The 1,153,433-nt window shown below is 43.8% G+C and overlaps 1 protein-coding gene, 1 non-coding gene and 1 pseudogene across 2 annotated transcripts; 2 read left to right on the top strand and 1 right to left on the bottom strand.

The window, feature by feature from the left end:
* The first annotated feature begins 235,113 nt into the window (after positions 1–235,113).
* Positions 235,114–1,070,145, top strand: TRABD2B (TraB domain containing 2B). Its single transcript, XM_060231786.1, has 7 exons — positions 235,114–235,620; positions 240,531–241,091; positions 783,498–783,644; positions 822,386–822,560; positions 974,971–975,061; positions 1,000,456–1,000,710; positions 1,069,829–1,070,145. The coding sequence occupies exons 1-7, from the start codon at positions 235,501–235,503 to the stop codon at positions 1,070,043–1,070,045; spliced, it is 1,566 nt and encodes a 521-aa protein (XP_060087769.1). The 5' UTR covers positions 235,114–235,500; the 3' UTR covers positions 1,070,046–1,070,145.
* Positions 284,623–284,731, top strand: LOC132567859 (U6 spliceosomal RNA). Its single transcript, XR_009555132.1, has one exon. It is a non-coding gene; the product is annotated as a U6 spliceosomal RNA (small nuclear RNA).
* LOC132567797 (protein Tob1-like) lies at positions 477,505–478,969 on the bottom strand (annotated as a pseudogene).
* Positions 1,070,146–1,153,433: the final 83,288 nt, after the last annotated feature.

The raw sequence follows: 1,153,433 nt of genomic DNA, 5'->3' as shown, positions 1-1,153,433 counted from the left end.
CCCGCACTCGGGCCTTTTCCGTTGCGGCCCCACAACTCTGGAACAAACTCCCAGAGGAGGTGCGAGCCCTGCGGAACTTAGACCAGTTCCGCAGGGCCTGCAAGACAGTCCTCTTCAAACAGGCGTTCACCAATAACTGAATTGTTTACCGCCAGACTAATAACGGTTACCGCCAGTGTTGATTTAGGAATGTTTTAATTATTGATTGATTTTAATATGAATTTTAATGTGAATTTAATGTTTTTAATACTGTATTGTTTATTTGAAATGCTGTTAGCCGCCCTGAGCCTGCTTCGGCGGGGGAGGGCGGGATATAAATAAAATTTTACATTACATTACATTACATTTTGTTCTGCTGCAGTTTGCAGCTAATAAAGAACACTGGGTGTTCTTGTCCATCAACATCTTGAGACAATACAGCTCCTAAGTCCCTAGCATGTTCAATGAAATGTTTTTCAGTGCCTGGGTTTTATAGCACTGATGCCTTCAATAGAACTGTCCTTAAGGTCTTGATGGCCAGGTGTCAAGCTGGGGTCCAAACAATTCTGGTAGGTTACCCTCCCTTCAGACAGTCTGATAAGGATCTGCCCAAGCTAGCAAAATGTGGAATACACTTACAATGATCATGCCTGGCATGTGGGAGTAGGCCATTTAGTTGGCTGTCTAGGATGCAGCATGGCCTCCAGTGCCCCCTCCCCACATGCCAGCTAGCGCCAAGCTGCCTCTTTCCACCACCTGAGACTCAGGTGGAGGAAAGAAAGTGGCTCAGCCTCGCTCCCAGGCTGCCTCCCCTGCGAGGCAGAGGCACAGTGTGGCCTCTTTTCCCCACCCGAGACTCAGGTGGAGGAAAGAGGTGGCTTAGCCTCACTTTCAGGCTACCTTCTCTGTGAGAGCCAGGCAGAGGCCATGCACCACCTCTTTCCCCTGCCCGAGACTCAGGTAGAGGAAAGAGACAGCTCGGCCTTGCTCCCAGGCTATGAGGGAAGGCAGTCTGAGAGCGAGACAGAGGGCCCACACAGCCTCTTTCCCTGCCTGAGGCTCAGGCAGAGGAAAGAGACCATGTGGTGACCCCCTCCCCCCACTATTTAAGGACCCTTGCTGATCAGCTGATTGGTGGAGGTCTTTAAATGGGAGGGGGAGCACATTAGCTGCTTCTGCCCCTTCTCCACCTAGCAGGAGGTGGCAGAAGTAGCCCCACCTTCCCCCTTTTAAAGACCCCCCTATAGGGGCAGGGATGGGGGGATGCAGCTGGGGTGGCAGCCTGGGGTGGCAAGAACCAGTGCTGCCTCTGACAATGATAACCAACCAGGCCCAGGAAGCACTGCATCTGCCACTTGGTAATGAGGTGAGGGGTTTGTTCAAGGATAGTCAACTTTTCAAGGAAGTTCAGATATTTCAGCTCACAGACATCCACCCATCTCTTCTCGGGGTTGGCTCCCAAGCCTACTGCATCCATGGCTTGAAGTACCACCACTAGGTGATGAATGCACAAGTAAGGACTAAAGATTATGATGTAATTTATATAAACCAGGGCACTGAGCTAAAATGGTATCAGCCAGTCTCTAAAAGGTGACTACAGCTCAGTGTAGTCTAAAAGACATCCTTTGGTACTGAAAAAGTCCCTGCAGTGTCATGAAAACTGTTTTTGTATTGTTCACTGGGTTCATGGGAACCTGGCAGTATTCCTTGGTCAAGTCTAGAGCCATTAGATACTGAGCCATCCCCTTTTCCATTGCCCATGGTGGGGGTAGGCTTGCCAATCCCCAGGTCCCAGCAGGGGTTCTCCCTCTTTTCCAGGCTCCTTCCCGCCCAAAGCCAGCTGGCCAGCGGGGGAAGCCCCGCCCCCACAGCCACCATGTGACTTTCCACCTCCGTAGGCTTCAGTCTCCGATTGAAAGGCTTCCTCTTGCGATGGTGTGTCTATGTTACTTTGAAAAAGTTGGCAGCAACTCATGAGTAGAGACACCAATCCCTTGCTTCAGAGTCACCAGAAATGGGGCAGGGAGGAAAATGTCTGCTGGGCACTTCATTATTCCCTATGTAGAGATTGATTCTCTTAGAGTATAATGGGGAATTGATCTGGAGGTATCGGGGGCTCTGGGGGGACTGTTTTTTGAGACAGAAACACCAATTTTTCAGTATAGTATCTAGTGCTTCTCCCCAAAAACCCCCCAAGTAAATGATTGGACCAGAGGGTCCAATTCTATGAACCCCAAAAGAAGGTGCCCCTATCCATTATTTCCTATGGAAGGAAGGCATTTTAAAAAGTGTGCTGTCCCTTTAAATGTGATGGCCAGAACTCCCTTGGAGTTCAATGATGCTTGTCACACCCTTGCTCCTGACTCCGCCCCCAATGTCTCCTGGCTCCACTGCCAAAGTCCCCAGATATTTCTTGAATTGAACTTGGCAACCCTAGGTGGGGGCCACACTGCACTTCATAAGAGAGTGGACTGAAAACACTGGTAACAAGGAAAGGCCTCTGCCATGGGTCACCCTGACCTTGAGCCAGTACCTGGCAGTTCCCTAAGACCTTATCACCCACAGTGAAGGCCTTCATTCATAGTGAAGAATTGTATGCCCTGGTCATACAGAGCTGTCTGAGTCTGTTAGGCATCCTCCGGGATTCGGATGGTTTCTTTTCTGGCTTTTGTCAGTTGATCCTGCAGCCATTGTGTGTATTCCATTTGAGTGCAAGACTTCATCCTGACTGGGCCTCACCCACTGAGCATCCAAAAGGTCCAGAATCTTTTGGGATTTGTGCCTGTAGAGTCACTCAAAGGAAGTAAGCCCTGTGGAGGCTTGTGGCGTTTCTTGTACTACAAACAACTGGGCTTCTTTCCATGTGGGTTTATTTTCATGTGGGCGTAGGGTTGCAAAGTCCAGTTCAAGAAATATCTGGGAACTTTGGTGGTGGAGCCAGGAGACATTGGGGGGAGCCAGGAACAAGGGTGTGACAAGCATAATTGAACTCCAAGGGAGTTCTGGTCATCACATTTAAAGGGACAGCACACCTTTTTAAATGTCTTACTTCCATAGGAAATAATGAAGGATAGGGGGACCTTATTTTGGGGCTCATAGAATTGGACCCCCTGGTCCAATCGTTTTGAAACTTGGGGGGTACTTTGGGGAGAGGCACTAGATACTATACTGAAAATTTGGTGCCTTTACCTCAAAAACAGTTCCCCCAGAGCCCCTGAAACCTCCAGATCAATTCCCCATTATACCCTATGAGAATCGAACTCCACATAGGGAATAATGAAGTGCTCAGCAGACGTTCCCCCCCACCCCGCCATTTCTGGTGAGTTTGAAGTGAGGGAGTGGCCTCTCTGCTCACGAGTTGCTGCCAACTTCTTCCAAGTAACACAGACACTCCATCCCAAGAGGAAGCCTTTCAATTGGAGACTGAAGTCTCCGGAGGTGGAAAGGCACATGGTCCTCTGGGGGAGGGGCTTCCCCCTGCCGGCCAGCTGACTTGGGGTGGGAAGGAGCCTGGGAAAGTGGAAGAACTCCGACTGGGACCTGGGGATTGGCAAGCCTATGTGGGCGTGTTGCCATGCAGGAATGTTTCTATAGGGGCTTTTTTCCTGTGAGCATTTATGTCAGTGGTTTTTTTCTTTGGGCATTTTTCCTTTGTGCTTTTTTCTTTTGGGTTTTTTTCTGGTTACTGGAGAGGCTGCATGAAGGGGGAAGGCAATGGAAACCTGAAGTCAGAGGGGCAGATAAAGGGAAGGAGATAGGTTGCAAACTCCAAGTTAGCAAATTCCTGGAGATTTAAGGGGTGGGGCCTGGAGAGGGTGGTGTTTGAGGAGGAATAGGACCTCAGACAGGTACAATGCCATTTCCTCCTGGGGAACCACTGGAGATCACTCACATTTACAATTGCTGTCTAGATGGCAGAGATCAGCTCCCCTTGAGGTGGGGTGGGGGGAGTCAATGCCTTTACTTGGGTGGGTGGGAAGACAGCAATGGTGGTGGGCACTCACCCAGAATCTCCTTCTAGAGTCTGTTGTATTTTTCTTCATAATGGGCCTTACTCCTAGTAATAATAATAATAATATATTACAATCTGTAGCATCAAACTTCCTGGTAAAAATATACTAGAAGAGTACAAATTATTAAATTAAAAATATTTTGGTACAAAATTCAAATTCAAATTAGGAATTAGCATAAATAGCAATAGTAGTAGTAAAATTAATGAGGTAGTAAGGAAAAATAAAGATAATTAATGATAGAAAGAACATTGAAAAAATATTAATAAATGTTTGAATACTATTAGTGTAGAGCTAAACAACAAAGAAAAAAGGCATATTGTTCGCTGTTAGTCAGATCCTATTAATAAAAGGAGACCATTTCAAAAATGTACCTAAATTTGGCCTATTGGGCTTAATATCATATGTTAATTCATCCAGGATGTAGTCCCAGAGCTTCAAACACCAGGAATATAATGATGGGGGAGTTGAACACTTCAATTCCACAGCAAATATTGACAGTGTACCAGTTTGATTTAAGTATAATAGACCATTAATATAAGAGGTCCATTCAGTACAAATTTTGATTGTTTAAATACACATCCTACTGCCTACCCATGGCGCACAGTGGTAAAGCTGCAGTACTGCAGTCCTAAACTGTACTCATTACCCAAGTTTGATCCCAGTGGAAGCTGGGTTCAGGTAGCCGGCTCAAGGTTGACTCAGCCTTCCATCCTTCTGAGGTCGGTAAAATGAGTACCCAGCTTGCTGGGGGGAAAGTGTAGATGACTGGGGAAGGCAATAGCAAACCACTCTGTAAAAAGTCTGCTTCAAAATCAAGTGTAAATAAGGATAGCTGATGTGCAGAAAAGGATGCCCAAGGGTTAAATGTAGAGGGAGGGAGGGGAGAGAGAGAGATGAACTATTGCCACATTTGCAAAAACTGACAATATAATGTAAGCCACATAATTCATAATTGGTACCATTTCCTTCAAAAACCAAAACTAATATATGCACTGTGCATAAGCAGTCATTTGCCCTGTTCTGAAGTTTTTTTGGGGTTTTTAAATAACATGCTATGATTTATGGCAGAGGAAAAGAAGTTTATATTTTTCTGTTCTTTTACATAGAACTTCTTACACATGTGTAATGTTTCACCTGGAAAAAAAGGTGTCCTGGTTGTTGTTTATATCAAGTGTGCCGAGACTGTTAATCGTTAATGGCTGGTACTTCTTTCTCCAGACTGGTCTCTATTTTTGCTCTGTTGTTCTTTCTTTATTTGTGTATGTTGTTCAGTGGACCTTAAAGTGCTCTGCATTTGTTCTAATTTACAGTTTGAGTCATACCTAAATTAAATCAAAGCACTCATGTTCAAACCAATTTAATCTGATTTAAGTCAGCAGAACTAAATCAGCTAAATACAAGTATTTTAGGTTGCCTGAATGACAGATCAGGCTATTAATTAAAAATTGTTTATATTAATTGCTACAGAGAGGAGAATCCTGACTTTTCTAGATTATAAAACTGTATTTATGTTACACTATCAAGAATACTAAAAGTATGACATATTCATAGTTAGAGTTGTCTGGAAAAGTATAATTCTTCTACAGTGCCCTTAGTGAATTATGCTTTGGTTAAGAAAATAAGAATAAATGGGAAAACCAAACAAACAAAAGAACTAGAATGCAATGAAGAAACTGAATCTGTATTACAGAATATTTGCCATAGCATATAAAGGGATCAGGAGAATAAAAAGATATTTTGAAGAGTCCATGCAAGCCCCATATAGTCACATGAATGACTCTGATAGCACTTTATGAATGCAGCAGCTGTAACATCCCTCTGTATTTGGCCATAAAGCTTGACATAAAGTCCTAGGCAGGGCTTCTTAGCTGGGGGATGCCAAAGGGTACAAAATTCCAGGGAGCTAAGTCACCTGGGCAGTGCCAGATTAATATATAGGCTAAGTAGGCTGAAGCCTAGGGCCTCTAAATCTAGGGGGCCTCCACAGCCCTGCCCCCCACCCAGCAGGCAGTCTTCCCTCACACAAAATTGCAAACCCAAGACTTCATGTGAGGGCAGGGCAACTCGGGTCCAGCAACTATGAGATTCAGGGCCAGCCAGTGGGGCCCAGTTTGAAACTCTGGGGTCCAACTGGAAAATTTTTTTGTGGGTTCACAGCCAGTTCACAGCAAAAGTCTGCAGAATCTTAGAGATAAAAATGATATCCATCTAGATTGCCCTCATGTGGGGGCCCCCTTAGGAGTAGCCCATGGGGCCCAATTTGGTCAAATTGTTCCAATTGCCTTAAGGTCAGCCCTGATGAGCCTATGTAGGGGTTGGACTGACCAGCCCTGCCCCTTATAGGTCCCTGGTGCCACTATTTAGTGTACAGACTCCAGGACTCCAGAGCCAGCAGCCCAGAGTCAACAACAACCAGCTGCACAGCCTTCCCCAGCTCAAGGGTCAGGTCAGTAGTGGAACGTTGTACTTTTATCAGTGGGAGAATGTGAGTGGGGGGCCGGCTGGGGCAGATAGACCAGGCAAGCAAGTTGTTCCAAGTCCCTTCCATTCTTTTCCTCCTCCTTGGCTTGAACAGAGCAAGCACATGTGACTGGCACTGGCCTCAACCCTCCCAGGCAGGAAAGTCTATCTTTCACACTTCACAGAGCCCTGTCGGTGCCTGAAGCATGAACTTGCAACCCCCTTCTCAGAACTTGGATATGTAAAGAAATATTGATGGTGTCAATTGTCATGCCAATAAATCCAAACAATACTGCTTCATACATTAATAGTAGATTAATTGTTCTAAAGCCATTGCAGAATCTAATCAAAGATTTACATATTTATTTTATATAACATTTTCGGCAATTGGCTCTTTTAAATGGCTACTATTGATTGTTGGATGGGAGCCTGCTTGCTGCTGGAATTATTATATGAGAAATTATAGTTAATTATTAACCTATGGTTTCACGTTATTTTCAAGCCTCCTAATTGCATGTGTCTTGGAGAAAATTATTTTGAATTCTTTTGGCAACTTTGAAAGTTTATAAACTTTTGAAAATGTTTAGATTGGAAAATGATGTTGAGCTATAGGGTTGGCTTTGTTGGATGTGACAGAATAGACTCCATCTTGTTTAGTTTAGTTTAGGTTGTTTAGTTAAGTTAAAATGGCCACCCACTCTGGGAAGCAGGGCAAAACTCCAAGGTAGGCCTACAAATCCCAGATGCCTCTATGGCCAAAAGTGCAAGAAAGGCAGGGGGCGGAGTCAGAAGATATAAATGCTCCAGCCAGCCTGGGAGGGGGGAGTCGTCCTGCAACCCTCAGAGAGGCCAGGAGGCTCTTGCCACAGATTGCCCACAGACAGAGAGAGGCCTTGGAGATCAGAGAAGGCAACAGTGGGAAGGGATCCTCGGAGGGATCCAGAATTACCTGTAGAAGGCAGGAGGCCAGGGTGCAGGTTGGTAACTGAACCTCATCCCGAGGGAAAATGTATAGGGATCAGTTCAGGGACAGAGGAACTGCATTTTGTCTTATTTTATTTGTGGTCGGTGGTGTTTTACTTTCTGTGTTTGATTTAAAGTGCCTTTTTGTGTTTAAAATCCTATTACTTGTAAATACGTAATAAAATCTTTGTTCTTTGTTTAAAACCCCAGTCTGGTGCTCTGACCACAGAGTCTCCACCACTCTGCGGACTACCAGTGCCGTAAGAAGGGTCGTGGGAGGGGAAAAGTCCAAAATGTGCAGACGCCAACCCTCTGGAAGAAGCCCAAAGTTAGGGGTTTTCATCTCCAAATCTTAGGATTCAACCAGAAAGGTCTCACTGCCCCTCAAGAAAGGCATAGGGAAGTCAGTGAGTGGTGGCAGCTACTGAAGAGTGACAGAAGCCCACCAAGGAGGTGGGAAGGTGAAGCGGGGCTCATGAGATACAAACCGGCTACTCAGTCCCCCAGGGCTGAGGGTGGGCACCCGTTTCATCACAGTGTAAAACTGAATTCTGTAACCCTTCAGCAGCAACCATCTATACCATGTGCCAATAGCCACTGATGGACCTCTGATCCATGTGTTTATCCAGTTGAAGATTAATTTTACTTTTTATTTTTAGATTCTAATCTGAGCATGAGTAAAAAATTTGAAAGTGGTGCTAGCAAGCACAGGAGACAGAGTTGAAAATGCTATGGTAATGAAGTTAAGACCAATCACTGCTTTCGTGCATCAACCACTCATTGAAGCAACAAGAGCCAGCAGTGAAGCTATCCAGCCTAAGCCAACTACTAGCAAGCAACCAGTCAAAAACCTTCCTGAAAGAGAAACAATGAAGCAGGATGTGGAACAACAAGCAGATTATGAGGAAGCAGCTGTGATGCTGGCTCAAACTGAAAATATAGAACTAATTCAAGAGTCACTTACTGGACAGGGAGAGGCTAAAGAGCCACAAGAAAATAATGTAAATAGTCAGATTTTGTGGTTAACATCTGGTAAGATAGGCCAAGTCCAAGGTGTTCCAGATGCAGATAAAGATAATGCCAAACAGATCTAGTGTAACAGATGTTGGATTGTGATCAGAATTATTAAATGAGGAAGTATCCTATTGGGTAGAGAGGAGTCCCTCTCAAGTTCTGTGTCATTGTGGACCATTTTCAAATTCCAAGTGAATGTACAAAAAGCAACCCAGGTTTTGCACAAAAGCTCTTTTTTATTCAACAAAAGCAAATGGGGAAACATATAGCCGAGAGTGGCTTGTATATTCTCCCTCAAAAGATCGGATATATTGCTTTGTTTGTAAACTCTTTCCAAACCTTGCATCTCCTTCCACAGTTTTAGCTACTGAAGGGTTTGATGACTGGCAAAACCCTCATCTTATCCAAACTCATGAAAACTCAGAGAAGCATAGGAATGCCGTGTTCGCTTACCTAATAAGGAAGCAAGGGAAAACGTTAACTTCCAAGCTAGAGGAACAGATAAAAGCGGAACAGTACTGGCAGCATGTAATGGAGAGAATTATTGCTATAATATGCACTCTTGTAGAATGAGGCTTACCATTTAGAGGAGACAGTGAACACTTTGGATCTCCAAATAATGTCAATTATCTTGGTCTTTTAGAACTAGTGGCAAAATTTGATCCATTTGCACTTGCTCATATCAATCGGTATGGACATTCTGGATCAGGCAATCCTTCTTATTTGTCAAAAACTATATGTGAGGAAATGATTCAAGTCATGGCAATAAAAGTTAAGGATGCGATTCTGGCTGATGTGAGAAAGGCTGGATATTTCAGCTTTTCGGTAGATTCCGCTCCTGACATTTCACATACTGATAACTTCAGTTATCAGATATGTATCACCTGAAGATGGTTTGCCAACTGAGAGATTTTTAACTTTCCTTGAGCTAAAAGACCACTCAGGAGAAAGCATGGCTGATTTAGTGTTCAACTATTTCACTACTGAGCTTGAAATAGATTTTGGAAAACACAACAGGCAGTCTTATGACAATGCTGCCAACATGGCTGGTACGTACAATGGTATACAGTAAAAAATCATTGGGAAAAAAATAATTTGCAAGATTTATTCCATGTGCAGGTCACTCTTTAAATCTAGTGGGCCATTCAGCTGTGGATTGCTGCCATGATGCAGTGGACTATTTTGGCATTATCAATGAAATGTATACCTTGTTTTCATCCTCCACAAAGAGATGGGCAGTTCTAAAATCATTTTTGCCACCTCAGTCTAAAGTGCCTAAATATTTGTCAGACACTAGGTGGGACGCACACGCAAAAGCCACAGAAGCTGTTCCGGAAAGTTACAGTGCTATCACTGATGCCCTCAGTCATTTGTACTCTGATGTTAATGGGAAGGGGGAGACCAGGCTTCAAGCTAACAATCTTTTGCAGAAAATGGAAGAACTGGAATTTGTGTTTATGATGCATTTTTGGACCCATGTGCTAGGTCATTTTCACAAGATCAGCAAAGCCCTTCAGAAATCTGACCTGTTATTGAGTTGTTGTGTAAATTTGTACAGTTCACTTCTGGATTTTTTAGAAGACAAATTAGAGAAGATTTTGATGAGCTTGAGAAACAAGCAAAAGCCACCTTGCCAAATGTTAACTACAAAACGCGGAGACAAAGAGTAAGGGAACAGCAAAGAAATGACAGAAGTGCACCTGATGCCTTAGATGCACTTTCTTCAAGAGATAAGTTTAGGATTAAATCCTTTATTCCTATATTAGATGCACTTGAAGCCAATATAAAAAGAAGAAGCCCTGTGAACAATGATGTTGCACAATTATTTTCCATTCTTGCTAATCTGACAGCATTTAAGCAAGAAATTCAGCCAGGTGTTGAACTGCTGATGGAAGCATACCCAGAAGATATTGACATGAAACTTATTGATGAACTTTTGCACTTTCACTTGTACATGAGACAAAGCCATAGGCTTACAGAAGAGCATTCTCTGTCTCATACAGACCTTTATCAAATTATATACAAGAAAAAAATTCAGATGGCCTTTCCTAACGTGGAAGCAATCTTGTGGCTATTTCTTAGCTTTATGGTCACTAACTGCTCGGGAGAGAGGAGTTTTTCAAGACTCAAAAGATGTCTCAATGTCTCAAGAGAGGTTGTCTGCACTGAGCATTCTTTACATTGAAAGTGACAAACTTAGACAAACAAATTTTAATGAAGTTTTGAATGATTTTGCTATGAGGAAGGCTAGAAAAACATTTTTAGTCTTACTGTATTTGATGGTTGTAGTTTACTTCTTCATATGTATGTTAAAACTGACTGTTTAATGACAGCATAACGCAGATTCTAAAAGTGACACACTTTCAGGTAATCATGATCATATTATTTACACTTCCCAGGCAATATAATTTGTAAGCTCAAGAGCTTTTTTTTTTAAGAATAACATTTACAACTCCATTTTCCTAAAAAGTAGTGCTTATTCCACAAAAAGGTTTATAAAGTTCAGTTATTGCAAAAGTTTTTCAGTGTTAATTTTAACATTTATGCATTTTTTTTCAATCACTATGGTATTTAACAATAACATCTTATGTCCTTTAGAGGAGAAATTGTGAATTGCAGAATTTTAAATACCCATCATCATCCTTGCCTATGCTCAGTTTTGTTTATAATACTCTTCCATTTTCTTCTAGTTGTGAAGGTGGGGGATTGGGAGGGCCCTTACAATTGGAATAATCTAGGGCCTCTCTTCATCTAAATCCAGCCCTGACCCTGGGGACCTAAATTAGCAAGATAATTAAAAACAGACAGAAAGCCCTTTTGGTTCAGTTCATCTAGTCCTGCACCATGTCTTACACAATGGCCAACCAATTACTCCGGAGGGTTAACAACAGGGCACAGAGGCCAAGGTCTTCCCTGATATTGCCTCCTTACCATGGTATTCAGAGGTCTACTGGCTCTGAATGTAGGGGTTACTTTTAGTCACCCTGGCTAGTAACTACTGAAGGACCTATTCTCCATTACTCTGTCTAACACCTTTTTAAAGCCATTTAAGCCTGTGGCCATTGCTATAAGCTCTGGCAATGAATTCAGCATTTTAATCCCTTGTTGAGTAAAGAAATATTTCCCTTTGTCAGTCCTGAATCTATAGCCCATCACCTTCATTGGATGCTCCCAAATTCTAGTATTTTGTGAGAGGGAGTGAAAAGGAGACTTCTAATGATTGCCTACCTTCCTGCCTATCTTTCTGTCTGTTTGCCTTCCTTCTTATCATCTTTTTTTGTCTGTCTTACAGGATGTCTTCCTGTCATTTTTCTGTCTGCCTGTCCCTTACTTCCTTCCATTTTTCTTTCTCTCCCTCCTTTCTCCTCATCTTTTTCTAACTCTCCCTTCTTTTCTTTCTCTCATTCTCTCTCTTTTTCTCTCATTCTTTTCTTTCATTTTTCTTTCATGCCTCTCTTTCCATCTTTTTATGCTTCTTCCTTCCTTTCTCTCATTCTTTCTCTCTTTCTGTCTTTTTCTTTCATTCTGTCTGCCTGTCTTCCTTCTTTCCTTTCATTTTTGTCTCTTTCACTCCTCTCTCCCCATCTTTTTCCTACCTCTCCCTTCCTTTCTTTCTCTCATTCTTTCTCTGTCTCTTTCATTCTATCTTTCTTCCTTCCCTCTTTCCTTCCTTTCATTTTTCTTTCTCTCTTTTACTCCTTCTGATGCACATTTGGTGATGTCAAGTTGTTATGGCATATGCAAATGATTATGCTAATGAGCTCCAGCACCTCTTTTTCTATAAAATGACCTCTGTTCTTATTTATCATGATCTGTGCTTTTTTGTTTAAAAAGGTGCTGGGACTTACCTGCCAGTAAACCGAGTCACACCCCCAGCTGACAGAAGGTTCCTTCCTACCCTCTAGCTGACTGGGCTCCTCCCTTCACTTGGGCCATCTGATGCACAAGTTTCCTGGCTCCATTGCCAATGTCTTCAGATATTTCCTGAGTTGGACCTGGCAATGCTAGTCATGGCTTAGATTGGCCTTTCTCAGTGGGCCCCAACCCCACACTACACTCACTAATCACATCAACAGGTACCATGGACTATAGATTGGCTGTTGCTGGCAGGCACATGGCTCAGTCTTTCAGCTTTTTTCTGCTAGCCTCTGAACTGCAGCCCCAATCTCTTTGACTTCCACCAACAAAAATGGTGCCAGTATGCTGTTCTGGTGAGTACCAGCATTTAGCATTCTGCTCTCCAAATTCTCTTTTTGCTTTTGTAATGTACAGTTCCTTTGCCAGGCCCTTTGCTGTTCAATTTTTTGGGGCAATCTGGACTTGGGGATGAAGGAATCCTTTTAGACTTGGCAGTACATAACCTAACCTGGGAAATTCCAGCTGGGCTTCAAATAGTATTGTATTTTCTAACAATCTGACTGCCTTGATTTGCCCCTTCAGCTTCCTTCTAGCTATTCCTCCCATTTTTGTAAAATTCTGTCTTTGGAAACCCAATGTTACTGTTTTGGACATTCAGGCTAACTTTTCATTGATAAGGATGCTGAACTTAATAGCATTATGGTCACTCCCAGTTGGTGAAAGAATAACCTTTAAAGCCCTTCATGACTATAGGGACATATGGAAGTAGATGGTCCTTCAAATATGTGGTCATGAAGGGCTTTAAAGATCATAACCAGAAGTTTAGAAACCTAATTTCTATAGAATGATTGAAACACATATTTACTCAGTCAGTAACAAAGTAGCTGAAGTCATCCAATATCGTAACATTATCTGATTTAGTCACTTCCCTTATTTCATTCTCTGACTCAAGGGTTTGATCAGGTGGGCAAAAGTACACCCCTACTTTTAAATAATCTTTAGAGCCTAGCATCTCTAAACCATAATGATTCTGTCAGGGAGTTAATTCCCCTAATGTTTTCTATAATAATATCCCCATCAACATACCTTTCTCTGCCATTTCTATAGAGCTTATACCCAGAGATGACTGTGTTCTATTGCATATTACAAAGAGCTATGCAAGTCTGAGGTTTATACAGCCAGTTGATTATTCAAAGCTGTGTTGCTTGCCCAGTATTGGCTCTACCTTGCTCTTCATATTGGCTGCCACTGTAGAGCTTGTGTGGCAGGTAGATCAAGGCAAATTTATGAGAGACCTGAATGTATGAAAAGAAACACCGGATAGGAAGCTCACTCAATTGCTCTCAGCAGTATATTGGTTTGAAACTTGCAAAATCATGGGAAAAAGATGTGGAATTTCCCCCTCCCCTCCATTACATATTCATACATTAATCGTGAGCCTCTTTGGAATCTTGCCACAAGCCACTGGACCCTGCTGGGAAAAGTCGGGAAAAGGAAGAGAAGGAGCCATTATATTTTCCATGCCAATTCTTAGCAAGAAGCTAACAGCAAACTACAAGTTACACAACCCAGATTACACAACCCAGTCCATGAGGAAGAAACACATTGTGAAATTTGGCAGCTAGGTCCTGGTTCCACATTTACACTCTATTTAGCCTATTTAAGATGACAGATTTGTCTACAGTATTGCTTTCTTGGGCTGTATGGAAAATATATCTATAAAATTTTTAATTAATATTCTGTGTAATAACTGTAAAATTGGAGAGCCAAAGGAGTTATAATCCATACATATTACAGTACACAAGATTAAATGAAGTCAGCCTGGATGAGCCTTTTTTCCTCTGAACCAATTCATGCACAGCTTACTGCAGATTTTCACAGCAGTAAGCCTTTAGCCTTGACTTCAGATTCTGTGTCCACCTTACATGCCGTTACTTTTCATCTATTATATTTATTGTGCAGCTACAATTTTAAAAATGAGCTTTTCTAAATCAGGGTGGAATGTCACTTGTGATGTGTAAGAAGTAGTGTCCAAAGTTTTTTTTTTTAAAAAAAAATACACAATTGCAACTATTCAGTAGCATCCAGCAAGTGCCTTCTGTTTAAAACCTCATGGTTCAGGTTTTGTGCATGAATTTTAGCACTAGTTCATTGAATGAAAGGGAATAGAAAGGAATGCAGGCAAAGGCTATATGTTGAAATTGACAAGACTTTTTTTTTAAACTGAGAAGCAGCTGGGAAGCCCCATTTTCCATATTGCAGATTACTATGGGATTCTCTGCTGTGTTATCAGCCATTATGAAAAATAGGAAAGAGTCACACGATCTCATAATATGGGGAAACATGTTGAGTATACAGAATGAACAGTAGTACCCACTGACACTGGCATAGCAAGTTGTGATCATTGGCAACACGTACCTATGCAAAGTTGGTTCCAACTCCACCACACTGTTGTAGGTCAGCCAGGACTCAGCAAAGAAGAGAAGAGGAACCCCATGTAGCCAGCTCTGAGTCAGCAGAAGCCAACAAGCAGGAAGACAAACTGCATACTTGTCAGGATTCATAGCCAACAGCTTATGTAGACCCACCAAAACCTTCCAGCCCTGATTCAACAGATGTTAATTACCTTAAATTAATTAAATTAATTGCTCCCAGCCCTCCAGTATCACCCACACCCTTAGAGTGCTGCAGACAGAGGCAATGAACAGAACTACAGTAGAGATGGCAAAGTGCTTGCCACCTGGCTCAACGCCAATTCAGTATTTGCAGAATTACTCCCTGAGTAGTTGCAGGGTCACGCCTGTGCAGTTGGCTGCAAACATGACCCTTAGCCATCCTATGTATGTAAAACATACATGGTGGCAAAATGGAGCACCCTAATTGGTTGGAATTGTGCTACATCAACCTTTGGCTCGTCAAACCATCAATCATGGTCTGTTGCATTCCACTGGCTGATGGTGGGAGGAGGTGGGAAACAGTCACAGAAAGGCTTTTCAGTTTTCAAAAGTTTTGTTGGTTTCAGAAAAAGGTGGAGGGATAGGAATAGGGGAAAGAAAAAATAAAAGCACAATACATTCTGACTTTATTTTGTATAAAATACTTCCAAAAAACCCCACAAATATGATTCTATAATATTTTTTACATAAATTGTTCCATATTATTTTGTCTAAGCTGTATATAATCCATTTAAAAAAAATTGAATAAGTTTTTTGTTATTATCTAATAGTTTTGACAATTCCTGTAAAGGTAAATTTTATAATATAAAATACAGGAAAAAAGCAAAAAGAAATCAGTTCATACCAGAGAATCTTAAGAGCCTTGAGTATCCAACCAAGCATACAATTTCACCCAATATTTTCTTGCTTCTTCTTTAGATTTCCCAGCCATCAGCTGGGATAGAAAGTCCAGCTCTGCTGTCTCTAGAACTTTTCCCACCAAGTCTATTTTCATGGGAGTTTCCTGTGATTTCCATCTCTGCACCAGAAGGATCCTAGCTGCTGTGATAAAGTGTGCCAACAAATGTCTCATCTCTTTAGAGTAGTCCTCAGGAAATATGTTCAGTAAAAATAATTCCAATTTGAAATGGATCTGAGTCTTCATAATTTTCTGTAACATTTCATGCACCATTTTCCAATAGTCTTTCACCATCTCACATGTCCACCACATATGGTAAATGGTGCCAATCTGTTTAGTACATTTCCAACATTTGTTAGACATATTAGTATAAATCTTACACAATTTCTGTTGTGTCGAGTACCATCTATAAAATATCTTGTAAAGATTTTCTTTGAAGGCTACTGACCTAGTTAATTGAACATTAAGCTTCCACAATCTCTCCCATTCTTTTAATGTAATATTATAACCAATTTTTTTTGCCCATTTACAGTCCTTTACAACTTCATCTTGTGTCTTCATTTGAAGTAAATATGCATATAGTTTGGAGATTAACTTTTCTTGTGGACCCAAGAGTATTTTGTCAAATACATATTGTTCTGTATTAAAACCTGTCGCCTTGTCTTTAGCATATCTGGATTCAACTTGCATTCTCAGCCACCATTTCATTTTAATATCCATTTTTCCCATTCTTCTTTAGTTTTCAATTGATTATCTTTTCCCAGCAAATCATCATACCTATAATACTGACTTGATTTTAAAAGGTTTGGATGTGTAAATGCTTCTACTGGTGAAACCCATCTTGGAATTTTTTGATAAGTTCTAGTCTTTAACCATGACCACGTATGATACAAAGATTTTCAAAACCAGTGGTTCCTAAAATAGGAGTGTCCTTCAAGTCTTTGATACCACAAATATGCATGCCATCCCATAGTCAAATCATGTCCTTCTAACAACAATTGTCTCTTGTCATTCAACAATATCCAGTCTCTTATCCAAAGAAGTACATATGCTTTATAATACAACTGCTAGTCTGGAAGGCCCATACCTGCTCTTAATTTAGAGTCCTGCAATGTCTTTAGTTTAATTCTAGGTTTTTGGCCTTGCCACACATATTCAGCAACCATCTTGTTTAGTTCTTGAAAAAATCCACTATTTAAAAATATTGGAATAGTTTGAAACAGAAATAGTAACCTTTGTAAAATATTCATCTTTATCAAACTATTCTTCCCATTAAAAATAAATTCAGATCATGCCATTTTTCCAGATCTTTTTTATTTCTTTAAGTAGTTTATCATAGTTATCTGCTTTTAAGTTGCTACACCTGTTTGAAATAACAACACCTAGATATTTAACTCTTTTTTCATAAAAAAAATCCTGATTTTTGCTGGAAGGATTGAATTTGTTCCATTGTCATATTCTTTGTCAAAAATTTTGTTTTATGATAATTAATCTTTAAGTCTGCCCAATAACCAAATTGTTTAATCTTGTTTATAAGACAATCTATTGAGTCCATTGGTTGTTCAAGTATAAAAACTAAGTCGTCAGCAAAGGCTCTGAGTTTATATCGTTCATCTTTTAGCGCAGCTCCCTTTATACTTGCACCTTCCCTTATTTGATTGTTCAATAACTCTAAAGATAAAATAAAAAGTAGAGGGGACAGTGGACAGCCTTGTCTTATACCTTTTTGAATGTTAATTACATCTGTTAGTTCGCCATTCACTGTCACCGTAGCCTTTTGTGAGGAATATATTGCTTCTACCTCTCTCAAAAAGTTTTCACCACATTCCATGCCTTTCAGCTGCTGTAATATAAAATGCCAACGAACATTATCGGTTCACCCCCCCCCCCCCCGATTTTTATAATTTTTATTGGTTTTAACTACAAAGAAAAAAACAGTGAGAAGGGAGGGGCAAGAGGGGGAAAAAAGTAAAAACCAGTACATATATATCAATTAAAGTTCTACCTCCCATTAAGAGAAAATCCAAATCCTTCTACTTGCAAATATTAAATCTCCACATATTTCACCAACCTTTCTATCATTACTAAGAAAGATTTTTTTAATAAACTATACCAGCAATATGAATCTAAACATTTTCTTCAATACCCATAAGTATACAAAGTTAAAAGATAAAATTTCAAAACCATCTCAACACCATTTTTGTTTAATTTAACTTGACCCTATTAGAGACACAAATTCAATTATTAATTTATTAAAATCCTTATTAGAATAAACACATAACATTCAAACTTTTGTTTTAACAAATTACCAAAAATACAACTTAATAATTTGTCTTTCTCAGCCTAAACAATTTCTCCAAAGTAACATTTTAAAAAAATAAGTCTACCAGATTACAAAACAATTATATTGTCCACGTTTTTAACAATTAGTCCAACCCCTTCTTTAAAATCACCCTTGTTCTTTTTAAATCACATATCTATTCATTATTAGTAATTACATACAATTACACACAAGTTAAGCAAGAGAAAAATCAAAATTTATCAGTCCTTCTTGCCAAAATTTAAAAACACTTCTAGATTACTTCATTTTCTATGTGCATATTACACTGGGAACAAGTCACTTGATGTATTCCAGACCTTACATTTTGCTTTTTAAAGTCAAATATCATTTCTTAATCAGGATTCCATATCCAACATTCCACGAAAAGGAAAATTCGAAATCCTTCTTCCTAAACGCTTTCCATATCATAATTATCTGGTTCGGGCTCCGTCATCTTGCCAGCTGAGGTGTCTGCAGATCGCTCTCCTGCGACACCTCTGATCCTGGCTGACAGAGGGGTGTCACTGAAGTGATACCCACCAGAGGAAACCCTGTTGGGGTTTTCCTTCAGCATAGGACTTTTGCAATGGGACTACGAGTTCACCGGCAGTGGCTCCTTTGTTCTTTGCACATCCCGAGGCTCCATGGCTATGAAAACTGGCAAATTACCAGCAGAAAAAAATGAACGCCCAATCGCTTCCTCACTTTTGCTTCTCTCAGTACGCCTTTGAAGTAGTGTCTTTCAACTCCTAATGAGGTAATTCTGCTTCACAAGATTCTTCACACCGCTGGCAATGGGTCATGTTTGCATAAGAATGAGAGGCTGGCTCAAGGAGAGAAGACCTCGTAAAGCTTTTGAGCAATCTTAAATACTGATAATCACCAAAATTGGACTGACTACAAAGAATAAAAATGACCTGGATTATAATTGAATATATGTTAAAAAGACTGTGATCAGGCTGCAATATGATCTGAATGTAAATGGGATATATTTTGGAGAGATCTGTCTCTGTCACCTATCTGCATTTGAAAGGAGTATATTTGAAATCACAGCTGGAGCTGTTGTGGAATGTGGATTTAACAAAATCTTGAAGTTACTTTTCATCTGGGATTAAGAGACTGACTGCTTTCAGAGAAAATGGCACAGCCTAGCGAAATGTTTTACAAAGAAGATATCTTATCTTTAATCAGTTCTTTGAAACAGGATTTAGTCTCACTAATGCAATTCATTAGAGCACAAATGTTCTCTTTTGCTGGAAGAAGGTGCAATTACGAATCCACAGGAGTTTAGTGCTAAAGAGATTTTGTTGATGTCAGTGGAATTGGAATGTAAAAGTGATATACTCCAAAACAAACAAAAGAAAACCAAGATGGATTCCGGTGTCGCAGTAGAAAATCAAGGCCGGAAGTTAAGATTTAGTGAAGTCATGTTGTGTAAGAAAAATGGCACTGAAATCTTCATCTCAATGTTGGGGGGCCAGATCAAACTGACAAAAGAAAAGGCACACCCCAACGAACATTATCAAAGGCCTTCTCAGCATCTAAACAAATTAAAGCCAGTTGCTTCTCTGGGTGGTTCTCATAATATTCCAAAATATTATGAACTGTTCTGATATTGTCTTTCAAATATCTTTTAGGAAGGAATCCTTCTTGATCATGATGTATTACAGATTGTAAAACTTTCTTCAAATGTTGTGCCAATATTGCAGCAAAATTTTTGTAATCCACATTTAAAAGGGAAATTGGATGATAGTTTTTAATATCTTTCAAATCATTATCTTCTTTTGGAATCAAAGATATTGTAGCTTCTTTCCATGAAACTGGAATCTGGCCCTCCTCTTGAATCTTTTCAATAAGGCGTTGGGATGTGAATCACTTTTACATTCCAATTCCACTGACATCATCAAGTTTGTCAGAACAGTCTTCTTAAAGCCAAAAATCCTACATTGCCTTATAAATCAATATTAGGCACACACCAGTTTTTAAAATTTCACATCCTTGTTTATTTGACAGCAAGCATCTTTTCCCAAGTCCAAAGAATTCTTCTCCCCCAAAAGGGTTTGAAATAGATCAGTCTGTTATAAAGATATAAATTGGTGTACTCTCATGCAGGTATCTTCAATCATCAGGTTAGGCAGAAACTTTTACAAGCCTTTAAAGAGAATGAGGGAGAGTTCCCCTTCACCTTTCTCAGTCTTTTGCCTAGGAATCTGCTTCACTCCTGATTCTCCTTTTTCCTGCTTCTCAACGACATTACCCATCCAGAAAATAATATAAAAAGAGGACACTTATATCAATAGAGAAATCAATGTCACTTATCTTGAATTTGCCAAGCTTGAAGATCCAGAATGTAGAGTGTAGAAAGGGGAAAGAAGAAGCCAGTGGCTGACCCTTTTGCCATTTAAAAATGGCGATCGGAGCGATGAGGCTAGAGAAAAATGGGATCGGGAGGCAGCTGCCTCCGCTGGCAATCCCGGTCTACCGTTTGAATTCCCCTGCCTTCTGGGACCCTTCCTGGGCCCCAGAGTCAAGTCGTCCTTCGGGGGCGACCCCGCAATGCATCGATTTGAAAGTGACTCAGGACATGACAGTCTGAGCTGCTTTCAATGTTGCGTCGCCGAAACCGGAAGTCTCCACAGAAAGGCTTTTGAGTCTTCCTGGTGAGTGTGTAAAAGGAAGAGAAGCAAGCAGAACCCCTCTGTTTGTTTGGAGCTGCTCTGTTTTCATTTTCCTGTTAGTCTTAAGAAGCTGGTTGAAAGACAGCAGATGATTACATTCAACAGTTCAACTGAGTAAATTGCCCCAGTGAGATCACAAAAGTGACTTCCAGAAAGCTTTTGATAAAGTTCCTCATCAAAGGCTCCTCAGAAAGCTTGAGAGTCATGGAGTAAAAGGACAGGTCCTCTTGTGGATCAAAAACTGGCTGAGTAATAGGAAGCAGAGAGTGAGTATAAATGGGCAGTCTTCACAGTGGAGGACGGTAAGCAGTGGGGTGCCGCAGGGCTCGGTACTGGGTCCCATGCTCTTTAACTTGTTCATAAATGATTTAGAGTTGGGAGTGAGCAGTGAAGTGGCCAAGTTTGCGGATGACACAAAATTGTTCAGGGTGGTGAGAACCAGAGAGGATTGTGAGGAACTCCAAAGGGATCTGTTGAGGCTGGGTGAGTGGGCGTCAATGTGGCAGATGCGGTTCAATGTGGCCAAGTGCAAAGTAATGCACATTGGGGCCAAGAATCCCAGCTACAAATACAAGTTGATGGGGTGTGAACTGGCAGAGACTGACCATGAGAAAGATCTTGGGGTCGTGGTAGATAATTCACTGAAAATGTCAAGACAGTGTGTGTTTGCAATAAAAAAGGCCAACACCATGCTGGGAATTATTAGGAAGGGAATTGAAAACAAATCAGCCAGTATCATAATGCCCCTGTATAAATTGATGGTGCGGTCTCATTTGGAGTACTGTGTGCAGTTCTGGTCGCCGCACCTCAAAAAGGATATTATAGCATTGGAGAAAGTCCAGAAAAGGGCAACTAGAATGATTAAAGGGCTGGAACACTTTCCCTATGAAGAAAGGTTGAAACGCTTAGGGCTCTTTAGCTTGGAGAAACGTCGACTGCGGGATGACATGATAGAGGTTTACAAGATAATGCATGGGATGGAGAAAGTAGAGAAAGAAATACTTTTCTCCCTTTCTCACAATACAAGAACTCGTGGGCATTCCATGAAATTGCTGAGCAGAAAGGTTAAAACGGATAAAAGGAAGTACTTCTTCACCCAAAGGGTGATTTAACATGTGGAATTCACTGCCAAAGGAGGTGGTGGCGGCCACAAGCATAGCCACCTTCAAGAGGAGGTTAGATAAAAATATGGAGCAGAGGTCCATCAGTGGCTATTAGCCACAGTGTGTGTGTGTATATATATATATAGATAGATATATTTGGCTGCTGTGTGACACAGAATGTTGGACTGAATGGGCCATTGGCCTGATCTAACATGGCTTCTCTTATGTTCTTATGTGTGTGCTTGCAAACTGTGTTTATTTGGTTGCTGTGTGTGTGTGTGTGTGAGAGAGAGAGAGAGAGAGAGAGAGAGAGAGTGTTCACTTTCATTTAGTGGAAATGTAATCAGCTGCTGGGAAACAAGGAAATGAAGACTGTATTCAGGGGGATGGCATTGTTGTATTTTTTGGTAGATGATGGGGAAGTCTCCTAACTCCACCCCCAAAGTCCCCAGGTATTTTTTGAGTTGGACCTGGCAACCCTACAGCCATGCTTGGTTATGTCAGTAAAAGGTTGGGGGAGGAGGCCCTTTCCAGGACTATTTTGGCCTTTGAGGGAGAATTCATTGGGGCCAGTCCTGTCAAGGGCTGCCAGTTCCAGGTTGGTGGGAAATTCCTGGAGATTTTTTGGTGGAGTCTACAGAAGACAGACTTTGGGGGATGTAAAAGTCCCCAGCTAAATAGAATGCCATAGAGTCCACCCTATAAATACATTATAAAGAAGTGCAGCTTTACAAGATTGCAAAGAAAAGTCCATCCAATGAGCACTTGGATGTAGGCTCATTTCATCAAAAGTCTTCCTCAGGAGTATTTCTATTTTCTTCATAGTTATCAGCTTCTTGTTACAATTCACTGTTAATATTGGGAGCCAACAAGGCCTTAACATCTTCTCTAAACAGATGTAAAAGCCTTCTGAATTTGGCTGGCAAAATGCTTTCTGCAACCTCTTTATTTTTTTTTTAAAAAAAATTCTCATCTTTGAATAAACCATGGTGATGATAGTGAGATACAGCACAAAGCTGGATGGAAGTGGATAATTTTTAAAAAATTTAAATGATTGATGGTGGTGGAATGCGCACACTCTAAAGAGAAGAAGCCTTGGCTTGCCCCTCTCCAGATAAGAAAAGAGATTAGGACCGAAAGATAAGTAAATATTGAAGTTTTTGGGGTCATAATATTTGGCAGTGAAGCTAGAGAGTCAAAGAAGTAAAAGGCATGCTCAGAAGAAGCTAGCACTGAGAAAAAGGGAGCATTTTGGCAAAACAGATAAGAAGCGGAGGCAGTGATTAGCACCGTTAAAATGGCTGCCACTACAGTGAAACAGCTTTCCAAACAAATAGCACAGTTCCAGGCTTTAATGATGCAATCTCAGAACAAAATAGAGGAGACTGTTGCTGAAATTAAAAATGAAGTTAGTCAGATAAACAAGGAACTGCAAGATATTAGGCAGCTGGCCAACAAAACAGATAAGGTAGCTTCAACAAATAAGAAGGACATAGTTCGTTTAAAGGAACAGATTAAGAGCCTCTCCGACAGAGCAAGAAGGGCAAACCTTATCGTTCATGGTATTTCAGAAGACATTGACTCATGACACTTGGAAGACGGGATAATAAATTGGCTTTCAGAACAGCAAACAGGTGTTATGATTAATGCTGACCAGGTCGAGAGAGTTCATAGGCTTAGATCCAGAAGATCAGGAGGAGATCCTAGACCAGTGATAGTTAAATTCACAAGAGAAAAAGTGCAGCAGCAAGTCTTTTTGGCTTTGAAGAAGAAGAGGGGACTGGAATTTAAAGGGAAAAGGGTATATGTGAGACAAGACTTTTGCAGTGAGACACTGGAAGAAAAAAGACAAATGAAGCCATTTGCAGATAAACTCTTTCAGAACAACATGGGATTACCCAGCCACTATTGTAATCTATAAAGAAGGCAAAAGACTCACAGCAAGGAACCCAGCTGAAGCAAAGAAACTTGGAGAAGATGGGTCTGAACCCAGGGGAAACAAGAACTCAACCAGAGGAAGAGCTTAATGTCGATGAACCAGAGGAGGGCCCTCTACACGTCAGGAGAAACGACAGAGGACGAGACTATAAGACATCTAAGGAGAAGGAGGAACTTCTAAAAAAAAGGGAAGTACCCCACAAATAAGAGGGAGGGGATATCACGGTCTTAAGTGAAGGAAGGAAACAATAAAAGATCCAGGAGGGGGGGGGAGGTGTGCCCACCTAAAGGTATAGGGAGGGTGGAAAGATCAACCCAAATGCGAGCCCTATACCAGAAGAGGGCAGGGGGGATGATGGGGAAGAGTGGGGAGAAAGGGTGTGGGAGGGGGAAAGGGAGAAAGGGGAGAAGCATAATAGACCTTGTTATCCGGACAGGGAAGAGAGGGGAGGTGAATGATTATGGCTAAAACTTTGAAAGTTCTCTCACTGAATGTCAATGGACTAAGTTCAGACCTGAAAAGATATAGATTAACAAGAATGGCAAAACAACAAAATATAGATATAGTGTATTTACAGGGAACACATAAGGCAAAGGATGACATTAAACCGTTGATTAAACACCCAGGGTGGAAAGTATTGGCTGAAGCAAGAAGTAGAACTAAGACGAGAGGAGTAGCAATTTTAGTACACACAAGGATTGATATTAGGATACTAGATCTCATTAGTGATAGGGAAGGGAGATATTTGTTCATCAAAGGTAGGTTTCAAAATAGAGTAATAACGCTGATAAATATATATGCCCCAAATACAGGACAGAGGAGATTTTTGACTAAAGTTATGCAAAAAGTTCAGAAATTCTCAGAGGGAGAAGTTATTATAGCAGGAGACTTTAACATAGATATGACCAAGGAGAAGGAGGCTAGGTGGAAAAGGAATTTGGTAGAAGCGCATGAGGCCTTAGGCTTGGTTCCAAAGCCGACAATTTATCATGTAGACACAAAACAGCTTCTTGCATAGATTATATATTTCTTAAAAAATCAAATAATTGGGAGTTGAGGAAAGTAACAACCCATCCAATATGGATCTCAGATAACGCTCCACTAAATATAGAACTGGTGACAAAAAATGAGCAAATTAGAAGGACCTGGAGATTTAACAGTATGGTCTTATTACAAAAAGAAAATAGACAATATATGGAAAATCAAGTAAAACAATATTTTAGAGAAAATAAGGGAACAGTGGCCACAAATATCTTGTGGGAAGCAGCAAAGGCAATGTTAAGAGGTCATTGTATGATGAAGGAGAAAGAAATAAAAAAAAGAATGGTATGCTAACAAGACACAGAAACTCCAGGAATTAGGTGCACTGCAGAGCAGTCAAGGTATTAGATTCTGCCCTGACAGGAGAAAAAAGATCGAAGAGATTAGGAAACAATTGGACTTTATGGATTCGAGGGCATTATGGAAAAAACAAACCATGGTAAGAAATGAGTTTCAAAGAGATTCAATAAACTCCGTTAGGAGACTGGCTAATTATCTCAAGCCTAGGAAAGAAAAGCAAAAGGTGGAAAGTATAAAGAGACAAGGAAAGGTCACGCAGAACCCGAGAGAAATTAGGCAAGTGTTTCAAGAATTCTACAAAGAGTTATACGCTAGGAGGGATATAACAGAACATATTGAAGAAAGTAGAGAAGTGTTGGAAGACATAGATAAAGAGAGTTTGGAGAAGGAAATAACAGTTCAAGAAATAGAGGAAGTTGTGAACAATTTAAAAGTGGGTAAATCCCCAGGGCCAGATGGCTTTACTACGGATTTTTATAAGGAGATGAAGGAGTTACTGATCCCCAAATTACAACAAGTGTTTAATGCTATGTTGAAGGGAGGGAAAGCTCCCGACTCTTGGAGAATGGCTGAAATAACATAATATTAAAACCCCAGAAAGATCCTCGGGAAGTGGGTTCATATAGACCAATAAGTCTACTTAACCAGGACTACAAAATATTCGCTAAAGTTTTAGCAAATAGGTTAAGGAACATATTACCTTATATAATAAAAGAGGATCAATATGGTTTTGTGAAGAATAGGTGTATTGCACATCCTATAAGGAATATATTTAATGTATTGTACCACAAACATTCTGGGCAACTTGCTTTACTTAAATTAGATGTATACAAGGCATTTGATACGCTGTCCCATGAATTCTTATGGTCCATAATGAAGAAGTGTGGGATTGGGCCACTATTCTTAAAAGCCATTCAAGAGGTCTATAGGGAAGGGTCAGCAGTGGTAAGTAAATAACGGGTCAGTAAATAACGAACATACGGATCAAATCCCATTTGAGAGAGGTGTGAGGCAGGGGTGTCCACTTTCCCCATCCCTGTTTATAATGGTGATAGAGCAACTAGCAGAAAGGATCAGGAATTCAGGGAGAATAGAAGGCTGTAGAATGGGAAAGGAGGAAATAAAAATCAATTTATTTGCAGATGATATAATCATGACAATATCTAACCCGAAAGAAGCCATTAGGGAAACGAAAATTATTTTAGAGGATTTTGAAGCCGTGTCAGGTTTAAGAATAAATATGGGAAAGTCTGAAATAATGTACTTTAATGTTGGTTTGGAAGAAAGGAAAGAGATTAATAGGATAACTAATATGGGGATGGGAGTTAAGAAATTTAAATATCTAGGGATAGAAATTTATAAAAATATTAACAGGATAGTGGAGGGAAATTATAATAAAATCTGAGAGAAGATAGAGAGGGATATGCAGCACTGGGGGAAAAGGACGATGAGCCTGACCACTAGAATAAAGAGTGTATCGATGTTTTGGATGCCAAGGTTGTCGTACCTTTTTCAAACGATACCATTGGAGTTAGATAAGCAAAAAATGACTAACTGGAACACTAAAATAAGGGAATGGATATTTGGTAGTAAGAAACTTAGATTCCCAAAAAAATTGGCATACAATCATAAATTGGAACTTGGATGGGGAGTCCCAGATATAGTCAATTATTATGAAGCATTTCAGCTTAAGGCATTATTAGAAATAGAGAAGGAAGGGGGATCAGAAATGGATAAGGTTTGAGAACGAAGCTAATAATGGGGTAGGAAAACATGGCATCTTTACGAACATGGGGGCGAAGGAACTTAATTTAAACGTGGGACCAAGGAAAAATGGGCTAAATGTTTGGAAGAAATGGCAACCGAAATGGCTGAATCGAGTATCTAGATGGACGCCATTAGAAATGTTGATGGAAGGAGATAAGGAGCATAGGTGGAGTGAACTACTTAAGGCTAAAGGATTTAGAAGGGTAGAAGATTTGTTAATACTAGATAAGTTAAAACCATTACATGAGTTTCAAGAAGTCGTAGGAATACAATACTGGCTTAAGGCTACAGGATTGTATACTAAAGTTAAGAAGGAAGTGGAGAAGAGTAATTTAAATGAAGAAGAACCTATGGAAAAGTTTTATAAATTAATGGGTAAAACAAAAAAAGGATTAGTAGGCATCCTATACAGGAGTATGAATTCAGGCAACGAAGGAGCAATAAGCTACCGTCATGGAGTTTAGAAGGCCAAATAACGAAACAAACAGGGGAGAAGATAATGGAAGGTTTAAAAAAAGTTAAGATACATAAGGTTAGAGAAATGGAATTGAAAATTTTCACCAAATGGTATAGAACTCCGGCTACTTTAGCCAATATGTTTCCTGGGTTGAGCCCTAAGTGTTGGCACTGTAAGGAAGAGAAGGGATGGTATTCCCACATGTGGTGGGAGTGTCCTGAGGCCAAGAAACTATGGGATATGGTAGTGGGAATGATAAAGAAATTCTTTCAGGTAGAGCCGAGAATTAACTTTGAACTAATGCAGATGAGTTTATTAGGGAATGAAAAAATAGGGAAGAACAAACAAGATTTACTAAAAGCAATGATATCAGCGGGTAAAGCGGTAATAGCGGCAGGATGGAACGATAAAAGTAAATGGAAGGAAAGAACTTGGCATAACTACCTCTTTGATTTTGTCCAGTCAGATATAGCTGCTATAATGTCGCAAGAAGAATCATGGGAAGAAAGAAGATCAAGAATTAAAGAAAAGTGGCGGACCTATCTGAAATGGGCGAAGGAAGAAAGGAGAGTGGACATTCAGTGGAAGCTTCAAGTCCTTTGTCCCTGGCTGGAAGAAGAAAAGGATGTATAGACTAAGGGGGGTGGGATTGGGGGAAAATGTAAAATGGATATCAGAAACCATGAAAAGAAACGGATAATGTATAATAACAATAAAAATATACATAGAGAAAAAAAATTAAATGATTAATTTGTAAAAATATATTCTTAATTATTATAAAGAATTAATCTCACTTATGTTTATATTTATACTAGGAGCAAGCCAGTCCTCAATCTCTTCCCTAACCAGAAGCAAAAGCCTTCTGGATTTGGCTGGCCAAATGCTCTCTCCAAAAGGCTTGAAAACTAACTCTATTTAAAGAAAACTATTCTAGGTAACTTCATGTAGCTGTGTCTAGGATATCTCTTTCTTAAAGGTATAAGATCCCAGTAGGCAGCCGTGTTGGTCTGAAGCAATAGAACAAAGCAGCAGACAAGTTCACCTTTAAGACCAACTAAGTTTTATTCAGAATATAAACTTTCGTATGCTCTTAAGCAGACTTCATCAGACATATGGGAATGGACGCAGCAATTCTTAATATAAGTTTGCAGTGTGGAATCATGGGAATGTTTTTAGCAGATAAAAAGAATCACAAATAGGATCTGTGTTTGTTAGTGTAGGACAAAACACTAGGTGATAAAAAGCAGACTGCTGTTGTAGGAGTGCCATAAATCTAGGTAACATTCTGGCTTTGTTAGTTTAAATAGAGAGCATGTTTACGCAAGAGATTGTAACATCCATATAGTTTGCCATAGGATGGGTTGGTATATGCAATAAGACAAACTCAAGTCAAGTCAAATTTATTTTTATATCCCACCCTCCCCCGCCAAAGGCGGGCTCAGGGCGGCTCACAGACATGGAAACCATGATTTAAATAAAATACAATACAATGTAAACACGAATTTTAAAATACAGTTCAAATACACAAATTAGTTAAAATAAATAAAAACAGATGTTATAAGGTGCTATAAAATTACATTCAAACATAAGATGGCTAGATGGTTACAGGTCAATTCTAATTTCGATTTAGCCAGGTTCTATCTCAAAAGCCAGCTGGAAAAGATAGGTTTTGCAAGCCCTGCGGAATTGATTCAGGTCCCGCAGGGCTCACATCGTTTCTGGAAGTTGATTCCACCATCGAGGGGCCATTGCTGAAACAGCCAATATTCCCCATTTGAGTATGTCAGTACAAAAAAACAAAAACAAAAATTCTGATACACTGTTCTAAAAGAGAAATAATATGTTAGCCCTTAGAAAAACAGGGTACATTAAAGTATAGTGGAAGGTGGGTTAGTATATGTAATGAGACAAACAGCCCACATCCCTCATTTGAGCATGTCAACACAAAAAAAATATTATTCTGATACACTGTTCTAAAAGAGAAATACATTGGAACACTGTGGACGCACAGCTATACTCAGTGAGAGTTGGTTTAGTATATGTAATGAGATAAAAAAAACCAATATCCTTGTTCAGTCCTGGGGAGGTGTTTGTTCCAAGTTTCATGATAATTTGTAATTCAGCAATTTCTCTCTCCATTCTGTACTTGTTCATTTGCAGTAAAACAGCTACTTTGAGGTCACCTATTTGTGATTCTTATCTGCTAAAAACATTCCCATGATTCCACATTACAAACTTATATTAAGAATTGCTGCATCCATTCCCATATGTCTGATGAAGTCTGCTTAAAAGCATATGAAAGCTTACATTCTGAATAAAACTTAGTTGGTCTTAAAAGTGCACTTGTCTACTGCTTTGCTTTAAAGGTATAAGACACAGTGATACAGCAAAGATACAATGATATAGTAAATATTCATAAACAGTGTTCCATTAGTTTCTGGTTTGATTTTAAAATGTTTTAAAATGTTTCTGGTATGATTTTAAAATGTTTTAGATACTTTTAAAATGTTTTAAATACTTCAGTCATGTATCATTGAAGGGGATGGTGCTGCAGTTTTTGAGTAAATGTAAGAAATAAAGCCCAGCATCTCTAAAAGTTATCATATTTAAAGTACATTTAAGTGGAAGTATTACATATTGTTTCAGCCCACAAGAAGTTTAACAGCCACTATGATGTGACAGTCAATGCTTTAGGGAAGGGTCTGCGACACCCAGGTTCCTACTGTGGAAGCTGACTGGGTGATTTCAAACCTGTCACAGACTTTCAGCCTAACCTGCCTCACAGGGTTGTTGTGCAGATCAAAAGGGGGAAAAGGAGAATGACATAAGTTGCTTTGGTCCCCACTGCAGAGAGACTGCACTTTTCCTAGATAGAGGCTGCATGGAAGGGGGGAGGAGATGGAAAGCAATCTACCCCCATCTCTTTTGCCCTCCACCCCTTCTTTCTCAATCTATTCCCCTTTTCTGATTACCTACCCTACATTTCCCCACTTTCTCCATTTCCCTTCCCTACAGCTGCCTTCTCGACATACTTTGCCTCCCTCCCCTCCCCAGCACCCGCCCCCCCAGGCCATGAAACTCTCCCACAGCAAATTTCTAGCTATGGGTATTTCTCTCCACAACAGGCCTTATTACTAGTATGCTTAAAAAAAACAGCCAAGAGAGGCTGTTGGATGTGGTAGCAACCTCTGACTCCGTGACCACAGCTTTGGATTCTGTTCTGCTCCGCTCCTGTGACCCATGGACCAGCTCTTGACTCTAATGTTCTGGAACTGCTCTGACCATTTGGTCAATGACTTTGGACTGCTAAACCTTGCTGTCAGACAACTCCCTGAATTCTGTTCTGACTTCACAGTAACTGGCCACTGGATCCAACCCTGACTTTGATTATGGAATCTGGCTCTCTGGCCTGCCTGCTTTGCATAGGGCTGCAATTTGTATGAGGCAAAAGCTTTTTTTAGTCTTGTGCCACTAAACTGAAAGGGGGGCATTTTTGCTGATGACCTAGTGCAGCTGCATAATAATGCTAATTTCCTGCCCTTCCTCACAAATATTTACTCTTTTTAATTTATTTTAATGATGTGTGTGTTTTGGGGGGCTGATTTTAATGGTTTTAAAATGTGGTTTTATCATGTATGTTTCAAATTGTCAGGTTTAAGACTTGTAACATTATCGAAAATTATAATTTAGTATTTGGGGTAATTTTTCTTGGGGGGGGGGGTATTTGGAGCCTCCCCCAATAATCTTTGATCCTAAATTACATCTTATATATCTTAAATTATATGGCACCATTTCAAAAGGACATGAAGGCAATTTGTAAGGCATACAATGGAGTAATAGGAAGAGAGCCATGAAAGCAAGAAGAAACGCTAAGTTTTGCTATGCAACAAGACTACAACTATTATAAAAAGCACCACTTACCTACTGAATTACCAACTAAGAAGGCAGTCCCAGGAGGAAGAGTCTTTGGACTCGAAACAATATCAGACCGGTTTTGTAAATTGTCGGACTTTCATCACAGCTTATATTCTTCAGGACATTGTTCCATGGTACAGTAGGAGCGGCGTGTGCTTTTTGTTCCAGAGGGATTTTGTGTTGTAAAATTATTATTGTTTGTTTATCACTGTGAGCTATTATTATAATTATTTATTAGTAAACACTGGATGAGTTGAGCATGATGTATAATTAGTTTTTTTGTTACATGGAGAGGTTTTCTCGGTGATTTATTTTGCAGCAAAACCTCCGTGGTCCCGGCTTGTTTGCCACTCTGCCGGCTGCGTCAGACACAGAGACAGAGCTAGGGCAGTCTCACAGCATGCTCTGCGATGAAAACACACAACTGCTCCTCACTGCTTTTGGAGGGGGCAGGGCACCCTGCCTAGGGCACTATTCTGCCTCAAGCCGCTGCTGATTGTAACTGTCTTCATCTGGAAATGTGGCAGCAAGCTCATCAAAAACAGTTCTTACATCATTGATTGGGACAAAGGCTAGTGCAGCAAGAGATTGCAGTGCAATTTTTATGTTCATTTTAGTTTCATATTCAATCTTCGAGCCAACACTTTTGATTTTCCTAATGAGACTTTGACACAGGTGAAAATAACACCCTTTGACCTCACTGCATTCGAACAAGCCTTCTCAAAATCCACTAAAACCTTTTGAGGTGACAGATCTGGAATCAATAGCTTCATTATTCAAACATTCAATTATAGGTGTACATGTTCTTTTTTTTGAAGTAAAATGTAAATGCATGGTGGATATGAATTACCCACCTTGGCATGCCTTATGTACAGTTGGTAAAACATATTTAGCACTTTATCAAAGGTGCCATCTCCATAGATAGTATCTTTGTTTAATTCAAGCATAAGAACTCTATCACCTAAAACCAGAATTCTGTCTGGATTTTTCCACACCCAAATCGTAAAGTATCAATTGCCTATACTTTTCAGGAATGTCAAAATGTATGGTTTTTGGGATAGGCAAATTACTGCCTGCTCTGTAGTAGCTTCTCTGTCTTAAATAGCAGAAGTAGTTAAGGCCTCATAGATCTAAGAAGCTAAGCAGGACTGACTCTGGCAAGTATCTGGAAGGAAGAAATCAATAAACATAGCTGGAATTAATTAAAAATGGTATAATGGAGAATTAAACCACTGGTAACTTGAGCTCTGGGGGGTGGCTGTTTGTTGAGGTAGATGCACCAGATTGGCAGCATAGCATCCAGTGCCACTCCCCAAAGTACCCTCCAAGTTTCAAAAGGATTGGACCAGGGGGTCAAATTCTATGAGCCCCAAAAGAAGATGCCCCTATCCTTCATTATTTCCTATGGAGGGAAGGTATTTAAAAGGAGCATGATCCCTTTAGATGTGATGGCCAAAACTCTCTTTGGAGTTCAATTGTGCTTGTCACAACATTGCCCCTGGCTCCACCCCCAAAGTTTCCTGGCTCCACCCTTAAAGTTCCCAGATATTTCTTGAATTGGACTTGGCAACCCTATTCCATGTGGGCTTCTTTCCATGTGGGCTTTTTGCAGTATGGGCTTTCTTCCATGTGGGATTCTTTCCATGTGGGTTTATTTCCATGTGGGCATGTTTCTATGGGGGCTTTTTTTCTGTGAGTATTTATGTCCATGGTTTTTTTCCTTTGTGCTTTTTCCCTTTGTGCTTAATGTATAGGGTTAACAAGTTTATAAGATTGTTGTTTGCATTCTATTGAGTCTTTAGTAATTTTGTCACAATAATTCTATTGTGACTTTTCTCACGGGTTGCAACTTCCAGGTGGGGTCTGGTGATCTTCTGGAATTACAACTGATGCCCAGACTGCAGATATCAGTTCCCACAGAGAAAATAGCAGCTTTGTAGAAGGAAGTCTACAACATTAAACCTTGCTGATGTCTGTGCTCTCCTTGGAATCTACCCTTCCCAGGGTCTACCATCAAAACTTCATTTTCCAGCCTGGAGTTGATAATGATACTCCCTGACATTTTGCAGTTTACTCTGCCTCCTGTTGCAGTCATTTTGCAACTAGATCCACCTCCTGTGGCAACCATTGTGTGGTTGTGTCCATCATCCTGTACCAAAATTCCAAAGGTACCCAGAAGTTCAAAAAGTTTGGGGACCCCTGCTATAAATTTATTTATTTGTTTGTTTAACTATTATGCCCTCCCCACAAGCAGGCTTGGGGTGGATCACAACAGCAGGATTCAACAATAAAACAGTATTCAAATAATTTAAAACTGTTTTAAACAGAATAAATATTTATTTTATTTATTGATTTGATTTATATCCCACCCTCCCCGCCAAAGCAGGCTCAGGGCGGCTAAGCAGATCTCCAGGATTTAAATAAAGGGGTAGTGCATTTTTTTCCATTAAAAAGATGCCAACTTTGGACAAAAAGGTGCTATTCAGAATGGATTTTTCTGAAATCCATGTTCTTATATTTCTGGGATAGGGTTCTTCAGTTACAATGGAATTTACCAGCTTATGCTGGTTGCCTTGGTACTTTTTATTTAAAAAATTGCCAGCAGGTATAAATCTCTATGCAGGTCCCATGACTCTTCAAAAGAGGGAAAAGGAGTGGGATGAAGGAGAAGAAAAACAAAACAAATATTATTGGCTTGACGTTTCAGGTTTGGAAGGACCAGAAATATGTGCTCCATCCAAAGAAAACTCAGCCTGGCTATGCATTACTAATAACTGCTGGAAGAGCTCTTTTGCTTCTAACACCCTGCTGAGATCTCCAGGATTTAATCTATAGAAATCTTTCCAGTGACAGATTTTTTTTTGTCCTCCCTTTCCTAGTCATCACTTGCCAAGCATAAGAAATGAAGATGGGTGGGAGAAGAAAACCAGTGGCCATTTTGGATCTGGTCCCAATTAAGATTTTGAAATGAAATACTTTGTTCTCAAACATCACTTTCTATAATACCTCCCAAGGGGCAAGTGCTCCTCCAAAAGCATTGGCTGGTTTTAAGATATATAGGGAAAATGTACGTAAGCTAACAATTTGTATATTTCTAATATAAGGTATGGGCAACTATACCTATTGTTATCTTTTAACGTGGGCTAAAATGAATTTTGCATCTTTATTGTTTCTGCTTACATTTATTCAAGTAACAAACACATGTAATTCAGCACAGGTCTTAGTTAACTGAGAATTCTAGTGTCATTGGGATGTTTTAGGAAAGCTAGCCAAAAAGTTCTAAGAAGTATCTGCGAAAACTGAGAAACCTAACTGGGTTTTTTTTTTCAATTTTAAATAAATTTATTAATATTAATATAACAATAACAATCCAACACATACAACTATTACAATATCTATAACTTTAGCCATCCCATTATGATTACAATATTATGTAGAGAGACTTAATAGAATACAAAGTCTATATATTTTTCTGGCAGTTGACATGAAACATTTTGTTGTTCTTGTACAAACTTAAAGAAATGATACCATTTTTCCACAAACGTGTTATTGTCTTTTCCACTTTCTAAAACTTCTGATTGCCGAATTGTGTTTGCTATCTTATCCATTGCTATTATGTCCCAGACCTTCAGGAACCAGTTATCAGGGGAGATTTTTTTTCTGTACTCTTCACCACTACCTGTTCTGTTCCCTAGCTTCCAAAATCTATGTGCCTGTTCTTTCTATCCCACTAGGTTCCTTCTTTCCTTGCAATGTACCATCTAAGGGCCAAGCTACATGACACACCCAACACGTGCCAGGTCACAGGGGCATAACCTAATTCTCAGACAGATGTACATTGGAATGTGTGCTGATGGAATGAGAGAAAGGGACAAAAAGACCCCATTACCTCCCGTTTCACTGGCAAAAGTGGTGTGGAGCTTTTCCTCCTCCTCGTAGTGCTCTATCATAGTTCTGAATGATAAAGTGCTTTTTAAGGTGAGTTACCCCATGTACATCTTTTTATGAATTCAATCACACACTTGTGACCTGGCACATGTTGGGCATACCATGTTGATGTGTCCTAAGTCTACATTATATTATTCTGCATTCCAAGTGTTTCAATCAAAATTAATTCTACACTATGAGCCGATGTACATGTTTTAGACTCTGACTTAAAAAAATGTGCTATGAAAAAGAGCTGCAAGTGCATCCACTAGAACTCATCCTGGAATCTTAGAGTGTGTTCACACTACACTAAATCAGCAGTCCCCAACCTTTTTGGCACCAGGGACTGGTTTTGTAGAAGACAATATTTCCACAGACTGGGGGCGGGGAAAATGGTTTTGGGATGATACAATTATGTCGGAGTGGCCACCGGTAGCTCTCCAGATGTTTTTTGTCTACAACTCCCATCAGTCCCAGCCATTGTTGGTGAGGTAGAACTTCAACGCCCCAATGGCCCACTTGACCGCCAGGGCCTCCTTGGCGGGCAGGAGCTTGCAGCTGATGAATAACACCGGGCGTTCATCCCCGGGCTCCCCTGGAGCAGGGCCGCCCCAATCTCGGTCCCCGAAGCATCAGTGTGCAACACAAAAGGCTGGGAGAAGTCTGGGTTGCGCAGCACAGGGTCGTGGGAGAGGCTGGTGCGTAGCATCTCAAACACTGCATCCTGGGCCGGTCCCCACTGGAGGATGTTCGGGCATGTCTTCCGCAGGCTATCTGTTTATGGGGTGGCCACCGCAGTGAAGTTGGGGATGAATTTACTGTAGTAGCCCACAAACCCCAAGAAGCGCCATAACTGCTTCTCGGTACGCGGGCGGGGCTGTTGTTCCAAGGTGATGACCTTCTCTGGCAGGGGTCGGAGCTGGCCCTTCCCCACTAGGAATCCCAAATATTTTAACTCCTGGAAGTTGAGGCAGCTCTTCCGCGGGTTGGCATGGAGTCCGGCAGCATGCAGGGCTTGGAACACGCGGCGTAGGTGGAGCAGGTGGGTCTCCCAGGTGGATCTACATACCACGATGTCATCAATGTAGGCCCGAGTGAAACCCTCGCACTGGGCCAGGGCCTTGTCCACCAGCCGCTGGAACGTGGCCGCAGCCCCATTCAAGCCAAAGGGCATGTGTTTGAATTAGAATAAACCCTGGGGGGTGGCGAAGGCGGTATTTTCCCTGTTGGCCGGGTGCATGGGTACCTGCCAATAGCCCTTGGTAAGGTCCAAGGCAGAGAGGTACCGGGCCTTCCCCAGCTGGTCAATCAGGATATCCACCCGGGGCATCGGGTAGGCATTGAATTTGGCCAGTTTGTTCACCTCCCAACAGTCCACACAGAAGCGCACGCTGCCATCGGGCTTCGGCACCAGGACCACCGGACTGCGCCACTCGCTCTGCGATGGTTTGATGACGTCGAGGCGCAACATCTCCTCCACCTCCCAGGCGATGACGTCCCAGCGCTTCTGTGGTACTGGTCTCCAACGGTCTCATGCCACCTGGCCTGGAGGGGTTACTACCCGATGCTTGACCACGGTGGTTAAGCCCAGCTAATCGGAGATCACTGTCGGGCACTCAGCCAGGACCTCCTGCAGGGCCTGCTGTTGGCTGGGTGTGAGTGCGGCGTCCAACACCAGGGCCCCCCCGGCGCCCTCCGTGATCGTCCAGGACAGAGTTCCATCCTGGAGCTCGCTCGGGTCTTCGGCCAAGAGCTCCTGCTCAGTCCCCGCCTCCCGCTGCACCCATGCCTTTACGTTGTTCACATGGATGGTCTTTCTTTGGCGGGCAAGGGGCCCATATTGTAATTCGTACCTCAGGGGACCTAGGACTCAGGTGACTTGGAAGGGTCCCTGCTACGGGTGCCCTTGGTTCTGGCCCATCACTCCACTGTGTACCAGGATGTCGTCTCCCACCTGGAATCCACGGGCCTTAGTGCCCTTGTCGTAACATCTCTTCTGGGCTTCCTGGGCCTGTACGAGGTTCCCCCAGGCCTCCCGCCTCATGTCTTCCAGGCGCTCCTGCAGCTGCCTGACAAACTCCTCCGGGGTCTCCTCTGACCCTCCCCTGCCTTGTACCCACTGTTCTCTGAGCAGGCCTAGGATCCCCCAAGGTTGCCTCCCATACAGCAGCTCAAATGGGGAATACCCCAGGGACGCTTGGGGCGTCTCTCCGATGGCGAAGACCAGTGGATCCACATAGAGATCCCAGGCTGTGGGGTGGTAATACGCTGTTTTCCTTAGCATGGCCTTCAAGGTCTAGTTCATCCGCTCCACCAGCCCGTCAGTTTGGGGGTGGTGGACGGAGGTGAAGAGCTGCTTGATGTGCAGCATCCGGCATGAGGCTCAACATGAAGGGCGTGCCTTGGTCTGTGAGTATCTTCCAGGGCAGCCCTACATGCGCAAAGTAGTGCATCAGGGCCCTGGCCATGCCAGCACTCTTCATGGTGGGCAGGGGGATAGCCTCCGGATAACGGGTGGCGTAGTCCATGAGGACCAGAATGTAGCGGGCCCCCCGAGGGGTGTGAAGTAGGGGCCCCACAAAGTCCATAGCCACATGCTTGAACGGGACCCCCACTACCAGCAAGGGTGCTAGCGGGGCTTGCGGCTCTGCTCTAGATGTTAGGCTTGGCAGATGTCGCAGGAACGACAGTAGGCCTGGACCTCTCGAGCCACGGAAGGCCAGAAGAAGTTGGCTAACACCGGGTCAGAATACTCTTCACCCCCTGGTGGCCTGCCCATTGGTGGTTGTGTGTGCCCTTCAGGACTTCTGGCCTGTACCGGTGGGGGACCAACAGCTGTTGTCCGGGAACCAAACACTCTTTTACCTCTCTGAACCAAACGCCTTCTTCCCTGATGATCCAAGGCAGGTTCCGGCTCTGGCGTTCATCTACGACCACCCCGTCCCAGACTGCTTCGTGCCGCTGCAACGCCTCCAACTCCTCGTCTTTGGCCTGAGCTTTCACGAACTGCGGATCCGCCGGCCACGTCTCTCAGCCACCCATCATAGGATGTTCTGCTGTAGACGGACCCTCCCTGGGTCGGCATCCTCCATCTTCACGGCGGGAGCTGCAGAGTCATAGCCGGCCCCAGCAGGCTGGCCCGGCTGGCCTGGGTTCGCTGCCTCTATGACATCCCCAAAACATGGGGTATCCTGCCCGAGTAGTACTGGGTAGGGCAGATGGGTCACCTTGGCGACCGGTACGCTACAGTAGCAGCCCAAGTATTTCAGTGGGATGGACACCAATGGGCTCCTTTCGACATGCCCATGGACGCACTTGATGGCGGAGGTGTGGATGACGGGCAGTGGGGCGGTCACCAGGTCGGCCCGTACCATGGACAGCGAGCTGCCATTGTCGACCATGGCCTGCAGCTGCCGCCCTCCCAAGGACACCAGAATTGTCCGGGGGGGGGGGGGGGCGAGTTCCCACCACGGCAGTTTGCCAGGACTCTTCCCAGCCCACGTCACATTCCATCAGGGGGCACTCTCACTTGAGATGTCCCCACTGCCTGCAGGTAAAGCAGGGCCCTATGTCCCCCGCCGGGCGGTGGGCCTCTGGTGGTGAGTGTCCTTCCTTCTCCCCTTCGCGGCCTCCGGGGTGTAGACTCGGTCCGGGTAAGGCCGGGCGTTCTCCGGGTCCCCACCATCCAGGCGTGGTGCAGGCTGGTGGCAGTCGTGCTCAGCCTCCACGGTCCCCCATCCCGGGCACCTTTCCTGGTGTTGCTCCCGGGGCGGCCCGTCTGCCGGGCTGGGGAATGCCCTTCCCTGGCTTACTGCCCTCCGTGCAGGGGGGCAGACCACGGTGGTTGGCAGCCTGGAAGTTTACCCACAGCTCCTGGACCTCACTGAGGTGGGTCGGCTTCCAGCAGGCCACCCAATGGCGGGTACGGGGTGGCAACACCTGTAGCAGCTGTTCCACTACCACCAGCTCCACGATGCGCTGCCCATTGTCAGTGGTGGGGTTAAGCCAGTGGGTGGCGGCACCTTTGAGAGTCGCTATCGCCGAGCGCAGTCACCGCCGGTAGCCAGGAACGAAGCTTCTAGTGGTGGGCCTCGGGCATGATCTCCAGGCGGTCTAAGATGGCTGCCTTGAGTGCTGTATAGTCCGCGGCCTGGGCCCGTTCCAGGGCTTTCATGGCAGCTTGGGCCTCCCCAGTCAAGTGGGGTCCCAGAATAAAGGCCCACTGTTCTCTGGGCCAACAAGCGGCCTCAGCCACCCGCTTGAATGCCTCCAGGTAGGTCTCAACATCGTCCTCCACTCCCAGCTTCGTCAGAGGGGGCCAGCAGCTCCATCCGGTGCCAAATGGTGTTGGCCCCGCCGGCTCCGAGCGGGCCAGGATCGCTTGGTGGAGATCCCGCACGAGGGTGGCTTGAGCCACCATCTGCTGTTGGGTGACCTCTCGTAGAAGCTGTGCCTGGTGGTTCGCGAGCCACTGCCCAAATTGGGCCAAATCCATGGGGGTGGGGTTGGTGTCCATAGCGGACCTCAGCTCCACTTCTATCACGGAGTCCTCACTTGCTTCGTCAGTCGACGAGTTGCTGGACTCCAGCTCAATGGGTGGGGTTGCCGTTTGGCCTGAGTGCCACCCGGGCGAGCCCAGAATGTGGGGGCGTGGCCGTCCTAGGCTTGGGGTGGTGCCCGCATCCTCCACCACATTGTCGCACCCCGGGCGCCCCACCCGGTCTCCCGGTGCAGCTGTTGTCCCTCTATCCCAGGGCGGCCCCCCTCGGGTACTTTGTGGGTGTTCTCCGGATGTCTCAGAAACAGGGGTAGGAGCCAGGTTACTTCACCACAGGTCCCCGTTTCCCTTCTATCTGTGCAGCGGCTTCTGTCCCTCTTTTTCTGGAGGCAGCCTCAATAAGCACCGGCCAGCTTCCTCCCCGACCTCCTGCCTCCCTCCCTTTTATCCTCCTGTCCCAGTCCTTCCCCACTCCTGGGTTCCACCCCTCGCTGGCTCCACCTTTCTTCAAAGCTCCAGACGCCCTGGAGAGGCGTGCCAGGGCTGGGCTGCCTGGGCATGTCTCAGGCATCCTGGGCCGCTGCAGTGTGCTGGGGTGCAGCGTCTCTCGCCGCCATGGGTCAGGCAGCTCTCCTCCTCTTTGCCCAGCGCTGGGCTTGGCTTCTCCCTCCTGCTCCCCAACGTCTTGCTCTGGCCACGCTCCTCAGACCCGAAGACGAGCGCGTCAACTGTGGGGCGTTGCTCGGGCTGCCGTCGGGGCTCTGTCGGCCCAGGTAAGTGATGGGGCTGCCGCAAGGGCTGGAGAGGTGTGGGAAGCTCTTGGGGCGGCGACGGGGGAGGAATGGCTGGTGAGCGTAGGGGGGTCCCCCTCGTGCAGTCCTCGCCCGGGCCGGGCGGGACAGCTGATGAATTAGGTGAGAAATTATACCCTAAAGGACCCCATATTCTTGCTTGGATGCATGCAGTCCTTCAGCAAACTGTATTGAGAGACAGTTTGGTGTAGCAGTTAAGTGTGTGGATTCTTATCTGGGAGAACCGTGTTTGATTCCTTGCTCCTCCACTTGCAGCTGCTGGAATGGCCTAGGGTCAGCCATAGTTCTCATAGGAGTTGTCCTTGAAAGGGCAGCTGCTATAAGAGCTCTCTCAGTCCCACCTTTCTCACAGGGTGTCTGTTGTGGGGGGGGGAGGTAAGGGAGATTGTGACTGTTCTGAGATTCAAAGTATAGGACGGGATCATCTTCTTCCTCTTCCTTCTCCTCTTCTTCTTCTTCTTCTTCTCCTTTTTCTTCTGTCCTCTGGCATTTTAGGGAAGTGGGAGAGAGGACTAGATGAATGTGACATCCAGGGCAACTAGTAGTACTTCAGTGGGCTCCAATTGCCTGCTCACGAGAGTCAAGACATTGTGTCTAATAGTGGCACTTTCCCTAAAGTCATGTCCACACAGAACTGGGCAACTAATGCATCAGAGTAGGTACATAGTGCATAGTGTCTTCTTTCTTCCCAGGGCTTTTTTTGTAGAGCACACACGGCTTAACACAGGGCTTTTTTGTAGAAACAGCCCAGCAGGAACTCATTTGCATATTAGGCCACACACCCTGACACCAAGCCAGCCAGAATTGTGTTCCTGTGCGCCCTGCTTCTTCCAAGCCTATGTCTGGCTCACTGTGAGGTCATGACAATGTGCTATTTTGTTACTCGGCATACAAGTGGTACATAGTTAAGTTTCTTATCCAGTGAACATTGAAATAAATTCTGCAATTAGAAACTAACTAAAAAACAAATCCTTTGACACATCCTCATGAGTGAATGTGAATGAAGATTCCAAATGAAAACCTAAAGCAGGAAATTTAACTCAACAGCTATCTATTTTGCCATGATAGTTGTTGTTCAGTTGCACAGTCGAGTCCATCTCTTTATGACCACATGTACAAAGTCACACCAGGCCCTCCCGTCTTCCACCATCCTCTGAAGTCTGCTCAAATTCGTGTTTGTTACATCAGTAATGCTGTCAAGTCATCTCATCTTTTGACGTCCCCTTCTTCTTTTGCCTTCTGTCTTTCCCAGCATCAGGATCTTCTCCAGTGAGTGCTCCTTTCTCATTTGATGGCCAAAGTATTTGAGCTTCAGCTTCAGCATCTGACCTTCCAGGGAACAGTCTGGGTTGATTTCTCTTAGGACTGACTGATTTGATCTTCTTGCAGTCCAAGGAACTCTCAAGATTCTTCTCCAGCACCACAGCTCAAAAGCTTCTATTCTTCTGCGCTCGGCCTTCCTTATGATCCAGCTCCCACAGCCATACATTACTTCTGGGAATACCATCGTTAGACTATACGGACTTTTGTTGGCAGGGTGATGTCTCTACTTTTTATTCTACTGCCTAGGTTGACCAAAGCTGTCCTCCCAAGGAGCAAACGTCTTTTAATTTCATGGCTACAGTCACCATCTACAGTGATCTTGGATCCCAGAAATGTGAAGTCTGTCCCTACTTCCATGTCTTCCCCTTCTATTTTCCACGGTGTGATGAGGCCAGATGCCATGATCTTAGTTTTTTCAATGTTGAGTTTCAAGCCTACTTTTGTGCTCTCCTCTTTCATCCTGAACAAGAGGTTCTTTAGGTCCTCCTTACTTTCTGCCATTAGAGTGGTATCATCTGCATATCTGAGGTTGTTGATGTTTTTCCTGGCAATCTTAATTCTGGCTTGTGCTTCATCCAGGCCAGCATTCCGCAAGATGTACTCTGCATATAAATTAAATAAGCAGGGTGACAATATACATCCTTGTCGAACTCCTTTTCCTATTCTAAACCAATCAGTTGTTCCATATCCCGTTCGGACCGTTGCTTCTTGACTCTTATAAAGGTTTCTCAGGAGACATGTGAGGTGGTCTGGTACTCCCATCTCTTTAAGGACTTGCCACAGTTTGTTGTCATCCACACAACCAAAGGTTTTAACGTAGTCAATGAAACAGAAATAGACGTTTTTCTGATACTCCCGTGCTTTCTCCATAATCCAGCGAATGCTGGCAATTTGATCTCTAGTTCCTCTACCTCTCCAAAACCCAGCATGAACTTCTGATAGTTCCCGATCTACATACTGCTGAAGCCTAGCTTGTAGGATCTTTAACATGACCTTGCTGGCATGTGAAATGAGTGCAATGGTGCAATAGTTCGAACATTCCTTGGCATTACCCTTCTTTGGGATTGGAATATAAACTGACCTTTTCCAATCCTGTGGCCACTGTTGCTTTTTTCAAATTTGTTGACATAATGTGTGCATCACTTTAACAGCATCATCTTTTAGGACTTTGAATAGCTCAACTGGGATACCGTCATATCCGCTCGCTTTGATGTTAGTAATGCTTTCTAAGGCCCATTTGACTTCACACTCCAGGATGTCTGGCTCAAGGTCAGTGATTTCACTGTCATGGCTATCAAGGACATTGAGATCCTTCTTGTATAATTCTTCTTTGTATTCTTGCCACCTCTTCCTAATCTCTTCTGCTTCTGTTAGGTCCCTACCATTTTTGTCCTTTATCATGGCTATCTTTGCATGAAACGTACCCTTGATTTTCTTGAAGAGTTCTCTTGTCCTTCCCATTCTATTATTTTCCTCTATTGCTTTGTATTGTTCCTTCAAGAAGGCCTCCTTATCTCTCCTTGCTGTTCTCTGAAAATCTGCATTCACTTGGGTGAATTTTTCCTTTTCACCTTTGCCTTTCGCTTTCCTTCTTTCCTCAGCTATTTATAAAGCCTCATCAGACAGCCACTTTGCTTTCTTGCATTTCTTTTTCTTTGGGTTGGTGCTGATTGCTGCCTTCTGTACAATGCTGTGAACCTCCGTCCATAGTTCTTCCGGCACTCTGTCTATCAACTCTAGTTCCTTAAACATATTCTTCACCTCCACTGTATATTCATAAGGGATGTGATCAAGGTCAAACCTGAATGGCCTAATGGCTTCCCCAGTTTTCTTCAGTTTAAGCCTGAATTTTGCAATGAGTAACTCATGATCTGAGCCGCAGTTAGCTCCAGGTCTTGTTTTTGCTAACTGTAAGGAGCTTCTCCATCTTTGCAGAGTATATAATCAATCATGATAGGGAAACCTATAAATACCAGTCCCATAGTTGATAAGTCTATCCCAAAGGTAAAATTATGCAGAGTCTGACAAAAATTGGTTCCAGAGTATTTGTATTGTGAGTTTTAACAGGGAAGTAAGGACCACTTTAACTTCTCAAAATAGGGATGTGTTTGTTTAGAAGATTCTCAGGCTTCCAACATGTCACTACCAGAAAGAGTCATAGCAGAGTATAAGGCAGTCCCATGGCATGCTACTGTAGGCGGTGCAAACTGCATAGACTATGTTCTAGAAGAGTGTCTCCCTGGTAAAACTATATGAAGTCATCTGATCCTGGAGGAAGTCCAGTGAAGTATATTAACAATCCCTAAGTTTTGGTATCTGATTCAGAAGTGTGTTATTTATTTAAAAGAAGTTCAGTGGACAAGTGTGTTTCACAATACAGATGCTTTATGAAAGCTGCTGTGTCCAGCCAATTCTGCTCTCCCGAGATTGAAATCAGGCATTAAAAAAAGATTCATTGGGAAAAAAAAGAAAGGGAGCTTATTTGTCTTTTGTGAGTCATCTTCTTCAACAAACCTAAAAGACTAACACTTTCTTTGTTGGAGGTACAGTAAAGAAAAAAAAAAGAACTGAACCTTTTAGAATGCATGATGTCTCATAGGATAAAGTCTTTTCGAATGGATAATCCCTCTTTTCATCACTGGATTGCAGCAAAAGAAGTGGTTTAGAATTTGATCTGCAGTTTACCCATCAAGATACTTCCTGGAGTTAAATGTATTAGTGAATGTGGATTATTAATGATAGGCTTGTACTTTTCTCAACTGTTTTTGTATTCGTTCTTTCATCTTAGACCACCACTTATTACTGGGCAACTGAAACCACATGTATCAAGAGCATAGTTGAAACAGTTCTGAACTGTCATTTTTAAATACACATTTCACTTAACTAGCTTCCATTATTCTCTGCAAGGAAACAGTTTCAGTTTTGAAATATCTGAACAGTTAGATCTGAACCCTTACAGTTCTTCCATACACAAGCAGGAGGAAATGGTGGTCAAGATTAAAGTAAGAAAAGCTATTAACTTGAAATAAAGGGGGAGATCATTCAACAGTTTAGATGGACAAAGGTTAAAATAGAGTGATTTTTTAATAAATTTTTAAAATAAAATTTAAAGTAATTTTAAGACATGCTTGAATACAGAAGGATACCAAAGCTGATTTAAGGAGAATAAGGCAACAGAGGAAATAGCTTTGTTGCATGCACTCCAGGGCTGCAGTATGTGTGGACGGGCTTGGTATATTTTGGCACACCTGGTATACATTGGGTTGGATCCAAAATTCCCTTCCACTGAGCCCTCCAGTAAGCCCTCTTCCATTAGAGAAATCTTTCCTCCTTTGTAGATGACTTCTTACTAGGCAGAAAGGAGATGTTAGATTAGGGGTGGCCAAACTGTGGCTCTTTCACACATATTGTGTGGTTCTCAAAGCCACCACCACCACCACATTGACTGGCTTGGAGGAGGCATTTCTCTCTTTAAATCATTTCCCCAAGCCTTCCTTCCTTTTCTCAAACATTTATGCCTTGTGGCTCTCCAAGATCTGATGTTTATTCTATGTGGCTCTTACATTAAGCAAGTTTGACAACCCTTGTGCTAGATAATGCTAAAAAGTAGAACTATAATTTTCTGTCCCATTCATCAATCATTATAGTTGCTCTTTTTAGTATTATATTTAGTTCTACCATATCTACAATACTTTTTTTTTTGCAGAAAACAGTCTAGATATAGTTGCAATAAAAATTGTAGGTTCATCCTCTTCTCTGATAATGTTTTACATTGTATTGTACCTTTGCACAGCTACAGTATACTGGGCACATGATTTCAGTGACCTTTATGCTGTGATTCCCTCATCAGTGTAGATATAGGAAGGTAGGAGAGAAATTATCAGAATGGTTTATATAGTGTATTAGTTTGATCCAAGCAGTCAGCTGTGTTGGACTGAAGTAGTAGAACAAAATAGGAGTCAAGTTGCACCTTTAAGACCAAGTTAGTTTTATTCAGAACGTAAGCTTTCTTGTGTTCTCTAAGCACACTTTATCAGACGAGGAATCCGGTACAGTGAGCAAAGCCACACATAGCTGGTAGTCAGTGGACCAGTTTGCATTCTGAGCCACTGACTACCAGCTATGTGTGGCTTTGCTCACTGTACCAGATTCCTCGTCTGATGAAGTGTGCTGAGAGAGCACGCGAAAGCTTACATTCTGAATAAAACTAAGTTGGTCTTAAAGGTGCAACTTGACTGCAGTGTATTAGTTTGTATGTGTGTTATACCTTTTATATCAAAGGTGGCCAAAACAGTGGCTCGGGAGCCACATGCAGCTCTTTCACACATATTCCAGTGCTCCTGGGGAGGGGGAAGTATAGCGGTGGGAGCAGGTAGGGCTGGAATGGAAGGAGACTGAGATATAAGAAAGCTCACTCCCCTTCCAGCCTGTGTCCGATCCCAGGGATGACTGGTACGAAGGCCAAGTGGAAGTACTCACCTCTGCCCTTGGTATTTTGTAATTCCAGGTCCATAAATAACAAGACTGCGGCTCTTTGGGACTTCTAGTTTGGATAGGATATGGACCTGGCTTGCATGATGGAGACCTGTTGTGACGGAAAGCTATGGGTTAAGCAGAAACTGAAGACAGACAGGGCCTGCGTCAGGTGACCTGAGGGTGGGGGCCAGAGGGCTCGGAACTCTCAGGGAGGGAAAGTGGTTGAGTGACAGAAACTGCTGAGGCAGTCAGTCAGTCAGTTGGTGTCTGACAGAGTTGGTGCCTGTCAGAAGTCTGTCAGAGTTGGAGCCTGACAGAGACTGAGTGGGCCAGTTCGTGCCTGACCGAGGCTGAGAGGGCAGCTGATTCTGTGAAGGAGCTTGAGACAGTGGCAGGAAAGTCTTCCAGAGACTACAAGCTCGACAAAACCAGTCAAGAGGGCTGTGTGTGTGAGGAACAAGTGTGAGTTAGTCAAGACCTGGACGGTCACAGACACCTATATACATCTCTGAAGAACTAGAAAGGTGGTTGAGGGAGCAGATATGGGTCTAAGAAGTCTGAAGGGCTGGTAGTGGTGGCTCCAGTCGACTAGTGAGACCTGGGCACATCATACCCAAGAGGCCAGCCTTTGCTAGAGGTGGAGAGAGCAAGATATAGGGAAACTGTGAACTGAAACTGAGAGACTTAAAGAAAGAAAAAGTTTGTGTAAAGCCTGAAACAACTGAACAACGTGTTAGCCTGTGTAAATATCTCCCATATCCCCAAGTTAAAGACTTTGTGTTTAAAATAAAATCTGTGGTTTGCGTTAAAGTTTCTCTGGAGCCTATATTTTTGGGAAAAACAAACAAAGGTGCTGTGGTCCCCTTTTAAGAGAATTCTATTTCCATCAGAGAACAAAAGTAAAATACCCCGAAGAGATTGATAGTAAGAGATCCAGTGAGGCCGTGAGGCGGGCGCTGCTATACCTGTGTACAAGACAGGGAGACAGTAGCTCTCTCCCAAGTGGCCCCTCCCAGGTTCTTGGTCCTTCACCAAGTATGGACTAGCAGGCAGGGGGAAGGGGTGGCTTTGTTCATACGAAAGGCTTTCTCCTTCCAGGCGCTTCCATCCCCAGATATCTCTGGCATTGAATTTGTTGGCCTGACATGGGACAATGGGGAGAGTTTGGCAATATGGCTGGTGTACTGGTCGCCTAACACACCAGTCAAAGCTGTAGCAAGCTGGGCATTGGAGCACCCTTGGCTTATTTTCTTGGGTGACTTCAATGTCCATGCTGATGGCGTGGCTTCCACTTGGGTGGTGGATTTAGTGTCTTCCATGATGGCACTAGGACTCTGTCATCATTAAACAACCCCACGCACCAGGCTGGGCACATGCTAGATTTTATCTTTGTGGCAGGAGTTGAAGTGGACCGGGTTACTGCTGAAGCAGTGTCATGGTTGGACCACTATGACGTGAAGAGTCATATGGATATCTCACCTCAAACCCATTTAGGCAGTGAGCTTGTTTTGGCTTACCTATGAAGATGGATGGATCTAATGCAGCTTCAGATGACTCTGCAGGATCCCTGGCCCTCTGGTGACTCATTAGATGAGCTTGCAGAGATCTGGAATGACCGGCTCTCTGCGGCCATTGATGAGATTGCTCCCCAGTGCTCTCTTCACCATATTCATGACTAGTGCCATGGTATACCCCAGAATTGCAATTGATGAAATGGCAACTTGGACAACTAGAGACGCAGTGGCGATGCACTTGTGACAAAGCGACTAGAACATCTTATAGATTATTTATGCGGACCTATGAGATAGCAATCAGGGCCACAAAGAAGGCTTACTTTGTGACCTGGATTGTGTCTGTAACCTTGCACCCGACACAATTATTTAGTATAATTCAGTCATTAACCACCTTACACCAAGATAAACCAAATGTTAAGGAATTGGAAATCGGCTGTGAGGCTTTTGTGAGCTTTTTCGCAGATAAAGTCTTGTTGCTCTGACATAACTTCCCCACCACATTTGAAACAGTAAGTGAGCTCGAGACACCAACCACATCTTCTGTTCCAATTTTGGATTACTTCACTCCACTCAGCCTGGAGGAAGTTGACAGGATTCTTTCCACTGTGTGCTCTACTACCTGTCTGTTGGATCTGTGCCTGTCTTGGTTTATAAAATCTAGCCAAGCAGTGCTACGTAAGCCTCTATAGGCTATTGTCAACAGATCCCTAACATATGAGATCTTTCTCATGCCTCTCAAAGAGGCTGTGGTTCACACCCTCTTAAAGAAACCATCTGCAGACCTGGCTGTATTGGTGAACTATCAGCTGGTGTTGAACTTACCCTTCTTGGGTAAGATTATAAAGTGAGAAGTAGCAACACAGCTTCAAAGTTTTCTGGAGGATGCTTCCATACTGGACTCGTTCCAGTCCAGCTTTTATCCAAGTCATGGGTCAGAGACAGTTCTGGTCACCCTCATGGATGACTTCTTACAACATCTGGATTGGGGCAGCTCAGCAGTGCTGTTGTTGTTAAACCTGTCTGCTGCATTTGATACAATTGACCATCAGCTACTGTCAAGTTGCCTTGCTGATGTGGGGATTCAGGGTTCCACCTTACAATGGCTCTCCTCTTTTCTCCAAAGTCAGGGACAAAGGGTGGTGACTGGGAAGAAATCATCCCAGAGGCACCCATTTATATGTCATGAGATATTGGCTGGGATGTCATCAATATGCAGATGACAGTCAGCTCTATCTATTGATGGGCAGCCAGTCTGACTGCACCCTGGAATACCTAGACATGGTATTGTAACCTGTGGTATCTTGGCTCAGGCTGAGTTGACTGAAGTTGAACCTGATGAAGATGGAGGTTTTCTATCTGAGTTGTGGTGGCCCAGGAAAGGAGATCCCATTGCCATTTTTTTTCCTTCCAGAAAAATGTTCTTTATTGGTATTAGGCTTCCCAACCCTCCCACTCTGGCGGGGGACGCCAGGATTTCCACCCTATTCCCCCGCTCCCCCAAAAAACAGAAGCGGGGGGAGGGGGAAATGGTGCCACGAACATGGCGAGCCGCCACATCCCGAAGCGGGCGATGCCGCCCCCTCCCCCCGCAGCTGCTCCTCCGTGGCGCTGTTGGGCCAAAGGCTGCCGAGGGCAGGCAAGCCGGGCAAGGGGGCTCTGCTCTCAGCCAGTGGCCGTTTCCCAAAGGGGAAGCAACGGGGGCGGAGTGTTGAGGGGGGCCTGGTGCCCTCCCCGGCCCGCCCCCCCTGCTCGCACATGCAGCTGCTGCTCCCTCTGGCCGGGTTTGGGGGCTGGCTGGGTGGCTCGGGGCGGGGGCGGCATTGCCAGTGGCTGAGAGAGGCGCTGAGGGGCCGGCCGGCGGGCGTGGTGAGGCAGGGCGGCTGTAGAGGGCTGCGGAAAGGGAAGAGAAGGCGGGCGAGCAGCAGGTCGGGATGGCGGCAGCGCTCAGGAGGGGCGGCTAGAGCTGCGTCGGGCGGGCAAGGCCGGTACTGGCGGCGCCCTGAGCCAGCATGTCCCACAAGAATTCCCCGCGCGGCAAGGGCGCTTCCTCGTCCGCGCTGCCCGCCACTCAGCAGCAGCAGCAGCGCGACGCCAAGGCGAGGGGCATGGCCGGCGGGCGTGGAGGGGCAGAAGCGACACGTGCTCAGCGGCCAGCGGCGGGGCGGGCAGCCCCACAAGGCACTGGGCCAGCAGACCGCGGTAGGCTGGCGCGTCTCCCTCCTGCAGCAGCCCCCGATTCCAACCCAGAGGCGGGGCGGAGCGCGCGACGCCGCTGCCCCCCCCCGCAGCTGCTCCTCCGAGAGGGGCCCAATTTGAGCCCATCTCAGAGGAGCAGCCACGCTCCCCGGCGCCATTTCTCCCCCTCCCCCTAGTTTCACCCCAGCGTCTCCTGGCTCCACCCCCAAAGTCTCCTGGCTCCCCCCCCCAAAGTCCCCAGATATTTTTTAAATGGGACTTGGCAACCCTAATTGGTATCCTTCATAGCAATACATATCATGCCATATAAATAATAATACCATGTTTGTATTATTACAGGCTTACAATTAGTTTTATGAGACTTACATTTTTCTGGACTTACAGCTTTTCCTAAGAAAAATATTACCTAAGTATCATTAACAAGAAGACTTTCAAAAATACATTAACTTTCTATACGTTGGTTTTCTAGGAATAATCCTGTTTTCTGAAAAATAAGACATTAAAGGGTACCAAACTGTGATGACATGCCTTTCATACTGAGTGTGAGTGATGTCATATGAATTGTATGCAATCTTACACAAAATAAATATATTCCAGATTCTCTAGTGCCACATTTCTAAAGTAGGGGTGTATTTCTCTATCCAATGTGAGGCCATGAGCAGTCTTGCTGTCGCTATTAGAATATGTATTAGTTCTGCTGTACCGGAGCTGATTTTTGTATCTTTCCAGTTGTGAAGTAAAAAGATGTCAGGTTCCAAAGGTAAGTTTATTTTGAGTGATGTTTTTTATTTGCAAGTTAATTTGTTGCCAAAATTTATGTGCAACGTCACCACTCATGAATAAAGTGCAACGCCACCACCCATGAATAAAGTCTGCTTTCTCTCTACATAGCTTTTAAATAATGGGTCAATAGAGGGGTTAATTTTGTTGAGTTTTGTTGGGGACCAGTACCATCTAAGTAGTGTTTTACGGAATTGGAATTTTATATTTAGTACATTTGATTTGTCTTCATAAGAATTCCAGATGGTTTCCCATTGTTATTCATCTATAGCTTTCTGGCGGTCTGTATCCCATTGATTTTTATAGAGGTAGGTTTTATTTTAAAATGGTGATAATATCAGCTATTAGGTTTTTGACAAAAGTCCTTTTGCATTACCCTTTAGGTCTTTAATGAAATTCTCAAAGCATGTTTGCAGACATGTGAATGCTTCCTTTATCTTAGTTGAATGAATCATGTCTTTGATTTGTAGATATTGAAACCATTTGATATTGAAACTTAGTTTTTCCTCTAATAATTTGTTTTCAATAAATTTGTTCTTATGCCATAGGTCTATTAAACGATAACTTTTTTTTGTCTCCATCTGAGGTATTCTATATTCTGATCTCTCAGCTTGACTTCGAGAATGAAGACTTAAGAAAGGTGCAGTAGTCCACGTCTGTTGCAGGCTAGCTGGTGGCTGACAAGACCAATGCGGGACAGGCAGGTCCGGCCACAGTGGCTGCAGGGAAAAGTCTGATTTGGGGTTGGTGCTGTAGCAGTACGATTCTTCCTCAATCTCCTTTTGTCCTCAAGACCAGCTATGCGTGCGTTCTCTAAGGAAAAGACAGCCTGGTGGATGGTCTGCCTCCATGCTTTGCGATCTGAGGCTAGGTCAGACCACTGGTGATGGTTAATGCAACAAATACCAAGGGATTTCTTCAAGGAGTCCTTGTACCTCTTCTTTGGTGCCCCTCTATTTCAATGGCCCGTGGAAGGTTCGCCATACAGGGCAATCTTGGGAAGGCGGTGGTTTTCCATCCTGGAGATATGCCCTGCCCAGTGCAGCTGCGTCTTCAACAACAATGCCTCGATGCTTGTAACCTCCGCCCACTTGAGGACTTCAGTGTTGGATACAAAGTCACTCCAGTGGATGTTGAGGATGGTGCGAAGGCAGCGCTGATGAAAGCGCTAAAGGAGTCGCAGGTGATGACGGTATAAAACCCACGATTCGGAGCGGTAGATGAGGGTTGTCATCATAACCGCTTTGTAAACATTGATCTTTGTGCCTTTTTTCAGATGCTTGTTCCTCCACACTCTTTTATGCAGTCGGCCAAATGCACGGTTTGCCTTTGCCAGCCTATTGTCGATCTCCTTGTCGATCTTGGCGTCTGAGGAGATGATGCACCCCAGGTAGCTGAACTGCTGGACTGTCTTCAAAACTGATTCACCCACAGTAATACAAGGAGAGTGATTATCTTCCTGGGGTGCAGGTTGGTGGAGAACTTCTGTCTTCTTCAGACTAACTTCTAGGCCGAATAGCTTGGCAGCCTCTGCAAAGCAGGACGTCATATGCTGCAGAGCTGATACCGAGTGGGAAACGAGTGCAGCATCATCAGCAAACAGTAGCTCTCGGATAAGTTTTTCCATTGTCTTGGAGTGAGTCTTTAGTCGCCTCAGGTTGAACAGGCTGCCATCGGTGCAATAGCGGATGTAGAACCCATCGTCATCATCTAAATCTACTGCGGCTCTTTGAAGCATCATGCTAAAAAAGATCGTAAAGAGAGTTGGCACAAGAACACAGCCTTGCTTTACACCTGTGCCTATTGAGAAGGGCTCTGAGAGATCATTGCAGTGTCTGACTTGGCCTCGCTGGTCTTCATGTAGCTGGATGACCATACTGAGGAACCTTGGGGGACATCCTAAACGTTCCAAGATTTGCAACAGGCCGTTCCTGCTAACGGTATCAAAAGCTTTGTTAAGGTCGACAAAAGTCACATATAGACCCTTGTTCCATTCCCTGCATTTCTCTTGGAGCTGCCTGAGAACAAATACCATGTCGGTGGTGCTCCTGTTAGCTCTGAAGCCGCACTGGCTCTCTGGGAGGAGTTCTTCTGCAATGGTGGGCACCAGTCTGTTCAGGAGTATTCTGGCAAGGATTTTGCCTGCGATGGAGAGCAGGGTTATCCCCCGGCAGTTGGAGCAGTCTGACTTTTCCCCTTTGTTGTTGTGTAGAGTAATGATGATTGCATCACAAAAGTCCTGTGGTAGTTTGCCTTGTTCCCAGCAGGTGACAAGTACTTTGTGAAGTGTACTATGTAGTACTATGCCCCCATGCTTCCAGATCTCTGGTGGAATTCCATCAACTCCCGCTGCCTTGCCACTTTTCAGTTGCTTGATGGCTTTAACAGTCTCTTCTAGGGTAGGGATCACATCCAACTCTGTTTTCACTGGTTGAAGTGGGGTGATGTGGATTGCTGAATCTTGAACTACACAATTGGCACTGAAGAGAACCTGAAAATACTCCGACCACTGGTTCAGTATGGATGCCTTGTCTGTGAGGAGCACTTGGCCGTTTGCACTATGCAAGGGACTCTGAGCCTGATATGATGGACCATATACTGCCTTCAGGGCTTCATAGAACCTTCTAAAATCACCAGTGTCTGCACACAGCGGGGTTCTCTCTGCAAGCTTGGTCCACCACTCGTTCTGAATGTCTCGAAGCTTGTGCTGGAGGTTGCTACATACAGTGCGAAAGGTTGCTTTTTTCCCAGGACAGGAGGGCTGAGCAAGATGTGCTTGGTAGGCAGATCTCTTTTTCGCCAGTAATTCTTGGATCTCTTGATTGTTCTCGTCAAACCAGTCCTTGTTCTTCCTTGTGGAGAACCTGAGGATTTCTTCAGAGGTCAACAGGATGGTAGTTTTTAGGTGTTCCCAGAGTGCTTCTGGAGAAGGATCTATGAGGCAACTGGGGTCCTCAATTCTTGTCTGGAGTTTTGCCTGGAAGGCAGCTTTAACTTCGGCTGATTGAAGGCTGCCAACCTGAAACTTCCTCCAGCGGATACCGCCTCTCCTGGGTGTAGATTTAAAGTGAAGACGGAGATTGCAGCGTACTAGACGATGATCCGTATGACATTCCGCACTCCGGTGTTTAAGACATCTCGAAGGTCTCTCTGGCGCACCAGAATGTAGTCAATAAGGTGCCAATGCTTGGACCATAGGTGCATCCAGGTTGTCTTCAGACTGTTCAGACTGTTCTTCTGCTGGAAGATAGTGTTGGTGATGGTGAGCTGATGCTCCGTGCAGAATTCTAGCAGGTAGCGCCCGTTATCATTGCAGTTGCCAATGCCATGTTTGCCAAGTACTCCTTTCCAGGCTTCCGAGTCTTTACCTACTCTGGCATTAAAGTCGCCAAGGATGATCACCTTGTCCTCTGTAGGGGTCTTCCGTACGAGGTTGCGTAGATCAGCATAGAACTTGTTCTTTTCTGCAGGATCTGCTTGAAGGGTTGGAGCATACACACTGAAGAGTGTTGCATGCTGCTTGTTTTGAAGTGGGAGGCACATAGACATGATGCGATCTGAGTGACCTGTTGGCAGGTTTTCGAGTTTAGAGGCAATGGAGTTCCTGACCATGAAGCCAATGCCAGAAAGGCGGCTCTCAGCCTTTGACTTACCCGACCAGTAGAGGGTATAGCCAGCACCGTGTTCTTGAAGACTACCTTCCTCAGGGAAACGGACCTCACTGAGAGCTGCTATGTGGATATTCAACCTGAGAAGTTCGTGGGCAACTAGAGCAGAGTGTCGTCCAGGGCAACCACTGTCTACTGTGTCAAGCATGGTTCTGATGTTTCAACATGCAAGCTTTAGTCTTTGCACACTTTGTGAGGCAAGTGCATGCCTTTTCTTTGTTGTTATTTTTCGACCGCAAGTAAGGATGCCCGTTGACCGCGGCTAGCCAACTGGGGGGGGGGAGGAGACGAGCTTTGTTTAGGCCACCTTTTCTAGGCCCCTCTCCATACGGAGCAAGCAGTGCTGTCCCTAAATAAGGCTGCTTGGTCGTTCAGGGTGCTGCCGAAAAATGCTTTCATCTCCGGGTCAGCTTCAGGCGACCAATACCCTGAACCGCCTACATGCAGGACCGGGACTGCGGCTTCCAGTGGCATCTTCCACCTGCCATTTCGCCCCTTCCCCATCGCTGCAGGACTTGGTATGTTGTGCGTTGTGGATGTGGATACCCTTCAGGCCTGCACAGAGGAATTTTTAGGTGAAGCACAGTGTGCGCAGTACTGGCTCCACCCTTTCACCATGCGGTCATCTGACATGGCCCAGTAAGCCGGGACACCGGCAGCGAGTCCTCCAGGTGGTAGATGTTACATTAATGAGCTCTGTCTGCCCGGGCTTGATGTTAGAGTTTTCCTTCTCTTGGCTGGCGAGGTTGGTGAGCCCAGCCTGCCCATCCGGTTATACCGCCAGACATTCGGTCGCACCATAATGTGGAAAACTCTGTGAGAACGGGGGGGACCAGCAAGAAGGTGTTGCCATGGATGCAGTAATGTAGGGGAGGCCATTGCAATGACCATCTGCCAGGCATACCCAGACAGTGACCACGCAGCGTTCACTACACCGGGAAAGGAGAGGCGATGTATTGCACATGCACTTTCCCTGGGGAGGTAGGACACCCAGAGGGAGCCCACCCCCCCACCCCCCATATTCTGATAGCCTGGTATAAACCACTGTTGGTTTAAAAAGGAGGAATAACATGATATTTCAGGAATGAGTTTGCGATGCTTCTGTTACCAAAAGGTAAGTAATGGATATACGAAAAGTTTTTGTGTGTATTTCGTTTTTGGTAAGAGGTGATGATTCCAGATCATATCTTGTATATGGAAAGGACTCAAGTAACTGCTTCTATGGATTCCAATCTGTGTGATTATAATTTATTATTATTTTGGTGATTTGCTATAGGAGTGTAGCATGGTAGTAGGACCACAAATTGGGGAAATCCATGCCTCCCTGTGAAGAAGCTTGTATGAGTGTTTTGTGACTAATCCTTGATTCGCCTTGCACCCATAAAAATTTGTTTAGATCTGACAGCCATTTACCTATCATTTATTTGGTAAGGAATATTAGGAGTGAGCAAAATAAAAAAAAGATATTTTGGAATAATAACATTTTTTATGAGGTAATAGCAATCTGGCCATGAGAATTTTGAATCCTATCATTTTTTGAGTTGAAGTAGTACTGATTTATGCAGAGAATCATAGTTGAATTGTTTCAGTTTGGAGATTTCAAGGGGGATATGGACACCCAGAAGTTTCCAAGATGCTTTAGTCCAATTACATTGCCCTAATTTATCTCATGAATTACCTTTTCACTTAAATTGATTGGGAATAGTTCTGATTTGTGACTATTGAAAGTAATACCTGATATTAAGCTAAACTTTTTTTAGGAGTGTGTTTAAATCTGTAAGTGATTGTAGGGGGGGGGAGGAAAGATAAAGAGTGAGATCATCTGTATATACTGCCATTTTATGGTGGATATCTCCAGTTTCTTTATTCTTTGATTTCTTTATTCTCTCAAATCGCTTCCATTAAGGGTTCAAAAGCTAGCAGGAAAAGAAGGAGGGACATGGGGCATACCTTAGGGACCATTCTTCCCATATTCCCCCCAGAGAGTGCTGCAATCCGGCTCTAGAAATCTGCTTGTAATCCCCGGGCCAAAGGAGGCCCAGTTGAAGTCAACTAGGGACAGGGCCTTCTCGATCACAACCCCTTGTTGGTGGAACCAGTTACCGGAAGAAGTCAGGGCCCTGCAGGACATTGGACTGTAAGACAGTCCTCTTCCGGTTGACTTATAACTGACCGGCATTGAAACATTGAAATACTGAAATATTCTGACCGAAGACTATAAGATAGCACACAGAGACTGATTGATGTATTGATATATTAGTTGTTTTAATTATGTAATTTATTATTGTATTTTAATTCTTGAATTTTATTGTTAGAATTTTTATGTTGTGAGCCACCCTGAGCCTGCTTTGGTGGGGTAGGGCGGGATATAAATCAAATAAAATGAAATGAAAATGAAAATCCCTGCCTCATGCCTTTTTGGATGGGAATGGGAGTTGAGTATGGTTTTTCAGATAGTGTCAGTAATGTTATGGTGAGGAAGAAAACCTGATTGCTCTATTTTTATATAGGCTGGGAGGATTGCTTTGAGTCTGTGGCCAGAACTTTGGTGAAGATTTTTGTGTCTAAATTTAGCAAGGATATAGGGTGATACAAAGTTGGGAGTAGTGGATTTTTGTTGGGTTTTAGAATTACTATGATATTGGCTTGCGCCCATGATGGAGGCATGTCACCAGTTTTTATTATGAAGTTGCACAGATCATTCAAGGGATTGATTATTTCTTGTTTAAACAGTTTAAAAAATTGGGGGGTGGGCATCCATCACCACCAGGTGAGGTTTGGTTTTGAGCTGACTAATTGCTTGCTCAATTTCCTTAGTAGTAATTTCTGCCTCCATTAGATTGCTGTGTTCAGAGGAAATCTTGTTAACCAGATTTTTTTTTTGTAAAAATTCTCGTATGTTGTTTGTATCAGGTGATCTAGTTGCATATAGCTCTGTTTAAAATTTCACAAAGCCATTTATGATTGAGTTTGATGAGGTGAGTATATTGCCAGAGTCATTTTTCAGGGAATGTATGTGTCTTGGGTTTTTTTTGTTCCTTCACTTTCCAGGTCAATAGGCAAAGGGATTTTTTTAAATCTGATGCAGTATTTTTGTTTTGTATAGATCAGGTTTCTTTGAATTGCTTCATTTTCCAGGGCTTCTAAAAATTTTCTTCTGCTGTTAATTTCTAATAGATATTGTGACTTCCAGTTCTTTTGTGTATTTGTTCTAGGTTTTTAATCAATTCTTGTAGAGTCTTGACTGTTTCTCTGTGGTCTATTTCGCACTAGACCTTTAATTCTGGTTTATCTCTGTCCCCAAGCTGACATTCTACACTAAAATCATAGAAGCATAGAGTCATAAAGCTGCTTTATCTGATTCAATTATTCTAGAGCAGAATGCCAGTTTGGGGACAGGGCTAAACCAGGATTAAAGGTCTAGTGCAAAATAGGTCTGAGTTCTTTTTTTAGGTATCAGGATATTGCAATGATTTTTCCATGGAGGGTAGTTTTAAATGCCTCCCACCATGTGGATTGGGATGTTTCCTCAGGTAAGTTTTCATTTAAAAACTGTTTAATGTTAGTTGCTAATTGTTGCTTTATGTTTTCATGTCTTAGTATCGCTGTATTCAAGGACCATTTCCGTTCTGAGCTATGGTGTTCAAATGAATTAAGAGTGCAAGTAACCGGAGCATGATCTGTCCAGGCTTTGCATTCTGTGTCTGCTGATGTAATTTTTCCTACCAATGAGTGTGATGCCAAAATGTAATCTATATGTGAATACAATTGTAATCTGTGTGAGTAAAATGTGTACTCTTTTATTAGTGGATTTTTGAGTCTCCAAATGTCATTTAATGCAAAGGCATCTAATAAAGGTTTTAGTTGTGTGAATTTATTTTTGTTCTGTAGTGAGTGTTTCTTTGTGCCTGTTTTGTCCATTGTTTTATCTGCTATGTAATTGAGGTCTCTGCCCAGGAGGACCTCTCCGACTTGGAACTCTTGTAAGACTGTAAGGGTTTGTTTTAAAAAATTGATTTGTAATGTGTTTGGAGCATATATGGAACCTAATGTGACAAGATGGCCATCCAGATGGCCTTTTACAAATATTTATTTTATTTATTTATTTATTTATATTAAGATTTATACCCCGCCCTTCTCACCTAGGTGTCTCAGGGCGGCTTACAACACAATAATTAAAACAATTTCAGTTTAAACAATTAAAATACCATTAAACCATAATTTAGTAAAAACAAGATAGAGTAAAAACCGGCGGCCTATAGATACATTTTTTCATCCAGGATATTTTGCATTGTCAGTTAATATCATAGGCCTGCCGGAAGAGGACTGTCTTACAGGCCCTGCGGAATTGCCCTAGATCCCGCAGGGCCCGCACCTCTTCCGGCAGTTGGTTCCACCAATAAGGTGCCGTTATTGAGTAGGCCCGATCCCTGGTGGATTTTAGGCGGGCCTCCTTTGGCCCGGGGACTACCAACAGGTTTTGTGAACCTGAACGTAGTACTCTCTGGGGAACGTGTGGGAAGAGACGGTCCCTAAGGTAGGCAGGTCCTAGGCCATATAGGGCTTTAAAGGTCATAACCAACACCTTGTACCGGACTCGGAATATTACTGGCAGCCAGTGCAGACCCTGGAGCCCCGGTCGAATGTGCTCCCATCTTGGGAGCCCTAATAACAGCCGGGCAGCAGCGTTCTGCACCAACTGCAGTTTCCGGGTTCGGCACAGGGGTAGCCCCATGTAGAGGGCATTACAGTAGTCCAGCCTCGAGGTGACCGTAGCATGAATCACTGTTGCCAGGTCGTCACGTTCCAGGAAGGGGGCCAACTGCCTCGCCCGCCTAAGATGAAAAAAAGCGGACTTGGCAGTGGCTGCTATCTGAGCCTCCATCGTCAATGAAGGCTCCAACAGCACCCCCAGGCTCTTAACCCTGCCCGACGCTGTTAATGGAGCGCCGTCAAAAACTGGCAGGGGGAGTTCCCTTCCCGGGCCGCAGCGACCTAAGCAAAGGACCTCTGTCTTCGCCGGGTTCAGTTTCAGCCCACTCAGCCTAAGCCACCTAGCCACTGCCTGTAACGCCCGGTCCAGATTTTCTGGGGCGCAGGCGGGCCGGCCGTCCATAAGCAGATAGAGCTGGGTGTCATCAGCATACTGATGGCAACCCAGCCCATACCCTCGGGCCATCTGGGCAAGGGGGCGCATATAGATGTTAAATAACATCGGGGAAAGCACCGCCCCTTGAGGCACCCCGCACTCAAGCGTGTGTCTCCGGGACAGTTCCTCCCCAATCACCACCCTTTGTCCCCGACCGTCAAGGAAAGAGGAAAGCCATTGCAAGGCCAACCCCTGAATCCCTGCGTCGGCAAGGCGGCACGCCAGGAACAGCCTTGTGGGTCTGTGAGTTGGGCTTTTTGTTTAAATCAGGTGTTTTTTGCAATTAGTATTGCTGAACCTCTGGCCTTTGATGAACCAGGGGCATGGAACTGCAACCCAAACCATGAAGATTTTAAAAGAGGATGCTCAGAGGATCTGATATGGGTTTCTTGTAGAAACATTATGTGGGGTTTAAGTTTCATCAGATTAGAAGAAATTCTACATTGTTTGATGCGGTTGTTTAAACCACGAAGGTTTAGGAAAACAATTTGGTAACCCAAAGCCATTTCCAAAAAGTATACGAGGTCTAAGTGTGTGAAGTTATATTATGAGATTTTCATGGGTAAGAAGACCAAACACTTGGTATATTTTCTCTTCTTCTTGCCAATGTGAAGTGCAGCACTAAATTGTAAGCCTGTTATATTTAACTAGTAATTACACTAAGGCAATTAATAAAAGGAAACTTATTCAACTACTGTGTAAACAATCCAAGTGAAAAATGAAAAAAGAAAATCAACAATAAACCTATCAATCATAGGAAACTTACCTAACTCTATTGATGGCAACAAATAAATCTAACCCTATAGGTTCTAAAATGTTTATTAATTGCTGGGAAAACAGTGAAGCAAAAATTGGAGCTGGGTCCTATACCACCAGGTCCCGCAGGCTCCCTCCCTTATTTAACAGGTAGATGATGTAAAAACACAATAACTGACAGGATTTCTATTGCGATTATACTCTAACACTTCTCAAATAGGAGACTCAACAACAGAGATCTTAAGCCAAATATTAAAGTTAAGAGTAACAAAGAGTATTTATATAACATATCTTTCAAATAGTTCAAAGAACAAAAGAACTTGCTGTGAGTTGTAGCCAATGTTCCAAATGTATATAGCTCCTCAATGTCTCTGTGATCAAGTGTTCGTGGTTCCTGGGACTGGAATCTTGTAGGACTTTATCGGTGAAGTAGAAAAGGGCAACTTTCTTTTGTTAGGCTTAGCTGCTTGTTCAGGAGAAGCATCTAGTTTCAGGGCTTTAAGAAGAGTAAGTTCTGACAGTTTATCATAGGCTTGCAGTAGTTTTCCTTGATGTTTGACTGTAAGTTTTCCTTGATGTCTGACTGTAAGATCTGCTACAGGTGAGTTCCACTTGTAGCAGATCTAGGCTTCTTGAAGATGATTAGTAGTTGGTTTTAGGGATTTCCTGGTGCTCAGAGCCTCTGGAGGAACGTCTGGCAAAACAAGAATTTGCTCTCCTTTGAGTTCGAAGTGGCCTTTTTCTCTTGCTATATGCATAATGGTGTTTCTCAGATCATGCAGTGTGATCAGGATGTCCCTGGGGAAGTTTTTATTTGCATTTTGTACGGAGCCAATTCTATACGCTTTAGTTAGAGTCAGTGGTATTGTCTTATCTAAATGCAGAACTGAGGATAGCCATTGAGTCATCCAGTCTATGAGGTTAGAAGATTGTTCGATGCCCTCTTCCACCCCGCAGAATTTTAAATTGTTTTGTCTTACTGCAGATTCCAGTGTCAGGATTCTGTCTTTCAACATGTATATCTCCTCCTGGGTCTGCTTACTATCTTCTTTGAGGAACATGCTTAAGTTCTTGGCTGATTCAGCCATTTGGGCTTCTGATAGCTCTTGAAGCTTCTGGATCGTTGGTTGCAGCAAAACTGTGATCTTGTCTGATAGTTTGGAATAAATCAGCTTTCATTTCTTTAAATGATGCTTCTAAGGATGTTTGCAGGGACTCCTGTAAAGAGTCTTGCAGGGATTATATTGCAGAGGCTTCCATTGGGGTTTCTTTGGTATTTTCTGTCATTCCCAGCTTTGCAGCAGCCATTTTGGAGTGCTCCTGGTCATTTACGGGCCGATTTGCAAGTCATGCTTTGGGACCGAAGAAGACGTTCGAGTTTTGCTTATTGCCCCCCCAAGGTGTAATAAAGAGGCGGACACAAATACATTGGTAAAATTATGGGCCACTTTATTAAATAACACTGCAACGGCAAGGGCAACCAAACTGTGGCCAGGTCAGGGCCAGGGGTCTCCTCAGACCGCTCCCCTGCCTTTTTCAGCGAGCGAGAGACCTGGCCCTCCAGCCGGAGCTGTGTGTCACAGCTCCCATCAGGTAGGCCCAGCAGGGAGGCTTGCACCGGAGGGCCCAGACACCAGACGCGCGTCTCAGCAAAAGGCACCCATCCAATCGAGTCTCCAGGGCAGTCTGAATTCACCCACCTTGGGTAACCAATACCCAAAGGTTGATCCTGCCAGACCCCTAACTTCCCAAAAAAGGGAAACTAACCGGTCCTCTACAGGCCGCATGGCACCACAAACCCAGCAAAACCTGCCACAACTAAGGCCAAGTCTCTACTTAGGCTTAGCACCCACCAAAAGGCCCAAGGCCAACACAAGCCCTTGCTGAACATCCCTCAGGAAAGGCATATTACCCTTTTCCGAGAGATGCACCCCATCCCTTCTGTAGAGGTCAAGACATTCCGAAGAAATATCCGGATGAGGCAAATAGTGGCCCAAACCACCCTCCAGTGCCTTGCGAATCTCCTTATTCGCTTTGTAACGAGCCCTCTCTATCCCAGCTGGATTCCAAGCACAGCACCACACCAAGCGTGGAATCATGGCCGACCAAACTATAATGGTACCGTGCTATCTCTTCCTAATGTACTTGAAATCATCTCAAGCTTGCAAGAGCAAAGCCTTACTTTTAATCAGCCCGAGATCATTCCCCTCCAGGTGAATAATTAAAACCTGAGGAGGAGGGCCCACGCACCCATGAAATAAAAGCAGTAGCAAGCCGGGCCACTGAAGACCCTGGTGCCCCCGCCATTCAACTGTAACATATTTGCTGAGCCCCAGCTGAGAGCCAACGGCAGTTCTCCGAGCTTGATGTGCCACCCAAAACACATAACTGTGCCCGCAGTTGAGAACTCGGCTCCTCCGGCCAGGAACAACAGCATCTAAAAAGAGAAACAGACAAGTTATAAAACCCAACCTTAAACTACCCCCAGCTCCAAATAACAACGCTAAGAATGGAGCAAGCCTGAGACCACCAACGGCCAAGGTCCTGGATGGATGAAGAAGAATAACCCAAGGCTGCGGCCCCCAAAGAGCATTGCGTTATAGACTCTTGCAGCTGTCTTTTCCAGAGAGAGCATCCCAGAAATGTAATCCACCCCCAACTTGGAGTGATTATATAGAGGAGCAGGCAGCAGGTCGAGGTTCATTGTGCGTTTGGTGTGTGTAGCTTTCAGGATGTCCATTTTATACACTTTTGAACCTATGCCTGACATTTCCTCAAAAACCACCTTTCTGGCTTGACCTTAGTCTTGTTGGGTTTGCACTACCACAGTGGCACTGGTTCTGCTGGGCTTATAAAAATGCCCCCCATCTTCAGCTTCTACTGAGAGATTAGTCCATTGGAAACAATGGAGGATGGGGTACCTTCTTTGGTGGGCCATAACTCAGACCCCATAAAATGGAATCCTCACCAAATTTGGAGAGATAGTAGAGGAGACATCAGCCAGAGATTCCCTGCAAGTTTGGTGCCTCTAGTATGCTGGGGGGGGGGGGGGCATCCTACCACATCACAAACTTTATTAACTGACCCAGTTCATCTAGCACAAAAAAGTTCATAATGGTCCATGGTCTGCAAATCACGCATGCCACAAATAATGAACCAGACTGCATTTTCCCAGTTTGTGCCCATTCCTACTAGTCTGGGCTATCCAGGACAGAACTCTACAAGAATGCACATCCTTCTAAACTTTCTTTAGAATCTCTAGTAGGGGACTTGGGCAAAAATAGAAATCCATATATACTATAAAGCCACATAGAGATAGCAGCCCAATCATTATAATTAAAAGCCTCAGCAATACAAGAGAGCACACATCTCAGAAATCCCAGTGAAAGGAAACCAGGCTCTTCTATTTGTTGTGATATAGTGGTCTCATATCCTACAACCCCTTGACACCAAAGAGTCAATTGTTACACTAATTACATGTGACAAAACTCAAGTTCTTAAATGAAGAAGATAATTATTGGTGTAGTTCTACACAACAGTTAATCTTAAAAATCCAAGGATTTTATTTTCAAGTGTGTTTCAGTGCCTGTTATATAAATACAAAGCAACTTCATAGATCTTAATCCACATACAAAATGCAAAAAACAATTCCTTTTCTGTATGCCTGCCACCCACACAACTCCACCCAAAGGGCAACACACAAATGAGAGGCAGCTGGGAAAATTCTGTGGTGTTGAGCTATCAGTCCATCCACCTGCAGATAAGATGTTGCCAGCATTGTTTCCGAGTGAGGGGAACAGTCCTAAGGAATATGTTCATCTCAGCACACTCACTGCTCACACATCTTTAAATGTTGAGCACCAGAGACTATCAGAGACTGCGGCAAACTTTCCTATGCATCTGTTAGAAAGAGAAGATGAAAAAGTAATTTAGGTCAGGAAGAACAGACACATCCCACAACCACCCAGCTATTCATTCACCCAAGAAGGTCATCTGTTGGATGGTTTTGTTTAACCTCAGTTGTTACACCCATCTTGTTAACTGACAGCTTAACTTGAAAGGGTTTTCTTGACAGGAAACTATTAAACTGACATACATTTTTGTGGTTTTATGAACTAATGCAAAAATGTCCATAAAAAAGGAAAGAAAGAAGAAAAACAAGTTGTAATTTCCATAATAACTTTTTCTTTTTCTTAAATAAACTTGGAAAGAATCCCAGAGGAATGTGGTTGATTGTGTTGTGTAATTATAGACTAGAACTTTTAGGGCTGGGGGGGGGGGAGATTTGTGAACACCAAATAAATATACGTTTAGGTAACCGGATGAGCTAAGCCTCAGAGTCCAATCAAGTACATGCATGGGTGGCTCAACAAAGACAAACTCTGCCAAAAGACCTGTTAGAATTCAGTGAAGAGTACTTCTGGCCCTATAGATGTTAAGCACAGCTGTGGAGTATTGCTGAAATCTCCTTGGAATGGAGACTATCTCACCTAATCAGTTGGGATAGTGAGAATTTTCAATTTTTTCATTTATAGCTAAAAGAGAGTTATAACAATAGAGTTGCAAAAATTCAAATTAGTTTCAGGGATGAAAAAAACATAAAAATGGAAACGAAATTGTAAGACTTACTTAGGGCTTAAACGTTCTGCTGGCAACTAGGCTTTCCTCTGGCATGAGTACCTTTCTTAATATTTAAAGAACTTCTTCTGTCAGAGTAAGAACTGTAAAATAAAGTCATTGGATTCACCCATAGAAAGCAGATATACAGTAATTACTTGTTATATTCATATCCTTCTTTCTTCCATCAAATAACTTCAGAGTGCTTTCAAACCATGTTCAGTTTACTCAAAGAAGGTATTATTTTAGCACAATTGAAAGTAACATGATAGATGCGTTTGAGGTTGCCAGGCCTCCCCTATTCAAGGTGCAGATTCCCCTGCCTTTGGGTCCTGTTCCCCACTGATGATCAACTGGCCAGCAGGGGGACTTACCAGAAGCAGGGGAGAAGCCCAGGCTACATCACCTGTGATGTGGCAGTGTCACTTCTGGCATGTACCAGCCCTGTTATCTGGGCAAAAGCTCTATGTTAGAAGCCATTTTTACCATTAGGTTTTTACCCAAATACCAGAGTGTCTCCCTGACATCACATTGTGATGTGGTGTACTGGAAGTGACTTCACCATGTTGATGGTGATGCAATCTGGGGCCCTGATGTCTTCTGGCAGAGTGTTCCACCAAACTGGGGCCAGGACTGAAAAAGCCCTGGCCCTTGTTGAAGACAGCCGGACCTCTTTTGGGCCAGGGATCACCAGCAGATTTCGACTACTGGAGCGCAACGCCCTTCCAGGGACATAGTGGAGGAGGCAGTCCCATAGATACCTCAGTCCCGCTCAAGGCCTTGAAGGTCACAACCAAAACCTTGAATCTGACCCGGTTCTCAACTGGCAATCAGTGTAGCTGGCGCAGCACAGGTAGAATATGTGCCATCCGTTGAGTTCTTGTCAGGACTCGTGCTGCATCATTCTGAACCTGTTGGAGCTTCCGGATCAGACTCAAGGGTAGGCTAGCACAGAACGAGTTACAGTAGTCTAGTCTGGAGGTGACAGTTTCATGGATTACTGTGGCTAGGTCCGAGCGAGATAGGAGGGGAGCCAGCTTACGGGCTATTGTTCAGGAGAGCATTTTTATAAAGAGAATATGACTATGGGCTAGAGTTTACAGCAGCATATGTAAATTACAAATAAATAAATAAGTGTGCATTAAATTGCTTTTAGTACCTCATTGCTTTCTGATTTTTGTAATCTAGTTTTTACACTTGTCATGCCTTTTTATTGGTTTTTAAAAGAATTGTAATCCCTTATTATTACACTGTTTATTTTATATTTTATATACTGCACTGCTTTAAATGTTGTAATCAATATTCCCTCTAAGCTGCAGAGTCTTGTGAGCGAAAGGTCAACTTTGTCAGCTATTGGCATTACAATTGTGAGCTACTGGCCTTAAAGTTGTGAGCTACTGAATAAATTAGTGTGCTCCAGGTTCATCCTTCCTGAGCTAAGACAAAAATGTGTGAGCTGGAGGCTAAAAATATGTGAGCTAGCTCATGCTAACTCAGTTTAGAGGGAACACTGGTTGTAATCTGACTTGAGTCTCAGTGAGAAAAGCAGACTACAAATAAATAAAATATTCTAACATTAATCAACTTGTCATATAAAATTATTCAGATCACAGCTGTCACATCTTTCTTCCAGAGTACATGGGGAGTAATTTTAATGGAGACATTTCACTGCTGCCATATTTGAGTTGCAGAAGTTTCTCTGTTATAAAGGAGGATTGCAGGCTGTGATAGTATGGCTAAAAATATCGGGTTGAAACAGCCAAAGTTAAAGCTGCCTTCCAGGCAAAACTCCAGACAAGAATTGAGGACCCCAGTTGCCCCACAGACCCTTCTCCAGAAGCACTCTGGGAACACCTAAAAACTACCAACCTGTTGATCTCTGAAGAAGTCCTCGGGTTCTCCACAAGGAAGAACAAGGACTGGTTTGACGAGAACAATCAAGAGATCCAAGAATTACTAGCGAAAAAGAGATCTGCCTACCAAACACATCTTGCTCAGCACTCCTGTCCCAGGAAAAAAGCAATCTTTCGCGCTGCATGTAGCAACCTCCAGCACAAGCTTCGAGACATTCAGAACGAGTAGTGGACCAAGCTTGCAGAGAGAACCCAGCTGTGTGCAGACACTGGTGATTTAAGAGGGTTCTACGAAGCCCTGAAGGCAGTATATGGTCCATCATATCAGGCTCAGAGTCCCTTGCGTAGTGCAGACGGCCAAGTGCTCCTCACAGACAAGGCATCCATACTGAACCGGTGGTCGGAGTATTTTCAGGTTCTCTTCAGTGCCAACCGCGTAGTTCAAGATTCAGCAATCCACATCACCCCACTTCAACCAGTGAAAACAGAGTTGGATGAGATCCCCACCCTAGAAGAGACTGTTAAAGCCATCAAGCAACTGAAAAGTGGCAAGGCAGCGGGAGTTGATGGAATCCCACCAGAGATCTGGAAGCATGGGGTCACAGTACTACATAGCACACTTCACAAAGTACTTGTCACCTGCTGGGAACAAGGCAAACTACCACAGGACTTTCGCGATGCAATCATCATCACTCTACACAAGAACAAAAGGGAAAAGTCAGACTGCTCCAAATACCGGGGGATAACCCTGCTCTCCATCGCAGGCAAAATCCTTGCCAGAATACTCCTGAACAGATTGGTGCCCACCATTGCAGAAGAACTCCTCCCAGAGAGCCAGTGCGGCTTCAGAGCTAACAGGAGCACCACCGACATGGTATTTGTTCTCAGGCAGCTCCAAGAGAAATGCAGGGAACAGAACAAGGGTCTATAGGTGACTTTTGTCGACCTTACCAAAGCTTTCGATACCGTTAGCAGGAAAGGCCTTTTAGCAGGAAAGGTTTTTAGGCCTTGATTGAAGCCCAAACCAAATGATTTGTATAGAAATGTTCTGCTTCAGGGAAAGAACCACTCTGTTGATGGGCTGCAAGACTCTTAATACTCACTTTATTTTGTCTACAATGCTCTCAATGACAGACATCACCCCTTACCCTCCAACAACATCAATGGTTTGAAAACAGACGTTTCCACGTTGAATTAACTATTGGTACCATCTTGAGGTGGTTTTTTTTCTTGGATGGTCTCTTGTAGGTACATCTGTACCTCCTCAATATAATTCCTTTTAAAGAAATTGTGGGAGCCTTTGGAATCTCAAAGACAATATTGCTAAATCACACAATCTGGGAAATTATTTTATCCCTCTAAATACTCTTGAGCCATGTCTTAGTCCAGCCTTATTCTGGCTAATAACATGGAGGAAGCTTTCATGTGGAGCTACTTTTAAAAAACTTTCTCTACAAGTGAAATATGATATGGCATGTTCATATTGTGCGCCTTCATTATACACATTTGAATCAACCTTTGGTTGTAAATGGCTGACAAGGTTTATAGAGCTGGTTTCAAACCTTTACTTCAAACTTGGATGGCACTCAAAATGTCACTGTTGTCACAATTCCCCTTCTGAGATCTGAGGTAAATTAGAGCATTCAGATGATTAATTTAATATGGTATTGCCACAGGAAGCAATCAATGCTGCAATTAATGCTGCTATCAGTACAGAAGTCAGACATAATGGTGCCACATTTCTTCACATAAGTTAGCAAACAAACAAAACACTTACTAATTTCAATTAGACCCACAGGGCAGATATGTGACACCCCTGCCCTAAATGTACAATTTCTCCTCAAACCTCTACTTCCTTTGGGCTTTCAAGCAGCCTAGATTCCTTTTGCCCTCTCCTCTCCAAGGTGCTCCTCTTCATTCAGGTGCTGTCAAGCTAAGCTTAACAGGGCTGGTCTTAAAGGTCAAAAAGCTACCAGGAGAAGTGGTTGTAGCCAGGGAAGCTTGGGGTAGGTATTTATGTTTTTCCTGCATTGTGCAGGGGGTTGGACTAGATGACCCTGGAGGTCCCTTCCATGATTCTACCTGCAGGTGCTGCCAAAATAACAGAGATATGTTAGTAAAAACAGACTTACCTGATCAACTATTGCCATCTAGTGGACCTATATGGCATTTTTCCTGTGGTCATTGTAAGGCATGCCCATACTCATTAAATATCTCAGAATATTATAATTCTTTTGTCAGTATATCCAGTCTACAGGCCACAGCTAGATCTAGATGATCTAAATGACAGCTGAACAAGCTGTCATTGCTCCAGGTTGCATCAGCCAGGATGATGTAATGGGGTAGTGCTTAGTGACTCAGCACTAAGCTGATTGGGTACTGAATTGTATAAATGTACTATATGCCTGTGCTGAGTGTGGTGTGTGTATAGTGGATGTGTTGGCGGAGCACTTTGTCAGTCTGTATAAATATTGTAAATAAATCTTGTATATAGTTAGCTTAACAGCAACTGTGTACCGTCTTCCTTCTGCAAGTCTTGAGAAGACCCCACACTAAGTGCAAACAGGGTTATGGGCTCAGCATGGTTCCGTTGCGCCAACGCACACTGAGAAGTGGTGGTCTTCGGTCGGAGATGAAGGAAAGCTCCAGCAGTGCGGGAAAAAGCAGCTCGGAGGAAGATAACAGCGAGGCTGATAACCAGGTGCATAGCAGCATGGCTCAAACAATGGCTGCATTGCTGGTGGAGAAGCTCACTCCTGCGAACTACAATGTGTGGGCTGTGTGGATGGAGCACTACCTGAAGAGAGAAGGGCTGTGGGAAAGTATATCAGATCCTTCTACGGCACCCACACATGCAGAGGAGGTCTGTGACCAGAAAGCCCTAGCCACCATAATCCTCAGTGTTGCAGATGACCAGCTGGTACACGTAGCGGGGAAGATGCTGGCCAAGGAAGCCTGGGAAAGTCTGAAAGCCATGTATGTCCAACAGACTGCTGCCTCTCTGATTCCACTGACACGGAAGATGTTTCACAAATGGATGCAGCCAGAGGAGTCGGTGAGAGACCACCTCAATGACTTGTTGGTGTGTTTCCAGGAGCTGGAGCAGAGAGGAAAGGTAATTCCTGAGGAGGATAAAGTTTATATTATCCTAAGCTCCCTCCATGAGCGTTTTTCTATGCTGCTCATGGCCTTTGAAGCACAAGACACAGATAAGCTCACCCTGAGTTATGTGACCAGGAAGCTCTTGGCAGAGGACCAGTGGCAAAAGGAATGCCGAGAGCAAGCCACCCATGAGAGTCCCAGCCAGAGGCTGGAGAAAGCGAAAGAACCAGCCGAAGAAGGATTTTCGTCCAGCTCGAAACAACCGGAGGAGAGAGCTCTATGTGTGAATAAATGTTTTTCCTGTGGGTTGGAGAAACACCTAAAGAAAAACTGCCCAGAGGTGAAGAAAGGCAGGAAGAAGTCGTCTTATCAGAGACAACAGGTCATGTTGGTGTGAACAGACTTGCCCTTACAGCACGCTCCATGGATTGTAGACTCTGGAGCCACGCAGATATTTTGCCGGGAGAAACAACTACTTCGGGACATTGTGCCAGCAAGCCTGAAAAATGTCAGCCTTGTGGAATGCAGAACAGTAGAAGTACTGTGCATGGGGAGTATCCATTTCCCTGAACTTGAACACACATTTAAAGGTGTTCTGTGTGTTCCTAGCTTGGAAACAAGTCTGCTGAGCATGTCAGTCCTGGACAAAACAGTTTTTTCTGTTTCTTTTGCTAATAAGCAGTGTAAAATCTTTAAAGGGGGCAAGCTGTTAGCCAAAGGTAATTTTGAGGATAATGTATTAGAGAAGGGTGCAATGGGAGCAAAATTGGTATTGAACAAAAAGCCTCACCACAGGTGTATCCACCTGCTACATAGGCGTTTGGGGCATGCAAGCTTTGACACCATAAACAAAACCTTGGCTATCTTAACAGGGGAGAAGGTTATGCCCTGTGATTCACATTTAGACTGTAATATATATAAGCAATCTAAATCAAAAGTGTATCCTGTGGCAAGGAAAAGTAACAGGATATCAACAAGGCCATTGCAATTAATTCATGCAGAAGTGTGTCAAAGTGTGTCAAAGAATTGGTTTGCCCTCATTCTGGTTGATGATAAAAGCCATTTTGCCTGGGTCTATGCAATGAAAAACAAATCAGATGTGTGTAGTACATTCAAGTATTGGGCAAACAGGGTGCAAAAGCAGCTAAGTTGTAATATTGGTGCTTTACAGACAGACATGGGGGGGGGGGGGATTTATCGGGCATCAGTTTGAGTCCTGGTTGAGAGAACAAGGGATAAAGCATAGAATAGCCAACGTTTCAGTGCCATCTGAAAATGGAATAGCTGAAAGAAAAGGCGGCATATTACAGACTATGCTGCATGCTATGCTCAAAGATAGTGATTTGAAGATCTCATATTGGTGTGAGGCATTAAAAACCTCCTGTTTTGTAGTGAACAGACTGTGGACACAGGCCATAAATGATATTCCCTACAAAGCACTGTATGGCAAAAATCCCAGTCTAGAGTTCCTAAGGATTTTTGGTACAAAAGCCTGTAAACAAAAGGAGAAAGGGTGGAGCCGGAGCTAAAAGTTATTGTTTCTTGGTTACCAAAATCGCATGAAGGCTTATCAGTTTGCAGATGAACATACTATGTTAAGCTTCAGTCGCTCTGCAGCGTTCTGTGAGGATCAGAATTGGCAGAGAATTCATGCAAACGAAGTGCCTTCTACTGCAATGTTGCCTCTGTCTCAGCAAGCAGAGGAGGAAGGTGTAACTATAAAACAAGAAGTGTCTTCACCAAAGACAATTCAGAAGTCATAGTCCTCTGAGAATGCACAGAGTGCAGAACAGAAAATAAGGGTGTCTGATAGATCTAATAAAGGAGTGCCTCCAGTAAGGTATGGTTTTAGTGCTGCTATAAATCATGTGAACGTGAAAGAGCTGCAGAGCTATGAGGAAGTACTAACCTTGGACCGGGAGGAACGGGAGGGATGGATGCTTGCAATGCAAAAGGAATTTAACTCCCTAAGTGAAAATAGACTGTTCACACCTGCAACTCTACCAGCTGGTAAATCAGTCATTGGATGTAAATGGTTGTTCAAACTAAAATGACTGACAGATGGGTCCTTTCAGAAAAAGGCTAGGCTGGTTGCCAGGGGTTTTACACAACTGGAGGGCAGGGACTTTGATGAGAGTTTTGCCCCCACTGTACGAATAGAAACCCTAAAAGCAACATTGTGTAAAGCAGGGGTGAGTGGCATGGCAGTGCATCACTTTGATGTCACCACCGCCTATCTAAATGCCACAATCAAAGAGGAATTGTATTTGCAACAAATCCCTGGGTTTCCTAATGCTATCTACCAGTCCTAAGGATCAACAGAGCACTGTATAGTCTTAAACAGTCAGCAAACGAATGGAATAAGTGTTTGAGCAATGCACTGGAAAGTCTGGGTTTTACTCAAAGTGTGGCTGAACCTTGCTTATTCTGTCATAAAGTATATGAACAGGAATGTTATATTCTGTTTCATGTTGATGATCTGTGTTTACTATGCAAATGTACTGAGCAACTTGAGTGGTTTATTAAAGAAGCTCAAGCTCTGTTCAACATAAAACACCTGGGAGAGATACAACACTATCTCGGCATGGAGGTCACTAAAAGTGCTGAAGGTCATTTCCAATTATGCCAGGAGGAAAAAATCCAGAATCTCTTAAAGGTATATATAGTTCGCCATAATGTCTGAAGGCCAGCCAGGGACACCTTTTTTGGGGGGGAAGGTAGGGGTGCGCGTGCGAAGCGCGTGCGCCACCAGAAACAGGAAGTGACGTCACTTCCGGTGACGTCACGCGACCGCCGGAAACAGGAAGTGACATCACTTCCTGTGACATCATTTCCCCCCGCACCACCTGCCGGAAGCAGGAAGTGACATCACTTCCTGTGACATCATTTCCCCCAAATGCCACTGCCAGAAACAGGAAGTGACTTCACAGCACTTCCTGTGACGTCCCCAAAAATCCCCCAAATATCACCGCTGGAAACAATTTTGTTCTCAAATCCTGTATATACTTCATCATTATATGGGATAAGGCACTTTCTCAACTGTGCTGCATAATGTAGCCTATTTATTTTGTCCTGTTTGCTCTGTTGGCTCTATCTGCGCCACCTTCATCACTTTCGGGGTGTGGATCCCCCAGTGGGGTGGTCTCCCAACTCCCTCCGCCGGCTGTTTCTGATAGCCCTGCGCCCCCTCTTTCATTTGATATGTGTCCCGTGCAGGTGCCACCCTCCCGCCGGGAGATGCCGCAAAATGAGCCCCCTTGAGGCTTATGGTGACAGGGCTTGGGGGAAGCGAGCTAGACTGCTGTTCTTTTGAGGGGTAATAGAGTGTTTCGAGCCCGTCCCTGTGGCATCGGTCCCATCATTGTGGGACCCAGGGGCCCGGCGCAGCAGCACGCCGAAGCAGCCTGTCACTAATAACACAGGTCGAGATGCAGGACAGGAACCCGGAAGTGACCGACAGGCTGCTTCAGCGTGCCGCTGCGCCGGCCCCCTGGGCCCCACAACGATGGGACTGATGCCACAGGGACGGGGTCGAAACACTCCGGGAAGGAAGAAAGGAGGGAGGGAGGGAGGGAGGGAGGGAGGGAAGGAAGGAAGGAGGGAAGGAAGGGAGGGAGGAAGGGAGGGAGGGAGGGAGGGAAGGAGGGAAGGAAGGAAGAAAGGAAGGAAGGGAGGGAAGGAGGGAGGGAAGGAAGAAAGGAAGGAAGGAGGGAGGAATGAGGGAGGGAGGGAAGGAAGGGAGGAGGGAGGGAGGGAAGGAGGGAAGGAAGGAAGGAAGAAAGGGAGGAGGGAGGGAGGGAAGGAGGGAAGGAAGGAAGGAAGAAAGGAAGGAAGGAGGGAGGAAGGAGGGAGGGAAGGAGGGAAGGAAGGAGGGAGGGAGGGAGAGAGGGAAGGAAGGAGGGAAGGAAGGAAGGGAGGCATGGAGGGAAGGAGGGAAGGAAGAAAGGAAGGAAGGGAGGGAAGGAGGGAGGGAGGGAAGGAAGAAAGAAAGGAAGGAAGGAGGAAGGGAAGGAAGGGAGGAGGGAGGGAGGGAGGGAAGGAGGGAAGGAAGAAAGGAAGGAAGGAGGGAGGGAGGAAGGAGGGAGGGAAGGAAGGGAGGAGGGAGGGAGGGAAGGAAGGAGGGAAGGAAGGAAGGAGGGAGGGAAGGAAGGAAGGAGGGAGGGAGGAAGGAGGGAGGGAGGGAAGGAAGGGAGGAAGGAGGGAGGGAAGGAGGGAAGGAAGGAAGAAAGGAAGGAAGGAGGGAGGGAGGGAGGAGGGAGGGAAGGAAGGGAGGAGGGAGGGAGGGAGGGAAGGAAGGAGGGAGGGAGGAAGGAGGGAGGGAGGGAAGGAAGGGAGGAAGGAGGGAGGGAAGGAGGGAAGGAAGGAAGAAAGGAAGGAAGGAGGGAAGGAAGGAAGGAGGGAGGGAAGGAAGGGAGGAAGGGAGGAAGGAGGGAAGGAAGAAAGGAAGGGAGGGAGGGAAGGAAGAAAGAAGAAAGGAAGGAAGGAAGGAAGGAAGGGAGGGAGGGAGGGAAGGAAGGGAGGAGGGAGGGAGGGAGGGAAGGAGGGATGGAAGGAGGGAAGGAAGGAAGGAAGGAGGGAGGGAGGGAAGGAAGGAGGGAGGGAAGGAGGGAAGGGAGGAAGGGAGGGAGGGAAGGAGGCAAGGAAGAAAGGGAGGAAGGGAGGAGGGAGGGAAGAAAGGAAGGGAGGGAGGGAGGGAGGAGGGAGGGAGGGAGGGAAAGAAGGGAAGAGGGAGGGAGGGAAGGAAGAAAGGAAGGAAGGGAGGAGGGAGGGAAGGAAGGAAGAAAGGAAGGAAGGAAGGAAGGAGGGAAGGGAGGGAAGGAAGGAAGGAAGGAAGGAAGGAAGGAAGGAAGGAAGGAAGGAAGGAAGGAAGGAAGGAAGGAAGGAAGGAAGGAAGGAAGGCCGGCCCCTCCCGCCAGCCGTCCCCCCCGCTTTCACCCCCCCGCTTACCTTGTTCCAGGGTGGGTGGCGGCCTCTCCTCCGGGCGGCTGGTGCTGCTGGCGGGGCTGGCCGCGGCTGCGGTGGCAGGGGAGGTAGCGGAGAGGCCGGCGCTGGTCTCTGGAGGGCCTCCAGGGACCAGCGCCGGCCTCTCCGCAGCCTTCGCGGGCCTCTGGAGGGCCTCCAGGGACCAGCGGCGGCCTCTCCGCTGCCTCCGAGGGCCTCTGGAGGGCCTCCAGGGACCAGCGGCGGCCTCTCCGCTGCCTCCGCGGGCCTCTGGAGGGCCTCCAGGGACCCGCGGGGGCCTCTCCGTTGCCTCCGCGGGCCTCTGGAGGGCCTCCAGGGACCCGCGGGGGCTTCTCTGCGGCCTCCGCGGGCCTCTGGAGGGCCTCCAGTGACCAGCGGCGGCCTCTCCGCTGCCTCCGCGGGCCTCTGGAGGCCCTCCAGGGACCCGCGGCGGTCTCTCCGCTGCCTCCGCGGGCCTCTGGAGGGCCTCCAGGGACCCGCGGGGGCCTCTCCGCAGCCTCCGCTGGCCTCTGGAGGCCCTCCAGGGACCCGCGGCGGCCTCTCCGCGGCCTTCGCGGGCCTCTGGAGGGCCTCCAGGGACCAGCGGCGGCTTCTCCGCTGCCTCCGAGGGCCTCTGCAGGCCCTCCAGGGACCCGCGGCGGCCTCTCCGTGGCCTTCGCGGGCCTCTGGAGGGCCTCCAGGGACCAGCGGCGGCCTCTCCGCTGCCTCCGAGGGCCTCTGGAGGGCCTCCAGGGACCAGCGGCGGCCTCTCCGCTGCCTCCGCGGGCCTCTGGAGGGCCTCCAGGGTCCCACGGGGGCCTCTCTGCAGCCTCCACGGGCCTCTGGAGGCCCTCCAGGGACCCGCGGGGGCCTCTCCGCGGCCTTCGCGGGCCTCTGGAGGGCCTCCAGGGACCCGCGGGGGCCTCTCCGCTGCCTCCGCGGGCCTCTGGGGGGCCTCCAAGGACCCGCGGTGGCCTCTCCGCCGCCTCCGCCACCGCCGCCGGGTCCCGCGCGCGGGCGGGGAAGGCGGCGAGTGAGGGAGCCAGCGTCCCTGCGCGTGCGCACACCGCCGTGTGCACGCGCAGGGACGCTGGCTCCCTTACTCGCCGCCTTCCCCGCCCGCGCACGCGGCCCGCTGGCTATACCGGGACTTTCTAATGGTCCCGGTATAGCCAGCCCGGGAGCCGGGAATTGGGGGCCAGAACCGGGAAAGTCCCGGGAGACCGGGACGGTCTGGCCACCCTAGGTATATATGATGGCTGAGGCTAAGGTTGTACAGAGTCCTATGACAACTGGTTTCATTAAAGAAGAGGATGATACTGTGCTAGAGAATAAAAGTATGTATCAATCCTTGGTGGGATCTCTGTTATATTTGGCATGCTGGACCAGGCCTGACATTTGCATGGCTGTACATCTACTGAGTCAAAAATGTGCAGAGCCATAACAAAGGGACTGGGTTGCAGCCAAACGTGTACTTAGGTACCTCAAAGATACAGCAGGGCACAAATTGGTAATGAGCACTAATAGTGAGCAGGTTTTGATGGCTTATTGTGATGCAAGTTGGGGGGAAAGACAGGATGGCAGGTCTACCTCTGGCACTGCAATATTTATGTTTGGTGCTCTGATCATCTGGAAATCACTAAAGCAAATGCACATATCTGAGCAGTTGCAAGGCAGAATATTCTGTGATAAGCAATATTGTTATACAAATTGAGTGGTTGAAACAGTTATTGAGTGATCTGGAAATAAAGAATTCAACACCTGTAAATGTGTACTGTGATAGTCCAACTGCCCAACATCTCGCCAATGACAGAGGAATAAAGAGCAGGAGCAAACATATTAGCATCCGATACCAGAATGTAAGGGAGGCTGTTAATAAAGGTTTGGTAATCCTAAAGCACTGTACATCTTCTGAAAATGTTGCTGATGTATTTACAAAAAATATAACAGTTGACAGGTTCCTGATGTTAAGGGAAATATTAATGCTGATGGTCTGAGACCAGAGGAGGGGTGTCAGTATATCCAGTCTACAGGCCACAGCTAGATCTAGATGATCTAAATGACAGCTGAATAAGCTGTCATTGTTCCAGGTTGCATCAGCCAGGATGATGTAATGGGGTAGTGCTTAGTGACTCAGCACTAAGCTGATTGGGTACTGAATTGTATAAATGTACTATATGCCTGTGCTGAGTGTGGTATGTGTATAGTGGATGTGTTGGCGGAGCACTTTGTCAGTCTGTATAAATATTGTAAATAAATCTTGTATATAGTTAGCTTAACAGCAACTGTGTACAGTCTTCCTTCTGCAAGTCTCGAGAAGACCCCACACTAAGCGCAAACATCTTTGACCAACACTAAGATTAAGCATACATCTTTCAGTTTATGTTGGTCATGTTATACTACATATACTCTGGTCTGTATCTGTCATAAACTGTACATAGGATGCTCAATAAGACCAATAAAATCTAGGATTTTGGAACATATTTCTAGACTTCGTTCATCAGTGGAAGGTGCCCCTTTGGTGAATCATATATTGGAAACTGGTCATGATATTAATAAACTAAGATTTTTTTGTCGTACAGACTTTGGATAAATCTAGTTTTAAATGTGGAAATGCTCAAAAGACTCTGTTATAAATAGAAGCCTGATGGATACACTGGTTAAAAACTGTACATCCATTTGGTTTGAATGTGAATAATGGAAGCACAGACCTGGGAGGCTGAGCGATGGCGGTCAGGCCGTGTGTGCGCTCTGAAATGCAGGGACTGCACCACACTGCTGTGCTCATCTATTTCCCTCACCAAGGAGGCACGGGAGGGAGGCCCAAAATAGGCACCCCTGGGCCACAACCTAGGCAGCCACCTAGGGCTGCCTAATGGATGGGTCAGCCCTTACACTATGACATATGCTACTTTGACAATGCTCAAATATTCTATTTTCTTCCTCTAAGAAGTGAAAGTTCTGGCACAAGTTTAACAATATAGTCCTAGAAGAGTTACATCATGTCCAGGCCAATTAAGTCAATGGACTTAGAAGTGTGTAATTCTGCTTAAGTGTGCATTGTAGGCACTAGCATTGTTTTCCCCCATACATGATTTTGTTTCCAGGCTTTCTGATGGCTCTGACTAATATAAAATCAGACTTGGAGACATAAAATGAAGACCTATGCCTTGATAGAGGCTTATGATAAATGTTCAGCTATTTTATTTTTTTAGATTGAAAAGTCTCCAGACTTACTGAATGTTCACTCTTTTTACCTCCAGTTTGTCATTATTTCCATTCTCTGCTACTGCTTCAACACCACTTTTGGAATTCTTGAGGGTCTTCCTGGGAATAGTCACATGGACAATCTTTGTTAATCATTGCAGCATTGTTGAGGGCAAAAAACAGCCAGTTGGGAGTCAAGGCAGAATTTCCTGGATTAGCATTGATTTCACTGTAAGTGAATGAACACTGAACCCCTTTCAAAACTCAAAATGAAGGCACTTTCAAAGCTGATGAATATTTTCACAAAAATGTTTGCCAGTTTAGACTTATCCTTAGATGGACGACTGAATTATAAGCTAAAATCTGAACATGTGAAGCTTGCTTATATTAAGTATTTGCTGTTGTTGAGTCGCACAGTCGAGTCCGACTTTTTGTGACCCCATGAACAAAGTCACACCAGACCCTCCTGTCTTCCACCATCCTCCGAAGTCTGCTCAAATTTGTGTTAGTTACATAAGTAATGCTGCCAAGCAGTCTCATATTTTGCCACCCCCTTCTTCTTTTGCCTTCTGTCTTTCCCAGCATCAGGATCTTCTCCAGTGAGTGCTCCCTTCTCATTTGGTGGTCAAAGTATTTGAGCTTCAGCTTCAGCATCTGACCCTCCAGAGAACAGTCAGGGTTGATTTCCCTTAGGACTGACTGATTTGATCTTCTTGCAGTCCAAGTGATTCTCAAGGTTCTTCTCCAGCACCACATCTCAAAAGCATCTATTCTTCTGTGCTCAGCCTTCCTTATGGTCCAGCTCTCACAGCCATACATTACTACTGGGAATACCATTGCTTTGACCATACAGACTTTTGTTGGCAGGGTGATGTCTCTACTTTTTATTATACTGCCTAGGGTGACCATAGCTGTCCTCCCAAGGAGCAAACATCTTTTAAACTTTTAAAACTTCTATTTAACCAAATAAAGCATACAGAGTTCAAAGTTAACTCTAGACTATGTTTACAAAATTGTTGTACAAAACAAAAAAATCAGTACAAAATTAATACAGAACCCATATCAAGGCCCTATACACCGAACAGGGTCTTACATAAGAAACACATTCAGAGTCTACAAGGCATGTTTTCCCTTAGCCTTAGTAAAAAATAAAGTTTTTATACTTAGGCGGCACTTTACAGTAAGTTAGCATAGTATTTTCCATGAACTCAAAAAAAACCAGAACCATCTTTCAACAAAAACATTATTATAGTGAGGTGTGTCATATTGTTTAATTTGTGAGGCTAGCTTGTCTGTAACCAACACGTTCCAGATTTTAAAAACCAGCTAGATATGGTGAATTTAGTAGAGTTCTTCCAGTTGGATGCAATAACAAATTTAGTCAGTCAATCAGTCACATTTTATTTGTATCCCGCCCTCCCCGACCAAGCGGCTCAGGGCAGCTAACAGCAAAAAACCCTCAATACATACATTATACAATAAATAACATTAAACTACAATTAATTAAAATCCATTAAAATTCTAAAAAACATTAGTGCATTTAGTGCTAAATTCGCTGGCAAGTTTACTTGATAGTTTAGTAGTTTCAGCTGGTGAAGGCCGTTTGGAATAAGATGGTTTTGCAGGCCCTGTGGAACTGTTCAAAGTCCCGCAGGGCCCGCATTTCTTCTGGGAGCTGATTCCACAGCTGTGGGGCCATAACAGAGAAAGCCCGAGTACGGGTACTCTGGAGTCTTACCTCCTTTGGCCAGGTTCTTCCCTGCTGACCTCAGTGCTCTCTGGGGTTCATACGGGGAGAGACGGTCCCTAAGGTAGGCAGGTCCTCGGCCATATAGGGCTTTAAAGGTAATAACCAGCACTTTGTAACGAATCCGGTATATAACTGCTATATTTAGCTGCTAATAAATGCAAACTTGCAAGTTCCTTTTTATTTTGAGATAATACGTCTTTTAATTTCATAGCTACAGTCACAATCTGCAGTGTTCTTGGATCCCAGAAATGTGAAGTCTGTCACTACTTCCATGACTTTCCCTTCTATTTGCCAAGGAGCAATGGTGCCAGATGCCATGATCTAAGTTTTTTTTTATGTTGAGTTTCAAGCCTACTGTTGTGCTCTCCTCTTTCACCCTCAACAAGAGGTTCTTTAGGTCCTCCTCACTTTCTGCCATTAGAGTGGTGTCATCTGCATGTCTGCGGTTGTTGATGTTTTTCCCGGCAATCTTAATTCTGGCTTGTACTTCATCCAGGATGTCATTCTGCATGATGTACTCTGCATATAAATTAAATAAGCAGGGTGACAATATACATCCTTGTCGAACTCCTTTTCCTATTCTAAACCAATCAGTTATTCCATATCCCATTCTGACAGTTGCTTCTTGACCCTTATACAGGTTTCTCAGGAGACATGAGAGACATGTCATGGTCATGTACAGGTTTCTCAGGAGACATGGTACTCCCATATCTTTAAGGACTTGCCACAGTTAGTTGTGATCCACACAATCAAAGGTTTTAACGTAGTCAATGAAGCAGAAACCAACATTTTCCTGGTACTCCCATGCTTTCTCCATAATCCAGCAAGTGTTGGCAATTTGATCTCTAGTTCCACTACCTCTCCAAACCCCAGCTTGAACCTCTGGTAGTTCCTAATCTACATATTGCTGAAGCCTAGCTTGTAGGATCCTTAACATGACCTTGCTGGCATGTGAAATGAGTGCAATGGTGCAATAGTTTGAACATGGTTTGAGCCGCCCTAGGCAAGGAGGGTAAGATACAAATGGAATAAAATAAATAAAATAAATATATAAACATCCCTTGGTTTATATTCCAATCCCCTTCTTTGGGATTGGAATATAAACTGACCTTTTCCAATCCTGTGGTCATTGTTGCGTTTTTCAAATTTGCTGACATAATGAGCGCATCGCTTTAACAGCATCGTCTTTTAGGACTTAATAGCTCAACTGGGATACTGTCATCTCCACTCACTTTGTTGTTAGTAACACTTTCTAAGGCCCATTTGACTTCACACTTCAGGATGTCTGGCTCAAGATCAGCCATTTCACCATTGTAGTTGTCAAGGACATTGAGATCATTCTTGTATAAGTCTTCTGTTTATTCTTACCACCTCTTCCTAATCTCTTCTGCTTCTGTTAGAGCCCTACTGTTTTTGTCCTTTATCAGGGCCATCTTTGCACGAAACGTACCCTTGATTTCTTCAATTTTCTTGAAGAGATCTCTTGTCCTTCCCATTCTATTATTTTCCTCTACTGCTTTTCATTGTTCCTTCAGGAGGGCCTCCTTATCTCTCCTTGCTGTTCTCTGGAAATCTGCATTCAGTTGGGTGAATCTTTCCTTTTCACCTTTGCCTTTCACTTTCCTTCTTTCCTCAGCTATTTGTAATGCCTCATCAGACAGCCACTTTGCTTTCTTGCATTTTTTTTTCTTTGGGATGCCGCGGGTTGCTGCCTTCTGTACAATGTCATGAACCTCCATCCATAGTTCTTCATGTACTCTGTCTATCAACTCTAGTTCTTTAAACCTATTCTTCACCTCTATTGTATATTCATAAGGGATGTGATCAAGGTCAAAACTGAATGGCCTAATGACTTCCCCAGTTTTCTTCAGTTTAAGCTTGAATTTTGCAATGAGTAGCTCATGATCTGAGCCGCAGTCAGCTCTAGGTCTTGTTTTTGCCGACTGTGAGGATCTTCTCCATCTTTGGCTGCAGAGTATATAATCAGTCTGATTTCTGTGTTGATCATCAGGTGATCTCCATGTGCAGAGTCACCTTTTAAGTTGTTGGAAGAGGGTGTTTGCTATGACCATCTTGTTCTCTTGACAAAACTCTATTAGCCTTTGCCTGGCTTCATTTTGTTCTCCAAGGACAAACTTGTCAGTTGTTCCGGTTACCTTTTGACTTCCTACTTTGGCATTCCAGTCCCCTATGATGAGGAGGACATCTTTTTTGGTGTTAGTTCCAGAAGGTGTTGTAGATCTTCATAGAACTGGTCCACTTCAGCCTCTTCTGCATCAGTGGTTGGGGCATAGACTTGTATTAATGTGATGTTGAATGGTTTGCCTTGGATACAGACCAAGATCATTCTGTCATTTTTGAGATTGTATCCCATTACTGCCTTCCTCACTCTCTTGTTAACTATAAAGGCCCTAGCATTTCTTCTATGGGAGTCTTGCCCACAGTAATAGATGTAGTGATCCTCTGAGTTAAATTCACCCATTCCCATCCATTTTAGTTCACTGATTCCCAAGATGTCGATGTTCAGTCTGGCTATCTCTTGTTTGATTACATCCAGTTTACCCTGATTCACAGATCTTACATTACATGTTCCAATGCAGTATTGTTCCTTGCAGCATTGGACTTTCCTTTCTCTATCAGATACATCTATAGCTGAGCATCCTTTCGGCTTTGCCCCAGCTGCTTCACTCTTTCTGTGGTACTCGTACTTGCCCTCCACTCTTCCCCAGTAGTATATTGGGCACTTTCCAACCTGAGGGGATCATCTCCCAGTGTTATATCTTTTAGCCTTTTGTTACTGTCCATGGGGTTTTCTTGGCAAGGATACTGGAGTGGGTTGCCATTTCCTTCTCTAGTGGATTGCATTTTGTCTGGGTTCTTGGCTGAGGCCTGTGCATCTTGGGTGGCCCTGCATAGCATAGCTCACAGCCTCACTGAACTGCACAAGCCCTCTTGCCACATCAAGGCAGCAATCCATGAGAGAGTGTGTGAGTGCACATATGTGTAAAAGTGATGTTTTTCTCTCTTCCTTTGTTTCTTGGCCTCTAGGCCCAGTTATTCAAATGTAATGGTAAAAGGAATAAGATGTACAGCAGTGCTGATGTGAAAGTAGCAAGACGTAAAAGTAGAATCCAGGAGACATCCAGATAGTCTACTGCAGGGATGCTGAACTCATTTGTTAGAAGGTCCAGATCTGACATAAATAGGACTTTGTGGGGTCAAGCCATGTGTATCATAAAATGTAATGGCAGGTAGTAGAGATATAAACTTTTTAAAGGATACAGAGAAACCCAATTATGTATATTATTTTTACTCAAAATGCAAACATGCTTAAAACTCTTGTGATGTTTTGTTTAAAATGGAAAGGTCGTGAATAGTGGGATTTGGCATAGTGATTTTAAAAATAAAACAAGAAAATGTTGTTCACTGATTCCCAAGACGTCGATGTTCAGTCTGGCCATCTCTTGTTTGACTACATCCAGCTTACCTTGATTCATAGATCTTTCATTCCATGTTCCAATGCAGTATTGTTCTTAGCAGCACTGGACTTTCCTTTCACCATCAGAAACATCCACAGCTGAGCGTCCTTCATCTTTGACCCAGCCGCTTCAGTCTTTCTGTGGTTTCTTGTACTTGCCCTCTGCTCTTTCGCAGTAGGCATCTTCTGACCTGAGTGGCTCATCTTCCAGTGCCATATCTTTTCACATTTTGTTACTGTCCATGGGATTTTCTTGGCAAGGATACTGGAGTGGGTTGCAATTTCCTTCTCCAGTGGATCGCATTTTGTCTGGGTTCTCAGCTGTGGCCTATCCATCTTGGGTGGCCCTGAATGGCATAGACCACAGCCTCACTGAATCATGCAAGCCCTCTCGCCATGTCAAGGCAGCAATCCATGAGAGAGAGATTAAGATATACTATTGATCTAATTTGGCCAGTATTCTCTGTTCTGGCTGTCAGCAGCTTTCCAAGTCTCAGGCGATGTTTTTCATATCACAAACTACCTAATTTGTTTTTTGACTGGAGATGCTGAGAATTGGACTTGGGGCCATTGTATGCAAGACAAATGTTCCACCACCAACCAAAGCCCTTCCCCCAATTTATTTTGTCAGTCTAGCTCAGAAAGGCTATTTACCTACAAAGAAAATTGATAAAGTAAATGTTATTGCTGGTCCATTTTGGAAAAAAGCAGAAGAGGGAATCACTGCACTATGGAAACAGATATTATTGAAAGTAACTTTTATAGTTCTCAAGATTTCATTACTTATAAAAGTAGAATATTACATTGGCCTTATTCCAAATGATAGTGAAACTTGCCACTTAACCTGAATGCTTAATCTAACCCAAACCAAGATAATGAAGAACATGACCTTGCCTCCCATGTCGGAATAAAGAGATGGACACCAAGCATTGGTATAAATACTGGGCCACTTTATTAATCATTATAGCAAATGGCAAGGGCACCCAAACTGCGGCCTGGTCAGGGCTAGGGGTCTCACAGACCGCTCCCCTGCCATTTGCGGGTGAGAGACCCAGCCCCCCAGCCAGAGCTGTGTGACACAGCTCCTGCCAGGCCAACCCAGCAGGGAGGCACGCCCCAGAGGGTCCAACCACCAGATGCGTGTCTCAATGGAAGGCCCCCTCTAGTCAAGCCTCCAGGATAGTCTGCATTCTCCCCACCCTGGGTCACCAAACCCCAAGGTTGATCATGCCAGGCCCCTAATTCTCCAAAAGCGGGATGCTTCATGGCCCTCCCCTAGCTGCATAGTACCCTAAACCCTTAAAAACCTGCCACTACTAAGGCCAAGTCTCTACTTAGGGCTTAGCACCCACCAGGAGACCCAAGGCCACCCGCAACCCTTGCCAAATATCTCTCAAGAAAAGCATGTTACCCTTTTCTGAGAGATGTACCCCATCCCCTCTGTAAAGGGCAGGAAATTCCATAGAAATGTCCGAATGAGGTAAGTAGTGGCCCAACCCCCTTTCCAATGCCTTCCTAATTTCCTTATTAGCTTTGTAACATGCCCTCTCAATAGCTGCAGGGTCCCACGCACTGCGCCAAACAAGGCGGGGAAGCATTGCTGACCACATTATAATGGTCCCAGGCCATCATTCCCTAATGCATTGAAAATTTTCCCAGGCCTGCCAGACCAAGGCCTTACCCTTTATTAGCCTGAGATCATTACCTCCCAGGTAAACAATTAAAACCTGAGGAGGAGGGCCCATACTACCCTGGAATAACAAAGGCAGCAGGCCCGGCCATTGAAGGCCCCGGCTCCCCTGCCATTCAATACAAACATATTGGCTGAATCCCAGCTGAGAACCGACCGAAATTGTCAGCGCCTGATGAGCGGCCCAAAACACGTGGCTATGGTCACAGACAAGAACTTGGCTCCTCTGGCCAGGAACAACAGCATCTAAAAAGAAAAAACAGTCAAACAAGAAATAACCAATAACATTCCAACAAACAAGCAAACTTAGGGCCTGAGCAAAGGCCGAACATAAGACTTGTAAGCCGATGAGCACCAACGGCCCAAGCACTGAATGGAAGAAGAAGGGTACCCCAGGGCGGCAGCTGTCGAGGCTGCCCCAATTCTAAAGGAGTGGGTCCTGAACTGCACCCCAGACAACTCCAGCTTGCCTAAAGCCCATGACATCACCACCCAAAAATGATGCTTCATCAATGGGCTACCATCATTGTGGCAAAACAAAAATCCCTCCTTGGGCCCCTGGTGTCACGGGCTGGGGCCAGGCCAGGCGAAGTCCAGGGGCAGTCCAAGGTCTGTAGCTGGGTAGCAAGGAGGGTCCAAAGCGCCAAAACCGAATCACAGTCCAGGTATCGTAGGTCAGAGGTTCAGAAGCCGAAGTCAGGGGGTCCAGAAGTCAATGCCAGAGTCAGAGGGTCCAGAAGCCGAAGTCAGAAGCTGAAGTGGATGCTAGAACGTCAGGTAAGTGATTCCACAAAGCCTTCTCTCAACGCCCACAGCTATATAGCCCTCTGCTGGCTGTTGCCCATTTGGGCTAATTGCTGACTCAGAGGGCAGCCAGGATCCTGCTGAGACTCAAGCACCCTCACTCCAAGAAGGGCCAGAATCCTTTCAAAACTCAGGGCTTAGGGAGCATCTTGCTTGTGAGCGTGCCGCCCTCCTCCGATCCCTGAGGTCCTGACAAAGGCGGTCACGCACACGAGCCACCCGAGAGGGCGAGGCAGGGGGGCTTGGATCTTCTCCAGCAGGAGGCAGGGGCACTGGTGCAGGTGGCAGGGGCACAGTTTCTTCTGCAGGCTCGGCTTCTTCTGCAGGGCCCCCAGCACCCATGACACCTGGACTGCCAAATAAGCAGTCAATGCAGCAACTGGGCACAGCTCTGAACAATTACCCAACTCAAGCACGGTACTTTTTTGAAACTGATCCGTCTTAGAGCGACAGACAGTAATCACCGCATGACCATCAAATAACCTCATAAGAACATAAGAGAAGCCATGTTGGATCAGGCCAACGGCCCATCAAGTCCAACACTCTGTGTCACACAGTGGCAAAAAATTTTATATACACACATACACTGTGGCTAATAGCCACTGATGGACCTGTGCTCCATATTTTTATCTAAACCCCTCTTGAAGGTGGCTATACTTGTGGCCGCCACCACCTCCTGTGGCAGTGAATTCCACATGTTAATCACCCTTTGGGTGAAGAAGTACTTCCTTTTATCCGTTTTAACCTTTCTGCTCAGCAATTTCATCGAATGCCCACGAGTTCTTGTATTGTGAGAAAGGGAGAAAAGTACTTCTTTCTCTACTTTCTCCATCCCATGCATTATCTTGTAAACCTCTATCATGTCATCCCGCAGTCGACGTTTCTCCAAGCTAAAGAGTCCCAAGCGTTTCAACCTTTCATCCTGCAGCAACACATCCTGCACCTCACATCCTGCAGCAACAGAGCCTTACCAGAAACATCATTTCTGGACTGCACCACCAGCTCACTGACTCTAAGGGCCCTGAAAAAGGCTACTAAAGACGTGGCATGAAACAAAGATGCTTCAAAAGAAGAAGCACACACCGTGCCCCAAGCCACCTTCAGACCCCGCAGAATCGACGGAGACATAGGTTTCCGCGTATCTACCTTAGATCCGGCCTTCCTGGCCCACCCCTCCAGAATCTTTCGAAGACGAAAATCAGCTGTTTTTTCCATATAACCCAGCGCCTTACTGGCAAAAGTCAATGCAGACAGGCGCCCCCTAATGGATCGCATGGCCAACCCCTTACCTCAAAGCGAAACACAGTAATGGAGCAACTGCTCCTAACTCAGTCCTAAAGTCTTCAAACTGCCGCACAGCCCGTTCGTAAGACTTCCTGGTGCTAGGCACAATGGCTAGGCTAATCGCTCTGCTGGCCTCGGCTCTCCAATCAGCCATAGCTCCTGGGGCATTGGCACCACCTCTCTGTCAGCATCTGGGGCCAGCTGACGAAACCTTTCCGTCTGTTTACAAGAGAGAGCGTCATCCACCCCGTTGCTTGGCTAAAAGCAAAATGTTAAGCCGCAAACAACGCATAGGGAAGGCCCTCACCAACCTCATAACTCGCCATGATTTGGATGAAAGGGAATTAATGACATGGACTACCGCCATATTATCACACCAAAAATGAACAGTGTGATTGGCCATATCCTTCCCCCACAGCCAAACCGCGACTAAAATGGGCAATAACTTGAGAAACGTAAGATCTCAGTTCACTCCTACCTGCTTCCAGGAGTCTGGCCAGCTATCCATGCACCAATGTCCACGAAAATAGACTCCAAAACCCAAAGACCCCGCAGCATTGGACATGACCTGGAGCTCAGCTTCAAGCCTCATGTCCTCTCTTCAAAAAGAGACTCCATTAAAGGACTCCAAAAATTTCTGCCAAACCCTCAAATCTTCCCTCATGCTGCTGGTAACCCGTGTTCTATGCTGAGGCAGGCGTAACCCTGCCATAGCATCGCAGAAGCTTCTAAGAAAAGCCCTCCCTGGGGCAACCACTTTGTATGCAAAATTGAGGTGCCCAACTAGCTGTTGCAACTTTAGCAAGGTAACCTTCTTTTAAAGAAGAAAGGAAAAAATCCTAGTCCTCAACTCAACTATTTTTTGAAAAGGTACCCTGGACAGCTGTGCTACAGTGTCAATCTCGATCCCCCAAAAGGTCAGCTTTTGGGCCAGACCTTCCGTTTTTTCAGAGCCAAAGGAACCCCAAGCTCTGCCGACAGTTCTATAAAGCCAGGCAGCAGCTACCCACAACACCCAGTCCCATTGGGACCCACAAAAAGGTAGTCATCCAAATAATGAATGACATCCTGTAAACCCACTTTCTCCCGCACAGCCCATTCCAAGAATGTGCTGAAAAACTCAAAAGCTGAACATGATACAGAGCAGCCCATTGGCAATGCTCTATCCATGTAAAATTGACCCTCAAAAGAAAATCCCAAGAGCTCGACATCATCAGGATGCACCGGCAGAAGGCGAAATGCAGATTTAATATTGCATTTTGCCAACTCTGCACCTACCCCGCAGCATCTCACCACGGCTATAGCCTGGTTGAAGCTGGTATACCTAAATGAGCATAAATGCTCAGGAATCCCATCATTAGGTTAAAACAATTTTATTGGTAACATATGGTAATAAATCTATTTCTTACATCTTTAAAAACTTATTTTATCTACCCCATATATTACTTTCTACCCACCCCTCCCCCCCGTTACTTGACCTCCGCCGGTGTTATTTACTTAAAATGCAAATATTTAAAGGTACCCTTAACTATTAAAACAAAAATGTATATTCTTCTTTTTAAAACTTAATCATTATCATAAATTGTCCAATGTCCTTTTATTTTCCACTCTTTTTCTACATATCTTCTAAACCTTTTCCACTCCATCTTTTAAAGAAGAAAGGAAAAAATCCTAGTCCTCAACTCAACTATTTTTTGAAAAGGTACCCTGGACAGCTGTGCTACAGTGTCAATCTCGATCCCCCAAAACTTCTAAATCATAGTCTCTTAATATTCTTGTTAATTTGTCCATTTCACTCCATGTCATAACTTTTACAATCCAATCCCATTTCTCTGGTGTTTTTTCTTGCTTCCACAACTGCACATATAATGTCCTAGCAGCTGAAAGCAAGTACCAAATTACAGTTCTATCTTTTTTTGGAAATTTTTCAATTTGTAATCCCAATAGAAAAGTCTCTGCAACTTTCTTGAGTTCATATCCCAAGATCTTAGAAATTTATTGCTGAATCATCTGCCAATACTTTTTTGCTCTTTCACAAGTCCACCACATATGGTAGAAAGAACCTTCATGTTTTTTTTCACTTCCAACATCTGTCTGACATTTTATTGTTCATCTTTGCCAATTTTTTAGGAGTCATATACCACCTATACATCATTTTAAAACAGTTCTCTTTAATTCTATGACACGTCGAGAGCTTCATAGAATTCTTCCACAAGTATTCCCAAGTTTCCATCTGTATTTCTTTATTTACATTAATTGCCCATTTAATCATTTGAGATTTCACTACTTCATCCTCCGTAGATCATTTCAAAAGCAATTTATATATTTTTGAAATTAATTTTTCATTATCTCCAAGCAGAACTTTTTCCATTTCTTTTTGTTCTTTTCTTATTCCTTCAGTTTTGATATCATTATCCACCAAGCTCTTTATTTGTTGCATTTGAAACCAATCATATTTATTATACAACTCTTCAGCAGTTTTCAATTCTATTTTGCCACTTTGTATTTTTAATAATTGATTATATGACAACCACTTTTCTTCACCTATCTCAGCCATTATTTTTATTACTTCAGCTGGCACTATCCTTAACGGTCTTCATATTTCTTATATTTCATCCATGTATTTAGCAAATTATTTCATATATAATGGTGAGAGAAAAAAAGTCCATCTTCTTTTTTCCAAAATAGAAATACGCATGCCAGCCAAATTTATTTCCGTGACCTTCCAGCACTAAGAGTTTTTTGTTTAACAGCGTTATCCATTCTTTTATCTGCACTAAACAAACTGCTTCCTGATATAATTTTAAATTCAGTAGTTGAAATCCACCTCTCCCTTTTGCATCTGTCAATTTTTTTATTTTAATCCTTGGTTTCTTCCCAGCCCACACAAATTCTGAAATTTTTCTTCACCATTTATCAAATTGTTTACTATCTTTCACAATGGGAATAGTTTGAAACAAATACATTATTCTTGGTAGAATATTCATTTTAATTGCAGCTATTCTACCCAGCAGTGACAAATTAAGTTTATTCCATTTTAACATATCTTCATCCATCTTACGCCATAGCTTCTCATAATTATTTTTAAACAGATCAATATTCTTCATTGTTATCTCCACACCTAACTATTTTACCTTGGAGATGACTTCACAGCCCGTTAGTCTCTGCAATTCTTGTTGCTTATTTATTTGCATATTTTTGCATAGAAGTTTTCATTTTTCTTTATTAATATAAAGTCCTGCCAACTCCCCATATTCTTGTATTTTGGCTAACAACAAAGGTGTGACTTGTATGGGGTTTACATTTATAAACATTATATCATCTGCAAATGCTCTGTATTTGTAAGTAAATCCTTTTATTTTGAATCCTTCTATTTCTTTTTCTTCTTGAATCTGCATCAGTAATATTTCAAGAGTCATTATAAACAACAATGGGGAAAGTGGACAACCTTGTCTTATGCCTTTGCTGATAATCATATCTTCTGTAAGATCTGCATTTATACATAGCCAATATACATGTTGTTCAGTGTATATTGCTTTTATCATAAAGCTTTCTCCCAGCTCCATTTTCTCCATTACTGCAAACATAAAGTCCCAATTTAAAATGTCAAATGCTTTCTCTGCATCCGCAAAGAATAATGCTACTTCCTTTTCTGGATGTCTTTCATAATATTCTACAATATTTACAACAGTTCTGATATGGTCTCTTATTTGCCTTTTGGGAAGAAACCCCGCTTGATCTTCCTTTATAAAATTTATCAAATGTTGTTTAAGCCGTTCTGCCAAAATTCTTGTATATATTTTACAGTCATTATTTAATAGAAATTGGTCTATAATTTTTTACATTTGTGACATCTCTATCTTCCTTAGGTATCAATGAAATAATAATAATAATAATAATAATAATAATAATAATAATAATAATAATAATAATAATAATAATAATAATAATAATAATAATAATAATAATAATAAACTTTTATTTATACCCAGCCTTCCCCGCCTGGGCAGGCTCAGGACGGCTAACAAGAAATAACAGCTTCCTTCCATGTGATTGGTATTTTTCCTTTTGTTCTTATCATGTTCATCAACTTCTGCAATTTCAGTGTTAACTCATCTTTAAAGGTTTTAAAATATTTAGCTGTATATCCATCTGGCCCAGGTGCTTTTCCATTTTCCATTGCATTAATTGCTGCTTCAAGTTCTATTTTTTCAATTGGATCATTCAAAACTTTTCGCATATTTTCAGTTAAGGGTTCTATTTTTATCTTTTGTAAATATTCATCCATCTTTACTTTCTTTAGTTTAACACCTTTAAACAACTTGCCATAGTACTTAAAATTCTCTTTTTATTCCCTCTTGGGTAACCACCTCTCTTCCATCTACCACAATTTTATTGATAATTTTATTTTCTCTCTTTTTCTTCAGTTGCCAAGCCAAATACTTTCCAAGGTTTATTTGCTCCCTCAAAAGATTTCTGCTGCAGTCTTTTCAAATTCCATTCCAATTCTTTATTTAACAAATGTCTCATTTGCATTTGTAATATTGTAATTTCCCTTATAAGTTTCTTTTTCTCAACTCCCCTTCTTTTTTCTTTATTTCATTTTGAATGTTCAACAACTGTTTTTCTTTTCCTCTCTTATCTTTATTATTCAAAGTAATCAATATTCCTCTCATTACTGCTTTATAGGCATTCCAGACCGTCTGAAATTCTATATCCTCTTTGTTATTCATTTGAAAGAAAGCTTTCGTTTCATTTTCTAGATATGTCACTATTTCTTTATTCTGTAGCAAATCTTCATTCAATCTCCATCTTCTCAACTTCTTAGACAATTTTGTAATCCACATTATTGGGTTATGATCAGCCACAATTTTGGGTAAAATCTCTATTTTCCTTGGGAAAAAAATTGTGTCTTGCTGAATAAAAAGTATAGTCCTGAACTTCAGGGTTAAATTTCCTCCATATATCTTCCAAATGTTCTTGTTTGACCAATTCAAAAAAAGTCTTTGGCAATTTTCCATCTTTGCCGTTATATTGTTTCCATCCAGACCTGTCCAATGAGTTTTTAACTGTTCTATTAAAATTTCCCATTAACAAAACTTGGTCATAAGTCAGTTCATCAAGCTGTTGTATAATGTTATAGCAGCGCCCGCCTCACGGCCTTACTGGATCTCTTACTATCAGTCTCTTCGGGGTATTTTACTTTTGTTCTCTGATGGAAATAGAATTCACTTCATAGGGGACCACAGCAGCTTTGTTTGTTTTTCCCAAAAATATAGGCTCCAGAGAAACTTTAACGCAAACCACAGATTTTATTTTAAACACAAAGTCTTTAACTTGGGGATATGGGAGATATTTACACAGACTAACACGTTGTTCAGTTGTTTCAGGCTTTACAATAACTTCTTCCTTCTTGAGTCTCTCAGTTTCAGTTCACAGTTTCCCTATATCTTGCTCTCTCCACCTCTAGCAAAGGCTGGCCTCTTGGGTATGATGTGCCCAGGTCTCACTAGTCGACTGGAGCCACCACTACCAGCCCTTCAGACTTCTTAGACCCACACCTGCTCCCTCAACCACCTTTCTAGTTCTTCAGAGATGTATATAGGTGTCTGTGACCGTCCAGGTCTTGACTAACTCACACTTGTTCCTCACACACACAGCCCTCTTGGCTGGTTTTGTCGAGCTTGTAGTCTCTGGAAGACTTTCCCGCCACTGTCTCAAGCTCCTTCACAGAATCAGCTGCCCTCTCAGCCTCGGTCAGGCACGAACTGACCCACTCAGTCTCTGTCAGGCTCCAACTCTGACAGACTTCTGACAGGCACCAACTCTGTCAGACACCAACTGACTGACTGACTGCCTCAGCAGTTTCTGTCACTCAACCACTTTCCCTCCCTGAGAGCTTCAAGCCCTTTGCCCCCACCCTCAGGTCACCTGATGCAGGCCCTGTGCATCTTCAGTTTCTGCTTAACCCCTAGCTTTCCGTCACAAATGTCTTTTAAAAAAGCATCCTTTGCGCCATTAGGCGCATACAATCCCAATAACAACGGGTTTTTTTCCATTTAATATTATCTCTACTGCTACAAATCTTCCATCTTTATCTTTAAACACTAATTTTGGCTCCAATTCTTGTTTAATATAAAAAACCACTCCCCTTTTCTTCTGTTCAGCCAATGAAAAAAATTCCACTCCCAATTGTTTGTTCCATAAAAATTTATAATCCTTTTGTTTAATATGCACTTCTTGCAAACAAATTATATTACAATTTTGTTTCTTAATCCACTGAAATGTTGCCCTTCTTTTTTGTGATGAATTTAGTCCATTAACATTCCAAGACAATAATTTGTAATCCATCATGGTGCAAATTCTTTATTTTCTTGAAAAAATCTACACATATCCTGTGCATTTGTAATTCTTTTTCCCTGGAGTTCAAAACTCAATCCTTCAGGTATTATCCCCCTAAACCTCATTCCATTGTCTCTCATTTTTTCTGTCAACTTTTTATATGTTCTTCTATCATTTATCACTTGCCTTGGCAGCTCCTTCATGATTTTCACTCCACTGCCTCCCACTATCAGTGTCTTTTCTAAATTTTTATTCATGATTCTTCCCACCATTTCCTTTATCATAAATCTTATGACAACATCTCTTGGTAAGTTATTTGTCTTGGCATTATGTGAGTTCACTATATGTATAGTATATGTATAGTCATACATGTTTTTAGTCTCTTCAGGGTTTTCCTCTAAAAATTCTGCAATTATTTTTATTATAAATTCCTTTAAATCACCATCCTCCTTTTCAGTTACTCCTCTCAGATGTATCTGATTCTCCATCAATTTGCAGTCATGGATTGTCACTTTTTCTTGCATTTTCAACAAGGTGGAATCATATACATTCATTCTGCCTTCTACCTCCTGCACTTTCTTAGATGTTTCCTCAGTTTCCTTTCTGAGATCTTCCATGTCTTTTCTAATCTCTGCAATAATTTCTTTTTTCATTTCATTTATCATCTCTCTCACCCCTTTCATCATTCTGGTCTCCATTGCCTCTAGTTGGTCCTGCATTTTTTCAAATAAAGTAGCCCTTGTACGGGGCTGCTTGTGTTCAAACATTTAAAAAACAGTGAAAATTTGGACCTCACCAATTTCCAATTCGACTATCAGGTTCAAAAAAATAGGACTTGCCCTTTACAACAAGCCCAATTTCGCCATCCTCGGAGCTCCCAAAGTCAAGATATTTATTTTTAAAGTTTTTAAATTTTCCAAAACGGCAGCCGCAACTTTTTACTGCTCCCTACAATTTTCCCCCCTTTTAAAAATGTCCAAGGTCCACACAAATAATATGACCAATAGTATTTATCTTCTTACCCTCTTCTCAGTTAACTCCAACAATTTTTAATGTCCCAAATTCTTTAAAAACATTGTTTTTATTTTGACCTCCCAGCAATGGCTGTCGATGTTTCTCAATGGTATATATTCCTAGAGTAGGTTTTCCTTCCGCTACTTCCTGCTTTTGTTGCCGCAAAGTCTCATTCACACAGGTAAGGAGATCTCACGATACTTGACGTACTTCCTGTCTTGCTTAAATGTGCTGCAGGTCTGTGATGATGTGACAATTGTTGCTCTTTTTCAAAACCACAAGTAGACTAAACAATAAATTCCTTTCCACTTTTTAGCTCTTTTTAACACTGTCCTTTATATTTAAAAAGTCCAAATTTCATCTCTTCCTCCCCTCTTCTTCCAGACTTTCTAGATTCTCCTTTCCCACCTTTTAAATTTACTTCATTAAGCTGTAAAAAGTTCCAGAATGAAAGATAGTAATCTGTACCTTCTCTTCCAATTATTCTCACCGGTCTTTCAAAGCTTTAGATGTTTAGCAAAGTCCAAGAAGGTTATGATCCTGTCAAGCTTATGTCAAATAAATGACTCTGAAAGCTTCTGCAGATGATGAAAATGCAACTCTTCCCGGAGACCCCTCAAAGAAGCCCCCCCTCCCCCCGGGACTCCCTTTTAGCCAAGGTAAATCTCCTTAAAGTTTCCTGTGCATATCTTGGACTAATCTCTAACCGAGAAAAGTAGGCAGTAGGCATTGAATTGCCTTCCACTACCCCGAACAGAAGCTCCAGCCTGCTCCTGTTATGGGAAGCAGCTCAGCTCGACATTTTCCTCCCCCGGAAGTCAGGAATCCCATCATTAACAGACTTCCCTCTGGGGAAGGAAAGATGGTGAATCAAATGAAATTCACCTGGCACCTTTTTAAGCACAACACACAAAGGGGAAACCCTAAGGTTAGACACTGGAGGATGGGGAAAAGGGCCCAAAATCCTACCCTCAGCCAACTCCTTGGCAGTCTTATCTCTAACAACCTGCTCTCTTAATGGAACTAAGATTCCCAGACATAAATGGGACTCGAGGCCCCTGAAAAGGGATCCTAAAACCAACCTTAAAACCCTCCAGCAAGTAAACGCTGTCTGCCCTTCTCAGATACCTAGACAGCCAAAGTTCAAGAGGACCCCCGTTATTGGACTGGGTCCCTTTTCCAGCCTGATAGGTTCCTCCCCCCACCCCCAGGCTTCTTTGAATTTTTGCACCCCTGGGCTTTCAGGCAATTGTTAAAGGAGTGGGACCTACCACACATGGGGCATTCATGCTTGAATTGGCAAGTCTTCCTTCTACACACTCCCTGAGAACCAAATTCCCAAAAGAGCAGGCGGGATTGAACCGCCTGCCCTGCTGAATTGCGGGGAGAACCTGATGGCACTGAGGAGGTTGCAGATGACCTATTCACCAAATGACCGCTATCAGAGCAGTCACCTAAATATGGCCGTGCCGGAGACATGACCTGCAGCCACAGCTGCTGATGAATACGGTGCCACTGAAGTGAAGGATACAAGGCCGCCCTCATTTGAAACTCCTCATCATACTGCAGCCAGGCGGGGCCACTAAAGGTCATGTACCCCTTGTAGATAATGTCCAAGTATTGGATAAGGGCAGCTGCCCTCCAAGGCTGTGCCCGAGCAATCCCTGCAGTGTAAATAAAAGACCCTGGAAGCCAATTAGCCCAGGTCCGATCCATTTTACGCTTCTTTAACTTTAACTTTTCATCTAACTCCTCTTTATCCTTTTTTTCCATCTCCCAGAAAAGGAGGGAAAAAATGTCTACGTATTCTCCCTTTAATTTTTTTTCCCTAGTTGCAGGGAGCAGATGTTCCCCCCAAAGGCAAGGCTACATCCCCGAAGGGCAATGCAGTAAAAGGGACCATCCCATAAGCTGAAGGGGTGCCCCATTGCCCACAAAGGAGCCTGCCATACCTTGCTGCCCCACACCCAGCCAAGCCCACAAGAGTCACATTGTCCATTTGGCCAGGCCCAATTTGAGAACGAGCCTGACCCAGAAGGGGTGGCCAACCCAGAATTCATAGCAGGAATGCCCTGCCCAGCAGACAAGGCAGTACCCCAAGTTCCCCGTGGCCAAGTCTGCCCAGCATAAGACTGCCAGCTTTCCCCGGCCTTACCAACAACTCTAGCAGGAACCAGCAACTATCCAACTCCAAGGTTTCCTGAAGATGACCCAGCCCCACATCTGGACCGCCGGGACCCAAGGCACTGCCAGGGAATGCACCAGATCTGCCCTCAAGGATAGACAGTCTGGTTAGTATGTTTGCTTGGACGCCCTATTCTTCTCCATGCCTTCTGAAGAAGGAATACCCGCAGCCTTTGCAGAATATTGTCATTGATAGCCACATCGCCCTCATCGTCAGGAGCCTTAGGGGCCTTAGGCGCCGGCTTCTTCCCCTTAGACCTCCCAGACCCCTTTCCACCAGACATCTTGCGAAGGTACTTGCTCAAAATGGCTTCCCACAAGAGCCACATAAAATAGCCACCCTCCCTTAACAAAGAAAGGGACTAAAATGGCCACCCACCTTAACAAAGTATATGGCCGACACTGCTCACTACAAGGAAATATGATGGACCTGGCTAAGTCACAAATCACCTTAGCTCCCCCTGGAAGTCTCAACCCCCAACAAAATTCTCCTTCTTGCAAACGGGGGGGAAAGGGACTGCAAAAGGGAAGGAGCGGGAAGACCACCCCCAGCCCAAAACAGCCTCACAAAATTCTCCTCCTTGCGAAAGGGAGGGAGTGGGAAGACCCCCCCCAGCCCAAAAAACAGACTCTCCCAATCCACAGAGCTCCCACAGCCCACAGACCAAGCCACCAGCCAGCCCCAGACAAGCCACCCCAGAAGCCCCCAAACTGCAGAAAAAAGGTCCCTGCCACTTTAAGGAACCCAGAGGCTCTGCCGCCACATGAGAGGACCCAGCTGACGCTGAACAGGGAGGCTTCCATGCGATCACGGTAAGCACCATGACAACACTCATCTCCTGGACCCGATCGTATCCAGGACTGAAAGTGAGCGGAGGTCTGGCCATTACGATGGCCAGGCCCTGCCCCCTGCAATGCACGCCCGAATGGGCCATCACCGTCTCTTCCCTCCAGGGAGGCAAAAACATATCCATGCAGCCTAGCAGCATTGCTGCAGGCTGCAGGAGTCCAATTTCATTCTGATGTTCATCTCAGAAGCCAAGATAGTTTTGTTTATTCACAACCTAAGCCAGCATTTAAAACAGTAAAATCATACAAAATTAAAACTGAAGCCAAGATATACAGAGCAAACTTGGGAATAAGAGCTGTACACACTTGAGAGCCATCTCAAGTTTCACCTTTGAGGTTCAGTAAAGATTGTTTTCTTCTGCCACCTTAGGGATTTTTCTTACCTCTTAGGAAAATGAATAATATCTTGGTAGTGGAATCTGATGGTCATTAAATAGTGAACCCTAAGATATTTTAGGGTTCATTTATTTGACATCAGACTATTGGGACAGCTCCCCATGATCTCTTGATTTGTATGTAGCTTCAGAGTACTTCACAAAGGACACTGAGGCCTTCTGAACCCATTCCAGCCAGGTATTCAGATACAAATGATCCACCCCTAACCTTGACTTCCTTGTCACTCTGAAGTCTGGATATTCCCATTAGAGTACACACAGAATCTATTTCAGTTGTGTGTATGTGTGTGTGTGTATCTCCTTACCATTACTCTATGAGTGCAATTTCATTTACTACCCCAAAAAGTCCCCATCAGCAATTGCTTATCATAACTGACAAACCAAAGCTTTACATTCATTTGGACAGGTCAAGAAGGCTCACCTGTGCTTAATATACCATTAGTGTCTTGTTTCTGCTTGAGTTCTGTTCCTGTGCTATAACCTGTAGAACCTTAAACTTTTCCTGCCTGAAATCAGCTTCACTAGCTATAATATAGTGGATTCAACTAATGAAGAAGAGATGAGACAGCAGTGATCAAAGCAAAGCTCTTTTATTAAGTACAGCATGGCAGTGGCTAATCTCAAGACTGGGGAACTGGGCCCACGGGGCCAACTATATACACTTCAAGGTTCCCATGCTAGGACGTCATTGGATCATTCAAACCAGCAGGGGGCCCATGATTGGAGCAGGGCAGCAGGGATTTGGATCCTACTGCGCATTGTTCTTCAGTCCCCAAGCAAAAAACAGAGGCTGCCATGAAAGGAGTTGGGTTCTTCAGGGTGAAATATAGACCATTTGAGAGAACACTGCCCTTGCTTGCCATCGACGGGGCCCTCTGTAGCTTATTGGGATGCTCTTGTTTCAATCCTTGTAATTCAATCCTTTGTAATTAATTTATTATTAGTTGTTTAATTCGTATTTATTGATTAGCTAAGTGGACTTTTTCTCTGGCAAATTAATTGGAGATAGATAGTGGGTTAGGTTTTTAAATTAAGGAGCCAATAGACGTTTAATTAAATTATTGTTAGCTAAGGAGTTACTGGTGATCTAGGCAGTGGGATTTAAATTAAATAACTAGGGGTCGTTGGTGGTTGGCTAGTGGAAGGTGAACTGCTGCTGGCAACAATAGGGTTGAAGGGAATAGGAATAGGTCTGTACACTGCCAGTTGATGAGCTGGTCTCCACCTGCAGGAGATGGCTGGCCTGGGGATTCCAGTGCTCCTGGAGAGGGGAAGGTATGATGGTGGGAGCAGGCAGACCTATAGGGGAAGGAGGACGAGACATAGCAGTGCTCGACTGCCTTCCTGCCTGTGTCCCATCCCGATGGTGACAGGTAGTGGGGCCAGGCGATCTTACCCACCTCCGGCACTGGTGTTATGTAATGCCAGGTCCATTAATAACAAGACCACTGTCCTCCGGGATTTCTTACTGGAACAGGAGGCGGACCTGGCATGCGTGACCGAGACCTGGGTGCGTGATGGGGAGACCGTAGCCCTCTCTCAGATGGCGCCCCCGGGATACTTGGTCTTTCACCAGTCCCGGTCTAGTGGGCGGGGGGGGGGAGTGGCGCTTCTCATACGAGAGATTTACTCCTTTAGGGCCCTCCCAGCTCCGGAGATCAGGGGTGTTGAATGTGTCGGCCTGATGTGGGACGTTGGGGAGGGGTTGGCGATCTGGCTGGTGTACCATCCGCCTAACGCACCGGCCGGCGCCTTATCATCCCTGATGGAGGCCGCGGCGGGCTGGGCATTGGAGTACCCAAGGCTGCTGGTCTTGGGTGACTTCAATGTTCACGCCGATGACGCAGCCTCCAGTCAGGTGATGGACCTGGTGTCATCCATGGCGACACTGGGACTCTCCCAGGTTGTCACAATACCCACTAATCAGGCGGAGCACATGTTAGACCTGGTCTTCGTGGCGGGAGTTTTAGTGAACGATATTACTGCCAGAGCAGTGCCATGGTCGTATCACTATGCCCTTAAGGCTTGCGTGGGTGTGCCACCCCAAACCTGTTTAGGCGGAGAGCGTATTTTAGCTCGCCCGCAGAGCCTGATGGACCCGGAACGGTTCCTGACGGCCCTGCAGGATCCCGGGCCCCCTGGCGATTCCTTGGATGGTCTGGTGGAGTCCTGGAATGATAGACTCTCCAGAGCTATTGAAGAAATCGCACCTAGACGTCCTCTGCGCTCCCGTTTGAAGTCGACACCCTGGTATAACCAGGGGTTGCGACAACTAAAACGGGAACTCAGACGACTAGGGAGGCAATGGCGGCATACTCAAGACGAAGCGACTCGAACATCTTATAGAGAGATTATGAAGTCCTATGAGGTGGCAATCAAAACGGCAAAGAGAACATACTTTGCGGCTGAGATTGCGTCCGCAACATCGCGCCCGGCACAACTATTTAATATAATTCGGAGTCTAACAACACTGCCGCAGGGCAGACCAAATTGTAAAGAATTGGAGATTGGCTGTGAGGCTTTTGCGAATTTCTTTGCGGACAAGATCGCGTCGCTCCGCCTTGACCTCCCTGCCACATTGGAGGCAGTTAGCGAAACCAAGTCTCCGGGCCTGTCTTCAGATTATGTTCTGGATGGTTTCAGCCCTCTCAGCCTGGAGGAAGTTGACAGGATCCTCTTATCTGCTCGCCCAACAACCTGTAAATTGGACCCGTGCCCCTCCTGGCTCATTAAATCCTGCCAGAGGGAGCTTAGATATCCTGTACAGGATATCATAAATAGATCCCTCACGGAAGGGCAATTCCCAACACAGCTTAAAGAGGCGGTGGTCCATCCCCTCTTGAAAAAAACATCATTAGACCCGGCCCAATTGGCACATTATCGGCCGGTCTCGAATTTGCCCTTTTGGGGCAAACTTATCGAGAGGGCAGTGGCGATGCAGCTACAGACTTTCCTGGATGACGCTTCTGTCCTTGATCCCCTTCAGTCCGGCTTCCGCCCGGGCCATGGGACGGAGACGGTGCTGGTCACCCTAGTAGATGACCTGCAACGGCATCTGGATCGGGGCGGCTCAGCGGTACTGATGCTGTTGAACCTATCGGTGGCGTTCGATACGGTCAACCATCAGCTGCTGGCCCGCCATCTCGCCGACGCGGGGATTCAGGGGTTAGCCTTGCAATGGCTTTCCTCTTTCCTTGAAGGTCGGGGACAGAGGGTCGCTATTGGGGATGAGCTGTCCCGCAGGCACACGCTTGATTGCGGGGTGCCTCAGGGTGCGGTTCTTTCCCCGATGTTATTTAACATCTATATGCGTCCCCTCGCCCAGATTGCCCTAAGGTACAGGCTGGGTTGTCACCAGTATGCTGATGACACCCAGCTTTATCTGCTTATGGACGGCCAGCCGGTCTGCGCCCCACAAAATCTGGACCGGGCACTACAGGCTGTGGCTGGGTGGCTCAAGCAGAGCGGGCTGAGGCTAAATCCGGCGAAGACAGAGGTCCTTTGCTTGGGCCGTCAGGGTCCGGGAAGGGAAATACCCCTTCCGGTTTTTGACGGTGCGCCGCTGATTGTGACACAGAGTCAGGAGCCTGGGGGTACTTCTGGAGCCTTCCTTAACAATGGAGGCCCAGATAGCAGCCACTACCAAGTCCGCATTCTTCCATCTTAGGCGGGCAAGACAGCTGGCTCCCTTCCTGGAGCGCGACGATCTAGCAACGGTGATCCATGCTACGGTCACCTCGAGGTTGGACTACTGCAATGCCCTCTACATGGGGCCGCCCCTGTGCTGAACCCGGAAATTGCAGCTGGTGCAGAACACCGCCGCCCAGTTGTTATTGGGGCTCCCAAGGTGGGAGCACATTCAGCCAGGACTTCGGGCTCTGCACTGGCTGCCAATATCCTACCGAGTTTGGTACAAGGTGCTGGTTATTACCTTTAAAGCCCTATATGGCCTAGGACCTGTCTACCTGAGGGACCGTCTCTTCCCACACGTTCCCCAGCGAGCACTGAGATCGGGAACTCAAAATCTCCTGGTTGTCCCTGGGCCAAAAGAAGCCCGTTTGAAAGCTACAAGGGACAGGGCCTTCTCCATAATGGCTCCATCTTGGTGGAATCAGCTGCCGGAAGAGGTAAGGGCCCTGAGGGACCTTACCCAATTCCGCAGGGCCTGTAAGACAGCCCTCTTCTGGCTGGCCCACAACTGACCGGCACTGAGTACTGAACACTGAACATCGAATTTGAATTGAGCGTAACTTAAGATCGCTGAATGATTTTAATGTTTTATGTATATAACAAATGTTTAGATTTTTAACTATAAATTATGTAATGTTAATTTTAATGCTTAATTTTATATTTTATGTTAGTTTTACATGTTGTAAGCCGCCCTGAGCCACCTAGTGGGAAGGGCGGGATATAAATCTCAGATAAATAAATAAATAAATAAATAAATAAATAAATAAATAAATAAATAAATAAATAAATAAATAAAAATCCTCTGGGGATCAGTGTAACCGGCATACACCAGGCCCCTGCAAGCATAGATTTTCAGCACATCTGCGGAGAGTTCCCAGCAGTTTTTGAAGGAACTCTGGGAAACTACACCGGCCCTCTGGTGTCCCTGAAGCTGAACCCCAATGTGCAGCCCATAAGGCTGAAGGCCTGGCTCATTCCCTTTGCCCTTAAGCTAAGATCGAGGAGGAGCTCGATCACCTCATGGAGCAAGGGGACTTAGAATCAGTCGCCAATGCACGATGGGAAATGTGCCAATGCACAATTGCAGTAAAGCCCAATGGGAGTGTTCGCATCTTTGCGGACTACAAATGCACAATCAATAAGGTGCTGCAGGACCATGCCTACCTGGTCCCTGTTGTCAACCATGTCCTGGCTTCACTGATGGGGGCCAAAATTTTTGGCAAATTGGATCTGGCCAAAGCCTATCAGCATCTCCCTATAGACGCTGCCACAGCCGAGGCCCAAACTATAGTGACGCACTGGGGCACTTTCCGAGTCAAGCGCCTCTAGTTCGGGGTCAAGGTGGCCCTGGGGATTTTTCAAAAACTTAGTGGACTCTCTTTTAAAAGGCATCCCCAGGGTCCAGCCATTTTTTAATGATGTGCTGATTGCCACCACCACCGAAGACAAGTTCACCTTCCGTCTCCGCGTAGTGCTCCAGCGGTTTGACTCAGCAGGCCTGAAGGTTAAGTGGGAAAAGTGCCTCCTGGGGGTCCCAAAAATTGACTTTCTGGACTACACTAGTGGACGCTAGTAGGATCCATGCCATCTGCGATGCTCCGCCCCTCCCAACAAGGGTGAGCTACAGGCATTTCTTGGCTTCTTGAACTTTTACCATGCCTTCCTTCCCCACAAGGCAGCCATGGCGAAGCCTCTCCACCGGCTTTTGGATAAGCAGGATCCCTAAGCTTGGGGCCACTGAGAAGCCGCTACCTTCCAGGCGGTAAAAGACCTCCTAACTGGCCCGGGATTGATGATGCTATTGAGTCTTGGGTCCCTCGTTGCCAACCCTACCAGGAGACCTGACCAGCACCACCTTGACCCCCAGTTCAACATTGGGAGTCCATCTGCAACCCTTGGTCCTGCCTACATCTAGATTTTGCGGGGCCCTTTCAGGGACAAACTTTCTTCCTTATCATGGACTCCCAATCCAAGTAGTTAGAAGTAGTCCCTGCAGGCCCATAGCTATTTTTTTTGGGGGGGGGTGCCAGGGGCCACAGCCACCCCATTAACCCCCCCCTTAAAACTCTGTTGCCCCTCTGTTGGGTTGAGACCCCAGGCAGGAACTGCCTGCCCTCCCATCGATCAGCTGATCAGTGGGTAAAACTGCTGCAGCAGCTGTCACCCCCTCCCCTTCTCTTCTGCAGCTCTGCACCTGCCACCCCACCCCACATGGTGCCTCCTCCTCTCTCCCTTCTTCACACTTTTAAGGCCCAGGGAAGGGGCAGTGAAGTACTACTCTGGGCTCTTTAAAAAGCCGACCCCCCCACCAATCAGCTGATCAGCAGGAAAACTGATGTAGAAGGCTGGCCGCTCACCTCCTAGGCCTCTCTGGGGGCAGCAGCAGCGAGCAACCCACAGAAAAAGCACCGCTGCCCTTGCCCCCAGTGCTGATTGTGTGTGCACCAGAGGGGCAAGGAGCTGAGCAGCTAGCCTTCTACACTGGTTTTCCTGTCAATCAGCTGATGGGTGGGGGGGTCACCTTTTAAAGAACCCGGAGCAGCGCTTCACTGCCCCTTCCCTGGGCCTGAAAAGTGTGAAGGAGAGAGAAGGAGGAAGTGCCATGGGAGGGCGGCAGGGGGTGGAGCAGAAGGTGAGGGGAGGGAGAAGAAGGAGGGGCAGCAGCCACTGCAGCAGTGTTTTATGGACCCCCTCACCTAAAAATTTATCCACTGGGCTTCCCTCCCATCAATTTTTTTCTGGTTATGCGTCTGAGTCCCTGTGGCATCTACTTCCTCCCAAGCTGCCATTGGAGCCCTCCGCTGGATTTTCACCACACATGGCCTGCTGGACACCCTCGTTTCAGCATTACAAGCCATGACATCTTGGCCCAGGCTGAGTCGACTGAAGTTGAATCTGACAAAGACAGAGATTCTCTATCTGAGCCGCAGTGGCCAAGGAAAGGAGATCACCTTGCCAGCTTTTGACAGGGTGCCACTAATTCTGGCCCTGAAAGTAAAGAGCTGGGAGTGCTCCTTGAGTCCTCCATGTCTATGGAGGCCCAGGTAGCAACGATTGTAAAGTCCGCCTTTTTCCATTTGCGGCGGGTACGACAGTTGGCCCTTTTTCTGGAGCACTGAGACTTAGCAATGGTGATCCATGCTACGGTCACCTTGAGAATAGACTACTGTAATGCCCTTTACATGGGGCTGCCTTTGACTCTGACTCAGAGACTGCAGCTAATGCAGAATGCTGCAGCACAGTTGTTAATGGGACTTCCGCGATGGGAGCACATTCAACCAGTGCTGAAAGAGCTGCACTGACTGCCTATTGTGTTCCAAGTCCATTTCAAAGTGTTGGTATTGACCTTTAAAGCCCTATATGGCCAAGGACATGTCTATCTAAGGGACCGCCTTCTCCATATATTCCCCAGAGAGCACTGAATCGTAGCTGTGAAACTCAAAATCTACACCCCCCCATAGCTATGGAACTCAAAATCTATTGTCCATCCCCAAACCAAGGGAGGGCCAGGGCCTTCTCAGCGGCAGCACCAATACCATGGAATGCGCTCCCTGAGGCCATAAGAGCCCTGCGGGATATCTCCCAATTCCGCATGGCTTGTAAAATTGAATTTTTAAACAGACCTATAACAACTAGGGGGAAAGGCTGCCGCTTTATGCTGCTGGGCAACTCCACCTGAAGGACCACCAACAGATAAATTGTATACTTGTATAGCACCAATACTTTGTTTTAAATTATAATTGTTATCCTATTGTTTTATATCTGAAATTGAGATGTTGGTTTTATTATGATTGTTAGCCGCCCTGAGTCTGTTTGGAATGGGTGGGATATAAATAGAAAGTAAATAAATAAAATAAATAAATAAACAATGGGACAGCTTTCACTTTGGGTGATTTCCAATACTTTTGTGCCCGAAACCTGATCAGACACATCAGGTCAGCCCCCTTCCACCCAGCCACGAATGGCCAGGCAGAAAGGATGGTGCGGACAACTAAGAAATCGCTCCACTGCATCATCCATGGGGACTGGGAGGCCCGCCTTGCCGAATTCCTCTTGGCACAGCATTCTATCCCCTGCACTGCCACCAGTCAAAGCTTGGCAGAGCTCTTAATAGTGTCCCCTCCTATTGAACCGGTTACACCCAGACCGAGCCCTGGACTTACAGGAATTTCTGGAGGCACTCCGGGCACCCCGCAGGTTTGATACAGGGGACTTGGTTTACACCAAGAACTTTGGTGGAGGCCCAACCTGGATTTTGGCCAGGGTCACCAGGGTTTTAGGGTCCATCTTCTATGAGATGACCATAGAGGGCGGATCCACCCTTAGGCAGCACATCAACCAGCTGAGGACCTGGGCAACCATGGAAGATGAGATTGATGAAGATAGCCCCGATGACCCTAAAACCACAGCTTTGCCCCAACGCCCTGACCGCCGGCCCAAGGGCCGAGTTGGTGGTGGCCAAGAACACTGCCTTGCCAGTCGAGACCCCAACCTTGCCGACCCTCTGCTTACAGCACCTGAAGTTGCGACCACTCCTCCGCCCACTCCAGTGCTCAGGCACTCTGTGCAGGAGCACCGCAAGCCTTCCTACCTTCGGGATTATGAAACCAAGCAAAAACTGTGAAATAATTAACGAAAAAACTCAATACACAACTTAATAATTTTATTGCAAAATATCTTAAAGACAAAAACTTATTAACTAAATTACAATTACTTAAAGATATACAACACAAGAAATCATAATAACAAAAATTCATCCTAATTACAATCAAGTAACAATTGACAATACTATCAAAGTTTCCTTATTTCATTTATTCAAGTTCTTTTAATAACATCAGTTTCCAGCTTCTTAAAAACTCACGACGATTCACCTGTTTCAACGGGCTGAATTAAAGTGCTGGTGCTCCAGATATAATTCCACAGGAAAAGTTTCTATGTCTTCAAGATGCTTCTTCAGTCTCGCTGAATTTCAGGCTTCCAATATTCATACAAGAACTTTTCAAATGTGAAGTTGAAGTGGGTATACAGCAAGCCTCTAACAGGAATGCACCTTTACTTCTGTTTCTGGGAAAAGCCCTTCCTCAGAGAGGCATATCCCATTGTATGTATCTTATCACATATCACTTGCGCACAGCTCTCAAGCAAGTGATATGTGAGAAAATTCCAAAATCTTTCCTGTGGAATTATATTATTTCAGTTTTTGCTTGGTTTCAGACTTTCACTGTGATACTCTAGGCGTCCCGACCTACCTCCGGGATTATGCCTGTTAAGGCTTGCGGGGGTGGGATACTGTGTATGCAGACCAATAGTATGTATTAATAGGTTCCTGCCTGGCTCATTGTAGCCTGTAGGACTGAGCTTGTGACTCAGGAACAATGGGCAGTAGGATCCAAATCCCTGCTGCCCTGCTCCAATCACAGGCCTCCTGCTGGTTGATGATTCAATGGCTTCCTAGCATGGGAACCTTGAAGTGTATATAGTTGGTCCTGTGGGCCCAGTTCCCCAGTCTTGAGTTCAGCCACTGCCATGCTGTACTTAATAAAAGAACTTTGCTTTGATCACTGCTACCTCATCTCGTCTCCGTGCATTGAGCCCACTATAGCATTGCAATTTTTTGTGAAACATTGCCCCCTCCATTTTGAAAATTGCACCTACCTACCAGCAATACTTCCTCTAAGTCTTGTGAGTAAAAATTCTACTTCGTGTGCAACTGTCATTAAAGTTGCATAAGCTGAATTGCTCTCTAAGAGGTTTTGGGAAATTAGTTTGGTGGGCAACTAGGCTCAGCGAGATCCAGGACCTGTGTATACAGGAGATGTCTCTCAGGAATTTACCCAATAACAAGGAGATGTTGACTAAAACAAATGGTATTTATTGTAAAAAATAAGGCAAACATACAAGGAGATAAAATCATTCAGCAACACAGGGGTAGACAACCAGGGCAATACTATTACGTATCATAGTCTACAAGGAAGGCTCCAATAGCAATGAAAAAGGGATGGGGGAGGTGAGAGTCATCTGGTGAATCTCCCTATGAGGACCCTAAACTGATCAGGTTTTGGGGGAGTACCTAAGCAGCAAGGTAGGGAAATGTCCAGGAGGAATGGTGGATATGTGGGGCTCCCGCCTCGTCCTCATGGCTTCTGAAGGTACAGGAAGATGATTGCTGCTATAATCCTTGTAATGGCTTCCGTCCGAGGAGCTGAAGACCATCCATCTGGACAGCTTATGGTGGTGACATGATCTCTTTCCTTGCCCAAATGGGAATTTGAGCATGATGTTGGGCTGGGAGTCTTCTTAGCAGGACTGAAACTCATCTGGGAGTGAGCAGCCCTGGTGACTGGGATCCTTATTATCACATAGGCCTGCTAGGAAACTGGCAGCAGAGGCCCATGTTTCAGGGTAGATGTGTGTGAGTTGAAAACCCAGGCATCCTGGGAACCAAGCCAGTGATCATGATGTTCACATATATAAAAAATAGGAGGTTCTGGCTCACAGTTGTGAGCTACTACATAAGTTAGTTTGCTGTGTGGCTATTTTTTCTTGAGTGAAGACAAAAATGTGTGAGCCAGAAGCTAAAAAAACTGTGAGTTAGCTCAGACTAACTCAGCTTAGGGGGAACATTTTCCACCAGTACAGTAGTGGGTGTTTTTTTTTTGGGGGGGGGGGTGCATTTTTTTTTCTTTTAAAAAAACACACACACATATGGTTGGGGCCATTTTATCTTTTCAACAACAAATGGCTCTGAAGAATTGGCACAGAAACAGCCTACCCTGCTGCCTTGCCAGTGCCACTGAATATAGCCATAAACTTTTCCCCCTCTTCTTGCTCAGAACATACCCAAATTTACATATGTATGATGCTCCATGGCTCCAGACACTTTTTCTGTTCAACAGGAGGTCTGTCCCTGTGAGGACACATACTTTCCTCCCAAGATCTGGAACAACTTAGTTCAAAAGGGTGCCTGGTCCTTCTGTTAATCACGCCCAGAGATCAGGACCCATTTGGCAAATTAGGTGATTGCTTAGGGCACTGGCAGTCCAAGGATGAAGAATTGCCCCCTCTCCACCCCTGTGCCCTCCTCCCCACTCAGCAGCATGGCCAAGAGCCTGTCAGGAGCCTGCCATAGCCAACACTGTTGGGAAGGTGGCTTGCACACATGCATGTATGTTTGAGCCGGTGGGGGGAGGGAAGGCTGTGGGCACCCGTTTCCCCTTGACAGCATGACCTGACACACTTCAGGGGGCTACCAAGGCCAGCACTGTCAGGGGGAAGTGGGGGTGCTCTCCTTCCCAGTAGGGAGGTCGGGTCAGCAGCACTCCCACCTTCCGCTTCCTGCCCGATCAGGTTCCCAGTGGAAAGCAAGCGAGCCTGCCTGGGCTGCTGCCTGCAAAACCTGGGGGGAGCCTGAGGAGCACACAGAGGCCTGGCCACTGCTAGTCAGAGGGAGGCACCAGGAAGAGCCCAGCTGGGAGCCCACAGGCAGCCAGGAGGCCTCTCTCCAAGTGACCAGGCAGGGGGGAAAGCAGTAGTAACTGGTAGTGACTGAGTTGGCTCCAGAGGAGTCCTCCTGGCTCTTGGACATTACCGCCCAGGCCTCCTCTGCTAAGCCAGAGCCCTCCTACCTCCCTACCTGCTTGTCAGCAGCCCCTGGTGGGAAAGAAATAAAGATGTCAATCCACGAAGCAAATACCTGTAAGCAGGGCCGGATCTGGGGGGGGGGGGGCAGAGAGGGGTGCTTGCCCCGGGTGCCAACAGAGTGGGGGCACCAAATTGGGTATGGAGTACTTTCTATTCTATGGGCCCATTAGATAGAAAGTTTTAATTTTGCCCCCCCTCAAAAAACTTGTAGATCTGGTCCTGCCTGTTAGTGGCCTTTCCCCCCTTGTTGCAGTCTGTAGCTTGCAGAGAAAGGAGGAAAGGGGGGAAGAGAGGAAAGAGCAGACACTGTGTGTGTGTGCTGGCATGCCTGAATGTGTGAGAGTGCTTGCCTTGTGTGTTGGTGACCTCCTCTCCTTGTGCGCTATGCTCTTTCTGTCTCTCCTGTCTCTGTGTGTGAGAGATGGAGAAAGGCAACCAGGGGAATCTCTTCCCTCTCCCAACTGGGGGGAGGAGTCAGTGTGGGGTGGGGTGTGCCTCTGCATGTGTGTGTGTGTGTGTGGTTGTGGAGGAGGGAAATGAAGTGAAGGGGTGGGTGGTGTGTGTGTGTTGGGGGACAGGAGAGACAGAGAGAGGCAGTGCCCAGGAGGTGAGGAGGATGCAGGGACTGTGGACACATCCTGATGATTAGCTGCAAATTACACCAGGAAGGAGGAGGAAGGGAGAACAGTGTGGCGGGGGGGGGGGGGGTGCAAGTAGTTAGCCTTGCCTAGGGTGCCAAATAGTCTATGTCCAGCCCTGCCAGAGATCCACCAAATGGTACAGCTAATAGCAAAACAATAAAAATTCCCAGCAACCCTACTTTGCAGTTGCCAAACAGTTCACAAGGAGTTCAGGACACTTTTCATGCCAGCAAATTAATCCTGGGATAAACTCCCATGGAATATGGTATGTTCATCTGACAAATTCATTCATGACAAAGTTTGCAGCATTCTTACTAACTTCCATTCAGCACAGATGTAAAGTCTGTCTATAATCAGAATATTTATTCTTTGTAGTCAGTGACATAACACCCACTAAGTAAAGCTTATACTTGTGAGACGAGGAGCCAGATGAGGCTTGAGGAAGGGCAGCAGACCAGGGGATCCAGGGAAACCCCAGCACCATGTTATTTCTCTCAGACCAAGAATCCCTGGCTCTGGAAGCTATGCCCCAAGAGCCTGAGGCCAAGACCCTGCCACTAGGAAAACCAGAGCCTCCTGTTCCCTAGGCCATGTGCCATGAGCCTACAGGTAAGACCTTGCCACCAGGAGACCCAGGAGATATTCCGGGTCTGATGATAGCTATCACTTAGTGTTGTGTCCTAGGTTCAAATGGAGAACTGTTACTTTTGGAGGGAACTGTTACTTTTGGAGGGAAGCTGAACAAGCCAAGCTTGTACTCCACACCAGGGTTCCAGAGAAGGCCTAAGCGTGCCCAATCAGGGGAAGGATTGAAACATAAGTAGCCAATCAACATCTAGGCTCATACTGTACCCTGATAGGCCCTTAGGCCTCTGTAAATAGCCAATCCATGTACATAGTTAAGGTCCAATCAGAAGGGGGCAAGAATTGTATAAAGGAGCGGGAGGTTTGAATAGAGCTCAGTCTGTGCTGGTGTTCCTGAAGTAAAGCTTGCTGAAATCACTCTCCGACTCTGGTCTCTTACTGCGCCGACCCCAGTACTTTACACTTAGTTAAGCTGGGCCAGATCCTTTTCCACCAGCCCTTCAGGCTCTACCATCACCCAGCAGGAGTCATGAAGGCTATGGGCCTGTATGAAAGCAACCCAATGGAGATGCCAGGCTTTTAGACCAGATCATTACTCCAAGAAACTTAATCATCTGCAGAATTCTGGCCCCAGTGAAGCCTTGGCAAGATGAGTCCTGGTTGCTGCCTTCAGAGCAAGTCTTGATCTAGGAACGAAACCTACTGGAATACTCAGTTTGCAAGGCTATATATAGCTATTGTGCTCCAGTTCTCCAGGCTACAAAGGCCAACTGTTCTTGCCAAGCCTTGGCACCTGTAGTCAGAATGTTCAATACTACAATACTGGAAATTTTCTCTATTAAAAAAAATGTCTTTCCATTTACACTTTTAAACATTTAATTGATTTTGCCATTTCTAAATTTAGCTTTTGATGAAGTAGGAAACATAGAAATTGTAAAACCTAAAAAAAAATATCTTCTGACCCCTAGGAACCATAATTGCTGCTTGACATTTAAACATATAGATGTTATCAGGTGGAGAATGGATGGGATGTTGTTCACAAGTTAAGTGAAAAGCCGAGGAGGTTTTCCATTGCCTTCTTCTGTAGAGTCTTCTTTGGCGGGCCCCCAAGTACTGTCCCTGTTTAGTTTCTGAAAACTGATGAGTTCAGGCTATATCATACCAGTCCTCCACATCCATTTTTTATAAGACCAAAATGTCAACCTTTTATGGAAAATTGAGGTCTTTCTAGAAATGAGTGTAAGTTCCCTCTCTCATTTTGTTTGTACTTTTATTAATACTTCTAGTTCTTATTCTGAAAGCCAGTTTGGTATAGTGGTTAAGTGTGTGGACTCTTATCTGGAAGAACCAGGTTTGATTCCCCACTCCTCCACTTGCACCTGCTGGATTGGCCTTGGGTTCACCATTAGCTCTGGCAGAGGTTGTCCTTGAAAGGGCAGCTGCTGTGAGAGCCCTCTCAGCCCCATCCACCTCACAGGATGTCTGTTGTGGGGGGAGAAGATACAGGAGATTGTAAGCCACTCTGAGTCTCTGATTCAGAGAGAAGGGCGGGGTATAAATCTGCAATTCTTCTTCTTTTCCATTTTTGCTGCTGGTTTGGTAGGTCCGTTTTAACATGCATGATGCTGTATGATCTTCAAGTACAATTTATATGGAACTTAGATGTACAATATAAATATCATTTATACATATAATGTACACACTAATCTACTGATGCACAAATACCATTAATACATGTATTTTATTGAATCAGAGAGAATAGTGCCAAGGGAAAAAAAAAAAAACCACACTCAGTCCATACAAGATCAGAAGCTTAAAATCATCTTTTATCTGTAGATCTGTTTCATGTTTAGAATCTTTCCACTTTATATAGCAGTAACATTTCCAAGAATGCGCCAGCTTTTTCAAAGGCAACTTCTGCTGTCCTGATATCCTTTCTTTGACTAGGTTCACCTTAGACCTATTGGATTTTCCTGTACCCAGTGCAAAGCCTGCAGGTGTGGATCTTATCCATTGTTGGAATGTAAGATTAGCCAGTCCCTGGCATGCATCAAAAGACCTAAATAAAGAGATGCATTCATGGATATGTTTTCAAACTCAAGTGATCAACAGACAAAAACGGTATTAGGCAGATGTAACATTTGTGCAGGCATTTCTCTGGTAGCCTGTAAACTTTTCCTGCCATAAATGAAGTCTCCATTCTGTGACATAATTGCCTGTATTAATGTGGTCAGGACTGCATGTCTCTAAATCAGAGGTCAATGTTCAGTACACTCAGTGTGAGGTGAACTTGAGGGAAAAAATCAGTTCCATTGAAAAAACAGGAGGGGGGGCTGCAAATATTTTTTTAAAAATCTAGAAGAAAGTTAGGTTCCTTAAGATAGAAATCTTAGTTATTTTCTTCATGATTTTACCAAAGTCCACAGATTAAGCATGGTGGGAATCTGCACCAGTGTCACTTGAATTACCAACTCTTTATCTTGTAGGAAAGCATGAAATGATCCTCTCAAGCATATGTACATCTGCAGGCCTGCAATATGCATCCCAGTCAGAAATATAAATTGTGATCTAAAAATCATGTGAACTGTCTTCTCCAGAATTTGTTCTAAATTTTCCACAAAGTAATAAATATAAGATTTGTGTGAGTGCTTGCTGTTCAGTAGCACAGTCAAGTCCAACTTTGTGACCCCATGGACCAAGTCACGCCAGATGCTCCTGTCTTTCACCATCCTCTGAAGTCTGCTCAAATTTGTGTTAGTTATATCAGCAATGCTGCCAAGCAATCTCTTCTTTTGCCGTCCCCTTCTTCTTTTGCCTTCTGTCTTCCCAGCATCAGGATCTTCTCCAGTGAGTGCTTCCTTCTCTTTGGTGGCCAAAGTATTTGAGCTTCAGCTTCAGCATCTGACCTTCCAGGGAATAGTCAGAACTGATTTCCATTAGGACTGACTGATCTGATCTTCTTGCAGTCCAAGCAACTCCAGCACCACAGCTCGAAAGCATCTATTCTTCTGAACTTGGCCTTCCTTATGGTTCAACTCTCACAACCATACATTAAAACTGGGAATACCATTGTTTTGACTATATGGACTTTTGTTGGCAGGGTGATGTCTCTACTTTTTATTATACTGCCTAGGTTTGCCATAGTTGTCATCCCAAGGAGCAAACAACTTTTAATTTCATGGCTACAGTCACAATCCACAGTGATCTTGGATCCCAGGAATGTGAAGTCTGGCACTACTTCCATGTCTTCCCCTTCTATTTGTCAAGGAGTGGTGGGGCCAGATGCCATGATCTTAGGTTTTTGATGTTGAGTTTCAAGCCTACTTTTGTGTTGTCCTCTTTCACCCTCAACAAGAGGTTCTTTAGGTCCTCTTCACTTTCTGCCATTAGAATGGTATCATCTTCATATCTGAGGTTGTTGATGTTTTTCCCGGCAATCTTAATTCCGGCATTCCTCATGGTGTACTCTGCAAATAAATTAAGTAAGCAGGGTGACAATATGCATCCTTGTTGAACTCCTTTTCCTATTCTAAACCAATCAGTTGTTCCATATCCTGTTCTGAGTTGCTTCTTGACCCTTATACAGGTCTCTCAGGTTTTAGCATGCGAGGTGGTCTGCTACTCCCATCTCTTTAAGGACTTGCCATAGTTTGTTGTGATCCACACAATCAAATCTTTAACATGACCTTGTTGGCATGTGAAATGAGTGCAATGGTGCAATAGTTTGAACATTCCTTGGCCCTTCTTTGCAATTGGAATATAAACTGACCTTTTCCAATCCTGTGGCCACTGTTTCCTTTTTCCAAATTTGCTGACATAATGAGTGCATCACTTTAACAGCATCGTCTTTTAGGACTCTGAATAGCTCAACTGGGATACTGTCATCTCCGCTCACTTTGTTGTTAGTAACGCTTTCTAAGGCCCATCTGACTTCACACTTCAGGATGTCTGGCTCAAGATCAGCCATTTCACCATTGTAGTTGTCAAGGACATTGAGATCCTTCTTGTATAATTCTTCTGTTTATTCCTGCCACCTCTTCCAAATCTTTTCTGCTTCTGTTAGGGCCCTACTGTTTTTGTCCTTTATCAGGGCCATCTTTGCACGAAATGCACCCTTGATTTCTCCAATATTCTTGAAGAGATCTCTTGTCCTTCCCATTCTATTATTTTTCTTGATTGCTTTGCATTGTTGCTTCAGGAAGGCCTTCTTATCTCTCCTTGCTGTTCTCTGAAAATCTGCATTCAGTTGGGTGAATCTTTTTCACCTTTGCCTTTCACTTTCCTTCTTTCTTCAGGTATTTGTAATGCCTAATTGGACAGTCACTTTGCTTTCTTGCATTTCTTTTTCTTTGGGATGGTACTGGTTGCTGCCTTCTGTACAATGTCATGAACCTCAATCCATAGTTCTTCAGATACTCTATCAACTCTAGTTCCTTAAACCCAGGGATGGCCAAACTGTGGCTTGGGAGACACATGTGGCTTTTTCACACAAATTGTGTGGCTCTCAAAGTCTCCACTACCCTGTTGGCTGACAACTTGGAAAATGCATTTAAAGTTAAAGTTCCTTCCTTCCTTCCTTCCTTGTCTTGCAGCTCTTAAATATCTGATATTTATTCTATGCAGCTCTTACATTAAGAAAGTTTGGCCACCCCTGCTCAAACCTATTCTTCACCTCCACTGTATATTCATAAGGGATGTGATCAAGGTCAAACCTGAGTGGCCTAAAGGCTTCCCCAGTTTTCTTCAATTTAAGTCTGAATTTTGCAATGAGTAGCTCATGATCTGATCCACAGTCAGCACAAGGTCTTATTTTTGCTGACTATAAGGAACTTCTCCATCTTTGACTGCAGAGTATATAATAAATCTGATTTCTGTGTTGCCCATCAGGTGATGTCCATGTGTAGAGTCACCTTTTAGGTTGTTGGAAGAGGGTATTTGCTATGACCATCTTGACAAAACTCTATAAGCCTTTGCCCGGCTTCATTTTGTGCTCCAAGGACAAACTTGTCAGTTGTTCCGGCTACCTTTTGACTTCCTACTTTGGCATTCTAGTCCCCTATGATGAGGAGGACATCTTTTTTGGTGTTAGTTTCAGAAGGTGTTGTAGATCTTCATAGAACTGGCCCACTTCAGCCTCTTCTGCATCAGTGGTTGGGGCATAGACTTGTATTAATGTGATGTTGAATGGTTTGCCTTGGATACAGACCAAGATCATTCTGTCATTTTTGAGACTGTATCCCATTACTGCCTTCCTCACTCTCTTGTTAACTATAAAGGCCATACCATTTCTTCTATGAGCGTCTTGCCCACAGTAATAGATGTAGTGATCCTCTGAGTTAAATTCGCCAATCCCATCCATTTTAGTTCACTGATTCCCAAGTTGTCAATGTTCAGTCTGGCCATCTCTTGTTTGATTACATCTAGCTTACCCTGATTCACAGATCTTACATTACATATTACAATGCAGTATTGTTCTTTGCAGCATTGGACTTTCCTTTCTCCATCAGATACATCTACAGCTGAGCATCCTTTCATCTTTGGCCCAGCCGCTTCACTCCTTCTGTGGTTTCTTGTACTTACCCTCTGCTCTTCCCCAGTAGGCACCTTCTGACCTGAGGGGCTCATCTTCCAGTGCCATATCTTTTCACCTTTTGTTACTGTCCATGGGATTTTCTTGGCAAGGATACTGGAGTGGGTTGCAATTTCCTTCTCCAGTGGATCGCATTTTGTCTGGGTTCTCAGCTGTGGCCTATCCATCTTGGGTGGCCCTGCATGGCATAGACCACAGCCTCACTGAATCATGCAAGCCCTCTTGCCATGTCAAAGCAGCAATCCATGAGAGAGATATTAAGATATATTATTGATCTAATTTGGCCAGTATTCTCTGCTCTGGCTTTCAGCAGCTTTCCAAGTCTCAGGCGATGTTTTTCCTATCACAAACTACCTGATTTGTTTTTTGACTGGAGATGCTGAGAATTGGACTTGGGGCCATTGTATGCAAGACAGATGTTCCACCAGCATCCAAAGCCCTTCCCCCAATTTATTTTCTCTGTGTAGCTCAGAAAGGCTATCTATCTAAAAAAAAATTGATGATAAAGTAAATATTATTGCTGGTGCATTTTGGAAAAAAGCAGAAGAGGGAATCACTGCACTATGGAAACAGATATTATTGAAAGTAACTTTTATAGTTCTCAAGATTTCATTACTTATAAAAGTAGAATATTACATTGGTCTTATTCCAAATGATAGTGAAACTTGCTGCTTAACCTGAATGCTTAATCTAACCCAAACCAAGATAATGAAGAACATGCCCTTTCATTCTGATGTTCATCTCAGAAGCCAAGATAGTTTTGTTTATTCACAGCCTAAGCCAGCATTTAAAACAGTAAAATCATACAAAATTAAAACTGAAGCCAAGATATACAGAGCAAACTTGGGAACAAGAGCTGTACACACTTGAGAGCCATCTCAAGTTTCACCTTTGAGGTTCAGTAAAGATTGTTTTCTTCTGCCACCTTAGGGATTTTTCTTACCTCTTAGGAAAATGAATAATATCTTGATAGTGGAATCTGATGGTCATTAAATAGTGAACCCTAAGATATTTTAGGGTTCATTTATTTGACATCAGACTATTGGGACAGCTCCCCATGATCTCTTGATTTGTATGTAGCTTCAGAATACTTCACAGGGGACACTGAGGCCTTCTGAACCCATTCCAGCCAGGTATTCAGATACAAATGATCCACCCCTAACCTTGACTTCCTTGTCACTCTGAAGTCTGGATATTCCCATTAGAGTACACACAGAATCTATTTCAGTTGTGTGTATGTGTGTGTGTGTATCTCCTTACCATTACTCTATGAGTGCAATTTCATTTACTACCCCAAAAAGTCCCCATCAGCAATTGCTTATCATAACTGACAAACCAAAGCTTTACATTCATTTGGACAGGTCAAGAAGGCTCACCTGTGCTTAATATACCATTAGTGTCTTGTTTCTGCTTGAGTTCTGTTCCTGTGCTATAACCTGTAGAACCTTAAACTTTTCCTGCCTGAAATCAGCTTCGCTAGCTATAATATAGTGGATTCAACTAATGAAGAAGAGATGAGACAGCAGTGATCAAAGCAAAGCTCTTTTATTAAGTACAGCATGGCAGTGGCTAATCTCAAGACTGGGGAACTGGGCCCACGGGGCCAACTATATACACTTCAAGGTTCCCATGCTAGGACGTCATTGGATCATTCAAACCAGCAGGGGGCCCATGATTGGAGCAGGGCAGCAAGGATTTGGATCCTACTGCGCATTGTTCTTCAGTCCCCAAGCAAAAAACAGAGGCTGCCATGAAAGGAGTCGGGTTCTTCAGGGTGAAATATAGACCATTTGAGAGAACACTGTCCTTGCTTGCCATCGACGGGGCCCTCTGTAGCTTGTTGGAATGCTCTTGTTTCAATCCTCTAGGGATCAGTGTAACCGGCATACACCAGGCCCCTGCAAGCATAGATTTTCAGCACATCTGCGGAGAGTTCCCAGCAGTTTTTGAAGGAACTCTGGGAAACTACACCGGCCCTCTGGTGTCCCTGAAGCTGAACCCCAATGTGCTGCCCATAAGGCTGAAGGCCTGGCTCATTCCCTTTGCCCTTAAGCTAAGATCGAGGAGGAGCTCGATCACCTCATGGAGCAAGGGGACTTAGAATCAGTCGCCAATGCACGATGGGAAATGTGCCAATGCACAATTGCAGTAAAGCCCAATGGGAGTGTTCGCATCTTTGCGGACTACAAATGCACAATCAATAAGGTGCTGCAGGATCATGCCTACCTGGTCCCTGTTGTCAACCATGTCCTGGCTTCACTGATGGGGGCTAAAATTTTTGGCAAATTGGATCTGGCCCAAGCCTATCAGCATCTCCCTGTAGACGCTGCCACAGCCGAGGCCCAAACTATAGTGACGCACTGGGGCGCTTTCCGAGTCAAGGGCCTCTAGTTCGGGGTCAAGGTGGCCCTGGGGATTTTTCAAAACGTAATGGACTCTCTTTTAAAAGGCATCCCCAGGGTCCAGTCTTTTTTTGATGATGTGCTGATCGCTGCCGCCACTGAAGACAAGTTCACCTTCCGCCTCTGCACAGTGCTCCAGCAGTTTGACTCAGCACTCATGTTATTCTTCCCTCATGTCCATCTTCTCCACGCTGCGTCCTCCCAATTTACCACTATTTGTGCTGGGACTGCAGCAAACATTGCAGTTTTCGTGCAGCGAACAGAAAATGCTATAAATCAGTTTCCATTTGCTGCACAAAAACCGCAATGTTTGCTGCAGCCCCGACACAAAGAGTGGGAAATCGGGAGGATGCCACATGGAGAAGACAGATGTGAGGGAGGAGTAAGGTGAGTGCGAAATCGACCTATACTTCTGTTGATACAGCCCAAAATTGCATTTGCCTTTTTAGCCACCACATCACACTTTTGACTCATGTTCAGCGTATGGTCCACTAAGACCCCTCAATCCTCCACTTGTCACTCCTCTTCAAGAGGATAAGGAACCATTCACAAGCACTCTTTGGGTGTGATCTGTCAACCAGTTACAGATCCACCTAATGGTAACAGGATCCAAACCACATTTTACCAACTTGTCAACAAGGGTGGTATGTAGAACCTTATCAAAAGCCTTACTGAAATCATGATAAACAATGTCTACAGCATTCCCCTGATCCAGCAAGGTAGTCATTTTCTCAAAAAAAATAGATCAGGTTAGTCCTACATGACTTGTTCTTGAGAAACCCATGCTGGCTCTTAGTAATCACAGTAATCATTTAGTAATCATTTATAACTTAATTTGCTTATGAAATTATACCATTTAGTATATTTATGAAATTTGGAAATTATATATACCTTTGTTTTCTACAAGCAAAATGGAAAATATAACCAGTAAGATAGGAATGCCAGTCTCCAGGTGGAACCTGGGAATCCCTGGAATTACAGTTTATCTCCACACCACAGAGATTAATTCCCCTGGAGAAAAATGGAAGCTTTGGAGGGTGAGCTCCATGGCATTGTACTTCATTGAGATTCCTGTCCTCCCCAGGCTCCATTCCCACTTCTCCAGGAGTTTCCCAACCTGAATCTGGCAAAAAAACAAACAAACAACAAACCCCTCCTCCATCCCCTGCTGGTGGCCAGGGGGATCTGCCAACTCTAATTAATGGAAGAAGAAAGCTGCACACTTTTGCCTCCCAGGATCTTAGCACATGTACAAAAAACATAAGTTGAAAGGTGTTTTTTTTTTAAAAAAAAACTCAACAAAACAAAACATAACTTTTGTAATAAAGGAAAAGGGACTGCATTATGTGAACAGAAACAATTTCACAGTGATAACAGGCCTAGTAGTATATGGGAATACTGAGTGAAACTTTAAAACACTGAAAATATTTACATCATTCAATGATGTATTATCATGCATGTTAGAATATTAATTGTGAGCACAATTAGTTACATATAATCAGTGGACATATATATGCTGCAACTATGCTGTATATGTTTATGGTATACACAGGAATTATTGTTTAATACTATACATTACCTAATGTAAGACTATTTTATATAACCATTGCCTTGTATTGAAAAGCACTTCTCTTGTTCCAAATGAAATAAAAAAAAAATCAAAGGAGTTTCACTCTCCCTCATGTTTCTCAAAATTTCCAATTGTTGTGTTGGTGAAATTGAAAAAAAAAAAATCCCTCAGGGAAAAATCATTTTTCTGAAGTTTTCTTTTCTACTTCTTATTTTGTCCTGGGCCATGCAACAGCAAATGGAAGATATCAGTAGCCTAAAACAAGAGCAATCCATCTTTCTAAATATGGAATTTAAACATGGGGATCTCATGTCATTATGTATTTTTTTAATAGTAAGTACCAGGACATGTTCTAAAATATCCTGATATTTGTGAAGAAATAAATTTTGCCTCCTTGTGTGGTGACTGCCACAGGGCCACCCAGTCTCCTTATCATTTTTGGAAGACTTCAAACCTTACAGATTGCTTTTGTTTTGATCTCTGTGCAGGGTTCCTAGCTGCAGATTGTGAAATGTCCGCCCCCTCCCAGCCCTCCCGGAAGGAGGGAGAGCTGGCGCCGTTATCCCGGCCATCCGGGGATTGATGAGCAGGGCGTGGTATTGGGGCTATAAAGCCCCGCCCCCACCCTAGGATACGCAGATCTTTTCAGCTCTTGGCGAGGAGAGCCGTGTTCGCTGCATGAACGGGTTGTGGGCCGAGGCAGGGAGCGCGTGCGAGGCAGAGCAGTGCGAGCGGGGCTGAGTCGGCGTTCCCTGGCCAGGAGGCTGTAGCACAGATGTCGCAGCGGCTGTATTGCCAGCGGGGGTATCCGGGAGCGGCGCACTCCAGTCGACCGGGGCTTTGCCCTTGAAAGCTGGGCTAGCTGGGGGTTGTTGGGCCGGTAGCCGGGGGCATTAGGGGGGGTATTCAGGCCAGAGGGCCCCCCACTTCACCCCTTCCCCCCTTTCGTTTATAGGGGTGCAGTTAAAGAGGCAGTTAAAGGAGGTGCTGACACCTTACTGCCCTCTTCTTTCATCCCTCTCAAGAGGCTAACAGGAAAGCCTCACTGCCCTCCTCCATATGTTAGCCCTGAGTTAGGGTGAGTGGTGACCAGTGTTCCCTCTGAGCTAGTGTGAGCTAGCTCCTAAGGGGTTTTTTGCTCAGTGTGGGGTAAGGTAGTGTTGTGGGTCACACCCCACCCCCCCTCTATTTGGGCAGCTTTTGGGGAGGTTATAGGTAAGTGAGGGTCATGGCGCCCAAGAAAGGTCAAGGCCCTTCCAAAGGGAAGCAGCCGGCAAGAAAGCATACTCAGCAACCCAGTTCCCCTGGTGCCTCGGGTGAGGAGGCTCATCTTAGGCAGGCCATTATTGGTCAACTGGATGCCCTTGAGCAGCAGAGGGGCGCTGCCAGGGTCCTCATTTGGGAGGGGCATCGCAGGGCAACTGGGCAGTTGTCCAGGTTAACTTTTGAAAAGAAGGTTCTGGCTCGCCTTTCTGCTTTGCAGGGCGGGGCCGTTGGTGCAGACATGCAGTAGGAGCTGAACCAGGAAGATGACATGGATGTGGTAGAGGTACCCAGCGGTGAGCCCGTGACCCATGGAACAGTGGGGGAAGTAGTGCAGCCAGCCCCGGCTGTGGCAGTGGCTGCTGGCCCCTCAGGGGTAGCGGATAAGTCCCCATTGCAACCTCAGTTGCCAACCTGGCCCTGGGGTCCCATTCAATCAGGGGGGCCTCATAGTGTTGCGGGCCCGACAGTTACACCACCAGGGCAGACAGGGTCTTTTGGGCAGCAGGTGCAGCCTGGACCCTCCTGGGCTTGGGGTACGCCTTATGCAGCACCCCAATATCAAGATTTGGCTGGGTCTGTCACACAGCCCCCTTTACAAGGAGCTGCCACGACATCATCACAAGGCGCTGCCGCTTCTGCGGCGGTGCCGGGCGTGCTGCCATGGGGAAGACAGCAGCAGTTGTTGCAGCAGGGAGGGTGGCCTGGTTACCAGTGGGGTATGTGGCATTATCCTCCCAATCCTTATGGGTCCATTCCCTTCCATGTTCTTCCATACCACGGCACTGCATTGCCCTTGGGTGATCACCTGACGGCAGCGACCCAGGATAAGATTTTGAGGGGCGAATACGTGAATGTGTTCAGCCTTCTCTTTAGAGAGGTTGAAAAGAAGGATAAGGAGGACCTGGATGAAAAAGAGAAAGAGAAGCTAAAATGTAGAAAGGTGGATAGTACCAGGTCCAACTGGTTGCCAGGTTTCTTGATATACGCAGGGGGATAGAACGTGCCAGATGCAAGGCCAACAGGGCCTTGCAGAAGACCATTGAAGGGGGCTTGGGAATATTCCTTTCCCATCCGTCCATTCGGGTCGAGAATGCTGACCTGTATAGGTCAGATGGGGTTCATTTATCTGAATTGGGAAACCGGGCCTTTTTGGACAAGCTTAGGAGGGGGTTGCGGGCGGCTCTGGGCCGCCTGGTGGGGCGCTAATGCCTAAGAAGAGGCTTGGCATTGGTGGTGGTAGGATGAGGTATTGGCTACAGTCTTTCAAGGGAGCACCTATGGCTCTGCACCAGTTGGTGCAGGTAGCCTGTAAGAATGGCAGATGGGCTTTATGCCTCAATGCTGGGAGTGCAGATCACGACAAAGCCTCATCGGGGCGGATCCTTCCTGAGGGAGGGATGTCGGCCTAGGATGAGGTGGAGTTTTGGCCTGGCCACTCAGCACCAGCCAGATGATATGGGGCTCATGCTGAGAGCAGGGTGGCTCGCCCTCCTAGGACAAGGCGGGGTCCTGGGTTTGACCCCAGGGCTTGTCCTGCTAAGCCTAGATCTCTTGCCATTCTAGTTCATTCAAGTTATGTTCTAATAAAGCGGCCCGGTTTTTCATCCAACCATGTGTCAGCCTCTTCATTCCGAGTGGGGGGGGGCAAACTTGGAGATTTGGGGAAACGGGCTGAAGAAGGTGGGGTTTGGGGAACAGAGGGACTTCAATACGTCCACCTTACAAAGCAGCCATATTCCCTGGGTGATATGATCTCTGTAACCTGGAGATGTAATAGCGGGAGATATCCAGCTACCATCTGGAAGCTGGCAGCCGTAATGATATGCAAAAAACATTCCAAAAGAAACAGTAATATTTCAGAAGTAACATTAATGTATAAGGTAGAGCTTGCTGCATCCAGCCCAAGTTACTTGTAATATCTGTGTTTTTCTGCAGGTTGACATAAACAAGTTACTAATACAATAAGCTTGTATTTTCTGCCTCTCTCACATACACACATGCACACAGTGTTGTTGTTTTTTTAATTAGGGACTAAGGCAGAACTTTTGGTTATTTTAGTTGTATTTAATCTAATTTGTAGGTATTTCAAAGCTTTATAGAAGACTTGAAGCTTTATAATCAAGGCCATTTCAAAATTCCCAGTAGAAAACCTTTTCAGGCTTTCCCTCTGATACTTTGCCAAGCTTTGTGCAATCGTAGGAACAAACAGATTTGTCACAGTGAGCAAGAATGAATAATATACTTTTGATTTTCTAATCTAGCCACAGAATGACTCAGCTTCATAAAATATCTGTAAATAACTTATTTACTATCTATTGTATAACTGTCTGATTGGAAAATGAGGAATCAAATTCTGGGAAAAGTGTTGCATAGGATGCAGATGAAATGGTCAGAAAAATAAAGGGAGCCTTCTTCAAGGAGTTCTAACCAGAGATCTTAACCTCAACTCCAAGATGCTTTCCTTCAGTGTTACAAAGCCTTTGAAATAAGAGCAGGAGGTTAGTAAATTGTGGTTAAAGTAATGAAACTATGAAACGAATTATTTCCACAGTGAGCTGCTGGCTACATCATGCTGTGATAATAGTGAATGAGCTTTGGACTTGGGGATATTTTGTTATGAGGTTCTGAGCTTCATATTTTGCTGTGCAGGCCCAAGACAGGTCAGCAGAGTTGGGGGTCCCAGGTCTGCCTTAGCTCCACTATTGCAGGCTTGCCCTGCCTGCTCCAGTGCTTGTCTGACTATCTTTTGGTCTGAGCAGTCACCCCTCAGGACTTTCTGTTTGCGTGCTGAAGGGTCATGCTTGTCCTTTTTTCAGTTTACAAGCATTATGCATACACACATCACTGATCAATGCCAACCCCGGGTGACTTCAGCGTGCACTCTTTTTATTGTTGTTGTTGTTGGTACTACTACTACAAAGTCCAGAATTGGGGAAGTTGGAAGAGGTTGTTGATCAGGCAGAGCAAACACAGATCTGCTGCTTCTCTTCTGCACAGTAACCATATAATGGGGGGGGGGGGGAAGTGTTAACCACTACTTGACCCATGCCCCCCCCCCTTTGCAGTTCACTTGGCAAACACATGCTTGGAAATCCTGGAAGGTGGCAAGTTACAGGAGGAAGCAATTTGAAGGGAAATGTTAAACATGCATTCCCCACCAGTTTCTTCTCCCCTGCAAATCTGTGCATTCTCAGCATAACATTTTTTTATTTCCAACAAAAGATTCCAGTCATCATTGTGTGCATGTGTGTCTGTTGCTATCAAGTAACTTCTGACTTATGGAAACCCTATGAATTAAGGACCTCAAAAATGCCCTATCATTAACAACCTTGCTAAGCTCTTGCAAACAGAGGGCTGTAGCTTCTTTGATTGACTCAATCAATCTTATGTTGGGTCTTCCTCTTTTCTTGCTGCCTTAAACTTTCCCCACCATTATTGCCTTTTCTGGTGTCTCTTATCATAATGTGACTGAAGTATGATAGCCTCAGTTTCATCATTTTAGTTTCTTAGGGAGAGTTCAGGCTTCATCTAGAACTCACTGATTGGGGGGGAGGGGGTTTGGCAGTCCATGGTATCTGTAAAACTCTTCTCCAACACCACGTTTTAAAGGAATCAACTGCCTTCTGTCAACTTTCTTTATTGTTCAACTTTCACATCCATACATAGTAATGGGGGGAAATATGGCATTGATCTTGGTCATCAGTGACACATCCTTATACTTCAGAATCTTTTCTAGTTCCTTTATGGCTGCCCTTCTCAGTCTCAGATTGATTCCCCACTCTACCTACACCTTTTTACGATCCTTTTCAAACTGGATTAGACTTGTATAAGATGACAAGGCAATTAAAACTTATTTTTTTTCATACTGAGACCACAATGGACGTGGCATCCTTCCCCTTTAAAAATAAATCTACTGTCACGCCAGCCCATTTTGATGGTTGAAAAATTGGTGCTTAAAGAAATTGAACATTTGGAGCAACAGCCTAGACCTAAATGGCCTAATTTTTCGAGAAAGGATGATCAAGTATTGAAATCCTTGGCTGCCAACAAAGTGATTATGATCAAACCAATAGATAAGGGTGGGGGGATCGTTGTCTTAAATACATCTGATTATTTGCTAGAAGTATATTGCCAGTTAAATGACCAGACCTATTACAAACATTGGACTGTGATCCAACTGATAGAGTGAAAAGGCTCATACAGATTACACTTATTGAGGCAAATAATTTGGGCTATATATCTGACCAGATTAAAGACTGGCTGAGTAGAAAATATCCTCGGGTACCTGTTTTCTATATTTTGCCCAAAATTCATAAGGCCGGCTTCCCTCCCCCCAGGAGACCTATCGTATCTGCTTCTGCCTCCCTCCTGGAACCTCTCAGTCAGTACGGGGATTTTTTTTTCTCAAACCGTTTGTCACTCAATCTAAGTCTTACATCAAAGACACTACTGATTTTATATCTAAAATTGAAGAACTGCAAGTACCAGCAGAATCTGTGTTAGTGTCCTTTGATGTCAAGGCTTTATATACTAATATTCCACATGACGAAGCAAGATTGGTCCTGAAAACTGTGTTGGAGTTGAAGACGGATCGTTTTCCTCCCACCCATTTCCTCATGGAATTAATTGATATCATTCTTGAACACAACTTTTTTAGATTTCAAGACCAGTTCTATGTACAAGTTAAGGGTGTTTCTATGGGCAGTCCCTTTTCTCCAAGCGTTGCCTGTTTATTTATGGATTATTTGGAAGACAAATTTTATTGCAACCCTACTGTTAATACTTTTTTTTCTTCTGTAATTTGGTTTCGTAGTTATATTGACGATGTGATGGCAATAATTTCTCACTATGATATGGTAGACCCCTTCTTAGAATGGATGAATCAGGTTCATCCGTCTATTCAGTTCAGTTACCAGGCAGATATTCATATGGTAGCATTTTTAGACACTTTAGTCTTTAAACGTAGGGATAACACATTGGCAGACAAGCCTTATCGCAAACCCACTGATAAAACTGTACCCTTGAAGTATGATTCTTGTCATCCTAATCATTTAAAAAATAGTTTTCCTTATTCTCAATTAATAAGAGCAAAATGAAATTCTACCATTTTGGAAGACTATGAAACAGAAAAAAATAGAATCTGTAGGCAGTTTAAATCATGGGGATATTCTGATTATACTTTGAATACAGCCTGTAAATGGGTTAATAATATTTCCTGGAACTCCATGTTAACCAGAAGAAATCAAAGTAAATATGAGGGGGGGGGGGTGTCTGTTAATTCAAGACTCATTTGTGCCTTCCAATTTTCCCCATTAGCTTATCCTATTCAAAACGTTCTCAAAAAATTTTGGTTCTTAGTTAAAGACCTGCCTGGTTGCAGTACATTCCCAAAAATAGGGTATCGTAGAATTAGTAATTTATCAGACCATTTAGTGAAGTCTGACTTTAATAGAATTGCACCTCCAATTCATGTGGAGGGGGCACCATAAATGCGGGACTTGTTCCGCTTGCCTATTATCCTTAGACTTAAAGGAATTTCAACACCCTATAACAGGCTACAAAATAAAATTAAAAGATACTACAGCCTGTTCCACCAAAAGTTGTGTGTACATTATTTTATGTCCTTGTCTAAACATTTACTGCAGCAGTACAAGATGTGCAGTTCGCACTAAAATTTTGGAACATAAATCTCGTGTTAATAATTTTGTTTCTGAAGCCCCTCTTGTTGAGCATTTCTTCTTATTAAAACATGATCCCAATGATTTAAAATTCTTTGTCCTGGAAAAGTTTCCTTTTTGGCTTCAGGGAAAAGTTGACATGAACAAATGGTTGCTTAAGCAGGAAATGCGGTGGAGTTTCAAACTGGATTCTCTGATGCCTAATGGCCTAAACAGTGATTGGGACTTGTGCTTTTTGTAACCAAATTGTAGTGTACTATGTTTTTTGGTATAAGTATTGTAGTTCACTATGTATTAAGTATGCCACTGTAAACTCTGTGTCTTTAAGAAATTCGCAACACCTGTTGTTTATAAGTGCATTATGGTCAATTTCCTATTGCTGTCAATTGTCTGTCGAATGTAGGAGCATTGGTCTCCAATATGAATGATTTTAGTCATTGCTGAAGGTATTTATAAGTATTATACATTGTGTTTTCAGATATTGTAGTGTTTATGTATTAGTGATTTTTTTTAACTTCTATCTATGCAGCTTGTTGAAGCCTAGTGGGAAACAGGGCATTTATTTATTTATTATTTATTACTTTAAATTTCTGTCCCGCCCTCTCCGCAAGCAGACTCAGGGCGGCTAACAACATTCATTTTTACAAATTAACCAATAAAGAAGTTACTGTTTAAAATTATTTAAAAACATTTCATTTCATAGTGCTGTATCACTACAATATAATATAATATAAGTGGTGATCCCTGTTGCGTCTTTCTGCCTTGCTGCATTCCATCCAGATATTGGCTAACAGACAAGAATTGGAATATAGGACTCTGTTTTCACGGCATTGCACACTACCTCCCAACTCCAATTTCAAGGAACAAACTGGACTTCAATATAGGATTGGTTGTTTCGGGAGTAGTTTTTCTTGCACTATGTGATACACTGTATTTTCTATAAATAATTTGTTATATAAATAATTGAATTTCTAAGGATTTGAGGTTGATTTAACGTGAATGCCTGTGTGGCTCTCTCCTTCTGTTCTGCCTTTTCATGTTACTCTTTTTGGTTGCTATATATTCCCTGGGTGATCTGATCTCGGTAACCTGGAGATCAGATGTAATAGCAGGAGATCTCCAGCTACCATCTGGAAGCTGGCAGCCCTAATGATATGCAAAAAACATTCCAAAAGTAACAGTAATATTTCAAAAGTAACATTAATGTATAAGGTAGAGCTTTCACATCCATACATAGTAATGGGGGGAAATATGGCATTGATCTTGGTCATCAGTGACATATTCTTACACTTCAGAATCTTTTCTAGCTCCTTCATGGCTGCCCTTCTCAGACTGATTCTCCACTCTCTTTGTTCCAGCCTCATTGCTCCTTTTCCCACAGCACTTCTGGATTTCGCACAAGCTGCCCCAGGGTGGTGAGCTGCCCCGTCTCTTTTCAAGTTCCCTCTGCAGCAGGCAGAAACCAGTTTTCAGAGGATCTTGCCTGCTGTGGAGAGAACTTGAAAAGAGGTGGGACAACTCACCACCCCAGGGCAGCTTGTGTGAAAAGGAGCAACAAGACCAGAACAAGGTGAGTGGGGAATCGGTGTCAGTCTCCTTTTGATTTCTTGTTTGCAGTCTCCCTTTTGGTTGATGATAGACCCAAGGAATAGTAAATCTTGAACAATTTCAGTTTCTTCACTGTGAACATTAAAATTGTATTATTCCCTAGGGGTTATTACTTTGGTCTTCTTGATGTTCAGCTGAAATTCTGTTTTAGCACTTTCTGCTTTAGCCATCATCAGGAGTCTTTTCAGTCATCATTAGTGGTAATATTTCACCAATGGTTTAAATCCCTGAAACTACAACTATTATTTGTTAGAAACAGAAAATGCCTACTCTGAGTATTAGCATAACCTGTGCCAACTGGAATCAGCAGTACTATTTTGGATTTTTTTTTTACACTGGCCCCAAGACTTCAAGGACCCACGCACAGGAATCTCTCAAGTAGTATGCATAAGCATGTGACACACTCTCAACACAAAACCTGCTAGAGGTTGCTATGAACTGTATAAATCCACAGAACCTTGATAAGATTATACTGTGTAACTGAGATGAAAATGAGTCCATAGTGTGTGATAAGCAAATCTGCTTACTTTAATGATTCTACTGATTATTATTTGTGACAAAATATTTTTTTCTTCCATGTCTTTCATATCAATACTATAGGTGGGTATGGGATAGATTTTGTAGTATATGAATCAGGGCCAGTTATCTCACACACAGAAATGCTAATTAGCATTGCCTGTCTTGTGAAAATTGTGGCAAGGCAATGTCATTATGGCTTAGAAGGATCATATGGCTGAAAATTCACCTGGTTTGCAGATGAGGAAATTTTGGCACAGTTGACTGGAGTTGGCATAATACTGTGTTCAGCCATTCATCCACATGCATCAAGCTCCAGGTCACTTGAAGTGGATTCAGATTAAGAGGATAATAAGTGATATGAGCTAGACATTCCTCCAGGGCTCTTTCCTTAAAGTCTTCAGAATCCAAACACTCCAGCTGATGTTTGTTTTGACAGCTGTTTGGGGCAGGAGAACATGTGCTAGCCATGTGAAGCAAGTGACCCATTAGCAGATGAAAGGAAAATGGTGAATATTTCTAGCTGTTCTCATCTCAAATTCCACTCTAACTAGCCGGATGGGGTGACAAAGCCAAAGGACTCCCTTTTTGGAAATGATTTAGAAAATAAAATCTGCCCTTTTTCACCTCTGGAGGGCTCTTGCTAAATCATTTTTTTTAAAATAAAAAAAGACACTGTGTTCCCCTCCCCCCCCCCCAAAAAAGTCTATTTCATCCACTCACACTTCTTGAATGGGCAACACTAGAAATATATTTGGTTCATCCACAGTACTGTAGCAAACTCTCAGAAGAAAACTGTAAAACCAGTAAGAGCTTGTTTTTAAAGGGCCCTTTTCCTTTTCAAACAGTTTAAGAAATGCTTATGAGCCCCGTTTGCAGTGGGGCGTTGCGGCAGCGTCTTCGAGCCTGAGAGTCGAGGACGGGCCAAACAAAGGCTTCAGGGGGACCGTTGGGTCCGTGCAAGCCTCAGTTGTGAGGCTTCAGGGGGACCGTTGGGTCTGTGCAAGCCTCAGTTGTGAGGCTTCAGGGGGACCGTTGGGTCCGTGCAAGCCTCAGTTGTAGAAGGGGCGAGGGGGATGGCTGGGAGCTATTCTGAGCCCTGCCGACCTTTTCTGTTACCTTACAATCCCTGAGCCGTGCGTCGTCGTCTGACGAGACAGCTCCAGCCACCGGAGCACGGAGGTGGATGATGGAGGAGGGGTAGAAAACCCTTTGCGATTTGGCGCTGTTGTCTTGCTTTATTTGCACTTTTTTGGGGTTTTTTCTCTTGAACTTGGAGTGCTGGTGCTACCCGCTTTTTGTATGCTCCCAGCTTTGCCGGTGGGTGTGTCTGTTCGTTGACGGAGCCGGAGAGGGAGTTTGTGTGGTGCGGCTTGGAGCGGAGTGGAGTTCTGAGTGGGAGGGGAGGAGCAGGACATGAGAGGCGATGGTGGGCTTGATGGAGGAGTTTGAGAAGTTGAAAGAAAACAGAGCGTTGATAATATACTGAGCTGTTGGAGAATATTAACTGTGTGAATTGTAGCCTGTTGGCGACAGACATAGGATCTGGACTTCCGACGTGCTTCGAGGGACTGGAAAAAGAGTTAGAGTTGGAGTGGCGACTAGTGGAAGCAGAGGAAACATCACCTGCAGGGATACGTTCCTAGCTATACTGGAAAGACTAAGACTGGTGGAGCTTCTGACTTTGCAGATCTCTTGGTGGAGTCTTTTTTTTTTTCTTCCTGGCTATGTTTTTTTTTTTTTTTTGCTGTTGTCTTCTGTGTTGATTAGACCTTCCCTTGATTTTCCACTGATTTGTTGTCCTAATTTTGGATTCATCAGAAGAAAGGGAAGCTTTAGGGGGGAGGGTTGTATTACCCTGGTTTAATCTGCATAAATCTGGGTCTGTATTAATTTGCTCTGCGCTGATTAGGAAATGATTTAAATTAATCAAGGAAAGAGTGGTGGGACTTACGGGGTTAAAGTTATATTTTAAGAGCTTAAGGTTATAAGCAGTGATTTGCTAAGGGCACGAAAATGTCCCAGCAAGTTAAGTCAAAACTGTCTCCAGGCCAACCAAAGTCAGTTTGTGCAGGTATATCACAGGATGCTCTTAGAGATGTACAGCAATCTTTTTTGGAGGCCTTGAATCAGATGCAGTCATCCTAACTTCCCAGATGGAGGGCTTAGCAAATAAGATGGAAGGATTGGATAATAAGTTTAAAGATACTAAGAAAGATATCTTATATAGACAATTTTATTAGTAACATATGGTAGCAGAACTATATCTACAACTTATAAAAGCTTAAAGTAAAAGAAAGATCTTTCTACCCCATATCTTACTTTCCCCCCACCCCTCCCTCCGTTACTTGACCCCCGCCAGTGTTTCTTAAAAAAAAAAAAGTATTAAAGGTACCCTTAACTATTAAGAAAAAACAAAAAAAAACCAAAGTTATATTCTTATTTTAAAAATCTTAATCATCAAAGATTGTCCAATGTCCTTTTATTTTCCACTCTTTTTCTACGTATCTTCTGAATTTCTTCCACTCCAACTTAAAAAGTTCCAAATCATAGTCTCTTAGTTTTCTTGTTAATTTGTCCATTTCACTCCATGACATAACTTTTGTAATCCAATCCCATTTCTCTGGTATTTTTTCTTGCTTCCACAGTTGCACATACAATGTCCTAGCAGCTGAGAGCAAGTACCATATTAAAGTTCTATCTTCTTTTGGAAATTTTTCCATTTGTAATCCCAGCAGAAAAATCTCTGCCACTTTGTTGAATTCATATCCCAAAATCTTAGAAATCTCTTGCTGAATCATCTGCTAAAACATTTTAGCCCTTTCACAAGTCCACCACATATGGTAGAAAGAGCCTTCGTGCTTTTTACATTTCCAACACCTATCTGGCATCTTGTTGTTCATCTTTGCTAATTTTTTTGGAGTCATATGCCATCTATACATCATCTTAAAACAGTTTTCTTTAATACTATGACATGTTGCAAGTTTCATAGAGTTTTTTCACAAATATTCCCAAGATTCCATCTTTATTTCTTTGTTTACATTAATTGCCCATTTTATCATTTGAGATTTCACTACTTCATCTTCTGTAGACCATTGTAAAAGTAATTTGTATACTTTTGAAATTAATGTCTCATTATCTCCAAGCAGAACTCTTTCCATTTCTGTTTGCTCTTTCCTTATTCCTTCAGCTTTGATATCATTCTCCATCAAGCTTTTTATTTGTTGCATTTGAAACCAATCATATTTATAACTTAGTTCTTCTGCAGTTTTCAGTTCTATTTTCCCACTCTGTATTTTTAGTAACTGGTTGTATGATAGCTGTTTTTCTTTGACTGTTTTAGCCGTTAACTTTATCACTTTAGCTGGCACTATCCACAAAGGTCTCCTCTCATCACCATATTTCTTATACTTTATCCACACATTTAGTAGACTGCTTCTTATATCCATCTTCTTTTTTCCATAATACAAGTCCATCTTCTTTTTTCCATAATACAAGTATGCATGCCATCCGAATTTTTTTCCATGGCCTTCCAACACTAAAAAGTTTTTTGTTTAACAGCGTTATCCATTCTTTCATCCATACTAAACAAATTGCTTCATGATACAGTTTCAAATCTGGTAATTGGAATCCACCTCTCTCTCTTGCATCTGTCAAGACTTTCATTTTAATTCTTGGTTTCTTCCCGGCCCACACATTCCGAAATTTTCCTTCGCCATTTATCAAACTGTTTAGCATCTTTCACAATAGGGATGGTTTGAAACAAATACATAATCCTTGGTAAGATATTCATTTTTACTGCAGCTATTCTGCCCAACAATGACAAGTTGAGCTTGTTCCACTTTAGCATATCTTCTTCTATTTTACGCCATAGTTTTTCATAATTGTTCCTGAACAAATCAATATTTTTCATTGTTATCTCTACCCCTAGGTATTTTACCTTAGAGGCAACTTCACAACCCGTTAGTCTTTGTAATTCTTGTTGTCTATTTTTCTGCATATTCTTACATAAAATTTTTGATTTTTCTTTATTTATATAAAGTCCCGCCAACTCCCCAAACTCTTGTATTCTCGTTAATAACAAAGGTGTAACTTGTAAGGGATTTTCATTTATAAACATTATATCATCAGCAAATGCTCTGTATTTGTAGGTATATCCTTTTATTTGTAACCCTTCTAGATCTTTTTCTTCTTGAATCTGCATCAATAAAATTTCAAGAGTCATTATAAACAACAATGGCGAAAGCGGGCAGCCTTGTCTAGTACCTTTACTGATTTTCATTTCGTCTGTAAGATCTGCATTAACGCACAACCTTGCCCTTTGTTCAGAATATATTGCCTTTATCATTCTTATAAAAGTGGGTAGGAGAAGTTGAGCAAAAACAAGACGAATTTACGGGCAAGATAGTCCAATATGAGATGGACCAAGCGGAATATACTCTCAGATTCCTTAATGTACCAGAGGAGAAAAATGAGAACTTAATTAAAGTATTGGTGGAGGCACTAACAGACATATTGGTTATGAAAAAAGAGTAGTCAGAAAAGGAAATAGACTTCGCCCATAGAGTATTTACCCAGTACGCTAAAAATAATGGCTTACCTAGAGAGGTGCACCTGAAATTTGTTTGGAAGAGTATGAAGGAGAGAGTATGGCGAGAAGTTAGAGAACAGTCTCTTACGATCAAGGGAACTAAAATTAAAGTCATGAAAGAAATTCCTTGGTTAATAAGATCGAAGAGAAAAGATTATATGAAACTGGCAGTTTTACTTCAAGAAAAAGGGATAATGTATAGGTGGCTGATTCCTGAAGGTTTATTGTTTACGCACGCAAATGGAAGGTATAGGATCGATTCAATTTCTAAACTAGAAGATATTCTCAGAAACCAAGCTAGACACTGGGGTAAAATGACAGGATATAGGGACTCGAAGGAGATGGAGGATAAGTCAGGTCAGAGGGACCTTACGGAAGTAGGGGCCTTATCATATTCGATAGATCAAGAAGAAGGGGAGGTCCCTCAAGAGGAAGAGTTGACCCTAAGGGAAACAAGGCTCCAGAAGAAAAAAAAAACCCAACAAAGCGATCGTTAGGAACTTTTATAATACAGTAATGACTAAGCAACTGAAGATTTTATCTCTGAATGTTAACGGCTTAAATTCGCCACAGAAAAGAAAGCATGTATTCTTACAAATAAAAAAATTGAATGCTGATATTGTTTGTCTCCAAGAGACACATATTAAGAGGAAGGATGAATTTCGGTTACTGGAGAAGGGTCTCGGGAAAGGAATAATCACCTCAGAATTAGACAAGAAAAAAAGAGGCTTAGTAACATACATCAAGGAAGGTTTACAGGCTGAACTATTATTTGAGGCTAAAGATGCTAGATTTCAGGGAATTGAAATAATAAGAGAAAAACAAAAAAATTTATTAATAAATATGTACACGCCCAATGATAAGCAGGTTATATTTTATGCTGAACTATATCTATATGCTGAACTAAGCAAATGTAAAATTGAGCATATATGTTTAATTGGGGATTTTAATGCTGTTTCCAGCTCGGAAATAGATAGAAGCTCTAGAACCAGGAAGGGAAAGCATGGTAGGACAGGTAGTAATACTCTACCAGAAATTTTTTACAGGATGGCTGATGAATTTCTTTTGGTGGATGTTTGGCGCACATTGAACCCAGATAAAAAGGACTTTACCTTCTTTTCTAACAGACATGCCTCTTGGTCCTGTATTGATATGGTATGGAAAACTGCAGAACTGATGAAGCTAATCGAAGAGGTGGAAATCCTCCCATGTACTATAGCAGATCACAATCCTATTTTGTTATGTATGCGTGGGGGGAAAAAGAAATCAGGTTGGAAAATGTCTTCAAGTTTGGTGGATGATAAGAAATTCGTTGAATATATAGATCGGGAGATGAACTTTTTTTTCAAGATTAATATGCAGAATGAGATTTTTTATAGAATGATTTGGGATGCTAGTAAAGCATACTTTAGGGGGTTAGTCATAAATTATAATGCTTTCAAGAGGCGGGAAGACAACAAAACTTTAAAAGATCTGACTGAAGCATTGAAAAGAGAAGGAATTAAAGGTGAAGCCAACATTAGCAGAAATTAAAAATGAAATTAAATTTCTCCAACATAAGATTCATTTAGTTTTCTTAGATGAGATGGAGAGAAAAATACGGTATACCAAGCAACAGCTTTTCGAGAATGCCAATAAACCCGGGAAGTGGTTGGCATATAAGATTAGGAAGGAGCACGAAAAAAAATACTATAAAGGTTTTGAAAGATAAAGAGGGAAAGCATAGATCTCTTTTAGAGGAAATGAAGACGATAGTAAAGGATTTTTATAAGGAATTTTATAGTTCGGTGGAGATAGATAGGGAAGTACAAGAAGAATATCTACGGAATAAAATATCTCAAAAATTAACGGAAGAACAAAAGTTGATCTTGAATAGTCCTCTCTCGATGTTTGAGATAGAGGAGGCATGGAGTAAATTAAAGAAGAATAAAGTGGCCGGGTATAGTGGTGGAATATTATATTACCTTTAAAGAAGTTCTTATTAATCAGTTTAAAAAGCTTATGGATGAGATTTGCGCTTCAGCAAAATTGCCAGATTCTTGGAGATATGCAAACGTTGTTCTTATTCCTAAAACGGAAAAAGAGTTAGATGACATTAAGAATTATCGACCTATATCTCTACTCAATGTTGTCTATAAAATATATACCACGATATTGGCCCAGCGACTTAAGAAGGTTCTCAATACTATAATTCACCCGGACCAAACAGGTTTTCTTCCCAAAAGATACATGAGAACTAATGTTTGAATACTTTCAAATATACTGGAATACTATGAGTTACACAGTGATAAGCAAGTGGCATTATTTTTTTTAGATGCTGAGAAAGCTTTTGATAATTTAAACTGGGAATTTATGTTTTCACTTTTAAGATCTATGGATTTTGGGGAGGGTTTCATAAAAAATATCCGAGCAATTTATAGTGATCAAGCAGACAGAATAATTATTAATGGGGACCTGACAGAGGAGATTAAGTTAGGGAAAGGTACAAGACAAGGGTGCCCCTTATCTCCGCTATTATTTATTTTATCCTTGGGAGATTTTAAACAATGCTATTAGAAGGAATAGTAAAATTAGTGGGCTGAAGGTCAAGGGTGAAATATACAAGGTTCTAGCTTATGCGGATGATATGGTTACGATCCTGCAGAATCCGTTAGAATCGGTAGAGGAAATGTTAATTGAGTTAGAAAATTACAGGAGAGTTGCTGGGCTAAAAATGAATAAACAAAAATAAAAAAATAATTACTAAAAATATGACATTCCAAGACGTTGGAGAGTTAAAGAGAAAAACGGACTTTAAAGTGGAGAAAAAAGTAAAATATTTGGGTATACATATGAAAAGTAAGTGCAGTAATATATATGATAACAACTTTATACCCTTACTAAGAGAGATCGAGTCGGATATGAAAAAGTGGAGCCATCTGAAGTTATCTTTCATGGGAAGAATCACGCTGGTTAAAATGAATATACTACCGAAAGTGATGTTTTTATTCCAAATGATTAACTTTGCGGTTAGGAAGGCTTTATTTCCCAAAATCGACCGATTGATTCGCTTATTTATTTGGCAAGGAAAGAAGCCAAGGATTAAATGGAAGATCTTAACAGATAAGCGAGAGAACGGTGGTCTAGGACTTCCAAACTGGGAAACATATCATGCTAAATGTTTAGTTCTTTGGCTAAAAGACTGGATTACTTTAGAGAACCATCGAATTTTGGCTCTAGAGGGTTGTGACTTACAGGCAGGTTGGCATGCCAACCTATGGTATATGGTGAAGACTCAAAAATATTTTACTAACCATCTAATACGTAAGGCAATTTTTGACATTTGGTTAAAGATAAAAGGGAAGATATATAACAAAACACCAAGGTGGATATCACCAGAAGAAGCCTCAATCCAACCGCAATTATGGAAATTTAATAGGGTTATTAGATATAAGGATCTATTAGATGACAATGATAAAATGAAAGCGAAGGAAGATTTAGAGGCGGCGGGGGTAAAAATACACTGGTGGGAGATGAATCAGATTATGACAAAATATAATAAGGATAAAATAAGAGGGTTTACTAAAGATAATTTTGATTTTGATAAAATATTATATACGGATAAAAACAAGGTTATTTAAAAAGTGTATAATTATTTGACTCAGATAAAGTTAGAAGATGAAATTGTGAAAGATACTATTATTAGATGGGCTAAAAATTTAGAAAGGAATGTTAATTTAGATCAGTGGTCCCTTTTTTGGAAACTAAACTATAAGATTCTCAAACCAGTCAACTATAGAGAAATTTTTTTTAAATTATTTCATCGCTGTCATATTACTCCGATACAGTTATCCAAAATTAACCCAAAGATCTCACCTATGTGGAGAAAAGATAGGTACCTATTATCATATTTGGTGGTTGTGCAAAGTAGCAAAAAAAATTTGGGCTAAAATTCATAGACTGTTAAAAGAAATATTAGACGTAAATATATCATTAAAACCGGAGTTAATGTTGCTATCATTAGTAAGAAATGAGATCCCACAGGAGGATGAATATTTAACAATTTATGTTCTTACGGCAATTTTGTTTGCTAAGTATTGGAGACAGAAAAATTGCCCACCGCAGGAGGAGATTGTTGATAAAATTTTACAGGCCGCTGAGATGGATGTTTTATCCAATCGGTTGAAAGGGGTACCGAAGTGTGATTCGCTTAAAAAATGGGAAAAAAATTTATAACTGGATGAAGAAATTTTCAAATGGGGGGATGAGAAAGGGACTATGTTAGATGGCTACATATAAACGGTATAATTTGCTTTTTTCTTTCCTTCTCAACCCCAAATATGTAACATTTATTAGTTTTCTTGTTTGACCACATCCACACTCCTTTTGTATATACAGTATGTTGTTTTTCTTTTTCTTCTGGTATGTTCAGTGGTTATTGTGCTATGCTGTTATATGTTGAAGAAATAAAAGAATGATTTAAAAAAAAAAGAAATGCTTATGAGATAAATAAATACTTTTTCCCAGATTGTTCACAATAGTAGAATGTTGTTTCCTTATCTCTCCAGTTTTTAAAAAAGTATTTCAAATGTGTGTTAAATTGCTGTTAAAATGAGTATTAAATTTCATTTTGATTTAATGTGGTGACATTTACTTACGTTCAGAGCATGACTGGAGTCCAGTTGCACCTTAAAGCTTTCACAAGCCAAAGCTCCCTTCATCAGATGTGACAAAGGGAACTCTTGAAAGAATATAGTTTGAAAATCTTGTTAGTCTTTAAGTTACTGCTGAACTTGAATCTTGCCAATCCCAGATTCCCAAGCACACTTAGTTTTGGTCCAGTTACTCCCTCTCAGCCCAACTGACTTCAAAGAGTTGTTGTAAGGATAAAATAGAAGTGGAGAAAATCATGTATACCACTCTGAGCTCTTTGGAGGAAGTAATCTCAAATGGGATTTATACTTTAACTCATAACCAGGTTGCCTTTCCCAAACTGAAATCTTTGTCAGAAGAAAACAAAGATAAATTAATACGTAATAATTTAACTAAAGTGATATGTGTATACATGAATTGTGAGTGTAAACTGGGAAATCCTTGATGCAAATTTATTTCATAGATGCACTCACTTAATTATTTTTGGCTAGTTGCTATTCTCTCAAACCTATCCTGTCAATTGCCAATACTGATAATAATATATTTGTTTTAAATTTACAGAAATAGAGTACAATCTTAAACAGATCTGTTTGGAAGTAAATCCTACATTATTCAATTAGAGTTACCAGGTCCAATTCAAGAAATATTTGGGGACTTTGGGGGTGCAGCCAGGAGACATTGGGGTGGAGCCAGGAACAAGGTTGTGACAAGCATAATTGAACTCCAAAGGGAGTTCTGGCCATCGCATATAAAGGAACTGCACACCTTTTAAATGCCTTCCCTCTATTAGAAATAATTAAGGATGGGGCACCTTCTTTGGGGGCTCATAGAATTGGACCCCCTATTCCAAAAGAGCCCCAGATATCTGTAGATCAGTTCTCCATTATACCCTATGGGAACAGTCTCCTTAGTGAATAATGGCATTCCCAGCAGACATTTCCTCCCTCTCTTGCTTTCTGATGACCCTGGAGCAGGGGGAGGCTCTCCAAACTGGGGGATCTCCTGCTCCCAGCTGGAAATTGGAATACACAAAGAGAGATCACATAAATGTTGAGCAATCAATAACCTATACAGGTCTAGTGAGCCAAATTACTAGACTGTATTACAAATTACAAAATAGGTTTAATTAATCAGGTTTATACATAGAATGTCCCACAAGTCCAATTCATAATACAGATGTACACTGAAAAAGGTTCTTCTTTAAATCCCATAAAAAGTAGGTCATGATAGGATTGTTAACTTGCATTTCCTGTTTCATTCACCAATTTTGTCAGGCTTGGGATTTACTAGAAAATACAGAAATCAATCTGAACTTATTTCTATTCCATTTTCAAGGGACCCAAAGGTCTCTGCAGTGATTCTATAGCCAGTAAAAATTGCTCCATCAGCCTGATGGAGCAATTTTTTCCAGCTATAGAATCATTGTGGAGACCTTCGGGTCCCTTGGAAATGGAATAGAAATAAGTTCAGATTGATTTATGTTTTTTTCTAGTAAATCCCAAGCTTGATGAAATTTGCGAATGAAACAGGAAGTGCAAGTTAACAATCCTTTTGTGACCTACTTTTTATGAGATTTAAAGAAGGACCTTTTTCACTGTGAATGTTTTATGAATTGGACTTGTGAGATGTTCTATGTATATACCTGAATAAATCTATTTCATAATTTGCAATACAGCCTAGTAATTTGAATCACTACATCTGTATAGGTTATTGGTTGCCACCTGGGAATTGGCAACCCTATATTCAATGGGCCTTAATACCAGGGAGATGTCTAGGAATGTGGCCATAATGTGTTTGGAATACTTGCAACAGCTACCATCCTAAGCAGCATTATATCTTTCTTTTAATTTCCTTTGCTCTTGTTTTTTACCAAATGATGAGGCTTCATACATTATACACATGCAGAAGCCAAAACACATTGACCTGAATTGCTAAAGGAGTGGAGTGTTTCATTAGCTACCCCCAGCACACACAATTAGAGTTGCCAATTCCCGGATGGGAGCAGGGGATCCCCCGGTTTTGAGGTCCTCCCCCTGCTTCAGGATCATCAAAAAGTGTGGGGGAGGGAAATGTCTGCTGGGCATTCCATTATTCCCTATGGAGACCGATTTTGGTAGGGTATAATGGTGAATTGACCTGCGGGTATCTGGGGCTCTGGGGGGGTTGTTTTTTGTGGCAGAGGCACCACATTTTCCGAATAGCATCCAGTGCCTCTCTTCAAAGCACCCTCCAAGTTTCAAAAAGATTGGGCTAGGGGGACTTGCAGGGTTGGAAAATGGCAAGCTGAAGGTGAAGGTGAAGGTGAAGCATGGCCACCTTCAAGAAGGGGTTAGATAAAAATATGGAGCAGAGGTCCATCAGTGGCTATTAGCCACAGTGTGTATGTGTGTGTGTGTGTATATATATATATATATATATATATATATATATATATATTTGGCCGCTGTGTGACACAGAATGTTGGACTGGATGGGCCATTGGCCTGATCTAACATGGCTTCTCTTATGTTCTTATGTTCTTAAGCTGAGTTGCTTTCCCTGATGGGGGCAGACTGACATTTCTGTTCAGGGTAGTAAAAGGCAAATCAATGCCTTCTGTCTACATTTCTCAGCTAGAGAATTGTCCAAGATATGCACAGATACTTTGAGGAGACTTACCATGGCTGAAAGGGAGTCCCGGGGGGGGGGGGCTCCTTTAAGGCTTTGAGGGATCTCCAAAGAGAAATTGCATATTCATCATCTGCAGAAGTTTCCAGAGTCATCAATTTGGCATCAACTCAGCAGGATCCAAACCTTCTTTTATAATTTTAAACATCTAATCTGCAAAGGACTGGTGTTCAGTTGGATAAACTACGGGAAAAAAGGTATTATTTGCTATCTCTTTATTTCGGGACTAATTAAAGTTAAACAAAACAAAAGTAAAAGGTGGGAGTTGGAAATACTGAAAGCCTGAAAGGAGAAGAAGAAAAGGGGTTAAATTTGAACTTTGTAAACTTAAAAGATAGTGTTAAAAGAAGAAAGGAATTTATTGTTTAGTCTATCTGTGGTTGAATAGACAGCACCATCGTCACAGACCTGTAGTTCTCACAGTCAACACAGGAAATATGTAAGATATCATGATATTTCTCTACCAGTGAAATGAAATTTGAAGGCAAGAAAAGCAGGAAGTATTGGAGGAAGAAGAAGGGAGTCAAAGAAGCAAACAGCCTACTCTAGGATTATAATACCAGAGAGAAACATCGGTGGCCATTATTGTTGGGAGGACTAAGTTTTAACATTGTTTTTAAAGTGACTGGGACATTAAAAATTGGTGGAGTTAACAGATTTGGCAACTAAAAAATTACTACTGTTGGATAGTAGATAAGAAGATTTGAACAGGTAAAAGGGAAAAAAGGAAAAAATTTTAAAGTGAAGCAAAAGTTGTGACTGCCATTTTGGGAGAAATAAAAACTTTAAAGATTAATATCTGAGCCTGGGAGGCTCAGAGGACAACAAAATTGGGTGCATTGGAAAGGACACGCTTCACTTTATCAAACCTGATGGTTCAAATTTAATTTGGTGAGATTAAAATTTTTGATTTCTTTTATATGTCAGACCCGAAACAAACTCGTGCTAGGTCTGCTTCAATAGAGAAAATGCAAGCCCAATTAGATGCAATGGAAGCTAGGATAATGAAGGGGGTGAAAGAAATGATAACTGCCTCTAAAAAAGAAATAAGAAAGGATATTGAGGAGTCAAAGAAAGAATTTAAAAAAGCAATAGAGAATCTCAGAAATGACACTGTGGTAATAACAAAGAAAGTACAAGAAGTGGAAGAGCGAGTGAAAACACATGACTCCACCTTGTTAAAATTACAAGAAAAAGTGACAATTCATGACTGCAAACTGATGGAAACTCAGATCCATCTGAGAGGTGTACCTGAAGATGAAGAATCAGACTTGAAAGAATACATAATGAAAATAATTGCAGAATTTTTGGAGGAAGATCCTGAAGGGGATAGAAATATGTATGACTATATGTATAGAGTAAATTCACTCTATGCAAAAAAGAATAATCTGCCAAGAGGTGTGGTCATAAGATTTATGACAAAAGAAATGGTGGGAAAAATCATGAATAAAAACTTTGAAAAGTCATTGACAGTGGGAGGCAGTAGAGTAAGAATTATGAAAGAACTACCAAGACAAGTGTTAACTGACAGAAAGGCATATAAAAAATTGACAGAAAAACTATGTGACAATGGAATGAGATATAGATGGATAATACCTGAAGGTTTGAGCTTTGAACGTCAAGGGGAAAGGATTACAATCACAAATACACAGGAACTGCATAGATTTTATGAAGAAAATAAAGAATTTGCACCATGATGGATTACAAATTGATATCTTGAAATGTAAATGGACTAAATTCACCACAAAAAAGAAAGGCAACATTTCATTGGATAAAAAAACAAAATTGTAATATAGTATGTTTGCAAGAAGTGCATATTAGACAAAAGGATTATACATTTTTATGGAATAAACAATTGGGATTAGAATTTTTTACATTGGCTGAACAGAAGAAGAGAAGAGTAGTTTTTTATATTAAACAAGAATTAGACCCGAAATCGGTATTTAAAGATAAGGATAGAAGATATATAGTGGTAGAAATTACTTTGAATGCCAAAAAAAGTTGTTGTTGGGACTTTATGCTCCAAATCGTGCTAAAGACATTTTCTTTAAAAATATTACACAACATCTTGATGAAGTGACCTATGAGTGAATTTTATTGATGGGGGACTTTAACGGAACAATTCAGAATACGATCGATAGATCTGGGAAGAAAAAAAATGATAAAGAAGAGAAATTGCCAAAGTCTTTTTTTTTTAATTAGTTAAACAGGAGAGTTTGGAAGATATATGGAGGAAGTTTAATCCTGAAGTACGGGACTATACCTTTTTTTCAGCTAGACATAGCTCTTTCTCTAAAATTGACATGTTGTGGGGTACTAAACATTTGGGGCTTATAACAAAGAAAATAGAGATATTACCTAAAATAGGAGCTGATCATAACCCAATAATGTGGATTACAAAACTGTCGAAAAAGTCAAGAAGATGGAGATTAAATGAAGATTTACTACAAAATAAAAAAATAGTGACATCTCTAGAAAATGAAACCAAAGCGTACTTCCAAGTAAATGACAGAGAGGATATAGAATTTCAGTTGGTATGGAATGCCTACAAGGCAGTAATGAAAGGATTACTAATAACATTAAATAATAAAGACAAAAGAGCAAAAAATAAACAGATGTTGGACATTCAAAATGAAATTAAGAAAAAAGAAGGTGAATTAAGAAAAAGGCCAGGGAAAAAGAAAAGTATAAGGGAAATTACAATATTGCAAGCAGAAATGAGAAATCTGTTAAATCAAGAATTGAAATGGAATTTGAAAAAATTAAAACAGAAATCTTTTGAGGGAGCGAATAAACCTGGAAAATATTTGGCCTGGCAATTGAAGAAAAAGAGAGAAAGTAAAATTATTAATACATTTTGGCTGATGGAAGAGAGATGGTAGATCAAGAAGGAATAAAGAGAGAATTTTTTAAATACTATGCTAAACTATTTAAAGGTGTTAAAGTAAAGAAGGAAAAGATGGAAGCGTATTTGCAGAATATTAAAATAGCACCCTTAACTGATTATATGGAAAAAGTTTTGAATGATCCAATTGAAAAAATAGAAAATGAAGTAGCAATTAATGCAATGAAAATTGGAAAGGCTCCTGGACCAGATTGAGAGGAGTGAAATAATGAAATGAGCTGAAACAGGAGGAACCAAATGTAATGTCTTAGTGATTGTTAAGGTGCAAGGAGCAGAACCGGGTACAAACATTTAGTAACCATAGCACAGGGGTAGTAGCCATTGTTAAAACGCAGAAACCGAAAAGAAATAACACGGCTGAACAAGCCATGGCAACAGTAAAGATTAATAGCAATCGAGATTAATAAGCAGCAAGTACGCAGGCGTAATCAAGTAATGAATATTAACTGACACACCCCACCTCGGGGAAAGGTAAATTTAAATGCACATGCAATGTATGTAACGGGAGGGGTACATATCAAGGAGGGGGTGAAGTAGGCGTGCCAGGAAGCCTGTACCCTCTAAGTACCTCAGCCTATGGGGAAAGGAGGAGGGACTCATCGGCCGGGAGTAAAGGATAAAATGGCATGTATGGAACTAATCAGGGAGCTCGTTGAAAAGCGACTCCCCTCTTTCTTGATATCAATAAAGTTGTATACTTCAAAGGAGACTCCCGACTGACAGCTCTTTTTCTTTGCATCTCCTGGAGGGGCCAGGGGGGGCATACAAATTGTCTCTAACAAGATGGATTTACGGCAAAAAAAATTTAAACATTTAAAGAAGAATTAATACCAAAACTTCAAAAATTAATGAATGTGATAAGAATAAATGGGAAAATACCAAATACATGGAAGGAAGCAGTAATTTCATTGATTCCAAAGGAAGATAGAGATGTCACTAATGTAAAGAACTATAGACCAATCTCATTATTGGGTGACATGATAGAGGTTTACAAGATAATGCATGGGATGGAGAAAGTAGAGAAAGAAGTACTTTTCTCCCTTTCTCACAATACAAGAACTTGTGGGCATTTGATGAAATTGCTGAGCAGACAGGTTAAAACGGATAAAAGGAAGTACTTCTTCACCCAAAGGGTGATTAACATGTGGAATTCACTGCCACAGGAGGTGGTGGCGGCCACAAGTATAGCCACCTTCAAGAGGGGTTTAGATAAAAATATGGAGCACAGGTCCATCAGTGGCTATTAGCCACAGTGTGTGTGTATATATTTAAATTTTTTTGCCACTGTGTGACACAGAGTGTTGGACTGGATGGGCCGTTGGCCTGATCCAACATGGCTTCTCTTATGTTCTTATTATTAAACAATGATTATAAGATATACACAAGAATCTTAGCAGAATGGCTTAAACAATATCTAATAAATTTTATAAAGGAAGACCAAGTGGGTTTTCTCCCTGAAAGGCAAATAAGAGACAATATTAGAACTGTTGTAAATATTGTAGAATACTATGAAAGACATCCAGAGAAGAAAGTTGCATTATTCTTTGCAGACACAGAGAAAGCTTTTGATAATTTGAATTGGGACTTTATGTTTGCAGTAATGGAGAAAATAAAGTTGGGGGGAAACTTTATAAGAATGATAAAAGCGATTTATACTGAACAACGTGCAAGATTATGTATAAATGCAGATCTTACAGAAGAAATGATAATCAGCAAAGGTACAAGGCAAGGTTGTTTGCTTTCAGCATTGTTTTTTATAATGACTCTTGAAATCTTATTGATGCAAATACAAGATGATGAAGAAATTGAAGGAACGAGGATTAAAGGATTTTCCTATAAATATAGAGCATTTGCAGATGATGTAATGTTTATAAATGAAAATTCTATGTAAGTAACACCTTTGTTGTTAGCCAAAATACAAGATTTTGGAGAACTGATGGGACTTTATATTAATAAAGAAAAGTCAAAAATTTTGTGTAAAAATATGCACATAAGTAAACAAAAGGAATTGCACAGATTAACGGGACGTGAAGTTACCCCTAAAGTAAAATATTTGGGTGTGAAAATAACAATGAAGAATATTGATTTGTTTAAAAACAATTATGAAAAGTTATGGTGTAAAATGGACAAAGATATGATAAAATGGAACAAGTTTAATTTGTCACTGCTTGGTATAATAGCTGCAATTAAGATGAACATTTTGCTGAGAATAATGTATTTGTTTCAAACTATTCCGATTGTGAAATCTTTCTTTGTCATTTATTAAATTGTTTAATTTAATATTAATTTAATAAATAAACAATTTAATAAATTGCAGAGAAAGATTTCAGAATTTGTATGGGCTGGGAAAAAACCAAGGATTAAAATGAAAGTTTTAACAGATGCTAAAGAAAGAGGAGGATTTCAACTACCAGATTTAAGATTATATCATGAAGCAGTTTGTCTAGTGTGGATAAAAAATTGGGTCACGCTGTTGAAAAAACTTTTAACGTTGGAAGGTCATGGAAATAAATTCAGCTGGCACGCTTATATGTACTATGGAAAGAAAAAGTCGGATAGGTTTTTTTTCCTCACCATTATATAAGAAAAAATCTACTAAATGTTTGGATGAAGTATAAGAAATATGGCGATGAGAGAAAACCACTATGGATAGTGCCAGCAGAAGTAATAAGAATAACAACTGAGACAGGAGAGGAAAAAGAGATGTCATATAATCAATTATTAAAAATACAAAGCGGTAAAATAGAATTGAAAACTGCTGAAGAGTTGAATAATAAGTATGATTGGTTTCAAATGAAACAGATAAAAAGTTTGGTGGAAAGCGATGTTAAAACTGAAGGAATAAGATGAGAGCAAACAGAAATGGAAAAAGTTCTACTTGGAGATAATGAAAAATTAATTTCGAAAATCTATGTTACTTTTAAAATGGTCTACGGAAGATGAAGTAGTGAAATCTCAAATGATTAAGTGGGCAATTAATGTAAATAAAGAAATACAGATGGACACATGGGAATATTTGTGGAAGAACTCTATGAAACTCAACATGTCAGAGTATTAAAGAAAACTGTTTTAAGATGATGTACAGATGGTATATGACTCCTAAAAAGTTGGCAAAGATGAACAATAAGATGCCAGATAGATGTTGGAAATGTAAAAAACATGAAGGTTCTTTCTACCATATGTGGTGGACTTGTGAAGGAGCGAAAAATTTCTGACAGATGATTCAACAAGAGATCTTGGGATACGAATTTATCAAAGTTGCAGAGACTTTTCTGTTGGGATTACAAATGGAAAAATTTCCAAAAGAAGATAGAATTTTAATTTGGTACTTGCTCTCAGCTGCTAGGACATTGTATGCGCAGTTGTGGAAGCAAGAAAAAATACCAGAGAAATGGGATTGGATTGTAAAAGTTATGACATGGAGTGAAATGGACAAGTTAACAAGGACCTTAAGAGACTATGATTTAGAAGTATTTAAGATGGAGTGGAAAAAGTTCAGAAGATACGTAGAAAAAGAGTGGAAAATAAAAGGACATTGGACAATTTTTGATAATGACTAAGTACAAGAGGGAGGAGGATATTAATTTTGATTCTTATTAATTAAGGGTACCTTTAATATTAAGATTTTAAGTATATAACACCAGCGGGGAGGGGTGGGTAGAAAGTAATATATGGGATAGATTTAAAAAAAGTAATTATTAATGAAGTAAGAAATTGAAATTTATTACCATATGTTACTAATAAAATTGTTTGAACTCTAAAAAGATTGGACTAGGGGGTCCAGTTCAATGACCCCAAAAGAAGATGCCCCCGTACTTCATTATTTCCAATGGAGGGAAGGCAATTAAAAGGTCTGCAGTCCCTTTAAATGTGATGACCAGAACTCCCTTTGGAGTTCAATTATGCTTGTCACAACCTTGCTACTGGTTCAACCCCCAATGTCTCCTAGCTCCATGCCCAAAGTCTCCTGGCTCCACCTCCAAAGTTCCCAGATATTTCTTGAATTGGACTTGGCAGCCCTACACTCAATTAGGTGCAAAAACAATGGGTCTCAGACATTTTCATTTCATCTAATATTTTGTACTCACTGGAAATTTCTGTGGAATTTTTCTCCCTCGATTGATTACATTGTTAGGTCACATGTATAACACTTTATTTTACTCTATGTGAACAGGCTTCAAGGAGAGGGGGAAGGCTATCAAACAGTTGGATTAAAAGGACTGGTATTATGATTTTACATAATTAGCTTCATCTTTAAGGGTTTCCAAAGTTGAGTTCAGTTCCAAGCTGTTTTGATTTATCTGATGTTTTTTGTTTAAACAAATGGTCTGGTGTGTTCTTGATCATTATTCTATATGATTATCAAAGTATATATGCAAGGTGATGCCACTAATGGAGTCTTCAGATGAATGAGAATATTTTTTCCATTCCCCATTGCCTACATTGCTGGAAACTGGAACTACAAACTGAAGTGCAGTGCAAGGTTGGCAATTTTAAAAGTATAGATAATAAAAGTTTGCATTTATCAGTATTTTGCATCAGTAAAGTAGCATTATACATTATGAGTGGGATCCCAATACTCTGTCCTGCAAGTGGTAAAGCCTTCCACCAGTACAAGGAGCCTTGCTCTGGTGGGAGATGCATGTTCTGATTGCGTAACTGGAAGACTCCATTGCTATCATAATGTAGTCATGGGATTCAATCCTATCATGTATATTATGCATATAAATAGCATACACTGTAAGTGGAATTAACATGGTATAAATTGCATACTAAAGCTCCACAATGTGTGCCTGGGAAATCAAAAAGTGTGAAGCAAGGGTCTGAGGAACACCAGTGTTAATCCAAAATAGAAACTGCAAACTATATGTACAATTAAACTAAGAGGCAATGAGAAACTGGGGCATATTTTTTTATCTCATCATGACTGGCACATCTCTGAAGTACTTTTCCAGATGGAGCAGTCAAATGCAAAAAATCTCTGAGCACACACACTGAGGAAAAGCAGTTTCAGAAAAAATAAGAAAAGAGCACTAAGTGGTCTTAAAAGCATACAAAAGATAATTCAGAAGCCAGAAAATGAATATTTTCCTTTTCCTTTAATAAAACCAAAATGGACACAGATTACACAAGTATTGCCTTTAAAAACAACACTTTTTCTTCACTGTGTACATTCCATGTATGAAGGAAATGGGAAACTATTAAATGTCTACCCTTAGTGCATCTATAAAAAGCAGCCCTTGCATAATTTTTTCTAGAAGGATTCCGGATCCAAAGCAGGGTGTATATTATCCATATTATTGGCCTAATATTTCAAGCTGATTTTCTGCTTACAGTTCATGTCAGCACCTAAACAGTTATATTCAACCTCTTCAAAATGCCTTCAAGAGATAAAACACTCACACAGATGCACATGTGTGTGTGCATATTATAATCCTTCTAAAGTCAACTGTTCTTCTGTAAAGTGGTGATATTTATAGCACACCGATGGGTTTCAACTGTTTTGTTTAATTTGACTGGGTTGTTAGTAAGATATTAACAGAGGGGATACACTGGACTCTTCATAAGAGGAAATTGTGTATCTTTGGATAATTCATTTCCCAACTCAACAAGAAATTGGCCATTTAGATCCTTGGAAATATCTACTGCTAGTATACCTTAAGGAGAGAGATGGCTACCCATCTCTGCATCCTTTGGCAATTGTCCAAAGAAAGACAGATGTTATATTACTCCACTGTCTTCAATAATATATTTTCTTTGAATTTGAAGAGATATTTTCATCCATCTGCAGCCTGCCAACGTTAGTGTATTCTTACTGATTAACATGTCAATTTTTCACCATAGATAGATATATTGTTTTATTTCTCAAGTAAGTTCTGGGGAGCATATAACACTGGAAGTATACTAGGCCGATGAATCATAGTCATGATTGGTACTTTCATCCATTTCACCAGTTTGATTCAACAGTTTAGTATCAGATCTAAATCTAAAAGAGTTTGATTCAGATTCTTGGTGTGCAGTTGAGTCATTAAGGTGGTCTTCAGACATTCAGAATTTCTCTACTGGAATAAATAACACCTTTATTGTGTACAATCCATATTTACTACATGGTATGTGAGCTTCTGAAAAACACAGAACTATATTTTTAGCTAGATATTTCATCACACTTATGATTTCTCTCCCCCCTCCCCTCCATCTGCATCTGTAGTATTGGAATGAAAATGTTCTTTGCACTTGAATTAGCTGGGAAGAGGGCTCCACAGTGGTCAGCTGATGCTGAGTCTCTTCCCCATGAGTACACACTAGAATGATGATCAAAAACTCATGGCATGTGATCTCAGAATTCTGTGTGGAACTTTATTCTATATATTTTTTTCATTATGAGGCAACCATGGAGAGCTAATATGAATAGAGGCCACATTGCTAATTAAGATTTGGTTAACTCCCCCCCCCCCCCATGTGACATTTGCCTGATCCAAACTATCCAGTAAGGGCAAAAAATGGGCAAAATCCAAGTACTGGTAAAGTAAACCTTTATTTAAGCAATGGTTAGATAGTCAAATAACTCATAGTCACATGCATATTTGACATAATAGTTCCTTCAAACAGGTAGGATCGAGTTTGCAATTCAATGGCTTAGCATTCAGCGTTAATGTACATAACTTATTTACACATTTCTGAATATATGTCATAATAGAAATCATTCAGTACTCTATCATTCTTTACCCCAAAATATATTATAATTCTCTGCAATTATTCCACAGATTTCCACAGACAGGTGCAGAGAGTGGAAATTTTGTGCATTGATATATGTGTGAATATTATACTCTTTGGCTCCATGAAGAAATTAACATATCTCAAAGAGAGATTGAGTTGAGAAAGATACAAAACCATTTTAAAAGTTCTGGAAAGATGTGTCCTCTCTCTCTTCTGTTTGTTCTGTGGAGTTCCTGGTTCATATAATCTCTTACTTTTCATCACTCAACATAAAGTTTTTCTGAACTCTGAGAAGCTATTAAAATCTGTATTCTTACAGGAGCATCGGAAGGCAAAAGTGAGCTACATCAGACTTCTTCATTGCAAGGTCCTTTTAAAGTTTAAAAGTTCATTTTAAAGAGACAGTACCAGAATAAAAATCCAGGAGTGTAACTATCATAGAGTATCAGATTATGTGGCATGAAGAATGAATTGAATGAACATGTTATACATGTAGTTATTTACTTAAGTAAATAATTGATATTGTTAACAGTTCTGAGTAGTCAGTCTTCAGTGATTTTTTTTTTGTCACTTCTGTAAGTCTACACTGAAGCCTGTGTATTTTGTGTATATTATTTTATCCTCCAGTTTATGAGACTTCAAAATGTTTGCTGATGTTTTGGCCAGTTTCACGTAAGTTTAATTGCATGAATCAATTGATATCCCCCTGCAGCCAAATTTCTCAATTCTCTCTCCCTCTGGAATGAACTCCCGCCACAACAAACATTTCAGTAATGACACAGCAACCCTCTGGATTACATGGTGATGTAAATGGTAATAAAGAGCATGCATCAATATTCAGAACATCCTCTGGAGACTTATGAGAAACTTTCCCTTCATTATTTTTAATCAAAAGTTCTCCATTTGCAGCTTAAGGTCACCTCAGTTCTTCAAATGCCATTGGAGCAATTTCTAGACATTTGTCAGTTAACTGGGCTAAAGAAGTCAACACAGCACACTGTGGCTATGAATACCAACATTTCATGTGTCAAAAGTCTTCACATGGGAATGAATTCGGGGCTTCACAGGAAACACTAGCTAGTTGGACACTTTTAGGATTTAGAATGATAAGTTATTTATCCTTGTGTTCCTTTAATTCCTCTACTGGGTTGATGACAGAAGGTGTCAGTGACCCACAAATACCTTGTAAAATAAGAAAAAAAAATTCCATGGGGACTATAATGGAAAAGACTTAATGGCTGAAGTTCTGCTGGTAAATCACAAATGAAATTTGGCAGCATAAGAGAACTCACAGAAGTGCCAAGTTTAAAGGTCCATTTACTTTGGAATCTCTTTCTTGCTAAGTAGACTTTTCTGGAGTTAGTAGTTTTTAAAGGATATTGTCAAAATAATAATAATACTTCAGGTTTTAAAAAGTTCCCAAAGTACTTAAGCATCACATTCCAACTGGAAGTACATGGAATGCCAAAGCTGGTTGTCTTAAAAAGTGACTTTGTCATTACTAAGACATTAGCAAGATACAAAGAACAAATGATGTTGCCATTCTGCTTTTCAACAGAAGTGCACTTAGTACTTAAAATCTTTAAAATCCTTGAGAGAGAAGTGGCTATTTTCAGACCAGTTGCACTTGACAATCCTTGTTTGCTTTTGTGCAGTCCTATAGAGTTCAAATGATGCAGAAACAGGAGGAAAAGTGTCTGCTAAAAACTTGATCAAACTTTGTCTAATTCACATAAATAGGAAATGGTGGCCAGATTACTTCTGAACTATAAGGATTCAGAAGTGCAAGCAGGTAGTGAATGGGGCTGTGTGGCTTCAGCGAGTGTCAGAAGCATAAAATCACACATGCTACATAGACTTTAAATCTTTACTTATCAGGGAGAACATGAAAACATCTTCCTAACATAAGTGTTTTCTATGAGAAACAATTAGATCTGAGTTCAGTAGCACCTTAGAGACCAACAAGATTTGGGGGGATAAAAGCTTTTGAGATTCAAAGCTCCCTACATCAGTTTATACCTTGAAAATCTTGTTAGTCACAAAGGTGCTACTGAACTCAAATCTAGATGTTCTACTGCTCGCCAACAATGGGCTACCCTGTGAAACTATGTTGAGGAACTATTTTATGTAAAAGAGCATTGTTGAATAATTTCTCTACTGCAGGATAAAATTACACATATAGGGAACAGAGTTGTATTCAAATCTACTAGTATCTTGGAGACCAACAAAGTGTTTTGAGAGTCAAAGTTCCTTGTCAGGCAAAGAACAGTTTGACCACATCAGCTGCTTTCTGTGTGAATTTAGGACAATTCTGGTTTTATGCAATTCAAATTTCTTTTATAGTTCCTCCACACTCAGAATGAAGCTGTGATCATCCTTTCCCAGAACTATATTTGTGAAACTGGATAAAAATAAACATCTATTTGGGGACATATTGTATATAAGTAGTAAATAAATGGCATAAAATAAAAATGGAAAATTTGCCAAAGTAAATAGGCAGGGTGAAAATGCACCAAAATTAAAAAGAAAGTAAAACAATGTATATTTGCACATTCCTTTGTGAACTAAACCTCCCATTCAGAGGTCCAACAATGGAAACTCAGAAAGCATAGATAAGTTTGTTGCAAGAAGTTACTGTAATCTCATTAGCTGCTGCTATTGAACCAGGTACCGTATTTGCTGGCGTATAAGACGACTTTTTGGCCCAGAAAAACATGCCTCCAAGTGGGGGGGTCGTCTTGTACGCCGGGTGCACTTCAGTTGGGATACCGTATTTCCCCGAAAATAAGACCTTCCCAAAAAATAAGCCCTAGCAGGATTTCTATGCATTTGTGATGGGCTTATTTTTTGGGTAGGTCTTATTTTCGGGGAAATACGGTAGATCCAAAGCACAAGGGACGGGTCACGGGGCGAGAGGCTGTCTTTTGCTGTGGAGGGAAAAGGTGCTGTGCAAGCCCAATCCTTTGCATGCTTACTTGAAAGTAAGCCCTTTCTGAGTTCTGTGGTTGCTCGCTCTCTGGCTGCTGTCTTTGCAGCCTTGAAACGAAAACCCAAAGCAACCACCTATACATTACGGTATTTAGCGACCTTCTGTCTCCTGTTCCTAGGGATTCGCTGCCTTGCAGCTCTCGCTTCGGGGGAGAATAAGGGGGCAGTTTTCATTCAGCAGGAGAAAGGGGCCGTGGATGCTCTTCGAGCCTTTCTCCCTTTTTTTGCTGGTGGGCAAACCAGACTTGCATTTGCTTACAGGCTCCGTCTGTCGTTCTCTGTTTGTACGGGGAGGGGGAGAGGCAAGAGATCTGCTGGCCGGGTGTGTTTGTCTGTGACTGTAGCTGCACGCAGGCAGAGATGTGCTCCCCCCACCCCCAGTTTCCACCAACGATCATTCCCCCCTTCCCTCCCCTGTATCGCTTCGGCTGTAAATGCCCTTATTGCAGATGGTCTCCCATTTCTCCAGCTTCCAATTTTGCCCCAGAGATGGAGGATGGGAAAACGCAGTAAAAAGATATTATCCAGGGCAGGGAGGATTTCTACTTTAAAAAAATATTGCAAAGATGGCTCCTCCCCCCCCCTTTTTATTTGCACCTTGACTCCCTGCATCCTTTGGCCTGCTGGCTGGTGGGGAGAGAAGCTGACGCATCTAAAGCGATGAGCGGCCTCCCAGCTGGCATTTTTAAAAAGGGAAAAAAGCCTCACGAAAACCAGTGGCTCCTCTCCGCACATGCTGCTTTCCAGGGTTGGGGGCGGGGGGGGGCTGTCTTTGAAGCGCGCGAGCCTGTGGGTGCTCTTGTGTGCGTGTGCAGGCATCCTTCTCTGACCCGGCCAGGTAACAATGAGAGAGGGAGAGACAGAAAAAGTGGCCCAACACCACCAAATTAAATTCCTGAAAGATTGGGGATTTGAACTCAAGTCTTCCAGATTCTAGTCCAGCAACCACTATACCACACTGGCCAGGAGACTTTAGTTTATTTTACCTGAATATGCCTGTGTTTGAACTTCCTTTCCTCCTTGTTAAACTCTCCCTCCTCTTCTTCTGTTGTTTCTGTACTATTGAAGTTCTAACTATAAGATTGCTTCAGGTGGGGACTTGCTTTCTGTGTTTATATTATGCACTAGTACAACTCCCAAAACACTTTCTCCCTACTCAGCTGCCATATTCTGCCACTCTTCCTCTCCAGTGAAGGCTAAGGGTGGGAGCTCAGGGGGCGAGAAATCATCCCTCTTAAAAGGGCCACGCTTATTTGGTCTAGAGATAGACTACTCTGCAAGCTCTGCCACCCAGCGCTAGATGAGGCAGGAACAAAGAGGAGAAAGTGTGTGGAAGGTGTGCGGAAGAGGGGGTAGTCTTAAACGGTGAGTATATAACAAACTCTATATTTTGAGTGGAAATGTTGGGGGGTCGTCTTATACGCCCAGTCGTCTTATACGCCGGCAAATACGGTAACTGGTTACCTGTACTGCAGCCCTCAGCAGAATTACAAACTTCTAAATCCATTGACAGATTGCACTGATGATCACTTCAGAACTGAGAAATCTGTAGGAGAACACTTCAGCCTTCCAGGACATTCAGTGGGTGACCTCAAAGTAGCTGTTTTATTGCAAAAGAACTTCAAAAACTCTTCCCCAGGATTCAACAGGGACAATGTTGTCGTTTTTATCTTATTACATATGCTAAACCCATTCTCACCAGGTTATACATCCACTGCATACTAATGTATTTCTTTTTTGTATTAGTGTTTTGGAATAATATTTCCAATGCTAGTCCACATGTCAGAATGAATTTTCAGGCAGAAACACCTTTAAGAAAAATATGTTGTTAGTTTAACCCATGCTTGAGACGAGATCAATGGAACATGACAACAGACTCTAAATTTACTATTCTTTATGATTAAGAAAGCTCAGTCTCAAATTCTGACATGCTTATTGCCTTTGCTGTCATCCCCCAGTTGAACCCAGGCAGATGATAACCAGAAAACAAACTTGTTATTCTTTTAATCTGCAAAAACATTTTCACTTATTTGCATACTAATTCACTGCCCACTCTCTATATGTAGGACTCTTCATTGCATTTTATTCTGTTGTTGATGAAGTGTGCTTGGCACACGAAAACTCACACTCTGAATGAAACCTTGTTGGTCTTAAAGGTGCCATTGGACTCAATCTTTGTTTTATTGCTTCTCAGATGGCTACCCTCCTGGATCTAATTTCAGTACTTCATATTCTTCTGAGCTGCTTTCACCATTTCCAGCTACATCAGGGATGAGCAGTCCCCTGTACATGTGCAGATCATTGTTCTTAACAATCGGGACCAGAACTCTGCCCAGGCAACCTAAGCACTGAGGTGATCCTCACACTATCCTCCCACTCCCCTGAGCAAAATCTGAAGCCTTCCTCCAAGCTAAAGAGTTTTCTTTCAGTGTAAGTGGCTCTTCTTATGGAGAAAGAACCACTTAAGTTAGACAAAGGCATCTTAGCGGGGAGGTAGGCACCTTGGAGGATGGTTAGATCCACCCTTTGGCAGCACTGTTGGAGACAGAAGTATGACAGAAGGTGAGCAATATGGCTGATGCCCATTATTGTCAACCAGACCAGTCCAGCCACTATCTAATTCCAAAGCGAATCTCTGACATGATGGAAGAACCACAGGGGCTGGGCTTGCCCCAAATTTTTCTGACCAAGTATGACCCTTGGTATCCTCCTCCATTTTTTGTTATTATTTTTGTCACAATACCAATTAGTGTCTTCTCAGGTAGACATTGTCCCTCCCCTCAGGCCAAAAAGATTGCCTCCCCTTGAATTACATAATCACTCAAAAAATCAGGGCTGCTAGTACCTGGTCATATAGTTCAACTCCAAAACAAATGAGAAATATGCATTAAATATCAGATTGTTAACATGAATATCTTGAATTGTGAACTGAAAAATTTTTGGGGGAAAATATAGTAAATAGAGAGTAACTATATCAATGACACTCAACTTTTCATTTTGTTGGACAACTTCCAAAAACCTTTGAATTATATCATGCTAGGGCTGAAAATATAATATGCATTAAAGAAATACATGGATTTTCCCCTGCAAATTTCTTTTTGGTCCCATTTTGAATAGCATTTCTCTCTGGAGAGCATCAGTTGTCAGTATTAATGGTGTTAATGGCACTGATAGATTATATTTATGTTGGGAGAGGATTCAGGTGGTTCAGGCTAATGTAAACTTTTCTTGCTTGTCTTAACCAGTCTTGATTCAAGAGTCACCAGATTAATCCTGTTGATCACTATTGGCTATCACTACTGACTCATGTAATCCACATGAGTCATGTATACAGTAGGCCTGTTCTCAGGCAAAAAGAATAAATGTATTCTCATATTTCTGATTTTTTTTGAAAAAAAATCCAGTGGGGGCAGGATAAAGGGGGCAGGATAGTGGTCATGAAAGGCTGAGGCAGGGAGAGTACAAGGCAAATTGCACCGTTCTTATGGCAAATGCATCTATGTTCGCAGCAGCAATTAAAGTTATACATAGCATCATGTAAGTGTGGAAAAAGTCAGAGTCTAAAAGCCCATTCTCAGAACCCTTTCAACACTTTGCAGCACTTGCAGTTCTGAGTCAGTTTTAGTTATTACTTCCAGCTGCAGTGGACCATCCTGAGTGGGCATATAAATGCTGAGGTCATGTTAGGGTTGCAGCCTCCAAGTGGGGCCTGGGGATCTCCCACTTTTACAACTGATTGTCAGCTGGCAGAGATCAGCTCTCCTGGAGAAAATGGTTTCCTTGAAGGGTGGACTCTAAGGCATCGTGCCATGTCCCCTCCCCTCCCCTCCCCTCCCCAAACCATGCCCTCTTCTGGCTCCACCCCCAAGGTCTCCAGGTATTTTCCGACACAGACCTGGCAACCCAATGTCATGTGCACAATTAAGTGTAAAAAAGGTCTCTGCATGAATAAGAAGTATTCAGAAAGTTGGCCTATGTATGACAGCATTCAACTGATCAGCTAAACATATGGCAGTCCTGAAAAGACAGCAATACTACCAGTGGTAAGCAGAAGGAAGGTCTAACCCAAAATTTAAGGTGTCACCTGTTCTGCTTGGTGTTGTACTTCCTTTGAAGGAACAAATATGTAGTCTGAAGGTGGGACTGAAGGTGGGACTTACTAGTGGATAAGGAATTTGCAGCTATGGCCAGGAGTACCTTTATGAGCTTCAACTATTTACCCAGTGGTAGTCTTTTCTGGGAAGAAAAGGTCTGGCCATTGTAGTGAATGCCCTGGTTACATCTAAGCTAGATTACTGCAATGAGCTCTACATAGGGCTGCCCTTGAGAAGGGTTTGGAAACTTCAACTGATGCAGCAGAATGCTGCTGCCAGATGCTTGGTTGCAATGAGTCAAAGGAACCATATCACTCTAGTGTTGGCCCATCTGCATTGGCTCCCAGTTTGTTTCTGGCACAATTCAAGGTACTGATGTTGATCTACAAAGTCTATCATCTGGGATCAACATACTTGAAGAATCACCTACTCCCTTATGATCCTGCCAAGATTAGATGAGTTATACAAAAAACAATATGGCTATACAGAAAAGTGGTATTATAAGTGGTATCAGTTGAGCTCTGGGAGAGAGCAGGAAAGATGTGCTGCTGCAATGGTGAGTTTTTGACTTTAACAGCCTTTTCTAAACAGCTGGGAGAAGTTGCTGAGAGTCTGAGTTTGTGTGGTTGCTGGGAACTGCTGTTTGTTTGATTTGAGTGGGCTGTAGGTGATTGTTGCTGATTGTAGGTGATTGTTGCTCATTGGGAGTGTCTGTGTTGCCTGGGACAGACTGCAGGCCCCACCCTCTTTGCATTTATTAGGCTGCACCTTGCCAGAGGCTGAGCACAGTTGAGCTCTGGGAGAGAGCAGGAAAGGTTTGCTGCTGCAAGGGTGAGTGTTTGGCTTTCTTAACAAACTTTTCTAAACAGCTGGGGGAAGTTGCTGAGAATCTGAGTTTGTGTGGTTTATGTGGTTGCTGGGAAACTGCCCTTTGTTTTGAGTGGGCTGTAGGTGATTGTTGCTGATTTTAGGTGATTGTTGCTCATTGGGAGTGTCTGTGTTGCCTGGGACAGACTGCACGCCCCACCCTCTTTGCATTTATTAGGCTGCACCTTGCCAGAGGCTGAGCACAGTTGAGCTCTGGGAGAGAGCAGGAAAGGTGTGCTGCTGCAAGGGTGAGTGTTTGGCTTTCTTAACAAACTTTTCTAAACAGCTGGGGGAAGTTGCTGAGAATCTGAGTTTGTGTGGTTTATGTGGTTGCTGGGAAACTGCCCTTTGTTTTGAGTGGGCTGTAGGTGATTGTTGCTGATTGTAGGTGATTGTTGCTCATTGGGAGTGTCTGTGTTGCCTGAGACAGACTGCAGGTCCCACCCTCTTTGTATTTATTAGGCTAGAGGCCCTCTTTGTATTTATTAGGCCAGAGGCATGAGCCTGTGGCTTTTAGCCTGGGGACTCTGTAAGAAGCACAGGAAGGACCGGGAACCAGGATCCCTATTTTCCTTGTGTTCCCAATGTTAAGTAGGCTTTCCAGAAGGAGAGCCACATAAACACAAAAGGATTTAAAGGGGGGGGGGACAGTATATTTAAAAAGCTATTATGAAAGTAGAATGCTAGCAGGGGGGTGGGGGCTTTCCAGTGTTTTGCACTGACACATATATGACTATCTGCCCACTGGACAGAAGTCTCGGGTGTGTGCTTGATTCACAGAGCTCCTGGTCCACAGGGAATGAGTTCGAACCCTTGAGGCCGAGGTGGCTGACCTGGAAAAGCAGAGACTGTCACGTTCACAGGGTGCAGGCAGGCAGAAGTCCAAAGCCAGTCCAAGGTCAAAGTTCAGGAAGTCAAGCAGGAGCCAAGTCACCAATGCAGAATCACAAACCGGAATCAGAAGTCAATGTCCAAAAGCTAAAAGGTCAGGGTGCCAAGGAAAGCAAGCAGATCAGGATCAGGAAGGAGTGTGGATGCAAGCCAGAGACTTGTTGCTTCCACAAGGTTACCAGGTCCTGGGTGGGAGCTATATGGGAGTCTCAATCAGACTGCTCCCTGGGTGGCAGTGACTCTGCTAGAACTTAGGGCTGAGAGATCTGAAGCATCGGCATGCCTCATGACTTCGCTCTGAAAATTCTTTCCGGAGCCTGCTTTGAACTCTTGAGATGGGAGGAGGAGAGCTTAGAGGAGATTGATTGTCAACAGCTAACACTGGTGCTTGGAGAGTGATTGATGGATCAGCTGCTGTTTGTTCAGCTGAGGAACTGGATGGTAACTCTTCCAGGTCTGTTAACCCTTCCAGCTCCTCGTCATCAGGGCTCATGACAGAGACAGTCAGGCACTTGGAGAAGACTCTTGGGGACTTGTTAGATGAGCCTCACTCTGAACATGGCAGCCCTGTTGCTGCCAGGGAGCATGAGGGTTGAGAGGCAACAGGGCATTGTGCTGAGGATAAGGGGAATGCACCCTCAGAAGGGACCTCTTCTTCAGTTGGTGAGCAGGTATCCTTTCGCACCAAGGAACCATTCCTGGGCAAGGAGAGAGGGAGGGTTTTGGTAGTTGGTGATTCGATCCTTAGACAAGTAGATAGCTGGGTGGCAAAACTGTGTACTGACTGTATGGTGACTTGCCTGCATGGTGCAAAGGTAGCGGACTATATGCATGTTGTAGATAGGCTGATAGACAGTGCTGGGGAGGAGCTAGTGGTCATGGTGCATGTTGTCACCAACAATGTGGGGAAATGCAGTCATGAGATCCTGGAGGAAAAATTTAGGCTGTTGGGCAGCAGACTGAAGACCAGGACCTCCAAGGTAGCCTTCTCAGAAATGCTACTTGTTCCATGTGCAGGGCTGGAGACACAGACACAAATTAGAAGTCTCAATGCGTGGATGAAATGATGGTGTAGGGAGGAAGAGTTTAAGTTTGTTAGGCACTGGAATGCTTTTTGAAACAAACAGATGGTCTCCACTTGTCCCAAGAGGGAACATGGCTGCTGGAGCATAAAATCAAAAAGGTGGCAGATCAGTTTTTAAACTGAATCTTGGGGGAAAGCTGACAGGAGATGAAATGTCTCTGGTTCGGGAGGACTCATATCAAAGTTAGCTGTTAGATTTCTATGAGGCAATGGATTAGAGTTGTCCACTGAGATGGTGACAAAAGTCCACTTGAGGAGAGGGCGGGATATAAGTCGAACGTAATAAATAATAAATAAATAAATAAGTATGGACTGTCTGCCAAAGTCTCGAGGCAGCAGGAGGAAGGTTGCGGGCCTAACTTGCCTGAGAAATTATAGATGTTTGTAAACAAATGTTAGAAGTGGCCAAGGTAAAATCGGGGAGTTGGAATGCTTAGTGTTGGGGGAAAACATAGACATTGTGGGTATTTCAGAAACTTGGTGGAATGAGGAGAATCAGTGGGACACGGTGTTTCCTGGATAAAAATTATATTGGAAGGATAGGGAGGGAAGTGTTGGAGGTGAGGTGGCTCTGTATGTCAGAGAGGGTGTACAGTCCAGTAAGATTGAGAAGGTCAGAGAACTGAATTCACTTCTAGAAATGCTTTGGGTCAAAATAGTGGGCCCAAAAGGAAATTTAACTATAGGAATTTGTTATCACCCAATGGATCAAAAGATAGAGGACAATTATAATATGATGAAAGAATTAAAGATAGCATCTAAACATAAAAACTATGTCATAATAGGGGATTTAACTACCCACAGATTGATTGGGTCAATATGTGTTCTGGTCGAGTGAAAGATTCAATTTCTAGACACTCTCAATGACTGTGCTCTGGAGCAGATGGTCACAAAACCTACCAGGGGTGGGGAAATCCTGGATTTGGTCCTAAGTAATGCCCAAGACCTGGTGAGAGATGCAAAAGTGATCGCACTGCTTGGGAGCAATGACCATAATGTTATTGATTTCACCATTTGTATAAATAGGAAGTTACCCCAAAAGACCAACACAACCACTTTTAACTTTAAATGGGACAAATTCCCTGAGATGAGGAGACATGTGAAGAGAAAACTGAAAGGAAAGGTAAATAGGGTCAAAACCCTTGGGAATGCTTGGAGGATATTTAAAACTACAATCCTAGAAACTCAGATAAAATGTATACCACAGGTCAGGAAAGGCACAAATAAGTATTTTAAAAGCCTGCATGGTTAACAAAGTAATGGAAGCTGTAAAAGGTAAGAAGGATTCCTTTAAATGGTGAAAATTTAGTCCAAGTGAGGTTAATAAAATGGAACACAGGCTGTGGCAAATAAAATGCAAGTCTGTGATCAGGCAGGCAAAAGGGACTATGAGGAGCATATTGCAAAAAACATAAGGACCAACGATAAAAATTTCTTCAAATACATTGGAAGCAGTGGGGCCCTTGGATAACCAAGGGGTAAAAGGATTACTGCAGGAGGATAGGGAAATGGCTGAGAAGCTGAATGTATTTTTTGCCTCCATCTTCACTGTGAAAGATGAGAAGTGTTTGCCCACTCCAGAACTGCTAATTTTGGAAGGGGTCTTGAAGGACCTGAGTCAGATTGAGGTTACAAGAGAGGAGGCCCTATAACTGATAGACAAATTAAAAACTGATAAGTAACCAGGTCCGGATGGCATACATCCAAGAGTTCTGAAAGAACTCAAAGGTGAACTTGTGGATCTCCTGACAAAAATATGTAATCTTTCATTGAAATCTGCCTCCATTTGTGAGGACTGGAAGGTAGCAAATGTCACCCCCATCTTTAAAAAGGGTTCCAGAGCAGATCCAAAAATTTACAGGCCAGTCAGTTTGACTTTAATTCTGGGAAAGTTGGTGGAAACCATTATCAAAGAGAGAATGAGTAGGCACATTGATGAACAAAAGTTATTGAGGAAGACTCAGCATGGGATCTGTAAGGAAAGATCTTGTCTCACAAACCTGTTAGAGTTTTTTGAGGGGGTGAACAAACATGTGGACAAAGGGGATCCAACTGATGTTGTTTACCTTGACTTCCAAAAGCTTTTGATAAATTTCCTCATCAAAGGCACCTTAGTAAGCTCAAGAGTCATGGAGTAAAAGGACAAGTCCTCTTGTGGATCAAAAACTGGCTAATTAATAGGAAACAGAGTGAGTATAAATGGGCAATTTTCACAGTTTTCAAGCCTTAAGTTCCAGCTCACTCCTTCAAACTTTGTCTGTGACTAAGCTCATAGTGCTCCATAAAACTGACACTGACCCTTGGTCTTATCGCCCCATCTCCCTAATGAATTCAGACTATAAGCTCTTCACTTCTATCTTATCTCAGAGACTCAATCATATTATCACTTACTACATCTCCATTGAACAAATGGGTTTTATCGCAAATTGAGATATGACTGATAACATTTGCAAATTAATCAACGTAATCCATCTCAGTCAATCTCAATCCTTCCCTGAAATTTATCTCCTTTCACTAGATATTTTTATTTATTTAGAATTTATATCCCGCCCTTCCCACGAATGGCTCAGGGCGGCTTCCAATAATGAATCCCACATAAAAATTAAACAATATTTAGGCATGTAAAGGGTTAAACATTTAAAACAGATAAAACAGATAAAACCTTAAAATTAATAAATAATCCATATGTATATAAAAGAGATCTGGCAAGTACGTTAAGTTCTCAAGCTAGGTATAGGCTAGCCGGAAGAGGGTCGTCTTACAGGCCCTGCGGAACTGGACAAGGTCCCGCAGGGCCCTCACCTCTTCCGGCAGCTGATTCCACCATGTAGGGGCCATAACAGAGAAAGCCCTTTCTCTGGTGGATTTCAAGCGGGCTTCTTTTGGCCCAGGGACAGTAAGGAGATTTTGTGTTCCCGACCTCAGTACTCTCTGGGGAACATGCGGGGAAAGACGGTCCTTCAGGTAGACAGGTCCCAAGCCATATAGGGCTTTAAAGGTGATAGCCAGCACCTTGTACCGGACTCGGTACATCACTGGAAGCCAGTGCAGGGTCCGAAGGCCCGGCTGAATGTGTCCCCACTTTGGGAGACCCAGTAACAGCCGGGCCGCGGCATTCTGCACCAGCTGTAATTTCCGAGTTCGGGACAGGGGCAGCCCCATGTAGAGGGCATTACAGTAGTCCAACCTCGAGGTGACCGTAGCATGGATCACTGTTGCTAGGTCGTCGCGCTCCAGGAAGGGGGCCAACTGCCTTGCCCGCCTAAGGTGAAAAAACGCGGACTTGGCAGCGGCTGCTATCTGAGCCTCCATCATTAGGGAAGGCTCCAATAGCACCCCCAAGCTCCTGACCCTGTCCGCCGCTATCAGCGGCGCACCGTCAAAGGCTGGTAGGGGGATTCCCCTTCCCAGGCCACGGCGACCCAGGCAAAGGACCTCTGTCTTCGCAGGGTTAAGCTTCAGCCCGCTCAGTCTGAGCCACTCAGCCACGGCACGTAATGCCCGATCTAGGTTTTCCGGGGCGCAGGTCGGTTGGCCGTCCATCAGTAGATAGAGCTGGGTGTCATCAGCGTACTGGTGACACCCTAGCCCGTACCTTCGGGCAATCTGGGCAAGATGCCGCATATAGATGTTAAATAACATCGGGGAGAGAACCGCCCCTTGGGGCACACCACAATCGAGTGTGCACCTCCGGGATAGCTCCCCCCCAACTGCGACCCTTTGACACAGTGGAACCTCTATTTCTCATGTTGCTATTAAAATCCATGAATTTTGGCGCCAAGTTTGTAGCTCTTATCTCAGCACTTTATTCATCACCTAAGGCCATGCTGCAAGTGAACCAATTGAACTCCCCCCTTTTCAATTTATCTAGAGGTATCTGCCAGGGCTATTTCCTTTCCCCCTTATTGTTTGCACACTCCATAGAGCCCTTAGCAAACTTAATTCGGTCTGTTCTTAATAACACTGGAATTACTGTTAACAAAACCAATGTAAAAATTAGTTTATTTGCCAATGATATGGTTCTTTTCATTTCTGACCCCATACTGTCGTTACCATGGATTAATCACCATCTCCAGACCTTTAGCATAGTGTCAGGATTTACAATCAATATAGAAAAAAACTGTACTCTACCCAATCAATATCTCTCCAAGCACTATCTCTTTTCTTAAGAAATGGAAATATCTGGGTGTCAACATCCCAATTAACTTATATGATCTCCTTAAAAGTCAATTATCTAGATATTTCATGCACTATAAAGCATCTTCTCTCACCTTGGACCTCACATACTCTTTCTATCTTAGAAAGGATACAACTAGTCAAAATGATGATCTTGCCAAAGATAATATTTCACTTTAGGGCTTTGCAGATTGCTCTATCCCTATCTCTCATACATAAATAGCACAAATCAATTCCTTTATCTGGCAAGGCTGAAAGTCCCACTTGAATTTTTGCTTCCTTAGTTTATCACTTTAGGATGATGGCCTTGCTACCCCTGATATCTTCTGTTATTATGAAGCCATTCTTTTAACTAACATAGTCAAACAGTATAGGCAATCCTATATTGCTGAGTAGAAACTTAGAAGAAACTTCCCTATTACTCTATTGCTTCCAAGAAGCACTTTGGCAGATTCATGAATCAACCCTCTGGAAATTGACTCATCTGTTTTTGAAAGCCACCTTTCAATTCTGGAATAGGAACTACAAACTACTAGCCTTTCCCATATCCTTATTAACCACATTCACACAAAACAGATCATTCTTACCTGGACATCCCCACCACACTTTCCAAAAATGGCACTCCTTTGGCCTCACTCATTTTGCAGACATTCTCTTGCAAGGATCCTTGAAACAGAAAAGCATGTTAGAGTGTGGGAAACCAGGCACTCTGCCCTGATATGAATAGTTACAGCTTCAGGAATTCATGGCCACTCATAGATTTCAGCCATTCCTATGGGCCAAACTCACTGAATTTGAAAAAAAAAATCACCCCAAAGGCATGGTATCTAGAATGTATGTCATCCTCTTAAAAGCCCACATGACTGGACTGGTTTTGGTGACATGACAGTAGAAGTGGCTCGGACGGGTGCATCCTGAGCCGCTTCTAAATCGGGCATCTGAGGAGTCCCCCACAAAGGGGAACTCGACTCTGGGACCCAGGAAGGGTCCCAGAAGGCAGGGAGCTTGAGTGGTCAAACGGGGGATGCAGCAGAGGCGGCTGCACCCCGATCCCGCTCACTTCTAGCATCGCTGTTCTGATCGCCATTTTTAAATGGCTAGAGGGTCAACTGCCAGCTTCTTTTTCCCCATTCTGACTTAAGAGATTCTTCAATGAAAACACAAGCTGCATTGCTATTATTAGAACTGTAAGTGTCTTTTCTTTCTTAAGCTGACTTTTAAGGCATCTTCACTGACAAGCAGGAAAAAGGAGAACTGAGGCTGAAGCAGAACTCAAGTGGAGGCAAAAGTTAGAGAGAGCGGGGAGGGGAAACCTTCTCTCTCTCTCCTTCAAGTCTTTCAAAAGTTTCTGCTATTTTGGTGACTTATAATACTTGCATGAGGAGAAGCACACAAATTTCTAGATACAGAAGAGACTTGATGGCTGAATTTAATTAAGCTGTTTTACTTACGTCTGAGGAAAAAGATTTGACTTTGGAAAAGTTGTATATAAACATATGTGGATGTGAAGGGCAGTTGGTTTAAGAAGTAATTTGCAGCCTAAATTGAAGTCCTCTAAATAAACTTATATGAGCCCCGATTTGACTCTTAAACTCTAGTGGGTATTGTATATTAATCTATAAAACATAAAAGGATTCTTGGTTGAAAGAAGAACATTTGTATCATTTTTAAAGTGGATTATAATTCCTTGCTGTTGGACTTTATGGATATAACCTTTTAATTTTGTTGGGTTTTTTTTCTTTTTTCTTAATTTTTGGTTTGAATATTTTTGTTATGGTTTTAATATCTTTGGTCTTGGATTTAATTTTTCATTTTCCCTTTCTTTGCCCATCAGAGTTGGAGTCTTCCTTTATTTTCACTATTTTTTCCCTCCTTTTTTGCTGGGACTGTTTGGTTTTATCTTCCCCATGGATTACTGGTTTAATTTTTAACCTTTGAATTTATTTTTGGGATTACAAATAGGGCATTCAGTCCTGGATTACAAATTTATACTATGAAGCTGCTGAAAGACCTGACAGTGGCTTGGACTGCAAGTGCACTTACATTGGCAGAGGACTGGCTATAGTGAAGTGTGTTTGCTGTAGCAAACTGAATTGTTGTGGTTTGGTGGTATTAACTGTGTTTTTCTAAAAAGTCTTTGTTTATTATCAGTTAGACTATTGTTTCGGGTATGACAAATTGTTGATAGAAACTAGAAGGCTGTTTTCCTTTCAAAACTATTTCATAATAAGGACACTGTCTGGCAGAGTTTAGCTTATCTGTTATAAACAGGATTACTGTGTTCCAAAACAAATTTTGAAGAGGCAGCACATAGATTAGTTGGCTGTGAGTGTATTTAATTTAATAAGAATGGAAAATAAAGCTGCAATTGGTTTTAAAGAAACAGTAAAGGAAAAAGAAAATGGAGAAGGAAAGCCACCCATATCTTCACCTAGTGCTCCATCCAGGCCAGGGAAATTTACAACTATGCAAGGAGACATGAAAGAGATGCAAAATACCTTATTGACTGCCATTGCACAACTGACTAGTAAAGTAGAAAATATTGGTGAACAGATGGCAGAGATCAAATAAGAGCTTTTGGAGAATAGCAAGCAGATAGCAGAGACCAACAAAGCCTTAAAAGTATTAGATATCCAGGTGACAGAGAATATACAAAAGGTGGAACAACTGGAAAAAGAACAGAACATACATGAATCTAGACTCTTGCAGTTGGAAGTGGAGAAAGCTGCCTATATGTTGAGGTTTCAAAACATACCAGAAGAGAAAACTGAAGATTTGCAAAAAATACTAAGTGAAGCCTTGGCTGAAATTCTACAGGTGACTCCTCGAAGGATGGAAGAAGAGTTTGATCATGTAAGACGAGTGCCATCAAGTTATCCAAACAGAACAAATTACCTAGCGAAGTGCACTTGAAACTAACAAGAAAGAAGACCAGAGAGGATATTTTGAAGCAAGCAAGAGACAAACCTGTGATGATAGCTGGAAACATGGTGAAAATTTTAAGAGAGGTACTTTGGCCAGTGAGACAAAAGAGGAGAGAATACCAACCACTAACAGATTTTCTGAGAAAAGGAGAAATACCCTGCACATGGCTAATGTTGGAAGGCCTTCTTTTTACTTATCAGGAGAATAGGTACAGGATAAATTCCATTTTTAAAGCTCAGAATTTGGTGGATAGAGTGAAGGAAAAAGAGGGCAAGAAAAAGAAAGATGATGAAGAAGAGCAAGAAAGTTCTGGTGAAGAGAATCCAAATGAACCACGGCGAAATCGGACAAGGCAGCATACCAAAAAAGATTTTAAAAATAGTGATAAGGAAAACCCATAATGGCTTCAATAGTCTCTATCAATGTGAATGGACTCAACTCTCTTGCCAAAAGGAGAAAGACTTTCAGATAGTATTTGAAAAAATTAGAAATGGACATAATTTGTTTGCAAGAAACCCATATTTTGACTAAAGATCAATATCTTTTGAAAAATAAGAAATTTGGTAGCTTAGTTACAGCAACAGACAAGAATAAAAAGAAAAGGGGTGTGGCAATATATATTAAGGATACATTCAACCCACAACTGCAGTACGCTTCTGAAGATGGAAGAATTCTATTAGTGGAAATTATAGTGGATAATAAAAAAAAAATATTGGAAAATATTTATGCGCCAAATGATCAACAGGAGAAATTTTTTCAAGACCTACATTTTAAATTATCAAATTTGGAATATGTAGAATACTGTTTGATAGGAGATTTTAATGCAGTCTGATAGACAAATGGACAAAAAACGCACAAACAGATGAAAAGCAAAAGCCCTCAATTGCCGATAAGTTTTTGGAAACTAGCAGAAGAATTGGATCTGGTTGATGTATGGAGAACAAGATATCCAAATTCTAAAGACTTTACCTACTATTCCCATTGCCACCAAACTTGGTCAAGAATTGATATGTGTTGGCTTTCTACAAATCTGGTTAAAGATTTAATTGATACAGAAATTCAAACAAGAATCATTTCAGACCATAGCCCAGTAATGATAAAGTTCAAAGGTACACAAATGAGACAATCATGGAGGTTAAACACCTCGATTTTGAAAGATAAAGATTTTCTTAAGGAATCTGAGGCTGAAATGGAGTCCTTCTTTAAGCAAAACATAATGCAAGATGTAAAGATGCAAGTGGTTTGGGATACTACTAAGCCTATTTTAGGGGCCTTGCAATTAGATATAGTGCCAAGAAAAAGAAAGAAAAAACTGAAAATTTTCAAAAACTAATGTCACAAGCTGGAGAAGCTGAAAGAATTTAAAAAACAACCAACAAGATATGAGTTTCAAAAGAAGGTGAAAGAAATTCAACATCAATTGAACTTGTTACTCATGGAGGAGATGGAGATAAAACTGATGTATGCCAGACAAAAATTTTTTGAACATGCCAATAAGTCTCGAAGGTGGTTGGCCTAAAGGATGAGAAAAGAAAAGGCTAAAAGAATAATTTTGGTTTTGAAAGATGAGAATAATAAAGAGAAAGCTCAAAAACAAGAGATATGTCAAGTTGTGGAACAGTTTTATAAAAAATTATATGAAGTTCACAAAGCAGACTTAGAAGATTACATTAAGCAAAACAACTTTAATAAATTTACAGAGGAACAGCAAAGTTTTAAATGAAGCAATAACAATAAGAGAACTTGGAGATATAATGGCATCCCAACAGAATGGCAAGGCCCGGGTCCAGTTGGACTACCTGCGGAATTTTATAAAGCCTATGAAGAATCTTTATTGTTACCATTTAAGCGTCTTTTGGAAAAGATTCAAGATGAAGGCCAGATACCAGTTTCATGGCAGAAAGCTACAATATCTCTAATCCCTAAAGAAGGTGCAGATTTGAAAGATTGTCATCCAATCTTTCTTTTAAATATGGATTATAAAATTTTTGCTGCAATATTGGCTCAATGTTTGAAGAAAGTTCTACAGTCTATAATACATCAAGATCAAGCTGGGTTTCTTCCTAGAAGATATTTGAAAGACAATGTTAGAACAGTTTGTAATATTTTGGAATACTATGAAACTCATTCAGAGAAACAATTGGCCTTAATTTGTTTGGATGCCGAGAAGGCCTTCAATAATGTTCGTTGGCAATTTATGTTACAGCAACTGAAAGGCATGGAATGTGGTGAAAACTTTCTTAGAGCAGTAGAAGCAATATACTCTCTTCAAAGAGCAAGGGTGACAGTGAACGGTGATTTAACAGAAGCAATTAATATTCAAAAAGGTACAAGACAAGGTTGTCCGCTGTCACCACTACTTTTCATTCTATCTCTAGAGATACTGAACAACCAGATGACAGAAGATGCAAGCATCAAGGGAGCAGTGATAAAAGGTGAACAATATAAATTGAGAGCTTTTGCAGACCTAGCTTTTATATTAGAACAACCAATAGACTCAATAGACTATCTTATAAATAAGATCACACAGTTTGGGTACTGGGCAGGATTGAAGATCAATTATCATAAAACTAAATTCCTGACAAAGATCATGATGATGGATCAAATTCAAATTCTCCAGCAAAAATCAGGGGTTTTGTATTAAAAATAATTAAATATCTAGGTGTACTTATCTCAAATAAGTGCAGCAATCTAAAAATAGACAATTATGACAAACTACTTAAAGAAATTTAAAAAGATTTGGAAAAATAGCATGACTTGAATTTATCCCTAATGGGAAAAATAGCCTCAATAAAAATGAATATCCTTCCAAGGTTACTATTTTTGTACCAAACTATTCAAGTATTTCTAAATAGTGGGTTTTTTTCAAGAATTGAACAAGATGGTCTCCAAATATGTTTGGCAAGGTAAGAAACTGAGAATTAAATTAAAGTATTTGCAAGACTCCAAATTAAGAGCAAGCACGGGCCTACCAGATTGGCAACTGTATTATAAGGCTTCTGTGCTCTTGGGGGTAAGAGACTGGGTACTATTGAACGATAAGAGACAATTGTTGCTAGAGGGACATGACCTCGCTATGGGGTGGCATGCGTACCTATGGTATCAAAGATTTGAAGGATACTCTTATCTTAAGAACCATTGGTTTCAAAAATCTTTGTATCATACATGGTCATGGTTAAAAACAAGAATTTACCAAAAAAAATCCAAGATGGGTCTCCCCAGTGGAAGCATTTACACACTTAAATCTTCTAAAATCTAATCAGAGTTATAGATATGATGATCTGTTGGGAAAAGACAATCAATTGAAAACTAAAGAAGAGTTAGAAAGTATGGATATTAAAATGAATTGGTGGTTGAGAATGCAAGTTGAATCTAGGTATGCCAAAGACAAGATGACGGGCTTCAATATTGAACAGAACCCATTTGATAAAATTCTCCTAGGCCCTCAAGAAAAATTAATGGGGGCGTGGCGTCGCACGCATAGGGAATGGACGCCTGAAAACAGAGCTCCTTACTTACCCCTGCCAAATCCACTTAAGCAAGCGCCCAGCGTTGTTGTTTGTTTTCTTTTTTTTCTTTAATTAGTATGGGAACAGTAGATGGTCAAAAGCCCAGATCAAAAAGAAATTCAAGGAACTCTGTTAAAGACTATTTTCCAAAAAAGCCCAAGGCTAAGGCCTCAGGAAAAGCAAGCAGCCCTGCAAGCAAGATGGCGTCGGGAGAAGGGGAAAACACAGCAGCAGACCTAGCTTCATTTCGTTCTAAGGTAATGGAGGCTTTTCAAAAACTGGAAAAAAATATGACTGACAAAATATCTGCCATGATCCAGCCCCTTTCTGCTCAATTGGAGGTTTCAAAACGTCCTTAGAGAAGGTGGCAGAGACGGCAGATTCTGCTTTTAACATGGCTTGTGCAGTGCAGGAGGACACTCAATATTTTTATAAAAGAGATGAATGGGCCACTGATAAAATTATTGCACTTGAGAACCAACTGAAAATGGGGAATGTTAAAATTCGCGGGCTCCCCGAGAACTCTGCCTCTCCCTCTGACCTAAAATCTCTTATAGCCTCCTGGCTATCAAAGGCATTGGGTTTTTCTGAATTTGATCTTTGTGCCCTGGAGGCTGCATATAGAATTGGCCCTTTGCGCAGACAGAAAACTTCGTTGCCTAGGGACATTTTAGTCCGTTTCTCTTCTGCCTCAGTTAAATCCAAGCTGCTGCAAAAAGCCCGGGCTATAAATCCACTTCTGCTAGGAGATTACAACATCCAAATTCTACAGGATTTGTCTTATGAAACCTTGCAAAGGCGGAAAATTTTGAAGCCAATTATAGAAATCCTGAACAGGGAAAACATCAGATATCGATGGGTTGCTTCGTACAAGCTGCAAGTTACTGTACAGGATCGGTCGTTTGTCGCTGGAGGCCTTGACTCAGGCCTAAGCATGCTCAGTGATTTGAATCTTCCTGTTCCCACCGGCCTAATAGAAGCAGCCTCTCATGCTCACTCAATAACTTCAGACACTAGATGGCGTTGTGTGCCTATGAACCGTCCTGATCGGCCTGTTTCTCCTAGAAGCTAAACGCTGGAACTGTTGCTATGCAGAAATCTTCCCTTTTTTTGTGGCTTCTTGACGTCCCCCTTTTTTTTTTCCTGACATATAAGCTTTGCCTACTGAACTGCTGACTTATAAGCTTTGCCTACGTGTAACTCTGTCACGGCTTAGAAATATGCTGATGATTTTTTCGTGCCTATGAAGCAATGTTTATATACGAAATTGGGGGGGTTTCCCCCCCCTTTTTTGGTTATTTATATCTTTTGAACACAATGTTATGAATGTGAGGGAGTTATTAATTCAAATCAACTCATTAAAGGAAATCTTCTTGGTTGATTGGGTATGCATGATTGGAAGAATGGGGTGACTTGGAATATATGGTTTGAGTAGGAGCTGGAATGGGGAGGCTGGATGTTGAGTGAGGGAGTGGGAGAGAGGGAGGGAGAGAGAGAGAGTGAGGGGGGGTAGATCAGAGTGAGAAACTTGAATAGTATGATTAGGGTTTTATATCAATATATTTCTTTCTACTATGAGTTAATGAATTGTCAGGACCTTTTCCCTTCCTGTGTGAATTGTTGAATGGAAATTAATCTGTGAGACAGAGGGTGGGTAGGGAATGTATGTGTGTGTCAGTTTGTGCCTTATGCTACTATGAAGGTTTGGAAACTTGTTTCCCTCACCATCATATCTCCCTACATAGGCTTATAAGTGGCTGAAGGATAGTTGGTGGGGAGTGTTTGGGGAGACCAGTATTTAATAGTGTTCATAGTTCTGTTTAAAGTTTCATTGTATTTTTATCATAGTGTCTTAAGTCTTACAATAACTTTGTGATCGAGATCTGATGCTGTTACACATGGTATATTAGTTTGCCTGTAATTATCTTTAATTCACTAACCTGAGTTGGTAAAAGGCACAGGTTTTATTATATGTGGCTTTCTAGGCATTTTAGCCTTGACTCGATCAGCTTTGTTTGGCCTTTCATTATAAACTTTCTATACATTCGGCTCTGTTATTCTGTTTATAAATTTTATTTTTGCTGGGTTGGTAGTGTTAAATATAAGCATTTTTGGCAGTGAGGGAGAATGGAGAACTTCAGTTTTTTTAATTAGCTCCATTTGGTAGTTGTTGCTAGTTGTGTGGTGTCTTCAGTAACGAAGACTTCCGCTTCAAATTTATCCTTTTAAGTAAATAGTTGTTGTTTTCCCAAGTTTGGGTTAACAGAGTTGGAGGGTGAGTTAGTGGCTAGTGTCTGTTAATGCTAGACCACTGGTGTTGGTTATGGTTTTTTGTTTGTGTTATGGGCAGCATAACTGTATTGAATTATTATGGATTTAGTTGGAAGTTTTTTAAAGCCTTTGATCTGAAATCTGTCCTCATACCTTTGAAATTTGATCTACAGGATTCGCCTCTAGCTATCCTGGTGGCACCTGGGTTCAAAGCTATGAATTGCAATAATTTTGATAACCTTGGTTATTTCCTCTTTCAATTTTGGCAGAGTGCCACTTGAAATTTCTATCTCTAAACTGTAATGGGCTAAATAATTTAATTAAGAAAAAACGGGTTGCCTCTGCCATCTCTCATCAGAAACCAGATATAGTTTTTTTGCAAGAAACTCACCTTAAGGGTAACCAGCCCAAGGTCTTCCAGTCAAAATTTTTTGCTCATCAATTTCAAGCTTACGGGTCTTCCAAAGCAAGAGGTGTGGCCATCTTAATAGGTAAATCAGTCCAATTCACTTTTGAAAATTCCTCAATTGACCCTAGGGGTCGGTATATTTTTATCAATGGGGTCTTTAATGGTAGCCCTTATACTCTGGCATCGGTGTATGCTCCAAATGATGGACAAATTGCATTTATTAAAGATACGTTGTCACAACTTCAAACTTTTCATAAAGGGCCCATTATTTTGGGAGGAGATCTCAACTATGTTGTCAATCCTTCTTTAGATAGATCTCAAAAAAGCCTGCTACCTCTATCTGCCAATAAATGGTCTCAATCAAAAGATTCGAATGGCCAAAATGATTTAGCTCAAATGTTTCAATCCTATAATCTGTCAGACATTTGGAGAAGCAGGCATCCAAAAGAAAGAGACTATACCTTCTTTTCTTCTCGTCATCAAACTTATTCCAGAATAGATTTTATTTTAGTTTCGGATTCTATTTCTAACCTTTTTTTTAAAGTAGACATTGGCCCAATGATTTGGTCTGATCATGCATGGTTGGAAGGTTATATGTCAGGAATCACTGAAAGATCTTTTTCTTTTAATTGGAGATTGGATAGTAAACTTCTGTCTATGAAATCGGTTACAGATTCCATTGAAAAAGACATTAAAGAATTTTTTCAATTCAATACCGAGTGTGGAGTACCTCAGCATATAATTTGGGACTCGTTTAAAGCTGTAATTCATGGCAGATTTTTGGCTATTGCCTCTTCGTATAAAAAAGAAAAAGACAAAATTAGATCTGATTTGGTTGCCAACATTACCAAATTGGAAGAGAAATTTAAAAAATTTGGTAGCAAAAAAACTTATTCAAAACTTCTTATAGAAAGGAAAAAATTAGAATCTTTTGACGTCTCCAAGATTCAAAAACAAATGGCTTATATAAAACAAAAATATTGGTTTCGAACTCCTCAATCCCTTAAACTCCTATCATGGAAGGTTAAAAAGAGAATATCCTCAATGGCTATTTCTTCCATTCGTTCTAAATCCGGTACCTTGAAACATTCCACTAAGGATATTGTAGGAGTTTTTAAAAAATACTATTCATCTCTATATTCCTCCCAGCATCCAGCATCAGACCTTATTTCATCTTTTTTAGACACTCACTCAGTTATTAAGCCTGTTTCTCCTGAGGTTAAATCCCTTTTGGACAAACCTTTTACTGCACTTGAAATACAGGAGACTATCAAGTCTATGAAATCCAATAAATCTCCAGGCCGAGATGGCTTTATACCAGAATTTTATAAATTTGTTAATACTTTGTTGGCTCCCATCTTGGCGGACGCCTGTAATCAGTTTGTACAGTCTGGTTCTTTTCCAGTTACTTGGTCACAGGCAAAAATCATTCTTCTACCAAAGAAAGACAAAGACTTGCTAGACCCTAGTTCATACAGGCCGATATCGCTCCTTAATTGTGATTACAAGATTTTTACAGCAGCCCTGGTGGCTAGGCTTAATACTTTTATAGGGAACTACATTCATCCTGACCAATCGGGCTTTATCCCACACCGTGAGTTAACGGACAATACTAGAATGGTCCTTGATGTTATTCAATATTGCCGGAAATTTAATATTGAGTCTTCTTTTATCTTGTCTATTGATTTTGAAAAAGCCTTTGATTCCGTTGAAGTTCCTTATCTTACAACCTTACTGCAGAAAATGAATTTTGGCCCGAATTTTCTGAAGATAATCCATTCTTTATATAAGTCGCCTTCTGCTATTCTTTCTATTAATAATTTGGATTCTGAAGAATTTAATCTTTTCAGAGGGACGAGGCAAGGTTGCCCCTTGTCTCCTCTGCTTTTTGCAATCGCAATTGAACCTCTTGCTAATGCTATCCGTAATACCAATATTATTGCTGGTATCCCTATTAGAAAGAAACAAATTAAGGTGTCTTTGTTTGCAGATGACCTAGTGCTTTTTGTTACAAAACCTAAGACTTCTTTACCAGCTGTCTTTGATTTATTATCTGTATTTTCTTCTATATCGGGTCTTCGAGTAAACCCATCTAAAACCATTCTTTATCCCATCACAATTTCAGATGCTCTCCAAGATTCCATCTACTCAAATTATCACTTCAAAAAAATGGATAGATATTGGACATATTTGGGGATCAATATACCTTTAAAATTGGGAGATATTTTTAAAGTCAATCATCATTTATTGATTAAGGACATTCTTACTATGCAAAAGAATAAAAATTCTTCACTCATTCCCTGGAACGAAAAAATTCAGATTATTAAATCTTTTATTTTTCCCAAATTTCTGTTTTTATTTCGAGCCATTCCTATTCTTATTCCTGAGGATTTATTTGTGGGTTGGCGTCGTTCGTTCTTAAGATACATTTGGAACAAGGGCTTATCTAGAATAGGGTATGCAACTCTTATTTGTTCTAAATCCTCAGGTGGTCTGGCTCTTCCGGATCTGCATAAATTTTATGAAGCTGCCATTTTAGGAGGCCTTGTCAGATACCATGATGCTGATTTAAATTCAGGCTGGAAGGTCCTAGAAGATACCTATCTAAATAACAAATCGTTTCAATCTACATTATGGGAATTTCCAAAGAAGAGACCTCCTAATATCTCCTCCAACCTTTTCCTTAAAGCTATTTTTCAGATTTGGGACAAACGCCGCCTCTCTTTAGCCCCTCCTATGTCTCCACTATCTCATTTTATGGATGTTTCTTGGTTTCAACCGGGGTTTTTTTACAAGTCTTTTCCAATTTGGAAAAAATATAATCTTTATAGGTTTGTGGATATTTTGTCCAATGGAAAAGTGCTCGACAAAAAATCTTTAGAAGAGAAAACTGGTGGGACAAAAATCCCATGGTTTGAATACTTGCAAACTAACAACTTGGTGACATCACTCTCAAAGAAATACAATTTCAATCGACCTCTTACTTTCTTTGAATCCTTGCTACAATCTCCTTTTTTAAAGCGGAAGGGACTGATTTCATTTATCTATAAGGGTTTGCTAGACATTGATGCTGTTGATTTGTTATCCTATCAAGAAATCTGGCAAAGGAATAGTTCAATTAATTTTCAGGAGGATGTTTGGCAACAAATCTGGTCATCTCCTTCGTTTGTTTCAAAATCATTGAATATACAATTACAAACTCAAAAATTTTTGTTCCGGTGGTATTTAACACCTCAGAGATTAAGCCATATGGCGATAAATCAATCCTCCAAGTGTTGGAAAAATTGTGGAGAGGTGGGCACATTTATACACTGCTGGTGGTCTTGCCCGAGGGTGCAGTCGTAATTGTGGCAAAAATCAAGGATATCACGGGCTATAGTTTACCCTTAAGATTGGAACTCATTTTGCTTGACTGTTGGAAAGGTATTTCTATTACTTCTCTCAATAAATCCCTGATATCCCTGTTACTAGCTGCTGCTAAAATGGTGTTAGCCCAATTTTGGAAATCTCCCAATATTCCTCCAGTTAAAGCCTGGTATGCTAAAATCTGGGAGGTTTATGCTATGGACAAGATAGCAGATAGTTTATGCAATATAAATAATTCAGAAGGTAAAGATTCTCTGATGTACAAGTGGCTTCCATTTCTTAAATTTTCTTTTAGTCCTGTAGATCAGATGCATACATGTATTCCTGGTAGATATTATGACATTATTAATTTGATGTAATTAACATATGGACAGAGTACTTATTTTTTAATTCAGCTGCCAAGTATGTATGTATGTGTGAATGTATGTATGTGTTGTTTTGTTTGTATTTTGTGTATATATATATATTTTGTTTTCTGCTGGTATGCTATGCTTATACACAAAGAATGATTGCAGATACAGTCATTGATTGCTTTATTTGTATGTTTACTAAATTCAATAAAAAAGTTTTTGGACAAAAAAAAAGAAAGAAAGAAAAATTAATCTCTAAACTATATGCATATCTATTGCAGATGAAGACGCAAGATGAAGTTGTAAAAGATTGCATGGTCCAATGGGCGAAAAATTTGGGCCATAGCATTACACTAGAAGAATGGGAGAGACTCTGGAAGCTTAATGTCAAATTAACTCGGTCGGTAACCTTCAAAGAAAATTTGTATAAGATGTTTTATAGATGGTACCTGACTCCACAGAAATTGTGTAAGATTTATATTAACATGTCTAACAAATGTTGGAAATGTACTAAACAAGTTGGTTCTTTTTATCATGTGTGGTGGACATGTGAGATGGTGAAGAATTATTGGAAAATGTTGCATGAACTAGTTCAGAAAATCATGAAGACACAGATTCAATTCAAATCAGAATTGTTTTTATTGAATGTATCTCCTGATGATTATTCCAAAGAAATGAGACATTTATTGGCACATTTCAGTACAGCAGCCAAGATGCTTCTGGTGCAGAAATGGAAATCTCAGGAAATTTCCATGAGAAAGGACTTGGTGGGAAAAATTCTGGAAACAGTGGAGCTGGATTTTTTGTCTCGGCTGATGGCTGGAAAATCTAAGGAAGAAGCAAGAAAATATTGGATGAAATTTTATGCCTGGCTAGATACTCAAGACTTTTAAGATTCTTTGGTGTAAACTTATATTTCTTTTTTCCCTATACGCTGTACTATATGATTGCCTATATTGGATTTGTCAAAATCAATAGAAATTATAACTAAAAGATTTATAACATAAAATACTATAATGTTGATGATGTATAGTTTAGATATAATAATAACTGACAATTTATGTATTTTAAGAAAATATTGTAGATGCAGACTTGTATTCTTTGAAAGTATTTTCTATACAGAAAAAGATTAATATGTACTTTTATTTTCTATCCCCCCTTATTCGTTATTCCTAATTTCTTGAAACTAATAAAACTTTTAAAAACAAAAAGCCCACATGACTGGCCTCCACCAATACCAAAAGGCTTGGCATCAAGATCTCAATTGTACCTTGTCAGATGATCATTGGAGTAATCTTTGGTCATCTCCTCTTCTTCACTCCCCATCCCTGAACATCCAACTACAGGAATATAAGGTACTTTCCTAAAGCTTTCCAGTCAAGTTGTCGCACATGACTTCCTTGATTACATCTCATTGCTGGAAAAATTTGGGGGCTGCAGCACATTCTATCACTGCTGGTGGTCCTGTCTGTTCGTGTTGGGTTTTTTTTTAAAATAAATTCTTCAGAAAGTCTCAATCTTGACAGGCCTACACTTACCTTTATCCCCTCAACTAATCCTTCTTAACGATTGGGAGAATCTCGTGATACCTAAACCCAAACAAGAACTCATTACTTTTATGTTTACAGTGGCTAAGCATGCCATAGCCATTGTCTGGAAGTCAGCAGAGCCCCCCTCTTTGCAAAAATGGGCCAACAAGCTGTGGGAATACTTTTTACTGGACAAATTGACTGACACCCATTTTTTCCATCAGGGAGTCCGACCTCGCTTTTCTCTCCTAACTAAATGGCTTCCTTTTTTACAGTCATATCTCAGTTCACACATTAGACATCAATCTATTTCTTTTGACTACTATTTGCACCTTCTAGCCTTTCACTAATAGTTTGGTTGTTTTATTGATTGTAATGTAAACGCACATTTGTAAAGTTGTAATTATCTATTCCAAGTTTATTGCAGCACTTATTTAAGTTTGTACCTGCACCCTTTTCAATTTTTCAATAAATTGATTACTTTTTTAAAAAAACAATAACAACAATAGTGGTTCCCCAGGTGGAAATGGCAATGTACCAGTCTGAGGTCCCACCTCTCCTCAAACCACACCTTCTCCAGGCTTCACCCCTCAAATCTCCAGGAATTTCCTAACCTGGGGTTTGCAACCCTATCTCCTTTCCTTATCTGCCCCACTGACTTCAGCTTTCCATCATCTTCCCCCTCCCTGCAGCCTCTACCTAGGAAAAAGACAGTCTTTTTCCACAGTGGTGAGGGGGAACCAAAGCAGCTTATCTCTCATTCTCCTCTTCCTGCTTTGATCTGAACAACATCCCTGTGAAGCAGGTTAGATTGAGACTGTGACTGTTCTGAAATCACCCAGCTAGCTTCCATAGCAAGAACCTGGGTCTGGCAGACCCCATTCTGAAGCCCTAGCTCCTATGCCTTCCTCAAACTCCACCACAGAATCGCCAGGAATTTCCCACCAACCTGGAACAGGCAGCTGTCAGACACTGAAAAATTACTCTGAGAAATATCTAGCTTAGTTAACTGAAATGAAATGCTTAGCCTGACTCCATTTTCTAACCTCTGCTACTAAACATGGGAAGGGAACCTGCATATCAAAGGAGAAGCATAGTTGTTACTAACATTGGTGTGAATTCCTGTCCCTGGAAATAACAAAAGCAACTTCCCTTTGAAGATAAAATGCCTCCAAGGAAGGCGGTTTGGCCGTCCCTTTGAGATCAAGGACCACTCGGAGATAAGAGAAAGTAACCGTGTGAAATGTATCACTTCAGGCTTAGAATGCATGGGAATGTAGGATTGCTTAGAAAACTTTGATGTACAATTCCTTAAAGTAATTCCTTGCTCGCAAAATTGTATCAGTTCCAATCTTTCCATGCTCAGAAACTATGAACTCTCAAATAAAGCCTTAAACTTTGTATCGAATGGAGTCTGGTTGATTTGAAGTGCCATTGTCTGACAGCAGCTGTAGTCAGGACTGGCCCTAATGAGTTCTGCTTTAGAGGCCTTTAGTGTCCTAAAGTCTGTCTCTGATAACATTGTTGGTCTTAAGCAGAGGACTTCAATCTTTCTTTGTATCCCACTTTCCCTTCACCTCCCTCTCTCTGTATCTGCCCACCCTGCAAAGCAGTCACTTTCTCCAGGGGAAGTGATCTCTACCATCTGGAGATTAGTTGTAATTCCGAGTGGTCTCCAACCCTCACCTGGAGATTGGCAACAATGGTTGATGGGATGGCAGTGGTCAGTTGCTGGTGGTGGCCGTGTTGCCTTTTGTGAGGCCACAGTAGAGTGGCAGCCCTTTCTGAGGCCTGTTGACAGAGAAGACACAGAGAAGCATTGGAGATGTTTTCGTCTCTGAGGTAAAACTGTTTTGGCATTTGTTCAACATTCTTGGACCTGCAGTAGCTGGGCGCAGGGGAGTCAGCCAGTGGGAGGCCAGCTAATGACAGATGGTTCATGAGCCAATAGTTCCAAAAGTTCCAGCCAATGAGGTTGCTTGATTTTACCACCACCACAAGGGAATTATGTATAAAGGATGTCTGCACTGTTGAGGTCATCCTACTATAGGGCTCTGAAATTTGATTGTATGGAGATGTGCTGATGACTCTGTGTGTCAATTCCTGCTGATCTATGATTGTTGACAAGTTGGTTAAATGTGGTTTGGATCCTATTACTGTCAAGTGGATCTGTAACTGCTTGACAGATTGCACCCAAAGAGTGCTTGTTAATGGTTCCTCATCCTCTTGGAGAGGAAGAAGACTGCAGATTTATACCCCACCCTTCTCTCTGAATCAGAGACTCCAAGCGGCTTACAATCTTTTATATCTTCTCCCCCCCACAACAGACACCCTGTGAGGTGGGTGGGGCTGAGAGGACTCTCACAGCAGCTGCCCTTTCAAGGACAACTCCTTTGATAGCTGTGGCTAATCCAAGCAGCTGCAAGTGGAGGAGTGGGGAATCAAACCGAACACTTAACCACTACACCAAACTGGCTAGTGACAACTGGAATGCCTCAAGGATCTGTCCTGAGACCTATATTGTTTAATATCTTTATAAATGATTCGGATGAAGGAGTAGTGGGAATGCCTATTAAATTTGTGGATGATACTAAATTGGGAGTGGTAGCAAATCCTGTAGAAGACAGAGTCAGGAACCAGGATGATTTTGACTGACTGATAAAAAGATATAGCCTATGCCTGACTGAGTTGTATGTATCACAAGAGTGTATGTTTTGTTTTTAACACCAAATTAAATGGCTGATATGAGAAAGAATGCTGAATCACACTCTAAGGTTAGAACAACACAAGAATGGCAATACAATGATCAGACATTAGAAGAACAGATGTGTCTGCCACAGACAGACCACCCACCAACAGTAATCTACCATCAATCTTATAAATGACTATTCAGAAGCAAGATAGGGTTGCCAACCTCCAGATGGTAAACCAACTGAGTATCATGATAAGGTTGATAGCCTGGAGAAAACTGTGTGAGAAATAACTACAACACTCAGTTACTATTATACACTTCAATTCAGTGTTGTAATGAAATCTAATAACAATTTAACAATTGATTCCATAATTATTATAGAAACAATAAAGAACAAACTGATCTGTACATCATAGTTCACATAGTTTACAAAAACCAGTTGCTCCAAAGAAGAACAGAGTTCATGAAGCTGAAGAGCAAAGCTCTATAGGTATGTGAAAAGTCACTGGTAAATATCTTCCATAACAGATATGTTTTCAAAACAATAGCTGATTGTGACACACTTTCAGTAAATATATGTGTTTTGGATGCCCTTCACCTGACACATTTATACCTGGAACTGAATATGTACAAAGAATAACAGTACCTGCTATGTAAACATAAAATTATAACAATAAATAAAAATATATATAGTCACTGCTCACCCAATGCTCAATGAATTCTTGTGCGTTAGTCTAGTAAGTTTCCCCATGGCATTAGTGGTTCTTTGCATCAGCCCTAACTGCACCCATTCATTTAATAAGATCAGCTGAGCTACATGTACTATTCTTAAAGAAACAGTCTATTAGAAAAATCCAAATCAATCAACACAATTATGATCAGAAAAATTACAAAAAAGAAGTAAGGTCCAAAGCTGCATTGAGCCCAGAAGGAGACACAGTAGAAGATTTACGTATGAAATATGACTCTTTTTGCAGTAAAAGTCTGTGCATCTCCTTAATATCACAAGGATCACTCTGTTGAAGCTTGTAAATAATACCACATTTAAGATCCTGAGGATCATGTTTGTGCTCTACCATATGGGTGACAATTGGAGCTTCTATAACTTTCAGCTTCACCCAGGACAGGTGTTCCAAAAATCAGACCTTAAAGGGTCACATAGACGATCCAATGTGAAACAGGGGACAACTACAATGAAGGTAATAGGAATTACAACTGATCTCCAGGCAACAGAAATTAGTTTACCTGGAGAAATTGGCCTATTTGGAAGGTGGACTCTATGCTATTATACCCTTTTGAAGCCCCTCTTCCCCTCAAACCCCACCCTTCTCAGGCTCTGCCCCACAAATCTCCAGGTATTTCCCACCAACCTGGAGCAGGCATCCCTGGAGCACCCATCCAGTGCAATGAACCTATATGGATAAGAGTTGCCATGAACACATGAAGCTGCTTTATACTGAGTCAGATCATGGGTCTGTCAAGGCTAGTTTTGTTTCCTCTGACTGGCAGCACATCTCCAGGGTCTCAGGCAAACATCTTTTACAGCACCCACTACCTGATCCTGTGTGTGTGTTTTGTTTTGTTTTTTTATGAACTGGGGATGTTAGAGATGCTGGGGACAAACCTGGGACCGACTGTATGCAAAAGTGTTGCTATAGCCTTTAGCTGCAATCCCTCCTCTGCCATTCATATCTTTATCTCTTGTGATATTGTAGAAAATATGGGCTGAGGGGGGATTTACTTGTCTAGAGCACTTGCATAACCCAACTGCAGTATCAGGCAAGTAGCAGCTAACTGTTGGGGAGAAGTCTATTGTTTGGGAACAAAAACACAGCTGAGTGTTTTTCTTTCCCCCTGCCCAAAGGTACCTGCCATGTGTCTACTTTCCCTGAAATATTCAGATGACTATCAAACACATATAACATTTTTATTCTTTCCAAGCCTATTTCTATGTAGCACGATAGGCCAGGAGGATGCGAGGTACAAATTTATTGGCTCCTCATCTTGTTCTTAAAAACAAACCTAATTTCTGGCTTTGAGGGTAATCAAAACAACATGGTGTTTTGCAGATGAAACAGTAACATTTGAAAGCTGTTTTAAAAACAAAGAGTCCAAGTACTCAAGATGCATGAATTCTGTTAGGTTTGAAGCAGGGCCCGCCAGGAAAATTCTAACAGTTATAGTATTTATGAGAACAGAATAAATTATTAATAAAATATCCTTTTAAAATAGGACTAAATCTGAGACCAACACAGCTATTTCACCCTGAAGTTCATTATGTGATCAAGCAAACATTTGGTGAACTATTCTCAGGGATTTCTACTCTTCCTTAGTACAGATATGCATGCATGTACGCGGGACTGCATGTTCATGTTATTGCATCTTTAACAGTAGCTTTGTGATAACTCTGCAGCCATTAGTTATAATGTAAGTCTGCTGGGTAAAAGTTTCCTTAGGTTTTCAGGTCAGGGAGTATCTAAGTTTGTGCTACCTACCTAGGTGTAAGCTCCACTGAATTTAATTGAACCTACTCCTGAGTAGACATGCCTGGGCTTGCACTGAGACTCATGTTTGGCCTCCTTTAGCATCTTTGCTCTTGTCGTGGTACTCCTCCCTAGTACTTCAGAAAAGCTATATCTTTGTTCATAGACCTATGACTGCAATTCTGTGATTTGTTAGCTGGGAGTAAGATCCCACTGAAATGCTTTCAAATAAACAAGGACTGGATCAGGTTGCACAATGAGTTTGATTGGATTCGCGAGCAAACTCTGCTCATTATCCTCTGTGCTGTTTCCATCAAAATTATTTATATAACTTGTTGTTTGAAGGGAGAGAAAACCACCATCAATAGCACTAGACCAACAATGTTCTGCTCCTAAATTCTACAGTCCTGTTAATAGTTCTACAATCCTGTATTATTGCACTTCTGGACAGGAACTGAGCTAAGTATCAGAGGTTCATTACATCAAAAAGCACACAGTGTTCTGGGGCTTATCACAAAGGAGGGAAAGGGTGAGAAAATACTCACTTGACTAAGAGGAGTCTAAATATTTTTCCTGTGGGGGAAAATTCCACTGCACTTGGCTTTTGTGGATTTGTTTTTGTTATTGGTATCTCTTTTGTGTCTATCCTGTGTATGGATGGGGGAAGGGCAGCAGAGATTTGTTGATGTATGCATAATAGAGTTGTTTGTTGCCACATCCCTGCAACTGCCTGCTCTACTTTTAACAACAGACAGATGTACATGAATTTAGCCAATGATACTTTTTCTGAAGCTGTAAGATGGGAAAGTTTTCACCAGCTAAATTTTTGTGTGTTGGGTTGATGTTAAAGACACAGAAGCAGAGTCCAGATAGAACATGGCAAATCTACTGAGTGGAAGGGGGGGGGGCATTTAGGGATGATGGAGAGAGGCAAGCAGCTGTAATACAAGCTGTAAGGAAAAAGAAAGTATAGTAAAATAGAAATCAGTTGGCACTTTAAAGACTAACAAAGTATATCCCAGCATAAGCTTTTGAGAGTTGGATTTCTCTTCTTCAGATGCATTAAGTCAGGGGTGTCAAACTCATTTGTTAGGAGGACCTAACATGTCCTAAAATGTAATGCCTGATAGCAGAGATATAGACTTTATAGAGGACACAGGCCAACATAATTAAATATAGCAATTTTTAACTTAAAATACAAACATGCTTAAAACTCTTGCGATATTTTGTTTAAAACAGAAAGGGGAAATAGTGGGATTTTGCAATGCAATATTAAAAATAAACAATCAAGAAAAAGCACAAAGATCACAGCAGAAACTTTAAAAAATACTATGCTCCCAGTCTGGGAAAACATGAAATGGCAAGGCATTGCAAGCTGCTCCCCTCCCTGGGTCTACTCAGCTTAGCAATGGTTCTCCAGTGTCATATCCCCCTTTGATTGTGGGTTCCCAAGTTATAGTACTTACTAGGCACTAGTTTTTACTCCACTGAGAAGAGATAATGGCTCATATCATCAAGGCTTGGTTTGAAACGACATAATTCCAGGAAGCTTTAACTGGCCATGGGAATGCTGGGAAGTTCCTCTCCATTGAAACACATAGACAAAGTTGCAAGGAAAATGTGGAGTGGATTTTCTGTTCACATTTATTGTGTGCATAAGCCAGAGTGGGAAATCCTTCCGCATTTTCTTTGCAGCTTTGCTTTCAGCTTTCTGCAAAGAGAAGGCAGAAGGAGCTGGGAAGCTCATCACAGCTTCAGAGCTTCACAGGGTGAGGACTGGAAGGGGGAGAAAAGAGCCCCATGGGCCTGATTGAAGCCCTGGACAGGCTGGTTTGGCCCACAGGCCATACGTTTGACACCCCTAATAAAACTTTTTCCACCATACACTTCTGCTGGTGAAAACCTATTAGTCTATCTTTATGAAACCTTGATTTTAGTTGGGCCAATGGCCAATGGCCACCAATCTGTTACTAAGTTTTGATTTTTTTAAAGTTCTGAATCCTTTTTCAGTTGGCCATCCTCTGTTAAGAGATCTTGGTATCGGATCACCTTTTCTGAACTTGATAATTGTGGCTGAGTGAAAATTTCTAACAGGGATACCCATCTTGGTATTCTGTTATATGTCTGATCTTTGTAGATGTGGAAAAGGCATTTGACAACTTGAACTGGGATTTTGTAATTGAACAACTTAAGGAGATGAATTTCGGAGACCAATGGACTAAAGTAATTCAAGCTATACACTTTGAACAAAATGCAAAAATCAACATTAACGGAGAATTAACTGAGAAAATTGATCTCAGGAAAGGAACGCAACAAGGATGCCCGCTGTCACCCTTATTATTTATACTTTCTTTAGAAGTTCTTAATATAGTCATCAGAAATGATAATAGGATTAGAGGATTAAAAATAAAAGGTGAAGAATTTAAAATTCAAGCTTTTGTGGACGATATGGTATTCATCTTGGAAAACCCCAGAAATTCAATTATAGCCTTGATAACTGAAATAGAAGAGTTTGGGAGAATAGCAGGACTAAAAATTAATCAACAAAAATCAAGAATTATGACCAAAAACACGACCGATCAAAAGGGGAGATATTTAGAAGAGAAATCGGGCTTTTGTGTGGCAAGAAAAGTAAGACATCTGGAGGTCCAACTAACAAATAGATGTAGCTCACTTTATGAGGACAATTATGTTAAAATATTGAAAGAGATAAAAAAACAGCTAAACTCCTGGACAAACATGCAATTATCTCTATCGGGCAGAGTGGTGGCCATAAAAATATCTATCTTGCCGAGATTAATTTTTTTGTTCTCAACAATACCTATTATCCCCCCAAAAAAGTTTTTTTCAAGCTCTAAAAAAAATAACATTAAAATGTATATGGCAAAGTAAAAAACCATGAATTAAGTGGAAGATTCTTCAAGATGTTAAAGAAAGAGGAGGGGTAGCCCTACCAGACTGGGAACTCTACCATAAGGCAAACATTTTAGTATGGGTACAGGACTGGAGCCTGCTAGAAAACAGAAGGCTATTGGCAATAGAGGGGCACGACCTTAAATTAGGGTGGCATGCTTTTATTTGGTACAACATTCTAGGGCATAAATATTTTAAAACTCACTTAAATAGGAAATTCCTCTTGACAATATACATTATCTGGTCTTGGTGATCAGGTCTGCAAGATGAAATTTTGAAATCTTAGGAAAGATAATATTTCTGTGGTCTTTCTGGGGAAATGACCACTATCTAATTCAGCAACTCTTCCTTAAGCCTAGTTTATATTCTGATTGCTGACAACAGGGTAAATATCCTACTGGAGAACAAAGTTTGAGTCCAGTGGCACCTTTATGACCATCATGTATCTGAAGATGTGTGTCTTAAAGGTGCCATTGAACTCAAACTTTGTTCTGTTGCTTCAGTCCAGCACAACTACTCATCTGAATCTATCCTATTGGAGTTATCTCCAAGATCTTCCAAAGTAGTAGAAAAATGGCAATTGGGGAATGAGACATTTCTTGCTGGAAAATATAATTCCTTGTTTTTCTATTTATAATGTTGTTTCTAGTTTCTATAAAATGAAGCTAGTCTTGGCGAGTCAGACTGATATGTCAGTAACTGGATGCTCCTGAAATTGTATGCTTTCCCCATGTTTTCTGCTGTAGCATTACAGTTCCAAACCAGGAGTTCTGCACCTTAACCACCTTCATTAATAGTTCTTATTCCTTTTTGTTTTCTTATCTAATCTTCTCTGTATTGTTCCAATTTTAGTATATGTGCTGTCATAGCGAGCACTTTTCTTATCTAATAATGATTTTTCTAAGTCCAATATATTTTAGCCATCATAATATCCAAAAACCAATTACATGCTAGTAGAATCCAACTTTTTTGTTATGGGTGGTCTTCTTCCATTGAGATTTCTCTTCTTTTATAAGTATGAACAACAATAATAAAGATTACACATTGATTCAAGGGATCTTGTTGAACCTGTGAGCACTTTTGGAATGTTGAGAATGTAGAGTGGGCACCAGCACAGAATGGGTGTAATGGGGCACTAGGGCCAAAATGATGAAAGCCTACAACAAGCCAACCAGCCTCCTAGAAGTTTCTGAATGGGTACTCCTTTCTTGCACAACAGTGATATCTCCTGAATTCTACTCAAGTATTTCCAGCTTCATTGAAATGGAAGAAAACCAGCACTGGCTCTCTGCTTTTGGGAAGAGAGATCTTATTAATGAAGCAACTAGACTTCAGGAAACCAATTGGATGGCAACATGGCACCTATTGGCATCACACTGGGGATAGCTGCAGTACTTGCAAATAATTCATTATTTGTGTCTTCTTCCCCTTTAGCTTTTTTTGTTGATTTTAGATAAAGAAAACTTGAGAGGAGAAAGCAAAAAATCTCCAATATAATACTTGTTTTAGTTCTGATTCAATTACAAGAAGATTTATGCAGTAGACTGATTTTCTGCAATATCTTTAAGGGTAGAGTTGATGCTGTGATCTCCATACCTGTCGCGCCCCCCCCCCCCCCGGAATATTTTTTCAATCACAACGTCTGTCTAAAATTCTTCTTGTAAGTGTTAACTGCAATTATTTTGTTACACTTTTGTTTGTTCTCTTGCAAAACTTTGAACAACAGTTTAGCCACAAAACAGCTTTGCTGGTTCGGGTGTGAAACAGTGATGCTCAAATTGTTTCAGTTTTTGCAGAAATTTTAATCTTGTCCAGCATTCTGTTCACACAATGGCTGACCAGCTCCTTCTAGGAAAGCCATGAGCAGGATGCCTGCAACAGCATCCTCCTGCCTGTGCTTCCCAACAACTGATATACAGAGGCATACTGCATCTGGTACTGGAGGGAATAGGAATCCATCTATAATATAGTGGGTTTAAAGCATCAAGGAGATGAGGCAACAGTAATAAAGTGGGCCAGCAAGCTCTTTATTGGCGGCAGCATGGTAGCGGCTGCACCAACAAGACTGCCCTATGGGTCTACGGGCCAACCCTATATACAACTCTAAGTTCCCATGCAAGCATGCCATTGGTTCATTCAAACAGGCAGGAATCTGTGATTGGTATAGGGCAGCAGGTATTTGGATTCTACTGTCCATTGTTCTCCAGTCCTCAAGCTCTGATCTCCTGGCTCCAAATGAGCCCGGCAGGAATCATATATTATAAACCACATATATAACACCCCTCCCCCCCCCTGCCAAGTTCACAAGTCCTATTGCACATAATCCTGTAGGTACGCCGGTTTGCGGTGCTTGCATGTCAACTATCTGAGTGCTAGGCCTGCCAGTGGAGCAGCTGCAACCTTAGGTACTGCAAGCTGGGGGGCCAGTGGCATTGGCACCATGGCCGGCGGTTTGGGGTCTCTCTGAGTCTTGGTCTTGGCCAGATGTTCCAGTTCCCCTTGAGGCTCAAGTGCTTGTTGAGCCACGGCAGCTGGGGCGTCAGCTTCTTCTGTCTCTGACTCTGGGATGTTGGCTGATGAGTCGTCTGGGCTCGCCGCTCCACCCCCCCGGTGCCTCATGGGATTGTGACTAGTCTATGTGTCGCCTCATTGTGAATCCCCCTTCTGAGGTGACCTCATACATTACCACCCCCAGTACCCTGAAGACTCAGGCTGGTATCCATGTTGGGCCCCCCAAAACTTTTTTTAGCAAACACCAGGTTCCCTGTATTGAACCCTCTGGGTACCCAAACCATCTCAGGTACCTCCTGTAGGTTTGGGGCCCGATCCGTGTGCATGCGGTCTAGTAATGTGTTAAGCCTCCAACCCATGAGCAGTTCTGCTAGGCTTCAGCTGGTCACCATACTAGGGGTGTAGTGTTGGGCTAGTAGACATTTAGCTAGGCAGGCCTCCCAGTCACCCTGGATGATGCAGTGGAGCAATTCCTTGGTTGCCCACACCATCTGTTCAGCTTGATCATTTGTGGCAGGATGGAAGGAAGCCGACCTTATATGCTTTATTATATTTTGGCCACAAAAATCTTGGAACTCGGCTGAAGTGAATGCCATCCCATTGTCTGAGACAAGGGTGTTGGGCAAGCCGTGTGTGGCGAAAACCCTTTGGAGTGCCCCTAGTGCAGCCCTGGTGGAAGTGGATGCTACCAGGATTACCTCTAACCACTTGGAGTGGGAGTCTGTGATCAAGAAGAATACCTGCCCTTGGAAGGGCTCTGTGAAATCTAGATGCAGGCAGGACCAGGGGTTGCGTGTGTGTTCCAACAGTTGATTTGGGGCTCTTGGCAGAGATGGGTGAGTCTCCTGACATGGCTGGCAACTAGCTACCCAGGACTTAATGGCGTCATCAGTCCCCAGCCACTAGACATAACTGCGGGCCAGCGCCTTCATACACACTATACCAGGGTGTGTCACGTGCAGCGCATTGAGGACCCACTGCCTTAGAACTGGGGGTATCACCACCCTATTTCCCCACAACAGACACCCCTTGTATACAGATCATTCATCCCAGCAGGATACAAACACAGAGAAATCTGACCCCACCCGGCCCAGAGGCCATCCCCTCCACACGCAGTTTATAACCCGCGAGACGGTCTTGTCTTTCCTGGAGCAGCAGGCAATGCCCATAGTGTGCACCGGGCGGTCCAGAAGAGATTCCAATGACATGATCTGGTATGCTGGGGCAGGATCAGTGTTCATGGAAGGCAGCGGCAGCTGGCTCAACGCATCTGTGTGGCCCATCGCCTTCCCCGGTCAGTAGTGCAGGTCGTACTGGTACCCCACAAGGAAGATGGACCACCATAGGAACCACGGGGAAAGCATTTGTGGTATCTGGCGGTCGGGGAGCAAAGAGGCCGAGCAGGGGCTTGTGGTCCATGTGGATAGTGAAGGGCTGGCCATACAAATAGTCATGAAATTTTTTAACCCCTGCTACTATAGCCAGGCCCTCCTTGTTGATCTGCACATAATTGCGCTCCAGCTTTTGCAAAGTCTGGGAATAATAGGCTACCAGGATCTCATGCCATCTGGAAGCACGTGAGCCAAGACTGCCCTTACCCCATATGTTGACGAGTCACAGGCCAAGACGACGGGCAGCCGCTTGTCAAAGTGGGCCAGCAAACTATTTGAAGTTAAAATGTCCTTCACTGCCTGAAAAGCAGTGACTTGCCAGCGACCCCAAACCCACTGAGCCCTTTTGTCCAGTAGGTGATGCAGAGGCTCCACTACTGCCGCCTTGTGGGGGAGGAAGGTGTGGTAAAAATTGAGAAGTCCCAAAAATGACTGTAGTTCCACCTTGTTCCTGGGGGCCGTGCATCACATATCGCCCTGATTTTGTCCCATGTCGGGTGAATTCCCTGCACATCCACTGTGTCCCCAGGAAGTCAATGGTGGAAACCCCCAATTCACATTTCTCCCTTTTGACCGTCAACCCCGCCCTATAAAAACGCTATAATACTGCCCGGAAGCGGGATGCGAATTCCTCCTCTGTGGCTGCAGCAATCAGCACATCATAGAAGAATGGCTGGACCCCGGGAATTCTTCTAAGGAGAGAGTCCATTAAGTTCTGAAAGATCCCTGGGGCCACGCTGATGCCAAACTGCAGCCGTTTGACCTGAAAAGTCCCCCTGTGTGTGATGTTTGTCTGTGCTTCTGCGGTGGGGGTGTCCACTGGAAGCTGCCGATATGCCTGAGCCAAATCTAGCTTCCCAAAAATCTTAGCCCTGCCAGCAAGGCCAGCACTTGACCCACCACAGGCATCAGATAAGCGTGGCCTTGCAGTGCCTTGTTGATCTGCTAATGGACGGCCGGCCTGACTGCGTCCCAGAGAATTTAGACCAGGCCCTGCAGGATTTGGCAACCTGGTTGAGGAAGAGCGGGCTGAAACTGAATCCAGCGAAGACAGAAGTCCTTTGTCTGGGTCGGGGTGCTCGGGGAGGGGAAATACCTCTCCCGGTCTTCGACGGGGCGCCGCTGAAAGCGGCGCACTGGGTTAAGAGCCTGGGAGTTTTACTGGAGCCTGCATTATCAATGGAGGCCCAGATTGCAGCCACTGCTAAGTCAGCCTTTTTCCATCTAAGGCGGGCAAAGCAGTTGGCTCCCTTCCTAGAGCGCCAAGATCTGGCAATGGTGCTTCATGCAACGGTCACCTCGAGACTGGATTACTGTAATGCCCTCTACATGGGGCTGCCTCTGTACCGAACCCGGAAGCTGCAGCTGGTGCAGAACGCAGCGGCTAGACTGTTGCTGGGACTCCCTAAATGGGAGCACATACAGCCTGGGCTGCGCGAACTGCACTGGCTGCCAGTTACATACCGGGTTCGTTACAAAGTGCTGGTCATTACCTTTAAAGCCCTATATGGTCGAGGACCTGTCTACCTTAGGGACCGTCTCTCCCCATATGAACCCCAGAGAGCACTGAGGTCAGCCGGGAAAAACTTGCTGACTATCCCCGGACCGAGAGAGGTGAAGTTGCAAAGCACCCGTAACCGGGCCTTCTCCTCTATAGCCCCAAGCCTATGGAACCAACTTCCAGAGGAAATGCGGGCCCTGCGGGACCTAGAACAGTTCCGCAGGGCCTGCAAGACCTTCCTCTTCAGACTGGCTTTCGCTGATGAAAATGGAAATTACGAAGGAAACCGCCATCAGAAAAAGTAAACATAGCATTAGCACTTTTACTAATTTAATTAATTTAATTTTAAAACTTAACCAGATTTTAATTAACGCTTATAATGTTTAATGTAATTTTATCCATTTGTATAATCAACCCTGAACTATGTTGTTAGCCGCCCTGAGCCTGCTTTGGCGGGGAGGGCGGGATACAAATAAAATTTGTTGTTGTTGTTGATTGTACATTTGTAATCCGCACAAATGCACACACTGCTGTTGGGCTTAACTGGGATAACTATAGGGGTTTCCTATTTGGCGTTTGCCATCGGCTCCAGCACCCCTTGAGCCATGAGGCAGTCTAACTCCTCAATCTTGGGCCTTAGCGCCAGGGGCACATGCCGGGATTTCAGCTTAATGGGCTTCACATTGGAGTCTAGTTGTAGGGTCACTGGTTCTCCAGTGTATGTTCCCAAGGTGCTGTCAAAAACGGTGGAGAATTCCTCGCACACCCTCTGAAAATTAGTCTGGGAAGGAGTGTGGTAAATACCTGTTACCTGGATTCCCAGGGCCTTGAACCAGGACCGCCCCAGTAAACTGCACAGGTCCCCCTTGACTACTATTAGGGGAAGCCTGCCCAAAAAACTGGCTGTATTTGACATGGACCTTTCCCATCGCCAGTACGGTGACCTCCCTCTTCTGGAAGTCCTGGATTACAAAAGGGGATGGGCTCAACTGGAATTCCCTTCCCAGGCACAATTCCCTGAATGTCCTGGTCGATATTACCATCTGACTTGTCTCATAATCTACCTCCATCTGGCAGGGCCTGCCTGCTATTAGCACAGTCACTTTGTACTTGTCAGGGGAGGGCATGGGAAGCTGGCATACCAGGTCCCCTGCCATAGTGAGTGCCTGGATGTCTTCCGCGAATGCGACCTCATGACAGTGGCCATCTTTCTGTCGCGGGTTGCCCCCTTGCCACAGTGACTTTGACCAACACACACGTGCTAGGTGTCCCATCTTTCCACACGTGTGGCAGACGGCATTCCGGAACTTGCAGGAATGGCACTCGTGGGCTTCCCTGCAGCTGGCGCATCCTCCCATCAAGGTAGGCTCCATTGCACGTGGCTGTTGGCGCTTCGGGGTCTGGTATGTCTTTTGTGCGTCTTCCTCACCGGAGTCTTCCATGTTGGACCCACTGGTGACCTGATTCGTTGCTGTGGTACACCGCTCTTTGTGTGACTTCTTGTAGGCAGCCGCCTCATCCAAGGCATCCACCAGCGTAAGGGTTTTATGTCTCGTCAGCTTGGCTTGTAGCTTCTCGTTATGGAGGCCAGCCACGAAATGGTCCAGCAGAGCTTTGTTGAGGTTTGCGAAAACACAGTCTTGGGCGAGGTGGTGCAGCTCGACCAGGAATGTGGTAGCGGACTCGCTGGCCTTCTGTACCCTCTTATGGAACTCCAGGCACTGGGACATCAGCATTGGCCAGGATGAGAAGTGCTCTGTAAGCTTCTCTGTGGTGACCTTGTAGGTTACAGTGTTGTTGGTCAGCAAAATGGGAGACATCAGGTTTTCTGCTAATGCTAGCGTATCCTCTCCACAAAGGCTGAGCAAAAGCTATTTCTTCTTTTACTCATTTACAATGTCGTGATACAGGAGAAAGAAGTTTAGCATCTTCTCCCATCTCTCCCACTGCTCCGGCTGAGCAAGATTGAACTCTGATTGAGCGTAATAGTTTTAAACTGATAAATGTATTATGGTTTTGTATGTTTTATGGAATTGATTGTTTTTATGATACTGTAAGCCGCCCTGAGTCCGCTTGCGGAGAGGGCGGGATATAAATGCAAAGTAATAAATAAATAAATAAATAAATACTCTGGAATGTGCCCATGTGGCCCAGGAGCAACAGACTGGTCAGGGTTTAGCCTTGGAGGAGCCATTTCTGGCATGGCGGCGCTGGAGGAGCTGGATGCTCAGTCCTCACCCATCTCTGATCCTGGCTTGGTGGCTTTCTTCGGCAATGGTGGTGCTGTGTGGTGTACTGGAAGCAGCGGCTGCAAGGTGCGGTGCTGGTTGCTTTGTCACCTACCAGGATCCCATCCTTGTCACCACTATAACATAATGGGTTTAAAACATCGATGAGACGAGGCAACAGTAATAACTGCTCTTTATTAGCGGTAGCATGGTAGCAGCTGCACCAACAAGACTGCCCTATGGGCCTACGGGCCAACCCTATATACAGCTTTAAGTTCCCACGCAAGCATGCCATTGGTTTATTCAAATAGGCAGGGGTCTGTGATTGGTGTTGGGCAGCAGGTATTTGAATCCATTGTTCTCCAGTCCCCAAGCTCTGCTCTCCTGGCCTCAATGAGCCCAGCAGGAATCATATATTTTAAACCACATACATAACACCATCCATCATGGCTAGTAGCCACAGATAGTCCCTTCCTCCAGGAGAGCCAGTTTGGTGTAGTGGTTAAGTGTGCGGATTCTTATCTGGGAGAACAGGGTTTGATTCCCCACTTCTCCACTTGCACCTGCTGGCGTGGCCTTGGGTCAGCCATAGCTCTGGCAGCGGTTGTCCTTGAAAGGGCAGCTGCTGTGATAGCCCTCTCCAGACCCACCCACCTCACAGGGTGTCTGTTGTGGGGGAGGGAGATAAAGGAGATTGTGAGCTGCTCTGAGACTCTGAAATTCAGAGTGGAGGGTGGGATATAAATCCAATATCATCATCATAAACTTGTCCACTTTCCTTTTTAAAGCCTTCCAAATTGGTGGCCATCACTACATCCTGGGTCAGGGAGTTCCACAATTTAGCTATGCACTGTTTGAAGAAGTGCTTCCTTTTGTATGTCCTCTACCTCCCACCCTTCAGCTTCAGTGGATGACCCTAGTTTCTAGTATAATGGGAGAGAGAGAAAAAAGATTTTTCCTGTCCATCTTCTCCATATTATAAAAAAAATTATAAATCTCTATGCTGTCCCCCCCTTATTTGCCTTCCTCTGCCCCCTGAAAAATAGTACTAAGTGCATTTGATCTAGCTACCAATCATTAAAGATTATGTGCTGCATCTAGTTGAATTTGGATCAAAAATATCTGTTCTGAAATCAAATTTGGAGCCCTGATTTATTAAAAGATTGTATTGCTGTCTCAATCAGCAGTATACCTGTGTTCCCTCTAAGGTGAGTTAGCATGAGCAAGCTCACAGATTTTTAGCCTCCAGCTCATGCATTTTTATCTTAGCTCAGGAAGGATGATCCCAGAACACAATAATTTATGCATTAGCTCACAACTTTAATGCCACTAGCTCACAACTTTAATGCCACTAGCTCACAACTTTACTACCAGTAGCTCACAAAGTAGAATTTTTGTTCACAAGACTCTAAGAGGGAACATTGCAATATACCATATATGCAAACTTCAGTGTTGGATGGACTGTTTTCTTTTTCCTGTAATGCAAGACCCTTTTGTGTGAGTGAATCTATAATACAGTGGGTTCAAAGCATTGCAAAGACAAGATCATAGTGAGGACAGCTCTTTATTAAGGGAAGCATGGTGAAGGCTGCTCCCAACAAAGACTGACTAAGGGCCTGTGGGCCAAACCTATATACAACTCTAATCTTCCGCACTAGATTGCCATTGGTTCATTCAAACAGGCAGGGGTCTGTGACTGGTGCAGGGCGGCAGGTATTTGGATCCCACTATCCATTGTTATGCAGTCCACAAGCTCTGCTTTCCAGGCTCCAATAAGCCGGCAGGAAGTACATACTTTCAGGCACTTACATCACATCCCTCCCTCCTAAGTTTGCAAGCCCTATTGTACGTAGTCCTATAGGTACGCTGCCTTGCGTCGCTTGCGTGTTCTAGGGTGGCCAGACCGTCCCAGTCACCCGGGAAAGTCCCGGTTCTGGCCCCCAATTCCCGCCTCCTGGGCTGGTTATACCGGGACCATTAGAAGTCCCGGTTTAGCCAGCGGGCCGCGCGCGGGCGGGGAAGGCGGCGAGTGAGGGAGCCAGTGTCCCTGAGCGTGCGCACGGCGGTGTGGCGGGCTCTGCACATGCGTGGGGCCCGCCACAACGCCGTGCGCATGCGCAGGGATGCTGGCTCCCTCACTCGCCGCCTTCCCCGCCCGTGCGCGGGGCCCGGTGGTGGCGGCGGAGGCCGGGGAAGGGGCGGAGAGGCCGGCGCTGGTCCCTGGAGGCCTCCAGAGACCAGCGGAGGTGACGGAGAGGCCGGCGCTGGTCCCTGGAGGCCCTCCAGAGACCAGCGGAGGCGGCGGAGAGGCCGGCGCTGGTCCCTGGAGGCCCTCCAGAGACCAGCGGAGGCGGCGGAGAGGCCGGCGCTGGTCCCTGGAGTCCTCCAGAGACCAGCGGAGGCGGCGGAGAGGCCGGCGCTGGTCCCTGGAGGGCCTCCAGAGACCAGCGGAGGCGGCGGAGAGGCCGGCGCTGGTCGCTGGAGGCCCTCCAGAGACCAGCGGAGGCGGCGGAGAGGCCGGCGCTGGTCGCTGGAGGCCCTCCAGCGATCAGCGCCGGCCTCTCCGCCACCTCCCCGGCCTCCGCAGCCGCCGCCAGCCCCGCCAGCAGCACGAGCCACCACTGCGCCTCCTGGCCAGCCCGCACGCCCGGAGGGGAGGCCGCCACCCGCCCTGGAAGAAGGTAAGCAGGCAGGCAGGGAGGGAGGGGGCTGAAAGCGGGGGGGGCGGCTGGCGGGAGGGGGCGGCCTTCCTTCCTTCCCTCCCTTCCTTCCCTCCCTTCCTTCCCTCCCTCCCTTCCTTCCTTCCCTCCCTCCCTCCTTCCTTCCTTTCTTTTTTCCAGTGCAGCGGCCCGCTGAAGCAGCCTGTCGGTCACTTCCGGGTTCCTGTCCTGCGCCGGCCCCCTGGGTCCCACAACGATGGGACCGATGCCACAGGGATGGGCTCGAAACACTCTATAACCCCTCAAAAGAACAGCAGTCTAGCTCGCTTCCCCCGAGCCCTGCCGCCATAAGCCTCAAGGGGGCTCATTTTGCGGCATCTCCCGGCGGGAGGGTGGCACCCACACGGGACACATATCAAATGAAAGAGGGGGCGCAGGGCTATCAGAAACAGCTGGCGGAGGGAGTTGGGAGACCACCCCACTGGGGGATCCACACCCCGAAAGTGATGAAGGTGGCGCAGATAGAGCCAACAGAGCAAACAGGACAAAATAAATAGGCTGCATTATGCAGCACAGTCTCGCTGGAATCTCACTGGAATCTGACTGGCTTCTCAGCGTGGAACCCGTTCTCTCTAGTCTTCTCACTTTGAAAAAAGTAAAAAAAGAGTTTTATTTAACTTTATTTCCCCCTTTCCCTCTCTATAAATAATCTTGGTGTTTCCGGCCGTGATATTTGGGGGATTTTTGGGGACGTCACAGGAAGTGCTGTGAAGTCACTTCCTGTTTCCGGCAGTGGCATTTGGGGAAAATGATGTCATTTGGGGGAAATGATGTCATTTGGGGGAAATGATGTCACAGGAAGTGATGTCACTTCCTGCTTCCGGCAGGTGGCGCAGGGGAAATGATGTCACAGGAAGTGATGTCACCTCCTGTTTCCGGCAGGTGGCGGGGGAAAATGATGTCACAGGAAGTGATGTCACTTCCTGTTTCCGGCATGTGGCGGGTGAAAATGATGTCACAGGAAGTGATGTCACTTCCTTTTTCCGGCGGTGGCACGACATCGCCGGAAGTGACGTTACCGGAAGTGACGTCACTTCCTGTTTCCGGCAGCACACACATTCCTTCCCCCCTCAAGGTGTCCCTGGCTGGCCTGCAGATATTATGGCCACCCTAGTGTTGACCTGAGTTCTTGAGCTACAGGCGGGGAGGTTGTGGCCTCGGGTGCAGCGGCCTGGGGGCCCGGTAGCGTTGTAGCCTTGGCCAGTGGTTTGGGGTCTTCCTGATGCTCAGCTCCAGCTGGATGTTCCAATTCCCCTTGCGGCATGGGTATTTGTTGAGCTGCGGCCGCCGGGGCAGTCGCTTCTTCCATCTCCACCTCCGTACTGTTGGCTGGTGAGGCTTGCTACCCTACCCTCTGGTGCCTTATGGGGCCGTAACTGGTCAATGTGTCACCTCATTGTGAATTCCTCTTTTGAGGTGACCTCATACATTACAGCCCCCAGTACCCTGGAGACTCGGGCCGGAACCCATGCTGCTCCCGCTCCAAAGTTTTTAATGAACACCAGGTCCCCTGTGTTGAACCCTCTGGGCCCCCAGACTGTCTCTGATACCTCCTGTAGGTTTGGGGCTCGGACTGGGTGTGTGTGGTTTAGTAATGTGTTAAGCCTCCTATCCATGAGCAGTTCTGCTGGGCTTCGGTCAGTTACTGTACTAGGGGTGTAGTGTTGGGCAAGCAGGCGTTCAGCTAGGCAGGCTTCCCAGTCACTCTGGACAATGCGGCAGAGCGATTCTTTGGTAGCCCACACCATCCACTCCCCTTGGCCATTTGTGGCGAGATGGAAGATGGCCAACCTCTTTATGCTTTATTATATTTTGGCCACAAAAGTCTTGGAACTCGGCCAAGGTGCATGCCATCCCATTGTCTGAGACAAGGGTGTCTGGCAACCCCTGTGTGGCAAAAACCCTTCGGAGTGCCCCTAGTGCTGCCCTGGTGGAAATGGATGCTACTGGGATTACCTCTAGCCAATTGGAGTGAGAGTCTATGATCAAGAAGAATACCTGTCCCTGGAAGGGCCCCGCAAAATCTAAATGCAGGCAGGAGCAGGGGTTTCGTGTGTGTTCCCACTGTTGACCGTGGGCTCTAGGTGGAGCTGGCTGAGTCTCCTGACATGGCTGGCAACAAGCTACCCAGGACTCAATGGCAACATCGATTCCTGGCCACCAGACATAACTGTGGGCTAGTGCCTTCATGAGCAAAATGCTGTGGTATGTCTTGTGTAGTGCATTGAGGACCTGCTGCCTTAAAACTGGGGGTACCACCACTCTGTTTCCCCACAACAGACACCCCTTGTGTACAGACAATTTGTCCCGGCGGGATAGAAACGCAATGAATTCTGACCCCACCTGGCCCGTCGGCCATTCGCTCTACATCCAGTCCAGGACCCGCGAGAGGGTCTTCTCTTTTCTGGAGCATCGGGCAATGTCCGTAACGTGTACCAGGTGGTCCGGAAGGGACTCCAACGATATGATCTGGTAAGCTGGGGCAGGATCTGGGTCCATGGAAGGCAGCGTCAGTTGGCTCAACGCCTTGTGGCCCATTGCCTTCCCGAGGCAGTAGCACAGGCTGTACTGGTACCCCGCAAGGAAGATGGACCACCGCAAGACCCATGGTGAAAGCATTTGCAGCATCTGGTGGTCAGGGGCAATAAGGCGACACATTGACCAGTTACGGCCCCACGAGGCACCAGAGGGCAGGGTAGCAAGCCCTAATGTCTCACCGGACGACAGTCCAGAGGTGGAGATGTAAGAAGCAACTGCCCCGGCGGCTGCGGCTCAACAAACACCCGCGCCACAAAGGATATCGGAACATCCGTCCGGAGCTAAGCATCAGGAAAACCCCAAACCACTGGCCGAGGTTACAATGCTACCGGGTCCCCAGCCCGCTGCACCCGAGGCCACAACCTCCCCGCCTGCAGCCCAAGAAGTCAGAAGGTCAACACGCGAGCGATGCAAGCCAGCATACCTGCAGGACTACGTACAATAGGGCTTGCGAACTTAGGGGGAAGGGATATTATGTATGTGCCTGAAAGTATGTACTTCCTGCTGGCTCATTGGAGCCTGGAAAGCAGAGCTTGTGGACTGTATAACAATGGGTAGTGGGATCCAAATACCTGCCGCCCTGCACCAATCACAGACCCCTGCCTGTTTGAATGAACCAATGGCAAGTTAGTGCAGAAGATTAGAGTTGTATATAGGTTTGGCCCACAGGCCCTTAGTCAGTCTTTGATGGGAGCAGCCTTCACCATGCTTCCCTTAATAAAGAGTTGTCCTCACTATGATCCCATCCTTATCACCACTATAATATAGTGGGTTCAAAGCATTGCAGTGACGAGATCATAGTGAGGACAGCTCTTTATTAAGGGAAGCATGGTGAAGGCTGCTCCCAACAAAGACTGACTAAGGGCCTGTGGGCCAAACCTATATACAACTCTAATCTCCCGTATTAGCTTACCATTGGTTCATTCAAACAGGCAGGGGTCTGTGATTAGCGCATGGCAGCAGGTATTTGAATCCCACTACCCATTGTTATACAGTCCCCAAGCTCTGCTTTCTAGGCTCCAATGAGCTGGCAGGAAGTACATACTTTTAGGCACATACAAAACAGAATCCAATCCAAAATGGTAATCCTTGTATGAAAGGCTGCTTTTCTTTCTGGATTACCCTTGGTGAACAAGACAGGAGATGTGATCTTAGACATGAGATGTGATCCTAGATACACTTTTAACTTCCATGGAAATGAATGATTCTTTCCCTTGGGCACCTGCTTATCACTTTTATATCAATCAAATGATTGTAAATTGATAAGAAAAATGGTGCAATATATAATGAACTAACAAGGCAACCATAAAATTGGAAGTTCTGGACAGTGACTGGTAAAGTAGGAATATATATATTTATTTTAATTGGAAAAAAATTAAACTAAATTCCAAACTTTATTAACAGTGGAAAAGGGAAAGAAGGGGGGGAGAGACACATAGATTCAGTTTCTTGATTTGTATTGGCATAGTGCCTTTTCTGAGTTTTTAAAGGTTTATTATGGTTCCCTATGGATTTAATGCTTGATGTAAGTAGGAAAAGTATTTTATTTTATTTTGGTTCCTTTTCATGAGGATAAAAATGTATTTAAAACCAAGCAAAAGAGTTTATCTGAGAAAGACTGGATCCTAATAAAGACCAATGCTCATGGTAGATTTTTTAATCTCCTGTCTGAATTACACAGAAATGTGCACCTAATTTAATTTATCAAAGCACAATGTTTAGACAGTGAACTCAGAATTAAACAGCAACAGATTTGTTCTGTAAAACAGCTTAGGAATTTAGTGGAACAGTTTCTTAAGAGGAAAATAAACTTCACTTTAATTTTGTTATTGTAATACTTGCATAGGACTTTCTCCTCTGAGGTTCTCAGCTTGATTTTATGTTGTATCCTTCTGTCAGGGCACCATCATCTCTACAGGAGGAAACTGAAAATTGAGGTATAGTCAGAGCAGCTGATTTCTGAGTGACAACTGTTCAAAGATCATTATAGCACTTGAAATGGTTTGATTTCTATGTTTTTATATCTTAATGTAATTTTATATTGCATGTATTTACATTAACATGTAAGCCACCCTGAGCCTGCTTTCGCTGGGAGGGTGGGATGTAAATTGAATAAAATAAATAATAAATAAAGTAAAACAAGGTACTGTGAGTACAGTCATTCACAAAACCTAGTTTAAACTTAACATTAAAAGGAGCTTCTTTTCAGTGGCATGTAACACATGTTAAGTTTAAACATATTGCAAAGGAGTGTGCATTTGCACGTGTAGTGCCAAATGCTACATATGCAAAAAAGATCCAGCTTCAGACTTACTAAATGCATGCAAGAAGTTGCCTTAAGGGCATATCATCTGATGCTGTGTTTTCCAGCAAACACAAAGCAGGACCTATATTAGCCACACCCCTTATATAGTACTAAGAGGACTTGTTTTTACAAGCCACTGTTCCTGCAGTTATAAATTAAATGTAACTCCTTTGCTTGGAATCTATTCTGCAAGCTTTTCCTGAAATTGCTCATGGCCTGTATTCATCTCAGTTGTGCATCTCTTCTTACATAATCTGCAATGTTTCTTACAGTGTCAACTATCTGAAGAAAAAATGTCCTGTCCTTTTAACAAAGTCTTAATAGAATGCTGATTACCAGGCAATATTATTTACCTCTATGCCATGAACAGGTTCAGCTTCCCTTCCCACACATTCAGCTTCTATTAAAAGGCCAGGACATTTTTCTCCAGGCAAGTTGGCAACTTCACCACAACTTGCCTTCTATGTCATTATAGAAGGATCATATGACTTCTAATGGGAAAATATTGGGAATACATTCATGTGCAATAATTAAATAATATTATTCATTAGTAAATTTAATAAATTATCCAGCACACTGTTGTTTTTGTAAGGTATATTTTACATGCTTAGACCAGAATATATCACTGTTCTTCTGGAAGTTCTGTATCACAGATATATCCCTATGATTTACCCATCAATCAGATTAAGCAAAATGCAACATTCAATACTTGTTTAGACATTTCATTTCATTCAACATTTCAGTGTGGAATTTTAATGTACAAACCATGTAATACATATTATCATTAACCAGAGTTTTGTTTATTTGATCAACAGCTGAAAAATTTCTCTCTCACAATTTTGTAATGGAATAATTTTGGCGATATGGTTTACCATTGAGCAAGCATCTCAGATTGAAAAAGAGAATTCTAGTTAGTGCTTCCAAAATGATGAAGAATCCTGACAGTTAGTGAGAGGGAGTTGTTGAATATGTTAGTTGTGACACTTTCCAAATGTTTTAATAAAATATTATAGCCCTGCTTCAAACTGCTGGACCCTTTTGATGATGGCTTGCAGATGAATGTCTTATTTTAGTGATACCAGGATTGCTGCATTATTTTGCTTTCCTCTTAGCAGTTCATTTTTTTTTTTAATTTATGGATACCATTTGCTATTGCCATTAGTAAACAGGGCTACCAACATCCCGGTCCAAGCGGGGTTTTTTTCCAGTTTGGAGGGCTTCTTCCCACCCCAAGCCAGTTGCCCGGTGGGGGAAGCCATGCCTCCAGTAGCCCCATGGGCACAGGCTGCATTTACCCTGAGCCGCAAATTTGCAACTTGCAAGGTAAGTGCTCTCAGCGTGGGCTCTTTGGGAGAGAGTGGGAGCTGCTTGCTCCTGCCTTTCCAAGCCTCAATTGGCAGCTGGAAGGGCAGCTGAGCCCACCACTACCTTCTGCCTTTCCACGCCTCGATCAGGGCTTGGAAGAGCAACAGCGCCAGGCACTCGCTCTCTCAGAGGGAGGGAGCAGATTACTTGCTCCTGCCTTTTCAAGCCTCGATCGGGGCTTGGAAGGGCAGCTGAGTCCAGCGCCCGCTCTCTCAGAGAGAATGGGAGCTGCTATCTTCTGCCTTTCCAAGCCTCAGTCAGGACTTGGAAGGGTAGCTGAGCCTGGTGCCCGCTCTCTCAGAGAGATGGGAACTGTTTGCTTCTGCCTTTCCAAGCCTTGATCGGGGCTTGGAATGTCTGCAGCACCAACGTTTGTTTCCTCCCCAACCATTTAAAGGGAAGGTTCCTTTAAATGTTTGGAGAAACAGTGTGAGTGCAGCGCTGCGTTCTCAGTGTGATGACGTCATTCTACATGAAGTCATTGTGTTGAGGGTAGCCCCGCCCCCTCCCAGAACGCCCCCCAAATTCCTCCGCTAGGGAATAGTTGAGACTTGGCAACCCTATTAGTAAAGGATAAGTAACTGGTTATATGGATTCCTGATTTTTTAAAAAGCCTTAGCTAAACTAGAGTATGTAGTTAAGGGCAGTTTTTAAAATATAAATATTGATATTAGACATTGGTTATAACATTTCTAATGCTCGCTCAGAACTGCTGTGCAATGTGCAGTGTCATATGGAATTGATCTAACATGTAGGGAAAAAAGAATCACAATTACACCACAGGAATTAATTTCCTTGCTGTTGCAGAAGAGATACCCTTGTAAAAGTCAGCCATCTGTTTAAGGCTCTGTTTAAGGCCTAGGTGAGATGTCACCATGGATGTCAGGCAGACTGTGGTCTCCAGTTTCCATTCTTTGTCACTTACGTGACATGTCCACAAGCCTATGAAAAATAATCTTTTAATGATGGGTGTGCAGCTCCCTCCATATATAGTTTATGTTCCTGCTTCTTTTATGTTGCACAAAAAAGCAAACGGCTTTGTTTGTACCCCTATACAGTAGAACATTTTTGATGCCCAAAATCCCATGCATTGTAGTCCATCACTGCTATGAGACAAATTTAAACAATAGGGAGCAAAAGTTGGGATTGGATGTGGGTAGGGCTTTGTTTGTTTAAAAAGTCCAGCAGGAACTCATTTGCATATTAGGCCGCATCTCCTGATGTCATCACTGTTTCACAAAATACTTTTTTGTAGAAAAGGCCCATCAGGGACTTATTTACATATTAGGTCACACCCCCTGACACCAAGCCAGCAGTAACTGCGTTCCTGTATGTTCCTGCTCAAAAAAAAGCCCTGGATGTGGGCAGGTTGGTTGTTGATGTTTATTGCCACTTTTCTGCAGAAAGCTCTTCTTCCCAGCCCAACAGCTTTCATATATTACTATGTTATTCACAGGGGAAATCACATCTGAAAACTTAAAATATCCCATGTTCTGTTGATGTGGAGTAGAGCATAATGAATTACATTCCCAATTTAGTTAGGTTTAATATGGACTGTTCTCAGCCCTAATTTAAGAAAAGCATTTGAATTTAGCTCAAGAAGTGGTAGATTCCCAGGCCTATATTTATTTAAATAAAATTTGCTTCCTGCTTTCTACAATCAAGGTGGCTATCAAAGCAGGAAGAGTGCAATGACACAAAACATCATAACCATCCATTAAGATAAAAACAATGCACAATTTAAAAAGTAGCTAAATCTGCCAAAACAGTTTACCCCTTACCAATGTTCTCTGGAATAAAACAGTCTTGCATACCTTTTGGAATGCTGTGAGTAAAGGTATCCTTCTGCATCCACTGAAAAGGATTGAATCTATCACACCAATAGCCTGCGACCTGTGTCATATGTTGTCAGGAGAAGGCCATCTTTTTCTTTTTCTTTTTTTAGGATCAAAACCAGTTTTATTCAACAAAATTCCATATCATTATTCAAAGCTGTGCTAGTATGCACAACAACCCCAGAACATCTTTTTTAAAAAATATATAAAATATATTTTATTGAGCAATCCAAAATAGTAAAAAATAAGCAAATGCAGAAACCATGATAAGAGTGATTACAGAAAACAGTAATAAGATGTCTTTGTATACATAGTATATAAGGTATAAGTAAAGGTAAATATTGGGAGGGGGGGAGAAGGCCATCTGAGGATGCATGGAAGTACACTGAGAGATGCAGTTTGATAAGTATGTGAACCCCAGGCTATGAAGGACTTAGAGGTGATAATTGGCAATTCAGATTGGGCCAGGAAGCAAATAGGGAACCAGCATAATTGATGCATCACTGAAATTATGTGTTTCAAGCAATGCTGCATTTTATGGAAATTGAAGCTTCTGAGGCAATCCCACATACAGCATTTTGTGTAGTGAGTATATGAGCATACTGTGACTATTGAATAACCACAGCCTTCCCCTATGCATGCAAAGTTTATCATGTAAAAGTTTCCAGGTGAATTGGCACTTTTACAGAGCAGCACTGAAGGGCTGGATTGGAAAAGGGAGCTGAGGGTGTATTCACACTCCACTAAATAATGTTTTGCAACTGGATTCTTACTATGTAAGAATAGCAAAAATCCAGTTGCAAAATACATTATTTAGTGGAGTATGAATGCACTCTGACTGACCCCAACATCAGAATAACTTGGATATTCACCAGTGTAAGGGGCATCAATACTGACAGGGGGTATGAATGGCACTGAGTGTTGCATTTGCAATGATGTGGCTGTACTGTGGTTGCATGCCAATAGAGTGATAGTGTGAACTCCAGTGAGGGCAGAAATGTTGGCATGCCAGGGGGTGAGTGCCAGCCAGTTGGCTCCCAAAGCATTTTCAGTATGGGGACAACCCTCAAAAGAGGTGCAAATTTGCACCAGTGAAAATGGTGGTGCAGCCCCTTGGTAGCCATAGTAACTCTCTTTTTACTCCCCGCCCCCCAGCTGCTGCCATGTCCTCAGGTACCCAAGCAGCTCAGGATATGGACCAAGTGTGCATGCAATCAGCACCCCCCCCACACACACACACACTGTCATCATGCATCCCCGGCACCCAATGACAGCCCACCTCACCCTACAAATGGTTCTGGGAGGTTGTCCCACAACTCCAGAGGTAGGACAGCTCTAGGGTGACCATAATGTCTGAAGGCCAGCCAGGGACACGTTGGGGGGGGGGGAAGGTAGGGGTGTGCGCGCGCGAAGCACGTGCGCCGCCGGAAACAGGAAGTGACGTCACTTCCGGTGACGTCATGCCACCACAGGAAACAGGAAGTGACATCACTTCCTGTGACATCATTTCCCCGCGTCGCCTGCCGGAAATGGGAAGTGACATCACTTCCTGTGACATCATTTCCCCCAAATGACATCATTTCCCCCAAATGCCACTGCCGGAAACAGGAAGTGACTTCACAGCACTTCCTGTGACATCCCCAAAAATCCCCCAAATATCACCGCCGGAAACAATTTTGTTCTGAAATCCTGTATATACTTCATCAGTATATGGGATAAGGCACTTTCTCAACTGTGCTGCATAATGCAGCCTATTTATTTTGTCCTGTTTGCTCTGTTGGCTCTATCTGCGCCACCTTCATCACTTTCGGGGTGTGGATCCCCCAGTGGGGTGCTCTCCCGACTCCCTCCGCCGGCTGTTTCTGATAGCCCTGCGCCCCCTCTTTCATTTGATATGTGTCCCGTGCGGGTGCCACCCTCCCGCCGGGAGATGCCGCAAAATGAGCCCCCTTGAGGCTTATGGCGGCAGGGCTCGGGGGAAGCGAGCTAGACTGCTGTTCTTTTGCGGGGTTATAGAGTGTTTCGAGCCCGTCCCTGTGGCATCGGTCCCATCGTTGTGGGGCCCAGGGGGCCGGCACAGCGGCACGCCGAAGCAGCCTGTCACTAATAACACAGGTTGAGATGCAGGACAGGAACCCGGAAGTGACCGACAGGCTGCTTCAGCACCCGGAGACTCTGGAGGGCCTCCAGGGACCAGCGGAGGCTGCGGGGAGGCCTTCGCTGGTCGGCACTGGTCCCAAAAGGCCTTCCAGAGGATCTGGAAGGCCTTCCGGGACCAGCGCCGGGTGCTCCGCGGCGTCCCCGCGGCCTCCACTGGTCCCTGGAGGCCCTCCAGAGACTCTGGAGGGCCTCCAGGGACCAGCGGAGGCTGCGGGGAGGCCTTCGCTGGTCGGCGCTGGTCCCGGAAGGCCTTCCAGAGGCTCTGGAAGGCCTTCCGGGACCAGCGCCGGGTGCTCCGCGGCGTCCCCGCGGCCTCCACTGGTCCCTGGAGGCCCTCCAGAGACTCTGGAGGGCCTCCAGGGACCAGCGGAGGCCGCGGGGAGGCCTTCGCTGGTCGGCGCTGGTCCCGGAAGGCCTTCCGGGACCAGCGCCGGGTGCTCCGCGGTGTCCCCGCGGCCTCCGCTGGTCTCTGGAGGGCCTCCAGGGACCAGCGGAGGCCGCGGGGAGGCCTTCGCTGGTCGGCGCTGGTCCCGGAAGGCCTTCCAGAGGCTCTGGAAGGCCTTCCGGGACCAGCGCCGGGTGCTCCGCGGCCTCCGCTGGTCCCTGGAGGCCCTCCAGAGACTCTGGAGGGCCTCCAGGGACCAGCGGAGGCCGCGGGGAGGCCTTCGCTGGTCGGCGCTGGTCCCGGAAGGCCTTCCAGAGGCTCTGGAAGGCCTTCCGGGACCAGCGCCGGGTGCTCCGCGGCGTCCCCGCGGCCTCCGCTGGTCCCTGGAGGCCCTCCAGAGACTCTGGAGGGCCTCCAGGGACCAGCGGAGGCCGCGGGGAGGCCTTCGCTGGTCGGCGCTGGTCCCGGAAGGCCCTCCAGAGTCTCTGGAAGGCCTTCTGGGACCAGCGCCGGCTGCTCCGCGGCCTCTCTGCGGCCTCCGCTGGTCCCTGGAGGCCCTCCAGAGACTCTGGAGGGCTTCCAGCGACCAGCGGAGGCCGCGGAGAGGGCTCCGCCACCGCTGCCGGCCCCGCGCGCGGGTGGGGAAGGCGGCGAGGGAGGGAGGGAGCGTCCCTGCGCGTGCGCAGGGGCCCTGCGCAGGCGCAGGGACGCTCCCTCCCTCCCTCGCCGCCTTCCCCGCCGGCGCCCGCGGCCCACCGCCTCCGGGGCTGGCTAAACCGGGACCTTTAATGGTCCCGGTATAGGCAGCCCGGGAGCCGGGATTGGGTGGCCAGAACCGGGAATGTCCCGGGAGACCGGGACGGTCTGGCCACCCTAGACAGCTCCCTGCCATGCGGACTTAGAGCGAGCACACATGCATCTTTGTGGCAGGCAAAACACAGGCAGGACAGCTAGCACTGCTGTGTGAGCACCTGAGGGAAAGAGACCACCAGGAAAGCAAAGTCCACAATCTGTAGCTGGCTTCTCCCAGATTTCAGGTCCCACAGGTACAGCAGCTCATCCACTGGCATCCATAGGGGCAGTTACACACAAACAGATAAGCAAAGAACCCTTTCCCCAACCCCTTCCCCCTGGCCAATTACAGTGGCATAAAGCCACCCTGGACACATTGTTTTTTGTTCCCAAATCTGGCAGCTGGGGAAGTCAGCTGCACTCTCCTAGATGGACATGGACCCTATGCAACAGGCAGTTTAGAGCATCAGGCAGCGACTGGAGGTGGGGTCCAAAAGTGGTGCCATCACTTCAAGCTGCATGCCCTGCCCATTGGCAGCACTTCCCCTGCACAAAACATGCTGGCAGATGCAAATCACATCCAACCTGTGTGCCAAGTGATCCCACCTGATGCCCAAACCCTTCCCTTACAAGTGCAGAATGCCCTGCTGCTGCTGACAGTGTGTGTGTCCAGATGCATGGAGGTTTTGACAAGATGCTGGATTAGGTGTGAATTATATTGTCAAATATATCAAAATGCATGTATTTATTACAAATTAGAAAAAAATATATAGGCAATAGCAGCTTCAAAACAGAATACCATCATGCGTAGGTATCAACAGAAAACACATGTGACTGAGACCATATGCATTCCGGTCAATTTGGTCTTCCTCAGTGGTCAAATATATATATTTCACATTAGCTCCAAGTAATACAATAAGTACTAAAAATATGACCAATTAAAATAATTTTATAAGAAACCTCAGTGACTCAAGGAAGAGATAAAATACAGAGGCCTCATTTTCAAGTACCTTCTGCTCTGGTCATATGCTTGTGTCTGGCCTATGATTTATATATATGTATACCTTCTGTACCTGTGAGGTCGAATATATATATCCGTTGAAGCGAAATTCAGAGTATGAAGACTTACATTGAAATGAATCTGTTAGTCTGTGGTGTCATAAGATTAATTTGTTTTGTCTAGTAGACTAACATAGCTATAAAGGTAAAGATAGTCCCCTGTGCAAGCACCAGTCATTTTTGACTCTGGAGTGACGTTGTTTTCACAACTTTCTCACAGCAGACTTTTTACGAGGTGGTTTGCCATTGCCTTCCCCAGTCATCTACACTTTCCCCCCAGCAAACTGGGTACTCATTTTACCAACCTTGGGACGATGGAAGCCTGAGTCAACCTGGAGCCGGCTACCTGAACCAGCTTTCGCTGGGATCGAACTCAAGTTGTGAGCAGAAGGCTCTGACTGCAGTACTGCAGCTTTACCACTCTGTGCCATGGGGCTCTTAACATAGCTATATCTGCATAATATTATACAACTTAACTTAGTTCCTGTTGAGATTTGCTGGAGTTGTGCCTTATAAACCTGAACCTATATTATCAAGTATTTCTATTTACTCATGACAAACCTCTTTTCCTCCACTTTTTTAAAAAGTGCCAAGTCTTCCATTGCTTTATTGGGCTATGACTTTTTGCTACAACTTTAAAAATCAAGAAAACCATACAGAACAAAAAGTGCAACTTCAGTATAGAATATTGGTATATTTTGCAAAATAGGTACTATTTTTGTTTTTAAAGTGAGGAAGAGAGAACTGCTGAATAATATATCTGCCTGCCATGTGCTGGTACAGTAGAAGAAAGATTTGTAGGTGCCATTAATACATCTAATCTTAAATGTATACTTGCTGATGCAGTAGATCTAATGTCAATGTATGTCTCTAAAATGCTTTTAAATCCTAATTTTATTCATCTGCATATTACAGTTATGCATGCATGTCGCTGTGAGAATGAAATCAACAGAAAACACATGTGCAAAAACATATGTACCAAAAACATATGCACCAAAAATTGCTGGCATTGAATGTGTTGGTTTGGCATGGGATGCTGAGGAGAGATTGGCTATCTGGTCAGTGTATTGACCGCCTAACAAACTGACATATATCCTGTCTGGCCTGTTGGATGCTGTGCCTGGCTGGGCAATGAAGTAACCCAGGCTATTAGTCCTGGGGGACTTCCATGTCCATGTTGATGATGTGGCATCCACCCAGACTGAGGACCTAGTGTCATCCATGGAGACACTGGGACTTATCCAGTTTATATCAGCTCCCACACATCAAGCAGGCCACATGCTGGATTTGATTTTTGGGATATATGTGGATCCGATGGCTATAGATGCAGTCCCATTGTCAGAACTACTTTGCCTTGAAGGTCTGGTTGGGCACTCCAAATCCTCCCTGTTTATGCAGTGGGCATATTTTTGCTCATCTGTGGAGCCAAATGGACCCTAAGCAGCTTCAGGATACTCTGCAGGATCTCCCCCCCCCCCCAACAATTCATTGGATGAGCTGGTGGGGAACTGGTACTCCCATCTCTCTGAAGGCATTGACGATATTGCTCCCCAGCACCCTCTCCACTTTCATGCCGAAGTAGCTCTATGGTATAATCTGGAACTGCAGAAGATGAAACAAGAGCTGAGAAAGCTAGAGCAAGTATCGCAGCGTACTTGTGACAAAGTGACACAAACATCTTATAGGATGTTTATGAAGGTCTATGAGACAGCAATGAAGGCTACTAAGAGAACTTTCTATGCTACCTACATTATGTCCACAAAGTCGCACCCAGCCCAACTGTTTAGGATGATTCAGACACTAACTGCATTGCCTCAGAGCAAACAAAACAATAGAAAATTGGATATTGGCTGTGAGGCTTTTGTGACCAATTTCATGGCCAAAGTCTTGTCACTCCACCAGGACCTCCCGACCACTATTGCTACAGTAAGGGAACTGGAAACCCCTTGTCCGTCTTCTGGTCCAATATTGGACCACTTCAGCTGGCTTTCTCAGGTGGTTGACAGAGTTCTTGCAGCTGTAAGGCCAACCACTTGCCTCTTGGACCCATGCCCCTCCTGGCTGATAAAAGCCTGTGGGGAGAGTATTCAAGTCCCCCTGGGTGAAATCATCAAACTGTCTCTTTCATTGGGGAACTTCCCAGTGGGGTTGAAGGAGGCAATGGCTCATCCATGAAGAAACTGACATTGGACCTGACAGTCCTAGACAACTACTGTCCAGTTTCTAACCTTCCATTTCTGGATAAGGTAGTTGAGAGAGTGGTTGCCAAGCAATTCCAGACATTTCTGGATGACTCATATATCCTGGACCCATTCCAGTCCGGTTTCTGCCCTGGCTATGGGGTGGAGACTGTGCTAGTCAACCTCACGGATGACCTTCTCAGACATCGGGATCATCGTGGATCAGCACTGTTGTTGCTTTTAGATTTAACAGCAGTGTTCAACACAGTCGATCATGACCTTTTGACCTATCGCCTCACTGATATAGGGGTTAGGGGGTCTACCTTACAGTGGTTTCCATTCTTCCTGAAATCATAGTTGGAAGACCTCGAGGGTCATCTAGTCCAAACCCCTGCACAATGCAGGAAACTCACAAATATTTCCCCCTAAATTCACAGGATCTTCATTGCTGTCAGATGGACATCTAGCCTCTGTTTAAAAACCTCCAAGGAAGGAGAGCCCACCACCTCCTGCGGAAGCCTGTTCCACTGAGGAACCGCTCTAACAGTCAGGAAGTTCTTCCTAATGTTGAGCCAGAAACTCTTTTGATTTAATTTCAATCTATTGGTTCTGGTCCTGTTTTCTGGACCACAGAAAACAATTCCACACCATCCTCTATATTACAGCCCTTCAAGTACTTGGAGATGGTGATCATATCACCTCTCAGCCACCTCCTCTCCAGGCTAAATATGACCAACTCCTTCAACCTTTCTTCATAGGACTTGGTCTTCAGACCCCTCACCATCTTCGTCGCCTTCCTCTGGACCCGTTCTAGCTTGTCATACCTTTCTTAAAATGTGGTGTCCAAAACTGAACACAATATTCCAGGTGAGGTCTTACTAGAGCAGAGTAAAGCGATACCATCACATCATGTGATCTGGACACTATACTTCCATTGATACAGCCCAAAATTGCATTTGTCTTTTTATCCACCACATCACACTGTTGACTCATGTTCAGTGTATGGTCCATTAAGACCCTGGGATCTTTTTCGCACATACTACTGCTAAGACAAGTCTCCCCCATCCTATAACCATGTGTTGGATTTTTCTTACCTAAATGCAGAACCTTACATTTCTCCCTGTTAAAATTCATTTTATTGGTTTTAGTCCAGTTTCCAAGCCTGTCAATATCATCCTGTACTCTGTTTCTGTCTTCTATTGCATTTGCAACTCCTCCCAATTTAGTATCATCTACAAATTTAATAAACATTCCCTCGATTCCTTCATCCACATCATTTAAAAAGATGTTGAACAAAACAGGTCCCAGAATAGATCCTTGAGACACTCCACTTGTCACTTCTCTCCAAGAGGATGAGGAACCATTCACAAGCACTCTTTGGGTGCGCCCTGTCAACCAGTTACTTCTTTACTTCAGGTGTGGAGCTGGTTAAAACCCCAAATATATAAAGAGATACCAAAGCGGGTGTCTCCTATAGAAGCATTTATGCAACTGAATCTGCTTGGCTTCCAAAAAATATGGAGATATGACACCCTTCTTTCAGACATAGATGGATGATGAATTAAGCCAACAAGAGATAGTACTAGACTGGTGGACGAAACTACAAATCAAATCTAGATTTGCAAAAGATAAAGTGATAGGCTTTGCCAAAGATCAATCATTTTTTGCTAAGATAGTGGCCCGACCTGACATGACTTGGCCCAACCTGACATGGCCCGGCCCAACAAGGTCTCATTTAGGTCAGCTTTGGCCCTTATAACAAATGAATTTGACACCCCTGAAGATTGCATGATTAAGTGGGCCCAAAACTTGGGACATAATATAGACTTAGAAACCTGGGAGAAAGTGTGGAAATATAATATAATAAAGACTAGATCAATGAACTTAAAAGAAAATATTTACAAAATGTTTTATAGATTGCGCTTAGCCCCAGACAAGTTAGCAAAAATGTACCAAAATATGTCAAATAAGTGTTGGAAATGTAAGAATACAACTGGAAATTTTTACCATGTGTGGTGCTTATGTGACAGAACCAAATCTTATTGGAAGATGGTACACAATCTACTACAAAAGATCCTGAAAATACAAATTAAATTTCAACCAGAGACTTTTTTATTAAACATATTACCTGAAGAACATTCCAGACAGACCAAAGTGTTCTTAATACACGCAGTGACTGCAGCCAGAATAATCTTCGCCAAATACTGGAAACTACACAAAATACCAAGAAAAGAGGAGTTACTATTTAAACTTTTAGAACTCGCAGAAAAATATATATTATAAACCAGACTGAAAGATGCTAATCTCTGTGAAACTAAGAAAATATGGGAACCATTATACAACTGGTTATGTTATAATATATGAAGTTCTAAAATAAGATAATAATGTAATTTATGTTAATTATTGCCATGTAAAAATTTATTCCTTTCTTAGTAGGAGCTTTAAGAGATATTAATGATTATTGAATTACTTAATTATAAGATGTACTTGCAGAGAATGTTATAAGATGACCAATATTGTTGACGATACAAAATGAACAATGTATAAGTAGAAATATTATAGCATTTTAATTTATATACCCTACTCTTTCCCCTTTCCTTCTATTTCCCATTACTTTTTACCTGAAAATCTAATAAACCTATGTAAACTGCAACCAGTTACAGATCTACCTAATGGTAACAGGATCCAAACCACATTTTACCTACTTGTCAACAAGGATAGTAGGTGGAACCTTATCAAAAGCCTTACTGAAATCAAGATAAACTATGTCTACAGCATTCCCCTGATCCAGCAAGGTAGGCACTTTCTCAAAAAAAGAGATCAGGTTAGTCTGGCATGACTTGTTCTTGAGAAACCCATGCTGGCTCTTAGTAAGCACAGTCATCCTTTCTAAATGTTCCAGGACTGACTTGTTCTGATTTGTTCTAAAACTTTTCCAAGTATAGACGTCAAGCTGATGGGTCGGTAGATACCTGGATCCTCCTTGTTCCTCTTCTTGAAGATGGGAACAACATTCACTCGCTTCCAGTCTTCTGGCACTTCTGCTCTCCAAGAATTTTCAAAAATAATAACCAGAGGCTCAGAAATTACATCCACAAGCTCTTTTAGAATCCTTGGATGCAGTTCATCTGGCTCTGAGGAATTAGTTTCATTTAAAGAAACTAGGTGTTTATGTACTATCCCTATGCTGATCCTAGGCTGAAACTCCTTACCCTCATTATATGTTCTTTTTGCCATGTTAAGCACTGTTTCCCTCAGAAGACTGAGGAAAAGTAGGAATTGAGCTGTTCTGCCCTCTCTTCATTACCTGTTACAATTTCATTTTTTGTCCTCTCAAATAGCCTACCATGTCCTTGCTCTTTTTCTTACTCTGAACATAAGAAAAGAACCTTTTTTTGCTTTTTTAGCATCTTTTGCCAGCCTAAGCTCATACTGAGCTTTAGCTTTCCTAACTTTTTCTCGACAAACACTGGTGCTTTGTCTATATTCATCCTTGGTTATAAGGCCCTCCTTCCAATTCCTAAAGGAGTCTTTTTTTCCCCTCTCAAATCTTTATAGAGCTGTTTATGGAGCCACCTCGACTTCGTTAGGCTTCTTCCATTTTTTCTTTTCATAGGAATCGTCTGTGATTGCACTTTCAGTAATTTGCTTTTAAGAAATTCCCACCCCACTTAAATCCCCTTCTTTCTAAGTATTTCTAACCATGGGATTTTACCCAGCATAGTTCTAAGTTTGTCAAAGTTTGCCTTTCTGAAGTCCAATCTATAAATCTGACTACGCATAGTTTTTTCCTTCCCTAAGAATGCAAAATTCTTATAACTTATAACAAAGGATGAATATAACTTTTTCCTTCCCTAAGACTGTAAACCTTCTCATGGATTGCTGCCTTGATGTGGTGAGAGGGCTTGTGCAGTTCAGTGAGGCTGTGGGCTATGCCATGCAGGGCCATCCAAGATGGACAGGCCACTGCTGAGAACGTAGACAAAATGTGATCCACTGGAGAAGGAAATAGCAATGCACTCCAGTACCCTTGCCATGGACAGTAACAAAAGGCTAAAAGATATGGCACTGGAAGATGAGCCCTTCAGGTCAGAAGGTGCCCAATATGTTACTGGGGAAGAGCAGAGGGCAAGTCCAAGTAACCACAGAAAGAGTGAAGTGGCTGGGCCATAGCCAAAAAGATGCTCAGTTGTGGATGTGTCTGATGATAAAAGGAAAGTCCGATGCTGCAAAGAACAATACTGCACTAGAACATGGAATGTAAGATCTATGAATCAAGGTAAGCTGGATGTAATCAAACAAGAGATGGCAAGACTGAACATCGGCATCTTTGGAATCAGTGAACTAAAATGAAGAAGAAGAAGAAGAAGAAGAAGAAGAAGAAGAAGAAGAAGAAGAAGAAGAAGAAGAAGAAGAAGAATTGCAGATTTATATCCCGCCCTTCTCCCTGAATCAGAGACTCAGAGCGGCTTACAATCTCCTATGTCTTCTCCCCTCACAACAGACACCCTGTGAGGTGGGTGGGGCTGGAGAGGACGGGAATGGGTGGATTTAACTCAGAGAATCACTACATCTATTACTGTGGTCAAGACTCCCTGGAGAACTGGGGATATCCCACCAGATTGGAAGAGAGCAAATGCTATCCCAATCTTTAAGAAAGGGAAGACGGATGAACCGGGAAACTACAGGCTGGTTAGTCTGACTTCTGTTGCTGGAAAGGTATTTGAGCAGATTATAAAGGGGTCAATCTGTGAGCATCTGAAGGATAACTTGGTGATTCCAGGAAGTCAGCATGGATTTGTCTCCAACAGGTCTTGCCAGACCAATCTGGTTTCCTTCTTTAATCATGTAACAAGCTTTCTGGTTTGCGGGAATGCTGTTGATATGATTTACCTGGATTTCAGTAAAGGTTTTAATAAGGTTCCCCTGGCATTCTGATGGGCAAACTGGAAGACTGTGGACTGGACTATAGGACAGTTTGGTGGATAGGAAAATGGCTAGAGGATGGTACTTAAAGTGTGTTTGCCAATTCAGTTTCATCAGATTGGAGAGAGGTGTCCAATGGGTGCTGCAGGGCTCGGTTTGGGGCCTGGTTCTTTTCAACATTTTTATCAATTATCTGAATGAAGGTGTAGAAGGGTTGCTCATAAAATGTGCTGATGATACCAAATTGGGAGAAGTAGCAAACACCCAGGAGGATAGTTAAAATTCAACAAGATCTGAATAATCTGGAGAAGTGGGCAGTTGCAAACAGGATGCAATTTAACAAAGATAAGTACAAAGTCTTACATTTGGGCCACAAAAATGTGAACCACTAATACTGGATGGGGGATGCACTTTTGGGAAGTAGTGTGTATGAAATAGATCTTGGGGTTCTAGTGGACTGTAAACTAAATATAAGCAGTCAGTGTAATGCTGTGGCAAAAAAAAAGGCAAATTCAATCCTGTGTTGTATCAAAAGGGTTATTACATAAAAATCACAGGTGGTCATAGCTCCGCTGTATACTACTTTGGTCAGGCCACACCTGGAATACTGTGTGCAGTTCTGGAGGCCTCACTTCAAAAAAGATGTGGACAAAATTGAGCTGGTGCAGAGGATACCAACAAGGATGATCAAGCACCTGGAGGATGAACCCTATAACGAAAGGCTGAGGGCCTTGGAAATGTTCAGTCTGGAGAAGAGGAGACTGAAGGGGGGATATGATTGCTCTCTTTAAATATTTGAAAGGCTGTCTTTTAGAGGAGGGCAAGGAGCTGTTCCATTGGCAGCTGAGGACAGGACCCAAAGTAATGGGTTCAAATTACAAGCAGAAAGCTACCGGCTGGATATTAGGAAACATTTTTTTACAGTCAGAGTAGCTCAGAGGTGGAACCAACTGCCTAGGAAGGTGGTGAGCTCCCCTTCATTGGCAGTCTTCAAAATGCAGCTGGATGATTATTTGTCAAAGATGCTTTAGGCTGATCCTGCATGGAGCAGGGGGGTTGGACTAGATGATCTGCACAGCCCCTTCCAACTCTATGATTCTTGACTAGGAACATATAGAATATATGACATTACAGCCATTAGGATATCCGATATACCGTGGAACCAGACTCTAATTAATAGGACACCACTTAAACAAAACATATTTTAAAACACCTTATTAGGAATGTGGAACAGGAGGAAGGACATGCTGGCACCAGATATCTCTATTTTAGCTTCTTTCTTAACCAAAAATGGTTTCCTCTAGGATAGGGTTGCCAAGTCCAATTCAAGAAATATCTGGGGACTTTGGGGGTGGAGCCAGGAGACATTGGGGCGGAGCCAGGAACAAGGGTGTGACAAGCATAACTGAACTCGAAGGGAGTTCTGGCCATCACATTTAAAGGGACAGCACACTTTTTAAAATGTCTTCCTTCCATAGGATATAATGAAGGATAGGGGCACCTTCTTTTGGGGCTCATAGAATTGGACCCCCTGGTCCAATCATTTTGAAACTTGGGGGGTACTTTGGGGAGAGGCACTAGATACTATACTGAAAATTTGGTGCCTCTACCTCAAAAATAGCTCCCCCAGAGCCCCCGAAACCTCCAGATCAATTCCCCATTATACCCTATGAGAAACAATCCACAGATAGGGAATAATGAAGACGCTTCCCTCTCCTCCACACACACACACACACACCCCTTCTCGCAAATGTAGGGGATTGGCCTCTCTACTCACCAGCCAGCTTCTTTACAGACACAGGAAGTTGAAGCCTTTCACCACCTCCGGAGGTGCAAAGGCACATGGTCCTTTGGGGCGGGGCAGGAAGCAGCCTGGGAAAGCTCCGGCTGCTGCGATAGAGCTGGGTGGGAAGGGGAGGGGCAAGGAGAAGCTGCTGCAATCCGATGTAAGAAGGGAAGGGAAGGGAAGGGAAGGGAAGCGAAGGGAAAGGAAAGGAAGGGAAGGGAGGAGTAGAAGCATCGGGGATCGGTGGTAAGGGGAGAGGAGAAGCTGCTGGGATTGGGGCTGGGTGGGAAGGGCTGCCATTCCCCCATCCCCCACCCCCGCTTTCTGAATTTTTGGCCAGCGGGGGGAGGAGGCTCCAAAACTGGGGTCCCCCGCCCAGGCGGGGGATTTGGGAAGCCTACTCTAGGACAATCATCACATGCATTTAATTCTTGGTGACAAGAAGGCATTTTTCAAATAATTAATATTGTAGATAAAGGAAAAATTCTGACAAAACAAGGAACAAAATCTAGGACAAAAAATAATGTGGTATAGATACTTACAACTTAAATACTTAATAGAATCACCACAAATACAACAGACTCTACAAAGATCCCCAACAGACATTGAACTCTTTATAAAACAGTCACCTGAACATTCTAAAGGGGTATTATCCAAATTATATATGATACATAATAAACTAGTAGAAGAAAAAATTCTTCCATATCAAAAACAGTGGCACAGAGACTGCAACACAATTATCTGAAAGGGACGAAATATGGACTTCTAGCATAACATCAAGAGTTTTTAGTGTATGTTTTCAAGCCATCCACCTGTTATTCTGAACAGAATAAACAAAGTCTATAAACCATTATGTAGAAAGTTATAGCAGTACAGCTGATTTTCTTCATTCTTAGTGGATTTGCATTAAAATATAACCCTTTTGGCATAGGATACTTTATCAGATCACTGAAATAACAGGGCATACCTTAAACTTTCTACATGGAAATATATTTTTAAACAGAGGTATAGACCCTAAATTAAACAAGAATAAAGCAGAATTAATACCAGTTCTAATTCCACAGCTAAATTAACTTTAGCTGCCAAATAGATCATTCTCCACTGACTATAAAGCAATTGCATGAGAAAATTTGGGATTTTTTAAAATGCATAAATTAATTTATAATCTTTCAAACTAACCAAGCAATCAATCACAATAAAGTGATTGCAATTTGGTATCCTTTAGTAAATTATAAGGCAGAGAATGACATAGCTCTGAGAAATCATTAGTATAGAAGCTTAATATATTTTGGAATCAGCACTGTATAAACTTTGGAGGTTTTTTCACTTTTTTATTGTACTATTTTGTTGTATTAATAAATAAATAAATAAAATAAATACGGCAGTACAGTTGATTTTCTTCATTCTTGGTGGATTTGCATTAAAATACAACCCTTTTGGCATAGGATACTTTATCAGATCACTGAAATAACAGGGCATACCTTAAACCTTCTACATGAAAATATACTTTTAAACAGAGGTATAGACCCTAAATTAAACAAAAATAAAGAAGAATTAATACCAATTCTAATTCTACAGCTAAATTAACTTTAGCTGCCAAATAGATCATTCTCCACCGACTATAAAGCACTGGCATGAGAAAATTTGGGATTTTTTAAAATGCATAAATTAGTTTATAATCTTTCAAACTCACCCATCAATCAATCACAACAAAGTGATAGCAATTTGGCATCCTTTAGTAAATTATATGGCAGAGCATAACATAGTTCTGAGAAATCATTAGTATAGAAGCTTAATATATTTTGGAATCAGCACTGTCTAAACTTTGGAGTTTTTTCACCTTTTTTCTTTTTTATTGTACTATTTTGTTGTATGAATTAGGGTGGCGAGACCGTCCCGGTCTCCCGGGACATTCCCGGTTCTGGCCACCCAATCCCGGCTCCCGGGCTGCCTATACCGGGACCATTAAAGGTCCCGGTTTAGCCAGCCCCGGAGGCGGTGGGCCGCGGGCGCCGGCGAGGAAGGCGGCGAGGGAGGGAGGGAGCGTCCCTGCGCCTGCGCAGGGACGCTCCCTCCCTCCCTCGCCGCCTTCCCCGCCCGCGCGCGGGGCCGGCAGCGGTGGCGGAGGCCTCTCCGCGGCCTCCGCTGGTCGCTGGAAGCCCTCCAGAGTCTCTGGAGGGCCTCCAGGGACCAGCGGAGGCCGCAGAGAGGCCGCGGAGCAGCCGGCGCTGGTCCCAGAAGGCCTTCCAGAGACTCTGGAGGGCCTTCCGGGACCAGCGCCGACCAGCGAAGGCCTCCCCGAGTCCTCCGCTGGTCCCTGGAGGCCCTCCAGAGTCTCTGGAGGGCCTCCAGGGACCAGCGGAGGCCGCGGGGACGCTGCGGAGCACCCGGCGCTGGTCCCGGAAGGCCTTCCAGAGCCTCTGGAAGGCCTTCCGGGACCAGCGCCGACCAGCGAAGGCCTCCCCGCGGCCTCCGCTGGTCCCTGGAGGCCCTCCAGAGTCTCTGGAGGGCCTCCAGGGACCAGCGGAGGCCGCGGAGCACCCGGCGCTGGTCCCGGAAGGCCTTCCAGAGCCTCTGGAAGGCCTTCCGGGACCAGCGCCAACCAGCGAAGGCCTCCCCGCGGCCTCCGCTGGTCCCTGGAGGCCCTCCAGAGACCAGCGGAAGCCGCGGGGACACCGCGGAGCACCCGGCGCTGGTCCCGGAAGGCCTTCCGGGACCAGCGCCGACCAGCGAAGGCCTCCCCGCGGCCTCCGCTGGTCCCTGGAGGCCCTCCAGAGTCTCTGGAGGGCCTCCAGGGACCAGTGGAGGCCGCGGGGACGCCGCGGAGCACCCGGCGCTGGTCCCGGAAGGCCTTCCAGAGCCTCTGGAAGGCCTTCCGGGACCAGCGCCGACCAGCGAAGGCCTCCCCGCAGCCTCCGCTGGTCCCTGGAGGCCCTCCAGAGTCTCTGGAGGGCCTCCAGGGACCAGCGGAGGCCACAGGGAGGCCACGGAGCACCCGGCGCTGGTCCCGGAAGGCCTTCCAGAGCCTCTGGAAGGCCTTCCGGGACCAGCGCCGACCAGCGAAGGCCTCCCCGCGGCCTCCGCTGGTCCCTGGAGGCCCTCCAGAGTCTCTGGAGGGCCTCCAGGGACCAGCGGAGGCCGCGGGGACGCCGCGGAGCACCCGGCGCTGGTCCCTGGAGGCCTCCAGAGGCCAGCGCCGGCAGCTCCCTCCCTCCCTCGCCGCGAGGCCGCCGCCGCAGGACTCGCCGCCGCCGCTGGACTCTCCGCCGCCCTGGAAGCAGGTAAGGGGGCCGAAAGCGGGGGGGGGGGCGGCCTTCCTTTCTTCCCTCCCTCCTCCCTCCCTCCCTTCCTTCCTTTCTTCCTTCCTTCCTTCCTTCCTTCCCTCACTCCCTTCCTTCCTTCCCTCCCTCCCTCCTCCCTTCCTTCCTTTCTTCCTTCCTTCCTTCCCTCCCTTCCTTCCCTCACTCCCTTCCCTTCCTTCCTTCCCTCCCTCCTCCCTTCCTTCCTTTCTTTCTTCCTTCCTTCCTTCCCTCCCTCCCCCCTTCCTTCCTTCCTTCCCTCCCTCCCTCCCCCTTCCTTCCCTCCCTCCCCCTTCCTTCCTTCCTTCCTTCCTTCCTTCCTTCCTTCCTTCCTTCCTTCCTTCCTTCCTTCCTTCCTTCCTTCCTTCCTTCCTTCCTTCCTTCCTTCCTTCCCTTCCCTTCCCTTCCCTTCCCTTCCCTTCCCTTCCCTTCCCTTCCCTTCCCTCCCTCCTCCCTTCCTTCCCTCCTTATGTTCTTATGTGACACAGAGTGTTGGACTGGAGGGGCCACTGGCCTGATCCAACAGGGCTTCTCTTATGTTCTTATGTGACACAGAGTGTTGGACTGGAGGGGCCACTGGCCTGATCTAACAGGGCTTCTCTTATGTTCTTATGTGACCAGAGTGGTGGAGTGGATGAGCCATTGGTCTGATGCAACAGGGCTTCTCTTATATTTTTATGTGGCACAGAGTGTTGGACTGGAGGGGCCATTGGTCTGATGCAACAGGGCTTCTCTTATATTTTTATGTGGCACAGAGTGTTGGACTGGAGGGGCCACTGGCCTGATGCAACAGGGCTTCTCTTATATTCTTATGTTACACAGAGTGTTGGACTGGAGGGGCCACTGGCCTGATGCAACAGGGCTTCTCTTATGTTCTTATGTGACGCAGAGTGTTGGACTGGATGGGCCACTGGCCTGATCCAACAGGGCTTCTCTTATGTTCCTATGTGACAATACTGACTTTGGTGGACCCAAGCACTGATTCAGTGTAAGGGAGCTTTGTGTTTGTGACTGGAGTAGATAATACTGACTTTGGTGGACCCAAGCACTGATTCAGTGTAAGGGAGCTTTGTGTTTGTGTCTTCTGGTGCAATTTTGTTCTCAGATCCTGTATTTACTTCATCAGTATATGGGATAAGGCACTTTCTCAACTGTGCTGCATAATGCAGCCTATTTATTTTGTCCTGTTGGCTCTGTTGGCTCTGTCTGCGCCACCTTCATCACTTTCGGGGTGTGGATCCCCCAGTGGGGTGGTCTCGTGACTCCCTCCGCCGGCTGTTTCTGATAGCCCTGCGCCCCCTCTTTCATTTGATATGTGTCCCGTGCGGGTGCCACCCTCCCGCCGGGAGATGCCGCAAAATGAGCCCCCTTGAGGCTTATGGCGGCAGGCCTCGGGGGAAGCGAGCTAGACTGCTGTTCTTTTGAGGGGTTATAGAGTGTTTCGAGCCCGTCCCTGTGGCATCGGTCCCATCGTTGTGGGGCCCAGGGGGCCGGCGCAGCGGCATGCTGAAGCAGCCTGTCGGTCACTTCCGGGTTCCTGTCCTGCATCTCAACCTGTGTTATTAGTGACAGGCTGCTTCGGCGTGCCGCTGTGCCGGCCCCCTGGGCCCCACAACGATGGGACCGATGCCACAGGGACGGGCTCGAAACACTCTATAACCCCGCAAAAGAACAGCAGTCTAGCTCGCTTCCCCCGAGCCCTGCCGCCATAAGCCTCAAGGGGGCTCATTTTGCGGCATCTCCCGGCGGGAGGGTGGCACCCGCACGGGACACATATCAAATGAAAGAGGGGGCGCAGGGCTATCAGAAACAGCCGGCGGAGGGAGTCGGGAGAGCACCCCACTGGGGGATCCACACCCCGAAAGTGATGAAGGTGGCGCAGATAGAGCCAACAGAGCAAACAGGACAAAATAAATAGGCTGCATTATGCAGCACAGTTGAGAAAGTGCCTTATCCCATATACTGATGAAGTATATACAGGATTTCAGAACAAAATTGTTTCCGGCGGTGATATTTGGGGGATTTTTGGGGATGTCACAGGAAGTGCTGTGAAGTCACTTTCTGTTTCCGGCAGTGGCATTTGGGGGAAATGATGTCATTTGGGGGAAATGATGTCACAGGAAGTGATGTCACTTCCCATTTCCGGCAGGCGACGCGGGGAAATGATGTCACAGGAAGTGATGTCACTTCCTGTTTCCTGTGGTGGCATGACGTCACCGGAAGTGACGTCACTTCCTGTTTCCGGCGGCGCGCGTGCTTCGCGCGCGCACACCCCTACCTTCCCCCCCCCCCCCCAACGTGTCCCTGGCTGGCCTTCAGACATTATGGTCACCCTAGTATGAATAAATAAATAAAATAGATAAATGCAAAGTAAGTTGAATAGAAAAAAAAGATCCTAGCCCTCTTGATGCTGCTTGACACCACTGATACTATTTCAGTATTATACATACTGTATGTAGCCCAATTCACAAAGTTGAAGATAAATTGAGTCCAGCTGGAAACCCCATGTTCTAATGATGTTACTGTTTTTATGGAATGGAATTCTTATTTATATTGATTGCTTTTGTATGTTTATTTTATATGAAGAACAAGAAGATATTGGATTTATACCCCACCTTTCACTCTGAATCTCAGTTTCAGAGCAGCTCATAGTCTCCTTTACCTTTCTCCTCCATAACTGACATCCTGTGAGGTAGGTGAGGTTTAGAGAGCTCTCACAGAAGCCGCCATTTCAAGGACAGCTCTGCAAGAGCTATGGCTAACCCAAGGCCATTCCTGAAGCTGCAAGTGTATGAGTGAGGAATCAAACCTGGTTCTTCCAGAGAAGAGTCCACTCACTTAAATTCTACACCAAATTGGCTCCCTATGTTGTGATCCACCCTGAGCCCACTCACAGGGAGGACGAAATAAAAATTTGAATTATAAATAAATAAGTAAATAATAAAATACTACTACTGAAAAATACTGCATAACTATGGAAAGAAACATTGTATGTTCTGCTCTGTTCCAGTTCACACAAAAGTCCTAAATAAAATTTCCACCTTGCCAGAAACCTCCAGGTGACTATAGCTGCTTGTTTGGACAGTTGCTATAAAAGGTAAAGTGTGCCAGTAGGTTGCAGCTGACACATGGCAACTTGGGGTGTGTTTTCAGCTAAACACAAGCTGAGAAAATACCCAGAAAATACATTATCGGGGCACTGTTTGATATCCAAAATAGCCAAGCCCTGAAAATTCTGAAAATATTCAGGATTTTCAGGGCCACCTGGTATTTGAACTTAAAGGATATTTAAGAGAGCAAGTTTGGTGTAGTGGCTAAGTGCGTGGACTCTAATTTGGGAGAACCGAATTTGATTCCCCACTTCTCCACCTGCACCTGCTGAGTAACTTTGGGTCAGTCACAGTTCTTGAAAGAACTGTTCTCTCAATAATAATAATAATAATAATAATAATAATAATAATAATAATAATAATAATAATAATAAGAAGAAGAAGAAGAAGAAGAAGAAGAAGTTTCTATTTATACCCCACCCTCCCCGCCGAAGCAGGCTCAGGGCGGCTTACAAGGCATGGTATAAAATACCATGGTATAACAATAAAACAAGTAATACAATCAATAAACAAAGCTATATAAATTATACAATATATAAGTTAACATTAAAATCATTAGTCTAAAAACAGTGTAAAGGTGCTACAGTCGCAGTATATATACAAGATGGCTTGATGATAATTCCAGGTTCATCTTAAAAGGCTAGTTGGAAGAGAGCAGTTTTGCAAGCCCTACGGAACTGATTAAGATCCCGTAGGGCCTGCACCTCTTCTGGTAGCTGATTCCACCATTGGGGTGCCTTTATAGAGAAGGCCTACTCCCTAGTTGTTTTTAATTTGGCCTCCTTGGGCCCAGGGATTTCCAAGAGATTTTGTGAGCTGGAACGCAGTGCTCTCTGGGGAAAATATGGAGAGAGGCGGTCCCTAAGGTAGGCAGGTCCTCGGCCATATGGGGCTTTAAAGGTGATAACCAGCACCTTGTAACGAACTCTGTAGACAATTAGCAGCCAGTGCAGTTCCCGCAGCCTAGGCTGCATGTGTTCCCACCGAGGTAGTCCCACTAGCAGTCTGGCTGCTGCATTCTGCACTAGCTGCAGTTTCCGAGTTCGGTACAGGGGCAGCCCCATGTAGAGGGCGTTACAGTAGTCTAGCCACGAGGTGACCGTCACATGGATCACTGTTGCCAGGTTGCAGCGTTGCAGGAAGGGGGCCAACTGCCTCACCCGCCTAAGATGGAAGAAGGCGGATTTGGCAGTCGCTGCTATCTGGGTCTCCATTGTCAAAGAAGACTCCAGCAGCACTCCCAAGCTCCTGACCTTGCGCACTGGTGCCAATGGCGCCCCGTCAAAAGCTGGAAGGGAGATCCCTCCTTCCGGACCGCCGCGGCCTAGACAAAGGACCTCTGTCTTCGCTGGATTCAATTTAAGCCCACTCAGCTTAATCTAATCAGCCACGGCTTGCAACGCCTGGTCCAGATTTACAGGGATGTCACCAGTTCGGCCGCCCATCAATAGATAGAGCTGGGTGTCATCTGTTCTTGAAAGAGCTCTCTTAGCCCCACCTATCTCATAGGGTGTCTCTTGTGGGGAGGGGGAAGGGAAAGCGGACTGTAAACTGCTCAGAGACCCTGAGTGAAGGGCAGAGTATAAATCCAATCTCCTCCTCCTCCTCTTTTTCTTGGATGCTGCAAATTTAGTGCCTCTATTTTTTTAAAAAAGAACAGCCCCCCCCCAAGCCCCAGATGTCCCCACATCCATTCCCCATTATACCCTATGGGGACAATTATCTATAATGGTCCCCATAGAGTATAACGGAGCTGAGATTTTCTAAATATTTCCCAAATCTGAATACCATATTGCAGGGGTGGCCAACGGTAAGCAGATGTTTTTTTGCCAGATGGGCAGTCTTCGCAGTGGAGGACGGTAAGCAGTGGGGTGCCGCAGGGCTCGGTACTGGGTCCCATGCTCTTTAACTTGTTCATAAATGATTTAGAGTTGGGAGTGAGCAGTGAAGTGGCCAAGTTTGCGGATGACACTAAATTGTTCAGGGTGGTGAGAACCAGAGAGGATTGTGAGGAACTCCAAAGGGATCTGTTGAGGCTGGGTGAGTGGGCGTCAACGTGGCAGATGCGGTTCAATGTGGCCAAGTGCAAAGTAATGCATATTGGGGCCAAGAATCCCAGCTACAAAGACAAGTTGATGGGGTGTGAACTGGCAGAGACTGACCATGAGAGAGATCTTGGGGTCGTGGTAGATAACTCACTGAAAATGTCAAGACAGTGTGCGTTTGTAATAAAAAAGGCCAACGCCATGCTGTGAAGTATTAGGAAAGGAATTGAAAACAAATCAGCCAGTATCATAATGCCCCTGTATAAATCGATGGTGCTGTCTCATTTGGAGTACTGTGTGCAGTTCTGGTCGCCGCACCTCAAAAAGGATATTATAGCATTGGAGAAAGTTCAGAAAAGGGCAACTAGAATGATTAAAGGGCTGGAACACCTTCCCTATGAAGAAAGGTTGAAACGCTTGGGGCTCTTTAGCTTGGAGAAACGTCGACTGAGGGGTGACATGATAGAGGTTTACAAGATAATGCATGGGATGGAGAAAGTAGAGAAAGAAGTACTTTTCTCCCTTTCTCACAATATAAGAACTCATGGGCATTCGATGAAATTGCTGAGCAGACAGGTTAAAACGGATAAAAGGAAGTACTTCTTCACCCAAAGGGTGATTAACATGTGGAATTCACTGCCACAGGAGGTGGTGGCGGCCACAAGCATGGCCACCTTCAAGAGGAGGTTAGATAAAAATATGGAGCAGAGGTCCATCAGTGGCTATTAGCCACGGTGTGTGTGTGTGTGTGTGTGTGTGTGTATATACACACACACACACACACACACATATCTATATCTATCTATCTATCTATCTATCTATCTATCTATCTATCTATCTATCTATCTATCTATCTATCTATCTATCTATCTATCTATCTATCTATCTATCTATCTATCTATATATATGGCCGCTGTGTGACACAGAATGTTGGACTGGATGGGCCATTGGCCTGATCTAACATGGCTTCTCTTATGTTTTTATGCCTACAACTCCCATCAGCCCCAGCCATTGGCCATGCTGACTGGGGCTGATGGGAGTTGTAGGCAAAAAACATCTGGAGAGCTACCAATGGCCACCCCTGCCATATTGGTATTGGGATTTGGGAATATCAGAAAATATCAATGTTTTTAGGGTTCAAAATACTAAAACCTGAAAAATTCCCCTTTTTTGGACACCCCTAATGGCAACTCAATGAAATTTCACCTCATGAAATTTTTAAAGTGAGAGATGAGAGGAGGAGTTTTGCCATTGTCTTTCTCAATCTTCCTTGGTGGTGTCCAATCTAAGTACCAACACTGCTTAGCCTGTCCAGGACACTGGAATTTGACCCATGAAGTCATGGGAAAAAATGGTTTACCCATTTAAAGCTTTCTACAGACACCAAACTCCTATTATGCTTTCTCCCCAAGAACTGCAGTGCCCTGAAGTTGCTGTCTTCCCTCCCCACACCTTTGTGGGGTTTTTTTTTTTATGTTTGAAGTTTTTTAAAAGGGTAAGTAGGGTCATTCTGTTCCCAATAGACTTGACTTGAAAGTTAAAGTACTATGCATAATCATATTTGGGGGTTTCTACCAACCCCAGCAAATATTGAAAAATGATTTTAGCATTGTTTCCATGTGTATATAGATGGACCAACACCCATCATCTCCATTTTATTGGAAGGTAAAGCAAATATTAAAAACTAAAATTTCTCTCCATAATAGACATTTGTTTATATCTATAGACATATGTTCTTTTATTCTTGTCTGGATGCTACATTGTGTGGTCCTGATGTAAACACAACATAGCATCCCGACAAGAAGAAAAGAACATAAAAGACACTACAGACTTGGTCAACCTGAAAAATCAACAGTGGCTGAACATAGCCTAACGCAAACAGGACACAGTATCTTATTCCAAGACGCTGCAATGCTGGACAACACATCCAATTACCATGTTAGATCACACAGTGAAGCCATGGAAATCCAGAAACATTAACGCAATTTCAGTAGGAAGGATGAAAGTTTAAAAATGAATAGGGCATGGCTTCCAGTCCTGAAAAACACAAAATGCTCTACAACTTACAACAGCACTACAGATAAGATTAGAATTTCAATAGCCAATCCATATACAAAAGAACCCCCTCAGGTAAGCTCCTCCATTAGCATGCCAAAGCCCAGGAAGCTCTCACAAGATAATGACTCAGCCCTATCCCATCTACCTGTGTAGATATAAATTACATGCCTATCAACTTCTTCTCAATTTGACCCAGAGAGAACTCCAATTTTCTGGGTTACACTTCTGAGGATGCCAGTCACAGTTGCTGGTGAAACATCAGGTCTCACAATGCCAAGATCACAGCCACACAGCTCGGAAAATCTACAACAGCCAACCGACTCCAGCCATAAAAGCCTTCGACAGCATATCAAATTGAACTGTATTGCAGTTTTGGAAAATGGGGTTATTCTATCCCCCTGCAAAACAAGCCAGGACATGTCTTGCAGGCATATTTTAATCCTCACATTTTCCAGGCTTTATGGAGCCATTCAGCCTCAAACTTTAGATTACCTTTAGCCACCTGATTGTTTCCCTTTGTTGTGCTAAATCAAAGCTCAAATTGACTGCATTACAATTTTAGAAAATTGGGACATTCTATCCCCCTGCTAGACAGGTCATTTTTTGTCATGTTTTTCCACATTGCACTATTATTATGTTAAGTATGGTTAAGTTTATTATATTAAGTTTCAGTATTGTAACAGTTAAAATTATTACTTTATTTTAAACAGTTTTACAGATTCTGAATTGTCATTCTGCTCCCAATAGACTTGAAAGTGAAAGTACTATGCTTTAAAAAATGGTGGAGTCAATTGGCCCCCATTTATGTTCCTGTGGTAGGCTTCCCAATCCCCAGATCCCAGAGGGGGATCCCCCGGTTTGACAGGCTTCCCCTCTCCCCCAGCCAGCTGGCTGGCGGGGGAAGCCCCGCCCCCAAAGCCATCATGCACCTCCATGAACGATTCCCATAGGGAATGATGGGAAATTGAACCACAGGTATCGGGGGCTCTGGGGGGGCTGTTTTTCAGTATAGCATCTAGTGCCTCTCCCCAAAATACCTACCAAGTTTCAAAAAGATTGGACCAGGGGGTTTAATTCTATGAGCCCCAAAAGAAGGTGCCCCTATCCTTCATTATTTCCTATGGTCGGAATGCATTTAAAAATTTGTGCAGTCCCTTTAAATGTGATGGCCAGAACTTCCTTGAAGTTCAATTATGCTTGTCACACCCTTGCTCTTGGCTCCGCCCCCAATGCCTCCTGGCTCCACCCCCAAAGTCTCCTGGCTCCACCCCCAAAGTCCCCAGATATTTCTTAAATTGGACTTGGCAACCCTATCCTGTGGGGCTTTGATGTTTTCAATTAGGGGTGTTTTAGACCCCCTATTCCAAATTTTACTCTCCTGCATTGCTGAAGACAGTTACTCTTGAGAACTGATTTTTTTTCCTTAGTAGCTAATACCATGATTGAGAGAGCTATCAGGTTTCCATTACTTTTTGCTGTAATATGTGGTCACTTTGACTCCTGTGACAAGGCAGTATGATTGTGGAATGGTTAGATTCCAAGCTCTGAAAATATCAGGCTAGTGTGTGCTTTTAGAGCTCCTAAAAACAGCTGCTATAGCCACCCATTAATCCCCTGCTCAGCTAAATCTTGGCCTTTGACAAACCAGAGGACTATGCCCTCATGCTCTGGCAACACTCAGTTTGAGAACAGGGTAGCCTCTAGTCTACCAGCTCCTGGAACTGATAGCTGCTTTTGGCAAATGGAAGTTTCTAGTAGGACACTTGGGATTGTATAGAGATACAGTGGGAAGGCAGTGTATTTGTGTTCATGGGCCTCGACATCTTAATTCTCATTTTGATAATATCTTTATAGCACCATAGCACCATGGATTTATTCGGAAACTATTGGCATTTCTGTGCAACCTAGTTCTATGTAAGTGCATACATTGAAATTCTGAGGATGCCTACTCAGAAATTTGTCTTTTTTTCTTCAGTGGGGCTTCCTTCCAGAAAAGAGTGCAAAAGATTGCACTATGGTGGCTGGGTTCCAAGTAGGGTTGCCAGATCCAGGTTGGGAAAGTCCTGGAGATTTGGGGATGGAGCTTGGGGAAGGCAGTGGTGCACAATGCCATAGAGCTCTTCCTCCAAAGTATCAAGTTTCTCCAGGGGAACTGATCTCTGTAGTTTGGAGATGTACTGTAATTCCAGGGGATACCCGGGTCCCATCTGGAGATGGGCATCCCGAGATTCCACATCCTTAGAGATTTAAATTATTTGTTTGTTTCCATTTATATCCTGCCTTTCTCGCTGAAGCAGGCTCAGGGTGGCAAACAAGGCCAATAGGCAAACTGAAACATTAAAACCAATTAAGCATTAAAACCAATTAAACAATCATTACAATAACATTAAAATGATGGTGGTACTGCAAGTCATCTTCATCATAATATTCATATCTTCCAGATATGAAAAATGAAAATAAAAAACATTCATACATGACATGTGTTAATGGATCCAGCAATTAGATATGATGATAGAAAGTGTTCCATTGAGAAGGTATTATTAGTGATTATAAGATACATTCCCATTACTGACCTGCCAGCTTCCATATTAATTACTGAACTTTTTTCAGAAATCATATAAATTATAATTGCGTAGCCAAATTTCTTGTTCACCATGCATGTCCTGGCCCAGGATCTGATAAGTCACTGAGTTTAATTTTTTTCTTTATGTATTAGAACCGCTGATATTACAAACACTGTTTTCATAACCAGAAGGCAGAAATAGAATCCAAGGAAAACAAATTGGATTTGTTTTTAATGTCAAACTTTCATTCATTCATTCATTCCATGTAGTCACAGATGTTTAACTCTATAACCACAGGAGCCAACACCTATGATGTAGCTTTTATTACGCGCGCTGGTTTTAGGGAAATCCCACTCACTCTTTGCTCCATTTATTTTAATGGGACCACTCATCCTATAAACAGCAGTTCACTGGGCCCAGGAAAAACTTCCAGCATGAATCCTGTTCCAGTCCACGCATTTAACATTGAAAGATGCATTCCTTAAAATGAAATTACATTGACATAGGATATTTAGAAAGGGTGTCTAATTCAAAATTATGAATCCATGGGATCGCAGAGTCAGACTCAGCTGTGCGACTGAACAACAAAAAGGGTTGCCATCTGCCTGGAGAAAAAAAGTCCCATTTACAAACATTAAGCCTCTATTGAAGGGACAGGACATTTTCCGCCAGGCCTCTTGGTTACTACAAATCTGACTACAATACATCTCAGTTATCCTGCCCATAGATTGTTTAGGCTCCATCCACTGTTCTGGCAAAATCCTTCCATTCAAGAGCATCAAGTTACTGATTTTAAAAAAGCACAAGGAGTAGGGTTGCCAACTCTGGGCTGGGAAATATCTAGAGTCAGGGGAGGGAAGGGTTTGGTGAGGGGTAGGACTTCAGTGGGGTATAAAGACATAGAACCACTTTCCAAAGAAGCCATTGTCTCATGGGGAACTGATTTCTGTAGCCAGGAGATAAATTCTGATTCCAGAAGATCTCCAGGCTGCACTTGAAGTTTGGCAAACCTAATAGGAAGGCAACCAGTATAAATAAATGTCAGAGCAAGTCTATTAGGTTCAGCAAAGGCAAGTAGATTCCAGGAAGGGTGGATAAATTAAGCAGTAGGTGTTGGGCAATGTATTGAACCAGAAGTGGTGCTGCTTGACATCACATCCTTCCAGTCTTCTGTCCTAAATTGATCTTCAAGTTAAAGTTTAGCATAAATGTGCTTAGATTATATATGGGGCACGGGTTCCCAACCTGTTCAAGCCTGTGGGCAGTACTGGAATTCCGGCACAGGGTGATAGAGCCATAAAATGGCTGCTGCAGGAAGTGAAGCCTCCTGAAGGACCATAGCGTCAGGGAGTAAGATTGTGCATAACTCTAGTAGTATCTCTTTAACATTTCAGGCAGAAGCTTGTTTTAACAGGATGTCTTTTTACATGAACACACTGTTTTAAAATATATTCTTGCATACACATGGATCCTTGCACTCTGGAGCAAGCTCTTGCCAAAATAGGCTTCCCAATCCCCAGGTCCCAGAGGGGGATCCCCCGTTTTTACAGGCTTCCCCCTGCCCCCCGTCAGCTGGCCGATGGGGGGAAGCCATGCCCCCCAAAGCTACCAGTACCTCTAGATCTCCTGCAGGTTAAAAAATCTGCAAACAGGTTCCGTTTTAAAATGCCTCTTTGTGTGTGTGTGCCCCTTTAAAGTTGAGCAGGAAGTACTTCATGGGGAAGGGTCAGAAGCAGAGCCTCCATTTATTTTGCTTTCATTTCACAGTAAGTAAGAGTGTGTGCATGTGTGAGAGAGAGCAGCGCAGCCCCTGTAATTGTCAGAGGTTGTTGTGAAGGAACCAGACCCAGTGTGTGAGAGAGAACTTTTCAGAAGTCTTTGTAGGAGAGACAGTAATAGTGTATGTCTGTCTCTGTGCTTGTTTTGCATTGTTTTCAGAGTCTTTGTATAGGAGCCTGTTTATGGGATAGAGGAAAACTCCACCTCTCTCTCTTTTGTTTGCCTGTGTTTGAGGCTGAAGAACAGCAGTTCCTGTGAGTAAAGCCCCAGTGAGATCACAAAAATGTGAGCTTGCAAACTGCATTTTGGTTGCTTTTTGTGTGGTTACATTTTCATTTACCAGAACGGCAGCTATGGGGGATGAGGAAATGATGATTATTGAGGTGAACTGCACTGCTGTATTTTTATGCATTTATTTTGGAAATGGGAACACCTGGCTCAGCCCCATAGTCTCCTGGCTCACCCCCAAAGTCCCCAGATATTTTCTGAATTAGACTTGGCAACCCTATGCCAAAACAATTTTTTAAAAAATCTGCACAGCCAATCAAATCTCAAAGCTCTGTCCTGAAATTCATCTGGTGCCACCCAGTTTCTAAAAAAAAACCACTTGTCAGGTACCAGGAAAGGTGAGACCAGGAGAAAAATATCTTGCCCCTTTAATAGATGTTTAATGTGTTGAAATGGACACCTCAATTTTTTTGTGGCACAGAGGTAAATACCATCACATGGTATTTTTTGAAAATCAAGCTGGTATTAAAGTGACAGCTGGAGAGGCCAGTTAAACAGTTGGCAACCCCAGTCTCATTATAGGTGTACTCAGCTTCTATTCTTTGAGTATCAGGATGGTTGAAGAGAGAATGTGCAGGAACTGAAATCTCTTTGGTCATAGAAACAACAGGCAGCAATTGAAAGCTAGGTGCCTAGCAGTGTTATTGCTGGTATGCTAGTTTTCTCTGTGCAGAAAACTTTTGATGTGAATGGCTTTCCCCTTTTTACACCTCACTGGCACATAGGCTATACTTTCATTAGAAGTAAAATATTATTGGACCTTGGCTCACAGGGGGGTTTTTTGTATGTGGGTGTGAGCAAGGTTGCCAACTCCGGGAATTTCTTTGAGATTTGGAGCTGGAGCTTAAGGATGGCAGAGTTTAGTGAAGGGTGGGAGCTCAGCAAGGATGTGATCATAGAGTTCATTCTCCAAAGCAGCTTTTTTCTGCAGGATAATTGATCTGTAGGCTGGGAGAAAAAATTATCTCAGCTTCACTTTTTCTTTTTGCATGTGAACGTTTTTCCTCCTGTGAGCCCCTGCTTACCTTTACCTACTCTGACCATGTTTATGAAGTAGGCGCCCTCTCGTGGTTGAAGTCGTTCGCTGCTGGCTTGTCCGCCGTGAAAACGGGATAGGAAGAAAAGTTTGGGAAAGCTTGGAAGTTGCTTTAAGTTTTTGCCTGCTGGCTTTTTCTCACTCTGTGTACAACTGACTGATGACATCCACAGCAGCGCCCGCCTTCATGAGCTTGTTCACATAGCATTCCCTAAATCTATCGCCATCCAAAAACCAAGATCCACACCCCATCACCCCCCCCCTTTTCCAGGAAAAAAAAAACTTTCCCACCTCCTTCCTTCTAAACGCCGAAGGGGGGGGGGAGCCCAACTCCTGGGCAGCGAAGAAAGTTACCGCTTTGAAGATTCCCTTTTGCTCCCAAAGCATGGCGGAGGCTCGGGATCAGAGCCGGGATCCCGGGGATCACTCTTGTGGGGCCATCTAAGCCCCCTTTCTCGGGCTAGCAAGGGCTGAAAGCTATCAACTCTTCGCTGTTTGCACTTGTCAGATGTGGACCCGACTGCCCGATATTGAGGTCGGCTGGGATCGAGACACCCAAGGCAAGATCGGGCGGAGAGTTACCTCCAAGCCAGCCGGCAAGGCGGGTCCCCCGGGAGGAACAGGATGCAGCCCCTCCTGGCGCTGATGTGCTTTGTATTCGGGGGGTTTCTGCCGTCGTCGGCTCACCCACAGCCCAGGAGGCTGCAGCAGACGGACCCAGGGCGGTGTGAACTGCCCCAATCGGTGAGCGGGGTGAGAGAGGGAGCGGCGGAGTGGGGTGGGGGGGATTAAGCTGAGGCTGCGCTGCTTTCACCTAAAGGGGGCGATCGTTTTGGCATTATCCAACTCAGAAAATGACTGGAGTGAGTCCGAAGGGCGGTCCATCATCGAGAATTGCCACCGTCCTGGAATGCTGAGTAGGGGAGGGAGGCTGCCATCCCCACCTGTCCAATCACTAAAAGAAGAAATACTTCCCAAGGCATTGCTCCAGGGGAAAATCAGTTTATGGTCATGCGATCATGGCTGGTGGGTGGGAGTAGGTGAGGTAGGTGCAGGGCCGTAGCCCCTGGCACTCCACACAACCTTCCCTTTCCTCACTCTCCCCCTCCCTCCCTGCTATCGCAGGCCTCCCTTCCCCGCCACTAAAATAGTGAAGGGGCTGGGGGCAGAAGCAGTCCCCAGCTTCTGGCATGAGTTAAAGAGACCGCTGACCAGCCGAGACTTTAACGCACCAGAGACTGGGGGCTGCTTCTGTCCCTGGCCCGCTCACTATTTTAGTGGCGGGGAAGGGAGGGTGGTGACCAGAGCGGCAGGGAGAGCCGCTCTCTCGCCAGCCTCCCTTCCACGCCACTAAAATAGCGCATGGGATCAGGAGCAGAAGCAGCCCCCAGCCGATGGGCCCTTTAACAAGAGCGGGGTGCTGAGGGCTGCTTCTGCCCCTGGCTCCATGTGCTATTTTAGGGTCACTGCCCTCCTTCTCGCCACTAAGATAGTGAGGGGCCGGGAACAGAAGGGCCCGCGGATTAGCTGGGGCTGCTTCTCCTTCTGGCCCCACCTGCTATTTTAGTGGCGTGGAAGGAAGGCTGGTGAGACAGCGGCTCGCGTTGCTGCCCTCCCTTCCCGTCACTAAATAGCAGGTGAGACTGGGGGCAGAAGCAGCTCCCAGCCCCCATCTGCTCCTTGGGCCCTTTAACTCAGGCGGGGTGCTGGGGTCTGCTTCTGCCCCCGACCCTGCATGCTCTTTTAGTGTCGGGAAGAGAGGGCAGCGACAAGAGCAGCAGGGAGAGTCGCTCTGGCTGCCGACCTTCCTTCTCTGCTGGTGGGGAGCAGAAGCAGCAGCCAGCACCACCCCCTTGAGTTAAAGAGCCTGTCAATCAGCTGATTAGCGGGCCCTTTAAATCAGGCAGGAGGCCCCGGCTGCTTCTGGTGCCGGCCTCTCCATCACCAAATCGCTCACAGGGCTGATGGCAGCTCCTGCCAACATGGCTGAGGCCCTGGGGGCTCCTTGGGGCCCCGGAGTCAGGGGTTTTTGGCAAGAAGTTGGGGGGCTGTGCCCCCACAGGACTCCTCCTAGCTACCGGCTTGGGTAGGTGGCCACCTGGGGGCCACCTCACCTAAGGGGCGCAGCTGGGCGCCCCCTTCCCCCACCCCACTGCTCTTGGCTTCCCAGAAAGCTGAGAGTGGAGGGACAGCATGTTGGCATGTGCTCTCCTCTGAGCCAGCTTCCCTTGCAACGGAAGACGGACTCAGAGGAGAACGCCTGAGCAGTGCCCTCTCGAAGACACTCTGAGACTGGCAGTCTCTGAGTGCCTCCAAAAGCACAGGCAGGGCACGCCTGCAGTCTCCACTCAGCCTTCTCGGGTCTGCCAGAGAAGGCTGAAAGGGGGCTGTGGGCAAGCCACTCCTATACAATGTGCTCTTGGAGGTGCTCCATTTCAGAGTGCCTCTGAGAGAGCACTGTGCAGGTGCAGCTTCCCAGAGCCTGTCCAGTCGTCCCTTGCTGCAGCGCTGCACCTGCCCTCCCTACGGGTGGAGGTGTGGTGGTGGGGCAGGCCCAGGGAGGGTGTGGGGCAGGTGCCAGTCTGGGGCACCCTAGGCCCCTGCACTGGGTCTGGTGGTGACCCTGAGTATTCTGGCGTCTCCAGACTGACATGACACCTATAGAAATGTATTTTTTTTATCTTCCTTGCCAGGGGCAGATTAAGTGGGTGTGGGTGTGAAGAGAATCAGTGGCACCTTTAAGATCAACAAAGTTTTATTTAAGATATAAGCATTCATGTGCATGAACACTTCTTCAATGGAAAGCTCATACCTTGAATAAAACTTTGTTAGTCTTAAAGGTGCCACTGGATTCAAACTTTGCTATAGACCAGGGCCACTATCGTCCTGAAGTTCTACCAATTGTGTGGTAAAAGGAACCACATTCTTCAGTGTACTATAGTGCAACCTACAGCCTTAAGTATGTTATTGGTGCTTTAGACTTTAAACAGTGATTAAGTAAGAATATCACATGTTTCATCTTGGGTACCACTTAGTGGAAAGGACCTTAGCATGTGGGAGCCCACCTTGCAACTTTTGTGTGGATTTGCCCTCTGAAATCCTTTTGTGAGAGATGAACGATATTTGTTTTAAACAATCACATACCTTATTAAATGATTATTACATGTTTCAGTTATGATTCATGCAGTTCGAAGGTACTGATCATTTGGGTGAGATCTGTTAAACTATCCTTTACTTCTTCTCTTTATATTAGATTTTCAACTCTTCCATAGAAATAATTTCATAGTCATGGTCAGTCTATAATATAGCCTATGATGAAGGGAGCTTTGACTCTCAAAAGCTTACACCCTGAAACTCTTGGCTCTACCCTGAAACTCTTGTTGATCTCGGGACTTATATCTAACGGTTTTACTGTACACCAACATGGCTACCCTCTGAAAACACCTTACTAGTTATTTGTGCCACTTTTGTAAATGCCCCCCCCCCTTTGCTGGAAATGCAGTTATGACTAGCTAAATCCACAGCCTACTAATTTATTAATTGGAAATGTGGAAGCAAACAGGAAGCTCTGCTCAGAAGTAAGTTGCATGTTATTCAGTGGGGTTTACTTCTAAGGAAATGTCCTTAGGGTTACAGCCAATGTTCACTCTAAGCTGCAGAGTCTTTTGGCAAAAATTCTACTTTGTGAGCTACTGGCATTAAATTTGTGAGCTACTGCATAAATTATTGTGCTCTGGGATCTTACTTCCTGAGCTAAGACAAAAATGTGTGAGCTGGAGGCTAAAAATCTGTGAGCTAGCTCATGCTAACTCAACGTAGAGGGAACACTGGTTGCAGCCTATGTTAAACTATTCAGCTTTAATGATTATAAGCGGGGCTTTTTTGAGCAGGAATGCACAGGATCACAGTTCCTGATGGCTTGGCGTTAGGGAGTGTGGCCTAATATGCAAATGAGTTCCTGCTGGACTTTTTCTACAAAAAAGGAGCCCTAATTATAAGGGGTTATATGTGTTAATGCTAAATCATGGTTCGTGGCCATAAATCAAGGCAATTCATTTTAATGTCATTTGTGCAGAAGAACATCCTGGGATATTGGTCTGTTTATGTCTATGTAACCAGGGCCTTTTTGTTGAAAAAGCCCAACAGGAACTCATTTGCATATCTGGCCACACCCCCTGATGCCAAGCCAGCCAGAACTGTGTTCCTGTGTGTTCCTTCTCAAAAAAAGCCCTGTAAGTAACTATCGCACTCTTTTATTATAAATATACATATTATTCCAAGAAAATCACCCAGTCGCATTCCTGAAGGCTCAAAAAGATGATCAGACTATAGTAAGGAGGACTGGGGCTCTATAACTGTGCATAATATGTATTATCTGTTGCTATACGTATTGTAAAAAGACAAAGGTAGTCCCCTGTGCAAGCACTAGTCGTTTTCGACTCTGGGGTAACGCTGCTTTCACGTTTTCATGGCAGACTTTTTATGGGGTGGTTTGCCATTGCCTTCCCCTACTACTGTGTAAATTCTGCATCATTTAACATTTTATGTTATATTTCAACTTTGTTTCTGATTTCTACAATCCTAATTCAATTGCATTGCTTATTGAATGTCCCATCTTGTTATTTATTTGCATTATTTGTAGACTACCTTTTTTCACTGAGATTCGAGACAAATTACACAGTATAAATCAATACAATGAGTAGCACTTAACAGTCACCCTATCTTTAATTTGTTTTCTAGAATGCCTGTGAATGCAGAACCATTTTCTAGGTTTATTTATTTATTATACTGGATTTGTTGGGCTACCCTTCCCTGAAAGCAGGGCTCAGGTTGACTTACATCAGAAAAAACACAATAACATTATTAAAACAGCATTAAAATACTTCACATCCACAATAAAAACAATATACTTGCCTTGCAAACCCTATGAAATGATAGCAGATCCTATAGGCATGGATGTCCTCAGGCAGGGAGTTCCATCAGGTGGTTGAGGACAACCAGATCTCTCTTGGGCTGGGGACCACTAGGGAGTTCTTGTTTCTAGATCATAATGCTCTTTCTCAGGGCATACTGAGAGAGGTAGTCTTGAAGATAAGTGGGTCCCAGACTGCCAAGGGTGTTAAAGGTCAAAACCGAAACCTTGAACTGGATCTGGTGCTCCACTGGAAGCCACTGCAGCTTGCGCAGCACAGATTGTATGTGTGCCATCCAAGGGGTCCCTATTAGGACCTGTGAGACTGGGTCAAATGCAAGGGTAGGTCCATGTAGAGCGAATTACAGTAATCTTTCCTAGAGGTGATTGGGATTGTGTTTAATAGTTATTAGAGTTACTCAGATTAAATTTTCAGTTTGGCCACACACATATTGGCCATATGCATACCCATACAATGCCCAGAGGCCCTGCCATTATAAATTGCCATCTCAGTCATACAAATGCTGATCTTCATTTCAGTGGAACTCGCTTTCATGTCAGTGTAGTTAAGACTTGGGATGTAGAGTAAAGACTAAAAGTATTTTGCAGTCTTACACTGGAATAAGTTGTTTCAGGAGGGCAGCCATACTATGCATGATTGCATCATACAAGAAGCTTGGCTGGCACTGAATTCACTTGTCTCACTGCAATTTTAACAGAGTTGCTTCTTCTCCTTTCCTAGCAAAGACATCTGAACTCTTTCCTCTGGACAATCCGGAAGGACCCTCCTGCTTATCTCTTTGGCACTATTCATGTGCCTTACACACGTGTATGGGACTTCATCCCTGAGAATTCTAAGGCTGCTTTCCTGGCTAGTACCAATGTATACTTTGAGCTGGACCTCACGGATCCTTACACAATCTCAGCCCTTGCCAGTTGTCAGCTGCTACCCCATGGGGAGAATTTACAGGATGTGCTCCCCCAGGATCTTTACCACCGTCTTAAACGCCACCTTGAGTATGTTAAGTTGATGCTGCCTCATTGGATGACTCCTGATCAACGGGGCAAAGGTCTCTATGCTGATTACCTCTTCAATGCCATAGCTGGAAACTGGGAACGTAAAAGACCTGTCTGGGTAATGCTGATGGTCAACTCCCTGACAGAGACGGACATTCGCTCCCGGGGAGTACCCGTTCTGGACCTCTATTTGGCCCAAGAGGCTGAGAAACTAAAGAAAAAGACTGGAGCTGTGGAGAGGGTGGAAGAGCAATGCCATCCATTAAATGGGCTGAACTTCTCCCAGGTAAGGAGGAGTGGATCCCACCCCACATGTTTTTTAAGCATTCTAGTCACAAGAGTCTCAAGATTGTAATAAAGTAATGTATATAGTGCACTTGTGTTTAGAAAGTTCTGGGTTAACAGCACCAATGGGATTATAGCAAGGTAATTCTTTCCTTCTGACTTTGTTACAGCCACAGTTGCATATCACACAATGTTTCCTCTGCAAGAAAATAGTTTGAACATTACAGAGACATTATGATGGAGACAGTATATGCACAGTGAGAAGTATATTAGTCTATAATGTGCACATGGATATTCATACCACCCTGTTGCATGTACTATTTTTAAAGAAGCAGTATCTTTGAAGTGGTATCTCAGTCTCTTTTGCACATACAGCAAGCACTATGTATGATAACAGACATTTAGATGCAGAAATATGCATAATTGAAATTTATAATGATATCAGCTAGGTCTCCCTTGAATGTAGTCAATGTATACAAATTGCTGAATATTAGAATTTCCATTGTATCAGGCTTTTTTAACCAAATGAAACTCACTGTAAGTGTTTAATATGAAAGGATATCTCTGAGCATGAATCTGAAAGGACATCTCTGAACAAGAATCTCATAGCATTTTTCACATGCACTCTCATCTGTGTGTTTTCTCTTTGATAGTGTACCTGGTTTACTCAGTCCAGAATACAGTTTGGTACCTGGCCTATTATGTGCAAGGCATAGCCATCTTTTCTTTGATTGCTGTAGGATCAGCAAATTTCTTGAAATCTTCTCATTGCCTGTAGTGAGGAAAGGAAATGCTTCTTTTTGTGCATGAGACACAAATAAGTGGTTTTTAGTGTATTGTTTGTTGAAGGAGGTAGTTTTGAACTTCCTTGAAAATTGCTACTTTCTGTTTAAAAATACCAAACATCTTCTGAAAATGCAATGGGTACTGACTGACTCCCTCTTTTGTTAATTTCTGTGTTTGTAGTCAGATAGCAGCCCACAATGTATATTGTTTGAGGGATTCACAAGGTTTGTGGACATGCCTTAACTTTGTTTTCTGTAAAATTGTTTATTTTTAATATTAGGGTAAAGGTGTATATGAGTTGTTCTGGTTGATTAAAGAAAAAAACTTCCTTAAAACATGTATTTTAAAATTGGAGCTGACCCTTCTTCAAGCAAAAGGTTGCATTACTTGACAGTATTGCTGTAAACAATCTGTGTATATTTCTTCTGTTAGGAAATGGGCTTCCGCTGCTTTTCTGAATAATAAATTATCTGTGCTATTTGGGCAAAGCAACTGTTTTTTATTAACAATCTTTAAAATATCACCTGTGAAGAAATGCAATTAGTTGATAGTGCTGCCAAATATAGGTAGCTGGAGTGAAATAAAATGGGAAAAACATGCTGGAAGACACAGGATTTACTGGGGCTGTGTATCCTGTTTTATGTTTCCTTGATTATTTCTAAAAACACTTTTGTGATCCCAGAAAAATGAACAGATCCCTGTGTGAAACAACCACCCAAACAATGAAAGGATCACATGATACAACTTTGAATCTCCTTTCCTCCTCCCAAAAAAGGTTAGGTTCCTATGACATTACCATGTATGAATTCATTTTAGGAAATATCAATATCATCCCATGCAGATCTACTAAGATGCATACTCATATCTATTCTATGAAGCTTACTCTCATTATTGCATTAATGCTGTTTATCTATCCTGTTCACAGTTGCTGTTATTCCTAAAGGTATCAATTAATTAAATATCTGTATTGTTCAATTCTATACTTGCTGTATTTGCAGATATATTCTAGAGAACATGTTTACTAATCCACTGCCTCAATTTATGAAGTATTATATTAGTCTGATATTGCAGATAGATACATTGATACAAATATTTGGAGGTGGGGATTCCACGTGGTTGGTTATGTATCTTTCATTGTAATTAATTTTATCATTTAGACTGAGCAGTTGCAGTACAGGTGGTATTTGGGATGTTATAATAAATCCTACTGAAACTGAACAATGACTTTTGAAATACATGCTGAGCATAGTTCCAAAACTTAAAATCCACTTTTAATAATTAACAGGTAAATCCATTTATTACACTAAATAAATCACTAAATATTTTCCATGCCACTTATTTATAAATGTATTTAGAGGAAAGTTTACAAATTTACTCATCTGCAGATAGAACAAGATATTTATTTATTATTATTTATTACTTCCCATTTATATCCCGCCCTCTCCGCAAGCTGACTCAGGGCGGCTTACAACATATGTATTATAATATTTCAGAAAGTCAGTTTCCACTTTTCTATTGGAAGAAAATTCACATAATTAGTACAAATGCAATATGCCCTGGCACTAAAAGTTTTGTTAGGTCAAATAGTATTAAAATAAAACCTGCAAAACACTTCATTACAAAATTATGCCATGAGTAGCCTTTTAAACCTGAACTGTGTTATATATTGCGTCCGTGATTAGAGAACATGTTTTTAATAATCTCTTTTGTTGGAAACAGTTGTTTCTTTATCTCTGATTTTAGTGCCAAAGCAGTCACTCTGTTCTCATGTTATTCATAATAAGGGGGGGGGGGTGGAATTTTATAGTGATAATGACAATAGTAATTTGTTAAGAAAATGTTGGTTGTATCCTGTAGGTTGTATCCTACAGATTGGTAGTAGCAGGTATTTCCCTCTGTATCCTCCTTGGGCCACTCCCCAGGTATTTCTGGGTCCCTGCAGAGTGAAAACAGTGCAGGACAGGGGACAGCAAGGAGGAGTAGAATCAGGCAAGACTGCCCTTCTTTCCATTTATATCTGCAGAGTGTCCCTATGACACAACCATAGGCTTTTAGGAAAACTGATTTGCCAGTGACAGAGAGTTTTCATATCTCTTTTCTCAAATCAAAAGTATGCCATGTTGTGCATTGTACAATATTACTCTGGGGATGATTTCTGTAAAGAATGCAGTATGGCATGAGCTGAAAAACCACCCCAGAGCCCAGACCTTGTAAAATAAATGAAAGTGGTACTGCAGAGATTAACTGAGACTCAGACCTGAAAGATCCTTCTAAGATCCTTACTGACCAAGCATCATCTGCTAAGGCAATATGGGAGACAATAACATGCAGCTAATTGAATTATGGCCTTATTTGGATGGAGTGGATTATGATGAACTATATATCCTTTCTTAATTCTAAGTCTTGGATTTTCTCTTAGGAAACCTGTGATTAGTGGTATTAACTATGAAAATTTAGAAACTGGACAGTTTGTATTCCAGTTTAGGTCTAGGCTGCTGGAAACCTCTGTGACCATTTACAACCCTAAATATGCTATGGGCATCAGTAGAGTGCTTTTTGGTATTGCTTTAATTGAAATACGGAATCTGAAAAAATGGATGCTAACACCTAAAAAGCATGCTGCATTGAAAACTTCTGAAGCACTTGTATTCCGGGAATATATCCAGTCTTTAAACACTTACTAAGAAGAAGTAATAGAAGAAAGTTTGAGTCCAGTGGCACTTTTAAGATCAACAAGGTTTAATTCTGGGTATAAACTTTCATGTGCATGTACGCTTTTTCAGACATATTGAAGTAGTTTTCTTTAAACCTTACATATAGGTTGAGTGAAGATTGGGGGGGGGGGGCAGTCATTGCCAGGAAGGGCTAGTTAGAGCAGGGGTGTCAAACTCATTTGTTATGAGGACCGAATTTGACCTAAATGAGATCTTGTTGGGCCGGGCCATGTGTGTACCTATTTAAGATTAGGTAGTGGAGATATAAACTTTTTAAAGGACACAGGCAAACACGACTAAAGATTAAAAAAAAAACTTAAAAGAAAGCATGCTTAAAACATTAGCACTTGTTGGTCTTAAAGATGTGTTCTTTGTATTTCTCCCATGGAATCCAGGGAACTGGGCAAAGGAAACTCTGGCTCTTTCTCTCCCTCCCCAGGGGACCAGAAGGCAGAGGAGCCTCAATCAATGGAGAAAATTGAGGTTTTGCTCTGTAGCTCCTGTGCGATTGAGCAAGCAAGAGAGAGGGAGAAGGAAGCAGATGACAGCCAGTTGCTCAGGGGCCTGATAGGAGCCCTCTGGGGGCCTGATTCGGCTCCCCAGCTGCATGTTTGACACCCCTGAGTTAGAATGATAAGTATAACTGAGATTGGATTAAAGCAGTTGGTAAAACCTGTGAATGGCAGCAAGAGAACTAAATTTGGGTGCAGTCCCACCTTCAAGACCAACGAAGTTCAAATCTGGGTATAAGCAAGAACTGAGAGACTTAGCATGTGTGGATGCATAATTCTTCAGATATGTTGAAACATATTTCCTCAAGCACCACATGTAGAAGGAGGGAGATAGTTGCCAGAAAGGTCTAATTAGAGTCAGGGTGCGTAAGAACAGCTAAGACTTCATTATCTGTATGCTAATTTGCTGCTACTCACAGACCTCACCAACAGCATCTTAAAGGTGCCGCTGAACTCTTTGTTTTATTGTTTCATACCAACACAGCTACCCATCTGAATCTAAGAAGTAGTAGTTTGCTTCACCTTCCCCTGCTTTCCATCTCATAGCATCTATATGCTGTTGAAAATGCAAACCATGTTAATATGAGTTATCCATTTATCTGACACACATTCTCAGTGGCTTCTATTTTGATTTCTTGGTTGCAGTCTCTTTTTTGGTTGATGGTGGAGCCAAGGAATAGAAAATATTGAACAATTTTAATTTCTTCATCAACCTTAAAGCTGTATAATGCTTCAATACTTGTCACTTTTGTCATCTTGCTGTTCAGTTGTAATCCTGCTTTGGCATTTTCTGCTTCATTCATTTTAGTTTTCACAATTTTCTGCTGATAATGTGGTATCATCTGCATATATCAAATTGTTAATGTTTCTTCCACCACTTTTCACTCCACCTTCATCTAAATATAATCTAGCTTTCCTTATGATATGTTCTGCACAGGACTTTTTTTGAGCAGGAATGCAGTTCCGGCTGGCTTGGTGTCAGGGGATGTGACCTAATATGCGAATGAGTTCCTGCTGGGCTTTTTTTTTTTAAAAAAAAGCCCTGGTTCTGGATGGAGATTAAAGATACAGGGAGATATAATACATCCTTGTTTGACCTTTGCCAATTAGAAACCATTATGTTTCTTCATATTCTGGAGAGTATAATATCCCTATTAATTTATTAATATCATCTGTACCTCCAAAGTAAATTGTATTGGATCATCTTGCTAATATGTATGTATGTTTATTCAGCACTTTTTTGTAGAAAAAGCCCAACAGGAATGCATTTGCATATTAGACCACTACCCCAACATCACCATTTTTTCACACAGGGCTTTTTTGTTGAAAAAGTCCAGCAGGAACTCATTTACATATTAGGCCACATACACCAACACCAAGTTAGCTGGAACTGTGTTCCTGTGCATTCCTGTTCAAAAAAAGTCCTGTATTTATTTATCCAGTTCTGATTCTGGTATCTTTAAAGATGTTCTCTTTTTTACCTCCTATTCATTTCAGTAGGACTTCCAGTATTAAACTTGCTTTACTTTCACATAGAATTTTTAATGGGATGTCTAAATCCTTCTTGTATGATGGTTTTTCTCTGGTCTCTTCCATAATACATATGTGAGAGGCCAAACATGCTTGGGCTCTTATATGCATTTAATCTGTTTTCTAGTGTGCCAAATCATGCATTTGGAGTTTACACACTTCCAGGTAGATGCATATATATATATATATATATATATATATATATATATATATATATATATATATATATAGCCCAACCATACACACAGGGTTCATATGTAGAGCTTTAGACCCAGGGACAGTGGGCACAGTCCTAGCCATAGCACTGTCCTCCATATATCTGAAGCCCTGTTCAGACATTAAATGAATACATCCTTAATTTGGAGCAGAGTTTTGTTTGAGTCTCAGAACCTATTTTAATATACATTTTAAAGATACCCTGTGATGCACCATTTGACTTGTTCATTCACCAGGCTAATATGGGTACTGTGGGGGAATGCTTCTTCATACAATTCTGCTTCTCATATTAGAACAGACAGCCTTAGCCTCAAAAGTTGTGGCCGCTTACCAGATGTAGATCCTAGCAAATGTGTTTAAAATGTCTCCTCTCATTTCTCTTGCTTTCTTTATTCATTCTCTATTTTCACTTTGCTGTTCTTTCATCTCCCATCACCAATTCTTTGTATGCATACTTAATCCGCCTGCAGTTGGAGGCTAAGCCTTTTAGCCTCTTGCTACATTTTTCAAAAGTTGCCTTGCTGAGGACTTGACATTAGCATCTTGATTTTTAAATCTGTCCATTGAATCTCTCTCCATAGGGAATAAGGGTTCTTTTCCCTCTATGGGAAATAATTCTGATTGACTGAATGAGAGGGAAATAAAGGGTCCTACCCTGATCCCTCTCTTTCTCTCTTTAAATTTAGTCATGAATCTGATTATGTAGGTGGCATTATGTCAACCCATGATGGAGTAAATGTCGGCAGAATATCAAAGTCAAATTGATTAGATCAAGGACAACCCTAGAGAAAGAATTATCCATATTGTTCCACCTCAGACTGCACTTAGCCAGTCTCCCCTTCTTCCTCTCTTTTCTTGTGTATAGACTAATAAACACTGTTGTCCTACTTTTTGCATCAAGTGGCAGAAGTAACTTTGTTAACCAAGTCAGCCTTCATTTTCCAGCTCCTGCTGGTCTATCAAATCCTGAGACATAGTAGCTCTGATTACTCTATTGATAGAATTACAGAGACTACAAGTGCTGCTTAATGAAAGGCTGATGGGTGGCCCATCATATTTGGTCCCTGACAGATATCTGCACTCGCTAAGCTGATCTCTGCATATCAGAACAGCAGGAAACATTAATATACACACAGGGCCATATTTTGGTATGCCTTTTGACTTCCTTTCCTTTCTTTGCCTTTCACTTTTCCTTTCAAAAGAGTTTAGCTGGGAGGCAATGATACATTAGATTTTTAGTTGGTGAAAAGCGACTGTTGAGTGAAACTGAGGCTGCAATATCAAGTACACTTATTTGTAAGGAACTGGTGGTCTTTATTCCAAATAAGTTAAATGTCTAGGTGTGCAGTGAAAGCCTATTTGCAATGACGAGAGATTTGATGTGCAATCCATATACCATTATACTCCATCAAAGTAAATTAAACTCAATCCGAGTAAAACTTCTATTTTAAACCTTTTCCTCCAACATGCTCTTTTAGTTTCTTACGGTAAAATGGATAATACAAGAGTTAGTCTACAATAAACATTATTAAATGAATTAGACCACTTTAGAGAGGAAATTAAATATATTTTAAAAGGCATTTAAAATTATTGCTGTTTTTTGATACAGCCAATATTAAACGATTTATTAATCATATTGATTTTAAGAGTAATACAATCAACCACCTATGCATCATCTTTCTTTTGGGTACATGTTACGTGGACATCCACTTACACTCATTCCACTTCTGCATGTGGTGAAAAGTTCTCAGGGCTAGCATTGATCCAAGTTAGTTCCCTTGGACGGAGAGGGTATATCTTTGTAGCATTTGCTTTGTTTACAAGTATACAGACACATGATAGATGGGGTGGCAACCATGGAGGAACTAATACTAGCACAACTGAAAACCTCTCTCAGTGCAAAAATTCCAAGGCAAGTAAACCAGTATATGTCAACACTCTATATTCAGTATTAAATTTAAAGTTCAGTATAAATATTATGTCTATATAAAATGTGAAAAATCATACAAAAAAATCACCATCCATGACAAGCCACTCTTATTCCTACTGACTCTTTTTGGTGAACAATGTCCACAACATTTGATGATCTTAGCTGAAGTCCAATGCTCATAAAAACCAGTCCTTAAGTCGTTTCGAGGCTTAAAGCTCTTCTTCCAGGGACCATTTGTTGACTGTGTACTAAACAGTAGGTAAGTGGTGTCAAAATACACCTCCTGATGTTCTGTGTGTCTCAATTATTTTGCCTTTCTCATTCTTTCATAATCCATTATGTTGAAATACCTCTGCTAATTCCTTCACATCTGCTCTCCAAAGGAGCAATTTGGAGAGCAGATGTGAAGGAATTTGCAGAGATATTTCAGCATAATTAATTATGAAAGAATGAAAAAGGCAAAATGAACTGAGACATACAGAACATCGGGAGGTGTATTTTGACACCACTTACCTACTGTACAGTATACAGTCAACAAACGGTCCCTGGAAGAAGAACTTTAAGCCTCGAAACGACTTAAGGACTGGTTTTTATGACTTGCAAGGGCTCCTGCTTCTTTTTGCATGTATGTCTCCAGTGCCGCATCTTCTTTGCACAGAGTTATGCATACCTTTCAGGATGGTGCCACTAAATCCGGAGTGCTTACCTTGGGTGGCATTCAAAATAAATGGTGCTTTCAGAAGGATAGGATTTGGAGCATATTTGATTTTCATAGCAAGGGAAACTTAAAATAGCAGTATGCAATACTTAATACTAAGAACATTTCAAGTATTTAAAGCTCTCCTGTACAGGGCTTTTTTTGAGCCGGAACACACCGGAACACCATTCCTACTACCAGTTCCACTTGCACTTGATTATCCCAGCTGGTGTGGCCTAATATGCTAATGAATGTGTAGCCTAATATGCTAATATTAGGGTGTTGTCTAATATGCTAATGAGTTCCTGCATGACTTTTTCTCCAAAAGAAGCCCTGCTCCTGCATATTATCTCAACAAGCCTTCAACCATTCTGATACAAAAGCCAGTATTATTTATCTCACATTGCAGCTGAAATGAAAGAGAGAGAGCGCTATCTGAGGCTACCTCAAAATTAGTGGTTGAAGCAAGATTTGCACCAATGACTTCCTCATCTGACTGCTGACACTCCGTACTGAGAATCTGCTGTGTGCATATGGAGACTGTTCTTCACAAGACCAACCCAATCAAATGACAACTGAGAAACATTTACATCTAATGTGGTATTCAAAGAAATACTTTAATCAGGGCTTTTTTTGGAGCAGGAACTCCTTTGCATATTAAGCCACATGCCCCTGATAGTATATATAAGTGAATTGTAATATATTGTGTAAACAGTGTGCTTTTATTATTGTAATGTTTGTATTTTATGTTATGCTATGCGAGCCGCCCTGAGCCTGCTTCGGCCAGGAGGGCGGGATACAAATTAAATATTATTATTATTATTATTATTATTATTATTATTATTATTATTATTATTATTATTATTATGTAGGCAGTCCTCCAAGAGCTTACAAGGCTCTTCCTACTGTAAGCTCCAGGAGGATTGGCTACATCATGAATGTGTTGACTAATATGCAAAGGAGTTCCTGCTACACAAAAAGCCCTGACTTTAATTAATAGCAACAATAACAAATATTACAAACAACAGAAGAATACAAAAATTAAAAAACTGTAACTTTTAGAATTAACACATACAGAAACACACAAAACCAACAAGGAAACAAAATAAAAGAATGAATGTGTTGCATACATTCTGTATACTGTATTTAGTGGGTCTCATCACAAGGAGTATATATGCATTTAGTAACTACAAATCCTACACTGCAGCTTAAAAAAAATACAATTTAAAACAAACTACAACACATTATGCGACATTTTTTGCAGGTCCCCACTTGTTTACAGTCTAATCCTAACCAAACTCTATTTTAAGTCCATTGGAATCAATGGATTTACGGTAGTACTGTCCATCACTGGCCAAGAAGTGAATTTGAAAAGGGTAACATTAGTACCAATGCTGATGGCAAGCCCTGACCTGGACAGCCCAGGCTAGCTTGATCTTATTGGACTTGGAAGCTAAGCAGGGTCAGCCCTGGTTAATACTTGAGTGTGAGACCTCCAAGGAAGTTGAGGGGTTGCTATCCAGAATCAGGCAATGGCAAACCACTTCTGAAGGTCTCTTGACTTGAAATTCCTCTGTGATATCTGTATATCAACTGTGACTTAACTGCATTAAAAATATTCTCTTTCCTCAAACCACATTGTTGCTAGTTAAAAAATGAATATATCCATCAGCATTGTCAATACTGGTGGTAGGCGAGACATTTACAAAAGGTTTGTAAAAAGTTTAAAGTGGTGTGTGCGAGTCAGAGAGATAGACATGAGGGTAGGGTCCACACTGCTTCTCAGAACAAAATTTGGTCAGTTCCATGCCACTATCTTAAAGCTCCAGGTCCTTGAAAAGCAAATACATTTGTATTTGCCTGTACTATGGCTTAATTACTAATGGCTTTTTTTTTTTAGTAGGAATGCACAGGAATGCAGTTCCAGCTGGCTTGGCATCAGGGGCTGTGGCCTGATATGCAAATGAGTTCCTGTTAGGCTTTTTCTACAAAAAAAGCCCTGATTACTAACACAGTTCTACACTGCAGAAAAACTGCTATGGCCCTATTTTGCAAGCAAATTTAAAAACAAATTATCCTCTTATCTTCAAAATATATTAATAGAAATTTTAATATTACCAAGTTTAAAACTTTAAGGAAAATTATTTAGCATGAACATAATTTGCTAATAATAGAAATAATCAACATCCCAAATGCGTTTCATGTGCAGATGTCATGAAAGAGAGTTTATATGGCTGTGTAAGCATATGCCTGTTTAAGTATACACGTGACATGAGAATGCAAATGTGTGTGTTTGGTTGTCTTCCCTAGATTATACAAAAATCCTATTCCTGTTCTATTATATACAAAAGGCTCATGTGTAAACACAAAAAGATCTGTTGTGTTTTAATTTTATAAGAAATTACCATTTAAAAATCCACATGTGATAAAAGCAAAAATGAGATGGTCATAGGCATATCATTTATAGAATGTGTAAGGTTCCACTAACTTGTCAAGATCATTCAGTGGTTGTATTTTTGAAGCCATCAAACAAACCAGCTTCTTTTTACAGCCATGAAAGTCTAAACATCATTTGGAAAAATGGCACCTAATTACTGGGAGACTGTTGTGGTACTCAGAGAAAGCATTATTGCCAGAGATTTTTTTTTAAAAAAACCCATCATATTTGTTTTCCACATTCATAGATACATTGTACAAACCTTGAACAAAAGGCAATTTTATTGTTTTTGTGAGGCATAACCTTTCAGACTTGCAGACCTGGACATAGAAGAGGGTGTGCCAGTTATGGGGTCAGTACAATGTTTGCAAATCATGAAATTAGACTGACCTTGGATATAGATAGCGTTAGGATGCCAGGCTATAACAGAAACTGGACGGGGGGGGTGGGGAGGGGGAGAAATGGGAAATTATTCTAGGAGAAACCCTAGTATGCATTTGCTTGAGCAAAACCAACGGACATTGATAGTTCTTGGTTTGTTTTCTGTAACCAAGAAGATTTTATTTGCCTTTGATTTTTTTACAGACGTTTGCCTTTATAGGTCGTAACATGAGAATAGCAATGAAATATTTATTTTACATTAGCCACATATAATGGTCTTACTATGCACAGGATGCAAAGTCAGCAAAGGGAATGAGGAAAGTGAGAATGGAGAAACTGCAAATTTGCAGTTACTGAACAGCTTTGAAGGTCTGTCCTGCATTTAATCTACAGTTTAACAAAATGGCTAAATCTGGTTTTTAAAAAATTCTACCTAGGTAAAATCAGTAGCATAAATTATCATGGTTAAACCATTAAAATACGACCATCTAAAAGACTCTATACTATTTAGTACAAACGCTTTAGTACAAATTTCATTACATAACTGTAATATCTCAAGCAAGATTAGGAATAAACACCAGGGCCACAATCTACAGATTTTAAAGCTCCCTGTTGATATGTGAGAGAACATGAGCTAATTCTTAGTACAAAGATCTTTTGGTGTGTGAGTTATTTATTTTTCATGTAGGACCAATGAAAGAAGTTTTATCAAATAATTAAAATAAATTCTTGGGGAACTAATCATAGCATATCTGTGACATTTCAGCATGAGACTACTTTAGCTAATGTTGCATACCCCAGAACTCTCTGGTCTGCTACAAGGGTGCATAAAAAGCAGGAGCAAATTTATGTTTTTTGGCCCACCTCCACCTCGGCCAGCATCCCTCACTCAGGAAAGATCTGCCCCGGCAAGGCTTTGTCGTAGGCTTCCCAACTCCACCCCCCCCGCCCTGCCGAGGTACCCCTGGATTAGCAGCCTAATCCCCCACTATCTAAAAATCTGATAGCGGGGGTGGGGGGGATGGAACGGCGTCGTGTCGTGTCTCTTTCCCTGCTTCTCCCTTCCTCCGGCTCACAAAGACCTGCCCACCTTCGGCCTGCTATTTGCTCCAGTCCAGCCTCCCTTCGCGAGGTGCATGCTGGGACTTGTAGTCCTTGCATCCTCTCACGTCTGCTGAGCATTATTCTCTATGTGGAGATTGATTCTCATAGGGTATAATGGGGAATTGATCTGGAGGTTTCGGGGGCTCTGGGGGAGCTGTTTTTTGAGGTAGAGGCACCAAATTTTCAGTATAGTATCTAGTGACTCTCCCCAAAGTATCTCCCAAGTTTCAAAACGATTGGACCAGGGGGTCCCATTCTATGAGCCCCAAAAGAAGGTGCCCCTATCCTTCATTATTTCCTATGGAAGGAAGACATTTAAAAAGGTGTGTGGTTCCTTTAAGTGTGATGGCCAGAACTCCCTTGGAGTTCAATTATGCTTATCACACCCTTGTTCCTGGCTCTGCCCTGATGTCTCCTGGCTCCACCCCCAAAGTCCCCAGATATTTCTTGAATTGGACTTGGCAACCCTACTTTGTCGTGATCTGCACTCCCAGCATTGAGCCGTAAAGCCCATCTACTGTTCATACAGACCACCTGCATCCACTGGTGCAGAGCCATAGGTGCTCCCCTGAAAAAACTGTAGCCAATACCTCATCCTGCCACCGCCAATGCCAAGCCTCTGCTTAGGCATTAGCGTCCACCGGACGGCCCAGAACCGACTGCAACCCCTGCCTTAGCTTCAAAAAGACCCGGTTACCCAGTTCAGATAAATGAACCCCATCCAACCTATACAGGTCAGCATTCTCAACCCATATGGCCGGATGGGGAAGAAATATGCCTAAACCCCCTTCCATGGCCTTATGCAAGGCGCGGTTGACGTTACGTCTGGCCCGTTCTATCCCCCCGGGATACAGGGCAGACTGCCAGACCCTACGTGGCAAAATTGCCGACCTCACCAAGAGAACTTCTGGCCATCTCTGCTTAATGGCCTGCAGATCCTCCTGCACCTGTAAAGAAAGGGCCTTCCCCGTCATAAAACCCAGGTCATTACCCCCCAGATGGATGACCAGGATGAGCGGAGGAGGCCCACTCCTCCCACGTAACAACAGTGGCATGATCCCCGGCCAATGCAGGCCAAGGCGACCCAGCCACTCAACCGTCGCCCACTCGCTGAGACCCAGCTGGGTGCCCACTGGTGATCTCCTGGCCTGGTGGGCCACCCAGAATACCATGCTGTACCCGCAGATGAGAATTCGCCGCCTCTCTCTATGAGCCCCAGCACCTGAAAAAAACAGAAAACAGTCACAACCAGAAAACTACATGCCCGTGGGCCAACCACTGCTCACATGCCCCCCACGCACTCACTGAAAGACCAACGGGCGAACATATGACCTATAGGCTGCTGACTGCCACCGGCCTATTCATAAGAACATAAGAACATAAGAGAAGCCATGTTGGATCAGGCCAACGGCCCATCCAGTCCAACACTCTGTGTCACACAGTGGCAAAAAATTTTATATATACACACACACTGTGGCTAATAGCCGCATTCGCTGTATGGCAGGGGTTGTGTAAACCATTGCCGCTGCCGTATATGCGGCTCCAATTTGAAATGAATGTGTTCCGAATTTTACACGCCCTCATCCCAGCTCTGCCAGTGCCTTACCCATCACTGCCCCAAATTGATATTTTGTAAGGGGGGGCCCCTCACTGTGATGAAACGAAGGGCCATCACCCTCACCCCTGAGTAGTATATACTGCTCCAAGGCCTTGACTGGGCACAGCTCTGCCACTGCACATTGTCCGATCGTAATGGCGGAGCCCCTCTGCTGCTGGTCTGTTTTTGACCTCCGTACAGTCAGCCTAACATTTCCCCCCACAAATTTAATGTCACTGGCACGCAACACCCGGTCAGTATTGTCCGTTTTTGACTGCATGACCAACTCGCTGATCCCAAGTGCACCGAAAAAGGCAACAAAAGAGGCCGCGTGAAAGAGAGTGGCCTCGAAGGAAGACGAGCATACCACAGGCCAGACCCTATGAAGACTCTTCAGCACTGAGGGGGATATGGGCTGACGGGCATCCGCCCTTGGCCCCCGTTCTCTTGCCCAACCTTCCAACATCTTCCTAACTCTAAAATCGCTGGTGCCCTCCGAAAGGCGCTGCGCTTTACTAATAAAAGCCAGTGCAGCCAATGGGCCTTTAATTGACTTAATACCTAACCCTCTGTCCTTCTGATGGATGCAAAATTGGATAATGTGCACCACTGGGACTGGCCAGGTGTCCTGGAGCCCCACAGCACTCCTAAAAACCCGGAACTGCAACTCCGCCCTTTCATAGGCTTTTTGAGTACTTGGTGCCAATGCTAGTCGGATTGCCCTACTGGCTTCTGCCTCCCAAGCGGCCAAAGTTCCGGTGGCATTCGCGCTGGCCGCAGGTCTGCTTCCGGAGCAAGCTGGCAAAAACGCTCAATCTGTTGACGAGATAGAGCATCCGCCACCCCATTGCACACCCCCGGAATATGCCTTGCCAAAAACAAAATGTTCAAACAGAGGCATCGTAAAGTAAATGACTACACCAAGTTCATCGCCACCGGTGATTTAGATGACAAGGAGTTGATAACATGTACCACAGACATGTTATCACACCAGAAATGGACTGTATGGTTGGCCAGCTGCTAACTCCAAAGCCAAACCGCTACCACAATGGGAAAAAACTCCCAAAAGGTGAGATCACGGCACAACCCACTGTCCAACCACGCTGTGGGCCACTGCTCTGCACACCAATGTCCCCTAAAATATACCCCGAATCCGGTGGCACCCACCGCATCCAAAGATATCTGGAGCTCTGCTTCCAACTTCAAGTCATCCCTCCAAAAAGAAATTCCATTGAAGGATTCCAAAAAATCCTCCCATACTTCTAGATCCCTCCGCATGCCTGTGGTCATTCGCACTCTATGGTGGGGGAACCGCAGGTGCCCCATGGCGTCACATAGGCGTCGCAAGAAGGCCCTCCCAAGAGCCACAACTTTGCACACAAAGTTGAGGTGTCCTACCAACTGCTGGAGCTCCAGCAGCGACACCTTACGCTGCTTCTTAAGAGAAGCTAAACGAACCCTGATGCCTTTCACCTTATTCACAGGCAGCCGTGAAGCTTGCTGCGTGGTGTCCAGCTCAATGCCTAAAAAAGTTAGCACCGAGCTGGGGCCCTCTGTCTTTTCATGGGCCAACAGAATCCCAAGCTCCCGTGCCAGGTCCTCAAATGACCGTAACAACTTGGCACATTGCCTGGATCCAGCAGGGCCCACGAAAATGTGGTCATCCAGGTAGTGAACAGTATCACTCAATCCAGACTCTGTCCGAAGCGCCAATTCCATAAAGGAACTAAACTGCTCAAAAGCGGCATAGGACAATGAGCATCCCATCAAAGGAAAAACCCAGAAGATCGAAATCTTCTGGGTACACGGGCAAAAGGCGAAACGCTGACTTAATGTCTAATTTTGCCATTTCAGCCCCCACATCACAACCCCAAACCACTTTGACCGCTTGGTCAAATGAGGTATACCTGACCGAACAGAGAACTTCCAGAATGGAATCGTTCACTGATCCGCCCCTGGGGTAAGACAAATGGTGTATCAGGCGGTATTCCCCTGGTGCTTTTTTGGGCACCACCCTCAAGGGGGATACCCATAAAGTGGGTACTGGCGGAGTCTCAAAGGGGCCCAGGACCCTGCCCTCTGCACACTCTTTAGATATTTTTGCCCTAACCACGTGCTCCATCCCTACTACCAAACGAAGGATAGGGGCCATACAAGGGACTCTAGGTCCCTGATACAGGATCCTAAACCCATGGATTAAACCATCAATTAAATAGGCTCTATCTGCCATCAGGGGGTAATTGCTCAACAACTGCCTAAGTACCCTCAGTTGTCTTGGACTGGGTCCCTTTTCCAGGCGGCTGCTGGTTACTTCCCCCCCTGGGGCATCTTGACCCAGCCCTTGTTTTGGATTTACTGCAAGCTGAGAAGGCATGTGACCCCCCGCATAGCGGGCACTCATGCTTAAATTTGCAGGCCTTCCTGGAACACATGCCCTTAGATGTAAATTCCCAGCATAGCAGCCGGGGTTGAACCGACTGGCCTGCCACATTGCGGGCACCTACACTATTCTGTTGCTTACGTACTAAGTGCCCACTGTCGGCCCTATCACCCGAATTGGGCTTTGCTGGGGACATCAACTGCAGCCAAAGCTGTTGATTAATCTGGTCCCATTGGAGCCCTGGGTTGACTGCATCCCGCATCCTAAAGGCCTCATCATATTGCAACCATGCCACACCGGCAAAATCTGTATGTGCGCGGTGCATTATGTCGCAATATTGAAACAGAGCTGCAGCCCGTAAAGGCTGTACCCTAGCATAGATCAGGAAACCTGGCAGCCAATTGGACCAGGTCCTATCCACCTTTCTCCATTTTAGCTTCTCCTTCTCCTTGTCATCAAGGTCCTTTTTGTCCTTCTTTTCCACCTCTTTAAAGAGGAGGCTGAACACATCCATATATTCACCCCTCAAAATTTTATCCCGGGTCGCCACTGCAAGGTCGCCACTGCAAGGATCCTTGGAGAAAATCTCTTACTGACTTGTTTCCCAAACTCTGTTTCCTGACTTTCCTGCTTGTTTCCCAAACTCTGTGCATTAATGTAGAGACATTGGGCCCTTTCCGGTTCTATGGCGGAGCGGAGCGGCAGCGTTTCGGAATGGCTCTGAAGCCTGTCGATTATCAGCCTTTAGGGGGGCCTGCTCTAGGTCCGTACTTACTCTGTTGAAGAGCGAAAGTACATAGAAGGGGAGAGGGGAGAGGAGGAGCCAGGCAGGCTCTCCGTGAATCCCCCTTACCTTAATTCCCGAAGGCTGAAAGCGTCTGAAGACGAATCAGCTCCAGCCACCGGTTCACGGAGGTGGTGCGTGGAGGTCGGGTGACGAGAGGCACGAATTTTTACTTTTCTCCGCTTTTGGACACTCTGGTGGCGGTTTAGACGACTTCAATTGAAGGCGGGGTCCCCGCTGTCTAGTAAGTTCTCCCCGCCCAGTTTGTGAGAGAGGAGGAGGAGGTGTTTGATGTGCACTATGACAGCAGCGGCGGTGGCAGCAGCGACGGGAAAGAACGTGACAAGATAAGGAAAAAGTGGATGGCTTCTTCCCCTTACTGGAGGGGAATTGTGAAGGCGCTGGGTTATTTGTGAAGTTAATTGGCGGCCATTCGGTTTGAGACTCTTTGTAAAGTTTGGTTTGCCTACGGACTTCAGGGAGTTGCTGGAAAAGTGGAAGTTGGAGTAAAGACACGACGGTGGCTTAGAGGGCCAATCGGGAACTGCAATCACGGGCAAGACAGCAATAGTTCGGGTCATATTGGAGCTGTCACTTTAATGAGCAACTCTACCAGTCTGTGAAGCGGATCTATAGCAGAAAGAAAAAGAGATCTTACAAGTAGACAACGTGAGTTATAATACTCCAAGAGACGACGGACTATTGACTGGGCACCCTACTGAAGTTCAAGATTAGTGGGAAGTATAAAGAGGGAAGATTTTCCATCTTTATTAGGCTGGGTATTTTGTGTTGGGTTATACCTTTTTTTTGTGTCCAGTTCCACTACTTTTCTGACTGTTAGTTGCGAAATACGTGGATAACCTAAGACAGTGAATGTTAATTAATGTTAAGAATTGAAAGTGTACCTACTGCTGACGATAAGATTGAGTGAAATAATAAGGTTCAGTGAAACAATTCGCTTATAAACTGAGGTTAGTGTCTGAACACAGGTCGGTAGGATGTCTCAGCAAGGGAAATTCAAATTCTCTCCAGGGCAGCCTAAAGCAGTTGGTGCTGCAATTGCACAGGAATCAATTAAAGAAATACAGCAGAATTTTGCTGAGGCACTTAATCAACTACAGGCTTCACTATCCAAACAAATAGAAAGACTGGGTGAGAAATTTGATGGCTTAGATAAGAAATTTACCGATACCAAAAAAGATGTATTAGAAGTGGTGAAGATAACTAAATCAATAGAATATAAATTGAAACAGACTGAAAGCAAAATGGGAGATCTTGAGCAAAAACAGGTCGAATTAAACAGTAAAATAGCCCAGATGGAAATGGGACAAGCTGAGTATGTGCTCAGATTCTTAAATGTACCAGAGGAAAAAAGTGAGTGTGTAATGAAAACAATGGCCGAAGCACTAACGGATATTATAGGAATAGAGAATGAAGAGGTAGAGAAGGAGATTGATAGCATCTATAGAGTTAATACTTTATATGCGAAAAAGAATGATCTCCCGCGGGAAATACATGTGAGATTTGCCAGAAAGGTGATTAAAGAAAAGGTCTGGAGGGAAGTTAAAGACCGGCAGTTAATGATAAAGGGAGTCAAAATTAAAACCATGAAAGAAGTGCCCTGGTCAATACGGAGTAGGAGAAGAGACTATTCAAAGTTAGCTGAGCTATTGCAGGGGAAAGGCATAATGTATAGATGGTTAATTCCGGAAGGATTGTTATTTACCTACGCCAACTCTAGATTCAGAATAGACTCCGTGTTTAAGTTAGAGGAATTTATTAGTAAGTATACGAAAGACTGGCAAAGAAAGGTGTGGTCTAAAAATTCTAAAGAACAGGAGGAGAGAACCACACAGAATGATTCTGACCTATATTCAAAGGAACGGGAGGAGGGAGAAGTAGGCCAAGAAGAGGGAAGTTCGTATAGAGAAACCAGGTTACAGAAAAAGAAAAAATCTCAGTGGACAGAGTGAGCAGAACACTAAAACAAATCGTAATAAATAAAATGAAGATTATTTCAGCAAACGTAAACGGCCTAAACTCACCCCAGAAACGGAAACGTGTCCTCCATCAACTTAAAAAATTTAGGGCAGACATCATCTGTTTACAAGAAACCCATATAAAAAAGAAGGACGAACACTTATTAGTTAGTAAAGGATTAGGGAGAGCGATATGTACTTCGGAGGAGGGGAAAAAAAAAAGAGGCTTAATAACATATATCAAAGGTGATATTCAAGCGGAACTAATTTTTGAAGGGAAGGATGCACGCTTTCAGGGTATAGAAATTGTCAAACAGCACGAAAAATTTCTCCTAATAAATGTTTATGCACCCAATGATTTACAGAGTACATTTTATAGAGAGTTATGTTATAAGGTGAGAAATTGCGAATATGAAAACATATGTATAATAGGGGATTTTAACGCAGTAAATGACCCACATTTGGATAGAAGTCCTGGGAACAATGGTAGAAAGAAAATCAAAAGGAAAGGAAGTAATATTTTTCCTCAGAATTTTGTTAAATTGGTTGAAGATTATGGTTTGGTAGATATTTGGCGCATTTTAAACCCAAATAGACGGGATTATACGTATTTCTCAAACAGGCACAATTCTTGGTCAAGGATTGACATGATGTGGCTTTCAGTTGGCATGGTTAAAACAGTGCAGGAGGCAGAAATTCTTCCCTCGACTATTGCGGACCACTGTCCAGTAATGTGTGAAATGAAAAGCAACGGGAGAAAATCGGGATGGAGAATGTACCATAACTTGACTAAAAATAAGAAGTTTGTTGAATTTATACAGAAAGAAATGACTTTTTTTTCCCAAGTGAATACGCATGAGGAGCTGTCGTACACGACTGTGTGGGAAACAAGTAAGGCGTATTTTAGAGGATTGGTCATTAATTTTTTAGCGAATAAGAGACGGGAAGATGCTAGAGTAAGGACAGAGTTGACTGATTTAATTAAAAACAAGGAATCTCAATTAAAGGCAAATCCTTCACAAAAGGTAATTAAAGAGGAAGTTAGAAAATTAAAACATCAACTCCATTTAACTATGTTGGAGGAAATGGAAAGGAAAATAGCATATTCGAAGCAACAATATTTTGATAATGCAAATAAGCCAGGAAAGTGGCTAGCTTATAGAATTAGGAAGGAAAGGGGAAAAAAAACAATTAAAGTGTTAAAAGATAAAGAAGGAAGACTTAAATCCTGCCTGGAAGATTTAAAGATAATAACAAAAGAATTCTATTCAGATTTGTACAAAAAGGCCGATATACGTAAGGAAGACCAGGAGGCTTATTTAACTAAAAAGCCTTTGATGAAGATACCGGAAGATAAAATAAAAATTTTAAATGAACCAATTGCTATGTTCGAAATAGAAGAAGCCTGGTCTAAGTTAAAGAAGAACAAAGCGGCAGGCCCTGACGGTATCCCTGCAGAATACTACATCACCTTTAAAGATTTGTTAATTGATCAATTTAAAAAATTAATTCAGGAGGTTTGGCACTCTGCAAAACTGCCTGAGTCCTGGAGACACAGTAATGTGACGCTTATACCTAAAATGGACAGACAACCGAATGATATTAGATGTTACCGCCCAATATCTTTATTGAACGTGGATTATAAAGTATATTCCTTAATTCTGGCAAATAGGCTGAAAAAGATTTTAAAGAGTATAATCCATCCAGATCAAACGGGTTTTCTACCATCTAGATATATACGAACAAACATCCGTATTCTTGCCAATATTATGGAGTATTTGGACTTATGTAGGGATAAGCAGGCTGCCTTTATTTTTATCGACGCGGAAAAAGCGTTCGATAATCTGGATTGGAATTTTCTGTTTGAAATTTTTAAGAAACTGAACTGTGGAGGAGATTTTGTAAAAAATATTCAAGCGATCTACGATAAACAATCAGCCAGGATAGTGGTTAATGGAGATCTAACGGATGAGATAAGGCTGGAGAAAGGCACGCGACAGGGCTGCCCGCTATCCCCTCTTCTATTCATATTATCTTTGGAAGTTTTAAATAACTCGATCAGGACAAATGCTAAAATTAAAGGAGTTAGAGCAAGAGGAGAGGAGTATAAAGTTTTGACATATGCAGATGATATGGCCTTAATTCTTCAAGATCCTTTGGAATCAGCTGAGGAGGCCTTAAATGAACTGAGTATGGTGAGGTAGCAGGTCTAAAAGTAAACAAACAGAAATCGAAAATTTTAACGAAAAATATGTCGGATCTGGCATCTCATGAACTTGAGAATAAGATGGGCTACAAACTAGAACAAAAAATAAAATATTTAGGTATAACTTTATCTAATAGATGTAGTACCATTTACAAAAATAATTTCACACCGCTTTTAAAAGAGACGGAAATACTGTTTAAAAAATGGCATAATTTAGGATTATCTTTTATGGGAAGGGCAGCTTTGATTAAGATGTGTATATTACCCAAGATTTTGTTTTTGCTACAAATGGTATGCTTTGCTGCTAGAAAGCCTTTTTTTGTTAAAATTACTCAGCAGTTCAGATCTTTTATCTGGCAGGGCAGGAAACCCAGAATCAGATGGAAAATTTTATTGGATAAGAAGCAAAATGGAGGCTTGGCTCTTCCAGATCTAGAAGTATATCACTTAGCCTGTACGACTTTATGGCTAAAAGAATGGATACTTCTAGAGAACAAGCGTATATTAGCGATAGAAAGTTTTGACCTCCAAGCAGGTTGGCACGCTAATCTCTGCGGTCTAGGGAAACCTCAGACTTATTTTAAAAACCATCTGATTCGGAAGTCACTTTTGGCATGTTGGTCTAAGATTAAAAATAAGATTTATGGGGGGAAGACTCCCAGATGGATTTCACCTGAAGAAGCGTCTGTGCAGCCTCAATTATGGAAGACTACAAATCCAATTAGATACAGTGACCTCCTTGACGACATGGATAAATTAAAAAATAAGGAGGAGTTAGATACTCAGGGAGTGAAGATAGATTGGTGGATAAGGGTGTTGATTACAGCAAAATATAATAGAGACAAAATTTCAGGGTTTACAAGGCAGAATTTTGACTTTGATAAATTATTAATGTCAGGCCCATATAAACTAATTAAAAGGGTATATAATTATGTTTTACAAATGGAGTTAGAAGATGAAGTGGTCAAGGAGACAATGACAAGATGGGCTAAAAACTTGGAGAAAAATATTATGATGGATCAATGGGCCACCTTATGGAAAAATAATTATAAAATAATTAAACCGGTTAGTTTCAGAGAGAATTTTTTCAAAATGTTCCACAGGTGGTACTTTACTCCGTCGCGGTTGAGCAAAATAAAGACTACGGTGTCACCAAAGTGTTGGAAGTGTGAACTAAAAATAGGCACGTTTTTTCACTGCTGGTGGACATGTGACTTAGCAAAAAAATATTGGGTTATGGTGTATAAGTTATTAAGAGAGATTCTAAATGTAAATATACAATTGAAAGCAGAGATAATGCTTTTGTCTTTGGTTAGAGATAACATCCCACGCGAAGATGAATATATCACAGTCTATATGTTAACGGCTGCTAGAATTCTATTTGCTAAAGTTTGGAAACAGAAAGATATTCCTCAAAGGGACGAGTTAGTACAAAAAATTTTAAGTGTTGCTGAAATGGATATTTTGTCCAATATGATAAGAGGTTTATCCAGATCTGATGCAATGGAGAAATGGAGAAAATTCTATGACTGGTTTAATGAAATGAGATAACGGAGGGAAGAGTTTCTAAAAAAGATAACAAAGCTATGGAAATAATACTAAGATAATGTAATAAGGAAGGCTTGCGATTGTATATTCCACAAGCAACCTCAATCTGTATAATTTATCTATGTAATTTGTTCTGTGTAAACCTAAATAAAATGGAAAAATTGCAAAAAAAAAAATGTAGAGACATTGGAATCCATGGTTTATGTGCCGTGAGGTTTTCATTTCTGTACTCATCTGCTAGTTAATGTTTCCTAGCATATGTGTCACTCCGCACAAACCTTTAGTTTCATGACAGTTACTGGCATTGTAGTAGGCCTTGAATTTTTGTTTTGCTCCCCCATTGGATTTAGTTTAAAGCCCTCCTTATTAGGTTTGCAAGGCTCTTACCAAACACATGTTTTCCTATCCTCGTGAGGTGCATACCATCTCCTGATAAAAAGCTTCATCTTGAAAGCATAAGCTACGGTCCAAAACCCCAAACTTTTTCTGATAACTCCATTTACATAGCCAGTCATTTATTTCCAGTATTCTTCTTTCCCTTCCTAAGTCATGGCCTTTGACAGGAAGAACTGACAAAAACACAACCTGCACCCCAAGGCCTTCACAAGAGCCACATAGTCTCTTTTAATACATTCTGGGCTGTGCCAGGCAGTATCATTTGAGCAAAACAGGATAATAATCTGTGGACTTGAGGAGTCTTCCTACTCATTCAGTCACATCCTGGATGTGTGCCTGTGGTAGACATCATACCTCTCAAGAAGACAAGTCCAGCTAACACATTTTAGCCTCTACTCCTTGCTCTAAGTGATCCCCAGTCACCAGCACATGCCTTCTGCTATATTGGGGAACAGAAATTTGAGTCCTCTCATTCACGGGGACCTGAGAAATTTCCTTCAAACTTTGTGGAGGTTAGTGAAATAGCCCTTATTCCAGTTGTCCAGAATCAATATCTATGGGGAGATCCTGAAACCAATTGCTTAGAAACAGAGCATCCTCTCTGCTCAAGAAAACACACATGGAAACTGTTGTCTGGATGGGTAATGGGAGCTAGGTATTTTTTTTCTGATCTGTTCCCCATCAAAGAAAATTGTGGTTCAATAACCCTGGAAATATAAAGAGCTGTTTACTCCCACTTCCCTAGCCTTGCAGATCTCCAGGTGGTGGCTGGAGATCTCCCACTATTACAACTGACCTCCAGGTGGCAAAGTTTAAGTTTACTTGGAAAAAAATAGCTGCTTTGGAAGGTGGACTCTATGGTATTATATTCCATTGAACAAATTCTCCTCCCTAATCCTGCTCTCCACAGGCTCCACCCTCAAAATGTCTGAGTTTTTTATGGATATGGCAACCCTACCTCCCCAAAAAACAATCTATAAAAAAGAATTAGGTTATTATTTTTAATAGACTGAGATAGATTGAAGTTGGAGAGATGGGTAAATAAGAAAGTCAATAAGAGTACATGATTTTGCATTAAAAACCCCCCAAAAAACTGGTACCCTGAGCAATGGATGGAATTAGATGGAATCAAGTGAGCCTGACAAGGTCTTATGGGTCATAAATGAAGCCTGGCAGAAACAGCTGTCTTATAGATGATACCAAACAGATCTAGCGCTGAAGTCTATAGCTCAAAAAATCTTTTATGGGTGGTTCTGAAGGTAAATGGCTTCTCAGACCTCAGTATTGGTTACTTGCCAAAATGAGGTTTTGCTGGCTGGACAATGTAATAATGGATGGTTGGCAACATTTGTTATAGATTTGAGCTGTTATTCTACGATGACAACGTCATCATCAAAACAAGTCCTAAATTAGGTATGCAAAATTGTTTTAAAATTCTAAATGTAGAGATTCTATAGAAATCTGTGCATTTTCTTAAATAGGGTGTGTGTGTATAATTAAGTAGGTTATAGGTTGAGGAGTAACAACCAGCTACTTCTTGTCTGAGAAAAAAAGATGGAAAAGGTCCAGGGAAGGGAACACACTTGGATTTGTGATGCTGTCTGGATTTAGCATTTCATTTTTGTGGTGGTGCTGACTGACTGTGTTGACTTTTTCCTTTTTTCTACCTAATAGTGTGAGTCCAAAATGAGGTTTTTCTTTATTAAATCAAGTGACTTGGCTGTGAAGGGGACATATTGCATGGAATATAACTCAACCTCACTTTCAAAGGCATTCATTGCGTTCTTAGCAAACCCGTTTAGCAGGGTGTCCAGAGAGACTGGAGACTTACGTATGTGCAGCTGAAACTCTGCCTTGAGAAATTTAATAATTTTAAGCAGCCTTCTCACCAGTTCACATCTTTGTAAAGGAATAGCACATGCTGCTTTTTCAAATTATTTATTATCATAACATAAAGCTCTTCTGAAAAAAATCAATGCACTACTTTGATTGATTGCTAGTCTATGTTAATTTTGATTGGGTTTAAACGTGCAAGGTCTAGAAAGAGTTATGGTGCCTGAATGCATAAAAAAGATTCTATAGGAAGATCTAAAACAGATTCTGCAAATTCATATCCAGAAGTTTTTAGAACATATGTATGTCCTGCTAATTCTTTTCCTAGGCTTTGCAAAGATTTTGCACTCCTTGCAAATTTATGAGACTTTGGGAAGAGTGAAGTTTTATCTCCTTACAGTCTAGGGGCTAGTAGATCACAGGCCACATCCATCCATTTGCTGTGTATGGTACAGGTGTGGCCTTCTGTGATGTTTGACTGCTTTGGAAAGGGACACAATAGCCCTTTTAATATGTATTTTAAACTATGTATATGCTGAAAACACATGGTATGGTAAGGGTCGCCCCTTTTCTTTCACTTGTAATACTCTTAATCTTTGTTAAAAGACCCTACACATGCTTACAAGTTTGTTGTGGGAGTATGACTTTTCAAGGTCCTTCTGGCTGCATATAGAATTTCCACACCTATAGATACTGTACAGAAATTAAAAGTGATTATGGTGTTAGTTATGATCTGCTCCTCCACATTCATTGTACACAGTTTAAGAATGTGTGAAATGATCCACTTAATGGATGCTGTACTTTTCTGTAAACATTATGGTGTGATATTAGTGGGCATGCGTGTAACACTAGCTCCACAGCCACAAAAATACATGCAGGTTCCTTTCTATTAAAGAATCTACTCCCAAACCTTCATCCTTGAAGTAGCAGCAGCACTGTCAGCTATCTGAGACTTGTCTGCTGACAGAAGAAAAGAAGAAGCCAGTAGCATTTTTTTTGTCTAGCTGAATTTGACATTATAGTTGCATGAGATAAAACCAGCTATAGTTGTAACAAAGCCATGGTTGTAACAAAGTAGCATAAAATTGCACTGAGATACAGATCTCAGACTAGTGGCATAGTTTGTTTGAGATAGATAAAATACCATTTTTTTGGAAAAACAAAAAAAGAGGCAAACCTCAAACTGGTGCCAGAAGGAGAATTTTTTAGGTCAATAAGGTTTAGGACTTTCCTTTAGGTTTGCCTGGAATTCTCTTACTATTAACTATTACAGAGGCTACAGATGAGAGAGATCAGTTTCCACAGAAGAAACAGTAGCTTTGGAGGATAGACTCTATGGCATCACATCCTAAATGAGATATATCCTTTCCTCTAGCTCTGCCATCCCCCCAGGTACAACCCCAAGTCTCCAGGAACTTCCTAAATTGGCAGTCCTGCTTCTAGTCATGCGCAGGTGAGCACAATGGAACAAGAGAAAAGCAACTGCATAAATAAGAACAGCTCTTATACAAATGTTATACTTTCCTTTGAATAATATTTGAAAAGCAGTATGTGTGGCAATGCTTGTTTCTAAAGTACATGCAATATACAATGCTTATTAGCATATGCAGCCACTGAATGGCTTCACAAATTCAAAAATAACCACAAGTACAAAATCATAAACATTCATCCACAAAGTCCAGAAGTCCAATATCCAATAGCTTTGGTTAACAAATTCTTTTTAGGATGGCTGACTGCTCTAACTAGAATCTTTGCCAACAATGAAAAAAACGTTGAAGGCTTTGTCACATTCAAGTGATCAGGTCAGTGCTATTGGATATTGGACTTCTGGACCATGAATGAATGCTTATGATTATTTTTGAACTTGTGAAACCATTCAGTGGCTTAGGGTTGCCAAGTCCAATTCAAGAAATATCTGGGGACTTTGGGGGTGGAGCCAGGAGACTTTGGGGGTGGAGCCAGAAGACATTAGGGGTGGGGCCAAGATCAAGGCTGTGACGACCCTGAAGGGGGGGAGGGCCTCCTAACCGGGGGATCCCCTGCCCCCACCTGGGGATTGGCAACCCTACCGGCCAGCAGGGAAGGCGAGGAGGGCCTCTCCCTCCGGCTACCAGCACAGCTCCCCTCCCGCCTTCCGCATCGCCCCTGGCCTTACCCAGTCCTTTGTCATGGGTGCTGGGGACCCTTCAGAGGAAGTTGAGTCTGATGAGGAAACTGTGCCCCTGCCACCTGCACCAGTGCCCCTGCCTCCTGCTGGAGAAGATCCCAGCCCCCCTGCCTCGCCCTCTCGGGTGGCTCGTGTGCGTGACCGCCTCCGGCAGGACCTCAGGGATCGGAGGAGGGCGGCACGCTCACAAGCAAGACGCTCCCTGAGCCCTGAGTTCTGAGAGGATTCTGGCCCTTCTAAGAGCAAGGATGCTTGAGTGGTAACAGGATCCTGGCTGCCTCCCTGAGCCAGCAATTAGCCCAAACGGGCAACAGCCAGCAGAGGGCTATATAGCTGTGGGCTTTGGGAGGAAGCTTTGTGGAAGCAACTAGTCATCTCCCTGACATTCTAGCATCCACTCCGGCTTGACTTGGGTTCCTGACTCCCTGACTTTGGCTTTGGACTTCTGGACTCCCTGACCTCGGCTTCTGGACCTCAGACCTGCGATACTTCTACAGTGATTCGGATTTGGCGCCTCGGACCCTCCTGCTTACTGGCTACAGACCTCGGACTGCCTCTGGACTTTGCCTGACCCAGCCCCAGCCGTGACAGATTGCTTCCACCCACAAACACCCACTCCACAGGATGGATGCTGAAGCAAGTGAAACCACAGAACTACTGGCTGCGCTCCAAGCCCAGGTACAGCAGCTAACACAGGCAGTAGTGCACTTGCAGCAACAACCTGCGGCCAGTGCTCCAGCCAAGTGCCCAGTTCCCCCACCTGACAGATTTGGGGGTGCCGTGGAAGAATTTCCTGCCTTCCTAGCACAGTGTCGGCTGTACTTTGAACTGAGAGCACGGGACTTCCTCAATGACAAAACCAAGGTGTGTTTCGTCATCAGTCTGTTAAAGGGGCAGGCGGCCAAATGGGCCACACCCTTACTGGTCGCGTCCTCTCCCCTACTGACTGATTACCAGGGGTTTGAGGCCCACCTGTCTGCTGCTTTCTCAAACCCAGTCCAAGCAGCCACAGCCAACCGGAAGATCAGGGCACTGAAACAAGGCAACTCCTCGGTGGCTCAATATGCCACTGAATTCAAGCTCCTGACCCAGGACTTGGCGTGGAATGAGGCTGCCCAGATGGACCAGTTTACTGAGGGGTTGGCAGAGGAGGTCCTGGATGAACTGGCCAGGGTGGAGCAGCCACCCACGCTCCAAGAACTTATCACCCTCTGCCTCCGCATCGATGGCCGCCTGGAAAGTCGCCGCCAAGCCAAGACCAGAGGGCGCCAGCTCCCTGCGCCGTGCTACCTGGCTCCTCGCCCGTCCCCAGCTAGTACCAGCACCAAGGATGAGCCTATGCAGCTTGGAGCTGCTCGACCCCGCCTGACCCCAGAGGAAAAGACCAGACGCCGCACGCAGAATCTGTGCCTCTACTGCGGCACGGCAGGCCACTATGCCTCTGGCTGCCCTGCTAAGCATCGGATACCTGGACCTTCGCTGCCACCGCCGCCAAAAGGGCAGCCCCAGGCGTAAGTGGACCCCCCAGCCTGGGGCGACTAGCTGGGTCCTCCGAACAGCGGGCTGATACCCCAGGGCCATTCCTGCTACCAGTCAAACTCCGTCTGCCTGACGAACGCTGGCTGTTCGTGTATGCCATGCTGGACTCGGGAGCGGCCCACTGTTTTATAGATGCCGCCTTTGTGAAGCAGCACCAGATCCCTGTGCAGACAAAAGGGATTCCGTCGCTGGTGGAGGCTATTGACGGGCGCCTCCTCCGTTCTGGCCCCGTCACCCAGGAGACCTGTCCCATCACCTTCCACGTCCAGCAGCACCAAGAACAGCTGCGGTTTGATGTCGCCCGCATGCCTCGCTTCCCGCTGATTCTAGGCCTTTCCTGGCTGAAGCTGCACAACCCCATCGTGGACTGGGCCCAGCAGGAACTACGCTTCCGAGACCCATGCCCCCATCTGACTCCTCCCACCACTCTAGCAGCTGGCATCCCGAGTGGTGGTCCTCAGCTCCCTCAGTAGTATGTGGACTTTGCTGATGTCTTCGAAGAGACAGGAGCTGATCAGCTTCCCCCTCACCGGCCCTACGACTGTGCCATTGATTTGGTACCTGGGGCACCACTCCCGGTGGGGCGTCTGTACCCAATGTCGGAGCCGGAGTTGGCAGCTCTGCGAGACTTCCTGGACAAGAACCTGAAACGCGGATTCATCCGACCCTCAACCTCTCCCCTATCTGCTCCAGTGCTCTTCGTGAAGAAGAAAAGTGGGGAGCTCCGGCTGTGCAATGACTACCGGGCCCTGAACAAGATCACCATCCGCGACCGGTACCCTCTACCACTGATCCCTGAACTCTTGGATCGCCTAAAGGGGGCCCAAATCTACACCAAGCTGGACCTCCGTGGAGCGTACAATTTGGTGCGCATACGGCCCGGAGACGAATGGAAGACCGCGTTTGGGACCCGATACGGGCAGTACGAGCACCTGGTAATGCCCTTCGGACTGACCAATGCCCCCGCTGTCTTCCAGAGGTTCATGAATGACATATTCCGGGACCTGCTCGACCGCTTCGCGATCATATACCTGGATGACATCCTAATTTACTCCCGCAATCCTGCCCAGCACGCCGAGCACGTCCGCCAGGTCCTGCAGCGCCTACGAGCCCATGGTCTCTACGCCAAGCTGGAGAAGTGCGACTTCGACCTGCGCTCCGTCGAGTTCCTTGGGCACATCGTGTCACCGCAGGGGATCCTCATGGACCCGAAAAAAGTAGAAGCGGTCCTGACCTGGCAGGCTCCTCAGAATCGCAAAGACCTGCAGCGGTTCCTCGGTTTTGCCAACTACTATCGGCAATTCATCCCAGCCTACGCATCCCTGACCACACCCCTGACTCAACTACTCCGCCCCAAAGAACCCTTCCACTGGTCCCCAGAGGCCGATAACGCCTTCTCCACCCTGAAGACTCGCTTTGCCACCGGGCCACTCCTGAGATACCCCGACCCCCAGCTTCCCTTTACGGTGGAAGCTGATGCCTCCAACGTGGCCCTGGGAGCAGTGCTGTCCCAGCGCGAGGAGCCGTCCCAGCCACTACAGCCCTGCGCCTATTACTCGCGGCAGCTCACTGCTGCAGAGAGGAACTATACCATCTGGGAGAGGGAGTTGCTCGCGATCAAGACGGCGTTTGAGGTTTGGCGACATTACCTCGAAGGGGCTCGCCACCCTGTTCAAGTGCTCACCGATCACCGGAACTTGGAACACCTCCAGACCACCCGCCGTCTCAACCAGCGCCAGATCCGGTGGTCCCTATTCTTCTCTCGCTTCGACTTCCGGATCTCCTACATCCCCCATACCCAGAACCGGAAAGCAGACGCGCTCTCCCGGAAACCGGAATACGCCCCTGCCTCAACTGAGACCGCGCCCGCTGCCCCAATCCTGCCGCCCTCAGTATTTGCAGCCACCTCCACTTCACCAGCACTCGTGGAGGACATTCGGGCTAGCCAGGCCAATGATCCCTGGGTCCAGCAACACCTCCAGGCTCTCCAAGATGACCCAACAGGGGAGTTCACGACTCGAGGCGGCCTCTTGCTACACCGCGAACGCCTCTATGTGCCGCCCGGGCCCTTGCGGGCAGAAGTGCTACGCCTGACCCACGACTCGTTACCCGCCGGGCACTTTGGACAGCATAAGACCACCCACTTGCTGACAAGGGAATTCTGGTGGCCACGAGTTCGCGCTGATGTTGCCCGCTATGTCAGCTCCTGTGACGTCTGCCGACGGGCCAAAGACATCCCAGCCAAACCCTCAGGGTTGCTGCAGCCCTTGCCCACATCTTCAGGACCCTGGGATACCATCTCGATGGACTTCATCACGGAACTTCCACGCTCCAAGGGTCAGACTTGTATCTGGGTGGTCGTCGACCTATTTACCAAGATGGCCCACTTTGTTCCGTGCCCGAAACTCCCCACAGCTCAGGAGACGGCCCAGCTTTACCTGCAACACATCTTTCGTCTGCATGGACTCCCAGCCCATCTGATCTCCGATCGGGGCCCTCAGTTCTCCTCTCGGTTCTGGCAAGCCCTCCATTCCAGCCTGGGTACTCGAGTGCACCTGTCCTCGGCCTACCACCCACAGACAGACGGCCAGACAGAGCGCACCAATGCCACGCTAGAGCAATATCTCCGCTGTTACACCTGTTACCAGCAGGATGACTGGACCACTCTATTGCCCCTAGCGGAGTTTGCATACAACAACGCGGTCCATTCATCCACCCAAATGACCCCGTTTGCTGCAACCTACGGGTACCACCCTCGGTTCTTCCCAGCGATCCTACCACCCACGAATGTCCCCGCCGTCGATGCCTACCTGCAAGAACTCCGTGCCAGCCAAGACTTGCTCCGAGAGCAGCTACAGCAAGCCAAGGAGGCATATAAACGGGCTGCGGACCGAAAGAGGCAAGAAGGCCCTCCAGTGCAGCCGGGGGATCAGGTGTGGCTCTCAACTCGCTACCTGCGCCGGCCTGGTCGGTCTCACAAGCTGGATGCACGGTTCATTGGACCCTACCCCGTCGTTGAACAAATAAACCCCGTCGCCTTCAGGCTCCAGTTGCCACCCCACCTCCGCATTCACCCCGTGTTTCATCGCTCCCTCCTTGTTCCGGCTGCACCCCCTGACCCAGCTCGGACTCCTTCCCCACCGCCGCCACCACCAGTGTTGGTGGATGACGAGGAAGAATATGAGGTGCGCCAGATCCTGGACTCCCGGTACCATCGTGGAGGCCTCCAGTACCTGGTGGACTGGGAGGGATACGGCCCAGAAGACCGGTCTTGGGAGCCCGAGGACAATCTTCATGCCCCGGACTTGGTGCACCAGTTCCACAACGACCACCCCGACCTTCCAGGTCCCTCGACGGAGGGGGGCCCTGGGGGGGGGGATAGTGTCATGGGTGCTGGGGACCCTTCAGAGGAAGTTGAGTCTGATGAGGAAACTGTGCCCCTGCCACCTGCACCAGTGCCCCTGCCTCCTGCTGGAGAAGATCCCAGCCCCCCTGCCTCGCCCTCTCGGGTGGCTCGTGTGCGTGACCGCCTCCGGCAGGACCTCAGGGATCGGAGGAGGGCGGCACGCTCACAAGCAAGACGCTCCCTGAGCCCTGAGTTCTGAGAGGATTCTGGCCCTTCTAAGAGCAAGGATGCTTGAGTGGTAACAGGATCCTGGCTGCCTCCCTGAGCCAGCAATTAGCCCAAACGGGCAACAGCCAGCAGAGGGCTATATAGCTGTGGGCTTTGGGAGGAAGCTTTGTGGAAGCAACTAGTCATCTCCCTGACATTCTAGCATCCACTCCGGCTTGACTTGGGTTCCTGACTCCCTGACTTTGGCTTTGGACTTCTGGACTCCCTGACCTCGGCTTCTGGACCTCAGACCTGCGATACTTCTACAGTGATTCGGATTTGGCGCCTCGGACCCTCCTGCTTACTGGCTACAGACCTCGGACTGCCTCTGGACTTTGCCTGACCCAGCCCCAGCCGTGACATCCTTGGCTCGGAAGGCCAGCGTGCCTCCGCTGCAGCCATACCGCCTCCTTCTCCTCCCGCCATGGCTCAGCTCAGTGCTGCCGCCGCCTCCTTCTCCTCCAAGGCCGGCCCAGCATGCTCCTTGCTGCCTGCGCAGCCATAGGCTCAGCAGAGGGGCCAGGCGGAGAAGTGAAGCACGCCCCCCTTGCCCACGCAGGCCACCTTCGTCCCTGCAGGGAGTGGAAGGGCAGGGCGCAAGTCCGGCCTGCTCTCGCTCCTCCAGTATTGCTGCTTGGGGTCCTAGAAGGACCCAGATTCGGGGCTCGCTACACTTCTCCATAGCTGCTCCTCCGAGATGGGCTCAGGCTGAGCCCATCTCAGAGGAGCAGCTACGGAGAAGAGGCGGCAGCAGCGCAGTGGCGTCGCCCGCTCCTTGGCGCCATTTCCCCCTCCCCCCGCTTCCGTTTTTTTGGGGAGCGGGAGAAGAGGCTGGAAATCCTGGGGTTCCCCGCCAGGGCGGGAGGGTTGGGAAGCTTATAGTGGCTGCATATACTAACAAGCACTGTATATTGCATGTATATAGAGGTGACCACCTACTCTCTCAGGGAGTAATTTACTGTCAGCCAGAACCTCCTCCCTCCCAAGGAGATTTAAGTAGCCAGGAAGGACAAAAGTCATACAACCAGGTAGCAGGCCTGAAACCTCCAAGGACTCTGCCCACATCCTCAGACTGAATAAACTGAAAAGTAACCCTAAACAGCTGGAGAAATCAATGCCTTGGAACCATTGGATCCTATTACTGCCAATGTAGAATCCAAGTAAGCATGAATGTGAAAGATTTGATTTGAAAACTATTGAGCAAAATGATCACAGTAGGCCACCAAGTAGTCCATCCCCTTCTGTAGCGATGAGATCTTGAAAACTTTTTCCTCTTAATGTGTCTCACTTTGCCTGATTCATATATTCTCTACGGGGGAAAAAAGAGTCAAATTCTTAGAAACACAACTTGGTCTAACAAAAAGTTGTATGAAATATGCCTCTTTAGGAGTGATGGTAACAAGATTACTTATTTCAAAAGGTCCTTCCTTAAAGCAGGTTATATTGTGAAATATTATATGCTGTAGTAAAATCTGGGGGCTTTTTCCTGTGCTCCATCTCCAGTTTAGGTTTTGGTTTTATTAAATTTATACCCCACCCTCCCCACTGAGGCAGGCTCAGGGCAGCTTACAACATTCATAAAACAATAGGAGACTAACACATTAGTGCATCATCATAATAAAATCAATTAAATTTAAAACAATTTAAAAACAGTTGGTGCTAATTCTGATGTTATTCAACTTCGACGACATCAATATTCCCTGGTTTCCTCTCTCTGTTACAAGTCTCAAAGTCAGCCGAAAGCAAGCTGGAAGAGTATGGTCTTACAGGCCTTGTGAAACTGGGCAAGGTCCCACAAAGCTCTAACCTTCTCGGCAGCTGGTTCCACCTGTAGGGGGCTGCTACTGAGAAGGTGCAATCCCTGGTAGCCATCAGCCTCGTCTCTCTCGACCTGGGGAACACTAAAAGATGTTGTGTTCCTGAACTTAGTACCCTCTGGGGAACATGTGGGGCAGACGGTCCCTCAGGTATGCAGGTCCTCGGCCATAAAGGGCTTTAAAGGTAATAACCAGCGCCTTGTAGCGAATCCAGAATACTATTGGCAGCCAGTGCAGTTCTTGCAGCGCCAGCTGTATGTGCTCCCACCTGGGCAGCCCTATTAACAGCCTGGCTGCCGTGTTCTGCACTAGCTGTAGTTCCGGGTTCGTGACAAAGGCAGCCCCACGTAGAGGGCATTACAGTAGTCCAATCTTGAGGTGACCGTTGCATGGATCACAGTTGCCAGGTCGCTATGGTCAAGGAAAGGAGCCAACTGTTTCACCCGCCTAAGATGGAAAAAGGCGGATTTCACAATTGCTGCTACCTGAGCCTCCATTGTCAGGGAGGACTCTAGTAGCACCCCCAAACTTCTGACCTTGTGCACGGTTGTCAGTGGCACCATCAAAAGTTGGTAGGGGAATCCCCCTGCTCAGATCACCACAACTCAGGAAAAGGACCTCTGTCTTCATTGGATTCAGCTTCAGTTGGCTCAGTTTAAGCCATCCAGCCACAGCTTGCAATGCCTGGTCCAGGTTTTCTGGGACATCATCAGATCGTCTGTCCATCAGTAGATAGAGCTGGGTGTCATCGGCATACTGGTGGCAACTCAGCCCATACCTCTGGGCAATCTGGGCAAAGGGTCACATGTAGATGTTAAACAGCATCGGGGATAGAATTGCCCCCTGAGGCACACCACAGTTAAGTGTGTGTCTTCGAAACGATTCTTCCCCAATTGACACCCATTGTCCCCGACCACAAAGGAAAGAAGAAAGCCACTGTAAGGCCAAGCCTTGGATCCCTGTGTCGGTGAGATGGTGGGACAGCAACTGATGGTTGACCGTATTGAATGCAGCTGATAGGTCTAACAACATCAGTACCGCCTCGATCCAGATGCTGCTGGAGGTCATCCACCAGGGTGACCAAAACTGTCTCTGTTCCATGGCCTGGATGGAAGCTGGACTGGTGGGAATCTAGGATGGAAGCATTCTCCAGAAAGCTCTGTAACTGTAGCGCTACTGCCCTCTCAATAATTTTACCCAAAAAGGGTAAGTTCAAGACCGGCCGGTAGTGTGCCAATTCGGCCGGATCTAAAGTGGACTTTTTCAAGAGAGGGCAGACCACTGCCCCTTTAAGAGATGTTGGAAAAAGCTCTTCTGAGAGAGATCTGTTTATGATATCCCATATAGGATATCAAAGCTCTCCCTGGTAAGCTTTAATTATCCAGGATGGGCAAGGGTCCAGATTACATGTTGGGCGCATAGTAGAGAGGATTCTGTCAACTTCCTCCAAACGAAGCAATTTAAAATGATCCAAAGCTGGTCCAGAAGACAGGCATGGAGCCTCAAGTTCACATACTGTTTCAACTGTGGCGGGGAAGTTGTGGCGGAGCAACAAGATCTTTTCTGTGAAAAAATTCACAAAAGCCTCACAGCTGATATCCAATTCCCTAAGATTTGGTCTGTCTTGCGGCAATGTTGTAAGCGTCCAAATTATACTAAACAGTTGTTCTGAGCCCGAAGTCGCAGACGCAATTTTAGCCGCAAAGTAAGCTTTCTTTGTGGCTTTGACTGCCATCTCATAGGACCAAATAAACTCTCTATAAGATGTTCTAGTTGCTTGGTCTCGAGTCCATCGCCACTGCCTCTCCAGCCATCTGAGCCCTCATTTCATCAGCCCAGGGTGTACCACAGTGCTAGCTTAGAACGGGGGCGCAGAGGGCATCGTGGTGCAATCTCGTTGATGACCCTGGAGAGTCAGCCATGCCAGGACTCAACTAGATCATCTAACTAGAATCTTTGCCAACAATGAAAAAAATGTTGAAGGCTTTGTCTAAAAAGTTGCCAGGGGGCCAGGGATCTCGAAGAGCCATCTGAAATCACACTGGGTCCATCAGGCTTCGTGGGCGAGCCAAAATATGCTCACCGCCTAAATGGGTTGTTGTCTATAGCATCTCCTAATTCAGCTTTGATTCCAATCAAAATTAATTTCTGTAAACCTGTCAGCATTGTCTGACAGTCTGCGTTTCTTACAGTCATACTATGTTTTTTCTGTTGCTACATGCGGCGTTCTAGCAGCTAGTTCACTCCTTTGGATATCCTTGGTTTTCTAGATGTCAAAACAAATGTGTTAGCTGTCTCTTGTTTGTTTATGCTGGAGTTGCTTGGCAGAAAGCATCCACATCACAGCATGGATTTTCAGAAGGGTTTAATAGGCAGCCTTGTAAACCGATTCAAATCTTTGTATTAGTGACATTTATTATCTACCACATTGGGTTTCACTCTTTTACTTGCCTTTTATTCCTTCCCACATAAACACTATTGAAGTTCATGAAGATAAATAGATTATCCTTTCCCTCTAGCAAATATTAAGGGATGTAGCAACTGAAAGAGTAGGCAACAGCCAGTTTCAGTTATCAGATTGTGCCAAACTGCTGTGATGATTTTAGGCTCAAATATATTCATTTGAACTTATGCAATTAACAACAGAAAGAGGGAAGCCACTTTTGAAACACTACAGCTGCCTTCAGTGGCACTGGGAACAGGCATATTACATTATACCATTACAATGTCTTCTGAACTGGTATTTAGAATTTGCTAATGAACTAATGATCCTTCCCTTGATCTTGGCAAAATCCACTGAATACAACAGGAGATAAAAATGTCTCATAGGCTGCTTACAGACAGGCAGTTTGAGGCGACCCAGAGACGCCTCAGAATCCAACTAGAAAAACCAATCCAAGTGAGACCATCTGCTGCCTGCCCCCATCCCATACTTGTCCTCTGGCATCTTCAGAATGGCTCAAAAAGCTACCACTTTCAAAGTGGTAGCAATTTTTTTGTGTCGCACACCAGTCGCCTCTTTGACGTCTGGACACGGAAGCATGTGAGAGAGGCACCTTGGTGGTGTGAACCTTCCAAGCCACCCCAAGCTGGCCCAAGCTGATTCCAGTGTTTCTTGTTGAAAAAATATATTGATTTTAAGCACATAGGTGCATGGGCATTTGAGCACACATGCGCATAACCAAAAAATGAATGAAAAAAAGAAGTCCAAACCAAGCTACAGGGGATGGTGCGCAACAGCTGTCCAATTGCGCCAAGTTGCCCCATGGATGGGGTGTGGACAGTTTGCAGGGGAGCATGTAGACAGTTTAGAATGCTTCTTTCTGGGTCAGCTTGATTTGGGAGGCCTCCCATGTGGCCCAAACTGCTCATCTGTTAGCAGCCACAGGCTGGTTCCACACCGCTGGCTCAGGGGGGCAGTGTGCTGACCTGGAAGTTTAGGTTTATTGAGCTTTAAAAGAATGGTTACTTTGAGCTTGAGCTGTTTAGGTTCATGATGGTTCTCTTACCTCTTTTCCCAACAGAGTGTAACACACTGGTATTATTAAATAAATGTTGAAAATAGTATTGTGGTTTGCAACATGTAACCTGAAATGGAATTTTTTGGCTGGGTGACCGATACTCTTACCTCCTTCCTGCTGAAAAGGGACCCTCATTTTGACTCTCTTGAGAGGAAGAACACATTGCCGGGGGGGGGGGGGGGGGAGAAAAGTACATGTCAACTGCAGCATTATGTAGGTGTGTCATATCACAATGTGATGTGGATCATCTTCCATAAAGTGGATCCAATAGTTATTTAAAGATTGTATACTATATTACAATAATCAGTCCTCTGTTCTTTTAACAGAAGGTGTTATACTGCTCTCTCCATATTGCTAGAGACTGTGATCTGAGAGTGGTTATTGTAGGTGATCCCTCAGCTTTATGCTGGGTGTGATCCTCCCTCTATCTTGGCAAGAGAAAGGATGCATTTACACTGTGGTGCAACTATCCTCCCTTAAATGACCGGCTGCTTCAACCACTTCATCCTCAGCAATATGAAGAGGCTGATCCAAGATTTACCATCTTTTGGCAAGTACTTTGTGAAGAGCTGTGGATGGATCCCAAATTTTATTGAGTTCACTTTTTGTATTACCTTACTTGTAGAGCAAAATTCAGTAAATGGTGTTACCCATCCCAGATCATCTACCTGTGGCATGAATGCATAGACATTATAGACATTACCTCAGTGAATGACAATATTTGGTGAATAGATTTGAAAAGTCTAACAAGCTGCTATGCTTTATGGATTACTTTATTGAAAATAAAGAATTAAAACTCAGAACTAGCCCAGATTTTACATTTAAAGTTCTGTAACAACAGAAAAAGGTATCAGAATGAAGTAATGGATGGAGTGAACCAAGAAGCCCTTAATAAGTACATATGAGACTGAATTTCAATTATATGTCACAGTTCTGAAAATTCAATCAGAAGTCTAATTTATGCAGTATGAATGACAACCTGTTAAATGAAGTTAGATCAAAACCAGGGCCGGCCCTGCCACTAGGCAAGCTAGACAATTGCCTAGGGTGCCAGCCTCCTGGTGGCACTGAAGTGAGTGCCCCCCATGTGACTCGGTGACATTATCAGTGTGGGAGGGGGGGTGCCAGGAGTTAGCCTTGCCTAAGGTGCCAGAGAGTCTAGGGCTAGCCCTGATCAAACCCAAAACAATTTGGTATGGGAGAAACAAAGAATGTTAACTTTTCCATTAACATTTATCTGAAGTGATTCCTTATGGGAAACTTCAGGTCCTTGTTCTATTTGAGAGAACAAGGATGTATGTAGGTATTAACATGTCTGTTCTAGAAGGTTTTGTGGTGCACTGCTTTCATAACTACTTTATCTATTACCTCAATCATTCTCCATTAGCATTGATTCTGTGGATTTAAAAGCCTGCAGTTGTAAGGCTGTTTTTCCTAAAAATATTTGAGATTTTTTTGTCATTGAGTTCCAGATGTTACTCATATTGTGTTGCCTTTGGCTGACTTTTCTATTTTATGCTTCTTGTGTTAGCAGTAACATTCAGCTTAAAAATGTGGAAAAGAAAGAAATTTTAAAAAGAATTAGGCACTACAATATCAGGTATTGACACTCATGGGTTTAGATTTGCATACCTACAGAGACTGTGGGATGTCCATGTGGCTCTAATTTAAGCAATATTAGATGTGATATTTCTGATATCAATACAGATATAAATAATACCCTAGCCACTGTAAGCATGTGGGGAAAGTATTGTCGTCGTAAGCACTGTTCCCTCTAAGCTGAGTTAGTGTGAGGTAGTTCACAGTTTTTTGTCTCTGGCTCATATATTTTTGTTTTAACTCAGGAAAAATGGTCACAGAGCAAACTGATTTATGCAGTAGCTCACAACTTTCATGCCACTAGCTCGCAAAGTAGAATTTGTGCTCACAAGACTCCACAGCTTAGAGGGAGAATTGGTCATAGGACACTGTTGGATAGTATCTAACTGATGTGTTTCTGCTGGCACAGTTGCAGACGTGATAAACAGTTTCCTGAATAGAACCTTTAACTACATAATGAAGAGAAAGTGATGATGTCAAGCCCTGCTCTTGCCACTTTCCATAGAGATGAAACCACAAAGTGTTTTGCCAGCTCAGAACTAACCTACAATGAACTGTCTGTATATGAAGCTAACCTTTCCCAGAAATGTAACTGTATGCAACTGTGGACCAAATCTGACATTAGGAATTACAGAACTGAGAAATCTGTGGGAGAACACTTTAACCTTCCAAAGTATTCAATGGGTGACCTCAAGGTAGCTGTTTTACTGCAAAAGAACTTCAAGAACCGAATGGAGAGAGAAATTGCTGAATTACAAATTATTATGAAACTTGGAACAAACACCTCCCCAGGACTGGACAGGGATATTGATTTTTTTTATCTCATTACATATGCTAAACCCACTCTCAGTGAGTATAGCTATACATCCACAGTATTCCAATGTATTTCTCTCTTATAGTAGTGTATCAGAATAATGTTTTATATTTGTAATGTACTGCGTGACGAGACGAGTTGAAGGCAACATACTTTATTGGCGAGTACATCACAAGGGAAGGACACGTGGGCCGGGTCCCGATTACATACATACCCCGGAACAACCCTCCGTCTGGCCAGGTCCAATCCTGGCCAGTTAAACTTCCCGCCACAGATCTTGATTGGTGGAGCATATTAGCGAGCTATATCCGGGGTCCAGTGGACTTCCACTGGTCGCCTCTGTAGCGTTTGCTGTGTTGTAACATCACGACTGAAATGCAAGACATAACAATATTGACATACTCAAATAAGGGATATTGACTATTTATCTTATTACATATACTTAAGCCATTTTCATTTTATGTATTCTTCCTTTCTAATGGCAGACTAGAATGATGTTCAAAATGTATAGATTGATGTTGATAATTAAATTAGGTGGACTACAACTAGGAAATACATGTCCTTTTGTGATTTACCTAGATTTGCAGAAACATCAACTGGCAGGAAACTTTATTACCTTTTATGGCTATCCAGACCAAATGGCCAAGCCACACTGTTTTACTATGTGATCACAGTCCGTTTGCCTTCTTAATCAACAAACTACATGTATACCTGTATGCCCACTATACCTGATTCCCTCGTCTGATGAAGTGTGCTTAGAGAGCACATGAAAGCTCACATTCTGAATAAAACTTGGTTGGTCTTAAAAGGTGCAACTTGACTCCTACTTTGTTCAGCTGCTTCAGACCAACACAGCTGCCCACTTGGATCCATTTGTATAGGAGGAAGAACCAGAAGACCCCATGGGAAGAATGTGAAAATTATTATGATGATAAAATGTATGCAGAAGAGGAACCATGGGTGTTACTTCAGACTCTTTGTGCAAAGCCTGAGATAAAATATGAGTGATTCTCTTTCTTTTTCCTTGGGCTTTTAGTTTAAACTTATTGAGTAGAATGTTGGATTTTTTTGCTGGTTTTGGATTGTGCTAGTTGTTGATGTGTATTATTGGTATGAAGGCTGGTTTTTTGATAGTGTGACTGTATCATGTTTATTATTCCTGTTTGTGGGGTTTTCAGTTCATTGTAGTGATGTTATAGAATTCTATGGAAACTTTGCAGAGTCATCTCAACAGGGATTTAAATTTTAAATGCTTGCTGAGTTGACTTGCAGAGTCATGCCACTGAGTCAACTCAGCCTTCTAGCTGTGCCCAAATAAAAGCTGAATAATATAAGCTTTTATTTGGACATGGCTACTTTGATAGCTGAATACAGGTCTTTGTTCTGGATTCACCTGAATAAATACCCCAAAATACTGATAAGATATATTGGGGGGTATTTATTTGGCTCAGTGTACTAAATGCACACCCCTAGCAGAGTGGAGATTCAGACCTGAATCTTCCTGGATTTTAGTTTAATACTCTGTTCACTGCATCACAGTAAAATATTGAACATATCAACTGAGATTTGGCCCTTTTATTCTCAAGATTCTCACCATGTGGAATTGTGGTTGTTTCCTGGCTGTCATGAAAACCATGTGGGTTGTAGTAGGTACCATTGGGACAAAGCTGCAACCAGTTTGAGCTACGCTAGGCTATTAGAGGTCACTGTTTGTGGCTAATCCTCATTTGAGGATCAAACTTATAGTTTTCTTTTCAGTAGGCTTTTCAAACAGCTTCACTAGTGCTCTTCCACATGGTGCTGACATGGAACTCACCCAAAGGCCTGCCTTCTACCTTGTAAAGGGCATGTTATACAGAAATACCTTCAAGGTTCTCTAAGCATTACAACTTTCCAAAAGCCAGTGTGTTTATTTCTGTGTTCCCATCTGAAATTGCTTTGACAGCCTGGTGCTTTTCTAGCTGGCTTTGTGAAATCTCAAGCCTTCCATTGTGTTTGCTGGGGTTGTGCTGAAAGAATGAAAGGCCTGTTTCCCTTAAAATTCCATATATTGTGTTGCCTACGCTTTCCATGTTCCATAAACAAAATTGTCCTTTTCTCCTACACAGCGTTGGTTTCTGTAATTTTCTTGATGCGGAAAACTTACTATTTATATGGCTGAGTTAAGCTTGATTTTCTGCAGGTTCATAGCAAAAGCCCTGCTCTTGAACATCCAAATTGAAGACCATGCATAGATTAAAGAATGTTACATTTCATTAGAAAGTTGAGACAATTATTTAGGAGTGAGCAAGATAAAATCTGTCAGAGTCACTGAATGAACAGGCATTTGGTCTTGATTTCTTTGTTTATAATTCCAGTTGGAGTTTTTTAATACTTTAAAGTATCACTCTCCATTAAATGACCATGAGCTGCCATTTTCAAATGCAAGAGAATCTAACCACTACATTTTCTATTTAGTTTCTGAATGGTAGCATTTTATATTAGTCAATGATGAACTCTCAGCAGCAGGGCTTTTTTTGTAGAAAAAGACCAGCAGAAACTCATTTGCATATTAGACCACACACCCTGATGCCAAGCCAGCTGGAACTGCGTTCCTGTGCACTCCTGCTTAAAAAACAAAGCAAAAACAAAACACCCTGATCAGCAATCTCACTAGCTAGTTCCACATACAAATGTATTAGTTGAAATAATTATATGATATACCAAGGACTAGTCATATCTGGGGTAAATAATTCTCATGCATCATGAAAGAATTCTACATTTTTATCACCAAAGTCCACAGCAGGCTTCCCAATCCCCAGGTCCCAGAGGGGGATCCCCCGGTTTTACAGGCTTCCCCCCTCCCCCAGCCAGCTGGCCGGCGGGGGAAGCCCCGCCCCCACAACCATCATGCACCTCCATGAACGATTCCCATAGGGAATGATGGGGAATTGATCCGTGGGTATCAGGGGCTTGGGGGGGGGCTGTTTTTTGAGATAGAAACACCAAATTTTCAGTATAGCATCTAGTGCATCTCCCCAAAATACCTTCCAAGTTTCAAAAAGATTGGACCAGGGGGTCCAATTCTATGAACCCCAAAAGAAGGTGCCCCTATCCTTCATTATTTCCTATGGAAGGAAGGCATTTAAAAAGATGTGCAGTCCCTTTAAATGTGATGGCCAGAACTCCCTTGAAATTCAATTATGCTTGTCACACCCTTGCTTTTGGCTCTGCCCCAGTGTCTCCTGGCTCCACCCCCAAAGTCCCCAGATATTTCTTGAATTGGACTTGGCAACCCTAGTCCACAGGAGTCTTAATAGTAGTGTCAACATATTTCTTGGAAAACTAGAGCAATTGAATCTTAAATGTTATTAATAACACCATCCTGTATGTATTTACCTGGATGGAAACCATATTATATTCAGTGGAATTAATTTTTAATATGGTATTTAGGTGCTTGATCAGCAGCACACGTACTAAAATTGGAACAATACAGAGAAGATTAACATGGCCCCTGCACAAGGATGACATGCAGCAGGGTGTTGCAACCTTCCAGAATCATATAAAATAGATAATTAATTGCACAGCAGAAGTGCATCACTAGGTTATATGATTAAGGCATGGAAATCAGTAAGATATGAGCATAAATGCAAGATGACATGTGGTTGTCTTACTATGCCTTTATTAAAACACTTAATACAAACACAGATTGATTTTAAAAGATGGAACAGTATGAATTAGATTGTACCTCACAAGAGAGAACTGAAATTAGATTGCACCCCACAAGAGAGATTTTTCGTTTTACTCTACTATTATATCTTTGGATGCAGTGAAAATTCATAACAACATTCTAATTAACTATTGTCCCAGTACCCAAATGAAGACTTGAAACAACAGTGTGGATTTAATGTTTTTATTTAAATTTATTGAAATCTTCTGCTCTGCGCCATCAATTAATTATGATAATATTTGAGAGTGGGCTGTGCTAGGCAGCCTGTACATGGCTCCCATTGTTCTGGCAAATCCACCCTGGCTTTAAATATGGCAGTGGCTACTGTTGGTCTTGTTTATCCTCGCCCACACATAGAGTGCTGAGAGGTGCCCAGCCCCAGCCCCAACCCCATCCCGATGCACCATTAAGCCACTACTAAGTTTGAGAAGATGTTGCTCAGCACCAAAGGCATTCCTTCCCAAGTAGGCTTGCCAATCCTCAGGTCCCAGCGGGGGTTCTTCCGCTTTCCCAGGCTGCTTCCTGCCCCAGTCAGCTGGCCGGCGGGGGGAAGCCCTGTCCTCAGAGGACCATTTGCCTTTGGAGGCTTCAGTCTCCGATTGAAAGGCTTCCTCTTGGGATGGTGTGTCTGTGTTACTTTGAAGAAGTTGGCAGCAACTCATGAGTAGAGACGTCAATCCATCACTTCAGAGTCAACAGAAACGGGGTGGGGGGAGGGAAACGTCTGCTGAGCACTTCATTATTCCTTATGTGGAGATGGATTCTCATAGGGTATAATGGGAAATTGATCTGGAGGTTTTGGGGGCTCTGGGGAGCTGTTTTTTGAGAAAGAGGCACCAAATTTTCAGTATAGTATCTAGTGCCTCTCCCCAAAGTAACCCCCAAGTTTCAAAACAATTGGACCAGGGGGTCCAATTCTATGAGCCTCAAAAGAAGGTGCCCCTATCCTTCATTATGTCCTATGAAAGGAAGACATTTAAAAAGGTGTGCTGTCCCTTTAAATGTGATGGCCAGAACTCCCTTGGAGTTCAATTATGCTTGTCATACCCTTGTTCCTGGCTTTGCTTCAATGTCTCCTGGCTCCACCCCCAAAGTCCCCAGATATTTCTTGAATTGGACCTGGCAACCCTATTCCCGAGCCCCATTTTGCCATTCATCAAGTATGGCCTGTTCATGACATGGCCATTATCATACCTCATGGCTCAGGGTGCTCACCTGTTATCCCTACCTAAATGAGCAACCTGCCCTATTCCTGCTAAATTAGGTATAGTCCATGATAGCAGATCTCCTTGTTTCCTTCTCCACTTTCTGGAATTTATTTAACCTTTCATTTTTTAGCATAGCTGGACTTTCAACAAATGTCTGGGTAATTGAAATCTCCCATGACCACTGGGTCCCTTCTCTTTAAGAACTTTGCAATCTGTTGTAGGAGTTTCTCACGTAAGTCCTCTGCTTCTCTAGGTGGTCTACAGCAGACCCCCACCATAATATCACTGTTATTTCTTACTCCTTTTAATTTTACCTAGAGACGCTCAATGGAACGGCCATGCTTAGATTCACATATTTTCTCACAACTATATATCTCCTTCACAGATAATGCTACACCTCCACCCTTCCATATTTGTCTGTCCCTTTTAAATAAGTTGTACCCCCCAATCCTAATTGTCCAATTGTGAGTGTTATCCCACCAAGTTTCAGTAATGCCTATTAGTCCATAGTCCTCTACCCATATTAGGGCTTCCAGTTACTCCTGTTTGTTTCCCATACTCTGCACAATAGTGTAGAGACATCAGAATCCATGTTTTATGCACCCTGAGGTTTTCGTTTCCTTATATACTTGTGAGTTAATCTTACCTAGCATATGTGTCACTTCCTGCAAAACTTTAGCATTTGTATCTCCAGTTATTGGCATCATACTAGGCTTTGAATTACTATCAAAAAGCCTACCATGGGCCCAGAATATTTCAATAATTATCAACCTGTTTCAGATGTTCCATTCTTGAACAAGGTGGTTGAACTGGTGCTGGCTGGAAAACTTCAAACATACCTGGATGAAGTAGATGGTTTGTATCAAACATTCCTGGAAGAAGCAGCAAGTTTGGTGTTGTGGTTAAATGCGCAGACTCTTATCTGGGAGAATCGGATCTGATTCCCTGCTACTCCACATGCACCTGCTGATGTGGCCTTGAATCAGTTCTCACATAGAAGTTCTGTTAGAGCTCTCTCAATTCCATTCTACCTTACAGGGTGTCTGTTGTGGGGAGGGGAAGGGAAAGGAGATCTGTAAGCTGCTCTGAGACTCCTTTGGTTAGCGAAGGGTGGGATATAAACCCAATCTCTTCTTCTCTTCTTTTTCTTACTCAGCAGCAGGACACTCAGAATTTCATGGTGACCAACCTCTGGGAGGCATTAAGGAAGCAGGATCGAGTGAACAAAAAGAGAAGGTGTAGAGATTTTAGTCCCACAAAATCACTAGCGTAAGTTCTTGGCCTGTGTGTATCTAAAATCCTGGTCAGGAGGTCTGTTATTCTAAGTCAAGGGTGTCAAACTCATTTGTTATGAGGGCCAGATCTGACATAAATGAGACCTTGTTGGGCCAGGCCATGTAGGGCCAGTCTATGTGTATACCTATTTTGTTGTGTCCTAGGTTCAAATGGAGAACTGTTACTTTTGGAGGGAACTGTTACTTTTGGGGGGAAGCTGAACAAGCCAAGCTTGTACTCCACACCAGGGTTCCAGAGAAGGCCTAAGCGTGCCCAATCAGGGGAAGGATTGAAACATAATAGCCAATCAACATCTAGGCTCATACTGTACCCTGATAGGCCCTTAGGCCTCTGTAAATAGCCAATCCATGTACATAGTTAAGGTCCAATCAGAAGGGGGCAAGAATTGTATAAAGGAGCGGGAGGTTTGAATAGAGCTCAGTCTGTGTTGGTGTTCCTGAAGTAAAGCTTGCTGAAATCACTCTCCGACTCTGGTCTCTTACTGCGCCGACCCCAGTACTTTACACTGGCGACGAGGATGGGATGCCAGTAAGAACCAGCAACAGAACCAGGAACATGGAAAGGTGGCTAAATCCAAGCCATCTGGGTCCGCACCTCCGCTCTGTGCACACCCCATCTCTCAAGCCGCCCAGACACGCTGCCAAGAATGGAGGCTTCAGCTAACCTCCTGCAGCCCTTTAGCATCGATCGCCCCGAGCTGTGGGACTCGTGGGTCGAAGGCTTCCAGTCATACCTGACCTTCCGGAAGATTACAGAGACTACCATGCAGAGAGCTCTGCTTATCAGTACGTGTGGCACGGAGACCGTGGACTTAGCCAGGGCTCTTCTCCAACCCAGGAAGCTCTCAGAGACGCCGGTGGATGACATCATCAGCGCTCTGGAGAAGTATTTCCAGCCCCAGCCAACCAAGCTCACCTGGCACTGGGACTTCCGACAAAGGACACAGAAGGCAGGCGAAACCACGATGGCGTTCTTGACAAGCCTGCGCCGGGTGGCAAGCCGATGCAGTTTCGCAGACCTCAACGAAGCCCTTCTCGACCAGTTTGTATGGGGCTTGAGGGACGAAAAACTAGTACAGAAACTCCTGTCCCTCTCCGAGTGCGACCTAACAAAGGCAATCGATGTGGCCACCAGCTGGGAGAAGGGCAGATCAGCAGAGCCACGGCTGACAAGACAGGCTGCGGCACACCAGATCAACCCTGAACCATCTACAGAGGACTCAGACGAGGACAAAGCTCTACAAACCGGCTATCGTTCAGCAGGAAGGAAGACCACCCATGCCCCACAGGGCATGAGACACAAGACACCACCTGCATGTGCAAGCTGCGGGGGCCAGCACGAGCGAAAGACCTGCCGATTCCGGAATGCCACCTGTCGACTCTGCAACAAGGAAGGCCACATCGCCTGTGCCTGCAGATCCACATCCCGAGCACGCGTCCCGCAAAGATCTGCGCACTCCGAAGGCCAGCCAGACTTCGAGACCGACGCTCTCCACGCCCACCCATACCCGGTACAGTACCTACCCTCGCCAGTCAGGCCCTCCAAAATCCGGGTCAATGTAGGGATCGGGGGTTGCCTGCCAAATGGAGGTGGACAATGGGTCAGCATCATCTATTATAGCGGCAGAGACATTTTTTTAAATCCCCACCAGGCTGAGGCCTCGTCTCAGGGACCCGGGGTTTACCTTAGTGGACTTCCAGAAGAATAAGGTGCCTATCTTGGGAGTGGGCCCGGTCCCAGTCCAATACAAGGGGTTCAAGGGCCAGCTACAAGTGCTAGTGGTCAAGAACCACCTTACAAACCTTTTGGGTCTCGACTGGTTCAAGCCCCTGGGAATAGAGATCAGGGGGGTCAATAAGACTGTCGGAGTGGACTTTAACAAGGTTTGTGAAGAGTTCCCGGCCGTTTTCGATGGCGCCTTGGGTTGCTACACGGGTCCCCCGGTTACACTACACCTCGACCCCACAGTGCGGCCTATTAGGCTTAAAGCGCGGCGAGTTCCATTCGCACTCAAGCCTAAAATTGAGGAGGAACTGGATAAACTGATTGCACAGGGAATACTAGAGCCTGTCACCCACGCAACCTGGGAAACTCCCATCGTGACTCCAGTCAAGCCCAGTGGGGAAGTGCGGATTTGTGCAGACTATGTGCACCCTCAACAAGGCTCTTCAGGCCCACGCATACCCTGTGCCTATCGTCAGCCACGTTCTAGCCACCCTAGCCGGCGCAAAATTTTTTGGCAAGTTGGACTTGGCCCAAGCTTACCAACATCTGCCGGTGGATGAGGCCATGGCCAACGCCCAAACAATTGTGACCCACCGGGGGGCCTTTAGAGTAAAGTGGTTGCAATTTGGCATGAGTGTGGCTCCGGGGTTGTTCCAGGAACTCATGGACTCTCTTTTAAAAGGACTTCCCAGAGTCACTCCATTCTTCGATGATGTGCTGATCGCGGCAGCCTCGCCTGAAGAACCGACCCTGGGCGTGGGGCCGCCAGCACGCTAAAGCCTTCCAGGATATCAAGGGCCTCCTGATGTCCAACTCCGTCCTTGCCCATTTCGACGAGACCCTGCCCTTGGTCCTTGCATGCGACGCATCCCCTTATGGCGTGGGAGCAGTTCTGGGCCACCGACTCCCTGATGGGACCGAAGTCCCTATCGCGTACTACTCGCGGACCCTCTCGTCGGCGGAGCGGAACTACGCCCAAATCGACAAAGAAGGGTTGGCAGTCGTGACCAGCGTCAAAAAATTTCATGATTACATCTACGGCCGGCCCTTTACCCTCTATACGGACCACAAACCCCTCTTGGGCCTCTTTGCATCGGACCGGCAGACCCCTCAGGTGTTGTCCCCACGGGTCCTCCGTTGGTCCATTTTTCTAGCCGGCTACACCTACACCCTAGTGCATCGCCCGGGCAAGGCAATGGGCCATGCTGACGCCCTGAGCCGCTTGCCCTTGCCTGACGTGGATCCCGATCCAGCCTCGGCTCATCAGATCCTACTGATGGACATGCTTCCGGACAGGCCATTGCTCGCCCGCGACGTTGCTGCCCGCTCCGCTCGTGATCCAGTCCTCTCCCGTGTCTTGGACTGGGTGGGGAGGGGGTGGCCCAAGGGCTCGACTGGGCCGGAATTTACTCCGTTTGCAGCCCGGAAAGACGAACTATCCACCCACAAAGGCTGCCTACTATGGGGCAACAGAGTCGTCATCCCCAAACCCTTGCAAGACCAAGTGCTGAGAGCCCTGCACGAGGCACACCCAGGCATAGTCCGCATGAAGGCTCTCGCACGGAGCTATGTCTGGTGGCCCGGCCTCGATGCAGAAATTGAGGCTTGGGTTAAAAGGTGCCCGACATGCCAGGTGTCAAGGCCTGACCCCCCACGTGGCCCAGTGCAATCATGGGAATCCACCAAAACCCCCTGGTCAAGACTGCATATGGACTTTGCTGGCCCTTTCCATGGGCGGACTCTACTCATACTAGTGGATTCATACTCCAAGTGGTTGGAGGTGGTCCAGGTGCCCTCGCCATCATCGCAGGCGACCATCACGGCTCTGAGGGCCATCTTTGCAACCCACGGGTTGCCGGACACCGTCGTCACCGACAACGGCACAGCATTCACGTCCGCAGTGTTCCAGGACTTCTTAGCCAGGAACCTCATCAGGCACATTCGCTCTGCCCCGTTTCATCCAGCCACCAACGGCCAGGCAGAGCGGATGGTGCGCACGGCAAAGGAGGCCTTGAACCGTCTGGGCCCCTCAGACTGGCCAAAAGACTTGGCGTGTTTCCTAATGGCCTACCGGACCACACCCACCGCCTCCACAGGTCGCAGTCCAGCCGAACTCCTCATGGGCCACCGCATCACCACCCTGCTGGACAAGCTGCACCCTGACCGAGCCCCAGACAGGTGACCGGTGCCGGAACACCTTAAAGCCCCCAGAGGGTTCTACCCAGGTGAGACAGTGTGGGCACGGAACTATGCCACCACTGGCCCCGCCTGGCTCCCTGGAAAGGTGGACCACGTCACCGGACCGGTCTCCTATGCAGTGGCCTTGGAGGGTGGACATCTCCTGAGGCGACACATCGGCCAACTCCGAGGTCGCCTGCCTGCCGGGGAGCCAAGGTCAGAGGCTCCAGATCCGGACAACGTAAGTCCCCGTGAGCCTGACACAGAACAGGGTTCCGTGGAGCCCACTTCGGCCCAGCAGGAGGAGACCCCCGACCGCACAGCTGAACCCAGGTCTCCCGGGGCCGCCGTCCCAGATGTCTCCAGCTCTGCAGCCGCGGAACCACCAACCGAGTCGGAACGCCCAGTCCCCTCGGAGCTCCGACGCTCGACACGAGACCGCCACCCTCCGGCATATCTCCAGGACTATGTCACCTGATAGCTGGAACTATGGGCGGAGGGGTGTTGTGTCCTAGGTTCAAATGGAGAACTGTTACTTTTGGAGGGAACTGTTACTTTTGGAGGGAAGCTGAACAAGCCAAGCTTGTACTCCACACCAGGGTTCCAGAGAAGGCCTAAGCGTGCCCAATCAGGGGAAGGATTGAAACATAATAGCCAATCAACATCTAGGCTCATACTGTACCCTGATAGGCCCTTAGGCCTCTGTAAATAGCCAATCCATGTACATAGTTAAGGTCCAATCAGAAGGGGGCAAGAATTGTATAAAGGAGCGGGAGGTTTGAATAGAGCTCAGTCTGTGTTGGTGTTCCTGAAGTAAAGCTTGCTGAAATCACTCTCCGACTCTGGTCTCTTACTGCGCCGACCCCAGTACTTTACATATTTAATATTAGGTAGTAGAAATATAAACTTTATAAAGGACACAGACAAGCACAATTTATTTTTTATTTTTTTTTAAAAAACACCTTAAAACATGTTTCAAATGTTAGCATGCAATCTTAAAGGTGCTTTCTTTGTATTTCCCCCCCGGAATCCAGGGAATGGGGCAAAGGAAGCTGTAGCTTTCCTTCCTTCCCCAGGGGACTGGGGGGGAGCCTCAGCCAATAGTAGGAAGAGATATTTGGCTCAGTAGCTCTGCTGTGCAATTGAGAAAGCCTGGAAAAACAAGCTTTGCCTTCCCCCTTCCTCCCCAAGGGAGGAGCCTCAGCCCATGGAGAAAATAGAGGTTTTGCCCTGTAGCTCCTGTGTGATTGAGCAGGCAAAGCAAGCTGTTATGCAGAAGGAAGCAAGAGAGAAAGAGAAGGAAGCAGATGACAGCCAGTTGCTTGGGGGCCTGATAGGAGCCCTCCAGGGGCCTGATTCAGCCCTCGAGCCGCATGTTTGACACCCCTGTTCTAAGTTGTTAATTGGGTCTCTGGCCTGGAGACTGAGTGTTTGTGTTAGCAGAGATAAGGTTTGGTATGTGGCCTTGGTAAAAGGGTTCAGCTGAAGCTGGAACCAAGCAGGGTTGCCTCCCTAATTAAAAAGCATCCCATACAGCTGGAGGGGTGAGAATCAAGGCTATCATAAATCATCCCTTATTTAGCAATTAGCTTGGAGAGTGACTTCATTGCTCTCAGTTGTAATTGGTTGCTAATTGGGACCAAGCATAAAGTGTGGCTACCTTAAGCCATTTTTTGAGTCTGATTCTACTTAGATTTCCACCTTGCTGAGTCTGAACCACTCAGGTTTTGATTTGTCTTCTGTGATCCTGTTATGTCTGACTGAATGCTGAGAAACTTGTGCTCCATCCTTATGCCTGCTGGCTGTGTTTTGGGTAACTATGTCAACTGTATAGAAAGGCTGGTTAAGCTTAGGTTTGTTATTTTTCTTCCTTCCTATAACTAATATTTTATACTTATTTGCACACAATAAATAATAACTAAATAATTTTTATTTAGTTAAACGTTGTGGAGTCTTTTGCTATCAAGTCTCAAAGCCTAAATCTAGTGTCTGGACAGTGGGCTACCTACTAAAGTAATAATTTCTGTTTGTCCTGCAGGCCTACCTTGCAGGGTTCTTGTTAGTCTCCTGGTAAGGGCTGGAGAATTCCCCAATTTCCTGCCTAGGGTGTATACTTGGGGTGGTGGCAAACTACTGACCCAGACTGGACTCCTGTGACTTGCAAGAGGTCTTGGAGCACAGGAGCCTGGCCTGGAATGGACTCCCTGCTTGGCAGTGGCTGGAGTTGGCTGTTGCCTGGGGTGGGGTTCCATGACAGAAGGCCTCAGTGATAAAAAAAAGAAGTAGAAGTACCCACAGTGGGCCAAGCACAAGCATTGTCCCAGCTGCTGGGAGCTCTTCTGTTTCTGTCAGAGCTCTCTCAGTCTAACCTACCTCACAGGTAGCTGTCTGTTGTGGGGAGGGGAAGGGAAAGGAGATTATAAGCCACTCTGGGACTCCTTCAGGTAGTAAAAGGCAATATATAAATCCAAGTTCTTCTTCTGTTCTTCTTCTTCTTGGTGGCCCTGATCAGGAAAGAAATGCAGAATATATATTTTGTAAATAAAGAACATAATAGCATAATACTGTTTAGCAACATTTGACAATCTAAATAAAGTATTAGTCCCAAAATCAAATGGCAGTACCAATGATGCAGAGTGAGATAAAAATCAATTAACTAATGGGGAGCCATTATGACTAGTTTTTAAATTTCATCTTCATAGCTGAGGCAATAAATCTAACCACCCTAACTAACAATCTTGTTGTTTGGTTGCAAGTTTGGTGTAAGGAGCATGAACTAGAGTCCATCTGGGAGAATCGGGTTTGATTCCACACTCTTCCACATGCACCTGCTGATGTGACCTTGGGTCTGTCGCAGTTGTCTCAGAGTTCTTCTCTCAGGAGCATTCTCACAAGAGCTCTCTCAGGCCCACCTACCTCAAAGGGTATCTGTTGGGGGGGGGAGGGGGAGGGGAAGAAGATTGTAAGCTTCTCTGAGACTCCAATTGAAGGGTAGGGTATAAATCTAATCTCCTCCTCCTCCACCTCTATTGGCCATCAGAAACATTTATTTAGCCTGATCTGGCTTCCTTAAGAGATGCAATAAAAATGGTCCCAAGGAATCTTTCTTATTCAAATGCAAATCTAGGGCACCAAAAGTCAAATATTAAATTCTGCAATGACATAAACAGACTCTTTCATTAACTCATTTCATTAACCTTACAATACTGCCAAGCCCAGCCCATGGGCGTATAGCACCCTAGGCAGACTCAGGCCTGTCATGCCCCCATGCCGCCGCTGTGGCATGCCCCTCCATGCCATCTCCCCCCTCCCCCTACCTCCTCCTCCCTTCTCCCGGTCTATTTAAATACCCAGAACTGGTGGTGGAGTGCCAGGCTCTGAGCTATCTAAAGGCGCACCCCCTGCTGATCAGCTGATTGGTGGTAAAATCGTGCGAAGCCTGAAAAGGCAGCTGCGGTGTTACCACTGCCTCCTCCCCACTTCCTGGATGGAAAGGAAGTGGGGAGGAGGTAGCGCCATGGCTGCCCTTTCAGACTTTGTGATCTGCTTCTGCTGGCCTGCCCGGGCATTGACTGCATGATGTGTGGTTTTACCACTGATCAGGTGATTGGTGGTGGCGGGGGGGGGGGCTCACCTTTAGATAGCCCAGAGCCCAGCACTCCACTGCCGATTCTGGGTGTTTAAATAGACTTGGGGGGGGGGGAAGGAGGGAGGAGGAGGCTGGGGAGCAGGCAAACTAGACGTTTGCCTAGGAGAGAGGGAGGAAAGCTGAATTCTGTGCCCCACTCTGCCAGTGCCCTAGGCAACCACCTTGTTTGCCTAGTGGGAGAGCTGGCCCTGAATACTGCTAATGGTAAAATATGCCAATAGTCCTTATAGCTAGGCCTTTAACTATAGTGATGTACTTTACTCATCCAAACATATCAATATATCTCTCTTGTGTGCCCCCACATCTGCAGATATCTAAAGCTGCAAATTGGGGCCGCACTGACACTAAACAGATTTTATTACAGAAAAGAGAAGGTGGGGTTGTCAGAGAAGGAGAGGAGGGGAAGATTGATGGAGAAGGGGTGAGAGGCAAAAGAGAAAGGGGGTAGGTTAAATGGAAGGTGATGGAGAAGGGATGAGGGGCGAATGAGAAAGGGTAGGTTAAAGGAAAGGAGAAGAAAGAAGGGAGATTGCCGGAAAGGAGAGACAGAGAGGGATAAGATTGACAGAGAAAGGGAGGGGCGAGAAACAGGGAGAGGGGGGAAAGGGAAAGAAGCAAAGGGGAAGAAGGGATATACCCTCCCTGCAAGTTATTGCGGGTCCCCACTTGTTATTTAATATTTTCTACACATTCACTTTTTTAAACAATTATGGTAAAAGTCCTCTACTTGTTTAGGAATAACTCATTTCATAACTTATTTCTACTTAGTTGTGTAGTTTTTCACATGAATGTCATATTTGGATAAATGCCTTTAATTAAATAACTTTGGCCTTTAGAGATTTTATTACACATTTAAAAAACCCAGTATGTAGACAAGACCTCCTGACTGCTCACTGAACACTAGAAGCAGAAAGTTAATGCGATGTCTTCTGTTACCTCTTATGAAACATATCCCAAAATTCCACACTTCTAAATTGGAAACTGCAGTGTGCATTGTCACTGAGCCATAAAAAACACAAAGTACACCCCCTACATATTTATAAATTACAAATCAGCTGAATACCAATACTTATTTAATCTAGAAGTTACTGCTGTTAAACTGCAATTCTGCCCATATAATTTTGTGGGGAACCTGAGAGGTCTTGGGTTAATGTAATCTAATGCATCCTAATGGGTAGTGTAATTGTAATTGCCATTCCAGCTGTCCCAAGTGTATTTAACTTATTTAAATGAAAAACATAGCAATTTACTGCTCAGTCTTGAGACTCTACCATCTCCCTGTGTAGTGCATTTTATTTACAGAAACAAGATACTGTCTATGGAGCAGAGATATAGCTACTTATCTTTTTCATATGGTTATATATGTTATCTCTCTGTAAGCTTAGAAAAACAAATTAGAATTGTAAGTCTGGGATGCATAGAAAGGTCATTTACATACCCTCTGTTGAAGACAGAGGGGTTTACAGTAGTAATACCCATTCTCCCTCCCCAAATAGTTTTCTTCAAGCTCAGAATAGAAGTGAGCAAGTAAGATAAAAATATATGTAGATCCTGTAGTCCAACATGATGTTTCACACAGAGGCCAACCAATTGGCTTGGAAGGCCAAGCAAAACAGGGAATAAAAGCCAAAGCCTTCCCTTGATGCTGACTCCTAGCACTGGTATTCAGAGGTTTACTGCCACTGTTTATGGAGGTTCCCTTTATACATCATGTCTAGTAGCTATAGTTGGACCTCTTCCCCATGTTATCTGTTTTTTTTATGTTATCTGTTTAACTTGTTTACTGCCACTGCTTATGGAGGTTCCCTTTATACATCATGTCTAGTAGCTATAGTTGGACCTCTTCCTAGGGTTGCCAAGTCCAATTCAAGAAATATCTGGGGACTTTGGGGGTGGAGCCAGGAGACATTGGGGTGGAGCCAAGATCAAGGCTGTGACAAGCAAAATTGAACTCCAAAGGGAGTTCTGGCCATCACATTTAAAGGGACGGCACACCTTTTCAATGCCTTCCTTCCATAGGAAATAATGAAGGATAGGGGCACCCTCTTTTGGGGCTCATAGAGTTGGACCCCCTGGTCCAATCTTTTTGAAGAAGAAGAAGAAGATATTGGATTTATATCCCGCCCTCCACTCCGAAGAGTCTCAGAGCGGCTCACAATCTCCTTTACCTTCCTCCCCCACAACAGACACCCTGTGAGGTGGGTGGGGCTGGAGAGAGCTCTCACAGCAGCTGCCCTTTCAAGGACAACCTCTGCCAGACCTATGGCTGACCCAAGGCCATTCCAGCAGGTGCAGGAGGAGGAGTGGGGAATCAAACCCGGTTCTCCCAGATAAGAGTTCGCACACTTAACCACTACACCAAACTTAGGGTGTATTTTGGGGAGAGGCACTAGATGCTATACTGAAAATTTGGTGCTTCTACCCAAAAAAACAGCCCCCCCCCCCGAGTCCCAGATACCCGCAGATCAATTCTCCATGATTTTCTATGGGAATAAATCTCCCTAGGAAATAAAAGAGTTCCCAGCAGACACTTCCCTCCCCTCCCCCCGCTTTCTGACGACCCTGAAGCAGGGGGAGGGCCTCCAAACCGGGGGATCCCCTTAGGGTTGCCAAGTCCGACTCAAGAAATATCTGGGGACTTTGGGGGTGGAGCCAGGAGAGTTTTTGTGATGTCATATCCTGTGATGTCACTTCCTGGTCAAAGGTCAAGTGATGTCACTTCCCCAGCTCCACCCCTTCAGATGATGTCACTTCCAGCACACTGCATCAAACCCTACCCCCACCTGTGAGGTCACTTTCAGGGCACTCCATCAAACCCACCTTTTCCTTTAAAGTAACTTCTTTCAAAGTTCGGATTTAAACACACCAACCTATATTACCTTTCTACCTTCCTACCTTAGAAATCCATGCTTTCTTCCCTGGTCCTTTCTGTGAGGTCACTTCCTCCTTCCAGATTTAAATCTTATTTTACATTGTTTTCTGTCCCTCAAATATTCAGCATCTTACTCTCCTTCATTTTATCCTCAAAAACCACCCTGCAAGGTAGATTGCCCCCCAAAGCACCAAGAGAGCATCACTCCCCCATACGTAGTGTTCCATCTGTACTTTGTGACTAATAGCCTCTGATGGATCTCCATATGTTTATCCAATCCCCTCTTGAATCTGTCTGTGCCTGTAGCTGCCACCACTTCTTTCAGCAGTGCATTCACTCTTTGAGTGAAGAAGTACTTCCGCTTATATGTTCTAAGTCTACTGCTCATTAGTTTCATGGAGTGCCCCCAACAATTTGTATGATGAGAAGGTGCCTTCTTTCTGTGCCTTCTCTATCCCACATATAATTTTGTAAACCTCTATCATGTCACCCCTCAGTCATTGTTTCTCCAAGCTAAAGAGCCCTAACCCTCTTCATAGAGAAGGTGGTTCCATTCTCTTAATTGTTTTAGTTGCCTTTTTCTGCATTTTTTCAATGCTATTTCTTTTTTGAGGTGCAATATGAAGAAATGTACACAGTATTCCAAATGAGACCACATCATAGAGTTATACAGGGACATTATGATACTGGCTGATGTGTTTTCAATCCCCTTCCTAATAATCTCCATCATAGCATAGCATTTGCCTTTTAAAAATTGCATTTGCACACTGAGTCAACATTTTCAATGAGTTATCTACCACAACTCCAAGCAGGTGGATCTCCATATGATTCCTCCAAAGGCTGCAGAACAGCCTGTAGATGGGGGCAAAATAACAGCCCTTCCCCCACCCCAGCTGTCTGCTTCTCAGGGAAGCAAGCAAGTCAGAGCTTAGCCTGCAAGGCAAGAGGTCCAGACTCCTGTGCCACCTTAACACCAAAAAAGTTTTATTATAGGTTGGAATGCACGTTTTCTCAGAGCAACACAACTGATTGCTCAATCCCTGTCAGGGCAGCTTTTCCAGGTGGCAACGGGAGGAGCTCTAGCTACATCCCTTCCCTCCCCCAACAATTCATCCAAAAGCTGCAGAATCGCCCAGGGATTGGGGGGGGGGGATTCCAACACTCTTCCCCCCCTCCCCCAGACATCCGCTTCTCTGGGAAGCAAGCAAGTCAGAGTCTGCAAGACAAGGAATCCAGATTCCTGTGCCACCTTAATACCAACAAAGTTTTATTACAGGCTGGAGTGCACGTTTTCTCAGAGCAACACAGAGCTGATTGCTCAACGGCTACCAGGGCAGTTTCTCTCGGTAGCAACGAGAGGTGCTCTAGCTGCATCCCCCCCACCCCCCATGATTCCTCCAAAGGGACGGGGACAAAATTCCAACCCTCTCTTCCCTCTCTACCCAGCCATCTGCTTCTCAGAGAAGCAATCAAGTCAGAGCCTGCAAGGCAAGGAATCCAGATTCCTGTGCCACCTTAACACTAACAAAGTTTTACTATAAACTGGAGTGCATGCTTTTTAGCACAACACAGAGCTGATCCTCAACCCCTGCTAGGCAGTTTCTCCCAGTGGTAGTAGGAGAGGCCCTGGCTGCATCCCCCCCTCAACACCTCCAAAGGCTACAGAATGGCTTGGGGATGGGGGAAAATACCCCCCCCCACACACACACACACCAATCATCTACTTTTCCAGGTATCTTACTTTTTCCAGGGACCATCTCAGCTCAGCTCCACCACTAGACTTGACGATGCAGGTAACGGTAAGCAGCAAGTAGATTGTTTGTCCCACCAAATGAGGGCTTATAGATGGCTGCTGAGGAGGGTGGGCCAAGCCCAGCAGAGCCCACTCCTCAGAGCCAGAACGTGCCCACTGGCCAGTCAGAGACCAGTGAGCTGGCTGGGGATGGTGCCAGAACCCGGCGGGAAAAATCAGTGCTGCAGGCCAGCGCACCCTACAGGGAGCCAGCTCAGGAAAACACGTGACTCCCTGAAGGACCATAGAGAGGAATCCAAGAGAGTCCCAAAAATGCCCACCATCCCCCCCCCGCTTCCGGATTTTTGGAGAGCGGGGGAGGAGGCAGCTAATTCGGGGGTCTCCCGCCAGGGTGGGGGGTTTGGGAAGCCTACCTCTTCCCCATGTTGTTTAACTTCTTTTAATGATGATTTTCCGCAGTGTAACTACTTACTGAGGACAGAAGTACTTCATTTTGGCTGTCCTGAACCTACTTCTTAACATTTTAATTGGGTGCCACCAAGCTGTAGTATTACAGGAAAGCAAGTAAAAGCTCTGCCTATACACTTTCTCTACCCTATGTATAGCTTTATGAATCTGTATCATGTCCTCCCTTTGCTTTTTTTTTTACTAGACTGAAAAGTTCCAAAATCACCAGCCATTCTATAGAACAACTAGATTGCGGGTGTATATATGTGTATGGAGAGTGCTGAATTGACTCCTTTCAGTTATTGTAAATTGGCACTTTGATCAAGTATAGAGGTAGAGTGGCAGCAAACTACTTGCCTACATGAATGTATTCCAGTTAATTGAGATTGTGCAAGTACACATGCATTTATGCAAATTGTGTAGATTTACCAACACAATCCCATGTCTTCCCCCCAAAATATGTTCATTCCAACTAGTTAGAGGACAGGTCTACTGAGAATTCTGCTCCTATTTAGTGTTGCCAAGTCCAATTGAAGAAATATCTTTTTGGGGTGGAGCCAGGAGGCATTTGGGGTGGAGCCAAGAGCAAGAGTGTGACAAGCATAATTGAACTCCAAAGGGAGTTCTGGCCATATCGTTCAAAGGGACCACACACCTTTTAAATGCCTTCCCTCCATTGGAAATAATGAAGGATAGGCGCACCTTCTTTTGGTACTCATTGAGTTGGGCCCCCTGGTCCAATCTTTTTGAAACTTGGAGGGTGTTTTGAGGAGAGGCACCAGATGCTATGCTGAAAATTTGATGCCTCTACCTCAAATAAACAGCCCCCCAGAGCCCCAGATACAGATCAATTCTCCATTATACCTTATGGGAATTGGTCTCTGTAGGGAATAATGGAGTGACCAGCAGACATTCCCTCCTCCCTTCCACTTTCTGGTGTCCCTGAAGTACGGGGGGGGCTTTTAAACTGGGGGATCCCTGCCCCCACCTGGGGATTGGCAATCCCCTATTCATTGGGATTTCCTCTCAGAAAAAAGTTTATTAAGATTGCATTGCTAGTTCAGCAACCAATCTCATGACAATTTTGGATATTATAGGAAAAAATAACAGCCAGAATTTTACATCTACTGTAATGTCATTATGGAAAGAAGGAGGAAGTCTAAAGCTTTTTTCTTTATAGGCAAATGCACATGTTCCTCTTTCAGACATTACAGGGAAGTGCACATGAGGGCTGGACTGTTTACTGTAACTGCTAAGATCAGCTGGTCACCTGATTTCTTGGGACTAGTTGTTATGAATCTAACCCTTTGACCAAAGAATAGTATAAACATGAATGTTGTTCAATGGAAAAAAAATCTCTTTTCCTTTTTTAAAAAAATATAAAAAGATGTCTGGATACTGACTGAAATTTTTAGCATTTTAGATAGAAAATCAGCTGTTCTCTGGGGTCTGGTGGGCATAGCCTGCCAATAAAGCATTCCTGCTCTTGCTAATCCTGCTGACTAACCTTATTTTATACAGTTGTTGGTCTGTTTCTTAGACCACTCAGCATAGGAGTCTATTCATCCTGGAACAAAACTTAGCCCTTAAACAAGTGCATTACTGTGGGCAAGCAACAGAAGTGTTTGTAGAGTAGTTCTTTCCAACCAGACCACAAAGCTATAGTAATATCCTGTTAACATCTGCATTAGCAGGTTACTTAGTCAGTAAATCAAATCTACACAACTGTGTCAGCTAGGCATAAGAACATAAGAGAAGCCATCAGGCCAATGGCCCATCCAGTCCAACACTCTGTGTCACACAGTGGCCAACCCCCCCCCCCCTCCAAGTGCCATCAGGAAGTTCACAGGTGGGTCTAGAAGGCCTTCAACTTTGCCCCCTCCAAGCACCAAGAATACAGAGCATCACTGCCCCAGACAGTTCCAATAATATACTGTGGCTAAAAGCCACTGATGGACCTCTGCTCCATATTTTTATCCAATCCCCTCTTGAAGTTGTCTATGCTTTTAGCTGCCACCACCTCCTGTGGCAGTGAATTTCACAGGTTAATCACCAAGATTCTTGGCCCCAATGTGCATTGCCAACCTCCAGGTGGGGCTTGGAGATCTCATGCTTTTACAACTGACCTCCAGCTGGCAGAGATCAGTTCCCCTAGAGAAAATGGCTGCTTTGAAGGATGGACTCTATGCATTGTACCATGCTGAGGCCCCTCCCCTCCCCAGATCCACCCCCAAAGTCTCAAGATATTTTCTGGCAATCCTAACCCCAGTACTGTCTCCCCAAAACAAGATTCAGAAAGCATCTTTGGCAGGCCCAACATTTACTGTTAGCTTGGTCAAGTATTTGTTGGGGCCCATTATTGAGTGGATGAAGCCTTTTAAAATGCCATGGCAGTAGAGAAGCAAACAGCTGGAAATCTACCCTCACTTACCTACTCTCTACCTTTCTAAGATTTTTGCTCTCACAAAACCATAACTGGAGTGGGTAGGAGTTCAAGACTAATGAAGACATTCAGGTATCTAAGACAGAAAGTAGAAATTACTTCCCTCGTGATAGCAAAGAACTTGAACTGTCACTCAAAAAAGAGATCTAATTCATTAATTTTAGTCAATCAATCCATTTTAAGGCCTTGGGATGCCCTCCAATGCACAAAAGGACAAAGGAATGCCTCTTTTCAGATGGTGCTCGCCCCTCCCCCCGGTTTTCATAAGTACTTTTATTAACATTTTTAAAATTTGCTAATTAGTTTATTTAATAAATCTAACCAGTTCATTAATTAAACATGGTAACCATAGTAAAAAAGATGATAATAAACTAAAGAACTGACCAACTGTTACTAATCTGTGAAAAAGATGAATGGCAGATGTTCTCTTTTGTTGTGCCCCTTAGTGATACAGAGGCTAGTATTTCAAAGAGGATACAATCCAGGAACAACTACTAATTTTTTGGCAACTGGTGCATTCTATAAAAAACAGTGGCTATTTGCAATAAGTAGGACTGGAAACAATGAATAATTTTTGAAAAATATAAGCTTTTTGGATGCTTTTACTTGTTTGTTCTTTGTTGCCACATGGTGATTGAAATGGAAATAGATATTTTCTTTTTAAAATGTTAAGCAAATTCTTGTGCTGCTTTCTGTTTTGGAGCAAAAGTAAAAAAAAAAAATTGTTGCAACTTAAAAAAAAAACCTCTAGCATAAACTTTAATGGCGAAGCATCCCATTCTTTCTTCAGATGTATTTGAAGAAGCAGGGTCTAGCCAACTGTAGGCCACACAACTCTTGTTTTTGCTGCCACAAACATGGCTACCCTCTTTGGAAGAAGAGAAGAAGAAGAGATTGGATTTATATCCTGCTCTTCACTTGGAGTCTCAGAGTGGCTTACAGTCTCCTTTTTCTCCTTCTTCCCTCAACAGACATCCTGTGAGGTAGGTGGAGGTAGGAAAGCTCTTTCAAGAGCTGCTTGTGAGCAGAAGAGCTCTGAGAGAACTTGTGACTGACTCAAGATCACATCAGCAGGTGCATGTAGAGGAGTGGGGAATCAAACTTGGTTCTCCCAGATTAGAGTCAGCGCTTCTAACTACTGCACCAAACTGATATGGAAAGCTGTTTGAGAGGAGTACAATACAACTTACAATGTCCTAAGTGGTTTCAACATATCACACTGGCCATTAAAACTAGAAATGTTGGAAACCCCCAGTGATCAATGTTATGAACATTTCAAATCCAAAGAATTTATACTGTATCCTTCTAATAAGATTCATGTTCAGTGGGAACTACAAAATGGCTTCTTTGTATGCATGAAAAAGTGTCCTGTTCTGCCTTCTAGTGGCAGTAGCTTTATCTGTAAATATGAATCCATAGGGTTTGGATATATATTATGTTTAGGACTAATAGTAGGATGGTGGAGGAGGGAATGTATGCAAAGTTTTAGGCTCCTTCAATGCTAAGAAAAAGAGTCAACCCAGGCAAAGGATGTCAAGGGTAAATTACAGGCCAGTCAGTCTGACTTCAATACCAGGAAAGTTGGTAGAAACCATTATCAAGGACAGAACGAGTAGGCACATTGATGAACACGAGTTATTGAGGAAAACTCAGCATGGGTTCTGTAAGGGAAGATCTTGCCTCACTAACCTGTTACATTTCTTTGAGGGGGTGAACAAAATGTGGACAAAGAAGACCCAATAGATGTTGTTTACCTTGACTTCCAGAAAGCTTTTGATAAAGTTCCTCATCAAAGGCTCCTTAGAAAGCTCAAGAGTCATGGAGTAAAAGGACAGGTCCTCTTGTGGATCAAAAACTGGCTAATTAATAGGAAGCAGAGAGTGAGTATAAATGGGCAGTCTTCGCAGTGGAGGATGGTAAGCAGTGGGGTGCCGCAGGGCTCAGTACTGGGTTCCATGCTCTGTAACTTGTTCATTAATGATTTGGAGTTGGGAGTAAGCAGTGAAGTGACTAAGTATGCAGATGACACTTGTTCAGGGTGGTGAGAACCAAAGAGGATTGTGAGGCACTCCAAAAGGATCTGTTGAGGCTGGGTGAGTGGGCGTCAATGTGGCAGATGAGGTTCAATGTGACCAAGTGAAAAGTAATGCACATTGGGGCCAAGAATCCCAGCTACAAATACAAGTTGATGGGGTGTGAACTGGCAGAGACTGACCAACAGAGAGATCTTGGGGTTGTGGTAGATAACTCACTGAAAATGTCAAGACAGTGTGTGATTGCAATAAAAAAGGCCAACTGGGAAAAAAGGCCATGCTGGGAATTATTAGGAAGGGAATTGAAAACAAATCAGCCAGTATGATAATGCCCCTGTATAAATTGATAGTGCGGTCTCATTTGGAATACCATGTGCAATTCTGGTTACCGCACCTCAAAAAGGATATTATAGCATTGAAAAAAGTCCAGAAAAGGGCAACTAGAATGATTAAAGGGTTGGAGCACTTTTCTTATGAAGAAAGGTTAAAATGCTTGGGGCTCTTTAGCTTGGAGAAACTTCGACTGCAGGGTGTGTCATGGGTGCTGGGGACCCTGCAGAGGAAGACGAGTCTGCCGAGGAAACTGTACCCCTGCCACCTGCACCAGTACCCCTGCCTCCTGCTGAAGAAGATCCCAGCCCCCCTGCCTCGCCCTCTCGGGTGGCTCGTGTGCGTGACCGCCTCCGTCAGGACCTCAGGGATCGGAGGAGGGCGGCACGCTCACAAGCAAGACGCTCCCTGAGTCCTGAGTTTTGAGAGGATTCTGGCCCTCCTAAGAGCAAGGATGCTTGAGTCTCAGCAGGATCCTGGCTGCCTCCCAGAGCCAGCAATTAGCCCAAATGGGCAACAGCCAGCAGAGGGCTATATAGCTGTGGGCTTTGGGAGGAGGCTTTGTGGAAGCAACTAGTCATCTCCCTGACGTTCTAGCATCCACTCCGGCTTGACTTTGGTTCCTGACTCCCTGACTTTGGCTTTTGACTTCTGGACTCCCTGACCTCAGCTTCTGGACCTCGGACCTGCGATACTTGCACAGCGATTTGGATTTGGCACCTTGGACGTTCCTGCTTGCTGGCTGCCGACCTTGGACTGCCTCTGGACTTTGCCTGGCCCGGCCCCAGCCGTGACAGGGTGACATGATAGAGGTTTACTAGATAATGCATGCGATGGAGAAAGTAGAGAAAGAAGTACTTTTTTCCCTTTCTCACAATACAAGAACTTGTGGGCATTCGATGAAATTGCTGAGCAGTCAGGTTAAAACGGATAAAAGGAAGTACTTCTTCACCCAAAGGGTGATTAACATGTGGAATTCACTGCCACAGGAGGTGGTGGCGGCTGCAAGCGTAGACAGCTTCAAGAGGGGGTTAGATAGAAATATGGAGCAGAGGTCCATCAGTGGCTATTAGCCACAGTGTGTGTGTGTGTGCGCCATTCTGACATAGTAGCCTTGTATAGACAAATTTTATGGGATGGCATTGCCATCAAAATGGCTGAATTCTCCTCTCTTCACACCTCACCGGGCATGCTGAGAATTTCTTAGTAATTGGGCTCAGCAAAAGAATTTACCTTGCTGGAACTCTCTTGATTGGGTAGGATCACCTAATTTCCCCCTTTGATAGCTAAATTTAGGTCCATGCTCTGCAATTAAGTGAAGCAAAATGAGACGATAGAAATAAGTTAATTAAATGAAGGGCAACGAATTCTGATTTTTATCTGGGCCTTGAGTTTCCTTTTTAACTTTGAATGTATAGGGAAGGAGTGACTACCTTTTTTCAGCTTCTACAAGTGAATAATTAAATGTCACTTTAAAAAAAATTGACAAATCTATGGTGAAGCAAGATGGATGTTCAGTTGTTTTACTTCGAGTGACTGCTGTTTCTGTAATCACAAGAATGTCTCTTCAAAGAATGCTAATATATGTTGAAATGTCTATGTTTGAAGTTCTTCTTAATCCTGAGAGAACAACCAGCTGTTACCACAAACAATTTTGTAGTGCTGCATGAGGCAACAACTAAATAACAAAGGAAGGTTTCCATGTATTATGATGATCAAAGCACCTGATGAGCTACAGTGCATGTTGGTCCGTACTGTAAAATGTTACAAAATTAGCTTGCAGGAAACAATTTGTTCCCAGATCCCCACACAATCATTAGACAAATGTAAAATTTATATACAGAGATTAAAATTCATAGCCTTATTTTGCTGTAATTAATTATACATAAATGTTGAAATGTTTGGAATATCTGCTTTCTTGTGGACAAAGTCTCAGCACAGAATTTGGTCACTTTAGAGGTGGTCAACATGGAAATATTATTTTCTTATACAAAAGGTGAGTTTATCGCATATAAAACAAAAAGGAGATGCACCTTAAAGACCTTTTTGGAGCATTCCTAAGCAAGGCTTTGAAGTAAATTCCATTTTATTCAGTAGGCTTACTCCCAGGAAAAAAAAATCATTTGGATTACTATCTCTGTGGGCAGTTTCAACATATGCTAAAGTGAAACTTCAGTCAGCATATATACACACACACACACAGCAGAGGGGGAAAGGGTAGGAAAAACAATGGGTGAAGGGGCACCGACAAGAAGTTGAGATAGAAGTTGAGCAACAGTAGACAATAAAAATCCCTTAATAGATGGACATCTTAATCTGATTCTGTATTGTCAGTTGATACTGAGTATATTAAAGAACAATGATAAGTATGCTTGAAAACCTGACATTCTTTTTCAGTCCTGCCCTTTGAAGGTCTGAAGTTTGAATTAAATGGCCATGGTTTGTGAATACCCTGTGAAATGGCAAAATAGGGATAAAAATGTTTTCAGCTTTTCAGTTTCATTTATAGAGCAATCCTGAATATATATTCTTGGAAGCAACTTCCATTTATTGCAATTAAACTTGCATTGAAATAAATTCAATGGGATCTAAGCAGAACCAATATTTGCTTCCAGCAAATACATGACTAACAGGCTGCCGGCTCAGGGCAGCATCAAGCCGATCTGGAAGTGAGCTGGCTGGAAAAGGAATGCCTGGGAGCATCCTGATGGCCCGTGGAAGAAGGATGGACCAAGGGGAACCCCAGGGAACATCTGGAGCACTCACATGCCCTGTCCGCGGCTCTCTGGGCACTCTCCAGGCACTTCCCAGCTGCCCAGACAACTGAGGAGGTGCCTCGCAAGTGCCCCAGTGAAAAGGCACCACTTTGAAAGTGGTGCTTTTTCTAGTTGGCTTCCAGTAAGCCAGGAACAGCTTTGGGGCAGGATGGGGATGGCAGGCAGATGTGTATGTGTAGATGTGCTTGCCTGCCATCCCCTCTCTCTCGGCTTGGCTTCGCGAACGAAGATTTAAGAAGGGTGCAATAGTCCACGTTTGCTGCAGGCTCGCTGGTGGCTGACAAGACCAATGTGGGACAGGCAGGTCCGGCCACAGCGGCTGCAGGGAAAAGTCTGATTTAGGGTTGGTCCTGTAGCAGTGCGATTCTTCCTCAATCTCCTTTTGTCCTCAAGACCAGCTATGCGTGTGTTCTCAAAGGAAGAGACAGCCTGGTGGATGGTGTGCCTCCATGCTTTGCGATCTGAGGCTAGGTCAGACCACTGGTGATGGTTGATGTGACAGGTGCTAAGGGATTTCTTCAAGGAGTCCTTGTACCTCTTCTTTGGTGCCCCTCTATTTCGATGGCCGGTGGAGAGTTCGCCATACAGGGCAATCTTGGGAAGGCGGTGGTTTTCCATCCTAGAAATATGCCCTGCCCAGCGCAGCTGCGTCTTCAACAGCAGTGCCTCGATGCTGGTAACCTCTGCCCGCTTGAGGACTTCAGTGTTGGTCACAAAGTCACTCCAGTGGATGTTGAGGATGGTGCGAAGGCAGCGCTGATGAAAGCGCTCAAGGAGTCGCAGGTGATGACAGTATAAAACCCACGATTCGGAGCCATAGATGAGGGTTGTCATCACAACCGCTTTGTAAACATTGATCTTTGTGCCTTTTTTCAGATGCTTGTTGCTCCACACTCTTTTGTGCAGTCGGCCAAATGCACGGTTTGCCTTTGCCAGCCTGTTGTCAATCTCCTTGTCGATCTTGGCATCTGAGGAGATGATGCACCCCAGGTAGCTGAACTGCTGGACTGTCTTCAGAACTGATTCACCCACAGTGATGCAGGGAGGGTGATAATCTTCCTGGGGTGCAGGCTGGTGGAGAACTTCTGTCTTCTTCAGACTAACTTCTAGGCCGAATAGCTTGGCAGCCTCTGCAAAGCAGGACGTCATATGCTGCAGAGCTGATACCGAGTGGGAGACGAGTGCAGCATCGTCAGCAAACAGTAGCTCTCGGATGAGTTTTTCCATTGTCTTGGAGTGTGCCTTTAGTCGCCTCAGGTTGAACAGGCTGCCATCGGTGCGATAGCGGATGTAGACACCATCGTCCTCATCTAGATCTACTGCGGCTCTTTGAAGCATCATGCTAAAGAAGATCGTAAAGAGAGTCGGCGCGAGAACGCAGCCTTGCTTTACACCTGTGCCTATTGGGAAGGGCTCCGAGAGGTCGTTGCAGTGTCTGACTTGGCCTCGCTGGTCTTCGTGTAGCTGGATGATCATGCTGAGGAACCTTGGGGGACATCCTAAACGTTCCAAGATTTGCCACAGGCCTTTCCTGCTAACGGTATCGAAAGCTTTGGTAAGGTCGACAAAAGTCACATACAGACCCTTGTTCTGTTCCCTGCATTTCTCTTGGAGCTGCCTGAGAACAAATACCATGTCGGTGGTGCTCCTGTTAGCTCTGAAGACGCACTGGCTCTCTGGGAGGAGTTCTTCTGCAATGGTGGGCACCAGTCTGTTCAGGAGTATTCTGGCAAGGATTTTGCCTGCGATGGAGAGCAGGGTTATCCCCCGGTAGTTGGAGCAGTCTGACTTTTCCCCTTTGTTCTTGTATAGGGTGATGATGATTGCATCGCGAAAGTCCTGTGGTAATTTGCCTTGTTCCCAGCAGGTGACAAGTACTTTGTGAAGTGAGCTATGTAGTACTGTGCCCCCATGCTTCCAGATCTCTGGTGGAATTCCATCAACTCCTGCTGCCTTGCCACTTTTCAGTTGCTTGATGGCTTTAACAGTCTCTTCTAGGGTGGGGATCTCATCCAACTCTGTTTTCACCGGTTGAAGTGGGGTGAGGTGGATTGCTGAATCTTGAACTACGCGGTTGGCACTGAAGAGAACCTGAAAATACTCCGACCACCGGTTCAGTATGGATGCCTTGTCTGTGAGGAGCACTTGGCCGTCTGCACTATGCAAGGGACTCTGAGCCTGATATGATGGACCATATACTGTCTTCAGGGCTTCGTAGAACCCTCTTAAATCACCAGTGTCTGCACACAGCTGGGTTCTCTCTGCAAGCTTGGTCCACCACTCGTTCTGAATGTCTCGAAGCTTGCGCTGGAGGTTGCTACATGCAGCGCGAAAGGTTGCTTTTTTCCCAGGACAGGAGGGCTGAGCAAGATGTGCTTGGTAGGCAGATCTCTTTTTTGCCAGTAATTCTTGGATCTCTTGATTGTTCTCATCAAACCAGTCCTTGTTCTTCCTTGTGGAGAACCCGAGGACTTCTTCAGAGATCTGCAGGACGGTAGTTTTTAGGTGTTCCCAGAGTGCTTCTGGAGAAGGGTCTGTGGGGCAACTGAGGTCCTCAATTCTTGACTGGAGTTTTGCCTGGAAGGCAGCTTTAACTTCGGCTGACTGAAGGCTGCCAACCTGAAACTTCCTCCGAGGGATACCTCCTCTCCTGGGGGTGGGTTTAAATTGAAGACGGAGATTGCAGCGTACAAGACGATGATCCGTATGACATTCTGCGCTGGGCATTACTCGGGTGTGTAAGACATCTCGAAGGTCTCTCTGGCGCACCAGAATGTAGTCGATAAGGTGCCAATGCTTGGACCGTGGGTGCATCCAGGTTGTCTTCAGACTGTTCTTCTGCTGGAAGATAGTGTTGGTGATGGTGAGCTGGTGCTCCATGCAGAATTCTAGCAGGAGGCGCCCGTTGTCATTGCAGTTGCCAATGCCGTGTTTGCCAAGTACTCCTTTCCAGGCTTCCGAGTCCTAACCTACTCTGGCATTGAAGTCGCCAAGGATGATCACCTTGTCCTCTGTAGGGGTCTTCCGTACGAGGTTGCATAGATCAGCATAGAACTTGTTCTTTTCTGCAGGATCTGCTTGAAGGGTTGGGGCATACACACTGAAGAGTGTTGCATGCTGCTTGTTTTGAAGTGGGAGGCGCATGGACATGATGCGATCTGAGTGACCTGTTGGAAGGTTTTCGAGTTTGGAGGCAATGGAGTTCCTGACCATGAAGCCAACGCCAGAAAGGCGGCTCTCAGCCTTTGACTTACCCGACCAGTAGAGGGTATAGCCAGCACCGTGTTCTTGAAGACTACCTTCCTCAGGGAAACGGACCTCACTGAGAGCTGCTATGTCGATATTCAACCTGAGAAGTTCGTGGGCAACTAGAGCAGAGCGTCGTTCAGGGCGACCACTGCCTACTGTGTCAAGCATGGTTCTGATGTTCCAACACGCAAGCTTTAGTCTTTGCACACTTTGTGAGGCAGGTGCATGCCTTTTCTTTGCTGTTATTTTTCGACCGCAAGTAAGGATGCCCGTTGACCGCGGCTAGCCAACTGGGGTGGGGGAGACGAGCTTTGTTTAGGCCACCTTTTCTAGGCCCCTCTCCGTGTGGAGCAAGCAGTGCTGTCCCTAGATAAGGCTGCTTGTTCGTTCAGGGTGCTGCCGAAAGATGCTTTCATCTCCGGGTTAGCATCAGGCGACCAATATCCTGAACTGCCTACATGCAGGATCGGGACTGCGGCTTCCAGTGGCACCTTCCACCTGCCGTTTCGCCCCTTGCCTATCGCTGCAGGACTTGATGCGTTGTGGGTTGTGTGTGTGGATATGCCCTTCAGGCCTGCGCAGAGGAATTTTTTAGGTGAAGCGCAGTGTGCGCGGTACTGGCTTCACCCTTTCACCTGGGGGTCATCTGCCATGGCCCAGTAAGCCGGGACGCCGGCAGTGAGTCCTCCAGGTGGTAGGTGCTACATTAACGAGCTCTATCTGCCCGGGTTTGATGTTAGAGTTTTCCTTCTCTTAGGCTGACGAGGTTGGTGGGCCCAGCCTGCCCATCCGGTTATACCGCCGGACAATTCGGTCGCACCATGACGTAGCAAACTCTGTGAAAACGGGGGGGACCAGCGAGAAGGTGTTGCTACGGATGCAGTAATGCAGGAGAGGCCATTGCAGTGACCATCTGCCAGGCATAGCCAGACAATGACCACACAGCGTTCACTACACCGGGAGAGGAGAGGCTATGTATTGCGCATGCACTTTCCCTGGGGGGGTAGGATTCTCAGAGGGAGCCCACCCCCCACCACCCCCCTGCCATCCCCAGGGTGGCTTTAACTGCCCATCTGTAAGCAGCCACAATGTTGCATTGTAGTTCTTAAGAATAAATTTGACCTTTGGCAGTATATTCTCACTTGGTGTTTACAGGGCTCTTTTGTAGAAAAATAGGTGGTGGAGCTCATTCAGGGATTGTTATGCAGCTGCACATATTACTCAATGGACAAGGAGGCAGATGTGGAGGAAGGAGGAGGTGGAACTCTCAGAAAGGTTCAGGAGCTGTGGTCCTGTGAGCTCCCACTGAATCTGAGGCCTGGGTGTTTATAAGGTGCATCCACTTTTAGCCATGCTTATCGAGGATGTTCGTGTGTATGTGTGTGTGCGTGTGACAATATATATGCTACTATGCCTCTGTCATGAAGAAATTTTGAACTCATTTAATTCAAGCAGTTTCATGTCCCGTTTATTTCAATGAAATTATTCAGTTGTGTAAATTTATTTTAAAATAATCAGACTTCAAAGTGCTTAATTTTGACTACATCATACCCTCAGAATGTAGATGCAAATTGTTACCATGTGTGCTCTGTACACATATATGTTAAGATATGTCCCACGTGAGTGAGCCTGCTTTCCAAACTGGATCCAGAGTCACACAAAATAGCCAAGTTTAGGAAATAAAATATCTCCTGTTCTAGCAGGAGCTGCTGTCTTAGGTTTTAACTTGTGACTGGGGAGAAATATGCCTAAACCTGGACTTAGATCACCACTCTCTATTTTAGGGATTTATGACAAAGTGACTTGGCTCTAGAGTAAGCTTGAAATGAAACAGATTGGAATTTAGTAGAGTAATCATGGATAGTTTTATTCACACACACACAAGCATCGGAATAAGACCAACCATGCACAGAGCACTAAATACCAAAATGCTGACAGGAGATGCTAGATTGTCTGACAGGCAAACACACTTGTGCATTGTGTAACACAACAGATGCTTCAAGGAGAGAAAGAGGGAAGATAACAGGGAAAATGAGGTTTATTTTACCTATCCTTGTATGATTGTGTAACAGGAAAGCACCTGGGGATAGTTTCCAAGTATTTAGGCTGCTGATAACATTCAGTTCTACAAAAATCTGGGAGGTCTATGCAGTATGCTGCCCAAGCCATGCAGAGATCCAAGCAAGTAAATCCAAGTAGAAATCACAGAGAGAAGGGGGGGGGGGGAGAGAGAGAGAGAGAGAGAATTCAGGAGGAAGAAGCATGTGGAAGCAACCCTGTAAAGGGGGGAGGGAGTGAGCAGGGGAGTTCATTGTACACAGTTCAGAAGCCGAACACAAGTTGAAAGGGCAGCTCTTGTTATAGGAACCAGAGAATTGGAGACAAAAAATGTGGTCTTTATGCAGTGCAAGTGACACAGAGCTGTCAGGAATAAGTTTCTGGAATGGTTTGGAAGGGAGGAAGCATGAAGGCTGGTGAGGTGCTATATTTAGGAGGGGTTCTCCAAAGTGCAAATATTTACAAATAAAGAGATCTGGAGCAAGAAAGAATTTCGGCATCATCAGGAATTGAATTCTAAAGGCATTTTTTCCATTGGGCTAGATCCAGAACAGACTGCTAGGTATTTCCTCTTTCCTTTCCTAGCAGCCAGGGCTGCTGAGTGCTACCATAGGGCCAGGGCTGGCCCTAGACTGTCTGACACAATAGGCAAGGTCAACTTCTGGTGCCCGCTCCTCCACTGATAACATCACTGGGTCACATGGGGGATACCCAATTCAGTGCCCCCAGAAGGCCAACACCCTAGGCAATTGCCTTGTTTGCCCTGCATAGGGCCCTAGACAAAGATTCCACTTGCCCCTTACTGATGATCCTGATCCAAACCAAATATCACAACAAAACAAACCACTTCATTTGCTGTTACTATGAATCTATAGTAGTAAAAGAATCCATCCATTTTAGGCTTCCCAACCCTCCCGCCCTGGCGGGGGACCCCAGGATTTCCAGCCTCTTCCCCTGCTCCCCCCAAAAAATGGAAGCGGGGGGAGGGGGAGAAATGGCACCAAGGAGTGTGGCGAGCTGCCCCAGCTCGGAGTGGGGGGCGCCGCTGTGCTGCTGCAGCCTCTTCTCTGCTTCACCGTGGCTGCTCCTCTGAGATGGGCTCAGGCTGGGCCCATCTCGGAGGAGCAGCTGGGATGGGGCGGGGAGGGGGGCGGAGGCGATGCAGTGGCATCGCCCGCTCCGCCTCTGAGGTGGAGTCAGGGGGGGCGGGCCAGGAGCGTGGCGGGGAGGGGGGGCGGGAGAGAGAGTGTGCCGCTCTAGGCTGCGCTCGGAAGTGCCTCCTCCTCTTTCTACTCGGTCTCCGGGGCAACCCAAGTCAGACGCCTTAGCTGCCCGCCCGCCACCTTCTGGCGCAGCCTCCTGGGGTGGGGGGAAGAAAAGCAAGAGGGCTGCTCTAGGCCACGCCCAGAAGTGCCTCCCCTTCCTGCTCGGTCTCTGGGGCAACGCCAAGCAGAGGCCTTTGCTACCCGCTCGCTCGCCCGCCACCCGGCAGCTGCTGGCTTGGCCTCCTGGGTGGGTGGGGGCGTGGCTCCCAGAGAGGGCAGGTGGGGGTGGCTCCTTGCCTGCCCCCTGGGTCCACTTGGGGTGGGGGGGTGCTGGTGGGCGGGCTGCTGCCATGGCTAGTCCTGCCGCCGCCACCGCCATCCGGATCATGGACCAGCTCATCTTGGAGGAAGACTACGACGAGACCTACATCCCCAGTGAGCAAGGTGTCCCCTCCTCGCCCTGCCTGGGGGGTGGGGGTCGCCCGAGGGGTGTCCAGGCCCTCCTCCTCCCGCTGTAGGGTTGCCAATCCCCAGGTGGGGGCAGGGGATCCCCTGGTTTGGAGGCCCTCCCCCCACTTCAGGGTCGTCAGAAAGCGGGGGGAGGGGAGGGGAATGTCTGCTGGGAACTCTGTTATTCCCTAGGGAGATTTATTCCCTTAGAAAATAATGGAGAATTGATCCGCGGGTATCTGGGGCTCTGGGGGGGGGCTGTTTTTTGAGGTAGAGGCACCAAATGTTCAGTACAGCATCTAGTGCCTCTCCCCAAATTACCCCCCAAGTTTCAAAACGATTGGACCAGGAGGTCCAATTCTATGAGCCCCAAAAGAAGGTGCCCCTATCCTTCATTACTCCCTATGGGAGGAAGGAATTGAAAACGTGTCCCTTTAAATGTAATGGCCAGAATGCCCTTTGGAGTTCAATGATGCTTGTCACAGCCTTGATCTTGGCTCCACCCCTAATGTCTTCTGGCTGCACCCCCAAAGTCTCCTGGCTCCACCCCCAAAGTCCCCAGATATTTCTTAAATTGGACTTGGCAACCCTAGTCCATTTATGGCAGGCTTTAACTCATCAGAGAATAAAGCTAGGAGCCTCATAATTGGCCACCAGAGTGACAATAGAAATTACCGTGCCAAAATTAAAGGAACTGGAACACCCTGGGCCAGGTTATTTTCACAATAGAAAACATGTGATAAGAAAACTTTTAAAGCAACCTGTTTTGTCTCTAATACTCAGATCCCCAATCTGTCATGGAAGGTTGCGGGGTGACGCACACTTTCAGCCAGACCTAACTCACAGAGTTGGTGTGGGGATAAAAGAGAGGACAGGTTGCGGGGTGACGCACACTTTCAGCCAGACCTACCTCACAGAGTTGGTGTGGGGATAAAAGGGAGGACAGGAGAACAATGCAATTTTGGACATTTGTCATAAATATAATTTGAATGACATTAAAAACATTACATCATTACTCATATAGCCTTTTCAAAAGATTATATGAACTTCCACCAACACAATAATAACAATAAGAACCCATTGCCTGAACCGGGAGTTCTAATATCTCCTCTACATGTATAACCACTAAAACAGATTAATGTTCTATTTCCATGCATATAATGAATGGAGAAGGGGGGAAGCATCCTTATTAGATCATGGGGAAATGTATAATATAATGTATAATATGAAGCTGCCTTATACTGAATCAGACCCTTGGTCACATCAAAGTCAGTATTGTCTACTCAGACTGGCAGCAGCTCTCCAGGGTCTCAAGCTGAGGTTTTTCACACCTATTTGCCTGGACCCCTTTTAGTTGGAGATGCCCCAATGTGAGCCACCAGCCTATTAGCTCCCCCTGTTCAAATATTAACAAAGTTTGAATTTACTGCATAAATTAGCGTGTTCATCCTTCCTGAGCTAAGACAAAAATGTGTGAGGTAGAGGCTAAAAATCTGTGAGCTGGTTCACACTAACTCAGCTTAGAGGGAACACTGGTTATATGATAGGGAGACTTGTAAGGAATTGCTGGGGGTATTTCACTTTCCCCCACATCCCCTTACCATATAATTAGTTCTTTCCTATTTCCTGTCAGCTCCCATATTATTTTCTTTTTTTTAACAAACAAAAAATATTTTTTTACTAAAGTAGGCAAGAGTAAACAGAACATCAACAGTCTTATCAAAAGATTCCAAGGAGTATGAATATATGCATTACCATATAAAGTAAAATCAGATGTAATAACTAAACAGTATCAAATGGATGTTACAACTAAAGAAATCATTATGAACAACTAATAATGTAAATGGAGCATTCATGAAAAAATACTAGGTATAAATTAAATAATTATTAAACTAAGAATTACATGAAGAAATGAATAAGAATAAAATAAAGAACTAAATAAAGAGTTCCACTCCTGTGTCATAGCATTAAAAATTTTGTGCAAGAGGAAAAGGGAGAACATTAAGAATCTTGTGTTAAAAGCAAAGCAAAGACATTTGATAAGAATTATACAGATAAATTTTCTGATTGACTTCCATATTCTTAAGAACATAAGTGAAGCCATGTTGGATCAAGCCAATGGCCCATCCAGTCCAACACTCTGTGTCACACAGTGGCCAAAAAAACCAGGTGCCATCAGGAGGTCCCTCAGTGGGGCCAGGACACTAGAAGCCCTCACAATGTTGCCCCTCCCAAGGACCAAGCAGAGCATCACTTGCCCCAGACAGAGAGTTCCAACAATACGCTGTTCCTAATAGCCAGTGATGGACTTCTGCTCCATATGTTTATCCAATCCCCTCTTGAAGCTTGCTATGCTTGTAGCCACACCACCTCCTGGGGCACTGAATTGCATGTGTTAATCACCCTTTGCATGAAGAAGTACTTCCTTTTATCTGTTCTAACCCGACTGCTCAGCAATTTCATTGAGTGTCTACAAGTTCTCGTGTTGTGAGAAAGGGAGAAGAGTACTTCTTTCTCTACATTCTCTATCCCATGCATAATCTTGTAAACCTCTATCATGTCCTCAGTCGATGTTTCTCCAAGCTAAAGAGCCCCAAGCGTCTTAACTAGGGTTGCCAAGTCCAATTAAAGAAAAATCTGGGGACTTTGGGGGCGGAGCCAGGAGACATTGGGGTGGAGCCAGGAACAAGGGTGTGACAAGCATAATTGAACTCCAAGGGAGTTCTGGCCATCACATTTAAAGGGACAGCACACCTTTTTAAATGCCTTTCTTCCATAGGAAATAATTAAGGATAGGGGCACCATCTTTTGGGGTTCATAGAATTGGACCCTCTGGTCCAATCATTTTGAAACTTGGGGGGTATTTTGGGGAGAGGCACTAGATGCTATACTAAAATTTTGGTACCTCTACCTCAAACAATAGCCCCCCCCAGAGCCCCCAATACCCACAGATCAATTCCCTATTATTCCCTATGGGAATCGTTCTCCATAGGGAATAATACAGTGCCCAGTAGACATTTCCCTCCCCCCCCCATGCTTTCTAAAGGGGGGAGGGCCTCCATACCAGGGAATCCCCTGCCCCCTCTTTCTGTCTCACACATAAATACTTACTTGGTCTTCTTCCAGCAGAACTTTGCTTGCTGTGAAAATGAAAGCAAAAGAAAGGAAGGAGCCATTCTCCATGGAAACTGTTACTGACCCTTTCCCATGAAGCCCTTCCTGTTTCCTGTGCAGCCTTAAAGGGGCACACATTTTAAAAACTGTTTGCAGGTTTCTAAATCTGCAGGAGCTCTACAACGACATGATGCCTACATGCATGTTCTCTCACCCCCCTGCTTCCCGATTTTTGGAGAGCGGAGGAGGAGGCTGCAGATTCAGGGGTCCCCCGCCAGGGCGGGGGGGGGGGGGTTGGGAAGCCTAGTCTTAACCCTTCTTCATAGAGAAAGTGTTCCAACCCTTTAATCATTCTAGTTGCCCTTTTCTGGACTTTTTCCAAAGCTATAATATCTTTTTTGAGGTGCGGTGACCAGAATTGTGCACAGTACTCCAAATGAGGTCACATCATTGATTTATACAGGGGCATTATGATACCAGCTGATTTGTTTTCAGTTCCCTTCATAATAATTCCAGCATAGCATTGCCCTTTTTTGTTGCAGTCGCACACTGTCTCGACATTTTCAGTGAGTTATTTACCACAACCCCAAGATCTCTCTCTTAGTCAGTCTCCTCCAGTTCACACCCCAACAACTTGCATTTATAGTTACAATTTTTGGCCCCAATGTGCATTACTTTGTGCCTACTAATTCTCTCTTTAATAAAAGTTTCCACTAACTTTCCTGGTATTGAAGTCAGACTGACTGGCCTGTAATTTCCTGTATTCTTCTGGAACCCATTTTAAAGATGAGGGTGACATTAGCTACCTTCCAGTCCCCAGGAACGAAGGCAGATTTTAATGAAAGATATCAGCCTACGCCTGACTATGCCTGACTGGATAAATGTAGCTTACTAGATTTTTGTGATTTATACAGTATAGTTTTAATGTTGAAATTTTAAGGTTTTTAGGTTTTTAAATGCTTATTTATTAATTGTAATAACTTTGCTCCTGTTTTATTGTCTTATTGTTTGCTGTGAGCCGCCCTGAGCCACTCTGTGGGAAGGGCGGGGTATAAGTTATGGAATAAATAAATAAATGAATAAATATTTCTGTCAGGAGATCCACAATTTCACCTTTGAGATCTTTCAGAACTCATGGATATAAGCTACCCGGGGCTGGTGACTTATCAGTTTTTAATTTGTCTATCAGTCACAGGACCTCCTCTCTCATCACCTTAATCTGATTCAGGTCTTTCAACACCCCTCCTGAAATTAGTGGTTCTGGAGTGGGCAAACACTTTTCATCTTCCACAGTGAAGACAGAGGCAAAAAATGCATTCAGCTTCTCAGCCATTTCCCTATCATCCTTCAGTAATCCTTTTACTCCTTGCTTCTAATGTATTTGAATAAATTTTATTATTGGTCTTTATGTTTTTTGCAATATGCTCCTCATAGTCCCTTTTTGCCTGCCTGATCACAGACTTGCATTTCATTTGCCACAGCCTGTGCTCCCTTCTATTAACCTCACTTGGACTAGCTTACCACCATTTAAAGGAATCCTTCTTACCTTTTACAGCCTCCATTACTTTGTTGGTTAACCATGCAGGTCTTTTTCTATACCTATTTGTGCCTTTCCTGATTTGCGGTATATATTTTATCTGAGCTTCTAGGATTATAATTTTAAATAGCCTCCACGATTCCGCAATGGTTTTGGCCCTATTTACCTTTCCTTTCAGTTTCCTTCTCACATGCCTCCTCATCTCAGAGAAGTTACCCCTTTTAAAGTTAAAAGTGCTGGTCTTTTGGGGCAACTCTCTATTTATACAAATGATGAACTCAAAAACATTATGGTCACTGCTCCCAAGTGGTGCAATCACTTTTACATCTCTCACCAGATCTTGGGCATTACTTAGAACTGAGTCCAGGATCGCCTCTTCCCTCGTAGGTTCCATGACCATCTGCTCCATAGCACAGTTATTGAGAGTGTCTAGAAACTCAGTCTCTTTCTCCCAACCTGAACTCATATTGACCTAATCAATATGCAGATATTGATTATGACACAGTTTTTGCATCTACCTTCTATCTTAAATTCTTTCATCATTTTATAATCATCCTCTATCTTTTGAACTGGTGGTTGAACTCCCAGAGTTAAGCTTCCTTTGGGGCCCACTATTTTGACCCAAAGCATTTCTAGAAGCGAATCCAATTCTCTGACCTTCTCAATCTTACTGGACTGTATACTCTCTCTGACATACAGAGCCACCCCACCTTCCATCTCTATCCTTCCGATATAATTTAGATCCAGGAATCACCATGTCGCACTGATTTTCCTCAATTCACCAAGTTTCTGAAATACCTGTCTATATTTGTCTATTTCCCCCAACAACAATTTTATATTTCCCCCCAACACTAAGCATTTCAACTCCCTGATTTTACCTCGACACTTCTGGCATTTGTATATAAACATCTATAATTTCCCAGGCAAGTTAGGCCTGCAACCTTCCTCCTGATGCCTCGAGACTTTGCCAGGCAGTCCATACTGTTTGTCACCGTCTCAGTGGACAACTCTATTCCATTGCCTGGTAGAAAAGTAACAGCCAACCCTTCATCTCTTTGAGATGAGTCATCCTGAACCAGAGACATTTCATCTCCTGTTGGCTTTCCCCCAAGATTCAGTTTAATAATTGCTCTGCCACCTTTTTGATTTTAAGCGCCAGCAGTCATGTTCCCTCTTGGGACAAGTGGAGACCATCTCTTTTGTACAGCTCCCACTTGTTCCAAAAAGCATCCCAGTGCCTAACAAACTTGAACCCTCCCTCTCTACACCCTTGAGAGCCAGTTTGGTGTAGTGGTTAAATGTGCGGATTCTTATATGGCAGAACCGGGTTTGATTCCCCACTTCTCTAGTTGCAGCTGCTGGAAAGGCCTTGGGTCAGCCATAGCTCACATAGGAGTTGTTTCTGAAAGGACAGCTGCTGTAAGAGTTCTCTCAGCCCCATCTACCTCACAGGGTAGAGATTGTGACTGCTCTGAGACTCAGAGTATAGGGCAGGATAAAAATCCAATCTCTGCAATTTGGGCTGTATCTACAGAAATAAAGTGTCCAGATCACGTGAAGTGATGGTATCGCTTTACTCTGCTCTGGTAAGACCTCACCTAGAGTGTTCAGTTTTGGGCACCACATTTTAAAAAGGATATAGACAAGCTGGAACGGGTCCAGAGGAGGGCAACAAAGATGGTGAGGGGTCTGGAGATCGAGTCCTATGAGGAAAGGTTGAAGGAGCTGGGAATGTTTAGCCTGGAGAGGAGGCGGCCGAGAGGTGATATGATCACTGGCTCCTCCCAGCACTGTCTATCAGCCTATCTACAACACGCATAATGTCCACTACCTTCGCACCAGGCAGGCAAGTCAACATATGGTCTTATCTTCTTATCTTCTGTCTTTCCCTCCCAGCAACCAACTGACCTTTTATTTGCACTTTCATCTTCAGCTGTATTAATGTTATACAGTTATATCCCACCATTCTTCACAATGGGTCCCCAGAGCAGCTTGCATACTTCTCCTCTCCTTCATTTTGTCCCAGGAGGCTGTGGGAGTGGGAAGGGAAGAAACATGACTGAACTCTAAAGTGAGTTTCAGGTGAGCTGGTCATCACATTTAAAGGGACCACATGCCTTTTAAATGCCTTCCCTCCATTGGAAATAATGGAGAATGGGGGCACCTCCCTGACCCTCTGGTCCAATCTTTTTGAAACTTGTGGGGTGTGCATGTGAGGACAGGCACTAGCAGCTATCCTGGAAATTTGATGCCTCTACCTCAAAGAAACAGCTCCCCCAGAGTCCCATATATTCACAGATTGATTCTCCATTATACCTTATGGGGACCAGTCTCCATAGGTTATAATGGAGCACCCAGAGGCCATTTCTTCATCCTACACCACTTTCTGATAGCCCTGAAATGGTGGGAGGGACTCAAAACCAAGGGATTTCCCAACTCCCAACTGGGAACTAGGAACCCTACTCACAGCAGCTCTGAGTGAGGCATCTTCAGTTAAGATCTCAAGTACCCAGTCTGAGGAGGATCCTGGAAAGTTGCTGTATATAGTGCATGAGTAGATAGACCAGTGGTCCCACTCAGTGTAAGGCAGATTCATATATTGAAATGTCATCTTTTTTTTCTTTCAATAAAGTTTCTTAATGTCACTTTACAGAAGCCAGGAATTCATATTACAATGTGTTCATATTGTATTCATAAGCCAGGTATTCATATTACGACATATTCATATTGCTACCCTTATCACTATGGTAGAAAATCAGCATTACTTTATAGGGTTGCCAACCCCCAGGTGGGGGCAGGGGATCCCCCAGTTTGGAGACCCTCCCCCCACTTCAGGGTCATCAGAAAGCGGGGGGAGGGGAGGGAAATGTCTGCTGGGAACTCTATTATTCCCTATGGAGATTTTAATGTGAATTTAATATGAATTTATTGTTTTATTATTGTGTTGTTCACCTTAAATGTTGTTAGCCGCCCTGAGCCTGCTTCGGCGGGGGAGGGTGGGATACAAATAAAATTTTACATTACATTACATTCCCATAGAAAATCATGGAGAATTGATCCGTGAGTATCTGGGGCTCTGGGGGGGCTGTTTTTTGGGGTAGAGGCACCAAATCTTCAGTATAGCATCTAGTGCCTCTCCCCAAAATAACCCCCAAGTTTCAAAAAGATTGGACCAGGGGATCCAATTCTATGAGCCCCAAAAGAAGGTGCCCCTATCCTTCATTATTTCCTATGGAAGGAATTCAACTCCCTTTGAAGTTCAATTCTGCTTGTCACAACCTTGATCTTGGCTCCACCCCTAATGTCTCCTGGCTCCACCCCCAAAGTCCCCAGATATTTCTTGAATTGGACTTGGCAACCCTATTACTTTACCATTTTCTTGACTAAAGAGAACTGAAGTACTTTTGTACTTATCACTCAGAGGAAATCTGGAATGGATTTTGAAGGCTCAGGAATCTGAGTTTTTATTTTAATTCAAAGGCTGTTTCTGCTAAGAAAATAACTGACTTGGTGAACATAAACTTGCTATTTTTATACTTGAAAGGTTAAAAAAAAAGGATCTTGTTACACCTGGCTTCTTTTTAATGGGGGAGAGGTTCAAAGTTGCTCATTTCAAATTGTGAAGACATGGTTGGCTGGAAGGATCTGTGACTTACTGAATTTTACAAAACAAGTACAGAGGGTTTTAAAAGCATAGTTTCGATACATTGCTGGCTACATCTATCAGGACAAGAATTTAATCTAGTATTAGGTTAGATGGAACAGAGGTTGACTACAGTAATATTATTGACTACAGTAAAATAATGACTACAGTAATATTATTGCAATACAAAATGCCATTGTCTAAAAAGCTTTCATGTTATTGGTTTTGCTATGTTATTGTTGTTCCAATTATTCAGAATGTAGGAGAACAATAAAAGTTCTTGCTGGACTCAATTGTTAGACCTGTTTCATCAAAACAAATTCTTAGGGAACATTTATATATGGGGAAGGTATTATGTTTCACATTTTAAAGACAAGGCAGTAGAAGGAATGTTGATTTCATATGCAGAAGTAGTAAACAAGCTGTATATAGGAACAACAGTATTTAACAGATAATTTTGTCACATCAACTATGATGTATGACTTTTGGTTTCAAGGCTATTAGCTGATAACTGATACACTGTTGTGTCAAACCTGATCAACAGATCCCCTGGCTAGTTTGGGAAACAATACAATGAGGGCTTCAGATAACAAGGGGAAATTATTTATGCTGTCTGAAATTCTGTGCTTGGAACACAAGATGTGATAAGGGAAAATGGTATGTAGTAATCCCAACAGACACAAAGACCCTTCACCTTTAAACATCATACAACATCAGCTTGCATTTGTAGAGTAATAGTCTGAGAGATGATGATGCCTAGTTCTTCAGTGTCACTTAATAGATTCAGGTAGGTAGCCATGTTGGTCTGAAGCAGCAGAACAAAGTTGGAGTCCATTGACACCTTTAAGATTAACTACGTTTTATTTAAATTATAAGAAGTGTGCGTGCACATAACATCTTATACCTTGACTAAAACTTGGTTGATCTTAAAGGTGCCACTGGATTCAAACTTTGTTCTAGTGTCATTTAATGCCATTGTGTGAGACAGAATGCTGGACTAAACATCACACTGTATAGCATTAGCAGCTTGCATTTGTGAAGTAATAGGCTGAGAGATGATGATGCCTAGTTCTTCAGTGTCACTTAATGCCACTGTGTGAAACAGGATGCTGGATGAGAGGGACCCTTGGTTTAATCCAGCAGGGCTCTTCTTATGTTCTTATGTAATGCCACTGAAGCAATCTTCCCTCCTGCCATTTATTTTCTAGTGCAGATTTTTTTTTTGTAAGTATTCACTGCAGATTAGAACAACCAATTGTACATTTTATTTTATTGTGCCATGCAGTAAATGTCTTAAGCATTAGCTTTCACTATCTCCAGCACTACATTTTATTGCTTTGAGGGATGCATGTTCAGAAAGCAACATATACTGATCCAAACAGGTCCTGATGTTAAGTTTATTTCATTTATATCCAATCTTTATCTCCAGTGGAGGCAGGGAAGGTTGGTGGCTGATAAAGGTGTGCATTCAGATCTACCCGAACCTAAACATTTATCTGAAAAATACTTTATTGGTATTTGTTCGGTATATTTGGCATCCCAAAGATATCTAAACAAAAAAATCCTCAGAAAAATCCTGGATATATTTGGGAATTGCTAGAAAGATCAGCAAAGCCCGAAAAACAGCTGAGCCAGTGGGGAGCATGCTAGCTCAGCTTGGGCTCTCTTCTACAATCCCATTTAAAGGGACTAGCCTGGCGCATCTTAATGTTCCAACCCCACAAAGGGAGATATTGATCACAGCCAGAAAGAGCTAAAATGTCTTTGCTCTGGCAGTCCTCCTAGCCCTCTTCTCAGAGGGAGTCTGATGTTCAGGTCAGCCACAATCATTGCCAGCCATTCATACAGGTTCCAGCTGAATGTTCTGATAAAATAATGCACTCCATCTGAGTCTAGACATAATTTCTCCTCATCAGCGTCTAGGCTGCCAGGTAGCATCTGCAGTGAGAAGAGACACCTGTGTTGGTTGCTGATGAGTGTTGATTTTTTTTCTTGTCAGTTTTCATGCACCAGCACTCCACCCAAACCCCCGCCCCAACATTGGCCTGTAGCATCCAGATCAATATGCAAGTTTCATTTTTAATTCTAAATTGGTTTTTTTTTAAATTAAATAAAACTTTCACATTTAGGAATGGATAGGTCAAATCCAGCTGAGGAACAAAGTCAGGGGTTAGAAAATGGTAAAACAAGTCAACACAATGAAAGTGAACATGAGCTTCTAAAATCACTTCTTCCACACATATACACTCACAACCACATGTTTTGGAACAGATTTTTTTGTTTGTTTGCATCATATACAACAAATATGGTCATCTGTACCATTGAGATTAGGGTTTTGTTCTGGTTAGGTGTTCATGAACTCTTGAACACAAATTCTTGAATTTGACTGTCCTAGGCCGAGGTCAGATGCACATAAACTGACGAGATGGGCATGGATGAAAGCCAGATGCATGTTGGATTTTATGCGGTTGTCCAAACATCAGCATCTGGCAATGGTCATTGGCTCGTTCATGTCCCAAATTGCCACGACTGAGACAAGGACTTTTTTGATAGTACATTAAATCTGGAATAAGAATGTTTCCGATGACTCCCGCACGTATTTTCTATGTTTGAACGCTCCATTGTAGCCGACTCGTCGCAAACGCACATCCGCTTCCCTGCGAGAGCCCACTCCAAATGATAGCATTGCGCCAGCAATTGTTGACTCAGCCTTCCAACCTTCTGAGGTCGGTAAAATATGTACCCAGCTTGCTGGGGGGGGGGGGAGTTTAATGGCCGGGGAAGGCAATGGCAAACCACCCCTTAAAAGGTCTGCCGTGAACACTTTGTGAAAGCAGCATCACCCCAGAGTCGAAAATGACTGGTGCTTGCACAGGGGACCTTTCCTAAATGGGGGGGGGGGGGCAGATCGCCCCCCTTTGCTGTCTTCCTGCCAGGGGAGGAGGATGACCCACCTTTGCTGTCTCCCCACCAGGCGGAGAGACAGCAAAGAGAGTTGCCGTGCCCCCCCATTTAAACACCATGGCGGGGTGTTTAAATGGGGGGGGGAGGAAGATCCCCCATCTTTGCTGTCTCCGCCAGGTGGAGAGACAGCAAAGAGAGTTGTCGTGCTCCCCCCACAATTTAAACACCACGGCAGGGTGTTTAAATGGGGGGGAGGAAGATGACCCACCTTTGCTGTCTCCCCACCAGGCAGAGAGACAGCAAAGAGAACTCCTGGGCTTCCCCTTCCTTTCCAGGTGTTTAAATGGGAGGGGGGGCAGATCACCCACCTTTTCTGGCACCTTAAAAAAAAAAAAGCCAAGCATGATATCCCACGGTACTGCGCTTGCGCGAGTGTGGAATCGCATCTCAAAAAATGAGGTCCGGTTGAGACCTCTGATCAACCAACAATGGGACCAACACTGCTTAGAACTGAAGGATGGAGGGATGTCTGATCAGGAAATTCATTGTAAAAAAGCTGTGGGGTTAGGAATGGATTTAATGGTGAGTGTGACCGTGGCCCTAGCTTTCTTTAAATTAAAAAAATGAACACTCAATGTATGACTTTCAGAGACCAATTTTTCCATCATCCTTCCTGTGCCACAGCAGCAATATCAAATGAAGCGTTGATGCTCACAGCTTCATGTACCAGGAAGAAAACAAGAGATAAAATTACAGGCTAATTCATTTCAGTGTGTCTTCACAGATTTCCTATCTTCAAAGACATATCTATGCAAGAGCTTTCTATGGTCTGAATTTTAGATTTTCAGGTACAATGGAAAGTAGTATCATATTAGGTCAGGGGAACTTCAGCTGTTTGGAATTCCTGATTCAAGAGGTTTATAGTAGCTATACTATATTTATTATTTTTGTGATAAAACAATTTTATTGGTAACATATGGTAATAAATCTATATCTATATCTTACAACTTAAAAAAAATTATCTACCCCATATATTACTTTCCACCCACCCCTCCACCCATTACTTGACCCCCGCCAGTGTTATTTACTTAAAAAAAAAAACAAATATTAAAGGTACCCTTAACTATTAAAACAAAAATTTATATTCTTCTTTTTGAAACTTAATCATTATCAAAAATTGTCCAGTGTCTTTTTATTTTCCGCTCTTTTTCTACATATCTTCTAAACTTTTTCCACTCCGTCTTAAAAACTTCTAAATCATAGTCTCTTAATATTCTTGTTAATTTGTCCATTTCACTCCATGTCATAACTTTTATAATCCAATCCCATTTCTCTGGTATTTTTTCTTGCTTCCACAACTGCGCATACAGTGTCCTAGCAGCTGAAAGCAAGTACCAGATTAAAGTTCTATCTTCTTTTGGAAATTTTTCCATTTGTAATCCCAATAAGAAAGTCTCTGCAACTTTCATTATTTCATATCCCAATATCTTAGAAATTTCTTGTTGAATCATTTGCCAAAACTATTTTGCTCTTTCACAAGTCCCCCACATATGGTAGAAAAAAACCCTCATGCTTTTTACATTTCCAACATCTGTCTGGCATCTTGTTATTCATCTTTGCTAATTTTTAGGAGTCATATACCATCTATACATCATCTTAAAACAATTTTCTGTAATACTTTGACATGTTGTGAGTTTCATAGAGTTCTTCCACAGATATTCCCAAGATTCCATCTTTATTTCTTTATTTACATTAATTGCCCATTTGATCATTTGAGATTTCACTACTTCATCTTCTGTAGACCATTGTAGAAGTAATTTATATACTTTTGAAATTAATTTATCATTGTCTCCAAGCAGAACTTTTTCCATTTCTGTTTGCTCTTTCCTTATTCTTTCAGTTTTAATATCATTCTCCACCAAGCTCTTTATTTGTTGCATTTGAAACGAATCATATTTATGACTCAACTCTTCGCCATTTATCAAATTGTTTGCCATCCTTCACAATAGGAATAGTTTGAAACAAATACATTATTCTTGGTAAGATATTCATTTTAATTGCAGCTATTCTACCCTGCAATGACAAATTAAGCTTGTTCCATTTTAGCATATCTTCATTCATTTTACGCCATAATTTCTCATAATTATTTTTAAACAGATCAATATTTTTCATTGTTATCTCCACCCCTAGGTACTTTACCTTAGAAGTGACTTCACAGCCCATTAGTCTCTGTAATTCTTGTTGCTTGTTCATCTGCATATTTTTACACAGAATTTTTGATTTTTCTCTATTTATACAAAGTCCCGCCAACTCCCCATATTCTTGTATTTTAGCTAACAGCAAAGGTGTAACTTGTATGGGGTTTTCATTTATAAACATTATATCATCAGCAAAAGCTCTGTATTTGTAAGTAAATCCACTAATTCTTAAACCTTCTATATTGTTTTCTTCTTGGATCTGCATCAGTAATATTTCAAGAGTCATTATAAACAACAGTGGTGAAAGTGGACAGCCTTGTCTAGTACCTTTGCTAATTTTCATATCTTCTGTAAGATCTGCATTTATACACAACTTTGCCCTTTGTTCAGAATATATTGCTTTTATCATTTATAAAACTTTCTCTCAGCTCCATTTTTTCCATTACCGCAAACATAAAATCCCAACTTAAATTGTCAAATGCTTTCTCTGCATCTGCAAAGAATAATGTTACTTCTTTTTCTGGATGTCTTTCATAATATTCTACAATATTTACAACAGTTCTAATATTGTCTCTTATTTTTCTCTTGGGAAGGAACCCTGCTTGATCTTCCTTTATAAAGTTTATCAAATGTTGTTTAAGCCTTTCTGCCAAGATTCTTGTAAATATTTTATAGTCATTATTTAATAGCGAAATTGGTCTATAATTTTTTACATTCGTGACATCTCTATCTTCCTTGGGTATCAGCAAAATGACAGCTTCTTTCCATGTGTTTGGTACATTTCCTTTTATTCTTATCATATTCATCAGCTTCTGCAATTTTGGTATTAATTCATCTTTAAAGGTTTTAAAATATTTAACTGTATATCCATCTGGCCCAGAAGCTTTTCCATTTTTCATTGCGTTAATTGCTGCTTCAATTTCTATTTTTTCAATTGGATCATTCAAAACTTTTCGCATGTTTTCAGTTAAGGGCTCTATTTTTATCTTTTGTAAATACTCATCCATCTTCTCTTTCTTTATTTTAACACCTTTAAACAATTTGGCATAGTACTTAAAAAAATCTCTTTTTATCCCCTCTTGTGTAACCACTTCTCTTCCATCTACCACAATTCTGTTAATAATTCTATTTTCTCTCTTTTTCTTCAATTGCCAAGCCAAATACTTTCCCGGTTTATTTGCTCCTTCAAAGGATTTCTGCTGAAGTCTTTTCAAACTCCATTCCACTTCTTTATTTAACAAATGTCTTAATTGAGTTTGTAATATTGTAATTTCCCTTAAATTTTTCTTTTTCCCTGGTCTTTTTCTCAACTCCCCTTCCTTTTTCTTTATTTCATTTTGAATGTCCAACAACTGTTTTTCTTTCATTCTCTTATCTTTATTATTCAAAGTAATCAACACTCCTCTCATTACTGCTTTATAAGCATCCCAGACCATCTGAAAATCAATATCCTCTTTATCATTCACTTGGAAAAAAGCTTTAGTTTCATTTTCTAAGTATATCACTGTTTTTTTATTCTGTAGCAAATCTTCATTCAATCTCCATCTTCTCAATTTCTTGGACAATTTTGTAATCCACATTATTGGGTTATGATCAGCCCCAATTTTAGGTAAAATCTCTATCTTCCTTGTTATAAGACCTAAATCTTTGGTTCCCCACAGCATGTCAATTCTAGAAAAAGTTTTGTGTCTTGCTGAAAAAAAAGTATAGTCCTGCACTTCAGAGTTGAATTTCCTCCATATATCTTCCAAGTTTTCTTGTTTAACCAATTCAAAAAAAGTCTTTGGCAATTTCCCTTCTTTACAATTATTTTTTCCCCCTCCAGATCTATCCAATGAGTTTTTAACTGTTCCATTAAAATCTGCCATTAACAATACTTGGTCATAAGTCAGTTCATCAAGCTGTTGTGTAATGTCTTAAAAAAAAGCATCGTTTGCACCATTAAGCGCATACAATCCCAATAACAACTATTTTTTCCCCATTTAATATTGTCTCTACTACTACAAATTTTCCATCTTTATCTTTAAACACTAATTTTGGCTCCAATTCTTGTTTAATATACAAAACCACTCCCCTTTTCTTCTGTTCAGCTAATGAAAAAAATTCTACTCCCAATTGTTTGTTCCATAAAAATGTATAATCCTTTTGTTTAACATGCACTTTTTGCAAACAAATTATATTACAGTTTTGTTTCTTAATCCAATGAAATGTTGCCCTTCTTTTTTGTGGTGAATTTAGTCCATTAACGTTCCAAGACAATAATTTGTAATCCATCATGGTGCAAATTCTTTATTTTCTTCAAAAAATCTATGCAGCTCCTGGGCATTTGTAATTGTGACTCTCTTCCCCTGGAGTTTAAAGCTCAAACCTTCAGGTATTATCCATCTGAACCTCATGCCATTGTCTCTCAATTTTTCTGTCAGCTTTTTATATGTTCTCCTATCATTTATCACTTGCCTTGGCAGCTCCTTCATAATTCTCACTTTGCTGCCTCCCACTATCAATGCCTTTTCAAAGTTTTTTTTCATGATCTTTCCCACCATTTCCTTTGTCATATATCTTATAACAACATCTCTTGGTAAATTATTTTTCTTGGCAAAAAGTGAATTCACTCTATACATATAATCATACATGTTTTTTAGTCTCTTCAGGGTCTTCATCTAAAAATTCTGCAATTATTTTTATTATATAACCTTTTAAATCACCATCCTCCACTTCAGGTACTCCTCTCAGACATATCTGAGTCTCCATCAATTTGCAGTCATGGATTGTCACTTTGTCTTGCATTTTCAGCAAGGTGGAGTCATATACTTTCATTTTACCTTCTACTTCCTGCACTTTCTTAGATGTTTCCTCAGTTTCCTTTCTGAGATCATCCATATCTTTTTTAATCTCTGCAATAATTTCTTTTTTCAATTCATCTATCTTCTCTCTCACCCCTCTCATCATTCTGGCCTCCATCGCCTCTAATTGGTCCTGCCTTTTTTCCAATGAAGTAGCCCTTGTTCGGGGCTGCTTGTGTTCAGACATTTAAAAACACCAAAAAATTTAATCTCACAGATTTCAAACTTGACTGTCAGATTCAAAAGATTAGAACTTGCTTTTTATAATAAGCCTAATTTCGCCATCCTCGGAGCTTCCTAGACAAAGATATTAATTTTTAAAACTTTTAAACCCTTCGAAAAGCAACAAAATTTTGGACCTCACCAATTTTCAATTCAACTATCAGGTTCAAAAGAGTAGGACTTGCCCTTTATAACAATCCCAATTTCGCCATCCTCGGAGCTCCCAAAGTAAAAATATTTATATTTAAAGTTTTTAAATCTTCCAAGATGGCGGCCGCAACTTTTTACTGCTCCTTGCAATTTCTTTCCCCTTTTAAAAATTTCCGAGGACCACACAAATAATATGACCAATAATATTTATCTTCTTACCTTCTTTTCAATTGATTCCAACAATTTTTAATGTCCTGAATTCTTTTAAAACATTGTTTTTATTTTGGCCTCCCAGCAATGGCCACCAATGTTTCTCAAATGTATATATTCCTAGAGTAGGTTTTCTTTCCATTACTTCCTGTTTTTGTTGCCACGAAGTCTCATTCACACTGGTAAGGAGATCTCACGATGCTTGACATATTTCCTGTCTTGCTCAGATGTGCTGCAAGTCTGTTCCAATACGATGATGTTACTTTTTCTTCCAAAACCGCAAGTAGACAAAACAATAAATTCTTTCCCACTTTTTAGCAGTTTTTAACACTGTCCTTTATATTTATAAAGTCCAAATTTCACCTCTTCCTTCCCTCTTCTTCCAGGCTCTCTAAATTTTCTTTTCCCACCTTTTACATTTGTTTCTTTAAACTATAAATAGCTCCAGAATGAAAAATTAGTCTTCTGTACCTTTTCTTCCAATTATCCAAGTTTCCACTGGTCTTGCAAAGCTTTAGATGTTTAGCAATGTCCAAGAAGGTTAGGATCCTGTTGAGCTTATGTCAAATAAATGACTCTGAGAGCTTCTGCAGATGATGAATATGCAACTCGTCCCTGAGACCCCTCAAAGCCTCAAAAAAGCTCCCTTCAGGACTCCCTTTTAGCCAAGGTAAATCTCATCAAAGTTTCCTGTGCATATCTTGAACTAATCTCTAACTGAGAAAAGTAGGCAGTAGGCATTAATTTGCCTTTCACTACCCCGAACAGAAGTTCCAGCCTGCTCCCTTTATGAGAGGCTGCTCAGCTCGGCATTTTCCTCCCCCGGAAGTCCTCTATATTTATTATTTTTAATTCCTTTCTCCCCACCAAAGGAAATTCAAGGTGACTTAAAAAGCAAGAATTCACTAGAAAGGAAGGTGCAAAATAAGTCAATTTGGGAGAAAAATTATTGGGGGGATCAATTGCATGAGAGAAGCAGTGGGCAAAGCATTCCATGATCTTGCTTGCCAGCTTTTCTATACAAATGCTCCAATCTCAAAATGCAGTTCTTTCAGTATAAATGCATGAGGACATGTGACTGCCACAGTATAGTTCTGGAGATAATTACCAATTCTAAAATGACTTCTAAGGACAGGAAAAGAAAAATATCACACACTCTATTAATCTAGCTAGGCAGTATGAGGCTCACGCTTTGCAGTGATTTCTGTTGTTTTTAATTCTATCTCACCTTTCCTGGTTTTGTTAGAGTCAAGCTAAGAGTTAACCCAACATCTCTTCAGTGACACAGGAAGTGGAGGCTCATAATTTACCAATATATCATCTTGTCTCCTGAGGCAATGCCTAGGAAGAAAATGTGAGGGGCGGTGTTGCTCTGAAAGAGAATCTTAGATTTCAGGAAGTTATGTCTCAGTTTCTTGAATGTTGATGGCGCTAGGCTTCTACAATTAAAAATACTGGGTAGTAGATGATGTGAAAAACTTCCACCTGCAATCTTGAAGAGCTATTAGCAATCACAAAAGATAATATTGAACTTGATAGATCAGTGGCCTGATTCAGCATAAGGCAGCTCATGTGACAATTTTTTTGGGGAACATATCTGCACAGAAATAAACTGCAGGTGTGGCACTGTATGACTCTTTTTCCTCCTTGATTTAGACACCCTCCCCTCTTTCCATGTCATTCAGTTTCTTGGATTTGCTGCTATCACAGCAAAACCCTTATCATTTTTACACATTCATTAGTGAAATTACTGTGGCTTTTTTGGTTCTTGGTAGGTCCCTGGCACAGTGGTGTATATTGAACGAATAATAATTTACCAGAATGGTTTGACTGTCTTTACATTTTAATGTAGGAAGTTATTAGTAGGGTTGCCAAGTCCAATTGAAGAAAAATCTGGGGACCTTGGGGGCAGAGCCAGGAGACTTTGGGGGTGGAGCCAGGAGACATTAGGGGTGGAGCCAAGATCAAGGCTGTGACAAGCATCATTGAACTCCAAAGGGCATTCTGCCCATCACATATAAAGGGACAGCACGCCTTTTTAAATGCCTTTCTTCCATAGGAAATAATTAAGGATAGGGGCACCATCTTTTGGGGCTCATAGAATTGGACCCTCTGGTCCAATCTTTTTGAAACTTGGGGGGTATTTTGGGGAGAGGCACTAGATGCTATACTAAAAAGCTGGTGCCTCTACCTCAAAGAATAGCCCCCCCCAGAGCCCCCAATACCCACGGATCAATTCCCTATTATTTCCTATGCGAATCGTTCTCCATAGGGAATAATAGAGCGCCTAGTAGACATTTCCCTCCCCCCACACACACTTTCTAAGGGGGGGGAGGGCCTCCATACCAGGGAATCCCCCCTCCCTGCCCCCTCCCTCTCTCACACACACACAAACACTTACCGTACTTGGCCTTCTTCCAGCAGAATGTGCTTGCTGTGAAAACGAAAGTAAGGCTTCACAGGAAAAGTGTTACTTTCCCATGAAGCCCTTCCTGTTTCCTGTGCAGCCTTAAAGGGACACATTTTAAAACGGATCAGAAGCTCTACAACATGATGCCTAAAGGTATGTTCTCTCTCCCCCCCCGCCCCCAGATTTTTTGAGAGCGGGGGAGGAGGATGCAATTTCGGGGGTCCCCCACCAGGGCGGGGGGGGGGGGTGAGAAGCCTAGTTATTAGTGTTTGTAAAGAATATATAATTTCTAATTCAAACCCATCTTGAACCAGGAGTGATGATGGGAATCCAGACTTGCAAGGACAATGGCATTCAAAATGACTTTCATTTAAGTGTGACTGTTAATGTCTCCCAGGAGTGTCTATCTTCATTCATATAAACAGGCATAAGAGATCCATAGGAGGAGGAAAAACAAATATGCTTTAAAAAAAAAAGATGGTGTCATGTTGTAGTATAGAATGGGATGGTTCAATCCACATTGTTTCAGCACTTGTAAAAATATTTTAACATCCTGCTGCTTCACTTATCTGCACAATCTAAAGATGATGATGATGATAATAATAATAATAATAATAAATTTTATTATTACACACACGTCCCGTTGAAATCAAGGTGCTTAAGTTAATAGTGATGTTAAATAAAGGTTAATAGTCTCAGGTGCCCTTATCTTGACCATCTACCCCTCGAATGAAACACTACACAAGTTATGGGTTAAACTGGGAATTTTATTTACACATAAGCTGATCTGCACCATTGCATACATCTTAAAGCACGGGTTGCATTCAGCTTGCAAAGCAAGCTTCCTAACAGGGCAAATCCACCCCGGCTTAGGGCAGGGTCCGGAAGCTTACGGACCCTACCCATCACTGCCCACACGTCAGTGCGAAGAAGGGATGGGAGAACACAGCCCAGTCCACGACTGCGAAGCCTTAAGGCTGGTCATATGCTCCCCTGACCCCAAAGAGACCCCCAACCAGGCCACCCGAACTGGGAAGCCTCTAGGTAGCCTAGTTGAGGACCCCCCCCCCCATCGCTGATATCTCAGGGTGCTCGCCAGCTTGAAATCCCTTCAACCCTTGCTTTTCCCGCCACAGAGGGGGGTTAGCCTTGGCTTAACTCCCCTCCCGCCAACCATGAGACCTCTGGTCACAGACCACCCTGCAGATCAGCTAAGCAAGTGACTGACCCAGTAACCCCATGCCCTTGAGGAAAAGATACAGTGCCAAGGCCTTGATCTCAAGGTGGAGACTGCTGACCTAATGCCCAGACCATCACCGCCTAAATGTATGACCACAGCCTGGAGAGGTGCTCCTGCCAACCAACTATCAAAAGCATAGCGGCTGCATCTAAAGCACTTCCCTGTTGTCCTCCAGCCATTCAATAGGAAATCTCTGATGCCCAGCTGGACACCGCAGTCAGAGCTTGTTCTGGATCCTGTAACAAAATACACCATAAGCCAGCACCATTTATGTCCTCCAACACCACACACCAGGGTCTTCATGGTCCAATGCCAGACCCCAGGGGGACTAGACCCCTGCCCTGCTGCGTCAAGGCTACTCCAATTCCAAGGAGTGGGTAAGTTACCCATCGCTTACCCTCCAGGCAAGCTGATCCAGTACCAAGTAGTGAGCACCAAAGTTGCCTTCCCTTGCCAAGCAGGCAAGCCATTCCAGCACCAAGGAGTGGGTACCAAAGTTACCCCTCACTAGCCATCCAGCCACCCGTGTGGTCTCCCTGACCAATTTGGTCTCCGAGGGATGAGACCCACGCCCAGCAGCTTCTGATGCTATTCCAGTGCCAAGGAATGGGTACTCCGCCAGCCATCCTGGCTACCCACATGGCCCATTAGCCAACAGGACCTGCAACCCTTACTTACGTATTGGTGATCCATCCTGTGTGGACAGCATGGCTGCACCCAATGTGCCATCATTACCATTTTTCCAGTCCTTGGCCATGGCCCTCTCCGGGGCTTTGATCCTGTCCACCACCTCCTGGAAGGGAGGGGTCAACCTCATCCTCCGAGGATGAAATGGCTGGTGGTACCCACTTGGGCATCATGTCAGCCCCATGACCTCTGTATAGCTTTCCTGGCCGGTATAACAGTGTTGGAGCAAAAGAAAGGAAAGTGCATTAGCCGTATACCTTGATAAGCAATGTAAATCCTTCAACAAATGGCAGCCACACACACCTGAAGTTACTGTATACTGCATCTGAGTCTCAGCCCATCAAGTGCAGCACCTCCCACTCTGTCAGGGAGCAGCTCCCTGGGTTTTCAGTTAAAGATTGGTCCCATCACCCACTAGCTGGGCCTTCCCTGGAAGTGCCAAAGGAATATACTTGGGACCTTCTGTATGCTAAACAGCTGCTAATCCAAGTTTAGGATCAGAATTCATACCCCCCCTGCCAATTCCACCGAAAGTGTGTATCAGGGTAAATTTGAATAATAAATGACTTCCTTTGACCTCAAAATTGGTCCAACTTGTATTAGACCTAGATGACTGATATTGAGATTGGGAAACTATTCATTTATATCCCCCTTTCCTCCCCAACAGAGATCCAGAGCAGCTTAACCTTTCTCCTCTACTTTACGACACCACAACCCTATAAGGTAGGCATGGCCAGGGGGCACAACTAGCCAAGTTCTCCCAAAAAGCCTCCATGGCTGAGCAAGGGATAGAATCTGTGTTTCCTGGACCCCAGTCTAACACTTTAACCACTGCTTCATTCCTGCAGAAATGAACGAAATTGAACCACCTGTTCCACCTTAAGTGAGCAGGGAACAATTGCCTCTCAACTGAGTGGCCAAACGATTACTCTACCTTTCAAGCTGTACTATAGCAGCCTGGTATAAAATAATCAGCTTCAATAGTGGTTTCAAGTGTGTGTGTGGAGGGGGAATCAGCTCTGTTCGACGCTGGATGTACTTAATTCACTTGATTGCTACTTTAATAGAAGTGACACACATCCATGCACATTGAATATTTGATGCCAGTGTAGAATTGTGTAGAACAATTTGTGAGAGAATAACCATGTCCCCCTGTAAACTTCTAATAATTGTACAACATATGCGAAAGTAATACCTAGCTTTAGAGAAAATATATTTATATATATGTATATTTACTGCTGTATGCGTGTCATTTTGTGATAGCAAACTTGACCACTGAGGAAGGCCCTAGGAGGCTGAAACACTTACGGTCTATTGGTCATCAGATATATTTGGCAATTGTGCATGTGGAACTTTAACCTCTGTATATCAAAAGTGTGAACAGTCTAATATTTGGATCATGTCCCGTAACCTACTGTACCTTTGCTAAAGTGCACCAGAATAAACATTTGTATTTTATAACAATTCCTGTTGGCAGCTTGACCCACATATATCACCACATGTCCTGTGTTGAGTCCCCCCCTCCTTTTATGTGCTTGATCCGCATCAGTAGTGAACAGTTAGCATAATGTAAAAATTATATTAGCCCTTTGGGAGAGAATATGCAACCCTTCACTGTGGTATATGCAACCCTTCACTGTATCTGAGAGACTATTGTTCTTTTTGTTCTGCCACAGTGAGCCTCTAATGCTTGTAATGTGGCCACTGCAGAACTAAGCAGGTAGAAGTCTGTGCCCTGCCTGGATGGGGGCCCTCTGGGATGTGTCCTTGGGATTTCATAAATTTCCACCTTCGGCAGTGGGCAGACAAGATGGCCTGTATGGCCCTTTCTATGTCCTGTGATTCCATGAAATCCCTGCACACCATGACTGGTTAGCCAAGACGTGAGAGTCACAACCCAAAGACAAACCAATGAATGCAACAACCACCTTCCGGTCTACCTGTGTCAAACCAAATCTTACCTATACAATTGTCCCCTTAGCCTAAAGGATCTCCATCTTTTTCTCTACCTCCCCTGGTAACTGAGCAGGAGGCATCCTTCCTTCCAATGTACCATAATTGATTCAGGTAAATTTAACAGTCCTATTCAGGGGTCATATCATAGAGGAGATGCCAGAGCTCAGTAGCACAACCCATCTGTCTAGGACACACTTCCTTAACATCACCAGAAAGCATACTAAATTATATCAGCTCTACATCTACCTTGAATTGCTTATTGAATTATAATTGTCAACATAAATCTATACTCCCAGCATACTTTTAAAATCACTTTCTCAGTGCCCCTCTGTCTGCTTTATATGTTTTGGTTAGTTTTCCAATTTTTGTGGGGGAAACTATTAGAAAGTTGGTTACATCTTAGAGTTCAACAAAATTCTCACAGGGGCTTTGAACAATGGAGCCCAAAAGCAAGTATGGGGGGAGGGTGGAGTAAGAAAGAAACAGCACAATAACTGTTAGAGGTTCAGGAGCCCTGCTCCTGTGAGCTCCTGACCAAAATGAGGTCTGGCCCTATTCCCTTTTTCCCTTAAAACAATGCCTCACCGCCTAAAAATCTGCTATTCAAAAAGCTGTCTGTCCACATTGGAGGAATTTAGAAGTCACACAATGTGATCAGTGAAAATTATGGAACTTTTAAATTAACACCTGTCCATGCTCTGTTATCCTCCACTCACAGACAAAATTGAGATATTTATACCTTACCAGCCTTCCTATAGAAATAGGTTAGCACCTCCACAGGTATTATTTCCCCCATGCTATTATACTTTGCTTTCCTGGCCTCCCAACTCCTACCTTCTTGCCTTGCAGTAATTGTTTGATTTTGTTGTTGTTGTTGTTAGCTACCTTCTAAAGAGAAATTAAGCACAGTAAAATTGTATACACAAGGTTGCCTCCTATAGGGCTGCTCAGCCGGCTGGTGGCCCAAGACAGGTCCAGTGCCTTCCCGGAAAAGCCCTTGGCTAGCCCCCCATCCTGGAGATTGTTAACTGTGGCTACATCACCACAGAAGGAAACTGGGAGGGGAGGCCTTGGTAGGCTGCAGCCACTCACTCCCAAACACTGCTAGGCTTTCCAAATCCCCCGCCTGGGCGGGGGACCCCCGATTTGGAGCCTCCTTCCCCCGCTCACCAAAAATCCAGAAAGCAGGGGGGAGGAGGGGGAATGGCGGCCCTTCCCACCCAGCCCCGATCTCAGCAACTTCTCCTGCCCCCTTCCCTTCCCACCGATCCCTGATGCTTCTCCTCGTCCCTTCCCACCCCGGATCGCAGCAGCTTCTCCTTGCCCTTCCCTTCCCACCCAGAATCAATCGCAGCAGCCAGAGTTCTTCCATTTTCCCAGGCTGCTTCCCGCCCCCAGTCAGCTGGCTGGTGGGGGGGGGAGCCCTGCCCCCAAAGGACCATGTGCCTTTGCACCTCCGGAGGCTTGATTGAAAGGTTTCAACTTGGGATGGTGTGTCTGTGTTGCTGTGAAGAAGCTGGCAGCAACTTGTGAAGCCAATCCCCTGCATCAGATTTGCCAGAAACAGGGGGGGGGGAAGGAGAGAGAAATGTCTTTATTATTCCCTATGTGGAGATCAATTCTCATAGGGTATAATGGGGAATTGATCTGGAGGTTTCGGGGGCTCTGAGGGAGCTGTTTTTTGAGATAGAGGCACCAAATTTTCAATATAGTATCTACCTCTCCCCAAAGTACCCCCCAAGTTTCAAAATGATTGGATCAGGGGGTCCAATTCTATGAGCCCCAAAAGAAGGTGACCCTATCCTTCATTATTTCCTATGGAAGGAAGACATTTAAAAAGGTGTGCTGTCCCTTTAAATGTGATGGCCAGAACTCTCTTGGAGTTCAATTATGCTTGTCACACCCTTGTTCCTGGCTCTGCCCCCAATGTCTCCTGGCTCCACCCCCAAAGTCTCCTGGCTCCACCCCCAAAGTCCCCAGATATTTCTTGAATTGGACTTGGCAACCCTATACACTGCCCAGCTGCTGTGGCCCACCCCATAGGCCTGACATAGAGCTCAGCTGTACCAGGTGCTCCATGGCTGCTGCCAGTCTTCACCAGGTGTGTGGCTCCAACCCTTTTCAAGCTTCTGTTAGGTGTTCAAACAGCCTGCTTCAAACACAGTAATCAAAAATATATGTTAAAGCCCATATAGTGCATTCATAAGCGCCAATGAATTAAAGAATTAAAATTATTGGCCTATTTTCTCCTGTAATTGAATTGAAACCATTATGACCTTAGCTTGTTATCCCTGTTTGCCTCAATTAACATTTCCTCATATTTTCTGCCTATATGCTAATCTGCTGCTCAACCCCCACCTTATATGTATGGACTGTTAAGTCTCATTCCATTCTGTTTGATAATGTACACATGCACTTGAAAGCTCTCACCCTGCATAAAACTTTGTTGGTCTTAAAGGTGCCATTGGGCTCTAACTATGTTATATTGCTTCAGACCACCAGGGCTACCTACCTGGATCCATCTCAAAGAACAGCTGATTCCCACTGGTTTTAAAATTACAGTCACAAGGGGAAAAAAACCCAGTGTCTCTCAGTCTAGATTAGATGATGAAAGCTCTGAGCCCTAGCCACATCTGGTTAGCCCGGAAAGCCCAAAACCCAGACTATACCTGGAGATAATTGAGTCCTTCCCCCATCTCCCCTCTGTCTTCCTCCTTCTGTCTCAAAAGCATTAGGGGCACAACAACCAGAATGTATGTGGGAAGTATGAGGCCAAAATAAAGCTGGAGAGGAAAGGACTCGCTTGACCATCCAAGGATCCAAGCAGAATTTTATTTATTTCCTCTATTTCTCTCCCTCCCCCCCCCCCCAAACTTACTATACCTCTAGCCCGATAACTCTAGTCACTGAGTTATCCACAATGACCGGGAGCCCTCTCTCCCTCTCAATCCCAGCGAGTTCAGACCATTTGGGAGTGCTAAGCACAGACTCCTCCACTGAGCCATAGTCTCTAGGTCAGCGATGCAAGTTAATATGCTAAAAAGATAAAGGTACTCCCCTGTGCAAGCACCAGTCACTACCAACTCTGGGGTGACAGTTGCATCACGACGTTTCCGCGGCAGACTTTTTATGAGGTGGTTTGCCATTGCCTTCCCCACACTTTCCCCCCAACAAGCTGGGTACTCATTTTACCGACCTCAGAAGGATGGAAGGCTGAGTCAACCTGGAGCTGGCTACCTGAGCCCCAGCTTCCACCAGGATCGAACTCCAGTCGTGAGCAGAGAGTTTTGACTGCAGTACTGCAGCTTTACCACTCTGCACCATAGCTTGCGAGCCTGCTGCAGTTTGGGGGTGGGGAGGAAGGTCTAAAAAGGCAATCAGGGGACAGTACAAGGCTCTGTGAGGAGGGAGAGGAAATGCCATCAAGTGCCCCCCTCTGACCATCCTCCACTGCATGCTCCCTTTCTGGCATGCTGAAACTGTGTTTGCCAGCCGAGCAAGTGTGCTGCAGACTTCTGCCCTCAGTGTCCAGGCAAGTCCGCCTCTGTGCATGGTCACAAGCTGCTGCAGCAGCTCTGGGGGATGGGCAGCCAGGGAGAAGCCAGCGACTTACATGCAATGCTCCTTGTCCACTGCCTGAGTTGTCTCCTCCTCCCCCCCCCCCGCTTTGAACCTTTTGTTCTATCAGGTTTAGGAGCGATGCAAGAACATAACATAAGAACATAAGAGAAGCCATGTTGGATCAGGCCAACGGCCCATCCAGTCCAACACTCTGTGTCACACAGTGGCCAAAAAATTATATATATATCTGCTCCATATTTTTATCTAACCCCCTCTTGAAACTAGCTATGCTTGTAGCTGCTACCACCTCCTGTGGCAGTGAATTCCACATGTTAATCATCCTTTGGGTGAAGAAGTACCTCCTTTTATTCGTTCTAACCCGACTGCTCAGCAATTTCATTGAATACCCACAAGTTCTTGTATTGTGAGAAAGGGAGAAAAGTACTTCTTTCTCTACCTTCTCCATCCCATGCATAATCTTGTAAACCTCTATCATGTCACCCTGCAGTCGATGTTTCTCCAAGCTAAAGAGCCCCAAGCGTTTTAACCTTTCTTCATAGGGAAAGTGTTCCAAACCTTTAATCATTCTAACTGCCCTTTTCTGCACTTTTTCCAATGCTATAATATCCTTTTTGAGGTACGGTGACCAGAATTGTACACAGTATTCCAAATGAGACTGCAGCATCGATTTATACAGGGGCATTATGATACTGGCTGATTTGTTTTCAATTCCCTTCCTAATAATTCCCAGCATGGCGTTGGACTTTTTTATTGCAATAGCACACTGTCTTGACATTTTCAGTTATCTACCACGACCCCAAGATCTCTCTCTTGGTTAATCTCTGCCAGTTCACACCTCTTCAACTTGTATTTGTAGCTGGGATTCTTAGCCCCAATGTGCATTACTTTGCACTTGGCCACACTGAACCTCATCTGCCACGTTGACATCCACTCACCCAGCCTCAACAGATCCCTTTGGAGTTCCTCACAATCCTCTCTGGTTCTCACCACCCTGAACAATTTAGTGTCATCTGCAAACTTGGCCACTTCACTGCCCACTCTCAACTCCAAATCATTTATGAACAAGTTAAAGAGCATGGGACCCAGTATTGAGCGCTGTGGCACTCCACTGCTTACCGTCCTCCACTGCGAAGACTGCCCATTTATACTCACTCTCTGCTTCCTATTAATTAGCCAGTTTTTGATCCACAAGAGGACCTGTCCTTTTAGTCCATGACTCTCGAGCTTTCTAAGGAGCCTTTGATGAGGAACTTTATCAAAAGCTTTCTGGAAGTCAAAGTAAACAATATCTATCGGGTCTCCTTTGTCCACATGTTTGTTCACCCACTCAAAGATATGTAACAGGTTAGTGAGGCAAGATCTTCCCTTACAGAACCCATGCTGAGTCTTCCTCAATAACTCGTGTTCATCAATGTGCCTACTCATTCTGTCCTTGATAATGGTTTCTACCAACTTTCCTGGTATTGAAGTCAAACTGACTGGCCTGTAGTTTCCCAGATCTCCTCTGGAATCCTTTTTAAAGATGGGGGTGACATTTGCTACCTTTGTCAGGAAAATTCCTATGTCAGGAAAATTCCGGGGGGAAATTGGCTCAGGCTGTCCTCTGGAATTGGCAAGGCATCCTGTGCTCTTGGAGGGGAGCTAATAGCTCTGGTAATGGATGTAAAAAAAAGGGGGGGGAATTCTCTCAAAGCTGAGGGAAGCAAAGATGCTGAGCTACCCAATGCACCGAAACCTGGGCGGGAGTTTGAGGGAAATTGTGTCACTCTCTTGCTCAAAACATTGCCATCTGCTGCTGCTGCCAGCCTCCCAACTTTCCATAACTGCCCACCCACTGTAGGACCCAATGAGAATCCTACCCCCACTGCAAGTCTTCCTACCCTGGCCTGCCCAAGCAGGCCCTCCATTGAAGTTCATCGCCACGTGGTCCTTGCTTCTCAGCCCGGCATGTAGCTGCAACTTCTTCGGAGCTCGTGCTGGACCAGAATGATTAGAGGTGGCGGCGGCCAGCTCCAGCTGGCTCGCCTCTCCCTAATTGGTCAATTACCTCACTGAACTGAGAGGTCTCGCTCTGCGCTGCGATTTCTGGGGAGACCTTGACGAGGTTCTGCTAGACCTATTTGCGGTGGGCATCAGAGATTAAAATTTGTGCCGCAAGCTCCTTGCTGCTGATGATGACTTCACCCTCATAAAGGCACTCTGCCTGACGACCGCATTCGAGCAGTCACACAGCAACCACCCAATGACAGCCACCCACCAGGCCACGACCTCCTCTGCTTCAGATTTGTTGGATGTGGATGAAACACACCAGCTCTGTCCACCGCCATGACATGGAAGCCAGCCAGCAGCCTCTCCATGAGCCCCAGAGAATCAAACTCCAGTGAGGTGTGCTAACTGTGGGGATCCACATGAACACAGTGACTGCCAGTTCTGGAACGCCAATTGCAGGAGCTGCAGAAAGGTGGGCCACATCGCGAGGACCGGCAAAGCCAAGGCCAACTGGAGGTACCTGATGGTACACCAGGAGTCGCCTGATACATACACAACCACCCCGACCAGCCTTCAGGTACTGAACTTCCCCCCAGATACCCCAGATAAGATCAAAGTGACTGCTAATTAATGGGGCTCCATGCATGATGGAAATAGACTCAGGGTCCTCCATCTCCATAATCTCAGAGGACACTCTCAGGAAGATATGCCCCAAAGGCAGCCCGCTACTGAGGCCAGCAAGATTCATATTGCGGGACTTTCCAAAAACCCCATACATGTCAAGGGGTGGGGCCAGTTCCGGGTACAATTGAAACAATTTGATGGAATTCTGGGCCTACTGGTAGTGGGGGACAAACTCATCACTCTGCTGGATTTAGCCTGGGTCGGACCATCGGGGATCCAAATTGTCGGGGTGAACCAGGTGCAGCCCCCCAGCTTCAAGCATGTGTGTAGGGACCTTCCCAAAGTGTTCGAAGGAGTTCTCGGGTTCTACAAGGGGCCACCACATTTGCTGCAGCTCAACCCCATGGTGCCACCCATCACGCTGAAGGCCTGTAGGGTTCCGTTCATGCTTAAGCCTAAGATTGAGGCCGAGTTAGACTGCCTCATCACCCAAAGGGTCTTTGAACCATTTCCCTCACTGCATGGGAGACCCTGATCATCGCACCAGTGAAGCCAAATGGGGACATCCGCATCTGTATGTACTATAAACAAGGCCCTCCATGATCACACATACTCAGTTCTGGTGGTGAGCCATGTCCTGGCATCCTTGGCTGGTTCTAAGATTTTGGGAAGCTGGACTTAGCACAGGCATACCAGCAGCTGCCGGTGGATGACTTAATGGTGGAAGCCCAGACTATCATCACTCACCAGGGCACTTTCAAGGTGTGGCAGTTACAATTTGGAGTCAGCGTGGCCCTGGGGATATTCCAAAATTTCATGGACTCTCTTCCCAAAGGGATACCCAGAGTGCAGCCGTTCTTCAATGACATTTTGATTGTGGCCCCCAGTGTCAAAGAATTCAGCAGTCACCTCCAAGAAGTACTCCAGCATTTCTAGTACATTGGCCTCAAGGTAAAATGGGAAAAGTGCTTGCTTGGAGTTCTGAAGGTCGAGTTCCTGGGGTTTGCAGTCAATGCCGTGGGAATACACCTGACCTCAGAAAAAAACAGGGCAATAGTCCAGGCACCCACCCCCCTCTTGCAAGGTAGAACTACAGACTTTATTGGGGCTCCTGAACTTTTATCACTCATTTTTGCCCCACAAGGCCACCCATGCAGAACCACTACACAGGCTGCTAGACAAAAACTCCAAGCAAGCACTTTTCCCATTTTACCTTGAGGCCAATGTACTAGAAATGCTGGAGTACTTCTTGGAGGTGACTGCTGGAGGTGACTGTTGGGAGTCTAACTGCACATCTTGGTCCCTCCTGCTTTTGGACTTTGCGGGCCCATTCAAGGGGCAAATATTCTTCATCCTGATGGATGTGTACACCAAATGGCTAGAGGTGATCCTGATGGCCTCCACTTCAGAACAGGCCGCCATCCGGGCACTTCGACGGGCCTTCTGCACACACAAAATACCTGATACTGTCATAATGGACAATAGGACTGCCTTCACCTCCCGGGAGTTCCAGGAGTTCCTGAATAGGTATCTCATCTGGCACATATGGTTTGCTCCATTCCACCCAGCAACCAACAGCTAAGCAGAGCAGATGGTCCGCACCATGAAGGAGGCCCTAGGCCGGATTGTTTATGTGGACCTGGACCACAGGCTGGCTGCTTTCCTCTTTGGGAACCAGACAACCCCAAACCCCATCACTGGCTGCAGTCCAGCAGAGTTGCTAATGGGCCGGCGCCTGACCACCCGGCTTGACAGACTTCATCCCAACCATGCCCCAGAACTCCAAAACAACCCTGAGGTCTGAGATGCATCGAGGGGGTTCTTTCCAAGGGATATTCCTCCAGCGGCCCAGAGTGGCTACCCACATGAGTGATTCAGGTCACCGGTCCCGTTTTTACAAGGTGTCGACAGAGGGTGGGCAGCTCCTCCATTGGCACATAGATCAGCTGTGCCACCGGATTCTACTGGACGAGCCAGAGAGCACTGAGATAATTGGGGACAAAGGAGAGTGGGAGGTCCCACAGTCACTGTGGTCTGCGCCGGAGCAGACCCCAGCTTCCTGGCTACAGAACACCGCCAGCACCACTACCCGCAGCGGTAACCCCAATTTTCCAGTCACCACTGAATGCTTCTGACCCTTCCTCTCCTCCCAGCTTGGGCCCAGCGGCACCAAGAGAAAGTTCGGCAATGCCCATTCTCCTGGCCAAACCCTGGTGATCACAACAGGAACAGCAACCACCAGAATACCTAAGAGACTATGTAAGTTGAACTAGGAGGGGGAGGAGTGTTGTGTACTGCATTTTAGGACCTGAATTTACAACTCAGTGCTGCTTCGCACACTCTGGGGAATCGCAGCTAACCGCAGGTCACCTGAGAGAGGCTGGACCCTTCCAGGGAGCCAATGGGCATTAGGGCGCAAATATTCAACTGCCTAGACTGGCCAAGATTCAGAAGGGAGGTTGATCCAGGTGCAACTATATAAGCGGGAACCTGGCCCCACCTTGTTGTCTTGTTCTTATGTGTTAGTACAATAAAACTTTGTTGGTCTCAAAGGTGTTACTAGACTATTACTTTGTTCTCGTCAGTTCGTTACTTGAGAGTATTTCTCTCTCCTCAAGCGCGACAGCTGGAGTGGGGCAGGGAATGCCTGGGTGTCCCTTTCACAAAATGCAAACTGTTTTCTAATGGATGGGAAAGAACAAGCTTTTATCACTGTAATTTTCTTTGTAAATGAGGGTATTGGTAAAGGGTGGAAGGAGATATCAGGATGGAATATAGTTTCTAAAAAGCATTGGGTAGCTGCAAACTTCGAGGTGCTGGGCTGGAACATAATAAATCTCCAAGAAAATGCTGGCTCTCTACTTGCCAGCCAGGCACCAGATCTCCCTTGCTTCCAAAAAATCACAGCCTTTTGTTTTTGTTATTTCACACTATTTCTCTCTCCTCCCCAAGCACAGAGGTGGAAATGGGGAAAGGAATGCCAGGGTGACCCTTTTCACAAATGCAAGCTGTATTTCATACTGGGGTGGGAAGGAACAAGCTATGAATTATGTGTGGTGTGTGGTAGGGATGCCAGCCTCCAAGTGGGACCTGGGGAACCCTCAGAATTACAGCTCATCTCCAGATTCCTCTGGGGAAAATTGATGCTTTGGACTCCCCCACACACACACACACACCGGAGGTTCCTGTCCTCCCCATTGGCAAGAAGGTTCTTGCCATTATTATCTCGAAGTACTTTCACTTTCCAGTGTCTCCGCTTCACTTTGCTGCTATCTCTATGTAACAGTTTAAACATTTCTTTCTGCCTTGTCTTAAGAGTTACCAAGGTCACTCTTGCCTGATTATGTGCACACCTGCAAGGGGCCAGGGAAAGTCTTGGGGGGAGGGATTTCTTGCTTCCCACTTTTCTTTGAAAATGTAACAGTTTGAGCCAGGGTTATAAGAAAAGGGCAAAAGCTTACCAAAGCCAGTTTTCACAAAGATCATTTTTCTCTGACCTGACATATATCAATAAATAGCTATTCTTGCAATGGACTGTCTCTGATCATTGAACTGCCAGGGTCTTGACACCCATATTCCATCCTTAAATCTTCAGGAGTTTCTCAGCTTGGATCTGGCAACCTCCTCCCTGCATCCCCTCCTAGTGTTCAGGGAGGACCTGGTAACCCTATGTGTGAGCTGAATCACAAGATGTCATATTCCCACTGTACCCTGCATTGGTCAGGCCACACCTGGACTACTGTGTGCAGTTCTGGAGGCCTTGCTTCAAAAGGATATGGACAGAATAGAGCGGATGCAGAGGAGAGTGGCGAGGATGATCAGGAGCCTAGAGAACAAGCCCTATGAGGAAAGGCTGAGGGATCTGGGAATGTTCAGTCTAGAGCAAAGGAGGTTGAGGGGGGGGAGAGACATGATTGCTCTCTGTAAGTATTTGAAGGGCTGTCACTTAGTAGAGGGCAGAGAACTGTTCTTGTTGGCAGCAGAGGATAAGACTCACAATAATGGGTTTAAATTAAGGATGGGAAGTAGTGGCTAGATATTAGAGAAAAACTTTTCTACAGTAAAAGTTGTTCAACAGTGGAATCAGCTATCTAGGGAGGTGGGTGAGCTTCCCTTCACTGGCAGTCTTTAAGCAGCAGCTGGACAAACACTTGTCAGGGATGATCCTGCATTGAGGAAGAGGTTGGACTAGATGTCCTATATGGCCCAGCTTTCTGATTCTATGATTCTATGGCATGAATTGTCCAATAGTTTATGATAAAGTACATTCAAATGTAGAATGTAAAGATGCTGAAGACTGCTGTCATTATCAGACTCCAAAGAAGTGCAAGAAGTAAAGAATCAGCAGATGTTTCCTCCATGACCAAGGCCAGTTGTTATTCCTTCTATTGATAATCTGTTTAAAGGCCAGAAAGAGTAGTCCTTTGAAAGTGTGAGTATGCACAAGCTGCAGTGTTTGCTTTGGATTTATATGCATTCTTGCTCAATTTGTTGAGAATGACTGGAAATTGCTGTTTAAAGATTTTATTTTGATAGGAACAAGAAGGTGTGATGTCAACCTCCTCCTTATCCATTTATCTGGCATTCTTGGCACCAATGAAATAAGCTAGATTTCAAGACTGGTTAAATTATTCTTCTGAGAGCTGGGGTCTCATTTACACAGGTGGTCTCCATGCACTCTCTCGCTTTTTCACAGCTTACAGTGGTTTGCATGGAGAAACATATTGGATGAACCAAGAAGAAGAAGATGATATTGGATTTATATCCCATCCTCCACTCCGAAGAGTCTCAGAGCGGCTCACAATCTCCTTTACCTTCCCCCCCCCAAAACAGACACCCTGTGAGGTGGGTGGGGCTGGAGAGGGCTCTCACAGCAGCTGCCCTTTCAAGGACAACCTCTGCCACAGCTATGGCTGACCCAAGGCCATTCTAGCAGGTGCAAGTGGAGGAGTGGGGAATCAAACCCGGTTTTCCCAGATAAGAGTCCGCACACTTAACCACTACACCAAACTGGCTCTCCAGTCTACTGCAGTTATGAAAAGTCTACTGAAAAGTCTACTGCAGTTATGAAATCTCAATGCCTATGGCTGTGTTTCTCCAGAGCATAAATTCTACAAAACTATGATTTTACAGCATTATATTTCAAGCATTCCTATTAAAAGCATAGCACAGTCTTATAATAATTGTTATTTGGTATGACCTATTTTTCTGACAAATATTTTGTAATATTTGGCCAGAGCATAAATTCTTACAGAATAATTGTATACATGATCCAGAGAGCCAGTTTGGTGTAGGGGTTAAGAGCGTGGACTCTAATCTGGGAGAACTGGGTTTGATTCCTCACTCCTCCATATGCAACTGCTGGTGTGACCTTGGGTCAGTCACAAATTCTCCCTGAGCTGTTCTCTCAAGAGCAGTTCTCTTAGAATTCTCTCAGCCCCACCTACCTTACAGGGTGTCTGTTGTGGGGAGAGGAATGGAAGCAGATTGTAAACTACTCTGAGGCTCTGAATGAAGGGTGGGGTATAAATCCAATGTCCTCCTTTTCTTCTTCTGGAAGTTAAGATGCATTGAATAGAAACCTTTTACTTGCATCTAAGAGGACTTTATTTCCAGCAAGCTAATCTCAATTTTCTGATAAATGAACAATGAGCTATTTCTAGGTTTACCAACATTCTGGTAGGACCTGGAGATCTCATGGAATTACAATTGATCCCCAGTCTACAGAGATCCATTCCCCTAGATAAAATGACTGCTTTGGAGGCTGGATTCTATGGCATTATTTTCTACTGAGATCCATCTCCTCCCAAAACCCCACTCTTTGCAGGCTCCACCCCCAAATCTCCAATAATTTCCCAACCCAGAGTTGGCAACCCTAGCCATATCAGGCAACACAATGGCCTCTGTGTTGCTCAAATCAAAGAAAGAGAGAAAGAGCATGCTTTACCTTCCTGCCCATCTGGACACATGTTCCACCAGACATCTACTCAGTGATGTATCATTTGACGGATGCCAAATTTAATGTATATAAGTTTACTGCACATGGTAAATTTTTGAAATAAGAGAATAACTGAATTTGGCCCCTTTCAAATATCTAGATAGATGATGGCATTGGAAGTAGGGCAGGCATGCTGAGTTGTTAAGGAAATAAAGCATTCTCTCCTAAACCTGTCAGTTCAACCCATAGCATACACATCCTAGTTTGGTAAGGCTTTCTTTACCTTGGGAGAATGGGGTTGGAAGAAGAACAGTTGCCAAGCCTTGTGCATGCATGTGTGTGTGTGTGTGAGAGAGAGAGATGATAAGTGAACTATATAATATGTCTTGTGGACCAAACTGAACCTATACCAAATACATGTCATGGTCTATAAACAGGAAAAACAACTGGTTTGTCTTAGACTGTGAATACCTAGCAAAAAGAATGATCTTATAAACAGCAACATTCAGCAATACACTCCATTGTACTCATGGATGTCAGCAGTAAGGCTTCAATTGGCTCCACCATGAACAATGTTTGGCTAATCCTGAGTGCTTTGGAGTCTTGTGCTGTAATGTTTTTGGCCCATTTTCCAGACCAAATAGGTACTGATACATTTGGCAAGGCATCAAAAACATTGGCTACTCACTGCAATCAAGTGTAACCTTCAAACTATTTGAGTTTTGCCCAGCATCTTGTAAAGAAGTATTTGCCAAGCAAAACCATCTGACTGCAGATGTGAGATGTGTGATAAATGTTAGTTGTAAAGTGGTTGGCTGGATATTCTCCAGGTTTTTTCTGATTTAAGGCCATTCCAAAAATGTTGTGTACAAGCCCATGCACACACACATTTTTGGTTCATCTTAGTAAACCTGCTTGACCGAGAGGCTTATAGATGATAGCAAATCCAGACAGCATATTCTTCTGGGTTCCTCTATGCACAGTACTTAGGACTGCAAACTCTTATTTTTGTCTTGTCCTGACTATTCAAGGAGTTCTATAACAGTGACACCTACTAATATAATATGCTAATGTTATATTAGCATATAATATTAGCATTATGTAATATTATATTAGCATATAGTATGCTAATATAATATGCTAATATCAAGAGTCACTCTGTCAAGTGTCAATATTTCTCAAAAAGCAGTCTTTTGTTTTAAATCAAAGCTGTTTTATTAAAGAAACTCAGAAGCTGTACCAAGGACACAAGCCTTGGGAGTAATGGCATATACAGAGTTACACAGTTGCTATATAGGATAACTTCAAAGGTTACATTACAGATGCATACTTGAGTCACGGGTTCAAAGGTTGCTAACACTATCTCTTTTCTCACTAAGGAATTTAGGTTACTAAAAACATCTCCCATTCTCACACTTCTCTAGCAGAAGATAAGGACTGTCTGTGTGAACCTGTGGGAAAGACAACTTGAAAGTGGTACCAGCCAGGCTGTAGCATAAACATCCTTGGGACAGATGGATTTATTACTTCCCCATGGTCGTAAGGAGAGGGGGGAGCAGTAAAGAGCGGGAGATCTGCTCTGTATCTAAGAACCCATTATGTTACAGAAATAAGCACGCTTGACATACTCATTCATTGTTCCTCTTGCCATATGTATTCAAACAGTTATACAATGCTAATGCTTGTGCTTTGCTATGCTGTCTGTGAAGCTGTTAGCTGCTTATCTAGAAAGGAGGGTAACATGTCTGGGAATTGGCTAGTTGCTGCGTAACTGAGGGACGATAACCAGCATCTGGGGTGATGAGAGAATAATAGAGAATCCCTGCAAAATTCCCGCTTTAGCTTGGCGCGCTTGGCTTGAATTGTATTGGTTAGGGCAAGGGGTTATAAGAGCAAGGAACTGGTGGGAGAGCCAGTTCCAACAATGCCTGTATGTGCCTATGATGCTGGAATAAAGATCTTGAACTATACTTGTTGTTTCCTTGCCTCTGGGTCTGACATTTTGTTGGAACTGTAACTATCCCTGACCGGCCTAAACGCAGACCAACCATGGCTATGGAACAGGACCAGACTATGGGGATCACCAAAACCGCTACTACCAAGGAGGAGGAACCAAAGCCTGAAGAGCCACGGGTTACTCCTGCCACTGTAACGGTTCGGAGAAAAGATTGGGGCTCCATAGATTTCCAGGAGAGTATTATCGGAGATCTGAGAGAGGACCCCCAACAACACCACTGGCTCTCGGGGTTGCCATGCTCCTACCACCCATGGGGATTCCAGGGTGATGAGAATGGAGCAGAGTACCCCCAGACGAGCGGCACAGAGAACAGCACCACCGAGTGGGTGCAAGAGGCCCTCACCAGCCAGAGCAGCCAACTCCGCGAGGCCATGCATCCTTTTTGATCTGGGAGATGCACAACCTTGCCCGGCAGCTGCAGATGGTGGTGGATCGGGGTGTGGCCGCACCCCTCCTCCAACAGATCCCAGCAGGGGGTGAGCAGCCACTGATTCCAGCGGGGGGGGGGGGCGAGCAACCGCTGATCCTGGCAGGAGGAGAACAGCCGGCGGGATGGGATCTGCCTGCAGGGGGGGACCCGGTCCCTCAATCCCAACCCAGACCGGAGGAACCGGTGCCAGGTGGGCCCCGAGTCAGCAAAGCAAGGTTTGACGGGGACCCAGCAGAGCTTGCCTATTTCATAGTGTTGGTGTGAGGCCACCTCAGCGTGTGGGCACACAACTTTCCAACAGAGCAGTCGCGGGTCGTATACATCGGGAGCTCCCTTTGCGGGGCCGCTGCCCAGTGGTACATCACCCTGTTTGAGAGTCAATCCCTGACCCTGAACTCGGCCATGGATCTCTTTAGAGCTCTACGCTGCCATTTCGAGGACCTCTTGCAGGAGACCAATGCTATATTGGCCCTGCAGGACTTGAAACAGGACGCCGGGTTGGTGCGCGACTACCTTAACGAGTTCAGGGCAGTGAATTCCAAGGTCCACCAATGGGATGAGGGGGCCAGAATCGAGCAATTCAAGAGGGGCTTGAACTCCCAAATCTACTGAGAAGCCCTAAAGATGGGAGAGCCGCGAGACTGGTCGGCTGAATCCAACTTGCCTGCGAGGTCGAGGACCGCAATAAGATGATCACCTTCCACAAGAAGCAACAAGGAGGGATACCCAAGGAAGTCCGGGAGAAAATCCCCCAACCCAGTCTAACCAAGAGGGGCCCCGAACCGCTCTCCCAAGAGGAGTGGGACTGCAGGGCCAAGGCTAAGCTGTGCTTCAAGTGTGTGTGTGTGGAAAATCACATCACTAGCGAGTGCCCGAGCAAGCCGAGAGAACCAAGAACTTCCATGCCAATAAAGCTGGGGATGAAGAAGAAACCCGGGGGGTCAGGAACCCCGGTTGCCAAGGGTAACTCAGCGGTGCTGCAGTTCCGGGAGCCAATCCTAGAGGAGTCCGAGGAAGAAAACGGAGGGGCCTAGCTGCCAAAAAATGACAACGAGGAGCGCACAACAGCAGGTCCAAGCCATGGCTGCGCCACTAATGGTGAGATTATCCGAGACTTTGTACTATGTGCCCATAACCTTAGTAAACCCAGTCACGAAACGATTTTCCTGCATCAGGGCCCTATTGGACTCGGGATTCTCTAAAGACTTGCTGTCACCCAGTTTAGTAGAAGCATTAGGACTAAAAATGGTGCTCCTTCTGGAGTCTTATGTGTTTGAACAGATAGATGGGAACCCGATGAAGGGGGAACCATGTAGCATGGGGACTGAAGTATGCGCCCTGGGGGTGGGAGGGCATTGGGAACCCCACACCATCATCGCCCCAGCCACCAAGTTCCAAGCTATCCTCCGTCTGGAGTGGCTGGCTGACCACGATCTGCTTGTCCAATGGAGCAGGAGTGCAATCTACTTTCTGGACTCGGTGTGTGAAAGCCACCATTAGAACAAGAAGTGGGGCCTGCATCCCCCTCCTCATATGAAAAAGCTCTGTGTCATTAAGGTCAAAGTGCCCAGCTTACCCCCTGAATATCAAGACTTAAACAAATTATTTGATTCCCAAGAGGCGGATGAACTACCCCCTCACCGATACACTGACTGTGCCATTGACCTGGTAGAGGGTTAGCCACTGCCCAAAGCCAAATTGTACTCAAGTCAGGGGGAGAGGGAAGAACTGCAAAAGTTCCTGGAACTTAACCTGTGCAGGGGGTTCAGATGGCTCGCCAAGTCCCCTCATGCCGCCCTGGTACTCTTCAGAAAAAAAAAAAAAAGATGGCAGTTTACGACTTTGTACTTACTTTCGCAGCTTGAACGCAATTTCCATGAGTAATGCGTACCCTCTCCCGCTTATACGAGACCTCCTAGGGGAAGTGTCCCAAGGGAAAATCTTTACCAAGCTCAGTCTCTGAGTCACGTACTTCTGGGTGCACATCAAGGATGGGAATGAGTGGAAGACTGCCTTTAATACCCTGCTTGGCCAATACAAATACTTGGTCATGCTGTTCAACCTTAAGGGGGCCCCGGGAGTGTTCATGAACTTAATCAATGAAGTGTTACACAAATACCTGTATAAGGGAGTGGTCTGTTACCTGGATGATGTTTTGATATATTCTCAAGACCTACCTTCCCACATCCGCTTGGTGAGGGAGGTACTACAGACCTTGTATGAACACAAACTGTTTGCCAAACTATCCAAGTGTGAATTCCATAAAATGGAACTTCATTTCCTCTGGTATCGCATCTCCACAAGGGGGGTTAGGGATGGACCTGAACAAGGCGCAGTCTGTCATCGACTGGGAACCACCACGAACACATAAACAACTCCAAAGTTTCCTGGGATTCACAAATTTTTATAGTGGGTTCATCAACAATTTTGCCAAGGTCACTCTACCCCTCACTGAACTGTTGAAAATAAAAGGGAAGGGGTCGCAAGCTTTAAAAGGTAGTTCTGGCCTCCAGTGGACAGGGGAGTGCCAGAAAGCATTTGATGAACTGAAAGCACAGTTTACGTCTGAGCCATGCCTAATCCACCCTGATGAAAACAAAAGGTTTGTGGTTCAATGTGACGCAAGCGACGCCGCCCACGCCACTGTGTTGCTCCAAGAGGGGCCGGACAGCCAATTGCACACCTGTGCATACCTGTTTCAGAAATTTAGCCCAACTAAGCAAAATTGGTCCATTTGGGATAAAGAGGCCTCTGCCATTAAGCTTGCCTTAGAAAAATGGAGGCACTATGTAGAGGGGGCGAGGAAGCCGTTTGAACTATGGACGGACCACAAAAACCTGGCCGCTCTCATAGCCGCCCGAAACCTCAACAATAAGCAAGTGCAGTGGGCGAGACTGTTCCAGTGGTTCAATTTCAAATTAGGGCATGTTCCGGGGAGACTAAACTTCCTGGCAGACACATTGTCCCGCCTCCCCCAGCATGACAGCAAAAGGGAGGAAATTATTGACTTACTGTTCACGCCCTCCCAGCTAAGCGTGCTAGTGACCACGCGTGCACAAAGCTGAAAGGAGGCAGAGCCTCCTGACAGATTTATAATGGAGCTAAAACAAGCAACCCTGGACAATCCACCAGGGGGGACTTACAATTAACAAAGGCCAAGGACGGACTGTGGCGGAAAGGGGAAAAGATTTATATCCTCCCCCCCCTTGCGCAAACAAGTAATTCAAAGATCGCACGACTCCAACCTGGGGGTGCATTTCGGCTTTGTCAAGACGGTGCACTTGATTCAAAGTTTTGGTGGCTGGGACTTAGAAAGGATGTAGGGGAATATACGACAGGGTGTCCCACTTGCATCATGGCAAAGAAAAGGGTGGGCTCCCACACTTACAACCCCTTCCCCCTGCCTCACGCCCCTGGAAATGTATATCTATGGACTTTATAACCGACTTACCCTCCACCTGTTTGGTTTGGCAAGGATAGAACAGAGGCTCAGTTCTGCCTATCACCCACAGACGGACAGACAGATGGAACACACCAATGCGGTGCTAGAGCAGTTCCTACACTGTTACACGTCTTTCCAACAGGACAACTGGGCAGCCCTACTGCCTTTTGCAGAATGCTCTTATAACAACAGCATGCATAGCACCACCAAAGTGAACCCTTTCCAAGTGGTGTATGGGTATGAAAGCAAACCGTTTCCAGAGATCGCCCATCTCCCATCGGCTCCCATAGACTTTGTAGAATGGTGGCAGGGAATAGCGGGATGGACGGTTATCAAGCAGCAATCCCAGAGGGTGCAAGAAGCCTACAAAGCTCAATACGATAAAAAGCACTCAGAACTTTGGGATTTATCAGTGGGAGATAAGGTGTATATTTCAACTAAACATCTGCCCAACACTCAAAACTGTAAAAAACTGGGACTGAAGTACTTGGGACCATTCCTGATCAAACAGATTATAAATAAGGTGACTGTTTGAGTTGGACTTACCCAAAAACCTTAAACATGTGCATCCTTGTTTCCATGCCAGTTATCTGAAGAAAGACCCTGGACCTTTGTCATGGCACCCCCAGACGGAACCGCCACCCCCGACTCTGGTTCATGGTCAGATTCATCATGAGGTGCAAGAAATTCTCGATGCCAAGATCAAGCATGGTGAACTCTTTTACCTTATCAAATGGACTCACTTCCCATTAAGTCAAGCAGAATGGGTTCGTGCCAAAGATACAAACTGCAAAGCTTTGATCAAGGGTTTCTACCACAAGTACCCCCACAAGCCTGGGGGGAAGGGGTCTTAGGGGGAGCAGAATGTCAAGAGTCACTCCATCATTGTTCCTCTTGCCATATGTATTCAAACAGTTATACAATGCTAAAGCTTGTGCTTTGCTATGCTGTCTTTGAAGCTGTTAGTTGCTTATCTAGAGGGGAGGGTGGCATGTCTGGGAATTGGCTAGTTGCTACGTAATCAAGGTCAAGGAAGCTGGAGGAGATGCACTGAGGGGCAATAACCAGCACCTGGGGTGATGAGAGAATAATAGAGAACCTGCGCAAAATCCCCACTTTACCTTGGCACGCTTGGCTTGAATTGTAACGGTCAGGGCAAGGGGTTATAAGAGCAAGGAACTGGTGGGAGAGCCAGTTCCGACAACGCCTGTACATGCCTATGATGCTGGAATAAAGATCTTGAACTATAGTCTTTTCCTTGTGTCTGGGTCTGACAGATATGTGCCTTTTTTAAATTTCAGATTTTAAACATTTTGTATTATTTAATGATATTATGTTGAAAATAAGACCCAAAGTACTTTTCCCTCATTGAAATTAATGGGGCTTGTACTACTCAACAATCATCTCCAATTCTCCCCTAAATTCCCCACAAATTTGATACCGTCTTGAAATGCTGCATTATTGAATAAAGAGTATAATCTGGAGACCCAAAGGAAAACAGGGCCACTCTGACACCAAGTGATGTTCCTTTTTGCTTGCACATCATGAATGAAGTACTCGCTCAGATTATTGATCTTAGGTTCACAAAGCAGAAATGGGTGTGTTCATAACAACATCCATTTATTAGCAAAGAGATAACAGGTAGGGGTGTAACTGGTTTCAGGACAAGGGAGCTCATATACTGTATAGTCCTAACAAACAAACCTAACAAACAGGGACTCCACCCCAAGAGACTAAACCACCCCAGAGTTTTCAGTCCTGAGCACAGTGCATAGAGAAACCCAAAAGACATAATTATCAGAAGGGGAAACAGACTGTTTTATTGTAGTGTATACACACAATACAGGGATGCCAACTCAGCTCTAATTATGAGAAATATATCATAGGTGCAGGTAGGGTGTGATTCCTTTAACCTCATGAAGATATTCAGAAGCGTATGGAACAATAATCTATGCTGAAGAAATGCAGAATCTTACTTGTTTAACATTTCTATATAGCCAATTTACACACACTACCTTGTTGAAATGTGTAAATATATAGTGATGAAGGAGATTTGTGTTCTAGTGATAGACTAAATTGCCACATTGGAGCATTGTTTGCTATTGATCACAGTATGAATATAGATAGTTTGTGGTCATAATTTTGCAAAACTAGGAATTTGCTAGTTGAAGAGAGTGATTCTTAAAAAAGACTTTGAAATGAAGGGACAACAGGCTATCTGTAGGATTGCATAGTTGCAACTGGGACTCAAAGAGCAAGTTAGAAAAATAATATAGATTGTTTTGAGTTTAATGAAATCTTGATGCTAGAAATGAATATTTATTACACAAGGAGGATACAGAAGTGATTGCTCTAATATATTGTGGATTCTAGTAACTACAGAAGTGGAATGTTCTATTGTGAACTCTTAAAACTGTATACATTGAAGATAATTGTTTATGGTTTTCTAATACTTTAGAGCAGGGGTGTCAAACTCATTTGTTATGAGGGCTGGATCTTAAAAAAATAATCTGTCAAGCCAGATCATTTGTGTCATAGAATGTAATGCCAGGTAGCACAGATCTAAAGTTTACTAAACTTTATGAAGAACCTAGACACACACAATTAAATATATTTTACCAGTTTCTGGGTAGGTGTGAAGTTGGTATGTTCCTCCTGGTAAGCATCAAGTTGATGTGTCCCCACCACAGAGCCTCAGGTGTAGCGGAAAATCCACATAAGCAGACTGGAGAGCCAGCAGAGCAGCACTGGGCTGATGCCTCCATGCTGCCTAGAGTGGGGAGCAAACCATTTCCCAAACCAGCTCTCATGGTCGATGCTGTGAGCCAGCCTAGAACTCATGAGAAAACACGAAATGGTTTCGCACTGCAAGCTTTTCTCTCCCACCCCCCATCTAGAGTGGAGAGTAGCAGTGGCTCTCCAGATCCTGGGTTGAAGTCTTTGTTATAAGCCACAGCCTGGTCCTTTTAACTGGAGGTACCAGGGATAAAAATTGGGGCTCTCTGTATGCCAAGAAGAGGCTCTTCAGCTGAGCCACAGCCCCTTCCCCCAATCTAAAGTCAACATGAATTAACCCAGCCAAAAAAGAGAAAGAAACACACACTCCCCAATGTACCAAGGCAAAGCACTGAAGAGGGATGGGGAAGGCGGAACCAGTTGCACCCAGGAGAGTCAAGAAGCCCAACAAAAGAAAAAGAAACATATACACCCCCAGTGTAGCAAGACAAAGCACAAAGGAGGTGGTGGGGAGGTGTAGCCAGTTACACCCAGGAAAATCAAGGCAGAAGAAGCCCAGCAATAAAGAACAATAGACAAAACCCATTGTAGCAAGACAAAGCATGAAGGAGGGAAGGGGGAAGCAAGTTGTGTCTGGGGGAACCAAGGCAGAAGCCCAGCAAAACACACACCCACACACACAGAGTAGCAGGGCAAAGAATGGAGGAGCAAGGGGGAGATGGAGGAAGTTGCACCTGGAAGACTCAAGGCAGAAGAATACGGCCAAAGGTGTGTGTGGGGGGGGGGGAGGGGACACAAACACTGCGGCAAGGCAAAGCATGGAGGAAGCAAGGAGAAGGCAGAGCCAGTTTCACTCAGGAAAGCAAAGGTAGAAGAAGCCCAGACACCCCCCACCCCCCCCACTGTAGCAAGGCAAAGTGTGGTGGAGGCAAAGGGGCAGTGGAAGAAGTTGCAACTGGGAGAGCCAAGGCAGAAGAAGCTCAGCCTCCCCACCCCCCCATTAAAATATAAACATACTCACTGTGGCAAGGCAAAGCACTGAGGAGGGAAGGGGGAGACAGAGCCAACTGCACTGGGGAAAGGCAAGGCATATCGAGTCCAGCTTGTGGGCCATATTAAAGCCCTGGGTGGGCCAGTTCTGGCCCGCGGAATGGGCTTTTGAGACCCCTGCTTTAGAGTGTATAATATACAGTACGTTACAGAAGTGAGTACACCCCTCACATTTTGTAAATATTTAAGTATATCTTTTCATGTGACAACACTGAAGAAATGACACTTGGCTCCACTGTAACATTAATGGCTGTGTGTTGCGTAATTTTGAGGGGACAGCACATTTACACTATTATACAAGCTGTAGACTTACTACTTTACATTGTAGCCAAGTGTCATTTCTTCAGTGTGGTCACATGAAAAGATATACTTAAATATTTACAAAATGTGAGGAGGTGTACTCACTTCTGTGACATACTATATATTTGATAATACAAAGAACATATTTTACATGGTGTAGTTTTGTATTTTGTTTAGTTTATTTTGTGGTCCTTTTATGCTTTACTATACATGAGCCAACATTTGCAGCAGTATTAGCAGAGAAGAGAAACAGTTCTCTCTTTCCCAAAGCTGTGAGCCCCAGGCTGTGAGGAACTTTCAGAGTAAGCACCAGCACCTTGAACTGCACCCAGATACTAATTAGCAACCAGTGAAGATATTGCAAAATGGGGAATCACACTTTATGATTTTCTGACAGAAAATGTCCTAATCCAGTCCACTTTAGTTCACTTGTTCCCAGAACTGCAATGTTTAAATGTTCAATTTCTCATTTGACAGTTTCAAGTTTACCTTGTTTTATACTTCTCACATTCCATGTTCCTATTGTATGTGTTGAACAGCTTTGGACTTCATAGTTTGCATGGTCATGTTTGGCCTGAGATTTCTGCTATAATTGCTGTAGACATCTCTCTAACCTCTATAGTTCCCTCAGAATTGTAAATCTAACTGCTCAGTTCTATGTTGAACTCGTGTATAATTTGGGGCATCATCCTCACAATTCTGCAGACTTGTTGAGGGGATAGCTCATTATTTTAATTGAATTCATCCTAAATTAAATTTGGATCAATCATGTTTCTACTAAAATATTTGTGAGAGTGGCCACCCCACCTTTGATTCCTCCACTCTCCCTAATTTCTCTCAGTGTCTATCACTTTCCCCCCCACCCCTCTCTTACTTTCTGTCTCTCCCACATGTCTACTGTCACACCTTTTCTTTTTCTATCCCCACCCTATCATTGCTTCTTTCTTTATCTGCTGTACCAGATCCTGTTTTTCTGTCTTTCTGCCCTCCACCCCATCACTGTCTTTCTCTTTTTGACCCTCCACACAAGACTGATGGTTCAGGAAAGAAAGAGTCTTGCTTTCTCTTTCTACTTCTCTATCCCTTCACTTTCCCTTTCTGCATTAGTAGTGGTGGCTTGCCTGGCCCCCTGCCATGGTGGCAGCTCACCTTCTCCCCCCTAGGTAGCTTTGTAGCCTCAAAGGCTCTGCTGCCTGCTCCTCTGGCCACCTTGGCAACTTGGCTGGCAAACACCCCCCCCTCCCAATGCCAATGGCAGACAACTGTGGCTCCTATCCCCCCAATGCCAACATTATTGGGAATGCTGCAGTTCTTGGCCACCTCCAACACCAATGCTGCTACATGCTTTTTGGTTTTCATCAACAAGCCTGCCACAGCTTCTTTTCCCCCATCACCACTACTGTCTCTAAGGCTACTACAGCTTCTGGCTGCTACCCTCCATCACCGAAAACACCAATGGAAGGCCACTGCTGCTTCACCTCCAGTGCTGTTGTAATTGCTGCCACAGCTCCTGACCACCCACTCCCCACCACTTCCACCAATGAAGCTGGTGCCTAGAGGAAGAGGAGGAGGTATAAGCACTCTCTGCACATGCACATGCAGTGCTTTTATTTGGGGGATTTAATTTCCCCATGTAATTTTTTTTTAAACCATTTTCAGGTTTTTCGGTAAACCTGAGGCTTCCCCTGAATTTGGAGAAAAATCTTCTTTCTGTCATTGTGAACCCAATAAGTGGATTTAGATAGCTGGAGATTGGCTTACACTTGAGAAACATGTAGATTCCTCAAGATACACTGCCACATTCTGATTCAGATATCTGGCATATGCTAAGGGCCATATAATTATTTTATGACTCATATATCTGTGGCCCTCATGTGCAATCTGATCTGATTAGGATTCATTCCATGTTTCTTTGAGGGGTTACAGTTTAAACTCTGGCAGAACAGAACCCAAGGATTAAAGACAGGGCTCTGTTCCATTTTCCTGCAGTCTGTGGTGATCACAGACAGGGCAGAGGGTTTCATAGGTGCACACTTCTGCAATCACAAAAATAAAAGATCCTGGAAAATGTACCCACATGCTGCAACATAAAAGCAATGAAATAACAGAAACCAGGTCACAATTTGCCCTTCACATGCCAATTTGCCCTTCACATGCCGAGAAACTGTTTTTAAAACTGATTCTAGCACATAGAAGCAGGGCTTTTTTTTTTTTTTAGCAGGAATGCACAGGAACGTAGTTCCAGCTGGCTTGGCATCAGGGTGTGTGGCCTAATATGCAAATGAGCACCTGCTGGCCTTTTCACACACAAAAAAGCCCTGCATAGAAGAGTAGGTTGCAAAGTGTTTTTTTTCCCTAGAATCTTTTAAAAAAAATTCCTGTAACACATAACTATTTTTTCTCCTACATATGAACTCCTATAGGACTTCAATGAAAATTACTTACTTCACTTACTGTGAAGCTTACTTCTCGGTGGTTCTGGAGTAGAACAGTCCATCACAGATGGGATAAGCTCCTCCTCCAGAACAGGGTCAGTCCTTCAATCGATCCAGGGAGGGGGAGTGGCCTATCCCTTCGACTGTCTCCATTCATAACCAAGCCATGACTCCCGCACACATATTCCCCTAAAAGGAAAAACTCTGAATGGAAAACAACACACCATCCAGAGTAGCTTTAGGTCAACAAAGGTTTTAATAAGACCTTTTCACATAACACCTTTTCACATAACAATGGACCCCTGTGTCCCATACAACACTAACTCCAGAACATCAGAAGCCTCTTTTCCAGTTTGAGAACCAGTTTGATGAAGTGGTCAAGTGCATGGACTCTTATTTGGGAGAGCCGGGTTTAATTCCCTACTCCTCTATTTGCAGCTGCTGGAATGGCCATGGGTCAGTCATAGCTCTCGCAGAGCCAGTGGTCATTTTGTAGAAATATAGGTAGTGGAGCTCATCCAGGGTTTGTTATGCAGCTGCACATACTATTTAATGGACAAGGAGGTGGAACTCTCAGAAAGAGGGGGTGGAACGCTCAGAAAGGTTCAGGAGCTGTGCTCCTGTGAGCTCCCACTGAATCAGAGGGCTGCGCAGAGCTGTCCTTGAAAGGGTAGCTTCTGTAAGAGCTCTCTCAGCCCCATCTATCTCATAGGGTGTCTGTTGTGAGGGAGGAAGGTAAAGGAGATTACCTCTGAGATGCTGAAAATCTGAAGGGTGGGATATAAATCCAGTATCTTTTTTTTCTTCTTCCGCATTCAGGCAACCACTACCTTTATTGGGTGGGTTGGGCCATCCCACTCCAGAACCACTCAGAGGGAAGTTTCATGGTAAGTGCTTCCACGCTTCCATTCTCCAGTGGTTCTTGGGAGTGGGACAATCCATCACAGATGAGACATACAAAAGCCATATGACTGTCTGGGTCTCCTATCGTACTGTATGGTGTAGTACCCTGCAGCCAAATGTGGATTCAGCCAAAGCCCATTTATCCACCTTATAGTGCCTAGTAAATGTAAGCACCGATCTGCACGTGGCTGCCTTGCAGACATTCTCTAGGGACAAGAAATCTTTGTACGCTGTAGATGTAGCCTCCCCATTGAAAGAATGAGCTCTGATCCCTCTTGGAGGGTTCAACCCCTGCACTATGTATGCCTCTGAAATGCATTCCTGTAACTATCTACTCAGAGTGGAAGGAGTTAATTGATTTCCCAATATGGGATAATTAAATGAAATGAAAAGAACATCAGACTTTTGAAATGACTTGGTTTTCTCACTATAGCTCGATGCCCATTTGACATCTAGGCATTGCTACTCCCTTTCCTTCCCCTTTTTGGGATTAGGGCAAAAGGATAGAAGAATGATTTCCTGCTCCCTGTGAGAAACTGAATTTACCCTGGGAATGAAGGCAGGGGCAGGTAATAACAGTACAACAATGTACCTCTTAAAAATGGTTTTACGTGTGGATGCAAAGTAAAGGACCCCCCCCCCTTTTTTGCTTTCATTATTTTATTCAAGTTTCCATATAACAAAAAACCCTCACACCATACTTAAGCATATATGACAAACACCAAACAAAAAAACAACAACAAAAAACCCACAAAGATGAGGTGAGCAGTTACTCTTTACAAAAACTTATTATATGCAACATTATATCCCTCTCTCTTATTTTATTTATTTTATGCTCATTCGCCCTCCATTCTTTTTTTTTAAACTTAATTTTTTTATTTTTATAGAATAAAGACCGTACAACATATTAAAACACAGTCAAGTACATGTAACAAGTACTCATGTTTACATTTAAGCAGTATGAACATAAATAGTAAAAAAAAAAAGGGGGGGGAAGGGGGAAATTATGCGCTTTCCCTCAGATCAACCACATGCTTCTTAATATAAAATAAAATTCAGGTATTTTTTTGGCATCTTGCTTTTTTTACATGAATTATTGTTCACAAAATCTAGAAAGGGAAACCACTTTTCAACAAACTTTTCTCCCATTTTAGGGTTATCATTAAGAGTAAGTTGGGATGCAATCTTGTCTTGAATTACTAAATCCCAAACCTTCTGGAACCAAAGAGTTAATGATGGTATTTTAGGTACTTTCCAAAACTTAGCAATGAGTAATTTACCAGCTAAGAGTAATAGAGAAATAAGTTCAGATTTGAGTTTGGAAAAACTGTTTCTCGGCCACAAATTAAGAAGTATAGAATCTGGGGTACGTGGAATAGTTTCTTTGACAATAGCCTCAATTTTAGTTACCAAGAGATTCCAAAAGGCTTGAATTTTTGAACACGACCACCAGCAGTGCAAAAAGGAGCCAGATGCTCCACATCCCTTCCAGCAAATGGAGCTACCGTTTTGCTTTGTATGACTTAGAACCTGTGGAGTCAGATACCATCTAGAGAGAAGTTTATATTGCTGCAGTTTTAAGTTTGTGCACTTTGATTTATATAAAGGTGATGTCCAAATTGAGCTCCATTGATCCTCTGTAAAATGTGACCCACAATCTTTGTCCCAAGCATTTTGCTGAGATGTATGGTGCGACCAGTTCTTTTGATTTAATAAAACATATAATTTGGAAATTACGCCTCTCAGATCTGAACTTTCTTTGTGGATTAACTGTTCAAAAGTGTTTAGCTGGTTAACGGGTTGCATCACAGGAACCACTTTACTTAGTGCATCATGTAGCTGATGGTATTCATACCAGGGTATGTCTATTTTGTATTTCGACTCAAGTTGGGCAAGTGTGTACAATTTCCCTTTCGAGCTGATATCGGTAATCCTGAAAATTTTTTCCTGCCTCCATATCCGAAAACTCTCCTTAGGTAGCCCAGGGGGGAACCAGGGCTGACCCAAAAAGGCCATTATTGGCGTGGATGGTTGGACCACGAAAGACCTAAATTTATCCCATATCTCTAATGTTAAACGTAAATAAGGGTTGGATATTGGAGTTGTTTTCCTATCAGACTCACTGTTCCATAAAATTTCATTAAGATTTAGAGGGTGAACACTTGCTGACTCAATCTGAAGCCATGGTAGGTATGAATGCTTTTTGGCATACGTCAAGACATTTCGCAGTTGGGCCGCGACATAGTACTTCTCCAGGATTGGTGCACCCACTCCACCTTTATCACTCGGTTTAGCAAGTAGCTGATAAGAGATCCTTGGCTTTTTGCCCTGCCATAAAAAGGAAGAAAAACTTCCCTGCCAGGCTCTCATATCACTTTTTGGGATAGGTATCGGAAGATTTTGAAACAAAAAAAGAAATTTGGGTAGAACAAAAGTTTTTAACAGGTCAATTTTTTCCATAAGATTAAATTGTAATTTAGCCCATGTGCCTAGTTTTGCTTTAATCGTGCTAAATAGCTGCTTGTAATTTACATCGAATAATTTAGATAGGTCTATAGGAATCTGGATTCCTAAGTGGCGCCAAGCTTTGGTGACCCACTTAAAGGGAAAAAGGAATAATATTTTTTGGTATATTTCTGGAGTTACATTTATTGGGTAGATTTCTGACTTGGACATGTTAATGGTAAAGCCCGAGTATTTTCCAAACAATTCTATTACTTTCATTAAATTGGTTAACGATTTAAGTGGATTGCTTAAGTAGACCACTGTATCGTCTGCGAATAGACTAATTTTATGAGACTTGCCTTTCACCTCTATGCCCTCGATTTCAGGGTCTCTGCGCACTAAGTGTGCCAGTGGTTCGAGTGAGGGGGCAAATAGGATTGGGGAAAGGGGACACCCCTGACGCGTACCCCTCGATAAATTTATTATGTCAGACCTATAGTTGTTGATACTTATTTGGGCTTTAGGAGACTTATATATAGCAGTTATTGAGTTTAAGAAATTTTGACCAAATCCCATATGTTTTAAAACAGCTTTCAAATAAGGGATTTCCAACATATCGAAGGCCTTTTCCGCATCTAAAGAAAGAATAAGGGAGATTTCTTTGGAAGATTTACCAAAATTTATCAAGTTAAGTGTTCTTCGAATATTGTCAGAGATGTTGCGACCAGGGATAAAACCTGCCTGATCCATGTGAACATAAGATTTAATAATTGCATTTAGTCTGCGGGCTAGAACAGTTGAAAAGATTTTGAAATCGTGGTTCAAAAGGGAGATTGGCCTGTAAGATTTAGGACTTAGCTTGTCCTTGCCTTCCTTATGAATTACCACTATTTTAGAGTCTCTCCATGATTCAGGGATTTCACCTTCTTCCATTACTAAGTTACACAATCTAGTTAGAGGGGCCACTAGGTTAGAACTAAACTTTTTATAAAACTCGATGGGGAAGCCATCACTTCCCGCTGCCTTATTATTTTTAATTGATGAAATAGCTTCTATAATTTCTGCTTCTGATATAGGCCTGTCCATGAATTCTATATCATTTCCGGATAGTTTCCTATTGAATTTAATATCCCTCAGGTACTCATTACAGTCTAGGTTCTCCACAGTAGATGATGTATATAAAGAGGAATAATAGTCCTGAAAGACCTTCGTGATTTCTTGGGGAGTAACATGTATAGTACCTTGGGATGAGCTTATGGCATGAATCAACGAGTTTGCCCTGTTCTGCTGAAGTCTAAATTTCAACAGTCTTAAAGACTTCGTAGTTCTAGTTACATATTTCTGCTTTAGGTACAATAACTTTTTTTGAATATCTGAGGTTTCAAGCAGTTCTAATTTGCGTCTCTCCATTGAGAGTTTTTTCAGAGTTTTTTTCCCCCCGAATCTCATGTGCCGTTTTTCTAGCTCAGCTATGTTAGATTTGAGTTCTCGTACAGCCTTACCTCTGTTTTTGTGGCAAGTTGCCGCCACTGAAATAAGGTTACCCATTGTTACTGCCTTAAAGGCATCCCACACTACTTGCTGAGAGACTCCACAGTCACTGTTGTATTGGAAGTACTCTTGGATCTGTTTAGATATGTTTTCACAGATACTTTCTCTAGTCAAGAGTAGTTTATTTAGGGACCAGGTTGGGCCTTTGTTATCCATGTCTTGTATTGCGAACTCTCCCGATACCCAGGAGTGATCAGAGATGTTCCTGGACCCGATGTGCACATTGCCTGCATAGGCCAGAAGAGCTGGGGAGGTCAAAATAAAATCGATTCTGGAGTATGAGTTATGTATGTGGGAATAATAAGTATAGTCTCACATTTTCTGGTTCACTGACCTCCAGATAGCTACCAAATTGAAAGTATACAGTAATCTGCTTAAGCCTGTTGGTTTGTTTTGAACTTTTTTCCCCGCTTTGCTACTTGACCTATCCAGTTTTGGATCTACTATGTAATTTAAGTCACCTCCAATGATAATTTCTCCATTTTTGAAGTCCATCAGTTCAGAAAAGGCAGCTGGCCACTGTTGGGGGAGTAAATAAAAGCAATAGTTATTGGTTTATTATTTAAGATGCCCTTAATAAAAATATATCGACCTGCAGGGTCTAGTTTTGAGTCTTGCAGGCTGAAATCGGTAAATTTAGAAATTAAAATAGCCACACCTCTGGCTTTTGACGTCCCTGGAGCATGAAATGTTTGGTTAAACCATTTTGAATGTAAACCAAATGGAGAGGCTTTTTTCACATGGGTTTCCTGGAGACAAACCACATGAGGGCGTTCTTGAGTCAAAAAATTGGAGATGCGTGCACGTTTTATGGGGTTTTTAAAACCCCTGCAATTCCATGTTAAGATTCTTAAAGGTTTAGACATATTGGAGGCCAAAGATTGCGTTAAATAGTGCTTAAATAAATAACTTCCAAAGAAGTTCCTTAGAGGCCAAAAAATAGTTAATTATGACAATGTGCACTACTTCAGGTTTCCGCACTTACTCAAAAAAATAAAGCAAAGGTGACACCAAAAGAAAAAAATAAAATGAAATAAAACAAAATAAAAAATAAGAAAACACTCTTTTACCACCCACCAACTACCCTAACTTAGGTAGAGAACCTTCTACCACTCACCAACTACCCTAACTTGGGTAAAGTTTCAAAGCCTCCTAAGAACTAGGAGACTAGGGAAAAAACCTTCAGTTCCCCTTATTACAGAAACTTCTGTACCCTATCTAAGAGGGCGATAACTATAGTCAATTCACTCAAACTCTGACCACCCCCCTCCCCCATTGTGATTTAATAAAAGAATATCCAGTTTGAACTCACTTAATAACATTAGTGCTTCAATACGCACAACTTATCACTTATTATAGTTCTTAAACACCTACCATCGTTTCAGCCTAAGTAAAAAATAAACAATAGTGAAGTATAGCTAGCAGCCTGCATGTCTAGTTCCTAGTGACCATTTAAGGCTTATAACAAGAAAAAATCATTAATTCTACGCATATTCCAGACTTCTAAAAATCATTATTAGTTAAACGCTGGTAACCCTATAAAGATACAGTTGCTTGGATATAAACACTACGTTACCTAAGAAACTCATTAAAGCGAGAGTCAATAAAGTTGAAGAAGTGTCTTGAAAGAGATGAGTTCATATATATATAATAAGTTGTCAAAAATATATTATACTCGATTAATAACAGAGTAACAAAATTTAAAACAATTAGTGGTGAGGTATAATAATCCTCCTATTCAGAACCCCCTATTCAAAGCAACGCACTCCTTGGTATAGAGCAGCTTGTCAACTTTCTAATACACCATTTAACTAAGAGCAAAATTGCACTGCAAACTGTTGTGACTCTGAGTCACTGCCACTATAGTTGAATCAACTTCTGTGGATTGGAACAATTTCATATATTGTCTTTCCATTAGAAACTATAGAGTATGTAAAAAAAGTCATTGAATTAGGTGGGTTAAGTGCTATGGATGTTTCCCACATTTTTCCTCGTTTTAAATACTATAAGGTAACCATATTTCATTGTATTAAATATATTAAGAATTGGAAAGAATATCTATAAAGTATAAAGTCATAAACTCTTTTCCAATGCAACTAGCACTTTAACTATGTATAGCTTATTCAGAACTTAAACTGCTATTTAACTAGTAGCAGGCATTGTAATGTAAAATTTGAAACTCAGAAAAATTGGAACATTAAAAAAAAATCAACTTCTGATGACTTGAGCAATTTTATATAATGTCTTTCCCTTTAACATTTCTATCTATTCAAAGTATTTCTTCATTCGGCGTTCTCTCTTCGGGCACCTCAAAGTTCTTTCGCAGGCTTTCTTTCTCCTCCGTCGAGATCTTTATAAGCAGAGCGTTTAGCAGAGCGATTCCTGTTTGTGCATCGTAGGCTTTATGAAGCGCACCATTTTTGAATGTTAAGATGTCAGAAGTCGAGCTCCACCTAAATCGTACGTTGCTTGCATGGAGCTTGTTTGCGACGATCTTCAGCTTCCTTCTCTTATCTAGTGTTTCTGGTGATAGGTCTAGAAGAACCAAAATCTTCTTTCCATTGTAGGTTAAATCAGGTCCTTGCCTTGCCCTCTGCAGAATTAAGTCTTTGATTCTTGAGTTTGACAGTTGCACTAGAATATCTCTAGTATAGTTACAACGTGGCAAAGTTCTGGGTCCTAAGCGTTTTACTCTGACTATGCCAGCCGCCATGTTTGTTGGCAGTGACAGTTCTTTTTGGAGCCAGTCCACAATAAAAAGCAATAAATCAGACTTCTCTTCAATGCCTTCTTCAAAGCTGCGAAATTTTAGGTTTAAAGCCCGCCATTTACTTTCAAGGACAATTAATCTGTTCTGTATTTTATTTTCATGATCCTTCAATGCGGTGATTTCCCCTTTAAGAGATAAGCCCAGCTCCACCGATCTTTTGGCTATGCTGGCCGTTGTTGTAAGATCTTCAGAAAGCTCATTGATCTTTTCCTGCAGAGGCTTGATGTGTTCTATTATAGCCTCGTTGAAATATTTATGGATATCCAAACACAAAAGTTCTAAGTCTTTTTTGCTAATTGGCCCCTCTTCATCATGTGCGTTGTTATCTGGGTTGCTAATCTGTGGGGAAGCTGGGCTAAGTGCCATTTTCAAAGCGGTAGGAGATCGAGCGGGCAGATCACTCACCTTGTTCGGGTTTTCTGGCGAGAAAAAGGCTGAGACCGGAGTTTTAGCTTTGGATAGTAGTTTTTGTCTTGAATGCGCAGGCTTTCCTTTGGTTTTCGCTGACATTGGAGTTCGTTAGGATAGTAGATGATCGAATTGGGGAAGGAGGTGGTCGGAGCTATCTCAATTTGCGTCCGCCATGGAACCGCGATGCTCCGCCCCCCCCCGCCCTCCATTCTTAACCTTTTTCACCTTCTATCATTCTTCTAAAATATTCTTTAGATTCTACTATTCATTTACATTTTTATTTACATTTACATAACCATTCATAAAATTTTGACCAATCCTGTACCTTATTCTTGTCTATTTGAGTGTTAAGCATATATGTCAATTCATCTACTTCAGCTATCTCCATTATTTTTACTATCAAGTCATCTATAGGCGGAGTCTCTTTTTTCTTCCAGTATTGTGCAAATATTATTCTTGCAGCTGTTATTATATGAATTATCATATATTTTGATATTTTATCCATCTTAGTTATAAACATGTTTAAGAGAAATAGTTTGAGTTTGAATGGTATTGGCAGTTTCAGTACCCCCCTTCCACCCCCCAAAAAAATACTGCTGCCACTTGTTTACACAAAGTACTGGTGAATAAGCCTTTGTCTAAGCCCTCCTGTAAGAAGAGGAGAAGGCTTCGTACTGGCACCATTAAATGATCACAACCTTTTCCCCCACACCAGCCAGAAAAAACTGGGGCAGCTTACAGTTGTGTGATGTGGTGAACAAGTCCATCACCATCTTGCCATACTTGCGATGCAGCTGATGAAAGATTGCACTGTCCAACATCCACTCTGTCTGGTCCAATGTCTTCCTGCTCAGCAGGTCAGCCAAAACATTCTCCTTGCCAGCCACGTGGATTGCTTTCAAGGACGACATGTCTCTGCTGAGTCCATCAATGTGCTGGCCTTGTTGTGTAGGTCTCAAATCCTGCCCCCCCTCCCCGCAGTCAGTTCACATACACTTTTGCTGTGACATTGTCTGTCTTGACAAGTACATTGACAACCAAGAGGGATGCCTAAAAATATAACAGTTCTAATCTTATCACCCAAAGCTTCTAAAAAGTTGATGCTCCACTGAACTTCCATGGACCACAGACCTTGTGCCATCACTCCCTGAGAATGTACTCCCCAACCTGTCAGGCTGGCATTCATAGTCATTATAACTCTCTGTGGCTCCTGAATTGTTACTCCTTGCTGAAAGTGCGAGGGAACCATCCACCACTGGAGTTGAAATTGTAGCTCCATTGGTAGTTGTACCAGTTTGATCAGTTTCAAGTATTGTGTTGAAAAGTAATGTGTTGCAGTGGTCGAGCATGAAACCTGGAACAGTGCACTATATCCTGGCAAGACACCAAAATGGCTATGAGTTTCACTAGAGTTATCATCTGAACCTGAGGTAAGGATAGCACTTCCTCCATCAGTGTTCAAACCTTCTCTTGCCATTTGGTTGTCAGAAAAACCTTGTCCAATTGAGTGTCTATCAGCACACCCAGATGCACCAGTTGTTGTGCTTTCACCAGGTTGCTCTTGGAGACATTCACCACAAATCCGTGTTGCTGTAAGGTTCTCACTATCAGTTTGGTCACCTCCAGACTCTGCTTATATGTTTGTGCCCTGACCAAAATATCATCCAGATATAGGAACAGCATACCTCGCCCCTCTGTAGCCATAGATGCGCTACTAGTGCTACCAAAATCTTGGTAAATACTTGGGAGATGACTTTAGGCCAAATGGCAGGGGCTGATACTGGTAGTGCCTCTTGTACTCAAATTGGAGGAAAGTTCTGTGCTTTTCTTGAATTGGTACATGCTAACAGAATGGACTGTAGTTCAAAACCTTTTTGTTTTTTCAAACTTGTTTAGCCGTTTGAGGTCTAAGATACCCCAGACATCCCCATTCTTTTTGGGGATCAAGAACAGTATGGAGTATACCCCTTGCCTTTTCTGAGCTGGTGATACCATCTCTACTGCTCCTATCTTCAATAAGTGTTGCATGGCTTTCAACATCAGTTAATGAGTCCATTTTCCTGGAATTTGTCAGACCCTCCAAGCGGGAAAAGAGTCCAAATCGATGGTGTAGCCCTTCATCATGGTGTCTATCATCCATTGATCTGTCACTAATTTTTTCCTACTGTTCTGCAAAATGGTGAAGGCAGCCTACAACCCCTAACGTTCTGGAACGTCTGGCATAGTCATTGGGTTCGTCTCTTCTTAGGGTCTGCCTTCACTTCTTGGTCTGTTTTTCAGGTAGATTTTGGACTCCTGATTCCTGGGTTGCCACTTACTCTTGAATGACTTGAAGTTAGAAGATTGTGGAGACAATTTAGAGTCTTGAAATGACTGATAACGTTCCCTCTTAGCTTCAGGCAGTTTGTTAATACAGTCATTGACCAGAACATATAAGTCATTTAGAACAACCTTAAAAGTACCTTATAAAAAGTTCCACAAAGAGGCTACATATTAAGATTTGATGATTTGAGGGTTATAACAGTTTTTTTTAAAAAAAAGATTATTATTTAACACTTTAAACCTTTTAAAAAGTCACTTTAAAATTTGTTAAAAGATTTACAGTTTGGCCTGTTTCTCTCTTTTTTTTTTTTTGCATTCTTTATAAACGTGGTAACAGAACCTAGCCACCTGTCTTGTTGTCTGGTGGTTCCTATCTAACCGAAGATAATCTAATTTGAGTTTATTTGATCTGCCAGAATATATGCTCCAGAGAATCTATTTCAGGTTGGGAACAGGAACAGAGCCTAAGTACATAAGGAGTCCCTTTATACCTCCCCTCTACAACTGCAAATGGCAGGGACATACTCTCTCGGCTTGGCTTCGCGAACGAAGATTTAAGAAGGGTGCAATAGTCCACGTTTGCTGCAGGCTCGCTGGTGGCTGACAAGACCAATGTGGGACAGGCAGGTCCGGCCACAGCGGCTGCAGGGAAAAGTCTGATTTAGGGTTGGTCCTGTAGCAGTGCGATTCTTCCTCAATCTCCTTTTGTCCTCAAGACCAGCTATGCGTGCGTTCTCAAAGGAAGAGACAGCCTGGTGGATGGTGTGCCTCCATGCTTTGCGATCTGAGGCTAGGTCAGACCACTGGTGATGGTTGATGTGACAGGTGCTAAGGGATTTCTTCAAGGAGTCCTTGTACCTCTTCTTTGGTGCCCCTCTATTTCGATGACCGGTGGAGAGTTCGCCATACAGGGCAATCTTGGGAAGGCGGTGGTTTTCCATCCTAGAAATATGCCCTGCCCAGCGCAGCTGTGTCTTCAACAGCAGTGCCTCAATGCTGGTAACCTCCGCCCGCTTGAGGACTTCAGTGTTGGTCACAAAGTCACTCCAGTGGATGTCGAGGATGGTGCGAAGGCAGCGCTGATGAAAGCGCTCAAGGAGTCGCAGGTGATGACGGTATAAAACCCACGATTCGGAGCCGTAGATGAGGGTTGTCATCACAACCGCTTTGTAAACATTGATCTTTGTGCCTTTTTTCAGATGCTTGTTGCTCCACACTCTTTTGTGCAGTCGGCCAAATGCACGGTTTGCCTTTGCCAGCCTGTTGTCAATCTCCTTGTCGATCTTGGCATCTGAGGAGATGATGCACCCCAGGTAGCTGAACTGCTGGACTGTCTTCAGAACTGATTCACCCACAGTGATGCAGGGAGGGTGATAATCTTCCTGGGGTGCAGGCTGGTGGAGAACTTCTGTCTTCTTCAGACTAACTTCTAGGCCGAATAGCTTGGCAGCCTCTGCAAAGCAGGACGTCATATGCTGCAGAGCTGATACCGAGTGGGAGACGAGTGCAGCATCATCAGCAAACAGTAGCTCTCGGATGAGTTTTTCCATTGTCTTGGAGTGTGCCTTTAGATGCCTCAGGTTGAACAGGCTGCCATCGGTGCGATAGCGGATGTATACACCATCGTCATCGACTAGATCTACTGCGGCTCTTTGAAGCATCATGCTAAAGAAGATCGTAAAGAGAGTTGGCGCGAGAACGCAGCCTTGCTTTACACCTGTGCCTATTGGGAAGGGCTCCGAGAGGTCGTTGCAGTGTCTGACTTGGCCTCGCTGGTCTTCGTGTAGCTGGATGATCATGCTGAGGAACCTTGGGGGACATCCTAAACGTTCCAAGATTTGCCACAGGCCTTTCCTGCTAACGGTATCGAAAGCTTTGGTAAGGTCGACAAAAGTCACATACAGAGCCTTGTTCTGTTCCCTGCATTTCTCTTGGAGCTGCCTGAGAACAAATACCATGTCGGTGGTGCTCCTGTTAGCTCTGAAGCCACACTGGCTCTCTGGGAGGAGTTCTTCTGCAATGGTGGGCACCAGTCTGTTCAGGAGTATTCTGGCAAGGATTTTGCCTGCGATGGAGAGCAGGGTTATCCCCCGGTAGTTGGAGCAGTCTGACTTTTCCCCTTTGTTCTTGTATAGGGTGATGATGATTGCATCGCGAAAGTCCTGTGGTAATTTGCCTTGTTCCCAGCAGGTGACAAGTACTTTGTGAAGTGAGCTATGTAGTACTGTGCCCCCATGCTTCCAGATCTCTGGTGGAATTCCATCAACTCCCGCTGCCTTGCCACTTTTCAGTTGCTTGATGGCTTTAACAGTCTCTTCTAGGGTGGGGATCTCATCCAACTCTGTTTTCACCGGTTGAAGTGGGGTGAGGTGGATTGCTGAATCTTGAACTACGCGGTTGGCACTGAAGAGAACCTGAAAATACTCCGACCACCGGTTCAGTATGGATGCCTTGTCTGTGAGGAGCACTTGGCCGTCTGCACTATGCAAGGGACTCTGAGCCTGATATGATGGACCATATACTGCCTTCAGGGCTTCGTAGAACCCTCTTAAATCACCAGTGTCTGCACACAGCTGGGTTCTCTCTGCAAGCTTGGTCCACCACTCGTTCTGAATGTCTCGAAGCTTGCGCTGGAGGTTGCTACATGCAGCGCGAAAGGTTGCTTTTTTCCCAGGACAGGAGGGCTGAGCAAGATGTGCTTGGTAGGCAGATCTCTTTTTTGCCAGTAATTCTTGGATCTCTTGATTGTTCTCATCAAACCAGTCCTTGTTCTTCCTTGTGGAGAACCCGAGGACTTCTTCAGAGATCTGCAGGACGGTAGTTTTTAGGTGTTCCCAGAGTGCTTCTGGAGAAGGGTCTGTGGGGCAACTGGGGTCCTCAATTCTTGACTGGAGTTTTGCCTGGAAGGCAGCTTTAACTTCGGCTGACTGGAGGCTGCCAACCTGAAACTTCCTCCGAGGGATACCTCCTCTCCTGGGTGTGGGTTTAAAGTGAAGACGGAGATTGCAGCGTACAAGACGATGATCCGTATGACATTCTGCGCTGGGCATTACTCGGGTGTGTAAGACATCTCGAAGGTCTCTCTGGCGCACCAGAATGTAGTCGATAAGGTGCCAATGCTTGGACCGTGGGTGCATCCAGGTTGTCTTCAGACTGTTCTTCTGCTGGAAGATAGTGTTGGTGATGGTGAGCTGGTGCTCCATGCAGAATTCTAGTAGGAGGCGCCCGTTGTCATTGCAGTTGCCAATGCCATGTTTGCCAAGTACTCCTTTCCAGGCTTCCGAGTCTTTACCTACTCTGGCATTGAAGTCGCCAAGGATGATCACCTTGTCCTCTGTAGGGGTCTTCCGTACGAGGTTGCATAGATCAGCATAGAACTTGTTCTTTTCTGCAGGATCTGCTTGAAGGGTTGGGGCATACACACTGAAGAGTGTTGCATGCTGCTTGTTTTGAAGTGGGAGGCGCATGGACATGATGCGATCTGAGTGACCTGTTGGAAGGTTTTCGAGTTTGGAGGCAATGGAGTTCCTGACCATGAAGCCAACGCCAGAAAGGCGGCTCTCAGCCTTTGACTTACCCGACCAGTAGAGGGTATAGCCAGCACCGTGTTCTTGAAGACTACCTTCCTCAGGGAAACGGACCTCACTGAGAGCTGCTATGTCGATATTCAACCTGAGAAGTTCGTGGGCAACTAGAGCAGAGCGTCGTTCAGGGCGACCACTGCCTACTGTGTCAAGCATGGTTCTGATGTTCCAACACACAAGCTTTAGTCTTTGCACACTTTGTGAGGCAGGTGCATGCCTTTTCTTTGTTGTTATTTTTCGACTGCAAGTAAGGATGCCCGTTGACCGCGGCTAGCCAACTGTGGTGGGGGAGACGAGCTTTGTTTAGGCCACCTTTTCTAGGCCCCTCTCCGTGTGGAGCAAGCAGTGCTGTCCCTAGATAAGGTTGCTTGGTCGTTCAGGGTGCTGCCGAAAAATGCTTTCGTCTCCGGGTTAGCATCAGGCGACCAATACCCTGAACCGCCTACATGCAGGATCGGGACTGCGGCTTCCAGTGGCACCTTCCATCTGCCGTTTCGCCCCTTGCCCATCGCTGCAGGACTTGATGCGTTGTGTGTTGTGTGTGTGGATATGCCCTTCAGGCCTGCGCAGAGACATACTCCTAGCTAAGGTAAAGGCCCTTCTAGTGTTGAGCGATTCAAGGAAGTATAGGTAGGCGGTGGGGGCAACTATATATCTACTGTTTGCTGAAGAGAAATAGTCTGGGGAACTGAGAAGATCTGTTTGTCTTTCTTTATCTAGCACTCTCTGCTTAATGAATGTTTTTGCCTGGCCTATGCCAAGGTTTAGGAGGGCTTGGGGGAAAACCCCCAACTTCCTGATGGCTGTTTGGACTGCTTGGAGCCAATTACATTGAAATTAGTCATGCAAGATAAGAGGGAACAGCCCCATTGGATTCATGTTTCCAGTGACCCATTTATATATAGAAAGAACACAAATTCTGGCCTCTACTTGAGTCATTCCTGTTTCCAAAGCACACCCAGGAGTTTGATACACATTTGGGTACTTGGATTAATGTTCTAAGAAATTTGAATTGGACTCACTCAAGTAGGGACAGGGAGGAAGCTGAAGACCCCAGAAATGTTCCATAAGTTAGCTGGGCCAGTGCCTTAGCTGTAAACAAGTGAAGTGCAGCTGGAACATTGTAACCCCCCTGAGTCCAATACAATTTCAGGATACTATTTGCCAATTTCTCTCCTGCATCAGGTACTCCCACTACTCCCAGGTATTTGAAATTAGATTCCAGCTGATGTCCTTGAATCTCCCAGTACCTAGACCATGTTCTATTTGACACCAATCTCCAGAAAAGAGATCTGTTTTTATTTCTGGTGCTTCTATTAATTTGGCCCACATTTCCCTGGTGTGTTCTTTCGTACTCCTTGCTACCAAAGATTTATATTCCTTCTTTTGGGTGGAGAGGAGATTATAGGCTTCCTGCCTATTCTTCCCCTTGGTCCTTCTTGCTAAATTATATGACTTGATCAGGGCATTTTTTGCTTTTAGAGAAGCTTTGATCAACCCATGGTTTAGAAGGTATATTTGTCACTGCTCTCCTTCCTTCCAGAAAACTTATTTAGAGTGGCCTCAGTGTTTGGATTAGCTCCTCATACTTTTCCAATGCATAATCTGGATTTAGGGGGACATTAAAAGCCTGACAGTAAGTTTGAAGATTCTTGACTGTTAGAACTGCCTTCACTTCTAGGTCTAGCTTAGGGGACCTCTTCACCCTACAACCTTGGCATTCTAGTGGTATAATATTAATAAAGTATGTGGAGTTGAGTGATTCCATAACTAGGCAAACTTCAAGACGGAGTGGGAAATGGTCTCTTTCAAGATATGGGAGAATTTGAAAAATTTCCAGAGAGCAGAGCAGCACTCTGTCCACCAGCATATAGTCAACCGTGCTGGCTGTTGTCCCAGCCAGAAAAGTGAATTCACCTGGTCTATCTCCCTTGGTGGAATCATTTAATACAAACATTTCTGAACTAAGCATTAACTTTGCTAAGAAGGCTCCAGATAGATTAGCAGTCTGGTCATTGGAGCAGCTTGTTTGAAGAGGAGATTCAATGGCCTTATCAAAGCCATCCAGACAAATCTTGTATTTGTCAGCAAGAGTGGAATTTTTTTTTCCAAGTTTATTACACCCAAGTGAAAAAGACAAAATACGACAAAGTAAAAACACATATACATACAGTACATAAAAATACATATACCACACAACCCCCACATCATCCAGATATAATCCAAACTCCCTCCACCCCACAAGCATACTCCCAAACATCCCGGGAGCGATCAGAGATTTAGTTTTTGTGTTTCTATTGTTCCAATATTAATCCTTTACTTTTTACCCAACAATATATTGGTTCCCAACTCTCTTTACACTTTTGTAAATTGCCTTCACGTAGTCTTGTAGTCATTAAGTCTAATTCCGCAGCTTCAATAAGTTTAACAATAAATTCTTCCCTGGAAGGTATTTTGGGCGTCTTCCAGTATTTGGCAAATAATATTCCCGCAACAGTGACAATATACATTAATACCTTAATTGTTTTAAGTGGAAGATTCTCTCTACAGACATTTAGAAGATATAATTCTGGTGAATGGTGTAACTTAATTTTTAAATTTTTTTGGGTCCAGGTATTAATTAACGCCCAGTACTTTTTAGCGTGCTCACATTTCCACCAAATATGGAATAATGATCCTTTGGTCTTTTTACATTTCCAACATTTGTTGGAGTAGCTGGGGTAAATTTTAGCTAAGCGGTCTGGTGTTAAATACCAACGATAAATCATTTTATATAGTTTTTCCTTAAACAAAGCCGACGTAGTTAGTTTTACATTCCGTTTCCATATTTTCTCCCAGTCATCCAAGCTAATATTAAATCCAAAATCTCTTAACCATTTTATCCAAGATTCTTTGACTACTTCCCCCTGCATTTTTTCTCATAATAACCACTCATAGATTTTAGAAATTAATTTCTGATCTGTCTGGGTAATTTGGTCAAGATCATTTAATTTCTTAGGAAACCCTCTTTCTTTATCTTTTTGATAGCTTGATTGTATTTGACACTTCAACCACCAGTCTAGTTGGGCCATTTCTTCTATTCGTAAGTTGTTCTGCTTGTCTAATAAGTTTTGGTAATCAATTAAATTATTCCAATCATAAAGGTTGGGATGGGTATGAGCCTCTACTGGTGATAACCATAATGGAGTATAGGAGTAAAACTTTCTAATTTCCATCCAAACTCTATAGAGAGATTTTCTTATCTCATGCCTCCAAAACAAACTATTTTGTGGGGGATTTTGGTACCAAAGATATCCATGCCATCCTTTCCCCAAGCCTGCCCCCTCAATGGCCAATATTCTTTTATTTTTCAATGTGAACCAATCTATTAGCCAAACTATACGGCTAGCCTTATGATATAAGTTCCATTCTGGTAAGGCAAATCCACCTCTCAGTTTACTGTCTTGAAGTACTTTCAGTCTAATTCTAGGCTTTTTGTTCTGCCAGATAAACGATAAAGTTATTTTGTTAATCTGTTGAAAAAAGGACTTCGGGAGCATAATAGGAATCATCTGGAAAAGGAACAATATTCTTGGCAAGACATTCATTTTTATAGTTGCAATCCTACCCAGAAGTGAGATATGCATATCTTTCCATCTGCTTAAGTCCTCTTGAATTTCTTTTATTAATTTCTCGTAATTGTCCCGTTACAGGTCTTTAAGTTCATTAGTCATTTGGATTCCTAAATATCTTACTTTTTTCCCATATGCAAATCCTGATTGAGCTTCAAATTGGTTAATTTGTTCTTTATTCATATTTTTTGTGAAAAATTTGGTTTTCTGCACATTAATCTTGAGCCCCGATACTTGTCCATATTGTTTTAATGTTTCTTTCAATTGTTCAATAGATGAGTTTGGGTCTTCCAAAATACACAACAGATCATCTGCAAAGGCTTGAATCTTTAACTCCTCTCCCCTAATTTTGGTACCTTTTATTCTGCCTTCATCCCTTATTCTTTGCATTAAAAGCTCTAATGTTAGTATAAATAGTAGTGGCGATAGGGGGCAACCTTGTCTTGTACCCTGCGCTATTACAATCAAGTCTGTTTTTATATTATTAAAGCTAATCCTTGCACTTTGTTCTGTATAGATAGTTTCCACCAATCTACAAAAATTTCCTCCACAACCTACTGCCTCCAACGATTTCGAAATAAAATTCCAGTTAACATTGTCGAAGGCTTTTTCTGCGTCCACAAATATTAATGCCACCTGCTTCTCAGGATGTTCTTTGTAATATTCGACAACGTTCATTAGGAATCTTACATTTTGCCTCATTTGTCTGCCTTGAACGAAGCCTGTTTGGTCTTCGTGGACAACAGCACTAATAACTCTTTTGAGTCTGTTTGCCAACACAGTAGCAAAAACCTTATAGTCACTGTTTAACAAAGAAATGGGTCTATAATTTCTTACTTCTGCTGGGTCCGTGCCTTCTTTGTATATCAGCGTAATAAGTGCCTCCTTCCAAGATGCTGGGATTTCATGATTATTTTGTACATCTTCGATTACGTTTTTGTACGGGATAAGCAATTCTTCTTCAAAAACTTTATAAAGTTCAATTGGAAGGCCGTCCGGTCCTGGTGCTTTATTCGACTTTTGTTGGTTGATCGCCTCCACAATCTCATGCATGGTAATTGGTGCTTCTAATTTTTCTTTTTGTTCTTTTGTTAGCTGTTTTAATTTAGTCTCTGCTATATATTCTTCTTGCAACTGGTTAAAAAATTTTTGTCCTTTATATAATTTTTGGTAAAACTTTTGAATTATTATTTTCATCTGGTTAATTTGTGTTGTCTCTTCCCCTTCTTCATCTCTAAGCAATTTTATAATTTTTTTACTTCTTTCCTTTTTTAGCTTGTATGCTAGCCATCTGCTAGCTTTATTTGCACTTTCAAAGTGGGTTTGTTTCATCCATTTCATCTTCTTTTCTACTTCTTCCATTAGTATTAAATTAATTTGGTGTTGGATAGCCGAAATCTTTAATCTTATCTCTTCTATATTCTTTATCTTTAATTGTTTCTCTTGCTCACTTAATTTTTGAACCAATTCCTTATAGGACTTCAATCGTTCTTTTTTCCTTCCCGCTGTATATCTTATTGCGATCCCACGAAAGAAAGCCTTGAATGCATCCCAGATAATATGCATGCTGGTATCCTTGGTTAAATTGTGTTGGAAGAATTCTTTTATTTCTTTCTTGGCTGTTTCCAAAAACTTTGTCTCTTTCAAAATTTGCAAATTAAGAGTCCAACGTGAGCTCTTCAAAGTTCCTAGTAGGTTGATCTGAATAGGATTGTGGTCAGCGTAGGTACTAGGTAGGATATCCGCTTGTCGGACTGATAACATTAGGTCGGCCGACAGCCAACACATATCAATCCTCGACCAACACTTGTGAGCAGATGAATAGTAAGTGTAATCTTTGGTTGATGGATTCTTAGTTCTCCATGCATCTAATAAATTAAGTTCATCAGCTAATTTTAGAAAATCTTTTGGCAAACTACTTCGCAGCTTCCTTTTTTTTGGTTCTTCAAATTTTTTATCTTTTTCTGTGTCAAGGACCGCGTTATAATTGCCAATGATGCAACAGTTCTTCGGTTCAAATTCCATCAGTTTTTTATGCAAGGTTTTATAAAATTTTCCAAGGTTCTCATTGGGAGCGTAAATATTCGCTAGTATCAATTTGTTTCCACAATGATCTATCTCTACTATCACTATTCTTCCCTTATTGTCCATATATAGACAGCTGGATTGAATAGACTTGGATACATATATAGCTACCCCCTTCTTTTTTCTTTCTGGGTCAGATGAGTGGTAGAGCGTGCCTAGTTTCTCGTTTTGCAAATATTTTACATCTTTTTCTTGAATATGTGTCTCCTGTAGACAAATTATTGAAGAGGTCGTCTTTTTCAGTTGTTGGAAGGTCCTTCTTCTTTTTCCTGGGTCATTTAAACCGTTGACATTAACTGATATTATTTGCACTTCAGTCTTGGTATTCATTTTAACAGATCTATATTATCAGGTGTTATTTTCTGAGCTTTTTTGATTTGGATCCTTGTCTTTACTCCTCCTTTCCGCAGCTTCTGCACAGTTCCCTCTTCAGATTTGCTTTGACAATCTTCTTCTTCTTGTTCTTCTTGTTCGTCCCCCGTTTCGGATTTGCGACTACTTGAATCTACATATTGATCCCAAAATTCCTCTAATTTTTCCAGCGAAGTTATGTTATGTCTTCTAGATTGATGTATAAAAAAAATCCCTTCCGGAATTAACCATCTGAATTGTACTGAATGTCTCATTAACCAGGTTGTTAGTTTACGATATTTAACTCTACGCTGGCGAACTTCCCAGGGCACGTCTTTCAACACCTTTATATTAACATCCTTCCACTTCAGCTCCTGCTCTTTAACTTTTTTCAAAAAAATTTCACATGTTGTGAGATGGGCAAATTTAACTTGAACCTCTCTTGCTAAATTATGTTTCCTCGTATAGTTGGAGGAAACTCTTTTGGCCCACTCAATATCTCTCCTTCCCTCTTCCAACCATTCTTCATCTTCAAAAGTCAACAAATCCATAATTTTCTCTGTTATATTTTCGTCCTTTTCCTCTGGTATATTTTGAAAACGTAATATATACGCTGCTTTTTCCATCTCTAACTTTATTACTCTTTCCTCCAATTGGGCCACCCTTGCTTTATTTTCCCGAGCTATATTGGCCACCTCTTTCTCATTTTCCGCTATCTTATCCACTTTGGCAGCCAAACTGTGGACCTGTTGAGTATTCACTAATAATTGCTTTTGGAATTCTTCAACCTGTTTATTGGTTTTTATTATCTGTCCCATTAAGTCTACTTTCATCGTCTCTAGCGCTTCTTGGTTTTGCCTGAAACCAGCCGTCACAATATTTTGTAGTTTCTCGATGGCATCTTGATTTATTACTTCTGGTGTTGGTTTCCCCCCTCCCCCAGGGGTAGGTGGGGGGATACCTTGCCCCAATTTTTTAGGACCCATTTCTGTTTCCTAGAAACTTTCTCTATTTCTGAATCAATTATTAACAATGTTCCCTCACTTCTTGTATCTACTTTCCCAGTCTCCTTACTCAGGGAGTACAATTAGTTAATTAATTAATTAATCCAGTTAATTTATCAAAACCTTATATAATCAGCAACTATTCAATTCATTACATTAATTTCTGTTTCTTAAATAATACAATTACCCTAATATCCTAATACCTTAATTTCTATTTCTTAAGTAATACAATTACCCTAATATCCTAATACACCATTACACAGCTAGTTATTTTTCCTATTACACCAATTATATAGTATTCTTCTTTCCACTATTCAACAATTATATATAGAAAAATAATCAGTTCTCTGCCATCCAGTTTAATTTTCCTTTCTGTAACGTGTCATATATTAAGTTCACACTTTCTAGTCTCTTTCTCTTTCTCCTTCGCTTTCTCTTGTTTCTCTTCTTCCACAGTAAGGCACCTTCTTTCGTGTTTTCTTTCTTTCCCTTTTTCTTCTTTCTTTCTGCTGTTCTATTATTATTGTCTTTGTTATCTTTAACCACACAAATTTAATCCAAACGGCTCCCAAACATTCAAGAACCCATCTTCAGTGGGGAGACAGCCGCAACGTAACCGCTGCTAAAAACCCTCTCCCCACCCTTTGCCAAATATGTATCTCCCAAGTTCTGTACTTGAACTTCTCTCTTTTTAAGCCGTTCTAAACCATTAGACAGTTTTCAGAAACCCTATACATATTCGCTCTCCAAAGAGACGCCATTCCCTTCCCTTCCCTTCCCGTCTCGTACTTTCACTTTTAAACCACACCAACCGCCATTAATCTGCTCTCCACATGGCGATTTCAGTCAATTTTCCCCTTTCCCTTCTATTCTTCCTTTCCTTATGTCTTCTTTTTTCTTCTTCCTCAACTGTTTACATTATATTATTCAACTTAAACTCTTCTATCCATTTCTCCAGCTCCAGTTACTCACTCAGTCCGACAGTCAGTCCCCTCGCCTCCACAGTACAGCCTCTGCCGCCGCAGCCGCTGTCCGCCATCAGCTTTCCTGTCCATTCAGTTCCGCTTCACCTTCCCCGTCCCCACCTTGCTGTAAATGTTCAAATTTCTATCTTCTTATCTTCTATCTTCTTCCAACTCAAAAACTCAATCATGTCTTTCCTTAACTCCCACCTCAGTCCATAACAGCCTCATACCTGCTATATTTCTTGCCGTCAACCTCGTTTACCGCTCATCCGCTTCTCTCTGCTCTCCGCTTTCTGTTCTCCGTTCTACGCCTCCCAACCGAACAATCACCCGGCAACCAGGTCTCCGTCGTTGATGGAAACAAGTGAGAACAAAATTCCAGCTTCCCAGTTCTTTTAGTTGTTACTTGTGATGGATAAAGAATGTTGTCTCCGTCCGCTCCCTTGTCCGGTGGCCCGGTTGGTCACTAGAGTGTTGCTGGGCATCGGCTACAGGGACAAGCTGGGGTTGAAAGAGGAGCCTCCGCTCCCCCCCAATCCCAAGAAGCTCCCCAAACTGCGATGCATCTTCTGACGCTTGTTTAGGACGTACTTCCCTTCGGAAAGTCCCCCCAAATGCCCCGCAAAACAGAGCTACTCCCGGAGCTCGGGAGAATGCTCAGCCGCACCATGCCATTCACCGGAAGTCATGATCAGCAAGAGTGGAATTTTTGGGTCCCATTTGGGTATTTAGGTCACCTGCCACCAGAATTTTAGCCCTTGGATGGTCTGTAATAAAGGACCCTACAGATTGTTCCAACTGCTGCCAATTGTTTTCTACCTCTGTTTTTTGGGTTTTATGCGGGAGGTAGGAATTTATGATTAAAGGCTACCCTTAGGCCAAGTAGAACTGCCATGATTAAGGGTTTCAAGGGACATAGTTCCATACAGTCTACTTTAAGAGAAGAAGACATAAGAAAACCCAAGCCACCTTTGAGTCTGCCTGGTCCTCTGCCTGGAACTGCCTTGATAGCATAGGTGCAATAGCCATCAAGTTCTAAGGGTGCTGATGTCCAGGTTGCCTGGAGCAATATAACCTCATAGTTACAGCAAAAAAATGGGGTATCTGGGGGACAGGATAAGCATCTGGACCAGCGTGTTGCATTCCATGAGAGGATGCTGATGATGTTTTTTGGTTCTCACTCATCTATTGTGATTTTCTCTAAATCGCCCTTTGGATTGAAAACTACACCCATTTATGGGTATGTGTGCAGAAGAATCTTGTTCATCCATTGCGAGGGGCTAGAATGCCACATCCTCTTGATGCAAAATTTCTTTTTGCTTCCCCTTAGTATTTGAATCTGGTATAGAAGATGAAGGGGATTCATTGCAGTTTGTAGCTTTTGGAGTCTCTTTTCTTTGGAGAGTGAATTTTTTACTTGTTGCTGGGAAGTCCTGCTTGTATTTAGAAATTATAGTTTGCAGATGTTCTAATCTAGAAGTAATCTATTCCTGGTCAGGACAAAGTAGATCTGCAAAAGCATTTAGGAGGTTCTCCTCTACTGAATTGTGAAGAAAAGAGTTTTCTAGGTCTGCCTTAAGATGAAAAACTAAGTCAGGCCTCCTCCCTGGTTCTTGATGTGGCATGCTAATTAATCCATCTTCCAAAAGTCTACCTTTTACTTTTAGAAGAGTAGTATTTTGATTTCCCTACAATGGGGAACACACAAGTTTTCAAAGACTCTCTTTGGTAGATTCCTTTGGCATACAAATCAGCCTTCTGACGGAGTAGTGTAGAGGGTATCCTAGAGCTTCCAAACAATAACATAAACCTCTGTAGTTGATTTGAGCTATGAAGTGGCTCTATCTGGATCAGATCTATAAGGGAAGCTTTCATCTTTAAGAGAGAGCTAAGATGCTGTTTCACTTGGTGTTTAAACTTCCAAATCAGGGTTTGCTCCCTGTAACTATTTGCTACTAGACATACTTTGTTTGACAGTAGTTTTAATTTGTGTGCTATGCCTTTATTGCTGTTAGAAGTCTGTTTATAAAAAACAGCTGGGCTGAGAATCTCCAAAGTCCTTTTGTTCCTATGAGCAACAATTATTATTACAATGTGAGCACACAGTAGGGCAAACATGATGGTTGTTCAAAAGTTGTAGCAATTTTGGAATTTAAAGAGTTAATTTTCTCAAAAATCCTTTCAACTGTGTAAGCAGTCAGATATAACAAGTCCTTCAGGATGTCCACGGCAGCTCCCTCATCATAATCAGTTTCTCTCTGTATTTCTGTTAATAAATTGGCCTCCCCATCTTTATTGCCATCTTCACCGTTTTGCTCTTCATTGTAACCATTGACCTCTCTCTCAGCCAATAGGGTGAATCGGTTTGAGGCTGGAAACTCACGCAGTATAATGTCTTTGTTGTTGTTATTTTCTTTTGGGGAAAAAATATTCTAGCTTAGTTTGTTTGCAAGCTGGGAATCCTTTAATGTCGTCCTCTGCCTCTCTCCCCCTTTTATGTTTCCCCATGGCTACCCACATAGGCTGTTAATACTTATTTATGGACTCTTGAGTTTTGCAGGATGTTCCCATTCTACTTTAAGTATGCTAAAGGAGGAGTTTGGTAAGGGTACCCCTGTTTGAGGAACCTCCAATTTTGGCATCATCTTTCCAGAAACTACGGGGAGTTCTAGATCTAATTCCTCCTTTTCTTTGGGAATGGCTGCAAAATCCAGCTGCCGAAGTACCTTAGGTAACGGTTTGGGATAGTATTCCATGGGGAACAGTCTGGACTGTATCAAGTTCTGTGCAGTACTCATTAACTCTACCTCTTTGATGTAAATCAGATTAGGCTTTATTTCATGATGAGCATATTCACAGCAAGGACTGGTCTTGCTAGAATTGACCCCCCCCCCCCCCGAGCTCAAGCTGTACCTTTATGATTTACTGTGACCATTAATTACACAGGCATTAAGGTGCACAAACCTTGGCATGAAATTATAAGGCACCTCTCCCCCCACAGTTCAGACAGTTCACTCTAGAATCAAAAGTTAGCAGACTCTAGCCAGACATAACAAATTACTTTCACCGCTCATGAGACGAATGTTTGGTGCTGGCTAGGGCAGAAAGATTACTTATAACAATATTACAAAGAATGTAGACATACAGACAGAGCCAAAGTAAATGTGTGAAAATGAAGGTTACATAATCTCGTGGCAAAACTCAGATCTTGACAGACTGCACTACAGGCACTACTTCTTCCTCCTCTGACAATTCCCCTTCCTTCTTCTCCAACAAATGGTCAGAGGAATTGGTCTTTTTCCATTTAAGAGCTGCCAATGGGGGAATTTACACCTAAATCCAGTTTGGACTTCTTTTATGCAATGGGAGACAGGGAAAGGTTAGAGTCTGTTCCCCTCTTTCTATGAACTTGACTGGTCCTCTTCTGTAAGCATTAGGGTGACCATAATGTCTGAAGGCCAGCCAGGGACACCTTGGGGGGGAAGGGGGGATGCAGGGGTGTGCGCGCAAAGCGTGCACGCCGCTGGAAACAGGAAGTGACGTCACTTCCGGTGACGTCACTTCCAGTGATGTCATGCCACCGCCGGAAACAGGAAGTGACACCACTTCCTGTGACATCATTTCCCCGCGTCACCTGCCGGAAACGGGAAGTGACATCACTTCCTGTGACATCACTTCCCTCAAATGACATCATTTCCCCCAAATGCCACTGCCGGAAACAGGAAGTGACTTCACAGCACTTCCTGTGACGTCCCCAAAAATCCCCCAAATATCACCGCCGGAAACAATTTTGTTCTCAAATCCTGTATATACTTCATCAGTATATGGGATAAGGCACTTTCTCAACTGTGCTGCATAATGCAGCCTATTTATTTTGTCCTGTTTGCTCTGTTGGCTCTATCTGCGGAGGGAGTCAGGAAACCACCCCACTGGGGGATCCACACCCTGAAAGTGATGAAGGTGGCACAGATAGAGCCAACAGAGCAAACAGGACAAAATAAATAGGCTGCATTATGCAGCACAGTTGAGAAAGTGCCTTATCCCATATACTGATGAAGTAAATACAGGATCTGAGAACAAAATTGCACCAGAAGACACAAACACAAAGCTCCCTTACACTGAATCAGTGCTTGGGTCCACCAAAGTCAGTATTGTCCACTCCAGTCACAAACACAAAGCTCCCTTACACTGAATCAGTGCTTGGGTCCACCAAAGTCAGTATTGTCACATAAGAGAAGCCATGTTGGATCAGGCCAATGGCCCATCCAGTCCAACACTCTGCGTCACATAAGAACATAACAGAAGCCATGTTGGATCAGGCCAGTGGCCCATCCAGTCCAACACTCTGCGTCACATAAGAACATAAGAGAAGCCCTGTTGGATCAGGCCAGTGGCCCATCCAGTCCAACACTCTGCGTCACATAAGAACATAAGAGAAGCCCTGTTGGATCAGGCCAGTGGCCCATCCAGTCCAACACTCTGCGTCACATAAGAACATAAGAGAAGCCCTGTTGGATCAGGCCAGTGGACCATCCAGTCTAACACTCTGCGTCACATAAGAACATAAGAGAAGCCCTGTTGGATCAGGCCAGTGGCCCATTCAGTCCAACACTCTGTGTCACATAAGAACATAAGGAGGGAGGGAGTGAGGGAAGGAAGGAAGGAAGGAAGGAAGGAAGGAAGGAAGGAAGGAAGGAAGGAAGGAAGGAAGGAAGGAAGGAAGGAGGGAGGGAGGGAAGGGAAGGGAAGGGAAGGAAGGAAGGAAGGAGGGAAGGAAGGAAGGAAGGAAGGAAGGAAGGAAGGAAGGAAGGAAGGAAGGAAGGAAGAAAGAAAGGAAGGAAGGAGGGAGGGAGGGAAGGAAGGGAGGAAGGAGGGAAGGGAAGGGAAGAAGGAAAGAAGGAAGGAAGGAAGGAGGGAGGGAGGGAGGGAAGGGAAGGGAAGGGAAGGGAAGGAAGGAAGGAAGAAAGGAAGGAAGGAAGGAAGGAGGGAGGGAAGGAAGGGAGGAAGGAGGGAAGGGAAGGGAAGAAGGAAAGAAGGAAGGAAGGAAGGAAGGAAGGGAGGGAGGGAAGGAAGGGAGGGAGGGAGGAGGGAGGGAGGGAGGGAAGGAAGGGAGGAGGGAGGGAGGGAAGGAAGGAAGGGAGGGAAGGAAGGAAGAAAGGAAGGAAGGGAGGAGGGAGGGAAGGAAGGAAGGAAGGGAGGAGGGAGGGAGGGAAGGAAGGAAGGGAGGGAAGGAAGGAAGAAAGGAAGGAAGGGGGAGGGAAGGAAGACCGCCCCCTCCCGTCAGCCCCCCCCCGCTTTCGGCCCCCACCCTCCCTGCTTACCTTCTTCCAGGGCGGGTGACGGCCTCTCCTCCCGGCGGCTGGTGCTGCTGGCGAGGCTGGCGGTGGCTGCGGAGGCCGGGGAGGGCCTCCGATGGTCTCTGGAGGACCTCCAGTGACCGGCGCCGGCCTCTCCGCGGCCTCCGCGGGTCGGCGCTGGTCGCTGGAGGCCCTCCAGAGTCTCTGGAAGGCCTTCTGGGACCAGCACCGGCTGCTGCGTGGCCTCTCCGCGGCCTCCGCTGGTCGCTAGAGGCCCTCCAGAGTCTCTGGAGGGCCTCCAGCGACCAGCGGAGGCCGCGGAGAGGCCTTCGCTGGTCGGCGCTGGTCCCGGAAGGCCCTCCAGAGTCTCTGGAAGGCCTTCCGGGACCAGCGCCGGCTGCTCCGCGGCCTCTCCGCGGCCTCCGCTGGTTGCTGGAGGCCCTCCAGAGACTCTGGAGGGCCTCCAGCGACCAGCGGAGGCCACGGAGAGGCCTTCGCTGGTCGGCGCTGGTCCCGGAAGGCCCTCCAGAGTCTCTGGAAGGCCTTCCGGGACCATCGCCGGCTGCTCCGCGGCCTCTCCGCGGCCTCCGCTGGTCGGCGCTGGTCCCGGAATGCCCTCCAGAGTCTCTGGAAGGCCTTCCGGGACCAGCGCCGGCTGCTCCGCGGCCTCCGCTGGTCGCTGGAGACCCTCCAGAGTCTCTGGAGGGCCTCCAGCGACCAGTGGAGGCCGTGGAGAGGCCTCCGCCACTGCCGCCTTCCCCGCCGGCGCCCGCGGCCCACCGCCTCCGGGGCTGGCTAAACCGGGACCTCTAAATGGACCCGGTATAGCCAGCCCGGAAGGCGGGAATAGGGGGCCAGAACCGGGACATTCCCGGGCGCCCGGGACGGTCTGGCCACCCTAGCATGACCCAGAGACTGTGCCTTGGAAGGAACCAGCTTCAAACTCTTTCAGGAGTTTACCTGAATGAAGAACAGCATTTGGGCATTAGCAGGACAGAATCAGACACATACAGGAACGCTCCGCCCTACCATTTGCCAATTCTTTGTATTTATTTTACCTTGGCAAACCCAAATTAGGGAATACACATGTGCCAAGGTAGCCTTTCATTTTACCTTAAGCAAATAGCTCTTTCAAATGTTATATGGTGTTAAGTCTCATGTAACATTAGTAGTTGCTATACAATAGAATAATATTTTTGAATGTAGATAAGGAACTTCAAGAACTCAGAACTTGTCCATTTTGTTCTTTATCATTTGACAAAACAGCATCTTGTGAGCATTAGTCAAGATAAGGTCTTTACATTGTTTTGCTTGTTTACAGTACTGACAAAGGTATGATTTGGTAGTGTAGCTCAGTCATGAAAAACAGTAAAACAGGTACTCAAAGTGTTCTGGAAATGAAGAGCAGGCACAATAAAACCTGAGCAGAAAGAAAGGATCCCTGGGGATGGGGTCATAATTAAATAAATAAGAAGAATATGTCAACCTTGAATACCTACTGGAGATCAAATAGGAAGCAGATGGGAGACATTTTTTTTTAATTAATCTGACTGGACTGTGTTCAGAGAGATAAAAGCCATTGCTATAACAGTCTTTCACTTAATGCTGATAGGAAGTCCTACAGTTCAAATGGACAGCAAGTGATGATACATGCTTTCAGTAACACGGTCCTCTGCAAAAAAAAATGGTGCAGAGTGTTGTCACTCCCCCAGGGAATATGCAGAAGACTGACTCTATTTAACAAGATGAAAAGCAGGCAATTAATATGATCACTAATAATCAGAACACTTGTCAAAGAGAAGTAAGTAGCAGATGGTAGCACCATTGTCTTCCTAAACTAAATGGACAAGATTGCAGCTAATATAAAATTGACAAAGTTTTTCAAGCCTGACTGTTTTACCTAATGAGATGCAAAGAAAATACACTGGTAATGGCCTAAGCACACAGCAAACAAACCCTTATACTGAATCAGACCCTTGGTCCATCAAAGTCAGTATTGTCTACTCAGACTGGCAGTGGCTCTCCAGGGTCTCAAGCTGAGGTTTTTCATACCTATTTGCCTGGACCCTTTTTTGGAGATGCCAGGGATTGAACCTAGGACCTTCTGCTTCCCAAGCAGATGCTCTACCACTGAGCCACCGTCCCTCCCCGATCTAAAGATCTAAATATCTCCCAATTCTTAAGACAAACTGGTTCCCAATCCAAATAGCAGCTCCTGGAAACTCCAAATCGAGAGGTGTTGCAGTTCTGATTGCCAGACACATTCACTTTGATCTCCAAGAAACTATTTCCGATCCTCAAAGCAGGTACCTTTTTATTAAAGGTTGTTTAGATGATTTTCCAGTAACCTTAGCCACTCTTTATGCACCAAATTCAAACCAAATAGATTTTTTGAAGCAAACTTTAAGTCAGTTGCAACTGTATCAATGCAAAGATGTAATCCTCAGGGGTGACTTTAATTTCATAGCTGACAAATTTTTAGACAAAACCCATGTACGACCAAATTATTGGAAACCAGCTAAAACAGACACAGGGCTTATTGGGAAAAATTGGTTTATATGATGTGTGGCGACAGTCTCATGGAAATGAGAAGGACTACAGATTTTATTCTACCTGACATAATGTATACACGTGTATAGATTACGTCCTTCTATCTCAAGCATTAATGCAGTCACTCATAGACGCACAAATTGGCATAAAAATGTGGTCAGATCATACCCCAATTATATGTGATTTGAAATTGTTATTAAGGACACAGACAGCAAGAGACTGGAAATTTGAGAAAACTATTTTATTAGATGATACAATAAAAACCCAAATAGCTCAAGATATACAAAATTACTTTAAAGAAAACAACACGCTAGATATCCCGGTAGCAAAAATTTGGGATGCCTCTAAGGCTGTAGTTAGAGTTCTAGTGTCTTATTTTGCAATCTGTGTAAAAAGAGAAAAGAAACAGTTAATATTGGAAGCTCAGGGGAAAATTAAACATTTGGAACAACTTCATAAAAAAACTGGTAGTCCACGAATATATAAAAAATTGGAAGCTGAGCGTAAACTCCTTCAAAACAAAGATACTGAACACATCCACAAACAATTAACATACCTTAAGCATAGACACTGGCAAAAATCTTCCAAACACATCAAGCATTTAGCATGGAAAGTCAAACAGAAGAGACAGGCAACCCATATTTATTTTCTCATAGATAGCAATTGTCAGAAACAAGTAGAAACTCATAAAATTGCCCATAGCATGGCTGATTTTTACACTAATCTATATAAAACTTCTAATCCAGAAATTTCCAATATTCAAGAATTTCTAAAAAAGGGTGACCTGCTGCCCCAGCTGAAACTATTTCATATACATTAGAAAAGACTGTTACAACAACTGAGGTTTTAGATACCATACAGCAACTGAAATTGAATACAGCCCCGGGTAGGGATGGACTCCCTTCCCAATATTATAAGATTTTAAAAAATGAATTGGTAACCCCCTTAGCACAGCTATGCAACCATATATTAAAATCAGGACATATGCCCATAACTTGGTCAGAGGTGAACATTATCACCATCTTAAAACCAAATAAGGACCATCAAGACCCTGACTCTTACCAACCAATTTCCTTACTAAATGTCAATAACAAAATTTTTACCAAAATCCTGGCGAACAGATTGAAAACCATCCTTCCAGACTACATAAAGCCAGACCAAACTGGCTTTATATACAAAAGAAACATTGCTGACAACACACGTCATCTACTAAACATAATTTCATGTTTCAAGTCCAACTGTATTGAAGCTTTATTATTGTCACTTGACGCTACCAAGGCATTTGATAGCATGGAAGTTCCCTTTTAAAAGGCAGTTTTAGTGAGTATGGGCTTTGGGACTAAATTTAACAATGCAATTCATGCCCTTTACGAGAACCCCTCGGCCAAATTGCTTATTAATGGTCATTTCTTGGACTCAATAACTCTACAGCATGGAACGAGGCAAGGTTACTCCTTGTCCCCGCTCCTTTTTGCCCTAGCTATTGAGCCTCTAGCTGAGGCTATTAGGACAAACCCCTCAATAAAGGGAATCAACACTGGCCCTACCATTCACAAAATCTCGCTTTATGCGGATGACATTGTACTCTGTATCACCAACCCACTAGACTCTATAAAAGAACTTCAACCTATACTGCAGCAATTTAGCAAAATCTCAGGACTATCCTTCAGCCAAATAAAATCTGACATATACCCAATAAATATGCCAGCAGATAAAATTCAGAAGATCAAACGGTCCTTCCCATATAATTGGATATCCAAAAACTAGAAATATTTAGGAATTGATATCCCTGCAGATTTCTCTCAATTATTTAAAGTTAATTTTCTGTCTCTACAACATGAAATTAGAAACTTAACTAAACAGTTGAACAGTTTGTTACTCACCTGGCCTGATAGACTAGATCTCATTAAACAATTTCTTCTCCCCAAGTATTTATACCTCTTTCAGACCATACCAATGGTAATCTCTAAAAAACCCCAAACCTATGGCAAAAGGAATTGCTACAATTTCTTTGGGCCACGAAACGCCCAAGCATCAATAAGAAAACTCTTAAAAGGCCAATATAAAATGGGGGTCTAAAAATTCCCATCCTCCATTATTGCTATGAGGCAACTAACTTACCTTCTTTATTAAGAGCTGTAATAGCTCCCACAACAGCGTGGGTTCAGCTGGAGTAGCAAGATATTGCACCCCTTAACTTTTTTGACTTCTTTTGGAACTCAAACCCTAAAAATATCAAGAATAAGGATAAATGTACTTACCTTCACACAGCTACCAAAATCTGTAATAAATATAAGAAATAGTTAGCTCCAATCCTCCTTCATAAACCAAGAATGGTCAGATAAGGACACTATAGAAATACTTACCTTATGTTATAAAGCAGGGTTGACTCAAGTATTGATTTCTTTGTCAAAGGCAAATTGATAGATAAATCAATATTGGAAAAGAGGATTGGTTTTAAGATGTTATGGTTACATTATTTCCAAATATGGAAAACCTCCTCAACGCCAACAATTCAGAATGCTATAACCAGACCTCAAACTGATGTTGAAAAGATGGTTCATACTCTGCAGGTAGAAGATACTAAACTTATCTCTAAACTTATCTCCAAACTCCAAAATTAATACTTAATACAGCTCCACAACCCCTATTGAAATATCAGAATTTGTGGCAAACAGACTGCAACAGAAGTTTTTGTTCGAAAGAATGGAAAGAAATTTGGTTCTCCCTGTCATATACTTCTAAAATACTCCCCATTAAGCTTCAATCTTATAAACTAATAATGAGATGGCACTTACCTCCTTGTCTTCTACATCATATAAATGGCACTATAAGCTCACCTGTGTAAAGCAATGTGGGAAAACAGGAGACTATTTCCATTGTTGGTGGACATGCGATTCTATACAAAATTTTTGGAGCCAAATTACGAAACAAATATTTTAAATCATAAATAGAGATTTACCTTTAGTTCCTGAATTTTTTTTTGCTTGGAAATTGGACAGACCCTGAAAAAGATAAGATAAGCTCAGAGAGAATACACATTCTTATTTCTGCAGCCCATGCCACAATTGCCTCACAATGGATCAATAAGTCTCCTCTGACCATATTAGCATGGTAACACCGTTGATGGGAATACTTTATAATGTCCAAAATTACAGTTCAAACTCGCTTTCCAGTAACAGAGAAATATGAAAGTTTCTTTATTGCAATTTGGTTTCCAATAACTGATTATCTTACTGAACATGATATTCTTCCACGTAGGGTAATTCATAGGAAAATAATGTACTTTTAGACTTAGGCCTATCCTTGATTATTTTCTTGGAATAATGTTATATTGACATCATAGACATAGATATGTCTCTCCTTCAATTTTTCTTTTACCTATATATATGTAACCTGTTATCACTATTATATCTTGTACAGCACTTTAATAAAACTAATTAAAGCAATTTTTTTTTTAAAAAAAGAGAGTGTATCATCCCCCCCCCCCCGATTTTTCCAAGTCTGAGGATGAGAATGTGGCTCAGTGTGCGACAGCTGTCGCACGCTCCTTCCATGACTTCTTGTAGGCCATGGCCTCCCTGATCGCCTTGGAGAGGTTAGTATCGTCCTTTCCGAGCAGCTTCTGCCAAAGCTTCTCATCCCACAACCCGAAGATAAACCGGTCCCTCAGAGCCTTCTCCAGCCGAGGAAAGTCCAAGCGGAGCAACAGCCAGTGTAGGGGTGTGATAAAGTTTCCCATGGACTCATTAGGCTGCTGGCAGTGCTCAGAAACCATTGGCTGCGGTGCAAAGTGAGTCGTGAGGGCAGAAGTAATGTTCTTGAAGGTGGCATCCTTGAGGGTGATGGATGCCATTAGACCCTGCACCAGCTGCAAGATGGGCATGCCGCACGAGCTGAGCAGTAGCAATTTCTTCTTGGTCCCCTCAACCCCATGGTAATGGATGAAGTTCTCCAGCCACTCCAGCCATGTCTCCCACCACTCTGGGCTGGCCACGTCGAACTCTGGAATCATTCCTGGTGTAGCGGCCATCATCGGCAATGTGGTGCGCGAAGGCAGCGGTGCGCAGTGCGGGTGCTGGTTGCTGCAGGCCTTGCTTACCAGAATTCCACCTTTGGCGCCACTATAATATAGTGGGATACTAACCTCATCAGGCAAGGTGGTAGTGATCATAGCTCTTTTATTAGATACAGCACAGTATAGTGCTGCACTCAAAGACTGAGAACGGACCATATATACACTCAAAGCTCCCATGCTAGCATGCTATTAGACCATTCAAACCAGCAGGGGACTCGTGCTTGGAGCAGGGCAGCAGGGATTTGGATCCTGCTGCCTATTGTTCCTGAGTCCCCAAGCTCAGTCCTACAGACTCCAATGAGCCAGGCAAGAACTCCATATAATAGTCACAATTCAGATCACATATACAACAGGAGCAGAGGTCCATCAATGACCATTAACTACAGCATATTGTTGGAACTCTCTGTCTGGGGCAGTGATGCTCTGTATTCTTGGTGCTTGTGGGGAGGGCACAGGCACAGTGGGAAGGCTTCTAGTGGCTTGGCCCAACTGGTGGACCACCTGATGGCACTTGGTTTTTTTGGCCACTGTGTGACACAGAGTGTTGGACTGAATGGGCCATTGCCTGATCCAACATGGCTTCTCTTATGTTCCTATGTTCTAATCATTCCAAAAGACTGAGAACTGTTTTCATTTGTGTTTACCTTTATAACAGTGCCTACAATAAACATTTATATTTTCTTGGGCTAGCAATACATAATTTGCAAAATTAGAGCTTCAGTTTCTGGAGAAGAGCTATTGTGTTGAGGAAAAAGAAAAAAAACCTGGCTGCCAGCAATAAGGATCTGTATTTATTGCCACACTTAATAATCATGATGCTCAGGGCTGATATTTTTCAAACATTTTTGTTCCCATCTTGAATCCGTGTAGAAGAAATTATATGAAAACAAATATTTAATTTGTAATGGCGCATAAAAGTTTAGAAAGGGAAACTCTGCCAAAGTGAGGGAACAGATGCTTTGTGTGTGTGAAGTGTTGTCAAGTCACAGTCAACTTATGGCAACTCCAGCAAGGGACTTTCAAGTCAAGTGAGAAACAGAAATTATTTACCATTGCCTTGCTCTGTAGAGTCTTCTTTGGTGTTCTTCCATCTAAGTACCAACCTGGCTTAGCTTCCATGATCTGACAAGACCATGCCTCCTCCCATCCCAAACAAATTCATTAATCAATAGGGGAGGGGGGAACCCACTTTCATTTAATGGTGTAATCACAATGAAAACAAGTAGGAGATTTAATTATATTTACTTCAGTTAATATTTATTGTTTTGGTACCCGGCTATTCTTTCAGTACAGAGGAGGAGAAAAGTCAGGACTCAGGAGAGGATGAATAATAGAATGGGGGTGAAAGGGCTTCCAGGCTTCTGAATTTCCAGTGTGATCACTGTTGCATTTGCAGTTTTGCATAGGCACAACAATTTAAAAAGGGGAGAAGTGAGGATGAGAGCAGCAGTGAAAGACTTGGGAGAGTGTGCGTGCATGCATATGCTGTTAGAACATAAGAAGAACATAAACCAGTAGCCCATTTAGTCCTGTCTCAAACAGTGGCTTACTAGTTCCTCTGGATGGCCAGCAACAGGTCATAGAGGCCAAGGCCTTCCCCAGATGTTGCTTCTTGGCTCTGGGATCCCGAGGATTAGTTCTCTTGCTGCTTGCTGCTGTGGTAGGAGCATATTTTTGCACCCCTGTGTGGATGCAGCTACCTCTCCCTGCTTCCTTGGAGTGTCAGATGCCACCCAGCTTTATAATGCTACTTGGTGCTTTCCGTGCCATATATCTGCCTTTGCCTGTTTCAGGAGCTGACAGCCTGACATGCAAGTAAGAATTTTGCCTGCAGAACTGATTCATTTTATCCTGTCTGCTTAAGCTTTTGCAGAAATGTTTCCTTGGGCAGACAGACAAATATGATTGCTGAACATTTCGTCTCAATTGGATGGAAAACAAGGATATTACATCTTGAAATGTGGCTTAATTGCATGAAGAACTGGGGCCCTTGCTTCTACCTCTCTGAAATTTAGCTGGCAGGGTCCATTGCTTGAGGGTTGCAGTTCTAAATCCAAATTAGATTAAAGGCAAAAATGTTTCAGCCAGAAATGTGTTTCCTATTGAAACAAATAGAAAACAAAATAATGATGGAATTAAAAATAATGACTGGGGAGGAGGGATAAATGAAAACAAAACTATTTTAGTCACAGAACAAAGTTTGAGTCCAGTGGCATTTTAAAGACCAACATAGTTTTATTCAAGCACGTGCACATAAGCTTATATCTTTAATAAGATGTTGTTGGTTTTAAAGGTGACACTGGACTCAAACTTTGTTCTGCTGCTTCAGACCAACACAGCTACCTACCTGAATCTTGTTTAGCCACATGGACATGTCTTCATTTCCTTCAAGGGGTGGAGTGGCCATTTAACTTACTGAGAAAGTACCTGGAGGGTTGCTGGCATGGAATCTGGCTAAACTGAGCTGTGATAGTGCTGTCAACACAGAATGGGGGTTGCTCTGCTTGGAGTCAGTGAGCAATGATGATGCTGGGTATAGAATCACTCATGATCTCCTTCTGTATCACCAAGAGCCAGGAGGAGTCAGCAGACAAATCTCTGCCCTTCACCATCACTACCAGCTGTGTCTAAACTGAGCAGCTTGCTCCTAACCGGACCATGTATATTTCCCAGTGGGCTCCTATTTCTCTTCTGTGAGCAAGAGAAGAGACTCATATTGTGATTTATCACTAAATTTAGCTACTATGACAAAAAACTGGAAAGTAGCAAATGTTGCAATGATTTTTTAAAGGGTCCACAGGGAACCTGGAAATTACACGCCAGTCAGCCTAATGTTTGTCCCAAGCAAATTAGTAGAAACTATAAGCAAAAATTGGAGTTATTAGGCACATAGAGAAAAGAAGCCAGCTGAGAGAAAATCAGCATGGCTTTTTACATAGGGAAGTCCTGTCTCACCACATTTTTGGAGTTCTTTGCGGAAGTGAACAAGCATATAGACAATGGTGACCCAGTGCACAATTATAGATCTGGACTTTCAAAAGGCTTTTGACAAAGTACCTCACCAAATACTCCTGTGTAACCTTAGCAATAATGGGATACGAGGATGGGTCCTCTTATGGATTGAAATTTGATTAAATGATGGGAAGCAAAGAATAGCAATCAGTGGGCAGTTCTTCTTACAATGATGGGAAGTAAGCAATGGGCTTCCACTGATGGATATTGGGGCAGTACTATTTAATTTGTTCATAAATGATCTGGAACTTGGGGTGAGTAGTGTAGTAGCAAAGTTTACAGATGACACAAAATTAGTCAGGATGGTGAAACCAAGGCTGACTGTGAAGAGCTCCAGTAGGATCTGTACAAACTGGGTGGGGGGGGGGGGATAGACAACAATCCCTCCCCTCCCAGATGAAATTCAGTGATGGAGTGTAAGGTGATGCGCACTGGGACAAAAACATCTCAACTTCAAGTAGAGACTAATGGGATCTGAACTTGCCGAGACTGAGAGGGAAAGAGATCTTGGGGTCATAGTACATAGCTCAATGAAAATGTCAACCCAGTGTGATGCAGCGGTGAAAAAACAACTCTGCGTTGGAGATTATTAGGAAAGGGATTGAAAATAAAACAGCTGATATTGTAATGCCCCTGTATAGATCTGTGATGTGGCCTCATTTAGAATACTGTTAGTTGTTCTGATCACAGTATCTCAAAAATGACATTGCAGATCTGGAAAAAGTACAGAAGAGGGCAACCAAGATGATTAGGGGGGTTGGGCATCTTCCCTATGAAGAAAGGCTAAAGAGTCTAGGACTTTTCAGTTTAGAAAAAAGACAACTGAAGGGGGAACATGATAGAGGTTTATAAAATTATGCTCAGGGTTGAAAGAAATAGAACTTCTCCCCTTTCTCCCAAAATACTAGAACATAAGGGTATCCAACGTAGCTAATAGGCAGTAGATTCAGAATGGACAAAAGATAATACTTCTTTACATAGTAATTAAAATCTTGATTTTGCTATCCCATCATATGCTCTCTGAATATAAATTGTCCACCTGGTCAGAGTATATTGCAGGGAAAATCAAGTCTTTGGGCCTATCCCTGGAATCATTGTCCATGCTGTCGTTTTCGGCAGCATTTTACCAAATTAAAAGTAGACTTTTGGACATTGAATGCCAGGAATTATACAGTCTGGCCAATAAAACTTGTTCTCCACTGTGTTTTGAGATTCCTCTCACCATGGGGAAAATGGCTTCATACTTTTCCTTTTTATTGACACCCCAGCATTGAAGAGCTTTCTCTCTTGCCAGATGTAATGCTCTGCCCTCTGCCATACACCTTGGCAAATTTAACAAGACAACCTACTCTCTTAGATACTGTCCCTGTGACCACACATCCGTTGAAACAGTCCCTCATGTTTTGCTCCACTGTTTGTTATATTCACAGCTTCGTAACTCACTACTGCATTCCATTTTGGAGAAATCAGGAGGCTGTTCGGATGCCTTAAAAGTCTGTAGGCTCCTGAGTGGTTACTCCCCGAAAGACACTGAAATAGTAGCCAAGTTCACTTTTCTGGCCACCATGATACGCCAAAGGATTTTGTAGCCATAGTTTTAATTGATAATGATGTTTCTAAATTTTAACTGTACCTTTTGCATTTTATGGGTGATTTTTATTCTGTATAACTTGGAAATCCTTTTATTCTGTATAACTGATTTCTTTTATGCCAATAAAGGCTGATGATGATGATAATGATGAGAAATGCTAATCTCTCTCTCTTGATTTCTAAACAGGAATAGTTTGTGTAAAAGCTTTGTGTTTTCTCACTGCTTTAAAAGTCTTGCTAACTGTTGGAGCTTATTAAAAACTGTGTGTGTGTTACACATGTGTTTAATTCACATGCGTTGAGAGTGGATGTGAAAGTGTGAGGATAGAATTTGAAACAGAACAGTTTCCTGTTATAAAAATTTAACTTGGCTCAGAAAAACCATGTGTAAGCCGAGAATTAATTGACTTCTGCTGGCTGTGATGGACCTCTTTCAATCAGTCAGCCTGGATCAACAGGCTGTCTCATCATCCTTCCTAGAATGGGGGTAAGAGATAGACTAATATCTTAGTCTGCCCTTAAGCACTTAAAGAATATTGTCTACAAATAAAAAAAAAGAAAAAAAGCACCTGTTGTGACCATCCACCTGCCTTTCGTCTCCATCAGGCTTGTTTAATCTCTAGTGTATTACACAAGTGTTGGGGCCAAACTACATGAAATTATGGAGGTCTGTAATTAGATTGTCCATCACATTTACTTTCTTTAAAGGGCAACCACATGGTTCCCAAATTGGGGATGATGATACTAGGCAAATGGGTGTTTTTATCTTGCTCCACACACTCCTTTTCTAAAAGGGAGATTGGCCTCCTTGTAATGTCACAGGGAAGCCATCTGGGATTTTTTTTCTTTCTCTCTAGTGGGGCAAATAGCACCAACAAGGGTACAGTGAGAAAATAATTCAGGGAGGAAAGAAGAAGAGTTGGTTTTTATAGCCTGATTTTCTACCCTAAGGAGTTTCCTTCCCTTCCTCTTCTCACAACGAGCTCCTTGTGAGATAGGTGGGACTGAGAGAGTTCTGAGAGAATTGTGACTGGCTCAAGATCACCCAGCAGGTTTCATGGGAAGGAGTGGGGAATTAAACTCAGCTCTCCAAATTAAAGTCTGCTGCTCTTAATCACTACACTGTGCTCAGGGTTTTTTTTTTGTAGCAGGAACTCCTTTGCATATTAGGCCACATATCCCTCCAAGAATTTACAAGGCTCTTAGTGCAGGGCCTACAGTAAGCTCCAGTAGGATTGGCTACTTCAGGGGTGTCTGGCCTAATATGGAAAAGAGTTCCTGCTACAAAAAAAGCCCTGACTATGCTGGCTCTGTAGTGTTAAACTTCATTTTATTCATCTCCATAGCCCAACGGCAAATTAGACTTCCTGTAGTTGCTATATAGATTGGGTTGCTGGAGATCTGGGATTACAAATGATTTCGAGGCAACAGGGATAAATTCACTTGGAGAAAATGGCTGCTTTGGAAGGTGAACTCTATAGCATTACACCCCATTGAAGTCACTCCTCTCTGCAAACCCCACCATTCTAAGGCACCATCCCTCAAATTTCCAGGTGTTTCCCAATCCAGAGCCAGTATGGTGTATTGGTTAAGTTCATGGGCTCTTATCTGGGATAACCAGGTTTGATTCCTAGGCTTCCCAAATCCCCCGCTTTGCCTGGTGACCCCCGATTTGGAGCCTTCTTCTCCCGCTAGCCAAAAATCTGGAAAGCGGGAGGGAATGGCGGCCCTTCCCACCCAGCCCCGATCTCAGCAGCTTTTCCTTGCCCTGCCCTGCCCTTCCCACCCAGCCCCGATTGCAGCAGCCTTTCTTCAGTTTTCCCAGGCTGCTTCCGGTCCCAATCAGCTGGCTGGTGGGGAAGGGGGGGAGAGAGGGAGCCCCGCCTGCAAAGGACCATGTGCCTTTGCACCTCCAGAGGCTTGACTTGAAAGGCTTCCATTTAGGATGGTGTGTCTGTGTGTGTTTCTGTGAAGAAGCTGGCAGCAAATGGTGAGTAGAGAGGCTGATCCGCTGCTTCAGACTGGCCAGAAAGTGGGGGGGGGGGAGAGAGAGAGAGGGAAACGTCTTCATTATTTCCTATGTGATCGATTCTCATAGGGTATAATGGGGAATTGTTCTGGAGGTTTCAGGGGCTCTGGGGGAGCTGTTTTTTGAGGTAGAGGCACCAAATTTTCAATATAGTATCTAGTGCCTCTTCCCAAAGTACCCCCCAAGTTTCAAAACGATTGGACCAGGGGGTCCAATTCTATGAGCCCCCAAAGAAGGTGCCCCTATCCTTCATTATTTCCTATGGAAGGAAGACATTTAAAAAGGTGTGCTGTCCCTTTAAATGTGATGGCCAGAACTCTCTTGGAGTTCAATTATGCTTGTCACACCCTTGTTCCTGGCTCCGCCCCCAGTGTCTCCTGGCTCCACCCCCAAAGTCCCCAGATATTTCTTGAATTGGACTTGGCAACCCTATTGATTCCCCACTCCTCCACATGTATCTGCTGATGTGACCTTGGGTCAGTCACTACTTCTCTCAGAGCTGTTCTCTCAAGAACAAGCAAGCTCTCTCAGCCCCACCTACTTCACAGGGTGTCTGTTGTGGGGAAGGGAAAGGAGATTGTATACTGCTCTGAGACTATAGGTGAAGGGTGGGACATAAATCCAATCTCCTCCTCCTCCTCTAGATTGGTCCTAAGAGTCATGAAACACATATAGTAATCCCCTAAATTTCCCCATACCATCTGTTAAAATAAATATCAGAACAAATCAATTATGAGAGCAGAGTATAACCCTATGTTATATGGCAGCTGTTACAAAACCAACCCAATTTGACTTACAAAACCAACCCAATTTGACTTACAAAACCAACCCAATTTGACCCTGCCATCACCTGCTCAATACAGTGGTTCTGACCAATACTCCCTCTAAGCTGTGGAGTCTTGTGAGCAAAAATGCTACTTCTTGAGCTACTGGCATTAAAGTTGTGAGCTACTGCCTATATTACTTTGCTCTGGGGCCATTTTCAAGAGCTAAGACAAAAATGGGTGAGCCAGAGGCTAAAAAACTATAACTCACATGAAATCAGCTTAGAGGGAACATTGGTCCTGACTGAGAAACAGGATTCTCAATCCCCCTTCCCAGTTCTGAGGCCCTGCCTCAAGGTCTCCTGACACTCAGCACCTGATTACAACAAGGATAAAATTTCTTCTGGGGGGGGGGGGGGCTAGAGAATTGGCAACCCATTTACCTGGGCTGCTTGCCTTCCCCCTTCCTGTGACTACCCTCTTAAAGTAGAATACTCTAAGGCAGTTGGGGAACCATGTGGCACTGAGATTTACTGCCAGCATTCAAAATATTAAAATGTTTATTGAAAAGAGAGAAAAAAAGGTTACCAGCCTATTTTTAGCACAGCACTAGATTAGCAACCACCACCACAACAAAAAAGGTTGGTTTTAATCACATTCTTCTCTCCCTGGTTCTAAAAACATGCTCTACTAGATGTTGAAAAAGAGCAGGTGATTCTAAGCTTAGTACATTACAAAAGGTTCTAAGGATACCTTATACTTCCTACATCCACCCAGACAAACAGCCCAGCTGCATGGTGTGCTGTCCAGAACTCGGCAGTCTGTCCTCTTCCAAGGACCAGCACCAAGAGAGCTTCCTCTTCTGAGCGAGTTTTTTTATGAATCATCTAACTCCACCCATCTTACATCACTCTCCACCCCTTGTTACCTGGCCTGCCCAGGTTCAGCTTTCTTTTCCTATTGTCTCCAGGAAGCCTCCTTTCCCATGCTTTCTGGAAAATCTCCAGCTCATTCCTGGAGATAGTCTCCATGGCTGGTCTAGCCTTCCCCACTCTGTTTTTTGCCTGAAGGAAGGAGATGAAATGGCTCATCCCATTGTCTCTTCAGCCAGCTATATTAGCCAGGTGCTCCTGGAATGCCAAGGATTAATTTCCTCTCCTTCCCCTGCTTGTCTGGATCAAGGTGGTTCAGCAGTGCTATTGCTGTTAGACCTGTTGGCTGTGTTCAACACATTCAACCATGTTACTGACCCACCACCTCGCCAATGGGATTCAGGGGTCAGCCTTACAGTGGCTTTCCTCTTTTCTCCAGGGTTGGGGACAAGGGGTGGCGATAGGGGAGCTGTCGTCCTGAAAACATCTACTCATATGTGGAGTGCCACAAAGGGCTGTTCTCTCCCTGATGTTATTCAACATCTATATGTGCCCCCATGCCCAGATCACCTGAAGGTATGGGCTGGGATGCCATCAATATGCAGAGGACACCCAACTCTATCTATTGGTGGGTGGCTGGTCTGGCTGCAGTCTGGAAAATCTGGACCTGGTGTTAGAAGCTGTGGCTCAGGCTGAAACAACTGAAATTTAATTCAACAAAGGCGGAGGTTCTATACCGAAGTTGTGGTGGACCAGGAATGGAGATCCCACTCCTGGCCTTCAATGGGGTGCCACTTGTGTCAGTGCCATGGGTGAAGAGCTTGGGAGTGCTTCTGGATTCCTCCTTAACAATGGAAGCCCAGATTGAACCTCTGCCAAATCTGTCTTTTACCATTTCCGTCTTAGGCAGTTGGTTCTCTTCCTCAAACACAGCTACTTAGTGACAGTGATCCATGCTGTGGTCACCTCAAGACGAAATTACTGTAATGCCCTCTACATGGAACTACCCTTGTCTCAAATCTGAAAGCTTCAACTGGTGCAGAATGCTGCAGCCAGACTGTTATTTGGTGTCTCTTTGTGAGACCACATTCAGCCTGTACTGAAAGCACTGCACTGGTTACCTGTTGCATACTGGATTTGGTTCAGGGTGCTTGTTCCCACCATTAAAGCCCTATATGGCCAGGGACCTGCATAGGGTTGCCAAGTCCAATTCAAGAAATATCTGGGGACTTTGGGGGTGGAGCCAGGAGACTTTGGGGGTGGAGCCAGGAGACATTGGGGCGGAACCAAAAGCAAGGGTATGACAAGCATAATTGAACTCCAAAGGGAGTTCTGGCCATCACATTTAACGGGACTGCACAACTTTTTAAATGCCTTCCTTCCATAGGAAATAATGAAGGATAGGGGCACCTTCTTTTGGGGTTCATAGAATTGGACCCCCTGGTCCAATCTTTTTGAAACTTGGGAGGTATTTTGGGGAGAGGCACCACTAGATGCTATACTGAAAATTTGGTGCATCTATCTCAAAAATCAGCTCCCCCAGAGCCCCCGATACCCGCGAATCAATTCCCCATCATTCCCTATGGGAATAGTTCATGGAGGTGCATGATGGTTGTGGGGGCGGGGCTTCCCTCGCCGGCCAGCTGGCTGGGGGAGGGGGAAAGCCTGTAAAACTGGGGGATCCCCCTCTGGGACCTGGGGATTGGGAAGCCTAGACCTGCATACCTGTTGGACTGCCTTTTCCTGTATGTTCCCCAGAGAGTATTACGGTCAGGGTCACAAAATCTTTTGATCCCTGACCCTAGGGAGGCCAAACTAGCTATAATGAGAGCAAGGACCTTCTCAGCCTCAACATCATACTGGTGGAATGAGCTCCCCAAGAATGTTAGGGTCCTGTGGGATCATTCTCAATTCCATAGGGCCTGTAAAATGGAGCTCTTCCACCAGGCTTTTGACTGCTAAAATCAGTTTCTTGGATTACACCAACTGACCACCTGAAACGTGGACCTAGACCCTGTTTCCATCTGGAGCACTTGGGCATGATGGTTATGGAAAGATCTGCTGTACTCTGTCATTATTAATAGTAATATAGTATTAAAGCACCTCTATTGTTTTATTGTTTATAGTTGTTTAGTGTTTTAATCCTATTGTTTTGCCAATTGGCCTTTTAAGCTGCCCTGAACTTGCTTCAGCGGGGAGGGTGGGGTATTAAATAAATAAATAAATAAATAAATAGTGTCTGAATTCTGAGAAAGAAACTTTTAAAGCCTGTTTGCCACTTCTTCAGGCGGCGAGGCATTTCTCCACAGAAACCAATGTAAAAAATGTTATATCTAATTAAATTCCAAAGAAATGCAGCAGAAAACTCCATGGCTTGAGAATGTGCCAAACTATGACAATTACTGTTGCAGATACATCCCACTTACTAAATGTTTTTGCCTGTTGGGTACATTTATCTACCCAACCCTATATGTGTTATTTACGACAATATTTTTTTAAGTGTTAGTACATATCCTAATGTAAACATAGATTGCCCTCACAAAAGCTGCTGATCAGCTTGCTAATTCATATGATGCCCACCTATTGCTTACCAACATCCTCCTCTAAAAGTGTTGATTGTTACTATGATAAAGCCCTATTTTTGCCTAGTGTGCATCTTTTCCTGTTTTGCTCAATGCCTTGCACAATGAGAACCTACAATAATTGTAGATATCATAAAAGTTGTGGCAACTACAGGAGTGGCCTTGCACTCTTTCTGTCACCACTCTCCCCTGTCATTGGGAAGCCTCTCTGTGACCCGCCTACTGCTGGCCCTATCAGGCCAGAACCCCATCAGAAGGCCACTGATCTTTGAGCAAAACACTTCTCTGCTGAGAGATTCTCCTAGAGCCTTACTGATTACTATTACCTCTCTTCAGGGCCTGTTGTAAGAAATCTAGGACAGTCTGTCTCCCCCCCACATACACACACAACACTGCTGCAAAGCAAACAGTGAAGCAAACAGTAAACTGTGAGAGACATGTTTCTCTGCCCCTGCCTACTCATGCCCAGGAATGTTAACAGTCTTACCTCAGAGACAGCCAACTTTTCTCTGTGTCCTCTCTGTCAACCAGCCTCAGAAAGGGCTGCAGATCTACTAGGCTTCCCAACCCTTCCGCCCTTGCAGGGGACCCCCAAATTTTCAGCCTCCTCCCCCGCTCTTAAAAAATCTGGGGGCGGGGAGAGAGAGAGCATACCTGTAGGCATCATGTTGTTTTACAGCTTGAGATCCATTTTTAAAATGTGTTCCTTTAAGGCTGCACAGGAAACAGGAACGGCCCCTCCCTTTCTTTTCCTGTGCAGCCTTACTTTCGTTTTCACAGCGAGCAAGTTCTGCTGGAAGAAGACCAAGTATGGTAAGTATTTGTGTGTGTGTGAGAGAGAGAGGGAGCGGGGATTCCCTGGTATGGATGCCCTCCCCCTCTTTAGAAAGTGCGTGGGGGGAGGGAAATGTCTACTAGGCACTCTATTATTCCCTATGGAGAATGATTCCCATAGAGAATAATAGGGAATTGATCCATGGGTATTGGGGAATTGGGGGGGTTATTTTTTGAGGTAGAGGCACCAAATTTTTAGTATAGCAGCTAGTGCCTCTCCCCAAAATACCCCCCAAGTTTAAAAAATATTGGAACAGAGGGTCAAATTCTATGAGCCCCCAAAGTTGGTGCCCCTATCCTTAATTATTTCCTATGGAAGAAAGGCATTTAAAAAGGCGTGCTATCCCTTTAAATGTGATGGCCAGAACTCCCTTGGAGTTCAATTATGCTTAGGGTTCCCAAATCCCCCGCTAGGCCTGGAGACCCCCGATTTGGAGCCTCTTCCCCCTGCTGGCCATAAAAGGGAAAGCGGGGGGAGGGGAGGGGGAGAATGGCAAACAGATCACTGAACGCTTGAAGTCCACTACGGACTACATTTCCCAAAATGCTTAGCGAGCAGAGGAATACTTGGCCTAGGGCGGTGGAGCGAGCTCAAGTCGTTGCCCGCTATTGGCGGTTGTCTTTGTGCGGAAGAGGCTGCCTGCGTTCCAGAGAGGGGGTGAGTGGCTGCTGACCCTGGAAGGCTTCTAGGATAGGGGCACCGGGAAAAGTGGGGTGCTTCGGATGCAGATTCCTAGCTGCATGTGTCTGTTGGAGACCGCTGCTGAGAGCCCTTTTTCCTTCTGTAGGGTCTGATTGTGCTGGGAATGCATGCTCAGCTGTACTTCTGCTGGTTTGTCTCTTCACAAGTTATAGATATGAATAGGGTTGCCAATCCCCAGGTGGGGGCAGGGGATCCCCTGGTTTGGAGGCCCTCCCCCCACTTCAGGATCATCAGAAAGCGGGGGGAGGGGAGGGAAATATCTGCTGGGAACTTTATTATTCCCTATGGAGAGCTATTCCCATAGGAAATAATGGAGAATGGATCCACAAGTATCTGGGGCTTTGCAGGTGCTGTTTTTTGAGGTAGAGGCCCCAAATTTGCAGCGCAGCATCTGGGGCCTCTCCTTAAAATACCCTCCAAGTTTCAAAAAGATTGGACCAGGGGGTCCAATTCTATATGCCCCAAAAGAAGGTGCCCCTATCCTTCATTATTTCCTATGGAAGGAAGGCATTTAAAAGGTGTTCAGTCCCTTGAAACGTGATGGCCAGAACTCCCTTTGGAGTTCAATTGTGCTTGTCACAACTTGCTCCTGGCCCCACCCCCAATGTCTCCTGGCCCCACCCCCAAAGTCTCCTGGCTCCACCCCCAAAGTCCCCAGATATTTCTTGAATTGGACTTGGCAACCCTAATTATGCTTGTCACATCCTTGTTCCTGGCTCCATCCCCAATGTCTCCTGGCTCCACCCCCAAAGTTTCCTGGCTCTGCCCCCAAAGTCCCCAGATTTTTCTTTAATTGGACTTGGCAACCCTAAGATCTACTGAGGCCTCATGAAAGGCCTCCCATCATATGCAGTATACAAAGCCCACACAAATAGCCAGGGAGGCAAGGCCACACTTATTTCCCCCCTGGGAATTGCTAGCCAGAGGCTGTTGCTAGGCAACCCAGGCTGCTTTTCTCAGTAAAGGAAGAGGCCTCAGGTGAATAGAATAGCATACAGTCCACCCTCCAAAGCAGTTATTTTCTGTTGTCTGGAATTCAGTTCTGATCCCAGGAGATCTTCAGGCTCCACCTGGAGGTTGGCTCCCCTAGGCCTGGCAGCACCCTCTGGATACAACACGGCTGGCATGACTTAACTAGGCCCGGCTGCTTGCTCCTGCTCGGTAGCAGTCCCTCTATGACAGTTAATGTGAATTAGCAGTTGCCAATTCCAGGTTGGAAAATTCCTGGAGATTTGGTGGAGGGGGCCTCGAGAGGGTTATTTTGAGAAAGGGTGGGACCTCAGACAGGTACCATGGCATAAAATCCATTCTCATCCATTTCTGCCTGGAGAACCATTGTTGCCAATCTCCAGGTGAGGGCTGTGTCATTATACCCAGCTGAGGTCACTTGCTTCCTGCTTTTGTTCCCATTGTGGAGAAAGACTGTGCTTTTACTAAGTAGATGCTGCGGGAGAGAGAGAAGATGATGAAAAACTGAAATCGGATAAATTCCCCTGCAGAAAATACCTGCCTTGAGGTGCATGCTCTATAACACAACCAAGTCAAGCCAAAACAAAAACAAAACCATGCCACAAGCTCACGCTGATGCTAAACACAAGGCTGGATATGACAGGAAAAGGTGGCAACAATGCACTGCAAACAAAAGGAATTATGTGCTTCAGTGTCTGTGTGACCGTCATCATGCTCCCCCTTCACCCCCCCCCCCCCCATTATTCTTCCTTCTTGGCATTCTAAACCTGTTTCAGGGCTTTGAGCCACTACAGACACGGGGGCACACACACACACATGCGGGGGGTGGGGAATGGAAACATGGCTGCAGCTACAGGGTGGGTGAGAAGACAGCAAGGGCAAGGACCAGTGTTCCCTCTAAACTGAGTTAACATGAGTTAGCTCACAGATTTTTAACCTCCAGCTCACACCTTTTTGTCTAGTGAGGGCTCTCCTTTGGAGGAGGCTGGATGGCCATCTGACAGCAATGTGGATCCTATGAATTTAGTGGGGAGGGCGATATTTGTGAATTTCCTGCATTGTGCAGGAGGTTGGACTAGATGACTCTGGAGGTCCCTTCCAACTTTATGATTCTATGTTTATTATCTCAGGATAAATGGCCCTAGAGCACAATAATTTATGCAGTAGCTAACAACTTTAATGCCAGTAGCTCACAAAGTAGAATTTTTGCTCACAAGAAGCTGCAGTTTACAGGGAACATTGATGAGGAGGTGAGTGAAAGCCAAGGTTGTGGGGGGGGGGTGCTTCAGAATGGGGTCTGCCAGACCCAGGTTTTTGCTGTGGAAGTTGATTTTGGGCCAGTCACAGCTGTGTGATTTTGGGCCAGTCACAGACTTTCACCCTAACCTAACTTATAAGGTTGTGCAGATCAAAGTGGGAAGAGAAGAATAATGTAAGGTGTTTTGGTCTCCGTCCCCCCGCCCCGCACACCAATGTGAAGAAAGATTGTCCATTTCCTATGTAGTAGAAGCTGCAGGGAGGGGGAAGGCAATGGAAAGCTGAAAGAGGGACAGATAAAAGGAAGTCAATACGGTTGCCAACTCCAGGTAAGGAAATTCCTGGAAATTTAAGGGATGGAGTTTGAGGAGGGATGAGATCTCAGACAGATGCAATGCCATTTCCTGGGGAACCACTGTTGCCAGTCTCCAGGTGAGGGCTGAAGATAATTCAGAATTACAACTGCTCTCCAGATGACAGATATCAGCTCCCCTTCAGGTGAGGGGATGGAAGTGAATGCCTTCACTTGGGTAGGTGGAAGAGCCTCATCCAGAGCCTCTTTCTAGAGCCCATTGTATTTTTCATCACAACTGGCGTTATTATTAGTTATTTATAACATTGTTGCTAAATTCTACAAATTTTTGGTGTTTAATTTGCATTTCAAAATGGTGGTATTTAGCCCATCTCTACCCGGTTACAACTATTTTTTCTAGCAGCTCCCCACTAGATAGATCCCTTAGCTTCCTTTCTCTAGAACCTTAAACATTCAAAAACATTGCACAGGAGATATGGTATAAAACAACATTATATCACAAACTATCAGCCATATTTAGACCACATGTCTAGAGAGTGTCAGTTCTTATGAATATGGAATACATTCAGTTCCTATGAATATGGTCATTATGAAAGATCTTCCACTGGAACACAAGGTGACTAGTGTGCATCTACACTAGGGGTGGCCAAACTTGCTTAACATAAGAGCCACATAGAATAAATGTCAGACGTTTGAGAGCCACAAGACATGAACAAATATTTCATGTCTATTAAAACTCTTAATATTTACTTTGCACAGGAAGATAAAGTATGCGTGTGTGTGTATATGTGTATATATATATATACACACACACACACTTCATTATGCATCTCTCTTTGCCTTGACACCAAGGTTAGTAAATGCAGCTCCTACAAGAGCTATGAAACTAAGGGAGAACCCTGTGCAGACCTCTTTAATTTTGTCCCTCCTTCCAGTGGCTTCCTCAGATCTTGCACTTTCCCCACTCTAGGTCTCTGGGTGACATCTATAGTGGAGGAAAAGAGCTTCCCCTCTTTCCCCACTTCACATAATGGTGGAAATAGTCACCTACCTATGGGTCAGCGCTCAGAGGCTGACTAAAGTCCCAATGCTAAGCATGCTTACTTGAAAGCAAGCATGCATTAAGTTCCCCCTCAACCTCTGGAAGCCACACAATATGTGTGAAAGAACCGCATGTGGCTTCCGAGCTGCATTTTGGCCACCCCTAACCTACACTATAGATAACCAGATTCTGAAGAGCAGAATTAGATGCCCCTTTTCCTATTCTAAAACCCTCAGAGATTGTCATGAGAGGAAGAGAAAATAAACAGTGGAATGGTAATATGTAGGGTTACACAATCAATGTCAGAGTTTTCTGACCTTCCTACAGTTGTTATATGCTCAGCAATGAATGACAGGCTGGCATTTTTATGAATTTAAAAGATGCTAGGTATTAAATTATCAAGACAGGAAAAGTGGAGTAAATGCTTTATTTTCACATTTGCCAGGATAAATGGACTACAATCCTAAAGACACTGTACCATAAAGACATTGTACCATAGAGTTTTCCCACCCAAATGGCAAGAGCATCTACGAAAACCATGAAGTTTTCCCAGAAATGCCTAGAGCTGCCACTGCATGCCATCGCTGGTGTGATGACGTCATCATATCCATGATGTAGAGGCAGGTTCTCCCCCGCCAGCCCAATGTGGGCCAGCAGGTTAGGAACCTCCCGGGCGGGGAAATCTCCGCCCAGACCGGAGGCTTGGCAGCCTAATCAGGAAGTCCATCAGTGGGGCCAGGACACCAGAAGCCCTCACACTGTTGCCTCTCCCAAGTACCAAGAATACAAAGCATCACTTGCCCCAGACAACGAGTTCCAACAATATGCTGTGGCTAATAGCCTGATGGACCTCTGCTCCATATGTTTATCCAATCCCCTCTTGAAACTGTCTATGCTTGTAGCCTCCACCACCTCCTGGGGCACTGAGTTCCATGTGTTAATCATTCTTTGGGTGAAGAAGTACTTCCTTTTTGTCGTTGTTTGAGCAGATTAATGCCGCCTAGTCCTACCACCACTGGTCCACGTAGGTTAGTTGATATAGTAAGACACAGTATAACAACACTCTGTGTAGTTAACTATATACAGGTTTATTTGCAAATATACAAACTCTCAGCAAAGTGCTCCGCCAACCAATCATATAGAGTAGAAGGGTATTTCTGTACAGCACAGCATTACTTATATACATATACACTTAGCCTCTGTGCCAATGAGCTTTCAGTGCTGAGTCATTCTGCACTCATCACCTTATCCTGGTTAGAACCAGTTTTTACTTGGCTGAGCCTTGCTGGAAAACTGATGTCATCTGTTTTGACATTAGCTGTCAGATCAGCATGCTTCACTTGCCTCATGCCTTACTGAGCATTTTCATATGCTAAGACTTTTATCTGTTCTAACCCGATTGCTCAGCTAGGGTTGCCAAGTCCAATTAAAAAAAAAATCTGGGGACTTTGGGGGCGGAGCCAGGAGACTTTGGGGGTGGAGCCAAGAACAAGGATGTGACAAGCATAATTGAACTCCAAGGGAGTTCTGGCCATCACATTTAAAGGGACAGCACACCTTTTAAAATTCCTTTCTTCCATAGGAAATAATGAAGTATAGGGGCACCATCTTTTGGGGCTCATAGAATTGGACCCTCTGGTCCCATCGTTTTGAAACTTGGGGGGTATTTTGGGGAGAGGCACTAGATGTTATACTAAAAATTTGGTGCCTCTACCTCAAAAAATAGCCCCCCCAGAGCCCCCAATACCAACGGATGAATTCCCTATTATTCCCTATGGAAATCGTTCTCCATAGGGAATAATAGAATGCCCAGTAGACATTCCCCCCCCCACGCTTTCTAAAAGGGGGGAGGGCCTCCAAACCAGGGAATCCCCTGCCCCTTCCCTCTCTCTCTCACACACACACACACTTACCAGATCTTCTTCCGGAGAACTCTTGCTGTGAAAGCGAAAGCAAAAGAAAGGGCGGGGCTGTTCTCCCAAGCCCTTCCTGCTCCCTGCCCAGCCTTAAAGGGGCAGGCATTTTACAAACGGCTCAGGAGCTCTATAATGAAGCCTACAGGTATGTTCTCCCCCCCTCCACCCCCCGCTTCCCACTTCTTGAAGACCGGGAGATGAGGCTGCAAACCCAGGGGACTCCCGCCAGAGCGGGAGGGTTGGGAAGCCTATGCTCAGCAATTTCATTGGGTGCCCACGAGTTCTTGAATTGAGAGAAAGGGAGAAAAGTACTTTTTTCTCTACCTTCTCTAATAATCTTGTAAACCTCTATCATATCAACCCTCAGTCAACGTTTCTCCAAGCTAAAACCCCCCAAGCGTTTTAACCTTTCTTCATAGGGAAAGTGTTCCAACCCTTTAATCCAGGGTGTCAAACATTCAGCCCACGGGCCAAATCCAGCCCGTAGAGGGCTCCAATCAAGCCCTCCAACAACTGGCTGTTGTCTGCTTCATTCTCCCTTGCCTGCTGTGTTCGGTTGCCATTTTGTGTTTCTCCCCAGCGATCAGCCTGCCAGCATAGCAGCCTTTCTTGGCTCCTTCCCTCTCCCCCTCCCTTTTTCCAAAGGGAGGAGGAAAGAGGAAGTACCTCAGCCAATGAAAGAGCCTAGCTCTATAGCTCTGCTGGGTGATTAAGTTTGCCAGACTCAGTTAATCACCCTGCAGAGCTACTGAGCCCAGCCTCTTTTCCTTCCTGGCTGAGGCTCCTCCCTCTCCTTGTTCCCTGGGGGAAGGAAGAAAAGAGACAGAGCTTCCTTTGCCCAGTTCTCACCATCGGGAGAAATACAAAGAGCACTTTTAACACTAATGAGGTTTTGTTGAAGGTATGAGCTTTTTGCCTTGTTACAGAGAGAGGGAGGGGGGAAGGGAGATTTGTTGGGCTTGTTATGGATGTAACTGGGTTCCCCTCATCTTTTTCATTGTATTCATGCCCTCCAGTCTTTCTCAATAGGAAAGTATGTGAACTATTTAGAAGAGAAATAACAACAAGCTAGCATTAGCCTGAGCACATGTGTGTCTAGCCCAGGTTTACACAGGAAATTTCCATTGATTTTTCTTTCACATTTTCCTTTGATTGAGGATCTTGAATTTAGACTTCCCAGATAGTAGGCTGATGCTAATCATTGTACATGGCTTTCTCTGTTCTTGTACTGCCACTTAGGAGTTGTAGTTATTTTTCTGGAGACTATAGTTTTGCAGACAAGCACGTAGCCCTCAGTCTGTGCCATGGTGCCTTCACATAATCTTGACCAGCACATGAAGCAACTTATGTACAAAAGCTCACAATGCCTAGATGCTTCTGAGGTTCAAAGCATTGACTATGAGATCTTTGTAATGAATGTCAATAAATCAAAAGTAGGTTTGCAACTTATAGATGTGCACACTTGTAACAACACTTGAACAACAAATTCAAGATTGGTACAGCACATTCAAGATTGGTACAGCACAGACATTGTCTGCAGTTTTTGATGCAATAATTCATAGCAAGAGATGACATTTATCAGACTGTAAAATAAGTGCTAATGTTTTAAGTAAAAAAAAAACTGCAAGAGTGCTAATGTTTTAAGTAAAAAAAATTGTTTGTATGCGCCTCCTTTATACAGTTTATATGTCCATTACCCGGCATTACATCTTATGACACACATGGCCCGGCCGGACAAGGTCTTATTTATTTCAAATCTGGCCCTCATAACAAATGAGTTCGACACCCCTGCTTTAATCAATCTAGATGCCCTTTTCTGGACTTACCACCACTGCTTACCACCCTCCACTGAGAAAATTGCCCATTTATACTCACTCTATGTTTCCTATTAATTAGCCAGTTTTTGATCCACAAGAGGACTTGTCCTTTTACCCCATGACCCTTGAGCTTACTTAGGAGCCTTTGATGAGGAACTTTATCAACAGCTTTCTGGAATTCAAGGTAAACAACGTCTATTGGGTCCCCTTTGTCCATGTTTGTTCACCCCCTCAAAGAACTCTTACAGAACCATGCTGAGTCTTCCTCAACAAATTTTGTTCTTCAATGTCCTACTAATTCACTCTTTGATAATGGTCTCCACTAACTTTTCTGTATTGAAGTCAGACTGACTGGCCTGTAATTTCCCAGATGTTTTCTGGAACCCTTTTTAAAGATGGGGGTGACATTAGCTACCTTCCAGTCCTAAGGAACAGAGGCAGATTTTAATGAAAGATTACATATTTTTGTCAGGAGATCCACAATTTCACCTTGGATGTATTCCATCTCGGCCTGGTGACTTATCAGTTTTTAAATTGTCTATCAGTTGTAGGACCTCCTCTCTCATCACCTCGATTTGATTCAGGTCTTTCATCACCCCTCCCAAAATTGATGTTTCTGGAGTGGGCAAAAACTTCTCATCTTCCACAATGAAGATGGAGGCAAAAAATGCATTCAGCGTCTCAGTCTTTTCCCTATCCTCCTTCAGTAATCCTTTTACTCCTTGGTCATCCAAGGGCCCCACTGTGTCCCTAGCTGGTTTCCTGCTTCTAATGTATTTGAAGAAATTTTTATAATTGGTCTTTATGTTTTTTTTTTTGCAGTATGCTCCTCATAGTCTCTTTTTGCTTGCCTGATCACAGACTTTTATTTGATTTGCCACAGCCTTTACATGACTAAAAATTTGTCTAATTTACTACATGCCAATAGAGGTGAGATATATTTTAAATACTATTCAAATTGGTTTAAATTATTAGGGACAATACATACCCAATGTTCATACATATGTAAAAGCAGGAGGAAAGAAGAAACCACATTCAAGAATATGTCAAAACAAAAATGCTTCCAAATTGTGAGCTTAATTTCTGATTTGTAAGATTATAAATAATTTTAGTACTTCTAGGTTCACTGAGAATTTAGCTTATAAAAAGAGAATATGAAATATCCCTTTACCTATTCAAAATATTAAATTCTCTGTAGTTTATTATTAGATATGGTTTCATCCCTTTAATATTTTCTGAACTCCAACCTATTTTGCCACCCAGTTCCATGTTTTAAATTTAGTGTCCATAAAGACATACAAATCCCCTGATTTAGATTTGTATTTATACCATCCACTTGAAAAAAAATATTAAAAATGAGAAAGCCCTAAAGGTCCAAAGTTCCATCTCAAAATAATACACCAATTCCATGATAATATGCTGATGTAACCAATGAAAGATGCCAGAGTTTCTTCAATTTGGGTAAAGCAATTTAGTGGAGGTCATGTTATAATGAAGTATTCTCTCTTTCTTGGGTAGTAAACAAGCCAGTATGGTAGATTAGGATTTCTTGCTTTCTGTCTCCTGTCTATATTATGGCATTTGGGTATATGTTGTCTCCAATTCCTGGCAGTAGCTGGGTTTTCAGATAGTTGGCTCGAGGTTGACTCAGCCTTCCATCCTTACGAGATTGGTAAAATGAGTACCCAGCTCGGAGAGCCAGTTTGGTGTAGTGGTTAAGTGTGCGGACTCTTATCTGGGAGAACCGGGTTTGATTCCCCACTCCTCCACTTGCACCTGCTAGCATGGCCTTGGGTCAGCCATAGCTCTGGCAGAGGTTGTCCTTGAAAGGACAGCTGCTGTGAGAGCCCTCTCCAGCCCCACCCACCTCACAGGGTGTCTGTTGTGGGGGAGGAAGATAAAGGAGATTGTGAGCCGCTCTGAGACTCTTCGGAGTGGAGGGCGGGATATAAATCCAATATCTTCTTCTTCTTCTTCTTCTGGAGGGAAAGTGTAGATGACTGGGGAAGGCATAAGAACATAAGAGAAGCCATGTTGGATCAGGCCAATGGCCCATCCAGTCCAACACTCTGTGTCACACAGAGGCCAGAAATTTTTTTTATATATAAATATATATACACACACACACACATTGTGGCTAATAGCCACTGATGGACCTCTGCTCCATATTTTTATCTAACCCCCTCTTGAAGCTGTCTATGCTTGTAGCCGCCACCACCTCCTGTGACAGTGAATTCCACATGTTAATCACCCTTTGGGTGAAGAAGTACTTTGGGGAGGGAGGGATGGTGGCTCAATGGTAGAACATCTGCTTGGGAAGCAGAAAGCCCCAGGTTCAGTACCTGGCATCTCCAAAAAAGGGTCCAGGCAAATAGGTGTGAAAAACCTCAGCTTGAGACCCTGGAGAGACGCTGCCAGTCTGAGAAGACAATACTGACTTTGATGGACCAAAGGTCTGATTCAGTATAAAGCAGCTTCATATGTTCCTTTTATCCGTTTTAACCTGATTGCTCAGCAATTTCATCGAATGCCCATGAGTTATTGTATTCTGAGAAAGGGAGAAAAGTACTTCTTTCTCTACTTTCTCCATCCCATGCATTATCTTGTAAACCTCTATCATTTCACCCCGCAGTCGATGTTTCCCCAAGCGAAAGAGCCTCAACCGTTTTAACCTTTCTTCATAGGGAAAGTGTTCCAACCCTTTAATCATTCTAGTTGCCATTTTCTGGACTTCTTCCAATGCTATAATATTCTTTTTGCGGTGTGGTGACCAGAATTGCACACAGTATTCCAAATGAGACTGCACCATCGATTTATACAGGGTCATTATGATACTGGCTGATTTGTTTTCAATTCCCTTCCTAATAATTCCCAGCATCGCGTTGGCCTTTTTTATTGCAATCACACACTGTCTTGACATTTTCAGTGAGTTATCTACCACGACCCCAAGATCTCTCTCTTGGTCAGTCTCTGCCAGTTCACACCCCATCAACTTGTATTTGTAGCTGGGATTCTTGGCCCCAATGTGCATTACTTTGCACTTGGCCACATTGAACCTCATCTGCCACATTGATGCCCACTCACCCAGCCTCAACAGATCCCTTTGGAGTTCCTCACAATCCTCTCTGGTTCTCACCACCCTGATCAATTTTGTGTCATCTACAAACTTGGCTACTTCACTGCTCACTCCCAACTCCAAATCATTTATGAACAAGTTAAAGAGCATGGGACCCAGTACTGAGCCCTGTGGCACCCCACTGCTTACCGTCCTCCACTGTGAAGACTGCCCATTTATACTCACTCTCTGCTTCCTATTAATTAGCCAGTTTTTGATCCACAAGAGGACCTGTCCTTTTAGTCCATGACTCTCGAGCTTTCTAAGGAGCCTTTGATGAGGAACTTTATCAAAAACTTTCTGGAAGTCAAGGTAAACAACATCTATTGGGTCTCCTTTGTCCACATGTTTGTTCAACCCCTCAAAGAAATGCAACAGGTTAGTGAGGCATTCCCTTATAGAACCTATGCTGAGTCTTCCTCAATAACCGCTGTTCATCAATGTGCCTACTCATTCTGTCCTTGATAAATGTTTCTACCAACTTTCCCGGTATTGAAGTCAGACTGACTGGCCTGTAATTTCCCAGATCTCTTCTGGAACCCTTTTTAAAGATGGGGGTGACATTTGCTACCTTCCAGTCCTCAGGAACGGAGGCAGATTTCAATGAAAGATTACATATTTTTGTCAGGAGATCCACAAGTTCAGCTTTGAGTTCTTTCATAACTCTTGGATGTATGCCATCCGGACCTGGTGACTTATTAGTTTTTAATTCGTCTATGAGTAGTAGGACCTCCTCTCTTGTCACCTCAATCTGACTCAGGTCTTTCAACACCCCTTCCAAAATTAGTGGTTCTGGAGCGGGCAAAAACTTCTTGTCTTCCACAGTGAAGATGGAGGCAAAAAATGCATTCATTCTCAGTCATTTCCCTATCCTCCTTCAGTAATCCTTTTACCCCTTGGTCATCCAAGGGCCCCACTGCCTCCCTGGCTGGTTTCCTGCTTCTAATATATTTGAAGAATTTTTTTTTGTTGGTCTTTATGTTTTTTTGCAATATGCTCCTCATAGTCCCTTTTTGCCTGCCTGATCACAGTCTTGCATTTGATTTGCCACAGCCTGTGTTCCCTTTTATTAATCTTACTTGGACTAGCTTTCCACCGCTTAAAGGAGTCCTTCTTACCTTTTACAGCTTCCATTACTTTGTTTGTTAACCATGCTGGCCTCTTCTTATACCTGTTTGTGCCTTTCCTAACTTGTGGTATATATTTTATCTGCGCTTCTAAGTTTGTAGTTTTAAATAGCCTCCAAGCTTCCCCAAGTGTTTGTCTGTATTTACCTTTCCTTTCAGTTTCCTCTTCACATGTCTCCTCATCTCAGAGAATTTACCCCTTTTAAAGTTAAACATGCTCACCAAGTCTTGGGCATTACTTAGGACCAAAACCAGGATCACCCTACCCCTGGTAGGTTCTGAGACCATCTGCTCCATAGCACAGTCATTGAGAGCATCAAGAAACTCAATCTCTTTCTCTCGACCAGAACACATATTGACCCAATCAATCTGCAAGTAGTTAAAAGCACCTATTACGACACAGTTTTTACGTTTAGCCACTATCTTTAATCCCTTTGATCCCTTTTTGCCTGCCTGATCACAGTTTTGCATTTGATTTGCCACAGGCAATGGCAAACCACCCTGTAAAAAGTCTGCCGTGAAAATGTTGTGAAGCAACATCACCCCAGAGTCGGAAACGACTGGTACTTGCACAGGGGACTTTTCCTTTCCTTGTCTCCAAGAATGTTTAATCAATTTTGAATAACTTTTTAAGTGCATGTTTTACTGTTGTCAATTTATGGCATCTTAGAGAATAGATGTGCTGTATAACATTAGACATCTGCTTTTTACGTTTTGCTTGGAACGTATTGTCATTAATATAGCTAGTTACATGGTTGTACTGTGACATTATCCTATCTTTTGGTAGTAAATGAGCCTGTATGACAGACTAAAAGTTTTTGCTCACTTCTTTATATTTTCTTGTTTTCAATTATTCTTTTTTTATTTTTCTTTCTTCTTTTCTTTTCCTTCTTTCTCCTTGTAGGTATTAAGGACAAGTGGATATGATCTATAATTTGATTAACAGAACAGTAAGAAATCACAAAAGGTCACAAAATGTTTGTAGAATTTAATGGTAATATTTGGTTAAAATATGGTTGCTTGCAAGTATAATGAATCTGATAGCTTTTTCTCTAGTAGAAATAACTGTAGTGTGTATATTTCATTTTTCTTTGGTATTGTTCCCTCTTTTCCCCCCTCCGCTTCAGTTTAAACTCAATAAAAAACTTGAAATTGATTTGTGTTCTGTTGTATTAACCTCACTTGGACTAACTTCCCACCGCTTAAAGGAATCCTTCTTACCTTTTACAGCTTCCATTACTTTGTTTGTTAACTATGCAGGTCTTTTTCTATACCTATTTGTGCCTTTCCTGATTTGCGGTAAATATACTTCTAAGACCATAGTTTTAAATAGCCTCCAAGCTTCCCCAAGGGTTTTGACCCTATTTACCTTGCCTTTCAGTTTCTTCCTCACATGCCTCCTCATCTCAGAGAAGTTACTCCTTCTAAAGTTAAAAGTGGTTGTGTTGGTCTTTTGGGGCAAATCTCTATTTATACAAATGGTGAACTCAAAAACATTATGGTCACTGCTCCCAAGCGGTGCAATCACTTTTACATCTCTCACCAGATCTTGAGCATTACTTAGAACCAAGTCCAGGATCATCTCTTCCCAAGTAGGTTCCGTGACCATCTGCTCCATAGCATAGTCATTGAGAGTGTCTAGAAACTGAATTTCTTTCTCCCAACCTGAACACCTATAGACTCAATCAATGTGCAGATAGTTAAAATCACCTATTATGACATAGTTTTTACATCTACCTGCTATCTTTCATCATTCTATAATCATCCTCTATCTCTTGATCCGGTGGGTGATAATGAACTCCCACAGTTAAGCTTCCTTTTGGGCCCACTATTTCAACCCAAGGCATTTCTAGAAGCGAATCCAATTCTTTGACCTTCTCAATCTTAATGGACTGTATACCCACTCTGACATACAGAGCAACCTCACCTTCCCTCTCTGTCCTTCCGATATAATTTATATCCAGGAATCACTGTGTCCCACTGATTTTTCTCAATTCACCAAGTTTCTGAAATATCCACAATGTCTATATTTTTCCCAAACATTAAGTATTCCAACTCTGTGATTTTACCTTTGGACACTTTTAGCATTTGTATATACACATCTGTAATTTCCCAGGCAAGTTAGGCCCGCACCCTTCTTCCTGCCTCGAAACTTTGCCAGGCAGTCCATACTGTTTGTCACCATCTCAGTGGACAACTCTATTCCATTGCCTGGTAGAAAAGTAACAGCTAACCCTTCATCTCTTTGAGATGAGTCATCCTGAACCATTTCATCTCCTGTCAGCTTTCCCCAGATTTTCAGTTTAAAAACTGCTCTGCCGCCTTTTTTATTTTAAGTGTTGGTTTCTATTTCCTTGGGAGGTGGTGGGCTCTCCTTCTTTGGAGGTTTTTAAACAGAGGCTAGATGGCCATCTGACAGCAATGAAGATCCTGTGAATTTGGGGTAGGTATTTGTGGGTTTCCTGCACTGTGCAGGGAGTTGGACTAGATGACCCTGGAGGTCCCTTCCAACTCTATGATTCTATTTGTATGCAGTGTCATTATTTTTTTGCATTTTAATTTCTCCAGGATTCTCTGTTATCAAAAAGAGAGAGATAATTTAATTAATAAACTAAGGGTCAAATTAGATGAAATGCTGTGAGTTCTATGTCTTTTTTTTTTTTGCTTTATGATTAGTCATTTGGGGTCTTGATTCAGACTGGAAGTCACAGCATGGGGGTGGGGATGTACTTGAGGGTATTTTTCTGAACAGATACTGCCCTGTGGAGCTGCTATTTGCCCTAGGGCAAATTATCACAAAATAGCTTCACAGATAATCACATTGTGGGAGAGGCAGGCAGGTGCTCTCCTTCTGCCATTGTTCTGATCTAAGCTGAGACCTCATACAACTGCTATTTGCTGTCTGGAATCTTGTTTCAAGGGTGATTTCACACAGAATCACATCAGCAATCATATTACTACAGAAAATCACCCTAGTATGGAATTTGCCCAGATCCAGCTTGCATAGAGACTGAGCTACAAGGAAACCATGGGTTTAAATTTTTCCAAAGTCCAGTACTGAGCCAGCTGAGCTGAGCCAGTTGGGCTGGGAGAAGGGAGAGCTGCTATGAAGGTGAGTGGGGTTGTTGTTGTTTTTTTGCGGGGGGGGGGGTTGCCTTTCCTAAACTGTTAAGCTACTGGGGAGCATTGACTGAGGTTGATTTGTGAAAAGATAGAGTTTGAGAGTGAGTGGGTGCTTGTAGCCTGCTTGAGAGTGGTGTTTTTGGAGAGTGGGGCTGTTTGGGTCTTTTGTCTGGTCTGTTGCTCACTGAGCAAGGTCTGTTTGGGGCTGATTGCAGGCTCCACCCTTTGCTGTTGCTGTAAGAAGGTGGGGGCTGAGGGCCTCAGAATGTAAGGAAAAAGAAACCACCTTCCTGCTGCAAGGAGTTTTTATCAGCTGTCTTTTCACCATAGGCTTGTCAATCCCCAAATCCCAGCGGAGGATCTCCCGATTTGGCAGGCTCTTTTCCACCCCCAGTCAGCTGGCTGGCAGGGGGAAGCCCTGTCCCAACAGCCTTCACGTGCCTTCAAACCTCTGGGACAGTTTGCTCTTTGAAAGATGTGTATGCCTTTAAATCTTCAGCTAGACTGCATGGGGGTGGGGTGACACTGTAAAACAACATGGGAAGGAGGAAGGGAAGCAGCCCAGTCCCTCCACTTCTTGTTTGCAGAGTAAATTGGTGAGTAAATTACCCCAGTGAGACTACAAAGTATATGCTTCCAAACTGTGTTTATTTTGGCTGGTGTGTGTGTGTGTGTAAGAGAGAGAGAGTGGAAGTGCAGCCAGCTGCTGGGGAAATGAAGACTGTATCCTGCTGAACTACACTCCTGTATTTTTATTTATTTATTTATTTTAGGGAATGGGAAAGTCTCCTGGCTCCACCCCCAAAGTCTCCTTGTCCCACCCTCAGTCCCCAAGTATTTTGTGGGTTAGACTTGGCAACCCTATTTCACAAGGTCAGGCCAGGTCAAAGACGCTTTTCCTTGAAATCTCTAGGAAGCTCCTTCTTGAAGACTCTCTAGCATTTAGCACCTCCAAATATCTGTTCCCAGCTAGGTAGAAGGGGGAGATCTTATCTCTCCTGCTAGATCTGTTATAATTTGTATGAAGGTGAGGTACATATGGGAAGCAATTGAACTGACTCACCCCCCACTCCAGCCTGTTCTCTGCACAGAGAAAAAAAACTTTTAAAACACATAGTGGAGGTTTTGCTCTGCTCAAACTTCTCAGGAAAAATGCATTTCTTTGCATAGAGTTTAATAAAAAATATAAGAGTGGGGGGGAAGAACTGACAAAGAAAACTTTTTCTTCCTCTCTCACAATACTAGACCTCAAGGAAACTGATGGGCAGTAGACTCAGGACAGACAGAAGGAAATACTGCTTTACACAGAGAGTGATTAAGTATGGAATTCTCTGCCAGAGATGTACTGATGGCCACAGAAATAAGCAGCTTTACAAGGGGATTAGGTAGATTCACGGAGAATAAGTCTATCACTGGTTACTAGCCATAGTGACTGAGGGGAACCTCCAGATCCAGAGGCACTAATCCTCTGAATTCCAAAGCCAAGAGGCAACATCAGGGGGAGGCCTCAGCCCCTGTGCCCTGTTGTGGGCCATCCAGAGACATTGATTGGCCGCTGTGTGTGAGAGGATGCTGGACTAAATGGACTATTGATCTGATCTAGCAGGATCCTTCTTATTTTCTTATTTACAAAAGAAAAAAAAACACTGGGATGCTCAGAACATGGAGTTCCTTGCAAGCTTCTCCTCTAGTTTGCCCCTAAGTTGCCTGGTTTGATCATTGCCTTTTATTCCAATGGGCATTAGATCTGGATCATGAGAAGGATAGTGTTTCCTTTCCTCTCATATTGGGACATCCTTCTAGTCATGCAGACTTCAAATCCCATTAGTACTGATATGTGGCACCTTACAAAGACCAATGTCAACCACCTTGTTTTTGTTTGTTTTTCTGCCTGGCTACTAGGGCTCCTGTAATGATCTATTATATGTATTGTGATTGTTGAAGTTTTTATGCTGTGAGCCGCCCTGAGCCTGCTACAGCGGGAAGGGAGGGATATAAATAAATTTTATTATTATTATTATTATTATTATTATTATTATTATTATTATTATTATTATTATTATTATTATTATTATTATTATTATTATTATTATTATTATTATTATATTTTATCCATTGTGTAGAAGGGGAAATGCAGCAAATGCTGCTTTTTTGTTCAGTATATCTAGCAAGCTGTATCTGTCCAAACTCCTTTTTGCACAAACCATTGAAAGCAACAAGCCATGTGCCCCTTTGCCTCTAATTTATGTTCTATTGGATTGAAATAGTATTGATTTGATCTCTTATATTATGGCTGAGTACATCTCCCTTGCATGATAGATGACTAATACCTGGGAAAGCAGTGCTAGTCAAATTCCTCAGGTGATGTTTGCAGTATTTTAAAAATGTATAACCAGAGTTCCCTTAGCAAGACAGTAAGTAATCAGATGTTGTAGCAAGAAAGGATTTAATCGTGGCATGTGTAATTAGTAAATATTTACAGTGTGGGGAGTTTGCCAAATGATACGCTTCATGCAGCCTTATATAACTCCCATCAGCTCTGATGTGGAGTGTGCTCTGCTCACTGTTGTATAAATGGATCTCTGTGTTTTCAGTTTAGCTTATTATTAAGGGTGTTTTTCCCTCTTTCCTGCAAAAGATATAATGAAAAGTGCAGACAATCAGGAGCAGTTGTTATGAAAATACAGTGAAATAGGCCCTAGGGAACAGCCCTAACTGGCAATCAGTTTCTCAAACAACCATTTGAAAGTATCCCAAAGTCCTTCCAGTGCCATTTCATTTGACCTTTCTTTAATGGTCATCTCTACTGGGCAATCAATTTGGCAGGTCCCTTGATGATCAAGAGGGCTGTTGTTGGTGAAATAGACCAGGCTACCTGAAACAGTGTTGGGTTGCACTAATAAAAGTCACTTGGTCTTTATCTAGCAAATCAAGTGAGCTAAAGCCAATGCTGCCCCCATTTTAGCAAAGCAGCTGAAAGGTTTAAATTCTATTGAAATCAGCAGTTATATTTCACCCTCCTCTTCTCTGTTTGTTTTGTTGTAATTTTAATGTGCTTAGGGATAGCATCTTTTATCAGAGTTTAAATTAGAAATTGCATTAATTGGCATCATTATAAATTAATTTTGAACGTCTAGTTGTACTAATGTATCTCTTGATTTAGAGAAAAACTGAAGATAGGAAAATGATACAGGCAATCACAACAAAGATGCAAATAATTTTAAACAGATGCATGCAAATAGTAAAATCAGTCCTTAAAAGATAATTTTGATTTATCATGGCATGCACAGTGAATTATTCACACTTATTTTATTTGTGAATTTCTGATTTGAATATTTCTATCCAGACACAACATTCTATGTATTGTACTTGCAACGATTAAAGCAGATATTTTAGAACCTTTGGCGTCATAACAGACAAAATTCTGCTTGTGAACAAATCCTTCTCAATTCTTCCTTTCTGTTGTAGTTCTGTGTGATCTCCAGCCTCCACCTGGAGTAGGCGGCAGGTGCCAGGATAAGATGCTGGCCACATTGACGATCTGGGGGGGGGGGGGGGGCAGAAAGGGAGGGAAGGAAGGTTTTGTATTCCTTTCTGAAGCTCTTTGTATAATGAAAGGGACAGTAAACAGTTAACTAGAACCTGAGTACTGGATAGAGAAAAACTCTACCCCCGAGACCTCTCTCTCTTTAAGTTGGTTGAAATGCAGCAGATTGTTACATTCAGCAACTCTGGTGAGTAAAACTATCTATACCATTGCCCCAGGGAGATCACAAAAGTGTGGGCATGCAAACTGTTTCTTTTGACTGCTTTGTGAGTGACTGTGTGTTCACTTTCATTTAGAGGAAGTGCAGTTGCTGGAGAACAAAAAAGGCAAAAAAGAGGATATAAAAATGCAGACTGTATTCAGGGGGATTGCACTGCTACCTTTTTACTATATATATATATATATATATATATATATATATATATATATATATATATATATATATATATATATATGGACTGGGAAAGTCCATATAAAAACTGATAAAGTCCATATAAAAACTAATAAGTCACCGGGTCCGGATGACATACATCCGAGAGTTCTGAAAGAACTCAAAGTTGAACTTGTGGATCTTCTAACAAAAATCTGTAATCTTTCATTGAAATCTGCCTCCGTTCCTGAGGACTGGAAGGTAGCAAATGTCACCCCCATCTTTAAAAAAGGTTCCAGAGGAGACCCGGGAAACTACAAGCCAGTCAGTCTGACTTCAATACCGGGAAAGTTGGTAGAAACCATTATCAAGGACAGAATGAGTAGGCACATTGATGAACACGGGTTATTGAGGAAGACTCAGCATGGGTTCTGCAAGGGAAGATCTTGCCTCACTAACCTGTTACATTTCTTTGAGGGGGTGAACAAACATGTGGACAAAGGATACCCAATAGATGTTGTTTACCTTGACTTCCAGAAAGCTTTTGATAAAGTTCCTCATCAAAGGCTCCTTAGAAAGCTTGAGAGTCATGGAGTTGAAGGACAGGTCCTCTTGTGGATCAAAAACTGGCTGAGAAATAGGAAGCAGAGAGTGAGTATAAATGGGCAGTCTTCGCAGTGGAGGACGGTAAGCAGTGGGGTGCCGCAGGGGTCGGTACTGGGTCCCATGCTCTTTAACTTGTTCATAAATGATTTAGAGTTGGGAGTGAGCAGTGAAGTGGCCAAGTTTGCGGATGACACTAAATTGTTCAGGGTGGTGAGAACCAGAGAGGATTGTGAGGAACTCCAAAGGGATCTGTCGAGGCTGGGTGAGTGGGCGTCAACGTAGCAGATGCAGTTCAATGTGGCCAAGTGCAAAGTAATGCACATTGGGGCCAAGAATCCCAGCTACAAATACAAGTTGATGGGGTGTGAACTGGCAGAGACTGACCAAGAGAGAGATCTTGGGGTCGTGGTAGATAACTCACTGAAAATGTCAAGACAGTGTGCGTTTGCAATAAAAAAGGCCAACACCATGCTGGGAATTATTAGGAAGGGAATTGAAAACAAATCAGCCGGTATCATAATGCCCCTGTATAAATCGATGGTGCGGTCTCATTTGGAGTACTGTGTGCAGTTCTGGTCGCCGCACCTCAAAAAGGATATTATAGCATTGGAGAAAGTCCAGAGAAGGGCAACTAGAATGATTAAAGGGCTGGAGCACTTTCCCTATGAAGAAAGGTTGAAACGCTTGGGACTCTTTAGCTTGGAGAAACGTCGACTGCGGGGTGACATGATAGAGGTTTACAAGATAATGCATGGGATGGAGAAAGTAGAGAAAGAAGTACTTTTCTCCCTTTCTCACAATACAAGAACTCGTGGGCATTCGATGAAATTGCTGAGCAGACAGGTTAAAACGGATAAAAGGAAGTACTTCTTCACCCAAAGGGTGAGTAACATGTGGAATTCACTGCCACAGGAGGTGGTGGCGGCCACAAGTATAGCCACCTTCAAGAAGGGTTTAGATAAAAAATATGGAGCACAGGTCCATCAGTGGCTATTAGCCACAGTGTATGTGTGTATATAAATTTTTTTGCCACTGTGTGACACAGAGTGTTGGACTTGATGGGCCGTTGGCCTGATCCAACATGGCTTCTCTTATGTTCTTATGTTCTTAAAGTCTCCCAGTTCCACCCCTGATATTTCCCATCTTCTCCCCCAAAGTCTCCAGATATTTCCTGAGTTAGATCTGGCAACCCTATAGCTGTTGTTATGGGGCACCCTCCTTAGCTCCAGTCAAGATCCATTATGGCCCATATAGCTGTTTGAGTTGTGTATTCAAGTCATATTCCAAGCAATGCCCTCCTAAGTATGCAGTCCTTATTTGTCAGTGCCATTGGTCCCAGAAAAGTGCAGCACAGGTGTGCAAAGCTTACATGAATTTTCATTTATAAAAAATATGGAACCATAAAACATGGGAATAAAAGCATGTGAATATTTCCATTTCTGTAGAGCTCATGTGGAAGTGTTAGTGGAAGTTAGCTTATTCGGGGAGGGATGGTGGCTCAGTGGTAGAGCATCTTCTTGGGAAGCAGAAGGTCCCAGGTTCAATCCCTGGCATCTCCAAAAAAGGGTCCAGGCAAATAGGTGTGAAAAACCTCAGCTTGAGTCCCTGGAGAGCCGCTGCCAGTCTGAGAAGACAATACTGACTTTGATGGACCAAGGGTCTGATTCAGTATAAGGCAGCTTCATATGTTCATATTTGATGGCTCACATATGGGATGATGATGATAGTTTGAACTGGCCCTAAGAGTGCTTGTATAGTGGTGTGCAGTCATTTAAAAGGGCAGGGGTTGGATCCATGTGCTATGCACTTATTCATTCAACAGCTGTATGAACTATTAAGAAAAAGCAGTATCTTTTCTTTCACACACTTATACAATAAAATAGTCCCTTTTTTCTCTTCTGATTGAGAACTAAAGCATATGGGCTGCAAAAATCTCTCATTAGTCACATATTCTAGTACTGCTTGTATATAATCTACTTCATTGGGACCAATGAGTTTGCATGCAGTCTAACTAGAAAAGCTGCAGTTAGCTTATTGAACAAAAATCTGTTAACAGGGAGTCAGTTCCTGCTGCCATTATCAAGTATCTGGCATATGTTTAGTGAAACAGAATAGTGAGGAGCTGAAACAGGGAGTTGCCACAGCAGTAAGAAGAAATGTTGGGGCATATGTCAAATGATTTTGCCATACAATTAAAGTTTCCCGGGTTGTCCTGAAAGGCTGCATTTTCTGTCTCATAGACCCTTATCTCTTTCCCCTCCTTCCTGTGTCTTCCCTCCCCCCCTTTCCCTCTCTGATAATCATGGCAATACACCTGGTGTTTAGTCTTGTACCACAGCAGTAACAACTATGTATCTAAAGTTGCACCCTTTGGTGGAAAGGTCTACTCAAAGAATGCTTGAGAAAATAAGTTGATGTATCTCATATATGCTGGGAAAAGGGGGGGGGGGGCAATTGCTTAGTAGTTTACCCTATATTACTGCGAGATTTCCTGAGTCACCTCAGATCTGACTCAGACAGGATGTCTGTACCTATTAACCCGGATCTTACAATAAAAGGAACTTTATAAAAAAATAAAAGACTTTTTATTTGGGGGAACCAGGGGGGGATTGACAGCATTCCAGGAACCACATCTAAGCATGATATCTATGCAGGGAATTTTTATTTATTTATTTATTTTCTAGCCCCCCCACCCCCAGCAAAACTCAGGGCAGGCTTCAACAATGTAGATACAAAAATATAAACAGCAACAATTTACCTAACTATAAAAATCTCTAAAACTCTCTAAAAATATCAATCTACTATTAGAGAATAAGATAGCAATGAGTAATACAAATTAATATGTCCACTCCCACAGGCTGTACATGTATGCAACCATACATGTTAATTAATACTGAGGCAAGTGAGTGGACACAGAGACAAAACAAGATCAAACATAACATGACAGAGCATGACAGTGCAGGGAGGCCAATCCAAATGAACTTCCTCCATCTAAATTACAAGCCTGGCAGAACACCTCCATTTTACAGGCCCCACTGAACTGTATTAAATCCCATAAAGACTGTATTTCACTTTGCTATGGCAGTTTTCGTCCTATAAAGAAAACTTCCAAACAAAATTTAGCAGCAACATGCAGGTTTTATTGGTATACACGTCTGCAGGCATGGAGAGAGCACCACCTGATAGGTGTGGTCTCTGAGGTCTGTGTGCAGCACAGCTCATTTTTAAGGCTCCCAACGCTCCAGCCCCTAACTGTCCCTTTGACCAATGACAGGTCGTAGACGAAGGGCTTCCACTCTGGCTTGTAACCGATGCCCATGACCCTATATTGACATCTGCCCCCCTTTGTCCAGCATGATTATTACTTGCTGAGCGAGAGGAAAAAAACACTGATGTGCAGAGATAGCATTATAAGATTTGGGACTTTTCTATGACTAATGGTGAGGTGAATAAATAGCTAATTGCAGCGATAGCAATTTTAACGAAGTTTAGGGCTTTCCATGACTTAATTGCTAACAAGGCATTTTACCGTCTGATTTAATCTTGTATCTCACATGTCCAGGCAATTTACTGACAGGGCCTATATTTTAGTCTAGTAACCAGTTTAGGGTGTGGTGCCCCCAAGAGACCTGTTTTTTTATTCTTATCAACTTGGAACAGTGTTCCACTAGGCCAGTGCCAGAGCTGAAAAGGCTTTGGCTCTGGCTGAGGCTAAGTGGATATCCTTTGGATATCTAAGTGGATCTCTTTCAGATATCTTTGCAAAGAGTATAGTACTTTCAAGAGCACCCTTGTGAGGCCTTTATTTGGGCACATACCTACATTCATGATATATTGCCTGTCTTTAATCCCCCTTACAGAACTACAGTTTCCAGGTTTTCTGGGAAAAGAAAATGGGTACCAGAACTGTGTCAGGTATAGTATTAGCGTTGCCAATCACCAGTTTGTCACACCCTTGCTCCCCTCCCACCAAAAAAAAGTCTCCTGTCCCCACCCCCCAAAGTCCCCAGATATTTCTTGACTCGGACCTGGCAACCCTATATAGTATAGATCTGTTACCTATGATGCTTACCTGGTAGCATTTTAATCTTGCTAGAGCACATCTCATTGGAGTACATTTGGGGCAGTTCTACAGAGTGACTTGGATCTACTACTATAGAAATTTCATAGCCAGAAGGTTTTCAACCTACAAAGTGGAACTTCCTTACCCTGTTCCTAAGAAGCAGAATTTCAGGGATCATTTATTTACTTACAAAATGTGTATCTTACATTTCTGCTCTCACAAGTCCCCCAAGACAGCTAACAAAATTAAAACTTGCATACTGGGATGGATCCATCAGGGTTACGAAGGTGGCTAACAAATTAAAGGATGTATATTGTGTTGCCATCCTGCAGGTGAGGCTTGGATATCCCCCAAGAATTATAGCTGATCTCAAGATGACAGAGATGAATTCATCTAGAAAAAATGGCTGCTTTAGAGGGTGGACTCTATGACATTAGGCCCTCCCTAAACCCTAACCTTCCCAGGCTTCACCCTGAAATCTCCAGAAATTTCCCAATCCATTTGGCAACCCTACATTCATTAAAATAATTAAAAATCAAGCTAAAAGGGGGCGTGGCTTTGATCGCAGGCCTACCAGAAGGCATTATGTGCTGCTCCCTGACCTCTCACTCTTTAATTACTTCTAACATTACTTTAAAAAAAAAAAACTAGACCTGAAATACACCACCTAAGGCTTCTGACGATAAGCAAGAACAAAAGAAAGCCAGGGGAGCTCCCTTGTTAATGGATTTTTTTTTGCCCTGGCTTCTTCGAATCATGGAGATACAAACTCTGCTGACTCTCTCCTAACAATAACACTTCTACTAGAAGCATTAGGGAATCAACGTCCACTTGCACTTCCTGGAATGGCCTTGGGTCAGCCATAGCTCTGGCAGAGGTTGTCCTTGAAAGGGCAGCTGCTGTGAGAGCCCTCTCAGCCCCACCCACCTCACAGGCTGTCCGTTGTGGGGGAGGAAGATAAAGGAGATTGTGAACCGCTCTGAGACTCTGAAATTTGGAGTGGAGGACGGGATAGAAATCCAATATCATCATCATCAAGATATGATGGACATGATAACCCACTTAGCTCAACATACAAATGGATTGGAGACTCAACATAAGCAAACAGCTTAAAAAGTGGAAGAAGCCATAAAGAAAGTTGCTTCCCTGAGGAAAAAAAAAAACTCTTGGAACTATACCTCTTCTGATGGCTGGTCTAGAGAAAGAATTATGATGCTGGAGTCTCCTATAAGAGATAAAAACTTGACATTTCATTTTTTTTTAACTAAATGCTGAAGCAACAACTGATCTTTCTATTTTTATGGTGTCTTGGCTGGCTATTTTGTAAAATTAGAGGAGGGAGTGATGCCTCTTGTTCTGAGAGCTTATTGCATTGGTAAAAAAACAAACACTTCCAAGGTCACTTTTTCCAGCAGAGATATAGTGGTGGAGTTTGCTGATTATTGAACTAGGAGGAAAATGTTGATGGAAGCACACCAGCAGAATGGCTTGGGATTTCAAGGAAGCAAAATACTTGTATTCCTGGACCTTCCCCCAGAAATGCTCAAGATGTGAAGAGACTTGAAACCCGCCACTTATAAATTGCAGGCAGCAGGTGCTAAATATTGCTGTTTGAAGTCTGGTAAAATGTTTGTGGAATATCAACAAGTTCAATATACAACATATGACCATGCTTCTGGATCAGCTTTACTAATTACATTGGGCTTGCCTTTTCTAGAGCAAGTGGAAACAGAGCTGTAAAATGAAAGACTTCACCACAGATTCCAGTTAAAAGCAGTAAACTTCATGTTTTTGAAGAAGCAAGGGAAGGTGAAATAGAATTAGATGTAATGTAATTTTGGAAGATCTTTTTATTGTAAATAGTAAGTTATTACTTTGGAAATAGTAACTTATTACTTTGGAATATGTATAGCTTAAAGAGCCAGGAGGTGTGGGCTGCAGACAGGGTTGTGCTCCCATATTGTAGGTCTACGGGCAGGGCAGAAGTTTCTTCCTCATCCCACGGTTCTGGGCTTCCCTAGACCTACACAGTTTCCAAGTTTCTAATGTATATATTTTATCTGTTAATCAACTGCATTATCAGATTAAAACAAGAATACAGAAGACTTTAATATTTCAAGAACTTGGGAAACTAACTATTGTTTGTTTTAAAGCATAATTAATGATAGTTTTGAAGAGTAAGGAGGGGAAGGAAGAACATAGTTTAAATATAAGATCATATATATGTAATATGTTAATCATGAAGAACAGAACATTTAGTACTTTTCATAAGTACAGAGAAATAAGTTATAGAGATATTTTTAGAGGTGTTGTCATAACTTACTTTAAATATTTGAAGTTTATATTATATATATATATATATATATATATATATATATATATAATATGTAGGCTGTTTCTTTTGATTACATATGATAATATAATCAGTCGTATGCAGTTCTTCAATACAACTCTACATGTGCAAAAAATCAAGCCAAAGCATATTTAAAAAGCAATTGCAACATTGATCAGAAAGGAGAGATCACTAAGGGAATGGCTGGGGCTATAGAAGGAGAAGGAGATAAAAATTTGTGCTTCATGGATGGCAATCCTTCCACCTCTAGAATGCTCTAGTAGATCTAAGCCAGTGCACTGGACACTGAACAATTTGCCATTTCCATAAATTTTAGCAAATAACAGTGATTAATTTCTTTGTCACCAGAGTCCTTGAATATTTTAACAAAATGACACCGTGACTTAGTCCTTAGAGAGATATGTTAACAGTAATGAAGATATTGCAACAGCATTTTAAAAGCTCTTCTTTTAGAAATATTTATCCCATTTTCTCAAAGATACCTTTCACTCTAACAACAGAGTTAATAATGCTGGAAAATAATTGCAGTTTTGTTGCTTAACTCTGAAGCGATCAAAACACACTGTCTATTTAATTTGTATTTCAGATGTCCCCTGGGTCTGACAGAGCTCATGTTCATGTTGTGAGGTTCTAAAGTGCACACTCAGAGGATCAAATAGAGGAAAATTGGCAGCTGTGGCTGTCTCTTCTAGGTGGGCAGAAAGCAACTCCTTGCAAAATATCTTTTATTTTTCTTCTCCATCTTCTTCCAAAAGCCTATGTGAGAGCAAACTGGAAAGAATCTGTGAATTTTATTATATCCTGCAATCATATTTGTTCCACTAGCTTGGTTCTCTGGTCCAAGACCACCCTGTTGAGTACAGTCCACATTTTCTAGGAAATTCTGTATAGATTTATAAAATATGGGAAGTAACTTTTCAGAAGAAATCAGTAAAACAATGGTATGCCAGAACAAAGTTTGACTCCAGTGACTAGGGTTGCCAAGTCCAATTCAAGAAATATCTGGGGACTTTGGGGGTGAAGCCAGGAGACTTTGGGGGTGGAGCCAGGAGACATTAGGGGTGGAGCCAAGATCAAGGCTGTGACAAACATAATTGAACTCAAAGGGAGTTCTAGTCATCACATTTAAAGGGTTGGCACACCTTTTCAATTCCTTCTTTCCATAGGAAATAATGAAGGATAGAAGCACCTTCTTTTGGGGCTCATAGAATTGGACCCACTGGTCCAATATTTTTGAAACTTGGTGGGTATTTTGGGGAGAGGCACTAGATGCTATACTGAAAATTTGGTGCCTCTACCCCAAAAAACAGCCCCCCCAGAGCCCCAGATACCCGTGGATCAATTCTCCATGATTTTCTATGGGAATAAATCTCCATAGGGAATAACAGAGTTCCCAGCAGACATTTCCCTCCCCTCCCCCTGCTTTCTGACGACCCTGAAGCGGGGGGAGGGCCTCCAAACCGAGGGATCCCCTGCCCCCACTTGGGGATTGGCAACCCTACCAGTGACACCTTTAAGGCCAACAAGGTTTTATTCAAGGTTGGGGTACATGTACACTTTTCCAGATTGTGTTCACTGAAATGTGTGCAGGTTTTTCAAAGTCTGTATTATTGCAATTAAAAACAACAACAGCAACATGGAATGGATGACAATAAATGCAGAGTAGAGGTTTAGATGACAGAAAAAAGGATGTTTGCATGAGAATGTTTTTGAAGAAAAACAAAATGATACCAGTTAGCAGAATAACCACGGTGCTGGGGAAAAAATTTAAAAGATGGTGGTCTTACTTAAATTCTATTTATGAATAAAATTTCATATGAAGTTAATGGTATTCTGTGGTATTAGTGCTTTCTATAAAGGACTTGTTTATACAGCTGAGATTTTGAAGACAATATTTCAGAGTTATTCTGTATAGACAAGGTTTTGTATAAAACATTCTTGGCTGTTTTAGCCACAAACCCTTATATGTCCTATAGTTGTGGTGTGTTTATTGTATGCATTGCAATGGAACAGCCTGCTCGCCTCACTCATATTTGTGTCTCATGGCGTGGAGTTCAATTAGTTCTATTTGTTAGTTAGAATTGTAGACAGCCTGAGCTCTCTTATTCGTATAGCCTAGGCGGGGAGGGCGGGATATAAATAAAATTTATTATTATTATTATTATTATTCTGAAACCAGTTGCTCCTATCCCTCTATCTTCCTGCTACTAAATGGCTGTTGTTTTCAGAACCAGATTAAACCCCGTGGAGGCCTCTAGGCAGTCAAAATCTTGAGGGGCCCCTCGCAAATTATCTCAGAGTTGGAGTGGCTGCTCTGTTGCCTTTGGTCCCTGCTGCAGCCTGCAGGCACCTTCTCAAAAGCCCCTTTGACAAAGCTGCAGAGGAGATGCAGAGAGAGGCAAACTTGGCTATGACGCCAGCATCAGCTGCACCAGGCAAGTTGGACAAAGAGCGGCTCAGTTGCTGACTGCACGTGCAGGCTAGGAAGGCTGCAAGCAGGGGTAAAACTGAGGGGGAGGGAAGCCGGCCCGGGGCACCTAAAGGCGTGGTGACCCATAGCCCACTGTCTACTTGGCCTAATTGTTAATCCCGCCCTGGTTGTTTTGAATACATCGATCTGTGCTGTGTGAACCTAAGAGCGGGACCCTGAGTGTTTATCCTGTTCTTAATTTGCAAGCAAAAGGGAACAAACATCACAACAGTAGTTTTTGCACAAATCCCTGTAGCCTAGAATATGTATGCATACTGAAGACATATACAACAAGCAGGACTGTACCTTCAGACTCTGCCACCACCACGTTTGACACCACTACATAGGACTGTCTCCTCTGGAATGTCCCTGAAAGAGCACCGCACTCTATTGGTAACAACTCTCTGGTGATCCCTGGCCCTAGGGAGGTCTGGAGGTCCTTAGCCAGGGCCAGGGCCTTTTCGATCCTGACCCCAACCTGGTGTAATTCTCTGCCAGATGACATCAAGGCCCTGTGGGATCTTATGCAATTCTGTGGACCTGTAAGGCTGACATGTTCCACCAGGCCTTTGGCTGAGGATAGTATCAGTTTGTCATTTGCTGTCACTTCCCCTTCCCACTCCCTCCCCACAGATGCTGTGTAAGTTTTTCTCCCCCCCCCCCCCCGCCCCAGTATGACACTCTAGTAGTCCAAAATGTAAACAAAAACTCATAGGGTCCCATCTGGGATTTTTGAAAATTTTTAAATATAATTTGATGTGTTGGTTTTAACTTGTGTATTGTTTTATGTCACATGTTGTACATTGCCTAGAGCCTGGTGTGAGCCAGGATGGGGCACTTAACATGTCTAATAAGCAACAACAACATCAAAACAAAATGAACATACATTGGTTCTGCCCTGCAATCAGAAACATATTTTGCTGTTATGCTGAAACTACAAAAACTGAGGGTGGGATATTGTAAGCACATTCAGAGTATACACCCATATACAATTTACGCTCCATCCATCAGATACAATTTAAGCTCCATCCTTGGCATTCACTCACCCCCCTTTGCTGTCTTCCCATCCACTTCACAGCTGAAACAGATGCTGACTTTCCATTCACCTCCCACAGGCGTGTGTGTATGTGCACCCTCCCCAGGTCTGTGGTGGCTCAAAGAGAATGCCAAGGGTTGGGCTGAAGATTTACCAAGTCCAATTCAAGAAATATCTGGGGACTTTGGGGTGGAGCCAGGAGACATTGGGGTGGAACCATAAGCAAAGTTGTGACAAACACAGTTGAACTCCAAAGGGAGTTCTGGTCATCATTTTGGGGCTCATAAAATTGGACCCCTGGGTTCAGTCTTTTTGAAATTTGGAGAGCCTTTTGAGGAGAGCCATCAGATGCTATGCTGAAACTCTGGTGCCTCTACCTCAAAACACAGCCCCACCAGAGCCCCAGATATCTCCAATCAATTCTCCATTATACCCTATGAAAATCGATCTCCATAGGGAATAATGAAGTGCCAGCAGACATTTCCCTCCCCCACTCCCTGTTTCTGATGACTCTGAAGCAGGGGATTGACATCTCTACTCAAGAGCTGCTGAACTTCCAACTTCTTCAAAGTAACACAGGGCAATCAATGGTTCAAGTTTACTTTTCCTATGCAAACGACCTCTGAAAAGATTGTGCAACCAACAGAGGGTCTGGACTGCTTTCACAGCCACTGGGAGCAGCCATGTTGTTCTGCCTCCTCCCCCCCACCCCCATTCAGCCTTAAAGACACAGACACACCATCCCAAGAGGAAGCCTCTGAAGCCTATGGAGGTGGAAAGGCACATGGTGGCTGTGGGGGCAGGGCTTCTCCCTGCCAGCCAGCTGACTGGGAACAAGAAGGAGCCTGGGAAACCAGGAGAACTCCCGCTGGGACCTGGGGATTGGCAAGCCTAGCTGGGTAGGAAGACAGTAAAGGTGGGGAGGTGAGTGAAGGCCAAGGGTTTTTGGGGGGGGACAGCAAGGGTGGAGGTTGAGTGAATGTTACAAGTGTGGGACATAATGGTGTGCCAGGGGTTTGGGGATAGTTGAGAGGAAGAGATGGTTGGGGGTGGGGGTAGTTGGAGGGGGGAAGCAGGCTTATAATGGAGAGAAAGAAGAAAAATTATGGGGGAGTGCTGCGGGGCATGATGATGGTCACACAGACACTGAAGCTCAGTATTTCCTTTTGTTTGCAGTGTATTGTTGCCACTTTTCCCTATTATATTCAGCCTTGTGGTGTTTAGCATCAGCCTGAGCTTGTGGTGTGATCTGTGCTTTTTGGCCTGGCATGGTTGTGTTATAGGGTTATCAATCCCAGGTGGGGGCAGGGGATCCCCTGATTTGGAGGCCCTCCCCCCACTTCAGGATCATCAGAAAGTGGGGGGGGGAATGTATGTTGGGCACTCTATTATTTCCTATGGAGCCCAATTCCCATAGAGTATAAAAGAAAATTGATCTGTGGGTATCTGGGAATCTAGGGGGACTGTTTTTTAAGGTAGAGGCACCAAATTTTCAGCGTAGCATCTGGTGACTCTCCTCAAAATACCCCCTAAGTTTCAAAAATATTGGACCAGGAAGTCCAATCCTGTCAACCCAAAAAGAAGGTGCTCTTATCCTTCATTATTCCAAATGAAGGGAAGGCATTTAAAAGGAGTGTGGTCCCTTTAAGTGTGATGGCCAGAACTCTCTTCAGAGTTCAATTGTGCTTGTTCCTGACTCCACCCCCAAAGTATCCTGGCTCCACCCCCCAAAGTCCCCAGATATTTCTTGAGTTGAACTCGGCAACCCTATTGTGTTTTGGCATACCATTTATGTATGTATGTATGTATGTGTGTATTTAAATTCAGTTAATTTATATTCTGCCCTTTCCCAGGCAGGCTCAGGGTGGATTACATTCAAATAAAACCAAGCAAATACAATACAATAAAACCAAGCAAATACAATACTATAAACCCAATAAAGTACAATTAAAACAGCAACACAACACAGTACAGTATACAAAGGAGGGCGGGCTCATAGTGCTGGCTGGAGTATAATCAGTGGCCCAGATACAATCGTTCAATAACAGATTACTGTGGGGGAGGATAGCTGATGGTATAGGCAACAAAGCAAAGGGTGTCCGCCCGACTCAACCAAACCCTGGCGGAACAGCTCCATCTTACAGGCCCTACGGAAAGGTAACAAATCCAGTAGGGCCCATATCTCTACTGGGAGCTGATTCTACCAGGATGGTCGAGGCAAGACAGATGTCCTTTGGGCCAGGGATAACCAGAAGGTGTTGGTTGGCAGATTGCAGCAGCCTTCAGGGCTCATGAGGTGGTCCCACAGGTATGTTGATCCCAGGCCATGTAAGGCTTTGAATGTCAGTACTAAAACCCTGAAGCGGATCCGGTATTCAACTGGTAACCAGTGCAATGTACACAGCATCGGTTGACTGCTTGAGTCAGGATGGCTAAACTGTGGTTAGGGAGCCGCATGTGGCTATTTCACACATATTGTGTGGCTCTCAAAGCCCCCACCACTCCATCGGCTGGCTTGAAGAAGGCATTTGTCTCTTTAGATCACTTCTCCAAGCCAAGTCATCTGGCAGCTTGGAGAACACATTTAAAGTTAAAATTGCTTTCTTTCCACCTCTTCTCCCCACCCACCTACCTTCCTTCCTTCCTTCCTTCCTTCCTTCCTTCCTTCCTTCCTTCCTTCCTTCCTTCCTTCCTTCCTTCCTTCCTTCCTTCCTTCCTTCCTTCCTTCCTTCCGTCTTGCAGCTCTCAAACATCTGACATTGATTCTATGTGGCACTTGCATTAAGCAAGTTTGGGCACCCCTGCCATAGAGTATCTCCCACATCAGAACAAACAGATGTCTTTCATCTGATACCAATGCCAGAACAGAAAAACACCAGATATCATGTTCCATGAGTGCAGCTTCAAATGGTGGCCATGAGACAAAAAGCAAGCCCTTCCCAGATGCACCGCTTCTTTCGATTTGCGTGGAAGACGATAAAGCCAACATGTTTGAATGGTAGACTAGGGTCTGAGAGAGATCTGGATTCACATCCTCACTCTAACATGAGGCTTGCTGGATGATCTTGGTGGGTCAGTCATTCTGTCTGTCTCTCTTTCTCTCTGCCTAACCCCATAGGGTTGTTGAAAGAATAAATGGAGCATGAGATCTTGCAGGATGGAATGAAACTGTACTTAATAAATAAATGGGATGATGTGGGTAAGGAGTGCTGCTGCAGCACAGTTTCCCCCCGAAAACAGCTGGCTTGATGGGATCACACGGGGTGCTCAGTGAAATTGCTCTGCTCTTGTCATCATTATTTGTGATGAGTCTGCCTGTCTTGTCCAAGACAAGCAGCAAATGCAATATCTAGCTCTAGTCTGCTCTGTCAGTTATTCCCACAGATTTATTTGGTTACATTGGATACACCCACCTGAGATCACACTTGTTAATCTAAATGTGTGACAAAGAAGACACAAGTGTACATGATATCATAGCTTGATGGGTCTTCTACATGCCTCAGAGGGAATAGGGAACTACAGTGCTGTATTTTGCCTAGTTTGTGACAGCCTCTGGTAATCTTTTTCAGATGCTTCATCAGTTGTCTCGCCACCATAGTATATTCTGGGACAGTGCTTGAGCAAAGGGGATCATGAAAACCAGAATAAAGCAGAATAGCAGTCACTCAGCTTGAAGTGAATGGAAATTCATGGATGAGGGAGGGGCTTGGTTTTTCAAGTTGGAGGGGATGTTTTCCACTGCTCATTGATGAGGCTTAAAATGTGGTGCGGTTCCAATAAAACATTATATAAATAAAATGAAAAGGGATCTATTTTGTCAATTTACAGAGAGGGCTATGTGTTATAATCAGACTAGTATGAATAAAAAATAAGCCAAGCAAAGAGAACATTGCAGATGACAGTGGTGGCGGTCTTGACTCATGGCTTGAAAAACAGAACTAGAAGATTATTTGATGGCTGAATTTCTTTTCAATCTTATTGTCATTTAGGAGCAACCTCTGCAGTCCTCCCTGCCCGCCCCCGCCCCCCCATGGCTCTCACCATCTTTGCAGTGATGCAGTTTGATGAATACAGATGGAAAAGGGCTGCAATCCTAAGCACACTTATTAGGGAGTAGGTCCCATTGTAATAACTGGAAATACTTCTGAGTATACATGCTTAAGATTACACTGAAGAGATGATATAATATAGTGGGTTCAATGCAAGGAAGAGGCAAAGTGGTAGTGATTACAGCTCTTTATTTCGCTACAGCATTGTATAGGGCTGCACTCCAAGATGGGGTGGGGTGGCCCTGGCAGGGGTATTGTCATAGGAGTTGCCTTTGAAAGGGCAGCTTCTGGAAGAGCTGTCTCAGCCCCACCCACCTCACAGGGTGTCTGTTGTGAGGGAAGAAGATAAAGGCGATTGTAAGCCACTCTGAGACTCTGACTGATTTCGCACACAGCTGACCCCACAGTCACGTTCCTGTTCTCTGCGCAGCATCCGTCAGATTTCCCACTATCTGTGCCGAAGTTACAGGAAGTGCTGCGGCTTTTGCATAGCAAACTTGAAGTGGGTTTTAGCGGTTTACGTCCGACGGACGCTGTGCAGAGAGCAGGAACGTGACCGCGTGGTAAGCTGTGTGCAAAATTGGTATCTGATTCAGAGAGAAAGGTGGGGTATAAATCTACAGTCTCCCAAGGCAAGGTTAAAGCACAGAATAAAGAAAATGAATTTTAGGACTTCTGGCTTGGTGTCATGGAGGATTGACGTGCTTCTCAATAGAGGAGCAGACCAGAGCCTCTGTTCTGGGCAGAGAAGGTCATCTAAATGCCTGCTGCCTACATCTTCTAGGCAAGGAGATGGCCAAGACGTGCTTATTAAATTCTGAGGGGGTTTACTTTGGCTGATGAGGTATCCTAGTGGGGTTCCTTTTTGGCTTTGGCTTTGAAGAGTCCTTGGAGAAGAATTGCATTCCAACGTCTACAGAGGTTTTCTGGGATCGTTAAATCGACTTAAATTCATCATGATCAAAGGCTTCTTTGGGACTAATTAATATCTGCAGATCAACAGGACGTCACAGGAAGTGCCGTCATTGAAGTAACGTGAGACTTCTCAACTATAGAAAACTAGACTCCTTGGCAAGAAAGGAAGGAAGCAGTTATTTTTATGACTATATCTATAGGGTTAATTCAGACTATGCAAGGAGGAATAAACTACCAAGGGATGTGGTAGTGAGATTTGTGACAAGAGATTTGGTGGGCACGATTCTAAGCAAACAATTTTAGAAAAAACTGGAGGTGGACGACAGTAGTGTAAGAATTACGAAAGAAGTGCGAAGGAAAGTTATAAATGACAGAGGATTTTATAAAAAACTGACTGACAAATTGAGAGAAAGTGACATGAGATACAGATGGCTACTTCCAGAGGGTTTGGGTTTTGAATACAAAGGGAAGAGATTTACCATCACAAATATGCAAGACATGATGAAGTTTTTGGAGGAGCATAAAGAATTTGGGGGTACAGATTAAAATTAGAAAACCATGCTGGATTACAAATTAATATATTGGAATGTAAACAGACTTAATTCACCACAAAAAAGAAGGGCAATTTTTCATTGGATTGGGAAGCATAAATGTGATATAATTTGCCTACAAGAAGTACACATCAAACAAATGGATGATAAATTTTGTTGGAATAAGCAATTTGGTGTGGAATAAGCAACTTTGCTCATTGGCTAAGGAGAAAAAAAGGTTGTGGTTTTTTATGTGAAGCAAGAACTAGACCCAAAGCTGATTTTTAAAGATGATGATGGTAGATTTATTGGGGTGGAAGTGATCTTTGTTATTGGGATTGTATGCCCCAAATGGAACAAAAGATTCTTTTTTTAAGGACATTATGCAACAATTAGATCAAGTGACATATGAGCAAATTATGTTAATGGGGGATTTTAATGGAATGGTTAGGAATATTTTGGATAGATCTGGGGGAAAAAATAATAAAGGAAAACTTCTGAAGTCATTTTTTGAACTAGTTAAACAAGAAAATCTGGAGGACGTATGGAGGAAATTCAACCCTAAGAATGGGATTACACTTTCTTTTCAGCAAGACATAATTCTTTCTCAAGAATTGATATGTTATGGACTATGAAAAATTTGGGACTTATAATGAAAAAAATAGAAATTCTTCCTAAAATAGGGGCAGACCACAATCCATTAATGTGTTCTGCAAAACCCATAAAAAAGACTTTCAGATGGCGGATAAATGAAGATTTGCTGCTGAACTACAGATTTGCTGTAGTAGAGTCTCTGGAAAAGGAGACTAAATCTTTCTTTCAAATAAATGAAAATGAGGACATTCAATTTCAATGGTGTGGGATGCATATAAAGCAGTAATGAGGGGCATTCTAATTACATTGAACAATAAAGATAAAAAAGCCAACGAGAAACAAATGATAGATTTACAAAAAGAGATTGGAAAGAAGGAGAAGGAGCTCAAAAAGAGGCCTGGGAAAAAGAAAATTATAAGAGAGATTACAATATTACAAAGTCAATTAAGACATTTGTTAAACAAAGAAGTGGAATGGAATTTAAAAATGCTTCAACAAAAATCTTTTGAAGGAGCGAATAAGCCTGGAAAATACCTGGCCTGGCAAATGAAAAGAAAAAGGGAGAATAAAATTATTAATAAAATTATCTCGGGAGGCAAGGAAATTGTTGACCAGGAAGGAATCAAAAGAGAATGTTATAAATACTATGCCAAGTTGTTTAAAAGTCACGTGGTGGATAAGGAAAAAATAGATGCATATTTACAGAAAATTAATGTAAACCCCTTAACTGAAAATATGGAGAAGGTATTAAATGAACCAATTGGAAAGGAGGAAGCAGAGGCGGCAATAAACTTAATGAAATCAGGGAAAGCAGCTGGACCAGATGGTTTCACAGCAAAATTTTATAAACTCCTCATGGAGGCTCTACTACCAAAACTTCAAAAGTTGATGAACACTATAAGAAAAGATGGGAAAATACCTAATACTTGGAAAGAAGCAGTAATTTCGTTGATACCGAAAGAAGATAGAGACACCACGAATGTAAAAAATTACAGACCAATTTCATTACTTAACAATGATTATAAAATATATGCTAGAATATTAGCAGAACACCTGAAACAGCATTTGAATAATTTTATCAAAGAAGAGCAAGCAGGATTTCTTCCCAGGAGGCAAATTAGAGATAACATCAGAACAGTGATAGACACTATTGAATATTATGAGAAACATCCTGAAAAAGAAGTAGCACTATTTTTTGTGAATGCAGAAAAAGCATTTGATAATGTGCATTAGGACTTTATGTTTGCAGTGATGGAGAGATTGAGATTGGGAGAAGGTTTTATAAGAATGGTGAAGGTGATCTATACTGAACAACAAGCAAGACTCTGTATAAATGCAGACTTGACAGAAAAAATGATAATCAGTAAAGGAACGAGACAAGGTTGCCCTCTATCTCCATTGATATTTATAATGACTTTAGAGGTATTGCTTATGCGAATCCAAGAAGATAAGGAGATAGAAGGACTGAAATTGAAAGGTTTTTCCTATAAAGAATGTTTGCTGATGATGTAATGTTTATAAATGAAAATCCAGCTCAAGTTATACCATTGCTGCTTAGTAAGATACAAGAATATGGTGAGCTGGCAGGTTTCTATATAAATAAAGAAAAGTCAAAAATTTTGTGTAAAAATATGCCAAAGAATAAACAGGAAGAACTACAAAACTTAACAGAATGTGAAGTGACTTCTAAAGTAAAGTATTTGGGTGTAGAAATAACAACAACAAAAATTGACTTGTATAAAAACAATTATGAGAAGCTCTGGCGGAAAATTGATGGAGTTTTATTAAAATGGAATAAGCTGAACTTGTCTATACTGGGCAAAATTTCGGCAATTAAAATGAATGTGTTACCAAGAATCATGTTCTTGTTTCAAACAATTCCAATAGTGAAGGATGACAACCAATTTAATAAATGGCAAAGGAAACTTTCAGAATTTATATGGGCTGGCAAGAAACCAAGAATTAAAATGAAAATTATGACCGACACAAAAGAGAGGGGAGGCTTCCAGTTGCCGGATCTAAAATTATACCATGATGCAGTTTGCTTGGTGTGGATTAAGGAATGGATAACGTTATTAAATAGAAAATTATTAACATTAGAAGGCCATAGAAATGTTTTTGGTTGGCATGCATATCTGTGTTATGGGAAAAGTAAGATGGATGGCTTTTTCTTACATCATTATATAAGAAGTAATTTGTTAAAAACTTGGTCGAAATACAAAAGATACGGGGATGAGAGGAAACCGCTTTGGATTGTGCCAACAGAAGTAATAAAGTAATATTCAGATATTAATGAAGAGAAATTGTTATCATATAAACAATTGTTAAAAATACATGGCGTTAAGGTAGAATTAAAATCGGCGGAAGAATTGAAATATAAGTGTAATTGGTTTCAGTTGTAACAAATTAAAAGTTTGCTTGAACAAGATATTAGAAATGATGGAGTAAGACAAGAACAAACAGAACTGGAGAGAATGCTGTTTGGCGATAACGAAAAATTGATTTCAAGAATTTATAAATTATTATTGAAATGGTCTACAGAAAATGAAGTGGATAAATCTCAAATGATAAAATGGGCGATAAATATAAATAAAGAAATACAGATGGAACAATGGGAGTACTTATGGAAGAACTCTATGAAGATATTGACATGTAATAATATTAAAGAAAACTGTTTTAAAATGTTTTATAGGTGGTACATGACTCCTAAGAAACGGTTGAAAATGAACAATCAAGTGTCAGATAGCTGTTGGAAATGTAAAAAACATGAAGGATCTTTCTACCACATGTGGTGGACTTGTGAAATGGCAAAACAATTTTGGCAAATGATTCAGCAAAAGATTTCAAAGATTCTGGGTTATAACATACAGAAGGCACCAGAAATCTTTTTGTTGGGATTACAAATGGAAAATTTTCCGAAACAAGATAGAATGATACTTTGGTACATGCTTTCAGCTGCACAGACATTATAGGCGCAGATGTGGAAGCAAGACAAAATACCAGAAAAGGACTGGATTATGAAAATTATACATTGGAGTGAAATGGACAAGTTTACAAGAATCTTAAAAGAATATGGTATAGAAAAGCTTAAGAATGAGTGGGGAAAATTTCAGAAGTATGTTGAAAAACAATGGAAGGTGAAAGGACATTTGGTGATTTTTGACAATAGTTAAACGCTAGGGAAATAGTAAATGGACTATAGTTAAAAAATGTGACTATGGGATTATACCCTTTCTTTTTTTCAACCTATTTTGATAAAGATTATAGTTAAAATGAGACTATGGGAATATATATTTCTTCAATTTTTTTTTTATAATAAGGACTGAGGACTAAAGGATTATAATGAAGATGGATAATAATTATAGTAAATGTTTTTGTCCTTATTTTACTATAGTTATAAGATTTTTTATGAAGATTCTTAAAATGTTAAAACTACCTTTTATTTCATTTTAATATTTTAAGTAAAATGCACCGGTGAAGGTCACGAAAAGCGGGGGAGGGAGGTGGAAAATGTGATGCAATGTATTGGTACTAAATTTTTAATAATAATTGAATATTAATATAATATGTTGCAGAATAATAAAAATTGTTTTACAAAAAAAAATGCATTTTATACCTATCACCGAACAGAAGTCTGTAAACCAAAATGCCCTCAAAACGAGGTTGGGGAATTGTCAGGTGGGCACCTGGCTTAGTCAGGATCTTTTTACCTGTGTATACAGGATTCCACGTCCAGAAAGTAATGCTTAAAAATATTGGGGACTCTAATTAAGTAAAACAATTAAAATTTATTAAGAAAAATATAGGCTTCCATACAAGATAAAATACTCATAAAAATCATACACACAGTCCTAAGAAAAATAGATAGAGAGATAGGGGAACACATGGGTAGACAAACAGGGTGATATTTACTGATCGTAGTCTTCAAGGAAGGCTCCAATGGCGATGAGCGAGGAAGTGGGAGAAGGGACCCGAAACTGACCAGGAATCGGGGATGGATCTTTGCAGCAGAATTGGGATACTGATAGAAGCACACCTGTGGGTAGCTAGTCCACAGATTATAAGGACACTCTTCAGCCCTTAGGGGATGGGAGGTACGAGGGAGGAGGAAGGTGGTCAGCTGATGCATGACCTCCCCAAAAGGGAAGGTTTTGCAGTGACCATAAGGGCTGGACTACTGCAACAACCAATAGGAAGTTCATTGGTGGCACCCAATTGGGTGCCTGCTCTTGGCCAATGGACTTGCTTGGATCCTGGATACCTGAGTGAACTTTCAGGTTGAAATGGACCAAGGGGCGGTTCCAAAATGACAGTTGGGGAGAAGAATAGAAGAGATTACTGGGTGGGGAGATACTTGAGACTATTAGACTTATCTAAAAGGGTGACAATAGAGAGTCAAATCATGGCCTAGGTAACACCTAGTTTGTACAAAGGAACTTGGCTCTGGCTGAAGATGGTCTTCCTCTTCTTCTGTCTTCTCCTTGGCACCAGTCTTTGTCTTGAGTTCCGTTGGACAAAGACAGTGGTGGTTGGACGATTAACCACTCCTGGGGTGGGTAGGTTGCTTGCAGGCACAGGTGACATCTGGTGTGTATGTGAGCCGTCCGCTTCGCTGGAATGGAGTCAAGCCTGGTAGGAAGATGGCTGCGTGTGGTGTTAGCCCTCTACGGTCAGCGCTTCAAAACCGTTCGCCTGGATAGCTCCTGGCGGCGCAGTCTCTTCCGCTCCCTGGCTGAGATGGACGTCATATGGAACGACGTGAAGTCTTCCGTTCTCCTGTTGGGCACTCTTGTACCGGTCTTCAGTGCCTTTGTAGCGTTATGGCTGCTTGTACTGCATAAGTCCCTTTTGCTCCTGGATAGGTTTACTCACACTCTCTGGCCAGACCTGTGCGAGTCACTTCTCCAGGTGTTCTGGCAACCAAGCTGGAGATTGTTCTGTAAGGGGTTTTTTCCTCACAAGTCCCTGCCCCTGTTCCCTTATTGGCTTAGGGTAATAAGGGTGTACAATCTTCTCAATCATCCTTTTTCATAACAGTACACATTAGCTCCTTGATATGAACCCTACCCCTAACATACATCATATGACTATGTAAATGAAGCAATTACCTATGCTGGCCGTGTTAGTGAATATTCACAAGTCTATTAAGTATGCTCAGTGTCCACCTGTATACCCCATCCCATCTCACTTTCATTTCTTGCTGCCAAGAAAACCTCTGTATCTAATCTATGGCTTTGAGATGTACCAAACTCAGACAGAAGTGCAGGAGAAGTGTTTCATGTGTTACAGAAACTTCACTAAAATATGCAGCACTTCTCCTTCTCTGTTGGCTAAAGTTAACCCTTACACCTCTGGTTTCACTTCAGTTCAAACACCAAAATAATATCTCTCAGTATTTCACACTTCTGTGGTAGTTTTAGCTAACCTTTGCAGTGGGGTTATACATTGAGCAATGGGGCTCTTAGAATATTCTCCTCATCTCTGTACAGTATACTTGTAATAAGGCATGCAAATCAAACAAAGAATGTAGTGTGGAGTGGAGGAATTTATGACTGCCCTCATAAATTTTGAAAAGGTTTTAAAGTCAGGTAGCAGCTCTTGGGGCCCAAAACTTGCTCTTCTCCTGTTTCCTCATATCAGTCTCTCAGTATTCATGAGCTGCAAAACCAATATGATTCTGACTTCCATTTCCCTGAAGTGTATTCAATTTCCCTTAACTGGTGTTGTCATGCACAATCCTGAACCACCTTTCATCTGCCCCCACCACTCATCATCTTTTCACGTAAAGCCCATGATGCATTGCTTTCTTAAGCAGTCTATTCCTTGTAGGCTCTTATATCAAAATCTTCTTAACCTCTTGTGCTTTGGAGAGACTGGTGTGCATTAGAAGCTTAAAAGTAGTTCCATTCCAACAGAGAAATTTGCAGGAGTGAGCATGAGAACACTGCCTGGAATTCAGGCCTTGATTATACTTTCCATTTCAGAGGCTTTGGGTTTGTTTCTAGGCACTGGCATTGTTTCAAGAGGAAATATCTATTCCGCCAAGGTTCAATTTAGGGGACTGAGAGACTGTTTGCTCTGTGTCATCTAGGGATGTTTCTGAAATTCTCCTCATTGAAATCTCTCCCAGGATTGTGGGATTTAGAATTGTTTAAGCTTCTTTCTGAAGTGGCGCTGGTGTAATCACTTACATTCTGCCTATGAAAAGCTGGGTGCATTTCTAATTAAGGTAAATTGTTGGGGGGGGGGGCGGAAACAGTTCCCTTTTTCTGAGAGCTGTAGTCCCCTTATCTTTTGTTTTGTGGCTGCTTGTTGTAGCTAAATTGCATGTTTGGGGATAAAAGAAAACACAGGTATAATTTGCACGCAACTCTAGTATCACCTACAAGTCTTCTACCTGTTAACATATTATGACTTAACTGTGGCTTTCCATTTACCAATACCGATCTTCATTACAATGAATTCCTTTCATAGCTAATTCTCACTTCTCCAATATGATAGATCCAGGTGGGCAGCCGTGTTGGTTTGAAGCAACAGAACAAAGTAGAAGTTCAGTAGCACCTTTAAGACCAACAAACTTTTATTCAGAATGAAAGTTTTTGTACAGTGGCGGACAGGGTCTAAAAATATTGGTTGCCAGGAGACATAGGGGGCCTACCCACAACTATAAGGCTATCATTTAGTTTGTATAAGAAATAAACAAAATTTTCAAAAAAATACATAAATGGGAAAAGGTACAATTAAAACTTTTACGAAATAAATGTATATATATTTAGTAATAACAATGCACATATATTGTACATATTACTGGCAGAATACCGTAGATACTAAATGTAAATACGGATTGCATTTTCTCCAGGGGAGCTGATCTCTGCCAGCTGGAGATCAGCTGTAAAAGTGGAAGATCCCCAAGCCCCACCTGGAGGCAGGCAACCCTAAATACAATGTAAATTTTAGCTGCATTATAGTAATAATACTGGAACTTCTATTATATTTTCAAGCTACTAAAAGGACATTAACATTTTTAACATATTGCCTAATGTTTAAGAGGGCCCACTTCATCAGGGGCCCACTTGCCATCAGGCAAACTGACATCCTGATCAGTCCGCTACTGCTTTTGTATGCATGCATACTTCTTCAGACAATGGAATGAGGTACAGTGAGCAGAGCTACATATAGCTGGTGGGCAGTGGTTAAGAATGCAAACTAATACAAAGTTAGAATCCAATGTAAAAATAGTGAAATTAACAATTTTAGAATCCAATACTACTTTGCATTCACTGTACCTCATTCCATTGTCTGAAGAAGTATGCATGCATATAAAAGCTTACATTCTGAATAAAACTTCCTTGGTCTTAAAGGTGCTACTGGACTCCTACTTTGTTCTCCAATATGATCGTATTCAGATTTCGATATCATCCCACTTTAGCCATACTAGTGAACATGAGTGTCATCTCATCTATCGCTTGTATTTCCCACCTCCCTCTATAAAGCTGTTCTAATTCAATCATTTCTTAATCTATCCAAAATCTGTAAAGGTTACATACATATATTCGAATATATATCATGATATTATATTATATATCATTCTGTTATTCTAACATTTGGAACTATGTTATGTCTTCTGATTTAAACAAAAAGAACAGATGATTATTCAACTCTGTTAACAACTGGATCATTTATGAGTTTCTAAAAACTAGTATTACAGATATTTTCCTCCATTCTTTAAGCCTCTTCTCACAATCTTAACTTTTGGCTCTATTGATAATCAAAAAACAAAACTAGTCAATTATTACGTGAAATTCTAAGATTAATTTAAATCTCCCATTATATTTCAATGACTCATAACCTTTCAATCCTGCGGGCCACAATTTGCAAAAAATTAGCCACTCATTTTAACTATTCTGTCTTCATTTGGTGTTTCCCCTTACATTTTAAATGAATTATTTAAGAACAACTAAGTTTAAAATTCTTTAATCCCTCTTTAATTCTCACATTAATTTAATTTTCCAGCTATAACAATAAATCACAAAATTTAAAAGTGGTAAAAATTTAGCCACCAGTTTACGCCATTCAAATCCAATCTCTTCCTCCTCCTCTTCCTTTTCTTCTTTTTCTTCATAAAGAGCTAGTGTAATACAGTGACTAGGACAAGAAAATCCTCTGTTTGAATATCACCCCATCCAATCAATCATTATGTAGACTTAAACAAGCCCGCCCTCCTCTCTCAGTCCACCTGCATTATGGAGATAGTGATCTACCTTATAGGGTTGTTATAAGGATTCGGGATTGCTGAAAGCCATCATGACCCCCAATAAACATTTTCATGAGGCCTCCCTTCACACCACTTAGACCAAATCCCTGTATTACATGGCCCTCCCTAAGGTGATGAAGACTGTGGAATTTTGTTTTCTTTAATGAGCCCCTCTTAGTTGCTCTTTAAGGATTAAATTAGTCTGTGCTATGAATACTTGAAAGTACTTAATAAATGTTGCATGCCATGGAATTCAAGGCAGCATACTTTAGTGTCAGCAGAACTGCTATGTAATGTATCTTCCCTGAGCTATATGATCACACACAATCAAGCCTATGACCCAGTCTTCATGTGACCACGTGTGTGTTTGCATCAAGCATCCTTTAGTGTGCTGTAAAGGAATGCATGTGTTTATCAGTAATTCAGCAGATAAAAAGGAATATTGCTATAACTCAATGCACAGTCACATCAAGCTTGCTCTTCTGTATGTGTTTCATCAATATACACAAATAACTAAGAGAGGAAAAAAGTAAAGGAATTAAAGGAATGAAAGATGCTGCAAATTGCACTTACTCCAATTCCAGAGTTAATTGTAGAAAGTGTTCTTGTTGGACCAGTACAAAGGAGGATTGAAATTCAGCACAGAACAAACTTCTAGAACATTTTTAAAAAAAACAACAGGGAAAGTCTGCTCATTGGTTTGTGCAATCCAACAGTTATTAGCAGGGTTCCACGTGTAGAATGGCTTTTCTCGTCCTCATCCCATTTTCTGGCTGTTTCCACACAGATGCATTTGAAGCAGCAAGGAAAGCTACATGGAGAATTATATCCATGTGGAATCACAGTTGTAAGGAAGCCAATATGGATCAAAACATCCACATGGAAACAGCCCAAACTTCAAAACAGGCTAAGTATATGCTTCCCAATCCAGTTTTTAAGGAGCCATCAATTAGCTTTTTGAATGTCGAGAGAAAGATGGGGCAGGCAGCTAAAGTCTGCATGAATCCTTACTAAAGATAGGGGGTGGAATAGATTAGATTTGTTCCAGCCACACTATTCCATTAGTTGATTTCTCTTGGGAATTCAGTCAACCCAAAGGCAGTTGCTGATAAATAGCAAGTTGGAATTTAACCACCTTATAATAGTTAGGAAGGATGCATTTCAAATATTCTAATCTGCTCTGTCAAATTATAGATTAGCTAACACTAATTTCCAGTTACCTAACCTGGACCTTTTTGTTTGATCAAAGCTTTCAGGACAATTGGGGAAAAATGTTTTCCAAATTTGACTTATCCCCCTAAACCGCTAGCACTTCCCAAAACAAATGAGGCTCATAGAAGGTTAGAACTATGCTTACAGATTCCCAGCCTTTTTTTTTTGTCCCACCCATCAAGTTTTATAACATCCTAAAAGTATTTGGGTTTTACTTAAGAGTTTTTTCCAGTCAGTAAAACCATTGGAAATATATATTTTTGGCATTCAGTATTTCAGAGCACTGTGTTAATATGGGATGGGCAAAGGAGCCTGGGGAAAATAACTGTACAATATCTAAAGGGTTGAACTATGAACAAAACCAGCTAGACCCTCAGATGTCTGTAAATATTGATTGGTTTCTCCCATTCCTTTTTTTGCTCCATTCTTCCACAATTTAGTTCCTCAAACTATTATTTTTCTGTAGCTACTTTTCATTCTGTTTTGGATTATTAATGCCTAAAAATCAAAAAACAAGAACTTGTGTGTTTCTTGTGAGTGGATGCACCATACCATGTATTATTACTATTTATTATTAGAGATTATTGCTGTAGTATTATTATTATTAGGCATTATAGCTGACACTATTGCCCTTTTGCACTATTGCTGACATTAATGATGCAACTGCCCAGTTTCATGAGAGTCTACCCACATTGTTTTCTTGACATGACTGTATTAACATATTTCTATTTTCTTTCTCTGCCCACTTCCTCCTTTCTTCAGTCCAGTTTCTTTTATTATTGGTATTAAGCTGCCCTGAGCCTTTAGTAAATAGGTGGGATATAAACATAGTAAATAATTAACCCATTTCCAGAAAATACAATAGACACTCTGATAATCAGAATGCATTCCATCATTGCCCTTGCATGCAGGCATCAAATGGAGAGGTATCTAAATTGAATTTAGTTGTATTAAGAGGTTTAACACTCACGTGACTGCTGAATACTATGGAAAACTGACATCAAAATAAAAAACAAACAAAAACAAAAACCAAGGCTGATGAGAAGATTGGGTAAGTCTTACTATGGGACATTCTTTTAATCCTTCCCCCCGTTGCCATTTATACCCCTCTCCTCCGAAATGCAAGGAGCCCCATGGCACAGAGTGGTAAAGCTGCAGTACTGCAGTCCAAGTTCTCTGCTCACAACCTGAGTGCAATCCTGGCAGAAGCTGGGTTCAGGTAACCAGCTCAAGGTTGACTTAGCCTTCCATCCTTCCAATGTCGGTAAAATAGGTAACCAGCTTGATGGGGGGGAAGTGTAGATGACCGGGGAAGGCAATGGCAAACCACCTCATAAAAAGTCTGCCGTGAAAACGTTGTGATGTGACATCACCCCAGAATCGAGAACAACTAGTGCTTGCACACCACTTTTTTTTTTTTTTTTTAACCACCAAAATGCAGCCTTCTTCAGCAGGGGAAAAATACACTGACAAGTACTAATTGTAGTCTTGTAAGGACATTTCAACCAATTCCCCACTAGACTTGTTCGGTGTCGGAGCTCTTTTCCCCTGATGCTTCTGTCTGATTTTCCACAAGCTGTCACGGGGCTTCAACTCACTCAACCTATTTGTGCAGCAAGCAAGATCCACTGAAAAGAAGCAGACTGAGTCATAGCCGCATGGCAGCTTGTGTGAAATTGGATGAAAGCTGTGACGGACTCAGGCCCTTAGCCTGAGTAGCTGAGAAACAGGCTTGCAGCGATTGGCTGGAACATTGCCCGAGCAATGGAAAAGTATCCTTTGGAGGTTTGCTCAGCAGAAAAACACCTCAGGATTTTTAGTCTGAGCCAGGGGGTCTTCGAGTGAAGTCTTCAGTATACCAGTCTAAAGCGAGGACAGTGGACTTAGGTCGGACAGTTGTAAAACCAACTGGATGAGGGGCTGAGAACTGCCAGAGAGGCTGAGCTCCTTGTGGGAGACAGAGCTGAGTGGACTCTGTCTGGAAGAGGGAGTTTTCAGACGGTTTGAAACTCTCTGAGGGAGATTTTGCCAATGCATCTGGCAATCTCCAAGTGCAAACAAGATCACACAAATACACACTGAGGGGAGAACTGGATTCTGGTGGTCAGCAGGGTTGCCCAAGACTCAGACCAGAGGACTAGCTGTAGGACTGTGATGCATCAATATAGAGGGGTGCGAGTCCTGGAAGATAGCTAGTGTGAAAGGGCCTGTGAGGGAGAATACTGACACCAGTCAGTTTTCTAGGTGTGTGTGGAAGAGTGATTGAAGTTTGTTATTTATATGATTTGGCACTGCCTAAGTTAGGGTAAAACATCTGAAGAAACAGCGTTCTGAGTGCACAGACAGCCTGTGTGAAGTAGAGTCTAGTGTAACTCTAAAGCCTGCCTGGTTTATTGTTTATTTTAAGGATCTTCTGCCAAAGTCTTGTTATATTTTTACCTCAGCCTGAAAAAGTCTCTACGGTCTGTAATTATTTTATTCTGCCAACCAGCTGCCAACTGATTTGCCCTTTTAATATTGAACAGTTATAATCAATGTTATTTCATCCCCCTCCTTGCCTTTTGTTACCTAATAAATATTTTGTGGTTTTTGCGTTAAAACCATCTGGTGCCAATTATTACTAGTTCTGACAGGATTTCTGTGAGACTGACTGAGGGAAAGTTACCGGGGAGAAATTTAAAGTGGTCACCTCCCAAGTAAAGCCTATGACAGAGTTCCTCACGGAAGCGTTGGGGGGAAAAGAGCTCCGATGCTGGAACAAGCCTAGTGGGGAATTGGTCTTCAATTGGGAAAAGCAACAGAGGGAAAATGTTCCTGCCAGGTAAGTCTTAAATGCTTCTTCCCCTTTTTCCTGTATTGCTCCTGAGTCCTGATAATAAATTCCCCTCATGATTTATACGACGTCATTATCCTTTTGTTAAGTTGCAAAAATGCACCAAAAGATCCATCCAAGTTCAGGGAGTTCAGAACATAATAGCTGTACTGTTTTCCAGAGTTATACTATCTACACACCTACTAATCTTGACTTTGTATACTGAAGACATGCTTATGCTGGCTAGATACGGAAGCTACCCAACAATTCATGAGGATCCTTGCATGCCTCAATGAGGCCATCTTGCCCTCCACAGAGAACAGGATAAGGGAAGGAACAGTGGCAACATAATATATGTAGGAGGACTCTTGTGTGTCCAGTAGAAACTCTATGTCTATCCACATTTATTTTGGTCAAGTCAATCATGAATTCCACAAAGTCAGAGGAGCTGTCATACCACAATTATACACAATAGAATATTCAGTTATCATGATAAGAGTATAATTGACACTCCGACTCTTGATAACCTCTAACAAGTGTATATGGCAATTAGAAAATCAATGTGGCTGCTTGTTGTTTGATGTGAAGAATGTGATGCTGAAACTCACATTAACCTATACATTTTGATTTCTGTAAATTTGTTGATTTCTAGCATGATTGTATAGATATAAAAATGTATTTTGGAATAGGACTAAGCCAGAGGAAAATGTTTAAAAGGAAATTTTATGTTGTATTTGAGAACAGTATTCACATAGCTTATAATAGAGGCCCCAACCTTTTTGAGACTGTGGACATCTTTTGAATTCTGACACAGGATGGTGGGCACAACCACAAGATGGCTGCTGCAAGAGAGAGAGCCAATAACAAAACGTAATGGAATAAAACTTCAACTTTTCAGAAAAGTTGTCAGTAGGCACCATGGTGCCCATAAATGCTATGTTGGGGACCCGTGGTTTATAAGGTTATTATAATGTGAACTTTGGAGGAATTGTATATTATAGTAGCTGAAGTTTGATTTTCTTTAGATCCACTTGTAATGTAATTATTAATAAAAGAGAGCAAAAAAGATAAAATCAGCACAATGCTTTTAATTGATCTTTTCCTTCATTATGATATGAGGCAAAATGCTGCATGGAAATGTCCTCCAAAGTGCATTTTCACCATCTGTAGAGTACATAAGCTACTAAATAGGTTTTTGTAAAATCCAATAGAGAGAATAATTTCTTGCTATAATATATGCTGAAAATTAAAAGAATCATCAGAGAGATCAGTGAATTATTGAAGAGATTAGTGTATATTATTGCTAATATGCTTGTTTAATGTATTCAGATTCTTCCTGCTAAATAGCTTCTACAAGACTTTTAAAAAAAACTGAATTAGAGATCAGATCCACAAAATTTGTAAAACTCCCATAGATCAAAAGCAGATGCTCTCCAAAGACATTTTGGCAGAGATTTTGATGTCTGGGGACATTGTTACAGCAGGAGAAGACAATTTATCTTTAAAACATGAAAGCTTCCATTCAATAATAACCAGATGTATACTGAAAATGAAAGAGGGAAAAAAAAGATTATTAAGAAGGGTGTCAGTTGCTTGATTCATTTGTCTTCCCCCTGAAGCTCACCTTTATTCATACTTACGGTGAAGTGTAGATTCTTCAGATGCCATGGCATTAATATAATGGAAATAGAAATATTTCACGTTGTAAATCTTCAACAATTCTTTTTAAAAAGGCACATATCTAATTATGAGTTCCCATCAATGAAGATAAGCATCATAATAATGTGAAAAAGAATGGAAGTCCCCCCCCCCAGCACATATTGTTATGTTTCTTCCCACCCCCCCCACCTCTGCAACCCCCATCCCTGTCTGAAGGGATTAAACTCAGTTACGCCCTGTGACTGCTTTAGCTAGTTTTGATTGTTTGGATTATAGCTACATCTGAAGCCTGACATTATATAATGAAGATATGTACACTGGGAAATGTGGAGATATATATGTATACTGTTCCCATTTCTGCATTCAAGGATGTAGCATAATATATGAACCACTATTTCAAAGTTCTCAGCACTGGCACAATTTGTGAGCTATGCAATATGAAAGAAAAGTGACCAGTCAGGTAGCATATTTGACAGTTTCATGTCCTGGATATCCTTCCTGAAGCTTCCTAATTGATACCTCTCATGTTGCTTGTTTACTTGCTTTTGGGACCACCACTAGGGTTATCGGGTCTTAACTGGCTGCTAGCAGGGGACTGCAGTCATCTTTCTGGGAGTCTTCTTTGTGCATGCTTTGCATTCCTGCAATGAGAAGTGATGTCATCATGCCAGGCACATTGTGGTCACCGTAGAATTTTTACCCAAATGCTGGAGCAGGGGTGTCAAACTCATTTGTTGTGAGGGCTGGATCTGACATAAATGAGACCTTGTTGGGCCAGGCCAGGCCATGTGTGTACCTATTTAAGATTAGGTAGCAGAGATATAAACTTTATAAAGGACACAGACAAACACAATTTGTTTTAGAAAAACTTAAAATAAAACATGCTTAAAACATTAGCACTCATTCATCTTAAAGGTGCTTTCTTTGTATCTCTCCCAGGTGGTCCAGGGAACTGGATAAAGGAAGCTCTGACTCTTTCCTTCCTTCCCCAGGGAATCAGGAGGGGGAGGAGCCTCAGCTAATAGAAGGAAGAGAGGCTTGGCTCAGTAGCTCTGCTGTGCAATTAAGAAAGCCTGGTAAAACAAGCTATCCCTCTGCCCTTCCTCCCCAAGGGAGGAGTCTCAGCCAATGGAGAAAATAGAGACTTTGCTCTGTAGCTCCTGTGCTATTGAGCAAGCCTTGCAAAGCAAGCTGTTATGCGGAAGGAAGCAAGAGAGAGGGAGAAGGAAGTAGATGACAGCCAGTTGCTTGAGGGCCTTGCCCCCTGGGCAGCATAGAATCATAGAGTTGGAAGGGACCTCCAGGGTCATCTAGTCCAACCCCCTGCACAATGCAGGAAATTCACAAATACCTTCCCCTAAATTCACAGGATCTTCATTGCTGTCAGATGGCCATCTATCCTCTATTTAAAACCTCCAAGAAAGGAGAGCCCACCACTTCCCAAGGAAGCCTGTTCCACTAAGGAACCGCCCTGACATTTGCCACTCCTGTGTCATGTTTGACATTCCTGTGCTAGAGTATCCCCCATGTGACATGCCTGGTGTGATGATGTCATTTCCAGCTGACATCATTGTGCTGGGCACAATGGGCATGCTGGAGCTCTTCGGGGTGGGGATTGGAGGCCCTGAAAGTGGGGAAAACCCTGCCCCCATTGGGGGGATGGGAACTCTAGCTGCCATGGTCTTTAGCTATAATCGGATCTCCGGTAGCTTGCCGCCTTGCGGCTTTGCTGCCGGGGAGCGCTTTGCCTCCTTGGAGGGAGAGCGGACTTCAGGCGTACTTTTAGATGCGTCTTTGAGGGGGCGGGGCTGGAACGTGCCTGTAGAGGCCTGCGACCCCTCCTGTCAGTCCCTCGGCGATGCTGGGGCTGTGAGGAGCATGCTTCGCTCGCTCTGCCGGCATCAAGGGATTCAGGCCAGGCCTTTAGGGCCTGTCGTCTTGTGCAGTGGGATCAATTCTTCGTGGTTTAGCAGTAGCGTGGGAAAGAGAGCGTCGTGGGACCGAGGATTTCATCGCGGTTTTTCTGGCTTTGATATAGAGGGCTGGGGGGGGGGCTCCTTATTTGGGGGCTCTTTACTTGGGACCTTCCTTTCACCACCACCCCACCTCACCCCCCCCCCCCCCCAATCACCCTTTATCGGAACATGCAGCTTTGGCTCAGTGGCAGAGCATCTTTTTGGCTAGCAAAAGGCCCCTGGGTCCATCCCCAAGAGCCCCATTTAGAAGAAGGGGAGTAGGTTTTGCCTTTGTGGTGTGTGTGGGGTTAGGGGGCCTTGCTTTAATTTACTCAGGAGGCCTTTGCTTCTTCTTCTAGTCATGTGCTTGGCGGCTATTTTACAGCCTTGTCAGTCTGGGTTGAGGTGGTGGCCATTTTAAGGGTGTGAGTGGGAGGCCATTCCTTGTTTTCTGCTCAGGTGGCAGCCATTGTTCCTTGCTTTGTGGGGGCTTGGCAGCCATTTTACAGGCCTTTTTAGTCAGTGTTAAGGCGGTGGCCATTTTAAGGGTGCGTGTTGGGAGGCCATTTTGGTGAAGGTTTTTGGGTGCGGCCATTTTAGGGGCTGAGTGTTAGCCCCTTTGTGAGTTGGCATTGCTGGCCCCCCTTTATGAATTGGCATTTCTTTATTAATCAAGAGAATGTTGGGATGTAAAGGGGCAGGAATGTCCAAGAGCAAGCAGCCTGCTCGTAAGGCTCGTAAGCCCCCGCAGAAGCGGCCCCTGCCTCCTTCTTCTTCTGATGAGGAGGGGGAGGATGAGGTGAATGTGGCTATTCTTGCAAGGCTGCGTGCCCTTGAACAGGTGTCTGGATTGCCACCTTTGTCGGGTTCTAAAAAGGGGCCTTTTTCAAAGATGGCTTTTCAGGCTGATATATTGACATGTTTGTCTATTTTAGAAGGCAGGTCTGCTGCTGCTTCCGGAGGAACTTTGGGTTCTGGTGTTTTTGATGCTGGAGCGGGGGGTGCAGGTACCGCATTGGTACCTGCTGGACTTCCAGGTAAGATGGGTAATGGTTCTGGGGCCTGCACGGGGCTTGTCTAGCCACGGGGGCCTTGGGGTCCAGCTGCACCTGCTGGTGCGGGCTTGGCTCCTGGGAGTGCAAACACTTTTTCTGTTGGGGGTGTGGGGCCTCAGGCTAGTTGGGTGTGGCCGCAGGGTCAGTTCGGATCATGGGGGAATTGGCCTGGGACAGGGCAGCAGGGGGTTGCCCCTTCCTTAGCCGGGGGTTGGGGTTTACCTTCCCCGTATGGTTCTGTTCCTTTCGGTGCGTTGCCCTTTGGTGAGGTTGCATTACCTTTGGGCGATCACCTATTGCCAGCCACAAAAGAGAAGATACTAAAAGAGGAATATGTGGATATATTCTCCTTTTTATTTTGGGAGTTAGAAAAGAAAGACAAGGAGGAGCTTGATGATAAGGAGAAGGAGAAGCAAAAAAAAAAAGTGTGACCGGACCTGGGCCAATTGTCTTCCAGGGAGTGATAGCGCGTGCTCAGCCCTGGCGGGCGGCAGCGCTGATCCAGTACATGGACATCATATATAAAGGGTACACTATGTTCAGCGGCCTGGCCTGGATTCAATACGATGAGAAATTTGGGATGAGGGCCGCCTTGTACCCTTCCCTCCCCTGGGATCGGATCCATCAACAGTTGTGGCTGCAGGTTATGTCACCGGCTCGGCCCAATTTGGGCGACCACTCTGACAGTGGCCATTTAGTTGCTAAGGCTTCTGCTTCTCAGGCTTCTTCTTCATCTTCCTGCGGTTCAGCGGGGCAGGCGGTTCAACCCCGCTTGCTTTGTTGGGAGTTTGGCTCACAGGGGGTGTGCAATCGAAAGGCTTGCACGAATGCCCCCTGTGTGCTGGTCCACACTCATTTAACAACTGTCCAAGAGTTCAGCCATGGAAGGGCCAGAAGAGACAGGGTGGGAGTGGGGGCCCTTCCGAAGCGGGAAAAGGGCCCCAGGCAGATAAAGCTGGGGCCTCTTGAGCGGTGGCTAAGCAGGTACCCATGTAGGGCTGATAGTTTATATTTGTTGAAAGGTTTTACATTGGGTTTTAGAATTCTTTTTCAGGGTTCTCGGGTGCCAACTTGGTCTCGGAACCTTAGTTCGATTAATGGTTTAGAACATGTAGTGGAGGCTAAGATTGCCAAGGAGCTGGCTGAGGGCAGGATTTTGGACCCATTTGCTAGTCCTCCAGTGGTCAGCCTTAGGGTTTCCCCTTTGGGGGTGGTACCAAAGAAGGCGCCTGGTGAATTTCGTTTGATTCACCACCTTTCTTACCCCAAGGGTTCTTCTGTTAATGATGGGATTCTCGAGGAACTTTGCTCGGTTAGGTATACTACCTTTCATCAGGTCCTGGGCGTCATTCGACGCTGTGGTCAGGGGGCGAAGCTGGCTAAATGCGATATCAAATCTGCATTTCGCCTGCTTTTTGCCTGATTTCGAGCTTTTGGGTTTCTCTTTTGCAGGGCAATTTTACATGGACAGGGCTTTGCCTATGGGCTGCTCTGTATCATGTGCTGCTTTCAAGTGTTTCAGCCCATTCCTTGAATGGGCTGTGCGCGAGAAAGTGGGTTTGCAGGACATTGTCCATTATTTGGATGACTATCTGTTTGTGGGTCCTGTGGGTACTGGACGTTGTGCTCAGTTGTTGTCCAGCTTTATTGAGCTGACCTTTGAGTTGGGTGTGCCATTGGCCGAGGAAAAAACTGAGGGCCCGGCCCAATGCCTGGTGTTTTTGGGGATTGAGTTGGACACCCTAGCGCAATCGTCCAGGATTCCTGGTCAGAAGCTGGAGGATTTAAGCTGGAGGAGTAAGTTTAGGACTTTCCTCCTTAAAAAGAAGGTTATGCTTCTTGAGCTTCAGGAGTTAGTTGGGCACCCTAACTTTGTTTGCAAAGTGGTTGCCCCTGGTAGGACTTCTCTGTGCAGGTTCTGTGATGCTATGGTGGGCCTTCGCTTGCCCCAGCACAGGACTAGGGTTACCAGCAGCATGAGGGAGGACCTGCCGGTGTGGCAGGAGTTTTTGGAATCCTTTAACGGGATTTCTTTTTGGAGAGAGGACATGAGACTTGAGGCTGAGCTTCAGGTCATGTCCGATGCTGCTGGGTCATTAGGTTTTGGAGTCTACTTCCGTGGACACTGGTGCATGGAGGTGTGGCCGGATTCATGGGTGCAGGCTGGTTTGAGCTGGGATCTCACTTTTTAAGAATTTTTTCCCATTTTGGTTGCTGTGGGGGAGTGATATGGTCAATCGCACCGTACAGATTTTCGTATTTTCGTATTCGAAAGATGCTGGAAGGGTGGTCCAGAGAGGTTGGGCCTAATCCTGACACCGTACATTTTTGGTGTGATAACATATCTGTTGTTCATGTTATTAATTCCCTTTCATCCAAATCGCAATGGGTTATGAGGTTGGTGAGGGCCTTCACTCTGCGTTGCCTGCGGCTTAACATTTTGTTTTTGGCCAAGCATGTTCCTGGGGTGAATAATGGAGTGGCTGATGCTCTCTCTCATAAACAGATGGAGAGGTTTCGTCAGCTGGCCCTGGATGCCGATCAAGAGGCGGCGCCAATGCCCCAGGAGCTATGGAGAGCCAAGGCCTGCAGAGTGATAGGCCTAGCCATTGCGCCTAGCACCAGGAAGTCTTACGAACGTGCTGTGCAGCAGTTTGAAGACTTTAGGGCTGAGGTAGGGTATCACATTGTTTGGCCCCTCCCGGTGGAGCAGCTGCTCCACTACTGTGTTTACTTAAAAGGTAAGGGATTGGCCGTGCGATCAATTAGAGGATGCCTGTCTGCGCTGGCTTTTGCTAGCAAGGCGTTGGGGTATAAGGAGGAAACAGCAGATTTTCGTATTTGAAAGATGCTGGAAGGGTGGTCCAGAGAGGTCGGGCCTAATCCTGACACCAGGAGCCCTATGTCTCCTGGGATTCTCAAGGGTTTGAAAGGGGTTTGGAGTGCAGTCTGTGCATCTCACTATGAGGCTGTTTTGTTTCATGCAGCCTCTTTGGTGGCCTTTTTGGGGGCACTCAGGGTTAGTGAATTAGTGGCAAGCTCCAAGAAGGATGTTTCAGGCAGGTCGTTGTCTTTTTGGGACGTTAGGTTAACGGGGTATAAGGCAGTTCTTACTGTCCGCCGTTCCAAGACGGACCAACAGGGTTTTGGGACTGTATTGGAGCTGGGTCCATGTTCAGAGGCGGAGCTTTGCCCGGTGTCCACATTGGCTGATTATTTGGCGGTGTGGGGGGGCTGCGAGGTGTTGTTGTTTTGTCATGCTGGAGGCAGCCCTCTGACAAAACATCGGTTTTGGGCTGTGACTTCTAGGGCCTTAGCTCTGTTGGGGTTGTCTGGAGTGAGGTTTTGTACCCACTCCTTTAGAATTGGGGCGGCCTCTACGGCCGTGGCCTTGGGATATTCTTCTTCGTCTATCCAGCGCCTTGGCCATTGGCGGTCACGAGCTTTTCTCTTTGGAGCTTTTCTCTTTGGAGCTGGGGTAGTCATGGTTAGGTTTTTTAACTTGTCTGTTTCTTTCTTTAGATGCTGTTGTTCCTGGCCAGAGGAGCTGAGTTCTCATCTGCGGGCACAGTCATGTGTTTTGGGCGGCACATCAAGCTCAGAGAACTGCCATTGGCTCTCAGCTGGGGCTCAGCAAATATGTTACGATTGAATGGCGGGGGCGCTGGGGTCTTCAGTGGCCTTGCTTGCTCCCACTTTTATTTCATGGGTGTGTGGGCCCTCCTCCTCAGGTTTTAATTATTCACCTGGGTGGAGGGGAATAATCTCAGGCTGATTAAAGGCAAGGCTTTGATCTTGCAAGCTCAAGATGATTTCAAGTACATTAGGAAGAGATGGCCCGGTACCATTATAGTTTGGTGTGGCACAGTGCTTGGAATCCAGCTGGGATAGAGAGGGCTTGTTACAGAGTGAATAAAAAGATTCGGAAAGCATTGGGGGAAACGGTGCCACGAACATGGCGAGCCGCCCCATCCTGGAGCGGGCGACGCCACCCCCTCCCCCCGCAGTTGCTCCTCCGTGGCGCTGTTGGGCCAAAGGCTGCTGAGGGCAGGCAAGCCGGGCAAGGGGGCTCTGCTCTCAGCCAGCAGCCGTTTCCCAAAGGGGAAGCAACGGGGGCAGAGTGTTGAGGGGGGCCTGGTGCCCTCCCCGGCCCGGCCCCCCTGCTCGCACATGCAGCCGCTGCTCCCTCTGGCCGGGTTTGGGGGCTGGCTGGGCGGCTCGGGGCGGGCGCGGCATTGCCAGTGGCTGAGAGAGGCGCCGAGGGGCCGGCCGGCGGGCGTGGTGAGGCGAGGCGGGGCGGCTGTAGCGGGCCGCGGGAAGGGAAGAGAAGGCGGGCGAGCAGCAGGTCGGGATGGCGGTGGCGGCGCTAGGGAGGGGCGGCTGGAGCTGCGTCGGGTGGGCGAGGCCGGTACTGGCGGTGGCACTGGCGGCGCCCTGAGCCAGCATGTCCCGCAAAAAGTCCCCGCGCGGCAAGGGTGCCTCCTCGCCCTCGTCCGCGCTGCCCGCCGCCCAGCAGCACCAGCAGCAGCAGCAGCGTGACGCCTAGGCGAGGGGCACGGCCGGCGGGCGCGGAGGGGCAGAAGCGACACGTGCTCAGCGGCCAGCGGCGGGGCGGGCAGCCCCACGAGGCACTGGGCCAGCAGGCCGCGGTAGGCTGGCGCGTCTCCCTCCTGCAGCAGCCCCCGATTCCAACCCAGAGGCGAAGCGGAGCGTGCGATGCTGCTGCCCCCCCCCCCGCAGCTGCTCCTCCGAGAGGGGCCCAATTTGAGCCCATCTCAGAGGAGCAGCCACGCTCCCCGGCGCCGTTTCCCCCCTCCCCCTAGCTCCACCCCAGTGTCTCCTGGCTCCACCCCCAAAGTCCCCAGATATTTTTTAAATGGGACTTGGCAACCCTAATTATTCATGTTGTGCTCCACTCTGAGCCCCTATGGGGAAGGAGTGGAATATAAATAAACAGATAATGATGATGATGATGATGATGATGATGATGATGATGATGATGATGATGATGATGATGATGATGGATATGAATTACCCACCTTGGCATGCCATGTGTATAGTTGGTAAAACATATTTGGCACTTTATCAATGGTGCCATCTCCATAGATGGTATCTTTGTTTAATTCAAGCATAAAATCTCTATCACCTAAAACCAGAATTCTGTCTGGATTTTTCCACACCTGAATCATGAAGTATCAGTTGCCTAAACTTTTCAGGAATGTCAAAATGTATGGTTTTTGGGTTAGGCAAATTACTGCCTGCTCTGTGATAACTTCCCCTTCTTAAATAGCAGAAGTAGTTAAGGCTTCATAGATCTAAGACGCTAAGCAGGACTGACTCTGGCAAGTATCTGGAAGAAAGAAATCAATAAACATAGTTGGAATTAATTTTAAAAAAATGGTATAATGGAGAATTGATCCATGGGTATCTCAGGCTCGGGGGGGGGGTGTTTTTGAGGTAGTTGCACCAAATTTGCAGCATAGCATCCAGTGCCTATCCTCAAAATACCCTCCATGTTTCAAAAGGATTGTACCAGGGGGGTCAATTCTATGAGCCCCCAAAGAAGGGGCCCCTATCCTTCATTATTTCCTATGGAGGAGAGGAATTTAAAAGGAATATGGTCCCTTTAGATGTGATGTCCAAAACTCCCTTTGGAGTTCAATTGTGCTTGTCACAACCTTGCTCTTGGCTCCACCCCCCAAAGTCTCCTGGCTCCACTCCCAAAGTTCCCAGATATTTCTTGAATTGGACTTGGCAACCCTATTCTATGTGGGCTTCTTTCCATGTGGACTTCTTTCAGTATAGGCTTTTTTCCATGCAGGCTTCTTTCCCTGTGAGTCTATTTCCTTGTGGGCATTTTTCCACGTGGGCATGTTTCTATGGGTGCTTTTTTCCTGTGAGCATTTATGTCTGTGAGGTTTTTTCTTTGGGCATTTTTCCTTTGTGCTTTTTTCCTAGAACCATTTAATTTATACTGCCCTTTAGTATCCTGTCTATGTCTATTGGCAGGGGACTCTCTAATTTGCTTATTTCTATTCTATTCTATTCTGTTCTGTTCTATTCTATTTTTGCACTGAATTCTATTGAAATCTGCATGGTATAAACAATAAATAAAATCTATTCTGTAGTATAAACAATAAATAAAATCTATTCTGTAGTAATTCTGTCCCTTTTCATTTACTGGTTCTTACTTAATGAACAATTATCATTCTATTATTGGTGTCAGGAAGTCATGCAATTTATTTAGCTTTGATATTTTATTTGAATTAGGGTCATATAGAGGCATAGGGTTGCCAAATCCATGTTGGAAAATTCCTGGAGATCTGGGGATGGGACCAGGGGAAGCCAGGCATTGGGGAGAAGAGGGATTTCAGTGGAGTATAATACCATAGAGTTCACCCACCAAAGCTGCTGATTTTTCCAGGGGAACTGATCTCTGTCATCCAAATATTAGTTGTAATTCCAGAAGTATGCATCCTTTGGGAGCAGATGCAATCTTTATCTGCAGACCTGTGGTGGCTCTCAGAAGCCCTGATCTGTAGCCATGCATGCTAGAAATAATTGAGATTATTTTGTTTTGCTGTTCTTAATATGCCTTAATATTTTTTCATAACTCCAAGTTTGGAAGGTGTATATACTTACAAGACCTTCTTCCACACAAGTTTCTTTGTATAATATTTGCAGACTGTATTAATAAGACAACTGGAGTTTCTTGTTAATGCAAGCAGTATTTGTTTCTAGCCCTATGAATGTGGTATAGCTATTCTTCTGGTATTGTTGAAGCAATTCAGTGGATTTTAATGCAGAGTTTTCACCCATTATTCTGAACATATTATGTGAGAGCTTGAACTCCTTTTGCCATAATTTCAGAATCACCTCCAATTTGGTGTAGTGGTTAAGTGCACAGACTCTTACCTGGGAGAACTGGGTTTGGTTCCCCACTCCTCCACTTGCAGCTGTTGGAATGGCCTTGGGTCAGCCATAGTTCTTGCAAGAGTTGTCCTTGAAAGGGCAGCTTCTGGAAGAGCTCTCTCAGCCTCACCGATCTCACAGGGTTTCTGTTGTGGGGGAAGAAGATAAAGAAGATTGTAAACTGCTCTGACACTGATTCAGAGAGAAGGTGTCTCTATGGTCTCTTCTTCTTCCTCCACCTCCTCCTCCATTAAGTTACTTCTCAATCACCTTGCACATCTAGCTGAATACCAGCATGTAAACCAGGGCTTTTTTTGTAGCAGGAACTCCTTTGCATATTAGGCCACACACCCCTGATGTAGCCAATCCTCCAAGAACTTGCAGGGCTCTTAGTACAGGACCTACTGTAAGCTCCAGGAGGATTGGCTATATTAGGGGTGTGTGGCCTAATATGCAAAGGAGTTCCTGTTGTAAGAAAAGCCCTGATGTAAACCAAAGCTATTTCCTGTCCTTTGCATAATTTTATTCCCATTTTCATTAAAAAAGAAGAAAAATAATAAAGGTGTTCAACTCCTAACAACTGATTGTTATTAATAATACATCTGATTCAGGTAGAATGAAAGTAAGTTTGAAGAACACTGACATTTTGCAGTCTAGTTCTTGAATTAGATTGATCTGTTTTAAACTTCTTTCTGGAGAGAAGACTTGACTTTGGGAAAGTTGCTTGCAAGTATATATGAATGAGAAGGATAGCTGGCTTAAGTAATTTGAAGCTTATGTTGAAGTACTCTGAACAAATTTATGTGAGCTCCAATTAGATACTTAAATCCTGGTGGGCTTTGTATATTGGATTATAAAATATAACCCGGTTGTTGGTTGAAGGAAGAATACTTGTGCAAATTTTTAAAGTGGATTACAATTCTCTGATGGTGGATGTTATGGATATAACCCTTTAATTTTGTTTTTATTTTTATATGGTTTGAATATTTTTGGCTTTTGATTCATTTTCCCCACTTTCCCTCTTTTTTATATACCATACGTGGAGACTTTCTTATTTTTTGTTATTACCTTTTTGGGAGCGTCTGGTTCAACTTGTGCTCCCCCCCCCCTTGGGTTGATTGTTTAATTTTTCATTTTTGATCTCACCTGTGGATTATAAATAGGGCATTCAATCCTGGATTACAAATTTACATCCTGAAGCAGTCGGATGAGCCTGCTGTGATTTGGATTTTAATTGAGCTATCATCATTAGAAGAGCTGTTATAGTGAATTGTTTCTGTTTTTGTGAGTTGAACTGTTTTGGCTAAGTGGCACTAAGGATGTTGTGCTAAAAAGATTTTGTTTATTATTACTCTTATCATTGTTTTGGGTCTGGTAAATTGTTGACAGAAGCTAGAAAGTGGGGGGCTTTTTAAAATCATTTTTTAAATCATTGGTCCTGCCTGGCAGAGATTAGTTTATCTACTATAAACAGGAATACTGAGTTCCAAAACAAATCCTCAAGAGGCAGCATACGGATCTTGTGGCTGTGAGTGCAATTATATTAATAAGGATGGAAAATAAAGCTGTGATTAGCTTTAAAGAAACAATTAAAAAAAGATAATTGAGAAGGTAAACCACCAATATCTTCACTCAGCTTCTCATCTGTACCAGGGAAATTTATGACCATGTAGGGAGATATGAAAGAAATGCAAAATACAATACTAACTCCAATAATAATAATAATAATAATAATAATAATAATAATAATAATAATAATAATAATAATAATAATAATAATAATAATAATAATAATAATATTTAATTTGTATCCTGCCCTCCCCGCCGAAGCAGGCTCAGGGCAGCTCACAACACAGGCATTTCAACAATTAAAACATACATATTATAACAAACTATTTATAAAATTAATTATCATTATAGTTAAAAACATTCTAGGATTAAATTAATTAAAAACTTGATGTTATGCATCGTACAGTTTTTCCATGGCTACGGGATTCATTCACCAGTATGCTGTAGGATCATTAAGTAAAGGCCAGCTGAAAAAGAGCAGTCTTGCAGGCCCTGCGGAACTGAGCAAGGCTCCACAGGCCTGCACCTCTTCTGGCAATTGGTTCCACCAGTGTGGGGCTGAGATCGAGAAGGCCCTTTCTCTAATAATTTTCAGTTTGGCCTCCTTCAGTCCGGGGATTGTCAATAAATTTTGAGAACCAGATCGCAGTACCCTCAGGGGAATATATGGGGAGAGATGGTCCCTAAAGTAGGCAGGTCCTTGGCCATATAGAGCTTTAAAGGTAATAACCAGCACCTTATATCGAATCCAGTACACTATTGGCAACCAGTGCAATTCCCGCAGCCCCAGCTGTATGTGCTCCCATCTACGGAGCCCCAATAACAGCCTGGCCGCTGCAATCTGCACTAGCTGCAGTTTCTGGGTTTGGCACAGGGGCAGCCCCATGTAGAGGGCATTACAGTAGTCCAACCTCAAAGTGACCATTGCATGGATCACTGTTGCTAAGTTCCAGGAAAAGGACCAACTGCTTTACCCGCCTAAGATGAAAAAATTTAGCAGTGACTGCTATCTGGGCCTCCATTGTCAATGCAGGCTCCAGCAGCACCCCCAAGCTCTTGACCTTGCATGCAATTTGCAATGGTGCACCGTCAAATGCTGGTAGGGGGATTTCCCTACCCAGGCTGCCACGACTCAGGCAAAGGACCTCTGTCTCTGCTGGGTTCAACTTCAACTTACTCAGCCTGAGCCAACCTGCCACAGCTTGCAATGTCAGGTCTAGGTTTTTTGGAACACAGTCAGGCCGGCTGTTCATCAGTAGATAGAGTTGGGTGTCATCAGCATATTGGTGACAGCCCAACCCATACCTCCAGGCAATCTGGGCAAGGGGGCGCATGTAAATGTTGAATAACATCGGGGAGAGAACTGCCCCCTGTGGCACCCCACAATTAAATGGGTGCCTTTGGGACAGTTCACCCCCAATCACCACCCTTTGTCCCCAAGCATCAAGGAAAGAGAAAAGCCATTGCAAGGCCAACCCCTGAATCCCCACGTCAGCGAGGTGGCAGGTCAGCAACTGATGGTTGACCATATCAAACACAGCCAATAGGTCTAACAACATCAGTACCGCTGAGCTGCCTCGATCCAGATGTCGCTGGAGATCATCCACTAGGGTGACCAGCACTGTCTCCATCCCTTGGCCTGGGCGAAAGCCAGACTGGTGGCGATCTAAAATGGAAGCGTCATCCAGAAAACTCTGTAACTGTAACGCTACTCCCCTCTCAGTAATTTTACCCAAAAAGGGTACATTCGAGACCGGCCAATAATGTGCCAATTTGGCTGGATCTGATGTAGCTTTTTTCAGGAGAGGGCAGACCACAGCCTCTTTAAGTGGTGTTGGAAAAAGCTTTTCTGAGAGGGATCTATTTACGTTGTCCTGTAAAGGACATCTAAGCTCTCTCTGGCAAGATTTAATTAGCCAGGAGGGGAAAGGGTCCAGATCATGTTGTTGGGCGTACAGTGGAGAGGATTCTGTCAACTTCCTCCAGGCTAAGCATGTTGAAGCAATCCAGAATTGGTCCAGAGAACAGGCACGGGGCCTCGAATTCACGTACTGTTCTCAATGTGGCGGAGAGGTCACGGTGGAGTGATGAGATCTTATCTGCAAAAAATTCCGCAAAAGCCTCACAGTCAATCTCCAATTCCCTAGCATTTGGTCTGCCCTGTAGCAGTGTTGTAAGATTCTGAATTGTCTTAAACAATTGTGCTGGGCGTGAACTTGCAGATGCAATCTTGGCCGCAAAGTAGGTCTTCTTTGTGGCTTTGACTGCCATCTCATAGGACCTCATAAACTGTTCTAGTTGCTTTATCTTGAGCACACTGCCATTGCCTCTCTAACCATCTGAGCCCTCGTTTCAGCTGCCATAATTCCGGGGTATACCACGGAGCCAGCTTAACATGAGGGCGCAGAGGGTGCTGAGGAGCGATCTCATCGATGGCTCTGGAAAGCTAACCCTGCCAAGACTCCACTAGGTCATTGAGAGAATTGCCAGGGGGCCAGGGATCCCATAGAGCTGTTTGAAACTGCTCAGGGTCCTTCAGGCTCTGTGGGCGAGCCAAAATGAGCTCACCGTCTAAATGGACTTGGGGTGGAACAGCCACACAAGCCTTAAGGGCAAAGTGGTCCAACAATGGCACCATCTCAGCGGTAATATCGTCCACCAAAACCCCGACCACAAAGACCAAATCTAACATGTGCCTTGCCTGGTGAGTGGGCGATGTGACAAGTTGGGAGAGTCCCAGTGTCATCCATTGCCTGACTGGAGGTCGCATCATCAGCAATGACATTGAAATCAGCCAGGATCACAAGTCTTGGGTACTCCAATGCCCAGCCTGCTACGGCCTCCATCACGGATGGTAAGGCACTGGCTGGTGCATTAGGTGGATGGTACACCAGCCATATTGCCAACATCTCCCCAACATCCCACGCCAGACTAGCACACCCAATACTATTGATCTCTGGGGCTGGGAGGGCCTGAAAGGAGTAAGCCTCTCATATGAATAGAGCCACCCCTCCCCCCTGCCCGCTAGTCCACGATTGGTGAAAGACTGAGTATCCTGGGGGAGCCATTTGGGAAAGAGCTACAATCTCTCCATCTCGCACCCAGGTCTCAGTCATGCAAGCCAGGTTCACATCCTGCTCGAGCAAAAACTCTTGGTGGACTGAGGTCTTATTATTTATGGACCTGGCATTGCATAACACAAATGATGGAGGCAAGTAATTCAACCTGGCCCCACTACCTGTCATCATCGGGATGGGACACAGACTGGAAGGGGGCCGAGCACCATCATGTCTCAGTCTCCTTCCCTTATATTGATGTCTGTTCCCACTGTCATACCTTCCCCTCCCCAGGAGTACTGGAATCCCAGCCCGGTCATCCCCCACTGGTCACTGCCTTAGCCTAGGCCAGATGTAAACACAACCCACCACCCCGCAATTAATTAACTTTCCAACCCTCTCCACCCTTGCCAATCCTATCAATATCTGCCAATACCAAAGTTAACTAATCAAATTAAGCCCAACCCATAAGTTCCCCTTTAAATTAATTAGCTAAAATAGTTAAGTTAAATCTGCTAGCTCATTAATTATAAAACCCTCCCAACAATTTAAATACTCTTAATTAATTTGCCAAAATATATTTTATATCAAATAGCCAATTCATTAATTAATACATCTGCATTAGTTAACTAAAACACCAATCCAATCATTAGGTCCTTTTAAAGATTAGCAGCTTGGAGGCAGTTGGAGGTAGATGTTGTGGCAGGATAAAGTGCTCCTGTGTCTCTAAAGTGCGATTGTACAGTGCAAAAGCTCCACATCGTCATTCGTTCCAGCACAAGTTTTACGCTAGACATCCCTCCTGAGCAGCCTAGCAGACCCGGGGTGGGGGGGTGAAGGGCCCCTTAGTGCCTCCTCCCTGTGCGGACAGAATCCCCAGAAGCTTCACCAACAGTGTCAGCAATGGGTCGGGCCTGTGTCCAAACAGCTGTCCATGGAGTCTTCAGCTGGGGCTGGAGCCGCGGCAGCAGTTGACAATTGCCGCCGACAAACTTGCTGATTTACTGTGCAGTGGATAGAAGTGCCGCTTCCCTGGTAGCCCGGGAACTCTCCACCACTTCCTTGGTGCCCCAACCAGTGGTCTGGGTGCCGTTGATGTCCCACGCCCCACAGCTGACCTCGCTCTCCGGCACCTGCGGCCCGGCACTCCACTCACCACTCGGCTCCACTTGCACTCTAGGCCATGGTCACAGCAGTCCTTCGCATCAGCGCCAGGCCCAGCCCACCAGAGCTGTAAGCGGTGCCTCTTTTGTCTTTTTGGGGAATTGGGAGCCCGCCAACGTCCGTATCGCACCTTCCCCCAGCAGTATATTATCCAATCAGTCCCTTAGATATTACAAATGCAGGGTGTGCTAGGCATCAGCAACTTTCATTACAGGAGCCCTAGCACCAGAGCTCCTGCCTCGTCACCATCTTGATGCATCTTCTCATAAAAGTTCTCTGCCTGGCTTGGTCTGCCATAGCACAGCTGACTAGTAAAGTAGATAAAGTCGGAGAGCGGATGGCAGAGATTAAACAAGAGCTTTAAGAGAACAGCAAACAGACAGCAGAGACCAATAAAGCCTTAAAGGCATTAGATGCCTTTAAGAAAAGAACAGAACATACATGATTCCAGACTCTTGCAATTGGAAATAGTGCTGCCTATATGCTGAGGTTCCAAAACATACCAGAAGAGAAAACAGAAGATTTACAGAAAATATTAAGTGAAGCCTTGGCTGAAATTCTATGGGTGACTCCTCAAAGGATGGAAGAAGGGTTTGATCAAGTCAGGCAAGTGTCATCAAGCTTTATGAGATGGAATAAACTGCCCAGTGAAGTTCACTTGAGGCTTCCAAGAAAGAGGACCAGAGATGATATTTTGAAGCAAGCAAGAGACAAACCAATGATGACAGCTGGAAATATGGTGAAATTTTTGAGAGAGGTACCATGGCCAGTGAGACAAAAGAGGAGAGAATGTCAAGCCTCAACAAGCTTCCTGAGAGAAAGAGAAATACTATATATGGCTAATGCTGGAAGGCCTTCTTTTTACATATCAAGAGAACAGGTACAGGATAAACTCCATTTTCAAAGCCCAGAATTTTCTGGATAGAGTGAAGGGAAAAGAAAGGAAGGAAAAGAAGGATGATAAAGAGGAAGAAGAAAGCTCTGGTGAAGAGAATCCAAATGAACCACTGAAATACTCGACAGATAAAGACGATAGTGATAAGAAAAATCCATAAGGGCATCAATAATTTCTGTTAATGTGAATGGACTCAATTCTCCTGCTAAAAGGAGGAAGACATTCAGATATCTGACAAAATTGGAAATGGATATAATTTGTTTACAAGAAACCCATATTTTAACTAAATACCAACACCTTTTGAAAAATAAGAAACTTGGGAGTTTATTTACAGCAATAGACATGAATAAAAAGAAAAGAGGATTGGCAATATATATTAAGGATAAATTTAACCCACAATTACTGTACACCTCTGAAGATGGAAGAACCTTATTAGTGGAAATTACAGTGTTCAATAAAAAAAATCCTACTGGTAAATATTTATACCCCAAATGATCATCAAGAGAAATTTTTTCAAGATCTACACCTTAAATTATCAAATGTGGAATACTGTATAATAGGAGACTTTAATGCAGTTTCTGACAGACAACTGGACAAAAAAATACATAAACATAACAAAAGTAAAAGTCTTCAATTGCCAATAAGCTTTAGGAAGCTAGCAGAAGAATTGGATCTGATTGATATATGGAGAACAAGATATCCAAATTCGAAAGACTTTACTTACTATTCTCCCAGTCATCAAACGTGGTCAAGAATTGATATGCGTTGACTCTCTACAAATTTGGTTAAAGATCTAGTTGAGACAGAAATTCAAACAAGAGTCATATCAGACCATAGTCCTGTAACGGTAAAGCTCAAAGGTACATGAATGAGAAGATCATGGAGGTTAAATACCTCTACCCTGAAAGATAAAGACTTTCTTAAAGAATCTAAGGTTGAAATGGAATCCTTTTTCAAACAGAACATAACACAAGATGTAAAGATGCAAGTAGTTTGGGACACTGCTAAAGCATACTTCAGGGGCCTTGCAATTAAATATAGTGCAAAGAAAAAGAAAGAAAGAACTGAATTTTTTCAAAAACTAATGTTACAAGCTGGAGAAACCGAAAAGAACTTAAATACGCAACCGACAAGACAGGAGTTCCAAAAAAGGTTAAAGAAACACAACATCAACTGAACTTATTACTCATAGAGGACATGGAGATAAAATTGAGATATGCCAGACAAAACTTTTTTGAGCATGTTAATAAACCCGGAAGGTGGTTGGCTTATAGAATGAGAAAAGAGAATGCCAAAAGAATAATACTGGTTTTGAAAGACGAGAATAAAAAGAGAAAGTTCAAAAACAGCAGATATGCCAAATTGTGGAACAATTTTATAAAAAACTGTATGAAGATAAACAAGTTCACAAGACAGATTTAGAGGATTATATTAACCTAAATAATCTTAATAAATTTTCAGAAGAACAACAAAAAAAATTGAATGAACCAATAACAATAAGGGAACTTGGAGACATGATGGTATCTCAAAAGAATGGTAAAGCCCCGGGTCCAGATGCACTGCCTGTGGAATTCTACAAAGCTTATGAGGAGCCCTTACTGTTACCATTTAAATGTCTCCTTGAAAGGATTCAAGACAAAGGCCAAATACCAGCTTCATGGCAAGAAGCTACAATATCCTTAATTCCAAAAGAAGGTGCAGATTTGAAAGTTATAAAAAACTATCGTCCAATCTCTCTTCTAAATGTGGACTATAAAATCTTTGCTGCAATATTGGCACAATGTTTGAAGAAAGTTCTACAGTCCACAATACATCAAGATCAGGCTGGATTCCTTCCCAGAAGATATTTGAAAGATAATGTTAGAACAGTTTTCAATATATTGGAATATTATGAGACTCATCCAGAGAAACAACTGGCACTAATTTGTTTGGATGCTGAAAAGGCCTTTGATAATGTTTGTTGGCAATTTATGTTACAACAACTGAAAGGTATGGAATGTGGTGAAAATTTCTTGAGAGCAATAGAATCAATATATTCTTCTCAAAGAGCAAGGGCAATGGTGAATGGTGAATTAACAGAAGCAATTAAAATTCAAAAGGGGACAAGACAAGGCTGCCCACTGTCACCACTCCTTTTTATTCTATGTTTAGAGATATTGAATAATCAGATAAGAGAAGATACAAGCATCAAGGGAGCGGTGGTAAAAGGCCAACAATACAAATTGAGAGCTTTCGCAGATGACCTAGTTTTTATATTAGAGGAACTGATAGACTCAATAGACTGTCTTATAAACAAGATCACTCAATTTGGTCACTGGGCAGGATTGAAGATTAACTACCACAAAACAAAATGTTTGACAAAGAATATGACGATAGAACAAATTCAGTCTCTTCAACAACAATCAGGGTTTTTGTATGAGAAAAGAATCAAATATTTAGGTGTACTTATCTCAAATAGATTTAATTTCTTTCATACATACGATAGAAGTGTAGGACAAACCTTGGAAACAAATTTTTGCTTTAAAATCATACATATTAAAAAAGGTATCAATATACTTATGAAATCACTTATAAACATTTATTTTATATATTCTCTTTGTTTACATGTATTATTTGCACATACAAACTATTCATGCATGGCATACTTCTCCCCTGTTGCGTTCCCAAATGAATTATTAGTAGATGAACAGAAGACAGCTGATGGGTTATTTTACATTGCAAATAAACATGTTTGCATAGTTTTGTCATCAGCACATCAGAGAGGAATTTCAGTATGGATTAATTCTTTGACCCCATATTTGACTTTGTGAGCAAGCAGGCTGATTAAATGGGCTGTAGTTAGGGAAACAGAGAACAAGCCTCTTCCTTTTTGCAAGTGACTGATGCTAACACAAGTCTATAACAATGTAGCGAGAAAGATGAGATTATACTAACTGTTGTAGTATAGTTTCTATAGCTTCTCACTGTTGCAATGTACACAAACAGCCTCTGGGATGAATTTTTGCTTTGTACGTCCTTTAGTTTGGGTCCTGCAAGGCTCCTGTATGTGAGTGGCTGAGCAAGCTGATTGAAAGGCCAACTGAAAGCAAGCCCAGCCAGAGAGAGAATGGGTCAGAGAGCTAAATTAAACAAACAAACAAACCCTTCTTAAGTATTCTGTTTCAGCAAATCATTGACATTCAAGCCAAGGTTAATGGGAGAAGTACAGGCAACCTCGTGGGTGCAGCTGCTGTCCTTTTCAGTTCAGTCAAACTTGATGGCAGCAAATGTGGCAGTAGTGAATGTTAAAGGCTGGGTGGAATGGGGCATGAAGGCTGGCCTCACAGTAGCAGAATGACCAAAAGGAGGTGAAGGAGAACTTATGGCAGACAATTCTGGTTCACCAGGCCCATAGCCAGGATTTGGGAAGTGAGGGAACCTCAAATATTTTCAGGGGGCACTGAGTGGACTCACCCCCTTAGCCTTCCGTCCCACATTCCTTCCATCCCACCCTTCCATTCCTTCCCTGCCGGCTGCCTCGTCCCTCCCTCTCCCTGCTATTCAAATAGCGCACCGGAGGGGTGACTGAGGCAGCGTCTGGCCTCCGGCATAACTTGTCGCCAATGCCATTGCCTCCTCCTCCCTTCCTCCCTCCCCTGCCACTCAAATCGTGCACCAGATGGACAGCTAAGGCAGCCTCCGGCACAATTCCCTTCCCTTCTTATTGCCTCCTCCTCCCTCCCCATCCCTCCCCTCATATCGGGCACCAGAAGGGGTGGCTGAGGCAGCCTCCAACCTCTGGTGTGATTTAAAGGGCCTGCCAATAAGCTGGTAAGGCTGGAAAGTCAGAGGGCCTCGCAAATAAGTCAGGGGACTGTGCCCCATGAGGCCTCCTTGTGGCTACAGGCCTGTGATTCACTAATTGGCATGAATACCTGGGCCTCTGGGTTAAAGCTATTCTTAATTTCCTTATCCACATCCAGTTTTACTCAAATCATCCACATAAAGCCCTTTCACTGGTCCCTTTTCACCAGTTTGGTATGAAACCTCATATGGGTCAATCCAGACACTAAAATCCTGAAGCAGATTGCCACAAACATAATCAATGTCCAAACCACTCTCTTTGGATGCTTGTTCAATAACTGGGTCCCCTTTCTCTCCTACATGTATACATCTAAACCCTGATCTGTTATATGGCTTTTCTGGATTCCAATGCCCTTCATACTTCTTCTTAAGTACTCTTTCAAGTTCTTTACCAAAAATGTTCACACATCATCTGGGAAGCTTATAGTACAAATACGAAATAATAAAATTGAGTGCTACATATTTCAAGCTGCATAGCTGCTACAACACAGAGTTACAAAGTCTCTGTTTCAAACCACAAAATAGGAAAAAGTTCAATACCACAGCAAAGTAATTTTTTTCAAAGTGCTGTTTTAAGATATATTATTCTTCACCTTGAGTAGTGTCATTCCCAGGATGAGTGAGGTGGTGATATGAATAGTGCAAATAAATCCCAGTGAGAGTGCGGGTGAGGAAGGTACAAAAGGGAGGATTCAGTACTGTAGTCCCATTACCCTCATGAAGATTGCAAGGGAAAGTATGGCTGTGCTTCTCACACCCCATGACAAGAGAGACATATGTCAAGAGTGCTTCTTGCCATTTCATTCAGACTTTTACTTTCGCTTTTCGCTCGGCCAGCTCCTATCTCTGTGTAATGTATGAAGCATTCTTTCAGCCTGATCTCAGGGACATCCAAGGCCATCTCTGTCTGATTATGTGTGCACCTGAGAACAGATTACTGGGGGGAGGGACAGCTTGCTTCGTTCCTTGGGTTTGAATGTATAATGGTTTAAGCAATGGGTATAAGTAGAGGCCATTTGTCCACCAAAGCCAGTTTTTGTAAGAACCATCTTGCTCCACATCTGTCAGTTTTCAATAAAGTCTATTCTCTGAATGGCCTGGTGTTGATTACTGAACTGTCGGGGACTTGGCGTATTGCGAAAACTGCCCATTGCCTTGCTGTCTCCCACCACCAATAACCATGTTGGATGAGAAGGCCAAAAGCAAGGACATCCAAACAGAACTAGATGAGCCAGAGGGCTCCCTGAAAGAGGTCCCGAAGCTGGTGCCCTGCTTTGTCACAACTCGGAGGGATGGCAAGAGCTCAAGAGGGTTTGGAAACTGGGAAGATCGGGCCGCCGCCTCCATCACCAGATAGTCCCACTCATCGAGTCTGCATGGTGAGTACCAAGTCTGGGGGTCGGATGAAGAAGACAAAAGCGCAATGGGGGCTGGGGCAAGTCAAGTGGGAGAAGCTGCGACTTTCAGGCTGTGTGAAGAGCTGAGAGCACAAACTCAGCAGTTCCAAGAAGAGATGCTGAACATGGGGAACTTTTTCTTACAGGAGATGAGAACTCTCAGCTGTGGGAAGTAGCTGGGGCACCACCTGTGCAACAAGCACCTCCTGCCACACCACCGGATGGAGGAGTGGGCACAGGAGCCGGTGTTGGGGCAGGCACAGGTGCAGGGGCCAGCATGGTACCGGCTCAGCCAGCAGTACCAGTACCGGAATTGGAACTTAGACCTACACCCGGTGGACCCAAAGTGCGGGAGGCCCAGTTTGACGGTGACCCCACCAAACTAGGATACTTCCTGGTGCAGATAAGGGGCCACCTTGAGAATGGAATGACAACTTCCCAACAGAGGGTGCTAAGGTGATTTAGATCAGATCGTGTCTAGACGGTGCAGCAGCATCCTGGTACATGACTTGGGGCCCTGAACTCAGGTAGGCCAGGGGCCTCCAGGAGCAATTCAAAGACCCATTCCAGGAGACAGAGGCTATCACCAAACTCCAGGAGCTCAAGCAGGGTTCTAAATCGGTGCGGGAGTATACCACCAAGTTCTGCATGAAAGTCAGCAAGGTGCATGGCTGGGTCAAGCAAATAAAGATCGAGCAATATAAAAGGGGACTCAATTCCACCCTGTTCGCCTAAGCAGAATCGACCGATACCCCCCCAACCCTGGTGGGGTGGATTCAGCTGGCTTGTGAAATCAAGAACCAGCAACGCATGGTGAATTTTACATGGTGGCAGCAGGACACCGGGACCCCCAAAGGGTCAAGAGGTAAGGGAAGAGGGACCCCCAAGAAGCCTATGACCCCTCCAGGGCAGAAGGAGCAGTGACTCAAGAACCAACTTTGCTTCAAGTGCAGAGGAGAGAAACATGTCGTGAGTGAATGCCCAAGCACCCCTTGGAGTGGGACTCCCTCCGCCTTGAAGCAGGGGGAGACAAAGAAAAGACCTCCACACCAAAAACTGAGAAAGGAAGCGCCACCCTGTTTCAATTCCTGGCTAACCAAGGGGACACCTCGAGGGAGGAAAGTGCCAAGGATCCGCTAGCGGGAAACTCCAACGACATGCTGTGAAGGGCGCAACTCAGCAGGTCCCGGGCCTCACTGTACCACTAAGGGTGAGAGTTTCTGGAACTTGTATTTTTTACCTGTCACCTTAGTAAATTCACTGGCTAGGAGGTTTATCCAGGTGAGGGCCTTCCTGGACTCTGGGTGCTCCCAAGAGGTACTTCCCCAGGGGACCTACCCACCCCCCTGCTTTTTCAGCAAATGGATAAGGAACACATGAAGGGAGACCCGTGCACTCAAGAGACCATCCCCTGTGCATTAGGCCTGGGAGTGCATTGAGAAGAAAGGCCATTTGTGATCACTCCCTCAGACTGTTTCCAAGCAGTTCTCGGGATCCAATGGCTGGCAGATCACGACCCTATAATCTGATGAGCAGCCACGCCATTTACTTCAAATATGAGAAGTGTGACAATCATGTGTGGAAAGGGAAGTGGGGCCCTGAACCTTCTCCCCAAATGGAAAGACTGTGTTTAACCAAGTAGAAGGTAGCATTCATCCCCGCGGTGTATAGATACTTAAAAAGGGGTTTTGAAGCCACCAAGGCAGATGAACTTCCCCTCACTGAACTACAGACTGTGCTATTGAACTAATTGAGAGGGAAACTTTTCCTAAAGCTATACTCGATGAGTTGCCAAGAACAGGAAGAGCTTAAAAAGTTTATTGACAGCAACTTAAAAAGCGGCTTCATACAGCTGGCCCAATCGCCCTACACAGCTCCAGTACTGTTCCGCAAGAAAAAAGATAGAAGCCTTAGACTGTGTACAGATGACCAAAGGATCAAAGCAATCTCGATGAATAACGCTTACCTCATTCCACTTATCAAAGACCTCCTTAGTGAAGTGTCCTGGGGTAAAAATCTTCACTAAACTAGACTTGAGGGATGCCTATTTTAGAATCTGCATCAAGGAGGGGGACAAATGGAAAACAGCGTTCAACACCCCTCTTGGATAGTTTGAGTACTTAGTAATGCCATCCGGCCTACGGGGTGCCCCAGGAGTTTTCATGAACTTAATCAATGAGGTCCTACAGAAGTACCTGTTTAAGGGGGTGGTCTCCTGCCCTGTGGCGCAGTGTTAAAGCTGCAGTACTGCAGCCTTAAGCTCTGTTCACGACCTGAGTTCGATCCCCGGCAGTAGCTGGGTTTTCAGGTAGCCGGCTTGAGGTTGACTCAGCCTTCCATCCTTCTGAGTTTGGTAAAATGAGTACCCAGCTTTCGGGGGGGGGGGAAATGTAGATGACTGGGGAAGGCAATTGCAAACCACCCTGTAAAAAGGTATTTTTAACGTGAAAACGTTGTGAAAGCAACGTCACCCCAGAGTCAGAAACGACTGGTGCTTGCACGGGGGACATTTCCTTTCCTCCTATCTGGATGATGTGTTAATTTATTTGGAGGACCTCCCCTCCCATGTGAAACTAGTACGGGAAGTACTAAAGACTCTCTATGACCACAAGCTATTTGCTAAGTTCCAAAATGCGAGTTCCACAAAACAGAACTAGATTTCCTGGAATATCAGGTGTCGGTGAAGCGCTTGGGAATGGACCCCACCAAAATTCAAGCAGTGGTGGACTGCCTCCCCCACCAAAACCTGAAAACAACTCCAGAGTTTCCTCAAGTTCACCAATTTTTATAGAAACTTCATCAACAACTTTGTAGACGTGGCACTCCCCCACACAGACCTCCTGAAAACCAAGGGAAGGGGCCAGAGGCCAAGAAACCCAGGGTGTGCCTAGATTGGTCGCCCAAATGCCTGGGAGCATTCGAGAAATTGAAACGCCTGTTTACATCCGAACCCATTTTAATTCACCCCAATGAGAGCAAAAAGTTTGTTGTACAGTGTGACACAAGTGATGTGGGCAGAGTGGGGATGCTATTATAGGAAGATGGCAAGTTGCACCCATGCACTTACCTATCAAAAAAGTTCACTTCTATTTTCCTTAAAGTAGTTAATAGGAAAATAAAAACTGTGGAGTCTCTGCATAGATGGTTTGGGAGGCTTCTAAAGCAGTAGTACGAGGCTTAGCAATTTCAAAGTCACACACCTAAGGAAAGAGAGAAAGGGAAAAATTAGTGAATTGCAAGAAAAAATAAAACAATTGGAACAAACACATAAAATACTGGAAGTAAAAAAGTTTTTTAAAAATTACAAGCTGAACTCAAGATATTAGAGGCAATGGAAACCACTAAGATAAAAAAAAATCTATCTAAAACAAAGGTTCTGGCAAAAAACACCTAAAGCTCTCAAATTTCTCACTTGGAGAGTAAAACAAAAGAAGAGATGATCAGTTATTTATTATTTGAAAGATGCAGCTTGATGAAGACAGGTTGAGTAAAATAAAATTGCACAAATAATGGCTAATTATTATTCACAGATTTACCAAATCCAATCTCCAAATTTTGTTCAGATTACAGAATTTTTACAAAAATATCCCCCTTCCAAATAAATGTACACCATAAGCTAACGCTAGATAGGGACATTGATCCAAAAGAAAGTGATAGATGCTATATCTCAACTTAGACCTAATACAGCATCAAGTAACGACGACTTTCCAGTTGAATACTATAAATGTTTTAAAACTGAACTTGTAGAACCTTTAACTGTTTTTTGCAACGAAGTCCTACATACAGGTTCTATGCCTAACTCATGGGCTGAAGCAATTATAACAATGATTCCAAAGCCAAATAAGGATTTACAGCAGCCAGGTTCATATCCCTGTCCCTGTTCATATCCCTATCCATATCCTTCATGGGCTGAAGCAATTAAAACAATGATTCCAAAGCCAAATAGGATTTACAGCAGCCAGGTCCCATATCTTTATTGAATGTGGACACAAAAATCTTTACAAAAATTTTAGCTAATTGTTTAAAACCAATTCTTCCTAACTACATAAAGTCAGACCAAACAGGATTTATCTTTCAAAGAAATATTACAGATAACACAAGGCATATATTACACAAAATTAATTATTGCAACAAATCCAAATTAGAAGCTACATTGCTGTCGTTGGATGCAGAAAAACAGCTTGGAAATACCTTATTTAAAAGCACTTCTGAGATGGGATTTGGCAACAAGTTCCTAAAAGCAATCCAAGCTATATACTATAACCCAAATGCAAAAATTTTTATTAATGGACATTTAACACAAAAGATTTTTCTACAAAGAGGGACTAGGCAAGGCTGCCTGTTTTTGCTGTTGCTGTTTGCATTGGCTGTAGAAGCATTTGTGGAAGCCATTAGAATGAACCCAGGGATTCAAGGAGTAAAAATTGGAAAGAAAACGCTTAACATTTCTTTATATGCAGATGACATTGTCTTATGTTTAACTAATCCTGTCAAATCACTATTTGAAGTTCAGAAGGTTCTAGACCAGTTTACCCAGGTCTCAGGCCTCCACTTCAATAAAAACAAATCTGAAATATATCCAATTTGCCTAGTGCAGGAACATAAAAGAATATTTTACCTATAATTGGACAGCTAAAAGGTGGCACTATTTAGGCATAAATATTCCAATAGAGTTTCACAATATATATAGCGAGAACTTTGAAGTATTGTTTAGAAAATTTTTTAAAAAATAATTAATAATTGGAATTCACTGGTATTAAATTTATCAAATAGGATAGATCTGATCCAAAGTTTTCTTCTACCAAAGTTTACATACCTTTTTAGAACAATTCCAGTGATGATCCCAGCAAAAGTTCTGCAAAAATGGCAAAAAGAAATATTAAATTATTTTTGGGCAAACAAAAAAGCAAGAATAAACAAGAAAACATTGCATAGACCATTTGACCAAGGGGGCATAGAGATTCCAAATCTTATTCACTATTATTAGGCTTTATCGCTAGTCCCAACAAAGCGATGGCAAGAAAATATATTCCTTAAAAATGCTATTAATATCTGGAAAAAATACAAGGAGCGTATAGCTCCAGAAATATCACTTCTGTCTTCCTATACTAACCAAAATTGGTTTGACCCAGGTCAGAATGATAAAACTTATTTCTCCTGGCAGAGAGCAGGGTTAACAAGATTGAACGACTTCTTGGAAAAAGGCAAACTTATTTCCAAAGCAAAACTGGAAGGAAAATTAGGCTTTAAAATTATGTGGCTATGATATGCCCAAATTCAATCGTTATTTAATTCCCCATCTATTAAAAAATCCATAGAAAGACCGACTGATTTTGAACAACTTCTACTAAAATTAGACACAAATTCTAAAGGCTTATTGTCTAAAATATGAAAAATTCTCCTGAATACAGGACAGTGCCCTATTTTAAAATACCAAAAACTTTGGCACGCCGATATTGGCGACACGCTAAGCGAACAAGATTGGTTAAGTATATGGAAATCACCTTGTTATACTTCCAAAGTGTTTAACATTAAGTTTCAAACAATAAAACTTGTTACAAGGTGGTACTTACCTCCAAATGTTATGAATCACATAAATCCAAGTGTTGACTCCCAATGCACAAAGAAGTGTGGTATTAAAGGTGAATTCTTCCACTCCTGGTGGACCTGTATATACATAAAAAAATATTGGGAAAAGATTATTACAGAATACACCAGATTACCAATATCAAACTTCCATTTGACCCCAGTTTTATTATTAAGCAAATGGTCTCCCTCAGATGATCTTGATTGAAAATATAAGGATACACATCTTGCTATCAGTAGCACACACTACCATTGCAGCCAAATGGATATCCCATCATAAGCCAACAATTATTGACTGGCAACAACGTCTGTGGGAACACTTTATAATGGATAAAATTTCCAATTCAATGGTTTCTTCTTCTGTTGATAAATACAAAAAACACTTTGTATCAATTTGGTTTCCTATTGTAGAATATTTGGTAACTTTAGACATAATTCCTAAGAATTCAATGTACAATCAAATGCTATACTTCTAATGATGGTCAACTGAAAGTCTTACATTACTTTTGTTTTTAAAATCAAAACTTGAAGCTATATACTTACCTATCTACCTTCTGTAAGTTTTTTTTTTATTTGTAATATCCTTTGGAACACTTAATAAAGGAAAAAAATGTAAAAAAAATGTTCACTTCTACTGAGTGCAACTGGTTGGTATGGGACAAAGAGGCTTCCAGCATTAAATTGGCTTTAGAGACTTGGCACCACTTCCTAGAAGGGGGCAGGGTACCTTTTGAACTTTGGACAGATCATAAAAACCTAGAATCACTTGTGGCTACTTGGAAGCTAAGCACTAAGCAGATCAGATGGGCGGGATTCTTTTCCAAGTACTGCTTCACTCTTGGATACATCCCAGGGAAACTTCCTGGCAGATGCACTGTCCCACCCCCAACATGAAAGCAAAAGGGAGGTTGTTGTGGACTCCCTATACACCCCTGCCCAATTGGGGGCAATGGTCACTACATGCAAGCAAGCACGAGAGGCAGTGCAAGAGCCCTCCTGCACCAACAATTTCCAATCTGTCCTAAGGGAGGAGCTGGCGCTGGATGAAGTAGTGGTGGGGGGAGCAAAACAGGGGTAAGACAGGCTATGGTATAAAGACTCTGAATTGTATGTGCCAACCCCCATTTGCAGAATGGTGCTGGAATGCTCACACGATGCTAAATTTCGGGGGCACTTTGGAGTTGTAAAACCCCACCTCATTCAGAGACAGTTTTAGTGGCTTGGGTTGTGTAAGGATGTCTCTCAATACGTGATGGGATGTCTCACCTGAATCATGGTGAAGAAGCGGGAGGAAAGGTGTCTGGTGATCTGCAGCCCCTTGAAATTGCCACCTGGCCTTGGGAATGTATTTCCATGGACTTTATTACAGACCTACCCCCCCACCTAGGGGAAATTGGTGATATCGGTAGTAGTGGACAAATTCTCTAAACAGGCCCACTTTATCCCCTGCAAGCAGCTACCCACAGCTAAAAAATTAGTACAACAGTTCCTGCACGACATGGTTAGGCTCCATTCATTCCCTTCCAAAGTGGCTTCCAATGGAAGGGCACAGTTCATTGCTAAATTCTGGAGAGAACTCTGCTCACTGACAGACATCTAACAGGTGCTTAGTTCAACCTACCATCCCCAGACAGATGGAATGCATCAGTGGGGTGCTAGAACAATTCCTCCGCTGTTTTGTATCCTATCAGCAGGACAACTTGTTGTCCCTCCTTTTGTTTGCTGAATATGCTTACAATAACAGCATACACAGCTCTACTAATGCCAGCCCCTTCCTTATTGCGAATGGTTATGAAGCAAAGCTGTTTCCGGAATTGCCAGGAGGGTCTTTCCCCTCCTCCTCCCCTGAATTTGCAGAATGGTGGGCTAATCTTGCTTGAGGGTGGGGGGGCCATTCAAACCCAGTTGAAAAAGACCAAGAACTCCTACAAACGGCGGTATGATAAAACACATGAGAAGTTCTGGAACTTTAAAGTGGGGGGAGGGGGGGGCGAGTGTATACTTCAACTAAGAACCTTCCCAATTCCCAGCCTTTCAAGAAATTAGGTTTCAAGTACCTGGATCCTTTGAGTGATCAATAAAGTGACAGTTGAACTCTGAAACATATACATCCTTGTTTCCACTGCAGTCTCCTGAAATGCAACCCTGGACCCTCGCTCTGGCGACCACTAATGTTGGCTTCTTCCCCAATCCTGATTCGGGGGCAGATTCACCATGAGGTTCAGGACATACTGGATTCTAAATGGAAGAGCAGCGAGTTGTATTGCCTTGTCAAGTGAACTCATTTTCCAATCAGTGAGGCAGAATGGGTGAAAGCCTTGGACATGCGAGCCCAAAAACTCATTAGGGCTTATCAGCACCACTATCCGGACAAACCAAGGGGGCAAGACAAGAAACCTAGGTCTCAGTTCCATTCAGGAAGATACAAAGAATAAATGGGCATAAGTCTGACATTAGAAACCACAACATTGAGTTGCTCTTACAAAGGTATTTCAAAGGGAGATTAGAAAGAGAGATTGCTGAATTGCAATTAATAATGAAGCTCAAGACAATGCATCCACCTGGACTGGACTGAGAACTGGTTTTCCTGTCTCATTACCAATGTGTGCTATTATCATTTGGCATCTGAAATCACTCCACTCTCCAAGATATAAGGACTAATCCAAGTGTTCTAATTCTTAATGAGGGTTTTTTGAAATAAAATAAATCTGGATAGGAACAGAGAAATCCAATCTTTCTTTAAAACAACAACTTTTAAAAATAAGCCAAAATAATTTCTTCAATGTGTATTGTGCTTGTCAGAAGAATCCATCCACCTATCCACCCACCAACCCTCCAAAGAAGAAGTGTGCTTGCACACAAAACCTGAAAGCTGGAATAAAATGTTATTGGTCTTGAAGATGGTATCATGGGAAAACTTTTTCTCTCTTTCTGTTTCTTCTCCCTTCCTTCTTCCCCAAAATAGGAGGAGCAGCCCTGGAGAAGGAAACATTATCTATGTGTGTCGGAGGGGAGGGGGGGAGAGAGAAAGAGAGTTGTCTTTGTATCTCTCCTGCACAAAGCAGGAAGCAGCCATGGAGCTCTATCAATGTCATTGAGAACTGAGCATCTATGATGGATGAGTATTGTGAGGTGCCCATGTGGCAATTCCAAAACAAAGACAGAAACTGTATTACAAGACCTATACCAGGCCCACCCTGGAATCACTAAGATGAAAAGCTTAGCTAGAAGCTACGTGTGGTGGCCAGGAATGGGCCAGAAAATTGATCACATGGTATAGGCTTGTGATATGTGCCAAGAAGGCCATAAAAAGCCTGCTTTGGCTCTCCTTCTTCCTTGGGATAAACCTTGGAGGTGATTACATGTAGACTATGCAGGTCCCTTTCTGGGTAAAATATTCCTTGTATTGGTAGATGCTCATTCGAAATGACTGGGGATTAATCCTATGCCTACATCAACTAGCAAAGCTACCACTGAAAAGTTAAGATTGTGGTTCAGTATGCCTGAAATGCTTGTGATGGATAATGCAAGTTCCCTTACTAGTCAACAATTCAAACAGTTTATGGAACAAGATGGCATTCAGCATTTTATTTGTTCAATTAAAAATTTTTGCTGCATTCTACCACAGGTTTATCTCCAGATGAAATATTAGTGGGCAGAAAATTGAAGTCCAGGTTCAATTTGCTGCACCCTTACCTGACAGGACATATGCATCATAAACAACAGCAAAGATCTAACAACAAGGATTTAACGGGAACACTAATAGTTGCAGCATGGATATCAATAATGGCCAGATGAAGCTCGTACTTTGTATCTGTGGTACAGTAAACTGTGGGAACAGTATTTATGGAAAATGTTACAAATCAAATCAATAGAACAATGCAGCTTCCTAAATGTACCAATGTGCTGGGAAAAGGAATGCTTTGTTAGAATACTGGGCAGATCAAAACTCCATACATGATGGATAGTCCCAATTACAAAAATGATTATGAAAGATACTTTTTAAGACCCTTGTAGATAGGCAATATTAGATGAGTTAGGCATATAGGATTTGTTAGTTTTCTAGCCCCAAATGCATAATTAGTTTAATGCAAATATCATTATAATACCAGAAATTATTTTGAATGTATTATAGTTCATTGCTGTTCAGGGCTTTTTTGAGCAGGAACACACAGGAATGCAGTTCTGGCTGGCTTGGCTAGCGTTCCAGCTGGCTTGGCCAGGGTTCAAAGGGTATAATGTCTATCCATGCTAGTTGTCACATTTGCATTACTGCTTGGCTTGAGGGCAATGGCATGGCACAGTGTCTGTCCCAAAGGGCCATCAAACATTATGCTCTGATGATAAAAAATTCAAACGCTTCAACTCAGGAGGGAGGGGGGAAATTTATAAAAATCCTTGTTTCTAGGGCTTTTTCTGACCAGGAATGCACAGGATTGTAGTTCCAGCTTTCTTGGTGTGAGGGGTGTGTAGCCTTACATGCAAATGAGTTCCTGCTGGGCTTTTTCTACAAAAAAAAACCTGTTGCTGTTTCAGTTTAGATGACCTTCATGGCATTCTGTGTATATGTATATGTTCATATTTTTATTTTGTGATTTTTTGTATAAATTTATCTGTAAAAGTCATATTAATGTAAATGGGTAATTATTACTGTAACTTTAACTTCAATAAAGGAAGTTTTGTTAAAAAAATAAAAAAACAGCAACAGAAATGGTAACATGACGGACAAGCAGAACACTTTTTATTATTGGAGATGCAGTCTACATTAAAAACTTTGGCTTGGGTCCTTTGTGAGAACAGTTACAGGCCTTGTGTTGTATTCTGTCACCTTAGAACATGGAAGGATTGTACAGAGATGTGGATCAACTGAGAAGGTGTGCTGTCTTATATTCATCTACACCTAGCATTGTATCTGAAGAGCAAGCCATCAGCTCAAATAGTCTGGGATCTCTTTCACACTTAGGAAGTCTAGCTATACAGATGTCTGAAATACATCACTAGCACTGAGTGTCTCCTATTGTTCAAAATGACAGGGACTTTGGATGAGACTTCCGGCTTGGTGTCATGGAGGATTGACGTGCTTCTCATAGAGGAGCAGACCAGAACCTCTGTTCTGGGCAGAGAAGGTGATCCTTACGCCTGCTGCCTACATCTTCTAGGCAAGGAGATGGCCAAGACATGCTTTTATAATTCTGAGGGGATTTGCTTTGACTGACGAGAAATCCCAGTGGGGTTCCTTTTTGTCTTTGAAGAGTCCCCAGGGAGGAATTGAATTACAATGACTACAGAGGACATCTGGGGTCGTTAAATCAACTTAAATTCATCATGAGCCAAAGCTTCTTTGGGACTAATTAATATCTACTTTGGACGAGGACGGTGCTTTGAAAGGATCACAATCTTTAAAGGTAAAGATCTTTATCTATCACTCTGGGACTAAAATAAGATTTATTTGGAAGAAAAACAAAGATCTGGATACATTTATATCATATTAAAGTAAAGAAGAAGAAGGAGGGGGTAAATTTGGGACTAAGAGAATTAGAGAACAAGGTTAAAAAAGGAAGAACAAAAATTGTTTTGCATACCTGCAGTCGGGTAACCCCCTCCGAAACAAAACAGAACTGCAGGTCAACAGGACGTCACAGGAAGTGGCGTCATAGGAGTATCGCGAGACTTCTTAACCATAGAATACGAGACTTCATGGCAAGAAAGGAAGGAAGCGGCCATTTAGAGAAGGGAAAACTGTAAACCTCCTAGCCTTCTCTAGAGAAACATCAGCGTCCATTGAAAGAAGGTCAAAAATTTTAATTTTTTTTAAAAAGACAACGGGACTTTAAAAATTAGCAGAGCCGGCAAATATCACCATTAGAAGATTAGATTTATTGGACTATCTGATTTGAATTAATTTTGGACACTTCAGAAGAAAAAGAAAAACTTTTTTTAAAAAAGGGGCAGAAAAGCTGCGGATGCCTATTTGGAAAAAATAAAATTAAAAAAAAATAATATCTTGGCTTTGGAGCTTCGGAGAACGGCAATTTTGGGCTCATCTGAAAGGGCATGCGCCATTCTATAAGACTGTATTGTTAAAAAGTGATTTGATGATGTCAACCTTAAAGCCTATATTTACATTGGGAAGGCAGTGATATCAGCCCAAAAACCAGGAGCAAAGCAGATACAGACAAGGGCTAAGATGTTGGAAGAAGTGATAAAGTCTAAAACACAAGATCAAATGGATGCCATGGAGGCAAGATTGGTTAAAGTGATTAAAGACTCTATTAACTGAATGTAAGAAAGAATTTTAAAAGTATATAGAAGTTCTCAGTAAAGATTTCCAAGCAGTGTCAAAGAAAATGAAGGAGGTTGAAGAGAAAGTGAAAGACCATGATGTAAGAATCAATACAGTGGATTCCACAATTTAAAAAATGCAGGAGAAAGCAGTACTACAAGATTGCAAGTTAATGGAAAATTAGATACGTTTGAGATGGGTGCCCGAAACCGATGAGATTGATTTAAGGACATATTTAATAAAAATCATTGCTGGGTTTTTGGGAGATGATCCTGATGAAACCAGTTACTTTTATGACTACATCTACAGGGTCAACTCAGACTATGCAAGGAGAAATAAACTACCAAGGGATGTGGTAGGGAGATTTGTGACAAGAGATTTGGTGGGCAGGATCTTAAGTAAACAATTTGAGAGCATATTGGAGGTGAATGGCAGTAGTGTAAGAATTATGAAAGAATTGCAAAGGAAAGTAATAAATGACAGAAGATTATATAAAAAGCTGACTGATAAGCTGAGAGAAAGTGAAATAAGATATAGATGGATACTTCTGGAAGGTCTAGGTTTTGAATACAAAGGGAAGAGGTTTACCATAACAACCACTCAAGAGACATGGCAAAATTTTTGCAGGAGAATAAAGAATTGGGGGTACAGATTAAAAATAGAAAACCATGGTGGATTACAAATTATTATCTTGGAATGTAAATTGACTTAATTCACCAAAAAAAAGAAGGGCAACTTTTCATTGGATTGGGAAGCAAAAATGTAACATAATTTATGTACAAGAAGTACATATCAAACAAATGGATTACAAATTTTTTATGGAATAACAACTAGGTATGGAATTTTGTTCATTGGCTAAGCAGAAAAAAGAGGTGTGGTTTTTTATGTGAAGCAAGAATTAGACCCAAAGCTGATTTTTAAAGATGATGATGGTAGATTTATTGTGGTGGAAGTGATGCTGAACCATATTGGGATTGTATGCCCCAAATGGAGCAAAAGACTCTTTTTTAAAGGATATTATGCAACAACTAGATCAAGCGACATATGAGCAAATTATGTTAATGGGAGACTTTAATGGAATTGTTAGAAATATTTTGGACAGATCTGGGGAAAAAATAATGAAGTAAACTACCGAAGTCATTTTTTTAATTAGTTAAGCAAGAAAGTTTGGTGGATATATGGAGGGAATTTAACCCTAAAGTATGGGACTATACTTTATTTTCAGCAAGACATAATTCTTTCTCAAGGATCGATATGTAATGGATTACAAAAAATCTGGGACTTACAACAAAAAAATAGAGATTCTTCCTAAAATAGGAGCAGACCACAATCCACTAATGTGGTCCGCAAAACCCATTAAAAAAAACTTTAAGATGGCGGATAAATGAAGATTTGCTGCAGAAAAAGGTGGTAGTAGAGTCTATGGAAAAGGAGACTAAAGCTTTCTTTCAAATTAATGAAAATGAGGACATTCAATTCCAAACAGTGTGGGATGCATATAAAGCGGTAATGAGGGGCATCCTAATTACATTGAACAATAAAGATTAAAAAGCCAAAGAGAAACAAATGATAGACTTACAAAAAGAGATTGGAAAGAAGGAGAGGGAGCTTAAAAAGAGGCCTGGGAAAAAGAAAAATATAAGGGAGATTACATACTACAAGGTCAATTAAGACATTTGTTAAATAAAGAAGTCAAATGGAATCTTAAAAGGCTTCAACAAAAATCTTTTGAAGGTGCGAATAAACCCAGAAAATATCTGGCCTGACAAATGAAAAGAAAAATGGAAAATAAAATTATTAATAAAATTATCTCGGGAGGCAAGGAAATTGTTGACCAGAAAGGAATTAAAAGAGAATTTTATAAATAATATGCCAAGTTGTTTAAAAGCCATGTAGTGGATAAGGAAAAAATAGATGCATATTTACAGAAAATTAATGTAAACCCCTTAACTGAAAATATGGAGAAGGTATTAAATGAACCAATTGGAAAGGAAGAAATAGAGGCTGCAATAATGAAATTGGGAAAAGCTCCCAGTCCAGATGGCTTCACGGCAAAATTTTATAAAGTCAGTATCTCAAAGTGCTTATGTATTGTTATTGTTTCCACTGCCCTTTTCAGTGTTCATTCTAATCCATGTCTCATTTGAAGTCTACTTTCCTTTGCCAGAGTAGCAAGGAACCAGAAAGTAGTTGATTCGATGTCAAGGAAGCCTGCTAGTGGTATAAAGGTTCTTTCTGCCCCAGACAAAAGATTTATGTATTAAATGTATTAAATTAATTTAAATGTATTGTTGTTTTGCTGTTGTTAGCCGCCCTGAGCCTGCGTGGCGGGGGAGGGCGGGATATAAATAAAATTTTACTTTACTTTACTTACTTTATGTGTGGATCTTGATGTAGGGGGGCAATAGGGCCAACTATTAAGAACATAAAAGAAGCCATGTTGGATCAGGCCAATGGCCCATCCAGTCCAACACTCTGTGTCACACAGTGGCCAAATTTATATTGTCTCTTCCTTTGAGAACGCACGCATAGCTGGTCTTGAGGACAAAAGGAGATCGAGAAAGAATCACACAGCTACAGCACCAACCCCAAATCAGACTTTTCCCTGCAGCCACTGTGGCCGGATCTGCCTGTCCCGCATTGGTCTTGTCAGCCACCAGCGAGCCTGCAACAGACGTGGACTACTGCACCTTTCTTAAATCTTCGTTCGCAAAGTCAAGCTGAGATATATACACACACACACACACTGTGGCTAATAGCTACTGATAGACCTCTGCTCCATATTTTTATCTAACCCCCTCTTGAAGCTGTCTATGCTTGCAGCCGCCACCATCTCCTGTGGCAGTGAATTCCACATGTTAATCACCCTTTGGGTGAAGTAGTACTTCCTTTTATCCGTTTTAACCTGACTGCTCAGCAATTTCATCGAATGCCCACGAGTTCTTGTATTGTGAAAAAGGGAGAAAAGTACTTCTTTCTCTACTTTCTCCATCCCATGCATTATCTTGTAAACCTCTATCATGTCACCCCACAGTCAACGTTTCTCCAAGCTAAAGAGCCCCAAGAGTTTTAACCTTTCTTCATAGGGAAATTGTTTCAAACCTTTAATCATTCTAGTTGCCCTTTTCTGCACTTTTTCCAATGCTATAATATCCTTTTTGAGGTGCGGTGACCAGAATTGCACACAGTATTCCAAATGAGACCGCACCATCGATTTATACAGGGGCATTATGATACTGGCTGATTTGTTATCAATTCCTTTCCTAATAATTCCCAGCATGGCGTTGGCCTTGGTTATTGCAATTGCACACCGTCTTGACACTTTCAGTGAGTTATCTACTATGACCCCAAGATCTCTCTCTTGGTCAGTCTCTGCCAGTTCACACCCCATCAACTTTTATTTGTAGCTGGGATTCTTGGCCCCAATGTGCATTACTTTGCACTTGGCCACATTGAACCTCATCTGCCACATTGACGCCCACTCACCCAGCCTCAACAGATCCTTTTGGAGTGCCTCAAAATTCTCTCTGGTTCTCACCACCCTGAACAATTTAGTGTCATCTGCAAAGTTGGCCACTTCACTGCTTACTCCCAACTCCAATTCATTTATGAACAAGTTAAAGAGCATGGGACCCAGTACTGAGCCCTGCGGCACCCTACTGCTTACCGTCCTCCACTGCGAAGACTGCCCATTTATACTCACTCTCTGCTTCTTATTAATCAGCCAGTTTTTGATCCACAAGAGGACCTGTCCTTTTGATCCACAAGAGGACCTGTATTCATCCATCTGACCTGTTGCCATTTCAGTTGTTATGATTTTCTTTTTAAAGTTCTTTTTAAAAAGTTATTGGGAGAAGTTGAAGCAACCACTGTACGACTTGAGTTTACCAACATCTTTGAATAATGGAAAGTGATTGGGTGCTTTCAAGAAATCACAGATTTATAAGATGCTGAAATCCACCCATGTATTGCAACACACATAATACTTGGACGACTCAAAACATTGATCTCCCCAACCATCCCAGCACTTTGTCACCAGGCTGAGAGAAGAGTCCTCAGACAGATCAGCCCACACAATCCAAGGCATAGTGCAGAACAAGAGCAACTAGATGTCCACGATGTTCACAATACATATCTGTAGGTCACTAAAACCAATGATTCCAGCCTGAGGTTATGGGGGAAATAGGGGGGGGGGGGAACCCCTCCCAACTGAAGTTAACAAAAAGGTTAAACCCTAATTATGAATGAAACCATTCTCTCACAACTCATGGAGGGAGGAATTAATAGAAGGCCATGTGTCTCAGCATCCTGTCTATATTGTAGCAATTCCTTAGTCTTATCCAGACAACAGTAATTTCAAAATATGCCCAGAGCTCAGCTTTTTAGACTACTGAGATTTGCTTCATATTTTCTCTCTTTTGCCAAATCTTGGTTCCCATATTAAATGTCTCTAGTTACTTGTTCTTTTTTATTGTTTAAATGATGAATTATGCTTTGAAGGACTGGCACAAGAAGTAGTGAATGCTGCCTAAGAAAGATACAATGGACTACACTAAGCGATAAGGAACTATTAGCGGATTCTAAATTTGGAAATGGGAAAAGAGACAAAAATAATTTTCCTTTTATCAGCCTTGTAATATGCCAGTGGCTATTTGCTTGCAAGGCTTAAATAATGTATGGCTTGGTACACCCTCCCCCCCCCCCCCCAGTATGGTAGATGGATAGAAGTAATACTTTTCTAATACAGCCTATACATTTGGAAACATCATTGCTTTGTGAAAATGAGATTTCCATGACACATTTCTGACTTATAGCTGTATATCTTTATCATTTGGGGAGGGACGGTGGCTCAGTGGTAGAGCATCTGCTTGGGAAGCAGAAGGTCCCAGGTTCAATCCCTGGCATCTCCAAAAAAGGGTCCAGGCAAATAAGTGTGAAAAACCTCAATTTGAGACCCTGGAGAGCCGCTGCCAGTCTGAGAAGACAATACTGACTTTGATGGACCAAAGGTCTGATTCAGTATAAGGCAGCTTCATATGTTCATGTTCTCTAGGCTAGGGAAATATAGATCATTTTCGCACACAGCTTACCACGCGGTCACGTTTCTGTTCTCTCTGCAACGTCCATCGGATTTCCCACTATCTGTGCCAAAGTTATTGGAAGTACCGCAGCTTTTGCGTAGCAAATGTAAACCGCTAAAACCCAGTTTATGTTTGCTACGCAAAAGCTGCAGCACTTCCTCTAACTCCGGTGCAGATAGTGGGAAATCCAACGGACGCTGCGGAGAGAACAGGAACGTGACCACGTGGTAAGCTATGTGCGAAAATGATAATAGTCTGTATATGCCACAGAACTCTCAGGGAAAAAATCTTTGAACTCATCAGTTTCTTGCAATAGTGTTGATTGTAGAAGAGAATTATTGATAGGCATCCTTGGAATTACAATATCTCTATCAACCATCATCACCTCTTTTCTGTATGCTCATATGATATTAGAGTTGTCAACTCTGAGTTGGAAAATTCCTGGAGATTTGAGAGCGGGACCTAGGGAGGCTGAGATTTGGAGAGGGAAAGGGCCTCAGCAGGGTATAGTTCCATGAATTCTACCCTCCAAAGGAGTCATTTCTCTAGGGCAACTGATCTCTCTAGTTGGAAGACCAGTCGTAATTCTTGGAGATTTCCAAGCTCCACTTGGAGGTTGGAAAAGCAATATGATATTAATCTTCCTGGACTTTGACTGGGGGAATTTGGGTGCAAATCAGTACTGAGCTATGAAGGTCACCAATAATCTTGGACCAGCCTCCTTTTTTAATCTAGTAACAGAGTATTGAATTTGCACCAGAAACGACTGTGCTAAACCATGGTCCATCTCTTACATTTCAGCCATTGAGAACACTTAGGATTGCCAGTCTCCAGGTCTGAGTGGAGGATCCCCCAGTTTTGGAGACTTCTCCTGCTGTGGACCAGCTGGCCGGTGGTGATGTTCCCAACATGATGATGTAACTTGGAAGTGACATCATCACATCAGGGATACTCTAGTTTTGGGGCAAAACTCTATGGTCTGAGGGTGAATTTACTATAGAGTTTTGCCCCCCCCCAATGGTGTTGCCAGTATGATGGTGTTACTTCCAGGTAACATCAGCACATTGTGTGATGTGCAACATCGCTGCCCACCAAGGAACACCCCCCAAATCCCCCCACCTGGCAACCCTAAATTCACTGCAGTCACTTTTAACCAATCACTGTTTCTTGGTTTAACATGGCTTTTGGTTGTTTTAAGGAGGAAAAGATTACCTTGCTGCCCAGAGTTCTTTGGCATCAAAGCAGTACAAGATCGGTACAAGCTCAGTTTTACTAAACTAAAGGAGCAGATGGCTTGGGTTTGGCAGCCCCTAGAGATACATCTTAGTACAACATGCTTACATTAGCAACTTGATCTGGGACTAGAGATGAGTAGTGTAGTGGCCAAGTTTGAAGATGACACAGAATTATTTAGGATGGTGAAAACCAAGGCTGATTGTGAAAAGCTCCGAGAGGACCTCCACAAACTAGGTGAGTGAGCAACAGTGTGGCAAATGAAGTTCAGTGTTGGTAAGTGTAAGGTTACGCACATAGGGACAAAAATCCCAGCTTCAAGTTTAGACTAATGGGGTCTGAACTTGCAGAGACTGAGAGGGAAAAAAGATTTTTGGGTTGTGGTAGATAGCTAAATGTCAGTGTCAACCCAGTGTGCTGCTGTAGTGAAAAAGGCAAACTCTGTTAGGGATTATTAGAAAAGGGATTAAGAAGAAAACAACAAATATTGTGTAATACCCCTGACGTGGCCTAATTTGGGATACTGTGTATAGTTCTGGTTATCAAATCTCCCCAAAAAATCACAGAGCTGGAAAAAGTACAGAGGAAGGCAACCAAGATGATTAAGGGTTTGAGGCACCTTCCGTATGAGGAAAGGCTGAAGAGTCTGCAACTTTTCTATTTAGAAAAGGGAGGACATACTAGAGGTTTTTAAAATTATGCATGGAGTGAAGAGAGTTGACGGAGAATTTTTTCTCCCTCTTCCAAAATACTAGAACTCGAGCGAATCCAATGATGCTGCTGGTCATTAGATTCAGGACAGACAAAAAGGAATACTTCTTTACACAAGGAGTGATTAAAATGTAGAATTTGCTGCCAGAGGATGTAGTAATGGCAACAGGCATACACAGCTTTTTAAAAGGATCAGACAGATTAATGGAGGATAGGTTCATCTATGGCTACTAGGCATGGTGAATAAAGGGAATCTCCATTTCCAGAGGCAGTCAAACTATGAATCCCAATGTCAGGAGGCAACATCAGTGGAAGTCCTCAGTCTGTATGCCCTGTTGTTGGCTTTCCAGAGGAACTGGTTGGACACTGTGTGAGACAGGATGCTAAACTAGATGGACCGCTGGTCTAATCCAGCAGGGCTTTTTTTATGTTTTATTTCTTCTAGGGTTGCCAAGTTACTGCTTGGGGAAAATCTGCACCCACCAGGCCCTTCCCTGTGCCACTCAACTGGATAGTGGAAAAAAAAAATGGGAGGGAAAGGGGGGGGCAATGTCCAGCATAGTAACATGCTGACATTATTTCTGGCATGACCAGAAATGATGTAATCATGTTGCTGGGAACAATCTACTGAGATCTGCAATATGTTGACATCAGTGCATCACTAGTGATGTCATGTCACCAGTGAGGCCTCCTGCCCACTAGCAGTTAGTCTCCAGCTGTTTCCAGCATTGTGTTGGCAAGCTGAATTTGTCCACATCTGCAGTTTGCAGAAAAGAAAATATTTATTATAAACTTTACAAAAGCTTCCATGCTATGTCACCTAAAAGTTATTCTTACTTGCCATAGGTAACCAGACAAATTTTCAGTTTTTAAACCTTTCATATATATATTTATTTACAAAAATATAAACATAAAATAAACATTTTGTAAATAAAATGATGTTTGCTTTTTACAATGTTTTTATTCGGACTTGACAATGGACTAATGATCTTATTTTAAATTTTATTTCACTTTACACAACTATGTTATACATATTTTATTCTGTTGTCATCCCTGGTTGTGGCGATCGCTAAATACAAATATAAATAAACTTTTACATTTGGGGTTGCCAAACACTAAGAAACACTTCATTCATTCATTCATTCATTCATTCATTCATTCATTCATTCATTCATTCATTCAAATAAAACAAAACAACAACAACATATCTATGCAACCTTTCCGCCCAGATTGGGGGCCCCCAAAGCAACGGATATCAAAACATTTCAATGTTAAAACTTTAATTGAAACATATGCACAATATTGTGACTTGAAAATAATTTGTAGCAACATGGGCTCACATTTCTTTCTTTTCTTTTCTACTAGTAAATAGTATTTTTCTTGGTTTATGAGCATCAGCTATTATATATAACACCACAGGTTTCCTAAGGCCACATTGAATGTGTGAAGGACATATTATCCAACTTTCTCAGAAGGTAAAAATAGAGACATGCCATTCCCTCTGCCACTCAACTGGGTAGTAGGAGAAAAATGGCAGGGAAATGGAGGGGAGCAGTGATTGTTCAGCCTCCTATATGCTGAACTGAGTTTGCTAACTTCCACATGGTGCCTGATCTCCAGACTACAGGGATAAGTGTCCCTGGACAAAACGATGATTTTGGAAGGCAGATTCTATGGCAGCACATCTCTGCTGAGGTCTGTTTCCTTCCCAAACTCCACCATTCCCAGGCTCACCCCCAAATCTCCAGGAATTTCCTAACCCACAATTGGCAGTCCGTAGCTGAATTGATTAATTATGAAGCACCTCTACTGATTTCAAAGTCAAGTTGACGATTCTTCTGTTAAATAACTATAGTATGCTGGCCATCACATAATTACCCTAAATTACACATTATTATCCAAAAATAAATTACCATCAGTCCTTCAGCAGCTGCAGTATGTGAAATGTAAATCTGTGTACTGCATCATGCCTTAGTGTTCATGCATGTATATTTATATCAATGGGTACCAGAAACAAAAAGCATTTTCTCTCTCAGAATTTTAATTTCTAGAGACTCTGGGGATGAAGCAGAATTTTAAAGAACTAAGAAATCATGATAGCAAACATTTTAACAAGGTATCCTTAAGGGAACAAATAGAGACAGTCTAGGCAGGGAGGCAGTGGGGCCTTGGATGACCAAGGAGTAAAAGGATTACTGAAGGAGGATAGGGAAATGGCAGTGAATTCCACATGTTAATCACCCTTTGGGTGAAGAAGTACTTCCTTTTATCCATTTTAACCTGACTGCTCAGCAATTTCATCGAATGCTCACGAGTTCTTGTATTGTGAGAAAGGGAGAAAAGTACTTCTTTCTCTACTTTCTCCATCCCATGCATTATCTTGTAAACCTCTATCATGTCACCTCGCAGTCGACATTTTTCCAAGCTGAAGAGCCCCAAGCATTTTAACCTTTCTTCATAGGGAAAGTGTTCCAACCCTTTAATCATTCTAGTTGCCCTTTTCTGGACTTTTCCCAATGCTATAATATCCTTTTTGAGGTGCGGTGACCAGAATTGCACACAGTATTCCAAATGAGACCGCACCATCGATTTATACAGGGGCATTATGATACTGGCTAATTTGTTTTCAATTCCCTTTCTAATAATTCCCAGCATGGCATTGGCCTTTTTTATTGCAATCGCACACTGTCTTGACATTTTCAGTGAGTTATCTACCATGACCCCAAGATCTCTCTCTTGGTCAATCTCTGCCAGTTCACACCCCATGAACTTGTATTTGTAGCTGGGATTCTTGGGATACTTTACACTTGGCCACATTTATGTGCTCTGCTGAACTGCCCCTCCCTCCGTTGTGATGGAACATTCCTTTTCTGTTTTCTGTTTTACTGTTTTCTATCAGAGTTTGCTTCCATGTATATAGTTATTAAATGATGTTCAGTGTTACTCAAGTAAGTATGTGTACCACATGATATTAGTTCAAACTGGATTCAACCACAGACTGTGCTGTAAACGAAGAGGTGGAATACTGCCCCATAAGGAGGATTTTCTGGCATATTTATAAATATAAATACCTCACTTCCCAAACAGTAGGGGTGGGGGGAGTGTACTGGGTGAGTGCAGCTTTGGCAGGCAGTGTTAGTTGGAGGCAGCAAAATGGTGGCAGCATTGTTTTAGGAGATGGACTGAGGAAAGGCAGTAGTAATCAGTAAGACTCCAGGAGAACCTCTCAGCAGACAACTGTCTTCATCAGAGGTCAGAGGCTGGCTAGTGGGGTTCTGGCCTGACAGGCCTGCCAGTAGGCGGGTCACAGTGAGGCTACCCAATGACGGGGGGAGTGGTGACAGACAGAGTGCAAGGCCACTCCTGTGGTAGCCACAACTTCCAATAAAATTGAGGATCAAGCCACCCATAAGGCTTTTATTATATCTATGATGTTCATACCCAATATAAAACCAAATTGATCATGGTGTATGTTATATGCTATAATTTTATTCAGTCTGGTCCCTAGGATCGTTGAAAATATTTTGAAATCATGATTTAGGGTTGAGATTGCACAATAGGATTCTGGTTTCAATTTGTCCTTGCCCTCCTTTGGAATTACTAACATACATGTCTCCTCCTAAGATTGAGGTATTCTACCTGTATTTAGTATAGCATTGCAGGTTTTCAATAGTGGTTCTATAATTTGAGGATGAAACTTGTTGTAAAACTCAGCAGACAGCCCATCTCTACCCCAAGTTTTGTTGCCATTTGTTTTGCTCATGGTCTCTTTTAATTCCAGTGCCTCTATTGAATGGTCTATGTATTCTATATGGTCCTTAGTTAATTTAGAGTCAAATTATATAGAACATAAATAGTTTATTGACTGCCCTTGTTTATTGACTAGTGATATTACAGCATAATATTGTTTTGGGGTACTACATGTTGAATTTTTTATATATATATCTTGAAAATTGTTTGTTGACTTTCATATTTTTTTATTAAGAAACTATGCTTAATGTTGCTATAATAGATATTTGTACTACTATACAATGGTTGTCTTAATATTATTTAAATATTGTTTATTAATATTTTTGCATGGTGTGTTTGTTCTTGGTTTTCCAAAAGAGACAATAATGGAACACCAGTGCATCATCAGTGACTTAAAACCTCTATTGGATAATGACAGTTCTCTTTCACAAGTACTAGGGCATGGATCTCTTCTTACACAGACAGCCTCCAATCTCAAACAACTTCTCACTTACAATAATACATATAATTTGAACATGGACCCTGGTACCAGAGCTTGCAATAAACACAGATTCCACCTTTACTGCCACATACACTCAGACAACACAATCACTGGACCTAACAACATCAACAACACCATCTCAAGCTCAGTCACTTGCTCATCTTCTAACATTGTATATGCCATTAAATGCCAACAAAGCCCTTCAGCTCTCTACATAAGGCAAACAAGTCAAACCCTATGCCAAAGTATAAATGGACACAAATATGGAGCCCAGTAGCACCTTTAAGACCAATGAAGTTTTACTCAGAATGTAAGCTTTTGTGTGCATGCACCTTTTATCTGACAAATATGACATCAAGAATCACAAAATTAAGAAACAACATTTGAGTACAGTGGCACCTTTAAGACTATACTTTTACAGTAATAGCAGCAGCAGTTCTTCCCACAGGGTGTGGTCACACGTCACATTAAAAGCAGGTGTGTAGCGCTCAAATTTGAACCGCGGAATATTGATTCGATGCAGGGTCGTTCAGACGAGCATCCAAGAATGCGACTCATTCTGTTGTTGAGCGATCAGACATCCAATACCATCACGCTCTTTTCTTGGAGCATGCGTGATCAGATGGTGATTTCTGGGAGGGGGGGGGGTCCATTGAACATGCGCCCAACTGTTTGGAGGTGGGAAATCAAACGTTGCTTCAGAGACAGCGGGGAAAGGGGAAAGTTTCCGAAATTAACGTTGCCAATTCAAACCAAGGAACTGCCAGGAATTACTTTCCTAGAAATTGGCAGTGACAATGGCAGTGACAATGATATCTGAAAATCCTCCACATTGAAAAAAAAGATTTTTTTTTTCCTGTTCTGAATGGTGGGATAACGTCCCCCCCCCCCCTCTGATCCTGGGTTGATTGGAGAAGCAGAAGTGTCACCTCAGATTTCCAGATGATCTGGCAATGAGCATGTCTGCTGGGGCTTTTTTTTAAAAGGGCGGTAAACATTCCAAGGGGCAGTATCACGCGTGAGCTGTCCAAACAGGAAAAAGCCGATCTTGTGCTGCTTTTTTGAAAAAGGGCCGGACTTTCTGCACTGTCAAATTAATGCGGCACTGATCTGCAGCAAGTCGGAATGACCCTGGATGATGCTCAATTGCCAGATGTGGATGTCTGGACGAACATATTTAATCCGTCAGCGAGACAGAGCTGTGTCACCACTAATGGTAGGTCTGAACGCACCCTGTATGTTACCCCAATTCTAACTCCAAATTACACCAGTACTTTAGACTCTCTAAAATGGCTGTGCAAGGATAGGAAGGATCTTACAAAATAAAAAAATTAAAACTCTGCTCTGGCAGACATCCACATAGTGTTGTCCTGAAACCTCTGGAGGGGAAAAAAAATCACATAATGTAACTGAGCAGCTTGTTCCAATTTCTAGCCAGTTTTACAGGAACACATTTTCCCTTCTGATATTCTGCGTTTGCAGTGCAATAACAGTTAATTTCTGTGTTTCTTCTGTGACACTGGAAACATCACTGTAGCCTTCATTTCTTCTCTACAACATCCTTAAGAGGTTTGAAAACTGATGATAAATCACCTTTCTTTTATCTTCCCCCAACCAGGCAAACCATACTTGAACCTTCTCTATAGTTTTAATTTCTGTATTCTGTTCAGAAATTGAATTGAATTTAGTTTTTAGATTCATATCCCACTGTTTCCTGTAAGTGGGCTCAAGGTGGCTTACAACAGAAAATTAAACAAAGCAGTAGACAAGTGCACCTTTAAGACCAACTAAGTTTTATTTAGAATGTAAGCTTTCGTATGCTCTTAAGCAGACTTCATCAGACAAAATGGGAATGGCAAGCAGCAATACTTAATATAAGTGGGCAGTGTGGAATCATGGGGATATTTTTAGCAGATTAAAAGAATCACAGATAGGTATCTGTGTTTGTTAGTGTAGGACAAAACAGGGTTGAAAAAACATTGGTGAGTGATAAAAAGCAGACTGTTGTCGTAGGTGCAGGTGCCATAGATCTAGGTAACATTCTGGCTTAGTACCTACAGATTAAAATATAAAAACATCATGAAAACATGTAGCATAAAAGTCTGAGGGCAGTACAACATATCAGCAAACAGGCATAGAAAGACAGGGCCACACAGCAGAGTATAGGCAAATATCTAGCAGCATAGCACAATATCTAGCAGCATACCACAGTGATGGTAGAAATATCGGGGAGACCAGCTAGTAACAAGAGGACACACTACCTATGGCTACATCTGACCATTCTCTTATTTTTAACTATTGGAGTAGAAATGTATTGATGTGAGTTGAAGGGCTATCTAAAATTTGTATCTGGAAATAAAGCTGTCTCAGTTTAAAGTGAACTCCTGATCACATAGAACATAACAGTGCAGCCATATGATTTCTTACTAGCCTATATTTCTGTTAATCACCAATGACTAAAATGATATTTAAAAACACTACAAGTTGAATGATCCGATCCCGTAGAGCACCTTGCTGTCAGGAGACCCCTCCAAGGCCCACCTCGAGATGCCGCAGCTGTGGCAGCCCCCTACTGCCCAATTTGGGGGGGGGGGTTGCTGGAGCTGAGCTCTGTGACCACCACCGAGCTCGAAGCGCTGAAACCCGGAAAGTCTATAGTTTCAGATGCTCTTGTAAGTTTCTAGTGACCTTTATTATATTATGTGACACGGGGGGCGTTGCGTCAACGCGAATGGCGGCAGACGCATGAGGCTTCGGCTCTCGACCCGATCTTCCCGCCCTTCCTCACTGACACAGGTTACCACATCGTGATTTACCTCAGATTATGGGAAAATTGTCCCACAAAAAAAGTAAGCCCGTTTCTGCCAGCGCTCGGCTCCTTGAATCCTTTTTTGAATCAAGCTCCCGATTAAACTGCTCCCTGTCAGGATTGGTCGACTCACCCAAAATGGCAGACGAAGCTGTCAGCCAACCTCCCTCCTCAGATCTTCTCACTACTAAAGAGTTTCGCAGCACCCTGAGCTCTTTTCAATCGGACATGCTTGATAATATAACCACCATCCTTAAGCCGATCACTGAACAACTTAGCGCTATGCAGCTCACCCTACAAGAAGCCACAGCTACTGCTAATTCGGCCTTGGAGACAGGCCTCGCTAACCAAGATGACATCTGCCATCTTCAAGCTCACGAACGCTGGGTCACTGACAAAATCCTGACCTTGGATAACAAAGCACGGGAGCGGCACATCAAACTGTGAGGCTTTGATGAGCATGAGGAAGGATCTTCGGACCTGGCCGGTTTCTTAGCGTCCTGGCTATCAACTGCTCTCCATTTGGAAGACGGCATTGCCCCACACATCATACGTGCTTATCGGTTGGGCTCGGCCTTCTCCCCCCATTCCCGTGGCTCCCGTGATGTCATTATAGAATTAGCTGATCTCCGTGTCAAAAAGAAGATCTTAGCTACTGCCAGAAATCTAAGTGGTCTAGCATTTAAGGACAAGCGGAGGCCTTTCCAGACCTCTCTGCAGAAATTCTGCAGAATAGGCACCAGCTTAAACCAATAGCCCAAAAACTGGCTGCAGCAAACATTCGCTACAAGTGGTCGCCATCTGGCAGACTCATTGTCCATCACCAAGGGAAAACCTGGACTATCGAAGACCCCGACGCTGGCTTGTATCTACCGCAAACACTTAACCTAGATGTCCCGATGGAGCTGGATTGCAAGTCACAGAAGTGCAAATGGACCTTTACATCGCCACCCAGGGATCGCAAAATCTCGGCCCGCACTCCTGAGCTAGCTCGTGATCCAGACCCTATGCAAGTTCTGCAACCAACGACTTCTTCATAAACCTGTGTCATTCCATCGCCCTTTCTTGAAGGAAGGCATTCTGTGCTTCACATTATCGGAGGGAGGGTGGGGGAGAGAGGGCAACATGGGGCCGCACTCTCCAGCTCTCAACAATGGTGGGGATGTGTAGTGGTTGGGTACAAGGTCCCCTGTCCCGGGTAGTTTCCTGGGACCCACAGGTTTTCCCTGTTTGTTTGTTTCTAGTTGTACTGTTTAATCTGTTTGGGAATGGGTCTGTTCCCCCACACTCACCTTTGCGAATTGCCCATTATTGTTATTTGTTTGTGGGGGAAACAGTAAAGGGGGGAAGGGGGGGAAGCAGATTACAATCACTGGCACTATCTTTTTTCTGTTGCTAGGCACTCTGGTTACTGTTGGATTTGCTGTTCGGGTATGCCATCTGCTGGACAACAAGTGAAATTGCAAGATTTTCTACTGACATGTGTTATATTCTACTGTTTTTCCTCTAGTTTTTTATGGTTAGGCATGACTTTATCGCCATTGGACTGTTTTAGAGATAATTTACCCTTGTTTCTTCACCTTACAGGCTTGTCTTTTGGGATATGGGACCCTCCGCTTTCAGGCCTGTTACCCTTCTGTTGGTCTGGTCTGATAAATTGGCATAAGACTTCACAACAATTGGGCCTGGCCTCTGTATCTCCATATCTCCTAGTGCTCCATCATACTGTTGCTATGAACGTACTCCTCTATATCGCATTACATGTATTCCTATGCTCACAGCCCTGCCGAGTTAGTGCAAGGCTTTGCACTATACTCTTTCATTATAGCCTCCGCTTTTTGCCTCCACACTACTTTTTTCTTGTTTTTTGCCCCCAAGGGAGGGCTTTCCACATTATCTGTCCACATAGACTCCAATGGCTCCAGACCTGAAAATTCTCTCGTTAAACTGCCGGGGGCTCAATAGCAAAATTAAATCCAGACGTATTCTTTCAAGTCTAAGAAGGGGGGCTCTAGATATCGTCTTTTTGCAAGAGACCCACTTGAGAAATGATACTAACCTCATGTTCCACTCCCCTTACTTTCCCATAACCTTCACTGCCTCAGGCTCATCTCATGCTCGGGGAGTTGCTATTTTACTTTCATGCTCTCTCCAATTCTCTTGTCAGGCTTCAGAAGGAGATGACCGTGGTAGATATCTGTTTGTTAAGGGCAGACTCAATGAGGAACTTATAACCCTAGCCGCCATATATGCACCCAATTCGGTTCAATTAGACTTCACTCGTGAGGTGATGTCTAAATTAAAAGTCTTTCAAGAAGGCCCTTTAATCATCGGTGCTGATCTTAACTTCCTCATGGACACCCAACTGGATAAAAAATCAAACCGCACATCTCTTCACCCCCCTCTTAATTGGCCTTCTTCACCCACGGGCCTGCAAAAAATCATGCTAGACATGGGGCTTACAGATGCCTGGAGATTCCTCCACCAAAATGATCGGGATTTTACGTACTTTTCATCACAACACCAAACCCACACGCGCATTGATTTCATCTTTCTTTCTAACTCTCTTTGTTATGCCTTTATAGATGCGTCTATTGAACCAAAACTTTGGTCTGATCATGCCCCAGTTCTTTGTTCCCTAAAGCCAATGGAGCAATGTGACCGTAGCTTCTCCTGGAGACTAGATAATCACCTCCTGTTGGATAAATAATTCTCTGGTCAAATCGAATGCGAAATTAAAGAATTTTTTAGACATAATCTTTCTGATGATCTCCCTCTTCAAACGATCTGGGACGCGTGTAAAGCTGTCTTGCGAGGCAAGATCATTGCATTAACTGCTGCACGAAAGAAAAAAAGACAGTGTCTTATTAACACTCTGACTGCCACAATTAGAGACCCTGAGCTTCAGCATAAGCAGACGTGTAACAAAAAAATCTACCTTCATCTACAAGAAGAAAGGAAACGGCTAGAAGCTTTGGAAACGCAGGGTATCAAACGCAATTTATTATTCACTAAACAGGCTTATTGCTTCAGAGGCCCTAAATTCCAAAGGCTCTTGGCATGGAAAGCCGCTAATTTAAATGTAAAGGGTCTTAGAGACCGCAACGGTACTTTATGCACTTCCTCAAAATCCATTTTGAAAGTCTTTAAGCAATTTTACTCCTCCCTATACCAATCCAAAAACCCATCCTCAGAATCGATCTCTACCTTCTTTCAATCTATCAACTCTCTCCCCACGATACTAGAACCTCATAGAAGCTATCTAAACCATCCCATAGATGAACTGGAACTTGCTGAAGCCATTAAATCCTTGTGTACAAATAAATCCCCGGGCCTTGATGGTTTCACCTCTGAATTTTACAAAGTCCATGGCCCCTCACTTTCCCCATATTTATTGTCCCTCTTTAACCATATCCTGGATACTGGCTCTACTCCACAGTCATGGAACCTTGCCAAGATTATTGTTTTGCACAAGAAGGGAAGGAATGAATTAGACCCTACATCCTACCGGCCGATATCCCTCCTGAATACTGACTACAAGCTTTTTGCTAGTATCTTAACTAAACGGATAAATAGCTTTATAGCAAGTTATATCGTTCCAGATCAGTCAGGCTTCATTCCTAATTGTGACCTAACCGACGTCACCCAAAAACCGCTGGATTTAATTCACCACTGCAAATCTAAGGCCATTCGTGATGCCTGCATCTTATCTATAGACATAGAGAAGGCCTTCGACTCGGTCGAGCCTCTGTATCTCCACTCCCTACTTGAGAGAATGAATTTTGGTCCCAAATTTCGTAATCTTATAGACTCCTTCTATCTCTCCCCTTCAGCCCTGCTACGGATTAATAATCTTAACTCTGACATCTTTACATTGTCCAGAGGTACTCGCCAAGGGTGCCCTCTTTCACCTCTCCTATTCGCTCTTGCAATTGAGCCCCTTGCTATTAAAATTAGGGATGACTCTCGAATTTATGGCGTCCCGGTAATGTCTAAAGCTTTTAAGCTAAGCCTCTTCGCAGACGATATAACTCTATACCTCACCAGTCCTTCCTCCTCGCTCCCTGCAATCCACTCTCACTTGTCTGATTTTGCCGCAGCTTCTGGCCTCACTATAAATTTTGATAAATCCCTTCTACATCCCATCTCTTTATCCTCTGCTTCTATCGCCTTTATCAGAAAACACTATAGATACAAATGGGTCACAAAATCTTGGAAGCATCTCGGAGTTCACATCTCTCTAAATTTTGATACCCTTTCTTCCATCAACCGGACTGAAATCTCTGACTCTATCAACTCCCTTCTAACCCTCTCTGACAAAAATTTTTTCACTTTGTTAGAATGCATTTATCTAGTAAAATCTTTGATCTTACCTAAGATAGTGTTTTATTTACGCGCTGTCCCTTTATGTATCCCGGCCCCTTTGCTACATAAATGGCAGGCTCAAGTGAACGGATTTGTATGGCAGCACCGGAAACCAAGGCTCAACTTTGCGTCTTGCAGCCGATCTACTTCGATGGGAGGCTTAGCGGTCCCTGACATCTCCAGATATCACGATGCTGTTATCCTCTCTACCTTGATAAAATATTACAGGCCTTCCTATGTGGCGGACTGGAAGCTGATTGAAAATTCTTATCTCAAGACCTCTTCTTTTCAGGAGGAGCTCTGGGGTGTCTCTAGACGAGTTAAATCTTCTCTTTCCTCGAATCCCTTTCTAGCTTCTCTCCTACAAGTTTGGCGTAAACACTGCAATCTGCTAGCCCCTCCAACTTCCCCCTTAGCCACATTTGTCGGCCAGCCCTGGTTTACTCCAGGTTTGTATAAAAACTCTTTCTCAAAATGGAGACAATTGCGGCTGACTCGCTTTGTTGATGTCCTCTCCAAGGGGATACTGAAAGATAAAGTGACCTTAGAGGCAAACTCTGAAATTCGACTTCCTTGGTTTGAATACCTGCAACTCAGACATTTATTAGATACTCATCTCTTTAGCCCTCCCTTGCGGATTCATCTTGGTGATTTTGAAAAAAAATTTGTTTAATGACTCAGCCCCTATTAAAGGTTTGATATCAAAAATTTACAAACTGCTACTTCACTCCATTGACACAAAACCACACTCCTATCAAGGGGCCTGGCACCGAGATCTGGGTACCGAGCTAACCAAAGAGCAGTGGCAGGCTATTTGGAGTTCTTCCATATATAAAACAAAGGCAATGAACGTGCAACTTCAAGCCATTAAAGTTCTCACGCGCTGGTATAAGACCCCGGTGCAATTATCACACTCCTTCTCTACTTCGCCCCTCTGTTTTAAGAACTGCGGCCAGAGAGGCACATTCTTTCACTCCTAGTGGCTCTGCCCCGTTATACAAAGCTTTTGGAAGCTAATTTACCAAGAAGTACATGCCCTCACCTCATACTCCCCACCTTTCACGCCGGAGTACGCTCTCCTGAACCTTGTAGGCACCTCACGCATTCCTGAGCACGCGGAGGAACTAATTTCACATATGTTCATGGCAGCTAAATTTGCAATTGCCCTGGTTTGGAAGCAACAAACTCCTCCCTCGAGACAGGCATGGTGGCTGAAACTATGGGATTATTTTGTCTTAGATAAGCTCACCTATGACTTAGATCCTCATTGCTCCTCCCAGACCACTTCCTCGGACTTCGTGTGTAAATGGCGTCCCTTTATTGATAAAGTCTCAAAAGACAGCAGAAACCCTAATGACTCACACCATGCTATATTAATGTCATGCCAACTACTGTTGTAATTAGTTTTTTAATGGTTAACATTGTATGTATCCACTTCCTCACTATATATTGGTATATGCTATGCATCTGCTGATGTACTACCACCTTTGTACCTTGAACTTTATACCAATAAAGCTTTTCTGTTAAAAAAAATCAAATAAAATGAAAATGAAAATGAAAAAAAATATTATGTGACACTATCATGTATTCTATCATAAAGTCTTCCACTCATATTTTGTTTATTCAGCACTGCTGAGAAAACTATAATCTTACCCATAAGAATTCCCAGTGTGATTTTCTTCACATATCTCTAACAAAGTGAACAAAAGCTCACAAAAGCTCATATTGAAAGAAATGTTGTTAGTCTTTTGCTTTATTTTGCTACACTAGACTATCACAGCTACCCCTGTGCAATCTAGAGCAACAGTCAGACAAACAATTCAGACTGTTTTAGTGTTGTGTATAATGCCTATAGCTGAAGCAGAAAGTGTTGGATGTAGAAATCATATAATTAAAATGTTTTAATTTAAAAAGTAAAATCAGTCACTCCACTGGAAAATATATTAACATCCCCAAACAATTTTAAAATATAAGTTACATATTTGTTTGTAATAACTGCTTGGAATTTTATTTCAGATGGTTCGAGGAAAACTGTCTGTGATATTTACCAGAGGAAAAAATTATTTTGAGAGTCTGAATGTATCATAAACTTTCCTTTCTCTGGTTTCATTCTGGATAAATCTGGTTAACTAACCACATATTAGAATATGGTACTGGGAAAAGGTGTGGGTTTACTGAAAGCAAAGCTTTATTTTAAAATGGAAGGGGGGAGTTTTGCATTGAACTTATTAACTGGAAAATTTCAGTGGGGAAATCAGAAACTGCTAAATGATCATAGTGGCTAGTTTAATGATGATGGAAGTGTATGTATGTCTTTTAAGTTGCATCAGATTTAAACCAATTTGACATGGAATGCTGGATTTTGTTTAGAAAAAAAGAAAAGGAATTCCCAACACTTTAGACTAATTTAAATCTCTCTGGCAAAGCCAATAAAATGAAATTCATGGAGACCATACTAGAAATGGCAGTTGTGCCACTTTTATATGGGACACTTTGAAAATATATATCATTTACCAACAATTGCACGTTATCTGAAATTAATTAAAAAGACAAGTTATGGAGAATCATGCCCTAGAGTATTATTTGGAAGACATCGCAAGGCTTATGCAATCTTTTTTATGTAGAAAAAGTCCAGCAAGAACTCATTAGCATATTAGACCACACAATCATTAGCATATTAGGCCACACCAGCTAGGATAATTAAGTGCAAATGGAATTGGTATAGCTGGCTCCCATCCATCCCCACCTGCCACCCCTCCCTCCCTTCCTTCATGCAGAAGCTGCAGCTGCTCCCACTGGACCTTTAAAGACAAGGCACCCACATACCCAGCAGTAGTCCTTCAGAGGACAATGCTCACCACTCAGACTCCACAGGGAGGGAGAGAGGGAGGGAGGAAGGAAGGAAGGACTGTCTTATCATCACCAGAAAGAGAAAAAAGAAATAGAAAGAAAGGGGGGAAGAAAGAAAGGGGGGAAGACAGACAGACAGAACTGTCTAAATAAATAAATATATGTAGTCTGGAGATCAGCTGTCATAATGAAAGATCTCCAGGTCCCATCTAGAGCTTGGCAACCTTAACTGCTGCCTTAGCTAACAACTGTTTCCTCCTGCATGGCTGACTGTTGCTGATACCCAGGAGTGGAAAGGCCCTGAAGTGCTGCCTTGGAATGGCCACAGGTGCCACTCAGCTTGGCTTGCTTCAGGGCAGGGTTGCCAGCTCAAGGTGGAGAAATTCCTGGAAATCTGGGGGTGGACCTGGAAAGAACAGACTATCAGCAGGGATGTCCTGCCATACAACCCACCCTCTGGAGCTGCCATTTCTTCTGGATGAATGGATCTCTGCAGTCTGGGGATCAGTTGCAATTCTGGGAGAACTTCAGGTCTTACCTGTAGACTGGCAACCTATAAGGACCAGGGCTGGAATTCTATCAGGAGCTCCTTTGCATATTAAGCAAAACATCCCTGGTGTAGCCAATCCTCCAAGAGCTTACAAGGCTTTTTTTTGTAAGCTCTTGGAGGATCGGCTACATCAGGGAGTGTGGCCTAATATGCAAAGGAGCTCCTGCTAGAATTCCACCCCTGACAAGGACCATTTCCCCTTTCCAGTCCACTCCTGCTTTGAAACAGCCAGCAATGCAGGGTGGGGATGTTAAGGCTATAACCACAAAATGGGAGAGGATTTGCATTCCCCCAGGGATTTTCCAGATCCCTGAATTTTCAGGGTGGTTCTTTTTCCTTTTAAAGTAAATCCTCTTATGCTTTTATTTCTGGAGACTGCAAACATCTCAGTCTGTATTTCTGCTCAGTAGGTCACTGACCAGGAGCAACAGTAGCATGGTAAGCCTGATCTCATCAGAACTTTGAAGCTAAGCAGCGTCAGTACTTGGAAGGGAAACCAATATATATATATTGGCCACTGTGTGACACAGAGTGTTGGACTGGATTGGCCATTGGCCTGATCCAACATGGCTTCTCTTATGTTCTTACCACCAAGAACACTCTGCAGAAGATGGCAATGATAAATCACCTCTGCTTTTCACTTGCCTTCAAAGCTCTTTGCTGGGATTATCTTAAATCAGCTGTGACTTGGCAGCACTTTACACACATACACAGAAAATGCTGACTTGCTCTGTGTTTTGGCCAATGAGAGCAAAGCCCCCAGATGACAAAAAGCAAAAGAAAGAAAGAAATTCTTGACAAAATTCAATAAAATTCTTCCACAAAATATATCTTTTAGATTTGCATGGAGATTTTATGGATTCATGTGGACTTAAAACAGCATCTGCACTCTGGCAATGCCCCACTCTTTTTATTAGGATGTCAGCTGTCAGCAGAGTGCTGCACTAAGAGCCGGCATGTCCTTTAGGCAATATTTGGCAATTGCCTGGGGTGCCAGCTCTTGGGGGCGCATTGTTTCTGGGCGCTGAGTGGTCAGAGGAACTCTTCCGGCCTCTCAGCGCCGAGAAACAATGGCATTTTCAGTCCTGGGTGAGTGCCAAGGACTGAAAGCGTGTGTTGTTCTTTCGGCTTTGAAGGATCAGAGGATTTTCCTCCATTCCCTCAAAGCCAAAAGAGCTGTGTTTCCATCCCCTCACGTCCTCTGAGAGCGCAGGGGAAGGGAAAGGCTGAGTGTTCCTTCGGCTTTGAGGGATAGGAGGAGTTTGCCCCGATCCTTCAGAGCCGAAAGAGTGGGCTGAGTGCCCAGCATGATGACATCATGGTGGGCAGCGGCAAGACTTTTGGCTGTTCTTGATGGGGAGGGAGGCAGCCTCCATGGCTCTGGCATCCGCCCCTCCTGAACGCTGCTTGGCTTTGCTGTACAATGGCAGGAGCAGGACTTTCAGCCATTCTTGGGGGGGGGGGGAGGGAGGCAGCCTCCAGGGCTCTGGCATCGACTTTGCTGAGCAGTGATAGAAGCAGGAATTTTCGCCGCTCTTGCGGGGAGGGAGGCAGCTTCCTTCTGGGGCTCTGGCATCCGCCCCTCTGAATGTGGCTCAGGAGCAACTTTCAGCAACTTTGGAGTGCTGGGGGGCGGAGGCCCATCCATTGCCTGTCCCTCTCCCTCTTAATTGAGAAAAAAGCCGGGGGTTGAGTGTTCATGCTTTGTGCACACAGGCCAATGATGTCATGGTGAAACCTTAGTGCCGGGCCTGGCTGCACTCTGGAGCATTCAAGCAAGAAAGGCAAACCACATGTCATAGGGGAAAACTGCTCCCTTGCAGAAACAACACAGATTTTTCTGCTTTCAAGCAAAGGGAGGGAGGCATAAGAAATGGAAAGAAGGGGGAGGAAATTAAACGAGGGTGTGAAACGGGACGAAATGAAATGGGGGGGGGGAGAAATGGTACATGGGGAAAAATAGAAGGGGGAAAGAAATTAAATGAGGGTGGGAAAAATGGAATGGGGGAAGAAATGGAATGGGAGGGGGAGAAATGGAATGGGGGAAGAAAAGGAATGGGGAGGGGAAATGGAACATGGGGAAGAAATAGAAGGGGGAAGGAAATGAAACGAGGGTGGGAGAAATGAAATGGGGAAGAAATGGAACGGGGGAAGAAATTGAAAGAGGAGGGGAAAGAAATGGAAAGAAATAGAAAGAAGGGAGAAAGAAATAAAACATGGGAAAGAAATGGAAGAAGGGGAGGCAAATGGAAAATGGGGCAAAGAAATGGAAGGAGGTGGGAAAGAAAAGGAAAGGGGGGGAATGGAAAGGAAAAAAGTAAAAGAAAGAACTGTCTTACCACCACATGCATGGCCTGGGAGGCTGCCACACAAGGCAGCTGCCCCCCCCGCAAGTGCAGCAGGTGATCTGGGCACCTGGAGGTCTCTGCTCCAGCAAGGCTGGGCACCCCCAGTGCTGCAGGTGACCCGGGCACAAGTAGGCCTCTGCTCTAGAGCGGCTGGGCTTCCCAAAAGCAGCAGGTGACCTGGGTGCCCCCAGTGTGACAGGTGACCTGGGCGCCAGGAGGTCTCTGCTCTAGTGTGGCTGGGCGCCCCCAGTTCAGCAGGCAACCTGGGCACCGGGAGGCCTCTGCTCTAGCGTGGCTGGGTGCTCCCAGTATGGCAGGTGGCCTGGGCACCAGGATGCTTCCACTCAAGTGTGGCTGGGCACTCCCAGTGTGGCAGACGATCTGGATAGCAGGAGTCCACTGCTCAAGTGTGGCTAGGCCCTTTGAGTATGACAGGGAACCAGAGCCAAGGCAGAGCTGGAACACTGTTGGAGCCAGCCAGAACACTACCAGGGCCAGCCAGAGCAGCGTTCTGGCTCAAAAAAACCCTGTATAAATTACACCTTGCATATGTTTTGCCAGTGCTTTAATAGTTAAAGCTTAACCCCTTGAAGACAGGGTTATATACCTGCAAGCACTATAGCACAAATGCTTTCTGCAGAGAACAGCAGTAGAAAATTTAAAAGAAAAGTCTAGTAGGTTTTTTGTTGAGTCCAATCCAATCAGTGTTAAATTTAAGCTCACAGATCACAAAAAGCCAATAAAATAACATTGTGGTACTTAGGAAATGAGGAGTGGAGAAGCCACAGGCATACCACATCTCAGCAATTGCTCAAGTCTCTATGTTCCTCTGGATGCTCAAACCCTATGGAGTTACTAGGACAGTTTCCATTGTGTCTAAAAGCTTTTGCCCAGTTCATGCAATCGTATTACTATATAATTTACTTTATGAGTAAATTGTACAACTTCTTATATTTCCAGATATACTATGATCTAACATTATCTGGTGTTATTATTAGAGAAAAGGATTTTTGTGTGTTGTCAAAAAGCCACATGTTCATAATGGTCCCACACATGTTCAGGATCAGAAATGTACAACCCCTTGTGTGGAATAAGTCTGTTAAGTAAAGCTCTCAGATTTCCTCTTTCAGTTTGCTGAAAGTTAGGCAGCAATTGTGAATATCACCCAATAAGATTGGACAGTGAATTTTGAAAGATATTATTTTTGCTAAACTTCTGAAGTACATTATCTTCTGACAAAAATCTGTAATCTTTCATTGAAATCTGCCTCCGTTCCTGAGGACTGGAAGGTAGCAAATGTCACCCCCATCTTTAAAAACGGTTCCAGAGAAGATCCGGGAAATTACAGGCCAGTCAGTCTGACTTCAATACCGGGAAAGTTGGTAGAAACCGTTATCAAGGACAGAATGAGTAGGCACATTGATGAACACGGGTTATTGAGGAAGACTCAGCATGGGTTCTGTAAGGGAAAATCTTGCCTCACTAACCTGTTACATTTCTTTGAGGGGTGAACAAACATGTGGGCAAAGGAGACCCAATAGATGTTATTTATCTTGACTTCCAGAAAGCTTTTGTTAAGTTCCTCATCAAAGGCTCCTTAGAAAGCTCGAGAGTCATGGAGTAAAAGGACAGGTCCTCTTGTGGATCAAAAACTGGCTGATTAATAGGAAGCAGAGTGTGAGTATAAATGGGTAGTCTTCGCAGTGGAGGACGGTAAGCAGTGGGGTGCCGCAGGGCTCAGTACTGGGTCCCATACTCTTTAACTTGTTCATAAATGATTTGGAGTTGGGAGTGAGCAGTGAAGTGGCCAAGTTTGCAGATGACAATAAATTGTGCAGAGTGGTGAGAACCAGAGAGGATTGTGAGGCACTCCAAGGGATCTGTTGAGGCTGGGTGAGTGGGCGTCAACGTGGCAGATGAGGTTCAATGTGGCCAAGTGCAAAGTAATGCACATTGGGGCCAAGAATCCCAGCTACAAATACAAGTTGATGGGGTGTGAACTGGCAAAGACTGATCAAGAGAGAGATCTTGGGGTCGTGGTAGATAACTCACTGAAAATGTCAAGACAGTGTGCGATTGCAATAAAGAAGGCCAACACCATGCTGGGAATTATTAGGAAGGGAATTGATAACAAATCAGCCAGTATCATAATGCCCCTGTATAAATCGATGGTGCGGTCTCATTTGGAGTACTGTGTGCAGTTCTGGTCGCCACACCTCAAAAAGGATATTATAGCATTGGAAAAAGTCCAGAAAAGGGCAACTAGAATGATTAAAGGGTTGGAACACTTTCCCTATGAAGAAAGGTTGAAACGCTTGGCGCTTTTTAGCTTGGAGAAACGTCGCTTGCGGGGTGACATGATAGAGGTTTACAAGATAATGCATGGGATGGAGAAAGTAAAGAAAGAAGTACTTTTCTCCCTTTCTCACAATACAAGAACTCGTGGGCATTCGATGAAATTGCTGAGCAGTCAGGTTAAAACGGATAAAAGGAAGTACTTATCCACCCAAAGGGTGATTAACATGTGGAATTCACTGCCACAGGAGGTGGTGGTGGCTACAAGCATAGCCAGCTTCAAGAGAGGATTGGATAAAAATATGGAGCAGATGTCCATCAATGGCTATTAGCCATTGATATATATATAATTTTTTTTGGCCACTGTGTGACGCAGAGTGTTGGACTGGATGGGCCATTGACCTGATCCAACATGGTTTCTCTTATGTTCTTATGTTCTTTAAACAGAGTTGAAGTAGATGGAGTAAGAATACTGTGTTTAGGATTGTGCTTTCCGTTTGTTGATCACAATATGTTAGCAGAATGCTGCTTAATGGATTTAGACCAGGGGTCATTTAGTAGAAAATGAGGTGCTGGAGCTCATTAGTACAACTCATTTGCATATGCCACATACCCCTGACATCACCGGAAGGTGTACTAGATTATATCAGCTCAGCATCTACCTTAAAATGCTTCTTGAATTATAAAACCTTACTCCCATCATACTTTTTAAATTATTTTCTCATATGTGGCCACAGTGGCATGATGAAGATTCCCATCTGTCTGCTTTATATGTTTTGGTTTTTTCCCCCTTTTTTGTTGGGAAAAATATTAGAAAGTTTGTCAACCCTTAGAGTTCAGGAAAATTTTCACAGGGGGTTTGAACAATGGAGCCTAGAAGCAAGTATGGGAGGGGGGGGTAAGAAAGAGAGAGTACAATAGTTCTGGAGCTCTGCTCCTGTGAGCTCCTATCCAAAATAAGGCCTGATTTAGACTATGTTCTTCCAAGCACTTAGAGTTTTGAAACATATTATGACCCTGTTCACACAGCATGTTGAGTCCATATTAAACTGACCCGGTTTTGTTCCAAATATCTTTGTTCTGGATATTATCGATCAGACTGCCATACTACAATTCAAATCACTCCACGGTGAAACCATCTTCTGCTGTCCACACAACGGCATCATGCAATTCCTTTTTTTTGTTTTCCCCACTATTATGCACATAAGCGCATAATGCACATAAACACATTATGTGCATATGCGCATGCGCATAGGCCAGAAAACATTATGTGGTTATGCGCATATCACTACGTAGTAAAAAAAAACAATGGCGACCTTAAACCGTATGTCTGAGGCTCCTTTTGCTTTGGGACAGCCTTCAGACATTCGGAAGTTGGTTAATATTGCAGCAGAACTATCCAGATGGAGAAAACTACAAGGTGAAACCGGACAACTTAAAAAACACTGCAAAGGAGCAGGTAACAAAATAATCCGGTTTGGAGAAGGAATGGAGGGGGGTGACAATGATTGACTACCGGGAGGCAGATGTTGCTGTCTGATCAGCCACTTTTAATCCGGTAGGAAACAGCAGCGACAACTGATTAAACTGTGCGTCTGAACAGGCCCTATGAATGACAGTGTGTTACTGCTTCTTACTCCTTGGGCTGTTTACTATTTAACCAATATTTGTCCCTAACTAAAAATATTCAGAAGTAAAAAAGTACTTACTGGAAAGTGAGTATGTCAGAATGGAGATGTGAAATTATAGAGTCTAGGGCATGGGTGGCCAAACTGTGGTTTGGGAGCCACATGTGGCTCTTTCACACATATTGTGTGGCTCTCGAAGCTCTAGGGTTGCCAAGTCCAACTCAAGAAATATCTGGGGACATTGGGTGAAACTAGGAGACTTTGGGGGTGGAGCCAGGAGCAAGGGTGTGGCAAGCACAATTGAACTCTGAAGGGAGTTCTGGCCAGCACATTTAAAGAGACCACGCTCCTTTTAAATGCCTTCCCACCATTTGGAATAATGAAGGATAAGGTTACCTTCTTTGGGGACTCATAGAATTGGACCCCCCAGTCTAATCTTTTTGAAACTTGGGGGAGTGTTTTGTGGAGAGTCACCAGATGTTATGCTGAAAATTTGGTGCCTCTACCTTAAAAAAAAGCCCCACAGAGCCCCAGACACCCAAGGATCAGTATTTGATTATACCCTATGGGAATTGATCTCCATAGGGAATAATGGAGTGCCCAGCAGACATTTCCTCCCCCCACCTCCGATTTCTGATGACCCTGAAGCGGGGGGAGGGCCTCCAGACCAGGGGGTTTACCTTCCTTCGTTCCTTCCTGCTCTCAAATATCTGATGTTCATGCTTTGTGGCTCTCAAACATCTAACATTTATTCTTTGTGGCTCTTATGTTAAGCAAGTTTGGCCACCCTTGGTCTAGGAGAATTCCATTATCTTGATTATCTCTGAAGTAGATATGTCCAAGGAAGGAAATGAAGGGACTAGAATGCTAATAACAGCATCAAGATGAGATTTTATAAAGGAAACTTGAACTAAAGTAAATATTACTTCAGCCACTCACTTCAGAAGGTAGAGTTAACACCTAGACATTGTGCCTGAATTTAAGAGATTTATCCCCCTCCTGGATAAACCACTTAATGCCAGAAACCACTTAATGCCAGAAATTCTGCATTATGCTTCCCTGTGGGATTATATTGCCATCTGGTTCCAAGTACAAGGCTTACATTCCTTATTCATGCATACACGAACAGTTGCATATAAAATTATTTGCAGTAAAACTTATATTTTGTTTACTGACAGGAGATAGTGTTTCTGTATGTAAAGAAGACTCATTTTTTGAAATATTTTCAGCAGGATTAAGGTCTTCTGAGGGAACTTTAGGTATGATTTTATATGTTGGAGAGGAAATTATATATATAATAAATCATATATATATATATATATATATATATATATATATATATATATATATATATATATATATATATATATATATATATATATATAATTTCCTCTCCAACATGCTAATAACAGCGTCAAGATGAGATTTTATAAAGTTCACTTTTTATCACTTTCCCAGTTGGGTAGTACACTCTATGTCACTTTCCCAGTTTAAAATTGTTTGTAGAGTTGCCTGTTCTACAGCTCCAGTGTGTTATTAGGAGCCTTCTTGGTTTAAGTACTCCTAGGCTGTGGACAGACTGGCAGCTCCGGGGGCATTGGAGGCAGGACTAAGTTCTCTGGTTCAGTCTGGAGCAGAGAATCGCAAACACACACAGCAAACCAAGGTGGCAGTATAACACGCGAGGGGCACATTAGAACATTTACACAGTTGCAGCATGCCAGCAGTTTGGATTATCTGTTTTTGTTTTAAAAACATTGCTCATGTGCATATGCACACTGCAGCAGCAAACAAGCAAAAAACCCAGTTTGGAATGGATTGGTGGGTTCACACTGCCAATCTGTTTTGCAGGCACTCCCCTGCACCCAGACATCCAGCAACGCATGATCCATGTGGGAGGAGCCATTGCCACCACATTCCACCTGGTGGCTATTTATTCTGTCTTTGACTCATCTTCCACCATGGTGATTGTAAGAGGGGAATTGCTGGCAGCTGTGTTTGTCTGATCATGCCCTTTTAATCCACCTGGGGAAAGTGCCTATGTCAAACCCAAATGCCCATCTGAATGCAGCCCTGGTTTATCTAATTAGCGCTTCTCTCTCTCCATTGTATCATGGACTTTAATGCTTTGTTTTATTATAGTTCTAACTTATTATTGTGACTTACCTTAATGGCTTGATTGTAGCAAAAAAAGCAGGAAACACTTTTAAATAAAGAAATAAACTGTGCTATTACCTCCCAACTGTTCCCATAACTGGTTTGCTGGACTAAACAAAATTTGAAACAATGTTAGAACATCTTGACCCACTGCATCTATTTGGTTATGGAACACAACCTTTTTGAAGACAACGACAAAGAAATGGTTTTTACGCTCCACTTTTCTTTACCTTAAGGAGTTTCAAAGCAGGTTACAATCACATTCCCCACAAGTCACTTTGTGAAGAAGAAGAGGAGGAGATTGGATTTATACCCTGCCCTTCATTACCCAAAGGAGTTTCAGAGCGGCTTCAATCTCTTTTCCCTTCCCCTCCCACAACAGACATTCTGTGAGGTAGGTGGGGCTGAGAAAGTTCAGAGAGAACTGTGACTGGCCCAAAGCCACCAAGCAGGCTTCATGTGGAAGAGTGGGGAATCAAATCTGGTTGTCCCAGATAACAGTCCATGCACTTAATCACTACATCAAACTGGTGTAGGTAGGTGAGACTGAGAGTTTTGAGAGGACTGTGACTGACCCAAGGTCACCCATCTGTTTTCATGTAGGGGAGTGGGGAATCAAACCCAGTTTCAAGATTAGGTATATATATGGCATAGCAAAATGAAAGGAGATGAAACTTCTATCTAGATGACAGAGAAGTTTTTATTTACCACTCTTACAGCCTAAGAAAAAAATTGTTCACAACTTTTTATTTTTATTCCATTATGGTATTGCTTACTGGGAAGAAAACACAAGACAAAAATATGAGTTAAACTAACTTTTATTAAATGACTGATTGACAGTAACATTAAACATTCCGTTAACATCTATTCCACCCAACCCAGGTTGAGTTAATTCTAATAGGCAGCCCATTATGACAACTTGCATATGGACAGCTCCACCCTGGCTTGGAGCTTGCCATAGTTAATGCTGTTGTGCCTTACATTTCATCACTTGCAAACATTCTGTGCCAAGAGTTGCTAGAATTCAGTAGGTACTGCCCAGAACCTATGATGCCCCTTTGGCAAACTATGTTGGTTATAACAGAAAATGATTTGTGGGTTTGGGTGAACTCCTGTCATCATTTGATGTCTCTGAAGCTTGCCAAGTTCCCATAACTATGTTCAGGCTTTGGATTCAGTGGGAGCTCACAGGAGCGCAACTCCTGAACCTTTCTGAGAGTCCCACCTTCTCCTTCCCACCTTGTCCATTGAATTGTAGGTGCGGCTCCATAGCAATCCCTGGATGAGCTCCACCACCTATTTTTCTACAAAACGACCGCTGCCTATTTTACAGTCACCTGCCCTATTCCTGCCAACCTAGGTAGATCCTACTCAGGGCATTTTTTGTAGCAGGAACTCCTTTGCATATTAGGCCACACACCCCTGATGAAGCCAATCCTCCAAGAGTTTACAGGGCTCTTCTTACATGGCCTACTGTAAGCTGCACGAGGATTGGCTACATCAGGAGTGTGTGTCCTATTATGCAAAGGAGTTCCTGCTACAAAAAAGCCCTGTAGCCTTAGTTAATTAACCATTGTACATAGCAGGTATGTACAGCTAAAAATTGGGGCCCATCCAGACCAATCAGATGGAGTTCCAAAACCAAAGCTTGGCACTGAAACAAGCTAATCCTAAATTATCCAATATACAAGCAAGAGGAGGAAAATGTCAAGCAAAAACCCTATTGTGAAAGTACTTCAAATACTGACTCGCATGCCTCTCCCCTGTTAACAAGCCACCTAATAATCTGATGTTCCCAAGTACAGCAAGCTTCTCCTCCATTACTTTTGAGTGGGGGGATGCTTCACTAACATTACCACTGCTCATATTCAGGGTGAGGAGTGAAATTAATGCAGAACAAGTGTGTTTATGTTATTAGATAATTGTTGACCCAATAGACTATTTGATGAGCTCCATATATGTAGTATGAATTCTAAGCCTTCTGCTCCACCTTTCTGGAAAGCAGTCTCTTGAGGAAAAGTCATCCCTGAGTTATTGGAGAATGCTAGAAATAGTCTCAAACACAGTGTGAGAAAGTGTTGCTTGAAGATGGTTAAAGAAAATCCTGGGGGAAATCTGTGTTCTTAGAAGCTATTGTGAAATCCAGTGGTGCTCCTGGGATCCTGGTCTATAGGCTTTGATTATTCCACATCTGATCTATTGAATAGAATACCATTTGCCAGAATTGTGTCAGTGCTCTAGAAATCTACTAGAATCATTAATTAATCTAAAGAGCTCTCTATTCCTACAAAAGATAAAGCACTATTCTTTTATCATCTATTAAGTTTATTAAGCACTTGTATGGGTGTGTGAATTTATTGACTCCCATGAGAAAAGCAAAAACACCATTGAAAAGAATCTCTTGGCTCTGTGGGTTAGAGTTTTACTAGTAAAGGGGGGGGGGAATAAAAGAAGCAGCTGCTGAACTATTGACCTTCCACTTAGAGATATCATGTAGGTGGTGGTGTTCATATAAGGGAATGGGGGAGATTTGAAAGGTATAGGGGTTTCTATAATGTTGCTTAGTAAGGTTGTCAAAAGTTTTTCTTGTCAGTACTCGAACCCTGATTTCAGCAGATGGTTAACCACATCTATTCCAGTGATTTTTTTAAAAAAACAACAAACCACAAGAGCCTCAACATTTTGCAGTGCAATAAATCTCTGTCATACTAAAGATTGTGATATGCAGAACAGTGTGGGTGGGAGAAAAAATGAATAAAATAAAACAACACACACAAAAAAAAAGCTGAGGAATTTTCACCACAATGCTGAAATAGCATGAGTGTTGTCTTTGTTACAGCCCAAAACTGCTTTTGAGTTGAAACAAGGCCATCACTAACAAGATATTTGGCCAGGGAGAGAATTTCCCTAATGAGCAAAGTGAATGTAAGGCTTTTGATGCTGCATTTGATTCTGGGGAATGGTTCATGTAGCTAAAGAAACAGAAATACAATTCCCACACTGCTGCCAATGCACACAACATGCCACAGGACAAGTCCAGATCCTGAAATCTAACCACACAGCTGATGTTTTTGAAGAGAAATTGTATTCTTCTGTGGGCAGGAAAAAATGATAAACTGGAAGATAAGAGAACTCAAACTTAATGGCATAAGCTATTTTGCACCATTTTTGATTATTGTTGAGGTATTTCTGTTTGCTGAGAGATGGATTGATTTACAGATCCTCTCATTGGATGGCATGAAGTATTGCCAGTCCTAAATTAGCTAAGAATGTAGTTGGTTTAAATAAAGTATGATTTAGTTCTCTGAGTTACCCTGTGAACATGTGCAAATGTCATCTAGTTTTACATATTCCTTTTCCTAGAGAAAGTTTTAACTTCTGTTCTTATTTTTATACCTTTTGTTTGTTTGTTTGTTTGTTTTAAAAAAAAGACTTATTGGCAAAGTGTAAAGTCGTGGTGAGTAGGGGTGAATGTAAGGCTTTTGATGCTGCATTTGATTTTTGGGAATGGTGCATGTAGCTAAAGAAATAGAAATACATTTGTTTCAGCCAAAACGAATACAACCCCGAATACTTGCTGATTGAGCTGTATTTGGCACTGAATACAGTTGAATCAGAATCAGTGGTGTTATCTGAGAACCAAATACAGCTGCCCGAATAAGGATTTGGTGGTATACGGAGCTCCCAAATAGCAGCAGGAAAGAGGATTTAAAAGTTAAAGGGAGTGCACTTACCTCCTTTCCTGCTGTTTCTGGGCTCTTCCTGCCTCTTTCTTTGCTTCCCTGGGATGAGGGTGGGAAGGGGAGGTGGGGAGAGGAGAGGAGTCTCCAACAGCCAATCACATCTATGCATTTGCACTTTTGCAAGGCTGGTGTTGCTGCTGGGCTATGCCAGCCAGCTTGGTGAGTTGGATAGCAACTCACAGAGATCACTCCAAGACTTAAAGGACCAGCAGACCCAACAACGGCGTTTCAGTGCACAGGGGCTTCCCCCACCCCCTGTGATATCTTGGGAAAGGTGGACTCTGCAAGGCCACAGCCAACAGGACTGGGTAGAGGATCCCCTGGAGCAGCAGGCACCCAAACAGGGGGTGCCACAGAGGGTACCATGGGTGTAACAAGGTAGGGAAAAGACAAAAAATGATACTCGCGGGGGCAGAGGGGCCCTGCTGGCATGGGCCCAGTTGGAACCCACAGCAGAAGGTCAAGAGGATAGGTAGAGCCCATCAGCTTTCCCCCAGGGACCCCAAAATCCAGAGAAGATAGAAGGGGGAAAGTGGAGAAAGGAGGTGTGGTAGATCTACAGCCCTTGTGGGTTGAATTGGGGGGACTTTCTCAGTTTGGGAGAGGCCCCCTGGTGGGTATCGGGCCACCCCAGTGTTGTGGGCCCACTCCCCAACCCCCCCCCAGAAATCCGCAGTGTAGAACAGGGGTGTCAAACATGCAGCCCAGGCCCAGATCAGGCCTTCAGAGGCCTCCTTACAGGCCTGTGACAAAGTCTGCTTCTTTCTCCCTCTCTCTTGCTTCCTTCTGCATCTCAGCTAGCTTTGCCAGGCTTGCTTAATCACACAGGAACTACAGAACAAAGCCTCTGTTTTCTCCATTGGCTGTCCCCTGGGGACAGAGGGAAAGAGCCAAAGCTTCCCTTGCCCAGTTCCCTTAATCCCATGGAAGAGATACAAAGAAAGCACCTCTAAGACCAACCAAGTTTTATTCAAAGTAGAAGCTTTTTGGTTTGCTACAGAGAGAAAGTTTTGGTGACTCATTATGCAAGGATCTCCTGGATGCAACTAGGTTTGCCTCCCCATGTCTTCATGACCCAGTCTTCTTTAGTAGGAAAGCAATGTGAACTATTTAGATGAGGAATAACAACAAGCTTGCGAGGTGCATTATGCCGAGAGTGTGTGTCCAAACTAAGTTCACCCAGCACATTTCCTTTGTAGACTGGGGATATTAACCTAGGCTTCCCATATGACTGTCTCTCTATTTTTGCACTGCCTCATAGGAGCTGTCATTATTTCTTGAGCGAAGACTATAGTTTTGTAGACAAATACATAGCTCTCAGTGTGTTATAGTGCCTTTCCATGTTCTTGACCAGCACATGAAGCAACTTATGTACAAAAAGCTTGCAATGCCCAGCCATTTCATAGTTTCCGTTGAGTCTTAGACACACCTGAACAGCATACTCAAGATTGCTACAGCACAGACGTTGTCTCCGTATTTTGATGCAATAATTCACAGCAAGAGGTGTCAGTCATCAGAGATTGTTAAATAAACAAAATATTGCTAGAGTCCTAATCTTTTAAGCATATTTTAAGTTTTTTTTAAAACACAAAATTGTGATTGTGTCCTTTATAAAACTTATATCTCTGTTACTTGGTGTTACATTTTATGACAAATATGTCCCGGCCTGACAAGGTCTCATTTATAATCATATAATCATATTTATTATAAACTTCTTTTAACCAGATGCACAAGCCTTATGGAGTTTTTTGGCCAATAGTTCTCTGCAATATTTTTTTATTAGAAGCAAGCCATTCCTTTTGATTCTACTGTGGTTGATACCTTTAAGAAACAAATATGTAACACACAGCTGCATGGAATTATCAGAATGGTCTTTAAAGTAGAGTTAGTGTTCCAGTCTTTTGCACAGAGCAATTGTCAGCAGACTTTAGAAGGCTTTTGCATTTAGTTATAGAAGAGGCACAGGACTGGCCTGCTTAAAATTATACACTTAGTTGGCTTTGAGCATTTTGCTGTCAAATAGGAATGAAATTAATTGAAATTAAAAATAAATAAATGAATGAATGAATGTAGAGAGCATAAGAGCATTTTGCAAACTGATTAAAAGAAGAAGTTTGGACTGCCTTAAGCTCCTAATATAAATACATACACTTTAGTGCTGATGAGTGGTAAGTTTTTAACAATAATTAACAATATCTTAAATTTTAGAAAATTAAGCATGATCTATTTCCACTCACCTTTGTGGTATGTATTGTTGTCATTACCTTGCTTTATGCCAGGATGAGAGAATTTGAAGTAAAAGAAGTTGCAGAAGAGCATTAACATTGGGTTGTTACAAGAGGCTGATAACCCTGTAAGAAACAGGAAGAACTACTCCTGAGAATGTTCATTGACGAAATCAGCCTATATCCGGGTGCTCATAGGACCTTTCTTGTAATATTGTAATGTGAGAATGGACCTTTGTTGTAATATTGTTATGTGAATGGACATTACTAGTGCAGTATAAAAAGATTATATGATTTTAAAAGGTTTTTCTTAAATGGTTGTACTAAATATTGTTAGCCAGTACATCACAGTGTTTGCTTCTCTTAAGGTCTCATTAATGTCAGATCTGGCCCTCATAGTAAATGAGTTTGACATCCCTGTAGGTGGGCAGAGAAAAAATGAAGCCCCCCTTTCAGGAAGCTGGAGGGTGTGCTGAGGTGGGGACTTACTTCCCAAGTACATCCCAAGCTCTCCAGAGACACCTTCAGTTAAAGCTCAGCACCCTGAAATCCAGAAGATCCATGTAGAAGAAAGAGAAGCTGAGGGATCCAGTACGAGGGGTGGCTACCTAAAGGGTTCCTCAGAATCTGCGAGTGCAGTGCCAGGTGCATTAATTAGTGCAGTGCACTAATGTACCTTTATCTTTGATATGCCAATAAAAGTTGTCTGTCTGTCTGATTGATGGGTCTGCTTTCCAGTGTAAACCCTCAGGTTGTATAAAACATGGATTCCAATGTCTACACTAATGTAGAGTATGGGAAACAAACAGGAGGAAATGGAAGTCCTAATACAGGAAAGAGACTCTGACATAATAGGCCTTACTGAAACTTGGTCAGATGACACTCACAACTGGAATATTAGGATTCAGGGGTACAACTTATTTAAAAGGGACAGACAAATCAGAAAGGGTGGAGGTGTAGCAGTATATGTGAAGGAGGTATATACTTGTGAGGAAATATGTGAATCTGAGCATGGCAGCTCAGTTGAGAGTCTCTGGGTAAAAATAAAAGGAGTAAGAAATAACAGTGATATTATGGTGAGGGTCTGCTGTAGACCACCAAGCCAGGAAGAGGACTTGGATGAGATACTCCTACAACAGATTGCAAAGTTCTCCAAGAGAAGGGACGAAGTGATCACGGGAAATTTCAATTACCCGGACATCTGTTCAGGGCCAGTGTGTGGGAGTAGGAAAAGTAGACAGTCACATAAGGCACCACCTGGTCTAGGCTTCTGACCACGGTCACCTTGTCCTCTCCCATCACCAAGCTGCCCTCAACAAAGCCAAGCCACCCCCTCTCCCCGATCTGTGACTTGGCCTCCCACCTCATTCTATCCTGCCACCCTCCTTCCTAATATGGCTGGCAAGCACTTATTCTCACAATTTTTAATAACATCACATTTTTATTTGAAAAATTAAAAATCAGTAAATTAAAAATGTGAAAAGTTTCAAGTTTGGCACTCTTCAGTTTCCCTATATTTTTTAATAATGAGGGGGGTGCTAGTGGGTGATTCGCCTAGGGCGCCAGAAAGCCTAGCCCTGCATCTGTTGGAAGTCCAATTCTGCTAAAACTGAAAGGTCAAATAGATTCCTGACTCGTCTTGCTGACAACTTCCTTTTCCAGAAAGTGAAGAAGGAAACAAGAGGATCTGCTATCTTGGACTTGATTCTCACCAACAAGGAAGAATTGATTGAAGAAGTGGAAATAGTGGACACTCTGGGTAGTAGTGACTGTGTGATTTTGGAATTTACAGTCTTAGGGAAGGGGAAAGCTATATGTAGTCAGACTTATAGGTTGGACTTCAGAAAGGCAAACTTCAACAAACTTAGAACTATTCTGGGTAAAATTCCATGGTAAGAAATATTTAGGAAGAAGGGGGTTCAAGAGGGGTGGGAGTTTCTTAAAACCGAAATACTGAAAGCACAATCACAGACAATTCCTATGAGAAGAAAAAATGAAAGAAGCCTAAAGAAGCTGAGGTGGCTCCATAAACAGCTCTCTAAAAACTTGAGAAATAAAAAAGACTCTTTTTAGAATTGGAAGGAGGGCCTTATAACCAAGGATGAATATAAACACATCACCAATGCTTGTAGAGAAAAAGTTAGGAAAGCTAAAGTTCACTATAAGCTTTGGCTGGCTAAAGATGCTAAAAAACAATAAATGTAAAGTACTGGGGTCGGCGCAGTAAGAGACCAGAGTCGGAGAGTGATTTCAGCAAGCTTTACTTCAGGAACACCAACACAGACTGAGCTCTATTCAAACCTCCCGCTCCTTTATACAATTCTTGCCCCCTTCTGATTGGACCTGTACATGGATTGGCTATTTACAGAGGCCTAAGGGCCTATCAGGGTACAGTATGAGCCTAGATGTTGATTGGCTACTTATGTTTCAATCCTTCCCCTGATTGGGCACGCTTAGGCCTTCTCTGGAACCCTGGTGTGGAGTACAAGCTTGGCTTGTTCAGCTTCCCTCCAAAAGTAACAGTTCCCTCCAAAAGTAACAGTTCTCCATTTGAACCTAGGACACAACACCCCTCCCCCCATAGTTCCAGCTATCAGGTGACATAGTCCTGGAGATATGCCGGAGGGCGGCGGTCTCGTGTCGAGCGTCGGAGCTCCGAGGGGACTGGGCGTTCCGACTCGGTTGGTGGTTCCGCGGCTGCAGAGCTGGAGACATCTGGAACGGCGGCCCCGGGAGACCTGGGTTCAGCTGCGCAGTTGGGGGTCTCCTCCTGCTGGGCCGAAGCGGGCTCCACGGAACCCTGTTCTGTGTCAGGCTCACGGGGACTTACGTTGTCCGGATCTGGAGCGTCTGACCTTGGCTCCCCGGCAGGCAGGCGACCACGGAGTTGGTCGATGTGTCGCCTCAGGAGATGTCCACCCTCCAAAGTCACTGCATAGGAGACCGGTCCGGTGACGTGGTCCACCTTCCCAGGGAGCCAGGCGGGGCCAGTGGTGGCATAGTTCCGTGCCCACACTGTCTCACCTGGGTAGAACCCTCTGGGGGCTTTAAGGTGTTCCGGCGCCGGTCGCCTGTCTGGGGCTCGGTCAGGGTGCAGCTTGTCCAGCAGGGTGGTGATGCGGCGGCCCATGAGGAGTTCGGCTGGACTGCGACCTGTGGAGGCGGTGGGTGTGGTCCGGTAGGCCATTAGGAAACATTCCAAGTCTTTTGGCCAGTCTGAGGGGCCCAGACGGTTCAAGGCCTCCTTTGCCGTGCACACCATCCGCTCTGCCTGGCCGTTGGTGGCTGGATGAAACGGGGCAGAGCGAATGTGCCTGATGAGGTTCCTGGCTAAGAAGTCCTGGAACACTGCGGACATGAATGCTGTGCCGTTGTCGGTGACGATGGTCTCCGGCAACCCGTGGGTTGCAAAGATGGCCCTCAGAGCCGTGATGGTCGCCTGCGATGATGGCGAGGGCACCTGGACCACCTCCAACTACTTGGAGTATGAATCCACTAGTATGAGTAGAGTCCGCCCATGGAAGGGGCCAGCAAAGTCCATATGCAGTCTTGACCAGGGGGGTTTGGTGGATTCCCATGGTTGCACTGGGCCACGTGGGGGGTCAGGCCTTGACACCTGGCATGTCGGGCACCTTTTAATCCAAGCCTCAATTTCTGCATCGAGGCCGGGCCACCAGACATAGCTCCGTGCGAGAGCCATCATGCGGACTATGCCCGGGTGTGCCTCGTGCAGGGCTCTAAGCACTTGGTCTTGCAAGGGTTTGGGGATGACGACTCTGTTGCCCCATAGTAGGCAGCCTTTGTGGGTGGATAGTTCGTCTTTCCGGGCTGCAAACGGAGTAAATTCCGGCCCAGTCGAGCCCTTGGGCCACCCCCTCCCCACCCAGTCCAAGACACGGGAGAGGACTGGATCACGAGCGGAGCGGGCAGCAACGTCGCGGGCGAGCAATGGCCTGTCCGGAAGCATGTCCATCAGTAGGATCTGATGAGCCGGGGCTGGATCGGGATCCACGTCAGGCAAGGGCAAGCGGCTCAGGGCGTCAGCATGGCCCATTGCCTTGCCCGGGTGATGCACTAGGGTGTAAGTGTAGCCGGCTAGAAAAATGGACCAACAGAGGACCCGTGGGGACAACACCTGAGGGGTCTGCCGGTCCGATGCAAAGAGGCCCAAGAGGGGTTTGTGGTCCGTATAGAGGGTAAAGGGCCGGCCGTAGATGTAATCATGAAATTTTTTGACACCGGCCACAACTGCCAACCCTTCTTTGTCGATTTGGGCGTAGTTCCGCTCCGCCGACGAAAGGGTCCGCGAGTAGTACGCGATAGGGACTTTGGTCCCATCAGGGAGTCGGTGGCCCAGAACTGCCCCCACACCATAAGGGGATGCGTCGCATGCCAGGACCAAGGGCAGGGTCTCGTCGAAATGGGCAAGGACGGAGTTGGACATCAGGAGGCCCTTGATATCCTGGAAGGCTTTAGCGTGCTGGCGGCCCCACGCCCAGGGTCGGTTCTTGTCTAGAAGCCGGTGCAGGGGTTCGGCCACCGCTGCCTTGTGGGGGAGAAAAGCATGATAAAAGTTTAGGAGGCCGAGGAAGGCCTGGAGTTCTTGCTTGTTGGTGGGCGCTGGAGCATCTCTGATGGCACGCAGCTTGGCGTCGGAGGGATGGACCCCCTGGGCATCGATGGAGAACCCCAGGAATTCCACCCGATCCACGCCCAGGAGGCACTTCTCCCATTTGACCTTGAGGCCGGCTGTTTCAAAACATTGTAGGACTCCTCTAAGGCGGGCGGCGAATTCTTCAGGCTGCCGCGATCAGCACATCATTGAAGAATGGAGTGACTCTGGGAAGTCCTTTTAAAAGAGAGTCCATGAGTTCCTGGAACAACCCCGGAGCCACACTCATGCCAAATTGCAACCGCTTTACTCTAAAGGCCCCCCGGTGGGTCATAATTGTTTGGGCATTGGCCGTGGCCTCATCCACCGGCAGCTGTTGGTAAGCTTGGGCCAAGTCCAACTTGCCAAAAAATTTTGCGCCGGCTAGGGTGGCTAGAACGTGGCTGACGATGGGCACAGGGTATGCGTGGGCCTGAAGAGCCTTGTTGAGGGTGCACTTATAGTCTGCACAAATCCGCACTTCCCCACTGGGCTTGACTGGAGTCACGATGGGAGTTTCCCAGGTTGCGTGGGTGACAGGCTCTAGTATTCCCTGTGCAATCAGTTTATCCAGTTCCTCCTCAATTTTAGGCTTGAGCGCGAATGGAATTCGCTGCGCTTTGAGCCTAATAGGCCGCACTGTGGGGTCGAGGTGTAGTGTAACCGGGGGACCCGTGTAGCAGCCCAAGGTGCCATCGAAAACGGCCGGGAACTCTTCACAAACCTTGTTAAAGTCCACTCCGACAGTCTTATTGACCCCCCTGATCTCTATTCCCAGGGGCTTGAACCAGTCGAGACCCAAAAGGTTTGTAAGGTGGTTCTTGACCACTAGCACTTGTAGCTGGCCCTTGAACCCCTTGTATTGGACTGGGACCGGGCCCACTCCCAAGATAGGCACCTTATTCTTCTGGAAGTCCACTAAGGTAAACCCCGGGTCCCTGAGACGAGGCCTCAGCCTGGTGGGGATTTTAAAAAAATGTCTCTGCCGCTATAATAGATGATGCTGACCCAGAGTCCACCTCCATTTGGCAGGGCACCCCCCCCCCCCGATCCCTACATTGACCCGGATTTTGGAGGGCCTGACTGGCGAGGGTAGGTACTGTACCGGGTATGGGTGGGCGTGGAGAGCGTCGGTCTCGAAGTCTGGCTGGCCTTCGGAGTGCGCAGATCTTTGCGGGACGCGTGCTCGGGATGTGGATCTGCAGGCACAGGCGATGTGGCCTTCCTTGTTGCAGAGTCGACAGGTGGCATTCCGGAATCGGCAGGTCTTTCGCTCGTGCTGGCCCCCGCAGCTTGCACATGCAGGTGGTGTCTTGTGTCTCATGCCCTGTGGGGCATGGGTGGTCTTCCTTCCTGCTGAACGATAGCCGGTTTGTAGAGCTTTGTCCTCGTCTGAGTCCTCTGTAGATGGTTCAGGGTTGATCTGGTGTGCCGCAGCCTGTCTTGTCAGCCGTGGCTCTGCTGATCTGCCCTTCTCCCAGCTGGTGGCCACATCGATTGCCTTTGTTAGGTCGCACTCGGAGAGGGACAGGAGTTTCTGTACTAGTTTTTCGTCCCTCAAGCCCCATACAAACTGGTCGAGAAGGGCTTCGTTGAGGTCTGCGAAACTGCATCGGCTTGCCACCTGGCGCAGGCTTGTCAAGAACGCCATTGTGGTTTCGCCTGCCTTCTGTGTCCTTTGTCGGAAGTCCCAGTGCCAGGTGAGCTTGGTTGGCTGGGGCTGGAAATAATTCTCCAGAGCGCTGATGATGTCGTCCACCGGCGTCTCTGAGAGCTCCCTGGGTTGGAGAAGAGCCCTGGCTAAGTCCACGGTCTCCGTGCCACAAGTACTGATAAGCAGAGCTCTCTGCATGGTAGTCTCTGTAATCTTCCAGAAGGTCAGGTATGACTGGAAGCCTTCGACCCACGAGTCCCACAGCTCGGGGCGATCGATGCTAAAGGGCTGCAGGAGGTTAGCTGAAGCCTCCATTCTTGGCAGCGTGTCTGGGCGGCTTGAGAGATGGGGTGTGCGCAGAGCGGAGGTGCGGACCCAGATGGCTTGGATTTAGCCACCTTTCCGTGTTCCTGGTTCTGTTGCTGGTTCTTACTGGCATCCCATCCTCGTCGCCAGTGTAAAGTACTGGGGTCGGCGCAGTAAGAGACCAGAGTCGGAGAGTGATTTCAGCAAGCTTTACTTCAGGAACACCAACACAGACTGAGCTCTATTCAAACCTCCCGCTCCTTTATACAATTCTTGCCCCCTTCTGATTGGACCTTAACTATGTACATGGATTGGCTATTTACAGAGGCCTAAGGGCCTATCAGGGTACAGTATGAGCCTAGATGTTGATTGGCTACTTATGTTTCAATCCTTCCCCTGATTGGGCACGCTTAGGCCTTCTCTGGAACCCTGGTGTGGAGTACAAGCTTGGCTTGTTCAGCTTCCCTCCAAAAGTAACAGTTCCCTCCAAAAGTAACAGTTCTCCATTTGAACCTAGGACACAACAATAAAATAGGGTTCTTTTCTTACGTTCAGAGTAAGAAAAAGAGCAAGGACATGGTAGACCCATTGAGAGGGCAGGAAAGTGAAATTGTAACAGGTAATGAAGAGAGGGCAGAACTGCTCGATTCCTACTTTTCCTCAGTCTTCTCTTCTGAGGGAAACAGTGCGCAATAGGGCAAAAACACAACATATAATGAGGGTATGGAGTTCTAACTTAAGATCAGCATAGGGGTAGAACATAAACACCTAGTTTCTTTAAATTAAACTAAGTCCTCAGGGCCAGATGAACTGCACCCAAGGGTTCTAAAAGCGCTTGTTGATGTAATTTCTGAGCCTCTGGCTATTATTTTTGAGAATTCTTGGAGAACAGGAGAGGTGCCAGAAGATTGAAGGTGGGCGAATGTTGTCCCCATCGTCAAGAAGGGGAACAAGGAGGATCCAGGTAACTACCGACTCATCAGCTTGATGTCTATACCTGGGAAAGTTTTAGAACAAATAATCAAACAGTCAGTCCTGGAACATTTTGAAAGGACGTCTGTGATTACTAAGAGCCAACATGAGTTTCTCAAGAACAAGTCATGTCAGACTAACCTGATCTCTTTTTTTTGAGAAAGTGATTACCTTGCTGGATCAGGGGAATGCTGTAGACATTATTTATCTTGATTTCAGTAAGGCTTTGGATAAGGTTCCACATACTATCGTTGACAAGTTGGTAAAATGTGGTTTGGATCCTGTTACTGTTAAGTGGATCTGTAACTGGTTGACAGATCGCACCCAGAGTGCTTGTGAATGGTTCCTCATCCTCTTGGAGAGGAGTGACAAGAGGAGTGCCTCAAGGATCTGTCCTGGGACGCATTTTGTTCAACAACTTTATAAAAAAATTGGATGAAGGAATAGAGGGAATGCCTATTAAATTTGCAGAAGATACTAAATTGGGAGGGGTTGCAAATACAGTAGAAGTCAGAAACAGGATACAGGATGATCTTGACAGGCTGGAAAACTGGAGTAAAACCAATAAAATGAATTTTAACAGGGATAAATGTAAAGTTCTGCATTTAGGTAAGAAAAATCCAAGGCATAGCTTTAGGATAGGGGAGAGTTGTCTTAGCAGTAGTATGTGCGAAGAAGAAGACTGCAGTTTTATACCCTGCCCTTTTCTCTGAATCAGAGACTCAGAGCGGCTTACAATCTCCTATATCTTCTCCTCCCACAACAGACACCCTGTGAGATGGATGGGGCTGAGAAGGCTCTCACAGCAGCTGCTCTTTCAAGACAACTCCTGTGATAGCTATGGCTAACAAAAGGCCATTCCAGCAGCTATAAGTGGAGGAATGGGGGATCAAACCTGGTTCTCCCAGATGAGAGTTCACATACTTAACCACTACACCAAACTGGCTCTCTAGGGGTCTTAGTGGACCATATGCTGAACATGAGTCAACAGTGTGATATGGTGGCTAAAAGGCAAATGCAATTTTGGGCTGTATCAACAGAAGTATAGTGTCCAAATCATGTGAATTGATGGTATCGCTTTACTCCGCTCTGGTAAGACCTCATCTGGAGTATTGTGTTCAGTTTTGGGCACCACATTTTAAGAAGGATATAGACAAGCTGGAACAGGTCCAGAGGAGGGCGATGAAGATGATGAGGGGTCTGGAGACCAAGTCCTATGAAGAAAGGTTGAAGGAGCTGGGCATGTTTAGCCTGGAGGGGAGGTGGCTGAGAGTTGATATGATCACCATCTTCAAGTACTTGAAGGGTTGTCATATAGAGGATGGTTTTGAATTGTTTTCTGTGGCCCCAGAAGGTAGGACCAGAACCAATGGGTTGAAATTAAATCAAAAGAGTTTCCGGCTCAACATTAGGAAGAACTTCCTAACCGTTCGAGCGGTTTTTCAGTGGAACAGACTTCCTCGGGAGGTGGTGGGCTTGCCTTCCTTGGAGTTTTTTAAACAGAGGCTAGATGACCATCGTGCAGCAATGAAGATCCTGTTAATTTAGGGGGAGGTATTTGTGAGTTTCCTGCATTGTGCAGGGGGTTGGGCTAGATGACCCTTGAGGTCCCTTCCAATTCTATGATTCTAAGTCCTAAGGAGTGGGGATGCTTTTTTTTTCTGAGCAAAAAGTATTTGACATTCCTGCTTTATTGTGCAATAGTTTTGGAAGTTCCATGGAATCTTACCTTTGCACATCTGGTGGAAAAATTGATGTAATTTGCATTTGGAAAGGAAGCAATCAGCATTGAACCAATTATTAGTTGGGAAGACTGCTTATGATCGGGGGGGTTGAGCTAAATCATTGATTTTTCCTACTATAGAATCAAGAGTGCTTCTGAAGCAGAATTAGCACTAGAAAGCTTACTATGTTATTGCAGTGCTGCCTCACTGAGCATCCATCTTTGTATCTGAGTCGAGATGGATGGCAACCTTCTTGCACATGGGGTGGATAGAGAGCTGGGTTGCAGATGGCTGGTGGATTCAGGGCCTGTCTTTAGCAAAAGCAGTATAGATAGATGATCACTTTCTGTTCTGCCTAACAAGAATTTAGTGATGTGGTCTTTAAGATCCATAGAGGCAATTGCCTAATCAACCATACTGCAGCCACGTGAAGAGATGTAAGTGTATTGGGCTATGGAGTCATGTTGGGGGGATCCATCTAATATGTATAGGTTAAACTGCACACAAAGATCAGCCAGATAATGGCTGGTCTGATTCAGATAAGAATCTATGGAATAACTGGGAATTAAGAATGGAAGGGGTATATGATCCTCTTCACCCCAATTCAGATTATTGCTTAGCTGGGTGTTACAGGAGCCTACCCTAGTACTGAAATCGCCTACTAGGAGTAGGGTGGCCTCAGGAGCTTTTCCTGAGAGCCTATCTAAGTAAGCATTTAATGACTTCCAAACAGACGTAGATTTAGATGCAGAAACATGAGGGGGAATGTAAACATTAATTAATAAAATTGGGGAGTCCTTGGTAGAAAGATAGAAAGCCTGAGCCAGAGGAGGGCAGGGCTCTAATTGGGTAATCCATAAATTAGAATGCTGAATGACTAGGCAGCACAGGCCGGCTTTATAGCAGCCCTTAGTATTTGTTTTCACTGCAGATAGGGAGAAGGAAGAAAAACCATTAATTAAGATGTCTTTTGGGGACCAAGTTTCCTGTACTAGAATAATGTCAAAGTCTTTCAAAAAACTCATTAGGTCAGGACCGTCACTTTTGATCCCCCCCCCCCCCCGCCAAGCCAGCAATGTTCCAGGAGATAAGGCAGATAGACCGGTTCTGGGGTTGCTTGTAATTCAATTTTAAAAAGTTTAGTCAATCTAATTTAGATATCAGGTTCATTAGATATCAGAGCAGACAGAACCGTTTTGCACAGTTCTTGGAGATAAGCAATTTAATGAAATCTGTTGCAACATCAGAAGGGATTGAGCTGGTTGATCATTTGTGGAAGAATCAGTTGGGGACTTGACCAAATCAGTTTTGGAGTTGTGGATTTGAGAGGCACACCCATGAGGTTGATCATGAGAATTAAACTTTTCCAAGTCATCAAAAACAGTAATAACAAAGACTTCTGGTCCCTGGTTTCAGGTCTTAATAACTATCCTGTTGCCCCGAACATTTGCCCAATTTCACCACAGAAATGGGTCTCTTACTATATTTGCTTGTTTAATAATGTATTTACGACTGCCTCCACTAACGTCTCATTAGCACTCTTCGACATTACGGAACGGCCACCAGTTACACAAGATGAAGTAGCTGAGCTAATTTCTTCCTTAAAAACGCACAAAGCCCAAACCCTGATGGCATACCAGCCAGGCTCTTAAAAAGCAACATTGAGTGGTGGTCCTCTTCACTGGCACATCTTTTTACTTTGATCGATAAATTTGGTTCCCTTCCAGAAACATGGCTAAACTCTATAATAACCCCAATCTTTAAAAAAGGTGATTCCAACAGTATTGAGAATTATAAACCTATTAGCCTTTTATTTATCATAGGGAAACTCTGTGCTAAACATTTATTGAAGAAGCTATCTGCTTGGATGGTGGACCATAGTTTGCCAGGGAAGGAACAAATAGGTTTCACAGCTAACCATCACACTATCCTTTTTAGCCGAAAAATATCTTCAGCACTCTAGAGGTAAGCTATATGTGGCATTTATCTATCTCTGCAAAGCTTTCAACTCGATTAATAGCTTTGTGGGACAAACTATTTAAATTAGGCATTGATCAACGCCTTTTGTTTTTGATACGCAAACTCCATCTCTCTAATTCTTGTCAGGTCAAATTTACTAACAAAGGCGCATTGACACAAAAAATTCCTATTTCCAAGGGGGTAAACCAGGGCTGTGTCTTGGCCCCTTCCTTGTTCAATTTGTTTCTCGCAGACCTCCTCCTTTATTTGGTTAAATTAGATGGACACGCTCCTAAACTAAATTCCGAATCAGTCCCTATTCTCCTATATGCCAACGACGCTGCTGTCTTATCCCTCGCCAAAGTGGGATTAATGCGTTCTTTGTCATCTTTTATTTCATACTGCACCCAGAACTCCTTAGCCATCAACTATGATAAGACCAAAATCCTGCTGTTCTCCAAATCATGGAAACAGCATACCTGGAAAATTAATGGCAGATGCCATTAACCAAGTTAAATCTTTTAGGTACTTGGGAGTTCTTTTCCATTATAATTTGAAATGGTGCATGCATCATGATCAAGCTCTTCTTATGGCCAAGAACAAGCTATCGACGTTAACTTGTTTCCATTATCAAAAAGGCAATCAATTTGTCCCAGCCGCTTTGCGAATCTTTCACACCACATTACTCCCGCAGCTACCTTGTGTGGTTCCAGTGTTTCAGCAAAAACACTGAAAAAACCACAGTTTCTTTTTTACGCCACATTCTGGGCATTCCCAACTCAGTGCATTATTTCACCCTGTGTGCCGAATTGGGTCTCCACACAGTAGTCTTAAAATTTGGATAACCACAATCAAATACTGGCTCCATCTTCATTTTCACCCCTTACCCAAACAGTCTGATTTCTCTTTTACTTGCTGACCCTTTTACCCCTAAATGGTTCTGTTCAGTACTCGAGAAAATTAAATCAATTGGTATTGATTTAGTGCAGTGAAACTTACATATTTCACTTGATCTGCAGAAGAATACTGGATATTGACTCCCAAGTAATAATGTAATGTAAAATTTTATTTATATCCCGCCCTCCCCTGCCGAAGCAGGCTCAGGGCTGCTAACAGCATTTCAAGTAAACAATACAGTAATAAAAACATTAAATTCACATTAAAATTCACATTACAATCAGTCAATAATCAATAATTAATTAAAACATTCCTAAATCAACACTGGCGGTAAACGTTATTAATCTGGCGGTAAACATTAATTCAGTTATTGGTGAACGCCTGTTTGAAGAGGGCGGTCTTGCAGGCCCTGCGGAACTGGTCTAAGTTCCGCAGGGCCCGCACCTCCTCTGGGAGTTGGTTCCAGAGTTGTGGGGCCGCAACGGAAAAGGCCCGAGTGCGGGTGCTTTGAAGTTTAACTTCTTTTGGCCCAGGGATATTCAGTCTGCTTTTCCCCACTGACCTCAGTGCTCTCTGGGGCTCATATGGGGAGAGACGGTCCCTCAGGTAGGTCGGTCCTTGGCCATATAATAATTGCTGAAGCAAAGGGTATATGCTCACCCCACTTCTTGGAACTTCCCCCTTCCCAAATTTGCATGGCTCAGTACCTCTCAAATCTAATAAACCGACCTCAACGCCGAGCTTTTATGTTGGCCAGACTCAATATATTTCCATCGTCCATGGTTTCTGATAGATATAAGGGTATCCCTTATGAACAGAGACAGTACAGATGTAGTAGAGAACCTGACTCTATATGAAACATTCTATTAGACTGCCCATCACCTCCACCACCTGATCAAACCTCTCCTCTTCACGCCCATCTTGGTGACGAACAAAAGTTTTTGTTGGCGGACAAATGTCCCACAATTTCTGAGCAGGTTGCAGAATTTCTGGCCCTAGCAGTGAATGAGAAAGAAATTAAAAATGGAGTCAGGTAGGGGAATACCTTGCTCCACTTTTCTTAGTTAAGTTTTGCTTATAACCTTGTATTCCCATGCTGGTTGGGCTTGCAAATTACTGTGGTTTGTATGTCCCATTTTGAAGTTGCTTTGGATCATGTATTTCTTTTCTGTTATGCCAATAAAGGTTATGTCTGTCTGTCATATGATTCTATGATCTAGGGGTTCTAGTAGACCATCCATACACTGAGCATGAGCCAGCAGTGTGATGTGACAGCTAAAAAAGCAAATGCCATTTTGGGCTGTATCAATAGATGTATAGAAATCCAGATCAAGCAAAGTGATGGTATCACTTTACTCTGTTCTGGTTAGACCTCACCTAGAATATTGTGTTCAGTTTTGGGTGCCACAATTTATGGGCAAGCTGGAATGTGTCTGGAGGAGGGCAACAAAGATGGTGAGAGGTCTCAAGTCCTACGAGGAAAGGTTGAAAGAGCTGGACATGTTTAGCCTGGAAAGCAGATGACTGAGCGGTGATATGATAACCATTTTAAAGTGTTTGATGGGATGTTGTATAGAGGATGGTGTGAAGTTGTTTTGTGTTGCCCCAAAAGGTCAGACTAGAACCAATAGGTTGATATTAAAAGAGTTTTTGGTCAGGAAGCAATTTTCTCCAGGCCAGTTTTGTCAGGGATCCTGGAGGTTTCTTTCTTTTTCTTTTTTTTGCCATCTTCTGGTTATGGAGCAGAGGTCACTGGGGGTCTATGGGTTTGTGAATTTCCTGCATTATGCAGGAGGTTGGACTAGATGATCCTACAGGTCTCTTCCAACTCTATGATTCTATCTTAAATTCACTGGTGACGTTCTGATTTGGGAAGGAAGGTACCTATGGAGGGGGATTTCATCTAGAATCTATGCTATACCACAGAGTTTATCCTTGGAGACTGCCAGTTACTCTCTGTTATCTAACCTACTTCACAGGATTTTTAAAAGGCTAAAATGGAGGACAGTCAGAAGTCCCTTAGAGAAAATACAGGTAATAAATATGATAGATTTATTCATTAAAATGAGATCAGTGAACTTGCCTCCTCCCCTCTGTTAGCAGACCACTTTAGAAGCTGGCAGGAGGGTGGATTGTTTTCCTTCTTTGTGCAGGTGCCCCTGTTGCATGCTTTTCATCCACATGGATTCCCAGAGTACCATCTTTTTCTGGAAGGTTCTCATAGGTAACTGTTGAAGGGAGGATAAGGTGCAAAAAATCTGTTGATACTGATGTGGGAATGCATATGGCCCAGTGTTAAGGCAACACTCTCAATCTCAGTAGTGGTGGGAGATTTATAATTTATTCACACATGATGTTAGTTTAACTATGTTAATATGAGTTGTTATTCACTTTGGGCTTATTAAGGAAAGGCAGCCTACAAATGTTATAAAATGTAGGAAGAAAATTTTTAAAAGGCCTGTCTTTTAAAGTGGCCCAGTGATTAGGATGTAACTAGAAGAGAGTCTGGTTCTGATTTCCCAAGTAACAAAGCAATATTGTTATATTCCCAATGCCTACAACAAATGGTGTGCAGTGCTGGCCACCAGTTAGAGTTGCCAATTTCAGCCTGGGAAACTCCTGGAGATTTTGGGAGGAAGGTACCTGTGGAGGCGGATTTCATCTAGAATCTATGCTATACCACAGAGTTTATCCTTGGAAACTGCCAGTTTCTCCAGGGGAACTGATCTCTGTAGTCTGCAGATGAGTTGTAATTCTGGAAGAACCTCAGGTCACACCTGGAGGTTGGCAACCCCCACCGGAAGAGATAGAAAATAATTACGTGGGAGTTGTATCCCCACTGTAACAGTCTCTGTTCTAGATATTTTCTGGACATTATTTTAAGCTTAATGAGTTCTACTGAATTCACCACTAATTTTAAATACCCTTCTCAAACTGCAGTGAGGTTGTTATACTGCTTGAGGCATGAGTGGCTGCATTAGCAATTCGGCCAGACCAAGTCACCTGGGTTATCAAATATTTTGCACAGGATATAAAATGATATCTGTCTACCTTGATTCAGTACAAACAATTCTCCCTGTGTTTATTCAGGGATTCTGTGGTATTGGCAACTCTGCAGTCCTGATACTTATCTACCTTGAGTGCTAGAAAGTGCTATTACAGGAAACATTTGCACTGACTTGTTGTTTATCCTGACTGTAAGGCACAGGTCTACTGACAGGCTTTCCCACATTTCACTAACTCCCCCCCCCCCCTTCAAAATTACAAGCCAAACCAGGATGAAAATCAGAATTTCCAAGGTGCTCATTTGAATTTCATCGACTAGTTTAAGATTCAAGCTAGAGCTGGTGAAGATAGTTTAGTGCCTGAGATAGGAAATTCAGATAGCATCCTCCCTCACCAACTTACATGAGAAACCATCCAGCAGTAGCAGGAGAATCATGCATCAGGAATAAGATGCTACTGTTTCATCTTTAAGAACCACTTTACACATTAGGGAGGACACAGGTCAGGGCTGAGGGCTCCACTCTTTATTTGATGAAACAGTCAGATGTGATTTATGGCTTTGTTGCAGAAAAAGTTAAAATTGGTTCACTTATTTCACAGTGTATGTCTTTATATTGTTTAGAACATTTAAAAGTACTAATGCTTAGAAACTCCTAGATTTTAGCTGCTGAAACAGAAAATTAGGTCAATAGAAGACAAGTTACTTCAGGACAGGGTTTTGCTGAGTTGGAGTTGATGGAAATATAGATAAGAGGGTCCATGGGCATGAGCCAGCGCCATCTGTGTGTGTCCCGCTGGTAGCAGAATATGGGAAAAGATTTTATTAGGGATTGAAAATTTAGATTCTCAGGCTAGAAAACTATATAAGGTTTAGAATTTTCTCACCAGCTTGCAGCTTGAGTCAGAGAACCAAAATGGTATCTCTGGGCAAGTCAGCCGCAAAACTGGGTTAAAGATCTTTAACAGATATTGAGCATTTTTAGAATACTTAGAAAATTTAGAGATAGCAGGTTATATAAGAAGTTATATAAGGTTATATAAGAAGTATATTAATTAAGATATAGAGTAAGTCTAACTACTGAAATTGCTAACTACTGAAACTGGAAAGTCTTTTAATTGTATAAGAATTTATCCTAACTGAACATGATGTATAGGAGCTAACTGGAAATGTAATGTGGATTTGTTTGCTCACTGTTCTTGCTTTCCTTTTAATAGTATAAGTCTGCTGTCCTGTGAGAAGATCTGGAGTATAATAAAGTTCATCAGTTGTTTATAAAATCTGCTATTGGGCCCCATGTACTGGTTCTATGGGAACATCATATTGTTTGGGAATCACGGTTTGGGAAAGTGCTTATGAACTATAGGAGGGAAAAATTCTGCCACAGGCTTCTCTTCAGTTCTTGAAATGTGCAGTGTCTGATTTAGATCAAGACTGTGGCTCACATGGAAAAGGGGTTTCAGTCTAACCCCTCCCCCCATGTTTTTTTCCCAAACTGAAACTGTCCCGGGAACAGTATTTGGGAAAATCATGTTCCTTGGAATACACATGGCCAAATACTGCACCTAGGTATGTTTCAGGTTGGTAGAATGGGGGGGGGGGGGTGAAGCCTCTTCTCCATACAGATGATAGTCTTGATCCAAACTGAATATGCAAGAATTAAGAACCCACAACTCATCCTGTGTGTTACGTCTGACCCAGGATGAGGACCCCAGATCCAACATGTGTTTCAAGAGGTGTAGGTATGAGACTCAGGCAGGATTAATAAAGAAAAATCATTATTAAACAACTCTGCTTCTATCCCCTGAACTCTCTCTCTCTCTCTCTCTCTCTCTAGCAGGGCAAAAAGCTCATACCTTGAATAAAGCTTTGTTGGTCTCAAACTTGCTTAATGTAAGAGCCACATAGAATAAATGTCAGATGTTTGAGAGCTGCATGACATGAATGTCAGATGTTTGAAAGCTTCAAGACAGGATGGCAGGCAGGCAGAGAGGGGGAGGGAGGTAGAGGTGGAAAAAAAGCAACTTTAAATGTATTTTCCAAGCTGCTGACTGGCTTGGAGAAGTGATTTAAAGAGACAAATGCTTTCTCCAAGCTAGCCAACGGGGTGGGTGAGGCTTTAAGAGCCACACAATATGTGTGGAAGAGCCACATGTGGCTCCTGAGCTGCAGTTAATAACTCTATTGTGCAATTGAGAGAGCATGGCAAAGCAAGCTCTTCTTCCCTTCCTCCCCAAGGGAGGAGCCTCAGCCAATGGAGAAAATAGACCAGGGGTTTCAAATGTGCTTTAAATTTCCCTTTGATCTCTTGGGTCTTGTGGAACAGATCTGTTGCTTCTCCTTTTTTGTTCTATTTGTTTACAGTGAATATTATAATTGTTTCTATATGTGAATCGCTGGAACACTGCATTTGGACTTTTTATTCTGTTTCTATCATTTTTTACTCTAGCTTCTTGTCTGTCTTTAGCAACATTAAGAATTTTATCAGTCATCCACTGAGTCATTTGTACATTCTTCCTTGATAATATCTATGGTTTCAACCCATAGTTCTTCTAGTTCATGTTCACTTGAAGTTAGCAATGCAAATCTGTTCTTTACAGAGTCTTTAAATGTTGTTTAGGTTGTATTTTGGCACTATGAACACTTTGATGTTTTTCCTTAGTTTTATTCTAATTTTTGATATTAACAGTTCATGGCCTGTACCCCAGTTGGTTCCTGGACTTGTTTTAGCAGAGAGAGCAGAGCTTCTCCATCTTCTGCTTTTGATTATGTAACCTATTTGATTTCTATATTGGCCATCTGGTGATGTCCACATATATAATCATCTGCTTAGTTTCCTGGAACATGTATTCGCAATGAACAAATTATTGCCTTCACAGAATTGTATGAGTCACTTCCCTGCTTCATGTTGTGTTCCTTGACCAAAGATTCCAACAATATTTGATTCTGCTTTGTTTCCTACTTTCACATTCCAGTCACCTATGGTTATTAGCATGTCCTGTTTAGGTGTGTGATCAAATTCTTCATGGACTCTTGCATAAAAGCTTTCAATTTCTTCCTCATCAGCATCTGTAGTAGGGGCTGCGGCAGAATGTGCCTCCTTTGGCCTTCAAGCCCTGTTTTGCCCTGTCTTCCTAGAGGTTCTCAACTCCTTTGAGGGGCTTTTCTTTTACTCTTGAGTAGCCCACCACCTGATCAGTTTAGGGACTCCCTACTAGGAGGATAAGATCCCCAGCTCCCTCCTAAGCTCTGAGGCCTTTCCTCTGTGTCTCCTGATGCCCAGGACATGGCAACTGTGGGGACAGTTTACTGCATTGGGTGCCCTTGGAGAAAAACTGCTTGGCAACTGCCTGCCTTACCCCTTGGCTCTCCTCTTCAGATAGCATGTTCAAGATGGTGGAGGTCTATGTAGTACAGAGACCACTACTAGCAACCAAAGTTATAAAGTATTTATTCAAAATAAAATGTTTACAAGTATACTTTTAGCACAACACCAGATTTGTTCAATGGAAACAAAATAAATGGGCAAAACACAAATTCTCTGTCCCTGCCCCTATATATGCCCTAGCTGATGGTAAAATCTAGGACAAGCTCTTTAGCTTAGCTGTTCTAGTTCTCTACAGAGTTTTCATTACCTTCAGGCTTCCTTCAGATGTCCAAGCTGACTGCATGATCAACATGGCTTGCAGAGCCAAGCTTAGAGTTCTTCCCTCAACATAGCATCCCAATGGAAAGAGACTGCATTATTATTGCAAGGAGGTTTTATTATCTCTGTTTCCCCCTCCCACTTGACCTGGTCAGGCCAGGTCAGAGAAGCATTTCCTCCAACCCCTTCCTGGAGAACATACCTGGAGACCAGGGCTTTTTTTGAGCCAGAACACATTGGAATGCCATTCTGGCTGGCCTGGGCAGCGTTCTGGCTCAGCCCAGGCAGCTTCCCAGCTGGCTGGCAGGGCTAAGGGGCCAAGCCATGTTTGTCTGGCGGCCTCCCAATCTCCCGCTGGCCAGCAGGGCTCAGGGGGCCCAGCCACACTTGCACGGGGCCTCCTGATGTCCCACTGGTCGGTGGAGGTCAGAGAGCCCAGCTGCACTTGTGCCGGGGCCTTCCAACATCCCCCTGGCCAGCAGAGGTGTAATGTACTCAGAGACGAGACGTGCAGAAGGCAACATAGTTTATTCGAAGGTACATCACAGAACAGGGGCAACGTGGGCCGGGACCCGCTTTATATACACACAACCCGGAACGGCCCCCCAGCTGGCCCAGACCAATCCTGGCCAGTCAAACTTCCCGCCACAGATCTTGATTGGCGGAGTCCTTTTGCGCGCTGTGCCGAGTGACCAGGGGATTCCCCCTGGTCGCCTCTGCTGCATGGCCGCGCGGTGCTTTACTGAAGCACGATACACTACACTCCTCCCCCCCTAGTTCAAGTCACATAATCCTGCAAGTAGGCGGGGGCCCGGCGTTCCCGGGTTGATCACCTTGGGGTCACTTGGGGCGTTGGGGCGGCCCCCACAGAGGGGCTCTCCTCTTGGCGATTCTCTTCCGGCGGCTGGCGGGCCACCTCTGGTGGCGGTTCTGGGTTGGCCGGTCTCGGGGAATCGTATGTCGGCAGGGTCGGCGCCGGCGGGGCCGCTTCAGGTGGTTCCGTTGTTGGCTCGCTCTCGCTCGCTGCTTCCCCAGCCCCTGTTGGCTCCTCCTGTGCGGTGCGGCGTCACAGCTGGTCGACGTGTCTCTGGAGGATCTGGCCCCCCTCTGTTGACACCTCGTACGATTGGGACCCCGTCACCCGTAGTACCCGGCCTGCTACCCACTCTGGCCCGCTTGCGAAGTTCTTCGCCCAGACTGGGTCGCCCGGGAAGAACCCCCGTGCTGCTTCCCTGACTTCGGGGGAATTGCGGACGTCAGTAGCCCAGTCTGGGTGCAACCTGTTCAGCCTGGTTATCAGTTTCCTCCCCATGAGTAGTTCCGTGGGGCTCGACCCTGTTGTGGGGTTGGGGGTAATCCTGTTATGGAATAAGAAGGCTGCCAGGTGGTAGTCCCAGTCCCCCTGCACTATGCGACCCAGGGCCTCTTTGGTGGTCCGCACCATGCGTTCTGCCTGGCCGTTGGTGGCCGGATGGAAGGGGGTGGATCTAATGTGCTGGATGAGGTACCAACTGGTAAACTCCTGGAATTCCCGGGAGGTGAATGCCATCCCGTTATCCGTGACCAGGGTGTCGGGGATCCCGTGCGTACAAAAGACTTTCCGCAAAGCCCTGACGGCCGCTGCCGTGGAGGTGGATGCAACCGTCTCTGCGTGACACGAATGGCCTGAACTCACTGTCCACCTTGCCCGTAGGCCACCCCCTCCCCACCCAGTCCAGAACCATGCGAGGATGCGGTCCCTGCCTGTAGCCCGAGCCACTTCAGCAGCGTGGAGCGGTTGCTCGGGCAGAGACTCTATGTGCATCACCTGGTGGGCCGGGGCGGGATCTGGGTCCGTTGAGGGGAGCGGCAGGCGGCTGAGGGCATCAGCGTGTCCCATGGCTTTGCCTGGGCGGTGCACCAAGGTGTAGGAGTAAGAGTTGAGGAATTGGTTCCACCTCAGGACTCGCTGGGACAAGATTTGTGGGGTCTGCCTGTTGGGGGCGAGGAGGCCCAGAAGCGGCTTATGGTCCGTGGCAATGGTGAAGGGCCTACCATATAGGTAGTCGTTGAACTTGTGCACCCCCGCCACGATCACCAGAGCCTCTTTGTCAATCTGAGCATAGTTGCGCTCCGTGGGGGTTAGGGCTCTTGAATAGTATGCCACCGGGACCTCCCTCCCTCCCGTCCAGGAGTTGGTGCCCCAGAACCGCACCCACCCCGTACGGGGAAGCGTCGCAAGCCAGGATCAGCGGCAGGGCTTCGTCAAAGTGGTGGAGCACAGCGTTGGATACCAGGAGGTCCTTGACTTCCTGAAACGCTGCGGCTTGGTGCTTCCCCCAAACCCACTGGGCTTATTTATCAAGCAGCCGGTGGAGTGGTTCCGCTATGGCCGCCTTGTGGGGCAGGAACGAATGGTAAAAGTTCAACAACACCAAGAAACTTTGGAGCTCCGCCTTGCATATGGGGGCTGGGGCTTGGACGATAGCCCTGGTTTTGTCCTCCATTGGGTGGATCCCCGATCCGTCCACGGCGAACCCCAGGAACTCCACCCGCGGTACCCCTAGCAAGCATTTTTCCTTTTTGACCTTTAGCCCCGCCGCTTGGAAGCGGCAGAGGACCTCCCTCAGGCGGCTGCTGAATTCCACTGTGTCCGGGGCAGCGATTAGAACGTCATCAAAAAATGGCTGCACTCCGGGGATCCCTTTAAGAAGAGAGTCCATTATACTCTGAAAGATCCCTGGAGCTACACTAACCCCAAATTGTAGCCTCTGAACCCTAAAGGCTCCCCGGTGGGTGACAATGGTCTGTGCCTCGGCGGTCTTGGCGTCGACTGGTAGCTGTTGGTACGCTTGTGCCAAATCCAGCTTCCCAAAAATTTTAGACCCTGCTAGGGCCGCCAGTACATGGCTGACCACTGGGACGGGGTATGGGTTGTCCTGGAGCGCTTTGTTGATAGTGCACTTGTAGTCAGCGCAAATTCTCACCTCTCCATTTGGCTTCACAGATGTGACTATGGGGGTTTCCCAGGCCGCATAGGACACTGGTTCTAAGACTCCCTGGACTTTGAGGCGGTTCAGCTCAGCCTCAATCTTTGGTTTTAAGGCGAACGGGACCCGCCTCGCTTTGAGCCGGATCAGGCAGACCAGGGGGTCAAGTGGCAGGGTGATGGGCGGCCCTTTGTAACTCCCCAGGGACCCATCGAAAACAGCTGGGAACTCCTGGCAGACGTCCTCGAAGCTACCCGGCTGTACTTGCTCTACCCCCACTAACTGGATCCCCAGTGGTTGGAACCAGGCCAGCCCCAGTAAGGTGGTGAGCTGGCGCTTGACCACCAGAATGTCCAGAGGTCCCCTGAATTTCCCTCTCTCTACCTGTACCCTGGCCCAGCCCACAACGTGTACCGGGTTTTTTTGGAAGTCCCTCAGAACAAAGTCTGCCGGCCTCAGTTGGAAGCGGGGGCACAGTTTTCTTAGGGTTTCCTCCAAAATTATGGAGATGGAGGACCCTGAGTCCACTTTCATGAGGCACAGGGTGCCCTCGATGAGGACCGTCATTTTAACCTTGTCGGGGGCGGAGAGGGGCAAGTTCAATACCTGCAGGCTGGTTGACGCTGTCATGTGGGCCTCGGTGGAGTCGTGATGCGCTGTCGGTCGCTGACGGCTGTTCTTGGCCCGGCAGGCCCGAGCGATGTGGCCCATCTTCCCACAACTATGGCAGTCCATGTTGCGGTATGAACAGTCCCTCCTCTCGAGGGGGTCGCCGCAGCTGGCGCACTTGATGGTGGAGGGTCTCTCCGTTGCTCGTTGCCTCGAGGGGGCTCTTGGGTCAGCTCCTTGTGGTCGCTGGAGCTGGAAAGCCTCTTCATCCTCCCGGTCTCCCGGTGCCATCTCTTCCTGGTGGACTGCCTCTCCACCTGGGTGGCTGTATGCTTTTGTGGCCCTCTCGAAGGCCGTCGCCTCGTTGAAGGCTTGTTGGAGGGTGAGCTCTTCCTTGGCGAAGAGCTTCTGTTGCAGCCTTTCGTCTCGGAGGCCTCAGACGAATCGGTCGCTCAGGGCCTCCTCTCGCTTGTCGAACCCGCAGTTCTCTGCGATCTGGCAGAGAGTGGCCAGGTAGACTGCAGCCGTTTCCCCGGACTTCTGGTCCCTCTTGTGGAAGAGGAACCTGCGGGCTACGATGGACGGTTGGAGCGAGAAATGCCCAGTGAGGAGTCTGACGACCTCCCCGTATGTCCTCTCTGTGAGCATCGCTGGAGCAGAGAGACCTCGTGCGATCTCAAAGGTTTCCTCTCCGCAGACGCTCAACAGGATGTCCCTCATTCGGTTGTCGTCCGTGATTATGTTGGCCTGCAGGTAGCATTCGACCCTTTCGGTATAGGTCTCCCACCTCTTGGGGTGGTCTGGGTTGAACTCGGCAAGATGGCCCATCGTTACACTAGAGTTCGCCATCGCAGCAGCGGGCGTCCCAGATTCTTGCGGTTCTGCGCCTTCCTCGTCCCCAGCCAGGTCAGCTGTTTTTTTCTTGAAAAAGCCTTCCTAGTCACATCCCATCCTCGTCGCCAGTGTAATGTACTCAGAGACGAGACGTGCAGAAGGCAACATAGTTTATTCAAAGGTACATCACAGAACAGGGGCAACGCGGGCCGGGACCCGCTTTATATACACACAACCCGGAACGGCCCCCAGGGCTTCCGGGGTTGAAGCTTGGTGAGCTGACCTGTTTCCTTGTGTGGAGCAGACCAAGATCTTTGTTTTTGGACAGAAAAGGCTTTATAAAGCCTACTGTCTACTTTTTCCAGTAAAGGAAATTGTCTATGGCATGCATGTTTATTTCGAGGGGGATTCACTTTGGCTGACGAACGATCCCAGGAGGGGTTTTTTTTTCGGCTTTGAAGATTCCCCCGATGAAGAATTGCATTCTATCGCCTACAAAGAATCCTTGGAGTCATTAAATTGACATAAACTCACTAAGGCTTCAACTTCCTATGGACTATAACAACATCTGAGATAAAGTGGACGGTATAATGAGAGATTAGACGTCGTTAATAAGGTAAAGATCCTTATCTGCTACTCCGGGTTTAATTTTAGCTTGTTAAAAGGGAAGATCTGGGACCCAGAACTATTTTCAAAGTGGAAAATCAAGGAGAAGTGGAAGGGGGTAGATGTGGTTTCTTTGGACTCAAAAGAAAGCAGAAAAGTGCAGAAAAATACTTGCTGTTATGAATTCTTGTGGCTTCCAAAAAAACCCTAGTCATAACAAAGCTGCAGACTCTCTCCTTAAAACAGGAAGTGACGTTTTCTGCAATCATTGTGAGACTTCAATGCTAGAGAGTCAGGAAGTAAGTGTGAAGTGAAGAGGAGCATCCAAGTATCCGGATACTTGCAAGAGTCAGTAACCATAGAGAAACATTGGAGGTCAATTACAGAAAGGCCAAAATATTTTCACTAGATAACTTGAAAGTGGACTATAAAAGGACTCAATATGTGTATATAAACAATCCCGTAAGAGCTAAATAACATGGACTATGTGCTTGAAAATGGAAAATAAGCCCTAGAGGGTAAAAGGAAAACTTTTTTAAAAGAGAGGCTTGGAACTTTAAAAATTAATATCTTGAGCTAGGAAGCTCTGAGGACGGCGTTTTTAGGCTTGTTGAAAAGGGCATGCTCTGTTCTGTTAAATGCAACTATCAGATTGGGGATTGAAGATACCAATTAAAAACCCATTATTTGTAATGGGCAGTCAGTAATGTCTGAGTAGAAGTTGGAATCAAGAGTTACAAGGTTAAGAGCTGCCTCAGTGGGAGAGGGCAAAATGTCTAAACAAGTTCATGAACAAATGGACGCTATGGAAGTAAGAATATTGAAGGCAATGAGGGATTTAATAACTGGAAGTGAGAAGAAATTAAGGAAATAAACTCCAGTGCTGAAGAGGTAAAGAAAGAATTTAAGAAGGAAATTGATGACCTAAGGAAAGAGTGTCAAGCAATAGCTAAAAAGATAGAAGTGAAAATTAGAGATCAAGATGCCACCATTAAGAAAATGCAAGACAAAGCAATACTACAAGACTGTAAGTTGATGGAGAACATGATTTGGCTAAGGGGAGTGCCTGAGAATGAACAAGAGGATGTGAAGACTCATATTGTCACAATTATAGCTGAATTTTTGGAAGATGACCTGGAGGAGATGGAGCGTTTATGTGACTATGCATATAGAGTCAATTCAGAATTTGCCAGAAAGCGTAAACTACCCAGGGATGTAGTGAAACAATTTTGGATAATGATTCAGCAGGAGATCTCGAAAATCTTGGGTTATAATATTAGGAGAGCACCAGATGTCTTTCTGGTGGGATTACAAATGGAAAGCTTTCCGAAGCAAGACAGAACATTGTTGTGGTATTTGCTTTCAGCTGCGAGAACATTGTATGCGCAAATGTGGAAGCAAGACAGAATACCTGAAAAATGGGACTGGGTCTTAAAGGTTCTTAACTGGAGTGAAATGGACAAACTTACTAGAATCTTAAAAGACAACAATTTGGAGAAGTTTAAAGAAGTCTGGAGTAAATTCCAAAGTTACGTGGAAATATAATGGAGGGTGAAGAGTCATTTAGTAGTTTATGACAACATTAATTGAACTTTAAATGATAAAGAAGAATCGTGATTATTGGTTAGTAGGATATAGTTACATGGTAATTATACATATATGAGTTAAGATAAGATTAAGACAGCTGGAATTCCGGAGTTGATTTTATAACTATGAGTTTTGTGTTTAATAAATACCAAGTGAATTATAGAGAAAAGGTTATTGAAAGATAACTCTTTGTATAAAAAAATTATAATGGTGAAAAGATATTTAGTAGTGTTTGACAACATTAATTGAACTTTTAATGATAAAGAGGAATTGTGATATTGTGATAAAAGCATTAGTAGAACATGGTTATTTGGTAAATATATATATATATATATATATATATATATATATATATATATATATATATATATATATATGAGAGTTAAGATAAGACTAAGATAGGGGGAACTCTGGAACTGAATTAATAATTATGAGCGTTGTGTTTAATAAGTGCTAAGTGATTATTAGAGAAAAGGTTAGTGAAAGATAATTTTTTTCTTTCTAAAGATTTTATAATTGTGAATTTACCTTTAATATGCTTTTAATTTGTTTTAAGTACCGGCGGAGGTCATGAATAAGAGTGGGGGGGGGGAGGAAAATATGTAATGTATTGGAGAAGTATATTTGAATTTGAATAGATGCATTTATTTCAATATATTGCAAAATAAAAGTTTGGTCACAGAAAAAAAAAACCCGGAACGGCCCCCCAGCTGGCCCAGACCAATCCTAGCCAGTCAAACTTCCCGCCACAGATCTTGATTGGCGGAGTCCTTTCGAGCGCTGTGCCGAATGACCAGGGGATTCCCCCTGGTCGCCTCTGCTGCATGGCTGCGCGGTGCTTTACTGAAGCACGATACACTACAAGAGGTCAGGGGGCCAAGCTTCACTACACGGTGGGCTTCCTAGTGAGTCAGCAGCTTTAAAGGTAAGTTGCTCCCATCTCCTTTCTTTCTGTTTCTTTCTTTCTTTTCTCTTTCTTCCTTTCCCCTTCCTCTTTCACTCCTTCCCTCCCTTTTCCTTCCTTCCTATTTCCTTTCTCTTTCCTTCTTTTTTCTCTGTTTCCAACTCTCTCCCCCTCCTTCCCTTTCATTCATTCATTGTTTCTGTCTTCCTTTTCTCCTGTCTGTATACTTTATTTCCCACTCCCCCACTTTTTCTTTCTTTCTATCAGTCTTTCTTTCTGTCAACCTTTCTTTTCCCCTATTTGCTTTATTTTCCCCTCCCCCTCCCTCTCTTTCTCTGTCAATCAGTCAGTCTTTCCCCCTATTTGCCCTTCCTTCCTTCCTTCCTTCCTTCCTTCCTTCCTTCCTTCCTTCCTTCCTTCCTTCCTTCCTTCCTTCCTTCCTTCCTTCCTTCCTCCCTCCCTCCCTCCCTCCCTCCCTCCCTCCGAAACTTCTTGGAATTGTGTCCTTGCAAATTGAGTGTTGATGTTCTGAGTCAGCTTTGTCTCTTAATAGACGTGAGGACTAGTCCCTACTGAGTACTCTAACTTGGGAACCCACAGTCAAAGGGGGAAATTATACTGGAGAGCCATTGCTAATTTGAGTAGACTGGGGTGGGGGGGGGGCAGGGGAAAGAAGCTTCATGTTTTCCCAGGTTGCAATTTCTTGTTTTCCCAGTCTGAGAGCATTTTATATTTTTAGTTTTCTGCTGTGTGATCCTTGTGCTTTTTCTTGATGTTTTATTTTTAAAATTGCATTGCAAAATACCACTATTCCTACCTTTCCTAAACAAAATATTGCAAAAGTTTTAAGCATGTTTGTATTTTAAGTTAGGAAATAATATCTTTAATTGTGTTTGCCTGTGTCCTTTATAAGGTCTATATCTGCTCTACCTGGCATTACATTTTAGGACACGTATGGCTCAGTCCCACAAAGTCCCATTTATGAGAGATCTAGCCCTCCTAATAAATGAGTTTGGCACCCCTGGTCTAAAATGATGTACATTCGTATGCTGACGAGACCCAGATTTGTTTCTCCTTTGCATCTAAATTAGGATGAGGCTATGGATATTGTGAACAAGTATCTGATTCTGTAACTGGTTAGATAAGGTGAAACTCAATCCAAATAAGATGAAGGTTGTGTTAGGTGAAAAGACTTATGTGGAAGTTAGCCTAATATGAATTTTGCGTCCAGTGGCCCCTTTTTAGACCAGGGGTGGCCAAATTGTGGCTTGGGAGTCGTATATGGCTATTTTATATATATATATTACATGATTCTCAAAGCCACCCCCCCACACACATTGACTGGCTTGTAGAAGGCATTTCTCTTTTTAAATCACTTCTCCAAGTCAAACCAGCTGGCAGCTTGGAGAATGCATTTAAAATCAGTTGCTTTCTTTCCACCTCTCCCTCCCTTCTCCTATTTTCTATTTTCCTTCCTTCCTTCCCTGATTGGTGGGCATTGTCTTCTGAAGGACTACTGCTGGGGTATGTGTGTGCCTTTAAAGGTCTGGTGGGAGCAGCTACAGCTTCTGCATGGAGGGAGGGAAGGAGGGGTGGCAGATGGGGGGCAGGAGCCAGCTACCACCAGTTCCACTTGCACTTGATGATCCCAGCTGGTGTATCCCAGCTTGATTATCCCAGTTAATATGCTAATATTAGGGGTGTGGTCTAATATGCTAATGAGTTCCTGCTGGACTTTTCCAACATAAGTCTTTTTCACCTCGAGACTAGACTACTGCAATGCCCTCTACATGGGGCTGCCCTTGTCTCGTATCCAGAAACTGCAGTTGGTGCAGAATGCGGCAGCCAGGCTGTTATTGGGTCTCTCTATACAGGAGCACATATAGCCAAGGCTGCAAGAACTGCAGTGGCTGCCAGTAGCATTCCGGATTTGCTACAAGATGCTGGTTATTACCTTTAAAGCTCTATATGGCCAAGGACCTGTCTACCTTAGGGACCCTCTCTCCCCACATGATCCCCAGAAGGTACTCCGATCTGGAACGCAGAATTTATTGTCAACCCCCAGGCCAAGGGAGGCGAGACTGAAGGCTACCAGAGAAAGAGCTTTCTCAATTGCGGCCCCCCACTGGTGGAACCAACTCCCAGAAGAAGTAAGGGCCTTGCGGGACCTTGCTCAGTTCTTCAAGGCCTGTAAAATAGTCCTATTTCGACTTGCCTTTAGCTGAATTATAGTATAAGTAGATGCCCAACATCGCTGAACTTAAGGAAATCAACACTAGCACCAAAATTGTTTTAAACTGTTTTAAAATTATCTAATTGATATTTTTTGTTAAAACTTTGTCTATTTACTGTTTTATTGTTTTAGTTTGACTGTTGTGAGCTGCCCTGAGCCTGCTTCAGCAGGGAGGGTGGGATATAAATCTGAGAAATAAAAAAATAATCCCTGCTGCAGACTATCTAGCATTCTAGTCTTCCAACTCACTGGTCCCTGCTAGGAGGGGGTGGGGCTAGATCCATCCCATTGTATCTAGGTAAATCTAGTAACATATGTACACAGGTAAGCTGGAAAACCATTACACCAACTTCCCCCTTCCCTCTGGCCTACTCCCAGCCCAGAAAAAAAAAGTTTTTAAAAGGCCAAGTGGATGTTTGCTTCTTGTCAGCCTCTCAAGAGAAAATGCATTTTGTAATTGGGCATAAACCTGAATGATGGTTATATTGATGGGCTTTCTATGAAGTCATATTGATATTATTTGTCCAGACTTTGCATTATAGGCTCTGACTGCCTGAGCTACATCTCACTTCACTATAAGCACAACATCGTTGTTTTCCCTATGTTTGTCATTCCCCTGGTGAAACACTTTGTAATTTTCTGATTGAAAATGTCCTAATTCAATCCACTTTAGTTCACTGATTCCCATGACTGCATGATTTAAACATTCCATTTCTCATTTTACAATTTTGAGCTTACCTTGATTCATACCTCTCATGTTCCATATACATATTATATATGCTAAACAGCTTTGGGCTTTCATTTTGCAACCATTCTCATCAATAACTGAACATTGTTTTTGGTGTTAGTCCAGTTATGTCATTAAGATTAGCACTTCTAGTACTTATCCTCAGCTCTTCCCCAGTAGCTTATTGCCATCCACCCTAAAGGTTCAATCTTCCAACACGACATCTTTTTTCATTTTCTTCTTCTTAAAGGGTTTTTGAGGTAAGAATTCATCAGAAGTGGTTTACCACCACCGCCTTCTGTGCAGTACTCACCAGAGTTAGCTGAAGGGGCACTGCTGTTGAGTGAATCTGTTAGGAGTTTAGACTGCTTATGGTATTGCTCTCAGCTTCATTGACACACACAGCCCCACTCACCATATTAAGGTGTGTATCAAAGATGGGAAATTAGTAGGAAAAGGTAGTCCTCTGTACAAGCACTCTGGGGTGATGTCACGTCATGACGTTTTTATGACAGACTTTTTAATGGGGTGGTTTGCCATTGCCTTCCCCAGTCATCTAGACTTTACTCCCAGCAAGCTGGGTACTCATTTTACCAACCTCGGAAGGATGGAATGCTGAGTCAACCTTGAGCTGGCTACCTTAACCCAGTTTCTGCCAGGATCGAACTCAGGTCATGAGCAGAGCTTGGACTGCAGTACTGCAGCTTACCACTCTGTGCCATAGGGCTCCTATTTAGTAGGTACTTCAGCATATTTAGTTACTCTTTGTCCTTCTCCACTGTGTCCTCTACATTAGGCTTAGTGACATAAACTGCTGAAAGGGTCTGTCATGACCAGATATTTCCTTGGTTGGTACTCAGGGCTTTTTTGGTAGAAAAAGGTCAACAGGAACTCATTTGCATATTAGGCCTTACACCTTGATGCCACCATTGTTTAACAAAGGGCTTTTTGTATAAAAAGTCCAGCAGGAATTCATTAACATATTAGGCCACACCCCCTGACACCAAGCCAGCCGGGACTGCGTTCCTGTGCATTCCTGCTAAGAAAAAAGCCCTGGTGGTACTGAATGTGTATATTATAGTTTTGTAGTTTCAGTAACATCTGCTGAAGTCACTTCAGGGCACTCAATAAAGATTTCCAAATAATGGTTTCTAGAGGCTTTTTGTCCCTCTGCCACTGAAATACCAAATAAACAGGTTAAAAACAGTAGCAGCAATGGGCACAACACCCAATACCCATGTATTTTGAAAAAGGTTAATCAGATGGAAAACAGAACAAAATTTCACACAGACAGTCAATATACCAAGGCGATACATCCAAAAGGTTGAGTGCAGGATCCAAATTTGAGGTACAGTCCAAGATTCACAAGAAGAAGGCAGACACAATGAGTCACAGTGGCAGTGCAGTCAGCAGGTAGCAAACACCATGGATAGCAGTGATCGTGTAATCAGCAGGTAATAGATGTGTTGCTTCCAGTTTGCCTCTCACCTGTTGCTTATATCTGACTGTGGATCCTCAGCCCATACAGAATCATTCTCCAACAAGTACAAACAATTAAAGCAAAGCAGGGTGCATAACTGACAGCAATTTCTCGAGATCTGCTCATGTGAGTACTCACCTTTACTACCCAGAGTTGAAATCCGCTGAGGTGCCAGCTGACCACTACAGCACCTGACCTGTGCATTCCTCCTAGACCAGCTTCTCTGCTATTCCAACAGCTCAGGTGATGGCAAGGATGATGTTAACTATGCCCAGATTCCAGCCCCCCCCCATCTGTTTAAATTGGGATTTGGACATAGTTCTAAGAAGAACACTTTACAGAAGTGATTTCTTTCTATTGGCCACTTATTGTCATCCCTTTATTACCTTTCAAACTTCACCTTCTCTCTCACTGTCCAGGTTGTAGTCTGAACGACTATTGCTTGGGGCCAAGTTTCATGGCTTTATTTCTGGATTATTAATTAGGGGGCAATTAAAAGAACCTGAATATGTTGTATCTTATTAAATCCAATGTGACAGGATCAATGTTAATCCTTTCTCAATATACACTATATTCACTGAAAAAAGTACATGAAATTAACATGAATTTGCTACTTTTATTGCCTTTTCCCCTAGAAGCTGTTTTTTAGAAATGATTAAACAGACAAACAAGAAAATTCATTCTCCAGACCTTCTTCTTTCCCATCTGCATCAGGCTTGCTTTGGGTCCAGAGGAATTATCCTTGGCTGAAAAGGAAACTGTTGTATGAGCCCCTTGTTAACAGTATTGGCAGCTCACTTCATATTCCTTACACTGCTGCAGGCAACATCTAAATGTTCTAGGGAGTTTTACAGAGCAAGAAAAGAAAAAAATCCAATAAAACTCCTGAATTGTATTTAATATAAACATTCCATCTTATCCCAAAGGCTGCTTGCTATACAGGCTAGATATAGAGAGTGAAGAAATGAAAAAGCACATTGAATATATTTAATTTCTTGACTTTAGAAGGTAGATGGAGAGTAAAGCTAACTGCAAGCCTGTTGAATGAGAGTTGTTGAAAATGCACAGAGCTGGTCAGTCATTCTAACCTCCATTGCTGGATAGGGCACACCTACACCATTCCAACTTTTAGACCTTCTGATCAAATGCTATGTTTAATTCTTCCTATCTTCCCCAGTCTCTCCCATATTGTCCTGGTATATTTGGTTAATCACTATCTCTGTTTTGTCCCTATTTGCCTCTCTCTATTGATAATTCCTTGTTAAAATATTGGCATTGTGAATTGTTAATATTGTCATTCTGCAGGGTGTAGATCCTGTCCCATGATCTGAGTCTGTAATACATGTGCATGTAAGCACACTTGCAGGAACATTGATGAGTATTTTTTCATTTCATGTCAGTGAGTCTTATTTTGAACTGTAGAAAATGACAGTAGTACAACCATGTTTTTCTTGCATACTTTAATTATAAAAATACCTTCTTACCTTTTAAAACATTGCAAGACCGGCTATTTCACCGTAAAAGAATACAGCATACTGCAGATGTTAATAAGCTTCAGCAATGTGTGACTAAATAAATAAATAAATTCTTGGCCTGTAATCCTTGATAGCTGAATAAAAGCAGCCCAATTGTCATCTGTGAAATGTTGGAAGGCAACTGTTTGGATTACTTTGTCAGTTTTTTGGCATCAGATTTAACCAGTGGATGGCTACTTGTCAAAGTGACTAAAGTGAACCTCCACATGCAGAGGAAGTAAACTTCTAAATGCCAAGGCTTGGAAGCAAAAGCAGGCCTTCACCTATATCAGGGGTCCGCAACCCCCCATCTGCGGTATGATAGCAATTGGGCCGCAGAGCCAGATCTAACAGGAGGCAAGTTGCCCTGGGCGCTATGGGTGGGGGGGCCGCAAGTCACACGATGCATCCAAGCTCTCCTCTCGTGCTGCCCACTTTTCCCTGCTCTCCTGTTGTGCCACCCTCCCTCCCAGCTTTCCTCTTGCACAGCCCGCCTTCCCAGCTCTCCTGTCATGCTGCTTGCCTTTCTCTGCTCTCCTGTCATGCCACCTTCCCTCCCAGCTCTCTTGTCGTGCTGCCGTCCCTCCCAGCTCTCCTCTCGCACCACCTGCCTTCCAAGCTCTCCTGTCGTGCTGCCTGCCTTTCCCAGCTCTCCTGTTGTGCCGCCCACCTTCCCAGCTCTTCTGTTGTGCCACTTGCCTTTCCCTGCTCTCCTCTCATGCCATCCGCCTTCCCAGTTCTCATCACACCGCCCACCTTCCCAGCTCTCCTCTCGTGCCACCCACCTTCCCCTGCTCTTGTCTTGCCACCCACCCATACGTTTCTCTGAATATACGCATTTAGGGTCCCCAGGTCCCCCCAGCCACCCATGGGGGTAGGGTTGCCAGATCCAGGTTGGGAAGCTCCTGGGAGTCTCGGGATAAAACTAGAGAGGACAGGGACTTCAGCAGGGTACAATGCCACAGAATCCACCCTCCAGAGCATCCATTTTCTCCAGGGGAGCTGTTCTCTAGTCTGGAGAGGAGTCGTAAATTCTGTTTTCAGAAAAACAAGCTCAGGGCTCCCACTGATTCTGCATTATGGTGAGTTGTAAAATTATTTCATTATATATTACAATGTAATAATAGAAATAAAGTGCATAATTGTATCATCCTAAAACCATCACATCCCCATCCACCCCCCGGTCCGTGGAAAAATAGTCTTCCATGAAATTGGTCCCTGGTGCCAAAAAGTTTGGGGACCACTGACCTATATGACTTTCCAGAGTAACAGATTAGCCCCTGCATGAAACAGCATGCTAACTAGATGAACCACTGATATAATCAAGCAGAGTTCTTCTTATGCTCTTACCAATACAATTCCAGAATGGAAAATGACTACTAAGTTGATACAGGCCACTTGCGAAGGTGGCATTTGTTAGAAGAAATCCCTCAATCTATCTGGATTTGGTTTCTCCAAAGGGCCAAATCCACATGGCATTCTTGAGATGAAATTATTTTTATGTATGTGTTTATGTAACATATGTATACACTGCCTTTTCTACAGTTCAAGGTTTTTAAACACTTTAGATCCATTCCAGTCCGGCTTCTGCCCGGGCCATGGGACAGAGACAGTATTGGTCACCCTCTTGGATGATCTCCGGTGACATCTGGACCGAGGCGGTGCAGCGGTATTGCTGTTGTTAGACCTTTCGGCTGCGTTCAATATGGTCGACCACCGGCTGCTGACCCGCCGCCTCGCCGACGCTGGGATTCAGGGGCTAGCCTTGCAGTGGCTTTCCTCTTTTCCGGAGGGTCGGGGACAAAGGGTGGCAATTGGGGGAGAGCTGTCCCAGAGACACCTTCTTAACTGTGGGGTGCCTCAGGGGGCAGTTCTCTCCCCGATGTTATTTAACATCTACATGTGCCCCCTTGCCAAGATTGCCCAGAAGTACGGGCTGGGTTGTCACCAGTATGCGGATGACACCCAGCTCTATCTACTGATGGGCTGCCAAGCTGCCGATGTCCCTATAAACTTGGACCGGGCGTTGCAAGCTGTGGCAGATTGGATTAGGTCGAGTGGGCTGAAATTGAATCCAGCGAAGACAGAGGTCCTTTGCCTAGGGCGCGGTGGTCCGGAGGGAGGGATCTCCCTTCCAGCTTTTGATGGTGCATCACTGGTACCAGTGCACAGGGTCAGGAGCTTGGGAGTGTACTGGAGTCTTCCTTGACAATGGAGGCCCAGATAGCATCCACTGCCAAATCCGCCTTCTTTCATCTTAGGCGGGCGAGGCAGTTGGCTCCCTTCCTGGAACGCAATGACCTGGCAACAGTGATCCATGCAACGGTCACCTCGAGGCTAGATTACTATAATGCCCTCTACATGGGGCTGCCCCTGTGCCGAACCCGGAAACTGCAGCTAGTGCAGAATGCAGCAGCCAGACTGCTATTGGGCCTACCTCGGTGGGAACATGTGCAGCCTAGGCTGCGGGAGCTGCATTGGCTGCCAATTGTTTACCGAGTTCGTTACAAGGTGCTGGTTATTACCTTTAAAGCCCTATATGGCCGAGGACCTGCCTACCTTAGGGACTGCCTCTCTCCATATGTTCCCCAGAGAGCACTACGATCCAGTTCACAAAACCTTCTGGAAGTACCTGGGCCAAAAGAGGCCAAACGAAAAACAACTAGAGAACAGGCCTTCTCTATAAAAGCACCCCAATGGTGGAACCAGCTGCCGGAAGAGGTGCGGGCCCTGCGGGATCTTGGCCAATTCCGTAGGGCCTGCAAAACCGCCCTCTTCTGGCTAGCCTTCTAAGATGGAGCTTGGAATAAACATCACGCCATCATTAACATTAACATAACTGAGATAGTAGCACTATTAGATTATATTTTTAGACTGTTTTTAGATTATTTAAATATTTAATTGTTAACTATCAATATTCATCATTTATTGAGATTAGTATATATAACAGATCCATAGTAATAATAAGTATTTAACAATTAAACAAACAAAAATTGCATCGTTCATAATTATCCACTCATCCAACACCCTGTGACCCATCACCCTTGTTGCCCATACTTATCTATCACTGCCTATTGTATGCCTAATACTTGATATAGCTCTCTGGACCACCTTGGCCCCCACAGCCTAGAGGGAACTATGTTCAAGATCACATCCCGGACCCTGTAAATTATTGACAGCCGCCAAAAATGGTGCCCAAATGTCCTCGAATTGTTGTTGTTGCATCATTCGTCGGTAGACCAGCCTTTCATCCACCGCCAATCGCAGCATGTCCTCTAACCATTGCGCTACGGTTCCTGAAAAATCTGTTCTCCACGTCTGCATGATTATCCTCTTTGCCGTCATCAGTGCCCGAAATCCCCAATATCGCTGTGGGCGAGACAACACCCATGTTGACGGGAAGTGGTTTAAAAGAACTTGCATGGCTGTAAATCTGTGCTGACCTCCCAATACGCGGTTTATCCACCTGAGTATATCGCCCCAGAAATCAAGCAGCACCGGACATGCCCAGATCATGTGGCTTAGCCCCACTTCACTTCCCTGGCATCGCCAACATGCTGGTGAAGTCAAGAGGTTAAATTTATGTAGTCGAACAGGTGTCCAGTAAATACGGAAATGAATTTTTTGCTGAATTAATATCAAGCGTTGATCTTTAGAAACTTTTCGGATCGCCCTGTTAATTGTGAACCATTGGAATGGTAAAATATTAAGGTTCAGTTCATCTGCCCATTTTACCCGTAATTCTTCAATTAGCTGTTGTTGTTGCGTCCCATATCGAAAGTGCGTGTACAGGGCTTGCACTGGATTATCTTGTTGCCATGTCCGCCTTAATACAGCTAAAAGGGATGGTGGATCAGGGGCCGCCAAGGCATCCGGACCCAGCAACTGCGTCAGCGCCGTCTTTATTTGGTAATAATGTAGCCATTGGTTAGATTCAAGATTATACTTGTCTTGAAGCTCCTTAAATGTCCAGAATTCTTCTCTGTTTGGGTCTCGTAGATGATCAAGAGATGTTATCCCTTTTTCAATCCAACCCTTCCAGACCACTTGGCACCCTCCAATCCTCAATTCTGGGTTTCCCCAAAGAGTCATTGATCCATGTAAGAAGGCGTTAAAGCCTTGCTTGGTACCTATTAGCTGCCATAATCGCCTGGTGGCCTGAACTGCTGGAAGCAATACTTCCCCTTGGTGGTGCTTCGAACCCAAAACCTCTAGCGTAGAAAGAGGGGCCACTGTTGACGCCTCGAGGGCCACCCAGTCTGGAGATTCCTTCCCTACATCTTGCCTCCACTTACTAACACTTGCCAACATATAGGCCCTATGGTATGCACTTAAGTCTGGCATACCAAAGCCACCTTGATCAATTGGGAGCTGGAGCCTAGCCAAGGAAAGTCGCGGCCTTTTCCCTTCCCATAAGAAGTTTGTTATTAGAGTATTGACTCTTTTAAACCACTTCTGTGGAATATACTGATGGAGACCTCGGAGAACATAAAAGAAGCGGGGGAAAGTAACCATCTTGAGGGCATTCACTTTACCCCACAATGACAATGGGATGGGTTTCCATCGGTTAAAGTCAGCTTGTGTTTTCTCCAGGAGCTTTCTAAAATTCTTCCCCACTAAGTTTTGACTTCGATTGGGAATTTGTATTCCTAAGTATTGAATCAAGTCCTCCTGAAGTCTAAACCGCCTTCCCACTGCCTCAGGAGTCTTCTTGCCGCCCACTTGGAGTACCTCTGTTTTCCCCCAATTCACTTTGTAGCCTGCAAGTTGGCCAAATTCTTCAGTAAGCTTAATAATTGCTGGAAAAGAGGACTCTGGCTCAGTCACCATCAAAAGGGCATCGTCTGCATATAACAGAATTTTAAATTCGCTGAGACCGTGCTTCATACCATATATGTTCGTCCTTTGGCGCACCGCCTGGGCGAGAGGCTCAGTGCAGATGTTAAACAGGAGTGGGGAAAGCGGACACCCCTGTCTTGTGCCGCATGCCAGATCGACTACTCCGGACTGCTCTCCATTGACTCTAATTCTCGAGGTCGCATTCTGATATATCAACTGGGTCCACCGAAGGAATTCTACCGGAAAGCCCAGGTATGTCATCGTCTTCCTCAGGAACCCTCTGTCCACACGGTCAAATGCCTTCTCAGCGTCAATAGAGATTAGAAACGCAGATTCCGGCTTCTCATTATAAGTGGCTATTAAGTCAGTAATTAACCGAACATTATCAGCTCCCGAGCGACCTCGGATAAAGCCTGCTTGAGCTCTGTTCACCACCGAAGCTATTACTGATTGAAGGCGTTGTGCTAATATAGCCGTCAGTATCTTGTTGTCAACATTTAACAAGGATATTGGGCGATAGCTTGAACAGAGATATGCGGGCTTCCCCGGTTTAAGAATCAGTGTAATCCAAGCCGCATTGAATTCTTTTGAAGGCATACCTTTGTCAAAAATTGCTTGATATGTCTTCAGCAACTTAGGAGCTAAGATATCCCTGAATCGGAAATACCAGACCGGAGAATACCCATCTGGCCCCGGGGCTGAACCATGTCGAAGTGATTCTATTGCAGCCGTTACCTCATCCAATCTTAGGGGTGCTAAGAGGATCCTTTGAGCCTCTTCCGACAGTTGTGGTAAGTCAAGCTGACGTATAAAGGCGTCCTGTTTGTCATCTACCTCTTTAACATGACCCTTGTACAGCTCTTGGTAGAAAAGGCGAAACTGGTCTGCTATTCCAGAAGGTGTAGCATGAAGACTTCCCCTGTCATCAGTAATCTGAGTTACCCATCTCTCTTCCTGTTGGCCCTTTAACCTTGAGGCTAATATTTTCCCCTGCCTTTCGCCGAACTCCCAATACTGGTGTTTTATCTGGGCATATATAAGTTCAGACTTGCGTGACTTGAGCAAATTCAGTTGAAAAGTTGACTGTTGAATTTCCGTGTAGAGGGCTGGAGACGGATTCTGAAAGTACTTTTCCCATAAGTCTTTAATTACCGTCTCTAGCTCTTCCTCCCGTTGGGCTCGTTCTCGTTTCTTTGCTGTGGCATACGCAATTATACGACCTCTCATTACTGCTTTAAATGCTTCCCAAACGGTTAAGTAGTGATCCACCGATCCTTCATTACTCTGAAAAAACTGTGGAATCTCCTTTTCCATCTGCGCACAAAAAACTGGATCATTAACTAGTGAGTTATTAAAGTACCATGTAGACTTCTTCTCAATCCGATTTCTCATATCCAGTTCCATGGTAACAACATGGTGATCCGAGAGGGAAAATGGGCAGATTTGGGAATTCGTGACCAGGTGAAACCTTGACCTCGAAATCAAAAAGTAATCAATCCTTGCCATACTCTGGTGGACGTGCGAGTAGTGAGTAAACCCTTTTTGGTCTTTATGTTGTTCTCTCCACACGTCCACCAAGCCTAGCTCCTTCATTGCTGCCGTTAGCGCTGCCAAGCCTTAGGGACCTTAGATCTGACTTAATACTTCGATCTTTTTCATTATCTAGGACTAAGTTAAATCTCCACCCATAATTATCCAATCGAAATCCACTTTCATTAGAACAGAGACCACATCCTTAATAATGACAGGATCATCCTTATTTGATCCATAAAAGTTTACCAAGCAACCTTTTGTCCATACATTAAGCCGCTTAGGACAATGTAGCGTCCCTGAGGATCAGAAATCTTCATTAAGTTACTCCAGCCAAGCGTCCTCGAATAATTATTGCGACACCGCGGGCATTCCTCTCATATCCTGAAGTATAGACCTGGTCACCTTGGAATTTAGCCAGCAAGGAGCTTTCATTGTCCAAAATATGAGACTCTTGGATTAATACTATGTCCGCATTCCGAAGGACCTGAGTCTTAAAAACCATCGCTCTCTTCTTAAGGTCTCTAAGGCCGCGTGCATTAAGCGATGCTACTTTAACTGACATCTTAGTTCAACCTCTGGTCGTTCGGCCAGGGGCCAGAGAGCAATCCTCCTCCTCCCAATCCATCTTGGCAATGCTACTGCACCCCGTGTATAAATCCCCTCCATGGCGAACCTACGCCCTGGAGGGTAGTTTCCCCCACCTGTTCTTCGAACTTCCATGTTAAAATCCAGAACAAAGCAGAAAACAAACAAACAAACAACAAAAGAAAGGCAATCACCCCGGGCTAGTACACAAACAAATTGAATCTTCTCATTCCTTTCAACGTCCAGCCATGCCTATACAAAGTTTACCCTAAATTAACATACTGCAAATTCCCTTGTTTCACGCATCTTGCCCTCAACCCCTCCTGGCTCTTGCATTAAGCTAATATAAGGTTTGTATTCCGTTTACATGAGTTAACCAACCCTAAATAGCCTGCTTTTCCCTTTACATTCTCTTCAAGACGTGTATAACCTTGTATTATCATTAATTAATTATCATTAATTAACTAGTATTACTAGAATAACCATTAGGCATATATCATTGAGGGTCTCTTCCGCCTAGTCTCCAGCACATGGTTGATAACCAAATCTAAATAAGTAATTCATAGGAATAATTCATCTGTAGCGCAGACCTAATAAGCAATAAGCACAAACTAAATTATTCCCCACATGCCATCCATTAATTAATCAGTGTTGGTAAGTTACTGGGTTAAACACTTCGCAGCATTAACAACCCAGCTGGAGAGTGCATTCAGAATTACCTTCAAAAGCATAATTGCAAACAATTGCCATGGTGGGGTTCATAAACACAGATCCTCTATAAGCCTTTAAAATTATGCAGCCACCCAGATTCCGTTATCAGGACTTCATAGACGGAAGGGTAGTCAGGTGCCCAGGAAACTATAAATTACATTCCTTTAACCAGTCCAAGCAAATAGGGTTTTAGGTCACTACGTCATTAATTATTGTCCCCCCTGGTATTAATACAGATCCAACATGAGAACCCAGGCGGAATATGTCCAGTGTCCTAGCAGGTCTTGTATATAGAAAAAGCCAGATCATCAAGTCAACTTAATGCAAGGGGGGGGGGGAAAGAATAAGAAAAACTTTATTTTAGTGTCCTCCACCTTAGCACTTAAAGGGAACTTGGAAACAGCGTGAAGGAAAACCATTATAAGGACACATGCGAAGGGGGGGGGAGGGGGACTATTATCTGCATTCAGTATAGGGTGTCCAACAGGAAAAAGGACATGGAGGAAGCTGAGAGAAGACCAAAGGGTTTTGAGTAGTGGGGATAGTAAGCAAGAAGGAAAGAAAGAAGAGAAGAAGAAAAAAAAAAAAAGGAACAACCACCACCCGGCTTTAATTGCAAGAATCCAAGACTGTCCATGCTTCACGGCACAAGCCTCAAGTGTCCATTGTTCCTGATACAGTCTCTCCTTCAATATCACGTAGATAGTCTTCTGCAGTTTGTGGGGAGTAAAATAGGGACTCTTCTGCCATTACGAATCAGCACCAGTGTAGACGGGAAAAGGATAAAGTTCTCCACCTTTAATTTCCGAGCTAATTCCTTGCTGTCTTGTATGCACGACGCTTTTGAATTATTGCGATTGGGAGATCTGGGTAAAGTGAAAAAGAGGCTGGATGGCCCTGCCAGGAAATGCCCTCCTCCATAGATAATTCCCGGAACTTGCGTAGGACGAAATCACGCGTAGACACACGCACAAAGGAAATTAACAGCGTGGATCTTATTAACCCTTCTGGACCTGGTCTGATAAGTCGCACCACGGTCAGCAATTTCTAAAGGAAACTCCACTGGGAGCTTAAGGATATGGTGGAAGAAATTGTTTGCAAATTCAACCAGCTCTGCTGGGGCCCGAGCTGTCAAATCTTTGAGTCCGACTAAACGCAAGTTACGGCGTCGAGTCTGCCCCTCTAGAACGTCTACCTTCTCACGTAGGGCAAGGACCTCCTTCCTTGTTTCATCCGCTGCTATAGCTTGTTCGGCCACTGTATTTTCTATAGCCACTACTTTCCCCTCGCACTGCTGCACTCTGTTTAAAGCCTCGGCAGTAATTTGATGTATCTGCTGCAGCTGCTGAGTTATTTGTAACGGGAGAGACTCCATTCGTGCTGATAATGCATCTATTTTCCTCTCTAGCTTCTCCAATGAGGAGCCCTCTGATATAGAAGCTACCTCAGCCATTAGAGTCTCCTCTTCACCCTCGGGGTCGTCTTCTACCCCCCTTCTACCCCGTGTAGCCTTCTTTCTTTTTGGCCGTAGTCTTGGAGGCATCAGCTGTAAAGAAGGGGGGAGGAGGGAGGAAACGTGCCGTGCAAGCGTGGGGAAATCTCCAGTCCTGGCAGCTTAGCCCAAACAGAATTCAGGAGGAGACTTAACCCCACTGTTCACCAGGTCTTACGAAAACAAACAGGAAAATTTAATTCACTTATCTGTCCAAAACCACTCTAATTGCCAAAAACGTCCCGAGCTCTTTTGCTGTAGTTTTGGAGGCTTCGGCTGTGATGGAGGGAGGGGGAGGAAACCTGCCGTATAAGCGTAGGAAATTCTTCGCTTCTGGCAGCTTAGCCCACACAAAGTTCAGAAGGAGACTTGACCCCACTGCTCATCAGGTCTTGCAATAACAAACAAGAAGATTTAATTCACTTATCTGTCCATAAATCACTCTAATTAGCAAAAAAACGCCCGGAGCTTCCACCAGCCGCGTCTTCTCACACCATTCCGGAAACAGGAAGTGATATTTAATTGTTAACTATATTGAACTGTATAATCTTGTTTTATTGTTTTAATATGGCTTTTGCTATGTCCTGTAAGCCGCCCTGAGCCTGCCTCGGCGAGGAGGGCGGGGTATAAATACAATTTATTATTATTATTATAAATTTTTGAAATTTGAAATGCAGAATCATAACTTGAATGCCATGATAATCCTTAATAATGTTGGACATACAAATTAAACCAGGGTTGCTCTTTAATCAGTAAGATCACAAACCAGATATATGGGGTTTTTTTTAAGGATAGCCATTCCCCCTCTGGCAGTGGGGGATTTCCTGTTACTGTTTAGCTGGCCAGCACTAGGTAAAAATGGTGGGAATTGGGGGAGGGAGGACATCCGCAGCATCCTGATATTATGATGTCACTCCCTGTGCACCCAAAAGTGATGTCAGTTTGTTGTTGGGGGATACTGGTGATCCTGTGACATTTGGGAAAAACACTGTGATGTTTTGAATGAGCAAAGGAATTCTGATTGGCTGGAATTATGCCCTTCAGTAACATCCCTGCACGTCTGTATATTAGCACTCATGATTTCCCATTCATATTTTATATTTGAAAGTCTTAACTAAGTTCTGAGCTTTTGCATTCATTTAAAGTTCTGATCCAGAGTGGCAGCCTTTTTTCTCCTTCCCCCTTTCTCTTTTCCTTTTCCACTCCCAGTATTTACTATTTCCTTTGAAATTTTCTTTTTACTGCTATTGTTAGCAAAAGTAAATCTATGGAATTTAATGGTGAGTCCAAGATACATAATTTTTTGTAAAGCCTCAGGTTTGTTTCTTCACTCATGAATATACGCGTGTATGTATTTGTAATGTAATATGTAATAATGTTAATAAAAGGGCCTTCTTATTTATAACCAATCCTGTGTCTACCATTAACAGTACTATCAGAGAGGCAATGGCTCATTGAAATATGAACACCTGATCGTTTATGGTATGCAAATCAGAAGGGCACTTGGGTTTCCAAATGCCCATCTTGTAAGGGATGTTTGCTTGTTAAGTCTGAGAATATAGCTAGCTTCCATAGTAATTAATTTTACTGCAAGCATTTTTATATGTCTGAAAAGCACAAAAAAACCATTAGGCCTTTCACAGGTATAACCTTTCCCTTTGATTGGTGTTTTCCCCAGCACACATTGAGATTAATGTTTTATGAAAGATTAATGTTTTATGAAAGGCACATCCAATTGGACAAGATATTGGAATAGTTGGACATACAAGATATTCAGCAGCCAAGAAAATCTTTATCTGAATTTTGTTTAAAGCTTGCCGGTTTTGCTTTTAAAAAAACAAAAACAGAAATCCTGCTTCTGGCAGGCTATCCCAGAAACAATAAACTCATTGGTAGATATTTGCATTTCTTTGGACTGAAGTACTGCAAATATGGCTCTTGCTTTGTTGTAAAAGTCACACAGAATATCTGGTTGCTACTGGCTACAGAAGTGTCATTTGCCTGGCACCTCAGCACCACCACTCCTGTAAGAATAGATTTATATTAAAACATAATGTACCAGATACATACCTGTTTGTCATTATAACAAAACAGTAGACAAGTTGCACCTTTAAGACCAACTAGGTTTTATTCATAATGTAAGCTTTCGTATGCTCTAAGCAGACTTCATCAGACAAAATTGGAATGGCAAGCCATCCTTAAATATAGAGAAAGTGGGCAGTGGGTTGGTATGTAAAGTCATAGGAATGTTTTTAGCAGATTAAAAGAATCACAAATTGGGGTCTGTGTTTATTTGTTAGTATTATTAACTGGGCTGAAACAACAGTGAAGGGTGATTAAAAAAAAGCAGATTGATGTCATAGGTGTGAAGTGTCATAAATCTAGGTGTCATTCTGGCTTTGTTAGTTGGGGGTTTAAATGGAGGGAGTATCTCAAGAGGTTATAACATCATTATAGTTTGCCATTAGAAAAAAAGAATACATTAAAATATAATGGAAGATGGGTTAGTATATGTAATAAGATAAACAGTCAATATCCCTATTTGAGTATGTTAATACAAAAAGCCAAAATATTCTGATACACTGTTCTAAAAGAGAAATACATTCTAGTTTGCCATTAGAAAAAAGGGTACATTAAAATATAGTGGGAGATGGGTTAGTATATGTAATGAGATAAACAGTCCATATCCCTTATTTGAGTATATCAATACCAAAAAAGCCCATTATTCTGGTACACTGTTCTAAAAGAGAAATAAATTGAAATACTTTGGATGTATAGCTATACTCAGTGAGTGTTGGTTTAGCATATATAATGAGATTAAAAAAAAAAAAACAATCTTCCTGTTCAGTACTGGGGAGGTGTTTGTCCCAAGTTTCATAATAATTGCAATTCAGCGATTTCTCTCTCCATTCTGTTTTTGAAGTTCCTTTGCAGTAAAACAGCTACTTTGAGGTCACCCATTAAATGCTCTGGAAGGTTAAAGTGTTCTCCGACAGGTTTCTCAGTTCTGTAATTCCTAATGTCAGATTTGTGTCCATTGGCGTAGGGTTTGTCCTGTTTGCCCTATATAGAGAACGGTAGCCCATTGTTGGCATTTAATGGCATATATAATGTTGGAAGATAAACAAGTGAATGAGCCTGAGATGGTGTAGTTAATGCTGTTGGGTCCAGTGACTGTGTTGTCTTGGTGAATGTGGCCGCAAAGTTGGTACTTGGGTTTATTGCAAGCTCTGGTACTGGCGTTCATGCTCAGATGCGATGTTGTATTGTGTATGTGTCATTATGTACATGTTATAAACACAACTTTAATTTATCTTCAGTACCAGCGTTTACCTGCTAGCTGCCTCTTTCAGGTGGCACATGCTTTTTCTGGGATCCCGCAATTTTGGTAACACAATGAGCTTTTTAAAAAATGCATATTATTTTAATATGTGTCAGTAAATAAACAGCTCACTATCTGTATACTGTTATCTAAATTTAATTGCCAAACCACCACCACCTCCTTACCTTTGTCTTCAACACAGCATTTTCAGTTTAAAAGTTTCTGCTCAATTCTTCCAAATTTAAAAATGAAAACAAAACAAACAAAAGTATGGGTTGAATCCACTGTTCATTTCTACTAACGGGATCATTTCCTGGTGAAAAGAGCCCTGTTTTGTCAAAAGTGTTCTGCTAACAGAGGCTCATTGCATTGAAACAAGCCCTATTATAAACAGAACTGAAATGTTGCATCCAACCAGGGCCAGCTCTATAAGAAAGTGAGATGAAGTGGTGCTCTCAAGTGGCAGATTAGGGGGATGTGTTGCAGATTCCACTTGTATTACTGTCCCGCATTGCCACTTCTTCTGCGCCTGTGCCAGAGCAGCTATTGTTCATCATTTTCCAGCAAGCCATGCATACACAATCTTGTGCGTATGCATTAAAAGAATATGCACCCAATCCCTAGTATGCATTAAAAGAGGGATAAAGAGGAAAAGGGCATTAGCAGCTCTGAACAGTGAGGAGTGGGAAGTGCATGGCAATGAGCAGTGGCCTTAGATGGTTAACTGGAAAAAAGCCAACAGAAAAAAAGCTCATAGGAAAAATCCACAGTCATAAATGCTCACAGGAAAGAAAGCCACATGGAAAAATGCCCACAGGAAAATAAACCCATATGGAACGAAGTCCACATGGAAAAATACCGTTTAAAGCAGATAAGAGTCTGCACACTTAACCACTACACCAAACTGGCTCTCTAGGGGTCTTAGTGGACTATATGCTGAACATGAGTCAACAGTTACCGCAGAAATTTTACTCCTGATTTCACCTGACCTTTCCCCTTTGTGTTGAATTAAATATTTTGTTAATCTGGAATATAAAAACTTCTCGAGTGCCATTTAAATTGTATAAGATAAAGGGAGCTCCCATTCCTTCCCCCAGGTTCCTGGGTTAAGCAAACAGACAAAATATTATACTGGGACATTGTGAGACAGCTGGAACTAGGGCAGTTCTAGGGAAAGTTAAACAGAGGGGAAATCTTGCATCTGAGGGAGGCATCTGTGAACAGGAGCATCAAAGTATCTTACTATGAACACTTTGAAAGGCCATGTTCATTAAATTCATAGGGTAGAGGTGGTGAGCTATAGTGGTTAGAATCTTGGACTAGGATCTGGAAGATCCAGGTTCAAATCATACCTTGCCATAGAATCTTACTCAGTGACTGTGGAATCTTGCTCGGTGACCTTGGGATAGTCACACACTCAGCCTTACCTATTCCATGAGGTTGTTGAGAGGATACAGTGGAAGAGCATCTTTGGGGGAAAGTGGTAGGTCAGTGATGGTGAACCTTTTAGAGACCAAGTGCCCAAACTGCAACCCAAAACACACTTATTTATTGCAAAGTGCCAACACGGCAATTTAACCTGAATACTGAGGTTTTAGTTTCGAAAAAACAACTCATAGTGAAATTAACAAACTGAAAAAACATTTGGTCTGGATAGCATTTGCTTAGGAAACCAACAAAATAGTAACATGTCAGAATAGGAGAATGATGGTGAGAGTGTCGTAAGGCAATAAATGGAGGCTGTTCATTGCTCTGTTGCTTGCAAGTCTGGGTTAAACAGAGAACATGCCTGTTCCTGTCCACCTAATTTACTTTTGAACATGTAACATACATTATAAACATAATTCTAGTTTGCAATCAGGAAAAAAGAATATATTAAAATATAGTGTGTTTAGTAGGAGCTGGTGGTTAGGGTGTCCAAATCAGATCTGGGAGGTCCTGATTCATATGCCCACTCTGCCCTGGCAGCTTGCTGGGAAACCTTAGACGAGTAATATACTCTGAGTTAACCTAACCTGGAGAGCCAGTTTGGTGTAGTGGTTAAGTGTGCGACTCTTATCTGGGAGAACCGGGTTTGATTCCCCACTCCTCCACTTGCACCTGCTGGAATGGCCTTGGGTCAGCCATAGCTCTGGCAGAGGTTGTCCTTGAAAGGGCAGCTGCTGTGAGAGCCCTTTCCAGCCCCACCTACCTCACAGGGTGTCTGTTGTGGGGGAGGAAGGTAAAGGAGATTGTGAGCCGCTCTGAGACTCTTCGGAGTGGAGGGTGGGATATAAATCCAATATCTTCTCATAGGTTCCTTGTGAGGATAAAAGAGGAGGGGAGAGTGTGTCATACCACTTCAGTGTCTTTTGGGGGGAGGAAGGCAGGGGATATATGATGTTGGTTAATAAATTAAGTTGATGAAAGGAGTCCATTGATTTATATGGCTAAATCTGAGTCCTGCAGTACTTTAGAGAACACGATTTTTGAGAGCCAAAGCTCCTTTTATCTAATTGAGGGAGCTCTAATGCTGGAAAACTTGTGTGCCCTCCCCAAATCTTGTTGGTTTCTAAGGTACTCCTGGGCTCAAATCTAGCTGTTCTACTATGGACCAGCACAACTATCCCTGGAAACTTCTGGGATAGTCTGAATTGTATTAACTAGAAAGTCTGATGTGACAAAGGAGGGCCAGTTTGGTGTAGAGGTTAAGTGCGTGGACTCTTATCTGGGAGAACCGGGTTTGATTCTCCACTCCTCCACTTTCAGCTGCTGGAATGGCCTTGGGTCAGCCATAGCTATCACAGAGCTGTCCTTGAAAAGGCAGCTTCTGGGAGAGCTTCTCAGTCCCACCTACCCCACAACAGGGTGTCTGTTGTGGGGGAGGAAGATAAAGGAGAATGTGAGCTGCTCTGAGACCCTGAGATTCAGAGTAAAGGGCGAGATATAAATCCAATATCTTCTTCTTTCTTTAAACTAAAACTGCAATCCTGTACATGTGAAGAGAGTGCCACAGTACTCACTGTAGATTACTTTTGAGTAACCATGGAGATCAAGCCCAATGAGGAAAGGCTAAGGGACTTGGGGATATTCAGTCTGGAGAAGAGGAGATTTTGAAGTATTAGAAAGGCTGTCACTTAGAGGAGGGCAGCAGAGGAGAGGACTGGCATAGGAAAAACTTTTTAACAATAAGAGTTGTTCAACAGTGCAATCAACCCCCTCACTGGCAGTCTTTAAGCAGCAGCTGGACAAACACTTGCCAGGGATGCTCTGGAAAACCAGAACAGCAGTGCAACAGTTCAAAACAGCTTATCAACAATTTGCCTTATGGTCCCTATAGCTTGAAACAGCTTTGCTCAGATATTGCTATCAGAAGCATCGTATTTGAAAGCAAGGAAGCCTGCAGTTCCTCCCTTTCCACTCCTAAACCAGAGGCAATCCTGGTCACTGTTTCTGCCAGATTAGTGGGATCCATATTTCCTGTAATAAACCCACAGCCCTTCAAAAAACTGTGCTTGGTTCAAGGTCCGAATCTCTCCCCCCCCCTCCCATCCCCAAACACCCATGCTCTCTTCTTCACTTCAGCTTGGACTGTGCCACAATAGTTCTGAAATATGAAACACAACCAGGTCTTGACCACATGAAAACATGAAGCTGCCTTATACCCATCTCTCTAGTGCAGGGGTGGCCAAACTGTGGCTCAGGCACCACATGTGACTCTTTCACACACATCGTGTGGCTCTTGAAGCCCCCACCAGAGAAGGCATTTGTCTCTTTAAGCCACTTCTTCAAGCCAAGCCAGCCAGTGATTGGAGAATGCACTTAAAGTTCAAGTTGCTTTCTTTCCACCTCTCTCTCTCCCCTTCCTTCCTTCCTTCCTTCCTTCCTTCCTTCCTTCCTTCCTTCCTTCCTTCCTTCCTTCCTTCCTTCCTTCCTTCCTTCCTTCCTTCCCTAGTGGGTCCCATCTAACCCCCTCCCTAAAATTGCAGGAACACCTGCAAGGAATTTTCCTCTGTGTGTTGTGCTTGGGGGCTGCACCCCCCACACATCAGAATTTCAAAGGTGCCCACAAGCTCAAAATGGTTGGAGTGCCCTATTGTCTCTCTGAAGGAGGTCCATTTAGGGTTGCCAGGTTTAGGTTGGGAAATACCTGGAGATTTGGGGGAAGGAGCCTGAGTTTGGGGAGAGGAGGAGCTTCAATGAGATATGACTCCAGAGTCCACCTTCCAAAGCAGCCATCTTCTCCAGGAAAACTGATCTCTTATCACCTATAGATTCATTGTAATCCTAGAAGGTTTTCAGCCACCACCTAGGGGTTGGCAGTCCTGTTCTGCACCCATGCTCAGAAGCGTATAATGCCACAGGGTCCATCTTCCAAAGCAGATATATTCTCCTGGCAAACTGACCTTCATCACCTGGAGATCAGTTGTAAAAGTCAGCAACCTCCAGCTACCGCCTGGAGCAGGGGAGGCCAAACCGTGACTTGGGAGCTACAGATGGTTCTTTTGCAACTATTGTGTGGCTCTCAAAGCCCCCACCACCCATTGGCCAGCTTGGAAAAGGCATTTGTCTCTTTAAATCCCTCTCCAAACCAAGCCACTCAGAACCCTCTCTGTGGGCATGCACACTCCCTGCCCCACCCCACCCCACCCCTGCGCACAAGGTTTGGCTCCCCACCGCCCCCCACTTTCCCTCCCTGGAGCTGCAATGCAGCCGCGCTCCTTGGCCCCCCTCCTCCTCAGAGGTGCACCGAGCTGCGCTGTGCCGAAGCTGGACCCTACCAGCTTTGATACAGCCAGCGTGCCTTCTAACTCTTTGAAGCCCGCACGAGAGAAGGCTTCACTCCCCCTCACTTCCAGCTTCAAAGTGTTAGAAGGCACACCAACTGCATCAAAGCTGGTAGGGTCCAGCTTCGGCGCAGCGCAGCTTGACGCACCTCTGAAAAGAAGGGGAGCCACGGAGCATGACTGCATTGCAGCTCCAGGGAGGGAGGGAAGGCAGGGGGTGGCAGCAGTGGGGCACCGAGCCTTATGTGTGGGGAGGGCAAGGGAGCGCTCATGCCCACAGAGAGGTCTTTGAGTGCTGCCTCTGACACACTTGCCATAGGTCTGCCACCACTGGTATAAATGATGCAATTTTTTAAAAAAAAGTTTAGCTTGCTCTTCCAAGGAGTTAACAACTACAAATGTGCTCTAAAGTGGCTTCACTCTGGAGAATTCCAGTAGTTTTAAAACATTCCGCAGGAGTCCAATATATTCTATAGTTGTTGTTTTTTATTTAAAACATTTATAAGTCCATCTTTTCCCCAGACACTTGGGACACAGCAGATAAAAGATTAAAAACCACGTAAAACAAGAAAAGTTTAGTACACCAAACTAGTAGATCCATCACTGGAAATTTTATACAGGATTCCAGTCCCTAAGAACAAAACAGACTGTTGTAAACTTCAAAAAACTCTAAAGCTCAATGAACACAAGCCTCTATAGCCTGTAGTGGCAACTATCATTAGATGTATCCAGGGCTTTTTTTGAGCAGGAAGTTACAGGGATGGATTTCCAGCTGCCTTGACATCAGGGGGTGTGGCCTGATATGCAAATGAGTTCCTGGTGGGCTTTTTCTACAAAAAAACTTTGTGTGAAACAATGGTGATGTCAGGGAGTGTGGCCTAATCTGCAAATGAGTTCCTGCTGGGCTTTTTCTACAAAAAAAGCCCTGGACATATCTGTAGCTAACCCTTCAGTTAGGAATGTCAGATCCCTCCTGGCCACCAGTAGGGAATGGGGGAGTAGGATTGCCAGGCCCAGGTTGGGAAACTCCTGGAGATTTAGGGATAGAGCCTAGAGAGGACAGGGACCTCAGCTACAATGCAATATAGTCCACCCTCCCAAGTGTCCAGATTCTCCAAGGGAGCAGATCTCTGTGTTCTGGAGATTGCCAATAATTCTGGGGGATCCTCAGGTCCTGCCTTCAGTGTATAGCTTTTTGGGAAACATGATTTACATACTTTCCCTGCCAATGACACCATATCCTATCTCACCAATTATACTGATGTATGAAATAGTCATATCCTGTCTCAACAGCTATTGCCCATGATCCTGCCATAATGTAAAAGTGTGGAGAAAGAATACCACAATACTGAGAAAATTGAATCGTATGCTAAGTCTATTAATGGTAACTTCAGCTTAGTAGACATGGTGCTACTCTGTGATTTAAATTGATGTTTCATATGGTATGTCTCTCTAGTAATGTCTACTGTGTGTAATCAGTCAATACATGTCTTGTACTTTCTCCAGTTTAATATCTTTGGTATGAATACTGCTAAGTAAACACTGGAATAACTCTAGTGCTCGGTGACTTTGGTTCTGTTTTGACCTGTCCGTGTTGAGATCTATTTGGCAAAAGTCTACTGTGTGTTAACAGGTAGCTGTTCAAACACAGATGTTGCTTGTGTCAAGGGTCTTCTTTCTTTTCCCTCCTCTCTGTCTGAGAACAGGCAAATATTGATCCTCTATTGAGCTCCAGGAGAAGGGCTTTACTAGCACAATGCCTTGCAGTGGAAACTAATCAGGGTCCCAGAGCTGAGGAATTTAGGATACTAAAGGCCTCTTGTTTGCTGATCAGGCAACACTTGAATTGATGCTAATCCCTTTGGGTGAGGTGGCCATGGAGCTTTCATTTTAGCCGATTTCTAATTAAAAGTGTTTACAGATAAGGACTTTTGTTATCCAACATTAATTATAAAGCCTTTCCCCCCATGAGGAACAAGACATTTTCTGTCATTCTTTCATTTGCCTTTGCAATTCCACCCCCCCACCTCCCATGGTCAACTATTGCTATTTGACAAATTAAAAAGTCAAAAATAGGGGACACTTAAATGGAAACAGACCTCCGCAAGCAGTCGTGATTAGATCTCTCCCATGCATGCACACATCAGATCAGAGATTATGGAATCTCTGTTACATAATCACACACATGCTTATATACTTTTATGCATTTACTAATCTGTCACACATAAGAATGATTACCAGTTCTCAGATAGCTGTTACTGGAACTAGCTAATATAGTTAGACTAGATAGGATGTTAGACTAACTATGCTACTTCTTGCTTTGGTCAGTATGAAGGGTATGTTTGAAATGGAAGTGTGATGAGACATATCAAGATGCAAAGTTTTCTGCCCAGAATTAACCTTCAAGATACCTAAACCTATGTACTGTCCTTTGTCATGAGCTTCTTAGACAAAAGGCTAGGGGTCTTAGTGGACCATACACTGAACATGAGTCAACAGTGTGATGTGATGGCTAAAAATGTCTTGTAAGCCGCCTTGGCATGTTTTGTAAGCCGCCCTGAGCCTGCCTCGGTGGGGAGGGCGGGGTATAAATAAATAAATAAATAATTTATTATTATTATTTTATTATAAAAAGGCAAATGCAATTTTGGGCTGTATTAACAGAAGTATAGACCGATTTCGCACTCAGCTTACCCAGCTTTACTCAGCTTACTCAGCTTTAGAGAGGGACTATGGCTCAGTGGTAGAGCATCTGCTTGGTAAGCAGAAGGACCCAGGTTCAATCAACGGCATCTCCAACAAAAAAGGGTCCAGGCAAATAGTGTGAAAAACCTCAAGACCCTGGAGAGCTGCTGCCAGTCTGAGAAGACAATACTGACTTTGATGGACCCAGGGTCTGATTCAGTATAAGGCAGCTTCATATGTTCATATGTACCCCGCGGTCACGTTCCTCTCCTCTGCACAGCATCTGTCGAATTTCCCACTATCTGCGCCAGAGTTACAGGAAGTGTCGTGGCTTTCATGCAGCAAACAGAAACCGCTAAAAATCAGTTTCCATTCACTGTGCAAAAGCCGCGACACTTCCTATAACTCTGGCGCAGATAGTGGGAAATCCAATGGACACTGCGCAGAGAAGAGGAATGTGACCGCAGGGTAAGCTGAGTGTGAAATCGATCATAGTGTCCAGATCACGTGAAGTGATGGTATCACTTTACTCTGCTCTGGTAAGACCTCACCTGGAGTATTATGTTCAGCTTTGGGCACCACATTTTAAGAAGGATATAGACAAGCTGGAATGGGTCCAGAGGAGGGCAATAAAGATGGTGAGGGGTCTGGAGACCAAGTCCTATGAGGAAAGGTTGAAGAAGTTGGACGTGCTTAGCCTGGAGAGGAGGTGGCTGAGAGATGATATGATCACCATCTTCAAGTACTTGAAGGGCTGTCATATAGAGGATGGTGCAGAATTGCTTTCTGTGGCCCCAGAAGGTAGGACCAGAACCAATGGGTTGAAATTAAATCAAAAGAGTTTCTGGCTCAACATTAGGAACAACTTTCTGACATCTGAGCGGTTCCTCAGTGGAACAGGCTTCCTCGGGAAGTGGTGGGATCTCCTTCTTTGGAGGTTTTTAAACAGAGGCTGAATGTCCATCAGATAGCAATGCCGATCCTGTTTGTGAGTTTCCTGCATTGTGCAGGGGGTTGACCCTAGAGGTCCCTTCCAACTCGATGAGTCTATGAAAAGGCAAATACAAGTGTGGTAGATAAATGTCATATAATACCATGTTACAGTTCTAGTATGATTAATTAGGTATTTAAGATGATGTAATTATTTAATTATGTGATTTAAGACTGTGCAGAAGAACAAATTTGTGCAAAGTAATGGTGATGTCAGGGGTGTGGCCTAATATGCAAATTAGTTCCTGCTGGGCTTTTTCTACAAAAGCCTTGTTCACAGTGAAATCCTAAACAGAGTTTCACCTCTCTAAGCCCACTGACTTCAGCTCCGTTTAGTGTTATAGTTAGTTGCCTCCTTGACCTTCATGTTGTCAGCTCTAGAATGATATGATTTGTATTTGCTTTGACAATGTTAGTTCTTCATCTATTACTGTTAAATTCAAAATCTGTTTTCTATTTCTCTTCAGTCATATAATCACTAAATGCTAATATATTGTCTAAAACCCTCAGGGGTTTTTGCTAGGCAACCACAGGCTATTGGGTCTATTTGACCTGATTTTGTTGCTTCTCCCCTGTGGATTAAAAATGACCATTCAGACAGTGACATCTGTCACTCATTCTGTAACCATTGACTGCCTGTACTCACAGTTGACTTTCCCAGCACCAGAAAAAAGCAAACCTTTACAGATGAAACTGGTCTCACCTCACAGTTCCTGATGTCTGAACTTTCTTTTGTGAAATCAAGCCATTTGGGAAGCAAGAGAGCACACTTGCTCTAGCACCATTTTAAAAATTCATTTAGTAGTGTTCACTTAAGGAGATCTTCATCCCAGATGTTTCTCTTTTAAAAACCTTTTGAAACTATATGTACTCTGTATATAATGGTGAAATTGCAATAAAATGTACCATATTTTTTTGGGAGGGGGGAAAGCTTTTTAAAACCTTCCAAAGAAAGATGCCTATATTTTTCAGCTGTTTTCTGCCTACAGCTTTGTGGCACACATGGTTGGGAAGGGGTTAATTGAAAATATGAGGGTTTTTTCGGGAAGGGAGGGGGGGAAGGTGGCAGCCTGAGAATGATGTTGTGGCTCCAGCTTTGTTCCAAACTTTTAAATAAAAATGTCAGGTCAGCTTTCAAACTTTTGAAATAGTTATTTTTTTAAAAGGACAGTTTAAAAAACACTTTCCTCACAGCCGTACTATAAATCCCAGCAGCCTCCTCCTGCGATCTCATTGCAGGATCAGCTGCCAGGAGTTTAAAGTGATAATTCCCATAAGCACTTACGCATATGCTCAAAGGACAAATAATAAAGAAAAGACCCCACTCCACAGCTGCCATTTGATTGGTCCTCCATGGGGTGTGGGGTGAAGCAGATTAAGGATGGGATATCTGATCAAATTTCTCTGTTACAAAAAATAATGGAGAAATCAGAGGTGGGGCCAGACCATGCTAATCCTGCTGTGTGACCACAGCCACAGTGTTCCAAGGTGGGGTTCTGTCAGTAAGAGGGAGAGGGAGAGACAGGGCCTTTTCCAGGCCTATTTTGGTCTTTGATGGATGAGTTATTGTGCTCAGGTCTGGGCTTGCAGCTTCAGATTAGAAAAATTCCTGGAGTCTAAGGAGGGTGGGGTTTGGGAAAGGGAGAGTTCTCAGCTGAACATAATGCCATAGTGTCCACCCTCCAAAGCAGTCTTTTTCACCAAGGGGTCTGGAGTACAGTTGTGATGCTGAGGCATCTCCAGGTCCCATCTGGAAGCTGGCAACTATAGACCCAGAAGCAACCTCTAAATGACTTGAAATTATTCAACATGCATGACTCAGTTAGGCTTGGCTTCTTGCTAATGCTCAACCGCAACCATCCTATGAAAGCCAGTGTGATATAATGGTTAGAGATTCAGAGTAGGGTCTGTTAGATCCTGGTTCAAATTGCCATCTTGCTGTGGAAGCTCATTGAGTGATATTGCATCAGTCACATACTTTTAGTTTAACCTACCTCACAGGGTTTTTGTGCAGATAAAAAGGAGGAAGAGAAAATAATGTAAGGTGCTTTGGTATCCATTATGGAGAAAGGTGGCATATAAATGAAATTTAAAAAACTGGTAGAGCCAGTTTGGTGAAGTGGTTAAGTGCATGGACTCTTATCTGGGAGAACCGAGTTTGATTCCCCACTCCTCCACTTGCATCTGCTGAAATGGCCTTGGGTCAGCCAGAGCTCTCACAGAGGTTGTCCTTGAAAGGGCACTCACCTCACAGGGTGTCTGTTGTGGGGGGAGAAGATATAGGAGGTTGTAAACTGCTCTGAGTCTCTGATTCAGAGAGAAGGGGTATAAATCTGCAATTCTTATTTTAAATACAGCTGAAGATGGGAGGCAGATAAAAGGTAGGTTGGTGAAGGGCTGAGGAGACAATGAGGCAGGGAGAGGATATGGGGATTTCCCAACCTCAGTTTGGCAACCCTAAGGGGAACTGATCTCTGTAGTTGGGAGAGCTGTTGTGATTCTAGGAGTTCTCCAGATCCCACTTGAAGGTTGGCAACGATAGATAGAAAGAAGAAATCAGGAAAAGGGGAGAGATTGTGGGGGCTTTCAGAAAAGGGGAAAAGGAAATAGTGGGAGAGGGGGAAGTGAGATGCCTCCTGCAAGTCCTTGTGGGTTCCCATTTGTATCTTTATAGCCAGTATGGAAATTTTTTGATTAGCACATGTTCCATATGGAATCTTTATGATAGGATTCCTAACAATACTGAGAGCAGGCTTTCAGATAGGATGACTGAGAAAAACCACTGTCTTAGTTCATGAAAGCATCTGTCAATTAAGGTAGATAGCTGTGAGGTGTTATACCAAAGATCTGATTCAGTATGTTCATTAAGAAACAAGAACATAAGAACATAAGCAGGGCTGGCCCTGGCACTAGGCAAAATAGGTTATCGTCTGGGTACTGACTTTCAGGAGGCTCTGAATCGGATGGCCCCCACCTGACTTGGTGATATCACATTGCTGTCACTGTCCCACTTCCCTCCTGGGTTTCCCCGTAAGCTGTGCAACACAGTGCTGGGCTGCACCTGCACGACAGCAGCAGAGAGACCCGGTAGCAGCAGTACACACATTCACTTGGCTGCAGGTGAATGTGAAAAGCTGGCCATGGCTACAAGGAAGAGCACTCATGAGCTGGTGGTGGTGCAGCAGACACCAGCAGAGGAGGTGAAAGAAAAGCTGTGTGGACTCTTATCTGGGAGAACCGGGTTTGATTCCCCACTCCTCCACTTGCACCTGCTGGAATGGCCTTGGGTCAGCCATAGCTCTGGCAGAGGTTGTCCTTGAAAGGGCAGCTGCTGGGAGAGCCCTCTCCAGCCCCACCCACCTCACAGGGTGTTTGTTGTGGGGGAGGAAGGTAAAGGAGATTGTGAGCCGCTCTGAGACTCTTCGGAGTGGAGGGCGGGATATAAATCCAATATCTTCTTCTTCTTCTTGGTATCGTTTCCAGGCTTCACAGAGATCAAAGCATGAGGAAGTGGCTGCAGTGGGTAGGTGTAGGGAGGAGCTTGGGGGACCGTACAGGGCTATTGAGAGAGACATACTGTGAACAAACACACACACACCCCTGCACATATAAATACTAAAAGAAATAAAACCCACCTGGAAGATCAAGGCATATAAGCCCAGTTCACATGCTGCTTGTGAAAACATACCCAACCTGCATGGTGAGAAAGAGTCGACACGTAATGTGCCAGAATTGGTCCTGCTCAGCTTCTGAGATCAGGCTTATCTACACTTTCCAGGTCAAGGAGCAAGTTCAAATTTTGTGCTTTTTATTTTCACGACAATTCATCTGTTTTTGAAAATTGGTTTATCAGTGCAGGGGGAGGCACACCAGAAGTTAGCCTTGCCTAAGGTGCCAGATAGTCTAGGGCTGGCCCTGAACATAAGTAGAATTTGATGGATCACACCAGTGGCCCATCTAGTCTAGCATATTGCTTCATGCAGAAGTGAATCAGTTGTCTTGTATGTACGCCTGCTTTAGCAAGAGACCTTCTGCTGCAATAGGGTTGCAAAGTAGGCTTCCCAACCACCCCGCCCTGCTGGGGGACCCCTGGATTAGCAGCCTAATCCCCCGCTCCCTAAAAATCTGATAGCAGGGGTGGGGGTGGGTGCAACGGCATCGTGTCTCTTTCCCTGCCTGGCTTCAGGCTTCTCCCTTCCTCCGAGTTACAAAGACCCGCCCACCGCCGGCCTGCTATTCGCTCCAGTCTGGCCTCCCTTCGCGAGGTGCATGCTGGGACTTGTAGTCCTTGCATCCTCTCACATCTGCTGAGCATTATTCTCTATGTGGAGATTGATTCTCATAGGGTATAATGGGGAATTGATCTGGAGGTTTCGGGGGCTCTGGGGGAGCTGTTTTTTGAGGTAGAGGCACCAAATTTTCAGTATAGTATCTAGTAACTCTCCCCAAAGTATCTCCTAAGTTTCAAAAAGATTGGACCAGGGGGTCCCATTCTATGAGCCCCAAAAGAAGGTGCCCCTATCCTTCATTATTTCCTATGGAATGAAGACATTTAAAAAGTTGTGCGGTTCCTTTAAATGTGATGGCCAGAACTCCCTTGGAGTTCAATTATGCTTGTCACACCCTTGTTCCTGGCTCCGCCCTGATGTCTCCTGGCTCCACCCCCAAAGTCCCCAGATATTTCTTGAATTGGACTTGGCAACCCTATTGCAAAGTCCAACTCAGAAAATACCTGGGGACTTTGGGCGTGAAATCAGGAAACTCTGGGGGTGGAGCCAGGAAACATTCCCATTACATAAAATAAATAAATAGAAATGCAGCAGTGCAGTTCCCCTTAATACAGTCATTTCCTTGTCCCTTCAGCAGCTGACTGCACTTCCACTAAACAAAAGTCCCCACTTACACTCCCTCACAAAGCAGCCAAAATAAACACAGTTTGCAAGCACATACTTTTGTGATCTCACTGGAGCAGTTTACTCATGGGAGTTGCTGAAGGTAACCATCTGCTGTATTTCCACCAACTTCTTCAGACTAACATAAGAAATGAAAGGTTCTAGTTTACTCTTTACTATGCAAACTCTGAAATGAATGTAAAACAAACAGAGGGATTCATCAGGAACAGCCATGTGGCTCTGCTGGCTTGCCTTGCCCCCATTCAGCCGTCCTCCTACTGAGATTTAAAGGCACACGCATTTTCCAAGTTTCCAAGCTTCTTCTAAGCTTGCAAATTTCTTCTAAGCCTTAAAAGCACATTGTAGTGTTGCGGCGGGGCTTATCCTTGCCAGTTAGTTGGCCAGCTGGCTGGGAGCAGGGAGGAGTCTGAAAAACCAGGGGATCCAAAGCTGGGACCTGTGGATTGGCAAGCCTATGCTGCAAGCCACTGACTTCTACTGCTACTTGGTGGGCCGCTCAGTAGGCCATCCAAAGTATAAATGATTAAAAAATTGCTCCTGAGGTGAGGATGCAGCAGAATTTCTTGAACAAACTGAGGAGTGGCACTACTTTTAGGTTTGCCAGCTATGGGTTAGGAAATACCTGGAGATTTTGGTAGGGGAGCTGAGGAGGGTGAGGTTTGAGGAGGGAAGGACTTCAGTAGGATATAATGCTATAAAGTCCACCTTCCAAAGCAGCCATTTTCTCCAGGTGAACTAATCTCTATTGCCTGGAGATAAATTGTAATGCAGGAAATCTTCAGCCACTACCTGGAGGTTGGCAACCATAGCCACTCCATTCTAGAATTCAATGGAAACTCTGTGGTAAAACTATAGTGTTTCTGCTTAATCCAAAAACGGTGTGATGTCACCTCCAGGTTCAACCTGGAAATGACATCATGGTGTAGCTGCAACTGCCATCACTTGCCCCTGCCTCCCAATCTCCTGCCAGTTGTAATTTATCAGCTGGCAACCTACCTGGAGGGCAAACAAATAAGGCAAGAGAGACCAAGGCCCTCCCCTGCTGCTTCCTTCCTCCACAGGGATTTCAGAGGTCTGCTGCCTCTGTAGATGGAGGCTCCTATCAATCACTATGGCTAGTAGCCATTGATAGACTGTTCCTCCATGACTCTAACTCCTTTTTAAAGTCATCTATGCTTAGGGCCCTCCTTAGCTCCACTGGCAGTGAAACCCATGGTTATTTAGTTGTTGAGCAATGAAGGATTGCCTTTTGCCCTTATATTTTTGCATTATACATACATATATGATGAATGTTTTTAATACAGATATATAATAAACAACTCTTTTAAACAACAGAATAAATCGTGTTGACTTCTCCCTCTCCTCTCTCCCCCTTTCTTTCCAAACATTTGTCTCACCTCCTAGTTTCTGATCTCTCTTTCCTTATATATTCTATCTGTCGCCCCACCCAGATCCATTACTTCTCTTCCATTACTTCTCTTCCATTATTTCTCTTCCCACCCATAAAGACAGCCAGGCAGGATTGGGCCCCAGAATCCACCTGCCCCACCATCCTGTTTCCAACAGCAGCCAGCCAGATCCCTCTAAGATGCTCCTGAATAAGACCTCTCAATGGCTTGTTCCCCCAGCCACCAACATTCTGAGATAGACAGACTGCTCCTGCCCATTCTACTGTGAGGGCAGGGCCAGTGCCAGACTTTTTGGTGCCCCCACCCCATCTATTTTCAAAAATGGGGACAGTGGCTCAGGGGCAGAGCATCTGCTTGGTAAGCAGAAGGTCTCAGGTTCAATCCCCAGCATCTCCAACTAAAAATGTCCAGGCAAATAGGTGTGAAAAACCTCAACTTGAGACCCTGGAGAGCCGCTGCCAGTCTGAGTAGGCAATACTGACTTTGATGGACCCAGGGTCTGATTCAGTATAAGGCAGCTTTATATGTTCATATATGTTCATATAAATGATTGAAGTACACATTATGTGGATTTTCCTTTTAAAAATATCCTAGGGGTCTGTAACAAAATGACAGCTCCTGTGACAATTATAGTGTTTCTGTGGGTTGCATGATCTTTGTGGTTCCAATTTTTTATGCAGCTGTTTTATGTAGCTGTTTAGACATTGATTCAGATTATCTCTAAGTCTCCAAATACCAAAAGGGGGGAATGACCAGTGGTTTCATAAATGCCTATACTTGTCTAAGAGTTAATGTGCTTACTGGTCTGAAGACACATGATGGAGGCAAAGCTGCTGAATTTAAACATGTTTGCATGTTGTCAGTACTAGGGATGCTGTCATGGCCGGCTTGCCCACTAGGCAAACTAGGCAGTTGTCTAGGGCACTGGGAAGGTGGTTCCAAATTGGGCTCTCCCCCTTCAGGTGCCCAAGACAAATGCCTAATTCACCTCTCCCCCCACCACCACTGCTGCCGCCACCGCCACCTCCAGCCCCCTCCAGCTTCTCTTCCACCGCACTGCACTCTGCCCACCTGCTCTGCACGATTAGAGGAGCACATCGCAATGAAGATTGGCCCTACTGACTTCGAGGCGGCCAGCATCTGAGCATTCTTTGAAGAGAGAACTGGAGGAGGCTTTGCTCCCTTTTCACTTCCAGTTCCAGAAAGAAGGGGGGAGAAGTCTCCTCCAGCATGCTTTTCAAAGAATGCTCAGATGCTGGCAGCCTTGTAGCCGGTAGGGCTGATCCTCATAGTGACATGCTCCTTTGATCGATTGGGGGGAGGAGGTTGATGAAGCGCGGCACTGTGACGGGAGGCGGCAGTGCCAGATTAAACCCTGTAGAAGCCCCTAGGCAGTCAAAATCTCAGGGGGGAGTCCCTTGCAAATAATCTCAGAGTCGGAGCTCCTGCCCCACCACCTGTGGCCCCACTGCCTGCAGGCCCCTTCTCAAAAGCCCCTTTGACAAAGCTGTGGGGAAGAGGCAGAGAGAGGCAAACTCCAGCAGCAGCTGCATTAGGCAAGTCGGGCAAAGAGCGGCTCAGTTGCTGCATGTGCAGGCTGGAATGGGGAAAGCTGGCCTGGGGCCCCTAAAGGTGTGGGGGCCCATAGGCCAGTGCCTACTTGGCCTAATTGTTAATCTGGCCCTGGGAGGCTGTGGCAGCGGGGGGCAGCAGGCAGAGAGCCTGCCTGGGCACCATGTGCCCTAGGGCCGGCGCTGGATACTAGGCAAAACGTGGGGTAAAAACAAATTCATCTGCATAGCTACAGCATTCGTGTAATAGAGTGTCAGGACACAATGTGGATACATCAAGCTGAGTAGCTATGTTAGGCTATCTGCAGCAGTAGAAAAGAGTGCCTTAAATACTAACAAAATTTGTGGTAAGGTATGAGCTTTCCTGAGTCACTGATATCTGAAGAAGTGAGTAGTGACTCACAAAAGCTCATACCCTACCACAAATTTGTTAGAGTTACAGTGGTACTAAGATACAATGTGGGAATTCATATCCTCACTCTACCATTAAGTTTACTGGCTGACCTTAGATCAGTCACTGTCTCATACTAATGTAATTTACAGTGATGTTTTGAGGATAAAATGAAGAGGAGGAGAACCATGTAATCTACCTTGAGCACATTGAAGGAAGGGTGGGATTAAAATGTACTACATAAAAATGTACTTAAACAAACATTCATTAAAGAAGCTGATTATTACACCCACCCTCCTCATTCCAATCCCAGTTACTTAGAATGGCAAAACTGATGCCTAATGGGGTTGCTAGCCTCCAAGTGGGGCCTGGAGATCTCCCAGGATTATATCTGATTGTCTAAGTGCAGAGATCAGCCCCCCCCACTCAAGGAAAAATGCCTGTTTTGGAAGGTAGCCTGTACGATATTATACTCCACAGAGCTCCCCCTCCAGGCTCCACTCCACCACCACCCCAATTGTCCAGGAATTTTCCGCTGCAGACCGGACAACCCTACAACCTGATACCATTTTTTTTTAGAATTCAACATGTAATTAACCACTCTCTCTGATACAAAATTATACACAAGCATACCCTACAAATAGGAACAATTCATAATAAACATACAAACAAGGACCTTGATGTGCACTATTCAATCCACAAATAAATGTCCACACTCCTATCACCAGGTCCAGGACAAAATTCAAATTGTCTCCAGAGTTCCAGAAACTTGCAGAGTTCCTCCAAATGAGCTTGATAATTATTAACACAGTTTGGTGACAGCATCTTAATAGCACAGCATCTTGGTAGCTACAAGGTAGTACTTTGAATCCCTCATTTCATGGGCTTCTGGGTCACGTGAGCTTCAGGATCAGAAGCAGCTTGCTGAACGTCTCCCGGCAGCTCTTCTGAGACATGTGGAGGGGCCCTTTCAAGGGGGCTCTACTGGAGACCCAGTAAGGATCTCTGGTATCAAGAGGTGCGATGGTGGCATAGAATTCCGACAGGTGCGGGATTCGTAGCACCTATTTTGCCTCCAGCTCCACCGCGCGGACGCCATTTTCGTATTGGCACTAGAAGTGAACCGCTCGTTAGTCCAAGAGCAATGAAGATTAAATAATGATATTCTACACTGAATGAAACATCTACAAGTAAGTCATTGAAGTATCTGTCTGTTTGCAAGAAAAAAATCTCCATTAGCTGTTTTGAAGCAGGGGGAAAGTGAAGAAAAAGAGGGGAGGATTGACGTCATTAACCCCCCTCAAACCCCCTCCCCTTTAGTGTTAGAAGACTTAAAAGTCTAGAAACGGGGCTTGAGACTGAAGAAAAACAAAAATCTTTTTTGGTGACTGGAGGAAAAATAAAGTGGAACATTGGATTTTGATTGGAGAATATAAAGTAGACTGATTTAAAGTGAAATGAAAGTGAAAAGTGGAAATATTGTAAAAGAGAAGAACTGGCAGAAGGTCCTTTGATTGGTACAAACTCTCACAGCTCTTTTTCCTTATTGAATGCACATGATGGGGTCGAAGGTAGAATCAGATTGGGACATAAATGTGGTTTTAGAAATTTTTCAGGACAATTTTATGAATGGGATGAAAGCTCTGCAAAAGTCTTTGCATGAGTGTCTCAATCTGATACGTGACCCGACAGCTAGCAATATTACTGAAAGTACAAGTGAGCCACAGGATGTAACAAACCAGATAATATCAAGAGGCCAGAAGACAGCGATGATGGGAAAAGAAGAAAAAGCCCAGCAATATGAGAATTATTTTAAAATGGAGTCGGTGGTGAAGGAGAAAGAATACCTTATCAGAAAGGAAGAGGAGAGTGTCTCTTAAAGGCCAGTACATTAAATGATGATGAGAGAAAGAAAATGAAAGCCCAACTGTCTGTTGAAACCAAAACAACAAAGCAACTGTGTGGCCAAACAAATCACTTAATATCTTGAACAGATTTACTTCAATAACTTTCTATACAAAAGTATCTTATGCAATACAAAGTGCCACAAGGCAACACATAAATAATCTCAAAGTCCAAAGAGTCTTATAAAAAAACACTAAGGTGTGGTCAAACTAAGATAGTTCCAAACATGAACGGAGCGGTGAAAATATGTTCGGAGGATGACTGTAGCACAGTTCTTCTCTCTCCTCTCCACCTTCTGAGCACGATGATGAATATAGATGCTCTCAACGTGTTCGTTGACTTGGCTTGCTTCTTGTTTCGAACAACCGCCTGAGGGCAGTTCCAACTTTTTCAAGAGCAAATCAATGAAAACATCCTCCTTTGTACTGCAGTTAGGAAAACATTTCTACAGTGGCTCACGCTCAAGGCAAACACTTTAAGCTTGAAAAAGTTGGAACTGCCCTTGGATGGTTGTTCGAAACGCGCAGCAAGCCAAGTAGACAAACGCGTTGAGAGTTTCTATATTCATCGTCATGCACGGAAAGTGGAGAGGAGAGAGAAAGACTGTGCTACAGTCATCATCTGAACATATTTTCACCGCTCCGTTCATGTTCGGAACTATCTTGGTTTGACTACACCTTAGTGTTTTTTTACAAGACTCTTTGGACTTTGAGATTATTTATGTGTTGCCTTGTGGCACTTTGTATTGCATAAGATAAGTTTGTATAGAAGGTTATTGAAGTAAATTTGTTCAAGATATTAAGTGATTTGTTTGGCCACACAGTTGCTTTGTTGTTTTGGTTTGAATTTTCTACTGTGTTCTGCTTTATTATTGTTCAACTGTCGGTTGAAGCAGTAGGAATGAAACAAACACAGGAGCGTGCAGCAGCTGTAGAAGAGAGAAAAAAATACAACAGCCCAGAAAATTTTGAGAGATGTATGTTATTAGGACTGACTAAAAATTGGAAGATCTTCAAAAAGAAAGAGATGAATAAATTTTGAATTGTCAGAAATGGAGAAGAAGTTAATATTGCCGTGGACTCTGTGAGAAATGGATTATTAGAGATGTAGTTAAAAATCTCTAAGCATTGGTTAAAAATTGGACAGTTTGGAGAAAGAAAGAAAAGACTGAGATATTGGGAGGGATTTAGTTAGATTATTTAGCTGGTGACAAGGGGGAAATATATAAAAGGGTGGTTAAAAATAAGAAGAATGAATAACAAAGATATTGTTGGGGGAAGAATTGTTGGAATGGTAGAAAGGAAGAATTTTGAATTCTTACAGGTATTATTGGGAAGAGGCTCAGATTAAAATTGTGGGGTTAAGAAATAAATGTTGGATTTAAATCTTGGTGATAAGAGGTACTAAAATTAAATGTGGAGGAATTTATTGGGAGATGGGTATGTAATAGATTTATTGGGGGGGAAACATATTTTCGAGATACTTCTGCGGTGATTTTTAGAATTTGCATAGATTGTTGAAGATATTTAGTCAATAGTTTAAAATGAGAACTATATTGAGTTAATAAGATCAAGATAAGAATATTATTTATTAGACTTAGAGAAAAGAAGTAATGCTTTATTATTGAATTATTTGTAAGGACCAGTATGCCTAGATTTTATAATAAAAAGTTTGTAACAGAAATAAAACATATATTGTCTGTAAAAATGTTGGAGGTTCAGAAGAAATATTAGAACCTGAGATAGAGAATATTGAATATTGAAAATGTGTGCAAAATTTATAATGACATGATTAAGACTTACTGGTGATGATTTTGAGAGAAAAGATAATTATATGTAGAACTTATAATGCTCTTGTCCTATCTTGTATCCAACAACCTTTTTCCTTATTGTTTGTAGTATATAGTATGTAGAAAAAAATTAATGAAACTTGTTATCTTAAAAAAGAATCCCCCATTTCATGTTTTTTTTTCCAACTGCACATGAAAGAGACACTTATACAATATAAATTCATACATGTTCATCATAAAAGTCCTGCACCATAAAAACATCCATACCTTGTAAATTTTCTAATAGGGCATGGCAAGATCAGCGCTTCATTACACTTCCCAAGTGATACTGCTCAAATGTCTTGCAGCTGCTGCCTCTCACAATCATACTCTTATAATGACGGTGTGAGCATTACAATTATATCTAGAAGGTATACAACCACATGGAATGTTGCCCCCATAGAAAACAATGTAACTTCTAATATAGAAACTAAAAGTGCAATTACAGAAAACAAGAACTTCTATTATAGAAAACAAGAAAGGTCCCATTCACTGTTATGTCCCACCAGCATGAGAGTTTTAAGTTTGAAAATCCAATGCATCTTTTGTTGTAGTAACCATTTTGAAACATCGCATATCCCATAGAGTCTGGAATTAAATTTTGGTATTACAGAAAACCTCTGTTATGTATGTGGATTCAATTGAAGACTAATGGGTGTTCCTGTCTGGCTCATTGGAACCATATGGACTGAGCTTGGGGACTTGGGAACAATGGGCAGCAGGATCCAAATTTCTGCTCCCCTACACCAATCACAAGCCCCTGCTGGTTTGAATGATCTAATAATGTGCTTGTGTGGGAACCCAGAGTTGTATATAAGTTTGGCCCCGTTGGTCCAGTCTCAGTCTTTGCTGTGCAGCCCTCTACAATGCTGTACCAAATAAAGAGCTGTTATTCACTTCCACCTTGCCTCTTCAGTGCCTAAGAACCCACTATATTATAACCTCTGAGAATTAGAATCTTGTTGGAAGGTTCGAAAATACTCCACAAAGGGAACTTCAATCACATTGTCCTAATGCACGATTTATGTTCCAACACGTGTGTTTTAACCACGCATGTCATGCTTCTCACGTAAATTTTGAACACGGACACAGGATTGCATATATATATCTTTTCGTTGAACAGGTAGTTGTATCTTTTTAAATCATCCTGTACCCAGTGTTTGGATCAATGTACTCTCTAATTTGTAAAGAAGCTGAACAAACAGAACAGCTTCCACATTGGAAATGCCCACCCAAGCCCGTAAAAGGGTGAAGTCCTTTAGAAAAATCTGTTCTAATCAGAAAATCCCTGACATTTCTGGTCCTTCTGTAGCCTATTTTAGGTAGATTTTTACAACCAGGTAGATCTTTAACAATGAACCAGAATTTCTTAATCACATTTTGAATGGAATGAGCCATTGGAGACAATTGAAAAGTGTAGGTTATTGTATCTTCCTTTATAGAGGGTTCCCATTTCTTGGCCAATAAAGATGGTCTCTGCACAGCCGAGACTCTTTCTTCAGCTCTTTTTAAAATCAAAATGGGATAACCATGTTCCTCAAATTGGTGAAAAATGAGATCCTTTTCACTTAAAAAATCAGCCCACCTAGTTGAGTTCCTCTTTGTTCTTAGCATTTGACTAGATGGTAGACCTTTTCACAAGTGGGCTGGGTGGCATGAATGAAAATGCAGTGGTAATGCTTTGTCTTTGGGTTTCCTATAGTTTTTTATTGCTAATTTACTGCCAACGCCCCTATATACTACAGTGTCTAGAAAAATGCTATCAGCATCATTCTTAAATGAGAATTTTATAGCAGGGTGGACATCATTCATCCATTTTACTTGGGGTTCTACTATTTCCCTATTGGCAAGGACCAGCATGACATCATCAATAAAGCATTTGAATCAAATGATAGATTTAAAAAGGATTACTAGATATATTACAAAAACATCCCTCTCTTCTAAATCAGCCATAAATAAACATGCCACTCTCGGTGAGAATGTACTGCCCATAGAGACTCCCTGTACTTGTAAATAAAAAGTATCCTGAAGCCTAAAAAAACTATGATGAAGAATTATATCAACCAATTTAAGAAGAAATTAAGTAGGTGGAAACAGATCCTCTCTATGATCTAATGTGTTCTGAATGACCACCCAGCAGTCATCATGGGGAATGTTAGTTGTAAGCCAAAATGCCCTCAAAAGAGGTTGGGGAATTGACAGATGGGCACCTTTGGCTTAAAAAGGATCTAGAATTTATGTATACAGGATTCCACTTCCAAAAATTATTGCTAAATTCACCAAGGACACTAATTAAGTAAAACAATTAAAAATTTATTGTAGAAAAATATAGAACACACATACAAGGTAATGGATACATACAACACACACACAGTCCTAATAAAAATAGAGAGAAATGCATAGAGGTAACATAAGGATGGACAAACAGGGTGATAATTACTGATCATAGTCTTCAAGGAAGGCTCCAATGGCGACAAACGAGGACGATGGGGAAGGGGACCCTCAACTGGCCAAGAATCGGGGATGTATCTAAACAGCAGGAATGGGGTACTGCTAGATCCACACCTGTGGGAAGTTGGGACTGTGGTTATAAGGACTACCTTGAGCCCTTAGGGAATGGGAGGTACAGGGGCAGATGACAGGTGGTCAGCTGGTACATGACCTCAGAAAAAGGGGAGGCTCCACAATGAACATAAGGGCTGGACTTATGCGGTAGCCAATAGCCAGTTTATTGGGGACATCTGATTGGATGCCCATACCTGGCCAATGAGCAGACCTGGCCCTGGTTACCTGATTGGACTTTCAGGTAACAATGGGCCAAAGGGGGAGGCTCCAGGATGACCATTAACAACAACAACAACAACAAAATTTTATTTATATCCCGCCCTCCCCACCGGGTCAGGCTCAGGGCGGCTAACAACACAATTCAAGTTTAGCTATACAGATAGATAAAATTACAATTAAACAACATGAACATTTAATTAAAAATCTGCTTAAGTTTTAAAATTAAATTAGATTAAATTAATAAAAGTGCTAATGCTATGTTTACTTTATGTTTGCTTTTATCATGGCGGTTTCCTTAGCAATTTCCATTTTCATCAGCGAAAGCCAGTCGGAAGACGAAGGTCTTGCAGGCCCTGCGGAACTGTTCAAGGGCCCGCAGGGCCCGCATTTCCTCTGGAAGTTGGATCCATAGGCTCGGAGCTATAGAGGAGAAGGCTCAATTGCGGGTACATTGCAACTTCACCTCTCTCGGTCCGGGAATAGTCAACAGGTTTTTCCCGGCTGACCTCAGTGCTCTCTGGGGTTCATATGGGGAGAGACGGTCCCTAAGGTAGACAGGTCCTCGACCATATAGGGCTTTAAAGGTAATGACCAGCACTTTGTAACGGACCCGGTATATAACTGGCAGCCAGTGCAGTTCGTGCAGCCCAGGCTGTATGTGTTCCCATTTAGGAAGCCCTAACAACAGTCTGGCCGCTGCATTCTGCACCAGCTGCAGCTTCCGGGTTCGGTACAGAGGCAGCCCCATGTAGAGGGCATTACAGTAATCCAGTCTCGAGGTGACCGTTGCATGAAGCACCATTGCCAGATCCTGGCGCTCTAGGAAGGGAGCCAACTGCTTTGCCCGCCTTAGATGGAAAAGGGCTGACTTGGCAGTGGCTGCAATCTGGGCCTCCATTGATAGTGCAGGCTCCAGTAAAACTCCCAGGCTCCTAACCCGGTGCGCCGCTTTTAGCGGCGCCCCGTCGAAGACAGGGAGAGGTATTTCCCCTCCCCGAGCACCCTGACCTAGACAGAGGACTTCTGTCTTCTCTGGATTCAATTTCAGCCCACTCCTCCTCAACCAAGTTGCCAGATCCTGCAGGGCCCGGTCTAAATTCTCTGGGACGCAGTCAGGCCGGCCGTCCATTAGCAGATAGAGTAGGGTGTCATCTGCATATTGATGGCACCCAAGTCCATGTCTCCTGGCGATCTGGGCAAGGGGGCGCATATAGATATTAAATAACATTGGTGAGAGAACTGCCCCCTGAGGCACTCCACAGTCCAGTGTGCGCCTCTGGGACCGCTCGCCCCCAATTGCCACCCTTTGTCCCCGATCCTCGAGGAAGGAAGAGAGCCATTAAGGGAAAGAATGGGTGAAATTATTGGGGTGGAGGTGATTAAAGGCTATCAAAACTTATCTAAAAGGTGACAATAGATGGCCAAATTGCTACCTAAGGTAACACCTGATCTATACAAAGAAACTTGGCTCTGGGTGAAGATGTTCTTCCTCTTCTTCATTCCTCTATGGGCACCATCCTTTGTCTTGGGTTGCGTTGGATAAAGGCTTTAGGCAGTCTGACAGGATCCATGCCTAAGATAAGCTTGATTGCCTTATGCATAGGTGACATCTGTTGAGTATGTGAGCCTCCCGCTTTGCTGTAATGGAGTCTGGCACTGCAGGAAGATAGTTGCTGGTGATGTTAGCCTTCCCATATGGATTCTGCGGTCAAGGCTGCTGCAACGGCCAAGATGGTGAGCACATGAAGCGACTGAAAATCCATCTTTCCTCCTGGTTAGTACTCTTCCAGAAACACTGAGTGCTGCTGCAACGTTGTGGCTGTTAGTACTCACATAAGTTCCTTACATTGTGTTTATTTTTACTGTGTAAATTATTAATGCATTTTAATTCTTTATTTTATTGTTATAATTCTGTGTTGTGAGCTGCCCTGAGCCCGCTTCAATAGGGTAGGGTGGGAAAGAAAGAAAGAAAGAAAGAAAGAAAGAAAGAAAGAAAGAAAGAAAGAAAGAAAGAAAGAAAGAAAGAAAGAAAGAAAGAAAGAAAGAAAGAAAGAAAGAACCCACGTTTTCCTGGCAGATGTGTGTAGGCACCCTGGCAACCAAACGGGTGACTACAATGTTCTGAAATTAAGGGTCTTTTTCCCACATAGTATATAAGGCATTTACATCCATAGAGACCAGAACTGACTCTGGTCCTACATCAAAACCTTCAATCTTCGTTATAAAATCAGTGGTATCCTGAATATACGTAAGCATTTGAAATACAAATGGCTTTAAATAAAAATCTACAAATTGACTTCTCTCTTCCCCCTTCTCCTACTCCCCAAGTGGAAGAGCCTTCCTTCCTACAGCTTTGTCCCTTTAACCCTTGCAGTGCTGGACACAGATTAAAATGCTCTCTGGTCTGTTTCCAGCTCCCAGACACAGAAGGACCAATCAAACTTCAGCCAGGCTGCTGCCAGCAATGCTTTCTGCTGTTCAGTGGGGCTGCTCAGGAAAAACCCTGCTCTGGGTTGCATTGCCAGAGTCCCCCATGCTTCTCACATTAATCTCAGAAAACTACCTGCAGCTCTCTTGGAATTTGGGGAGCACTCCAGACCCCTCCTGGAGGCTGGCAACCCTAATCCCCACTCTTGGCTGTGCAGGCAGCAACAGCCATTCCAGCTGCCTGCAGATGGCAATCCCCCCCATCAAATGACACCCTCAGGTTCCCCCAAAACTGAGTGGGGAGGGGGGAGTGTGGGCACTCTCAGCAGCCAGCCCTTGAAGTTTGTAATGGCCAAATAACGAGAAGGAGGGTGCAGGAGGGAGCTGGGGGGGGGGATAGGCCAACGAGCAGCTCCTGATAAACACAATAGCCGGACCTGCCAAACAGGAGTCCTTACTGACATGCAAAGGCTCTGTACCTCCATTGCTGCCCCTGCTGGACTCCAATCCGAGGACTCCAACTGTCTGCCATGCAGGTTGCAATGCGGGTAGAGCCAAGCAGCCATTTAGGCTGTAGGTTGCTTTGCTTGCCCCACCTCCCCATTGGTGCATGCAAAAGGTGGGCTCCCCACCTGCTCCCTCACTGACTGTCTTCCCAGGGAACAGCTCTATGCTTTGGAGAGAGATCAACACTGCACTCTCCCCTTTGCCCCTTTTGCTTTTACCTGTCCAGGGAGAGATAAAGGCAATTGGCAGCATATGCTCTACACCAGCAGCAGCTGCCTCCCTCTGCTGTCAATATACAGCCAGGGGGGAGCCAGGCAATGGCATGGATGCCCTAGAGCAGGACAGAGGAGGAAAGTGGCCGGTAATCTGCCTGGCTGCGTTGACAGTAGCAGCAGGCAGCATGTGCTACTCTGCTCATTGCTCGCTGTCTGCTATTTGCACAGCACATTAAATCCTTAGGGGTTGGGGCCAGGCAGGCAGCACCTCCTTGAGCACACATATGGCGGCACCACCAGGCCAGCATGCAGTGCGCGGGACCTTCAAGCCTCATGTGTGCATGCAGAGGCGTCACTAGGGTGGGTTGCACCCTGGGGCCAAGTGTGTGGGTTGCACCCTGGGGCCAAGTGCGCGAGAGGTGCATCTTGCAACCCGGTGGTGGGTAAGTAGCCCCTGGCTGCGCCTTTTGGTTCCAAGTTCTGTGCGCCCTCCTTTGCAACAGGCTGCTGTTCCGCGACGTGCGTCTGCCTGTCTGTCTCTCTCTCCAGTTTCACTTGGCGTGTCCCTCAGCAGAGAGAATGGTTGTTTTCGGGGCCGGGTGCTGCAAAACCCGGCGGGGTGGGATCCTTTTAAAAACCTGGATCCGATACTAGGGACGCCAAGCTGCCGAGCAATACAGGGCTCTGCGGCAAAGCGGGAGAAAAAAAAAACCGGGGGGGGTAGTGGGCTTTGAGGCCAGCAGCTTCGTAAATAAATAAGCATGTCTTGGTAGATCCGGGTGGGCAGCCGTGTTGGTCTGAAGCAGAGACTCAGCCGCGTCCCAGCGCCATCCCCCTCTCCTCCGACTCCATGGGTGACTCACTGCTCCAGGCGCGGGCTCCGGGCGGGCAGCAACTAGAGGCGGCCGTCGACGCTTGCGCAAGGCGGAGAGGGGGGCCAATGAGAATGCTCTGGGGGAGGGCCAATGGCCCCCTTGGCCCCGCCCCAGTGACGCAGCTGTGTGCATGTATGCATGGAGTCAGACTTGGCGCCCTCTGGCATGGTTGGAAGTGGCAGGCGGGTGGGAGCTGGGCAGGCAGAGGTTCTGTGGGGCAGGCAAGCGGAGAACGAAAAAAATCCCAATAATGTGTGTCACGTGCCTTGCTGAGTTGCCAGTGCACCCCTTTCGTGACACCCAGAGCAACTGCCCCCTCTGTCCCTCTAGATCTGGCCCTGGTTTCCCAACAACTTCATTGGGTGCCCCCACATAGTATTATCAGACAAGAAGAATAAGCTCTCTTTGTGTGCTTTATCTATTCCATGCGTATTTTTATCAATGTTTGTTATGTCTTCCCTGCAGCCATATTATTTTATGGACTGAAAACACTCTGCAGTTTATCCTCATAGCAAAAATGCACTAGCCTTTAAACATCTTGCTTCTCCTGCTATGCACTTTTTCCAGCTTTCTCCAGTTCTACAGTATCCCTTTTTGCATTCTGGATACCAGAACAGTGCATAATGTTGCAGATGCGACCGCACAAAGGCATTACAATATTGACTATTTTGTTTTTGGTCCCTTCCTAGTATTTTCACTACAGTCCCAAAAATATCTTTCAATATCAGTCAGTCTATTCAGACCCCATCAGTATATGTGCAACATTAGCATTTTTTTGGTTTGATATGCTTTACTTTATACTTACCTAAACTGAGATTCATATATCATGTTGATATCCAATCATCCGATTTAGACAGAGCCTTCTGTAGCTTTTCTCAATCTGCCTTCATTTTCTTAATCCTGAATAATTTGGTATCATCTGCAAACTTGGGTACTGCACTGCTCCCTTCTAATTACAAATAATTTATAAACAAATTAAAGAGCACCAGTCACAATGTCAACCCTTGTAGGACCCCACTACTTCATTCCTTCCATTTAAAGAAGTACTCATTTATTTCTGCCCTCTGTTATCTGCAAATTAACCAGATTTTAATCCAGAAAGGACCCATACTCTCATCCCATGACTGCTAAACTCCCTCAGGAGTCTTTGGTGAGGTGCATTGTCAAAGCTTTTTGGAACTCCAGGTATTTAATGTCTACCAGATTTTCTTTATCCTCATGCTTTTAAAATTGCTCAAAGATCTCCAAAACATTGATGAGGCTGGCAAGATCTCCCTTTGCAAAAGCTATTCTGATTTTCCTTCAGAAGGCTTGTCCCTTAATGTGCTTAATATTTCTGTCTTTAATAACTGTCTCTATAATTTACCTGGAATAAATGTTAAACTAACTGGTCTGTAATTACCCTAACCCCTTTGGACTCCTATTTGAAAACCCAGGTGACATTTACTACTTTCTAGTAATCTGGCCCATTTTACATATCCAGGGCTTTTTTTGAAGCAGGAACTCCTTTGCATATTAGGCCACGTCTTCTGATGCAGCCAAATCTCCCAGAGTTTACAGGGTTCTTAGTACAGGAAGGTTGGCTACATCAGGGGTTTGTGGCCTAATATGCAAATGAGTTCCTGCTGCAAAAAAAGGCCTGCATATGTCTGTTAGCAGATCAACAGTTTCATTTTTGAGTTCTTTAAGAATTCTGAGGTGTATGCCATCTGGAACTGCAGATGTATCTTATTTTTGGTGTGCCTACTTGTTCTAGAAAAAAATCTCGTCACCTCAATCTGAATCAGTTCTTCCCATCCTTCCTCAAAACAGCTGCTCTGGCATGGGGATGTGACCCACATTTTCCACAACTTTTTTTAAAAAAATATTTCAGTTTCTCTGCCATCTTCTCATCTCCCTTAATCAATCCTTTTATTCCTTTGTCATTAAAAGGCCCAACTCCTTATATAGCTGGTTTCCTGATCCTGGTATATTTGAAGAAATGCTAGCTGTCTGTCTTAATATTTTTACCATCTGTTCCTCAAATATGCTTTTTGGTTGCCTTATTGTAAACATGCAGTTATTTTGCCAAAATCTGTGCTCATCTATGTTCTCTTGATCAGGAAAACCTTATGCTTTTTAAAAGAAGAAAAATGTTTGCCTTTCATTCTTATAAGTAATAATTGTACAGTTTATTCTCATGTGGAAGTATAACTTTCCTGCTTAGAATAGTCTAACTGGACTGGTTTTGTGATTAGTAATGCACCAGGACATCAGTTTACTGGGAAATGGGGCCAGGGCCAAGACTGAGGACACACCTCTTAGTGTTCTTCCAACACCCACCCACACCTTTAGTTTATTCAACTAATGCTGAGGTACATATGTGACTGGAATGTTGCATTTAGGCTGAAGAGACATGAGTTATATAGGACAGAACTAAGAGCAATTGTGCTAATTAGTAAAGAAAGTTTATGCAAGTCCACTACAGAGTTCAAATTGCAGATTAATATCTTTTAAATTGTAAATATTTTATACTCTGGCTGTGGTTACTATATAGTTGACTCTGTTTGCTACCAGTATGATGCTTTACTCTGTCTCAGATTAATAGTTTTTCTTCATACATTACCTTTGCTGTGAATCTACATGGGATTTTATTATGGTGTTTTGCAGTTCTCCCATGATCCCCAAGTAGTAGCTTTGTTCTAGACCCTCTGCAATGAATATGCCTCTGGAAAGCAGACTTGTGCCAAATTATACATATGGGAAATCTTTACATTAAGATTTTATATTATAAGTTATTGAATGCTGCACAAAAATTGGCTGTGCAGGCCTTCTGAAAATATGTACTCTGTCATGACCATAGGAAGCATCAGATGGTTTATTTCAAGGGACCTGGGAGATTAATTTCCATTAAAGATGTAATTTCCTTTAAAAATGCTAATAATAATTTAAATAGGGTGGTAAAAGCTTGTTTTTTTTTTAAAAAAAATGCAGGAACTAAGAGCCATGTGATATTCAAAAATGTGCACTTTAATATACTCTGAAGAATAACATGTATAGGGGGGAGTCTGGCTTATGTGCTTCCAGGAAGCTCTTCATATGTAATGCGTAGGGTTGCCAAGTCCAATTCAAGAAATATCTGGGAACTTTGGGGGTGGAGCCAGGAACAAGGGTGTGACAAGCATCATTGAACTCCAAGGGAGTTCTGGCCATCACATTTAAAGGGACATTTTAAATGTCTTCCTTCCATAGGTACTAGATATTATACTGAAAATTTGGTGCCTCAACCTCAAAAAACAACTTCCCCAGAGCCCCTGAAACCTCCAGATCAATTCCCCATTATACCCTATGAGAATCGATCTCCACATAGGGAATAATGAAGTGCTCAGCAGATGTTTCCTTCCCCACCCCCCGTTTCTGGTGACTCTGAAGCGAGAGATTGGCCTCTCTACTCCCGAGTTGCAGCCAACTTCTTCGAAGTAACTCAGACACTCCATCCCAAGAGGAAGCCTTTCCAATCAGAGACTGGAGCCTCCAGAGGGGGAAAGTCACATGATGGCTTTGGGGGCGGGGCTTCCCCCCTCCGGCCAGCTGACTGGGGTCGGGAAAGAGCCTGGGAAAGTGGAAGAACCCCCACTGGGACCTGGAGATTGGCAAGCCTAGTAATGCGTCATATCTACATATTGGTGACGCCCAAGCCCGAAACTCCATGCCAGCTGGTCAAGGGGGTGCATGTAGATGTTAAACAACATTGGGGAGAGGAGTATCCCCTGGAGGATCCCACATACAAGGGGGCATCTGGTGAGCACATCCCTCCCCTTTGCAACCCTCTGTCCCCGTCCATGGAGAAAAAAGGAAAGCCACTGAAGGGCTACCCCCCATATTCTCACATCAGTGAGGCGGTGAGCCAATAAATCATAGTTAACTGTGTTGAATACTGCTGTAAAATGTAACAATAGCAGCAGCACTGACCTGCCTCAATCCAGCTGCCTACGTAGATTGTCTGTCAGGGTGATCAGCACAGTCTCTGTCCCATGGCCAGGGGGGAAGCCTAACTGGAATGGGTCCAGTGCCAATGTGTTTTCCAGAAAGCCATGAAGTTGTTCCACTGCTACTCTTTCAATTACCTTACCCAGGAAAGGTAAGCTCAAAACTGGGTAGTAATTCACTGGATCAGACCCTTAACAGGTCAGGGCCAGCATACCTACAGGACCACTTCTTCCGGTATGTCCTCCAAAGAGTTTTGCGCCTCTCTGAAGAGGCCTATGTTTGAGGACAGCTACAGTTTTCCATCACATCTGGCCTATGACCCACCCCTTGGAGGAAGAACCCACATATTGAACATTATCAAGATTTATTATTATTTTTTTTTTACTGATTAATTACTGGTTGTTTGATGTCTGATGTGACAGATGTTTTAAATTAGCTATTATATGTTTTTACACATGGTGTACACCTCACTGAGTTCTTCAGGTGAGGGCAGTCTAGAAATTTGACAAAACAACAACAACAACACATAGCACTACTTGTACTTGTCCTCTGCTCTTCCTCGGTAGATGACTGAGTGCTAACTGATCTGGGGATCGTCTTCCAGCACTATGTATTTTTTTCATTTTGGATTATCTCATCATAGGGTTCTCAAGGTATGAGATGATCAGTTTGTTATTGCTTTCTTCTGTGTAGTACCAACCAGAGTTAGATGAAGTGTCACTATGATAAATCCTCCACCAGTGTCAGCTTCCACTATTGCTGCTGCCCAGTAGCTATTCTTCAAGGTTTCCTCTGCTCCCATCACCACTGAAATTATCTGTTCTCTTTTAGTGATGTCGTCATTGATTCCTGAAGGGGTTGTATGTACCTTAGTCAGGTGTCTCCTCTGTGACCATTCTGCCTTCAGTGACCCTGCTAGGAGCTTAGCTTCTTGACAGTATTGCTCTCACTTTTACTGATACACATAGAACTCCTCATCATGTTAAGATGTGTATCCAAAAAGGTGGGGGGGTGGAGGGGTAAATTTACATTTGGTGAATAGAGAAGCCAAATAGTGACACAGCTTGTTAAAGTAAGTGCTCAGAAGAATCCGGGCCTTCTGAAGGGCAACTGAAATGGCACTATAGAGTAGAATTCTGAATATCACAACTCTGTTTTAGTTCAAGCCACATTCAGATGATTCAGAGGATGAAATTTCCATATATTTATCTTCAAGAGTGTTTAAAATATTTCACCACGATACCCATCTTTAACTTCCTGTCTTCTCTTGCTACCCTAGTTGTATGTCTATGGAAATCATTTATCAGCTAATGAATATATTTTATCACTAAGCAGTTCTTGACACTCAGTCTATCTCTCTTTCTCTTGTTTCACATTTCAGTCTCACACATTCGTTAATCCTCAAAGCATAGAACTATTGTCCCCTATGGTTGAAAAGGAAATGGGTGATTGACAGTTGGCATAAATGCTTATGGTATTAAGTCTTTAATATGTCACCAGCTTTAATTTGTCCCAATCAGATCACTGGAACATGTGCCAGACACATGGACAGAATATTGCCCCATGTTTGGTGCTAATCAGGCCTGGAGACTCGCTATCATTATAAAAGTTCACACAGCCTTAAGGCATGGGAAAAACAAATACTATTCTCCTATAAATAAACACAGAAGCATACAAATCCTCTATAAAACTATGATCATGGTTCTCTGGTGGTCAAGAGGGGAGCTGCCTGTTGGATTTTCTTGTGTTGATCACATTACAGTATTTCAAGCTTTCATGCCTTTTTTTCTTTTAAAAATGCATCATTATAGAAATTTCTAAGATATAACATGCAGCATGGTATGTAGAGTTGTCAGCTTACAGTTGGAGTCTGAAGATCTCCCAGAATTATGACTGATCTCAAGGCTATACAGATCAGCTCTCCTGGAGAAAATGGCTGTTTAGGAGGGTGGACTCGATGGCATTATACTGAGATCCCTCCCAGGAATTTCATAATCCAGAGCTGGCAACCCTAACTGTGATCTTTAAAAAAAGTTGCAGAATATAAAAATCAAAGCTTGGCCTTTATCTTCAGAATTTAATTGGAATACTTTCTATACGCAAAAAGCTAGAAGGGAGATCTCCAGAAAACTACCAACTGAATATGTTGCATAGAAACAAGTAGGCAAGGGTACAGGGCTCAGGGTATAGTCTACAGAAGTTTATACTTTGCACCCCCAGACGGAAAGAAGAGGCAGACCTGTAGTTGGGAAACGGGCCACTTTATTAAACTTTAACTTTAACGAGACAAGGTGAACAGAAAGGACGAGCCCTGGGGTCACCCCTGACCCCGCCAAGTCCTGCAAGGGCGAGACACCCAACCCCTGGTCCTAGCCATCCTCATACGGCTGTGATCCAGGCGGCAGCCCAAACATGACATCCCCGGCCCGGCCCCGCCCGCCAGAAGGGGCGGCGAGGGATGCATGAACCCGATCCGTATATCAGGACATTGAGCCGTCAAGCCCATCTGCCTATCATACGGATCGCAGGCACAAAACAGGTGCCCAGGCCTGGGTGTTCACCGGCAAGGTCTGAATGCCATGCAAATTCCGCAAAGTGGCCGAATTAGCTACCTAACCAATCCACACCGCTGCTGGCAGTACAAGGTAGGCGAAAAACACACCACCCAGGCCAATTAGGTGATGTGAAAAAAATTCCTACCTGGCCCCTAAAAAGGCGACCGGTAACAAACCTGTACTGCTGCAGGGCGGGCGGGCCAACGACTCCACGGGACTGCGTGGAGATGTTCGGGGCAGAGGCTATTTAAAGCCTCTGCCCCCGCCCCCGGAGAAATCCCCGGGTGCCCGGGAACTGCTCTTCCTCCTATTGGGGCTGCAAAGAATGGCCCCACGGCGCGCAGCCGCGTTGCGGCGCGGCCAGGGTGGGGCCGAATTGCACCCCCAGACGGAAAGAAGAGGCAGACAACTGTAGTTGGGAAACGGGCCACTTTATTAAACTTTAACTTTAACGAGACAAGGTGAACAGAAAGGACGAGCCCTGGGGTCACCCCTGACCCCGCCAAGTCCTGCAAGGGCGAGACACCCAACCCCTGGTCCTAGCCATCCTCATACGGCTGTGATCCAGGCGGCAGCCCAAACATGACATCCCCGGCCCGGCCCCGACCGCCAGAAGGGGCGGCGAGGGATGCATGAACCCGATCCGTATATCAGGACATTGAGCTGTCAAGCCCATCTGCCTATCATACGGATCGCAGGCACAAAACAGGTGCCCAGGCCTGGGTGTTCACCGGCAAGGTCTGAATGCCATGCAAATTCCGCCACCGCAATGCCAAGCCTCTGCTTAGGCATTTGCGACCCCCGGGAGGCGCAACGCCTTCCGAAGACCTTGCCTCAGGTCAGACAAGAAGGCCCGGTTCCCAGTGTCCGACAGATGGACCCCATCTGGCCGGTACAGCTCAGCATTATGAACAGTAATGCCCAGGTGCGGGAGGTAAGAACCCAGCCCTCCCTCCAGGGCTAGCTGCATGGCCCGGTTCGCCTTTCTCCTGGCCCGCTCAATCCCAGCCGGATTCCAAGCGGACTGCCAGTACCTGCGAGGCAAAATCGCGGACCAGATGATCCTGACCCCAGGCCACAGCCTCTTTATGGCCCGCAGGTCAGCAATCGCTTGCAATGAGAGGGCCCTGCCTTGCAAGAGGCCCAGGTCATTCCCACCCAAGTGGATGACCAACACATGGGGAGGGGAACGAGGTCGACTGTCAAACAACAGTGACATCAACTGGGCCCAACGGAGCCCCCGTCTCCCCAACCATTCAACCGTGGCCCATTCGCTCAGCCCAAGTTGCGAGCCGAACGACGATCCTCTGGCGAAATGGGCCGCCCAAAAAATCATGCTGTGCCCGCATATGAGGATCCTCAGCCTCCCATGACGAGCCACAGCACCTGTAAACAAAAAACAACGTCAGAACAGCATACAACTTCCACCCCCCTACAGGGGCAACAACGGTCTTACGTAGGAACGGAAAGCGGAAGACCTCCACCGCCCGACCCTCTGGATGGCCGGTCCCGGGTAGCCCATGGCCGTGGCAGTCGAAGCCGCCCCGATCCGAAAAGAATGGGTCCCAAACTTGACTGCACTCAAACCCAGTTTGCCAAGTGCCCGAGAGGTGACCGCCCAAAATTGGTATTTCGTTAACGGGGCCCCGCACTCGTGCCGGAAAAAGGGGCCTGGGGCGGTCCCCCGGGCCCGACTATACTCCAGTAACGCTTGTACCGGGCAAAGTCCAGGCTCAGAACATGGACCTAACTCAACCGTCGTGCCCTTACTTAGTTGATCCGTCTTGGAACGGTGGACCCGAAGCAGCACGTGCCTCGCTTTGAAAGAAACATCACCTCTCTGCAGAGCGTTGTCTGAGGTGTCCCTACGCGAAGCCTGTACCAGCTCGCTAATTCGAAGCGCACCAAAGAAGGCCGTAAGGGCCGCAGCGTGAAACAAGACCACTTCGTAGCCCGAACTACAGACTTCAGGCCATACTGCACCCAGGCCTTTCAAAATAGCCGGGGATATGGGCTGTCTGTTGTCAGCGCCAGCCCCCTGCTCCCTGCTCCAGCCCTCGAGCATTTTCCTAATTCTGAAATCTTCTCCTGCGGCAGGAAAACCCAAGGCTTTACTCAAAAATGCCAGTGCGGCCAACTGGCCTGTAATGGTTTTTACCTTGATCCCCTTGGTCTTCTGTAGAACACAAAATTGCATCAGATGGGGGACCGGGATGGGCCATACCTCACCCAACCCTGTGTTACAGCGGAATACCTTAAACTGCGAGGCCGCGCGCTCGTAAGCCCTCCGCCTGCTTGGGGCCAGTGCTAAAAGGATTGCCCTCCTGGCTTCGACTTGCCAAGCTGCCAAAGGTGGGGTGGCATCTGCAGAGGGTGGGCATCAGCCTCCGGGGCAAGAAGGCGGAATCGCTCCATCTGTCGGCGAGACAGGGCGTCCGCCACCTCGTTATTTACGCCCGGGACGTGCTTGGCTAGAAACACAATGTTTAGGCGGAGGCACCGCAACACAAAAACTCGAGCCAGAGCCATCACCGGCTTAGATTTAGACGTCAAAGCATTGACTACGTGCACAACAGACATGTTGTCGCACCAGAAATGCACTACCCGGTTGGAGAATTGCTCACCCCAGAGAAAGACCGCCACCACGATAGGAAAAAATTCCAAGAAAGTTAAGTTCCTGCAAATCCCGGAACTCCGCCAGGCCTCCGGCCACTGTTCGGCACACCACTGCCCCCTGAAGAAGACCCCGAAACCATTGGAACCGGAAGCGTCGGACGAGATTTGAATGTCCGCTTCCACCTTGAGGTCATCCCGCCAAAAGGACACCCCGTTGTAACCCACTAGGAACATTTCCCAAACCTCCAGATCCCTGCGCATGCTCTCAGTTATCCTAGCCCTGTGATGGGGGAGCCGGAGATTCGCCATGGCGTCGCATAGGCGCCGTAAAAACGCCCTGCCCGAGGCTACTACCCGGCAGGCGAAATTCAAGTACCCGACGAGCTGTTGTAGCTCAAGGAGGGACACTTTACGTCTGGCTTTCAATGCTTCCAACCGGGCCCTGAGCTGACACACCTTATCGTCCGGTAAGCGAGAAGTTTGCCGTACAGTGTCCAATTCAATGCCCAAGAATGTGATCCGCGTTGCTGGGCCCTTGGTCTTTTCATGGGCTAACGGTACCCCCAATTCGCCCGCCAACCTAACAAAAAGGTCAAGCAACGCGGCGCAACGGCCGGACCCGGGGGCGCCTACGAAGAGGAATTCATCCAGGTAATGAACCACCTCCCTGCAGCCGGACTTGCGTTTAACCAGCCATTCCAGGAAAGAGCTAAAACGTTCAAAGGCTGTGCAAGACACCGAACACCCCATGGGAAGCGCCCTATCTACGTAGAAACTGCCCTCAAACTGGAAACCTAATAACTCAAAGTCGTCCGGGTGGACCGGCAGCAGGCGAAATGCAGACTTGATGTTGCATTTTGCCATCTCTGCCCCAGCCCCGCAACCACGAATGACTCTAACCGCCTGATCAAACGACGTGTAACGTACTGAACATAGGTGGTCAGGGATGCCATCGTTGACCGATCCCCCAGCGGGATAAGACAAATGATGGATCAGTCTGAACTCGCCCACAATTTTTTAGGGACTACGCCTAGCGGTGATACCCTAAGGTTAGGAACGGGGGGTGCTTCAAAAGGGCCGAGGACTCGCCCTTCGGCACACTCCTTCCGAATTTTGTCCCTGACCACTTGCTCTAAACCCACAACAGAACGCAAATTGGGCGCCATACTGGGTGCCCGGGGCCCCAGGTAAGGAATACGGAAACCGAACGTAAAACCCTCCAACAAATACTTCTTATCTGCGACCCTTGGGTACCCCCGATAAACTGTTCAAGGACCGTCAGCCGAATGGGGCTGGGGCCCTTTACCCAGCGGCTGGGAACCGCCTCCGCCTCCGGGGCACTTGGTCCCACCCTTTGGCTTGGCCTTACTACACGCCGAGAAGGCGTGGGAACCACCGCATATCGGGCACTTGTGCTTGAACCTACAAGCTTTCCGCAAACAGACTCCCTGAGAGGTGTACTCCCAACACAACAGCCGGGGTTGAACTGGCTGACCCGCCGTAAAGCGGGATGTTGGGTTAGGCGCCTGCTTGTGGACCAAATGCCCGCTATCGGCTCTATCCCCCAGGTTCGGCTTAGCCGGGGCCATCAGTTGCAACCACAACTGTTGATTGATTTGGTCCCATGGCAATAGCGGGTTGATGGCCGCCCTCATGCGAAACGTCTCATCATATTGTAACCAAGCTGACCCCGCAAAATCGGAGTAGGCCCGGTAAATGATGTCGCAGTATTGGAAAAGAGCGGCGGCCTGGCTCGGCTGTGCCCTAGCAATGACACCAGCATAGATGAGGAAACCTGGAAGCCAGTTGGCCCAAGTCCTGTCCACCCTCCGCCTCCTGAGCTTCTCTTTCTCCTTCTCATCTAGCTCATCCTTGCTTTTCTTTTCCAACTCCCTATATAGAAGACCAAAGACATCCACGTACTCCCCTCTGAGGATCTTTTCCCTAGTAGCGGGAGTTAAGTGGTCACCCAATGGCATTGCAGGGTCACCAAACGGGATGGACAGGAGGGGGATGGACCCGTAAGGGTTCTGGGAGTAACCCCAAGGGCTGCAAGCCACCGCCGGCCACCCAAAAGGGTAAGCTCCGGGCGTCTGACCGCCCCACGGAAGAACCCCCGAACCTGCAACAGCCGCCGCCGCTCCAGGAACGGGTGGCAACCCCCCAGCCACAGGCAATGACTGACGCCAATATGCCTGAGAGTACTGTCCACGTCCCGGCGGGTGATCCCCCGCCGCCCATGAAGGCCCAGGTGTTGCTGGAGGAGGCCCTTGTCCAACCTCGGGAGGGGTGGGGACCCACCCACGCCCACCAGACTGTGGTGGCGACGTGGGCCCCCACACCCCCCATGGCCAGTGTGCATGTTGTGTTGGAATCAACGCCCTACCTTCCTCATATGCAGGAGTCACTGCCACAGCCGCGGGCGGCTCCATCCACTGACCTTCATCAGCTCCCTCTTGTTCACCGCCAACACCACCTGGGGCAGCCTCCTTGTCTGCCTCAACTTCCTGTGCCTGTTCCGGCCGTGATCCAGCGACCATGTTCTCCTGTAGGAAAGAAAGCCTGGCCAGCAACTCACGTTCAAAAGTGATGGTCCCTGATCTTCCCGTGGCACTATGACGCCCAGGCCACACTGCCTGGGAACCGGACGCCACCTGCTCGTCCTCCATCACCTGGACCCGATCTAGAATTGCCTGACGAATAACAGTGGCGTCCTGATCATCGCTAGGGGGGTCAGAGCTCTCCTTTTTGCTGCCGTCTTAGCTGGCTGTTTCCCCTTAGAAGGACCCTGCCCTTTCTTGGGTGCCATGTTAATTGGGCAAAACCGCAAAATGACCCACTGAGCACAGGAATAGGGACAGCCAGGCTCCAATCCCCCACTCACAATAGAGCTGCCGCTCTAACTGGTGTGCAATAGGACGAAAAAAGGGGGGGCGGGTACTAATCTCCTTTAAGAGATGGGGGCGGAGAGTAGAACGTCCAACCCCCGGCTAAAACAAACTACTAGAGACCTGCCGCCCCAGCCCGCCTAACACCACACCAACGAGGAACGCTCTTTAATAAGAGCTGCCAAAGACAGCCTCCGCCAAACCCGCCTCCCGCGCCCGCAGGCCCTGCGGGAAACGAAGGACAAAAACGGGGGGGGTGGAAGCCGCCCGTTCCCAAGCCCTCCCGACAGCTGCGCCGCGCCCACAAGCCTTTCGCTCCGCTGATGTGTGCCGCCGCTCAGCTGATCAGCGTCTAGGCAGGCCGCCTTGCCGGCCTGAAGCCCGATGACGCAGTTCCCCACGACAGCAGCACACACCGCTGCTCTCAGCCAACGACTCCACGGGACTGCGTGGAGATGTTCGGGGCAGAGGCTATTTAAAGCCTCTGCCCCCGCCCCCGGAGAAATCCCCGGATGCCCGGGAACTGCTCTTCCTCCTATCGGGGCTGCAAAGAACGGCCCCACGGCGCGCAGCCGCGTTGCGGCGCGGCCAGGGTGGGGCCGAATTCTTGCATTGTACCAGCAGATTACATGCAGTTTAGTAATCAAGAATGAGGACATCTGCATGACCACTGCTTGGAGCACTGGTCTCAACATCCTTACCTTGTTTGATTACCCCCTCCTTGTCTGCATGTTTTATTCAATGACTTTTGTTTCCAGCAGTGGAGTGATTTTTTTTAAAAAAAAATCATAATGCAGAAGGATGGCATCTGAAAGAGAGAGTGGACTCTATGGCATTATACTGAGATCCCTCCCAGGAATTTCACAGTCCAGAACTGGCAACCCTAATGGTGCATAGACTATCAGGTTGATGATTTAAAAAAAATAGTGGGATATAGAAATCTAAAGCTTGACCTTTATCTTAAGAATTAATTAGAATACTTTCTATATGCAGCAGGGACCCAGAAAAATAGCAACGGAATATATTGCATAGAAATAACTATCCAGAGTCCTATTTCCAACAGTGGCCACTTGCCAATTAGATGGCACCAGAAAATCCACAAGCAGGGCTTGCAGACAACAGCATATGCCTGTTGACTGCTTCTGGTATCTGGAAGTGGAAGCATTCTGCCTTTGAAGTTGCAGGCTCCAATTGACTACTATTGTCTAGTAGCCATTTGGAAGTGGGCTAAAAATGTTTAAAACATATAAATCCCACAATCTGGACCATTGCAATCCAACAATATATTCACTGCCACAGGAGGTGGTGGCGTCTACAAGCATAGCCAGCTTCAAGAAGGGTTTAGATAAAAATATGGAGCAGAGGTCCATCAGTGGCTATTAGCCACAGTGTGTGTGTGTGTATAATCTTTTTGGCCACTGTGTGACACAGTGTTGGACTGGATGGGCCATTGGCCTGATCCAACATGGCTTCTCTTATGTTCTTAACAGCCACAATTCTGAAAACAATGTACAAAGCATACAAAATATCACATGAATCAAAGCATACCCATAACCATTGATGAAAAGACATACCTATGAGCTGTATCTGTGAGCCTTTTGGACTTTCTGATGAGTAAGGACATTACAAATATACTGAGAAGTAATCCTTGTATGAACTGTTTTGATATTTTGTAAATTTGTAAATTTTGTATAGTGACTCTTTGCTGATGAATTATGACTGCAATATATAAACTGGATAGATAATGCAATAACATAGAATTTACCAAGTAAATACACATTGTATAATTGTTCACTCTGATTTTTATTAGTTTTTTGTATATACAATAAGATTATTGCTTGATTCTTTATTCTCTCAGTTTAACTTTTATATGGCAAACTTACTGAGGCAAGGATTTTTCAATTTTTGCACTGTAAATACCATGTACACTAATGTGGCTGTGTAAATACTAAATCTAAAGATCACGGTACATGACTTGTGAGCTGTCTTTAGCTTCGTAAGTTATAAATTGAACAGACTAGATCTATGTGGCATTTGTCTATCCTTCCGTAACAATTGTTATATGGAAACAGGCTTGACTGTTTTTTTAAAAAAAATACTGAAATATCAGAACCATCTATAGCAGGGGTGGCCAATGGTAGCTCTCCAGATGTTTTTTGCCTACAACTCCCATTAGCCCCAGCCATTGGCCATGCTGGCTTGGACTGATGGGAGTTGTAGGCAAAAAACATCTGGAGAGCTACCATTGGCCATCCCTGATCTATAGTGAAAAGGCAACGTCTACTGTTCTTTGTAACTTTATTTTTTAAATTTTGGGCAGTATGATGATGCAAAAATTGGTGTCCTGTGACTATCAATTAGATTTTCTTAAAATAGTCTAGCTCAGGGTTTCCCAAACTTTTCTTTCTCATGGCCTGGTTATTTTTACACTTCTCCTTCGTGGCCCACTAAAATTTGGGGGTGGAGCCAGGAGACAGGAATTATGTCATTTCCTGTGGTGTCAAGGACCAAGTGATGTCTCTTCCGGGGCACACTGAACCAAAACTCCACCTTTTATGTGATGTCACTTCCAGGGCACTCCCCCAAACCTGCCTGTTCTTCAGAAGTAAATTCATTTTCAGAAAAATCCCTCTGAAACTCATGCTGAGCCAAAATGAGGGTGGAGAGTGGGCAGTCGTCTCTTTTTACCCCCACACCTGCATGCACCTATCTGTTTGTGTATTCTTCTCCAGCTTGCAAGCACTCCTAATGCCCATGTTCAATTGCCTGCACCACCTACACATCCCTTCCTCAACAGCACTGGCCATTGTATGCAATTGGGAGTGCTGTTGCCATTACCATCATGAATGCCAGCACTGTGTACCACCCACACTGGGCCCTGGCAGTTGCTCTACGTCAAAATATGCTGACACATTTAGTAGTCCCTTCCTTCAGCTGCTACTACTCAGGCTACAACCAAGCTTGCTTGGTTTCAAGAAAATCTTTCAACAGCTATTTTTCATACTTTTCTTTGGTTGAAACACTGGGAAATTGCTGTGAAAGGTAGCAAAGAATTGTATTGCAATTAATGAATTAATTTCAAGTTATATGAAGTTCATACAAGCTTTTCTGCAGTTATCCAAAAAAGGATATTTATGAGGGGTTTGCAGCTTTTTACTGACTGTTTCCCATGCCCTTAAAAGCAACTGCTTGTGTAGATACTTAGCCTTTCATCCTTTTTAATATCTACAGGAGGAGTTTAATTTTGGTGACAGACAGCTGTTAAAAGCAGGACCAGTACAATGGTGCCATCTCTTCCAGTGCTGTTGAGATATACCGCAGTAATCTCCAATAATCTCTTTCTGCCCCACACTTCTCACTCTCACTCACTCACACAGAAATCTCAAAGAAGGCCACGTGGCTACAACTGAGGGTGCCAACTTTTCATTGGCAGAGCTCCTATGTCTGCAACAACAGTATGATGAACAGAAAAGTTTCATCAGCAAAAATGGAAGGAAAGAAAGAGAAAGAGAAAGAAAGAAAGGGAAAGAATGAAATGGAAGGAAATGAAAAGAAAAGAAAGACATGGAAAGAAAGAACATACACATAAGAGGAGCCATGTTGAATCAGGCCAGTGGACTATCCAGTCCAAAATTCCTTCATACAATGCCCAAAAAGCACCAGAATGTCCACCAGTGGGGCCAAGGCACTAGAAGCTCTCCCACTGTTGCTTTCCCCCCTCCCCGCACCAAGAATACAAACAGAGCATCACTTGCAGAGAAAGAAAGAAGGGGGTGCAAAGAAAAAAAAGCCTTCCTAACCATCAGATGACCCCAGACAGCAAAAATTCTGCCCTGGGGTTGTTTGGTAAAAAAAAAAATAGCTACTGGAATGCCCATTCCCACCCCTCCCATTTGAAAAAAACACACACACCCTTCTTTGCCTCCCAGGGAAATCTCCTCAAAAGAACATACTGCAAAGCACATGAAAGCTTCTACCTTGAAGGACACTTCATGGGTCTAAAGTGCCAGTGGATGCTAGCTTTTTTCTCAAACACTGGGAGCAGGGGAGAAGGAAGGAGAGGCAGCCCATCTCTTCTCTGCACAACACAGAGATGGGGCAGGGCTAGCTTTGCTGGGGGCAGGGCTAGCTTTGGCTTTTCTTGTGACCCAGTAGTGAGGCTTCCGTGGCCCAGGGTCACGACCCTGCAAATGGGAAACACTGGTCTAGCCTATGTGAGGACTTCTAGCAACCCTATGCATGGGGTTTGAAAAATGGGGTACATACAAATGCATAACTGTTTACACTGTTTAAACTGTGTAAAGGAAATGGTGCCAGTCCATTAACTCAATCCACTGTCTGTTTCCTTGGGCTGTGTTTCTTTAGCCATCTGTGTGATGGAAACAACACGCTGAGGTAAGCCAATCTCAGCTTGTTTAACCATAACAACAATGACAACAACAAAAAGATGTGTCAACTGTTTAAACAAATGCATAACTGTTTACAGTTTTTAACTTCTACTGTATTTTTGTTTTGTTTTGTGCAAATGAAAAAGGCAAAGGTAAAGGCCAACAAAATGCAACAATTTACTTCATGACCAAGCCCTGTAGAGCAGGGTTGCCAAACATATGGCCTGGGGGCTGAATCAGGTCCCGAAGGGCTGCTATCAGGCCCCCGAACAACTGTTTCTTGTCTGCTTCCTCTCTCTTGCTTCCTTCTGCATCTCAACTTTCTTTGCAAGGCTTGCTCAATCACACAGAAGCTACAGAGCAAACCCTCAATTTTCTCCATTGGTTGAGACTCCTCCCCCTCCAGGTTTTCTGGGGAGGGAGGGAAAGAGCCAGAGCTTCCTTTGCCTAGTTCCCTGGATCCCATGGAAGAAATACAAAGAAAGCACGTTTAAGACAAGTGCTAATGTTTTAAGCATGTTTTATTTTATTTTTTAACAATCTTTAGTCGTGTTTGTCTGTGTCCTTTGTAAAGTTTATATCTCTGCTACTTAATTTTAAATATGTACACACATGGCCCGACCCATCGAGGTCTAATTTACGTCAGATCCAGCCCTCATAACAAATAAGTTCAACCCCCCCGCTAGAATCTTGTAAAACCATCACTTAATGTCATGATTCTGCTAATGTTGGGTGTCATTTACTGCGAGTAATAGTACACAGTTAAAATAAACCATCATTTTATTTTGAGTGAAAATCGTATTTAATAAAGTATATGTTAGATACCTTCCGATCCATGTGGAATTTTATGAAATATTCATAAGCACTTTCTTATGAATGGCACTTATTCATCTCTTTTTCAAAATCCTTTCCATTGAAATAGCCACTGTAAATATATTTAAAAAAGCAGATGACTTATAATTTTCAAGCCATAACTGAGTGGCTGTTGTAAGAGAAGCCTCTGAATTCTTCTCCAATGAGCTTTCTCCCCAGAATATGTCACTCCAGTTCAAGTTGTTAGTGCTGTGGAAAAGAGCTATATACGTATTCTGCTTTCCATTGATGTGTCCTGGATTTTTTTTTTTGGGGGGGGGGGGGGCGGTGTGCAATGGATATTTTTTTTTACTTATGGTTATGAATGTATAATATTGAATAAAATATGCATGAAATAGTATTTAAATGTATATCACATGCATAAGTCTCTTTAAATTTTCACTTGGTCATCTGCAGGGAAAGAAAAAAGAGAATCAGGAGCAGACTTCAACTAAGGCAGGAGACTGAGAAAGGGGGGGGGGGAACTCTCCCTCTTTCTTTTCCAAGGCTTGTAAAAGTCTGCTTAATCTGATATATTGAAAATACCTGCAACAAGAGATTTCATCAATCTGTAATGGATGGTTGAAACTAATTGACTTGTATTTAACTTTCTTTGGGAGATGAAAATGTTTGCTGATAAGTGCACTTGGATGAGAAAGTTGGCTGGTCTTAAAAACTTTTTTGAAGTGCAAATTCAAGTACTTTAACTGAATTTATAAATACTTAAAGAAATTGGTAGGTACCTGATATGGATTTTAAGACACAGCAGGATCTTTGGTTGCAAGAAGAGTATTTTGTGCATTTTGTAAACTTTTAAAAAGTTGGATTTCTATCTATTTTAGTGGATATAATCATTTTAACTGGTATTTTATTTTTAATTTTTGTTCTGTGTACATTTCTGCTTAGATTATTTTTTGGGATATGGTGTTAAAGACTTTTGGTTTGGGATTTCATTTTTTGTGCACCTATATGTTTTTATTTTTGAATTTGCTGACTTTTATCTGGATTTACTCTTTGACATATGTTTGCACAAAATTTTCGATTTTTCTTTGTTTATATAAAAACCTGCCAGTTCTCCATATTCTTGTATCTTACGAAGCAACAATGGTGTTACATGAGTGGGGTTTTCATTTATAAAGAAGAAGAAGAAGAAGAAGAAGAAGAAGAAGAAGAAGAAGAAGAAGAAGAAGAAGAAGAAGAAGAAGAAGAAGAAGAAGATGATGATGATATTGGATTTATATCCCGCCCTCCATTCCAAAGAGTCTCAGAGTGGCTCACAATCTCCTTTATCTTCCTCCCCCACAACAGTCACCCTGTGAGGTGGGCGGGACTGGAGAGGGCTCTCACAGCAGCTGCCCTTTCAAGGACAACCTCTGCCAGAGCTATGGCTGACCCAAGACAATGCTAGCAGGTGCAAGTGGAGGAGTGGGGAATCAAACCCGGTTCTCCCAGATAAGAGTCCACACACTTAACCTCTACACCAAACATTACATCATCGGCAAACGCTCTGTATTTATAGAAAAACCTCTCAATTTCAGTCCCTCTATCTCTTTATCTTCTAGAATTTGCATAAGCAAAGCCTCTAAAGTCATTATAAATATCAATGGAGATAGAAGGCAACCTTGTCTTGTTCCTTTACTAATTATCATTTTTTCCGTCAAATCTGCATTTATACAGAGTCTTGCTTGTTGTTCAGTATATATCGCCTTCACCATTCTTATAAAATCTCCCAATCTCAGTTTCTCCATCACTGCAAACATAAAGTCCCAATGCACATTATCGAAAGCTTTCTCTGCGTCTGCAAAGAATAATGCTACTTCTTTTTCAGGATGTTTCTCATAATATTCAATAATGTCTATAACTGTTCTGATATTATCTCTAATTTGCCTCCTGGGAAGAAATCCTGCTTGCTCTTCTTTAATAAAATTGTTCAAATGCTGTTTAAGGCATTCTGCTAGAATTCTAGCATATATTTTATAGTCATTGTTAAGTAATGAAATTGGTCTATAGTTTTTTACATTTGTGGTGTCTCTGTCTTCTTTCGGTATCAACGAAATTACTGCTTCCTTCCATGTATTAGGTATTTTCCCATCTATTCTTATAATATTCATCATTTTCTGATGTTTTGGTATTAATGCCTCTGCGAGGACTTTGTAAAATTTTGCTGTAAAACCATCTGGACCGGGTGCCTTCCCCAATTTCATTGAATTAATTGCCACTTCTATTTCTTCTTTTTCAATTGGTTCATTTAAAACCTTCTCCATATTTCCAGTTAAGGGATATACTTTGATTTTCTGTAAATACGCATCAATTTTTTTCCTTATCCACCTTTTGGCATTCAAACATCTTGGCATAATATTTATAAAATTCTCTTTTAATTCCTTCCTGGTCAACAATGTCCTTACCTCCTGATACAATTTTGTTAATGACTTTATTCTCCCTTTTTTTTTTCATTTGCCAGGCCAAGTATTTTCCAGGCTTATTTGCTCCTTCAAAAGATTTCTGTTGAAGTCTTTTTAAATTCCATTCCACTTCTTTGTTTAACAAATGTCTGAATTGACTTTGTAATATTGTAATCTCCCTTATAATTTTCTTTTTCCCAGGTCTCTTTTTAAGCTCCTTCTCCTTTTTTCCCAGTCTCTTTCTGAATGGCCAGCATTTGTTTGTCTTTGGCTCTTTTATCTTTATTGTTCAGTGTAATTAGGATGCCCCTCATCACCGCTTTGTATGCGTCCCACACAGTTTGAAATTGAATGTCCTCTTTTTCATTTATTTGAAAGAAAATTTTCCTTTTCCAGAGACACCCTTACGTCCTTTTTCTGTAGCAAATCTTCATTTATCCGCCATCTTAGGGTCTTTTTCACAAGTTTTGCAGACCACATTAATGGATTGTGATCTGTCCCTATTTTAGGAAGAATCTCTATTTTTTTGTTATAAGTCCAAGATCTTTTGTAATCCATAGCATATCAATTCTTGAGAAAGAATTATGCCTTGCTGAAAAGAAAGTATAATCGTGTTCTTTGGGGTTAAGTTCCCTCCATATATCTTCCAACTTTCTTGTTTCACTAAATCAAAAAATGACTTTGGCAGTTTTCCTTCGTTATTTTTTTCCCCCAGATCTGTCCAAAATATTTTTAACTGTTCCATTAAAATCTCCCATTATCATGATTTGCTCATATGTCACTTGATCTAATTGTAGCATAATGTCTTTAAAGAAAGAGTCTTTTGCTCCCTTTAGGGCATACAATCCCAATAACAAAGTTTTTTTGTGGTTCAACATCACTTCCACTGCAATATATCTACCATTATTGTCTTTAAAAATCAATTTTGGGTCTAATTCTTGTTTAACATAAAAAACGACACCCCTTTTTTTCTCCTTAGTCAATGAATAAAATTCCACACCCAGTTGTTTGTTCCATAAAAAAAATTACAATCCATTTGTTTGATGTGTACTTCTTGTAGGCAAATTATATTACATTTTCGTTTCCTAATCCAATGAAAAGTTGCCCTTCTTTTTTTGTGGTGAATTTAGTCCATTTACATTCCAAGATATAATTTGTAATCCATCATGATTTTTTATTTTTATTCTGTACCCCCAAATTCTTTATGTTCATCCAAAAACTTTGTCATTTCTTGAGTGCTTATAATTGTAAATCTCTTTCCTTTGTATTCAAAACTTACACCTTCTGGAAGTATCCATCTATATCTCATTTCATTTTCTCTCAGCTTTTCAGTCAATTTTTATACAGTCTCCTGTCGTTTATGACTTTTCTTGGCAATTCTTTCATAATTCTTATACTACTCCCATCTGTCATGGGTGCTGGGGGCCCTGCAGAAGAAGCCGAGCCTGCAGAAGAAACTGTGCCCCTGCCTCCTGCACCAGTGCCCCTGCCTCCTGCTGGAGAAGATCCAAGCCCCCCTGCCTCGCCCTCTCGGGTGGCTCGTGTGCGTGACCGCCTTCATCAGGACCTCAGGGATCGGAGGAGGGTGGCACGCTCTCGAGCAAGACGCTCCCTGACCCCTGAGTTTTGAAAGGATTCTGGCCCTTCTAGGAGTGAGGGTGCTTGAGTCTCAGCAGGATCCTGGCTGCCCTCTGAGTCATCAATTAGCCCAAATGGGCAACAGACAGCAGAGGGCTATATAGCTGTGGGCTTTGAGAGAAGGCTTTGTGGAAGCAACTAGTCACTTAACTGACATTCTAGCATCCACTTCGGCTTCTGACTTCGGCTTCTGGACCCCCTGACTCTGGCATTGACTTCTGGACCCCCTGACTTCGGCTTCTGAACCTCTGACCTACGATACCTGGACTGTGATTCAGTTTTGGCGCTTTGGACCCTCCTTGCTACCCAGCTACAGACCTTGGACTGCCCCTGGACTTCACCTGGCCTGGCCCCAGCCCGTGACACCATCCACCTCCAGTGTATTTTCAAATTGTTTACTTAAAATCTTTCCCACCATATCTCTTGTCACAAATCTTACTACCGCATCTCTTGGTAGTTTGTTTTTTCTAGCATAGACTGAATTGACCCTGTAGATATAGTCATAGAAATAATTGGTTTCATCAGGGTCATCCCCCAAAAACTCAGCAATGATTCTTATTATATATGTCCTTAAATCGGTCTCATCAGATTCAGGCACCCCTCTCAGACGTATCTGATTTTCCATTAGTTTACAATCTTGTAGTACTGCTTTCTCCTACATTTTTCTTTATAGTGGAATTCACTATGTCAATTCTTGAGTCTTAGTCTTTCACCTTTCCTGCAATTTCTTTAATGCTGCTTGGGAATCTTTCTTGAGATCCTCAATTTCTTTTTTGATTTCTTTCTTAACCGCCTCTGCACTGGATTCAATATCTTTTTTTTAATTCCTTCTTACTCTCTGTTATTATCTTTTATTACTTTTGCCAGTCTTGCCTCCATGGCTTCTATTGCCTCCTGCCATTTAGACATTTTTGCTTCTTCAAGTGACCTAGCCCTTGTACGAATCTGTTTTGCTCCTGATTTATGCGCAGACATCACTGCCTGCCCATTGCTAAAATAGGCTCTGAAGCTGACCTCACCAAATCAAATTTCAATTACACAGTCTTATAGATTAAAGCATGCCCTTTTAGATGAGCTGAAAATCGCTGTTCCCAGAGGCTCCTAAGTCAAGATATTATTTTTTTAAGTTTTATTTTCTTCAAAATAAGGTCTGCAGCTTTTCTGCCCCTTTTAACTTTTTTTTTCTTTTTTCTCCTGGAATGCTCCAAAATTAGTTCCAAGCATATAGCCCCATAGATTTCACCTTTTAATGATGGTATCTGCCGGCTCCACTATTTTTTAAAGTCCCATTTTCTTTTAAATTTTTTTTAAACTTTTGACGTTAATGGCTGCCGGTACTTCTCTATGATTTATGGTCCTAGAGAGGGCTAGGAGACTTGCAGTTTTCCCTTCTCCTAATGGCTACTTCTTTCCTTTCTTGCATGAAGTCTCATTTTTGATGGTTGAGAAGTCTCACAATATTTCTATGATGCCATTTCCTGTGACATCCATCAAGTCAGCAGTTTTGTTTCAGAGGGGGTTGTCTGGCCCGACCACAGGTATTCAAAACAAAAGTTGTTTTTCCTCTTTTAACCTTCTTTCTTAAATCCCATTCGTCCCAAATTCACCCCTTCCTTTATCTTCTTTACTTTAAGATAACATAATTGGATCCAGACCTTTGTCTTTATTTCAAATAAGTCTTATTTTAGTCCCGGAGTGATAGATAAATATCTCTTACCTTTAAAGTCGCTATCCTTTTGAACACTGTTCTCTTCAATGATAGATGTTAAATAGTTCCAAAGAAGCTTTGAATCCTGGTGAATTTAAGTCAATTTAATGACCCCAGAAGTCCTCTGTAGACGTTGGAATGAAATCCTTCTCCGGGGACTCTTCAAAGCCAAAAAGGAACCCCACTGGAATTCCTTGTCAGCCAAAGTAAATCCCCTCAGAATTTAATATGCATGTCTTGGCCTTCTCCCTGCCTGGTAGAAGTAGGCAACAGGTGTTAGGATCACCTTTTCTGCCCTGAGCAGAGGCTCTGGCCTGCACCTCTCTTGAGAAGCAGCTCAATCCTCCATGACCCAACCCGGAAGTCCGAAAAGCTGAAAAGAATCTTAAAAAACAACCTACAAAATGTGAATTCCAAAAAAAGGTGAAAGAAATGCAACATAAACTGAATTTAATTCTTATCGAAGAGATGGAAATTAAACTAAGGTATGCTAGACAAAACTTTTTTGAACATGCTAACAAACCTGGAAGGTGGTTGGCGTATAGGATGAGAAAAGAGAAGGCTAAAAGAACAATTACAATACTGAAAGATGAGAATAATAAAGAGAAAAGTCAAAAACAGGAAATACGGCAAATTGTGGAGCAGTTCTATAAAAAATTATATTAAGAGAAGCAAGTTCAGAAAACAGAGTTAGAAGAATATATTAATCAAAATAACCTCAACAAACTCACAGAGGAACAATAATTTTTTTTTAAATGAGCCAATAACAATAAGGGAACTTGGAGAGGCAATGACATCTCAAAAGAATGGCAAAACTCCTGGACCAGATGGTTTACCTGCAAAATTTTATAAAGCTTATGAAGACTCTCTGCTTCTACCATTCAAATGTCTCATTGAAAAGATCCAAGATGAAGGTCAAATATTAGCCTCATGGCAAGAAGCCACAATATCTTTGATCCCAAAAGAAAATAACGATTTGAAAGGTATTAAAAACTATCGACCAATTTCCCTTTTAAATGTGGATTATAAATTTTTTGCTGTAATATTGGCGCAACTCCTGAAGAAAGTTTTACAATCTATAGTACACTGTGATCAAGTGGGATTTCTTCCTAAAAGATATTTGAAAGATAACGTCAGAACAGTTTGTAATATTCTGGAATATTATGAGAGACATCCAGAGAAGTAAATGGCCTTAATTTGTCTAGATGCTGAGAAAGCATTTGATAATGTTCGTTGGCACTTTATGTTACAACAATTGAAAGGCATGGAGTGTGGTGAAAATTTTTTGAGAGTAGTAGAAGCAATATATTATTCACAAAATGCAAGGGTGACAGTGAATGGCGAACTAACAGATGTTATTAAAATTCAAAAATGTACAAGACAAGGCTGTCCATTGTCACCTCTACTTTTCATTTTATCTTTAGAGATATTGAATAACCAAATAAGGGAAGATCCAAACATAAAGGGAGCTGTGATAAAAGATAAACAATATAAACTGAGAGCTTTTGCTGATGATTTAGTTTTTATATTAAAACAACCAATGGACTCAATCAATTGCCTTATAAACAAGATCAAACAATTTGGCCATTATGCAGGAGTAAAGATTAATTATTACAAAACAAAATTTTTGGGCTTCCGGTCACGAGGGATGCTGTGAGCAGACGCGTGTAACTCGAGCTCCGAGCGACAGTTGCAACTTCTGGCTATATGAGCAGATAAGAGTGCTTTTTTAATTATTTTTTTTTTTCATCAGTGAAACAGTGCAGCTGCCTTCAGGGAAGCCTGTGAGGTCCTGCTTTACCCTGCCTGACTTTGCCGCTCTCACGTAGAGTTAAAGAAGGTGGAAGGTTTCTATCTTGCTTCCCTCCCCCCGCTTAATTGCTTAGCTGAAGATTTATGTTTCCTAAATCTCAGCAGAAAAGAAAGAAAGATATGCGGGGGAGAAGGGGGGCGGAGGAGGAAGATTCTTTGAGTGGGGACGGGCCTTCGTCGGCAGAGGGGTCGTCAGGAAGACCCCCCATGGAGAAACTAGAGGGAAAGATTGACGCCCTCGTGGAAAGATTGACGCCCTCGTGGACGCCCTCGTGGGCTGTCGGCCCGTATGGACAAGCTGCAAGTTTTAGAGAGTCTCCCTACTGAACTCACCCAACAGCTACAGCAACTGACTTTACAGTTAGAACAAATGCAAAAGGCCACAAATGAAGCTTTAAATAAAATTCAGCTTTGTGAAGGCGAAATTGTGAAGGCCGTAGATGTTTGCTGCTGCAAAAGAAAGGAAAGGGAGGAAGAAAGAGAATACACTGGATGGTCGCTTTAATCTACTACTATTCGCTCAGCCTTTTTTTTTTTTTTCTCCTTTTTTGGTTGCAAGGGAGGTTCTGATGATCTGGTTTTCTCCTCTTAGACTGTTCCACCCCAATGCAATCTACTTTTTCTATGAGGCTGGGTTTGTTTGCCCTCTAATTCATTACTTATAGATAAATGCTTTCTTTTTTGGGAGGCCTCCCCCATGCCGCCTTGACTCAATACCCAGATTTTTATTTATTTTTTCTTTGGAGAGAGTCCTTTTGTCCTTCTTTTATACCCCCTTGCCCAATAAACTTTGACTGCATTAAGATAACTGGCACGTAATGGATCACTGCAGCTACTCTGGAGAAGTTATTATTAGTGCATGTATTATTGTTTGGACTGACCTACGCAGCACTCACTCACCAATGCTCTGTATATTGGTTATACTGAGGCTGAGCTGTATTCAGTGTGGTGTCTGATTTTCATTATTTTAGCAAGTGGGCTGGGGTGTGTGCTTTTGTTGAGTGGGCTGGGGAACAGGGTCTCGATTGATTGATTGTTTGATTAGGCATGTGCATGCAAGGGTGCAGCATATGCGACATAGTGATTTTGGACATGGCCATAATTTATGCGTATAGCTATATAGACTCCAGTGTGTTTTCCTTAATTTTTTTTCCTCTGTGTTTGGATTTAGTACCCAATGTAGCAATGTAGCAAGTGCAGGCTTATGCCGCTCGGGCTCTGCTAAGTACTCTGTGACCAATTGGAAGCCAGGAAGTTTGGATGGGGGTTATATGCTCCTTGGGGTTTGGAGCGTATTTTGTGGTGGGTCTCACTGTAGGGTGTAACATGTCTGTTCTTGTTTACTATTTGATGCCTGGCTGTCAACCCCCGACCGGGTCCCCCCGGACCAAGGTGCAGGATGCCATTTAAGGTTTTGACATTCAACGTCCGTGGCCTCCATGACCGCAAAAAAAGAGCCATGATCCTTGGCGCACGCGAGATACGAGTTGCTGATATTGTCATGCCGCAAGAGACCCACATCCTCGAAGACGAAGCCGGTCGGTTGGCAAAGTATTGTGGTGACCAGGTGTTTTTGGCAGGCTTTGAACGAAATGCTTGTGGCGTAGCCATAATTATCCGGGCCAAGTTGAGGTGGGCAAAGATCTCAGAGTTCCCCGACCCCCAAGGTTGCTACATTGTGCTGTTAGGGGAAACCCAGGGGGTGAGGATGGCCCTGATTAATATCTATGTCTCGAATAATGACAATCCTCATACTTATAATAAAGTGGCTGCTATACTTGAGAACCTGGACTATGACAATATTATTTTAGGCGGTGATTTCAATACTACTCTGGATGGCAAGATGGATCGCATGGGTGCGACTGAACGATCCTTGAGATCACGGTTGGCCGTATTGGCCCTGATGAAGGAATTTGGGATGGTGGATGTATGGAGGGAGCAACATAAAGACTTGAAAGCCTACACCTTCTGCTCTCACATCCACCAGACCCTTGCAAGATTGGATTATTTATTGGTGTCTAAATCCATACTTCGATGTGTGCGTTCATCAGCAATCTGCCCCTCCACTCTTTCTTTTTTTCCCCCCAATATTTTTATAGTTTATTAAATTAATATATTGTGTACAAGCCTGTTACCATACAAAAGAAAAAATTATTAAAACAGAAGTCGAAGGCAGTGTTTTCACTAATTATATATACATTCAAATTCCATTATCTCTATTCACCATTTACTGCATTCACCTTCACTATTACATTACAAATTAAACCCATTCATCCTTTTCACTTGTACTCAAGGAAAACTCAATTAAAGATATTTTATCGATGACGCTTGACACCTTACATAATACTTTACTTCCATACACCTTTAACCGTCTGTATGACCTGCCCACTAATCTAACTATTTGCTTTGGCATTCCATTCAGCAGCACCATCTAATTATGAATCCTCCATTTTTGGTATTTCTTTCCTAATGAGTCCTCCATTTTTGGTATTTCTTCCGTTTACGCCAATTTCTCTCTTGGTTATTTAAAACCTCTCTTGGTTTTGGAGTTAAATGCCTAATTATCCATAATATCTCTTTCATTTTTTTTATTTTTCTGACCTCTAGATCTAATAAGTTGCTCCCTTTCCCTTCTCCCAACTACATCTTTGATCTGTTTCCTTATGTCTCTTGAATGCATTTCTCTAAGTGAACCATTCTTTTTTAGCTTTAGAGAGTTTAACCTATATATATATTCAATTTCCCTCTCGGGTTTTTTTTGTTCTTTTTCCAGCATGGGGGTCAATGTTTCCACTACTGAACAAAATAAATCCTCATTTATTTCTTCTGATATGCTTAAAAATCTTGGAGTATATTTTACCTTATACATGTCTGATCTAGTAATCCTGGTCTCTGATTCTTCCTGTTTAATTTCCAAGTTGCCTGTACCTTGCCCCTTTAGTATTTGTTTTGTATCAATAGAATTTTTGGTTTGCGTCAACTTTGTCATATCTGTTTTTATGTCCTTCAGTCCATTTTCTAATCCATCAAGCTTAAATTTTAATCCCCCTATCTGTTCCATTAAATTGTTCTGCATCTGATTTAATGCCCCCATTAAAGAATCTTCAAAAGATGACTGAAATACTTTGAGAGCATCCTGCAACAACATGATTTCCTCTATGATTGAGTTAAGCAGGAGAAATTCAAATTATCATATAATAATATAGAATGAAGACACCAATACAGAGATTTAGTATCCCTTTACCAACTAGTCTAAATCAATTTCTTCCCCAAGCAATAATGCTTCATGTTCAACTGAGTTCAATAATTATTCATTATTTGCCTTCCTCTTGCACCACTTAACCCTTTCAAACACTCCACTCACTACCTCTTGCAGACTACATACACTCACTTCTTCGTTCATTCTCCATCCTAATCCTTTCTCATTAGCCATACACTTTTACTTAGACCCACACACATTCACACACTTTTGTAAATTATACAGTGATAGGCTAACAGCATTCAATTCCTTGCTTTCCCTCTCTTTCTTCTTTCTTCCTTCAGTCCTTCTGTTTCCCCTTTCTTCCTCTTCTTCTTTGTCCGTTTTTCCCCCTTTTTGTCTTTCTAGTCTTTCTAGTCTTTAAATTTCTTCTTCCAAGTTACTTATATGATATTGATCAAACTCAGTCTTTTAATGAACTATTCACTTTTCTACAGCTCTTAGTCCAAAAAAATAGTCCACCTAATCCTTAATATAAATCAGATCTTCTATAACATTATATATTTTCTCCCATCCGATCTCCACAACACGTAGCAATCTTTACACACAATGTTTTAAGTGAGTCTCTAGTTTTAGGCAAGTTTCAAGAAATTTACTTTCTAACTCGAGGTCTTTCCACTCTTGTAGCACAGGGTTGTCACTTTCCTCCTCCTCTCTTTTCCATGCCCTTCAGCTAGAGATACAGTGTTTTAAATCACATTTCAGTGTTCTTTAACAAGAAAAAAGTAGAATACTTCAAAAAGAAAGAAAAATACCAATTATGGTGTTTGCTAGCCAAGGAGAGGAGGTGAGACAGGGAAAGAAAAAATCAGTTTGTTCCTTCGGTGCCAAATCCGCTGCTGCTGCCACCGCCCACCTCCTTTCCTCCTTCCTCCGACTTTGTTCCTCTGCTCCTCTTGCCAGCCACAAAGTAGTTGTCTCAAAGTAGTTCTTTCAGTCACACCCACATACGTGACCGAGGCAAGCCCAATTTGCAGCCATAACAAAAAGTGCCTCACTTCAGGTATATACTGTCCTTTTTTTTCCTTTTCGTCTCCTCTTAGTCTTCCATTTTTGGGTTAGTTTCGTTCACTTTCACCAAACGCCCTCCACCTTCACCTCTGTCTCCGGTAGCTGAGACTCTCTCACCTAATGGCGCGCGATGCGGTTGCGGCAAAGGGAGGGTAGAAAAGCCAGGAACCTAAAAGTTCCCCCGTGCCTCTCCCCAAGGCCCCTTCTGCTAGCAATGCTCCTCCGACGGGAGCTTGCTGGGTCCTACGACCCCCCAACCCGCACGGTTCGATCCGTTCCTGCCCTGATGGCTTGAAACGTGACCGCCTCGTCTCGCTGTAACCGGAAGTCTCCCTCCACTCTTTCTGACCATCACATGGTGCTCATGGAAGTGGACAACTTGCTACACATAGATAAGTCCCCATCGTGGTATTTTAATAACTCTTTAGTAAACGAGGCTTTTTGTGTACAAATGGAAACAGAAATTCAACACTTTTTCGCCACTAATGAGGGTTCTGTTCAACATTATTTGACTATATGGGAGGCTTTTAAAACAACGATAAGGGGAATAATCATCACCTATTCTGCTGCAAAACAAAAGAAAAAATGCCACACTGAGGCGAATCTTGAGTCCAGACTCCGGGCCCTATGGGATGCACAGTTCCAAAGTCCTTCAGAGGTGCAATTTAGGCAGATTCAACAAATAAATTTTCAACTCAACATGCTTAGGTCAAACAAGGTTGAACTTGCTTATGCACGTGTCAAACAACAGCAATGGGAATCTGGAGAGAGACAAGGTAGGGTTTTGGCATCCAAGCTTAAAGCCCTGCAAGAGCAGAGATGGATTGCTCAAATTGTGGATCAATATGATAAGCCTCACATCTCTTCTGCCGGGGTTGCTGAATGCTTCCGTCAATTCTACCAGACCTTATATCAAGGACATACTCCGGTGGACCCGTCAGTTCAGGAATCTTTTTTGTGTTCCCTGGGTCGTCTGCAGTTGTGTGAGGAAGCAAAAGAACTATTGGGGGCTCCGTTGAGACTTGAGGAAGTGAATGAGGCAATCCACGGACTTAAAACTATTTCTTTGCTGGGCCCCGACGGGTTCTCTCCGATGTGGTATATCCGGTTTGCAGATAAACTTGCTCTGAAGTTGTTGGCTACATACCAAGCGATTTTTGATCAGGGTATGTCATCAAGTTATTTTAATGAAGCCTGGATTACTTTAATTCCTAAGCCTGGGAAAGACCCACATCTCTGCGCCAGTTACAACCCTATATCACTTTTAAATATTGACAACAAGATCTTGAGAGCAATATTAGCTAAGCATCTTCAAAGGGTCATCGCCTCGGTGGTTGACCCTTCCCAAACTGGTTTTATCCAAGGACGTTCTGGTGCGGATAATATTCGGCTCATCATGGATTTGGCTGCGATCTACGCTCAGAAAGATGATGTCGCCCTCCTTATTTCCTTAGACGCAGAGAAGGCCTTCGATCGGGTTGACAGATCTTTCTTGCAGATGGTATTGAAACATATGGGTTTTCCAAAAGATTTCCTTCATTGGACGTGCCTGATCTACAAGTCTGCTACGTCAAGGGTGCGGGTGAATGGTCATCTTTTGGCATCCATTAATCTGTGGTGCGGCACCAGACAGGGGTGCCCGCTATCCCCTCGTCTCTTTGATCTTTGTTTGGAGCCATTTGCTAGGGCGGTTCGATTGAATGATAATATCCATGGCATGTGTTACCAATCACAGACATTTAAGATTTTGTTATATGCCGATGACGCCATGCTCACCATTACGCAGCCGGAAATATCGATACCGGCGATTATTCAACTGGCAAATTATTTCGGCAGGTTGTCCGGTTATAAAATTAATTGGCAAAAGTCAGAAATTTTACAGATCGGGGGCGAAGTGGCACTGACGGGAGACATTGGGCAGTTCTCAGTTCAGGAGGCATTTATTATGTATTTGGGCATTCTCATTCCTAAACAGCCTGAGATGCTAATATCATTAAACTTAAATAAAGTAATAGGGAAGATACAGCCGGAGCTAGAGCGATGGTCCGCTATCCCCTTGTCGCTTTGGGGTAAAATAAATTCTCTGAAGATGATCATCTACCCCCGTTTTTTTTACGTGTTGCGTGGTATCCATCAATATATACCGCAGAAGTGGTTTCGAAAAATCAACTCAATATTAGTGAATTTCCTGTGGGAGGGGAAACCCCCTCGGTTTTCGTGGGCACGTTTACATTTACCATTTGACCGAGGTGGATTTGGCTTGCCAAACTTATGCCTATACCATTGGGCATACTTGCTGGCTGGTATTCAGTGATGGGCTCCACTTAATCATCTTGTTGAGTCTCCCTGGATGAACTTGGAAACTGCTGTTCTTACTCCTTTGCTGACATGGAACGCGCTTGGGTCAATATACCATCAGGAAGAGTCGGTTCTTCCATCAATTCGGGCGACAAGACAAACATGGCAATATTTGGGTGATATTTATGGATTTGACAACTACATCCATAGTCAGATGACCCTTTGGGGCAATCTTGAAGTGAAGATAGGGGGACGGCCGGTGATTTGGAAGCCGTGGGCACAGAGGGGTCTCTTAACTCTCAATCGGCTTAAAGATAGCAACGAGGACGCGTTTCTCTCTTTTGAGGATCTACAAAGTGTCTTTGGGTTACCAGCTAACCAATGGCTGCAATTCCAGCAACTGAAGCATTCATTGTCTACTTCTTTTGGCATAGACGCTTTGGCAGTGCCGGATGCTCCGCCTCTCCTGCAGACCCTAGAACATGCAATTGAACAAAGTAAGCCAGTCCGTGTTTTATATTTATGTCTGAAAAAAGACACACAATACTCTATGGAAGACTTGCGATGTCAATGGAGCGAGGAAATTAACTGCCCTATTTACCCTTTTCAATGGGCAGCTATCTGTAGTGGTATCCACCATTGTTCGAAAGATCTTCGTTTGATTTTAATTCAACAAAAGCTTTTGTTCAGGATTTATTGGACTCCTCTTCGCCTTTATAAGCACAATTTGGCTGAATCCTCAGCTTGTTGGTGGTGTCTACGTTAAGAGGCGGGTCTGGCTCACATGCTGTGGAAATGCCCGATGTTAAAAAATTTCTGGGATGGGATTGTTTGATGGATGCAACAGGTACTTAACATTGACCAGTCTATTTCTGCCATGCAGATATTACTGAACTATTTCCTGACGACCTGGTCACTGACTCGTTGGCAGCAAAGATGGGCGGCACGTGCGATAATGATTGCGAAGCGGCTTATCCTGCTGCAGTGGCATGTAGACTTCACCGGCACGATTACTACTTGGCTCAAGGGAATGTATGCTTTGGCTGTGCAAGAAAGGATAGCATATCACCGGCAATGTCAACAACAACAATTTGAAGAGATTTGGTCGGCTTTTTTAGAAGCATCTAATGCTTAAAGCTCCGCATCTTGAAGTCTGGGATTTGTTTGCCTGGGGGCACTTGGGCTGGGGAATTGGCATGCCAGCATCTAATTAACTCGATTAAGTTCAGGCAGTTCAGATTAGGAGAATATATGGTGGCGGTGCACAAGGTGTAGGATGAGTGACTCTGTTCGTTCGACGGAATGAATGTCTGTGATATGCTTTATGAAAAACTTAATAAAGTATAAATAACAAAAAAATTTTTTTGACAAAGAATATGACGATGGAACAAGTTCAAGCCTTCCAGCAGAAATCAGGATTTTTTAATGAAAAAAAAAATTAAATATTTAGGTGTGGTTATTTCAAATAGATCTAGCAACCTAAAAGCAGACAACTATGATAAACTACTCAAGGAAATTAAAAAAGACTTGGAAAATGGCATGAATTAAACTTATCTTTGATGGGAAGAATAGCCCTAATAAAGATGAATATTCTACCAAGATTATTATTTCTATTTCAAACTATTCCAATATTTTTAAATAGTGGATTTTTTCAAGAACTGAACAGGATAGTTGCTAAATATGTTTGGCAAGGCAAAAAACCTAGAATCAAACTAAAGACATTGCAGGACTCAAAATTAAGAGCAGGGATGGGCCTACCAGATTGGCAGTTATACTACAAAGCATCTGTACTTTTATGGGTAAGAGACTAAATACTTTTGAATGACAAGAGACAAATGCTATTAGAAGGTCATGATTTGACTATGGGATGGCACGCATATTTGTGGTATCAAAGACTCAAAGGCCACTCCTATTTTAAGAATCATTGGTTTCGAAAATCTTTGTATCATATGTGGTCATGGTTAAAGATGAAAATTTACCAAAAAATTCCAAGATGGGTTTCTCTAGTAGAAGCATTTACTCCTCCAAACCTTCTAAAACCAAATCAGAATTATAGATATGAAGACTTGTTGGGAAAAGATAATCAACTGAAAACCAAAGAAGAACTGGAAAAGGTGGATATTAAAATGAATTGGTGGTTGAGAATGCAAATCGAATCTAGATATGCCAAAGACAAGGTGACAGGTTTCAATACAGAGCAATATGTATTTGACAAAATTTTGTTGGGTCCACAAGAAAAGTTAATTTCCAAAATGTATGAATACCTACTTCAAATGAAGACACAAGATGACGTTGTAAAGGACTGTATGGTTCAATGGGCAAAAAACTTTGGCTACAATATAGCATTAGAAGACTGGGAGAGACTATGGAAACTTAATGTTAACTTGGTCAGTAACTTTCAAAGAAAATCTATATAAGATGTTTTATAGATGGTACCTGACCCCACAGAAACACCGTAAGATTTATGCTAATATGTCCAACAAGTGTTGGAAATGTACTAAGCAGATTGGTTCCTTTTACCATATGTGGTGGACATGTGAGATTGTGAAAGTCTATTGGAAAATGGTGCATGAAATGTTACAGAAGATTATGAAGACACAGATTCATTTTAAACCAGAATTATTTTTAATGAACATATTTCCAGAGGACTATTCCAAAGAGATGAGACATTTGTTGGCACATTTTAATACAGCAGCTAGGGTTCTTTTGGCACAGAGATGGAAAACTCAGGAAATTCCCACAAAAATGGATTTGGTGGGAAAAGTTCTGGAAACAGCAGAGTTGGACTTCTTGTCCCGGCTGTTAGCTGGGAAATCTAAAGAAGAAGCAAAAAAATATTGGATGAAATTCTATGTCTGGTTAGATAACCAAGACTCTTAAGATTCTCTGATGTGAACTTATTTTTTCTTTTTTCCTCCCTGTACTTTATATTATAAAATTCATCTTTACTGGAATTGTCAAAATTACTAGACAATTTTAACAAAAAGTTTATACTATAAAATTTGAAAATGGATTTTGTGCCGTTGAGACAAAATAATAGGGGACAATTTATGTAAAGAAAATATTGTAGAATTAAGTATTTTGAAAGTATTCCTATGCAAAATAATACCAGAATGTATTGTGGTTTTTTATTTTTTCCCCTCCCCCATCCCTTTTCCTTTCTAAAACCAATAAAACTTTTTTTGAAAATAAAAAAAAATTAAGAAGAAGAATTGCAGATTTATACCCCACCCTTCTCTCTGAATCAGAGATTCAGAGCGACTTACAATCTCCTATATCTTCTCCTCCCACAACAGACACCCTGGGTGGGGCTGAGAGGGCTCTCACAGCAGATGCCCTTTCAAGGACAACCTCTGCCAGAGCTAATGGCTAATCTAACCTTAGGGGGAGGGATGGTGGCTCAGTGGTAGAGCATCTGCTTGGGAAGCAGAAGGTCCCAGGTTCAATCCCTGGCATCTCCAAAAAAGGGTCCAGGCAAATAGGTGTGAAAAACCTCAGCTTGAGACCCTGGAGAGCCGCTGCCCGTCTGAGAAGACAATACTGACTTTGATGGACCGAGGGTCTGATTCAGTATAAGGCAGCTTCATATGTTCATATGTTCAAGTAAGGCCATTCCAGCAGGTGCAAGTGGACGAGTGGGGAATCAGACTCGGTTCTTCTAGATAAGAGTCCATGCACTTAACCACTACACCAAACTGGATAAAAGAGCTCCGTGGGTTTTAGGTTGCCTTCAAGCCACCGCTTTTCAGGAAAAAAAACATTTTAACATTGAACAGCTTGCTGGTGCGCTTCGACAAGCAGCTGCCCATCATTTTGGCCTGCCTATGGCATGGGTGCAGTCCTGGCCCACGTGGTGCCGGATGGCCACGAGGTCCTGGTAGCCTACTATTCAAGGACACTGCACAAACCGGAGCACGACTATGCACAGATCAATAAGGACAGTCTGGGAATCGTGGTGGAGATTAAAAAAATTCACAATTACCTCTATGGCCAGCCCTTCACAATCCTTATGGATCATAAGCCCTTGTTAGGCCTATTTACCCTCAACCACCAAACAGCCCAGATGCTGTCACCCCAAGTGTTGCAGTGGTCCATTTTCCTTGCTGGGTACCAGTACGCCCTTCGGTACTGCCTGGGGAAAGCGATGGGCCATGCAGATGCTCTGAGCCACCTGCCACTGCCATCAGAGGACCAGGATCTTGTCCCAGCTCACCAGATACTGCTGCTGGAGTCCCTCCTGGACCTCCCAGTTCACGCTAGGGACATTGCTCACTGTTCTGCTAAGGACAAGATCCTCTTCGGAGTTTTGGACTGGGTGTGGAAGGGATGGCCCACCGGCTGGGTGGGCCCAGAATTTAAAGTATACGAATCCCACTGGGATGAGCTCTTAGTACATAAGGGGTGTTTGCTGTGGGGAAACAGGGTGGTAGTTCCCCTGGCGCTGCGACAGCGAATCCTCACAGTGTTGCACGAGATCCATCCAGGCATTGTGTGAATGAAGGAGCTCACCTACAGCTATGTTTGGTGGCCTAGGATCGATGATGCAATCGAGTCTTGGGTTGCCAGGAGACCCAACCGACACCTCCCCGTGCTCCAACACAGCATTGGGAGTCCACACATAACCCCTGGTCCCGACTACATCTGGACTTTGTGGGACCCTTCCTGGGACAAACCTTCTTTCTAATAGTGGACTCCCACTCAAAATGGCTGGAGGTGTTTCCTGTGGTGTCTACCTCCTCTTGGGTCGTCATCAGTGTCCTCCACCATGTTTTTGCTACATGCGGTCTGCCGGACACTCTGGTTTCTGACAATGGAACGACCTTCACTTCGGGGGAGTTCCAAGACTTTTGGGCAACAGGATCCAATGGGCAGCAAGATCCAAATCCCTGCTGTCCTGCTCCAATCACGGGCCCCCTGCTGTTTTGAATGGTCCAATAGCATGCTAGCATGGGAACCTTGTGTGTATATATAGTTGGTCTTGTTGGTTCAGTGCTCAGTCTTAGAGCACAGTCCTGTACTATGCTGTGATAATAAAAAGAGCTATGATCACTACCACCTTGCCTCTTCACTGCGTGGAACCCACTATATTGGAAGGAAGGAAGGAAGGAAGGAAGGAAGGAAGGAAGGAAGGAAGGAAGGAAGGAAGGAAGGAAGGAAGGAAGGAAGGAAGGAAGGAAGGAAGGAAGGAAGGAAGGAAGGAAGGAAGGAAGAGAGAGAGAGAGAGAGAGAGGGAGGGAAGGAAGGGTAGCCTAGGGGTTAAGAAGATTGATGCAAAATCAATGTTTCATTCAGAAACACGTTCAGTGTCATTAGGTGAGCTGATAATCTTTTAGTTTTATGCTGTGTTCTGTAATATTTTTCAGACTGTGTTCTGCAACTGCCCTGTCTGCCAACTAAGGGATTGGATCTTCCCAACTAACTCCTCCCCAGCTAGGAAAATTAATTCCCTGGATCATATAGACATGTGGCCCCATGGAAGTTTATCCTTTAGATTGTACAGACATGTGGCTAACAAGGAGTAATGGGAAAGGAGGCCTCCTTCTGCCTCCTGAGTAATCAAAGCTACACACAGAGCTGCAGTGCACACAAGGAACCATCTTTAAAAACAAAGTTGCTGCTCTTCTCAAATCAGCTGAGCAAATGGGGAAGGGGGCAATCACTTTCACAATTCAGTGAAATTTTGGATAGCAGGACAGTTGGGAAATCCAGGTTGGGGGTGGGGGAGGGCGGGCAGAGAGAGAAGACCTCCCCCTGCACCTCTCTGACTGATGTGGGCTCACTGGGAGTTGTGGGGTGTGGACCATGAGTTGTGAAGCATGTGACCCTATGTGCCCCAATGTAGCTAAGTGCCTGATGATTATCATTTTAAAGGACACTCAGATCAATTTTGGACTACTAGTATGAGGCAGGAAAACTTGCATATTCCTTTCTAAAACTCCGGATTCCTGACTAGGTATTCTGTTTTCTTCTAAAGAATGAAGGTCCACATTTTTGGGACCACTGAGCTAGTCAGTAAAGATTTTACAATCACATAGACATATTTAAAAGGAACCTAATTTCACGTTTGACAGCTTTTTATGTTTTCTTTAATAATGGGAATAGCAAACTGCAGTGCTTTTTTTGTAGAAAAGGCCCAGCAGAATTCATTTGCATATTAGGCCACATCCCTGATGTCACTGGAAGTGATAGTAGATTACTTTCTGCGTATTGTCACAGAACAGTACAGTGCCATCAGCAGCATTTCATAGATGTGTGTTCTGTATATTCCTGTAAAATAGGTATCTGACCCTTCAAAGCAAAGCTATTAGACCATGGGAAAAGTCTGGTATACAATTTATTAAAAAGGATCAAAACATTTACAATTGGGTTATAATTCAAGCTTTATTTTCCCATGAAATCTAGTAAGAAAGATTGCCAGTTCTGCTGGGCTGTTCAGGACATTGACATAAATAGCATATGAGGAAGTGAAGTCACTAGTGACATTATTTTATTTTTATTTCTTTTAATGGCAGGAAGAATCTGAATCCATCTTTTTACTTTTCATTACTCCACAGAGGGTAGGTGACAAACAGTGAACAGCAGGATGAAAAATTAAAATATATTTAACCATTATGTGTCGATCCTGTTTCAAAAAGCCCTTCTGTATATCCATTTTCCATTGAAATCAAGTGTAGGTGAAATGTTTGAATAATAATGACATATTCATGATAGATCTGTTTCCAGGAATCACTTTCATTTTTCACTGTAGTGCTTTAGTGATGACATCAAAGTGTAACCGTAGGCCTTTTATCAGAATAATTTAAGGAATCTTTTCAAAATGCTACTTTAGATTGGTGCCATTTGTTCAAAACTTAGAGTCTTTTTTTAATGAAAATGCCACTGTTTTTTCCTACTCACATAATCTTTATTAGAAATGGATTTGGTCATTTTGTTGCACAGTGCTGGGAGTAATAGAACACATCATAGTTGAGCACTTTGTTGTGACTCACCAAACACAGTTTAGAAGCCATGTGTCGATTTTATGTGTGATGATTAGAAGGTGGTAGAAGAAAAGCCAAGCCAAGCCCAGTCAAATACTAAGTACAGTACAATGGAAAATCTACCTTGTGGCATTGATGGTCATGAAGAAGCAGCTCTCTGCTACCATCATATCCACAAAGAGCTGCCAAGCAATGCTGTTCAGGGTTGTGTGAGATATTTTGTCCCCTAGGATTAAGGAATGGAAACTTCAGTGGCTCATTATGACCTGTTGCACACTTAGGAAATACAATTGTTGGCATCCAGTTTGATTTAGACTCTACATTAACAACAGTTGTACCGAACTTTTCTGATGTATCTACTTGTCAGGATCATATTGATAGATATCTTTCAATTAATTCCACTAGAGGACATGAAAGTATAGGTCTACCACTTGCCTATTGGACCCATGGCTTTTGTGACTTGTAGGATCTGCTAGGGAGGAGCTAGAGCTATTATTTGCAAAAAGGAAGCTATATCATGAGACACTACTAAATAAATTATCTTCTGAAAGACTATAGATCCAGGTGGGCAGCTGTGTTGGCCTAAAGCAATAGAACGAAGTGGGAGTCCAATAAACTTTTATTCAAAGTGTGAGCTTTGGTGTGCATACATACTTACTCAGACAAAGTGAAATGAAACTTAGGAGAGGTTGAACAGCAAATTAACATACAAGCATACAATATAATGAAATATTTTAACAAATGCAAACAGGAATAACAAGCTAAGTTTATAAGGTTATCATTGTTTAGATTCAATTCCAGGGGAAAACAGTGAGTCAAATAAATATGTCAGAATTGATGATAGATGTGTAAATGTAATTATAGAATGTTAAGAGTAATCATCTGACCCTGCTGTCACACACCTCTCAAGTGTGGAGGTAACTGATGATATCTTTTTCTTTGAGCTGGCGTTATTTCTTTGAGGTGAAGTGGCATGTTATGTCTCATCTGTTACCAGACCAGAGGAATGCATTCCAATATACCATTCTAATTAATTGTGTTACATTACAATCACCAGGGCTTTTTGGGTAGAAAAAGACCAGCAGGAACTCATTTGCATATTAGGTCACACCCCTGCTGAAACTGCATTCATAAACATAAGAACGGAAGAGAAGTCATGTTGGATCAGGCCAATGGCCCATCCAGTCCAACACTCTGTCACATGGTGGCCAACCCCCCCCCCAAACCCAAGTGCCATATAGAGGTCCACCAGTGGGGCTAGAAGCCCTTCCATTATGCCCCTCCCAAGCACCAGAATACAGAGCATCACTGCCCCAGACAGAGAGTTCCAACGATAAGCTGTGGCTCATAGCCACTGATGGACCTCTGCTCCATATGCTTACCCATTCCCCTCTTGAAGCTGTCTATGCTTGCAGACGCCAGCACCTCCTGTGGCAGTGAATTCTACATGTTAATCATCCTTTGAGTGAAGAAGAACTTCCTTTTATCCATTCTAACCCAACTGCTCAGCAATTTCATTGAATGCCCACGAGTTCTTGTATTGTGAGAAAGAGAGAAAAGTACTTTTTTCTCTGCCTCTATCCCATGCATAATCTTGTAAACCTCTATCATGTCATCCCTCAGTCGACATTTCTCCAAGCTAAAGAGCCCTAAGCGTTTTAATCTTTTTTCATAGGGAAAGTGTTCCAACCCTTTAATCATTCTAGTTGCCCTTTTCTGCACTTTTTCCAATGCTATAATATCTTTTTTGAGGTGCAGTGGCCAGAATTGTACACAGTATTCCAAATAAGACCGCACCATTGGCGGACTTCCAGGGAAGGAAAATGCCGAGCTTAGCTGTCTCTCATAATGGGAGCAGGCTGAAACTTTTGTTCGGGGTAGTAGAGGGCAAATTAATGCCTACTGCCTACTTTTCTCAGTGAGAGAAAGGTCCAAGACTTGCATGGAAACTTTGATAAGAGATTTACCTTGGCTGAAAATGAGCCCTGGAGGGGGTCTTCTTTGAGGGGTCTCGTGGAGTCTGCATAGTCAACCTCTGCAAAAGTTCTCAGTCATTGATTTGACATAAGCTCGTCAGGATCCTAACCTTCTTGGACATTTCTAAACAATTAAAGCTTTGAAAGACCAGTGGAAACTTGGATAAGTGGAGAAAAAGGTACAGAAGTTTTCTTTTCATTCCGGAGCTATTTATAGCTTAAAGGAACAAAATTAAACGGTGGCCAAATAAGACCGCACCATTGATTTATACAGGAGCATTATGATGCTGGCTGATTTGTTTTCAATTCCCTTCCTAATAATTCCCAGCATATCATTGGCCTTTTTTGTTGCAATCGCACATTGTCTTGACATTTTCAGTGAGTTATCTACCACGACCCCAAGATCTCTCTCTTGGTCAGTCTCTGCCAGTTCACACCCCATCAACTTGTATTTATAGCTAGGATTTTTGGCCCCAATGTGCACAGCTTTGCACTTTGCCACATTGAACCTCAAATGCCACACTGATGCCCACTCACCGAGCCTCGACAGATCTCTTTGGAGTGCCTCACAATCCTCTCTGGTTCTCACTACCCTGAACAATTTAGTGTCATCTGGAAACTTAGTCACTTCACTGCTTACTCCCAACTCCAAATCATTAATGAACAAGTTAAAGAGCATGGGACCTACTGAGCCCTGCAGCACCCCACTGCTTACCATCTTCCATTGTGAAAATTGCCCATTTATACTCACTCTCTGTTTCCTATTAATTAGCCAGTTTTTGATCCACAAGAGGACTTTTCCTTTTACTCCATGACTCTCGAGCTTACTAAGGAGCCTTTGATGAGGAACTTTAAGCTTTCTGGAAGTCAAGGTAAACAACATCTATTGGGTCTCCTTTGTCCACATGTTTGTTCACCCCCTCAAAGAACTCTGTTAGTGAGACAAGATCTTCCCTTACAGAACCCATGCTGAGTCTTCCTCAATAACTTGTGTTCATCAATGTGCCTTCTCATGCAGTCCTTGATGAAGCTTTCGACCAACTTTCCTGGTATTGAAGTCAGACTGACTGGCCTGTAATTTCCCGTATCTCCTCTGGAAGTCTTTTTAAAGATGGGGGTGACATTTGCTACCTTCCAGTCCTCAGGAACAGAGGTAGATTTCAATGAAAGATTACATATTTTTGTCAGCAGATCCACAAGTTCACCTTTGAGTTCTTTCAGAACTCTTGAATGTATGCCATCTGGGCCTGGTGACTTATTAGTTTTTAATTTGTTTATCAGTTGTATGACCTCCTCTCTTGTCACCTCAATCTGATTCAGATCCTTCCACACCCCTTCCAAAATTAGCGGTTCTGGAGTGGGAAATGTTTGCCTACTTCTCAAACACTTCTCATCTTCCACAATGAAGACGGAGGCAAAAATGCATTCAGCTTCTCAGCCATTTCCCTATCCTCCTTCAGTAATCCTTTTACTCCTTGGTCATCCAAGGGCCCCAATGCCTCCTTGGTTGGTTTCCTGCTTCTAATATATTTGAAGAAAATTTTATTGTTTGTCTTTATGTTTTTTGCAGTATGCTCCTCATAGTCCCTTTTTGCCTGCCTGATCATAGACTTACATTTGATTTGCCACAGCCTGTGTTCCCTTTTATTACACTCACTTGGACTAGCTTTTCACCAATTAGAGGAATCCTTCTTTCCTTTTACAGCTTCCATTACTTTGTTTGTTAACCATACAGGCTTTTTTTTAACCTCTTTGTGCCTTTCCAACTTGTGGTATATATTTTATCTGAGCTTCTAGGACTGTAGTTTTAATAGCCTCCAGGCTTCCCCAAGGGTTTGACTCTATTTACCTTTCCTTTCAGTTTCCTCTTCACATGCCTCCTCATATCAGAGAATTTACCCCTTTTAAAGTTAAAAGTGGTTGTGCTGGTCTTTTGGGGCAACTCCCTATATATACAAATGGTGAAATCAATAACGTTATGGTCACTGCTCCCAAGCGGTGCAATCACTTTTACATCTCTCACCAGGTCTTGGGCATTACTTAGGACCAAATACAGAATCACCCCACCCCTGGTAGGTTCTGTGACCATCTGCTCCATAGCACAGTCACTGAGAGCGTGTAGAAACTCAATCTCTTTCTCCCGACCAGAACATATATTGACCCAATCAATCTGCGGGTAGTTAAAATCACCTGTTATGACACAGTTTTTACATTTAGCCACTATCTTTAATCTTTCCATCATATTATAATTGTCCTCTTTGATTTGGTGGGCAATAAAAAACTTCTATAGTTAAAGCTCCTTTTGCGACTACTATTTCGACCCAAGGCTTTTCTAGAAGGGTATCTAATTCTCTAACCTCAGTCTTACTGGACTGTATACCCTCTCTGACATAGAGAGCCACCCCACCTCCAACCCTTCCCTTCCTATCCTTCCGATATAACTAATATACAGGAATCACCGTGTCCCACTGATTTTCCTCATTCCACCAAGTTTCTGAAATTCCCACAATGTCTATGTTTTCCCCAACACTAAGCATTTCAGCTCCCCAATTTTACCTTGGACACTTCTAGTATTTGTATACAAACATCTATAATTTCCCAGGCAAGTTAGGCCTGCAACCTTCCTCCTGCTGCCTTGAGACTTTGGCAGACAGTCCAGACTTTTTGTCACCATCTCAGCAGACAACTCTAATCCATTGCCCAGTAGAAAAGTGACAGCTAACCCTTCATCTCTTTGAGATGAGTCCTCCTGAACCAGAGACATTTAATCTCCTGTCAGCTTTCCCCCAAGATTCACTTTAAAAACTGCTCTGCCACCTTTTTGATTTTAGGCACCAGCAGCCTGGCTCCTTCTGGGGACAAGTGGAGACTATCTCTTTTGTACAGCTCCCACTTGTTCCAAAAAGCATCCCAGTGCCTAACAAACTTAAACCCTTCCTCCCTACACCATCGTCTCATCCACGCATTGAGACTTCTAATTTGTGCCTGTCTCTCCAACCCTGCACATGGAACAGGTAGCGCTTCTGAGAAGGCTACTTTGGAGGTCCTAAATTTTTCCTCCAGGACCTCACAACTGCATTTTCCCACATCGTTGGTGCCAACATGCACCACAACCACTGGCTCTTCCCCAGCACTGTCTAGCAGCCTATCTACAACACGCGTAATGTCCACTACCTTCGCACCAGGTAGGCAAGTCACCATGACAGTTTGGTGTAGTGGTTAAGTGTGTGGACTCTTATCTGGGAGAACTGGGTTTGATTCCCCACTCCTCCGCTTGCACCTGCTGGAATGGCCTTGGGTTAGCCATAGCTATCACAGGTCTTGTCCTTGAACGGGCAGCTGCTGCGAGAGCCCTCTCTGCCCCACCCACCTCACAGGGTGACTGTTGTGGGGGGGAGAAGACATAGGAGATTGTAAGCTGCTCTGAGTCTCTGATTCAGGGAGAAGGGCGGGGTATAAATCTCCTCTTCTTCTTCCTGTGCATTCCTGCTCAAAAAAAGCCCTGACAATCATTATTCTAAGTTACTATTCCAAATAAGATATACACTAAAATAAAGAGGCTGAATAGCCCTTCTCAGTGAGAATAGAGATGTAAGAACTGAATGAATTTAGGATATGTAATGAGGTAAGAAACCAATATCCCTGTTGAGTCCTAGAGAGGTGTTTGTTCCAAGTTTTGTTCTAATTCAACAATTTCTCTTTCCATTCTGTTCTTGAAGTTCCTTTGGTATAAAACATCTACTTTGATGTCACCCATTGAATGTCCTGGAAGTTTGAAGTGTTCTCCTACAGCAAAGGTGGCCAAACTTGCTTAACATAAGAGCCACACAGAATAAATGTCAGATGTCTGAGAGCTGCAAGGCATGAACATCAGTTGTTTGAGAGCCACAAGGAAGAAAGGAAGCAAGGAAGGAAGAGAAAGGGAGAGAGGGAGAGATGGAAAGAAAGCAACTTTAAATGCATTCTTCAAACTACTGGCTGGGTTGACTTGAATAAATGATTTAAATGCCTTCTCCAAGCTGGCCAATGGGGCGGTGGGGGTTTTGAGAGCCACACAATATGTGTGAAAGAGCCACGCATGGTTCCCAAGCCTCAGTTTAGGCACCCCTGTCCTACAGGTTTCTCAGTTCTGTGATTCCTGATGTCAGATTACATAGAGGTGCTATGGATGGGAACAAAGGCCTAGGAAGTGGAGTCCAGCTAGTTCTTTGTGGGATCAAGTTTCTCTGAAAGATCAGGTATATATTCCCACTGGAGAAATGAATATTGGAAATTTATTTAGATTTACTTCCTCAAATGTTTAACTTGGGAACATTGTAATTCTGAAAGAATATTAAGAAATATTTGGAAGGGAGGATTTTTCTTCCTGCTCTTACTTGAAAATTATCATCTCAGTCAAAATATCCCTGCTAGAATTAGTGAAAACTGCAAAAAATTTAGAGATGGTAAAATAACAAAAGTGCAGATATGATAATTAATAGTACACTGAAAACTGTATTGTTTTGTTACAGTTCTCTAGGTTTTCTGCGTCTCAATCTCAAATACATATTTCCTAATATTAAATATTTTAATTTTTTTTTGTTCCCCACTTGTATACCGCCATTGTTTCTTGTTTCTGTCAAAGCTGTACTATTTTCAATTCAAACTATAATGAAATTCTGGTTGTCAGCTGCCCCTTATTGCAGAAAAATCACAGTATAATTCCTAGAGTTCTATAAGGCAACCCATGGCTACTAAACAATTTAAAACTGTTTAAAAGTTGTCACATAGTTGTCTCATTATTTCATAGTATTTCATGAGCAAGGCAACACCTCTCTGACCAGCTCTCTATATTTGAAAATGTTTATTTGACAAGCCTAGTGAAGGCCTTCACCTTGTTTTTAATTGCAAGCATCTCCTTGGGACACAGATTGCCATGTATGATGTATTTTAATAGGGTCTAGCACTTTGGGGACATATTAAAAATCATAACTGCCTTTTACAGTTTGTACCATCCCATTCTGAGTCTTCCCTGCTGGCTTTTACTGGGGTCTCTTGCATTAAGCATCAGTTATTGAGCTTTTGGAATGGTAAATGTATTTGCATACAAGGTGATGCCATTTGCAAGTTGGCTGAAGTTTTAGAGACTGATATTTCCTGTTAAAATGTTGCAGTGCCAGCTTCTCTGTCACTGAAGCTTGGATTGTATCACTGTTTCCATTATAAATGTGTTTTTCAGGAGCTAGCAGCTCAGTCATAAAAACTCACTGTGGGTTGACATTTATTAACAGGGCTGACTCTAGCTGGTGGGCAAAACCTATGTTGTTGTCTATGGTATTTGGGTACTGAGTGATTTCCACAGGCCTGATTTGTTTCTTCTGCTTTGATCACAGTGAACAAGGGTAAAGTACTGTTTCCTTCATCTCTGGAATGGTGGGCAACATAGGGAGGAAAAGGTCTTGGTAAATAATGGATATATGATACAGGAGACTAAACTAGTTAGGCAATTATGTGTCTAGTTCTATTCAAAGACATTGATGTTACAAGGAATTTTGAAGAGTCTGGTGGGTGCTTATTTCCACAGGTTTTCTACCAGCTGTTTCTTTGTCTCCTGCTGGCATATCAGTTACCTGCAGCATGCTTACATGTTCTTTGCAGCAGCCATATCTCTGTGATGCCAAACGATAAAGGGGTGATCATGCCCACTATAAAAGTGGAACTACTATGGAGTCAAGCTAGAAAATTATGATCCACTGGTGCTATAACTTGCATAGTAAAGTACAGTTGTAGACAAAACTGAGATTTGGCTGAGATTTGGAAGATCGGGGTTTACTTCCTTTCCCTCCATTTGTTTTCTACTCCCAGAAAGTTCTTTCCTTTGAAATCTTTTGCCTTTGATTACAAACACTTTAGAGCAGACAGGGTACCAAACTGAGTATTTCAGTTGACCATCAAGATCATTTTTGGGAGGAGGGGGATGCTAACTGCTAACTTTCAGTCAGTCACTTTCAGTCACAACACTGTTGTCTGGTTTACATGCATTTGTATGGAAGTAATTTACAGGGACAAATGTCACTTTTTTCTGCTAGTAACAGAAGTCCATAAACAAATATTAGCATCAGGCTAGTGATATCCTCATTCTTACAAGATTGCCAAGCCTTTGAAAATGTCTCTACCCATTATTATCTTTCCAGCTTTTAAAGTCATAATCCTTTCAACGGTCATTGTGATCCATACTGTACAGATCAGTATTATGCTTGAGTGATAAGGATAAGAAATTAACATTATGGAAGGCAGGAGATCTTAATTCCTAGAAAGTAGTTCTTTGTGTTTCTGCTATTTGTCGTTTGGAAGGCATTCACCTAGAAGGTGTTTAAAGGGACTGCAAGTCCTTTAAATGCCTTCAGAGTTCTCCAAACTGTGAAGTAGTGCATCTTGGAGCAGACATTTAAAGGGACCTCTCTCTCTCTCTCTCGGCTTGACTTCGCGAACGAAGATTGAAGAAGGGTGCAGTAGTCCACATCTGCTGCAGGCTCGCTGGTGGCTGACAAGACCAATGCGGGACAGGCAGATCCGGCCACAGTGGCTGCAGGGAAAAGTCTGATTTGGGGTTGGTGCTGTAGCAGTGCGATTCTTCCTCAATCTCCTTTTGTCCTCAAGACCAGCTATGCGTGCGTTCTCAAAGGAAGAGACAGCCTGGTGGATGGTGTGCCTCCATGCTTTGCGATCTGAGGCTAGGTCAGACCACTGGTGATGGTTGATGCGACAGGTGCCAAGGGATTTCTTCAAGGAGTCCTTGTACCTCTTCTTTGGTGCCCCTCTATTTCGATGGCCGGTGGAAAGTTCGCCATACAGAGCAATCTTGGGAAGGCGGTGGTTTTCCATCCTAGAAATATGCCCTGCCCAGCGCAGCTGCGTCTTCAACAGCAGTGCCTCGATGCTTGTAACCTCCGCCCTCTTGAGGACGTCAGTGTTGGTCACAAAGTCACTCCAGTGGATGTTGAGGATGGTGCGAAGGCAGCGCTGATGAAAGCGCTCAAGGAGTCGCAGGTGATGATGGTATAAAACCCATGCTTCGGAGTCGTAGATGAGGGTTGTCATCACAACCGCTTTGTAAACATTGATCTTTGTGCCTTTTTTCAGATGCTTGTTGCTCCACACTCTTTTGTGCAGTCGGCCAAATGCACGGTTTGCCTTTGCCAGCCTGTTGTCAATCTCCTTGTCGATCTTGGCATCTGAGGAGATGATGCACCCCAGGTAGCTGAACTGCTGGACTGTCTTCAGAACTGATTCACCCACAGTGATGCAGGGAGGGTGATAATCTTCCTGGGGTGCAGGCTGGTGGAGAACTTCTGTCTTCTTCAGACTAACTTCTAGGCTGAATAGCTTGGCAGCCTCTGCAAAGCAGGATGTCATATGCTGCAGAGCTGATACCGAGTGGGAGACGAGTGCAGCATCATCAGCAAACAGTAGCTCACGGATAAGTTTTTCCATTGTCTTGGAGTGAGCCTTTAGTCGCCTCAGATTGAACAGGCTGCCATCGGTGCGATAGCGGATGTAGACACCATCGGCATCATCTAGATCTACTGCGGCTCTTTGAAGCATCATGCTAAAGAAGATCGTAAAGAGAGTTGGCGCGAGAACGCAGCCTTGCTTTACACCTGTGCCTATTGGGAAGGGCTCCGAGAGGTCGTTGCAGTGCCTGACTTGGCCTCGCTGGTCTTCATGTAGCTGGATGATCATGCTGAGGAACCTTGGGGGACATCCTAAACATTCCAAGATGTGCCACAGGCCTTTCCTGCTAACGGTATTGAAAGCTTTGGTAAGGTCGACAAAAGTCACATATAGACCCTTGTTCTGTTCCCTGCATTTCTCTTGGAGCTGCCTGAGAACAAAATGTTGGTGGTGCTCCTGTTAGCTCTGAAGCCACACTGGCTCTCTGGGAGGAGTTCTTCTGCAATGGTGGGCACCAGTCTGTTCAGGAGTATTCTGGCAAGGATTTTGCCTGCGATGGAGAGCAGGGTTATCCCCCGGTAGTTGGAGCAGTCTGACTTTTCCCCTTTGTTCTTGTGTAGAGTAATGATGATTGCATCGCGAAAGTCCTGTGGTAGTTTACCTTGTTCCCAGCAGGTGACAAGTACTTTGTGAAGTGTGCTATGTAGTACTGTGCCCCCATGCTTCCAGATCTCTGGTGGGATTCCATCAACTCCCGCTGCCTTGCCACTTTTCAGTTGCTTGATGGCTTTAACAGTCTCATCCAACTCTGTTTTCACTGGTTGAAGTGGGGTGAGGTGGATTGCTGAATCTTGAACTACGCGGTTGGCACGGAAGAGAACCTGAAAATACTCCGACCACCGGTTCAGTATGAATGCCTTGTCTGTGAGGAGCACTTGGCCGTCTGCACTATGCAAGGGACTCTGAGCCTGATATGATGGGCCATATACTGCCTTCAGGGCTTCGTAGAACCCTCTTAAATCACCAGTGTCTGCACACAGCTGGGTTCTCTCTGCAAGCTTGGTCCACCACTCGTTCTGAATGTCTCGAAGCTTGCGCTGGAGGTTGCTACATGCAGCGCGAAAGATTGCTTTTTTCCCGGGACAGGAGGACTGAGCAAGATGTGCTTCGTAGGCAGATCTCTTTTTCGCTAGTAATTCTTGGATCTCTTGATTGTTCTCGTCAAACCAGTCCTTGTTCTTCCTTGTGGAGAACCCGAGGACTTCTTCAGAGATCAACAGGATGGTAGTTTTTAGGTGTTCCCAGAGTGCTTCTGGAGAAGGGTCTGTGGGGCAACTGGGGTCCTCAATTCTTGACTGGATTTTTGCCTGGAAGGCAGCTTTAACTTCGGCTGACTGAAGGCTGCCAACCTGAAGCTTCCTCCGAGGGATACCTCCTCTCCTGGGTGTGGGTTTAAAGTGAAGACGGAGATTGCAGCGTACAAGACGATGATCCGTATGACATTCCGCACTGGGCATTACTTGGGTGTGTAAGACATCTCGAAGGTCTCTCTGGCGCACCAGAATGTAGTTGATAAGGTGCCAGTGCTTGGACCGTGGGTTCATCCAGGTTGTCTTCAGGCTGTTCTTCTGCTGAACGATAGTGTTGGTGATGGTGAGCTGGTGCTCCGTGCAGAATTCTAGCAGGAGGCGCCCGTTATCATTGCAGTTGCCAATGCCGTGTTTGCCAAGTACTCCTTTCCAGGCTTCCGAGTCTTTACCTACTCTGGCATTAAAGTCTCCAAGGATGATCACCTTGTCTTCTGTAGGGGTCTTCTGTACGAGGTTGCGTAGATCAGCATAGAACTTGTTGTTTTCTGCAGGATCTGCTTGAAGGGTTGGGGCATACACACTGAAGAGTGTTGCATGTTGCTTGTTTTGAAGTGGGAGGCGCATGGACATGATGCGATCTGAGTGACCTGTTGGCAGGTTTTCGAGTTTGGAGGCAATGGAGTTCCTGACCATGAAGCCAACACCAGAAAGGCGGCTCTCAGCCTTTGACTTACCCGACCAGTAGAGGGTATAACCAGCACCATGTTCTTGAAGACTACCTTCCTCAGGGAAACGGACCTCACTGAGAGCTGCTATGTCAATATTCAACCTGAGAAGTTCGTGGGCAACTAGAGCAGAGCGTCGTTCAGGGCGACCACTGTCTACTGTGTCAAGCATGGTTCTGATGTTCCAACACGCAAGCTTCAGTCTTTGCACACTTTGTGAGGCAGGTGCATGCCTTTTCTTTGTTGTTATTTTTTGACCGCAAGTAAGGATGTCCGTTGACCGCGGCTAGCCAACTGGGGGGTGGGGGAGACGAGCTTTGTTTAGGCCACCTTTTCTAGGCCCCTCTCCATGCGGAGCAAGCAGTGCTGTCCCTAGATAAGGCTGCTTGGCCGTTCAGGGTGCTGCCGAAAAATACTTTCGTCTCCGGGTCAGCATCAGGCGACCAATACCCTGAACCGCCTACATGCAGGATCGGGACTGCGGCTTCCAGTGGCATCTTCCACCTGCCGTTTCGCCCCTTGGCCATCGCTGCAGGACTTGGCGTGTTGTGGGTTGTGGATGTGGATATGCCCTTCAGGCCTGCGCAGAGGAATTTTTAGGTGAAGCACAGTGTGCGCGGTACTGGCACCACCCTTTCACCTTGGGGTCATCTGCCATGGCCCAATAAACCGGGACGCCGGCAGCGAGTCCTCCAGGTGGTAGGTGTTACATTAACGAGCTCTATCTGCCCAGGTTTGATGTTAGAGTTTTCCTTCTCTTGGCTGGCGAGGTTGGTGAGCCCAGCCTGCCCATTTGGTTATACCGCCGGACATTCGGTCGCACCATGACGTAGCAAACTCTGTGAGAAATGGGGGGGACCAGCGGGAAGGTGTTGCCTTTTTCCCCCTCATTGAAATCAATGGACAATGGACAATGAGAGCACCTTCTTTTGGGGTCCATACAGGGCCAGTGCATGGGAGTAGACCAAGTAGGCAGTTGCTTAGGGCGTCACCTGACCTAGGTGTGCCACAAGGCACCCCCTCTCCTCATGCCCACTGCCTTCCTGACTTTGCCGAGGCTTGGGAAGCCTCAGTGAAGTTGGGCGTGGCAGTGAGCACGCTCAGAGCTCAGCTCTGAGCATGCCTGCTGCCTTTCTGACTTCGCTGAGGCTTTCTGAGGCTCGGGAAACCTCGGCGAAGTCCAGGGGGCATGGCAGCGAGCGCACTCAGAGCCTGGCTCCGAGCATGCCCATTCCCTTTCTGACTTTGCCAAGGCTTCCAGAGCCTTTGCAAAGTTGGGGGTGTGATGTCATCGGTGCATAGAACACTTGGGGTGGGAGCAGGGGCACAGGATTTGGCCTGGGGCGCAAGAACCCCTAGTGCCAGGCCTGGGCCCATAGAATTAGACCCCCTGCTCCAATCTTTTTAAAATAGCCCCCCCCCCTTAAGTCCCAGATACCCCCAGATTGGTTCTGGAATCAACCCCAAATTGATTCCACTGATAATGGAGCAAAAACAAATTGGGTTTCCCAAATATTCCCAAATCTGAATACCATACTGGCATTGGGATTCAGGAATACTGGAAACATCAATTTTTTGGGGGGAGTTCAATATATCCAACCCCCCCCCTCCAATAAAAAACCCAAGGTTTTTTGCTTTCCTTACAGGTGGGCTGCCATCTTTCTGATACTTTAAAATAATTACTCATAAGGCAAGTAGCATTCTTGTTCCCAGGATCTCCAAATGAAGACAGCATCTTTATCTGGTACTATGGTGCAGGTAGTATTGCCAAGTCTGGGTTGGGAAATACCTGGAGATTTTGGTGGTGGAGCCTGAGGAGGGTATAGTTTGGGGAAGAGAAGGACTTCAATGGGATATAATGCCATAGGTTACATTCATTCTCTCTCTCTCTCTCTCTCTCTCTCTCTCTCTCTCATCATCATCATCATCATCATTATCTTTCTTTCTTACTGTATGTTATTAAGAAATGTTGTTAGCCATCCTGAGCCTGCCGAGGCGGGGAAGGCGGGATACAAATAATTTTTATTATTATTATTATTATTATTATTATTATTATTATTATTATTATTATTATTATTATTATTATTATTATTATTATTATTATTATTATTATTATTATTATTTTCTTGCTCTTTCTTTCTTTCTTTCTTTCTTTCTTTCTTTCTTTCTTTCTTTCTTTCTTTCTTTCTTTCTTTCTTTCTTTCTTTCTTTCTTTCTTCCTTCCTTCCTTCCTTCCTTCCTTCCTTCCTTCCTTCCTTCCTTCCTTCCTTCCTTCCTTCCTTCCTTCTCCTCCTCCTCCTTAATCATCATCATCATTCTCTCTCTCCTCAGAAATTCCAGTGTCTGACAAATATTAAAAGAGCACATCACTGGGAAGGGGCTATAGACAAGGGAGGCCAAAAAAAAATTGGATATCCATCACTTCAGACAAAAGCCTCATGGAACAGCTCCATATTGCAAGCCTAGGTGCAGCACATGCTTTGAATGTATGGCTGCCCACTCTGGGTTGGGAAATTTCTGTAGATTTGGGGTTGGCACCCTAGAGAGAGCCAGGTTTCGGGAGGAAAGGGTATAATGCCATGCAGAAGTATAATGTCCAAAGCAGCCATTTTGTCCAGGAAGCTGATCTTTGTAGCCTGTAGATCAGTTGTAAGGCCAGGAGATCTCCAAGTCCCACTTAGAAGCTGGCAACCTTATTTGAATGTACAATATCTCATATCTAGGTATTCAAAACATCTTGCAGCAGCAATTGTCAAGGTTTTTCCAGAGACTTGGAGGAGCTGTGACTAGTTAGAAATCTGGTGGATCATTGGTATGGTAAATTGTAAGGCAGTTCTCCTTATGTTAGTTAGGTAATTTAACATGACTGTTTTGTATTGTGCAATGTGCATGCGGTTATGGGTTTTATGTCTTTGTGACATAGGATGGACTACACATGGTTTTGAAGGCACCAGTTACTCCTGTTTCCCTGCCTGGTTATATTTGTTCATCTTTCTCTCATGCTTATCCTAGTAGATTTTCTACTTTTTGAGTATGGTAACATGTTGATTCCCTTTGATTTCTACAAGTATTCTTTTGTTTATATGCTAGTCCACAAATTTGATTTCATTGCTGTCTTTTATTTTAGTCCAGACTTGGCAACTAAAGAGCTATTTCCACCTGCAGAATTCCGCCCCCCTCTCTGTTTTGTCTATGGTGTTGTTGATGGAGAAAATATAACTAATGAAATCAAAACTGGGTTTTGCCAGTCTTTTTATACATGCCTAAAGACAGTTTATTGATGGTTCCATTACCTAATAACTTTGATTACATGTAGCAGCTGCAACCTTGCCTGAGTCACATGTTTCAATCATGATTTTCTAACACTGAAAGCAATTAATCTAGAAAATGGACCGTAAATAGAAAGGCTGTTGTCCCTTTGCATTCTGATGATCACTCATGAAGAATGATGTGTAAGTAATGCTTAATGCATTTTTAAAAGGTTTTTTTTGTCATCTATCATGCCTTAACACGATAGATTTACTCATTTTACCAACCTTGGAAGGATTTGGAACAATGGAAGGCTGAGTTAACCTGGAGCCAGCTATCTGAACCCAGCTTCTGCCAGGATCAAATTCAGCTCATGAGCAGAGTTTGAACTGCAGTACTGCAGCTTACCACTCTGTGCCATGGGGCTATATATTAAAGGGTATGATCTGCTGTAATCCATAGGCCTGATATGATGCCAGCAAAGAAGCATTAGTAACTTTATTCTTTTCCCAGTAATTTCTCCTACATTTATCAATATTACCACCGATCATTTCATACGTGCACTAGTAATAAACTGTTAATAGTGAATCACATTTTATTTCTTACCAATTCAGGATTGCATTCAGACTGCATGTTTTTTCATTTATTAATCATTTCCTTACCAGCTTGTGCTGCCCCCTTTTAAAATGTTGCACTTCTCTCTTAGATCCATTTGATACTATCTAAGTTCATTTTATTAAGTCTGTGCTTGAATTATCATGCTTGCGTCCTGCCTTTCCACAAAGGTGCACAGGGCATTGTACATGTTGTTAGAGAGTGATCTGTTGATGCCCCAGATGTACATCACACCATCACTGATGGCTATCTTCCACATGCTGATGCCCCCTCCTGGTCTCCCACTGGAAACCCTATCCACCACTGGTAGCAAAGGGGGCGCTGGCCATGCCTGGTAACTCTGTACTAGAACGAAAGCAGAAGGTAACATCCTACCCCTTATCCTTCAGGACTGGACTACCTCAAACACGTATGCAATCCTAATGGCTACCAATCAGACTGGAAAACCCAGAGACTCACTCTCTCTCTCTCCCTCCCCACACCTAGGGTTGCCAAGTCCAATTCAAGAAATATCTGGGGACTTTGGGGGTGGAGCCAGGAAACTTTGGGGGTGGAACCAGGAGACATTGGGAGCGGAGCCAGGAGCAAGGGTGTGACAAGCAGAATTGAACTTCAAGGGAGTTCTGGCCATCACATTTAAAGGGACAGCACACCTTTTAAAATGCCTTCCTTCCATAGAAAATAATGAAAGATAGGGGCACCTTCTTTTGGGGCTCGTAGAATTGGACCCCCTGGTCCAATCCTTTTGAAACTTGGGGGGTATTTTGGGGAGAGGCACTAGATGCTAAACTGAAAAATTGGTGCCTCTATCTCAAAAACAGCCCCCCCCAGGGCCCCTGATACCCGCAGATCAATTCCCCATCATTCCCTATGGGAATTGTTCATGGAGGTACATAATGGCTGTGGGGGTGGGGCTTCTCCCGCCGGCCAGCTGGCTGGGGGAGGGGGAAAGCCTGTAAAACCGGGGGATCCCCCACTGGGACCTGGGGATTGGGAAGCCTACCCACACCCCTCACTTTAAGGGATACAACTTACACCCTTAAGAGTCAGAGAAAAGCAGGCCTGAAATATTGAAAGAACAAAATGAAAGAAAATCATGGGTTTTTCATTATAGGATGTTTAGGTAGGGAATTTGTTTTGTTTTCTTGTAATAATATTTTTATTGATAAATTGATAAAATGTTGTTTGGATCCTATTACTGTTAAGTGGATCTGTAACTGGTCACACCCAAAGAGTGCTTGTTAATGGTTCCTTATCCTCGGAGAGGAGTGACAAGTGGTGTGCCTCAAGGATCTGCCCTGGGTCCTGTTTTGTTTAATAGCTTTATAAATATTTGGTTGATGGAATAGAGGGAATGCTTATTACATTTGCAGATGATACTAAATTGGGAGGAGTACCAAGTATGGTAGAAGACAGAGTCAAGATACAGGATAATCTTGACAGGCTAGAAAACTGGGCTAAAACAAACGAAATTATTTTCAATGTGGATAAATGTGAAGTTCTGCATTTAGGTAGGAAAAATCAAATGCAAAATGATAGGATGGAGGAGACTTGCCTTGACAGTAGTATGTGCATAAAGGATCTAGGGGTCCTAGTAGACCATACACTGAACATCAATCAGCAGTGTGATGCGGTAGCTAAAAAAGCAAATGCAATCTTGGGTTGTATCAACAGAAGTATAGTGTCCAGATCAAGCAAAGTGATGGTATCATTTTACTCTGCTCTAATTAGACCTCATCTAGAGTATTGTGCTTTGGGCACTAAAATTAAGAAGAATATAGACACACTGGCATGAGTTCAAAGGAGGATAATGAAGATGGTGAGGGGCACAGAGACCAAATCTTGTGAGGAAAGGCTAAAGGAGTTGGATATGTTTTTTTAATTTATTTTATTCTATTTTTAGCCCACCCTTCCCATAGGACAGGCTCAGGGTGGGTTACATCATAAAAACAATCAACAATAAAAGACCAATTTAAATATATAACATCTAAAACTACAGAATGACTAAAATGGTAGGTTCTGCCATTTTAGGTTAGCCTTGAGAGGAAGTGACTGATAGGTGATATGATCACCATCTTCAAGTACTTGAAGGGGTGTCATATAAAGGATGGTGTGGAGTTATTTTCTGTTGCCCCAGAAAGTGATACCAGGTTGAAATTAAATAAAGAGTTTTCAACTAAACAGAAGGATGAACTTCCTGACAGAGCAGTTCCTCAGTGAAACAGGCTTCCTCGGGAGGTGGTAGACTCTTCTTCTTTGGAGGTTTTTAAATAGAGGCTAGATGGCCATTTGACAGCAATTCTGATTCTGTGAACTTAGACAGATCATGAGGAGGGCAGGATATCTTAGTGCTTAGTTCTTGCTCAGGAAAATGCTGTTCACCACTTTGAGGTGAGCTAGCAATGTTTCTCCAGGTCAGTTGTCTATTCTCTTGCTGAAACAATTCCCCTTTTCTGTCTGTCCTACCCCTTAGGTAGCCCTCAGCTCACCTCTGGAAGGAGACTGGATGTTGGAGCAGCACTCTCATAGGCTCAGGTGTGAGAACAGCTGAGTAGCTCTTTTACCTCTCAGGGGCAAAACAGCCTTCTGTCCATCACAGTTTCCAATCTGAGTAAGAAAATTCCTGGGAATTTGTGGTTGGAGCCTGGGAAAGATTTTGGGGAGGGGAGGGAGTTCAGTAGGGATTTGAGCCATACCATCCACCCTCCAAAGCTGTCATTTTCTGCAGCGGCACTAATCTCTGTAGTATGGATAGTTGTAGTAATTCAGGAAGAAATCCAGGCTCCACCTGGAGGTTGGCAACCCTAACTTTTTAACTTGTTCATTAATGATTTGGAGTTGGGAGTAAGCAGTAAAGTGGCTAAGTTTGCAGATGACACTAAATTGTTCAGGGTGGTGAGAACCAGAGAGGATTGTAAGGCACTCCAAAGGGAGCTGTCAAGGCTGGGCGAGTGGGTGTCAGCGTGGCAAATGAGGTTCAACGTGACCAAGTGCAAAATAATGCACACTGGGGCCAAAAATCCTAACTATAAATACAAGTTGATGGGGTGTGAACTGGCAGAGACTGACCAAGAGAGAGATCTTGAGGTCATGGTAGATAATTCACTGAAAATGTCGAGACAGTGTGCAACTGTAATAAAAAAAGGCCAACGCTATGCTGGGAATTATTAGGAAGGGAATTGAAAACAAATCAGTATCATAATGCCCCTGTATAAATCAATGGTGTGGCCTCTGTCAAGCCCGGGTATTTTGATATAAGATGGCTGAACAAATGTCAGGTCAATAGTCTGGTCCTTCTCCTAGCAACCACGTACGCCTTGCCATCTGACAAAGAATGTTTATGTTACTGGAAAAGGCATGCTATATCTGGAGAGGGCACTCCATAAATTTCACAAGCTCCTTATCAGTTCGCAAAATAGTGTGAGAATGCTTTTGTAGTGTAAAAGAAACTGCTGTACCCTTTGAACCTTAGATTTGAATGAAGCGCCTTTTTGTAACTGTTTATGATACCCTATATGGAACCATGTAACCTCTGGTATATCAGTATTTCCAAGGACCATGTTCTTGGGGGCACCTTTGAATTCCTAAATAAACCAGTCTATTTGAAACAAAACAAAGGACTTCATTATTGGGATTCTCGGGGCTTGACATTTTGGAAATACTCCCACCTGGGAACTTAACTGAATTTGGAGACTTTTTAATGCTATGGTGGAGAAGATCCCTGACAGGCCGGAGACTCTGGTTGACGAGGATCCGAGAATCGGAGCGTTCCCGAGGTTGCCCCCATGGCACATACTCAATACATATCAGCAAACCGGGAGAGGCTCCCCACTGCAGATACAGCACCTATTCATCACCCCAAAGGATTGGGGTCTGCACCGATCGACAACTCTGATGGATGAAAGGCCCAGGCGCAGGGAAACGATCTTGGAACTCCCACTCTTATGCACCAGACTATGGGAAGAAGGAGACCCAGGGACCTCAGAGACAAGCAGAGGTGATGACTGGGAAGACCAAGGCACTGACCCGGTGCCCGAGGAGGAGGACCAGGACCAGGTACCTGACCCATGGGACTTCCTCCAGTTCATGAGATTTCAAATGGTAGAGATGGCACGTAATCTCCACGAAGAAATGCGGGCAAACAACGCATTCATGATTCAAGAGGTGAGGAGGCAAATCAACCAAACCCTAAACCCTCCAGCACCTGTGGGGAGAAACCACCCCCGCTGCCAACACTGGCCGACTACGGATGGGGCCGAGAGCCGACTGCTACCTTCAACGGGGACCCCGAGGAGGTGAATTACTTTACCATACAAGCAAATAGCTTCATGTGCTATTGGGGGCATACATTCCCCAATGAATTCAGTCGGGTGGACTACCTAGGCTTCAAACTGAGAGGGGCAGCCAAGTGGTGGTACGTGAGTTTATACAAAATGCACAGTCCTGAACTGGACACAGTGGTGGCGTTCTTGCGTTCAATCCTGATATAGTATGAAGACCCACTCTAAGAGACTCGGGCCCTAACCACCCTCCAAAATATGCTACAGGGTCCCAGGTCAGTGAGAGAATATGTGGTGGAATGAACAAATGAAAATCGAGCAGTTCCAGAGGGGTCGGAATGCAAGTGTACTGGATTGAGCCCTCCAACAGGCCCAGCCTGCAACACTAGTAGGTTGGGTCCAGTTAGCGGGAAAAGTAGAAACCAACATGAAGAGAGTGGCTCTCCAGCGCCAACAGCAGCAAGGGAGAAAGGGGGGATGTGAGTCTCTATCTGGGCCAAAATCAGAAGGGAAAAAAGCAGTGACTGAGGCAGGTTGACCCAAAACCCCAAGCCTCCATCGATGCTTCCAATACGAAGACATAAATCATCTGACCACAAATTGCCAGGAGAGACCTCAAGGCCCCCCCTTACTCCGAAGCCCAGCACTCCCAAAGCAAAGAAGCCGGAGGGACGCCCAAGGGAACTGGCAAAAGGCAGCATCACCACTCCAGCACCTCGGGAGGAGGATTTTATCCTGGTAACCAAATTGGGAGAAGAATCCTGGGAAGATAAGCCAGCGGGAAACGGGAACAACCTGCACTGAGTGGTGCCGAGCAGCAGGTCGTGGAGCTAATGGCACCACTAAGGGTGAGAGTAACTGAAACTTTGTTTTGACATTAATGAATCCTAACCTCAAGCGATTTATACATGCAAGGGCTTTGCTAGACTCAGGGTGCACAAGAGACATTATCACTCCAAAGTTAGTGGAGGCGTTAGGACTCCCTACGAGCCCATTGCACCACCCCATCCAGTTTGAACAGATGGATGGGACTATAATGAGAGGGGAACCGTGTATGGAGCAAACGCAAGGAGTGCCAGTCGGGATAGGAGACCACTGGGACATTGAGATCTTTGTGGTAGCTCCCACCTCTTCATTTGACATAGTTTTAGGAGTAGGTTGGCTAGCCAAGCACGAACCCAGCATCAAATGGGGAGAACAAATTATAGATTTCAAAGATCCTGTGTGTAAGAGTCATACATGGAGGGGGGTTTGGGGTCCAGATCCACCCTCCCTAAACGAGAAGTTATGCCTCACCATAGAGAAGGTGAGGTCAATCCCATGGGAATACAGAGACCTAAAGAAGGTGTTCAGTGAGGAAGATGCCGATGAACTCCCCCCCCCCCCCCCGCACACACACAGAGACTGATTTGCGATAGTACTGATACCCGGTCAAAGCCTACCCAAGGCGAAAATTTATTCAATGGGGTGGTTGGAAAAAAACTGAGCTGTGAAAATTCCTAGACAAGAACTTAGTGTGTGGGTTTATCCACCCAGCTACTGTACCCCATGGCACACGAGTGCTGTTCTGCAAGAAAAAGAAGGGGGGGGCTGAGGCTTTGCACCGATTTCTGAGGGATAAATGCTATTTCCGCATCAAATGCATATCCAATCCCCCTCATAAAAGATCTACTAAGCACAGTGTCCCAGGGGAAAATATTTACGAAATTGAACTTGAGAGATGCGTACTTTAGAGTCCACATAAAAGAAGGGAACGAGTGGAAAACGGTGTTCAACACACCCATGGGATAGTTTGAATACCTAGTAATGCCATTTGGATTACAAGGAGCACCTGGGGTTTTTATGAACTTCATAAATGAGGTACTCAGGAAGTACCTGTATCAAGGGGGGGTGGTGTACCTTAATGACATCATGATATATTCAGAGGATCTCCCTTCGCACATTAAGTTAGTGAGAGAGGTAATAAAAATCCCATATGAGCACAAACTATTTGCTAAGCTGTCAAAATGTGAGTTTCACAAAACAGAACTCAACTACCTGAGCTAGAGTGTTGGGGAAGGGTTTAGCGATGGACCCAGCTAAAATACAAGCTGTTCTGGACTGGAAACTCCCACAAAACCCACAAACGGTTACAATCCTTCATTGGATTTTCAAACTTTTACCGTAGTTTTATCCAGGGGTTCGTCCACATCATGTTGCCCCGACTGATCTACGAAAGGGAAGGGGCCAGAAGCAAAATGGCCCAGAGTGAAGATAGTATGGACAGATAGATGCCAGGGGGCTTTCAACAACCTAAAAAGATTGTTCACCAGTGAACCAGTATTAATTTACCCAAATGAACTGAAGCCGTTTGTGGTACAATGTGACGCCAGTGACATCGCTGTGGGGGAATTTTAATGCAGCCTGACAAGGAGGGAGCCCTCAGGCCCTGTGCTTACATCTCCAAAAAATTCTCCCCGGAACAACAAAAGTGTAGGACAAAGAGGCATTTGCTGTCAAATTCGCCCTAGAGACTTGGAGGTCCTGGTTAGAAGGGGCCCAGGTTCCGTTTGAGATCTGATCACAAAAACCTAGAAGCGCTAATGGGTCTCCAAATATTAACTGAGAAACAAATTAGATGGGCAGGATTCTTTGCAAAGTTTGATTTCCAGTTAAAACACATTCCTGGGTCATGAAATTTCTTAGCAGACGCGCTGTCCCGGCTCCCTCAGCATAACAGCCAAAAAGAGGAAGTAATAGACTCATTGACCTCCCCCTCGCACTTGGGGGGGGCATAACCACCCACTCTCAAAAGCTCCACCAAGCAGCCGAAGATCAATGGGGAGCAAGGCTTGAAGTTGAGGTGGAGAAGGAGGGAAACGCCAAACCGGAGGGAGTGAAAGAAGGAGAGGGGGGCTTTTGGTACAGGGATGTGAAACTATATGTGCCAGAAAGCCTGCAAAAGGAAGTGTTAAAAGGTTGCCATGACAACAAGATGGCTGGGCATTTTGGCTATGTAAAAACTCTGCATTTAGTAAATTGACAATTTACTAAATGGTTCATGGCCGTTCATGAAAAGAGACATTTCCAAGAATGTGGCCTCATGCCCAATCTGTCTCATGGCAAAACGGCGGCAGGGGGGTGGGGAGAACCACCTGGACTCCTACAACCATTGGAGTCAGCCACCAGACCCTGGTCGATGGTATCACTAGATTTCATTGTGGAGTTACCCACCTCCCAGGGAAAAAACATAATTCTAGTAGTAGTCGATACGTTTTCAAAACAAGCACGCTTTATCCCCTGCTCTAAAATACCAACGGCCAAGAAATTGGCGCATTTATTTTTTCAGCATGTCGTGAAACTACATTCTTATCCCGATAAGTTAATTAGTGACAGAGGGTCTCAGTTCATTGCCAATTTCTGGCAGGAGTTCTGCAAGTTAGCTCATATTGAACAGGGGCTTAGCTCCGCTTATCACCCAAAGACAGATGGGCAGACTGAACGAACCAATGCAGTGCTAGAACAATATTTACGGTGCTTTGTGAATCACTAGCAATCAAACTGGGTACAGTTGCTCCTGTTCGCAGTGTATGGATACAACTATAATGTACACAGTTCCACAAAATCTACTCCATTCCTGATGGTAAATGGGTATGAGGGAAAACCGTTCCCTCTGCTACTAGGAGGGAAGTCACTGGAGGCACCTTCCTCCTTTGAACAATGGTGGACTTATCTAGGGCAGGCATGGAATAACATCCAAGAGAATTTGGATACAGCCAAGGAATCTTACAAAAAACATTATGACAAATCCCACTCCCCCACTTGGGACTTTAAAGTGGGAGACACGGTATTCCTGTCTACCAAAAATCTATCCCTTCCACAGCCATCTAAGAAGCTGGAGTACAAGTTTTTTGGACCTTTTAGCATAAAATGGATTATAAATAAAGTGACTGTAGAATTAGATTTGCCTAAGATGTTTAGTAAAGTTCACCCTGTTTTCCATTCCAGTTTACTTCGAACAATAATATTGTTGGACAAGGATGTATATTGTCACCCTATTTAATTTATATGCAGAGAACATCATGCGGAATGCTGGCCTGGATGAAGCAGAAGCCGGAATTAAGATTGCTGGGAAAAACATCAACAACCTCAGATATGCAGATGACACCACTTTAATGGCAGAAAGTGAGGAGGACCTAAAGAACCTCTTGTTGAGGGTGAAAGAAGAGAGCACAAAAGTAGGCTTGAAATTCAACATAAAAAAAACCCCTAAGATCATGGCATCTGGCCCCATCACACCTAGTGACAGACTTCACATTTCTGGGATCCAAGATCACTGCAGATGGTGATTGCAGCTATGAAATTAAAAGACGTTTGCTCCTTGGGAGGACAACTATGACGAACCTTGGTAGTATAATAAAAAGCAGAGATATCACCCTGCCAACAAAAGTCTGTATAGTCAAAGCGATGGTATTCCCAGTAGTAATGTATGGCTGTGAGAGCTGGACCATAAGGAAGGCTGAGCGCAGAAGAATAGATGCTTTTGAGATGTGGTGCTGGAGAAGAACCTTAAGAGTCCCTTGGAGTGCAAGAAGATCAAATCAATCAGTTCCCTGGAAGGTCAGATGCTGAAACTGAAGCTCAAATACTTTGGCCACCAAATGAGAAGGGAGCACTCACTGGAGAAGATCCTGATGCTGGGAAAGACAGAAAGCAAAAAGAAAGAGACGGCAAAAGATGAGATGGCTGGACAGCATTACTGATGTAACAAACATGGATTTGAGCAGACTTCGGAGGATGGTGGAAGACAGGAAGGCCTGGCGTGACTTTGTCCATGGGATCACAAAGAGTCGGACTCGACTGTGCGACTGAACAACAACAACAACAACATTGTTGGAACTCTCTGTTTGGGGCAGTGATGCTCTGTATTCTTGGTACTGGGGGGACATAATGGGAGGCCTTCTAGTGTCCTGGCCCCATTAATGGACCTCCTGATGGCACCAGGGTTTTTTTGCCACTGTGTGACACAGAGTGTAGGAATGGATGGGCCATTGGTCTGATCCAACATGGCCTCTCTTATGTTCTTAACTGGATGATCTACTGTGCTATAGATGCCTTTCATCTTTATGCAGTTCAGTAATTCTGCTTGTTGCTGGTACAAACTGTGTTCAAATTTTGAGGTGTTCAAATTATTTTGAGGTGTTCAAATTATTCACCTGGCTTTGTGCTATTTACTTGGATGTGGCACAGAGGTACCTATTTAGGTGATGAAGTAGTCTCTCCCCCCCCCCCACCCTGTCCCATGATCCTCCTGTGGACAATTTGCCATTCATTGTCCTGAACAATTCTGCCTGTTAAAACTGCGCATAGCGGACTAAGGGGAATGTGCCCTTTGAACAGTAAGCATTACCGAACAGAAACTGAATTTCGCCACTGTACAGAGAGTACACTGTACAGGGACTGTGTGCCACGTAGGTAGAATATATGTTGGCACTCTATGTTTGAAATGAGTTCTACCTGGAGTGACTTGGCATGGAAAATATTTTGCAACCTCCATGAATATGCCAGACAGCTGTTATTTCTGCAGGTTTTTTTAATCAGAGTTGCTACCTTGCTGTGCATCTGCTCAGTTTTCTCCCCACCCAATAAATAGAGCATTAGTGTTCATACTCTTGTGCTCTTTTTCATAATGCTTCTCCAGGTTTCCATTTCTTTAATTCAGCCATTGACTCTCCATGTACAATTCTGCCAGATATCACTTAAACTTGGAACTAGTCTACTGCTTCCTTTCCCTGAGACTTTCATTGCTTGACTTCTGGGGTTACTTCTTGGCTGTTCTAATTGTTCTTTGCATGCTGCTGTTAATTTGCTGAAATTGTGGAATTACATAGGCAAATAAGTCTGCCATGGGACAGCAGTTTCCTTTTCCTTTTTATTTTTTTAAATGTTCTAAGCCACATAAATCTTGCTATTAGACCATTTTTCTTTAAGCTTGCCACATCCCTGAACGAAGGGCAGATTTCTGATGAGTAGAGAGGACCAAAAACGCTGCGGTATTATGGTATAGGAGGAGTTTATGTGAAGCATATAGACACAAAGGCAGGCAGTGCTAGACCCAAGGCAACATAAATGACCAAAGGAACAGCAGCAGGATCCCCATGCTGCTTCCTGGTCAAGTTCCAAAATCCTCAAACTTTGCTAAATTCAGAACTGCTTTCTTATTCATCAGATGAAGCACTTGAAAGCTTATATCCAGAATAAAACATAGTTAGTCTTAAAGGTGCCACTGGAATCAAACTTTGTTCTTTATGTTTGTTTAATCCTTATATTGCAAAGGAAAACTTGATTGTTCATCACACACTAGGTCACACTAAGACATAGGCAGGGCCAGTGCCAGGGGTTCTGGCACCCTGGCCCCACCCCTGCCTGACCCGGGAAGGCAAGGGTGGCAGGGCAGGGCCGCACGTGTGCTTCTTGGAGGGCAGTGGGGAGTGCATGGGCTCTTCGGAGCCTGCCTTCCCTTGTAGAGAAAAAGCAACCAAAAAGAATAGCACGGAACTTTGGTTTTCTCCTTCCCTTGTAGAGCTGCTGCCCCACTGCTCTTGCCTTCCTGAGTCTGTGCAGAAGGCAAAAATGGCAGTGTAGCTCATGCGCTCTTTGGAGCCTGCCTCCCTTGCAAGGGAAGGTAGGCTCTGAAGAGCACACTGTTGTATTTTTATATATGTTGTATTACAATGCAGATCAATGTTCATTGCTTCTGGACTGGCATAACAAAGTGATGGAATGGGTGAAACAATAATCTCAGATCAAACACCACAAATGGAGCCTTCACATCCCAACCCAGCAACAAGCTGAGCTGCATCAGGCTCAAACCAGTCCTTTACCACCCACCCAACCAGATGCATAGGAAACCACATAAAGCTTTTGCCCTTCCCCGGGAGCTCTGTTTTCAACACTGGTGTCAACACCCTAAGTTTGATTCCCACATGAGGAGAGCCATGAGTCAGTCTAGTTGCACACAGCTGCAGTTTTGCCTGCTCACAGGTCATCAGGGGGGATGCACTGCCCATGCTGATTAACTGCCCCACTCCTATTGATAAGTCCTTATGCACCATATCCCTCATAAACCTTGCACTCCAAGCATCCCTCTCCTGAGTGCAGAATTTATCTATACATGTGCTATGGGCTGTTCCCAGGGTCTTTGCTGGCATAATTTACATAAACTGGTGTCAGGAGCAGGCCTCAGCTGGAGAAACTTGGGGAGCAAAATAACTCCAGCTCATCCACACACCCCAGACAACTGCTAATTCTGTGGCAGCAGTGGGGCTGGCTGTTGGTGCATCTCTGGATGTGCCCGTGTAAATCCAAGATATGCTGGCATATGGTTTAGCCATCTTTTAAAAACGTTTTGGCTCAGGGTTTAGTTATTGGGGTTAGTCACTGAACTTTTGAACCCGAAGCTAAGCCAGGTTTATTTATGTTTCTCTTCAACATGGTTTATAACAATATTTGGCCATGTTTCAAACTACATTTTTGTGTTTGAAGGGGGGGGGGAGATGAAGGAGCACTGAAGAAATGTGACTGAAGTACAGTTCACTGTTGCTTTGCCCCTTGCTTGATTTCTGGCAGATTTTCTGCACACAATCTGTAGCATTTGTTTCAGGCAGTATATTTTTATTACATAAACTGAGGGAATCACACTGAATGCCCTAACTGATTGATTTTCTTCTCACTATTCTTATTAATGTGCTAAACTGTGCCAGAAAAATTAGTGGACACTAAGCATTTATAACAGAGTTTGAGTCCAGTATCATCTTTAAGACCAACACAGTTTAATTCTGGGTATAAACTTATACTCAGAATTAAACTTTATTTCTCTTAAAGGTGCCACTGGAATCAACTTTTGTTCTATTGCTTCAGACCAGCATGTCTACCCACCTGAAACTAAGAATTTATGCGTTCATTCATGCATTTAAAATAGTTGTATTCCACATTCTGAGTCTGCAGTATCCCATGGTGGTTGTATTTGCTTTTGTTGTAAGAAATACATATTTAATGGCATCTGCCCAACTTTTGGAACATTGCATGCAATGAAGAATAGGGCTATGAACAGACAATGTTCAAGTCCAGCTATGATTAGAACCAAGACAATATGGTATCAGCTAAACCATCTGTGTTTTGATCAAGTGGTGCAGAAAATATGAGTTTTCCCAATTACTAGAATGCAGAATTGATCCATCCCAATCAGTAGATAAAGAGTTCAAACAAAGTCAATTCAGAGTCAGTTATGGGAACTGTTTTTTTTTTTTTTCCGTGAATGCTCCTGCACACTTGGAGAAACATTTAAATAATCCAACCAGATGGAAAAAAGGAGAGTTCTATTGATCTCACTGAAAGAACTGGTACACAGACCCTTTGTGAGAAGGACTCATACAATTGGCCTAGATAGTTGAGTCATTTTAATGTTACCCCAACAGCTGCCTGGGAGCTTGATGAAAAAGCAAATCTCACATGGCTAAAGTAATGTTTATAGGACCCCTCAATGTAGCTTGGCTTGGAGCTAGATAAAAGAAACTAAAATCTTTCTATAGCAATACCATATGTTAAAAACATCAATCTATGGCTTCTGTCGTAGGTCATTAGGATAATCCTGATTTCTTTCTAAATACCAGATCTATGAAATAAGAATGAGGAATTAATTGGAATGGAAATGTGAGCTAAGTATTTTCTATGTGCTCTAGTGTTCCCATACTAAGATTTTTTTTAAAAAAAATGCAGTACAAGTATCCATACCAAAGAAAGTTACTTAGTTTTTATATTATTAAATCATTTGGACTCATAATGCCATGGTGGAACACATGGGCAGTATCTAGAAGGATCTAAGGATCTTTAAACCAGTTGTAACACAATATTTCAGGTGGTCAGTCTTGAAAAGATTGTGCCTGAGATCCTAGAGAACTGCCAGTCAGAGTAATAATACTGGACAGAATAGACAATGGTCTGATTCAGGCCTAGGCAGTTTCAGGTTTTCCTATGATACAGTCCACAAGTGGGCTAAATTCATAGAATCATAGAGTTGGAAGGGATCACACAGACCATCTAGTCCAACCTCCTGCTCCATGCAGGATCAGCCTAAAGCATCTCCAACAAATAATCATCCAGCTGTGTTTTGAAGACTGCCAATGAAGGGGAGCTCACCACCTTCCTAGGCAGCTGGTTCCACCTCTGAGCTACTCTGATTGCAATCTCCCCCCTCTAATATCCAGCCCGTACCTTTCTGCTTGTAATTTGAGCCCATTGTTTAGGTCCTATTCTTGGCTGCCAAGTGGAACAGCTCCTTGCCCTCCTCTAAATGACAGCCTTTCAAATATTTAAAGAGAGCAATCATGTCTCCCCTCAGTCTTCCTCTTCTCCAGAATGAACATTCCCAAGGCCCTCAGCCTTTCCTCATAGGGTTCTTCCTTCAGACTCTTGATCATCCTCATTGGTCTCCTCTGCACCCGCTTGATTTTGTCCACATCTTTTTTGAAGTGAGGCCTCCAGAACTACACACAGCATTCCAGGTGTGGCCTGACCAAGGCAGTACACAGCGGAGCTATGACCTCCTGCGATTTTGATGTGATAGCCCTTTTGATACAACACAGGATTGAATTTGCCTTTTTTGCCATGACATCACACTGACTGCTTATATTTAGTTTACAGTCCACTAGTGCCCCAAGATCTCTTTTGCACACACTACTTCCCAAAAGTGCATCCCCCATCCAGTATTTGTACCTCACATTTTTGTGGCCCAGATGTAAGACTTTGTACTTATCTTTGTTGAATTGCATCCTGTTCGCAACCGCCCACTTCTCCAGATTATTCAGATCTTATTGAATTTTAACTCTATCCTCCTGGGCGTTTGCTACTCCTCCCAATTTGGTATCATCAGCACATTTTATGAGCAGTCCTTCCACCCCTTCGTTCAGATCATTGATAAAAATGTTGAAAAGAATCAGGCCCCAAATGGGCCCTGCAGCACCCACTGGACACCTCTCTCCAGTCTGATGAAACTGAATTGACAACCACTCTTTAGGTACTGTCCTCTAACCATTTTCCTATCCACCAAACTGTCTTATAGTCCACAGTCTTCCAGTTTGCCCATCAGAATGTCATGGGGAACCTCATCAAAATCTTTACTGAAATCCAGGTAAATTATATCAACAGCATTCCCACCAACCAGTAAGACTGTTACATGATTAAAGAAGGAAACGAGGTTGGTCTGACAAGATCTGTTGGAGACAAATCCATGCTGACTTCCTGGAATCACCAAGTTATCCTTCAGATGCTCACAGATTGACCCCTTTAAAATCTGCTCAAATATCTTTCCAGCAACAGAAGTCAGACTAACCAGCCTGTAGTTTCCCGGTTCATCCTTCTTCCCTTTCTTAAAAATTGCTCTCTTCCAATCTGGTGGGATATCCCCAGTTCTCCAGGAGGTCTTGTAGATGATGGACAAAGGCTCTGCTAGTTCTTTAGAAAGTTCTTTGAGCACTCTCGGGTGCACAACATCCGGCCCAGAGGATTTATACTCATCCAGTGCAGACAGGTGCCTCACCACAATTTCTCTACCCACGTTAACAAGCCTCTCAGGCATTCTGTTAAGTCTTCCACCAACTCTAGATGGGCTCAAATTCTTCTTCAGGGAGAAAACTGAGGCAAAAAAATCATTAAGCCCATCTGCTTTTTCCCTGTCCTCTGCCAGAGTTTCTCCTTTTACTCCCAAGAGCAAACCAATTTGCTCCTTTACTTTGCATTTGCTTCTCATGTATCTGAAGAATTTTTTCTTGTTGTAGCAAGACCTCCTAGCCAGACCCAGCTCATACTGAGCTTTGGCCTCTCTGATGGCCGATCTGCAGTACCTAGTAACTCTCATATAATCTTCTTTAGAGGTCAGCCCTTCTTTCCATTTTCTGAACATTTCCTTTTTCTCCCTTAGCTTATTCTGGAGCTCTCTGTTCATTCTGGAGCTCTCTGTTCTTGGATCCCTTACCATGTTTCCATCTTGCTGGAATAGTGAGGGCTTGAGCTTGTGTAACCTATGGAATTTATGGAAACAGTGCCAAATAAAGATATATATGTGTGTGTGTATACATATATATATATAATTATGCATTAAAGAACTGAGGGAAAGTTCACATCTATGACAGTGTGATCCCACCTTGTGACACTTGCAGTGTTGGGAATACCAACAAACCCAGTTCAGAAGAACATTGTACTGAAACAGCGATTAATTATATACAACAATCATAACAATTCAGGCTGGTTGATTTTTTTTGAGAGACTTGGTGTCTCAGTCCTTCTGACTCTTGTTCAACCTGAATTTATTGAGGGAGATGCTCCACATCAAGCTGTACCTCTTCACTCGGATGCCCTCTCTGTTCTCCACAGGAGCTTATAGTGTCCCTAGAACAAAATATAAATATTCACAGCAAGGAGTACTTCTGGGGCGGGGGTGCTCCTTCCTGTAGCTTAAGGCTACTAGTCTAGAAGGGAAATTTTCTATAACAACCATTTCAAATAAGCTCAACAACAATCAAAATACCGACCAATAATCAATTAATATAAACACAACCCTCCATTTCAACAAATATTATAGAAAATTCTCATACCTATAACAAAATATAAATATTCACAGCAAGGAGTACTTCCGTAGTGGGAGTGCTCCTTCCTGTAGCTTCAGGCCTTCTAGTCTAGAAGGGAAATTGCACTTTTTTTTTCTTTAAAGGGAAAAGCCCTACTCTGTAGCTCCTTCTAGTGGAGCCAGGATTACACTTGCAAAAGCTCATGTTTGAGAAGGCCCACCCTTCACTAACTCCTTTCCCTTCTAGCACCCTTTCCCATGGTACAACCCTCATCAAGCCTTGGAGCTCATGAAAATTAGCCCTATGAAAATCTAACCTAGAAGTCTAGCTACGAATATCCTTGCCCTCCCCATAGCAAAAGGAATTTTAGGAGTACATGATCACTTCCCCCTAAAGTCCCCACCACCTTCACCCCATCTACAAACTCATCCTTGTTGGTTAATATTAAGTCTAGTATGGCTGAGCCCCTAGTGGCTTCTTCCACCAATTGAGAAAGGAAGTTATTGGTCAGGAAAGTCAGGAAGTTGCGTGATTCTTGTCACCTTGCCAAGCTTGTCTCCCAGCATACATCAGGGAAGTTGAAGTCACCCATAATTATAAGGTTCTGATGTCTGGCTACCCTATTAATCTGTTCAAAGAGGGCATCCAAATCCTCTCCCTAGTCAAGCGGTCTGTAGAAAACTCCAACCACAATATCCTTTGTCCTTCCTCCCCTTATTTTTACCCATATACTTTCCTCTGGACTATCAACCACATTCTCCAGAACTTCTTGACAATCAAGCCCCCTTCTCACATACAACGCCACTCCACTTTCTCTTCTGCCCTTATGGTTTTTCTTGAACAAGTCATACCCATCCACTATCACATTCCAGTCATGAGAATCATCCCACTAAGTCTCAGTAATCCCTACTATATCATAACCCTCTGTTTGCAAGAGAAGCTCAAGCTCTAGCACCATACAACCAGCAAATCGACTATCATATATCCCCAACAGTGGGTCAGAGTCCAGGGTTACAGCACCAGTCAGCATTCCTTTTCCCAGTTGAAGGAGGTTCACCCATTTATTTGTGTGTGTAGTATAAATATATCTGTAACACAAATCCCCACAAGGCTCTGATGCTCATGTAGAGATTTTCCTAACACTGATGGAAATGAAGTCATTTATGCTGACACAGAGTCCCCATGTGTATATTGGTTGCCTTACACTGATTGGTTAAAATAAAAATGTGTAGCAAACTTTTGCATTAAAGCTAAAGATACTGCTGTCAAAAATTCAGATTCTCATTACTTGGCACCAGTACTTTGCTGCACAGCATATAAGCCACATGATAAAATGGCAAGTAGTCAGTAGACACAGAAAGACTTGTATAAAAATCCAAATATTTGTGAACTTTTCTTTCATTCTGTCATCCAGCTCAAATCTTGCAATTTAAGCATGTTGTGGTTGGCAAATAAAGTACAGGATGAGCTTCAAATAAACCCAGGGTTGGCCTGGTGTGAAAGTACCCTCTGTTTTCCAGAAGCACTTCATGAAAGATGGACATGGAAAACATACTTGCAGACATTGCACTTTCAGGTCAAATTCATCTTTGCTTCATTTACAGTGCAATGCTGAGCAGTTGGAAGAGTACAAATCCTCTGTAGTCATAAGGATTAACTTTGTTTAGGATTTCATGGCTAATCAAGAAGTATTCTAGACCGATATAGTACTAATCACCATATCTAATATAGGGTTGCCAACCTCCATGTATGGCCTGGAGAATTATAACTTCCAGAATTATAATTCATCTCCTAATTACAGAAACCAGTTCTCTTGGAGAAAATGACAGCTTCAAAGGTCAACCATAGACTCTAGGTGAAATCCCTTCCCAGTTTCTTCCTTTCACAGGCACTACCCCAAAATCTCCAGGAATTTCCCAAGCCAGAATTGGCAACTCCAAGTGGGTGCTAGGCCCACACAGAAAGTTAGATACACAAATGAGACCAACTGCTGCTGCCATTTAGAATCTTCAGGATGAAAGGAGGAAATGGGGATGTGATTTCACTGCTGCATTAGTCCTCACAGTTTACCCTTGCAAATTTGTATTACTAACTTTATCAGAACACTAGATTTTATTTAGATCTGATTGCTTCCAATGAGGTGAGAACTGGAGATAAAACTGAGCACTTGAGAATGGATAGTTTATTTAGCCTTTGATTGTAAGAAGCATTTTCTTTTGTAGATATAACTTTTTAATTGAGCTCTTCACCCCCCCACCCCCCAAATGACTGCTTGATACCTTGTGGTAAAATATGAAAATAGGCTTTGTCTGGTCGGGAAAAAAAATGGGATGTTGGACAAAGACTTTTAGGGGCCTGTTTGTTTGCAAAAAAATCAAAACAGTGTATTCTGCTAAAAATAACAGAGCAGATTTCTGCTGAAGCAACTGAAGCAATATCACAATGGAATAACCACCAGGACCAAAACTCTACAATGGCTTTCTCTGAAAATCCAAATATGTACAAATCTACTTTGAAATTCAATAGCAGTTTCATTTAATTCCTTAGTAATCAGCACTGGTGGAAAGGAAAGGTGCAGGAGTGTGTATTATGCTCCCTTTTACCTCTTGTTGCAAAGGAGAAGATGTCAGGGAATGTGGTGTCACCTGAGAACAGTTAGGTTTTTATTGACTGTTTATGATGTGGCATAATGATAACAGTTTACTATTAGTCATTCATGTGGACAGCTCCAGGGCACTGTCAACAATAAAAAAGAAACCACAAGGAAACCTGTAAAATAGCCACATAATTCATTTCTGCACCAGCTCCTATTTCCCATTACCCACTCTTTTGTATGTGTGCATGAACTACCTTTGCAGCCTGCCTTCACAAGCCACTACTAGCTTCCAATATGTTTATTGTTAACCAAGAACTCAATATGTGAAATAAAATAACACAAAGGATCTGTATCACTATAAGGAGGATTATACTTTGGCCTAGTTCTGACAACCAGCAGCCCCCATGTAGGCATCTTGGGATTTGCAGAAACTCAGTAGTACTTGGTTAGAAGCACAATTTGAAAAATAGATGCTTTCACATGGGGACCTGTCCCCATGGCCACTGTCACAAGGAGCTACAATGACCTCTACAAAAGCTGCCAAAATTGCACTAATCACGGAGCCACAGTCTTAACAAGCAGGTGCTAGTTACCTCAACACAACCCAAATTAAGATTCTATTTAACAGTATTAGGGTAAACTGAAGTATATTTTTTATAAAGAGATGAACAACTTATTAGTGCAGACTAAGAGACTACCCAGCTGGTTTGCTGGTACTTGGCAGATCTACTGTAGCACAAGACTTGGAATAATAACATAACCAGACCGTGGGGTTTTTTTTTGTTTTTTGTCAAATATTGATATATAGTATGGCTCTTTAATAGTAGATACAGGTGTGATAAATGTCTTGTGTCAATTAGTTGACACCAAAGAAATTGACTAAGGCATGAACCTATTGCCAATAGTGAGTTTGTATTGAATGATTAAAGTATGGATATGTAAATTGTAAATAGAGCCCTGTGGTGCAGAGTGGTAAGCTGCAGTACTGCAGTCCAAGCTCTGCTCACAACCTGAGTTTGATCCCAGTGGAAGCTGGAAACTGCTGTTCAGGTAGCCGGATCAAGGTTGACTCAGCCTTCTATCCTTCTGAGGTCGGTAAAATGAGTACCCAGCTTGCTGGGGGTAAAGTGTAGATGACTGGGGGAGGCAATGGCAAATCACCCTGTAAAAAGTCTGCCAAGAAAATGTCAGGATGTGATGTCACCCCATGGGTCGTTAACGATTCAGCGCTTGCACAAGGGACTACCTTTACCTTTTTATGTAAATTGTAATATATCAACTGTTTGTCGCCAAGAAGGATAAAGTCTTGCCTGCATCATTTATAAAGATGGAACTATGATAGTTGACAATCCTTAGGATCATTTGCACCACTTTGGTATTCTCCTAAACCATGTGAGTGTTTAGCGGCTTGGGAGGTCGCTGAGAATTGGACTACATTTTTAAAATTTAGACAGCATTGATGCGTATTTGAATTTTGACTGGATTTTTCATTAATATGTGTAAATATACAGAGCCATTTTGAAAATTTTAAGCTGACTCAGGACTCTTAGTAACTGATTGCGAGTGCAATTGGTTTTGTTTTGCTACTTATGTGGGACATAACTATTTTCAGTGAATCCAGGCCTATTTATCATAACGAGTCACTTTGCAGAAACATTCTGAAGTAGGAGAATTAAGAAACCTCCCTGGCAAAGTAGAGAACCACCCCCTAGATTCCTGCTTGCCCTTGAAGTGACCAGCTAATCTCATTTGTGAAGGGGGGGGGGTAAGTTCTAGCCAGCAAACAGCTGTCTCAAAAGCATGGGAAGCTATAAATATCCTCCTAAATCCTTACCTGATTGGCCCTCAAAAGTCCAGCAATTGGGATTGCCAAATGCTGGCTTCACCATTTGAAAACTCTGATGGGAGCAACCTACCAGCCCTGTGTAAAATGTAGGAACCATCTTCCTTGCAATGAGTGCCACGTGAATGTTAGAGTTGTAAACTGCTGGCTTCTCCACACAGATGCACACACACAAGCCCTGTTCACATGTTACAGTAGCCCTCTACATATGACCACTTCCTACATTAAATGAGCATCTGAAGAGGGGCAGTGAGCACAAGCATGCTTACCCCACCTGTGCATGATCAGTGGCTTTGATCATGGTACCCACATACGGTAAATGTCCACACATATAGTCCCTCTCCATGATCAGCACTATTTGGAGGCAGGGCAGCATGTTTATTCCTGCTGTCTCTTTCATGCAACTTTTATTGGCATAACACATTTAGTCAATGTGCAGAGGGCTGTATTCTGGTTCAAGACCAGAGCAGATCAAATATATTTTGCCAGATAGTGCCAACACACAAGTCCCAGAAAGTAACTCATAGACAAAGAAGAACTGATTTTATTCTACCGCAGAAAGAGACTGGAACTGACATTCTATCAGCAGGCTGGATAATGCAGTTTGTCTTGCATAAAGGTAGAGTTCATTTTCTTAGATCTTGCAGTGGGACTTCTGGTCAGGGCAGTGTCCTGCTCAGACGCTTTTCACGGAGCTCCAAGGCATTAAGGTTTTTTTCTTATCTTTTGGACTTGTTTTATCTTACAGGGTTACCCTCCAAGTTAGAATAGTATAATAAGGTAACCCTGTAGTTTGAACAGTTTGTTTTGCTTACAGATAAGACTTAAAGAGGCCACTGCAAATGCTGGAGCTGCAGCTGTAAATCCTTTTGACAGTCTCTAATTACAGAGAAATTAGTTGCTGCAGCCCTTTGCCTTTGTGTGTTGTTTCGGTGCTGCTAAAATGACTAAGAAAAGAAATAGAAATGATTCAAACTCTGGCTCTCCGATAACATCTTTTAATAAGTCTCCAAAGCAGCTTCACATGGATAACTTTTTAAATGACGGAGCTCTGTGGGAGGGGATTCCTTCTTCGAAAAACAGGTTCAGTGTATTGAAGTATTTAGAAGACCTGAAGCCCTCTAGCTCTCTGCAAGTTCCATTTCTAAATAATGTGGCATCTGCTGAAAGTGTGGGAGAGACTGCTATTCCCCACCAGGAACCTACTTTGAATTCAAGCCCTTTAAATCCTGCAGCCTTAAGAAAAAACAGAGAAACTATAAAAGCAGACAATTAAACTGATTGGGGATCAGTGTCTTCTAATAGCTGTGACAGTCATAGCCATTTTCCAGCAACTAAATATGATATCAGCCAATTTGGCTAGCCTGGAAAATTTGCTCAAGAGAAATTTGGAGGAAGCTTCTTTCAGCAGCATTAAAACATTCACCTGAAGGAGAAACTGGTTCTCAGCCATTGCAAATGAGATACTCTAGTGCTGCTCCTTGCCATCCTTCATCTCCAAATGATGGAGTTGTAGACCAGCATTTCTCTCAGGACTCTCTGATTTGGAAAAGTTCTCAGGTTGCCCTAGAAATTGCTCAAATTGCAGTAAATGCAGGCCTTTGGAACAGCAGACAAGAAGTGATTTTCTCACTATGCCGTTTATTGAGGTTGGAGGCTGATGAGGTTGATCTGGAACAAATTGAAAGAATTCCTAATCATCCTTCAATCAGAAGAATGGTTCTTCTATTTTGGAAACCAACTATCCCATGGAAGCTGCTAAAAATGAGATGCTTCTTGGGCACTTTTGGCATTCACCCAATTAGAGTTTTTCAGGACACAAGAAAGAGCCCTCTCCTCTCAAGTGGTGGTGGCCGTGTTCCATCTGATAGGGGTTCTCAGGAAACTCAGAAACCACAGCATATGGACAAAGCTGTGATATTTTCTATGGATAGCAGTGGAAAATCAACATTATGCTCCAAATCATTTACCAATTTGATTAGTGAGATGAAACAAACCTTGCATGAAACATCAAAAAGTGCTGAACTCCTGAAGGACTTAATCGACCTAATGGAAATTTAATCTGTTTTACAATGCTGTAATACCCAAGATAATGCTATCCAACAGCCTGAGACTTCTAACCTTATGAACAACCTCTCTGTTACTTTGATATTTCCTTAACAACTAAGGTTATCCAACAAGCGCTTGATATGCAGCTGCCCCCAAAGGCTTATAAGATCTCAGAAGGAGGAGCTCTTATCAATCTAACTTCATCAAATTTGGAAGACATGACTCCTGGGCCAACTGAGCAGGAAACTCAAGAAATCTCAAGAGCAGTCTCCCAAGCATGACAGTATAAATCTAAAGGGACTCAGAAAGAGACTGCTGCCCTTGAACTTCTATCCTGGAATGTGGCTGGATGGACATGATGCATCTCTCAGTACTCAGATATTTCTTTTTTTCATTGGAACTACAATATTATTCTTGTACAAGAATGGTCAGATGGTGATTTAGTTTTAGGAGGTTTTAATTCTGATAGAGTTAATGCAGCACCAGGGCGTGGACTGGGACGCTTGAAAGGGAGGTTAGGTATTTTAATATCGGCATCCTTAAAAGTAAAATTTATAGCAAAACCTCCCTTGGGGCAATTGGCAACGGCCATGAATCTATCTTGGGGAAGGAAAAACCTGATGATTATAAACAGTTATCTACCCCCTCTAAGTAAAAATCTGAGATAGAGGAAAATTGGATGTCCCTAGAAAGCTATGTCAGGGCCCTAATACTGTAGCACCCTGAGGCCATGTTACTTCTAGGTGGTGATTTGAATGCCTGTTTGGGCCCAAATGATGCTCTTTTGATAGCTAAATTTAAGCTGCAGATCAGCACATCAGGGGAATCTTTGGAGTCTCTGAGCCATGACAGAGTGTTTAAAGACCAACAAGCAAACTATGCGGAGGCTTATCTTTTAAAATTTGTTTTTATGTTAGGACTCTGCATTTTAAATGGATCTACTGACAATGATTCCCCTGGTGAATTCACGTTTATGGCAGGTGCAAAGTAAGTACAATTGACTACATTATGACCTGTAGAACCTTAGTTTCTCAGGTTGAGAAATTCCAAGTACTCCCATACCTGGAGGGTGATCATTTCCCATTATTTTTGTGGGTCCTTTAGATTCTGAGGACCCTCATTTGACCTCCAGATATTTCATCATGGTTCAGCCTACAGAAAGGTCTGGCTGCTGAGTGAGATGGTCCCCCACTCTAGCTCAGTGTTTAAAGAACTTCTGAATTCAGGAAGCCTACTGGACTCCTGTCAAGCACCAGGGTATTCAACGATAGTTCAAGACCCTATAGAAGTGTATGAAAATCTCATACAAAACATACATCCTTTTCTCTTCCATTCCTCATCAGAAAAGCTTGTTAAGCCTTTTAATTTATCTAAACCATGGTTTAATAAAAAATGCATAACAGCTAAAACGGCTTTGAATAGGGTCTATCACCAATACTGAAGTGCTGATGAGGGAGCTAAGCAAGAAACTCTTTCCCAACTGTTGTCCCCCAAAAAGGAGTATAAATTAAATAAAGAGTATTCCAAAGAATTGTGGGGAGAGCTTATTAACGCAGCCAAAGGCAAAAATACATCCCTTTTCTGGAAGTTAGTCACTTGTAGAGCATCAGATGCTCAGTCTCCAATGGTTGCCTGTATCCCTGCAGATAGATGGGTCTTCTTTTTCAGAGACTTGTACAATGATGCTGCTCACTCTTCACTGGTGGTAACATTAGAAAATATCCCAAAATGGTCCCTTGTAACAACTGGTGAGATTGAATCCCTTATTGGTTGGCTGAAAAATGCAAAAGCCCCAGGATCAGGTGGTATTCCACCAGAACTTCTGAAAGAGAACAAGAGACTGAAAGAGAACAAGGACTGGTAGGCCTCCTTTTTAGTTCCCTTTCGATAATATGGGTCATATCCCCAAGTCTTGGGGTTTAGCTATAGTTGTCCCTTTTTATAAAAAGGGTAAGAAGGAGGACCCATCAAACTATAGACCAATTAGTCTGTTAAACATCATAAGTAAACTCTATGCAGGTCATTTATTGGATAAATGTTTAGACTGGCTAGAACAAGAAAATACCTTGGTTGCTGAACAGGCAGGCTTCAGACCAGGTAGGTCTATACTTGATCACTGTCTTACACTACAGCACCTAATTGAGAAACATTCAGCCAGAGGAGCAACATCGTTATATGCTGCCTTTGTCAATCTTAAATCTGCCTTTGACTCTGTTTCTAGACCCCAGCTCTGGAATAAGCTCTTAAATTCAAATATTGTCAAAAGACTTTTGTTTCTATTACAGGCCCTGCATGATCATACTTTCTTAAGAGTCAGATGCAGTAGATTTGGCCATCTTACTGACTCTATAGAAACCTTCAGAGGTGTTAGGCAAGGATGTCTACTAGCTCCAGCTTTGTTTATTTTTTATATCAACAATATAGCAAGTTGGCTCAATACATCTGATCTTCATCCCCCTAAACTTGCAAACCAGCATATATCCGTTTTACTGTATGCTGATGATGCTGTGATATTATCTCGAACCCCAGTTTGTCTTAGACGAGCCCTAAGGAAGTTCAGCATATTCTGAGAAGAACTACTCACAATAAACTATCAAAAACTGTAGCCTTTGGGAGCAGATCAAAACCCAGGAATTGGGCAATAAATGGATATCAGATAGAACAAGTTGACAGTTTTAAATACTTGGGTGTAGTTTTACAGGCCTCTGGTTCTAGGGTTAAGCACAGCAAATATGTTGCCAATCTAGGGGAAAGATCAGCAAATGCCATACTGAAATTTTTTCAAACTCATGGCGGATACTTTGTTCCTGCAGCCCTGAAGTTATATAAGGCCAAATGCTCTATGGAACATTTTTAGGACCACCCTCCTCATGCTTGCCCCACAAGAAACAGTTCAGCCCAAATTTTTAAGAGCTGTTCTGCAAGTTCCAAACTGCGTATCCAATGCTTGGATATAATTGGAATCTGGTAATCTCAGGTTTGAAGCTAGGATTTGTATTTTATCCATCTATATGTGGCTGAAAGGTCATTTTAACCCACAAGGCCTGTTTCTTCTGATTTTCCAGGATGATTTCCAATCCAATTGGCTCAAGGCAGTTCACAGCCATATTCATAGAATTGGCTTTTCACCTCAGCTACTTTTATCTTACGGATTTGAACAAGCTAAAGGGCTAATTCAACATAGAATTGAGGATATACAACGACAGTCTGACATCTCCAGTGCATTAAAACTTGGGGTGTTGCTAAATATCAAAAGCACTATAAGCATCATATCTGACTTCAGTGGAAAGAAGAAATCTTAGAAGGGTATTTGCCTTAGCTAGAAGTTCTGCCCTTCCGTCTGCAGTTATGTAAAGCAAGCACAATAAAATCCCTTACTCTGAAAGGCTATATTCATGCCCCTTAAGCGAGGTTGAATCTGTAGAGCATAGCTGCCCGTATTATAGGGAGGTTCATTATAGAATTATTACTCCATTAGTTGATAGGACACATGGTTATATTAATACAAACAAAGCAAGACTTTATTGGCTCTTATCAGATAAGAATCCAGAGATTACATATACAGTCACTGAGTTCTGTTAATCAATTCTTAGAATGCAGGATTTGCATTTTAAAGGTTTTTAAACTTAGATCTTTACGTCGTATATTATGTCTGTTTTTACTTCTCCATATTATGTTTATACTGTATCCTGGTCTTGAGACTGTAAATAAACTATGAAGATGATGATGGTTTTGCGGTGGAAAGATATTGCTTTTGTGCATCATTTTGTCGATGAAGAGATCAAAACAAAGACAGGAAATTGTCAATTAACTGAGTTTTCCCAGCTTCTAACTTGAGCCAATGAGTGAGTTAATGTAACAGTACATGAGCTACAAATGCTGGCCTAAACTACCACAAAAGTACCTAAACAAAAGTACCTAAACTACATTTCCTATGAGGTTTTATCTTAAAGGTACAAAACAATTTACTGATCCATTACAAACAGCAAACTGTTTTACTAGACTCTGCTAGGGATTGCACAGGTTGTGTGCATGGACCTAGAGAATACCTGAACAACCTAAATATACACTTGTAAAAAAGAGAGCCTCGTGGTGCAGAGTGGTAAGCTGCAGTATTGCAGTCCAAGCTCTGCTCACAACCTAAGTTTGATCCTGGTGGAGGCTGGGTTCAGGTAGCCGACTCAAGGTTGACTCAGTTTTCCATCCTTCTGAGGTCGGTAAAACGAGTACCCAGCTTGCTGGGGGTAAGGTGTAGATGACTGGGGAAGGCAATGGCAAACCACCCTGTAAAAAGTCTGCCGTGAAAATGTTGTGATGCGATGTCACCCCAGAGTCGGAAACAACTGTGCTTGCACAGGGGACTCCCTTTACCTAAAAAACAGAAGATGTCACAGCTGGGGCCGGGTCAGGCAAAGTCCAGGGGCAGTCCGAGGTCTGTAGCCAGTAAGCAGGAGGGTCCGAGGTGCCAAATCCAAATCACTGTACAAGTATCACAGGTCCAAGGTCCAGAAGCCGAGGTCAGGGAGTCCAGAAGTCACAAGCCAAAGTCAGGGAGTCCAGAAACCAAAGTCAAGCCGGAGTGGATGCTAGAACGTCAGGGAGATGACTAGTTGCTTCCACAAAGCCTCCTCCCAAAGCCTACAGCTATATAGCCCTCTGCTGGCTGTTGCCCATTTGGGCTAATTGCTGGCTCAGAGAGGCAGCCAGGATCCTGTTGCAACTCAAGCATCCTTGCTCTTAGAAGGGCCAGAATCCTCTCAAAACTCAGGGCTCAGGGGGCGTCTTGCTTGTGAGCGTGCCGCCATCCTCTGATCCCTGAGGTCCTGACGGAGGCGGTCATGCACACGCGCCACCCGAGAGAGCGAGGCAGGGGGGCTGGGATCTTCTCCAGCAGGAGGCAGGGGCACTGGTGCAGGTGGCAGGGGCACAGTTTCTTCTGCAGGCTCAACTTCCTCTGCAGGATCCCCAGCACCCATGACAGAAGACATGTTTCCTTTACAAATGAAAGCAGGAATCAGCATGTAAATAAATGTGGGGTTTAAATCACACAGCTGTGCAACATTGAATGTAACATGGGGATTACTAAACACAAGTGCAAAGAAGACAAAACTCTACACTGTATAAGGATTGTACTTGCATGCATTGTCATCTGTGAATAAGGCTATGGAATTCTGTGTTTTTATTAACCTCTTGATTCTGTGGAATTACCCAAACAGGTTGAAAGTGCTGTGCGCTTTACAAGTACAATACAAATTTGAATAGTTTGGCATTAGCTATGCTAGATTGTACCTTTTTAGTCATACTGACCTCACATTTCCAATGTAGAGAAATCTGTAGCAATATTTGCAGCATGTTTAGGGGCTAATAAAGTAAACTATTCTCAATCTGTATTGTGCTACTTTTCCAGCAGTATCCAAAAGTCATTTACATTCAAATTCCAGGGCTGGAAAGAATGAGGTGACTTGTCCCTCACTGCTGGTTAATTTCAAAGTTACACTGGCATACTGGGTGCAATTAGATTTTCATTGAGCCCCATGGGGTTCATAGCTGGCTTAGGCTTTGGTCTTTTAAAAAGCTATTAAAATTGTTAAAAATACAGCAAAATTCAGGGAAATGTTGGTCTTTGTGGGGGACATGGTAATTCCCATGACATTTGTCCTGATTCCTGCTCTTCCCTTTGACAGTAATGCTTCCACTTACATGCATTATCAAAACCATGAATCCTTTCATTGTTTTATGTTATTATTCTATGTTTCATGTAGGTATTGCCAACTGAGTCCTAAGGCTGACTAAAATATTCTAGACAACTTAATGAGCATTAGTATGTGGGAACATACCTTTTATGCATGCAGCCAGTCTGATATGGATTTAGGTAGGGCTTTTTTTTTGTAGGAAAAGCCCAGCAGGAATTCATTTGCATGTTAGGCCATACCCCCTGATGCCAAGCCTGCTGGAACTGTGTTCCTGCCCAAAGAAAAGTTCTGGATTTAGGTTCATGGTCTTGTAGTCCTCTGAAATTTCCCTTGGGCCTCATAGTGTATACTACTTTCTTCTTGACTGCTCCCCTCATAATGGTAGCAGTATGGCTGAGTGGTGTGCAACAAGTATCAGGTATAGGATAAAGGTGCAATCAGACCAGGAATCTGGAATCTCAGTGCCTTCATGGATCTAGGACAGGAATTCCTTGAAAGGTGCCATTCTCTATATCTGTAGAAGATGTAGCTTTCAAGTTGCAACTGACTCACGGCAACCCCACCCATACACAGGGACCAGTTTCGCCTAGACCTTTCATCCTGGTTTAGCCCAGTCCCCAAGCTGACATTCTACACTAAAATCACCCTGGTTTTTTTTTTGGTTTTTTGTTAAATATTGATATATAGTATGGCTCTCTAATAGTAGATACATTATTATTGGCTGCCGTTTTAATTGATTGCTTTATGTATTGTTCTTACTATACTTCAGGCCTTTGTACCTACTTTTGATTGTGAATCATTATTGCTTTTATGCCAATAAAGGACTGAACTGAACTGAGTAGAAACATTCTGACATTGTTTGATAATGTGACTTGCCATTGCCATTGCATTCAACAGAATGCTAATTTCCATGAGAAAAAGCTGCATTAAATTAAAGAAGCTTAAATCCCATGAGTTTTAATTACAAATACAATTGTTTACTTGACCTCAGGCTGATAATTACCTGAGCCTGAAGCAAACCAAAGATGTGTTAACAGTGGCTGAATCATCACTTATGCACCATGACAAAGGTACAAAAGATGAAAACCAAATTCATCACAAGCTATTTCACTTAAATTCTCACTGGAAAAGAAATCTAATTCTTGGGTGCACTGTTGAAGGTATGAGATGTACTTGGCCTGAGAGAACAGAGATGGTATTGGGGCAGATGGTATTGTCAGACTTAGGTTTGCTTAGTTTTACATGTGAAATCCTGCAGGCCCATATGGGATTCCTAGTGGCCCACAATTAAAGGTCTCATTACATGAAACATTAAATGCAAGTCTGTTGGGGATTCCCCCAACCTGACTTGTGTTTCCTGTTTGACTAGGAATCAAATTCAAAATAGTGTGTGTGGGAGGGGGATGGACTGCACAGCATGGCATGGGGCTTTAGCCTTCTCTCCCTGCCATCCTGTGCCACTTTCAACAGGAAGAAGAAGAAGAATTGTGATGGAGGAGCTGTTTGTCTCACTGCTAGTTCTATGTGTCTGTGTAGAACTGGCAGCAAGACAAACAACCCTACCCCCCCCCCCCACACACACACACACTCTTTCTGCTGTTGAAAGTGGCATGGGAAGAAATTACAGCTTTCTTCCATGTATTTGGTATTTTCCCTTTTATTCTTATCATAATCATCAATGTTGAAGTTTCGGTACTAATTCTTCTTTAATTTTTTTTTTTTTAAATTGCCGTATATCCATCTGGCCCAGGTGCTTTTCCAATTTTCATTGCATTAATCGCTGCTTCAATTTCTATTTTTTTCAATTGGATCATTCAATTTTTTTTTTCATATATTCAGTTAAGGGTGATATTTTAATCTTTTGCAAATACGCTTCCATCCTTTCCTTCTTTACTTTAACACTTTAAAATAATTTAGCATAGTACTTGAAAATTTCTCTCTTTATTCCTTCTTGATCTACCATCTCTCTTCCATCAACCACAATTTTATTAATAATTTTACTTCCTCTCTTTTTCTTCAGTTGCCAGGCCAAATACTTTCCAGATTTATTCGCTCCCTCAAAGGACTTCTGTTGTAATTTTTTCAAATTCCATTCCAATTCCTTATTTAACAAATGTCTCATATGTGCTTGTAGTATTGTAATCTCCCTTATAATTTTCTTTTTCCCTGGCTTTTTCCTCAGTTCCCCTTCTTTTTTCTTTATTTCATTTTGAATGTCCAACATCTGTTTTTCTTTTGCCATTTTGTCCTTATTGTTTAATGTAATCAATATTCCTCTCATTACGGCTTTATAAGCATCCCACACCATCTAAAATTCTATATCATCTTTATCATTTATTTGGAAGAAAGCTTTAGTTTCATTTTCTAGAGATGTCACTAATTCTTTATTTTGTAGTAAATCTTCATTTAATCTCCATCTTCTCACTTTTTTAGACAATTTTGTAATCCATAATATTGGGTTATGATCTGCTCCTATCTTTGGTAAGATCTCTATTTTCTTAGTTATAAGGCCTAAGTTCTTTGTACACCATAACATGTCAAGTATTGCTGAAAAAAATGTCTTGCTGAAAAAAATGTATAATCTCATACTTCAGGATTAAATTTTCTCCATATGTCTTCCAGGTTTTCTCGTTTAACCAGTTCAAAGAAGGATTTTGGCAATTTCCCTTCTTTATTGTTATTTTTTCCCCATATCTGTCCAATGTATTCTGAATTGTTCCATTAAAGTCTCCCTTAATCATGAGCTGGCCATATGTCACTTCATCAAGTTGTTTTATAATGTCTTTAAAAAATACATCTTTTGCACCATTTGGTGCATACAGTCCCAATAATAAGGTTTTTTTCGCACTTATTATTACTTCTACTGCCACAAATCTTCCATCTTTATCTTTAAATATTATTTTTGGGTCCAATTCTTGTTTAATATAAAAAATCACACCCATTTTCTTCTGTTCAGCCAATGAAAAAAATTCCAGTCTCAATTTTTATTCCATAAAAATTTAGAATCTTTTTGTTTAATATGAACTTCTTGTAAACAAATTATATTACAGTTTTGTTTTTTAATCCAATAAAATATTATCTTTCTTTTTTGTGGTGAATTTAGTCCATTTACATCCCAAGATAATAATTTATAATTCATCATGGTGCAAATTCTTTATTCTCTTTATAAAATTTACGTAGCTCCTGTGTATTTGTAATTGTAATCCTTCCTTGTAGCTCAAAGCTCAAACCTTCAGGTATTATCCATCTATACCTCATTCCATTGTCACGTAGTTTTTCTGTTAATTTCTTATATGTTCGCCTGTTATTTATCACTTGTCTTGGCAATTCTTTCATTATTCTTCCCACTGTCAATGTCTTTTCAAAATTTTTATTCAATTCTTCCTCCCACTGTCAATGTTGTTTCAAAATTTTTATTCAAGATTTTCCCCACCATTTATTTTGTCATATATCTTATAACCACATCTCTTGGTAAGTTATTTTTCTTGGCATATGATGAATTCACTCTATACATATAATCATACATATTTCTAGTCCCTTCAGGATCTTTCTCCAAGAAATCAGCAATTTTTTTTATTACATGTTCTTTTAAGTCTGTTCCTTCTTCAGGTACTCCTCTCAGACGCATTTGTGTCTCCATCAATTTACAGTCATGGATTGTTATTTTTTCTTGCATTTTTAATAAGGTGGAATCCTGGAGTTTAACTTTCCCTTCTACCTCCTGCACGTTTTTTGACACCACCACTGTTCCATTTCTAAGCTCTTCCATTTCTTTTTTAAAGTCCTCAATATCTTTTTTAAGTTCTTTTTTGCAAGCATTTATCACCTTTTCCACCCCTTTCATCATCCTAGCTTCCATTGCTTCCAACTGATCTTGCATCTCCAATGAGGCAGCCCTTGCACGGGTTACCTTTGACTCTGACATTAAAAAAACAGGGAAAAATTTGATATCACCAAATAAAATTTCAACTATCAGGTTGATTCCTAAGGAAGATAGAGATGTCACAAATGTAAAGAACTATAGACCAATTTCATTACTAAATAATGACTATAAGATATATACAAAAATTTTGGCAGAACGACTTAAACAATATTTGATAAATTTCATAAAGGAAGAGCAAGCGGGATTTCTCCCTAAAAGGCAAATAAGAGACAATATTAGAACTGTTGTAAATATTGTAGAATATTATGAAAGACATCCAGAGAATGAAGTTGCATTATTCTTTGTGGATGCAGAGAAAGCTTTTGATAATTTGAACTGGGACTTTATGTTTGTAGTAATGGAGAAAATAGAGTTGGGGGAAAACTTTATAAGAATGATAAAGGCAATATATACTGAACAACATGCAAGGTTATGTATAAATGCAGATCTTACAGATGAAATGATAATCAGCAAAGGTACAAGACAAGCTTGTCCGCTTTCACCTTTGTTGTTTATAATGACTCTTGAAATTTTATTGATGCAAATACAAGATGATAAAGAAATAGAAGGGTTGAGAGTTAAAGGATTTATTTACAAATATAGAGCATTTGCAGATGATATAATGTTTATAAATGAAAATCCTACACAAGTAACACCTTTGTTGTTAGCTAAAATACAAGAATATGGAGAACTGGTGGAATTTTATGTTAATAAAGAAAAATCAAAAATTTTATATAAAAATATGCAAGTAAATAAACAAAAGGAGTTGCAGAGACTAAAAGGATGTGAAGTTACCTCTAAAGTAAAATATTTGGGTGTAGAAATAACAATGAAGAATATTGACCTGTTCAAAAATAACTATGAAAAGCTATGGCGTAAAATGGATGAAGATATGATAAAATGGAATAAACTTAACTTGCCATTGCTTGGAAGAATAGCTGCAATTAAGATGAATATTTTGCTGAGAATAATGTATTTGTTTCAAACTATTCCGATTGTGAAAGACAGTAAACAATTTAACAAATGGCAAAGGAAGATTTCAGAATTTGTAAGGGCTGGGAAGAAACCAAGGATTAAAATGAAAGTTTTAATAGATGCTAAAGAAAGAGGGGGATTCCAATTACCAGATTTAAGATTATATCATGAAGCAGTTTGTTTAGTGTGGATAAAAGATTGGGTGACGCTGTTGAATAAAAAACTTTTAGCGTTGGAAGATCATGGAAATAAATTCGGCTGGCACGCTTATATGTATTATGGGAAGAAAAAATGGATAGTTTTTTTTCTCTCACCGTTATATAAGAAATAATTTGTTGAATACCTGGATGAAGTATAAGAAATATGGTGATGAAAGAAAACCATTATGGATAGTGCCAGCAGAAGTGATAAAAATAACAGCTGCGACAGGTGAGGAAAAACGGCTGTCATACAATCAACTATTAAAAATACAAAGTGGCAAAATAGAATTGAAAACTGCTGTGGAGTGGAATAACAAATACGATTGGTTTCAAATGCAACAAATAAAGAGTTTGGTGGAAAACGATATTAAAACTGAAGGAATAAGATGAGAGCAAACAGAAATGGAAAAAGTTCTGCTTGGAGATAATGAAAAATTAATTTCAAAAACTTGAGTTGGAGGAGTGCTTTTTGCCCCCCCCAAGTCGGAATAAAGAAACGGACACAATTATATTGGTGAAAATATGGGCCACTTTTATTGAATAACACTGCAAACAGCAAGGGCAACCGAACTGTGGCCAGGTCAGGGCCAGTGGTCTCCTCAGACCGCTCCCCTGCCTTTTTCAGCAGGCGAGAGACCCGGCCCCCCGGCCGGAGCTGTGTGTCACAGCTCCCATCAGGCAGGCCCAGCAGGGAGGCTTGCACCGGAGGGCCCAGACACCAGACGTGAGTCTCAGCGAAAGGCACCCATCCAATCGAGTCTCCAGGACAGTCTGCATTCACACACCTCGGGCCACACCAAAGGTTGATCCTGTCAGACCCCTAACTCCCCAAAGGGGGGAGGCTAACCGGTCCTCCCCAGGCCACATGGTGCCATAAACCCCGTAAAACCTGCCACCACTAAGGCCAAGTCTCTACTTAGGGCTTAGCACCCACCAAAAGGCACAACACCAACACAAGCCCTTGCCGCAAATCCCTCAGGAAAAGCATATTGCCCTTTTCCGAGAGATGTACCCCATCCCCTCTGTAGATGTCAGTACATTCCTTAGAAATATCTGGATGGGGCAAATAGTGGCCCAAACCACCCTCCAAAACCTTGCAAATCCCCTTATTTGCTCTGTAACGAGCCCTTTCAAACCAGCTGGATTCCATGCACTGCGCCACACCAAGCGCGGAATCATGGCCGACCAAACTATAATGGTACCGGGCCATCTGTTCCTTATGTACTTGAAATCGTCTCGGGCCTGCAAGATCAAAGCCTTGCCTTTAATCAGCCCGAGATCATTCCCTCCCAGGTGAACCATTAATACCTGCGGAGGAGGGCCCAAACACCCATGAAATAAAAAAGGGGGGGAGCAAGCCAGGCCACTGAAGACCCCTGCGCCCCCGCCATTCACCGTAACATATTTGCTGAGCCCCAGCTGAGAGCCAACAGCAGTTCTCCGGGCTTGACTGTGCCCACATATGAGAACTCTGCTCCTCTGGCCAGGAACAACAGCATCTAAAAGGAAAAACAGACAAGTTATAAAACCCAAACTTAAACTACCCCCCCCCCCACTCCTATGAAAAAACTACCAGCGGAGCAAAGGGGCGAATAGTACTTTTGTAAGCCTGAGACCGCCAACGGCCAGGGCTGAATGGACGAAGAAGGATAACCCAGGGCAGCAGCCATAGAGGCCGCGCCGATTCTAAAAAATGGAAACAAAACCTCACTCCAAACAACCCCAAAATTGATGTCTTGCCAGAGGGCTACCCTCAAAATGGCAGAACAACAACCCTTCACAACCTCAGAGCTACCTTACCCCCTGATAACTTAAATCCCTACCTGGAACTAAAACTTTAACAAATATAAACTGCCCCCCTTACGTGGGTACCTGCAAAGCCATTCCTTAAGAGGACCCACCTTCATCGGGCTGAGGCCTTTCCCCAGATTGAGAAGAACCCTTATGACCCTTGCGCGGCCGGACTCTCGGGCAGTTGTTGAAAGAGTGTGGGCCGGCGCACAGGGGGCATTCGTGCTTGAACTGGCAAGCTTTACGACTGCACACCCCCTGGGCCCCAAACTCCCAGCAGAGCAAGCGGGGCTGAACCGCCTGTCCCACAGCACTGCAGGAGGATACTGAAGCACTGGAAGGAGAAGAGGAATCCTTGGCTACAAGGTGATCACTGTCAGATTGGTCCCCCAAATTGGGCCGAGCAGGTGACATCACCTGCAGCCACAACTGCTGGTGAATCCGATCCCAAGGGAGTGAAGGGTACAAAGCGGCCCTCATCCTGAACTCCTGGTCATATTGGATCCAGGCCGGACCGCTGAACATCGTATACCCCTTGTATATGATGTCCATATATTGAATCAATGCAGCGGCCCGCCAGGGCTGCGCGCGTGCTATCACTCCCGCATATATGAAAAACCCCGGAAGCCAATTGGCCCAGGCCCTATCAACCTTCCTTTTCTTCAGCTTCTCCTTCTCTTTATCATCCAACTTCTCCTTGTCCTTCTTTTCCAATTCCCTAAATAAGAGGGAGAATACGTCTACATATTCTCCTTTTAGGATTTTTTCCCTCATGGCCGGCAGCAAGTGATCCCCCAAGGGCAAGGCCACCTCACCAAAGGGCATAGCCCCAAAGGGAACCATCCCGTAAGGAGATGGGAAATCCCATCCACTTGACGGCCCCGCTGCTGCCCCCTGCTGCCCCGCCCCAGGCCAATTTCCCAATGGACCAAACTGGCCCTGTGACCACATCCAGTTGCCCTGCTGCCCCAAACCTAAAGATGAAGGAGCACCAGCACTACCCGGTGTAGCCCCTGCCCCATTAGGAGCCGCAGATCCCCAAGCCCTCCAGGGCCACACAGGCCCAGTGTAAGGCAGTGAATTATCCCCTGACTTACCCTGAGGCAGAGCTGGCACCAACGCAGACCCGGCACCGAGCACCCCAGATGACGGACCCGCTCCCACATCTGAGCCAACAAGCCCTACAGCTCCTCCAGTCGAAGATGCAGATGACCTGCCCTCCAAAATAGATAAACGGGTCAATATATCCACTTGCAAAGCACGCTTAGGGACCCGCCCCTTCTTAGGCATCTGAGAAGGTGGAAACCCCGATGCCCGCTCCAGGGCCTGCAGTCTCTGAAAAATGACTGCATTCACCTCATCCTCCACCTCCTCATCCGCTGGCGAGGAGGGCGGAGGACGCTTTGGGGGTGGTCTAGGAGCCTTAGGGGCAGGCCTCTTCCCCTTTGATTTACCACCACCTTTACGACCAGACATGATCGCGAAAGATCACAGCCCAAATACCAATTAAGGAGAAAATATGAACTGCTGCAACCCCAGCAACCACTCTGATCCGCAATGGGGAGTTACAAAAGAAAACACCACCAGAGCCTCCAATTATCACCCAAAAAAGAAGGGGGGGAAGGGGGCTTAAATCTGCACTTAAAATGGCCTCTGCCTCCGTTGCTTAAAATGGCCGCCACCTCACTATATCTAAAATGGCCGCCAAGAAGAAGGAAGAACCCCCCAGAAATGGCCGCCGAGTCTCAGCCAAAGGACAACCTCCCAGACACCCACAAGATGGCCGGGCCCCTCTCCCACTAATCACCACCTCTAAGGAACCCAAAATGGCTAAAAAATCCCTCTGCAAGGGAGCTCCCAACACCCTCAAAGGCAGAAAACCCCAGGAGGTAAAGATTGCCCCTTATTAATAAGGCAACCTCTCCCCCACCGCTGCCCCAAAAAACGCCTCAGCCCTAATGCACTCTGCTGGGCTGAAGCATGAGGCAAGCAGCCCTTAAACTACTCCACCACAATGAAGTAACTGATCCCACGCCGCTCCCGACGATCTCAATCCGCACACGCTGAATCGGCCTCGCCAGCCTAATCCCCATCAGGTGCAGTCAAGGAGCTCAAGCACACACTCCCTGCTCCTCCAAGCACCCGAAGAGGACTGCAGGGAAAGAAGCGGAGGCTTCCAAGCAAGCGCGGAAGCCCCGCCCCTCCCAGACGCGCCGAAAGTGCGCCTAACAGCCCGCTCTCCCTCCGGGGGGGGGCAAAATCTCCCCGGAGGCTCCGATGTCTTGTATAATGAGACCCTAAAACACATGACCTTGGTTCAGCCATCATAGCTATATGTTCCAGATAGTACTTGGGATATTTTGTACAAAGTTCGTGTCCTCTGGATAATCCTTATCAGTCTTTGAAACTGTGATTAGCTATGTGATTTGCATAGCTTAGGGGGGCTGTTTTCTCCTATTGTTATTTATATTGAGTGACAGGGTTTTTGCATCATACCCCAGCTGTGCAATGAAACTGTCTAATTCATGCTGGGATACAAAATCCCAGATGCTGCTTTGTCAATTTGTTGATATCTTCTTCCTTTGCTGAACTGCTACAAAACCTGCTTTTGTTAGTTTTCTTTTCAGTAAAACATGTGCACTTCAGCATGAGGCCTGGCAACCTTTGCCCTTCAGGAATGACTCATTTCAATTTACAAGGCTACTACAAAACCCATCAGATCCAGCCCAACAAGCAGCCAGGAAACCGCTGCCTGTAGAGGCCAGTGAGTGTTGCTCATAACTTGTACTGTGTGACAGAGAAGGTTGAAGGAAAATGGCACTCAAAAAGAGGGATGGAGAATTTTTAGCATTCTGTGGTGATACGTTGTTGAAAATGGTGTCTTTCATATCTTCCTCCTGGTTGAAATAACAAGCAGGATGGTTCATTCAGCAATGCAATTTTTTTAAAAAAGTCTGAACGATGTCTCCTATTTTCAAGGACTAAGGAAGATAAGAGTTCTAATGAATTTGAAGCCAGAGCTTTTTTTTTTCTGGGGGAACATGGTAGAACGGAATTCCAAAACCTCTTTGTGGAAACAAAATTCTCAAAAAATGTTTAAAACCTGTGTGTTTATACAGCAGTCAGGATTTAGTATATTTGGTCCTCTCTTTATCAAGGAAAGACCTCCTCCTTTTCCCTGTAGTATTGTTAATGAAAGTTGTTTCCCTTTTGTGGTTATATTTTATGTCCCCACTTAGAAGCAATAAATACCTTGGAACAAAATATCTGGAATTAATTTATAGTTGGTTCTGACCACAGACGTATGATGGATAGTCTTTAATTCAAATGCCTGTGATCAGAGTGGTGGTGCATGGCTTATACTATGGCATTACTTGCAGCCTTTATACAATCTTACCATATCAGATAGAGTCTCATGAGGCAAACTTAAATAGCACTTCAGCATCATTAAAGGAGAGATTTGAAAATGGCAAATTGGTTAACCTGAAAGTCAAATTGTTATTGCAGACATTTAAAAACATATGGAGCTGCAATTGATTTGTCACATGAATTAAAAATGAAGAAAATATATTGCAGCTGCTTCCACATGAATGTTTTATCCATCTTGGTTTCCTTATAGCAGCACTGTTTGAGGGAGCATCCACACAACACCACCATTCTCTGTTTATCCTGCTTCTGTATTTTGCTTTTCTTTGAGGATCATTTCTAAACCTGGTTTGCTGTGGTCATTTTGGAGACATCATGTTCAAAGCCTATTTGGATGCAGTGTGGATTGGAAGGTGCTCATTTTGGTAGTTCTCACCCTCATGGGCATCATTTTCTTTGCTTCAGCCCACACAGTTGTTGTTCCCCCACACCAGAGTGCTATTGGGGATTTTAAAATAAAGTATCAGGAGTTGCTAGATCACTATAGTGTTTTAATGAGTTAATGTAATAATCTAAAAGTTCCCAGCTGTAACTTTCGTTCTGTGGGGCAGAACTTGGAATGAATCTTGAAATAATTCATAAAGAGGAAAAATACTTTTCATTTAGCATCATACCATGTGACAGAAACTTAAGATCTTAGTGGCACAACAGGACAGTGACCTTTTACAGTACAAACAATAACTTTTCCCTCCTTCACAGCTTATCATCCCCAAAGTCCATTTCTTTACCTTTGTTGGTGGCCCAGGAAGTCTCCAGCTGAACACTCTGTGCAGCAGCTTCAAAGATTAGGTTCCCAAATGAACTCTTCACTAGATAACAGACCAGAAACAATAATTCTAAAATTTACAATTTAGAGCAAAAGTCTTCCTTCCTTAACAGTTTCCAGGGCTTTTTTGTAGAAAAAACCCAGCAGGAACTCATTTGCATATTAGGCCACACTTCCCGGCACCAGACCAGCCGGAACTGTGTTCCTGTGCTCCAGAAAAGCCCTTGTAGTTAAGAGTATCAGAGGTTTGCCAGTTCTGGATTGGGAAATCCCTGGAAATTTTTTTGGGGGGATGGAGGCTGAGGAAGGCAAGATTTGTGGTGGGGAGCTACCTCAGAGGGGTACAGTGCCATAGAGTTCACCCTCTAAAGCAGCCATTTTCTCCAGGGGAACTGATCTTGGTTGTCTGGAGATCAGTTATGACTCTTTGAGATCCCCAGTACCCACCTGGAGGCTGGCAACCCTCAATCTAAATCAATTAAGACTAAGGGCAGCAAGCATAGGTTTTCTATCCTGAACAGAAGGACTGAAGGGCTCTGGAGTTGTGTAAGTCACTTCTCTATGGAAATAGATTCTGTTGGGTAGCTGTGTTGATCTAAAGCAGTAGATCAAAGTTAGAGTCCAGTGCCACCTTTAAGACCAGCAAAGTTTAATTCTGGGTATAACCTCTTCTGCGTGGGCACGCTTCTTCAGATACACACAAAAGCTTATATCCAGAATTAAACCTTGTTGGTCTTAAAGGTGCCCGGCACTCATACTTTGATCTCTGTCTATGGTAATTCAAAGGAGGGTGGTGGTGGTGAAAAGCAGGGAAGCCAGCATTTGAGGGTGGGGTGGGGGTGGAAATCTGCTAACTCATCTAACTCTAGAGACTTTAAGCCTATGCAGGCTTTGTTTCTATCTCAGCTGCAAAGAAGTGCTGTGAGGGTAAAGTTGCCAACCTCCACGTGGCACCATGCGATCTCCTGCTATTACATGATGTTGATCTGTGGACAGCCAAGAGAAAATGGCTGTTTTGGATGGTGGGCTCTATGGCACTGTATTCAGCTGAGGTTGTGCCCCTTCCCTGCCCAGGCTCCCCCCCCAAAAAAAAAAAAAATCTCCAGGTATTTCCCAACCCGGGGCTGGCAAGTGAAATGCAAGAGGGAAAGTAAGGATGCTAACCTCCAGGTGGGATCTGGGGATCCCCCAGAATTACAGCTCCCCTCCAGACTGTAGAAATCAGTTCCCCTGAAGACAATAGATGCTTTGGAGAGCAGACTCTATGGCATTGTGCCTCACTGAGGTCCCTGTCCTCCCCAGGCTCCACCCCCTGGAGGGGAAGAAAAATGACCTGGAAAGGGGAAGGGGAGAGAAACGACCTGGAAAGAGGAGGAGAGAAAGAAAGATGACCTTCAAGGGAAGGGAAATAAAGATGATCTGGAAAGAGGAAGAAAGACAAACTGGGAAGGGGGGGGGGGAGGGAAGAGAAAGATGACCTGCAAAGAAAGAAGGAAAATAAAGATGATCTGGAAAGAAGAAAGTGGAAGAAAGACAAACTGGAAAGGCTGGGGGGGGGGGAGAGAAAGATGACCTGCAAAGAGAAAAGGAGAAGAAAGATGAACTGGAAAATGGGGGGGGGGGGGAGAAAGACGACCTACAAAGAGGGAAGGAGAAGCAAGCTGAACTGGAAGGCGGGGGAGAAAGACGACCTGCAAAGAGAAGGGAAAGAAAGACGAACTGGAAAGTGGGGGGGGGGAGATGACCTGCAAAGAGGGAAGAGGAGGGAAAACAAACCAGAAAAGGAGGGGGACAAAGAACGAGGGGGAAAGGAATGAAAGGGAAAGGAAAGAAGGAAGACCTTACTTGCCATCTTGCAGCATGGCTGGGCCCTTGGACTCCAGCAGGTTACCCGAGCAGAGCTCTGGGAGTCCTCCAGATGAGCACTGCTGAGACACGCCGCCCCCAGCATGGGACATGACCTGGGTGCTGGGAGGCTACTGCATGAGCTCAGCTCCCTGAGCAGCCAGTGACCCAGGCACCTGGAGAACACTGGGTGTTGGCCCCTGAGGACGGCAAGCGACCTGGTTGCTGGGAGGCTGCTGGGTGAGTGCAGCTCAGTCCCTCAAATGCAGCCAGTGACCCCGCACCAGGAAACCGCTGGAGCTGGGCTCAGGCCCCTCTCCAAGTGCAGCAGGAGACCCTGGTGCTGGGAGGGTGCCGTGTGAGTGCAGCTCAGCCCCCAGAGTGCAGCCAGCGACCCTAGTGACAGGAGGCTGCCGAAACATGGCTCAACCCCACCCCCAATGCAGCAGGAGACCAAGGCACGGAGGCTGCTGCATGAGTGCAGCTTGACCCCCCCAAGTGTAGCCAGTGACCCGGGTGCTTGGAGAAGCCGGAACGCTGGCAAAGGCAGCCGGAACGCTGCAGGAGCCAGCCAGAACACTGCGGAAGCCAGCTCAAAAAAAGCCCTGACATTTTCCATGCACAAATCACAGTTACCTTCAACAAGAGCCTATGATTAAGGTTTAAGCAGGGCAGTCTTGCTTCCCAACTCTGCTTCCCACACATTCTTCCCAACTCTGCATCTACAGGTCCACCCCTTCCTGGCTCATTCCATTACTAGCTAGGGGTTACACTAGATTGGTATGACTTTGTTCATGTGGTCGCAAAGAATCGGACTCTACTGTGCGACTGAACAACAACAACAACAAAAGCATTATAATAAGTTATTGCAATGATCTACAAGCTTCTTTCTTTCTTTCTTTCTTTCTTTCTTTCTTTCTTTCTTTCTTTCTTTCTTTCTTTCTTTCTTTCTTTCTTTCTTTCTTTCTGTCTGTCTTTCTTTCTTTCTTTCTTTCTTTCTGTCTGTCTGTCTGTCTTTCTTTCTTTCTTTCTTTCTTTCTTTCTAGTTTGTCAGCTTTTTTTCTGTATAACTGCATGATGAAAAGTTATTGAGGCTTGTTTTTAAAAATAAAAACTGGGAACTTGTAGAACATGGTAGTAGACAGTTATAATCTTATACTGTTCTAGCAGGTTTTTTTTTTTTATATAAAAGCCTGGGTTGGTAGCACATAAACCTGCCATGTTGATGCTCTGTTACAGAAATGAGATTGACACAGATTATTGTGTGAAAGCAGTCTGCATTTTAAAAAGTGTGCATTTTGGAGAAAGTGGGTGTTCCAAGTAGACCTCCCCACTCCAGCATTTTGGTGTAACACACTATTTAGGCTTCCAGGGTCTAAGCTGAATGTACTTCCAAACTATGCGTTATTAGGGGACCATAGTGAATGTAGTCAATTTAAATTTCTTTTTAAATATATTTTATATAATAATTAAAAGTTCAATTTTTAATATAGATTTGTTGTTGCCATTTAGCTAAGTTGATAATATTCATTGATACAGGGTGATAATCAAAAGAACTTGATTGAATTTCTCTTGTCTTTCTCTCTCTTCTGTTGATTTTTTTTAAACTGAGCACAGAGTTCGAAAGTTTGAACTATAAAGGAATAATTTGTACAAGAAAATGAAAGACTATTTCACGAAGGGTCGATGCTCCCTTGGGGAATTTGCAGTAGCTGCTATTATATTGGGGTGTCACTTAGACCAATCACACATTTTGCTCCTACTTAAAAAGCCCCTAATTTTAACTTTTTCAACAGCTTTAGGGTTATGATTCTGGCAATAAAATGAGGGGGGGGCATGTTTGAGGAGTTCCCATTAAAAAGAAATAACAAAAACTTCAAATGACCATTGGCTCCCTTTTATGTCACTAAAATAGAGCCCATAAATCCCCACACTTTCTCCATTGAATAGCTGTTTGTTCATTGGCATTAAATTATTTTATAAGTTTTGTTTTTGTACTGACAACTTTTATTTAATTGAGTGCAGTTTTTCAATTAGTTCCTTTAGATTGATTGACTCTGGTCTCCTTGTTTACTTTCCCTTCACTTCCTGCCTTTCTGTTAAAAAGTGTAACCTGAGAAAACCATGGCTACTTCATGGGCTGTATCAGAGTGCACACTCTTGTTTTTGTACATGGGGATGGAAGGGGAAAAGCCACATGCCTCATAGCTTCCATTAATATTAAACATCAATAAAGGCCACTATCTAAAGAAAAAAGGGAAGAAGCTAATACGAAGCTATTCTAAATTGGGACTCCGTGTTAATTCATCTGGTTTACTGGGATAGATTCCGTCTCACCAAAGTGATTTTCACTCTGAGCAATTTAGTAAACAAGAAGGGTGGTAGGGTAAAATAGTTATTAATTGAAGGATCGTGCTTGGGATCACTGCCTAGTAGCAAGAACTATTATATTTCTTCCACCTTTTTTTATCTTCAAAGCTACACTTCTAGGTCAGCCTACTAGAGGGTATTTAGGAGGGCTACACATATGAACGTATGAAGCTGCCTTATACTGAATCAAACCCTCAATCCATCAAAGTCAGTATTGTTTACTCAGACTGGCAGCGGCTCCCCAGAGTCTCAAGCTGAGGTTTTTCACATCAATTTGCCTGGACCCTTTTTAGTTGGAGATGCCAGGGATTGAACCTGGGACCTTCTGTTTACCAAGCAGATGCTGTACCACTGAGCCACCGTCCCTCGTGCTTGGGATCACTGCCTAGTAGCAAGAACTATTATATTTCTTCCACCTTTTTTTATCTTCAAAGCTACACTTCTAGGTCAGCCTACTAGAGGGTATTTAGGAGGGCTACACATATGAACGTATGAAGCTGCCTTATACTGAATCAAACCCTCAATCCATCAAAGTCAGTATTGTTTACTCAGACTGGCAGCGGCTCCCCAGAGTCTCAAGCTGAGGTTTTTCACATCAATTTGCCTGGACCCTTTTTAGTTGGAGATGCCAGGGATTGAACCTGGGACCTTCTGTTTACCAAGCAGATGCTGTACCACTGAGCCACCGTCCCTCCCCAAAGCCACCGTCCCTCTCCTGAGCCACCATCCCTCAAAGACCATCAGCAGGGGAGCTAAAGTATAGGAAAATGTTGACTTTTTAACTTGACTCTGTGACTCAGACATGCAGTAGGTGTACCTTTCACTAACAATTAATCTTTGCGCTAAGAAAAGCTGTACCTATGAAAATGAATTAATATCTTGCTTCTTTAAAGCACAGATTCTCCATGAAGGTCAAGAGCCCTTCTAAAATGAGAGTAAAGAAATCAAGCAAGGAGAGATTTGTCTGTGGTGAAGATTTTTGAGTAACAGAGAGGAACAAACAGTTTAGATTGACTGGTCTCAGGTAGGCTTGGCAGTCCCTAGGTTCCAGTCGACGATTCCCCAGTTTTGCAGGCTCCTCCCCACCATCAGTCAGCTGGCCAGCGGGGGAAACCCCCATCCCAACAGCCACTATGTGCCTTTAAATCTCAGCAGGCCAAGAAGACACTTGCAACTGTTTATGTTTTGGAATGTGTATGTGTCTTTAAATCTCAGCAGCAGGAAAGCAGAGGGTGGGGCAAGCAGGCAGAGGAGGAGGAGGAGGAAATTGGATTGTGTTAAGCTGTGAGAAAGGCAGAGGGCAGAGTCTCCCTGTTTTTCATTTGCCTCAGAAGTAGTTTCTATAGTAAAATGGATAGGAAAGAGTTAGCTAGAACCTGATTATGGGATGGAAGAAAATTCCACCTCCTAGGCTGCTCTCCTTTCCTATCTGAAGAAGCTGATTGAAATATAGCAGTTTGTTACATTCAGCAGCTCCCATGAGTAAATTGCCCCAGTGATATCACAAAAGTGTGGGCTTCCAAACTCTCTTTATTTTGGCTGCTTTGTGAGTGTGTGCGTGTGTCCCTTAAAAAAACCATGCCTGGAAATGCTTCCAGAGGGGACAAGGGGTTATGATAAAGTTCAGTTTCATTTAGTAGAAATGCAGCTGCCAGGGTAGGCAAAAAAAAAGGATGAGGAAAGGAAGACTATATTCAGGAGAAATGTACCGCTTGCTTGCTTTATTTATTTATTTATCTGGTTCCATCCAATTATATTGGTATCTTCCCTTAATAAATACATTATATTCATTTTAATAGGATATAATAGAGTTTTAGAATAGTTAATCTGGAGACCAGCTGCCAGACTGAAGATATGTAAATATGAGCTAATTACTAGAAGGGACAATTTAAGGTTTGTTAAATATAGAACCATGTTGCCTGCAAACAAACTAATTTTAAAATGTTTTCCATTGATTTTAACCCCTGGGTCAAAAGGTTCATTTCTGATGGCATTTGAGAGCCAGTTTGGTGTAGTGGTTAAGTTTGTGGATGCTTCTGGGAGAACTGGGTTTGATTCCCCACTCCTCCACTTGCACCTACTGATGTGACATTGAGTCAGTCACAAGTTCTCGCAGAGCTGTTCCTCTCAAGAGCAGTTAGAGCTCTCTCAGCTCAACCTACCTCACAAAGTCCGTTGTGGGGAAGGGAAAGGAGATGGTAAGCTGCTCTGTGACTTAGGGTTGCCAGGTCTGTGTTGGAAAATACCTGGAGACCTTGGGGGTGGATCTGGGAAAAGCTGGGGTTTGGGATAGGAGAGGCTTCTGCATGGTACAGTGCCATAGAGTCCACCTTTGGGGGAATTAGCTAGGAGGCCCAGACAATATGAGAGGGGGTAAAAAACCCTTCAAAGCAGCCATTTTCTCCAGGGGAGCTGATCTCTGCTAGCTGGAGATCAGTTGTAAAAGTGGAAGATCTCCAAGCCCCACCTGGAGCCTTGCAACCCTACTGAGACTCCCTCAGGTAGTGAAGAGTGGGGTATAAATCCAATTTTCTCCTCCTCCTTATCTTCTTCTTCTTCCTGCTGCTGCTATTGCTGCTGCTGCTAATGGTTCCATCGCTAATCCAAACAATGAAGATAAAAGCGGGCACTCTTGTCAGGCTGGCAACCCTAATCGTAAGGAACTGGCAAAATTTTTACAAGGAATTTTTCTTTCTTGACTGCAGTAGGCATATTATAATATAAAATATAGACATTATAAAACTTGTATGGGTCCACCAAGCTCTATCTTTTGTGTACACATAAATCTGTTGGATAGTATTGCTACTGGATTCTTATATTAAGCTTAGTTTACCTGAACCCTGGGCACATCCATTCAGAAAGCCTAAAATTAATATATTCTAGTGCCTGCCTGTGTGTGGTCAATGATATTTTGATTTCCTATCTTTTATGCATCTGTCAGTGACCTGTTATTCATTTGTAAGGCTTAATGTTTATGTCAACATTAGCTTATTTTTCATGGAATTCTGAATGAGAAAAGAATGCTCAGATCTACATATGTCTGTAAGGGGCGAGGTAGAGAGTGGAGTATATATATATATATGTAGAGAAAGAGAGAGAGAGAGAGAGAGAGGTGGGGGGAGAAAGGTTTTTTGTGTAATGCCACAGATTTCACTAAACACTCTTCTGTCTCTTAGCAGGCAATGAATTAAATCAATGGTGACTACACCATTGTGTATGAACACACACACCCTGCCCTTCCTTTGATACATTGGTATTTATTCTGCTAAAGTCTCTTTTCATAGGTTAAATGCAGTTCTCCACAATTTCCATTTCCCTTCAGTAAATGTATTAGTCTTATGGAGGGTAAAATTGGCTTTAGTAATTACACTAAGGTCTTATTTATCTTCTTTTACCAAATGATTCTGCTGTACAACAGTTGTATAAAGGTTTAGCCTCACCCTCATATCTAAAATACAGAAATTAAATAAGTCCAGTCTAATGCAAAAAGATTCACAGTTAGTGGGTCTCAACACATAATGATTCCACTCCTAATTTAAAGAGTAATTTCCTTGGCCAAAGAAACTGTTTTCTGTTTCTATGCTACCCTTTTTGAGATGTTAAATCGATATATTGTTTAAATGAGTAAATTAAAAAAATACTAGGAAGTTTCAATTTCAATGTTAAAAAAACATACAGGAGCAGGCTTCCCATGATCTTATTTTTAAACCAAACAGAATTTTGCACTTGCCCATGTCTATGAATGGAGGCAAATATGCCTGCATTCCTTCAGTGGAAGAAAACACTAGCCCAATAATAGTTATTCTGTGTGGCAACCCAAATCAGGTAAAGGGTTTAGTGCTTTCAAAAGACAGCACCACCTCCAAAAGGCAAGTGGCCATCCTCCCTCTTCTTGTTCATATAAGGCAATGTGTAAATAGCTGGTCATTAAGGAGCTGAGTGGCTATTTCTTGAAAGAGCATCATGGTTTTTAATGTGAGGTGATTTTCTTTTTACCTACTCTACATTGTCTTAGGGAGGGTCTATTTGGTTTGGTCAATGGCCTGGCTAGTAAGCCCCCAGCTAGGTGTCATAGTTGACAGCATCAGAGAAGAGGGGTTTATTTGGTAAACATGCAGAGATCCCTGTTGGGTGAGCTGATTTTGCCTAAATCAATCCTTTATGGCTCATTTACCCCACTGGGTTGGTGAGGGGATACTCTGGGAGGAGCCTCATATAACACTAAGTCTGTCTTAAAGTTGGGCATGTTGTTCAATCCTTTTTCACCCATAGGTGGTTGTACAGGCAGTGAAAAGTCCAGCACGTTGTCCATGTTAGGTGGAATCAACCTGCAACAAAGCTGTAGGAAATTTAGTTGCAATCTTAAGAACACTCCTGGGAGTATTTTTGCTCCTTCATGATAGTTAAAATGCCTATACACTGAAATTTTATGTATACACTTAAAGTGCAGGACAGATGATTTTTAAAAGAAACAGAATTTGCACAGAAGAAGGTAGTTGGAGAAACAGATGAGAATTTTCAAAAGTAGTAACATGTTGTTGGTCCAGAAACATTTGAGAATGTAAACCAAAATCCATTTTCAGCACACATAATTTTCATTCAAAATATTTCTGCCCAAATTTAAATTTGATAGTATTTAAAAAGCATTCTAAGGCAACACAGAAAGAAAAATACAGTATAGGAAAGTGTTGTCAGAATCTTTATATGCTTTTATAGCAATTACAAAATAGCAATTATACAAAATAGCAATTAATGACTGATGTAGAAATATACATAATTTCCAGGGCTTTTTTGAGCAGGGATGCACAGGAATTCAGTTCTGGCTTGGTGTCAGGGGGTGTGGCCTAATATGAAAATGAGTTCTGGCTGGGCTTTTTCTACCAAAAAAGCCCTGACGATTTCATTTAATAGTTTCATTACCTTTTATAAGAAAACTCACTGCTGAGAGGCATGTATGAACCAACCTTCAGCCTGTATATATAGGAATAGAAAAATTTGTTGTCCTTACAGTGTATTGAAATCTTTGTTGTTGTTTCCATTCAAAATAGACAAATATTTGTGTTTACTATCAAATAAATCAAAACAGTAGCTCCTCACAGTGATAAACAATAATCAAAATGGATACAATAGAAAATCCATCCATAGCACATGCTATTCCTACTGTCTCATAAAACAATGTCCAAAATAATTAATGATGTAATGAAAGTCCAATGATAATGCGAAAATATAGCAAGCAGCTTACTCTCATTTCCTTGACTCTGTTTACATTTCCTCACGGAACACTTTTGCAAATTACCTTCATGTCTGTATCAAATAGCGTTCAAATTCCGATGTGTGTGTCAGCAAAAAAACCTGCAGCCTAATCATGCTCACCTGCTTGCTGAACTAAGCCATTGTTTTAAGGGTATATCTCTCTCTTGCTATTGAAACATCAATCAAGATAAACACCTAACATTATTAAAACATTATTAAAATTTTTCTATTCATTAATAGAATGAACACAGCACCAAAGGCCAGAGACAGGGCCTTTTCTATAATGGCCCCCACATGGTGGAACCAGCTGCCGGAAGAGGGGATATAAATTATAGAATAAATAAATAAATAAATAATATTAAAAAAACCCTTGTATTTTACCCATGTTCAAGTATACGCACCTTTGTGGGTTGGACAGAGTATCCAAAGTACAATAACCCACAAGGGCAAGCAATGACATAACAGGTATGTCTTGAGTCACAATTGCCCAGAAAATTTAAGGTAATATTGCACCCCTAGGCGGAATAAAGAGGCAGACAACATGAACTTTGGGAAATGGGCCACTTTATTGATTTAAACACAACTAGGCAAGGTGAACGAGAGGACGAGCCTGAGGTCACACCTGACCCCGCCAAGTCCTACAAGGGCGAGGCACCCAACCCCCGGTCCTAGCCATGCCAATGTGGCTATATCCGGGCGGCAGACCAAACATGCCCTCCCCTTACCCCGCCCCGATCACCAGAAAGGGGGGGGGCAAACAAAGGGAGGCAAGTACCCGATCCGTATTCCAGGACATTGAGCCGTCAAGCCCATCTGTCTTTCCTACGGATCGCATGCACAACAGGTGCCCAGGCCAGGGTGCTCACCAGCAAGGTCTGAATTCCTTGAAAATTCCGAAAAGTGGCCAAATTAGCTACCTAACAAACCACACCACTACTGGCAGTACAAGGTAGGCGAAAAACACAGCACCAAAGGCCAATTAGGTGATGTGAAAAAATTCCTACCTGGCCCCTAATAAGGCGACCGGTATAACCTGTACTACTGCAGGGTGGGCGGGCGGGCAAACAACTCGAGCGAACTGCGTGCAGGAGGGAGGAGCTGAGGCTTCTTAAAGCCTCAGCCCCCACCCCGTTGGATCCCCGGATGCCCGGGAAAGCAGCCTCCAATCCTCCAGGGCTGCAAAGCACGGCCCCGCGGCGCGCAGCCGCGTTGCGGCGCGGCCAGGGCGGGGCCGGATTGCACCCCTAGGCGGAATAAAGAGGCAGACAACATGAACTTTGGGAAATGGGCCACTTTATTGATTTAAACACAACTAGGCAAGGTGAACGAGAGGACGAGCCTGAGGTCACACCTGACCCCGCCAAGTCCTACAAGGGCGAGGCACCCAACCCCCGGTCCTAGCCATGCCAATGTGGCTATATCCGGGCGGCAGACCAAACATGCCCTCCCCTTACCCCGCCCCGATCACCAGAAAGGGGGGGGGAGCAAACAAAGGGAGGCAAGTACCCGATCCGTATTCCAGGACATTGAGCCGTCAAGCCCATCTGTCTTTCCTACGGATCGCATGCACAACAGGTGCCCAGGCCAGGGTGCTCACCAGCAAGGTCTGAATTCCTTGAAAATTCCGCCACCGCAATGCCAAGCCTCTGCTTAGGCATTCGCGACCCCCGGGAGGCCTAAAGCCTCCCGAAGACCTTGCCGTAATTCAGCCAGAAAGGCCCGATTTCCCTCATCGGACAGATGTACTCCATCTGGCCGATAAAGCTCCGCCCTATAAAAACTAATATCAGGATGCGGTAGGAAGGTGCCCAGACCTCCCTCGAGGGCCAACCTCAGGGCCCGATTAGCCTTCCTCCTGGCCCGCTCGATCCCAGCAGGATTCCAAGCGGCACGCCAGTTCCTGCGAGGCAATATTGCAGACCAAATGATCCGGACCCCAGGCCACTTCCTCACAATGACCCGCAAGTCCGAAATCGCCTGCAAGGAAAGGGCCCTCCCCTGTAAAAGGCCCAAGTCATTCCCACCAAGATGAATGACCAAAACATTGGGCGGGGGACCGGACCTGTTAACAAACAACAACGGTAACAGCCCAGACCATCTGAGCCCTCGGCGCCCAAGCCAGTCGATCGTAGCCCACTCGCTCAGCCCGAGTTGAGACCCAAGTGGCGATCTTCTCGCAAAGTGGGCCGCCCAGAAAATCATGCTGTGCCCGCATATGAGGATCCTCAGCCTCCCATGACGAGCCACAGCACCTGAAACAAAAGAACATAGTTAGAACCGAACAAACATAGCTCCCTCCCCTTAGGGGAGCAACAAAGGGCGCACATAGGAACGGTAGGCGGCGGACCTCCATCGCCCTACCCTCTGGATGGTCGGTCCAGGGTAACCCATGGCTGCGGCGGTCGACGCCGCCCCAATCCTGAAGGAATGGGTGCCAAACCTGAAACCACCCAGTCCTAACTTGCCCAGGGCCCGGGAAGTGACTGCCCCAAACTGGTACTTCGTCAAAGGGGCCCCGCACTCGTGCCGAAAGAAGGGGCCCCGGGCGGTTCCCCGGGCTGTAACATACTCCCGCAGGGCCTGGACCGGACAAAGCCCGGGTTCAGAACAAGGGCCGAGCGTAATCGTGGTGCCCTTCGTAAGCTGATCTGTCTTGGACCGGCGGACCCGGAGTAGGGCCTGCTCTCCTTTGAAAGACACGTCGCCGCTCTGCAAGGCGGTGTCCGTAGTATCCCGCCGCGAGGCCTGAACTAGCTCGCTCACACGTAGGGCCCCAAAGAAGGCCGTGAGCGCAGCAGCATGGAACAAGGCAACTTTGTAGCCGGAACTACAGACCACCGGCCAAACACTGCTCAGGCCTCGCAAAATAGCGGGGGATATGGGCTGTCTAGTGTCAGCTCCTGACGCTTGCTCCCTAGACCAACCCTCCAGCATCTTCTTAATTCTGAAATCATCCCCTGTGGCCGGAAAGCCCTGAGCTTTACTAAGAAACGCTAGGGCCGCCAACTGCCCTCTGATAGACTTAACTTTCATACCTTTGGATTTCAGCAATACGCAAAACTGCATCAGATGGGAAACCGGGATGGGCCATACCTCACCCGACCCCGAGGCTTGACGGAATGCCTTAAACTGCGCCGCTGCACGTTCGTAAGCCCTTCGCGTGCTTGGGGCCAGGGCTAAAAGGATTGCCCTCCCGGCCTCGGCCTGCCAAGCTGCCAAAGATGGGGAGGCATCTGTGACGGATGGAAATCTGCCTCCGGGGCGAGAAGGCGGAACCGGTCCATCTGTCGACGAGACAGGGCGTCCGCTACCCCGTTATTCACACCCGGCACATGCTTGGCCACAAATACAATGTTTAACAGGAGGCAACGCAAAACAAATACCCGAACGAGCGACATGACAGGCTTGGACTTAGAAGTCAATGCATTGACCACGTGCACCACCGACAGGTTGTCGCACCAAAAATGTACGACCCTGTTGGCCAATTGCTCATCCCATAGAAAAACCGCCACCACAATCGGAAAGAACTCCAAGAAGGTCAGATTTCTGCAAATCTCGGAGCGGAGCCACTCCTCGGGCCAGGGCTCCGCGCACCAATGCCCTCTAAAAAAGACTCCGAAGCCGGAGGCACCGGCAGCGTCAGATGAAATCTGGAGGTCGGCCTCGACCTTGAGGTCCTCCCTCCAGAAAGACACCCCATTGTATGCGTCAAGAAACCGCTCCCAAACCTCCAGGTCCCTGCGCATGCTCTCAGTTATCCTGGCCCTGTGATGAGGGAGGCGCAGGTGCGACATGGCGTCGCACAAACGGCGGACGAATGCCCGGCCCGGGGCGACGACTCGGCAAGTGAAATTTAAGTGCCCAACGAGCTGTTGCAGCTCGAGAAGTGACACTTTACGCTTCGCCTTCAATGCATCTAGCCTGACCCTGAGCTGGTGGACTTTATCGTCCGGCAGCCATGATGTTTGCATGTCGGTGTCCAATTCAATGCCCAGATATGTGATGCGAGTTGCGGGGCCCTCGGTTTTCTCGTGGGCGAGAGGTACGCCCAACTCCCCAGCCAATCTAGTAAATAATTCGAGGAGCCTGCCGCAGCGACCCGACCCAGAGGCGCCAGCGAACAAGAAATCATCCAAATAATGCACCACCTCATTGCGGCCCGACCTGTGCTTGACCAGCCACTCCAAAAAGGAGCTGAAACGCTCAAAGGCTGCGCAAGACACAGAGCACCCCATGGGTAGAGCCCTGTCAACGTAAAAACTGCCTTCAAACTGGAAACCTAACAACTCAAAATCGTCTGGGTGGACCGGCAGCAGCCGAAATGCCGACTTGATGTTGCATTTTGCCATTTCCCCTCCCGGCCCACAACCCCGGACGACCTTAACGGCCTGGTCGAAGGTCGTGTAACGAACTGAACATAGGTGATCAGGAATGCCATCATTGACCGATCCCCCTGTGGGGTAGGACAAATGATGAATCAGCCGGAACTCCCCGGCAGCTTTTTTAGGGACTACGCCTAAAGGTGAAACCCTCAAGTTGGGGACGGGGGGGGCTTCAAAAGGACCAATAACCCGCCCCTCAGTGCATTCCTTTGCGATTTTTTCCCTCACCACATGTTCCAAACCAACGATGGAACGCAAATTGGAGGCCGTGCAGGGGACCCTAGGCCCCATGTACGGAATCCGGAAACCAAACATAAACCCATTCAACAAATAGCTCCTGTCCGCAGCCCTCGGGTAATTGGCAATGAATCGCTCAAGGACCTTCAGCCGAATGGGGCTGGGGCCCTTTACCCAATGCTTGTGACCCGCCACCGCCACTGGGACGCTTGTGCCCGCCCTTAGGCTTCGCTTTGCTGCAAGCTGAGAAGGCATGAGAACCTCCGCAAAGCGGGCACTCGTGCTAGAATTTGCACGCTTTCCTAGAACATACCCCTTGAGAAGTGTACTCCCAACACAACAACCGGGGTTGAACCGGCTGACCCGCCGTAAAGCGGGCTGTTGGGTTACTTGCCTGTTTATGGACCAAGTGTCCACTGTCGGCCCTGTCACCAAAATTTGGTTTAGCCGGGGCCATCAGTTGCAACCACAACTGTTGGTTGATTTGATCCCAGGGCAATAAGGGGTTAATGGCCGCCTGCATGCGAAACGTTTCATCATACTGTAACCAAGCTGACCCCGCAAAATCGGAGTAAGCCCGGTAGATGATGTCACAGTATTGGAACAATGCAGCGGCCCTGCCCGGCTGGGCCCTTGCAATGACCCCAGCATAGATGAGGAAACCTGGAAGCCAATTGGCCCAGGTCCTATCCACCCTCCGCCTCCTGAGTTTCTCCTTCTCCTTCTTGTCTAACTCATCTTTACTCTTTTTCTCCAACTCCCTATACAAGAGACTAAAAACATCAACGTACTCCCCCCTCAGGATCTTGTCCCTTGTAGCCGGGGTCAAATGATCACCCAGTGGCATCGCTGGCTCCCCAAACGGGATAGCTAACAGTGGCACAGACCCATAAGGGTTCTGCTGGTATCCCCAAGGAGCACAAGGCACAGCAGGCCATTCAAATTGATAAGCTCCTGGCATGTGGCCTCCCCAAGGTAAAACTCCTGCAGCCGGCATGGGGGTGGCAGGCCCAGCAATAGCCGGCGCCCCGCCAGCCACCCGTGGATACTGGCACCAAGCCGCCGAAGGAAACAAGGCCCGCCCCAGTGCGGCGCCGCCCACGGCTCAGGAGGGCCCCGGCACCGCTGGGGGTAACCCCTGACCATCCTCGGGGGGGCGGGGGCACTGCCAAACCCACCGGCCTGGGGTGACATGGTAGGTCCCCAAACCCCCCAAGGCCAGTGTGCTTGCTGTGGAGGCAATGTCACCCTACCTTCTTCTGGAGTGGGAGTCACCGCCACGGCCAGGGGTGGCTCCCCCGGTTGCTGGTCGTCTGTCTCATCGCGGGCACGGCCATCACCCACCGACGCAGCCGCTTGGCCCAAATCTGAATCCTGTGGAGGCTCCGCTCGTGACCTGGTGACCCCATTCTCCTGCAGGAAAGAAAGCCTGGCCAGCAATTCACGCTCGAAAGTAAGCGTGCCTGATCTTCCCGTTGCGCTATGGCCCCCAGGCCAAACTGCCTGGGAACCAGATGCCTGTTGCTCCTGCTCCATCACCTGGACACGATCCAGAATAGCTTGGCGTATCACAGTGCTATCCAGGTCCTCCGCAGGAGGGTCAGTATTCCTTCTTTTTGCAGCGGCCTTAGCCGGCTGCTTGCCCTTGGAAGGGCCCTGCCCTTTTTTGGGTGCCATAGCCAAGGATGGCAGCAATATCAAGGGATCAGTGCTAAACTGGAGGTGGGGAGTGTAATACCAAAATTCCCAACCTCCTATGCTGCAACAGCAAAGAAAGGCAACAAGGGAAAGTATGCGAGCTAAGGGGGGTGGGTGGGTTGCTATCCGTCCAACTGGAAGGTAAACAGGAACCCACCGCTGTAAAATTGCCCAGGGGTACTCCTGCCCTACAGTCCCAGGATAAACCAGCCCCTTTCAGCGAAGCCCTTCCAATGAAGGCAGCTGCGACTGCAGCCTCGGCTCCCCCAACCCTCTTGTTGCCCTTGCAGCCCCACCCGATGAAGGGGGGGGTTGAGCAGGCCACTCCCCGTCCCACCACAAAACAACCTCCCGGGTCCGCTGAAGCGCCGCCGATCAGCTGAGTCGATCGCCGCTCCCAGGGGCGGGGGGGGGGTGAAGCAGCCCAATCCCAGGCCCTGTCGCCAGACCAAGCCGGCCAATAAACCCGGGGGGGGGAAGCAGCCCGATCCACACGCCCTCCCCGCAAACCGCGCCAACACAAGCCTCCACGGTCCTAGGGAAGCGCCGCCGAACAGCTGAGGCTCCTCGTCGCTCCAAACGCCGCCCATCCGTTCGCTCAGCCCGACGCTGCTGGACCTGCACGCGCTGACGCGAACACGGTGAGTCAGGCCGCCTCCTGGCCTGAGGATCGATAACGCAGCTCCTGAGCTGGCAAGGCAGCAGCACGCTGCTGCTTCAACCAAACAACTCGAGCGAACTGCGTGCAGGAGGGAGGAGCTGAGGCTTCTTAAAGCCTCAGCCCCCGCCCCGTTGGATCCCCGGATGCCCGGGAAAGCAGCCTCCAATCCTCCAGGGCTGCAAAGCACGGCCCCGCGGCGCGCAGCCGCGTTGCGGCGCGGCCAGGGCGGGGCCGGATTGCCACCTACTGGGTAAGCAAATTGCTTGATCTGAACTGCATTGGCACAAGCTGCACAGCGAAAAAATCCTCTGGTTGTGTTCTGATTTGCAGTTCTAGAAAGTATATCTGCCCTGACTAATTGATCTCTTAAATTTTGAGCCCTTTTATTAGCCACACGAGGCTTTTCCTCACAGTCCAGGATAGCTGTAAGTAATTGCTAATGACAAAAATGATATCTCTAGTAGCTGGAGTTTTGTCTGAGTATTGTAAACTCAATATTATTCTATTTGGATTTCCTTTCCTTTCTTATATGAGAGCTTGTCTATCAGATCTAAATGCTCTCAGTTTGCTTTCTCGTAAAATGTCTGGAGGATATCCCCCCTGTAAGAATTGTCTAGAATCTGTGCTTCCCTGAAAAAGTCTTGAATATCTGAGGCATTCCTTCTCATCCTCAAGTACTGTCCACATGGTAGGTTCAATCTAAGAACTCTAGAGTGAAAGGACTTAAAATGCAAATAATTATTTCTTTTCATGGGTTTTCTGTATATTTTGAAAGCTAGAGTGTTACTTTAAGATCTATAGATGAGAGTATCCAAAAACAGAATTACTTCCACAATGCTATGTTTGGTAAAATTGATTTGTGTGTGAACCTGTTCCATCCAAATCACAGAAGCCGGTAAGATGTCTGTCTGATATCTTACGTCTATTTTGTTATGACGGTTGTTAAAACGTCTATTTTGTTATGACAATTTTAATTCAAGAAGCATTTTAAGGTAGATGCTGAGCTGATATAATTTAGTACATCTTCCAGTGATGTCAGGGGTGTAAGGCATATGCAAATGAGTTGTGCTAATGAATTCCGGCACCTCTTTTTCCATTAAATGACCCTTGGCTATTATCTATATTTTATGTTGTTATTCTAGGATTAAAACATGTCATATTTACATGCAACAATTTGTGTTGTAATTTTATCAAGTATAATTAAATACTTGGCTGGCTTGTGGGAGTAGGCGAGGTAGGCAGTTGTCTGGGGTGCCACCTCACCTATGGGGCACCTCTGGGTACCCCCTCCCCCACCTCACAACTCTTGGCTTCCTGGGTCACAGACCCAGGAAGCTGAGAGAAGCAGGACGGTGCATTGCCATGTGCTCTCCTCTGAGCCAAGCTTCCCTCAGAAGGAAAGCCCAGCTTGAAGGAGAACGTGTTCCACTTAGTTGCTCTCACCTTCAGAGTGAAAGCAGCCAGATGGGGCCTCAGCACAGCTTTTCTGAGCTGGGCTTCCCTCACAATGAAAGCCTAGCTTGGAGGAGAGCACTAGGGATGTGCAAAAAAAAAAAAAAATCGGTATTGCACGGATTCGGAAGTATACAGGGGGGGGGGATTTGAAATCCCCACATACTCCCGAATACTGCATTCGGAATAGCTGCATATACGGTAGATGTGCGGCTATTTCCGAATATACGGCCCTATTATACCCTATGGGCCATTGAAATCAATGGCAAATAGGGTATATTTGAAGCCGCCTGGAGGGGAGGGGGTTTGAGGGAGAGCCCCCAAATTTGCAGGAGACCTGCAGGGGACTCTCCCCTCCAACCCCCCCAAGTCCCAAAAAGATTGGGCCAGGGTATCCCATTCCAGGGGCACCCAAAGAGGGTGCCCCTATTCCATCATTATACCCTATGGGCCATTGAAATCAATGGCAACATAGGGCATAATTAGAGGCTACTGGGGGGGCAGGGGGTTTGAGGGAGGGCCCCCAAATTTGCAGAGGATCAATCAACTTTCTCTCTACTCTAGGAAAACTATATTCTGCTTACGTACTAAAGAAGCTCCTGGATTGGATGGGATCAGCTGGCTAAGAGATATTAATCTTTTAAGGGAGGGAGTTTATATGCAGCTTTTATTGACTTCAAGGGGGCCTTCCATAAATTGCCCTAAATTGTGGAACAAACTTAATCAAACTACCATGGACAAAAGGCTCCTAGAACAGGGGTGTCAAACATGCAAGTTGGGGCCGAATCGGGCCCCCAGAGGGCTCCTATCAGGTCCCCAAGCAACTGGCTGTCATCTGCTTCCTTCTCCCTCTCTCTTGCTTCCTTCTGCAAAACAGCTTGCTTTGCCAGGCTTGCTCAGTTGCACAGGAGCTACAGAGCAAAACCTCTATTTTCTCCATTGGCTGAGACTCCTCCCTTGGGGAGGAAGGGGGGAAGGAATAGCTTGTTTTGCCAGGCTCTGACAATTGCACAGCAGAACTACTGAGCCAAACCTCTCTTCCTTCTATTGACTGAGGCTTCCCACCCACCCCAGTCCCTGGGGAAAGAAGGAAAGAGCCAGAGCTTCCTTTGCTCAGTTCCCTGGATCCCATGGGAGAAATACAAAGAAAGCACTTTTAAGTCCAATGAGTACTAATGTTTTAAGTTTTAAAAAAATATATTTTTCTTTGTGTTTTTTATAAAATTTATATCTCTGCTACCTCATCTTAAATAGGTACACACATGGCCCGGCCCAACATGGCCTGGCCCCTCAAGGTCTCATTTATGTCAAATCTGGCCTTCATGAGTTTGACACCCCTGTCCTAGAACTTATTCAATATGTATATTTGGGTTTGACTGCCCAAGTACAATGTGGGTATGATGAGAATTTAACAAATCCATTTAATTTAAAAAACAAGGTTCGTCAGGCATGCTTCTTGGCACCTTTCTTGTTCAGTTTAGATTTAAACAATGTAGTATCATTTTTTATTATTATTGCCATCCACCCAAATTAGCTGAGATTGGTGTACCTGTTTTGCTTTATGAGGATGATGCTGTGATTTTGTCCCAAACCAGAGTCAGACTAAAAAGGGCCTTGCAATCTTTCTTCAGTTAGTGCTGTAGAGAAAGACTGGTGATTAACTACCCAAATTCTAAGATCCTAGTTTTCACCAAGACCAGAAAATGGAACCCATCTCAATGGTTTATCAGTTCCAATACTGAGCAAGTCAAGACTTTTGCCTAATTGGGGATTCTGTTCTTGGAAGACCTACCTTGGACCGCCCACTTTAGAACAGCACTTAATAAAGAAAAACCTTATGCAAATGCTTTAAATAGGTTTTTCTGCAATAAGGAGGGAGAGGGGGTGGAGAAATATATTCATGGAGTGGTGCAAGCCTTTAATATGAAGCCATTCTTTATGGTTCAGCTATTTGGATTAAAGTTATCTCTGATAATATTGACCAACCACTAGCCCAATTGTTAAGAAAAATTAATATTTCCTGCTGTATGTCAAACATCATATTATGGGCATAATTTGGACAGATATCCTTGGAAGCAAGTTGCCTTCAAACTGAGATTAAAACAACTCTTTGCTGAAGATGGTTTGTTAGCCGCTTTAAATTGGAATACCCACAGATCAGTTTGGATGAAAGCCCTGAATGAGAAACTGATGATAGTTAGTATGCCAACTGATGATATTTTTGAGATGGGAGATTTTTGAACAGGTGGAACAAACTTAATAGAACCTGCCCTTGTGGCCTTAACAAGATCCATACATCCTTTCATGCTCTGCTGGAATGCAGATTTTTTGAGATTATGAGGGATTACTATATTAATCCTTTATTCCACCAATCGTCCCCCCATACTATGGAAACCCTGGCTCTTTTGCTCAGTTATAAGGATCCTAAGAACACTCTAGCAATTGCAAAATTTGTCTCAGTGCTTTTAGCCCTTGCATAAAAAAAAGAAATGTGTTTTCTTCTGCTCAAAATTTGTGACTCAATGAGCTTCTAATGGTACAAAAGGAAAGGAGTCCATCCTCCAAAGCAGCTATTTTCTCTAGGTAGGGTTGCCAGGTCCAATTCAAGAAATATCTGGGGACTGGGGATGGAGCCAGGAGATTTTGGGGATGGAGCCAGGAGACTTTGGAGGTGGAGCCAGGAGCAAGGTTGTGACAATCACAACTGAACTCCAAAGGAAGTTCTGGCCATCACATTTAAAGGGACCACACATCTTTTAAATGCCTTTCCTCCATTAGAAATAATGGATAGGAGCACCTTCTTTTGGGACTCATAAAATTGGACCCCCTGGTCCAATCCTTTGAAACTTGGAGGGTGTTTTGAGAAGAGGCACTGGATGCTATGCTGCAAATTTGGTGCCTCTACTTCAAAAAACAGCCCCCTCCGAGCCCCAGATACCCACAGATCAATTCTCCGTTATACCCTAGGGGAATTAGTCTCCATAGGGAATAATGGAGTGCCCAGAAATGTCCCTCCACCCCCCCCCATCCTCTTTCTGATGACCCTAAAGCAGAGGGAGGGTCTCCAAACTGGGGGATCACCTGCCCCCACCTGGGGATTGACACCCTATCTTCAGGGGAACTGATTTTGGTTGTCTGGAGAGCAATTATAATACCGATGATCTCCAGGTACCACCTGGAGGTTGGCAACCATAACTGCAGCTCTTGTTTCTGTAACAATTTGTATGTATGTTTGACTTAGCATACTGGCATAAGATCGCAATTGTGAGGGGTTTTCCTCCCACTGAAATCTATCCAAATACTCGAAATTGTATTGGGTCTAGTGGATTTGGGGGATTTTAGTCAATTAGGCAAGATGGGAAAAATTAGCACGGGGTCAGTAACCTATGTATACCAGAGTTGGTATTTCCCAGGAGCCCTTAAATCAATTATGAGAGTTTGGATAAAGTAAATTATATTTATTGAAGGAAACTCAAGCATACAAGGGGGAAAGCATACATTCAACAAGAAAAATAGCTTGAAAGAGATAGCAACATTTGCATTAGCAGGAATATCATTGGTGGGTAATACATTACCTGTCCAGGGAAGAAGCAGATATCCTGCAGCAAAGTAGGAGAGGGGGGAACCTGCAAGATGACCAGCATCATACAGATAAGGAACCAATCTGATCAGGAGTGGGGGTGGCTCTTCCAGCAAGGTAGTGGTCAAGAAAGAGTCACACCTGAATGGCAGAAGGATCTGCTTTAAGTAGGCAAATTTGTGACCTGAGTCAGGGTCCCATGGTGGGTTTACCTGGCCTGTCAGTGGTTCCCAGGAAATATGACAATGGAAAGAGAGCGATTAATGATTCTCTGAGCAGAAACATAAAAAAAACCGGACTGGACAAATTAGGGTCTGATGGTCTGCTGTAGTGATATCTCTTGGGAAATAATGGGAAACGAAAGGGATCAGGAGGGGAGGAGATGAGTAGCAGGATCTGGTTGATGATCATTGAAAGATCAAGAGATTAATCCAACAATGGTCTATTGTCAGAGGTGCTGTTGGAAAGGGTGGCAGGAAAACTCCTTTGTCAAGTACTTGTTATGATTGCCTCACATCAGTTTCTTTGTCTCTAGCTGGCCAGCTGACATCTGCATAACTAAAGCTTGATGCAAGGACTCTGGAATGTAGTAGGTGGTGAAGACACAGCCTCTTCATGGCTGCTACAGGAAAATAGTGTATTGTTTTTGAAATCCCCAGGAACAAGGCTTCACCCAAGTCTGCTACTGATCTGGTCTCTGTAAAGACATGGCTGCAGTGGTCTGCAACAGGATGGCAGGGCAGCTAGGGGTGAAGCATGATCTGAGGTCCTTATGTTTCTGTGGGCAACTCTATCCACAGTGCAACAGTCCATGTGAGGGGTGCCAGGGTCGGATCTAGAGGGGACAGAGGGGGGTGCTTGCCCCGGGCGCTGCCAGAGAAGGGGCACCAAATTGGGTATGGAGTCCATTCTGTCTATGGGCCCATAAGGGGGCATCATTTTTTTTAATTTTGCCCCTCTCAAAAAACATGTAGATCCGTCCTGAGGGGTGCCTTATGCCTTGTTTGGCTCAGCACCAGGACAATCCAGGAAGGTCAAGTGCCCAGAAGCTAGTCTGGCATAGGTGCCAGCCCAAATACAGTCCATTAGAGCCAAATTGTACCAATAAAAAAAAAGTGTGGGGGGGTTGCTGAAAATCATGACTCTTTGACAGGGTTCATTTTGTAGAAAAAATAGGTGGCAGAGCTCATTAACATAACTTATTAGCATATGCTGCTCCCCCTCCCCCCCGCCAAAAGCAACTCGATGCAAGAAAGGAGAACCCCGGGCAAGCAAGGCCTGCTTGGGCTGGCTAGAGATTCAGCAAGCCCAAGCAGGCCTCGCTTGCCTGGAGCTCTCCTGTAAGTCACCCGCCACCCAAAATCACATAAGAAGGGGAGAAAGGGTGTTGCGGGCTTCTCCAGCAGTTAATGAGGGCTGCTCGGGGCATGGCAAAGCGCCTGGTGCCTGGCTGGCTGCCCACTCTCCTAATCCAGGGATTGTTACCAGCTGCACCTACTATTCAATGAACAAGGTAGGTGGGAAGGAAGAGGGGGAACCCTCAGAAAGGTTCAGGAGCTTTGCTCCTGTGAGCTCCTGCTGAATCTGAGGCCTGCTCTTTGGTAACAATTGCAGCTTAAAAGGCAAGAGAAAAAATAGGGGGTTTTGCATCCCAGATATACCCCTCAGCATATCCTCAAACCCAGGGCTTTTTTTGAGCAGAAACACACAGGAATGCAGTTCCAGCTGGCTTAGTGCCAGGGGGTGTGGCCTAATATATAAATGAGGCCCTGCTGATCTTTTTCTACAAAAAGTCCTATGTGAAACAATGGTGTTGTCAGGAGGTGTGCCCTAATATGCAAATGAATTCCTGCTGGACCTTTTCTACAAAAAAAGTGTGCTCAAAACCATACATCCTCAAAACCACCTTCAAAATCCTCAAAACCATTTTGTTCTGGGGCTATTTTATTTCTTCGCATTGTGTTTTTTCAAATGCAAAGCAGTTTGCCACTGGAATGTTTTGCCTGGTGTATTTCCTGCACTGCATAGCTATAGAAGCAGCAGCCTGGTTAGAATTTATGAAGTGTTTCTGAGAATGGCAGTATGTGCCAATTTGCTGCCACATATGTACATATTTACAGAACATCAATATTAATCAGACAGGGAATCAGAGAGGACAGAGAATGCCTTTTTTAGTAGTAGGCACTAGGAACACATTTCTCTTAAGAAATGAGGTATGTGTGAGGGAGCAGAGAATGGGAGGAGAAAGATGCAGCTAGTAAACCACAAAAGTGACCAGGTTGTTACTCAAAAAGTGATCCATTAGTTTGTATACTTAGTAGTTTGTATACTTAGAGTAGATATTTCTGAAACAGATCATAGCAAGGCTGGGTTTTGATGAGCAACAAGCAATACATGTAAAGAATGTAGGCCAGTAATAAATTGCCCAATTCACAGGAGAATTTTTTCCTAAGAAAAGTTATCCACCTTCCCACTATTTAGTATCCATGTTTTACAGAATAGTGTTAAGACCAAATGTGTGCTTTTGTGAGATGATGATGATGGTGATGATGATGATGATGATGAAAGGGTACTGAATCAAAAAGGCAGAAGGTCCAGTTAGGGATGTCAGCCTTCAGGCAGGGCCTGGGGATCCTCTAGAATACAGCTCATCTCCAGATTACCAAGATCAGTTCCCCTGGAAAAAAATGATGTTTTGGAAGGTGGGCTGCATGGCACTATGCCCCACTGAGGTCCCTGTCTTCCCCAGGCTCCATCCCCCAAACTCCAGGAGTTTCCCAACCTGAATCTGGCAACCCTACTCCCCCATCCCTCATCAGTGGCCAGGAGTGACCTGGCAACCCTGGGTCGAATTTATAAAACTAATGACTTTGAGACCGTTTGGTGAGCAGGATAGCAGAAGTATCTGGCTGGGCAATGCTTATATCCTAGTTCTAAAGTCTACTGCAACCCAATATCCAATAGATATATATTCAAGTCAACAAATTTAAGAGTATTGAAAGCTTTATCAAAGATAAAAAGAGTTCAGATATCAACATTTGATTTCCCATGACACACTGAATCAAGGAGGCATGAGCTTTAGCCCTAACCCTACCCACCAAAACTCCACTTGAATGAGCTAGGTCTCACTAAGGCTTAACTCCAGCAACTGTTTTATGTATGATGACTAGTAACAACAAAGCATACATAAACCACTGACTAAATAAAGCTATCTCCCAAACATCTAGAATAGCAGCAGATATACTTCAGTTGCTCTCATCTTTTGGCACTGTTTTTAAGTCTAATGATGCCAATTTTTTTGATCCATTTTTTTAAATGGGATTTTCATGTATGGTCAATTATGGTTAGTGTATAAGACCAATATCATCTTGGCAAATTAAGCATTACACTGCAGATGTTCCCATTTAGTAGGTATTGTTGTGGTCACTTGTATATTTAAGTTGATTTTCTCAGACAATGTGTTTCTCAGAACTGTGGTCTAGTCTCATCTTGTGGAGAGTGTGATGAGAATGCTTGTTATTTTGCTAGAATTTGTTATTTCCCAAATATATGTTCATGGGTTTGAGGGCTATGTGAAGATAGACACTTTTTATTTGTTTATTTTTGTTTTAAGAAATATGAGTTCCAAGGGAGAAATGTTTTCATCACCACTTTACAGACTTAACAGTCTGCAGTGGATTCCCTAGAGAATTGTTTTAGAAGTGTAATGGTATAACTTTATCTGAGCAGACTAGATGTCCCATAGGGGTGCATTCTCTGCAACTAGCTGATTTTGATGTGAATTTATTTTTGTTTATGTCGCGCTCTGGGTACCTCCCCCGGTCTCGCGGCACCGCCGTCGCCCCTCCCGGGCACTCTGGGGCGTTCCCCGGAGGTCTCAGAAACAGGGGTGGGAGCCAGGTTACTTCACCGCAGGCCCCCGTTCCCCTTCTGGCTGTGCTGCGGCTCCTGTCGCTCTCTCTCGGGAGGCAGCCTCCATAAGAACTGGCCAGCTTCCTCCCCGACCTCCTCCTTCCCTCCCTTTATCCCCCCGTCTCAGTCCTCCCCCCTCCTGGGTCCTGCCCCTCTCTGGCTCCTCCCCCCCTTCAAAGCCCCAGACGCCCGGGAGAGGCAGGGCTGGGCTGCCTGGGCGTGCCTCGGGCGTCTCGGACTTCTGCAGCGGGCTGGGGTGCAGCGTCTCTTGCGACCACGGGTCAGGCGGCTCTCCTCCTCTCTGCCCAGCACTGGGCTCAGCTTCTCCCTCCTGCTCCCCGACGTCTCGCTCTGGCCAGGCTCCTCGGACCCGGAGACGGGCGCGGTGGCTGAGAGGTGCCGTTCGGGCGGCTGTTGGCACTCCGTCAGCCCAGGTGAGGGGTGGGGCTGCCGCGGGGGCTTGGGAAGGCGTGGGAGGCTCTCGGGGCGGCGGCGGGGGCCGGGAGTGGCTGGCAGGCGCCGGAGGGTCCCCCTTGCGTAGTCCTCGCCCGGGCTGGGTGGGACACCCCCCCCCCGTGTCCCTTGCTTCTCAGCCTCCTCCTCGAAGATCTGGGAGAGGTAGTCGGCCACGCGGTGGTCCACCCCAGCTTGATGGTGCACTGTGAAGGAAAAGGGGAGAAGAGACACGTACCAACAAAGGACCCGGTCATTGGAGTCCTTCATTCTCGACATCCACAGCAGGGGGGCGTGGTCCACCACCAACCGGAAGGGGTTGTTGGTGAGGTAGAACTTCAACGCCCCAACAGCACACTTGACCGCCAGGGCCTCCTTCTCTACGGTGGAGTACGCCCGCTCGGCGGGCATGAGCTTGTGGCTGATGAATAGCACCGGGCGCTCATCCCCGGGGCTCCCCTGGAGCAGGGCCGCCCCGATACCGGTCCCTGAAGCGTCGGTGTGCAACACAAAGGGCTGGGAGAAGTCCGGGTTGTGCAGCACGGGGTCACGGGAGAGGCTAGTGCGCAGCGTCTCGAACGCTGCCTCCTGGGCTGGCCCCCACTGGAGGACGTTCGGACACGTCTTCCGCAGGCTGTCCGTCAACGGGGTGGCCACAGCCGCAAAGTTGGGGATAAACTTGCTGTAGTAGCCCGCGAATCCCAAGAAGCGCCGTAACTGCTTCTTGGTGCGCGGGTGGGGCTGTTGTTCCAGGGTGATGACCTTCTCTGGCAGGGTCAGAGCTGGCCCTTCCCCACTAGGAATCCTAGGTATTTTAGCTCCTGGAACCCAAGGCGGCTTTTCCGCGGGTTGGCGTGGAGCCCGGCGGCTCGCAGGGCTTGGAGCACCTGGCGGAGGTGGAGCAGGTGGGCCTCCCAGGTGGGGCTACACACCACGATGTCGTTGATATAGGCCCGAGCGAAACCCTCGCACTGGGCCAGGGCCTTGTCCACCAGCCGCTGGAACGTGGCCGCAGCCCCATTCAAGCCAAAGGGCATGCGCTTGAATTGAAACAGACCTTGTGGGGTGGCGAAGGTGGTCTTTTCCCTGTCAGCCGGGTGCATGGGCACCTGCCAATAGCCCTTGGTGAGATTCAAGGCGGAGAGGTACCGGGCCTCCCCCAGCTGGTCGATCAGGATGTCCGCCCGTGGCATCGGGTAGGCATCGAATTTGGCCAGTTTGTTCACCTCCCGATAGTCCACACAGAAGCGCACGCTGCCATCGGGCTTGGGCACCAGGACCACCGGACTGCGCCACTCGCTCTGTGATGGTTCGATGACGTCGAGGCGCAACATCTCCTCCACCTCCCGGGCGATGACGTCCCAGCGCTTCTGTGGCACGGGCCTCCAACGGGCGTGAGCCACCTGGCCGGCGGGGGTTACTACTCGGTGCTTGACCAGGGTGGTCAAGCCTGGCTGGTCGGAGAACACCGTCGGGCACTCGGCCAGGACCTTCTGCAGATCCCGCTGCTGGCTGGGGGTGAGGGCGGCATCCAACACCGGGCCTCCCCCGGCGCCCTCCGCGGTCGTCCAGGGCAGGGTTCCGTCCTGGAGCTCGCCTGGATCTTCGGCCAAGAGCCCCTGCTCAGTCCCCGCCTCCTGCTGCACCCAGGCCTTTAGGCTGTTCACGTGGAGGGTCTTCTTTTGGCGGGCCCGGGGCCCACATTGGACCTCGTACGTCAGGGGGCCTAGGACTCGGGTGACTTGAAAGGGCCCCCGCCACGGGTCCCCTTGGTCTGACCCATCACTCCCCTGTGGACCAGGACGTTGTCTCCCACCTGGAACCCCCGGGCCCTAGTGCCCCTGTCGTACCGCCTCTTCTGGGTTTCCTGGGCCTGTGTGAGGTTCCCCCGGGCCTCCCGCCACACAACTTCCAGGCGCTCCTGCAGCTGCCTGACGTATTCCTCTGGGGTCTCCTCTGGCCCTCCCCTGCCTTGTACCCACTGTTCTCCAAGCAGGCCCAGGATCCCCCGAGGCTGCCTCCCATACAGCAGCTCGAACGGGGAATACCCCAGGGACACTTGGGGCGTCTCTCGGATGGCAAAGATCAGCGGATCCACATAGAGATCCCAGGCGGTGGGGTGGTCGTATGCTGTCTTCCTCAGCATGGCCTTCAAGGTCTGGTTCATCCACTCCACCAGCCCGTCAGTTTGGGGGTGGTGGACGGAGGTGAAGAGCTGCTTGATGTGCAGCGCCTGGCACACCTGTCGCATGAGGCTCGCCGTGAAGGGTGTGCCCCGGTCCGTGAGTATCTCCCGAGGCAGCCCTACATGTGCGAAGTAATGCATCAAGGCCCTGGCCACGCCAGCACTCTTCATGGTGGGCAGGGGAATAGCCTCAGGATAACGGGTGGCGTAGTCCATGAGGACCAGGATGTAGCAGGCCCCCCCAGGGGTGCGGGGTAGGGGCCCCACAAAGTCCATGGCCACCCGCTCGAACGGAACCCCCACTACCGGCAAGGGGGCTAGGGCGGCTTGCGGCTCTGCCCTAGATGTAAGGCGCTGGCAGATGTCACAGGAGCGACAGTAGGCCTGGACTTCCCGTGCTACGGAAGGCCAGAAGAAGTTGGCTAACACCCGAGTCAGAGTACTCTTCACCCCCTGGTGGCCCGCCCATTGGTAGTCGTGGGCACCCTTCAGGACTTCGGGCCTGTACCGGTGGGGGACCAACAGCTGTTTCCCGGGGCCCAGCCGCCCTTTTACCTCTCTGAATCAAACACCTTCTTCCCAGATGATCCGAGGCAGGTGCCGGCTCCGGCGCTCATCCACGACCACCCCGTCCCGGACCGCTTCGTGCCATCGCAACGCCTCCAACTCCTCGTCCTGAGCCTCCACGAACTGCGGGTCTGCCGGCCACGTCTCTCAGCCGCCCGTCGTGGGACGCTCTGCAGTGGACAGGCCCTCCCCGGGGTCGGCATCCTCTGTCTCCCCCGCGGGGGCGGCGGTGTCATAGCCGGCCCCGGCAGGCTGGCCCTGCTGGCCAGGGTTTGCTGCCTCCACCACATCTCCAAAACACGGAGCATCCCACCCAAGCAGTACTGGGTAGGGCAGGCTGGTTACTTTGGCGACCGGCACACTCCAGTAGCGGCCCAAGTACTTCAGCGGGATGGACACCACTGGGCTCCTTTCAATGTGTCCATGGACACACTTGATGGCGGCGGTGCGGATGACAGGCAGCGGGGCGGTCACCAGGTGGGCCCGTATCATGGACAGTGAGCTGCCGCTGTCGACCATGGCCTGCAGTTGCTGCCCTCCCAAGGATACCGGGATCATCCGGGGGGGGCGAGTCCCCGTCTCGGCCGCCTGCCAGGACTCTTCCCAGCTCACGTCGCACTCCATCAGGGGGCACTCCCGCTTGAGATGGCCCCACTGGCCACAGGTGAAGCAGGGCCCTATGTCTCCCCCCGTGCGGCGGGCGTCCCTCCTTCTCCCCCTCGCGGCCCCCGGTGCGTAGACTCGGTCCGGGTAACGTCGGGCATCCTCCGGGCCCCCACCATCCAGGCGCGGTGCAGGCCGGCAGCAGCCGCGCCCGGCCTCCGCGGTCTCCGGTCCCGGGTGCCTTTCCTGGTGTTGCTCCTGGGGCGGCCCGGCCACCGGACTGGGGAGAGCCCTTCCCTGGCTTGCCGCCCTCTGCGCGGGTGGGCAGGCTGCGGTGGTCGGCGGCCTGGAAGTTCTCCCACAGCTCCTGGACTTCACTGAGGCGGGTTGGCTTCCAGCAGGCCACCCAATGGCGGGTACGCGGCGGCAACACCTGCAGCAGCTGCTCCACTACCACCAGCTCCACGATGCGCCACCCGTCGCTGGTGGTGGGGTTGAGCCAACGGGTGGCAGCATCCTTGAGGGTCGCTATCGCCGAGCGTGGTCGAGTCTCCCCCGTCGGAAGCCAGGAGCGCAGCTTCTGGCGGTGGGCCTCGGGCGTGATCTCCAGACGGTCTAGGATGGCTGCCTTGAGTGCTGTATAGTCCGCTGCCTGGGCCCGCTCCAGGGCTTTCATGGCAGCCTGGGCCTCCCCTGTCAGGTAGGGTCCCAAGATAAAGGCCCACTGCTCTCTGGGCCAACGAGCGGCCTCAGCCACTCGCTCAAACGCCTCCAGGTAGGCCTCAACATCGTCCTCCACCCCCAGCTTCATCAGAGGGAGCCAAGGGCTCCTTCCGGCGCCAAATGGTGGTGGCCCTGCCGGCTCCGGGCGGGCCAGGAGCGCCTGGTGGAGGTCCCACACCAGGGTGGCCTGAGCCGCCGTCAGCTGCTGGGTGACCTCCCGTAGGAGCTGCGCCTGGTGGTCTGCCAGCCACTGCCCAAATTGGGCCAAATCCAGGGGGGCAGGGTTAGTGTCCATAGCGGACGTCAGTTCTAAGTTTATCACGGAGTCCTCACTCGTTTCGTCCGTTGAAGAGTCGCTGGACTCCGGCTCGATGTGTGGGGTCGCTACTCGACTTGAGTGCCACCCGGGCAGGGCTGGAATATGGGGGTGTGGCCGTCTTAGGCTCGGGAGAGTGCCCGCCTCCTCCACCATGTTGTCGCGCTCTGGGTACCTCCCCCGGTCTCCCGGTGCCGCCGTCGCCCCTCCCGGGCACTCTGGGGCGTTCCCCGGAGGTCTCAGAAACAGGGGTGGGAGCCAGGTTACTTCACCGCAGGCCCCCGTTCCCCTTCTGGCTGTGCTGCGGCTCCTGTCGCTCTCTCTCAGGAGGCAGCCTCCATAAGCACTGGCCAGCTTCCTCCCTGACCTCCTCCTTCCCTCCCTTTATCCCCCCATCTCAGTCCTCCCCCCTCCTGGGTCCTGCCCCTCTCTGGCTCCTCCCCCCCTTCAAAGCCCCAGACGCCCGGGAGAGGCAGGCCAGGGCTGGGCTGCCTGGGCGTGCCTCGGGCGTCTCGGACTTCTGCAGCGGGCTGGGGTGTGGCGTCTCTCGCGACCACGGGTCAGGCGGTTCTCCTCCTCTCTGCCCAGCACTGGGCTCAGCTTCTCCCTCCTGCTCCCCGACGTCTCGCTCTGGCCAGGCTCCTCGGACCCGGAGACGGGCGCGGTGGCTGAGAGGCGCCGTTCGGGCGGCTGTTGGCACTCCGTCAGCCCAGGTGAGGGGTGGGGCCACCGCGGGGGCTTGGGAAGGCGTGGGAGGCTCTCGGGGCGGCGGTGGGGGCCGGGAGTGGCTGGCAGGCGCCGGGGGGTCTCCCTTGCATAGTCCTCGCCCGGGCTGGGCGGGACAGTTTATTTATTTGCTTTGCTTAGCAGTTCTTTTTTAGGCTTGGATAATAGAAATACTGGAGCTGCTACAAAATTTACATCCTTCCATTCTACGTTAACAAAAGTCTGCCAAGGTGGCTAATAATTTAAAATATACATAATAATATATGTTAAAAAACATTAAAATAAGTCCCCCTCCCAAACATACATCATTAAAACAACTTTTAAAAAAAGTTTTAAAAACAAAGTTAAAATACATACAGAGCAGTTAAAATACATTTTAAAAAAAACCATTGTTTAGGAAGGAGGGATTGTTGAGGGAATGACAAAACAAAAAGTATTTGCTTGCTGGCAGAAGACAGCAACAAAAGGGGACAGATGAATCTCTCTGGGGAGGGAATTCCAGAGCCACATGAGAGGTCCCCTCCCACGTTGTCACTCACTTAATCTCAGAAAGCAGGAGCACCCAAAGCTGGACCTCCAAAGATGACCATCACAGTCAGGTTCATAACAGATTAGGCCAGGGGTGTCAAACATGCAGCCTGTGGGATGGATTCAGCCCATGCAGGCCTCAAATCCAGCCCGTGAGCAACTTCCTTCTTTTGCTTCCTTTCCCAGGGCTGCTACTGCACCTGCATCATAGCTGGCTTTTCCCCCAGCTCCCTCAGTGGCTTTATGCTTCCTGCCTCTTGCCTCCCTCTCTTGCTCTCTCTCTCTCTCTCTTTCTCTCTCACACACACACAGAAAGAGAGAGAGAGAGGTTACCAGATCCAATTCAAGAAATATATCTGGGGACATTGGGAGTGGAGCCAGGAGCAAGGTTGTGACAAGCATAATTGAATTCCAAAGGGAGTTCTGGCTATCATATTAAAGGAACCACAAGCCTGTTAAATGATTTCCCTCCATTGGAAATAATGAAGGATAGGGGCACCTTCTTCGGGGGATCATAAAACTGGAATCCCTGGTCCAAACTTTTCGAAACTTGGAGCATGTTTTGAGGAGATGCACCGGATGCTATGCTGCAAATTTGGTGTCTCTATCTCAAAAAACAGCCATGCCAGAGCCCCAGATACCCACAGATCAATTCTTCTTTATACCCTGGCAGGGTTTCCCAACCCCCCCCCCCATGGCCTGGTTATTTTTACACTTCTCCTTCATGGCCCACTAAAATTCAGGGGTGGAGCCAGGAGATTTTGGGGGTGGAGCCAGGAGCCAGGAATTATGTCATTTCCTGTGGTGTCACTTCCAGGTCAAGGGCCAAGTGATGCCACTTCTGGGGCACACTGAAACAAAACTCCACCTCTTCCTGTGATGTCACTTCCAAGGCACTCCCCCAAACCTGCCTCTTCTTCTGAAGTAACTTCGTTTTCAGAAAAATCTCTCTGAAACTCATGCTGAGCCAAAACAGGGGTTGGAAGTGTGAGTTTTCATACATTTCTAGGATCCTCTCTTTCCACCCCCACACTTGCATGCACCTATCTGTTTGTGTGTTCTTCTCCAGCTTGCAAGCACTCCTAATGCCCATGTTCAATTGCCTGCACCACCTACACACCCCTTCCTCAACAGTACTGGCCAGTGTATGCAGTTGGGAGTGCTGTTGCCGTTGCCATCATGAATGCCAGCACTGTGTACCACCAACACTGGGCCCTGGCAGCTGCTCTACCTCAAAATATGTTGACACATTTAGTAGGCCCTTCATTCATTGTTGCCATTTGGCTTACCTCATAATCAACTGCTTTCTCCTGGATACTTTATTATTTCAAACACTGGCTCCGTCCCTGAGCTTGCTGAACCAGGGTCCTGCTTAGAAAGATGGTCCCTGAGGAATGGAAGTCAACTTCTACACTGGTCAGGCTCCGGCTCCTGGCTCTGGCTGCTTTTCAGGCTGACACAAGGAAAATATTTAAATGTCTGGGGCATCGGTGGCACCATATCACTCTGAGATGAATTCTGGCCCTGAGACTAGCAGTGCAGTTCCTGTCAATGTGATTCTGAATTGGACTGAGCATGAGGGAAGTTAGAGAACCCTGGAATAGAAGGGGGGAAGGGACAGAGAAACAACATGAGGGAGGGGAAGTGAACACACACATACACACTCAAAGCAGCCAAAATAAATAGTTTGCAAGCACATGCTTTTGTAATCTCAATGGGACAATCTACTCACGGGAGCTGCTGAATTTAACTATCTGTTGTATTTCAGCCACCTTTTCCAGAAGAAAAAGAAAGGAAAGCAGCCTAGGTGGGGGGAGTTTCCCTCCATCCCATAATCAGGCTCTAGTTTACTCTTTACTATGGTGGCTGGGGGGGATCTGTCAACCCTAGCCTATACTGGCCTATAGGTAAAATAAAACAGATATGAATGTCCATACAGTTTTCATTTAATTATAATGAAAAAAGTATTTACTTTTACAAAAATGGAAAGAAATAAAACCAAAACCAATAAATTATTAATGAGAAGTGTGGTGCTGTTTCTCGTTAACTTTATATTTCTTTCTAGTCTAGTCCATTTTGCTAGCCCTGGGAATAGAGAGGAGGGGAGGGGGATAAACTGGCTACTGTAGTATGTCTGATGGCAAACTCGTAAATGAGACTTGTATTCTGTAAGCATAGATGCATGTTCAGCTGCTACTACTGGAACCCTGCCTCAAGCTACAACCAAGCTATTTTTTATACTTTTCCTTGGCTGAAACACTGGGAAATTGCTGTGAAAGGTAGCAGAAAATTGTACTGCAATTAATGAATTAATTTCAAGTTATATTAAGGTCATAAAAGCTTTTATGCAGTTATCCCAAAAATGATATTTATGAGGGGCTTGCAGCTTTTTACTGTCTGTGTTTCCCATGCCTTTAAAGGCAACCTGTTGTGCAGATTTTTAGCCTGTGAACTTCTTTCATCCTTTTTAATATCTACAGGAGAAGTTTAATTTTGATGTCAGATAGCTGTTAAAAGCAGGACCAGTAAAATGGTGTCAAGTTCATAATACCATCACTTCCATTACTGCTATATATCTCCAATGATCTCTGTCTGCGCCACACCTCTCACTCACTCACACAGAAATCTCATGGAAAAGCCAGGTGGCTAAAACTGGGGGTGCCAACTTTTTGTTGGCAGAGCTCCTATGTCTCTTATGTCTGCAACAACAGTATGATGAACAGAAAAGTTTAATCCAGTAAAAAAGGAAGGAAGGAAGGAAGGAAGGAAGGAAGGAAGGAAGGAAGGAAGGAAGGAAGGAAGGAAGGAAGGAAGGAAGGAAAGAAAGAAAGAAAGAAAGAAAGAAAGAAAGAAAGAAAGAAAGAAAGAAAGAAAGAAAGAAAGAAAGAAAGAAAGAAAGAAAGAAAGAAAGAAAGAAAGAAAGAGAAAGAAAAGGAAAGGAAAGAAAGAAAGAAAGAGAAAAGAAAGAAATGGAAAGAAAGAAAGAACATAAGAGAAGTCATGTTGGATCAGGCCAGTGGACCATCCAGTCCAAAATTCTCTCACACAGTGCCCAAAAAGCACCAGAAGGTCCACCAGTGGGACCAGGGCACTAGAAGACCAGGGACTAGGGCACTGTTGCTTCCGCATTCCCAGCACCAAGAATGCAGACAGAGCATCACTTGCAGGGAAAGAAAAAAAGAAAGAAAGAAGGGGGGGACAAAGAAAAAAAAGCCTTAATCACCATCAGATGACCCCAGCTGGCAACAATTCTGCCCAGGGGTCGTTTGGTTAAAAAAGAAAGAAAGAAAAGCTATTGTAATACCCACTCCTCGCCCCTCCCAGCTGAAAAAAAAATCCCCCCTTCTTTGCTGCCCCATGCCTCACAGGGAGATCTCCCCAAAAGAACATACTGCAAGGCGCATGAAAGTTCATACCTTGAAGAACACTTCATGGGTCTAAATGCCAGTGGACTCCAGCTTTTCTCTCAAACACGCGGGTGGGGGGGAGGAGAAAAGGAAGGAGAAGCAGCCCAGCTCCTCTCTGCACAACACAGAGACGGGGGTGGAAGGAAAGAGCAGAGCTCATGCTTTGAAGCCTGTGTCAGTCTTGAAGCTCTGTGCACAACACAGAGACGGGGGATGGAAGGAAGCAAAATGGAGCTCAGGCTTTGAATCCTGTGTCAGTCTTCAAGCCCAACTTCTCTCTGCACAATACTGAGACGTTGGGGAATGGAAGGAAGCAAAATGGAGCTCAGGCTTTGAAGCCTGTATGAGTTTTCAAGCACAGCTCCTCTCTGCACAACACAGAGATGGGGGAATGGAAGGAAATAGAGAAGAGCTCATGTTTTGAAGCCTCTGTCAGTCTTCAAGCCCAGCTCCTCTCTGCACAACACAGAGACATTGGGGGATGGAAGGAAGCAAAATGGAGCTCAGGCTTTGAAGCCTGTGTGAGTCTTCAAGCCCAGCCCCTCTCTGCACATCAGGGAGACGGAGGAAGGAAGGAAGCTGTGTGGAGCTCATGCTTTGCTGGGGGTGGGGCTAGCTAGGGCTTTTCTTGCGACCTGGCGGATCGGTGCATTGTCACAATCCAGCAAATGGGTAATGCCGCCCTATGGGAATCAGTCTCCTTAGGGAATAATGGAGTGCCCAGCAGACATTTCCTTCCACTTTCTGATGACCCTGAAGCAGAGGGAGGGCCTCCAAACCGGGGGATCCCCAGCCTCCACCTGGGGATTGGCAACCTTACACACAGAGGCCCATAGAGAGTTCCATGGTTGATTTCTGCTTGCAAGATATAAAGACAAGCCTCTGTGTCTGTCTTTCTCTTTCACACACACAGAGCTTTTGCTTCCTTCTTTGGGGCTGTTTCTCCTTTTTCGGGGAGAACATAAGAACATAAAAGAAGCCATGTTGGATCAGGCCAATGGTCCATCCAGTCCAACACTCTGTGTCACAGAGTGGTCAATATATATATGTATACACACACACACACACACACACACACACACTGTGGCTAATAGCCACTGATGGACCTCTGCTCCATATTTTTATCTAACCCCCTCTTGAAGCTGGCTATGCTTGTAGCTGCTACCACCTCCTGTGGCAGTGAATTCCACATGTTAATCACCCTTTGGGTGAAGAAGTACCTCCTTTTATCTGTTCTAAACCGACTGCTCAGCAATTTCATCGAATGCCCACGAGTTCTTGTATAGTGAGAAAGGGAGAAAAGTACTTCTTTCTCTACCTTCTCTATCCCATGCATAATCTTGTAAACCTCTATCATGTCACCCTGCAGTCGAAGTTTCTCCAAGCTAAAGAGCCCCAAGCGTTTTAACCTTTCTTCAACGGAAAGTGTTGCAAACATTTAATCATTCTAGTTGCCCTTTTCTGCACTTTTTCCAAAGCTATAATATCCTTTTTGAGGTGTGGTGACCAGAATTGCACACAGTATTCCAAATGAGACCGCACCATCGATTTATACAGGGGCATTATGATACTGGCTGATTTGTTTTCAATTCCCTTCCTAATAATTCCCTGCACGGTGTTGGCCTTTTTTATTGCAATCGCACACTGTCTTGACATTTTCAGTGAGTTATCTACCACGACCCCAAGATCTCTCTCTTGGTCAGCCTCTGTCAGTTCACACCCCATCAACTTGTATTTGTAGCTGGGATTCTTGGCCCCAATGTGCATTACTTTGCACTTGGCCACATTGAACCTCATCTGCCACATTGACGCCCACTCACCCAGCCTCAACAGATCCCTTTGGAGTGCCTCACAATCCTCTCTGGTTCTCACCACCCTGAACAATTTAGTGTCATCTGCAAACTTGGCCACTTCACTGCTTACTCTCACCTCCAAATCATTTATGAACAAGTTAAAGAGCATGGGACCCAGTACTGAGCCCTGCGGCACCCCGCTGCTTACCGTCCTCCACTGCGAAGACTGCCCATTTATACTCACTCTCTGCTTCCTATTAATTAGCCAGTTTTTGATCCACAAGAGGACCTGTCCTTTTACTCCATGACTCTCGAGATAACTAAGGAGCCTTTGATGAGGAACGTTATCAAAAGCTTTCTGGAAGTCAAGGTAAACAATATCTATCGGGTCTCCTTTGTCCACATGTTTGTTCACCCCCTCAAAGAAATGTAACAGGTTAGTGAGGCAAGATCTTCCCTTACAGAACCCATGCTGAGTCTTCCTCAATAACTCGTGTTCATCAATGTGCCTACTCATTCTGTCCTTGATAATGGTTTCTACCAACTTTCCTGGTGTTGAAGTCAGACTGACTGGCCTGTAATTTCCCAGATCTCCTCTGGAACCCTTTTTAAAGATGGGGGTGACATTTGCTACCTTCCAGACCTCAGGAACGGAGGCAGATTTCAATGAAAGATTACATATTTTTGTCAGATCCACAAGTTCAGCTTTGAGTTCTTTCAGAACCCTTGGATGTATGCCATCTGGACCTGGTGACTTATTAGTTTTTAATTCGTCTATCAGTTGTAGGACCTCCTCTCTTGTCACCTCAGTCTGACTCAGGGCTTTCAACACCCCTTCCAAAATAAGTGGTTATGGAGCAGGCAAACACTTCTCATCTTCCACACTGAAGACAGAGGCAAAAAATGCATTCAGCTTCTCAGCCATCTCCCTATCCTACTTCAGTGATCCTTTTACTCCTTGGTCATCCAAGGGCTCCACTGCCTCCCTGGCTGCTTTTCTGCTTCTAATATATTTGAAGACATTTTTATTGTTGGTCTTTATGTTTTTTGCAATACGCTCCTCATAGTCCATTTTTGCCTGCCTGATCACAGTCTTGCATTTGATTTGCCACATCCTGTGTTCCCTTTTATTAATCTCATTTGACTACCTTTCCACCGCTTAAAGGAGTCCTTCTTACCTTTTACAGCTTCCATTACTTTGTTAACCATGCAGGCTTTTTCTTATACCTTTTTGTGCCTTCCCTAACTTGTGGTATATATTTTATCTGAGCTTCTAGGATTTTAGTTTTAAATAGCCTCCAAGCTTCCCCAAGGGTTTGGACTGTATTTACCTTTCCTTTCAGTTTCCTCTTCACATGCCTCCTCATCTCAGAGAATTTACCCCTTTTAAAGTTAAACGTGGTTGTGCTGGTCTTTTGGGGCAACTCTCTATTTATACAAATGGTGAAATCAATAACGTTATGGTCATTGCTCCCAAGCGGTGCGATCACTTTTGCATCTCTCACCAAGTCTTGGGCATTACTTAGGACCAAATCCAGGATCGCCCCACCCCTGGTAGGTTCAGAGACCATCTGCTCCATAGCACAGTCATTGAGAGCATCTAGAAACTCAATCTCTTTCTCTCGACCTGAACACATATTGACCCAATCAATCTGCAGGTAGTTCAAATCACCTATGACGACACAGTTTTTATGTCTATCCACTATCTTTAAGCCTTCCATCATATTATAACCATCTTTATCTTTTGATTTGGAGGGCGATAACAAACTCCTTTAGTTAAATTTCCTTTTGGGCCCTCTATTTCAACCTAAAGCATTTCTAGAAGGGAATCTAATTCTCTGAACTCAGTTTTACTGGACCGTATGCCCTCTCTGACATACAGAGCCACCCCACCTCCAACCTTTCCCTCTTTATCCTTCCGATATAACTTATATCCAGGAATCACCGTGTCCCACTGAATCTCCTCATTCCACCAAGTTTCTGAAATTCCCACAATGTCTATGTTTTCTCCCAACACTAAACATTCCAACTCACCAATTTTACTTTGAACACTTCTAGCATTTGTGTACAAATATCTATAATTTCCCAGGCAAGCTAGGCCCACCACCTTCCTCCTGCCACCTCGTACTCTGGCAGGCAGTCCATTCTGTTTGTCACCATCTCAGTGGACAACTCTGATCTATTACCTGGTAGAAAAGTAACAGCTAACCCTTCATCTCTTTGAGATGAATCCTCCCGAACCAGAGACATTTCATCTCCTGTCGGCTTCCCCCCAAGATCTAGTTTAAAAACTGCTCTGTCACCGTTTTGATTTTAAGCGCCAGCAGCCTGGTTCCATCTGGGGACAAGTGGAGACCGTCTCTTTTATACAGCTCCCGCTTGTTCCAGAAAGCATCCCAGTGCCTAACAAACTTAAACCCTTCCTCCTTACACCATTGTCTCTTCCACACATTGAGACTTCTAATTTGTGCCTGTCTCTCCAGCCCTGCACATGGAACAGGTAGCACTTATGAGAAGGCTACCTTGGAGGTCCAGGCCTTAAGTCTTCTGCCTAGCAGCCTAAATTTTTCCTCTAGGACCTCACAACTGCATTTCCCTACATCATTGGTGCCAATATGCACGATGACCACTGGCTCCTCCCCAGCACTGTCTATCAGTCTATCTACTACACGCATAATGTCCGCTTCCTTCGCATCAGGCAGGCAAGTCACCATACGGTCAGTACGTGGTTTTGCCACCCAGCTGTCTACTTGCCTAAGGATTGAATCACCAACTACCAAGACTACCCCCATCTCCCTGCCCAGGGATGGTTCCTTGGCGCAAAAGGATTTCCGCTCTCCAACTGAAAAAGAGGTCCCTTCTGAGGGCACATTCCCCTTATCCTCAGCCCGGTTCCCTGTTCCCTCTTGACCCTCATGCTCCCTGGCAGCAATGGGTCTGCCACGTTCAGAGCGGGGCTCATCTAACATGCCCCTGAGAGTCTTCTCCAAGTGCCTAACTGACTGTCTCTGCTTCTCCAGGTCAGTCACCTCGGCCTCAATGGTACGAACTCGTTCTCTGAGGACCAGGAGCTCCTTACATCGAGCACACACCCAAGACTTCTGTCCTGTGGGCAGATAGTCATACATGTGACACTCAGTGCAGAACACTGGAAAGCCCCCACCCCCCTCCTGGCATTCTACCTTCATGATAGGTTTTTAAAAATATACAGTCCCCTTTTAAACCCTGTTTGTTTATGTGGCTCCTCGTCTGGAGATTCTACTTACCTTATTGGGAACACAAGGAATCTGGTTTCCTGGTCCTTACACAGCCCCCAGGCTAAGAGCCACAGGCCAAGGTGCAGCTTAATAATGCAAAGAGGGTGGGGAATACAGCGACTCCTAATCAATCAGCAACAATCACCTTCACCTTCTCTATTGAGGAAGGGAGGGGGAGGAAAGAGGTTCCAATGGCAGCTTCAAGACCAACAATGTTTATTTTCTTAAAAAAAAAAAAACAACCCTGATTAGGAATTAGAATACTTGGATTGATCCTTATATCTTGGAAAGTGGAGTGATTTCAGATGCCAAATGATAATAGCACACCTTGATAATGACACAGGAAATCTAGCTCTCAGTTCTGTCTAGGAGGATGCGTTGTCTTGACCATTGTTATCAATTGCAATTCAAGTCTCTCTTTCTAATCTCACTTTGAAATTCCCTTGTAAACAGGGCTCATTTCCAGAGGGAACGCACAGGAATGAGGTTCCTGGAGAGAAGATACAAATTATTTATTTATTTATTTATTACCTTATAAGGCCATGCACATGGTGAAGTTCTCTGTCTTTCCAAATCTGCTGTTGCAGACCATTGGAGCTTCACAGGCTACAGTATCAGCTAGCTCATCTGGCCCCATCCCCTCTGGCTGGGGGAAGGGGAGGAGGGGGCCCCTGATCCAATCACACGCATGCATTTTGCAAAATCCATGGCTCAGGGCTGTTGTTTGCTCCAGCAAGGAAGGGGAAAGGGTGAACCTGCTACTGCTGCTGTACTGCCAACTTGCCATATAGAGACTGTGAGTGAGCTCCTGTACCCTTTGGCTGTGCTCTGCTCTCTGTGGCCTGGCCTTGGCTGTTGGTGTTCCTGGCTGTACTACTGGACTGGAGGATTTCATCTGGTGAGATGACTCCTTTTTTTCCATTTATTATTGTTATTATTACTATTATTTATTGCATTTGATTAATCTCCCTAACCTGCCTAGTGCCAGGCTCAAGGCACTGTACAACAGTAAAACCACACATATATAAAATCAATTACATTAAAATTTACAAAACCTGATGGCGTCTTTAAAGTGCTCTTAGTTATTATATCACATCAGGGGTGGGGGGATCCCCCCAAGACGGCGTGGAGAGAAGAAGGTGCCAGCATGGCAACCGTTGCTGTCCTTATACAAAGGCTTGGTGGAACAACTCTGCCTTACAGGCCCTGTGAAACTGTAACTCTTCCAGCCCTCTTCCAGCTGGCTTTTTCTTAATGTGGAATTATTTTACTATCGTCATGTAAAACTGTGTCATGATAAGTAACATCAAGATTGTAGCATCAAATTAATTTGTTGGTTTTATACTTGATAGTTTTAATTGATAGTTTTAATGTACCTGTAATAGTATATTTTAATTGAGAAATATAATTGTTATGTAATTAGTGTATTTTATTATTGTATTATTGTAATATCTGCATTTTATGCCATGTAAGCCACCCTGAGCCTGCTTCAGCAGGGAGGACGGGATATAAATTAAAAATTATTTTTATTAATATTATTATTATTAATAGATCCCACAGGGCCCTGAAATCTTCTTGCAGAGTGTTCCACCAAATTGGGGCCAGGACTGAAAAAGCCCTGGCCCTTTTTGAGGACAGCCGAACCTCTTTCGGGCCAGGGATCACCAGCAGATTTCGACTACTGGAGCACAATGCCCTTCCAGGGACATAGTTGAGGAGGTGGTCCCATAGATACATCGGTCCCAGACTGCTCAAGGCCTTAAAGGTCATAACCAAAACCTTGAATCTAACCCGATACTCAACCGGCAACCAGTGTACATGGTGCAGCACAGGTAGAATATGTGCTGTCCGTGGTGTTCTTGTCAGGACTTGCACTGCCGCATTCTGGACCCGTTGGAGCTTCCGGATCAGACTCAAGGGTAGGCCAGCATAGAGTGAGTTACAGTAGTCTAGTCTGGAGGTGACCATTGCATGGATTACTATGGCTAGGTCTGAGCGAGATAGGAGGGGAGCTAGCTGCCAGGCTTGACGAAGATGAAAAAATGTCACCTTGGCAATATGTGTGACCTGGGCCAACATTGAAAGTGAGGTATACAGTGTCACTCCTAAGCTCTTGACGGTAGGCACTGATGTTAGTAGTGCCCCATCAAGAGTTGGTAGTCTACGCTCCAACTCCAACCCCGCTCCCCCCAAACACAGAACATCCATCTTTGCTGGGTTCAGCTTCAACCTGCTCTTCCTTAGCCAGCCTACCATAGCCTCCAAACCCTCAGCCAGAGTTGGTCAGACTTTTGCCTCCAGTAGCACTTCCATCTTATTGGAATTGATGTGAGCTAGTGTAATGTAGTGACTAAGAGAATGAGTTGTAGTCCATGAGATCGTTGGTTCAAATCTTGCATTTGCCATGACTTCCCTGATGGTTTAAGGGAAGCCACGCCATCTCAGCTATATATTGGCAATATGATTTATCTTAAAAAGCTGTTAAAGGATTATGAGAAGGTACTGTATGTGAAGCTGTAAGAATTATACAGATACTAAGTATTATTATTGCTGTTAGACCTGGAATTTGAGTTAATAATTAGCTGTGGAACCTGATTTCAAAGACATAACTGGATGAATAAAGAAGGTTTTTTTGAGCATGTGCAGAATACACTGATCATAGCAGTGAGGGAATCACTTTGGCTGCAAATCAGCCCTACTCATTGTGATCTGTTAAGCCATCCAGAAGATCCAAGGTAAAATTTTATGTATGTTTGGTAATAGATTTTTAATGGTTTTATATGCTTCAAATAAAAAATAGACTGGTAGACTCAACAACCAAAGAGTTATCTTAATCTCTTTGTGTTTTGTACCTAGTTTGCTATCTCAAGGGTTGCAAACCATAAGACTCTGAGGTAAGAAATGCAGTGAGACACAACATCCTGTCCCTCCGTATGCCCCTTTTCAATCTGTATTCTCCCATATGTATGCCATTTGAGCCTTAATTTAGTTAATCACCACGTCAGTATGTCTGCTTTCTGTCATTCATCCATCTTGTTGGGCAGATAGAACTGAAATTCTCTGGAGCATTATTTATCTCAGCTAACTAAGGCTGTGCATGGTAATCACCTCCATGATGATCCAGAAGTGATTTCAGGATATTTCTGCATCATTGTTTACTTCAAAAAGGAAGGATTTTGTTATGGTTATGGTGGGAGAAATAAGGGTTCAGTATTTGTGAGAGAGCTGACCTATATGAACAGGACTGGGGAAAAGTGGACATGTATGGAAAAGGGCTATTTCAAGTCCCTGATTCCCCCCCCCCTTTGAAACAGCACACAACATTAATCAGGAATTATGCTGAGAGAGAGAGAGTTTTCATTTATGTCCACTTCACAGAGTTGTCTTCTCCTTCTCAGGTGGTTTCCCTCATCTTGATAACTTAGTCCTTCATTTACTAGCAGACTTCAAAGTTCCATACATTTGTGCAGCTAATGGCATATGGACAGATACCAACATAGGAAAATAAATCAAATGCAACCTTTGCATTTATAATCTGTCACTGTACCAGGAAGAATAACAGCAACAGCAACTGGGCTTTCCTTCTTTCTTTTTGTAGATATTTGGGCCCTGTAGATTTACCACAAGGAGATAGATTTACTTCAAACTTCCTTCATAGGAAGTGGCGAGAGAGATGCTAGCCTTGATCACTGCAGGTGTGTGGGAAACCTTTTCTTATCTAGCATGAGACTAAGGAAAACATGCATACTTTGTAAATTTTACCCAATCACATGGTTTGACAAAGATAACAAAATCCTTTTTTCTTCATCCAAAAAGCTTTGAACTCTTCAATGCAATGTAACCTGCATTTATGATCAGATTTTAAATAACATCATTTACTATGTCCCTGATTGGAATCCCCCAAACACTTGGTCAGTCTCAAAGGAACAGTTTCAAAGTAGAGATTGGCATGAACCAAGCGATGAACCTTTGTTCATGATGAATTTTGGCTGGTTTGTGGTTTGCAAACTGCAGCCTGGCCATGAACTTTCATAAACTTTTCAGGCAGTTTGTGAAGGTTTGTGGGGAGCAAAAGGCTTTCTCCTTCCTGTAAGATTACCAAGTCTAACTCAGAAAATACCTTGGGACTTTGTGTGTGGGGCCAGGAGACTTTCCTATTCCCTAAAATAAATAAATAAAAATACAGCAGTGCAGTTCTCCTGAATACAGTCTTCATTTTGTCATCCTCCATCATCTGGCTGAACTCCCCTCACCTCTCTCACACACACAGATGCACACAGCAGCCAAAATAAATACAGTTTGGAAGCATACACTTTGTGGTCTCATTGGGGCAATCAACTCACCATAGGAGTTACTGACTGCTCTATACTCAACCCAGTTTGTTAGACTAACAATTCGTGGCAGACATAACTCACCAGAAAATAAAACTAGGAGTTTCAAAATGGGCCACCAGCTTCTGGATGATCATGGGTGTTCCAGGGCCAAAAAATGAAAGGAATTGGAATATCTTGGCCCAGGTAGTCTCCAGACATGCCCCCTATACTATTGCAATGGAAGCTAAATTTGTATGGTGGTTAAAGTGTTGGAATCAGATCTGGGAAACCAAGATTCAGATCCCCTCTCTGGCATGGAAGCTAGCTGAATGGCCCATCACACATTTCCAATCTAACTTACGTCACAGGGTTGTTATGAAGAAAAAATGAAGGAGAGGAGAATGATGTAACCCACACTGGGCAGAGGAGAGAAATTAAATGAAGGGAAGATCATAAAAGGAAGAGAGCAAAATAAAGGAGAATAAAAAAGGTTTAGAGAAATGTAAAAGATGATGAAAGAGTTTTTCTTTATTTTATTAAACACACACTAATTTTTCAAGATATGGCTGTGCGGGAGATGGGTGCAACTAAAGGAAAAAGCAAACCATAGACTGATAGAGATAATGACCTTGTTAGGTGATCGCATCCTGGCAAGGACTATAGCTTATTCTGGCTGGGCTGGCCTTGCTCCAATGCTGGCTTGGTTGATAGGTTCAGCAGGATCTGATCAGCAAACATTTTCCCTCAGTTTCCTAGTAAACTTTGTCAAAAGGCACAACAAGCAGACTCTGGCTTTGACCATGCACACTAAATAATGCACTTTCAATCCACTTTCAGTGCACTTTCCAACTGGGTTTTGCCAGTTCACACAGTAAAACCCAGTTGGAAAGTGCATTGAAAGTGGATCGAAAGTGTCTTATTTCATGCCTGTGATCTCTGGGTGCTTTTTACTGTGCTCTGCCTTCCATATGCCCCTAGCGGCTGCAGTCAGAATTTCATTAGAGCAATATCCTCTTAATGCCATGCCTGCTATGAAAGACAAAGGATGGTAATTTAAAAGTTACTTGAGGCCTGGGCACTCCATTCTTTGAGGATTTTTTTCTTCTCTATGTTTAAAATGATGCATTAAGAGGATATTGCTTTGTGAGAGAAACTCAGCTGTGGACCAAGATTCCGAAACCGGACCTTTTGCATTTATTACTGGTCAGATGAATGGATATTTTTATCTCCATGAGTAGCACCATCAGAGACTTTTCCATGTAGCTACCTGGACAATTTGTAAAAGAATATTGGAGAGCAGTTTTGACTTATGGAAGTATGGATTTAGGAGTATGTTTGTATATTTTTGTTGTATGTTATTTCTAATTGTACTATTGAAAGTTCATTGCTTAATGTGTATTACTGGGGTTTCCTTTGCTTGACCAATATACTGATGACACTCAGCTCTATCTTGCACTTCCAGCTGATCCGAGAGAGGCCATGGAAACTGTGAACAGGTGCTTGGAAGCAGTTTTGGAATGCATGAGAGCTACCAATCTGAAACTTAATCCCACTAAAATGAAGGAACTGCTTGTAGTGGTAAGGTCTGACCCTGGAAATGGGTTATCTTCTTTTCTGGATGGGGTTTTACTTCTCCCAAAGTAGCTCAGGGGTGCACCCAGGCCCAGGCATCCTGTTGGATAAACAGGTGGCAGCAGTGACCTTTCACTAGTTTTGACTGGTGAGCCAACTTCCTGGGGGCAGAAGATCTTGCCACTGTAGTACATGCCCTGGTAACATCTAGATTAGATTACTGCAGTGTGCTCTATGTGAAGCTGCCTGTGAAGACTGTCTGGAACAGGGGTGGCCAAACTGTGGCTCAAGAGCCTTGTGTGGCTCTTTCATATATATTGTGCAGCTCCCAGAAGTTGAGGAGGAACTTAATGCAGGTTTACTATCAAGTAAGTGTGCTTAGCATTGGGACCTCAATCAGCCTCTGAGAATTGGCCCATTGTAGGTGAATATTTCTGCCATGTGTGAAGAGGGGAAGGAAGGGCTTTCAAGCTCTTGTCCTCCACCACAGAGGTCTCCCAGAGACCTAGAGTGGAAAGAGAGCACAAGAGCCAAGGGAGTCACTGAAAGGAGAGAAAGAATTAAAGAGGGTGGTGCAAGATTCCCCCATAGTGTCAAAGCTCTTGTAGGAGCTGTATTTACTAACCTTGGTGTCAAGGCAAAGAGAGATACATAATGATGCAAATAGTGGTCAGTGATTTATATGGTATATGTGTGTTTCTTTCTTCCACAGGTGCCAAATATAATTCCCTACCCTTTCCCTAACTTGGTCTTATGGGTATTGTTATTCCCAGCTTTTTAAAAAGTCTCCTTCTAGCATGGCCGTGTTGTAAAATGCATACATATATATTCTATTTTTCTGTGCAAAGGAAGTATTAAGAGTTTTAATAACGTGTGTGTAATATTTGTTCATGTCTTGTGGCTCTCAAACATTCTATGTGGCCCTTATGCTAAGCAAGTTTGCCCACCCCTGGTCTGAAACCTATAGTTGGTAGAAAATACAGTAACCAGAATGTTGACTGGAATGGGCTGTAGGGGTCATATCACTCCAGTCTTGTTCCATGTACACTGGCTTCCAATTTGTTTCTGGGCCTTATTCAAGCCGTTCTTATTGACCTTTAAAGTCCTATGTGGCTTGGGGCCAGCATATTTCAAGAACCAGTTTTACCCATATGGATCTATCCAGGCCTCAGATTCAGTGGGAGCTCACAGGAGCACAGCTCCTGCACTCCTTCTGAGAGTTCCACTTCTTTGTCCATTAAATAGTATGTGCAGCTTCATAACAATCCTTGGATGAGCTCCACCACCTGTTTTTCTACAAAACAATCCCTGGATCTATCCATCTACTTTGGTGCCCCTGCCACCTGAGGCTGGACTAGTAGCAATCTGAGAAAGGGCCATCTCAGTTATGGCCCCAAAACTTTTGGCATTACTTCCATCTATTGTTGTATTTTGCCAGCAAGTGAAGGGTTGAGTTTTTGTTATTGTTGTTCTTTTTGGCATATCCCCAATAACTGTTATTATCCCCCTCCCTGCTTTTTTGGTGTTAAGAATGTTTATATTTTAATTGAAATAATGTATACATATTTATTTTAAAGGTTTTTGATGTTGCAATGTTTTAATGTTTGATGTTTGCCATCTTGGAGGCCTTACTTGGATGGAAAGGCAGCATAGAAATGTTTTAAGTAAATAAATAATTCTAATATATTATTTTATTGTATATGGATGTAATTTTCATTACATTCATAGTGGGACTGGTACAGAAGAACTTTCAGGGGGCTGAGTTGTGCCTATCACCTACCTTTTTCTTGATAGTGGCTTTTTACTTTGATATTCGCATGTTACCGAACTACAACTGGTTTATTTGCCTGGAGAGCAGTATAGTTCCATACTTCTTCAGTAATAAAAATACAAAACAAAGTTGTATAGAACCTTGTATTGTCAGAAGTTAATGTTAATAAGGTACTGGGCTCTTAGGAAGCCACTTTGAAAAAAATTATACCGTACAGTGTGACAATGTGCACATTTAAGACGAAGGAATCTGATCATTGGTTCAGCTTTTCTTGCTCCCAGGCAGGCTGCCAAGAAGGGCTTCTTAGAGAGAGATGTTTTAACAACAAGCTTAAATAGCTAATTGGTTTGTCTCATGGGACTTTCAGATGAAATCTGTTCTACTTAGATGAGTCAATTGGGACTGATAAAAGTGTGTGATAGATCAAGTGCATTACACAGTTTAAAGACAATGAAAGTATATATAAAGAGAAGTGAAGTATTAAACCATGATTACAATCCATGTTTACTATTTATTCTAATTCCACTGTGTACAAATTCCCTTTCATCACTTTCTTGTCTCAGAGGCTGTTCTCAAAGATAGCAAGAGGTAATACACTTTGTGATTCCTAGAGGCACATCCAGGAATGGACTGCCTGCTTAATTTACAGGGAAATTTCCTGATGGACTGCTGCTCTTGCGGGACAGGAGAAAGCAGAGCCAAGCCCCGGCCACTCTGCATCTCAGTGTCAATAATGATTGATGTCAGCTAGGGCTGCTAGCCTTCTGGCATTGAAACTGATCTCTAGACCACAGACCCCTTGCAGAAAAAGGCAGCCCTGCAAGGCATAGGGTTGCCAAGTCCAATTAAAGAAAAATCTGGGGACTTTGGGGGTGGAGCCAGGAGACTTTGGGGGTGGAGCCAGGAGACATTGGGGGTGGAGTCAAGAACAAGGATGTGACAAGCATAATTGAACTCCAAGGGAGTTCTTGCCATCACATTTAAAGAGACAGCACACCTTTTAAAATGCCTTTCTTCCATAGGAAATAATTAAGGATAGGGGCACCATCTTTTGGGGCTCATAGAATTGGACCCTCTGGTCCAATCGTTTTGAAACTTGGGGGGTATTTTGGGGAGAGGCACTAGATGCTATACTAAAAATTTTGTGCCTCTATCTCAAAAAATAGCCTCCCCAGAGCCCCCAATACCCACGGATCAATTTCCTATTATTCCCTATGGGAATCGTTCTCCGTAGGGAATAATAGAGTGCCTAGTAGACATTTCCCTCCCCCCCACGCTTTCTAAAGGGGGGGAGGGCCTCCAAACTAGGGAATCCCCTGTCCCTCCCTCTCACACACACACACTTACCAGATCTTCCTCCGGACAACTCTACTTCCTGTGAAAACGAAAGCAAAAGAAAGGGAGGGGCCGTTCTCAGAAGCCCTTTCTGCTTCCTGCCCAGCCTTAAAGGGGCAGACATTTTGCAAATGGCTCGGGAGCTCTACAACATGAAGCCTAAAGGTATGTTCTCCCCCCCTCCACCCCCCACCCCCGCTTCCAGAGTTTTGAAGAGCGGGAGATGAGGCTGCGAACCCAGAAGTCTCCCGCCAGAGTGGGAGGTTTGGGAAGCCTAGCAAGGCAGCATCACATTCCAGCTGAGCTCTGCCCCATCTCCAAACTCTGTCCTCTTCAGGCACCACTCTTAAACTTCAAGAATTTCCCAAGCCACAGTTGGCTAACCTAATGTCAGTTCACCAATTACTTCTTTCCACTCTGCTGGCAGTTTGTTGAAGGAAACAGTGGTTGAACCAACACCCATTATTGGTGCTCATGGTAGAATCTGAGTGAAGTTGCCACTGCAGTACTGGCTTGCTCAGCTTGGCTTGGGCCATTTTAACTTCCTGATCTGTCCCTGGGGTTGCCATAAGTCACAACTGCAGTCCCTGATCTTGAAGTCGTGCCTTGTTATTCAAATATGGGGTGGCTGAGTTTTCACAGTGGTAAAGGAAGTCCACTTCATATATGTTCAGATGCAATGTTTTTTTTAATTGCTGCTATGCAGTCAAAAGCTGTTGCCATGCAGTCAAGAGCAATCTTCCAGGTGCTTTCCTGCACAGTCCTCTTCCAGAAATACAAAAAAATCAGAAGTATGTGTAGACTGCAGAAAGCCAGTTACTCCAGTGCCATTCTATTAATAGTACACTGGTGGCCATAAAAATACTCACACACACACGGGGGAGGGGGTGTTAAAAGGATATCTGCCATTTGCAGCATCATGAATTTATTTGACCAGATCCACCCAAACAACTCAAAAGCACCTGCAGTAGAAGTCAGCATTCTTCAAGAGGGACAACTATGTTAGTTTTCTGTAGCCAAAATACAAACTAAGGTGCAAACTCACTTTATCACATATATTTTGTTTTGCTTTCCAGTTGTTTATTGGAATATCACCTCCTAATGTTGTGATTCTTATTTTGTTTAAAGGAAGTGTATTAACCTAAGAATCATTCAAGAAAATCCTGTCCACATTTGCCTAGAAAAAAGTATGATTAGCATTTCAACTGTTATTAGGCTTGCCAGTCTCCGGGTCCAGACGGGGGATCCCCTGGTTTTGCGGGCTCCTACCCACTGCCAAACAGCTGGCCGGCAGGGGGAAGCCCCACCCCAAAAGCCAGGAAGTGCCTTTAGGTCTCGAGCAGGTTCGGAAGCTTGCAACTGCTTCTGTTTTGGAAGGTGTGTGTGTGCCTTTAAATCTCAGTGAAACTGAAGTTGCTGGGGGGATGAGCAGGAAGACACATGTGCGTGAGAGAGAGAGGAAGCAAGAGAGCCCAATCCCTCTGTTCATTTGTGTTTGTCAGTGTCCTTTAAAAGTTTATATCTCTGCTACCTAATCTTAAATAGGTGAACATGGCCCGGCCCGGCCCAACAAGGTCTCATTTTTGTCAGATCTGGCCCTCATAGCAAATGAGTTAGACACCCCTGGTCTAGGGGGTGCCACCCCAGGACATCAGTAGGATGCTCCAAGCAAACCTCCTTTCTACTGACAAAGTCAGGGCTGCTGTTAGTACTAACAAGTTGGCCAGGCAGAAAGACTAACTATTAAGTTTCCAGAAGTTACAGGTAGCTGTAGCAGTCCAAAGCAAAATCGACAAACAAAATTATACAAGATAGTGCAAGTTTTTGAGTTTTCCTAAACTCTTCAGCAGGCTAGATGTTAGCTATTAACCTCTACCCCTACCCCAAGAGAGGAGGAAAAGGCCATGATCTTGCAGCTTTCTCCTTCAAATACTTATGGTGTTTGTCTTGTACTAAAAATGGATATTATGAGATGATGAAATATTTACTACAAGCTTATTGTGTTCTATTTTTCATAACTTTGCTACAAATTTTTATGTGCCCTTTCCCCAAGGAGTATAGGGTAGCATAGGTTCTCTGTTCCTCCATTTCATTATCTCAACAACCCCATTAGACTAAGAGAGAGATTGGCCCAAAAGCACCCAGTGAAGTGCATGGCAGAGGGGAATTTGAAGCTGGCCTCCACATTGACCTACCACTACATTATTCTTACCACTTTTCTAACGTTTTGTAATCTGATTAAGTAGGTTGCTACTTTAAAATCCATGTCATGTCACTTTAGCCACTCCTGAAAAAAGAAATCTCGAAATTGAAAAACATTAGTTATTAACTGGATTATTTTCCCCTAGTCAATAGATAATTAGAAGAGAATGAGTATCCTCCTTTATTAACAAGACAGTTTATTTTTTGTATTACACAGATTTACAGGTTTTTCAGTTTACTTGGCAGAAATGTCTAGCTTTGAACCCTAAATAAAATGGCAAATTTTCTCTCAGTATAGTCTAGAGTTGCCAATCCCCAGGTGGGGGCAGGATCTCCCGGTTTGGAGGCCCTCCTCCCACTTCAGGGTAATCAGAAAGTGAGGGGGAGGGAGGAAAATGTCTGCTGGGTACTCCATTATTCCCTAAAGAGACCGATTCCCATAGGCTATAATGGTGAATTGATCTGAAGGTATCTGAGGCTTTGGGGGGAGGGGCTGTTTTTTGAGGTAGGTGCACCATGTTTCAGCATAGCATCTGGTGCTTTTCCTCAAAACACTCTCCAAGTTTCAAAATGATTAGACCAGGGGGTCCAATTCTATGAGCTCCAAAAGAAGGTGCCCCTATCCTTAATTATTTCCAGTGGAGGGAAGGCATTTAGAATGTGTGCAGTCCCTTTACAGGTGATGGCCAGAACTCTCTTTGGAGTTCAATTATGCTTGTCACAACCTCGTTCCTGGATCCACCCCCAATGTCTCCTGACTCTACCCCCAAAATCTCCAGATATTTCTTGAATTGGACTTGGCAACCCTAGTATAGTCATTGGAGAGGAGCATAGTTTAGAAATTACCCAAGCTGGAACTTGAATAAAACCAACTGAAAACAAGATATGCTTACAAGATCAGGCCTCAGATTCAGCAGGGGCTCAAAGGAACACAGCTCCTGAACCTTTCTGAGGGTTTCCCCTCTTCCTCTCCACCTACCTTGTCCATTGAATAGTAGGTGCTGCTGCATAACAATCCCTGGATTAGGAGAGTGGGCAGCCAGCCAGCCAGTAGGAGCTTTGCCACACCCCCAGCAACCCTCATTAACCCCTGGATAATCCCACACCACCCTTTCTCCACTTCTTATGTGATTTTGGGTGGTGGGTGGCTTACTGGCCTTTTGTCTGGAGGGGGGGCAGCCCAAGAGAGCCCCAGGCGAGCGAGTCCTGCTTGGGCTGGCTGGATCTATAGCCAGCCCAAGCAGGCCTTGCTTGCCTGGAGCTCTCCTTCCTTGTGTCAGGTTGCTTTTTTTTTGGGGGGGAGCATATGCTAATGAGTTATGCTAATGAGCTCCACCACCTATTTTTTTTTACAAAACGACCTCTGTACAAGATTAAATCCAGTTTATTCTGTAGGATAAGTATAAATAATTGAGGGTCAAGCTACCTAGAGAGTTTGTTGAATAGTCTTTTTTAATGGTAGAGAGGGTAAATGGATCTTATTAACCAAACTACCCAACTGATAGTTCAAAAGAACATTGAGCTCTCACTCTCTAATGTTTACTGACATAAAAGGATATGATAAAAAAGATTCTGCAAATGTTTTCTTGAGTTATTCCTAATGAAATACAAAATGGTATTACTGAAATATTGTTCCATCTCACCTGTATAGAACGAAAGGGCTCTTATCTACCCTTATGAGTTGGTTCAGAACTCTGCTTAACCATAAACTTTGGTACAAGTCACTCCCTATTAGTAATATAAACATAAGAAGCACCTAAAAAGATGTTGTGAGGACCCTGCATGTGATATACATTTTATGAAATAAAATAAAAATAAAATAAAATTATTATGAATCATTGAGAAACAAAGCATTTGCTTATATCCCAGATTATTACCTGCAAATAAATTCTTAATTATTCTGTAGCACTGAATCGTAACAATCCAAGCAACAGGCATTTTTGCAAACCTAACCAATGAGCACAATGTACAGAGTGTCCAGCAGTATTAGTGCCACATGCTCTGAAAGCTTAAAAAGACTGATCTCAAAGCACAGAGTTACAAATCCAAGCAAAGGGGGTGGGCTTGTGCAAGGAAAATGAGAAGTGAACACAAAGGAAGGCCAGCAAAGAGGGGGATCCCTCTTGCAATTAATGTGACTAGTTTGAGGGTGTTATCAAATGGGCATTTTGGCTTGCCATCACCACCTTCCCTTCTGGATTTAATGTGTTGTGATCACACATGCATATCTGTCCCCTGTGGCTGTCCCCCAATGGCAAAGTTATTGCAGTGCTTCCATGGTGTGTTTCCAGCCATATGATTGGTCTGGGCATGCCATGAAAGTGCAGTAGTGGTGTGATTGCTCCTCTCAGTGTGTGAGCAAGCTGTCCTAACCTTATGGGACCATGAGCATGCTGCTGGCACAGTCTGATTGCCATGACACATCTCAAACAGGATTGGCTTTTTAAAAGCCAAGAGACTGCCATGGCAACCAACTCATCTGATCCCAACATGAAACTGACAACAGTGTTTCTAAGGCTGAAGAATTCCAGACCCACCCCCCTCCAATTGCTCTGAAGTTTGGTTAATATTTTGTTTGAGCAGAGGCAGTCTGTTTGGAGAAAAGTATCTATTCACAAATGGACACAAACTTCCACAAACTGCTTGAAAGTTTGCAGAATGTTTGTGTTGGTGTATATATGTAATTTCTCAAGATCTTTATTATAAATCTTTGACGATTACAATATTAAAACAAACAAAACAAGATAGTCAGCATGAACTTATCACATATGTCAAAGATGAGAAATGGAGCTACAAAACGAAAGAAAACCTACAATAGTACAATTTCAAAGCATCATTTGACGTGTCAAGAATACATCACGGTATTGGTCACTAAGACTTGCATCATTAATAGATACTTTTTCAATGAAAGGTTGCCATTTTTCTATGAATGAGGAATTTGGTCAATGAGATTTCAAATAATCAAGGTCATAAGTAAGTTTGTCTAAAACAAAAAAGTCCCAAAGCTTTGTCCACCAAAACTGTCGAGGGGGGGAAATTTGCTGTTTCCAAACCGATGCAATTGCTGACTTGGCTGCCACTAACATAGGGGCGATTAAGTCCACAACAGGTGCTGGTGTGTGGGAAGAGTCAAAGAGGCTCAGGAGGGCAAACTCAGGAGTAAAGGGAGGTGAATAACTGATTAACTCTTTTATTTCAAGGTATATCTGTTTCCAAAAGTTATTTATTATAGGGCAATACCACCATGAATGAAAAAACGTGCCCCTGTGAACGCACCCTTTAAAACAGAGGGAGGAAACGTTGATTGTAAGGTGAGCCGGTTGTACCAGTGTCCGATACCATCTGGTAAGGACTTTGAAGGCCTGAAGTTGTATATTCAATGCTTTAGTTTTGTATATGGTAGAGTCCCAAATAGAATGCTATTGTTCAGTGTCCAAACAATATTGTAGATCAGAGTGACATGCTATTTGGTAGAGGTGAGGTTTGGAGTAAGTAAACTGAAACAGGAGCCTGTAGATTACCAAAATTATACCATTAATAGGAGTAGATTCATTATAAGAAGAAGAAGAAGATATTGGATTTATATCCCGCCCTCCACTCTGAAGAGTCTCAGAGCGGCTCACAATCTCCTTTATCTTCCTCCCCCACAACAGACACCCTGTGAGGTGGGTGGGGCTGGAGAGGGCTCTCACAGCAGCTGCCCTTTCAAGGACAACCTCTGCCAGAGCTATGGCTGACCCAAGGCCATGCCAGCAGGTGCAAGTGGAGGAGTGGGGAATCAAACCCGGTTCTCCCAGATAAGAGTCCGCACACTTAACCACTACACCAAACTGGCTCTCCAGTTTTTTCAAAACTACCTAGAAGTACACAGAGAGAAGGAGTAAAAGAATGAAATTTTAGTAGGTGTCGGAGCTGGAGGTATTCGAACCAAGGAAGTCGGGTGGATGCTGCAGACTCCAGTGACAATTTGTCTTTTAACTCCCCTTTTGTGAGAATGTCAATGAAGTGAGTTAAATTGGAATGCCTCCAATTCAGGAAGGATGTGGGGAGCAACCCCGGGGTGAACCAGGGTTGACCAGTGAAGGTGGTAAGTGGCAAGGTTGGAGGTGCTAGAAATTTATGATGATGGTGCCAAACCTGTAGCATAGAAGTAAGGAATGGATTAGCATAGGAGGTGGGTTTAAAACTTTTGGTGGCTCTCTATAACACCTCTCGCAAAGATGACGATGTGAGGTACGAATCCAGAAGCTCTTTCCGCATGATATGAGGACCTGTAGTATTTGACTAAATTGGTGAGTATGATGGCGTCATGATATTTGTCTATGTCTGGGGCTGCAAGACCGCCTTCTGAAATTGGGTGTATGATAGAAGCAGCCCAAAGTCATGGTTTACGGTATTGCCAAATAAATTTAAGAATTTGTGACTGCCATTTGTTCAATTGAGAGTTCAGGATGCTGAGAGGGATTGCACACAAAATGAACACAAGTTTAGGGAGAATTGATTTGATCAAGTGTATTCTTTCAATGAGCAATAGGAATTTGTTGTTCCATTGCGGCAGGAGATGATTAAGTGACTTAATGATTTCAGCATGGTTAATGCGAGAAAGGTTTCTAAAGTCTAAGGGAATGCAGATACCCAGGTATTTCCAGTGGCTACGCACCAATTTATAGTGAAACTGTGAGTTAATTAATGTAGTGTTATCGGGGGATACATTGATGGGGTATAAAAGGGATTTCTCAAAATTGATTTGCAAGCCTGAAGCAAATGCAAAATTAGTTAAGTATGAATTAACTGCAGATAAAGAGGGTAACAAATCAGTAAGGTATAAAGTGATGTCATCTGTAAATAGACTGATCTTATAAGTCTTATTAGCTACCAAGATGCCTGGGATATGGGGAACCTCTCTTATTTTAATGGCTAATGGCTCAATTGCTAGGGCAAAGAGGAGGGGTGATAGTGGGCACCCTTGACGCATTCCTCAAGACAAGTTGAGAGAAGATGAGTTCACATTATTAATTTGTAAAATTCCTGAGGGGGAATGATAAAAGGAGTCAATAATTTTGCAAAATTTAGGTCCAAAATTCATTCTGTTCAGTAGAGATCTAAGATAATTAGGTTCAGCCGAATCGAATGCTTTCTCCATGTCTAAGGACAAAAGTCCAGCATTCTGTATTGCTTTAGATTGGCAGTGATGAATGATGTTTAGAGTTTTTTGTGTATTATCAGTGAGATCATGGTTGGGGATGAAACCTGTTTGATCCGGGTTGATATAGTTGCTGATGAAATCGTTTAATCATTGAGTTAAGATACTGGCAAAGAATTTATAATTGGTGTTTAAGAGAGAGATTGGACAGTATGATTTAGTGCATTTGTTTCTTTCTTATGCAAGACTATGATTTTGGCTGTGGACCAGGAGTGCGGAATATTACCAGACTCAAAAATATAATTAAACAGATCAATTAAATATGGGGATAACTGGGAGCTAAAAGTTTTGTAAAATTCAGGAGTAAACACATCCAATCCAGGGGATTTGTTGTTTTTTAAAGATTTAATGGCCTGTGTAAGTTCAAGTTCATCCACTGGGTGGTCCAAATAATGTTTATGAGCTTCTGTGAGTGTGGGGAGAGAGGGGATTGAATTAAAGAGTTCTGAAACTGATTCAGGGGAAGGGCTTTTAGAATGATATAAATTAGAGTAAAATTGCTTAAATACATTTAAAATTTATTTGGAAGAGGTATGTAGCAGGCCCTTAGGGTCTTTGACACCTTTTATAGACATGTCTGCAACTTTCTGCTTAACTTTCCATGCCAGAAGTCGCTGAAATTTGGAGCTACGATAACAATAAGCTTGTTTAGTAAATAAAAGATTTTGTTTGATTTTTTGGGTTTCCAGCGCTTCCAGCTTCTTTCTTTCCTCCACAAGTTGATTACATATTCCTTTATCACATGTATGTTTATACCTCAATTCCAAATCTGCAATATTAGAGGTCAAAGTATCCATCAAGGATTGTTTCTGTTTTATGTAGTTTGAGGATAATGATATGGCCTTCCCCCCTCAGAATGGCTTTGTGCACATCCCAAACCATGTGAAGGGGTACATCACCAGTTAAATTATTTTGAAAGAACTCGACAATTTCATTCTCAAGCTGTTGAGAGAAATCCTTGTACTGTAGTAAAGTATTATTAAATCTCCAAGTGAAACTACGGTCGCTTCTATCATGGTTTTTAAGAATACAGAGTACCAGGGCATGATCCGAACAAAGTTTTTGCCCAATGGAAACATCCAACAGAGCGTCGCAAAGAGGATTAAAAATTAAAATGTAGTCTATTCTTGTATGTGTTTGATGCTGTGAAGAGAAGTAGGTGAAATTGTGTTCGTTTTGATGAAGGAATCTCCAAGTGTCAGTCAAACCCATATCTGTCATGAGTCTGCTGAGAATGGAAGGAGAGCTAGATGGTCTGAAGGAGGAGGGGGAGCGTGGATAGGTTAGTTTCTTGTCAAGACGCTTGTCCATAAGGTAATTTAGATCATTGCCAGGTATAATGGGCCCTTCCTGGAACAATTTGAGCTTAGACATCGTATCATGGATAAAATCTAACTGCCCTGTATTGGGCTCATAGATGGTAGCGAGAATAACAGGTTCCTCATTAAGTGTTCTCTTAACGAAAAGATATCTGCCAGGGCTATCTTTATCTATGGCTGCACATGAAAAACAGACTGAGACTCAGCCGCCCTGAGCCACTCGATGGGAAGGGCGGGATATAAATCCCAGATAAATAAAAAAAATAAAAAAAATAATAGTATTGCTACACCTCTAGCATGCGAGGAGCCTGGAGCATCAAAAGTAGTGGGAAAATATGTGGAATGAAACATTATATTAGCGTCATTTCTAAGCTGGGTTTCCTGGAGGAAAACGATGTCTAGAGATTGTTGCTTTAAATTGTTGTGGATACGTTTAGATTTAATTTTGCCATTGAGAGCATGACAGTTTAGAGTGAGGACTTTTAAGTTCGGAGCCATTGGGACCAATTAAGAAATGCAATAAACGTGACCCAATTAAAAAACAGTGAGGCAGGCAACCAGAACTGCAGAGAAGACAAGACTAAATTGAAATTTTTACAGGTACTTACAAAAATCCAACAGGTAGAACCTATGCAAAAAGGTTGTGCAAAACTTGGGTGCATGATTGAGCCTAAGGTTATCCAATGGACAAATATTAACAATGGTAAACAGAGTCCTAGCAAATATCCTAAAACAGCATGGTAAAACGTAACATTGCAATAAGCAAACAGATTCAATTGACTTTTCATGAGTAAAGTAGCTAGGGTTGTAGATAAATTAACCCATCATCTGAGATAGGGAGCAAACTGAATACAGTGGGACTTAAAATAACCGCCCATTAAAATGTGACAGCTAAGAGGCATCGTCGCCAGCAAAAAACCACTAAGGAAGGCGGCACATCTATCAAACAAGGTAAGTTGTGTGTTATACTCTGAAACTTGGAATGCAAGCAACTTAATGGTGTCAATGCCTATGAAACAAAAAAGAGACTTCATGCTGACAGTGACTGTTGGTAAGCAATAAGGAGGCCCCTCTTTCCCCCATGTCCCCTCCCCCCCTACCAATGCGAAAGAGTAAACCAAACCAATTATAAATGCCAAGATCATCGGACAGACCCATGGACCCCAAGAAACCTCCTGAGACACCCGCCCCACCATCCTGCCATCCCAAAACCATGGGGAGCCCAAGAATTAGTCTCTATACCCCTTTCCCTTCCCTCTTCCCTCAAAGATATATGGTAACAAAAATAAAAAGTATATAAGAAAACAAAGCTATTTCAGTAATTGATATTTTTGTGGCACAGACTTAGGAAGATGTCTCAGCTTGCTGAGGTTGCTGGGGATCAGGTTCAGAAGCTGGAGGAACAGCACATGCTGATATATTTCGATCTTTAAGGGGTGAAGCGAAGACAAACTTTCACTTTTGAGATTTACAGTCCAACTCCATAGAGACATCAAGGTTGAGCTATTGTAGCAGCAGTAGGCCAGCATCTGGGTCGCCAATGGTCCAGGACTTGCCCTAGTGGTGGACTATCAGCCTGCCCGATGAGGACCACTTGTAATGGATGTTTGCAGCAGCTAGTTTTTGAGCAATAGGCTTAAGGTAATGTCTAATTTGTAGGGTTTCAGCCGACAGGTCAGAAAAGGCTAGGATACATTTATCTTTGTAGGGGAGACCTTTTTGGATTCACGCCGTCTCCAAAAGTTTCCACTTGACTCGTATGTCTGCCAGTTCTATAATAATGTCACAAGGGCCTCTGGAGCGGTTGGAAACGTATGAGACCAAGCGGCAGGCTCAAGTAATGTGTGGAGCGATTCCATCTTCTAGTTGGAGCACACTAGCAAGCCAGGAAGCAATAAAACTAGCAAGGTCAGTTGAGCCTTCCTCTTTCTCAACAAAACTGCGAAGTTTAATTTGCCTTTCCCTTGCCTTGTTGTCTAGTGTTAAGATTTTTTCAGTCGCCCATTGTTCATGTAACTGAAGGTGTTGGATCCCGTCCTGATTAGCTAGGCCTGTCTCCAAAGCCAAATTAGCAGTCGCCGCTACATCTTATAGGGTTGCCTGCATTGCTGAGATTTGATCAGTTATTGGCTCTAAGATGTTAGAGATGTTGTCTAGCATTTTTGACTGAGATAGATTTAGAGTTTCATGAAAGACCTTGACAGTGAGATCAGATGGAGGGAGTGAATCATTAGAGCCAGCCGCCATTTTAGATGCCTGACGGGATGCAGACGAAGAGTGGTTTGGGCGTGATTTTGGGTCGAAAAAGGTTTTAAGAAACTTGATACTTGCCAGAGTTGTCTTGTTTTGGTGACCAAAAGATTTGCCCATAATCCCGTAGTGAAAGGACATGAAGGGAAGGATGAGAGGGTTGGGAGAAGAGCTCAGCTCTCACGTGCCTGCCACCATTCATGCCGACGCCACGTCCCCATATATATATATATATATATATATATTTAAGTAAGTGACACTTGTTGCCTTTCTGACTTAAACGTCTTGGACCTGTTTGTGTTGGCAAAGTACTTTGACCTGGCTGTGACCCTCCAATGGTTACCTCCAGAGTTATTCCAGTGGATTCAAAATGGCTGCTTTGGATTATTTCCTAGGCATCACTTTCTAGAAAGTGGAATGAGAATTTGAGACACCAAGGATTTTGTAAAATCCTTAACTGAGTTGCACTTTACTCAGAAGGATTTACTACTAAGTAAACATAAATACTACAAGCAGCTTTGTGTGTACTTTGCTCCATAACTACTGCAACTATCTTTCCTCCACTTCAACATGAATTGTATTAAAACTTTAGGTAAACACAGCAAAGAATAAATAAATGAAGAAAACATTTGTTGTGAAACTATTTTTGTTGTTACCTACAAATTAGTAATTGTTTTGTGGTCAGAGAACCTTGTTGTCTAACCTCAAAAGTATTTCTTCAAGCCCTTTAGAAATTTCATACCAATTTGCCTAATAGAAACAAGAAACAGTGAGCTTGGAGTTTATTATCAGGGGACCATTCAAGTCCCTTTTAGGGTTTCTCCACAGACTTTTTCTATCAAGTCTGTGGAATGCACAGAAATGAGGAACGTCTGTGCCTTTTGCCTTTCAAGACAAGCTTTTTACTGATGGTAAGGTTGGTTAGTAATTTTGTTCCTCTGAATTTACTCTTGTTTGGGTTATTCATTGAGTAACATAAATAGGGGGCCTCATTTGACAGGTCTAAAGTCTTATAGTTGGTGTTTGTTCCCAATTTCATTAGTAGCATTATCCTTAGCTTGCAATCATCCATACCATTGCTCAACAAGGTGTTTTATTCCTTAATGTCACATAGATTTTTACCAGAGTTTAGAATTGAACACTTGATGTTCAATTCTAAAGTGTTCATGTGAAAACTTGATGACTTTTAAATTGTTTTAAAACAATATATTTTATGTATTTTATTTTTATTTTATCAAATTTATATCCCTGATGGGCTCAGGGCAGCTAACATCAGTTAAAAACAATTTAAAATATTTAAAACAGAATATGCAATAAAATCATTTCCATACATTTTACAGTCATTAAAAGTCCAAGATGCATGTTGATGTTCTGATTATTCTAATGTTTCTGGTTTCAGTTATATTGGTTCAGTGAGATTGTCGGTGCTGTGGAATAATGGCCACTTCCCCTTAACTGTTGAAAGAGAGTTTGAATAGATCAGTCTTACAGGCCCTGCAGAATCATGGCAGGTCCCGCAGGGCCCTGATGTTTTCGGGGAGGGCATCCCACAGACCAGGGGCTATTACTGAGAACGCTTTGGCTTTCTAGAGAAAACACATATTCTAGAGCAAAACCCTTTATGTAAATTTATAATAAAAGAATATTAGGTACCTAGGAGGAGCCATGAAGCATCTTAAAGACAAGTAAACAAAGGTTTCCTGGCGTGCTGGGAGAGAAGTGTTTGGCTGAGCATCTGTAGAAAGCTTGGTGTTGGGAGCAAAATTAGATGGGAGAAAATTTAACAATGCTGTTGGGGGGGCGGGGGAGAGAACCATTCTCTCCCTACCATGTTAAAAGCTTGAACACTGTAGTGCCAGTTCACTGTAGTCTCGCAAATGCTTTCATATACAATGTAGGCAATTAGGTATTGAGAAAGAAGTGCATGGATTGAAGTTGCTGAATGTGCGGTTTTATGGAATTAGAAGGAGTATCTGTCCCTACTCTTCAACATAGCCATTCAGGTATTCTGTTTGTATTGAAATGTTTCTTCTGAGCAAAAATTGGGTTCTGAAAAAGTACTCAGTTTTGTAGTCCATGTGCATCTTGAAACTGTGTATGGTTTCTGAGGAAGCAAAAATTGTGGATTGATTCCCTCTATACTATTTGACTTCCTGCTCTCTCAAAAACAGTGCACAGTTAACCCAGCTAAAAATTACATGGTTTTATATTGTTGGCACAATCATTTTATTCTGAGCTGCACAACCAGTAGGATGCATAGTGGCAAAAGTAAGTTCTTTGGTCAAATTCATACCATTTTATTAAACTGGTTAATTAGCAATTTGAAAGGGAAAAATCAAGGTCTTAAGGTCTCCTCGGGTCAATGCCAAACCACAGCTTATTAACTACTCCTGGCTTTCAACAGAAATAATGATGAGGTTTTGAGAACATATGGAAACAACTAGGGGAAAGTCTTTTATGAGGAACTAACAGGGAGAATGATTTTGCAAACAGAAATTCTAGCAGACGATTTCATGGTTTTGCTTCCTTAACTGTCCCTTTAAAGAAACTAAACTCTTTCCTCATTTTGGGATGTCAGATTCAGCCAGGCTTTCTGTCTGACATGGAAGTAACTTTGAAGTGGCTCTCCCTGGACCTGTTCTGAGGAGTTTGTTTCCCTGACCTCATCTAGGTGGCTTTTGCAGCTTGTCAACCCCAGCCATAACATAACAGTCAGTTGGGGATGATGAGGGAAAACCAAACTCCTCCAGGAAGATAATGGAATTATTGGATTTATGCAAACACATAAACTGCATTTCATTCTGTTTGGAATTTGGTGAGGCTTTGTATTTGACCTAAGAATGAATTTAGAATATTTCTCCCCTCATGACTAGAGGAAGCCTAAATCCCACCTGTTTTATTTCCCTGCCTCACATAACTTTGACATGTTGCCTATATGCTCTGAACTCCTCAGGTTCAGTTCTCCAAGGCTGGTTCTTCTATTTTTTTTTCTTTTTATCCATCATCCCAGACTAGGGTTGCCAATCTCCAGGTGGGGGCAGGGGATCCCCCGGTTTGGAGGACCTCCCTCCGCTTCAGGGTAGTCAGAAAGCGGGGGGAGGGGAGGGAAATATCTTCTGGGAATTCTATTATTCCCTATGGAGATTTATTCCCATAGAAAATCATGGAGAATTGATCCGCGGGTATCTGGGGCTCTGGGGGGGGGCTGTTTTTTGGGGTAGAGACACCAAATTTTCAGTATAGCATCTAGTGCCTCTCCCCAAAATACCCCCCAAGTTTCAAAAAGATTGGACCAGGGGGTCCAATTCTATGAGCCGCAAAGGAAGGTGCCCCTATCCTTCATTATTTCCTATGGAAGGAAGTAATTGAAAAGGTGTGCCGTCCCTTTAAATGTGATGGCCAGAACTCCCTTTGGAGTTTAATTATGCTTGTCACAGCCTTGATCTTGGCTCCACCCCTAATTTCTCCTGGCTCCACCCCCAAAGTCTCCTGGCTCCACCCCCAAAGTCCCCAGATATTTCTTGAATTGGACTTGGCAACCCTATCCCAGACCCTAGCTATTTTCTTTTGCTAATAAGTGAATTTTTAAAACAACCCAGTGCTAAATTATGTTACTTTGTGCAAGTACTTTTTTTTTTTTTAGTCTCATGCCTTCTCCCCAAGGGAAGACTGGAGAACTCAAAACATCAAGACTGATTCCCCACTAGGCTTGTTCCGGCATCGGAGCTCTTCCCCCCACCCCAATGCTTCCAATTTCGCACAAGCTGGCCCAGGGCTGCAACTTGCCTCACCTCTTTCCCATAGCAAGCAAGATCCTCTGAAAACTGGTTTCTGCTTGCCACGGGAAAGAGGCAGGGTGAGTTGCAGCCTCGCAGCAGCTTGTACAGAATTAGACAGAACCATAAGGGTGAAACCCGCCCTGAGCCTGTTCTACGGGAAGGGTGGGCTAAAAACAGAATTAAATAAATAAATAAATAAATAAAAATAAGGAGCTCTTAAGCCAGAACAAGCCTAGTGGGGAACTGGTCCAAGTATTTCACCGAGCTGCAAAGCAGAAGTCATAATAATTAAAGTAGTTTAAAATATTGAACTTGTGTAGGTGGAGCCCCTCCCACTCTCACCCTACCCAAGCGTTGCTGTCATCCATGTGGGACCTGTAGATCTCCCAGAATTACAACTAGGCTTGCTATTTGCCCTCTGCCTGCTGGCACTCTGGCAATCAGAGAGAGACAGTATTTTGTCACTTCCAGAAGTGGCTTCACGTTGCTTTAGGGATTGCTGGAAACTCCGTGGTTTTACCGTAAATGAATTGCCAGAAACCCTTTGGTTTCTGCCACAGACTACAGAGATAAGTACTCCCCTGGAGAAAAATAGCATCTTTGAAGAATGTAATCCATTGCATTAAACTCACTGAGGTCCCTCCCCACCTGAGGCTTCACCCTCAAATCTTCAGGAATTTCCCAAAATGGAGTTGACAACTCTATTCTATCCCTATGTACATTTATTCAGGGCTTTTTTTGAGCAGGAACACACAGAAATGCAGTTCCCGCTGGCTTAGCCAGGGCTCTGGCTCAAAAAAGGATCTCCATCAGAAGAAATGCACTAGGCAGCCATGCCCTCCCTAACCATGCACTCCGTCCTCTCTGCCACTTCCAGCCTCCGACGGACTTATGAAGAGAGTGAGCGTCATAAAGCTGCCCATGAGTGCCCCCTCCCAGCAGAAGCTGGATCTGCTGCTGCCACTCTGCTGTATATGGCTCTCTCTCTCCAGCTGTGTTTTGGGGGTGGTGAAACAAGGTCTCACACTGAGCTGTGTGAGAACACACATCCATGAAATGCAGCTGATGGCATTGTATTATTTTGTGTCATTATGTGGAAAGTAACCTAATGAATGGGTGATATCACTTCCGGTGCCATCAGGAGGTGTCGCCTAATATGCAAATAAGTTCCTGCTGGACTTTTCTACAAAAAAGCCCTACATTTTGAAATAATAATGTTGCCTTAGGTTAGAAATAACTGGTTGCCAAGTATGCAGAATTGCAACCATATGTTGAGATCTGGAGCTGCTCGAACAACCACAGCCATTATGTCATGGGGTGCTCCTTGATGTGGTGTGATCAATCATCAGGTGCTGTTGGAGATGACTGCTAAAACTTGCCATATTTTAGATCCTGATCATGGATGCTTAGTTGTGTCTCTTAAGAAGACAATTGTTGAGTCAATCAACTGAGTACAAGGTCCATTCCAGGTTCATTGTAAAATGTAAACAGGCATAGCTTCTGCATCACTCAGCAAATTAGCCCCAGACCTTCTCCCTCCTAATTTTTCTGTCTTGTCCTATCAGGTTGCATCTCTCAGAAAACAGTGATTTCATCTCTGATATCTATAGCCACTACTATATCTAAGAGCACCACAAGGCTATAATTTCGTTCACAGTGAGTATCAGGAAGGTGAACCTTGGTGCAGCCTTGGGTCAGCTTTCTGATGCTGGCTGGAAAGAATACTTTGCCAATGGTGGCATTCCATGTTACACAAAATGTGGTTAGATTTGGCTATTGAAACCCTTTCTTATAACATGGTGATATTTTGATATAACAAAAAACTGTTTGTGTTATACTACAGTCAGTTGTGGTGTATTGATAATATTCTAAATGTTGTAATTACCAATTCAGTATAAAGGGCTCATTTCAAATAAGATACAGTTTTTTAGAAAGTATATAAACAATTTAAATTATGACAATTGCTTCCATTTTGGAATGGAAATAAAAAAACCCGGGATGGTGAACAAAAGTTATCATAGATTTCTTAAATGTTTTGGAGAAACAAGAAGTTATAATTTATTTTCAACAGCACCTGTTGGACATTCTGTTGATTTTTATGGGTATGTTGAAGGGGTTTTGTATTGTACTTTAAAATCACCCATAAAAATAGAATAATCCTTTTGCTCAAAAAACATAGTTTTGTACCTTATGATTTTAGAAACTTTTTATTACATAGACCATTTTGTTTTCTTTTAGTAAATGTCAACTATGGTGGGGCTGGATTGTTCCTTAGCCAGGTTGCAAACTACATATTCAGTAAACACATTTCAGGATTGTAATTGGGTGCACTAAAATGTCTCTGCAAAAATTCTGAGCATTCAGAACTGATAATAAGTTAAAATAATAGGAAAGGCAAAGGGAAAGTCCATCTGTGAAGAACTAACAATGGATCTTCTAAAAGGTATCAAGGAAAATAGACATGAAGAAAGACCTAAGTAGATTTTTAAAGATAAGGAAAATAATGAATTGGCACAGATAAGAGAATGGCTGTGCTTAAAAAGCTATAGTGATTTCTGCCCTTTTAGCTAAAGGAAGTACATTCAGAACTTTTTAATTTGAAGTTGTTGACTTGTGATGCAATAAAGTGATTTATGGGCAGGTTCACAATTCCTTGGAACTGGTGGCTTTCTTAGTAGCTGAATATTACTTTCCTCAAAACAGGCATGAACCAAATCCAACAAAGAACTGGCTTTTATTGAAAAGCCTCAGAACAAAGTCCATGTTCATGTGTGTACTTTTTATGCCTATGGTTGCCAAGTCTGACTCAGGAAATACCTGGGGACTTTGAGGGTGGAGCCCAGAGACTTTGGGGGTGGAGCAAGGAGCTAGGATAAAACATCACTTTTGTGATGTCACATCCTATGATATATTTCCAGGTCAGTGGTCAAGTGATGTCACTTGCCAAGCTCCATCCCTTCCAATAATGTCACTTTCAGTATACTGCACCAAAACCCTACCTCTTCCTGTCACAAAAAAACAATTATTGTACCTTTCTCTCAGGGAATAACAATGACAAACTTCCAAAGTCTCATATGACCACAAGAAGACTTTGGATAAAGTACCAAGAATGCTGTAGAATCCTATTGGTGGAAGGAGTTATAGACCAAATAGCAAAATATATGTTCATTTGTACCCAAAATAAATGAATTAAGAACCTGACCATTCTGCTTTTTTTTTAAGCAGACAGAAAGGGACTCTCTATTAAACAGAAAGCCTGATGGACCCGGAACGGTTCCTGACGGCTCTGCGGGATCCCTGCCCCCCTGGCGATTCCCTCGATGACCTGGTGGAGTCCTGGAATAACAGGCTCGCTGGGGCCATCGACGAGATCGCACCTAGGCGTCCTCTGCGCCCTCGTTCAAGGCCGACACCCTGGTATAACCAGGAGTTGCGGCGGTTGAAACGGGGACTCAGACGACTAGAGAGGCAATGGCGGCGTACTCGAGACGAAGCGACTCGAACATCTTATAGAGAGTTTATGAAGTCCTATGAGATGGCAGTCAAGGCCGCAAAGAAAACATACTTTGCGGCGGAGATTGCGTCCGCAATTTCGCGCCCGGCACAACTGTTCAACACAATTCGGACCCTTACAACACTGCCACAGGGCAGACCAAACGCTAATGAATTGGAAATTGGCTGTGAGGCTTTTGCGAATTTTTTTGCGGATAAAATCGCATCGCTCCGTTCCGACTCCCCTGTCATATTAGATACAGTTAGCGAACCTGAGGCTCCGTGCCTGTCTTCGGACTGTGTACTGGACGGCTTCAGTGCGCTCAGCCTGGAAGAAGTTGACAGGATCCTCCTATCTGCACGCCCGACAACTTGTAAATTGGACCCATGCCCCTCTTGGCTTATTAAGACCTGCCAGAGGGAGCTAAGATATCCTATACGGGATATCATAAACAGATCCCTACTGGAGGGGCATTTTCCATCAGCGCTTAAGGAGGCGGTGGTCCGTCCCCTCTTGAAGAAAACAACATTAGATCCGGCCGAATTGGCACACTATCGGCCGGTCTCGAATTTGCCCTTTTTGGGCAAACTTATTGAGAGGGCAGTGGCGTTGCAGCTACAGAGTTTCCTGGAGGATGCTTCTGTCCTTGACCCCTACCAATCTGGCTTCCGCCCGGGCCATGGGACGGAGACGGTGCTGGTCGCCCTGGCGGATGACCTTCAGCGGCATCTGGATCAAGGTGGCTCGGCGGTGCTGATGTTGTTGGACCTATCGGCAGCGTTCGATACGGTCGACCATCGGCTTCTGGCGCGCCGCCTTGCCGACGCTGGGATTCAGGGGCTGGCCTTGCAATGGCTTTCCTCTTTCCTTGACGGTCGGGGACAAAGGGTGGCGATTGGGGAGGAACTGTCCCAGAGGCACACGCTTGACTGCGGCGTGCCTCAAGGGGCGGTACTTTCCCCGATGTTATTCAACATCTATATGCGCCCCCTTGCCCAGATTGCCCGAAGGTATGGGCTGGGTTGTCATCAATATGCAGACGACACCCAGCTCTATCTGCTTATGGACGGCCGGCCCGCCTGCGTCCCAGAAAATCTGGACCGGGCGTTACAGGCAGTGGCTAGGTGGCTTAGGCTGAGCGGGCTGAAGCTGAACCCAGCGAAGACAGAGGTCCTTTGCTTGGGTCGCTGCGGCCCGGGAAGGGAAATCCCCCTGCCAGTTTTTGACGGCGCACCACTGACAGCGTCGGGCAGGGTCAAGAGCCTGGGGGTGCTGTTGGAGCCTTCTCTGACGATGGAGGCTCAGATAGCAGCCACTGCCAAGTCCGCTTTTTTTCACCTTAGGCGGGCGAGACAGTTGGCCCCCTTCCTGGAACGCGACGACCTAGCAACAGTGATTCATGCTACGGTCACCTCGAGGCTGGACTACTGTAATGCCCTCTACATGGGGCTACCCTTGTGCCGGACCCGGAAACTGCAGTTGGTGCAGAACGCTGCTGCCCGGCTGCTATTAGGGCTCCCAAGATGGGAGCACATTCGGCCGGGGCTCCGGGATCTGCACTGGCTGCCAGTAACATTCCGAGTCCAGTACAAGGTGTTGGTCATTACCTTTAAAGCCCTGTATGGCCTAGGACCTGCCTACCTTAGGGACCGTCTCTCCCCACACGTTCCCCAGAGAGTACTACGTTCCGGCTCACAAAATCTGCTGGTAGTCCCTGGACCAAAGGAGGCCCGCCTAAAATCCACCAGGGATCGGGCCTTCTCAACAGCGGCACCTTACTGGTGGAACCAGCTGCCGGAGGAGGTGCGGGCCCTGCGGGACCTAGGGCAGTTCCGCAGGGCCTGCAAGACAGCCCTCTTCCGGCAGGCCTATAACACCTAACTGATATTTTGGATGGAACATCTTTGGATGGAACAAAATGCTCTTATAGACCGCTGCCTTTATTTTATCTTGTTTTATTAACTATGCTTTTATTGTATCTGTAAATGTTTTAAATGGAATTGTATGAATCATTGTGTTGTGAGCCGCCCTGAGACACTTCGGTGAGAAGGGCGGGATATAAGTCCATCAAATAAATAAATAAATAAATAAATAAATCCAGCCTCCCCTCAAACAAAGTCTGATTTAAAGAAGCATTAGAGAACTCCAGCAGACTCATTCCACCCAGCTCACACACCTAACATAATTCATAGCTTCAAAACAGACCATAAAAAACCACACCACCACAAAAACACAGTGTTAATTTGAAAATCATACTGCCATTACATTGTGCTTTAACCAGGACCAGCCCCATGCCTCTCAGGAGTCTTCCGAAAAGCACGGAGGCAGGGGCTTTCTCCCTGATTTGCGCCCCTTCTCTGGTGGGGCAAAAGTAACAATTTGCACCCCAGTGCTGCACCAGAGAAGAGGTTTAAAGTTTAAATCCTCTTCTCTAGAGTCAGGCAGCAGCAGCAGCACAATTCCGCCATTCTATCCTATGGGCCGAATAGAATGGAGGGATTGGGCCACCACTTGGTGAGATGCTACAGAAGGGGATCATAGGAAAGAATGGACAAATAGGATAGAATGAAGGAGGGGGAGAGAAATACCAAGCCTCCACTATGGTGAGATGCTAGAAAAGGGGATCATAGGAAAGAATGGATCAATTGGATAGAATGAAGGGGAGAAATAGCAAGCCCAGCCCAACTTCCCTAGGAAAGAGTTCCAGAGCTTGCTTTAATAAGGCTGCATGAATGCAGGGGAGAAACAGGAAAGCCCAGGCTCACTGAGAAAGAGCCCCAAAGCTTGTTTTGCAGAGCTGCCTGAATTGTGTGAGAAAAATAGCAAGCCCAAAACCTGATCCCCTTGCCTGATGAAGTGTGCTTAGAGAGCACATGACTTACGTTCTGAATAAAACTTCATTGGTCTTAAAGGTGCAACTTAAGCCCAGCCTAGTTTCCCTCTTTGACTGAAGTTCCTCCCCCTTGAGAAGGAAGGGAGGTGGAGGGAGGGAAAGAGCCCCAAGGTTTGCTTTACCAGGCTGCTAAAATTGCATGGGAGAAATAGGAAGCCAAGCCCAGCTTCCCTTGGAAAGAGCTCCAGAGCTTGCTTTACCAAGGCTGCATAAATTGCAGGGCAGAAACAGAAAGCCAAGCTCAGCTTCACTGGGAAAGAGCTCCAGAGCTTGCTTTGCAAGGCTGCCTTGCTAAAGTGTGTGTGTGTGTACTTTGTTGAGCTTGTTATGCCACAGCTCTCCTGGTTGCAACTGGGTTCACCCCACACATCCTTTTTTCACTGTATACAGTCTTTCTTAGTAGAAAAGCAACATGAACTAGATGAGGAACAGCAACAAGCTAGTGTGTGAGAGTTGTCAGACCAAGTTCACCCAGTACATTTCCTTTGTAGACTTTTGTCTACATTTCCTTGTAGATTTTGAACCTAGACTTCCCAGATAGTAGGCTGATGCTATACATTGCTGTTTCTCTAATCTTGCACTGCCTCATAGAAGTTGCAGTTATTTTTCTGGGAATACTATAGTTTTGTTGACAAACACATAGCCCTCAGTCTGTGTCATGGTGCCTTCATGTGGTTTTGACTAGCACACAAAGCAACTTATATACAAAAGCTTACAGTGCTCAGCCATTTCATTTTTTCCTCTGAGTCCTAGGGCACAGAACATTGACCATGAGGTTTCTGGAATGTCAATAAATCAAAAGTAGGTTTGCAGCTTACAAAAACATACCTGAACATCATACTCAAAATTGCTATAGCACAGACAATTCAGAGCAAGAGGTCAGTTATCAGAGACTGTTAAATAAACAAAATATTGCAAGAGTACCAATGTTTTAAGCATGTTTTTATTTTAAGTTAAAAAATAATATCTTTGTCTGTATCCTTTATAAAGTTTATATTTCTGCTACCTGTCATTACATTTTACGACACACATGGCCCAGCCCAACCAGGTCTCATGTATGTCAGATTCAGCCCTCGTAACAAATGAGTTCGACACCCCTGGTCTAAAGCATGGCACAAGAGTCCTGCTAAAAGTGAAGCCCTTTTCATTGATTTCAGTAGGAAAGAAAAGTATGCACTGAACTGCACACCTCACACTATGTAAAATACACAACAGAAAGCCCTAAGAACCTAGGGATATCAGCTCCAGGATGTCCTGGAATTACAGCTCATCTCTAGACAACACACTGGGGAAAAATGGATGCTCTGGAGGGGAGACTCTATGGCATTATAGCCTGTTGAGGTGTCTTCCTTCTCCAGGCTGTGTCCCCAATTCGCCAGGAGTTTCCCATCTGGATATGGCAACTCTACTCCCCCATACCCTGCCAGTGGCCAGGGGAACCTGGCAACCTTAGCTCTGTGCTAGTTTTTATTTATAATAAATACCTGTCAGGTTTGTTAGTTAAAAGGTACACAGCATGGGGTGAGGGGGGGGGGAATAAATTAAAGAACCTGAGGCTTCTCTAGACAGTGGCTAAGTGCAACTCTTCCTGCGGTGATGCCTGGTGGGTGCCATTAGATCATCCCAAGCTGCTGCTAGCTGCCCTCTTGCCTATCTGTGCATGGCTGGCTGCTCCCCAGATGCAGCCGCCTTTATGAGTTTGGCCTCAGTTGATCAATCTGGGCCAGGGTTTCCCCAGCAGACCTGTCTTGGCCACTTGGCCTGGCCTTGGAAGGCTCTTTTGCTGAGCAGGAGGCAGCATGGGGGCAGGTGGCTGTGTGCTCTACAATGGGCTTCTGACTCAGTGTGCCTCTCTGGAGCTCCATTTAGGGCACCACTTGTGCGCTCTGGTTAGGGTGCCTCCCATGCAACCCAATGGGAGATATTGGAAATTTAGGCTGCCTGGGAGGGGCCTCTGGCCCTTCCCCACCCATCTTCACATGGTGGAGAAAGGAAGCACCTTGGCTTCCCCAGGCTGCTGCTGTCAATGTGCGTTTGTTTTCAGCACACTCTCCTTGTCCTCCTCTTCCTGAAGGACTGGCTCTTGGCTCCCCAGCAGCCAAGCACCTCCCCAACATGGAAAAATACCACAGCTGACATCCTCCTCTCTATCCCCAATGGCTCCAAAGCAAAGCACTGGCAACCTCCCCCACCCATGAAGCTCATGGTCATAGGTCGGACATCCTTCCCTGTCCCAGCTAAGCTTCCCGTGTTGCCCCTTGAGCACTGGCAGATCAAAAAAGTGCAGCATGTGCTGCATGGGTCCGGGCTGCCCAGGGATGGGCAACCCCCTCCCTGCTCGTTTGCTTGACAGCCAACCAGCCACTTGGGACTCAGGAACATCTATCCTGCCTAGCACAATGTTACTTCTGGGCACCTGTGTTCTTTGGAGGCGGGGTTCCCTGCCAGCCAGTTCCATAGCGGTGGGTTGGAGGCCCCCAAATCAGGGGAAACCCTGCCTGCAGCAGAATGGGAACCCTATTTATGCCCCTTAATTGGATAAGGTGGTAATTCTATTTGAGGTGCTATATTCTTTGAATGCATTTTGATCAAACTCGGTTCCTAAATCTCATTATATAATCACAAGAACAAACCAGCAAAGGCTGCATTTCGCAATCCATTTAACTATGAAGCAGTCCTGTTGGAGTTATTGGAACTGTTACTCTTCTAAAGTCAGTGGGTTGTGGATTGCAATCTAAACAACTTTTCCTCCTGAGCAGATGACAGTTCAGAAGTAGTGCAGTTTTTTTCCAAAGGTGCCTGAACTATTATTTCATATAAATTTACCAAAGAAAATTATTACCGCAGCTGCTCTATGGAACACCAGTATGGGCCTCTGGAAATCTCCACTCTCTAGAAGTCTCCCAGAATAAATTTACACGTAGACTTCTTGCGGTTCCTCCTTCAACACCTTCGCCAATGACTAGACTGGAGTTATCCCTCCCTCATGTAAGAACTGTAGTCTATAAATTGGCTATTAATTTCTGGCTGAAGATTATTTTCCATATGACATCGGAACTGTTAATTTTGGCATATGGGAAAATGAAGGATAGATCGTGGTGCAGTTTTATTTTGGAAATAGTGGCTAAGCTTGGGTTTTCAGTTGATTCCCTGGGCTCCCTTGGGTTTGATATTGCTAAATCCTTGCTTAAGCAAAGGTTGATAGACCAATCTATCTAAGCCGATAGGGGAATTATAGGCGTACTGAAAACTTCTGTGATTTATACCCAGCTGCCCTTGTCGCTTCCGTTACTTCCCCCATATTTTGTAAATTTGACGAACTTTAAGCACCGGAAAGCCTTCACAAGGGCTTGCTTTGATTTACTGCCAATACTGTCCAATGGAGGCTGGTTTAGGCAGATTCCTTTTCAGGAAAGAGTTTGTACTTGTGACCTAACTGTCAAGTCTGCTGTAGTTTTATAAAATGCATCTTTGGTTCAGGAAAAGGATCCTGGGTAAAAACCATACTGTACACTGATGCTGCTAGCTCGATCCCTCCTTTCCTCCCCCCCTCCCTTTGTTATGTAGTGCTGCTTTGAAATGGGAATATGGGAACAAGATAGTAGTGCCTTCTCAGGAGAGCATGGGGGGAATGGTGCCAAGAAGACGGCCAAGGCCGGCCAGGCCTGAGAACGAAATAGTAACATCAATGTGTGAATGTGCCCTGCATAGAGTACCCCTCTCTCAAGAATCCCTTTGATGTATACCTTAAATGCTTGCCTTGATCGTGTACTCGCCAGTCTTTCAATTTAACGCTATAGTCTAACAACATGTTACAATAAACTAGAAACTTTTATCAAAAAAGGTCTCGTTATTGAAACATCAGACTTGACATTTTGAAAGACTCCCTTTTTGGAGTTCAACCTTTCCGGCAACTTGAAAAGCCCGATGGCCGACCAGATTCCAGACAACGGAGAACTCCCACCCGATACGGGGCTGGAGGGAGCTGCTACCCCTTGGCATGTCTTAAACCCGAGAAGAGCAGCGGAGTCTCGCCCCGAGTTCCAACTGGTGTTATCGCCCCGGCAGTATCAACCGAGGACCTCGACCACCATCATGGATCAGGCCCCACTCCGCCGGGAGGCCATCCTGAACCGCCACATCAGGCCGATCCAGGTGGCCGGAATGGAAGCTGTGAACTCGGGCTCTGGGGAGATGGGCGAGGCAGACAGCATCATCGTCGTCCAGGTCGGAGAGGATGAGGGCGACGGGGTCGGGCGCAAGGGAACTGAGAGTGGGGACCCAAAGCCCAAGGACCCGTATGAGGAGGACTATCAGATGTTCCGTTCAATGGTCCGCAGAGAGATAGACGGAGCACTCGGGGGTCTGCAGGACGAAGTCCGTGACCTGACGATTCAACTGGGGAGAGCCCTGGGGGGGACGACATCCTGGAGACCAGTGGCTGCCTAAGCGGGGACCCGGAGCCGCCCAAGCCAACCGCCGCCGGCCCCAGCGAGAGCCAGCACCGCACCAGCACCGGCTCCCCCACCCCCGGCCCCTCTAGCTGTGCCACGGAACGTGGGGAGGGAACTAGATGCCACCTTCGATGGAGACCTGGAGGAGGTGAACTACTTCGAGATCCAGGCAAACAGCTACATGCATTACTGGGGTCACTCCTTCCCTGACGAGTTCAGCCAGGTCGACTATCTGGGTTCGAAACTGAGAGGAGCAGCCAAGAGGTGGTACGTGAGCCTGTGCGAGACCAGGAGCCCAATCCTGGACGACGTGCACACCTTCTTGCAAGCCCTGCTGACCCAATATGAAGACCCGCTGCAAGAGTCTCGGGCGCTGGCGGCCCTGCAGGACATGCAGCAGGGGGCCCAACCCATACGCAAGTATGCGGCCGACTTTCAAGTCAACGTCGCCCGAGTCCGGGGGTGGAACGAGGTGATGAAGATTGAGCAGTTCACTAACGGACTGAATGCGAGCATCCTGGATTGGGCCCTCACCCAGGCCCGATCGACCACGTTGGTGGGGTGGATCCAGCTGGTGGGAGAAGTAGAGAATAACCTCAAGCGAGTGGCCATGCTGCGTCAACACCAGTCGGGGAAGGCCCAGGCGAGAGGGGGGCCTGCGAAAGCTGAGCCGCCTAAAGGGGAGAAACCAACCGCGGCGGTGCCAGTCGGTCCCCATCGGTGCTTCAGGTGCGGGGACCCGAACCACCTGGCCTCCAACTGCCCACACCCTCCGCTGTTGCAGGCCCTACCGGCGCTCCCCAAGCTGGTCACCCCCACCCCCAAGAAGACCCCCAGCCGCCCTAAGGATGCGGCGAAGAGCAGCGCAGTGGCGGTGCAAGAAGAGCTGCAGGAGGAAGAGGTGCTCCTATCCGCCGAACTGGCCGACCTCGCCTGGGTAGAGGAGCCGGCGAGAAACAAGCCCAACCTGCTGCTCTGAAGGGTGCCCACCAGCAGGTCAATCGAGACAAGGCGCCGCTGACGGTGAGAGTGACGGGGAGGTTGTATTTTGTGACTGTAAAACTCATGAACCCCAAGTTACAGAGGTTCTTGCAAATACGGGCCCTCATAGACTCGGGGTGTAACAGAGAACTGATCTCCCCTAAAGTGGTGGAGGCTTTGGGACTAGAAAGCTCGCAGCTGCCCCACCCCATGATGTTTGAGCAAATGGATGGGTCCGTGATGTGCAGGGAGCCCTGCTCGCGCGAGACACAACCCTGCCCCATAGGGATCGAGGAGCACTGGGACCAGGAGTTTTGTGTGATTGCCCCTTCGTGCTCGTACCTGGTGGTACTGGGGGTGGGATGGCTAGAAAAGCATGAACCTCTGATCTGATGGAGGGCACAGACCATCAGGTTCCTGGACCCCGGGTGCAAAGGACACTTGTGGAATACAGCGTGGGGGCCAAGGGCTCCCGTCGCTAGGGAGAGAGCGTGTGTGACAGTGGAGGAGGTCCACCCAATCCCAAAGGTTTACCACGACCTGATGGAGGTGTTTAGCGAGAAGGAAGCCAACCAATTGCCCCCTCACCGGAACACGGATTGTGCCATAGAACTGATCCCGGGGGAAACCTTGTCCAGAGCCAAATTGTACCAGATGGGGTGGGCTGAGAAAAAGGAACTCTGCAAGTTCTTAGACCAGAACTTGGCGAGGGGGTTCATCCGACCCGCCACGGCCCCCCACGCCGCCCCTGTACTTTTCCGGAAGAAGGATGGCTCGCTTAGACTTTGCACAGATTTTCGCGGGATTAACGCGATCTCCATGTCGAACGCTTACCCCATCCCCCTCATCCGGGACCTATTGAGCACGGTGGCGGGGGGGGGGAATTTTCACCAAGCTAGACTTGCAGGATGCTTACTTCCGAGTGCGCATCAAGGAGGGGGACGAGTGGAAAACAGCGTTCAATACCCCGATGGGACAGTTTGAATACTTGGTGATGCCGTTTGGGCTGCAAGGCGCCCCGGGGGTGTTCATGAACTTTATCAATGATGTGTTGAGAAAGTATTTGTACAAGGAGGTGGTGGTGTACCTGAATGACATCATTATTTACTCGCAGGATGAACAATCCCATGTAAAATTGGTGAGGGAGGTGCTCAGCACATTGCTGAAGCACCAACTGTATGCTAAGTTGTCCAAATGCGAGTTCCATTGGACAGAACTGGATTATCTGGGGTTTCGGGTGTCCGAACGTGGGCTGGCCATGGACCCGGCAAAGGTCCAAGCTGTGCTAGAGTGGGCTCCCCCGAGGACACGTAGACAGCTCCAATCGTTCCTCGGATTCGCAATTTTTTACAGGCAATTCATAGAGGGGTTCGCCCAAATCGCCCTGCCCCTGACCGACCTGTTAAAAACCAAAGGCAAGGGTCCGGAGGCCAAACGGCCGGGGGCCGGGTTGAATTGGACGCCAGAATGCCAGAGAGCATTCGACCAACTGAAGCGCCTGTTCACAAGTGAACCCGTCCTAAGCCACCTGGACGAGCAAAGGGCCTTCGTGGTCCAATGCGACGCTTCTGATGTCGCCGTAGGAGCCATTCTCATGCAGCAGGATGGGGAAGGGAAACTGCGACCCTGCGCCTACATCTCCACGAAATTCTCAGACGAACAGCGCAATTGGTCGGTCTGGGATAAAGAGGCGTTCGCTGTCATGTTCGCTCTGAAAACCTGGAGGTCGTGGCTAGAGGGGGCTAAGGTGCCATTTGAAGTGTGGACCGACCACAAAAACCTAGAGGCGCTGACAGGGAAGCGCAAACTGAGCAAAAACAAATCAGGTGGGCAGGGTTCTTCTCCAAATTCGATTTCACCCTAAGACACATCCCCGGGACAAAGAATTTCTTGGCCGATGCGCTCTCGCGGCTCCCGCAGCACGAGAGTCAGAAAGAGGAAGTGGTGGACTCGCTAATTTCGCCATCCCAAGTGGCGGCCATGGTCACCACCCGCTCCCAAAAGAAAAGAGAGTTGGAGGGGATCAGTCGAGAGCACATTGCTCTGGAAACCGAGAGGGAGGGGAGTGAACGTCCTGAGGGGGTACTGAAGGGAAAAGACGGACTATGGTACAAAGGTGATAAGCTGTACATTCCAGAGTGTCTGAGGAGGGAAGTATTGCAATTTTGTCATTGTTCAAAATTAGCAGGGCATTTTGGCTATGTAAAAACCCTGCACCTGGCAAACCGTCAATTCTGGTGGCCCTCGCTCCGGAAAGATGTTTTGGGGTTCGTAACGAGCTGCCCGGTGTGCATAATGGCCAAGCGGACGGGGGGGAAACCTCCCAGGCTCTTACAACCACTCGAAACCGCCAACCGACCCTGGGCTGTGGTGTCCATGGATTTTATAGTGGAACTACCCCCCTCACGAGGGAAAACAGTAATCCTGGTAGTCATAGACACTTTTTCCAAACAAGCCCATTTCATCCCCTACCCCCAGTTACCCACAGCAAAGAAACTGGTGGCCCTCTTTTTCGATCACGTGATAAAACCACACTCATTCCCAGACAAGGTCATTAGCGACCGCGGGCCACAGTTCGTTGCCACCTTTTGGCGGGAGTTCTGTAAATTAGTGGGAATGGAACAGGGACTGAGCTCAGCCTACCACCCCCAGACTGACGGACAGACGGAGAGGGTTAATGGGGTGCTAGAACAATACCTACGGTGCTTTGTGAACCAGCGCCAGTCCGACTGGGTGGATCTGCTCCCCTTTGCTGAGTATTGCTATAACAACAGCATGCAGAGTTCTACTAGAGCTTCCCCTTTCTCTACGGTGTTTGGTTACGAAGGGAAGCCGATCCCGCTGTTGCCAGGGGGAAGTAACCAGGAAAACCCCTCTGCGTTTGAGCAATGGTGGCAAGGGCCGAGTAACAGCTGGCCAACTATCAAAGAAAACCTCGAGGCGGCCAAAGAGACTTATAAAAAACAATATGATAAATCTCATGCCCCGATGGGGGAGTTCAAAGTGGGGGACTCTGTGTTTCTGTCAACCAAAAACTTACCCCTCACTCAGCCCTCCCGGAAATTAGCCTACAAGTTCCTGGGGCCCTTCCGAGTTAAACGGGTGATCAACCCAGTGACTGTGGAACTCGATCTGCCGCCCGCCCTGGGTAAAATCCACCCTGTGTTTCATTGCAGCTTGCTTCGTCGGAACACCGGGCCGTCCAGTTGGCACCCTCCCCCTGCGGGGGGCCTCGCCAAATTACCGGTCGACCGCTGCCTCATCACTCAAGAAGCCCGGGACTGTGATCCGACCAAGCCTCTTCCACAGCCCCGAGCGGTGGAGGGGGCTTAGGGTGGGCAGTATGTCAAGTCTGCTGTAGTTTTATAAAATGCATCTTTGGTTCAGGAAAAGGATCCTGGGTAAAAACCATACTGTACACTGATGCTGCTAGCTTGATCCCTCCTTTCTGCCCCCCCTCCCTTTGTTATGTAGTGCTGCCTTGAAATGGGAATATGGGAACAAGATAGTAGTGCCTTCTCAGGAGAGCGTGGGGGGAATGGTGCCAAGAAGACGGCCAAGGCCGGTCAGGCCTGAGAACGAAATAGTAACATCAATGTGTGAATCTGCCCTGCATAGAGTACCCCTCCCTCAAGAATCCCTTTGATGTATACCTTAAATGCTTGCCTTGATTGTGTACTCGCCAGTCTTTCAATTTAACGCTATAGTCTAACAACATGTTACAATAAACTAGAAACTTTTATCAAAAAAGGTCTCGTTATTGAAACATCAGACTTGACACTAACTTCCATTGAGGACCTCTATCGCTCCCTATTTTATTGTCCTGATTTTAAGTTTGAATGGAATAGGTTTCTGGATCGTATTTTATCTTCTCTTTTTGGCAAGTCAAATCAGGAGAAACTAGTTTTCTTGCTGTCTGACAGAGATAGACATGTTACCCTCCAAGTTGCAAGATTCATGACTGGCATTATGGAAAAGAAACTAAAGACTGTACCACACTAGTTGTTCATTATTATTATTCTGGGTAGCTTACTAGTGTGGTATCAGTTAAATTTTTTCTGATGTTTTAAATTTTATATCTGGTTTTTAAAATTGAGTTTTATTGTATCTTATTGTATTAAGGCACGAGGTATTCTGTTTTTTTTTTTCTCCTTGTTTCTTTTGTTTTATTGCTGAATCTGGTTGTTTGCTGCTATGGCAATATGTGCTAATGCAATAAATTGAATTGATTGATTATTTCATATAAACCCTTCGAAAATACTTGCCTACTTTTCTGATTAAAAAATAAAAACCAAATAATACATTTTATTTAAACCAACCAAAATAACACAAAACAGTATGTAAGCTTTCTCCAGAACTGTTTTTCAGCCTGGATATTTTAAAATAAGAAAAGGGGCGAGGGGACAAAAATACCAAGGCCATAAATATAAGGTCTTGTGTAAAATGTTGTTCAGATATTCAGATTTAAAATGGTGGTGATGTCATCATTGGCCTTCCAGAAGGAGGCAGCAAAAATTGAAAACATTTCATTGAAAACACACACAATAGCAGTTGACCAAATGTCCTCCAGGCACCAATGGAACACACTACTCTAGAAATGCAAGAAAAGTACAAAATACATGTTTTTAAAAAATGGCTGTAAGGTTGATAGCATGTCACCACTTATATAAAAAGTTTTATCATAGAGTTCATGGTGGTCCCCAGAGAGGCATGATCCTTGCGAATTTTTCTGGAAATGATGCCACACTATCACTGCCAGCTACCTCCTGTTCTTCCAAGGGTGCAGCTTATGGCATCACATCCTTGCTGAGTTTCCTTGCCCACCTCAAACCTCTGCTTTCCCAGTAGGCTTGCCAATCCCCAGGTCCCAGAGTGGGTTATTCTGCTTTCCCAGGCTCCTTCCCACCCCTAGTCAGCTGGCCAGTGGGGAGAAGACCCACCCCCAGAGGACCATGTGCCTTTGGAGGCTTCAGTTTCTGATTGAAAGGCTTCCTCTTGGGATGGTGTGTCTGTGTTACTTTAAAGAAGTTGGAAGCAACTCATGAGTAGAGATGCCAATCCATCACTTCAGAGTCACCGGAAACGGGGGGGGGGGGACATCTGCTGAGCACTTCATTATTTCCTATGTGGAGATTGATCCTTATAGGGTATAATGGAGAATTGATCTGGAGGTTTCGTGGGCTCTGGGGAAGCTGTTTTTGAGGTAGAGGCACCAAATTTTCAATATAGTATCTAGTGCCTCACTTTACAGTGTGGCCAGAGCAAATTTGAAGCGGGGTATTAAACAGGCCAAAGCTGCATATAAGGGCAGGATAGAAGAATGGCTTTCTCAGAATAATTTGAGACAAGCCTGGCAGGGGATTCAGCAGTTAACTAATTTCAAGGCGCTAAAGGCTAGTACGAATGGAAAGCAGGAGCTGGCAGAGGAGTTAAATACTTTTTATGCCCGGTTTGAAGTGGATCAAAAGGAAGCGGAATTACTAGTAACATCATCATTGGGGACCGAGCAAGGTGCTCCTTTCGTTGTGAGGGAGCACGATGTTAGGTGTATAATGAAGGCAGTAAATTCTAGAAAGGCTGCAGGTCCCGATAATATCCCTGGTTGTGTGGTAAAGGAATGTGCAGGGCAGTTAGCCGGGGTGTGGACTGAGATTTTCAATCGTTCTTTGTCACAATCCATTGTTCCCACTTGTTTGAAGGCTTCCCTTATTGTCCCAATACCAAAGAGGACGCCAGCAAAGGTTTTAAATGACTATAGGCCAGTGGCCTTGACTTCTGTGATAATGAAGTGTTTTGAACAATTAGTTCGAAAATATATTATTTCCTGCCTTCCTGTTATTTTTGATGAATATCAGTTTGCTTACAGGAAAAATAGATCTACTGAGGATGCTGTTAATACTGTTCTTTATACTGCTTTATCGCATTTGGATAAAAAGGGGACGTATGTTAGAATGTTGTTTGCAGATTTTAGTTCTGCTTTTAATACAATATCACCCCATAGATTGTTGTCTAAGCTTAAAGATTTGAAGCTGTCGGACTCTATATGTGAGTGGATTTTGAATTTTTTGTCAGGTCGTTCACAAAGGGTTAAAATGGATGGATATATTTCCTCCGTGAAGATCTTAAATACTGGCACCCCTCAGGGATGTGTCTTGAGTCCACTTCTTTTCACTATTTACACATCTGATTGTGTTTCCAGCAGTCTGAGTAACAAAATCATTAAGTATGCAGATGATACAACGTTGGTAGGGCTCATCTCTGAGGATGATGAGTCTGCGTACAGGAGGGAAGTTCAACAGCTGTCCCTTTGGTGTAAAGTAAATAATCTTATTTTAAATATAAATAAGACGAAGGAAATTATAGTGGATTACAGGAAGAGTAGTTTGGACACCCAGCCGTTGTTTATTGATGGTGTTATGGTAGAACAGGTGACAGAATGGAAGTTTCTGGGAATTACCATGAAACAGGATCTAACATGGGGGGCAAATACTTTAGCTCTAGAGAAAAAGGCCCAGCAACGACTATACTACTTAAGACTCTTAAGATCACTACAACTGTCAGGGAGTCTGCTGGTTGCCTTTTATCGTAGTTCCATTGAGAGCATTTTATCTTATTGCCTCTGCGCGTGGTTTGGGAGCTGCACGGAAGCAGAGAGAAGGGTGCTCCAAAGAGTGACGAGAAGAGCACAAAAGATTTGTGGATGTTCTCTCCCCTCATTGGTGGATCTGTATAATATGGCATGTAAAAGGAAGATACAAATGATCCTAAGGGACCATACACATCTGGGCCATTTGCTTTTTGAGATCTTACCGTCAGGTAGACGATATAGAGTGTTGAAGGCTAGGACAAACAGATTTAAGGACAGTTTCTATCCAAGTGCTGTGGTTAGGTTAAATGCAGGGTTATGAAGGATTATCTGTTTTAGATGTATTTAATGGTTTAAATGGTTTTAATGGTTTTATGAATGTTTAATGGTTTTATGAATGTTTATTTAATGGTTTAAATGGTTTTAATGGTTTTATGAATGTTTATCCGTTTTAGATGTATTTAAATGGTTTTAATGGTTTAAATGGTTTAATGGTTTCAAATGTATTTAAATGGTTTATGAATATGTGTGTTTGATGTGTTGGTATGTTTGTGGAAGAGCACCTCATTTCGTTGCTCTCTTTTTGTTGAGAACAATGACAATAAATTCATCTATCTATCTATCTATCAAAGTACCCCCCAAGTTTCAAAACGATTGGACCAGGGGGTCCAATTCTATGAGCCCCAAAAGAAGGTGCCCCTATCCTTCATTATTTCCTATGGAAGGAAGATATTTAAAAAGGTGTGATGTCCCTTTAAATGTGATGGCCAGAACTCCCTTGGAGTTGAATTATGCTTGTCACACCCTTGTTTCTGGCTCCGCCCCCAAAGTCCCCAGATATTTCTTGAATTGGACTTGGCAACCCTATTTCCCAGAATTTACTCCTAATATCCAGGAATTTACCAACCCAGAGTTGGTAACCACTTGCCAAAGAAGGGTTTCCCCCAAAATATCCAACATATGTACTTTAAAAAAAAAAATCCAATCCCAGTTTCACCTTTTTATAGGCTTTCTCTCTGGTTGAAATTTTCTACCAGTGCATTTTTCTAGAAATCTACTTACTCTGAGGCCAGTTTAAAACTGAAAATGAATATGGTTTCATTGTAGAAGTGCAGTGAATGTTGGCCAGAAATTGAAATGTGGCAGCTATGTAGCAAAAATCCTCCTAGGTGTATTTAAGGGCAGATTTTGGAAATACAGTTTGAATTTTCCACGACAGGAACTTCAGCATGCTGAAAAGATTGGTGGTTCAACAGCTAAATGGATCAATTCATCTCTGCAAGTTCTCTTTCTCAAAATTCCAAAACATTCCTCACGTGTTCCAGGCCAGCCTAGGCTTCAACATTTTCTATGACCCATAAAATGTGAGATTAGCATCTCACTAATTTAAACAGGCTGTAAAAGGCAGGGGTTTAAAGGATTTCTTACCTTTTGAGATTTATAAACTGGGGAGGAAACAGCTCATCCATGGATTTCCTGTGGATTCTGAATATAGGACTAATAAAAATATAAGCTTAGAAAAATGTTGATTGAAAGAAAAGGGATCTAAAATGATTATTTAAAAAAAGTTATATGTGTTTGAACTGTTTTAATTGTTTTAAACTGTTTCAATTGTTTTTATTATGTTGGAAGCCGCCCTGAGCCCACTATAGGAAAGGGTGGCCTATAAATGTACGGAAATAAATAAATATTTCTGTTGCTATTTTTTTTTGTGTGTATGTATTGGAGGATGTTTTTATCCCTTTCACTCACTCTTACTTTCTGGGTGCAAGGCAGCTGTGGGAAAAACATATGTGGTGAGCCAGTCATGTTTACCTGCTATTACATCCATTGTTGGAAGCATCCAGAAATTTCTCTTACCCCACCAGATTTTTATTTCATACTTTTCTTTCATATATCAAGCAAGTAAAGGGTACTACTGAACTCCTTTGTAATCATTAATATGATTGCATGCCATATTTCTTTGTTTTACATGTTATTATGCATGTGGCTTATAGTGATATAAGCCACATGCATATGTAACTATTAAGGGTGGTGATCTGCTTTCCATGGAATTATCTTGAGTCACAGTCAATTACAAGAGATTTGGCTATAATGTAGAAATCACTTGACTGTGTGCCCTTCCCCTCAGCAGTTCATTGGGCTGCTACACACTGAGGATGAAACTGAAAAAAGAGAAGTGGTAAGCATCTCTAAATTGCTACCAATCTCTTAATAGCACTAATTTATTAAAAAATGAGATCGTTCAGTACAGTATTTCACAGTCATTTTGATCATGAAAACTAGTCATAGAAAGGGGAAGAAGAAGCTCTGTCTTACATACTTTATAATGATCAGGCCTCAGATTCAGTGGGAGCTCACAGGAGCACAGCTCCTGAAACTTTCTGAGAGTTCCAGCTCCTCCTTCTGAGAGTTCCACCTCCTTGTCCATTGAATAGTATGTGCAGATGCATAGAAATCCCTGGATGGGCTCCACCACCTATTTTTCTACAAAACAACCCCTGATAATGACAAATGTTCAAATTTATTTATTTATTTATTTATTTATTTATTTATTTATTTATTTATTTATTTATTATCTGTTTATTTATATTCCACCCATTCCCCATAGGGGCTCAGAGCAGAGCACAACATGAATAATAAAATCACAATAAAATCAGCATAACAATAAAACAGCATAACAGTAAAAACCGATTAGGATGTTCAGAATAGTTCAACAGGACCAAGATGGTATAATACGATACAGCAAAACAGCGCAGTAGGATAGTATGGTAGGGGAGGCCAACCAATCTAGTGAATAGATGCCCGCCACCTCACCCAAAAACCTGGTGGAACAGCTCCATTTTACAGGCCCTACAAAAAGGCTAACAAGCCAGGTAGGGCCCGGATCTCCATAGGGAGCTGATTCCACCAGGTTGGGGCCAGGACCAAGAAAGACCTGTCCCTGGTAGAGGCAAGACAGGCATCTCTTGGGCCGGGGACGGTCAGAAGACTTTGGGAGGCCGAGCAAAGCGACCTCCAAGGCATATATGGGAAGAGACGATCCCGCAGGCATGTTGGTCCCAGGCTGCGTAAGCCTTTAAAAAGTCTGAACTAACACCTTGAAATGGATCCAGTACTCTATAGGCAGTCAGAGCAGGCCGTGGAGCACCGGCTGCATGCTCACCTGTACAGGTGATGCAGTCAGCAGGCGAGCAGCTGCATTCTGCATCTGCTGCAGTTTCTGGATCAGTTTCAAGGGTAAGCCAGCATAAAATGAGTTATAGTAATCTAGTCTGAAAGTGACCATTGCATGGGTCACTGTTGCCAGGTCTTGGGGAGATAGATATGGTGCTAGCTGCCTGGTCTGCCGTAGATGGTAGAAGGCAGATCCAGCAACTGCTGTGAAAGTGAGGCATCCATAGAAAGTGAGACATCCAGGATCACTCCCAAATTCTACACCTGTTGGGTTGGCAGTAAAACAGCGCCATCCAGGCTGGGAGCTGGGTGCACAGACCCATCCCCCCTCGACTTAAGCACAGGACCTCCGTCTTATTTGGATTTAACTTCAGTCGTTTCTGCTGTAACCATCCCGCTACAGCTCCCAACACTTCGGACAGATGTCCAGGGGCAGAAGACGGTCTGCCATCCATCAACAGATAGAGCTGGGTGTCATCAGCATACTGGTGACAACCCAGTCCAAAACCTTGGGCAATCTGGGCAAGGGGGTGCATACAGATGTTAAATAATATGGGCGAGAGAATAGCTCCCTGCAGCACTCCACATATAAGTGGGTGTCACAGGGAGGTCTGCTTGCCCAGCATCACCCTTTGTCCCCTTCCCCGGAGGAAGGAGGAAAACCATTACAAGGCTACCCCCATATTACAGTGAGGCAGTGGGTCAATAGATCATAGTCAATCATGTCAAATGCTGCTGATAGGTCGAGAAGAATCAGCAGCACCGACCCGCCTTGGTCCAGATGTCTTCTTAGGTCATCTGTGAGGGCGACTAGTTCCATGGCCCAGGCAGAAATCAGATCGGAATGGGTCCAGGGTGGATGTTTCATCCAGGAAAACCTGTAGCTGCTCTGCCTCCGCTTTCTCAACTACCTTTCCCAGGAATGATAAGTTTGAAACTGGGCGGTAGTTAGCTAGAACCATACGGTCCAGCAAGGGTTTCTTCAAAAGCAGCCAAATTACCGCCTCCTTTAATTTCTCTGGGAATGTCCCGCTTGTCAGAGACAAGTTGATAATATCACCTAGAGAAGCCCTGACATCATCCTGGCAAGCCTTCACAAGTCAGGATGGGCAGGGGTCCAGGGGGAATGTAGTAGGCTTCACTGCAGTCAGGATCCTGTCTACATCCTCCAGTGTGAGTCAACTGAAGCGGTCAAGTATTGGACCGTGTGATGGCCAAGGGGCTTCCAGTTTGTGTACTGCATCATCCGTGGCTGGGAGGTCCTGGTGGAGAGTCAAGATTTTATCTGTGAAATATGTCGCAAAAGCATCAGAACCAATATCCAATTCTCTATCTTTTTGTTTGCTCGATGGCAGAATTGTCAAAGACTGAATCACTCTAAATAACTGAGCTGGGTGCAACTTTGCAGACTCTATGGAGGCCGCATAGAAATTTTTCTTAGTGGACTTCACAGCCTTCTCATAGACTTTCATAAGCATTCTATAAGAAGTTCTGGACTCTTCTTCACGAGCACGCCGCCACACTCGCTCTAACCGTCTAAGCTGTCTTTTCATCCTTAGTAGGTCCAAGAAATAACAGGGAGCTGCCTTGGTATGACAGCAAAGAGGGTGCCAGAGAGCGATGTCATCAGTGGCAGTGGAGAGCCGGGAATACCAGTCCTCCACAAGCTCATCTAATGACCCACCAGGGGGCATCGGATCCTGCAGGGCCTCCTGAAACCGCTCTGGGTCCATTTGGCTCTGCAGGCAAGCAAAAATCCGCTCGCCACCTAAACAGGGCTGGAGTTGCAGGTCCAGCTGGACTTTCAAGGCTGCCACGATGGGAGCACATTCAGCCAGTGCTGAGAGAGCTGCACTGGTTGCCTGTTATGTTCCGAGTTCGCTTCAAGGTGTTGGTATTAACCTTTAAAGCCCTCTATGGTCAGGGACCTGCCTATCTACGGGACCGCCTTTCCCCATATATCCCCCAGAAAGCACTGCGATCAGGGACAAAAAATCTGTTGTCTGCCCCTGGCCCAAAAGAAGCCAGGCTATGTATAACGAGATCCAGGGCTTTTTCGGTGGCAGCACCAGAACTTTGGAACACCCTCCCAGAAGCTATAAGGGCCCTGCGGGATTTGTCTGCGTTCCGCAGGGCCTGTAAGACCGAATTGTTTAAGCAGGCTTTTGCGGTTTGATTGAAAAAGGGCTGCCACCGGACATCCTACAGAATGCTGGCGATCATAGTCGGGAAGTCAATACCGCCTATATTGGACTGAAACAGCGCTATAGAATGGTTTTAAAATTGATATAAGTAAATTATGGTTTTATATGTTTTATTGAATTGATTGTTTTTATGATGTTGTAAGCTGCCCTGAGTCCGCTTGCGGAGAGGGCGGGATATAAATGGAAATAAATAAATAATAAATAGTGGTCTGGCCATGGAATGGCATTTGGTGTTACCAGATCCACCAATATCCCTGCCTCAAAGATCAAATCCAGTGTGTGCCCGGCCTGGTGTGTGTGGGTTGATACAAATTAGCTGAGTCCCAGTGTCTCTATGGACGACACCAGGTCCTGCACCTGCATGGACGTCGCTTCATCAACATGGACATTGAAATCCCCCAGAACTAAAAGTCTGGGAAAGTCGAATGCCCAGATGGACACTGCGTCCAACATGGCAGGTAGGCTCTCTGGTGGTGCGTTAGGCGGATGGTACACAACCCAGATCACCACACTCTCCTTGGCTTCCCACATCAGACCAGTGCACTCTATGCCAATGATGTTCGGGTCAGGGAGCATCATTTTCATTATAACATATGAAGAACAGCTGGTGGTGTTTTAATTAATTAAATTGAGGGACAAAAAATCTTGGGAGCACTGAAGGTATGCTTTGGAAGACAATCCAAGCATCCTGTTTGCTAGAGAAAAGGTTGTTGTGGTTCTCATTCTCCTTATATAGTAAAATAACACAAAAACAACAAAATGAGAGAAGTATCACTTCTGGCAATCAACATGACCTTTTATTTTTAGATAACATGATAGCAAGAGAGTCCAAAAAACAAAACAACAACAAAAAAGGACACACACAAAAAAAACAGGATCCTATTGAGAATGAAAAACAACAAAATGAAGACTCTACTGGAAGAAGGAAGGTTTGATCCAAGAATTGATATCGTCTGTTCTGGATGGGATTGCAGTCCCTAAAGAAGCAAGTTCATAGGAAGGGGAGTGTTCCTGGACCTGAGATTCCTGTTGGATAAATTGGTGGCAGTGGTGGCCAGAGTGCATTTCACCAGCTTTGGCTGATGAGCCAACTGCAGCCCTTTCTTGGAGGAAAAAGTCTTGCTGCCGTAGTGCATGCTCTGGTAACATCAAGATTAGATTACTACAATCCACACTTTGTGGCACTGCCCTTGATGACCGGTCTTAAAACAGTAGTGGGTATAAAATGCTATGGCCAGAATGTTGACTAGAGTGGGTCATAGGAACCATGTAATTCCAGTCTTGACTCATCTACACTGGCTCCCAATTTGCTTCTGGGTGCAATTCAGCTTGCTGGTATTGACCTATTAAGTCCCATACAGTTTGGGACCAGCATTTCTGAAGGGTAGCCTACTTCCATATGACCCTAACCACCCACAGCCAGCTTTGCGTGCCATTACTATCTGAGATTAGATGGGTGGCAACCTGAGAAAGGACCTTTTCAGGTCACGGTGCCAAAATTTTGGAACTCCCTCCCCAGGGAGATTTGCCTGTCTCCCCCAATCATTGTCTTCCACCAGAATACTTTTTTGTTGTTAGTTTGTTATTCCCCCATTAACCATTATTAGGACCAATTCCACACTAGCAGTTGCTCTGTCCCCAGGCTTCTACTTTCCCTGGCTCTAGCAATTGATTCCCTACCGTTGCTGTACTGGTGCATTTTGACCTGAGGCTCCCTGCAATTTCCCTCACTAGCCCTTTTTCTTCTTTTTTTTAAGTAGGCTTCCCAACCCTCCCGCCCTGGCGGGGGACCCCAGATTTTCCAGCCTCTTCCCCCGCTCCCCAAAAAAATGGAAGCGGGGGGAGGGGGAAAACGGCTGCACTGCGAGGCTCCCGAGCCGGTGTTGGAGCCTGGCGCCAGGAGAGGCTTTGCCACGTCGGGTGAGGCGTGCCTGGGGGTCCGCACTGCTGCTGCTTCTCCAGACTTCAGCGCTGCAGCACCCGCACTGCCTCTGGGGGAAGGCTAAGAGAGAAGCGCAGCGCCGCCTCTCCGCGCCCTCCTTGCGCCGCACCGAGACTCTCGCAGGAGCGTGTGCCTGAGCCTGGCAGCGCCAAGCCCAAGCAGCCCCGGGTGGGAGATGGAGGAGGGAGTCCCAAGAGCGGTGCTGCCGCCTGGGCCGGCACGAGGTTACTGCTCCCTTGGGCGGCTCTGCTGTGCGGCAGCTGCTTCTGGAGAGAAGCGCTGGGCCAAGAACTCGAGAAAGCGCCAGAGCGCTCCGAAGGTGGCCCTCGACCTTTCCTATAGGCTTAGCATGCCGAGCGCATCATTCCCAGCCGGCCAACGACCCCCAGCCCAGGTAGTCGAACCACACGCAGCTGACTGGGCCTCAGGCCGCTCCCTGCTCTCTGGGGGTGGGGGTCGCCCCTGGAAGGCTCTTTGGAGCAAAGCTGCTCCAGGAACAGTAGGGCTGTGCGCAGGGAGGCGGGCGCATGCTTCATGTGGCACGTCGCATCCTGGGACATGTCGGCGGTGCTTGGGGTGACGGTGCTGCTGTCGGCTGATGTTCACATCCAGCAGAGCCGTCTCAGAGAGGCAAGTGGCGGCCCCTGCCCCGTTCACAGGAAGGTGCCAGCGGAGGCAAAACCGCATCCCACCCCCCACTCCCATCACGAGTGCAGGGTCACGCAGCATTTGACCTTTGGAGTTCAATTATGCTTGTCACAGCCTTCATCTTGGCTCCACCCCTAATGTCTCCTGGCTCCACCCCCAAAGTCCCCAGATATTTCTTGAATTGGACTTGGCAACCCTATTTTTAAGAGATCAGGAAGCCACAAGGCATAGATATTATTAGCTTACAGAATGTATCCAGACTTCCTTTTTTAAAAGAAAGAAAGAAAAGAAAAAAGAAAAAGGAAGCCATGAGGGAAATTGGAGGGCGTTGTGGGTCAAAATGCAGCAACTGATGGGGAATTGATCACTTGAGCTGGGGAAAGCAGAAGCCCAGGGGCAGAGCAACTGCTACTGAGGAATCGATCTGGCTGTCTTCCCTGGCTGTATGATATGTTTGTGATATATATATTTTGTTGAAAATACAATTATTTTATGTATGCTTTATGCTTAACTTTGTTTTAATACCTCAGTTGTTTTAATGTTGAAATGTCTTGTTACTGGCCTCCTTGGGGACCTTATTTGAGTGGAAACGTGGGCTGCAAATGTTTTAAATAAATACATACATAAGAGCTAGTATAGGCTGTGCTTATAAATCAAAATAAATTATTCCTAACCTGTGTCAAAAAATTCATTTTGAATTGGGTGCTAAGCCTTCTTGAAAATAACAGGCAAGCCAGCTAGTAAGACAGAAAACAACCCTGGCAATTGGAGATGGCAAATTTGTTCATGCTATCAGTCCAAGTTTCTCCCCACCCCAGTTTATCTGATCATGTATTTTTCACCTGACATTTTTTTAACATATTTATTTTAAATTGTATACAGGTGCTGTTTGCTTTGAACCAAACATTACTGCAGCATGAAAGTCTCCGAGAGGGCAGCTTGCAGGCCCCTTATACCACTGAAGATCTTATCAAGCACTACAACTGTGGAGACCTCAATGCTGTCATATTTAATCATGATACTTCACAGGTATGTTGTCATCACAATGAATACATATTTTGGGGACTTCTGGCCAAATATGTGGCTGCTTAGTACCCTAGTTCACATTCCTTCAACAAATAGTCAAAGGACAGAAATCTTTTGGCCCATTTACATGATGTATGGCAGGGGTGGCAAATAGTAACTCTCCAGATGTTTTTTGCCTACAACTCCCATCAGCTCCAGGCATTGGGCATGCTGGCTGGGGCTGATGGGAGTTGTAGGCAAAAAACATCTGGAGAGCTACCGTTGGCCACCCCTGATGTATGGACTTGGCATCTCTACTGAAATGAGAACTTTACTGATCAGCCCCCCTCCCCCAACAAAAAAAATCCTTTAAGAACCATAATGCTCTAACCTTGGGGACATCCAAGAATAACATGGTGAACGTTTCATAAAGATAGATCCATGTGAGTAGCTGTGTTGCTCTGAACAGAAAAAGAATAAAGGGTGCCATGAGACTCTAATTTTCTACTATGGTCATCATTTGCTGGTAAATAGATGTAGGAAGAGACTCTGGTGCTGTAATACCATTCCATTACCCCTGTACTGTAATCTTCACTTGCCAAGTTCTCACTGTGTCTTCCTTAGCTGTGTTTTCAGAATATTGGCTACAGGTGACATGCATAGCCTTCTTTAATGCTTTCTGAAAAAAAATTACTGGGAGGTTCTGTTCCAACAAAGTAAAGCAAATATGAGAAGAAATCGGACAGCCAGTCAGTGTAGCAAAGAAGGTGTGGTCATACTGGGAAATTCCTGAAGATGTTTGGGTAGAGCCTTGAGAAGGCAAGGTTTTCAAAGAGGAGGGACCTCAGCAGTGTATAATGCTATAGTACACCCTCCAAAGCAGCCATTTTCTCCAGGGGAACTGATCTTTGTATGATGAAGATCATCTGCAATTCTGGAAGATTCACAGTCTCTACCTGGAGTCTGGCAAACTTAGGTCAGCGGTATGGATCATGATGATACCATAAATGTTTACTATCTGGTTTTCCCCACCTTTCCTCTAAGGAGCTCAGGATATCACGTATGGTTTTCCCTCAAAACAAACTTTGTGATGTATATTTACAGCCCAGAGCTCCCTACATCTAGGGGGAGAAAGGGTGGAGCATGGGCACAGAACTAAGGAGGGCAGCAGCCCAGTGGCAGGACTGAGAAGAGAGCCAAGTGGGCAGCAACAGCAAGGATGGTGCTGAAGCCAGTCCTGACCCCCAAGTCAGATGGGGGGTTGAAGCTTGGTGAGCTGTCCTGTTTCCCTGTGTGGAGCAGACCAAGATCTTTGTTTTTGGACAGAAAAGGCTTTATAGAGCCTACTGTCTACTTTTTCCAGTAAAGGAACTTGTCTATGGCATGCATGTTTATTTCGAGGGGGATTCACTTTGGCTGACGAACGATCCCAGGAGGGTTTTTTTTTCGGCTTTGAAGATTCCCCCGATGAAGAATTGCATTCTATCGCCTACAAAGAATCCTTGGAGTCATTAAATTGACATAAACTCACTAAGGCTTCAACTTCCTATGGACTATAACAATATCTGAGATAAAGTGGACGGTATTATGAGAGCTTAGACGTCGTTAATGAGGTAAAGATCCTTATCTGCTACTCCGGGTGTAATTTAAGCTTGTTAAAAGGGAAGATCTGAGACCCAGAACTATTTTTCAAAGTGGAAAATCAAGGAGAAGTGGAAGGGGGTAGAAGTGATTTCTTTGGACTCAAAAGAAAGTAGAAAAGTACAGAAAAATACTTGCTGTTATGAATTCTTGTGGCTTCGGAAAAAAAACCCAGTCATAACAAAGCTGCAGACTCTTTCCTTAAAACAGGAAGTGACGTTTTCTGCAATCATTGAGAGACTTCAATGCTAGAGAGTCAGGAAGTAAGTGTGGAGAAAAGAGGAGCATCCAAGTATCCGGATACTTGCAAGAGTCAGTAACCATAGAGAAACATTGGAGGCCAATTGCAGAAAGGCCAAAATATTTTCACTAAATAACTTGAAAGTGGACTATTAAAGGATTCAAAACATATATAAACAATCCCCTAAGGGCTAAATAACATGGACTATGTGCTTGAAAAGGGAAAATAAGCCCTAGAGGGTAAAAGGAAAACTTTTTAAAAAGAGAGGCTTGGAACTTTAAAAATTAATATCTTGAGCTAGGAAGCTCTGAGGACGGCGTTTTTAGGCTTGTTGAAAAGGGCATGCTCTGTTAAATCCAACTATCAGATTGGGGATTGAAGATACCAATTAAAACCCCATTATTTGTAATGGGCAGTCAGTAATGTCTGAGCAGAAGTTGGAATCAAGAGTTACAAGGTTAAGAGCTGCCTCACTGGGAGAGGGTAAAATGTCTAAACAAGTTCATGAACAACTGGACGCTATGGAAGTGAGAATTTTGAAGGCAATGAGGGATTTAATAACTGGAAGTGAGAAGAAATTAACTAAGGAAATAAACTCCAGTGCTGAAGAGTTAAAGAAAGAATTTAAGAAGGAAATTGATGACCTAAGGAAAGAGTATCAAGCAATAGCTAAAAAGACTGATGATATAGAAGTGAAAATTAGAGATCAAGATGCCACCATTAAGAAAATGCAAGACAAAGCAATACTACAAGACTGTAAGTTGATGGAGAACATGATTCGGCTAAGAGGAGTGCCTGAGAATGAACAAGAGGATGTGAAGACTCATATTGTCACAATTATAGCTGAATTTTTGGAAGAAGATCCGGAGGAGATGGAGCGTTTATGCGACTATGCATATAGAGTCAATTCAGAATTTGCCAGAAAGCGTAAACTACCCAGGGATGTAGTAGTGAAGTTTACCAGGAGAGACATCGTGGGAAGGATCTTAAGCAAGCAATTTGAAACCCCAATGGTGAGGGAGGAAAGCAGAGTACGAATGATGAAGGAGCTGCAGAGAAAGGTCATTAGTGACAGAAAACAATTTAAGAAATTGACGGACAAGCTAAGAGAGAAGAGCATAAGATATAGATGGATTCTACCAGAAGGTCTCAGCTTTGAATATAAAAGACTGCGAAAAGTAATAGTTGACACTCAAGGAATGAATGAATTTTTTGTGGACAATAAAGAATTTGAAGGTACAGAATAACTGAGAAAACATTATGGATTACAAATTAATTTCTTGGAATGTAAATCGACTTAATTCACCACAAAAAAGGGCAATTTTTCATTGGATTAATAAACAGAAATGTAATATAATTTGTTTACAAGAAGTACATATTAAACAATTGGATTACAATTTTTTATGGAATAAGGCTTTGGGAGAACAATTTTTTTCATTAGCTAAAGAAAAAAAAGGGGGAGTGGTTTTTTACATTAAAAAAGAACTAGAACCTAAACTGGTTTTTAAAGACAATGATGGCAGATACATCGCAGTGGAGGTGTTGATAAATGAAAAAAACAAACAACCGTTGTTGTTGGGCTTATATGCCCCTAACGGGGCGAAGGATGTTTTCTTTAAAGACATTTTGCAACAACTTAATCAAGTGACTTATGAACAGGTTATGTTAATGGGAGATTTCAATGGAACCATCAACAACTCTCTGGATGGATCTGGAAACAAAAAGAAGAAAGATGGGAAGCTACCAAAGTCCTTCTTTGATTTAACAGAGCAAGAAAGTTTGGAGGACATTTGGAGAAAGTTTAATCCTAATGTACGTGACTATACCTTTTTCTCAGCAAGGCATAACTCCTTCTCAAGAATTGATATGTTATGGTCCACGAAGGACCTGGGACTTATTACAAATAAGATGGAAATTCTTCCGAAAATAGGTGCAGACCACAATCCACTAATGTGGTCAGCGAAGGCTATGAGAAAGAGCAGAAGATGGAGACTAAATGAAGATTTGTTGCAAAAAGTGGAAGTAGTGAAGTCTCTGGAAAAAGAAACTAAAGCTTTCTTCCAAATAAACGAAGACCAAGAGGTTAAAACACAGACCGTTTGGGATGCGTATAAAGCAGTGATGAGAGGATTACTAATCTCATTGAACAACAAAGACAAAAGAGCTAAAGAAAAACAATTGAAAGACTTACAAACAGAAATAGGCAAAAAAGAAAAAGATCTAAAAAAACGACCGGGGGAAAAAGAAAATAATGCGAGAAATCACAATTTTGCAGAATCAACTGAGACATTTATTGAACAAGGAGGTGGAATGGATGTTAAAAAGGCTACAGCAAAAATCATTTGAAGGTGCCAACAAACCAGGGAAATATTTGGCTTGGCAACTTAAGAAAAAAAGGGAGAAAAAGTTTGTAAATAAAATTTGTGTGGAAGGGAAAGAAATTGTAGATCAAGCTGGAATTAAAAGGGAGTTCTTTAAATTTTATGCCAAATTATATAAAGGTCAACAGGTAAAAAAAGAAAAAATCGATGACTATTTGCAAAGATTAAAAGTGAAACCTTTGAATGATAATATGGAAAAATTTTTGAATAATCCAATTGAGAAGGTTGAAATTGAAGCAGCGATTTGTTCAATGAAATTAGGGAAAGCTCCGGGTCCAGACGGCTTTTCAGCAAAATTTTATAAAGTCTTGGCAGATGTACTAGTACCCAAAATGCAAAAGCTGATGAACTGTATTAGAGAAGAGGGGAAGGTACCAGATTCCTGGAAAGAAGCTGTTATTTCATTAATACCGAAAGAAGAAAGAGACTCCACAAATGTTAAAAACTATAGGCTTCTGCATAGACTTTTGTAAGGTAAATCACATCTCCAAATGTGATGCTTTCTCCATGCTGTGGGTACAACTACTTCTGGGAAAGGTGGGCTGTGCTTGGTTCCTGTCCACCTTTGATCTTACCAAGGGCTATTGGCATATTTCCTTGTCACACAGGATGTGAGATTGACAGCATTTTTAATGCCCAAAGGACTCTTTTAGTTTGCGAGAATGCTATTTGAACTTTATGGGGTAGTGGCTGTGTTTCAGAGAGTGATGGACCAGGTCCTCCAAGCGCTGGACACTGTGTAGCTGCATACATAAATAACATCATAATTGTTAGCCCTATCAACTTCAAGAGGGGTGGGAGTTTCTTAAAAGTGAAATGTCAAAAGCACAATCACAAATGACTCCTATGAGAAGGAAAACTGGGAGAAACCTAAAGAACCCAAGGTGGCTCAATAAACTGCTTTCTAAGGACTTGGGAAATAAAAAAGATGCATTTAGGGAATGGAAAGAGAACCTTATAACCAGGCCTGGCGCTATGGTTTTCAGCGCCCCAGGCCAAAACCTGTTGCTCTCCCCCGCAGTGCATTCGTGCGCACAAAGCGCATGTGCCCGATGACGTCTTGATGATGACATGTCACATCCCCCTGAACTTTGTAGAAGTCTCCTGAGGCTCAGTGAAGTTCCGAGGCAGCGCGCATGATCAGAACCCAGCTCGGAGCGAGTGCATTGCCACACCCCCGAACTTCACCGAGGTCTCTCGAGCCTCGGGTGGCCTCAGGGAAGTTTGCAAGGCAGCAAGCATGGGAAAGAGGGTGCCTCATGGTGCCCCTAGGCCAGGCCGCGCCCAAGGCTACTGCCTACTTGGCCTACACCCATGCACCGGTCCTGCTTATAATGAAGGAGGAGTAGAAACAAATAAACAGTGTTACTTGTAGAGAAAGAGTTAGGAAAGGTAAAGCTCAGTATGAGCTTAGGCTAGTGAGAGATGCTAAAAGCAACAAAAATGGTTCTTTTCTTATGTTCAAAGAAAGAAAAAGAGCAAGGACATGGAGGCCCCTTGCAGGGACAGGAAAGTGAAATTGTAAGAAGTGATGAAGAGAGGGCAGAACTGCTCAGTTCTTTTCCTTAGTCTTCTCTTGTGAGAGAAAAGGTGTTCAACATAGCAAAAATAGAACACATAATGAGGGAAGGGAGTTGCAACCTAGGATCAGCAAAGGGGTAGTAAATAAATACCTAGTTTCTTTAAATGAAACTAAGTCCTCAGGGCAGATGAACTACATCCAAGAGTACTAAAAGAACTTGTGGATGTAATTTCTGAGCCTCTGGCCACTATTTTTGAGAATTCTTGGTGAACAGGTGAGGTGCCAGAAGATTGTAGGCGGGCAAATGTTGTTTCCATCTTCAAGAAGGGGAAAAAGGAGCATCTGGGGAAGTACTGTCCCATCAGCTTGATGTCTATACCTGGAACAGTTTTAGAACAAATCATCAGTCAGTCAGTCCTTGAGCAATTAGAAAGGATGGCTGTGATTACTAAAAGCTAGCATGGATTTCTCAAGAACAAGTCATTTTAGACTAACTTGATCTCTTTTTTTTGAGAAAGTTACTACCTTGGTGGATCTGGGAAATGTTGTAGACATAGTTTATCTGGATTTCAGTAAGGCTTTTGATAAGGTTCCACATGATATTCTTGTTGATAAGTTGGTAAAATGTGGTTTGGATCCTATTACTGTTGGATCTGTAACTGGTTGACAGATCACACCCAAAGTGTGCTTGTTAACTGTTCCTCATCCCCTTGGAGAGAAGTGAGAAGTGGAGTGCCTCAGGAATCTGTCCTGGGACCTGCTTAGGTTAATATCTTTATAAATGATTTGGGTGAAGGAATAGAGGAAATCAGGGATCATTTTGTAGAAAAATAGGTGGTGGGGCTCATCCAGGGATTGGTATGCTGTGCTTCTGTGAGCTCCTGCTGAATTCAAGGCCTGGAGGGAATGCTGATTAAATTTAAGGAAAGGAAAGGTCCCTTGTGCAAGCACCAGTTGTTTCTGACTCTGGGGTGATGTTGCTACCTGAAAACCCAGCTTCCATCAGGGATTGAACTCAGATCATGAGCAAAGCTTAGGACTGCAGTACTGCAGCTTTAACACTGCGCCACAGAGCTCTTAGATTAAATTTCAAGATGATACTAAATTGGGATGGGTAGCAAATACAGTAGAAGACAGAGTCAGAATACAGGATGATCTTGACAGGCTGGCAAATTGGGCTAAAACAATAACATTAATTTTAATAGAGATAGATGTAAAGAATGAAAAAAATCCAATGCATAGTTATAGGATGGGGGAGATTTGTCTTGGCAGTAGTATGTGTGAAAAGGATCTGGGGGTCTTAGTAGACCATACATTGGACATGAGTCAGCAGTGTGATGTGGTAACTGAAAAAGGCAAATGTGATTTTGGGCTGTTTGAACAGTAGTGTCCAGATCAATGTTCCCTCTAAGCTGCAGAGTCTTGTGAGCAAAAATTCTACTTTGTGAGCTACTGGCATTAACGTTGTGAGCTACTGGCATTAACGTTGTGAGCTACTGCATAAATTAGTGTGTGCTCTGGGGTCATCCTTCCTGAGCTAAGACAAAAATGTGTGAGCTGGAGGCTAAAAATCTGTGAACTACCTCACGCTAACTCAGCTTAGAGGGAACACTGGTCCAGATCAAGCAAAGTGATATGGTTAGACCTCACCTAGAGTGCTGTGTTCAGTTTTGGGCACTGCTATTTAAGAAGGATATAGACAAGCTGGAACGTGTCCAGAGAAGGGCAATGAAGATGGTGGGGAGTCTGGAGACCAAGTCCTTCGAGGAAAGGCTGAAGGAGCTGGGTATGCTTAGCCTGGAGGGGAGATGACAGAGAGGTGATATGATTGAAGGGCTGTCATATAGAGGATGGTGCAGAGTTGTTTTCTGTTAGAAGGTTGGACCAGAACCAATGAGATGAAATGAAATCTAAAGAGTTTTTAACTAGATATTAGAAAGAACTTCCTGACCATTAGAGCAAAATAAACAATTTATTCAAAATCATAAAGTGTTGAAGAAGAAGAAGAAAAAGACGAGGAGGAGGAGATCGGATTTATACTCCACCCTTGACTATCCAAAGGAGTCTCAGAGTGCCTTACAATCTCCTTTCCCTTCCCCTCCCCACAGCAGACACCCTGTGAGGTAGCTGGAGCTGACAGAAACTGCTCCAGAGGCACAACTCTGTAAGAACTTGTGAATGATTCAAGTTCACATCAGCAGATGCGTGTGAAGGAGTGGGGAATCAAACCCTGTTCTCCCAGATAAGAGTCTGCACACTTCACTACACCAAAAGGGGTCTCCCAAGTGGCCCATAATTGTTGTATCATCATTGTCATAATTTCCCACTGAAGCAGGCTCAGGGCGGGTTACAACAAAATTAAAACAATTTAGATGAAACTAAAATACAATAAAACCCATTAAAAACCAATACAGTCAGCTAAAATCCATCCAATAAACTTTGCCTCGACAAACATAGGCAATTCAACCAGATCTGGAGGCCACTCAATCCCTAACGCTGTGTGGGGGTGCCCAGATAAAGAACATCTTCCGCCTCAACTGAAAGCCTGGCAGAAGAGCTCTGCAGAATTGCAACAGATCCCACAGGGCCATGATCTCCATGGGGAGCTCATTCTACCAGGCAGGGGCCAGGGCCAAAAAAGCCATGGCCCTAGTCAAGGCAAACTGAATGTCTCTGGGACTCGGGACAACCAGAATGTGTTGGCTAGCTGATTGTAAAGACTGACATGGCTCATATGGGAAGAGGCAGTCACAAATTTATGTAGGCCCTTGACCATATAGGGCTTTAAAGGTAAGCACCAGCACTTTGAAGTGGACCTGGTACCCAATAGGCAGCCAGCGCAGGTTGCGGATCACAGGATGGATCTGTGCCCATATAGGCAATGAAGTCAACACCCAAACAGCTGCATTCTGCACCAGCTGGAGTTTCCGGATCAGAGCCAAGGGCAGTCCCACATAGAGAGTTACTATAGTCCAGCCTGGAAGTGACCATTGTATGTGGGTCATAAGAGTCAAATAATAGTCCAGCAGCAAATGAAGATCCAAGAATGTCAAATCCTTACATCATAGGTAGTCAAGCACAGGTAGAATAATCCAATAATCAAATGCAGATCCTCTCCAGCTATGGGAATAGACTCAGTAAATGATGACAGGATCCTGTTTTGAGGAATCTCTTTCTCAAGTCAAGTTGCTATCATCCAGGGGAAAATAACCCTGTAAATTGGGACCATAATCAAAAGACTCCATCATGCATCATCTGCTGCATATAAGTTTTTCATGTCACAATAACCATTTATTTAACAAGCATCATCAGTGCTTGTTGTGACAAGAAGAAATTATATGCAGCAGATGATGCTTAATTGAGACTTTTAGACTTTTGGTCTGTAATGTAAGGATTTAACATACTTTCAGGATCTTCATTGTACTGTTACAGTTATTAAGAACAATTTGAACACGTTATAATGCTTTATACATTATTTATTTTGGCATACTTCAGGCCATGGTTTTTATTTGTTTATATTGTTCCTTTTTCTGTGATTCCTCCTTTCTTTTTCTTGTTGATTCTGTGAACTTAGTCAGATCATGAGAGGGAGGGCAGGAAGGGTTGCATCAGTGTTTCATAGAAGGGTTGTGGCCCTTTCTTAGATGCCCAGGGAAATACTAAGCAATTTTCTCCAGGCCAGTTTGATAAGGGATTATGGAGGGTTTATGCCATCTTCTGAGCATGGAGCAGGGGTCACTGGGGGTGTGGGGGGAGGCATTCGTAAATTTCCTGTATTTTGCATGGGGTTGGACTAGATGACCCTGGAGATCCCTATGATTCTATTCTAAATTGAATAGTGCCAGACCCTTCAGCCTTTCCTCAGAGAGAAGATTTACCTATTCTGTACTTTTCCCAGTTCTGTGATTTCCTTTTTGAGAATTGCACACATTATTCCAAGTGAGGGTACACTATAGATCTATAAAAGGGTATTATAATATTGGCTGTTTTATGTTCAATCCCTTTCTTTTTCACAGCTAGAGCACACTGGATTTACATTTCCATTGTGCTATCTACTAGGAATCCAAGATCTTTTCCCCTCTAAGCCTCAGCAAGTTCCCATTAGCCCAGGGATGGCCAACAGTAGCTCTGCAGATATTTTTTGCCTACAACTCCCATTAGCCCCAGCCATTGGCCATGCTGGCTGAGGCAGAAGGGAGTTGTAGGTAAAAACATCTGGAGAGCTACCATTAGCCACCCCTGCATTAGTCTATTCTTGAAGTTGGGATTTTGTTCCAATATTCAACACCTCGCACTTACCAACATTCAGCTTCATTTGCCACATTGTTGCCCACTATCCAAGGTGTGGAGGTCCTCCTGAAGCTCTTCACAATCATTCTTGGTTTTCAGTATCCTGAATAATTTTGTGTCATCTGAAAACTTTACCACTATGCTACTCACCACTAGTTCCAGATCATTTATGAACAAATTAATAATAATAAAATTTTATTTATATCCCGCCCTCCCCACCGAAGCGGGCTCAAGGCGGCTAACAGCATATTCATATAGTTATACAAAGGTTTAAAATCATATTCATTTTAAAACATTCCAATTTAACAAAATACAATACAAAAAATTTTCAGGTGCTAATTCTATTCATAAGATAATGATGCAAAAGTCACCCAACATCAGTCGCTCAGCCGGCAAAGGCCATCCTGAAAAGGGTGGTCTTGCAGGCCCTGCGGAACTGGTCAAGGCTCCGCAGGGCTCGCACTTCTTCCGGAAGCTGGTTCCATAGGTGTGGAGCTGCGATAGAGAAGGCCCGTGTGCGAGTATTTTGTAGTTTGGCCTCCTTTGGTCCGGGAATAGTCAGCTGGTTCTTCCCTGCTGACCTCAGTGCTCTCTGGGGTTCGTATGGGGAAAGACAGTCCCTCAGGTAGGCAGGTCCTCGGCCATATAGGGCTTTAAAGGTAATAACCAGCACTTTGTAACGAACCTGGGAAGTAACTGGCAACCAGTGCAGTTTGCGTAGCCCCAGCTGTATGTGCTCTCACTTTGGGAGCCCTAATAACAGCCTAGTCGCCGCGTTCTGCACCAGCTGTAACCTCTGGGTTCGGCACAGAGGCAGCCCCATGTAGAGGGCATTACAGTAATCCAATCTTGAGGTGACCGTTGCATGGATCGCTGTTGCTAGGTCCCCGCGCTCCAGGAAGGGAGCCAACTGCCTTGCCCGCCTCAGGTGGAAAAATGCCGACTTGGCAGTGGCTGCTATCTGGGCCTCCATTGATAATGAAGGCTCCAGTAGGACTCCCAAGCTCTTGACCCGGCGTGCCGCTTTCAGTGGCACACCGTCAAAAACCGGGAGAGGTATTTCTCTCCCTAGGGCACCGCGACCCACGCAAAGGACCTCTGTCTTCGTCGGGTTCAGCTTCAGCCCACTCAGCCTAAGCCAAGTTGCCACGGCCTGCAATGCCAGGTCCAAATTCCCTGGAACTCAGTCAGGCCGGCCATCCATTAGCAGATAGAGCTGGGTATCATCTGCATATTGGTGACACCCAAGCCCATACCTCCGGGCAATCTGGGCAAGGGGACGCATATAGATGTTAAATAGCATCGGGGAGAGAACTGCTCCCTGCGGCACCCCACAATCTAGTGTGTGCCTCTGGAACAGCTTAGCCCCGATTGCCACCCTTTGTCCCCGTCCCTTAAATACTACCAACTGCAATACCAATCCTTATGGGTAGGGATGGGCACTACATTTTTGTAGTTTGGTTCATGGTTCACAGTTGAACCACTATTACGTTTCTACTAACTTGCCTGGGACAGATGTTAGGTCGACCGGCCTGTAATTTCCTGGTTCACCTCTGGATCCCTTTCTAAAAAAATGGTGTAACATTTGCTACTCTCCAATATTCTGGTATAGCAGCTAAATTTAGTGATGGGTTACATATATGGGTTAGTAGATCAAGCATCTGACATCTGAGTTCCCTAAGAACTCTTGATGTATGCCATCAGGACCTGGAGACTAACTGGGCCCACCTCCCCCAACCCCAGCCGATAGGTCTATAATGTTATCTCTCATAACCTTACCTCTTCAGACTCCCTTTCTAAAAATAGTGCTGTGGCATGGATACATATCACACCTTTCCACAGTGAACACAGACGCAAAACAATTCATTGCATTTGTCTGCCATCTTCCCATCTTCCTTTAGCAGTCCCTTTATTCCTTTGTCAGGCCCAACTACTTCTCTGGCTGGTTTCCTGTTCCAGATATATTTAAAAACATGTTTATTGTTTGTCTTGGCAATCTATTTCCTAACCTGGGGAATACATTCTATCTGGGCTTCAATTAGTTTAGTAGGGTTTTAAATAGCTTCCAAGCATCCTCTAGGAATTTGATTCTCTTGTGTTTCCCTTTCAGCTTCCTTTTACCTATTTGCTTCATTTTTTAAAGTTCTCATAAGAAGTATGGTCTAACTAGATTAGATCATTGATCCATCTAGTTCAGCATGCTGTCTCATATAGTATCCAACCACTTCCTTTAAGGGTCCAACAACAGTGTATAGAGGCTGAGGCCTTTCCCTGGTGTTACCTTCTGGCACTGGGATTCAGAGGTATTCTGAATGTAGATCTTCCCTTTAGTCATCATGGCTAGTAGCCACTGATAGACCATGAGTGCATGTCTGACCTGAGTCAACTGAAGCAGTCAACTACCATTGATTATGAAAAAAAAAATTGCACCCCATAACAGAGAAATGCAACAAAAGAGGCGTCTTACCCATTTCTGAAAATACTTGATTATCCTGTGATGACATCAACTAGGTATGATTTGTTCAAAATTCTGAGGCTCTGTTCAAAGATAAAGCAAAGAACTATCATGACAAGAGTGAGTTTCATGGAAAATTTATTTTTCTTCACATGTAATTGACATTTGGCACATATTTGGATGGCCAACGTATTTTGAAAAGTTATTGGAAACTGGTAAGTTTTCTTTCAATGTGACATTCTCTTTGACAGTGTTTGAAAGATAACAGGAATCCTATCAAATCCTTTTCCAGGGGTGGCCAAACTGCGGCTTGGGAGCCACATGTGGCTCTTTCATGCATATTGTGTGACTCTCAAAACCCCCACTGCCCTGTTGGCTGGCTTGAAGAAGGCATTTGTCTCTTTAAATCACTTCTCCAAGCCAAGCCAGGTGAAAGATTGGAAAATGCATTTAAAGTTAAAGTTGCTTTCTTTCCACCTCCACCCTCTATTTGCCTGCCTGCCTGCCTCCCTCCCTCCCTTGCGGCTCTCAAACATCCGACGTTCATGTCTTATGGCTCTCAAACACCTGATGTTTATTCTATGTGGCTCTTACGTTAAGCAAGTTTGGTCACCCCTGTCCTATACTGACAGGCTCTTATGGTAAGACAGTAATATAAATGTATTTCTGTCTAAATATATGGCTCAAATCCAAAGAACTGCAGGCAGTGTTCAACTTATCAAATAGGGACTTCTTCCTCCTTTTTTCCTGCTACAGCCTATTAGGCACACTTTCAAATGAAGTTGGTGGGGCTCTCCAGAAGTATGGGCCATGTGGCATGGGAGGCTATAGTACAGGGGTGTCAAACATTTGACCCGTGGGCCAAACCTGGCCCACACAGGGCTCAAATCTGTCCCCCAAGCAACTTCCTTCTCCTACTTCATCTTCCAAGGCTGCAGCTGCACCCTAGCTTGCTTTTTTCCAATTTCCCACAGTGACTTTTTGTTTCCTGCCTCTTGCTACCCCACCCCCTTACACACAGAGAGCCACAGGTAGAGAGAATTCTGAGGCTGCTTCCTGCTTTGTGTGCGAGAGATACAAAGATAAGCCTCTCTCTCTTATGTCCATTTATTCTTTGCATCCTCCTGGATGGAACTGAGACCTAGGTTTCTGGTCTCATTACCAGTGCTGGTATCTCCACGCCTACTACCACTCTGCATATCACACCTAATCCTATCAAGCCTGCTATTGTCATTCACTTGCTATTGTCATTTGGCATCTGAAATCACCTTTATATAGCTTATATCTCTGATATCTCATGTTACATTTTATGGCAATCATGGCTTGGCCCAACAAAGTGATATTTATGTCAGATCTGGCCCTCATAGAAAAAGAGTTAAAATAACTCTGCCATAGCAGATATAGGAAATGGATATGAATCAGAGAAAGATACTTTCTGATTTCAAAGGGAGGACTTTGCATCCAGGGCTATATGTTCATATTAGATTTACATCCTGTGAAAATCAAAGACTTGAAGAAATATATAGACTTTCATGTTTACATGGGTATAAGCTTTTCTGGGTAAACATAATTTACCTCCCTGACTGCCTACGTAATTTCCAGTTTTAACCATGGTAGTTTCTGTGCATTGTTGGATATTGTAGTATAGCAGTCATTCATCTCATAGATTGTTTTGTCTACACAGGAAAACCAAGTTGTGAATTGTTATTATAGCACAATAGAGCAACATCCAATGATTCAGAGATGCATTAAAACCCATCTTTTTTCTTGCTTTTCTTTTTATATCACTAATTTTGCATAGTGTCTTTTGATGATGAATTTAAATATGTTGTGCTTATAACTGCACATTGTTAGCACATAACTAAAAATGATAAGACTAAATAAAATCATGGCTTTATAATCTGTTAAGTAGTGTGTCCTGACCTACATTTTTAAAATAAAGTAATCTGGGTTTGTGGATCAGCCATTAACTAAATGACACAAATTAGGTTTGTGCCCATCTCTATATTGAGGAGTTTTAGCAAATTATGAGTCATGGTCTTCTTGCTACACTGAAATTAGCAAGTATGTGTCATTTGACATTGTTCATCAGTGAAATAATGGGAAGGAGAGCTTGTTCATTTTAGTTTGTTCAGTAGTGTGTATAAAGGAGATGCAAATGGATCCCAGCAAGGTCTGGTCTTGGTTAAATGAAATATCCAAATTCAAAGAAGGAATGGACTGAAGAGTAGTTGTTGTGGTTACCTTCTAGTTAAGAACTGTAGTGATTAGGGATAGGCACAAACCAAATTGTGAACCAAAATTCTTCATGATCTGAGCTCAGTTCATGGTTTGCAAACCTTGGGTCATGCCATTCTGCCTCCAACAAGCCCCCACAAACCTCCCAGGTGGTGTGTGTGGCTTGCATCAGTAGTGTCGCACCCCAGGCGCCCCTCCCAGTCTCCTGGTGCAGCCGTCATTCCTCTATCCCGGGCGGCCCCCCTCGGGTACTTTGTAGGTGTTCTCCGGAGGTCTCAGAAACAGGGGTGGGAGCCAGGTTACTTAACCACAGGCCCCCGTTCCCCTTCTGGCTGTGAAGCGGCTCCTGTCCCTCTCTCTCTGGAGGCAGCCTCAATAAGCACCGGCCAGCTTCCTCCCCGACCTCCTGCCTCCCTCTCTTTTATCCTCCCGTCCCAGTCCTTCCCCCTCCTGGTTTCCAACCCGCCCTGGCTCCACCCCCCTTCAAAGCCTCGGACACCCAGGAGACGCGTGCCGGGGCTGGGCTGCCTGGGCGTGCCTCGGGCGTCCTGGGCCTCTGCAGCATGATGGGTGCGGCATCTCCCGCCGCCGCGGGTCAGGCGGCTCTCCTCCTCTTTGCCCGGCACTGGGCTTGGCTTCTCCCTCCTGCTCCCCGACGTCTCGCTCTGGCTACGCTCCTTGGACCCGAAGACAAGCACGTCGGCTGTGGGGCGTTGCTCGGGCCGCCGCCGGGGCTCCGTCCACCCAGGTGAGCGGCGGGGCCACCGCTTGGGGTGGTATGGGAAGCTCTCGGGGCGGCGACGGGGAGGGGAACAGCTGGCGAGCATAGGGGGGTCCCCCTCATGCAGTCCTCGCCCAGGCCAGGCGGGACACACCCCCTCCCGTGTCCCTTGCTTCTTGGCCTCCTCTTCAAAGATCCTGGAGAGGTAGTAGGCCACGCAGTGGTCTGCCCCAGCTTGATGGTGCACTGTGAAGGAAAAGGGGAAAAGAGACATATACCAGCGGAGGACATGGTCATTGGAATCCTTCATCCTTGACATCCACAGCAGGAGGGCATGGTCCACCATCAACCGGAATGGGTTGTTGGTGAGGTAGAACTTCAATGCCCCGACGGCCCACTTGACCACCAGGACCTCCTTCTCCACCATGGAGTATGCCCGCTCAGCAGGCAGGAGCTTGCGGCTGATGAATAACACCGGGCATTCGTTCCCGGGGCTCCCATGGAGCAGAGCCACCCTGATCCCAGTCCCCGAAGCATCAGTGTGCTACACAAAGGGCTGGGAGAAGTCTGGGTTGCGCAGCACAGGGTTGCGGGAGAGGCTGGTGCGTAGCGTCTCAAACCCTGCATCCTGGGCCGGTCCCCACTGGAGGATGTTCGGGCACATCTTCCGCAGGCTGTCCGTTAATGGGGTGGCCACTGCCGTGAAGTTGGGGATGAATTTACTGTAGTAGCCCGCGAACCCCAAGAAGCGCCGTAACTGCTTCTTGGTACGCGGGCGGGGCTGTTGTTCCAAGGTGACGACCTTCTCCGGCAGGGGTCAGAGCTGGCCCTTCCCCACTAGGAATACCAAATATTTTAACTGCTGGGAGCCAAGGCGGTTCTTCCACGGGTTGGCATGGAGTCCGGAGGCATGCAGGGCTTGGAACACGTGGCGTAGGTGGAGCAGGTGGGTCTCCCAGGTGGGGCTACATACCACAATGTCATCTACGTAGGCCCGAGTGAAACCCTCACACTGGGCCAGGGCCTTGTCCACCATCCGCTGGAACGTGGCCGTGGCCCCATTCAAGCCAAAGGGCATACGTTTGAATTGGAATAAAACTTGGGGGGTGGCGAAGGCGGTCTTTTCCCTGTCAGCCAGGTGCATGGTTACCTGCCAATAGCCCTTGGTAAGGTCCAAGGCAGAGAGGTACCGGGCCTCCCCCAGCTGGTCAATCAGGATATCCGCCCGGGGCATTGGGTAGGCATCGAATTTGGCCAGTTTGTTCACCTCCCGATAGTCCACACAGAAGCGCACGCTACCATTGGGCTTCAGCACCAGGACCACCAGACTGCGCCACTTGCTCTGCGATGGTTCGATGACATCGAGGTGCAACATCTCCTCCACTTCCCAGGCGATGACGTTCCAGCACTTCTGTGGTACTGGTCTCCAACGGGCTTGTGCCACCTGGCCTCGGGGGGTTACTACCCGATGCTTGACCAGGGTGGTTAAGCTCGGCTGATCGGAGAACACTGTCGGGCACTCGGCCAGGACCTCCTGAAGGGCCTACCGCTGGCTGGGTGTGAGTGCGGCGTCCAACACTGGGCCCCCCCCTCTGCGATTGTCCAGGGCAGGGTTCCATCCTGGAGCTCACTCGGGTCTTCGGCCAAGAGCCCCTGCTCAATCCCCACCTCCCGCTGCTCCCATGCCTTTAGGTTGTTCACATGGATGGTCTTTCTTTGGCGGGCACGGGGCCCACATTGTACTTTGTACGTCAGGGGACCTAGGACTTGGATGAGTTGGAAGGGTCCCTACCATGGGTCCCCTTGGTTCTGGCCCATCACTCCCCTGTGTACCAGGACGTCGTCTCCCACCTGGAACGTACGGGCCTTAGCGCCCTTGTTGTAACGTCTCTTCTGGGCTTCTTGGGCTTGTGCGAAGTTCCCCCGGGCCTCCCGCCTCACATCTTCCAGGCGCTCCTGCAGCTGCCTGACATACTTCTCTGGGGTCTTCTCTGACCCTCCCCTGCCTTGTACCCGCTGTTCTCCGAGCAGGCCTAGGATCCCCCGGGGTTGCCTACCATACAGCAGCTCGAATGGGGAATACTCCAGGGACGCTTGGGGCGTCTCTCGGATGGCAAAGACCAGTGGGTCCACATAGAGATCCCAGGCTGTGGGGTGGTCATACGCTGTTTTCCTTAGCATGGCCTTCAAGGTCTGGTTCATCCGCTCCACCAGCCCGTCAGTATGGGGGTGGTGGACGGAGGTGAAGAGCTGCTTGTTGTGCAGCGTCTGGCACACCTGTCACATGAGGCTCAGCATGAAGGGCGTGCCTTGGTCTGTGAGTATCTCCCGGGGCAGCCCTACATGCGCGAAGTAGTGCATCAGGGCCCTGGCCAAGGCCGCACTCTTCATGGTGGGCAGGGGAATACCTCCAGATAACGAGTGGCGTAGTCCATGAGGACCAGAATGTAGCGGGGGCCCCGAGGGTGCGGGGTAGGGGCCACACAAAGTGCATGCCACCCACTCGAACGAGACCCCCACTACCTGCAAGGGGGCTAGCAGGGCTTGCGGCTCTACTCTAGACGTTAGGCGTTGGCAGATGTCGCAGGAACGACAGTAGGCCTGGACCTCCCAAGCCACGGAAGGCCAGAAGAAGTTGGCTAACACCTGGATCGGAGTACTCTTTACCCCCTGGTGGCCCGCCCATTGGTGGTCCTGGGCACCCTTCAGGACTCCTGGCCTGTACCAGTGGGAGACCAACAGCTGTTTCCCAGGGCCCAATTGCCCTTTTACTTCTCTGAACCAAACGCCTTCTTCCCTGATGATCCGAGGCAGGTGCCAGCTCCGGCGTTTATCTACAACCACCCCATGCCAGACTGCTTCGTGCCGCTGCAACGCCTCCAACACCTCCTTGTCCTTGGCCTGAGCTTTCACAAACTGCGGGTCCACTGGCCACGTCTCTCGGCTGCCCATCGTGGGACGTTCTGCGGTAGACGGGCCCTCCCCTGGGTTGGTATCCTCCGTCTCCACAGCGGGAGCTGCAGCATCATAGCCAGCCCCGGTGGGCTGGGCTGGCCCGGCTGGCCGGGGTTCACTGCCTCTACGATGTCCCCATAACACGGGGCATCCCGCCCGAGTAGTACTGGGTAAGGCAGACGGGTCACCTTGGTGACCAGTACGCTACAGTAGCGGCCCAAGTATTTCAACGGGATGGACACCACTGAGCTCTTTTCAACATGCCCATGGACGCACTTGATGGCGGCGGTGTGGATGACGGGCAGCGGGGCGGTCACCAGGTGGGCCCATACCATGGACAGCGAGCTACCATTGTTGACCATGGCCTACAGCTGCCACCCTCCCAAGGACACCGGAATCGTCCGGGGGGGGGGGCGAGCTCCCACCTCGGCGGTTTGCCAGGACTCTTCCCAGCCCGCATCGCATTCCATCAGGGGGCACTCTCGCTTGAGATGTCCCCACTGGCCGCAGGTAAAGCAGGGCCCTATGTTCCTCACCAGGTGGCGGGCCTCTGGCGGTGGGCATCCCTCCTTCTCCCCTTCGCGGCCTCCAGGGCGTAGACTCAGTCCGGGTAACGCCGGGCATCCTCCAGGTCCCCACCATCCAGGCGTGGCGCAGGCTGGTGGCAGTCATGCTCGTGCTCGGCCTCCACGGTCCCCCATCCTGGGCGCCTTTCCCGGTGTCGCTCCCGGGGCTGCCCGTCCGCCAGGCTGGGGAATGCCCTTCCCTGGCTTACCGCCCTCCGTGCGGGGGGGGGGGGGGAGGCTGCGGTGGCCGGCGGCCTGGAAGTTTTCCCACAGCTCTTGGACCTCACTGAGGCGGGTCAGCTTCCAGCAGGCCACCAAATGGTGGGTATGGGGCGGCAACACCTGTAGCAGCTGTTTCACTACCACCACGATGTGCCCCCCGTCATCGGTGGTGGGGTTAAGCCAGCGGGTGGCGGCATCTTTGAGGGTCGTTATTGCTGAGCGCGGTCAGACCTCTGCCATTGGTAGCCAGAACTGAAGCTTCTGGTGGTGGGCCTCGGGCGTGAACTCCAGGCGGTCTAAGATGGCTGCCTTGAGTGCTGTATAGTCCGCAGCCTGGGCCCGTTCCAGGGCTTTCATGGCAGCTTGGGCCTCCCCTGTCAAGTAGGGTCCCAGAATAAAGGCCCACTGTTCTCTGGGCCAACGAGCGGCCTCGGCCACCCACTTGAATGCCTCCAGGTAGGCCTCGACATCATCCTCCACTCCCAGCTTCGTCAGAGGGGGCCAGGGGCTTCGTCCGGCTCCAAATGGTGTTGGTCCCGCCGGCTCCGTGTGGGCCGGGATCGCTTGGTGGAGGTCCCGCACGAGGGTGGCTTGAGTCACCGTCTGCTGTTGGGTGACCTCCCATAGAAGCTGTGCCTGGTGGTCTGTGAGCCACTGCCCAAATTGGGCTAAATCCATGGGGGCAGGGTTGGTGTCCATAGCGGACATCAGCTCCACTTCTATCACGGAGTCTTCACTTGCTTTGTCAGTTGACGAGTCGCTGGACTCCGGCTTGATGGGTGGGGTCACCGTTCGACCCGAGTGCCACCCGGGCGGGGCCGGAATGTGGGGGCATAGCCGTCCTAGGCTTGGGGTGGTGCCTGCATCCTCCACCACATTGTCGCACCCTGGGCGCCCCCTCCCAATCTCCCGGTGCAGCTGTCGTCCCTCTATCCCGAGCAGCCCCCCTTGGGTACTTTGTGGATGTTCCCCGGAAGTCTCAGAAACAGGGCTGGGAGCCAGGTTACTTCACCACAGGCCCCCGTTCCCCTTCTGGCTGTGAAGTGGCTCCTGTCCCTCTCTCTCTGGAGGCAGCCTCAATAAGCACCGGCCAGCTTCCTCTCCGACCTCCTTCCTCCCTCTCTTTTATCCTCCCGTCCCAGTCCTTCCCCCCTCCTGGTTTCCACCCCTCCCCGGCTCCACCCCTCTTCAAAGCCCCGGACACCCAGGCATCCTGGGCCTCTGCAGCATGATGGGGTGTGGCGTCTCTCGCCGCCACGAGTCAGACGGCTCTCCTCCTCTTTACCCGGCGCTGGGCTTGACTTCTCCCTCCTGCTCTCTGACGTCTCGCTCTGGCCACGCTCCTCGGACCCGGAGACAAGCACGTTAGCTGTGGGGCGTTGCTCAGGCCGCTGCTGGGGCTTTGTTGGCCTAGGTGAGCAGCGGGGCCGCTGTGGGGGCTTGGGGAGGTGTGGGAAGCTCTCGGGGCGGCAACGGGGGGGAACGGCTGGTGAGCGCAGGGCGGGTCCCCCTCGCGCAGTCCTCGCCTGCGCCGGGCCGGACAAGTAGACACATTGGTGCCAGTGGCGGGGCCTGGAGAAGACATTTTAAAATAACTTTAAATACCTTCTCTGGCATGGCTTGCCAAAGCTTTTTAAAGCAAGATCTCCCCCACCCCTTTCATTCTGCTGGCCTTGGGAAGATGAGCCCAGCAGAAAGAAGAGAGGGAAGATCCACAAACCTGACTCAGTTCATTAAATGGGGGAGGTTTGTCCTGGTTCATAGTTTGTTGGACCTCATGAACCACAAACCAGGACGAACCTCCATTTTCCTGGTTTGTGCCCATCCTTAGTAGTAATATTAATACAGTCATCACTTTTTAAAGCAGAAGTATTTATGCCTTTGGCATGCATTCCTATTTTAGAAGAATATTTCACTGTTTATATTAATAGTTATTCTGTGAGTTGGCTGCAGATATGGGTGCTCACCAGAATAAAAACACATGAAAGAAGACTGATGCCCTTTAGCATGACTGAACAGAATCCCTAGAAGTTAAGCTTTTCATTTATTTAGAAACATTTATTCTCCCAAACAAGCCTGTCCTTTTTACTCAATGAACAGAAATGAAAGGCTTGATTTTTCTGTGCTCACTCCTGCAAAATTGTCAGGACACTCTAATTTGGTGGTCTGGCAATGAAACCTATCTATTTCGATAACTTCCAGTAATATTAGAATGGCAACAGTTTAAAGTTCCATTTTGTAAAAGAAAACAGTTCATTTATTTATTTATTTATTTATTTATTGCATTTATATCCCGCCCTCCCCGCCGAAGCAGGCTCAAGGCGGCTAACAACAACATTAAATCCACAATAAAACAATACAATAAAAACAATTACAATAAGATCAATTAAAATTAACAATTGCACTTTAAATACTAAACAATTTTTTAAAACAGTTTTGGTGCTAAGTTCCATACCATGATGTTAAGCAGCTCTGTACTTTAGTTGAAGGCCAGACGAAAAAGTGTTGTTTTACACGCCTTGCGGAATTGGGCAAGGTCCCGCAAGGCTCTAACATCATCAGGGAGTTGGTTCCACCAGTGGAAGGCCGCAATAGAGAAGGCTCATTCTCTGGTAGCCTTCAGTCTCGCCTCCCTCAGCCCAGCGATTTCTAATAGGTTTTGTGATCCAGATCTCCGTACCCTCTGGGGAATATATGGGGAGAGATGGTCGCTAAGGTAGAAAGGACCTCAGCCATATAGGGCTTTAAAGGTAATAACCAGCACCTTGTAGCGAATCCAGAATACTATTCATGATTCTTCCCCCACTCCCACCCCGCCCCAGAACAAAGCATCTGTGTCATTATAGCATGTTTATTGTCTAAAAGTGCAAAGCTGTTGTAACCTAGCTTTTTAAAATATAAGAACATCCCACTCTCAGATTTGTCCTTCCAGATGCAAGGTTCCTGATAAACCTTAGTTACATCCAGGTTTTTGTTTTTTTTTTTAGCAGGAATGCAGTTCCGGCTGGCTTGGCATCAGGGTGTGTGGTTTAAAATGCAAATGAGTTCCTGATGGGGTTTTTCTAGCAAAAAAGCCCTGGTTACATAATTAATTTGCTTTCATTCTCGCATTAGATTAAACATATAGCTGAATAGCTGGCCAGCTTCCAGTTCTGGGCAATGAAAACTATCTTTGGAATGCTTTGGATACAAAAAGAAAGAAACGTGCAGACCAGACCATTAGGAGGAGTGTTGAGTGATAAGAAAAACTCTCAGTTGTCTGGGGAATGACATACTTGTTTATCAAGGTTAAAAAAGGAGGTATAATTCATATTTGGTACACTGTAGGTATATATAATTTTCTTATCACTTTTAAGTTTATATGTAGTGCTGAGGAGTTGATGTGGAGCTTTGTCCTGAAAGAGAAATGTAGCAGTTTTTCTATTGAATGATTTATTTAAAAAACAAAACAATGCCAGGCCAGGTGAGCCAACACCATCCTAATGGCTTTGTGAAGGCCCAGGTCACGGCAGCTAGAGTGCCTTCCTTGTTTTTCTCACTTCATCCTTCAAAGGGGCTGGGTGCGGTTAGGGAAGGCAGCCCAGCAAGCCACAACACCTCAAGTCTCTGTGAAGCCAGATGGAGCATTGTGGAATTGTTTACTGCCTGTTCTTCCTCCATCCCTGCCTTTTTCCAGGAGGAAGATATCCAGGGCAGCAGAGTGAGCTGGGGAGTGATTCCATAGCCATGACAACACTTGGGGCTGCTGCTTGCCCCAGCAAGGATCATTTTGTGTCCCACGCACCCCTAGCCCTCAGGTGCCCTGTGCATTTGTCAAGGACTGATTCCTCACGGGCATTTACTCCACCTCTGTGCTTCTCCTTGCATTGGCACAAGCCAATGATTTCCCACCAGTTGCTCCACAGTTCCTCTTGCTTCAGGGCTCCTTCCCATTCCCGTTGCGGCAAGTGGAACTCCAAAAACCCAGCATCCTGTTGCTGCGACAGTAATAGGAAGGAGCTGTGATGTAAGAGGTGCTCACAGAGCAACTAGTGGGGAATCCATCATTTGAGCCAGCACAGGGAAAAGTGCGGGTACAGAGCAAATGTTGGTGAGGAATCAGTCTACGTCTACTGCTTTCATGATAAAGTCCTTAGACATGGCAGGCACTTCACTTTCCATTCCTTGGCATAGACTATAAGATATATATCAGTGTCACTTCGGAATAGTGTGTGTATATATACATTAAATATATATATTTATATGTACATTAAAATGTATTTGCCGATGCAGAAGTGCCAACCCTATGAATTAATGACCTTCAGAACATCTTGTCGTTAACAGCCTTATGCTGGTCTTGCAAACAGAGGGCTGTGGCTTCCTTTATTGAGTCAATCCACCTCCTGCTGGGCCTTTCTCTTTTTCTGCTGCCTTCAGCTTTTCCTAGCATTATTGTGTTTTCCAGTGACTCTTGCCTTCTCATGTGACCAAAGTACAATAGCCTCAGTTTAGTCATTTAAGCTCCTAGGGAGTGTTCAAGCTTGATTTGATCAAGACCCCACTTAGTTGTCTTTTTGGTGGTCCATAATATCTGTAAAACCCTCCTCCAACACCACATTTTAAAGAAATCAACTTTCTTCCTGTCAGCATTCTTCATTGTCCAACTTTCACACCCATACATAGTAAACGGGAATACAATGGTATAAATTAACTTGATCTTGGTCACCAGCAACACATCCTTACCTCAAGGATCTTTTATAGTTCCTTCATGGCTGCCCTTCCTAGTTGCAATTTCCTTCTGATTTCCTGGTTTCAGTCTCCCTTTTGGTTGATGCAGGGCCATCCACTAGGCGACCATAGGTGGTTGACTATGGGCATGACCCGGGGGGGTGCGAAATTGAGTGACCCCCTTCTGGGGGCAAGGGGGGGAAATGAGCAAGCGAGTGAGGAAGGGAGAGCCACTGCCATTCCAGCTCACAAATAAAGGTTCTGTCGATCAGCTGATCGGTGGACCCTTTCGGTGCCCTCCCGCATGTTTTAAATCATGTGGAAAGGAAAAGGAGGCAGAGGTGGGGGTGTGCATCTAGACATGTATCCGGATCACAGCACCCACAGGCCATATTGTGCTGTGCCGCCACAAACTCTGGCTGGCCAGGCACCTATGAGGGGAAAGACCAGGGGTGGGGATGTGCTTTGCCCACAGAGGGTGGGGGCAGGGCACTGTGGTGGGCACAGCAGGGCACTTTAGTTCCGGTGCTGGGTTGATGATGCCACCAAAGAATAGAAAATCTCAAACAAGTTCAATTTCTTCATCATCAGCCTTAAAGGTGTATAATTCCCCAGTACTTTTGTCTTCCTCATGTTCAGTTGTAATCCTGCTTTGGCACTTTCTGCTCTAACCTTCATCAGTTGTTTCAAGTCTTCACTGTTTTCTTCCAGTAATGTGGTGTCATAGGCATAACTCACATTTTTATGTTCTTTCCATATATCATACATATATATTCTATGGTGTTTTCTGCTAAAAAAAAAAAACCTATCTTATTTTTAAAGCATCAGAACAGAAAATCTCATGTCCAACAGATCAATGAAATTAAACAGCCACCTTATAGGCACTGTTACTCAGTGTTTACACACAGAGGGTTACACACTTCTAAACCTACTGCCTTCAATGGATTTAGAAGGTCTGTTTAGGATTGCATTTTCCTTTTAACTTTCATATCTCATTCATTTGAGGAATTTTGTATCAATGGATTATATTTCTTGCTTTGAGGTTTTTAAAATTCATGTTGAAAAAAATTATACAAAAACCCTTATAGATATTCACGTCATGGGGAGGAGTGGGAGGAGGGTGGACTGACAAAAGCATGTTTTCCAATTTACTGGAAGTAGGAAGAAGGTTCTATGAGCAAAATGCCTTTGGAAATAGAAGTGCATTTTTCCTAGGTTAAATAAAAATTAATTCCTGGTCACAAGGTCTGCCACATTCTCTCTTTGATCTGCATGTTATTCTCATGTTCTGGTAGCATGAACAAAAAGGATTTTAGTGCTAAAACTGCAAGATGTGTGTGTGTATGTGTTAAAGATGATAAAGGTTTAAGAAGAAAAACAGAAATGTTTTCCCACATGTTTGAAACTCTCAGATGTCTCAAAAATGTCACAACTATGTCGTTTCCGGAGATATATTTTAAAAAAAAACTTTTTTATTTACATATTCCTGAACATAATTAGTACATTCCTGCTGCTTTATACTAGATTAGATTACTGATCAATTTTGCTCAGTATTGCCTGCTCTGACTGCTCTGAGTACTCTCCAGCATCTCAGAAAGGGTGTTTCCACACTAGGCACCCGAGATTATTTACCTGGGAATGCCAGGGATTGAGCCTGTTTATTAAGCTTGTGCTCCACCACTGAAACATGGTCCCTCCAGGAGAAGACAGTAAACTCTATGTCCCAAAGACACCAATAGGACCATTTAGTAATGGCTAATCTCATTCCTTAGCTGCTGAATTTTCCAAGTGAATCTTCACCTGCTATGTGGTGAGAATACCTGGATCTGGCAAGACTGTGGTATTTTCCCATTGCAAAAAATAAGGCAGTTAATGTAGCCATGGTTCAACTCTACTTCTAGACTGATGTCCAGGCTGCCATGTCCTGGTCTCTCCCAGTCCTGCGGCAACCCGGCCTCGCCAGCCCCCGGGCCCTGCAGGAAGGGATGGGGGTGACCGCGACAAGACCCAGCAGCTGGCAGAGTGGCCCAAGGCACCCCAGGGCCCTCCTAACTGCGGTGCTTCCTCTGGGCATCCTGGAGGCTCAGTGGGGTAGCGGAAAGGCCCAGGCCCAACAGCCCAGTGTAGAACAGCTCTTGGGCAGCAGCCCCACCCGCTGGGCGTGGCTGCAACAGTCTCTGGCCAGCCCAGGAATGCCAGAGTGGGAGGGGAGGCAGCGCAAACAGTAGCGGGCATGAAGGAGCCACAACGACAGATGTGCCCACCACGGTGACCGCACCACACCTGGGAGCCTTCCCAGAAGGCAGCATTCATGGAGGGCCACACAGGGAGGAGTGGAAACAGCTTTCATCAGAAGGGGAGCCAGCCAATGGAGGGGGCAGTGAGGTGATGGGCAGGAGAGCACTGGGCTGGAAGGGGGTGGAGCACTGGGGAACGGAGGTGTGAAGCAATAAAGGGGGAAAATGCTGACGGCTGGGGAGGAAGATGAAGGCGGAGAGGAACAGGCTAATCCAGAGACATTGTGTTGTGGCTGTTTGATATATGGGTTTTTCATGGGCTCATATCGCACAAAACTATATACTCCCAAGTGAAATCATAAATATGCTGTATATCAATAAATAACAGAGTATTTGTCGTGTTCCTTTCTGTAACATGTAGCAAAGTTTTGGAATCTAATATTTCCAGGATGTGGGACATAGAGCTGTGCCAGCAAAAAAATCATAATGGAAAAGCCATTGCAGTGACAGAAGTGCTGACTCTGTTAAAACCTGAAATCTATTGTGTGTAGATCTTCTGTTAGGAAGATTATAACAGTTTAATTGCAGATTGGGTGGATGTACTCTGGAGGCTCTGGTGTATGAATTGCAAAAATTGAGCGGCTTTAGTTTCCTTTGCATTGCCGAAAGGGGCAGTATCTGCACTTCAGGGACAATGGAGAGAGAATGTCATTATATTAATCCTAAATGTGGTTTATTTTTTAGTGATCTGACCTGTATGTTTTGCAAAACTAAATGACTAAGAGGTTTAGAAATAGCCCATAGACATAATGTTATGCAGTTGATACCACTGCAGCAGCTATGAGCAGACTCTGTCTCTCTGTCTCTTCTGATTTGCTAACCTGCTATTTTCCTTCCATTCCCTCTTTTCTTCGATTTTGGCTCACACATGCATTTTGCATCAAAAATGAAACTTTTGCAAAGTAACTTGAGAAACTTTTTAACCTACTACTTTTATAATACTATAATATATAATTGTATAATACTATATTTTATAATATAATATAATATAATTTTTATATTATGCTTAATGTTGTAAAAAAGTTTTATTTTTCCCCTTACAACAATCCTGAGGTAGGCTATTAATGTTCATATTTCATAGGTAGGGGTAATCATTAATTCATTTACAAAATGTATATCCCATTATTCTGCCCCATCAGCACCACCAAGGCAGCTAACAGTTAAAACAAACATTATGAAACACATACAAACAATTAAATACAAAATGTTTGTCAAAGGCTTTCATGGCCGGAGTTCATTAGTTGCAGATTTTCTGGGCTATATAGCAAAATAGTTGCAAAATGGAAATTCCAAGACCATAGCCATACAGCCCAGAAAATCTACAACTAATGAACTTTATAATTAAATACAAACCTAAAATACATATTTTGAAACACAGAAAAGCAGTAATTAAATATAGGTCAGGAAGGAGGGATTACCGAGGGAATGCCAGATAAAACAAACAAGGAAACCCTCTTCACCTGCTGGCAGAAGACAGGGGGACAGACAAATATCCCTGGAATGGAAATTCCACAGTTTTAGTGCCATAACTCTCTGTCTGCTACCTGCCTAATCTCAGAAACTGTGGGCACTGGAATCAGCACTTCAGAATATGTCCATAGTGATCAGATAAATTCATATTGGAGAAAATAGTCCTTCAGGATAGACTCAGGATTGCCACGTCTCTCACTGTACTGGGAGTCTTCTCACTAGCAACCTGTTTTCCTGCTACTGCTTGGAGCAGCTGCAGGAGAAAAATAAACAAAACCCCATCATCAAACCAACAGCATGATGCAATTTCTGGAAACTCTTAGAGAGGAGTGACATCACTTCCAGGTTTTCCTAGAGGGGGGTGTCATGCTGTCAGCAATGGCAACCCCCATGTCACCACCACCACCCACAGACTCCCACCAGTTATCAGGCAATACCTGGCAACCCCTAGGTATGCTGATCCCAAGCTGTATAGGGCTTTAAATCATTTTGAACTGGGACTAGAAATAAACTGGGAGCCAGTGTAGATGGACCAATACCAGAGTGATATGGTCCCCATAACCCATTCCAGTCCACATCCTGACTGCAATATTCAGTACCAGTTGAAGTTTCTGAAAGCTTTTCAAGGGCAGACCCACTGTAGAACATATTGCAGTTATATAGATTTTTACCAAGGCATGCACCGCAATGGCCAGATATTTCCAGAGTCTCTCTCAAAGTTTAATATGTACACTCCTGGTATGCATACCCTCCTTTCTTGGATAGATATCTTTTTACAGAAAGAATTGGTAATATGTGTTAGCCTGGAAACTTTAATTTAATTTTAATTTCGATTTATGCCCACCCTATCCCGTAAGTCATGTGCGCATTTAGGGACATTCTTACAGTTTTGGTTAATAAGGAACATCTTGGTAAGTTAGTTCACAAATCTTGGGACAAAGAGATGAGCAAGCAGCAGAAACTCTACTGTCCCACACTATCCACCTTTATTTTCCTTGTTGCGTACTAAGCTATACTTAAATTGTTCTGCCAGATGATATAAAGATTCATAAATCATAGCAAGCAGGCATTTTCCACATCCAGATCATATATTTTAAAGCAATTTTGTTAAATGAAATGCTTTGTTGATGTGTTAGCACTAAAGTCTCCCTATGCAGATAATGTCTGCAACAAATTTTCACAATATAATTTTGTAATTTATTATTGATAAATCTGGTCCTTTGAAATGTCTCCTGCATGTTCAGTCTCTCTATAACAGAAATATACGTGGAGAACGCTCTTTGTGGTTGCTTACTTTTCAGGTAACTAATTCATTTGTTATCCCTTTATTGATATGCTAGGACTGCCATTTTAAGACAACGAAGCAGTCTTATCATACATTATTTTGCTGTGGAGAAAGCCTAAGCACCCCCCACTCTCAAAGTACATGTACCATATTTAAGTTATTCATGCAATGCAATCCTATGATTGTTTACTAAAAAAATAAACCCTGTAGAGCACAATGGGACTGTTAGGGTAGCATGGCTCAAATCATTTATGTATGTGTGAGAAATCCATGAAGGATGTTTCTAATTTGGATGTAGGGTTGCCAGTTGTTGGAATAAGGCGACTCAGGATGCCCGGACATGGGGCCTTAATAATTAACATGCCCTCTCTCTGTCTTAACCTGGGAAATACTCTCTGATTCCTTGTTCTCTTCCTGTGCCCTTTGTTCTCTCTCTCCTTGTGGCTCTGCTAGGAGCTAGACTCATCTACAAGTCTCTCCTGTAGAAGCCATGCTATCTTACTTGCACACGCATGATGCCAGAGCAGCGCAGTAGAAGGATTCCGTATCTGATTTTGTGTATGATGCAAAGGAAGGCAATGACAAACCACCTCTGTTACTCTCTTGCCTTGAAGACGCTACATTGCCTTAAGTTGGCTGTGCCTTGATGGCACTTTACACACACACAAAACCAAACAAAATCCCTGAAGCCTTTATAAGACAGATAGTATATAATACTACTAAAAGAAAATGTTACACTGTTAATGTTTTCTGGTTTTTGTACTGGAAAAATGAGTTCTCTGCAATAGGAGGAAGAGGACGAGGGGGATAATGCTGGTGATGATTTATCACAGTCAGATATTTGGTTGAATTTTGAACACTGAATTCTGGAGCTAAGCTGATATTATTTGCTCAGTGCCCAGAATGTCCAGTTGTTTCTTGAGATTTCTAGGTACTTCTCCAAGGGCTTCTTCTCCCAGAGGCACTATGACTCTTTTCATAGGTCTTGGTATTTTGTGATCATCTCCTGTTCTTTCTTTTCAGTTCTGCTGTCTCCTGGGATTGCAGGGTCAATGATACAAACCCTATTTCTTATTTTGTTCTACAACTGTGATATCAGAGGTATTATGCTCCAGGTGTGTATCTATTTGTAATAAGAAGTTCCAAAAACTGTTTGTTTCATCATTCTCCATGATCTAGTCTGGTTTGTGCTCCTATGAATTTCTGGCTGATGGTAAGCCATACTTCTTGCAAAGATTCCAGTACAACATAGCTGTAACTGTATCATAACATAGCTTTCTTCAAGGCCTGGTGTTTCAATATTGCCATTTGTCATCTTGATCTTTCCTCTATTCAGTGTTAATGCTGCATATTTGTCAGGGTCAAATTTAGGGTTGCCAATCCCCAGGTGGGGGCAGGGGTCCCCCGGTTTGGAGACCCTCCCCCCGCTTCAGAGTCATCAGAAAGCGGGGGGAGGGGGGGAAATGTCTGCTGGGAGCTTTATTATTCCCTATGGAGATTTATTCCCATAGAAAATAATGGAGAATTGATCTGCAGGTATCTGGAGCTCTGGGGGGCTGTTTTTGGGGTAGAGGCACCAAATTTTTAGTATAGCATCTAGTGCCTCTCCCCAAAATACCCCCCAAGTTTCAAAACGATTGGACCAGGGGGTCCAATTTTATGAGCCCCAAAGGAAGGTGCCCCTATCCTTCATTATTTCCTATGGAAAGAAGTAATTGAAAAGGTGTGCCGTCCCTTTAAATGTGATGGCCAGAACTCCCTTTGGAGTTCAATTATGCTTGTCACAGCCTTGATCTTGGCTCCACCCCTAATGTCCCCTGGCTCCACCCCCAAAGTCTCCTGGCTCCACCCCTAATGTCCCCTGGCTCCACCCCCAAAGTCTCCTGGCTCCACCCCCAAAGTCCCCAGATATTTCTTGAATTGGACTTGGCAACCCTAGTCAAATTCCATTTATATACTGTATCTTAGCTGAATATTCAGACTGTATTTAGTTATGAATCAATCTCTAATGAAGACTCATGCATTTTTAAGTCATCCATATACTCTTAAGTGTGAAATTTTGGGGCCTGTCTTTGAAAGCTCGTTTTCTGTTTGTGTGCTGTTAAAACTGATTGTGAGTGGTATTGGGGCAATGACAAAGGGCAGCAGTGATAGTGAATTTCTTTGGAAAATTCCTTGTTTGGTATTAATTGTTCCAGTTTCTTCTCCATTCATTAATGGTGGCCCATTCACATATGGCAGTTATGATAAACATTATTGCAGTTTTGCTAATCTCTTTCATTTCTAGTGTTTTCAGAATGCATGTATGAGGGAGTGAATCAAATGCCATATTTTAATCTGTACAAATAACATTCAGGTTGGTTTTATCAATTTATCAAGACATACCAATCAGTAACTGATCTTTAGTATCTGGGTTTTTTTGGAAAATTCCTTTCTGCTCATGTGGTAAAATTGAATTGAGCTGTAGATAGTCCTGAATGGAATTGGCTACAATTCCTGGCTGTCAGTAGTTTAAAAGTTGTTCAGAGGCAGCATGGAAGTTACTTGGCACTGCTCCTTTCTCTTTGTTCTGTGGAATGAGAAATGTCCAACTAGTTATCATCCAGTCCTCTACTGCTTTGGAATGGAGCACATAATTTAGCTCTTGCAATCATGGGTGGAGACTTCTCAGCTTTTTAAGCCAATAGCCATGGACTTTATCCATTCCAGGCACTGTCCAGTTTCTCATTTTCCTCTATTGGTTTCGCAGGCTTTCTAGGGTTATTGTAAGATCTTTCATTTGCTTTCCTTTAAGTTTGTTTTCCACATATGGGATCCAAATGGCTTTTTATTGTATTATTTTAAGTCTTCCCAGAGTTCTTTTCAGAAGGTTGTTGTCATTTCTCTGTCTGGTTTTATTTCTACTTTTTCATCACCCTCTAGTGATTTATAGAGCTGTCTTTGGTTAGTCTGGAAATTTCATCTCTGTTGCTGTATCCTACATTGTTGTTGTTGTTGTTGTTGTTATTGTTAGCACAGTTGCCCACTGACTGGCTGGAATAGCAAGGGGATTCATCTATTCCCAATGAAACTGTCATGATGTTCCCATGATTTCTCCAGTATTTTTTCTTATTGTTTGCATGTTTTCCTAAGTTATATGATTTCTTCTTCAGGGAATAAAGCTTCCTTGAGGATACTGTAGCTCATCCTGCCCATATCCTTGCTCTCAGGACCAAGTCTCCAGTTTAATGGCATCTGAGGTGTTGTGTGGATGCTTTGTCTGGACAAAGATGAAAGTCTCCAACTGTTCTTCTCCAAAACTGGTCACTGCCAATTGGCTAATTCTCCCCAGAGTGGGAACTGAAAAATTACTATTAGTGACAGCCAAGGTGACACCACTGTCTTTAAAACCTCATCCAGCAGAAAATCCTGTGCACGTTTTCCTTTGGGGCAGGCAAAGGACTGGGTTTTCTTGTGTATGCTGTGATGTATGTGCACTGGAGGTATGAATTAATTTGAAGTAACTGGCCAGAACAGTTTTAGTAGACTGGTAGCCTTTGATAGACTAGACTAGTGACCACCTACTTGGCACACATGTTTGTACTGTGACCTGTTTTTGCCTAAGAAGGGCAGAAAGGAAAGAAAGGATTGGGGCTTGGAGCCATGCCTTCCTTCTCATCAGGATTTATTGTACATTTGAATTGCTTTGCAACTCCACTCATATGTTGTGTGGTTTGTGTGGTTGCTGAGAATTCTGAGTTTGTGTGTTTGCTGGGGAACTGCTGTTTGTTTGTTTTGAGTGGGCTGTAGGTGATTGTTGCTAATTGATTGGGAGTGTCTGTGTTCCTGGGGCAGACTGAGACCCCACCCTTTTTGCATTACTAGGCTACACCTTGCCAGAGGCTGAGCACACTTGAGCTCTGTGAGAGAGCGGGTAAAGAGTGCTGTGAGGTTTGGCTTTCTAAATAGCTGGGGAAGTTGCTGAGAATTCTGAGTTTGTGTGGTTTGTGTGGTTGCTGGGGAACTGCTGTTTGTTTGTTTTGAGTGGGCTGTAGGTTATTGTTGCTGATTGATTAGGAGTGTCTGTATTCCTGGGGCAGACTGAGGCCCCACCCTCTTTGCATTATTAGGCTGCACCTTGCCAAAGGAGCGAGCCCTTGCGTGAGCCAAAGGGCGAGAGCTAAAGGGCTCTTGGCCTGGGGGCTCTGTAAGAAGCCCAGAAAGGAACAGGAACCCAGATCCCTATTTTCCTTGTGTTCCCAATAAGGTAAGTAGACCTTCCAGAAGGAAAGCCACATAAACACAACAGGATTTAAAGGAGGACTGTATATTTTAAAAAAGCTATCATGAAGGTAGAATGTCAGCAGGAGGATGGGGGCTTTCCAGTGTTTTGCACTGAGTGTCACATGTATGACTATCTGCCCACAGGACAGAAGTGTTGGGTGTGTGCTTGATGTAAGGAGCTCCTGGTCCTCAGGGAACAAGTTCGTACCCTTGAGCCAAGGTGACTGACCTGGAGAAGCAGAGACAGTCAGTTAGACACTGAGAGAAGACTCTCGGGGATGTGTTAGATGAGCCCCACACTGAACATGGCAGCCGCTTTGCTGCCAGGGAGCATGAGGGATGAGAAGGAACAGGACACTGTGCTGAGGATAAGGGGATTGCACCCGCAGAAGGGACCTCTTCTTCAGTTGGTGAATGGGTATCCTTTCATGCCAAGGAACTATCCCTGGGCATGAAGGGAGGGGGGGTCTTGGTAGTTGGTGATTCGATCCTTAGGCAAGTAGACAGCTGGGTGGTAAAACCACATACTGACCTTATGGTAACTTGCCTGCCTGGTGTGAAGGTAGCAGACATTACATGTGTTGTAGATAGGCTGATAGTGCTGGGGGGAAGCCAGTGGTCATTGTGACGGAACCGGCCTGATTCTGCCTTCAGACCCGGTCCCGTCAGCTCCCTATTGAGTTGCCAACTCCTGGAGGGAGCTATTTCTCCTCCTGCCCCTTGGGCTCGCTGCCACCACCTGCTCAGTCTAGGGGTTCAGATTGAGAGGAACAGGACTCCCAATCCCCCTCTCCAGCTATGAGGCCGGGCCTCAAAGTCCTCTGCCACCCTGTACTTGGGTATCACAGAGACCTCAGCACTTCTTTGGGGAACCCCTGGAGGATTGGCACCTTATCCAACTGCATGCCTTCCCCCTTGCCCGGGGCCCCCTTTATAAAACAGCGTGGTCTAAGGCGGTTGGGGATCTATGTGGTACAGAGATGGACTGCCAGCATTTAAAACAGTAAAAATATTTAATTAAAAGAGAAAAAGAAAATAAAAGAAGAACAAAACAAAAACAGTTGCATGTAAGCACAGCACAGCACCCGCACAGCAAACAGCATGACAAAGAAAATGTGTTATAAACGCATCCTACTGTCCCTGATCTAAACACACCCTGCCTTTTGGGATGACTTACTTGGTCTTACTGCCTGGAGGCCTCATTTTCCTGACTAGGCCGCATGCACAGGCAGGAGCCCCCACACTGGCAACCTCTTCCTTCCAGCTGCAGCTAAGAACTGAGAACTCTTCCTGCCTAACACATGCCAAGAACAAAAGAACTTCCTGCCTCTCTAAGAGGCTTTTCCCCTAGAGTTGTTGGTTTGGCTCTGGAAGGGAGGGGGGAGTGAGGGGAAGGCTAGGCCCAAGCCTGCTTAGGAGTTTCATGTTTTCCCTCCCAATGAAGCACCAACATTGACTAAAATGGCGTTTCTCCACAGTCGTCGTGCATGTCGCCACCAACAATGTAGGGGAAATGCAGTTGTGAGGTCCTGGAGGAAAAATTTAGGCTGTTAGGCAGGAGACTTAATGCCAGGACCTCCAAAGTAACCTTCTCAGAAGTGCTACCTGTTACACATGCAGGGCTGGAGAGACAGGCACAAATTAGAAGTCTCAATGTGTGGATGAGACGACAGTGTAGGAGGAAGGGTTTAAGTTTGTTAGGCACTGGAATGCTTTCTGGAACAAGCAGGAGCTGTACAAAAGAGACAGTCTCCACGTGTCCCCAGAAGGAACCACGCTTAAAATCAAAAAGGTGGCAGAGCAGTTTTTAAACTAAATCTTGGGGGAAAGCCGACAGGAGATGAAATGTCTCAGGTACAGGAGGACTCATCTCAAAGAGATGAAGGGTTAGCTGTTATTTTTCTACCGGGTAATGGATCAGAGTAGTCCATTGAGATGGTGACAAACAGTATGGACTGTCTGCCAATGTCTCGAGGCAGCAGGAGGAAGGTTGTGGGCCTAACTTGTCTGGGAAATTATAGATGTTTATATACAAATGCTAGAAGTGTTCGAAGTAAAATCGGGAAGTTGGAATTCTTAGTCTTGGGGGTAAACATAGATATTGTGGGAATTTCAGAAACTTGGTGGAATGAGGAAAATCAGTGGGACACGGTGATTCCTGGATATAAATTATATTGGAAGGATAGGGAGGGAAGGGTTGGAGGTGGGGTGGCTCTCTATGTCAAAGAGGGCATACAGTCCAGTAAGACTGAGGTCAGAGAATTAGATTCCCTTCTAGAAATGCTTTGGGTTGAAATAGTGGGCCCAAAAGGAAATTTAACTATAGGAGTTTGTTATCACCCAACAATTGTTATCACCCAACAATTAAAAAATAGAGGACAATTATAATGTGTTGGAAGGATTAAAGATAGTGGCTAAATGTAAAAACTGTGTCAGGATAGGTGATTTTAACCACCTGCAGATTGATTGGGTCAATATGTGTTCTGTTCGGGAGAAAGAGATTTTCTAGACGCTCTCAATGACTGTGCTATGGAGCAGATGGTCACAGAACCTACCAGGGGTGGGGCGATTCTGGATTTGGTCCTAAGTAATGCCCAAGACCTGGTGAGAAATGTAAAAGTGATTGCACCACTTGGGAGCAGTGACTAAAAAGTTTTAACTTTAAAAGGGGTAACTTCTCTGAGATGAGGAGGCATGTGAAGAGGAAACTGAAAGGAAAGGTAAATACAGTCAAAACCCTTGGGGAAGCTTGGAGGGTATTTAAAACTACAATCCTAGAAGCTCAGATAAAATATATACCACAAGTTAGGAAAGGCGCAAACGGGTATAAGAAAAAGCCTGCAAGGCTGTGGCAAATCAAATACAAGACTGTGATCAGGCAGGCAAAAAGGGACTATAAGGACCATAATGCCAAAAACATAAAGACCAACAATAAACATTTCTTCAAATATATTAGAAGCAGGAAACCGGCAAGGGAGGTAGTGGGGCCCTTGGATGGCCAAGGGGTAAAAGGATTACTGAAGGAGGATAGGGAAATGGCTGAGCTGAATGCATTTTTTGCCTCCGTCTTCAGTGTGGAAGATGAGAAGTGTTTGCCCACTCCAGAACCGCTAATTTTGGAAGAGTTGTTGAAAGACCTGAGTCAGATTGAGGTGACAAGAGAGGAGTTCCTACAACTGATAGACAAATTAAAAACTAATAAGTCACCAGGTACAGATGGCATACATCCAAGAGTTCTGAAAGAATTCAAAGTTGAACTTGTGGATCTCCTGACAAAAATATTTAATCTTTCATTGAAATCTGCCTCTGTTCCTGAGGACTGGAAGGTAGCAAATGTCACCCCCATCTTTAAAAAGGGTTCCAGAGGAGATCTGGGAAATTACAGGCCAGTCAGTCTGACTTCAATACCGGGAAAGTTGGTAGAAACCATTCTCAAAGACAGAATGAGTAGGCACATTAATGAACACAAGTTATTGAGGAAGACTCAGCATGGGTTCTGTAAGGGAAGATCTTGTCTCACTAACCTGTTAGAGTTCTTTGAGGGGGTGAAGAAACATGTGGACAAAGGGGACCCAATAGATGTTGTTTACCTTGACTTCCAGAAAGCTTTTGATAAAGTTCCTCATCAAGGGTTCCTTAGTAAGCTCGAGAGTCATGGAGTAAAACTACAAGTCCTCTTATAGATCAAAAACTGGCTAATTAATAGGAAGCAGAGAGTGAGTAAAAATGGGCAATTTTCGCAGTGGAAGACGGTAAGCAGTGGGGTGCCACAGGGCTCAGTACTGGGTCCCATGCTCTTTAACTTGTTCATTAATTATTTGGAGTTGGGAGTAAGCAGTGAAGTGGCTAAGTTTGCAGACGACACTAAATTGTTCAGGGTGGTGAGAACCAGAGAGGATTGTGAAGCACTCCAAAGGGATCTGTCGAGGCTGGGTGAGAGGGCGTCAGTGTGGCAGATGAGATTCAGTGTGGCCAAGTGCAAAGTAATGCACATTGAGGCTGAAAATACAAGCTATAAATACAAGTTGATGGGGTGTGAACTGGCAGAGACTGACCAAGAGAGAGATCTTGAGGTCGTGGTAGATAACTCACTGAAAATGTCAAGACAGTGTGCGATTGCAAAAAAAAAAAAAAAGGCCAACGCCATGCTGGGAATTATTAGGAAGTGAATTGAAAACAAATCAATCAGTATCATAATGCCCCATATGAATCGATGGTTCGGTCTCGTTTGGAATACTCTGTACAATTCTGGTCACCGCACCTCAAAAAAGATATTATAGCACTGGAAAAAGTCCAGAAAAGGGCAACTTGAAAGATTAAAGGTTTGGAACACTTTCCCTATGAAGAAAGGTTAAAACACTTGGGGCTCTTTAGCATGGAGAAACATCAATTGCGGCGTGACATGATAGAGATTTACAAGATTATGCATGGGATGGAGAAAGTAGAGAAAGAAGTCCTTTTCTCCCTTTCTCACAATACAAGAACTCGTGGGCATTTAATGAAATTGCTGAGCAGTCGGGTTAGAATGGATAAAAGGAAGTACACCCAAAGGGTGATTAACATGTGGAATTCACTGCCACAGGAGGAGGTGGTGGCTACAAGCATAGCCAGCTTCAAGAGGGAATTGGATAAACATATGGAGCAGAGGTCCATTAGTGGCTATTAGCCACAGCGTATTGTTGGAACTCTTTCTGGGGCAGTGATGCTCTATATTCTTGGTGCTTGGGCGGGGGGGGGGCAAAGTGGAAGGGCTTCTAGCCCCACTTGTGAACCTCCTGATGGCACTTGGGGTTTTTTGTTTGTTTTTGTTTTTGGCCACTGTGTGACACAGAGTGTTGGACTGGACTGGATGGCCTGATCCAACATTGCTTCTCTTATGTTCTTATGTTTGTGTGTGTTCTTCGAGCCACCCCTCCATATTCTCTAGATTTTTCTGAAGCCTCACTTGTGTCCTCTCCTCCACCCCTGCTTCTTCTCAATAAAGCTCTTGGTTGACATTGAGACCAAGGCCCTTATTGCTGGTTGCAATTACAAGTTGGGGAACTTGGACTCAAAAATTAAGAGTAAGGTTGTGTGAATATGTGCATGCAAAATGGAGAAGTAGGGTATGCATCTACTCATATTCTGCCAGCCTCAACACCTTTGGTAGACTAGTGGCCACCTATTTGGCATATGTTTGTGCTGTTTTTGCCTAGGAAGAGCAGAAAGGAAAGGAAGGATTGGGGATTGGAGCCATGCCTTCCTTTCCATCTTCTTTTGCTTCCCTGACAGAAGTCAATGAAAATGAAGGCAAACCTAATAATGAACAAATGCAATAAGGAGTAAAACAAAAGCAAACACAACTGTTAAAACAAAAAGGAACTGAAAATGGGGGAAAAAATACACACATCTATAGAAAAGGGTCTCTCTCCTTCCAGTCAACCAGAATGATGTTATTTGCAGCTGGTAAATCACCATGTTTTACCTTTCTTTTGCACAGCCTGTGCCTGACATTTCTTCTTTTCATTTCAGCTCCCTAACTTCATCAATACAACCCTTCCTCCACACGAGCAAGTCACAGCTCAAGAGATTGACAGCTATTTGCGACAGGAACTCATCTACAAGAGGAATGAGAGAATGGGGAAAAGAGTGATGGCCCTTTTAAAAGAGAATGCTGACAAAAGTTTCTTCTTTGCCTTTGGAGCAGGTAGGATATGACCACCTTGGCTTCAGCACCCTCTAGTCAGTGCTAAGCAGGCTTCCATTATACAAGCAAATGATAGAAAGGATTTTTGCATTAGCAGCTATTTTCCTGTTGATGTACTTCCACAGTCAGGATTATTACATTGTACAACATCTGCCCTAAAGTGTTGGGGGAGAAACAAATCTTGGCACTTATACAGTTTAATAGTTTAAGTGCCAACATATGTTCCTCTGATGTTTTCTCCTTTGCTGTAAATGGAATAATCTCTTAGAAAACACATCAGGACATTTTATGGCCTTATCAACATATTGGAAATATTGAGAATCATTAAAGAAACTCAACTGTATGATAAAAACAAAAATTTTTGTGAATGGCAATAATGAAGACGCTGTTATATTTCCATGTTAACTTTAATGTGACTTAAGCAATGCTTAAATCTTTATCACTTTTTAAAGACCTCCAGTAAAAAAATAGTTTTCTGGGGTTTGATCCCTTACTATTATATTTCTACTGTATAGTTATACTGTATTCATACTGTAAAGACTGAATCTAGTTCATCAACGTAGCCTTTCACGAGAAAGTGAAAAAGTTTTTTCTTGTTGCTGCTGTTTATTATTATCTCATCTGATCCTAAAACTTTATGATAAATTACTAAATACAAAAAAATAAAATGTAATATCTAACATCATAATACTTAACCTAAGAGATGCAATCTTAAAGTCTACTCAAAATTCTACTTTACTCCCAGGACAGTATCATCAGGATTTCACTGTCAATGAACTGTTTTAGATTATTAATCACATATTGTCAGCAATCCTAAGGAAGGGCAGTATTACATTGTACTGAAGAGTGGCCTTAGCTTAGTGATACAGCACTTACTTTGCATGCGGAAGATCCCAGCAAACAGACTCCAAATAACAGAATAAATACCAATCAAACTTGGATTATCTGTAAGCCAAAATGCCCTCAAAACGAGGTTGGGGAATTGTCAGGTGGGCACCTGGCTTAATCAGGATCTTTTACCTGTGTATACAGGATTCTTGCGTTCTGTTAAACAAAGACAATGGCGGTTGGACAGTTAACCACTCCTGGGGTGGGTAGATTGCTTGCAGGCACAGGTGAAATCTGGCGAGTATGTGAGCCGTCCACTTCGCTGGAGTGGAGTCAGGCCTGGAGGGAAGATGGCTGCATGTGGTGTTAGCCCTCCACGGTGGATTCCATGGTCAGCGCTTCAAAACCATTCGCCTGGATAGCTCCTGGTGGTGCAGTCTCCTCCGCCCCATGGCTGGGATGGACGTCATGCGGAAACGACGGAAAGCAATCCGTTCCCCTGGTGGGCACTCTTGTACTGGTTTTGAGTGCCTTTGTAGCATTATGGCTGCTTGTACTACATAAGTCCCTTTTACCCCTGGATAGGTTTGCTCACACTCTCTGGCCAGACGTGTGTGAGTTACTTCTCCAGGTACTTTGGCAACCAAGTTGGTGATTACGATGTTCTGTAAGGGGGTTTTTCCTCACAATCCCCCCCCCCCTCAAGATCTACGTCACCAACTGGATACAAGGTCTTGAATAACACAGCAAACAAAAAGTCCACAGCTGATCTTGACAGGCGACGTATCCACGGGGAGCCAAGTATCAACCGGGGTGTACCTCCTATCTAAAAGTTGGAGCCACTAGTCTAAAACACTCAAAAATCAATTTGAAAAATACAGTATCCAATGGGCCAAAGGCTACTTCCTCAAATACTACGATGCGGAGGCAACAGACATTGGCAACATTGTTTGGCATACAGTATTTTAAAACACAAGGCTACAAGCAATGATATAAAAGGGTGAATTCATAAAATCATTGCTGCTATTTAAGCCATATAGATAATCAGAGTTGATTGGTAAAACAAACAATTATGATATCAATTGGTTAAAGAAGCACACAATAACATTAGAATTCATAGTTACAAGTGAAATTTATGCTATTTCCCTATAACTAATCCAATACATTGGTTTCCTATTCCCTATCTTAACCTTGAGTCTTCTTTTCTTCTTCTCCCCCCCCCCCCCCCCTTGATAAGCTTCTTATACTGGGGTTTGAAGAGGATCTTCTTCCATGTGCCTATTAGGTATGTGAAAGGGTTAAACTAAATATATTACATCAAACTCCCATTACCCTGCAGAGAAAACTGACTCTGCAGGCTGGAACCCTTGCTGGGATTCCAGGAGATCTCCAGGCCTCACCTGGAGAACTGGCCTTGTCTAATTGTAGTCCAAATCATTGCTTTTATGTTTCCTTATTTAGTCAAAGGAAAAGATGTCTTTGTTACCTTTAAACCTTACAAAGCCAGGTCTCTCTGTTTTAAGAGACATTCAAGTCTACAAGTTAGATTTTCCTTTGGGTGGGAGGGGAGGTTCAGAGACAAAGGAACCTTTGCCTGCCCATGTGGGACTACCATTCTCTGAAGTTCCACAGAATTGTGGCTTTCAAATTCTCCAAATGGGATGAGCTAAGGACAGAAAATTTCTGGCAAAAAGGACCGAGGCTTGCTCATGTAGGAGTGTCTGGAGCAAGTCCTTGCTAAAAGGAATACCTTGTGCCATGAGTGTGGAACTCTGTATAGGCTTGGAGACCACATTTCCTTCATGATTCTGGGGTAAGAGAACTGAAACAGGGACTGTTTTCTCATTTTCATGGGGGAAAGAAGTCTGGGGCTGCACAGCTGGGTTTGCCCCACCATATTTCCTCTTATCAAGCACTTCCAGAATTTCCATTCTCCTCTCTGTGGCCCTGCAAGACTCCAGAACATTTTGAAGGAGACTGGCAGTTTCCTTTTCTTTAATACTAGCTTCTAACTTTTGCTGAAATTCCTGGTTTTTCTTAGCAAGCTGCTGGATTTCTGAATCCTTTTCATGAGTAGGATTTGTAAGTTTCCCCACTTTTCCTTTTGGGGGAATATTTTCCCAAGCAGTAGCTTTGGGGAAGCTATGTCCATTTTCTGCAAACCCTGTGGCTTTGGGAGCCATGTGCCCTGGTTGCTTCATGGCATTTGAAAGGGCAGTAAGTAGCACATGTGTGGGCTGCTTATCAAACTGCCTCATGTCTGCTCCAGTGGCTCTAAGCTGGGACCAAGCTGCCATTCTGACTTTGTCTCGAGGGGTCCGCCGGGCTGAGTGAGGACAGGGTTGCTCTAAGGCTGACTGTGTCTGCCTAGGAGCATAAGCCCGCCTGTGGAGGGGAGCCCTTGGGGTAAGCTGGGGATGGCAAGAAGAGCTGGAACCAAGGTCATTGTTTTGGAACTTCCGGTTCTCGCTTTCTTCTCCATGCCCATCTTGTTCTTGATTCCAGTAAGCAGGGTGCCTCCCTCTGCTATTCTTATATTGTGCTTGAGTGAGCTGTGTTTCTAAAACAGCAACTTTCTGTTCAGAGACTTGGGCATGCTTTAAATCATTCTCCAGTCTGCATTTGACCTCCTGGAGAGTGTGGGTTAGATTTTTTTTGTCTTTTAGGTACTCATGTTTCTCAGCCCTGAACCTTTCTATCTCCTTCTCATAATCATTTAGCTGTGTAGTCTTCATGAAAGATTTCCCTTCTTGCATAGTCAGCTTTCATTCAACTCTTTTTAAACATAAATTTGTCAACTTGGTAGAGATTAGCCTCTAGATCTTTCCAGGTGGTTTTTCTCATGGCTGCTATGCCTAACAACTCCAAGGTGGGTATATTGAGACCTGTGATCACATCAGATATGAAATCTTGATTCTCATAATCTGGTTCCCCACTGTCTTTGGGTAATACTACTTTAGCTGCTGCTGCTGCTAGGAATTTCTTCCTGGTTAAATATGCAGCAGGGGCCTCATCTGGGCTCTGCACATTGTAGTAGTAGATGTGCCTTATGGTATCTCCATCCCACGTGTAGAATATTACCTCAGCCATCCATTCTAGAGTGGTGAGGACGTCAGCGCGTCTGCGCTGTATCGCCTGGATTATCTTTTTCTGATCCGGACCAGTGGTGGCCATTTTCAGGACCTGATTCAATTCCTTGATAGATATCCCCGGGTATTCCTTACGGGTTTGCGCCATCCACATAATGGAAGTGTCTCGGGTGTATGGGCCAAGGAACTGATGTGCCAATTTAATATTCTCCACTCACCATTCTCTAGTCTCCCTTACTATTTGGATGGTCTCTGATCCATCCTGTGCCCTGGTGGTGGTCTTTTTAGTAACCACGGGACGGACAGGGGCTGGGCTTATTTTACTCTGATTTACAACCTCTTCATCCTTGCTCTCCTCATCTGATGAAAAGTCACAGAGGGCAGGGGCTGAAATAGTTGCTATCATGGTTTTCTTTACCTCTAACTTTTTCTTAAGCATAGAGATTTCTCTCTGACAAGCCTCGTGACTGACCGCTTCTTTCACCTTCCAGTTTTTCTCGGATAGGTATTCGGCAGTGTATTGCAGCTTACTGACTTGTGCCTGACTTTCCTCTAATTCTTGCTCAAGTGTTGCTACTTGGGTTTGAGCCTTTCTTAGGGCTGGTAGAGTGTCTTGTTGCGCCAAGGTTAGGGTGCGTTTGTCAAGCTTAAGCTCGTCCACCCTTTCCCTTGTATGCTGAAGTTCATACTCTAGGTTATTATTTTCTTCCATAATCTCCCTGATATATACTTCATTTCCGTGAAGCAGTTGTTCTTTTTCCTGTTCTTGCTGCTTTACTTGTTCCCTTAGCTGCCTAATCATAGCCGAGCTGTCCTGCAAGGCTATGAACAACCCCCACAATGCAGAGATCTCTCTTCCCTGAGCTGATCTTCTTGTTAACACAGTGGTCCTGGAACGTGTCCCGAAAGAATTGGAGGGGGTCAGAGTTTGTGAAAGATCCCAACTTCCAAGGGTTGTGTCCCTTCTTCACAAGCCACTTCTCTAGCTTAGGAAGCTCCTGTTCATCCTTAGAAAGGAACGACATGGTAACTCGTGGGTTAGCTGCTTTTATTACGTTCCCTGTTTGCCTAGTGGAGTGCTGATGCCTACCAGCGATTTCTGTTCTAGGACTTTTTGCCCGATACTAAGGTCACTTGCGGTAGCTAATTGTGGACCCTGGGAATTTTGGTGCCTAGGAAGACAACCGTGACTAGCCTAGGACTTTGCTTGGTGCCTGGGGAGCCAACACCTGTTGGGTCTCCTCCTGGACTTTTCTCACTGCCCTATGTTGAGGACGCTTGCACATGCAAGGTGGATCCTCAGGACTTATATGAGTGCCTTAAACTCGTCCTTTCCTACACAGTTGTAAGGACTTAATTTATGTGCTGCCCAGAGCTGATCCGTTATCTGCCCAGCTGTACGGACTTCTACGTGTGTGGATGTGTGTACAGTGTGTGTGTGTGTGTGTGTGTGCACTATGCTCCAAGTAAAGAGAAAAAGGGGAAGAGTTCTCTATCTGATCTTAAACAGTCCTGACCTATCCTGACATTCCCTCTCCGGACAGATGCGTTCAGAAAGGCCTCGGGATGATGGCCGGACTTCATGAGACTCCCCCCTTATGTTCTAGCCAGGCTCAGTCCTTTTGCAAGGGTTCTGGGTCTCTAGGTGCGGCTGGAGATAGAATGATAGAGCAGGAGCAGCCCAACCCACAATATAGAAATGCTCTCTAGAGCCGTTCACACAAGTCAAGAATCACTCATTCATTCACACAACAGCCTAGCTAGCAAGACTTTCTGGATGGTGTAATCCCACGTCTGGCTGTGTGAAGACATGCGTGTTGACTCTCATGCATTCACACAGTCAGGGTTGCCCAATGCTTTCTCCACCAAAATGCCCTCAAAACGAGGTTGAAGAATTGTCAGGTGGGCACCTGGCTTAATCAGGATCTTTTACCTGTGTATACAGGATTCCACATCTAGAAATTAATGCTTAAAAATATTGGGGACTCTAATTAAGTAAAACAATTAAAATTTATTAAGAAAAATATAGGCTTCCATACAAGATAAAATACTGATAAGATCACACATACAGTCCTAAGAAAAATAGATAGAGAGATAGGGGAACACATAGGTAGACAAACAGGGTGATATTTACCTATCGTAGTCTTCAAGGAAGGCTCCAATGGCGATGAGCGAGGAAGTGGGAGAAGGGACCCGAAACTGATCAGGAACCGGGGATGGATCTATGTAGCAGAATTGGGATACTGATAGAAACACACCTGTGGGTAGCTAGTCCACAGATTATAAGGACTCTCTTGAGCCCTTAGGGGATGGGAGGTACAAGGGAGGAGGAAGGTGGTCAGCTGATGCATGACCTCCCAAAAAGGGGAGGTTTCGCAGTGACCTTAAGGGCTGGACTACTGCGACAACCAATAGAAAGTTCATTGGTGGTGCCTAATTGGGTGCCCATTCCTGACCAATGGACTTGCTTGGATCCTGGATACTTGAGTGAACTTTCAGGTTGAAATGGACCAGGGTAAGGCTCCAAAATGACAGTTGGGAAAAAGAATAGAGGAGATTACTGGGTGGGGAGATACTTAGGACTATTAGACTTATCTAAAAGGGTGACAATAGAGAGCCAAATCATGGCCTAGGTAACACCCGGTTTACACCCGGAGAGCCAGTTTGGTGTAGTGGTTAAGTGTGCAGACTCTTATCTGGGAGAACCGGATTTGATTCCCCACTCCTCCACTTGCACCTGCTAGCATGGCTTTGGGTCAGCCATAGCTCTGGCAGAGGTTGTCCTTGAAAGGGCAGCTGCTGTGAGTGCCCTCTCCAGCCCCACCCACCTCACAGGGTGTTTGTTGTGGGGGAGGAAGGTAAAAGGAGATTGTGAGCCGCTCTGAGACTCTTCGGAGTGGAGGGCGGGATATAAATCCAATATCTTCTTCATCTTCATCTACACAAAGGAACTTGGTTAAGGCTGAAGATGGTCTTCCTCTTCTTCTGTCTTCTCCTTGGCACCCGTCTTTGTCTTAAGTTCTGTAAAACAAAGACAGTGGCGGTTGGACAGTTAACCACTCCTGGGGTGGGTAGATTGCTTGCAGGCACAGGTGACATCTGGCGAGTACGTGAGCCATCTGCTTCGCTGGAGTGGAGTCAGGCCTGGTGGGAAGATGGCTGCATGTGGTGTTAGCCCTCCCTGGTGGATTCCATGGTCAGTGCTTCAAAACCATTCACCTGGATAGCTCCTGGCGGCGCAGTCTCCTCCGCCCCATGGCTGGGATGGACGTCATGTGGAAACGACAGGAAGCCATCCGTTCTCCTGGTGGGCACTCTTGTACCGGTTTTGAGTGCCTTTGTAGCATTATGGCTGCTTGTACTACATAAGTCCCTTTTACCCCTGTATAGGTTTGCTCACACTCTCTGGCCAGACATGTGTGAGTTACTTCTCCAGGTACTTTGGCAACCAAGTTGGTGATTACGATGTTCTGTAAGGGTTTTTTTCCTCACAATTCATTGAGTATACCACCTGCAAAGATAGCAATCTCCACTTCATTAAGTATTTTCTTCTAGAACTTTAGCTAAAGCACTGAGAAATTATAAATGCAGTAATTTCACCGTATATGTTCATTTCCGATCCGCATTCAGTGCAAATAAGTGGAACTAAATCAAGTATCATTAATTTGACTAGCCTGGCCACAGGGGCCATGGCTGGAAACTACTCCCAGAAAATGAGAAAGAGACGTGTGCAGCCTGCTGCATGATGCAGTAGATGAGGATGGAGCTGGCTGGTTTATAAACCCAGCTCTGCCTCCACTCTTCTAGTCTTTACCACACGTGTGGTCCACCCTCCCCACCCTGTATGCAGTGTAGGCTTTGGGTAATCACCCCTCAGGACCAGTAGGAATTTTTTGCCCCTCACTGATTTGCCTTGTAGGTTTTTGGGTTTTTTTGCCTACCCTACACTCCTCGCAGGGAAGCTGGAGAACTGGATGGGATGAGGTTGGTTAAATAGGTTGGTCACTTGGTATGATAGTCTGTTAGAATGACAAGTGAAATGGTGACTACAATGGTGACTTACTTTTGGGAAAAGGGATCTGTAGGGCTGGGAATGCAGACTGCCTACGGGACCACCCAGTTGGTCCTCTTATTAAGTTGTGTGGCTTGGGAGTCAGGAGCTCCTGGGCAGTAACCTGATGCTCAGGCTGGCTGGATGCTAGTCACACCAAGGATGGCTCATATCCAGGGCAGGGTGATTCACTCAAGGTGTGGCAGGGAGGGGTTGGGGGCAACCCCTGCTTGACTTATCCCACATTGTTAGGTTGGCCCTTGCCACTTGGTTTGTGTTGATAGTTTAATAAAAGTGACCCACTAGTTAACCCAAACCTTGTGTCTGTCTCTTTCTTCTGCTGGGGAGGGGCAAAGCATATACTACAGTTTCTAAAGAATTGCTTGATGGGAGGCATGTTGTCTTATGCTAGGGAAATTGCTAATTAAAGATCTCAAAAGCAACTAAAAGAAACAGTAAAGATTGGAGGAAAAATACACAAACTTCATTAGAAAAATAATAGCAAAGGCTGATATGATCTGCTAGCCTTCTATAAATAGCACATAACTGAATTAGTTTAGATTTATTCAGAATCTAGCTGTCAGACCCCATTTTGCTTTAAAAACTCTACAGATTCCTAATTGTCCTTTCTTCTTCTGTACAACACGCCATATGCCAGTTTTCAAAAGAAACAAGCCATATAGGCTTTGTTGAAGCTTCTTTCATCCTGCATCTTCAAAACAATACAATGACATCCTTACCAGCTACACTTTAACAAAAAGTTTGGGGGGAGGAAGTATAAGAATATAAGTGCTCCCCAGAGAGCACTGTGTTCAGGAACACAAATCTGTTTTTCATTTTCGTCAAGCTCGGCAGCTAGTTCCCCTCCAATCTTGCTTGGACCTAGCCACAGTAATCCATGCAACGGTCACCTCCAGACTAGACTACTGTAACTTGCTCTATACTAGCCTACCCTTGAGTCTGATCCAGAAGCTCCAACGGGTTCAGAATGCGGCAGTGTGAGTCCTGACAAAAACATCACCGACGGTCCATATTCTATCCGTGCTGCGCCAGCTACACTGGTTGCCGGTTGAGTACTGGGTTAGATTCAAGGTTTTGGTCATGACCTTTAAGACCTTGAGTGGTCTGGGACTGATGTATCTATGGGACCGCCTCCTCCACTGTGTCCCTGAAAGGGCGTTGCGCTCCAGTAGTTGAAATCTGCTGGTGATTTCTGGCCTGAAAGAGGCCCGGCTGTCCTCAACAAGGGCCAGGGCTTTTTCAGTCATGGCCCCAACTTGGTGGAATGCTCTGCCGGAAGACATCAGGGCCCTGCGGGATCTTTTATAGTTTTGCAGGGCCTGTAAGGCAGAGATGTTCCACCAAGCCTTTGCATAAGGACAGTAATGGTTGCTGTGCTGGCACCTTTTCCTCTCCACCCCCTCTTGGGGGGATCCCCCCACCCCTGATGTGATGTTCTGACTGAGCACTTTAAAGATGCCATCAGGGTTTGTAATTTTTTACTGTAATTGATTTCATATATATGTATTTTTTACTGTTGTACATCGCCTTGAGCCTCATGCTGGCTGGGATAGGGCGATTCATTAAGTGTAATAAATAATAATATTATCTGTCCCAGACCAAGGGAGGCCAGACTGTGCTCTACACAGACTAGGGCCTTCTCAGTGGCAGCACCAATGATGTGGAATGCCCTCCCAGGGGCCATAAGGGCCCTGTGGGATCTTTCCCAATTCCGCAGGGCCTGTAAAACTGAATTATTTCAACAGGCCTTTAATATGGAGAGGACTGCCACTCCACACAGCTGAGCAACATCATTTGTGAAGAATTTTTATGATCACTGTCAGATGAAAGAAAATTATGATCCTGCCTGTACTGCAATTTGAGCAGCACTATGTAATCCATTTTAATTGTTAATTTTACTGTTTTCAAATTGTAAATGTAAATTGTGTTTTGGTTTATTGTTAGCTGCCCTGAGTCCACTTGCGGAGAGGATGGGATAGAAAAATAAATACATAAATAAGAGAAGCCATGTTGGATCAGGCCAATGACCCATCCAGTCCAACACTGTGTCGCACAGTGGCCAAAAAACCAGGTGCCATCAGGAGGTCCATCAGTGGGGCCAGGACACTAGAACCCCTCCCACTGTTGCCCCCCCCCCTCAAGCACCAAGAATACAGAGTATCACTGCCCCAGACAGAAAGTTCGAACAATACACTGTAGGTAATAGCCACTGATGGACCTCTGCTCCATATTTTTATCCATATGTAAAAGGCCCTACTTGCTGGCTAGTGTCAGGTGAGCAAGATCTAGCCAAGTTTATTTCTCCTCTGGTAGTTAAGGCTTGGGCTCAGCCTAAGAGTTGAAGTCTAGGCAGAAGATTTGGTTTGTGGCGGGGGCTGGGGGGAGAGATCCTAGGGCTGAGCTATTACATACTTTCTGACAAGTGTTTTGAAATAATTTGAAAGCTAGGTAGCTATGCATGGTGATTTTCTTGGGAATCAATTCATGATAAATGGAATTGGTTTGAGCAGGGTTCTTCAGCACATCTACCCTCCTAGTGCATTTTACAGTTGTTGAGTCAGTTGATATTCTTTCACACATGGTTTAAATCAGGGGTGTCGAACTCATTTGTTATGAGGGCTGGATTTGACATATATGAGACCTTGTCGGGCCGAGCCATGTGTATCATAAAATGTAATGCCAGGTAGTGGACATATAAACTTTATAAAGGGCACAGACAAACAATTAAAGGTTGTTGGTTTTTTTGCTTAAAATAAAACATGCTTAAAATATTAGCCCGCTTGCAATATTTTGTTTTACAGTATTTGATAAATGTCACCTCTTGCTATGAATTATTGCATCTAAAACTGCAGACAATGTCTGTGCTGTACCAGTCTTGAATATGTGCTGTTCAGGTGTGCACATCTGTAAGTTGTAAACCTACTTTTGATTCATTGACATTCATTACAGACATATCATGGTCAATGCTTTGAGCTTAAGACCCAGAGGAACATGAAGCAGCTGGGCATTGTGAGCTTTTGTACAGACATTGCTTCACATACTAGTCAAGAACATGTGAAGGCACCATGGCACAGACTGAGGGTCATGTGCTTGTCTACAAAACTATAATTTCCCCCCAAAAAATGACTACAACTAAAAAAAAAATACAACCCCCCCCCCCAAAAAAAAAACCCCTACAAGAACAGAGAGACAGCCATGTACAGTGGTCAGTGTCAGCCTACTATCTGGGAAGTCTAAATTCAAGACCCCCAAACAAAGGAAAATGAGAAAGAAAAATTAAGGAAAATTTGCTGGGTAAACCTGGGTGGAACACACTCTCAGCCTAATGCTGATATTTTTCTTCTAAATAGTTCACATGCTTTCCTATTGAGAAAGACCGGAGGGCATGAGTACAGTGAAAAAGAGGAGGGGAACCCAGTTACAAGCCCAACAAAACTCTCTCTTTCTCTCTGTAGCAAGGCAAAAAGCTCATACCTTCACTAAAACGTTGCTAGTTATAAAAGCATTCTTTGTAGCTCTCCTGATGATGGGGACTGGGCAAAGGAAGCTCTGGCTCTTTCTTTCCTTTCCCAGGCTGGAGGAGGGGGAGGAGCCATTCATCAAAAGGAAGAGAGGCTTGTCTCAGTAGCTTTGCAGAGTGATTAATTGAGCTTGGCAAACTTAATCAACCAACAGAGCTATAGAGCCAACCTCCCTCATTGGCTGAGGCTGCTCCTCCCTCCTCCTCCCTTTGGGAAAAGGGAGGAGAAGAAGGAAAGCCTGCTTTGCTACTCTGCCTTATCTGGGGAGAAACGCAAAATGATGATGGAAATAAGCAGGCAAGGGAAAATGAAACAGATGACAGCCAGTCGCTGGAGGGCCTGATTGGAGTCCTCTGCTGGCCTGATCCAGCCCGCAGCCCATATGTTTGACACCCCTGGTTTAAATAATGATTTTCAAGAGAAAATACTGTTGTCACCAGTGTCATTATTGGTGGTGTCATGGCACTCCCCCCCTTTATTAAAAATGGCCTTAAATATTGACATGATGCTGCAGTGTTGTAATAATCACTTACGGAGTGTCCCGCCTCAGGACTCGGCCGGAAGGGGGGGCAGCTGCCCCCCCCAGCCGCAGTCACTCCCAGCTTGGCCGACCACCCAGTTGAGCCCCGCCAGCGAAGGACCCCCCCAGCGGGCACCGGGGCCGCCCGCGACATCCCCACTCACCTCTACACAGCCTGAGGAGGCCAAAGGATTTGGCGGTGGCCACACTAGACCCCACAGCCGACCAACATGGAAGGAGCTGACCGGCCACCAGGGAGGAGCCGGGGATGGCTGGCAATGATCCTACGAGGCCTGACCCGAACTGCAGCGGCTGGCACTGCTGTGGCCCACAGCCCAGCCCACCAGATGGCCGTCACATGAGCCAGATGAAGGCCTCGCCCCAGGATGCCCGGGATCGGTGTCAGGGCTTATGAAGAGAGGCGGGGCCAGCCTGGGGAGAGGGCAGGAGGGAAGGGGTGGGGCTCCCAGGGGAATAAAAGGAAGCCAGGATGGTGGATGTGAAAAGAGGGCTGCCCGCTCAGAAAGATAGAAGGAGCCCTAAACACCACCAGGGATAGGCGGCTGGTTGATGCAACCCCACCCCTATCCAATTCTGAGACCTCCATAGCTGGCTTTGAGGGTCCACTGGGAGGGCTGGCCACCAGGGGACCCCCCATGGGGCAACAGGGGCGTGACAAGGAGGTTCTCTGAATGTCCAGCTTTCGTTTTTAAAAAATCTTTAACCTCTTCATTTATGGAGATATAAAGGAAAATGCATATATTTTAGGGCCACATCAATTTTTTTTTTAAAAAAAAAATTGAAATCACTGCTGGGGTGTGTGTGTGTGTGATTTAATGGAAACAACAGTCCAGTCATTGAAAACATGGGTTAGAATTGGATGAGAATCGGTGGAAGAAAGAAAACCAATAGAAATTATGCACTAGGAAAAAGCTGAGTTAAAGCAGGATTCCAGAAAAAGACTGGGGTAAAAGTAGTTTCAAAAGAGCTGGGGAGGGGGGGAGAATGAGCTGAAAGCAAAAGCAAGAACAAGAACAAAACAAGGTGAAAACTAAAGGCACAAAAATGGGTGCAGAAATTAGGAGATTAAACCAAAGCAATATGGGGCCAGAACCGTGGGGGTGGGAGATGAAAAAGTTGTGTAATAACTTTTGAGGAATAAGCTTTAGGTCATTATTTGTAACAATGTTTTGCTACATAATAGAAGTTTGCTTATGCTCTGATTTGCCACATACTTGCAATATACAGTCTTGTAAAAGGCCTCTTATTAGCTTTAAGTATATTCAAGATGAAGTCTATAGGGACATGTCTTGCGCTAACATAGTTGAGAAGGAGTGATGTAGGAGAACAACATCCAAAATTTCACAGCTGGCAACTATGTTTCCACTGAAGTGAAACAAAATGAGCAATTTCATGTTTAGAATACTAACATAAAATTGGACCCAGGATTCAGCAGTTCAGACCTTTCATTTATGAAGACCTTAAAATGAACTTTAACCATTATTCATTTCTTGGAGGAAGGGAATCAAGCAAGAGAAGGAGGAGGAGTAGAAGAAATATTTTGCAACAACATACGTATTGCATGTGGGAATACACACTAGTCTCCTGTATGTATTCTGGACTGTGTCCAATATTGGAGTTTCCAATTTATTATTTGCCTCCCATGGAGCCAGCATGTTTCTAGAATAGGTACAAACCTACTTCATGCATATCCACTTAGAGTGTCAGGTTTCTGTGATCTGTTCTACCATGGGAGAATGAGATGATCGCAAACACTTGGAGTGATACTCCCTCCTTCTTCCCAAACTGAAAACAGATGCTGTTTATTGAGCAGCATCGTTTCAATAAAGTGTGGAAAAGAAAGTTGTGCAGAAAGTTTGTTCTCCTTTTGTCACAGTTAATGTAATCCATGCTGTGAAGAAAACAAATGGTTTTCCTATCATCTCTTCATTGCCAAGATTTGGTATGAAAGACAAAAGGGACTGAGTGGTATAGAACCATTGATTTATTGGCTAATAGGCCTTTGGGTTCCGTTCATTTTTGTATTTCATTCTTTACCTAATAACAGAGAGAGAATGTCATCATGTTAATTCAGGGATTATTAGAATTGCTAATAATTAACAGCTGTGAAGATGTAGGGTCAGTGAAGTACAAGATAAATCTTCATGTGAACACATAAATCATGATATTAGAATTTTTGATTGTGATTTCTTGGATTAGGTTTATGGCATCATAGCATTGGGTTCATGGCACTAAGTAAAAACAATTGTATCAGCCAATAGTGCAGTACATATGGAGACCCACAAAGACTTGCAATGGTCATCTCATTTTTCTCTCCCCCCACACACATTTCCTCTTCCCTTTTCCTGAAAGCCCCATAGCCTTTCCCTTTTCCTGTGTCTTTCTTTCCTTCCCACCAGGGCTTTTTTTGAGCAGGAATGCAGTTCCAGCTAGCTTGCCAGGGCTCCAGCTCAAAAAAGATCTCTGGCAGAGGGAAGGCACTAGGCAGCCATGCACTCCCAGACCATACGCTCCATCCTCTCTGTCATCTTCAGTCTCTCATTGGGCTGTGTGAGAACACACATCCATGAAATGCAGCTGATGGCACTGTACTGTTCTGTGTCAATATGCAGAAAGCAACCTACTGAATGGGTGATATCACTTCCAGTGATGTCAGAGGATGCAGCCTAATGTGCAAATAAGTTCCTGTTGGGCTTTTTCTACAAAAAATCCCTGCTTCCCATTATCAAGCAACATACATTTATCTGCTTTCTGTCTTCAGCTTCCTACTTCCTACCTCCTGGCAGCCTCTACATGGGAAAACTATGAGCCAGTTACATGTTTCTGATCACTGGGCAAGGCTGCATGGTGAGAAAGCTTCAAGGACTACTCCATGTAGGGTGGCCATAATGTCTGAAGGTCAGCCAGGGACACCTTTGGGGGGGGAAGGTAGGGGTGCCGTCACTTCCGGTGATGTCGTGCCGCAGCCGGAAACAGGAAGTGACATCACTTCCTGTGACATCATTTCCCCCACGCCACCTGCCGGAAACAGGAAGTGACATCACTTCCTGTGACATCATTTCCCCCAAATGACATCATTTCCCCCAAATGCCACTGCCGGAAACAGGAAGTGACTTCACAGCACTTCCTGTGACGTCCCCAAAAATCCCCCAAATATCACCGCCAGAAACACCAAGATTATTTATAGAGAGGGAAAGGGGGAAGTAAAGTTAAATGAAACTCTTTTTTTACTTTTTTCAAAGTGAGAAGACTAGAGAGAACGGGTTCCATGCTGAGAAGCCAGTCAGATTCCAGTGAGATTCCAGTGAGACTGTGCTGCATAATGCAGCCTATTTATTTTGTCCTGTTTGCTCTGTTGGCTCTATCTGCGCCACCTTCATCACTTTCGGGGTGTGGATCCCCCAGTGGGGTGGTCTCCTGACTCCCTCTGCTGGCTGTTTCTGATAGCCCTGCGCCCCCTCTTTCATTTGATATGTGTCCCGTGCGGGTGCCACCCTCCCGCCGGGAGATGCCGCAAAATGAGCCCCCTTGAGGCTTATGGCGGCAGGGCTCGGGGGAAGCGAGCTAGACTGCTGTTCTTTTGAGGGGTTATAGAGTGTTTCGAGCCCGTCCCTGTGGCATCAGTCCCATCGTTGTGGGACCCAGGGGGCTGGCGCAGCGGCACGCCGAAGCAGCCTGTCACTAATAACACAGGTCGAGATGCAGGACAGGAACCCGGAAGTGACCGACAGGCTGCTTCAGCGTGCCGCTGCGCCGGCCCCCTGGGCCCCACAACAAGGGAGGGAGGGAGGGAGGGAGGGAAGGAAGGAAGGAAGGAAGGAAGGAAGGAAGGAAGGAAGGAGGGAGGGAGGGAAGGAGGAAGGAGGGAGGGAGGGAAGGAAGGGAGGAGGGAGGGAGGGAAGGAAGGAAGGAAGGAAGGAAGGAAGGAAGGAAGGAAGGAAGGAAGGAAGGAAGGAAGGAAGGAAGGAGGGAAGGAAGAAAGGGAGGAGGGAGGGAGGGAAGGAAGAAAGGAAGGAAGGGATGAGGGAGGGAGGGAAGGAAGGAGGGAAGGAAGAAAGAAAGGAAGGAAGGAGGGAGGGAGGGAAGGAAGGGAGGAGGGAGGGAAGGAAGGAAGAAAGGAAGGAAGGAGGGAGGGAGGAAGGAGGGAAGGAGGGAGGGAAGGGAGGAGGGAGGGAGGGAAGGAGGGAAGGAAGGAAGGAAGGAGGGAGGGAGGGAAGGAAGGAGGGAGGGAGGGAAGGAGGGAAGGAAGAAAGGAAGGGAGGAGGGAGGGAAGGAAGGAAGGAAGGAGGGAGGGAGGGAAGGAAGGAGGGAAGGAAGGAAGGGAGGAGGGAGGGAGGGAAGGAAGGGAGGAGGGAGGGAGGGAGGGAAGAAGGGAAGGAAGAAAGGAAGGAAGGGAGGAGGGAGGGAGGGAGGGAAGGAAGGAAGGAAGAAAGGAAGGAAGGAGGGAGGGAGGAAGGAGGGAAGGAGGGAGGGAAGGAAGGCCGGCCGCCCCCTCCCGCCAGCCGCCCCCCCTGCTTACCTTGTTCCAGGGTGGGTGGCGGCCTCTCCTCCGGGCGGCTGGTGCTGCTGGCGGGGCTGGCGGTGGCTGCGGAGGCCGGGGAGGTGGCGGAGAGGCCGGCGCTGGTCTTTGGAGGGCCTCCAGGTACCAGCGCCGGCCTCTCCACGGCCTCCGCTGGCCTCTGGAGGGCCTCCAGGGACCAGCGCCGGCCTCTCCGCGGCCTCCGCGGGCCTCTGGAGGCCCTCCAGGGACCAGCGCCGGCCTCTCCGCCGCCTCCGCTGGCCTCTGGAGGCCCTCCAGGGACCAGCGGCGGCCTCTCCGCGGCCTCCGCGGGCCTCTGGAGGGCCTCCAGGGACCAGCGGCGGCCTCTCCTAACTCAATGGTTTGTTGTTGTGAGGATAAAATGGAGGACAGAATAATGATGTAAGCAAATTTGGTTCCCCATTATGGGGAAAGGTAGGGTATAAATCATGTAAATAAATAATTTACATAGCTGAAGAGAGGGGACAGATAAAAGGTAGGTAGGTTTGTGCAAGGGAAAGAGACAAGGAAGCAGGGAAAGGTGAGGATATAGAAGCTGCCAGGAAGAGGGAAAGTGAAAATGGTATGGGGATGATAAAGAAGAAGTATTTATATCCCACCTCTCTCTACCTTCAGGAGTTTCAAAACAGCTCACAATCACCTTCCCTTCATCTCCCCACAACAGTCACTTTGTGGGGTTGGTGGGGCTGAGAGAGTTCTGAGAGATCTGTAACTGGCCCAAGGCCACCCCAGTTTTCATGTGGAAGAGTGGGGAATCAAACCCAGTTGTCCAGATTAGAATCTACCACTCTTAACCACTAAAGCACATTGGCTCTCGGGGGAAAGAGAGGTCTCCTCACCTCAAGACCCTGGCCACTGAGCCCAGCTGTATCATGGAGTTCATTGAGTTAGACCAGCCCATGTTCACCCAGTGAACTTCTGTGGCACAAGTGGGGATTGGAATCTGGGTCTTCCGTATTCTAGTCTGACATGCTTAACCACCACATCACATTAGCTCTCTTAATTGGGAGTCTGTTAGTGTTATCATTGCTGTGCAAGAGGTTCTTGATAAATAGTCAGTTTCTTTAATGAACTATTTAATGTACCAGTCTCGAGTTCAAATCCTTGCAAAGTCTATGAACAAATAGTAGGCATACAAGGTTTTGAATTCTCTCTGAACTGCTTTTGCAGTGGTGAGACTTAAGTCAATTTACAGCTCACATTTTTAGTCACTGTATGGTGTGAACCATTTTGCAGAATCTTGGACAAACTTATTGGTGAATGAATCTATCATTTACAGTGCAATTCAATGCTGAACTTTTGTGGTCTGCCCGAAATGCTGCTGTACCTCACAAATAGATACTATAGGATTGTGGAGCTAAAACATTATTACAGCTGAGTTCACGTCATTTATTGGAAACCTAAAGGATTGCCATCCGAATCTAAACTCTGAAGTACGTATTTAAAATGTATTGAACTCTTATATCCACACATTTTGCCGATGTGGGGATACAGGGGTCTGCCTTACAGTGGCTCTCCTCTTTCCTCCAAGGTTGGGGACAAAGAGTGGCGATTGGGGAAATGCTGTCTCAGAGACACCCACTTATTTGTAAGGTGCCCCAGGGGGCAGTTCTTTCCCCAATGTTGTTTAATATCTATATGCACCCCCTTGCCCAGATGGTCAGGAGGTATGGGCTGGGTTGCCATCAGTATGTGGATGACACCCAGCTGTATCTATTGATCAGTGGCTGGACTGTCTGCGCCCCAGAGCACTTGGACTTGGCGCTGCAAGCCGTGGTATCATGGCTCATGCTGAGTCGGCTAAAGCTGAATCCAACGAAGACGGAGGTTCTCTATCTAAGTCGCAGCAGTCCGGGAAGGGTGATTCCTGTACCAGCCTTCGATGGGGTGCTATTGACACCAGCGTTGAGGGTCAAGAGCTTGGGAGTGTGCTCCTGGAGTCCTCCTTAGCTATGGAGGCCCAAGTAGCAACCACTGCCAGAGCTGCTTTTTCTCACCTTCAGTGAACATGGCAGTTGGTCCCCTACCTTGAGTGTAGTGACTTAGCAATGGTGATCCATGCCTCGGTCACCTCAAGAATCGATTACTGTAACACTGTCTACATGGGGCTGCCCTTGACTCATATTCGGAAGCTACAGCTGGTGCAGAATACTGCAGCCAGGCTACTAATGGGGCTTCCTCGTCAGGAGCACATTCAGCCTGTGCTGAGAGCGCTGCACTGGCTGCCTGTTGCATACCGTATCCGTTTCAAGGTCCTTTGTATTAACCTTCAAAGCCCTATATGGCCTAGGACCTACCTATCTGCGGGACCGCCTTGCCCCACATGTTCCCCAGAGAGCACTGCGATCAAGTTCTCAAAATCTTTTGACTGTCCCTGGGCTAAAGGAGGCTAGGCTCAACTCCACCAGAGCAAGAGCCTTCTCGGTTGCGGCCCCAATACTTTGGAACACCCTCCCAGAAGCCATCAGGGCACTATGGGATTTATCACAGTTCTGCAGGCCCTGCAAGACTGAATTGTTTTGGTTGGCATATAACATCTAATGGGAGAGGGCTGCCACCACATCTGGATCCATAGCACTTTTATTACTAACTGCCCAGGATCTGTGAGCGTGAGAAAGAAAATATTATGTGATCTGCCTGAAGTAGCACCATTGTTATTTATCTGATTGTTTTATTGTTTTAATATTGTTTGTTTCCTGTCTATTTTATGCTGTTAGTGTCACGGGCTGGGGCCAGGCCAGGCAAAGTCCAGGGGCAGTCCAAGGTCTGTAGCTGGGTAGCAAGGAGGGTCCAAAGCGCCAAAACCGAATCACAGTCCAGGTATCGTAGGTCAGAGGTTCAGAAGCTGAAGTCAGGGGGTCCAGAAGTCAATGCCAGAGTCAGGGGGTCCAGAAGCCGAAGTCAGAAGCCGAAGTGGATGCTAGAACGTCAGGTAAGTGACTAGTTGCTTCCACAAAGCCTTCTCTCAAAGCCCACAGCTATATAGCCCTCTGCGGTCTGTTGCCCATTTGGGCTAATTGCTGACTCAGAGGGCAGCCAGGATCCTGCTGAGACTCAAGCATCCTCACTCCTAGAAGGGCCAGAATCCTTTCAAAACTCAGGGCTCAGGGAGCGTCTTGCTCGTGAGCGTGCTGCCCTCCTCCGATCCCTGAGGTCCTGACGAAGGCGGTCATGCACACGAGCCACCCGAGAGGGCGAGGCAGGGGGGCTTGGATCTTCTCCAGCAGGAGGCAGGGGCACTGATGCAGGTGGCAGGGGCACAGTTTCTTCTGCAGGCTCGGCTTCTTCTGCAGGGCCCCCAGCACCCATGACAGTTAGCCACCTTGAGTCTGTATGGAATGGGCAGGATATAAATATATTGTAAATAAATAAATTGCAAGTTTTCCAGAAACATCAACAAGAATGCCTCAGAGCCTGGAGATTGTGTTATATGACAATGGGCACATGATTGGATTCCATAAAGTGGATTAATCAAACCAAACTGTTCTTTAACTTTGTTAAATTTAAGCATTCGTATCTAAGATTATTTTGTCCCATTGGATTTAATCAGATTGGCAGATTTATTTATCTAATGTTTATCTATGCATTCACATATATGTTTGATGTAGAAGCTAGATGGGATGGACCAATACAGAAATGTTGACTGCTTAACGTAAGGGGTGTAAATTCAAGTATACTTGAGCCAAACTTAAATCTGGTTTAGCTGGTTTGGGTTGGTCCAGGGATACCTTAAATCAGGGGTGTCGAACTCATTTGTTATGAGGGCCAGATCTGACATAAAAGAGACCTTGTTGGGCCAAGCCATGTTGGGCCGGGCCATGTGTGTACCTATTTAAGATTAGGTAGCAGAGATATAAATTTTATAAAGAACACAAACAAACACAAATATATATGTTTTTAAAAACATGCTTAAAATGTTAGCACTCATTGGTCTTAAGGATGCTTTCTTTGTATTTCTCCTGTGGGATCCAGGGAACTGGGCAAAGGAAGCTCTGACTTTTTCCTTCCTTCCCCAGGGGACTGGGGGGGGGAGCCTCAGCCAACAGAGGAATAGATGTTTGGCTCAGTAGCTCTGCTGTGCAATTGAGAGAGCCTGGCAAAGCAAGCTATTCTTCCCCACTTCCTTCTCCAAGGGAGGAGCCTCAGCCAATGGAGAAAATAGAAGTTTTACTCTGTAGCTCCAAAGCAATTGACCAAGTTTTGCAAAGCAAGCTGTTATGCAGAAGGAAGCAAGAGAGAGGGAAAAGGAAGCAGATGACAGCCAGTTGCTTGAGGGCCTGATAGGAACCCTCCGGGGGCCTGATTTGGCTCCTAAACTGCATGTTCGACACCCCTGCCCTAAATGATGCACAATACTCTCAAAATTCCAGGAGTAATAAAACTGTATTTATCAGATTTTTGTGATTATTTTCAGTTGTGCATAAGTACAGGTGTGGGAGAGGACAGAGGAAGCTGGCCCCAAAGATAGAGCTGTATGTCAGTCTCTCTCTTGCTTTCAATTTTTGATTTGGAGAAGACTGGAATACAGAGAGATAGAAGGAAGTTGATCAGCTTCGCACTTTGCTCTTACTACCCAGCCTTTCTGCACATGTTGCTCATGCTGAGCAGTGGGGCTTTGCTTCTGCTGTGGGTTCCTCAGAAGAGGGTCTGCATTTTACACACACCTCTCTTTTTTTAAAATCAACTCTCTGGGCTGGGGTGTTTGCTGAGTCAGGGCTCTGTGTGTCACCCACCCAACCTTTCTGCTCATGCTGAGAACTGGGACTTAGCGTCTGCTGTGGGCTCCTTGACTGAAGATCTATATTTATACACCCCTCCCTCCTCTTTGTGATCTTCTATTTCTCTGCTCATGGGCTTTACGTGTTTAGTGGACTCAAAGTCTTGTGTGCCACCCAGCCTTTCTGTTCAAACTGTGCATTGGGGCTCAGCTTCTGTGGTGGGCTCCTTGGCCAAGGGCCTACATTTATATACCCCACTCCTCCTTTTTGTGATCTTCTGTCTCTGTGCTGGTGGGCTTTGCTGGGCCAGGGCAATGTCCTCAACATGATATCCTCATGTCACTTCCAGGTGATTTCATCATGTCAGGAACATCACTGCATGATGTCCCTGTTAGGGAAGGGTTTTCCCTCACCAGCCAGTTGGTCTGTGGTAGGGAGAAGCCTCTGAAACTGGGAGATCCCTTTCTGGGACCTGGGCGCTGGCAACCCTATCTGTTTGCCACCCAGTTTTCTCATGCTGAGCAGTGGGGCCTAGCTGGTGGGTGCCTTGGCTGAAGGTCTGCATTTATACACCCTCTTCCCACTCATTTTTGTGATCAGCTCTCTGGGCTAGGATTTGGTGGGCCAGGGATTGGATGTGAAGACTCAGAGGTGGTCTCCATATGATGATGAAACGTGCAAGACCAGACGTGCCATTAAGGTGAGACTGGGTGGAAAGGGTGTTCATCATGAGAGGAAGAAGCCCTCATCTTCCTATATACTAGAGGGCCATGTCTTTGAACACCAAACACAGCCTCCCCGCCCACCACCACCACAGGAGAGCACCCTTTCTCTGCTTTGTACATGGGGCTTCCACAGGACACTAAACAGTCTTTGGCAAGGCTGTAGCAGCAGCAGTTGCTAACACTGTTTAGAAGGGAGGACTTGGATAGCAGTGTTTCAAAGGGGTAGTGATGGTTTCGTGTTCATAAAAACTGGGTTTTCTGTAGCTAGTACTGGGAATATTTTTACAACAGATCCTGGACCACTAAATATGATGCTTTTGAAACAGAATCATTCTTCCAGGCCATAAGGCTTGATTATCACATTTTAGGGCTTAAAGCTTTGGAGTAGAGTTGGTCTTTGTTAGAAAACTACACCCTTGTGAACCCAAGTGATCATTACAATTGGATTAAACAAGTGCACTTTACAGCTAATAAGTAGATGGGCTGCCAAGAGCTCATGTGTCATTAAAAAGAGTTAATATTTTGAAAACAAAAAATATATACAAGTAATTAGTGTTTAGAAATAACTTCTGATTTACTTCATTTTTATGGGCAAATAATTCTCTAGGAACACATGGGTAACAAATAGATTTTATGCATGCTTTTAATCTGAATGTTATTTTTCTAAAAACTATTTACTTTCATGTGTCTTTGTGCTTTCTCCTCTATTTTTTTCTTTAAAACTAATATTTTACCATGTTGAGACTTAGGGTTGTATTTATTGTATCTGAAGTATAGATGCAGTTCCAGAGTATTTAAGGGGGTAATGACGTTTGAATGATCAGCAAACTGATGTTCTCCTAAAAGTGATGTCTGACTACATGGCATAGAAAGATGGTTCTGACGTAGGTTGCTATGTATGCTGTTTCAGTCTTATCTAAACCAGAAACCAAGAATATAGCATGGTATTCTGGTCTTGCACGTTTCATCATCATATTTTTTTTTTTCAGATTTACCCAGTTCATGGAGACTAACTGAATGAACCACTTACATAAAATATTTCAGAGATATGGCATTTTTCAAACAAACTGATCTCCTGCCTCTTCCCTGATGATCCCCTGGGAACTTAGTCAGGACATGCAGAGGATATATAGGCTATACTAATAGTCATTTGAATAATTGCAAGTTCTGTAAACACAGTGGGATCCAGTGGAAAAGTTCATGGAAGGAGTTGGTATAGTTCAGGGGTCCTCAAACGTTTTGAGCCTACAGGAACATTTGGACTTCTGACACAGAGTAGTGGACTCAACCACAAAATGACTGCTGCAGAAAGCAGAGGCAACCACAAAATGGCTGCCACAGAAGGTGTTGCCAATCACAAAATGTCAAGGAATGAGGTTATGCAAAACTAATAAAATTTTCAAGATTTCAGGCAGAATTTAACTGGATGCCTTATTAAGTGAACATGTGTAAAAATATTTTCTTGCATACACAGCTTACCTTCAGTAGCACTGTAAAGATCCCTGTGCTTTAGGAGCAAGTGCTGCTGAAACAACTTTTTTTAAAAAAAATTGCACAACCAATTAGATCTCTAATGGCTAATCAGAAGCTCTGCTGGCCTTACCCACTTTCCAAAAATATTTGGCAGTAATAGGAAAGGTGTATGTCAGTGCCAAGATGCCCATTTGACACCAAATTATTTAAGGTGGTTATGATGAAGACAGATTGTGAAGAGCTCCTAAAGGATCTCTGCATTTTTAAAACTGCAAATGAGATTCAATGTGAGAAAGTGTAATATTGTGGCAAAGAATCCCAACTTCAAATATACACTGATGATATCTGAGCTGGCAGCAACAGACCAAGAAAGGGACCTTGGAGTGGTAGGGAATAATGGTGACCCAGGGTGAAGCTTCTGTGAAAAAGGCAAATTTCATGCCTGCCCTAATTAGAACAGAAATAAAGAATTGGGGGGGGGGGGGGGAGGGGTTTTTTTTTTTAGGTATATTGAACACAAAAAATCAAACCAGAGAATCATACCAGAACAAATCGAAACAAGGGGGGGTTGCAAGCCCAACAGAACAAATAATAATGTGCAGAGACCCAGCAGAACCCAGTGCTACTGTGGCAGTGAAAGATCAATAGAACTCCCCCTAGAAGCTAAAATGATTAAACTGACACTATTGAACTTTGGTCACATTATGAGAAGACAAGAAAAAAACAATAATGTTAGAAAATGTGTCCTAAGATGAGATTGATTGATTCAAATCAAGGAATGACCCTCAGTATGCAAGACCTGAGTAAAGCTGTCAACAATAGGACATTTTAGAGGATATTAATTCATAAGGTCACCATAAGTTGGAAATGACTTGATAGCATTTAATACACACAAAGGGATTGGCACTAACAGGCTCACAAACAAACGTCTGTGATTAATTTTGGCCAGTTTGTGGTTCATGAAGTGAAGTTAATGGCAGGTCAGCCAACATGAACTTTCCACAAACTCTCCATGAACTTCCAAGCTGGAAACTTATGGTTTGTGAATGGATACATTTAGAGACAGACAGATTTCTCACTAGGCTTGTTCTGGTCTCGGAGCCCTTTCCCCCCAGCGCTTCTGTTTGATTTCACACAAACTCTTGCTGGGCTGCGACTTGCCCTGCCTCTCTCTCATGGCAAGCAGAAACCAGTTTTTAGATGATCTTCTTCGTGGTCCCTGTGCAGTCCCACACATGGGTTCAGACCCTTGCTCAAAGCCAACCTTGGAGAACTCCAATAGCAGCATAGAGTGTTTTGACAGGCTCCTTCTCTGCTCTGGGGAGGAGGCAAGCAGTGTGAATGTCTAGAATGGAGGAGGAGCTCCATCTCCCACAGTTTCTTTTTCACCGGCACCCTTACCAGACCTCATTGCTTTAGCTCCTTACCTCAGCGTATTTTTCCTCATCTTGTCCTTCCTCCCGTTGTTTGTCTTTCTTCATCTCATCATCTTCTGTCTACAAAAAAAAATGGCCCTCATGAGTGTTTCATTTTCTTTCCTTTTTCCATCCCCCCCCCCTCACCCTGGCGGAAAAGAGAGGGATGAGCACCTTTTTAAAAAGGTGCTTAAAGTGCCGGGCTAAGCTCCCCTCCACTGACAGGCATCCTTACTGCCTTCTGTGCCTCAGGGAACGGCATAAAGTCAACAGTAGTATCCACTATCGTGGTTTCAGGAAGCAAACGCAGAAAAATAGGGCTGCGAGTTTCCAAAGCCATCTCTTGGAAAAATCTGACATATCGAAACCATCGCTGCCTCCCCCCCCCAAAAAAGAGCGGGGAGATTCAGCTTCATCAGCTGCTTCCCGTAAAAAGAAGCACAAGTCCGACAAGAAATCGAAGGATTGGGCCTTGACTTCGAAATCCTCAGCTTCTAAAGACCCAAAGCAAGCTATGAACACCATGATTTCGAATACTCTGCAATCAACGATGGAGTCGGCTTCCAACCAAGCTTGCCCTACTCCACCAGTACCCATTGACTCATCCGCTTTGGCAGTCATCTTGATTCCTGACACTTATGATACCGATGTCTTGCTATGTGCTGTGGCCACCATTAACAAGGTCCTCGACTCAGCTCCGACCATGCCACAAATTACTACTCAGAATCACTGAACTTGGTTCCAGGAGGTTCCCAGTTTCTCTCCTTGACTCCTAACTCAACTTACAACATGCAACCCAGGATGATATGGAGTCTACAGCACGACCACTATACCGGTCTCGCTCTTGCTCCCGCTACCATAGTGGTTCCCGCTCTGGACATCGACGCTTGACTATGAGAGCTTCTAGGACTAGACGATCCACCTGCAGTCTCTCAGGACTGACAGTCCACCTCCAGAGCTTCTCGCCATTACCGCTCCTCCTCTAGCATCTTGTCATAGGTGTTGGACATCTAGACGTCAACACTCAGATTCTAGACATTGACGTTCATTTTCTCGGCCCCACAGATCCAGATCTGGCCACAGGAGATCGAGATAGATTTTTAGATCTGCTCGATACTATAGACACACCAGTTCACGTTCCACAGCTAGAGACCGCACCCCTCAGCACCATCACCTGTCTCCGACTCCTACTCCATCTAGGATGCCTTCTCCTCGAAGCTGTGACCATTGTCTTAGGAAGCCAAATGAAACCAAAGCTGTTCAGGAGAAGCCCCATTTCCAGTGCTCTGATACGGAGCTTCAAGAAAAGGTACAGTTGCTTCAAGCGACTGTCTCTCTTCCCCCTGCCCCACCGCTTACTCCTTACAACACCAAACCTTCTGCTGCTGTGGGAGCCCCTTTCCAGTTACCTGACCCCTTGCTGGACCAAGAACCTATCTATATGCCGGATGATCTCTTGCCTAAGGGTGACACTCCTCCTAAGGATCCTGTGGACCCTTTAGAAGCATCCTCATCGACGTCTTCTGAAATGGGTGATCCTTTGGTCCTGGACCAACCTCAGGACATTCCTCCACCCAGTTCGCTGTCACCCTCTGAGGGCGCTAAGTTCTATATGGAAATGGGGTTTTTTTGTAAACACAATTTTATTGATAACATATGGTAACCATATCCATTAATACCTTCTTTTTATCTATCCCATATGCTATTTTCTAGTCCCCCCTCCCCCTGTTACTTGACTCCCGCCAAAGTTATATACTTAAAATAATAACATTTAAAGGTACCCTTAAACCATAAGAACCTAAATTCATATTCTACTTTTTTTCTAGTATTATCATTACTAGAAATTGTCCAATATCCTTCTATATTCCATTCTTCTTCTACGTAACATCTAAACTTTTTCCACTCCTTTTCATACACTTCCAAATCATAGTCTCTTAAGATTCTTGTTAGTTTGTCCATCTCACTCCATGTTATAACTTTTACAATCCAATCCCATTTTTCTGGGTTTTTTCTTGCTTCCATAACTGCGCATACAATGTCTTAGCTGCTGAAAGCAAGTACCAGATCAAAGTTCTATCTTCTTCCAGAAAATTTTCCATTTGCAATCCCAATAAAAAAGTCTCTGCTACTTTCTTAAATTCATATCCCAAGATCTTTGAAATTTCTTGTTGAATCATCTGCCAATACTTTTTCGCTCTTTCACAAGTCCACCACATATGGTAAAAAGAGCCTTCATGTCTTCTACATTTCCAACATCTGTCTGGCATCTTTTTATTGATCTTTGCCAATTTTTTAGGAGTCATATACCACCTATACATCATCTTAAAACAATTTTCTTTTATACTCTTACATGTTGATAATTTCATCGAGTTCTTCCAAAGATACTCCCATGTATCCATCTGTATTTCTTTATTTACATTGATTGCCCACTTAATCATTTGAGATTTTACTACCTCATCTTCCATAGACCATTTTAACAGTAACTTATATATTTTTGAAATTAATTTCTCATTATCTCCAAGCAGGACTTTTTCCATTTCTGTTTGCTCACATCTTATTCCTTCAGTTTTGATATCATTCTCCACCAGGCTTTTTATTGGTTGCATTTGAAACCTATCATATTTTTTATTCAACTCCTCAGCAGTTTTCAATTCTATTTTGCCACTTTGTATTTTTAGTAATTGATTGTATGACAATCCTCTTTCTTCACTGGTTTCAACTGTTATTTTTATTACTTCTACTGGCACTATCCATAATGGCTTTCTCTCATCACCATATTTCTTGTACTTCATCCATGTATTTAACAAATTATTTCTAATATAATGGTGAGGGAAAAAAAACATCCATCTTTTTCTTCCCATAGTACATATAAGCATGCCAGCCGAATTAATTTCCATGAGCTTCCAACATTAAAAGTTTTTTATTCAACAGCATCATCCGGTCTTTTATCCATACTAAGCAAACTGCATCATGATATAGTCTTAAATCTGGTAGCTGGAATTCTCCTCTCTCTTTAGCATCTGTTAAAATTTTCATTTTAATCCTTGGTTTCTTCCCAGCCCATGCAAATTCTGAAATCTTCGCCATTTATTAAATGTTTGCTATCTTTCACAATCGGAATGGTTTGAAACAAATACATTATTCTCGGCAGAATATTCATCTTAATTGCAGCTATTCTGCCCAGCTATGACAGATGAAGTTTATTCCATTTCACCACATCTTCATCCATTTTATGCCATAGCTTTTCATAGTTATTTTTGAACAAATCAATATTCCTCATTGTAATCTCCAAGCCCAAATACTTTACTTTAGAAGTAACTTCACATCCTGTCAGTCTCTGCAACTCCTTTTGTTTATTTACTTGCATGTTTTTACATAAAAATTCGATTTTTCTTTATTAACATAAAGTCCTGCCAACTCTCCATATTCTTCTATCTTGGCTAACAGCAAAGGTATTACTTGTTTAGGATTTTCAGCTATAAACATTATATCATCAGCAAATGCTCTATATTTATAAGTAAATCCTCTAATTTTCAGCCCTTCTGTTTTTTATCGTCTAATATTTGCATCAGCAAAATTTCAAGCGTCATTACAAACAACAATGGTGAAAGCGGACAACCTTGTCTTGTACCTTTACTGATCATCATATCCTCTGTGAGGTCTGCATTTATACACAACTTTGCTCGCTGTTCCATATATATTGCTTTTACCATTCTTATGAAGTGTTCTCCAAGTTCTATCTTTTCCATTACTGCAAACATAAAGTCCCAGTTCAAATTATCAAAGGCTTTCTCTGCATCGCAAAAAATAATGCGACTTCTTTTTCTGGATGTTTTACATAGTATTCTACAATATTTACAACTGTTCTTATATTGTCTCTTATTTGCCTTTCAGGGAGAAATCCTGCTTGATCCTCCTTTATGAAATTAATCAAATATTGTTTAAGTCATTCTGCCAAGATTCTTGTGTATATCTTATAATCATTATTTAATAATGAAATTGGTCTGTAGTTCTGTATGTTCGTAACATCTCTATCTTCCTTGGGGATCAACGAAATTACAGCTTCTTTCCAAGTGTTTGGTATTTTTCCTTTTACTCTTATCATATCCATCAATTTTTGCAGTTTTGGTACTAATTCTTCTTTAAAAATTAGAAAAATTTAGCCGTATATCCACTGGGCCCAGGTGCCTTTCCCATTTTCATTGCATTAATTGCTGCTTTAATTTCAATTTTTTCAATTGGATCATTCAAAATTTTCTTCATATAGTCAGTTAAGGGTGCTATTTTAATATTTTGCAAATACGCTTCAATCTTTTCTTTTTTTATCTTCACACCCTTAAATAAATTAGCATAATACTTAAAAATTGTCTTTTTATTCCTTCTTGATCTACTATCTCTCTTCCATCAGCCACAATTTTATTAATAATTTTACTTTCTCTCTTTTTCTTCAATTGCCAGGCTAAGTACTTTCCAGGTTTATTCGCACCCTCAAAAGATTTCTGTTGCAGTTTTTTTTCAAATTCCATTCTACTTCTTTATTCAACAAATGTCTCATTTGGGTTTGTAATATAGTAATTTCCGTTATAATTTTCTTTTTCCCTGGTCTTTTTCTCAGTTCCCCTTCTTTTTTCTTTATCTCATTTTGAATGTCCAATCTCTGTTTTTCTTTCTCTCTTTTATCCTTATTGTTTAATGTAATCAATATTCCTCTCATTACAGCTTTGTAAGCGTCCCATACCATCGGGAACTCTATATCATCTTTGTCATTTATTTGGAAAAAAGCTTTAGTTTCATTTCCTAAAAATGTTACAATTTCTTTATCTTGTAGCAAATCTTCATTTATCCTCCATCTTTTTGTTTTTCTTTGCAATTTTGTAGCCCATAATATTGGATTATGATCCGCACTTATCTTTGGAAGAATCTCTACTTTTTTAGTTATGAGGCCCAAATCCTTAGTACCCCATAACGTGTCAATTCTGGAAGAAGTATTATGTCTTGGTGAAAAAAAAGTATAGTCTCTTACTTCAGGTTTAAATTTTCTCCAGTATCTTCCAAATTTTCTTGTTTAACCAGTTTAAAAAATGATTTTGGCAATTTTCCTTCCTTATTATTACTTTTTTGGCCAGATCTATCTATTTTATTCTGTATTGTTCCATTAAAAACTCCCATCATCAAGATCTGGTCATAAGCCACTTCATCCAACTGTCTGATAATGTCTTTTAAAAAAAGCATCTTTTGCACCATTTGGTGCATACAGTTCTAATAACATTTTTTCCCATTAATCATTATCTCTACTGCTATATATATATTCCATCTTTAACTTTAAATACCAATTTTGGCTCTAATTGCTGATTAATATAAAAAAACACGCCCCTTTTCTTTTGTTTGGCCAATGAAAAAAATTCCAGTCCTAATTGTTTATTCCATAAAAATTTGTAATGCTTTTGTTGTATATGAACTTCCTGTAAACAAATTATGTTACAATTTTGTTTTTTAATCCAATGAAATGTTGCTTTTCTTTTTTGTGGTGAATTTAGTCCATTTACATTCCAAGATAATAATTTGTAATCCATCATGGTGCAAAGTCTTTATTTTGTTCATAAAAACTAGACAACTCATGTGCATTTGTAATTGTAATCCTCCTTCCATGTAACTCAAAACTCAAGCCTTCAGGTGTTATCCATCTATATCTTATTTCATTAGCACACAATTTCTCTGTCTGTTTCTTGTACGTTTTCCTATCATTTATCACTTGTCTTGGCAGCTCTTTCATTATTCTGACTCTGCTCCCTCCTACTATCAGAGTCTTTTGGAAATTTTTATCCAAAATTTTCCCTGCCATGTCTTTTGACATAAATTTTATAACTATATCTCTTGGCAAATTTTTGCTCTTGGCATATGATGAGTTAACTCTGTACATGTTATCATACATATTTCTAGTCCCTTCAGGATCTTCCTCCAAAAAAGTCAGCAATTATTTTCACCATATATTCTTTTAAGTCAGTTCCCTCCCCTTCAGGTACTCCTCTCAGATGAACTTGAGTTTCCATCATTCTGCAGTCATGTATTGTCACCTTCTCTTGCAGCTTTAGCAAGGTGGAATCATGTACTTTAACCTTCTCCTCTACATCCTGGACTTTTTTTGTGACCACCACCATGTCATTTTTAAAATCGTCCACTTCCTTTTTAAGATCTCCAATATCTTTTTAAAGTTCTTTTTTACAGGCTGTTAGCATCTTGTCAACTCCTTTCATTATTATAGCTTCCATCACTTCTAATTGATCTTGCATTTTTTCCAAAGAGAGAGCTCTTGCACGTGTTGTTTTTGACTCTGACATCAAAGAAAGCCTACGAAAACTTTAATGTCTCAAAATCAAAATCCAAACAGCAGATTCAATAACTTAGAACTTGCCCTTTTAAATAAGCCTAATTTTGCCGTTCTACGACCTTCCTGGGCTTAGATATTAATTTTTAAAAATTTTATTTTTTTCAAAATGTCAATCTCAATTTTTCTATAGTAAAAAATCCTAGAGTAGGCCTTCTTGTTCATCTCTCTTATCTTGTTACTTCCTGCTTTGCTAGGCAGCAAATCCCGTTCTCAATTGTATCCAAATCTCACAGTCTTTGTTAGTCTCACTTCCCTTGTTACTTCCTGCTTTGCTAGGCACCAAGTCACGTGCTAGGCACCAAGTCACGTCCAAGTCTCATGATCTTTGACGTACTTCCTGTGTTGATTGTAGAGAATGCAGAGCTGTGACACTGATGCTTTTGTCGATGACCACAGGTATTTCAAACAAATACTTCTTTCCCAATTTTTAGCTTCTGGCTTGGGAATCGTGCTGAGCTGACCAGTCTTCCGAATTGGGACAGTCTTAAGCCTCTGTTCAGGGTAGGAAAAGGCTTTCTTTGGCCTTCTGCCTACATTTCTCAGTTAGAGATTTGTCCAGGATATGCACAGAAACTCAGAGGAGGTTAACCTTGGCTGATAGGGAGCTCCGTTGGAGGCTCTTTAGAGGCTTTGAGGGACCGCCAGAGAAGAGTGGCGTTTTTCATCATCTACAGAGGCTTATAGAACCATTCAATTGGCATAAGCTTGACAAGGTCCTAAGCTCTTTTGGGACTGATGAACATCTGATATTTGAAGAGACCGAAGCTAAGCTGGTTATCAGTGCAGAGGTAACTGATTACAATCTTTCGCTCCGGGACTTTTTAAGGCAAACTAAATGATTTTGGAAGGTGGGAAGGAGTGATCTAGAAAGAGGGGAAGACAAAGAAAAGAAAGATTGAACTTTGGACTTTTTTTTTCCTATATGGAAATGTTTACATTCCAGTCCACACTGACAAACCCGAGATCACGGACCTTGTCTACAAGCTTGTGCAAGCAGCGTTACCTCCCGCAACCTTACTACTCATGCTTCTGGTCCACTTGGCCACACTCAAGGAGGCCTGGGACACTCCTGCACCCAGGCGCCTCGATGCATTATATCAGGTCCAACCAAATGATGCAAAATTTCTTTTCTCTCACCCTCCACCAAATCAAATTATTATACATTCATCTACAAAGTCAAAACCGTCACGTCACCCTGCTCCACCAGAAAGAGAGGCCACAAACTGGAAGCTTTTGGCAGGAAGCTTTATTCTTCAATGACCACTCAGTAAACTTCACACTTACCTAGCCTACTTTTTAGCGTACAGTTTCAACCTAACAAGTCACCTGACACCTTTTTGTCCAATCTGCCAGATGCTGCCAACCTCAAGCCACTGCCTTCGTTCAGGAGCTCACTTCAGTAGCCTGTCAACAAATCAACTCTTTGAAACATGTGGTTTCCTGCTCATAAAGTTTTTGTTATGTCCATTGTCCTCTGATGTCATGCCTTGCTTCAGGCAACATCACTTCAGCCTGACCTTAAAACAGGACCTACCTTTTGACAGAGAAGGCCTCTTCCATTCCACCACTGATGAGGTCCTCTCCAATGTGGACGACAGTCGTAAAAAGTTAAAACGCTTGGGTGTCTCCACTACCTCCTCCACCACCAAACCCTACAAACCTAAGCAATGGTCATCTCAACACAAATACTATCCACCTTGACTGTCTGACACTTGGAAGAGAAAACAACAATCCTCTTCTTCCAGACCCACCTACTCAAACAAACAGAAGCCTACTCAACCTAAACGGGCTTCCCCCAACAACAAACAGTTGTCAAAGATTTCAGGTTTTCATGGCTGGTAACATCATTAGGGTTTGTAGAATCTTTTGGGCTCAAGTGCCGTATTCTACTGGAGAAAGTTTTCCTTCCAGACGTTTCGTTCTCAGCTGCGGAGAACATCCTCAGTGGCATTGCAGCCGGAGCAGGTGCTCTGACCTTCTTGGCTGCTGTGCATTGAGTGGGGCCAGGGCTGCTGGAGAGCTATTTCTAGGCTGGAGGGGGTGTGATGAAAGGTCAATTGGTTTGTGGATGTGTCCATTGTTTGGTGGGGCTTCCTGGAAGGGTAGTGATAAGGAAACTGGCTGTTGAATGTGACCATTGTTCTGTGTTAATTGCTGGGAAGGTTGGAAGGGGTGTGAAGATAAGGAAGATGGTTGTTGACCGTGCTGATTGTTCTGTTGAATTTGCTGGTTGTTCTGAGACTTTCTGCAATTTATAGTCTGTAGGGTGTTTTGCAGAGCTGGGTACCAAGATTGGTGGTACCCCAGTAGCCTCTAATTATGCCCTATGTTGCCATTGATTTCAGTGGCCCATAAGGTATAATGGTGGAATAGGGGCACCCTCTTTGGGTGCCCCTGAAATGGGATCCCCTGGCCCAATCTTTTTGGGACTTGGGGGGTTTGTAGGGGAGTGTCCCCTGCAGGTCCCCTACAAATTTGGGGGCTCTCCCTCAAGCCCCCTCCCCTCCAGGTGGCTTCAAATATACCCTATTTGCCATTGATTTCAATGGCCCATAGGGAATAATGGGGCCGTATATTCGGAAATAGCAGCACATCTACCGTATATGCGGCTATTCCGACTACGGAATTCAGAAATATATGGGATTCCGAATCCCCCCCCCCCCCCGTATACTTCCGAATCCGTGTAGTTCTGATTTTTTTTTTTTTTTTTTTGCACATCCCTACTACTGACCCAAGTCTCTCTTCTTTCTATTAGTTGAGTCTCCTTCCCATCCTGGAGCCAGAGCCAGTTCACTGCAATGCGGGGAACTTGACATGTAGAGGGACATCCAGGGATGGTCCCCTCTGACTTTGATGCCTCTAGTTTGCACAGGATCTGTACTATATGCTCTTGAACCTGCACTTGTCAAAATGACCACCTGTTATTTCCCCAGAAAGCACTTTTCTGGGGGTACGTTCTTTAGGGGCCTGTAACTTGGACCTCAGAAATTCAATCCTGATCAAACCTAAAGACCAGTTAGTGGAGAGTCAGCCAGAGATCACCTGTGAGTTTGTTGTCTCTGAGGGGTTGTTCTACCAAGCCACAAACCTCATGAACCAAGACAGTTTGTTTGGCCTCTAAAAGTTCATAATAGTTTATGGTTCACAAACCAGACATGCCATGAAATAAACTGAACTGTATATTCCCAGTTTATGCCCGTCCACCCACCGATGAAAGCCCCAGCAGAATTCTTTCACATTGCTGAAGGCCCTATACTTGTCATGCATTTTATTTCTGGATGTCTTCCAACCCTCCCAGATGTTTTGCAGAGCAAACTGCAGGGTGGTTGGGAAAGGCAGATAAAGATCCAATTCCTACTGTGAATTTTTCTGTTTGATCCTACCTGGTGCAATTTTAATGGAAAGATTCAAAATGCTTATTCTTACTTATAAGCACTCTCAAAGCAGTAGTCACTGAGCAATGTTTCAGCTCTCTGGGACAGCTGCATCCTAGTAAGAGATATATTTCAGTGGACCCTTTTTATTAATTGTAAGTAATGCATATTTTCATATGATGGTAATTATTATAGAATTGCATTTATTTGTTGTTATCCTGTTACTACATAACAAAGCCTTTCTGTGAATATCATCAGTATTTCTAGGAAAGCATTCCTAGCTTCACTTACTTTTTTGAACTATTCCTGGCTGCACCCACTCCTTTGAACCATTAGAGTAGGGGTGTCAAACATGCGGCCCAGGGACCAAATCAGGCCCCTGGAGGGCTTCTGTCAGACCCCCGAGCAACTGGCTGTCATCTGCTTCCTTCTCCCTCTCTCTTGCTTCCTTCCACATAACAGCTTGCTTTGCCAGGCTTGCTCAATCACACAGGAGCTACAGAGCAAAACAAAGCCAAGCCTCTCTTTCTTCTGTTGGCTGAGGCTCCTCCTCCTCCTGGTCCTTTGGAGAAGGAAGGAAAGAGCCAGAGCATCCTTTGCCCGGTTCCCTGGATCCCATGGGAGAAATACCAAGAAAGCATTTTTAAGACTGAGTGCTAAAGTTTTAAGGATGTTTTAAGGTGTTTTTTTAAATAAATAAATAAATAAATCTTTAATTGTGTTTGTCTGTGCCAGTTATAAAGTTTATATCTCTGATATCTAATCTTAAATAGGTACACACAAGGCCTGGCCTGACATGGTCCGGCCCGACAAGGTCTCATTTATGTCAGATCCGGCCCTCATAAGAAATGATTTTGACACTCCTGCATTAGAAAAACGATGCCTGGGTAAAAAGTAGAACATTCCTATTGCTTTGTATGAATTGATCACAGATTAATCTATGTCATACATCCAGTAATTTCAGAAGAAAATCAGCTTGTGTTTCATAGCTTACCATAAAGCTTTTGACCACGTTGGTCATGAAAAACTATAGTTGGTTTTAAAAGAAATGAGCATGCCATAACATCTGATTTTTTTGATGTGCAAACTGTGCTCTACTGTTAAAGCAGAATATGGAGAAAGAGTAAGGGCGTTTTCGCACTGACCTTAATCAGCAGCGACGCCCCTCTTCACTGCACAGGATCTGCACGGATTTCACACCAATTGCCGCGGAGCACCCGGAAGAGCCGCAAAGTCCTGCGGCTTTTGCGGCGCAAATGGAAACCACCAAAAACCAATTTCCATTTGTGCCGCAAAAGCCGCGGGACTTTGCGGCTCTTCTGGGTGCTCCGCGGCAATTGGTGCGAAATCCGCACAGATCCTGCGCGGTGAAGAGGGGCGTCGCTGCCGATTAAGGTCAGTGCAAAAACACCCTAAGGTTTCCAGTTAGAAAAGGTGTCAGACAAGAATGTTGTTTATCTCCCTGTCCTGTTCAATCTGTATGCAGAACATACAATAAAGAAACCTTAGATGAAGGCAGAGTGAAAATCGGTGGAAGGAACATTAACAATTTTAGATATGCAGATGATACCACATTACTGGCAGAAAATAGTGAAGTCTTGAAACAACTATTGATGAAACAGAAAGTGCCAAATAGGGATTACAGCTGAACATCAAGAACACAAAAGTAGGGATGGGCATGAACCATCTCACAAAGTGAAATTCAGTTCAAACTTGGGTTGATTCAGAGTTTGCGCACTGCTGTTCAGGGAAGGCACCTTCCCCAAACATTTACTGGACTTGTGACTGGTTTGGTTTGGCTGTTTTAAACCTGACAGCTAAGTGGTGCGAGGTCCACTGGAGATCATTAATTCATAGGGTCACCATAAACTGGAAGCAACTTGACAGCACTTAACAAACACATACATACAGTATTCTAGTATCTGTCTGCATGCATTACACATGGTACAGATAATGGTAATGATGATTGATGTGAAGGGAATGTATTTGGATGTGATTTAAGAACTTGTCTGATAGAGAATGAATGAGCATAATTTCATTTAAATATCCTGGGAGATGCACAAAATACTTGAGTAACTGGTTTACTTCAACTAAACAGTGCTCTAAGTCTCTAGGATTAAACACTCTGTTGTTTCACAGGAACACATACTGTAAATTCTGAGAACAAAAGATGCACTCCTTCTCTAGTTAAACTTATATTAATAATAATGGAGTCGGATTACAGTCAAGATGTTTGAGATAATCAAATTTGAACACTCCAGTTCCGCTACAATGGGATTTGTAGGTAGATTCCATTTAGATTGCGTTTTGCCTTATCCTTTCCAAGGGTTTTTTTTTTTTTGTCTACTTCATTTAACCATCAAGTTTATCATTTTCTGAGCTATATTAGCTTTTTGATCAGAATTTGTCATGCAGTACAATGTGGCGAAAAAAGGGAAGTAAAGAACAATGCAGTCAGACTGAAAGCACAATGAAAATCTGCGTAGCTGTCTGTAATGTGAAAGTAGTTACAATGTCAAATTTCAAGCCTGTCTTTCAGCAGACAGTAAAGTACCATCACATGGTGTATGCCTCAATCTGCTGGCATACTTACAGTCAATGTGCATGCAAAAACTAACTAGGTGATTAGTCTTCGTAGTGGGGATGTCATTCTAAATGCTGATTAGGCATAAAATGGGTCACACATTTTTGCAGGAGGAACTGGACTTCAGAAATCTGGAATTTGGTTTTCAGAGTGCCAAAATGCTTTTGAGTCATCATTATTCTGTGCTAACATTCATGGGAGGAAAAGGAAAGAATAAAATAATAGATGCATATAATATAAGGAGTAGTTATGGTCAGAGACCCTGTCCATAGAGATTTCAGTGTTCTAGCTTCTGACATAACCAGCTCAGGTTATCACAAGATTGGCTGAAAAAAAAAGATGCTGGCAGCTGTAAAACTGATTTTGGTAAACTTATAAAAAAGAAAGATGAGTTAAACATTTTATGATGGTCACAATTCCACCAGTTTATGGTTTGTTTGTTTTTTAGAAAGCAGGTGACTCTCTCCATACATTTTAAAAAAAAATAAAACACAGGATGCCAAATGGACAAATTGATTAAAATTTGAAAATATGAATGGGCACTGAAGTTCCTCTAATCAAAAAGTGCTGCATATGAAAAAAGTATTTTGGAGTACTTACAAGACTTCCTGTGTCTTGTTGCTCAGGAGCTGCCTTTGCACACCCTCCTTTTCCTAAACGGAAGAGGCCAATGCTGGGAGAGTAAGGCCAGTGAAGAGGATTTAGGAGCAAGTAGGGTATAAAGCAAAGTGTCAAACTCATTTGTAAGAAGGACCAGATCTAACACAAATGCGACTTTGTGAGGTTGGGCCATTTGTGTCATAACATGTAATGTGAGATAGTGGAAATATAAACTTTATAAAAGACACAAACACAATTAAAGATATTATGTTTTAACATAAAATACAAAAATGCTTAAAACTCTTGCAATATTTTGTTTAAAATGAAAAGGTGATGGAATAATAGAATTGGCAATATAATTTTTAAAATAAAACATTACGAAAATCTGGAGAAACAATGAAACAGCACTGCAATCCCCCCCCCCCGCCCGAGAGGGTCTACTCAGATTTGCAATGGCTCACTCTCCAGTGTAATATCCACCTTTGGCTGTGGGTTCCCAGGTTAGAGTACCCACCAGGCATCAGTTTTCAGGTCTACTGAGCAGAGACAAGCTGGCTGAAAGCATCAATCCTTTATTTGCAAGGACAGAACTCCAGGAAGCATGTGCTTCAGTTGGCTATAGGAATGCTGAAAAGTGAAACTGATCTCCACTTCACTGAAATACATTGCAGCACAGACAAAGTTGCAAGGAAAATGTGGAATTGATTTTTCATTAAGATCTCTGGGTCTTATCTATTTGGGCATAGAGAGACCTTAATGGAAAATCCACTCTGCATTTTCTTTGCAGTTTTGCTTCCTGCTGCAGCTGACAAAGACAAGGCAGAAAGAGCAGGAAACTTCAGCAGCCTCAGAGCTTCAAAGGGTGAAGACAGGAGGGGGAGGAGTGTGGAGAAAAGAGCCATGGGCCTGATTAAAGCCCTGGGCAAGCCGTTTCTGGCCCGAAGGCCAGACATTTGACTCCCCTGATATAAAGGCTTGTTCTTTGCCTGTGACAACACTTATCATTTGGAGCTTAACTCCCAGCTGTCCCTGAATTGGTAAAATAAGATTAATTGGTTATATTGGAGCCCAGCAAGAATTTGTGGGCTCTTTCTGTCTGGGTGGGAAGGGTATCTTGCTGGCCTGATTTCCTTTGCTGCTTGTCAGGATGAGGCTGTTTGCTTTTCATTAGGTCTCAGGCAGGTTAGGTCCTTATTGATGATGGCTAGGATGGTGCAGGATTTTACTTCTGTCAGGAATATTTTGGCGAATTCCCTAAGGCATTTCTTAATGGAGAAGGTTTCCCAAACCAGAATCTCATGGTTTACGGTGGAGAGGTGGTGGGGCTAGAGATGGGGCCCCTCAGGCTGGGGCTTCACTAGTTTGATCCCTAGTGTTTGCCACCATGGGAGGATGATAGAGTGATAGCTCCCTTTGCTATATTATTTTATGTAGGCTAGAATAAGCTAAGAGCAGCATTAGCTGCCTCATACGTAGTTAGGTTGGAAGAGCCCTCAACAGTAGAAGAATTGCAGATTTATACCCCACCCTTCTCTCTGAATCAGAGACTCAGAGTGGCTTACAATCTCCTGTATCTTCTTATCCCCCAACAGCCACCCTGTGAGGTGGGTGGGGCTGAGAGGGCTCTCCCAGCAGCTGCCCTTTCAAGGACAACCTCTGCAAGAGCTATGGCTGACCCAAGGCCATTCCAGCAGGTGCAAGTGGAGGAGTGGGGAATCAAACCTGGTTCTCCCAGATAAGAGTCCATACACTTAACCACTACACCAAACTGGCATGCCTCTGTAGTGTGCTCACACTGATCTTATATCTTTAATAATGCTTAAATCAGTTGTTAACAGGGCTTTTTGTGTAGCAGGAACTCTTTTGTATATTAGGCCACACACCCCTGATGTAGCCAATCCTCCAAGAGCTTACAGGGCTCTTAGTACAGGGCCTACTGTAAGCACCAGGAGGATTGGCTATATCAGGGGTGTGCGGCCTGATATGCAAATGAGCTCCTACTACAAAAAAGGCCCTGTTTGTTACTGAATAAAATTCCAGTTGAATCCATTTATCTTGTATAGCAACTTTATTTTGGAGATGAAGAAATAAATCCATTATTCAAGATGAGAGAAAATCATCTATCCCCACACATGCAATATTGGCAAATATAAATCCAACTAATTGGTTTCACTTTACTATGAAGAGCTTGGAAGCTGATTCTGTGCTGGAACACTGTTGAATCTAAGAGGATTCTGATTCTCCAAACCTTCCTCTTCCTTAAGAAGAATCAGGTAACAAAACCTTAGCTTCTTTGGACTACATTCTCTTACATGCTTTAGAAAAAAAATATGACAATAGAAGATGAATGAGCACCAGTATGAAGTTATAGAGGTTTTTTTTTCTGTTTACATCATGCTGCAGAACAGATGCACAGGAGCTTGTAGAAGTGTGAAGGCCTTTCCATCTTTCCTCACCTCATATTTGCAGACAGCCGGAGTTCCCCCTGTTTTTGCAGCATCCTGTCTTATTCAGGCCTCACCCTTTAGAGTGCAGTAAATGAAAACAAATTCTTTTTACACTAAAATTTGTAGTTTTTCTTGTGTGTGTGTGTGTGTGTGTGTGTGGTTGGGATTTTGTTAATGTATGCAGCCAGAACAGGCACCCTTTAATCCTTTAATAATAATCTTCAGTCTTCTTGTTGGTATAAGGATAAATTTCATAGTTATCATGTGAAAAGGAAAGAGAAGCCCCAGATTTATCATCAAATACCAGAGGAGGCAAGACATAGCTTCTGTAGTTGTTTTTTTTTAAACTTAGGCTCTTACAAGCAGAGTAATTTCTATTGAAACGTGCAAACCTTGTTATCTATCTGTTGTCTGTCTTCCAAGGACAGCATGCCCTTCTTTTTCACAACAGTGTTTTGACATAGGTTAGGCTGAGAAGGATGGACTTCTAAGCAGGAGCTGACTGGGAAATAAACAGTCCTGTAACAGGCTAAGCTGAGTAGCCCTTGAGGCATTCATTGCCAAAGAGGAGTCTGAAACTGATTCCCCACTAGCCTTGTCTCGGTCTCACACTCCTCTTCTCTGTAGCACATCCATCCAATTTCGCACAAGCTGCCACGAGGCTGCAACTCACCCCACCTCTTTCCCACGACAAACAAGATCCTCTGAAAACTGGTTTCTGTTTGCCATGGGAAAGAGGTGGGGCGAGTTGCAGCCCTGCGGCAGCTTGTGCAAAATCAAATGGAAGCACTGCAGAGAAGAGGAGCTTGGGAGTGGGACAAAGGCTAGTGGGGAATCAGTATAGGCCAAGTGGCCCCTGAGACATTGACATTGTTGCTGGAGCTTGGCTTTGCATGGTCTAACCACCAACAACTTACCTGGAAGTTGCCCTGTAAGTTAAATGGTCAGTCTACTTGTGCCCCTAAGTCACCTAATGTAGTGAATGGCAGATGAGGTGAATGGTAAAGTAGGGATTTGAACCCAGATTTCCTAGTCTTAGACTGCCCCTATAAGCACACAGACTGTTACTGTTTGTCCAGGTACAATTTAAGAAAAGGTCACAGGCAAATTATTATGAGTTCAAGTAGTTTAAGTAACCTCAATTCCTTGACAAGCTAAATGTTCATATAAATCAGTCCTCATCATATACAGTATTGGACAACATTCTTACAAAGCATTTTCTGAAGCTTTTAGCCTACTGTTTTGGAAAGTCACTCAGTGTACGCAATAGAAAAACATCAATGTGTCCCTCTACTGCCTCTTACTCTTACACTACAAAGCTGACACCGTCAAGTAAGAGCCCTTCCATCTACCATTTTTGTTTTTCTTCAGACTTGCCAATCAAGCTATTTGCTTTTGCCCAAAGTTTGTTGTCTTTTCAGATGGTCACAGCATGAGCTACCAAAAGCTTCAGTGAGTCTGACTAGAGATTCTGTTAACCTAACTCAAGTACACAACCTGGCATACAACCAGAGCACAAAGGGGCTTTTCATGGGCTTGTTGCTACCTCAAATATTTCATTTCATGGGTTTCAATTAATCTGTATTTATTGCCACTTATCTTAAATGCCTAACAATATCAAGAGTTTAGAGAGTGCGTTTAATGTCAAACTGGGTCAATTAAAAGGCTACTTAAAATATTTGTGAAGCTTCTCATCCAAATGCTGGCCCCTCAATCTGCTTCTAACTAATATGGTTAAAACAAACATGCTGCTTAAGAAGAATGACATCTAGTACATTTCCCCCTTGATATCTTTAGAAATCCCAGGATCAATTTCTTTTACTTTTGCACTTTTGCACTTACTGGATTTAGATGAAGCAATTTATAATAAATGTGTAACAAAAGATTCTTTCAATTCCTTAAGAAACAGGAGGCCAATCACAGTTTCGATTGCAGGCAAAAATGATACAGTTCTGTTAAAATAAAAGTTGAAACCTGGACCATTTATTCACGAGGAGCTCTATTCTGTTCAAATGAAGTCATTGTACCAGCATGGGTGGTGTTACCTCCATGTTGATATCACAGCAATATGAACCCCTATCAAGTGGAACTTAAAACACTTTCATTCCTTCAAACTATTTTATATGACTGTGCATTGTATATAGATTTATGCTGGGTTAGCTTTACAGAAAATTGCACATGAATGGCTTTCAAACTGGAGTTCAGCCACTGATGGTACATAGTGCATTTGTAAATAAATAAATTTTTAAAAAATCAAAGTTTTAAAAAATGCTCCCTCCAAATCTGGCTTTTAGTACATTCTATCTGAATATTTGGAGATTTGAAATCCACTGGTGTATTCTAAATGTGTGTAACAAGTGTTTGAGTCTGATGAATTATTAATACCAGTCATACTTCTTAAAGGTTACTGTATATTTTAAGATGATTCCTTATCTCTTCTTCTGAATTTAAAAATGGCAATTAGTAAGAACTGTAGAATATTAATCTGAGACTGTCAGAGCTTCTAGTAGTTTATAGACTACTATGCACAACCTTTCAAAGTAATTTTTCAAGCATATCTATGTTGAACTGATGTCTGGTAGACTTACCATCTTCCTTACTATGTGCTAATTTCCATATGGATTTAAGGAAAGTATGCTCTATACTTCAACACAATACAACCTGAAGTTGCTTCACAGGTCCTCATAAGAATGGAATTTTGTGATTTTCCAGTTGCTGGTGTGACTGCACTGAAAGCGCAGCAGCAATGGGGGCTCCACATGGTGCTCATTACCACATGATGCTCATTATTAAAAAAACAAAACTAAAAAGCTCTTTGCATGTGTGCGTGGGGGAATGGCTGTTGTGGGGATAGGGGCAGGGGAAATGACTGCCATTTGGTCCAGAAAATCCAAATTTACCCACCCACACAGCAGCCAACTAGGCTTTACCCAATCTTTCCAAAGAATTCAGAGAAAAGCCAGTTTGAAAACATCAGAGGAAAGCTGGGGAAATTCCTGGAGGTGCATGAATATACCACAATGCTTGGAGGAAAATGGGGCACATACCTATTCATTTCAGCCACCACCTCAGAAGTTTCTCCTTCTCAGCCAAGCCAAATGATGGAGCTGGAAGTGAGCACCTTGGTCTTCTTATTCATCTCCACCTACAGCACTTCAGCAGCCACCTTGAGCCAGGGCTGATGGAGGGAACTGTTGGAACTGGGCTGTGAGGAGGAAATAAACCATGACTCCACAGAGTAGCTGGAGCCTCCAGGATAGAAGGAAACCAGCTAAGAGAAACAGACACTAAGTCCCGGCAGTGTTTGGCCTAGGATTAGGGTTGCCATCTCCTCAGATGCCAAGATCGACAAGGAGATTGACAACAGGCTGGCAAAGGCAAACCATGCATTTGGCCGACTGCACAAAAGAGTGTGGAGCAACAAGCATCTGAAAAAAGGCACAAAGATCAATGTTTACAAAGCGGTTGTGATGACAACCCTCATCTACGGCTCCGAATCGTGGGTATTATACCGTCATCACCTGCGACTCCTTGAGCGCTTTCATCAGCGCTGCCTTCGCACCATCCTCACCACCAACACTGAAGTCCTCAAGCGGGCGGAGGTTACAAGCATCGAGGCATTGTTGTTGAAGACGCAGCTGCGCTGGGCAGGGCATATCTCCAGGATGGAAAACCACCGCCTTCCCAAGATTGCCCTGTATGGCAAACTTTCCACCGGCCATCGAAATAGAGGGGCACCAAAGAAGAGGTACAAGGACTCCTTGAAGAAATCCCTTGGTACCTGTCGCATTAACCATCACCAGTGGTCTGACCTAGCCTCAGATCGCAAAGCATGGAGGCACACCATCCACCAGGCTGTCTCTTCCTTTGAGAACGCACGCATAGCTGGTCTTGAGGACAAAAGGAGATTGAGGAAGAATCGCGCTGCTACAGCACCAACCCCAAATCAGACTTTTCCTTGCAGCCACTGTGGCCGGATCTGCCTGTCCCGCATTGGTCTTGTCAGCCACCAGCGAGCCTGCAGTAGACGTGGACTACTGCATCCTTCTTAAATCTTCGTTCGCGAAGTCAAGCCGAGAGAGAGAGAGAGAGAGAGAGAGAGGGTTGCCAGGTATGACTCAAGAAATATCTGGGGATTTGGGGGGTGGAGCCAGGAGACTTTGAGGATGGAAACAGGAGCAAGGGTGTCCAAAGGGAGTTCTCACAATTACATTTAAAGGGACTACATGCCTTTTAAATGCCTTCCCTCCATTTGTAAATAATGGATAGGGCACCTTCTTTTGGGGCTCGTAGAATTGGACTCCCTGGTCCAATCTTTTTGAAACTTTTTTTTTTAAGAAGAGGCACAAGATGCTATGCTGAAAATCTGGTGCCCCTACTTCAAAAAACATGTCCCCCCCCAGCCCCATATATCATTTCTCCATTATACCTTATGGAAATTGACTTTCATAGGGCAGGGGTGGCCAAACTGTGGCTTGGGGGCCAGTTGGGTGTAGTGGTTAAGTGTATGGACTCTAATCTGGGAGAACCACGTTTGATTCCCCACTCCTCCACTTGTAGCTGCTGGAATGGCCTTCGGTCAGCCATAGCTCTCATGAGTGTTGTCCTTGAAAGGACATCTGCTGTAAGAGCTCTCTCAGCCCCACCTACCTCACGGGGTGTCTGTTGGGGGGGTGGAGGAAAAGGAGATTGTGACCACTCTGAGATTCAGAGTATAGGGCAGGATATAAGTCCAATATGATCATCATCACCTTCTTCCTCTTTCACATATATTGTGTGGCTCTCAAAGCCCCCACTTCCCTGCCAGTCTGCTTGGAGAAGGCATTTCTCTCTTTAAATCACTTCTCCAAGCCAAGCCAGCAGGTAGCTTGGAAAATACATTTAAAGTTAAAGTTGCTTCCTTTCCATCTCCTTCCCCCATTTATTTGCTTTCTTTTCATTTTCCCTTCCTTCCTTGTCCTGAGGCTCTCAAAGATCAGGCATTTATTATATGTGACTCCTATGTTAAACAAGTTTGACCACCCCTGCCATAGGGTGTAATGTAGTGACCAGCAAAACACCGCCCCCCTTTCTGATAACCCTGAAGCGGGAGGAAGGCCTCCAGACCATGAGATCCTCTGTCCCCAACTGGGGATTAGTAACCCTACCTGGGATGACACATTGATAACCTTCAGGTGGGTCCTGGAAATCTTCCAGAATTATAACTGATTTTCAGTCTAAAGAGACCAATTCCCCTAGAAAAAATTGTGATAATGGACTCTATGGCTTTATACCCTATTGAGATCCCTCCCCCTCCACAAATCCCACTTACTCAGGGCGCCACCCTCAAATCTTTTCTTAAACCTGAGTTAGTAATCCTAGTGGGCAACTATGTGGCTGAGGGCTTGTCCCAGCTCAAACATCACTGGCACTCTTTTTTTCTCCTGGAGGCAGTGGCAGCAGAGTAAGTACTGTGGAAGATACAGAGAGAAGAGGTTGTTGCAGAGGTCATGAAAGGGGAATTTCCCTGTGAGTTTCTCCTTTCTTGCTTGTCATGTAGTATACATTTTTGTTTATTTTAATTACAAAACTTGTATCCCATGTTTCTGCCCTTTTCAGGGCCAAGGTGGCTATTTGCTTTCACTTGGGTCTTTTTAAAAGAATTGTATGTGCTACATAAATATTGTTACTTTGTACCCATATATTCCACAATTGTTCCAAGCTGAGGAATGTGTTTAATAGAAGTAACTCATTTGCAAATAGGCTATAAGATTGTTTTGTACATGTGCAAACATACAAGTCACAGAACTCTTTTCAAATATAAAAACAAAGCAGATCATCACAAAATAAGTTCCCTCTCCAAGCCTATTTCCAGCTCAAATGTGTAAACTCAAATACTCCACATGATCTCTATCAGTCTGTTTTTTAAATCTGTGGACCTGGAGATACTGAATGCCTGATGGTCTCCTGCTGGGGATAGACAAAGATCAAGTGTCTGTCTTGACGCTTTTAGACCTTTCAGCTGCTTTTGATAATGTTGACAAGAGGTGCTGCTGGAATAAACACAGCTGTCTGAAATTTGCTGCTTTTCTTAGCAAACACTTCTATGGCTTTATTGGAAAGGTATAAGGTTCACTTTCCTCAATTTTCTCATCTTCCATAGGAGTATCTGAAATGCAAGGTCATGGACAGGCAGGTTCTCACTTCTTTGTGTGATGTGAACCTGATGGGGGAAAGGCAATGAACTGAGGTACTAACCAAAAATCTCATGTTCTTTTATCCTAACTGTGCAAAATGGACTTGACTACTTGAGAAACTGTTATGTATGTGGACTCAAGGGAAGACTTTGGTGTTTCCGCCTGGCTTATTGGAGCCATATGGACTGAGCTTGGGGACTTGGAAACAAAAGGCTGTAGGATTCAAACCCCTGCAGCCCAGGACCAATCACAAGCCCCCATCGGTTTGAATGACCCAGTAACGTGCTTGCGCGGGAACCCAGAGATGTATATACGTTTGGCCTGTGGGCCCCAACAGCAATCTTGTATTGTAACCCTTTACTATGTGATTCCTATTAAAGAGCTTGTTATCACTTACTCCAAGACTCTGCCATGTATAGAACCTACTATATTATATTGGCGACAAAGGTGGGATCCAGATGAGCAAGGTCCAGGGCACACTGGCACCGCCATGCACACTGAGCTCCAGTGCCACCGCGCAACAGCCCAATCATGGCCGCCGTGTCCAGATTGCAAAACTCCATCCTGGAGTTCTACATGGCACAGCCCGAGGCTTGGGAAGCCTGGGTCAAAAGACTCAAGTACCACCTTGTGGCACAGCGAATCAAGGAGGATGAACACGAAATCAAGAAGGCCATCCTGCTGAGCAACTGCAGCATTGCCACGCTACAGCTAGCGAAGGGCCTGGTCATGCCAGGCATCTTCCTTCGACAAGATCATCAAGGCGCTGACTGGCCATTTTGTCCCAAAGCCTACTCTCCTCACCCGGAAGCTACAGTTCCTTGACAGCTTCCAGGAGCTGAATGAGACTGTAGCGACCTTCCTAGCCCGCCTGTGAGACTTGGGCAGGAAGGCGGAGTACGGCGCACAATTGGAGGAGAACTTGCTCGTGAAGTTCACTCACGGCCTCAAGGATGGGAAGGCAAGTCGGAAAATCGCCATGGAATCAAAGCCAACTTTGGAGAAGGCCCTACAAATAGCCACCGCCACCGAGGATGCACACAAAGAAAAGGCCCACTGCCCAGGGACCAGTGCCCACCAGCTGCGACCAGCCACAGAATCAGACGACTCAGACAGGGACGATGCCTTCAATCTGCATCAGGTGTCCCAACAAAGGCCCAGGCTGCGAACAACAGAATTGACCACCCCTAAGACCTGTGCCAGCTGTGGGGAGCCACACGAGTGGCATACGTGCAAGTTCAGGAGCACAACCTGCCATACATGTGGGAAGGCCAGGCACATAGCCCGGGTGTGCCGGTCGGTGGTGCTGCGCCAAGGAAAACTCCCTCGCCAACAGAATGGCCATTGCCACGAGGTTGCACTGATGGACAACATCCAGGCACTCACCACTTCAGGAACCCAGGTATGCCAGTTGCCCATTCCCTTCCCGGATAAATATTACGTGACTGTGTTCATGGAAGGCAAGCCCTGCAAAATGGAGGTAGACTCCAGGGCGCGCCAGACGGTCATTTCGGCCTGCACGTTCAATTAAAACCAACCTCATTCCTTGTCCGGGACTTTCAAAAGCAGGAGGTTGCAGTCCGGGGAGTGGGCCTGGTCCACGTTAGGTACGGAAAGTTCAAGAGCGAACTCCCCCTCATTGTGGTGGAGGGCGATCTGTACAGCCTTCTAGGTCTGTCCTGGTTCCAGGCACTGGGCATCCAAGTGACAGGAATCCATTACACCCCCGTTCAAAGGAATTTTCAAAGGGTGTGCAAAGAGATCTTCTTTGTGGTCTCTGTGCTTCACACTCATGGGATATAGCGCCTGCGCCAATCCCCCAAATCGGTACCAAAAAAGCCCGGGATTTTTCGCGCTCGGCACCAGTGGGCATGCGCAGGTGTCCCAGTACGCATGCTCACCGGAGCCAGTGCGAGGATCCCACCAGTTCCTTTTTGACCGCCGCGTTGATAGGATCTCCTTTTGACTGCTCCGGTCAGTGCTTGTTACGTAATTCTTTGGATTTTTTCCCCCTGTTATTTTTTCCCCCAGTTATTCGCCCGTTTGTTGTTTTTCTAGTTAGTAGTTACATGTTATAGTTAATTGTTGTTTTAAAAAAAAAAGACTTTGTGTTGGACTTTGCCTTTTGGAGCTCTATTTCCCCCCCCCATTTCCTCACAAATCTTTCTGTGTGGGTTCCGGTGCCTATGGAAAGGATTTTTGGGGATTTTTCAAATGTTGCCTCAAGTGTGGTAGCAAGATTGCACCCCCTGACGGTCACTCCCTTTGCTTATTGTGTCTGACACCGAGTCAACTCATGCCCGCATTGCTCGAGTTTCTCGAAGCAAACTCGCAAAAACCGGGCGGCAAGGCTATCGGCGGCACTTGTAGAATCAGCTCTTCATCCACCGAAAATGGCAATGGGCCTGTCGGTATCAATGGGAGAAGCTACCCAGGCCCTGATGGTTGCATCGGTCGATCCATCGTCGCCGGTGCAGACTAGCATGCTGACCGAGCGAGGCCGACCCTCAAAACGACCCTCTGAAGGGTTAGTGGTGACTCCAGCCAAGAAATATCAGTACGATTCGGGGACCAGATCATCCCTCCTGAAGAAGTCTAAATCCAAGGAGAAGCGGAAGAAGGACAGACTTTCATGCATTCCTTCTCCTTCTCAGGATGCTTCATCGGAGTCGATATCAACTCAAGCTGCTCCACCCCAGAAGATTCTGGTATCTCCACATTCACAGAGTCCTTCAGTGTCGAGAAGCAGAGGCTCACAGCCGATCCAACTGTCGGGATCTGAGCAGGAGATAGACCTGACCCAGCGCACCCATTTGTCCAGATCGGGGTCGCGTCATCGGAGCGACAGTGGTTCGGTATCGGAGGTCAAGGCTTCAGCACCAAACAAACCCTTGGCACCACTTCCGCCGACTATGGGACGGAGAGAGCTTGAGTTGGCTGCTGTGATTCGATGTTTCCCGCCACCTCCAATGTGGGATCAATGTCAGTGGCCTTGTTCCTTTGGATAGCCATACCCATCGCCATACCAGTGATACCCTCCAAGTGACTTTCCAGAATGGGATCAGTAGTCGGAAGCCTCGCATTTCCCGAGGGTTTCACATCACTCCACGCATCGTGCCTCAGCATTGGTGTTGATCCCTCCCGAGAGATGCAGAGAGCGGTCGGAGGAAGTGCTCAGGTCACACAAACGTGCTTCGACCCCGATACTATCTGAGCACTCGGTGAGAAGAGACTCTTCATCATCGGACTCTGAGGTCAGTACCGATGATCCGGACAGGGCAGCGGAACCTTCTCCAGAGTTGCATATTGCTGAGGACCTTCCCATATCCATTAGAAGACCTGAAGTCTTATGGGGACCTGGTGAAGCGGATGGCACACTCTCTCTCCCTCACAATGGTTCAACCTCAGCCAGTTGTCAATGACACTGTCTTCGACATAATGCAGAGAGAGACATCGACGGCTGTGGCCCTTCCAGTGACCAAAGTTAACCTGCAGGCGATGAAGGAGCTCTGGGCAAAGCTGGCATCTACACCAATCTCTACATGAAGACTGGACCATATGTATTGTGTTCAGAAGGCTGGTGCTGAATTCTTGTTCTCCCACCCCAAACTCAACTCGGTGGTGGTCTCCTCGTCCTCAAAGGCCCGCAAGACCCATTCTTCTCCACCTGACAAAGAGGGCAAGAAAATAGACAATGCGGGCAGACATTTCTATTCAGCTGGAGCATTGCGAGTGAAGATCTCAAATTACGCCGCGTGCATGGCTCACTACCAATACTCCATTTGGGAGCAGCTCACACCAGTAATGTCATCCTTGAGTGAGGAGAAGTGATCTTCATTCAAGAAGGTGCAAAAAGAGGGCTTTGCTGTGGCTAAGCAACAACTGGCTGCAGCAAAGCACATGGTGGATGTATCTGCCAAGACCCTCATGTCCACCGTCTCCCTGCATCATCACTCTTGACTGCGGTCTACAGCTCTTCAGCCTGACACCAGGGCCTACGTTGAAAACCTTCCTTTCGAGGGTGAAGGTCTTTTTAGTTCCACCACTGACAGTGTCCTTCAAGAGATGTACAAAAGCATAAAGACCTCAAGGAACCTTTGTGTTCCGGCGTCCTCTAGGGATGGTAAGCCTAAGCAATGGCATAAATCTTGGCCCAAAAGGCCCTACCAGAAATTCTCCCCTGACCAGCCTTGGAGACCTCGCTCTTCACAAGCAGAGAGTAGGCCTCCCTATAGGGAAAATAACAAAACCAGGTTTGCTTCAGCATCTGCAACCACTGGCAAATCTAAGGGTGCCCGCCAAAGAAGCAGGGCTTTTGACTTTTCTGTAGCACACATCGCCATCCCTCCTTCATCACATATCCGCCTCCATCAGTATCTTTTGGCTTGGGAGTCCATCTCCACAGACAGGTGGGCTCTTTCCATCATAGCAGAAGGATACAAGATAGACTTTGTTCAGGTTCCGACTCAGTCAGTGCTGGTCACCACACCTCTTTCCCCCCCTCTGTTAGAGGAAGTTCGCAACCTCTTGCAGAAACAAGCCATAGAACCGGTCCTTGCAGAGGACAGGACAGGGGGATTCTATTCTTGTTATTTCCTGGTCCCCAAAAGGGATGGGGGATTGAGACCAATTAGGGACCTTCAAAATCTGAACAAGTTTATTGTGTACCAGAAATTCAGGATGTTCGCATTGCAGACAATTCTTCCCCTTATAAACCAAGGGGACTGGATGGCAACTTTGGATCTGAAGGATGCCTACTTCCATGTCAGTATCCATTCGGCTTACAGGCATTTCCTCAGGTTTGGGGTAGGCTCCAACCATTTCCAGTTCAAAGCTCTTCCATTTGGCCTGTGTACTGCACCGCGGGTGTTTACCAAAATGATGAATGTGGTTGCAGCACATCTTCGGCTGCAAGGCATAGTCGTTTTTCCGTATATAGACAATTAGCTCCTTGCGGCAGATTCGGAACACCGTCTATCCGGCCACATTGAAACCACTCTTCGTCTTCTTCACACCTTAGGCCTGCAGGTCAACATGAAGAAGTCCCATCTGATACCATCAAGGACTGTTCAGTTTATCAGGGCTTTGCTGGACACAACACTTCATCATGCTTTTCTGCCTCAGCAAAGAGCATTGGACATCATCGCTCTCATTCATCTTCTGCAAAGCCAGAAATGGAGTACAGCGCAGCAGTGGATGCTGGGGTTGATGGTGGCGACTACCAGTGTGCTTCTGTTCGTGAAACTATATATGAGAGGGCTTCAACTTTGGTTCCTCAGAAAGTTTCAGCCATTACGGGACTCGCCTCGAAAGAGGTTCATGCTTCCATCATCAATCCTTCAAGCCCTGGAATGGTGGAAATCCAAAGACAACATCTGTCAGGGAGCTCCCTTCCATCTACCTGTAATGACAGTCATGATCACCACAGATGCATCTTTATGGGGCTGGGGTGCTCATATTGATGCTCTGTGTGTGTGTGTGGGGGGGGGGTCCGTGGCCTCCACAGCTGACTCGGTGCCACATAAATTATCTTGAACTGCTGGCAATTCACTTTGCTCTTCTGTCCTTCTGTCCCTTGATGGTGGGGAAGGCTGTGGCCCTGTTGAAAGGCAATACTACAGCTCTTTGCTATGTTAACAGGCGGGGAGGGACAGTTTCCTGACGTCTCTGTGCGTTAGCAATAGAACTGTGGCAGGAGTGTCTGGTGCATGGCATCTACATGAAGGCTGCACATCTTCCAGGAGTACTCAATCTCCAGGTGGATTCGTTGAGCAGAGGAGCAGTGTCTCCACATTAGTGGGAGATGCAGTGGCACTTCCTTCAACCTGTGTTCCAGCTTTGGGGGTACCCTCAGGTGGACATCTTTGCCACAGCTCTGAATCGGAAGTGTCCTTTGTTCTGCACCAGGGGAGGATCGGATCCAGCGTCCTTGGGAGACCGTCTAATGTTCCCATGGAAGGGTTGGTTTCTGTACCTATTTCCACCTCTTCCGTTGCTGACAAAAGTGGTCAACAAAATAGCGAGTGAAAAGCTGAGGTGCATATTAATCACGCCGTGGTAGCCTCGGCAGAACTGGTTCCCATTTTTACTTCATCTAGCGAAGGGAGTTTTTTTCTCAGTTCCCAGCAGAACCGGACCTTCTTTCGGCTCAGGAGGGGCAGGTGTTTCATCACAACATACCTCATCTGAAGCTGATGGCATGGCTCATTGACCCTGTGAATTCTCAAGCAGAGTCCAGCACATCTTCCTAAATAGTAGAAAGTTATCTACCCGTGTCTCCTATCTCAGAAAATGGAGGAAGTTTCTTCGGTTTTTGGCTGATCCTGCAGTCTCACCCCAGTGGGGTGACTTTCTGTTGTCCTTTTCTTCTGTTAAAGTTTATTTATCAGCAATATCATCATACCATGAGCCTGTTGAGGGGCATTCAATTTTTGCTTACCCTCATTCAAAGCGTTTCCTGAAGGGATTGGTCAGATTGCATCCTCCATCTCGATCACTCCCAAAGTTGTGGGATCTGTCATTAGTGTTGGACAGGTTGACTCAGTGTCCCTTTGAACCAATGGCAACCTGTTCCCTACAGCTTCTATCCTGGAAGACTGCACTTTTGGTGGCAATCACGTCGGCACGCCGTGTAGGGGAGCTCATGGCGATGCGTTGTGAACATCCTTATTTAGTTTTTCATGAGTCTGGAGTGTCGTTAGCTCCTGATGTTTCGTTTCTGCCTAAGGTGGTTTCCCAATTTCACCTTAAATTGGAGGTTTGGTTACCCACTTTTTATCCTACCCCTTCCTTGGACGAGGAACGTCGGTGGCACACTTTGGATGTCAAGCTTGCTTTTTTAATTTGAATTGTTCTAAGAGTTTTCGACAGGACCAGCATCTTTTTGTTTCGTATGCTGCTCCTCGGCTGGGTTCAAAAATTTCGTCTCAGCGGCTTTCAAGGTGGCTTACTGAGTATTAAATTGTGCTACTTGCTGGCCAAGAAGCCATTGCCTGGACAGATGTCTGTAAGGCCGCCACTTGGTCCTCTCCTCATGCTTTCATGAAGCATTATGCTCTGGATGTGCATGCCCAGCAGAGGACTCATATGGGAGCTGCGGTGCTACAAGCTGTCTCTTCTGGTTGACTGTCTTCCCACCTCCAGGTATGTCTGGCTTGCTAATCTCCTATGAGTGTGAAGCACAGAGGCCACAAAGAGGATAGACAGGTTGCTTACTTGTAACTGTAGATCTTCAAGTGGTCATCTGTGCACTCACACTACCCGCCCTCCTTCCCCACTGCTGACGGTCTCCCTATGTTAGGGGCTTCCAGCGGTCAAGAAGAAACTGGTGGGATCCTTGTGCTGGCTCCAGTGAGCATGCATACTGGGACGCCTGCACATGCCCACTGGTGCCGAGCGCAAAAAATCCTGGGCTTTTTAGGTACCGATTCGGTGGATCCCATGAGTGTGAGTGTGAATTAACAGATGACCACTTGAAGATCTACAGTTACAGGTAAGCAACCTGTCTTTCCCCGGGGTTTTTGACGGAACTCTGGGAACATACACTGGGGCCCCGTAGCCTTACAACTAGACCCCAACGTGCAGCCCATATGACTGAAGGTCAGGTGGGTGCTGCTAGCGCTCAGGCCCAATATGGAAGAAGAGCTGGACTGCCTCGTGGCCCAAGGGGTTCTGGAACCAGTCGCTAATGCAAAGTGGGAGACTCCCATATAACCCCGATCAAACCCAATGGCAGCATACGCATCTGCACTGACTATAAATGCATGATAAATAAGGTATTGCAAGGCCATGCATACCCTGTTCCGGTGGTGAGCCACATGTTAGCATCCCTAGTGGGAGCAAAAACCTTTGGGAAACTGGTTTTGGCACAAATATACCAACAGCTCCCTGTGGATGCAGCCACAGCAGAAGCACAAACTATCGTAATGCACCGGGGGGGCTTCAAGGTTAGATGCTTGCAGTTCGGGGTCAGCATGGCTGTTTCAGAACTTAATGGATTCCCTTCTTAAAGGCATCCCCGGGGTACAGCCGTTCTTTGACGATGTGCTGATTGTAAAAAAATTCCACGATTATCTGTACGGCTGGCCCTTCACTATCTTGACAAACCACAAGCCCCTGCTGGGCCTGTTTGCCCCCGACTGACAAACGCCCCAAATTCTTTCACCGTGAGTGTTGAGGTGGTCCATCTTCCTGGCGGGTTACCTGTATGACCTTAAGTATTGCCCTGGGAAAGCGATGGGTCATGCTGATGCTCTGAGCCACCTGCCGCTGCCCTCCATGGACCCAGACCTGGCCCTGGCATTCCAGATCATGTCAATGGAAGCCCTCCTGTGTTAGCGAAATGCCCTCAAAACGAGGTTGGGGAATTAGTTAGGTGGACACCCGGCTTAATAGGAATCTTTTTACCAAATGTATACCAGGCTCAATCATCCAGAGAGTAAATGCTCAATAAAATGGACTCTAATTTAATAAAAACCAATTGTAATTTATTTAGAATAATAGTTCTTTCACACAAGATAAAAATACAAAACAATCACACATTCACACAGGCCTAAGAAACACAGATAGATTGATAGGGGAACATATAAGGGTAGACAAACAGGGTAATATTTACCATCATAGTCTTCCAGGAAGGTTTCCAATGACGACATAAGAGGACAGGGGAAATGGACCCAAAACTGTGGCCAGAATTGGGGATGGATCTAGACAGCGGAACTGGGATACTGTTAGATGCACACATGAGTGGAGTTGGGTCAGAGGTTAAATAGGCTCCCTCAGACCCTTAGGGGCTGGGAGGTCTTGGGGAGGAGCAGGGGGAGGCTCTGTGGTGACCATGAGGGCTGGACATTCGCAGAGCCAATGGTGAGTCCCTTGCTGACACCTAATTGGATGCCAGTTTGGGCCAATGAACTTCACCTTAGTCCGGTGAACCTGGAAATTTCCAAGCTGCAATGCTGCCTGGGGCGGCTCCAAGGTATTAGACTGGGGTGAGAAATGGGAATGGCTGGATACTTAAGGTTAAATGGGAGTATCTGGGAAGGTGACAATAGGGAATCAAATACTGGCCTAGGTATCACCTGGGTTAGACAAAAGACTTGGTTGAGACAGGAGATGGTTTTCCTCTTCCTTATCTTCTTCCTGGCAGGATCCATTGTCTAGGGTATTTCCAGACAATCAGGACTAACAGTTGAGCTATTAATCCATTCATGGGGCAAATGGGTTGCTTGCAGGCTCAGGGTGTGTACGTGTGACTTTCCCACTAAGAAGGAATGAGTCCAGCCTGGCAGGGTATGCTTGGATCAGGAAAGCAAGATGGATTCTGGTGGTGTTAAGCCTTTGGTTCATGGAGACAGGCTGGAAACATGGTGGCCTGGCTTCTTCCACTGCAGCGGCCAAGGCTGGGCACACAAGGAGCAGCTGGAGCATGTCTGTAGTTCTGGCTAACACCCTTCAGAGATGTAGAATGCTGCTGCAAAGCTGAGGCTTATAGTATCCACATAAGCCTTAGAAACTGTAAGCAAAGTCCACTTCTTAGAGCAGATGTGTGAGAGTCAAAACTCCAGGCACCCTGGCAACCATACTGGTGATCACGATGTCCATATGTATGAAAAGTAGGGGGCTTTTTCCTCACACCTGGACCACCCGGTGCACATTAAAGACATTGCCCGCTGCTCTTCCAAGGACAAAACTCTCTCCCAATTTCAGAACTGGGTGTGGAAGGGGTGGCCAGAAGGATGGGTGGGTTTGGAATTCTCTGCATTTGCGTCCCGCCTGGATGAACTGTCTGTGCATAAGGGGTGCATGTTGTGGGGAAGTAGGGTGGTGGTGCCCCCAGTACTGTGGCAGCGAGTCTTAACAGCACGCACGAAATCCATCCGGGAATTGTACGCATAAAGGCGCTGGCCCACAGCTATGTATGGTGCCCAGGAATTGACAATGAAATTGGATCCTGGCTGGCCCGAAGTCAGCCATGCCAGGAGACTCGTCTGGTGCCACCCTGCGCCTTGGCCCAATAGTGGGAGTCCACTCAGAACCACTGGTCCCGCCTGCACCTCGACTTCTCAGGGTCCTTCCAGGGGCATATATTCTTCCTTATTGTGGACTCCTACTCAAAATGGCTAGAGGTAGTGCCAGTGGCCTCCATCTCTTCTCAGGCAGTATTAGAGGCACTACGCAGGGTATTCACCACACATGGCCTCCCTGACACGTTACTATCGGATGATGGGTCAGCCTTCACCTCGGCCGAGTTTCAGAATTTCTGTGGCCAAAATTTAATAAAACACATAAGGTCAGCCCCCTTTCACCCAGCCACAAACAGCCAAGTGGAAAGAATTGTGCAGGCTACAAAGGAAACTCTCTGCTGAATCATATACGGGGAGTGGGAAGCATGCCTCACTGAGTGCCTCTTAGCACAACATTCCTCCCCCAGTACAGTCACTGGCCACAGTCCAGCAGAGCTTCTCATGGGCCGGTGGCTGACAACCCTCCTGGATCGCATGCATCCGGACTGCACGCCTGACCTGCAAGAGGTACCAGAGACTATCTGGACCCCCTGGGGGTTCAACACAGGGGACTAAGTGTTTGCCAAAAACTTCGGGGGGGCAGCATCCCGAGTACTAGGGGCCGTCATGTATGAAGTCACCTCAGAGGGGGGATTCACAATAAGATGACGCATTGATCAAATATGTGTGCGAGAGGTGCCCAGGGAAATGATGAGAACGCAACCTCCCCAGCTCCTGCTCGTGGTGAAACAACCCCTGAGCTGGAGGAAGCAGAAGAGATAGCAGCTGCACCCGTGCCAGAACCAGCTAAACAAATGGGACCATCATCAGTGCCAGAAACCTCGGAGGACCCCGTCCACCCGGCAGATTCCCCCTCAGCACCAGGGCCTCCGCCAGCAATGCCTGAAGAAGAAACCGCATCACTGCGAACCCCTGTACTCAGGCAGTCGATGCAAAAGTACCGCAAGCCCACGTACCTAAAAGACTATGTCCACTAGGGGCTTGCGAACTAACGGGGAAGGGGTGTTATGTACTCAAGGGAAGACTTTGGTGTTTCCTCCTGGCTCATTGGAGCCATATGGACTGAGCTTGGGGACTTGGGAACAAAAGGCTGTATGATTCAAACCCCCACAGCCCAGGACCAATCACAAGCCCCCATCGGTTTGAATGACTCAATAATGTGTTTGCTCTGGAACCCAGAGATGTATATACGTTCGGCCCATGGACCCCAACAGCAGTCTTGTACTGTAACCCTTTACTATGTGATTCCTATTAAAGAGCTTGTTATCACTTACTCCAAGACTCTGCCATGCATAGAACCCACTATATTACAGAAACAATTTCAGAGCATTAGTTCCCTTGTCCTCACCTTATGCCAGGCCTTTACTGTGAGCTTGCACTTTCACCATTTCCTCCTAGCCCAAGACAGCAGGATGACAATAATATCAATCTTTCAGCTGCTGCTTAATTAATTACATCCTCAACAAGCACTTTGGAAGCAGGACACTGAGGACATTGGCTGCTAGTTCTCCAGTTTGTCCAATAGGACCAAAGCAGACAAGATGCTGGGAATTCTATGAATGGATATCCCAGTGTCCCTCCCCCTTTTAAAAATCATGGGGGAAGGGTTTTAATCAGAATGACAGCACAAAGGGAATGGGACTTTAAGCCTTTCAGTATCTACATGGTATACCATGGCTCTATGTACTTGATTTTAAAATGGGGAAATGTTGGGAATACTGTTGATTGAACTCCCAATATTTTACCTGAACTCAGTTTGGCCTGCCTGCCTGTCGAAGTGGGTAGAGCTGAGCCCCATCACCTGCCCCCTCACACAATTCGAGGGGTGCTGCAATGAGGCTTGGTCCGCTTCGACAGGGCCCAGGCTGATTCTAAGTTATTTGAAGAGTGCACTGAAGGAGGCTTCTCCCCTCCCTTAACTTCCAGAAGTGAGGGAGGGGCAAAACTTCTCCTCCTCCTCCAGTCTGCTCTTCAAACATCTTAGAATCAGCCTGGGCCCTGTTGAAGTGGGTAGGGCCAACTCCAAGCCTCATCTCTCCTCTGATCATGTGGGTGGGAGAGGGGGCAGAGCGTGGCACTGGGGAAGGGAAGGAAGGGGACAGGCCCTGGTGTTGGCGAGGAGTCGAGCCTTGTTGTGTGTGGAGGTGGAGTGAGATGCCGCATTGTGGCACTGTGAAGGGCAGGTGGGGGGGGGAGCATGGTGCAGCACATGGAAAGGAAAGGGAGGGGGTGAGCCGTGGTGGCAGTAGCAAAACGGGTCCCTGGTGCCAAAATGTTTGGGGACCACTGCTCTAAAAGACTAACATTATGTTCCAAAATCCTTTCCTGGCCAATACATTAAAAGTTTGGGACCATAATAGGGAGAAAATAGCTCTAGATATCTCCCCAACAGTAACTTTTATCAGTCAGGAATGGTTTCCCCTGGCAGACACTGGCAAGACTTCTAGAACTTGGTCCCAAAAGAAACTTCATAGAATTGTAGATATAACTAAAAATGCTATTTAGAGTAAACAATTTAAAAGAGAAGGGCAAATTAAAAATATGGTTTCAATACTTTCAACTAAGACATCCGATTTCTAATCCTATGCTTAAACAAAGACTTCAACAGAATTTAGCACCTTTTGAAACACTACTTAAAAAACCATTCCCAAATTGCAAAAGATTTATTGCTATGATATATAAAATTATTTTATTTACTTACACAACCAAAATGCCTCTTTACACAAAAAAATGGCATGAAGACCTGAACAATGATCTAACATTAGGAAGCTGAAGTAAAATTTGGAATTCTCATACTTTTTCTGCTCCTAACACTAAGATTAAAACACAACTATTCAAAACTGTTACAAGATGGTATCTTACACCGGATAAACTCTGTCACATGCTACCTAATACTTCAAAGCTATGCTGCAAAGGTTGTAACACAATAGGTACTCATCTACACTGCTGGTGGAAGTGTGACTTTATTCAAAGTTTTTGGAAAACAATTCAACTTTATAGTCAAGACATCTTACATATTAACATCCCATTCAAGTTTGAATATAGCCGCGGTTACACTCTCCATTAAATCCATCCCTAACTCATTGCTATTATACCCCACAGCTTTTTTACAATGAATTTCCTGATCAGACATCCCTCCATCCTTCAGTTCTAAGCAGCGTTGGTCCCGTTGCTGGTTGATCAGAGGTCTCAACCGGACCTCATTTTTTGAGATGGCATTCCACACTCGCGCAAGCGCAGTACGTGGGATATTGTGCTTGGCTTTTTTTTCTTTAAAAAAAAAGGTGCCAGAAAAGGTGGGCGATCTGCCCCCCCCATTTAAACACCCAGAAAGGAAGGGGACACCCAGGACTTCTCTTTGCTGTCTCTCCGCCTGGCGGGGAGACAGCAAAGGTGAGGGATCTTCCTCCCCCCCATTTAAACACCCCGCCGTGGTGTTTAAATGGGGGGGAGCACGGCAACTCTCTTTGCTGTCTCTCCACGTGGCGGGGAGATGGCAAAGGTGGGTCATCTTCCTCCCCTGGCAGGGAGACAGCAAAGGTGGGTGATCTGCCTCCCGCCCCATTTAGGAATGGTCCCCTGTGCAAGCACCAGTCGCTTTCGACTCTGGGGTGACGCTGCTTTCATAAAGTTTTCATGGCAGACCTTTTATGGGGTAGTTTGCCATTGCCTTCCCCAGTCATCTATACTTTCCCCCCCAGCAAGCTGAGTGCATATTTTACCGACCTCAAAAGGTTGGAAGGCTGAGTCAACAATTGCTGGCATAATGATATCATCTGGAGTGGGCTCTCGCAGGGAAGCAGATGTGCACTTGTGACAAGTCGGCTATAATGGAGCATTCAAACATAGAAAGTACGCATGGGAGTCGTCAGAAGCATTTGTATTCTGGATTTAATGTATTATCAAAAAAGTCCGTGTCTCAGTCGTGGCAGTTCGGGACACGAACAAGCCAATGACCATTGCCAGATGCTGATGTTTGGACAACTGCATAAAATCCAACATGCATCTGGCTTTCATCCATGCCCATCTCGTCAGTTTATGTGCGTCTGACCTCGACCTATCTTGTCCTAAATATGTGGAAATTAAAAATAGAAGGTTTTACTAACTATGAATTATTAGAAAATCTATGTGCAGCAGCTCGTCTCGAAATAACCACTAATTGGAAACCTCCTCAAACATTATCAATGACTGATTTTGCACTCGCCTTATGCCACTCTCACATTCGTCTTCTCAGCACGGCTTTCTTCTGATTTCCCACTATCTGCCCCAGGGCTGCAGCAAGGTTCGTCATTTTCATGCAGCAAACAGAAACTGCTAAAAGCCAGTTCCATTTGCTGCATGAAAATGGCAATCCTTCCTGCAGCCCCGGGGCAGATAGTGGGAAAGTGGAAGGACACCACGCTGAAAAGACGAATGTAAGAGCGATGTAAGGTGAGTACGAAATTGGTCAATATCTAATTGGTTAATTAAAGTTCAAGAGCTTTGTGTGTTAGACAGAATTTCTGAATCTCTCATTCATAAGAACATAAGAGAAGCCATGTTGGATCAGGCCAATGGCCCATCCAGTCCAACACTCTGTGTCACACAGTGGCCAAAAAATTTATACACACAGACACACACACACTGTGGCTAATAGCCACTGATGGACCTCTGCTCCATATTTTTATCTAAACCCCTCTTGAAGGTGGCCATGCTTGTGGCCACCACCACCTCCTGTGGCAGTGAATTCCACATGTTAACCACTCTTTGGGTGAAGAAGTACTTCCTTTTATCCATTTTAACCTGTCTGCTCAGCAATTTCATCGAATGCCCATGAGTTCTTGTATTGTGAGAAAGGGAGAAAAGTACCTCTTTCTCTACTTTCTCCATCACATGCATTATCTTGTAAACCTCTATCATGTCACCCTGCAGTCGATGTTTCTCCAAGCTAAAGAGTCCCAAGCGTTTCAACCTTTCTTCATAGGGAAAGTGTTCCAGCCCTTTAATCATTCTAGTTGCCCTTTTCTGGACTTTCTCCAATACTATAATATCCTTTTTGAGGTGCTGCGACCAGAACTGCACACAGTACCCCAAATGAGACCGCACCATCGATTTATACAGCTAGTGATTTATACAGGGGCATTATGAGACTCAGACTCATATAGTTGTGGCTGTTTGGTTCTCTTTCCTAGAACTCCTTGCAAAGAATGAACAATATGCTACATTGTTAGAAACAATTAACGTTATTTATTAGTTTATTTTGGTCTATGCATTACAAATGGTTTTATGTGACAATGTAATTATGTATAGTGCAGTAACTCATTTAATTTTCTTTATATGCACTACTGCATATCAAAAGATATCTCAGAAGATATCTTTTTTTATATTTCTGCTGTTATATGTGTAATACCTCTTTGGAGCTCAATAAAGTTTCGAAAGTTTTTTAAAAAATTGTTTAAGCATTAAAACTTATATATATTTTGATAGATGCCAAGCTGCCATTAAGAACTTTAGCATTCTCAGAGTCAAAGAGCCATTATCAAAAGAAGCAGCTTTTTAGTTGTAAGGTTTAATAGTCATAGCTGAAAGCATATGTTGAAAGCTTACCCAATCAACAAAAGGAACAAAAGGCCATTGATGATTTTTTAATTAGGTTACACACAAACACCCAGGTGGTAGATAGAGGAAGGAAGTGTACGCTCTTCATTAGCTAGGAATATATGTACAGAAACCTTTTCCATGCATGATTGTTCCCTAGTTGGGTCAGGTTGATAAGCTTTAATAAAAAGTTAAATTGGAACCTTAGGATTGGAGAGGCACCTAGAAGAACGAATCCCTGAACCCTAAATATTTATTTATATACTTCATGTCTCATTCATTTGTACATGTTATCTTGAATACAGTTTCCTATAATGAAAATACTAATAAGCTCATTCAGTAATAATGTTGAGCAACAAATCTTCTGTCATTCAAGCCATACCACACAGCTCTTTTGCAATTGGGATTGTCAAGAGGCTACAGAAAAATCCCTTCTTCCTTTTAGAGGTTTAATGTGTAGAAATGGATAACTGAAGTTTTTCATGGGGGGGTGGCAAATAACATCACCTGATAATTGCTTGTAGAGCAAACAGATTAAAGAGATAGCTAGAAGGACTAGTTTGTTGGCAATTCTAGGAGGTCTTTTCTCCTTGCAACATTTTTCTCCCCAGTCTAAATCAGCCCTCTGAAACCACTGTTAGCTCCAGGCCTTGGATTCAGTAGGAGCTCACAGGAACACAGCTCCTGAACCTTTCTGAGAGTTCCACCTCCTCCTTCCCACCTTGTCCATTGAATAGTAGGTGCAGCTGCATGACAAGCCCTGGATGAGCTTCACCACCTATTTTTCTACAAAATGACTCCTGGTTAGCTCCATGAGGGAAAGATTGCCTAACCTCCTGCATCATCTGAGTCTGATACTTTGAGTTGAGGGCTCATTAAAATTAGAACTTGTTCCTTACTCAGCCCTCTATCCCCTGGACCAGCTGAAGTTCCAATAATAATAATAATAATAATAATAATAATAATAATAATAATAATAATAATAATAATAATAATAATAATAATAATATTTTATTTTTATATCCCGCCCTCCCCGCCAGGCGGGCTCAGGGCGGCTAACAGACATGGGGTCCCATGATTCACATTAAACAATATAACAGGCATGGGAGTCCCATGATTCACATAAAACATAGCAATTTAAACATTAATTACCAATAAGTTATTTAAAATACATAAAACATATAAAATAGGTGCTAAAATAATATAGTCCTGATGTATATGAGATGGCTAAATATCTGTTCGTTCGTTATCAGGTTCTGTCTCAAATACCACAAGATGTCTCAAATGCCAACTGAAAAAGAAATGTTTTGCAAGCCCTGCGGAATTGGTTCAGGTCCCGCAGGGCTCGCACCATCTCTGGAAGGTCATTCCACCAGCGAGGGGCTATCACCGAGAAGGCCTGCTCCCTAGTGGCCTTCAGCCTAACTTCTTTTGGCCCAGGGATTGTTAATAAATTCTGGGAACCAGACCTCAGTGCTCTCCGGGGTACATATGGGGAGAGGCGGTCCTTTAGGTAGGCAGGTCCTCGGCCATATAGGGCTTTAAAGGTAATAACCAGCACCTTATAGCGAACACGGTAGACAACCGGCAGCCAGTGCAGGTTGCGCAGCCCAGGCCGTGCAGGCTCCCACCGTGGTAGTCCCTCCAACAGCCTGGCCGCCGCGTTCTGGACTACCTGGAGTCTCCGTGTTCGGTACAAGGGCAGCCCCATGTAGAGGGCATTGCAGTAGTCTAACCTCGAAGTGACCGTTGCGTGGATCACAGTTGCTAGGTCGACGCGCTCCAGGAAGGGAGCCAGCTGCCTCGCCCTCTTAAGATGGAAGAAGGCGGATCTAGCAGTGGCAGCTACTTGGGCCTCCATTGATAGGGAGGACTCCAGTAGCACTCCCAGGCTCTTGACTTTGCGCACTGGTACCAGTGGCGCTCCATCAAAGGCCGGTAAAGTAATCTCCCCTCCCGGGCCGCCGCGGCCCACGCAAAGGACCTCAGTCTTCGCTGGATTCAACTTCAGCCCACTCAGCCTGAGCCAGTCAGCCACGGCTTGTAGTGCCCGGTCCAAATTTGCTGGGACATCACCAGCCCGGTCGCCCATCAATAGATAGAGCTGAGTGTCATCTGCATATTGATGGCAACCCAGCCCATACCTCCGTGCAATCTGGGCAAGGGGGCGCATAAAGATGTTAAACAGCATCGGGGAGAGGACTGCTCCCTGAGGCACTCCGCAATCGAGTGGGTACCTCTGGGACAGTTCCCCCCCAATTGCCACCCTTTGTCCCCGACCCTCAAGAAAGGAGGAGAGCCACTGTAAGGCTAGCCCCCGAATTCCTGCGTCGGCGAGGCGGCGGGTCAGCAGCCGGTGGTCGACCATATCGAACGCCGCCGATAGGTCTAACAACAGCAATACTGCCGAGCCGCCTCGATCCAGTTGCCGTCGGAGGTCATCCATGAGGGCGACCAGGACTATTTCTGTCCCATGGCCCGGGCGGAAGCCGGACTGGCATGGGTCTGGGACGGAAGCGTCCTCCAGAAATTCCTGTAACTGCACTGCCACGGCCCTCTCGATAATTTTGCCTAAAAAGGGCAAATTTGAGACCGGCCGGTAGTGTGCCAATTCGGCCGGGTCTGATGACGGTTTTTTCAGGAGAGGGCGGACCAATGCCTCTTTCAGAGGTGTTGGGAAAACACCTTCTGAAAGGGATCGATTTATAATATCCCGTATAGGATATCTTAGTTCCTCCTGGCAGGCCTTAATTAGCCAGGAGGGGCAAGGGTCCAGATCGCAAGTCGTGGAGCGTGCAGTGGCAAGAATTCTGTCGACTTCCTCCAAGCTGAGCGGGTCGAAGCAATCCAGAGTTGAATCAGAAGACACGCATTGGGCTTCGAGTCCACTTACTGCCTCCAAATTGGCGGGGCAGTCCTGGCGGAGCGATTGGACCTTATCCGCAAAGAATTTCGCAAAACCCTCGCAGCCAATTTCCAATTCCTTAGCTTTAGAATTGCCTTGAGGCAATGTAGTCAAATTCCGAATTATTCTAAATAATTGGGCTGGGCGCGAATTTGCGGATGCAATCCTAGCCGCAAAGTATGTTTTCTTTGCGGCCTTGATTGCCATCTCATAGGACTTCATAAACTTCCTATAAGATGTTCTAGTCGCCTCGTCACGAGTGCGTCGCCATTGCCTCTCTAGCCGTCTAAGGCCTTGTTTCAGCTGGCGTAATTCCGGGGTGTACCACGGAGCCAGCTTAATCCGAGGTCGCAGAGGGCGCCGAGGTGCGATCTCCTCGATGGCCCTAGAGAGCCGGCTATTCCAGGTCTCAATCAGGCCATCAAGGGAATCGCCAGAGGGCCAGGAGTCCCGCAGAGCCATCTGGAACCGTTCCGGGTCCATTTGGCTCCGCGGGCGAGCCATAATCGGCTCCTCGCCTAAACAGGTTCGGGGGGGGCATATTTACGCGGGCCTTGAGGGCGAAGTGATCCGACCATGGCACTACCTCTATGGTTATATCACTCACTACAATCCCGGCCGCAAAGATCAGGTCTAACATGTGTCCGGCCTGGTGGGTGGGGGTTGCAACAAATTGAGAGAGTCCCAGTGTCGCCATGGAAGACACTAGGTCCATCGCCTGGCTGGAGGACGGGTCATCGGCATGGACGTTGAAGTCACCCAGGATTATCAGCCTTGGGTGCTCCAGCGCCCAGCCTGTCGCCGCCTCGAGCAGGGACGGTAAGGCGTTGGCCGGTGCGTTAGGCGCACGGTACACCAGCCAAATCGCCAACCCCTCTTCATCCCCCCACGCCAGCCCGGCACATTCAATGCCCTCAATCTTTGGGGCCGGGAGCGCCCTAAAGGAGTAAGCCTCCCGTGCAAATAATGCCACTCCTCCCCCCCGCCCGCTAGTCCGCGATTGGTGGAAGACCGAGTAACCTGGGGGAGCTGTTTGCGAGAGGGCCACCGTATCACCCTCCCGGATCCAGGTCTCGGTCACGCAAGCCAGGTCCATATTCTGCTCGAGCATAAACTCTCGGAGAATTGAGGTCTTATTATTGATGGACCTGGCGTTGCACAACACCAATGACGGAGGTGGGTTACTCCTGGTCCTACTACCTGTCACCCTTGGGATGGGCCGCAGGCTGGAGGGGGGCCGAGCACCGACTTGTCTCTGGTCCAAGGGATAGAGGGCCGAGTAGACAGGTTCTAATTTTAATCAATCCTCAGCTCAAAGTATCAGACTCAGACAATGAACCCTCAAATATCCCCCAAGTGTGGGAAAACGTGATCAGACATCCTAACCAAGCACATCTGCTTTTTCGTTGGTAATTCTCCTATGCCATACATACAGGCAATGATAAATTGTACCTCTTTTTAACCAGAAATATGGAAAATATCTGGATTTAATTGTCCTGAATGTATTACACCAAAAATAGGAGTGAATTATGGCCCATTTTATAGCATCTCCAGTGAAAGTGATTATTAACATTGCAGAAAACTGTTCCTTGCCAGAGATATAACCCTGTCAAAGCAGCTCCCTCCCTCTCACTGGGCTCTACTGGAAAAAAGCTCATGAATTTGCTACCTCTTGCCAGTTAAAGCTCAGACTGAAATGCAAAACTAAAAGCTGCCAATAGTTATATATTTGATTCAGATGCTGTAGGAGATGTTTGCTTTTTCTTTATTGACTATGATCAAGTCAGGAAAAAGGAAAGAATTCAGCAACCCCAGATAGTACATGTGCTTTTTTTCTAAGGAATTGTATATTTGGTGACCACATTTGTGGGGGAGGAACACTATAACTTTCTCAGTAGACTTTGATTTTACCCTAACGTGCTGTCAGCTTTTATATCAAAGAGTTGGCATTATAAGGACATTGATTTCCCCTGATCTCAAATACTCTCAACAGTTTTTCCTGTTCTGATTTAATTGTGTTACACATTGGAGCTGATGGCTACTTTGGGAGTAAAATCAGAACTACAAAAATAGCAATTCAGGTCTACTTTCATGAGAGATTTTTTTAAGGGGATTAACATGTTTGTGTATATAGCACATTTATTCTGTAGCACTCTGTCCCCCTCTTGTGGTTATCGAGCCATATAGATCAGGGGTGGCCAAACTTGATTAATATGAGAACCACATAGAATAAATGTCAGATGTTTGAGAGCTGCAAAACATGAACATCAGGTGTTTGAGAGCAAGGGAGGGAAACCTGGAAACTTAAATTGATACGGAACGCAGCAGTTCATCTATTGAATGCAGTGCTTAAATTCGATCATATCATGCTTATTCTAAAACAGCTACTTTGGTTATCTGTATGTTTCTGGAACTCATGGTTTTCATCTTGAAACTCTTCATGATCATGAACTCACATGAGTCCCCCCCGTTTTCACAGAGTTTGCCACGTTATGGTGCGACCGAATGTCCGGCGATATAACCGGATGGGCAGGCAGGGCTCACCAACCTCGCCAGCCAAGAGAAGGAAAACTCTAACATCAAGCCCGGGCAGACAGAGCTCGTTAATGTAACATCTACCACCTGGAGGACTCGCTGCTGGTGTCCCGGCTTACTGGGCCATGGCAGATGACCCCATGGTGAAAGGGTGGAGCCAGTACTGCGCACACTGCGCTTCACTTAAAAATTCCTCTGTGCAGGCCTGAAGGGTATCCACATCCACAACCCACAACATACCAAGTCCTACAGTGATGGGCAAGGGGCAAAACGGCAGGAGGAAGATGCCACTGGAAGCCGCAGTCCTGATCCTGCATGTAGGCGGTTCAGGGTATTGGTCGCCTGATGCTGACCCGGAGACGAAACCATTTTTCGGCAGCACCCTGAATGACCAAGCAGCCTTATTTAGGGACAGCACTGCTTGCTCCACACGGAGAGGGGCCTAGAAAAGGTGGCCTAAACAAAGCTCGTCTCCTCCCCCCCCCCCCGAGTTGGCTAGCCGCGGTCAACGGGCATCCTTACTTGCAGTCGAAAAATAACAACAAAGAAAAGGCATGCACCTGCCTCACAAAGTGTGCAAAGACTAAAGCTTGCGTGTTGGAACATTAGAACCATGCTTGACACAGTAGACAGTGGTCGCCCTGAACAACGCTCTGCTCTAGTTGCCCACGAACTTTTCAGGTTGAATATTGACATAGCAGCTCTCAGTGAGATCCGTTTCCCTGAGGAAGGTAGTCTTCAAGAACACGGTGCTGGCTATACCCTCTACTGGTCGGGTAAGTCAAAGGCTGAGAGCCGCCTTTCTGGCGTTGGCTTCATGGTCAGGAACTCCATTGCCTCTAAACTCGAAAACCTGCCAACAGGTCACTCAAATCGCATCATGTCTATGCGCCTCCCACTTCAAAACAAGCAGCATGCAACACTCTTCAGTGTGTATGCTCCAACCCTTCAAGCAGATCCTGCAGAAAAGAACAAGTTATATGCTGATCTACGCAACCTCGTACGAAAGACCCCTACAGAGGACAAGGTGATCATCCTTGGTGACTTTAATGCCAGAGTAGGTAAAGACTCGGAAGCCTGGAAAGGAGTACTTGGCAAAAATGGCATTGGCAACTGCAATGATAACGGGCGCCTACTGCTAGAATTCTGCATGGAGCATCAGCTCACCATTACCAACACTATCTTCCAGCAGAAGAAGAGTCTGAAGACAACCTGGATGCACCCACGGTCCAAGCATTGGCACCTTATTGACTACATTCTGGTGCACCAGAGAGACCTTCGAGATGTCTTACACACCCGAGTAATGCCCAGTGCAGAATGTCATATGGATCATCGTCTTGTACGCTGCAATCTCCGTCTTCACTTTAAATCTACACCCAGGAGAGGCGGTATCCCCCGGAGGAAGTTTCAGGTTGGCAGCCTTCAGTCAGCCGAAGTTAAAGCTGCCTTCCAGGCAAAACTCCAGACAAGAATTGAGGACCCCAGTTGCCTCCTAGATCCTTCTCCAGAAGCACTCTGGGAACACCTAAAAACTACCATCCTGTTGACCTCTGAAGAAATCCTCGGGTTCTCCGCAAGGAAGAACAAGGACTGGTTTGATGAGAACAATCAAGAAATCCAAGAATTACTGGCGAAAAAGAGATCTGCCTACCAAGCACATCTTGCTCAGCCCTCCTGTCCCAGGAAAAAAGCAACCTTTCGCGCTGTATGTAGCAACCTCCAGCGCAAGCTTCGAGACATTCAGAACGAGTGGTGGACCAAGCTTGCAGAGAGAATCCAGCTGTGTGCAGACACTGGTGATTTAAGAGAGTTCTATGAAGCCCTGAAGGCAGTATATGGTCCATCATATCAGGCTCAGAGTCCCTTGCGTAGTGCAGATGGCCAAGTGCTCCTCACAGACAAGGCATCCATACTGAACCGGTGGTCGGAGTATTTTCAGGTTCTCTTCAGTGCCAATCGCGTAGTTCAAGATTCAGCAATCCACCTCACCCCACTTCAACCAGTGAAAACAGAGTTGGATGTGATCCCCACCCTAGAAGATACTGTTAAAGCCATCAAGCAACTGAAAAGTGGCAAGGCAGCGGGAGTTGATGGAATCCCACCAGAGATCTGGAAGCATGGGGGCATAGTACTACATAGCACACTTCACAAAGTACTTGTCACCTGCTGGGAACAAGGCAAACTACCACGGGACTTTCATGATGCAATCATCATTACTCTACATAAGAACAAAGGGGAAAAGTCAGACTGCTCCAACTACTGGGGGATAACCCTGCTCTTCATCGCAGGCAAAATCCTTGCTAGAATACTCCTGAACAGACTGGTGCCCACCATTGCAGAAGAACTTCTCCCAGAAAGCCAGTGTGGCTTCAGAGCTAACAAGAGCACCACCGACATGGTATTTGTTTTCAGGCAGCTCCAAGAGAAATGCAGGGAACAGAACAAGGGTCTATATGTGACTTTTGTCGACCTTACCAAAGCTTTTGATACCATTAGCAGGAACGGCCTGTGGCAAATCTTGGAACGTTTAGGATGTCCCCCAGGTTCCTCAGTATGGTCATCCAGCTACATGAAGACCAGCAAGGCCAAGTCAGACACTGCAACGATCTCTCGGAGCCCTTCCCAATAGGCACAGGTGTAAAGCAAGGCTGTGTTCTCGTGCCAACTCTCTTTACGATCTTCTTTAGCATGATGCTTCAAAGATCCACAGTAGATTTAGATGATGTCGATGGTGTCTACATCCACTATCGCACCGATGGCAGCCTGTTCAACCTGAGGTGACTAAAGGCCCACTACAAGACAATGGAAAAACTTATCCGAGAGCTACTGTTTGCTGATGATGCTGCACTTGTCTCCCACTCGGTATCAGCTCTGCAGCATATGACGTCCTGCTTTGCAGAGGCTGCCAAGCTATTCAGCCTAGAAGTTAGTCTGAAGAAGACAGAAGTTCTTCACCAGCCTGCACCCCAGGAAGATTATCACCCTCCTTGCATCACTGTGGGTGAATCAGTTTTGAAGACAGTCCAGCAGTTCAGCTACCTGGGGTGCATCATCTCCTCAGACGCAAAGATCGACAAGGAGATTGACAATAGGCTGGCAAAGGCAAACCGTGCATTTGGCCGACTGCATAAAAGAGTGTGGAGCAACAAGCATCTGAAAAAAGGCACAGAGATCAATGTTTACAAAGCAGTTGTGATGACAACCCTCATCTATGGCTCCGAATCGTGGGTATTATACCGTCATCACCTGCGACTCCTTGAGCGCTTTCATCAGCGCTGCCTTCGCACCATCCTCAACATCCACTGGAGTGACTTTGTGACCAACACTGAAGTCCTCAAGCGGGCGGAGGTTACAAGCATTGAGGCATTGTTGTTGAAGATGCAGCTGCGCTGGGCAGGGCATATCTCCAGGATGGAAAACCACCGCCTTCCCAAGATTGCCCTGTATGGCGAACTTTCCACCGGCCATCGAAATAGAGGGGCACCAAAGAAGAGGTACAAGGACTCCTTGAAGAAATCCCTTGGTACCTGTTGCATTAACCATCACCAGTGGTCTGACCTAGCCTCAGATCGCAAAGCATGGAGGCACACCATCCACCAGGCTGTCTCTTCCTTTGAGAACGCACACATAGCTGGTCTTGAGGAAAAAAGGAGATTGAGGAAGAATCGTACTGCTACAGCACCAACCCCAAATCACACTTTTCCCTGCAGCCACTGTGGCCGGACCTGCCTGTCCCGCATTCGTCTTGTCAGCCACCAGCGAGCCTGCAGCAGATGTGGACTACTGCAGCTTTCTTAAATGTTCGTTCGCGAAGTCAAGCCGAGAGAGAGAGACAGGTAGGTGACTGTATTCTTAACATTTCATGGTAAGTAACCATGGTAGCTGCTGTTTTCACCACCTCCATTCACAGAGTTTAAGATTAGATCGCTTGTTTTGTCACATAAGTGTTCTCTAGCTGACCTTTGCAATAATTCTTTGTTTCTTGAGGAATGCCAAAAGCTGTACATTTGGGCAAGTAATTGGGTTTTTCCATATAATCATACAAGTTTAATGGGTTGACCAATTTTTCTCCTCTGTTTTTCACCTTTCTTCAGCAGTGGTTCCAGACAGCTGTCAAATATAAACTCTGCCTTTTGTAAGGTCTAAAAGTTGGTAGCACTTGTCCAGGTTCTATTATATGGTATTCCAGTGTTTTGAATATAATGTTTTTATCCACAAGATCTGGAATTTGGTGCTATTATTTAGGTGTTGGTTGCTGTAGGTTCTTCGCCAGTACTCCTGAGAGTCTTAACTTGGCTGTTTTAATAGTATACACAAGTGTTGGATTGAATAGCTCATTGGCCTAACCCCGCAAGGCTTCTCTTGTGTTCTTATGTCTGTGTGCACCAAATAATGTAGTACAAATGGGAAGGCAATAGATAATGATTCTCCTCTGTCTTTTGCTATGTACAAGAGTTTTTCCAGCAGTAGAGTCCAGCTATCCCATTACCCCCTTTCCATGAAGGGGGGGGGGGGATTTCTATCTGTCTGTCTCTAATACTAAAATTTCCCAACTCACTACCATATCTGGGGATGTTGCAACAGTTTCTGAGTAAACCAGTTATATTCAATCAATTATAAAGCTGATTTGATGGTATTTTGCAGATATCCAAAGTTATCTCACAGGGTTACTCATCCTCAGCTTCTTGTAAGAAGGGCAGAATGCAAATATTAACCAGAAAACATATCCAGGTGAGCAGCCTGTTGATCTGAAGAAGTAGAGCAAAGTTAGAGTTCAATGGCACCTTTAAGACTAACAAAGTTTTTTCCAAGGTATCAACTTTTTTGTGCATGCACACTTCCTCAGATACATTGAAATGGAAGTTAACAGTTCATATATAGAGACAGATGCCTCTACATGGGTGAACAGTAAATTAGTATACAACTTAAAAAAGTTGTATGTTGTATGTTTTGATTTATGCAAGGGCCAAACAGCACTAACAAGTTATGTTTATATGGTCTCCAAGCCACCATTTGTTTGGATTTAATAAGGAGGGGGGAAACAGTGTAGCAATAGATATTTCAAAATAGGAGACAGATGTGTAAAGGTTTCCTTAATTGTTCAGAGTAATAAACTAAGAGTGTATTGTTAGTGAATACATATAAAATATGTTAATGTTTGGCATGACTGCTAGCAAAGAGGAATGGTATCCATTTCATGCACCATTCAAATTATCCTTTACAGGACGGGCACACAGAGCTGTAGGGATTATATTTCTACCATCCTTTCCTACCATTGGGAAAATGACAAGAGATGGGGTTGGAGTCCTGTTTTTAAACATAAATGTCAAAGGATGCAAAACCCTGCACATGAACCCCACTGACTGTTAATTTAACTTATTTTCTATTTTACCTTAAGAAACTTGCAGAAACAAGAGAGGAAATTAAATGCTTCAAAGATACAGCACATAGAGGCACTGACTTCCTACCTTTCTGATATGATAACTACCTTAAATTACTTAGAGGGCTGTCATATAGAAAATGGTGCAGAGATGTTTTCTGTTGCCCCAGAATGTTGGACCAGAACCTGTGGGTTGAAATTAAATACAAAAAATATTTGGCTAAACATTAGAAAGATCTTCATTAGGGTTTGTAGAATCTTTCGGGATCAAGTGCCGTGTTCTACTGGAGAAAAAGAACTTCCTGACAGAGTGATTCTTCAGTGGAACAGGCTTCCTTGGGAGGTGGTGGGGTCTTCTTCTTTAGAGGTTTTCAGATGTTAGATGGCCATCTGATGAGGGAGGGCAGGAAGGATTACATCTAAGAACTACTAGTTAAAATCAATAATTTAAGACTGGTAGTAGGCAGAAGAACTAATCAAATGCCACCATAATCTTAGAGGTTGGAGAGGAACATATGGGAGAAGATGGTCCTTCAGATACCCTGGTCCCAAGCCATGTAGAGCTTTAAAGGTCAAACTGGCTCAGGAGCCACATACGGCTATTTCACATATTTTGTGTGGCTCTCAAAGCACCCCCCACACACACAAGTTGGCCAGCTTGGAGAAGGCATTAGTTTCTTTAGATCACTTCACCAAGCCAAGCCAGCCAGTAACTTAGAGAATGCATTTAAAGTTAAAGTTGCTTTCTTTCCACTTCTCCCTCTCCATCAATTTTCCTTCCTGCCTGCCTGTCTGTGGCTCTCAGACATCTGACATTTAATCTGTGTGACTCTTGCGTTGAGCAAGTTTGGCCACCCTGGTCAAAACCAGTACCTTGAATTAGGTTTGGAAGCAAATCGGAAGCCAGTGTAATTTCTGCATGAATGGGGTCATTTGATGCTGGTAAGTGGCCTCCACTAGCAGTCTAGCCACAATGCTCTGCAGTAGCTGAAGCCTCTGGACACTCTTCAAGGGTAGGCCCAAGTAAAACACATTACAATAGTCCAGTCTAGATGTAACTAAGGAATGGATTACTGTGGCTAGTTCACACTGAGGCAGGAATAGCTGCAACTGGTGCACCAGCCAGAACTGATTGAAAGCACTCTGAACCACAACAGCTACCTGATATTCTAAGATAGGATGCCAGCCTCCAGATTCCCCCAGAATTACAGTTCACCTCTAGATTACAGAGATCAGTTCCCCTGGAGAAAATAAATGCTTCAGATAGTGGACTCTGTGGCATTGTGCCCCACTGAGGTTCTTGTCTTCCCTAGGCTCCACCTCTAAATATCCAGGATTTTCCCAGCTTGGAGCTGACAATCCCCACCGCCAGTGGCCAGGTGGACCTAGCAACCTTATTCTAAGGTGACTTCTGTGTTGAGCAGCACTCCCAAGATGTGAACCTAATTTTTCAAGGGAAGTGTAACCCGATCTAAGACAAGAGAGATCTGAAATCCCTGTTCTGCCTTTCTGATAATTCAGAACACTTGTTTATTTTATTTATTTATTATTTATTACGTTCAATTTATATCCTGCCCTCTCCGCAAGCGGACTCAGGGCGGCTCACAACATCATGTCCATACAGTTAAACCAATAAAACATATAAAACCATAATTTACATTTTTCAATTTTTAAAAACATATTACAATTTTTAAAACCATTATATAGTGCTGCATCCATACATTATAGGCGGTATTGAATTTCCGAACAGTGATCACCGGCATTCTATGTGATATCCGGTGGCAGCCGTCTTTCCGTCAAGCATCGAAGGCCTGCTTGAACAATTCGGTCTTACAGGCCCTGCGGAATGCAGACAGATCCCGCAGGGCCCGTATGGCTTCTGGAAGAGTATTCCAAAGCTCTGGTGCTGCCACCGAAAAAGCCCTAGATCTTGTCACGCATAACCTGGCTTCTTTTGGTCCGGGGGCGGACAGTAAGTTTTTTGCCCCTGAACGCAGTGTTCTCTGGGGGATATATGGAGAAAGGCGGTCCCGTAGATAAGCAGGTCCCTGACCATAAAGGGCTTTAAAGGTCAATACCAACACCTTGAAGTGAACTCAGAACACAACAGGTAGCCAGTGTCTTATTGGGAATAAGTTTTAGCTTGTTCACCCTTATCCAACCTATTACTGATTCCAAACACATATAGCTACACCTGCATAAATGAATGAGCTCCCTCCCTATGTTCTGCCTCCTTTCCTAAGCTAGTGAACCATCAATCTTGGAGGGGTGTGTGTTGCAGAAACACTAGTCAGGGAAAATGCTGCATGGTGTGATCATCAGCAAAGTGTTGTGATTCAATGAGGTTCCTGTCAAGCATATACTGCTCAGCCACTTCCCTTCACTAGTGCAAGGAAACAAATTCCAAGGTGATGCAAGGAAATGGAAACTGAAAGCAGAGTCCAGCTGCAGACATCACAGCTCCACCACAAAAATAACCAGAATTGATCTAATCACTTTAGGTCCAAAAGTCAGAAGTAATTTTATTTTGGTTTCTTACCCCTTCTGAAATTAATGAGCAGCATGTGTTCAGCTCTCATTTTGTTACCTTCCAAATGAATATCCCTCGAAAACACATTGAACATTTTTCACAACATCTAGAAACAAAATGCCAAGAATAGTTATACAAATCCAGTGAGTTAATTGTATCTATCTTTTATAATCCAAATTCATAATGGTGCGATGGAGTTTGCTAATTTTGTAATTTGACCTTCCATTTCTTTGTTCTAAAGAGGAAAGAAAGAGGAGCTATTAGGCAGGCTTCAGCCTAGCAATGCAAATGTTCTGACCTTAAAAGAGTAATGAGAATAATCTGTGAAAAAATAACCTTAAAGTTGTGTCCAGCTATCCCATTACCCAAACTAAGTTCTTCAGGCAAACACCCTGTCGATGTCATTTTGACTCTGCGTGACTCTGCTTCAGATAAGAAGGAGAGGTGATGGATTCCACATTGCAAGTATTTCAAGTGCTCCCAATTGGAAAAACAAATAATGAGACAATTAAAGTGACCCACATTAAACAAAACAAGATAGAAAATAACCTGTGACCTTTATGGAGATGTGCCTTTATAGCAGAGTAACAAAACCAGGTCTGGGGCATTCTAATCATGTTAGATTATTTTTCCCAACACCTGCCTGAACTCTCTGGTGTCTGATTAGCATTTGATTAATCCACTTCTAAAATGCCGTCAGAGAGCTGCATCAGCCATACTTTGCAGAAGTGTTTTCCTCTCCACATTGATTGCATCTGAATTAATTAAACTGAGTGCTGAGACAGGATCAATATTGATGTAACAGAAGTTTATAAGGCTGATATGGCTATTCAGACAAGAGGGTTGTGGGGGCATCACACACTCTGGATTTGTCCCCCCAGTGATTAGAAAATGTCACTCACATTAATATTCATCAATTTTATTTTGGTAATTTCTGTCTGCAAGAGAGGCAATGATGTAAATTAATTAGCTCTGCCTTGCAAAACAATTATCATCTCACAGGCCTCACAGAAATTCCATTTATTCTTAGGTATCACATTTAATATTTCTTCCCCACCCCCCAAGAATTTAATGCATTTCCTACATACTCTACTCATAGGATATCCCACTATATTTCACTATTAAAATTGTATGTATAGCTTCTAAGTCTATAGTGGGGACAAATAACAGAATCAGCACAGAGTTATATGTATAAACAGGCAACTGCTTTATTATTAATTCTACTGTCAGTTAGCTTGGTGTTGCAGGGGCAAAGAATGCCATGCAGCATAGAAGGCAAACTGAGGCCTGGTGCATTAGCACTACCCAGGCTCTCCAGCATAGATCAGAAATAGGACCTGCTTAAGTTCATGAGCAGGCTATCCAACACTAGCGGGAGGGACCCTTCTTTTCCTATGATGAAATTTCTTTCCTTCCCTGTTTCCACATAACCCACTCTTTCCACATGTATCTTTAACCACCCTTTTCATTCTTCCTCAGAAGGCCAAAGTTCACATTAGACTCAGGTCTATTCCAATTACATGTAAGTGGTATAATATATGGAACATTACTTAGGATGGTTGAATCTTTCCCCAGGCATCACTTTCCCTTTCATAGTCCATTCCTAGAGTGCATTTTCCTTGCAGCTAGGCTTTGATACCAGATTATCTTGTGGTAAGGAGTCAATTTGCTGGCATAGTCACTAATGGTATGTAAGTCTATTTATCAAATAAAATAATGTATTTTGTACACTTTCATTATACCTCCTCCCTTTCTTTCATCTCCTGGTTTATGTAAATTCACCTTGTCAATCTTTCAGTCATTTGTTTCTAAGATGTTGCCTCAAATTCAAAAATCATTGATATTTCAGACCCTGGATATGAGATGACAAATATTTTGAGATGTTTGGATGCAAAAGTAGAGGACAAGATGACAGCAGTGAAAAAAATTATGTAAATAAATAGGATAAATTAGAGAAAAAGAAATTAAGAAAAGGAGTTTCTAAGAAAATTACCAGGATAAATTAAAGAAAAGAAACCAAGTTTTTCAGTGGAGTATCTGTGTACATTGAAGAGATGTCATTAAGAATTTTGTATTGAAATATGAATTGTATTCTAACTGGAAGAGAATGGAGAACAATCTGGGATGGGGAGACATATTTGGCTCATATCACCTTTTTCTGGATTAGAAAAAAGGCTCAAAGATATTTTGATTTACTGTGCAATCCTAAACAAAGTTACACCCTTAAAAGCTAATTACTAAAATGGATTTCGAAGGGTGTAACCCTGTTTAGGATTGCATTTTAAGTCAAGTAATGTTAGAAAATGTACTGCCAATTCTAAAATAATTCCTACATATCTAATGACCCAAGTCAAGGAGACCTTAAAAGGCAAAAAGCCTTCTTTTTAAGAGTGGAAGGTAATGAAGTGAACAGAGGAAAGTGCAAGATCTGGCATGCACACAAGGAAGTTAATAATTATGTAACCAAAAAGAAAATTTGAGGAATAGATTGCTGAACACATCAAGACAAACAGTAAGCAGAATGCCACGGCCCGGCTGTTACTGGGCCTCCCAAGATGGGGGCACATATGACCGGGTCTTCGGTCTCTGCACTGGCTCCCAGTAATATACCGAGTTCGGTACAAGGTGCTGGTTATTACCTTTAAAGCCCTATATGGCCTGGGACCTGCCTACCTGAGGGACTGTCTCTCCCCACACGTTCCCCAGAGAGTACTGAGATCGGGAACCCAAAACCTTCTCGCTATCCCCGGGCCAAAAGAAGCCCGCCTTAAATCCACCAGGGATAGGGCTTTCACTGTTATGGCCCCTACATGGTGGAATCAGCTGCCGGAGGAGGTGAGGGCCCTGCGGGACCTTGTTCAATTCCGCAGGGCCTGCAAGACAACCCTCTTCCGGCTAGCTTACACCTGACTGACGAGAAACTTAACGTAGCTTTCCAGACTTTTGTTATATATTTTGTTATGATGCTTAATGTTTTAAAGTTTTAAATGTTTTAAATATTTATACATCTAAATGTTATTAATTTTATGTTTGACTCCCTGTTGTAAGCCGCCCTGAGCCACCTCGTGGGAAGGGCGGGATATAAATCCTAAATAAAATAAATAAATAAATAAATAAATAAAGCATTTAAATATATCCAGAGCAGAAAACTGGCCAGAGAGGCAGCTGGGCCTTTGAATGACCAAGGAATGTAGTTCATATGAGAGTCATTTTGATATTACACAAAAAATACACAATGATATTTTGTCAAAATTCTTCTTTAATTTGTGTAATAATTACAACTCCGGGCCATTTGTAAACAAACAAAGACGGTGGTGGGACTATAAATTAGCCCTGCATCCAGGGCTAATTTAGCCATTGGGGGGTCTTGAGGCAGTGCCCCTCCCCAAAATGCAACATTCCCCATTCAAAGCATCCCTGCCCTGCCTTGCTTCCACTTGCACTTTGTTTCTTTTGTGGTCTCCTCGTGGGGTTGGTAGTCCTCTGTGTCACACACACACCCTTCCTTGCATGGGGGAAAGAAAGAAAGGCTGTGGCTACTGGGTAAGTGAGTAAGAGGAAGGTATGCTCCATAACCTATTAACTCACCACATTCCTTTGCCTTGTGGGTGGTGATAGGGGAAGAATCATCCCAAAGGCACCCAATTATATGTGGTGTGCCACAGGGTGTGGTTCTGTCCCCGATGTTATTTAATATCTACATGCGCCCCCTTGATCAAATTGTCAGGAAGTATGGGCTGGGATGTCACCAATATGAAGATGACACCCAGATCTATCTATTGATGGGTGGCCATTCCGACTGTACCTCGGAAGATCTAGACCTGAGTCTTCAAGCTGTAGCATCTTGGCTCAGGCTGAGTCAGTTGAAGCTGAATCCGACGAAGATAGAGGTCCTCTATCTGAGTTGGGGTGGCCCAGGAAAGATAATCCCTTTGCTCTTGATGGGGTGCCACTAATACTGGCCCCTAAGGTCAATAACTTGGGAGTGCTCCTGGAGTCCTCTCTGACAATGGAGGCCCAGATAGCAGCCACTACCAAATATGCCTTTTTTCATCTTCAGCGGGTACGGCAGCTGGCCCCTTTTCTGGAGCATGACGACTTAGCTATGGTGATCCATACTATGGTCTCCTTGAGAATAGATCACTGTAATGCTCTCTACATGGGGCTACCCTTGACCCTAACCTGGAGACTACAGCTAGTGCAGAACACTGCAGCACAGCTGTTGATGGGGCTCCCTATGTGGGAACACATTTGGCCAGTGCTGAAAGAGCTGCAAGGTGTTGCCAAGGTGTTGGTTATGACCTTTAAAGCCCTTTATGGTCGGGGGCCTGCCTAACTATGGGACCACCTTTCTCTGCATGTTCCCCAGAGAGCACTGTGTTCAGGGACACAAAATCTATTGTCCATCCCTGGACCAAAGGAAGCCAGGCTATGCTCCACAAGGGCTAGGGCTGTCTCGGTGGCGGCACCAGAAATGTGGAATGCCCTCCAGGAAGCCTTAAGGGCCTTGTGGGATCTTTTGCAATTCCACAGGGCCTGTAAAACTGAACTGTTTTGACAGGCCTTCAACACCTGAATCTGGGAGAGAACCACCACCTCTCACTGCTGAGGAGCTAACACAAAAAACAAAGATCTCACCATATCAAAGTTGTATAGCACCACAAAATGTTTTAAATGTATTTTATTGGTTTTAAATTGTATTATATAATTGATTGTTAGCCTCTCTGAGTCCGCTTGTGGAGAGGCCGGGATATAAATTTAAATAAATAAATATCAAAGCCAACAGGTAAAGTTATAATAGCCTGAACCTTCTGGAACTTATAACTAATTGTCCTGCAAAGAACTGTGTGTTGTTTTATAAGTGATGTGTAACTAATTTGGGCTGCAAAGAGAGATTCAGACCAGCAGTCTTTTTTTCTGATAAGCTCAGTGACTGTTAGTCAACTTTGGAGAAGAGAAGAAGAATTTAAAAATATTGTGGATAGCAAGGCAGACTGCCAGACAGACCATCTGTTTTGGTTTCTGTTGTGTATGTGGACTAATGTTTTGTTTAACTAGTGTTCCTGCCTGGCTCATTGGAGCCTTGAGGACTGAGTTTGGGGACTCAGAGACAATGGGCAGTAAGATCCAAATCCCTGCTGTCCTTCTCCAATCACGCCCCCCCCCCCTGCTGGTTTGAATGATCCTATGACATCATAGCGTGGGAACCTTGAACTGAATATAGTTGGGCCTGTTGGCCCAGTTAAGCAGTCTTCTTAGTTCAGCCATTAACAAGCTGTAACTCAATAAAGAGTGCTATAATGACTGCAACCGCATTTCCTCCTAGCATTGAACCCACTATATTATAGTGGCAACGAGGATGGGATCCTGGTGAGCAAGCCCCGGCAACCGGCACTGCACCATGCATCACTGCCTCCGCATCCAGCTCTGTGCATCGCACTGCCATTGCCATTGTCATGGCCACCACACCAGGAGCACTGCCCAAGTTCAATGCGGCCTGCCCTGAGGTTTCGGAGACTTGGTTGGAATGGCTGCAATAGTATGTCGAGTTTCACAAAATTGAAGGAGCCAAGACGAAGTCACTGCTGCTCATCTCCTGTGGGATTGCCACCCTAGAGCTGGCACAGGGCCTCATAGTGCCAACAATGCTCATGAATGCAACCTCCAAGCAAATCATCACAGTGATCACTGCTCATTTTGCACCACAACCCGCTATCCTGGCCATTTTGATATTTTTGAGCAGAACCAGCAGTCCAACGAGCTGGAAGGGGACTATGTCGCTGCCCTGCACAAGCTGGCCCTATGCTGTGACTTCCCTCGTCTGGAAGAGGCTTTGTGGGATTGTTTCATCTTTGGGCTGAGGAACGAAAAGCTGTGGTGGAAGCTCATGGGCGAGGATGACACCAATCTCCAGAAGGCAGACGATGGCCTTTGAGAAATCCAGGAAGGAGCGACCCTTGGCCACCACACATCAGGCCACCACATCATCTGCTTCAGAAGACTCGGAGAGCGACAATGCTCTCAAGGTAAACCAAGCAGCCCAGCATTGGCCCCCACCATGTGCCACTGATCCAGCAGCTTCCAAGGCCTGCGCCAACAACTTCTGTGACACACTTTGCCACCAATACAGAAAAACAGGTCACATCGCTCAAGTCTGCAGATTCAAATTGACTCACCATTTTGCAGGGGAAGCAACCTGGTGACAAAATGGCTGATGTCATGAGGTCGCCATCATTGAGTAGCTGCACTCCCTCGCTGCATTGGCTGGCCAAGTATGCCAACTATCTATGCCCTCCCCAGACAATCGTAAGGCTACCGTACTCATAGAGGGCGCTCCATGCAAAATGAAGATTGACTTGGGGACCACCTTCATGGTAATCTTGGCCCAGATCCTTAAACAACTGTGCCCTAAGGGGGGCCTGTCTATACCCCTCCCCGGTAATAGTTCGGGACTTCCAGAAACAGGAGGTTGCTGTAGAATGAGTTGGATTCTTCATATGGACAGTACGAGGAAACCCTGCCATTGCTAGTCATCAATGGGGCCATCTGTATCTTATTGGGGTGGTCTTAGTTCAATCCTTTAGGGATCTGGTGGGAAAGACCTTAAGTAAACAATTTGAAAAAACATTGGAAGTTGATGAAAGCAGAGTAAGAATCATGAAAAAGCTGCCATGAACGGTTATAAATGACAGAAGATTGTATAAAAAACTAACTGACAAGCTGTGGGAGAACGAAGTGAGATACAGATGGATATTGCCAGAAGGTCTAAGCTTTGAACATGGAGAAAAAGAGGATTACAGTCACAAATGTACAAGAATTAAGGAGGTTTTTTGAAGAACATAGGGGGTTTGGGGATACAGAATAAATGAAGAACCGCTATGGATTACAAATTAATATCTTGGAATGTAAATAGACTAAATTCACCGCAAAAAAGAAAGACTATATTTCATTGGATTAAGAAACAAAAATGTAGTATAATTTGTTTACAAGAAGTACATATTAAACAAGTGGATTACAAATTTTTATGGAATAAACAATTGGGTAAAGAATTTTTCTCATTGGCTAAGGAGAAAAAAAGGGGAGTGATTTTCTACATTAAACAAGAATTAGATCCAAAATTGATTTTTAAAGACGATGATGGAAGATATTTAGCTGTGGAAGTGATGTTGAATGACAAAAAGACATTGTTATTGGGATTGTATGCCCCAAATGGGGCCAAGGACTCCTTCTTTAAAGATATTGGGTAACAATTAGACCAAGTGACTTATGAACAAATAATGGTAATGGGAGACTTCAATGGAACAATTATAAATGCTTTGGATAGATCAGGAAAAAGAAATAATGACGGAAAATTACCAAAGTCATTTTTTGATTTAATGAAACAAAAAAGCTTGGAAGATATATGGAGGAAATTTAATCCTAAAGTACATGACTATACTTTCTTTTCCGCTAGGCATAACTCTTTCTCAAGAATTGATATGCTATGGATTACAAAAGATCTTGGACTTATGACGAAAAAAATAGAGATTCTTTCTAAAGTTTGGGCTGACCACAACCCATTGATGCTGTCGGCAAAAAATGTTAAAAAGACTAGGAGATGGAGAATAAATGAAGATTTGCTACAGAAAACTAGAAAAAGAAACTAAAGCTTTCTTTCAGATAAATGAAAAAGAGAACATGCAATTTCAAACTGTGTGGGATGCATACAAAGCAGTAATGAGAGGTATTTTAATTACAATGAACAACAAAGATAAAAGAGCCAAAGAGTAACAAACGCTGGATATTCAAAAAGAGATTGGGAAAAAAGAAAAGGAACTTAAAAAAAGACCAGGAAAAAAGAAGATAATAAGGGAGATTACAATATTGCAGAATCAACTGAGACATTTGTTAAATAAAGACGCAGAATGGAATCTTAAGAGACTGCAACAGAAATCCTTTGAAGGAGCAAATAAGCCTGGAAAATATTTGGCTTGGCAAATGGGAAAAAAGGGAAAATAAATTCATCAATAAAATTGTATCAGAAGGCAAAGAAATTGTTGATCAAGAGAGAATTAAAAAGAAAATTTATAAATACTATGCTAAGTTATTTCAAGGTCAAAAGGTGGAGAAAAGTAAAGTAGATGCATATTTACAGAAAATTCAAGTAAAGCCCTTAACAGAAAACATGGGAAAAGTCTTAAATGAACCAGTCGAAAAGATTGAAGTTGAAGCTGCAATAAATTCAATGAAAACAGGAAAGGCACCGGGTTCAGACGGTTTTACAGCAAAATTTTACAAAGTCCTCGTAGAGACATTAGTACCAAAACTCCAGAAGCTGATGAATATTATAAGGATTGATGGGAGAATACCAAATACACGGAAGGATGCAGTAATTTCATTGATACCGAAAGTAGAGACACTACAAATGTTAAAAACTATAGACCAATTTCATTACTTAACAATGACTATAAAATATATGCTAGGATAATAGCAGAATGACTCAAACAGCATTTGAATAATTTCATCAAAGAGGAGCAAGCAGGATTTCTTCCCAGGAGACAAATTAGAGATAATATTAGAACTGTTATCGATATTGCTGAATATTATGAGAAATACACTGAAAAAGAAGTGGCATTATTTTTTGCAGATGCAGAGAAGGCTTTTGATGATGTGAACTGGGACTTTGTTTGCAGTGATGAAGAAAATGGGATTAGGAGAAGATTTTATAAGAATGGTTAAGGCAATATATACTGAACCACAAGCAAGACTCTGTATAAATGCAGATCTGATGGAAAAAATGGTAGTTAGCAAAGGAACAAGACAAGGTTGCCCTCTATCTCCATTGATATTTATAATGACTTTAGAGATTTTGCTTATGCAAATATCTAAGATAAGGAAATAGAGGGACTGAAATTAAAAGGCTTTTCTTACAAGTACAGAGCATTTGCAGATGATGTAATGTTTATCAACGAAAATCCCATATATGTAACACCACTGCTGCTTCGTAAGATACAAGAATATGGAGAACTGGCTGGTTTCTATGTAAATAAAGAAAAATCAAAAATTTTGTATAAAAATATGACAAAGAGCCAACAGGAAGAATTACAAAGTCTAACAGAATGTGAAGTTGCGGCGAAAGTGAAATATTTAGGCGTGGAAATTACCATGAAAATATAGACTTGTATAAAAATAATTATGAGAAACTTTGGCGCAAAACTGATGAAGATTTAATTAAATGGAATAAATTGAACTTGTCTATGCTGGACAGAATTGCTGCAATCAAGAGGAATGTTCTACCAAGAATGATGTTCTTATTTCAAACAATTCCAGTTGTGAAGGATAATAAACAATTCAGTAAATGGCAAAGGAAGATTTTAGAATTTGTATGGGCCGGAAAAAAACCAAGAATTAAAATGAAAATTTTAACTGATGCAAAAGAAAGGGAAGGTTTTCAATTGCTGAATTTAAAATTGTACCATGATGCAGTATGTTTGGTGTGGATTAAAGAATGGATAACATTATTAAATAAGAAATTATTGGTCCTAGAAGGTCACAGAAATGTTTTTGGTTGGAATGCTTATATGTATTATGGGAAAAACAAGATGGATGGTTTTTTTTCACATTGCTATATAGGAAGAAACTTGTTAAATACCTGGTCAAAATATAAAAAATATGGAGATGAGAGAAAGCCATTATGGATTGTGCCAACGGAAGTAATAAAGTTATCATTAGATACTGAAGACGAGATGCGGTTAACATTTAAAAAATTATTAAAAATAAATGGAGGAAAAGTGGAACTAAAATCGGCTGAAGAACTACAGTATAAATATAATTGGTTTCAATTGCAACAAATTAAAAGTTTGGTAGAACAGGATATCAAAAATGAAGGTATAAGATTAGAACAAACAGAATTGGAAAGAATGCTGTTGGGGGACAATGAAAAGTTGATTTCAAGAATTTACAAATTATTATTGAAATGGTTGACGGAAGATGAAGTAGTGAAATCTCAAATGATAAAATGGGCAATTAACTTTAACAAAGAAATAAAGATGGAATCATGGGAGTATCTATGGAAGAACTATGAGAATATTGACATGTTATAATATCAAAGAAAATTGCTTTAAAATGCTATATAGGTGGTATATGACACCTAAGAAATTGGCAAAAATGAACAATCAGGTGTCAGATAGATGTTGGAAATGTAAAAAACATGAAAGTTCTTTCTACCATATGTGGTGGACTTGTGAAAAGACAAAACAATTTTGGCAAATGATTCAGAAAGAAATGTCAATAATTTTAGGCTATGACGTTAAATCGTTTCCAGACTTTTCTTGTTGGGATTACAAATGGAAAATTTTCCGAAACATGACTGAACGATTGTGTTGTACTTGCTTTCAGCTGCAAGGACATTATATGCACAGTTATGGAAGCAAGATAAAATACCAGAAAAATGGGATTGGATTTTGAAAGTTTTGTTTTGGAGTAAAATGGACAAACTCACAAGAATTTCAAAATATTATAATTTGGAGGAATTTAAAAGGGAATGGAAGAAATTTCAAATATATGTGGAAAAATACTATAAGGTAAAGGGACATGTAGTGATTTTTTTTTTTTTTGGAAACACAATTTTTATTTAGTAACATATGGTTACAAATTATATTTCCTGCATCATTAATAACTTCTTTTATCTAACCCATATATTACTTTTCACCCACCCCTCCCCCCCCCCGTTACTTGACCCCCACCGGTGTTATTTACTTAAAATACTAATGTTTAAAGGTACCCTTAACTAACAAAAACAAAAATTAATATTCTTCTTTTTTCTAAAACTTAATCATTATCAAAAATTGTTCAATGTCCTTTTATTTTCCACTCTTTTTCTACATATCTTCTGAACTTTTTCCACTCCATCTTAAAAACTTCTAAATCATAGTCTCTTAAAGTTCTTGTTAATTTGTCTATTTCACTCCATGTCATAACTTTTACAATCCAATCCCATTTCTCTGGTATTTTTTCTTGCTTCCACAACTGTGCATATAATGTCCTAGCAGCTGAAAGCAAATACCAAATTATAGTTCTATATTCTTTTGGGAAATTTTCCATTTGTAATCCCAACAGAAAAGTCTCTGCAACTTTCTTAAATTCATATCCCAAAATCTTAGAAATTTCTTGTTGAATCATCTGCCAATACTTTTTTGCTCTTTCACAAATCCACCACATATGGTAGAAAGAACCTTCATATTTTTTACATTTCCAACATCCATCTGGCATCTTGTTGCTCATCTTTGCCAATTTTTAGGAGTCATATACCATCTATACATCATTTTAAAACAGTTCTCTTTAATACTATGACACGTCGAAAGCTTCATAGAATTCTTCCACAAGTATTCCCAAGTTTCCATCTGTATTTCTTTATTTACATTAATTGCCCATTTAATCATTTGAGATTTCACTACTTCATCCTCCGTAGACCATTTTAAAAGTAATTTATACATTTTTGAAATTAATTTTTCATTGTCTCCAAGCAGAACTGTTTCCATTTCTGTTTGTTCTTTTCTTATTCCTTCAGTTTTGATATCATTATCCACCAAACTCTTTATTTGTTGCATTTGGAACCAATCATATTTATTATTCAACTCTTCAGCAGTTTTCAGTTCTATTTTGCCACCTTGTATTTTTAATAATTGATTATATGACAACCACTTTTCTTCACCTATCTCAGCTGTTACCTTTATTACTTCAGCTGGCACTATCCGTAATGGTCTTCTCCCATCTCCATATTTCTTGTATTTCATCCATGTATTTAGCAAATTATTTCTTATATAATGGTGAGAGATAAAACCGTCCATCTTCTTTTTCCATAATACATATACGCGTGCCAGCCAAATTTATTTCCATGACCTTCCAGCGCTAAGAGTTTTTTATTTAACACCATTATCCATTCTTTTATCCACACTAAACAAACTGCTTCTTGATATAATTTTAAGTTCAGTAATTGAAATCCACTTCTCTCTTTTGCATCTGTCAAAATTTTCATTTTAATCCTTGGTTTCTTCCCAGCCCACACAAATTCTGAAATTTTTCTTCGCCATTTATCAAATTGTCTACTATCTTTCACAATAGTAGTAGTTTGAAACAAATACATTATTCTTGGTAGAAATTTTAATTGCAGCTATTCTGCCCAGCAACGACAAATTAAGTTTATTCCATTTTAACGTATTTTCATCCATTTTACGCCATAGCTTCTCATAGTTATTTTTGAATAAATCAATATTCTTCATTGTTATCTCCACACCGAAATATTTTACCTTGGAGGTAACTTCACAGCCCGTCAGTCTCTGTAAGACCTGTTGCTTATTTGTTTGCATATTTTTACATTAAAATTTTGATTTTTCTTTGTTAATACAAAGTCCTGCTAACTCCCCATATTCTTGTATTTTGGCTAACAGCAAAGGTGCAACTTGTATAGGATTTTCATTTATAAACATTATATCATCTTCAAATGCTCTATATTTGTAAGTAAATCCTTTTATTTTTAATCCTTCTATTCCTTTATCTTCTTGAAACTGCATCAGTAATATTTCAAGAGTCATTATAAACAACAATGGGGAAAGCGGATAGCCTTGTCTTGTACCTTTGCTAATTATCATATCTTCTTTGAGATCTGCGTTTATACATAGCCTTACACGTTGTTCAGTATATATTGCTTTTATCATTCTTATGACGCTTTCTCCTAACTCCATTTTCTTCATTACTGCAAACATAAAGTCCCAATTTAAATTGTCAAATGCTATCTCTGCATCCGCAAAGAATAATGCTACTTCCTTTTCTGGATGCCTTCCATAATATTCTACAATATTTACAACAGTTTTAATATTGTCTCTTATTTGCCTTTTGGGAAGAAACCCCGCTTGATCTTCCTTTATAAAATTTATCAAATGTCGTTTAAGTCGTTCTGCCAAGATTCTTGTATATATTTTATAATCATTATTTAAAAGCGAAATTGGTCTGTAATTTTTTACATTTGTGACATCTCTATCTTCCTTTGGAATCAATGAAATAACAGCTTCTTTCCATGTGTTTGGTATTTTCCCTTTTATTCTTATCATGTTCATCAATTTCTGCAACTTTGGTATTAACTCCTCTTTAAAGGTTTTAAAATATTTAGCTGTATATCCATCTGGTCCAGGTGCCTTTCCATTTTTCATTGCGTTAATTGCTGCTTCAATTTCTATCTTTTCAATTGGATAATTCAAAACGTTTTGCATATTTTCTGTTAAGGGTTCTATTTTTATCTTTTGTAAATACTCATCCATCTTTTCTTTATTTATTTTAACACCTTTAAACAGCTTGGCATATTACTTAAAAAATTCTCTTTTTATTCCCTCTTGGCTAACCACCTCTCTTCCATCTACCACAATTTTATTAATAATTTTTTTTCAGTTGCCAAGCCAAATATTTTCCAGGTTTATTTGCTCCCTCAAAATATTTCTGCTGCAATCTTTTCAGATTCCATCCCAATTCTTTATTTTACAAATGTCTCATTGCGTTTGTAGTATTTAATTTCACTTATAATTTTCTTTTCCCCTGGCCTTTTTCTCAACTCCCCTTCTTTTTTCTTTATTTCATTTTGAATGTCCAACAACTGTTTTTCTTTTGCTCTCTTATCTTTATTATTCAAAGTAATCAATATTCCTCTCATTACTGCTTTATAGGCATCCCAGAGTATCTGAAATTCAATATCCTCTTTGTCATTCATCTGAAAGAAAGCTTTAGTTTCATTTTCTAGGAATGTCACTATTTCTTTATTCTGTAGTAAATCTTCATTCAATCTCCATCTTCTCAATTTCTTAGACAATTTTGTAATCCACATTATTGGGTTATGATCAGCCCCAATTTTAGGTAAAATCTCTATTTTCCTTGTTATAAGACCTAAGTCTTTAGTGCCCCACAACATGTCAATTCTAGAAAAAGTTTTATGTCTTGCTGAAAAAAAAGTATAGTCCCGAACTTCAGGATTAAATTTTCTCCATATGTCCTCCAAATTTTCTTGTTTAACCAATTCCAAAAAAGACTTTGGCAATTTCCCTTCTTTATTATTATTTTTTTTTCCCCAGACCAATCCAGTGTATTTTTAATTGTTCCATTAAAGTCCCCCATTATCAAAACTTGGTCATATGTTAGTTCATCAAATTGTTGTATAATGTCTTTTTAAAAAGCATCCTTTGCACCATTAGGTGCATACAGTCCCAATAACAACATTTTTTTTTTGCATGTAATATTATTTCTACTGCTACATCTTCCATCTTTATCTTTAAATACTAATTTTGGCTCCAATTCTTGTTTAATATAAAAAAAACACTCCCCTTTTCTTCTATTCAACCAATGAATAAAATGCTAGTCCCAATTGTTTATTCCATAAAAATATTTAATCATTTTGTTTAATATGCACTTCTTGTAAACAAACTATATTACAGTTTTGCTTTTTAATCTAGTGAAACATTGTCCTTCTTTTTTGTGGTGAATTTAGTCTGTTTACATTCCAAGACAATAATTTGTAATCCATCATGGTGCAAATTCTTTATGTTCTTCATGAAATTTACACAGTTCCTGTGCATTTGTAATTGTGATTCTTTCCCCCCGAAGTTCAAAGCTCAAACCTTCAAGTATAATCCACCTAAACCTCATTTCATTGCCCCGTAATTTTTCTGTCAGTTTTTTATATGTTCTTCTATCATTTATCACTTGCTTTGGCAACTCCTTCATAATTCTTAATCTGCTGCCTCCCACTATCAATGTTTTTTTCAAAAATTTTGTTCATGATCTTTCCCACCATTTCTTTTGTCATATATCTTATGACAGCATCTCTTGGTAAATTATTTTTTTTGGCGTAGGGTGAGTTAACTCTATACATATAATCATACATATTTTTAGTCTCTTCAGTATCTTCCTCTAAAAATTCTGCAATTATTTTTATTATATATTCTTTCAAGTCACCATCTTCTTTTTCAGGTACTCCTCTCAGACGTATCTGAGTCTCCATCAATTTACAGTCATGGATTGTCACTTTTTCTTGTATTTTCAACAAGGTTGAGTCATGTACTTTCATTCTCCCTTCTACCTCCTGCACTTTCTTAGATGTTTCCTCTGTTTCTTTTCTGAGATCTTCCATATCTTTTTTAATCTCTTCAATAATTTCTTTTTTTAGATGCAGCTATCATCTCTTTCATGCCTTTCATCATTCTGGCCTCCATTGCCTCTAATTGATCCTGCATTTTCTCCAATGAAGTAGCCCTTGTACAGGTTTGCTTGTGTTCTGACATTTAAGAACACCGAAAATTTTGATCTCACCAATTTCAAATTTGACTATCAAGTTCAAATGATTAGAGCTTGCTTTTTACAACAAGCCTAATTTTGCCATCCTCAGAGCTTCCCCGACCGAGATACTATTTTTTAAAGTTTTTAAATCCTTCAAAATGGTGGTCGCAGCTTTTTGCTTCTCTCTAAAAAAAAAATTCCTTTTTCCTTTTAAAGGCTTCTAAGGTCCATTATAGACAATATGCCCAATAGTATTTAACTTCTTATCATCACCTCAATTATTTCCAACAATTTTTATGTCCCGAACACTTTGAAAATATTTTAATTTTAACCTCCTTGCAATGGCCACCGATGTTTCTCTATGGTATTATAATCCTAGAGTAGGCTTTTCATCTGCTACTTCCTGCTTTACTTGCCACCAAATCCTGTTTTCGCTGGTAAAGAGATCTCACGATACTTGACGTACTTCCTGTGTTGATTATATATGCTGCAGGTCTGTGACGATGGTGCTCTTTTTTCAAAACCGCAAGTAGACCAAACAATAAATTCCTTCACACTTTTTAGCACTGTCCTTTAAATTTACGAAGTCCAAATTTCACCTCTTCCAACCTTCTCCTTCCAAGCTTTCTAGATTTCCATTTCCCATCTTTTTAATTTATTCTGTTTAACTACAAATAGTTCCGGAATGAAAGATAGTAATCTGTACATTTTCTGCCAATTATCCAGATCCACTTTAGATGTTTAGCAATGTCCAAGAAGGTTAGGATTCTGTTGAGCTTATGTCAAATAAATGACTCTGAGAACTTCTGCAGATGATGAAAATGCAACTCTTCTCCGGAGACCCCTCAAAGGAGCCCCCCCGGACTCCCTTTTAGCCAAGGTAAATCTCCTCAAAGTTTTCTGTGCATATCTTGGACTAATCTCTTACTGAGAAAAGTAGTCAGTAGGCATTAATTTGCCTTCCACTACCCCGAACAGAAGTTCCAGCTCCCGTTATAAGAAGCAGCTTAGCTCGGCATTTTCCTCCCCCAGAAGTCCGGGACATTTAGTGATTTTTGACAGTAGTTGAAATCTTATGGACTAAAAATACAAAGGAATATTTTTATTTTTTGGGGGGGGGTTCTTTTTACTATGCTATTTTTATATTCTTTGATAAGGGTTAAAAGATGAGAGTAGGAATGGACTATAGGGTAAGGTAAGGTAAAATTTTATTTGTATCCCGCCCTCCCCGCCTAGGCAGGCTCAGGGCGGCTAACAACATCTCATACATATACAATAATCAATATAAAAACTTTAAATTTAACGATAGAATTTAAATTAACATCGTTTAAAAACCAGTTAATGTGTTTAAAATTTGTAATTTAAATTAATCTGGCAGCAATGGTGGCGTTCTGACGCTAGTTTCTGCCAATTTGATAATTATTTTATAGAGTTTGGTTTTTCCTTTAGTTTCTATTTCTTTCATGTTGGTTATAAGGTTTTCAGTATGAAGATATTAGGACTAGAATTACCTTGGGGGTTTTTTCCAGCAAATTAAGTAAATACCGGCGGGGGTCTTGAAAGGATGGGAGGAGAGGAGGGAAGGGAAAATAATGTAATGTATTGGTGTCAATTTCATACTAATTTTTAAGAGTATTGTAACAATATATTGCAAAAATAAAATTGTTTTACACATAAAACTTCAGCATCGCTGGCCCCTTTGCTTGCTGCACCTGAAGCGGCGGCTGCTTCTCCGCCCACTTTGGCAGTCATGGAGTCCACGCAGGAGCACCGCAAGCCCGCTTACCTCCAGGACTATGTATTTTTGAGGAATGTTGTGTATGTGGACTAATGTTTTGTTTAACTAATGTTCCTAGTGGGAACCTTGAACTGTATATAGTTGCCACCGTTGGTCCAGTTAAGCAGTCTTCTTAGTTCAACCATTGCCATGCTATAACTCAATAAAGAGCTATGATCATTGCAACTGAGTCTCTTCCTAGCATTGAACCCATTATATTATAGCTTCTTTTCTTGTCTCCTTTTGTTTTGAGACTTGGAAGCTTTCTTTCTTTAAAAACAGACAAGAAGAGCTATTTTTGTACTGACTTTGTTCTTTTCTTTTTCATTCTGTTAAATCTCAGTAGGCTACTATCACACCCTGCTATGGCAACGCCATCCTATCACCTCCTGCCTCAGCGAGGGCAGCTAAATATACGTTACTCTCTTTGGGGGTCTGATACGGTTGATGAGCAGGGGACCACTGCAGATCTGAAGTCTTTCCCAATCACACAGGCACCAGAGAACATAACGGCAAACTATAGTTCTTTATTTACAAAATAGACTTTAACTGGGGGATGGGATGTATATACAGAGGCTAGTTTGTATCTTGTCAGAATAACATATACAGTATGTTGGCTAGACCCACCTCAGCTTCTCCATTAACCCTTTGATTCCATCACATGTCCCTCCCTCCTGAACAATTGCATAAGGCGAAAGGTCTCAGCCTTTTGCTGAGCAATGGGTACATGTGGGCCACACTTACTTGTGTTTCCTCCCGGTATAACTTTAAACATTTTGTTATAGCCTCATATCACTAACTATGTACATTTTCTTTCATATAAATATTCATAACTTCAGCAAGGTCACAATACAAAACCAATTTTTTCAGGGTTACATTGTTCTGGACAACGCGTCAGCAATTACATTTTGCTTCCCTGGTATATGTTGAATGTCAAAGGTGCAATCCTGGAGCTGTAAACTCCACCTTATCAATTTACTGTTGGTATTTTTAACTTGATTTAACCATTTCGGGGAGGAATGGTCTGTACACAAAGTAAACTTTCTCCCCCATAGGTATGGTTTTAGCTTATCTATGGACCTTTACAATGGCTAAGCATTCTCTCTCGATAACTGAGAGGTGGTGTTCCCGTTCTAAAAGTTTTTGACTTAAATATAGGATGGGATGATACTGTCCCTCCTCTCCAGATTGACTTAAGGTTGCACCTATACCTACATTAGATGCATCGGTGAATAGGCTGAACTCCTTTGCAAAATCAGGAGTGTGTAATACTGGCTCTGTTGTGAGCACTGCCTTCAGATGGTTCAAATGCCTTTTGGCACTCCTCAGTCCAAATTACTACAACAGGGTATTTCTTTTTTGTACACTTACATAATGATGCAGCGATGGTACTAAACTCCGAAATAAATCTACGGTAGTATCCTACCACTCCTAAAAATGCTCTTATTTGCTTTTTTGTTTGGGGTCTGGGCCACTCTTGGATGGCTTGCACCTTTCCCCAGTCTGCTTTGATCTTACCTCCTCCTAGCACATGTCCCAGATACTTTACCTCCTGCATGGCTAGTTTACATTTGGATGCCCTGACAGTGAGACCCGCATCTTTAATTCGTTGAAATACAATTGCTAAATGTTGTAAGTGTTCCTTCCAGGTGTTTCACCAAGGATAACAGCAGCTTCTTCCACTTTTTAATTTTTTTGTCCCTCAGAATCCATTTATACTGAGATGGGACTTGACTGTAAAACTGTTCCAAGCCAATTAGATTTTTCAAATCTTCCATGGTGGTGACTTTACTTCCCTCAATCCTCCTATTCAGGGCTCTGTCTAAACAACATCCTAACTGGAAATATGTTTCTCCAGGCTTTTTCTTAATGTCTCTGAATGTTTTCCTGCTTTGTTCAGCAGTTAAACCAAAACGGACTCTAACTCTCTCCTTATATAGCTGGTAGTCAGAGGTCTCCTCGTTTCTTAATTCTGAGTAAATTTCCCTCAGCCCCCCACAAATCTGTGGTCTTAAATACATCATCCTGTCCTCATCAGCTACTTTCAAATCTAAACAGAAAAGCCTCTACGTCATCCCCTTTCTGATATTTGGGGAATTTCTTCTGTTCTACTGAGGGCTGGCATTTCTAGTGCCACTTTGAAGCTCTGTCCTTGCCTGAATTTCCTGGAGATTCAAATTATACATTCTCTCCTCATGTTCTCTGGTCTCTCTTTCTCCCTGTAGTTTAGCCATTTTAATCTCTCTCTCTTTCTCTTTCTCTGTTTTCTACCTCTAGTCTAGCCATATGGATTTCTTTCTCTCTCTCTGCATCTAGTTCAGCCATTTGGATTTCTTTTTCTGCTTCTATTTTGGCTAACTCTAACTGTAATTTCATAGCCTCAATGTTCTGACTAGGATTCTCCTCAGGAATCCCTCCCTGTGCTTGTCCATCCCCAGTGGCTGTAGTTGTTCTCTTTGGTGGTGCCATTTCTGACAGAATTTTTTTTTCCAAACTGCCTTTATTTCTATACTGCAGTGTCCCTTTGATGGCTATGTGTCAGAGTGATATTTATTTTTGGGTTTTAGATTCGAAATCCCGATGCTGGTCACCAATTATCACACCCTGCTATGGCAATGCCAGCCTATCGCCTCCTGCCTCAGCGAGGGCAGCTAAATATACATTAGTCTCTTCGGGGGTCTGATATGGTAGATGAGCAGGGGACCACTGCAGATTTGAAGTCTTTCCCAATCACACAGGCACCAGAGAACGTAACAGCAAACTATAATTCTTTATTTACAAAATAGGCTTTAACTGGGGGATGGGATGTATATACAGAGGCTAGTTTGTATCTTGTCAGAATAACATTTGCTATACAGTATGTCGGCTAGACCCTCCAGCAATGCTCTGAGGTATTTCAGGGTACACAGATCTTCTTTTAATCCACTCTCCTAAACTTAAATCAGGCTGACCTCTTGGGCTTTGAGTGCCTGGTCCCTCGAGTCGTCTGGTTTGACAAGCCCCAGCTCTCCTGACTCCCTCAGACCCACGGCTCTCCCTCAGCCACCTTATAAACTCCTAGGGGCAGTGTATCATATGTCTGTGACCACTAAGGTCTTCCACTTAGACACTTTCTGTCACCTTCCTCTTCCTTAGAGGGCACTCGTGACCTAGAGAAATGCCTCATGCTCAGCCACCTGGCTAATTTCACAGAGTGTATATAGAGCTTCACTTCACACCAAGCCTCTCTCACACACTCCCAGTCCAACTCCCTCTTTCTGACCGTTTTTTTTCTGACAGTTAACTTCTGAGCCGTTAGCTGTCACTCAGGACTTGAGAGTTCTGAGCACCCCTGGCCCCCACCTTCAGGTCACATGACTCAGGGCTCTCTGAGTCCTCAGCTTCTCCATTAACCCTTTGATTCCGTCACAGCTACAAATACATTGGATCACAAATATTTTGTTAATTTGGAATATAAATACCATGCTAATTTGGATTACAAAAAGTTACAATTTGGAATATAGAAATATCTACCCTGTTTTGAAGAATCTAAAACTGATCAAACTGGAATGAGTATATAAGACCTGGAGATTCTGCATCACTGTAGTTTCTATATTAACTTTGATTAAGAAAGAGCTAATATGGGACAGGAGCAGTAATTACATTGCATATTTTTTGAACTGAAGAAAAGATGAAATCTCTCAGTAAACTAGAACAGGGTGGCCAAACTTGCATAACATAAGAGCCACACAGAATAAACATTAGATGTTTGAATCATAGAATCATAGAGTTGAAAGGTGCCATACAGGCCATCTAGTCATGCAGGATCAGCCTAGACTAGCCAGCATGGCCAATGGCTGGGGCTGATGGGAGTTGTAGGCAACATCTGGAACACTACTGTTGGCCACTCCTGGCCTAGAGTATCCCTGACTAGTGTTCATCAAGCTGCTGCTTAAAGATTGCCAGTGAGGGGGAGTTCACTGATTCCACTGTTCAGCAACTCATACTGTAAAAAAGTTTTTCCTGATATCCAGTTGATACCTTCCCACCCTTAATTTAAACCCATTATTGCAAGTCCTGTCCTCTGCTACCAACAGGAACAGCTCCCTGCCCTCCTCTTAGTGACAGCCCTTCAAATACTTATAGAGAGAAATTATGTCCTCCCTTAGCTTCCTCTTCTTCAACATTCCCAAGTCCCTCAGCCTTTCCTCATAGAGTTTGGTCTCCAGGGCTCTGATCATCCTTGCTGCTCTCTTCTTCACCCACTCCATTCTGTCCACATCCTTCTTGAAGTGAGGCCTCCAGAACTGCACACAATACTTCAGGTGCGACCTGACCAATGCAGTGTACAGCAGAGCTATAATATCTTGTGATCAGTGTTCCCTCTAAGCTGAGTTAGCGTGAGCTAGCTCACAGATTTTTAGCCTCCAGTTCACACATTTTTGTCTTAGCTCAGGAAGGATGACCCCAGAGCACACTAATTTATGCAGTAGCTCATAACTTTAATGCCAGTAGCTCACAAAGTAGAATTTTTGCTTACAAGATTATGCAGTTTAGAGGGAACATTGCTTGTGATCTGGAAGTTATGCCTCTGTTGGCATTTGTCTTTTTGTCACTGCATCATACTGGCTGCTCATATTTAACCTATGGTCCACCCATACCTCAAGATCTTGTTCACAAACACTGCTACCCAGAAGTGTATTCCCATCCAGTATGTGTTTCTCATTTTTGTTACCAAGATATAGAACTTGGCGCTTATCCTTGAGCATTTTCGCACTGACCTTACTCGGCAGCGATGTCCCTCTTCACCGTGCAGCGTCTGTGCGGATTTTGCACACATTGCTCCGCAGAACCCGGAAGAGCCACAAAGTCCCACAGCTTTTGCGTCGCAAATGTAAACTGTCCAAAAACCAGTTTACATTTGCGACGCAAAAGCCACGGGACTTTGCGGCTCTTCCAGGTTCTGCGGAGCAACGTGTGCGAAATCCACACAGATGCTGCGCGGTGAAGAGGGACGTCGCTGCCGAGTAAGGTCAGTGCGAAAACGCCCCTTGTTAAATTGCATCTTGTTCACTTCTACCCACTTTTCCAGCATGTCCAGATCTCGTTGAATTCTAATTCTGTTTTTTTTTATGTATTTGCTGCTCCTCCCAATTTGGTGACATCTGCTAATTTAACCAGTGGCCCAAAATCATAGATAACAATATTGAAAAGTACAGGGCCCAAAACTGAGCTCTGTGATACCCCACTTCCTCCATTCAGATGTAATGCCATCGATAACTACAATTTGCCTGCGGTTCTCCAACCAGTTCCCCATCCACCTAACTATCCTAGAGTCCAGTTCACAGTCCTCTAGTTTTTCCCGTCAGAACATCACGGAGACCCCTGTCAAAAGTATGGTCAAGCCCCTCATAGCTTCCTCCACCATTTGATGAAGGAAGTTGTCAGCCAGACAGGTCAGGAATATGCGTGACTGTGGACATTTTGTAGAATTTGTCTCCCAGCCTGCATCAGGGAAGATGAAGTCACCCATAACTATCATATCATGTTGTTTAGATACCCTGTCAAGCTGTTCAAGGAGGGCAGCATCCACCTCCTCATCCTGGTCAGGAACTCTGTAGCAGACTCCTACTAAAGTACTTTTTGTCCTTCCTTCTCTTATCACCACCCAGACACTTTCCATTGGATTGTCACCTCCTCCTCCAGTAGCTCCTGACAATGAACTCTCTTCTTACATACAATGCCACTCTACCTCTTCTTCGACCCTTTCAGGTTTTCTTGAACAACTCATATCCATCCACTACTACATTCCAGCCATGGGAATCATCCCACTAAGTCTCTGTAATGTCTACTCAATCATATCCCTTTGTCTGCATTAGAAGCTCAAGCTCTTCCTCCTTACTGCCCAAGCTTTGGGCACTGGTACATAGACACCTGAAGCCTCATGCCTTTGGCTCCATTAGACGTGACCCTTTCAGGCAGACCTCCATTTTTTGCTCTCTTTCCTTTAAATCCCTATGTTGGTCATCTCCTTCCCCTTGCGCTGTCAGTTTAAAGCCCTCCTGATGAATCTCTCCAGGATTCTGCCAAACACCTTCTTCCTGGACTTTGACAAGTGAAGTCTGTCCCGTGCTAGTAGGCCGTCATCTGCAAAACATAGCCTATGGTCTCAGAATCCAAATTGCTCCTGCTGGCACCACCAACGCAACTAGTGGTTCACTTCCATTATTGTCTGCTCCTGTTGTATTCCCCTTCCCACAACAGGAAGGATTAAAGAGAACACCACCTGCACTCCCATTCCTTTCATCTTCCTCTCGAGAGCTTCATAGTCAGCCTTAATGCTTCTGATGGTGCTCATGGCTGTGTCATTGATTCCCACACACACCATCACAAAAGGATAGTGCTCTGTGGGTTTGATAAATTTTGGGATCCTGCCAGTAATATCTTTAATTTTCACCACTGGCAGGCAACACATCTCTCAGGACAGAGGGTCAGGCCTAGATACATGACTTTCCATATCCCTCAGCAGGGAATCACCTATGTCCAATACCTTTCTTTTCCTTCCCTTGCCATTTCTTTGTATCTCCCTGTTCTCCACCCTCTGTGTTTGTAATATTTCTGGTGTTTGTAGTAGTTCTGCTGGCAATGTTTCCATCTCTGCCTCTGCCTCAAAGGTCTGGAATTGTTTCCTTAGGTCTAATGGCACTGAGTGCCATCTTACTCGATGCCTTTATCCTATTAGTTATCCTGGTGATGGAAATATTCGCCATAAAAATCAGGCAAGTCATTAGGATCACTGAAATAAAAGTAGATAAAGAAGAATATAATATGTTGTATGCTAGCTTGCTGTACAACCTCTACCTTATATGTATGGACCGGTAAAATCCACTGCATTTTATCTGAGGAAGTGTGCATGCACACGAAAGAATAGCAAGCTAAGTTTATAATCATTTAGATTTAATTCTGGGGGGAAACAGTGGAACAAATAATATGTCAAAATTGAAGATAGATGTGTAAATGTGTCATTCTTAATTGTGGAGTGCTAAGAGTAATTGCCTGAGATGTAACTGATACAACTGTAACTGTAACTCTTTCTTCGAGGTGAGGTGATTTGTAGTGCAGTGTTATGTTTATTCTGTTACCAAACCAGAAAAATGCATTCCGGTATATCATTCTAAAATTCATTGCATTACATTATAATCACTGTTCTAATCTACTATTCCAAATAAGAAATAAATTCTCCCTTCTTGGTGAGAATACAGATGTAACAACTGAATGAATTTAGCATGAGATAAGAAACCAATATCCTTGTTAAGTCCTGGAGGGAGGGGGTCGTTCTGAGTGTTAGAACAGTGACTGTAATGTAATGCAGTAAATGTTAAGATGATATTAGATGCTCTCCCTTCCTCACTCATTCACTCACTGGCTTCCGTACTGCCACTTGGGAAGGGGGGCACCCAATTCAGCACCTCCCCACACACACACAGGCCTGCAACTGTAGGCAAGGTCACCTAATGGATGCACTAGCCCTAATCACTTGGTTACTGCAATACCAGTGTCTCATCTGAGTTGCTTAAATTACTTTTTTCAGCTTAATTTAAAATAAGTATTCTGAGACAAGACCATTGTTTCAAATTTCTTGTAAGAAATACAAGCTAGCTAGGGTTGCCAGTCACCCATTCTGGAAGGGGATTCCCTTGATTTTTTTTTTTGGGGGGGGGGGCTCCAATTCATTGTGGGCCAGCTGGCCAGTGGAGAAGCCATAGAGTTACCATATTGGTATGGGTTACCATAGAGTTTTTGACCAAAAAGCTAATGCAGCCACACACAATGGCCTAGATTAATGACATCACTTCTGGGTGCTCTCATTCCAGTGATGTTGATGTGGAAGGGAGCTTTTTGAGGGTGGGGCAGGAGCATCCTGAAATGGACCCAGGAGTCCTCTGCTGGAAGCCAGGTAAGACCTGGCAACCCTAAAACTAACAAATATTAGAGTTTGTTTCTGCCAATTTTTGCACTGGTGCAAGAAGAAGGTACTCCTTTAATCTCCAAAGGCTATGAGAAGGATTGTGGGACCAGAATGGAAAGGAAGCCATGAAGGCCAGGACTTTCTGAGGAAGGGAATCAGGCAAGATTGCTTCTTATACTTTTTTACAAGTAAAAAAAATTGGTATAATTCACCCCATAGAATCAAAAGTAACAACATTCTAGGATGTGCTCTCGGATGACAAACCATTTCATTAAAAATAAGGGTTGTTTAACATTCTTTCCTTACTTTCTTGTTGTAACGTGGCCAAGTGTCAGCTACCAAGCAGAGCGTGTTGATACATTGATGATCATGTTTTTCTAGAAAGTATCCCATGTGTCTTATATTTGATACCACAAAACACAAGAGTGTCTTTGACTACTTTTTTTACCTTTGGGGTAATGTATAGAAATAAAGCATGTCTATGAATGACTGTCTATGAACAACATGTATATTGTATATAGTAGCAATACAGTTCAATGGGCCATGATACCATTTCAATGTTTCATCATTAAGGGAAACATTGTAATGGTTAGATTTAAATGAGGTGTTTTGAGGAAAAAACATTCATGTAACTCCCAAAAGAGAAAATACACTGATTTTGGATTCTTCCCCAAGAACTAAAATCAATTTCCTTCCCTTTCAGTTGGCAAAGATAAGATTAGAAAGATAGATAGCAAGGATATCCTCTGATGTCCCTTCCAGGTCAAAGGTTGGGTGATAGCACCTAAAGCTCCACTCCTGATGATGTCACATCCATCACTGAAACCCCTTGCTGTGATGTCACTTTCAGGCCACTCCCCCAAACCTATCTCTCACCTTGTGGGTCTTGAGTATCTGACATTTAGTCTATGTGGCTCTTGCATGAAGCAAGTTTGGCCACCCCTGACTAGAGATTTGACTCTGTTGTTTCCCTTTCAGCTTTCTTTTAACCACTGTCATTTTTGTTAAGTCCCTTCTTTTGAAATTATTTCTGTTTCAGATTTTAGGGATAACCTTCACATGACATGAATGCTGAACTCACCAGGTCTTGAGTCCTGCTCAGAACCAGTGGCAAGATCACTACTGCTCTGGCTGACTCTGTGATTAACTGTTCCAGTGCACAATAATTTATAATATCTAGGAATCTCATTTTTATGGTGCTACCTATTTACTCAGTCAATGTGAGGGTAGTTGAAATTAAGCAGTATCACAACATTATCTGCTGTAGTCACCTCTCTTTTTTCTTTCTCCATTTCTAGATCAGTCTCAAGGATTTGATCAGATGGCTGTTAGTACCCTCCACACACTATTTGAAGTAACACTTGGGACTAATATCGCCACCCTTAACAATTCTGTTGGAGAGTTCATTCCTCTAATGTTTTCTAACTTATTTGATTCTATGCTATCTTTGATATACAGTGCAACACTTCCCCCAACACATCATTCCCCATGCTGCCTATACCTCCTGGAGTGGCCATATTGCACTGATTTTCCACATTATGCCATGTTTCTGAGGATACCCATTATATCTAAATTGTCATTTAGTATCAGGCATTCCATCTCCCCCATCTTTGCTTGGAGGTCTCTGGTTGAGAAGCATTATGCTTGACCTATTGGTTTCTATTTTCATTCTGTCTACCTCCAAGGAGCTCAGGATAGTATACCATCTCCATTTCACCATCACAGAAACTAGGTGATAGGCTAGATGGAGAGAAAGCAACAAGGCCAAGATCACACAGAGAGCTTTTTTGGCTGAAAAGGGAAATGTGAAAGCATTAGCAATAATAAGTAATGTCTTGCTGTGACCTACTTAGTGTTCCCTACCAAGACTGCAATTTAAATACTCTGCCAGAGCGGACCAGAATTGCCCTGTTGGTCCTAAACTCTTACATTTTTACTCTTTAGAGTTCCCCTTGGTTTTAAATGTCAGGCTAATATTTAATGGGAGATTAGGGTTCAGCTCAGCATTCTCCATCTATCATCATCAGTTACCTAGTTCATTAATACAATTATACTTTTCCAGCTCTGGTTATGTCTGAAGCTCAAATGTGCCAGCAACAATCAGAAACTAGAGAAGAGAATTTATAACAGTAAAGCATTCCCTTCCCCCCCATGTAATGGTATGCAAACTTTGACCCACAAGTATAATTTTCTGCAACATTTAAGTCATATAAAGTATCTTTAGCAGCCAATAGAAAGCTCCAAGGGACCATTATCTAACTAGAAGAGAGATGGAGGATTTAACATTCTTGTTATCCACTTTTGGAACACAGCCAGTCCATGTTAATGGGTTTTTAAGCAGTCATCTATAACAGTTCCAGAGACAGGTGAAAAATATGTATTGTGGAGGAAATGACTATTGATATAGACAAGTGCAGGCAGAGATGAGTAACCACTAATATCAAGTGCAGAGAGAAGAAGTTCACCAGTTAGAATGCAAAACCATCAGCAAGTCAAAATTAGAACAACTGTGATATTTTGGGGCAGGGGCAGAAACAATATTGATTATATATAGGGTTTACAAGTCCAATTCAAGAAATATCTGGGGACTTTGGGGGTGGAGCCAGGAGACTTTGGGGATGGAGCCAAGATCAAGGCTGTGACAAGCATAATTGAACTCCAAAGGGAGTTCTGGCCATCACATTTAAAGGGACAGCACACCTTTTCAATTCCTTCCTTCCATAGGAAATCATGAAGGATAGGGGCATCTTCTTTGGAGGCTCATAGAATTGGACCCCCCGGTCCAATATTTTTGAAACTTGGGGGGTATTTCGGGGAGAGGCACTAGATGCTATATGGAAAATTTGGTGCCTCTACCCCCAAAAACAGCCCCCCCCAGAGCCCCAGATACCGTGGATCAATTCTCCATGATTTTCTCTGGGAATAAATCTCCATAGGGAATAACAGAGTTCCCAGCAGACATTTCCCTCCCCCACTTTCTGATGACCCTGAAGCAGGGGGAGGGCCTCCAAACCAGGGAATCCCCTGCCCCCACCTGGAGATCGGCAATTCTAATTATATAATACAGCAGTCTTGCAAAGGAACTTGCCTTCATAGAATGAATATTTCTGATTTCTCATAGGCAAAGAGCTGTGGTATTTCCAGAGAGCAGTAACAGATTACCTCATTTTCCCCTCAAGATCACTGGAGATTGTATCCTTGGGAGGGGGGGGGAGGGTTTCAAAGTGCCATGGCTGCTGGTGACTACTGCATACCTATTATTTAGGAATCCTAAGGACCGAACTGGATAATATTGTGTCTCTGGGTCTGCCACAGGCACGTGGTACCATTTTAAAGCTTTTATTTTTACTGTTCAAAACACTGTGGGAGCCTTATTCTGCTGGGGATGTTAGCAGGGGTGGGGGGGGGGAGAGGGGTTCCCCTGTGCCCTTTTCAAGGTCTGAGAAGTAATTTACATAATGGACTCTGTGTCAAGCTGTGAGTGCTTGGGCTACTCTACATGCAATGAATTTGAATCCTGAACTGGTATTGTCCCACCCCAAAATCAGCAATCACAGTAAATTCCCCCACACTGAATCCCAGTTCTAAAATTATGTTTTTTCCCCACAGAGCACACCTCTAGAAAACATTACTGATGCAGACCTTTCCCTTCCCACACTATCCTCTCAGACTCTCAAAAAGTCTATACTGCAATGGTGGAGTAGTGAGGAGGGAGAGATGGACAAAATTGCCCCTAGTTTGCTTTTACATCATTAAAGCCTTTTGCAGCAATGGAAGCACCACTGATAAAGTACGAGTGGAGACCAGTTTTACTCAGTTTCCCATCCTCACTCTAGTCCTCAAGTCATTGTTTTGTCCTCACTTAGTTTCCATTATTTTTAGTTTCAGCTTTATGGAGATCTCAGGAAGTGGATGGCAGGAAAGATCTGTGTCTGTGAGATTGTGCTTCAAGGCTTTTACTCCAAAAGAGATCACACTTACCAGTTTCCATGAGGGTAGATGAGAGTGCTTTGGGGAAGAGTATCATTATTTTTAAGGATATTATTTACTTTTTTATATGGTATCATCTTTGAACTGAATTCTGTCAAGCCAATATTTCATGTCTCTCAGGAGCAGGTGTTTTGAAAAGTTATCCAAACTCCTTAAGCCAACAAAGCAGAAGGTAGGAGGGGAGTAACCAGCAGATGTGTTCCTTGATTCCAGAGTAATTAGAAGCAGATCCTGGAATTTTTGAGGAGCAAGCTGAGTAACTGTGTATCAGTCCCATATACAGACACTTACGCTATTGTTCCACAGTTCAGGAAGGGCCAGGCCCATCTAATCTAACCTAGTCTCCTGTGGGTAGATATCAGTAAGAAATGCTTTGGAAAATTTAGTTCCTTTTTTTTTTTTTAAGGAGGGGGGAAATGTAAGTGCATAGCATATTTCAAAGATGTCTAATTTGGGTGATAGCCCAGACTTCTTGGCTTTCCATTTCTTTTTTAGTCTTGTGAAGTGTGAATAGTTTTGCCCCTTCCCATTATTGTTACATGTGCATGTATATATGTAGTATATGTCAGCAAACTCTCAAAAGTTAGAGAATGGATATTATACTGTGACACAGTCTTTAAGTGACTGTCCAGGTGAAGAAAAAAAGAGCTCAGACTGAGGTTTCATGTCTCTATAATATGTTCATACACATCATTTGTAGATGTGAGGAAAATCTTAAGGACATACACAAAGCATTTAACAGTGTGGTTCTAAGCACATTATGGTCTTAAGCTGACTAAAGTCAATAGACTTAGAAAGGTGAAACTCTGCTTAGGAATGTGCTGCAAGAGTGTGAGTCCTGAGCTCCCTATATGGCCATAGGAACCATACCATTATCCTCTCAGTGTCTCTTCACTCTCCCCCAGTCTTCAATACAGCAATAATAATACTGTTTATTGTTGATTTACTATTGTGCTTCTATACTTTCTTTCTTGTATGATGGAACACAAGGCAGCTTCTGCAGGATTTCCAGAGGTTCTCTCATCCAGACACTGACCAGATCCATTCCTGCTAAAAAAACATATTGGAAAAAAGTGCTTCATTAATGCTAAGTTTTTATTCAAGATAAATGGAAGATGGTGACTGAGGAGGGAATGATTGATACAATAAAAAAGAGGGAAATGCCTATATATATGGCAGAACTCAACTGGAGTGTTCCATTTGACTATGGTGACCCCGGTGTCTAGGGTCAGGCTGAGATCCCCCCCTTTGGCTATCCAAGACTGAAGCCCATTAACTTTGTGAAATAGAATACAAGAACCGTTGAGAACGGAGTCAGCTCCTAAATGCCTAGCCAACTCCAGCATCTGCATCTCCCCACTCTTGGTTCAATTTCTTGGTATTTTGTTAGAGTGTGATGGGACCCTGGGAACTGGCTGCAATACATACAGATATTTGGAATGTGTGTGTGTTCATGCATTTGCTAGCCTTTAATGAATAGATCAAAGAGCCTGCTAACAGTGCCAGTCGAAATAATATCCTCGCTTGGCAAATGCCTTTGGCAAGATTCAGAAAAGTGCTGACATTTAGTAGAAAACTCACCCATTAGCAACAACATGATATATGTAAGTCAGGTTTTCTGTGACACTGATTAAGTGATTGCAGATGGAGAAAGGATAAAGTTGAGGGTTGCACTGAATTTGGGTAAGTGAACATTTTTAGTTCAGCAAGGGTGCTTTCAAGGGCATGGGGTATTAATTGAAAACTCCTTATAAGTGAAATTTTTTATGCTTATTCACTATCCCTCTCTGCAGTTGCTTTGACACATTCTTATATGTACTTCTTGCTTTCTACATAGTACCATCCAGTCATCAGCTTAAAGCTAGGACACCAGTGGTCAATCAGATGTGGCTATATGATGAAATTATTGAGAGCAAAAGAAGTCCTTACCCTGCCATCACTCTTAAGGGAGGAGTGCATTCCTGCACTGTTGAAGTAACCAAGAAATTATGCCCAATTTTGCCATGCTGTATTGGCAATTTCACTGCATGACCTTATAGCACACCGCAGTAAAACAGGGAGTATAATGGAGGGATCGATTTCTTTTATTGCTATGCTAGACAGTGAAGATTAACAGCAGCATCAGCACAGCACATTGCAGGAAGACAAGGAACATTAACTTAGTTTGTTTATCCAGTTGGGAAATATATCCTCTTAGCACTTGAAAATATAAAAATAGGTTGTGGCATAACAGGCATCAGAAAACAGTGAATGACTTGTATCCAATAGGCAGGCCCAGCGCTAGACTTTCCTGTGCCCAAGGCCAAACCTCACTCTGTTGCCCCTCTTCCACCCCGGTATCATTGATGACGTCACTGACACGTTCCCCTCCACTTCGCCCAGGCTTCTGGAGTTCTAAGAACTTAGAAACTGTAAGAACATAAGAGAAGCCATGTTGGATCAGGCCAACGGCCCATCCAGTCCAACACTCTGTGTCACACAGTGGCAAAAAATTTTATATACACACATACACTGTGGCTAATAGCCACTGATGGACCTCTGCTCCATATTTTTATCTAAACCCCTCTTGAAGGTAGCTATGCTTGTGGCCGCCACCACCGCCTGTGGCAGTGAATTCCACATGTTAATCACCCTTTGGGTGAAGAAGTACTTCCTTTTATCCGTTTTAACCTGTCCGCTCAGCAATTTCATCGAATGCCCACGAGTTCTTGTATTGTGAGAAAGGGAGAAAAGTACTTCTTTCTCTACTTTCTCCATCCCATGCATTATCTTGTAAACCTCTATCATGTCACCCCGCAGTCGACATTTCTCCAAGCTAAAGAGTCCCAAGCGTTTCAACATTTCTTCATTGGGAAACTGCTCCAGCCCTTTAATCATTCTAGTTGCCCTTCTCTGGACTTTCTCCAATGCTATAATATCCTTTTTGAGGTGCGACGACCAGAACTGCACACAGTACTCCAAATGAGACCGCACCATCAATTTATACAGGGGCATTATGATACTGGCTGATTTGTTTTCAATTCCCTTCCTAATAATTCCCAGCATGGCGTTGGCCTTTTTTATTGCAAACGCACACTGTCTTGACATTTTCAGTGAGTTATCTACCACGACCCCAATATCTCTCTCTTGGTCAGTCTCTGTGAGTTCACACCCCATCAACTTGTATTTGTAGCTGGGATTCTTGGCCCCAATGTGCATTACTTTGCACTTGGCCACATTGAACCGCATCTGCCACGTTGACGCCCACTCACCCAGCCTCAACAGATCCCTTTGGAGTTCCTCACAATCCTCTCTGGTTCTCACCACCCTGAACAATTTAGTGTCATCCGCAAACTTGGCCACTTCACTGCTCACTCCCAACTCTAAATCATTTATGAACAAGTTAAAGAGCATGGGACCCAGTACCGAGCCCTGCGGCACCCCACTGCTTACCGTCCTCCACTGCGAAGACTGCCGATTTATACTCACTCTCTGCTTCCTATTACTCAGCCAGTTTTTGATCCACAAGAGGACTTTGCCTTTTACCTGTCCTTTGAAGTGTGGGGGGAGAGGCTGCGAGCGCTGGCAGCGCTCTGGTCCTGACTTCGCCAGGCTCCCCAAAGGTCGGGAAGCCGAGGCAAAGTGGGGGACAAGGCTGTGAGTGCTGGCAGTGCTCCGGTCCTGACTTCGCCAGGCTCCCCAAAGGTCAGGAAGCCTAGGCGAAGTGGGGGGGGGGAGAGGCTGTGAGTGCTAGCAGCGTTCCAGTCCTGACTTTGCCCAGGCTCCCCAAAGTTCCGGAAGCCTGGGTGAAGTGGGGGAGGGGTGAGGCTGTGAGTGACAACAGCGCTCCAATCCTGACTTCACCCAGGCTCCCTGAAGGTCGGGAAGCCTGGCTGAACTGGGAGGGGAGAGGCTGAGAGCGCTGGCAGCGCACGGGTCCTGACTTTGCCCAGGCTCCCCGGAGGTTGAGAAGCCTGGGTGAAGTTGGTGAGGGGGCCTGTTGGTAAGGTTGGTAAGGCTGCCAGGCCCCCTCACCAACTTCACCCAGGCTTCTCACCCTCCAGGGAGCCTGGGCGAATATTGGCTCTGAGGCTTTTGTGACGTATTTTGCAGATAAAATCCTGACTCTCCACCAGCACCTACCTGCCACGATTGATATAGTACGCGAGCTGCAAGCCTCTTGGCCATCTTCTGGTCCTATATTGGACTGCTTCAGCTGGCTCTTACTGGAGGATGTGGACAGGATCCTGGCTGCAGTGAAGCCTACCACTTCCCCCCTTGGATTCCTGTCCATCCTGGCTGGTATCAGGGATTCTCTGGGTGATATTGTCAACTTGTCCCTTTCAACAGGGACCTTCCCAGAGAAATTGAAGGAGACAGTGGTTTGTCCACTTTTGAAAAAACCATAATTAGACCTTGGGGTCTTGGCCAACTTCACTGCCCAGTCTTGAATTTACCATTTCTGGGTAAGCTGGTTGAGAAAATGGTGGCAGGGCAGTTACAGGTTTTCCTGGATGAGACATCCGCCATGGACCCATTCCAGTCTGGCTTTTGCCTGGGCCATGGGACAGAGACCGTCCTAGTTGCTCTCACAGATGACTTAAGATGGCACCTGGATCAAGGCGGGTCAGTGCTGCTGATACTTCTTGATCTGTCAGCAGCATTTGACACAGTCGATTATGACCTTATGATCCACTGCCTCACTGTCGCTGGAGTTCGGGGGGTGGCCTTACAATGGTTTTCCTCCTTTCTCCGGGGACAAAGGGTGGTGCTTGGTGAGCAGACTTCCTGATGACACCCAGCTCTATCTGTTGTTGAGTCACTGCCCCTGACCAGTTGTCCGAGGCATTGGGAGCTATGGCTGGGTGGTTACAACAGGGCCGGCTGAAGCTGAATCAAGCTAAGATGGAGATCCTGTACCTTTTCGGGGTGGGGTGGGTATGGACATCGAGCTCCCAGCTTTGGATCCCAACATTGGTGCCAGCCCAACAGGTGAAGAGCTTGGGAGTGACCTTGGATGCTTCCCTTTCCATGGAAGCCCAGATCACGATGGTTGACAGGTCTGCCTTTTGTTATCTTTGGCAGATCAGGCAGCTAGCACCATATCTATCCCCCCAGGACCTGGCTACAGGAATCCATGAAATGGTCACTTCCAGACCAGACTACTGCAACTCGCTCTACGCTGGCTTACCTTTGAGACTGATCCAGAAACTGCAGTGGGTGCAGAATGCGGCAGCTCGCCTGCTGGCTGCACCACCTTTATGGCACTCTGCAGTCTGCACTAACTATCCATCACATACCAGATTCGCTTCAAGGTTCTAGTGCTAAAATTTAAAGCCTTATGTGGCTTGGGACCAGCATACCTACGGGACCGTCTCTTGCCATACATGCCCAGGAGGTTGTTACGTTCGCCCTCCCAACATCTGTTGGCCATCCCTGGCCCAAGAGACGCCCACCTCACCTCAACTAAAGCCAGGGCTTTTTCTGTCCTGGCCCCAACCTGGTGGAATCAGCTCCCTATTGAGAACCAGGCCCTACCTGGCTTATTAGCCTTCCATAGGGCCTGTAAAATGGAGCTGTTCCACCAGGCTTTTAGCTGAGGCTGTGGGCATCTGTTCTTGATCTGGTTGGCCTCCCCGGCCAGCACTGTCATCTGTGCTAGGAAAGGAAATAAAAACTGCCATCCCTATGAGATATCATGATGTGAGATGGCTAGGCTGGGCAATATGTGATGTCATGGTAATCTGAGTGCTGTTGTGTTGTCTGTTTATAAAATGTTTTTATTGTATTTTATTGTTTTATTCTATGTTGTACTCCGCCCTGAGCCCTACGAGGAATGGGTGGAACAGAAATTTACTAAAATAAATAAATAAATAAATAAATAAATAAATAAATAAATAAATAAATAAATAAATAAATAAATATTTGCCAAAAGAACCTTTCTGCTTTCAACTAGTAAAATTCTTCCATCTTCTGATGCAAACACAAATTGAGGGCTAAGTTTGTCATTCACATAAGTTGCCAGACCTCTCTTCTTTTTATTGGAGTCAGAAGCCAGAAATAGATTACCATTTTTTTTTATTTCTTAATAAATGGTGATCCTTTGGTAGTATGTGGGCTTCTTGTAAACAAATTACATCTACTTAGATAAATTACAACTATTTAGATAAATAATTAAAGGTCTTTTTTCTTTTTATAGGATAATTGAGTCCATTGATGTTAATTGAGACTATTAACGCCATTATGAGTTTTTCTTATCACTCTTTTTTATCTTTTTTATTTTGAGATCGCGTTAAGTATTTCTTTGTTCCATATGAACATATGAACATATGAAGCTGCCTTATACTGAATCAGACCCTTGGTCCATCAAAGTCAGTATTGTCTTCTCAGACTGGCAGCGGCTCTCCAGGGTCTCAAGCTGAGGTTTTTCACACCTATTTGCCTGGACCCTTCTTTGGAGATGCCAGGGATTGAACCTGGGACCTTCTGCTTCCCAAGCAGATGCTCTACCACTGAGCCACCGTCCCGTCCCTTCCATCTTAATGCTCCTAATCTGAAGATTCCTCATCATCACCTTTCTTCTTTTTCTTTCCACCCTTCTCTCCAAATTTCTCCAATAAATTTTCAGACTTAAAAACTGAATTAATCCTATAATTTTTGTCTTCATACGTAAAGAGCAGGCCTTCTGGTGATAACCAAGGATATGGAATTTCTCTTTCTCTTAAGAAAGTTGTCAGTGTCTGATATTCTCTTCTCTTCTGTCTAACCAACCATGGCACCTCTTTCAAAATTTTCACATCTGCTCCTTCTATTGTCACTGACATCCCTTGTTTGTTTCAAAATAGTATATCTGATTCTCTTTTTTGTGAATTTCACATGGGAAATTCTTTCTTCCAGGTAAAACTTGATGTAACACGATAAGCTTGATCAATCTCTTCTTCAATTTTTAATGGTGCAAACTATAAGATTTCTATCAAGGCTTCGCTTAATATTTTGTGCAAGTCTTCAGACTTCTCATCTGGTACATTTTGAAATCTCAACATATATACTGCTCTGTCCATTTCCAGTTGAAGGAATCTGCTGTCAAAGGGGGGGGTTGTTTGTTTGTTTCAAGCTGTTCCACCTTTTGAGTATTAAACACAACTTGAGCATCTAAGGCTTTTAAAGCTTTATTAGTCTCTGCTACTTGCTTTCTATTCTCTTAAAGTTCTTGTTTAACTTCAGACATTTGTTTGCCTATATTGTCTACCTTGTCAGTCAGTTGTGCTATTGCTGTCAAAAAAAGCACTTTACATTTCTTTCATATCCTCCTGCATGTTTGGAGTACTAAACTTCACAGGGCCAGTGGGCAGGCTAGGAGACAGAGTGATGGATCAAACATCTCTTTTCCTTTGCATTTCTTTAAACCCAGTAGCCATCTCCACTATTAATTTTCTATACAATATTACCAACCAACCATAAGACTTTGAGTGTTTACCAGCTTGTTATGAAACAGGATGAACCAGCTTTTGTCAGCAAGCCCAACAGAAATAAAACAAAATCAGTGTTTTCAATATTTATGAAATTGGGAACACAACACTTCAGCATATATCCACAAACCCAGCAAAACCCAAATAAAGATAACAAATACAATAAACAATATCATTTTACAAAGATATCAATTTAAAATTTTGTACAGAGATCTGAACTAGCCAGATCTCCTATACTATATTTTGTGGAAGTCACACTTACCAGCTTAAAAAATTAATAAATTGTCAAGCAAATTTGCTGGTTAGGTATACTCTGTCAGTTCAACCTAAAAGTTATTTAACAAGACCTCATTTTGCCAGTGATCTTCCTCCAGCAAATACTTCCTGGAGTCATGTTTTAATCCAAAATTGTGAAGTCTCTCTACACAGCACTCTGTCATCCACTATAATCCAAGTTCCAATTGTAAATTAAAACAAAAAAAAAGAATAATATCCAAAAGGGAAAAAAATATAAAAACTGGCCAAAAAAGTAAAAAGATATGTTTATAATCCACCAGCATATTTGTAATCCACCCAGAGGTTTTGTAGTCCATCAGTATATTTATAATCTACCACGAAATTTTATAATCCACCAATAAATTTGTAATCCAGCAAAAAAAATTTTGTAATCCATAGTACTTAGATGAACAAAAAATAAAACTGTCAGCCACCAAATCAGCAGGTATGCAGCCACCTTCACAGATATCACTGTCAAATTCACGCGTATACTTAGGTTAGTTTGAGGCAAGACATCAAAACAGAGTTCACGAATACCTTTAAGACCTACAAAGTTTTGTTCAAGATGTTTCCTAAATTCCACTTTCAATCAGCAGCAACACCAGCAAGCCAGTATAGCATAGAGTGATTCCAGTCCTTCAACACTTACAGAGCTAAGAGGTCTTCTCTAATTCTCTAATTCCCAGTTCAAATAAAAATGAAATAAAGCTGATGTAAGAGCAGACTATTTCCAGAACAAACAGTAGATTTTTTTAAAAAAACCTTAATAGTTGGAATGCAAGTGAGAAGCCTTGAAGTGAAAGGAGAGGGAGTTGGGCAGTTGCCCCCCCCCTTCCTTTTAAATTCCACGCTTCCATCCAGACTTCCAGCCTGCAAGTTCTATACACTCCAATAATTGAAAATAAATCAGAGAAACTTACAATACAGTATTTTAGCCTTAATTTCGAAAAGGTCCATGCAGAAACGCTTAAAATAGAAAGAGGAAGAAGCCGGTAGTCATCTCTGGTGCCATTTAAAAATGGAGATCGCAGCAGCGGAGCTTTGCAATGACAACGGCTCTGGAAATTGACTGCCATCGAATTCCCAAGCCTACCATCAAGCTGCCTGTTTCCCAAGTCCCTCCCTGGTCTTGGAGTCAGGTCCCCCAACTGGAAGACCCCCCTGCTGCCAGATTATAAAGCGGTCATTGGGAGCAAGTCTGCAGCCACTCTAAACGTTGAGTCATCAAAACTGGAAGTCTCTCACATTACTTTCTCCTATGTGGCCACAGTGGCATGATGAAGATTTCCATCTGTCTGCTTTATATGTTTTGGTAATTTTCCCATTTTTTGTGAGGAAAAATATTAGAAAGTTTGTCAAATCTTAAGAGTTCAGCAAAATTCTCACAGGGGGTTTGAACAATGGAGCCCAGAAGCAATTGGGGTTTTTTTGGGGGGGGGGGGGGGAGAGACAGAAAGATAAAATTCAGAGGTTCCAGAGCTCCACTCCTGTGAGCTGCTGCACAAAATGAGGCCTGGACACAGCTTTGGACTTTTTAAAAATATATCCTAGGCTATTTTATGTTTATGATGGATGGATATTATATTATCAAAAAGGATATTATAGCATGGGAGAAGGTCCAGAAAAGGGCAACTAGAATGATTAAAGGGCTGGAACACTTTCCCTATGAAGAAAGGTTGAAACGCTTGGAACTCTTTAGCTTGGAGAAACGTCGACTGCGGGGTGACATGATAGAGGTTTACAAGATAATGCATGGGATGGAGAAAGAGGTACTTTTCTCCCTTTCTCACAATACAAGAACTTGTGGGCATTCAATGAAATTGCTGAGCAGACAGGTTAAAATGGATAAAAGGAAGTACTTCTTCACCCAAAGGGTGATTAACATGTGGAATTCACTGCCACAGGAGGTGGTAGCAGCTACAAGCATAGCCAGCTTCAAGAGGAGGTTAGATAAAAATATGGAGCAGAGGTCCATCAGTGGCTATTAGCCACAGTGTGTGTGTGTGTGTGTGTGTGTATATAAATTTTTTGACCACTCTGTGACACAAAGTGTTGGACTGGATGGGCCATTGGCCCGATCCAACATGGCTTCTCTTATGTTCTTATGATGTGATTGGATGGTCCAAAGAATCCATCAGCTTCTATCATGGTCCAATGTTTGCTGAATGTTGCAGTTATTTCAGGTGAGTCTATACACAAATATCCATCAATGTAAAATGCCTCCACCTGAGTGCATATGTTGCTTACTAGTGAAGTGATTGTGGCAATACACCCTTTCTGTACGAAGCACCTGCATCATCCAACAGTTAGAACCACTAGCTCTGGTTCTACAGAGTCATGCTGTATTCTAAGCAGAAAGGGTATATGAATGGGACAAAGGGATCTTTGCTTTGCAGTTCTAAACTGGGGTATGAATTTTTTTGATTTGGAAGCAGAATCAGGGCAAACATATGCTGTTTCCTACCTGTCCTCTACTATAATTGTATACACATGGGCCATCTGCACCACAACCTTGGAATGTTACAGGCAAGAATTGGATTGTACTTTATCTTGTTCATTACTGAGTAGTAGAAATAATTTACATAGGGTAAATTACTATCATTATATAAAAAGTTTGGCAATCATAAATTATTCTACCATCTTTTATTCTTTTGATAAGGTTATTATTTTTTCCATTCCAATTGTAGTGTATATCTGAAAATGAATATCATTTAGATTAAAATTATGTTTTGTCCTTTAATTGTTTATAATATGGAAGCAGATTAAAAATAATTCTCTTCCATGAATCCCATCTAAATATTCCATCCACATGCTTGCTCTGGTATTTACCTAGGCAATTCTGTCTGGGATAAATATTTGTTCACAGACACACATATATTAAAAAAAAGAAACTTTAGGTTTTGTGGATTTCATTCTTTTTGTCATTAACCTAATGACTTTCATGAGATCTTGGGTATTTTTCCTTTTCTCTTTCCAGTGGATTAACTTGACCTAGTGTAAAGTTTATTTATCGAAGAAACTTGGCTACAGAAAAAAAAAGCATGGAGACTGGATAAAAAGTACCAGGAGGATGCCAAAGTATTTATATAATGAAGCAGAAAGGAATGGTCAGCCAAGTCATAACATGCAAAGAAACTGAAAAACTGTTCACTTTATGAATTTGCCAAAAAAAAAAAATCCATAAGGCAGGGGGTGAATATTTTCTCCATCAGATGATCTGAATCTCATCCAGTGAAGGCAGACAGCTATTTTGGAAGGCACATGAAAACACATTTTCCCATATTACAGTACGGAAATATGTCTCCTTTTATTATAATTTCTCAGTGTATTGTGATGCCATCTGGAGAATTTGCCTGACTAAAAGCATGAACATACTACAACAGTTTTGCTAATATGCTACATGTGACCTGGAGCTGTCTCACTCGCCAGCCCAGGAAGAGAGGGTTGAAAGCCACTCCATTGACCTGTCTGGAGATGAGGCGAAGAATAACCTCTTCTCCTGGATCCAAGACTTAGTGAAGAAGAAGGTCCAGGCATCCACAGCCACCACCCCAGCCCTCCCAGCTAAGAGAACAGCAAAGCTGAAGCACAGGGAACCAGATACGGAGGAAGAGAGCTTCTCCCGCAGACCCCCTAAGCACTGTAGAGCGGACCACAGCTCCTCACCTTCAGATTAGGAGGAGGAGGGCTCCGATCTATCAGATGATTCTATACCAAAGGACACTGGGGACACTGGTGGCAGCCTCTACCCATTCCAAAATGTTTTCCCTGGATGTATATCCAAAGTTGCTTGCTAAGGTAATCAGAGCACTACAGATTCAATACACTCCCAAGAACAAAGAGGAGGAGGAGGCTGAATTCCTGGTGGGAATGGAAGACATTATTTCAAAATCAGACTTCAAACCCCTGCAGGTTCCCTTGCCAGCTGGATTTTATTCCATCATCAGGTCAGAATGGAAGCACCCAGCAATGTCTAAGGTCACATCTTCTAATTTCACAAAATTCTATTCTTTCATCCCAGAAGCCACCAAACGACTAAAGCTACCAGTGGTGGATGACCCGGTCAACAGCCTGGATTCCAATTCCATCCTCCTAATGGATGCTGATGGAATGCCAAAGGACCCCACAGACAAGCATATTGAGCAGGCTCTCAGACGGGACTTTGAGGCATCTGCCAACACACTGAAAGTGTCAGCCACCACATCTCTGTTCTGCAGAGTCTCCTACATCTGGCTGTCAGACCTGGCCAAGAGGGATGACTTGCCTAAGGATGTTAAGGACTCGCTGAAGATTACATTGGCAACTGTCTTCGCAGCAGACTCCATGTTGGAAGCTGTTCAACTCTCAGCCAGAGCCATGACCTCTAGCATCACAGCACGGCGGAACACCTGCGTAATTGGGATGCAGACCCCTCAGCCAGATCTAAGGTAGCATCAGTTCCTTTCAAAGGGGGGTCCCTATTTGGTGAGGGTCTGGATGGATACCTCATCGAAGACAGGAACAAGAAAAAAGTTCTGCCCTCCAAGAGAAGGGACAATAGGGCTAAGCGGTGGTTTCAGCCCTTTTGGGATAACAAGAGGGACTCCAGACAATCCTCCTTTAAACCCTATGGAGCAAAGTGGCAACCAAAACCCAGAGGTGGCAGAACCTCCTTCGCAGGGAAACAGAGCCAGCCCCCTAGAGGATCGAAGAAGACTACCTCAGCATGAGGACCCCAGTCATGGAGGGGATAGGTGGCTGACTCCAGAAATTCTCCCACGTGTGGCACCAAACAATAATAGACAGGTGGGTGCTGGACATGGTGTCCAATGGCTATTCCCTAGAGTTTCGCTCTGTCCCCTGGGATCGTTTTCTGGAAATTCCCAGATCCCGATCTCCCGAGAAGCATCAGACGTTGCTGCTAGCCATCAACCATCTGGTACAGATAGCAGCCATAGAACCAGTTCCTACGGCGGAAAGATTTTGCAGAGCATACTCAGTCTTTTTCATGGTACCCAAGAAAAACAGAGATTTACGGGCGATACTGGACTTGAAGTGGGTGAACAAGTGGATCGCCACAAAGACGTTCAGGATGGAGACCCTGAAGTCTATCCTAGCTGCAATTCATGGCCTCAACAGATCTCTCAGAGGCTTACCTCCACATCCCCATTACGAGAAAACACCGCAGGTTCCTTCGTTTCTCATACGATGGGCGTCACTACCAATACAGGGTCCTGCCCTTTGGGCTCAAATCTTCACCCAGGGTGTTCACCAAAGTCCTGGTCACCTTAGTGGCAGCCCTCCGACTGCAGGGGGTGTCCTTATTTCCATAACTTGATGACATCCTAGTCAAGGCCCCGTCAGCAGAACAGACCAGGATGGCCTTCGATCAGACCATGAGGACCCTCAGATCCCACGGGTTTGTCATAAACCCGCAGAAGAACTCACTGCAACCATCCCAATTTCTGGCACACCAAGGGGTTCAGATCGACTCCAGGGGGAACAAAGTCTTCCTAACGACAGAGAGATGGATGAAGATTCTTCTGCTCTTGGCTGAGATCACCCAAAGTGTATGGATTCAGTGTATCAATAATGTATGGATTCAGCACTATATAATGGTTTTAAAAATTGCAATATGTTTTTAAACTGGAAAATGTAAATTATGGTTTTATATATTTTATTGGTTTAACAATGTAGATATGATACTGTGAGCCGCCCTGAGTCTGCTTGCGGAGAGGGCGGGATATAAGTCAAATGTAATAAAATAATAATAAAATAAAATAAAATAAAATAAAATAAAATAAAATAAAATAAAATAAAATAAAATAAAATAAAATAAAATAAAATAAAATAAAATAAAATAAAATAAAATAACAAAGAAAGACAGCGAAGCTGATGATCCTGGCAAAGTTGCTGGGCATGCTGGTGTCATGTCAGGATGTAGTTCAGTGGGCGTGCTTCCACACAAGACCCCTATAAAATCTTCTGCTACCCTTCCAGAAACAAATAAGCATCAGGAGCTCGATGCTACTACCAATACCAACCACTCTGCTACGCACCCTTGAATGGTGGCAGGATCCCGACCACTTCCTTCTGGGACAGGAGATGTTGTGTTGGGGGGTCTCAGCTTCGACCCTGGGTCCTGGTGCTGAAGGTCCTTCCTTCTTTCTTCTACCCATTAGGAACTGTACCCCAGTTGGTTTGATCGGAGGGGGGGGAGAGACTGGAGTGGTGTTCAACAGGGGGTGAGGCTCATTCCCTGCGTTTCTTTCCCCTGTTTATGTTGAAGTTATATTTAGGGAGGTGTGATGGCTTGCAGAAGGACTGGAATACAAGGGTCAAGCACCTCCCCTCCGAGTCAAGTTTGTTCAGCCTTGCCTTTGGAGAGGAGGAGCTATGATCCCCAAGAGTAAGCACTGGCCCACTCCGGGACCACAGAGAAGGAAGACTTCACAGTAAGTGAAAAAAATCTTCCATTCTCTGTCTCTGTTTCTTTGGCTGTTTCTACACTTGGCACAAGATCCTCTTTCAGTGCGCATTTTAAAGTGATCATCTACATCAGGGGTGTCAAACATGCAGCCCATAGGCCAGATCCGGCCCACAGAGGGCTCCAATCAGGCCCTCCAACAACTGGCTGTTGTCTACTTCATTCTCCCTTGCCTGCTGTGTTCGGTCGCCATTTTGTGTTTCTCCCCAGCAATCAGCCTGCCAGCAATGCAGCCTTTCTTGGCTCCTTCCCTCTCCCCCTCCCTTTTCCCAAAAGGAGGAGGAAAGAGGAGGAACCTCAGCCAATGAAAGAGCCTAGCTCTATAGCTCTGCTGGGTGATTAAGTTTGCCAGACTCAATTAATCACCCTGCAGAGCTATTGAGCCCAGCCTCTTTTCCTTCCTGGCTGAGGTTCCTCCTTCTGCTTGTGCCTTGGGAGAAGGAAGGAAAGAGTCAGAGCTTCCTTTTCCCAGTTCTCACCATCGGGAGAAATACAAAGAGCACTTTTAAGACTAGTGAGGTTTTATTGACGGTATGAGCTTTTTGCCTTGTTACAGAGTGGGGGGGGGGGGGGAATGGAGATTTGTTGGGCTTGTTATGGGTGCAACTGGGTTCCCCTCATCTTTTTCATTGTATTCATGCCCTCCAGTCTTTCTCAATAGGAAAGTATGTGAACTATTTTGAAGAGAAATAACAGCAAGCTAGCATTAGGCTGAGTGTATGTGTGTCTAGCCCAGGTTTGCCCAGGACATTTCCATTGATTTTTCTTTCACATTTTCCTTTGATTGGGGATCTTGAATTTAGACTTCCCAGATAGTAGGCTGATACTAATCATTGTACATGGCTGTCTCTGTTCTTGTAATGCTACATAGGAGTTGTAGTTATTTTTCTGGAGAAGACTATAGTTTTGCAGACAAGCACATAGCCCTCAGTTTGTGCCATGGTGCCTTCACATAATCTTGACCAGCACATGAAGCAACTTATGTACAAAAGCTCACAATGCCCAGATGCTTCATGTTTTCCTCTAGGTCTGAGGCTCAAAGCATTGACTATGAAGTCTTTGTAATGAATGTTAATAAATCAAAAGTAGGTTTGCAACTTATAGATGCACACGCGAGCAACATATTCAATACTGGTACAGCACAGACATTGTCTGCAGTTTTTGATGCAATAATTCATAGCAAGAGATGACATTTATCAGACTGTAAAACAAAATATTGCAAGAGTGCTAATGTTTTAAATAAAAAAAATTGTTTCTGTGCCCCCTTTATACAGTTTATATGTTTGCTACCTGGCATTACATCTTGTGACACACATGGCCTGGCCCGACAAGGTCATATTTATGTCAAATCCGGCCCCCATAACAAATGAATTCAACACCCCTGATCTACATTGCATATTGTCTTCACTTCTGTCTTGCTTTGCGTTCTCCAATGTCCTCTACACTCCGTTTGTTGAATGAGCATTGAAAATGGTTTCACCCAGGATTTGCCCCTCTCTTCACTTTTGAACAGGAGTTTTCCTGAATATTCAGATCTAAGGTCGTAATTGTAGAACTTTCCCTCTGAGTATCCAAACTCCTCCCCACAGCCCGTTCACACATTTCATCATTGGTTGCAAGAGCACTGATTCCAAAAGTAGCTAGGTGCACTGAAGAGAGGCGTGCTGGCATATGCTCTCCTCTGAGCAGGGCTTCCCTTGCAAGGAAAGTCCAGCTCAGAGAAGAACACACGCTGCCTGGCTTCTCTCACCTTCAAAGTGAAAGCAGCTGGACAGGGCATTGGCATGGCTTCTCTGAGCATGACTCAGAGGAGAATGCCTCTGCAATGCGCTCTAGGAGATGCTCCATGCCTCCAAGAGTGCACTGCACAGGTCTGGCTCAGCCAGAGCCCGCACAGCCTTCCTTCCATGTTGCATCACTTGTTCTCCCCATGGACGGGAGTGCGGTGGCAGGGCAGGCGTGAGGGGAGTGTGGGGCAGATGTTGGCCTGGGCTCACATCCCGGGCAGGCAAAAGAGACAGTGGTGACATGTGCACTGCTCAGAGGCTGCCTTCCTTTACAAATGAACACAGCCTTTGAGTGGCAGAGAGGCACCCCACTGCCCCTTCACCTGTCTGAATCCTGGGCAGGCAAAAGAAGAGGTGTGCAGCAGCAATGTGTGCACTGCCACAGGGGGTGAGAGTCCTTGCCTGGGGCAGCAGGACCCATGGCTGGTACAGGGAAGCAGGCAAGGTTGGCAGTGGCCTGGGGTGCCACCTCACCCCTCCCCATTACTCTTGACTGAGAGTGGCTGGACAGCGCATTGGCGGTACTCTCAACCTAGCCCAGCTTCCCTCACAAGGGAAGCTTGGACCAGAGGAGAATGCACTCTGCCCAGCTGCTCTTGCCTTGAAAGTGAGAGCAGCCAAGTGGGGCATGTTCTTTTCCTCCAAGCTCGGAGAAGAGTGTGCTCGGCCCACCTGGATGTTCTCGCCTTCATGCAAGAGCAGCCGAGTGGGGTGCCTTCTTCTCCTCTGAGCTCAGCTTCCCTTGCAAGGAGAAAGAGGTGGCATGCAGCAGCAATGTGTGCACTGCCATGCGGGGGGCAGAGGTCTTTGCCTGAGGTGACATCTCTCCTCTGCTCTAGGTTGTTGGTGGCTCTGCCCACTTCTCTTCCCCCTTCTGGAATAAAAGCCCAGTTCCTTCCAGACCCAAAGCAAAACCCATTTTTGGTGGTTGGGAGCAGTGTTTCCTCTAAACTGAGTTAGTGAGAACTAGCTCACAGATTTTTAGCCTCCAGCTCGCACATTTTTGTCTTCACTCAGGAAAAATGGCCCCAGAGCACAATAATGTATGCAGTAGCTCACAACTTTAATACTAGTAGCGCACAAAGTAGAATTTTTGCTCACAAGATTCTGCAGCTTAGAGGGAACATTGGTTGGGAGTATGTGTGTGACAGCAGTGCCTTGACTGAGGTTTCAAACCCACCCCCCATGACTGGGCAATCTTGAGAGACAATTGAATTGAACCTCCAGTCTCTGGGAGGGGGGAGGGCCTGCAGGCTTTTCCCCTTCTTTTGCAAATGTAGATATAAAACTCCACAAAAGGTGAGGAGCAAATTTTTAAATGTGGTAGCATTTTAAATTATGCGAGTTTGTTGCAGGCGGATTCAGTGCTCACTAGATCTGGAGCAAAACTGAATGGAGAAAGGGCCCTTGTATTTTTCTTTCATACTATATTCCTTCTCATTTTTCTTTCTCCTTCCTCCTCCCCTCTTCTTCATACCTCCCTTCTGTTCTTTCTTCCATTCTTTCTCTGTATCTCTGTCTTTCTGTCTTTTTATTTGATTCTGAATGCGATCATACGCACTAAATAATGCACTTTCAATTAGGGCTGCCGGGTCCAATTCAAGAAATATCTGGGGACTTTGGGGGTGGAGCCAGGAGACTTTGGAGGTGGAGCCAGGAGCAAGGTTGTAAGAAGCATAACTGAACTCCAAAGGGAGTTCTGGCCATCATATTTAAAGAGATTACATACCTTTTAAATGCTTTCCCTCCACTAGAAATAATGAAGGATTGGGGCATCCTTTTTTGGCCTCATAGAATTGGACCCCCCTGGTCCAATCTTTTTGAAACTTGAAGGGTGTTTTGAGGAGAGGCACTGGATGCCAAGCTGCAAATTTGATGGCTATACCTCAAAAAACAATTCCCCTAGATACCCATGGACCCATTTTCCATTATAGCTTATGGGAATCAGTCTGCATAGGGAATAATGGAGTGCTCAGCAGACATTTCCTCCACCCCTGCCCCTGGCTTTCTGATGACCCTGAAGTGGGGGGAGGGTCTCCAAACCAGGGAATCTTCCGCCCCCAACTGGAAATTGTGTGCAAAGAAAGAATCACAGTAGAGAGTGACAGGAGAAAACCCTAAGGTTCCGTGTTAACCAGGAAACAAGGAAACAAGAAAAATCAATAAATGAATTCTATAATCATAAACACTCTCATACAAAATATTCTATATTAGCATACCTTGATGTACAGAACACCCATATGACATACAAAAGAAGGACAATAATAAGAACAGTTAAATTTCCACCAATAGTACTTCAGTCTCACAGGGATCCTCGGTCCAGCAGCTCCTGAGGAAACCACATAGTGTTCCAAATCCAAAATAGTCCAGTATACAGCACAGCAGAAAATTCTTGTACACAGCAGTCTTGAACACAGTGACGAGGGAGTACTTTATTTCCCCCCGTTTCACTAGAAGCTTTGACCAGCTTTCAAACAGTATACCTTGGAGACTGTAATTTAACTATGTGCAAAAATATTGGAATCTTGCCATGTTTTGATATACTGTTTGCTAAATTTAGTGCGGTTTATTCTTCAGTAAGCATATTCACAATCCTGCATGCACTTATTTGGCAGTAAATCTCATTGATTTGTGTCTCAATAAAATATACAAGGCTATCTGGCAAACACTTGTGCCTTGCAGATGAAACCTAAATAATAATATCTTCCCGTGGCATTTGCGGGATCTTTGCTTGGCTGCTCTCAGATTTATGAAAGTTGCCCAAAGGTCAGTGAAGCGCAGGAGAATTAGTGTCACTTTAAAACACAGAGAACCCCCCCTCCCATGTCATTCCCCCCCCTCTCTCTCTCTCACTTCCCCCCCACACTGTCATTCTTTCTCTCTGTAGTGGGGAGAGCAAGAACAGCCAGAGCAGCTATGGTGGTGAGAGCGAGGCAGGGAGAGCAACAGCAGTGGCAGAGAGAGCAACAGCAGCATCGGGGAGAGCAATGGCAGTGGTGGGGAGAGCGAGGCAGGGAGAGCAATGGCAGAGGTGGAAAGTGCAACAGCGGTGGCAGGGAGAATGGCGTGGGGAGAGCAGCAGCAGGGAGAGCAACGGCAGTGGTGGGGAAAGTGGGGATGCCGAGAGCAATGGTAACCCTGCATTGAGGTATCTGTGGCCCGGTACTGGATTGGGACCCGGCAAATACCATAGAGTATAATGGAGAATTGATCTGCAGTTATCTGGGACTCTGGAGGGGCTGTTTTTTGAGGCAGAGGCACCAAATTTGCAGCATAGCATCCAATAATTCTCTTCAAAACACCCTCCAAGATTCAAAAAGGTGTGTGGTCCCTTTAAATGTAATAGCCAGAACTCCTTTTGGAGTTCAGTTGTGCTTGTCACAATCTTGCTCCTGGCTCCACCCTGATTTCTTCTGGCTCCACCCCCAAAGTCCCCAGATATTTCTTGAATTGGAACTGGCAACCCTGACATCAATGAAAAGGCTTCACTTCACTTTTCACTTCACTTATGCCATGCTTTAGACTGTTTTTACTAGCTTACCATGTCAACCATTTACATTGTTCTCCAGTTCTGTAATCCTAGTTCTAAAGCATTGTTTATTGGAAGCCCTTGTTGTCTGATTGAATTGGTTTTCATTGTTTATATTCTGCCCTGAGTCTCAGTGAGGAAGGCAAGCTATAAATGAAGCTAATAATAATAATAATAATAATAACAATAATAATATGTACTGGATGGCCTCTACCTGTGTGTTCTATGTATCTTCTGAAATGAGTTGCGGTGGTGTGTATGTATAAAGTATTCTGTTAGCATCATTTTTTTTGTGTTTAAGCACAATGTGATGGCAGTATGATTTTAAAATTAACACTGCATTTTTGTGTGTGTGTGGGGGGGGGGGTTTAATGCCCTGTTTTGAAACTATGAATTATGCTCCATGTGTAAGCTGACTGGAATGAGTCTGCTTGACTTCTCTATTGCTGCTTTAAAGCAATCTTCTTCTGCTGCTGCTGCTGCTGCCTGGATTGTTTTCTGCTTAAACTTGAACTTTAAAAAAAAAAAAGAAGCAGCATATACTGGTCAGATTATTTATTTATTTATTTATTTATTTATTTTGGGTACAAGTGGACATATATTTTGTTATTTGGTCTATAACTCCCCCACTGGTGTGCTAGAAGCAACATGATTGGAAAGAGGTGGAGCTTGGGAAGTGACATCACTTGACTTTTGACCTAGAAATGACATTAGAGGGCATGATATCACAAAAGTCTCCTGGCCCCATCCCAAAGGCAGTATTTCTTGAGTCAGACCTGGCAGTTCTAATTCATGTCACTTAGATGATCTGCTTCAATGACAATCAAGGTAGCCCTATGAGGTTTGGACACTTCTCCATTTCACTTGGTTTACTTGAATAATACCTTTTACTCCCATCCAAAATAGCTTTGAAGTTCTTGGAAGATTTACAATAGGATATGAAACACTTCATTTCAAGGTTACCTGCCTGTATCCAGCTGAGGGGACAAGTTGGTGATATTTGTGGAAAATATGGTAACAAGCTTTTCTCCCATAGACATGTTTTAATAACAACTAGCTCTAATTGCTTCCCTTGGGCAGGTTTCAGATTCTGTTCTTCACAAAATTCACTTGCACTCAAGACTGTTATCAGGCAGTGATAATATCAGGGTAGAAAAGTAATGCTGTAGATAGAAAAACTGAGAAGTAAAACTCCAGTTTTCTCTGTCATTCTGTATTTTTCTTACAAGAATCTGTAATGTATTTAAGATGTAATTAATCCCAAATGCAAGTCAGCATCCAATAAGGGATTGTGGGAGATTTAGAAACTGGTGTGGTATTGTGATTAGTGTGTTGAACTAAGACTGGGAAGTCAAATCCCCATTCATAGGGTCAGAAACACTTTCTCAGCCTAACCTCTCACAGAGGAAAAGGAAGGCCCATGTAAGTAAACCCGAACTCTTTGAAGGGGAAGGGGGGGGGGGGGGTAATAGAGAGCCAGCTTGGGTTGGTGGGTTTGGGTGTGTGCGCATGCATTTGGATACATATATACATACACTATTCACATTTAAAACTTTCCTTTTACATACACACACACATTCATCTCATTTTCTTATATAAGTAAAACATGTACAAATTAATGACATAAGCCCTGACCTTGAAAGGAGGACTCTCAAGGAATACCTTGAAAACCCTACAAGGTCACCATTAGACATCTCTGACCATGGCTTTTTTTGTAGCAGGAACTCTTTTGCATATTAGGCCACACCCCTCTTATGTAGCCAATCTTCCAAGAGCTTACAGGGCTCTTATTACAGGGCCTACTGTAAGCTCTTGGAGGATTGGCTACATCAAGGGTGTGTGGCCTAATATGTAAAGGAGTTCCTGCTTCAAAAAAAGCTCTGTGACTATATAGCAAGAACAGAATTACATACAAACTTCCTGCAATAGCTTGAAAATTGCAGAAAAGATTGGCACAATTATTTGATCTGTGCAATGTTGTATACATATAGTTCTTCAAGTATCAGACTGGATGTAGGAGACCCATACTGAATCTTCACAGTACCATGGAAGCTTGCTGGGGTCTGTCACACACTCTCAGCATAGCTTAACTAACAGGGTTGTTGTGATGATAAAATGTAGAAGACGTTGTAGGCCACCTTGGGTCCTCGTCAGAGAGAAAAGTGGAGCATAAATGAAGTAATAAATATTATTGGCTATTAAGAGCATAAGCATACATGCACCTCACATATTCCTCCCCACTGGAGGAGCTGTGTTTCTTAGATTTTATTCAAGGATTTTTTTTCCTGACCTATTTCCTGTTATTTCAAACATGAGTATCTGAGGATAGAAACAGGTAAGATCCTTTCTGGCTGATTGACTGTTCTTCTTGTTGTTGTTATTGGAGTGACTTGCAAGTGTGCTGTCAGAAGGAACATTGCAATTCTGGACTGTAGCGTCAACTGGAACTGTAGATGCAAATTTGTAGACCAAAAGGCAGTTTGGAACACATCTTCTATGCATCAGAAGACAGCAAGAAATAAAGTGTTGGAACTGTTCCCTTGGTCTTAGTGCAGATTTCAGTGCTTTCTCCAGTGATTGCAGAATTGCATTCAGTTTGTAGTGAGCCATGTGGGACCACAATTAGTTCTTAGAAGTGCCAGCCTTGATCTGAAGAAATCTTAATAGACTTTTTGGCCTGCACTCTCTCGCCATTCATCTACAGTATGCCTCTAGTCCAGAATGTATTTTCTAAGCTTTAGACAATTGCAGGGACAGGAGGGGAAGGGAAACAGAGGTGATCAAATCTAGAGAAAGAACAGATAATTAGTCTGCAGGGAGTTGGAGTTGAAAATGCTACAATTTAGTTTTGGCCTTTTCTGTGCTTTATGACTTTCTTTCAAATTACTTTGTCTAAAAGCAGCTATGAGTCAGTCAGAGCCTCTGTGCACTGTATGAAATAAGATCAAACAGATAAGAAAATAACTTCTCCATCTGTATCACCAGGGTGGCAATACAGAGTTAATATTTTACAGAGGAGTCTGGTTTGCAGGTTCGTTTTCATGCAAGTACTGTGTATATTGCACCCACTGTCAGCCTGATCCCATGGTTTCACTGTGCCACATACCCTTTCAAGATAGTCAGTAACCTAAGCTTAATCAGCAGCATCTCTTTCATGAAAGAACAAACCTGAAAGATCACTCAGTGCAAAAACTGTAACAATACACATTGCATTTTATCCTTCAGTGATTCTGCTAGCAGCATCTTGTCCTAGCTTCCCATTCCTCTAGCAGTCTTCTGTGACTCTTGAAAAGGCATTGCTAAGGGATGAGGAACCTTGACAGCCAAAACTACATGTCTGTAGTGAGAATGTAAGCTGTTATTATAGACTATACATCCTACTGCTTTTGCACTGATGAAAGAGGGAGGAGGACAGTCTTTTCTGATTGCCCTCCTCCCTCTTTCATCAGTGCAAAAGCAGTATGATGCATAGTCTATAATAATGGCTCAGTAGGGTTGCCAAGTCCAATTCAAGAAATATCTGGGGACTTTGGGGTGGAGCCAGGAGACATTGGGGGCGGAGCCAGGAACAAGGGTGTGAAGTAGGTGGGGCTGAGACAACTCTGAGAGAACTGTGACTGACCCAAGATCACCAGCTGGCTTTATGCGGAGGACTGGGGAATAAAACCTGCTTCTCCAAATTAGAGTCCACCGCTCTTAACCACCATACCATGCTGGAAGCTCCCTCACTACATATTTTTTCTCCAGGATCCAGAAATCAATTAGTATGAGACTCCTGGCCAATCAGGGGTCAAATTCCCCATTTTAATTGTCCACACCTCCACCCACTGGTGTAGATTTCTTCACTTATACATTTTTTCTATTTTTTTTTTAAACTTTTGTGGGGGAAAGGCAGGAGAATTTACTACCCTCCCTCTGACAGCACATGGTCCACACAAATGGCAAAGAGTATTCAAAATCATATTGAAGAATTGTATAATGGATCAATGACACCAAGTGAAAGAAAGGAATGGCTACAAAATAACCTTTTCTACGAAGTCCCAACTGGTCAAAATTTAGCAATTTAACACCCAGGTCTGAACAGCCCTTCCAAGAAAAATGACTGGAATCCTCCAAGAAAGCTGTAGTACAAACAGCCTGCTGCTACAGTGGCATCTCACCCAGCTTCTGGCTCAGTGCACAGTCATTTGTTTACCCATGTTCCTGCATTACTGTGATGAGGACTTGCTCCTTCACTTCCCCTCCTTACTGATCTAGAACAACTTTTTTAACAAGGCCACTAAATCTGTCTGTTACTAAATAAAGCAACAGGTTAAGCAACTTAAGTTACTAAGTACAGTTATTGTGTAGCAGAAAACATGAGGCATTTGAACCATTTGCTATTGAACTTAACAAATCTGAGGAGTAGCTCACTTTGACTGCAGCCATCACATCAGGTACATTCTGCTGTCCAGCATATTCACTGTAAAGTTCATGGCATTACTTTTTTCATGGAGAGCCAGTTTGGTGCAGTGGTTAAGTGTGCAGGCTCTTATCTGGGAGAACCGAGTTTGATTCCCCACTCCTCCACTTGCACCTGCTAGCATGGCCTTGGGTCAGTCATAGCTCTGGTAGAGGTTGTCCTTGAAAGGGCAGCTGCTGTGAGAGCCCTCTCCAGCCCCACCTCACAGGGTGTCTGTTGTGGGGGCGGAAGGTAAAGGATATTGTGAGCCACTCTGATGCTTCGGAGTGGAGGGCAGGATATAAATCCAATATCCAATATCCTCTTCTTTTTCTTTGTTGTTCAGTCACACAGTCGAGACCGACTCTTTGCAACCCCATGGACCAAGTCACACCAGGCCCTCCTGTTTTCCACCATCCTCTGAAGTCTGTTAGTTACATCAGTAACGCTGTCCAGCCATCTCATCTTTTGCTGTCCCCTTCTTCTTTTGCCTTCTGTCATTCCCAGCATCAGGATCTTCTCCAGTGAGTGCTCCCTTCTCATTTGTTGCCAAAGTATTTGAGCTTCAGCTTCAGCATCTGACGTTCCAGGGAACAGTCAGGGTTGATTTTCCTTAGGACTGACTGATTTGATCTTCGTGCAGTCCATGGGACTCTCAAGAGTCTTCATTACTTAGCGCTAGTTTTGCACAGCATACTCTCCCATTGAAGTATTTCTGGAACAATGACTTGTTTATAGATTTCTAGGGAGCTTAATGACAAACAAAACCTGAAACTTGATTCAAGAAGGGATAAATGTCATTCACTAGCCAGATCTAGGGTTGCCAAGTCTAACTCAGAAAATACCTGGGAACTTTGGGGGTGGGTCTGGGAGACTCTGGGGATGGAGCCAGGAGACATTCCCATTCCTTAAAATAAATAAATAAAAATACAGCAGTGCAGTTCCCCTGAATACAACCTTAATTCCCTCATCTACCAGCAGCTGGCTGTACTTCCACTCTCTCTCTCTCACACACACACACAAAGTAGGCAAAATAAACACAGTTTGGAAGCACACACTTTGTGGTCTCACTGGGGCAAATTGCTCACCATGGGAGTTGTTGAAAGCAGTACACTCAACCAAGTTCTTAAAACTAATACTGGAAAGCCAGAGCTTCTCTCTATTTTACCATGCAAATGAGTTCTAGAGGCAGGGCCAACCCTAGAGCCTTTTGAGACCAAGGCAAAACTAATGACTTGTGCCCCCCTCTGCAGTGCTACACTAGAGAAGGGGTTTAAAGTTTAAATCCCCTTCTCTAAAGTTGCATGGTGGTGGCAGCCCGATCCCTCCATTCTATCCTATTGGTCCATAGGAAAGAATGGAATCCATTCTATCCTATAGGCAATAGGATAGAATGGACTCCATTCTTTCCTATGGGTCCATAAGATAGAATGGAGGGATCGAGCTGCCACTGCAGCAAGATGTTAGAGAAGGAGATTTAAACTTTAAACCCCTTCTCTGGTGTCACTCCACAGAGGCAGCCCGATCCCTCCATTCTATCCTATGGGCCCATAGGAAAGAATGGGCCAATAGGATAGAATGAAGGAGGGGAGATACTCTCCCTGATTTTGCACCCCAGGAGTGCAAAAGCAGTGAGATAGCCACTGCCTCTGCACCTCTCGGGAGCGGCTGCCATATCGAGTCACCTGGGGTGGGGCACCCAATTCAGCTCCCTCAGTCTGCCAGCAGCCTAGGCAACCACCTAGTTTGCCTAGTGGCAGGACCGGTCCTGTCTGGAGGGGCTGTAAAACAAACAGAGTGAAGGGGCTCCTTCCCTTCCTCACAACAGCCATGTTGTTCTGCAGGCTCACCCCACCCCCATTCAGCCTAGCTCCAAAGTTTTAAAGGCTCACACACCTTTCAAAACACCAAGCCCTTCCCAAGTCTTCTAAGCCTTTCCAAGGTGGAAAGGCCCCCTGTGGGGGCAGGTCTTCCTCCCACCAGCCATCTGACAGGCGGTGGGAAGGAGCCTGCAAAAGCAGGGGAAACCCCTCTGGGACCTAATCAGATCAGTGTTTCACACTGCTGTTAGAAAAACACCAGATATGTCAAAGAAGATTCTGAAGCAATGTTTAAGAACATAAGAACATAAGAGAAGCCATGTTGGATCAGGCCAATGGCCCATCCAGTCCAACACTCTGTGTCACACAGTGGCCAAAAAACCCAGGTGCCATCAGGAGGTCCATCAGTGGGGCCAGGACACTAGAAGTCCTCCCACTGTGGCCTCCCCCCCCCCCACAAAAAGAACCAAGAATACAGAGCATCACTGCCCAATAACTCTAGGCAATGCAGTGTTTTTGAGCACTTTTGACCACTATAGATCTAATTCACAAAACTCTGATTGGTACAAAGACATCTGAAATGTGATTGTGTCAGAGAATTATCATCCAGTGCAGTGCTACATATGTTGATTCAGTTCTATTGTTTTGTACGCAATGAACAGTCCCATCTTAGGTCTTACATGGGGGTCACGTTATTTATACAGCACTGTCAACAATACCTGTCTTTAAGTGCCGGAAGGCTTAAGAAGCATCGTTCTTCTCACTGCAATCCTAAACAGAGTGATGCCCCTCCAAGTCTACTGAAGACAATGGATTTAGAAAGGTATAACCCTGTTAAGCATTGCCTTTGTGGTCTGCTATCTTTTAAAACAAGAGCCCCATGGCGCAGAGTGGCAAAGCTGCAGCACTGCAGCCCGAGCTCTCCGCCCACGACCTGAACTCGATCACGGCAGAAGCTGGGCTCAGGCAGCCGGGTCAAAGCCAACTCCTTCCGAGGTTGGTAAAATGAGTACCCAGCTTGCAGGGGGCAAAGTGCAGACGACTGGGAACGGCAATGGCAAAGCACCCCGTAAAAAGTCTGCCGTGAAAATGTGATGCAATGTTATCCCAGAGTTGGGAACGACTGGTGCTTGCACAGGGGACTACCGTTACCTTTCTCTTTTAAAACAACTTTCCAACCATCAAAGTGACCCCTAAACATTTTTCCATCCCAAGATGAGCAAAATATATATTTTTAAAACCCTAACTACACCATATGTTTACTTTCTCCTAGTCTCCAGAGAGAATTTATTTTTAAAAATATAGATTTACAACACAGCTGCAAACAACACCCCAGTAAGCTGAGAATACCAGAACACCAACTGTTATGATCTTAAACAGTTCTGCTATTGGATTTATAACCAACTCTATTGCAGAGGGAGGCGGGGGGAGGATGGCACAAATACAATTCACAACACAAAATTTTAAAAAAGACGTATTAAAGGGATTAAATTGAAATAACCCCGCCCTTTATGAATTTGCCCCTAAAGACCACCCAACCAGGCCATTCTCCAAAAGATGCTCAGAACCTCCAAAAGATGCCCAGACCATGATGTTGTTATATCCTGACGTTACAAGACTGGCGAGAGAAAGCAGGGGGTGGAGCGTCTCCCTGCTGCCTTTCACTTTAAATCGGTTCCCCTTTTGCCTATAAAGAATTCAGTTTGGTAACTCAATGATGATATTGGATTTCTATCCCACCCTATGCTCTGAATCTCAGAGTCTTAGAGCGGTCACAATCTCCTTTACCTTCCCCCTCCCCACAGCAGACACCCTGTGAGGTAGGTGGGGCTGAGAGAGCTCTTACAGCAGCTGCCCTTTCAAGGACAACTCCTATAAGAGCTATGGCTGACCCAAAGCCATTCCACCAGCTGCAAGTGGAGGAGTGGGGAATCAAAGATAAGAGTCCGCAGAGTTCTCCCAGATAAGAGTCCGCACACTTAACCACTACACCAAACTGGCTTAAGCTAAGTTGTAGAAAGTTTACACATCTGATTTCCAAGCTAGGGGGATATAATTTTGCTTGTTCTTTAAGCTTCTGCTTCTACCAGGAGATCCTATGGCTGGATCTTGGCACTTTTCCGCACCCAGTGGGTTTTTTTTTTGTAGCAGAAACTCCTCTGCACATCAGGCGACACCTCCCCCATGCAGCCAATCCTCCAAGAGCCCACAGTAGGCCCTGGAAGAAGAGCCTTGTAAGCTCCTGGATGACTGGCCACATCAGAGGGGTGAAGCCCAATATACAAAGGAGTTCCTGCTACAGAAAAAGCCCTGCCACTCAGTATGCAGTTGCAGACTCGAGTCTGCTACTTCCAGGGAGCCACCATGAATGAATCCCCACTGCTGAACAAGGGTGCTTGCATGAGATAAAAAGGTAAACGAAGTCCCCTGTGCAATCACCAGTTATTTCCAACTCTGGGGTGACGTCGCATCACAAGGTGGTTTGCCATTGCCTTCCCCAGCCACCCACACCCTAGCCCCAGCAAGCTGGGCCCTCATCCTACCGACCTCAGAAGGATGGAAGGCTGAGACAACCTCGAGCCAGCCACCTGAACCCAGCCCCCACCGGGATTGAACTCAGGTCATGAACAGAGCCCAAGACTGCAGCACTGCAGCTTTACCACTCTGCGCTACGGGGCTGCTTTGCATGAGATACACCTTTGCAATTTAGCATTTTTAAGTGTCAAAAGCATGTCCGTGACGAACCTGGTCCACCAGTTGAATGGGACAGATCTTCAAGGAAGTCCAGCTTTAACTGATGGATTACTCACAGAAAGAGTATGTAAGGTTTGAGGCATCATAATTCTTTGATGAGAATTAATATCAAATAAAATGACAAAGAAATTAGAGAGTAATAGTATGGCACCTCTGTTAGAGAGATACCTCAGCCACTGCCAGAGAGCCAGTTTTGTGTAGTAGTTAAGTGCACAGACTCTTATCTGGGAGAACCGGGTTTGATTCCCCACTCCTCCAATTGCAGCTGCTGGAATGGCCTTGGGTTAGCCATAGCTCGCAGAGCTGTCCTTGAAATGGCAGCTTCTTGGAGAGCTCTCTCAGCCCCACCCACCTTGCAGGGTGTCTCTTGTGTGGGGAAGAAGATAAAAGAGGTTGTAATCCATTCTGAGACTCTGAGATTCAGAGTGAAGGGTGGGGTATAAATCCAATATCATCATCGTCGTCATATTTGACTGACTTCAAAAACATATACAATTTGAAGAAGGGACCAACTTAACAGTAAATATTTTCTACAGTGGACACAGAGTGCTTACCTTTTGTATTTTATCCAGTTGCTTTGGCCTACCTAACTATAATAAACATTGTAGGTCTTGCCAAATATACTGGAACTGGTAACAAAAGAAAACAGGGACAGAAACAGGGCTCTAAAGAGCAAAGATACCAAGAGGCTCCAAATCTGATTCATTTTGTTGTGAATGTGAAGAGCTGAGAACTCCTGACCCTGTTTACTTTGGCCCTTTTAATGATTAATCGTACAAAGTACAGGTCTGCTTGCAGTGGGCATCAAAATAGTTGGTTTTATGTTGTGTGTCAGCTAATGGTCTAGCAAGGGTGAAATTTTTTTCTTTTGTACAGCTTCAAAGGCACTGTTGATGGAGGTCTTTTGTCAGGGAATTATCCATTTCTCCTTTGTCCTGTTTTACCCCTCTAATTCCCTATGTCAGTGAATACTGCAGCAACCAGGCTAAGTAATTTGGAGAGTATCTCCAGAGCCAGGAAAAGCACAAAACATTTCTTGAAAACCATCACTCTTGCTCCTGTCATACAAACGAGATAATATTTGTGTAATCCTATGTGAATGGGAAGACATGGATTATTGAATTAATTTTCTTAACATTCTATCTTGACACTCCCAATAGATGTGTCCTTTCAAGTACTATAAAACCAAATCAAAGTGAACCTATTTATGTTTTCATGGCATGATACTGTCTTTTCATAATGTTGAAGTATTGGTTGTTACTGCGCTTGGACTAGGAGACGACATATTCTCCAAATACGTGTCAATGTAAGCAGCTCCCACTTCCCATTGGGCCCAAATCCACCCAGAGTAACCTACATGTAAAGAAACTACCTTCTTCCACTATATCACAGTCCTAGGAAACTCTGGCTTAGGTTTCACACTTGACTGAATGAATGTACCCAGCCTGGGCATTTACACAGACAACTAGTAAAAGTAATTGCTATCAAAGTGATGAGAGTCCTAGTGCAAGTTTGGAAGAGGTACTGAATACAATTAAATCAGAGATAGTTTACTAAGGAGAATACTCAAGCTCTCAAAGTGATATCAGCTATATCATAATGCCCAGAACTAAAACAGCTGCATTAAGGTATAAATATTCCAGGTGTATAAACAACATGTATCATTCAAGAAGGGAAGGTGGAGAAGCTGGTAGAGCAAGAAGGTGAAGCAGAGGGAATAAGGTACCTATCCATGGAGGTTCCAGGCACCAGTCTGATTCTTGAGGGGTTCCAAATATCCAGGCAGTCAACAAACCAAAAGGTAATCCAAGGACAAGTATGGCAAGGACAGATGACAAGTTTCCAGAACTGACAAAACAGAGGTAGTCCTGGCAGATGAAAGCAAATATTGGGGACAGTGCAGTATAATGGTACAGTGCTGGACGAGGATCTGAGAGGCTTGGGTTCACATTTTGACTTTGCCAAGAAGCCAGCCACACTGGTTTCAGGAAGATGTTGTGGATATAAAATAAGGAAGAAATAATTATGTATTGTACACTACTCTGAGCTCCTTGGAGACAGAGGTGAATAAAAATCTGCTAGAGGGAGTGATAAAGTTGTAGCCCAGTTGTGGAGTCAGCAGTTTCTAAAACAAATATTATTTTCACTCTCAGTGTATTTAAGTACTTCTAATTAATCACTGAAAGGCCTAATTAGTGTTCTGAAGACTAGGTAAAGGGGGAGACTTGTTTCAGTCTGAGGCTGGTATTTTGGCCAATGATTCAGATAACTGGCAGAAAGAAGCAGGTCTCAGTCACCAAGATGCAAGGGGATGGGCAGAGGAAGAAAGGCCAAGTTTTGATGGCAACATGCTGTAGTTCAGGGGTGGCCAACGGTAGCTCTCCAGATGTTTTTTGCCTACAACTCCCATCAGCCCCAGCCAGCATGGCCAACGGCTGGGGCTGATGGGAGCTGTAGGCAAAAAACATCTGAAGAGCTACTGTTGGCCACCCCTGCTGTAGTTCATTGTTATCAGAAATATACTTTCACACATGCTGATTAATGCACCTTCAAATCACTTTAAATGCACTTTAGTGACTGTTTGCAAGTGGATTTTGCATTTCATAAAATCTACTTGCAAAGTGCACTGATTGAAAGTGCATTATTCAGGATGTGTGAAAGTGTTGCACTTCTGATTAAGTGCCAGTTATTTCCTTTATAAAATGTGTGCATGTAATCTCTGGAGACTTGCTTGAGGTAGCTCTTAAAGTAAAAATAACATAGTAACATCATAAAAACAAAAGCCATAATACTATCTATTAAAGCAAGTCATAAAAACATGTCATGGTGCAGTTGTCTCATGTGTGGTGAGGAGTAATTATGTCTCCAGATAATGAAATTGACCTGAAGTGCCCAGGCGGTTTGACAGCTTTTCTAGCATAGGAAAACATACTGTGGACTAAAATGGTTGTGTTGGATGCATGTCTTCTCTATAATGACAGATGGGTGGATATAGTGCGCATTTCATGCTAGGCTGTCAGTTGTGCCCTTTGAGAAATTCTTAGAATGATACCAAATATAAATGAACATTTCTCCAAATTATTGGCCTATAAGCATGTGTAACAATATTTGAAGAATTTTGATTCTCCTCATAGAGCGGTGGTACATATTCACATTTTCCAGCATTAAGTCAACTACTATGTTTTTGCTGACATTCTTGAAATACTGCTTTAAAGGGTCAGCTCTTGAAGTACAGGCATAGGAAAGCATCTTTATTCATTTTCTGCTGTGACTGTAAACAAAAAGTATAAAATAGAAAGAAGATGTAGTTTTAAAGTTTATAAAGAATGTGGAGAAACGCCATTTTAGTCAGTGGTGGTGCTTCATTTGGCAGGGATCAGTAAATCCCTCAGCAGGCTTTGTAGCCTTCCTCTCACTCCCCCCCCTCCCTTCCAGAACCAAACCAACAACGCTAGGGGGAAAATCTCCTAGAGAGGCAGGAAGTGCTTTTGTTCTTGCCATGTGTTAGGCAGGAAGAGAGTTCAGTTCTCAGCTGCAGCTCGAAGGAAGAGGTTGCCAGTGGGAGAGCTCCTGCCTGTGCATGCGGCCTATTCAAAAGAGAATGAGGCCTCCAGGCAGTAAGACAAAGTAAGTAATTCACAAGACAGGGCAAGTTTAGATCAGGGCCAGCAGGACGCGTTTATAACACATTTTGTTTGTCAGGCTGTTTGCTGTGCATGTGCTGTGCTGTGCTAACTTTTTAAATGCAACTGTTTTTGTTTTGTTTTTCTTTTCCTATCTGTTTCTCTTTTTAAATAAATATATTTTTACTGTTTAAATGCTGGCAGTCAATCTCTGTACCACATAGATCCCCAGACCGCTTTAGACCACGCTGTTTTTAGGAAGGGGGCCCCAGGAAAGGGGGAAGGCATGCAGTTGGATAAGGTGCCAATCCTCCAGGGGTGCCCCAAAGAAGTGCTGAGGTCTCTGTGAAACCCAAGTACAGGGTGGCAGAGGACCTGGAGGCCTAGCCTCACAGCTGGAGAGGGGGATTGGGAGTCCTGTTCCTCTCAATCTGAACCCCGGGACTGAGCAGGTGGTGGCAGCGAGCCCAAGGGGCAGGAGGAGAAATAGCTCCCTCCAGGAGTTGGCGACTCAATAGGGAGCTGACGGGACCGGGTCTGAAGGCAGAATCGGGCCGGTTCCGTCACACAGAAAAATGCAAAACAGTCTTAAATTATTATTTTGAAAGAAATACTGCTTTTAAGCTAGATAATGGTTTTCTGTTGGGAGTGGCAATACACAATCATAATTCTGGTTAAATGTGCAGTCAGAACTGCTGGACATATTATATAATAGTTAAAGAAGTAATTATACAGACCTTTACCATTTAAATCTTTGTTATTATCAGTATGCCTTATTATTTTTGCACTAGCAGATAAGACTGGTCATCTCAATGTCTTTTTCTTCATCTCCTCTTCCTTTCTTTCCGCACCCCATGTATTCTGTTAAAGCAGCTAGTGATTCTGCCAGTGGCTGGCTGGCTCTACAATCAACCAACCTGCTAGTAGGCAACGGTGGTGGCTCTTGGGAGGGCAGGGCAGCAAAGAATGGGCAGAACCCAGTGGGAGAAAACAGAGCAAACTAACTCTGGTTTTGTCCCCTTTCTTGTCCCTTGCAACACCAAGAACACTCAAGCACAATAATCCGTTTCTCAACAGACAACATCTAAATGAACATAAGAAGAGCCTTTTAGCTTGGTTCAATAGGCTTGTGTGCTGTCACACTTGACATTTCAGCCTTGCTTATGAAGACAGGAACATTTTTTTAGATTGACAATGCTCAGGTTCTGATTTTAATTAAAGAAAATTACCTGTATTGACAGTTTAACATTTTCATTATTATTATCCACCTTCACATTATAAGATTACTACAAGGATATAACTTCTCTTCAGTTTAGTATTATTATTTTATAGTACATGTTCATATAAATTGTGGATCCATCTTATACTACTAAAAATAGATCTAGTAAAATTATGCTTTAGTTTGCCCTCTCCCCTTCCAACTAGCTCTATCCATACTCAGCCCTCCAACCACTAGGTCAGACCTCTGCCCCAAGAAGTTTATAATCTGGAGTTAGACAGTGTGTGTGAGAGAGAAGATAGAAGTGATAGAAGGGGAACTGTAATTAATAGAAATCCATGCCTAAAACAGCCCTCAAAATCTGAGAAAAATAATGAGCCTATGAATATTTAGGATTTTAGATTAAGAGTTCTACCTTTGCTGACATTCAGACTGATTTTCATGGGCTTTTTGGACTGTAACTTAACTGTTACCAAAAATTATATTTTTGACCTCAGACATTTCAAAAATATGACGTCTTGAATAGAAACAAAGGAAATGCATAGAAAATAGTTCAGATTCCAATTTTACATGACAAATTTAAACTACTGTATTTTAAATTCAATTTAATTGTTTTTTTAAAAATACAAAGCCATGCTTTTTAAAATATTATCTATACTAGGCAAATAACACAGCAGAGTATGCAAACTTCCATGCTGTTCAAAATTAATCACACTGGAAGTTAAAATGCAAATAGAAAGGTGTGGGGGGGGGGAGTCAGGCAGTCTAATGGAAGAAGGGGAGAGATTTGTAGTACAACTCAAAGCATGTGGTTGACTTAGAAGTCCAGTACTAAAACTGGAGGAAAACTAACCTAGTGAGACACTCATCCTTGACTAAAAACCCCTTACTCACCATATTTCTAGATAAAGTTCTCTGTCTGTCTATCCATCCATCCATCCATCTATCTTGGAGCCACCCCCCACACACACACAGAACTCTGCATCAGATCATAGATCAGTTCAGTGTCCCTTATCCTTAATTACACCATATAAATTGTATCAGAGCCTTTGTTCTTTCTGTCCCTGATTAGGCCAGATCTAAGAACCAGAATACAATCAACACGGAGCTGAAAAAAAATCTTCCCATTTCCCCCCACTACTTCCTATAATTACTATTATAAAACCATATTTATTTATTTATTTATTTTTATTTATATCCCACCCTACCCCACCGAAGTGGGCTCAGGGCGGCTTACAATACAGAGATTCTAACAATAGAATTCAAATTTTAAATATAATAGCAATTTACAGAATTAAGAAATTAAAAACATAGAGGTTTGGATAATTACTAGAGAGGACTGATGTCACTTCTAGGTTTTCCCCAGAAGTGACATCATTCTGTTGGCCCAATGGTTATTTAAAATAATAATAATAATAATCTCCTCTCATTTCTCAGAGTAGCCATGTGAAATTGGAGCTGGGGGCAGAGAATGGCAACCCTACATCACTCATATTTTAAGCTTGCCAGTCCCCAGGTCCGGGAGGGGGAAGCCCCACTCCAACAGCCACCATGTGCCTTCCAACCTGGGCAGGTTTAGAAAAGGCTTGCAACTTTTTGTATTTGTGAATGTGTGTGTGCCTTTAAGTCTCATCAAGATGAAAGCTGCAGTGGGGAGGGTGAACAGCAGACAGAGCCACGTTGCTCTCAGTTCCTCTGTTTGTTTGGAGGAAAACTCCACCCCATAGGCCAGGGGTGGCCAACAGTAGCTCTCCAGATGTTTTTTGCCTACAACTCCCATCAACCCTAGCCAGCATTGCCAATAGGCTGTTCTTTCATTTTCCTATTAATCTGAAGAAGTTGGTTGAAATACAGCAGATGGTTATATTCATCAACGTGAATAACTTGCACCAGTAAGATCACATGTGTGCTTGCTAACAGTGTTTATTTTGGCTGCTTTGTGAGAGTGTGTGGGTTCACTTTCATTTAGTGGATGTTCAGCTGCTGGGGGATGAGAAAATGTATTCAGGGGGACTGCACTGCTGTATTTTTATTTATATGTTTTAGGAAATGGGAAAGTCTCCTGGCTCCACCCCCATAGTCTTCAGATATTTTCTGAGTTGGACATGGCAACCTTACATACTTCTGAGCTTGGGTATAAAATAACATTGGAATATTGTTGTTCATTTAACAATATATTTTCATAATCTGTGTAAAGTATTGTACAGATTGTAAATCATCATTAAAACTATCTATTTGTATTGAATTACCTTTCTGCATTTAATATATATCTTAAGAGATATAATGAAAGTTAAAGTTCACATCTCAAAGTATCTAACCACTCATATAGCTTCTCCCAATGTTTCCTTGTGTCTTCCTTAGATTTCCCAGTCAACAGCTGGGATAGTATGATTCCGCCATCTCCAGGATTTTTTCCATCAAATCTAGTCTAGCGGGAATTTCCTGGAGTTTCCCTCTAGACTGGAGTGTGCCAGTAAAATTCTAGCTGCCGTATTAAAATGAGCTATTGTGTCTTATCTCCTTCGTGTAGCTGTTGGGATAAATGTTCAATAAAAAAAGTTTTGGTTTAAATTGCATCTGTGTCTTCAAGATTTTCTGTAACAGTTCATGGACCTATTTCCAATAATCTTTCACCACTCTGCAGGTCCACCACATGTGATAAAACAACCCCATATGTTTTGTACATTTCCAACGCTTATTTGACATGTTAGGATACATTTTAGAAAGTTTCTAGGGAGTTACATACTACCTATAAAACATCTTATACAGATTTTATTTAAAAGGTACCAACCTAGTCAATTTAATATTAGACTTCCATAACATCTCCCATTTTTCTAACATAATATCACGACCCACATTCTTAGCCCACTGAACCATACAATCTTTCACAATCTCGTCTTGCATCTTCATCTGCAGTAAATATGAAAATAGTTTCAAAATTAACTTCTCTTGAGGGCCCCAAAAAGTTTATCAAATGCATATTGTTCTGTGTTGAAACCCATTGTCCTGTCTTTAGCATATCTAAATTCTATTTGCATTCTCATCCACCAACTCATTCTGATATCTATATCTTCTAGTTCTTCTCTTGTTTTCATACGTGTAGATCTGGTTTGATTTTATAAGATTTGGTGGTGTAAACGCTTCCACAGGAGACTCCCATCTTGGAATTTTCTGGTATATTCTAGGTTTCGTCCATGACCAGGTATGGTACAATGATTTCCTGAACCAATGATTTTTAAAATAAGAATGTCCTTCAAATCTTTGGTACCACAGGTACACATGCCAGCCCTTGAACATATGAACATATGAAGCTGCCTTATACTGAATCAGACCCTTGGTCCATCAAAGTGAGGTCATGACCCTTAGTGAGGTCATGTCCTTTTAACAGTAACTGTCTCCTATCATTCAATAACACCCAGTCTCTTACCCAGGATAGCACTGTGGCTCTATAGTATAGTTGCCAATTTGGAGGCCTGCTCTTGTTTTAGAATCTTGTAATGTTTCAATTTGATTCTTGGTTTTTTCTTTTTCCAGATAAACTCCGAGATCAATTTGTTCAATTCTTGAAAAAAACACATTCATTAAAAGTACCAGTATAGTTTGAAATAAAAATAGCAATTTTGGTAAAATATTCATATTTACTAACTATTCTTCCCATTAACAAAATGTTCAAGTCTTGCCATTTTTCCAAATCTCCTTTAGTTTTTTTTTTTTAAAGTTTGTCATAATTATCCATTTTTAAATTGCTGCATTTATTTGAAGTGTAAATACCCAAGTATTTCACTTTTTTCTCATAAGAAAATCCTGACTTTTGTTGGAAAAGATGAATTGATTCTGTTGTCATATTTTTGGCCAGAAATTTTGTTTTAGCATAATTTATCTTCAGGCCTGCCCAAACACCAAATTGGTTGATTTTATCCATCAAGTAATCAATTGAATCCAGAGGCTGTTCTAGTATAAAGACCAAATTATCTGCAAATGCCCTCAGTTTATATTGTTCACCCTTAATCAATGCTCCCTTAATATTGGAATCTTCTCTTATCTGGTTATTCAATAATTCCAAACATAAAATAAAAAGAAGTGGTGATAATGGGAAACCTTGTCGTGTACCTTTCTAGATAGCAATTGGCTCCAATAGCTTGCTGTTGACCCTCACCATCGCAGTTTGAGAAGAGTATATTGATTGTATCGCCCTTAAAAAGTTCTTGCCACATTCCATTCCCTTTAGCCACTGTATCATAAATTGCCAATGCACATTATCAAAGGCCTTTTCTGCATCCAGACATATTAATGCCATTGGCTTCTCTGGATGAGTGTCATAGTATTCAATTAGATTGCATATTGTTCTCACATTGTCTTTCAGATATCTTCTAGGAAGAAATCCTGCTTGATCTTGGTGTAAAATGGCCGATAAAACTTTTTTTTAAACATTGTGCCAGGATTGAAGCAAAAATTTTATAGTCTAAGTTCAAAAGCGAAATTTGTCTAAAGTTTTTTATATCTTTCAGGTCAGCGCCTTCTTTTGGAATTAAAGATATTATTGCTTCTTGCCATGAGTTTGGGATTTCCACTTCTTTTTGAATCACTTCTATAAGGTGTTTAAATGGTACCAATAGACACTCTTCAAATGCTTTGTAAAACTCTGCAGGTAGACCATCTGGTCCAGGTAATTTAGCATTCTTTTGAGCTGCTATCACCTCACCCAATTCTCTTATTGTTATTGGTTCATTCAGAATTTTCTGTTGTTCCTCTGTGAATGTATTTAGATTATTTTTTAAGGTATTCTTTTAAATCCTCTTCTCAAAGTTGCTTGGTTTCATAAAGTTTTTTATAAAATTGCTCCACATTCTGAACTATCTCTTGTCTTTGATATTTCTCTTTATTGTTTTCATCCCTCAATACTGTTATTCTTTTGGCACCTTCTTTTCTCAATCTATATGCCAGCCATATTCCAGGTTTATTGGCAGATTCAAAATAATTTTGTTTGGCAAATCTTAGCTTTTTCTTCATTTCTGCTACAAGCAGTAAGTTAAGTTGGTATTGTATTTTCTTAATCTTCTCTTGAAAATCCTGTTTTGTAGGTTGTGCCTTTAAATCCTTTTCTGCTTTTTCTGCTTGTGTCATTAATTTTTGATAATTTTCCGCTCTTTCTTTCTTTTTCTTGGCATCACATCTAATTGCTAGCCCTCTAAAATATGCTCTGGCTGTATCCCATAACACTTGCATCTTCACATCTTGAGTTACATTCTGTTTGAAGAAGGCTTCCATTTCCACTTTGGTTTCTTGAAGAGTTTTTATCCTTTAAAATTTGTACATTTAGCCTCCAGAACCTTCTAACTTGGGGCCCTTTGAACTTTATGGTTATTGGATTGTGATCCGATATCACTCTTGGTTGAATTTCCACCTCCATTAATGCTTTGATCAAGTCTGTAGAGAGCCAACACATGTCAATTCTTGATCAGGATTGGTGTCTAGCCGAATAATATGTGAAGTCTCTTGATTTTGGATATCTTGTTTGCCATGCATCAACTAGGTCTAGCTCTTCAGCTAGTTTCAAAAAACTTGTTGGAAGTTGTAATCCTTTAGTTTTGGTGTATTTGTATTTTTTTTGTCCAGTTGTCTATCAAAGACTGCATTAAAATCTCCTATTAAACAACAGTCTGAATATCCCAGATTGACTAGCTTGAAGTGCAAATCCTTAAAAAAAAAATTCTTGATGGTCATTTGGAGCATAAATATTTGCCAATAGTATTTTTTTTTTTTTTTTTTGCTTTCTATAGTAATTTCGACTACTAAAATTCTTCCATCTTCTGAGGCAAATCGCAGTTGCGGATTAAATTTATCCTTTACATATATTGCCAGTCCTCTTTTCTTTTTATTTAAATCTGCTGCTACAAATAAATTACCAATTTTTTTATTTTCCAGAAGATGTTGATCCTTTGCCAAAATGTGGGTTTCTTGTAAACAGATTATATCAGTCTCCAATTTAGCTAGATATTTAAAAGTCTTTCTTCTTTTTATGGGAGAATTAAGTCCATTTACATTAATAAAGACAAATGATGCCATTATGGGTTTTTCTTATCACTATCTTTTTTATCTTTTTTAGTCTGAGCCCATGTTGAGTACTTCTTTGCTCCACTTGGGTCTTCGCCTTCTGAGAGTTCTTCTTCTTCTTCCTCCTTCTTTTTCTTTCCCTCTTTCTTCTCAATATTCTCCAGGAAATTTTTGGCTTTAAAGGTGGAGTTGATCCTGTAGCTATTGTCTTCACATGTGAAAAGCAGGCCTTCCTGCATTAGCCAAGTATATGGTATCTCTCTTTCTTTTAAAAAGTTTGTCAATGCTTGATATTCTCTTCTTTTCTGTTTCATGGGCCATGGAACCTCTCTTAGAATATTCACCGTATTTCCTGCAATCATCACCGTCTTATGTCTCGCCTTTCTCAGGATATTGTCGCTAGTCCTTTTTTTTGTAAGTTTCAGATGGATTTTGCTAGCCAGTTTGTTCCTCCGTGTAAAACTTGAAAGGACCCGCTTCACTTGATCCGTCTCTTTTATTTTCTCTGGAGGCACTTGCAGAATTTCTGAAAGGGATTGGCTTAATATTTTCTGCAAGTCTTCAAATTTTTCTTCTGGAACATTTTGAAATCTCAACATTTTCTGTCAATTTCTAGCTGAAGAAATCTGGTGTCATATAATTTCTGTTCTTTTTCCAGCTGTTCCACCTTTTGAGTATTGTCCATCACTCGTACATCTAAAGCCTTTAAAGCTTTATTGGTCTCTTTTTCCTGTTTTCTATTTTCCTGTAATTCTTGCTTAATTTCAGTCATTCGTTCTCCTATATTGTCTACCTTGTCAGTCAGTTGTGCTATAGCTGTTAGGAGAGTGTTTTGCATTTCTTTCATATCTCCCTGCATAGTTATGGCTGTAAACCTTGCTGGACCAAGTGTAAAGCTTGGCGACATGGTTGTTGCTCTATCCTCGCAATTGTCTCATCTTTTGGGTGCCTCCTTAAAGCCAGATGCCATTTTATTGTTGGCTTCCCTTATTATATTTCCACTTTCACCAGAAAGAAAAACTTTACATGTTTACACTTCTCCAGAATGTTATGGAACCAAATGTTCTCTTTCCAGCAACTATCCCAGTATCCAACAGTTAATACCAATATTTTAACAAAATAATAATTGTTTAGGAATAGTGGCTTCTTATTTGTTTCAACAACTTAAAATAGCCGAAATAACGATTAGAAATATACTAAACAATACCGTTTTACAATAACAACCACTTAGATATTCCCAGTACCACAATATACCACGTAATCAAACACACAGTAAAAGCATTTTATATTGTATCCTCAGGTCAAGTTCAATATTCTGTCAGCTCTATTCTTGGAGAGATTCAACTAAATAAACCAACGTCAAAATTATAGGTTGTAATCCCAAGCAACCAAGCCAGTTAGTCACGCTCTTCTCAAAATCCACATAAAGAAAACAAAAAATTATTATATCCAGCTCTGTATTTATGAACCATACACTAAAATAAAAAACAGGTAAAAGAAAAAAACAAATACCAACAGATAGGTTCAAAAAAAGAAATTATAATCCAACCATGTATTAGGAGTTCCTAGTCTCAGTATTCCATCGCCAAATGGGGGGAAAAGAAACAAAAAATAGAGAAAAAAATACACACAGATGCACACAAAAAACCCATATGTTCCAGCAGAGATTTTGTAATCCACACAAAGTAGGCAACACAAAAAAAGAAAAACAAACAAATACTTAGGTTATTCCAAAGTATCTCTTTCTTGTAATCCACAACTCACAGCATCTTTCTTGTTTATTTAAGACCAGCAAAATTTTATTCAACAAATCAATCTTCCCTCCATCTTCTTCTCCAGGAGTTTTCCTGGCCATTTAAGACCAGCAAAGTTTTACTCAGAGTAAAAATCTTCCATCCTTCTGATAATATTTTCTCAGTGTCTCTCCGGTTTCACGCCTAACAATGCCCAAGACAGTTGCTAATCTTCACAGCCCAATATGAGTACTGTCAGCCTGCCAGTCAGCTATAGTTCAATGGGACAAGCTTTCTAGAAATTCAGTTCAATTTTTGTACAGATTAAAAAATCTTCTTAAAATTAACATTGATGTCAGCTTAAAAGGTTAGTCCAGAGCGAAGTTATAAGCCGCTAGAGATTCAGGCAGAGAGTCTTTTGGAAGCCTTTGCACAGAGAAAAAGAGAGCTGGGTGATTTCCCCCCCCTTCCTCCTTTAAGCTCGCCTCTGGCACCGCTTCACTTAGATCTTTCAGCCTCAGAAAGTAGAGTAAAATAAATGACTTACAATCAGCCAGTCAAATATCTCAATTTGTTCAGATCATGCAGGATTGGTAGATATAAAGATAGAAAAGGGAAAGTCTGGTGTTCAACCCTGGTGTCATTGAAAAATGGCAATCGTGGCAGCGAGGCTAACAGCGATGGGGAGCTTGGGATACAGCCGCCGCTGATCTCCCCGCTCCACTCCTTCGAGCTGCCCGCCTGCTCAGACCTTCCTGGGGTCTGAGACTCGAGTCCCCCAGCACAGTGGGGGCTCTTCCACTGCCCAATTAGAGAGCAACCTGCAGGAGCTAGCCCGGGTCGCTCTCTATCTTGGGTCACCAAAACCGGAAGCCCAAGACTGTCTCTAACTATTCAAGAGAATCATTCTCAAGCCCTGTTCACATGTTATAGTGAACACACATACAACCTATTTGAAAGAAAGAGTCAAAATGCTTTCGCTTTGCAAATGAAAGCAGGGACCAGTACCTGGATAAATGTGGGGTTTCAAACACATGTTCAGCTGTACATGCATTGAATGTAAAATGAGAATTAATCCTTATATAAAAGAAAATCAAATGTACACAGATTATGTGTGTCCATTGTAAATTGTGAACAGCTTATGCTTGTTTATTTAAGACAAAACTGCCAAGAAATCTCTCTCCTCAGTGTTTAAAGACTTGTCTGTACAACTAAACAGCTACTTGTTTGTGACAAATTATCTATTGTTTATATTTATACAAAGTTACCTCATTCCTGTTGCCTATTCACCTTCTAAGTTCTGAACATGATCTGGACCTGACCATTTCCCCTAAAAAATCAAATAAAGCAGTTTGTTAGTTTTGAATTACCATTAGTCTCTTGAGTGCCATCATTAGACAAAGTCAGAAGAAGGATTTCAGTCAGTCCCTCAGTTTCTTAGGCTGTGTCAGCATCTATCTATATACATTTAAACAACTGGGTGGGATAGACAGACAAAGAAGAAAGAAGAGGAACTGCTCAGTCAAGAAAAAAGGAGGGAAGGGAACTTGGGAACAGGGAAATCATTATAGTGGTGTTTTACGCTTTTTGTTTCATGTGTGCAACTAAAACTGTTGAATCTGATACTTTGAACATTAATTTACACAGTATTCATATGCTTGGGGACAGAATTAAGGCCCTTTACAGCCAAGGGCCTGCATAGCTTCAGGACCGCTTCTCCCCATATAAGCCCTCCCCCCCCCAGGTTCTGAGGTCTGCTACACAATGTCTTCTTGCGATCCCTGGTCCTAAGGATGCCCGATTGGCTTCAACGAGGGCCAGGGCCTTTTCAGTCCAGGCCCCTACCTGGTGAAATGAGCTCCTGCTAAGAGATCCAGGCCCTGTGAGACTTATCAAGGTTTTGCATGGCCTGCAAGATGGAGCTCTTCCTCCAGGCTTTTAACTGATCTGGTGGGCATCCTTTGAAAGTCATCACTTCCCCCAGCATTGTGCTGTGTTGACAGTCATCAGCTTGCATGCTGTTGCATTGTTTTGTCACCTATGTCTGAAATATTATTTACTGCGTTGCCTCTGATTCTGTAGTACCTGTTTTTATGATGTTATTTTAATCCTGATATGTTTGATTTTACTGTTGTAAGTCACCCTTAACCCTACTTGCAGGATAGGGCAGGATATAAATCCAAAAATTAAATTAAATTAAATGCAGTTCCATACATCAAAGTTTGTCTTTTAATTGCATTCGTAGTATTTTCCAAGCACAATATGATCTGATAAGTTTTTGCATATAGTACAGTTGAGGGACCTTTTTTGGTTCCTTGTTTTTTTAAATTGGTGGATGTTTTAAAACACAAAGAAATGGTCTGATGAAAATCTACTTGAAATGGGAATTTGGCCGGCAGTCCATAGTTTATCATGTGCTTTGATATTTCTTATATTTCTACAATTATACTGTTTGCTTTTCTGTGTATTTACATACATGCGCATTGAATATTGTTTACAGCATGTTTGTCACATTTCCATATTGTGGTTTCAGGGTTTTTTCCCACTTTGTTGTCTACATGACAGCACAATTTTGAATATAACTTCTTGTACTTCTGTACTTTGTTCATTCTGCCATACTAAAATAAGGAGATGCAAGACCTTAAGCTCAGTCATATAGGTCATCAAAAAGGAAGGCTGCATGGGGAGATTGAAGAGCTGGTTTATTGTAAGTTTATCTATGCAGTGGCTGTTTAAGCCTTTCACTGACAGCCGATGGAAAAAAGAGAGCTTAAACTTAATTCAGATGCAGAGACAAAAGCCTCTTGAAATCACTTACGGTAGCTTTGGACCGTGATTCAAGAGATGGGAGAGTGCCCATAATCTTCAAACCACTGGTGTAAACCGCTTTGAAGTCAGTGGGGTGACTGGATGCTAAATGATTTCAAGATTGCTTTTCTGAATATGATACAATATATCCCCCCCCCCCCCCAAGGATTTGTCTCATGTTTGCTTAAATAACCTGTGCATGCAAGCAGTACTGGCAGTGTTCTCTTGGAACTGACCACAATCCAGGCTGGTATTTTTGGAAAATATCAGTCATTGTGAAGTTATAGGTTTGGGACCCATTGTTTGCTCCTGCTTTGCATTATGGAGGGAAAAACACATTTCTTGGATGCTTTCAATCAAATCAAGTTAATGACTCACCAATGTCCTAGTGCTCAAACCTCTGAGGTCATTTAGCACATTTTTGGGATCTTGTTGCCACTTTAGTTATAAACCAGTTAGTAACCAAAATCGCACAATTATTTGCTTCTCCAAAAGAGTGGGTGGAAATCTGGATCACGTTAGGAACTATAAATGCAATTTAAATGGGGGTTCATTGTCTATTTCAGTTTGTTTTAATTTCATAGGGCTTTTTAAAGGTCATGTAAAAAGTGTTCTTTGGCTAGAAATTGTACTAAAATAAAATTGTACTATACACATTTCTTACATGGAAGTAGCCATCATGTTTCCTTTGTAATATAAATAGGAAGATTCTAAGAAGTTGGAATTTAAATTACTCTTGAAGATTCAGGGATTTTTCAAAATCATCCTGAGCCAACACCAAGATTTGCATACAAAAGCAGGCCACTGCAGGACAATCCCTTTGCTGGATGAAAATCTGCATATGTAAGAGCAGATGTACATGCAGCTCTCCTGGCTGTATGCCTGGATGCAGCAGTCATGAGTAGAAATATCATTCCTGGGCTTGATTGAGAACACTCTGAAATGCATGTGCCTAAGGAGTGGTGGTCACAGATCAGATATACATTACAGCTGCACAAGAACAGCTATGCACATGTTCCGTATTAACGCTACATCTTGTGAATAGCTGTTCACTTTAATATCTGACTTGTTAGGCTCAGTGTTCCCTCTAAGCTGCAGAGTCTTGTGGGCAAAAAATTCTACTTTGTGAGCTACTGGCATTACAGTTGTGAGCTACTGCATTACAGTTGTGTGCTCTGGGGTCATCCTTCCTGATCTAAGACAAAAATGTGCAAGCTGGAGGCTAAAAATCTGTGAGCTAGCTCATGCTAACTCAGCTTAGAGGGAACACTGGTCAGGCTGTGTACAAATAATGAGTTTGATACTTCATCCTAAATACCAAAAAATGTTACCTCTGAGCTGATAGAGAGATGATGCACATTATCCAAGAAATATTGAATGCTGAAAAAAAAGACTGAGTATCGCTCTCTCTCTGGAATGATCAGGCCTTGAGTTCAGCAGGAACTCACAGGAGTGCAGCTCCTGAACCTTTCTGACAGCCCCCCTCCTCCTCCCCACCTACCTTGTCCATTGAACAGTAGGTGCAACTGCATAGCAATCCCTGGATTAGGAGAGCAGGCAGCCAGCCACCAGGAGCTTTGCCACACCCCTAGCAGCCCTCATTAATCCCTGGAGAAGCCCACGCCACCCTTTCTCCACTTCTTATGTGATTTTGGGTGGAGGGTGGCTTGCTGGCCTTTTGACTGTGGAGGTGAGGCAGCCAAGGAGAGCCCCAGGTGAGTGAGGCCTGCTTGGGCTGGCTGGATCTCTAGCCAGCCCAAGAAGGCCTCACTCGCTCAGAGCTCTCCTTTCTTGCATTGGTTTGCTTTTGGCTGGTGGGGTGTGTGTGGCATATGCTAATGAGTTATGCTAATGAGCTCCACCACCTATTTTTCTACAAAACAACCCCTGGGAATGATTTAAAACTAAATAAGATTATCCTGTATAAACAGAGAAGTAGCAGAGAGAAAGCTAGATGTTTCACATTTCAGTCCCCCAAAGCAGGTTATACAGACAAAGCAGATGCCAAGCAAAAATGAGATAGAGGCAAAAAAAAAAATGATTATTTTATCATTTGACAGGGGAATTGTTGCCAGAAACATACCTCCTTCTGACTCTATGTTAGGGTTGACAAGTCCAACCCCAGAAATATCTGGAGACTTTGGGGATGGAGCCAGGAGACTTTGGGGGTGGAGCCAGGAGACACTGGGGTGGAGCTAGGGGGGAGGGGGGAAATGGCGCCAGGGAGCGTGGCGAGCCTCCCCGTCTTGGAGCGGGCGACGCCGCTGCGCAGCTGCCACCTCTTCTCCGCTCGCCGTGGCTGCTCCTCCGAGATGGGCTCAGCCTGGTACCTCTTATCCTGTCATTTCATCTGGATCTTGTGCAGAGGTGCGACCTTTGACATAAGAACATAAGAGAAGCCATGTTTGATCAGGCCTGTTGCCCATCCAGTCCAACACTCTGTGTCACACAGTGGCCAAAAAAAACCCAAGTGCCATCAGAAGGTCCACCAGCGGGGCCAGAAGCCCTCCCACTATGCCCCCCCCCCACAAGCACCAAGAATACAGCGTATCACTGCCCCAGACAGAGAATTCCAACAATATGCTGTGGCCAATAGCCACTGATGGACCTCTGCTCCATAAGCTTATCCAATCCCCTCTTGAAGCTGTCTATGCTTGCAGCCACCACCACCTCCTGGGGCAGTGAATTCCATGTGTTAATCACCCTTTGGGTGAAGAAGTACTTCCTTTTATCAGTTCTAACCTGATTGCTCAGCAATTTCATTGAATGCCCACAAGTTCTTGTATTGTGAGAAAGGGAAAAAAGTACTTCTTTCTCTACCTTCTCTAATAATCTTGTAAACCTCTATTATGTTACCCCTCAGTCGACGTTCCTCCAAGCTAAAGAGCCCCAAGTGTTTTAACCTTTCTTCATAGGGAAAGTGTTCCAAACCTTTAATCAATCTAGTTGCCCTTTTCTGCACTTTTTCCAATGCTATAATATCTTTTTTGAGGTATGGTGACCAGAATTGTACACAGTATTCCAAATGAGGCCACACCATCGATTTATACAGGGGCATTATGATACTGGCTGATTTGTTTTCAATTCCCTTCCTAATAATTCCCAGCACTGCGTCGGCCTTTTTTATTGCAATCACACACTGTCTCGACATTTTCAGTGAATTATCTACCACGACCCCAAGATCTCTTTCTTGGTCAGTCTCTGCCAGTTTACACCCCATTAACTTGTATTTATAGCTAGGATTTTTGGCCCCAATGTGCGTTACTTTGCACTTGGCCACACTGAACCTCATCTGCCACGTTGATGCCCACTCACCCAGCCTCGACAGATCCCTTTGGAGTGCCTCACAATCCTCTCTGGTTCTCACCACTCTGAACAATCTAGTGTCATCTGCAAGCTTAGTCACTTCACTACTTACTCCCAACTCCAAAGCATTAATGAGTAAGTTAAAAAGCATGGGACCCAGTACTGAGCCCTGTGGCACTCAACTGTGAAAATTTGGCAAAAGCCAAAGGGCTCCTGGCCTGTAGCCATATCAGCTGATAAAGACTGGGATTACTTGATTCAATTTTTGTTGCAGTGATTGAACAAGCTATGTGAGTATAACATTGAGTATACTAGACAGGGAGAATTAATCTGGCAGAAGAATAGTATGTTGGGCTGTGTTCTGTGGCTGAAGGAAGGTGAAGATGTACTGTTCTTTCTGTCTAAGTTATGCCCACTGAGAGTTGGTTGTCTGTGTCTTCTTTGTATTTTCCAGACAAAAAAAATTAATAGTCTTGCATAAAATGGGACAAATTACTACCAGAAATAGGACAATGACTACCATAAATACTAACAGATTTTTCAATAGGGTGCATGCATATAAACAATATACAGCAGCAAAGCAATAAATAAAATTTAAAAATCAACATTAGGGACATGCAGTTAAACTAGAATATGCCAGAGGGCTCTGTTTGTCACCATTCTCAGTGACTTTTGTATCTATCCATTATTTTAGGTCACTTCCTGGGCAACAACACTGTTATTGATGTGCTGAGGCAAGCAGGATTTGAAGTGGAGCACATACCTGCAGGACATTCAATTGAAAAGTAAGTATTTTCTCCGTGATTCCTCCTTTTCCTATAAACAAGCAAATCTATCACACTAGGAATTTGGCACAGCAGTACTCCAGATGAAAAAGCCAGTGGTCTTTGATGTGCACCCCTGCAATCACACAGCCCCCACCCTGCTGCCAGAAGAGGCACAGGCCACACATGCGCAAGAGATGAAGAAGAAGAATTGCAGATTTATACCTCGCCCTTCTCTCTGAATCAGAGACTCAGAGCGGCTTACAATCTCCTATATCTTCTTCCCCACAACAGACACCCTGTGAGGTAGGTGGGGCTGAGAGGGCTCTCACAGCAGCTGCTCTTTCAAGGATAACCTCTGCAAGAGCTATGGCTAACCCAAGGCCATTCCAGCAGCTACAAGTGGAGGAGTGGGGAATCAAACCCGGTTCTCCCAGATAAGAGTCCATGCACTTAACCACTACACCAAACTGGCATTCATACTGCTCCTGTGCATGCGGGGCAGGTGCATCATGTGCCCTGGCCATTCAGACATCTGGGAAATGCACCCTGCATGCATTTTGGAGACTTGCTATTAAGAAGTTCCCTGTAGCTATTTAATCCAGTCCCAGTGCATCCTACAATGAAGTAAGTACGGGCAGGACTCAGGGAGCAGATGTGCTCATGAGATCGCATGCATTAAATTCAGAGGGGAGGCATGGCCAGGTCAAGTCAACTCTATTGTGTGATCATGGTTCTAGGAAAAAGCCCAAAGGAAAAAACTCCATGGACATAAATGCTCACAGGAAAAAAAGCCCATATGGAAATAAGCCCACATGGAATGAAGCCAACATGGAAAAAAGCCCATACTGAAAGAAGCCCACATAGAAAAAAGCCCACATGGAAAAATATGTAAAGCGCCATAGATGTTTATAATTGTGGAATAGAGTTACCATGGAATAGGGTTGCTAAGTCCAATTCAAGAAATATCCGGGAACTTTGGGAGTGGAGCCAGAAACAAGGTTGTGAAAAGCACAATTGAACTCCAAAGAGAGTTCTGGCCATCACCTCCAAAGGGACCACACTCCTTTTAAATGCCTTCCCTCCATAGGAAATAATGAAAGAGAAGGGCACTTTCTTTTGGGGGTCATAGAATTGGACCCCCTGGTCCAATCCTTTTGAACCTTGCAGGGTATTTTCGAGAGAGGCACTGGATGCTATGCTGCAAATTTGGTGCATCTACCTAAAAAAATAGCCCCCCCCCCCCAGAGCTTGAGATACCAGTGGATTAATTCTCCATTATACAATTTTTTTTAATTAATTCCAACTATGTTTATTGATTTCTTCCTTCTAGATACCTGCCAGAGTCAGTCCTGCTTAGCTTCTTAGATCTATGAGGCCTTAACTACTTCTGCTATTTAAGAAAGAGAAGCTATCACAGAGCAGGCAGTAATTTGCCTAACCCCAAAACCATAGATTTTGACATTCCTGAAAAGTATAGGCAACTGATACTTCATGATTCAGGTCTATTAACAAGTCCATGGTTCTGCGGAATTTCCTTCATGAACAGGACGTAGACCTGGCTTGCTTGACCGAGACCTGAGTGTGGGAGGGATAAACAGTAGCTCTCTCCCAAATGACCCCTCCTGGATACGTGGTCCTGCACCAGTCATGAACTAGCAGCCAGGGGGGAGGGGTGGCACTGCTGATACGGGAGGCTTACTCCTTTCGGGCACTCCTGCCTCCAACAATCTCTGGCATTGACTGTGTTGACCTATTATGGGATGGGGGAGAAAAATTGGCTATCTGGCTGGTGTACCGAACACCTAGCGCACCAGCTAGTGCCCTACCGGCCCTGATGGAGGCTGTAGCAGCTGGGTGCTAGAGTACTCATGGCTTATAGTCCTGGGTGACTTCAATGCCCATGCTGATGATGCGGACTCCACTAGGGCAATGGACCTAGTGTCATCCATGACGACACTAGGGCTCTCCCAATATGTTACAACTACTACCCATTGGACCAGGCAAATGCTGGATTTGATCTTTGCAGTGGAAGTTACAGTGGACCGAATTACTGCCTCGTCAGTGCCATGGTTGGACCACTATGCCCTAAAGGCCCGTATGGGTGTGTCTTCACAACCCTGTCTAGGCGAGAAGCATATTTTGGCTCACCCGTGGATTCAGATGGACCCTATGCGGTTTCAGATGGCACTGCAGGATCCTTGGCCCTCTGGTGACTCACTAGATTGTCTAGAGGACAATTGTCTAGAGGGCACCAACAACTATCCACAGCCATTGATGAGATCGTCCCGCTGGAGCTGTCTTTGTCCCCGTGCTCAGCTGGCACCGTGGTACACCCTGGAACTGTGACTGATGAAACAGTGACTAAAACAGCTAGAGAGGCGTTGGCGGCGTATTCGCGACGAAGTGACAAGAGCATCTTATAAGCTGAAGTCCTATGAGATGGCAATCAAAGCTGCAAAGAAGGTTTACTTCACAGCCCAGATTGCATCTGCGAACTCTCACCTGGCTCAATTATTTAGTATGATTCGGTCACTTACAAACTTGCCACAGAGCAAGCCAAATGATAGGGAATTGAATATAGGCTGTGAGGCTTTTGCTGATTATTTCGTAGATAAGGTCTTGACACCCTGCCAATTTAGATACAGTATGTGAACTCAAGGCCCCAAGCCCATCACATGTTCCAATGCTGGACCATTTCACTCCACTTGGACTGAGGGAAGTCGACAAGGTCCTCTGTTCTGTGCCTCCGACTACTTGTGATCTGGACCCATTTCCATCCTGGCTGATAAGGGCATGCCAGACGGAATTATTGGTGCCACTTCAACAGATTATTAATAGGTCCTTGACAGAAGGGATTTTCCCTACACCCCTCAAGGAAGCAATGGCTCACCCACTTCTTTAAAAACCATCTTTAGATCCGGTCAAATTGGCCAACTATTGACCGGTGTCAAATTTGCCCTTTTGGGGCAAAGTCATTGAGAGGGCAGTGGCAGCACAGCTACAGGGGGTTTTGAATGACACTTCCGCATTAGACCCATTTCAGTCCAGCTTTCACCTGGGACATGGGACAGAGATGGTACTGGTCGCCCTCTTGGACAATCACCTAAGACATCTGGATCAAGGCAGATCGGCAGTGTTGCTGTTATTAGATCTGTCGGCTGCCTTTGATACAGTTGACCACCAGCTGCTGTTGCACCTCCTTGCCGACACAGGGATTCAGGGGTCTGCCCTCCAATGGCTTACCTCTTTTCTCCAAGGTCAAGGACAGAGGGTGGCAGTGGGGGGGAAGTCATTTCGGAGACACCCACTAGTGTGTGGGGTGCCTCAGGGGGCGGTTCTCTCCCCAACACTATTTAACATCTACATGTGCCCCCTCACCCAGATTGTACGGAGCTATGGGCTGGGATGTCACCAATATGCGGATGACACCCGGCTCTACCTCCTGATGGGCGGCCAGGCTGACTGCATCCCAGAAAATGTGGATCAGGCATTACAAGCTGCTGTGAAATGGCTCAGACAAAGTTGACTGAAATAGAATCCAGCAAAGACGGAGGTTCTGTACCTAAGCTAAGGTGGCCTGGGAAGAGAGATCCCTTTACCGACCTTCGTTGGGGCACCTTTAGCGCCAGCTTCGAGGGTCAAGAGTTAAGGGGTTCTCCTGGAGCCTTCATTAACTATGGAGGCCCAGGTGGCAGCCCCTGCCAGATCTGCATTCTATCATCTTAGGCAGATAAGACAGTTGGCATCATACCTGGAATGCAGCGACTTGGCTACAGTAATTCATGCAATGGTCACCTTGGGAATAGACTACTGTAATGCCCTCTACATGGGGCTGCCCTTGACTTGGACCTGAAAGCTGCAACTGGTGCAGAATGCTGTGGCCAGGTTGGTATTGGAGCTGTCTTTAAGGGTGCACATCCAACCTGCACTGGAGACGCTGCACTGGTTGCCTGTAGTGTTCCGAGCCTGGTTATGCTGGTTATGACCTTTAAAGCCCTATATGGCTTGGGACCTGTCTACCTTCAGGACCGCTTTTCCTCACACAAGCCCCAGAGAGCACTACGATCAAGCTCATTAAATCTGTTAAAGATCCCCAGGCTAAAGGATGCCTGTTTGACTACTACAAGGGCAAGAGCCTTTTCTGTGGCTGCACCTGCCCTCTGGAATGCCCTCCCTGAGGAGACTAGGGTCCTGTGGGATTTATTACAATTCCGCAGGGCCTGTAAGACATATCTGTTCAGGCAGGCTTTTAATAACTAAATGGAGATACTTTTAACATCTATCCAAACATTATTTTACAGTTTTAAACATCTAATCTACAAAGGACTGGTGTTGATTTGGTTAAACTACAGTACTGATTGCTATCTCTTCATTCCAGGACTAATTAAAGTTAAACAAAACAAAAGTAAAAGGTGGGAGTTGAAAATACTGAAAGCCTGAAAGGAGAAGAAGATAAGGGGCTAAATTTGAACTTTGTAAACTTAAAAGACAGTGTTAAAAGAAGAAAGGAATTTATTGTTTAGTCTATCTGTGGTTGAGGAGGCAGCTCCAGTGTTACAGATCTGCAACGTTCACAGTCAACGTTGAGGAAATACTTCAGATAGCGTGAGATTTCTTTACCAGTGAAACGAGATTTGAAGGCAAGAAAAGCAGGAAGTATTGGAGGAAGAAGAAGGAAGTTAATGAAGCAAACAGCCTACTCTAGGATTACAATACCAGAGAGAAACATTGGTGGCCATTGTTGTTGGGAAAACTAAGTTTTAATATTGTTTTTAAAGTGATTGGGACATTAAAAATTGGTGGAGTTAACAGATTTGGCAATTAAAAGAATTACTACTGTTGGATAGTAGATAAGAAAAACTGAACTGGTAAAAGGTAAAAAAAGAATTATTTTTTTTAAAGTGAAGCAAAAGTTGTGACTGCCATTTTGGGAGAAATAAAAGCTTTAAACATTAATATCTGAGCCTGGGAGGATCAGAGGACAGCGAAATTGGGTGCATTGGAAAGGGCAAGCTTCACTGTATCAAACCTGATGGTTCAAATTTAATTTCGTGAGATCAAAATTTTAGATTTTTTTTCTTACATGTCAGACCTGATACAAACTCATGCTAGGTCTACTTCAATAGAGAAAATGCAAGCCCAATTAGATGCAATGGAAGCTAGGATAATGAAGGGGGTGAAAGAAATGATAACTGCCTCTAAAAAAGAAATAAGAAAGGATATTGAGGACTCAAAGAAAGAATTAAAAAAAGAAATAGAGAATCTCAGAAATGATACTGTGGTACTAACAAAGAAAGTACAAGAAGTGGAAGAGAGAGTGAAAACACATGATTCCACTCTGTTAAAATTACAAGAAAAAGTGACAATTCATGACTGCAAACTGATGGAAACTCAGATCCATCTGAGAGGTGTACCTGAAGATGAAGAATCAGACTTGAAAGAATACATAATAAAAATAATAGCAGAATTTTTGGAGGAAGATCCTGAAGGGAATAGAAATATGTATGACTATATGTACAGAGTAAATTCACTCTATGCAAAAAGGAATAATCTGCCAAGAGATGTGGTCATAAAATTTATGACAAAAGAAATGGTGGGGAAAATCATGAATAAAAACTTTGAAAAATTATTGACAGTGGGAGGCAGTAGAGTAAGAATTATGAAAGAACTGCCAAGACAAGTGTTAACTGACAGAAAGGCATATAAAAAATTGACAGAAAAACTACATGACAATGGAATGAGGTATAGATGGATAATACCTGAAGGTTTCAGCTTTGAACTTCAAGGGAAAAGGATTACAATCACAAATATACAGGAACTGCGTAGATTTTATGAAGAAAATAAAGAATTTGCACCATAACGGATTACAAATTGATATCTTGGAATGTAAGTAGACAAATTCACCACAAAAAAGAAAGGCAACGTTTCATTGGATAAAAAAACAAAATTGTAATATAGTATGTTTGCAAGAAGTGCATATTAGACAAAAGGATTACAAATTTTTATGGAATAAACAATTGAGACTAGAATTTTTTACATTGGCTGAACAGAAGAAGAGAGGAATAGTCTTTTATATTAAACAAGAATTAGACCCGAAATTGGTATTTAAAGATAAAGATGGAAGATATATAGCGGTAGAAATTACTTTGAATGCCAAAAAAACATTGTTGGGACTTTATGCTCCAAATGGTGCTAAAGATATTTTCTTTAAAAATATTACACAACATCTTGATGAAGTGACCTATGAGCAAATTTTATTGATTGGAGACTTTAATGGAACAATGGAAGAAAAAAAATGATAAAGAAGGGAAATTGCCAAAGTTGTTTTTTGAATTGGTTAAACAGAAGAGTTTGGAAGATATATGGAGGAAGTTTAATCCTGAAGTACGAGACTATACCTTTTTTTTTCAGCCAGACATAGCTCTTTTTCTAGAATTGACATGTTGTGGGGTATGAAAGATTTGGAACTTATAACAAAGAAAATAGAGATATTACCTAAAATAGAAGCTGATCATAACCCAATAATGTGGATTACAAAATTGTCGGAAAAGTCAAGACAGATTAAATGAAGATTTACTACAAAAATAAAGAAATAGCGACATCTCTAGAAAATGAAACCAAAGCGTACTTCCAAGTAAATGACAGAGAAGATATAGAATTTCAGACGGTATGGGATGCCTACAAGGCAGTAATGAGAGGATTATTAATAACATTGAATAATAAAGACAAGAGAGCAAAAGATAAACAGATGTTGGAGATTCAAAATGAAATTAAGAAAAAAGAAGGTGAATTAAGGAAAAGGCCAGGAAAAAAGAAAATTATAAAGGAGATTATAATATTACAAGCACAAATGAGACATCTGTTAAATAAAGAATTGGAATGGAATTTGAAAAAATTAAAACAGAAATCTTTTGAGGGAGCCAATAAACCTGGAAAATATTTGGCCTGGCAATTGAAGAAAAAGAGAGAAAGTAAAATTATTAATAAAATTGTGGCTGATGGAAGCGAGATGGTAGATCAAGAAGGAATAAAGAGAGAATTTTTTAAATATTATGCTAAACTATTTAAAGGTGTTAAAGTAAAAAAGGAAAAGTTGGAAGCGTATTTGCAGAAGATTAAAATAGCATTCTTAACTGATTATATGGAAAAAGTTTTGAATGATCCAATTTAAAAAATAGAAATTGAAGTAGCGATTAATGCAATGAAAATTGGAAAGGCTCCTGGACCAGATGGATTTACAGCAAAATTTTTTAAAACGTTTAAAGAAGAATTAATACTGAAACTTCAAAAATTAATGAATGGGAAAATACCAAATACATGGAAGGAAGCAGTAATTTTGTTGATTCCAAAGGAAGATAGAGATGTCACTAATGTAAAGAATTATAGACCAATCTCATTATCAAACAATGATTATAAGCTATACATAAGAATCTTAGCAGAACGGTTTAAACAATATTTAATAAACTTTATAAAGGAAGACCAAGTGGGTTTTCTCCCCAAAAGGCAAATAAGAGACAATATTAGAACTGTTGTAAATATTGTAGAATACTATGAAAGACATCCAGAGAAGGAAGTTGCATTATTCTTTGCGGATGCAGAGAAAGCTTTTGATAATTTGAATTGGGACTTTATGTTCGCAGTAATGGAGAAAATAAAGTTTGGGGGAAACTTTATAAGAATGATAAAAGCAATTTATACTGAACAATGTGCAAGGTTATGTATAAATGCAGATCTTACAGAAGGAATGATAATCAGCAAAGGTGCAAGGCAAGGTTGTCCTCTTTCACCATTGTTGTTTATGACTCTTGAAATCTTATTGATGCAAATACAAGATGATGAAGAAATTGAAGGAGCGAGAATTAAAGGATTTTCCTATAAATATAGAGCATTTGCAGCTGATATAATGTTTATAAGAACATAAGAACATAAGAGAAGCCATGTTAGATCAGGACAATGGCCCATCCAGTCCAACATTCTGTGTCACACAGCGGCCAAATATATATATACACACACACACATACACACTGTGGCTAATAGCCACTGATGGACCTCTGCTCCATATTTTTATCTAACCCCCTCTTGAAGGTGGCCATGCTTGTGGCCGCCACCACCTCCTCTGGCAGTGAATTCCTCATGTTAATCACCCTTTGGGTGAAGAAATACTTCCTTTTATCCGTTTTAACCTGTCTGCTCAGCAATTTCATCGAATGCCCACGAGTTCTCGTATTGTGAGAAAGGGAGAAAAGTACTTCTTTCTCTACTTTCTCCATCCCATGCATTATCTTGTAAACCTCTATCATGTCACCCCTCAGTCGACGTTTCTCCAAGCTAAAGAGCCCGAAGCGTTTCAACCTTTCTTCATAAGGAAGGTGTTCCAGCCCTTTAATCATTCTAGTTGCCCTTTTCTGAACTTTCTCCAATGCTATAATATCCTTTTTGAGGTGCGGCGACCAGAACTGCACACAGTACTCCAAATGAGACCGCACCATCGATTTATACAGGGGCATTATGATACTGGCTGATTTGTTTTCAATTCCCTTCCTAATAATTCCCAGCATGGCGTTGGCCTTTTTTATTGCAAACGCACACTGCCTTGACATTTTCAGTGAATTATCTACCACGACCCCAAGATCTCTTTCTTGGTCAGTCTCTGCCAGTTCACACCCCATCAACTTGTATTTGTAGCTGGGATTCTTGGCCCCAATGTGCATTACTTTGCACTTGGCCACATTGAACCGCATCTGCCACGTTGACGCCCACTCACCCAGCCTCAACAGATCCCTTTGGAGTTCCTCACAATCCTCTCTGGTTCTCACCACCCTGAACAATTTAGTGTCATCCGCAAATTTGGCCACTTCACTGCTCACTCCCAACTCTAAATCATTTATGAACAAGTTAAAGAGCATGGGACCCAGTACCGAGCCCTGCGGCACCCCACTGCTTACCATCCTCCACTGCGAAGACTGCCCATTTATACTCACTCTCTGCTTCCTATTACTCAGCCAGTTTTTGATCCACAAGAGGACCTGTCCTTTTACTCCATGACTCTCAAGCTTTCTAAGGAGCCTTTGATGAGGAACTTTATCAAAAGCTTTCTGGAAGTCAAGGTAAACAACATCTATCGTGTCTCCTTTGTCCACAAGTTTGTTTACCCCCTCAAAGAAATGTAACAGGTTAGTGAGGCAAGATCTTCCCTTACAGAACCCATGCTGAGTCTTCCTCAATAACCTGTGTTCATCAATGTGCCTACTCATTCTGTCCTTGATAATGGTTTCTACCAACTTTCCCGGTATTGAAGTCAGACTGACTGGCCTGTAATTTCCTGGATCTCCTCTGGAACCCTTTTTAAAGATGGGGGTGACATTTGCTACCTTCCAGTCCTCAGGAACAGAGGCAGATTTCAATGAAAGATTACAGATTTTTGTTAGAAGATCCACAAGTTCAACTTTGAGTTCTTTCAGAACTCTCGGATGTATGCCATCCGGACCCGGTGACTTATTAGTTTTTAATTTGTCTATCAGTTGTAGGACCTCCTCTTTTGTCACCTCAATCTGACTCAGGTCTTTCAACACCCCTTCCAATATTAGTGGTTCTGGGGCGGGCAAACACTTCTCATCTTCCACGGTGAAGACGGAGGCAAAAAATGCATTCAGCTTCTCAGCCATTTCCCCATCCTCCTTCAGTAATCCTTTTTTTTTTTTTCAATTTTAAATTTTTATTAGAATAATAACATATATAACATTTAACAAACATCAACTATAACACTAACAAACATAGAGTCTATCCATGAGCCATCACATTACTAAACATGGAAGCTATGATGGATGCGTTACCCAAACTGAAAGGAAAGACAGCAGTTATTTATAAAGAACTAAGCAATCTAAACCAGCCCTTAGATAGTTCCACCATTAAGGCATGGAACAAAGATTGTGGAATTACTATTACTCCAGAATGTTGGTCTAAGTTATGGTCTTCCTATTTATTCCATATTCCCATTTTGAACTTGAGGTTACAAAACTTTAAAATTTTCTCTAGATGGTACTTGACACCGTTACAAATATATTATGCTAAAAGTTCAGTAATCCTTTTACCCCATGGTCATCCAAGGGCCCCACTGCTTCCCTGGCTGGTTTCCTACTTCTAATATATTTGAAGAAATTTTTATTGTTGGTCTTTATGTTTTTTGCAATATGCTCCTCATAGTCCCTTTTCGCCTGCCTGATCACAGTCTTGCATTTGATTTGCCACTGCCTGTGTTCCCTTTTATTAATCTCACTTGGACTGGTTTTCCACCGCTTAAAGGAGTCCTTCTTACCTTTTACAGCTTCCATTACTTTGTTTGTTAACCATGCTGGCCTCTTCTTATACCTGTTTGTGCCTTTCCTAACTTGTGGTATGTATTTTATCTGAGCTTCTAGGATTATAGTTTTAAATAGTCTCCAAGCTTCCCCAAGGGTTTTGACCGTATTTACCTTTCCTTTCAGTTTCCTCCTCACATGCCTCCTCATCTCAGAGAATTTACCCCTTTTAAAGTTAAATGTGGTTGTGGCGGTCTTTTTGGGCAACTCCCTATTTATACAAACGGTGAAATCAATAACATTATGGTCACTGTTCCCAAGCGGCGCAATCACTTTTACGTCTCTCACTAAGTCTTGGGCATTACTTAGGACCAGATCCAGGATCGCCCCACCTCTGGTAGGTTCTGAGACCATCTGCTCCATAGCACAGTCATTGAGAGCATCAAGAAACTCAATCTCTTTCTCTCGACCAGAACACATATTGACCCAATCAATCTGCGGGTAGTTAAAATCACCTATTACGACACAGTTTTTACGTTTAGCCGCTATCTTTAATCCTTCCATCATATTATAATCGTCCTCTCTCTTTTGATTTGGTGGGCGATAACAAACTCCCATAGTTAAATTTCCTTTTGGGCCCTCTATTTCAACCCAAAGCATTTCTAAAAGGGAATCTAATTCTCTGACCTCAGTCTTACTGGACCGTATATCCTCTCTAACATACAGAGCCACCCCACCTCCAACCCTTCCCTCCCTATCCTTCCGATATAACTTATATCCAGGAATCACCGTGTCCCACTGATTCTCCTCATTCCACCAAGTTTCTGAAATTCCCACAATGTCTATGTTTTCTCCCAACACTAAACATTCCAATTCACCAATTTTACTTCGGACACTTCTAGCATTTGCATACAAACATTTATAATTTCCCAGGCAAGCTAGGCCCGCCACCTCTGTCCTGCCGCCTCGAGACTCTGGCAGACAGTCCATACTGTTTGTCACCATCACAGTGGACAACTCTGATCCGTTACTCGGTAGAAAAATAGAAGCCAACCCTTCATCTCTTTGAGATGAGTCCTCCCGAACCAGAGACATTCCATCTCCTGTCGGCTTTCCCCCAAGATTTAGTTTAAAAACTGCTCTGCCACCTTTTTGATTTTAAGCGCCAGCAGCCTGGTTCCATCCGGAGACAAGTGGAGACCGTCTCTTTTGTACAGCTCCCGCTTGTTCCAGAAAGCATCCCAGTGCCTAACAAACTTAAACCCTTCCTCCTTACACCATCGTCTCATCCACACATTGAGACTTCTAATTTGCGCCTGTCTCTCCTGCCCTGCACGTGGAACAGGTAGCACTTCCGAGAAGGCCACCTTGGAGGTCCTGGCCTTAAGTCTCCCACCTAGCAGCCTAAATTTTTCCTCCAGGACCTCACGACTGCATTTCCCCACATCGTTGATGCCAACATGCACCACGACCACAGGCTCCTCCCCAGCACTGTCTATCAGCCTATCTACTACACGTGTAATGTCCGCTACCTTCGCACCAGGCAGGCAAGTCACCATACGGTCAATACGCGGTTTTGCCACCCAGCTGTCTACTTGCCTAAGGATCGAATCACCAACTACCAAGACCCCCCTTCTCCCCCTGCCCAGGGATGGTTCCTTGGCGCGAAAGGATACCTGCTCACCAACCGAAGAAGAGGTCCCTTCTGAGGGCGCATTCCCCTTGTCCTCAGCAAGGTGCCCTGTTCCCTCTCGACCCTCACGCTCTCTGGCAGGAACGGGGCTGCCACGTTCAGAGTGGGGCTCATCTAATACGCCCCCGAGAGTCTTCCCCAATTGCCTAACTGACTGTCTCTGCTTCTCCAGGGCAGTCACCTCGGCCTCAAGGGCACGAACCCGTTCCCTGAGGACCAGGAGCTCCTTGCATCGAGCACACACCCAAGGCTTCTGTCCTGTGGGCAGATAGTCATACATGTGACACTCAGTGCAAAACACTGGAAAGCCCCCACCCCCTGCTGGCATTCTACCTTCATGATATATATATATATTAAATATACAGTCCTCTTTAAATGCTGTTGTTTACGTGGCTCCCCTTCTGGAAGGTCAACTTACCTTATTGGGAGAACAAGGAAATCAGGGATCTGGGTTCCCGGTCCTTAGGAAGCCCCCAGGCAAAGAGCCACAGGCCAAGAGCCCTTTGGCAAGGCGCAGCTTAAAATGCAAAGAGGGTGGAGTAGACCACTCCTAAGCAATCATCAACAATTACTCTCAATCAATCAATCAATCAATCACTTTCACCTTTAGCCCACTCACCCAAACATACAGCAGTTCCCCAGCTATCACAACTCAGCCTTTTCAGCAGTCACCCAAGCCTCAGAATGAAGTCTTTCAAAACACAGAAATTCTTAGCAACTTCTCCAGCTGTCTCAGCCTTTCAGAGCTGCTCTGCTCTGTTCTGCTCCTCTCAGGCCTCTCTGAGATGCAAAGAGGGTGGAGTAATAAAACAAAGAGGGTGGAGTTTATAAATGAAAATTCTACACAAGTTACACCTTTGTTGTTAGCCAAAATACAAGACTTTGGAGAATTGTCGGGTCTTTATGTTAATAAAGAAAAGTCAAAAATTTTGTGTAAAAATATGCAAGTAAGTAAACAAAAGGAATTGCAGAGATTAACAGGATGTGAAGTTACCCCTAAAGTAAAATATTTGGCCGTGGAAATAACAATGAAGAATATTGATTTGTTTAAAAACAATTATGAAAAGTTATGGCGTAAAATGGACGAAGATATGATAAAATGGAACAAGCTTAATCTGTCACTGCTTGGTAGAATAGCTGCAATTAAGATGAACATGTTGCCGAGAGTAATGTATTTGTTTCAAACTATTCCGATTGTGAAAGACAGTATACAATTTAATAAATGGCAAAGAAAGATTTCAGAATTTGAATGGGCCGGGAAAAAACCAAGGATTAAAATGAAAGTTTTAACAGATGCTAACGAAAGAGGAGGATTTCAGCTACCAGATTTAAGATTATATCATGAAGCAGTTTGTCTAGCGTGGATAAAAGATTGGGTGACGCTGTTGAATAAAAAACTTTTAACGTTGGAAGGTCATGGAAATAAATTCGGCTGGCACGCTTATATGTACTATGGAAAGAAAAAGCCGGATGGTTTTTTTTTCTCACCATTATATAAGAAATAATCTATTAAATATTTGGATGAAGTACAAGAAATATGGCAATGAGAGAAAACCACTATGGATAGTGCCAGCAGAAGTAATAAGAATAACAGCTAAGACGGGAGAGGAAAAAGGGATGTCATATAATCAATAACTAAAAATACAAAGCGGTAAAATAGAATTGAAAACTGCTGAAGAGTTGAATAATAAATATGACTGGTTTCAAATGCAACAAATAAAAAGTTTGGTGGAAAGCGATGTTAAAACTGAAGAACAAACAGAAATGGAAAAAGTTCTGCTTGGAGATAATGAAAAATTAATTTCGAAAATCTATAGGTTACTTTTAAAATGGTCTACGGAAGATGAAGTAGTGAAATCTCAAATGATTAAGTCGGCAATTAATGTAAATAAATACAGATGGACACATGGGAATATTTGTGGAAGAACTCTATGAAACTCTCAACATGTCAGAGTATTAAAGATTAATTATTAAAGATTAATATTAAAGTATTAAGATGATGTACAGATGGTATATGACTCCTAAAAAGTTGGCAAGAGATGAACAATAAGATGCCAAATAGATGTTGGAAGTGTAAAAAACATGAAGGTTCTTTCTACCATATGTGGTGGACTTGTGAAAAAACACTGGCAGATGATTCAACAAGAGATTTCTAAAATCTTGGGATACGAATTTAATAAAGTTGCAGAGACTTTTCTGTTGAGATTACAAATGGAAAAATTTCCAAAAGAAGATAGAACTTTAATTTGGTACTTGCTCTCAGCTGCTAGGACACTGTATGCGCAGTTGTGGAAGCAAGAAAAAATACCAGAGAAATCGGATTGGATTGTAAAAATTATGACATGGAGTGAAATGGACAAGTTGACAAGAACCTTAAGAGACTATGATTTCGAAGTATTTAAGCTGGAGTGGAAAAAGTTCAGAAGATACGTAGAAAAAGAGTGGAAAATAAAAGGACATTGATAATGACTAAGTACAAGAGGGAGGAGAATATTATTTTTGGTACTTATTAATTAAGGGTACCTTTAATATTAAGATTTTAAGTATATAACACCGGCGGGGGTCAAATAACAGGGGGAGGGGTGGATAGAAAGTAATATATGGGATAGATTTAAAAAAAGTAATTATTAATGAAGTAAGAAATTGAAATTTATTACCATATGTTACTAATAAAATTGTTAGAAAACAAATAATGTTTTATTGTTATAATGTGAATCTGTCATCGAATTGTGACAGTTAGCCGCCCTGAGCCTGTTTGGGGAGGGCAGGATACTAGTGCAATAAATAAATAAATAAAATACTTATCTGCTGGGAGAGAGAGATTTTTCTTGTCCTCAGGCCCTGTTGCCTACAGTGGGAGGCTAGGAAGCCTACAGTGCAGCCAGTGGTTCACCTCCATTATCATCTGCTTCCATCATATTCCCTGTCCTATGGCAGGAAGGATTGAAAAGAACAGCACCTGTGCCCCCATTCCCTTCAGCATCCTCCCAAGAACTTCATAGTCATCCTTAATGCTTTTAATGATGTTCATGGCCGTGTTGTTGGTTCCCACAAGGACCATCACAAATGGGTAGCGCTCAGTGGGTTTTATGAGTTTCGGGATCTTGTCTGTAATATCTTTAACTTTTGTCCCTGGCAAGTAACATATCTCTCATGCCAGGGAGTCAGGCTTGGACACATGATGTTCCATACCCCTCAGCAGAGAGTCACCTATAATCAACACCTTCCTTTTCCTTCCTATGCCATTTCTTCATATATCCCTGTCCACCCCCCTCTGTCTTCCTTGTGTTTGTAATACTTCTGCTGGCAGCATTTCCATCTTTGCCTCCGCCACAAGGACTTGGAATAATTTCCTTAGTTCTAATAGCACTGAGTGTCATCTTGCTCAATGCCTTTGGGGTCGGGCTGTAGCATTCTGAGGATTCTTGTTACAATAACCACACTGCTGTCCCTTTTATTGGTCTCTCTTTCCTATGCAGGACATCAAGGCTTCTGTTAATGAACTCCTCTCCTTCCTTGATTCCATGGAGAGTGGTAATCCTTTCCTCTAGGCTCTGACCCTTCTCCTTTAAGAGTCCTATCAACTTACATTTCTGACATGTGTAGTCCATCTTGTCCTCAAGAAAGAAGACAAACATGGCACACTCCCCACAGGTGACTGAGCATTCATCGTCACTTCCCAAGTAGAGTCTTTCACCTAGAAATACCTTGGTGTGTTAATGTACCCTGAAACTTAAGAGAACTGACCAAATGGCTATCTGAGCCAAAAGGAGTAAAGCAGAACAATGTAAACTTTTCTAACTACCTATAGGATCCCCAAGCCCTTAGCTGATGTCCTTCAGCTCAAGCCAATGGCTTGCCTTTCTGGTGAGGAGGAACCCTGCAATTTAAAGGTTCACAGCCCCCACCTCTGACTCAACAGCCAGAGAAACAGTAGAGGGTGGAGCCAGTAGTGATGGGATCTTTGGCCCTTTCTGGGATCTTCTGCTATCTATGCTTTGTGTGCACAGCACAATGACATCATCCAGAAGTGACATCATCATGCCACCAATGTCAGGGGTGAATTTCTAAATTTTGGACAAAACTCTATGGTTTGTAGCTGATTTTACCATAGAGTTTCTCTAAAAACTAGAGTGCTGCCATGTAACATCACCTTTCAGGCCAGTTGGGGGTGGGATTTTCCCTTACCAGCCAGTCAGACATCTGACTTAAGAAAATTCTTTTATGTCTTCAGTCACAAACACTGACCATTTTTTGTGACTGAAATGATCTCAGCTAATCAAGATGTTTGTTTTGAAGATGAAACTTCTTGCAAAAGAGTGTCATACTTTATATTTTAATAAATTTTAACTATCCAATGAGACTCAGAGCCTGATCTATGCTACTTCTTTCCCTGGCCTTTTGGCATCTGTCCTCAAAGTCACTTACCATGAAACTGGAGTGTTTTCAGCTTAGAATCTCCAGGCAGTTCCTTGCAACTGGCAGGTGGGTTGTGGGTGGCACAGCATTCCACGAGATTTTTTTAAAACATAAAAAAAGGGCAGCTTTATGTACTTACCAAAAGTTCATACAGGAAGTGACAAAGGGTAGCCCTAAGTATCACCAGAAATGCAATGGTTTTAACTTTTAATTAATTAATTAATTTTGTTTGATTTATATCCCACTCTCCTCGCCAGAGCAGGCTCAGGGCAGCTTACATGTTCATGTATATACATGAAATATAAAAATACATTAAGACATAGAAACATAAAATCATAAAAATCAGAACATTTCAAGTACTATATTAATCTTTGGATGGCAATCTGTTTGATAAGATGGATAGCTGCCAATTCTGTTTTTATATCACATTTTACTATTCTGCTGTTCCAGCTGGATGTTCTATATAAAATATATCTTAGGTTCATGCTAAAGGTGGTCCAGATGTTCCAGAGCCTGTTGTAGCTTGTGATCTTAATTAACAAATGCCTGGTGGAAGAGCACCATCTTACAGGCCCTGCAGAACTGTGCGAGCTTTCACAGGGCCCTAACCTCCTCAGGGAGCTCGTTCCACCAGCATGGAGCTATAACAGAAAAGGTCCTGGCTCTGGTCATCATGAGCCTGGCCTCTTTAAGGCCAAAGATTGAGAACAGGTTTTGTGATCCTGACCAAAGTGCTCTCTGGGGAACATGTGGGGAAAGGCAGTCCCAAAGGTATTCAGGTCCCTGATCATACAGGCTTTAAAGGTAAGAAAAGGAAAGGTCCCCTGTGCAAGCACCAGTCGTTTCCGACTCTGGGATGACGTTTTCATGGCAGACTTTTTTACAGGGTGGTTTGCCATTGCCTTCCCCAGTCTTTTACACTCCCCCCCCCCCCAGCAAGCTGGGTACTATTTTACTGACCTCGGAAGACTGGAAGGCTGAGTCAACCTTGGGCTGGCTACCTGAATCCAGCTTCCACCAGAATTGAACTCAGGTCGTGAGCAGAAAGTTCAGAGCACAATACTGCAGTACTGCTGCTTTACCACTCTGCACCACGGGGCCGCTTAAGAAGAACCAGCTCCTTTAAACGGACCTGGTATGCGATGGGCAACCAGCAGCGCTTTCAGCACAGGCTGAATGTGCTCCCTCAAGGGAAGGCTCATTAACAGTCTGGCTGCAGCATTCTGAACTAGTTGAAGCTTCCAGGTTTGAGACAAGGGTAGCCCCATGTAGAGGACATTACAGTAATTCAGTCTCAAGGTGACCATGGCATGGATTACTGTCGTCAAGTCATTGCATTCGAAGTAGGAGACCAACTGCCTTATCAGCCGAAGATATAAAAGGCTGGTTTGGCAGTGGCTGCCACCTGGGTCTCCATTATTAAAGAGCTTCTAGTGATACCTAGAGCTACTCTTTGTCAAGTGTGCAAGGCTGCTTTTTAAAAATCATTTTTCTCCTCCTGCTGCTCACACTGCCAGTGAGCGGTGGGATCTGGGGGCTTCATAGCCCTGTTTCAGGTTCCCTTTTCTGTTATAGGGGTTCTGGTGTAACACCCCGGTGCTATTTCCAAAACAGTCAGCTTTTGCTGGTAGTCCCACATATGTCAAGTATAGAAATGAAAACTGCCTCAATTCTTCCATTCACCAAGAAAATATTATTAATTGTAGAATTCATTAGAAAGGCAATCCAATTTGCAGTTCATCATGCCAGTAGATGAAGCTATGAAGGACAGACAACATTGATGTATAGCTGAAGAACAGGGCAGCTTTTGAGAATTCTGCAACAATAGAGTCATCACTGGTCACAGGTGCTTCCTGAATTGCTCTTTTTGATCCAGTCTTCCAAATTAAATGGATAGCAGCTGCAGTGTTTGATTTGTTCAGAGCACAACTACTTTTTTTTTTACTCTCCTCTCCTTTTAAAAGAATTGGAAGGGAAAAAACGATGATTATTTGCTGTTACCTTGAATCACTCAAAGATTTATATAGCACTGTGTATGTTTTTATCTGTTTTTGTATATCAGGAACCAACACATAAAAAGTAAATGATTGCTTGAGCTCACATATTAAGCACACTTGGGAAATGCATTTCATTTTGAAAAGAATCTGCTGATCCAATCAGTCATTCAGGAACATTTTTACTAAGCATATTTTGGAAAGGCAAAAACATACCTGACTTTGATTAATTCACATACAATATGCTTTGATAATCATTGTTGTGTTCCAGATGCAACTTAATTGTAATTTATCTAAAATAGGTATTTCTTTTGCTTAGTTCTAGTCACATTTTAAAATGATTTAATGATGTCAATAACCAATGGGGTAATAATGAAGTAAATACTTTTGGGATAAATACATGGTTTCTGTGGTTCAGCAGGAGAAACTAAACCTTGCTTCAGTAACCATCCCCCAAAATTCAAACTACATATGAATTAAATTTGAAAAATACGGCTTTCTTGAATATGCCAAGATTAAACTAGACCTATTTTCTGACCTGTTTTTTACATGACAGTATAGGTTGCAGTAGTTCCAACCTGGAATGTGTGGAGAAGAATTAGAAATCATGCATAGATGAATGCAAATGCTTCATTTAATTTTAAGATAGGAGAAGTAGAAGCACTCAATGGTTTTGAATTTGTTTGTTGGAAATATGCACACCAGATTTGCAAAGAATTCTCATTTGCTCATCAAATGGTTTTCTTTGTGATTTTATTACATTTATATCACCAATTATATTTCAGTCATAAAATTTAAGCACTCCAGCTGTCCTGGATGAATTTTTAAAAAATTCATAGAAGATAGGTTGTTCAGTGGCTACTAGCAATGGTAACTGAGGAGAACATTCATATTCAGAGGCACTAAACCTCTGAATACCAGTGCCAGGAGGCAACATGAGGCAAACGTTGAAGATGAATAAGATGAACCACTGAATAATATCAACCACTGGTTTGAGCTCTCAGGACTGTTCTTATATTCTCATTAATTAAGTGAAATCTTTTAAAATAAGATTACTAAAAGACAAATTACAGTATTATTGTTGTAATAAATATCCTTTTGATCCCAAGGTTATAAGAATTTAATTATCTTTCAGATGTCAACTATGTTGTTGTTCAGTCGCACAGTCGAGTCCGACACTTTGCAACCACATGGACAAAGTCACGCCAGGCTCTCCTGTCTTCCACCATCCTCCGAAGTCTGCTTAAATTTGTGTTTGTTACATCAGTAATGCTGTCCAGCCATCTCATCCCTTGCCATCCCCTTCTTCTTTTGCGTTCTATCTTTCCCAGCATCAGGATCTTCTCCAGTGAGTGCTCCCTTCTCATTCGGTGCCAAAGTATTTGAGCTTCAGCTTCAGCATCTGACCTTCCAGGGAACCGTCTGGGTTGATTTCCTTTAGGACTGACTGATTTGATCTTGTAGTCCAAGGGACTCTCAAGATTCTTCTCCAGCACCACAGCTCAAAAGCATCTATTCTTCTGCGCTCGGCCTTCCTTAAGGTCCAGCTCTCACAGCCATACATTACTACTGGGAATTCCATTGCTTTGACTATACAGACTTTTGTTGGCAGGGTGATGTCTCTACTTTTTATTATACTGCCCAGGTTCATCATAGCTGTCCTTCCAAGGAGCAAACGTCTTTTAATTTCATGGCTACAATCACCATCTGCAGTGATCTTGGATCCCAGGAATATGAAGTCTGTCACTACTTCCACGTCTTCCCCTTCTATTTGCCAAGGTGTGATTGGGTCAGATGCCATGATCTTAGTTTTTTGAGTTTCAAGCCTACTTTTGTGCTCTCCTCTTTCACCCTCAACAAGAGGTTCTTTACGTCCTCCTCACTTTCTGCCATTAGAGTGGTATCATCTGCATATCTCAGGTTGTTGATGTTTTTCCCGGCAATCTTAATTCTGGCCTGTTCTTCATCCAGGCCAGCATTCCGCATGATGTACTCTGCATATAAATTAAATAAGCAGGGTGACAATATACATCCTTGTCGAACTCCTTTTCCTATTCTAACCCAATCAGTTGTTCCATATCCTGTTCTGACAGTTGCTTCTTGACGCTTATACAGGTTTCTCAGGAGTCATGTGAGATGGTCTGATACTCCCATCTCTTTAAGGAAATCTTTAAGGAACAACACGTGTAGCCACTATCTTTAATTCTTCCATCGTATTATAATCGTCCTCTATCTTTTGATTTGGTGGGCAATAACAAACTTCCATAGTTAAATTTCCTTTTGGGCCCTCTATTTCAACCCAAAGCATTTCTAGAAGGGAATCTAATTCTCTGACCTCAGTCTTACTGGACTGTATACCCTCTCTGATATACAGAGCCACCCTTCCCTCCCTTCCAACCCTTCCCTCCCTATCCTTCCGATATAGCTTATATCCAGGAATCACCGTGTCCCACTGATTCTCCTCATTCCACCAAGTTTCTGAAATTCCCACAATGTCTATGTTTTCTCCCAACACTAAACATTCCAACTCACCAATTTTACTTCAAACACTTCTAGCGTTTGCATACAAACATCTATAATTTCCCAGGCAAGCTAGGCCCGCAAACTTCCTCCTGTCGCCTCGAGACTTTGGCAGACAGTAAGAGTGTCACACTGTACCTTTTGCTCCATTCTGACATGTTACTATTTTGTTGGTTTCCTAAGCAAATGCTATCCAGACCAAATGTTCTTTCAGTTTGTTAATTTCATTATGAGTTGTTTTTTTCAAAACTAAAACCTCAGTATTCAAGTTAAATTGCTGTGTTGGCACTTTGTGATAAATAAGTGGGTTTTGGGGTGCAGTTTGGGCACTCAGTCTCTAAAAGGTTCGCCATCACTGATCTATAATTTCCCAGGCAAGCTAGGCCCGCAAACTTCCTCCTGTCGCCTCGAGACTTTGGCAGACAGTCCATACTGTTTGTCACCATCTCAGTGGACAACTCTGATCCATTACCCGGTAGAAAAGTAACAGCTAACCCTTCATCTCTTTGAGATGAGTCCTCCCGAACCAGAGACATTTCATCTCCTGTCGGCTTTCCCCCAAGATTTAGTTTAAAAACTGCTCTGCCACCTTTTTGATTTTAAGTGCCAGCAGCCTGGTCCCATCTGGGGAGAAGTGGAGACCATCTCTTTTGTTCAGCTCCCACTTGTTCCAGATAGCATCCCAGTGCCTAACAAACTTAAACCCTTCCTCCTTACACCATTGTCTCATCCACACATTGAGACTTCTAATTTGTGCCTGTCTCTCCTGCCCTGCACGTGGAACAGGTAGCACTTCTGAGAAGGCTATCTTGGAGGTCCTGGCCTTAAGTCTCCCACCTAGCAGCCTAAATTTTTCCTTCAGGACCTCAGGATTGCATTTCCCCACATCATTGGTGCCAACATGCACCACGACCACTGGCTCCTCCCTGGCTCTGTCTATCAGCCTATCTACTACACACGTAATGTCCGCTACCTTCGCACCAGGCAGGCAAGTCACCATACTGTCAGCACGCAGTTTTGCCACCCAACTGTCTACTTAACTAAGGATCGAATCACCAACTACCAAGACCCCTCCTCTCTCCCTGCCCAGGGATGGTTCATTGGCATGAAAGGATTCCCGCACACCAACTGAAGAAGAGGTCCTTTCTGAGGGCGCATTCCCCTTATCCTCAGCATGGTGCCCTGTTCCTTCTCGACCCTCATGCTCCCTGGCAGTAATGGGGCTGCCACGTTCAGAGCGGGGCTCATCTAATACGCCCCGGAGAGTCTTCCCCGAGTGCCTAACTGACTGTCTCTGCTTCTCCAGGTCAGTCACCTCAGCCTCAAGGGTATGAACTCGTTCCCTGAGGACCAGGAGCTCCTTGCATTGAGCACACACCCAAGACTTCTGTCCTATGGGCAGATAGTCATACATGTGACACTCAGTGCAAAACTCTAGAAAGCCCCCATTCCCCTGCTGGAATTCTACCTTCATGATAGCATCCGAGATGTGTTCCAAGTCAGGGCAAAGCAATATTTTTTAAATGTGTGTGTCATTTTTAATTTTTATAATCATGTAACTACTGAAGCCAAAGTAGCATTCATGATACTTGATTTCTAATTTAGATCATAGACCATCAGTTTCAGTTTTATGTTCCAGAAAGATTGCCCATGAAAACACCCTTTTGGTTGTAGAGGTATCTATGTTCAGACAACATGGGTTGGTTTTTTTTAGAACCTACAGATTTGGCTATGCAACCTCTTGTCGTCAAAGTGAATACTCTCAAAGATAAGAGCCATTACTTTTGAAATGTGAAAACTCTTTAAAACAGAAGTGAATGAGGGCTCAGTACAACAGATTGTGTACGCATCAAACTGTATCAGAAAGGCATGGTTTAGTTTTGGTATATTATCAGAAGAACAGCTTTGGTGTTGTAAACGAATCTATTTATAAAAATAATTGTTAATGTGAATTCCTTCCCAGATTAATAATACATTTTCTACCAAAGGAAAACTATGTCTGTATGTTCTGTAGCCATTAGGATAAGTGGTAGCTGGCCAGTTATACTCTGTAGAAGATGCTGCATTCTTGGCTGTTATGTGTATTTAGATCCCTAGTATATTATGAAAATTTCTCACAAGTTTGAGTGGAAATGTGAACAGTTTGAGAGTTCATCAGTCTATACTGTTCCTGTTAAATATCTTCAAGAGACACAGTGTGCTAAGAAGATATTAGCTGTTGTCATCTTGATAGCCTCTTGATAGCCTATGAATAATGGTTCAACTGGGAGTATTGTTATCTAATATCTTGTTATATGTGATGTGGCCACTGTTCAAGACCAGAATATTTTGCTGATACAAGTTCCTAGCAGTTTTCATCCCCACACCAAAATTTAGCTCAGAAATGTGAGTGTCTTCAGAGTTCATACTGTCAATCCATGCATTACTGTCATATGTTTCAAGAGTAAACTCTACCCATATGAGTGAAGTCAGGCTGCCTGCAGACAGCTTGAAGTGCTGTCTCCTTACACTATATAGAATGTTTTGTGACATCTTTGTTTTTGAGAGTGATTTAGTGCTTGAGATAAAATGAAACAGATCATGCACCTAACCATTCTTGTTTGCTAATCCTTTATCCTCCTCAGAATTGTCACCTGCCCCTTAATTTAGCTCAACTATTGTCAGTAGGACAACAGATCTGAAGTTCTGCCATTGGACTAAATCTTTTTCCTAAAACAATTCAGATGTTAACTTTTAACTTGGATGTCAGGATTTTCTTGCAGGTTTCAGACTCTTGAAGAACTAGAGAAACCTGGACATTCATGCAGTATTAAGAATTTCAGAGTTTTTAAATTGTAAAAATAAGTTACCAAAGTTTGGTATAGTAGTTAAGTGTGTGGACTCTTATCTGGAAGAACCGAGTTTGATTCCCTACTCCTCCACTTGCAGCTGCTGGAATGGCCTTGGGTCAGCCACGGCTCTTGCAGAGCTTGTCCTTGAAAAGGCAGATGCTGGGGGAGCCCTTTCAGCCCCACCTACCTCACAGGGTGTTTGCTGTGGGGGAGGAAGATAAAGGAGATTGTGAGCTGCTCTGAGATTCAGAGTGGAGGGCAGAATATAAATCCAATGTCATCTTCATATACATTACTGTCTGTTAAAGTAAAGCTAGAAGATCTCTAATATATAGCATATCCATCCCTTTGTACATCGCTGAAGTGGGAGCTGTTCTAGAGGTATTTGTCAAGTGTATTTTTCTCCAAAGGCTGAACAATTGGGTTCAAAGGAAGAAACCATAACATGACAAGCAAGCATACTTTGAAATGCTTACACAGGTTGCACACAGCAAGACAGATAACTTTGTTTATCTGGCTGGCAGCTTGGAGAATGCATTTAAAGTTAAAGTTGCTTTCTTGCTACCTCTCTCTCCCCTCATCTATTTTTTCCTTCCTGCCTGCCTGCCTTCCTTCCATCCTTCCTTCTGCTCTCAAACATCTGATGTCCATGTCTTGCAGTTCTCAAACATCTGGCATTTATTCTTCTGTGGCTCTTACATAATGCAAGTTTGGCCACCCCTGCTATAGGCTGATCCTGCATTGAGCAGGGGGTTGGACTAGATGGCCCGTATGGCTCCTTCTAGCTCTATGATTCTATTATTTTAAGCAGTGGGGATCAAAACCAAAGGGTTAGATAGCTGCCAGCCATTAAAACCTGCACCACTCAACTGTTATGTTTAAATGGCAGGGAGCCATTTTAGCCTTCTGTTTTGCTCTCCACCCCCCCCCCCCCCCCACACACACACACTTTGAAGGGTTAAATGGCTGGCCTTGAACAGCTGAACCAAACTGGCTAAACATTCAGTAAATGTTCAGAGAAGGCGCCTTCCCCGAACACCCATTCATGAGTTTCAAACTGGCGCAATTCAGCCCAAATTTTAACTTGTGAGCTGGTCCGTGCCTATCCAGACCTGCAGTAGCAAAATGGTGGCATGCTATCTTGCCTGCTATCACCAGAAGTCCTGTTGTAATGAAACAAAAATATTTTTCTTGAAACAAAGACAGAGGACAATAGTGTAGGAAGATACAAGATGGTTTATCTAATCAGTCTCCTTTCTCCAGATGCATAAAACAACCATTAAATATTTTGCTCCTTGGTTTTCTAAAAATTTCCAAGGAAGGAGATTTTCTTAGAGTATCCTCCAACAACTTCTTAATATATTTAACAAATAGCATTTCCCTGCTAATATTCCAGCTGAAAACAGGGCCTATGTCTGTCTCAGTTTCATTCTTTGAGGATAGGATTCTACAGGAGAGATGGACAGTTTCTCTGCTTCCATCCCATTCCATTAATAGAGCCACACAGTTTGCATCATTACATATTGTGACAAAATGCATATTGTGTGTTGCTCTTTTGTAGCTAGTAACTGCAGAATGTGGATGTGTGTGGTGTTCCATGTCCTGATTTTGCCAAGATATGTGACTGTTCACACTTATTGATAAATCTGCTTTGCAGCTCCAAGACAAGCATCAGTCCACCTTCCAGGGACTCCTCAAGAACAGCTGCACCTGCCATCCATTTTTTTGAACAAATGCCACCATCAGTGCCTTCTCAAGACAGTGAAGAAGATAACCTTCCTCCACACCTATTACTTCCTGATAGCATCAGTCAGCTGGAGGAGTTTGGGCGGCAGAAAAAGTGGCACAAGAAGCACTATAAAAACCACCGTCAAAGACAATTCAATGATCTTTGGGTTCGGATAGAAGATGGGTGAGTTGATATAAAATCCTGTCATTCACTGTTTTGTTTTTTTTAGTTTTGAAGCATTTTTCTAATGAAAGCTCCAGTTTCTGTGTTCATGGGGTAGAGGCAGTTGCTTCCCCTTGTTCTTCCTAATTCCAGCACACTGACCATGCCTGTTCCTCTATATGGATCCTGCAGCTTCATGATGAGTGATCTTTTCAGGGGATTGAGGGAACTTCAATGATGTAAGGGAATGTGGGACCTTTTCCACACAAGTGCAGACTGCCACATCGGCATTCTTAAATCATTAATAGAACAAAATAGGAGTCAATTGCACCTTTAAGAACAACTTAGTTTTATTCAGAACGTAAGCAGAACGTAAGATGAGAAATCTGGTACAGTGAGCAAAGCCACACATGATGTTTGTAAAACATTTCAGCACAATTTCTGGCTGCTTCGGGAGTAGCTCCAAATTTGTTGCCCCATTACCCTGCATTTTCCAGATCCACTTTTCCTGTGAAAATTCACAGTTTTCAAGTGTGGAATTCCTGAAATTGGATTTTATTTCCTATCACCCTTTTGTGGCATCAGCATTGCACATACACACTGCCCCCCCCCCCAAAGTCCCCCAAACAACAGAGTGGTTTTTAATGTAGTTTTGATTGTTTATTTAAACTTAAAAATATTGCTGTGTTATCATTCAGGGACAAAATGAGCAGTGAGGTTTAATGTAGCTTTCTCGATGTGATTACGCATCCATAAAGTTCCTTTCCTTTCCTTTTTTTTTTTTTTGAGGGTAGGTTTTGTCACCATGTGCTTGTATTTTTTCTTCATTTCCCCCTTCCCCTATAGATAGATAGATAGATGATAGATAGATGAATTTATTGTCATTGTTCTCAACAAAAAGAGAGCAACGAAATGAGGTGCTCTTCCACAAACATACCAACACATCAAACACACATATTCATAAACCATTTAAATACATCTGAAACCATTAAACCATTTAAACCATTAAAACCATTTAAATACATCTAAAACGGATAAACATTCATAAAACCATTAAAACCATTTAAACCATTAAATAAACATTCATAAAACCATTAAACATTCATAAAACCATTTAAACCATTTAAACCATTAAATACATCTAAAACAGATAATCCTTCATAACCCTGCATTTAACCTAACCACAGCACTTGGATAGAAACTGTCCTTAAATCTGTTTGTCCTAGCCTTCAACACTCTATATCGTCTACCTGACGGTAAGATCTCAAAAAGCAAATGGCCCAGATGTGTATGGTCCCTTAGGATCATTTGTATCTTCCTTTTACATGCCATATTATACAGATCCACCAATGAGGGGAGAGAACATCCACAAATCTTTTGTGCTCTTCTCGTCACTCTTTGGAGCACCCTTCTCTCTGCTCCTGATGTGTTCCCCCTTTTTTGTATTTTTGGTAGAGTATTTGGTGGGGGTTTTTTGTTTTTAAAAATGTGTCTGTGTGAGAGCGAGCGAGTGTGTGCCCTTGGAAGTCATGGCAACCTTTGGTGACTGACTCCTACAGGGGATATTCATAGAGGTGGCTGAATACAGCCTGATATTCCAAGGGGGTCTCCCATCCAAATATTTGCCAGAGTTAACCTTGTTTAGCTTTTGAGATCTGATGAGATTGGGCTTGCCAGGGCTATCCAAGTCAGGGTTGTTTCTGGTGTGTTTTCAATGACAATTCAGTCTTTTAACAATCTGAAAATAATGGAATTATATAACTGATTTGATAATAATGGAAAGTCAACTTGCAGTGTTTCCATTTAGCAAACTTCATAATGATTGAATAACACTATTATGAATTGATGTATCCAATCTAATGATCACTAATCCAATACTATTTTCATTGATCTGTGAAATTCGATATTTGAATTTGACTGCTCCATCTATAATAACTGTAGGTTGGGGCTATTGTGCTCTATAGATAGGAGGAGGGGAGCATGGGATGCATGAGATCAACCTTGAGAGTGCCAGCACCAGGCTGGGGATCCCTGTGATTGGGGGCAGCAGGAGGTATGGAGATGGGAGAGGGTGTTAAAGTGGAAGGAGATGGAGATATGGTTATGCTCAGTCCCCTTCCAACCTTTGTCCCATCCTGAGGCATGTGGGCATGAGGGCCAGGGGAAAATAGCCCCCTTTGTCACTGATGTTGCTTAATGTCAGGTCCATTGATAACAAGACCTCTATGCTGCATCATTCTATCATAGCACAACAAGTGCTATGACTGAGATCTGGACGAGGCAGGGCAAAACTGTCATCCTGAACGAGCTGTCCTCTGTCAGTCACAAACAGTGGGGCAGGTGGAGTGATGATACTCACCGGTGATAGCTTTACATTCAGGGTGCTCCCCATCCCAAAGATCACTGACACTGATTGTGTTGGCATGGCCTGGGATTCTAAGTACTGTCCACTTAGCACCCTTGCAGACAGCCATCTGACCCTGCTTGAGGCAGTGGCCGGTTGGGCCTTGGTGTTCCCTTGACTCATAATCCTTGAGGACTTTAATGTCCAGGCAGATGTCACTTCCTCACAGCAGGCTGTGGACCATGGCAGCATTGGGACTCACCCAGATTGTACCAAGGAAGCCACATGCTGAACTTGATGTTTGGCATGGGGTTGATATGGATCTGATGGCTAAGGTGTTGGTGCCATGGTCAGATCATTGCATGCTGCATGTCTGACTGAGTATCCCACCTCCTGTCTAGGTGGTGAGCAGATTCATAATCACCTGCAGAGACTAATTGACCCAATTGGGTTCTAGAATGTTCTGCAGGAACTGATGCCCTCTGGTGATTCCTTAGATGAGCTGATAGAGGACTGGAATCCCCTCGTCTCTGAAGCCATCAATGAAATTGCCCCCTGACATCCTCTCCATCCCTGGCAGAAATCATCTTCCTGGCGCACGATGGAAGTCAGGGGGATGAAATGGGGAACTCAGATGGTTGGATTGAGTTTGGTGGTAAGCTCACAATAAAGCTACAAGAGCATTTTATAGGACACTTATGAAATCCTATGAGATGGCAGTGAAGACCACTGTTGCCTCCATTGAATTGCTAGCTCATGCCTGGCTCAATTGTTCAGGACAATTTTGTTTCTTATGTCCCTCTCCGAGAGGACTCAGAATATTAGAAATTTAGCAATATGCTGTGTGGCATTTGCAAACTTTTCTGCAGATTAAGTCCTGTCACTCCACCATGACATCCCAGCCAACTTTGATATAGTATGTGAACTGAAAGCCCCTTGGCCATCTTTGTATTCAGTCTTTGACACCATTGTAAGCCAAAATGCCCTCAAAACGAGGTTGGGGAATTGTCAGGTGGGCACCTGGCTTAAAAAGGATCTTTGAATCTATGTATACAGGATTCTACTTCCAGAAATTATTGCTTAAATTTACCAAGGACACTAACTAAGAGAAACCATCAAAACTTTATTATAGAAAAATATAGAACACACACATACAAGGTCATGAATTTATACAACACACATACAGTCCTAATAAAAATAGAGAGAGACTCAGAGATAACACAAGGATGTACAAACAGGGTGATAATTACCAATCATAGTCTCCAAGGAAGGCTCCAAAGGCGGAAAAATGAGGACTAGGGGAAAGGGACCCTCAACTGGCCAAGAATCGGGGATGTACCTAGACAGCAGAATTGGGGTACTGCTAGATGCACACATGTAAAAAGTTGGGTCAGAGGTTATAAAACTTCCCCTGAGCCCTTAAGGGATGGGAGGTACAGGGGCAGATGACAGGTGGTCAGCTGGTACATGATCTCAGAAAAAGGGGAGGCTCTGCAGTGACCATAACGGCTGGACTTATGCAGTAGCCAATAGCCAGTTAATTGGTGGCCCCTGATTGGATGCTCATAGTTAGCCAATGAGCAGACTTGGCCTTAGTTATCTGATTGGACTACCAGGTAACAATGGGCCAAGGGGGAGGCTCCAGGATGACCATTAATAGAAAGAATGGGGGGAAATTCCTGGGGTGAGGGTGATTGAAAGCTGTTAAACATGTCTAAAAGGTGACAATGGATAGCCAAATTTCTACCTAGGTGACACCAGGTCTATACAAAGATACTTGGCTTTTAGGTGAAGATGTTTCTCCTCTGCTGGCACCATCCTTTGTTTTTGGGTTCCGTGAGACAAAAGTTTAGGTAGTCTGACAGGGTCCCCTCCTGGGGTGAGCTTGATTGCCTTATGCACAGGTGACATCCGTTGAGTACGTGAGCCTCCAGCTTCGCTGTTATGGAGTCTGGAGCTGCAGAAAGATAGTTACTGGGGCTGTTAGCCTTTCACTCGCAATTCTGTGGTTGAGACTGAAAACCACTTGCTTGGACAGCTCCTGGCAGCGCAACTTCTTCCGCTACAGCGGCCGAGATGGGGATCGCGCAGGGCGACTGGAAATCACCTGTTCTCCTGCTTAGCACTCCTCCCAAGACATGGAGTGCTGCTGCACCATTATGGCTGTTAGTACTCACATAAGTCCCTTTATATTCCAAAGTTCCTGACAGACGTGTGCAAGTTTAGTCTCAAGGCAGCCTGGCAACCAAATGGGTGACTACGACGTTCAGCAGTGGGGGCTCTTTGCTCACACCATCAACCAGTTCTCCTGAGCCAATGTTGACAGGACCCTAGGTGCTGTCCAGCCTACCACCTGCCCCATGGATCTATGCCCCTCATGGCTGGTGAAATCCAGTGGTGGGATGCTTCAAGGTTCCCTGGAGAATATTATATATCCCTGGGCTCAGGGGTTGTCCCAGTGAGATTGAAGGAGGCAGTGATTGTTTCACTCTTAAAAAGACCAACTTTTGATCCTACAGATCTGTCCAATTACTGCCCAGTTTAGAATCTTTCATTTCTGGATAAGGTAATTGAGAGAATGGTAGCTGAACAGCTCCAACAATTCCTGGATGACACAATGACATTAGGTCCATTTCAATCTGGCTTCCACCCTGGCCACAGCAATGGAAATACCATTGGTCGCCCACACAGATGAACTCTGTAGGCAGCTGGATTGAGGTGGGTTGGTGCTGCTAATGCTTTTCAACCTTACAGCAATACTTGACACAGTCAGTTAGGATCTTTTGACTCACCGCCTTGCTGATGTTGGAGTTTGTGGTGTAGCCCTGGAATGGCTTACCTAATTTCTCCATGGTTGGGGTCACAGGGTGGCTCTTAGCAAGGAAGTGTCACTGAGGCATCCACTAGTATATGGGGTTCCTCAAGAGGCACTCCTTTCTCTGATGTTATTCAACATCTATATGCACCCCTTTGTCCAGCTGGTGTGGAGTTTCAGGCTAGGTGCCATCAGTACACTGATGACACCCAGCTACTTCTTTTGATGGGCAACCAGCCTGATGCCCTCCCCATGAATTTAGCACAGGGTCTGGAGGCCATGGTTGGATGGCTAAAAGAGAGTCAGCTGAAGCTAAACCAGATAAGACAGAAATTCTTTGGTTGGGTGGGGGTGAACCACAGTTGGGTTGCCAACACCCAGCTCTTGATGGAACTCCTCTTTCACCAGCACCGGCTTTCAGTAGCCTGGACATGACTCTGGATGCCGCCCTGTCAGTGGAGGCTGTTATGTATGTGACTCTATGGGCGTTTTCGCACTGATCTTAATCGGCAGCGACGCCCCTCTTCACCGCACAGGATCTGCGCGGATTTCGCACCAATTGCTGCGGAGCACCCGGAAGAGCCGCAAAGTCCGCGGCTTTGCGGCACAAACAGAAACTGGTTTTTGGCGGTTTCCATTTGCACCGCAAAAGTCGCGGGACTTTGCGGCTCTTCTGGGTGCTCCGCGGCAATTGGTGCGAAATCCACGCAGATCCTGCGCGGTGAAGAGGGGCGTCGCTGCCGATTAAGGTCAGTGCAAAAACGCCCTATGAATCTATATGTTCCAAATGGTGTTCCTGCCTGGCTCATAGGAGCCTGAAGGACTGCGGTGAAGAGGGGCGTCACTGCCGATTAAGGTCAGTGCAAAAACGCCCTATGAATCTATATGTTCCAAATGGTGTTCCTGCCTGGCTCATAGGAGCCTGAAGGACTGAGCTTGGGGACTTAGGAACAAAAGGTAGTAGGATCCAAATCCCAACTGCCCTGTTCCAATCACAGGCCCCCTGCTGGTTTGAATGACCTAATAACATGCTATGGTGGGAACCCAGTGTAGTATATAGTTGGCCCAGCGGGCCCCATTCGCCAGTTGAGTTAGTGCAGCTACCTACCATGCTGTACTCAATAAAGAGTTCGTTATCACTACCACCTCACCTCTTCAATGCCTAAGAACCTACTATATTATCGAGGCGATGAAGGTGGGATCCTGGTAGGCGATCCAGCAACCGGCACCGCACCATGCCTTGCAGCAGCTGTTTCCAGCTCCACACATTGCACCACCATCGCTGAGGAAAGTCACCAGGCCAGAACCGGAGATGAGTGAAGATCGAGCATCCAACGCTTCTGTGCCTCCAACTGCTGAACCTCCAACACCTGGCCCCCACATGGCCAGAGCACTGGGACCCCAGGGGTACCTCCAAAACTTCAACCCCGAGCAATCAGAGAGGTGGGAGAGATGGGAGAAAAGGCTGAACTACTTCATCCTCTACCACAAAATCATGGATGAGGAGCAGCAGAAACATCTCCTTCTCAGCGCCTGTGGTGAGGACTCACTAGAGCTGGTGGAGAGTCTTCTCTTGCTGGCAACACTTAAAAAGGCCATCTATAAGGCCATCGTAGAGAAGCTAACCAACCACTTCTCAGCCCGACCAACCCACATGTCCAGGTGCATCGAGTTCCACAAGCAGAATCGGAAGGCTGGAGAAACGGTAGCAGCCTTCCTTGCGGAGCTCCACCGCCTTGCCCATGAGTGTGCCTTCGTCAGTCTCAAAGAGGCCCTGCTCAACCACTTCATCACAGGCCTCTGGGACGAACGCATGCAGGTGAAGTTGGCGGTCAAAAAGACTCTCACCCTGGAAGACGCTTTAAGTGAAGCCACCACTTCCGAGAAGTCGCACAAGGAGCGGCACACAACAGGGGCACACCAGGTCACCAGCGGCTCCAACCCAGAGGACTCTGAGGATGACGACACCCTCAAAATGCACCAGGCCAACCCAAAGCACCAGCTGCCACGTGCAACCAAGATGGCATCAACCCAAGACTGTGCCAGTTGCGGAGATGCTCATGAATGACACTCCTGCAAATACCGCAATGCTGTTTGCCACATATGCAGCAAGATCAGCCATCTGATGCAAGTGTGCCGCACAAAGTTGCTGCACCAGGGCAAGGGAAACACCACATGGCAGAAAAATGGCTGCCACCATGAGGTCGCTTTCAGGAAGGACTTTCAGGCACTCACCACAGCAATGGACCAGGTATGCCAACTCCCATGCCTTTCCCTGATAAGTTCAGGTGACTGTGCTTACTGAAGACAAGCCCTGCAATATGGAGGGCGGGCCAGACCTTCATCTCAGCCCACACTTTTAGACAACTGTGCCCTGGGGGGGGGAATCCCGACTACATCCGTCCCCGTTTATGGTCTGCGACTTCCAGAAAAGGGAGGTCATGCTGCTGGGGGTGGGGGCGGTCCATGAAAAGTACAGACAGTTCTCGGGCAAGCTACCTCTAATGGTTGTGAAGGGGGATCTATGTAGTCTGCTAGGACAGTCTTGGTTCAAGGTCCTGGGAATCCGGGTCACAGGGATCCATCAAGCCTTCTCGAGGAGAAACCTCCAGACCGTGTGTGAAGAATTCTCTGCCATTTTCGATGGCATGCTGGGGACATACACCGGGGCTCTGGTAACCCTGGACCTGAACCCTAATGTGCAGCCCATATGGCTGAAGGCCAGGCAAGTGCCTCTGGCGTTGAGACCAAAAATCAAAGAAGAATTAGACCGCCTGGTGGCTCAAAGGGTTCTACAGTTGGTCGCAAATGCAAAGTGGGAGACCTTTATTGTAACCCTGGTTAAACCCAATGGGAGCATCTGCATTTGCGCAGATTACAAATGCACAATTAACAAGGCATTGCACGGCCATGTATCTAGTTCTTGTAATCCGTCATATGCTGGCTTCTTTTGCAGGAGCAAAAATTTTTGGGAAGCTGAATTTGGCACAGGCTTATCAGCATCTTTCTGTGGACACCACCACAGTGGAGGCCCAAACCATCATAACGCGCAGGGGGGTCTTCCGGATCAGTGTGGCCCCGGGGATCTTCCAGAACTTAATGGACTCACTTCTCAAAGGTATCCCCAGGGTCCAGCCATTCTTCGATGATGTGCTGATCGCCCCAGTCAACGAAGAGGAGTTCACCATTCGCCTCTGGGCCATGCTGCAGTGTTTTGATGGGGCGGTCCTCAAGGTCAAAAGGGAGAAGTGTGTGTTGGGGGTTTCCACTATTGATTTCTTGGGTTACACGATGGACGCAAACGGAATCCACCCAGCCAAAGACAAAATTAGGGCCATTTGCGAGGCACCTGCCCCCACAAACAAGGCTGAATTACAAGCATTCTTAGGCCTCTTAAATTTCTACCATGCCTTCCTCCCCCTTGAGGTAGCGGTAGCAGAGCCTTTACACAGGCGTCTCGACAAACGGGCGCCATGGGTTTGGGGTTGCCGGCAAGCAGCTGCTTTGAAGGTGGTAAAAGACATATTGACTTCGAATAGTTTGCTGGCACACTTCGACGAACGGCTGCCCATCATTCTGGCCTGTGATGCTTTTCCATATGGGCTGGACGCTGTCTTGGCCCACATTCTACCGGACAGCCGAGAGGTTCCAGTAGCCTTCTATTCACTGACCTTGCAAAAACCTGAGAGTAATTATGCGCAGATTGAAAAGGAGGCTCTAGTCATTTTGGCAGGGGTAAAAAAATTCCATGACCAGCCCTTCACCATCCAGATGAACCACAAGCCACTCCTTGGTCTGTTTGCCCCTGACCGCCAAACTCCACAAATGCTATCTCCATGGGTCTTGTGGTGGTCCATTTTCCTCGTGGGGTACCAGTACAACCTCCAGTACCACCCAGGCAAGGCCATGGGCCATGCCAATGCCCTGAGTCACCTGCCACTGCCTTTGATGGACTCTGTTCTGGCCCCTGCACACCAGATCATGGTCTTGGACTCCCTGCCAGACCACCTGGTGCATGCCAAGGACATTGCCTGCTATTCCAGGAAGGACAAAATCCTCTCCTGTGTTTTGGACTGGATGTGGAGGAGATGGCCCATGGGCCGGGTGGTGTCAGAATTTGCTGCTTTTGTGGCCCGCAGGGATGAATTGTCCGTTCATAAAGGTTGTCTGTTGTGGGGGGACAGGGTGGTGGTGCTCCCAGTGCTGTGGCAGTGAGTCCTCATAGCAGTGCACAAACCCACCCAGGGATCGAGTGCATGAAGGCGCTAGCCCGCAGCTATGTATGGTGGCCGGGAATTGATGATGCTACTGAGTCCTGGGTTGCCAGTTACAAACCATGCCAGGAGACCCATCCATTTCCGCCCTGAGCCCCTGCCCAACAGTGGGAGACCACATGCAACCCCTGGTCCCGCCTGCACCTCGACTTTGCAGGGCCCTTCCAGGGGCAAATATTTTTTCTCATAGTGGACTCCTACTCGAAGTGGCTCGAAGTCATACCAGTAGCATCCACATCCTCCAGGGCTGCGTTAGGGGTCCTCCACAGGGTTTTTGCCACCCACAGCCTGTCCGACATACTCGTGTCCGATAATGGGATGGCCTTCACCTTGGCTGAGTTCCAGGATTTCTGCGGCTGAAACCTAATTAAACACATAACATCGGCCCCTTTCCACCCAGCCCCAATGGCCAAGCTGAATGCATGGTGCGGGCGACTAAGGAAATGCTCTGCCACATCATCTATGGGGACTGGGAGGTCCACCTTGCATAGTGTCTACTGGTAAAGCATTCCATCCCCAGTCACCAGCCGTAGCTTGGCGGAGCTCCTCATGGGCCAGCGACTGACAACCTTGCTAGACTGCATGCACCCGGATCACGCCCCAGATGTACAAGAGGTTCCAGAGGTGGTCCTGGCTCCCAGAGGGTTCAACACAGGGGACTTGGTGTTCGCTAAAAACTTGGGGGGGAGGGGAGCAGCATGGATACTGGCCCGGGTTTCCAGGGTGCTAGGAGTGGTTATGTACAAGGTCACCTCAGAAGACGGGTTTACATGGAGGCAGCACATAGACCAATTGCGATCATGTGAGGGGCCAGGGGGCGGAAGCAACCCACATGCCGCACCAGCCTTGAGCAGCCCAGAACCTACCAAAGCCAAGGTCTTGGTTCTCGTTCCCTTATCAGCACCTGAGACCTCTGGGAAACCAGAACCGATGTATACACCCGAGACCTCCGAGGTCCTAGAACTGCCAGCCAAAGTGCCAGCATCACCAGAACCGCAGCCAGCCACGCCAGAAGCTGCGCCTGAACCACCACCCTCTCCAGTGCTCCAGAGGGCAACACAACAGTGTCACAAGGCTGCCTATCTACAGGACTATGATTGCTACGGCTTGCGAACTGGGGTGGGGATGTTACGTATGTGAATCTATGAATCTGTTTGTTCCAAATTTGTTCATCTATGAATCTATTTGTTCCAAATGGTGTTTCTGCCTGGCTCATTGGAGCCTGAAGGACTGAGCTTGGGAACAAAGGGTAGTAGGATCCAACTGCTCTACTCCAATCACAGGCCCCCTGCTGGTTTGAATGACCCAATAACGTGCTAGCACGGGAACCCAGTGTTGTATTTAGTTGGCCCAGCTGGCCCCGTTAGCCAGTTGAGTTAGTGCAGCCACCTACCATGCTGTACTCAATGAAGAGTTTGTTATCATTACCACCTCACCTCTTCAGTGCCTAAGAACCCACTATATTATAGAGGCAAAGACAAAATATAGCACTGTCTATATGCTCAAATCAAAAGATGAGACTTGATAAATTTAAAGAATATGTTGTCATGGTTAAAAACAGATTTGGGCGTGCACCTCAAAGTTTGCTGATAGATGGAGGTGGCGAATATTGCAATACTGAGTTTAAGAAGTTTCTGAAAGCAGAAGGAATTGAACACGGAGTGACTGTCCTGTACACTTCACAGCAGAATGGGAGTGCAGAAAGACTTAATCGTGTGTTACAGGAAATGACCAGAGCAATGCTCATGCATTCTGGATTACCTAAAGGCCTATGGGCTGAAGCTGTAAATGCAGCAGTGTATATTCTCAATAGAAGACCTTCAAAAGTAACAGGAATTACTCCGTTCCAGGCTTGGTTTGCCAAGAAGCCAGGACTTAAGCATATTAAAACTTTTGAATCAAAAGCCTATGCATATGTTCTTAGAGAAAATAGAGGGAAGCTTGATGCAAGGACTGAGATTGGATTCATAGTAGGATATCCCTCAGTGGGAAAAGGCTACAGAGTCTATGATCCAAAGCTGAATAAGACTAAACATTGTAATGTTGTGTTTGTGGATGACAGTGATTTGCCTAGAGCACCCTGTGTACCCGAATCTGATCCTGAGGTTACTGATGATGCTTCTGAAGATTGGTATAGTTGGTTACCTGTAGTGACCACCAGTGAACCGGCAGGTCTACCTTCTGAAGACTCTACTGAACCAGAATGGGGACCACACCGCAGGGAGCAACAGAACCTCCACTCTTTTTAAGACGATCAGAAAGGATCACAAAAGGGCAACCACCACAGAAATATGGATACTGTGACACTGTTAGCTCTATAGAGACTGTGAAATCTAAAGAGGAACCCAAGAGCTGGAAACAAGTGTGTGATTTACCTAACGAAGAAAAGGAGAAATGGATTAAAGCAGTGGAACAAGAGATACTATCCATTTATGAAAAAGATATATGAACTCTTACAAAGCTACCTGCAGGAAGAAAGCCTGTTGGATGCAAATGGGTCTACAAAATAAAGTACAAAGATGATGGAACTATAGACTTGTACAAAGCAAGGCTAGTAGCCAAAGGATATGCACAGGAATTTGGAACTGATTATTCTGAGACTTTTGCACCAGTTATCAATAGTGCTACACTTAAAACACTACTGAGTGTGGCATCATCTAGAAATATGCTTGTAGAGCACCTAGACATTAAGACAGCATTTCTTAATGGTGAGCTATCAGAGGAAATCTATATGGAAATACCTGAAGGTTTTCAAGTTCCTGGCAAAGAGAACTATGTTTTCAAACTCAACAAAGGACTGTATGGTTTGAAACAGGCTGCAAAAAGTTGTTATGACAAAATAACTGGACTACTACAGCAACAAGGATTTGAGCAAGGGAAAGCAGAACCCTGCATGTACACTAGATTCAAAGATGGAGAATATCAATTCATTCTAGTTTACGTTGATGATTTGGTTGTGAGCTGCAAGAACAAAGAGGACATTACAGACATTGTTGAAAAGCTGAACAAAGAGATTGAAGTCAAAAGACCTGGAGATATTAAACACTATCTAGGAATACAAATTGAGAGACTTGAGGATGGAACCTTTCAACTGTGCCAAGATGAAAGATTATGGACTTTATAGAATCTCTTAGCATGAGAAACTGTAAAGAATCTAAGATACCTCTTGAACCTGCATACCTGAGAGCTCAGATATTGGAGAGTACAGAGAAGCTATAGGAAAACTCCTGTACCTGAGTAAAACTACCAGACCTGATATCACAGCTGTTGTCAACAACCTCAGATATGCAGTTGGCAGAAAGTGAGGAGGACCTAAAGAACCTCTTGTTGAGAGTGAAAGAGGAGAGCACAAAAGTAGGCTTGAAACTCAACATCAAAAAAACTAAGATCATGGCATCCGGCCCCATCACACTTTGGCAAATAGAAGGGGAAGACATGGAAGTCGTGACAGACTTCACAATCCTGGGATCCAAGATCACTGAGATGGTGACTGTAGCCATGAAATTAAAAAGATACTTGCTCTTTGGGAGGACAGTTATGGTGAACCTAGACAGTATAATAAAAAGTAGACATCGCCCTGCCAACAAAAGTCCGTATAGTCAAAGCAATGGTATTCCCAGTAGTAATGTATGGCTGTGAGTTGGACCATAAGGAAGTCCAAGTGCAGAAAAATAGATGCTTTTGAGATGTGATTCTGGAGAAGAATTTTAAGAGTTCCTTGGACTGCAAGAAGATGAAATCAGTCAGTTCTAAGGGAAATCAACCCAGACTGTTCCCTGGAAGGTCAGATGCTGAAGCTGAAGCTCAAATACTTTGGCCATCAAATGAGAAGGGAGCACTCACTGGAGAAGATCCTGATGCTGGGAAAGACAGAAGGCAAAAGAAGGGGACGGCAGAAGATGAGATGGTTGGACAGCGTTACTGATGTAACTAACAAGAATTTGAGCAGACTTTGGAGGATGGTGGAAAAAAGGAGGGCCTGGCATGACTTTGTCTATGGGGTCACAAAGAGTCGGACTTGACTGCGACTGAACAACTCACTGAGTCAAGAAGTGCATATACAATGAAACTCATGAACCACATCTGAAAACACAATTACACATCCATTCTATTTGCTCAGCTTTTCTCTCTTCTTTGTGGTGTTTTTATTAATATTTTTTTGAGGAAACTAAATCAAACCAATCTTTCATGGAGTTAGCCATTAGAGTAGGAGGCACTGGCTCCTGCATTATACACTGTATTTTTCAGTCCATAAGGCGCTCCGGACCATAGGACGCACCTTCCTCCTGGGGGGCGATCTGCTGCCTCTGCCTCCGATCCCAGCGCTTCCCCCGCGCCTGCCTGCCTGGCTCCAGCTCTGCTTCCAGCAAGTGCTGGGATCACTCCACGCTGCCCCCACCGCAAACCCAGCACTTCGCTAACGCCGGCTGCGGAGGGGGCAGCGTGCTTCCTCCGTGCCTGTCTGCCTGGCTCCAGCTCTGATGCTTAAAGCAAGTGCCAGGATCGCTCCCTCCACCCTCCGATCCCGGCGTTTGCTTTAAACATCAGAACTGGAGCCAGGCAGACAGGCACGGAGGAAGCACCCTCCCCTCCGCAAACCCAACGCTTCGCGAGCACCGGCTGTGGAGGGGGTGGCGTGCTTCCTCCATGCCTGTCTGCCTGGCTCCAGCTCTGATGCTTAAAGCAAGTGCTGGAATCGGAGGGCGGAGGGAGCGATCCTGGCGCTTGCTGTAAGCATCAGAGCTGGAGCCAGGCAGACAGGCACAGAGGAAGCACGCTGCCCCCTCTGCAGCCGGCACTCGCAAAGCACTGGGTTTGCGGTGGGGGCAGCGTGGAGCAATCCCAGCGCTTGCTGGAAGCAGAGCTGGAGCCAGGCAGGCAGGCGCGGGGGAAGCGCCAGGATCGGAGGCGGAGGCAGCGGATCCCCCCCCCCCCCAGAGGAAGATATGTCCTATCATCCCTTCGCTCCATAGGATGCACACACTTTTCCCCCCACTTTTTTTTGGGGGGGGGAAGTGTGTCTTATGGTCCGAAAAATATGGTATCTGGTAGAGAGAAGCAGAGTGTGCTCCTCCCAAACACGTATGCCTGAAATAACATGTGAACTGGAATTCAATCTCCAATTTAAATGTGTCAATCATCTTAAAAATGAATGTCAACAGAGATGTGAAAGGCTGTGAGGGGGGGCGGGGGTTAGAAATAATGTGATATTCTACCATTTCCTAAGCAACACCACCCCCAGAAAGAATTAAATTAGAAATATTCATGGAAGATAGAACTGTTAACTATTCAACCAAATTATTCACTGGAACTTACCTTGTTTGTAGGAATGACACTTCTGAATACCAATTGCTGAGGGATAATGTCAGAAAGGGGCTTTGGTCGTTGAACCATGTTGTAGGTGTTCTGAGTGTCCATATTGCTGTGAAAAGCAGGATGCTGAACTAGTTGGCACTTCAGCCCAATCCTCCTGTGTTCTTCTTATGTCCTCTTACCAAAGCAGCTTGCTGAACTTCTCATATTTTAGAGTCTTTCTCTGGTGGTTCTAGGAGTGGGACGGTGCGTCACTCAAGAGAATAGTCTCCTCCTCCTCCGGAACAGGGTCATTTCTTCAAACAATCCAGGAACAGGACATCTTCAGCGCTGCTGCGAAGGCAGCTATTAAAAAAAAAAAGACACTGCTTCCCTTCAGGCCATGGGAATAGCAGCCAGCAGAGCAAATGCAGCTGGCGTCAGGGTTTCCCTGACAAAAGTGATGATGCAGCGGCTCCCCATGGAGTGCCTGGAGAGGGTCTTCCTTTTCCTGCAAAGAGGTGGGAGGCAGAGGAGTCCACGAGTGCAGGTCCCATGCAGCATCTCAGAGGTGGTGTTTTGTAGGTGACTGGGGTTCCGACAGCTCAGAGGAGTGCACCTCATGAGGATACCAGGTAAGCCACTCGAGAGCAGAGCCATGCATTGGGAACCAGGGCCGGGGATAGACCCTCTAGACAGGGATTGTGTCTTCCTCTCTTCTACTCTGTGGTGGCTGCTGTTAGTGGAAAAGGCCAGGGACACCCGTGGAGGGCTGTGGAGTCTGATCCTGGCCCATGCATTCCCAAAGCTGTGTTTTAGAAACCAGTGGGGGAGCGGGAAACAGGAGGCAGCTGGTGGTGGCCATTTCATGGTTTCAGCCCCTACAGCATTCATCACAGATGCGACTCTGGATGCTATCCAACTGTCCCTGGTCCACGGCTTGCAGTGTGGTGGTGACCCATTAGAATGTATGACTGCGCTGGGACACAGATGCGGCAGCTCAAGCCAAAGTGGTGGCATTACTATTTAAAGGAACTAATCTTTTTAAAGGAACTAACCTTAGTGGCTGGATCGATTTCTGATTGAGGAGAAAAAGAAGGTGCTGCCCTCAAAGCAAAAGGAGTTCAGACAGAAGAAACACTTCAGCTCCTTCTGAGACTCCAAGAAATCTGCACAGTCATCTAACTTTAAGCCCTTCAAGGGAAAGTGGCAGCCCAGAAACAGATTCTACATTCTGCACAAGAAAGACAGAAAGCAAAGGGCAACCTCCAAAAAGAGGCTTCCCGATGACTATGCCTACAGCCCAGTTACAGTAGGAATTGGGGGTCGTCTGCTCCTCTTTGCAGACCGGTAGAAACGCTTGGTGATGTACAGGTGGGTAGTGGATACTATCTCAAGGGACTATGCCCGAGAACTGAACTCCTTCCCACCAGGGAGGTTTTGCCAAGTGCCAAGGAAACAGGACTCACTAACCCACCAACAAATGCTGATGGCCATATGACACCTACTGAACATCGGGGGAATAGAAATGGTTCCCTCAACTCAGAGAGGCCTGGGGATGTATTCCATCCTCTTCCTAGTTCTGAAGAAGAACAGCAGTGTTTGAGCCATACTGGACTTATAATGGCTGAACAAATTTGTGCAGACAAAAAAGTTCAGAGTAGAGATGTTACGATCCATTCTTCCAGCTATTCAGGCCCAAGAGTTTCTAATTTCCATAGATCTCTCAGGGGCTATTTACATGTCCCTATCAGAGAAAACCACAGAAAGTTTCTACGTTTCATCTACAACCACTGTCACTACCAATACAAAGCCCTTTCGTTTGGACTATAGTCTTTCCCTCGAGTATTTACAAAGATTTTTGTAACATTAGCGGTGCACCTACGACTGCAGGGGGTTATGCTGCACACGTCTCTGGATGACATTTTAGTTTGGGCTCAATCCTTTCACCAGTCGAAGGTCGTGACCAATTTGACTGTATCCACCTTACAGGACCACGGGTTTGTGGTCAACATGGAGAAGAGCACTCTAGTTCCATCTCAGTGGCTAGTACATCTTGGAGTCCTAATAGACACACAACTGGACAAAGTCTTTCTGACTGCAAAGAGACAACTCAAACTACGATTCTTACTGGATCTAGTCCTCTCACAACCAAAGGTACAGGTGATGACTCTAGCAAAATTGTTGGGTGTTCTGGTGTCTTGTCAGGATGTCCTGTACTGGGTCAGGTTTCATGCTCACCCTTCACAACAGTTCCTGATTCCCTTTCAGCAGATTATAGCCAACAAACAGCTAAAACTGGTGATGTTAACAACAGAGTTACAGAGTCGCCTCCAATGGTGGCAAAATCCCTCTTTGTTTCTTCAAGAAGTTTCCATTCAGGAACCTCAAAGGACGGTTATGACCACAGATGCCAGCCTAATAGGTTGAGGAGCACAATCCCAGGGCCAGATGACACAGGGGAGTTGGTCCAAGGCCTGTCGGAGCATCAATTTTTTAGAGTTGTGGGCGATTTGACTGTGTCTGATTCATTTCCAGACTGCACTTAGGGGCCAGCATGTCTTAGTAAAAACAGACAACGTGACAGCAAAATCCTATGTAAATCGTCAAAGGGGGACCAGGATTCAGTCTGTAAGCTTCAGGCTTGGGTTTCCTCCAGCGATACTCAGCTCCAAAGTTCACACACACACAAATCCAGCAGGTCAGGCAAAATAGATTTATTATCATCAATGAGGCAAAATAGCCTGGTTTAGGAATGAATACTCAGGCTAATGAGCTTCAGCATCCTGTGAAGAATGAATTACAATAAAAACCAAGTAAAACTTACTCAGATTCAAAAGGCAGGGGAGTGCCCTGCCTCAAACGATGTGTGCAATGATAAAACTTTTCCCCTCCTGGCTTTTATCCTTAACGCCAAGCAATTAACAGGCTGTCCCTTCCCTCTCATCCAGACTAGCTGTTAATCAAGATGACTCAGCTATGCTGTGCTGGTCTCGGCAGAATGAAGGTCAGTTTTCTCTTCCTTACACCCCCCACGCAGAAAGAGAGTAAACATCTATCTCATTTTCTGAGAAAAAATCAAGGAAGAGATAGATTACCCTTCCCCCCACACCTTTTTTTAGCCTTGTTCAGATAATTATTATTTCATTCTGCCTCAGAGTAGCAACTCAAGAGGGAATCAGCTAGTACATTGTCTTTTCCTTTAATATGTTTGACCTCAAATGACAGATCTTGCAGGGACAATGCCCATCTCAGAATTCTAGCATTGCTTTCTTTCATCTTGTGGATGAAGACCAGCGGGCTATGATCTGTCTCTAGCTGAAAGTGTACACTCCCTCAGATATGTCTTGAGCCTGTTCAATCCCCATACTACTCCCAGGGCTTCCTGCTCAATAACACTGTATTTCTGCTCCCTGGGCAGTAGTTTGTGACTCAGACATACTACTGGATGAAGGTAATCATCTTGCCCTTTCTTCAGCAAAACTACACTCAAGCCGTAACGGCTTGAATCAGTACGTACAATGAACTTTTGCAAATAATCCGGTGGTATAAGGATTTGCAAGCCTCTCCTTTAGCATATCAAAGGCTTTCTGACATTCAGCTGTCCAGGACACTTTCCCTGCTACCGTTTTCTTACATGAATTAGTAAGTGGCGCTGCATGATGTGAGACTGGGAATAAATATCCTATAGAACCTGCATGCCCCAAGGAACTCAGCACCTGTTTCTTGATGATCGGCATTGGCCAATTAATAATTGCGTCTACTTTTACCATGTGTGGAGCTATCTTCCCTCTCCCTATCTGATGGCACAAATACACCACTGAGCTATTGGCGATCTGACACTTTGAAGGCTTTTTTTTTTTTTTAATAAGAAACAATTTTTATTAGTAACATATGATAGCAAAACTATATCTACATCCTATAAAGACTTTAAAAAGGAAAAAAAAAGAAAAATTCTTCTACCCCATATCTTACTTTTCCCCCACTCCTCCCCCCCGTTATATTAAAGGTACCCTTAACTATTTTAAAAACCAAAAATTATATTCTTATTTTAAAAACTTAATCAGTATCAAAGATTGTCCAATGTCCTTTTATTTTCCACCCTTTTTCTACGTATCTTCTGAACTTCTTCCACTCCAACTTAAAGAGCTCCAAATCATAGTATCTTAGTTTTCTTGTTAATTTGTCCATTTCACTCCATGACATAACTTTGATAATCCAGTCCCATTTCTCTGGCATTTTTTCTTGCTTCCACAGCTGCGCATACAATGTTCTAGCAGCTGAGAGCAAGTACCATATTAGAGTTCTATCTTCTTTTGGAAATTTTCCATTTGTAATCCCAGCAGAAAAGTCTCTGCAACTTCATTGAATTCATATCCCAAAATCTTAGAAATCTCTTGCTGAATCATTTGCCAAAACATTTTAGCTCTTTCACAAGTCCACCACATATGGTAGAAAGAACCTTCATGCTTTTTACATTTCCTACACCTGTCTGGCATCTTGTTGTTCATCTTTGCTAATTTTTTTGGAGTCATATACCATCTATACTTCATCTTAAAACAGTTTTCTTTAATACTTTGACATGTTGCGAGTTTCATAGAGTTCTTCCACAAGTATTCCCAAGATTCCATCTTTATTTCTTTATTTACATTAATTGCCCATTTTATCATTTGAGATTTCACTACTTCATCTTCTATAGACCATTGTAAAAGTAATTTGTATACTTTTGCAATTAATTTCTCATTATCTCCGAGCAGAACTCTTTCCATTTCTGTTTGCTCTTTCCTTATTCCTTCGGTTTTAATGTCATTCTCCACCAAACTTTTTATTTGTTGCATTTGAAACCAGTCATATTTGTAACTCAGTTCTTCAGCAGTTTTCAGTTCTATTTTTCCACTTTGTATTTTTAATAGCTGATTATATGATAGCCATTTTTCTTCGGCTGTTTTAGCCATTATCTTTATCACTTCAGCTGGCACTATCCATAAAGGCACTATCCATAAAGGTCTCCTCTCATCACCATATTTCTTATACTTTATCCATGTATTTAATAGATTACTTCTTATATAATGGTGAGAGAAAAGACCATCCATCTTCTTTTTTCCATAATACAAGTATGCATGCCAGCCAAATTTAATTCCGTGGGCTTCCAACACTAAAAGTTTTTTATTTAACAACGTTATACATTCTTTCATCCATACTAACCAAACTGCTTCATGATACAATTTTAGATCTGGTAATTGGAATCCACCTCTCTCTTTTGCATCTGTCAAAATTTTCATTTTAATCCTTGGTTTCTTCCCAGCCCACACAAATTCTGAGATTTTCTTTCGCCATTTATCAAACTGTTTAGCGTCTTTCACAATAGGAATAGTTTGAAACAAATACATTATCCTTGGTAGAATATTCATTTTTATTGCAGCTATTCTACCCAGCAATGACAGAGCTTGTTCCATTTTAGCATATCTTCCTCCATTCTACGCCATAACTTCTCATAATTATTCTTAAACAAATCAATATTTTTCATTGTTATCTCCACCCCTAGGTACTTTACCTTAGAGGTAACTTCACAGCCCATTAGTCTTTGTAATTCTTGTTGTCTGTTCATCTGCATATTCTTGCACAAAATTTTAGATTTTTCTTTATTTATATAAAGTCCCGCCAGCTCTGCAAACTCTTGTGTATTTTCATTAACAACAAAAGTGTAACTTGTATGGGGTTTTCATTTATGAACATTATATCATCAGCAAATGCTCTATATTTGTAAGTACATCCTTTTATTTGTAAATGGAAGCGGAGAGAAGGGTGCTCCAAAGAGTGACGAGAAGAGCACAAAAGATTTGTGGATGTTCTCTCCCCTTATTGGTGGATCTGTATAATATGGGATGTAAAAGGAAGGTACAAAAGATCCTAAGGGACCCTTCACATCTGGGCCATTTGCTATTTGAGATCTTACCGCCAGGTAGACGATATAGAGTGTTGAAGGCTAGGACAAACAGATTTAAGGACAGTTTCTATCCAAGTGCTGTGGTTAGGCTAAATGCAGGGTTATGAAGGATTATCTGTTTTAGATATATTTAAATGGTTTAAATGGTTTAAATGGTTTTATGAATGTTTATCTGTTTTAGATGTATTTAAATGGTTTAAATGGTTTAAATGGTTTTAGATGTATTTAAATGGTATGAATATGAATATGTGTGTTTGATGTGTTGGTGTGTTTTGTGGAAGAGCACCTCATTTCGTTGCTCTCTTTTTGTTGAGAACAATGACAATAAATTTTATCTATCTATCTATGTCTTTTTCTTCTTGAACCTGCATCAGTAAAATTTCAAGAGTCATTATAAACAACAATGGTGAAAGCAGGCAACCTTGTCTAGTACCTTTGCTAATTTTCATTTCATCTGTAAGATCTGCATTAACACACAACCTTGCCCTTTGTTCAGAATATATTGCTTTTATCATTCTTATAAAGCTTTCTCCAAGCCCCATCTTGTCCATTACTGCAAACATAAAGTCCCAGTTTAAATTGTCAAATGCTTTCTCTGCATCCGCAAAGAATAATGCTACTTCTTTTTCTGGATGTCTTTCATAATATTCTACAATATTTACAACAGTCCTAATATTGTCTCTTATTTGTCTTTTGGGAAGAAAACCAGCTTGATCTTCCTTTATAAAATTTATCAAATGTTGTTTAAGTCGTTCTGCCAGAATTCTTGTAAATATTTTATAGTCATTATTCAGTAGCGAGATTGGTCTGTAATTTGACACTTTGAAGGCTTAATGGTTAATCCCGCCTCTTTAATTCTCTGCAATACAACCCTCAGATGGTCTAAATGTTGTGACCACAATGAACTGATCACTGTGATGTCATCCTGATAACTCCCTGAAAAATCTAATCCCTGTAGCACCTTGTCCATTAATCTCTGGAACACCTTACTAGCGGAATTGATTCCAAAAGGGAGCACACTGAAACGGAATTGCCCCATAAAGCATGAAAAGGATGTCCTATCCTTAGCTCTTTCCATTAATGGTAACTGCCAAAACCCTGAGGTGAGATCCAAGGTGGTGATATATTGGGCATTCGCAATCCTTTCCAGGACCTCCTCCATATTTGGTGATGGATACTGATCAGTTTTACATAGTTGATTTATCTTTCTATAGTCTACACATAGGAGGTATTCTAGGGGCTCGCCATTGTGTAACTTCTTTTTGGGAACTATTACAAGATTGCTACTCCACTCAGAAGTGCTGGGCTCTATAACTCCGATCTCAAGCATTTTCTGTATCTCCTGCCTCACCACCTCTCTCATTGGCTCTCTGATGGGATATGGATTACACCTGATTGGCGGATGTTCCCCTGTATCTAAGTCATGAACAATCAGATCAGTTCTCCCTGGACGATTTGTAAATAGAGCTGCAAAGTCCTGTAATTGCCTTTGCTGACCCCCTGTCAAAGACTCATTCATAGGAATCTTTCCTAGCCCCTCCTTCTTCCCAGCCTCAGCCACTAGATTGGGGACATCGAAATCTTTCTCAGTCCAACTTTCTACTGACAATTGCTGTACTGCACGCTCGACAAATCTTTTCAAGCGGTTAATGTGAACCAACAAAGTCCCTCTTTCTGGATCCTCCAGTTGGTAGTTTCCATTATCACAACTTCTTATTCCCTGAATGGTCCACTCCATCTCAGATCTAACTTCCCCACCCCTTCTGGTTTCAGTAATAGGGTCAGATCTCCCTCCTGTAGCTGCCTGGTCCTAGCTGATTTGTCAAAGTAGTATTTCTGCTTCTGCCTAGCCTCGTCCATTGCCTCATGAGCCGTTCATCTTACACTCTGCAAAGCCCTTTGTAGGTCTGCAAAATACTCTGCAGCAGGCTGAGGCATCTCTGGGGCCCAGGCCCCTTTCCAATTTGCTTTTAGCAGCTCTAAAACACCAGGCAGCTTCCTCCCAAACACCAATTCATTGGGAGAATATCCCCCCAATGAGGGGTGCACTGCTTCCCTATACGCACTTACCAGCATTGGTAGGAACTTATCCCAGTTTCTTTCATATTCTGCACAGAAAGCCTTTAACATGCAGGTGAGGGTTCCCTCCCCACCTTTCTACCTGCCCATGTGACTGTGGATGATATGCGATGCTTAATTTTTGTGTCACTCCCGCTAGCTCGTCCAGCTTCTGCATCATCCTGCTCACAAACACAGTACCCTGATCTAACGTCACTACTCTAGGAAACCCATATGCTGTACAAAATTCCAACACAGCTTTAGCAATGCTCATGGCATCAGCTGTCCTCAGAGGCATTGCTGCTGGGAAGCAAGTTGCTCTATCTATGATCACTAAAATAAATTTCTTTCCAGATTTGGAAGGTATAAAGGGTCCTTGGGTATCAATTTGGATTTCAGAAAAGGGAGTTTGAACAACAGGAATTTTACCCAAGGGCAGCTTTACATGATCCGAGGCATGGCCAAGCTTCTGACAGATTTCACAGCTGGTAACATTTTTTTTTACATCCTTGTGTATGCCAGGCCAATAAAAGACCAAACTGACTTTAGCCAGCGTCCTTTTAAACACAAGATGACTTGTCAATGGTAAGTCATGCCCACCTCATAGAATTTCTTCTCAGAATCTTTTGGGAACCACCAGCTGTCTCCTAGGCCCCAAATTAGAACTTTTTTTCTTTAGGCATGTATTCCGTATAAAGGTAAAGGTAGTCCCCTGTGCAAGCGCCAGTCATTTTCGACTCTGGGGTGATGTTGCTTTCACGTTTTCACAGCATTTCATGGGGTGGTTTGCCATTGCCTTCCCCCCTAGCAAGCTTGGTACTCATTTTACCAACCTCGGAAGGATGGAAGGCTGAGTCAACCTGGAGCCGGCTACATGAACCAGCTTCTGCTGGGATCAAACTCAGGTCGTGAGCAGAGGGTTCTGACTGCAGTACTGCAGCTTTACCACTCTGCGCAACGGGGCTCTTGATGTACTCCCGATACAATAATTCATTTACCCAAACAAATCTAGTGTCTCCTGGCTTGTTCAGTGCAGAGTTATCCTCCCCAACTACTTCTCTGCACTCTCTAAGGGAGGGGCATTCCTTTAATTCCTGTTTATACATTACTGGGTCTGCATTTACAAAAAAATCTCCTCCCTTTAACTCAACTGCTCATCTTCCTTCTCCCTCTTCCCTTCTCCCTTGTCTCTTGGCTGTTCCACTGAACTCACTACCTGGGGTGCTTTGGTATCAGGTTCAATTGCTTGTACTTGTCTTCATGTCATTACTGGCAGTTGTGACACTGTCTATTTTGCTTTCCATACCTTATATATCTAATATCTATGCCTACAAGAAACTGCAGGTTCCATCCCTTGTGCACCAAAAGGGGAATAACATCACTCCAATCCCCCACTCCTACTTTCATAAATGTAATGGGCTGTTCTTTGGGTCTGGAGTCATAAGATCGTATTTCTATTTTACCATCTGCCCTCAGCCCTAGCCTATGAAAAATATCCTCTGACACACTTGACATATCTGCCCCACTGTCCCATACTGTCAGAAGATGAATACAGTCTTGCAGCCTTACCTGCGTAATCTTTTTTTTTTTTTTTAGAACACCAACATGCTTGGTCTGGGCTAATGTAGCAGGAAATAGTTTTTGGGGCAAGGCAGCCAGCTCAATATAATAAATGTCTAACTGTTCCCCCTGATGTTGCTTATGGCCCTGAGGCCCTACCTGTCTTTGCTCTTGGATGTCTATTTCAGGCTGCTGTTCCACCTCAGCAATTGGTTGAACTTGGGACCAAATCAAACCTACTTGTATTTTTGGTTGAGTCCTATCACCCCTGGCTATCAGCTTGGAACACTGGGCTTTGGTGTGTCCTTGTTTCCTGCAGTAATGGCAGATTACCCGAGCTGAAATTAAATTTCCCAACCCCTTTTCCCGCTTAGGTAGAGAGCAAAATTGCTGCCAGGAAGCCACCTTAAACTCATTTTGTTGTTCCTGTCTATGCTGCTCAGAGAGAAGCATAAGTTTTCTCCCTGGCATCGCTCTCTCTCCTTGCTGCTTCAAAGCCAAGTAGTCCACTGCAGCTATTTCATCCAGGACCATAACCAACTCCTGAGTAGTGACAGGTCTTTGAGCATGTGCTAACATTGCATGCTCTGATGGAATAACTTGGTAGATGTGCTCTTGTACTATCAGTTCTAATAAATCATAGTATGTATGCACTTGTGCTGATTCAGTCCAATGCACACATGCTGTCCGTATTCTGCTGATGAACATGCTGTAAGATTCCTTTGGCTTAAGGGCTGCCTGATGAAAACTTTGCCGGAGTTGCTCTGTTGAAAGTCCGAACTTCCAAAGAGCTAATTGCTTAAAATATGAGAAGTCCCTTGATTGCTCTGGGGTAAGGTGTGCAAGTAGCTCTGCAACCTCCCCATGCAAGCACCTGCGCAGAGCTCCCATATATTCGGTGTCTGGCAAATGATAGTCTTGTGCTGAAGCTTCAAATGATGCAAAGAAGGTTGCCACATCATTTCCAGGTCTTAACTCAGGAAACTAACTTTGTCCATCTGTCTCCTTGATTTCCCATTAGATGCTGCTGCATTATATTCATCTGCTGTTTATTTTGCCCCAGGAGTTGGGTCATCAGAGTAAATATCACTTGCACTATATCCACTGGTAGCCCTTCCGCTGGAGCCACGCCCACCTTTGCTGCCGTGTCTGTTCCTTTATCATATTGTACTTCTGTTAGCCAGACTTTCACATCTGTCTCTTGTTGTGGCACCCTCCTCCTCAAGACAGCTTCTTTATCCATACATTCCCCTAGAGTCAGTCTGGTCTCACATGCCTTATCAGAGGAGTACCTTTGATAGGGCTCCTTCCAATGAAAGGCTTCTCCTGTTCCTGCCGAGGCTAAAACTGAATCCATTGTATATAATGTTTCTTCAAAATGATTCATGGATCAACACTCCTTACTGGCAGCCTCCTCTCACCTTGTTGCCAGTTTGAATCTTGCAGAGCCGAGCCCACCTCTGCCACCATGTAAGCTTCAGGCTTGGGTTTCCTCCAGAGATACTTGGCTCCAAAGTCCACACACACAAATCCAGCAGGTCAGGCAAAATAGATTTATTATCATCAATGAGGCAAAATAGCCTGGTTTAGGAATAAATAGCCAGACTAATGAGCTTCAGCATCCTGTGAAGGATGAATTACAATAAAAACCAAGCAAAACTTACTCAGATTCAAAAGGCAGGGGAGTGCTCTGCCTCAAACAACATGCGCAATGATAAACTTTTCCCCTCCTGGCTTTTATCCTTAATGCCAAGCAATTAATAGGCTGCCCCCTCCCTCTCATCCAGACCAGCTTTTAATCAAGATGGCTTAGCTATGCTGTGCTGGTCTCGGCAGAATGAAGATCAGTTATCTCTTCCTTACATGGTCCCAACTCACTAATGTCATTGGCAAAGAAACACAGTCCCTAAAAGCAGTGCATGTACCCAGCAAAGACAATGTTCTGGCCGACTGGCTGAGTCAATAGACTCTAGATCAGATGGAGTGGACATTGGACAGATCAGTTTTCTGGCAGATTTGTCAGAAGTATGGCAAAATGGAGATGGACCTGTTTGCCACGTCTCAGAATTCCCAGGTTTATGGCAAGACTAACAGAACCGACTGCAGAGGGGACCAATGCATGAGTTGCAACTGGCCACCGAGAGTGTTATATGCCTTTCCACCAATTCAGTTGATTTCCAGGGTGGTGCAGAAGATGTTAGAACAACGGGCAGAACTGATCCTGATAGCTCCCTTTTGGCCAAGGAGAGGGTGGTTTCAGGCTCTATTGAGATTGTCGAGGGAATCCCCTTGGCGCCTGCCTGTAATCGAAACCATCCTACAGCAGGGGAAACTGTGTCATCTTCAACCCAAGCTGTTTCAATTGACTGTCTGGAGGTTGAGCAGGCACAGTTAACTGGCCTGGGTTACACCCCTCAGATTGTTAACACTATGCTGGCCTCTGGAAGGGTTCCACCAACAGGGTGTACAATAACACCTGGAGGGCATTTTCTACTTGGTGTTTGGGGAAAGGTTGGGATCCTCTGAAAGTACCAGTATAGAAGCTTCTTCTGTTCTTACAGGCGGGGCTTGAAAAGCAGTTATCAACTAGCACCTTAAGAAGGCAGGCGGCTGCTATTTCTGCAGTACGGGGAGGGGAAAAAAGGGGGGTCCCTTTGCTTTCATCCTCATGTATAGCATTTTTTGAGGGGCTCAGCCTTAATCAACTACCTCCAGTTCATCGGTTTCTTACTTGGAAATTAAATACGGTTTTACAGGCATTAGCCAAACCTCCTTTTGAGCCAATGGCTGCTTGTAGTTTAAAGAATTTGACTCTTAAAACCTTATTTTTTTACCTCGGCACAGGAAAAGTGTTCCAAATCTTTAATCATTCTAGTTGCCCTTTTCTGCACTTTTTCCAATGCTATAATATCTTTTTTGAGGTATGGTGACCAGAATTGTACACCGTGCTCCAAATGAGGCCGCTCCATCGATTTATACTGGCTGATTTGTTTTCAATTCCCTTCCTAATAATTCCCAGCATTGCATTGGTCTTTTTTATTGCAGTTGCACACTGTCCTGACATGTTCAGTGAGTTATCTACCATGACCCCAAGATCTCTCTCATGGTCAGTCTCTGCCAGTTCACACCCCATCAACTTGTATTTATAGCTAGGATTTTTAGCCCCAATGTGCATTACTTTGCACTTGGCCACACTGAACCTCATCTGCCACGTTGACTCCCACTCACCCAGCCTCAACAGATCCCTTTGGAGTGCCTCACAATCCTCTCTGGAAGTCAAGGTAAAAAACATCTATTGGGTCCCCTTTATCCACATGTTTGTTCACCCCCTCAAAGTACTGTAACAGGTTAGTGATGCAAGATCTTCCCTAACAGAACCCATGCTGAGTCTTCCTCAATAACCTGTGTTCATCAATGTGCCTACTCATCCTGTCTTTGATAATGGTTTCTACCAACTTTCCCGGTATTGAAGTCAGACTGACTGGCCTGTAATTTCCCGGATCTCCTCTGGAACCCTTTTTAAAGGTGGGGGTGACATTTGCTACCTTCCAGGAGATTATTTGCCAGGAGATCCACAAGTTCAACTTTGAGTTCTTTCAGAACTCTTGAATATATGCCATCTGGACCTGGTGATTTATTAGTTTTTAATTCGTCTATCAGTTGTAGGACCTCCTCTCTTGTCACCTCAATCTAACTCAGATCCTTCAACACACCTTCCATAATTAGCGGTTCTGGAGTGCGCAAACACTTCTCATCTTCCACAGTGAAGACGGAGTCAAAAAATGCATTCGGCTTCTCAGCCATTTCCCTATCCTCCTTCAGTAATCCTTTTACCTCTTGGTCATCCAAGGGCCCCACTGCCTCCCTGGCTGGTTTTCTGCTTCTAATATATGTGAAGAAATGTTTATTGTTTGTCTTTATGTTTTTTGCAATATGCTCCTCATAGTCCCTTTTTGCCTGTCTGATCACAGTTTTGCATTTGATTTGCCACAGCCTGTGTTCCTTTTTATTAAAATCACTTGGACTAGCTTTCCACCACTTAAAGGAATTCTTCTTACCTTTTACAGCTTCCATTTCTTTGTTTGTTAACCATGCAGGCTTTTTGTTATATCTATTCGTGCCTTTCCTAACTTGTGGTATATATTTTATCTGCACTTCTAGGATTGTAGTTTTAAATAGCCTCCAAGTTTCCCCAAGGGTTTTGACTGTATTTACTTTTCCTTTCAGTTTCCTCTTCACATGCCTCCTCATCTCAGAGAATTTACCCCTTTTAAAGTTAAAAGTGGTTGTGCTGGTCTTTTGGGGCAACTTCCTATTTATACAAATGGTGAAATCAATAACGTTATGGTCACTGCTCCCAAGCGGTGCAATCACTTTTACTTAGGACCAAATCCAGGATCACCCCACCTCTGGTAGGTTCTATGACCATCTGCTCCAAAGCACAGTCATTGAAACTCAATCTCTTTCTCCTGACCAGATTTCATATTGGCCCAATCAATCTGTGGGCAGTTAAAATCACCTATTATGACAGTGTTTACATTTAGCCACCATCTTTAATCCTTCCATCATATTGTAATAGTCCTCTAACTTTTGATTTGGTGGGCGATAACAAATTCCTATACTTAAATTTCCTTTTGGACCCACTATTTCAACCCAAAGCATTTCTAGAAGGGAATTTAATTCTCTGAGCTTCTCAAGCTTACTGGACTGTATACCCTCTCTGACATACAGATCCACCCCACCTCCAACACTTCCCTCCCTATCCTTCTGATATAATTTATATCCAGGAATCACTGTGTCCCACTGATTCTCCTCATTCCACCAAGTTTCTGAAATTCCCACAGTGTCTATGTTTTCCCCCAATTTAGGCTGCTAGGCAGGAGACTTAAGGCCAGGACCTCCAAGGTAGCCTTCTCAGAAGTGCTACCTGTTCCACATGCAGGGCTGGAGAGACAGGCACAAATTAGAAGCCTCAATATGTGAATGAGATGATGGTGTAGGGAGGAAGGGTTTAAGTTTGTTAGGCAATGGGATGCTTTCTGGAACAAGTGGGAGCTGTACAAAAGAGATGGTCTCCACTTGTTCCCAGATGGAACCAGGATGCTGGCACTTAAAATCAAAAAGGTGGCAGAGCAGTTTTTAAACTAAATCTTGGGGGAAAGCCAACAGGAGATGAAATGTCTCTGGTTTGGGAGGACTCACCTCAAAGAGATGAAGGGTTAGCTGTTACTTTTCTACTGAGCAATGGATCAGAGTTGTCCACTGAGATTGTGACAAACAGTATGGACTGTCTGCCAAAGTCTCGAGGCAGCAGGAGGAAGTTTGCAGGCCTAACTTGCCTGGGAAATTATAGATCAGTGATGGCGAACCTTTTAGAGACCGAGTGCCCAAACTGCACCCCAAAACCCACTTATTTATCACAAAGTGCCAACACAGGAATTTAACTTGAATACTGAGGTTTTAGTTTTGAAAAAAAACAACTCATAATGAAATTAACAAACTGAAAGAACATTTGGTCTGGATAGCATTTGCTTAGGAAACCAACAAAATAGTAACATGTCAGAATGGAGCAAAAGGTACAGTGTGACACTCTTACTGTCCCTGGAATTGGGAGTGTTCTGCAATAAAGCACATTTTTTTGCCTTGCTCCATTGTTTTTTATTTCTCAGTGGTGTGGTATTGTGGTGCAAAGATTTGTTTTCCAAGTCAAGGTGGGAGAAATCTGGCTTGGTGACAACTGGGGAAGGTCCCAGGGGATAGGCCAATCCCCCCTGGATCGTTTGAAGAACCAACCCTGTTCCAGAGGAGCCTATTCCCTTGAGTGATGGACCATCCCATTCCAGAACCACCAAGAAAGAAGCTTCACAGTAAATGCTTCCTATCTTCTGTTCTCAAGTGTTCCATCTTTGGGGGCCTGAAATCAACATTATACATGCATAGTTCATAATTATTTTTCAGTTTTCATTTCCCATAAATATTGTACCAATAACATTCAAAATCTATCTGAGGAGGAGCAGAATCTCCAACTCCTGAAGTATATGTACTTGTCATAGTATGATATGATATGCTGAGAGCAATGCCAGACATAGAACTGATTCCGAAGAGCCTGGATTCATACTGTAATATGGCTGTACTCAGGGGTTTTTTTTTCTGGAAAAAGTGGTGCTGGAACTCTCAAGAGGGAAATGAAGGGAACACACACATGAACATTTAAACATTCTTTTTGAGAATTTTGTTTCGACGAAGAGGTTCTGGAACTCTCTTTTGCCATGTTCTTCCATTTTAAAAAGCCCTGGCTGTACTTCCTTAAGGATTAGCAATTGTCCTTAGTTATGGATCTACTAAAATGTTGGCCTTTTTGACTTTATTTTCTCCCAGAATAAGATGTCAAAAAGAGGAACCGGTGTTTCTTCTTATTTTAAAGAGTATACAGGCTTTAGCGTAGTGTGAGCTGGTTGGACAATTTTTTGGGTACCCTTGGCTGTTATTCAAAATTTAATTATCTGCTGTAAACACCAGATGTTGGTTCCTTTCTCACACACATGCAGACTGTAATTGAAAGACAGAAAACTCTGTTCCTTTATTGCTGTTTAAGCAACCAAACATGTTGCTTAAACAGCATTTTTTAAAAGGGGGTGTTGAGGTGTTCAAGGTAGCCAAGCTATGTTAGTACTCTTGTGAATAGTCTCTAAATTACACTCATATGTATTTGTTCCTCTTCATCTGGCAAGAAACTCAAAGCATAAATCACCTGATAGAAGAGGATCATATCCACCTCTCAGCTGGATCAGCACAACCTTGCCCAAACCCAGGAGGATGCACCTGCACAACTAGTCCAACATTTGCTCTTGGCAACCCTAGTTTCCTGATAAATATGATGAATGTAGACAAGATGTGCACATAAAATAATGGCACCGTATAACTCAACAGTGTGAGGAAGAAGTAAATCTCCTTGCTCATTATCTCCACTGACATATTCTCTTTCCCTGGATAGCTTTTACTAGAGCTATTTTGCTTTAGTTGTCTGGTCAGAGTGGATATATTAATTGGGCAGGATATATTAAGTCCTCTGATCATATGTTCTTTATGAATTTTCATACAATAAGCAGACCAGAGGTGGAAGCTCCCCATTTTTTGTATCATAGGGTCTCATGTTTCTGCTACAGTTTCATGTTATTAGTGGTGAGCAAGGAATTGCAGTACTCGCTTCCATATGTTTGCTTTATTTGTAGTTTGTGCACCGTATCATTTCTCTATATATCATTCTCAAAGTATTCTGAGAAAAATGTAATTTCAGGAGTAGCTGTGTTGGTCTGCAGAAGAATTGCTAGATTTGAGTAGAACCTTATGCACCAACAATATTTTGGGGGCAGGAGCTTTCATGAGTCAAAGCTCCCTTTATTGGATATGAGTGAAATGGACATCTGAAGTTGGTTTTTATACTCCACTTTTCTCTACCTTAAGGAGTCTCAAAGAGGCTTACAATCTCCTTCCCTTCTTCTCCCTACAGCAGACATCCTGTGAGGTAGGTGGAGCTGAGAGAGTTCTGAGAGAACTGTGACTGGTACAAGGTCACTCAGCAGGCTTCAGGTGGAGAAGTGGGGAATCAAACCCAGTTTTCCAGATTAGAGTCAGCTGCTCTTAACTACTACACCATGTGCTCTCTCTCTCTCTCTCTCTTCTTATAGCAGTCAGAGGGAAGGAGAGGTGTTGCAAAGAAGGAATTCAGGAATGAGCCTGATAAGAGCTGAAGGGAAATACTTGGGGGCAGAAAATTAACTTCTGTAGTGAAATATGGATCCTATGCCCCTATTGTAGGGGTGGTCAACAGTAGCTCTCCAGATGTTTTTTACCTACAACTCCCATCAGCCCCAGCCAGCATGGCCAATGGCTGGGGCTGATGGGAGTTGTAGGCAAAAAACATCTGGAGAGCTACCTTTGGCCACCCCTGCCCTATTGAGCCCAGTGAGGGGGGTCCATTGTTCTGAGCTTGTAACTGAACTCAGGTTCAGCAATCTCGTGTTGTAACCTCCCAACATTAAAAATAAAATTGCCATTTCAGACTAAATTTTTAAAACTCACTTACCTCCCACATGACTTCTGAAATAAAAGCATTTCAGCCAGACAGTAGCAGCTGAGGAGTGAGAAGGTCAGACCAGCCTCCTGAGGGGGAACAGGCCACAGTCTGAGTATAATAACTGAGAAACCCTGTTCTCATGTCACCTGCCTTCTTGCTTGTGTTAATGTGAGCGTACAGAGTAAGATCTCAGGGGAAGAAATAAGAGGTAGATATAAATGGGATGGTGGCAATCCTTGCCATTTAGATCTTTAAGGGCATCATCAAAATGTCAGTTGTTCCTCAAAGCTAATAGGCAACTAGTGGCACTGACACAACACTATGGATGCCATGAATTTCACATGAGTAAGTAGAACAAAATCCAAACAATTGGACCATGGTTAAGTGCACTGTAAAAATGTGTGTATAAACACTGTGAAGCAGGTAAGACAATTCATTCCTGTGAGTATGGTTCTTTCAGCAGTTAATACAATTTAAATTAAACTAAATGAAGTTTAATTCTTGTGACCCAAAATGTATAATTGCCTTATATTGTAATATATAGTATCAACTGAACTCAGTTGGGCTTTCCAGTATACTCCATTGGCTCGCTCACTCTCAAAAAGATTATCATGCGATATTGGAATGTTTTGTTGGAGATTCCTGGCTATAAAGCTGAACCTACCATTGGATTTAAGAAGAATAAGAGTCTGAGGGATGTAATTATTAGGTCTGATGTTGGTAGTTCTCTTAGATCACAATCTGCACCAGTAGGGCATTTTGCCTGTGGGGAACGTTTAGTCTGCCCTTTAGCATTACAAGTGAAGGAGTTTCATCATCCCAGCATTTTGTGTCATATTAAACTTACCAGTTTTATTAATTGTAGCTCCCGCAGTGTGATGCACCTGGCAATCAATTCTTGTGACAAGCTTTACATAGGCATGACAGTTTAACCTGTTAAAATCTCCATTATATATGCTTGAAATAAGACATAATGTCACAGATGCTCCAATGGCATCACATTTTACTGAGCAAAGACATTCACCAGAGGATCTTTGGGGGTTTTTGTTCTCTTTAAACAGCATTCTCATACCCAAAGCTCTTGCTTGGAAAGTGTGAGGGAGCCGGTCAGAGGCTTTACTCGGGAGTTGACCACTTTAAATTTCTCTCTGGTCACCTTCCTTCAGTCCCTCAGTCAGACTCACAGAAATCCTGTCAGAACTAGTAATAATTGGCACCAGACGGTTTTAACGTTAACAATCACAAAATATTTCTTAGGTAACAAAAGGCAAGGAGGGGGATGAAATAATATTGATTATAGCTGTTCAATATTAAAAGGCAAATCAGTTGGCAGCTGGTTGGCAGAATAAAATAATTACAGAGAGTAGAGACTTTTCCAGGCTGTGGTAAAAATATAACAAGACTTTGGCAGAAGATCCTTAAAATAAACAATAAACCAGGCAGTTTTCTGAGTCCCACTAGACTCTACTTCACACAGGCTATCTGTGCCTTCTGGGCACTCAGAATGCTGTTTCTTCAGATGTTTTACCCTAAGGCAGTGCCAAATCATATAAATAACAAACTTCAATCACTCTTCCACATACACATAGAGAACTCCTGACTGGTGTCAGTATTCTCCCTCACAGACCCTTTCACACTAGCTATCTTCCAGGACTCGCACCCCTCAATTCCGATGCATCTCAGCCCCACAGATAGTCCTCTGGTCTGAGACTGTCTTGGGCAACCCTGCTGACCACCAGAATCCAGTTCTCCCCTCAGTGTGTATTTGTGTGATCTTATTTGTACTTGGAGATTGCTTGATGCACTGGCAAAATCTCCTTCAGAGAGTTTCAAACCGTCTGAAAACTCCTTCTTCCAGACAGAGTCCACTCAGCTCTATCTCCCACAAGGAGCTCAGCCACTCTGGCCGCTTTCAGCCCCTCATCCAGTTGGTTTTACAACTGCCTGGCCTAAGCCCACTGTCTTCACTTCTGACTGGCATACTGAAGACTTCTCTCGAAGACTCTCTGGCTCAGACTAACAATCCTGAGGTGATTTTCTGCTGAACAAACCTCCAAAAGGATACTTTTCTGTTGGTTGGGCAACGTTCCAGCCAATCATTGCAAGCCTGTTTCTCAGCTACTCAGGCTAAGGGCCTGAGTCCATCACAGCAAGAATCTTATTTTATTTATAAACTTCAACAACATTTTCTGTTTTGATTGAACCAGACATAAGATTTTTTAATCTTTTTTTGTAAAATGTGAATTTGATCTTTCCAAGGTTTTGTGCATATATACTGTTCCTTTAAAAGTGTAGCTGCCTTGAACACACCTGTAACCAATGAAGCCCTATGATTACTATTTTAAATTCACACTGTTCATTTCAATTTTGAGAATCATTTTCATTTTGCTAACATTTTTTAAAAAATTGTGCAGGCTTATCAGCTACTTATGTAGTTTGGCAATTCCATTTAATAGTTTTACATGGTTTGGGTGAGTATTTCATATTGGTTGTGGTGGCTTTTTAAAAAAAAATTATAATTGCTTGATAAAAAAAAACTTTTGTTTTTTTGTTACTGCAGACTTAATTGTGTCTGAACGCCATTGATCTTTGTATATTGTGTCCAATGTTGGTATGCAACTATTGTGTAAGCAGTGGTAAGTTATTGTATATGTGTTTTACATGTTTAATTTTTGTTGTTTTGGGGTGTGTGATATGTTATATGGTTTGATGTAGACTTGTGTGTGACCAACCTAAGCTTCAAACTGAAGAAGATTAGATACTGAAATAGAATTTTACTGGATCCCCATATCAGCAATGAATGCATTATGTTCAGTCAGTCAGTCAAAAATTTATTGTATAAAGCCATTGGCCATAACAAAACAAAACACTCGAAAAACAAAATTTCAAATTAACACCTTGAAAGTTCCCCAGAAAGGCCAACCTCAAGATGTTACAGCATTTGAAATTGCTCTTGCTCTTATTTATTTATTTATTTCTGTTAATTTAGAGGCCACCCTTTCCCATAGTGGGCTCAGGGTGGCTTCCAGCATAGTAGAACAATCAAACCAGATTAAAACAGTTAAAACGGTTAAAAAATTAAACAATATAGCCATGACTCACATTAGATGAGGCGGCATAAGCAGATCAATTAGGCATCCTTGTCCCAACCTAGATGTTCAATCCCAGCTATATTGGTCTCAGAGAATCAGTATGGTGAATCAGTACAGTGCAATCCGTGCAGGGGGCCCATTTAAATGATAGGACGCCCGTCTGCCTCAGCCTTAGGCCCGGTGGAACAGCTCCGTCTTACAGGCCCTCCGGAATGGTAGCAAATCCCGGAGGGCCCAAACCTCCACCGGGAGCTGGTTCCACCAGGTTGGGGCCAGGGCCAAGGAAGCCCCGGCCCTGGTCAAGGCAAGCCGGACGTCCCTTGAGCAGGGATGGTCAGAAGATGCTGACTGGCTGATTGTAGCGACCTCCGGGGCTCATATGGGGAGAGACGGTCCTGCAGGTATGCCGGTCCCAGGCCATGTAAGGCTTTGAATGTCAATACTAAAACCTTAAAGCAGATCCGGTACTCAATTCATAGCCAGTGCAGACTGTGCAGCATCGGCCGACTGCTCGCCCGTACAGGCGATTCAGTCAGCAATCGTGCTGCCGCATTCTGCACCAGCTGGAGCTACTGGATCAGCCTCAAGGGCAAGCCTGCATAGAGTGAGTTACAGTAGTCTAACGTGGAAGTGACTGTTGCATGGATCACTGAAGCTAAATCTTGACGGGCCAGATAGGGTGCTAGTTGTTTGGCCTGCCGAAGATGGTAAAAGGCAGATCGTGCAACAGCTCTGACCTGGGCCTCCATAGAAAGGGTGGCATCCAGTATCACACCCAAGCTCCTCACTTTCTGGGTTGGTACGAGAGATGTGCCATCCAGGGTGGGAAGCCAGATCCCTGATCTTATTCCCCCTGAGCCAAGTACAGGACCTCCGTCTTAGTTGGATTAAGCTTCAGCCGGCTCAATTGTAGCCAATCAGCCACTACTTCCAGCGCCCTGGTTAGATGGTCTGGGGCAGAGTCTGGATGGTCGTCCATCAACAGATAGAGCTGGGTGTCATCTGCATACTGGTGACAACCCAGCCCAAAACCTCTGGCAATCTGGGCAAGGGGGCACATATAGATGTTAAACATAATCGGTGAGAGAATAGCTCCCTGCAACACAACACACTCTAGTAAGTGACACAGGGAGGTCTTCTCAGTGATCACCACCCTTTGTCCCCAACCATGGAGGAAGGAGGAAAACCACTGTAAGGCAGCCCCCTGGACTCCAATGTCGGCAAGGCGATGGGTCATTAGATCATAGTCGACCATGTCAAACGCTGCAGAGAGATCTAAAAGTAATAGCAGCACTGAGCCACCTTCTAAGGTCATCTGTGAGGGCGACCAAAGCAGTCTCCACCCCATGACCAGGATGGAAGTCAGACTGGAAGGGATCGAGGAAGTCAGACTGGAAGGGATCGATGTATCTTCCAGGAAAATCTGAAACTGCTCTGCCACCGCTTTCTCAATTATCTTGTCTAGAAATGGTAAATTCGAGACTGGGTGATAATTGGCTAGGACCAAAGGGTCCAAATATGGCTTCTTCAAAAGCGGGCGAACCACTGCCTCTTTGAGCTTAGCTGGAAATACCCCTGATGACAGGGATAGATTAACAATCTCAGCTAAGGGCCCTTGAATGTCTTCCCCGCCTGCTTTAACAAGCCAGGATGGAAACGGGTCCAGAGGACAAGTGGTAGGCTTCACTGCAGCCAGGATCCTGTCCACATCCTCCTGAGAAAGGCAGCTGAAGTGGTCCAATGTAGGACCCAAAGATGGACAACAGTAGATTATGGCGGAGAGTCGAGACTTTATCTGCGAAATAAGTCGCAAAGGCCTCACAGCCAATATCCAATTCCCTACCCTTTTGATTGCCAACCAGCACCATAGTCAATGTGATCGAATCATTCTAAACAATTGGACTGGCTGCAATTTCGCAGATGCAATGGAGGCAGCATAGAAATCTCTCTTAGCTGACTTCACTGCTTTCTCATAGACCTTCATAAATGTTCTATAAGAAGTTCTAGACTCCTCATCATAAGAACTCTGCCACACTCGCTCTAGCCATCTAAGCTGTCACTTCATCCTCTGCAGCTCCAAGGTATACCAAGGTGCTGCTTTGGTGCGGCAGTGAAGAGGGCACCAGGGCGCAATATCATTGATGGCTGTGGAGAGCCGGGAATACCAGTCCTCCACTAGCTCATCTAGCGACCCGCCTGGGGGCATCGGATCCCACAGAGAGACTCTATAGGACACATGAGCATCATTGTCAGATAACAGAAATATAATCTTTTCAGTTTCTGAACGTGCTTTCAAGGAGGATAGTACTCCGGACAGAAATTTAATTCTGGGGACATTGTAGAGTGGACAGGATAGAATGCAATGGGGGAGGTCCTCTATCACAGGTGAACCACAATTGCAAAAACATTGTTCTGCTGGGATGTGGGAATATTGACCAGTTAACAGAGTTGTTTGCATAGTCTGAAAGCGGAGAGCTGTGAAGGATGTTCTGATGTGAAATCTGGAGATATTAACCAGGTATGGGGATCTCAGATGATCAGATTTGATTAGTCTGAACCAGGGGGCTACTTTAGATTTTAGGATTAGAGAATGATCTAGCAACGCATCTGAAAAATATATCCAATCCCTAAATTGAGGATTGTCATTTTGGGCCCCTAGGAGATCATGAGGAATTGAATAACTCTGGATAATGTTGTTGAGGTATCTAGAATGCCTGTGATCTTTTGATAGTAGAAAATTAAATGAATGGTAATTAAGGGAAGTATGATGAGAGGATTTACTTTTTTCCAATGTTTTATTATAGCTAAGTGTACCTGTGCTCTTATGGAAGGGAGTCCTGTTGAAGCCCTCATTAGGGCAGTAGGAGAGCCCCTAGGAAAAGCAAGAAATCTTAGGAATTGATTCTGGATTACCTCCAGACTGGATAAAGCATTCTCATTCCACCCCCATATCTTGACACTGTACAAAAGATGTGGTAGAACCTTGCTTTTAAATTTTAGTGCTGGATCTATCAAGCATCCACCCTTTTATGAAAAAAGTGGTGAATTTACCCAACAATCCTCAGTGCTGAGGATTTTACCGATGCCAGGTGGGCATTCCAATTCAGGGTCTCCTTAAAGGTTACCCCCAGGTATTTAAAGGAGCTGCCTTGGTTGATTAGATTGCCTGCTATACTCCAGCACAAGATTTTGGGCTTTTTTTCTGAAGACCATGACTTTAGTCTTTGCATGGTTGATCTTAAGGGTTTCATCATTATAGTATGTCCCTAGACACTGTAATAGCCTTCTCAGACCTATTTCGGTCAAGTATATTATGGCCATATCATCTGTGTAAAGTAATATCAAAACTTTTCTAAGGTTGGAGGAGTGAACTGGGGACCTGACAGGCTCTCTGTGATGTCATTTATGCATAGATTAAATAGTAATTTAAATAGATTAAATTATGTATAGATTAAAAAGTACAGTAAATAGTAAATAGTCACGCATCCGTGCTTGACTCCCTTACAAATAGGAATTTGGTTAGTCAGGGAGCATGAAGTGTCCACCCTAATTTGTGTAGAGGTGTTACTGTGAAGCTTGTGGAGCAGGAATAATAGCGCTTATCAATTTAGTGAGTTTAGACCATAAGCAGGACCTATCAGTGGAATCAAACATGGCAGCTAGGTCCACAAATGCTACAAATAGTGTCTTTGTGGGCCCATTTATGCCTGAATAGGCCAGCTGGAAGAGAGTTTCACAGAGGGCGATAGTTTCGAGATGTCTTCTAAATCCTGCTTGTGCGTTATGTTGGCTATGAACTGTTTGGGCTGACAATCGCTTGCTTGGTTATGTTACACTGGGATTGTGCAGTGGACATTTGTTGATGTATTTAGCTCTGGATGAGCATATGAATTGAGTGGACACTATATATTACAATATAAGACAGTTACACATTTTGAGTCTCAAGTTTTGATTAATTTTACATTAAGCATGTTCATTATTCAGTAGTAGTCAAGTCAAGTCAGCCTTTATTGGCATGAAATTAACAGTACAGATTAATATAATATAAACGTTCATTAGTCAAAATTGCTGTGTTTGAATGTGACAATAAAATGTGAACCAGTCATGTGGTCTGTTTAGTTCACCACAAATGACTGAAATGACTTCCAAACAGATTTGGATTGTTTTGTTTTTCAAAAGTGATCATGCAGCAAAACACTGTCAGTCCTAACAGATATGCATCCATTAATATTGCTAAACACTACTTAACTGAACTCCAGACAGTATGATTAAAAAAAAAACCCAGCAATTTATTTGTGAATAAGTGATCTATGGGAACAATCCCAGGCAGGTCCACTAGAAAGTAACCTCATGTTATTCACTAAGGCTTACTTCCAGGAACATGTCAACTGTTGCCACATCTAAGACAGTGAGCCACTTTTCCCATTATTTTCCCCATTGCACCGCCATGGGAGGCAAATTAGCAATTGCTATTGTGAAAGTGTGCACTGATTGCACTATTAACATTCAATTGCCACAATCTATGAATTCCCAGATCTGCTTTTAAAGTAAGTCACTAATCCTCACAGCTATGTTAAAAAAAAAAAAAGCTATCATGAAGGTAGAATGCTAGCAGGGGTGTGGGGGCTTTCCAGTGTTTTGCACTGTGTCACATATATGACTATCTGCCCATAGGACAGAAGTCTTGGGTGTGTGCTCGATGCAAGAAGCTCCTGGTCCTCAGGGAACGAGTTCGTACCCTTGAGGCTGAGGTTACTAACCTAGAGAAGCAGAGACAGTCAGGCACACAGGGAAGACTCTCGGGGACGTATTAGATGAGCCCCACTGAACGTGGCAGCCCTGTTGCTGCCAGGGAGCATGAGGGTCAAGAGGGAACAGGGCACCGGGCTGAAGATAAGGGGAATGCGCCCTCAGAAGGGACCTCTTCTTCAGTTGGTGAGCGGGTATCTTTTTGCGCTGAGGAACTATCCCTGGGCAGGAAAAGAGGGGTGGGGGGTCTTGGTAGTTGGTAATTCAATCCTTAGGCAAGTAGGCAGCTGGATGGCAAAACTGCATACTTGCCTCCCTGGTGCGAAGGTAGCGGACATTACGTTTGTAGTAGATAGGCTGATAGACAATGCTGGGGAGGAGCCAGTGGTCGTGGTGCATGTTGGCACCAACGATGTGGGGAAATGCAGTTCTGAGGTCCCGGAGGAAAAATTTAGGCTGCTAGGTGGGAGACTTAAGGCCAGGACCTCCAAGGTAGCCTTCTCAGAAGTGCTACATGTTCCACATGCAGGGTAGGAGAGACAGGCACAGAAGTTTTAATGTGTGGATGAGACGATGGTGTAGGGAGGAAGGGTTTAAGTTTGTTAGGCACTAGGATGTTTTCTGGAACAAGCGGGAGCTGTACAAAAGAGACGGTCTCCACTTGTCCCCAGATGGAACCAGGCTGCTGGCACTTATAATCAAAAAGGTGGCAAAGCAGTTTTTAAACTAAATCTTGGGGGAAAGCCGACAGGAGATGAAATGTCTCTGGTTCCGGAGGACTCGTCTCAAAGAGATGAAGGGTTAGCTGTTACTTTTCTACTGGGTAATGGATCAGAGTTGTCCACTGTGATGGTGACAAACAGTATGGACTGTTTGCCAAAGTCTCGAGGCGACAGGAGGAAGGTTGTGGGCCTAGCTTGCCTGGGAAATTATAGATGTTTGTATGCAAATGCTAGAAGTGTTCAAAATTAAATTGGTGAGTTGGAATGTTTAGTGTTGGGAGAAAACATAGACATTGTGGGAATTTCAGAAACTTGGTGGAATGAGGAGAATCAGTGGGACACAGTGATTCCTGGATATAAGTTATATCAGAAGGATAGGGAGGGAAGGGTTGGAAGGGAGGGAAGGGTGGCTCTGTATATCAGAGAGGGTATACAGTCCAGTAAGACTGAGGTCAGAGAATTAGATTCCCTTCTAGAAATGCTTTTGGTTGAAACAGAGGGCCCAAAAGGAAATTTAACTATGGGAGTTTGTTATCGCCCACCAAATCAAAAGATACAGGATGATTATAATATGATGGAAGGATTAAAGATAGTGGCTAAAAACTCTGTCGTAATAGGTGATTTTAACTACCCGCAGATTGATTGGGTCAATATGTGTTCTGGTCGAGAAAAAAAGATTTTCTTGATGCTCTCAATGACTGTGCTATGGAGCAGATGGTCTCAGAACCTACCAGGGGTGGGGCGATCCTGGATTTGGTCCTAAGTAATACCCAAGACTTGGTGAGAGATGTAAAAGTGCGCACCGCTTGGGAGCAGTGACCATAAAGTTATTGATTTCACTATTTGTATAAATAGAGAGTTGCCCCAAAAGACCAGCACAACCACATTTAACTTTAAAAGGGGTAAATTCTCTGAGATGAGGAGGCATGTGAAGAGGAAACTGAAAGGAAAGGTAAATACAGTCAAAACCCATGGGGAAGCTTGGAGGCTATTTAAAACTACAATCCTAGAAGCTCAGATAAAATATATACCACAAGTTAGGAAAGGCACAGACAGGTATAAGAAAAGGCCTGCATGGTTAACAAACAAAGTAATGAAAGCTGTAAAAGGACTCCTTTAAGTGGTGGAAAGCTAGTCCAAGTGAGATTAATAAAAGGGAACAGAGGCTGTGGCAAATCAAATGCAAGACTGTGATCAGGCAGGCAAAAAGGGACTATGAGGAGCATATTGCAAAAAAAACATAAAGACCAACAATAAAAATTTCTTCAAATATATTAGAAGCAGTAAACCAGCCAGGGAGGCAGTAGGGCGCTTGGATGACCAAGGTGTAAAAGGATTACTGAAGGAGGATAGGGAAATGGCTGAAAAGCTGAATGCATTTTTTGCCTCAGTCTTCACTATGGAAGATGAGAAGTGTTTGCCCACTCCAGAACCACTAATTTTGGAAGGGGTGTTGAAAGACATGAGTCAGATTGAGGTGACAATAGAGGAGGTCCTACAACTGATAGACGAATTAAAAACTAAGTCACCAGGTCCGGATGGCATACATCCAAGAGTTCTGAATGAACTCAAAATTGAACTTGTGGATCTCCTGACAAAAATATGTAATCTTTCATTGAAATCTGCCTCCGTTCCTGGGGACTGGAAGGTAGCAAATGTCACCCCATCTTTAAAAAGGGTTCCAGAGGAGATCTGGGAAATTACAGGCCAGTCAATCTGACTTCAATACCGGGAAAGTTGGTAGAAACCATTATCAAGGACAGAATGAGTAGGCACATTGATGAACATGAGTTATTGAGCAATACTCAGCATGGGTTCTGTAAGAGAAGATCTTGCCTCACTAACCTGTTAGAGTTCTTTGAGGGGGTGAACAAACATGTGGACAAAGAAGACCCAATAGATGTTGTTTACCTTTACTTCCAGAAAGCTTTTGATAAAGTTCCTCATCAAAGGCTCCTTAGAAAGCTTGAGTGTCATGGAGTAAAAGGACAGGTCGTCTTGCCCCCCCAGTCGGAATGAAGAGACAGGCAGAAGTGTTGGGTTTTAAAACCGGGCCGCTTTATTAAACAATTAATTAACCTGTAAACTGGCAGGGATGAAAACCTGAACCAGACAAGCCCTGGGGTCAACCCCTGACCCCGCCTTGTCCAAAGGGCGAGCCACCCTGCCCCCAGCACAAGCCCGCCGTATTCAGGTTGTAGCTGAGCGGCCAGGCCTCCAGCCATTCTCCACCTGGGCTGGCATCAATCCCCATGGAAAGATCCGCCCAGGTGAGGCTCCCCGTGATCTGCAATCCCCGCACTGAGCCGTGTAGCCCATCTACGGTTCATACAGACCACTGCACCAACAGTGCTAGACCATAGGTGCTCCCCTGAAAAACCCTGTGGCCAAACCTCCTCCAGCCTGCGACCATATCAAATACCACTAACTAAACCTAACACTAATAGGCAGTACAAGGTAGGCAAAAAAACACCTCCACATGGGCCAATTATGTGAAGGTGAAAAAATTCCTACCTGGCCCCTAATAAGGCGACCGGCTGATGCCTGTACTACCAAAGGGAGGGTGGGCGGGCAGAGAGCCAAGAAGAACTGTGCTGTCCTGGGCGGGGCCGGGGCTTATATAGCCCCGATGCCACGCCCAGCTAAAGACCCGTATATCGGGTGATCACGCTGTTCCTCCCTCCTTCCGGGGGGGCAAAGACGGCCCCCAGCCTGAACGCCGGCTAGCCGGCTAGGCTGCGAAGGGGCCGAACCTTGTGGATCAAAAACTGGCTAATTAATAGGAAGCAGAGAGTGAATATAAATGGGCAGTCTTCGCAGTGGAGGACGGTAAGCAGTGGGGTGCCGCAGAGCTCAGTACTGGGTCCCATGCTCTTTAACTTGTTCATAAATGATTTGGAGTTGGGAGTGAGCAGTGAAGTGGCCAAGTTTGCAGATGACACTAAATTGTTCAGGTTGGTGAGAACCAGAGAGGTTTGTGAGGAACTCTAAAGGGATCCGTTGAGGCTGGGTGAGTGGGCATCAACGTGGCAGATGAGGTTCAATGTGGCCAAGTGCAAAGTAATGCACATTGGGGCCAAGAATCCCAGCTACAAATACAAGTTGATGGGGTGTGAACTGGCAGAGACTGACCAAGAGAGAGATCTTGGGGTCGTGGTAGATAACTCACTGAAAATGTCAAGACAGTGTGCGATTGCAATAAAAAAGGCCAACGCCATGCTGGGAATTATTAGGAAGGGAATTGAAAACAAATCAGCCAGTATCATAATGCCCCTGTATAAATCGATGATGCGGTCTCATTTGGACTACTGTGTGCAAGTCTGGTCACCGCACCTCAATGGATATTATAGCATTGGAAAAAGTCCAGAAAAGGGCAACTAGAATGATTAAAGGGTTGGAACACTTTCCCTATGAAGAAAGGTTAAAACACTTGGGGCTCTTTAGCTTGGAGAAGCGTCGATTGCGGAGTGACATGATAGAGGTTTACAAGGTAATGCATGGGATGGAGAAAGTAGAGAAAGAAGTACTTTTCTCCCTTTCTCACAATACAAGAACTCATGGGCATTCAATGAAATTGCTGAGAAGTCAGGTTAAAACAGATAAAAGGAAGTACTTCTTCACCCAAAGGGTGATTAACATGTGGAATTCACTGCCACAGGAGGTGGTGGCGGCTACAAGCATAGACAGCTTCAGGAGGGGTTTAGGTAAAAATATGGAACAGAGGTCCATCAGTAGCTATTAGCCACAGTGTGTATATATATATGTGTGATTGTGTATATATATATAATTTTTTTTTGGCCACTGTGTGACACAGTGTTGGACTGGATGGGCCATTGGCCTGATCCAACATGGCTTCTCTTATGTTCTTATGAACTGATCAGTTGAACTGATCATGGAAAAACTAGCATATGATACAAGAGACAAAATTGGCAGGTGTTCAAGCATCCCTACACAGCATGTCCACTTCCCTTTTGGACTCTTAATGCCACATTTGAATCCATTCAAAGTCAATCCCATGTAGAACACGTTATAATCAGGGGTTCAATTCTAGCAGGAGCTTCTTTGCATATTAGGCCACACAGCCCTGATTTAACCCATCTTCCAACAGTTTACAAGGGTCTTTTTTGTAAACTCTTGGATGATTGGCTACATCACGTGTGTGGCCTAATATGCAAAGGAGCTCCTGCTAGAATTCCACCCCTGGTTATAATAACATATTATCAGTGTTTCTAAGGCCATTTTTATATGGCAAGGTTCACCTGTATTTTCAGCACTGCTGCTGTGGCTCAAGCTGAAGCATGTCAACACTGCATCATTCATATGGGTTCTGTACTACCCCTGTTTTTCCATTCTGTAGAAGGATTATTTCTACATATGGACCAATTCACTTTGAATTGTGACAACATCCTACTGTTGTCACTTCTGAAGAGGCACCATCTACAGGGAATTAATTGTTTACTAATCTTCCCTCATAAATTTTGAATGCAGGAGGGTATCCACTGATTGGCCTGGTATGTTCAAGTTATGGTAGTTTGTGCACACATCCTAAACATAACAGATGAATTCTGTAAAAACAAACAAGCCCACACACACACCAAAAACCCATCCTTTCTTTTTAACCATTTATATAGTGATATGTCTTTCCCTCCATCATGGAGCCCTTTCTAACAGCACTTTCATGGACTCTGGCCTGCCACTAGCCAAAGGGAATTCCCCACCACCACCCTGATGCTGTGTGCAATGCACTGACATCACTAGGAAGTTATGTCAGTGCATCGGTGTTGGGGGTGGGTGGGTAAATGCTCTGCTTTTTGGACAAAACTCTGTCTGAGGCCATTTTTACTATAGATTTTTGCCCCCAAAGCAGAGTGTTTTCACCAACATGCTGATGTCACTTCCAGATGATATCAGCATGTCATGCAACGTCCTCCTCCCAGCACAAGGAAGGGACCTTGCAACCCTAATCAGGAAACATGACAGGTGTGGAGGCAACCACCAGAGACTCACTACTTTTACCACTTCACCTGCTCCAGTAGCAGCAGACACCTAACAGCCGGTCCTGCCAGTGGCAACTGCTGCATATCTGAGCCCAGCTCTGGTGATGGCAGCCACTGAATATCTGGGCCAGGCTCTGGTGGCAGTGGCTACTGAACAACTTGGCCTAACCTAGGGTTGCCAATTCCATGTTGGCAAGTTCCTGGAGCTAGGGAAGAGGGCTTGAGAAAAGGACCTCAGTAGGATATAACACACAGAATCCACCCTCCAAAGCAGCCATTTTCTCCAGAGGAAATGGAAATCAATTGTAATTCTAGGAAACCTCTAGACCGCACCTGGAGGTTAACAAACAAAGCACAAGGCTCATGACCAATACACTGCAGTCTAAATGTATTTTAAACATCTCAAATCCATTTTAAATATGAACAAAACATAGTACCAGTTACTTGTAAATACACTGACTTGAGAAAAGTCCACAATACAAATTGCTCTCCACTCGTTGGACCTGTGTCTTCTCGGTAAAGAGCCCAAGCTCCGCTTTTCTGCATGCAGTTGCTGAGTGGAGAGTGAATGCCTTGGTGGCTATTTTAGCAGAATGTCTTCCAATAAATGATTATAAATGGATCCAATACCAGATATAAAAAACGGTGGACCGGTAAAATGAAACCATTTCCCAGATGATTGCTTCCTCAGGCGCTGATCACATGCATTGGAATTGGCTAGCGATACAGTCACAGAGACTAATCAAGTCAGAGCAGCTAGGCTGGTGCTTCCGGAACACAATAGTGGTTATTGTACTTTCCCTTTTCACAAAGCAGCTCTTTAAGGTAGGCAACAACAAGTTTTGGACAGCAGGCATTTCACACATAGAGAAAAGAACTTGTTTACACAAAGGTTAATTTCCACATGGAGCTCACTGATGCAGGAAGTTCTTAGATAACAGCAGGAATGCATGAGGAATAAATCACACAAATTATGCTATGAAAAGAGCAGCAAAGAAATCTATTAGTTTTTTAACTTTCAAATCTAACTGTTCTACTGCAGACTGACAAAGCCACCCTCTGAAAGAAACTGGTGTTTTCTTCTGTACCAATGATCTCCGTCCTCCCCACTTTAATGAGACCTATATACATTATAAACCATAGGTGTCATAGAGGAGGCAAAGTTAAGTAAGGCTACGGTAACTACAGATTTCAGGCCATTATTCTGTCTATCAATGAGCTTGGCTGGAAAATTTGCACATGCTGTATAGATGTGAGAGGGAGAAGTGGAAAGAAAGCAACTTTAACTTGCTTTAAAAAGAGGCACAAAGAATAGATGTCAGATGTTTGTAAGCCACAAGATATTAATGTCACAAACTGGAGAGCTGCAAGAAGGGCAGGCAGGCAGGCAAAAACATGAGGGAGAGAGAGGTGGAAAGAAACTTTAACTTGCTTAACAAAAGAGCCATATAGCATAGATGTGAGATGTTTGAGAGCCACAAGACATTAATGTAACAAATTTGAGAGCAGCAAGGAATGCAGACAGGCAGGCAAACAGATTCTTGAGGGCGAGTTGGGAAGAAGACAATTTTAACTTGCTTGACATGAGAGCGACATAGAATAGATGTCAGATTTTTGAAAGCCACAATACATGAATGTCAGAAATTGGAGAGCTGCAAGGAAGGCAGGCAGGAAGGCAAATAGATGGGGGAGGGAGAATCACAACTACAATCACCATACATATTTAAATTGAGGCAAGTCACAAGTTGTTGCAAGCTATGAGATGTAAATTTCAACTGCAGTCACTTGTTCTCATGCAAACTGCTGTTACTGAAAAAACGCCACAGTCTGCCACCAAATTTAACTTTCCAGAAAAAATTCTTGCTAACAAAATTTTAAGTGACTGTAAAACTGGGGTGGTAATTCTCCTCCTGGACATTTTGGAGGAACAACATTTCTGCACGAGTTGCTGATATGCATAATAAATGTAGTAATTACAACTAGTACTCAATAATAAGTTTTAAAAGCCTTTGCAGCATTATTTTACATTCTAATGTTAATGTGAGAAACCGCCTTTAGGATTAAGAACCGAACTTGTCAATTTCAAGAAGGTTCCATAGCATCCACTGCGATCTGTTGAGACACTTAACTTTTGCAACCCTCAATTGGTTTTTTGAGATTCTTGTTATTGTGCTACTATAGAACTGTCCTCCATTGCTTCAGATCAAAACGGCTGCCCACCTGTATATCTCCTAACAAATTGTGCTTAAAAAAATGCTTTTAAAATGTGGGCTTTAAACAAATTCTTCAACCATCAAACCTGCTGAAAGCATTGTTGATAGTTTCAACAAATAATAACATTGGAATTCCCATTGGGAATTTTAAAAAGTCAAGGCAGATTTGTTCCTCCTAAACGCCAAAACGCCACCTGCTGACGTGTATTAAGTGCTGCATCTTGTGGCTTTTGGAGGAACAGAGGGAGGAGTCTGAAAATACAGCGGGAAACTTCTACAATTATTAGTTTGATACGCCTCTGGAGAAATGTCTGGAGCAAAACTAGTTTCAAGAAAATCGTTGCAACAGCGGAGTCAGAACCCATCTTGCCTAAACAAATGTAGGTGTTTCAGGAAGCTCCAATGCAAGACAGTTGTGAACATGTTCTGTAATGTAAAAGGTGAGTTTCCAATGTGGAGATAGAGAGAAACAAACTGTCAGTGTAAAAACAGAATGAGTAGGCACATTGATGAACATGGGTTATTGAGGAAGACTCAGCATGGGTTCTGCAAGGGAAGATCTTGCCTCACTAACCTGTTACATTTCTTTGAGGGGGTGAACAAACATGTGGACAAAGGAGACCCAATAGATGTTGTTTACCTTGACTTCCAGAAAGCTTTTGATAAAGTTCCTCATCAAAGGCTCCTTAGAAAGCTTGAGAGTCATGGAGTAAAAGGACAGGTCCTCTTGTGGATCAAAAACTGGCTGAGTAATAGGAAGCAGAGAGTGAGTATAAATGGGCAGTCTTCGCAGTGGAGGACGGTAAGCAGTGGGGTGCCGCAGGGCTCGGTACTGGGTCCCATGCTCTTTAACTTGTTCATAAATGATTTAGAGTTGGGAGTGAGCAGTGAAGTGGCCAAGTTTGCGGATGACACTAAATTGTTCAGGGTGGTGAGAACCAGAGAGGATTGTGAGGAACTCCAAAGGGATCTGTTGAGGCTGGGTGAGTGGGCGTCAACGTGGCAGATGCGGTTCAATGTGGCCAAGTGCAAAGTAATGCACATTGGGGCCAAGAATCCCAGCTACAAATACAAGTTGATGGGGTGTGAACTGGCAGAGACTGACCAAGAGAGAGATCTTGGGATCGTGGAAGATAACTCACAGAAAATGTCAAGACAGTGTGCGTTTGCAATAAAAAAGGCCAACGCCATGCTGGGAATTATTAGGAAGGGAATTGAAAACAAATCAGCCAGTATCATAATGCCCCTGTATAAATCGATGGTGCGGTCTCATTTGGAGTACTGTGTGCAGTTCTGGTCGCCGCACCTCAAAAAGGATATTATAGCATTGGAGAAAGTCCAGAGAAGGGCAACTAGAATGATTAAAGGGCTGGAGCACTTTCCCTATGAAGAAAGGTTGAAACGCTTGGGACTCTTTAGCTTGGAGAAACGTCGACTGCGGGGTGACATGATAGAGGTTTATAAGATAATGCATGGGATGGAGAAAGTAGAGAAAGAAGTACTTTTCTCCCTTTCTCACAATACAAGAACTCGTGGGCATTCGATGAAATTGCTGAGCAGACAGGTTAAAACGGATAAAAGGAAGTACTTCTTCACCCAAAGGGTGATTAACATGTGGAATTCACTGCCACAGGAGGTGGTGGCGGCCACAAGTACGGCCACCTTCAAGAGGGGTTTATATAGAAATATGGAGCGCAGGTCCATCGGTGGCTATTAGCCACAGTGTATGTGTGTATATAAAAATTTTTGCCACTGTGTGACACAGAGTGTTGGACTTGATGGGCCGTTGGCCTGATCCAACATTGCTTCTCTTATGTTCTTATGTTCACCCCATGTCTCTCTTCTGTCTATTACTAATTGCAGATTAGGTCAACTGGGTGGTTGAATCCAAGCTGTTTTTCTACTGGTGAAACATGGAAGGAGGGATCCCCTGTGACCACCAAAAAGATTGTATTGGGGATCATAGGACCCACATGGACAAAGGCCATGTGTGACAAGTATTATAATTAGGAGGAGAATTGGGGTGGGGTGGGGGACTGAATCGAAAAGATGGCTGGATCCAGCCCCATTATACAATTATTTCATGAGAATTGATGCAATGGCGATTATGTTAGCCTGTATAAGTACCCTGAGAAGCACAAGCTTTGCAACTATTTGGAGATTTCTGTAGTGGAAATGGCATGTTTCCACTATACTTGGTCACATGTTCATTAAGCCCCTCAGAGGAAGGGTAGCCTTTGCCCATGATCCATGCACTTGTTTATCAGTGCCAATAAACAACTCTGTATAGCAGATGGGTTCCAAGAGATCATTTGTTAGCAGATGTCCCAAAAGGTTTCCTTTTTTAATAGGAGCCATTCCATTTATATTTTTCTTATGAGCATATTTCACTTACCATATGTTGATTAAAACTGCACCGCAGTTTCTCCAACACAAAGGGGAATAACTGTTACTAATATAAGAGAAACATAAAAGGGTGTAATATCAACGGAATAATAGTTTGTAGTTTTGTTGAGAAATGTTTAATGATCGGGTCTAGGCTTCCCAATCCCCAGGTCTCAGCGGGGAATCCCCCATTTTTACAGGCTTCTCCCCACCCCCAGCCAGCTAGCCAGTGGGGGAAGCCCCGCCCCCCACAGTCACCATGGAGTTTTAGAGCTCCTGCAGGTCCGTTTTTAAAATATGTGCCTTTAAGTCTGAGCAGGAAGCAGGAAACAGGAGGGGTTCGGAGAACGGCCCCTCCCTTTGTTTTGCTTTCATTTTCAGATCAAGTAAAGTTCTGCAGGAACAAGACCCAGTAAGTATTTGTGTGTGAGAGAGAGGGAGGGGGCAGGGGATTCCCTGGTTTGGAGCCCCCCCCCCCATTTTAGAAAGCGTGTGGGGGGAGGGAAATATCTACTGGGCGCTCTATTTTCCCTATGGAGAACGATTCCCATAGGGAATAATGGGGAATTGATTTGTGGGTCTTGGAGGCTCTGAGGGGCCTATGTTTTGAGGTAGAGGCACCAAATTTTTAGTATAGCATCTAGTGCCTCTCCCAAAAAAAACCCCCTCATGTTTCAAAATGATTGGACCAGGGGGTCCAATTCTATGAGCCCCAAAAGATGGTGCCCCTATCCTTCATTATTTCCTATGGAAGAAAGGCATTTAAAAAGGTGTGCTGTCCCTTTAAATGTGATGGCCAGAACTCCCTTGGAGTTCAATTATGCTTGTCACACCTTTGTTCCTGGCTCCACCCCCAAAGTCTCCTGGCTCCGCCCCCAAAGTCCCCAGATATTTCTTGAATTGGACTTGGCAACCCTAATCAGGTCTGAAGGGCTTCTGAACCCCAAATAGAGTCCCATACGTAGTAATGTGCTTGGAAACTGGTATGTCTCTATTGGCGACCAGAGCTTGGCTTGCTACTGTCAACTTCTGGCTTCATCTACAGTACATCTCTGAACCTGAGAGCTTTCCCCACCATATGCTCTCTGAATATAAATTTTCCACCTGTTCAGAGTATATTGCAGGGAAAATCAAGTCTTTGGGCCTATCCCTGGAATCATAGTCCACGTTGTCGTGTTCAGCAGCATTTTACCAAATGAAAAGTAGACTTTTGGACATTGAACACCAGGAATTATATAGCCTGGCCAATAAAACCTGTTCTCCACTGTGTTTTGAGATTCCTCTCACCATGGGGAAAATGGCTTCATGCTTTTCCCTTTTATTGACACCCCAGCACCGAAGAGCTTTCTCTCTTGCTAGATGTAATGTTCTGCTCTCTGCCACACTTCTTGGCAGATTTCACAAGATGACCTACTCTTTTAGATACTGTCCCTGTAACCACACATCCGTTGAAACAGTCTCTCATGTCTTGCTCCACTGTTTGATATAGTCACAGCTTCGTAACTCACTTCTGCGTCCCATTTTAGGGACATCAGGAGACTGCTTGGATGCCTTGAAAGTCTGTAGGCTCCTGAGCGGTTTCTATCCGAAAGACACTGAAATAGCAGCCAAGTTCATTTTTCTGGCCATCATGATATGCCAAAGGATTTTGTAACCATAGTTTTAATTGGTAATGATGTCTCTAAAGTTTAACTGAATCTTTTGTATTTTATAGGTAATTTTTATTCTGTATAATTTGATAATCCTCTTACTCTGTATAACTGATCTCTTTTATGCCAATAAAGACTGCGCTGATGATGATGAATTTCCTTTCTCTTTTTTGACAGCTTTGAACACACATACCTCACTGCATGTGCCTACTCCCCCCCCCCCCACAAATAGTGTCCTGCTTTTTCACCAATGGATCAGTTACTATGGGCCAGATAAGAGCTTTGGATAGACTAGTTCCAGCCCTTGGGCTGTATGATTGACACCCCTGAGCTAAAACATAGAAGATGATCCTATATAAGAAAAATGACTGAAAGTTTCCACAGAAAATAGCAAGCCATGACTGAACCTTAAATAGTATGTGCTAGTCAGTCAGCGCTCATTTTTGTTTGCATTTGAAGCCATTTGTTTAGTTGAGTAATCAGTTGACTGCTGTATTTCATATTTATTTATCATATTTATTGCTATAATATTGAACAAATCTGCAATGTAATGTCATATTCCAATAGTATTTCACACTAGACTAGTAAAACCCCCAAAATACCACATAAACCTTTTTGAGATAATATTATTGTCTAAACTCTGTGTATGTTGTTGAATTTATTCTGCCTTGGATGTCTGTGAAGAGATAGCAAAATAAATGGTGCACACAGAAAGTCTTGTCTCAGCAAAGAAACTTGGATGAAAAATGGTACATATTCTTCAGGGGAGGTAGTGTCAACTGAAGTGGTAAGTCATAGCATGGAATCAGGAAGGGATGTTCTCAAACTATTAGAAAAGCATCAAAGCATTTCTGAGGAAGTGGGAAGGAGAGCAAAAGGAAGAGTTAATGTCACATCCTGACTGTGGACCACACAGACACTTCATGAGATTCCATTCCATTTTCCAGCTAAATAACCTTGAATCATTACAGCATTTTTAAAGTTAGGCTTTTATTTTTAAAGAGTGATATATAAGTTTCCTGACAGACTGGTTTTAATAAGGATAAAATTCTTGTTGTTACCAAATCGGGAATGACTTTCACATCTTTAAATCATTAGGTTGAGGAATGGGGTAATCATTCTTAAGGCATGCTTCAAAGGTTACTGATTTTACAAGGCATTCACCCCTCTGCTGTAGTTTGAGAATCAACATAGGCAAAAATTCTTCTTTTCATATGTTCTTTCAAATAGAAAGTATTTCCTATTGAAGTGTCTTCATCCTCACACTGTAATTGATGAGGAAAGTAGTGGAAAGCATTATGAGTACTTTTCAACAAAAACACATTTTGAAATTTGCTAGCTGTTACAATAATATAATGTAACAAATATATGCTCTCTGTCCATTTATCTGTTTTGAACTGCTCATTTTCAAATTCTTAAATGTAAATAAGCAAGAAAAAAAAACACCTGCTCAAGCACAATGACACTTTGATGCATCAATTTGATGCTTGGAAAGGATCCAGGAGAGACTCGAGTCATCTGTTTTAACAAGATGAACCTATTTAAGTGAAAAAGAGAATGACAGTTCTGGGTTTAGAAGGAGTTTAGGAGGGGGTTGCTGGAAATGTGTAGGGCCTCTAAAGAAGTACAATAGACTGAAAAACTTCATTTTAATTGATGGTTTTGTCTAAAGTCCTGAAAATTATAGTTTTTGTCTGTTTTCACACCCTATCCATTTGTCAAGAAAGGTTTGAATATAAGCAAATAAAACTGAAATGAAATTTCTAAGAAAGGGACTTTTTGCTCATTTCCTTCTTCTTCCCATAGCCCTCAATTTCATGTCTTATCTCATGCTCTGACATTCCTCCCCAATTCTGCATCATCGGTATTACCCATATTGCATTACTGCTTCAAAATCCTGAATCATATTAAAAATATAAAAGTCTGCAAACTGTAACGATAATGATTATAAATTTTATTATCAATATAGTTAATGTCAATAAATGCATGGAAAACTGTTCATTCTACTGTAAAACTAAAAGTTTTATAGGACACCATTTTACATGACCTTATGTTGCACACAACCTGTGCACTGTATTTCCCCAGTCCAATCAGTAAGGAAACCACACGAGTTGCAGAGTCCTTGAGTCAGAAGGGCAGCTTATCAAGTAAGCTAGGATAAAACATCACATACAAAGATCTCTCTATGCCAACATGTTTATCAGCGTTTTCTCAAAGAATTACGTACATTACATGTGTTTATATACAATTTTGATTGCAGGTCCAACATGGTGTAATTAATCTTAATTAGTTAATTAAACATGACCTAATAACCTTGTTCCCTTCCTATTGGATGGTCTTTTCTCCAAGTTATATGAGATGGTGCCGGAAGTGTCTCTTTAGCAAGTTCCTAAAAACTACGGTACATTCCATTGCCAAATATAAAAAGGTACATATTTTGCTTATGCTGGCTATTCAAGGCCAGAGCTGAAAGACATGTTGCTATGGGAACATGGGACTTATTTTGGGATGGATCTGGCCTTCCCAGAATGATAAGATTAGCATTCTGACCTCTCACCTACTTCTTGGAGTATAAGAAATTGGAAGCTGTCTTTGTTTTTGGTGCTTCCTATCTGAATAGGATGAGAAAGAAGTACTTTTCTCCCTTTCTCACAATACAAGAACTCATGGGCATTCAATGAAATTGCTGAGCAGTCAGGTTAAAACGGATAAAAGGAAGTACTTCTTCACCCAAACGGTGATTAACGTGTGGCATTGAGGGAATTGAATAAAAATATGGAGCAGAGGTCCATCATTGGCTATTAGCCACAGTATGTATATATATATATATATATATATACACACACACACACACACACACACACGTATATTGGCTTCTCTGTGACACAGAGTGTTGGACTGGATGAGCCATTGGCCTGATCCAACATGGCTTCTCTTATATTCTTATGAAGAAGAAGAAGAAGATATTGGATTTATTTCCCACCCTATACCCTGAATCTCAGAGTATCACAGTGGTCACAATCTCCTTCACCTCCCCCCCCACACACACACACAACAGACACCCAATGAGGTAGGTGGGGCTGAGAGAGGTCTTACAGTAGCTGCCTTTTCAAGAATAACTCCTACAAGAGCTATGACTGACCCAAGGTCATTCCAGCAGCTGCAAGTAAAGGAGTGGGGAATCAAACCCGGTTCTCCCAGGTAGGAGTCTGTGCACTTAACCACTACACCAAACCGGCTCTGAGATATTGGCCCTTATTGTTTTGGGAACAAGGCTATCTCCAATGCTTCCTAGCTTAAAGGCTTCTTGAAAAATATAAAGTTTTAATAAAATGCACCAGTCTTAAGATGAACTATTTCAGGCTTAATCAATACATTCTCTTATTCAAGTGTGATTCTTTGTGCAAAACATGGTTCTGAGCTGATTTGCACCCCCAAACGGAATAAAGAGTCAGACAACAGTAGTTGGGAAATGGGCCACTTTATTTAACAGTAAACAACTAGGCAAGGAAAAACAGAGGACGAGCCCTGGGGTCACCCATGACCCCGCCAAGTCCTCGAAGGGCGAGCCACCCAACCCCCGGGTGTAGCCATACATGCATGGCTATAACCGGGCGGCTGACCAAACAATGTCATCCCCCATTGCCCACCCCGATCACCAGAAAGGGGCACCAAAAGGGGATACATGAACCCGATCCGCATTTCAGAACATTGAGCCGTAAAGCCCATCTGCCTTCCATACGGATCGTACGCACAACAACAGGAGCAGAGGCCTGAGTGCTCGCCATCAAGGTCCGAATCCCTTGGGAATTCCGCAAAGTGGCCGAATTAGCTACCTAACAACACCACACCACAGCTAGCAGTACAAGGTAGGCGAAAAACACAACACCAAAGGCCAATTCAGGTGTTGTGAAAAAATTCCTACCTGGCCCCTAATAAGGCGACCGGTAAAACCTGTACTGCTGCAGGGTGGGCGGGCGGGCCGAGGCCTCCACGCAACTGCGTGTGGAGGTTTGGGGCTGAGGCTACTTAAAGCCTCGCCCCCGCCCCTTAACAATTCCCGGATGCCCGGGAAGGAACTCTTTGATCCTGCCGGGGCTGCAAATGGCGGCCCCACGGCGCGCAGCTGCGTTGCGGCGCGGCCGGGGTGGGGCCGGATTGCACCCCCAAACGGAATAAAGAGTCAGACAACAGTAGTTGGGAAATGGGCCACTTTATTTAACAGTAAACAACTAGGCAAGGAAAAACAGAGGACGAGCCCTGGGGTCACCCATGACCCCGCCAAGTCCTCGAAGGGCGAGCCACCCAACCCCCGGGTGTAGCCATACACGCATGGCTATAACCGGGCGGCTGACCAAACAATGTCATCCCCCATTGCCCACCCCGATCACCAGAAAGGGGCGCCAAAAGGGGATACATGAACCCGATCCGCATTTCAGAACATTGAGCCGTAAAGCCCATCTGCCTTCCATACGGATCGTACGCACAACAACAGGAGCAGAGGCCTGAGTGCTCGCCATCAAGGTCCGAATCCCTTGGGAATTCCGCCAACCGCAACGCCAAGCCTCTGCTTAGGCGTTAGCGACCCCCGGGAGGCCCAAAGCCTCCCGAAGACCTTGCCTAAGCTCTGTCAAGAAGACCCAGTTCCCTTCATCGGACAGATGTACCCCATCTGTCCGATAAAGCTCCGCGTTGTGCACATTAATGCCAGGGTGTGCAAGAAAGGTGCCCAGACCTCCTTCAAGGGCCAACTGCAAGGCCCGGTTTGCCTTTCTCCTGGCCCGCTCTATCCCAGCGGGGTTCCAGGCAGACTGCCACGTCCTCCGGGGCAAAATGGCCGACCAAATGATCCGGACTCCGGGCCACCTGCTCGCGATGACCCACAAGTCGGAGATCGCCTGCAGGGAAAGCGCCCTGCCCTGCAATAAACCTAGGTCATTCCCACCCAGGTGGATGACCAACAAATGAGGAGGGGAACGAGGCCGATTGTCGAACAACAGCGACAACAACTGGGCCCATCGAAGTCCCCGACGCCCCAACCATTCAACAGTGGCCCATTCGCTCAGTCCGAGCTGCAACCCAAGCGACGAACTTCTTGCGAAATGGGCCGCCCAAAAGACCATGCTGTGACCACATACGAGGATCCTCAGCCTCCCATGTCGAGCCACAGCACCTGAAACAAGAAAACACAGTCAGAACACGCAACACCCAGCTTCTCCCTTGTAAACTCAGGGGAGCAACAATGGACGAACATAAGATCGAAAGGCCGGAGACCTCCACCGCCCCACCCGTTGAATGGCAGGTCCCGGGTATCCCATGGCTGCGGCCGTTGAGGCCGCACCGATCCGAAAAGAGTGCGTACCAAAACGGAAACCCCCCAGGCCCAGATTGCCCAAGGCCCTGGAGGTAACCGCCCAAAACTGATACTTCGTAAGGGGTGCTCCCCCCTCATGCTGAAAAAAGGGGCCCTTTTCGGAACCACGTAAATGACAGTACGCCCGTAGCGCCTGCACCGGACATAGCCCAGGCTCGGAGCAGGGGCCCAGCCTAATGGTAGTCCCTTTGCCTCGCTGGTCAGTCTTGGACCGCCGTACCTGCAACAGTACTTGCCCTTGCCTGAATGACACATCACCCATCTGCAAAGCGGTGTCACCGGTGTCCCTCCGGGAGGACTGAACCAGCTCGCTAACACGCAGAGCTCCGAAAAAGGCAGAAAGGGCCGCAGCGTGGAACAACACCATTTCGTAGTTTGAACTACAGACTTTGGGCCATTCCCCCCCCCCAAACCCTGCAGAATGCTGGGGGATATGGGCTCACGAGTGTCGGCCCTCTGCCCTTGCTCCCTGGACCATCCCTCAAGCATCTTCTTGATCCTAAAATCCTCCCCAACTGCAGGGAAGCCTTGGGCCTTGCTGAGAAATGACAACGCCGCCAAGTGGCCCCTGATGGTTTTAACCTTCATACCCTTAGACTTCTGAGAAACACAAAACTGCATCAAGTGGGCCACCGGGATGGGCCATACCTCACCTAACCCGGCGGATCGGCGGAATCCCTTGAACAGTGAAGACACGCGATCGTAAGCCCTTCGCGTACTCGGGGCGAGCGCTAACAAAATTGCCCTACCTGCTTCAGCCAGCCAAGGTGCCAAAGGTGGGTTGGCATCCGAGTCGGATGGGCGTCGGCCTCCGGGGCAAGAAGGCGGAACCGCTCCATCTGTCGGCGAGACAGGGCATCCGCCACCCCGTTATTAATGCCGGGCACATGCTTGGCGACAAATACGATGTTCAACTGTAGGCAGCGCCGGACAAAAACTCGCACAAGCGACATAACTGGTTTGGATTTGGATGTCAAAGAATTGACCACGTGCACTACAGCTAGGTTGTCACACCAAAAGTGCACGACCTTATCTGCCATTTGCGCACCCCAAATGAAAACCGCTACAACTATGGGGAAGAATTCCAACAGAGTCAAGTTTTTACAAAGGCCACCATGGAGCCACTCTGCAGGCCATGGCTCGGCGCACCAATGACCCCTGAACAGGACGCCAAAACCGATGGAACCAGCCGCATCGGAGGCAATTTGGAGGTCGGCTTCCAGCATCAGTTCGTCCCTCCAAAAAGACACTCCATTGAAAGAAGTCAAAAACTCCTCCCAAACTTCGAGGTCGCCCCGGATACTCTCAGTCATCCGGACCCTATGATGGGGTAGGCGAATGTTAGCCATGGCGTCGCAAAGGCGCCGAATAAAGGCTCTGCCCGGGGCGATGGCTCTACAGGCGAAGTTCAAATACCCCACGAGTTGCTGTAGCTCGAGTAAAGACACCTTGCGCCTGCCCCTCATTGCACGGAGTCTGGTCCTAATCTGGCCAACCTTGTCGTCCGGTAATCGGGATGACTGTTGCACCGTATCTAATTCGATACCCAGGAAAATGATGGAAGTGGCAGGACCTTCCGTTTTCTCATGGGCGAGTGGCACGCCCAACTCCGCAGCTAGTCTCGTGAAAAGGTCTAATAAACGGGCGCAATTACCAGAACCAGATGCGCCTGCGAACAAAAAATCATCTAAATAGTGCACCACCTCGCGGCAGCCCGACCTGTCCCTGACCAGCCACTCCAAAAAGGAGCAGAAACGCTCAAAGGCGGCGCAGGACACTGAGCAACCCATAGGTAATGCCCTATCCATGTAAAAGTTACCTTCAAACTGGAAACCCAACAACTCGAAGTCTTCCGGGTGAACTGGCAGAAGTCGGAATGCTGATTTTATATCACATTTCGCCATTTCTGCGCCAAGCCCGCAGCTCCGTATGACCTTAACCGCTTGGTCGAACGACGTATAACGAACCGAACACAAATGGTCGGGTATACCGTCATTGACGGACCCGCCCGCAGGGTACGATAAATGGTGAATAAGCCTAAACTCCCCGATCACCTTCTTAGGGACAACCCCCAACGGGGACACCCTCAAATTGGGGACAGGAGGAGCGGAGAATGGGCCAATAACTCGCCCTTCAGCGCACTCCTTAGCAATCTTTTCCCTGACCACGTGTTCTAAACCAACCACTGAACGCAAATTGGCAGCACTACAAGGGACCCGGGGTCCAATGTAGGGGATGCGGAAACCGAACGTAAAACCATCCAACAAATACAACTTGTCCGCGATTCGCGGATAACTACGAATAAAGCGTTCAAGGACCGTCAGACAAATGGGGCTGGGGCCCTTTTCCCATTGACTGGGAGCCACCACCGCCCCCGGGACGTTTGGGTCCGCCTTTTGGCTTCGTCTTACTACACGCTGAGAAGGCATGGGGGCCTCCACACAGCGGGCATTCATGTTTGAATTTGCAAGCCTTCCTCGAGCAGACGCCCTGGGAGGTGAACTCCCAACACAACAACCGGGGTTGAACCGGCTGGCCCGCCGCTGGGCGGGCCGTTGAAGTGCTTGCGTGTTTATGGACCAAATGCCCACTATCAGCCCTATCCCCGAAGTTAGGTTTTGCCGGGGCCATCAGTTGCAACCATAACTGTTGGTTGATTTGGTCCCACGGCATTAGGGGGTTAATTGCCGCCCTCATTCGAAACGTTTCGTCGTACTGCAACCAGGCGGGACCGCCAAAATCTGTATACGCCCTGTATATAATATCGCAGTACTGGAATAAGGTGGCGGCCCTAGCGGGCTGAGCCCTAGCTATAATGCCAGCGTAAATGAGGAAACCCGGCAGCCAGTTGGCCCAGGTTCTGTCTACTCTCCGCCGCTTGAGTTTTTCCTTTTCCTTTTCATCCAGTTCCTCTTTGCTTTTCTTCTCAAGTTCCCTATACAACAAGCTAAAAACGTCCACGTACTCGCCCCTCAGAATCTTTTCCCTTGTAGCCGGGGTGAGGTGGTCACCCAATGGCATAGCGGGGTCGCCATACGGCATAGATAGCAAAGACACTGATCCATAAGGATTCTGCGTGTATCCCCACGGATAGCAAGGCACAGCCGGCCAACCAAAAGGATGCACGGAGTGCATTTGGTTATCCCATGGCAAAATTCCCACGGAGGCAGGCGCCGAACCTGGTGTTGAGGCAGCGGGCGAGGTGGGTGGTGCCTGAGGCAGCTGCCCCCAAGCTGCAGTAAGGCCTGGCATCTGACCGACGGTGGCCCTGCCCGGAGCCCATGAAGGGCCCGGGACTGCAAGGGGCGCCCCTTGGCCGCCCTCACGCTGCCAAATGTCTACCCTGGTTTCCCCAGACTGCTGTGGTAGATTTGGGCCCCAAGGGCCCCACGGCCAATGAGTGTGCTGAGCAGCCAAGACCGCCCTACCTTCCTCCAGAACCGGCGTCACCGCTGCAGCCGCCTGTTGTGCCACTTGAAGTTGCTCCTCAGGTTCGTCCACCACGCCGCTGGCGACACCCGATGGTGGTTCACCGCTCGATTCACCCCCCTGCGAATGGTCTGCCCTTGACCTGGCAACCATAGTGTCCTGTAAAAAAGAAAGCCTGGAAAGCAACTCCCTCTCAAATGTAATGGTTCCTGACCTACCAGTGGCGCTATGGCGCCCCGGCCATAGCTTGGGACCCAGACGCACCCTGCTCCTCTTCCAAGACCCTCACCCTGTCTAATATGGCTTGCCGGATTACCTCCATATCCGTCTCTTCAGAAGGGGGGTCAGTATGCCTGTGCTTGGCGGTTGCCTTGGCTGGCTGCTTGCCCTTAGACGGGCCCTGACCTTTCTTTGGAGCCATACCAAATCACGCACGTACCAAACTGCAAAAGGGGTGCAGGTGTGGTAAAGTGGGGGGGGGGGGAGGCAGGCAAACAAATCACCGGGTGTGGCAAAGACCCCAACCAGGGACCCACTGTTACACAAGCAGCTGCTCTACCACTAAGCCACCGTCCCTGAGTGAGGGGGGGAGGGGTTAAGGGGGGGATGTTGAAGCAAGCCTACTTCAGGCCCCCCAAGCCAAACACACACTGACAAATACCCCCTGACCCTGAGCCACAGCTCCCTCTAACAGCCCAAGCTGGTGAAACCAGTAGCGTTGCCTGAGGGCACCCGCGCGCTACCGTAAACCCCCAGGAGGGGGGAGAACACAAAAGGCCCTCACGCTCCCTATAAGGGGCCTGCGCTGTAGACCAGAAAAGGGGGGGCCGCTCCCACCACCTGAAGCTCCAAACCGTAGCAAAGCCCCGATGGGCTAGACCGCGCGCCTCAGCCTCCTCCTCGCCGCCAGCCGACGAACAGCTGATCCGCGGCGCTGCGGGAGCCGCGCTCGCGGCCCCCTCCGAAGCTCGCTGAGCCGGGAACTGGGCGCGCCGACGCAACGCGCAGCACGCCTATACCCAGACTCAACAGACCGTTGCAGGGACGAACGCCAAGGCCGCCTCCCGGCCCAACGACGCAGTGAGTGGGGCAACGCCGATCAGGCTCCTGCTCAACCGACGCCTCCACGCAACTGCGTGTGGAGGTTTGGGGCTGAGGCTACTTAAAGCCTCGCCCCCGCCCCTTAACAATTCCCGGATGCCCGGGAAGGAACTCTTTGATCCTGCCGGGGCTGCAAATGGCGGCCCCACGGCGCGCAGCCGCGTTGCGGCGCGGCCAGGGTGGGGCTGGATTCTGAAATACAAGTGCAAGCCTAATGCGCAAAAGATTGCTTTGTCTATCACTAACTGGGATAAGAACATAAGCGCTATGCTGGACCAGACCTAGTACAGCATTCTGTCTCACACAATTGTAACTAGCTAACAACAGGTCATAAAGGCTGAGGCCTTCACCTAGGGTTGCCAGATCTCCCAATATGGTGAAGATCTCCCAACGGCAACCTCCCCAACAGTCAGTCTGGGCAGCAACAGGAGAAAAATATATAAATACAAAAAACATCCTGCATCAGCATAATGTCATTCCTTCCCAGGAATGTTTAGAAACTTAATTTCCTTACTGAGTGGCAAGACTTTGAATAAATCTCTATAGGCTGGCTTACAAAAATGGCCTTCCTATGTGATACAGACAAATTTATTTGTGATTTCTATCAGTAGACATAGCTAGAGGCTAGAGGCTTACTATAGCTGAAAGGTATGATGACCTCAAGAAAACAATTTGCTTGTCAGAGTTTCTAAAATGTCTCGGTCTTTTGATCTGGGAGGGTAAAGCTAATGCCTAAAATGTCCAACTTTAGACAGTTCCAAATAGGGTTATCAGGCTCCAGGTGGGGCCTGATCTCCAGCTGGCAGAAATCAGTTCCTCTGCAGAAAGTGCCTGCTTTGAAGGGTGGACTCTATGGCATTGTACAGTGCTGAGGCCCCTCCCCAAGCCCCACCCTCTCCCAGCTCCACCCCCAAAGTCTCCAGGTATTTTCCAACACAGACCTGGCAACCTTAGTTCCAAATTATGCCCTGTGCAAACACAAAGCCCATAGTGTGATTAAATGTCTGGACCCTCAAAGAGCAGCACTTACAGGTAAGCAACTTAACAAAGAATTAAGTGGAGATGTGACAAACAGGGCTTTTTTTGTAGAAAAAGCCCAGCAGGAACTCATTAGTATGCAAGGCCACACCCCTGACATCAACATCATTTGCATACTAGGCCACACTCCTGACATCACCATCATTTGCATACTAGACCACACCTCTGACATCACCAAAAGTGCTATAATAACCACCACACCTCAGAAAAGATATTCTACTATTGGAAAAAGTCCAGAAATATATAGCCATATAAATATATAGCCATCCCAGGGAAAAAAAATCAAATTCTAACACACTACTCGATCACAAGAGCCAGCATGGTGTAGTGCTGAAAGGAAGAAAGAGAGAGAGAGGGAGAGAGAGAGAAATAAAGCAAATAGACAGAGGAAAAAGAAAGAAAGAAAGAAAGAAAGAAAGAAAGAAAGAAAGAAAGAAAGAAAGAAAGAAAGAAAGAAAGAAAGAAAGAAAGAAAGAAAGAGGCCCTCCAGCGACCAGCGCCGGCCTCTCCGCCGCCTCCCCAGCCTCTGCCACCGCCGCCGGCCCCCACGCGTGGGCGGGGAAGGCGGCGAGTGAGAGAGGGAGCATCCCCACGCATGCGCAGAGCCCGCCACAATCGCCCTGTGCACGCGCAGGGACGCTCCCTCCCTCCCTCGCCGCCTTCCCCGCCCGCGCATGCGGCCCACCGGCTCTCTGGCTGGCTAAACCGGGACCTCTAATGGTCCCGGTATAGCCAGCCCGGGAGCCAGGAATTGGGGGCCAGAACCGGGACTTTCCCGGGTGCCCGGGACGGTCTGGCCACCCTAGCTGAATGAGTGGTGGCTGGGTGACTTATATGTTCTTAAGCTTATACGTTTTAATTGTTTTTAATATATTTGTATTTTAAACATTTTTTAATGTTTGAAATATTTTAATGTTTGAAATGTTTTAATGTTTGTTGCTTTGGGAACCCTGAGTTAAGTGGAAAGGCTTTATAGAAAGGCTTTAAATAAAACAATGTACCCACATAAACTAGGTATCTGAAGTAAATTAATCCATACAGGACAGGAGATGCTAGTTGGCAAGAGTAATACTATAGAAAAAAAAAGAATAGTGTCTATCATAAATAGGATAAATGTGTTTGGTGGATCAAGTGAAGAGTTTGGGGGATATCAAGACCCTTCAAATTCCTTATCTGGCCCCTGGAACAAATTCCTCATCTGTGGAAGTGTAAGAAGGTCTGACTCAACCTCTGATGAAAATCTTGTCCTCTGACGAAAATCTAGAGGCTTAGACATCCTTCCCCAGACCCAAATTTCCTAGATCTCGAGGGCTTAGGGTAGGGGTGTTGAACTCATTAGAGCTGGATCTGACATAAATGAGAACTTGTCAGGCCAAGCCACGTGTGTCATAAAATTAGGGTTGCCAAGTCCAATTCAATAAATATCTGGGGATTTTGGGGTGGAGCCAGGAGACATTGGGGATGGAGCTAGGAGCCAGGTTGTGACAAGCATAATTGAACTTCAAAGGGAGTTCTGGCCATCACATTTAAAGGAACCACACACCTTTTAAATGCCTTTCCTCCATTGGAAATAATGGATAGGGGCACCTTCTTTTGAGCCTCATAGAATTGACCCCCCCTGGTCCAATTCTTTTGAAACTTGGAGGGTGTTTTGAAGAGAGGCATTGGGTGCTATGCTGTAAATTTGGTGCCTCTACCTCAAAAAACAGCGCCCCATAGCCCCAGATACCCATGGATCAATTCTCCATTATACCCTATGGGAATTGGTCTCCACAGGGAATAATGGAGTGTTTAGCAACATTCCCCCCTCCACTTTCTGATGACCCTGAAGCGGGGAGAGGGCCTCCAAACCGAGGGATCCTCTGCCCCCACCTGGGGATTGTGGCAAACATGGAGGATACTCAGCAGAGATATAGCAAAACTAAGAATAATCTAAGTAGCACAAAACAACCAAAATTTTAGCTTATTCTTAAGATCTTAAGAGTTCGACACCCTAACATACAAAATTTAAAGGCACAAATACACACAAATCCAATGGAAAAAGTCTCTCTCTCAGTCACTGTTAGTTTGTCCAAACTATAACCCACCTGGGGATTGGCAACCCTACATTAGATGTAATGCCAGGTAGCAGAGATATAAACTTTATAAAGGACACAGACAAACACAATTAAAGTTTTTTTAAAAAACTTAAAAATGCTTAAAAGATTAGCACTCTTGTAATACTTTATTTAACAGTCTCTGATAACTGACACCTCTTGTTCTGAATCTTTACATCAAAATTGGGTGACAATGTCTGTGCTGTACCAATCTTGCATATGCTGTTCAGGTGTTGTCTGGATGTGTATCTGTAAGTCGCAAACCTACTTTTGATTTGCTGTCATTCATTACAGAAATGTTGTGGTAAAAGCTTTGAGCCTGAGGAAAATATGAAATGGCTGAGCATTGCGAGCTTTTGTACATGAGTTGCTTCATGTGTTGGTCAGCCAATGGAGAAAATAGAGGCTTTGCTCTGTTGCTTGATTGAGCAAGCCTGGCAAAGCAAATAGTAATGCAGAAGGAAGCAAGAGAGGGAGAAGGAAGCAGACAACAGTGAGTTGTTCACAGGCTTGCTAGGAGCACCCCAGGGACCTAATCTGGCTCATGGGCTGCTTGTTTGGCACCCCTGGCTTAGAGAAACCTTACAAGCAACCCAAATGGAAGACTCAGATGATCTTCCAGCCCCAAAATCAGCTTTTCTTCAACCACATATGTCCAGGACTCAAAAAGGAATGCCAGCCCCCAGGCATTTACTGGATGATATCCCAGGCTGCCAACAACCCCCTTTAATTAGGTTTAAATGCACTAGGAACCTGCATGATTCTTTGATACAACTGAACTTTGTTAAGCGGGAAAGTGAAACTGACATGCTACCTGGAAATCTTAAATGCGGAACATGCTTAGCATGTCAGTTTTGCCTGCAGATTAGGGAATTTGCACATCCACAGATGGGGAAGAAGATCATTTTATGACAACACACTACCTGCTCAACCAAAGAGGTGTGTATGCTGTCATCTGTTCATATACATGTGTCTACATTGAGAGTACAATGCAAATGGTGAAGTCACATGTACTTGAACACCGCTCGAGATTGAAGCACCAAGTCAATGAGGCTCTTCTTGTGGAACATTTTGCAAGGTTTGGACATGATCCTGAATCTTTGAGATTCTTTGTTTTGGAAAAGCTACAAGGATTTGAATTCAATTCAACAGGTGCAGACAGATTACTTGCATAAAAAGAGATGAGATGGATTTTCTTTTTAAAACTTTACAACCTTTAGGACTAAACAATGATTGGGACCTTTCATTTTTTTGTGATGTTTTTGGATTGCCTATGGTTGGAATTCCCTTTAATGAGTTGCTGTAATTCTAAATGGTTGCACCTGATGATTGGTATATCTAACACTTGGTATATCTAACACTTGATTGGTATATCTAACACTTAGCAGGATGAGAGAGAGAAAAGATACCATTAATTAGGGTTTGTAGAATCTTTCGGGATCAAGATTCTACAAACCCTAATGATGTTACCAGGCGTGAAAACCTGAAATCTTTGATACCATTAATTGTTGGATTGAGTGTGAAGAGTGAAGTATAACATTGGTAAATTAGTATATCAGTTTTGGGTGTTTGCATATTAAATTGTTTATTGTATGATTGCTTTATAGGCAAAGAAAACTGTAGCTTGGATAAAGCTGTAATGAGAAACAGGAACACAGTCCGGTTATGCCTGTAAACTGGTGTTGGTACTTTAACTTGATGCTGAAGTATCCTCTGCATACATTGAGCAAACTCAGACTTGTCTAAATAATTTTTTGCCAGCATAAAGAATTTTTTTGAATTAGTCTTTATTGGAATTGAAAGTGGAGGCTTATTGGGCACAGAGCTGTTGCTTTTCCTCCTAACCTCCAGGTGGTAGCTGGAGATCTCACGAGATTACAACTGATCTCCAGGCAACAGTTCTCCTGGAACAAACGGCTGCTTTGGAAAGTGGACTCTACACCACTACATCATTCTCAGGTCTGGCATGTGGGAGTTGGCCAAATAGCCTGGCGTAAGGGCACCAGGAGGCGCCCCGTCTCCTCAAACGCCCCATGCCCACTGTGTTCCTGACCTCACCAAGGCTGCCTGAGCCTTGGTGATGTTGGGGTGTGTGGCAGCGCTGGGACACAATGCCAGCCTCAGCCACAGAGACCCCTCAAGAACAGATGGGGGTGGCCAACAGCCCCCTCCCTTCCAAGCAGGGTGGAGGCTGATCCCCTCGGGTGGACAGCATGGCAGCCAGCCAGGCAGGAGAACCCCCTCTCTCCCTCCCATCCAAACCCAGCTCCTATGGGCCCGGCCAGGAGCTGACTGCCCCATGCTTTCTTCCCTTGCCTGCCCCCCCCATGGACAGGCCGCTCACTGGCTCAAACCCTCCCTCCCCCCTCCCTCCCTCAGATGCACATCGCTCACTCTCTGTTCGCACATGGGCGGCGGAGGGGGCACCTACCTCATTTGCTTCTGCCCCGAAGTTCCACACACACACACACCCGGTGTCCTGCAGCTTACCTGGTGGAAGGAGGTGGACTCCATTTCCCAGAGGGCCATGTGGGGCCAGACCGCAAGGCAGGCTGGGGCTTGTAGTGCCAGGGAGGCTGAGGGGACAAAGGAGCCCTCCTGAGGAGTGGGAGGTGCCCTCCCCTTCCTGTGGCTGCCCTCTCACTCTGCATCCAGCTCCCTTTGAAGTGGGAGAGAGCTGGGCACAAGACTTTGCACCCCGATTACATAACTTCTAGTGACGTTATTAGTCCCCGCACGCTTCTCATGCATGAATAGAAACCTGGCTGGGGGGGGGGGGGGCATCCTGGGGCACTAGAAACCCTAGCGTCAGGCCTGATCATTCTGAGTTTCCTCTATTCCCCAAACCCTGGGAGTATCAACCCTGTGCACCTGGGAGACATAGAACTTCCAGCACAGAAAGGCCTTGATAGAAAGGCCTTGTCGCAGCCATGAGCACTTTGTATCTTGTAAATTGGCCATAAATCAGCAGCTGGCTAGACAACAAGGAGTACTACTGAGAAAAGGAAATCTAGTACCCTTTGTTCCTGCAAGTGACATCAGTTGACATGTGAAGATCTGTATTTTTCCTGTTTTTGGGGGGGGGGGTGGAAGAGCACAGTGTTAATTGCATCTGTGTAGCAGCTATTGATGGTATTCTTGCAAGCAGTCACATTGTAAAAAACTATATCCCCTTCATCTGTGATCTCATCTGTGACTTGTAGTAACTTGTGACCATCTAGCTCTGGAGTCCCCAGCTTTTTTGAGCCAGAAGGCACCTCTGGAAAGTTGACACAGGGTGGTGGGAAGTTCTTCCTCTAAGCTGAGTTAGTGTGAGCTAGCTCACAGTTTTTTAGCCTCCGGCTCACACATTTTTGTCTTAGCTCAGGAAAAATGGCCTCTGAGAAAACTAATTTATGCAGTAGCTTAAAACTGCTATCTATCTAGTACTGCTATTGCCTTAAGCAGAAGTTAGCTCACAACTTCAGTGCCAGTAGCTCACAAAGTAGAATTTTTTGCTCACAAGACTCCACAATTTAGAGGGAGTATTGGTGATGGGCACAACAACACAACAGCTGTTGCAGGAAGTATAGGCAACCACAAGATGTCAGGGATTGAGGTTATGCACAACTCTGATTGTAACTCTTCAGCATTTCAGACACAAGCTCTATTTAATAGGATGCTGTTAAGCATATTGTTTAAAAGTAGACGAGTATGCATAACAGACAGTTAGCTGGACGTATTGTTCAGCTCTTCAATGGCCAATTAGAACCTCTGCTGGCACCACCCACTTTCTGAAAACAATTGGTGGGCATAACAAAAGGTGTCAGCTGGTATGATGGCACCCACAGACACCACTTTGAGGACTCCTGATCTAGCTGTTCATCTTACATCTTATGAATTGGATACTGGGTATATTTTAATTTTATCCTATATGTTTTCTTGTAGGACAACAACAGTGCCATCCCACATTCAAACTACAAATGGTTACATCACAATCAACCCATCCATATGGTTACCAAACCAGCTGGAGCAGCAGCCACAACCAGATCTCACATTCCGCCATCGTCTCCACAGCTCTGCTCTAGCCATCAGCTTGACATCATCCTTAACTGCTTCTCTCTATATGGCATTGGCTTCTTTTCTGTTGGATCTACTTTCCTGACACAAGAAGGATTCACGTGTGCAATATCCAGAAGAGAGAAGAATGATAAGCTTCCGTCTGTTCGTACCCATTCTCAATGAATGGTTTCAGCTGGGCCTTTAAAAAAATGGAATACTAGGATGTATTTGTCTCTTGCCCAGATATGGTTTCAAAACTCTAAAGCTTTATTTTGTATACGTACTTACATCTTCTTTTTGTAGAAGGATACTTATTTCCCATTTTGCTATGGGGTTTTGTAAAATATATGTGTTCATATAGTTTAAAAAAAAAAGAAAAATAGTGTATTTATTCAACTGGTAAGCTTATATTTGTTGTCTCAAAATGTTAAATCCTTAAAAAGTAGTGACAAAGGATAAATCAATATTTTCCATATTCCTTTTCAGTCTACCTTAGTAATAATTGAATTGATATCCTGGAAAAATGGCACAATATTGTGAAGCTTCCAATCACCATTTCACCATTTCAAAAACCTTTTTAACCTTGCTGATGGTGAATGAAATCTTGAGTCCTTCAACTTTCTCTTCACATTTCTACTTCTAATGATAGCAGAGGAAAAAGAAAGCTAACATGACTTTCATATGGCTCTAGAGCAAGAATATTAATAAAAAGAGAATTTTTTATTATTAGCTAGAGGACTATAGTTTATTTGCTAGAAATATGGTGGTTTCCAAGCTATCACTGATAGCCATGTTAGTTTATTTTTGCAGTTAATTTGTCCTTATCCCAAATGTGAAACATCTTGCATCTGCCTTCAAATAGGCTCAGAAACAATAGATTTGCCAACTCTGGGTTGGGAAATACCTGGAGATTTTTGGGGTGCAGCCTAAGAAGGGCAGGGCATAGGGAGGGACTTCAATGGAGTATAACATCATAGAGTCCACCTTCTGAAGTGGGCACTTTTTTCAGGTGAATGTTGCCTGGAAACCAGTTGCAATCCCAGAAGATTTCCAGCCACCACCTGGAATGTTGGCAACCCTAATAAACCATATCAAAACCATATTTCAAAAACTTTATCCTCTTAATTTGAAAAATCTAGTATATGTTACTACTAAATTGTTATTTATCTGATTGTTTTATTGTTTTAATATTGTTTTGTTTACTCTCTATTTTATGCTGTTAGCCGCCTTGAGTCTGTATGGAAAGGTCGGGATATAAATATAACGTAAATAAATAAATTTCAATTTTACCTCTGCAGCCTTGAGAGCTAGAAACAGATTACCTTTGAAAGTAAAATGACAGCTGGGATTTCTGAAAGAAATGGGAAGTGACATTCTACACAGAAGTACCTTAATAGCAAGAGGCCCAATTCTGCCCCAGAAGGTTAACTAAAAGTTCTCACATTTATTTTTTTCCAGATAAATTGGTTTCTTAATTCAGGACTTTGCACAGAAGCAGGCTTCTGTGAACAAATTGCTCTTCTGTATATGTTTGCCATGTGTGAAGGGTGATGTGGGATAATAACAATAGTAATAATAGACTTCTGAATTTACCATCACTCCATTGGAATAGTTATGAGGGATAGGCACGAACCAACTGACAAACTAAAGTTCATCACAAATTTTGGCTGGTTTGCAATTTGTGAAGCATTATTTGTGAACTGAAGAACCACCACAAACTTTCAAAAATGTTAATGCAATTTGTGGCAGTGCTTGAAGAGCAGAAACTGGTGCTTGAGGAGCGGAAATGAAAAACAGCTCTTTCCTTTAAATGACACAGAGCTGTTTAAACCCTGCTTTCTACTTCCTGCAAAAAGCCTCAGGGAGTAGAAAGCAGGGATTATTCAAAAGCTGAGCAACAGGGATTAAAAACCCTTCTTTCTGCTCCCCGTGGCTTTTTGAAAGCAGAGGTTTAAATGGCTCTGAGCCATTTAAACCAAACAGATGAATGGCAGTCTCTGCTGCTCAGCTGTTTGGAAACCCCTGTTTTTTGTTCCCATGGCTTTTTGTGGGGAGCAGAAAGGATTTAAATGGCTCAGAGCCATTTAAACCATACACCTGAGCAGCAGTCCCCACCACTCAGTTGTTTGGAAATGCCTGCTTTCTGCTCCCTGCAAAAAGCTGCAGGGAGCAGAAAGAAAGGTTTTTAACTTCAAATGGCTCACAAACTGGGTTGGTTGATGAACCAACTTCCTAGTTCATATGGGTTTGTGATTCAGCCATGAACTGATCCACAAAAATGTGGTTCATGCTTATCCCTAATAACGATCGAAAGCACCATGCACCCAAACTTTTCAGTTGTGTATTTCTATCCATAATTTAGTAATGAAATCCTAGATGTCAATTATCATTAAGCCAGCTAAGATCATATTTTATATATTCTACTAAGTGGAAGACAAATTAAAATCTAGGACAAAGAGCTAATATGGACACAGTCTATGCACGCTATTTTCATGAGTATTGTCATTTCAATTTTTCTACTCAACCTATTCTATGAATGCAACCCTAAGGACAAATTTCTCATAGGAAGTCCCATTGAATAATATAGGATTTCTTTCTGAGTAGAGCTGTTTATGACCACTCTCTATCTCACTAAATGCACAAGTCACAGTGTTTTCTTCTTTCTGTTTTCTTATCTTGCATTCTGTTTCTTCTTCTCTCTGTTTTCATCTCTTGTATTACACACAGACCAAGAAGACTTGATTAATTATTCTAAATGCATAGACAGACTCTTGTGACTTTGCTATAATAAAACAGGATGCTACCTTAAGAATTTTGTTGGGTCTACAAATAACTTCAACTCCTTTGTCAACTTTTAAAGAAACAAGAAAGGTATTAAACCATCATTCAAAAGTCTTTAATTTATTTTTTACTTTTAGCTAGCTTTTTTTAAGGTGCACTTATTCATTTACCTATCAGATGATCACAATAGTTCCCTCTGCCCTCTCCTGAATAAATAACAACAACAAGCATAGAATTAATAACATGGAACATTATTCCATTGAATGTTTCAGGTATAGTTGGTGCATATTTCTATGTTGTATGTGTTGGTTTGGAGTGATTTGAAATGTTTGTTAGGGCAAGGAATCATTTACCTTATATAACGCTTGTTGTGGGTTCAGTGCCGGCTCTTGGGCAAATAGTACCCTATGCAGGCGCCCCCCCCAGCACACTCCGCTCCCCCCGCCACCGTGCTCCACTTGCTTGCCCCCCGCTCTGAGCTGCGAGAAGCCTGTAGGGCTGTTTTAGTCATGGCAAGTGTGGGAAGGGGGGCGAGTGAGCAGAGCATGGCGGCGGCAAGCCAGAGGGGGCTGGCAGCGGGGGGAGAGGGAGACAAACTAGGCGGTTGCCTTCCCTTCCCCACCAGGACAATTTCAGTGCCAGGGAACCGGCGCTTGAGTGCCACACTCCCCAGCAGGCCATCTAAAGCCACTCCCCCGCTGATCATCTGATTGGCAGATAAAGACTCGCTCATGGTCGGTGCTGCTGGGCTAACCAGTGGCAGCGGGAAGGAAAGGGTGCGCGCTGCTGCTCCCTCCTCCCTTCTCATCCAGGAAGTGGAAGGAGGGAGAGGTGCGGAGCACACCCTTTCCTTTTTGCTGTGGCCAGCCTGGCAGCACTGACTTTGAGCAAGTCTTTACCCACTGATCGAGTGCTTTAAATGGCCCACTGGGGAGTGCGGTGCTCCAGCACCGGTTTCCTGGCACTGAAATTGACCTGGTACGGAAGGGGAGAGGAGGCAGCGGCGCGCACCCTTTCCATCACACTGCCACTGGCCCCCTACCTCCTGGTGCCCTAGGCAACCGCGTAGTTTGCCTAGTGGCAGGGCCGGCTCTGTGTGGGTCACATATTGTGAACATTGGAAACTGTCATTTAAGGTTTTTTCAAAGTCTCACACACTTAGAGTGATTTCAGTGTAACAGGAAGGAAGGCCTTGGCATCCAACCATTTTCCTTTGCTATACATTCTGTTCCTGTCGAAGTGGAAAAAGCAGCTAACCAAATATATTTTTATTTTTTAAAGGCCAACAAAAACTAGTAATTACAATAGTCTTTGGACCACTTTTTGCTGGCCTTCTGCTTTTCTTTGCAACTGAAAAACAGCCACACACTGCTATTTTTGTTTTTGTCCTCCCATTGCATCTATATTGGCATTAGGGATGGGCATGAACTGGGAAAATGTGGTTAGGTTCATGGTTTAGCCAAACCAAACCAGTAGGCTGGCTCATGGACCAAGCTGGTTCATGGTTTGTGCCCCTGCAAACTTCATTGAAAGGGGCCACCGTCTCTTTAAACGGGGTTTGCAGAAAGCTGGAGAAACAGCTGTTTTAGGCTGTCTTGTTCAGTTCCTTTAAAGTTTAAAGGGACTATGGAAGACAGCTCAAAACAGCTGTGAGATATATGACTTTGAACACTCCGTGAGGGTTTTAACTGATACATATATTTAAAAACAAAATATTACCACAGTATTTTTCACATATCAATTTAAAAGTATTTTACAGTCCATTTTACAAAGTGCAATGTTCTTTCTTTGTCTGTAAGACTTCCTGAAGTCCAATAATTCCCATCCAGGTGTGACTGCAGTTCCCAAATAGGTGTGGCTGCAACTGGACTGCTGCTTCCGTCCACTTTCAGAGTTAATCCTTCCTCAGGCAGCTCACCAAGGGACTTGCATGTCATAAAATAAAATTTAATTTAACAATATATTAAATTGCATTTAATCTAGAGTCTTATTCAAGGTACTCCCATATGTACTCTCATATATACTCACTACAATATTTCAATTGGCACTGTTCTGTATCTCCAATGGATCGAGCACAGCTCCACACTTCTATTGTCCTAGGCTTCTCTTGAAAGGGCTGGGGGAAAAATTCACAGGAGCCAAGTATAAGAAGCTTACCAGGTGTTTCCAATTCTATTTGGAGTATACTAGAATAAGACTTCTATTTTACAAAAATCCTGAGTCAACTTAGAACTTTCAGCAACAACAACCATTTTTACAGGAAGTTCCAGAACAAAAAACTTTTAAAGACGTCAGAATGACAGACCAGAGGTATGTATTTACAAATTCACTGAAGAAAACAGCTTAAGTAAAATTCAGTATTTAGGCCATGGAGATGTAAAGTATTTAGATTAAAAATCCATTTCTTTAACAAACATAACAACTCTTTCTGAGTAATAGACCTATTGGCCGCAAACAGTATTCCATAGCCATCCTCCTCATATGATTTAAGAAGAAAATAGTTTGTAAGAGGACCCCCTGCCACTTTATGTTTAATTCTAGAGGAATGTTCCATAATTCTTGTTTTTAAGGAACATGTTGTGCTTCCCACATAGACTGAGCGACACTCACATTTAATATAATAAATGGTATTAATAAAATCATAGATAATGAAAGAATGAAGCTTCACACTTGTTTTATCCACCATAAAGGATGCACCTTGCACTGTATTCTTGCATATTTTACATTTGTGACATTTAAAGTGACCTTTTGGCAAAGTACTTTGTGGCAATGGCTCCCTAATGTCTGATCTGATGACAATATCCTTAATAGAATGTGTTTTCCTAAGGCCAACATAAGAACATAAGAGAAGCCATGTTGGATCAGGCCAATGGCCCATCCAGTCCAACACTCTGTGTCACACAGTGGCCAAAAAACCCAAGCACCATCAGGAGGTCCACAAGTGGGAACATAAGGAACAGATTCACAGCCAGGAATGTCATTTATCAAAGGCCAATACTTGACAATTATTCTTTTTATAGGAAAAGTAAGAGGTGTATATTCCATGGCTCAGGAAAAAGTATTATTCTTTTTATAGGAAAAGTAAGAGGTGTATATTCCATGGCTCAGGAAAAAGTATTATACAGTCTAGGTTCTTTCTTTGTCAATAGTTGTTCCCTTCTATTTGAAGTGCTCTTAGCAGACCTGTGGCACAGAGTGTTAAAGCTGCAGTACTGCAGTCCTAAACTCTGCTCATGACTGCAGTCCTAAGCTCTGCTCACGACCTGAGTTCGATCCCCGGTGAAAGCTGGGTTTTCAGGTAGCTGGCTCGAGGTTGACTCAGCCTTCCATCCTTCTGAGGTCGGTAAAATGAGTACCCAGCTTGCTGGGGGGAAAGTGTAGATGACTGGGGAAGGCAATGGCAAACCATCCCGTAAAAAGTCTGCCGTGAAAACATTGTGAAAGCAACGTCACCCTAGAGTCAGAAACAACTGGTGCTTGCACAGGGAACCTTTCCTTTCCTTTCCTAGCTGAACCCTTTTTAAAACCTGAGAAGGATAACCCCATTGTTGAAATCATAAAGTAGTTCTGTACTATCTCTATTATAATCCTGTGTCAAAGAAGAGTTACGTTTAACCCTAAGGAGTTGAGTATAAGGAATATTAGATCTTAAATGTACGGGATGAAATCAACCAAAGTGCAGATAAGTATTTTTATCAGTAAGTTTCTTAAAGGTACTGGTACCCAAACTTCCCGTATTTGTTTTAAAAATTATTGTGTCTAAATATTCTATTCTTTCCAGACTATGCTTCCAAGTTATAGAAATATTTGGGTCCATCATATTGTACCATCTATAAAGTTATTCAACAGACTCAGGATCCTTATACAACACCATCACATTGTCAATGAAGTGATGATTAAAAAGTACATTTTGCAAAAAGGGGTTCTCCTCTATGAAAAACCTAGTGTCTTCTAGATTAGAAATCTATAAATTTGCCAAAGATGGTGCAGTCACCCATCCCATAGTCACCCCCTTTGTCTGTAAAAAAATAATAATCATTTTTAACCTTCCCCCCCCCCCCCCCCCGGAATAATTTCTAACAGGCTCAAAAGGAAATGAATGGGAGGGAAGGGGTTTGTGTACTTTTCCAAACATTTTTCAGCTACTCTCCTGACCTCCTTGTGTGGAATACTAGTATATGGTGCTACTACGTCCATAGTGAACAACACTGTGTTTTGAGGCACTGTAATGTCAGCAATGGCTCAGCTGTTTTGTGGTTTCACAGGGAACAAAAAGCTTTCTGCTCTAGCCATGAATCACCAAGAAGTGGCACAAACTGTTTTAAAAGTCTGTGAAAGTTTTTGACAGTAGACCCGTCATGAACTTCTGATCCCAAACCGCAAATGGAAAAATTCATGATGAATTTTGCTTCATAGTTTGGTTCATGCCCACCTCTAATTGGCATAAACCACAATATCAAGACAAAGTTTCATTAAGGATACAATCAATGTTTATGGAACCCAGCTTAGACCAACAAGGCCTAATCCAAACTTCTGTGTAATTATGTGGTTGGGTAAAGCTCTGTCAAGTTGCAGCTGATTTATGATGACCCCTGGACCTAGCTAGGGGCTTTGAAGGCATGTGAGAAGCAGAGATGGTTTGCCATTGCCTTTTTCTGCATAGTGTTCCTTGGTGGACTCACTTCCAAGTAATGACTCTGGTTATCTACTGAGATCTGATGAGATTGGGCTATACCATACCATCTTTCCTCCCTTGTGTAATAGTATTTCATAGCAAATACAAAGTATGGGCTACTGGAATTTCATGCTGGGTAACTAGCAGTGCAAATCTAAACAAAGTAACATTGAAGTCACTGGGCTTGGAAGGGTGTACCTCTGCTTAGAACAGCACTGTAAATGATTGTTTTAATATCAATGAATAAAATCAGTTTTAAAATATTGATCTAGTTCAATAAAATACATACAAACCATGATTCAAAACTACACTCAAATGTACACATATCAGTGTATATTGAAGCAGCTTGGTTATTTTTCAAGTGCCTTAGAAATTATCATCTGGCCTTGCCAAAAAACCTTGTCAAATTACCTGGCTCTTCCCTGCATAATTCCCCTCATAATTCCTCTAGTCATTAGTGCAGGGTAAAAGCCAGTCAAGGATCAGGGACAATGTACCATGCTTATTGTTTTTCAATTTAGGCTAAGATTAAAACTAGATTTAATCAATTTCTGAGAAAACTTATATTGAATAGTGAGACTAGAACTAGCAGTTCAACTGTTAACATTTAGAAATGATTCTGCACTGCCAGGCCTTTTTTTTTTCTTTAAGGAATCTGTCTACCTCTTTGTGCTCATCTTGCCAATATTTCGCTAGGCATGTTAACCTCATTTGCATTGGTGACTGGAAAACCTCTTTTGCACAATGAGAAAGATAAATCATGTTTTGGAGATGGCACATTTTCAGCATGGGTCATACAGTTTGACAAATAAAACGCTGTAATATTTAGAGTATTGCAAGCGCAAACTCATGAAAATGTTAAGTCCATGGTTCATATTGGTGTTGTCACACTGTTGGTTTTCAAGCTGAGATAAAAAGAGAAATACAGAATTTAGTGTGAGAGAGACAGACTATGTGAAAGAGATCACTTATTATTGTGGCCTTTCCTAGGCAACAAGGTGAGTTGTCATACACCATCATTATAATAGAGAGCCCTTTGGTAACACAGAAATAATTTCAGTTGGATTTGTAAGAGCGCAGGTTTCCCTGATATATAAGGAAGAACAAGTAAGAAAATCAGATTTTTTAAAAGTCTGTAGTAATTCTGTTGTGTCTTTTTCTAACTGGCCTTGTAAATAAAGTATTTTTAACAGAATGACTACCATATTCTTCCAAGCACATCCTCTGTCACTCATGCTAAGCATTAAAAATTGAGACTGATTTCTCACCGGCATTTGCTCCACTCCCGCACTTCTCCCTGCACTGGCTCAAGGGATGGATTCCCCACTAGTTGCTCCAAGGGCACTTCTTGTGTCGTGGCTCCTTCCCATTACCATCACAGCAACTGGATGCCGGTTTTTTGGCATTCCAGTTGCTGCAACAGGAATGGGAAGGAGCCCCGAAGCAAGAGGCACCATGGAGTGACTGGTGGGGAGGGGAATCGATGACTTGAGCTGATGCAGGGAGAAGCATGGGGGTGGATCAAATGCTGGTGAGGAATCTGTCAGAGTTTAATTCTCCCAACACTCTTTTTAACATGACTGTAACCATTGTCAAATTAACTCCTAATTTATTAAACCAATGTGAAATTTGTTTTGTATTATTCAGCTGTAATGTTCCCAGCTACTTATATCATGCCTTTGAAATCCAAAGTGCCTATTTTATCAATTCTGTTTTTTTTTTTTTTTTTTTAAACAAGTTATTTTCTCTCTCTTTCTTCATGTTTTGTGAATTCCACCATTGGATTAATAAGGGGGAAAAGATGCTCTCTAACATTATTTGGTCAGAATATTTTTGTAATGTAATATATATGAATAAAAGTTGTTACAGATTTATAGCACAATAATGTTGCATATTGTGCTTCTGTTCTCAATATCCTTTTATTCAAATGTATATTATTTCTACTAAGCAGCCATTGAATAGATAAGGCTAAGCTGAAGGTTAAGTTCTATGTACCACTGTAGCTCCTCCCAAGTGAAGGGATACATTGAATTCTCCCTTCATTGCACCACAGACCACTCACCAGTCTGCAATCTTTGCTTATTAGCCTTTATTGGTAGCAAGGTGTATCACTATGACCCATGGTTAACTGCACCTGGTACTCTGTTCGATACTTTTGTCTCTGCCCAGCCTTTCCTCTGTCCTGGGAAGCACTATTCCACCTTCTTTGTCAGTCCTCTTTTCTCATTTTCCCACTGCTTCCTGGTCTTCCTTCTGTATCATTCCTTGCCTTAATGGGATCTCCTGTTTTGTAGCCCAGCCACCTTTGGCTGCTTTAAGTCTAAGTCTCACTGTCCTCTCCTCTCCCCCACTCCACCTTACTCTCTTCTACTTTTATCTAGGGCTTTTTTTTTTGGTAGCAGGAACTCCTTTGCATATTAGGCCACACACTCCTGATGTAGCCAATCCTCCTGGAGCTTACAGTAGGCCCTGTACTAAAAGCCCTATAAACTCTTGGAGGATTGGCTACATCAGGGGTGTGTGGCCTAATATGCAAAGAAGTTCTTGCAACAAAAAAAGCCCTCTTTTATCCCTTCTCTGGAACTCAGCCTAGCTCATCCCAGGTGGTCATTGTGTGGAGAGACAGGGGCCTCTATTAGCTCTGAATATGATCCATATTAATAAGATCTCCATTGTCCTCCATTTTATGCCCTAGTAGCTTCCAGTCAAACAGTACAAGATAGAAAAACATGGAGAGACCTGGCCCATAGAATCACCAAGAGTTGAATACCCCTGAATGGTTAACAACAACAGCTTTTGGCCAGTTGGGACTGCTGTACTTCTTAATTTCCATGCTACCTGTTTTTTTAATTATTTATGTTACTATTATGACTTTTAAAAATGTCTTATAGTACTATTGATGTGATCTGTCCTGAGCCTGCTTGTGGGGAGGGCGGGATATAATTTTTTTTAAGTAAAAAAATAAATACTTCCGATTACCAGAAAAAAGTCTGAGTCCAGAGGCACCTTTAAGACCAACAGTTTTAATCAAGGTATAAGTTTTTGTGTGCACATACTCTTCTTCAGATACAATGAAATGGAAGTTACCAGTCTGTTACCAAAAATACTGGAGCTCTCCTCTTTTTATGGGGGAATTAGCAGAGGCAGGCCCAGGTAGAGTTCTTTAAGAGCAGGATTCTCACAAAGTGTATCATAGGTAAAAATTCTCCTATGGTGGCGGCCAAATGGAGCACTGCCAGGTGCACTCAACAAATCATTGGCCCATCATGCATCAGTCAACATCTCTTGGTCCCCACTGGCTGACTCCCCTGTCCTCCACTTACTGCAGACCCTGGAACACTGAACAAACCGCCAAAACAGTTTTACCTCAGAAACAGACACATCTCCAATGCTTCTCTGTGTCCTTTCCAACAACTGGCCTCAGAAAGGGCTGCTGCTGTACTGCGGCCTCACAAAACATTTCCTTAGAGGCCATGGCCCACTGGGAAAGCTGCTAGCCAGAGGTTGTTGCTAGCTGAATATAATGTCATAGAATCCAACCTCCAAAGCAGTTATTTTTTCCAGGGGGAGAGAGATCTGTTTTCTGGAGTTCAGTTGTAAACTGGGGATCACTCAGAATTACAGTTGATCTCCAGATAGCAGAGATCAACTCCTCTGGAGGTGGGGGGTGGGGAGTGCATGCCTTCACTTGAGGGGCTGGGAAGATAGCAAGAGTGGGAGGGCACTCACCCAGAACCTCCTTCTAGAGTCCATTGTATTTTTCTTCACAATAGGCTTTATTTCTAGCACCAGTAGTAACTTCAGAGAGCTAAATATTTTGAAATGACCAAACCACTCGTAATTAAGAAAATAATTTTATTTAAAAATAATAAAAATACACACACACAAGAACATCAGAAAAATCATTGTTTGTGGAGCAGATAGAGGGTAATAGTTGTGGGGGGAAAGAGGTTGATAGCTACCTGTCTGGAGTGAATAAGCAGTGGCGTAGGGAGGAGGGGCGGGGGGGCGGATCGCCCCAGGTCTGGGGGATCTGGGGGGCCCCCGCATTGCCAAGGGGGGTCCCTCCCCTCCCCGGCAGGGCTCCGGAGCGTCGCGCAGACCTTCCGGCCACAGTCCCAGCTCGGGGCGGGGGAAGCGGTGTCCGACCCTCACCTGCTCGAGGCTTCTCCTGCTGCTCCACGTGCCGCGGGCAGCAGCAGGAAGCAGAAGGCAGCGGCGGGCAGCAGGAGGAGGAGGCGGCGGCGGCGGTGTTGCACGCCCAGTGGCCGCATCCCCACGCTCGGCAGCAGCTCTCCGGCCCCCTCAACTCCCAGGCGCCGACGACTCAGCCGCTCCTGGCCCCGGCCGCGGCGGTGCGCCAGAAAGAGGAACTTCGGGCGTGCGTGAGGCAGGCTGCGGGGGCGGAGGGATGTGGGGAGGGCCGCGCGCCGCTCGGCGTCTTAAGGCAGGGAAGCCCCTCCCCTCCCCTCTGCCACACACATAGGGGGGCCCACATAAATCTTGCGCCCCAGGCCCCCGAAGCCCTAGCTACGCCCCTGTGAATAAGTCTAGAGAAGATCAACAGAATGGTCAGAACTCTTCTGCAGAGGAATCCAAAAATAGTTTGGGTGTACAAGTCTGAAGGCACCAAGACTGAACACACTGAGTATATCTATAGTGCCTCCTTAAGTAGGCAAAAATGTATCTTGAGGCATAGGTGTTCAGAATGTTCCTTGGAACAAAGTATGATTAGATTATTGGGTTGTGAGATAATGTTTGCAAAGATAAGCAAATGGGTGCTGCTGAGACAGACAAGGTCTCAGGAAGGCAGGATGATTGGTTTTGGTATAACTACTAAACACTGATAGCCCATTTCCAGAAAGGTGATGGGAGAAGAAATGAAACTCAGTAGGATGATTAGATTATTCAAAGTGGAGCAGGAAAGCAATTAATATTTGAGGTGGACCAGGAGAATTGGGAGTTGGAGACAAGGTGTTGGTAGGGAAATTGATATAGATACACCCAGAGGTGTTGTTGACAGGAGACAAAAGGTTTGATGGGAGGACAGAGATTCAAGTGAAAAGACTTCTTAGTCTATGTATTTCCTGGAGGCTTGGATGATGATTAGTTTAGCTAGGTGTCTGCTTTCTCTGGAGGCTGGGGACTACACCTTAGCCAGAGATAAAGAGATGAATTGCTAAAACATTGTGTTTGCTGAGCCTAGGGGTCACAGCATGTCTGAGAGCTGGATCAGCTTGACCAAAGTGCAGCCAGACTCCATTTTGTGTACCGAGCCTGGCACAAGGTTTCCAAAGGGTAGCAATGTCACCCGTGCCAAGTGTTCCCCAAGTCTCACCATAATTACTCCTATCAAATATAGTAAGTTTGTTTGGTGAACTAATTTGCAGTGAGGTTCATGACATCCTCCTCCCTTTTTGATGATATTTGTTCATGGGCAGATAGTAAAACAGGGGTTGCACTTACCTGTAACCTTTGTTCATCGAGTGGTTTTCTGTGCAGGCACACATGGGACTGCGTTTCCACAGGCCTGCCACTGGAAGAAGCTAGCGAGCTTATAAGAAAATTCTAGTATCCCATGAGTGCTAGCTTCCTCCTCACACACAGTGAGCTTCCCGCCCAAAAGTCATGTGATGTGGGAGGAGCCAGCACTCTTCCCTCAGTTCTCCACCAGCCGCCACCAGGGAGTGTGAGACACCTACAGCGGGGAAGTAGGGAGGGATGTGTGCCTACACAGAAAACCACTCAATGAACAAAGGTTACAGGTAAGTGCAACCCCTGTTTTCATCTTTGCGGTTTCTGTGCAGTCCCACATGGGAGATTAGCAAGTTCACCTACTTCGGAGGCGGGCGTGGGATGTCTCAGTGAAACGTTATTTGCAGTACTGCTTTTCTCACAGCCATATCTCTCAGAGAATTCACGTCCACCATGTAACGGTATATGAAGGTGGACAGAGACAAGCAGGGTGCTGTTCAGCAAATATCGAGAAGAGGGAGATCTGAAGCAAAAGCTGTAGATGAAGCCTGAGCCTGTGTAGAGTGTGTTGAACCTGTTACAAGACATCAGGCATCTGCACCTGAATAAGCCAGCATTATGGTTGAACAATAATCCATGTAGATATTTTGAGCAGAAGCACCATGCCCTTGGTGGTGTCTTCTAAAGCAACAGAGGTGTCTTACAAAGCTCCTTTGTTCTGCCTAGATAAAATAAGGATTGCTCTCTACCCCTTTAGGGTGTGTACTGTTTTCTACTCTTGGTTGAGAGCATAGAGTAGCAAGGTCACCACTCTCGTGATACAAGGAAAGCAACCTTGGATGAGAGAAAAAACAATTCATAAAAGGCAATTGGTTCAAGCAGTTCATGCACCATTTTTGCAAAATTAGTAACCAGGTCCACTGAGGGACTGGCAATACAGGAAGTGGATCTAAAGTATTGAGATCCCTTATGAAATGTTTTGAATCAGGGAATGCAAAAAAACAAACAAAACAAAGAACAGCTGTACCTCGAAAGTGCTCATGAGAGGTAGAAATAGCTGTTAAATACACCTTAAAGAAAGTATTAGGTAGCCCTTCTTTTTTCGATATTGAGAAGAAGGTCAAACGTGAAAAATGTCACAGAGCTTAGGATAAATACTGTCCGAAGTCACCTAACTCCAGACTATTCCCACATGACCTATAAGAATGTCCAGCAGGACCACCACTACCCTCCCAGGAAGTGGTTCAAGGGTCAAATTAACTACACTGCCACTCTCAGGGAGGGAACGGACAGGTGTGGACCAAAATGGTATCTGGGAAACACAGTGATGTACTCCCCTGTTTAGGGCCCAAAGTATGAGGAACCATGGTTTCCGTGGCCAGAAAGGAGTCACCAGAAAGTCCGCCGTTTTGGCCCTGCAAGGTTTGGCTACCACCTTGTTGTAGCAGGCTAGGAGAAGGAATGCATAAAAACAGATAGCCCTTCCAGGTTAGCTGGAAGGCATCCGCTAGGAGGTGCTCTCAGACTGCTGGTTTTGAGCAAAAAACATAGAGTCTCTGGTGTTCACCTGAAGTGCTAATAGGTCTATTTGGTGAAGACCCCACTGTCAGAACACCAGTTGTCGGCAGCAATCTAAAGGAGACCATTCATGGGCGGTGCTTAGCATGTCTGCCTGTTGATTCAGTTTACATGCTATGAGAATGACATTGAGTTGTACATTGCTGGTGATTGCTCAATGCCAAAGATTTGCTTCCCAGCAGAGGAAGTACCATTCTACTGTGGTACTGTCAGTGTGCAGGAAGAGAGAGAGAGAGAACTCTCTTCACTACTCCTTATGGGATCACAGACCCTGGGCGGTAGTGTCAGCACAATGTGCACCCCATCCTTTCAAGGATTTGCCAGTGAAGATGTGAATGTCATAGTGTCAACCTCTAAAATCAACACCTGTCATGAGATTGGGCATGTCAGACCACCAAGTTAGAGATGTCAGCATAGATCTAGGGATGGAAAGGTGACAATGTTATGAATGTGGGTGGAAACTTAAGGAACCCATTTGGAGTGGTCTCATATGGTCTAGTTTTAAAGTTGACACAGCAATCTCAATTCAGCACCTTGCTGCAGTCTCTCAGCACTGATAGTATTGCCATCTGTGTGGAAAATTCAGAAGTGATTAGCAAATATGCTCTTGGAAGAAATCCTAAGTAGTTCAAAGAATTCTATGCTTCTTTGAAGGCTTTACAGGACCTCTGCTATGCATAGGCATCCCTCAAGACAGGGAGAGACTATACACATCTGTCAATGCAGGTGAGATAGTGCTACTGACCTGCATCTTGACTAAAAATTCTTTGGGTTAGAAACAAACCCAGAAGGTAAAACTGAGGTCGTTTTCGCACTTAGCGTTTGCTCCCCTTATTCCGCGGCGCAATTATGTCCGGATCATTTTTCTCGTTTTCGCACTAGTGACTCTTTGCGGAGTCGCCTTCCCTGAAGCCCCGGCTCAAATCGTTTTCCCACTGGCATCGACTTGAGCTCGATGCCCTGTCAATCATTTTTTTTTTAAGCGCAAGTCTGGTTGCATAAGGACGTACTAACGTACTAACGTAACATCGGAGCAGGCACAGCTGTTCCCTCCCCTTCTTTTCGTGGACAAACCGCATCACGTATGCTGCTGCTGTTTATGGATTGGCTGCAGCTGTAGAATCCTCCACAGCCCTTTATGTATTAACAGAAGCATTCACAGTGGAGAATCCTAGCACTAGATTCCCCCCCCCCCCCAAATTCTGAAGTTGCGAAATATCGCAATAACGTGTGTGTGGCAGCTTCTTCCTTTCCCAGCCTCGCTCCCTCCCGGGTGGCGAAGCTGGGATTTCCTCCGCTCTCTTTCCCCTCCCCGGCTGGCGCTTGCAACGGGGACCTGACTGATTCCTGCTGCCAGAGCTCCCCCCCCCGCCCCATTCTCTCCTTCCCCTTCTGTGGTGCGTGTGAAGAGCGAGCTCGCATCTATTTTCTAACCGAGCGGAATGTAGCCAGGGAGAAGAATGCAGGACTCCAAATTCCCATTTTATACATGGCGATTTTGTGCAGGTCCAGAAATCCTGGTGGCACAGCTGAGGGAGGCATTCCCTTTTTAAAACACACACACATGAACGCTTTGGCCCGCACCGGCACTAGATTCCCCCCCCCCAACAATGGTCGTTTTCGCATTATCGAGATAACGCAACAGCGAAATAACACAACTAAAGTCAATAATAATTAAAAAAAATTCTAATGAAATCAATTGAAGTGGCAATTGAGGCTATTCCAGGAGGGGGTTTTTTTTCTATTTGTTAATTTCGAAATATCGCTATTACGCAAAACTGTGAAGTTTAAAAAAAAAATGGCCGTGCCGGCACTTTGGGGAAGCGCCGCGAAAGGCTGATGATTGGCCAAGGGGGTGGATGGGGTGGGAGGACGGAAAGGGAGAGGGTGACGCCCACAAAGCAGTCGATCCGGCGTGGATGGATTTCCCACAGCAAACTCCGAGGAGTGGATCCGGTGTGGATCCGGAGGTTTTCAAAAACTCTGGAAGGAGGTGGATCTAGATACTCCGGCGTGAAACCCCTGCAGCGCCGGAGCAACAGGTGGGAAAACCAGGAAAAGATCCGGAGGTAAATGGGGTGCTACGCCGGAGTAAACGCTAGTGCGAAAACGGCCTGAGTAATTACAGTTCTGGCCAGCTAGGGTAAACCTCAAAAAACTCCCTGCAGACTTTGTGTACAAAAATATAGATATATGCATCCTTAAAATCTGGCACAATAACAGTTGTGGTACGGAAGTCAGATAACATCTTGTAAGGCTAGCCTTCTAACTTAAGGTTAGCCAGAATTTGATTAACTTATGCAGGTCAAGAAGAGGCTGTTTCCATCATAAGTCCTGGGGATGTAGCTGTATCATGAACTATTGCACCCTTCTTAAGAATGGAATGAGTCTAGGGAGAGACAGTGTCAGTTAAAGATAGAATAGCAGGTAACACAGAGAATACAAGCTCATAAGCAGCTGAATGAAGCAAGAAGGCTCATTACCCCAGCCAGCATTGTCCATACAGGATCTACTTCCTGGTCCCTGTTTCCCTCTGGAAACATACCACCATTAGTAGCATGGTAAGAAGGTCTACCTGATCCCTGGAAAGATTGTAATCAATTTTTTCCATAAAAATAAGGAATGGGCATGTTATCGTACAGAATCAATCTTCTATCATATGTGATGGTCCTGAAGCCGATGGCCCTGCTATGGCTGGCAGTCGCATGGTGAGCAGCAGTGATCTGCTGCTCCACCCTCTACTAAAGCGTTTGTCAAGATTTACTTATCCCGAGGTGACTCTGTCGTATAGGGAAGCATCTTCTGGCACAGGAGTCTGTTATAGAGATCCATCAAAGCAGTGAAATTGAACACTGTCAATCCCATGGCACTGAGGAAAAGCTGACCTCTTTTGATCTCCCTGTCTAATTTTCACTTCTCCCTATATTAGGAGAACTACAGAAGCCATTTTGGTCCCTAGGTAATATCAATTCAGATAAAAAGAACTGGTTGTAGGGTGGTAAAACAGAAACCCACAGTCAGAGGCACTGACCCTTTAAAGAGTCTCTTGGCTTTCACCTGAAGGTGAAGCAGAAGGTGGTTTGGGTCATGCTGAGAGCATCATCTTCCTGAATGCCCTAAGTAATGGAAGGGCCACTGGAAGTAAATAAGGCTTGCATGAGTGGATGCATGCTGCTAGGTTCTAAAGTTGTAAACTGTAGCTTTAATGCTTTAGCCATTCATAAAATCTGGACTGCCAGATGGAGAAGGGGCTAGACATCTTCTATGGCACCGCTGGGCGATGAAGCCAAGGCCAAATCAGAACTGTATCGGCTCCAGGATGATCTGTGCCCTGATCCCTCATGATGTCCCCATGGAACAGAGAGCAACATGAGGTGACAGTATCATCTTTGAATGGGAGAGCATCTGCAAGCAGAAGTGTCATCAATTTACACACCCTGTAGGTGCTCTACTATCTTCATGGTGCTCCACCAGTTCCCTATCTGATAATAAGGGCACTCTGTGAGGCACCAGTGGGGAACAGAGTACTCATTCTGAACAATGTCTCAGTGTGGACAGAACCGACAGGTTGGCGCCGAGGAAGTACATGACCTGTGGTTCCAGAGTGACAGTTGGAACCAGCTAATGATGTCACACGTGATTGACCTGTGGTTCCAACAGGGATTGGTGATGAGGCAGTGAATGACATGTGGTTCCATAGCTACAGTTGGAACCAGCTAACGGTGCCACATGGTGCCAAGGCGACGGTGATTAATCTGTGGTTCCAACAGGGATTGGTGCCAAAGCAGTGGTTCCAGAGTGATGGTTGGAACCAGGTGAGGACATCACACAGTGCTGAGGCAACGGTGAGTGATGGCACCACGCAGCTGCTGAAAACATCAGCCAACCAAGGGTCTGTTGCTGTGGGGAAGGTGGGGAGCACTGTGTGCAGCCACAGGATTTTCCCTTCCTTTTCAGCCTCTTTACTGGAGGTTTAGAGCCCACCCTGGATGCTGAAGCATCAGCCGGTTTAGGGGCTTGTATTGCTGACTGATGTAGTCTGAGAGCAGCATATGTATGGAACGCTGATAGAAATTTGCATCTGCATCATTCCCCTTTTAGTATATGCACTGCTGAAGTGAGCACCCATTCTCTTTTACTCTAGGAGTGCCTTCTGAGGTATCAGTTGCCATCAGAGCCAGCCCTCACAGGGGAGTCATCTATTGTTGGAAGCCGCCCTGAGCCACCCGTGGGAAGGGTGGGATATAAATTCTAAATAAATTAAATAAATAAATAAATCACCAGTACATGTTTGGCCTGAGGAGCCAAGGCAGAGAAACACAATGGACAGTCATTAATTTTTATGCCATCTTCACCTCACATTCATGACAGCATTTGGATAAAGGCATATTAAAATGGTAGCATCTGAGGTAAATCCTCTCACAAAGTGAACAGCTCACTGGAACTAGTCCTCTCTCTGTGGCGGCAAAAAGAGAACTGATGGAAGAGTGCTGACTCCTCCCACATCATGTGACTTTTGGGCGGGAAGCTCACTGTGTGTGAGGAGGAAGCTAGCACTCTTGGGATACTAGAATTTTCTTATAAGCTCGCTAGCTCCTTCCGGTGGCAGGTCTGCAGAAACGCAGTCCCATATGGGACTGCACAGAAACCATGATGAACCACTTTTACTAGTTTTATTTTATGTTACTCTTTATTTGGAATAGTAGATTAGTAGATCGTAATGTAATTAATAGTAGAATGTAATGAAATTTGGAATGATATATTGGAATGTATTTGTCTGGTCTGGGGACAGAGGAAATAACTCTACAAAGCTATTTGCCCGATTTCAAAGAAGACGCTAGAAGGTTGCTTCCATGCTTGAGGCGAGATGGATGGAGTCAGTTTGGTGTAGTGGTTAAGTGTGCAGACTCTTATTTGGGAGAACTGAGTTTGATTCCACATTCCTCCACATGCACCTCCTGAATGAATTTCGGTCAGTCACAGTTCTTGAAAGAGCTGCTCCCTCAAGAACAGTTCTCAAAAGAGCTCTCTCAGCCCCATCTACCTCACAGTGTGTATGTGGTGGGGAGACTCTGAGTGAAGGCTGGGGTATAAATCCAATCCATTCTTCCTCCTTTTTCTTAATGGCAGGGTCTCAGTTAATCACTCTCAGCATTCCATAATTAAGGATACATTTCTACATTGGAAAACTTCTTCCCAAAAGTTCCTCATTTATGAATTTCTTCCTAATTTTGTATTCCCTTCCAGCATATGAAAACTCCCACCATAAGAGTCAGTCCCCTGCTAGAGGTGGGAGATTCCCGACCTCCAGCCATTGCCCCTCCTCCCCTTCCTTTCCAAGGGAGGAGCCTCAGCCAATGGTGAAAATAGAGGCTTTGCTCATGTTGCTCCTGTGTAATTGAGCAAACCTGGCAAAGCAAGCTGTGAGACAGAAGGAAGCAAGAGAGAAGTAGGAGAAAGCAGACTTGCTCAAGGGCCTGATAGGAACCCTCCAGGGGCCTGATCTGTCACCTGGGCCGCATCTTTGACCCCCCTGACTTGAACTGTGTCGAAGGATTATATATTCGGAATATTTCCAGATACAAATGTTGTAAAGTTAGAATCCCACTGATTTCTATTAGAAGGCAGGGTGAGTTTCCTAGAAAATGAAAGGGAAATATTTTTCCCAGGAAACCTAACACCGGGAGGGGGGACAGGGAGCTGAGTGTATCCTGATTGGGGATACTGTGGATTTTCTGAAGGAGGAGACTAGTGAGAGAGGAAATCCTGAGGTAGGAGTCTGTGCTTATGGCATCCCAAATTAGGTAGAGACATTAGAAATTACATTCAGTTGGAAATAACTAATTTGAAAGGTGAGATAGCTGATTCAAAATTCTCCTGTGTTCTTACCATATGCTTCTTGAACCTCTGCCCATAGAAAAGGGATGGGACCGCCCTGGAAGGGACTTCCCTTCCACCTTTCTCCTGACTAAACCTCACTGGGCCAAGAGAAAGGTGGGAACACCCAGAAAGGGTTAAATGACTGCCACCCATTTAACCCATTGGTTTTGCTTCCCCTCACTTCAAGGCAGGAGCAAAACTGAGGGGTTAAATGGCTGCCAGCCATTTAAACCTAATAGCTGACTGGGTCCATTGAGAAGCAGTGGGCAGGCGAAGCTCGTCTCTACTGCGGCCCCGCAGAGGACTCTTACATGGCTGCTAGACTCAGGGGCTTCGTCTCACATCTGCAACCAGAAAGCCCTGCTGGTGGACGCTAAGCAGAGCAGTTTGCAGCATGTGCATTTGGCAGATAGGTCCACCTCTGAAATTTTGTGTGAGGGGATTGTTAAGGTTCCTGTGCTGGGTTGTGTGTTATCACATGTACTCTGTGTTCCCTCTCTTGCTCAGAATTTGCTGAGTGTAAGTGCTCTCACTAAAGAGGGCTTCACTGTGTATTTTACTGACAAGGAGGTTCATGTGGCCAAGCAGGGGAAGGTTTTGGCTACAGGTAAATGCATAAAAAAATGTTTATGTGCTGGAGAGTATGGCAGCTCAGGCTGGCAAGGTAACAAATGTGTGTCCTCACAAGGATTGTGTACATCACCTGCACAGGAGGCTGGCTCATGTGAGTTTTAATACCATCAACAAGACCTTAGCACTTTTGTCTAAAGAGAAGGTAAAGTAATATAATTGTTTCCTCGACTGTCAAGTTTGTAAGAAGGTCAAAAGCAAGGCTTATCCTGTGGCTAAAGGGAGTGATAGGGTATCAGAGCGACCCCTGGCTCTGATTCATGCCGATGTGATTGGTCCCTATTTTAACAGCCATTCAGGTTCAAGGTTCACACTCAATCTGACTAACGACCATTCTCGCTATGGGTGGGTATTTCCCATTAAGCATAAGTCCCAGGTGTTCCAAACATTCAAACAATGGGCCACATGTACTCAAAAGCAGTTAGGAGTACAGATTTTCGCTGTTCAAACCGATCAAGAGGGCGAGTTTATGTCTAATGCTTTTGAAAGCTGGTACAGGAGTAATGGGGTGGAACACAGGGTGGCAAATACATGTGTACCACAGGAGAACGGGGTTGCTGAGAGACGCAATGGGGTACTACAGACTATGGTACATGCCATGCTTGAGGATGCTGGGTTGCCAATGTCCTACTGGGTGGAAGGGATCTGTGTTGCCTCTATCCTAGTCAATAGGGTCTGGACCAGAGCTATTGACAATAACCAGAAGTGCGGAGGATCAATATGAATTGTGTCAAAAGAAAAAAATAATTAAACTACTGGAAAGGTTTGGGATGACAAATGCAAACTGTGTCCCAACACCTATGGTCTCTGGCTACATCAAAGAGCCAGAAGATGTGCTGTTTGAGGACGTGAACTTATATCAATCCTTGGTAGGCTCCCTGCTATACTTACATGCTGGGCAAGGCCAGATATTAGCTTTGCTGTTCACATGCTTTGCCAAAAGAATGCAAAACCATACTAGAAGGATTGGGTTGCAGCAAAGAGAGTTTTACGGTACCTGAAGGGCACAGCTGAATATAGGCTGATACTAAAGGTGGACAATGAACCACAAATAAAAATCTTTTGTGATGCAAGCTGGGGTGATAGACCAGATGGCAGGTCAACAACTGGTTTTGTGGTGTACATTGGAAATGCCTTGATTATGTGGAAAGCTGTAAAACAGTCACTGGTGGCAGTGAGCACATGTGAGGCTGAATTCAGTGCTCTAAGCCAGTGTATTATTGATATGGAATGGCTGTGTTTAAGTTTAAGCTTTAAGTTTATTTCAATTTATATCCCACCCTTCCCACCGAAGTGGCTCAGAGCAGCTCACAACATATAAAATCTAACATAGAATTTTAAATTTAAAATACATCAATTACAACAGTTAAAACAGTAAAATAATAAAACAATCTATCAAAATACTACACTGAACCTTCTATAAAATTTCTAATGCCAGTTAATTATAGGCTAGCTGGAAGAGGGCTGTCTTACAGGCCCTGCGAAACTGGCCAAGGTCCTGCAGGGCCCTCACCTCTTCCGGCAGCTGGTTCCACCAGCAAGGAGCCGTGACAGAAAAGGCCCTGTCCCTGGTGGATTTCAGATGGGCCTCCTTTGGCCCAGGGATAGCAAGCAGATTTTGAGAGCCTGATCTCAGTAGTCTCTAGGGAACTTGTGGGCAGAGACGGTCCCTAAGGTAGGCAGGTCCTAGGCCATATAGGGCTTTAAAGGTAATAACCAGCACCTTGTATCGGACTCGGTATGTTATTGACAGCCAGTGAAGACTCCGGAGCCCCGGCCGAATGTGCTCCCATCTTGGGAGCCTTAATAACAGCCGGGCAGCGGCATTCTGCACTAACTGCAGCTTCTGGGTTTGGATCAAGGGCAGCCCCGTGTAGAGGGCATTGCAGTAGTCCAACCTCAAGGTGACCGTTGCATGAATCACCATTGCTAGATCGTCATGTTCCAGGAAACGAGCCAACTGCCTCACCCGCCTAAGATGAAAGAATGCGGACTTAGCAGTGGCTGCTATTTGAGCCTCCATCATTAAGGAAGGCTCCAATGGTACCCCCAAACTCTTGACCTTGTGCACCACTGTCAGTGGTGCACTGTCAAAAACTGGCAGGGGGATTTCCCCTCCTGGGCCACGACGGCCCAAGCAAAGGACCTCTGTCTTCGCCGGGTTTAGTCTCAGCCCACTTAGCCTGAGCCACTTAGCCATGGCCTGTAACGCCCGGTCCAAACTTTCTGGGGCGCAGGCAGGCCAGCCGTCCATAAGCAGATAGAGCTGGGTGTCATCAGCGTACTGATGACAACCCAACCCATACCTTCAGGCAATCTGGGCAAGGTGGCGCATATAGATGTTACATAACATCGGGGAGAGCACTGCCCCTTGAGGCACTCCGCAGTCAAGCATGTGTCTCTGGGACAGTTCATCCCCAATCGCCACCCTTTGTCCCCGACCCTTAAGGAAAGAAGAAAGCCATTGTAAGGCCAACCCCTGGATCCCTGCGTCGGCGAGGCGGGAGGTCAGTAACCGATGGTCGACCGTATCGAACGCTGCCGATAAGTCCAACAACATCAGCACCGCCGAGCCACCCCAATCCAGATGCCTTTGAAGGTCATCTACCAGGGCAACCAGCACTGTCTCCATTCCGTGGCCCGGGCGAAAGCCGGACTGATGGGGATCAAGGTCGGAAGCATCCTCCAGGAAACTGATTAGAGACATGAGCATTGAATACACATTACCTGTGCCAATCTTCTGTGCCAATCAAGCTGCCCAGCAGCTAGCTGACAGTGTTGGTGGATGGGCCAGAAGTAAGCATGTACTGATCAGGTATCAGAATGTTAAACAATCTGTAGGTAATGGACTAATACAACTGTACAGATGTACCACTGTAAATAATATTGCAGATATGTTTACCAAATGTCTGTATACAGAGAGGTTTGAGTCTCTGAGAGACAAACTGAATATCACTCTTTAACAGACTAGGAGGTGTGTTGATAATTGAGTCTGTATAAGGAATGAGAACATGCTTAGATTGTGAATCCGAGTCTGACAGTCAGTGACAGCTGGATCATGTGGGCTGAGTCAGGTGTGCTGTTTTTTCCCTCCTCTGTATAAGAGCAATGACTCAGCACTTTGTACTTTGTTCCTATTGGCCGGCTGTGATATAAATATGCATGAATGCCTTAGTCTTTCACCCCTTGGAAATTATCTGATGTATGGTGAAGCACTTTGGCGTTCTGTTCCAGCTCCTGTATATATTCACCGTTGTAAATATTTGTATAATACACACTACATTGTTATAAGTCGTTGTGTGTGTGTCTCCTTGCTGTGTCTACCTGAAGAGTCAGCAGTAAGCTTAATTCAGCCACATACCGAGAGGGAGGTGTTCCCCACTGCTCAGCTGTTTCAGGCTGTCATGTGCAGTCCCTTTAAACTTTAAATAGACTGCACAAGACAGCCCAAAAAACAATTGTGCAGAGGGGAGAACTTGCCCCTCAGCTGTTTTTAGTCTTTAAAGTTTAAAGGGACTGCACAAGACAGCCCAAAACAGCTGAGCAGCAGGGAGCAAGCTTCTCCCATCACTCAGCTGGGTTTTTTTTACTTTCTGCAAACCCCATTTAAAGGGACTGTGGCCCCTTTCAACAGGATTTGTGGGGACACAAACCAGTTTGGTCACTGAAAAAACCTCGTGGTTCAGTGATCAAACCACACATTTTCCTGGTTTGTGCCCTTTCCTAATCGGCCGTCTCCTGGGCTATCATGCTCTGCCTAGCCCATTGTTAAACCAGTCCAAATTGGTATTAGCAGTTATCCTAATCACCCCAGGTTGATATCCCCTACATTTTTCCATACTTTTGAACATGCCCATATTTGGATTTCCTTCTTCCTCCCAATCCCCTAAAATTCAAGCCTCCAATAGAATTCAAAGTTTCTAGGCAGAATCCAATTCTATCAGAGTACAATGCGACTAAAAGTGTACAAATCCCCTGGGCCAGATGGTGTGCACCAGAGACCGCTCAAAGAACTTTCTGTAGAGCTTGCAGAGCCTTTGTTCATCTTCAAAACCTCTTGGAGGATGGGAGATGTGCTACAAGACTGGAGGTGGGTGAATGTTATCCTAGTTTTCAAAAGAGTTAAGAAGGATGACCCAGGAAACTACAGGCCAGTTAGTCTGATCTCTCTGCTATCTGTGAACATTTGAAGGACTGCATGGGGAAATCAGCACAGATTTGTCCCCAGCAGGTCCTTCAACCTTGCTTCCTTCTCTGATTGAGTGACAAGCTTAGTGGATTGTGCTATTGTTACACAGTAAAAACCAGTTGCAAAACAAGTTATTTAGTATGTGTGAATATAGCAGTGGAGCAAAAGAACAAATCTATATCAATACCTAATCAATATATATATATGGCTCATCAATGCTTGGAATGAATAGGGCCAAACAGCAATGCTTTTAGGAATCTTTGTGTGCTGCTGCCTGGGCAAAAGGGAAATCAGCTAGTTGACAAGCGAAAAGAACAGACAGTGAAATTTGTAACTTCCTCAGCAAACCGCAAATGGAAAGGTTGCTAGGAGATACAAGCAGAAGGAACTTCCTCTTTTTCTGCAGGACAGTAAAACAAATATATGCAGGCTAGTAGAAAATACAGTCTGAAGAAACAGCAGTTATGAGAGAGAAATAACATGATTAGAAGAGCTTTAAGTAGATTTTAGAGTGTTTTAAGCATAAGAGATGTATAAGAAACAGAATGTGTATCAGTGACAAGCATGATGCTATTTAGGAAAGCAGAAGTTACAGCAAGCAGCAAGGAGAAGCCCATATAAGGTAAAGGCAGGCAGGGTGATGGACAAACAGGGCTGGACTTAACCACAGGCAGGTCAGGTGCAGAAATGTGTATTACGTTCATGTTTGTGGTTTTTGTAACTGAAATGTACTAGATGAGCAGATGGGTTCAGAAATGCTATAAAAGACGGCAGGTAACTGCAGTCATTGCTCAGAGCTCAGAGTCCACTCTCTCTCTGATGCCCGTGTGCCACGGCCTATGTGCACGTTAAATAAAGAAGCTGTTTTCCTGACAACGCCTTGCTGCCTCTTTGATTGATCCAACTACAATTGGTAACGTATAAATAGGGTTTTCCCACTACATGAACACACCCACTATCAATGTTTACCTGGATTTCAGTAAAGCTTTGAGAAGGTTCCCAACAATGATCTGATAGATAAACTGGAGGACTGCCAACTGGACTCTAGGATAGTTAGGTGAACAGGGAACTGACTGGAGAACCATACCAAAAAGAGTAGCTGTCAATCACATTTCATCTGATTGGAGGAAGGTGTCTAGTGAGGTGCCACAGGACTTGATTCTGGATCTAGTACTTTTCAATGTTTATAATTATCGGGATGAGGGGATGAAGGGACCACACATTAAATTTCCAAATGACACCAAAATGGGAGGAGTAGCAACCCCTCTAGAAGATAGAAAGAGAATTCAACAAGATCTGAACACACTGGAAAAGTGGGCAGGTGTGAATAAGATGCAATTCAGCAAGGATAAGTTCTACATCTACGTAACAAAAATGAGAAGCATGCATACTGGATGTATGACAGACTTCTAGGCAGCAGTTTGTGTGAACAAGATCTTGGCGCAAGGGTGAACAGTAAGCTAAATATGAGAGTCAATGTGATGCAGCAAAGGTTAATGGAGTCTTGGGGTATATATATCAGCAGAGGAATAACATCCAAATCACAAGATGTCATACTTCTGGAGTACACTGCATTGTTCAGGCTGCACTGGGAGTAGTGTGTGCAGTTCTGGGAGTCTCACTTCAAAAAGGATGTGGACAGAATTAAGCAGGTGCAGAAGAGCACTGAATATTATCAGGGACTTGGAGACCAAGTCCTATGAGGAAAGGCTGAGGGACTTGGGAATGTTCAGTCTGGAGAATAGGAGGTTGATGGGGAATAGGATTGCTGTCTTTAAGTATTTGAAAGGCTGTCATTTAGAGGAGGTCAGAGAGCTGTTCCTGTTGGCAGCAGAAGATAGGCCTCACAAGAATGGGTTTAAGTTACAAGTGGAAATATATCAGCTGGATATTAAGGGGAGAATTACAGTAAGAGTCAATCAGTAGTGGAATTGGTAGCCCAGGGAGCTCTTCCTAACTGGCAGTCTTCAAGCAGCAGCTGGATGAACACTTGTCAAGGATGCTTTAGGTTGATCCCACATTGAACAAGTAGTTGGACCAGATGGCCAGTATGGCCCCTCCTGACTCTGTGATTCTAGAAGTGCATAAAAGCAACCTATCTGCCCCCCTCTTTCCTTTCTGAAATCACTGAGTCTGATTTGGGTTACAAACTGGGCTATAACAGAGGCTCCCAACATACTGGGGCCCTCCTTTTTTCTTCTGATTTCTTTGCAGACTAGGACAGGTATCTCTGCTCCCCATCTTCAGCTATTTCCCTTCATTTTCTATACCATACTTGCATCACACAGAGAGCTGGGATTCTCTCTATATATATTTCAGAAACACTTTCTGTACCCACAGTTCACCAAACCTGACGTTCTCAGGAACCTAATACATGAGATCCAGTAGCTTTTCAAAACAGCAGATAAACTTTATTTTACTCCAGTCTTCTCTCAGGACAGTGCGCTTAAAATATATATAGAAAGGCAAAACAGTTAAATAGTACATTCAAATTATGCTCACAGTTAAACTCAAATACATTCTTCTACAATTAGAATCCAGTTAAATGCTTTCCAGTTTTAGTAGTTAGGCTTACTCTTTCTTAATTAATCTATTAATCTGATACCTGCTAAAACTTAAATTTTATGAGTCTAATTCCCAATTTTCCTCTTCTCTTTCTAAATTCCATCAGCCCAAATCTTTGTTAGAGATCTCTAAGCAAATTACCGACTCATCCTCCCCAGAATACCATTGGCTTTCTAGGGAGGCAGCAGCACTGTGGGAACTTTCTGGACCTTATACAGTTCTTGCCTGGGAATCTATCACTCCTATCTCTGATACCATCTCTTTCCCAGGTCCATCTCACCAGCTGTATCTGCAGATGGTCTCTCACCCCTGCCAGGGTCCAGCTGTCTTTAGATCTCATGCTGGGATTAGCTAGGATCTGGTGAGAACCTTCTCCTTATATGATCTGTTTCCACCAACTTTCAACATCTTTTCTGCCAGAATCATTTTTTCTAAGTCTAAGATTGTTTTCAGATAACTCTCTATTACTGACCCACTTTTCTTCTAGGAGCTAGCTCTACAGACTTTGGCTTCCAGCAATTTCTAGGAGCTTCAAACAGTAAAAATTTACATGGGTTGTTGAGATAAGAGGACCAATTTTAGTTTTTTCCCACAACACTGACATTTTACTCCTTTCTGCTTTGTAGGCTGTCATACATAGAAGACTGGATACCTGTCCAAATGAATTTCACTCTTCTATGTCCTATTTCTCATTTTCCTACCTTCAGTTCAAACAGTAACCCTTGCTTCAAACATGAGTAGCTCGTTTGGTTGTTGTTGCTTAAGGTAAATAATTTGTTATTGTCTATACTTTGATTTAGTCCTGCTAGTATTTGCTTAGGATAAATATCGCAGCACACAATATTGTACCAGATCCCTCAATAAACTGCATATTCCTTTTTAAGTATCTTAATCAAGTCTCTGTCAAATTTTTACTGCTAAAACTCACTACTCACAGCCACCTCTTTAGGTAAAAGAACCCAGTTTTTTTGCAGCCTGTACAAACACACAAGCAACATTCATAATGTTGCTCAGAATGTATACTCATATGTTTGTGAGGGTATAGTATTCACGCTTGATACATGAAATCATTGGCACCTTTGCCACTGTTGATTTGGAAATGATTTCATTCAATCTAGAACTGTTTTAAGATTCAAAACTATAGCTTTCTAAAAAAATATCTTGAGAGTGGAAAATAACCTGTCCGAAGAGTAGGTTTATATTTTTGAACAAAACTTTTGCATAAGCTTTAAGCTTTCTGAAACAAACTGTGAGCTGCGTGTAAAACAAAAACACTTTTTTGCAGCATTAAATTGAGAGGTACAATAAAACTCCAATCAATTTCTGGGGTACTTGTAAATGGGCTGTTTTATGTTTGCTCTGCACTCCTTTTCCTCTAATAACAGAAATGACATATAAAATGAAAATAAAATGATGGGGAGGGAGGATTGACATAATTCCTCTCTTTGTGTTGAATTACTGTCTGTCCTCAATACATCTTGTTGTAGAAGAGTCCACGCACATCCGCAATTAGAAAGAGTTTAAGAGGTCAATTTAATAGCAAATTGTATCATTGTTATATAGGATATAATGAAAAAATACACATAGCTTTCATAATCTTTTCACAGCTTTTAGTAGCCACTGGAGAAGCCTATTCTGTGATCCATGGAATGTTAACTCAGGGTTTCATGATTTCCTTTGGCCCCAGCTCTGGGGAAATCAATGAAACTAGGTTCAGCTATTACAGCCTTTGCAATGTGCTGAAACTTAAACAATAAACTAGCCCCTATAGAACTCATTCAATATGCTGAATTGATCTATTAAACATTTGTAACAACTGTATTCTCTTTTTTTAAAAAGGTTAAAGAATTAACAACTGTTGTTGGGTTAACTATGAGAACTATCTCTCTTCATGGCACCACTAGCCTGTTTGCAATATAAATGCAATTAACTTTAATTTGTTTATAAAATTATGCATGGGGTGGAGAGAATTTACAAAGAGAAATGTTTCTCCCTCTCCCAAAATAATAGAACTCAAGAGCATTCAATGAAGCTGTCAATATCCTGGGCCTAGTGAGGCCTATAGGCTCCAGAGAAGTCTGCCTAGAAGTTATTACAGAAAGTCTGTATTTCCCAGGATCCCTTCTGTCCCTCTGATTGGGTAGCAAGGTTTTGGAGGGAAAACTAGCCCAGAGAGGGGTGGGACCTGGGAGGAAAGCATAAAAGGGTGTGTTCTTTCCTGAAGAGGCTGCAGGTTCTCTCTTTGGAAGGCTGAGCAGGAGGCAGGCTGTAGTCTAGAGAGTTTGCAGCTGGGAAGAGATCCCTCACCCAAGGGAGGTGGTGAGTTTTGGTATGAGAGCAGGGAATGTCTATCTAAACACGTTAGGACTTCTATTTATTTGCACCAACCTTTACTGCTTTCATATTCACTATAGCACTAAATCTTTATTACACACTTATTGTTTTAGAGCACTAATAATAAACATCTGCCTGGGTCCTCATGTCTCCTTGGTCATGGTTAAGAGGATTTACTAACAAGGAAAACAGGGGTGGTTGGTGCTTCCACATAGACCCTTACCAGAGTGGTGGCAGCCAGCAGAAGGCCTTCCTAGGCCCCTGCTGTGTGACAAAAGTTGATGGGCAGTAGGTTCAGGATGGACAAAAGGAAATGCTACTTTACACAGACAATAATTCAAATGTAGAATTCACTGCCAGAGGATACAGTGATGGCCGCAGGAAAAAACAGCTCTAAAAGGGGATTAGATAGATTAATGGAGGATAAGTTTGTCAGTGGCTACTTGCCATGGTGACTGAGGGGAAATTCGACATTCAGAGGCACTGAACCTCTGAATCCCAGAACAAAGAGGAAACATCAGGGGAAGGCCTCAGCCTCTATTTCCTGTTGTTGGCCCTCCAGGAGGACTGGTTGACCACTGTGTGAGATAGGATGCTGGACTTGATGGACCACTGGTCTGATCAAGCGGGCTCTTCTTATGGTCTTTTGTCCTTAACTTCCAAGGAACCTTTGCCATTGTCTTCTTTTAGAGCCCAGCCCTGATGAATTCTTTCTCAAAGGCCAAAAGAGCCCAGGAAAGTCATCCTCCCTCCTCCTGTTTTTATTGACAGCAATAGTTGCTTAAAGCTGCAAGTACTGCTTTTATCCTACAGTGGTGGGGGGAAGATAAGGTAGGTAGGTTTTTTGGGCTTGATTGCTGGTTAATGATACAGTCATTGTTTTGAGATATCCTGTGAGTAATAATAACTTGTAGGATTTAAGCTGTTATAGTAGTTTTGATTTGGGGCCCAGGCTGGTGGCTGGAGTGTCAGACTAGGATTTGGAGACCCTGTTTGTGAATGAGTCTGAGATGGTTTAGTTGATGTTGTTAGATCCAGTGACTGTGTTGTCTGGATGTATGTGGCAGCAAAGTTGACATCTGAGTTTAGTGCAAGGTCTGGTACCAGTGTTCATGTTCAAATTAGATGTTGCATTATTGTGAGTGAGGTTAGAGATTGGGGGTTTGTTTTTGTGCAAGAAAAGGTTTGCCCCCGCCCCCCAGTGCATTACATTAAAGATAATGAGCATTACATTAAAGCATTACATTAAAGATAAAGATAGTACATTAAAGATAATGAGGAAGAACCTAAATGTTTTACAATCAGCACATTCAAAGATAGCTATGAAACCTTATGTTTTATCTTTAAAAAGCTACATCCAGTTTAAAAACTAGCAAACTTACAAATTCTGCCTAGTCTACAATGAATCTCCTTTGGAATGCAATAAAAGTACTTATTGTCCCATACAATAATCAGCATCTCTCCTGGAGATCAAAGTGAAGGACAAGGGAACACCTAAACTATTTATTAGGTTTGCCAATAAGGTTAATTGATCTTGTTTCAATTTAATAATAATAATAATAATAATAATAATAATAATAATAATAATAATAATAATAATAATAATAATACCTTTTATTTATATCCCGCCCTCCCCGCCTTCCCTGCTGGGTTCCCTGAAGCATCAAAGTGTTATTCTTACCTTCTGTTCTGCTAAATTTCCTAGGAAAATCTTAGATGCTTCTTGCCTAGTATGGCCATTTCCCTACTTGTGTTTTTAAAGATAATCAAAAGAGACCTCTTAATTTAAACTGTTCCTCTAACATATCAGCTTCAGAAAAACACTCTCAGCAGGAAAGTTTAAACCAGTGTTCCACTAAAGACAATAGTTCCAGTCATCCAAGATTATCTACAACATCAGCTTTAATTGACATAAACAACTCACTAGGATCTATTAATGTACATCTGCAAATGGAGCAAGATTTCCTGGTATCAAAACTAGGGTTGCTCAAAAGTAAATTATCGCAATTGGATCAAGAAAACTGGGACAAGCAATTACCATCTTCTAGCAATTTCTCAATTATAATTGAGGCTGAGATACATGATCATATTAAAGAGAGCTATCCATCTTCAGAAAATCAAATAGTGGACCTCTCACCTGACATTTCAAAAGTACCACTGATAACTCATTTTCAGTCCTCAGTGTCACTAACAACTCCCCCCCCCAAAATAAAAAGGAGATATCATCCAAACAATTTCAGCACATTCCATTAATTCCTGAAGTAAGATTCTCAAATATTTTAGTTTTGAGGGTTATGATTATTTAGAACTGAACAGCTAGAGAAACCCTTTGGACTTGACAGTGTTGAGCTGGAATACTACTGGGCTTAAGAAAGCTCTTCAGGATCTGGAAAGTCTACTTATTTTTTTAAAAATGACTTTTTGATGAGTCAGGAGACATGGGCTATGGAAGATCTCTCTTTAACAGGTTTTATTTCCTTTTCCTAACTGCTCGGAGAAATAAAGGACATCTTAATGGTGGTATAACTATATAGGTCTCTCAGAAATTTACCCAACAAAAGTTTATTTCTTCAGCCCCCAATAATATTGTGTTGCTATTTAGATAAAAGTTAACAATAAATTGATAATCTTAATTACCATGTATCTCCCTCCCCGAGCTACACAGGAAGAAATGGAGTGCTCAGTAGGATATGTTGGACTGCTACATACTAAATCTGCAACCAAATCTTCTTGGTGCAATATTTATACTTGCTGGTGACTTTAATGCAAGGATTGGTAACAACAATAATGTCACCTGCAAACCTGATGTATGGACTGTCAAAGCACCCAATTTATTAGATCTCTTAACTAATTGTATTTCTAAAGATCCTGGTTTAAACTATTCAAGGATTAAGATGTCAGATTTTGTGACTAATTTAGGCTTTAGAATTCTGAATGGCGATCCTCTAGTTGATTCAGATAGACAGTTTACTTATTTTTCAGTAAGGGAATGAACATATTTTATGATTTCCAAACATGATATAGATTTTGTAAAGAAATTCTCAATTGAGCATTTTTCTAATTACCATTATCCACTTCAGTGTGTTCTTTTTTTTCTGACATCCCTTTCAAGTTCATAGAAGATAAAATTACAACTGTTACAATTAGTATAAAGTGGGATTCTCAGGTACCTAGGGCGTTTTCCCACTGAGCTTACCTCAGAGCGACGTCCCTCTTCACCGCACAGCATCTGCGCGGATTTCCCACCAACTGCTCCGAGGAACCAGGAAGTTCCCGACGTTTTGCGTCGCAAATGTGTTTTAACAATTTATTGATAACATATGGTTACAAAACTTAATTATACATTTTCTGTACTAACCCATATGGTATTTCAACCCCCCCTCCCTCCAATATTGACTTCCCCAAAGTTATAGATTTAAATTCAATACTAAAGGTACTACTAACTGATCAAAGTTCAATATATTTTTAAAAGACTAGCCCTCTTTTCTTTTGTTCTGCTAATGAAAAAAATTCCAGCCCCAAATTTCTATTCCACAAAAATTTACTACCTTTGCGTTGTATATAAACTTCCTGTAAACAAATTATGTTGCATTTTTGTTTTTTAATCCAATGAAATGTTGTTCTTCTTTTCTGTGGTGAATTTAATCCATTTATATTCCAAGACAGTAGTTTGTACTCCATTATGATGTTGATTCTTTGTTCTCTTCAAAAAAGCTATTCATCTCTTGTTCACTCCTTATTGTGATCCTTTTCCCATGTTGTTCAAATCCAAGACCTTCAGGTATTATCCATCTATATCTTGTGCCCTCTGCACGCAGTTGGTTGGTTAACTTCTTGTATTTCTTCCTATCACTAATCACTTGTTTACATTTGTGACGCAAAAGCCGCGGGACTTTGTGGCTCTTCCGGGTTCTGCGGAGCAGTTGGTGCGAAATCCGCGCAGACGCTGCACGGTGAAGAGAGACGTCGCTCCAGGGTAAGCCCTGTGCGAAAACGCCCCTAGTCATTGCAAGAAGATACTGGGATCCAAGAAAGCCAAAGTATTTTGAACTTTTATAATTCTTCCAAAACATTAGATAAATTGGTTGGCCTTTTCTCCCCTGCTTTAACAAAGTCAACTAAAGACATCAAGAACAGTGGCTGGTTTGATTGTGACTCTCAACAGTACAAGTTAGAATTTTAAAAAAGCCTATGCTACATGAAGGATGTTTGGAACTTTAGAAAGAAGGTTATTCCTTTTCTTGAAACATCATTATAAGAACTTAATTAAGTGGGGAAAACGAGAGACCATGTAGAAGTTAGTCATTCCAGGCTTTTTAAATGATTTAAAAATGATGGAGGAATTTGGCAAGACCGTAGATCCTTGCAGCATGGTGAAAACGTTGCATTTGATATCCCATTATCTACCTGGGAATACGATTCCAAATATATGTTTAAAGATACTGTGGGAGGATTTATCTATTCTTTTAATATTGACATCTCACAGTTATCTGATTGGCTTCCAGTTTCCACTAGAGAAGCTCTATATATAATTAAACAAATGAGAACAGAAAAGGCTCTTGGTTATGAGTTTCTTCCAGTTAAACTCTTTAAGTTAAACCTAATATGATGGGCAGAATTATTAACCCCACCCACCTCCATTCACAAAAATCAATCAAACTGGAGCAATTCCTGAAAGCTGGAAATTGGCATTGATTAACGCAGAGTGGTAAAGCTGCAGTACTGCAGTCAGAGCTGCTCATGACTTGAATTCAATCCTAGTGGAAGCTGATTCAGGTAGCCAGCTCCAGGTTGACAGCCTTCCATCCTTTCGAGGTTGGTAAAATGAGTACCCAGCTTGCTGGGGAGAAAGCGTAGATGACTGGGGAAGGCAATGGCAAACCACCCCATAAAGAAGTCTGTAGTGAAAATGTTGTGAAAGCAATGTCACCCCAGAGTCGAAAACGACTGGTGCTTGCACAGGGAACTACCTTTACCTTTTAACCCTATCTATAGGAATGGGATAAGAATGGATTTATGGAACTCCTCAGAAAATTTCTAAGGTTAATTTCCTGGGTTACTAAATAGCCTCCTTTCTTATGCTGGAAACTGGTGTAAAACAATTGGATGAAGGCCATCTAATTTCTCTCAACCATCACCATCTTCTCCCCATGGGAAGCTAGCTTGCCATACTCTCAGCAGCATAGCTGCTGGCAGGGTCTCCCATGGTAGACAGGCCTCTGCTAAGGAGCAAGACTAAATGTATGCCAAACCCAAACTGTTTTCTAAGAACCTTTTGCCAACCACAATAAATGGAAATGATCCTTGTTCATTTTGTCAAATAATGGGATTGGCTGAGAAGGATTAAATCCTATATGGGTAAATTCCAATTTAGGATGCTTCATTATTTAATTTCAGTTTGAAGTGGGCCACATACTCAGGCCACATACTCAGGCATACTTTTCAGGCATGGAAAAAAATCATGTAAGAACTGGTGTGCCTGACTATGATAAAGTGTAAAGAAATGTACCCTCAAGATCCAGAAAGTGACTGACTCTGATGAATTTTCATGTAAACATTTGGCCTAGGCTTCTCATTAGTCAGTTTCACTGATGTGATCTGTTAACAGCCAAATTTCACTGACATGTTCTGCTGCTCTGTTATTTGTTTCAGACATTGGTATTTGTTTTATATAGGGTTTTGGACTATGTTCAATTGTTGTGATTATGATTGTAATATCCATAGATATTGATGGTGAAAATTGTAGTGGATAAATTATTGTATGCAACACATTTGTAAGAATTTGTTTATACAAGCTAATTCATATTCAGAATATATGCAGTATCTCCAGTTCTCTTCTGTTTGACAAATGTGTAACATTGGCATTTCACAGTGGAAAGACCATTGAACAAGAAGAAATCAAGATGCAAAAATAAAAAATAAAAACACTGAGCATTGAAGAAAACTAAAATGTCTAGAAGTTTTGGAAGCTGACAACATCAAATATATCCTTGTTAAGAAAAATACAACCAAGGAGTATTATCAAAGTGTTAAAAAGACATTGCAAACAAAATTAAATGGAGGCAACACGTTGGCAGTCCCAGTTCTAAGATACACAACTGGCATTATTGATTGGAAACAAGCAGAATTAGAAGCAATAGACTGCAAAACACAAAATATTATGAAAATGCATAACTAACAACACCCTAAAAGTGATATTGTCTATTTATCAAGAAAATTAGGTGGAAAATGTCTCCTGAAAGTTAAGCAAGCAGTTGAAGAACAAAAATAAGCACTGAATGATTATACCAAGGAAAGCAAAAAGAAAATTCTAGTTGAAATGTACAAGGCAAATTTATTTAAGGCTACAGAAACCAAAGAAAATTACCAAAAGAAAATTGACAACTGGAAAGAAAAGCATGTGGCAAGGGGGCTTGCGTGGTTTGATGAGGCTGCGGGTTATGCCATGGAGGGCCACCCAAAATGGACAGGCCACAGCAGAGAACCCAGACAAAATGTGATCCACTGGAGAAGGAAATGGCAACTTACTCCAGTACTCTTGCCAAGAAAAACCTGATGCTGCAAAGAACAATACTGCATAGGAACCTGAAATGTAAGATCTATGAATCAAGGTAAGTTGGATGTGGTCAAACATGAGATGGCAAGACTGAACATTTATATCTTGGGAATCAGTGAACTAAAGTGGAAGGAAACGGAAGATTTGTATCATTTACCGTAAAGCTTCCTTCTCGGTGGACTGGCAGTGGGTCGGTCCGACTACTAAGTATAGGCTCCTCCTCCTCATCACAGGGTTGGGTCTTCCAATCGATCCAGAGAGGCAGAGGCTTATACCTCCCAGATCTCTCCAGTCATTTCCAAGCCACATCTCCCCTTATAGGAAATAACTTCCAAATCCTCCCCATTAAACATACTCTACTACCAAGTACATGAGGAGAACAATTTTATTATGCTCAACTGCACCATACAGAAATGGATAACTGAACTAGAGGGTTACATTAACTTACCCCAAAGGAAGGAGTAAGCTCCAGAATCCAGCTCCAAAACCCAGGAAGCCTCTCAATTACCAAAGGGCGGGCTGGACCAACCCACTACCAGTCCACCGAGAAGGAAGCTTCACGGTAAGTGATACAAATCTTCCGTTCTCCGGTGGCTTGGTCAGTGAGTCGGTCCGAATACTGGGACGTACCAAAGCTGTACATCCCTGGGCAGGACCGGCTTCCCTGTTTAGAGTGCATGTTGCAGCACACACCTCCCAAAGGCAGCCTCTGCCGATGCCCACTTATCTACCTTATAGTGTTTGGTAAAGGTATGCACAGACCTCCATGTTGCTGCCTCACACACAGCTTCCAAGGAAGGAAAAGACCTATACACTGCCAATGTAGCAGCACCTCTCAAGGAGTGAGCTGTGATCCCATCTGAGGGGACTTGACCTTGGGCCTTGTAAGCCAGCAGAATATATTCTTGCAGCCATCTACTAAGAGAGGAAGTGGAAACCTGTCGCCCCCGTGACCCTTTACTGAAAGACACAAAGAGTCAGACTTTCTCCAGTCTTTTGTACGGTCAATATAAAAACTAAGTGACCTCTTAACATCTAGACAGTACAACTCCCTTTCCCTAGGAGACTTGGGATTGGGGCAAAGATTCAAAAGCACTAACACCTGAGATCTATGAAAAATGAAGTTAACTTTTGGAATAAAGGATGGGTCTGGTCTAAGCACAACTTTATCATTATGAAAGACATAGAGTTCCTTATCAACCGAAAGGGCCTGTAACTCAGAAACCCTACGTGCCGTAGTGATTCCCACTAGAAAAAGTGATTTCAAAGTCAATTCTTTAACCCCAAACAATGCCATAGGCTCAAAGGGGTGTCTACACAAGGCCTTCAACACCACATTCAGTTTCCATGAAGGGAACCTATGAACCTGGGGCAGTTTGAGAAGTGCAGTACCCCTCAAAAAACATTTAATATGTGGATGCATGGACAAAGCCTTATGCCCCCGCACCCCTGGAGAGCCAGTTTGGTGTAGTGGTTAAGTGTGTGGACTCTTATCTGGGAGAACCGGGTTTGATTCCCCACTCCTCCACTTGCACCTGCTAGCATGGCCTTGGGTCAGCCATAGCTCTGGCAGAGGTTGTCCTTGAAAGGGCAGCTGCTGTGAGAATCCTCTCCAGCCCCACCCACCTCACAGGGTGTTTTTTGTGGGGGAGGAAGGTAAAGGAGATTGTGAGCCGCTCTGAGACTCTTCGGAGTGGAGGGCGGGATATAAATCCAATATCTTCTTCTATCTTCTTCTTGGATAGCAGAAATGGCAGCCACTTGATGCTGCAGCATGCTAGTGGAAAGCCCCTTGTCTGCCGCCTCCTGTAGGAAACAGAGAACACCTTGAACATTCAGCTTCAATGGGTCCCACCCCTGCTGGGCAGACCACAAAGAGAAAACCTTCCAAGTGGTGTTATACACTCTGTTCGTGGAGAGTCTACGAGATGCCAACATAGTGTCCACCACCTTCTTAGCATAACCTAGACCTTCAAGCGGTGACCGCTCAGCCTCCAAACTGTTAACAGTTCCAGCTGAGGATGTGACATGTTGCCCTAGGGCTGGTATCTCTGCCTCTTTTTCTTCCCTCCTGTTTCCTTCTCAGTGTCGAGGAAGCAGGGGAGTCCAGATGTTGAAGGAGGTCCTGCCCCAGCTTTTTTAACATTTCCTGCTTAAGCCACTGAAGCAAGTTTGCCTTGGCATCGTCCCCTGAGAGATCGGGATTCTGAGCTTCTTGTGCCTTCTGAGAGGCCAGTGTCCCTGAGAGAAGAGGTAGATCGAACTCACTGGGGAAATTGCTCTTTGAACTAACTGCCATTTCATTGCCTCCATGCCTCACTGAAACAAAAGTGAAAGTAGAGGCAGTAAGAAATAAAAGGTGGGAAGAGCATAAAATGGAAGGCAACCTGCCTTCACTGTGCCCCCTGCCGGTCCTTAAGGCGTCTTCTACCCTTCCCTCAGTCCCTCCAATGGCCACCGTGAAGGGTTTCTTCCCTCTGCTATGCATCTTACCGCAACGCAGCTTTGGGCTCCAGACAGTCTTGCCTGCTCCGTGCCTCTTCCTAGGGCTCTCAGTCGGGCTTCTCGACCATGCAAGGTCCCTTCCCACTGCTGGGTGACTTACCGTGCTGCAGTTTCTGGGCTCACTCAGCTTCTGTGCCGCTTTTCTCTTTCTCTGTTCCTGTCGTGTCAGCGAGGGAACAGCACTCCGCAGGGCTCTGCCGCCTCCAACAACTGGGTCTACTCACAAGTAGCCCATGTTGGCTTGCCCCTATGCCGGTTTTGTTGGGGACCAACCCCTATGCTCCCGGCCTTCATTCTTCTTCGTCTGGATCCCCGTGCTTTCTCAAGAGCGCTCAGAAGAAAGCCATCCTGCTTCATGCAGGGCTGGAATGAACTGGAGAGATCTGGGAGGTATAGGCCACTCCCCCTCCAGATCGATTGGAAGACCCGACCCTGTGATGAGGAGGAGGAGCCTATACCCAGTCAGACCAACCCACTGACCAGGTCACTGGAGAATGGGTGAATTTAACTCAGAAGACCATTATATCTACTACTGTGGGCAAGAGTCCCGTAGAAGAAATGGTGTGGCCTTTATAGTCAACAAGAGAGTGAGGAAGGCAATAATGGGATACAATCTCAAAAACAACAGAATTAGTTTGGTCTGAATCAAGGCAAACCATTCAATGCCACAGTAATTCAAGTCTATGCCCAACCACTGATGCAGAAGAGACTGAAGAGACCAGTTCTATGAAGACCTACAACACCTTCTAGAACTAACACCAAAAAAAGATGCCATCATCATAGGGGACTGGAATGCTAAAGCAGGCAATCAAAAGGTAACTGGAATAACCAACAAGTTTGGCCTTGGGGAACAAAACGAAGCTGGGCAAAGGCTAACAGAGTTTTGTCAAGAGAACACACTGGTCATAGCAAACACCCTCTTCCAACAACCTAAGAGGTGACTACACATGGTCATCACCAGAGGGGCAACACCAAAATCAGATTGATTATACTTTGCAGTCAAAGATGGAGAAGCTCTATACAGTCAGTAAAAACAAGATCAGGAGCTGACTGTGGCTCAGATTATGAGCTACTCATTGCTAAATTCAGGCTTAAACTGAAGAAAGTTGGTAAAACCACTACGCCATTCAGGTTTGACCTAGATCACATCCTTATGAATATACAGTGCAGGCGAAGTACAGGTTTAAGGAATTAGATTTGATAGAGTGCCTGAAAAACTATGGATGGAGGTCCGTGACATTGTACAGGACGCAGCAATCAACACCATCCCAAAGGAAAAGAAATGCAAGAAAGAAATGCAAAGTGGTTGTCTAATGAGGCTTTACAAATAGCTGAGGAAAGAAAGAAAGTGAAAAGCAAAGGTGAAAAGGAAATATTCACCCAAATGAATGCAGATTTCCAGAGAACAGCAAGGCTTCTTCCCCTCCTGGTCCTCTGGGGAGGGAGGGAAAGAGCTAGAGCTACCTTTGCCCAGTTTCCTGGATCCCATGGGAGAAATAAAAAGAATGCACCTTTAAGACCAATAAGTGCTAATGTTTACAGCATATTTTATTTTAAGTTTTTTTTAAAAAGCCTTTAGTCATGATTGTGTCCTTTAAAAAGTTTATATCTTTGTTACCTAATCTTAAAGAGGTACACACATGGCCTGGCCCAACAAGGTCTCATTTATGTTAGATCCGGCCCTCATTACAAATGAGTTTGACACCCCTGCTGTAGATGGTGAATGCAGCCATGAAATTAAAAGATGTCTGATCCTTGGGAGAAAAGCTACAGCAAATCTAGGCAGAAAAATAAAAAGTAGAGCTATCACACTGCTGACAGAAGTCCATATAGTCAAAGCAATGATATTCCCAGTATGTAACAACCTACACTCCCCTCAGCTCGAAGCAGAGCAAGGTGTTTTCTCTACAGTGACAGTCAAGGCAACACAACTCAAAGATAAGCAAAAATATTACTTTATTGAGCTGGCAGGCAGTTTTTGAACAGACTGGTGCAAACAAACAACAATGTTATAAAATATAACTAACAAATACGACTTACATCACACCATAATCACCAGCCAGTAAGCAGGACGGCTTTTTTGCCAAGAAAACAGTAGTAAAAAAGTGGTTTTGGGAAACAGTATAAATCCCCCCCAGCTGGCTAATGACAAGCCAAAAATGGGCATCCCGGAAGAACCAATCAACCCAAGCTGACTTTCTTAGTGCAGCTGAGAGTGACCATTAATTAGAAGGAGATTAGAACAACTCCTTCCAAGGTCACACATAACCAAAACACTGCTGGAAGAATAAAAATTGGCAAGCAGCCCAGAAATCAAAACCACCAGATATGCATGCATATATATATATATATATATATACACATATATATATACACATATATATATATACACACACACACACACACCCTGTTTCCCTGAAAATAAGACCTACCCAAAAAATAAGCCCTAGCAGGATTTCTATGCATTTGTTAAATATAAGCCCTACCACAATAATAAGACCTAGTGATGGAATTCCGGGTCTAGAGAGTTATGACAATGTTCCAGAAGATGATTTAACTGTATTTGAATAAATGTAGATTGTTGTATCATACTTAAAAAAAAATAAGACATCCCCTGAAAATAAGCCCTAGTGTGTCTTCTTGAGAAAAAACAAATATAATAATAATAAAATAATAAAATTTTATTTAAATCCCGCCCTCGCCGCCGAGGCGGGCTCAGGGCGGCTAACAACATATATAAGACAGTGTCTTATTTTCGGGGAAACACGGTTTGTGTGTGTGTATATATACATATATAAAAATTAAATTTTTAAAATCCACAATACCCTTTAAGAGAGATCTTCATTATTCCTTTCCCTTCAAGATGAAATTTAGGGTTGTTTAACTTAAAATTTTCATCTAACTATAAAATAAAACAGTAAACAATTTCCATATTCTCCAACCAGAACATACAAATATCTCTTCAATGTTTTCAGGCTCCCATACAAAAAGATCAGTTACATTTCTAATCATTACCCGAATACACTCTAGAAAGGGCATCAGCAACCTTATTAACTTTTCCAGATAGATGGGTCACAACAAAATTAAAATCTTGTAAGGTTAAACTCCATCTAAGTAATTTTTGATTAGAATTTTTTATCCTATCCAACCAACATAAAGGTGAATGATCAGTTTGAAGGTCAAACTTCTGACCCCACAAATAACTATGAAGCTTTGTGAGAGACCACACAAGAGCTAAACATTCCTTCTCAATAGTAGACAAATGTCTCTCTCTTGGCAGAAGCTTCTTACTCAAAAACACTATAGGATGCAGCTCCCCATCAGCACCCCTTTGCAAAAGCACACATCCATTGCCAGTATGGGAAGCATCCATTTGAACCACATATAGTTGGGTAGGGTCAGGAGCCTGCAGAGCAGGTGATTGTAACAAAGCACGTTTCAGGCCTTCAAAGGCCTTCTAACATTCAGGTGTCTACTTCACTTTAGTACGCAAACTTTTCTTACACAGCTCAATAAGGGGAACTGCCAGGGTACTGAAATGGGCCACAAATCTTCTATAATAACCTATCAATCCTAAATAGGCTTCAACTTGTTTCTTTTTAGTAGGTACTGGCCAGTCAACAATGCACTGCACTTTGGCCTGCAGAGGCTTGATGGTTCCAGATCCCATTCTGTGTCCCAGGTAATCCACTGTAGCCAACCCAAACTGACACTTAGACAGCTTGATGGTTAAATTGGCCTTCTTAATACGCTGAAGCACATTTTGCACATGCTCCAGATGTTGTTCCCAACTATCAGAAAAGACGGCAGTATCATCTAAGTAAGCACAGCAGTACTCAGACAGACCACTAATCATAATGTTAATCAAACGTTGAAAGGTTGCAGGGCTATTACGCATCCCAAAAGGATATAATCCCTGTTAAACTGATATAATCCCTGTTGGGTTACAAAAGCAGATTTTAGGGCAGTTTCCGGAGTCAAAGGTACCTGCCAATAACCTTTGGTCAAAAAAAAAAACCCAACAGAAATAAACCTTGCTTTCCCTAGACGTTCTACTAATGAATCAATACAAGGAAGGGGAAAAGAATCAACCACTGTTAAAGCATTTAGTTTACGATAATCCACACAAAATCTTATGCTTTGATCTTTCATTGAGACTAATACCACAGGTGATGACCATGGTGATTGACTATGTTTGATCACACCCAGTTCAAGCATTTCAGCTATTTCCTTAGCCACATCCTGTGCATGAGCATCATTTACCCGATAAGGTCTACTTGAAACTGGATCAGCAGACCCAGTATCAACAATGAGTTATTAAAGAAGTTCTTCCAGGCCGCCCACAAAAAACACTCTCAAAGTTTTTAAACAAACTATATAGTTGAGCAGTCTGCACTTAAGACAAGCTGGAATTAGACAAAACATCATCAAGGCAGCACGAAGTATGATACTCTGCCAGTAAATCACGGGGATCCTGAAGCAGCTCCTCTTCCTCTGATTGCAAACTCACAACATTAACAGTTCTCTCATAATATTTTTAAGTGAGTTCCCATGATACTCTCAGGGCTTGGAATGCAATTCTGGAGAGGCCACTAAATAACGCACTGAATTTAGTCTCTGAACAATAGTGCCAGGTCCCAGCCACTTTGGACTCAATTTATGTGGTTTAGCTGGCTTCAAAATCAGCACCTTTTCATTAGGAAAAACTTTATCTACAGCCTTACAAATCGTAAAACCGCTTTTGACTCTCCTGAGCAGCCTTTAAATTACTTTGAGCTGCTTCCCAGCTCCAACAAAGTGCGCTGTAAGTTTTGAAAATAGACAGCAACACACTGAGGTTTAGCATCCACAAAACCTTCCCATTGACTCTTTAACAGACATAAGGGATTATTTAGGGTCCTACCATACACCAACTCATTCGGGGCAAAACCCAGACTCTCTTGCACAGTGTTATTGTAAGCAGCTATCACAAAAGGTAACTCACTATCCCAAGTACTACCATGAGCCAAAGCATATTTGCGCAGCATGTTCACTAACGTTTTTTGAGTAACTTCCACTAAGCCATTCCCTTGATGTTGAAAGGCTATACTGCTATGATGATCCACTTTTGCTAAAGCAAGCACCTGCTGGGTCAAATTAGACATCATATTTGACCCCATATCTGATACAAGAGTCTTAGGAATTCCCCAAGTGCAAATAACATTTAAAAGGGCTTTAACCAGATTTGCAGCAGAGGTAGTAGCCATTGGGGTGGCTATAACCATGTGTGAGTCATAATCAATCATTGTGCAAATATATTTCTTACCCCCACGCATTGGCTTATTGAATGGGCCCACCAGATCAATATGAATTTTCTCAAAAATAGCAGAATCCATAGGAATACTCTGCAAGGTGGTTGGGGAGTTATCATTTGAATAACCAACCACCTGACACGTATGACAGCTCTTAACATAATCCCATACTGACTCATAAACCCCTGGTCAATGGAAATACCTAGTTACTTTTTCCAATGTCTTTTTTATTCCTGCATTGCCAAAAACACAGACATATGTGCTAAGTCCAAAGCTCTAAACCCACTAGGGACCACAAGCTGTTTTCTAGAATCACATTCTTCAGGAAAAGCTTTTGGTTTGTGTTCCCTGTAAAGCAAATCCTTTTCAAAATAGAACCGAACATGAGCATCTGGATTACAAGGTTGCTCTGCAAGAGTTCGGCAGGTCTCTAAGGTTGGATCAGTCCTTTGAGCACTTTTAAAATCTTCTAAATCTTCCATTAAAGAAGGGAGAGCAAAGCTGCTTGTAGACAATGTTTCTACTGCCACCTCTTCACCCCTCCCCAATTGACAATCTGCCGGCTCCAGATTTACAGCCGGCTTCAACTCAATTGGAATGCAGGGGAGATTATTACTAGAAAACACAACGCTGCTGCTCTCACTCTCAGTCTGAGTTTCTACAGACTGACGGGTTTCACCAGACCAAGCAGGGTTAGATAACAAGGTATGTTTATGATAAAGATACCCAAAGTCATTACCCAGCAACACCGGAATTTTACAGGCTGCATCTAGATGTACAATGACCTGCAAAACCATCTTCAGTCCTTTATACTCCACTTCCACTTTAGCTAGCTCTCTCTGAATTGCAGCAGAAGCATAAGGAGTTATCCACACAAATTTGTTTAATATTTGATGGTCTTTAACCAGAGATCACTGAACTGCAGTGACATCACTTCCTGAGTCCAGAAATGCAGTAACAGGGATATCATTAATCCTTATCTCTCTTGAAAATTGTAGAGTTGCCCAAGTCACACTGGGTGGAACAGAATTAACTCCTCCTGAACTAGATGCTTCTCTCGGAGCGGTAGCTAATGTAAAAGTCCTAGGCTCAGCCACTAATTCAGTAGTGACTGGAGCAACAGTTAAAGCACCTGTCAATGTTTCTTCTTCCTTCCAGCCCTCGATTGCAAGAGGGTCCTGGGAAATAATCCGAACTGCTGGACTGCTAATACTGGGAAGTTCCTTAACTGGTTTTTTAGCTTTTAAAAGTTCACAGTCTCTACGTAAATAGCCAGGTTTCCTACCGAAAAAATAGATTCCACTAGAAGGGCCCACCATAGAATGAAATTCAGCTATTAGGGAAGAGCTCTTCTCCTGGAGGGGGTGAAGGATTTACTCCCCTCCCCACCTTTTCCCAGCCTACCCATCTCTGTCACAGCAGAGCGACTGCTAGCTCCTCCAGCTGAAAGCTGCTTTCCAAATCCACGCTGTCTATTCAGTTTTAAAAGTTCCGCTAGGCCCGCTGCATCCTCTACTGTAGCAGGGGCTCTATCAAGGACCAATGGGGCAATTTCATCTGGCAATAATTTCTGGAATTGCTCCTTCAGAATCAGTTCTCTCAGGCCCTTAAAACTACTAACTCCAGCTGCTAGCCAATAATCCCAATTCTGCCTCAACTTGGCTGCAACCAAATGGAGACTTCCAGTCCATAAGGTACCATTCACCCTTCTAAATGCTCTTCTATACGTTTCAGCATTCAGTGCAAAACGCTGCCTAGCCAAAACTTTAAACTTGTCATAAGACAGAGCATCTTGGGGAGGTAACTGTCCCATAAGTTCCAAAAGATCCCCAGACAACAAAGATCTCAAAATAATCATATAAAATTGTTGGAGAACTTGCATCTCTACACAGGTACGTTCAAAAAGAGAAAAATAAGCCAAAATATCCATAGGTGGCTTATACGATGGAAACATTTTCCTATCATAACACCAAAGACTCTGTTCTCTCTGGTATTGCAACACTGGGCTATCATGCCTCTGTCCTTGCCATGGCAACCCATCTTCTCGGTGCCTCTGCCAATTCCAACATGGAGAGTTGTAATCCCCAAATCTCTGTCTAGAGGGACTGGCTGCTCGAGACCATTGTCTAGAGGGAGAGAGAGGTGAAGCTGCAACACTCCTTTGCCCAAGCTCTGTCTCTACATACTTATCCCTCTGTCTGGGTAGATGTTGTGGTAATTGTAAAACCTTAGCCTCTTGTGGCCGAGACTCCCCATCTTGATTTCCTGTTGGTGTCCAAAAAGCAGGTTCCCATGGTTGTGGCAGCCATCGATTCCCAACCCCACAGCATCTGGTTTAATCTCCTGAAATTCCAAATCAGAATGTCTCTGAGAGGGGAGCTCAATCAATTTCTGCTCCTCCCGCCATGCCAAAAACTCAGCTGTATGCCTGGGAGTTTCTTCTCGCCATAAATCTCTGCCCTGAAAATCTCTCTGCCTGGGCTTAACATGGCTTGACTCTAATGAAGGGTCAGGGCAAAATTCTGATCTTCCTTGTACCTCCTGGGGAGAGAGAAACAAGTCAGGTCTTCCTGCTACGTCCACTGTCTGCAATGTATGGAATGTAAATTCCTCTGTTCCATTCACAAAAAGGTTCAAGCTCTCAGCCATCCTGACTATCTATCAAAATAACAAACAGCTCACAGTCCTCATAAAACACCTGCACAGCTTCAAACACCCTTGCCTTGAATGCCACACTAAATCACATATCCCAGCGCTGCTCACCATGTAATAACCTACACTCCCCTCAGCTCAAGACAGAGCAAGGTGTTTTCTTTACAGTGACAGACAAGGCAACACAACTCAAAGATAAGCAAAAATATTACTTTATTGAGCTGGTGGACAGTTTTAGAACAGACTGGTGCAAACAAACAACAATGTTATAAAATATAACTAACTAATACGACTTACATCACACCATAATCACCAGCCGGTAAGCAGGATGGCTTTTTGCCAAGAAAACAGTAGTAAAAAAGTGGTTTTGGGAAAAAATATAAATCCTCCCCAGCTGGCTAATGACAAACCAAAAATGGGCATCCCGGAAGAACCAATCAACCCAAACTGACTTTCCTAGTGCAGCTGAGAGTGACCATTAATTAGAAGGAGATTAGAACAACTCCTTCCTAGGTCACACATAACTAAAACACTGCTGGAAGAATAAAAATTGGCAATCAGCCCAGAAATCAAAACCACCAGATATATATTCCACAATACCCTTTAAGAGAGATCTTCATTACACAGTAGTAATGTATGACTGTGAGATCTGGACCATAAGAAAGGCCAAGCACCAAAGAATAGATGCTTTCTAACTGTGGTGCTGGAGAAGACTTTTGAGAGTCCCTTGGACAGCAAGAAGATCAAATCAATCCTAAAGGAAATCAACTTTGTTCCCTGGAAGGTCAGATGCTCAAATACTTTGGCCACCAAATGAGAAAGGAGCACTCACTGGAGAAGATCCTGATGGTGGGAAACACTGTAGGTAAAAGGTGAATGGGACGTCAAAAGATGAGATGGTTAGTCAGTGTTATCAATGCAACAAACATGGATTTGAGTGAATTTAGGAGGATGGTGGAAGATAGAAGAGTCTGGCATGATGTGGTCCATAGGGTAATTAAGAGTCAGACTCGACTGCAACTGAACAACAACAAGAAGAGAATAAAGTTGAGAATGAAAATACCTGGAAGTATTTCATGGGGACCTGAAGAAAGAAACAGAAAAACACTTTCTAGCTGTATAACAGCAGGCACTCAAAATGAATAATATGGAAGCCCAGGTTCAGAAGACCAATTATGAAAACAACTGTTAACTTTGCAAGACCAAAGATGTAATAGTCAACCACATGATTAGTACCTACATTAAAATTCCTCCTTAAACTGAATATAAATAATGTTACAATAGATTTCGGGCAGGGGAAAGAGGCAGCTCAGCCTCGTTCCCGTGCTGTCTCCTCTGCAGGAAAAGCAGCCTGAGAGCAAGGACAAGCCCCTGCACTTGATTTCCCCCCCACCCCCACCCCGAGACTCAGGCAGACGAAAGAGGCAGCTGGGCTTCACTCATGGGGTGCCTCCCCTGCAGGAAAGGCAGTCCGAGAGCGAAGAGGAGGTCCTGTGTCGGCTCTTTCCCCCGCCCGAGACTCAGGCAGAGGAAAAAGGTGTCTTGGCAATTTGCAAAGAGGAGTCCTCCCTGCAAACAGTGCTGGGGGCCCTCCCCTACTGGAGGAGGGGAGAAGCCTGCCACCCTTCCAGACATTGCCGGGGTCTCCCGAGGCTTGAGAGGCCTTGGCAAAGTCGGGGGCATGTGAAAATGATGTCATGTGATGTCACTGGTGCGCGGTCCGCCCTAGGGGCTCAGGCACCCCTAGCACCCGGCCTGATTGTGATAGCTCTAATCTAATAGGTGAAGTTAAAACGTCTTCTTTTCCATCTCTCTTAAAGGATGCCCAACTAGAATTAGTAGTGGATACAAACCTGCAATAATTTTGCTTCCTACCTTATGAGAAACAAGGCAATATAATCACACAGGTTCAGAAATTATAGCATATATCTTAAATCAGGTTAGAACATAAAGACAGTTTGCTTACCTGTAACTGTAAATCTTTGAGTGGTCATCTGTGCATTCACACTCATGGGATAAAGCGCCCCCGCTGATCCCCGAATCGGTACCTAAAAAGCTCGGGATTTTTTCGCGCTCAGCACCAATGGGCATGTGCAGACATCCCAATATGCATGCTCACTGGCGCCAGCACGAGGATCCCGCTAGTTCCTTCCTGACCACTGGAAGCCCCTACCATAAGGAGACCGTCAGCAGTGGGGAAGGAGGACGGGTAGTGTGAATGCACAGATGACCACTCGAAGATCTACAGTTACAGGTAAGCAACCTGTCTTTTTCGTGGTCTCACACTCATGGCAGATTAACAAGCAAGACATACCTAGAGGTGGGAAGACGGTCAACCAGAAGAGAAAGCTTGCAGCACCACAGCTCCCAGACGAGTCCTCTGCTGGGCATGCACATCCAAAGCATAATGCTTCATAAAAGCATGAGGAGAGGACCAAGTGGCAGCCTTGCACACGTCCATCAAGGAAACATCTTTCAGGAATGCCACCGACATCACCATCACTCTAGTAGAGTGTCCACGAATGGGCCCAGGCAACGGTTTCTTTGCCAGCAAGTAGCACAGTTTAATAGTAAGCCACTTCAAAAGCCGCTGAGATGAAATTCTGGAGCCCAACTTAGGAGCAGCATAAGAAACAAAAAGATGCTGGTCCTGATGGAAACTCTTAGAACGACTCAAGTAAAAAAGTAATGCACGCTTAACATCCAACGCGTGCCACTGATGTTCCTCATCCGAGGAAGGCGTAGGATAAAATGTGGGTAACCAAACGTCCAAGTTAAGGTGAAACTGGAAAACCACCTTAGGAAGAAAAGAAACATCAGGAGCCAACAACACTCTGGACTCATGAAAAACTAAATATGGGTGGTCACAATGCATAGCCATGAGCTCCCCTACACGGCGTGCCAACGTGATTGCCACCAAAAAAGCAGTCTGCCAGAATAGAACCTGTAGAGAACAGGTTGCCATTGGTTCGAAGGGACGCCAAGTCAACCTGTGTAATACTAAAGGCAAATCCCACAACTGTGGAGGTAATCTTGACAGGGGATGCAATCTGACCAGTCCTTTTAGAAATCTCTTCGAATGAGGATGAGCAAAGACTGAATGCCCCTCAACAGACTCATGGTACGATGATATTGCTGATAAATAAACTTTAACAAAAGAAAAGGAAAGTCCAGCATCCACCAAAGACAACAGAAAGTCAAAAATCACCGGCAGACCCACCTGTTGGGGTGAGACTGCAGGGTAAGCCAAAAACTGAAGGAACATCCCCCACTTCCTGTCATAGGAAGCAAGGGTAGAAAACTTTCTACTATTTAGAAAGACATGTTGGACTCTGCTGGAAAATTCACAGGGTCGACGAACCACGCCATCAGCTTCAGATGAGGCACGTTGTGATGAAACACGTGTCCTTCCTGGGCTGACAGAAGGTCCAGTTCCACCGGAAACTGATAAAAAAACCCCTCGCTAATTGAAGCAAAATCGGGAACCAGTTCTGCCGAGGCCACCACCATGTCACTAGAATGCACCTCGGTCTTTCTCTCACTATTTTGCTGACAACTCTTGTCAGCAGCGGAAGAGGCGGAAACAGATATAGGAACCAACCGTTCCACAGGAACTTCAGGCTGCCTCCCAATGACTCTGGATCTGTGCCCCCCCCCCCCCCGGTGCAGAACAGAGGACACTTCCGATTCCTGGCTGTGGCAAACACATCCACCTGAGGATACCCCCAGAGCTGGAACACAGGTTGAAGGAAATGCCACTGCATCTCCCACTCGTGTGGAGATGCTGCTCCTCTGCTCAAAGAATCCGCCTGCAGATTGAGCACCCCCGGAAGGTGCGCAGTCTTTACATAGATGCCATGCTCCAGGTACTCCATCCACAGTTCTATTGCTAGCGCACATAAACGTCGAGAGACTGTCCCACTCTGCCTGTTGACATAACAAAGGGCTGTAGTATTGTCCGTCAACAGGGCCACGGCCTTCCCTGCCACCAGAGGACGGAAGTACCGAAGGGCGAAATGAATTGCCAACAGTTCCAGATAGTTTATGTGGCAACAAGTCGGCTGTGGCGGCCAAGGACCCCCCCATACACAGAGAATCCATGTGAGCACCCCAGCCCCATAAAGACTCATCTGTGGTGATCGTAACTGCCATTACAGGTAGATGGAAGGGAGCTCCCTGACAGATGTTGTCTCTGGATGTCTACCATTCCAGGGCCCGGAGGATCGAGGGTGGAATCGTCAACCTCTTCCGAGGTGAGTCCCGTAAAGGCCGAAACTGTCTGAGAAACCACAGTTGAAGCCCTCTTATATGCAGTTTCACAAACAGCAACACACTGGTAGTCGCCGCCATCAGCCCCAGCATCCGCTGCAGCTGCTGTGCTGTGCCCCATTTCCTGCTTTGGAACAGATGGATAAGATTGATAATGTCCATCGCTCTCTGCTGAGGCAGAAAAGCGCGATGAAGGTTTGTGTCCAGCAAAGCCCCTATAAATTGAACTGTCCTCGATGGTATAAGAAGGGACTTTGTCACGTTGACCTGCAGACTTAAGGTGTGAAGAAGACGAAGAGTAGTTGCAATATGGCTGGATAGACATTCTTCCGACTCTGCCACAAGAAGCTAGTCGTCGATATACGGAAAAATGACTATGCCTTGAAGCCGAAGATGTGCGGTAACAACACTCATCATCTTGGTAAACACCCGTGGTGCAGTACACAGGCCGAATGGAAGGGCTTTGAATTGAAAATAGTTGGAGCCTATCGCAAACCGGAGGAAATGCCTGTAAACTGGATGGATGCTGACATGGAAGTAGGCATCCTTGAGATCCAGGGTTGCCATTCAGTCCCCTTGGTTGATGAGGGGAAGGATTGTTTGCAACATCGACATACTGAATTTCTGGTACAAGATAAACTTGTTCAGATTTTGAAGGTCCATAATTGGTCTCAATCCCCCATCCCTTTTGGGGACCAGGAAATAACGAGAATAGAACCCTCCTGTTCTGGCCTCTACAGGGACCGGTTCTATTGCTTGTTTCTGCAAGAGGTTGCTCACCTTCACCAGCAGAGATGGGGAAGGAGGTGTGGTAACAATCACTGACTGAGCCAGAACCTGAACAAAGTCTATTTTGTAACCTTCTGCTATGATGGAGAGAACCCATCTGTCTGTGGAGATGGATTCCCAAGCCGGTAGATGGTGATGGAGGTGGATGTGATGAGAAAAAGGAGCGACAGTGTGTGCGGCAGAAAAGTCAAAGGCCCTGTTTCTGAGGGCGAGAGCCCTTAAGTTTGTTGGTAGTCGCAGAAGGTGAGGTAAACCTGGCCTTGTTGTTTCCCCAATAAGGAGATCTACCCTCCGTCTGAGAAGAACGAGGTCTCCACGTTTGTTCAGGGGAAAACTTCTGATAAGGCCTCTTGGGCCAAGATTTGTGCCATTGCTTAGGCTTGCCAGCCCTAGTAGACATAGGGACACTAAGGTTTCTTGATGTTTTTATACTTTGTCCATTTCTTGAAGGACATTATCCGTGGTGGAACTAAAAAGTCCTTCACCCTCAAAGGGAAGGTCTTCTACATAAGCCCTGGTGTCAGGCTGGAGAGCTGTAGACCTTAGCCAAGAGTGATGGCACAGGGAGACGGCAGAGGTGAGGGTCTTGGCAGAGACATCCACCATGTGTTTTGACGCAGCCAGCTGTTGTTTGGCTACAGCAAAACCCTCTCTTTGTAGCTTCTTAAACGAAGCCCGCTTCTCTTCACTCAAGGTTGACATTAGTGGTGTGAGCTGCTCCCAAATCGAATACTGGTAGCAAGCCATACATGCAGCATAGTTTGAGATTTTAATTCCCAGAGCTCCCGCTGAGTAGAATCGTCTGCCAGCATTGTCAATTTTCTTGCCCTCTTTGTCAGGTGGGGAAGAGTGGGTCTTACGCGCCTTTGAAGATGATGAAACCACCACTGAATTAGGCTTGGGGTGGGAGAACAGGAATTCAGCACCAGCCTCCTGAACACAATACATGTGGTCCAGGCGACACATAGAGATTGAAGTGGATGCCGGCTTCGCCCAAGGCTCCTTCACTGCCTGCAGGATGACTTTAGTTACAGGCAGAGCCACAACCATCGATGTATCCCTTTGCATTGTATCAAACACAGTGTCGTCATCTACTGGCTGTGGTTGGATTACTGGAAGGGAGAGAGACTATGCCATCTGCTTCACCAGGTCCCCATAAGATCTTCCGATGGTGATATGGGAAGGTCCTGAGCAATATGAGAATCTGGAGAAGGTTCCGCTGCTCTGTCCGGATCATCGGTACCGACCTCAGAGTCCGATGTTGAAGACTCTCCTAGCAGAGTGCTCAGATAAAACTGGGGTCGAAGCACGTTCGGTTGAACGGAGCGATACCGACGACTGAGGTTGCCGGTCCCCAGACCGCTCTCTGCATCTCTCGGGAGGAATCGACACCAATGCAGAAGGTGCACGTCGAGTGGCCAATTGATGGGAAAGGCTCGAGAAAGACGCTTCCGACCTCTGATCCCATTCCGGGAACTCATGGGGAGGGTACCATGGGTATGGCGCTGGATACGAGTACGTTCCATATGAGCAGGGCCACTGACGTTGATTCCACAATGGAGGAGGAGGAAAACGATGCATCACAGTACCCGCTTCGAGCTCTCTCTGTCCTGTCATTGGAGGCAATGGTGCTAGAGGTTCATTCGGCACCAACTCCTCGACCTCTGATGTCAAACCACTATCACTCCGATGACGCGACCCCAACCTGGATGAATGGGTTCATTGCGTTAGATCTATTTCCTGCTCTGATCTTGAGAGATGGAGCGGCTGCAAGCCGCAGCTGCTCAATACCGACGGGCTTCGCTGGCTAGGAGAGGCCAAAATTTTTCAAGGTGGAGCAACTTGCACCGACATCGACTCCATCGAGACATCCCGAGAAGGAGAAGGAGTGCGAGAAAGCCTGTCCTTCTTTTGCTTCTCCTTCGATTTGAGCTTCTTCAGGAGGAATGATCGGGTCCCCGACTTGTCCCAACATTTTTTCGATGGTGTGGGTGCCACTAATCCTTCAGAGGGTCGTTTTGTGGGTTGGCCCTGCTCTGGTGACGATGGATTGACTGACGTAGAAGCCAGAGCCTGAGTAGCATCCCCCATCAATGCTGATGGCTCTGCAGCCATTTTAGGCGGTCGAAGCGCTGACTCGACTAAGGCTGCCAAAAGCCTTGCCGCACGATTTTTTCAGGTTTGCTTTGAAAACCTCGAACAATGCGGGCACAAGTCTACACAGTGTCCCTCACCCAGGCACAACAAGCAGAGGGAGTGACCATCAAGGGGTGCAATCTTGCTACCGCACTTCAAGCAGCGTTTGAAAAAACACCAACACCTTTCCATATGACCGAAGCCCACTAGGGAAGGGGAAAAATAAAGCCCTGAGGGGCAAAGTCCAACAAAATTTTTTTAAAAAAAACAGCAACTACTAACTATTAACTATAAACTACTAACAAGGAAAATAACAAACGGGCTAATAGAGGAAAATCCAACGGATTACCAGGCACCGACCGGAGCAGTCAAAAGCAGATCCTTTCAACGCGGCGGTCAGGAAGGAACTGGCGGGATCCTCACGCTGGTGCCAGTGAGCATGCGTACTGGGACACCTGCACATGCCCACTGATGCCAAGCGTGAAAAAATCCCGGGCTTTTTAGGTGCCGATTCGGGGATCCGCGTGGGTGCTTTATCCATGAGTGTGAAGCACAGAGACCACAAAGATGATCCAGCTACGTTATAAAAGAAAGTCAGCTTTTGCTTCAGCTGCAATACATAGATCTTCTGACAGAAATGAGAATCCATTTCTATTAACCTTATTGGTGGAATCATACCGCTCCCCCCTCCAGCTATAAAGCAGTCACAAGACCCTAGTCATTAGGAGAGAAGATTCTTGTCCCTCTTGAACCAAAAATCATATTCAATGTGGGAAATACTACCAACTTGACAATAACAGATTTTAATATTTATTTATCTGTTTATTTGTTCAGCTTATATCCTGCTTCTTTCCCTACCAAGCAGGGCTCAGAACAGCTTCCAACAGTTAAATGTACAATAAGATCAACATTTTAAAATTTTAAAATCCAAATATTACAAATTAAAAATCTAACTATTAGTCGACTATGTTAGCACCCCAGCAATCCTGTCATGTAGACTGTCCCCATTGTGTTGGCAATGGTGTTACAATAGATAACAATTTGGCGCTAGATTGACCAATCATATTTCTTTGCTTAGTGATGGTTTGCAATAGTACTCTAGTGTGCAATTGACAGACATTATTTTTGCTTTGAAGGAGTGGAAAACTTTGGCCTGGGACAGAAAGATATTCAGCCTGGACATCCATAAAGAAAGAGAGTGGAAGGTGATCACTTCTCATATAATCACAAATGTTTAAATTTTTGAAGTGGGTCAAATACTCAGGTAGGGCCAGGATATAATCTATTACACTGGCTCCACTGAAGCCCACATAAGTGAAGTCACCAGCTCTGTAGACCTCTGAGAAACCATTTAATAGGATAAAATTTCTCTGACCTAAGAGCTGGAAGGGAGGAGCAGGGAGAGAGTATAATTGTCAAGTCTGCAGATTCAATAACGAGTCGATGTAGATACAAAGAAACTAGTTTATTGATACTGGATGCTTGCGACCTAAGCCAGGGCTTGAAGAGACTGAAACCATACAGTAAATACATTGCATATGAAGAGTACTTCAAAAGCATTCCTACGGGCAGGGAAATTGTGCAGGGGACATTCACACATAGATGTTACCAATACATTCTCATGTTGATTAGGCGTAGTGGCCTTGATGTTTTACCAGGCTCCTAGGACTCCCCCGGGCCTGAGCTGAGAAGGTTCAGATAAGACTTTTCACACATCACCATTTCAAAGCAGGGAGAGTTTCTAAGAAAGGGAGGGGGAACAGCAGAGAGGCACTAGCAGCATTTGGTTCTACTTTGGTTCTACCCAGCATGCTCTTTGGTTGAGCCAGAGTTATATTCATACTTGACAATAATCATCATGATCTAGCCTTGCATTGAAATCATCCACCAGCACTAAAGAGATTCCTGGAAATGGAGAATGTAAATCATCAACTATTTTCCCCAAACTGGCCCATATTTGAGCCATAGCAGCAAATGTGGATCAGGGAATATAAACATAGGAAAGTCAAATCTTTAGCAAGCAAGCAACAATCAAATTGTATGTCACCAACAGATCACAGAGATCAGTTTTCAGATGATATAAGACAAGCAAGGCCAACATGTGTCCTACCCCCCCCCCCGACCTATAGAACTGTCTGGAAGTAAACAATGTACCTGGGAGCGGGGTGTGTGTGTGTGTGCAGAATTCATCCATTTACCAAGTCTCCTGAAGGATTAAAGGAGGCTAGAACTATTTTAATGTCTTTACGAGCTTTTGAAAGCCACCTGGCTACATTCCACCTTTAAAAAGTACCCCAAGAGTCCCACTCAGTAAATCCTTTATCTGCACGACCATAGATAACCTATATACCCCTCAGAGAGCATTATGCTCATCTAGTAACAACCTATTGGTAATCCAACAGGTATTATAAATACAATCCTATTGGTAAACATATTGGTAACCCCAAGTGGTCTGGCTGGTCTTGACCAAAACCAGGGCCTTTTTGGTTCTGGCCCCAACCTGGTGGAACTCTCTATCTAGCAAGACTCAGGCTCTGTGGGACTTGGTTCAGTTCTGCAAGGCCTGTAAGACTGAGATGTTCCAATTGTAAGTCCTCAGCCCCCTCTTCCATCTTTAAAGGATTCTGCAGGATATGATTCCCCCTGGTGGCCCGTTAGATGGTCTAGTGGAAGACTGACATGACCGTCTTTCTGCAGCCATCAATGTGGTCGCCTCCCAGCATCCTCTTCACCCTCGTGATCACTCAGCCCCTTGGTATTCCAAGGAGCTGAGGCAGATGAAGTGAGAGCTGAGACGACTAGAGAATGTGGCGAAGAGCTCACAACAAAGCTTCGAGAGCATCCTATAGGTCCTTTGTTCAGACCTAAGAGATGGCTATGAAGGCCACAAAGAAGGAGTTCTATGCGGCCTCCATTGCATTTGTAAAATCATGCCCAGCACAATTATTTAGATTAATTTGGTCTCTGACTTCTTTGCCTCAAGGCATTCCAAATGCTAGGTAACTCTCTCTATGTGAGACTTCTTTTGACCCTGCTCCGGAAACTGCAGAGTGTGCACAACGCACAGCCCAGTTGTTGGCATTGAGGCCTATGTGGGTGCGGATGCATCTGGTGCTGCACAAACTGTACTGGCTACCTCTTGAGTACTGGATCCAGTTCAAGGTCCACTTCACCTCTCATGCCCCTCCATTCAGTCTCCCATTGCCTCCTTTCCAGGACTCCAACCAGTTGTGCCATGGCCAGGTGCACACTGCGTAGCATGCTTGTGTAAAAGCGAACCCCGGTCTTCCTACTGGGCTGCTGGCCCTCTCTCTGCAATGTGGTAGTGCAGGTTCTGGGAAAGCCCCAAGCAAGATGGCTCGGGGGGGGGGGGGGGAGATGAGCACTCACCAGCTTCCTCATCCAGTGTGCACCCAACCTGCCTAGGCTAGAGGCTTGGCTTAGCAAGCTCCAGACTCAGTAGAGAGGCTCTCCTAGCTGCTCGCACATCTCTTCTTCAAGCAATTCAGGTCTCCCTCCCTCCTTGCCTTGTGATGCCTAAGCATGGCTTGCAAAAGCAGCCCCTTTGACTGACCGGCAATGGAGCTTGCAGAGAAGGCGACAAGGGAGGACAGGATGGGGTGGGCTGCAGCAGGTGGTGGAGGATGAGCATTCAGCTTGGGCTGCATCAGTGTGGCAGAACAAAGGTATCTGTGTGGGGAGGAGCAGCCTGAACCAGGGCCTGAGCATTTTTGTGGTGCTGGCACTGGGCGCCACCATGCTGTGCTTGGCTGCAAGATGGAGGCAAGCCAACAGATGCAGAACGAAGCCAGCAGCAGCAATAGGAAATGGAGGATTCCCCCCCCCCAGCATGTGGGGTGCTTGGTTGGCAAGTGATGATGCCTTCCCAGCCACCCTCCTTCCTCACTTTCCCCTGCCACATCTCCCAGGTGGGTGGGTGATTGTAGATGTTACAGCTTGGCCCAACGGTCTTGGACAGAGGGACGAGAATGAGAAGCAGCAGATGCAAACAGGAAAACTGCCTCCCAGTGCTGAGAGCCTGGCTGGGGCCACCAAGCACTGCCTTGGCCCCCCAAAAGAAAAATCCTGACTATGTGCCCCCCCCCCCTCATGGGAAATTCTGGCTATGGCCCTGAATCATTGTATGTTCAGCTATCTTACAGAGAAGGGTTTGGAGGGGATTTAGGAAGCCAGCCTGCATTAAGCACCCAGGGACTTATCTGATTCTGGTCATGCTATATGCAGACAACACAGCTCTGGTATCAGTAACCAGGGTGGAACCCTGTTGATCAATTGAGATCTTCATTTAATATTGTGCTGATGAACACCTGGTAATTAATTTCAAAAATTATAAGATTTTAGGTTTTGCTAGATCCTATAGTCCAAAATTATTATGCTGGGATTTTGATGAATTCCCGCCCCCGCCCCCCACAGGTGCTCTATCTATCCCTACAGCTTTGGATGCATTTCAGGCAAAAATAACCTCACTGTTTTTGTATCCTCAGTACATGCCCAGATATAATCCTGACAAATTTCCTTAGATCAATTTTAGTATATCTGGGCATGCACTGAGGCTACCAATCCAACCAGGGTAGTTTGGTTAGTAGCCACCTTGGCACAGTCTTAAGGAAGGGAACTGGCACATACATTCATCCATGTACTTTGGGCATTCATATTTTAATCAATACCAGTTACCATATTATTTCTATAGTATTATGGTACCATGCTAGCAGAGATTTTTTTCTCTCGCAAGAATGAATTAACTTCCACTTACTATCTTACTTAGACAATTTGCAGGCCAAGAAAGGGAATCTAGAGTTTGTATCTACGATAGGTCCTTGGTAGAAACTATTGAGCATTTCTTTTTCTGTGTAATTTATTCAGATGGGAGAAGAAAATTTCTGGATCCTTATCTGAGTAAGAAGCCTGTTTGCTCTTCTAACTTTCATTTCATTCTGGTAGCAGACCTGGATTTTAATATAACATTAGATGTGTGCAAATATATAGCTGCTGAAATTAAACGTTTGTTTCTAATGAATTTTGAACAGCAATAACTTTTTTTTAATATATTGCTTCCTTTTTCTAGTCAAAACAACCTGTTGGATTTAAGACCTAGATGGGATAGCTGATTCCAATTCCAAAAACCTTTAATGGTATAACAAATAATAATAATAATAATGGTAGCAGTACAAATCAGCCTATATGCTAACAAGGAGAAACAATCAAAGTACAATGATTTGTAACATTAGGTGTAGTAATAATAATAGAACAAACTGATAAAAGTTTGAAACAGTAATCTCAAATATTACAGCAATTAAAATGGTTCAGCTGTTTACTCAGCTGCATTCATATTTGATTAGTCCTCTTTTTCAACTCTCTAAAGCTGCAACCAATAGAGGCATTGAGTTCTTGCTAGCCGACAAAAACCCTGAAGTGACTGAGCAGGTGGCAGAGTTCCTGACAAATGTACTCAGGGGCCAAGAAAAAGTGGAAAGAAAAGAGAGAAGAGGAAAGGGTGGGAAGAGTGAGTGAGAGAAATAAGGTGTATCTATGATTCCTCTTTGGATAGTGGGATAGCGTTGAGCAGGCTAGGATGAAAGTGATTAAAGCAATTCACACTGCAGTTTTGGATAGAGGTGGGGTGCATTATATGCCACATCTGTATACAGTTGATGGTGTGCTTCTGTCTACTGAAGGGTGCAGCACCTATTTAAATTATCTGTGCCAGTCCCTGCAGGACATTATAGTCAGTAGGTGGGGCAAGAGGTGTTAATCCCCCTTTGTGGCAGGGATTGGGTGAGCTGCTCAAGAAATGTAGAGATGACTTGCAATCATCTGGAGGCATCCAAAGTGATACAAGGTGTGTCCTAGACAGTGTATCACTGGCTGTGTGGTAGGATACAGCTGGGAAGCAGCCGCCTTTGGTTCTGAGCAACATCTTTACAAACCTGGTAGTGGCTGTGTAGTGCATCAGGTGAGGGGGCTGAGCACTGCTCAGAGTGCCACAGTTCATACAGGTGATGTTAAACAAAGCAGGCAGAAGATGCTGGTTGTGTTTGGCATCACGATGGGTCTGCCAGAAAAGGCCCTAGTTAAATCCTTGTCTTGTTTCTTCTTTGAATGGGTGCCTGGGGCAACTGGTCACAAGTGTGTCTTTTGGTTAGAAGCATAAGAGGCAACATGCTTTAAAAACTTAATATTAAAATATTGGAATGCAATTAAACAACTTTGAAATTATAATTCAAATTAAGTATTACTTTTTAAACATCTTTTCCAAATAATAAATTTATTTAATGTATACAATGCTTGTTATACTCACAATGATGGTGGAATTCAAAGGATGGTTGTCAAAATTTCCTGCCTGCCACCTCTTCATCTGCTCTGATCCCTACTCAGTGTGTACAGTCAGGGTCCTGGTTGTCCTATGCAGTGTAACTTCTGCTGCTGTCTTCTCTTGCTATAATTTTGAATGTACAGATGCCATGGTAAGGTTTCAGAGCTGCTGAGAAGACAATAGCAGGTAACCATGTTTTGAGGGGAAAGAACTGAAGAGACCATATTATACAAGAATAGCATTTTTGCAGAGTTTAGAGGTTCAAGTTCAAGGTATGAATTTCTGATTTCAGTTTGATCTGAAGACATATGCAAAACATTAGTTATTATTTTGATTATGATACTAAAATGAGATATATTCCTTCAATCCATTAATCAATATACATTTCCATATGAGTGTAATTAATAAAATACCACATGCAATGAAAAAAGAAAATGCATCTGGGTGCCCAGTTCAAAATCTATCTGATGTCTGCCTATTAATTGATGCTGATATTGGATTAGGCTTTTCATAAGTATTATCCTTAATTCAAAGAGGTAGCATTATACCATGGAAAAGTCTGCTTTGCCATTGTAAAGCCTTTTGTATTAGAATGAAAAGAGGTGGAGGATTCAAAGCTAAAACCCCTAGTTTTGTATAAAACAAAGACACAAGCTCTCTGAGCAGAACACAGAAAATACATTAAGGGGATAAGCTTACAGCAAAACTAAGTAATTATGGAATTTCTAAATGTGGCTGATGCTAAAGGACACTTACTAATCATCTATATAATCTCCTAACCATCTGCCTAACTCTGAAATGCACACTATTCTACCCAAATATGAGTTGAATTGCCAGCTGGAAAAAACAAACTAACTGGTCTGACCATTAAAGAGGTCCAATATATAGAAATTATGGGAGGGAAGGCAACATGATATAGCCTGATCTCATCAGATCTCAGAAGCTAAGCAGGGTTGGTTCTTGGAATGTGGACCCTGCAGAGGAAGGCAATGGCAAACCACCTCTGCTTCTTTTTTTGCCTTCAAAGCCCCTTTCTGGGTTCACCATAAGTTGGTTGTTACTTGATGGCACTTTCCACACACACACACATACAGAAATTAACAGGTGAAGTAGGTAATGGAAAGTATGCTTGCCAATCCCCAGGTCCCAGTGGGGGTTCCCCCACTTTCGTAGGCATCTTACCATCCCCAGCCAGTTGACTGGCAGGGGAAAGCTTTGCCCCAGCAGCCCCCATGTGCCTTCAAACCTCGAAAGGTTAAGAAGACCCTGGGAACAGCTTTTTTCCAAGAAAGGTGCTCTGTGCCTTTAAATCTTAGACCAGGCTGCGGGCAGGGCAAACCTGCAGAACAACATGCCTAGTGGAAGGGAAGGGAAGAACTCCAGAAACTGTGTTGTTTTTATAATCGTCTCAGAGGCCGTTTGCACAGGAAAGGGTAAACTAGAACCTTTCGTTTCATTGTGTTATTCTGGAACTTCAGCAACTTGTGAGTAAATTGCCCTAGTGAAACCACACAAGTGTGGGATTGCAAGCTTTTTATTTTGCCTTCTCTGTGTATGTGTGTGTGTGTGTGTGTGTGTGTGTGAGAGAGAGAGAGAGAGAATACAGAGAAGGTACAGCTGGTTGGGGTGAGGAAATGAACACTGTATTTGGAGGAATTGCACTGCTGCTTTTTTTTTTACTTATTTATTTTAGGGAATGTGAAAGTCTCCTGGCTTCATCCCCAAAGTCCCCAGATATTTTCTGAGACAGACTTGGCATCCCTACCAGAACTCCCTTTGGAGTTCAATTATGCCTGTCACAACCTTGCTATTGGGTCCACCCCCAAAGTCTCCTGGCTCCACCCCCAAAGTCCCCAGATATTTCTTAAATTGGACTTGGCAACCCTAAAAAAGGAAAGATGCTTCAGATGAAACTCCTGTTAAAGGGACAGTGGCTTGGAAGGTGTTTTAGAGCAGGGCTCCCCAGTCTTGGTGTGTCTGTGAGAACTTCTGGAATTTTGGGAATGGGAAATGGATTACCATGGTGGCTGGGCCAACCACAAAATTTTGTGAGCTTGCAAACAAAACATCCTCCTGTGATGGAGGTTTTCCTGGCTTTTCTCCACTCTTTCTAAAAACTGCTTTGAGAAAAAAATACAGTGAAGCTTGAATGGCTACTGCATGGGTGGGAAATTTAAAATTACTGGCCCACATGGCACCCCACGCCGCACCCATTTTCCCTCACCCTGAACAGGAAGCAGCCATTTCTTCCCTCAGCACTGGGGCTTTTAAACTTTTTCAAAAATTGGCAATAGAATATTGTTATGTCAGTATACCATTGTAGCAATAGGTTCTCTGCATTCTCATCTTTCAGTTTTGTTTTGTTTTTTAAGTCTCTGTTTCTGTCAAGTCCTCCATTTTTCTTTGTAACTTTCTCTGTAACTATGGCTCAAGGCCTCTGCTGTTTTTTATTATTTACTACCTACCATTCCCCTTATAAAATACTTACTGAATACCGTCTCCCAGCGGAAAATATTCACAAAACTAAATCTGAGATATGCCTACTTTCGAGTACGCATCAAAGCAGGAGATGAGTGGAAAACAGCGTTCAATACCCCACTCGTACAGTTTGAGTACCTAGTCATGCCATTTGGACTACAAGGAGCCCCGGGGGTGTTTATGAACTTCATAAATGAAGTACTCAGAAAGTGTTTGTACCAGGGGGTAGTGGTTTACCTTGATTACATCATTATTTATTCTAATGACTTACAATCACATGTGAAACTAGTAAGGAAGACATTGAAGACCCTTTACAATCATAAACTGTTCACTAAGTTGTCAAAGTGCGAGTTCCATAAAACAGAACTGGATTACCTGTGCTACTGCATTTCGGGGAAGGATTTAGCGATGCACCCAGCTTAAGTACAAGTGATACTGGACTGGGAACCTTCCAAAACTTGTAAACAATTATAATATTTCATCAGTTTTGCAAACTTTTACCGTAATTTCATTCAAGGATTCGCCCACACAATGCTCTCCCTGACGGATTTATTTAAAATGAAAGGGCTAAAAAACCAGGGGCGAAATTAGATTGGATGACCAAATGCCAGCAAGCATTTGAGAAATTAAAAAGAGTATTTACTAGTGAACTAATCCTAATCCACCCCAATGAATTAAAACCATTCATGGTGCAATGTGAAGCAAACAATGTGGCCGTGAGGGGAATTTTGATGCAGCCAGATGAGGGTGGGAACTTGAAACCTTGTGCATATATCTCCAGGAAATTCTTCCCAGAACAGCGCAACTGGTCAGTGTGGAATAAAGAGGCATTCGCAGTAAAATTTGCCCTAGAGACCTGGCATTCTTAGCTGGAAGGGGCCTGAGTGCCATTTGAAATATGCACAAATCATAAAAATCTAGAAGCACTAATGGGCCGCCAGAAACTAACCGGCAAGCAGATCCGCTGGGTGGGGTTCTTTTCCAAATTTGACTTCACCCTAAAACATATCCCAGGTTCTTGTAACTTCTTAGCGGACGCACTCTCCAGTGTTCCACAATATAATAGTCAGTGGGAAGAGATAATAGACTCGCTAATCTCCCCTTCCCAACAAGGAGCAGTGACCACTCGCTTGCAAAAGCTCCACCAACCGGCAGAAGAACTGGGGGGGGGGGGGGCGGGGAGATAAGCTTCAAACAGAGGCAGAAAAGGAGGGCGAGAGTTGCCCCAAGAAAGTAGAAAAGGGGGAAAATTGATTTTGGTATAAGGACAATAAACTGTACGTCCCGAAAGCTTACGTAAAGAAATACTACAGCATTGTCATGACAACAAGGCAGCAGGTCACTTTGGATATGTAAAAACATTACATTTGGTGAACAGACAATTTGGTGGCCATTTATGAAAAAAGACATTTCAGAGTACATAGCCTCCTGCCCTATCTGTCTCATGGCCAAAAGAGGGGTGGGGGAACCCCAGGACTGCTACAACCACTAGAAACTGGCAGCAGACCTTGGTCAGTAGTCTCTATGGACTTTACAGTAGAACTACCCCCTTCCCAAGGGAAAACTGTGATCCTAGTCATGGTAGATACATTTTCTAAACAAGCCCACTTTATTCCATGCTCCAAAATACCCACTGCTAAGAAATTAGCTCAGCTATTTTTCCAGCATGTGGTGAAACTCCATTCTTTCCCTGATAAGATAATCAGTGATTGTGGAATACAATTAATTGCCAACTTCTGGCGGGAGTTCTGTAAATTAACCCAGATAGAGCAAGGAATAAGTTCAGCTTATCACGCACAGACTGATGGACAGGCGGAACGCATGAATGCGCTGCTAGAACAATAGTTACAGTGTTTTGTGAATTATCAGCAATCTAACTGGGTGGAATTGCTCCCGTTTGCAGAATATGGATACAATAACAGTATGCACAGCTCCACCAAAACCACCCCGTTCAGAGTAATTGGTGGGTACGAGGGAAAGCCTTTTCCCCTATTGCCGGGGGGAAATCAGGAGGAAACACTGTCGACATTTGAGCAGTGGTGGGCAAAACTAAGTAAAGCCTGGTCTGCCTTACAAAACAACCTAGAGGAGGCCAAGGAAACATACAAAAAACATTATGATTAACATCATTCCCCTAGTTGGGACTTTAAGTTTCCTTCCCTTCTGGAGGGAAGCCCAAAAGGGATTGAGATTTACTTTTTAAAAAAAAGAAAGCTGGAAATTCAGAGAGCCTGTTACACACACAGTTACAACAATGTATCAATATAATGATACCCTTGTGCTTAAAAAAAATGCAAAAGCCTAAGTGGCATAGGGGAGGAGTGTGGCTGCTGCTGAGGAGGACTAGGGCAGGGAAAGTGGAGTGAATCTGCCATGTGGAAGCCCTGTTGCTGCTACACTTCATCTGCAGCTTCACCAGCAACTGTGTGAGAAACACCTATATCAATGCTAAGTATTATGTTTTAAATGCTCTCCTATTGGATTCGGTGGGATTAAAACATGTTTAACTCTGAGTTAGTGATGTTTATTAGTGAAAATTTATTATACCTAATTTTATTTGTTTGCTCTTATATGTAACTTTTTGAAGCTTGGGCTTGATTTTACTACCTTGGCAAAAGAGAGAACCAGAATGAACAGTGTGATTTCAGTTTGTTGCTTGCATCAGGCTTTTTAGTTTGACTCAAAGAAAGTGCTTGACATTTGAATCCAGCACGACAGTGATTTAACCATTTTAAAGAAGTCTGACTGTCCTATACTTTAGTGAAATGAAGTAATCATGGCAGGAAAAGAAATTCATGGCACATAAAGTCTTGGAAAATCTGTGGCTGGTATAAGTTTTAAACCTACCTACTGAATAAAACTCTGATCAAACATTCATATTCAAATGAAAATCCCTACGATAATTTTAAAATCTGAATTCAGATATAGATATTTGCAATCATGATCAATGTTTAAGCTTCAGAATGGTTTCAAATTACCTCATGAATTGGTATTTTTATTTTGAATACATAACATAAATTTAAATATATTTTTTCTAGTTTGAAAAACTGTAACCAACTATACTGCAAACTAGCCATCTATATATGTATATTTTCCTGTTCCTGAACACCCAAAGCCAAATAATCTGAAATGAAATTCTCAGACATTTTAAATTATGCAATCAAAAGTTAAATTTCAGATTTTGAAAGATAGATGAAATGCTAGTAATATTTTATTTCAGCTTTAACTAGAGTATCAAAATCACAAATATTCAGTCCCCTGTATATCTTGTCATAGGCCACCAGCTGCCACCTCTTTGGAGAAGGAGGAATCTGAAGAATCATGACCCACACCAATGGAACTGCCAATTTATGATGGGAATTGTGAGGAAAGTGTAGTTTGAGTAACTTCACTGAGTGATTTTCTGCATGTGCAGCTTATCCTTGCTTTTCTTAGCAGTCAATCTACATGCATCAGAACTGTATTGATTACGGGGCTGCATTAGTATATTTTCTTTCTGAGATGCCTAAAAAAATAGGATTTTTGAGTGAAGTTGCTGTCATCATCAATGGTATCACAACACCACGGCTAATTACAGACTGGCACTTTGGGCTGACTCAGAGACACCTCTGAAATCAGCCCAAAAAATCCCTGCACATGCAAACATCTTCTGGGCATCCCCAGCCCGCACTCACCCCGTCCTTCAGGCTGCTCCACCCGGCTCAAATAGCTACCGCTTTGAAAGTAGTAGCAAATATTTGAGCCAGCCGTTAGTCGCCTCCCCGCCGTCTGGAGTCGGAAGGGCGCACGGGAGGCAGCTTGGCAATCTGGAGCTGTCAAGCCGCCCCAAGCTGTTCCGGTTTTTTTCCCCAATGCAACTAAGCAGAGCGCTGGTGCGTTCATATGCACCAGTGCTTCCCCCCCCCCAATTAAAAACAAAGGAAGCCGGCTTCCAAGTCGCCTTCCCGTGTGGCAGCACCCAGCCGCCTCATGGGCAGATGCCAGCTGCATGCAGGTGAGTGTGGGGAGGCACCGAGATGGCTCTTTTTGAGCCATCCCAATGTGAGCCGCCTCCCTGCTGCCCCAAAATGCCCATCTGGTATCAGCCCACCGTTCCCTTTTTCTTTTGGGTTTCAAATGCACTAGAAGAAGGGCTTGTAACATTTTTAGAAAATTGTACCATTTTTAGAAAATGAAACTAAAGCTTTTTTTTCCCAAATAAATGACAAAGATGATATAGAGTTCCAGATGGTATGGGACACTTACAAAGCTGTAATGAGAGGAATATTGATTACATTAAACAATAAGAATAAAAGAGCGAAAGAAAAACAGAGATTGGACATTCAAAATGAGATAAAGAAAAAAAAGGGGAACTGAGAAAAAGACCAGGGAGAAAGAAAATTATAAGGGAGATTACTATATTACAAACCCAAATGAGACATTTGTTGAATAAAGAAGTAGAATGGAATTTGAAAAAACTGCAACAGAAATCTTTTGAGGGTGCGAATAAACCTGGAAAGTACTTAGCCTGGCAATTGAAGAAAAAGAGAGAAAGTAAAATTATTAATAAAATTGTGGCTGATGGAAGAGAGATAGTAGATCAAGAAGAAATAAAAAGACATTTTTTTAAGTATTATGCTAATTTATTTAAGGGTGTGAAGATAAAAAAAGAAAAGATTGAAGCATATTTGCAAAATATTAAAATAGTACACTTAACTGAATATATGAAGAAAATTTTGAATGATCCAATTGAAAAAACTGATATTGAAGCAGCAATTAATGCAATGAAAATGGGAAAGGCCACCTGGGCCAGATGGATATACGGCTAAATTTTTTAAAACCTTTAAAGAAGAATTAGTACCAAAACTGCAAAAATTGATGAATACGATAAGAATAAAAGGAAAAATACCAAACACTTGGAAAGAAGCTGTAATTTCTTTGATCCCCAAGGAAGATAGAAATGTTACGAATGTACAGAACTACAGACCAATTTCATTATTAAATAATGATTATAAGATATACACAAGAATTTTGGCAGAACGACTTAAACAATATTTGATTAACTTCATAAAGGAAGATCAAGCAGGATTTCTCCCTAAAAGGCAAATAAGAGACGATATAAGAACAGTTGTAAATATTGTAGAATATTATGTAAAACATCCAGAAAAGGAGGTCACATTATTTTTTGCGGATGCAGAGAAAGCCTTTGATAATTTCAACTGGGATTTTATGTTTGCAGTAATGGAAAAGATAGAACTTGGAGAATACTTCATAAGAATGATAAAAGCAATATATATGGAACAGCGAGCAAAGTTGTGTATAAATGCAGACCTCACAGAGGATATGATGATCAGTAAGGGTACAAGACAAGGTTGTCCACTTTCACCATTGTTGTTTATAATGACTCTTGAGATTTTGCTGATGCAAATATTAGATGATAAAAAAATAGAAGGGCTGAAAATTAGAGGATTTACTTATAAATATAGAGCGTTTGCTGATGATATAATGTTTATAGCTGAAAATCCTATACAAGTAATACCTTTGCTGTTAGCCAAAATACAAGAATATGGAGAGCTGGCGGAACTTTATGTTAATAAAGAAAAATTGAAATTTTTATGTAAAAACATGCAAGTAAATAAACAAAAGGAATTGCAGAGACTGATGGGATGTGAAGTTACTTCTAAAGTAAAGTATTTGGGCTTGGAGACAACAATGAGGAATATTGATTTGTTCAAAAATAACTATGAAAAGCTATGGCATAAAATGGATGAAGATATGGTGAAATGCAATAAACTTAATCTGTCATTTCTGGGCAGAATAACTGCAATTAAGATGAATATTCTGCCGAGAATAATGTATTTGTTTCAAACCATTCCGATTGTGAAAGATAGCAAACAATTTAATAAATGGCAAAGGAAGATTTCAGAATTTGTATGGGCTGGGAAGAAACTAAGGATTAAAATGAAAATTTTAACAGATGCAAAAGAGAGAGGAGGATTCCAGCTACCAGATTTAAGACTATATCATGATGCAGTTTCCTTAGTATGGATAAAAGACTGGATGACGCTGTTGAATAAAATTTTTTTAATGTTGGAAGCTCATGGAAATAAATTCGGCTGGCATGCTTATATGTACTATGGGAAGAAAAAGATGGATGGTTTTTTTTCTCACCATTATATCAGAAATAATTTGTTAAATATATGGATGAAGTACAAGAAATATGGTGATGAGAGAAAAGCCATTATGGATAGTGCCAGCAGAAGAAATAACAGCTGAAACCAGTGAAGAGAGAGGGTTGTCATACAATCAATTACTAAAAATACAAAGTGGCAAAATAGAATTGAAAACTGCTGAGGAGTTGAATAAAAAATATGATTGGTTTCAAATGCAACAAATAAAAAGCCTGGTGGAGAATGATATCAAAACTGAAGGAATAAGACGAAATGGAAAAAGTTCTGCTTGGCGATAATGAAAAGCCTGCTTCGGCGGGGAGGGCGGGAAATAAATAAAATTTATTATTATTTATTATTATTATTATACAAGTTACTGTTAAAATGGTCTACGGAAGATTTATTTATTTATATTTGGACTTATATGAGATAGTAAAATCTCAAATGATTAAGTGGGCAATCAATGTAAATAAAGAAATACAGATGGATACATGGGAGTATCATTGGAAGAACTCTATGAAATTATCAACATGTCAAAGTATAAAAGAAAATTGTTTTAGGATGATGTATAGGTGGTATATGACTCCTAAAAAATTGGCAAAGATGAATAAAAAGATGCCAGGCAGATGTTGGAAATGTAGAAGACATGAAGGTTCTTTTTACCATATGTGGTGGACTTATGAAAGAGCGAAAAAGTATTGGCAGATGATTCAACAAGAAATTTCAAGGATTTTGGGATATGAATTCAAGAAAGTAGCAGAGACTTTTTTATTGGGATTACAAATGGAAAAATTTCCAAAGAAGATAGAACTTTGATCTGGTACTTGCTTTCAGCGGCTAGGACATTATATGCGCAGTTATGGAAGAAAGAAAAAATATCAGAAAATGGGATTGGATTGTAAAAGTTATAACATGGAGTGAGATGGACAAACTAACAAGAATCTTAAGAGACTATGATTTGGAAGTGTATGAAAAGGAGTGGAAAAAGTTTAGATGTTATGTAGAAGAAGAATGGAATATAAAAGGATATTGGACAATTTTTTAATAATGATCAAGTACTAGAAAAAAGTAGAATATGAATATAGGTTCTTATGGTTTAAGGGTACCTTTAAATGTTAGTATTTTAAGTATATAACTTCGGTGGGAGTCAAGTAACAGGGGAAGGGGGGATTAGAAAATAGCATATGGGATAGATAAAAAGAAGGTATTAATGGATATGGTTACCATATGTTATCAATAAAATTGTGTTTTCAAAGCCGAAAGTTGTTGCAAATATTTGAGCCAGCCGTTAGTCGCCTCCCCACCGTCTGGAGGCAGAAGGGCGCACAGGAGGCAGCTTGGCAGTCTGGAGCTGTCAAGCCGCCCCAAGCTGTTCCGTTTTTTTTCCCCAATGCAACTAAGGAGAGCGCTGGTGCGTTCATATGCAACAGTGCTCCCCCCCCTTCAATTAAAAACAAAGGAAGCCAGCTTCCGAGTCGCCTTCCCATGTGGCAGCACCCAGCCGCCTCACGGGCAGAATGCCAGCGGCATGCGGGTGAGTGTGGGGAGGCACTGAGACGGCTCTTTTTGAGCCGTCCCAATTTGAGCCGCCTCCCTGCTGCCCCAAAATGCCCGTCTGGTATCAGCTCACCTTTCCCTTTTTCTTTTGGGTTTCAAATGCACTAGAAGAAGGGCTTGGCATGCACATGTGTGAGAACTGCCATATTGCCTCCACTCAAAGGTTAACCTTAATATTTAGATGTTTACAGCTGCAAACTGGTTTTAAAAAGTTTTCCTGTTGACAGCATCAGGACAACAGAAAAGAATGAATTGCTCCCTCATCTAGTCAATTGCTTTCAAGCAGTGGATACTTAATATTTATTCATGTAAATGTCTCTAGCAACTTGAGAACAATGATGCAGGCTATAGGGGCCATTCTGGAACAGTCCACACTGGAATTAAAAGTGATAACAACCCCAAATATATTTTCAAAATCAAATTCCCATGAAAAATAAACATAGTAAAGGGGAGTGGATGCTGAATATCTACAGTCTTGCCTACACAAGTAAAAGATTCTACAGAGTAAAGTGGAGGGTTTGGGCACACCAAGAGAGACAAGTACAAAGGCAAAGTGTGAAGGCTAATTTGCCAGAAAGAGAAATGAGCACTCCTGTGCCTTTTGAAAGTGCAAGGAATCAAATAGCCACAGCAAAAAAAAAAAAAAAAAAGGGGGGGGGGAGGGAGGCAGAGAAAGAAAAAGATACTAATTGCTTCAGTAATATATTACTACAAGGGAGAAAGCTTATACCTTGAATAAAACTTAGTTGATCTTAAAAGTGCCACTGGACTCAAACTTTATATCACTATTAGACAGTGACCGATTTCACACTCAGCTTACCCCGCTCTCCTGTTCGTCTTCTCTGCGTGGCGCCCGTTGGATTTCCCACTGTCTGCGTCGGAGTTACAGGAAGCCTCGCAGCTTTCGCGCAGCAAACGGAAACCGCTAAAAACCATTTTCCGTTTGCTGCACAAAAGCTGCGACGCTTCCTGTAACTCCGGCGCAGATAATGGGAAATCTGACGGACACCACACAGAGAAGACGAACAGGAGAGCAGGGTAAGCTGAGTTTGAAATCGGTCAGTGTTTTTTTTGTAGGAAAAGCCCAGCAGGGACTCATTTGCATGTTAGGTCATACCCCCTGACATCACCATTGACCATGTACCAAAGTGAGACCTAGGTTTCCTGTCTCATTACTAGTGCTGGTATCTCTATGCCTACTACCCCTCTGCATACCACACATAATTCAATCAAGCCTGCTATTGTCATTTGGCATCTGAAATTACCTTTATAAAGTTTATATCCCCAGTACTTTATGTTACATTTTATGGCACACAGGGCCCGGCCCAACAAAGGGACATTTATGTCAGATCCAGCTCTTATTACAAAGGAGTTTGGCAACCTTTGTTTTAAAGAATGTGCAAAAGATGAGATAAACTGAAGCAGTAAAAGGCCAGAACTGATGCAGTGCTGTGTGGAAAACTCCTGATAGGTTTTAACTAGATAGTTTGATATGACTGCATAGAAGGCAGCCTCAACAAGATTTGAATCCAAATTCAAGGTGGTGTGCGGCTTTCACTGTATTCTTAGTCTATAGTATAAGTATTATTCTCTCCAGCTTTCATTTTGTAGTTGTTTTTTCTGCTTGACTGCAGAACATTCTATTACTGTAACTAATGGCTAAATGGATTTGTACTACAAAGTACTTTTCTTTCAATTATCATTTAATGGCAATGCTTCCTAATTTCTTGATCTCCATAGTATCCTTCTCTGCTTTAAATAGCAGCTTTTCTTATGGAGGTGAAGAGCAAATTGTCTTATAAAGCTACAGTTATCCAATAATAATATAAAAAGCATTTCTTTGATAGCCTGATACTTGGAGTAATTCAGTTCCCACAGCAGGTTATTAACTTCAAAAGGGCCTGGTCCAACACTCTGTTCACAGACAACCAGCATTTTGATGAAATGATGTTGCTTTGTCTACTCCACTTCACACACGCATACATGCTGTCCTCCTTTTAGAGCTCCTAGGCTATTGCCATTTTCATTGTGCCATTTTAAAACTGTGTCTTTGAGTTGTTGTTATTGAGAAGCCTTTAGGAAAGCTATTTGCCGTTCTTCAATAAAAGCTGTTAAGACCGAGGCCAACTGAGGCACCTGGAATACAAAGATAACAAAGTGTAAAGTTTTCATAGGAAACAATATATGTGTGTGTGTGTGTGTATCTGTAAGTTAAAGGGCAAATGGTCATACAAGACTATGGAAAGAATTAGACTTAGTCAACTCCTAACTACTCTTCAGCTACAGTAAGTCGGGACTGTTCCATTAAAACAAATATCACTTTAGCCTATCCTATGCATGTTTACACAAAAGTAAATAGGACTAGGCACAGTTCAGCTACAGCTAAGCATTTTACAGTGTAGAGTTACACCTTTTTAAAGTCCACTGAATCTACCAAGGATTATGCTGCAAAAGCCTCATTTATTTGAACAGGAAAATTCAGTGTCTACCTAATTTACTTCCGCCGAAATCAGTTCGGCTTAAAATTGCCCATTTTGGTTAGATCAGTAGACTTAATTTTAAATGAGAATTACCATATGTCATTACATAATGACTGTGTAAATCAGTGAGATCTCGAACAAAATATTTTAATTTTTTATAATTTATCTCATTTTAATTTTATCCTTCTTCCAGTGAGCTCAGGGCAGCAACCCTATCTCTGCTTTTACCTTCCTACTCCACAAAGAACTGAGGCTGTGAGACAGTGATCAACTAAAGGTCATGAACTTCTGGCTGAAACCTTTTCCTAGCCTGACTTGATGTTCTAACTGTTTCACCCGCTGAGTGTCTAACTGTTTCTGCATTGTTTTAAAGCCCAATCCTATGATCTGCTATGCTATACAATCTGGTGAAACAGGCAATTCATTTCTTCATACCAACACAGAGAACCAACCCTAGCCCTAATGGTGACTCAGAAGCAAAGTGATGATACGGAGAAGAAACTAGGCAACATAGCTAAACTAAACCAATGGAGGGGAGTTTCACAAGGCCAAAGCTGATGTGCTGCAGAGATAGTAAATATTGATTCCATTTAAACACCTGTGAAAATGTGTTAGAGTCCTGAACAAAAGAGTCCATAATGCAATAATAAAAATGTTTTCTGCATTTCACCAGTAATTACCACTTTATACACTGGTACAATCAGGTTCTTCCACTATGAATCCAGTATCTCTTGCTAAAAGAAGAGAAGAGTTGGATTTTATATCTTCATTTTCTCTACCCTGGGGAGTCTCAAAGTGGCTTACAATCACCTTCCCATCCTCTTCCCACAACAGTCACCTTGTGAGGTAGGGGGGGCTGAGAGAGTTCTGAGAGAACTTTGACAGACCCAAGGTCACCCAGCAGGCTTCATGTGGAGGATTGGGGAATCAAACCTAGTTCTCCAGATCACAGTTCACCGCTCCTAACCACTACACCATGCTGAAGAACTTCCCAGATACTTACAGTAAAAGGCTACACACAAGAGGCGGCCAAACTGCAGCTCAGGAGCCACATGTGACTCTTTCACACATATTATGCAACTCCTGGAGGCTGAGAAGGAACAAAATGCAGGCTTACTCTCAAGTAAGTATGTGTGTAGCAATGGGACCTCAGTCAGCCTCTGAGTGCCAACCCATAGATAGCTCTCAAATATCTGATGTTTATTCTTTGTGGCTCTTATGTTAAGCAAGTTAGGTCACCCCTGCTATACACAATGCTGGTCCTATCGCCCACTTAAAAATAATCTTAAAGAGACTAGGCAGAGATGTTCCACCAGGCTTTTGACTGAGGACATCAATGCCTGGCACTTTTTCTTCCTTTTATGTCCACCCTGCTTCAGAAGTTTTTTCTCCCCCCCCCCCCCCCCGATATGCTCTGATAGTCCAGAAGGAAAACTTCAATAGTATGATGCCAGCAAGGGCTTTGGGTGTTTTATTCATTTAATTTTTGATATGTTTTAACTTGAATTTTAACTCTAAGCCAGGATAGGGTGATTAAATAAGTCTAATAAATGATGATCATCATAATGATCATGGCCTTTTTAGTAGAAAAAGCCCAACAGGAACTCATTTTCATATTAGGCCACAACCCCTGATGCCAAGCCAACTGGAACTGTGTTCCTGTGCATTCCTACTAAAAAAAAAGCATTGATGATGATGATGAGTACAATAATTCAAACAGAAACGTGACAATCAGTGAGTTTTAAGGAATTTTGGTCACACCTATCGAATTACTCTGGTAGATCATAATCTAATAATACCAGAAGCAGGTCTCATTCATGACTGGAATGTTTACTATTACTCAACAAGAGGAAATTCAGTATAGCATGAGCATAGCATATCTAGACTGAGTAGCTGCAACAGAAGCAATATATGTGCAACAAGCCAATATTTTTTGTTGAGTGCAAGTTAATATGACCAATGTTCAATGTAAGCTTCATGTAGAACAAATAACAATAAAAAGTAGCAAGTTCCAAAGGCTGGAATCAGGACTTTTTTTTTTAGCTGGAATGCCCAGGAATGCAGTTCTGGCTGGCTTGGTGCCAGGGGATATGGCCTAATATGTAAATGAGTTCCTGCTAGTCTTTTCCTACCAAAAAGCCCCATGGGAAACAATGGTGATATCAGGGGGTGTGACCAGATATGCAAATGAGTTCCTGCTGGACTTTTTCTACCAAAAAAGCCCTGGCCAGAATAAATCTTTCATAATTATGCTGGTTGGTTTTCACAAAGTATTCTGTAGTAGGGATGTGCATGAACCAGCTCATGAACTAAAGTCTGTGATTAACTTTAGCCAGTCTGTGGTTTGTGAGTCCATGTTTTGTGAATGCAAGAACTGCCACAAACCTCCATGAAATTTGATGTAGTTTGTGATGGGTTTTTTTTTTTAACATTTGGAATGCTTTATTGAGTTAAGAAGTGCGATACAGATATAACAAACGAAAACCATGAGTATGCATCAAATATCAAAACATGACACCATGAAACATTACAGAGTGCAGTTACGAAAGTAATTGACAGGACATCAATATAGCGTGGTATGAGGCATTGGGGATTCTATTATCAGCATAAACTTTATCAATGAAGGGTCGCCATTTTTCTATAAAATTCGAGGAAGCAGTTTGTTGGGAACGATGAGGGCCTAAGTCATAAGTGAGCTTATCCAGTGCAAAATAATCCCACAATTTTAACCACCAAGTTTGTCGTGAGGGGGGAGAGTGTTGTTTCCAAACTAGAGCTATTGCAAATTTAGCAGCCACAAACATGAGCGAGATCAATTCCTCTGCAGATTCGGGGATATTTGAGTTATCTAGAAGATTTAAAAGGGTAAATTCAGGCATAAATGGAGGAGAGTATGATGTGAGTTCTTGTACTTCTTGATAGATTTGTCTCCAAAAGCTATTTATGATTGGGCAATGCCACCAGGAGTGGAGAAAAGTACCCCTCTGTCCACAGTTCTTGAAACAGAGGGGTGAGATGGAAGACGAGTGCACTAGCTGCACTGGGGTCCGGTACCATCGTGTGAGGACTTTAAGGGCTTGAAGTTGGACATTCATTGCTTTCGTTTTATATATGGAAGAACCCCAGATGGCTCGCCATTGCTCCTCAGTTAGTTCTATCTGCAAATCTCGAGCCCAGGCACCTTGATAGGAGTGCAGCTTTGCATTGAGGGGGCTGAGTAGCAATTGATATATTTTTGATATCAGTCCTTTGATCGGGATTGAATCACCGAATAGGATCTTTTCAAAGCCAGCAAGGTGGATGTGCAGAGGGGGACTGAAGGAATGCGTATCTAATAAATGTTTAAGTTGAAGGTATTCGAACCAGGGTAGTCGGAGGTCAGAGTCAGCCTCCAAAGTCACTTTATCTTTCAGTACCCCCTTAAGAAGAACATCAGCAAATCGGGTCAGTCCTAGACGTTTCCATTGCATAAACGAGTCTTTACTCAGCGCCAAAGCGAACCAGGGCTGTCTAACAAAAGTGGTTAAGGAGGAGGTCGGGGGAGCTAACTTATTACGGTGTTTATGCCAAACCTGCAGCATGGAGGCCAAAAAAGGGTTCGGAGAAGAAGAAGTTTTGACGTGCTTAGACACACACCAGAGTTCCTCCTGGAAAGAGGGGGCCCTGAGATAAAAATCCTCGATCGACTTTCAGTCCGCCACGTAGGAGGACCTATAATATTTCACCAAATTAGTGAGGATAATACCATCATGGAAGTTTGAAATATCTGGGACAGCTAATCCACCCAGCGAAATAGGCCGTCTACTTGAGGCAAAGTTGAGCCTTGGCTTCCGATGCTGCCACACAAATACATTTATTTGGGATTGCCATTTATGCAGCAGAGAGGCTGGAACACACAGAGGGACCGCCCGTAAATAGAACACAATCTTAGCTAGAATTAATGATTTAATTAGATAGATGCGCTCCAAAAGGGTGAAAAAATTTTTCCCCGAGTGGGATAGGAGAGAATTGATAGATTTGGAAATTTCTGTCTGGTTAACGGTTGGGAGAGTAGTGAAGTCTAACGGGATGTGAACACCAAGGTGTTTCCAAGATTTTCTAACCCATTTGTATTGGTAGTGCTTGCTGATAAAAGAAATAGAGGTAGAAGATAGGGTAATGGGGTGCAAGAGAGATTTATCAAAGTTTATGGTGAGGCCTGAGGCGATAGCGAAGTCTGAAAGATGAGAGTGAGTTGCTGGAAGTGACGAGGAAGGGTTGGTAAGATACAAGGTTATATCATCTGCGAAGAGACTAACTTTAAAAGCTTCGGTCCCCACAAGAATACCATGGATGCGAGCATCGTTCCTGATTTTGATGGCCAACGGCTCAATTGCAAGAGCGAATAGTAAGGGCGAGAGAGGGCAGCCTTGCCGTGTGCCTCTAGGCAGACTGAAAACAGCTGAGTTTAAGTTGTTAATCCGAAGTAGTGCTGAAGGAGAGAGATAGAGGGAGTCAATAAGAGTACGAAATTTGGGACCAAAATTCATTCTTTCTAGTAAGGAGTGCAGGTAGAGAGGTTCGACCGAGTCAAAGGCCTTCTCTTTGTCTAAAGATAGGATGCAGGCATCCTGAACAGCTTTGGTTTTGCAATGATGAATCAAATTCAGTGTTTTTTGGGTGACATCAGTTAAGTCACGACCAGGGATGAAACCCGACTGATCAGAGGCAATATAATTTGCCATAAAACTATTCAGTCGCCTTGTTAAGATGCTAGTAAAAAGTTTGTAGTCGGTGTTTAAAAGAGATATCGGTCGGTAAGACTTGGGGTCTAATTCATCTCTCTGTTTTTTGAGTATAACAATAATTTTGGCAAGACTCCAAGACTGAGGGACTGAGCCAGAATCGAGAATATAGTTAAAAAGAGATAGTAAGTAGGAAGATAATGTAGAACTATAAGCTTTATAAAATTCAGAAGTGAAGCCATCCAGACCCGGCGATTTGTTTGTGCGCAATGATTTGATGGCTTCAGCAAGTTCCAGCTCATCAATGGGGCAGTCAAGATACTTTCTGTGGGCTTCTAGCAAAGTGGGGAGTGTAGTAACGGATTGAAAAAACTCAGAGATCGCTTCAGGTGGTGGGTTCTTGGATTGGTATAGAGAAGAGTAGAATTGACTAAAAATATCTAAAATAGACTTTGAAGAAGTGCATACAACGCCTTCGCGATTTCTGAGACCCTTCACATTCAGGTTGGTGGCTTGCTGTTTGGCTTTCCACGCTAGAAGCCTATGAAATTTTGGGCCCCGATAACAAAAGGCTTGCTTGGTAAATAGCAGATTACGTTTGATTTTTTGAGTATCCAGGGCCTCTAACCTTTTCCTTTCCTCTTGCAAATGCTGAAATGTTTTTTTTTGTTGCAAGTGCGTTTATGTTGGAGTTCAAGATCTTTGATTTTTGCAGCCAAGAGGTTAATAAGATGTTGTTTTTTCTTTTTTGGGGTGGCAGCCAATGCAATAATTTTGCCTCTTAGGAAGGCTTTGCACGCATCCCAGACCGTTTGGGAAGGGATGTCGTCAGAAAGATTGTGGCTAAAAAATTCCTTAATTTCCTGTTCGATTAGGTTGAAAAGTTCTTTATCTAATAATAAATAATTGTCAAGTCTCCAGGAAAAGCTACGGTCATATTGTACAGTTTTCTTAATAGAGCAGATAACTGGCACGTGATCAGACCAGAGTTTTGGTTCAATTGAGGCATCTACAAGAGCATTACAAAGAGAATCAGAAATAAAGATATAATCAATGCGCGTGTGAGTTTGATGCTGCGAAGAGAAGTCCCGCTCATTTTGATGGAGAAACCTCCAGGAGTCTGTAAGCCCCATTTCTGACATTATTTTATGCAAACCTGAGGGGGGAAAGCCTCATCTGGGGGGGGAGTGGAGAGGCGAATGTTCCGATTTTCTGTCTAGCCGAGTGTCCATAAGGAAATTAAAGTCAGCTGCAGTAATTAAAGGGCCTTCCTGAAAAGCTTTTAATTTGTTCATAATCTCCCGGATAAATTCTAGTTGTCCCGAATTAGGCGCATAAATGGCAGCTAGGGTTGTGATTTCGTCATTGAGTCTACCCTTAACAAAAAGAAATCTACCACGTTCATCTATCTCAGAGGCCAAGCAAGAAAATTGAACTGACCGTGAGAGTAAAATCGCAACCCCCCTGGCATGAGAGGAACCAGAGGCTGTGAAAGACACAGGAAAATGGGCAGAGCGAAATAGGGGATTAATGTCATTTCGTAAGTGTGTCTCTTGTAGAAAGATAATGTCTAGAGCACGTTTCTTCAACCCTGAGAGGATGCCTCTAGATTTGATTTTGCTATTAAGCCCTCGACAGTTCAATGAAAAGATTTTTAGGTCCGGGGCCATTTAGGTCAAAATATATGGATTATAAATTAGGTCTCCCGCCGGGGACAAAGGATGGAGACGATAGACAATTACAATGTAAGATCCATAGCAGGGAAATGCAGTATGAGACCTCATGACTATGAAAAAGGATGGTTTGTATGTGAGTGAATGTAGGACAATGTCCCAATCTATGATTACTGCGGGAATATAATGGGATATTGGAAAGGTACTAATTGCTATAACAGGGCTAAATAGAAATATTAGTTTAAGCCAACTTGGTGGGCCTTTGAGAAAGAAAAATGACGAGCACAGGAGAAAAAGGGCCACTGATCCAAAAAGCAAGCCCATAAAACATGAAGGCATATACATTTTGTTCCTAGGACAAATGAACTGCATCAGTGTCAAGTCAAACAAACAAGAACTGGAAAAAAGGCAAAGAAACCTATACAGAATTAATAGACAATCATGTGATATCCCTAGTTGAACAGCAGATGGCATACTAGAGTAGCAACATAAGTGGTAACCAGCATATCTAACACTATAATACAAGTAACAGCAATAAGTGTACCGCATCCCCACCCCCCTCCCCCCTTCCCCTTTCTCTGTCCCCTCTGTATATAAATGATGGTCAAAGATAGATTGGAAAGATGTCTGCAGGGGGACAGAACTCCCATCAGATACATTAAATAACAGAACCAGTAACCAGCACATGGGGAAAATCCGTGGGTCCCAGGAAACCACCCGAGACCGGGGACCTTGTACCCTTCCACTACACATTCCCCTCATTCTTGAGAGCTGGAGAGCCAAGCCCCACTCTACCCTCACCCCCCCACAGATGTTAATTAACATATAAGACAAAGCTTTAAAGTAAGATAACATAAGATAACAACACAGGTTTATGATGAGTTTACTGATTGCAGTGACTGTATAGAGTCCGGAGCCTGGGCTGGTTCATGTGAACGGGCTGAGATTTTACGATCCTTAGGTGGTGACACGAAGGTCCATTTTCGCTTTTGTGACTTACGATCCAGCTCCATTGGAACATCTATGTTGAGCGACTGAAGTAGATACAAACCAGCTTCAGGGTCTTCAATAGTCCAGCTTTTCCCTTGGTGATGTACGACAAGTCTGCCTGAGGGCGACCATCTATAGCGGATGCTTGCTGCGGCCAGCTTTTGAGCAATAGGTTTGAGGAAATGCCTATTCTGCAGGGTTTCTGCTGATAGATCTGGGAAAGCAAGTATTTTCTTATCCTTATAGGGAAGACCATTAAGGTTTCTGGCAGTGTCTAAGATCTTTTTCTTAACTCGTATGTCAGCCAGTTCGATGATGACATCTCGGGAGCTGTGGGAGCGGGAGGAGAAGGTTGAACCCAGTCGATAAGCACAAACAATGTATGGAGCGATGCCGTCCTCCAGCTGAAGGGCTGTAGAAAACCACGATGCTAGGAAGCTGGCCAGGTCTGAGGTTCCTTCCTTGTGTTCTTCAAAGACTCGCAGCTTAACATGTCGTTCCCGGGCTTTGTTATCTAGTGCCAGAATTTTGTCTGTGGCCCAGCGTTCTTGCCTCTGAAGATGTCGGATTTCCTCTTGATTAGTAAGGCCTGTTTCTAACGCTGAGTTAGCTGTGGCTGTGGCTTCTTGTAAAGTGATTTGTAAGGAGCTGATCTGATCTGTAATTGGCTTGAGTATAGCCGCCATGTTGTCTAGCATTTCTGACTGAAATGAGCTCAGGGTATTATGGAATTCTTTCGCTGTGAGCAGATCTGGTGAGGGAAGCAGACTGGCAGCGTCGTCTGCCATATTTGACGTTTCGTGCGGCCTTGACAGGGAGCGATCAGATTGTGAGCTGGAGTCCAGAAAGGATTTAAGAAGCCGAGCGCTAGCTAAAGATGAGTTATTCTTTTTATGGGACGATTTTCCCATAGTCTGATAAGAAATAGGATATAAAAACCTGCGTCGATGAGGGAGGGTGAGGAGATTGGGTCAGGAGCTAAAGCCTCACGCGTCTGTCGCCATTCGCGCCGACGCCACGCCCCCATTTGTGATGGTTCATGAAGTACAGAAAACAGGAATCTGTTCCCGGCTGCTTCTGCTCCCCCTCTCAAAGAGGTGGGAAACAGATCTGGAGGGTTTAAATGGCTCCATTTAAGCCCTTGGCTTTTGCTCCCCCCCCTCCCCAAAGCAGCCGGGAACAGATCCCAAGTGTTTAAATGGCTCTGAGCCAGCAGAGATCTGGGAATGAAATGCCAGAGGGCAATTCACCCCCATCAGTCTGCTGGCTGCAGCTCCCCCTGGTCAAAAGGATGGGTAAATTGCCTTCCAAGGGGCAGTTCACCCCCTCCTATTCGCTGGCCACAGCTTTCCCTGGCCAGCAGAAAGGAGGGGGTGAAATGTCCCTTGGGAACCACTTCACCCCTGTATTTAACCTTCTGGTTTTGCTCCCCTTGCTTCAAAGTGAAGGGGAGCAAAACCAGGGGGTTAAATGGCTTGGTTTTGCTTCACCCCTTTTCAAAATGGCAGGGAGAAAAACTGGAGGGTTAAATACCTACCAGCCATTAGAACTCTCCCAATCTGCTCCCTGACACTTTGAGGGGGGAGCAGAACCAGAAGGTTAAACGGAGTTTTGAAGTGATGGGGAGCAAGACCAGAGGGTTTAAATGGAGAGCCAGTTTGGTATAGTGGTTAAGTGTGCGGACTCTTATCTGGGAGAACTGGGTTTGATTCCCCACTCCTCCATTTGCACCTGCTAGCATGGCCTTGGGTCAGCTCTGGCAGAGGTTGTCCTTGAAAGGGCAGCTGCTGTGAGAGCCCTCTCCAGCCCCACCCACCTCACAGGGTGTCTGTTGTGGGGAAAGGAGATAAAGGAGATTGTGAGCCACTCTGAGACTCTTCAGAGTGGAGGGCAGGATATAAATCCAATATCTTCTTCTTCTCTTCTTGGAGTTATTTAAACCCTTGCTTTCTGCTCCCTGTCACTTTCACAGGAAGCAGAAAGCAGGGGCTTAAAATTTAAATGGTTCAAAAATCTATATGAACTGGTTCAATTTGTGAACTGACATATCAGTTTGTATAAGTTCATGGTTCTGCTGAACTAGAACAAAAATGTAGTTCATGCTCATCCCTATTCTATAGCACAAAGTAAAATTTCACTGTTTTTTTTCTCCTTGATCATAATTAAAGAAAATTACATACAAATCAATAATAAAAGAATTTTCTGCACAGTACAATTTAAGAGAATAGACACTGCCTTAAAACAGCTTGATCTAGCCAGTTAAGTCAGTGTACTTTGATTTAAACTAATCTGAAATCAATGAACCTAAAACTAGGCAAACTTTAATATGGCAGCCAGTCATAGTGACCAACCCTAAATGTTTTGTCAGTGATGTTTTTAGTAAAATCAGCGGTCTATTTTGTTGGATAAGATGCATCATTCCTGCCAGTGCTCTATATCAGCAGCTTTGGAAACATAAAACAATGAAGCTATCCATTCCTTGCTGTTCACTCAGGGATTTTAGTACTTAGAGGTTTTGTTGTTGTTCAGTCACACAGTCGAGTCCATCTCTTTGCGACCCCATGGACAAAGTCACACCAGGCCCTCCTGTCTTCCTCCAAAGTCTGCTGAAATTCGTGTTTGTTACATCAGTAACACTGTCCAGCCATCTCTTCTTTTGCTGTCCCCTTCTTTTGCCTTCTGTCTTCTTAGAGTTTAGGGACAGCTTAAAAATAATGTTGCACATGCCAGCCATTTTACCTATCACTCATACATGTTTCCATATATTTGTTATCATTTTGTATTATGCATTTCAAAGCTCA

The sequence above is a fragment of the Heteronotia binoei genome, chromosome 2, assembly GCF_032191835.1.
Source record: "Heteronotia binoei isolate CCM8104 ecotype False Entrance Well chromosome 2, APGP_CSIRO_Hbin_v1, whole genome shotgun sequence".
Taxonomy (NCBI): domain Eukaryota; kingdom Metazoa; phylum Chordata; class Lepidosauria; order Squamata; family Gekkonidae; genus Heteronotia; species Heteronotia binoei.
This window is presented reverse-complemented; position numbering and strand designations above follow the sequence as displayed.

Bases quoted from the DNA above. Each gene is read 5' to 3' on its own strand.
- TRABD2B (XM_060231786.1), top strand. From the start codon at position 235,501: ATGCAGCCCCTCCTGGCGCTGATGTGCTTTGTATTCGGGGGGTTTCTG. The intron at 783,645-822,385 runs GTATGTTGTCAT...TTTTCATTTCAG, and splicing joins TTAATCATGATACTTCACAG to CTCCCTAACTTCATCAATAC. The intron at 1,000,711-1,069,828 runs GTGAGTTGATAT...GTTTTCTTGTAG, and splicing joins TGGGTTCGGATAGAAGATGG to GACAACAACAGTGCCATCCC.